Source organism: Hypanus sabinus, chromosome 11, assembly GCF_030144855.1.
Source record: "Hypanus sabinus isolate sHypSab1 chromosome 11, sHypSab1.hap1, whole genome shotgun sequence".
Taxonomy (NCBI): Eukaryota; Metazoa; Chordata; class Chondrichthyes; order Myliobatiformes; family Dasyatidae; genus Hypanus; species Hypanus sabinus.
This window is the reverse complement of record NC_082716.1, coordinates 62,964,069-64,082,016: the sequence shown is the minus strand read 5'-3', so window position 1 is coordinate 64,082,016 and position 1,117,948 is coordinate 62,964,069. Positions and strand designations below refer to the sequence as shown.

Genomic DNA, 1,117,948 nt, shown 5'->3' with positions numbered 1-1,117,948 from the left:
AGGAAATTTACAAGGTTGTTGCCAGATCCTGAGGACCTGAGTTGTAGGGAAAGGGTGAATAGGTCGGGACGTTATTCCCTTGAGTGTAGGAGAATGAGGGAAGATTTGGTAGAGATATATACAATTATAATGAAAGGATAAATGAAAGCAGGTTTCTTCCATTGAGGTTAGGTGAGACCTGGAGATGATGGGTTAACAATGAAAGGTGAAATATTTAAGGGGAACATGAGGAGGAACATCTTCACTCAGAGGGTAGTGAGATTGTGGAATGAGCTGCTAACAGAAGTGGTGGATGCAAATTTAATTTCAACATTTAAGAGAAGTTTGGATAAGTAGAGTACATGGATATAAGTGGTATGTAAGGCCAGGTATAGGTGGGTGCTAATAGGCAGAATAACAGTTCTGCATGGACTAGATGGGCTGAAGGGCCTGTCTCCGTGCTGTGACTCTATTTATGAGTTTTGGTTATTACTGGAAAATCCAGCAGTTATTATGCATTACAACTAGCCCTTGGGAAGGTTTGGTGAACTTGTTGCTTGAACTCGTCTCCTGGTGAAGTGTTGTTGGGCAGTGACTGTGGTAAACTATGTGTATACCAGTCTGGACACGCCCCTTTTGCCTCCCGTCTTCGAGAGTTATTGATGGTGCATCAGTGACTTCTTGGGTTTAGACTTAACAGTAGTAAAGGAAAATGTATTTCAAGTAAGGTAGTGACATTTGCGCAAGTCCTTGCCCTTGTTGGTTACAGTGATTATCGTCTCTGCAGACAATGTCAGTAGTTTTGGTGGTATGTATTTGTAGATGGCTCATACTGCAGCAAAAGGGTAGAAATGGTGGAGGTTGTGAATGTTTAGAATTCTGATGGTATTCAGGATTCAGCATTTCTGAATCATGTGAATATTCCAGACACTAATTCAAACAAGAACAGTCCTGAGTTCTTAATATAAGTTGCAAGTAGTTTGAAAATAAGAGCAAACACGATGAAATCTGTAGATGCTGGAAATTCAAGCAACTGTCGACGTTTCGGGCCGAGACCCTTCGTCCTGATGAAGCAAAACGTTGGCCTGATACGTCAACAGTGCTTCTCCTTATAGATGCTGCCTGGCCTGCTGTGTTCCACCAGCATTTTGAAAATAAGAGGGCAGCTTTGTTAACAAACAGTACTATCTGCAGAGTGCAGGTTAGCAGCACATTGCAAGAGATTGGGTTTGTGAAGTGAACTGACCATGAGATGTTCTTGTATGCATCATATAAATGTTAGACAATGGAGGAATGTTAGTTGATCTATAAAAAAATAGGCAGCTATGGCTAAGTTATTTTGCACCATTGGGACTGAGTTCATAGAAGCTTCCAGACCACACTGATACTTTTTTCACTCAGCACATCAAATATTGTCAAAAGCATACTTAATCAATACTTGGCATATTTTGTATTTACCAAGTCAACTCTCAACATTAATTTTGGCTGTCTGGGTTCTTAGTCCTCAAACTTTGACACCATCCTTGTGAATTATGTTGTTCTAGCAAAGGTGTTTAAACAGTGAGGCATGTCCATTGTAGATAGGTAACTCAATAGAAACACTACCAAGCTCCAAATATCGAAGTAAACAATGCCACTGTAGCTACTGAAATTGTATTGAATGGTCTCTGTTACCTTTGTCCTTAAGAGTATAAAAGGGCACCACAGTAGCGTAGCAGTTGGCACAACGCTATTAGGGTGTTAGAGTTTGGAGTTCAACTCTGACATTATCTGTAAGGAAACACAAAGTATATTGCAGATGCTTTGGTCAAGTTAAGACATACAAACAATCTGGATGAACTCAGCAGGTCGGGCAGCATCCGTTGACTGTTCATTTCAACGTATGCTGTGCGACCTGCTGAGTTCATCCAGCTTGTTTGTATGTCTTGATTATCTGTAAGGAGTTTGTTCATTCTCTCCATGACCATGTGGATTTCCTCTACATAGTGCAGTTTCCTCCCACATTACAAAGATGCACCAGTTAATTGGTCATTGTAAATTGTCCTGTGATTCAGATAATGTTGCTGGGCAACACAGTTTGGAGGGCCAGAAGAGCCTGTTCCATGCTGTATCTCTAAGTAAAAATAAAATAAAGAAACTTGATGTACTTTCAGTCTGGGAGACTCCTTTATGAAGGTCTCCAGGAGAATGCCTACTTGTCATGATGAATAAAGACTTCAATCAACGTTTGTGTCTCTCTGGTGACTCAATTCACCGCCACGATAGATGGTGTGCCATTCAACTGAGTGCTCATATGTTGGATAGTTTTTAGAGTTGTACATCCAGGTAGATAGAGTGAACATCCAACACACTTCTGACTTTTAAATGGTGGAAAGATTGGAGTGGGGGAGGAAATCAATAGGTCATCTATTCACAGAATATTTTTGTGAATAATGTTTCTGTAGTATTTTTATGTGGCTAGTTAATGATGACCTACCTGGTTATCAGAGGTTGAAGATTCAACAATGGTAAGACATTGTAATTGTCATAGAATTCTACTGCACAGAACTTTCCCTTTCGGTCCAGCTTCCACAATGCTCCAAGGTGGCGCCGAGCTGTGACCTTCATTGAGTCGCAGCTCAGAATTAATTGTTTTAAAAATGTTATTTGGGTTCATGAGCATGATTTAGGGGACACAGAGGAGTTAAGGGTCATATTACAGTTTAAGGACAGGGATGTAGGGGAATTAGAGACCAGGCTACAGTCCATCTCCACTTTGTATTCAAAGACCAGCAAGGTGGACATGGGACACCTGTGGTAGGATGTCGGATATCAGAATGGCAGAGAGTGAACGATGGTCCTCCCTGGTCAGCAAAGTTCCAGAGTTGGTGCTTAGCAGGAGAAATGAGTCCCCGTGACCCCCCCCCCCCCCACTGAGTCCGGAGTTTGAAGTCTCGTGTTGGGGTACCATCATCAGCAAGTCTGAAGTTTGAGGCCTAGTGTTTGTTGAATGGCATGTGCTGAAATTGATGCTGAGGATCAAGGCCTGACGGTTGAGTGGGAAGTACAGCATTGGAGGCCTGTTAGCTGGAGTCAAGTCTATGAATCTCTGCGAGTCCACTGGGGAGTTCTAAGCCCGATCGATGTCTGCAGGCCCAAGCCCATGTCTGTCAGAGTCTGGAAGCCTAACCCAGGGTTAAAGGACTGTGTATGTTCATGGGTGGGAGTGAGGAAAAGACTTGTTTTGCTGTTGTTGTTCTGTTGTTTGTTGTGTTCTGTGTTCTGCTGAGCATTGTGGGCATGCTATGTTGGAGCCAGAATGTGGGCTGCTGCCAGCACACCCTTAAATGTGTTTGTTGTTCATGCAAATGACACAGTTTGTTTCGATGTACACATGACAAATAAATTTGAATCTTCAAAGTTCCAAAAAAGTTTATTATCAAAGTACGTATATGTCACCATATACTACCCTGAGATGCATTTTTTTACGGGTGTTTGTGATAAATAGAAAGAAACACAATAGAAACAATGAGAAAACGCCAAACTACAGAGACAGACAAACAACAAATGTGCAAAAAACAACAAACTGTGCAAATACAAAAACAAAAGAAAGAAAAAACTCCTGAACTTTGACCACGATGCCTAAACACATTTGCCTGCTTTAGGCTTGTATCCCTTTAAGCCCTTCCTATCCATGTACCTATCTAAATGCCTCTTAAATGTTGAATTGTATTTGCAGAAAAATGGGGTTGAGGGATAATAAATCAGCCATGATCAAATGTCATAGACTTAATGGACCAATTGCCTCCATCATCTCCTCCGGCAACTTCTTCCAGATATTCACCCCTCTCTGTGTGATAAACCCCTCAGATCCCCTTTAAATTCCTCCACTTTCATATTAAACCTGTCCTCTCTAGTTCTAGACTCCCCTGCTCTAGGGAAAAATATACTTTCTATCCTATCAATGAACCATGATGATCTTATAAACATTTCTAAGGGTGATGGCTAGTCTCTCTCATTGGAAATTTTCATTATATCTTATCAGCCCATGCCGGAACATTGTCTAGTTGTATTTAGGCATGTACTGCTTCATTTTTTGAGAAGATGCAAAAAATTCAATATTGTACAAATGCTTTGACTTCTGACATTTTCTGGAAGGAAGGTTATTGATGAAGCTAGCACAGGTGCCCTTGAGCGATGGCCTTGAGGAATTTCTGCAACAATACTCTGAAGATAAGGTTAATGACCTGAAGCAATTATATTAATCCTCCTTTCTAAATGCAGGATTGCAGCAAGGGAAGAAATTTCCTCTTGATTTCCTTTTGACTGTAAATTCACCAGGTCTCCAGGACTGTAATTTGACCTAAGTTTATGTCAAAATGTCAGTCACTATCACCTTGTTCTTTTCTTCATGCTTGGACCAAGACTTTAGTGAGGTTTGGAGCCATTGATACTGACAAAACCAAAACTAACCTTTGTGATTAGGTTATTAGTGCACATAGCTGCTTGGTAGTAATGTTGGCAGCAGCTTATTTCACTTTGCCAATGATCAGAATCAGGTTTATTATCACTAGCATGTGGCGTGAAATTTGTTAACTTAGCAGCAGCAGTTCAATGCAATACATAATCTAGCAGAGAGAGGGGAAAAAATAAAGAATAAAATAAAACATAATAATAAACACGTAAATCAATTACGTATATTGAATAGATTATTAAAAATGTGCAAAAACAGAAATACTGGATAGTTTAAAAAGTGAGATAGTGTCCAAAGCTTCAAAGTCCATTTAGGAATCAGATGGCAGAAGGGAAGAAGCTGTTCCTGAATCGCTGAGTGTTTTCCTTCAGGCTTCTGTATCTCCTGCCTGATGGTAACAGTGAGAAAAGGGCATGCCCTGGGTGCTGGAGGTCCTTAATAATGGACTCTGCCTTTCTGAGACACCGCTCCCTAAAGATATCCTGGGTACTTTGTAGGCTAATGCCCAAGGTGGAGCTGACTAGATTTACAACCCTCTGCAGCTTCTTTCGGTCCTGTGCAGTAGCCCCTCCATACCAGACAGTGATGCAGCCTGTCAGAATGTTCTCCACGGTACAACTATAGAAGTTTTTGAGTGTAAACCAGTTGGGTAAAAAAAAAGGCTGATTAGATTTCTTTTGGACTTTTGTTTATGTGGACAAACATATCTGATAAATGTTTTACATTGTTGGAAAGATGCCATTGTTGTAACTTGCCTGGAACAGCTTGGCCAGAAGTGAGATTAGTTGTGAAAACCACATTTTCAATTCTGCAGTCTGGGTGTAGTTTGGCCCCTGAGATTGCTAAATGACACTGGCAGGTGAACAGACAGATGAGCTGCAGAGAGTCCATTTTGAGGGGAACACATTCTTTTCTGATAGATTAATTGCCACTTCTCTGTGAATGGACACTTCAGCATCAGAATACACAGGTACCATGACGCCCACGAGTGCGTTGTCATAACAAATAGCAGGTAGTTGGGCTGTTACCAGGGAACAATCCAAGTTGTCAATAGAAACTTTTTCATGGGGAGTGTCACTGTTTCAATATAGAGCTGACCTCCTGGTCCTGAGCGAAGCCATAACATATTTAAGCTTTATTTTGGAGAAACATTCCATCTAAGCTGCTGCCAGTCCACTCAGTGAACCTGGCATGAACTGGTCGACGTCCATTAATCTGTTTGGGCACTTTGCAGACTCCCTCTGTGCTCTTTGCAGCAGACCTCACCCTCCAGTAAACCAGCCCTTCTGATATCATAATGCAGTGCTCTGGCATCTCTGTACATGACCCTAGTAATATATCATTGTAAGTCTTTTTGCACATAGTCTATGAAGAGTGCAAGTGATGAGATCTGAGCTGGTATATGCAAGAGTGTGATCAGGAAATGTTTCATCTTGAGGAAGGCTGTCATTATCTCCATATTTCCACCACAGAAATTAAAGAGATACATTTGGATTAGATTGCTGTAAAGGAAAAGCACTAAGATAAATGTTTGTTGAAAGCATCTGTGAATAGTTATGTAGATCATAGAGGGTGAAATAACAAGCAATAAAAACGGGTATTATATTCTCCAGGTTTATTGTTTATGTTAGATGATAAACTGCTTCTGGCTATTTTAGCCCTCCAGAGTGGAGGGAGTGTGCTTCCTTCAATCCAGTCTCCACTCTCACAAACCCATGATGCTGAAGTACATTACTGTAGATGTTTTGAGAATCTGTCGATATGAACGGAATATGGGGTATTGAAAGGAAAATTATAAATAGTAATGCGTGTAAAGGTGGAAGAAGTAAGAGTACTGTGGTGCAGTATAATCTGAGAATATAGATGGAGGCATAAACAAAATCAAAAAGTTTTTTCTATATTCTCATTCCTGTGGGGCCATTGCTGCCATGTTTTTTGAACATTGCCATCATGGTTTTATACTATTCTCAATGGCTAGAGGCTTCCTGCTATTTGAAAAAAAAGAGCATGACTCTTACACCCTGAAATCACGGTGTCCTTGTTGTATTGGAAATGTAGATGCTAGAAACTTTATATCAAGGAGCTACTTTTCTCTCTAAAATGGCTTGCAGATATTCTCTTCTTTTGTTCTCTTCCCAGTCTCTTACCTCTCACCCTTCTGTAAAGGAGGAAGATGGTGAATAATGCTTGGTTATAGAGTCAGAGCACAGAAACAGACCTTTCGGGCCAAATGGTCCATGTTGGCCCGGATTCCCATCTGTACTAATATCCCTCTAACTCTTTGGTTAATGGTAGGCGTCCATTGCATAAAAAAAAATTGGGAACCCCTGCTCTAAACTTGTCCTGTCTATGCACCAGTTCAACTAGTTTTAAAATGTTGTTAATGTACAGTACCTGGCTCAACCACTTACTCTGGTCAAAGGGAGAAAATATGCTTCAAGCTGCTGGCTATGGCTTGGTAGTTTTATGGTTGCCATATTTAGTTACACATGTATAGCTCTGAAGAGATGCAGGATGAAGCTTAAGGTACCATGCTCAGAAGGGCTCATGTTTTTCATGCCAGGAGTCACTCTAGATATCAGCAACTTGTCAGTACATCTGCAGAACTGGTGGGGATGCATCTTGTTAATCCAGAATGCTATAGGAGGAACAATTTGCCCAGGACGTTCTGGCTCATCTGAAAGACTGTCCTGGAAATAAAAATCGTGTCTTCCTTTAAGAGTTGCTGATAGTTTTGAAGTGTGGTCACAGAGGTCTGATATTGGATCAGTTGATTCTCATTCAGGCCTGTACCCAAGAAGTACTGACTACACTCCTAGTTCATGATAATTATCAGATGGTATAAATATTAGTTGTTGCTTGAATCAACGCTAATAGGAGTGTAGAGTTTCTGAACTTGATCAGGTTTCTGGCTCTAAATGTCACCAAGCAATGTAATCATGGAGAACATTAGATTCCTATGTATTGGTTTACAGTTGGCATGAGTAGTCTCTAACTGGCACTTCCTCTGTTTACAATTATTTGATCCCATTTCCACTTTTAGACTATTGAAAGTAGTTTTGTACACAAGCAAGGTATTTGAACATAGCACTTTCTCAATGCACCAATATTTTAAAGTATTGCTGTAGTGGTGCTACATTTTATATTTCTGGCTGATTTCCATGCAATTTTTAAAGATTCAAGTAAGCAATTATTATCATTTAGTTTTATGCCTGATAATCCTTATGTTACTTAAGATTTCTGTGGTAAATTGCCAAAAATCCTCAGCAAGTGAAGGAGATTTCATAAGAAGAATTACATATCTCAATGACTTCCAGAATGCTTAGTTGAAATAATTCGCTAAAGATCAATTTGAATGGTAACTTTAAAATTGGTGTTTTTCTCTTCAAAATTTGTTTGTTAATATGTTAGTTTATTATCCATGCAAGGGGAATTTCTTTGTGATTTGTCTTCAATAATATACAGTTTCAAAAATAACCTAAAAAGGAGATTGTGTAGTGTTTTGTTTTTGTCTCTTCCGTATTTCATCCTCCCCTCTGAAGATGCTGGGGATAAGTTTGAATCAGTGTTATACTGAATAGAGAATTGGCAACCTGATGAACATTCCTTTAAAACTGATCCTTGAGTCACTGACACTGACTATTGCTGTTTATCTCCCATTTTGAGGAGCTAAAATATTCCAAGTAAAAGGGGTAAAAAAACACATAATGTCCATATAACAGGATTTATGCATGTATTGCTCTGAAAATGCCATATCTTAAGTACTGACTACAAAAACTAATTTCCCTGTAGTTCCTTTGAAATAATGAAGAGTGCCCACTTTTCCATCAGTTGAGAGGAAATACGGAGAATCCTTCTCAAATTTAGATAGCTCTGAGAAATTTATAAACTCCCTGCATTTGTTACATGGCACACATGAGCAATGATCCTAACAAATGAGTCCACCAAGAACCTTTGCCAATATAGACCAGGTTCTAGCAGGCCTATATCATAATTTCAACCTTCTTCTCCATCTTCCTTCAGAAACACATTCAGTGCCAGACATGGAGTGGTATTGATCAATAGGACAAGTGACAAACTGTTCGTTCTTTTTGGTTTTCACTCCAGAACCATGATCACCTCAATATTAGTCATCAAGTTACAGTATGACGAATCTTGTATTCAAGCACAACTGAGCTCAGGCTCCAATTCATCATTGACTCATTCACTGAAGTGTTTAAACAGTAGATTTGGTAATAAACATACAGAACACAATTATACCTTTCCCAGCCTTAGATGTAACATAAAGCAGGTGAGATACTCATTCAGCTTCTAAGTTTCAGGATCCACCTCTCACAGGGGAAGACATTGATAACGAATTTCATCAATGATCTCAAGCTGAAGAAAATGATGTTTGAAGGCAAGAACTTCGTACAAGTCACCAAGTTCATTGTTTGTTGAGCAACAAGGATCCCTCTTTCTTGTCAGGAAAATCTATAGTGGTCATATGAAAACACTGGAAAAATATGAACAATATTGTCTCTCAAAGATCCCTCTAAATTGTATGGTCAACAGCCAAACCAATGCCGTTATCTTCTCAGAGGTCATCATCCTCAGTGTCCTACAACCTGATCACTAGCAGTCAGTTCTGGTACATTTTCTGCATGTCTGACAGTGAAATGTGCCATCTAATCCTAGCTCTGTCACATGTAGATAAAGGGCTTGACACACAGGCCTTTATCAGTCAGGGCACTGAATATAGGAGCTAGGAAGTTATGTTACAGGTAAGATAAGATGTCAGTGAGGCCACACTTGCTATTACATACAGTTTGTCGACCTTCTTACAGGAAATAATTTATTAAACTAGAAAGAGTCAGAGGTGAGAGATTTGAAAAAGACGTGAAGAGTAGCTTCTTCACACAAAGGGTGGTTTTGCCAGAAATGGTGGTTGAGACAGGCACTTCAGCAACATTTAAAAGCTTTCTAGATAAGTACATGAATAGAAGAGGTTTAGAGGGCTTTGGGTGGAATGCAGTCAGATGGGACTCGCACGCTGTACAACACAGTCAGCATAGACAAATTGGGCCTAAGGGCCTGTTTCCATGCTATATGAATCTATGAAAATGCTTCCAGGAGGACATTGAGGATGATTCCAGGAACATTCTTAAATCTTAAAAGTTGCAACATCCGCTCTGAATCCTAAGCCTGTGGTAGTTGGTAGTTCAGAATGGAAGAAAAGCTTCTGGAAGACACAAAGAAAACAACCATTCACAAACAGAAGATTGAGTACATAAGAAGATCCCATTCTACCTAGCTGTTCACTCCTCTAAATAGCCAGTGGTCTGTTTCTGTCAGAGTTTGTGGACCTGACTTGGGCTTTTCAGTCACCCTAATAGTTCTTCTTCATCACCAGTTATTCACAATCGTCATAAGGAAGAAATATTAAAATGCAGGATATCTCTGGGTTTATTGGGATGCAAAAGGTAGAGTTACTTATATGGAAAAGTGACATAATGATTTGGCTTCATGCCTCCTTTTTACAGAGGGCAAATCTGCTAGTAAATCGTCATTGATTTTAGGCCTTGCATGAGTTAAGATGGTAACGGGGTTTGAGTTTGGTCTGAGTGACATTGCTGGTAATGGTGGAAAGATGACATCAGCAAGTCAGGGCAAACTAACACTGATTTCCCCCCCCCCCCCCACACCAATCCATTTCCCGCTGCCCTGGGAAAACAGCCAACATAATTAAAGACCCCTCCCATCCTGGTCATCCTCCCTTTCATTGAACAGAAGATAACAACATCTTGAAATTGCGTACCACCAGGTTCAAGGACAGCTTCTATCCTGCTGTTACAAGAGTCTTGAATAAACTTCTAACATAATAAAGATGAACTTTTGATCACACAGTCTATGTTATCGTGGCCCTTGCATCATATTGGTAATGTAGCAGTTAGCACAATGCTGTTTGAGCTTGGGGTTTCAGAGTTTGGAGTTCAATTCCGGTGTTCTCTGTAAGAAAGTTTGTACAATCTTCCCAAGTGTGTGAGGGTTTCCTCCAGGTGCTCTGGTTTCTTCCCATAGTCCAAAGATGTATTAGAAAGTAGGTTAATTGGTTGTTGTAAATTGTCCCGTGATTAGGCTAGAGGATTGCTGGTGATGTGGTTTGGTGAGCCAGAAGGGCCGGTTCCATGCTGTATCTCTAAATAAATAAATAACTGGATATTTGCTTACGTGCACTATGCTTTCTCTGGAGCTGTCACTATAACAATATATTCTGCCTTCTGGTATTGCTTTTTCCTTTGTACTAAAGAGGTAAGTTGGTTTATTATCGTTATATATATTGAACACAGTGAAATTTTGCCTTGCATACCTTTCATACCAATTGTTTCATTACAACAGTACATTGAGGTAGGTCAAGGGGAAACAATAACAAAATACAATGAAAGTGATACAGAGAAAGAGCAGTGGAGGTGGGCAATAAGGTGCAAGGCCAAAATGAGTAGATTGTGATGTCAAGAGTCCATCTTATCATACTGGGGAACCTCTCAGTAATCTTACAAAAGCAAATTAGAAGCTGTCCTTAACCTTGCTAGTATGTGTATTCAGCCTTTTGTATCTTCTACGTGATGAGTGATGGGAGAAGGCAGAATGTCTGCGATTGGTGGGGTCTTTGATTATGGTGGCTACTTTACTGAGGTGGTGAGACATGAATGCAGGGTCTATGTAGGGGAGGCTGGTTTTGTGATGTGTTGAGCTGTGTTCACCACTCTCTGCAGCGTCATGGGCACAGCAGTTGCCATACCAAACTGTGATGCATCTGAATAAGATGCCACCAAGGGTGCATCAATAAAAATTGGGAGGGGCAAAAGGGATGTGCAAAATTTCTCTAGTTTCCTGAGAAAGTATCAGCACTAATGAGCTTTCCTGGCTGTGGCAATAATGTGGTTGGACTAGGACGGGCTATTAGTAATGTTAACTCGTAGGAACTTGAAGCTCTCAACCCTCTCGACCTCAACACCTTTTATGTAAACAAGAGCATGTGCATCATCCCCCTTCCTGAAGTCAATGACCAAGTCCTTTGTTTTACTGACACTGAGGGGAGAGAGAGATTGTTGCTATGATACCATGTCACTAAACTCACTTTTTTCTTTCTGTACTCTGACACATTATTATTTGAAATGTGGCCCATTGCATCAGTGGGAGGGGCCACAGGAACAGTCAGCAGGAGGCGTGTCCAGACAGGTATATGTAGTTTACCACATTCACCCCTCCTTTGTTTTAAAAAAGAGTCCCCATGGGGCGAAGTTTCTTACAAGTATATTTACAGGCTAAGTCTATCAGGTGGTCGAATCTGTCGCTGTGATCTATGTAGCACCGGCTGTGATTGCACAGGTGCCGGTGGTGATTGCACAGGAGACGGTGGTTGTGCTGGTTCCGGCCTGACTGGAGGTGTCAGCCCACTAGGCGTCAGTGATCCCTCATGCGTGTGCGAGGCGCCTGGTATATGCGCGTACAAAACGCCCGGTATAGGAGAGTCATGAGGAGTCTGTGTAGGGCTCAGTGTGCGCGGTGTCACCTTGGGTACAGGGTTCATAGTTACCGTGGAGTGTTTGGGGTAGTGGTCTGCTGCTCCTGTGGGCGCCAGGTCACGGACGGAGACCGTCTCCTCCCGCCCATCAGGTAAGACCACGTAAACATACTGGGGATTCACATGTAGAAGGTGAACCCTCTCAACCAGCGGGGAGTATTTATTGCTCCTCACATGTTTCCGGAGCAGCACTGGCCCTGGGGACGTCAGCCAAGCTGGTAGGGTGGTCCCAGTGGCAAACTTCCTGGGAAAAGAGAATAGGCACTTGTGAGGGGTGGCATTGGTGGACGTACATAACAGGGAGCGGATAGAGTGGAGTACCTCAGGGAGGACCTCCTGCCATCGAGAGACCGGCAACCCCTTTGACTTAAGGGCTAAAAGTGTGGCCTTCCACAGTGTGGCATTCTCCCTCTCCACCTGTCCATTTCCCCGGGGATTATAACTCGTGGTCCGACTGGTAGCAATGCCCCTAGCCAGCAGGTACTGGCACAGCTCGTCACTCATAAAGGAGGACCCTCTATCACTGTGGATATAGCAGGGATATCCGAACAGAGTGAAGAGCTGGCACAGGGCTTTTATGACGGACGTGGTAGTGGTGTCGGGGCAGGGGATGGCAAAGGGGAACCGCAAGTACTCGTCGATAATGTTGAGAAAGTAGACATTGCGGTCGATGGAGGGAAGGGGGCCCTTAAAGTCACCACTCAGTCGTTCAAAGGGGCAGGTGGCCTTGATAAGTTGCGCCTTTTCAGGGCGGTAGAAGTGCGGTTTGCACTCAGCGCAGACTTGGCAGCCTCTGGTCCTCGTCCTGATGTCCTCAAGGGAGTATGGCAGGTTCTGGGCTTTCACGAAATGGTAAAATCGGGTGACCCCCGGGTGGCAAAGATGTGCATGGAGGGCATAAAGCTGGTCGAGCGGTGCGCTGGCACACGCTCCCCAGGATAGGGCATCAGGGGGCTCATAGAGCCTTCCAGGCCGGTACAGGATATCATAGTTGTAGGTGGAGAGTTCTATTTTCCACCGCAAAATTTTATCATTTTTGATTTTGCCCCGCTGTTGGTTGCTGAACATGAACGCAACTGAGCGCTGGTCGGTCAGCAAGGTGAACCTTTTGCCGGCAAGATAGTGCCTCCAGTGCCTAATAGCTTCCACTATGGCCTGGGCTTCTTTCTCCACCGCGGAGTGCCGAATTTCAGAGCCTTGAAGGGTATGAGAAAAGAATGCTACTGGCCTGCCTGCCTGATTGAGGGTAGCAACAAGCGCGAAATCGGAGGCATCACTCTCTACTTGGAAGGGAATGGTTTCGTCCACCGCATGCATCGTTGCTTTGGCAATGTCCCCTTTAATGCAGCTGAAGGCCGCGCAGGCCTCGGCAGAGAGGGGAAAAGTGGTAGACTTGACCAGGGGGCGGGCCTTGTCTGCGTAATGGGGGACCCATTGGGCGTAATAGGAAAAAAAACCCAGGCACCGTCTGAGGGCTTTGAGGGTTGTGGGAAGAGGGAGTTCTAACAGGGGGCGCATATGGTCGGGATCAGGGCCAATGACCCCGTTTTCCACGACATACCCAAGGATAGCGAGTCAGGTGGTTCCGAACACACACTTGTCCCTATTATAAGTAAGGTTCAGGGCTTCGGCCACTTGGAAAAATCATTGGAGGTTGGCGTTGTGATCCAGCCAGTCGCGACCACAGATGGTGATGTTATCCAGATAGGGAAATGTGGCCTTCAGTTGGTACTGGTCCACCATCCGGTCCATTTCCCTCTGGAAGACAGAGACACCATTTGTGACACCGAATGGGACGTGCAGGAAGTGATAGAGCCTGCTGCCCGCCTCGAAGGCAGTGTAGGGGCGGTCCTCTGGGTGGATGGGGAGCTGGTGATAAGCGGATTTCAGATCTATTGTCGAGTACACCTTGTACTGAGCTATCTGGTTGACCATATCCGTGATGCAGGGTAGGGGGTACGCGTCAAGCTGTGTGAACCTATTGATGGTTTGACTATAGTCCATGACCATCCTATTTTTCTGCCCGGTTTGAACAACAACTACCTGGGCCCTCCAAGGGCTTGTGCTTGGCTCAATGATCCCCTCCCTGAGCAGCCGCTGCACCTCTGACTGAATGAATCATCTGTACATTTGTAGATGGAGTTAGAGAAGAATCTGGCCACACAGTTATTAGTGTACAGGAAGTAGAGTAGGGCTGAGGATGCAGCCTTGTGGAACACCAGTGTTGAAGATAATTTGGCAGAGGTATTAAAAAACACAAAATGCTGGCAGAACTCAGCAGGCCAGACAGCATCTATGGGAGGAGGTAATAACAACGTTTTGGGCCAAAACCCTTTGTCAGGAGTGAAGTAACATGGGATGGTCGAGATGTGGCAGAGGTATTGCTGCTTATCAGTTGGTCAGGAAGTCAAGGATCCAGTTTAGAATGATTGGTATTTCACTATGCAAAACAGGTTTTCACCATATCTTGTTACATGTGACAATAATAATTACCAGTTTCAGTGAATGGTCGGAGTTTCCTTTTAATTGTAGAATCAGAAGAAGATGGCTCACTGATTTCAGATTCAGAAAAAATATTTTCCTTAGCAAACTAAATAGCTTAATATGTTCCATGTTTGCAGTAAGATATGCTGGTACACCAGGCAATCTTGGTGTGTTAATTAATGAGATATGGCAAGCTAGCATGCATGAACAGCAAGCAATTTGGAAGGAAGTATCTTTGGAGCTGTACAGGGCTTTGGTGAGAACACTTTTTGGCCTCCATACCAAAAAAAGGATGGCATGTCAAGGAAGATCACAAATTTGGTCTGGGAAGGTTGGGATGATCATGTGAATGTTCAGCGAAATTGGCCACTATTCACTGGAGTCTAATGAGTTGCGAAACACAAAAAAACCAAAAGGGATTAATGGAGCACCTACAGAGACGCCTCAGGCAGTGGAACTAAAGGGCAAAGTATTAAAATAAACTGGAAATTTAGGACAGAGGTGAGGAGTGGCTTTCTTTCTCAGAGAGTTATATTATGCAAGATTGAGATTGATAGACTTTTGGACAAAGGGATTGGTCAGGAAAGGTGAAGGAGGTACATAATCAACTGATAGTTATATTAAACTGCAGAGCAAACTCCAATGGGTGAATGGTCTACTCCTTTTATTTGTTATGCTTATAAGTTCTAGTACTTAGCAAATGAATATAAAATCCCAAATATTTAATATTTAATTTGTCATTTTGTAAATGCTATCACTTTCAGACTTGGCATCAGTAGTAGAACAGCTTTTTCACACATAAACAGTATTCCCGTGAACCCAATGCCTGTGCAATAGAAGATTTCTAACCTGCATATATAATAGATGCTACCCCGGCAATAAAAGTGAGAGCTAGCAGCAAGCTGAAGTAACTGATAATGCTTGTCTTTCAAAACACTTCAGATCCCTATCACAAGCAAATTTATTTTCCCTTTATTACCACATGCCCCCTGAGATAACAAATGATATAAATCTGAAAGACAATATAAACAGAATTTTATATTTGGTGTGTTTAGCAACATCAATAGGGAAAATACAGGCACTTTGCAGAGTGACCCTCTGCAAATAATGTTTAGAGAGTGCAGTGAAATTAATATGCTAACATTTATTTGGAATAATAGCTGAAAATATGTTATTCATCTATTGGTATGTTAACTTATTTTCCATTAATGGGGAACATGTTTCTCTATGGGCTTCAATGATATTGGCTGCAGGGGCATCTAAAGTACAATTTTGACTGTCAAATTGCAAAGTGGATAATAGAGATTTGGCAACTGGATTTATTTTCCTTATCTAAATCTGACCCTGTACCCTTTGATACTGGACACAGATGATCTCCTCAATTATCAAGGAGCTACAAACATTTAATGAAAAACTAAAAGCACAACAGTTCAATGCATTTATAATAGCACCTGAAAAAAACTTATACTGATTCATTAAACAGTTAGAGATTAAACAAAATGGATATCAGTTGTACATGTTCCATCACATATTGGTGGGATTTACTGTACCATCAAATGAATAAAGAGATCTGCAAAGGAAGTAGAGGGGGAAGGGAACAGGAGAACAACAAAAGCAATAATAACAAATTACCTTATTTTTACTTATTTGTGATAATATGTAGGTTTAATTAATAGAACATAGAATAGTACAGCACATTACAGGCCCTTCGGCAATGTTGTACCGACCCTCAAACCCTGCCTCCCATATAACCCCCACCTTAAATTCCTCTATATACCTGTCTAGTAGTCTCTTAAATTTCACTAGTGTATCTGCCTCCACCACTAACTTAGGCAGTGCACCAACCACTCTCTGAGTAAAAAACCTTCCTCTAATATTCCCCTTGAACTTCCCTCCTCTTACCTTAAAGCCATGGCCTCTTGTATTGAGCAGTGGTGCCCTGGGGAAGAGGTGCTGGCTGTCCACTCTATCTATTCCTCTTAATATCTTGTACACCTAATGTTAGTGTTAATACAATTTTGAAAAATCAATGAATAATGCGTAAAATTTACAATATAATTGGTGTCAGAGAATCTAGAAGTAGAAGTAAAAGCTTTAGAAGAATTTATTTTGACTAATTTCTTTGTTGTTAATCTTCAGTATTCTCTCACCATTTATACATTTCCTTGTTGCAAGGTCTAGATCTGAGAAGCTTTGATGTTATGATTTCGTTGTCTGAAGCTGTTGTGTTGATTTCAATGTTTTCACAACCACCATAGCTACTGTAATCCTTAGTCTATAAAGACTCGCTGCATTCATTATATGTATTTAAAGTCTTGACAGTGGTTTTAAATTCATTTAATCAACCTTATGCAACCTGTATTGTAACCATGCATACAAATTATGTATGTATTAAAGCAGTTTTTTCCATAACACCTGCTTATGCTGCAACTGATGATTCAGTGCATTGATTTTAGAAGAGACTGACCTTACTTCAGAGGGCAAAGCAAAACTCTGCAATGTCAGTCTCATCATTATTTTCCCTATTAACTCATCATACTTGATTCAACCAGTCTTACATAATAAACAAAACATTTGGTTTTAATGGGAAAATATAATGCACAATTCAATAATAAATCTTGGAAAATAAATTGTAATGTGCCATCTCACACACAAGCACACTGGATAACCAATCCCTTAGGGCATCACTGCAGCAGAAGCTCCAAATAGTATTCTTGGTTCAGCCCTCTTTGGTTAATTCATCAATCACCTTCCCTGCAACATTAAGCTCCAGCTGACTAGATACAGCATTCTCACCCTCGGTCAGTGTTTGCAGGAGGAACTATTTTACAGGGTCCTCTGCATCAGCTCAATAATACTACTTCCATGTGATTCTGCCATCCCCATGACCTTATCCCTGGGAAAGCTAAGAACAGTGAAATCCTGAAAAAAAAATAATGATCAATGCAAATTGGTACTCCCATTGTATTCTCGATAATGGCCAACCTAACTGGCAGACTATAGTTTGTGCAGTTTCAGAGCTGTGTGTCAGACATGTCTATAAGCAGCACTGGGACCCCACAGGGGACTGTATTGGTTCCCTTCCTGTTTACCCTGTAGGCCTTGGACTTTAGATGCAACACTGAGTCATGTCATCTGCAGAAATTCTCTGATGACTCGGCAATAGTTGGGTGTATAATAGAAGGACAGGAGGATGAATACAGGGTTCTGGTGGAGGACTTTGTCAAATGTTCCAAGCTGAATCATCTGCAGCCCAACATTAGTAAGACAAAGAAGATGGTGATGGACTTTAAGAAGACTAAACCTGCACTGCTTCTCGTTACTATTGATGATGAGGATGTGGATGTGGTGAGGACTTACAAGTAGTCGGAGGTGCACCTGGTTGACAGACTTGAGTGGAGCACCAACACAGAGGCTGCATATAAGAAGGGCCTGGGCCACCTCTACTTCCTGCGGAGACTTGGGGTACTTTGGAGTTGCAAGCATTTCCTTCACATATCCTACCAGTCTGTTGTTGCCAGTACAACCTTCTATGCAGTGGTGTGCTGGGGCAATGGCATCAACATGGGTGATGCCAACAGGCTCAATAAACTGATTAGAAAGGCTGGCTCTGCCTAGGAGTCAAACTGAACACGCTGGAGACTGTGGTAGAGCAAAGGACCCAATGGAAAATCCTGGCAATTCTGGACAATGTTTCTCACCCTCTGCATGCCACCTTGGCTGAACAGAGGAGCACTTTCAGGATTAGACTAAGACAACTGCACTGCTCCAAACAGCACTATACGAGGTCATTCTTAACCTTGGCCATTCAATTCTGTAATGACACAAAATGCTGGTGGAACACAGCAGGCCAGGCAGCGTCTATAGGAAGAAGCACTGTCGATGTTTCGGGCCGAGACCCTTTGTCAGAACTGAAACTTCGACAGTGCTTCTTCCTATAGATGCTGCCTGGTCTGCTGCGTTCCACCAGCATTTTGTGTGTTTTGCTTGAATTTCCAGAATCTGCAGATTTCATCATCTTTGCTTTTCAATTCTGTAATGAGTCAACTACAGCCGGGAAGTGATGACCCCCTCCTGTTAGACTATATGAAGTAACTTATTTTTTATTCTTTCTTACTTATCTTATAATATTTGTGTATCTGTGCACTTGTAACATTACTGTGACACTGTTATTTCCTTTGAGATCAATAAAGTATCTTCACACTCTAGCCAGAATCAAATATCTATGCCCATTTCTTCTTTACCTCTCATGTGGAACTAAGTAACTCCTGTCTGGTTGTTAGAATACAAAAAGATACTTTGTTCCAGAAGTACTAGCTGAACATTGATTCAGCTCAGATTTTGCAACCGTTTTCAGACTGATAGAATGCCAATCAAGAGCTTTGATCAGGTCCTTCCTATCATGAGTTGCTTTTGATACAGAACCAGAGTCAGGTCCATTATCACTGTCTTATATGATATGAAATTTGTTATTTTGTGGCTGTGTTACTGCTAAAAAGTTAGGTAAAGTCTGTCCCGAGCCTTATAGGCTCATCAAGCCAGTGCTTATGCCGGTTTCCGTGACGTGAAGTGACTGAGAGTACGAGACTTTTCCCCGGAGAGGATGCCAGTCGATTGCAAGGTTAACCTCCAGCATTTTGCCAGTACCCATTTTCAGCTGGGCGGACTGGAGCAATGTGTGGAAAGGTGCCTTGCTCAATGACACAACATGCTGCCTCGGCTGGGGCTCAAACTCACGACTTTCAGATCACTAGTCCAACACCTTAACCACTTGGCCATGCACCACACTGTGTTACTGTGCAAAGACATAAAACTATGACACATTACAAAAAGAGGGAGTAATGAGGTAGTGTTGATGGGTTCATGGATTGTTCAGAAATTTGATGGTGGAAGGGAAGAAGCTGTCTCCAAATCACTGAATGTGAGTCCTCAAGCTCCTGAACCTCCTCCCTGATGGGTAGTAATGAGAAAAGAGCATGTCCTGGATGGTGAGGATTCTTAATGATGGATGTTGTCTTCTTGAGACGCTGCCTCCTGAAGATATCCTTGGTAGTGACAAGGGTTGTGCCCATGATAGACTGGTTGAGTCTGTATTCCTTTGCAACCTCTTGCAATCCTGTGGAAGAGAGCTTCTATTCCAGGCTGTAATGTAGGCAATGAAAATGCTCTCCACCATACATCTATAGAACTTTGCAAAAGTCTTTGCGAACATACCAAATCTCCTCCAAATCCAATGATGTAAAGATGCTGGCATGTCTTCTTTTTGATCCAGGGCAGTTTCTCTGAGATAATGATACCCAGGACATTAAGCTGTTCAGGTTTTCTACTGCTGATCCCTCATTGAGGATTGGTGCATGTTATTCTGACTTTGCCTTCCAGAAGTCCACCATCAGTTATTTGGTTTTGTTGACATCGAATGCACGGCTGTTTGTTGCAACACCACACAACCAACTGACCTATCAGACTCCTGCAGGCCTCCACGCTGCCATTTCTTTCCTGTTTTAAGGAAAACTCTGTACAATCACTGTAACATGCAAGTCGAGTTTGAACATTTACAGTCATCACTTAGTAAACAAGTGGGGAAAAAGGCAAAGCATTTTTTCATGGGGATAATGAAAGGTTATTGGAAAGCACGGCCCTCTCTCTAGGGAAGATGTTGAGCTAACGGCGTATGATTCTCATGTAACACAACTGCCGGTTGTAAGCCCATTAATATATAGAGTTCAAAAATCTGACTGACACAAGCTTTTCACAGTCTATTTGAAACTGAGAATCTCACAAAGTACCATGCCTCATAGAAATAATGATGGTGATTTTTTTTTTGTTCTGAGCTTACATTTGAGTTATAATTATGGAAAATGTAGATCTACTAATAAAGTGCTTTTTCACCCTTCTACTCCTCCTATGTATAATGAAGATGAAAACTGGGGGAAAACCCAGTAAACTTTGGTTAATGCGAAGCGTGACTTTCGACTCTGCTATTTCAATATGAAGCTGTTTATTATAAATCTGATGTAGCTATCATTGCTGAGTTAAAGTACCTGTTAATTTCAAAAATTATCAAAATGTCTTTTGAAATAAAATCTGTATAATTGCTGTCCATCAGGAGAGGAAATTTAACACCCATGTCTAGTCACTGCCTTCCTAGGGGCAGCCTGGAAGAGTAATAAATGTTGACCTGCCAGCAATGTCCAAATGAAAATCAGTTAAATTAGCCTCCTTATTGCAAAGATACTCTCATGGAGTAGGTATATAATATATAAAAGGAAGGGTCTCATTCACATGTTAAAGTTCAAGTAAATAAATGCACTTTGTGCCACTGAGATACAGAGATCAGAAAGCTTTCAGCTTTTATGTGTCGGTGATCTAATCTCTGCTGGTGTCCTGACGGAAGCCTTTAGATTGAGCATGGGTACATGCTGCAGAAATTATGAATGTTGCAGTGGTGATATTATCACATGGTAGCTAAAGCACCTTAGTTACATATTACTGCTTATTGATTGCTATTCCTCTCTGCGCCTTGTGGTGCATCGGAAGGCAACTTTGCTCTTTCTTTAGCATTTTGTCTGTTTTTACTTATGAGGCCACGTTGCCAGCTCGAATCTCAACCCAGCACGGATGAAAAGCATGTAAGGAGGCAGCTGGATCTGAATCCCAGACCACTCATGTCAAAGTCTAGTGCTGATAGCACCAAACTACAGCCCAGCACTGTATTGTGATACTACTGTATATGTTATACTTTCTTGTTAAAAATGAAGATGACATTGAATGCCTGTAAAATTATACCCATGAGTGAGACTTCCTTCAGGCTGGAAAAAAAATGCAAATGATTAACTTTTAATGTAAATTAAATTGATGAGAAGCCATTCTGACTGAGGATTCATGCAAACCAACCTGCCAGCAGGCCTATGCCAACATTTCTACATAGGCTATGCAGAATAGTAGATGAGTCACCATTCTATTTGACTCTCACTTCCTATTATTAAGCTCCTGGGTTCTGCTTTGCTGACCCTATTGTCTGAGGGCATATGATTCATCTGCTTTAATATTCATGTTCAAATATTCATGACAAGAATATCTGCAAAAGTCTGCTAGAAAGTATTGTACAATTGCTGTGTTGCTATCCGTTTACCTTCTCAGATAGTCAGTAATGATCTGACAACTCTTTGTGAAAAATGACAGGGAACCTTTTCCAAGATCCTATAGTAATTTATCATTTAACCAATTTCTGAAATGATGATTGTTTATAACTTGTAGTTTGTGTAAGGTTGCTGGAATCAGCAACTGCATTTCCCACAGTCATTCCAAACGAAACTATATTGTTGCTAATAAAGAGCTTCAGAATGTGTATTTATTTCTATAAAATTATATTCAGATTACCAACTGAAATGATTCAAATTCGTACTTATTTTCCTCAAGCTGAAAACCAAAAAGAATTTAGATTAATTTTGTCGTTCAACAGAAAGTAACTTCCACAAAGACTAATAAACTACCAAGAAACCCTCGAAAATAATTTGTGAAAGGAGGAAAGATGATCACATGAAATGTTAATAAAGCAAAATTTGATTTAGGGAAACCTGGATTCTCTATGGAATTTAAGATGCACCAAAATATTTTCATAATCATTACATCATGATCTGTTTTGATATCCACTGTTATGGACGAGCATGTGATCATAAACAAGTTTCACCTAATGCTTTTCTATAGGGACGGCGTGATTTAATAGGAAATCAGTGTTCATGTGAACTATAATAAGCCTTGTTCTGTGGTTCTAGAATTAGACCATTCAAAGGCAGTCTCCTGATACTGCCAGTAAATTCATTTAATCAGATGAAAGATAAATAGGATACTAGTCAGAACCAGAATACTGGAACAAAATTGATGGAGCACCCAATTGCTAACTGAAATCCTGCAGATAAATTGAGAAAAAATGCGGACATGGAAAGAATTTCAAAAGCCTGTGATTAATTTTTTTCCCACTGAAACTGGTGTTAGGTGTCAAGCTTTGGACATCCAGAAATTCCCCACAAAATGTTTTAAATAATATAAAGCACCAGCACACTGTTTTTTGGATGTTGGTTGCAATTCCCTTGGAAAGGTGGGTGGACCTATTTCATATACATATTCCAGCTCACTTTTCATTAATAGTGGCTTCTCAAAACAGTTCAGAAAAATCAATATTTAAGCATATTTAAGAACTTTGTGGTACCATGAAGTCCCTTTATAATTTGGCCAGCTTCGCTGAACTCGTTCAGTCTGATGCAGGCTAATACTGATGTGATGAAATGGTCAGTATGGATGGCGAGCAAACTGAAGTTTTTCACTGCCCTTGGTAAATGTGACAACAATAAAACAGTTTATGATGTACTCATTTAGGTGTACAAAAATATTCTGGTCTTATATGGTCCTTTCCTAGCAGCAGTGACAAGCATTTCCAGTCATAACACCATCATTATACAAGTATTCAATGTGTGAACCTCACAGTTGTTCTTTTATGATTCACAGCACCTATACTTGTATTCAGTTCCACAATTTGCATAAAGAAATGAATATCCTATGAACATTCTATTTTAAAGTATAAATTAAATTAATTATTATTATAACAGTGTACAAAATTTCAGTCATTTAAAGCTATTACATGAAGGGCCATTGTTATTAAAAATAAAACAAAAAAATTAACTTCCTCTAAGCCTGCTTAAAATTTAAGGCTAATTACCTCGCTCATTTTCCTTATTAAAAGCAACCCAAAGTTCAAAGTAAAATTTATTATCAGAGTACATATGTGTCACCACATACAACCCTGAGATTCTTTTTCTGCGGGCATGCTTAGCAAATCTATAAAACAGTAACCGTAAACAGAATCTGTAAACTGTAAACCAACTGTGCAAATGCAGATAATAAATAAACATCGATAAATAATGAGCATGAAATAACAAGATAGAAGTGTCCTTCAGTGAGGACTTTTGTTCAAGATCCTGATTGTTGAGGGGTAGTAACTGTTCTTAACCCTGGTGGTGCGAGTCCTGAGGCACCTGTACCTTCAGCAGCTCTTTCAACACGTGTTGTTTTTCAGGACATCAGCTTGCTTTTTCTCAACCTTATAATGATACTGCTCAGGAATCAGGATGAAAACGAACATCACAACATGAACAGTGTGTACTGAGTAAAAGACGTACATCAGAGGCACTGGAGCACCACCTGCCTGGTGGGTATTGGCATCAAAGGAGGCAGGCATTAAGCACTTTGCCTGCTCAGCAGAGTGTCCAATGCTCGGCATAACATTATTTTATCCTGAGTAGTACAGATGTTACAATAGCAGTGCTCAGGAAAATCAGAGCTATATGTTGTCAATCTGCAGGCTGCCACCACAAAAGTAACCTTTTAAAATTTGCACAGATAACATCATTTCTCTTCCATTTGTACTTTTCACCGGATGTATGTTTCTCCGCAAAGGGCTGCTTGCTTATTGATTACTCAGGAAGGTGGCGCTGAGCTACATTTTGGAGCTGCTGTAGTGTGCGTATTAAAGGAATTCAAATATTTTGATCCAATAATATGGCCACTTGGAGATATATTTCAAAATCATGATAATATGAGGCCAGGAAGAGGACTTTGCAGGTGATGAATATCCCCAAGGGATGCTGCCTTTGATACATAAAGTTGCAGGTTTAGTAGATCTGTTGGAAATGTCTTGCTGGGCATTTGATACCCACTGTTGTGACGGACTGAACTGAGCCAGACAGATGTCCTAGTTGGGAGAAACAGATGTTTTTCTATTTCAAGAATAAACTTTATTCATAATAAAAACATATACAGCAAAATGTTTTACATTCATGGTCAATGGTCAATACATAGAGTAGGGTTAACTTATTTTGTTGAAAATCATAGCACCATTTCCACTCATGCTTCCCTTGGGGTGATACAGAATTTCAGTGTCTGAGGGGCTTCTCCACTCAACTCCTCCATGTGTGGTAATTGAATGAGCCTAGTCACTAGTCCTTCCCCACTGAACCTTTGCACTGTTTACACTAAGCCTCAGTGCGTCCCTCAACACGTACTGTGTCAGTCAACAGTATTCCCTTACAGACATCTCACTGTGCTTGATGACCAAGGTTCAGGCACACCCAAAGGCACCTTTTGCCAATTCGATGATCTTCCGGCAGAACATGATGTCCATTGTTATGTGTTCCTAGGAATAACCCATAGATCAGAGACTTCTGTTACACAGCTATTTGGGATGAACGAGAAAGGACTCTCACATTCTTTTCCACATCGTCTTAGCAAATCCACAGTCTGCAAAGAGGTGAGTGACCATGTCTTCCCCTCTGCAGCCAGCCCGAGGGCAGTGTGCGCTGGTGATGGTACTTTATCTGTAAAGGAAGGATCTGACAGTGAGGTCTCCTCTCACCACCAGCCAAGTGAGATCTTGGTGCTTATGGTGAGTTCTGGCAATGAAGCTTTCAACTATATGGTTTAGGCAGTCTGCTCAGGAAAACACCCCAGTGTATCAATAGAGTTCTTGTTCCACAGTGTCTGCAGGACATTCAACAGAACAGATCTTCTGGAAAGAATTTAATTCTTCTCTGCCAACACAATGTTTTATACTTTTTGAGCACAATGACAACAATAAATAATTAACTGCAGTTTCAGTGGCTATAATTTATTCATTAACTTTAACATTTTGAACGTAGACAGGTAACTTTTCAGTATTTACAATAGGAGCTCATCCTAACTACAGAAACCCTTTTTTTCTGGTAGCTGGTCCAAGGGCTTGGAAGCTCAAACTCCTTTCTTTCTTTCTTTTTAAATCTTTTTATTAATTTTTAAGCAAACATAAATGAAACATGAATGCAAAGTGTTTGAGAGTACATAGTTGATAGTTTTAGACATTCAAATATATAATAATCAATATGTATAGCCTCCCAAACATAGTATTTATGAACAAAAAAAATAAAAAGAAAAAAAACCAAAAAAAGAGAAGAAAAAAAAAACGCTAACCAACATGGGCCATTGCATAATGTCAAATATATACAGTGGTGCCAATAACTCTGAACCTCCATCCAAATAATTAAGGATAATAAAAGTGAGGTTTAGGAAAAGACAATTTAACTCATATGAAAATGTTGAATAAATGGTCTCCAAGTTTCTTCAAATTTAACTGAAGGATCAAAAACAACACTTCTAATTTTTTCTAAGCTCAAACAAGAGATAGTTTGAGAAAACCACTGAAATATAGGTGGAGGATTAATTTCTTTCCAATTCAATAAAATAGATCTTCTAGCCATTAATGTAACAAATGTAATCATTCATCGAGATGTAGAGGATAATCCACCATCGGTAAACCAAAAATTGCAGTGATAGGACGCGGTTGGAAATTGATATTCAGAACTCTTGAAATAATACTGAAAATATCTTTCCAGTAATTTTGCAAACAAGGGCAAGACCAAAACATATGGGTCAATGAAGCAGCATCAGAATGACATCTGTCACAGGTTGGATTAACATGAGAATAAAATCGAGCAAGTTTATCCTTAGACATATGAGCTCTATGTACAACCTTAAATTGTATTAGGGCATGTTTAGCACAAATAGAGGACGAATTGACTAATAGTAAAATTTTCTCCCACTGCTCAGTGGATATAAGACAATGAAGTTCTTCTTCCCATGCCTTCTTAATTTTTTCTGATACTCCTGGCTGTATTTTCATGATCGGATTATAAATGACAGCTACTAAACCCTTTTGACAAGGATTCAGAGCCCTAAAATTCTTCCTGTAATGTCCAATGGACATAGTTTCGGAAAAGACTGTAACTCATTATACATAAAATTTCTAACTTGCAAATATCTAAAAAAATGGGTTTTAGGTAAATTATATTTATTAGATAGCTGTTCAAAGGACATAAAGCTATCATCCAAAAACAAATCATGAAAACATGTTATACCTTTTGTTTTCCATAAAAGAAAAGCTTGATTCATAAAAGAGGGCCGAAAAAAATAGTTAGATATTATAGGGCATGATAAAATAAACTTATTCAAACCAAAAAATTTACGAAATTGAAACCAGATTCACAATGTATATTTGACTATAGGATTAGTTATTTGTTTATTCAATTTAAATAAAGAAAAAGGAAGTGAAAATCCTAAAATTTAAAACAATGAAAAGTCTTGTACAGATTTACATTCCAAATTTACCCATTGTGGGCAAGCAGCTATAGTCGATTCTTGTGTCCAAAATATTAAATATCGTATATTAACTGCCCAATAGTAAAATCTCAAGTTTGGCAAAGCCAAACCGCCCTCCTTCTTAGGCTTCTGTAAATACTTTTTGCCTAGTCTAGGATTTTTATTCTGCCACAGATAAGAAGATATTTTGGAGTCAATAATATCAAAAAAAGACTTAGGAATAAAAATTGGTAATGCTTGAAATAAATATAAGAATTTGGGTAATACCATCATCTTAATAGCATTAATTCGACCAACCAATGACAAAGATAGTGGAGACCACCTGGTAGCAAGTTGCTTAATTTGGTCAAAAAATTAGCTTTAAATAAATCTTTATGTTTATTTAGTAATTTTAATACCTAAATAAGTAAAATAATCTGTAACAACTTTAAATTGTAAATGTTTATAAATTAGAACTTGCATATCTAATGGAAATAATTCGCTCTTATTAAAATTCAATTTATATAGCATATATAATAGCAATATATAAATAGCAGGAATAGATCTCTTAGGGTCAGATATGTATAGTAACAAATCATCAGCATATAATGATAACTTATAGGTCCCCTCCCCATGAGTAATACCCAAAATATTAGGTGATTCCCAAATGGCTATAGTTTCCAAAGCAATGTCAAATAGTAAAGGACTTAAAGGACAACCTTGCCTTGTACCACGGTATAGCTGAAAAAAAGGAGATCTTTGATTATTGGTAAAAATCGAAGCCAAGGGCTTATAGTATATTAATTTAATCCATGATATAAATTTTGAACTAAAATTAAAATGCTACAACATATTAAATAAATATGGCCATTCAACTCTATCAAATGCTTTTTCAGCATCTAAAGAAATGATACATTCTGGTATTTTGGGTGAAGGAGTATAAATAATATTAATTAATTTGCTAATGTTAAAAGATGAATAGTGATTTTTAATAAATCCAGTCTGATCTTCAAAAATGATTCGAGGTAATATATTTTCTAATCTAGTAGCCAAAATTTTACTAAAAATCTCAAAATCCGTATTCAGCAAGGATAAAGGCCGGATAGGATGCACATTCAATAGGGTCTTTATCTTTTTTAAGAATTAAAGAAATAGAAGCTTCATAAAAAGATTGTGGCAATTTGCCTATAATTAATGCATCTTTAAAAATTTTACAAAGCCAAGGAGAAAGTATAAAGGAAAAGGATTTTAAAAATTCTACAGTATGACCATCCGGACCAGAAGCTTTACCGGAATTCATTGAAAAAATAGCCTTTTTTATTTCAGCTTCCGTAATAGGTGTATCTAGGAATACACTATCCTCTACTGTTAATTTTGGAATATTCAATTTCCTTAAAAATTCATCTATTATAGAAGAATCCTCAGCAAATTCTGATTGATATAAGGAATTATAAAAATCTTGAAAGGCTTTATTTATCTCTTTATGGTCGATCATCAGAGTGCCATCTTGTTTATGAATCCTAGTAATCTGTGGTTTAACCGAAGCAGTTTTCAATTGATTAGCCAATAATTTGCCAGACTTATCTCCATATACATAAAACTGGGTTCTAGATTTAATTAACTGATTTTCAATCGACGAGGATAATAACAAACTATGCTCCATTTGAAGTTCCACTCTTTCTTTATAAAGTTCTTTGCTGGGGGTCACTGAATAAATCTTATCAATTGCTTTGATTTTATCAACCAATGTTAATATTTTAGAATTAGTTCATTTCCTAACTCCAGCAGAGTATTAAATAATCTGTCCACAAATAAATGCTTTAAAAGTGTCCCATAGAATTCCACTAGAGATCTCTGCTGTAGAATTTGTTAAGAAAAACAAATCAATTTGTTGTTTGATAAGATTAACAAAGTCTAAGTCCTGCAATAAAATAGAGTTGAACCTCCAAGATTTAGCATTAATACATGAATCCATTATCTTAATAGATAGCTTTAAAGGTGCATGATCAGAAATGGTAATAGAGTCATATTTACAATCAATAACATCTGTAAGTAAATGGTGATCAATGAAAAAGTAATCAATTCTTGAATAATTATGATAAACATGAGAAAAGTATGAAAACTCTTTGTCATTGGGGTGTAAAATGCCAAATTTCGAAAATTGCTGAATCAGTCATAAAGGAATTGATAAGAGAGGCCGATTTATTCGAAAGAGCTTGGGTGGGCTTGGATCTATCCATCGAAGGGTTTAAACAACAGTTAAAATCCCCACCCATTATCAGTCTTTACTGATTCAAATTGGGAAAGGATGTAAATAGACACTTTAAAAATTCAGGACAATCAGTGTTTGGAGCATAAACATTAACTAAAACAACTTTTTGATTAAAAAGTAGACCAGTAATAAGCAAAAATCTACCTTGTGGGTCTGAAATTGTTTCATGATGTATAAAGGAGGTTGAAGAATCTATAAAAATGGAAACGCCTCTTACTTTGGCTTGAGAATTCGAGTGATATTGTTGGTCTTTCCAAAACCTAAAAAAGCGTTGACTATCCACCTTCCTTACATGAGTCTCTTGTACAAAGATAACATTAGCATTCATTCTATGGAATACTTTGAGTATTCTTTTCTGTTTGATCAGATGATTTAGACCATTAGTATTCCAAGAAACAAAATTAATAACCCTATCCATATTGACAATATTTATTACAATTAACACATAAGGTTAGCTCAAACTCCAATCACAAACAAGAGAAACTCTGCAGATGCTGGAAATCCGAGCAACACACAAAATACTGGAGGAACTCAGCAGGCCAGACAGCAACTATGGAAAAGAATACAGTTGACGTTTCAGCCTGAAAGAGGCTGGTGGGGTGGTAGGCAAAGACAAGAGGAACCCTATCCCTGGTGAGGTGGTGGGAGTAAGGGATGAGGGCAGACGTGCGTGAAATGGAAGAGATGTGGTTGAGGACAGTGTTGATGTTGGAGGAAGGGAAGTCCTTTTCTTTGAAGCAGGAGGACATCTCCTTCGTTCTGGAATGAAAAGCCTCAACCTGAGAGCAGATGCGCTGGAGACAGAGGAACTGAGAGAAGGGGATGGCATTTTTACAAGTAACAGGGTGGGAAGCGGTATAGTCTCGGTATGAGAGTTAGTGGTATCTCACAGCTACTTTTTGTTTTTTGTGTGTGTTGCTTGGATTTCCAGCATCTGCAGATATTCTCTTGTTTGTGACTGGGCTTAATGCCTTCGCTGATCTCATCTGGAAGATTTTAATAACCACCAGTTAACATGGACATTCATCAATTTTTTTGCCCCACATGGTACAGAATTCGGATGTTCCACACCCAATGATTGGATTCAGTGACTTTAAAGTAAATTGTGGGCAAGTTTGATTTCTGAAGGCTGATTCTCATTTTAATTAATACCTGCTGTTCATAATTTTATAACTACAGAATAATCCCAACACATGGTTGGGGTAGAAGGAATGAATATTTCATGTACTGAAAGTGTGGCCATAAAGTAGGCTGATTAGTCCTCGATGGCATTGTTAACTCAGTTCAACTGGGCAAGCAGCAAGTAGGTATTTTCCATGTGTTGATCTTCTCCCCACTCTGCATTGTATTCCATCACACACTTGACTTTAGCATTATACGTCAACTTAGCTTAATTCTGTATGCAGCCTGCTTCTTCTGCTGTTTAGTAAATATTTGGTTCCATGTTTTAAATTTACCAGATTGGCTGTTTATTTTCAGGTTCAGATAGTGCCTTGATAGTTTTGTACATTGCTCACTGAATTATGGATGCTTTATTTTAGTTCAGTTTGTTTGTATGTAGCCCTGTTAACACAGCAGTATTGCTTCACAGCACGATAGGGGGTGAAGTTTGATTCATGGCAGAATCATGCACTTGCCCAATCCCTCACTGAAACTGTCATGGATAGATGCCACAATGGCAGATAAGTTGGTTAAGATGGAGGGAAAGAGAGGGTTAACAACTTTAAATTCTTCGGTGCTATCATTTCAGGGTCCTGCATGTAAGTGCCTTTAACAAGAAAGCATGACAGTGCCTCTACATTCTTAGAAGTCTGCACAAATTCAGGATGCCATCTAAAACTTTGACAAACTTCTTTGAGTATGCAGTGGAGAGTATATTGACTGGTTGCACCGTGGCCTTGTATGGAAACACAAATGCCCTTGAACAGAAAAGCCTACAAAAAGTAGTGGGCACAGCCCAGTTCATCACAGGTAAAACCCTCTCCACACTGAGCACATCTATTTGGAAAGTAGCATCCATCCTCAAGGACCCCCATCATCCAAGGCTACCCTCTTCCTGCTGCTGCCATCAAACGGAGTGGTATAGGCGTGTCAGGACCAGAATACAAGGTTGAAGAATAGTTATTAACCTTCAGTCATCAGGTTCTTGAACAAAAGTTGAATAACCATTTATTATTATTATTATTATTATTATTACTTTTTATTTGTATTTACTTTGAATATGGTGACATATACATACTTTGATAATAGACTTACTTTGCACTACGAAGTACATGCGTAGATGAAAGATGGCCATATACTAAACTGAGTGGTAGCCTAAACTAAGGGAACAGTTGAATTGCCAAAGTTGTTTTAATGATTTAATAAAATGCACAAGAAACTTTCAATAGTTTGCATTACAGGCAAGAGAATGTAAGTTAAGATGACAATGGCTATGTGCAGGAATGAGTTCCTGTGTTAATCAATGGTTTCCACAGCTCCATTGCAGGTGTCAACTACATATCATTCTGTTAGTATTTTTCCATGTGTTGGTCCTCTCCTTACCTGCCTCAAACTAGTCTGGAAATGTATCTTTATGAATTCATACATCTCAGTCACTTGTGATGGTTTTATGCCTCATATCTTAGAGGGAACATTGGAACTGCACCCTGCCCCACCCCGTGCTGCTTCCCAGCATTACTCAACTTGGAGGAGATCTGATTCATGATTTTTGGGCTAAGGGAAAACAGTAAGTGATAATCTGCAGGAAGCATCCTTGGCCATATCTGGATATTTGTTTATGAACCTGAATTCTCATGTCATCACCCCCTCCGCTCTCACACCAGAAGCAATTTTCTCCAACCCCATATTCTCATCTCACACTGGCTGTATGCAGATATAGCCAGCTTCTGTAAGGCATGCACACGCAGGCTCCTCACAACATACACACAGCTAACAGCAGTTACCTGCCATTCATTTCCAACTCATCATCTGCAACCTACTTTAACCCAGCTCTCATCTACTACCCTGATAAACCAGCCAACCTCAACCATTTGCTCCTAGCCTTCAGTTGCCTTGTTGCCTTTTACTATTAAGTATCTGCTTTCTTTCTTGTTTTGTGGCCTGTTGTGGCATGTTATTTGGCAGTTTATTATTAAAGTTATCACTCACCACAGAATCATTTCCTCCGCTTGCATTTGGGTCAAGTCTCCTCTATATTACTCAACTTCATTCGCTCCATCACTGAACTGTTCCCACAGCCTATGGATTCACTTTCAAGGTCTCTTCATCTCATTTTCTCGGTATTTATTGCTTATTTTTTCTTTTGTATTTTCTTTTGTCTTCCCCATTTGTTGTCCCCCCCAGCCCTACCTTTCTTTCTCTTTTATTTCCCATAATTCTCCACCTTCCCCCTAGCCCATTTCCCTCCAGCCTATCACTTCCCAGCTCTCTACTTCATCCCTCCCCCCACTTCTTATCCCCCCTCAACCATCCCATGTTACTTCACTCCTGATGAAGGGTTTCAGCCCGAAACATCGTCACTACCTCCTCCCATAGATGCTGTCTGGCCTGCTGAGTTCTGCCAGCATTTCGTGTTTTTTATTCATTAGGTACTTCTGCTATCTCCTCTGGTTTCATATACACTTTTCCACTGTCACTGTTGATTGGTCCTATTCTCATGTCATATCCTCTTGCTCTTCAGATATTTGTAGAATGCCTTGGGGTTTTCCTTAATCCTGTCCGGCAAGGCCTTTTCATGGCCCCTTCTGCCTCTTCTTAAGCTCCTCCCTCTTAGCCTTATAATTTTCTAGATCTCTATCATTACCTAGTTTTTTGAATCTGTTATAAGCTCTTCTTTTCTTCTTGACTAGATTTACAACAGACTTTGTACACCACTGTTCCTGTACCCTACCATCCTTTCCCTGTCTCATTGGAATGTACCTATGCCGAACTCCATGCAAATATTTCCTGAACTTTTGACACATTTTTTCTATACATTTCCCTGAGAACATCTGTTCCCAATTTATGCTTCCAAGATCCTGCCTGATAGCCTCATATTTCCCTTTACTCCAATTAAACGCTTTCCTAACTTGTCTGTTCCTATATCTCTCCAATGCTATGGTAAAGGAGATAGAACTATGATTACTATCTCCAAGATGCTCTCCCTCTGACAGATATGATACCTGACCAGGTTTGTTCCCCAATTTGACCAAAATCTATTCTAAAACAGATCACGCAGGATATTTAAAAGAATATCCTGCTGAATATTTTGTCTCATTGACCCTTTCTGGTGCATTTTCATTGTAAGCCATGAAGCAGCAAAATTCTGGTTGTCCCAGATTGACTTCTGTCCACAATTTAGGTTTCTAATTCATTGTGTTATGAACATTTTTATGAAACTCTTTGAAAAGAAAATTACTTACCAATGGATGGCTATGGTCAAAAGCAAAATTTGATTTTGGTGTAACTTGTACATTTATTTTTCACTACATACATTTGATTTACAAGCAATAATTCCATGCTCTCCCTCTGACAGATATGATACCTGACCAGGTTTGTTCCCCAATTTGACCAAAATCTATTCTAAAACAGATCACGCAGGATATTTAAAAGAATATCCTGCTGAATATTTTGTCTCATTGACCCTTTCTGGTGCATTTTCATTGTAAGCCATGAAGCAGCAAAATTCTGGTTGTCCCAGATTGACTTCTGTCCACAATTTAGGTTTCTAATTCATTGTGTTATGAACATTTTTATGAAACTCTTTGAAAAGAAAATTACTTACCAATGGATGGCTATGGTCAAAAGCAAAATTTGATTTTGGTGTAACTTGTACATTTATTTTTCACTACATACATTTGATTTACAAGCAATAATTCCATGCTCTCCCTCTGACAGATATGATACCTGACCAGGTTTGTTCCCCAATTTGACCAAAATCTATTCTAAAACAGATCACGCAGGATATTTAAAAGAATATCCTGCTGAATATTTTGTCTCATTGACCCTTTCTGGTGCATTTTCATTGTAAGCCATGAAGCAGCAAAATTCTGGTTGTCCCAGATTGACTTCTGTCCACAATTTAGGTTTCTAATTCATTGTGTTATGAACATTTTTATGAAACTCTTTGAAAAGAAAATTACTTACCAATGGATGGCTATGGTCAAAAGCAAAATTTGATTTTGGTGTAACTTGTACATTTATTTTTCACTACATACATTTGATTTACAAGCAATAATTCCATGCTCTCCCTCTGACAGATATGATACCTGACCAGGTTTGTTCCCCAATTTGACCAAAATCTATTCTAAAACAGATCACGCAGGATATTTAAAAGAATATCCTGCTGAATATTTTGTCTCATTGACCCTTTCTGGTGCATTTTCATTGTAAGCCATGAAGCAGCAAAATTCTGGTTGTCCCAGATTGACTTCTGTCCACAATTTAGGTTTCTAATTCATTGTGTTATGAACATTTTTATGAAACTCTTTGAAAAGAAAATTACTTACCAATGGATGGCTATGGTCAAAAGCAAAATTTGATTTTGGTGTAACTTGTACATTTATTTTTCACTACATACATTTGATTTACAAGCAATAATTCCCTTCACACCCCATTTCAATTTTGTCTTGGAACCAAACTCCTAACTTCCACTTTCCTTAGCCAATGAGGACATTTTATTTGTCAATTGTAATCATTATACAAATGCTGAATGAATGGGACATACATATAGTTTGGAATAATTATCAGTATTTTTGAAGAAAATACTACTGAGCGAAGTTCACGGAAGTTTGAGAGATGTGCTGTGCTGGAGCACTGCAAAATCCATGCACTTGGAGTTGGAGTGGATGATTTGGAGAGGAAGCTGAGGCAATGGAGTTCTGATGCCCATCAAACTAACCCAGCTGCGAGGGTGGATCACTCTGAGCACTAAGCCGATTTGGAGAGGTCAAGAACAGCTCCTTCAGCAGCAAAATTTAGGCCGAAAGGGTATCGCTGGGCAGCATTTTCTAGACCCGGAGCATGATTTGTGTTTTTCTTCTCTTTCTCTGCGCACTAGGGGTTAGTCTTTATTTTCTTTAATTCGGTTCTTTTGGGCTTCGTGCTTTGCGGCTGCCTGTAAACAAACAAATCTCAAGATTGTATAATTTATGCACTTCTTGATAATAAATATACTTTCAATCTGGAATCTTGAATCTTGAATTGATGTGTTCTTGTTTGTAAAGTCCAAGCAGATTGTGTAGTAACTGGAAAGAAATCACAATTTTCCTCTTTTGTCATAATGGTATTTTGGTTACTATATTACTTTTCTGGGCTTCAATTGCAGTTTAGCTTTGTGGCAAAAGGATGAAGTAAGCTATTAAACTCTGCAATAATACGATGAAGAGAAGCCAAGGGAGACTGTCTCTTGAGTAAACTTCAATGTAATTAAAATATTTATAACATGTCCAAACAGCTTGTTTAGAAGATTTAGAACCCAGTAGTCAGCATTATATATAAATTATACACTACTCATTTCCACAGATGTAAAAGTAAAAAACAAATGTACAAAATACATCAAAATTATATTTCATTTTTACCACAGTCACCCACTGGTGAGTAATTTCCTTTTCAATGAGTTTCATAAAAATGATTGCAATATTATAAATAGGAAATCTCAAAATGTGCACAAAAGCCAAATGTATCCTAAACAATTAAAAACAAAATTAATTTTGCCATACATATGAATTTTGCTGTGTGCAATGAGAATGCATCAGTCAGAATAACAGAGACAAAATGTACCTGTGTCAGCACTTGGACTGCCTTTGTTGATGATGTGTCATTGAGCTTTTTTACACTCACCTGTGTGTGGGATAGTCAATACCACAGCCAGTTCCATGAGTCACCTTCTAATTAATAGCCAGGCATTATGGAATTATACAGTTACACAATAAACAATATTCTGCTTGGTAACAGGATTTTACAGGAACTAACAAGAAAAGATTGAACAAAAGTACAAGTTATATCGTTCCCCAAATGATTTTGTTGTTTTTAAGGTTGTTGTTTTTAAGGTTGTTGTTTTTAAGGTGCTCAGTTCAAATCGGATTTATATTTTCCCCTGCTATTTAGACATTAGTAAAAGTAGTTTGGTCATATTTTTAACTAAATTTACTTGCCATTTGAAGAAATTGTAATCGTAGTTTATTTGTGACTCTCTTCAAAGCAAGCACTATAGAACACAGTAAAGTTTTTTTTGGCAGTCCTATTAACAAAACTAGACTTCTTAATAATCTTTATGAATGAATGAAATGGAATCAAAAGAAGATTCCCTGTGTTAATTTAGTTGATCTGCAATGAAACATTTGCGGTGCAGAAATAGGCAATTCAACTGGGAAATCTCTGTGTTTATTCAAAAGCTCTTTCTGGCCTTCTTCATATTCCCCTCCATTCTTTCCCCACTTTAGCGCAAAGCTGCCTTCCTCCTAAATGCATCTATACCACTTACATGTGCTTCCTACCGTGGTGAGTTATATCATCTGCTTCCCATGTTTCCTTTGACTTCTTTATTAGATTTAATAGTTTATCTTATAATTATGACTCTTTGTATTTCACTACGTGTCTACCCTATGATAATTATTTTAAATCTTTAAGGGAGAAGAGAAGCAGTTGCCTGTGCTTGATGTTAAAACTCACACCTTCAACACCCCCTACCCACTTTGCACTGGATCACAATCTCACTCTGTGAGGTCCATTTATCGCTGGTATGCAGTGGCTCTCCCACTTGAAAGAAATCACCCACAAACAACATCCACTCCAATACATAACAAATCTTAACATCACAGCTAGGAAACTCAGATGATTTGACATTGACATTACTGAACTGAATGCCACATGGTGGCAGGAGGTGGTCAACTCAAAGATTAAAATGGTGGATAGGCCTTCTGGAGGGGCAAACCATAAGAACAAAGCTGTCTTCATGGTGTGAGTGTTACTATCACAGACTACCATCAGGGAGGCTCTCTCAGCAGATGATACTTTTGCTCACTCTATCATGGAACAAATATGCAATGGTCTTTGGTGCACACTCCAACCCTGGTCGCTATGGGTGAGGCTAGGAAGACTCTGATTCTGACCTTGAACAAACCCTGATCCCTTGGATCACTTTAATACCAGGGTGGGGAAATGGGCCATCCTCTGGCAAAACAAGGTTAAAGTAGGGAAAACTAACCCCAGATAAGTCCTCTTCTTGATAAGGCACTTAGAGCACAACCTTACCGTTACCAACATCCAGTTTCATATCAGAAACAAGCCTTTTAGATTACATCGGTGCCAGCGTGAAGGGCTGGAAGGGTGCCAGCATTGCATGCACATGACAGGCACAGAACTGTCATCACCTAATCGAGTTACCTCTATCAATGTTGCCACAAAGCATTATTATCAACAGGAATGCTGCTGCAAGAAAGAAAAACAAAACAAAAAATTCTCAAGGACCTTGCAAAGGCAGCTTTTCTTAAACAGCACTTCAGAGATAAACTGACGGCCCTTAGTCAACAGGAGTCGTGGATGCATTGGTAATCATTTTCCAATGTTCTATAGATTCAGGAACAGTTCCTGCTGACTGGAGGGTGGCTAATGTTGTCCCACTTTTCAAGAGAGAGAAAACAGGGAATTATAGACCGGTTAGCCTGATGTCAGTGGTGGGAAAGATGCTGGAGTCAATTATAAAAGAGGAAATTATGACACATTTGGATAGCAGTAGAAGGATCAGTCCGAGTCAGCATGGATTTATGAAGGGAGAATCATGCTTGACTATTCTTCTGGAGTTTTTTGAGGACGTAACTATGAAAATGGACAAGGGAGAGCCAGTGGATGTAGTGTACCTGGACTTCCAGAAAGCTTTTGATAAAGTCCCACATAGGAGATTAGTAGCCAAAATTAGGGCAAAATTAAGAATAAGGGGTAGGCCATTTAGAACAGAGATGCGGAAGAACTTTTTCACCCAGAGATTGGTGGATATGTGGAATGCTCTGGTCCTGAAGGCAGTGGAGGCCAAGTCTCTGGATGCATTCAAGAGAGAGTTAGATAGAGCTCTTATAGATAGCGGGGTCAAGGGATATGGGAAGAGGGCAGGAACGGGGTACTGATTGTGTATGATCAGTCATGATCACAGTGAATGGCAGTGCTGGCTAGAAGGGCCGAATGGCTTACTCCTGCACCTACTGTCTATTGTCTATTGAGTTACGGAGGGTAGACTGTCCTGAAGTATCAGTGACAAGGCTCTCAGCTTCTCCACCAAGAAGAAGCAGAACTGGTTTGATCACAGCAATTGGGAGAATGACCAAATAATTAATCACAAAAACAAGGTGCTTCTGGACTAGAAATCCTTTGTGTCACAGTGGGAAAGAAACAGCTCGGAAACAACCTAAAAGCAGAGTTACAGTGGAAAACCTGCAATCTAGTAACTTGCCAACATTGTCATGCCACATGAGTCCTACCCACATTGTCAAGACCATTTGTGGCCAAGGACTCACCCCACTGAGAGCCAAAATGGAAATGAACATATCAGACTCAATCACTGTTTGAGCACTAACTTCAAACACTTTGATGACCTCCTCAGCTACAATTCTGCTTTGGTCTGAACACCCTGCATGGTCCAATCACACACCATCACTCCTGATGAACAAGACATTAAAAGAAAACACTATCAATTGAAAAGATCAAGACATAAGGAGAAGATATTACTCCTGCTAATGTTTTAAAACTTGTGTATCCACATACTCATTTGGGAATTTGTCCATCTTGATGCATATGAACTTGATTTTCACCACATGACAACTGGAGGGGACATGCAGGGAAAGGGCCATCCATTATGTAGAGCCTTTCTAGATCTTATTGATGCCTTTGATTAATCCCACTTGAGATGCTGTGGATGAATATCCTCTGATTCAGCTGCCTGAAGATTTTAACCTCCATTGGATGTTTGCTTTATGAGGATGGGCAAGCCATGATCCTAAGCAGTAGACCCATAACAGAGCTAAGTGTAGACTGATGTCAAACAGTTCCATGCAATGCTGTATCATCAACTCCAACAAACAATCAATGGGAGTGGAGCTACTCTAAAGTGCAAATGGAAATTTTTTCAATCTCTGGCACCTGCACTCCAGACCAAGATCACCACAACCTCAATGGTTGAGCTGTAGTAGGTGCTGTCTGAGCTCTGTGCCAACTTCAACTCATTCACAGAAGCATACAATAGAATGGCCCAAAAGTTAATATATGCACGTCCTCCGACAATATTCAGAACTCGACTCTGGCACATACGGGCCACCACTCAGATCCTGGAAATCACCTCTTAGCATCAGTGATTAAATTCACCATTGCTTTTAGTGCATCACCCTAAACATTTCACCAAATGAAGGGAAGGGAATTTGGAAATCAAATCTCACCTAATGAGTAGCAGCAACATGCTTTGTGATCTGAACTACCTCGAATAGACATTTTAACATATTGGAAAAATACCATCATTGCTGTCTCTGCCAATCCTCCAGATCTGCTGGAAGGATAAGCAAATGTTCTCTGCACACCAAAATCCCCAGCTTTGAGGCTAGAATTTACAATCAGGCAGCTCCATTGTGCAGGCCACATGCCTGAAACCAGACTCTCAATGCAGAGACTTGGTTCCAGGGTTTGTCATGGGAAGAGATTATCATGCAGACAGGCAAAGATATTGGGATGTGATCAAAAACTTAAAAAGAATGCAACATCCCCTCTGATCCTTGGGAATCCTTGATCTATGACTGCTCAAACTGGATTTGTATTCAGGATTGAATTGAAAGTTTAAAGTCTGTGCATTGGGAGCTCACAGAAGTCCAGCAGAAATGGCGGCAGGAGCTTACTACTTAAGCAAGTACTTGCCTCAAGCAAGTACCCTCTAGCCTGTCAGTGGATTTCCATAATAGCTTGAACAGTCACTTCAAAACCCATAGATGGAAGTGGAAGCAAATTATCCTTTATCTTGAGTGAAGGAAAAGAGCTTCAATTCTTAAACTAGGTTCTATTTCCCCCCAGTTAAGGCTATGAAATGATAATCCAATCTCATATAATAATTTCAAATGCCACTGTTGAACAATCAAGGGACTAAGTTTAATTTTTTTTAAATCAGCTTCAGTGGGTGGAGCTATGATAGCGACAGAGGGCAGCTTCTTTGTGCTCATCAGTTTAATTTCTTCCTTTAATGTCTCTTTTCCTCTTTTCAGGGTGGATGTGGGTCCTGTCAGAGTCTTGATCTACAGCTGAACTCTTAGGTGATAGTCCCTGCTCCCAGGACTCACTGATCAGCTGTTTTTTGATATCCCAAAGACACAGTCTGGAAGATATGCGTGCCTTTGGGATTTGGAAGCTCTGTGTCCCTTCGGATGAGCCAATTCCATTCTGGTGTCACCGTATGAAATGTTGTGTGAGAAAACAGAACATCGCAGACAGCGGGTCGGCTGTCAGAGGTGTCTGTACTTGGTTTCCTCTCTCTCTCTCCCTCTGTCTTTATCTCGATGGTGGGGGAGAGTTTGCTGCCAATTCTCCTCTCTCACTGTGACACCTCTCTGCCCCTTTATTAGGCAGAGAGAGCCTGTGACATGTCGAATTTGTCAGGGTGACTGATTAGGATTTGTTGTTCTGCAGATCATGGTCTCTTTTTGAGGGCTTTGCTATTGCTTGCTCGATGGGTGGTGGGTGCTGATGCTTTTTGTGGGAGAGGGTTGATGCTTTGCTTGTGCATCCGAAGGGGAGAGAAAGGGACTTTGGGTTTTTACTGTTACTCAGTTTTTGGGGTACACTTCTGGTTTTCATGGATGTCAATGAAGTGCAGGAATTTCAGGTTGCATAATATATAGTTTCTCTGATTTTAAATGGAACCACTTGAACCATCTGAAATAGGCTGCACATTTGAGTGTCCCACTCCTATATCTGCAATCTCTCGAGCCTCCAATTCTGAAAGATAGCAGTCTTTGTAGATCGGGAAAGAAGGATTAGAGAGGGCTGGAAGGACAGCAAAAAGATATATCTGTAGACACTAAATTGTTAACTCTATGTCCTCACACGAGTGTTGGCCTCCTCTAACACATGGCTGGCATCACGCAACTCATTTAGTAGTCATAATAATGAACACACTACATGTACTCAGAGTGCTCAAAAAGGTAATAATAATTAGATTTATTCAGGTCTTTCCTTCCACAGTTTTAATTCTGGGCTCCTCTTGTTAATACATTGTCCTGTCAATCATCTCGCCAGATCATGCTGTACATAATTATTCTTCTGGAAAGAATGTGGTGTGGGACTTGCCTTCCGTGGAACAGGAACTCGTTACTCTGCCTCGGGCTATGTAATGACGAAGGCTGATGTCAAGAATAATTGCAGCACAGCAAAAAGAGCTGCAGCTTCCGTCTCAATCAGTGTTCATCCCAGAATGGCCATAAGCATGTCCATGGAATTGACCGCACATTGCAAATTATTATTTCCAACCACTGTAAAATAATTGCTACCAGTAAAATTTCTTGCTGTGCCTCGTAAAAAAAAAGAGTCACTGCGAGAGTTTCCCAGAGTTGTGGAGCTGTCTGCTTTAACAAAGCAATGGTTGCTTTCTGGACACAAATAAAAACTGCTAGACATTTTCAAGGATGGGTAGACTGCTAAAACTGATATTTTATAGCTTGTGCTGAATTGTCACAATAGATGTGTTTGGACAAGTGGATCATGTGAAAGCTCTGAAAGAAAGGAATGATTCTGGTGAATATTATGGGTGTGTTATGCTGGCGTTGGAATGTGTGATGATTCCTGCACGCCGCCGCCAGCACATCCTTGGTTATACTGGTTGACAACGTTTCACTGGTAGTTTCGATGTTCTGGTGGCATGGTGCCATAGCAACTGGCATAACGGTATCACGTTGCTTTCTGTAAGATCAGTGTCTGGAATCCTTCCACATTCCAAAGACGTCGGCTTAGGGTTATTTAGTTGTGGACATGCTACGTTAGCGCCCTAAACACTTGCAGAATCCTCACTGATTTGATTTGATGCAAATAACGCACTGTGCTGTATGTTTTGATTAAATGTGACAAATCTTTTTAAAGATGTATATGTGATAAATAGATCTGATTCTGAACCTGTTCATGGATGGTTGAACCGACAGGAGAAGCAATCTCCAAAGACTTACCAATTCTCAGTAATAGCAAAGCACAGCACATGTAATGAGCTTAATGCCCTTTATGTAGGCTTTATGAGGGAGAAAAACAGCACACCTGCACAAAAGTTCCCACAGTACCCAGTGACCCTGTGATCTCAGTCTTGAACATCAGTCAGGAGGGTGAATGGTTGTGAGGGTGAAAGGTCCTGATAGTGCACTTTGTGAGGCATCAGTCCCTGATGACACTAAAACTAGCTGGAGTGTTTAAGGACGTCTTCAAACTTGTTTCGATTAAAACTGTGAGCAAGATTAAAATTATCAAGGATGAGAGTGGGAAACGGACAGGTGTTCAAAGCCAGCTACCTGTGTTTGACCGATCTCGCTCCCTCCGCCCCACCTCCCTCCTCGCTACTGTCGACATTTGGGAAGTGCAGGAGTCTTGGGTTTATGCCACCGGGTTCAGGAGTAGTTGTCACCCTGCCCAATCAGGCTCCTGGACAGGCTTCACTTGCTTCAGCATTGAACGGGCTCTGCAGCTGTGGAACCACTTTCGGGAACACTGCAGTTCATGTTCCATGTGTTTTTGTTTACTTTTTTTTTCCTACTTGCCCCATTTGAACTACACCATGAGGTTTACTCATTTCAGCACTAGACTGGCTCTGTAGCTATGGCCTGCAGCCATTGTCACTCGTTCTGAGGCTCTGGCCTGCAGCCATCAGCACTCTTTCTGAGGCTCCGGCCTGCAACCATCATCGCTCGTTCTGAGGCTCTGGCCTGCAGCCATCAGCACTTGCTCTGAGGCTCCGGCCTGCAGCCATTGGCACTAGTTCTGAGGCTCCGGCCTGCAGCCATCAGCACTCATTCTGAGCCTCCGGCCTGCAGCCATCGTCACTCGTTCTGAGGCTCTGGCCTGCAGCCATCGTCACTCTTTCTGATGCTCTGGCCTGCAGCCATTGGCACTCGTTCTGAGGCTCCGGCCTGCAGCCATCGTCGTTCGTTCTGAGGCTCCGGCCTGCAGCCATCGTCATTCGTTCTGAGGCTCCGGCCTGCAGCCATCGTCGCTCGTTCTGAGGCTCCGGCCTGCAGCTATCGGCACTCGTTCTGAGGCTCTGGCCCGCAGCCATCGGCACTCGTTCTGAGGCTCCGGCCTGAAGCCGTTGTCACTCGTTCTGAGGCTCTGGCCTGCAGCCTGATGCACCATCAATAACTCTGAGACGTGGGTTAAGGTAGGCTTTTATTGGCTGGAAGAAAGTACAAGCAGCAAGTGACCATCACACAACATCCTGGAGACTGAGGAAGGGTCTGTGTCTCCAATCGCCTTTATACCGGGGTCTGTGGGAGGAGCCACAGGAGCAATCAGCGGGGGGGGGGGGGGGGGGGGGTGTCCAGACAGGTATATGTAGTTCACCACACAGCCATCAGCACTCGTTCTGAGGCTCCGGCCTGCAGTCACTGGGCTTCTGGACCAGCTTCACTCATCTCAGTGCTGAACTGGCTCAGTGTCTGTGGACTGACTTTCGGGGACTCTGCGTTCATGATCTGCGTGTTATTTGTTTACTTCTTTATGGTTTGTACAATTTGTTCTTTTTTTGTCGCACGTTGGGTTTTTGACAGATTTTGTTGTGTGGGGTTTGTTTTGCAGCTCCCTGCAAGAAGATAAATCTCAAAGTTGTACAGAATGCATGCAGTACTTCGATAACAAATGTACTTTGAACTTAGAACTTTGAATGACCTGCCTCAACAAATACTGTCAAATACCACTTATGCACATCACAATGCCCTTATTTGATTGGTTGTTGCTTGAATCAATTCCTGCCTCAGTATGGACTCAGACCAACTTCAATTCACCTATCACTGCAATAGGTCTATGGCAAACAGTATCTCACTGGCTCTCCACTCTGCTCTAGGTTACATCAGGCTGTTGTTCATTGGCTACAGGTCAGTGTTTAACACCATCATCCCATTAAAACTATCATCAACCTCCAACACGAGGAAATCTGTAGATGCTGGAAATTCAAGCAACGCACACAAAATGCTGGTGGGACGCAGCAGGTCAGGCAGCATCTACAGGGAGAAGACCTGTATAGGATCCTTGACTGGGAGACCTCAATCAGTGCAGACTAAAAACATCACATCCTCCTCACTGACAGTCAGTATAGATGCGCTTCAGGGCTGCATGCTCAGCACCCTGCTCTGCTCTCTCGATAACTATGACTTCATGAATGGGGACAAGGCAGCAAGATAAGTCAGCTGGTTGAATGGTGTTGTTAAAACAACTTTGCATTCAATGTCAAGAAAACTAAGTATATGATAATAGATTTTAAGAAGGGAAATATAAAGGAACATGCATCAGTCCTCATTGAAAGGTCTGTGGTAGAAAAGATGAACAGCTTCAAGTTCCTGGGTGCCAATAGCTTGGAAAACCTAACCAGTGTCCCTATTTTCATAGGAGGTTTAAGGAAATTGACATGTCATCAAAGACTCTGACAATCTCCTACAGTCGATTGCATCCTGATTGGCTGGCATGGAAATGCCAATGCATAGGAATATAAGAAGCAACAGAGAGTAGTGGACACAGCCAGTTCCATCAACAGTACAGCCCACCTAATCATCAAAGACATCAATTAGAGGCATTCTCATCATCTGGCTCTTCCCCTCTTCTTGATTTTGCTGTTAGGCAGGAGGTCTAGGAGCTGAAGAACCATATTTCAAGGTTCAACCAAACTTGAAATCTTCCACACTGACACCACGTGCGTGAATCAACCTGAAAAACCCTCACCCCACCCTAGAGTACATCTCTTCCCCACCCCCCGCCTCTCAACTTGCATCAGTATCATTATGCTATCATTAAAGAAGAAATAGCAAGACATCTAGATAGAAGCGGTTCCACCAGGTAGACATAACACAGATTGATGAAGGATATGCTCTGTTTGACAAGCTTAATGGAGTTCTTTGAGGATATAATCAGCGTAGTGGGTAGGAGGAAACAGGTAGATGTTACAAACGTGGATTTCCAGATGGCGTTTGATAAGGTGCCACATAAAAGACACCCTTAAGATAAGGATGCATAAAGTTGACTTTTGTCTTGAATTGAATTGACTTGACATTATTACTTACATCCTTCAATATGTGAGTAAAAATCTTCATGTTACATCACCATTCAAATGTTCAATGTACCATTATAGTAATTTATAATAAATATTCTCTACAACAGGTAGTCAATGTAACACAGTTGCATCATCATGAATTAAGGAGTCTGATGTCCTGGTGGAAGAAGCTGTCCTGGAGCCTGTTGGTCCTGGCTTTTATACTGCAGTAGTTTCTCGGATGGTAGCAGACAGAACAGTTTGTGGTTGGGGTGACTCGGGTCCCCAATGACCCTTCAGGGCCTTTGTACACCCCTGTCTTTGTAAATGTGCTGAATTGTGGGGAGTTCACATCTACAGATGCGCTGGGCTGTCCGCACCACTCTCTGTAGAGTCCTGCGATTGAGGGAAGTACAGTTCCCATACCAGGCAGTGATGCAGCCAGTCAGGATGCCTCTCAATCGTGCCCCTATAGAAAGTCCTTAGATTTGGGGACTCATGCCAAACTTCTTCATCCGTCTGAGGTGAAAGAGGAGCTGTTGTGCCTTTTTCACCACACAGCCAGAATGTACAGACCACGTGTGATCCTCAGTGATGTGTATGCCAAAGAACATAAAGCTCTCAATCCCAGATCCATTTATGTCTTTAGGAGTTAGGGATTAATGTAGTAACTAGATAGAGGATTGGTGGATTGGTTAACTAATAAGAAGCAGAGAGTTGGGATAAATGAGTTTGGGTCTTGTTGGTGGTCAGTGGTGAGTGGAGTGCAGCAGGGGCTGATGTTGGTTCAGCAACCATTTGTGATGTACGGTACATTAACGATTTGGATGAAGGGACTGAATGTAGTGCAATGTTGGTAAACGTAAGGTCGTCCGCTTTGCACAGAGGAATAGAAGATCAGATTATTATTTAACATGCTATTGTGCAGAGGGACTTGGGAATGCTTGTGTATGAATTGCAAAAGATTAGTTTGCAAGTGCGAAAGGTTATCAAGGATGCAAACAGAATGTTGGCCTTCATTGTTAGAGGGACTGAATTTAAGAGCAGGAAGGCCATGCTGCAACTGTACAGGAAACTGTTGAGGCCACTCCTGGAGTACTGTATGCAGTTCTGGTCTCTTTATTCACTGGCTTCAGAGGCAGTGCAGAGGAGGTTCACCAGCTTGTGAAATTTACTAACTCAGCAGCAGCAGTTCAATGCAATACATGAACATGTAGAAAGGAAAAAAAATCAGTTACAGAAAGTATATATATGTATATTGAACAGATTAAAAACAGAGAAAATACATTAAAAATGTGAGGTATTGTTCAAGAGTTCAATGTCAATTTAGGAATAGTAACTATTACAGGATCAATGAAAGATCAACTAGAGTGCAGAAGGCAATGAACTGTGCAAATGCAAATATAAATAAATAGCAATGAATAACGAGAACATGAGATAACAATATCAAGAGTCCTTAAAGTGAGATCGTCGGTTGTGGGAACATCTCAATGGATGGGCAAGTGAGTTTAGTGATCTCCTTTTGTTCAAGAGCCTGATGGTTGTGGTGCAGTAAATGTTCTTGAACTTGGTGATGTGGGTCCTGTGAATCTTGTACCTGATGGAAGCAGGGTTATCGGGAAAAGGCAGGAAGGTGGAACCGAGTCTACTGGCAGATCTTATTGAACGGCGGAGCAGGCTCGATAGGCAAGATGGCCTACTCCTGCTATTTCTTATGTTCTTATTTTTGTCATCTATGTTTTATATAATTTATATTAATTCAAGTGTATGTTAATTTATGTTTGTCATCTGTGTAATGTACTGGAATGTAGCTAAAGAAGAGGGTGATTTTCATGGCATTTATGCTTTGCGTTTGTACTGTAAGTTTATGACAATAAACTTGAATTTAAAACTTGGTTGAACTTGAACCTTGAGTGTAAAAGACAAAGCTGAAATATTTGAGATAAACTGCTGGCAGAACTGCCAAGTAGATGGTTGATTTTGGCTTCTTCCTGAAGTCCTAACTTCAGTTGCAGACACTAGTGTTCAGCCATTTCAATTCAACGAATAGGTGAATGCACTTGATACAGCAAAGGCTTTGTACCCCAGTGACATCCTATCTGTGTTGTTAAAGATCTGCTCCAGAGAGATTGTTCTAGTCTGGTTGCAGCTCTTTGTACTTGCAAATGAAAAGCTGCTTAGGAATGTTCTGAGAACCCTGGTAAGATCAGATCAAGGTGGCTAAAGAGGAATACAGGAGAGAGCTGGAGAGCAAGCCTGGGTAGAGTAGCACACGAGCAGCGTGGAGAGGCATGAAGGACGTCACTGGCTTCAATCAGCATAGGTATAGAGCAGGGGTCAGCAACCTTTACCACTGAAAGAGCCACTTGGACCCGTTTCCCACAGAAAAGAAAACACTGGGAGCCGCAAAACCCGTTTGACATTTAAAATGAAATAACACTGCATACAACGTTTTTTTTGCCTTTATGCTATGTATAAACAAACTATAATGTGTTGCATTTATGAAATTGATGAACTCCTGCAGAGAAAACGAAATTACATTTCTGCATGCAACAAAAACATTTTGAACTCCGAAAAAAAGACGTTGGGTTGAAAGTTACTTTTAAGTAAAATACTCAATGTCTATTTGAGTCCTTCTTGTATTTATGAAAAACGCCGAACTTAAATTTTCCGCCAGCAGCAAACCAAAAATAACATCAGCCAGCTGTCAGCCTGAAAAATAAAAGGACTATTTCACTGAACAATGAAAAAATATGAATATACATAAAATAATAGGCAATTAAAATATTTATCATACTTGGTTAATGGGATTTCTGCTCCTGGACCTCAGCGCACAGCGTCTGCACATCAGGGCTGTATGACGTCACCTTCATCTTTACACAGGATCGCAAGCTGTCATCTGTGAGGCGTGCGCGATGTTTGTTTTTAATAAAGTTCATGTTGGAGAACACTTGCTCACATACATATGTGGATCCAAAGATCAACAGGACTCCAAGCGCATACTTTTTCATGTTTACATAAATGTCGGGCATAGCATTCCATGTTTCGAACACAAGTTTGTCCGGTTTTGGAAGGTTTTCAATATCACTCCATTTGTGATTCTGAGCAAGAACGGCCTTCTGACGGGCAACATCTTCAAGCTCTGCTGTCAAGCGTCTAAACCTGGACACCCATATGTCTTTGTCGGCTATGTTGGCCAGTTCCATCTCAAGATCAGGTTGACTCACACCTGCCAATGCAGTCGTATTCAGTAGGGAAGGATCGATGCTTAAGGGAGTGACCGGGAAGGATAATGTGTTTTTTTCCTCTCTGAACTCACAGAAGCGTTTCCCAAACGATGTTTGCATTGCGATGATTGCAGAATGTAAATACTCCGAAATTATCATGTCGTGACCTTGTTTGAACTCTCTCAAATTGGGGAAGTGAGACAAAGTGCCTTTCTGTAAATCTCTGGCAAGCACTGTCAACTTGCGCTCGAATGCCAGGACATCCTCCAACATGTGCAGGGCTGTGCGTCCTTTCCCCTGAAGAGCTGTGTTCAGCGTGTTCAGGTGCGCTTTCATGTCTACCATGAAGTGTAGCTTTTCCAGCCACTCTGGCTGTTCCAGCTCAGGAAAGGTGAGCCCTTTGCTGCCCAGGAAAGTTTTCACTTCTTCCAGACACGCGACAAAGCGTTTCAGCACCTCCCCTTTGGACAGCCACCGGACTTTGTTGTGCAGCAGGAGATCAGAATATGCGCTTTCCAGCTCGTCCAGTAACAAACGGAATTGACGGTGATTTAAACTTTTTGCCATTATTTTATTGACAATCTGAATGACAACATCCATTACTTCTGTGCATTCCGGAGGAAATGTTTGAGCGCACAGTGCCTCTTGGTGCAAGATGCAGTGAAAAGTCAGCAGCTTTCTGTCCAGCGACTTCTGCAGTAAAGCCACAAATCCCTTGTGCGTTCCCGTCATATTCGGTGCCCCATCAGTAGCTACTGACACCAGATGGGTGGTCTTTATTCCTTTGGCTCTTAAACAATTCAAGACAGCCTCACAGATGTCCTCCCCCCCGTGTTTGGTCTTTTAGAGGTATCAACTCAATCAGTTCTTCCTGTGGCCCGGCAGAGTTTACATACCGGCAGAACAACGCTATTTGTTCAATATCACCTTTGTCTTTAGACTCGTCACAGGCAATCGAGTAGGCCACAGCTGAATTGATGTCTTTAATTTGCTGTCTTGTGATGTCTTCTGCCATTTTTATGGTTCTGTCTTTGACAGTCTTTGCAGAGAGGGGCATATCCCTGATTTTCTGCACAATTTCACTCTTGTTTTTAAAGTCCGTGAATAGATGTTCTGAAATCTTAATGAAAGATTCTTTTATATATTCACCATCTGTAAACTGCTTCCCGTGCCTGACTATTTCCTGAGCGGCAATATAACTGGCGTATGTCGTTGATTTTCCAGACTTCATCCATTTCTGGAAATGATTTTTGCTCAGATCAACCTTCCGCATCAGTTCCGAAACGGCTTTTTTTCTCTCATCTCCATCCGGATATTTTTGAGCAAAGGCTGCGTGTTTATTCTGGAAATGCCTTGCGACATTTGACTTTTTGTTGTTTGCTAGTTTCTCATTGCATATTAAGCATACCGGTAAACCAGTCTCGTCAACAGTGAAAGCAAATGAATCTGTCCACGTATCATTAAACGTTCTGTTTTCTTCAGTCACTTTTCTTTTTTTAGAATTCTCCATAGTTGGCTTACCTTGGATCGAAAAATTAAAGAAATCGCGCACTGGCGGGTGTCAGGTATTGGCAGTGGTGACGTATATTAATAGCGATAAAAACACGTTGTAGCGGTGTGCTCACGCAGTCAGTAAACTGCAGTCGAATAACTTTATTCGAACTAAACAGCCTTACTTTTAAGCCTCCCTCAACCCAGCCCCCATGGACGCAGATGCTGCAAAAGACGCGTACTCACAAACCCCCGTAGGCTATCTCCCTTAGCCGGAATGCTGGCTAATTGTGAGCCGTTTCGGATGTGCCAGGAAATGTGTCGCCACACTTAGATTGTACAAGATCACCATAATCTTCAAATTTAGAATTACATTTCAAAAGCTAACAAACTAACATAAAATACATTTTAATTAAATACTGACCAATTATTTCCCAAAGCCACAGGGAGCCGCAGCACAGAGGTGAAAGAGCCACAAATGGCTCGGGAGCCGCAGGTTGCCGACCCCCGGTATAGAGCCTTGGAATGCAGCCATGAATGGGTGAATGACTTAAACCAATTTATCAATAGGTTTAACAATTGTCCTCCTGTCCACACCCCCGTCAGCACACCAATCCAGGTGCCAAGACCCCCAGTGCTCCCTCAGCACTAAAGTCTCCCCTCCTTCTTCCTCTCCCCTGCCAATTCAACACATTGATGAACAACATAGGCTACCACTGTCTACATCCCTTCCTCACCTCCGCAAACCATCCGCTATGTCCCGATCTTCAACTCCTGCAGTTCCCACCTTCCACCAACTCCACAGTCACCATGGACTCACCGTTACTACAGAGTAGGTGAGAAGGGCTCTGGGAAAACTCTGACATGGCAAAGCATTGGGATTGGTAGGTGTGAACCCCAGGATCCTGAAGGAGTGTGCTGAGCAGCTGTGTGGAGGTCTCCAGTGCATTTTCAATCTGTCTCAGCCTGGAAGGGGTCTAAACTGTGTGGAAAACATCAAGTCTGGTCCCAGAACCCAAGGGAGCTAATTGAAAGTCTTGAATAACTACTGACCTCACACATCATGAAGACCCTAGTCCTGGCTCACCTTTGACCCCTGGTCAGACCAGACCTCGATTCCCTGCAGTTTGCCTACCAGGAACATATTGGAATCAACAATGTCGTCACCTACCTGCTGAACAGAGCCTACTCCCATTTGGATAAGCAAGCAGCACTGTGAGGACCATGTTTTTTGATTTCTCATGTGCCTTCAATACCATACAGCCCTCATTGCTGGAGAAAGGCTTCATTCAATGCAGGTAGGCACTTCCATTGTATCCTGAATAATGGACAACTTGATTGGCAGACCACAGTTCGTGTGGTTTCAGAACTGTGTGTCAGACATGGCTGTAAGTAGCACTGGGGCCCCACAGGGGACGTTCCTGGCTCCCTCCTTGTTTACCCTGTATACCTCGAACTTTAGATACAACACTGAGTCATGTCATCTGCAGAAATCCTCTGATGACTCAGCGATAGTTGGGTGTATAAAGGGAGGACGGGAGAATGCATACAGGGCCCTGGTGGAGGACTTTGTCAAATGATGTAAGCTGAATAACCTGCAGCACAGCATCAGAAAGACTAAGTTAATGGTGATGGACTTTAGGAAGACTAACACTGCTTTGATCCCTGTTACTATTGATGATGAGGACGTGGATGTGGTGAGGACCTACAGGTACCTGGGGGTGCACCTGGATGACAGTCTTGAGTGGAGAACCTACACAGAGGTGGTGTACAAGAAGGGCCAGAGTTGCCTCTACTTCCTGAGGAGACTGAGGTCTTTTGGAATATGCAGGCCTCTCCTTCACATGTCCTGCCATCTTGCTATTGCCCGTACACTCTTCTATGAGGTGGTGTACTGGGGCAATGGCATCAACATGGATGATGCCAACAGGCTCAATAAACTGATTAGAATGCTGGCTCTGTTTTCGGAGTCAAATTGGACACACTGGAGGCTGTGGTAGAACAAAGGACCCTATGGAAGATCCTGGCAATGTTTCCCATCCTCTGCGTGTCACCTCGACTGAACAGGGGTACATTTTTAGTAATAGACTACAGTGCTGCGCCAAAAAGCGCAGTATGAGGTTATTCATGCCCTTAGTCATTAGGCGCTAAAATGAGTCAACCTGTAGCTGGGGAAGTGATGATCCCCTCTTGTTAGGCTGTTTCAGGTGACTTACTTTTTGTTCATCTTACTGCTCTTCTAATATTCATATATTTGTATATCTGTGCACTTGTAATGCTACTGTGACACTGTCATTTCCTTTGGGATCATAAAGTATCTATCTTCCTCTCTGGAGTGCAACTTTAACAACACTTTGCTGTCAGGCAGGAAAAGGAAGCAGACTTGGTTGGCCCTCATGCCACCAATCTTCATGTTTGTTTCCTCCAACACTGGTGCAGCATGGCTGCAGTGTAATCCACTGACTTTCTACAAGATGCATGACTGCAACTTGCCAATGCAACACAATCAAAATGCTGTAGGTACTCAGGTCAGGCAGCATACGGTATATCAGAATCAGGTTTATTATCACTGCCATGTGTCGAGAAATTTGTTAACTTACCTGCAGCAGTTCAAAGCAATACATAATCTGGCAGAGAGGAAAAATAAATAAATAAACAAATCAGTTACAGTATATGGATATCGAATAGATTAAAAATCATGCAAAAAACTGAAATAATATATATTTAAAAAGTGAGGTAGTGTTCAATGCCCAGTTAGGAATCAGATGGCAGAGAGGAAGAAGCTGTTCCTGAATCGCTGAGTGTGTGCCTACAGGCTTCTGTACCTCCTACCTGATGGTAACAGTGAGAAAAGGGCATGCCCTGAGTGCTGGAGGTCCTTAATAATGGATGCTGCCTTTCTAAGACACTGCTCCTTGAAGATATCCTGGATACTTTGTAGGCTAGTACCCAAGATGGAGCCAACTAAATTTACAACCCTCTGCAGCTTCTTTCAGTCCTGTGCAGTAGCCTCTCCATGCCAGACAGTGATGTCAGAATGATCTCCACATACATCCTCTGTAGAAGTTTTTGAGTGCCTTTGTTGACATACCAAATGTCTTCAAATTCCTAATGAAGTACAGATGCTGTCTTGCCTTCTTTATAACTGCATCAATATGTTGGGACCAGGTTAGATCCTCAGAGATCTTGACACCCAGGAACTTGAAACTGCTCACTCTCTCCACTTCTGATCTTTCTATGAGGAATGGTATGTGTTCCTTTGTCTTACCCTTCCTGAAGTCCACAATCAGCTCTTTTGTCTTATAGAGAAGTGAGTAGTTGACATTTTCAAATGAAATCCTTCACTTAGGGCCCCTTTCATCAGGAAGCGTCTTGACCCAAAATGTCAACTTGTTCATCTCCCTCCGTAGGTGCCGCAAGACCTGCCAAGTTCCTTCAGCATTCTGTGTGTGTTGCTCATGATTTCCAGCATCTGCCATCTCTTTTGTGTCTCAGCAACTTGCCAATGTTATTAACGTGTTACCTTTACTATCTCACAGGACATGAACTTTTGTGCTTGGGAGTACATTGCCTTCAAGCTTCTTTGATTGGTCATAATCTGGGAAATCATTTGCTGATAACAGTGTGGCAGTGTCATGAACTGCAGTAGTTCAGAGGCATCTTACCTTTATCTTCTTATGGTAAATAAGGATGATAAATATGATAAATAATTGCTGATCTCCCAACTAGGCTTTCATGCTACAAATGAATGGAATAAAGATGGAAGTCCTTTGCGTGTGGTAAATTGATCTCAAGTAGATGGGGACAACCTCGTGAACACAAGAGATACTTCAGATGTTGTAAATGCAGAGCAACACACACAAAATTCAGGAGGAGCTCAGCAGGTCAGGCAGAATCAAAGGATAAGAATAAATACTCAATGTTTTGGGCTGGGAAGCAAGGAAGAAGAAGTCAGAATAGGAAGGGGTTGGGGGGGGAAGGGAAGAAGAAAAGCTGGCAGGTGATAGGTGAGGGAAAAGCTGGGTGGGACTGAAAGGGAATGATTATCTCATCTGCTCTTGGTCAATGTTTTGTGGGTGTTTTGGCCTGCTTTGAGCTGTTACTTGGGATTTAAACATCCAGATAAAATGAGGAAAGCAATATGATGAAGCCTCAGTTTATTGTCATATGATGAAACCTTCAATTTTCAGTCCTTGAGACTAGCAGAAAGTTCGCTGAAATTTTGATAAGAAGAATGATATTGAGTTCATAATGACAAATATTTGGCTGCAGCTATGTTTAGTTTGTTATAGTGCATTGTTTAAATAAGAAGAAAAGTCTAAAAGTTAAAGAACGAGCTTTGTACTATTCCATGTCCAAAAGGTGAGGTTTTGTGCCGACAGTCAAAAGTCAAAAATAACTGAAAAGGACAAGTCTAAAAAGAGAAAAGCAGCTTACGTTCCTGTTCCACACTTCATGACCTCAAGATTGTTAGGGAGTATTCTGGAGTTATGTGAATATAGCAGATATTAATTCAAACAAGAACCAGTCTTCAGCTCCTAATGTGGATTGTAAATTGCATGCAGTAAATTGAAGTTAAAAACACACCCTTGAACTGTCTGTGGAGTACAGGCTGACCCACAAACTAAGAGACAAGGTTTACAAAATGGTGGCCATGAAATACTTGCATATGCATCCGCCAAATGTTACGACAATGGGGTTGTGATGATTGGCCTGCATCAAACCAAGCAATTACAGACTTAAGTAACTTGCATCATTGTGACTTGAGTTCAAGCTGGCAAACTGGACTAACGTTGTCACTTCGCATTTCAAACATGTCCGGCACTCAAGATATATAATTGTCAACCCAAAATACTGAAGTAAATTATATCATTGCAACTATTGAAATTGTATTGAATCACTGCTTTACCTTCAATATTAAGGGTATAAAAATGTTATGTACTTTTGTGTTAGTGCGACTCCACCGTGAGAGCCTCCACAAGAATGGCTGCTTGTTATGATGAATAAAGACTTCTATATCACCAGCTTTACCGTGTCTCCGGTGACTTTGTTCAGAGTCACAACAAATATGTCTTACAGCATTGTGCAGCCATTGACGACTTAATGTCTTCAATAATGATGGAAATCACTCAGCTAATTTATGTACAGCAAGTGCTAAGATCATAGTAATGCATTAATAATCAGATAATCAATTAAGAGGTGAATGCTGTCTGGGAGCAGGGAGAACACCCCTTCACTCTTTGCAAAAAATGTTGGATTCATTTTATTTATTGATACAATGCCGAATAAGCCCCTCTGGCCCTTCAAGCTGCACTGTCCAGCAACACCCGACAACCCCTATTTAAGCCTAACCTAACCACGGGACAATTCACAATGACCTACTAACCTACCCAGTATGTCTTTGGACTGTGGGAGAAAACCTACACATTCCAAGGGGAAGACAGACATCTACTCCTTACTGAGGATGCTGGGATTTAACTCTGATGGTCCAGCAGTAATAGTGCCAAGCTAACTGCTTGGTGCACGTTTTCAGCATTTTCTGAATGGACTGAAATGGAACAAAGATGTAATTTTAATCTGCTGAAACTGGTGTCATTGGTTATGAACAATTTCAAATTGTGCTTCTCACGGCCTATTTAGTTGGTGCTTATGCTGTTACCCCCATTACTTTTACTAGAGTCTTCTCAATGAGGTGTTGGAAGGGCAGGTAGTGAAAGGTATTACCTTGCAGAATTTTAGGAAGAATCTTTGCATCTGCACTCAGGGAACAATGTTCAGTCAAAGACAAGATGGTAATGCCATTGTACAAGAAAGGGTCATGACAATATCCTGGGAGGAAAGGAAAGAAGCAGGGAGAAAATCCAAAGAGTGACAGGGAGAAGGTTGGTCATCACAGTTACAGCTAAGCAAACATAGGGAATTTACACTTTGCAGGAACTTATCATAGTCATAAGCAGAGGACCACACACCAGATGCTTTGTATGGATCAGAAATTTTAGAATGTATCAGATGTAACAAATTCTGAGCAATTTTGTTCCAAAGTTGTAAATAACTAATGTGTCAGGAAATGCAAAAAGGACTTCGTTAATGAAGGCTTGGAAAGTCGCTAGACTTTTGGAAAGTACAAATGTGCATCACCAGGTATTCGTATTGGTCAGGGTGTTATAAACCCTGTCTTCTACTCACCCCCCCCCCCTCCCCGACTGATGCAGATGAGGAGCCACGGGGTAAAATAGGGATGCATTCTTGCTCCAACTTTGTTCACACTATATCTTGCTGCAGTTTTGAAAATAATGGACCATAATTTGGACAAAGGTGTGTACATCAGGACTCGCTCAGATGGAAAATTGTTCAACCTGTCAAGACTCAAAACCTCAACCAAGTCAAGAGAGATATGTGTCAGAGAGCTTCTGTATGCAGACTACTCAGCCCTGGTTGCTACTGGCATTAATGTGATTCAAGAATTTGTCGGCCACTTCTCGTTTGCTGCCGCTCTTTTTGGCCTAAGAATCAATGTCTCCAAAAATGAACTTCTGTATCAGCCTCCTCCTCTGTGTAGTCCCAGTGAGACCCAACCACCAGTCATATCGGTCAATGGGGTAGCGCTGAAATGCTCTGACTCTTTCACATACTTAGAGAGCGCTGTGATCAACACCAAGTCATCAGATCTGGAAGCTGAGAGGAGAATTCAATCGGTAACAAAAGTCTTTGGTCTCACCACGACATTAAACTGGCAACCAAGGTCAAAGTGTATAACACAGCTGTTTTACCATCTCTGCTTTATTCAACTGAAACAATGACATTGTATCGGAAGCACATCAAGAAATTGTTCAAGACTCAACTTAGGCATTTACGCCAAATATTACACAAGTGGCAAGAGAGGGTACCAGATGTGGAGGTGTTCAAACATGCTGGGACAGTCAGCGCAGAATCGCCCATCACAGATTCTCAACTGCGTTGGACTTGTCATGTCACAAGAATGAGCGATGATTGTTTACCCAAAGCTGTTTTCTATGGCGAGCTACATGAAGGAAAGAGGAAGCATGGTGGTCAGAAGCTGCGCTACGAAGATGTGCTCAAGCGCCATATGAGGAACACTGACATGAAGGTCAACACCTGGGAGAAAGATGCTTTGGACAGAAGAAGCTGACGCTGCATTGTCAAGAAGTCAATCCCAGCTATCGAGGAGAAAAGGCAGAAGAAATATGAAGCAGGTCATGAACACAGACATTCAGTGCTAGACCAGTCAAATCACAAATGCGACCGATGCGGGAGACAGTGTCGATCCATTGCTGGCCTTGTGGCCCATAAACGTGCCTGCAGAGACTAAACTGCCAGCACAGTCAACATCGAGATCGATGGACAGCCAAAGAAGAAGGAGGTGATGAGTTGGAAATGAATGGTAGGTGGTTTTTTTTGTTTGCTGGGTGGAAACTGGGAGGTGCTGCCTTTGCAGGCCTGACAGGAATCCCCCTCCTATGGCTGGCTCCTGATGGCCCAGGATGATCCAGAGGGGTCCAGTGGAACCCCTCGAAGAGTGATGGATCCAGTTTTCAGTCTGTATTAAATTTATATGCGCTATTTTAAATAGACTTTTCCATGTCACATACATGTGTGAACTCTTATAACTAAGTAATTAATCCATAGATAAAGTAATTACCAAAAATTCCCCAATTTTACTTAATGATTAATAAAACAATGCACATGAACAGTGTATTTCATCAATGGCATATTCAGGATTTCAGCTGCATAGACGCCCTAGATGCTTTGGATGTTATCTGTAAATGGAATCATTCATCACAAGCATAAACATAATGTTAGAAAAATGCTGCCTTACTCCTTTTAGAACACTTATCCTTTAGTATTGTAACAACCCAATTTCCCATAATGGAGAACTGAACAATGACTTAAAACTAATAAATGCAACAGATTCTGCAGACACTGGAAATCTTGAGCAACACAAACAAAATTCTGAAGAAATTCAGCCAGTTAGGCAGCATCTATGGAAGGAATAAGAAGTCAACTTTTCCGGCCTGATACCCTTCCTTCTCCATTATGTTGGGAATTATCCCCAGTAACTGAGGAGGTGCTAGGTGTCTGTATTTTAAATATGGAATACAGAATTCCCAGATGGCCTATAACACTTAACAGCTCAGAGCTTCTTAAATCCTTTCAGAATATTTCCTACCCAGTTCAGGCCAGAAAACATCCAAGGAACTAATGGTAGTTTATTTGAGGGATCACTCAACCCTGGAATAACTGTGTACATCAGGATGTTCTTCATTGACTACAAATTGCCATTCGATATTATCATCCCCTCAAAACTAATCAATAAGCTTCAAGACCTAGGTCTCAATACTTCCTTATGCAACTGGATCCTTGATTTTCTCACTTGCAGACCTCAAACAGTTGGGATTGGCAACAACACCTCCTCCGCAATCTCCATCAGCATAGCACACCACAAGGATGTCTGCATAGCCCATTGCTCTACTTGTTTTATAATTATGTCTGTGAGGCTAAGCACAGCTCCAATCGCCTCTTTAAGTTTGCTGATGACACCGCTGTCATTGGCCAAATCAAAGGTAGTGATAAATCAGCATTTTGGAGGGAAGTTAAAAGTATGGCTGAGTGGTGCCACAATAACAACTCTTACTTACTGTTAGCAAGATCAAGGAGATGATTATTGACTATAGGAGGAGGAAACTAGAGGTCCATGAGCCAGTCCTCATTAGGGAATTAAAGCTGTATCTGGTCAGCAAATTTATGTTCCTCGGTGTTATTATTTCAATGTACCTGTCCTGGGCTCAGCACTCAAGTGCAATTAAGAAGAAAGCATGGCAGCATCTCGACTTCCTTAGGAGTTTGTGGATATTCGTCATGATACTCAAAACTTTGACAAATTTCTATAGATGTGTGGTGGAGAGTAGATTGACTAGGTGCATCACAGCCTGGTATTGAAGCATCAATGCCCTTGAATGGAAACTCTTACCAAAAGTAGTGGATATGGCCCAGTCCATCATGGGAAGAGCCTGTCCACCATTGAGCACATCTACAAGGGCATTGTTGCAGGAAAGCAGAATCCATTGTCTTGGACCCCCACCACCCAGGACATGCTCTCTTCTCATTGCTGCCATCAGGAAGATGGAACTGAAGCCTTAGGACTCACACCACTAAGTTCACGAACAGCTATCACCTCTCAACTATCAGGCTTCTGAACCAGAGGGGATAACTTCACTCACCCTATGTTCCCACAACCTATGAACTCACTTTCAAGGACTCTTCATCTCATGTTCTCAATATTTATTGTTCATTATTATTATTTCTGTTTCTTTTTGTATTTGCAGTTTATTGTTATTTGTATATTGGCTGTTTGTCTCTCATTGACTCTATAGTGTTTCTTGTATTTAGTGTGATGAATCTGAAAAAAATTAATCTCAGGGTTGAATATGGTGACATATATACTTTGATAATAAATTTACTTTGAACTTTGGATACTGGTAATATCAGTCAAGGTGAGGATTGGAAGCACCTAATGGTATCCCATACCAAACCCTGGATGCTACCTGAATTATTCCTTTAGCTTTGCTGAGCTCACTTCTATTAAACTATTCAGCCACAATTCAATGAGAGACAGTACAATATAACGGCAATTAAAACATAGAAACATAGAAAACCTACAGGACAATACAGGCCCTTTGGCCCACAAAGTTGTGCCGAACATGTCCCTACCTTAGAAATTACTAGGCTTACCCATAGCCCTCTAGTTTTCTAAGCTCCATGTACCTATCCAAAAGTCTCTTAAGAGACCCTATTGTATCCACCTCTACCACCGTTGCCGGCAGCCCATTCCACACACTCACCACTCTCTGAGTAAAAAACTTATCCCTGACATCTCCTCTGTACCTACTCCCCGACACCTTAAACCTGTGTCCTCTTGGGAAAAAGCCTCTGATTATCCACACTATTAATGCCTCTCATCATCTTATACACCTCTGTCAGGTCACCTCTCATCTTCTGTTGCTCCAAGGAGAAAAGGCTGACTTCACTCAACCTATTCTCATAAGGCATGTTCCCCAAGCCAGGCAACATTCTTGTAAATCCTCTTTGCACCCTTTCTATGGCTTCCACATCTTTCCTGTAGTGAGGCAACCAGAACTGAGCACAGTACTCCCAAGTGGGGTCTGACCAGGGTCCTATATAGCTGCAACATTACCTCTCGGCTCCCAAATTCAATTCCATGATTGATGAAGGCCAATACACCATATGCCTTCTTAACCACAGAGTCAACCTGCGCAGCTGCTTTGAGCGTCCTATGGACTCAGACCCCAAGATCCCTCTGATCCTCCACGCTGCCTCAAGTCTTACCATTAATTTTTAATATTTTTAGTCTTTCTACTTCTTTTCTAATATTTATATCTGTACACTGTAATTTCCTTTGGGATCAATAAAGTATCTATCTGTCTATCTAAATTACTCAGTGTTGTTAATCTGGTGAAATTACCTTGAAACTCATAAAGACAGCTGGATAATTTAAATTAAAGTAACTAAGTAAATAAGTATAATGTTAAAAATTATGATGAGACCCAGAAAACTATTTGATTGTTATTAATACCCCACCTGGTTTGCTATTATCCTTGAGGGAAGGAAATCTGCCACTCATAACCAGCCTATCTTATGTCTGACTCCAGACCTATGGTGTGGTTATTTCTTACCTGCTCTCTGAAATGGCACAGCAAACCTCTATTCATAGGGTAGTAAGTGATTCCTTGATTGAACTAAAGAAAAGATCATGAATGATAGAACATAACTTTTAGCATAAGGTGGAATCTCTGAAGTGAGATCTTGCCATAGTGCTTTATTGTACACTGGCAAGCAGTGGAGATATTTGGTGAGTTTATATATATTTTACATTTAAAAAACATACATCATTCCATCAAATCAGAATGAAATGCTGTAGGAACTATTCATTTACATTCTACTCTGTGGCCATATAGTTCTCTGCCCTCCGACTTTTCCAGATTCTCATTATGTATTAACTTCCAAAGTGGAACCTTAATTCTTTATTTACAAGCTGACATGAACATTCACTTCCTATGAGCAAAATAATGAACTAAACATTCACTCCTATTTAATGTAATAGCAAGCATCATTAAACATAAAAGCATAGAAATTCCTCCATCTGCTTCTGCTTACTTCAGTGAGCAGAATAAGAATGCATTGTGGACAGAGTGAATGTGATCACGACCTTTCCCAAGTGGCTCTACAGAGATTTGACCAGGCAATTACCACTGTGAGTTGTGTGTAAGTAATTTCACCATCAGATATGTACTATTATTTTTCAGTATTTGAACATAGCCAGAGGATTTAGCTAGATCTTCTCAGATCAATCCCCCTATCCCATTCCCTTACCTTCCCCTCTCCTGGTCTCATCTGTCACCCACCGGCCTGTAATCCTCCCCTCGTCCACCTACTTCCCCTTCCCTTCTAGTCTGGATGCAGGGTCTCAGCCTGAAACATCAACTGTTTCCTCATAGATGTTGTCTAGTCTGCTGAGTTCATTCAACATTTTCTGTGTGTTGCTCAAGATTTTCAGCACCTGCAGAATCTCTTGTGTGTAGGATTTAGGGCTTAAGAGTGGCTGTTGTTGGTAGCCTCAGCAACAAAGCACTTTTTGCACAGTCTACATAAGGATAAGCAAAACATGATGTATATTCCATCCTTTGGACTTTTTCCCCAGTAACAGCACCATCGCACGTTAGCACAAGGCTTTACAGTGCCAGTGCTCAGTGATTAGGGTTCATTTCTCACCGGGGTCTCTAAGGAGGTTTGTGTGTTCTCCCTGTGATCATGTGTTCTTCCTCCGAGTGCTCTGGTTTCCTCCCTCATTCCAAAAGACACACGGATTTGGGTCACTAAGTTTTGGGCATGCTACTTTGGCACCAGAATCATGTCAACACTTGCGGTGTGCCCAAAATACATTGATGCAAATGCCGAATTTCACTGTATGATTCAACATACATTTGATAAATAAAGCTAATCTTTATTTTTAATCCCCTTCCCAATCAACAACTGAATCATCTCTTTGATTGGCTAAGATCTCAATCCTGAAACTCAAGAAGGCCAGCTCTTTGTTGCCCTGATAACTTTGATTCCTTCACTCCCTAATTGCCCAACACTTCAGCTTTCTGATTGTTCCAATGACTCCAATTCATCTAGTCCTATACCCTTGGAAGTCCCCTATGAAGTCCTAATCCTCTGATCACCAGAATAATCATGAAACGTCAGTAGACGCACTGACTTCTGAAAGTCTCCCACTTCCCTAATCCTCCATAACTGGCCTGGGTCCAGGGTGACATATTTTCACTTTTGCACTCTGCAGTACAAATGGAAAAGATACAACAATGATTTATCAATGCCCGAAGTATTAGCTTTTACCAGGGTTTGCAGTGGTCAGCTCAAAGGGAATGGTCTAGATCTTTGTTCTCATCTTTCTCTTGCTATTAGGGGTTTACAGTACATTCCCACAATGTGGTGACACAGGAGATTCTGCAGATGCTGAAAATCTTAAGCAACACACACATGACTGATGAAGGTCTCGGCCTGAAACATCGACTGTTCATTTCCCTTCATAGATCCTGTTTGACCAGCTGAGTTCCTCCAGCATTTTACGTATTGTTCCAACAATGTGATTTACTTTTTGTTTGTTCTTCAATTTAACTCCTATAATGACACTTGTTTTTCATTTTCAAAAACATTCCTTCTCATAGCAGTAATTGTCTCCTTTACCAATGTTGCTATCTCTCCTGTTTTTGAATAGGCTCTGTTAATCATCTGAAACCTCCACAAACAGCATTTTTTAGCCACCATCCAAACCACCTTTAACCCATGTTTCTTTAATATTCACATGTCTAACTCAGCCTTCAGATCAGAATCAGAATCAGGTTTATTATCACTGGCATGTGTGGTGAAATTTGTTAACCTAGCAGCAGCAGTTCAATGCAATACATAATCTAGCAGAGAGAAAAAAATAACAAATAAAATTAAACATAATAATAAATAAACAAGCAAATCAATTACATATAGTGAATTGATTAAAAACAGGCAAAAACAGAAATACTGTATATTTAAAAAAAAGTGAGGTAGTGTCCAAGGGTTCTTTGTTAATTTAGGAAACAGATGGCAGAGGGAAAGAAGCTGTTCCTGAATCGCTGAGTGTGTGCCTTCAGGCTTCTGTACCTCCTTCCTGATGGGTGTGTTGTTGTTGTTGTTGTTGTTGTTGTTGTTGTTCGTCCTTCAGAGTCGAAGGCGACCACGACTTCTGTCAGGTGGAGGGTTTGTGACTGTGGGCCCGGAGGTGACTGGTGAGGCCAATCCGGGCCCTGAAAGCTCACCCACATGTGGGATACTTGAGGATAGGTGCTGCAGTGTAAGTGGAGGTAGTTCAAGCCTTGTGCGCGGCGTGTTTCTGCTGAGCCTCTGCGGTGCGTCTGATTTCTGCTGCATACACTCCTTTAGTGGTCCTGCACCACCAGGTTGGGCAGTCCAGAGCAAGCGATTCCCAGCTACTGGGATTGATTTTGAGGTCTTTGAGGGACCTCAAAGACTTTGAGGCAGTCTTTGAAACGTTTCTTCTGCCCTCCAACTGAGCGCTTGCCCTTGCTCAGCTCTCCATACAGCAGCTGTTTTGGTAATCGACTGTCAGACATCCTGACGACATGGCCAGCCCATCTGGCTTGGGCTTTCTGTAGGAGGGTGTAGACCCTATGGGTGCTAGCCCGCTCCAGGACCTCCGTGTCTGGGACTTTGTCCTGCCATCATATGTGGAGAAGTCTCTGAGGCAGCTCAACTGGAAGTGGTTGAGCTGTTTAGCGTATCTGCTGTAGACAGTCCAGGTCTTGCTGGCAGAGAGGAGGGTGGTGAGAACCACTGCTCGGTAGACCTTCAGCTTGGTGGTAAGGCTGAGTCCTCTCCGCTCCCATACGTTCTCACGGAGTCTCTCAAAGGCGGCACTGGCTTTGGCAATTCTGTTGCTGATCTCTGCATCTATGTTCACCGCTCGTGATAGAGTACTGCCCAGATAAGTAAAGCTGTTGACTGCCAATAGCTTCTGCCCCTTTACTGTGATGTGTGGTTCCTGGTAGGGCTTTCCAGGCGTGGGCTGGTACATAACTTTGGTCCTTTTGGTGCTGATTGTAAGTCCAAAATTGCCACAGGCTCGTGAGAAGCAGTCCATTTCTCGCAGCATCTTTTGCTCTGTGTTGGCATTGAGGGCACAATCATCAGCGAATAAGAGGTCTCTGACGATGGTGTGGTGAACTACATATACCTGTCTGGACACGCCCCCTGCTGACTGCTCCTGTGGCTCCTCCCACAGACCCCTGTATAAAGGCAATCAAGGCCTGAGCCCGGCCTCTCAGTCTCCAGGATGTAGTATGGTGGTCAACCACTGCTTGTTCCTTCTTCCAGTCAATAAAAGCCGATATCTCGCCTTTACGTCTCAGAGTGAGTTATTGATGGTGCATCAGATGGTCTCCTTTACCTTTGTAACAGCCTGTAGACACGGGAGGTTGAATAGCCCACTGCCAGTCCTGTATCTGATGTGTATACCATCCTGACAATCGCGGAAGGCATCATTCAGCATAACAGAGAAGACCATGCTAAAGAGTGTAGGGGCGAGAATGCTTCCTTGCTTCACACCGTTCGTCACTGGGAAGGCTTCTGACTCGTCACCATCATCCAAAACTTTCACCATCATGCCATCGTGGAACTGCCAAACAATCGTGATGAACCTGCTAGGGCAGCCAAACTTCTCCATTATCTTCCATAAGCCATCTCTGCTGACCGTATCAAATGCCTTGGTCAGATCGACAAAGGTCATAAAGAGGTCATTGTGCTGCTCTTGACATTTTTCCTGGAGTTGTCGTGCAGCAAATATCATGTCGAAGGTTCCACGCTCTGCACGGAAGCCACACTGGCTTTCTGGGAGGACACCTTGCTCAAGGTGTTGGAGAAGGCAATTAAGCAGGACGCGAGCCAAGAGCTTCCCAGCTATGGACAGGAGGGAGATGCCTCGGTGATTGTCACAAGACTGGCGGTTGCCTTTCCTCTTGTAGATGTGGACTATACTCACTGATGGTAACAGTGAGGAAAGGGCATACTCTTGGTGCTGGAGGTCCTTTAGAATGGACGTTGCCTTTCTGAGACTGCACTCCCTAAAGATGTTCTGGGTATTTTGAAGGCTAGTGCCCAAGATGGAGCTGATTGGATTTACCCCCTTCTGCAGTTTCTTTCAGTCCTGTGCAGTAGCCCCTCCAGACTGGACAGTGATGCAGATTCTTGTAGCTTTTATAGCCAGATCCCGTGTATTAAATATAAACAATATTGCCTTGCCTAAAAAACTTTTTCCTCCTCCCATTCCTTCCTTCCTCTATGTCCTAAACTCATCCATCAAGCCTCCCAGGTTTGCTTATTAAATCTCTACCTACCACATCCAATATTCTCTCTCCTCTCTCCTGAAACTGCAGTAGGGTTTCCTTCCCTAAATGTAAGTCTTGCCGTATAGATGCTCTGACTAAATTCCAATAGCCATAAACGTTAACTTTGTGCAAGGCATTACTCAAGCCATTGGAGTCTTTTCTCTGGATTCCCATATGCTTCAGTTTTACCTGGGTTCTTTAAAGCCCAAGCCAGTATAATCTTCTTTTGATGTTCAGGGCAGTCACTCTCACCTCTATAATTCAGCTTTTCTTTTTCCACCATTTTGTCTCAAGTTGCCATTGAGGTCCAAAGCCAATGAGTTGGCATGACAAACCCAAACTGCATTAATGAATAGATTTTTGGTATGAAATATCACTTAACATCATTACTGATGTCATCTTCAAACATCTTGCTAATGATTGATGGCAGAGTGATGGAATGATAATTAGACAGATCCTCCTCCTCTTCTCATTCACCATACTTTACAACTTAGGCAGCCAGACTGCTTGATTGATTGTTGGACTGATAAGGTTAATCTATTATATGTTTATTCCAGAATTACGCTCTGTGCCAATGCATTTGCCTGCAGTGAAACAGCTACTGTTCTAATGGTTTCCATGGGAAGTTTATAAGCAACAAGTACAGTATATATGTGAAGATGTAACTGATGCACCATCAATAACTCACTCTGAGACGTAAAGGTGAGATATCAGCTTTTATTGACTGGAAGAAGGAACAAGCAGTGAGTGACCACCATACTACATCCTGGAGACTGAGAGGCCGGGTTCAGACTTCAATCACCTTTATACCGGGGTCTGTGGGAGGAGCCACAGGAGCAGTCAGCAGGGGGCATGTCCAGACAGGTATATGTAGTTCACCACAGTAACCACATATACATATAGGTAATTTTAACCTCACCACCTTTCCCAAAACTGAAGTGAATTGTTCAGCCTTCAATGAAAAGTAAAACTTAGCTGGAGTGTAAGATAGATGGACACATTGATCAGGTCACTGCTGAAGGTTTAAATTACCCCCAAAGACCATATAATCAACATTAATAAATGCCTAGTGACGTACAGTATTGTGACCCTTACAAAGCAGAAATACAAAGGTAGTAATCTCTGGATTATTGCATGCTATATTGATAACGAGCAAACAAGATTAGAGCAATAAATGTGAAACACACAGATTGCTGGAGGAACTCAGCAGGTCAGGCAGCATCCATGGAAATGAACAGTCGACCTTTCCGGCTGAGACCTGGATGCGTAATGGATGCTGCCTGACCTGCTGAGTTCTTCCACCATTTTGTGTGTGTTGCTTTGGATTTCCAGCATCTGCAGAATTTCTTGTGTTTAGGGAAATAAATGCTTTGTTTAAAGACTGTTGGGGAGGAAAGCGTTCCCATTCATTGGCCACTGGCAGTGGTGTCGAGGGGAGAGCTGTTCCTTTGGGACAGGGCTCATTCAAACATTGCTATGATTAGTTCCCTGCCGAACTGCATATCCAAGGTTATAGATCGGGAGTTAAACTCATTAGTTGCTGGGGGTTGGGAGAGGAGAAATGGGAAGTTTAATAAGTCAAAAAGTAATGAGAGATCTGTGGTTCAGGGTAGCAAAGAGAAGAATGAAAATAAAAGCATGAGAGGAAAGGGCGGAAATAGGATGAGAATAAGTCTGAAAAGTCTTATAAAGTCTGAGCTTAAGGCTCTATATCTGAATGCACACAGTACTTGTAACAAGATAAATAAGCCAACAGCTCAAATCAAAATGAATGAGTTTCACTCATTAGCTATTACAGAGCCACAGTTGCAGGGTAGCCAGGACTGCAAACTCGATTCTCCAGGTTATTTGATGTTCCAAAAGAATCAGTAAAAAGGTAGGAATTAATCAGGAAGGTCAGTGTAGAAACAAGGAGTAAAGGAAAGAAGACATGGTATTGCCACATGGTAAGAGAAGTTGCCACACAATGAAATACAGCTTAAATGAGAAAATACTGAAGGTGTGTAAAATGGGAACTGCAATTATCAAAGGTGTTTTATTCAATTATTATTTAGACAATCAAACTAGCAAGAGTATTGTGGGATGGGGCAGAAAGAGTGCATTGTATATTGTAACCAAGCAATTCATTAGATAATTTATCTAGGAACAGGCTGTTTTAGATTTGGTGATGTGTAATGAGGTAAGATTACTGAGAGACATTGTTGTTAAGATTTTGTAGGGATTAGAGATCAACAAAACTTTGAGAAATGGAGTTTAATATGAATGTCTTAAATGAAGGGACATGGCGACAAGATAAGGGCTAGTCATTTAAAACTTTAATGCATAATAATTTCTTCATGTAGAAGCAGTGACTGGAATTCCTCATTGCAGAGGATTGTGGAGAGCAGATACTGGAAGTATTTGAAGAGAGAAAAGAAAGTTCTTTGAAAGATCAGGGAATTGAGAGTTGTCTGCAACTGACTCGAGAGGAATTAAGGCCTGAACCAGATCAGCCACAATGATTTAGAATGCTGAGGCTGGCTTGAGGAGATGAATGCGTAGTCTTGCTTCTAGTTTCCTGTAAAATTGGCTCAGAAAACTTCCTTAATGCAGCTCAATTTTCACTGTTCCTTTTTTTTCTCTTTAAAGTCAATTATATAATTTAGTTTATCAGCTTATCTCAATGTTTCTCATGTTATTATAATATGCTTTACTCATGTGTATCCTTTTTTGGTTCGTAAGCAGATGATTTTTGTATCCACTTAAATAAATCCTTTTCCAACACATCTTTCCTCCAATGTTCTTCATCTCCTGATGCCTTGGGGAAATAGTTAGCCCATAATTCCAGTAGATTGGATGTGGTATTAGTTTTATATATGTTGTATATTGAACTGATGTAAAGATAATATCTCATTTATCCATTGACTTGAAAATTGTATTTCTGAATTTTAAAGTCTGTTCTCTGACTTTCAAGTGGGGTGTATTCAGAAACTGAAGAACTGAAGTTTCGTTTTGAAAAATCATGATACATGGGTGTCATGTATAGTGTGGGATAACATTGAAATTGAAAAGATTAAATTAGAAAATAGGATAAAGAGATAAAGAGCACATTAAGAGATAGCGAAATTGATAAAAATTAAAAGGAAGAGTGAAAATAATGGAGAGAATAAAGGGACAAAGCTTATTTTAACATTATTTGTAATTTTATTAATGCATTAATACTTGTAATTGCGTAAAATTAAATGATTCATTTTGCTCACCATTAGTAACAAGTGTTGTTTGGCCACCCTAAAGTAATGCTGATACCAAAAGGCCAATAAGCTGCTATTGCGTATTTATTAACTCTAGTCAAAAGTGCTGAACTATTGGTCCTTGTATGTCAGTGTAATCGGATCTAAAACAAGCTGACAGTGAGGGAAGATTTGTTCATGTTGGTTGAAATATCATTTTGTCAGTTATGTCCATAGGAGTCTAGGCTATACAGTATAAAGGAAGCAAGGATTTTTTTCTTTGCTGTCAATGGGCATTTTGCATACTCTGATATCCATGTATTACTTGGTAAGCCTTTCACTGCAAAGGTTCATATCGGTAGAATTTGAGAGAAGCAGTGTATGTGTGGGGAGGGTGTTTGTGGCTGGTGAAGGCATGAGGAAACTAGGTGTTTCTTGTCTGAGTTCTGCAGATAAATAATGGCAAAAATCTAGAGCCTAGAAACCTGGCAGAATCTTTTGTCTCCTCATAGCTACCTCTCACTAAACCTTCAGGGAGGGGTGACAGCAGATATAGTGACAGAAGTGACCATTCAACTCGGAGACATTGCAGCGAGCAAACCTGACACTCCAACACATAGTGGCCATGTTTTACATGCAACGTGCCATCCTTTATTAGCCCCCCATTCTTGGTTCTAAACAGCATGACCAAGATCCAGAGTAATAATTCAGAGTCACAATGGTGTTAGACTGACAGAGAAATGTCGGTGGGGGTGGAGTTGGGGGGCTGGTGGTACTGGTACGGATCCTGGCACAAAAAGAATGGAATGATGGGGTTTAGCAAGTGTTGGTCGGTGGTCTGTTTTGGGCATTGGCAGTGTGGGAAGGAAGAACCCAGGGACAGGGAAGTTGTAATGTCTATGTTACATTCAGGTTCCTATCAGTTTACAGTACAATGAACTATATTACATTGACAAAAGAGTTTGGAATTTAGCTACAGATGCTGGAATCTGGAGCAAAAGTAACACAATGATGGAAAAACTCAACAGGTCAGGCTTCATCTGTGGAAGGAAATGGACAGTTGACATTTCGAATTGAGACTCTACAGCTGTTGTCTGACCCCAGTGAGTTGCTCCAGCATTTTGTTTTTTTTGCTTGATCCTTGTTGATCTTTTCTTGGTGCTGGCAATTTTGAGAAGGGAAGGAATTTTTCTATCCTGGTCTTAGATTCAGATAATCACAGAGAACTCTGCTGATGTGCTAGGGTAAATCCGGATGGAAAGAGAGCTGGGAAGTCTCCTCTCCCACGTCAGATCAGTGGGGGGGGGGGGGTATTAAAATTGAGGTCACTTATCTGCAATTATGACCAGTTACTTAACATGTACAAAGATTTATATTATTATTTAAATTAACTGAATTGTTTGTTTCTCAGAAATACTTAATTGATGGAGAAATTGTTGGGTTTCCATAGCAGGTTTAGTAAATGTTATAGCTCTTTCTCAACATCCACAAAATGCTGGAGGAACTCAACAAGTCAAACAGCATCAATGGAGGGAAATAAAACAGTCAATACTTTGGGTTGAGACCCTTATTCAGGACTGGAAAGATGGGGTGGAAAGCAGGATAAGAACTATACCCTCACCTATTCTTACCTCCCACCCTCTAAATGTCTCCCTTGCCCCCATCCACCTGGTCACACCTATCATCTCCCAACTCGTAGTCCTCTTACTCGCCCCCAATTCTTAGTCTGCCCCTTCCTTTCCCTTCTTGATGAATCTTCTTGGTATAAAACAACAACAGTTTATACCCGTCCATGGATGATTCCTAGCATCTACAGAGTTTCGTGCCCAATTCTTTCTCTGTGCTTTAGAAGAATAGTGTACCACATGATAGCAACTTGCACCATGGGTCTGTGCCAAGGCTTGGCCCACTGTTAGTTGTTCCTTCCTTGTGATTGGCTGCCACAATGTGTGGTTTCAGTAAAGAAAACTGCCTGTTGGAATATTCGGGAATCCATGATAATGATGTGCCCTCAAGCAAATTTCCAGGCTTGTTCTTTGCTAAAGCCATTCATACAGAACAGAAAGGCATTCGGAGTAATTCTGCAGTCATGCAGTTTACATCATGCTAAAAGAATATTGCCAATGTTCCAGAAAAAAACTCTAAATCCATTGTGTCCTGTATCAGCCAGCACAGAATTTTATTTGTTCTTGCTTCATTCTGCCAAAACTAATTAAAATAAGAGGAATGCCCAGCACTGAATAATATGAATGATTCTTGGCATCACCCAAGCCCAGGCTTGGCCATGCACGTTAGTTTCTACACTCTGGCTGATATGAAGCTGTTCTACTGACTTTATCTGTAGCTATTTGAAAATTATTAATTGTTGGTTCATACCAGAATGAGTAGAATGGTTCATGAAGTGGGCCTTATGGCCAATAAAATGGAAATGAACCAAACATATATACTGTGGTGACCCACTTCCTAGCGCACTCGAACCGGCTCACAAATAGCCAGCACGCCGGCTTAAAGGCCAGTCCCAAAAGGGCGCCAGGTCTGCTTCACCAACAAAGGGAAAAGCCTGCACGGGACTGTGAATACGTGCCTCCTACAGCATCTGCGCGCGGGATAGGACTGTGAATACGTGCCCCCTACAGCATCCGTGCCCGGGGAGGGCGGGATCAGGGAGGTTTTAAAGCGAGGCCGCGAAGTTCGAATAAAATCTTTTTTAACTGCAGTTTACCGACTCCGTGTCATTATTTCAGCGCTGCGTGTAGCACACCACTACAATTGGTGACCCCGACGGTCCAAACGATATTTGAGCCGAAGATGACCAACACCGCATCTGTTCATGCAGTTTCGTTGAAACTGCCAAGCTTCTGGACGCTGTGACCTCACCTATGGTTCCAGCAAGCAGAAGCCCAATTCCACGTTTGTCAGGTAACCTCAGAGGATGCACGTTACTACTACGTGGTGAGCTCCCTCGACCAGGACACAACGGCCCAGGTTGAGGAGTTCGTACAGTCTCCCCAGCGGATGGCAAGTACACAGAATTCAAAGCCTTGCTCATAAGGACTTTCGGACTCTCATGGCACCAGCGAGCTGCCCGTTTACTGCACCTGGATGGTTTGGGAGACAGGCCACTGTCGGCTTTGATGAACGAGATGCTGTCCCTGGCCGGAGGTCACAAGCCCTGCCTCATGTTTGAGCAGGCACTCCTGGAGCAGCTGCCCGAGGACATACGCCTGCTGCTGTCTGATGCAGATTTCAGCGACCCCCGGAAGGTGGCAGCCCGGGCGGACTTGCTGTGGAACGCCAAGAAGGTGAGTGGGGCGTCCGTCGCACAGATCACCAAGCCACGCTCCCAGCAGCAAACCAGACCAGGCCCGGCTACAGAGCCCACTAACCCCAGAGGCAGGGGTGATGAGACCAACGAACAATGGTGCTTCTACCACCAGCGGTGGGGCGCAGAAGCCTGCCACTGTTGCCCGCCCTGCAAGTTCCCGGGAAACGCCAGGGCCAGCCACCGCTGATGGCTACGGCGGCTGTCCATCGGGATAGCCTCCTGTATGTGTGGGACAAGAGGCTGGGACGCCATTTTTTGGTCGTCACCAGCCAAGATCAGCGTCTTACCTCCGACGAGTTACGACATCCACAACAGGGCACCAGGTCCCACCCTGAGGGCTGCAAACTGCAGCACAATAAGGACCTATGGCACCCGTACGGTGCAGCTACAGTTCGGCTCCAGCCGGTTCACGTGGGACTTCACACTGGCTGCCGTAGCCCAACCGTTTCTGGGTACGGATTTTTTGCGGTCTCACAGCCTACTGGTCAACCTGCCGAGGCAGAGACTGGTCCATGCCGAGACCTTTCAGATGTTCTCCCTGGGAGAAGCCCAGTTGCCAGCCCCACACCTCGACTCCATCATGCTATCCGACAACGACTTCACCAGGGTCCTGGGGGATTTCCCATCGGTTCTGGCACCGCAGTTCACGGCAGCCATGCCCAGACACGGCGTACAGCACCACATCCCGACCCAGGGACCGCCCCTCCACACCCGTGCTCGGCAGATTCTCCCGGACAAGCTCCGACTGGCGAAGGAGGAGTTCAAGCGGATGGAGGAATTGGGGATCATACGGCGGTCCGACAGCCCATGGACCTCCCCCCTGCACATGGTGCCCAAAGCGACAGGGGTCTGGAGACCATGCGGCGACTACCGCAGGCTGAACGAAGCTACCACACCGGACTGCTACCCTGTGCTGCACATACAGGACTTTGCAGCAAACCTGCACGGTGCACGGATCTTCTCCAAGGTAGACCTCATCCAGGGATACCATCAAATCCCAATGCATCCGGACGATATCCCCAAAACGGCTCTCATCACCCCGTTCAGCCTCTTTGAGTTCCTCCGCATGCCGTTCGGCTCGAAGAATGCCGCACAGACATTTCAGCGGTTAATGGACGCGGTGGGACGGGACCTGGACTTCGCTTTCATCTATTTGGACGACATCCTCATAGCTAGCAGCAGTCGTCAGGAGCATCTGTCCCACCTCCGTCAACTCGATGTCCGACTGAATGAATACGGCCTGACAATCAACCCGGCCAAATGCCAGTTTGGGCTCGACACCATCGACTTCCTTGGCCACAGGATTACTAAAGACGGGGCAACCCCTCTGCCCGCTAAGGTAGACGCAGTCTGCCATTTCCCCCGACCCACCACAATTAAAGGCCTTCAGGAATTCGTGGGTATGGTCAATTTCTACCACCGCTTCCTCCCTTCAGCTGCTCGAATCATGCGCCCCCTGTTCGCCCTGATGTCGGGTCCAGGTAAGGACATTACCTGGGACGAGGAGTCTGCCGCCGCTTTCATTAAAACGAAAGAAGCCTTAGCAAACACCGCGATGCTAGTACACCCCAGAATGGACGTCCCTACCGCCCTCACAGTGGACGCATCCAACACAGCAGTCGGTGGGGTACTGGAGCAACTCATCAAGGGTCGCTGGCAACCCCTGGCATTTTTCAGCAAACACCTGCGGCCACCCGAGCACAAATACAGTGCTTTCGACCGGGAACTGTTGGTGCTATACCTGGTAATCCGGCATTTCAGGTACTTCTTAGAAAGTAGGCCCTTCACCGCGTTCACGGACCACAAGCCGCTTACCTTTACGTTCACGAAAGTGTCCGATCCCTGGTCGTCACACCAGCAGCACCATCTGTCCTACATCTCTGAATACACGACGGATGTCCGGCACGTCTCGGGTAAGGACAATGTCGTGGCGAATGTGCTCTCTCGCCCTAACATTCATGTCCTTTCCCAAGGGGTAGACTTTGAGGCGCTGGCAGAGGCGCAGCAGGCAGATGAGGAGATCCCAAGTTACAGAACCGCAGTCTCCAGTTTGCAGCTCCAGGACCTCCCCGTAGGCCCGGGTGAGAGGACCCTACTCTGTGACATCATCGCCGGCCAGCTCCATCCTGTCGTCCCGGCACCTTGGCGGCGACGCGTTTTCGACTCCATTCATAACTTAGCGCACCCCTCCATCAGGACAACTGTCCGGATGGTCTCCAGCAGGTTTGTTTGGCACGGTCTCCGCAAGCAGGTCAGTGAATGGGCCAAAACGTGCATGCACTGCCAAACAGTCAAGGTGCAGCGGCACACCAAAGCCCTGCTGCAGCAGTTCCACCCCACCCGCCGGCGTTTCGACCACATTCATGTGGATATCGTGGGCCCCCAACCATTGTCGCGCGGAGCGCGGCACCTCCTGACTATCGTGGACCGGTTCACCAGATGGCCAGAGGCGATCCCGCTCACCGACACCACCTCCGAATCTTGTGCCCGAGCACTGATCGCCACCTGGGTGTCGCGCTTTGGTGTACCGGCCCACATTACCTCCGACAGAGGCGCCCAGTTCACCTCCAGCCTGTGGTCAGCTATGGCCAGGCTTTTGGGGACACAGCTGCACCACACAACTGCCTATCACCCACAATCGAACGGCCTGGTGGAGCGTTTCCACTGTCACCTAAAGTCAGCTCTCATGGCCCGCCTGCGAGGAGCTAACTGGGTGGACAAGCTTCCCTGGGTCCTACTCGGCATCCGCACAGCGCCCAAAGACGATCTGCATGCCTCGTCGGCCGAGTCGGTGTACGGCGCACCCCTGGTCGTCCCTGGGTAGTTCATACCAGCCCCAGGGGGCACGAGGAAGAACCCGCAGCAGTCCTGGGCAGACTACGTGAGAGGCTCGGCAACCTGGCCCCCATACCCACTTCGCAGCATGGGCAGAACCCAATCTGCGTACCCAAAGACCTGCAGAACTGTAAGTTTGTGTTTGTACGAAGGGGCGGGCATCGGCCACCGCTACAGCGGCCCTACGAGGGGCCGTTTACGGTGATCAGGAACAACGGGTCCACGTTCGTGCTGGACGTTGGGGGGAGAGAGGAGGTTTTCACAGTGGACCGACTCAAACCGGCCCATGTGGACGTGGTGCAACCGGTCGAGTTTCCAGCACTGCGGCGCAGAGGCCGACCTCCCAAACAGGGTCCAGCCTAGACTGTGGAAATTGGGGGGTGCATCACCGGTTCCGGGGGGGGGGGGGGTTATGTGGCGACCCACTTCCTAGCGCACTCGAACCGGCTCACAAATTGCCAGCGCGCCGGCACAAAGGCCAGTCCCAAAAGGGCGCCAGGTCTGCTTCACCAACAAAGGGAAAAGCCCACACAGGACTGCGAATACGTGCCCCCTACAGCATCCGCGCGCGGGACAGGACTGTGAATACGTGCCCCCTACAGCATCCGCACCCGGGGAGGGCAGGATCAGGGAGGTTTTAAAGCGAGGCCGCGAAGTTCGAATAAAATCTTTTTTAACTGCAGTTTACCGGCTCCGTGTCATTATTTCAGCGCTGCGTGTAGCACACCGCTACAATACTATATATATATCAATCTCATTGTTCAATATATGTCACATATGCATTCAAGAACACCTTCTTCCTCAAAAAGTATTTTTGGTGCATTGTTAAACATATTTTATGCATCAAGAGCATCTTTTGTTACTCGGTCAAGAGGTGATTTGTTTGTTTCATGGTTTGCAGAGGAATTGTACGTGCTTAAGGACTAAAGTGTAGATTCTAGAATTTTGGGAATAAAGGAATTCCATCCGCTTGCCCTCTGCTCAGTGATATCCCTGGGAGTCTCTTGGTGTTTAGTCAGATTGTTCCTTTCAGGTTGTGTGTTTTGAGCAGGGAACATACGAGGTGGGAAATCCAGGATCAAGGATCAAGATTCAAATTTTATTTACCTGTATTAGGAATTTGCTATGGTGTGTTGGCACATGTACCAAAAATACAACATTTAACAATTATAAAGAATAAAGAATTACTTAAGTTGGTTTAAGTACGGCTATGGAATAAATGTGCATGAATACACCAATACCAGCGCATATACACAATGTAAACAGCGTTATAAAAAGTGGGTTAAAATATTAACAGTGCATTGAAGTGACTGAGGTAATAGATGGGGGGGGGGGGGGGGTGGGAGGATGCCTGGGGGAAGAAGCTTTTACAAAAGTGTGAAGTTTGTGTTTTAGTAGCCCTGTAGTGCTTTCCAGAAGGGAGCTTTTGGAAAAGGTAGCTTGGAGGGTGGGTAGTATCAGCAATGATTTTTCCTGCTGTATCTTTGTCCTGGTGACATACAAGTCCTACAGTTGTTACTCAGCAAAAGAAATCTGGTGAATTAATCCTGCTTCAGCAATACTAAAACACAGAATATCATTTGGATTGCGTAATCTCTAATATCTTCTGCAGCAAAGATTGTGCCTTGTCACCATTGGGAGAGAAAGGGATGAATTGTTGAGACAATTGTGTAGTCTTTGTATTGCAGACTGAATTTCAGCACAGAACCCAGCTGAACTGTTTTCTCCAGAAGTGACGAACCTGTGAGCCACCGGGATCAGCTGAGGCTGAGGGGAGGCCTGATGGATGTTTATATGGTAATGAGAGACATAGAGTAGACAGCCTGTATCTTCCTTCCAGGCTCAAGATATCTGATACCAGAAGGCATGCACTTAAGTTAAGAGGAGTCAAAGGAACTGTACAGGACAATTTTTTTACACAGAGAGAGTGTTGAAAATGCACTGTCTGAGGTAGTGTGGAGCAAATACGTCAGAGGCTCTGAGGTAAACATACCTCAGAGAAAATAGAGGGAAATAGTTTAGTTAGGAGTTCATTTACTAGGTTAATTAGTTCAACACATCATGGGCCAAAGGGGTCTGTTCCTGGGTGGTACTTTGCTGTATTCTATGTTCATTTAGAATGGATGGATCTGGAGGTGTGGTTGCGGTGATGATGCACCATCAATAACTCACACTGAGACGTAAGGCGAGATATCGGCTTTTATTGACTGGAAGAAGGAACCAGGAGTGAGTGACCATCATACTACGTCCTGGAGACTGAGGCCGAGCGTCAGGCTTCAGATCGCCTTTATACAGGGGTCTGTGGGAGGAGCCACAGGAGCAGTCAGCAAGGGCATGTCCAGACAGGCACACGGAGTTCACCACAGGTGAACTACGTATACCTGTCTGGACACGCCCTCTGCTGACTGCTCCTGTGGCTCCTCCCACAGACCCCTGTATAAAGGTGATTGAGGCCTGAGCCCGGCCCTCAGTCTCCAGGATGTAGTCTGGTGGTCAATTACTGCTTGTTCTTTCTTCCAGTCAACAAAAGCCAATATCTCGCCTTCACATCTCAGAGTGAGTTATTGATGGTGCATCAGTTACATAGGGTGCAGAAGAGAGTATAGCTGCTAGAACCTGGAGCAAAAAAATACACAGCTGACATAATCTCACTGGTTCTCCACTCTGCAAATCATACACCAGGCTGCTAGTTATTGATTACAGCTCGGTGCTCAACTCTATCATCCCCTCCCTACTAATCAACAAGTTTCATAACCTGCACCTCTGTACTACCCTCTGCAACTAGATCCTCGGCTGCCTTATCAGGAGAGCACAGTCAGTGCAAATCAGTAATAACATCTGCTCCTCACCGACGATCAACACAGAAAACATGCTTTGCTCCTCTACACTAAACACCGCACAAATACCATTTATAAACCTGCTGATGTCAAAACTGTTGTTGGTAATGTCTCAGATGATAATGAGGAACTGTACAGGCGAGAGATATATCTGCTGGTTGAGTGGTGTCACAACAACAACTTCACACTCAATGTCAGCAAGACCAAGCAATTGATTATGGCACTTCAGAGAGTCGGGAGAACATGCATCAGTCCTCACTGAGGGGACAGCAGTGGAAAGGGCGATCAGATTTAAGTTCCCGGTTGTCAGCGACTCTGAGGAACTATCCTAGGCCCAACATGTTGATGCAATCATGAAGAAGGACACCAGCAGCTCTACTTCATTAAGTGTTTGAGGAGATTTGGTATATCCTTAACAACTCTTACAAAAGTCTACAGATGTACTACGGAGAGCTTGTTATGGAGGCTCTAATGCCCAAGATGGCAAGATGCTGCAGGAATTTATAGACTCACCTAGTTCACTGATAGACAAAACTCTACACATCAAGAGGCCGGCATCCATCATTGAGGACCTTCACCAACGAGGACATGCCCTCTTCTCATTATTGCCATCGGGGAGGAGGAGGTACAGGAACCCAATGACCCACACTCCACACTTCAGGAACAGTCTTCCCCTCCATCATCAGATTTCTGTGGTTCAGGAACCCATTACTACCCCATTATTCCTTTTTTTTGCACAATTTATTTATTCTGTAATTTTTAGTAATTTTATGTATTTGCACTGTACTGCTGCTGCAAAGCAAACATTTCACATCATATGTATAAGACTTGATTCTGATTCTGAAAATCAATTAGATCTTTTGTTTACAGACAGCTGCAAAGATTTTCTATCAAAATCTAGTTTCATTCTGTTCACCACTCCTTGATTAATGGACCAGCTAAACTTGGACAATATCTGCATTTCTGAGCTTCCAGTATGTTTTAATAAATGCTGTTCTTTAATCAGAGCATTCTAGATTAGCAAGAGCGATGAGTCCCAGAACATCTTTGTTGCTTGCTGATGTGATCTTTGTCTAAATATAGTATGTATGCATGACTGAGCTATGAATGGAGGTGACCAGCCTATGTCGTATTCAATGCTTGAAGCAGGGAACAGCTCAGATGCTACCGGGAACCAATGGTTTTTAAATTGCTCTTGCTACATAGCACGTGAAGCACTGAAAGATAAATAAGTGCAAAGTCATATTGGCACAAAATATTATTTTAAAGGTGAAGTTCTGTTTTGAAGAATGTACTATTAGCAATTTCATGAACAATTTACATTGGCTCACATGCAATAAAGCTTCTTTAAACTTTGAAAATTCTTTTTGAGTTGATACATTGGAGCAAATGTATGGATTTTCAGTGTGTTCATGTACAAGCTTCATTGTGGCACTTTAAAAGTAATCATGCGGATAATCATAAGAACAAGCGCATTTCCCTGAATACGTTGGATACAGTCTGGATATTTCCCTTGTGGAGTCACAGAATGTGTATGCAAATCACATATTTTAGTTGTACATCTGCTTTCTGGGAAAAATAGAGTAAGAGTAAAATAGTTATAATTACAGAAAACAAAATTAGATAAATGGGGCAAAATCTGACTGGCAACTGCTTTATAGGGCTGATTAGTCTCAGATCTGTTTGGATCTTCTAGAAGTCCAATTCATGATGAGTGACAGATGCTGACACATCTGTCAGTCTGCTCTGTCGCTAGAGTCCACAAGGAGCCCAGCACTGGAGCTGGACTTTGCTGGGATGCTGCTTCTGTAATGTTGCTCCAATTGGACCCGCAGTGGGATTGAACTCCCATTCATTTGAAGAGGAATTCACAGCCTGGAAATTAGAAGGTAAAACTTAAGTTATATATTTTATTACTTGTTTTATTTTAGTTATGTCACAGTGGTTTAATCCTTTAAAATACAAACAGTTCTAAAAATATTTATGTACCTCAGAGACAGTTAAATCCTATATATTTAATAAGCCTCATGTCCTCCTATCTATGACTGAGGCAGTGGCTGCTCGCTGAGGCTCACTGCTGTTGGATCACTCCACATTCCCACATGTCCACTCATTATGGAGGGTCAGTCATGTAGCCCTTAGCATTTGGTCCAGATAAGACCAGGTAGGGGATTTGTTGCGAGTCAGGGTGGTAGGCCAAATCACGTCCTGTTTTAAGATTTACTAGGCCAATTCCAAGCATTAGGACTCTAGTTACCTGGATGGATCAAAGAGATTGAGTTGTGCTTTTTAGAGTAGAGGAGATTTGATAGAGTTGTCCAAAGTTACAGTGGGTTTAGGGAGAATGAATGGTGAGAAATTGTTTCCAGTAGTTAATGGACTGACTACAGTAGGGGTATTTTCAGTGATGAGGAAAAAATAAACAGGCAAAATGAGAAGAAACCTTCTTATCCAACAAATGGTTAGGATTCAGAATGGACTGCCTAAAAAAGGCAGTGGACATAGATTCAATAAGCTTCAAAACCAAATTAATTAAGTACTTGAAGGGGCAAAGATTTACAAAGTTACATTGTAGGGGAATGGGACCTAATAGAAATCTCTTCAAGAATGCTAGTACAATAACAGCAACATCCTCCCTCTGCCCTGTACAAATTTTCACATTAACACACTTATCAGTCAGCATTTTCTGGTTTGTGAAGGAAGCCTTCAAGCCAGCAGAAGGTTATTCGGTCTCTAGTTTTCTATGTAAATTAAGTTTTAACTGAAGATACTAGAAGTCTTACTAGGCTATGCTGTTATTCAATCCAGCCTTTCAGCTGGTTCAGGCAAGAAAATTATCCTCTGTCATTGAGCCCTCAGTGTAGAGTTTGTTGCATAAATCATCATCATGGAAGTGGAATAGAATTGGGAGGAAAAGGAAATGAGAACGAAAATTATGCATTACACTACATAAAAGGAACCCAACGCAGATGCATCTTTCCACTATTAGGTACTAGTCATGCCATTCCATTCATGAGTGACTGATTAACATAAATCCTTACAGAAGCAATGAGATTTAAATGCTGACCTCCAGCTTTGATTTGATTTGCTCTGCTCCCATTCCATTCTCTGCTCTGATTATTCACAGGAGTTTGATGGTGGAAGTAGTCATTTGATCCCTCACCTCAGCATAAATGAGGCATTGCAACAAGATTGGATGGACCTTATTTAAATTGTGTGATCCCATGTTTTGTGACAGGGTAGGTTACATTACACTACCTGATGGCAACTGGATGGCTGCTTCTAGTTGTACCAACTGAATATGCAGGCTTTTGTAAACAGTGTACTCCATCAGGAAATGTAGGGAAGCTGCATGTGCTGCTTGTTGTGTAATATTTGAGTAATATTGTAAACACCGTATATTGTTTCATTAAGCATTCTTTGCCGTTTACATAATACATTATGGGTTATATGTAAAAGTATGTAAATGGCGTACGTTATTATGCCACCAAGTCATATGTGAATGTCTCACAAAAGTAAAATAAGTGGACAAGTTTTCCTGGGCTCCAGTGTTTTTCTTTTGATTAATTTCTGGATTTTCAAAACACAACTTTTCTCTTTTGTGGCAACAGGCTTGCAGAATCTGTGATAGTTGGCTCTCTTGTTGGAGTATTTTCTGCTAAGGGAAAGTGAAGCCCTGGGCTGCTGGAATTACTCTGAGTGTACAAACATTATTCCGTTCTTCCAAATGCTGGTTAAACATTTGAATAGATAAGGAAACCCACCCCCGGCATTTTAGGAACAACTCCTTCCTCTCTGCCATCAGATACCTGAATGATCCTCGAACCCATCCACTTCAGCATCTCACTATTCCTCTTCTGGGCTATTTATGCATTTTAGTTTTAGTTATAACACAGTAACTTTTTATGTCTTGCAGTATACTTCTGCCACAAAATAACACATTTCAAGATATCGTGACAATAAAGCGGATTCTGATTCTTATTAAAGACCTTTCATTACAAAAGGATTGTCCTTGTCAGGTGTAGTTCAGAATAATGACAAGGTTTATTATCACTGACTAACTGTACATGACATAGAATTTGGTGTTTCGGTTTTTATTTGGATTTGTTCTTTTGAGGATTGTCTTGTCTGGACATATCTTTCACTAGGAAGCTTTCAGTTCTTTCTTGTCCTTTGGTATAATAATAACTGGGCGCCACAGTAGTGCAGCAGTTGGTCGGCTCTACTACAGCTCAGGCCGTCGGAGTTCTGAGCTCAATCCTGCCGTCCTCAGTATGGGGTTTGTCTGCCGTCCCCGTGCAGTGCGTGGGCTTTCTCTGGAAGCTCTGGTGTCCTCCCACTGTCCAGATGCCATACTGGTTAGTAGGTTAACTTGGCCATTGTAAATTGTCCTGTGATTAGGCCAGAGTTAAATTGGGGCCACAGAGTGGTGTGGCTTAAAGACCCAGAAGGGTCTATTCTGCGCTCTATCTCTAAATAAATAAATAAAATTAAATTTCCTGTGCTTGGTTTAATTCTAAATGTTGTGCATAACATTCTGGGAAAAAACTGGCCTTCGTTTTCTCTTAAGATGTATTAGCCAGAACTTCACTTCATTTCAGCCTCTGATTCTTCTCATCTTCTAGTGGAGAAGACATTTCTCTCTCCAGTGTATTTCATGCCCTGATGACACATTCCCTCAGTCTCCTTAGCAGAGGAAATAGCTTGCACCTTCAAAACCTGTTATAATTTTAAACAACCTTTATTTAATCACTTCATTGTCTTCTCTGCTCTGATGGATAAACAATAATACCAAGATCTTAAATCTCTTTTTAACAGCCATTCTGGTGAATAGATAGCAGCTGTATCTATGGCTATTGCCATGGCTTAATTATCATAATGTGTAGACTTAATATTGTGGCTGAAGCTAATGAGCTATGAACAATCTTTTTTATGAACTTATTTTACAGAAGAAAGCACATTAGAGAAATGATTTTATCTTTCTTATGATCTGACACAATCAGCCTTGACGATGGTCCAGCTGTATTCTCAAGTTTCTCAGCATCTCAATCCATTTGAGTTGAGGGGAGGATTGGCAATAGTATGTAGAAGAGGGGCGAGGTGTAATGGTCATGGAAGCAGATGGTTACAAAATACAAAGAGAGAATTTAGCAAACTTCAATCGAAAGGATTTTTCAGCATTAACTTCAAAATGCAGTAAAGCTACAGAATTAGTATTTAAGAAAGTCGAACTCACCTCAATAATAAGCAAATGCTTAAAGAGGCTGGTCAAGGACTACATCTGCAGCTTGCTACCACCCACTCTGGACCCCCTACAATTCACCTACTGACACAACCGATTGACAGATGATGCAATAGCCACAGCTCTACACACCTGGAGAAAGGGGATGCTTATGCGAGAATGCTGTTCTTGGACTACAGTTCAGCATTCAACACCATAATTCCTCCAGGCTTGACAAGAAGCACAGAGACCTTGGCCTTCACCCTGCCTTATGCAGCTGGATCCTGGACTTTCCTGTCAGATCACTGGCAGAGCTCCCTCACCTCTGTCCCTCTGACCCTCAACACAGGTGCCCCTCAAGGCTGTGTCCTAAGCCCCCTCCTTTACTCTCTGTATATCCATGACTGTGTCATCACCCACAGCTCTAATGTACTGATTAAATTTGCTGACGATATTACTCTTATTACCCTAATCTCAAATAATAATGAGGCAGCCTACTGAGAAGAAGTCATCACCCTGACACAGTGGTGTCAAGAAAACAACCTCTCCCTCAATGTTGCAAAAACCAAGGAGCTGGTTGTGGATTACAGGAGGAATGGAGACGGCTAACCCCTATTGACATCGGCGGATCTGGGGTTGAGAGGGTGAACAGCTTTAAGTTCCTCGGCATCCACATCACCGAGGACCTCACGTGGTCTGTACATACCGGCTGTGTGGTGAGAAAGGCACAACAGCACCTCTTTCACCTCAGAAAGTTGAAGAAGTTTGGTACAGGCACCCAAATCCTACGAACTTTCTATAGGAGCACAATTGAGAGCATCCTGACTGGCTGCATCACTGCCTGGTATGGGAACTGTACTTCCCTCAATCGCAGGACTCTTCAGAGAGAGGTGTGGACAGCCCAGCGCATGTGAACTTCCCACTAATCAGGGCATTTACAAAGACAGGTATGTAAAAAAAGCTTGAAGGCTCATTGGGGACCCAAGTTACCCCAACTGCAAACTGTTTCAGCTGCTACCATCCGGGGAACGGTACTACAGCATGAAAGCCAGGACCAACAGGCTCTGGGACAGCTTCTTCCACCAGGCCATCAGACTGATTAATTCACACTGATACAACTGTATTTCTATGCTATATTGACTGCCCTGTTGTACATACTATTTATTATAAATTACTATAAATTGCATATTTAGACAGAGACATAACATAAAGGTTTTTACTCCTCACGTATATGAATGATGTGAGTAATAAAGTCAATTCAATATGAAGTTGCTATGTTAGCTTTAGTGATGAATGTGAAGAGGTCATTGTCCACTCTACACTTTAGATTCATGGCGTGGACTCGGGGCACAACCAAATTCACCTTTTGATAAGGTTTTCCAATGTTCTGATGCTAATTGCTCTCCCTAATGAACCGCTGGTAGCAAAATCACTTCTGTTTTGTAATCAAGGTGCCTCCAAACCTTACATATTGCATGATTTTAACATATTGCTGTTTAAACACACCCCCTTTAAATCTTTTTTATTCAAAATGATTTGCTAAAGATAACGAGACATGAAGGGACTATAAAACACAGGATGTCAGTATATATTAATTAGAACCTAAAGGTGTATTCGTTCTCATGAATGACATTTGCTGGGTTATTAATTTTAAAAAGACAATCTTTCTCTAGAATTTCCACAAGGACTAAAGCATTGTATACAAGTGTTAGTGATATTTCAAAATCATTGTAAATATGAAGTATCATAGCAACAGAAAAACTGATTATGTTAAGGGTGAGTCAGTTGTTACTGTGAAAGAGATGGATTTTAAAAGGAGTCACAATATTTTTGTGTGGCAATTAATCTCTCTTGATCTGATATGCAAACTGCCAGAGAGCTTTTCAAGGACTACTTACCACATCATGTATAGTGACCTTCGTGCTTTCCAGTAATTCAGTACAAGTGGGTGTGGGAATTTCACACATAATCTGTTTTCCAGATATTGCTAAAGAGGTCAGCTTGGAAGTAGAGCCACCTTGAAACTGGAAACTATCCAATAAAGGTAAAGCCTCTGGTTCAATCCAGCTGGACAGTTTCAAGCTCGTAATCAGGAATTAAGTTATAACAAATCCCTCTTCACATCGTCAATTAGACAAGCTGCCTCTTGTCATCAACATAAATGCAGGAATTCAGGTATTTAATTTATACTGCAGTCTCATTTTTCCCCAGAATTTTTGGGGTTTTACCTGCTATCAAGTCCAAGATCCAGTTCCTAATGTCGCTGTTTATTAATCCTTGTGAAATGTTCTGCTCACTAACAATTTCAGAACCTACCATCTTCTCAGGACATTAACAACTGAAATAACCCTTGACAATCATTTGCTTTGATGACTCCATAAAAAGACACTTATTTAAATCAAATCTCCATCTCATAACAATGATGTATTTTGTTCATAAGTATGGCATCTCCAAAGCTTGATGCATTTATTTGAAAGAATTGCAAGATTAATTAATTAGAACAATATAAGATTATATGTGTAGTTTGTTTTATAAGCATTCGGAGACAACATTTCTGTATTTAATCACTGATTAAGAAAAGAGATCTACTAAATTACATCAACTGGCTCAGAGTGAACAGTATAAACAAGGCTAACAGTTCAGCTCAGAGGAACCAAGTCGCCTGATCAAATATTCAATTTTATTATTTTTCTTACTACTAAATTAGATGAGGAAATTTTACTAATTAAACTAATGGTGAAATTCCCTCTCATTTATTCTGTCCTATATTTTCAAAAATGCTGCCATTATAAACTTACCTGAGGTTTTATGATATTTTTATGCGGCAGCTTTTGAATTGTTTTCCTAAATTATTTAATTTTATAATTAAAATCAAATTCTTACTTCTTTATGTTTTTGAAGGTTTTGACCCTTTTGCATGATTTTCTGCTCTTGTTACTTTGATCTCTATCTAAGTAAGATTTCATAAATACACCTGATATTTTGGTGACTTATGTGCATTTAAGTAATTACTATGGGTGAGCTGTTGACCGTATAATTGAACCAGGAACATAATTGGCCTGCTTGTACTGTTGCTACACAGCAGCTATGACCTGGGTTCACTCCTAACCTCAGATGCTGGCTGTCTAGAGTTTGCAACCCAAAGATGTTCTGATTGATTGCTTAACTTGTGGTTTTAATTGTACCTTGTGTGGATGGATGGAAAAAGAAGCTGACGGGAGGTGACCGGCATGTGAGAAGGAATCTCTTACAAGGAAATGGGGGAATGGGACTGATGGGAATACTCTGAGAGCCAGCATTGGCTCAATGTGTTGAGGGGCTTCCTTCTTCGTCAGTATATAATATAACCTAGACCCAGATTAACCCAGTGAATGATGTCTAGATCTGATAGGAGAGGTATTTCTGGCTCTTTTATCACCCAGATCAGACTGAACAAAATCTTGTGAAAATCTATTGAAGGACAAATTTTAGTTTTTATTAACAAATCCCCTTCCCCTGGTCAATTTTCCGATGGATTTCCCCAGGCAACGCAAACAAAATGGTGGAGGATCCAAGTGTGTTGCTCGGATTTCCGGCAGCTGCAGATTCTCTCTTGTTTTGGATTTCCCCAGGGCTCAGTAACAGGAACATGTCTTTTCTCATGATACCTCATATAGATGTACCAGCAGTTTTGGGTTCTTGGAGCATAATTTCCAGATTTGTGAATGACACAAAACTTGGGGTCATGGTGAACCATGAGGAGAATAGTGATAGACTTCTAGGAGACGTAGACAGGTGGGTGAAATGGGCAGTCATTTGGCATTGTAACTTAACATTGAAAATGTGAAATATTACATAGTGATATGAAAAAAAGGAGAAAAGGCATTATAAATTGGAGGATACAAGAACCCCCAGGTTATATGTATCTTGTTTATTGAAAGTGCTTAATTAAAAGTAGAACAGGGAACTGTTCACACTGGTGCAGCAGCTGGGAACTAGGAGATGTGTTTTTATTTATTCATTTATGGGATGTTGGCATCTCCAGCTGAGCCAGCATTTATGGCCCATCCCTAGATGTCCTTGAGAAGGTGGTGATGAGCTGCCTTCTTGAACCGCTGCTGTCCCTGAGGGACCCACGGTGCTGTTTGGGAGGGAATTCCATGATTTTGAAAGTGATCACTTTCCATGAAAGTGATTTGAAAAAGACTAAAAGGGACATTATGAATTTACATAGGAAGTGGTTGGTATCTGAAATTCAGTGACTGGGGTAATTGCAGGGACAATGTTGACCATTGCATTACAAAGGGAACAGATAAGTATTTGAAAAGAAAAAATGGGGATTGGATGGGAGAGAGTTGTACTACTCTCTTATAGAGCCTGTACAGATTATACAGATCAGTTGGCCTCCTTCTGTGCTATAACTATTCTGGGATTCTAAAAGGCTGCATATAACAACAATATTATATTCAATTAGAGAAGAAATAAATGGTAACCCTGTCAATCAAACAGTGACTGCATAGATAAAGATGACTGAATTTCATCTTATTAAGTTCGCTGTTATCTTCCCAACACTTGCTGCCTAATTAATAATAAGGTACCCAAGCATACCTCCCTCGTTTCATTTAATCCACAGCACATGATGGTCAGTGGAGGAATGCACAGACTATAGAATCATTATAAAGTAATTTTCTTAAATTTAATCCATCATTTGCAGCATAACACAATGAGGTGGCAATTGTTACTATTATTTTTAAACTTCAGATCAGAATAGATCCTTCTTCAACAAAGTCACTATGAATGAAAAGTATGCATGATAATCTAGTTGAAAGCAGAAAAGCGATCTCTTATACATAATCCAAAATACCTGAGTACAAAATCTACACTGTTGCTTCAGGACTCAGTGAGTATTTTATTGTCAAAAGTACAATTTTTTTGGACAAGGTTTCAAAATAAATACCTTGTCTGTTTATCTTGGCTACAAAGTTATTTAAAGAAGAGCAGTAGACCTCTCTGAGTAAAATGCCCAATTTAATTCTTAGACATTTTAGTTAAATATACAAATGTACTGGTCATTTATCTACTGTTTGTGAACCTTCCTCTGTGTAACTTGTCTTTATTATCCACTAGTTAAAAAAACTCGGGGCTTGAAAAAAGGTTCTATATATTTGCAAGTCTTTCATTCTTGTGGTTTATCATAATCTATTTGAATGGGAAAGATGTTGAAACTGAAATAGCTTTCATTCAAATTCTACATAAAGCAATTTATTTGAAAATTAATCAGGAAATGGAACGGAGTTAATTGCCCTAAGGTTGGACTTAATTACACCACCTCTGGTGTATGACTGCTGACTTAACAGAGGCCAGCTATCTAAACGCAGACTTGAACTGTAAAGCCTTCATGGCTCAATGTTGATTGCAAAACTCCTTTGCTCTTTGGAAGTTCTTTCATATGATTGACCGCTAATAGGTTCCCTTTCCAATAGCAATTTGTACCACATGCTCATACTGTGTTACTTGACAATTGCTCTAAATATAGACTGTACGTACTTCATGTTCCAGTTAATTGGTACCGCAAATTTAGGCTGGGTTTTTGAGTTGTTTAAATTCTGAGTCTGGAACGATCTGATCTGTTTGTTGAGATTGATTTGTGTTTTGCAATGAATAGACAAACTCATTGAGAGGTTATAGAGATACAATACACAAGTTACAGTTTACATTGTTTTGGTATGAGTGCTTATTTGAGACTGAATTTTAAACTTACTTTGCAAATCACCTTTCATGATGTCGGTGAAGAATTTGAAGTACTGCATTTGCTTAAAATGGATGCATAAAAATTTATTAATTCTTTCATTAGCAATTCATTTAGCCCTTAAAACTCATTAAGGACGCCATGTACCCGGCCAGCATGGTAGCGAATGATCATTCCCAAAGACAGCCAGTTGAACAAGAATAAGAATGGGTGACACACAGAAAATGCTGGAGGAACTCAACAAGTCAGGCAGCATCTAGGGAGGGAAATAAACCTCAATGTTTTGGGCAAAGACCCTTTATCAGGACTGGAAAAGAAGGGGGCAGCAGCCCAAATAAGGTGGTGGAGGGAGGGCAACGTTTGCAGGCTGATAAGTGACAGGTGAGACCAGATGAGGGGGGAAGGTGAGTGGGTGGGGGAGGGGAGATGAAGTGAGGAGCTGGGGGGGGGATATGTGGGAGAGATAAAAGGCTGAAGAAGGAATCTAACAGGAGAGTGGACCATGGGGGAAAGAGTTGAAGGAGGGGAGGAGAGGAAGGTGATGAGAAGGCAGACAGAATGAGGATTGGCAAAAGAGAGGGAGGGAGGAGAAATTACCAAGTTAGAATAAAGACTGGGTGGTCAGGATTGAGAGTGCTGCTTACAGCCATACTCAGTTTTACTATTCTCTTGCTGCAGAGATTGCCCAAGTGATCAAATACATCTGTGCACTCATTAGAAAGCTTTCTGAGGCACCCAACGTCTATTAAAAAGTTATTCTGAAAATTACCTGATTTAAAGCAAAACAGTATTATATTATTGTAGCTCGTGGACATTCCCAGAGAAGTATGTTGTTTGGATATTGTTGGGCTCTGATTTGGAGAGTGAGGGACATTTAAGGCTGGGAAGAGCAGCAACACTGTCAGGGCACAGAATGGAAGCTAAGGTGAGTTGGGGGTGGTGGAAGAGAAGGCAAAGAGGAGGTCAAGAAAGGTTCAGGACTTGCTGCGTGCTTCAAAATCTGGTCATCATGAGAGACCACCAATGATTTTGCCGAAAGGTTAAGTTCAGAAGCCACAAGAAGCTTGTGGAATAGGGAGGAGGTTGAGCTTGAAGCAGAGGATTGAAAAATAAATGAACTGGAGCTTCCAAGTTTACAGCTTTTCCTTCAAGGAACACAGGCTGCCATCCATTTGTGAAATGCTTTTGATTAATATCTCCATCATCAGGGTTTGAAGCAACTCTGTCATATATCTCACCTTCCTTGACTAAGAAAATGTCAAAAGGCATTAGTTATGTTCAGCCCTATCCCAATAGAATCAACAATTTCATCATAATTACACAATTATCGTGGCCTTGATGGAGCAAGAACAGTAAAACCAGTAGCTGTATTGTAGTGAACAACCTCAGTCATCAAGACATGTTCCATTGCTTGTCAGAACCGTACTCCACAGATTTGCCTGAGGTATGGTTTTCTGCAATCAGAATCAGATTTATTATCACTGACATATGACAAGAAATTTATTGTTCTGTGGCAGCAGTACAGCTCAAAGCCATAAAAATCTATAAATTACAAAACTGAATAAATAATAGAAAAAAAGGAACAATAAGGTAGTGTTCACAGACCATTCATAAATCCAGTGATAGAGGGGAAGAAACTGCTCATAACTGATTGAGTGTGGGTCTCTGGTCTCCTGTATCTCCTCACTGATGGTGGTAACGAGACGAGGGCATATCCTGGATTTGCAAAGAAGGATACTGCACCATCTCTTGAAAGTATCCTCGATGGCTGGAAGGGTGATGTAGCTGGCTAATCATTTATTCCTGCTCTTGCACTATAAAGAAGACAGGCAGTGAGTGAAAGAGGAAGGAGAAAATGGTACCAGACTCATAGACTGCAGTGTAGACAAGAGGACAAAAATTGTATGGCTAGGAGCGGTGACTTTGATTTGTTAAAGTAATTACTAATATCACATGACTGCAATAGAACCAAAATCAGGGAAATTAATCAGGAAATCAGGGAAATTAATCAGGAAATCAATTACTGATTGCCAGTATGTGTCATACCAAGTTTATGTTCTTGTTCAAGGTGAAAGTGACTGTTGTACAGGTATTCATAAACACAAGAGATTCTGCAGGTGTTGGAGATCCAAAGCAACACATACAAAATGGTGGAGGAACTCAGCAGGTCAGGCAGCAGCTATGGAAATGAATAAACAGTTGACGTTTTGGGCCCAGACCCTTCCCCAGGACTGGAAAGGAAGGAGGAAGATGCCAGAATGAAAAGCTGGGGGGAGAGTGAGGAGAACAGCCAGACAGGAGACTATGTGGCCTGCTGCTGTGCCCAGAGAATGTTACTGAGGTTTTCTGTGTTTTGGATTGGGATATTGATATGGATTTTGGACTATGGACATTTTTAAGTTTTATAGATATTTTATATTCTGTGTTTTCCACCCACTTTTTCTAATTTTTATGGTGCAGGGAGAGGGAATTGGTGTTCCCATTCTGTTTTTGTTCATTTCTTGTGTGGGGGTGGGGGAATGGGGGGGTTGATTATTGTGTTACCATTTTTTTTCTTGGTTTCTTTGCAATTGGGAGACGACGAATCTCAGAGTTGTACACTTTGATAATAAGTGAACCTTTGCATCTTTTGAGGTGATTGGTGAGGGGTGAGGGAAAGGAAAAGCAAGGGGGGAGGTGATAGTCAAGTGAGTATTTGATTAAAAAGGGAGATAAAAATGTAAGCAGAATATTCAAGTTGATATTGTAGAACTACTTAGAAGCTCAGTGGTTTGAGATGAAATTAAATGTCAAATAGGTTTATCTAAATCACGTGTGAAACAAACATGAACACACTGTAACCCTTCGACAGATCAAAATCTTTTGCTGCAAACTATGGCTCACCTTATAAAATTAACAAAAGTTCCATTGATGTTAAAATGATTGTCAAGAAAAATCATTATAAGCTTTGTAAATTAACCTCTATTAAGTTTCAAAACATTGACTATTACTCTTGCGCAAGGGTGAGATATGGTCCTAACGCACAGAGGAGATGTTCTTAAAGACCCTTAAGAACAAATAGTTTTCCCACCAACTCTTGAGAGGCCCTGGCCCATGACCACTCAGAATGGAGAAGAAACATTTATATCCATGTAACACTCTGGGTAAGGTTTCACTGCTAATGTTATGGTTTTTCTGTAGAAGCAGTGTTTGGGTTAAGAATAGAGATAACGGGGGCTTTGGAATGTGCGCTGTCCAATGGAGGGAGTGTTTTTTTCTTGTTGTGTGTCTGAGACCAAGCTGATCGGGGTCTTTTGCTTGGTGGAAGATGAAGAGAGAAGATGCCTAAAAGGAAGGGTTGTAGACACCAGAAAGGAGTGGACTTGGAATGGGGCCAGGAGTTGATGGAGCCCAGGGAAATCGATGGAGGACCAGCGGAAGGGAAACCGTGAGCTCCAACTTGTGCACGTTAGACGGTTTCGTCAAAACAGGCCCTTTTCTTTTTGTTTAACTTTACTGACCCTTTAATTAAATGAAGAATTATAAAGGTAAATTGTTTAATTGCATATGGTGTACTGCCTGTTACTTCGTGCTACTGATTTGTAACAGGGTAACACGTCACGCAGCATCCACACAACCAGATTTTTGCACCTCAATCTCATGCGCTTAGTGGGGCCAGAGATCGTCTTCAGCAGCCTTGCTTCATGTTCCTCCAAGGTGGACCCAAACACTATGAGGTCATCCAGATACACCAATACTTCAAGCAAGTTCATATCCCCCATTATTTTCTCTATGACCCGCTGGAAGGTTGCAGGGGCTCCTGATATGCTCTGGAGCATCCTTTCAAACTGGAAGAATCCCAGTGGACATATAAATGCCATCTTCTCTTTGACAGCCTCGCTCATGGCGATCTGGTAATATCCACTCCTCAAGTCCAGCACACTGAACCACTTCTCACCACTCAGACAGGCCAGCGCATATTCGATCCGTGGGACTGTTTACTGGTCAGGGTCGGTACTCCTGTTCAGAGTCCTGAAGTCCACACAGATCCGTACCTTCCCATTTTTCTTCCTGGCCACTACTATTGGGGAATGCATAGTGGCTTCTAGACTCAGTGATGATCACAGCTTCCTTCAACTTACACAAATGCTGCTGAACGTCTTCTAACTCTGAAAGGGCCAGTTGCCGTGACCTGTCTCGGAACGGGGTGTCCTCGGTCACCCAGATAGTGTGACGAGTGCTGTTGGAACAATGCATATCAAACTTGTCAGTGGAAAAGACACCTTCCAGTTTCAACATCTTCTCCACCAACCTTCTCTTCCAACCCGAAGGTACATAGGAGTCCCCAGAATTGAATGACTCAGTGGTCAACTTTCCCCCTTTGTGTGTATGGATTTCCTGTCAATAGAGCCAGATGCCAGCAACGTGACGAATGTCTTAGTCATCACGGATCACTACACCAGATATGTGCAAGCTTTCCCTACCCAAGGATCAGAGGGCATCCGTGGTGGCCGAAGTGTTATGGCAGAAGTATTTCATTTATTACACCTCCCCAGGTGGATACATAGTGACCAGGGACGGGATTTCGAGAGTAGGCTCATCCATGCGTTACTGAGCATGCTCAGAGTCGAGAGGTTGAGGACTACTCCTTATCACCCATGGGGTGATCCCTATCCCGAGAGGTTTAAATGGAACTTGCCGGACACGCTCGGAACCTTGGACATCAGCAAGAGGAACAAGTAAAGGCAACAGGTCGGACATCTGGTCCACTGTACACAAAACGAAGCTACCAGGTACTCGCCATATTATCTGATGTCTGGGCGTGAGGTGAAGTTGCCCATCAACCTTTGTTTTGGGACTGGCAAGGAAGATCTACCACCGAAGATTTATCTGAAGTATGTGTCTGATATGAGAAGGGAGCTGAAGAAGGCTGATGAATCAGCTGAAATCGCAGCTGCCAAGCAGAATGAAGGAAGTAAGAGGTTCCCCCGGGAGACCGAGTCCACATAAAAATTTGGGACTACATGGGAAGCAGAAGTTGGCTGGCCGTTGGGCAGCTACGCCCTATGTAGTGGAGAGTCAGATGCCAAACGTACCACTTTTCTAGGTAAAACCATAGGATGGGAATGGGCCTGTCAAGATTTTCCATTGGAACCACCTTCTGCCACAGGGACAAGTGGTGCGGCTTGACCCAGAGACTGATCTGGAGGACTCTGCAGCGACACAGGGCGACTGAAGGACCAACAGCAGGAGAGAGTAGACTGGCCCCTGCCTCTGAATGGGATACTGATTCAGAGGATGAGGAAATGGGGGTGTGGCATACGCTGCCTTTTGCTAACTCCCTACTGATTGAAGAAGAGATTCCTAACCCTTCTCATGCTGAGTCAGGTGAAATCGGGGGTGTCTATCTGTGGACAGCCTGGGTTTCAGTGGGACCCTCAAGGGATGAAGTGGGGTTCAGCCAAGGGACAGACGGGTCCGAGTTGCAGGAGGGCATGAGTGATAGACTGGTTGGAACATGAAGAAGTAGATGAGGGGTATGGAGGTCTCATGGAATCAGGAAACCACCAGATAGGCTGGCGTATATAGCACCTGGGGAACAGAATGTGGCCCCTACTGCTTTGGGGAGCTATGTCACTGCCTTTTACACCTGGGTTGGACTTTGTGCTTGGCATGAAGGGTTAGCAAATTATCTCAATGTCATGAGGACATGACTAATTTTGGTGGGGGGGGGGGGAGAGTGTAATATCCTGGGAAAGGTTTCATTGCTAATGTAATGGTCTTTCTGTTTGGGTTATGGCTAGAGATAATGGGGGCTTTGGAATGTGGCCGTCCAATGGAGGGAGTGTTTTATCGTGTTGTGTGCCTGAGACCGAGGTGATCGGGGTCTTTGGGGAAGATGGGGAGAGAAGATGCCGGAAAAGAGTGGACTTGGAGTAGGGCTGGAAGTCGACAAAGCCCAGGGAAATCGATGGAGGGCCAGCAGAAGGGAAACTCCAACATGTACATCAGACTGTTTCATTAAAATGGGCCCTTTTCTTTCTGTTGTACTTTACTAATCCTTTAGTCAAATTAAGAATGATAAAGCTAATTAATTTAATTGCATATAGTGTACTGTCTGTTACTTTGTGGTTCCAATTTGTAATCATGCCGCATCCACGCAAACAGGAGGTTTTGCACCTCAATCTCATATGTTTGGTGGGGCCACAGATCATCTTCCCTAGACTTACACAGCCGACAGAACCCCAGGGTTACATCCATATACAACGAATCTCAATGAAAGGAGCACATCATATTCTTCACTCATCTACCCTTTTAAGCAACTGTTGCCTTGCCCATGGCACTGTCTACACTTTCCATTTGGACTATCATCAGAATTTTACTGGGGGAAATTCTTCCATGATCCTTTATCTTTGCACCTTACTACTGCCAGAAAACAACATATTTCATGTTATACTCGTATGTCAGTGATAATAAATGTGATTCCCAAAGGGCTGGCAAAGGGTAAAATGGATATAGTAATTGTATGAAATACACTAGGGGATAGGGAAGTGTTAAATATTGCTCCACTTTTTCATTTTAAGTTCCTACAATAAAAATGTTTTTATAGGTTCTGAAATGTAAGAAAATATTTTACAGCTTATTGAGGTGATTGAGTTCAAGCTTGTTATCTATTGTTTTTTTTTACTGTGCAAATCATTTGTAAGCAATGAGTGCTTTTCAGCTTGGGTCTTGTGCCTGTCCTTGGAGTTAATAAGTAAAAGGATAAATGGTTATTGCTCAATCCTGATCATGCCGGTCTGGAGCTGTGTGATAAACTGGTTCTGGCTGTGACAGTCAGCACGTTTTCCACAAGGTAGAGTTCCAACTTTCAGCATTTTGTCGTAGGATGTTGAAATTTTATTTTTTAACCAACACAAGAAAATCTGCTGATGTTGGAAATCCAAAGTAACACACACGCAATGCTGAAGGAACTCAGCAGGTTGGGTGGTATCTATGGAAAACAGTAAAAGGTCAACATTAAGGGCTGAGACCCTTCATCGACACTGGAATAGAAGGGGAGTAGTCAGAGTAAGAAGATGGGGGTGGGGTGGGAGGGGAGGAAGAAGTAGAAGGTGGCAGTTGATAGTTGAAACTGGGAGAGTGAGTGAGAGAGGGGTGAAGTAAAGAGCTGGGAATTCAATTGGTGAAAGAGATAAAGGGCTGGCAAAAGGGGATTCTGATAGGAGTGGAAGAAAGGGAAGGGGAAGGTGTATCAGAGGGAGCTAATGGACAGGTAAGAAGATGCCTGGATTGGGGAACATGCCTTATGAGAATAGGTTGAGTGAACTCGGACTTTTTTCCTTGGAGCAACGGAGAATGAGAGGTGACCTGATAGAGGTGTATAAGATGATGAGAGGCATTGATTGTGTAGGTACTGAGGAGATATCAGGGGTAAGTTTTTTTATGCAGAGAGTGGTGAGTACGTGGAATGGGCTGCTGGCGATGGTGGTGAAGGCAGATATGATAGGATCTTTTAAGAAACTCCTGGACAGGTATATGGAGCTCAGAAAAATAGAGGGCTATTGGTAACCGTAGGTAATTTCTCAGGTAAGGACATGTTCAGCAGAGTTTTGTGGGCTGAAGGGCCTATATTGTGCTGTAGGTTTTCTATGTTTCTGTAAGGTGAGAGAGGGAGACAGGAATGGTAAAGAGTGAAAGTTGGGTGGACAGTCACTGGAAGTTAGAGAAATTAATGTTCATGCCATCAGGTTGGAGGCTACTCAGACAGAATATAAGGTGTTGATCCTCCAACCTGAGTGCTGTCTCATCGTGGCAGTAGAGGAGGCCATGGACTGAGGTACTAGAATAGGAGTGGGAAGTAGAACTGAAATGGGTGGCTATCAAGAGATCTTGCTTTTTTCTGGTGGATGGAGAAAAGGCAGTTTAATTTTTTTTAATAATTTTTTAAATTTAATTTTCAAATGGTTACAGAAGGAAAAAAAATTATCAACCCTTCCCCCCTCCCCTTAAACCCTCCCCCCTAACATATCCCTGTAGAAAGAGAAAAAAAAAGAAAGAAAGAAAGAATGCCTGGATATCGGAAGATCCCCACATGCTCCATGGAGTTCATAATAGCTTTAGTATATATATTTCTTTCTTTCCCCAAATAACCAATAACCAATCGTAACACCTATATATTTAATCCTGTCTTTTGTAAATAAGGGTGCCAAATTTTCAGAAATATTTCATATTTATCTCTTAAATTATAAATAATTTTTTTCAAATGGAATGCAGCTAAAAGCTATATCTATTTTCAATTTCTTAATGTATGTTAAAATTATTTTTCTTTTCACCAGTCCATTAAGCCCATTAACATTAAAACTTAAAGAATTCAGTGAAATAGTCATTATTTTTAACAGGGTTACTCCAGTCTATAGTAATACCTAACTTTTCAACTTTCGTAGTACCTTGGGGAATCTTTTTAAAATTCTCCGTGTTGCTATGTGTCTCCCCCCTGATTGTCCAGGCAAAGAAAGCAAGATTAAAGAAAAATAGATTATAAAGAAAAAAAACAAAATACCCCCTACTAATGTTGTGAATAAAAAAAACACAACATTACCCCTTCTGTTGTATGGGTCATGGCAATCACCATGATTACACACGTGAATCCCGTAGCAATCGATCCAAAGTTCCCCCAGCTTCCAGTAACATAAAAAAGTATATATAAGAGAAGAAAAAATAATATCACTACTCTCGATTAATATTTCTCAAATTTTTACCTTTCTCCCCCTGTATCATATAATTAAGAATATATTTAAATATTCTTCTGTCCTTAAACATCCATCAACTCCATTCACTGTCCCTGTCTTCATCTTTAATCCGTTTCACTTTTAAATCTTTGGCTGTGGTTAGCGAATATTTAGGAGTTCTTGTGCAAATTCTTCTGCACCCTGATAATCAGTAAAAGATTTTCTTTTTCCGTCATCCAAAAAAATTATCAGGGTTGCCAGGTGGCGCAATATAAATTTATAACCCTTTTCCCATAAAACTTTTTTCGCTGGGTTAAGTTCCTTCTTTCTCTTCAAAAGGTCATAACTCATATCAGGATAGAAAAGAACTGTTTTCCCTTCTATCATCAATGGCCCGTTTCTCTTTCTGGCACGTTGGGCAGCCGCCTTCAAGATCTTTTCTTTATCTTGATATCTTAAGCATTTTATCAAGATTGATCGTGGGTTTTGATCAACTTGAGGTCTTGATCTTAAGGCTCTGTGATCCCTTTCAATTTCAATTAACTGGGTTCCTTCTTCCATTTCCAAAATTTTCGGAATCCATTTTTGAAAAAAATTTATTGGATCCTCTCCCTCTATACCTTCTTTAAGTTCAACAATCTTAATATTATTTCGTCTGCTAAAATTTTCAAGTACATCCATTTTTTCCAACAACCATTTTCTTTCTGATGTCCAGGCAGAAATATTATCTTCCATTTTATTCACTCTATCAATGGTGTCTCCCATTGTTTCTTCCAAGTTTTTAATTTTCTTGTCCATTTTATCCTGTCTTTTCATCATTTTATCAAACATAATCTTCATATTTTAATATCTTTTTTATTACTTTTAATGCTTTTAATTCATGCATTATTTGCACCAAAGATTTTTTTATGTCTCCAATATCACCTCCAGCCTCTTCCTGTTGCCCTTCTTTGTTTGTCTCTTCATCTTCATCTGATTTATCCAGAGAATCTGATTCCACCTCATATTCACTTTCACTTTCAGTACTGATCATAGCTAGGATTTGTCGTTTGGGTTGCTCGTGTTCGCACATGCCCCTTCCTTCACACATACGCAATTCCTATTGCTCTTTTTTTTTGGGAAACAGTTGATGTTGCCACAGTTTCCTGTTCTGTATCGCCGAAGGTAAAATGCACTTGAGACCGAGGCTCTTTCATGGCAGCCGGCCTTGATTCTTTTCCATCTTGTGTTGTCTTCAAAGTAGTAGTTTTCTTCTGCTTCTGTTTAGGAGACAATCTTAAGACAATCCTGAGTAGCTTATAAGTAATTTTTAAAAAGTATTTACTAATTTTTCTTCACTTAAACATTATCTTACTGGTTTTTTACAGGAGAGCTGGATTTCCACGTCTCGATCCTACATCATCACATGGCAATTTTTTAAAGTTACTTTTTAAATGACCATACCAGTGTTTACTGTGATGTAACAATACAGGGTTGTTGTGAATAGGATTGATGAATAAAAAGGGTTTAGCAAATGATTGTTGGTCCAAATTACTTCACAAAACAGTAACTTCACAGAACAGTAACTTTGAAATTTTTATCCTTTTAATATAATGTGGCTTTTAAATAGACACATACAGATAACAGAGAAGAATAGACTGCTTGGCCCCCTCGAACCTGGTCGGCCATTTCACAAGAACATGGCTAATCTGATTGTAACCTTGACCCTAAATCCCCATCTATCCCCTTGCTTACCATGTGTCTATCTGCTTCTGCCTTAAGAGCATTCTATGATACCATTTCTCATGCTGCTCGAGAACAAGGGATCCTCCAAAAGAAAATTGCATTTTTCCACCTTAAATAGGCAACCCTGTATTTTTAAACAGTGACCTCTTGTTTTATGTCCTCTCTACATCTGTCTTGTGGAGAACCTTCAGGATTGTTTATATTTTCATCAAATATCCCTTAAATTTCCAAACTCCAACAGATAAAAGCTTATTTTGCAAAATACTTTTTCATAAGATAACCTGCACTTTCTTGGTGTGAGTCTAATAATTCTTGCTTGACTTGCTTCCAACACATTGATGCCTTTCATTGCATGATGGGACGATGTTGTACAACGTACCTAAGATGCAGTCTCACCAAGCCCCTACAATACCAATGTACTCTCAGTGGCCACTTTATTAGGTACATCTGTACGCTTGCTCATTAAGGGAAATGTCTAATCAGCCAGTCATGTGGCAGCAACTCAATGCATAAAAGCATGCAGACATGATCAAGAGAGCCTGTTGTTGTTCAAATCAGAATGGGGAGGAAATGTGATCTAAGTGACTTTGACCATGGAATGGGGCTTGACGGCATGGGTTGAGTGTCTTAGAAACAGCTGATCTCCTAAAAAATCCAGTGAATGGCAGTTCTGTTGGCAAAAATGCCTTGTTAATGAGAGAGGTCAATGGCCAGACTGGTTCAAGGTGACAGGAAAGCAACAGAATCTCCAATAACCACATGTTACAAAGTGGTGTGCAGAAGAGCATCTATGAAATCACACACATCGAACCTTGAAGTGGGTGGGCTACAGCAGCAAGAAAACACACTGGATTCCACTCAGTAAATTGGCCACTGAGTGTGTTAGCTCCCATCTTTTGTATTCAACACACAGAGTATTTTGTTAATATATTCATTTACCTGTTGCAGCTGCATACAAGCCTTTTGCAAACCATGGATGAGGGCACCCAGATCTATCAGTGATGCAGAGCTCTCCACCCTTTATCTAGAGAATGTGCTTTTCATATTTTTCTTTCTCACCTTAGTCCACATTCTGGGAAAGAAAATCAGTGATTTAGATGGATGCTGTTAAAGAAATGGTATTAATTTAGCCCTGGGTTACTGCTTTTGAGCCAGACTGATGGCGTGAGTTTTGAGTTAGTTTGGGAGTTTAGTTGGTGGCCATGTTGACCTAGCGTTTATTTTTTCCCTTTTGCTCCGTACAGTTCTTATTAAAACTCAGTGAATTCTTCATTCCAGGAATGTGTCTCTCCCTCTGCACCTGGGCCATCACTGAACTCCTGACAATCTTTACTACTTACCTTTCATTTCTGTATTTATGGCATTAGCAATTGTAGCAATCTTAGCTTCGTTGCCTTTGTCGAATCATTTAATTAGAAGTTGATGCCAAATGCCATCTGGAAATCTTGGTAGAGTACATCTACCAGTTCCACTTTTCCATACCAATAATAGTACTAATATAATTGTTAGAACACAGCCCTATGCCTTCTTGTCTTTTATCATTCTCCCTTTCTAAATAAAGTTACATTTACTATTTTCCAATCTAATGGGAACTTTTCTGAATCTAAGAAACAAAAGAAAATTAAGCCAAGGCATCAATGATCTCACAAGCTGCTCCTTTTAAGACACACAGATGAAATTCATTGGAATGTGAGTCTATTTCAATCCACGGCTCCAACAATTTTCTCCTTATCACTTTCTTGGTGATTGGTATTTAGTAATTGTTTTATTGCTGTTGTATCTTCCATGAATCTTGACCACAATTTACATACTGCCAAAAGCTGCCAATATTCAGGCACTCAAAATTTTGAATACTGCTATCAGCAAACTAGAAACAGCCCACATCATTTCATTTCAAATCATAGTCGATGTCTTCAGTCAGCTTTGTCTGAGGAAATCTCTGCCCAATGACCATTAGCATATAACCCGTAGCAGCAGAAATCCCAACACACTCGACCACTGTTATACAATGATAAGGAATGCCTACTGTTCCATGCCTAGATCTTATTTCAGGACATCTGATCACGTGGCTGTCCTCCTCCTACTTTCATACATGCTGAGGCTAGAGTAAGGCTCCAGAAGGAAGGGCAATGAAGAGGTGGCCATAGGAGGCAGAAGAATGGCTATGGGATTTCTTTGAGTCAGTGGACAGGGCCATGTTCAAGGATCTGAATGAATGCACCTCAGTTGTCACAGACTTTATTAAAAAAGTCATAGATGAGTATGTCCCCACAAAATCAACCAGTGTCTTCCCCAACCAGAAGCCCTGGATGAAACATGGATCCAGAATGTGCTGAGGACCAGATCAGAGGCATTCGGGTCTGGCAACCAAGTAAGACACAAGAGGTCCAAGTACAATCTCCAGAAAGCCACCTCACAGGCGAAGTGGCAATTCCAGTCCAAACTTGAATCACTGAAGGATGCTAAACAGCTGCAGCAGGGATTGAATACTATTACCTCTTACAAAGTGTAATCAAGCGACATAGGTAATGACAAAGCATCACTCTAAAATGAACTCAATGTCTTTTATGCTTGCTTTGACCATCAGAACGTGCAGGAAACTTCAGAAACACCCATGGCCCCTGATGACCTTGTGATTTCCGTGCCTGAGAGCAGAGGTGACAACAGGACACTACTTCCAGATGAGCTCAATGCCTTCTGTGCTCATTTTAACCATCAAAACATGGAGGAGGCTTCGTGAAATCCCACAATCCTTGACCCTGTGATTTTAGTCTCTGAGTCTGATGTAAGAACATCCTTCAGGAGGGTGAACCCAGAGAAAGCATCTGGCCCAGATGGTGCACCCGTCCCCGTCTGAGTTCTAAAGACCTGTGCTGATCAACTGACTGGAGGGTTCGCCAATACATTTAGCCTCTTGCTTCAGCAGTCTGAAGCACCCAACTGCTTCAAGCAGCCTTCAGTTATACCAGTGTCAAAGAAGAACATGGCAACCTGCCTCAATGACTATCATCCAGTAGCACTTACACCCTCTGTGATGTAGTGCTTTGAGAGGCTAGTGATAACGCATATCAACTCCTGCCTGAGAAGTGATTTGAATCCATTCCATTTTGCCTTCTGGACCAACGGGTCCATAGCAGATGCCATCTCCTTGGAACATCTAGACAGTAAAGATGCTTACATCAGGATGCTCTTTACCAACTACAGTTCGGATTCAATACTATCTTCCCTTCAAAACTAATCAATAAATTTCAAGATGGCCTTTAATACCTCCTTGTGCAATTGGATCCATTGTTTCCTCACTTGCAGACCCCAGTCAGTTCAGATGGGCAACAACATCTCCTCCGCAGTCACCATCAGCACCATTGCATTACAGGGTCATGTGCTTAGCCCCCTGCTCTACTCACTTTACACTTATGACTGTGAGGCTAAGCACAGCTGCACTGCCATATTTAAATTTGCTGACAGTAACACGGTTGTTGGCTGAATAGGAGGGAGATTGAAAATCTGGCTGAGTGGTACCACAACAACAACCTCACACTCACTCATCAAGCCCTTGCAGCTGATTATTGACTTCAGGAGGAGGACTCTGGAAGTCCATGAACCAGTCCTCATCAGGGGCTCAGAGGTGGAGAGGGTCAGCAACTTTAAATTCCTCGGTTTTATCACTGCAGAGGGCCTGTCCCGGGCCCAGAATGTTTTATGTTTTTATATTCTGTGTTTTTGCATGTTCTTTCTTATAGCCATTTGTGCAATTTGTTATTTTTGCATGAGGTGTGGTTTGATGCTTTTGTTGCCGTTCAGATAATTTGTTTTTTTGTGTGAAGTGGGGTTTGATGCTCTTGTTGCTGTTTGCGTGATTTTTTTGTGTGAGGTGGGATTTGATGTTCTCGTTTCCATTTGCGTGAATTTTTTTTGTGCATGGGTGGGGGTAGTTGATACTTTTCTTTGAACAGCTCCTTAGTTTACTTTGTTACATGGCTGTCTGGTGAAGCCGGATCTCGGAGTTGTATTTGCAGTGCATACTTTGCTTATAAATGTACTTTGATCCTTAAGTGCAAATAAGCACAGCAACACCTCAGCTTCCTGAAGCTTGCAAACATTCAACATCACATCCAAACTTTATCAGACTTGTATAGATGGTGGAGAGTATGTCAACTGGTTGCATCACGGCCTGGCATTGAAACACCAAGGTGCTTGAATGTAAAAATCCTACAAAAGGAATCATTATGCCCTAGTGCATCATGGGTATAGCCCTTCCCACTATCGGCATCCATTATCAAGGCTCTCTTTGAAGGACTCTTCATCTTATGCTCTTGATATTTATTGCTTATTTATTTAATATTTTTTTCTTTTGTATTTGCACAGTTTATTGTCTTTTGCACATTGGTTGTTGACTTTGATAATAAATTTACTTTAAACTTTATTGTTGGCACAAGTACAAAAGTGTAGTGAAAGTGTCCCTATTTCTGAGGAAGTGGGGATGCTGTTTCTCTTTAATTTTCCCAAGATATCTACATGGTGGGACCAGCCCAAGCCATTCCTGATGTTTACACAAAGGAACTTGAAGCTCACATTCATCTCCACCTCAGCACAATTAATACATATATGCTCTTGCCCCACTTCTTGCTAACACTTAGGGAAAGGTTGTTGATTTGACACAATGCCATCAGATTAGATTAGATTTATTTATTAATCACATTTACATCAAAACATTAGTGGAATGTGTAATTTGCATTAACAACCAACATAATCAGAGGGTAGTGCTAAGGGTTGCCCTCAAGGCTTGTCACTTTATCCTCTTCCTGTACTCCATCCTCTTGTTGTTTAAGCTTTGGTGTATTAAGGTGGTGTCATCTGCCAGTTTTGAGGATAATTGTGGAGGAGGTGTTGCTGGCTATCCTTACTGATTGGGGCATGTTGGTCAGGAACTCAAGGATTCAGTTGCAGAGGAGTTTGCTGTGTCCTAGCTTTAGGAGCTTGAAGATGAATTTGTTTGGAATTATGGTATTGAATGCAGAGCTATAGTCAATAAATAGGAGTCTGGTGTTATCCGGGTGTCTTTGTTATCCAGATGTCCCAGAGACGAGTGTAGGGTTAAGGAGATGGTGTCCCCTTCAGATCTATCTTGGAGGTAGGTGCATTGCAATGGGACAAGTTTGTCTGGGAGGTCAGAGTAAATATGTGCCATAGCCAGCCTCTTAGCAAGTTACCTTACTATTTTTTTGACACCAGGATGATAGTGGTCTTCTTAAAGTAGGTGAGAACTTCATATTGAGGTCAGGAGAGGCTGAAGATGTTTGTGAGTACCTCCTCCAACTGCACTGCACAGGACCCAAGGACACACTGGGGTCACCATCAGGGTCAGTTGCTATCCATGGGATTATTCTCAAGACAGCTAATCTGATGTCTATGGCAGTGACTATGGGTACAGGTGCTTCAGAAGCTCTGGGGCAGGTGGTGTCATTTCATTGACATTCTGTTTGAAACATGCATCAAATTCGTTGAGCTCATCAGGGAGGGATGAGTTGTTGCAATCAATGCTGCTTGACGTAGTTTCATTTTGATGTAATTTTCTTGAGTTCCTCTCCCCCTTCCAATTCCCAGTTTCCTTTTGAGTTTGTAGTTTAAAATCAATTCTGGTGCAGTTTCCTTAAATCTGCTTCATGTTTTGCCTTAATTACTTGACTGAATTTTTCACTCTGCTGATCATTCTTACTCTCCCTTGAGAGTATTCATTACCCAATATTTTTCTGGTCTGATTCTTTGGAACACTACTTGTGATCAAGAGTAGAGCCAGCTCTAAATGATGCGGATCATAGTGTTGGGCTTATATCTTAAGTACCTATGAACCTTTCAGATAAAATACATGTTCATTGAAGTGGATAATCTCAGGCCTGATGAATGGAATCCTGTCCATTTTGGGAAAATATTGTCAGTAGCATTCTTTGCAGACAAGCAAGAAAAGGTCCATGTACTCCTTGGAAGAGCATGTCCTGCATCACCAAACCTGACAAATACTTCGCTTCCCACAGCCTAGTTCTTTGAATGTCTTTTGGTAGCCTGAGGAAAAAAGTGCTTGATGATCAAGGTTCAGACCTGGCACAAAGCCCATGGTCGACCAGGCAGCAGAGATCCATGTCCTTTTAAAAGGCATGGAAGCACAGTGAAACGTTTTATAGTGCTAGCGATCAGGGTTCAATTCCTGACTTTAACTGTAAGGAGTTTTGTACCATCTCCTCGTGGCTGCATGAGTTTCCTCCCATGCTCCAAAGATGTATAGGTTAGGGTCAGCAAGTTTTGGACATGAAGCATAGCAACACTTGCAGGTTGCCCAAAGCACATCCTCTGCCTGTGTTGGCCATTGATACAAACAATGCATTTTACAGTAGTTTGAAGTACATGTGACAAAAACAGCTAATCTTGAAACTTTACATCTGAAATCTGGCCTGCTTCCAAGACAGTGAAAAGGCTGTTATGCACTTCTCCAAATTCACAGGAGGATAAGTGAACCAATATTTATATCCTCCCTGAGGCCAACATCCTCAGTCGTGTCACAGAGACATCCGACCAACTGAGGTTCTGGTAGCACTCAGCAGGCTATGCTGGGCGGGCTCTGACACTTACATACCTGACAGCAGCCATCCAAAACCAATGCTGTGAAATGGGAAGAGATAATGGGGCAGACAGAGGAACAGAAGCAAGGGTGTACTCAGTGTCTCATTCAAAGAATACAACATCCCTACTGACTCTTGGGAAGTTCGAAAGTGGAAAGGGGTGGTAGGCAAAGGCCCTGTCTATATGGTGAAAGGAACGTTACATCTCTCATACCATTCTCCTGCCCCATCTGTGGAAACTCACCCGCATTAGCTGACTGGTCACCTGAGAACATTCAAACTGAAGTAACCAGAATCCCAAGAAACTGCTAAAGAAGAAAGAAGGGGCACGTCCCATCGCAGGACCTTCTCACTTCACACTATGCTGTTCCATAATCAGTCTCACCAACTGAAAAATGTGTTTTCCTTTGTTTTTTGTTTGTGTGAAACTTTATGCCTAATCTCCAATATTATTATGACACATAAAACCTAGAAGTAAATTTGGGGATACAGAGGGATAGTGGGAATGAGAGTTAGAGGTGAGTTACAATGACAAAGACATCTGCTTGATACTGCGACAAAATCATGGTTAGATTGCAAACCTGCATCAATTTCCCCTAAGTGTCATTTGCGCTCCTGCTCCCTGGCTAGTTCCAGACTGAAGGCTGTATCAGGGTAAATGAAGTACCCTTCCCTTTGTGCAAGGGAAGACATTCCATGCTCACAGTCAAGGCTTGGCAAAAAATGGACAAAATAAATCAAAGCAAGCAACCACAAACAACACCCAAGGAGGAATTGTGTTTTCCCTTCAAAATATAGAGAAAGTCTGGTGCTTATGAGATTGACATTAAAAATGCAGGAAATGAGTAGTGCCCACTTCATTTGACTGCATTGTTGTCACTTGGTTAGGAGATGCTAATACAAACCGAGGAACAGAAGGAATTAGTTTTGCCTGACTTTCGTATAGTCTTGTATCTACAACTAAAACAGTCTAAAGTTTATTTTGTTATCTACCCAATGCACCACCTCACGTCACCTTTGGAATTCCTGTTACGCAACTTGAAATGCCACTGAAAAGCAATCAGTATCAGCTGCAATTACTTTCACCGTCAGTTTAATGTTACTTCTTGTTAGGAGAGAAGGCTAGATATTTGTTCTGATCCTGGGCTTTGGCCACACTGCTCTGATTCACCTTTCATAAATCCAATCACAGTGGTCTGCACTGATTCCAGAATTGACACCCACACTAGACTTTTTGTTTTTTTTTGTGTGTGGGTTGACCCACAGAATTTAAAATGTAAGCAATGCAGCTAACATCTGGATTGAAAAATAAAATCCATTTTATTTTGTTTCTGTTTATACATTTTATGATATCAAAAGAAACACCTTTGGTAAAGTCAATTCAGTAGCATATAACTTTTGTGCACTTCACAACTTAGTTTTGATGAAAATTTTAAAACAGTAGAAAATCCAGACAGTTGGAAATCCAGAGTAGCACACACCAAATGCTGGAGGAACTCAGCAGGTCAGGCAGCATCTATGGAAAGGAATAAAAAGCTGATGTTTTGACCTGAGGCCCTTCATTGTCTTGAGTTCCTCCAGCATTTTGTGTACGTTGCTTTGATGAAAAGTAACCTTGATGATCCTTACAACTTCCTTCACCTTCAGTGTGGTACCAACACTAGACACATTTCCTCCCCCCTCATGTTCTAGCATACCAAAGTGACCATTTGCTTCTTCATGCTTTACTTCATTTTTTCCCGCTTCCACCAACACCTACTTCCCTCTCATTGTGTTTTCCCACCCAAACGCAGGAGTTGCAATATCCTTCTCACAGAATAAAGGAAAATAAATTCGTAAACTGGTTCTATTGTCACATTACTGAGGTAGAGTGGAAAACTGCTCTGCATGCCATCCATACAGATCACTTCATTACAACCGTGTATTGAGGTAGCACAAGGGCAAATAACAACTGAATGCAGAATAACGTGCGACAGAGCTACAGGGTGCGGTGCAGGCAGATATGAAGGCCAAAACAAAGAAGGTTGTAAAGTCAAGCATCCATCTTTTTGTCCTAGGCAACCATTAAAAGTCTTAAAAAAGCAGTCCTTGCTGGAGAACTCTGTCCATCAGGTGATCCCTATGGAGGGAAATGGATAGTCGATGTTTCCATTTGAGACCCTTCATCTGGCCTGTCTCAAGCCGAAATGTCACTGTGCACTTCCCTCCATAACTGCTCTGTGACCCGCTGACTGATTTCTTTCAGCACTTTGTGCCTTATCAAACAGTGGAGCAGACTTGAGGTCCAAGTGACCTCCTTCCACTTCTAATTTGCCTCATTGTATGAAACACAATAAGGTACCCTGGATGGAGAATCTGCTTGTGTTGTATTTGAAGTATTGCCCTTCAAAGAAATAAACAGTTTCTTGCCTCACCATAAGTCCTTTCCTGTACTTCAGACAAAACTGGCTCTGTGAAAATACTTTGTCCTGATTTCAAACCCTCAATTCTGACTAACTTTTCTGAATTATTCACAGCCTTTTATCAGTGAAGTGGAAAACAAAGAAGCATGCAGATAACTGCTTAACCAAATTCAAAGCTTAGTATAACTTTTAGACTCACTTCTTAATAAGCTGATTTAAGTGTGAACACAGCACGAAACATTATTTCCAGTATATTGAAACCAGTTGAATTCATTTTCAAAAAAAGTTATTCATTCGAAAAATTTAGTTTACCAGACACACCACACAAGTGTGTCAATAACAAGTTAGCATTCATATTATTTTGGTTAAAGTTTATTTTTGGAACTCTGTGTCTTGTGGGTTGAGAATGTTCCCATAGTAAAACAATTTCCTGTTTAAATTAACCCAGGCTTAAGACATAATATTTTATGCAGGATACAAGCATTAATCATTGCCAAGGGCTACATAAGAACACTTCCATTAACCAATAAGGTTTGGACTAGAATCATTTAGGAATTTGAAGGCAGAATATTTTCATCATGTTTTCCTTCCTTTCAACCCTTAATTATTTGATAAACACATACCTAAAGTGTATAAATGACAAGTATTAAAAAAAAAGCCACATATACTTGGAGAACAAGTAAACAGACTTCAACCATAAGATTAGTTTGTCAACACACCACCCAGGGGTAAACCTGGCATTCTGGTTTGGCCAGCTCTGATGGGAATCAACCGACTTTCATTTACTGTTCATTGTTTTAGTAGATGGTCAGTCCCCAACAAGGCAAATTAAAAATGTACCCCTGATTTCCACCTGTTGCCTAAGCCCTCAAGACTGAACAATACAGGCAAGAAATCCAATTCCAGCATTGAGCTCGAAACATAGATTCATGGAATAGTTGGGGGACAGATGGAAGCCCCTCAGCCCGGCAAGTCTATGCAGGTTCCTAGCATGGCAGTCTTTTTAGTCCCATTCCTCTTCTCCTTTTTTTGATAGTCAGCAAAAGCATACAGAAAGTGTAAAGCTTTCTCCTTCTATAATGATGCTTGCCACTTCCAATAACAAATCATTTTTTTTAAAAAGCAGTCGGAAGATGGCAAAAAAATGTACTGGAGCTGGAAAGGGAGTAACGTTTGCACCTCCAGATACAAGATGGAATTGGACCCTCAAGCCCTGGTGGATTCTGTTTCCCCAACTCAAGAGCACAAGGTCATAATTCCATTCCGACCATCCTGTTCTCATATTTAACATTGTTCCAGTGCGCAGTGTAAAGTGGTGCTGCTTTCATAGGCAAATAACAACAAATCATCCCTTGTTGGTGACAGTAACATTCATTTAATAGCAGTGTCAACAAGTAAACGGGTCAAACCGGCAACTGCACTCAATTCTTGTCTTTTTCAATGCCAAGATATATCTATTCCTGGTGATTTTATTCACGGAGATTGGCAGCGCGGTGGCGCAGCAGGTTATTAGAGTGGCAGCGTTAACTGATTGGGGTTCAATTTATGCCAGCGCCTGTAAGGAGTTTGTACGTTCTCTCCATGACTGCATGGGCTTGTTCTGGGTGCTCCACTTTCCAAAGATGTACAGATTAGGGTTACCAAGTTCTGGGCAAGCTATGTCGGTGCTGGAAGCATTGCAACATCTAGGGGCTGCCTCCAGCATAATCCTCAGACTATGTTTGTCCTTGACACAAGATGAGTAAGGTAGCATATTGGTTAGCACAATGCTTTCAGTACCAGTTACCTAGGTTCAATTCCCCCTGCTCCCTGTAAGCAATGTGTATGTTCTCCCCGTGACTGCATAGGTTCCCACCGGGTGCTCTGGTTTCCTCCCACAGTCCAAAGATGTATTAACTGGTAGGTTAATTGGTCATTGTAAATTGTCCCATGATTAGGATAGGGTTAAATTGGAGGATTGTTGGATGGCACAACTTGGAGGGCCAGAAGGACTTACTCTTTGCTGTATGTCAATAAATAGAGTAAAAAAGGATGTTTCAACATGCATGTGACAAATAAAGCTGTTTTTCTCTCTTTCTTTCAAATAATGTAGACTTCTTGATTTCTATAGGGCAAATGATTTGTTTTAGGAAGTAGTAAGCACCAACATGAAAGAAGAATAATCAGCTAATATATCCATTTCTGATGACTAACCAGGTGAGTGTGTGGTTTGGTTTGCATGGGGCTACAGTGTGTCTATCCTTGCATAGAAGACTGGATACAGTGCCTATAAGATGTATTCATCTCCCTTGTAAGACTTCATGTTTTATTGTTTTGCACCCTTGAGTCATTGTGGTTTTAATTTGGCTTTTTTGACATAGATAATCAGAAAAAGACTCATGTCAAACAGATCTCTACAAGGTGATGTAAAATAAGTACAAATATAAAGCACAAAATAATTGACTGCGTAGGTATTCACCTCCTTTAAGATGACACATTAAATCATCACCGGTACAGCCACTTAGTTTCAGAAGTCTATAAGACCACAAGATGTAGGAGTAGAATTAGGCCATTCAGCCCATCAAATCAGCTCTGCCATTCCATCATGGCTGATCCCAGATCCCATTCAACCCCATACACCTGCCTTCTCGCCATATCCTTTGATGCCCTGACTGATCAGGAGACGATCAATTTATGCCTTAAATATATGCGCTGACTTGGACCCACCACAGTCTGTCGCAGACAATCCCACAGATTTACTTCTCTCGGGCTAAAAAAAAAATTCCTCCTTACCTCTGTTCTAAAGGGTTGTGTATCAATTTTGAGGCTGTGTCCTCTAGTTCTGTATACCCCCACCATAGGAAATATACCCTCTACATCCACCCTATTTAGTCCTTTCAACAGTCAGCATGTTTCAATGAGATCCCTCCATATTCTTCTAAATTCCAGTGAGTACAGGCCCAAAGCTGCCAAATGCACCTCAAATGTTAATCCCTTCTTTCCTGGAATCATCTTCATGATCCTCCTCTGCTTTCTCTCCAATGACAACACATCCTTTCTGAGATATGGGGCCCAAAACTGTTGACGATACTCTTAGTGTGGCCTGGCTAGGGTTTTATAAAGGTTCAGCATTATCTTCTTGCTTTTTTATTCTATTCCCCTTGAAATAAATGCCAACGTTGCTTTTGCCTTCTTTACCACAGACTCAACCTGTAAATTAACCTTCTGGGAATCTTGCATGAGGACCCCCAAGTCTTTCTTCATCTCTGATGTTTGAATCTTCTCCCCATTTAGATAATAGTCCACACTATTGTTCCTTTTACCAAAATGCATTATCACACATTTCCCACTGTATTCCATCTGCCACTTCTTTGCCCGTTCTTCCAATTCCTCTAAGGCCTTCTACAATTGCATTGCTTCCTCAGCACTGCCTACCCCACCACCTTTCTTCATATCATTCGCAAACTTTGCCACAAAACCATCAATTCCATTATCTAAATCATTGACAAGCAATGTGAAAAGCAGTGGTCCCAATGCTGACCTCTGACAAACACCACTACCAACCGGAAAAGGCCCCATTTACTTCCAGTCGCTGCCTCCTGCCTGTCAGCCAATCCGCTGTCTATGCCAGTATCTTTCCTGTAATATCATAGGATTTTATCTTGTTAACCAGTTGTGGTGAACTACATATACCTGTCTGGACACGCCCCCTGCTGGCTGCTCCTGTGGCTCCTCCCACAGACCCCTGTATAAAGGCGATCAAGGCCTGAGCTCGGCCTCTCAGTCTCCAGGATATAGTATGGTGGTCACTCACTGCTTGTTCCTTCTTCCAGTCAATAAAAGCCGATATCTCGCTTTTACGTCTCAGAGTGAGTTATTGATGGTGCACCAACAGCCTCATGTGTGGTAGCTTAACAAACACCTTCTGAAAATCCAAGTAAATTACATCCACTGCCTTCCTTTGTCCATCCTACTTGTTAATTCCTCGAAGAATGCCAGCAGATTTGTCAGGCAAGATTTCCCTTTACAGAAACCATGCTGACTTTGACTTATTTTATCATTAGTCTCCAAGTACCATGAAACCTCAAGCTTAATAATGTACTCCAACATAGTTAAATGGAGATCTGTTTGTGAAGGCCTATGAGCAGTCAAGGTGTTTCAACTGATTGTAGTAAAATTACGCCTGTATGGAAATTCCAGCTTTCACCTCAAATAGAATCTCCCGGCAGCTTTTTCCTTAATAATAAAATTACTGTGAAAACATATTTAAGTGATGATAAACTATGCATTTAATAAATAATATTGACTAGTAATAGTATTATAATTTAACAAAATAATACTATGGCTGATGAAGAACTCATCAGCTCTCTCTGTCGCTCCAGTTTTATATGCTTTTACCGTGTTGTTCTAGTCATTTCTGTGCAACCAAGAAATGGCACTGTGCAGAAAATCTTTGCATTCCAGTGATAACACTCCTGTCTCTGAGCCAGATAGTTCTGAGTTCATTGTCAGTCTGGAGATTTGAACGCATAAACCAAGCTGATCCTTCAGTGCAGAACTAAAGATATCGCAGTCTGTCAGAGGTGTTGTTTTACAGATAAGGACCTAGAAACCCTTCAGAGTATTTGTTTTTGCCATTTCCCACCTGTTGTTTAAGAATGATTTGGTATAAGAAGTGGTAACATCACACTGAATCATCCAAACTTTAGTCTTTGTTACATCTACATCTCATTCCTTGACTATAACTTACACTCTGCTAACATTGTTCCTGATGCCACATTTATTTGCCCACTTACATTCAGAGACTGCTTTTACCTTCACTGTATGCTTTATCGTTCTCTATGGGTTTGATGCTGCTGCACATTCCCCTTGTGCCTCTCTCGGTACATTTAATGTCAGAGAAATGTAGACACTATACATCCTGAAATGCTTTTTCTTCACAACCATCCACGAAAATAAATGGCAGTTAAATGTTAGAACCCCGAAGTACCACCCAGCTCCTCTCACTCCCGCAAGTAAGCGGCAGCAAGCACCAATGTCCCTCTCCCCTCACCAGCAAAACAAAAGCATCGGCACCCGCCACTGAGCACTCAAACATGAGCAAAGCAACAGCAAAGACACAGACTTGCAATAGTCCAAAGACTGCATTGCTCACCCAGCATTCGACATACCACAGGCTCTCTCTCTTCCAAGGGTATTCGGTACATCAGAAAGATAGGTTAATAGGTGTGGCTCTGTGTGTAAGAGATAATATTAAATCATAGAATTGGAAGGTGTAGAGTCTCTAAGGGTTGAGTTTAGAAATGGCAAGGGTAAAAGGACCCTAATGGCAGTTGTATTCAGGTCCCCAAACAGCAGCCGGGATGTGGATTACAAATTACAGCAAGAGATAGAAAAGGCGTGTCAGAAAGGCAATGTCATGATAATCGTTGGGGATTTTAACATGAACGTGGATTGGGAAAACCAGGCCAGTACCTGACCTCAAGTAAGGGAATTTGTAGAATGTCTAAGGGATGGCTTTTTAGAACAGCTTCTTGAACCCACCAGGGGATGGGCTGTGCAGGATTGGGTGTTGTGCAATGATCTGGAGGTGATAAGAGAGCTTAAGATTAAGAAACCCTTAGGGAACAGTGATCACAATATGAACAAGTTCACTTTGAAACTTGAGAGGGAAAACGTAAAATCTAATGTGTCAGTATTTCAGTGGAATAAAGGAAATTGCAATGGCATGAGAGGGAAACTGGCTGAAGTTGACTATATAACCATATAACCATATAACAATCACAGCACGGAAACAGGCCATCTTGGCCCTCCTAGTCCGTGCCGAACTCTTACTCTCACCTAGTCCTACCTACCCGCACTCAGCCCATAACCCTCCACTCCTTTCCTGTCCATATACCTATCCAATTTTACCTTAGATGACACAACTGAACTGGCCTCTACTACTTCTAGAAAGTAGTACCCTAAATGGCCCTTCTAGAAAGGGACATTTGCAGGAAGGACAGCAGAGCAGCAAAGACTGGAGTTTCTGTGAAAAATGAGGGAAGTGAAAGACAGATATATTCCAAATCAGAAGAAATTTTAAAAGGGAAGAAGGACATTACCGTGGCTGATAAGTGAAGTCAGAGCCAAAGTAAAAGCAAAAGAGAGGGCATACAAGGAAGCCAAAGTTAGTGGCAAGAGAGAGGATTGGGAGGCTTTTAAAAACTTGCAGAAAGAAACTAAGAAGGTCATTTGGAAGGAAAAGATGAATTATGAGAAGAAGCTGGCGACTAATATAAAAGAAGATACTAAAAGCTTTTTTAAATATATAAAGGGTAAAAGAGTCGAGGATAGATATAGGACCAATACAAAATGATGCTAGAGATATTGTAATGAGAGATGCAGAGATGGCAGAGGAACAGAATGCATATTTTGCATCAGTCTTCACAGTGGAAGATGTCTACAGTATACCGGACATTCAAGAGTGTCAGGGAAGTGAGGTTTGTTCAGTGAAAATTACGACTGAGAAGGTGCTCAGGAAGCTTAATATTCTGAGGGTGGATAAATCTCCTGGACCTGATGGAATACACCCTTGGGTTCTGAAGGAAGTAACTTGAGAGATTGCGGAGGCATTAATGATGATCTTTCAAGAATCGATAGATTCTGGCGTTGTACCAGATGACTGGAAAATTGCAAATGTTACTCCACTATTTAAGAAGGGTGGGAGGCAGAAGAAAGGAAACTATAGACCAGTCAGCCTGACATCAGTGGCTGGGAGTTGTTGGAATCCATAGTTAGGGATGAGATGGAGTACCTGGAGGCACATGTCAAGATAGGCCAAAGCCAGCATGGTTTCCTGAAAGGAAAATCCTGCCTGACAAACCTACTGCAATTCTTTGAGGAAATTACAAGCAGGGGAGACAAAGGAGATGCAGTAGATGCGGTGTACTTGGATTTTCAGAAGGCCTTTGACAAGATGCTGCACATGAGGCTGCTTAGCAATATAAGAACCCATGGAATTACAGGGAAGTTACTGGCATGGGTGGAGCATTGGCTGATCGGCAGAAAACAGAGAGTGGGAATAAAGGGATCCTGGCACACAGCTGTAGATCTTCCGACTCCCCAGGTGACACACGGATCTCCTGCTGTGACACTGACCTTTGATCCGCCTGTCTCCAGAGCGTTGAGATCCTAGGCCTCCAAAGGCAAGCTGAACTCTTAGGCTGAGCCCTTGGTGTGCCAAACAACGGCCAATTCTGACACCTCAAGAATGGGTCCCATTCCCGCAAAGAACCGTAGTTAGCAATGACTCAATCTCGTTTTCACGACTGTGTCAGCTAGAACCAGACCTGTTGAAGGAACTCGAAGGGTAGAGCGGCATCTGTGAGACAAAGGGGTAATCACTATGCTTTGCTTTGTGCTGTGCCGAGCCCATTGTTCTGCATTCATAACTGTGTGGCTAAGCACAGCTCAAGCACCATTTACAAATCCATCAATGATATCACTTCATTTGGAGCAAAGACTCTGACAAATTTCTTTCTTTCTTTCTTCAATCTTTTTATTGATTAAAAAATGTATACAAGAGAAGAATATCTCTGGTATATATGCCAATAGCAGTACATACAGAGGGTAAAATAAGCAATATCAGAATCACACAGCGTTAATCTACAAAGTATAAATTTGATATAGAATGTATAATTCTCTTCTTATCAATTTATGAAGAAAAGGACTATTAGAAATTTTTATGAAGAAGAAAAGAGAATTATTAGGGATTCTCTCACTATTCCCCCACTATTCTAAACAGAAAAAAAATTGACTAACAAATTTCTATAGAGGGCTCTGACTGGTTGCATCACAGCCTAGTGTGGAGCTCCAGTGCCCTGGATCTCAAGAAGTTGCACACCATGATAGACTCTGCCAGCTCCATCACAAGCACAAACTTCCCCTCCGTCAAGGACATCCTCAAGAAAACAGATCACTAAGGTCCCTTGCCATCAGGGACATGGGCTCCTTTCATTTGCAACACACACAAATTGCTGGAGGAACTCAGCAGGTCAAGCAGCGTCTGTGGAAATGAATAAACGGTCAACATTTTGGACAGAGGCCCTTCATCAGGACTGGAAAGGAAGGGACAGGAGTCAGAATTAAAAGGTTGGAGATGGAGAAGTGCAAGTTAGAAGGTTATTGGTGGTCTGGTGGATGGGGATGGGGGTGAAATAAGAAGCTGGGAGATGATAGGTGGAAAAGGTAAAGGACAGGAGAAGTGGGAATCTGATTGGAGAGGAAAGAGAACCATGGGAGAAAGGGAAGGAGAAGGTGATAGGCAGGTGAATTGAAGGGAAGATGTAAGAGGGGAGCCAGAGTGGGGAATTGAAGAAGAGGGAAGGGAAAAGAGGGAAAATCACCAGAAGCTGGAGAAATCAATGTTCATGTCATCGGGTTGGAGGCTACCCAGATGGAATATGAGAACATTGATTGTGGCAGTAGAGGAGGCCATAGACCCACATGTTGGAGTGGGAATAGGGATTGCAATTAAAATGGTTGGCCCCCAGGAAATCCTGCTGTTTGCAGGCAGAGTGAAGGTGCTCAACGAAACAGTCTGCCCATCAAAGTCTGGTCTCACCAATGTAGAGGAAGCTGCATCAGGAGCACCGGATACAGTAGACAGCCCCAACAGATTTGCAGGTGAAGTTTATCTCACCTGGAAGGACTGTTTGTGGCCCTGGATAGAGATGAGGGAGGAGGTGAATGGGCAGGTGTGGCACCTCTTCCAATTGCAAAGATAAGTGCCAGGTGGGAAATTAGAGGGGAAGGATGAATGGAGAAGAGAGTCATGGAGGGAGTGATCCCTATGGAAAGTGGGTGAAAGTGGAGAGGGGGAACGGTGGTAAAGATTTTTTTTTACAGTAGGGTCCCATTGAAGATGATGGAAGATGTGGAGAATGATGTATTGGATGTTGAAGCTCATGGGGTGGTAGGTGAGGACAAGAAGAACTCTATCCTTGCTAAAGTGGTGGGAAGATAGGGTGAGGATGTATGTCTGGGAAATGGGGATGAAGGCGAGGGCAGCATCAATAGAGGAGAAAGGGAAACTCCTTTCTTCAAAAATGGAGGACATCTCTAATTTTCTGGAAAGGAAAGCCTCATCCTGGGAACAGGTACAGCCTAGACAAAGGAACAGAAAAAGGAAAGGCATTTTTACAGGAGATAGTGTGGGAAGAGGTATAGTCAAGCTAGCCATGAAAGTCAGTAGATGGTTATAAAAGACTACAGAAGACAGTTTGCCTCCGTAGATGGTGGAGATGATTGCCTCAGGAAACGGGAGAGAGGTGACAGAAAGTGGACCAAAGTGAATTTAAGGCCAGGGTAGAAGTTGGAGGCAAAACTGATGACATTAACGAGCTTAGTTTGGGTGCATGAAGCAACATTAATGCAGTTGTCGATGTAGTGCAGGAAGAGTTGTAGAGCATTTCCAGGGAAGCTTGGAACTTGGATTGTTCCGCATAGCTAATGAAAAGGCAGGAATAGCTGGAGCTCATCTGGGCGCCCACGACTACACCTAGAGTTTAAAGAAAGTGGGACAAGTCAAAAGAGCCTCTTCTCACTATTTCTATTGGGCAGGAGGTACAGAAGCCTGAAAACCCACAGTCAGTGAATAGCTTCTTCAACTTGTCATCAGGTTTCTGAACAGTCCATGAACTTATGACCACTACCTTGTTATCCCCTCTATTTGCAATACTTAGTTATTTTTGTAATTTATTTTAATTTTGTGTCTTTTGCTTTACCACCACCATAAAACTAAAGAGTTCACATTTAAGTCAATGCATCAGGACCAAGACCGGAGAGGTGAAATCACAAGTTTAACAATGCGAGGGAGAGGGACAAGCCAAGAACAGGAAGGTGAAGTAGAACTAGATGGGGAGGAGGTGATTGATAGGTGTGGAGGAAGGAAGAGGCAAGGAAGTGGAAATGGAGACAGATTCTAGAATACCATAAGTAAAGAAGATAACCAGAAAAGGGAAATTTAATCAGCAGATGGGGAGGGGAGAGGATAATCAGCAATCTATCTATCCATTTATTTATTTGTTATTGAATTACTTTGCTGAATAGGCCCTTCCAGCTGTGCCGCCCTGCAATCTCCCAACTTAATCATAGCCTAATCATGGGACAATTTAGAATGATCAATTAACCTACCAACTGGTACGTCGTTAGACTGTGGGAGAAAACGGAAGCACCTGGATGAGACCCAGGCAGTCACAGGGAGAATGTCCAAGCTCCTTACAGGCCGTGATGGGTTAATGGAATCAGGTGGAAGAGAGGAAAGAAACTGGGTAAGTGGGGGCTAGAAGGAAGAAGGGTAGTGGGGGAAGAGAACCTGGGAGGATCAGACACAGAGAGAAAGGAACACAGGTGTTGCAGGTTACCTGCAATTGGAAAATTCATTGTTTATGCCATTGGATTGAAGACCACCCAGGCAGAACATATGGAACCATTCTTCTAGTTGGTCTCAACGTGGCAGTGAAGGATGCTGAGATTGGGAAGGCCAGTGTGAAAATGAGGAGAGAATTGAAATGACATGCAGCCAGAAGATCAAGGTGGCCACTGGGAGTCCAAATGCAGTGCTTGGCAAAGCAGTCACCTGAGCTATGCTTCGTCAGGCCCATGTAGAGGAGACCAGGTTTTCATTTATTCAGGGATACAGCGTGGAGCAGCTCTTCCAGCCCAATGAACACCCAGCTACCCACTTATTTAACACTAGTCTAATTAGAGAATAACTTACAATGACTAATTAACCTCCTTATCCAGTATGTCTTTTGGACTGTGGGAGGAAACAGGAGGATCTGAAGAAAAACTGCAAGCTCCCGGGGTGAATGTGCAAACTCCTTACGTACATTGCCAGAATTGGACTCCAGGCTCCATAATGCCCTGAGCTATAATAACGTTGTGCTAACTGCTACGCTACCATGAACACCAAATACAAAAGACAAGACTGGAACTGGTTATGGTGAACTTCTACTTCACCTGGTAGGGTTGTTTAGATCTGTGGGTGGTATTGAGGGAGATAGCTTCGAAGCAAATGTTGCATCTGCTATGGTTGCAGGGGAAGTGCCAGGATAGGGACAGGGGGGTGGGGAGTGTATTGATATATTATTATCACATGCACTAAGAAACAGTGAAAAGCTTGTCTTGCACACTAATTTTTTTCTGATCAAGTCATTGCACAGTACATTGAGCTAGAATAAGGCAGAACAATGGCAAAGTAAAATAAATTGTAAAAGCTATCAAAAGGGTACAGTTGAAGAGTCCAGCAGCTATCGTCTCTGAGGTCTCCAGTCAATGAAGGAAGTTCTCTCATCCTACAAAAGACTGTGTGAATGGTTTACTTCCACTGAATTAAGTGAAAACCTACCACATGCAAATATGACAAATTACAACTGGCAGAATGATAATAGAGAACCAGCAACACATACTGAAGGAAATTACTTCCCGCTGCACTGGAATTCAACACAAAAGATGTATTGAATTGGACTAGGGTGTAGTTGAAATTTGGTAGCTCCTTTGAACAGGGATTGAGAAATATGATGTAACCGTGCCAGTTGCTTCTGATGCAGGCATCATGCCAACTTTTTGCTCCCTGTTCTGCACTTTGCTGCCTGCACTAAGTGTTCAACAAACACACAATACTGGGGGAACACAGCAGGTCAGGCAGCATCTATGGAGAGAAATAAGCAATTGATATTTTGGGCCAAGACCCTTCATTGGGACTTGAAAGGAAGGGTACAGAGGCTGGAATAAGAAGGTAGAGGGATTTGGGGGAGCACAAGCTGGCTGATCAACTCATTACAACAGTGTATCGAGGCACTGCAAGGTAAAACAACAAAATGCAGACTAAAGTGATACAGTTACAGAGAAAGTGCAGTGCAGGTGGACATTTGGGTGCATTGTCATAATGATGTAGATTATGAGGTCAAGAGTCCATCTTATCATACTAAAAATCCAGTTTGATAGAGGCTGTCCTTGAGCCTTGTGGTATGGGCTTCAGGCTTTTGTATCCTCTGGGGAGAGAACAGAGAATATCTGGGATGGATGGAAACATTTGAACAAATATTATGGCACTCTGGAGTTTTAACAAATGTATTTTGGCAAAGGTTAGCATTTAGGGAAATAATATAGTTTGGAAAACTGAATGATATGGCACAACCCGCCCCCCCCCCCAGGAAACGTAATTCATTGGTAGCTGACAAGAGAGATTGAAAATATTAACATCAGATCCAAGAAAGAGGCTGATACACTCAGCAGAAACAGCAATTGCCATGAGCACAGGGAGCACTTAGAATTCAGTGAGGGAGAACAAAGAGCTGAAAAAAGGCAAACTAGAAAGACAAGATTAGACCAGTGAGGAGCACAAGAACTGACTAATATAGCCCTAGAGGTATGTAGGGTGGAGAAAAGTTACTGAGGCAAGATGTAGGCTCTATACAGAATGAAATAGTTATAGTGGGTAAGAAAGTAACGGAAGATTTTAACAATTATATTTCACCTGTTGTGACATACAAAGACACACAAAACCTGCCATATACGTTAAAGAATCAAGTGTTCTAGTGAGAGTGAAAATCCTCAGGAACTAAGCATTTGTCAAAAAGTAGTGGGAGAGAAACAGGTGAGCTTAAAAACTGGTTGTTGGTAAATTTGGACTTCTTCCTTAAAGGATGACTTTGCCTCGGGAGGGAGTACAACAAAGATTTACTCAACTGCTTCGAGAGCTGGTGGATTTGCTTTATGAGAAAGGATTGTGTTGGTTAGAACTGTGTTCTCTAGAGTTTAATAAAAGGAAGAATACATATTTCTTAAATTACTTGATAAGCTAGGTTCAGAGAAGATGCTTTCCCTGACAGAAGATACTACGACCAATGAGTCCAGGACCCTGCCCAGCTCAAACATATAGATACAACCATGAAGAGGCACACCAGTATCTATGCTTTCCTAGGTGTTTAAGGAGATGTGCCATCTTATCAGAGACTCTCAGTAATTTCTGTAGACGTGCTATGGGAAACATCACGACCTGGTACAGATGCTGCAACGCACAGGAATGCAAGAGGCTACAGAGAGTAGAGTGGACTCAGCCAGTTCCATCATGGCACGTCTCTCCCTACCATCAAGAATGTCTACAAGGGGCGACGTCTCTTGAAGGAGACATCCATCTTCAGTGGCCCTGCCCTCTGCACCATTCCCTCCTGTCAGGCTGGAGATACAGGATCCTGAAGATCCACATCTCAAGATTCAGCAACAGCTTCTTTCTCACTGCAATTGTGTTGTTGAACTGACCTGAAAAGCCTCAACTACACCCTCTCTCTCCCTGAACTCGCACTAATGTTCATTTTGTTGATTTTATTGCACACATGCAAGTTACATATAACTTCTGTCAATCTAAGTTATGTCAATTCATGTTTATCCTTGTTTTGTAATTTTTACCATACTTAATTCCTGTGTCCATATTTATATGCTGTGTATACATTCTTAAGATAAAAAAGAAATTTTAACTGGAATAAAAGATGGTGTTTGGGATGATGTTTCTTCACTCCGAGAACAGTGAGTCTTTAGTACTCTCTTCTCCAGGCATTGTGGAGGTTCATTCATATGTGCAGTAAATACATTCAAAGCAATTATCACTATTTTCTGGAGAATTTTGAGTACGTAGATACTGCTGGAAAATGACACAGAGGTAAATCATCTGTGCTTTTGATCTTCATTATTCATTAACGCTATATATTAAGACTGGTATTAGCGTCGTTCATCAGGAGGCAACTCCAAAGTTGTGCTATCTCTTTGCACTTGCAAAAAAAAAATTATATCAACATGAAAATGGCAGTGTGTTTTCCAAGGATATTCTTGTTTAACCTGACTAAAATTCTCTGGAAATCCTATCTGAGATAAAAGAGCTACATCTCATTTATCAGTCATATTTAGTAACCCTCATCACCACAATACCTTACTACTGGACCATTTGTAAAGCGTTCCTTTATTCTGCACTATATATAATATCACCTTTCAGTTTATAATTGATAGTTATGCTTCCAAAGATAAACATCAGATGGATTTTGTTCAAATACCACCTCAGCAACTATGAAAGCATGGTATAACTTACTCAGCATGTTCTGATCTCCTGACTAAATGTTGCAGTAATTTCCACATAACTCAAACCCTGCACGGCACTCTAATCTGGAGACAAAAGAGCCCAGAATGGTACATTCCTCTCTTGCCACACTCTAATTACACCTCCATGGTCTAGTGCAAAATGTATTCTGCTATTTTAATGAAGCATATTACCCATTAGACTTAGCTATTTCAAGTTTACATAGTGAACAAAGCTATGCAGAGTGGAAAAATACTGGAGAGAAACGTGTGTAAATAAAGGTAATGTCGGGCCTGCACATGCAGGCTCCTCTCAGTCTCTATCCAGGAGTCAGCTGCAGCTCATTTCCAACCATCACCTGCAGCCATATTAAACTCAGCTCTCATCCATAGTCCTGTTTCACTCATTGAACCAGCCATTCTCAACCAGTTACTCTGAGCCTTCAGTTACCTTTTGTGTCAGTTATCTGTCCTAGACAGCAATTGGGGAAGTTTCTGTGATGCTTCGCCGTCTCTAACACCTCACTGTGGAAGAAGTATTTGCTCTGGGCCAAGCTGTCTCACAATCTACAGACCTCCTTTCCATAGGTGTGTCACATTTTGAGGTTCTTCATGGTTACCAGTCTCTGTTGTTCCCTGTGTAAGAGTGAACAGCGGAGGCCATTTCTGCCAGGGTGCTGGTTTGTCACTGTTGAAGTGCTTGGAAGATGGCCCTGGGTGCTGGCAGCAGTTGGCCTGGAAGCAGCAAGGTAGCAGCCCTGCCTGCTGCTATCAGACCAACTGATGTCACCCAGTCAGACTATTCCGACCTCCACCTCTGGAACCTAGGATGGGAAGGTGATCCAGCATACATGGCTCACTGGTTGATAGATACACATCATTCAGGGATGGGATGTGCAATACCTGCTTGACTGGGAAGGGTATACCCCAGAGGCGATGTCTTGGGTGCCGTCCAGTTACATCTTGAATCCATTGCTTATTGAGGAGTTCCACCGGACTCATCTGGATCATGTTGGGGGCCCAGGGGGGTGGCCCTGTCAGGTTTGTGCATGCACACTTCATCCAGTTAATCGGAGTCACCTGCCACTCATTTCTAATTCAACACCTGCAGCCTCGTTAACCTCACCTCCCATCCACAGTCCTGTTTCACTCCGGTCTCAACCAGTGCCTCCTTGCCTTCAGTGATCTTCTTACCCGTGGTGGTTGGTATCTGTTCTCTGTTGTTTTGTTGCCCCTTGTGGCTTGTTATTTTGCAATTTATTAGTAAAGTATCATTCACTGCTAAATCGCCTCTGTTGCTCTGATTCGGGGTCAAGCATCTACATTTCCTGACAGGTAAACTGGCAATTAAAATAGCAGATGTCAAAAAATAATATGCAAATAAAATTAGACTGGTAATTCAAAACAATACACTTTTAATATGCAGCATATTTTCAAAATATACTGTATGCATAATTTTTCCAAGATTTGTGAGAAGTGTGCATTCAACCACAAATAGCTACTAATAATAATTGCAAAACACTTTCCCTTAGGAATAACATTGGTTTTCTCAAACTATGTTATTTTAAATTTAGAAAAAATTAGAAGTGGTGTATTTGATACTTCTATTAAATTTGAAAAAATTTGGAGACCATTTATTCAATATTTTCATATGATGTAATATGACCCTGTTCCAGGCTTATTTGATTTTCCAGCTTTAATCTTATTTATGTTGAGAGGATCAGAGCTGATGACACTGATGATTATGTATTCTTGTGAGATATTATAGACAGCCCTTTTTTTTCCTTTTCTAGTTTTTCTTTTTTTTCTTTTTTTCTTTTTTTGCTTTTTTTTCTTCTTTATTAGCTATTAGATTAGTAGTTTAGTTATTTTTGCATAATATTTTTTTCTTTTTTCTGTGTTTTTTTATACTATATATTATGAACTACCTAGATTTACCTTGTTCATACATATACTGTATGGTTCATGTTTTGGAAAACTCATTTATATTGTAATCATTGCTTATGTATTCTTTCATGTGCAATGGGAATTTGTATGTTTGTAATCCCTTTATTAATATATCAATTGTATTTTGTACATATTATTAATGATAATAAAAAGATTGAAAAAGAAAGTAAGGAATAACATTGCACCAATCCTGCCTCGGTGGTGTGGAGTATGGTGCTGGAATCTGCTTAATGGTGTAATTTAACCTAGTTTAGTTTAGCCCACCTCCAATTTAAACAACTGTACGTTTCTCAGAAAAATTTCCATAGCTTTCTGCCAACTGCATTTCCAATGCTGCCGGACAGATAAACAAACCTCTTTGTTTGAAATCCTGACAAGCCAGAAGAACCAAAAAGCTTCTGTGGCCAAGCTCTGGGATATTATTGACTCCTCAGCCTGATTTCCATTCGAATTCTCACCACCCAATATGATTCACAATGAAGACTGCAGAAGCTGGTGAAACACACACACACAAATGCTGGAGGAGGAACTCAATAGGTCAGGCAGCAGTCATGGAGGGAAATGAACATTTGATTCTTTGAGCTAAGGTACTTCATGATGACTGGAAAGAAAGAGGGCAGAAGCCAGAATAAAAAGGTGAGGATAAAGAGAGGAATGCAGACTGGTTGATGATAGGTGAATGCAGGTGAGAGGGGGAAGGTAGGTAGGTGGAGGGCAGGAAGTGGGAATAATGTGAGAAGCTGAGAGGTGATTGGTGGAAGAGGCAAAGGGCTGAACAAGATGGAACCTGACAGGAGAGTGCAATTGACAGGTGAGTTTTCAGTGGAAGAGAGGCCACCATCCTACCACCTCACAAACGACACAACTGCATGATCGACCTCCTCCTGGGTACCACCCCTCCTCGAGGACATCTGTTCTCCCTCTCTCTTCCTGAGGCCCAAGCAGTTAATGACTACATCACTGAAGCACTACTGCACAGCTTCATTCAGCCAGTCCCTAGCCAGTGCAGAATTCTTCTTTGTCAAGAAGAAAGATGTCCTTGCGTTGATGACCAGGCATGCAACAAAATTACCACAGAAACTGCTACCCTCTCCTCTTGATGGATAGTACATTCAAAACACCCGGCAACACCCAAATATAAACAGAAACTTCTTTTGCTTCCTGTTAAAGAGTTCAGCCCAAAATGTTGAATGTTTATTTCCTTCCATACATTCTTGCTGACCTACTGAATTCCTTCAGCAATTTTTGTATGCTCCACCCAAAGGATAGACCCCCACCCATATAAGAAAGGATAAAGCTTCTGGTAAGATAGTGTCGATCTGTAGTCTCCATCAATGCTGTCACTCAGATTTATTTGTTTTTAGAGTTTGGATGGGTCGTTTTAGAGCCAGCGATAGTTACAGGTTTAGGTTAGGGTTTAGTGACAGAAATGTGGAGGAGGTAGGGGTCAGGCTGGAGTCTATCCCTCTACTCCACAGCCCTCTCTTGAAGTCCAGTGACGTGGAAGGTTGATAAAGGACAACTGCTGTCCAATCCTTTTGTTCCACATTTGATGACAAGCGATGCGGACATGAGATGAAGGACCTCTGTGGATATTGTGCTGACAGGCACTGTGGACGAGGACCAGCAAGGATGCAGATCAGTGGGACCTAGGATCAGATGTTTGTGCACGAAGATAACACCAGAGACAATGACTCCTAAGTATGCAAGTCAGCGATTTTGGAGTTCATGGCTTGAGATCGGGGTCCCATCATTGGTGGGTCTGGAGGTTGACTTGGCCCTTGGCTAATCTTGGAGTTGATACCAAAGAGCATAGCCTAAAGGTCGATCAGAGGTCAAAGTCTGAGGACCAAAACCCTGGGTCTTAGAGAATTTCAGGAGATCGTAAAATCACTAGTTCATTCAGATTCCAGCCAGTCGATTAGCACAGGTCTTCAGTACTTGGCCAGGAATACTGTCCGGGTCAAATGCTTTCCATGGGCTCACCCTCCTGAAGGATGCTCTCACGTCAGTCTCAGAGACTGAAATCACAGGGTAGTTGGGGCTTGTGGGAGCTTGTGAAGGTGCCTCCATGTTTTGATGCTCAAGTGAGCATAAAAGACATTGAGCTCATCTTGGAGTGAAATCTTGTTTTATAAGTCACTTGATTTTATTTTGCAGGAGGTGATTGCATTCAAGTCCTGCCACAGCTGTTAAATATCCTTCTGGGAATCTAGTTTGGTCCAGAATCGCCACATCCCGTGAGATGGCTTTCTGGAGGTTGTACCTGGACCTCTTGAAATTTACTTGGTCGCAAGAGCTGAACACCACTGAAAAGACCCTCAACAGATTGTGTATCTCCTCTTGGTTCATCCAGGGTTTCTGGCGATTGAAGACTCTGAAAGATTTTGTGGGCCCACACACATGGTGCAGCAATATAGGACCCTGGTCAGACCCCGCTTGGAGCACTGTGCTCAGTTCTGGTCGCCTCACTATAGGAAGGATGTGGAAACTATAGAAAGGGTGCAGAGAAGATTTACAAGGATGTTGCTTGGATTGGGGAGCATGCCTTCTGAGAATAGGTTGAGTGAACTCGACCTTTTCTCGGAGCGATGGAGGATGAGAGGTGACCTGATAGAGATGTAAAAGATAATGAGAGGTATTGATCGTGTGGATAGTCAGAGGCTTTTCCCAGGGCTGAAATAGTTAACACAAGAGGCCACAATTTTAAGGTGCTTGGAAGTAGGTACTGGGGAGATGTCAGGGGTAAGCTTTTTACGCAAAGAGTGGTGAGTGCGTGGAATCGGCCGATACAATAGGGTCTTTTAAGAGACTCCTGGATGGCTACCTGGAGCTTAGAAAAATAGAGAGCTACTGGTAAAGCCTAGGTAGTTCTAAGGTAGGGACATGTTTGGCACAGCTTAGTGGGCCGAAGGGGTTGTATTGTGTTGTAGTTTTTCTATGTTTCTATGTTTCTAAATTATTTTAAAGTGCACAAGTATTATACATGAGAGTTCCTCAGCTTTAACGCTCTCACAAGCAGTGTTTGGTGACCCCAGTGCTGCCTTCCAGTTGCTGGCTATCTTCAGTTCTCACCAATCAGAACCAAACCCCAGCTCTGGGCCTAGACCAAGGCTTCATCCTGTAGCCTCTTCAAAACAAACCACCCTTGCCCAGGTCATGTTTATCCATACAATCTTCAGTTATCTCTAACTTGTTGCAGATGTCGCACACTAACTGTGGGTTAATGGTACACGAAGCATATACACAAAGCCCGAATTCTCATCAGAAGGATCTTATAAGAGTGTGGTTACATTCATTGGTCCTGCAAGCCTGGGAGAATTCTGAAATGTGTTTACAGTTACCATTCTATAGATCTGTTAAGTATGCCAGCAGCAAAAGGCAACAAACCGTGCAAGTACGAAAGAAAAAAAAGATAATAATAATAATAAGTAAATAAGAAAAAAATGTCGAGACCATGAGGTGAAGAGTCCTTGAAAGTGAGTCCATCGGCTGCAATGGAATGGAATGCAATTGAAGTGTTTACTTCTCTGTCAGTCGAGCGTGAAGTGCAGACTGGTGTTCTCTTGTCACAGGTGGGAATTTACTGGAGGCAAAGTTGTTTGAGGTAGCAGTAACCTTGACAATTTCCCTTGAGAGTGCAACTTGTGCAAATGTAGGAGGGAGGGTGGAACATAGGAGCACAGTAACTCTTCACTCTGAATTAGCATATTCCAGGCCAGTTAATTAATATAACAGAAAGAGTTTGCACATGGATAGTGTGAATATTTCCATAAAATCTAGAGTCATTTCCTCAAGAGCCTCCAACTGAAAACATTGTTTTAGTTGCCAGTTAGATCCAGCATGGACAGGCAGACTACAAGAGCAAAAACCACTGAATACTACCATATGTTATTATTTTAAACATTGAAAATCTAATGTGATTTGCTTATCTTTCAAGATTCATCCTTTGAATGAGAAAGCCGTGGATTACAGTCACATTTGAGAAATGTGCTGCCTTTTCATGGTGGTTCATGGTGTGAAACTGAGACATTGACTGCCCTCTCAGGTAGACTTGGGTAATTGCATTGCACTGTTTAAAAAAGAGCTGCAGAATTCTCCCAGGTTCACTTATTTTTCCAATTATTTATTGAGCTATCTCCTTATTGAGGTTTATTTGTCTTTGCCTACATGCAAATGGTTAAATTTGAAAAGAATAATGCAAACACACAATATTGAAATATATGCATTTCTGAGGATTCCCAGCATCTCAGTGGATAACTTTGCTGAATAAATTGACAATAAAGAGAGAGCTCATCACCCAAATTGTACCAGTATCCACGGCAAGGGATGGGAAGAATAATGAAGCAAGGTTCCTGGCCCTGACTCTGGTTGGAAAATGCACATAGAATAATTTAGCAGTGGTGCGTTCAGAACAATTGCATTGTTTGGTTGAATACTCTTACTTAAGAAATATAGCCCGAGGCATTGACAGGTCCTTATAAACTTCTGAATGATTATATTATGCAGTGCCTGAAATGCTAACAAAAATAAATTAGGTCATCACATACTTACACATCTGTGCCTCAAAGAGAAATCCAGCATGCATTTACTTACAGACTGTATTTTCCTTTTCTGAGATATCTTAGTCAGATTTTACTCCATACCAATTTATAATGTTGGCTGGTCACCAAATTTTCCTCTAAATTGAACACTGAAGAATGGTCTAATATTGATAGATTATTCTATTCACTGGTATTCATTGGATGGAGCTCGTCTCTAGGGCCATCCCAACTAGGAATCTTCACTAACTGTAGAATACAAATAACCCATTCAATTTTAAAGCCATATACCTTGAAAATTATCTGTATCACAGCTGCTTGTATTTCTGCCCCCTAGGTCCCCCTAGAAGGGCTGGAGGATGGACATAGTAGCGGCTATAACACAGATTCAACGAATATGGCTTTTAAATTTATTGGATCATCTGTGATAGATACCCATGCTTAATATGCAAACAGAAATTGAAGATACAATTAATTTATGGGAGAACTAGAAGTAGCAAAGGAGATTTTCAGATAGATAAGCTAAGATGTGCAGAATTAGTTCCTAACTACCTTCCTACCTCAGGAATAAGAGCTCTTTTGAATGAAGTCATCTCCTATCACTTCACACGTCTGTTCTACAGTAAATATCCACACTCATTCTGCATTGACACTATGGTACACTTGAAACAGAGCTGTCAGCTTTAATACAAAGCATCCAACTCAACTTCTGCAATTTAACCTTTGCAGTTTAAACCATATTTCTGGTCACTAAAGTGGGTTGAGTTTCTGTTTGCAATCACTCAGGTAGACACGTCAAATGAAGGAGCTGTTGAACCCTGGATTCTAAGGTGGTCCATCAAAGTTTAAAAGTTAACCCTTTAAAAGACGAAGTAAAAGCATCATCTGTCAGGGTACTGATCTGTGTGGTCTGATGCAACTTGAAATATTTAGTGAGGTAGTTGATCGTACTCTAGGACTACTGACATATAGGATTGAGTGGAAGAGGAGCCTGGGAGGCAGAGACCTCTGAGCTGAAGAGGATGCAAGAGGCAGACTCCTGAGTTCAGGGTCATTGTATATGCTGACCAATGGTAGTGCCCAAGTGAGCTGTTCACACCTGTGTACTGTGACACTATTCCACGGGCCAGGAAGTCACTCAATGAGACTCAAGAACCTGTCTGTGGAAGATCAGGAGACAGCACTCTGCTGATACTGCACAGCAGGAGATCAGTGGCAGAAGGTTTCTGAGGTTTTCAGGAAAAGGCCACAGGCTTCTTGGGTGGGGGTAGGAGCTGACTGGCAGGAGGGTGATGGGGACCCGCAGTAGCCAGTGGATGGTCTCACTGGCCAAGAGAGTGAGCAGCATGGGGACATCTGAGTGAAGCAGGGGATTCAATAGCAACTGATGGGGCTACTGAAAAGAAGATTACTGGAGCGGGAGGGAATTGAGAGGATGAGACAAAGTAAGGGAAAGGAGGCAGATGGGGAAAGAAAAGAAAAGGTAGAGAAGCTGAGAGGGAAAAGTGAAGGAAGGAGAGGATCAGGGTATGGGTGGTAAATGAGGGGCAGAATAAAAGGACTATTTTGCGGCTTTATGTGCATATGGGTGTGAATGTGGTAAATAGATGGTACAGAGTCAGGTCTCCAATCATCTTGGACCTCCCTGTCAGCGGGCCAAGACCTCCATCTGTCAAATACACATGGTAGGTGATGTGAAATGGTCCCTTCACATTATCTGAGCCATGTAAACGTCCTCCATATTTATTCCTATGACACAGAAGGAGGCCATCTTAGCTCACAGAATCTACACCTGTGCAGAGAACTATCCCATTCCTCCAGTAATTCTTCCTACTCCTCGGCCCCAGAGTGGAGGCAAGTCATCCTCGCCTTCAAGAGACTCCCCAGGAAGAAGGTTGCATTCACAGCAAATAGTGGGATATGGCTTTTGATGTACAATGCCTTTAGGTTTTGGTGGTAATAGAACAATATGCAGGCAGCATGGTAGTGTAGTGGTTAGCACCTCGCTTTACGATGCTAGCGATTGGGGTTCAATTCCCACTGCTGCCTGTAAGGAATTTGAAAGTTCTCCCCGTGACTGTGTGTGTTTCCTCCAGGTGCTCCAGCTTCCTCCCACGTTTCAAAGATGTACAGGTTAGTAGGTTAATTGGTCAAATATGCAGGCTAATTGGGTTTGAAGGGCCTGTAACCATACTGTTATCTCTAAATTAAACTAAAATTAAAATAATTTTGTCTCATAAAATCCAAACGGGGATATTAACTGAATCATAGCAATGTTCTATATTTTGTTCTTGATGCTGTTAACTTCTGTTTTGCTGTCCTCTGCTGGAAATGAATTGTAATTCATCAGTGCTCTGAGACATCACATTGATTGCATGTACTACTGAGAGAAATGTCTTCTGGGTGTAGTATTTCTGTGGATCCACAGAACATCAAGCTAGATATGTTAGAATAAGCAGAGTTAGCATTTTTATATGAGATATAGTATTGACATCACTAAAACATAGCACAAAATTCTAGGCCTTACTAGAAGCATTCAGCTGCAAAAAATGTCATTGTTCCCACAATTCAGAGTCCAGGTGTTTTACAGTGAATGACTCATCTCCTGACACACCAAAGCCTTACCATCATCATCTACCTGCCTGCAAAAGCACAGCACCATGCTGGACATGCAGGACAAGCAGTGCCCTTCACTGACTTCCCATTCACCTTTGAGCTTCGTGGCTGCTTTGTAAAGAACACTGCGGCAAATCGCCATGGTTCCTCTGCAGCGCCTCTCATACTGCATCCTCTACCGTCCAGTAAGACAAGGCCAACAGGCAAGAGAACGTTGGAGATACAGGAGGTTACCAAAGATCCCACAGTCCTTCTAGCAGATCGTTTGATGCTGCAGGCATTGAACATTGTCACCTGCAAGTGCCCGCCAATTCACTGACCACGCTCACTGAACATGTATAGCTGCTTCATTATTATTACAAGGGCTAAATTATGGAACTGCAGACCCGTCATCACAGTGTGAGTATCTACACTGCACTGTGGATCATGAAAGTGCTCACCACCTTCTTCAAGGTATTCAGTGGTGAGCTGACGAGGCTGGCCCTGTTCATATAAAGGAAAGAAGAATACTTTATATAAAGATAGTCAATAAAACTTCATATTCTTTTTTCTTCCTAATTAAATATATTATATGCCTTTATTAGCATCATTATTAGGTCTTGCCTATAATTATGCTTGCTCGACTTGTTCATAGAAACATCGGAAACCTACAGCACAATAAAGGCCCTTCGGCCCACATGTCCTTACCTAGGCTTACCATAGCCCTCTATTTTTCTAAGCTCCATGTATTCATGTATCCATGCAAGAGTCTCATGATGAAATTCAATACACACCTCACATTACAAATGCTTAGAAACTGGATTTCATCTTTACTTGGTGTGATAAATGATGGCTGTGTGTAGTCCTAATGCCCAATCAGGGAACCCCTTGCCTCAACACTGGGAAAGTTTACTTCTTAAAATTCACCACGGTGATTTTCATCCCGACTGATGTGTTCAGGTTTGGACTCCGTTTCCAGGCAGTCAGATCTGCTGTATCTTTGCTGCTAGGAATCATGGGGAGTGGGTCTCACCTTTAAAGGACTCTCTCCAGCAAAAGAAAAACTGCCATGGAGGTAAGGGAAAACATAGAGGGGTAAAGGAACACATGTGACCACTTTGATGTATGGCTCCTCCCAAATGACGTTCCACACTGTAAAAGATCATCCTACCTCTGCTGTGCATGATTTAAGAAGTCTGAAACAATTGCTGTTAAATCCATCAGGGATGGAACAAATACGCACACAGTATTTAACAGCCAGCTGATCATGTGAAGACAGCAACGATTGATGTCCCACTTAATTCACCTCTGTAGCATCTATACATTAAATGTACTGTGATGAGCTGAGTGTACCCTGTGGTAAGACTTCAGATATGTGGTCACCGTCTTTAGTCCTGCTTTAATAAAGGATATCCTGTCGATGGCTCTACCATTGAAACTACAAAATTTCCTTTCATAGTGATATTGTTATTTTATTAACAGCCAGTGATCTCCACCAGTTGAATTCACACCCCAGCAGGATCTTTGAGGTAATTTTGAGATAATTAAGGTGATTGGATGAATCTAAAAATATCATTGTCAGTAACAATAATCATGAAACCAAAGGATTTTCATAAACCATTTTCATTCACTAATAGTGCTTCAGCGAAGGCAATCTATAATCCTACATGTGACTCCAGACCAGTTAATGCCTCTTAGCTACTTTCTCACTTCAGGGAAATTAGAAATGGCGAATGCACAAAATGCTGGAAGGATTTAGTAGGGTCAGGCAGCAACAGTGGAGGGAAATGGACAGTTGACATTTTGGGTCAAGGTCTTTCATCAGCACAGGAAAGAAAGAGTGAAAGTAGCCAGTATAAAAAACCGGGAGAAGGGGTGGTGATGGTAGGTGCTACCAAGGCAGAATGTTAGGTGCTGTTCCTCTAATCTAAGTCTAGCCTCAGGAGTCATGGAAAGACCTGTCAGTGTGGGAATGGGAAGTGGAATTAACATGGTCGCTCACTGAGAATTGTTGTTACTAGATTTGTGTTAAGTTTTAGGTGAACAGTATGGCATACATAAGTAACACCAGGAAGATGGCAGCCAAAAGCATACAATACAATACACACAAGACAATTATGTTGAAGCAACAACTGCAAATCAAGATGTGAGAACAGATATTTGTAAAACCTATCCGGAGAAGCGACCAAAATGGAATTTTTGTTACCTGTAATGGATATATCGGAAATAGCCAGTGCAATCTTAGAGAAGAATGAACAAAGGGACCGAGTATAGGTGGTGGAATTAACAAATGTAAATGTTTAGCTCCAGATTTGATTATGCGTATTGCTTTTTACTCTATAATTATACGTGTACCAGGTGGTATGACCTTTGATACGTTTTGTACCAGATACAGTCTTCAGCTGAGAACCTGTGGCCTTCAATAAGGATGTTTCAGTTGATAGCTTTATCGCTGTTATGTGCCTTTCCAAGTAGAAAAGAATGCAGTGATACTCACCTTCTACCTAGTTTGTGGAGCCTGCTCCTTGCTTTACTAGGAGTCATAACCAAAGACCTTGGTAAGGCTGAGTCATGCTGCTGACAGCATTCCAGGCATAAATGAATGTGGAGAATCAACAGCCACACTGAGGAAGGACAGCACCCTGAAGCGTCCAATTCAATTTGATAGGAGGAAAAACCACAGGAATTTATGCTATTGTTTCAAAACATGCCAATTTCTCTGCAGTATAGTAACTGCGCAATATGTGGACGTATGATTAGTTGTGAAGTTGACGGGAAGGGTTTGGTGTTGGTGATGGAAGCAGTCTGGATAGCTTCATATTCAATGTTTTTATTCATTAGTCATGGGAACTCTGACCTTTTCTGATGTTTGTTATATTTGTTGACAACATTTATAACTGATCGGGTGATATTGCCAGGACTAGAATATTTTAACAATGTAGAAAGGTTGGATAGACCAGGAAGACTGGAACAAATGAAGTGAGTTTTCAATTGTGTGGCCTACAAAAAAGGATGTATTTCACTTGCAAAAGAAGGCAAAAAAATAGGGGGCATATAACTTAGTAGAAGACAGAGGGGAGATGAGGACATATTTTCACTTTGTGGGTAACTGGGATTGAAAAATCCCTCTCTGAATGGATGGGGGAGGCAGAAATCCTCAATATACTTAAGGAGTACTTAGATGCGTACTTCACAAGAATGACCTTCAGGACTACCTTCAGCTGATGAATAGGGTTAGGCTGACTAATTCTTTTTTAACTGTCACATACAAATGGCCTCCTAATGTGTTGTTATTTTCCTAATTCCCTGATCTTGTCCTGTTCGAAGTTTTCCTCAGCACAAGAAGAATGATAATGTTTTTGTCATTCTCCGCATGCTATTGAGTCTGCTCCAGGATGTTGTGTAAGTGCAGCCCACTGCTATTACTCCGAGATTCCTTGCTGGCAAGAATAGAAAGAAACCTCAGACAACAAGGCACATGAAATATGGCTTCAGCACTCTAGTTAAAGTGCCCAGATGCTTGATATGTGGCTCTTCTTTTCTTCTATGTTGTTGACAAGTTGGCAAAGATGTCAGCTACAGAAAACTGCCCATCCAGAATGGATCGATTTCCAAGTAGTGAAGTTACAATGTGCCCTTTTTAACTAGCCATCTTCACAACTTCTGGAAACCTGTTCAAAGGCGTTAAACACTGATTCAGCTATAATTTAGAAAAGAAATTCAATTACATCCAGTTATCACAGTTAATGATATCTCTCTGCACTAATCAGTATACAGTTTTCTAATAAACTGGCTATTCACATGCAGCCAAGAAATGCCTCAGTCAAATTGGGTTAGAGTTGCTGTTGTGAAGTTTCTGCTGCTCTGATTAATTTAATCATCTGCTTCCAATCCATCCATTGTTGTTCAATCTTCTCCTTTCTGAATCCTAACATATAAAAAGGTGTAGACTGAATGTTATCCTTTAGATTGCAGATACCTGCAAATATAACCACCTACAGTGATTGAGCATAACAGTGTCTGCCTAAGACACAAGCCCTATGACCCCTGCTGGCTTAGAGGAGAATAGCTATCAACTAAACATAAAAGACAAATTACATGCAACATCTTTTTGTCTTAAGTGGTGGGTTATCCCAGTCTTTAGTGCTTTTAGGTCAAGTCGTTCCTTGAAGGGTGACTTGACATATGAAGGGTATTTGATGGCTCAGGGCCTGTACTCACTGGAGTTTAGAAGAACTAGGGATGCTACCAAATATTGAAAGGCCTAGATGGTGGACATTGAGAGGATTTTTCAATAATGGGGGAGTCTATGGCCACAGAGCACCACCTCAGAATCAAAGGATGTTCCTTAGAATTGAGATGATGAGGAATTTCTTTAGGCAAAGGGTGATGTATCTACAGAATTCATTGCCACAGATGGCTGTGGAGGCCAAGTCATTGGGCATATTTAAAGCAGAGGTTGATAGGTCCTTGATTAGTAAGGATTTCACTGGTTATGGGGAAAAGGCAGGAGAATGGGTTTGAGAGGGATAGTAAGTCAGCCGCGATGGAATGGCGGAGCAGATTTGAAGGGCCGAATGGTCTACTTCTGCACCTATTGTCTATTGTCTATTGTCTATGCCTTGTAGTCATATGGTCTTCCTACCCTTTAGACTTCATTGATAATTTAATTATGATAAGAAATTCATCTCCAGGGCTATGTGAAGGACATAAATGAAATGACTCAAATGCCACCACAGTATTTCTGCTTGAGTTAAATTGATGGGCATAAAAGTGACAAAGAATGAAATCTGGATTTATAGACATGGAATGTCAGAATTGATAACATTTGATTCAAGAATAGTCAGGTTTGTGCAGATCCTTTTTCCGAATGAGGCCAGCTGAGAGGCATCAGCACATCACTGTTACAGTTGCTGAGACAGTGTTGTGTTTTCCAGATTTTGTTTTTGTATCTATTTCCATGTACTTAACCTTATATTAAAAGTCAATGCATTTTTCTTATTTTAATGCTCAGCCAATTCCTCGTGACAGAAAAGTCATTTCAGCAAGAAAACTATTTTTTTCTCTTGGAATTAAAATTGGTTGAAGTTGGATTTATCCCAAATCTTGTGTTTTTTTTTCCTTAAAAGCAGGAATGCAATATAATTCATTTAAAAATCTTAAACTAAACAACATTCAAGTAGATTTGAGATTCTTCACTGAGAGCTCACATCTACCATAAACATATATAATTTTTAACTGGAAACATATCTTTCATTTCAAGAGTAAGTTAAATACCCAACTGTACAAACTGTAAGTATAGCAGGATAAAGTTATTTCTTCTTCAAGTATGCTGATCTCAGTAACAGCATCATAGATAACCATGGACAGATAAACCACAGAATTCCATCTGTTTGCATCTATACACTGCCTGTTCATGTGCCCGACTAAGTATCTGTTAAAAATTGCCATTGTATCTCCTTCCATCACTTCCCCTGGCTGTGTGTTTCTGAAGCACCTTCCACTCTCTTAGTTAAAAAAAATGCCTTGTAAATCTCCTTTAAACTTTTCTCATTTCACCTTAAAGTTATGTCCTTTGGCACTTTAAATTTCCACCTTAGAAAAAATATTTTGTTTATCTGCCCTGTCTATGCCTTTTATAATATTATAAACTTCAATCAGGTTGCCCCTCACCCTCTAGCATCCAGAAAAAGAAACAAATCAAGTTTATCCAATCTTTCTTTACAGTTAATATTCTCTAATTCAGGCAACATTCTGGTGAATCTCTTCTGCACTCTCTCCAAAGCCTCCAAATACTCCCTATCACGCTGCAACTAGAACAGTGCACAGTACTCCAACCAAAGTCTTAAGCAACTACAACATGCCTTGCTGACATTTATAATCTATGTCCAATCAATGAAAGCAAACATGCTACATACCTCCTTTATCACCTTATCCATTTCTGTTGCCACTTTCTGGAGGCTTTATTGCTACCCCAAGATCCCTCCATACATCAATGTTTTGAAGGTCCTGCCGTTCACTATATGCTTTCTTAGATTTTATGTCCTGAAGAGCAATACATCATTCTCATCCAGATAAAACTTCATCTGTCATTTTACTAACCACTTTTCCAAAATATCATGGTAGATAGTTGCCCTTGCAACTGTCTTCACTATTGAAAACTTAGCCAATTTTTGTATCATCTCCAAACTTACTAATCAGCCCTCCTACACTGTGTTAAACTCTTTGTATATAATCATGCACATCAGAGGTCTTAGAATTGGTTCTGTGGAACACCAATGGTATCCAGACAGAATAACATCCTTCCACTACTACCTTCTGTCTTCTATGGACAAACAAATTGTTAGTCTAAGAGACCAAGTCACTGTGGATTTCATGCATCTCAATCTTCTGGATCAACTTAGCATGAGAGATGTTGAATGTTTTACTGAAGTCCATGTAGACAAAATCCTCTGCCCTACCCTTATTAATCAATTCACCACCTCCTCAAAGGTTTATAAGGCATGGTCTTCCCCACATGGTGCATTGTTGACTATTCTTGATAAATTTATGCTTTTCGAGTGTGAGTAAAACCTAATAATTTCCCTACCACTACTGGAAGGCTCACTGATCTATTTTCTAGATGATCCCTATTATCCTTCTCAAACAACAAAAAAACACGAAAGCTGTCCAAGAGTAAAACTATCTATAGTGATCCTAATTTCCAGCACTTAGTTCATAACCTCCTTAAGTGCTCCTTGGAATGATTTGTAAATAGGGAGAATGTAGCTGCTGTTTTTGACATGCTCTGACTTTACTGCTTTGGAAAGCTATCTGTTTTCCCTGTGGCAGTGTGAGGGATATCCTGGGCCAGCGGACCTTTCTTTTTTTCCCATGCTCAACTTTCTAAACACAACAACTGACACTTCTAAAGATCAAGGCATTGTTTTTGAGTAGGTTAAACATCCAGCCAATTTTATTTTATTTAGCTCTTCTCGTAAATGGGAGCCAGTCTTCAGTTCTTAATGTAAATTGCAAGCAATGACCTGTTTGAAGTTAAAATGAGAGCTTTGCAAACAAGTACAGTCTAAAGAACAGACATGCAGGTCCACAGCACTGGTGCTTATTGCTCAGGAGATGCATTACAAGATTATTATAAGTTATAAGGCATTACTGTATAAGGTTATTGTGGTAAACTATGTATACCTATCTGGACACACCCCTCTGCTCCTGTGGCTCCTCCCACAGACCCCTGTATAAAGGTGATTGGAGGCACTGCTCCCCCCTCAGTCTCCGAGATGCTGTGCTCCATTTTCCTGCTAATAAAAGCCTATCGTTCACCTCCCATCTCCGAGAGTTATTGATGGTGCATCAGTTACTTAATTTGGCTTGTTTCAAAGTAGACAATGCTAAGTTATTTAGTTCAGGGAGTGTTGCAAGCAGATTGATATTATCACTTAACATATTTAATAGCTATTCTATTAATAGTTGGAAGATTTGTGTACTAATAGAGTCAGCTAAACAGCATTAACTGTGGGTACCTGGGATTCCTGTCTCCAGGAGCTTTCAAACCACTTGTGTTAAAAGGTACCTGCAAAAATATCACATGCATGTGAAGTCACCCAGGTTCAGGGAAACAGTATAAATGTAGAGAACAGGTCAAGTTTTTTAGGAATGTTCTAGGAACATCAAGAAAATGATAGAAACATGGGCTGAAATAGAATCCTCTACCTTGCTTTCGACTTCCACAAAGGATGGTGGGTTCATCTGCAAACTGTGGTATTTCTTTCTGGTTTGTAGGAATTGTACCTGTGTTTTGGAAGTCCTTTGTGTATTAGAAATGGTTTGTAACTTGGAAATCTTTTATAAGATAGAAATCCTCTGTGAGTTATAAACACAAGAACTCTTTAAGTACAAAAGATGTCAGTGAGCATTAAATTGTGTTTTGTTTAAATTTAAATCTGTATCACTAAAAATAAATGAATTGAGTTTAAGCTACTTTGTTAGCTGGAAGTATCTCCTCCTTGGTAGGGATGGGGGACCCACTGTTGTAAGAGTGGGTATTGGCAGCTAAACTCACTGTGGAGAATGAACGGGGAAGTAATCTAGCTTTTGAAGAGTAGGTGGCTAAGGTATAACCTCCCTTTAGTGAATGACTAGCTATATGGGATAGGACTTAAGATCTTTATTTGTGTTTAGAACTTCGCAGTTTGCAGACCCAATACCATTGCAGTTGGTGCCTGATATGGTCACATTGTACCAAAAGTATTATTTTGAAATAATTATTATTTAACAGGAATCCAACCTAGAGCATGCTTGATACCTGCTGTGGCACTCCATCTAGTACTATAAAATGGTTGACCTCCTGCTTGCAGTAATTGTGCATGCAAATGCTGGTCAATATTTGAATGTGTTAATAGTGCAGCAGAAATATGATACAATAGCCCAACTGCTTCTCAAATTGAACATGGTGAATATTTTATTCTTTAAGCCAGAGATTTAAATGTTAAAGAGACAGGATGGAGATCGGACAGACCAAACCCCACATACAATTCTTGTGACACAAGTGAAAGTATTTCAATGCTAAATTCAGATATTATTCAAGGCAATAAACTATGGGCACCGACAAGGAAAATTAAAGTGTAGGTACACAGGCAAACAAGGCTGAGCACCCAATTTATAAAGTTCCCAGACAGATTAAACAAACAATAGAAGCAGGCGTAAAGTCTTTACACCAGTTTATCCCAAATTGTATTAACTAGTGCCTCTAATAGGAACACTGGATGCTTCCTATTGGATTCATAAAACAATTAAACCAACAGCTGATGCAACTACACAGGAGGAGTGAGACATACATATTCAGAAATAGCTGGACTGTCATCAGGACAGAACAGCCAGAGTGCGATTGAAACATATTTTGTACAAATATCCTGAACACCTACAGCAATATCCTAATTACTGTGGGATGGTTGATATTGAACTGACAAAATTAGGATGCCATCCTTTCCCATGCCAAAAAAGACAGTGACATTTTCCTGAATCTAGAGGAAAGCAATTATTACATTAAACTGTGGACTCTCTCTATAAACGAGGTATTTTGATAAAAGAACCTTCTCGATTTAACTCACCCATGTTTGGCGTAGCAAAGCCTGGCAGGCAATGGCAATTGCTCATCGACTACATCGTCCTGAATAACCACACAGAACCTAATTTGGCCCAGCAACAGTCATTACAACAGATGCTGGAAGGGTTGACTCATAAGAAGTATAAATCTTGAAGGTTTTGAAGATATTATTATATTGTGAAATCACATAACTGATTAATATAATTTTCTATAACTAAAAGATGAGATTTACTAATCCTTAAGCAAAAGAAGACAGCAAAACACAATCAGTAACTTGTTTACAAGATTCGTTTTCAGAAAACCTGAATAAAATGGTGCATGCCATTGAAAGCAATGGGAGCACCCTTGTGAAAGAAATGAATTGTTTTCAGCTCAATTAAAGACATTACTAGCCAACTTGATGAACTAATGGCTACAAAATCAGTGATCCAAGCATGCATCAAGGAAACAGCAAGAACTGTTTGAGAGGAAAAAAACCTTAAAGATGGACTAATAGGACTTATAATATGGATATTGATGCACCGTTCTCATGCGTTTATGGAAAATTATAATGGCAACAAACCTTCGAGGTTTCAGGAATGTGTGCAGCTGAGATTAAGGAAGTGAATATTCTGAAGAGAAAGTCACACAGGAACCTTTACTTTGGGAAGTATTTGATGAGTTATTTGAGCATCAGACCTCAAAGAGCTCTTCTAGCACTGGTAACCTACTGGAATGGTGGGTTGAATGATAGTCTGTTTCCAAGACGAGTCTTGGCAGGTGTCTGATCTCAAAACTAATATCTGTAGGGAGAAAATGAGTTATAAATCGTTGACTAGTAAGATGCAGGTGTGATTCAGTGTCCTGAATCAGAGAACGTTCTTTAAGCCAAGTTCAGCTTTTAAACACAGCAGCTGAAACTTCCAAAGATCAACTCTGTCACAAAGACATCAAATTTCACATCATATATGCCGGTGATACTAAACCTGTTTCTAAATTCTGAAGAATGGTAGCAGCTTGAGTCTCTGCATTTGTGTAGCAGCTCAAGTGACCATGTCTTCCCTATCCCTATAAGTATATCTCTTGGTATATAATGTATGGAGTTGTAGGTGTATAGAGCTAGTGTGCTGAACTGATGACCAAAAAATACAGCAATCTTCGAAGGCACAATGGAAAAATTCAACTTCACTTTGAGCTTTTCAAAAGAAACAAGAATATAATCAGATCTATCCCCAAATCTGATGGACCTTGTTGGTGTATATCCTGCCATACTTTAAGATGATAGCTGGCATTTATTAATGTTTTCTACTTAAGTGAGAGAGACTTCTGTTTAATAGCTAATGTAACATTTGTTACATCATTGTCAGCTTTTCCTTATTTTAATGCTTATTGCTATAGCACGATTTTTAATCTGTTCAATATACATACACTGTACAAAGTATACTGAATAAGATTTACTTATTTATTCATTGTTATTATTATTTTACTTTTTTTCTTCCAGATTATGTATTGTGTTGAACTGCTGCTGCTAAGCTGACAAATTTCACGACACATGCCGGTGATAATAAACCTGATTCTCATTCTATAGCAGTGAAAGCATATTAGGGGTGGGACTGTTGATGAACAGAGAAACACAAAGGCAAAGTCTTGGTGCCTCTCAAATCCAGTGACCTGAACTCAACCTTGGTGTCCAAATAGAGTTTGTACATTCTTCCCTGCTGAAGATGTGCTCTTTGGGTTACCATGCATTACCTGTAATGTGGTTGGATGGTACAAGAGTCATTTGATGGAGGTGTAAGAGAATGGAATGCAGGAAAAATATCAGAGGAATGGGATTGATATGATTTATCTCAGAGCTGGCATGCAATCAATGGCTTTCTTCTATGTTGTGAGGAGAAAGCAATGAGTTGGAAGCATTCTTCACCAATGGGAAAGACTCATCTAGGTTACAGCCTTCTTTGTTTTTTCTTATTTTCCTGATCTGCAGCTGTTAAACAAGGGATATTGCATTCCGACATTATGATTGTGCAGACTACTGGAATCTGACACCTGCTCCACTGCAGCCAAGGCAGCAGAAGCATTGTTTCAGCACACCAGTGACCTGCTCCATCAGATATCATGTGGCAGGGTGACGTTCACTGTACACAAACAGTGCAATGCACCGGGTCTGTGCACTTGTGTTATCAGTGCATGGCATTAGCAGTGATTGCTTTGTGCAGAAAGGCCACCCTTTGGTCTAGCATGGTGCAAATACGACAGTGGGCTCCAGTGGAGCCAGCAGGATTGTGCTGGGGGACTATTGCCTAAACTGCATGATCTCCCGCCTGTGGTCACATATCAGTTGGAGTGGAATTCCTGTTGGCGAGTGCTATCAAAATGACATGCATGTAGTTAATGGTGCCGACCCCATACAGAATCCCCATGGGGCATATGAATGCACAGCTCTGGGATTGCTCTGATGGTTGGACCAAAGGTCAGTAAACATATTGTTATGAAAGCACCAGCATCTCACACTTTCTTGTGCTGATATCTGAGAAGGGTGGATTATCGTGAGCATCTGATCTGCTTGTGGCCTCCTGCCAAGAGTCTTCTCCAGAAGCTGTCCCCCTTCAACACCCCTCACTCTCCTTCTGCCAGCTTGTCTTTCTCACTATGCTTTTTGCTCATGACCACACCGCTCCCTTGTCAAACAACAACACTTGTTGAATCATGGCATCATTTAGATATTGTTAATTGTCTCAGAAAGGCAGCGTCCATTATTAAGGACCTGCAGCACCCGGGGGATGTCCTTTTCTCACTGTTACCGTCAGGAAGGAGGTACACACTCAGTGATTCAGGAACAGCTTCTTCCCCTCTGCCATCCAATTCTTAAATGGACGTTGAACCCTTGGACACTACCTCACTTTTTTAATATATATTATTTCTGATTTTGCAGAGTTTTTAATCTATTCAACATATGTATACTGTAATTGATTTACTTGTTTATTTATTATTGTTATTATTTTTCTTCTATATTATTATTTCATAGAACTGCTGCTGCGAAGCTCACACATTTCGTGACACATACTGGTGATAAGAAACCTGATTCTGATTCTGGTAACACATGTTGCTGAATGTTCCATTATAATAAGTGCTGGCAGGGAGAAGTTGGCTGTCACTGACTGGGCATTCCACTGGGGTTAAATACGGCATTATAGTACTGCCGTAGGATGTGGGACCAAAACGTCGACTGTACTTTGTTCATAGATGCTGCCTGGTTTGCTGAGTTCCTCCGGCATTTTGTGTGTGTTGCTTGGATTTCCAGCAGCTGTAAATCTTCTCTTGTCTGTGATTATAGTACATCACTCTGGTGATCCTTTGTACATACGCAGACCTCACTTGTGGAGTTTTAACGCATGTACTTCAGACCCCATTTTGAAGCTCTAAGGGCCTTCACAACCCCAGAGTCGCCGCTGGCTGCAGTGAACTATCAGGATGAGAGACACAAACTCATGCAGATCCCTTCATTTTGTGTAGGATTATGGGCAAATTGATTTTAAATAGAGTAATCTGTTTTGATTCTGACTAACTCTAAATTACTAGGATTGTGGTTGATTATCAAATAACTTGGTTGCTGGATGGTCCTTGAAAATACATTGCACACAGACACAAGCGTGCCTCAACTGTGTGATTGAGTTAAATTTTCTAGTAAACAGAGAATGAAAAGAGGCTCTGTTTAGGTTAGATTCCAAAAACCAGGTGCTTCCACTCCTTGCTTGAATTTGTTCTTTGTACAGCTTTGTGGTCTGGACTCAACCACAAATTCCCATTGTTTTAATGGCTATAAACTTCAAAGGCCTTTGATTTATTCTAATTAAGACTACAACATGCAGGCCTTACAAAATCTGCTGAGTTTGCTTTCACTGCCCTCTTTTATTCTCATTTGAGAACCAGAAATTGGAAATTATCCTGTAGTGCGTTTACATCAAAGCACAAGTTGAAAGCTCATTCGGGGAAACAAAGCTCAATCGTCTCTTTTTCTTGCTTACAAATTAGTTCTGTTCAAGGGATTTTTCCAATGAGCATTTTAGCAGATGTTCAATGCCCCCTGGAGCAGGACATTGATCCTATTGTGGAGCATCTTCAGAGAAAAAAAATGTAAGATTTTCCAAATAACTTAAACAGAATTTTCCATATCATCCATCCAGTCCTCACTCCCCACTGGAATATTTTAAGTCATTTACAGAGCTAACTCTAATACTAAATTAAATGATTCATTAAAGATGTTAAAAGTAATTAGAGAACCAATAAGGGTTCTCAATTTTAATGTTTTTAATTTTTGTTTCAGTTCTACAGCTTCAAATTCAAATTGGAAGTAGACCCAGGTTTTTGTAGGTGGTGAGATGTTTTGAATCCTTTAGGTCTATTTAATGTATAACTTTTGGGAACTTTTTCTACTCAGTTTATCTGAAGCCAGTGCAATAATACAGTTGATCATACTGTTCCCTCTCATCCATTATACACTGATGTGAACTAAACTCATCTTGTTTCACTCTTGCCCCTGTAATTAGCAGCATAGGTAAAAACAGGCACTTTTATTATTCCCACTCCATTCCTCAAGCATTTATCTTTGGCATTATTTTTTCCAAAATTATCTTTTCTATCTCTTACAGAAGTTGATACCAGGATCGACAGGCACAGAGCACGGCGATCACGTTAAACAATTGTAAAACACTAATTGGGCTATAACTAAAATATTCTCCAATTTTGGTCATCACAATTCAAGAAGGTTATTTGGATCTGTAAGAAGGTATGGAACAGCTCAAGAAATGAGGGTTTTCAGTTACCCAGATAGACTAGAGACGTTGGTTGTACTATTTAGAACAGAAAAATTGTGGGTCCAAAAACACAACATGTTTGGAAAGCCTAACTTCGGTAATAATCCCAGTGTTTGGACATTCCAATCATTCAGCATCTGATTTACTAGGTGATGTTTGCCACTCTCCCCTTCAGTTCATAAGGTCCCAGTTCCCACACTCCCTTCAGCTCATTAATTTCCCAATATCTGCGATCTTCTTCATCCCATTTCATATACTCTCTTTCAACTCATTCAATACCTATTCTCTCCTTAATCTTATCAGGTTCACTGGAAATTTGATTATAATACTGTGAAACACAATCTAATTCAAAGTATGTTGGAGTATTGTTAGAATAATGTTGAATAGTCCAGAAAATCTGCTGGTCTCACACCACCAAGGTGTTTAAAATTGAGAGGGATTGATATTCAGTTACAGGTTTACAAAGGAATTTGTTAACTATTCAAAGGTAAAAATGTGTATCTCCATGGGGAAAGTGCTGGAGTTGGCATAAATTGGACTGCTCTCCAAAAACTTGGCTTGGAATTGATGAGTTGATTAGCTCCACCACATACTCACAGCCATTCTGGCACCAGATAATTATCTGTTCAAATTTTTACTTGTTCAATTTGAATTCCGTTCATGCCTTCCTCTAACTATCATTCCAAAGGGATGCACAAGCTTTGTTATTCCTTCATTTTCCCACTCAGAACACAGATTCATAATTACAAAAAGCCACTCATGACCTAAGAATGTCGCAAGTGATTTCTAGATAATTAAGTGTTTTTAGTGTAAACTTATTGAAGGAATGTAGGAACAATTCTCCTGGAAAACAGTGAAAATCTGCATTAATTTATTGGTTGCGGTGTAACAGATGGCCATGATACCAGGAATCCCATGCTCCTTGAATGGTGCCATGAAATTTTTGATAACAACCTGAGAGGGCAGACTATACATTGTTCAATGACTTTTTATGAACTGCAGTAGATATATTGTATTTCACGAGAGCGGTAGCTTCATTTTTATCCTTTTGATTAAGGGGCTAGAATACTACCATTGGTATAAGTAAAACAGGCAATTTTGAAAAGAAAGCTATTCTATCTAAAAATAGCTAAAATATGAGATTCATGTTTTTATTCTATTTCACTGCCCTTTTGGAAGTTGTAAGATGAGACTTTAAATTTATATAGGGTTGCAGTATGACAACGATGCAATGAGTGAAGTTTTTTCCACCTTGAGTCTTGAGCTGGGGTGAGTGGGCAATGGCTTTTCAACTTCTCTTGAGAAATGCAACATGGAGTATATACCATTTATATCTTACCTTCCGGAGAATATACCAATGGGAATGTGATATTCAGATTATGGGGAATAAATTAGTGCTCAGTTGGCAGTGTGCTTACAAGAGAGGAATTTCTATGTTAATTACGCATAACAAGCTGAATGATATGATCATCTTAATTGAAAACCAAGTCATTTTGCCAAGAAGAGGCATGTTATCCACTTTTACGGCTAATTGTTCCCACAGAAATAATTTGAACTTGAAGATGCTATCCAAATGCAAGTTGTTATTATTGTCTTACAGCATCTCAAGTGAACATCAGCTGCAATCCTTTGATGGTTTCTAAAGTCTGCCAAAGTCTTTGCTTAAAGTTGTAGCAGTTTTCATTCCTCAGCTGAAGTAGATTTTAGAAGGAAAATTAACGTAGATAGATGAGGAACTTTTGTTGCTTTATTGACATTATAGCCTTTTATCTCCCTTGTCTTTTGGACATCAAGGATTCTATGATCATTTTTCTTCAAATCTTCCTGTAATTTTAGAAAGTCACCTAAGTAAAATAGTACTCTTTATTGTCACTTAGCCACATATAAATATAAACAAATCATAAAGACAGAAAATTTCCCTTCAAACAAAATGCTTACAATTTAAGCACATCAGTAATATTTAAAATTTCAGCAGGAGGTCACAATCAGTTCATTGAATGATCTGAATTAATGAATCATCTTAACTTAATTCCATGACAAAATGGAGCTTCAATGTTCTTCCCAGCAAAGTCTCTTGATAATAGTATCATTACTCAACCACCAAACAAACAAAATCTCCATCAATTGTAGTTATACTGTGGGGAAAATAATTCTGGAAGCTTTTAAAGCACAGGGAAGTCTATAGGGATGAGCAACTATTATCGTGATAAGGCCACATTCAGGTTGGAAGAACAACTGCTTATATTCAATTTGGGTAGCCTCCAACCTGATGGCATGAAAATCAATTTCCCAAACTTCCAGTAATGTTTCCCCCCCATCACCATTTTCCTTCCCCCTTTCCTCCTCTCAATGTTATCTTCTTGTGCGTCCATCACCTCCCTATGGTGCTCCTCCCCCACCTTTTTTCTTTCTTCCATGGCCTTCTATCTCTTTCACCAATCAACTTCATCCCTCCTGCTCCAAATTTCACCTATCACCTTGTATTTCTCCCCCCCCCCCCAACATCTTTCAAATCTACTCCTCAGCTTTTTTTTTTCTCCAGTCCTGCCGAAGGGTTTCGGCCCAAAACGTTGACTGTGCGTTTTTACCAAAGATGCTGCCTGGCCTGTTGAGTTCCTCCAGCATTTTGTGTGTGTTGCTTATGATTAATAATTGCTGCTGACTTCCAATAGATTATTGTTTTGAAAATTCCTTCTAACAATGAAGTAATTGGGCATATTTATTTAAATAATTGTAAACAAGAGCTGTAAGATCAATGAGACCTCATGAAAATAGATACCAAGTTATTTACTATTTATAGGAGTTACAGGAATCTTTTAGGAGAGCTCTTGATTGTATTAAAATTTTGTATAGGCTTTGGGTTCTGTCTTGTATAATTATATTACAATATTTTTTTAAAATTCAAAAGCAATTACCTAAATTATATTATTGGTTAACTGACATACTAACACCTTTACTGCCAGCGAAGTACTTTTATAGTGTGGTTGCTGTAATGAAGTAGGAAGTGCAGCTAGCCGACTTGCACACTTCAAGATATTGCGTATCATAGATTAATAGCCAGATGATCTGTTACTCATATTGACTGAGGGATAAATATTGACCTGAACTTCTTTGTTATTCATCAAATGTTGCCACAGAGTATTTAACATAGAGAGAAAAGCCATGGCCATTGGTTTATAAGTTCATCTCAGAATACAGGTGTATAGTTAAAAACCCATGTTTTGTTACTTGGCAGTGGGTTTATTTTTCTTAAAAGGTTTGACTCTGAAGTTGTGCTAACAAATGTCTCTTACCAAGAAAAAACATCACTTTATAGCAGATCTTCTAGGACAAATTTTCTTGAAAATAGTTTGTGCCGTTGTTTCAAAGCAAAGATATACTAACATATGGTGAGGAAAGCCCATGAGTTGTGGATCAACATAAGCTGCTGACTGATGGTGTCACATTCTTGTTAGCTCCATGAAAGTGGTATCCTGGTGTAATTTTACTGCGATTTTTATGAAATTCCTGCTCTTGTGCATGTATTATCATTTAAAGTGTAGGCTCAGCTCAAACGCCGTCTATGAATTCACAAATGACACAACAGTTGCTGGCAGAATCTTAAATGGCAATGAGGAGTGTGGTAGTCTGGCTGTTTGGGCAGCAACAACAGCTTTGCACTCAATACCAGTAAGACCACGGGATTGATAGTGAACTTCAGGAAGGAAAATCAGGAGAACACACAACAGTTCTCATTGAGGGGTAAGCAGTGGAAAAGGTGAGCAGCTTCAAGTTCCTGTGGATCTAAATATCTGAAGATCTATCACATATTGATACAATTATGAAGAAGCCATGGTAATGTTTTATTTCATTAGGGGTTTGTGGAAATTTGGTATGTCAGAAAAGACTCTTAGTAAATTTTTGCAGTTCAAAGTTCAAAGTAAAAATTTTTATCAGAGTACACATACGCTACCACATACAACCCTGAGATTCTTTGTTCTGTGGGCATACTTAGTAAATCTATAGAACAATAACTGTAGACAGGATCAATAGACAACAAACTGTGCAAATACTGATATAAATAAATAGCAATAAATAATGAGCATGAAATAACAAGATAGAAGAGTCCGTAACTGAGTGTAGTTAACACAAAGTACACTGCAGATGCTGTGGTCAAATCAAGACGTACAAACAAGCTGGATGAACTCAGCAGGTCGGGCAACATCTGTTGACTGCTCATTTCAATGAGTGTGGCTATCTTCTTTTGTTCAAGTATCTGATGCTTGAGGAGTAGTAACTGTTCTTGTTGTGAGTCCTGAGGCACCTGTACCTTCTACTTGATGGCAGCAGCGAGAAAAGAGCATGGCCTGGGTGGTGAGGATCTTAGATGATGGATGCTGCTTTTCTATGACAGTGTTCATGTAGATGGACTCAATGGTTGAGAGATTTTACTCCAGATGTACTGGGCTGAATCCACTACCTTTTGTAGGATTTTCCACTCAAAGGCATTGGTGTTCCCATACCAGGCTGTAATGCAACCAGTCAGCACACTTTCCACCGCACATCTATAAAAGTTTTCCAAGATTTTTGATGACGTGCCAAATTGCCGCAGACGCCCGAGGAAGTAGAGGCGCTGTTGCACTTTCTTTGCAATTATATTTATATGATGGGTCCAGGACAGGCCCTCTGAGATAGTGATGTACCACAAAGAGCATTCTAACTGGTTGCATCACATCTGGTATGGAATCACCAATGCACAGGATCAGACAAACTGCAGAGTGATGTAAACCCAACTAGCTCATTCATGGGTGCTGGTTTCCCCACCATCAGGCACACCTTGAAAAGGCGATCCGCTAGAAGGTGAGCACCCTTACCATCCTCTTCTCATTACTACTTTTACTGAGGAGGTACAGGAGCCAGAAGATGATCACTCAACAGTTTAGGAACAGTTTTTTTCCCTCCACCTTCAGGTTTCTGAATTGTCCATGAACCAATGAACACCACTTCACTATTTTTCTCCCTTTTTTGCACTTTTTAAATATATTCTTATTGTAATTTATATTACTTTTTATGTATTGCACTGTACTGCTGCTGCTGCAAAATAGTCAATTTATTACCTCATCTCTTCCCCTTCTTGCCCTCATGACTTGCCCATCACCTTTCTTTAACTCTCCATCTCCTCCCCTCTAATCCTTGGTCCACTGTACCCTCCTATTAGATTCCTTTACCGCTCCCACCTTCTCACTTCATCCCCCCCCCCACCCTCTTTGCCCCTCACCTGGTCTCACCTATCACCTGCCAGCTTGTACTCTTTCCGTTTGCCCAACACATCTTATTCTGCCTTCTTTTCTAGTTCTGACGATGGGTCTCAGCCCAAAATGCCAACTGTTTCCCCTCTTAGATGCTGCCTGACCTGCCGAGTTCCTCCAGCATTTTGTGTATGTTGCTGAAAACCTGTAGAATCCCACGTGTGTCTGTGAAATTATATGGTGAGGTGCTTCTTGATACACCTCAGGCTTATTTGCGTTCTTGTGTCCCTCACTGACTATCCCTTTGGATGGAAAGGCTCGCCTGGTGAAAAGGGATTGCAGGATCTGCAGTGAGTAAACTGCAACATGGGCACTCTTGCTATGGTGTCCGTGATAAACTAAAACAGTAAGATTTGGGCTCCCGTCTGGTTTAACCAGTGTTGCCGTGGATTTTTCCCACCCTGACTGCATTGACACCTTCCTTCAAATTTCTTTTGAAATGGAAATGGTAAAAAGCCAATTGCTGTTTGCAAGACATTGCAGTGTACATTGTGGCCTTGAGGTTTGCCTACGATTTAGCTGTTCAAACTAATTCCCTAGCTGGGATAGGAAAGGTGCTTTGCTTTGGAAAGTTGTCACTGTCCCTACTGTTCTTTTTCTCACCAGAACAGTTTAACATCCTGATCAGAGGAGCGGAGGCCAGCTGAGAGGAATTGTTAACAGTGATGTGTTACTGTAAAGAAACTAGATGTTTGTACTGAACTATAAAGGAACTCTATTTCATAACACCTTACAAAAAGCAGATTATTACTCAGCTTATTTCTGATGCATTATTCATCTAATTGTTTATTGACATCCCAGATGCTCCATTGTGCCGTAGTGTGCAGCCTCCATATGCACTAAAGCACAGTTGGAGTCATCTAAATCTCTTCTATCTACTAAATATTATTTAATTGCAGCCCATCTACCAGTAGGGGGAGACACAGCTCAAGTAATGGTCACGGCATAGGTGGCCCACAGAAGCCCCTATGTTCTATAACTTGCATTGTGCCATTTGGTATTCATGGAGAGGACTAATCCAAGAGAAAAGCCTTTGACAGAGAAACCAACAGTTGTTTTCTGAATGGAATCTGCATGTGTGATTAATCAAAACTGGTTGACATATTTTGAAGATATATTTTGAAATTTTTGAAACGTATTTTGAAATCCTCACAGACCTGGTGTATGCATCAGGAATTGGATAGTAAACTTTTGGGCCAATTGGCATTGGCGTCGCTCTGCTTATATATTTTCTTTTGTCATTTGTAATTCAACACTGGAAATTCAGTGAAAATAATGTTAAATGCTTTATGTAGTTTAGTATCTACATGAGGGTTTTTCCAATTATCTATTTAAAAGATTACTATTAATAATTTTGATCAGATTTTCTAAAATGCTTCATTTATTTCAATGTTTTTTATTCATAGTAAAACAATGAATCTACGTAAATAAACAACAGTATTCATCTTTTTTTTAAAGTTTCATAAGTATCTTAAATTAATCAAAATTACCATGGCATGTGAGAGAATTTTTTAGATTTTTTTGGGCTCACACTCTCAAAAAAGGTTCGCCAGCCGGGTGTTTATATATCCAGCATCAGTGGAATCCCTTGTGTCTGTGCATATGTGGTTTACTGTACATTTCAATCAGGTTTTTTTAATTAAACAAAATATACCTTATTCAAAAATAAAATTATGTACTGTACAATAAACCACTCAATATCTCTCAATCTTTTACAAACCTTTCCATTATGGTCTTTACATTTCCGCACTTTTAGCCACCCAGGTGGCACTCTATGGTTTCATATTTGCATGCCCTTGTTGAGGGGTAAATTCCCCGCCACCCTATCCCTCAACTCCCGTGGGAGAAGAACCCTAGACTGGGGTCCTTCCCCACCGGACCCTTGCGGTGGCTGCACCGACTTTGAGTGCGTCCCTCAGCGTGTACTCCTGCAGCCGACAATGTGCCAGTCGGCAGTATTCCCCCACGGACATCTCCATGTGCTGGAAGACCATCAAGTTTCGGGCCAACCAAAGAGCGTCTTTAACCGAGTTGATGATCTGCCAGCAGCACCGGGTGTTGGTCTCGGTGTGCGACCCCGGGAACAGCCCGTAGATCAGAGAGTCAGAGAGCAGCTGCTGGGGATGAACCTCGACACTGTCCCTACCATCCTCCTCCACACCTTCTCCGCGAACCCACGGTGTGCAAAGAGGTGGGTCACCGAGTCCTCCTCACTACAGTCCTCCTGTGGGCAGAGGGGTGTGGAGACGACGTTCCGGGCGTACAGGAGGGATCGGACTGGGAGGGCCCCTCTCACCGCCAGCCAGGCGAGGTCTTGGTGCCTGTTGGTGAGGTCTGGCGATGAGGCATTTTGCCAGATGAACTGGACGCTCTGCTCAGGTACTTCATTGAGAGCATTCGAGCGGGTGAATTCCAGAAACAACCATCCCAATACTACACACCTTTATAGCACTCGAGCCTGTAACTAACCCACTGCTCTTCTTTGTTACAGCTTTAAAGAAATGGCATTATGGAATAGTTGCAGGGAATATTTCAACAACCAATATATAACATTCAGTAGTTTATGTAATGTAACATACTTTATTATTTCACACACTACCAATGACCAAAGAGAAACTAATGCTACTAAGAAAATGATTTCACTTGGAAGAGAAACCGACTTGGGAAAACGAGGAGCGTCACGCAGCAACTCAAAATTCGGAATCTGACTTTCCCGTTTGTCTCTGTGTTTAACAACAATCATATCGTAAAACATTTTCTCCCTTTTTGAGAACAGCCGCTCCTCTAAGGAAAATGCCTACTCTGTAAAAAAAAGCAACCGATCTTAACGGGCAACACAAATGACACAGTTCACCAAGTCCAGAAGCAGGCGGTCGGTCACCAGGTACCTCGGTGCCGATCTGGTGTGCAGTTAAGACAGAGACAACTCCGTCTCTTCTATTTTCTTCAGTATTTCTGCTAAGTAGAAGCTTCATGTCAGCGCCTTCCTCAATGACCCAGAGCTAATCTGTTTTCTTGTAATTACGTTGGATCTGCAACTAGTGATGTAATTAAATGCCGTCCCCCAGCCCAACTCCATCAGTTTTAATTACAAACATACTTATAATGATCGAACTCGCTTTGAAAAAAATGCTTTAAAAACGTGCTGAACGCGCGGTGCATTTTTCCATTGATCCCTGGAGTCAACAGTCCTGAGGGCTGACCTTTAAACTTAGCACTCGCCCCGAAGCGGGCCCCTAAAATCCGAATGACTCCTGTGTAAGTGCTCCAATCGGCACACAGCGCTCACCAGGGTATCATCTTGCCTTGTTGCGGAGAGGGAAGAGGCTGACCCGAGCGGTGGAGTTTACGGTCTGAATCAATTCCTCTAACAGTCCGGCCACTTCACCCCAGTCTAACTGGACCGGCGGAGCATCTGCCCCTTTGAACAACCTCTGGAGATCGAAACCAGAAGTGAGAAAAGTTCATTGCTGTTGCCTCGCAGATCAAATCTTTGCTTTTTAAATGCATCGCCTAGATTTACACGTCGTTTGACTTTTGGAGGACGGTGTTTAAAATGATTGTACCAATGAACCTGAGATGGCAAACTGAAACCTTCATCGTGTACCTTGCCCTGCTTTTCTGTCCGACCGTTCAAGATGAGCAGGAGGCGCAGGATGTCCCGGAGGGAGCCTCCACCCTGGCCTTTGTCTTTGATGTGACCGGGTCCATGTATGATGACTTAGTCCAAGTTATTGAAGGAGCTTCAAAGATTTTGGAGACGTCCTTAAGCCGACCCAAGAAGCCTCTGTATAACTTTGCTCTTATACCCTTTCACGACCCAGGTAAGGTTGATGTTGATTTCTGACCCGGGCCGATTTTATCGTACTGACTTTTTGGGCGCATTTCTTCGGCTGTTCGAAACACACCCACATTATTATTTTTTTCATTAAACACATTGCTGTTCTTACTGTTGAATGAACCGAGAATAGTTTTCTGCAGTGTTTCAAAACATTTGCAATTTCTTTGGCAAAATGTAAGTTAGCAAGGACACTTCCTTCACCCCCAGCACTTCTTTGCCCCTTTGGGTAGACCTAGGGCCCTATTTAACACACCGCTCTCCTCGGAACGAACCCCTGCGGCTTCGAGAATGTTACAGGCAGAGCGGCGAGCTGTCTGAAAAATGCTCAGCTCCTCGGGGGCTGTAGCCTGACCGAGGACTTGTGTCAGACTGTGAAAGGGCAGGGAAACAGAATCTGGGACAAATTAAATGCTATTTTCTCAGCAGGATGAAATGAGCAGTTTGTAGTGGGGACCAACGGCAGGAGAACTGGAATCCATGCCGTTCCCCGGATAACGGGAAATATCGAGTATATTGTACTTGGCAGGCAATTTGTCATTGAGGTGGGCTGAATAAAAGTCAGTTTCATTGATGCTATAATTCCGTTTTGAACAAGACCCGGGATTTATTTTCCCCCAGTATGAACGAGAGGTCAACTGCGGAAGCCGCATTCTCAGAAATCTCACATTTCCAAACCACAGGGATCCATAGCAATGTCGAATAGATCGCATTTTTTGCGGGGAAAAATTCGCATTCCCCGCCGAATTTGGGGGGGGGGGGTGGTAGTGGCAGGGATTTATCTCATTTGGTGAAAGAATGCGGTTGCGCAGCAATGAACATCGGTCGAGGGTGGAACGGGAGAAGTTGTTTACCGCTGAGGAAGGGAGTGCCAAGACAATAGAAGTCAGCGACAATAACTTGCTCATCACCCACGGGTTATTCCTGGTGGCCTGGCCGTTCATTATCCCTTAATCAGCGTAACTGAAAACAATTAGCTCGGCATTATCAACGTTGCTGATTCTGTGACTTTGTTGCGCTCTTCTGACTGCAAGTTTTGAATGTGGGAAAGTGAACTGCACTGCAAAACTGTTCAATTGTTAATGTTTCATTGCTTCAGTGTGAAAATTGCTTACATAAATACATAGTAATCGTAACTTTTAAGTAGGACAGTACAGTAATTCCTCAGTTCAAAGCTCAAAGTGAGTTTATCATCAAAGTATGTTTCTGTCATCCCATACTACCTTGAGATTCGTTTTCTCGACGGCATTTACAGAAAAATAAAGAAACACAATAGAATTTACGGAGAACTATACATGACAGAGACTAACAAAGATCCAATGTGCAAAAAAAAAGACAAATCGTGCAAGTAATAGAAAAATAAACAACTAATACTGCGAACATGAGTTGGGGAGTCCTTGGAGTTCAGTCTGCAGGTTGTGGAGTCAGTGTTGAGGTGAGTGAACTGACTGGTTCAGGAAGGAGCTTGGTGCTTGAAGGGTAATAACCGTTTCCAAATCTGAGGCTGCTCTTCCTCCTGCCCATTGGGATCAGCAAGAAGAGAGCATGGCCTGGATGAGGAAGGTCTTTGATGGATCCAACAGACTCTTAAAAAATTTGGAATCTTCTAATGTCCTAATCTAATAGGATTTGCTTTATCACATTGAACCGTTTATGCAGGGAGTATTCACACAAACTCTGGATTGCATCCCTACGGTTACACTGTGGCTGTGGAGGTCAATTGGGCTATCATGTACAATACCCGCTGAACAACTAGTGCAGACCACAAGCACTGCAACTGTACTGGAGATGGTGTACCGTTGATTTGGTTATCACAGTAACATCAAGTTAATCTGAGAAATTTCCATAGTGCTCACTTGTACAAAGTTACGTTATTTTTCTGGTCCTTGCATGTGAGAATCAGTATTGAGAGGCATGTATATATTGGGGCAGCATGGTAGCACAGCGCTTTACCATACCAGCGACCTGGGTTCAATTCCCAGGTGCTTGGAAGGAGTTTGTACATTCTCTCCGTATTATGCATGGGTTTCCTCCCACAGCTCAAAGTTGGTAGGTTAATTGTCATTGTAAATTGTCCTGTGATTAGGCTCGGATTAAGTTGGGGCACTGCTGGGCGATGTGGCTCGAAGGGCCAGACAAACCTACTCCATGTTGAATCTTGATAAATAAAAAAACAATGTAACTCGAGACTGTAACACTAATTCAGAAACTGAATTAGAACCAAAACCACACCAACTTTTGCTAGTAAATAAACTATCAGAATGAGACCATCTTGTTAAAGGAATACGTTTAGTGGTAGTCCATTTTAGTTTGATGGATATAAAATGGATGGAAGATTGGTATAGTCGGACCAATTTTATATTTGTAGTGTTGTTTAGGCTATATTAATTCATAGACCAGTTTATTGACTGCTGTTTTCATGACAAGTTCACTGGTAGAATGTTCAGACTGTATACTCTCCTAGGCTAATATCCCCAGAAGTGAGGTCCAAATTTTACTCAGTCAGCCCCATTGTTTGCATGTCTGACACTAAATGCCTGAAATACTCTGCTCTGAGCTGTGAGACATGAAGAGATTTCTAGGTGGACCGAGGAAAAGGTTGAAAGATGTTCTCAAAACCTCTTCAAAAAAAAAAAATGACATGCCCAGTGATTCTTGGGAATGCGTGGCCCAATCCAAATGGGAAAGGACTGCACATTGAGAATCTGAAGTCCATTAAGGATATGGGGATGCCCAGCGTTAACAGTGCAAATAACACACCACTTGCCAAGGTCCCCATCCACCTCGCTCAGCACAGCCTGCGACAAACTGGGGCACAATCTGTGGGTCCCAAATTGATCTTTTCAGTCACCTTGGAACCCACAGCTGGAGAAGGGCAATAAGTTTGCAACACTGATTGCTTGAGGAGAGAAGAAATGGGTTTAGACACATAATGTATATCTTGAATTTTAAAAGAAGGCAAAGATGATTAAAAAGTACACAAGGCAGAGGCAGCAGTCTCTATTAAATTTCACATGAATTAGGATGTTTAAAGGTTCGTTTTATTAGCAAAACAAACTAGACTGGATTTTTATTCCTGAAATGTTGTAGTTTGGATTCGAGAGGCTGGAATTCCACAATTTGAAGGTTAACAAGAAAGAAACACAGTTAAGGTTCAAAACTAAAACTAGAAGTGCTGGAAGTATCCAGCAGGTAATGCAACAATTGTGTAAAGATTAATAGACTTAATGTTTCAGGTGAAAGACAATTAAACAGAATCAGGAAAGAGGGAAGACAAATTAGATGCAATTCAAGTTATTTGGCTTTCATGCTGACTTGGACAGAAAACCCTATGTATTAACATCTATAAATAAGCCCTATAAAATCCTTAAATATTGTTTGAATAAGGATTCTATGCTCCAACATTTTAATAATAAGCTACTTGTCTAGGCTCTGAATAATCAGCTGGGCAGGATGTTACAATGGACAGAAATATTCAGAGAGGTAGTATTTCTATGACCTGTTTTACATTAACACTGAAAATACATTACAGAACTTTGTTAAAATAAACCTTGGTGCCTCATTCCTTAAATTCTTTCTATTTCAATGACTGTAAATGTTGTATGTGATCCTGGTGGCTACTTACGGACGGTACTCGGTGCTGTGCCTGCACCTTCAGTATAGCACAGCTCTATTCAATGTGCATTTAAGGATTACTGCCATTTTGCTAGTCAGTCAATGAATGGGGTTTCCTTTCCAGTTCAACTAAAGTTTTCCCAATTAGAATATCACAAGACATCATGATGGCTGTTTTACATGAACATATACATTGCGAATTCTGAAACCTTGTAAGTTTTGTAATTTTGGTGAGACTGCTGCAATTTCATGACTTGATTTTATGATGACTTAAGGGGAACTTCTTCACTGAGTATTTAACACAATCCAAATAGTGATCATTGTTGCAGCATCAGGACTGGTCAGAATGATATTTTGGGCTTTCAATGACATGGATAACTTAATTTCACTCTCTTAACAAAAACCAACAATGTTGTTTTCCACTCAATTTCTCAACTGCATTATCAATACACCCTTAAATAGAGTAGGCAATGATAGGAGGAAAGGTTTAAAGAATTGTCCAAAATATACCTCCAAAATCGAATCAATTGTCAGACTAAATCTGAAGAAGTGATGGAACTGCTTGAACAATGTAGACTAAAAGAATATTTCTACTGGATAGTGATAGAAAACAAGTCTCAAGATCACAGAAAAAGAGATGATCTTAAGAGAACACAAATATGCTCTACTTTATCCTAGTTATGTGTGATTATCACTGGAGAAGAAAACAGAGTGAGCAACAGACAATGGTTAATCATGCAATGGTCAGGGGGGAATGTTCTCAAAGTCCTCTAGGAAGAAGAGATGGAAAATGTCAGAATAACTGTCCAAATCACTTGGCTGGATTTTTCCTAACCAGAAATCTCAAAGAAGCATCAAGACTTAGCTTGGCTGGTGGTGAAGAGGACACTCCTTTACAGAACCTTCATGTACAACAGGAGTCTGACTGTAGCTACAGTGAGAATGAGACCATCGCCCATCTTCTTCTGAATATATTTAACAACCGGTCTGGAAAGAGATGCAGTGCCCTTTACTGAAAATTCATTCTATGCAGCTGTGAAACATGGGACACACGGCCCTATTTCCAGGGACACACTCTGAGGAAAACGTCAGATGCTGCTGGAAAATTACCAACTTGGTGAATGGTATTCTTTGGTCTGCTCAAAATTTGTGGGTCTTCCAGTGCAAAGAGATGTTCACATCTTAATGTTGTATCTGGCACATTCCAAGGTACAGTACTATGCATTGCAGCTTCCACACAGGCAGTATGATGAAGGCCACATGAGCAAGTCCTCCTGCCATTACACTGAGTGTGTGGAATATATGCAGCAAAAAAAACCCTTTTGCAATTATAATTACTCATGGAATGTCAGTGGAGGGGTAGAAATTTATGCTATGCTAGTATCATTCCATTTTTTTTGCAAGACAATTACATTGTATGCTTTATTGTGAATTGTGGCCGACGTACAGTGGTGTGTTAAGACAAATATTATGAATAATATATATTTTTGAAAATAAAATTTCTTAGCATTGATGGGCACTTAAGTGGGAGCTATTCCTTTTGCCAGTCTTGGCTTGATTCTGTTTACGATATGAATGCACCCAAATGTGCATCAATGTATATTCAGTCGTACAGTTCCATTAATTTTAGCATTCCTGGACTTTACACGAATGAAGATGTTCTAGGTGTAAATAAAAAAGGAAATGTGGGAGGGGGAAGGGTGAAACGAGGAGTCCAGTCCAGCTGATTTGCTACCGAATCATTCTACTCTTAGTTTGCAGGACATTGATGAACTATCGCAGAACTATCAAGCCTACTCTAATCACCTGCTTCCTGATGCGTTCTATCAGAGTCACTCAGTTTATTCTTGCTCTAAATGTGGTCCCAAAGAGTGCAAATGTAAAGCTAGGACAGACTGTCCTTGAAATCAAAGCAGTGTTTGACCAACTGTGGTGTCATCGGTCAGAGTAAAACTGAAGCCAGCTGGCTTCCAAGGGAAACTGCTTTGCTGTTTGGAGTCACACAGAGGAGGGTGTTTGCAGTTGTTGGAAGTCGATAAAGTCGGTCTGAGATCTCTGTCCTGATGAACTCCTGACATGATGCCCAAGATCCAACTATCTTTAGATACTTCAGTTTTTACAGTCGGATGTAGGATAGTTGCATAATGTCTGGATCCATTCACTGCTTCCACCTGCAGTAGGATCTGAACAGCATTCTAGTAGGCGATGATAGGTGGCCAGTAACAGTAGTACCACAGAAGTGCCGGCAACTCCCATCTGCAACAGCAGGGTTTAATAACTAGCCTTAAAAGCATTATTGTCAACAAACCCCCTACTATCAACACCTTGATTGATACCATTGACCATAAAATCAATTGGAACTATGCAAGAATACTGTTGCTTCCAAGAGCCGGTCAGCAGTTAGATATCCTGTACAAAGTAGCCTAATTTCTAAATCCCCAATGCCTTTCCATCACCCATAGGGATATTACACAAGCAATACACACAAATGCTGGAGGAACTCAGCAGGTCAGGCAACATCTATGGAAATGTAGAGCAGGTTGCATTGGGAGCACCAGGTCCAGCAGACCCCAACTGTTTCCCAGGTGAAGTGTTGTCTCCCCTGGATGGACTGTTTGGTACACTGAATGGGCATGAAGAAGGAGGTGAATGGGCAGGTGTAGCCTTTCTGTTGCCTGCAGGCATAAGTACCAGGAGGGAGATTAGTGGGAGTGATGAATGGACAAGGGAATGCTTCTAGCAGAAAGCGGAGAGGTAAAAATGTGTGTGCTGGATGTGGAGGTTCATGGAGTAGGTGGGTGATGGCAAGAGGAACTCCATCCCTGTTAGGATGGCGGGAAGATGCGGTGAGGGCAAATGTCTGCGATTGGGTGAGGGTAGCATCAATGGTGGAGGAAGGAAAACCCTGTTCTCACATTCAGCGGCCAAAACAATAAAAACTGAAATTCTCCTCAAAATATGTCCACCTCTCAAATTTCTTCACAATCTATCTGCACGTCCCAAGTATTTGGCCTAGTTTAAATTGTTATTTGTTAATGCTTCTGTGAAGACCATAAGATAACAAGACTCAGGAGCAGTATTGAGCTGTTCGGCCTACCAAGTCTACCCCATCATTTAAACATGATTTACTTTCCTCTCTCAACTTTATTCTCCTGCCTTCTCCTCATAACCTTTAATATACTTGCCAATAAAGAACCTATCAACCTTTGCATTAAATGTACCCAATGATTTGACTCCACAGATTTCACCATCCTCTTACTCAAGGAATTCCTGCTTATCTCTGTTCTAAAGGGCAGTCCTTCTGAAGACATTCCCAACAGTTCCTAAACTGCCTCACTTTCCATGTCCAGTCAATCCAGGCTTTTCAGTATTCAGCAGGATTCAGTGAGATTTCAGCCTCCCCTGCCCCCTTATAGATTAATCCTGGAATCATTCTGGTAAACCTCTTCTGGATACCCTCCAATGCCAGCATATCTTTTCATAGATAAGGACTGAAAACTGCTCATAATACTCCAAATATGGCCTGCCCAATACCTTATGAAATCTTAGTATTATACACTTGTTTTTATATTCTAGTCCTCTCAAAATGAATGCTAACATTGCATTTGCCTTCCTTACCACTGACTTAACTGGTTGGTTAACTTTTAAGGAATCTTGCATCAGATTTCCAAGTAATTTTGTTTCTCTGATTTTTAAATTCACTACCCATTTAGAAAATAGTCAAAGTATTTACTTCTACCAGAGTACATGACCAGATACTTCTCTGTGCTGTATTCCTCCTGCCATTTCTTTACCCATTCTCCCGACTTGTCTAATTCCTCCTGCAGTCTTTCTGCTTACTCAGTGCTACCTGCCCCTCCACTTATCCTTGTAACAGCTACAAACTTGGCCAGAAAACCATCAATTCCATCATCCAGACCTTTAAGTTGTAGCATGAGAAGTAGCCAACACAACACGTCACCACCAGCCAACTGGAGAAAGCCCCCTGTATTCCCACTTTGTCTTCTGCCAGTCAGCCAATTTTCATTCCATGCTAGTACTTTTTCTATAATACCGTGAACTCTTAATCTTGTTAAGCAGCCTCATGTGCAGCACCTTGTTGAAGGTCTTTTGAAAATCCAAGTAAGGAACAACCTCTGATTCTCCTTTGTCTATCCTGCTTGTTATTTCTTCAAAGAATTCCGAAAGATTTGTCATCTAAATGGTCCTAAGTCTTACCAGCCACTGAAGTCAGACTAACCAGCTTAAAATTTTCTGGTTTTTTTCTCCCCGCCTCCCCCCCCCCCCCATCGTAGAGTGACATTTGTGATTTTCCAGTCCTTTGGAACCATTCCTGACACTAGTAGTTCCTGAAAGATCACTGCTCATGCCTCCTCATCTCTTCAAAAGTTCATTTGTCAAAATATGCATGTCAAATACAACTCTGATATTGATCTTCCACAGATAACCATGAAATACAAAAAAAAAGGGAATCATTAAAAGAAAAGATATCAACCTTCTTCCTGCATGAATTGGAAAAATAAACAGAACTCACAAATCTCAAACCCCAACCCCATCCTGACAGGTAAAAAAATCACATGGAAAACGGCAGCTGGAACATCAAATGCAAAAGCCCCAACCCCCTCCCTCGCAAAATAAACAACGACAATAACATCAAACCTCCAAACCCCTCCCTCACAGATCGTCCACACGGAAAATGGCAGCTGGAATCTCAAACCCCAAACACGTAACCCCCTCCCTCGCAAAAACAGCAACAAGAGCATCAAACCAAAAAGTACAGGGGCAATAGAATCAAACCCCAACTCCCCCCTCGCAGAAAAGAACAATGACAATAACATCAAAGCCCAACTCCGTCTCTCACACACAGACCCCAGATCCTCTCTCTCACATAAAAACCTAGCACCCCGACCCACCAATCGGCAACAAGAATGAAAACACAGAACACTGAAGGAGAGCAGTATAAACTATAGCTCAATAATCACAAAGATCTTAGAATTTCGAAAACATCCTCCAGTCAGTCAAATTCTGTCCTTCCATGAAGAGTGACTGCCACACCCCTCCCTGACTTATAGCCTCCCAAGCGCCACCAACCCAATGACCTGCGGCCTTTGTGGAGAGCAACTGCTGGCCTCCTCCATATTTGCTCGATGCTTCAATCTTCTTCAATGCTTTGAAATGGAGTCAACCATGGCCCTGTGCCCCATCTCTCGTCTTCTCCACAAGGCAGCTCTCGGTCATCTCTGGAGACAGCAGAGTGCAAGATCTTTTGTTCAAACTCCAAACTGCACGTCAAAGGCTCCCAACAGTTTCCGAAACACAATCAAGACAAGAAGGACGAGCAGAAGGCATAAAAAAAGTGAAATAATGGAAGAGATTACTATCTGGAAGATGTTGCCCAAGAAATCGTAGTTTGCTAGTGCTATCTTGACTGGATATCTCTGCTATCTCTCTCAGAACCCTTGGGTGTAGTCCTTCCAGTCCAGTTGACTTACCCATCATCAGATCTTTCAGTTTCCCAAACATCATCTCCTTAGTAAAAGTGACTGTATTTGCTTTTGCCCCCTGACTTGTCTTGAATTTTGCTGCATGTTGCTGGTGTCTTCCACAATAAAGACTGATGAAAAATACTTATTCCATTTGTCTGCCATTTCTTTCTTCCCCATTACTACTTTTCCAGCATCATTTTCCAGTGATCCAATGTCCACTCTTGACTGGCGTTTACTCTTTACATACCTGGAAAAAAAATCAGTATCCTCTTTTGTTATTGCTGAGTTTGCCTTTTTTCTCAACTTACTGTTTTCTTCATTGTTTTCTGTTGGCTTTTAAAAGCTTCCCGGTACCCTAGTTTCCTGCTTATTTTTTGCAATATTGTATTGGGATGCTGTGACAGCAAAGAGGTTAGCACGACGTTATTACAGCTTGGGATGTTGGAGTTCAGAGTTGAATTGTAATGTCATCTGTAAGAGTCTGTCCATCCTCCCCATTTTCTCCAGGTCCTCTGCTTTCCTCCCACAGCCCAAAGACTTACCAGTTGGTATGTTAATTGGTTATTGTAATAGGAGGTACATTCTTAAATGTTTAGAATCCAGCTGTTACCTTCTTTTAGCCATGACTCTGTAATGCCCACAACATCATACCTGCCAATTTCTAACTGCACTATATACTCGTTTTGTATACTGTGTTCATTCCACCCTTCATCAGGACTCACTTTAACCCAAAGCATCAATTCCTCGTCATAGGTGTTACCTGACCCATGGAGTTCCTCCAGCATTTTTTCCATTGCTCCAAGTTTCCAACATCTGCCATTTCTTCTGTCTTCAGTGTTTCTTCTCATTGACCATAATGTTTAAAGATCATACTGGCCGCTGAACTGAAAAGGCTATATTTTATGTGACTGGGAGTGCTTAGCAAATGATGAGAAGTAGTCTCTTGAAAACTGAAATGAAATACAATCTAGAGTGTAGTTATAATAACTTAATTTCTCCAGAACTAGACAGATACCTGTCAGTGACATTAGGAGACGTAGCATTTGTGTGGCCCGGATTCTTGCAATCCTATGTATGCATGCAAATAGGCATTTTTATCACATTGGCAACGTGACCCTGTGTGATGAATTTAACTGTAAATATCTTTACTTCTGCATACCTGAAAGCTTTAAGCTGAGCTGAGCTTTCACAAATGCAAAGCCCAAGAGACAAATAAATCATTTATTTCCTGAACATTTTGATTTGGAGAACTGCTATAATAACTTTATTTATGATAATGGAAGACAAATATAAAACCTCAATACTATTTCCTATTCTGGATATGAATTAAATATTGAGTAATTGAAGAGGTATAATCATAAAATCGTGAGAATTTTTTAACACAACAGAAGGGTGATAACCATTCTAAGTCAGTAAGCCAAATTAAGTGTTCAATAATATTTTATTTTTAACAACTGGCTTTAAATTAGGTGTTAAATCTGATTGAGTTAATGAGATATATAGGTCATTGTGATTTGATTTCTAGCCAGATGTGACATCATAACCAGCCCCTTCTATTCATTCACCTGTTTAAAAAATGATTTTGTCATTTGCAAGCATTGTTTAATTAGGTGATCCCAATTCAAAAGATGGTAATGGTACAATAGTTGCTTTGGATTTCTGTCATGATAAACACTCTGAGAAACAGGCTAGACCACGCAGAGACTGTTTCAGGATTTTGAACAGACTTGAAATCAAATGGCATGCAATACAATATTACATGTAATGTATTAGAAGGAAACTTTGCATTCATACCTCACAATTCATTCTCAGAAATCCTAAATTCAACAACATCACCCTCATCTTTTCTAACACCTATTCACAAGATTGGTCATTACTTGCTTCTGTATGCCCTATCATCACAGGTTTGGACAAACTTGACCTCCATTCCCCTCCGTTCCCGTTTAAGAAAGGGAACTGTTTTTTACAGGGACAGGAAAGCCGGTTCAACGCCAGTATACCACTTGCCTTCTATCCACACCCATTTGAACTAAAATTAGTTCCTGCTGGATGAGAAATGAGTGGACCAGTTTGGTCCCAGAAGAGGAGAAATTACCTTGTGTTGTGAGCTCTATCATTTTGGAATTTGTTATCCTAAAGAGATGTGGAAGCTCAGTTGTTGGTGTACAAAGGTGTCTTTTTGATGTAGAGGAAGGGAAGGAAAATAGTTTTAAGGCATACAATCTGCTGTGATCATATGCTCAGTGAAAAATACTCCTGCTTAATTTCTTGGTCTTAAACTAGACCTGCTGTCAACTACTGAACAAAAATCAATGCATTTCCTGATAACCATCAGAGATGTGCTGACATTTGCCCGGAATAACTCCGTACAATACAAATCAAAATCTATTCCTCTGGGGGCCACATATGAAACAAACCGCATGCTACTAACTTTGAGATACAATTGCATTCTAATCCTGTACAACTTCCCTCCTTACGGAAAAGAAAATTATCCCAGTGTAACCCAACCTTTTCCATTCACTCCATCTCCTGTCTCTTTGTTCTCCTTCCCACCCTCTTTGATTATTCTCTCTTCTTTCCACAGAAAGTGGACAGGCATTAAGAGCATTTACAGTTCTTGCTGATAGTACTGTGATAAGTACTTTCAATGGAAAAGTTTTATCCATTGTATATTTTCAGAGGTATATTCTTACTATTAGGATCACTTGAGTGCTTAAAGTACATACAGGTTTATTGTTATAGCCTAATCAAACTTGCATATGAAACTTCTTTCAATAATCCGAGGCTTTCCTTCCTGCTTTAATTTGAACATCACTGTCTAACACTATGTCCTGAAGAAGGGCTTAAGGCTGAAATGTCAACTATCCATTTGTTTCCATAGATGCTGCCTGACCTGCTGAGTTTCTCCAGCATTTTGTGACTGTTACTACCTCCAGCCTCCTCCAGAAGCCTGGCCTTTTGGTTTGAGGCACTGAGTGTGCAGCTGACTGCTCAGGATTTGCCATGTACGCTCAGTAATATTTATTTTTCTCATCTCACAATTTGCTCAAACTCTTCAAAATTATTTGAAGAAAAGTCATGGAACAAAGTTTCCAAAGCTTCACCGAAGTGAATTATATTAAAGCAGGTTCTTTGTAGGTGAGTGACAGAGAGGAGAACATTGATAATGTGTAAATTACACACCCAGACTATCCTTTGGATTTACATTGTGCAGTGCTCAAGAAACAGAAAGAGAATTGAAGGGCGCTGGAGATGCCAGTGGTGTGGGGGAAGGGGTGAGAGACCAGTCACTTCTTCGCCAGGCTTTAGAGAACACCTGTTGAATTTTGAAGCCTGCTAATTACTTCAGTGCTTTTCTGGCAATTAGTAAAGGTCAATGACAACATCTTTCACCTGTGAGACAGGATCTCATTGTGAGCCAGGGTGGAAATAGGAGAGGGAGACAGAAAAGGGGAAAGTTGGATTTTGAAAATAAATGAAGCCTTTATTTGAGAGGGGGGAAAAGCTCAAAGGGGCTGAGGAAAATTGGTGTGATGGGGGATGGGTCCAGTGGCTTCCTGCCACCTGTCCTTTTGTGAATGAATAAATTCAGGGTAAATTGAGTGCTGTGGCTTGGAAAACAGAGGAGGGGCGGGCCATTTTACGACTAAGGAGTTGTCCATTTGTGATGGAAATAGAGTAAACTATTTTTAGAAGTATTAGAATTGGATTTGTTGTCACTGACATGATATGAAATTAGTTGTTTTACAGATGTAAATCAATAATTTACGTAAATAAATGGTCTGTGAATCTTTGGATGTTTCTTCAATTGCCAGTAACAGCAAAGTCTCTGAGAATATATGCTTAACAAGCAATGGAGTGAAAAGTTTACTGTGGGTGGTTGGGGATGTGGAGCTAATATCATTGTATCAGCTATGTTCTTAAAAAACTTATGGAGTAGTTTTCAGGGCTGGATGGCTGATAAGTTTTAGAAGTTGAATGTTTGATGGACCTGATAATGGGTAGTGACTTCCATGGACAGAAGTGCCAATTGGAGTGAGAGAATGGAATGAAGAAAAATGATTGGTTAGGGAGATGTAGGTGAGGTACTTGTCCAAATTAATTATGTCCTTACTCAACTAGAAAGATCTGGTTAATGCCTTCCCTCCAGGCACTGCATACCTCATTTGTAAAGAAAGCAGTAAATAATCAATAAGGACAAGACAAGGGAATGTAGGGAAGGAATCGGAGCAGGATGAATGAAGAAGTGTGCAAGCAGGTGTGAAACCATATTCAATGACTTTATATGTGATAGCACCCAAAAATGTTGGAAAGGTCAGATAGTATCTAGGGAGGGGAATGAACAGTCAATATTTCAGGCTGAGGCCCTTCATGAGAACTGGAATGAAAGAGGGAAGAAGCCAGAATGGAAGGAAAGGAGTAGATAGGCGGGGAGGTAAGACTGATGTGAGAGGCTTGGAATTGATAACTGGAAGAGACAAAAGGCTTAAAATGATGAATCTGATAGAGGACAGTGGACCATGGAGATGGGGAGCCAAAGAGAAAGATGTGGGTGATGGGCAGGTCATGAAGCAGAAGAGGGGAAAGAAGGGGTAAAGGGGCCAGGTAGATAAAGAAATCAAAGGGAGTGAGAGATGGGGTTAGTTAGAGAAATTGATGCTGATAGCATCAGATTGGAGACTACCAAGACCGAGCATAATATGTAATTTTGATGAATAGCATTTGTTAAAGAGTAAACTAAAATTCTAAGGAATAAAGAAAAGTTGTGCAAGTCATCATTTGCTGTTTCCAGACCTCTGAGAAAATCCTGTGCTGACCTTGTTAAACCTCTTGGGGCAGCCCTGGAATCTGCACTGTATACCATATTTCCAGCATCCTGTAGCAGAACTACAGGAATGTATTTAGCCTCAAATCAGTAATAGTCAGCAAACCTGGTACTTCCATGTGAATTGCTGGATGTAAATTTTCTTCAGAGGTTTTTACATGAGTGTAGCCTGTTACCGGTTTGGGTTCATTACAAGGGACCCAGGGGATGGGGAGTGTGTTGTTTTCTGGCAAACGGTCTGCATCGTAACTGCAAAACTGGAAAAAAAAATGTTCTTGCACTTTTTTTTGAATCAGAATTACTTTTAATATTGCTGATATATGTTGTGAGATTTGTTTCGTGGCAGCGGTACAGTGCAAGACAAATTATCATTTACAACAAGGAAATAAATAGTGCAAAAGAGGAACACCAAACTTGTATTCACGGGCAGAAGCTGTTTCTAAAACATCGAGTATGTGTCTTCAGGCTCCTGTACCTTCGACCTGGTTGTAGTTAGAGAAGAGAGCATGTCCCAGATGGTGAAGGTCTTTAGTTATGGATGTGGTCTGGTGCACAGCCTTTTCAAGTTGCCCACGATGGTGAGGAGGGTCATGCTGGAACTGAATGAGGCTACAACCCTCTGCAGCCTCTTTCAGTCCTGTGCCTTGGACCCTCCATACCAGACGGTGATGTAACCAGTCAGAATGCTCTCCACGGTACATCTGCAAAGTTTTGTAAGAGTCATTGGTGACTATTGGGGATGTGGACCAGCTGGAAAAATGGGGTGAAAAGTGGCAGATGGAATTTAATGCAGGCAAGTGTGAGGTGTTGCAACAGGATAGGACTTGCGCAGTGAGCTATAGGTTGCTGATGAGTGTGGTGGGACAGAGGATTCATAATTCCTTGAAAGTGGTGTCACAGGTAGATAGAGTCGCTAAGAGAGCTTTTGGCCTTCATATTGAGAACACGAATGGGGATGTTGTACTGAAGTTGTATGAGATGTTGATAAAGGCCTAATTTGGAGTATTATGTGCAGTTTTGGTCACCTACGTAGAGGAAAGATATCAATAAGATTAAAAGAGAGCAGAGAAAATTTACAAGGATATTGCCAAGACTTGAGGATCTGAGTTATAAGGGAAGGTTTAATAGGTTAGGAGTTTATTCTCAAGAGGGTATGAGAATAAGGAGCGATTTGGTAGATGTACACAAAATTGTGAGATGTAGGGTAAATGCAAGCAGGCTTTTTCTGTTGTGGTTAGGTGAGACTAGGTCATGGGTTAAGGGTGAATAAGAAAATTTTTAAAGGGAATATGGGAGGAACTTCTTCACTCTGAAGGAGGTGAGTGTGTGTGATGTGGTGGATGTGGTTGAGGGATATGGAGAGCTATGGTTGATAGGACTAGATAGATTAATAGTTTGGCACAGACTAGATGGGCCAAAGGGTTTGTTTCTGTGCTGTTGTGTTCTATGACTCCATACTAAATCTGCCCAAATTCCTAATGAGGTATAGCCACTGGTGTGCCTTCATCATGAATACGTTGATCCAGGATGGATCCTCTGAGATGTTAACACCCATGAACTTCAAGCTGTTTAGTCAAGTCAAGTCACTTTATTGTCATTTCGACCATAACTGCTTGTACAGTACATAGTAAAAATGAGAATGTTTTTTCAGGACCATGGAGGTTACATGACACAGTACAAAAACAACACAGAACTACACAAAAAAAAACACAGAGAAAATAACTACACTAGACTACAGACCTACCCAGGACTGCATAAAGTGCACAAAACAGTGCAGGCATTACAGTAAATAATAAACAGGACAATAGGGCAGTAAGGTGTCAGTCCAGGCTCTGGGTATTAAGGAGTCTGATAGCGTGGGGGAAGAAACTGTTACATAGTCTGGTCGTGAGAGCCTGAATGCTTCAGTGCCTGTTCCCAGACGGGCAGGAGGGAGAAGATTTTGTATGAGGGGTGCGCAGGGTCCTTCATAATGCTGTTTTCTTTGCGGATGCAGCGTGCAGTGTAAATGTCTGTAATGGCGGGAAGAGAGACACGGATGATCTTCTCAGCTGACCTCATTATCAGCTGCAGGGTCTTGTGATCTGAGATGGTGCAATTTCCGAACCAGGCAGTGATGCAGTTGCTCAGGATGCTCTCAGTACAACCCCTGTAGAATGTGATGAGGATGGGGGGTGGGGGGGGTGGGAGATGGACTTTCCTCAGCCTTCGCCGAAAGTAAAGACGCTGCTGGGCTTTCTTTGCTATGGAGCTGTTGTTGAGGGACCAAGTGAGATTCCCCGCCAGATGAACACCAAGAAATTTGGTGCTCTTAACGATCTCTACTGAGGAGCCCTTTCCACCACTGACCACATTCCACAAAAGTGACTTTGATTCCATGTAATTCAGATTTTTAGTAGTGACTTGTATAATCTGTAAGGGCAGCTTCCTGTTACCTGAATGACCATAATGCAGGGGTTGTCTGTTGTTGGTCAGCTGATCTCCATGGTGTAATGCAACTTTGGCTCAATGAAATGCCAACCTCACTATTGGAATAAATTGGTGTCCCTTTGGAGTCAAATTAGGGTGCAGCTGCTGCTTTTATTTAAGTAAATGTAGACAACTTGTATGTATTCTTGTGGCCTGACAGTAGAATCCAGAAATGTAATGGGAGCTGAGGTCCGAAAGAGAGTATCACCTACAGTTTGCTTTTTCAGACGGAGTTCTAAACTTGAGATGCAATTTGAGTTGAGTTGCTGAGCAGCATTGTTTCCTCCTGTGTGGATGTCCATTTATTGGAGCAAGAATGAGTATGTTGAAAGAAATCAGTTTAATTTGCTGCCCCCCCCCCCCCCCCCCACTACCACCTGCACATGTTCATTGCTCACAGGAGGAGCAAAACTGCAAAAGATAATTTTCTTCTACCTCTCTGCCAGTAGGTGGCATGCACACAAGGCAAGTTTTGATGCTTCAGGCACATTCAATACCTGTTATTTTTTTACCCATGTGGAAAACACATCACATTGTTGTGAAGAATGATATTTTAATTTGGATATAGTTTGTTTTCCCTCTGAATTACTTGATAAAGGGAAGATTTTGAGGTGCTCTCAATTTAGCTGGGCTGTCCTTGTGTTTTGAAATGGACCTTAGTAGCTCAGTTAGAACAGCATTCTAATTGTCCTTTGGTTGTATGTTCAGAATCCGAATTTGTTGGCCTTGCCTTCAGGAAACAGCTGAGTGGATGTACTTAATGGATTTGGAATCTGTTGATGCTGTTTTCTTCCCATCTTCAGAAATTAGTTGTTTATCCTGTAATCAAAACTGCATCCCAGCAGTGTTACTTAGGATGTTTTGCTAATGCTGCTCTTCAATCAATGTAACAAACCCATGTTCCGAGTAGACACAATATTTTCCTTTATAATATTTTCCCTTGGTGCTTTTGAATTGTTGGCTCTAATTAGGATTCTAATGCTTGAGGATGACTTGCCTTTACTGCAGATTTGAGGGCCAATGTGCAACTTGCGGCCTTTGTCAAAGTTGGACTGGTTTGGGAGTTAATGGCTTATCCTGCTAGTGGGTTTTGTGGAGATGTTGATGCTTCTCAAGTGTGTTGAGATGTATTGTGGGTGTCCCAAGCAAATGAATGTGGAGATTGTGTTGCCTGGTACATCATGATCTTTCTTTTTATCAGGTCTATGCCTGCGATCTTCAAACATTAACTTTGTCCAATGGCTGAAGGCTGTGCTGCCACTTTGCCTCCTTTGGTTGTCAAAACCTTGGAACTTCCTACCCAATAACATTATGAGATGACCTTTACAAACTCTGCACTGGTTCATGATGCTGTCACACAAAACCATATTGAGGATAGTTACCAACTGCCAGAATTGCCAGTGATATTAATAAACAGATTAAAAAGAATCAGTTTGCTTAGGTGGATAGGAAGGAGTCTTCTGACTTGGGTGATGAGTGAGCAGCTTTCTTTCTGAAAGGCTAACTATCTTTTCTGAATGTGCTGAAGTGTTGCCGTAGAATTCAATGCCCAGGTTTCTGGAACCAGACAGGGGCTACGTAACATTTTACTGCTTTCACTTATTTGTAATTTCACACAAAGTCCACAGTTAGTAGGTTACTTTGAGCTTGTGCTATGGAAGCAGTAGGAATAGCCTTGAAGTCCTACAAGAGCTCCAAATGTCTGTGATTGACATTTTGATGGTGTGTTTTTGGGCTGATTAAGCGATCTGGTGCTTTGCTGTCTCTGAGGGAGTTTAGTGAGGTTGGGAGCGGAGTGCGCAGTGACCAGCATTGCGCTGAACTCAGCAGCCAAATGCACCTCCTACGGGGCTGCTGCACCTTATGCCAGTCCACTGAATGGGGTCATAACTACGTTAAGTGAATGTTGCATACTTGCCTTTTTTTTGGTCTTTATTTCACTATCGCAAATAACAAGTGCTCAATATATTTAACTAATTTATTTTGTAAGCAGATAAGCAACTTTTAATTTTAATGAATGATCCCTGACCATCAAGAACTCTCTTGCTTCTCTCCAGTTAAGATGTTGAGAAGGGTTGGAGTCGATGAAGACCATAGCAGAGGACTGCTTGGCCAGTCTTCCTCTCCCGAGCTGCTGTCAGAGGAAAGTGCAGGAGACTCAGACTCACTTTGCAAAGATGGATCAGTGAGGCTGTGGACTCATTTTGGGGCCTTTTGAGGTTCGTGTTGCAAGTGCTTTTGGACTTGGGTTACTTTTATTTTGCTGTTTTTTGATTGGCGATCAATGGGGCACTTTGCCGACGTCAGGCTCTGAGGCCTGCTGTTGGCTAGTGGTGCTGAATTACACCGAGTACTCTTTGATTCCTGGCTTGATGTTGATATTTCGTTGTTCGCTCACTCTTTGCCTTTTGAGCAGTTTGTTTTTTTTATTGAGCATTGAGTGCTTGATGTTTTCTTTGAACGGGTTCCATGGTGTTTCTTTGTTTTGTGGTTACCTGCGGGAGGAAAACTCTCAGTTGTACTTTGAATCTTTGAAATGCACTCTTGCCTCTGCACATCACTTGTGTCATTCACCACTCAAGTCTGCTCTTTCAGCAACTGTGCAGAGCCCTCTGAATCTCTTTTCCATACGCCCTCTTTATTAAAAAATCTTTCTAAAATTACTTAGACCTGGCTTGTTTTTTATTCCTTATTCACCACTTAAGTTCCATTTCCTATTTGGTGCCCACTGCTTCATGGCACTCCAGAAAACAGATGTTTTAGGAAATAAAAACACATGCTGTGGAAAAATCTTCAAACTTAAACATTAATTTTCTTTCCACTCAGATGTCCCTTAACCAGTATAATTTCAAAAGTTTACTAGGTTTCATCCATATGCAGCTTTTTTTTCTGGTTTTGATGTAATTTCTATATGAATGTAGTACATGACATCAACAGCAAATTATGTGTACTGAGGGCATTTTACCATATTTAAATATGTGCAGGGATTGAACTCTGTTTTTGATTAATTTCTTTTCATGTTTATGACTCCCAGAATGAGCTAACGGTTTGCACTTTCACCCCTCAAAATGTATCATTTCCTGCAGTTTAATGTGTGTGACCTTTTAAAAAAAAAACTGGAGGTTATATGCTGGTGAAACTTGCTCTAGTCATGTCCAGTCATCATTCTGAGATCCACCCTTCTAGATATTTACTAAAAGCACCTGAGGAAAAATACTGAAGTTTCCTTTTGGCAAGCAACTATTATTTCCATCAATCTCGTCCCAACATTTATATGATCATGGCTGTTCTGTGCTGTCCTCAACTACTCTGCAATTTCTCCTTAACCCTCCATTCCACAATCTTCAACTATTTATCCATCTCCACCTGAAACCTCTAATGATCCAGGTTCCACGACTTGCCAGGGCATTAAATTCCTGAGGTTCACCACTCGCTGCAAGAAAGATTTCTTTTTCAATGATGGACCCCTTGAAATCGTGTCCCCTTGTTTGTGACTTTCCCATTAGAGGAATCATTCCAGCATCTACCTTGTCAAGCTTGCTAAAGCTCTTGGATCTTATTCTTTTAAATGAAGGAATTTAAAATGGGAATGGGAGGGGGATGGTCTGGGTGTGCAAGTCAATGGGACTGGTCAGAATAATAGTCTAGCACAGACTGGTTGTACTGAAGGGCCTGTTTCTGTACTGTAGTGTTTTATAACTCTGACATATTGAGCAATACATTCAGTGTGCTGGAGGAGCTCAGCAGGTCAGAATTTGAGCCGGAACCGTTGACTGTTTATTCCCATCCATAGATGCTGCCTGACTGCTGAGCTGCTGCAGCACGTTGTATGTATTGATCTAGATTTCCAGCATCTGCAATATCTCATGTGTCTATGAGAAACTGTTGAGTCTCTCTTGATAGAACGATCATTTCACTACAGGAATTAGGTGAATCTCCTTTGTATTATCAATAATTTTAGTGTAATTATTTTTCAGTTCAGGGGACCAAACAGCACAGTTTTCCCACGTGAAGCCTCTCCAGCACCCTAGGCAGTTCCAACAAAGCTCTCTGCTGCAACAGAACTCCAGCCTTTTGCAATAAAGACCAAAATGTTGTTTACCTCCATTACTATTTATTAACCTTTTCATGATAACTTCACCAGAACACTTGGATCCTTATGCACATCACTCACTCACCTGTAGTGTCTCATTTGGGTAATCTGCCTTTTTGATTTCCATTATCAATGTTCATGACCTTGTACTTCCCCATATTAAACTCCACTTGTCAGTCTTTTGTCCACTGATTCCATTTATCTATCATTGCAGGATCTCGGCATCCTTATGACAACATGCCTTCCATCTATTTTTGTATCATAAACAAATTTGGAAATGGTGCTTTCTTTTCATTTCTCCAAGTCACAAATGCAAACAGTGAACAACTGTGGGGGGGAAAAATTGATCCCTACAGTACTGCACCAGTTGTCTTCTTGCAGTCTGTAAAGGACCTATTTATTCCAGCTGTTTCCTGAGATGGCTGATTTTCAATCCATTCTAAAATCCTTCATCCAATACCATACTTTTAATTTATGTGCCAGCCTCTTGTGTGACACTTTTGTATGGCCTTTTGTAAATCTAATGATAATGTCAGGTTTCCCTCAAACAAATCTCCCTGTTCTACAAAGAACAGAGGCATACAGAAGTGAGGTGGATCGACTGGTTGAGTGGTGACACCATATCAACCTTTCCCTGAACATCTGCAAGATCACAAAAGTAATTGTTGACCACAAGATGGGGAAGTTAAGAGAACACACACCATTCCTCATTTTTTGGGGTGGGTGGGGGTTAAGTCAGTTGGGGAAAGGGTGAGCAGCTTCAAGTTCCTTGGTGTCAATATTTCTAAGAATCTATCTTGGCCCGAAGACTGCAATCAAGAAGCAGGCATGCCAGCAGCTCTACCTTTTAAGAGTTTGAGGAGATGCTTGCAAAATTTTACAACTGTACCTTGTGAAGCATTTTGACTGTATCATTACCTGGTATGGAGGTCCAATGTGCAGGATCAGAAAAGGCTGCAGATTGTTGTATACTGGGCAAGCTTCATTATAGGTATAACCTTCCCTACCATTGAGGACATCTTCAAAAGGCGGAGCCTCAAGAAGGCAGTATCCATCAATAAGGACCCACACCATCCAGGATGTCTCCTTATTAATGGGCCCACACTCAACAATTTAGGAACCTCTGCCATCAGGTTTGTAAACACTCTATGAACATGATATTGTTATTTGTTTTGCACTGTTTTTCTAACAAATTAAAAATTACTGTACTGCTGTAAACAAACTTTGCAAAATACACTCAGTAGCTACTATCAGGTACCTCCTGTACCTAACAAAGTGAGCAATGAGTGTACGTTCATGGTCTTGTGCTGCTGTAACCCGTCCATTTCAAGGTTTGACATATTGTGCATTCAGAGATGCTCTTCCGCACTCCACTGTAACAGAAGATTATCTGAGTACTGTCATCTTCCTGCCAGCTTGATCCAGTCCAGTCATTTTCCTCTGACCTCTTTCATTATCAAAATGTTTCACCCACAGAACTGCTGCTCAAAGGATGCTTTTTGCTCTCTGTGAACTCTTGAGACTTGTGTGGAAAATCCAGGAGATCAGCAGTTTCTGAGATACTCAAACCACCCCATCTGGCTCCAACAATCATTCCACAGTTAAAGTCGCTTGGATCATGTTTCTTCATATATTCGATCTGAACAGCTACTTAACCTCTTGACCATGTCTGCATGTTTTTAAGCATGAAGTTGCTGCCACGTGATTGGCGATTAGATATTTGCATTAACAAGCAGGAGTACCTTTATAAGTGGCCACTGAGTGTATGTCCAGTGATATTAAAGCTGATACTGACAACTTGCCTATCATAAAGTCATATTGACTCTGAGGTTGGGAAGTTGTGAAAGATTTCAACCTATGGGTCCGCTATCTTTGTAAACACTTACTTTAAAAACGCAAGTATGCAGATCTTGGCATTTCTCTGTCTTCAGTCATATGATTTTTTTTCTCAGACTTTATCCATTGTGAATGAGATTTCTGTAAGTTCTAGGATATTTGAAATTAGCCCGTCTGAAAACTTGGAGATATTAACAATATCTTCTACAATGAAGACTCCTGCATAAAATTTTCGCAACATGTTTACCATTTCTTCTTCTTGTTAATTCACCAGCTTCTTACTCTAGAGGCCCCACATTTACCATAAGACATGAGAGCAAAATTAGGCCATTTGGCCCATCGAATCCGATCCACCATTCAATCATGGTTGATCCTTTTTTTCTCCTCAGCCCCACTCCCTGGCCTTCTCCCTGTAATCTATGATGCCATGGCCAATCAGAACCTATCAATCTCTGCCTTGAATACACCCAATGACCTGTGCTCCACAGCTGCTTGTGGAAACAAATTCCATAAATTCACCACCATCTGGCTAAAGAAACTTCTCTGCATCTGTTTTCAAAGGATCCCCCTCTATCCTGAGGCTGTGTCCTCTTGTTCTGGATTCCCACACCATGGGAAACATCCTTTCAACATTTGAAAGGTTTCAATGAGGTTCCCCCTTCATCCTTATAAATTCCTTAAGTACACACCCGGAGCCATCAAATGTTCCTCATATGTTATCCCTTTCATTGCCCTTTTGACAGGCCTTCTCTATTTCCTGTTGTATTTTGTAGTCCACATCCCAGCTTCTGTTTGGAGGCCTGTATATAATTACCATCAGGGTCTTTTCACTCTTACCCACAAGAATTCAACATCTTCTGATCGTATGTCACATATTGCTAATGATTTGATGCCATTCTTTGACGGTAAAGACATGCTACCCCCTCTGCCTACCTTCTAATCCCTCTGATACAATGTGTAACCTTGAACATTCCAGCTCCCAACTACAGTCATCCTTCAGCCACGATTCAGTGATGGCCGCAACATCATACCCATCAATCTGTAAAAGTGCAACAAGATTTCTGAAACTCTGTGCATTGAGATATAACACTTTGAGTACTGTATTTGCTACCCTTTTTGAATTGCAGATACTCACCCTGCTGGCTGCAATTTTGTCTTATAATCTTGCAATTGTGCCCTTCCTGATAGTCTGACTGCACATAGATTTTTTTTTAACCATCTATACAGTCCTGAGTCCCTTCACTCTGGTTCCCATCCCCTTGCCAAATTAGTTTAAATCCTCCAACAAACCTGCTCCCAAGAACTTCGGTCCCCCTCTGGTTCAAGTGCAACCTGTCCCTTTTGTACAGGTCATACCTATCCCAGATCTCTGTCTCCTGTACCAGCTTCTTAGCCTCATGTTTATCTGACAAATCATCCTGGTTCTACCCTCACTGGTGAGTGGCACAGTTAGCAATCTAGAAATAACTATCCTGGAGGTCCTGCTTCTCAGCTTTTTGCCGAGCTCTCTAAATTCTCTATTCAGGACCTCATTGCTTTTACTTTTTGTGTCTTTGGTACCAATATGTATCAAGACATCTGGCTGCCCTCCCTCCCCCTCCAAACTGCTGCGAATGCGATTCAAATGTCCCTGACCCTGACACCTGGGAGGCAATATACCATCCAGGTGTTCTGTTCACATCCACAGACTATTGAGTCCCCTATCACTACCTTTCTCCTCTTCTTCCTTTTCCCCTTCTGCACCATGGACCATGCTCAGTGCCTGTACTGGTCTTTGTGGTATTTGCCTGGGAGGTTATGCCCCACAACAGTATCCAAAACAGTATACTCATTATTCAGGGGAATGGCCACAGGGGTGCTCTGCACTATCTGCCTATTTGCCTTCCCATTTCTTCTCCTGACAGTCACCCTGCTACCTCCTCATGCAACTTGGGTGACAACTTCCCTGTAACTCCGATAGATGATCTCATCACACTCCCGTACAAGCTGAAGGTCATCCAGCTGCTGCTTCAGATCCCTAACACTGTCTTCAAAGAGCTGTAGCTGGATGCACTTCATGGGAGACTCCAACATCTGTGTGTGTGTGTGTGTGTGTGTGTGTGTATATATATATATAGTGGTACTACATCTTTGCTCAAGAACTATTTTGACTACTTTGTAAATCAAGGATTTCTTATGAAGTCCCTCTTTTCGATTGTGCTTAAACTCCTGCTGAGTATTGTAGACTAGCTGTGTGGGTGTGCCACTGTCGTGTCCCAGTAAACCTTAGTAATATACTGGTCCCAAAATTTTGATGCACTGCACAGGGAAGGAAAGTAAAATAAAAGGAACATTCAGGTCACTTTGTGTATGGGGCCTTGGTTGTCTAGGTAGTGAATCACTGGTTGCTCCTTGTAAAGTTGTTGTCATCTTTGAGCTTCTTGATCCAACCCCCAGAGCCTCTGTTGCTTTTACTGGTATTCTTTATGAATCTCACCATCACTTTCTGATATTGGATATTTTTACATTGGGACAGATGTAACCTTCAGTGGATATTTTATCCCTTTTTGCTTTATAAAATCTGTCATCTTTTTGAAGTATAGTTATTTGCAATGTAAAGTTGAACGACTGTGTACATTTGGACTGCATTGTCCTATGTCAGTGGGTTTGCCATGCGGTGGTCTTCATCTCTGACCCTGTGAAACCACTGTTAATCATTATTTAACGGCCAGCAAACTGTCCACTATAGGATTTTGCTGCTCAGCGAAAGGAGGAGAGTAAAGGTAATGTTCCTTCTCAGCAAACTGCACAAGGTGCTGAAATCTTGAGTGGAAAGGGGCAAGGACCATGCGTGGCCTTTCAGAAGTAACGCTGCTGTCTGAATGGAGGTGGCAAGGTGAATCGATGCACTCCGGTGCAGCAAGAACAGTCCTACTGAGGTTCAGTTGCATCTCGGGTGTGATCGATCTGTGTAATCAAGTTAGCTTCTGTCAGTGGCTTCTCGAAGTAATAGCAGATGTCACTGGTTAATGCTGTTAGGATCACTTCCCCAAGACCTTCCCAAGTACATTGGCATGACAGAACTACTTTGTCAAGCTTTGCTCAATAGTAGTAAATGTGCCTAAAGTATTAGAAGATTAAATGTGTAAGTCTCATTCTAGTAGCTTCAAAGAATTTGGGAATGAAAACAGCACACCAAGTGAGATACTGAAAAAGCTATCATACACTGCACTGTACTTCATTCAGGCCCAACATCTTGGGCTTATACTGGTTCCAGCGCATCCACAGCAGGGAGCCAACTGAGCATTCATCAGATGTTGCTGTTTCTTCATGCCCAGAGGTATGTGGGAAAGATTTCCAAAGCAAATCCTGCTGTAAAATGTGTCTGGGCAGCATCTACCTGAAAGAGCACCCTGAGCCAAAAGAATAAAGGCATATGCAATGTTGGATGATCTGAGCAATGTGTCATTGGCAGAACAAGCATCCTTTGACACATTCAGTATTTAAAGTTTTGTTTCCCATACACTCTAAAGGCTACTCTGGAACATCAGAAGTTCCAGAAGAAAAGCCAGTGGATTTATTGTGGAGTCAATAGGAAGAGAGGTCTGCTTGCTCTCGCTAACCCTCATTGAGTGCGGCCTTATTCCTAACAACAGGGATGAAATCACAACAGCTGAAGCTGCACACGGTCAATCACATCTCGAGGCCATCGCTGACGAGATTCCCCCAGTTGACTCTTCTACTGAGATTCTCCATTTGCTTGTCAGCAACACCATCTGTGCACACAAAGCATGTGATCAGTGCAGTGGTTTGTACAATAGACCTTGTGCCCACAACTGGACCTGGCTTGAGTCACAGTGGGTGAAGTCTGCCTCGATGATGCTCAACCGCCCACTCAGCATATTTCAGACTAAATGTCCTGGAGACAGGCGCCCAAGTCTGTTCTGACCCTGTGAGTAGACTCTGTCTGAAAGAGGAGATGCCCTGACATACTTTCCTCTGCTCAACCAGATTTAGGCAAGCTGGTCTTCTGTCACTCAGATGATTTTAAGTTGGCTCCTTTCATCAAAGATGAGGTCTTCCTTTGAATCATAACCAAGTTCAACAAAGACAAGACAAACAGTTGGATAGCTCCCCTTCCTTTCTGCTCCCCACAGCAACAGAAGTAGGCCCTTGGCCAGCTCATGTCACTCAGTCACATTGGGAAGGAAACCAGAAATGAAAGATCATTACATAAAGTTCATAGAGAGAGGCTTCAGGAACTATCATGTTGAATCAGTGCCTCCACCAGACCCCAACAATAATAAAACCTGGTATTTTCCCTACATCAGTGTTTACCACCCCATGAAAGCCGCACAAGTACAAATTCAAGTGCACAATTAAAAGTTGAATTACTAAATGGTATGCTTTTGTGGGGCTCAGACCTCGATAACCATCTGCTCGGGATCCTTGTATCAGTTGCATTGATGGCAGACATCGAACAAATGTTCCACAGCTTTCTTGTGAGATGATCATCGACACTACCTTGTGGTTTCAGGACCACCAACTGGACAATGGGATTCTGGAGTACCGCAGGAGAATTCATGTATTTGATAACTGTCTCTTACCAGCTGTGGCAGTCTATGGCCTTGAGAGACAGCTATCGAGGGAGAGGAGGGATTTGGGACTGAAGATTAGGGGTACATAGAAATGCATATCTATGTGGGTGATGGTCTTCAACCGTTTTCTGAAGCAGAGGAAGCAGTCAGTGTGCTGCTTTCAACACAAGACTTGATGGCTGAGTCTAATCTCAGACTGCATTAGACCACATCCAAGAGTGCCGTAGTCATGCAACATTTCCCTTTTGAACATGCCTCTTCTGCAGCGCATTCTGGCCTTGGATGGGACCTCATTACTGACACCTTTACTTTCTATGTTGCTGATACTGAAAGACCCTTTACACATCTTGGCATGCTCGTGAATATCAACAGCCTATCTGACCCTCTTGGATTTGCTGCTCCAATCTGTATCCAGGCATGCTTCAAGTTAAGACAGTTGACACTGGACACCTTTGTCTGGGATGTCCCACTCTAAAGAGATGCAGCCTTAAAGATTTCAAGAACCTACACAACAATTTTGCTACCTACAGCTCGAGAGAGAGATCTGCTCCTTCTGTGACCCATCAACTAAAGCTATTGCTGTTGCATTCCTGAAGGTAACAGATGCTGCTGGATATAGTGAAGTTGGATTTGTCCTGGGCAATGCAAAGCTTGCTCTCCAATCAGATCTTGCCATACGAAAGCATGAACTCAGTGCTGCTGCTCTTGCGCAGTTGAGATGCTAGTGATGATAACTGAAGAAATGGACACAACTAGATGATGTGAAGTTCTTTACCAACAGCAAGGTGCTCCGTTACATATTTAATGAAGCAAGGATATTCTATGCCGCTGTATATAATTAGGCTCCAACACATCAAGTGATCAACTCAGAAGAGTCAATGGAAGTATGTCCCTACTGATGCCTCATGAGGGCTCCAAGCTAATCAGCTTATTCTCTCCCCATGGTTACCTGGCCCAGCATTTTTAGCTGATCCCCACCAGGAACATTATCAAGTCAAACACCAGCATTTTGTGTGTGTTGTTTGAATTTCCAGCATCTGCAGATTTCCTCGTGCTTGCACATTATCAAGTCTGTTATTTTTGACATGAGAACAGTTAAAGATTATGTAATAAGACTGCTTTTAAGAACTGTCTCCGATAATTTACCACATACTTAATGAAATGATTATTTGACTTTTAGTTTCAATAGTTGGTATAAAACTAGATGTGGTGAGACTGTGAGGAAGGACAGACAGATGATGAGGCAAAATTGCAGTCAGTGGGATGTTGAAGTGTAACAGGGGGCCAAAATTAAAATGGGTGATGAATACAGGACTGAAGGTGTTGTATTTGAATGCATGTAGTTTATGGAGTGAGGCAAATTATCTTGTCGTACATTTAGAAATTGGCAGGTATGACTTTTGTGGGCATCTGAGTTGTGGTTGAAAGAAGTTCATTGTTGGGAGCTTTAATCCAGGGAAAGGCAACAAGGCAGAGGATTGTTGGTTTAAAAAAAATAAAATCAAATCCTTAGAAAGAGATGACATAGGATCAGAAGAATCCTCGTGGGTAGAGTTAGGAAATTGCAAGGGTAAAAAAGACCCTGATGGGAGTTACATACAGGACTCTGTACAGTAGTCACATTGTGGGTGACAAATTACTATGGGACATAGAAAAGGTATTTAAAATGGGGGATTTAAGACATTCAGAGGGGATGTCAAAATGTAGGTAGATTGGGGGAAAATCAGGTTGGTGTTGGATCCCATGAGAGGGAATTTGCAGAATGTCTATGAGGTGGCTTTTTTTAGAGCAGATTTTTATTGAGCCCATTAGGGGAATGGCAATTCTGGATTGGCTATTATGTAATGACCCAAATTTGATTAGCGAGCTTAAGGTAAAGGAATCCTTGGAGACAGCGATAATAGTGTTAAGAATTCACCCTGCAGTTTGAGGAGGAGAAACTAAATTGGATGTATGAGTAAAGGGAGTTATGGAGGCATGAGAGAGGAGCTGGCCAAACTTGATTGGAAGGAGACACTAACAGGGATAATGTCAGAACAGATTTTCTGGTGTTCTGGGGGAAATTTGAAAGGCACAGAAAAGATGTATCCCAAAGATGAGTTATTCTAAAGGGATGATGATGCAGCCGAGGCTGATCAGGGAAGCCAAAGACAGCGTAAAAGCTAAAGCAAGGTCATATAATACAGCAGAAGTTAGTGGAAAAGTAGAGGATTGGGAAGTTTTATTTTTTTTAAAAAAAAAGCAGGAGAAGGCAGCTTAAAATACAAAGAGAAAAGGTGAAATGTGAAGAGGAGCCAGACAATATTATGAAAGAAGATACAAAAAGTATTTTCAGATACATAGGGTAAGATAGAGATGAGAGTGAATATCAGACCACTGGTAAATGACACTAGAGAGGGAGTAATGGGGACAAAGGAATGGCGGAACAACTGAATTCTGCATCAGTCTTCACTGAAGAAGACACTAGCAGAATCCCAAAAGTGAGAGAATGTCAGGGGGCAGAAGTGAATATCATTGCTATTACTAAGGAGAAGGTGCTTGGGAAACTGATAACTTGTCTGGACTATACACCAGTGTTTGGAAAGAGGCAGCTGAAGAGATTGTGGAGTAATGATCTTTTAAGAATCACTAGATTCTGGAATAGTTTCAGAGGGCTGGAGAATTACAAATGTCACTCCACTCTAAGGAGGGAGGGAGGCAGAAGAAAGGAAATTAGGGGTCAGTTAGCCTGGCTTCAAAGGGTGGAAAGCTGTTGGAATTCATTGTTAAGGATGAGGTTTCAGGGAACTTGGAGGCACATGTTAAAATAGGTTGAAGTCAACATGATTTCCTCAAGGATAAATCTTGCCCGACAAATCAGTTGGAATTCTTTAAGAAAATAACAGGCAGGATAGACAAAGAATTGGCTAACAGGGAGGAGGCAAAGTGGGGATAAAGGGGGGCTTTTCTGGTTGGTGGTGTACAGTGGGGGTCTGTTGGTGTTGGGGACTGCTTTTTAATCATTTCCTTTGTGGATTAATTTTGAAGCTCATGGTGGAAAGACATCTACCATGATATCCTCTGTTTGCCTTTGAAATGTAATTATCTGTGAGTCTTATGTTTTGTTAATATTGGTAAGCATTTAGTGGATACATTTTGAAGGAAATATTATGCTTATTGTTTATTGCTATTAAGATACTATTGTGCCACAGGTTTGCTCTTGTTTACATGGCATAGTTATGGACCGTTATGTACGTGTATTATTTTGGTTAACACTCATCATAAGAATAATTGACAGCACAGGTTGACTACCCCTTAGCTGAAATGCTTGTGATCAGAAGTGTTTTGGATTTTAAATTTTTTTAGATTTTGGAATTCATAATGAGATAGCTGGGATTGTTATCATTTCTGACTCTGAATTTATGTGCAATTGATAAGCAGCCTTTGTATTATACTTGTAAATCTCACATACAGTGATGCTAGAAAGTTTGCAAACCCTGTAGAATTTCTTCTATTTCTATATAAATATGATCTAAAATGTGATCAGATTTTCATGTAAGTCCTAAAACTAGATAAAGGAACACAATTAAATAAATAACACAAAAACATTATACTCATTCATTTATTAATTGAGGGGAAAAATGATTCAATATTACATGTATTTGCTGGAAAAAGTAAATTAGCCTCTGGGGTAATGCCTTCTTCAAAAGCTTTTTGGAGTCAGGTGTCCCAACCATTGAGATGAGATTGGAGGTGTGGGTTGTAGAGGGGTCTTGTCCTATTTTTTTTTAAAGTTGCACAGAGTCAGGTTACTGACAGAGCCTGCTCTTAAGAAAAGTCTGTTTATGTGCACCATGCCTCGATCAAAACAACTTTCAGAGGACCTTAGAAGAAGAATTGTAGAAATGCATGAAGCTGGGAAAGGCCACAAAAGTATTTCTAAAGACCTGAGTGTTCATCAGTTCACAGTAAGAGAAATTGTCTGCAATGGTAGTACTGTTGCTGCTCTCCCAAAGAGTGGGGACAACCTGCAAGGTTCACAACTAAAAGCACAATGTGACATGCAATGCTGAAGAAGGTGAAAGAGAACCCAAGGGTAACAGTAAAACACCTGCAGAAATATCTAGAACTTGCTAAAGTCTCTGTTCATGTGTCCACTGTAAGAAAAACAGAACAAGAATGGTGTTCATGGAAGGACATCATGGAGGAGGCCACTGCTCTCCCAAAAAAAATTGCTATACATCTCAAGCTTGCAAACAAAAACACCTGGATGTTCTACAGTGCTTCTGGAACAATGTTCTGTGGACAGATGAGACTATTTTTTTTTTGGCAGAAATACACAGTGCTATGTTTAGAGGAAAAAGGGCACTGTACACCAACACCAAAACCTCATCACAACTGTGAAGCCTGGTGGAAGGAGCATCATGGTTTGGAGCTGCTATGCTGCCTCTGGGCCTGGACAGTTGGCAATCATTGAGGGACAATGAATTCAAAATTGTATCGACATTTTACTGGGGAATGTCAGGGTAGCAGTCTGTCACCTGATGCTTAATAGAAGTTGGGTAATGCAACAAGACAAAGATCCGAAGGACAAGAGTAAATCAATAACAGAATGGATTAAAATGAAGAAAAGTCGAGTTTTGGAATGGCAGAGTCAGTCCTGACCTTAATCCTATGGAAATGTTGTGGAAGGACCGGAAGCAAGCAGTTCATGCAAGGAAGCCCACCAACATCCCAGAGTTGAAGTGGTTTTGTAAGGAGGAATGGCCTAACATTCCTCCAAGCTGATGTGCAGGACTGATCACAATTACTCGAAACAGTTTAAGTTATTGCTGTATAAGGAGAATATAGTATTAATGGTAAGACTCTTGGCAGTGTGGAGGATCAGAGGGATCTTAGGGTTCAAGTCCATAGGACACTCAAAGCAGCTGAGCAGGTTGACTCTGTGGTTAAGAAGGCATATGGTGTATTGGCCTTTATCAATCGTGGAATTGAATTTAGGAGCCGAGGGGTAATGTTGCAGCTATATAGGACCCTGGTCAGACCCCACTTGGAGTACTGTGCTCAGTTCTGGTTGCCTCACTACTGGATGTGGAAGCCATAGAAAGTGTGCAGAGGAGATTTACAAGGATGTTGCCTGGATTGGGGAGCATGCCTTATGAGACTAGGTTGAGTGAACTCGGCCTCTTCTCCTTGGAGTGACGGAGGATGAGAGGTTACCCGATAAAGGTGTATAAGATGATGAGAGGCATTGATAGTGTGGATAGTCAGAGGCTTTTTCCCAGGGATGAAATGATTGCCACAAGAGGACACATGTTTAATGTGCTGGGCAGTAGGTACAGAGGAGATGTCAGAGGTAAATTTTTTACTCAGAGAGTGGTGAGTGCGTGGAATGGGCTGCTGGCAACAGTGGTGGATACGACAGGGTCTTTTAAGAGACTTTTAGATAGGTACATGGAGCTTAGGAAAATAAAGGGCTATAGGTAAGCCTAGTAATTTCTAAGGTAGGGGCATGTTCAGCATAACTTTGTGGGCCGAAGGGCCTGTATTGTACTGTAGGTTTTCTGTGTTTCTAAGGGGGGGGGGTTGGGGGTCACACCAATTATTGAAAGCAAAGGTTCAAATACTTTTTCCAACAAATACATGTAATATTGAATCACTTTTCTCAATAAATAAAAGAACAAGTATAAAATTTTTTTGTATTATTTATTTAATTGGGTTCTGTTTATCTAGTTTTAGGGTTTGTGTGAAGATATGATCACATTTTGGGTCGTATTAATGCAGAAATAGGGAAAATTCTACAGGGTTCACCAATTTTCTAGCACCACTGTATGTACTGAAGTACCACCCATTAGTGTGTTAGATTTTCACCAGCCATGATCTTGGCAAACTAATCAATGAATTCTTCTTCTGCTTCATGATCAGCAGATGCATTATCACCACAAATCTTTAAAAATTTAATATCATGGTGTTTCTTAAATTTCTGCGACCAGCCTGCTAAATATTCAATTACCTTCAGATTTGAGTTCATCGTGATAGATGTTGTTTGTGTCATGGTCAGCATACTGTTAGGTGGTATATGTTCATTCCACTAATGAATACAGACTTTCAATGCATGGTTGAGATCTTAGTTTTTCATTTTATCCAGTGTTTTTCTAGTTTTCATTAACTTCTGTTTGTTACATATATGAGGTTACTTCTCAGAACTATCTACTGTGCACAGAGACCTATATATTGCCCAACCTTCCCAGCACCACCTGGAATTTTCCATTTGTGATGTCATGTCATCACTTAAAAAGGATGTTCTTGGATTTTGGAATTTTGAATAAAGGGTACTCTTTAGTATATTCAGGCATGCGATGATTCTGTATTGAATTTAATATATATTTTACTTAACTCCCTGCAGTTTCACCAGTAAGATCTCATTTTGAATCCCTGAAGGCTGTTTCCGTCTAGGATGATTTTAAAGAAGTTTTTTAACTTGCTACATATACACGCTGCAAGGCCAATAGAAATAGTTGGGCTGCCGTCCTTGAAGGAGAGTGTGAATAATAAAATGCAGCTAATATGCAAGTGAACAAACAACAAATTGGTTCTAACTTTATTTGTCAAAGAGCTGTAGTTGATAAATTTGCTGTAAAGGAGCAAGTAAGGAAGCACGGATGATCTATTCAGCTCTCCATTGGAGAACACACAAAATACTGGAGGAACTCAGCAGCCCAGGCAGTATCTATGGAAAAGAGTACAGTCAATGATTCCACTTGAGACCCTTCAGGACTGGAGGAAAAGAGGATGAGGAATAGAGTTAAACTGTGGGGGGAGGGGAGGAAGAAATGCAAGGTGATAGGTGAAACCGGGAGGGGGAGGGGAAGTAAGGAGCTGGGAAATTGATTGGTGAAAGAGATACAGGGCTGAAGAAGGGGGAGTCTGATAGGAGAGGACAGAAGACCAGAGAAGAAAGAAAAGGGAGAGGAGCACCAGAGGGAGGCGACAGGCAGGCAGAGAGATAACGTGAGAGAGGGAAAAGGGGATAGGGGAGTGGTGAAGGAGAGGGAGGAGGGGGCATTACCGGAAGTTCGAGAAATTATTGTTCATGCTATCAGGTTGGAGGCTAACCAGACAGAATGTAAGGTGTTGTTCTTTCAACCTGAGTGTGACCTTGTCATGACAGTGGAAGAGGCCATGGTTAGACATATCAGAATGGGAAGTGGAATTAAAGTGAGTGGCCATTGGGAGATCCTGCTTCTTCTGGCGGATGGAGCGTAGGTACCTGGCAAAGTGGTCTCCCAATCTACATTGGGGTGACCGATACACAGGGGGGCCACACTGGGAACACTGGACATGGTATATGACCCCAACAGGCTCACAGGTGAAGTATCACCTCACCTGGAAGGACTGTTTGGGGCCCTGAATGGTGGTGAGGGAGGAGGTGTAGGGGCGGGTGTAGCACTTGTTTCACTTGCAAGGATAAGTGCCAGAAGGGAGATCAATGGGGAGGGACGAATGGACAAGGGAGTTACATATGGAGAGATCCCTGTGGAAAGCAGAAAGTGGAGGAGGAGGGAAAGATGTGCTTTGTGGTGGGATCCTGTTGGAGATGGTGGAAGTTGTGGACAATTATGTGCTGGACATGGAGATTGGTGGGGTGGTCGGTGAGGACAAGAGGAAAACCATCCCTGGTAGGATGGTGGGAGGATGGGGTGCGAGCATTTGTACGTGAAATGGAAGTGTTGATAGTGAAGGAAGGGAAGCTCCTTTCTTTGAAGAAGGAGGACATCTCCTTTGTTCTGGAATGAAGAGCCTCATCCTGAGAGCAAATATGGCAGAGATAGAGGATTTGAGAGAAGGGGATGGTTTTTGTACAGGTAACACCGAGGGAGGAGGTACAGTCCAGCTGGCTGTGGATGTCTGTAGGTTTGTTATGGATATCAGTAGATAAGCTGTCTCCAGACAGAGACATCAAGAAAGGGGAGGGAGATGTCAGAAATGGACCAGGTAAGTTTGAGGGCAGCGTAGAAGTTGGAGGCAAAGTGGATGAAGTCGACGAGTTCCACATGGGTGCAGGAAGCAGCACGGGTGCAGTCGTTGGTGGATTGTAGGAAAAGTAGGGGATGGATACCAGTGTAGACTTGTTCCACGTAGCTGACAAACAGGCAAGCATAGCTGGGATCTGTGTGAGTGGCCATGGCCACACCATTTGTTTGAAGCAAGTGGGCAGAGCCAAGGAAGAAATTATTGAGATGGAGGACAGGTTCCGCTAGGCTGATGAGAGTAGTGGTGGAGGGGTACTAGTTGGGTCTGGTGTCCAGAAAGAAATGGAGAACTTTGCGGCCTTCCTTGTGGGGGATGGAGGTGTATAGGAACTGGGCATCCATAGTAAAAATAACATGATATGGGCCAGGGAACCTGACAGCATTGTAAATGTCCAGAGGGTGTGAAGTGTCACGGATGTAGGTAGGAAGGTACTGAACCAAGGGGATAAAGTGGAGGTATGCATATATGAGTTTAGTGGGGCAGGAACAAGCAGAAACAATGGGTCTACCTGGACAAGCGGGTTGGTGGATCTTGGGTAGCAGGTAGAAACAGGAGGTGTGGGAATTATGAGATTGGTTGGGCAATCCCCAGAGTTAATAATGTTGATGGTGTGGCAAACAATAGCCTGGTGCTCCTTATTGGGTCCTGTTCAAAGGGGAAGTAAGAGGAGCTGTTGCTGGGTCTCAGCAAGCTGGAGGTCAGTATACCAGACGGCTACAGCATCTCTTTTATCTGCGGGGTTGATGGTGAGGTTAGGGTTGGTGTGGAGGGAGTGGAGAGCAGTGTGTTCAGAAGGAGTGAGGTTGGAATTGGAGAGAGGAGTGTTAAAGTCCAAATGGTTAATGCCCTGTCAGCAGTTGGCAATGAAAAGCTTCAGAGCAGGCAGAAGACCAGGGTGGGGTGTCCAGGAAGAGGGGAAGAGTTGAAGATGTGAGAAGGAAGTCATCAGTGCGGGGTGGAGAGTCCTTGCCGAAGAAATATGCTGTGAGATGGAAGCAGCGGAAGAAGATCCGTCGGAGATGTGTTTCCCCAGATGATAGATAGCCTGAGGTCTTCTCTCCACTGCTATTTGTTCAACTAATTTTCAAGTATTTAGCTAGTCAGTTGGAGTGAGGTTATCATAACGGATCTGGGTCCTGCCACATGTGCAGGCTTCCCACATGGTATGTTGGATTGAGCTTGAAAGCAAAAATCCTTGTTTGGCAATTCATACAAAATACAGTGTCAATAACCACAAATATGCAGATGACATGCAGCTTTACCTCAACAATGTTTCTCTTGACTGCTCCACTGATTTGTTCAATATCCTTTTATAACAACCTCTTGCTTTCTCCAGTGAAATAACTGGAGTTTTGAATCTATCTCCTAACTCCATCTGAAAATTCTCTGCAAATGATCAAATGACTTGCAGTCTTGGCGCACATTTACTGTGTCAAGCTACAGTTCAAATCTTCTGCACAAATGCTAAGACCATCAATTGTAGAAATCGTTCTCAGGATTTAAATTGTGCTCGTAAACAACTAGAATCTCATTCTTGTGGTTCATTATATCATCGAAAAGTTATGGGTTCAACACAGTTTTGATTTACCAGATGCATTCTTGAGTGTCTCCCTGTCTATTATTTATACTTAACCATTATTTTTAATCTTAAAATTTTCCAAGGCATTTTACATGGAAGTTTGCTTGCTGATAGAAATGGACAGAAGCAATTAAATGGTTCCTGAGATAAAACTTAATAGCACAAAAGGAGGGTAGATGGTGCCAAGATCAATTTGAGGAAGTAAGCCTGAGCTGGTTCAAAGTTCTAGCATTATTAATAAAAAGGGTAATATCAAGGAGTTGTATCTCAAGTTGTCATTTTTTTGGGGAGCAGGAGATGCAGTTGGGACTGGGGGAGTTCTGTGTGTATGTGGGAATAGGTAATTATACTAAAGCTATCACATTGTAATATCTTGGTTCTTTAAGTACAAAAACTTCTATGGAAATTTCTGTAATAGAACTGATGCAATGGTTAGTTAACACTTGAAAGTTATTATGGCATAATTTAAAATGATGTAGGAAGATTTTTTTTCTCAATCCCTCTGTCATTCTGAGTTTGATTTGCAGTTTAGCATCTGATATGGTATTTAATACTTCCTGACAGTTTCTTTTGGGTGAAGATACTTCACTCCGCAATTTGGTTACTCGTATTCATGTCAGGGTAAATATGTTCAAAGGTTGATTTGTGAAGTGAAGCCTCACTGGATAGGGCTGCAAATTGGAAGCACACTTGTGTTTAGCAAAGTTTCCATAAAATGAGGCCTCATTTAATTTGCAGGTGACCTAAATGGGGACTGTTTTGCTGCCTGGTAGTAATAGCCTCCTTTTCAACAGCACAATTGCACAAGAAGGAAGAAAATAATAATAACTAATGCATGCTGACATTTTTTCATTTATCTTCAAAATGTAATTTGCTGTCAAAATCAGTATTTGTTTCACATCCTGTGTTGCAGCATCTGAGAAGGTGGTGTTGAGCTGCCACCTTGAACTTCTATAGTCCTTCTGGTAAAGGTACTGCCATGTGGCTGCTGAATAGAGTTCCAATATCTATGCATGGTGATAATGAAGGCACAGTGATATAGTTTCTTATCATGATGATATTCATTTTTGGAGGGGAATCTTCAGGTAGTGTTCTTGTGTGTTCAATATCCTTCATAATGGAAGACATGGCACTTGGTGTCAGACAAGTTTACCGGAATAATTGAATTTCATTTTTGCAGATGAAACACACTGTAACTTGTGCCTTGTACCTCAAAAACATAAAACTAGTTGAAAGAAAAGGATGGGAGCCCAGGAGAACATGTCTTTTGTTTGTTTTTACTTTAAGTGAGGCGCACAGGTGTATGACCGGGTGGCGTGATGATGTATGACATTCACGTACTTTTACATATAATTCATAATGACATATGTAAATGAATGTTCAACCAAGCAATATTTACAATATTACTGAAATATTAAATACACAACATTCCTCCCTGCTTGGCTATAAACTTCCACTCAATAATACAACTATTATATAGACACCCATAGCATAATAAATTTTAAATTGTCCCATTCAGGCCTCAGTGGTGGTTGTTGGAATTGACTCTGGGACTGCAGGAAGTAGTTTTAACAGCTCGGCCACCTTTCTACTCTCGCTATTGATTCTGCTCTCCTCAACTTAATTTTTTTTCTCTCTCTGCTGCACCTTTACAGCCATTTTGGGTTGCCATGACTGCGTGAAGTCTTTTCTGTTTTTCCTTTGGATCATCTCTGTCATAATATGGATACTTTCAATTTGCATTAGGGGAAAGTACGGCAAGAGGATTGTCCTCTTTTGGGGGGAAAAATTCAGGTATTTCCATTTCCAAGGGAAAACAAGAGAGTCTAGCATTTCCCATTATTAGAGATCATCTTGAATTTGATCTTGTAATTGTGTCCTCCAAGAAACAGAGCCCATCTCTGATTCGTGCTTCTGCTGTTAGTGGAACACCCTTTTGTGCATTGAAAATGGGCACTAGTGTATACAATTCTCCTTTCAACTTCACTCTTGCACCTTAAATGTATACTCTAGTTTTGACTCTTGCTCGGAGGTGTGGGCAGATGGTTGGGGAGTGAAAATATCAACTCTTTACCTATGCCTCTGATTTTGTAAGCTTCCATCAGATCTCTCCTCAGCCTCCACCATTCCAAAGGAAGCATCCTATTTTGTCCAACCCAGTTTGTCTTGTATAGCACACTTACCTAATTCAGGTTCTATGTCTTGTGGTCTTCTGGCTCAACATTTTTTCTGTAATGGGGCAACTAGAAATGAATGCACTGCCCCTCATGTGGCCTTAATGAAGCTGCAAAATAATTTCCTGACTCTTGAACTCATTGCCTTGTCTCATAAAGACAATTAGGCAATACCTTTTTTTCCCCGCCATTGGCCACTTTCAGGGAGTTTTGGACTTGGACCCCAAGATCTGTCTCTTCATCAACACTGTCAATGGCTCTGTTATTAATTGTGTACAGTCGCCGTACATTTGATCTCCCAAATAGTGTAACTGCTTTATAAAGCTATTAATGCATGCGCTTGAGACTCGGTACACTGGTAATTCCTCATGATGTTACATGCGGAGAACTGATTCATTGTAATGTATTTGATTCTCCAGTCAGTGTTCATAGATCCACTTGGCTGTATACTTCTGAAGTCCCAGGCCAAACTAATCTTGTCCCAGTATAGCCCCAGGATGCCTACACTTTGTGCATTTTCCCTTTCCCTTGTATTCTGCACTTTGTAAAGCATATACAGTCGGCCCTCCTTATCCGTGAGTTCTGCATGCACAAATTCAGCCAACTGTGAATCGAGAAAACCCGGAAGTGCTCTTCCAGCACTTGTTGTTCGAGCATGTACAGACTTTGTTCTTGTCATTATTCCCTAAACAATGCAATATACTATTTTACATAGCATTTACATTGTATTAGGTATTATAAGTAATCTAGAGGTGATTTAAAGTATACGGGAGGATGTGCGTAGGTTATCGGGATTGAAAAAAAATCGTAAGTTCTCTTACTAAGTAAGTCGGAAACAGGTACATCCAGTATTATTTAGCGTCAGTTAGTCAAACGTTTGTCTTAGTATATAGTATAAATTTTACCTTTCTATGCATATAAAACACTTAAGAACATATGTTTCAGCGCCAGGCTCGGGAAAGGAAGTTCCTGAGGTTGATCCAGTGACAGATCTCTACCTAGCGCGCGCTCTCCATCCTTGCAGGGTTGATGTGGAGGATCAAAAACTTGAAACCCCAAAACTCAATAATTAAACCACTGCGTTGCATAGTAATAATTGTAGCTTTCATTGGGGCAGGGCCTTTCTCACTTTATCCTTTAAAATTGTTTGGATCATTGACCGACTGTAGCCTAACGCTTTTCCAATGACCGAAGGCATTTCACCTCTTTGCGATCGCTTTATTATTTCCACCTTATTTTCAATCATGATCGTGATTATTTTCGTGAACAGAAACACTGCAGCTTCAGAGCTCTGCCGCTGGGTCCTAATGTCCACTGCATTGAGACAGGTTGAATAAGGGACTTGAGCATCCGCGTTTTTTGGTATCTGCGAGGGGTCCCGGAACCAGTCCCTCACAGATAAGGAGACTGTATGGGCTTTTCAATGGTACCCAAAGCCTTGGGTGGTGATGCATTCACCACACTATGCCTACTGCTGAAGTTGTCATGGTGGTATGCCTTGACCCTTCAGCCAGCTCCCAATTGCCAATGAACTTTTAGATCATGGATTGTACATCTACAGATCTAATTTGTTTTGTTTCTGTTGTAACCTGTGACATTTGCATTAGATGTTTTTGGATTTTTTTAAATCTTGAAGATGAATTAAATTCAGCTTTTTTTCTTAACTGTTTTACATCTGTGGGAAATCTTGTATGTCTTTTTAAATATTTTTGAAGTAACTTCCAGCTGGATGTTGAGAATTCCCATTGCGCCGACTGTTGACCATAACAAGCCGGTAGAAAGAAATATTTTGCTCCTGGAGATTGCTCCATACCAGTGTCTCTCAGCAACTGATGTGACGCATCCCTATGAAGAAAGTTTTCTAACTTCATGTAACTGAAATGTGTTTTGAAGAAACCCACTGCTGTAGAGCCTTTTTCCCTCATGAGGGGAAAAATACCCAGCTGCCCACCCTACCCAATACTCATCTGACAGAGGATGCAAATTTGTCAACAAATCTCCAAGCATATATATTTGTTTGATTTATGAATATCTGCAATATATTGCTATAATACTTGAGGGCTATATCTCTGATTTAGAAAGTTTATACTTCTAATATGAATATTACAAAATTCTCAACAAATGAAAACACCATGCCAAATTCACTTTTATGCAGTTCAGCCAGTCTTTTCTCCACTAAGTTTTCTAGGACTAGATTGATTCTTCATAAATTAAGTTACTGTTGTAATGAATTTCAAAAACTAGATATTGTTCTGAATAGTTTCTTCAGTGGAACTAGTGCTCCTTCTCTTGCATAAACGGCAGATGATACAGAGTGCTGGAGTTGTCTTGCCTCTCATGCTGTGTCTAATTGAATCACGTGGTCACGTGGTCAACTGGGGAATATTCATGAGAGCATCTATTATTGGATAACTGTAGCTGAGTGCACAGTCTTTTAACATGACTGAAAGAGGAAATGAAAGGAAAATTGTAGTTGAGCATAACTTCCTAAGTGATATTGGTTCAGAAACCTTGGAAGAAAACCTTTTGGTTGACGTTAGTGATGAATTAAAAATGGACCATTTCATATAAGTGCTACTTGCCATAATTAAAATGAGGTAGAATACCTTCATGTATTCTTTGAGAGGAAGGTTGAAGTTTAAAGAGATGATTGAGGCAAGTTTTATTTATAGTGTGGTAGGTACCTGCAATATTCTGCTAGGGAGGTGTTGGAAGTGGACACAACCATTACGTACAAGATGCAATTTTTCATACGTGAACACTCTGGGCATAGAGGGGTATGGGTCATGTACGGTACAAGCAAATAAGATTTGTTAGTATGGCATTATGATTGTTAGAGACATGGTGTTTATGACTGTACTGTTCTATTTTTGAGTACACATTTTGGCTTACTACTGTATACATTGTCCCTCCTAGGAAGATGATGGGCACACTAGAATTTGGTTAACAGTTTTTACCTCTTGGGATAGGTGACTAGTCTTGTATATTATTGGTGTTGTAGATATGAGGATATGCAGGGCAGAAGTGGAGTCAGCCGTGATGTCTTTCAAAGTTAAATCTACTTTGATGTCTAAAGGTTTGTAAGGGGTCCAATAAAGAGATGGTTATGCTGAAAGGACAGGGATAAACATTGGATAATATAATAAAATGTATTGCTTTTTTAAGCTAAAACCTGTTGGATTGATTTCTAAATGCCAAGTTACAAATGGGTTTTCAAAGTTACCACTCTGTGATAACTTTATTCTGCCGAACAGCTGCTTTTGTACAAATTCCTGAAAGCATGATGTGTACTTAGAAATGCAGCAATTTCCTCTATTTTGTGTAAACATATTAGTAATGTCTTTTTTTTTCAGTAAATGATAAATTTTTGCTGACAAACTCAATAAGACTTTGCAAGACATGTTGTTGTAACAGTGGTGCAGACGGTCTCTTTTGCAAGTTGGATCTGTTGCCACGAATATTTGTCAATGAGAGTTTTCTTCTGTGTGAGCCAGACTATCCAGCTCGCATGCTGATCTGTGAATGGAAAAACCCATTTCAAAGGGGCAATTTTCACAAATAGGAGTTTGCAATCAATTTACTAAAAATAAACTAATTGCATGATTATTCACTGCTGTTTCAATGCTGTGATGCTGAAATGTTATTTAAAAAAAGAGCACTATTATCCCTAACTCTGCCAAAAGGGCTGCCTATTGGGGTAGAGTTCCATGGATATAGTCTTGTAGAATTTCCAAATGGCTAGTTGTTGCTGTTCTGTCGAAGAAGGGATTTCCTAGTGTGATCTGCACAGTCCTGCCACAGTAACAAGCAGGAACTATTTGCCCTGATTTTTTTTTTCTCTCTACTCTTTATGCTCTGGTCATGGCTGCTGGAAATTCTTGGTGGCAGCTTCTCTTGCAAGTGGACAGGAAGTTACCCAGTTTTAAATTGGCCCTCATTTTAAATTGGATTCCACAAGATGCCTTGGTGGTTCAAACACAGCTTCACAATTTCTTTTGCAGATTTTCAGAGGAGTTAGATTCTGCTGATTGTTCAGGGTCAGAGTTTAACCATCCTCGTGGATAGAAGCAAGTATTTAATTAAAAAATAAGTTCCATTTCTGCAGCCCAGTGCCTTCGGTACTTGGTCTGTATATGGATGTAGGCCTCCGTTAGTCTCAGCAGACCCATGGATTTGCGCCTTGGAAAGTTTCCAGGGCGCAAGCCTGGGCAAGGATTTTTATGGAAGACCGGCAGTTGCTCATGCTGCAAGTCTCCCCTCTCCACACCACCGACGTTGTCCAAGGGAAGGGCACTAGGCCGATACAGCTTGGCACCGGTGTCGTCGCAGAGCAATGTGTGGTTAAGTGCCTTGCTCAAGGACACAACACGCTGCCTCAGCCAAGGCTCGAACTAGCGACCTTCACATCACTAGATGAATGCCTTAACCACTTGGCCACGCGCCAGCACCTGGTCGTACTCGGTCTGTATGTTCTGTATGTTAACAGTGTGGTACTAAAGCATTGCCAAGATAGGGAGAGGTGGGGGAAGGGAAGAGGATAGGTCCCAATTCAGGGACTAAGTCACTTCTGAAGCCAAATAGTCTGCCAAATCTGACTGCTGATGCTCTCTGGCTTAGTTTGTGGTGAAATCCCACTCCAAACAGTAGTGGCAGATTGTTCGAGATCCAATATGGCACTCATAGAGTATGTATGCTTGCCTATCTATCCACATTAATCTGACATGGAACTCACTGCTCTCAAAGATCTTGAATATTCTTAAATGTTTCTTGTTAAAACACTTTAATAGTTTAAGCTAAAAATAAGAACACCTTTTGTGAAAGTATTCAAAATTATTTAATAGCATTGCAATAAAGAGAAATAAATTGCCAGCCTTTCTCTCTGAAGGACACACAATAAAGAATGGGGTCATACTACTTAAGCCAGACACAGCTGGTGTAAAACAGGGGAGGGCTGCCCATCCATCTGGCTCAAGTTGTTGCTGCTCAGCCGGTGATGGACTCACCAAATCCAATGTGGCAAGCACCTGCTTCCCATCCCATCTGTGAGCTCTACATTTAGGTATGCAAATGCAGAAGCAGTCAAAATGGGAAATATTGGGAGGGTGATGATTGGGATTATTTTCCTGGAGGAGTCCGTACCACCACCATCACCACTTGTCATTTGCTGTCTGTCCGATCATAGATTTCATTTGGTCTGTCTGTCAAATTTAATGACAGATCACTGACCAAACGTGTGCTGGGCAGGTTGTTGAGAGATCTCAGCACTGGGCTCCAGTCTTTGTTTTAGTCCTTTGCTTTTTGGTGTAGGTTAAACTGCACCATCTTGATTGAAGTTACCAGTGATATTCAGGGTATGAGGAAGTCTTCTTAACTAATTTAGAATTGTAAGGTAGTTTGTAGTGAATGACCAGATGGAAGTGGTTATTACTCATTTTTAAGTATCTCACGCAATTGAGAAATGAGCCACAGTGTTTGACTTGTATTTGGGTCACAATCATGCCAGGCTCTGGCAATACAGTTGCTAATTGCACTTGATTTCCTGATTATTCTTTGTTTTGCAATTTGGGACCAGAACATTTTGTTTTTTTTAAAAAAAATCTGTTCTTAGAGCTGTTGCCACCAACCAATTCACAAGAGCAGCAACCAAATTGTTTCTGTACTTTCCAATATTTGTAATGTGGAACTGAAATGGTTCTTTGTGATGCTTCTGTAGGCCTAGATGTGCTTTTTTTAAAAAGGCAACTAACAGTCAAAATTCTGTGCACCATTTTTGCACAATCTATTTATATCCGAGATGAGTAAAATATGAATTGGTTCATAACCTGCAGTGCAAAAATAAAGTGGTGTCTGATGAGATGTTAGTCAGTGACACACTTCTATACTTGTAGTCTGCTGTGATGTATCATTTTAACCGTCTACGATATTTTTGCAAACTACTGAAAATACGGACCTTTAAGTGTGATAAAATTAAGAAACAACAATATAGCATTATATCTATTATTATCGAAACAAATATGTTTTACTGTCAAGTGATTAAAATACCATGTACTTTATTTACAATAGGTTTCATAAAAAATTGTGTTTTTTTTTTACTGAGAATAGCAGAACCATGTTTTAAAAGCCTTAAGTTTGGGGAAAAAGTCTGCAATCACTTTTTTCCCTGCTTTTAAGCTACTTTTGAAAGAGTTACTGAGATACTGGCTTTGGAAGTGAAATGGAAATGTGAGTTATTGATCTTGCCCTCAACTATCTTCATTTTTCTTTTGCATTAAGCAGCTGGATGAAACATTTTGGAGAATGCTGCGGAAGGTTAGTGGGATCTATTAAAGACGCCTCCAATAGTATCTTAGCTCCTTTAGTGGCTAGACAGAATATTTTATTGGTGCTTTCCTTGAGTCTTTGTAGCAAATGCTGTCACACATTCCTTGCCAAATACTCTTAAAATGCAGTAGAAGCAGCATGATTTATGATCCCACACACTTTGATGCCGCAACCTGTTTCTCATTAAAGAAGTGAGAGTATTGAAGATAAACTGTCCTAATCTAATCCTGTCCTGAGAAAACAACTAAGCATCCTATTCAGCTGCTGCTCATTAGGAATATGAACAAGAAGTAATTGTGCTACATTAGATAAACAATCTGATCACCTCAAAGCTGTATGAAAAATTTATTCTTCAGCACATGCTATTTACTACACCATTAATGCAAATACCATTATTTGCAGAACAAGGAATATCAAGGCCAATTATCTGAAAGATTTTGTACAATGAGATTGTTGTTTAACAGAAACATTTGTGGAATTTCTATTATTTTCAATGGAATGTAGACATTTTTAGCAATGGAGTTACTGGCCAAACAAAAAATCTTTGACAGAATGGAAAATTCTGTGCCCAGGCTTGTTTACTGTCAAGTGGTGTCGGTGTCCTGTACTGGAGCATTGGCACCTTGTCTTCGAAAGCTTAGCTCGTGCTTAGATCTGGGTATCCAACTAAAGGGTGTGCAGAGGTTTCTGAAAATGGCTCTCTGTGTCTGGACCAAATGAGCACGGGTCTCCAGGGTTTCTTGGGCACCAAGGGGTATTAATCAGATTCTGTCCTTGTGTTTCGTGCTGATGACTTCACTGATGAAAGTAAACCTCCATTATCAGGCAGCATCTCTGGAGGGCCAGACCAAAACAGTCAATACTTTGGACCTAGACCCTTCAGGGCAGGAGAGGGGGAGAGGGGAGGGAAGGGGAAGAAGCCAGAAGGAGACAGATAGGAGTGCAAGCTGGCAGGGGATAGATAGGTGAATCCAGGTGAGGGGGAGGTGGGGAGGGTAGATAAAGTAAGAAGCTGAGAGGTGATAGATGGAGGAGGCATTCTGGCAGACTGATCTCTACCTTGCTGAGACCAGGCAGCAACTCTCTTACTTACCCCTTGAACAGGACTCCACTAAGGAGCATCAAGCCGTTGTCTCTCACACCATTACCAAACTCGTTGCCTCATCAGTTGTAACCAACTTCATAGTTCCTGTACCCCCAATGCTCATTTCTACCTCCTATGCAAGATCCACAGTCTGACTAACCAGGAAGGCTCATAGTTTCTGCTTGCTCCTGCCCCACGGAACGTATCCACATGTATCGACTCCATTTTGCCCTTTTGTTCAGTCCCTTCCTCCTGCATCCATGACACTTCACACGCTCTTGATCACTTCAATCACTTTAAGTTCCCTGGCCGTGACTGACTCTTTCACTGTGGAGGTCAAGTCTCTATACTCTTCTGTCCCCCATCAGGAATGCCCTAAAGCAACTAGCTTCTTTCAGTACAATAGACTAACCTCTTCCCCTGCACCTCCATCTTCCTCTGTCTGTCAGAACTGTTTCTCTCCCTCAACAATTTCACTTTTTGGCTCTTCCCACTCTCTCCAAATCCAGCGAGTAGCCATGTGCACCCACATGAGTCGCAACTATTCATTTTTTTCCTTTGGCTATGTGGAATCATCCATGTTTCAAGCCTGCACTGGTAACACTCCTCAACTCTTTCTACACTACATCGATGCTGCTTCCTGTGCTGCGTTCGTCAACCTCATCAACTCTGCCTCCAACATCCACCCTGTCCTCAAAGTTCCCTGGTCCATCACTGACACCCCTCTACCCTTTCTCAATATCTCTCCACCTCTGATGACAGACTGTCTACTGATAACTGGGAGTACCAGTAGATTTCTAAAGGTTATCTTTGCTATACAGATTTCCCCTGCTGTCTGAAGGTAGAGCGTTCCTATGAAACCGTTTGTAAGCCAAAATGGCGTAAAGTGAAGAAGCAATTACCATTAATTTATATGGGAAAATTTTTTCAGTGTTCTCAGACCCAAAAAATAACCTAGCAAATCAAACCAAATAGCGCACAAAACCTAAAATAACACTAACAGATAGTAAAAGCAGGAATGATATGATAAAGACACAGCTATATAAAGCAGACATATTGTATGTATGGTGTAGTTTCACTTATCAAAATCAGGAAGACAGTGAGCCCAAATCAATTTGGAGAAAAAAATCGGCACATACACGCCTATGCACATACACACATGTGCACACAACTGCCCACACAAGGCTCCACAGTCATGGTAGTCTTTCTTGCGGTAAACACATGTATAAAGCGGGTGTCTTTTGTTCATAAAAGTGAAAATCTTTGGTTGGTGAAAACAGGTACTAATGTAGGTCTTCTGTAACAGTGAGCTGTCGTAAAGCGAACGTTCGAAAAACGGGGGCCACCTGTACCTTTAGCCACCCTGTCAGTTGTACAATTGCTTGGTCTGTCACATTGGTTCTCAGGATGAGGCTTTCCATTTTAGAACATCTGGCATGTCCCCCTTTCGAGGGTCAAAAACTGCCCTCCTTGGTGAGGCGATACTTCACCAGCAAGTCTGACAGGGTCATCTGTTATAAATCTGCTGCTCCCGGTGCAGCCTCCTTTGCGTTGGTGAAACCCAATGTAGATTACTTTTAGGGGGGAGGGGAACAACTTTGAGTATCATCATTCCACCTGCCACCAAGGGCAAGATTTCCTGGTGGTCACCCATTTCATTTTGACTTGCCATTCTGATGTGTTGGTCCATGGGTGCCTGTTTTTGCCACGATGAGACCACATTCAGGTTGGAGGAGCAACTCCTCATTTCATCTGGGTAGCCTTCTACCTGATGGCATGAGCATTGTTTTCTCTAACTCTTTGTCTCCCTTTTCTCCTTTTCCATTCCCCATTCTAGCTCCCCTTCTCCTCTCACCTGCCCCTTATCTCCCTCTGGTTCACCTCCTTCTTCCCCTTCTTCTTGGTCCACTGTCCTTTCCTATTAGGTTTCTTCTTTAGGACTTTTATCTCTTGCCCCTATCACCTCACAGCTTCACTTATTTACAACCCCCCCATTTCCCCTACCCATCTGCCTTCCCCCTTCATCTGGCTCCACCTGTCAGCTTTTGAGCTTGTACCACTGCCCCTCCCCTCACCTTGTCAGACATCCCACCTCTCCCGGAATTTCCGGGAGTCTCCCGCATATTGATAGCAGCTCCCTGATGCCTGCAAATTATATACAATATCCCGGAAATCTTTTTTTTTGAAAGGGAGGGAGGGGGGTGGGGGGGGGGGGAAGGGAGCGCGTGCAATGGCAGAGTATTACAAAAAAACAAAGTACAAAACGTACTTCACCCCAGACTACACTAAAGTGTACCCCTGCCTAATGGGTCAGAAATAATGACAGCGTTGCTCGCTGCATTGTTTGCAACAGTGACTTTTCTACTGCCCCATGGTGGGTTAAATCACTGTTGAGGTGAGTTTAACAGGTGTCATTCATTCATTAGCATAGCTAACGTTATTTAAACTAGGGGGCTGGCCGCTAAGGAGCTACTCTATTGCAGTCATCCCACCTCTCCTGGAAGTTCAGGGAGTCTCCTGCAAATTGATGGTGCTACCTCCCTGAAATGAGTTTTTGCAGGATGGGATGCCTGCCTTGTTCTGGCTTCTCCCCACTTCCTTTCAAGTCCTAATGAAGTGTCCCAGCGGGAAATGTTAACTGTTAATTCCCCTCCATTGATGCTGCATGACTTGCTGAGTTCCCCAGCATGTTGTGTGCATTCCTCAAGATTTCCAGCAACTGCAGAATGTCGTGTTTAAATATTAATATGTTTATCTCTGACCTACGTATTTTAACATTGTTTTCATTTTCAGATCTATACCATTTGTTATTTTGCTTTTGTAAATGGCTGTTAAGTCATGACATTAAATCCTTAAGCTAAATACAATTCATGCTGTAAACTTTATCTTCACTTCAAAGTAAGAAGTTCATTGCACATGCAGGCCTGGATGATTTTCTTTGTTACAGATTTTGTTTATCATTAAATTGTATTTAATTTTCTTTAACATAATAATGAGCCTTGTATCAGAACTTGAAGTTTATATTTTTCCATATGCTATCCCAGTTTCCACAATTGAGTTTTAATTTTATTAAAATATAATTGCTGCCAATGTATGAAGAGAGGGAAAAAAACTGAAACATGAGGAAATCACAGCGACAACTCACTGATACCTCCTCTTATTTATCCCTCGATCATGACCCCACTAAGGAGCACCAAGTCACTGTCTCCCACACCATCACCAACCTTATCAGCTCTGGGGATCTCCCATCCACTGCCACCAACCTCATAGCTCCCACACCCTGCACTTCTCGTTTCTACCTCCTACCCAAGATCCACAAACCTGCCTGTCCAGGTAGACCCATTGTCTCAGCTTGCTCCTGCCCCACCAAACTCATTTCTGCATACCTTGACACTGTTTTATTCCCCCCCCCCCATTCAATCCCTTCCCACCTATGTTCGTGACACTTCTCATGCTTTGAAATTTTTCAATGATTTTAAGTTCCATGGCCCCCACCGCCTTATTTTCACCATGGACGTCCAGTCCCTATATACATCCATCCCCCACCAGGAAGGTCTCAAAGTTCTCCACTTCTTGTTGAATTCTAGACCTAACCAGTTCTAGCAGAACTAGCCCTTACTCTCAATAATTTCTCCTTTTGCTCCTCCCACTTCCCCCAAACCAAGGGTGTAGCCATGGGCACCCGTATGGGTCCCAGTTATGCCTACCTTTTTGTTGGCTTTGTGGAACAGTCCATGTTCCAAGTCTATATGGGTATCTGTCCCCCTCTTTTCCTTCGCTACATTGAGGACTGCACTGGCGCTGCCTCCTTGTTGACTTCATTAACTTTGCCTCCAATTTTCACCCTGCCCTCAAATTTACCTGGTCCATTTCTAACACCTCCCTTCCCTTTCTTGATTTTTCTGTCTCCATCTCTGGAGACGGCCTATCTACTGATATCTACTATAAGCCTACGGACTCTCACAGCTACCTGGACTGTTCCTCTTCCCACCCTGTATCTTGCAAAAATGCTATCCCCTTCTCACAATTCCTCCGTCTCCACCACATCTGCTCTCAGGATGAGGCTTTTCATTCCAGGACAAAGAAGATGTCTTCCTTTTTTAAACAGAGGGGCTTCCCTTGTTTCACCATCAACTCTGCTCTCAAACGCATCTCTCCCATTTCCTGCACATCTGCCCTCACCCCATCCAGCTGCCACCCCACTAGGGATAGGGTTCCCCTTGCTTTCACCTACCACCCCACCAGCCTCCAGGTCCAACGTATAATTCTCCGAAACTTCCACCACCTCCAACGGGATCCCACTACCAAGCACATCTTCCCCTCCCCCCTTTCTGCTTTCCACAGGGATCACTCCCTATGCTACTCCCTTGACCATTCGTTCCCTCCCATCCCTCCCCACCAACCTCCCTCCTGGCACTTACCCTTGCAAGCAGAACAAGTGCTACACCTGCCCTTACACTTCCTCCCTCACCACCATTCAAGGCCCCAGACAGTCCTTTCAGGTGAGGTGACATTTCACCTGTGAGTTGGCTGGTGTGGTATACTGCGTCCGGTGCTCCCGGTGTGGCCTTTTATATACTGGTGAGACCCAATGCAGACTGGGAGACCGTTTTGCTGAACACCTACGCTCGGTCCGCCAGAGAAAGAAGGATCTCCCTGTGGCCACACATTTTAATTCCACGTCCCATTCCCATTCTGATATGTCTGTCCATGGCCTCCTCTACTGTCAACATAAAGCCACACTCAGGTTGGAGGAACAACACCTTATATACCGTCTGGGTAGCCTCCAACCTGATGGCATGAACATTGACTTCTCTAACTTCTGTTACTACCCCTCCTCCCCTTCTTACCCCATCCCTGATTTATTTATTTTCCCCCCTCCCCTTTTTTTCTCTCTCTGCCCATCACTCTTTGCCTGTTCTCCATCTGCCTCTGGTGCTCCCTTCTCCCTTTCTTTCTCCCTAGGCCTCCCGTCCCATGATCCTTTCCCTTCTCCAACTCTGTATCCACTTTGCCAATCACCTTTCCAACTCTTAGCTTCACCCCACCCCCTCCGGTCTTCTCCTATCATTTCGCATTTCCCCCTCCTCCTCTCATATCTCTTGTTATCTTTCAGTTAGTCCTGAGAAAGGGTCTCGGCCCGAAACATCAACAGTGTTTCTTCCTATAGATGCTGCCTGGCCTGCTGCGTTCCAGCAGCATTTTGTGTGTGTTGCTGGAGAAAAATGGAGTATGATTTTTGTATGTATTTTCCACGAGAATTTGTGTTTTACTGACGCACTGAGATCAATGATGTCATCAAGTAAAGTTGCCAATTCCAGTTGGATCACCCTTCCTTTAAAAAGATAGGGTAGCAAAAAGGGGATTATCTTCATCAATTTGGAATAGCATCTATTGTGCAAGGAGTTGTGAAATCCTAAGAGATCTAGGTGGCTGATAGCGAATCAGCGAGGAGGAAGAAGAATAGGTGGCAGTGCAAGACTTTCCGTAGAGAAACCAGAGCCACCACTGATGTTTCTGAACTGTTCACTGGGATCTGCTCCGAAGAGTCTGACCTTCCAGTCAACATGGCACCTGCGTACAACGCTCCTTTGGTCGACAGCTTCTGGATAGATCATGAAACCATACGTTTCATTTCTTTTGTATCTTTTACGTTTGATTTTGATGTTGGAATCTGCAGTTTGGAGATCGTTCGGGAATTTCAGCACTCTGTGGTGTCTGAGGGGACTGGGAGGCAGAGGCAGTGTGCGTGAACCTCGGGGCGAGAAGGCTGCGAGCTCATGTTCAACTCCATTTCACCGATCAAAGTTTCTATTGATGATGATTAAAGTGACAAGGGAGATTGAAACACTAGCTGCCTGCCCTTTTATCACTAGTGAGGCTGCCCTGCTGCTGGGGAGGGGAGATTTCTCTTTTATCGCCAGTGAAATCACTCTGCTATGGAGAGGGGAGAATGTTGCCTAAGTTTTCTGCATTTTTGATGTGGGCTTGGACTGTGGATTTCTTTTCAGTCTTATGGTTTTTTTGTGTTTTTCACTTGTCTCTTTTTGTTATGGGGGAGAGGATTTGGGGGGGGTCAATGTGCTTGTTCTGATTTTGTTCTTTTTTTTTGTGCGAGGAGCAGGGATTTGGGGGTTGATCATGTTGCCTCTTTTTTTTCTTCCATGGCTACCTGGAGAAGAAGAATTTCAGAGTTGCATACTTTGATAAAAAAATGCATCTTTGAACATTTGCAAGTTTTTTTTTGTAAATAAATTTGTAGAATTGACAGCTGGGTTGGAGGGCAGAGGGGGAAGCCAGTGATCCCTGCCTATCTCATTTTCCACCTCTTACTTTACCATTTATATTTGTCTTATTCAGATGCTTAGCCAAATCTTCAGTTGTGCCTCAGCATCCTGGCATCCGATAACCTCAGTCCAAACTAAAAGGTTTTGGAAGTGGTTTCCCTGTCAGTTTTAGATAGTTTGTAGAGAAGCACACTTGAATAATACTGAAGCTACTCAAGCTAGCAGTGTTCCATATACTACTGAATTGCTCTTGCAGTTTCAGGGGGAGAGGTACAGGATTAATATTTTAAACTTGAGGATATTGCATAGAAACACAAAGGTACAGTATGTAGACAGGCTATTTCAGGCCAGAGTTCCATGCTGACTACATTTCTTTACATTAATCACACCCTACTCCATGTTTCCCTCCCCATATTCCCAATGACTACCATGCCACCCTAAATCTTACTGTGCGGCGTGTGGCTAAGTGGTTAAGGTGTCAGACTAGTGATCTGAGAATCGTGAGTTTGAGCTCCAGCCGAGGCAGCGTGTTGTGTCCTTGAGCAAAGTACTTTTCCACACGTTGCTCCAGTCCGCCCAGCTGAAAATGGGTACCAACAAAATGCTGGAGGTTAACCTTGCGACCTATTCAGGGGGGAGTCTCGTACTCTCAGTCGCTTCACGCCACAGAAACTGGCATAAGCACCAGCCTGATGAGCCTAAAAGGCTTGGGACAGACTTTAACTAAATCTTACCAGTCACCTGCACAATAGGAACACTTTAGAGCAGCCAACTAATCTACTAATTTGGCTGTAAGGGGAAAATTCCACACAGCAACAGAGATTCGGATTGAGCATAAAACATAGAGCAGGATTATGCTATTCAGTCCATGGAGTCCACTTTGCCATTCCATCATGGCTGATTATTATCCCTCTCAATCCCATTCTCCTGCCTTCTCCCTGTAACCTTTGATACCCAGACTAATGAAGAGCCTCTGCTTTAAACTTACCCAATGACTTGGCCTCCACAGCCATCTGTGTCAATGAATTCCATAGATTCATACCCTCTGGCTAAAGAAATTCCTTTTCATCTCTTTTCTAAAGAGACATACTTCTATTTTGAGGCTGTGTCCTATGCTCATACACTATCCCATTATCTGAAATATCCGCTCAATGTCCATTTTATCTAGCCTTTCAATATTTGGTAGGTTTCAATGAGATTGAATCCTGGTAACTGGAAATTTGAAGTAACAGTGTTATTCAAATCCTATTTGTAAACATCCTATTTGTATTATTTGCAAATTGGGATGGAGAAACTCCTGGGTGGATGGAGTGAGATAGAAAGGAATTACAGTCACCATGGAAATCGTTAAGCAAATTGATGAATGAAATATGGGTCATGATAAGCTTCATACTAGGGTCTTAAAATCAAGTATCCTCTTAATGTATACTTATTTATTTGAATATTGCCTAGGCCAGGGGTCAGCAACCTTTACCACTGAAAGAGCCACTTGGACCCGTTTCCCACAGAAAAGAAAACACTGGGAGCCGCAAAACCCGTTTGACATTTAAAATGAAATAACACTGCATACAACGTTTTTTTTGCCTTTATGCTATGTATAAACAAACTATAATGTGTTGCATTTATGAAATTGATGAACTCCTGCAGAGAAAACGAAATTACATTTCTGCATGCAACAAAAACATTTTGAACTCCGAAAAAAAGACGTTGGGTTGAAAGTTACTTTTAAGTAAAATATTCAATGTCTATTTGAGTCCTTCTTGTATTTATGAAAAACGCCGAACTTAAATTTTCCGCCAGCAGCAAACCAAAAATAACGTCAGCCAGCTGTCATCCTGAAAAATGAAAGGACTATTTCACTGAACAATGAAAAAATATGAATATAAGTAAAATAATAGGCAATTAAAATATTTATCATACTTGGTTAATGGGATTTCTGCTCCTGGACCTCAGCGCACAGCGTCTGCACATCAGGGCTGTATGATGTCACCTTCATCTTTACACAGGATCGCAAGCTGTCATCTGTGAGGTTTTCAATATCACTCCATTTGTGTTTCTGAGCAAGAACGGCCTTCTGACGGGCAACATCTTCAAGGTCTGCTGTCAAGCGTCTAAACTTGGACACCCATATGTCTTTGTCGGCTATGTCGGCCAGTTCCATCTCAAGATCAGGTTGACTCACACCTGCCAATGCAGTCGTATTCAGTAGGGAAGGATCGATGCTTAAGGGAGTGACCGGGAAGGATAATGTGTTTTTTTCCTCTCTGAACTCACAGAAGCGTTTCCCAAACGATGTTTGCATTGCGATGATTGCAGAATGTAAATACTCCGAAATTATCATGTCGTGACCTTGTTTGAACTCTCTCAAATTGGGGAAGTGAGACAAAGTGCCTTTCTGTAAATCTCTGGCAAGCACTGTCAACTTGCGCTCGAATGCCAAAACATCCTCCAACATGTGCAGGGCTGTACGTCCTTTCCCCTGAAGAGCTGTGTTCAGCGTGTTCAGGTGCGCTGTCATGTCTACCATGAAGTGTAGCTTTTCCAGCCACTCTGGCTGTTCCAGCTCAGGAAAGGTGAGCCCTTTGCTGCCCAGGAAAGTTTTCACTTCTTCCAGACACGCGACAAAGCGTTTCAGCACCTTCCGTCTGGACAGCCAGCGATAAAAACACGTTGTAGCGGTGTCAGTAAACTGCAGTCAAAGATAGCTTTATTCGAACTAAACAGCCTTGCTTTTCAGCTTCCCTCAACCCAGCCCCCATGGACGCAGATGCTGCAAAAGACGCGTACTCACAAACCCCCGTAGGCTATCTCCCTTAGCCGGAATGCTGGCTAATTGTGAGCCGTTTCGGATGTGGCAGGAAATGTGTCGCTACACTTAGGTTGTACAAGATCACCATAATTACATTTCAAAAGCTAACAAACTAACATAAAATACATTTTAATTAAATACTGACCAATTATTTCCCAAAGCCACAGGGAGCCGCAGCACAGAGGTGAAAGAGCCACAAATGGCTCGGGAGCCGCAGGTTGCCGACCCCCGGCCTAGGCTTTGCAAGGCTTCATTAGGTTGGAAACGTGAAGACGAATTCCTTTTAATCAGAAATGGAAATGATATAGGAAACCTCAAGACCATTAACTTTACAGCTGATGCAGGAGCAAGGCAGTTAGATGGTATGTTGCCTCTCAGGTGCCAGGGTCAGAGACCTCTCTGATGCATCAGTATCAATGACTTAGGAAGGAAGGATGATGAGGTGTTAAGTTAAAGGACAGAACCTCTCGAGTTGTGTTCTCAGGATTGCTACATGGCCCACATGCAGATGAGGCCAGAAATGAGGAAGATCATGCAGTTCATCCTATGGATAAGAAGGCAGTTCAGAATGGAAGGCTTCAGATTTTTGGATCATTGGGTGCTCAGATGCAACACTGAGCGTCATAAGAAGTCATTCCTGCCTGTGGCCATCAAACTTTACAATTCCTCCCTCAGAGTGTCAGACACCCTGAGCCAATAGGCTGGTCCTGGACTTATTTCCACTTGGCATAATTTATTTATTATTTAATTATTTATGTTTTTATATTGCTATATTTCTACACTATTCTTGGTTGGTGCGACTGTAACGAAACCCAATTTCCCTTGGGATCAATAAAGTATGTCTGTCTGTCTGTTCCAGGGAAGGTTGGGTCTGTCCAAATGGGATGTTCCACCTGAAATGGAGGAGAAACCAATATCCTTGTGGGAAGGTTTGCTAGTACTGTTCTGGGGGGTTTAAGCTAGACTTGTCAGGGACGAGAACCAGAGCACCAGGGCAGATACTGGAGTGGCTATGGAGAAAGTACATAAGAATCTGACAGATAGAGGGGAGCTGAAAGGCTGAGCATGCTGGAGCTAATATTTTTGAGTTACACGTATTTCAGTGCAAGTAATGCTGTAGTTAGGGCAGGTGAATTTAGAGCATGGATATGCGTCAAAGTTGGAGCGATCAGTGCAACTTGGTTGTGGGAGGAACGGACTGGCATCTAAATGATGTAGGGTTCCACAGTTTTTAGATATGATTGAGGGAGGGGATTATTGTGGGAGGAATGGCAGTTGCCAAGGAAAATCTTAACGGCAGTGGTCACAAAGGTACTGGAGAGCCTGCCTACTGAGAAAAAATGGGTGGAAATGAGGAATAAGAAAAAGATGACTATGCTCCCATGACCCTGATGGGGGGGGGGAGGGTGCTAAGCAGGTGCTACACCTTGTCCAAGGGTGACCTACAGGTTAGTGAAGGGAAGGAACATCTTGCACGCCCTTTGGTGGAGATGTATCTTCACCCTGTCACCCAGTATTATTATTACAGGGAGGCAATAAATGATGTTGCCAAGGCCTGAGGACCCCAGTTGCAGGAAAAGTTTGAACAGTTTAGGGCTTTAAGATCTTTCCCCTCTCTTCTATAGAGGTATCCAAAATTATCCGGGGTATAGACAGAGTAAATACATGCAGGCGTTTCCCCTGAGGTTGAATAAGAGAACCAGAGGCCGTAAGCTCAGAGTGAAAGGTGAAATATTGAAGGAGAATCTGAGGGTGAGCTTCTTTACGAGTGTGAAACGAATTACCAGCAGAAGTGATGGATGCGGGTTCAGTTGCAATATTTTAGAGGTTTGTACAGGTACATGGGTGAGAGGGGGAAGGAGAGATTTGGTTCAGGTGTGGGTAGTTGGGACTAGGCAGATAAAAGGTCGGCATGGACTGTGGGGGGGGGGGGTCTGTTTTCTGTACTGCAGTACTCTATTACTCTAACTCTGTGACCTCTCTTTTCAAAAGAATCTCTAACTTCCTGGTCAACCCACCATAATCCACAAGTATTGGCAGCTGTAGCTCTGCCATAATTATGCTCAACTCTGGTGACCCACAAAGCTGCACCCTAACCCTAACCCTAGTCTACACTCACAACTATGGCCAGAATCTGTGCCAACTCCATCTGTGAATTTGCTGATGATACCATTGGTGATGGGGGCGGGGTGGATGGTCTCAGACAATGATCAGTCAAGGTACAGAAAGGATATCCCTTCCCTGAATGTCAGAAAAACAAGAGCTGATCCTTCAGGAAGGGTGATGGATTATACACTCATTTATACCAATCGCCCCAAGGTCAAGAGGGTTGATCCATTCAAGTTTCTAGATGTTACTATCACTAGTAGCATGTCCTGGTCTCACCACGTTGACATCATGGACAAGAAAATGCATCAGCTCCCCTACTTTGTCAGGAAGCTAAAGAAATTTGTTATATCCCCTTTGGCCTTCCCTAATTTTTATAGGTGTATCACTAACTACGAGACATAAACAGAATCCGGTCATTCGGCTCAGTGCATCTGCTTTGCCATTCAGTCATGGCTGCTTTATTTTCCCTTTCAAACCCTTTCCCCTGCCTTCTCTGCATAATCTTTAACACTAAGATAGGAGCAGAGTTAGACAATTTGATCCATTAAGTCTGCTCCATCGTTCCATCATGGCTGATTCATTATTTCCCCTCAACCTCATTCTCCTGCCTTCTCCCTGTAACCTTTGACAATAACCTATCAAATGCCGCCAAAACTCCACAGATTCACCACCACCTGGCTAAAGAAATTTGTCTTAATTCTAAGTGGAAGTCTCTCAATTCTGAGGCCAGGGCCTCTGGTCCTAGACTCCCCCACTATAGGACATATCTTGTCCACATCAGCTCCATTTATTCTATTTAGAGCCTTTAAATATCCAGTAGGTTTCAATGAGCTCCCCCCCACTCCCCCATTCATCTACACTCAAGCTAGTACAGGCCCAGAGCCATCAAATGTTCCTGATATGTTAACCCTTTCATTCCTGGGGTCATTCTCGTGAACCTCCTGGACCCACTCCGATGCCAGCACATCATTTAGGTAAGGAGGACAAATCTGCACCAAATGTGGCCGGAACGATGCTTTAAAAAGCCTCAGCATTACATCCTTGCTTTTGTGTTCTAGTCCTCTTGAAATAAATGACAGCATTGCATTTGCTTTCCTTCCTCAACCTGCAAGTTGACCTTTAGGGAATCCTGTATGAAGACTCTCAAGTCACTATGTACCTCTGTTGTCTTTTTAAAATTTTCTCCCCATTTAGAAAATAGTCCATACCTTTATTTCTTTTACATACAGTTCCCAACACTATATTTCATCTGCCACTTTTTTTTTGCCCATTCCCGTAATCTAAGTCTTTCTGCAGATACCCTGCTTCCTAAATGCTACCTGCTACTCCAACTATTTTTGTATTGCCTGCGAACCTGGTCACAAAGCCATCAATTCTGTTATCCAAATCATTCCCATATAATGGGAAAAGGGATCCATAAGATTATTAGACAGAGGATCAGAATTAAGCCCACTTAACCCGCTCCACCATTTCATCATGGTTGATCCCAGATATCAGTCAACCCCTTACACCTGTCTTCTCACCATATCCCTTGAAGCCCTAATCAATTGGGAATCTATCAACTCTTGCTTTGAATATACCCACATACTTGGCCTTCACCACAGTCTGGCAGAACATTCCACAGATTCACTACCCTTCGCAAAAAAAGATTCCTCCTTATTTCTGTTCTAAAAGGTCACCCCTCAATTTTGAGGCTGTGCCCTCTAGTTCTGGATACCTCCACTTGAGGAAACATTCTCTCCATATCCATCTTATCTAGTCCTTTCAACATTCAGTAGGTTTCAATGAGAACCCCATGCATTCTTCGAAATTCCAGTGAGTACAGGCTCAAAGCTGCCAAACACTCCTCATATGTTAACACCTTCATTCCCAGAAAGAGATGAAGGGCTCAAAACTGTCAACAATACTCCAAGTGCAGCCTGACTAGTGTCTTAGAAAGATTCAGCATTATCTCCTTGTTTTTATTTTCTATTCCCCTTGAAATAAATGCCAACATTGCATTTGCTTTCTTTACCACAGACTCTACCTGTAAATCAACTTTCTGGGAGTCTTGCATGAGGTCTTCTACATCCCTTTGCACCTCTGTTAGAATTTTCTCCACAGTGTTGGCATCCCAGCACCGACCCTGCAGAACAGCACACGCCACAGGAAGCCAACCAGAAAAGGCCCCCTTTATTCCCAGTCTTTGCCTCCTGTCAGTCAGCCAATTTTCAATCCATGCTAGTAACTTTCTAGTAATAATGTGGCACTTGTGAAGTAGATTCATGTGCAACACCTTGTGAAAAGCCTTTGGGAAATCCAAATAAACAAGATTTACTGTCTCTCCTTTGTCTATCCTGCCTGTTACCATGTCAAAGAATTTCTGTTCTTCTGTCTCCCTCCCTTCCTAAAGCATGGAATGACATTTGTAATTTTCTAGTCCTCCAGAACAACTTCTGAAACTAGAGATTCTTGAAAGATTATTACTCCTGCCTCCACATCTCTTCAGCTACCTCTTGCAGATTCCTGGGGTGTAGTCAATCAGGTCCAGGTGAGCTATCTACTTCAAACTTTTCAGCTTCTCAAGTACATTCTCCTTAATAATAATGTCAACTTTTGCTCTTTGACTCTCTGGCGTTTTGCTAGTGTCTTCCACCATGAAGACTGATGCAAAATGTTTAATAAGTTTGTCTGACTTTTCTTTGGCCTACTACCTCTCTAGCATAATTTCCCAGCAGTCCAATATCCTCTCTAGTCTCATTAACTTTTTATATATCTGAAAATCTTTTTGTATCCTCTTAGATTATTCGCTAACTTCCATTCATGTTTCATCTTTTCTCTTTATGGCTGTTTTACTTGCCTTTTGTTGGTTTTTAAAAGCTTCCCAATCCTCTACCTTCCCTATAATTTTTGCTTTATTATATGCCCTCTCTTTAGCTTTTGTGCATTCTTTGACTTCCCTTGTCAACCACTTTGCCCCATCCTCCCTTTAGAATACTACTTCATCTTTGGGATATATCTTTCCCATGCTTCCAAATTTCCCCAGAAACACCATCAATTGCTGTTCTGCCATTGTAGCTGCTAGTGTTCCCTTCCAGTTGACTTTGGCTTTCTCCATTCTCATGTCCCTAATTCCCTTTACTCCACTGTAATACTGATATATTCCTCTAAAACTGCAGGGTGACTTCTATCATATGATCACTAAGGATTCCTTTATCTTAAGCTCCCTGATCAAGTCTGGGTCATTGCATAACACATCATCCAGATTTGCCATTTTCTCCAACTACAAGCTGCTCTGAAATGCTTAAGAGATGGCTTCCATCAGGTTCCCTCTCTTGGGATCCCACACCAACCTGATTTTTCGCAGCATCTTGAAATCCCCCATTGACTATTGTAATGTCCTTTTTATATGTCTTTTTATATGTAATTTCTAACCCACATTTTGGCTACTGTTTGGATACGTGCATGCAACTCCCATCAGGGTCTTTTTACCCTTGTAGTTTCTTAACTCTACCCACAAGGATTCTTCATCTTCTGATCCTATGTCACCCCTCAAGGATTTGATTTCATTTTTTGCCAACAGCGCCATGCCTTCCACTCTACACAGCTGCCTGTCCTTTCAATAGAATGTGTATATTTAGATATTAAGCTCCCAACTATGATCTTCTTTCAAGCACAACTCGGATGCCCACAACATCATATCTGCAATCTCTAATTGCACTACAAAATCATCTACGTTATTCCATGCTTTCAAATAAAACACCTTCACTCCTGTATTCACCACCCGTTTTGATTTTGGTACTCTGTTACATTTCAAGGTATCTCACTCTCTGCAATTTTGTCCTATTAACTGCCTGCCCTCCCAGTCTCACTTCTAGTTGTATACTAACTGCTCCAGCCCTGTCACTGTTTCCCATATCCCTGCCACATTAGTTTAAACCCTCCGGTCTGTCCCTCCCCCCCAAGTTTAAATGTAACTTGCCTTTATGTGCGGGTTATACTTTCATGTTGACAGAATTTTTTTTTTCTGGTACTCTAATTATGGAATCCTCTACCCTTCCCTCTGAGCCACAGAGTGAGACTCAATGCCAGAGTCCTGATCACTGCGGCTCTCCCTGGTAGGTCGTTCCTCCCCCCAAACTTGTCATTGAAGGGAACACAGAGGTGCTGCCTATTCCGTTTCTTCTCCTGACAATAACCTAGGTACCTGCCTCCTGTAACTTCCCTTTAGCTTCTGTCTATCACCTCCTCATTTCCCCGTGTGAGTCAAAGGTCATCCAGCTGCAGCTTTAATTCCTTAGTATAGTCTCTAAGGAGCTGCAGCTTGATGCACTTTGTGCAGGTGTAGTTATCGGGGGACTGGAGGTCTCCCAGAGTTCCCACAACTCACACAAGGAACTTACTATTCACTGTGGACCCATTCTCAGCACACTAGTTAAGTACTAAGAGGATTTAATTTTGTTTTAAAAACTTACTAGAATCTTGCTTAGAGCCTCTAATCATTGCTTGCTCAAACTTAGGTCGAAGCTGGACCAGTCTAACAGTGCCCACTCACACAATAGCTGCTCCCACAATGCCTCGATGCATTTACTCAAGGTTAATACACTTAATCATGGTATTAATATACTTTCTTTAGGGAACTCTGCATTTTCTTAATTTTCTTTTGACTTTATTGTTGTAGCAAAAACACAGTGGGCTAGGCCATTTGGCCCATCAAGATTTGTCCAATATCACTAAAATTGCAACTGATTTTGTCCTTAATGACTCCTGATTAAAAAAAATATATATATCTGCCATTTATAATATACTGTAATCCCCCTCGTTGTTGAACAACATTTTTTGGGCCTTAATTATGAAACTTTTATTCTTTGAATGCTATAAACTTTCATGTAATTGTTCCTTTTGCTCTTGCTGTGCATTGATCTCTGGTTTGAAGGCCTATCATGTATCCTCACTGTCCAGAGTGGAAAGAACCTATTACCTACTTTATGCATGGACTTTACCCATTAGTAAGAATTTTGTTTGTTGATAACCAAGCTGTCAACTTTATGTTGACAGGAGTTTATAGGGAAGGTATGGTATGTTCATGTTATTTTTCTGAATGTTGTGGTGCTGTTGTACTTAGCAACAACTTCTGTTCCAAACAAAACCACTGTCTCCGATGACCAAAACAAATCAGGGGAATTCCAGGGTCTGTTTACACAAATCTGCTAATACCCACAGAGATCAGCACAACTCTGAGTTAAATGAATTGCAAACACTCAAAGGTTCGTCTCCTGAACCTTCAGCAATTTCAAAACAAATTGTTTGGATATCACTGCTAGAAACTTTGGAGAAAATTTTAAAAAATACTACAAAGTGGAAAAATCTCTAGCCAGATCTCTGGAGACAAGATGTCATAATACATTCCTAAAAGTTTCGACTGAACTGTTAGTGGTGAATTTGTTGGTCTTTTCACCATCCTATATTATGTACCGTAGATCACTTGCAGCAATGTTTCCAATACTAACAATAATATACAACAGAAATAGACCACCCATCTCCAAAATATCAGCATTGCCTTTCAGTAAGGTCACCTCTTTCAGAACTCTTGTCTGTAGTCCATCTGGTCCAAATGATTATCTATATTTTAATCCTCCTAAGTACCTTATCCTTAGTAATAGTGACTACACTCACTTCTGCCCCTAACATGGTTGAACTACTTGTGTCTTCCTCTGTGCTGACTGATGCAAAGTACTCGTTGAGTTCATCTGCCATTTCTTTATCCCCCATGACTACCTCTCCCACATCATTTTCTTGCAGTCTGATACCCACTCTTGCCTCTCTTTTACTCTTTATATACATTTATTTAAAAAAAAATCTTGTGTAGCCTCTTATATTGTTGGCTATCTTGCCTTAGTATTTCAACTTTTCTCTGGTTGTTGCTTTCTTTTTTGATGCATTCTGTTGGTTTTTAAAAGCTTCCCAGTCCTCTGGTTTCCCACTTATTTTTGCTATATCGTGTACCCTTTTATGCTGTCTTTGACTTACCTGTCAGCCACAGTTGCTTCATTTTTCATTTAGAATATAACTTGGGAATGAACCAATCCTATATCTTCTGAACTACTCCCAGAAACTCCAGCCATTGCTGCTCTGATGTCATTCCTGCTAGTGTTTCTATCCAATCAACTTTAGCCGGCTCCTCTTGTGCTTCTGTAGTTCCCTGTACTTCACTATATTACTGATACATTCCCATTCACCTGCAGCAACAATCATCTACATGCTTATCAATAAAATGTCTCCTTCCTTTAAGAGTATTCAAAGATTTTGCTTCCACTGCTCTTAAAGAACAAAGACACACTCCAACTTCTGACAGATTTTTATCTTCTAGGCAATGATCTGTGTTGGGGGTGGTGGGGTGGAAGGAACATTCTCACCATGTCTACCTTGTCAAGACAGTTTCATGTTTCAGTCAGGTCTCCTCACTCCTGAATGTCAGTCAATAGCTTTGAAAAGGGCTTCTCAGCTGATTTTAATGTTGAGTCCAGGTATCAGTTTGGGATGAGCTTGATTGAAGTTATAGTATTGAAGGCAGGTGTGTAGTCAATATAAAGTAGTCTGACATAGGTTTCTTTTATTATCCAGATGCCCCAGTGTCGGGCCAAGGAGATAACATCTGCTGTAGACCACTTTTGGCAATGGGAAAACTGCAGAGGGTGGAAGATTGTCTGGGAGTTTAGAGTTGATCTGTGCTATGACCAACTGTCAAAGCATTTCATGATGGTGGATGTCTGAGCCACTGGGTAGTAGTCATTAAGGCGTGTTGACTACAATCTTTAGTTCTAGGATGTTTATGGTCTTAAAGCAGGTGGAAACCTCAGAATGAAACAAGGAGACATTAACAGAATCTGCAAATACCCCTACCAGCTGATCGGCACAGAATATAAGGACAGGGTTGGGAAGCCTATTTGAAAAAGATGCTTTCCAAAGTTCACTCTCCTTTAGACTAATCTGACATTGTTAATAGCAATTAGGTACAGGTCTGTTGGAGGATGTCAGACCCTTGTTGACATTCCAGTCCTGTTCAGTTTGGAACGTGTAGAATGGATTACACTCATTGGGAAAGGACGTGCTGTTCTAGCGGGCTACAAACCTGACTACAGCTTGGCATTCAATGGCATCATCCCCTCAAAACTAATCAACAAGCTTCAAGACCTTGGCCTCAGTACCTCCTTGTGCAAATGGATCCTTGATTTCTGCTCGCATGCAAACCCCAGTCATTTGAGATTGGCAACACCATCTCCTTCACCACGGGTGCACCATAAGGCTGGGTGCTTAACGCTCTGCTCTCTGAACTGTGTGGCTAAACAGAGCACCAATGCCATATTCAAGTTTGCTGATGACACCACTGTTGCAGGCTAAATCAAAGGTGGTGATGAGTCAGCATATTGAAGGGTGACTGAAATCTGTCTGAGTGTGAGGAAAACCAAGGACGTGAGCATTGGCTTCAGGAGAAGGAAACTAGAGGTTCACGAGTCAGTCCTTATTGGAGGATTAGAGGTGGAGGGGCTCAGCAACTTTATATTCCTCAGTGTTATCATTTCAGGGGACTTGCCCTGGGGCCAGCACATAAGTGCAATTGCGAAGAAATCATGGCAGCACCTCTACTTCCTTTAGAAGCTTGCGAAGATTTGGCATGACATCTAAAACTGACAAAATTCTATAGATGTGTGGTGGAGAGTATATTGACTGGCTGCATCACATGAAAACACCGATGCCTTTGAATGGAAAATCCTACAAAAAGTAATAGATGCAGCCCAGTTCATCATGGGTAAAGCACTCCCCGCTACTGACCTCATCTACATTGAGTGACTCTTCTCAAACAAGAGAAAATCTGCACATGCTGGAAATCCAAGCAACACACACAAAATGCTAGAGGAACTCAGTAGGCCAGGCAGCATCCATGGAAAAGAGTACTGTTGATGTTTCGGCCCAAAACATCGACTGTGCCTTTTTCCTTAGAAGCTGCCTGGCCTGCTGAGCTCCTCCAGCATTTTGCGTATACTCTATTCTCGCTGTAGTCAACAGAAAGAAAGTATAGCTGACGCCTCAGCACTCTCACCACCAGGTTCAGGAATAGTTTTTACTCCTGAACTATCCAGTTCTTGAATCAAAGAGGATAAGTTCACTCAACTTCACTTGCCCCCTTATTGAAATGCTCCCACAACCTGTGGAGTTACTTGCAAGTAGTCTTCACCTCATGTTTTAGAGATTTATTACTATTGTTTCTTTCTTTTTGTATTTGCAGAGTCTGTTGTCTTTTACACACTGAGTGAAAGCTCAGGTTGCTGCAGTCCTTCAGTGATTCTATCATGATTATTATTCTGTTATGGATTTATTGAGTATGCCTGCAAGAAAATGAATCCCAGGATCATATATTGTAACATATATACTTTGATAATAAATTTACTTTGAACTTTTTGAATTTTTGTTTACACATGTAAGTTTTGCCACAATGGTAGGCTGGTCTTAGACTCTAGACAGAGGATGTTGGGGAGCTATTTTGCTAGAACAAACCATTTATAGTTTCAAATTTCAAAGTTCACTTTTATTATTTAAGTATGTATACCATATGCAACCTTGAGATTCATCTTCTTGCAGGCACTGCCGAAACAAAAAAAAACACAGCCGAATTCATTAAAAAACACACACACAAGACTGTCACATATCTAATTTTCAAAAGATGACAAATTGCACAAATAGTAAAAAAAAATTAATAAAAATGTGTGAAACTTGAACTGCAGAGTCATCCTGAAAAGTGAGTCCACATCCATGAAGCCTGTCCAGGAGTTCGAACTGCTCCTGACCTGGCGAGGTGGAATCCAAGACTGGTAGTGGCGTGAGGAAAGGGAAACTGGTGAAACACAGGCAGACAATGCAAAACATCTGTTCGTTTTCTGCTCATCCTCAATATTTTTAATTTTGCGGCATACTGAAGCCAGGCACACGTTAGTCTTCCGCTATCGAGCCTGGATGCAGCATCCACTTCCAGCGATGGCTGCCATAGCATTACCTGCACTTTTCAGAGTCTAGTTCATTGAATCCGCTGGAGATGAATGGGTCCTTCACTGAAATAATTAATGAATTAAGTGCAATATGAAGTGATAAAACGTTAACATATCTGAGATTTGTTTTTCTTTCTAGCTGCAAGTCATTTTTTAGTTTGCTCCAGTTTTTTGAGTGCAGTGGTTGTTTGACCTCATGCAAAAGTGAACTGAATTTATCACCCAAATTCATGTGGCAATTTCTTGTGAAATAACTAATAACCCACTGGAGATATTATTAAGAAGTTAAAATCTTTAATTGAAAGTTTGCTATAGTGCCTTTGACTAAATCCTTGAAAATTTTCAATGCTGACTGAGTCCATTAGTGATGATATTTAGAATTTACTGGCTTATATTTAAGTGTTCATTCTTGAATCCCATCTTGGAAATAAATTATTTTCACCATTTGAGTTTCTGATCCTCTCCATCCAGTTATTTCTGTAACTTTCCTTGTCAGGTTTTCTTGACTTTTTCCATTTTTCAACAAGTTTCTCTTAACTGTTCCTTGTGACAAAGTTTACAGTAAGAGGTTCTCCAGAATTGCCATTTCATTTGTCAGTAACTTTAGTGATGTACAGATTTTATGTCATGGATCATTTTCTGACTATCTTAAATAGCTGAAAGCATATGAGCCCCAAGGTAGTGCTAGCCCTATTCTGAAGAGTTGGAACTTGAACCTTATCTGTTATTTAGAGTTAGTAATTCTTACATCATTGAAACTGAACTCGTAGTCACTTGCATTTTACATTGCAGTTATGCTTATTGTCAAGGGGTGTGATTTGAAGCAGAGTTTACTGCACATCAGGGCAAGGAAAAGTGATCATTACCCATGTCTGATCCCTCCAAAATGCACACATTATACAGGCATCATGAGAACATTGCTCAGACATTGTATGTATGGAAGGTGGGGCAGGGAGGGGATGGGAATTCTTGGAGATAATCAGAATACAGAAAATACTCAGCCATCAGGACCACTTCTGATGTCATCATAGCTTCGATGAAAAGAGCTTTCTTCTAATTCTTGTTTTCTTTTGAAGTTATTGACTTGTGATGAGAGAAATGGATCCTTCTTAACTGCTCCAGGTTTTCTGGAATGATGCATGATCCAATGTAAGAGTCTTTCCGGACAATAGCTGAGAGTTGAGGCCTTTGCTAACATCCTAATGAAGTATTTGTCAATTCATCACTCCCAAATAAATAAAAAAAAATATTAAAAAAATATAAAAAAAATAAAAAATAAATTAAAAAAAAAACACTCTTCTGAGCTCAGAATGAGAGGAAATCACAAGTCAGACAGAAAATAGATCAGGGATATGCTCTGTTACGAACCCCGTAACTGGGTCACTTACCAGCAAAGATAGAGAGGTCCATTGAAGTCTGATGATACGATTTTTAACAGTATTTATTAGTAAAAATACACAAAAATAATATCAATGCAAACATACAGATAATATGTCATCAATACTAAATCTAGAAGTGCGGGTATAATAATAATCAATAAGAAATGAGCTCTATCGTTGTCTAGGGGATAATGTATTGTCCGATGGAAATATAAAAGTCACTCTGTTCATGCAGGCTGCAGCCTTTGGGGACCACTGGGTTTGCAATGGTTGGAGAGAGAGAGAGTTTTGGGAGAAAAACTCGCCGGCTTTCCTTTTATGATTGCGATCAGTCGGGAGTCCCGTTGGTGTGGCAGTTCATTCGTGGCCTCTCCTTCAGCTAAAGCCGTTCTTCAGTGGCGAGCCCGCCAATCCCAAGCAAGGGAAGGACGCACACGAGCCCCCCACCGGCTGTCGCTATTAAACGCCGTCACGGGATTTCTAGTGTTTCTCCTGGTGCGTCTAAAGGGGTTGTTTCCCAGACCCTCTTTTATCCTTACTCACGGGGTCTCAGATGTCAATCAGGTTGGGATGATGCAATCCCTCAACCAGCCCACTCTGGTCGTCCCCTGAGGGGCTTCCATGAATAGTGCAGTACTCAATACACAATTCTGTCTCCAAGAGACAATAGCCGTTATCAATGGTTTTGTTTCGCTGAGGCCAGGACACATTCCAAACCTTATGGATTCTCTCTCATTTTCTGGGTCCCAGACGCAAATTAATAGCGATCTTGTGATTCTCAAAAAGGAGGGGGGGGGGACTTTGTACCCTTCGACCCCTCAGAGTTGCGGTACATTAGTAACAGCTCAAATTCTGAAAGAAATGCAGTGACTCCTTATGACCTCTGGCTCAAAAAGGAGCAGGAGCACTCTAGGTGTGAGGATCTCTGGGCCTTACATTGGGAGCACATGGAAACTCTGGGTAAGGAGTGCACTTGGACAAACCCCCTGTCCGCCTACTCCCTGATCAGCTATGAAAGAGTCTGCATTCCTCACAATGCTGTCATCTGCAGAATGGAAGTAAGTCATCTTTGAGCCCAAGGGAATGCTAAAAAGAAAAGATGTTATTCTTCTGTGAATGTATACATGCCAAATAAATTCATCATCCTCTGTCAAGATCCAGTGTGCCTAACCATTTATCAAAACTAAATCAGTTCTGACAGCATCTTTCTTTAATTAAGTGCACAGAATTATACTTGTTATTCTTTAACTCCTGTGTAGTGCAGTTCTTGCAGATGCCCCTGTCTTGGCCAAATAGAACTTGTCTCCTGTATGTCTTTTTAGTAACCTCATCTGCCCTACTACATACAGATGACCAACCCAATAAATTCTTGGGTTCAAGTTAAGTTGACCTTGAGGCCAGTCCCTGTGAGAAGCCCAGAAGCTGTCTAGGTTAGATCACCTTTATCTGGGAATTGGTCTAATGCTCACTTGTCATCCTTGAATAATAGAACCCCAATATCTAGCAGGCAGCAAACATTTTTAATGATTTTTTTTCACTCTCTGAGCAGATATGGACCATAATTGATTACACAAGTTTTCAGAAAACTTTAGCCTTCTGTTGATTTTGGGGACGGAGCCTATTTTAATAAAGAATTAGGAGCATATGCTGCACTTTACATGCTTGATGAAAATTTTTGTATTTTCAATGTAGGTGAAGTGTGAATTCTTTTTGTCAAATAAATCAGATAACATATTTTAATCTAGTGCAGTTGTCATCATTAGAGCAAACAAAATTGGCCACAACTAATTGTTCATAACAGTGACCTCAGAGAAGTCAAATGGGAAAGGGACAGCAAATTGCATCCAAAAAAATTCTGTTTCCATCAAATGTGACTAAGTGCAGCTGAATAATGTTGGGCTAAGATTTCATTGATGTCTTCACTCCAACCAGGAAGCTCAGCTCTTTTTCTTGAGTGTCTGTGTGCTTGTTAATTTAGACAAGCTGCTGCCACTTGCTTGGATTCTTAATGGCAATTCACCTAAATGAAGAAATTACCCTTGTGCTAATAGTGGCCTGTTGGTAACTCCATTTCCAGGAAATGAAAGGTGAATGAGTTGGGAGACTGCTTGTGAAAATTAATTTGTGGGAGCATCTCTGAACTCATGGCTTGCTAAGTAGCACAACTGTCTCTAAGTTCGAAACCTGAGGAAAATATCACCTTTTTTTTGGTTTGAAATATATTTTTTCCTCTAGTTTTACAGATTTCAATATTTCAGGATAGTCGGTGGCTAAAGAATGCCACATTACATCTTCGGTGTTCATTCATTCAGGATTCTTGTCATCCTTGCACATTGGCATCTTAAGAAACGCTGGAATTTTCACTTCCATTGCTTTATCTAGAAGTTCATAACTACCAAGGTGGCTAAGAAAATTAGAATTAGATGCAAGATTCAGCATTTGGTGGAGGCACACATTCTCTCATCCTTCAAAATGAAACTGCAAACTGACATGACGGACTCAGTGATATTATTTCAGCAGCACCAAGTGTAAGAATTTTTTTAAATGAGCTATAATGACTTGCACCCATTTCACAAGGTATCTTTTGTGACTGTGAAGTGGCTTGAACTTGTCTGTAATAAATCTCCTTTTGTTCTTATATAATCTAATTTGAGTAGTTTCCTGCTGATATGATCATCTTGCTTTTGGAGTTTCATAGTCCATGTTATTTGTGCCAAATGGAAATTAAAACTGTAACACTACCAAGTACATCCTCAATTCTCTTTTCTGATTTCACATCTTTTCATCTGTATTTACTTGATATCCTTCAGTCAGTTCTTTACCTGTTCTGAGATGATCTGGCATATAACTTGGAACATACACTTGTGGTATTAAAATGTCTCCTGAAGTCAAAACACATGCCGTGTCAGAAATTGCTCAGTTACTTTTGGATTACCACTTTGGAAGTTGAGAATCTTATTTGGGAATAATTTTGAAATCCAAGTTGATTTGTTTTTATTAGGTTAATGTACAGGTAATTCTCAAGTTTACTCCTGAAGAGCAGTTCCCACTTCTCACAGAATGGAAGATAAATGATTTGAGAATTCTTGTGTATATTTTCTTGTCCCTCTTGGAATGTGACATGAATTGACTTGTTTTCAGTTTACTTGTTCTACAAATCTATCTTCTGCCATCATAACAATATGGGATTAATTGGAATTTCATGGCCAAGGCTCCTGACATTAACTCCTTCCTGCCATGCTTGTAATACAGAAGTTGATTGCCAATATCTCCAAACATCAACTTCCTATGTCAGGAATTTGTGGTATTATCATCTATTTCATCTCGTTTGTTCTTAGATCTTGTCTGCTTAAGATTATTTCAGTCATTAACTTTAAGGAGTACATAGGAAATATTAATTACACTTGATTGTTGAAACCTGACTTGGCTCTATTTAAGACCTAAAGTCAGTAATACAGCACAGATGGCTAATTGGGTTATTATTGTCACATGTACTGAGGTACACTGGAAAAACATGTCTAGCATTCTATCCATTCTGAGATAGTACAAGGTAAAAATAACAAAATCCAGAATAAGCGTTACAGTTACAGAAATGCCGTACAGGTAAACAATAATGTGCAAAGCCACAATGAGGAAGATTATGAGGTCACGAGGCCATCTTATCGTACTAGGGGATGCTTTAGCATTTTTATTTTAAAGCTGGTTGGAAACTGTCCTTGAGCCTGGTGGTAGGTACTTTTTAGTTTTGTGTCTTTTGCAGCGTTCTCAGGCTTTTGAGTCAGTGAAGGTGAGACTGGTGACTATGATGAGCTTCCACAATTTTCTACAGTTTCTTGTAGTCATGGGCAAAGTAGTTACCATAATAAGCTTGTGCTGCGTCTCAATAGGATCAATTTAAAAATTGCTGGGGTCAAAGGGGGCATGGCTGATTCTTTAGCCTACTGTGGATGTAGAGACCTTGATCAACTTCAGTGGCCGTAGCATCAATGAGGATGGTCCAGGACAAGCTACTGGTGATACTCACTTCTAGGAACTTGAAGCTCTTGACATTATCAACTTAAGTGCTTTTGATGTAAACAGGATGAAGTGCAGTGCCCTCCTCCCCTTTTGATAGGGCAGAACTGCGGTCAGTGGGAGTTGCAGTGTATCACAGGGAAAAAATCCAAAAGGGTGATGAATGCAGGACTGAAGGTGTTATAATTAAATTCACATGATGTATGGAATAAAGTAGAAGATCTTCTAGTGTAGATAGAGATTGGTAGATGTGAGAGCATCACTAAGTCATGGCTGAAAGCAGATCATAGTTGGGAGCTTAACATCCAAGGAGACATATTGTATCAAAAGGACAGGCGGGAGCTGGGGTGGCTGTAGTCAAAAAATGATATCAAATCCTTATAAAGAGGTGATAGAAGATCGTAAGATGTAGAATCCTTGTGGGTAGAGTTATGAAACTGCAAGGGTAAAAAGACCCTGATGGGAGTTATATACAGGGCTCAGAAAAGTAGCCAGGATGTGGGCTACAAAGTGCAATGCTATGAAATTCATGGGAGATTACAGTATGCAGGCAGACTGAGAATATCAGCATTATGAGAGAGAATCTGTGAAGTGCCTAAGGTGGCTTTTTAGATCTGCTTATGGTGGAGCTCACTAGAGGAAAGGCAATTCTGGATTGGGCGTTGCATAATGAACCAAATATGATCAGGGAGTTTAAGGTAAAGGAACCCTCAGGAAACAGTGATCATAATATGATATACTTCATCCTGCAACTTGAGAGGGAAAAGCTAAAGTCAGATGTATCACAATTATAGTAGAATAAAGGGAATATTGAGGCATGAGAGAGGAACTGGCCAAAGTTGATTGAAGGGGACAGTCACAGGGATGATGGCAGAACAGCAATGGCTGGAGTGTTTTTGGGAGCAATTTGGAAGGCACAGGATGGATGCACCCCAAAGAAGAAGTAATATTCTAAAGGCAGGATGATGTAACTGTGGCTGCCAAGGGTAGTTAAAACAACATAAAAGCAAAAAAGGGGGCACATAATAGATTAAAAAATTAACGGGAAGTTAGAGGATTGGATAGCTTTTGAAAAACCACCAGAAGGCAACTAAAAAAGCTGTAATGATGGAAAAGATGAAATACAAGAGTAATCTAGCCATTCATCTCAAAGAGAATACAAGAAGTGTTTTTTTCAGATATATAAAGAGTAAAAGAGAGGCAAGAGTAGATATTGCTGAAAAATTACACTGGAAAGGTAGTAATCTGGGTCATGAAAACACTGTATGTATACTGTATCTATCTTCACTGTGGAAGACACTAGCAGTATGCTGGAAGTTCAGGAGAATCGGGGGCAGAAGTGAATACAATTGCTAATACTAGGGAGAAGGTGCCCAGGAAGCTGAAAGGTCTAAAGGTGGATAACTCAGATGGACCACACCTCAGGGTTCTGAAAGATGTGGCATGGAGATTATGGAGGCATTGGTAAAGATATTTCAAGAATCACTCGATTCTGGTGTGTTTCTGGTGGACAGGAAAATGGCAGATGCCATTCTACTCTTCAAGAAGGGAGGGAGGCAGAAGAAAGGAAATTATAGGCCAGTTGGTAAAGTGAGTTTTCAGGGTACCATAGAACCATAGAACACTACAGCACAGTACAGGCCCTTCAGCCCTCCATGTTGTGCTGACCCATATAATCCTTAAAAAAAAGTACTAAATCCACACTACCCCATAACCATCTATTTTTCTTTCATTCATGTGCCTGTCCAAGAGGCTCTTAAATATCCCTAATGTTTTAGCCTCCGCCACCATCCCTGGCAAGTCATTCCCGGCACTCACAACCCTCTGTGTAAAAAAAAACTTACCCCTGATGTCTCCCCTAAACTTCCCTCCCTTAATTTTGTACATATGCCCTCTGGTGCTTGCTATTGGTGCCCTGGGAAACAGGTACTGACTATCCACCCCATCTATGCCTCTCATAATCTTGTAGAGTTCTATCAAGTTCCCTCTCATTCTTCTATGCTCCTAAGAGAAAAGTCCTACCTCTGCTAACTTTGCTTCATATGACTTGTTCTCCAAACCAGGCAACATCCTGGTAAATCTCCTCTGCACCCTCTTCATAGCTTCCACATCCTTCCTATAATGAGGTGACCAGAATTGAACACAATACCCTAAGTGCGGTCTCACCAGAGATTTGTAGAGCATGTTTTTTGGGTATTTGGAGGCATGTTTACTTTAAGAGACAATCTTGCCTGACAAGTCTGTTAGAATTCTTTGAGGAAATAACAAGCAGGGTAGATGTTGTGTACTTGGATTTTCAGAAGGCCTTTGACAAGGTGCTGCATATGAGGCTGCTTATCAAGGTAAGAGTCTGTGATGTTACAGGAAAGATGCCAACATGGATAAAGGATTGACTGATTGGCAGGAGGCAAAGAGTGGGAATAAAGGGAACATTGTCTGGTTGGGTACTGGTGACTAGTAATATTATGCAAGGGTCTGCGTTGGAACCGATTTTTTTTCATTGTATGCCTATGATTTGGATGGCTTTGTGACCAATGATATGAAGATGGGTAAAGGAGCTTGTAGTGTTGAAGAAGCAGGGAATCAACAGAAGGACTTGGGCAGATTGTGGAAGTATTGTGAGCAGTTTTGGGCCCCTTATCTAAGAAAGGATGTGCTGACACTGGAGGGGGTCCAGAGGAGGTCCATGAGAATGATTCCAGGAATGAAAGGATTATGGTGTGAGGAGTGTTTGATGGCTCTGGGCCTGTACTTGCTGGAATTTAGAAGAATGAAGAGGATCTCATTGAAACATCAAATGCTGAAAGGACTGGATAGAGTGGATGTGGGCAGTATGTTTCCTATAGTGAGAGGAAATCTAGAACCAAAGAGCAGAGCCTCAGAATAGAGGGACATCCATTTAGACTGAAGATGAGGGCGAATTCCTTGTGCCAGAGGGTGATGAAACTGGAATTTATTGCCCAGGCAGCTGTGGAGACCAAGTTCATTGGCTCTTGATCAGTCAGGGTGTGAAAGCTTACAGGAAGAAGGCAGAAGAGTGCGTTGAGAGGGAAAGTGCATCAGCCATGACTGAATGGCAGAGGTGTTACTTCTCCAACCTGAGAATGGCCTCTTTGTGGTAGTAGAAGAGACCGTACATTGACATGTGGGAATGAGGAGTGAAATTGAAATAGTTGACCACTGGGAAATCACCACCCACCGTCCCCCATGTCCCCCATCCCCCCCCCAGTTGCATACGGAGTGAATGTGCTCAACAAAGAGGTTCCCCAGTTTATGTGTGGTTTCACTGGTGTAGAGAGGCCACACCAGGACACTGGATGCAGTAATCACCCCAACAGACTTGCAGATAAAGTGTTGCCTCACCTGGAAGGATTGTCTGGGGCTCTGAGTGGTGGTGAGAGAGGAGGTGAATGGACAGGTTTAGAACTTGTGACACCGGCAGGGATAAGTGCCACGAGGAAGATCAGTGGTGAGTGACAAGTGGATAAAAGGAATCACGGAGAGAGTGGGTGATCCCTGGGGAAAGCTGAGCTGGGGGAGTTGAAGATGTCTTTGATGACAGGATCCTGTTGAAGGTGGTGGATGTCGCGGAGAATGATGTGCTGGATGCTAAGGCTCGTGGGGTAATGGATAAGGACAAGAGGAACAGCTTCTTCCCCCAGGCTGTGAGTCTAATGAATACCCTGCCACACTGAACTCTCGTATTTAGGACAGCAAGCTGCTGACTGTGCTGTTTATTGTTTACCTATGTTGTGCATTTCACATACATTTTGAATTATATTTTATGAGCCTATTTGTGGTGCATTGTGCTCTGTGCACAGGAATGGTGTTTCATTTTGTTGAATATATGTACAGTCAGTTGACAATAAACTTGAAATTTATCCCTGTTAAGCTGATAGGAAGATCGTGTGAGGGCAGATGTCTGAGATTTTGAGGAGACACTGGTGAGGGCAGCATCAATGCGAAAGAAAGGAAACCACATTCTTTGAAGACTTGCCCATTCACCTCTTTCCTCACCACAATTCAGGGTCCCAAACAATTATTCCAGGTGAGATGTTCTGGAAAGGAATGCCTCATCCTGAGAAAAGATGTGGAGACAGAGGAACTGAGAAAAAGGAATGGCATTGTTTTACAAGTGACAGGGTGGGAATAGGTATAGTCAAGATATCTGTGAGAGTCAGTAGGTTTATAAATGATGGCAGTAGAGTCGGTCTGCAGAGATAGTGACAGAGAGATGAAGAAAGAGGGGAGAGGTATTAGAAATACAGAAACTAAAATACATTATTTTCTTGTTACTACCTTGATGTAATTCTGTATGCAGTGATCTGTCTGGATGGCACATGAAACAAAAGCTGTTCATTATCTCAGTGCATTTGATTCAAAGCTATTCAATCCAAATACTCATCACAAATATATACTTTCTCTTCCCACTCTTGGAGATTGTGGTCGGGCTATAAGGAACAGCACTGTGCTCACAATTTGTAGAAATGATTGGGATGAGAATGTGCAAGACATGGCTAGGAAGCTTGTAGATGACATTTAAGATAAATGGTATGCTAGACTGTGAATGAGGATATCAAAAATTACAAGCAGATCGTGTCTAGCTGAGCAAGTAGGTCAAGGAATGGCACATGGCATTCAATTTAGCCAAGTGGAAGCATTAAATTTTATGAAGTCAAACCCCAGGGTAAGAATTACACAGTCAGTGGTATAACAATGATGAGTTTCCTCCCACATCCCAAAGATACGCTAGTTGGCGAGTTATTTGGCTACTGTGAGCAGTCCTAAGTGTCAGAGGGTGACAAAAGATGTGTATGTGTTGAAAGGGGTGGGGAATTGTGCCATGTGCAGCCTGGGGGGGGGATGGTTTAATGGGGATGTGAGATAGAAAGATAGATGATTGATGACTGATGTGGACACTGAATTGGAGCCTTTTTACCAAGCTCTAATATAACTCCATATAACTAATATTACTCCATATAACTCTACATAAATGAATAAAATGGAATGTTTTCAGTTCATAGCTTAGTAATTGGAATGTGATTTTTAAAATGAAATGGTCATTGGGACAATTTGGTAACTGGAGAGATTCAATAGGAACTTCATGAAAGGAACATAAAAAGAAAATAAGAGAGCAAATAGTATGAAACTGCTCCTTGGTTACCCTTTAGCTTGCAAAGCACATGGAAGATGAACCATCATTTGCTGCAGTGTTTCCAAAATTATGTCATTGTTTCAAAAATATTAACAGAATGCATAAAAAGCTGGATTAAAATCCAAATAGGTATTTGACAAGGATCCCCATGGTTGACCCAGGAGATTAAGATGCAATAGGCCTACAATGACTTGGTCATTTAGATTTGGAATCGGCTTGCTCATCGCTGACAAGGTGATGGTGGAAGTGTAGTGTGTTATTGTGGCTGGAGATCAGTGACGTTGTGTTCTGCTAGGTTCGGTACTGGCACCCTCTGTTGCTTGTGATAGAAATGAATGATCTTGAAGAAAATGATGCTGGAATGATTAATGTTTGCAGATGACGCAAAGATTGGTGGAGATGCGGGCAGTGAAGAAGGTTTCAAAGGTTACCACATGATTAAAGATCATAGAGAAATAGAAAACCCACAGCACAATACAGGCCCTTCGGCCCACACAGTTGTGCCAAACACGTCCGGTTCGTGTTCAGTTTGGATCAGTTACGGACATGTGCTGAGAAAGAGCAGGTGGAATTTAATCTGAGCAAGTGGGAGGTGTTGCACTCAGGTGAGGTACAAGGGGAAAATATACAGTTAATGTTAGGATTCCGGACAGCATTGATATTCAGAGGAATCGAAGTCCAACACTATGACTGACATGAATACTAAGACAACAAGATGGGACACCATGGTAACGTAGGGGTTAGCGCAACACTATTACAGCTCAGGGTGTTTCGGATTTCAATTCCATTGCCACCTGTAAGGAGTCTGTGCATTCTCCCTGAAAAATGTGTGAGTCTTCCCCAAGTGCGCCGGTTTCCTCCCACAGCCCAAAGACCTATTGGGTAGGTTAATTATTCATTGTAAATTGTCTCGTGATTAGGCTAGGGTTAATCAGGTTAGTCAGGGGTGGGATTGCTCAAAGGGCCAAAAGAACCTACAGTGTGGTATTGCTAAATAAAATAAAACACAAGGAGAGGGGGTGGGTCCAGAACAAGAGGGCACAGCTTTGAGATAGAGGGGCGTCCATTTTAAAAAGGGATGCAGAGAAATTTCTTTAGACAGAGGGTGGTTCACTTGTGGAATTGTGGAAGCCAGGTTGTTAAGTGTATTTAAGGCAGAGCTTGATATGTTCTTGATTGAACATGGCATCAAAGGTTATGGGGAGAAGGCAGGGGAGTGGGGCTGAGGAGGATGGGGGGGAGATAAAAGGATCAGCCATGATTGAATGGCAGAGCAGACTCTATGGGCCAAATGGCCTAATTCTGTTTCTATGACTTATGGTCTTACCTTAATGGTCGGGGTAATGAGTGTAAGAATCAGCAAGTCTATTAAAATTTAGTTCAGCCACACTTGGAGTATTGTGTGCATTTCTGGTTGTCCCATTACAGGAGTGATCTGGAAGCTTTGTATGTGGTACAAGAGGGTTTACCAGGATGCTGTCTCAGTTAGAGGGGATGAGCGTGTTATGAAGGATGAACAACTCTGATGGGCAGAAGCATGCAGAGTCACCCATGCCACCCCCCCCCCTTTGGAGAATCACAAATCGCTGCTACCAAGGAAGTAAGAGAGACAAAGGAAAGCTGCCAGGGCAGTTGTTATTGATAACAGCTCATGAAAGAGAATGAGAGAGAGACACAGCTAAAAGGTACCCCATGGTGGAACGGCTCCTACGAACAAAAGAGGAGCGGAACCATTGACTACTGCTATTGTCTTTTGGAGAAGGATTGTTTACTTGGTACTGTTCTATTCATTGAAACCCCTTGGGGGCAACCAGAGTGGGCTGGTTTGATGGGTTACATCATCCTAACCTGATTGACACCTGAGACCCCGTGAGTGGGGATAAAAGTGAGGTCTGGGGTAACACCCCTCAGACGCACCAGGAGAAACGCTAGTGAGCATCAGAACCCCCATGAGACAGTGTGGGACATCGGAGACCAAATGAAGGGTCGGTAAATTTTAATTCACAGTGTTTATAGCGAGACCGGTGGGGGCTTGTGTGTGTGTCCACCCTTGCCTGGGTGACGAGTCCACCACGGAAGAATGGTCTAGCTAAAGGACGGAGGGGTCACACTTGAATGGCCACAACAACGACACATCGACGGATCGAAATCGTAAAGGAAGTTTGGCAAAGACCATAGCTGTTGCTGTTTGCGCGCTCTCTTTCTCTAGTCTGTTTCTCTCTCCAACAATTGCAACACATCGACCGACAACTACCGCAGCCTGCATGAACTGAACTGAACTTTATATTTCCATCTGACAATTCATTATCCCCTAGACAATGATAGAGCTTGTTTTATTATTGATTATTATTATACCCGCACTTTTAGGTTTAGTATTGCTAACGTGTTTTATCTGTATATTTGCATTGATATTATTTTGTATATTTTTGCTAATAAATATTGTTGAAAATAGTATCACCAGACTCCAACGGACACTTCTATCTTTACTGGTAAGACACCCAGTTACGGGGTTCATAACAAGCTATAAAGTGAAATTGGATAAACTTGTTTTCTCTTGGGTGTCAAAGAAAACGAGGAATCGGTACATCCTCCTTGTTTTAAATTAAATGATAAGAGGTATAGATAGGATAGAGCCAGAATCTTATTCCTGGGTAGAAATGTCAAATGTGGAGGATGTGCATTTAAGGTGAGAGTTGGAAAATTTAAGGGATATATGTGTGGAGTAAGTTTTCAGAGAATGGTAAGGGGCTGCCAAGCCTAGTGGTGGAAGCAGATGCAATAGTGACATTTTAGCAGGTTTTAAGGTAAACAGACAAATATACAGGGAATGGGGGGGATATGGATCATCTGCAGGCAGAAGAGATTTAGTTTAATTTGGCATCATGCTTGTCACAGATGTCTTGTGTTGAAGGGCTTGTTCCTGTACTGTTCTATATTCTCCTGGTTTGGTTTAATTCTGTTTGTTTAGCTGTTCTGCTTTATATTTGGCATGTTGAAGACAGTCATAATTGTTCAAATCATGAATGAAATCCCTATTCTACTGATTATTGGTTTGAAGTTGTATTTCGCCGTCTATATAAAGTCTGATATGTGAAGGAGCATTTATGAAGATCGTGAATCATTTTAACTGGGCATGGAAGGAGAGGAAACAATGTAGGACCTTCCTGATGCAATCCCTCCTGAGGTCCTTTGTTTCCTTTTTTGCATCACATCGGCTGCCTTCCAAAATGTTAGGTAGAAGCGTCTTGTCAGAAACATGTTAATGTTTTTACCCAGACGAGGTTTGGGATTGGCAGGGGAGATTTGGGATATCATTAGGTGCGACTGTGACCACTTACTAAAGGAGAACCAGGGGTAGTGGCATTCCCTGGAGGAACTCATAACACATTTCTTGCACTGTTAAAGAATTTTTTCTGCTTTCTTGCCTGGGGGTTTCCTTCACACCAGATTTTTATGTGCATGTCACTTTTAGGTGCAATTGCTTGGCTTAGTCAATGTTTAAACACTTTCTAGATCCTCATGACACCCATGGTATTTTAAATTACTTGATTTCCACTAGGAAGACAGGATTTAAAATCCCACAGCTAGGGAGTGAAGGCTTGTGAACCATTCAGTCATTTAAAAATGAAGTTTTAGGGCAGGGGTTCCCAATTTGTTTTTTTAATGCCATTGATGCACCATCAATAACTCACTCTGAGATGTAAAGGTGAGATATCGGCTTTTATTGACTGGAAGAAGGAACAAGCAGTGAGTGACCACCATACTACATCCTGGAGACTGAGAGGCCGGGCCCAGGCCACAATCGCCTTTATACAGGGGTCTGTGGGAGGAGCCACAGGAGCAGTCAGCAGGGAGTGTGTCCAGACAGGTACATGTAGTTCACCACAGGCATGGAGCAATACTGGGAACCCCTGTTTTAGGATATGAAGTAGGGAAAGAACTCTCCAATGAATGGTAGAGAGAACAAAAGTGATTCCCAGCTTTTATCTTTTCTTGAAATCTGACCATGTAGAGATCAAATTGGATATGGAAGGTATAAAGCTGTTTTCTTTCCCCCTTCGTACTGACCCACACGTGAGGTGTCGTACACACCAGGCTGTGCTTTCTCTGCATGAGACTAATTCAATCATTCTACTGACAAATTTCCCTCGGGTCTCAGAAAGCCTTTATTCAGTAAAAGTACCTAGTAAAATTGCAAACATGAGCACTTCAATTTCCTGATTAGTGTGAAACATAATGTAGTGAGTCTCTCCATTCGGGAGAAAGTTAAAAGGTCAGATGGCTAGTTGATAAAGATAAATGTGCTTGTGGAAAAGTCTGTAGAAAATTAAAAATGTTTTCACCTCAGCTGACCCCCGTAATCAGTGCTGCAAAACATCAATTAGACTTTCAATAAGAAAGGCCGAAGATTGGGAGAATCTGAAAAATATTTTCGTAGCTGTTGAAAATTTCATACTCCAAAGAAAATAACTGTAAAACAAATGTCTTGCAGCATTGTGAAGATTATTTTTTTAATGTCTGGAGTTGTCTAGTATTTATCATTTGGAATGGTTTCCAAATTTCTGAACATGTGGCTGCTGTCTTAATTATTTTCTCTTTCACGAATCAATATACAAATGAAATAGATGAATTCTGTTGTTTTGTGAGAGCAGCATGTATTTTCTGTAATTGCTGTCAGTCAGTGCAGCTGTATTCTTTCAGGTGGGCAAGCAACAATTTGTTACAATCTACTGTGTGAAATACTGTTGAGAAGTAGATAAGCTAGGCCAGAGGCTCATGAGTCAACCCTCATTAGGGGGTCGGAGGTGGAGAGCATCAGTAACTTGAAATCCCTATCATATCAGAAGATTTGGGACCAGCACCTAAGTGTCTTCACAAAGAAGGCATGACAACACTTCTCCTTTCTTTGAGGTTTGTGTAGATTCAGCATGTTGAAGGGGAGACACAGTGGCGTAGTGTCTAGTGCAGGGGTCGGCAACCCGTGGCTCTTTCAGTGGTAAAGGTTGCCGACCCCTGGTCTAGTGCAATGCTATTGTAATGCCAGTGACCTGGGTTTCAATTTCCTCTGCTGCCTGCAAGGAGTTTGTACATTCTCGCTGTGACAGTGTGGATTTCCTCTGGGCGATTGTGGTTTCTTCCCACAATCCAGAAATGTACAGTTAGTAGGATAATTGGCCAGGTGGATGTAATTGGGTGGCGTGAGTTTGTTAGGCCAGAAAGGCCTGTTACTGTGCCGTATCCCTAAAATAAAATAAGATCAACAAAATCTTTTAAAACTTTGACTAACTTCTGCAGTTGCACAGTGGAAGTGTTCTGACTGGTTGCAATACAGCCTGGTATGGAAACACAAATGCCCAAGAACAGAAAAGTCCACAGAATGTGGTGGATGCAGCCCAGATATCACAGGAAAATCCTTCGCCGCTATTGGGCCATCGAGGAGGGTGTGCCATAAGAAAGCAGCATCCATCATCAAGGACCCCCACCGTCCGAGCCATGCTTTCTTCCCGCTACTCCCCTCCGTCACGAGGTACAGGAGCCAGCAAGTTCAGGAGCCGTCGGGCTCCGTAATGTGGTACCCATCTCAAATCTGAACTGATACCACAACCTGTGGACTTGCTTTCAAGGACTCCACAACTTGTGTTCTCAGCTTTAATTATTTACTTATTCATTTATTTTTATTTGCATGAGTTGTCTTTTCAACATGGATTGCTTGTCAGTCTTTGTATGAAGTTTCTTCATTAATATTTTTTCCTGTGAATATCTGAAAGAAAATGAATCTCTAGGAAGTATATGGTGATACAAGACACTGGAGTGAAATTGAACACTCTCCAATGTCAACACATCTTTTCTTAGATAAGGGGCCCAAAACTACTCTCAATACTCCAAGTGAGGCCTCACCAGTGCCTTATAAAGCCCCAACATTACAGACTTGCTTTTATATTCTAGCCCTCTTCAAATGAACGCTAAAATTGCATTTACCTTCCTTACCACTGACTCAACATGTAAATTAACCTTGGGGGAATCCTGCACAAGTACTCCCAAGACCTTTGCACCTCCAAGTTTTGAATTTTCTTGCTGTTTAGAAAGTAGTCTATGCTTTTATTCCCTCTACCAAAGTGCATGACCACGCTCTTTCTGGCACTGTATTCCATCTGCCATTTCTTGCCCATTCTTCTAATGTCTGAGCCCTTCTGCGGACTCCCTGCTTCCTTAACACTACTACCCCTCCACCCATCTTCTTAGCATCTGCAAACTTGTCCACAAAGCTGTCAGTTGTGTCATCCAGATCATTGATATATACATAAAAAGCAGACATAACACTGATCCTTATGGAACACCATTAGTCACCAACAGCCAATCAGAAAAGGCTCAATTTATTCCCATTGTTTGCCTCCTGCCAATCAGTCAAAGCTCTATCCATGCTAGTGTCTTTCCTGTAATACTGTGGGCTCTTGCTAAGCAGGCAAATGTGTGACACCTCATTGAAGGCCTTTTGAAAATCCAAATACACAACGTCTTCTGATTCTCATTTGTCTATCCTGCTTGTCATTTCTCAAAGAATTCCAACAGATTTCTGGCAAAGTTTTCTCTTAAATAAACGGTGTTGACTTTACCCTATTTTGTCATGTGCCTCTGAGTTCCCTGAAACCTCATCTTTGACAGTTGTTTCCACCATCTTCCCAACGGCTGAAGTCAGACCAACTGGCTTATAATTCCCTTTCTTCTGCCTCCTTCTCTCCCTTGAGAGTGGAGTGACATTTATAATTTTCTAGTCCTCTGGAGCAAAGCCAGAATCTAGTGATTCTTGGAAAAATCCTGCACAATCTCTTGAGCTACCTCTTTAATAGCCCCTGTGTATAATCCATCAGGTCCAGGTGACTTATCTACCTGCAGACCTTTTGGTTTTCCAAGTACCTTCTCCCTGACACTCTCGAACTTCCGTCATGCTGCTAGTGTTTTCTACAGTGAAGACAGATGCAAATTATTTACTTAGTTCATCTGCCATTTCCTTGTCCCCCGTTACTACCTTTCCAGCATAATTTTTCAGTGGTCCAATATCTACTCCCGCATCTCTTTTACTCTTCATTTATCTGAAAAAACTTTTGGTATTCTTTGGTATATTGGCTAGTTTACCTTCATATTTCATGTTTTTGCTCATTATGGCTTTTATCTTTAATTATCTTCTGTTGGTTTTTAAAAGCTCCCAATCCTCTAACTTCCCACTAATTTTTGCTCTATTACATACCCTCTCTTTGGCTTTTATGTTGGCTTTGACTTCCCTTGCCAGCATGGTTGTGCCATCTTGCCTTTAGGATACTACTACTTCTTTGGGATGTATCTATTCTGCGCATTTCAGATTGCTCCCAGAAATTCCAGCCACTGCTGCTCTGCCATCATCCCTGCAAGTCTCCCCTTCCAATCAGTTTTGTTCAGCTCCTCTCTCATGCCTCTGTAATTCTCTTTATTTCACTGTAATACCGATACACTTGACTCAAACTTCTCCTTCTTAAATTTCAGGGTGAATTCTATCATATTATGATCACTGTCTCCTAAGGGTTCATTTACCTTAAGCTCCCTAATCATATCCAGTTCACAACACAACACTTAACCCAGAATAGCTAATCCTCAATTGAACTCAACCACAAGCTGGTCTTAAAAGTTATTTCATATGCGTTCTACAAATTCTCTCATTTGGGATCAAAAATTAGCACAAACCTGATTTTTCAAAATCTACCTTTATATTGAAATCTTCCATGACCATCCTCCATTGCCTTCTTGATGTATTTTCTATCTCATTTTGTAATTTAGAGCCCACACCCTGTATGTAACTCCCATCAGTGTTATTTTACCCTTGCAGGTCCTTAACTCTGCCCTCAATAATTGTACATCTCCGATCCTATGTCAGCTCTTTCTGAGGATTTGATTTAATTTTTTTACCAACAGGTCCACCTGCCTGCTGTTCTTTCAATACAATGTGTATTCTTGGATGTTAAGCTCCCAATTATAATCTTTTCAGCCACGACTCTGATGCCCACAACGTCTAACTGTGTGACAAGAATATCTACCTTATTTTGTGTGCTGCATGCATTCAAATACAACACCTTATTCCTGTTTTCATCACCCATTGATTTTGTTCCCTACTCCATCCTCAGCCCTATCACGCGGTTTCTCACCCCCACCCCCACCAAATTAGTTTAAAACCTCCCCAACAGTTCTATCAAACTTTTCCACAAGGATACTGATATCGTTCAAGTCAGACGTAACCCACCCCTTTTGTACAGGTCACGACTTTCCCAGAAGAGATCTCAGTGATCCAGAAATCTGAAACCCTCCCCCACACCAGCTCCTGAGCTATGCATTTATCTGCCAAATCATCCTGCTCTTGCTCTCACTGATGCATGGCACAGGCAGTAATTCAGAGATTACTACCCTGGAGGTTCTGCTTTTCACTTTCTATCCAGCTCCCAAAATTCTTTCTTCAGGACCTTCTCCCTTTTCCTACCTATGTCATTGGTGCCAATATGTAACAAGACATCTGTCAGTGCTTTAGAATGCTGTGGAGCTGATTCAAGACGTCCCTGACCCTGGCACCTAGGAGGCAACATACCATCCGGGTGGCTCTATCATGTCCACAGAATCTTGCGTCTGCTCCTCCAACTAAGGAATCCCCTGTCACTATTGCATTTCTCTTCGCCGCCCTTCTCATTTGAGTCATGATGCCGGAGCTATTGTCAGAGACCCCTGCTCAGTTGACCACCTCCAACCATATCCAAAGTGGTATACTGATTTTTGAGGGGAATGGTCACGGGGTACTCTGCACTGGCTGTCCATTTCCTTTCTCTCTCCCCAAAGTCACCCAGGTACCTGCCTTCTGCATCTTGGGGATGATTACCTCCCTGTAGCTTCTAACTGCCTCCTCCTCAGCTGCTTATAGAAGCTATGGGTCATCGAGCTACAGCTACAGTTTTTTTTTAAACACCTTTTCTAAGGAGTTGCAGCTCGGTGCTCCTGGTGCAGATGGGAGTGGTTATGTGGGCGGCTGGAGGTCTGCGGTCACTCTCATTGCACTAACTAACAGGAGGAATGACAAAGAAGAAACTTACCAGATACTTGCCTCACCCAAGCCTATTTTCCCCGAAGCCTGATGAACTCCAACACTGGTCAGCTCACTGAATGACCTCTCCAACAATGGCTGCTTCACTAGTCCCTGCCTTTTATTTGCTCTTGCTAATGAATCGTGATTTGATTGGGCTGCCGGAAAATGCCACAAGCCTATGAATGCCCTGTGTTAAATCTCACTCGTGGACCTGTGAGTTGCTTCTCTTCCCACTCCTGGTTCGATTGGACCTCCACAAACTCTGATAATAAATTTATTTTGAACTTTTGAACAGTGGTATCATTCAATTTAGTGAATGAAAAATCTTTTTTATGTGATGTGGGTCTGAGGTTACCTGCCATTTTGTTTAAATTTTAATCTCTTTTCTTGCAGAGGTTGGACCAGTCACCATCACTACAGATCCAAAGAAGTTTCAGTATGAACTCCGGGAACTATACGTACAGGTAAGATAAAATTACTATAACTTGGCCGTGACTGGTGATCTCTAAAGTGTTCCTTTGAGCTCTGAGTGAATGTTCCTCCACCAATGCCCCCAATCACAAATAGTATGAGCTTGAAGTTTTAGGTTACCTTTTTTTTTATTTAAAAAAAGGATCAAAATGGGGAAAAAAATTATCATTTTGGAGATGCGTGCTTTGTTTGGTACCTGGCTGAATTCCAGAATATTCAGTGTTTATTCACAGTTGGCATTCAATTTGGTCATTTCCTCCTTGTGTATATTGGCAAGATTAGAATTGATATCCATTTTAAATCAAACAATATGCTGACTATGTCTTTCCTACAAATGTATAATTCAGAAAATCATTGTGGGGAGAGTTGACATTACATGTACTTTTAACTTTAAAAATAAGATCATTAAAAATATGTAAAAGTTGTTTGCTGTCCTTCCACTTTATAGGTAAATTCCCTCAAGTGTAGCACTATGTTTATCTGGAAGGCTGCAGATAAAGTCTGTGGTCACTGTTCAGTTATTTGATGGAGTATCCTGTAACTGGGCCAGTTTGAAGCAGACAGGGCATAACAATAATCCAGGCTTTTGTGCAGAGAACTTGTACACATCGAGGTCAGGGTCAGGCCCAATGCGTTAGCAACACTGACCCAGTTAACAGATGGAAGATGTTACCCCTGAGCAATGTGTTCAAGCAGGTTTTTCCTGAAGTCTGGAAATGCCAGTGAATGGAGGAGAAGAGCCAACCTTTCCAGTTGGTGACCTTCCACCAGAGCTGGGAAAAGTTCTGGAGCATGTTTTAAGCAAGTGCAAATGTGGTTACCTGGGAGGGAAGTAATTGGTGTATTATTGTTGCATGTACCAAGATACAGTGAAAAGCTTTTGCTTGCTTGTCTTCTAACCAGATTATTCAGAACACAACTACATCAAGGTGAGATGAAACATGCTGAGCTTGTCCACAACTCTCTGCAATTTGCAATCCTTTTTCCTTTGATCTAATATTTTATTTAACTTGTTATCAACAGCTGAATGATTTTAAATATGCACCTTTGTGCCTTAGTAATTATAGTTTGCAACAAAGGTATTATTTTTCTTCTCTTGTTGCTTGTTTGCTTTGAAGCTATCTGAATCAGCATCTGCCATTAAAAATGAGAGATAGAAATCAACTTGGACACTAGGGAGAGTCATCGCTTCCTCACTGTAATGATTACACTTCAGAACTGGTTAATTGGCTGTAAATGTATTTGTTATATAAATGGTGTTTCTGCTTTCTGTTACAACAATCCTGGCAGCTTTCTTGCCAGCACCGAAAGGTTAGCTTTGGTAGACTTGTATATGTCCATCTCAGAGAATAAACAAAGGCCTCTGTTTAGTTCCCATATGAAATTTCATACAGCAGTACTTCGGAATGTCAGCTTAAACTTTGTGCACAAGTTCCTGGACTAGGGTTGAACCCAGAATACTCCCCATTCAGCAGTGAAGCACAGTTGACATGTAAACAAGACCAGACTATGGGCACAAATCTTCTTTGTTGTCCCCAGAACATTGGTTGCTTGCTGTTATACTAGTTAACATAGTTTCTCAATCCAACAGAGCCTTCTTGTATTTCAGACCCTTGTAAGCTGTAAATAACAAGGATGTGACATCATCCTTGGCGGTGGAACTCAAGTCACCTTGTGTCGACTTCTCTCATACTCTGGTCACTATTCTCTAAATTATTGAGTGGTACATTGTTAGTTTCAAATAATCTGCCCATCAATGCATCCTCAACTTACTGATCTAGAAAGCCACCTCTTCTGTCCTCTGTGAATCAATCAGCCATACTTCTAACAAATTTAGAATACTGAGTTGATAAAGATTGTGCTTCTGTAATTGTTGTACTTCCCTTATTAGATGTTTCTCCATTTTCCTAACTTGCCCCTTGATTTTTACAGGCTTATAAATTTAACTGATGTCAGAACTCCCCATGCCCTTGGAGCCAGATGGAGATGCACATTCAATGTAAAAAGCGGAAATATGAGCACAGTCATTGGTTCCTTCAGTAAGAAGCAAGGAGAATATTTGAATAGGAGTGGACAATTTCATTGCACAATGCACATCCGTGATATCAACTCTATTTACTGCTTTTAATTGCATTCCTTGATAATTAAGATTAGCCTTGGTCTTCAAAATTTTCTTTGATCTGGTATCTCTGGTGTGTGGGTAGAAAACCATCCTTCCTAATCCACTCCTAAATAGCTATATTCTAATTCTGAGACCCTGATCTAAGTTTCCTCTAAAGAAGGGAGTGGCTTTTCTTACAATAGACAATAGACAATAGGTGCAGGAGTAGGCCATTCGGCCCTTCTAGCCAGCACTGCCATTCGCTGTGATCGTGGCTGATCATCCACAATCAGTACCCCGTTCCTGCCCTCTCCTCATATCCCTTGACCCCGCTATCTATAAGAGCTCTATCTAACTTTATTGAATAGCTTTATTCATTTATAAGCACCTCAGTTAGATCATCAATCCTGCCCCACCTCCAAACATCTAAACTGGAGGGATTGCTGTTCATGCAGTATTTTCTCATAAGATTAGGTTTTAAGCAGCATCAGTTTAATTATTCTAGTCTGGTATTTCCTTCTGAGGTGATACGTCTGTCCGAATGAGCAGCACACAATGCTGAACACAGCATTCTTCATGCGGGCTGACCCTCCTGAGTGGAAGATGTTTTAAACATAATTGGCGGGAATAGTTAATTATCACAAGGGGAATGTAAAGACTAATAAGGTAAATGTGTGTGCAGGGAACTAGAGATGAAACAGACTTGACTGCATTGGTGTTTTCTTAGGCAAAATGACAACACGTTTCCTTCTAAAAGAAGCCTTGCTGCAAATAGTTCAAGTTACAAATCCTTTGTACTCTTACTTCTACACATCTGGGTTATTTGCAAAGCGAGAGCAGCACACTGGGGGAACTCAGCAAGCTAGGCAGCATTTATGGGAAGGAATAAAGGATCAATGATTTGTGCTGAGACCCTTCATCATGATTAAAGCATTTAAAAAAAAATTAAAGCCATTGATCTGGATTTTGCAAGCTTTTCACGTTAGTATAAGTGGGTGATTCTGGCAGGCCATCTAGTTAAGAATTGGTGGGTATCTCTCAGTCCGTAAGTGTGAATTTGATGTCTTGTGAAGATGAACATTTGAGCTTTCGAATACTCCATTTGATGTGCTACCTAGTCCATCCCCTAGGCAACACAAGTTAGGAATTAATGGCTTCCCCTGATGATCAAATTGGTCCTTCATTGTATTGCAGTAGCAAAACAGATCTCAGCCTGTTAGTCAAGAGACAACAATTGCTAGCATCGTGCAGCTCAAAATAGTGAAAAAAAATTTGTTTCATTAAGAAGCTTTCATTATTTTTATAACTTAAGATATTACACTTTATATGTTGGAGCAGCAGGGGAAATGGAGCTAATTATCGTAGGGCTGATGTGCAGATCACAAATGCAAGCTAGCTGTCCTTAACATGGGCTTCTCTTTCGATGACAAACCCAGGATATAAGTCAGGGGTTCCCAACCTTTTTTATGCCATGGACCAATACTGTTAAACAAGGGGTCCGTGGACCCCAGGGTGGGAACCCCTGAATAATAAGTGAACACTTTTTATCCTGTAATTTAAGAACTTTGATTTTATGTCTGCCTCCAGTCTTCTGAGCTTTTCCTGTGAAAGTCGAGGCTACATTTTTGTGTAGGTCCTTGTGATTAAGGAGGACAATCTAACAGCCCTCTAACTGTCACATTCCTCATGATTTCGGAACAGCAGGAAACATTACTTCTTTTTAAAGGGAGATACTGGAATGATTTTCAGTTGGTGCTTGAGGGCTTGTTTCTTATTTAGCTCTTGCCAAATGCTTGCTAATGGGGAAAAGTACAATTTTCAGCCAGCATTCCATTCATTTTGATGCACGTCTTAATTCCAGATGTGCTCTTTTGTTGAGCCCAAAAGTCAAATTGTACGTTAATTTACAGATTGATGTTGGCCCTAAAGCAATGCATGTCACAGAAAAAAATGACCATTATAGCCCAACTAGTTACACTTTTATAAATATCTGATATCCTTTAAAATAAATCAGTAGAAGATAGCAAAATTAGTGTTCGTTCCAAATTGCAAAAGCACTTGATTTGGATGGATGCTGGAAGCAGCCTCAAGAATAATTTTGGAGTCAGTTAATTGTTGAAAGGCAAGGAAAGAGAAAGGTAGATCTCCATCAAGAGATGACCTGTTGGGGCAAAATAGATGTTTGTTTTACCTTTGGACCGTTATCAGTATTAAGTTCAGTTGTGATGAAGTTTGCCGAAAACCTTTCTCTTTTGCTTTTTAAAGTTGCGACAGTTAGCTCTAAGTTGGATCCTTGTTGAAAGATGAAGTTGAATTCTGTTGACAAGTCTTTGTTCATCATTCAAAAACAGGGCGGCGGTGACTGTCCAGAAATGAGCATCAGTGCAATCAAAATCGCTTTGGAAATTTCTCTTCCTGGGTCTTTCATCTACGTCTTCACAGATGCGCGGTCAAAGGACTACAGGCTTGCTCACGATGTTTTACAGCTTATCCAGCAGAAGCAATCTCAGGTGAGCCATGCCTAAATGCACTCACTTTCACAGGATGTTACTGTAACCTCAGACGAAAACTGGCAATGTTGAAAATTTCAGTGATTCACATAATGTTTTGTATTATTTCCCCTATTTCACGCTAAACTTAGTATATGATATTCAGAGTAAAATAAATTTACTACTAAATTTTCAAGATAATGTTAATCATTTGCTAAATATGTTTTACTTGTCCATTGTTCGGGCAATGTAATCCTATTTGTCAACTATATTTATCTAAAAGTTTGGTCACATTTTGCTTCTCCCATGACAATGTACATTGTTAAATGCTTTAGCTTTTTTCTCAAAGCATTGGTAATCTGACATGTAAAAATAATATATCCCAGGACCTTGTCTCCTGGAATGACAATTAGCCAGCCAAGTCTCCTTCCAGTCCCTGCTTAACTAATGTGTCTATATTCACTTTACTACATGTCACATCCCTTGGGGAGTTAATTTGTGAAGCTTTGAATCATGTCCTATGCTTCTACTTTTGTAACATTGCCTTGCGCAACCCTTCCCTCAGCTTATTTATGGATACCTAAGTTATTTGTGCATTTTAGCCCCTAATTAAGCAGTGCCGTGAATTTAAAAATCTTGTCCTTGCTTTCAAATACATCTCTGATTGTTCCCTTCTGTTAGTTTTTAATTTCTCTGGTTATTTTTGCTGCTGCAAAATCTGAGCATCTCCAACATTGATTGCTAATCCAATGTGGGCTGTTCCTTCAGCTATTGCAACCTTTTGAATTCCCTCCAGAATTTGTCTGCCCCTCTCAAAAACTTGCCTGTTAGACTTGGCTGATAGTAATCTGTCTTGATGTTGCCTTGTATGCTTTGGAATCATTTATTTTCTCGGTGTTCTGGTGAAGAGACTTGGATTTTGCTAGTGCATTATATGTAGCTTATAAAAGGAAGCTATTATAATACACAAGATGTGCTATTAAGTGACAAATTGAAATGATTTTATGCCTTTAAGAAGACAAAAGATAGTATATAGCAGGTTTTTCTTGGCAGTCATCTGGTTCAGAAACTACTTTATTGCTGTTCTCTGAATTTTCTTCAATTCTGCATCTGGCCTGGAGCATTGAAATCAAAATTGCACACAGCACCCCATGTACTGCCCCAATAAAGTTAGATTTGATTTCAGCATTACTTAGACATGTCCCTCTTTAGCCAGACATTCCCAATCTTAATTTTGTTTTCATTGCCTGCAAGCACTGATTGGATGATATAATCATTTTAACTGCAACATTGAAAATCTGTCCTGTTCCTTAAACTTTTGCATATTCCTACCAACGGATTCGATATTCACCGCTTTCACAACTAATATTTGTAGCTGCAGAATGTTTGGTAGGATATGCCATTGCACCCCTTGCTAAATTCAACAGTTCTTTTTATCCCTGCAACTTTTACCAAGGAGAAGAAAATGACGATACCATTTTCTCTCACAGTAGGCTTCTGACTTGGACTCACTGTTTTCATTGAAATGCTTGTTTTCTGGATTCTCTGCTTACTGTAACTGTTGGGGCATTCTCACCACAAACAATTCAAATCCAAGATTCACCATTACCACTGGACACTGAGGGCTGTGCAGTAAAGAATGACACCTGTTCTGGCAGCACAAGAACAGAAAATTAAAGAAAAAATATTTAGGTTTCCTACTAAAGCGTTTGTGTCCTAGCTTTGCGTCTGCTACCTTATTTTCATTGTGTGAACATGCAGAGTAAATGTACAAGGGACTTGAGGACATGAGTTACTGGGAAAGTTTGAATAGGTTAGGAATTCCTTCCCTTAAAGATAGAAGATTGAGGGGGGGATTTGATGGACATGCACAAAATTATGAGGGGTATAGCTGCAAGAAGGCTTTTTCCACTGAGGTTGAGTGAGACTAGAATTAGAAGTCATGGGTTAAGGGTGAAAGGAGAATTGTTTAAGGGGAACAGAGGGGAACTACTTCACTCAGAGGGAGGTGAGAGTGTGGAACGAACTGCCAGCGCAAGTGGTGCATGTGCATTTGAGTTCAATGATTTCGAGAAACTTAGATAGGGACATGGATGGGAGGGGTATGGTGGGCTATGGTCTGAGTGCAGGTTGATGAGAGTAGACAGATTGGCATGGACTAGATGGGCCAAATGGCCTGGCTCACTGCTGTAGTGTTCTATGATTCCATGTACGGACTTCATGCTATTATATTGCATACCATTGGCCACACACCTGATTTAGCATGTAGTGGAAATAAAAACAAGATTGCATTGGATCTACAAACTACTAAAACTCTCACGCTCTATTTGTCTGACTGTGACCTCCAATTAGTGCAAACGGTGCATTACAGCGGCACTATTTTTGGCTAAATCGACTTAAAATGCGCTAACTTACAGAATGCAGGCAAATTCAGGGTTATATATTCGTATAAAATTGCTCACTCACCAAAATCAACAGCCCCGCTTTCATCCGAGAGCCGATGTCAGCCATGACGGAAACCATGTGCACAGCCAGCCTCAGGAGTGACTCACAATGCTCACAGAGCCGATCCCACCTTTCATGGAAGCCATGATGTGACACCACGACACGTGCACACAGACAGCCTCAGAAGCGACTCACGATGCTCACAGCAGCGACACCAAGCGGAGCAAAAGGGCAGGGCAGCTCTATTTCGAGCGGTCACATTCTGCTAATCACCATCAACATGTGCAGGACTGGGACAGATCTAACTGCCACCCATCAATAAGAGATAATTAAATCTCATTGTAATGACGTACTTTGAAACACCCATCAAACCCTTTGCTGCAGTCAAAGGACAGTGGTGACTATATCACATCCATTTAGGGGAGCGCGAACCACATCATTAAGAATAATCAGCATCCTGGAAGCTTTGGTGTTATTGTTTCGTATCTTCTATCCAGCATTAGGGTAAAAAAGATATGGTCAACCTAATTATGCTGCGTGGAAAGAGATGAGGGGGGGGACATTATGGTCAAGAGATGACACCAAACGTCATCAGGAAGCAGCAAGGAGAGGGAGAGAACAAGAATTGGATGAGGACTCCAGGATCAAAGAGTCAGGACAAAAAAGATGAGAGAAGTAGAGACAGAGGAGGAGAGGCATGCACGTCTCCAGAATGACAAAAACAGGCACAGAAGGAGAAGAGAGGAAGAGGCAAAGGAGCTGAGAAATGCACGTCTCCAGGATCAGAGACAAACAAACAGCAGAAGAGATGGCGCATGAAAGGACTGCATGTCTCCAGAATGCCAATGAGAGGCACAAGGGTGGCAGATCAACCAGAAATGTTGCCATCAGAAGTATCCTTCGTTAAACGAGGAGGAGCCATATTTGCCTTGCAACGTGTCCTTCTTCTTCAATAAACTCAGGTTTTCTTCTTCAATTTCCAAAGCAAAGTGATACCAATAGCATTCAGAAAAATTTAATGTTCATTCTGGTCACATCAGACTGCACTATTTTTCTCTCAAAGGGTGCCCCAATGATTCACCCCGTTGTCTAGAAAGTTATAAAAATCTTAATCCACATTTCCAGGTATGCCTTTTTCATTGATAATTGATTTTCATTCTCACATGTACCAATTTTACTATCAGCTTTACAACCATACATCAGTTTGGCCCATCAATTTAAAATGTGTAGAGGTAATGAGTCATTGTAATTTAACTTGGGTAATGCTTCTCAGAAATCCATTCTTTTTGAAAAGGGAAGAGTTTGTTATACTTAAAGTGAAGCAAGCATGGTTGAAGGGATTGGTGAATTGCTGTGCTTAAGTATTAGAAGTTAAATACTCCTCTACCCAATTTTAGCTTTTAATGTATTAGCACAAGTCAGATGTACAACAAAGCTCCCTCAACAAAGTGAAATACAGAGAAATTCCACTTTTGATCAAAATAAATTTCTTGTTTTTCAAACTGACTCAAACAGAACCAGAATTAATCTGTTTTGTTCCCATTATTATAACCTTGGGATGGAGATTGTGGGCAGCAGTTATTTTGGTGCTACTCAAAGGTGGTTTATTGAAATGAAATCTTCAGATCTGAAAGCTAATTTGGGTTGCTAAAATTCATTTAATTTATTGTTGATGTGGCTAGTAGGGCAGAATTTTTTTTAAATATAACAAACATCTTCGTCTGTGTTTAATCTATTGCTCCAATTTGAGGTTTATCTATGGTTGGACTGCCTTCTAACTAAGTAACGTAATAACTTCATCCTGGATGGCATCCATTAAATTGAGTGAGCAGTGCAGAGCTGAGCTGACCTTATTCACTTTGTGCTTTCACTGCTTCTGAGGAAGCAGAAATGGTGAATGGAATATCCAGACTGAGTTATATCAGTCACAGCATTCACCATTGAAATTCAGAATTGTTTTCAGTTTCCAAATCTGTCTGTCAAGTAATCTTTTACTGTGTTCCACAGTCAAGACTGCTGTAGATTAAAGTAATTGAGCTGTATCTTCTGTTTCATTGAATAAACCTTGTGGGAAGGGTATTGCCAGAGATCAGGGAATTATATTTTTTTGCCATTCTTGGTGATTCTCAGATTAGAAGAAATATATTTAATATATTTAACTATATTTAATCTAAGGTTCGAACCAAATAAATTGCAAGCCTAATTTGGGACTAATTTGAAAATGGTCTGTACAAGTGTTATGCCCTGATCTATAGAATTATCTGAAACTCCTTGAACAAATCAAGTTCCAGTGCTAACTTAATCAAAAATTCCATATCTTCAAGTAGGTAATTTGGTTGGCTAACCGACTGCATCTAATCGCAGTGTCTGACTGCAAGCACAATGGTCAAAAGCTAAAGGATTGCTGACATTGTAACATCACCTTGAGAGGTTTATGACTTAATGGGTTGCTCAAGGATAAAGTAAATGTTTGAAAGAAAATTCTTTCAAGGATTTTGCTAAACCACCACAAGGCAGGTGGATATAAAACTGATTTGGCGACAGCAAGACACCATCTACCTGGTGAGCAGTCTGTGTGCCTTCTGCAGGACTTAGTATGAGGTCCCTTTGCAATCTGTGGTATCTAAAGGACTTTGGCTTAATTGTAGGAAAGTGATTGAGAAGAAAGCAATAAGCTGGTCTGGTGGTGTCTAATGAGATACACTTAACAGAAATGCATGATTATATGTTTGGGACTAGGAACAGGGGAAGGGATGCCACAAAGATTGGAAGGAGAACAAGCGACCTGGATGGTCTGAGGATCTTGGATTATATGCCTACATGTTCTGGAAGCAAATAGGAAAGCAGAGGCATTGAACACAAGCAGGATGGTTATGCTATAGCAGTAAGAGACATTGATTAGACAATGCACAGGTGTGGTCTATAGGTTTTGATCAACACAGAATTTGAAAGGTAGAGTGCAAGAGATGAAGAAATATTGCCAGTGAAGAGTTTGGTTGGTTGGGAAACTTGGCTTGAGCACACTTGGAAAAGATGATGAGACTGAGGGGAGATTTAGTGAAAAGTGTATAAAATCTGGGGTTTAGATTGGATAAGCAGGATCTTGGCTTTCATGAATTTTATGGTTTTAATGTAAGGGATAGATGGTCAAGGTATGAATGAGAGTTTCTGTGACCAGAGAGAAAAGTGTGAAACTCACTGCCTGAAAGAAAGTAAAAGATAGGTGCTTTATAATAATAAATGTATATTTGAAGTGTGGTAATTTTCAATGCCAGAAACCTAGAGATGGGAAATAAAATGTACCAGAATAACTCTTCTGTGGAGCTGTGCACATGATGTGTGAATATTTTCCTTCCATGTAATAAATTTCAGTTACCCTCTTGGTTGGAAATCTAAACATAGAAACCACAAAGCTATCCATTTGTGGGTCAGCAAACCTCTCAACAATTTTGCAGAATAGAGATATTGTTCCTGGAATCATTTGAGGCAATGATAAATGTCTGCTACATTGGTGCTCAGTTTTAACCCAGGTTAAGTGAATGATCATGTACTTTTTGAGGAATTAATATTGCGGTTCAAATGTAATATAAGCAATTTCATATGAAAACATAATAAAAATAAGTGTACAAGTGCAAGATAGAGTGAACGCTGTAAATGAGTAATGAAATCTGAATGTTGGAAATATTCAACAGGTCACTAAGTATTTAACTTCTCAGACTGATTGTTTTTGAATTAGAAAATATCATTTAAAGTTACTGTGTTGTCCTCCAAATTGCCGTACTTTGCAATACTTTGTGTAATATCAGTAAAGACAAGTGATGTAGCTTTGTCGCCGTAAGCTCATGGATAATGTAGATAAAGGCAAATGCTTCATTTTCAATTTGCTATCTGAGAACTTTCAACTACCAATGTCCAAATGTCCTGCTGAATAACTGAAGGCTACACCATTAAAATGTGTATGTAAGCACTCATTGTCTGAGCTCACGTACCAATGCAACGACCTGGAGTTTACCGAGATCTAGATTTTTCAAATCGTACACTCAGGGTTGAGTCACTACTTTCTAGAACGGGTACTAAAGGAAGAATATTGTGAGTTGAAATTTTCTTTTGTTTTTCTGAGATTTTGTGACATTGTAATTGTGGCAAATTTTCAGGCGTTGAAAGTATTTTGAAAATTACTGTCTCATTTCATTTTAATATCCAGTTCTAAAATAGGAAACTGAAGGATGTTAAATATAAAGAATCATAACACTGACCTATTCAATTAGCTCTTTCAGTTGTCATACTAAATTGCTTGGAAGAAATTTGGAATTAATGCAAAACAAGTCATGATTTAAATTAAGTTTACTGTTCTCTGTTTTAGGTTGTATTTGTGCTCACTGGGGACTGTGATGATCGAAGCCATGTTGGCTATAAGGTCTATGAAGAGATTGCCTCCACAAGTTCTGGCCAGGTCTTCCATCTTGACAAGAAACAAGTGAATGAGGTAAAGTTAGAAATAAGCTGGCAAGTTCACTTTGGTCAATAAAGGATCTTTTCTGAAATGATATTTTCTCAGAAGCAATTCATTAAGTGCAGTCAACTTGTGTCTATTTTAAGTTCATGATGCATTCTCAGGGGTAATTAGTAATGTGCAATTAATTCTGGGCTTGTGAGTGGTGCCCATTTTTCAGAAAATGGAAGATTAGAAGTCCTATTTTCACTCACTGCACTGGTTAAAATTGAGGTTAATTGGAACATCAATGGCAACATTTTCCTGATATCCAAAATCTTTCTTCACTTGTTTGGAACAATTTGGTAAACACAGAATAGGTACGTTCCAACAAAGAGGAAGTATTCTAAAGGCAGGATGACAAAACCATGCCTGACAAGGGAAGTCAAAGCCAACATAAAAGGAAAAGAGAGGGCATATAATAGAGCAAAAATTGCTGGGAGGTTAGAGGATTGGGAAATTTTTAAGAACCAACAGAAGGCAACTAATAAAACCATAAGGGAGGACATTGTATCTGTGTTCGCTGTGGGGGCCACTAGCAGTATGCCAGAAGGTGCTAGGAAGACTAAAAGATCTGAAGATAAGGTCATCTGGACTTGATGTACTATATCCCAAGGTTCTAAAAGAGACAGTGAAGAGATTGTGAAGGCATTAGTAATGATCTTTTAAGAATCACTAGACCCTGCAGTAGTTCTGGAGGATTGTAAAATTGCAAATGTTGCTCTACTTTTCAGGGGAGGGAGGCAAAAGAAAGGTCAAGCCATTTAGCCTGATCTCTGTGGTTGGGAAGATGTTGGAGTCAATTGTTAAAGATGTTGTTTCAGGGTACTTGGAGGCACGTGACAAAATAGGACAAAGTCAGCATGGTTTCCTTAAGAGAAAATCTTGCCTGACAAATCTTTTAGAGTTCTTTGAAGAAAGAGCAAGCATGATAGACAAAAGAGAATCGATCAGTGGATGTTGTGTACTTTGATTTTCAGAAGACCTTTGGCAAGGTGCCATACAGGAGGCTGCAAAACATGATAAGAACCCAGGGTATTACAGGAAAGATACTAGCATGAATAAAGCATTGGCAGATTGGTAGGAGGCAAAGAGTGGGAATATAGGAATCCTTTTTGGGTTGGCTGCTGGTAACTACTGGTGTTCAGCAGGGGTCTGTGTTGGGACTGTTGCTTTTTGTGTTGTATGTCAATGATTGGATAGTGGAATTGAGCCAGGTTTGTAGACGTAGATGAGTGGAGGGGCTGGTACGTTTGAGAAAGCAGAGAGGCTGCAGAAGGACTTGAACAGATTAGGAGAATGAGCAAAGAGAAAGCAGATGGAACACAGTGCCGGGAAGTGTATGGTCGTGCACTCTGGTAGAAGGAATATAAGCATAAGACTATTTTCTAAATGGGGAGGAAGTTCAAAAAATCTGAGGTGCAAATGGATTTGGGATTCCTTGTGCTGGATTCCCTAAAGGTTAATTTGTAGATTGAATTGGTGGTGAAAAAGGCAAATGCAACGTTAGCATTAATTTCAAGAGGACTAGAACATAAAAGCAAGGACGTAATGCTGAGGCTGTATAAAGCACTGGTGAGGCCTCACTTGGAACATTATGAACAGTTTTGGGCCCCTTACCCAGGAAAGGATGTGCTGACATTGGAGAGGGCTCAGAGGAGGTTTGCGAGAATGATTCTGGGAATGAAATGGTTATCATGTGAGCAGCGATTGAAGGCATTGGGCCTGTACTTGCTGGCATTTAGAAGAACAAAGGGATATCTCATTCAAACCTACCCGGATGTTGAAAGGCCTAGATCAGGGATTCTCAACCTTTTTTTATGCCATGGACCAATACCATAATGTAAGGGGTCTGTGGACCCCAGGTTGAGAACCCATGTCCTTGATAGGGTGGATATGAAGAATATATTTCCTTTTGGGGGAGTCTAGGACCAGAGGGCACAGCCTCTAAATTGAGGGATGTTTAAGAACAAAGATGAGGAGGAATTTCTTTAGCCAGATGGTGGTCAACCTGTGGAATTCATTGCCTGGTCTGTGGAGACCAGGTCACTGGGCGCATTTAAGGCAGTTGATAGGTTCTTGACTAGTCAGGGAGTGAAAGGTTATGGGGAGAAAGCAGGAGAATGGGGTTGATTGGGAAATGGGTTAGCTATAATGAAATGGTGGAGTAGATTCGATGGGCTGAATGGCCTAGTTCTGCTGTGTCTTATTGTCTTGGTTTTTCTTCTACAGCATGCAGATTTGGATTCTTTTGTAATTTGCTTTGCCTTTGCTTCGGATCTTATCAGAACAGGTAGCTTTTGGAGCCAGTCATCATTATAATGTCAGCTTGACAGCAGTGGAATCTTTACATTACACCATGTTAGTTATAGGTATCCAGCCCAAATTTTGTTCTGCTCAATGTGATAGTTAATGAGGATAAACCCATTATTCTACAGATCTACCCATGTGCAGTATGTAGTTGTTATTTTTCTCATATTTTTCTTATTTAACATTCCTATGCTTGTTTTTTTATATAATAACCTATATACATGTAATCGTTCATAATATTTTCCAGTAATCAATCCAGTTATACCTACATTTTTCTAGAAGCTTCTTCATTTCTCTGTGTCACATCACTTGAATCTGATTATTTTATAGGTTAATTGTTATCACTGGAATTTTTTGTTTATCTCCAGTCTGAGTATGAGTCAACCATGACTTTTTTTTTGTTTTTATTTGTTTATTCTTCATTCTTGTAACACTTGATAAAATGGCCATAAGCTACAAGTTTTATGGCCATTCGTGACTTCCGAAGAACCCTGGATTGCAAAAGCCCTAGAAACCAGCAGTAGGGAACCAAGATTGTAAACAAATTTTCTTGAGTCAACCATTTCACGTCCTTGTATCACTGTTTATTCTTGAACCTCTGATAGTTGTCTCCCTTCACTGCCACCTAGCTAAATGACAATGATCTGATATGTCATACAATCAGCAATTCCATGTGGTATTATTCTAAAGTGAACTGTCATTAGTTTCCAAAGCTTTGAGCATACAAGTGTGTTTTGTATCTTTATATAAATGTGAATTAATTTGTTTATTAGTGTATGTATAAAGGAAGCAGTGTCTCCACCAATCTGAAAAAATGATTTTTTACCATAAATTTGTCATTTTATATTCAAGCTGCTAGTGATGGTATTATTCCATGACTAATCTGCCTGTCAAGGCACTTGATGACATGCTTTCTGAAGATCCATAAAAGCAATGTCTACTGCAATTCCTTTATCTTCATTACTAAAAGGAAAATCAATCAGGTTGGTTGAACATGAAATACACTTAACAAATCATCGCTGGTTCTCTTTAGTAATTTGTACTTCTCCATTCTCCTTTTAATTTTTGTCTAATTTTTTCCCCTCTTTCTAACAGCTTCTGCACTGCCAAGGTTAAATCTATAGGTGTTGTAAATGAAGATATTATTTTGGCTACTTTCCAGTTCTCTTCCAGCACTTCCCAAATATCTTGACGATAATGGCAATCCATTCTGCAATCTCTTCCACCTCTCTCAGCCACCATGGACATGTATTTTCTGAATGAGATGACTTGTTTACTTTAAACACAGTTGACCTTTCCAGTGCCACCTGCCTCACTATTTTCTCCCATCCATTATCTATAATATGCCTATACTTGATTTTTAGCAGTGTCCTCCCCATTGTGAAAATCTGTGGGTTAAAGGGGCAAAGTTGGCCCATCCTGTTCACACAGGTTCTTGTTGCTGGGCAGCAGATGCTATTTGCCTGCTAACCGCCTAGTGTCAGAAGTTAAATAAGTAATAGAATTTCTAACTGATGGGAGGTGCAGTTTGTATGTTGGTTAATGCAGATTTCAGAGCTTCCCCCTTTCTCCATTCAAAGAGCATTGCTATATGTTGGACTCGTGGTACCTATGATCCGTGATTCTCTTTGTATATATGAAGGAATCTTGTTCTTGTATTTTCTTTTCCCTTTCACTTATTGCATTTCATCGTCAGTACACATTAACTATCCTTCACTCTGGGGAATGCTTTGAATTGTTGTCCAGATGTTTCTAATAAGCTCCATTGCATGTACATTGAGTACTTATTGACACACGAAGACTCCTTCATAAAACCTGAAACGGTAATGGAAAAATTGCAAGTAAGAATCTTCAGGAACAGATGTTGATACAATCTTTTATTCGAAGAAAGTCTTGAACAAATCCAAAGAAAGCATTGCTCTCAATATTTGTGGTTTACTTTTAGGGACAAAGAATGTCATTCTGGTTAATGTGGTAAAAATGTTAATCTGAGGTACAGAACATACTTTAGCAAAATGCCCTGTAATGCAAGCATACTGTTTATCATGTTAAAAAGCTTAATACTCTGTTGATTAACACCATATTTTTTTTCTGGCAAAATAAATGCAGATAGAAAAATAAATACAATCATAACAGAATTAATTAATATTTGATAATGAGCAAATGTTCAGGTATTTAATTGGCAACAGTGAGAAACAAACCTGTGTTGTTTTAACAGTTAAGCAGTTCATAAACCAAGATAACAAATACTGAATGTTTTAAGAATGTTGTATCTACCTTGAGATTGAACTAAAATTAGTTGCATTCTTGTTCAAAATTCACCCCCTTGCCTGAATGATTTTTGGGGGGAGGGGAGTGGTAAAAGGCATATTAAGTCTGCTGTGAGAGATGGTGTGTTTTAAAAATCCAACACTAACCCACTAAACTCCACATTTATCTTGAGAGAAACAAGTTCATCTACCTAACTTACGCAAGGGGCGTGTTGGCAAATTCAACATGTCACCGAGTTTAATGTGAAGTCCACAGGTTTTCTGAGTTCATGAAAATTCTGCATTAAGTTGGCCTAATTCAGCAAGAAATCAACACGTATAAACAAGCTGGATGAACTCAGCAGGTCGGGCAGCATCCGTTGAAATGAGCTCATTTCATTGAAATCAGCAATGGATGCTGCCTGACCTGCTGAGTTCATCCAGCTTGTTTGTACTTGTTGATTTGACCACAGCATCTGCAGTGTACTTTGTGTTTACCAGCAAGAAATGCTGCAGGCTCTCATCTGCATTCTTAAATAACTTCTGAAAGGCTTTTTATCTGCAGAAGCTCAACTTTGACTACTGGAAGCACTGGAGAGTGTTTGATTGTAATTTGTGTTAACGTTGTGGATGCTGACATTCATTTCTGAACATCAGAACTATCCATTTTCTAGCTGGGCTCTCCAGCTCCCAATGGCACTGAGGTGATGTTCATGCTGCCAGGTTGTGGTGTACAGCTGTAAGAGGTTCATGCTCTTTATAACCCGCGTGCATTGGTTCGGTGAAAAAGTCCAGCTTCTAAACAGCTGCATCGTTGTCTTGGCTGTATAGGTGGAGTGTGGCTTCCCTCCCTTGAACAAAGCTATTCAAGGAGGCTCACCATTTCCTGTCAGTGCTTGATATTTTACACAGATTTCTCTGCTCCACTTGTGTCTCCCGCTGACTTCCACTTCATTGCCAAGTAATCCTTCCAGGGGTTTCAGGTTTCCCAGTAGTCACAGCAAGCCATCAGACAGGTGAATGATGCTCAGTTGACCTGAGAGAAGGGGTCTAATTTGCCACTGATAAGGCCTTTTGGATTAAGTAAGATAATGACTAGGTAGGTTGTTAAGTGGGCATTTACACCACAGAATTGCTTCCATAGTTAGCTCAAAGAACTCTCAATGACGTGCAGCATATTCCTCAGCAAATGGGGGCCTGTTTCAGCTTGGCAGCCTATCAGCAGTGGGCTACCACAGAGATTATTGGTGGAGTCATAGGTTTTTTTTTAATATATTACAGGAATGACGTAGCAGGGAAACAGAAGTTTTGTAACCACATTTGCAAATGTTGCTAAAGTAGTGTGGAAAGCACATTGTGAAGAGTGCATAAAGACTTTACAGAAATTGATATATTAAACATAGGGCAAAAAATCGCAGATGGAATATAAAATAGGAAAAATAAAGACCATTTTGAATGGAAGAGTAATAAAATAGTTTATTTAAAATGAAACCTATTTCTTGTGAAGTTAATGTCTGCTACAGTCTGTATAAATCACCTTTGTCAAGTCAAGTCACTTTTATTGTCATTTCGACCATAACTGCTGGAACATAGTAAAAATGAGACAACTTTTTCTCAGGACCATGGTGTTACAGGACACAGTACAAAAACTAGACTGAACTATGTAAAAAAAAACAGAAAAAAACTACATTATACTACAGACCTACCCAGGACTGCATAAAGTGCACAAAACAGTGCAGGCATTACAATAAATAATAAACAAGACGATAGGGCAGTAAGGTGTCAGTCCAGGCTCTGGGTATTGAGGAGTCTGATAGCTTGGGGAAAGAATCTGTTACATAGTCTTGTCGTGAGAGCCCGAATGCTTCAGTGCCTTTTCCCAGACGGCAGGAGGGAGAAGAGTTTTTATGAGGGGTGCATGGGGTCCTTCATAATGCTGTTTGCTTTGCGGATGCAGCGTGTGGTGTAAATGTCCATAATGGCGGGAAGAGAGACCCTGATGATCTTCTCAGCTGACCTCACTATCCACTGCAGGGTCTTGCGATCCGAGATGGTGCAATTTCCAAACCAGGCAGTGATGCAACTGTTCAGGATGCTCTCAATACAACCCCTGTAGAATGCGATGAGGATGGGGGGGGGGGGGGTGGGAGATGGACTTTCCTCAGCCTTCACAGGAAGTAGAGATGCTGCTGGGCTTTCTTTGCTATGGAGCTGGTGTTGAGGGACCAGGTGAGATTCTCCGCCAGGTGAACACCAAGAAATTTGGTGCTCTTAACGATCTCTACCGAGGAGCCGTTGATGTTCAGTGGGGAGTGGTCGCTCTGTACCCTCCTGAAGTCATCAACCATCTCTTTTGTTCACATTCAGAGACAGGTTGTTGGCTCTGCACCAGTCCGTTAGCCGCTGCACCTCCTCTCTGTAAGCTGGATTGCCGTTCTTGCTGATGAGACCCACCACGGTCATGTCATCGGCGAACTTGATGATGTGGTTCGAGCTGTGTGTTGTAGCACAGTCGTGGGTCAACAGAGTGGACAGCAGTGGACTGAGCACACAACCCTGGGGAGCCCCCGTGCTCAGTGTGATGGTGTTGGAGATGCTGCTCCCAATCTGGACTGACTGAGGTCTCCCAGTCTGGAAGTCTAGGATCCAGTTGCGGAGGGAGGTGTTCAGGCCCAGTAGGCTCGGCTTTCCAATCAGTTTCTGAGGGATGATTGTGTTGAATGCTGAACTGAAGTCTATGAACAGCATCCGAACGTATGTGTCTTTTTTGTCCAGGTGGGTTAGGGCCAGGTGGAGGGTGGTGGCAATGACGTCATCTGTTGAGCAGTTGGGACGGCAGGCAAACTGCAGGGGGTCCAGTGAGGGGGGCAGCAGGGTCTTGATATGCCTCATGACAAGCCACTTCATGCTGATGGATGTGAGTGCAACGGGATGGTAGGCATTGAGGCAGGACATTGAAGACTTCTTCAGCACAGGGACGATGGTGGCGGCCTTGAAACACGCTGGGACAGTGGTGTTGCTCAGGGAGATGTTGAAGATGTCCGTGAGAACATCTGCTAGCTGGTCTGCACATCCTCTGAGCACTCTACCAGGGATGGTGTCTGGTCCAGCAGCCTTCCGTGGGTTGACCCTGCATGGGGTTCTTCTCACGTCGGTCACGGTGAGACACAGCACCCGGTCATTTGTAGGAGGGGTGGTCTTCCTCGCCGCCACATCATTTTCTGCCTCAAAACGGTCGTAGAATTTATTCAGCGCATCTGGGAGGGAGGCATCACCTGCACAGTCAGGTGATGTTGTCCTGTAATTGGTGATGTCCTGGATGCCCTTCCACATGTGCCGCGTGTCGCCGCTGTCCTGGAAGTGACTGTGGATTAGCTGGGCATGTCCACCCTTTGCCCCTCTGATGGCTCGGGACAGTTTGGCCCTTGCTGTTGTTAGAGCTGCCTTGTTGCCTGCTCTGAAGGCGGAGTCGCGGGACCTCAGCAGCGCACACACCTCTGCGGTCATCCACGGCTTCTGGTTGGCACGTGTAGTGATAGTCTTGGACAGAGTAACATCATCAATGCATTTGCTGATGTAGCTGGTCACTGATGCTGTGTACTCCTCTAAGCTGGTAGAGTCACCATCGGTTGCAGCCTCCCTGAACATGTGCCAGTCAGTGTTCTCAAAGCAGTCTTGAAGAGCAGAGATGGCTCCTGCTGGCCAGGTTTTCACCTGCTTCAGAACTGGTCTGGAGTGCCTGACGAGCGGTCTGTATGCTGGGATTAGCATAACAGAGATGTGGTCTGAGTAATCGAGGTGGGGGCGGTGCTCCACCCTGTACGTGTCGGGGATGTTTGTGTAAATCAGGTCCAACGTGTTCTTCCCCCCTCGTTGCAAAGTCCACATACTGATGGAATTTGGGGAGCACTGACTTAAGGTTTGCGTGGTTAAAATCATCGGCAACAACAAACAGACCATCAGGATGTGCATTCTGCAGTTCACTAATAGCCCCGTACAGTTCACAGAGTGCCTCCTTAGCATTAGCGCTGGGGGGGAATGTAGACACTGAATATAAGGACAGAGGTGAATTCCTGTGGCAAGTACAATGGTCTGCATCCAACAGCCACAAACTCCACCAAGGATGAGCAGTGTCTGGAAACCAGCACAGAGTTCTTACACCATTCCGTGTTGATGTAAACACACAAGCCACCACCGCGAGTCTTACCGGAGACAGCTGTGGCCCTGTCTGCATGAAACAAGGCGAGCCCGTCCAGCCAAACGGCGGCGTCCGAAATTCCATCAGTGAGCCACGTTTCTATAAAAACATACGCACAGCAGACTCTGTACTCCCGCCGAGTATTTCGTTGGAGTCGGATGTAGTCCAATTTATTGTCTAGGGAGCAGACATTGGAGAGCAGAAAGGACGGGAGAGCCGGCTGGCTAGGGTTTGCTTTTTGCCTGGCACGGACCCCTGCTCGCTTGGCTCACTTCCACTTCCTCGCACATCGCTTATGACGTCTCCATCTCCGGCTACCAGCATCAGGCGAGTCCAAGGATTGTAGGCCCGTTCCCCTCAGCAAGCCGAGGTCACGTAATTTAACCAGCAGATCTTGGTGGAGGTTTGTTTTCGGGCAATCTCCGTATTGTAGTAGTACCTGGAGATGGTAGATAGCCGCTCTGTTATCCATGTGCCCTAATCAAAATTTTTTTTATTGATTTTTTAATGCATTTTCTACAACACTACAAATAAAAAAAACCCCAAACCAAAATAGAAAATTAATACATACAATAATAATATAATACAAAAAATATAATTGAGAAAACATCCAAATTGAAGTCATGTAAAATTAGTATCCTCCCCAAGCCCCACAACAAAAAAAACTCCAGACCAACCACAACACAATATAGAGAATATAAATCAGGACATTCAAACCCCCAGAATTGTAAATACACTTGAAAACAGAAGATAATAATGCCTACTACCAAAAAAAAGAAGAGCTGAAAGTAAGGGACTGGAAAAAAATACTTAATTGAGAGGAAAGTTATGAAAGTACTCAATAAAAGGTCCCCAGACCTTATGAAACTTTATATCTGAATTAAGAATTGAATAATGGATTTTTTCAAGGTCTAAACAGGACATAATATCATTAAGCCATTGAGCATGCGTGGGCAGGGCAACATCTCTCCATCTAAGGAGGATTAGACGTCTAGCCAGGAGAGAAGCAAAAGATAATATTCGACACTTAGTCGAACTCAAACTTATATCTGTCTCACCCAAAACACCAAAAGGAGCAGTTAAAGGGTTAGGTTCTAAGTGGTGATTCAGAATACAGGATAAAGTTATAAAGCCATCTTTCCAAAATTTCTCTAAACTAGGACGGGACCAGTACATATGAATGAGAGAGGCCTCGCCCCTTTTGCATTTATCACAAAGAGGACTAATATTAGGGTAAAATCGAGATAATTTAGATTTGGATATATGGGCTCTATGAATAATCTTAAACTGTAAAAGGCAATGGCAAGCACAAAGAGAGGTTGAATTAACCGATTTGTGAATCGAGTCCCAAATCTCATCAGATAAATTGATACTTAAATCATGCTCCCAAGCCATTCTAATTTTATCCACAGGGGCACACCGTAAGAATGCTAATTTATCACAAATAAATGATATTAAACCTTTACCCAGTGGATTAATAGAAAGAAATAAATCCATAACATTTTTCAGGGAAGTTAGGAATTAAAGGATTGATAAAGTGTCTAATTTGGCGATATCTAAAAAAATGGGCATTAGGCAGATTGAACTTAGCAGAGAGCTGTTGAAAGGATGCGAAGCAATTAACGATAAAAAGATCTTCAAAATGTCTAATGCCCTTTCTATACCAATCATAGAATGTTGAGTCATACATAGTAAGTAAAAAAAAGATGATTATGTAAGATAGGACTAGAAAGGGAAAAACCATAAAAACCATAAAATTTCCTAGACTGGGCCCATATTCGCAAAGTGTGTTTGACAAGAGGATTAACAATTGGTCTAGACCAGGGGTCAGCAACCTTTACCACTGAAAGAGCCACTTGGACCCGTTTCCCACAGAAAAGAAAACACTGGGAGCCGCAAAACCCGTTTGACATTTAAAATGAAATAACACTGCATACAACGTTTTGTTTTGCCTTTATGCTATGTATAAATAAACTATAATGTGTTGCATTTATGAAATTGATGAACTCCTGCAGAGAAAACGAAATTACATTTCTGCATGCAACAAAAACATTTTGAACTCCGAAAAAAAGACGTTGGGTTGAAGGTTACTTTTAAGTAAAATACTCAACGTCTATTTGAGTCCTTCTTGTATTTATGAAAAACGCCAAACTTAAATTTGCCGCCAGCAGCAAACCAAAAATAACGTCAGCCAGCTGTCAACCTGAAAAATAAAAGGACTATTTCACTGAACAATGAAAACATATGAATATACGTAAAATAATACGCAATTAAAATATTTATCATACTTCTTCAGGTTGACTCACACCTGACAATGCAGTCGTATTCAGTAGGGATGGATCGATGCTTAGGGGAGTGACCGGGAAGGATAATGTGTTTTTTTCCTCTCTGAACTCACAGAAGCGTTTCCCAAACGATGTTTGCATTGCGATGATTGCAGAATGTAAATACTCCGAATTTATCATGTCGTGACATTGTTTGAACTCTCTCAAATTGGGGAAGTGAGACAATGTGCCTTTCTGTAAATCTCTGGCAAGCAACGTCAACTTGCGCTCGAATGCAAAACATCCCCCAACATGTGCAGGGCTGTACGTCCTTACCCCGTTGAAGAGCTGTGTTCAGCGTGTTCAGGTGCGCTGTCATGTCTACCATGAAGTGTAGCTTTTCCAGCCACTCTGGCTGTTCCAGCTCAGGAAAGTTGAGCCCTTTGCTGCCCAGGAAAGTTTTCACTTCTTCCAGACGCGCGACAAAGCGTTTCAGCACCTCCCCTCTGGACAGCCAGCGATAAAAACACGTTGTAGCGGTTGCTACACGCAGTCAGTAAACTGCAGTCAAAGATAGCTTTATTCGAACTAAACAGCCTTGCTTTTAAGCCTCCCTCAACCCGCCCCCCATGGGCGCGGATGCTGCAAAAGACACGTACTCACAAACCCCCGTAGGCTATCTCCCTTATCCTGAACGCTGGCTAATTGTGAGCCGGTTCGGATGTGTCAGGAAATGGGTCGCCCGCCACAACGTCTTATTTAGATTGTACAAGATCACCATAATCTTCAAATTTAGATTTACATTTCAAAAACTAACAAACTAACATAAAAAACATATTAATTAAATACTGACCATGTAGCGGTGTGCTACACGCAGCGCTAAAATTACGACACGGAGTCGGTAACTGCAGTCGAAGGAAAAAAACTTTATTCGAAATCTTCAGCCTCACTTTTAAGCCTCCCTCAACCTGCCCCCCCCCCCCCCCATGGCGCAGAGGCTCCAAAGCTCTGTGCTCGCAAACCCCCGTAGGCTATCTTATTGTGAGTCGGTTCGGATGTGCCAGGAAAAGGGTCGCCACAACCAATTATTTCCCAAAGCAACAGGGAGCCGCAGCACAGACCTAAAAGAGCCACATGTGGCTCCGGAGCCGCGGGTTGCCGACCCCCGGTCTAGACAAACTACTAGGGAGTGCAGAGCCAAGAAGTGCAGAAATAGATATATCTTCAGTGGAATTCAACTCCATTGCCACCCAATTAGGACACTCGGGTTGGCTATGAAAAAAAGACCAAAAGGTAGTGCAACATATGTTAGCTGCCCAATAATATAAACGAAGGTTAGGTAAGGCCATGCCACCCTCTTTTTTAGATTTTTGAAGATAAACTTTATTAATTCTAGAACACTTATTTTTCCACAGATATGACAAAATAATAGAGTCTAAGGAATCAAAAAAGATTTTAGGAATAAAAATTGGGATAGCTCGAAATAAATATAAAAATTTAGGGAGAACATACATTTTAACTAGATTATTATGACCTACCAAGGACATAGATAGAGGTGACCATTGTGACAGACTCTGTTTTGTAGTGTATAAAAGATTGGCAAAATTTTCACAAAAAAGATCTTTAAACTTCCTTGTAACTGTAATCCCAAGGTAAGTAAATTGTTTATGAACTACTTTAAAGGGAGGTCATAAAATGCTAATACTTGTGCTTCTTTATTAATTGAGAAAAGTTCACTCTTATGTAAATTAAGTTTATAGCCAGAAAACTGGCTAAATTGATCAAGAAGTGAAAACATTGGAGGTAAGGATGTAGACGGATTTGAAAGAAAAAGTAATAGATCATCAGCATAAAGAGAAACTTTATGCTCAACACCCCCCCTCCAAATCCCGATCAGTTCAGGACAGCTTCGGAATGCTATCGCCAGAGGTTCTATAGCCAAATCAAAGAGAAAGGGACTTAAAGGGCATCCTTGATGGGTGCCACGTTTGAGGTTAAGTAGCTGGGATTGCTGAAAATTAGTCAAAACAAAGACGGTAGGACACAGATGCAGCAATTTGATCCAAGAGATAAAACTTTGACCAAAGTCAAATTTTTCTAAAACTGCAAAGAGGTAGTTCCACTCTATAAGATCAAAAGCTTTCTCCGCATCGAGAGAAATAATGCATTCAGGAATCCCAGTTGAAGGTGAATATAAAATGTTAAATAAACGCCGAATGTTAAAAAAAGGAAGACGGTTTTTAATAAAACCAGTTTGATCATCAGAAATAATAGAGGGTATAACAGTTTCTAATCTATGAGCCAAAACTTTGGCCAAGATTTTGACGTCAACATGAAGCAAAGAAATCGGCCTGTACAAGGAGCACTCTGTTGGGTCTTTATCCTTTTTAAATAAAAGAATAATACATGCCTCATTAAAAGAGGGTGACAATTTACCATAATTAAATGAGTCAGATCGTACTGAGAGTAACTGAGGAGAAAGGAGTAAAGAGAATGATTTGTAAAATTCTACGGGGAACCCATCAGGTCCAGGAGATTTTCCTGAAGACAATGCAGAAATTGCAAAAGATATTTCTTCTGATGATATAGGCTCATTAAGTTTTGCTTTAAAATCAGGTGAAAGTGAAGGAATATTCAGATTATGTAAGAAAAGATCAACAGAAATATTCTCATTCAGAGATTCAGAGGAATAAAGCCGAGAGTAAAAATTTTTTTAATGCATCATTGATTTCTAAGTGATCCGATGTAAAATCCCCATTCTCCTTCCGGATCTTTGTAATATGTTGTTTAGCTTTAGAACGCCTCAGCTGATTGGCTAGAAATTTACCAGATTTGTCACCGTGAATATAAAAGCGACTCTTACTTTCAAGAAGTTAATCAAAAATTGTGTATCAAACTTAAATTAGAAAATTAAATGAAAGTAACTCCAGGTCTGAAAGGCCACTGCTGCCGTGCTGCGCTGCCTCAGATATATTGACACTCAGAGTTAAACACCAGGCTTGGAGTTGGAATAACACAGGAAAACATGAAACACAGGAAGGAAGCACACTGATAGAGCTGGAAATCAGGAAAACTAATAAACACTCACTGTTATTACAAGCTTATTGAAATAACAGAGTTGGGAAGTCCTAATACAATGGTGCAAGCTGCTACTGAAGCCTCATGAAGAGTACTGTGTACTTCTTTCATAAGTAACTGAAGAACAGATAGTACTGGTCCTGAGATGGTCTTGTGTGCTGAAGGACTGTCTCTTGAGCAAAGTCTGAACAGAGGTGATGTATGATTCCCAGCTGATGAGATAAATGCTAGGAAGATGTTTTCCCCATGAGGTGGTTTTGGACCAGAAGGCATAACCTCAATAAGATGTCAACTTTCGGGAGTGCAGTAAGGAAGAAATTCAGTTCTTAAGGGGTTATGAGCATATGGAGTTGTTGGCATTCAAGTAGATGTACAGCATGATATTACAAGACAAAATATTGTTTTTTTTTTCATTACATTTATTCTTTGTAATCTTCTAAAATAAATAAATAAATAAATAAATAAATAAAGACAAAGTATTGTTTTGCATCAAATGTATTCTGGTTCCATTTAACAGTTTTATGTTAATAAAAGATTTAATTGTAGTAGCATGTTATAACCAATAAATATTTAGATATTTTGAACAAACCTTGTGAGACCAACTACCATCCTCCTGGGATTTCCACACCAGTCCCCAACCTCTCCTTCTAAGATGCACTATGCAATGTGACTCAATGTCACGTGAAAAATGGTGCTGATCTGAGTGCATTAAATAGGTTTGTAGTTATCACACTAGGATGAGGACAGAAATGGTTTTTCCACAGGCCGATACATTCTTCTGCACCAGATTCCCCAAATGATGCAAATTAATTAAATTATTGAGACTGTTTGAATACAAGATCCTATAAATAATTCACTGATATACTCTAAGTGATGGTGAAGTAACTGGTTTAGCTTCAAAATAAGTATTCCCACTTTGGATAAGCTGTAATCTGCTTCAGGAATGTGTAATGTAATGCAATGTTCTAGACCAATAATAAAGGTCAGCTGCTTGGTCCTTTTGCCAAGTGTAATGTGCGTGATTGTCAGTATAATAATATTGTATTAGCTCCATTTCAGGAATGTTCCATTTACAAATACTTGTGGTTGTATTCTGGAACATTATGTTATTATTCTGAATAATTGTGAGTTTAAAATTTCATTCATTACCTCCAATTTGGATGAGGTACTTAATACTTACAAACAAAATGCAAATATAACCTCATGGTGAGATTTTTAGGAGCAGACATTTCAACGGTGAAGCAATTGTGGTGATCATGCAAAAATAACTAGACCCGAAGGAGATGAGAACCAGCTTTTTTGCCGCGAGGATCTCATTTTGGCTCATGGTTTGTGTCTTTGTTTTAATTTGCCTTTGGCCAAATTAATTTGCCTTTGCCAACTTCAAGAGTATGTTACCAAAATACTACTAGCACATTGTCTGTCCCACCAGGACTATTGACCCATTAAAGATGCCTGCTGATCCATTCCCCTGTACATATTTTTTGCAAATCAATCAACCAGGCTGTGCCCTTCTCCTTGTAAACAGAAGTTGAGACAAGAGGATCCAGTGCAGAAAGTGTGCAGTGCTGGTCTGAAGAAGTAGCTTCTATATGATTGTAGTGGCACTGTGGACTGTTCCATTTTCAAAAAGACTCAGCAGCCAATCTCAATAAGTATGTCAGCTGTTATGTTTTGTACTCCAAAGCATTAAAAACTAATTGCAATAGAAAACTAACTTTTGTGCTTGTTTACTTTAAGCGAGGTGCACACATATCACATGGTTTTGCCGTGATTAATGTAATTCACTTATTTTTAGATGTAATTTAAAATGAATTATTTAACCAAACAATGTTTAATAAACAACACATTTACAAGATTACTCAAATATTACTGAAATATTAAATAGGCAACATTCCTTCCTGCTTAGCTATAAACTCCAACTCAATATAGAAAACATCTCAACCTTATACACAGTATACAACATAATACAGCTTCTGTACTGAAATCCACGGCACAGCAGATTTTAAACTGTTCCACTCAGGCCTAAAGATTTAATTGCTGTGGAGGATTTCTTACTCTTGTGGGATAATGACTTTCTTAACAAGGGAGGTCACCCTGCTTTGTAGGTGAGGCTTGAGGCTATGAAAGCAGTGTTGGGTTCTGGAGCCTCCCCCATGGTGGTTTTGCGAGTTGACTCTGAAACTGCAGGAAGTGGTTCTGACAGCTCTGAACACCTTTCTTTTTCTTCTAGTTTGTGCATCTTGATCTTGGGAAGGTTCGTTAGTTCACTGGAGTATTATTAAACCTTCTATTGATTCCTTTATGACCTGATCTCTCCTCTTAGTTTCCACAACATCATCCTCTGTTTTCTTATCTCCATTGACCCTTTACTTTTTGGCTTTCCGTTCATCCAGCTGGGCTTTGATTTTTTGCATTGACCTTTAACAAGCAGCTTTTTGTCTCCCACCTGATGTTCGTGCAATGACCTGAATGTATTGCAGAGTAGATTCTGGTTCTTTATACTTTTTTTTAAAAAGCCAAATGCTTGCGACTTTCCTAAAGCTCATTGATTTCTCTTCCAACTTAAAAACAAGCCTCATTTCACAGGTAACTGCCTGATTAACAGATCTGAAGCTTTCTCAGATATGTTGCCTACAAAAATTGTGGTAGTCAGACTTCTGTCACTTACCGTATATTCCGGAGTGTAAGCCGACCCCCTATTTTCAAGGTTAAAAAAGTGACTTTTTCATGTTATCTTTGTATAAGCCAACACCTTTTGTAGAGGTTTTTGATTTAACCAGAAAAGATCAGAAGATCTCACATACTGGTACTTAGCTTTGTCGGATCCGGAACCTGGAAATTTTGTGAACCAGTACCTGCTAAGAAAACAGGCCTACACATTGTAGAGCGTTATAGGCAAATTCTTAATAAATAAATCAGGGAGGGAAACTTTGGATTAGGTCTCCTATGGTAAAGAATCCTCTGATATGTAACCCCCGTGAAACCATTTAACGAGATTACGATGGGCGCTAAAACATAACACGGGGTGGTGGGATCAGTATGTGTACACAGTATTGAGTTTGCGACCACAACGTACAAAAGAATAAAACGAATGCGGTGATGCTGGCTTCAAGCTGGAGGTTGTTGATTTTGCTAAAGGAACAAATAATTCGGCAGCTGCTAAGAAGTTTAGTGTAAACGAGAAACAAGTGAGAGAGTGGAGGAAGGCAGAGGACACACTGAGGGAAATGCCAAAGACGAAATGTGCAAACTGCGGGAAAGCATGCCCTTGGCCAGAACTGGAAGAAAAAGTTTTAGAGTGGGTGAATCACTAGCGATCGTCTGGATACATCATTACCAGAGAAATGATTTGAATTCAAGTGTTGAAATGGGCCGAAAAACACCGTGAGGTCAGCGAAAGTTTCAAAGCTACGCGAAGTTGGTGCACCCGATTTATGAATAGACATGATCTTGTGTTGAGACAAAAAACAAAGATTACTTAGAAAATTCCCGCGGGGTGTTTATGTTCAAGAACGCTTCTGGATGGATGAAGCAGGTTGCTTGAAGTGAGCTAAAGATGTGTGGAGTCGACGTCCCAAAGGTTTTGGGAAGGAAAAGTTGCTACTTGTCTGGGACATGTTCAAAGCGCACTTGTCAGGTGAGAAAAAAGGAGCGCTGAAATCTGAAAATATGGACATTGCAGTCATCCCCGGTGGTTTGACATCTGTGCTCCAGCCACGAGATGTGAGTTTAAACAACCCATTCAAATAATTCATGCGTCGACAGTGGAACAAATTTGACTCAAAAACAGCCAATAAATACAACCTGTCTTCCGTGTATTCGTTTTTCCAAATTTGGCACTCTGTGTATAAGCGGACCCCCTAATTTTAGGATGAAAATTTAGGGCCAAGTTCTTGGCTTATACAGCAGAATTTATGGTACATGCTGTGTAATACATGCTTCCTTTAAGTAACATGTTCCTTCCTTGGTCCAACCACATGCAATGAGGTTGGCACCAACAACTGTTTACCCTCTTGGCAATGGTCATGGAGACAGTTGTGGCATCATCCAGTACCCTGCTTAATTTTCTCCCAGGTGGCTTTATTGCCAGCGATGTAGTATGCAAATAGCGGATGAATCTCTAATCATGTTGTGGCAGTCTCAGCCAATCACACCCTTGCTATGCAGACTCTCCTGTTTTTACCACATACAAGCCCAATGTGGTTTGTTAGTTGCTGTATTACACAGTTACGAAAATCATTCCTACAGGAGTTATATTTTCTCCAGTGTAAGTTCTCAGTTAGATACAATATCAGCAGGCTTCAGTTTAGTATGTTTGAAATGCCAATCAAATTCATTTTGTGGAATAACTGAAACAGCTGTACCTGAGTCCAATTCTGTTCTGATTAATTTGCAGTTCACTTCTGGTGTAAGCCATATTGTTTGTCTATTGTTAATTTTCACACTGTAAATCTTGTGGCTACACAATCCTGTGTCCCTCTCATCATTATCAGATTTTTCATCAACAGCATGCAGATTAGTGCTCTTTTTTGAAATTGTAACTTAAAAAATACTTTTGCCCTACGTAGTCCATTTATTTTTGTCTGCCTGACATGCTCTTTGTATATGTCCTACTTTGGTTTTGAATTTTCTGCAAGTTTTACCTTTTAATCTGAATTAATCTGGTGTGTGTTGTCATCTGCCACAACGGTAAAACAATTTGTTCAGCCAGGCTGGTTTCCTGTTTAAATGTTGCAGTTTTGTTCGTGCTTATATAATGCATTATATGCACAATTCCTGACTGCAACTCAATTGCATCTCTGTCTGCAGTTTCCATTGATTGTTATTTCAACTGCTCTTTTAAGTGTAAATCGTGCTATAGTTTGGAGAATGTTTTCTTGTAAAATTCCACCATAAGCTAAGTGACCTTCCAGTGCACCATTAAGTTCATCATTGAACTGACAATACTCAGGCACTCGCTTAAATTCGGGCACATATGCTGGAGTGGAGCTCCCCCCACTTTTGATTCCACTTTTGAAATCTAAGTGTTCTGCAATCGACAATGGCTTTGGTTTTAAATGCTCCTGCATTACCTTCAAGATATCGTTTCAGCTGGTTTCGTTGGAACAGTTAAATTTCGAAGCAAAGTGTATGCCTTTAATTCCAATGCACTCAGCAAAATTTGCATATGTTTCTCATCAGTGATTTCAAATGCTTCCAAATACTGCTCAATTTGCTCAGTATACAAAATCTAGCTGTGTTGTAGAATCAAATGTGTCAATCTTTTCAATAAAGCCAGCCCTTTCTGCTCTTTTATTTATTTATGATTATTATCACCCAGTGTTCACTGTTAATGAACCTGTGAATTCTTCCATTTTCGGCTGTTCCTTAACTCAATTGTCTGCATGTACTGTACTGTTTTTCTTTTACTTAGCTTTTTCTTTCACTGCACTTTTTAAAAAAACACTCAAATGTTTTGCTGTGCATCACCTAGGGTTCATTTTAAAAACAACATTGTCATGGGTTCATTTTAAAAACGACATCGTCGCCACTATTATGTTTTGTAAGTCCAAAACTCTGAACTAATTAAAAGAAAGACAGGGACCAGGGATGCAGGTCAAACTTTGCGTGTTTTTATTTTAAGCGAGGTGCCTGCATCACGTGGTAGAGTCATGACGTATGAAGTTCATTTAGTTTTACAGATAACATGTAATGAATTAGTTGAACTAAGATGCTTAATCAACAGCATATTTACAAGATTACTCAAATATTATTGAAATATTAAATACGCTACATCATCAGTAAATATGTAGAGGACTGTGTACCAAAGAGGGCAGTTCAGATTCCAGATTACCAGATAGCATGGATCAGCCAAGAGATCTAATCCTTACTGCAGTCCATGTCTGCAACTTTCATATTCAGTGCTGTTGACCTATGCAAAACTATCAGGGATGCCAAGTGACAATGTACGTCGGAAGTGGAGTTCAGACCCGCCATCAGTTGTGCTGGGGCTTGCATGTTACAGTGAACTACTAAATGAAGTTGGGCAGCAACAGCAACAACAGCGCATCCCTCCCTGATGGGCTTAATGCATGATATGCACATTTTGAAGAGAAGGGCAGTGGAATGTCATCATCCTCTAAAGCACCCATACCTATAGTAACCATTGTCACCAACAAAGTGGTCTTCTGGAGAGTGAACTGCGGAGAGAATCTGACCAAACCTTGCCCTTTAGATCCTGCACAGATCAGCTTGTGGAGGCACTTGCAAACATTTTAAACCTATTCCTACTTCAGTCTGAGGTTTCCACCTTTAAGAAGACAACTATCATATTGGTGTCAAAGAAAAATAAGGTAACATGCTTTGATGGCTACAGTCCAGTAGCTCTGCTGTCTGCCATCGTAAAGTGCATTACAAGCTAGTCATGATGCACATCAACTCCAACCTCCCGGGCAGTCTCAAACTACTGCTGAGTTAGGTGTATGGTCAACATCATCTGCCTGGGTTTACACTCATCTCTGGAGCATCTGGATAATAAAGGTATCCATGTCAACTATTATTTATCAATTGCAGCTCTGCCCTCAATGCTATACAAGTGATAGGTTGCTACAACACAGAAGCAGACCCTTTGGCCCATTTACTGTATGCTGAATTCCAAGTAAACTCGTCTCCAAACTCCTAGACCCGGGACTCAATTCTACCCTGTGCAACCGGGTTCCCGACTTCCTGACCAGCAGACCGATATCAGTAAGGGTAGGCAGTAACACCTCCCATCACAATTATACTCGGTCTGATGCCCCTGGAGGATGTGTCCTCAGCCCCCTACTCTACGCCTATACACACACCACAGCATGGCCAGGTTCTGCTCCAGCCCCATCTGCAGGTTTGCGGTTGACACCACTGTAGTGGGATGAGACAGAGTACAGGAAGGATAAAGAGAGCCCAGTAACATGGTGTCATAACAATAGCCTTTCCTTCAGTAGCAGTAAAAAAAAACAAGAGCTGGTCATTGATTTAGTAAGTGAGATGAAGCATAAGCCCCTGTTTGATTGATGGTTCCAGTGTAGAAACCTTAGCTCGTCCTGGTCCAACCACGTAGATGTTGTGGTCAAGAAAGTTCTCCAGTGCCTGTACTTTAGAAGGCTAGGGAAATTCAGCATGTCCCCAGGGACCCTTCGCAATCTTTATCAAAGTACCTCAGAAAGCATCCTAGCTGGATGCTTCATGGCTTGCGGTAGTAACTGCACTACCCAAGGCCATGGGAATCTGCAGAGAGTTGTGCACCACAGAATCCAGACCCCTTCCACGGGCTCTGCCGACACTTGTTGCTGTCTTGGAAGAGCAGCCAACATAATCAACGATCCCTTCCACCCTGGAAATTCTCTCCTTTCCGCCTTCCATCACAAAGAAAATTCAAAAACCTGAAAGTACATGCAACGAGGATGAAGGATAGCTTCCATTCCACTGTTGTAAGAATTTTGAATGGATCTCTTATACAGCATCATGTACTCTTGACCTCACAATCTACATTGGTATGGCTCTGCATCTTTACAGTCTATCTGCACAGCACTTTCTGTAATTGGAGCATGATATTCTGCATTCTGTTATTGCTTTTCCCTTGTCCCTCAAGGCACTGTTGTAATAAATCAATCTGTATGAACAGTCTGCAAGGCAAGTTTTTAACTGTACTTCAATACATGAGACAATGTGACGACCAATGTTCAACTTATCACTTCAGTTGCAAGGTTAGACTTCATCGTACTGACATTATGAAATGCTTGGTATAATGGCAGGCAAAACAGATTTCACTGTACTTTTGTATGGATGACAATAATAAACTAATAATTATTTTTTAATGTCTGATAGGATGGTGGCATGCTCAGATGTACTGTCTACTTGAGATTCAATTAAAAGTGCATTTATTTGTCTTGTAAGTCTATTTTACAATTGCAAGTCACTGCTGGATTCAAAGAAAATCAAGTACTGCATGACCATCCCATCAGCAAGTTGCTAGATAGTAATTGAGCTGGAATATTGCATATTATTTTCATGTTGTTGCCTAGACATTTTGCATGCAATTGTGCCAAGATGGAGCATGATCCAGCAAATAGAGTGATTGAATATTTTGGACGTTCTTATTGGGATTGCAAGATCCTGTTGGACATTGGTAATGTAGACTACTGCAAGTCTGTTCATTGGTGAAACCAAGTGGGGGAGCTGCATTGCCTCAGTTCTGGCGAAGACTAGGCCTTAGCCATGGAGTCACTTTGGACAAAGCAACCTGTTGCAGCTTGCCCAGGGGAGAGAGCAGGAGCTTCTGCTGAGTGCATTGGAATTGTGCTGAGTTGGGAACTGGCCTCTCTTGCTAGTGCAAAACGCACAACATGCTGGAGGAATTCAGCGGGTCGGGCAGCATCTGTGAAAACGAGCAGTCAACGTTTTACACCGAGACCCTTCGTCAGGACTAAGTGCTGCCCTCCAGTGTTTGCTTAGTGGAAGAACAAGCTGGACTAGGACAATCTGCAGTCACGCCATTCAGGGACTTGGGCAATATTATTATTTTTTCCTTGTGACTTGTTTTGAAATCATAACCATATGTGTAATTTGCTGTGTGCTGGTGGTGATGTGTTTTGCACTTGGCCCCAGAGGAATGTAGGTTCATTTGGCTATATTCATGTATGGTTGAATGATAATTGAACTTGAACTTGCATTTTAAGATCACATTCAATAAACACAGATCACATTTCAAAGTTGGTCCTTGACTTCCTGAACAACAGATCACAATTAGAAAGGATAGGCAACAACACGTCTGCCACGATTATCCTCAACACTGATGCCTCCTCAAAAATGAGGCTGCGTTTTCAGACTCTTACTTTGTTCCATATACACTGACGATTATGTGGCCCCATTCTGCTCTAAATCTAGCTTAAGATGATATTGCTGAGGGCAAGCGACGACTTACTGGTGGTTTCCAAGACAAGGAATGCAACTAAGTACTTTATTAATAACACTGTAAAAAAAATTATGGTAGATGATCATCGCAAACAATGAAGAGGCAAGTGAAGATGAGGCTGAGTCAGAGGTCAATGCCTGCAGGTGCAAGGCAAAGTCGGAGTAAGGTTGAGGTATGTTCGAAATGAAGTTGGGGTGGACAATGCAGAGAAAAGTCGGAGTGAAGGATTGCCAGATTCGGGGCCTGTCTACCTAGACTGAGAGTGAAGCTTGATCGATCTAAGCACTGGACCAATTTGGAAAGGTCAGGTACGGCTGAAACATGGTGGCAGGGTCCAGGCCCAGAGCGTATTGATGTGACAGGGCCTGGGTCTTAGAGTGAGAAATTACTTGATGTTTGGCTGATTTAAACGCCGGGCCAGCAGGACTGAAAAGGTAGAGTGTCAGGACCAGAGGCGAGGGTTGGGCCTGTTCTGCTCATTGCTCTGCGACCCTTGCTCTGCTATGTACTGAACTGCATCTGGAAGCTGTGGGCCTGCTCCAGGCTTCATGTCTGAGGACTCAGTTTGCTTACTTTTATTGTTTGCACAGTTTTTTTTTCATTTCTCTCTGCATATTGGGTGTTTGTCAGTCTTTTTTTAAATGGGTTCTTTTGGGTTTCTTGTTTTGTGGCTGCCTGTAAGACAATGAATCTCAAGGATGTATATTGTATACGTACTTTGATAATAAATGTACTTTGAACTTTGAACTCCTTCTACACCATTGTTGTTGGTTTCAAATTATGAGGTGTAATGAAGGAAGGAAATAGAGAGCTTAGTGGCATGGTGTCATGATAACAACCTTTTCCTCAATGTCAGTAAAACAGAAAATCTGTTCATTAACGTGAGGAAGCAGGACAGAGCATTTGCTCCCATGTACAGCAGTGGTGTTGCCTCTCTACTGTTTTCTTGTCCTCCTTGTCCTCTCTCTGCTCCGTTGTCCTTTGTGCCCACTCTCTGCCTTTATGTTACAGATTATTGTTACAGATTTATGTTACAAAAATATCTCCAATATTCTTGATTCATCTCTTTTCATCACTTTGTCCATATTTTTCTCCATGCTTGCATCTTGGAGTTTCTTCCCTCTCTCCTCTGCTCTATGACTTCCTTGTGCTATCACACGGTCTCCTTCCCTTCCATGCTCCGGAGACGCCAGACTACGTTCTCTCCCATGCTCCCATCTTTATCTCCTGATCCTGGCTGTATGCCTTGCTCCGCTGCTAGCCATGTAACAGCCAAGTATCAGTGTTGAGTGTAGATAGGAGCTGCCATTGGGCTCTGACCTTGCGAGGAAGTTGTAGAGAATTGAGGCAATGGTAGTATTATTAGAGATTCCTGCTTTCGGGTAAGATGTGAAACCAGTGAGATATCAGCATAGCATGATGTTGTAGAGAGAATGAAGCTTTTGATTAGTAATTCTCTTGCTTATTACATCATTTAAAATTAATAGAGTGCCTGTTGATTCATTTGCTAACTGTGACCTTGCTTTTCAAAATGTGGCCACTGCCTTTGGTTTCATAAAAACAATTTGCACAGGATCTTAAAGTATTCTGTGACAGTTAGGCATTAAATAAGTGTATGTTCATTTTTAAAAGAATATGAAAACTTCAGAGCTGGTAGTAGAAATATTTGCTGAATGCAGTATTTATAATGTCTAAGGAAGATATTTTTTTAAGGTGGATTGCTTCAGAATCACATTTTGCTCCAGAATTAGGTCCACACATTTTGAATTTTATGATTCAATGCAAGTCTAATATCTATGACTTTCGAACCTTAAATCCTGCACTTTAGGATGAAACATGTGCTGTGCTTCACTGCCAGTGGGCATTTGGTCTGTACTTTTGGCCTGTTATTTGTTCTAGCCCACACTTTACTCAAAAGGAAATTCATTTATATATGACAAGTGATTTAGTTTGCTGAAAATTATGGCCTATTTGAATGTCTTATAAGGTTACTTAAGGCAATTTTCTAAAGGCCGCAGGCATTTCATTGACACATTAGATGAACGATTTTGCAGTTGTGGCAATTCATCACTCTGAGCACTTCACTATAAATCCTCTTCTGACTACAGCAAGACTGAAAGAATGGAAATTTATCAGCAAACTAGGAATGGACAAATTTAAGAGAATACTCAAAACTCAGCCAATAATAAGATAAGAAATTTTTGGCTTAATTGCATTATTTTAATAATCTCTACATGCCTCATCGGTACTCCCTCAGAAGGAAAATGTGTCATCCAAATTGCTTGAAATAAAATATACATAAAATCACTGTAAATGATGAGTCCGTTGAAGCCTATTTCCCAAAATCTGGTAAACTTGCATTTAAAGGAAGCTCTTTTTTTGCAGTGAAAAAGCCCTGATGTAGTCAAAAATGGAAATGGAAATGTTCCTAAATCATCCTTTAAAGCGGGAGGTCCAGACAACATCCCTGAATGTGTGCTCAAGGAATGTGCTGATGTATTAGCAGATGTCCTGACAGACATTTTCAACATCTTCCTTAGGCAAGCCATTGTCCCCAGATGCTTCAAGACCTTCACAATCATCCCTGTAGCAAAGAAATCAGTTGTAGCCTGTCGGAATGATTACCGTCCCGTTGCCCTGACCCCCATAGTGATGAAATGTTTCGAACGGCTTGTCAAGCCTCATATCACAGACAGCCTCCCCTCATCACTGGATCCTCTACAGTTTGCTTATCGTCCCAACCGCTCTATGAAGGATGCAATATCCACCACACTGCACACAGTTCTCTCTCACTTGGCCAAAAAAGATACTTATGCCAGAATCCTGTACATTGTTTTCAGTTCAGCGTTCAATACCATCATCCTGCAGAGAATAGTGGAGAAACTGTCACTGCTTGACCTTAACATTGCCATGTGTCACTGGATTCTGGATTTCTTGACAGAGAGACCACAGTCAGTCTGTGTTGGCAGGAACATCTCTGACTCCATCACACTGAGCACTGGATCCCCACAAGGCTGTGTGCTTAGCCCATTGCTGTTTACACTGCTAACACGTGACTATGCAGCCAGACTCGAGGAGAACCTGATCATTAAATTTGCTGATTATACCACAGGGGTGGGGCTCATCAGCAAAAATGATGAAACGATGTACAGGGAGGAGGTCACACACCTAGAGAGCTTGTGCAGTGACAACAACTTGATGCTTAATGTCACCAAATCTAAGGAGATGATCGTCGATTTCAGACAGTCTCAGCTTGAGCACACACCCCTCAGCATCAGCAGTTCCACAGCGGAGAGAGTGGAAAACATCAAGTTCCTTGGGGTGCAGATCTTGAACAATCTCACCTGGTCCAGGAACACAACTGGGCTTGTGAAACGAGCCCAGCAGAGATTGCACTTTCTGAGAAAGCTTAAACAAGCATCACTCCCCAATAACATCTTAACTGCATTCTACAGAGGTGTGGTTGAGAGTGTGCTGACCTTTTGCATCACAACCTGGTACTCCAGCTGCAGTGCTGCCTACAAAAAAGCCTTGCAGAGGGTGGTTAGGGGAGCAGAGAAGGTTACTGGGGTTTCCCTACCTTCTGTCCAAGACCTCTTTCAGAGTCGATGCCTCCAGAACACACGGTACATCAATAAAGACCCCTCACACCCTCTCCATGAACTGTTTGTTCTTCTGCCATCAGGTAAACGTTACAGGAGCATCAAAACTAAAACCACAAGGCTACTAAACAGCTTCCTCCCACAGGCAGTCAGACTGCTAAATAGCTGCTCTACCTGACTCTGCTTTGGACACTTTTAACTTGCACTGGACACTTACAACTTGATTTTAACTGACATGTGGCTGTTGTGTTTTACTATTTACTTTTATGTTTATTATTTAGTGTTGCATTTGTTATGTTATGATTGCACTGCTCCTGGGAAAGGCTGTCTCATTCTGACCTGCAGAGCTGATGTACAATGAAGTTTTTGAATCTTGAAATCTTGAATCTTTACCGTTACCTGCTTCATTGATTGCTAATTCTGCTGACTGGCAGTACTGCAGAGCTCCATCTGATCCATTGGTGGTGGCATTGCAAATGGTCTCAGCCCGAAACATTGACTATCAATTATTTACCAGAGATGCTGCCTAACCTACTGAGTTCCTCCAGCATTTCATGTGTGCTACTCAAGATTTTCACCATCTGCAAAATCTGTGGTGTCCCTGCTACTTTTAATGCTTAGCAATTGTAATCTTGTAGCAGTTGAATTCTAGCAGGGGTAGGCTATTCATTGCCTCAAGCTCATTACTGAAGACATTAGTAGCAGAATAGTTGGGGTACAAAGACAATAAAAAGGAAAATGCTGTTAATTTTCAGCAGGTGAAGAAGCTATGTCTATGGGAAGAATGAGCACTCTTTGCCAGAGCTGGTTCATTCTTTGTGAATGGAGAGCTTAAAACTCAGAATTAGGTCGGTTTGAGTGAGAAGAGAGAATGGAAAAGTCAAAATAGTTAATGTCATGCTGGCAGTTAGACCTTGAGTAGGTAAATGGGCAGAGTGTGTACAGGTGGATCAGGATGATGGAAAATGATTAAAAGAGTCCACAGATGGGTTGAAAGATCCTGGCTAAAACAAATGGCTGTAGAGGTAGCATAAGAAGCATTTATTGTTTTGGGCTCTAAATGGATTGAGATATGCAAGGGGGGGGGGCAGAGCTGAGGCTCTGCTGAGAACTGATCATTCAGGATCAGAGAGGAGAAGGTGTAAACATGTAAAATGCATTGGGTATGTGAGAAAGGGAAAGTAATGGAGGTGAATTGTGAAAAAGATCCAGAAGATATCGGTGTGTATGATCTTTGATGTCTGATCAAAGGGAGTAGAATCTTCTATTGCAGCACTGAATGCAGCAAAAAAAAAGTTTGTGGACCACAGCAGCCTTGAGGCAGAGTAAGTCAGCATTGTTGCAGAGAGAGGTCAAGAGTATTGATGAGCTGAGACATAGTGTTGAGTGTGGATCTGAGGTTGTGAAGAGAGCAGTGCCTCAATACCTTGGATAGCATCCATTCAGACCTTACCCATGACCTTGGGAGAGTCTGAATGGTGAAGGCCATCATTACAGTTGGAATCCCCTTGCAACAAGTTACAGATGGACGCTTTTGCTAAGGAAAGTGATGCATCTGTGGAAGCAGGATTTGATAAATACTATATCAATGATAAGGAAGATGAATGAGGCTGAAGGTGAATAAGGAAACAGAGACAGAAATCTTATCAGAGAGCAGAGATGGACTACCTCAGGTTAGGCATTTCTGGAAGAGAAGACACAGTGGATTCAACAGATAAAAATATTTTTTTCAAAACAGTAGATGCTAAATTCTAAATTAAAACAAAATGCTGGAAATTCTCAGCAGGTCAGACTATATGTGTGAGGAGAGAAACTGCTGATGTTTTAGGTCAAAGACCTTCTTCAGAACAGGGAAGGAGTCAAAGAAGGATTGTAAAGCTGCAGAGGCCAGCAGATAGGGGAATGTATGGGGAATGTATGTGAGAGCAAACTTGAATGATCTATAACACAAGATTAGAGTCATACGGCACAGAGACAATACATATTTCTGTACGGGGATGTCCAGAGAGGGTAGCACCTTTGCTGAAGGGGCATATCGTGTCCACTTCAGGCAGCTCACTCATCTTTGGTCCCCACCGGACACTCAACTCTCACCTGTGGCTCCAAGTAGCTGTTTGCATGTGACACCGGTCGCACCCCAATCCACCCCTTCGATAGGTAAGGGTAGCCAGCAGGCCTTGTACCCCATTGAGATAGGGACATACCTGTGCTAGCTCTGGCAGACTGGGCGGATGAGATGTACAGTGAGATCCAGCGGCCAGGTAGGCGGTACTGCAGTGCCCCATGGAGAGCGAACGGTAGGGCGAGGCACAGACGACATCATGGTCATCCACTACAACCAAGGAAAACCCCAGTCTGTGATGAGTGTTTGCACCATTGGACCTGGTAATCTGAATTTGAGAGAGTGGAACTTCCCCAGTGCAATGGCTTTTCCGCTTCAAAAACTCTCCTGCACAGGTTTCCTACCATTGTCGGACATGACGGACAGCCACCATCGATTCCAACAAATAATCTGCTGGAAAATCTGAGTCAAGCAACATCTGTGGGAGGAAAGGAACTGTTGATATTTTGGGCTAAAGCCCTGCAAGGTGGGAAGATCCATCAGTAAGCACACTATGAAGAGCGGAGCAGTGTCACATTTTGCTAATTGGATGGAAGTGAAGTGGCCCCAAGGGCAGTAAGTGTACATAATGAATGCGCTTTCACCATCCAGTGATAATAGTTGCTCCTAGTATTTTTAAGTGAACTCCTGCATAAGAATGAAAATAAGTTTGTAAAACAGTTAATCTGAAATTTGGAAAGAAAGTAATTTTTGCCATTGCTGCTACATTCAGAGATCATCAGATGCCAATCTCCATCATCATTCTCATTAAGTTCAATCCTGTTCTCACCCCTAGAGTATATAAGATGTGAATAAAGAAACATAAATATTTATTTCTTCAAAACCTGCTCCTGTCACTTACTAAATATCCAATTATAGCAGCCAGTTGTATCCACAACTATTTTATATGGTGCACGGTTATAGAATTACTGAGTTTCTACCACCTTCAGCTGAGTAAAGTCCTGCTAAATAGCTCAGTTAGAGAGTTAGCAGCTGCTGAGCCCATGTACTTCATTGAAAATGTTACAAAAGTCCCATCAGACATTGTGTAATTGTTTGTGTGGCTGAGTGTCATTTGCAGTATGATTTCCTCACTTTTCCTGAAGTAAATCAACTCTTGACACCTGGTGAAGTGGGAATAAAGTAGCAGATGATGATGATGGAATGGCTATTTACATCAATTTAAGTTGCCCTGGCTCACTTGAATAAATTAAATTAATAGTCCCACTGGATAATGCATGTTTTAGTAAGAAAGGGAGCCTTACACTTCGATGCTGGTTCTGGTTACTGCTACATTTACTAGTGCAGTTAACTCTGCTTAATTATTGAGAGAGAGAGATGTTGAAAGATCTGTGAACAATTTCTCGAGAATGGAAAACAAAATCAAATCAAATCAAGTTCATGTTTAATTATCATGCAACCATATATGATACAGCTGAACGAAACAGTGTTCCTCTGGGGGCAGGTACAAAACATACACAGCACATTCAAAATAGCAATCACTCACGCAGTCATGCAAAAAAATATATACAGCCCAAGTCCTTGAGCAGCATGTCCCACAAACTGCTGGTGTAGTTCTCAGCAGTGGGCAAACATACGCATGCAATCCGACCACTGATCGAACACTGAAGGCCAATGCTGATGGGAGAGGTCAGTTCCCAAGCGAGCACAGATGCTAAGCTACAACACCTCTGGCATCTCCTCTCCTGGTCTGCAGCAGCAGGCAAGCCTGCGACTTGAAGCCTAGTCCTCGCTATGAGTGAGACCATGCAGCTCCCTTGCCATCTGTCACACCACTAAACAAGGGAGACCATGGTATCTTATATTATCGATGTCCAACAGGGTCTTGCGATAGCAAGAGAAATGTCCAGGACAATTACCCATGGTTACACTGCATGCTACCTTTGTGCACCCACTCTGATGCCTTTCCTGTAGCGGGCAGCAACATGATCTGTACCCAGTCCAGCACCTCTGCTAATGGGCAGCTCACTGATGGGGTAGACCTGTGGTCTCCAAACTCTTTGGAGTCCAGCATTGTCTTGCTATTGTAAAAAAGACATTTAACAAAGGAAAAAACACATTTGGTTGGCCCTCAAAAGGTTGCTGCGTCCAAGCATGCCTCTGTTTTACTGGAAGAATGGGGCTTGATGTTTCTGAGATGCTAAAGTACTGTAATATTTGTTGAGTTATTTAAGAATCTAAGTAAATGTAATGTTTTGGGGTTGAAGAAGATTCTATGATGATGGTCAGTTGTGGCAGTGACATGGGTTATTGATGTGGATTTTCAGTTATTAAAACTTGTGTAATATCTGCATTGAGTTGAAATGTCTCTCAGTGATGATTAATGGGCTCTTCAGAGTGCTCAACAGGAGCTGGCATACAGCCTGTATCAAATCATCCTCACGGGAGGAAGCTGCTTTTCAAATGTTGACCAGATTGAGGTGTGTTCATAGATTTTAGCAGGTATAGGGTAGGCTGGTGTTGGAAGTCTTTGTCAAACTCTCTTTGAGATTTAGAAACAAATTATTCTGATTAATGCAGAAGGTGACGTTCCTTGGATCAGGATCAGGCAAGGCATTTTGCTGTTGACCAAGTTGGTGTAAGTGGAGTTGGAGGGTAAGCAGGCAGTTGTTGTGTAACAGGCTGACTGCAGTCGCATCTCTGGATTCCACTGCGATCTCTTTGGTCTCCATGACAAGTTGAATTGCTGTGTCTGCTCTATGTTCCACTGATCTCTTTGTGATCACACCTCAGTTTGGTTGAATGGAGTTTGCTAATAGGATGGGCTCCAGTGATATCTGCCAGCATGGTTAACATAGCAATTCAGGGTAAAGTCAGCCTAGTATCTGAAGAAATAGGAATAACTTTAAGAGGCAGAATTGCTTCCACATGATGTTTTGTGTTGGATTGAACAAAGGTAAGATCTTATGATTTAAAGAAAATTAGGGCTACCCAATTCTATGCTCTTGGTGACCAAAAGCAGGACTTTGATCAATTGCCCCAAAGAAAGTCTCTGTCAGTCTGAAGTTATGAACATTTCCTGGATTAATTGGAGTAATGAAGGGTCGGTTTTTCTTAAACTTGTGTTTAGATCAGGAAAAGGGAAAAAAAATGTGTCTCCTGAGTTGCCTTAGACAGGTATGAGAAGATATGGAAGAATGAACTAAAGTATTACAGAGGGAGTAGTCCCTTTGGTATGCAGAAAGTGGAGGAGACTGTGTATCTGATGACGTTATTATGTTGAATCTATTGAATGACTATGAAGAGAAATCCTTTTTCTGAAACAGAAGCGATTCTGTAGATACTGGGAATCTTGAGCAACACACACACACACACACACACGATGCTGGAGGTACTCAGCAGGCCAGGCAGCATCTTTGGAAGGAAATGAATAGTCAATGTTTCAGAGACCCTTCAGTTAATTGTGACTATTCATGTCCCTTCATATATCCTGTTTGATCCACTGGGTGCCTCTGATATTTTGTGTCTGTTGTCCTTGTTGTGGATGGGAGATGCCTGGAGATAAAGCTAAAGTGTAAGGAATGTTGGCGTGCTCTGTCAATTCCACTGGGGGGAGGAAAGCACTGTGGAAGAAGCAACATCACAAAAGAAGGCAATATATGGGATTTGTTACCATTTTTCTTTCTCCTTAAATCATGCATTCTGCTGTCTGTAGGATTTTGTTAACATACCTCTTTTTTTGTTGCAGGTTCTAAAATGGGTAAAAGAAGCAGTTCAAGCATCCAAAGTTCATCTGCTATCAACAGACCATGCCTCCCAAGCTGTAAACATCTGGCAAATCCCCTTTGATCCCAGTCTGAAACAGGTGACCGTGTCTCTCAGTGGTCCTGCTCCTTTTATTGAGATCAGAGATCCTTCAGGTATGGTTCTTGAGTATTTAAAGAGATCATTGAACACAATGAGTGTCTGTGAGTAAATTTGGGCAATTATCAGAATAATTCATTTTGTCAATGTTACGATGCCTTTATGAGCATTATTCTCAAAGAAGCATACCATGGTGGATACACAGTGAAGTTTGGTATTGATTTGGCATTTTATTTCTCTTTCTGTTCTTCTGTTTTTTTTCTTAAAGTGACCACAATCCACATGGGTGTTTTAAAAAAATAGTTAACTACGCCCTCAAGGGTTGTGCTGTTTCAGGCCAGAATCTGACAGGCAATAACAGGCATTTCCTATATAGTGCACAATGCAGCAACTGATTAAGGATAGCTGGAATGCCATGTTGTGACATATATAGTAGTTCAATTTCATGAAAGCAAATCAAAAATGTATTTATTCAACAGCAGTTAATAATTAGGAATGCACGAAGGGATCAGTTTGACAAGCTGCCTGTATTCACTAGAATACAGAAGAATGAGGAATGACCTCATTGAAACCTATCACACGGTGAAAGACAGTGATAGGGTGGATGTAGAGAGGATGTTTTCTGTGGTGGGGGAGTCTAAGACTAGAGGGGGAAAGTATCAGAATAAATGGGTATCCTTTTAGAATGGAGATGAGGAGGAATTTCTTTAGCCAGAGAGTGGTGAATCTGTGGAATTCTTTGACACCGCAGTTGTGAAGGCCAAGTCTTCATATATATTTAAGGCACAGGTTGATTGAAATTTCTGAGGATGTGACTAAACACATTGATGAGGGTAGAGCTGTAGATGTAGTGTATATGGATTTCAGCAAGGCATTTGACAAGGTACCCCATGCAAGGCTTATTGAGAAAATAAGGAGGCATGAGATCCAAGGAGACATTGCTTTGTGGATCCAGAACTGGCTTGCCCACAGAAGGAAAGAGTGGTTGTAGATGGGTCATATTCTGCATGGAGATCAGTAACCAGTGGTGTGCTTCAGGGATCTGTTCTGGGACCCCTACTCTTTGTTATTTTTATAAATGATCTGGATGAAGAAGTGGGGGGATGGGTTAGTAAATTTGCTGATGACACTAAGATTGGGGTGTTGTGGATCGTGTGGAGGGCTGTCAGAGGTTACAGCGGTACCTTGATAGGATGCAAAACTGGGCTGAGAAGTGGCAGATGGAGTTCAATCCAAATAAATGTGAGGTGGTTCATTTTGGTAAGTCAAATATGCTGGCAGAATATAGTATTAATGGTAAGACTCTTGGCAGTGTGGAAGAGCAGAGGGATCTTCGGGGTCTGAGTCCATAGGACTCTCAAAGCTGCTGCACAGGTTGACTCTGTAGTTAAGAAGGCATATGGTGTATTGGCCTTCATCAATCGTGAGATTGAGTTTAAGTGCCGAGAGGTAATGTTGCAGCTATATAGGACCCTGGTCAGACCCCACTTGAAGTACTGTGCTCAATTCTGGTCGCTTTACTACAGGAAGGATGTGGAAACCATAGAAAGGGTGTAGAGGAGATTTACAAGGATGTTGCCTGGACTGGGGAATATGCCTTAGGAGAATAGGATGAGTGGACTTGGCCTTTTCTCCTTAGAGCAACAGAGAGTGAAAGGTGACCTGATAGAGTTGACAAGATAATGAGAGGCATTGATCATGTGGATAGTCACAGGCTTTTTCCCAGGGCTGAAATAGCTAGCATGAGAGGGCATAGTTTTAAGGTGCTTGGAAGTAGGTACAGAGGAGATGTCAGGGGTATGATTTTTACGCAGAGAATGGTGAGTGTGTGGAATAGGTGGTGAAGCTGGAAACGATAGGGTCTTTAAGAGATTCCTGAATGAATACATGGAGCTTAGAGAAATTGAGGGCTATGTGTAAGCCTAAGTAGTTCTAAGGTAAGGACAGATTCGGTACATCTTTGTGGGCCAGAGGGCCTGTATTGTGCTGTAGGTTTTCTATGTTTCTCGATTCTTGATTGGTCAGGGCATGAAGGGTTACAGGGAGAAGGCGGGAGATTAGGGCTGAGGAAAATTAGATCAGCCATGATGAAATGGCAGAGCAAACTTGATGGTTGAAATGGCCTAATTCTGCTCATATATCTTGTGGTCTTCATTAATGGGGAAATCAATGACTAAACTCTCAGTAATTTGCTATCCACCTTTTTTGTTGTCCTTTTTAATGTCATTTAAGGATTTTAATGTAATGTTGGTCTCTTATGTGGGAAGATTTCTGTGTTAATGATAATCCCATTTCTCTTGAATGTGTCACGCAACTATGTCTTCGTTACAGATCTTAGCTATGTCTTCAGCTAGTTTCAGGTTCCTGGAACTAGCTAATGAACCATGTGCTGTTTTAGGATAAAATCCAGATGCAATTTATTTTAAAATAACAGTCTTGCATTGTGAGAAAATATGTGTCTCATATTTCTGACTTAAAATGATAGATCTCCAAGCTATAACCATGGAAACCGTTTGGTGGTTTTAAACCTCACTGATGCTTCTCTGCATTTGGCATGTAATAAGGATGCTTATCCCAAAGGAAGTTCTCTTCTAATGTTATCTACAAGAGTAGTTTAACAGTTCTATGAAGGACAGGAAAGCAAACACCAGATCTGTGCGTTAGTTAACAATCAATTTCTTAACCTTTTGGTGACCTAAAGAGTCTTCAATTTTGACGTGCTGAGTAATGTGGTCTAGCTTAAATCAGTGGCCCTTTTTCAGGCATATATATGTACTAATCAAACCAGCTTTCCTCAAACAGTGAGCTGACCTGCTGAACATTAAAAATGTATTAATACATGTTTAAAAATTCAATTAACATTTCAACTGAAAACTCATCTTTAGCTTTGGGAGAATGTTATTCTCAGTTTTAGTACAGTTATTAACAGGAATGCAAAATTTATATTGATTAAGTTTCTCTTTTGGCCCGCAGGAAAAATTATCAGAAAAGGATCTGGTCTTAATGAGCTTTTACATATTGCAAACTCTGCTAGGGTGGTAAACATCAAGAATCCACAACCAGGACTCTGGGCCATTAAGGTTAGTCTTTATGGTAATGGTGTGTGTAAAATCCCTTGATATCTTCCTCAGGACCTCAATCCTAATTTATAATGAACTCCATCACTTTCAGACCATAATTTCAGCAGGAAGTCAGTGGAACCTTGAGGGAAGTTTGGGAAACACAAAGCAATCTTCTGTTACTCATGGTGCTGCATGAATCAATGCATTCCCACATCATGAAATTATGTTCCCTGACCCATAGTGTATTAGTAATGTTCAATCCACCTCCTCATAGCTTGGAATCCAAGTTATTCATTTCTCTGATTTGTGCCACGCACAAATTGATTTGATAAGTGTCATTAGAGAGCATTGGAAGGTATGTTTCTATTGTGTTATTTGTTATTATGGGAGAATGTGAAAATTCCATTTAAACACACATTCAGTGGTCACTTTGAGGTACAGGAGTGAAACCCATTGTGGTCTTCAGCTGCTGTAGCCCATCCACTTCAAGGTTGGATGTGTTGTTGATTCAGAGTTGCTCTTACGCACGTGCATAGATTTGAGTTACTGTCATTTTCCGTCGGTTCGAACAGAACTGCCATTCTATGTTTTTTTTTGTTTTTTTGCTCTATTCACTGTAAACTCTAGAGACTGTACTTGAAAACCCAAGGAGTTCAGCAGTTTCTGAGATGCTTAAACCACACCAACAATCATTCCACCAGCAAAGTCACTTAGATCACATTTCTTCCCCATTGTGGTGTTTGGCGTGAACAACAGCTGAACATCTTGACCATGTCAGCACAATTTTATGCATTGAGTTGCTGCCATATGATGAGCTGACTAGGTATTTACATTAACAAGTAGATGTACGGGTATACCTCATAAAGTGACCACTGCGTGTACAGCATCATCACAGCTTGATTTTTGCAGATGTCATTGTTAATTGCTGGAGACTCAGTCATCAAACAATGTGGACCAAACCAAGCTTGTTTGTATTTGAAAACATCATCTTCTATATGTACAGGCAAAGTCATGATGATTTTCCTGTATGCCCTTCCTTCTCTGTCATCAGGCATTGCTTGTTCTTGATGGTATGTTCTGGACAATTTTTTTGAGTTGAGTGAAAAGTTGCATGGAGATTACAGGGTTTGGTTTCCTCATTAGCTGTGCTCAAAAATCGGGCTTCCATTGAGAGTGGCATTGTGTGCTAGGATTGGCCAGAAAATCCTGGGTCCCTTGGAATCCTATGTGATGAAAATCCAGAAATTTACTAGGAGCAGTGCTTGATTTTGGAAATGCTGTGCAGGAAGCTGGAGAATGGAGGATTGTTGGATTTTGGAATGCTGTGATTCAGATTCAGATCTGAATTAGATTTAGATTCATTTATTCATCACACAAACATCGAAATATACAGTGAAATGTTGTTTACATCCTTCTCCCATTGGTCCAGTCAATGGGAAAAGTAGGCAAGCTAGAAAACTGGATCATCATCTTGTCACCGGTGCCTGATTTATTGCTTTTAGTAGGTAATCTGTAGTGGCTCTTTGGTGAAGACTGTCCAGTGTCATTTGAGCTACAAGGTATTGGTAGAATTCATATGTAGATTCATACAACACTACAGCACCAAAACAAGCCCTTCAGCCCATCTAGTCTGTGCCAAACCACTAATCTGCCTAGTTCCATCAGCTTTCACCCAGACCATAGCCGTCCGCATCCCTCCCATCCATGTACCGATGCAAATTTCTCTTAAATGGTGAAATTGATCCCACATTTACCACTTGCACTGGCAGCTCGTTCCACACTCACCATGCTCTGAGTTAACAAGTTGCCCCTCATGTTCCCCTTAAACATTTCACCTTTCACCCTTAACCGTTAACACTATTTTTAGTGTCACACAACCTCAGTGGGGATAAAAAATCCTGCTTGCATTTACCTTATCTATATCCCTCATAATTTTGTATACCTTTTTCAAATCTTCCCTCAATCTTCTATGTTTTGGGGAATAAAGTCTTAACCTATTCAATCTTTCTCTATAACTCAGGTCCTCAAGTCCTGGGAATTTCCTTGTAAATTTTTTCTGTATCCTTTACATCTTTCCTGTAGGTCGGTGACCAAAACTGCTAACAATACTCCAAATTAGGCCTCACCAACGTCTTATACAACTTCAACATACTATCCCACCTCCTGTACTCAGTACATTGATTTACGAAGACCGAAGTGCCAAAAGCTTTCTTTATGACCCTATCAAAAAGTGATGCCACTTTCAAGGAATTATGGATCTGTATTCCCAGATCCCTCTGTTCTACCACACTCTTCAGTGTCCTGCCACACACTGTTTAAGAACTACCCTGTTTGGTCCTCCCAAAGTGGACTATCTCACACTTGTCTACGTTAAATTTCATCTGCCATTTTTCAGCTTATTTTTCCAGCTGATCCAAATCCTGCTGCAAGCTTTGATACCATTCCTTCCTATTCATTACACCCTCAATATTGCTGTCATTTGCTAATTTGCTGATGTAGTTTACAAATTATCTTCCAGATCATTGATACTGATGAAAAACAACAGCAGACCCAGCACTGATGTCTGTGGCACACTAGTCATAGGCCTCCAGTTAGAGAAGCAACCATCTACAAACACACTCTGGCTCCTTCCACAAAGTCATAAACTAATCCAATTTCCAACCTCAACTTGAATCTTCTTGACTAACCCTCCCATGTGGGACTTTGTCAGAGGCCTTGCTGAAGTCCATGTAGCCAACATCCACTGCATTGCCTTCACCAGCTTTCCTGGTAACCCCCTCAAAAAACTCTCTTAAGATTGGTTAGACATGACTTACTACACACAAGGCCATGTTGACTATTTCTAATCAGTTCAGGTCTAACCAAATATTTGTATATCCAGTCCCTTAGTTTACCTTCCAATAACTTTCCCTCTGCTGTTAAGTGGGAAAAAGCCTAAAATTACTTAGAACCTTTATCAGAAAGGCTTATTCTTAAAGAGCCTTTCTTAAACCATGGAACAACTTTACCTATCCTCCAATCCTCTGGCTCCTCACCCATGGCTAAGGACGTTTTAAATATCTCTGCTTGGTCCCTACGATTTCTGCACTAGCCTCGAAGAGAGTCTGAGAAAACACATTGTCAGGCCCTGGGAATTTATGATCTTGATTTCTTATTTAAAAAATCAGTAAAATAAAATTTAGTCTATATTGCTTCTTATGTAGTCCTGAAGAAGGACCTCAGCCCGAAGCATCAACTGCTTATTCATTTCCACAGATGCTGTCTGACCTGCTGAGTTTCTCCAGCATTTTGTATGAGTTGCTTTGGATTTCTAGCATCTGCAGACTTCCTCATGTTCACATTGTCCTTCATTGGTTAATTCATATTTGCAATACAGCACTGCAATACTTCTTTCGGTATTATCTGAGAGTCAAGACTCAACAATATACAGAAAACATACATCCTGACGTACCACTTATTTCCATTTATTCCCTCACAAAACCTTGAAAGTTCTTGGAGCTAAGAGTCATAGCCATTTTAGACATCAGCAACAATGACGCCAAATGGTCATTTGTCAAGAACAAGGATTACAGTGGAAAGGAAATTGGGTGAAACTACAAACAAAAATCAAATGAGTTCAAATGTAAGCTTAAAAACAAAGGTGAATGACATCCTACATTATCTCTTGTTAGTGCTAAACACAACACAGTGAACACAGATTAGGAAAATGATGAAATGTTATAAACCTGCAGATCAGTCAATGTAATGTGTAAAGTATGGATCAGCCCACACCAAAGAACAAGCCAACATGGTTTGCTTCTCCTTGGCTGCACTGAAAAGCTTGTTACTGTGGAACATTTTCAGCTTCAAGCAGTGCTGTGTGTGATTACCTCCTTGTAATAACCGTTAACAGTCTGGACAATTAGATACAGTAAGAGCTAACATTACTGTCAACTGTCCATTATGACATCAAGGAAATATTAAATGTGGTTCACAGATGTATATCAGCTTGTAAATCTACTGCGAGCCATGGATTGCCACAATGGTAAATCTGCATTCATTGAAAATCAGTCCAATTACTGCTAAAATATAGTCAGAGGATTCCATGTAACTTTAACATAGTTTGAAAGTACCGATTTGATTAACTTTTAGCAGATATATAGTTGCAACAAGTTGGTTTCTATTAATCAGCTGCGTAATTTGCCCCAAGTCATATCAAGAAGATTGTTTTGGATGTCACAGATTACAGTATAGGTTGTACTTTGAAAGGACTTGCCTTGAACATGTTTTATGGTATAACCACACATGAAATGGCAGCTTTTGTAATAATTTTACCCTTCCCTCTGTATATAGAAACTGGGTCAATACTAAGTAGTGTAGATTTTTAAGGAACAATTTGCTTGATTTGTTTTCAAAGGAATAGTAGAACAAGTGATGATAAAATAGTCAAGTTTTTCAGAAGGCTTTGTGAGGTACCCTACAATAGACTAACACATCATGTCAGACTCAAGGAGTCAGGAGACATGGTGGTGAAATGTATTGCAAGCTAGCTTGAGAACAGAAAGCAGAATAGAATAAGGGCCAGATTTTCACAATGAAGCAAAGTGAGTGGGGATGTGTGCAAGAATTATTGTCATTCATTATTTACATTAATGATTTAGGATTTGAGCTGCTGAGTCAGTGGCTGCAACTGGAGATGAAGTTCATGGTTCCACAATCTCTAAGACCTTGCACAAAAGTAATATTTATGGAAGAGTGGCAAGGAAGAAGCCCTGGCTAAAATAAAAAACAATCCTTGCTTGAAAAGACTTTGTAAAGAATCACTTGGAAGATACTGTAAAGATGTGGAAAAATGTCTTGGGGTCGGATACAACTAAAGTAGAACTTTTTGGCTTCAACACTAAGATGTGCCACTATATGACAATCCTACTGCTAGGATTAAAATCAATGGATATTTATCAAATAGCCTTACTCTAGAAAGGGGCACGAGGCAGGGTTGTTCATGATCACCGCTTCTCTTCGCATTATATCTGGAACCATTAGCTCAATACATCAGACAAAATGAAGATATCAGGGGAATTACTGTTAAAGGGACAGAGCATAAATTGGCTTGTTATGCTGATGACATTTTGATCTATCTCGGGCAACCAACATACTCTTTACCTAAATTGATGCAATCCTTTGAACAATATGGTCAATTATCAGGTACAAGATCAACATAGATAAAACCCAATTACTTTCATATTACTATAGCCCACCAAGAGAAATTGAAAGTAGATATCCCTGGGCATGGCACACAGAGTCTTTCAAATATTTGGGCATCATTATGCCAAAAGATTTGGCAAAATTATCAAAATGTAATTATCAGCCTTTATATAAGAAATTAAGGAAGATGTGGCAAGATGGAACTTGATTCCTTTTTTCAGTCTCAGTTCAAGGATTGAGTCTATTAAAATGAATACACTGCTCAGACTGTTATATCTCGTTCAGACCCTACCAATACAGATTAATCAAAATCAATTCAATGAATGGAACAAGATGCTATCAAAGTATATTTGGCAGGGTAAAAGGCCTAGAGTTCATCTCAAAACTTTGCAGTTAGCAAAGGAAAAGGGGGATGGGGCCTACCTTCTCTTAGAGATTATTATTTTGCAGCACAGTTGAGAGCTGTGATATGTTGGTGCAACCCATCATATGACGCTCAATGGAAAAACATTGAGGAGCGGGTACTTCCCATCCCCATACAAGCAATTTTGGCTGATAACAACCTGCAAAGGTACATAAATACTATTGATAACCCATGGGTGAAATTGACTCTTAAAATATGGAAAACTACCATAAAAGAATGTAATCGAGAGGGAGATATTGCAATTCTTAAATGGTGTGCATATGACTCAGATTTTACACCAAATAAATTGGATGCTGGATTTAAGGACTGGGCAGCTAAAGGAATAACAGTTCTTTGCAACATAATGAAAGAAGGAACACTGTTCAGTTTTGAAATGCTTAAAGAGAAACACTTATCAGAAAAAACAAGATTTTTATCGATATTTACAGATGCGACAATATGTTAATAAGACGCTTAAAAATGTAACCAAGGCAATTGCATGCTTGATAGAGCTATTTAGAAAAGCATATAATTCAGATAATGGTAGTAGAATCATTTCAAGCATGTATAAGGGGTTGTCAAATCTTAAAACACATTTCACTTCATACATTAAAACAAAATGGGAGAAGGAAGGAGGGATAATTATATCTGAAGAAGAATGGACAATAATATGGAGGTATCAATGGAAGTGTACCAGTTCACAAAAATGGAGGGAGTTTGGATGGAAAAATTTGATAAGACACTTTATTACACCCTCTCAGAAATCCCATTATGATAGTAACCTCCCTGTTTGCTGGAGAAATTGTGGAAATCAAAATGCAAAACATTATCATAATTTTTGGGACTGTCCTGTTATCAGAAACTATTGGAGGGGGATACACAATGCCCTACAAGACATCTTTAAATGTGAACTGCCCTTAGTGAGTAAGACCATATATTTTGGATATATACCTCAAGAGTGGTTGAAAAGAGATAAATATTTAATGAATATACTGTTGGTGGCTGGTAAAAAGACTCTTATTAGGAAATGGCTGTCACAGGAGAGCCCAACTTTAAATGCATGGTTGGAAATTACAATGGACATTTACAAAATGGAGAAAATAACAGCATCTGTTAATCATAAGCTGGAACAATTTGATTCATACTGGGGAAAATGGTTTAACTACATAATGCCTCATAGGCCTGATTTTATTCTCACAAATCAATGAAAATGTTGTCAAAAAAGATCACTCCCTACTTGTACATAGTTTTTTCCTTTTGCTTGTTTTTTTCTTTCTGCTCTTTTCTATAAGTGTATACCCCAGATAAATACTTCGTGGAGATTTGTGATATATATGATTATATGATATATATGTACGATGTCTGAAATATATCTTATGGGAATGTTTGTTTGATGATGAACTTCAATAAAAAATAAATTACAAAAAAAACCCACTAAGATGTGCGTGAAGTATACAGTGGCATGCAAAAGTTTGGGCACCCCTGGTCAAAATTTCTGTTACTGTGAATAGCTAAGTGAGTAAAAGATGACCTGATTTCCAAAAGGCATAGAGTTAAAGATGACATATTTCTTTAATATCTTAAGTGAGATTACTTTTTATTTCCGTCTTTTACAGTTTCAAAATAACAAAAAAGGAAAAGGGCCCGAAGCAAAAGTTTGGGCACCCTGCATGGTCAGTAGTTAGTAACACCCCCTTTGGCAAGTATCACAGCTTGTAAACGCTTTCTGTAGCCAGCTAAGAGTCTTTTAATTCCTGTTTGGGGAATTTTCACTCATTCTTTCTTGCAAAAGGTTTCTAGTTCTGTGAGATTCTTGGGCTGTCTTGCATGCACTGATCTTTTGAGGTCTATCCACAGATTTTCGATGATGTTTAGGTCGGGGGACGGTGAGGGCCATGGCAAAACCTTCAGTTTGCGCCTCTTGAGGTAGTCCATTGTGGAATTTGAATTGTGTTCAGGATCATTATCCTGTTGTAGAAGCCATCCTCTTTTCATCTTCAGCTTTTTTACAGACAGTGTGATGTGTGCTTCCAGAATTTGTTGGTACTTAATTAATGGGCTTAGAGGAGCCCATGGCTGCTGATTATTGGGACAAGGTTTGAGGAGTCAGGGTATTCATAAAGCTTTGAAATTTGCATCACCTGGCCTTTCCTAACAATGACTGTGAACAAGCCATAGCCCTAATAAGCTAATTAAGGTCTGAGACCTTGGTAGAAGTTACCTAGGAGCTCAAATCTCTTGGGGTGCCCAAGCTTTTGTATGGTGCTCCTTTCCTTTTTCTCACTCTAAAATTCAAAGCAAAAACAATTTGTTCCAAACAAAAATAATACACTAATCTTGCTTAAAATGTTGAAAAGAATGTTTCATCTTTAACTTTATGACTTTTTGAGATCAGTTCATCTTCTACTCACTTAACTATTAACAATAACGGAAATTTTGACCGGGGTGCCAAAACTTTTGCATACCAGTGTAAATCTAATACTGCACATCAGCCTGATAACACCATCCCTACTGTAAAGCAGTGTGGAGGCAGCATCATGGCATGGAGATGCTTTTCAGCAGCAGGGACTGGAAAGTTGGTCTGGATTGATGGGAAAATTAATGCTGCTATATACAGAGATCCTGAATAAAATCCTGCTAACCCCTGCCAGAAAGTTTAAACTGAGGAGTAAGTTTATCTTTCAGCAGGACAATGACCCAAAGCACACTGCCAGAGCAACCATGGAGTGGCTGAAGGAAATTGATGTCCTTGAGAGACCCAGTCAATGTCCTGACAACCAATCAAACATCTTTATGTATATTTAAGGCGGATTATTGATTGGTCAGGGTGTGAAGGGATACTGGGAGAAGGCAGAACATTGAGGCTGAGAGGAACTTTGATGAAGTGGTGAAGCAGATGCATTGTGCCAAATGGCCTAATTCTGCACCATATCTTATGGTCTTACCTCTGGCAAGACCTCAAGATTGCTGTCCATCGCTGCTCCTCAACTAATCTGGTACAGCTTGTGCAATTTTTCAAAGATGAATAGGCAAATCCTGTTGCATCACATTGTGTAAAGCTAATAGACACTTATCCGAAAATTCTACAGGCTGTAAAAGCTGCAAGAGCTGGTTCAACTAAGTACTGAGCAAAGGGGGATGAATACTTTTGACATTTCAATTTTGTATTTTTAGTTGTTCATGCTTTACGATTTTCCCTTTTTTTTTGGGCATGTGTGTCAAGAAGCCATTATCCAGTGTGTCTGGAATGAGCCATGTTTCCATGGAACACAGAACACAGCAATTCCTCATCTCCCTCCAATACAGCAATCTTCCCATTAAGTTTACAGTCTTGTTCTCCAGTGACTGTACATTTGCTAACAAACTGCTGGATAGAGAAAGTTTCGTTCCTCAGCGATCCTGTCTAGCTTGAAGTCCTGCCCTCCTCCCTCTCTCACAGCCATGGTGATGTACCTTCATCCACTTAAAGGTGCTGTACCTGCAGGCTTGAGAGTTCAGTCAGCTGAGTCCTTCAGAAGATTGTGAAATTGCTAGGTCATTAAGATGGTTCAAAAATACATTGTGTAAAGGGTAATTACAGGCTGCAGATTGGAGTAAGAGTAATTCAAAAATATATTTAGCAGTGTTGTCAACAGCCCACAACATACTGCTGTGGTTCACCAGCGACACATTGATTTCCTTTGAGTTGAAACAGACCTTCCGTATCTGTGCTGTCTGAAACCAACTTGGCAAATTGTTTGGCAGGATCTCGGATCTTTTTGCCTTTTTTATCCTTTTTAAAATCTGTAAGCTCCTTTAGACCTACAACATTCCAAGATCACACTTTGCTTCACTCCAGGCCCCATTATAAATACCCCCAAGCTCAGCGTTACTTTTGGATGACTAGATATTAATCTCTAGAATTCTACCTTTATATCGCTCACCTTGACTACTTCATTGATATTGAAGTTTGGTTCCATCAAGAACTTCGGGTAGTTCTTAAGTATTGCCAATTCATTAAGTTCTTAATATTGTCATAGCTCGGCTGGGGGGTAGGGGGAGTACTAGCATGGATAAACTCTTACTGCTTATTAAATGCTCCCAAAGGCATGTGTCTCAAATCGCCTCTGACAACCAAGTCCAGATCCTGGCCTTCATGTGTGGTTTAACTACTGAACCTTGCGGAGCCGTATACTGACAGGAGAAGGGGTAAAGGTGGGTCACTGGCACCCTAAAAACCAGCTGCTTTAGGTAGATGAGGCTCGTCAGCCATGGTTGGTAGCTCATACAAGAAAAGGAAAGTTCTTATCTCAGACTTCCACTGCCTTGTGCTATGCCCACATGGGGGTGGCTTTGGGAGAAAACTCTGAGGAACAATCCAGGGCTGTAGTAACTAAGGCAGTCCTACATTGAGTTCAGTGCTGACTGCAATGCCACTGGTGGCAAATGGTATTGGTCAACCATTCCTATGCATTTTTCAGCTGTGTGGAGAATAGGAACCTGCTGAATGGGCAACAGCTTGTTCTCTTATCGTACAACCCTGGCTGGCATATCAAATGTAGGCAGCTAAGAACACCCCTGACCAATGGAGGGCCTAATTCATTAACACAAGAGATTCTGCAGATGCTGGAAATTTACAGCAACACAGAAAATGCTGGAGGAACTCAACAAGTCAGGCAGCATTTAAGGAACTGAATAAACAATCAATGTTTTGGACTGAGATGCCTTTTTCAGGACAGGAAAGGAATGAAAAGGTGGTGGGAAGGAAGAGGGACTAACTAAAAGTGATAGGTGAAGGCAGAAGGGTGGGAGAGGTAAAGGGCTGTAGAACAAGTCCTAATTCATTATTTCAGGCATAGTGATATTTTCAAGATCTCATCAAAAATTAAGGCAGGGAAACCTTAAAGCAAAATAATGTGTATGTTTTTTTTCTCTCTTGGTGACTGGTCCATCCCACCATTGGTAATTTTGAAATGTGCTTTAACTTGTGTATTTTGTGATATAACAGCTTACCAATTATGTAGCATTTTCTGGAATGACACATTTCAAAGTGTGCTTTTTTGTAATGCTGACAATGGCTCATTAATTATGAAGAGGGTTTGGTATTCTCATATTTTCTGCTTGGTGGGATTTTATTTATTTAGTTACTAAGATACGGAGTGGAACAGACCCTTCCAGCCCTTGATCTCTATCTTCTTAATTTATGTCTTCAAGCTGTAACCTAAGACTATTTAAAGTGTAATGTGAACTTTATTTCCTTACTTGGAACCATTCCAATTCTAAGATCTTTCTGTGGAAAAAGATCTACCTGTGTTCCCCCCCCCCCCCCCCAACTCCTTGATGTGCATGTTGATGTTGAGTCTCTATGGATAGAGGGATTGGTAGGTACAGCATTGGGATATTAGTTTCTCATTGCTGACATTCCCATGCAAGTACAGTCTGTGGCTTTAATAAGCTTGCTATAATTGGGTGCTACAAATCTGCACAGAGTAATGTAACTGTGTTCCACCTTTGATCTGCACTAATTTAATATAACCTCTTAGCTCCTTCCTCTTTGCTTGTATTTGTGAAATCAGGCCAAAAAATGACACTTCTGCCAATGTGGCGGAAATATTTTGATCTAGAGGGTTAGCCTAGTGATCTGAAGCCAATGACGTATTTCCACAGCAACAGCACTTAAACTAATTTAATAAAATAAATCTGGAACTAGAAGGTCATTATGGTAGCAGTGAAAATACTAAATTTAGACTTTTTTAATAAATCACTATTTAGACAGGCAATCTGTCATTTTTATCCAGTCTGCCCTCCATATGATTTCATAATCACCCTCTCAAATAGCCCGTAAGGCATTCCATTTTATCAAACAGTTAAAAGTAAGATCAGTGCAGACTGGGCGAAGCATTAACCCAGGCACTAGAAGTCTAATAGCTTCCAGTTGTCCAGTTGACCTCCAAAATGACCTCACACTGTTTGGCATCTGTGAGATGCCAACTATTGCAGGCACCTTGCATACCAGTGAATGAACAACTGACTCCCAGAAACATTTCAACTAAGTATATTCATTGAATTTTCTATTGACAATGTAAGCCCATCAGGACTGCATAACTCACAACGCAGTCCTACTCCCACAGTAATTTTCCCATCTCCTGCCAGATACCACCATCACCTATACATGTGGAATACAGTTAAGCTACCAACCAGCAATTTGGGTGGAAACAGATACCCAAAGGAAATCCATATATTTGCAGGGAAACTTTTGTTACAGGAAGGATACTGGCATGGATAGAGGAATGGCTGACAGGTAGGAGGCAGCGAGTGGGGATAAAGGAGACCTTTTCTGGTTGGCTGCTGGTTACTAGTGGTGTTCCTCAGAGGTTAGTATTGGGACTACTACTTTTTACATTGCTTGTCAATGATTTGGATAATGTAATTGATGGCTTTATGATAAAGTTTGCAGGTGATACAAAGGTAGGTGTGGGGGGTAGGTAGTGCTGAGGAAACAATGTGACTGCAACAGCACTTAGGCCAATTGTAAGAATGGGTAAAAAAGTGGCAGATGGAATACAGGGTTGGGAAATGTATGATAATGCACTTTAGTAAAAGGAACAATAGTGCAGATTATTATCTAAATGGAGAGAACATTCAAACATCATTGGTCCAGGGGTCTTAAGAGTCTTCTTGCAAGATTCCCAGAAGGTTAATTCACAGGTTGAGTCTGTGGTAAAGAAGGCAAGTGCATTGTTGGCATTTATTTCAAGGGGAATAGAATATAAAAGCAAGGAGATAATGCTGAGCCTTTTAAAGACACTAGTCAGGCTGCACTTTGAGTATTGTCAACAATTTTATGCCGCATTTCTCAGAAAGGATGTGTTGTCATTGGAGAGAGTCCAGAGGAGGTTCACGAGGATAATTCTGAGAACGAAGGGTTAACACATGAGGAACATTTGGCAGCTTTGGGCCTGTACTCACTGAAATTTAGAAGAATGTGGGGTGGGGGATCTCATTGAAACCTACTGACTGTTTTAAGGACTAGTTAGAGTAGATATGGAGAGGACGTCTCCTCTGGTGGGGGTATCCAGAGCTAAAGGCCGCAGCCTCAAAACTAAAGGCAGGTGTATGGGGTTAAGTGGGATCCGTGATCAGCCATGACAGAATGGCGGAGCAGACCTGATGGGCTGAATGGCCTAATTCTGTTGCTATGTCTTTTGGTCTTCTGGACACCGAACTTTGCAGATAGCGCTAGAGTTTACTTTTGAATGCAGGGCACTGCAGTTGTAGTAGTTATGCAGCTGTGAATTCTCATGATATTTACTTACGAAAATGCTGGTAGAGACAGAGGATGTCTAGAATCCTTGACATTGAAAAAAAGATGAAATTTTATTTACCACATCTGACCTGATGCCACAGCTAATTATAATCTTCCCTGCCTTTGGTGATGAATTGATAAGTGCAACCAGCTGTAGGTCCTCACAGACTATGTTGGGGAACTGGAGATGTTATTGAATGACCTTTGCATTATTTAGGAGAGTGAGGAGTTGATAGACAGGAGTCGCATGGAGCCAGTAACATCCAAGTTACAGGAGACAAGTAGCTGGGTGACTCTTAGGAGAGGGAAGGAGAATAGGCAGTTAGTGTAGACCACTCCTTTGGCCATTTCCTTCAATAACAGGTACATTATTTTAGATAATGTGGTGGGGGGAGGGAGGTTGATGACATACCAGTGAAAAGCCAGAGTGGTCAGATCCTGGGTATTGAGTCTGACTCCTTGGCACAAAAGGAAAGGAGTGAGAAAGGTGAGCAATAATGATAGGGGATTCATTGGCTAAGGGAGCAGAGGGGAGGTTCTGTGGATGAGAATGAGACTCCTGGATAGTATATGCCAGGGTCAGAGATGTCTTGGATCGAGTCTGTAGCATTCTTAAGGGGGAGGGTAAGCAGCAAGAGGTTACGGTACACATTGGCACCAGAGACATCGGCAGGAAAAGTAATGAGAAATTAAAAGACAGGGCCTCCAGGGAGGTGACCTCAGCATTACTACTTGTGCCACATGCTAATAAGACAAGAAATAGGGAGATAATGCAATTTAACATGCGGCTAAGCACATGGTGCAGGGGAGAGGGCTTCATGTTTTTGGACCATTGGGCTCTCTTCCAGGATAGGTGGGATCTGTACAAATGGGATGGTTTGCCCCTGAATTGGAAGGGACCAATATCCTTGCAGACAGGTTTGCTATTGCTCCTCGGGAGGTGGGGGTGGGGGGGAGGTTTAAGCTTACGTTGCAGAGGGTGGGAACCAGAGTGGCAGGACAATAAGTGGAGTGGCTGTGGTGAAAGCAGATGTTAAGATAACAAGCAAAAATAGAAACAAAAGATTGAGCATGGTGGGATTAATACTTTGAGTTGCATTTTCTTCAGTGTGAGGAGTACTGTGGGTTAGACAGATGAACTTAGAACATGGATCCGTACACAGAATGACGATATTGTAGTTATTACTGTGATTTGGTTCAGGAATGAGCAGGGCTGGCACTCAATGTTCTGGCGTTCTGCTATTTCAGACATGACAGAGGTGGAGATATTAAAAGGGAAATTGTCACAGCAATGCTCAGAGAGGATATATTGATGGTCTTATCCACTGAGGTAATTTGGGTGGAACTGAGGAACGAAAAAGGGATGGCAATATTGTCGTTATACCTTTCCATGCCCTGTTGTGCACCAGGCAGCCGTTTCTTTAGCATTTGTCTGCTTTTATGAGGCCGAGTTGCAAGCTCGATGCTCAGCCCAGCACAGATGGAAAGTGTGCAAGGAACCATCCGGATTTGAGCCTGGGACCATTTGCCCCCAAGTCCAGTGCGGATGCCATTTCGCCACCTGCCAGCTTGATGACAGTGTTAATGGGACTATATTATAGGCTCCCAATGGTATGTGAGATTTAGAGGAGCAAGTTTGTAGAGAGATAGCAGACAGTTGCAGGAAATATAAAGCTGTGGTCGTAAGTGACTTTAACTTCCCCTTATTAACTGGGACTCCCATACTGTAAAAGGACTGGTTGTGAAAGAGGTTGTCAAATGTGTTCAGGAAAGTTTCCTTAATCAATATATAGCTGGCCCAGCAAGAGAGAATGCAATATTAGATCTACTCTTCAAGATCTTTTTTCAAGATTCAAAAACTTTATTGTCATTCCAACCATACGTCAGCTCTGCAGGGCAGAATGAGACAGCGTTTCCCAGGGGCAAGTGCAATCATAACGTTACAAACACAATAATAAATAGTAAAACACAACAGCCACATGTTGGTTAAAATCAAGTTGTAAGTGTCCAGTGCAAATTAAAAGTGTCCAAAGCAGAGTCAGGTAGAGCAGCTATTTAGCAGTCTGACTGCCTGTGGGAGGAGCTGTTTAGTAGCCTTGTGGTTTTTGTTTTGATGCTCCTGTAACGTTTGCCTGATGGCAGAAGAACAAACAGTTCATGGAGAGGGTGTGAGGGGTCTTTATTGATGTACCGTGTGTTCTGGAGGCATCGACTCTGAAAGAGGTCTTGGACAGAAGGTAGGGAGACCCCAGTAACCTTCTCTGCTCCCCTAACCACCCTCTGCAAGGCTTTTTTGTTGGCAGCACTGCAGCTGGAGTACCAAGTTGTGATGCAAAAGGTCTCAACCACTCTCAACCACACCTCTGTAGAATGTAGTTAAGATATTAGTGGGGAGTGATGCTTGTTTAAGCTTCCTCAGAAAGTGCAATCTCTGTTGGGCCCGTTTCACAATCCCAGTGGTGTTCCTGGACCAGGTGAGATTGTCTGAGATCTGCACCCCAAGGAACTTGATGTTTTCCACTCTCTCCGTTCAGGCTGAGACTGTCTGAAATTGACGATCATCTCCTTGGTTTTGGTGACATTAAGCATCAAGTTGTTGTCACTGCACAAGCTCTCTAGGTGTGTGACCTCCTCCCTGTACATTGTTTCATCATTTTTGCTGATGAGTCCCACCACTGTGGTATCATCAGCAAATTTAATGATCAGGTTCTCCTTGAATCTGGCTGCACAGTCATGTGTTAGCAGTGTAAACAGCAATGGGCTAAGCACACAGCCTTGTGGGGATCCAGTGCTCAGTGTGATGGAGTCAGAGATGTTCCTGCCAACACAGACTGACTGTGGTCTCTCTGTCAAGAAATCCAGAATCCAGCAACACATGGCAGTGTTAAGGCCAAGCAGCGACAGTTTCTCCACTAGTCTCTGCGGGATGATGGAATTGAACGCTGAACTGAAATCAATGTACAGGATTCTCTTACAGAATGATACAGGATAGGTGACAGAAATTAGTGTATGGGAACACTTTGGATCCATTGATTATAATTTCATTTCTTTCAAGACGATTATGGAGAAAAATAGAAATAATCCTCAGGTTAAGATTCTAAATTGGAGAAAGGCCATTTTTGATATGATCTGGCAGGCATGAGTTAGGATAAGTTGTTTTCCAGCAAATAGATGCTTGGAAAGTGAATGGCGGGCCTTCAAAAGTGAATACTGAGAGTACAGAATTGGTATGTTTCTGTTAGAACAAAAGGCAAGGGCGACAGGTTTTTAGAACTTTGTTTATCAAGGGATATTGAGGTCCTATTTTAAAAAAAAAGGAGGTGCATATGAGCAGTAAGCAGTTAGGATAAAATGAGACATTTGAGGAGAATAAGAAATACCAGGGAACACTGAAGAGCGGAATCAGGAGGACATGAGGTTGGCCTGATAGACAAGGTGATAGAATCCCAAAAGCTTCTATGGATATATTAAAGAGCAAAGGATAGCTAGGGACAAAATTGGTCCTTTTTAAGATCAGCGTGGTCATGTATGAAGGAGCTGAAAGAGGTGAGAGATGTTAAGTGATATTTTTTACTTGGAAGACAGACCCAGTGTCTGTAGAATTGAGAAAAATGGAGTGGTGTGATCCTGGGCCATATCCAGATTACAGAAGAAGACGTACTCACTGTCCTGAAGCTAATTAGGGTGGATAAATCCCCAAGACCAACAAACTGTACCTTTGGACCTTGTGGGAGGTGAATGCAGGAATTGTAGGAGCCCTGGCAGAGGTATTTAAAGTGTGGTTAGCCATGGATGAGGTGCTGGAGAACTGGAGGTGAGCAAGTAACCTTGTTCAAGAAAGTTTGTAAGAACAGGCCAGATAGTTATAAGCTGATGTCAAGAGGGCCTGATTATCAATAGTCACTATGGTCTTGTGCTTGGCAGGTCATGCCTAAGCAAACTTTTTGAGAAAGTTACCAGGAAAGTTGATGAAGGCAAGGCAGGGACATTGTCTGCGTGGACTTCACCAAGTCCTTTCACAAGGACCTGTTTGGAAGGCTTCTCCAGAAGGCTACATTCTTTGGCATTTATGATGAAGTAGTAAATTGGATTTAACACTGGCTGAGCAGGAGAAGCAAGAGAGTGGCAGTAGATGGTTGTCTTTCTGATTGGAGACCAATGGCCAGTGGTGTGCCACTGGGATCGGTGCTGGGTCCATTGTTGTTTATCATCTATATTAATAATTTGGATAATAATGTGCTAAACTATATCAGCAAATATGTGGATGACTCCAAGATGGGGGGACATAGTGGACAGTGAAGAAGGCTATCTAAGCTTACTGTAGGATGTGGACCAGCTGGAAATGGACAGAAAAATGGTAGATGGAACGTAATGCTGACAACTATGAGGTGTGGCAGTTTGAGAGGATACACCAGGGTAAAGCCTACACAGTGAATGGTAGGGTATGGAAGTTTGTGGTAGAAAAAAGGGACTTCAGAATATAGATGCATGAGTGGCATCACACGTAGATAGGTTTGTAAAGAAAGTTTTTGGCACGTTGACCTTCTTAAATCAGGGCATTGAGTTTAATATGTTTTGTTGAAGTTGTGTAAGATGTTGGTGAGGCAAAATGAAGAGAATTGTGTATAGCTCTGGTCATCTACCCACAGGAAAGATATCAATAAATTTGAAAGAGTGCAGAGAAAATCTACATGAATGTTGCTGTGACCTGAGGACTTGATTTGTAGGGATAGGTTGAATAGTTTGAATATTTCCTGGAACACAGGAGAATGAGGGGGGATCTTGTCAAAGTATCCAAAATTATGGGGGATATTGATAAAAACATGAGAAAATCTACAGATGCTGGAAATCCAAGCAACACACACAAAATGCTGGAGGAACTCAGCAGGCCAGGCATCATCTGTGTAAAAGAGTCAACAGTCGATGCTTCAGGCTGAGACCCTTCATCAGGACTAGAAATAAAAGATGAAGTCAGAGCAAGAAGGTAGAGGGAGGAAGGAAGAAATACAAGGTGGTAAGTGATGGGTGAAGCCAGGAGGGAGGGGTGAAGTAAAGAGCTGGGAAGTTGATTGCTGAAAGAGAAAAAGAGCTGGAGGAGGGGAAATCTGATAGGAGACGTTAGAAGACCATGGAAGAAGGGAAAAAGCACCAGAAGTATGTGATGGGCAGGAAAGAAAATGAGGTGAAAGAGGGAAACAGGAATGGGGGAATGGTGAAGGGGGGAGGGCATAATTACCAGAAGTTCGAGAATCGATATTCATACCATCAGGTCGGAGAGGACATCTCATTAGCTCTGCACTGAAAAACCTCATCCTGAGAGCAGATCCACTGCATTGAGGCTAGCTAAAATGATTTAAAGTGGAAGTAGGTTAACCTTTGGAAGATGGGTGATAAAAAGTTCATGGGGATCCAGTACAGAGAATGGTTTGAGTCCTGTGGTAAAATAGTTGTCATATTGAAAGGTGGGGTGGCTTGAAAATACTAATGCTGTTTTCTTGTGTTTGGCGGATAGCAAGCTGGGATGATGATGAATAAAGATTTTGTGATAGGGATGCTTTTGAATGCCAAGGGCAGTCAATTATCAGAGATGGTCTTTGCCATTACTCGAAGGTAGTGTTACTTGCCAGTTAGAACTCACCAAGTTTCTGTCTAAGTCTTGTGGTATATTGGGATGAAACATTAGATTTTCTGAGGAATTGCAGTGGAATTATTGTTTAAATACAGCATCAGTGATCTATTATGATGGAAATAAAGTTGCTGATGAAGCAGTGGAATTTGTTTACACCAAGATACCACCTGAGGAGTGCTCCAATGATGTCTGAGAGCTGATCACAGCTATTTTCATTTGGAAAAATATCATCCAGGCCTGTGCTGTGTGATGGAGTTGAGCATTGTCAATATAACATTTTTTTTCCATATGATTAGCGGCCAATCTAGACTGCTCAAGGGTAATCAGTGTTTGAGGTTGATTAGTAAGAGCAAATTTAAGGAAGACAGGGGCAAGTGCAGCAGCCATCATTGCAGCGGCCGTCGCCTGAGTGGTGATCTCGAGGCTTTGGAACTTCGAACCTTCAGCAAAGAGAGGCTTCACTCAGAAAGCAAAGGAAAGAAAAGCTCAAGCTTTTTTCTTTCTCTTTATATCTGCTCAGCTAGGACAGTAGTGATGCTAGGCAGGATAATTGGATGCTCCTCTTAAAGGATGTGGGAAGGCAGGAAACCTCCAGTGCCCATGACCACTAGAGCTGCAAAAAGTGCATCCAGCTGCAGCTTCTAACAAACCGCATTAAGGAGCTGGAGCTGGAAATGGATGAAATCAAGATCATTTGGGAGGCTGAAAGGTGATAGAAAGGACATATAGAGAGGTAGTTACACCCAAGGTGCAAGGCACGGGGAACTGGGTGATAGTCAGGAAGGGGAAAGCTGTTAAGGAGCCAGTGCATGGTACCCCTGTAGCTGTCCCCTCAACAACAGGTATATCACTGTGGATACTATTGGAGATGATGACATATAGAGGTCACAGTGGTCGGGTTTTTGCCTCTTTGACTCAGGAGGGAGGGGGGGAAAGGTAAACTGCGGTGACAGGGGATATGTTAGTTACGGGAATGGACAGGAAGTTCTGTTGTTGAGAACAAGACTCCCGGATAGGATGTTGCCTCCTGGGTGCCAGGGTCCAGGACATCTCAGATCAAGTCCTCAGCTTTCTCAAGTAGGAAGGTTAACAGCCAGAAGTCATGGTCCATGTAGATACCAAGAACATTGGTTGGACGAGTGATGAGGTTCTGCATAGGGAGTTCAGAGAGTTAAGTGTTAAGTTAAAAGGCAGGACCTCCAGGGTTGTGATCTCAGGATTGCTAGCTGTGCCACATGCCAGTGAGGCTGGAAATATGAAGATTCTACAGTTTAATATGTGGCCAAGGAGTTGGTGTAGGAGGGAGGACATAAGAGTTTTGGATCATTGGGCTCTATTCCAGTGGAAGGTGGGACCTGGACAGAAGGGACTGTGTGCACCTGAACTGGAAGGAGACTAATATCCCAGCAGGAAGATTTGTTCATGCTGCACAGTGGGGTTTAAACTAGAGTTGCGGGATGGGGGAGTGGGTAGCGGTGGGAACCAGAGTGCCAGAACAGTTAGTGGAGAGGTTGTGAAGGCAGATGTCGGTAAGACCTCAGACAAAGTTAGGAATCAGAAGGTTGAGAATAGTGTGACTGGTGTCCTGGGCTGCCTTTATTTCAGTATAAGAGTATCATAGGAAAGGTAGGTAATAGCTGAAGATGAGGCAGCTCATTTACAAATAGAGGCAATGTGTAGTGAGGAAGAGGCTGTTGATAGGGGAAAAATTGCAACCAACAGGATGATTTACAATATTAGAGGCAAACAAGATCAAAAGGGGTGAATACAGGACTGAAGGTGTTGTATCTGAATGTATACGGAATAAGGCAGACGAGCTTGCGGCACAGTTGCAGATTGGCAGGTATGATGTTGTCGGCATCACTGAATCATGGCCGAAAGATTATAGCTGGGAGCTTAATGTCCAAGGATACACATTGTATTGAAAGGACAGGCAGGAAGGCAGACGGGTGGCATAGCTCTGTTGGTTAAAAATAAAATCAAATCATGAGAAAGTGATGACATAGAGTTGGATGATGTTGAATCATTGTGGATAGAGCTAAGGAACTGCAAAGGTAAAAAGACCCTGATCGGAGCTTTATACAGACCCCCAAACAGTAGTGAGGATGTGGCCTACAAATTACAGCGGGAGATAGAAAATGCATGCCAAAAGGGCAATGTTACAATAGTGATGGGGAACTTCAATATGCAAGTAGATTGGGAAAATCAGGTTGGTGCTGGATTCCAGGAGGGGGAATTTCTAGATTGCCTATGAGATGGCTTTTTAGAGCAGCTCATGGTTGAGCCAACTAGGGGATCATCTATTCTGCATTGGGTGTTGTGCAGTGAACCAGAATTGTTTAGAAAGCTTAAAGTAAAAGAACCCTTAGGGGCAAGTGATCAAATTCATCCAGAAATTTGAGAAGTTAAAGTCAGATTTATCAGTATTACAGTGGAGTAAAGGGAATTACAGAGCCGTGAAAGAGGAGTTGGCCAGAACTGATTAGAAAAATTCATGGCAGGGATGATGGCAGAGCAGCAGTGGCTAGAATTTCTGGGAGCAATTCGGAAGGCACAGGATATATTACGTTCCAAAGAGGAAGAAGTATTCTAAAGGAAAGATGACACAACCGTGGCTAACAAGAGAAGTCAAAACCAATGATCTTTCAGGAATCACTAGGTTCTGGAATGGTTCCAGAAAACTGGATAATTGCCAATACAACTCCACTCTTCAAGAAGCGAGAGAATCAGAAGAAAGGAAACTACAGGCCAGTTAGTCTGACCTCAGTGGTTGGGAAGCTGTTGGAGTCAATTATTAAGGATGATGTCTCGGTACTTGAAGGCACATGATAAAATAGAGTGCAGTCAGCGTGGTTTCCTCAAGGGAAAATCTTGCCTGACAAATCTGTTGGAATTCTTTGAGGAAATAACAAGCAGGATAGACAAAGGAGAATTCGTTGATGTTGTGTACTTGGATTTTCAGAAGGTCTTTGACAAGGAGCGACTCTTGAGGCTGCTTAACAAGCTATGAGCCCACGGTATCATAGGAAAGAACCTTGCACAAATAAAGCAATGGTTGATCAGCAGGAAGCAGAGTGTGAATAAAGGGAGCCTTTTCTGACTGGCTGCCAGTGACTAATGGTGTTCCACAGATCTGTGTTGGGACTGCTTTTTATGTTATATGTCAATGATTGGGATGATGGAATTGATGGCTTTGTTTCAACATTTGCAGACGATATGAAGATAGGTGGAGAGACGGGTAGTTCTGAGGAAGTAAAGAGGCAACAGAAGGACTAAGACAGATTAGGAGAATGGGCAAAGGAATAAAGGATGGAATACAGTGTAAGGAAGGGTATAGTCATAGACTAATAGAAGAAATTAAAGGGCTGACTATTTTCTAAATGGAGAGAAAACACAAAAAAATGAGGAACAAAAGGAATTTAGAGTCCTTGTGCAGAATTCCCTAAAGTTTAATTTGAAGGTTGAGTCTGTGGTGAAGAAGGCAAATGCAATATTTGCATTCATTTCAAAAGGTCTAGAATATAAAAGCAAGGACATAATGTTGAGACTTTATAAAACACTTGTGAAGCCTTGCATGGAGTATTGTGAGCAGGTTTAAGTGCCTTATCTTAGAAAAGATGTGCTGAAACTGGAGAGGATTCAAAGAAGGTTCATAAAAATATCTCCATGATTGAATAGATTGTCATATAAAGAGCATTTGATGGCTCTGGGCCTGTATTCACCAGAATTCTGAAGAATGAGAGGTGATCTCATTGAAACCCATTGAATGGTGATAGAGTGGATGTGGAGAATGTTTCATTTGATGGGAGAGTCTAAGGCCAGAGGACGCAGCCTCAGAATGGAGAAGTGTCCTTTTGGAATGGAGATGCAGAGGAATTTCTTCAGCCAGAGAGTGGTGAATCTGTGGAATTCTTTGCCATAGGCAGCTGTGGAGGCCAAGCCTTTATGTATATTTAAGGCAGAGGTTGATAGATTCTTGATTGGCCAGGGCATGAAAGGATATGTGAAGAAAGCAGGAGATTGAATCAGTATAATGGAATGTGAATCTGATAAAGGAATGATAAAATAGCTAAATTAGTTTGGTTAGATAATAGAATGGGGCACGGAGGTAAGATTGGAGATGGGGAATGTCTGACAAGCACAACTCAAGTCTTGTAGCCTTGCATTTGTGGCTCAGGTGTCATGTCCACAGAGGTGGGTGGTGAAGTGCTCAAATAATGCAATTTCTACCATGAGGAAACAGTGATTTATCCTCCTGGCTGGTGATGCTGACATCCATTCAATGCCTTGTCTCTCTCCTGTGGTTCACTAACTTAGAACATAGTAAGAGATGAAACCAGGATTTTACTGGTCTCTCAGGTGCTAAGATTCCATAAGAGCATAAGACAATAAGAGATAGGATCAGAATTAAGCCATTCAGCCCATCGAGTCTGCTCTGCCATTTCATCGTGGCTGATCTATTTCCAACTCCAACCCCTTCTCCTGCCTTGACCTTGTAAAGCTTCACATTCTGACGAATCAATAACCAATCAACCTCCACCTGAAAAACACCCAATGACCTGCCTACCATAACTGGCTGTGGCAACAAATTCCACGGTTTAACTACCATCCCATTAAAGAAATCCCTTCTCATCAACACTCTAAATGGATGTCCCTCTATTCTGAGGCAGTGCAAAGACCAACCCACTATAGAAAACAGCCTCTCCGCATCCACTATCTAGGCCTTTCGACATCCAGTAGGTTTCAATGACATGCCCACACATTCAGCAAAATTCCAGTGAGTACTGTCCCAGAACCAGCAAACACTCCTCATATAATAATCCTTTCATTCCTGGAATCATTCTTGTGAACCTCCTCTGAATCCCCTCCAATGTCAGCACATACTTTCTTAGATAAGGGGCATGAAACTGCTCACAAAGGCCTCACCAGTACTTTATAAATACTCAGCATTGTATCCTTGCTTTTATGTTCTAGTCCTCTTGAAATGTCATTGCATTTGCCTTCCTCACTACTGACTCAACCTGCAAGTTAACCCTTAGGGGATCCTGCACAAGGACTCCCAAGTCCTTTTGCACCCCAGACTTTTGAATTTTCTCCCTCATTTAGAAATTAGTCTGCGCTTTCATTTCTTCTACCAAAGTGCATGACCATGTATTTTCCAACATTATATTTCATTTGCCACTTTCTTGCCCATTCGCCTAATCTGTATGTCCTTCAGCAGCCTCCTTGTTTTCTCAAAACTACCTGCCCCTCCACCCATCGTCTGCAAACTTTGCAGCAAAGCCATCAATTCCATCATCCAAATCGGTGACATACATTGTGAAAAGAAACAGTCCCACCACCAATCCCTGGAGAACAGTCCAGTCACCCGCAGCCTATCAGAAAATGCTCCCTTTATTCCCACTTTTTGCCTCCTGCTAATTAGTCAATGTTGTATCTATGCTGGTATTTGTTCTGTGTTACGGATTCAGCAACAATAAACATATGAGTGAGGCAGGGGTTTTTATAACAAATAAAACATTTATTAAACACTGAAAAACAAACCCCCAAAAGTAAACAAACCACTAACGTAACTGGAAATCAGCTGCTGTGCGGCAGCTTAAACAGTTCTTAAAGCAATGAGGCTTAAACAGTTTATAAAATGAAGTTCCAAAAACAGTTCTTCAAAGTAGTATTGCAAAAGTTCAAAATGCTTACAGTCCATTTAAGGGAGAGACTTTTTAAGCCGATTTAAATTCTCTTTCACGTGGTGTTGCTGTGGCTTCCAGTCGAACTACTTTTCCCACGGAGAATTTACGAAGATGGAAAATGAAACGGCTTAAAGGCACTGACCTTTCCTTTACAAAACTGTTCCCAATCCTTTCTGCTATTCACAGGGATTAACATGGGGACAGTCAACGAATTCCTTCCAAACGAGGATCAAACAAGGTCGAACCTGTTTCACTGTTGAAATCGATTTTCCTCAATCTTTTAACTCCCGAACTCCGATCTTCACTCTCCACTGATTTTTAACTAGCAGTGTTATAAAGAAACTGCTGGCAATGACCTTTTAAACTTTAGGCATTAAGTAAAGCTCCATCTTTCAACTAAACTATGTCATAACATTAAATCACGCAGTGGCATCAAGTCAACATGGCAAATCCAGCCACGAACTGCCCCTCCTCACAGGGAGGGGTCCTCCTTTTATACTCTGTAAAAAAAAACCTGTCACATGACCTCTACTGGCGGGAAAATGACGTCACTCCACCATCACAAGACCACTATCAGTATAGTTTCAACACCAGTCACGTGACAAGGGTACGTAACATCTGTAATACCATGGGCTGTTACCTTGCTGGGCAGCTTCATGTGCAGCCCCTTATCAAAGACCTGAAAATCCAAGTAATCAACATCCACAAATTCTCCTTTGTCTGTCCTCAAAGAATTCCAACAGATTTGTCAGCCAAGATTTTTTCATTAAGGAAACCATGCTGACTTTGGCCTATTTTATTGTGTACCTCCAAGTACCCTGAGACCTCATCCGTACAATTGACTCCAGCACCTTCTCAATCACGGAGGTCAGGCTAACTGGCCTACAATTTCCTTTCTTTTGCCTCCCTCCCTTGAAGGGTGGATTGACATTTCAAATTTTCCAATTCTCTGGAACCATGCCAGAATCTATTGATCCTGAAAGATCATTACTAATGGCTCCACAATCTCTTCATCTATCTCTTTAGAAAGCCTGGAGTGCAATCCATCTGGTCCAGGTGACTTATCTACCTTCCGACCTTTCAGCTTCCCAAACACCTTCTCCCTAGTAAAGGTGGCTGCACTCACTTCTGCCCCTGACACTTCCGAATTTCCAGCATTCTGCTAGTGTCTTCTTCAGTAAAAACTGATGCAAAATACTTACTCACTTCCATTACCATTTCCTAGTCCCCTAGTGCTGCCTCTCCAGTGTCATTTTCCAGTGTTCTGACATCTACTCTCACCTCTCTTGTACTTTTTACATATCTGAGAAAACTTCTGGTATCCTCTGTGATATTACTGGCTAGCTTACCTTCATTTTAAATTTTTTTCCTCCCTATGGACTTCATAGTTGCCTTCTGTTGGTTTTTACAAGCTTGCCAATCCTCTAACTTCCCACTAATTTTTGCTCTATTGTATGCCCTCTCATTTGCCTTTATGTTGTTTTGACTTCCCTTGTCAGCTATGGTTGCCTCTTCTTAGGGATGTATCTATCTTTCGCCTTCCAAATTACTCCTGGAAACCCCAGCCACTGCTGCTCTGCTGGCATTCCTGCTAGCGTCCCCTTCCAATCAATGTTGACCAGCTCCTCTCTCATGCCTCCGTAATTCCCTTTACTCCACTGTACTATCGATACATTTAACTAGCTTTCCCCCTCTCAAATTATAGGGTCAATTGTATCATGTTAGGATAACTGCTCCCTGATCAAATCCAGTTCATTACGCAGAACCCAATCCAGAATAGCTGATCCTGTGGAGGGCTCTAAAAAGTCATCTCATGGCCATTGTACAAATTCTCTCTATCAGGATCCAACTCCAACCTGATTTTCCCAATCTACCTGCAAAGTGAAATCCCCCATGATCATCGTAATGTTGTCCTTTTGACATGTCTTTTCTGTCTCCCATTATAATTTGTAAACCACGTACTGGCTACTATTTGCAGGCCTTTATATAACTCCCATCGGGGTCTCTTTTTACCCTTGCAGTTTCTTAACTCTACTCACAAAGATTCTATGCTTTCCGATCCTATGTCACCTCTTTTTGATTTCACTTTTTACCAGCAGAGCCTCGCCATCTCCTCTGCCTACCTGCCTGTGCTTGAAATGCACGCACATCCTTGGATGTTAAGCTTCCAACTATAATCTTCTTTGAGCAATAACGTCATACATGCTAATCTCAAACTGCACTGCAAGATCTTATTCCGTATTGTATCTGCATTCAATATAAGACTTTCAGTCCTGTATTCATCATACTTTTTGATTTTGCTCTCATGTTACACTGCAACTTATCCCACTGACTGGAATTTTGCCCGTCCTTCCTAACAGTCTCACTAGACACTGCCTCTGCTTGTATACCAACTGGCCCATTCTCAGCCCTATCACTCAGTTTCTCATCTCCATGCCAAATCAGTTTAAAATCTCTCCAACAGTTCTAGCAAATCTGCCTGAAAGGATTTGGAGCCCTCCCTCGAGTTCAGATGTAACCCATCCCTTTTGTACAGGTCATAATTTCCCAGAAGAAATTTCCCAATGATTTCCCAATGATGCAGAAATCTGAAATCTGAAACCCTGTCCCCAGCACCAGTTCCTCAGCCACACATTCACCTGCCACATCATCCTATTCTTACCCTTGCTGGCACATGGCCCAGGCAGCAATCCAAAGATTGCTACCCTGGAGGTTATACTTTCCAGCTCTCTACCTGACTCCCTACATTCTCTCTTCGGGACCTCCTCAATGTCATTTCTGACTGCCCGCCTGCCCTTCCCCTTTAGGCGTGGACCTGAGCTGAGGTGTTCCTAACTCTGGTACCTGGAAGGAAACATACCAGCCAGGTGTGTCTGTTGTGTCCACAGAATCTCTCGTCAGCTGTGGAATCCCCCATCACTACTGCAGTCCTCTTCTCTCCCCTGTCCTCCTGAGGCACGGTGCCAGATGCCTCAATAGGTTCAATTGGTCTAGGATACAAGAGCAGGGATGTGATGCTGAGGCTTTATAAGGCACTGGTGAGGCCTCACCTTGAGTATTGTGAACAGTTTTGGGCTCCTCATCTTAGAAAAGATGTGCTGGCATTGGAGAGGGTCCAGAGGAGGTTCACAAGGACGATTCCAGGAATGAAAGGGTTATCATATGTGGAATGTTTGATGGCTCTGGGTCTGTACTCGCTGGAATTTAGGAGGATGACGGGGGATCTCATGGAAACCTTTCGAATGTTGAAAGGCCTAGACAGAGTTGATGTGAAAAGGATATTTCTCATTGTGGGAGAGTCTCGGACAAGAGGGTACAGCTTCAGGTTAGAGGGGTGTCCATTCAAAACAGAAATGCAGAGAAATTTCTTTAGCCAGAGGGTGGTGAATTTGTGGAATTTGTTGCCCCATGCAGCTGTGGAGGCCAGGTCACTGGACGTACTTAAGGCAGAGATTGATGGGTACCTGATTGGACATGGCATCAAAGTTTATGGGGAGAAGGCCGGGAAATGGGGAAGAGGGGGAAAGAAAAAGGATCAGCCGTGATTGAATGGTGGAGCAGACTCGATGGGCCAAATGACCGAATTCTGCTCCTATGTCTTACAGTCTTATGGATAGATTATTGAATAAAAGATCTATAAATTAAAAAATTAGTACATTGGTAACAAAGGTCTAATAAAAAATGCCTGGTCCCATTTAGATGTTGACGGTAGTAATGATTTAATTAACCATGTAAGATAATTTAATATAACACCATGTTGAATCAATTTCTCAATAACATTGGCAAGTTTTGTGAAAATTTGTGAAAATGCTTATTTGTCCTGTCTTTTGTTTTCATAAGAGTTAAGTGGACTGAATTAAGTTTGACATAGTTTCACACCATTCCCTTCACTAACAGTGAATTTTAATAGTAATGTACTCAGAATGAACTTTTTAGCTGTCAGTATTTATAATGATGAAGATACATATCAACTACTGGGGCACTGCAGCATAGGCAAACATTATTTGTTATACTTTACACAAATCTTATGCCAGATGTAATGAACAGATAGCTATTACGGCAAATGGCATTCAAAAATAGCCTTGAAAATGTCAATTACTGAAAAGTTAACAGCAAATGATTTGCTAAACAGTGCAGATGCAGAGAGAAAGCTGTGTGTGGCATGTTACTGCTGTTATATCTCTTTATAAAATAAAATATAGAATAATGTTCCATTATTCAAGAAGCGATACAGGGATAATCCTGGAATCTATAGACCAGTGAGTCTCACATCCATAGAAGTGAAGTTACTGGAGAGAATTCTTAGGGATGGGATTTATTAGCATTTGGGAAAATATTGCTTCATTAGGGAGAACCAACATGGCTTTGGAGGAGGAAGGAGTGAATTAATAACTTGACAGAGTTTTTTGATGAGTTGACAAGGGTGATTGATGAAGATAGAGTTTGTGGATGTTATGAAGATTGGTGGTGTTGTGGATAGAATAGAAGACAGGCAAAGAATACAATCAGATATAGATCAGTTGCAGAGAATAAAGCTCCTATGGGCAGAGAATGAAGTCGCCACAGGCAAAGAAATAGAAGAAGGTGTTTGACCGGCCAAATGAGAAGTGGCTACATAGGTTCATCGGATTGTTAAGAAGGCATATGGCATACTTGGCTTTAATAGTTGGGGCATTGAGTTCAAAAGTCAGGAAGTTATATTGCAGCTTTTTAAAACTCTAGTTAGGCCCCATCCAGAGTATTGTATACAGTTCTGATCATCCCACTAGAGGAAGGATGTGGATGGTTAGGAGAGGATGTAGAATGGATTTACCAGGATGCTGCCTGGATCAGAGGGCATGAGCTACAACAAGAGGTTGGGATGAATTTGGGTTGTTTCTCTGGAGCAGCAGAGACTGAAGGGAGGTCTGAAAGAGGTTTACAATATTATGAGGGGCACAGAGAGAGTGGACAGTGTCCTTTTCCAAGGGTTGAAATGTCTAATATCAGAGGGCATACATTTATGATGAAAGGGGTTAATCTCAAATGAGATGCGAGGGGCAAGTTTTTTTACACAAAGAGTGATGGGGTGCCTGGAATGCACTGCCTGGGGTGATGGTAAGAACAGAAATATTAAACACTTCTAAGAAACGTTTAGATAGTAGGCTTATGAATGTGAGGAAAATGGAAGGATATGGACATTGTGTAAGCAGAGATTAGTTTAGTTGGCCATTTGATTACTAATTTAATTAGTTCAGCACAACGTTGTGGGCTGAAGGGCCTGGTCCTGTGCTGTGTTCTAGAAAACCCCCGAGTTGAATCCAGCTGTCACTTTCAAAGATGGCAGTGGTGTCGAATGAAACATGAAGTTAATTTGTGTAGTGATTTAATTCTTCTGCAAGTTCTGTTCATTAGATGAACGATTGTAATCTGCAATTATGCCTGTTGTAGATTTGCATGCAAGTATTGAGTCAGGCTAAAGGAAGATGTACAAGCAGCAACAGCAAAGCAGATTTTTCTGCCCCTCTTTTTGATATCTTGATACCTGTGTAGTGTTAATGGAAATAAATTCACACCAACTATCTCTCCTTTCATTGGTAGTCAGCCTTTTGGGGTAATAACCCAACCCAACCAGTGGAATGCTGTTACAATCGAATTGACTAATTATTTATGAAGACTAAAGAAACTGCAGCGTGCTGCTAACTTTGTGCTTCATAGAGAGTTCAATATGGCTGCTTGCGTTTTGCAACTACTGGTAACCAAAACTGGTGGGGGCAGTGACGTAAAACAACCTTAAACAAATCCAAACACCATTACTCTGCAAAAACAAGGGCTTTGGATTAGGGTACAATTCTTTGTCTTATCAAACATGCAATATCGTTGGTATTTGGTCTTGTTTATTGCAAGATGTAGATATCCTGTGCTTTCTTTTCTCTGCAGACTGCAAGTGCTGGGAGACATTCAGTTCGAATCACAGCTCTCAGTACCATTGACTTTCGAGCTGGATTTTCACAAAAACGAACAATGAACTTTAAGAAAATTGGCAACAGACCCGTGCAAGGTCAGTCCTTACTGAATTTGTTTTTAACCACTGAGGGCGCTTTCATGACCTGACTGAATAATGGCACAGGCAATGCAAATAATTGGAAGCCGGAGCATGAAGTGACCATTTACAAATTCACGTGTTCTGACCCATGATGTTTGACAGTGTTTTATCCAAGTCCGATTCGGTACGTCATATGTATCCCACCTTTGAAGCAGATGAAGAGAGAACACTTTTTCATTTACTGCTATATTATACCTCTGAACTATTTTATCTTGATTATGCATCTCATACTTTTTATACTTACAGGTATCCCAACGTACTTACTACTGAATACAACAGGACTCGCCCCTCCTGCTAGAGTAGATCGTGTGGAGCTCCTCAGCACCTCGGGTGTTTCATTGAAGACTCTTCCGATCAGATATTACCCTGACCGAAAGCCTTACAGCATCCTGAACGTCACCGAATTTATTCCACCCGACGAAGCCTTTTTCCTGAAAATTACTGGATACGACAGCAAAGAGTACCTCTTCCAGCGAGTATCCAGTGTGTCATATTCCAACATTGTTCCAGGTGAGACCTAAAGTCCTGCATCATCAGGTTGTTTTTACAATAATCCTGCTACTGTATTAGTAATGAACATAGTACCATTTCCATGTAAAATTATTTTTTGTGCTTAACATGGATTGCTTAATAGTAGAAAAATGATTTAATTAACATAAGCATCTTAATTTTACAGGTGCCATAGCAACAGACACTGCTGATGTAATATAAAAACATCGGTAGTATATTTGTGCACGGTCCTATTCAGAAGAGAAGGGCTGTTGGGTGCTAAACAGGACTTGCAATGTAACCTTGCCATCTTCCTCCCTCAGTTTATTCATTCCTCTCTGTTGATAATGAAAGCTCTCTATGCAAAGCGGGATTTGGCTGAAATCACCAGTGATTTTATCAACTGTCGTTAGAGGACCTGCATTTCATATTCCTCCTTAAAATAGGTTTCTGCGTCAGTTAAACCAAGGCTAAACTCCGGCTCTTTGAAGTGTGCTAGAAATAATCTTTGCTGAAAAGCTTACATGTCAGATTGAGCGAATATCTCACGTACAAATAATTATTTCCACTTTAACTTCATCACATTATGTGCTTAAGGGGGGAAAATGCTCCAATTGTTACAGCATTTATAAGCAAAGGAAATTCCAGGTGATTAATGTAGTGTGGTAACCTCAGCAGAGCCAGTGATGGACCACTGCAAGAAATCTTTCAGGAAACATAAAATTCCATTGCACTGGACCACTGTGAACAAATTGTTACTCCATGGACGTAGTCATAATAACAGCTATATGCCTTTTAATCATAAAGGTTTAGGTAGGTTTGTTGGATGAAATTACCTCTGTGTTCTCAGATTACCTGAAATCACTTGGAACAATTTTGAGACCTGCTGCCTGGGAGAACCAGGGTAATTGTTGATTATCAGCAGCACTTAAATCAGATTTTCTGCAACAAGGGACACGTTACACATGCTGTAGAGACTGAGCCTGGTGCTTGCATGCTCTAGTGTTGCCACCCTGTCATTTTCCAATTACAAATGATGCTTACATTTCACAAGAAAGGTTCTGTACTATTGATACTTCTAGCAATGCTAAGTTTAACAGTATCCATAGGGATCACAGTATATGTTAAACATAAAAGGAGTTGTCAAATAAAATGAAATGACTTCAGCAGCTTCAGAAAAACAATTATTTTTTGAGTCGAGCTGACATATTGGAGGATGGTCTCTGTCAAGCTGAGTTAATGGTTGGCCAATTAAGCTTTCTCATCTAGATCAAGACTGTCCTTACAAAGAGTTCCTGATTGAAAACTTAAGCTTTAGGTATTTCTAATATTTTCTCATTGTCATTTCAAACATTTTACTTTTTGTGTTATATGTGCATAGTTGATAATCTTTATACCGTAGATTCCGGACTACAGAGCGCACCTGATTAAAAGCCGCACGCTCTAATTTTAGAAAGAAAATCAATTTTGTACTTGTATAAGCCACACCGGATTTTAAGCCGCAGGTGTCCCACGTTGTAATATGAGATATTTACACAGAAAGATATTACACGTGAGGATTTTTTAACTTTTAATTAAATCTGTATGGTAACATAAACAAATACATATTGCAAATGCTTTTTTTCGAACAGTGCCTGTAACACAGCTACTTTTAAATATACATACGTATCGGTAACACACAAATTACGTTGCGTATACTTTTTTACTGAACAGCGCACGAACAACATTCCAATATCTCCTAACAACTGGTAAAAATATATATATACTGCAGCCTACCAGGAAAAGTTATTGATCGCCTTCTTCATCTTCCTCCTGCGCACTAAAACCACCAAAGTCCTTCAGTGTCCGAATTGAATAAAACCTCAGGATCTCGTCACTCACTTCAGTCTCTTCGTTGTCGCTCTCACTTGAGCGCACGCGGTCCTCTTCATCACGCAGCAGTCCAGCCTTTCGAAACCCGCTGGTGATGGTGGAAGTTGTGACACCGCTCCACGCATTTAGGGTCCCCTGGCAGACTTGAGTTAAAGATGCTCTTCGCATGCGTCCTGTTTTGGTAAAGGATTTCTCGCCGCTCGTCATCCAAGCTTCCCACTCAACGCGCAGCGCCACTTTAAATGCCCGGTTCACGCTGATGTCCAGTGGCTGCAAATATTTCGTGGTGCCCCCAGGAATCACAGCTGGAATTGAGTTTGTACTCTTGATGGCAGCTTTCACTGAACTTTCATTGTCAGCCGCTTAAAAAATCACCATCAGTGGAAGCTTTAGTCCGGATGCTGTGCAGCTCAGAACACAAGTAAAATGCGTTCTCTCATGGCCACTTGTTTTCAGTGTGATGGACGAGTCACCTTTTTTATTAACAGTCCGAGTGAGAGGCAGGTCAAACGTCAAAGGTACTTCATCCATATTTATGATATCATCTGGCCCGATGGAATTCTCCGCTATCTTTGTTTGAGTGAATGTGCGGAAGTTAGCAAGTTTTTCCTCGTGGTCAGGAGGGAGCTGCTGACACAGAGTCGTGCGTACCCTGATGGACAGGCCTTTTCGTCTCATAAATCTAAAACACCACGATGGCCCACCTCTAAAATCTTCGATTTTCATTTTGGTGGCGATTGCTTTAGCCTTCAGTCTGATCTGCACGGTGGAAACACCGTGACCACCTGCTCTCTGTGTGTTAACCCAGTCTTCAAGAAAGTTTTCAAGTTCGGGCCATCTGCTATGATTACCTCTGAAAGCTTTTGTCGTCTTTTTGCATTGACTCAGTTCTTCACGCTGGTGTCTCCACCGTCTCACCATCGATTCATTTATGCCAAGATTATGTGCAACAGCTCGATTTCCTTCTTCAACCGCCAGATTGATCGCCTTTAACTTAAAAGCTGCATCATATGCTTTTCTTCGAGTGTTTTCCATGTTGATGAGGGTGAGTACAAATGACTGATTTACAATAATTTAATTGTGAAAGTGCGCTTGATTTATCGTACAATTTTATTGGACCTCTGTGAACTACTCATCAATTTTATTGGTCTACTGTTACGAGGCAAAATGATTTTGGCGGCATGAAAAAAAAAACATGCATTAGCCGCACCGTAGTATAGGCCGCAGTGTTCAAAGTGTGGGAAAAAAGTAGCGGCTTATAGTCCGGAATTTACGGTACTTATAACCTCCTTGTTTTACAAATTAAGGGAATTCAGAAGTATTTTGAACAGTGGTTGCATTGTGCTTCATGTGAGTGGACCTTTACTTTCATTACTGGGAAATTGATGTTAGGGTGAACCTGTCCACAAAGTAACAGGCGGTTAATGCCATCTTAACCATTCATGGCAGGTTGTTGGCCAAATGTACCTCGATAGCTTGATAGGAGCTATTTGTGCTCATGCAGACAGGTTCTGGTCATGTGACTGGGACATTTCCCACCCCCCCCCCCCACCCCCACTACCAGGTAGATTTTAACCAAAGCCATTGTGCTAACCCTGCTGTGGTCTAAATGTCTCACAGGATATAGTTCCCCATATCCCATTTTGTGGAACTTACCATAACTGCCCTTCATTGCTCGACCCATTTGTTTTTTTATCTTTCATGTGTTTCAGCGCATATCAGAAATTCTCAGCGAACCATATTAGCTGCGATCTTTGGCAGTGAATTATCATCCTTTTAAAACTCCAAAAAATATTCAGACTCATCCTCCGTGTACTGCCCTGCATTGTTATTACTTCACGCATTCTGGTTGTGTAGATAGTTAAATTTACAGGCATAGTGAGTGTTTTGAGCCTGTTCACGTGGATTGGAATGCAGATGTTTCTTGATGAATCCAGTCCCAAAGTTTGCAGTTGGAAAAATATCTATACAGTAGATGTAAGAATGTTCGGGTCTTTTTTTAATCAACTTTATTTGCTGGCTGTTGACATAAGGGTTGTGCGGGCCAACAATGTAACACATTAATTGTGGCAGATCTTTCATTGGCCAAAGATCTCTGGCTTAGACCTCTGAGCCATTATGTTTCCTCCAGCATCCCCCTGCAGTATTTTTTTTAAGAGTTTAATAAATACTCACTTAGATAGTCAGACGTGTTGAAAGGCACAGTTGAGAAATCTTTGGAAGTTCATGGTACCCTATTGGACTCAATTTGGAGTCCACTAGTTCCACACTTGACAGCTACCAAGGCAGGAGGTGCTGCCCCTGTAATGTTGCCACATGTGCAGTTTGCAGTGTGCTGATCTGAAGTATAGCAGTCACTAGTGCTTGCTATTGGTGCTATTTTGCAGCTGGCAGCTGCGTTGGAATATTGAGAGACAAAGGCAAATACACCAGCTTTGTTTTACCTCTACCAAACAGTATTGGAGTTGCTTTCGTGAAACCAGTTAGGCTAACCCAGGAATTCCCAACCTTTTTTATGCCATGGACGCCTACCATTAACTGAGGAGTCCGTGGACCCCAGGTTGGTTACCCCTGGTCCAGAGCAAATTACGCTGCTTTGTCACACGTGCTATCACAGTAAAAAAAGTTCTCCATGAAACGTGACTTGAGCTTTATGATTTAATTTGGTGCCAAATATGTACTGACTCCCTCCATAGATTTAATTTAAAAATGACAGAGCTTGTCATATTTCCTTAGGTGCTCCAAAGGTCACCATGCCGGCACTGACTCCAGGTTACTACATGCAGCCAGGTTACATCTCCTGTACCGTGGAGAGCCTCATCCCCTTCACACTGCGTTTCAGCAGAGCCGGTTCAAAACTTGGAACAGACCAGTTTTACAAGTATGTATAAAAGAATAAATTTTAACATCATTTATCATGCTTTCCACTACCTACTGCCACGTTCTCAGGGTGGCATAAGATTTCTAAAACTCTAACTCATCATATTTCTCTCCTTAACTGCATTAAGTGTTTTGAGATATCAAATACAGCAGTGTTACCCAGTAGGGGCAGGAAATAGAAATGATGCTCAAAGTGGAAATCTTGCACTTGATTGTACTCTTATTTCCAATGCAATATCACTGTTACACCAACAGGAAATCTGATCATTTGCAATTCATTAATGCACCAGGTAATTGAATAGATTCACAACCTCTAGCTGTTTGGAAATTGGCCACCTGAACTTGAATGTCTACAGATGATTGAAATATAAATTATAAAATATAGATAATTTCAATATGCACTGTGTGGCCACTTTATTAGGTACTTCCTGTAACTAATGTTCATGGTCTTCTGCTGCTGTAGTCCTTCCATTAAAAGTTTCAACATGTTGTGTGTTCGGTGACGCTCTTCTGCACACTGTGGATTAGCCAAATTGGGTAAAGGTGGCAAACTTCGCCCTAAAATACTTCGGTGTGCCAAATGAGTTTTTATGAAAATCCATCACCTTCGTGGTTACAGAAGCTTGTTAAATACAGATATATTTAATTCTGTGAATTTCTATTCTCCAATTGCAATGCTGGAATTGAATTTCACAGCTTTGGGTCTAGATAGAGAGTTCAATGACGTAGCCACTAAGGTAGTCAGCAGGATGAGCCAGACTTGGACCTGCTGCCATTGGTGATTTGCATTTCGGTGATTAGCAGAGGAATAGACAATAGGTTTGGATGAAATGATTTGTGAAGTAAAATGGTCAACTATGTTCTTGTCACTTGGCAGATCCGAAAAGGAGTCTGATTTCCAAGTGATAGGTCACCATTATTAAAAATAAAATGTTGTTCCAACAATCTATTAGCTGTTATTGGCTCACAGTCCGAGCCACTGTATTTAACAGACAAATGCTGGCTCTACTGATGAGCTTCATTAATTTGTATTTTTGCTGTGTATTGCCTGCAATCAGGGCTGTCATTGCTAGGGTTCAAAATGTTCTTTTTTTTTTGTTTAACTCAAAAGTATACATCATAGCAACCCAGGAAGAAAAAGAACCAAGTGGCATTCATGGTGTTCCACTGCACTTATAAAACACTTCAGTAGAGTAGTTACTGTTGTGCCCCTGAAAACAAAGCAGCCAATTCACATAGAGAGGGAACCCAAATTGCAATGTGATCTTTCCAGTTCAGGTATTTTGGTGCCTTCGTCCACCGAGAACATAAGCCAGAATATGTGTTCTTTTTCTAAATCAAGCCAATTCCAAATTTGAGAGTGATTCTGTACTTAAACCAGGAGAACAGACTTGACAACTCCATAAGTACAATAGTTTCATCCTGTGGAGAGGCAGTCAGCCTTGTTAATGTGTGTTCTTTTCAAACTGAGAGAAGGTGAAAATGCCTGACAACCCCTGAAAAATCATGTTTCTCAGAACACTAAACATATTACTTATGTAAATGTCAATGCAAAAACATAATCTTTAAATTCACACAATTAATAGCATTTAATTTCCTTAGTTATTGTAGATTTGTCAGATTAGTGATATGCTTCACCTTTTCAAACTGTTTATTTTTATTTTGTGAAGACATTTTTATTGGTTTTATCTTTATTTCCACTCTCAAAGGGAATCTACCTCTGCAAGCTTTGAAATCCTTCGTGTTTCTGCAGTGCATGAAGGTACTTATGAATGCATAGCAATCAGCAGTGCTGGAACTGGGCGCGCCCAAACCTTCCTGGATGTGTCAGGTAAGAACCCAGTCAGCTGTGTCCTCTATCTCCAGGTTGTGACCACTGTACTTGTACAGAGACGTATTTGGTGTTCTGCACCATCGGAACAACAAGATGGTTTTTGCTGATTGGCTGCTTCTCAGGATTTTTCTCTGAACGGTTTTTAACAGATATAGTCATGTTAAATTGCCTATCTTCACCATTTTCACTAATTGATAATGGCAGTCATGTCAGGTTTCAGTGTTGTTACCGAGGTAATAAGAAACAATTTAAATCCATCCCATCCCAGCAGAACAGGGAACAGAGCTGTGCCATACTGACTGCCATCTTAACCATTCGTGGCAGTTTGTTGGCCAAATGCACCTCCATAGCTTGATAGGAGCTATTTGTGCTCATGCAGACAGGTTCTGGTCATGTGACTGGGACATTTCCCACTACCAGGTAGATTTTAACCAAAGCCATTGTGCTAACCCTGCTGTGGTCCAAATGTCTCACAGGATATAGTTCCCCATATCCCATTTTGTGGAACTTACCATAACTGCCCTTCATTGCTCGACCCATTTGTTTTTTTATCTTTCATGTGTTTCAGCCATTGCTAATAAGGCTCTGAATCAAGTTACTGCATTTTAAGAATCCCACTTTACTGCTTGGCAACTTCTAATACATTGCTTCTTGCACAGCAGTTAAATGTGATTGCCAAAGGACACCTTCTAAGTTGAATATTATGTTTAAGGTTTAAAACCAGTTTGCAGTTGCTAACTGAAGATAACGAATAAGGGGAAGAATAAATTCAAGTTGTTACTGGAGGAGCCGAGTGCATCTTCATCCCTGTGACTCTTCATCTGTTGTGGAGACACGAGAGACTGCAGATGCCATAATCTGGAGGAACTCGGCAGGTCCAGAAGCATCTGCAGAGGGAAGTGGACACTCAGTGCTCGTGTATCAGTATCCTCTGTCTTCACGGATCCAGATAAATGAAATCTCACCAATCATCGCTTGGGGTAAATTATCATCCCACTTTAGAATGGCAGTGAAACCTATCCTGCATTGTGTCTCCAGCCTGCACCGGATTACAAATCCCTGCTGAATCTCTATAGCTGCTGGTTACAGTTGGGATCAGGAGTTGCCAGTGTGGATGCCATTTCACGATGCTTTCTCACTCTATAGCAATCTCTAGTGAGGTTTTATAAGTACCTTTACAGAATAATAAAATAATAATCGCATGGGAATGATATTCCTTATCTCTTACTTAAAACAGAGCACGTGCTTTTGGGTTTTAGATTAATGTCACATATGATTTTATTGTAATCTTTCAAACGGTAAATGTATTGGTATACGACTAATTCCGTAGTGCAATGGACAAGAAGCAAACATGTTCATTGTTATGAATAGGCTTCCTCACAAACCATTAAAATATCTTTGTATAGGTGTCATAGCTGGAAATACTGAACATTAATTGCCAGAGGATTCTGTGATCAAGCTTAACCACTAGGAAAATTCAGAAAGGTTTGGCCTGGTATTGGGGTTGTAATAGCCCAGAATTCCTTTGTGTAATTGCCTTTAGCTCCAGAAGGTTCTTGCTGTCAGAGATTCCCTGCTGCTGTTAGAGATGAGCCGTTGCTTCCTTTTTGGAGGCAATTAATGCAGAACTGTTGGCCTGGCATTAACCTCACCTTGTTATCACGGCATAAAATTCAGAAACTACTATGCCTTTTGACAGAGGAGTAATTGAAGTGGTTTAAAAAAAACATTGGAAGTCTGGATTTCCTGTTTGTCAGCACTCTCTAATGCACACGGATATCTGTTTATGTTGATAACATCATGATTTTCTATACTTCAGAGATCCCATATGATTAATGCCAGAATAACAATAAGATTAAGAAAGGAAGTGTCTTATTGCTACCATATTACTCACTGACAGTGATCAGAACCCATGGTATACCTTTGATGACGTGAAAATCTGTGCTATTAAAATAGAGAAAAAATATTTTTGCATCAAACCCAAGTGAAGCATTGGCCAACTAACAAATAATAATACTATATGACGTAGGACCATTGGGTCTGCTCTGCCATTTCAGCATGGCTGACTTCTCAACCCCTTTCACCTGCATTCTCCTCATAACCTCTGACAACCTTACTGATCAAGAACCTGTCAATCTTCGGTTTAAATATTTCCAATGTTTTGGCTTCCACAGCCATTCAACAGATTCACCACCCACTGGCCAAAGAAATTCCTCCTAATCTCTGTTCTAAAGGGACATCCTCATATTCTGAGGTCCTGCCAGAGGCAATCAATTACTAATTCATAAAAGCCATGGAGTTTTGCTCAACGGAAGCATTTTACATGCATGTGAAAACCTCATTGCACAGAACATTAGACTGATTTGCTGGTGAGGTTAGTGTGAATTCTGGTCCCAGGCTATAAAGGACTTTACTGTGAGGGTATGGTGCAACCAGGAGATTGTCTGGAATCTGCCGTATATCAAGTCTGCATGACGTTCAGTGAAAATATGAAGCCAGTTTGCTAATGTTGTGCTCAGCTCAGCTCCATTCAGTGCAAGCTACTGGAAAGAGTTGGAGCTCTGTATTGATTTCATTGTGATCTAACTTTAGGGTTATGGAGAACATTTTTTAGAATGTTTAGTTTAGGTGATGATTGAGCCCAACGTATACCTGTGCGAGCTTCTGGATAAATGCCAACGTACTGCCTGGTGGTCCATTCCCATTCTGGATTAAGCTCCGCCATATAAATTGGAAATACCTGAAATTGAATTTCCAAAATTGCCTTGGTAAAGCTTCGTGGACGCCACATATGGATTATATATATTCTCTAGTGATTTCATCTCAATCTGCAGGCTAGGGATTCCTTGAGGAGGTAGACAAGGTCATTGTAATTAACATAAAAGCTGCAATTAAAATGCTGCAGTTGATTCAGTTAAAAATAAATCATCTTTGGTAAGGGAACCATTTTAAATAATCATAGCATACTTGGAAATACAGTCGTTTCCCAATCGCAGTCTCTGAAACATATTTTCTTTATTACGAATTCTGCATTTTACAGTATTTGGCTTCACTCCCAATTCCCCATTCAGTTGTTCTCATTTTCATGCTTCATCCTTAAGTTAGTATGTTGCATGTATCTTATTCGATGAAGGGTTAGCAGTGCAAAGACGAGGGAAAGGATTTTTGGTACTTCAAATCCATTGTATGGTTATGCCTGATCTGTGATTTAACTCCTTGGCATCCCTCTGTGTCTGATTGACCTGCTGAGTTCCTCCATCATTTTGTGTATTTCTCTGTATCTGTTATTATCTTCAGTTTACAAAATTATTGATAAAACAGTGGTTATTGTTCACATCCAACACATTGTTCTCTATAACTTAAATCATCTTCTGTCCAGCAAACACATCTTTACCTTCCCCCATCCCTACCCCCACCCCACACTCTCCACTTTCCATAGGGATCGCTCCTTCTGTGATACCCTTGTCCATTTGTCCTCCCCCACCCCCCACTAATCTCCCCCCGGCAGATATCCCTGTAAATTACCTGCCTTTTCAACTCCTACCTCCCCTCCATCCAGGGACCCAAACAGTTTTTCCAGGTGAGGGAACACTGCGAATTTGCTGATGTTGTCCACTGTGTCTGGTGCTCCTGATGTGGCTTCCTCCATGTTGGTGAAACACAATGTAAATTGGGGGGGGGGCACTTCATCGAGCACCTCTGCTCTATCTACCAAGTGTGGAATTTCCTGGTAGCCAAACATTTTAATTTCTATACCCAAACACGTCCAATATGTCGGTCCATGGCCGCCTCTTTTGCCAGGATGAGGCCACTTCAGGGTGGAAGTGCAACGTTTCATATTCTGTCTCGGTGGCCTCCAACCTGATGGCATCAACATCGATTCCTCCTTCTGGTAATTTTATTTCCTCCCCTTTTCTTCCATTCCCCACTCTGGCCTCTTACTTCTTCTCTACCTCCTGTCACCTCCCTCTGGTGACCCCCTTTCTTCATTCACCTGGAAGGGCCTGCCCCATGCTGTATCTCTAAATAAATAATAAATTAAAGGATTTATAATCCAATGTCCTTTTTAATTATATTCTGTATCTTTCCATGACACTTCTGTGATGAATCCACATGTACTCCTAAGGATTTAGGTACCCAATAAATAAGAGGTGATGTAGTTTAGGAAGTAAAATTAGGATGGAACATATCTAATAATTGATAGGGTTCTAAAGAATGCTGATGAATGGTGGGGTCTTGTGTTTAAAGTCCATAGTTCTCTGAACGTAGCAAGAAAAGTAGTTTGGGTCGTGAAGATGGCATAGGCTGTGCTTCTCTTCATTTGGTGGGGCATAAAATACAACAGTTTGGACATTGTGTCCCAGAATTACAAAACTCTGGTTGGACCACACGATTGTGGGCAGTTCTGAAGATTCACCAGGGTTTTGCCTGGACTGGAGGGCTTTAGTAATGAGAGCAGCCAAGAAAAGCTGGACTTGTTTTTTGAAGAGTGACTTTTATAAATGTATGTAAAATGGTACGAGGCATAGATACAATAGAAAATCATTATCTATTTCACAAGCAGGAGGGCACAGCTTTAACATGAAATGAAGGAATTTTAAAGGGGATTTGAAGGACAATTTTTTTCACATAGAGAGCAGTTGATATCTGAGGTCTACTGTCAGAGCAGTTGGCAGAATCAGATATAATCACGATGTTTAAGAGACATTTAGATAGATATTTAAATAGGCAAGGCATAGAAGGATGTGGACTTAATATGGGGAAATGAATGCGTAGAGATAGGCAGAAAGTTCATGTGGATGTGGTAGGGTGAGGGCTTCTGTGAGTACCTCAGCTGCCATAGGCATGCCTTCATTTGAGATGTATTCCCCAATTCATTTTAGTTCAGGGTACTTGACCTTAGACCTGCTAAAGTTGCAATCAAATTGCCAGAGTTTCACTGGTTAACTTGGTATTTTATTGCTACATATCCATTCTTGAACCGTTGGCAAATGTAAAATCAAAGTTCAAATTAAACTTATTATCTGAGTACATATATGTCACCATATTCTACCCTGAGGTCCTTTTTTTTTGCGGGCAGCACGGTAACTACAAAGAAACACAACAGAATCAGTAAATTCAAAGATGGACAAGCAACCTATGTGCAAAAGACAGCAAATTGTGCAAATACAAAAAAAAAGGAAATAAAAGGGGCAATAAATAAATACTATTGAGAATATGAGTTGTAGAGTTCTTAAAAGTGAGCCCATACGTTGTGGAATCAGTTCAGTTTTGGGGTGAGTGAAGTTATCCACTCTGGTTCAGGAGGCTGATGGTTGCGGGTATTCTTGAATCTGGTGGTGCGGGTGGTATGGTTCTAGTACTTCCTTGCTTATGGCAGCAGTGAGAAGAAGGCATGGCCTGGTTGATGGGAGTCCTTAATGATGGATGCTGCTTTCCTGTGGAGCGCTCTTTGTAGATGTCCTATTGGTGGAGAGGGCTTTACCTGTGATGGACTGGGCTGTATCCATCACTTTTTGTAGGCTTTTCTGTTGGTATTTCCATACCAGGCCTTGATGCAATCAGTCCGTATACTCTTTACCATGCCCTTGAAGGGCGACAAAGTTTTAGATGATATGCCGACTCATTGCAAACTTCCGAGAAAGTAGAGGTGCTGCCATGCCTTCTTTGCAATGGCACCTGTGTGCCGGACCTAAGATTGAGCCTCTGAAGACGCCAGGGAATTTAAAGTTACTGACCCTGCCCGTCCCCAATCCCTGATGAGAACTGGCTCATGGGCTTCTGGTTTCCTCCTCCTCAGCTCTTTAGTTTTATAGATATTGAGTGTGAGATTGTTGATGTGGCACCATTCATCCAGATTTTCAGTCTCCCTCCTGTATGCTGATTGTCAGTCCGATCATTGAAGCCAGGAGCAACTGAATGAACTGAAGGCCGTTGTTTTTTTTTTCACAGCTTTGTAATTCTCTCTACTGGGAGCTCTAAACAGTGAGCTGGTCAATTTTCTGAAATATTCAGCCACTTAAGGAGGGCAGTGGGAAGTTCTGAATCCTAGTTACCAGGAGAGTAATCAGTCACTTGTGGCCAAGATAAGCAGACAATATCTGTCTCCTCTTCATGCCAACGCCCTGATTTCCAGTCCCCAATTGATCCAAACCCCAGAATCCCATTTCCTTTGCTATCACCAAGGTTTCTGTTAGCACTTAAGACTCAAGGCCTCATCTCTCCTTAGGGTGCTGCTGAGATTTGAGATTGAGGGCCTGTGTCTATAACTGCCATGACTGTTTATAGTACAGGAGAATATTTAGGCCTGGAGCGCTAATAGTTTTAACATTAGTGATTCCATTTAAGCAAGATTCAGTTGGATTGATCTTATTTGGAAACAAACAGCTAAGAAAAAATCAAATAGAGAGACAAATATAGCATCAACTGAAAGAATATATATACAGTTTGTTTCTGTGTAAATACAGTGGATTCCAGTTAATTGGGTCAGCTGCTTATTCGGGACAGATCATAAAGAACAAAATCAATCTATCAAGAAAAGCTGAGATTTCCGTTAGTTATTTGGGACACCCTGCCGCTTAACTGGGGCAGGAGACCATTGGCAAACAGGTTCTAACTCGCATCAGTCGCATGCTCTTGCATGTCGGTTGGACGCTACACTGTGCTCACAGTGAACAGTTGTTAAATAGTGTTGGTTGCATGTGTTTGTGTCAAAAGTAGTGATGCTTGTCAGTAAAAAGCAGTAACACAATTCCAAACTGTTTTGCTCAGTGTGCTTTTGAGTATTCAGGTTTAATGATGCCAGAATTGGCCAGAGTGAAAATGAAACGATTTCACTACTTCACATTAGGATCATCAAAGAATTTGAAGGTGTTGACAACCATCTTGAATGTTACAATGAAAATGAAGATTTGGAGGATACAGTCATCGGTAGTATTGTGTGAAGTCAGTCAGTTGTCTGCACTAGGTGCCTGGTCTAATTTTATTCACTGCGCACTCTGGATGAATTCAACACTCGATAACTGTTAGGACTAATACACGGTTTTATAGTACTGTAGTAGTATTGGTAGTGTTTGAATTTGTTCTGTATTTCATTTAAATACATAATTTCTTATTCAGTTTGTCTTTTTTAAAAAACCTTATTAACTACTTCTATGAAACTTCAGCTAACTGGGGCCAAAGTCTGCCAGTCCCAGTGTGAACCAATTAGCTGGAATCCACTGTATCCCGTTAGGCTGATATGACAGGTAAAGGCAGCCGTATTTATCCCTGCGTTGTTTTGTTATGTTTTGCTTCATAACTTGAATTAATACTTCAAATTTTTAAACATTGACTTTATGGGTTCTTGGCATTAAAACAAAAGACACTTCAAATGTACTTTGAATCTTTAAGCCAGATCTTTCAAAGTTACGGATTTTATCTGATTATGTAAATTATCCATGGATGCCAGACTGTTTAAGGGACATGTACTCACTTGTGTGATTTAGCGCTCAATTAAAAATGAAAAATACCCTTTTATTACACTGCCTGGAACATTTCTCCTGGTCCAATAAATTTATGAGACAAAAGCTAAGATATTTATGACATGAGCTGCTGGCTTTCTGCTTACACATGTGAAGTTGGAACAGACGACTGAAAGAGATCCGACTCTTAATAAGTCACAGTCCAACCCAGAAATACCACTTACTGATTAAAGGAGTAAAGAAATCCCTAGTTTAGTGATCAAAGGGCTTCATGCACTTACATAAATCCTAGAATAGTATATAAATAAAATAATTCATGGCCTAGAAATTCACTGAAACATGGCACCATGTGCTTAAGTGATGCAAGACGGAGTACCTGTGTTGTACTACCATGTGTGTGATTTTCAGTAGGAGTCCTGATGGAGGGCCTCAGCCCAACGCATCAAATATTAATTTCCCTCCATTGATGCTGCCTGACTTGATGAGTTCTTCCAGTAGTTGACGTGTGTTGCTCAATGTTTTCCACATCTGCCGTCCCTATCTTGTGTTAAATAGGAATTTGTGTGTTCAGCATGAGCTAATCGTGGATTTTCCCCTGAGCACATATTAAACACCAGTAATTTTAGGAGAACTGTATGCTTGCTTGCTAAAAATATTCAGTAACAATTGGTGTAATTTGTGAGTTTTGAAATGGTATATGAATTAAACCACTAATGATTTCAGTTTGCAGAGCTGTTTTTGCTTTTTCTTAGCCCATTGGGATTGAGTTTGATTTGCTCCCACTCTGCAATTTTTGTTTTGTTAGGTGATTAATGAGGGAGGCCTCACTTAAAGCCTTTAATTCTCTTCTAAAATATGGCCTCCTAATTAGAGATTGAAATGTGAAAGTTGACCACAGGAGGTGCTGATGTTTGTTGTGCTTTTGTACTAAGCAAGGAAGATCCTGTGCATGAGCTTGTCTTTCTTTAAAACTGCTTCTCTCTGTAGATCAACTCAGACAGAGGATCTTACAAAAATCAGCTGATTTTGTTGCTCCCATTCACAGGTGCATTTTATTAGTTTAATTGTTTTCATGAGATATGATATTCAGCACTGAAAGGTAATTTGTAAAGTAATGTTAATGGGACCCAGTGTAATCATGATTTTGCTTTTTTAAAAAGGGACCTATTGATTTGGAACGGGTATCCTTGCTGCCTGCACAGGAAGTGTCAGTCAGCAGGACCCCCAGACACTTTGTGGAGACAAGTAATTTGAATTTTATTTCTATTACAAAAACAGAGAACGCTGGATGTATTCTTCAGATCAAGCAGATCAGGAGAAGAGGTGAATTAACATTTTGGATCAATGCAGTTCCTGAACCTGAAGTGTTAATTCATTTTCACTCTGCATGGATGGCTAAAACATAGAAGTAACTTTTAGAAGATGTCAACACAGACTCTGATTCATCAAGTTGTGGAACAGGGTCAGATAGTATTACTTATAGTCTAATTAGAATCAATTATATTTTGAGCTTTTAGGTTTAATTAGCAAAACAACTTATGCAGTTACTTCAGCAAGGAAACCTTGACAACTTTTGCAATGAAGGCCAAAGAACAGGACATTGATCAATGATTTCATTTTGAATAACTTACCATTTCTTTTTCATTACATGTGCAGAGCCACCCCCAACCATTCAGGTGCCCAGAAATGTCACTGCCATTCCTGGGGAGCGGGCCACTCTCACCTGTTTGACACTGAGCACGGTGCGCTACAACCTGACCTGGCAGAGAAATGGCATCGACCCAAGACTGTCAGAGAGGCACAGAGTGAGAGTAATGAGCAACCTGTCTCTGGAGATCAGGAACGTGCAGCCAGCCGATGCTGGGCCATACAGCTGCATTGCTGCAAATGAAGGGGGTGTCACATCTGCTTCTGTCTATTTGGTAGTACAAGGTAAGTGCATAATTGCAACATGCAGATAAATCTTTACTTCATTTCATACCAACGTAAAAGCAGATAGCATATCTTCAAAACAATGCACAAGTTTACCATAATTTCAGTAAGCTATGAACATGTTAAAAGTGACAAGCTGCTTAAATTATGGAAGGGACGACAATCCTTTGCACTATTTCTTTCTGTAACTTAGAGTAACTTTTATATCTTGCACTGTACAGCTTCCACAACCAGCAAATTCTGTAGCATACAGTACGTAAGCAATAATAAACCTGATCTGGTGTACCATCATATTGAAATGAATATAGTGTATGGATTAAAGACCACTCAGTTTTATTTTGTTCCATTGTTTCAATCATTTTTTTTCATCATCTGGACTTTATCAATAGTTGTGTAGAGTTTAAAAACTAGGAAATTAAACTGAACTTTTATAAAAATGTTGGTCCAGTCCCAAGTGGAGTACAGTCGGCCCTCCTTATCCGCGAATTCCGCATCCGCAAATTCAACCAACCGCGAATCATGAAAACCCGGAAGTGCTCTTCCAGCACTTGTTGTTCGAGCATGTACAGACTTTTTTTTCTTGTCATTATTTCCTAAACAATGCAGTATAACAACCATTTTACATAGTATTTACATTCTATTAGGTATTATAAGTAATCTAGGGATGATTTAAAGTATACGGGAGGATGTGCGTGGGTTATCCTGGTTCGGGATCGAAATAATTCTGAAGTTCTTTTACTAAGTAAGTCAGAACAGGTACATCCAGTATTATTTAGCGTCAGTTAGTCAAATGTTTGTCTTAGTATATAGTACATATTTTACCTTTCTATGCATATAATACACTTAAGAACGTATGTTTCAGTGCCGGGCTCGGGAACAGAAGTTCTCGGGACTCGGGACAGATCGCTCCCGAGTGCGCTCTCCACCGTGCCGGGTTGATGTGGAGGATCAAAACCCCAAAACCCAATAATTAAACCACTGTGTTGCTTAGTAATAATTGTAGCTTTCGTTGGGGCAGAGCCTTTCTCACTTTATCCTTTAAAATTGTTCCGATCGTTGACCAACGTAGCCTAACACTTTTCCAATGACCAACGTAGCCTAACACTTTTCCAATGACCAATGGTGTTTCACCTCTTTCCGATCGTATTATTGTTTCCACTTTATTTTCAATCGTGATCATGATTATTTTCGTGAACAGAAACACTGCGCATTCAGAGCTCTACCGCTGGGTCCTAATGTCCACCACACTGAGACAGGTTGAATAAGGGACTTGAACATCCGCGAATTTTGGTATCCGCGTGGGGTCCCGGAACCAGTCCCCCATGGATAAAGAGGGCCGACTGTATTGTGCTCATTTTGCCACTGCATCACAAAAGATAAAAACAAGTTCAGTAATGATTTACGAGAATGGTTCTGGGGATGAAGGAGCACTGTTATAAGAATAGTTCAGAGGCTTGGAGAAGGCTGACATTTGATGTTGTGTATCAAAGGAGTGGAAACAATGAATATTGAGAAGCTGTATCCCTTTGATGGAGGGGTTGAGGACTGGAGGTAACGGGAATAAAATGAAAGATAAATGAGTGACAAAGCTTGTTTATGTAACATGTCTCAATGTCCTGCCTGCAGATGTGGTGGAGACGGGTCCCAAAGCGGCCTTCAAGAGAGACATATGCTGAAGGAAAATGACAAGGCGACAGAGAAAGATTAAATGGGTGGAACTAGTAAATTGCTCTGCCAGGGAGATGGTACTGACATGATAGGCTGAATGGTCTTTGCCCTATTTATTTATGAAGAATATATTTTAATTAAACCTAAATGTTTTTCCCTGTATAATATTGCCTGAGTAACTATTGCCAGTTATTATCTCCTTCATTCTAAGTCCATGTTTCAGTATGAGAATACCAAACTTAGAAAAGTCTTTTAACAACAAAGAGAGTATGTTTAAAAGCCAGTATTGTGCCATAGCCACAGAATAATCTTGAAAATATTGTAATCCTATATGTTTTCATATGGTTTCTAGATGAAGGTAATACCCTTTGGCTGAATGAGGGCAAACTGAATAATAATGGTTGATTGAAAGCTCACTTGAAGGGATGTTGAATGATATTTATAGGCACGCTGAAGCAGGAAATAAGAAGAAAAGTTTAGAAAAAGAATTGAAAGTGGGCTCTAAGTCCTGAGAGGCTCCGTCAGGGGGAGTTACAGGTTAAAACGCTATAAACATCAGCTCAGAGGGAAGTGTGGGCTGAGGTTTTAATAATGAAGCATTGAAGTGGAGAACGAGGACCTAGAATAGTTAAGCAAAAGTTGAGATAATGGGAATGTTAGACAGAACAGGACTTGGGCTGAAGAGTGGTGAATAAGGCTATATTTCTGCATTACTTTACAGCACATATTAATGAACCAAAAACATCGTATTGTCTAGGCTCTCTATATATCTGTTCAGACCAAAAGAAGATTGAACAAGGAGCAACCTTTTTCTTGATTTTATCTCAGAAGTCTAAGGACCCTTTTGGTGAGCAAGCTCCTACCCCTCTATCTAAATATACCATATTTTGATTCAGCGTTGGACTTCCAAACCAACAGACCCCAGATATCAGGACGCACAACCGGTCTTTACTCCCCATCATCCTCAACATAGGTGCCCCCCACATCAATCACATTGTCAATTTCGTCAGTGGTGGGGCTGATCACCAGCAATGATGGGATGGCCTACAGAGAAGAGGTGACTGAGCTCGAGGCCTGGTGCCTGGCAAATAACCCCCTCATCAACGTCAACAAGACAAAGGAGATGGTTATTGACTTCAGGAGAACTCCCACCACTCACTCCCTCTTCACATCGGTGACACAGTGGGCAATTTCAGACTCCTGGCAGTGCATATCTCACACAATCTCTCATGGTGCCAGAACGATCAATCAAGAAAGTTCATCAATGCCTCTACTGCCTGAGGATGCTGAAGAGAGCTGGACTTTACACATCAATACTCACAATGTTCTACAGATGTGCAGTGGACAGCGTCCTGATGTGTTGTTTCAGTGCATGATCCAGAAACTGCACTGTGGCAGGCAGGAGAGCTCTACAACAGGCAGTCAAAACTGCCCAGTGCATCACTGGCAACAGCTATCGGCTAGCAAGGACATATTAAAGGTACTCAAAAAAGGCCAGGAACTAAAAGGTACTCAAAAAAGGCCAGAAACATCAGAAAGATCCCACCCACCATCCTGTTCGTGAACTGTTTATCCCACTTCCATCGGGGAGAAGACTACGTAGCGTCCAAGCCACTATCACAAGGCTCAAAAATAATTACTTTCTCCAAGCAGTAAAGCTGATCAACACGTTCAACCACTAATCCACTCCCCCCCACCCCTAACCACCACTACTTTACCATTTCCTGTTTGTACGTTATATACAACATTCCTGTGCCTACCATCTAATGGATCTATGTCAGTAAGATATGTAATGTATTTATTGTGTTTTTAATATTGTGTTCTTTATCTTAATGTACTTTTTTGTGCTGCATTGGATCTAGAAAAGCAATTATTGTATTCTTTTCATTTGTGTACTGGAAATGACATTAAACAATTTCAAATCTTGAACTTTGCATCTGGGCTTCTGATACCTTCTGATAATGTAAAATTAGCAACTAAATTTTACTTTTGTTGATAAATGAGGGATATACATTTGCCCATGGAAGGAGAGGGGGTGTAACAGAAATAAACAGGAGAAAACTGTTGCCTTTGTTTATTCACATTTTTTACCATTTGTAAGTTGTAAATAACGTTATAAGTCAGGCAGGTGTTTTCAGAGAAGAGTGTTGAATACTACCTTGCTCTTTTTAGCCTGGGTTGAAATACAAAAATTTGGGAAATGCAGTGTTGAGCCTCTTTTTGTACACCATGTTCTTTGTTGTGAGTAATTTATCTCTTGGAAACTAGAGTGCTTTTCTCTTGTAAACAGCTGCCCGGATGGTTAAAGACAGTCATTTGCCATGTACCTCAGGCTGGAAGATAGTTATTGAACCTCCTTTGATGTAAGATCATTACAGAAACCTGTTTAAAGTTGGGAGGTAGGGTGGGTTGAGTGCGATTTATTCATTTAACAAGACTAGGAAAGGAGGAGATGGTTCCCACTTAGATTTAAAAATGATATTTCATATAGACTTTAAAAAGAATAAAATGCACTTAAAATGTTTATCAAATAACTTTCTGCAATTCTTTATGGCAATAGTGCACACTTTTTGAGAAGATCACAGCCAATTTGCTAATTAAGAACATAGGACTATAGAGTTAGAAAGTCATAGAGCTGTAGAGCAAAGAAGTGGATACTTTAATGACAGTATGCAAGTCAACCTTTTAACCCATCTGCACTAGCACATTGTCCACATTATCCATCTATGCCTTTTCTATTCAAGTGCCTCTGTAAGTGTCTCTTAAACATACCACTTGGATCTTATTCCACTGCCTCCTCTGGCAGTGAGTTCCAGATATCAAATATTTTAGGAGTAAATATAATCTTCTCTCCAGATTCTCTTTCAAACTTCTTCCAATCTTCATCCTAGGCCATTTGGTTTTTGATAAACCCAGCACGGATAAAAGATTCTGACTCTCCCTCACCTCTGCCCCATATAATTTTATACCCCTTTGTCAGGCCATACACCATTTTCCTTCACTCCAAGAAAAGCAAGACCAGCCTATCCAATTTTTTTTTCCAAAAGTAAAGTCCTCCAATCTTCGCAACTCCCTAGTTCAGATAGCAAAAACAAGTCTGCATTTTAGTGGGCTAATCTCAAGTTTTTGTTTGCCCTTCCAGAACTCTTTAAATGGCATTTTTTATCGTTGCCTACCCGCATTTATGATTTGCAGGTTTACCATCCACAGGAAGGTGGATGAGTGATGTAAAGAAAGGAAATGTTAGGTTTTGAAAGCAAAATCAGATGCTGCAGATTTTTTTTTGTAAAATTTGTAATGGGTAAACTGGAAAAGTATGAGCAATAAAAAGCAGTGTTTTTAGCATTTCCTAATGTTACCTTGTTGCCTCTAAACATATCAAAACCCTCGAGTGTTCACTTGAGGGGTCTATGCACCTGACTAAACACAGCATCCCTACCAATCACCACTGTCTAAGTGTAGGTGTGAAAACCTTTATACTTCACTTGTTCTCCAGCCACTCTTCAGTCACCCAGTGACCGCACATTCACTGTTCTAAGCATGACAGTTTAGTATTGTACTCTATGTAGAACCACTTCCTCACCTCTTTTCCTATAATCTCTTCTTTATGACCATGTCTTCGATCTACCTGGCTTCTATTTTTTTTTATGAATGCTTATCTTTTCTGCATTGTGCTGGATTGGTTCACTGTAGCAAGAAATGGGTAGATGTAAAGCTCATAAATTATTTGTACAACCTTTGAGCCTTTGCCTCCATATCCAACTTCTTTCCCATGCCTGGTAGATGCAGAAATTGAGATTGAGAGTGATCTTCACCAAATTGTTCATCTGCATTGCTAAAATGCCCCCACCTTGCTAAATACATTAAAATAGTTTCATATAAACAGTATATATTAATGATTTTTGAACCAACCTACCGCTACGGTCATATCTCAAAACTTTTTTTTTATATACCCCTACGTGCATTTTATCTGAAATGTTTTAAATTAACAAAATATGTAGGTAAAAGAAGCAATATTTAAATGCTTGAAATCCAAGTGTTGTAATTTTAGACTCTTTTTCCCAAAGTGCATATTTGCTTTTTCTCCGGGTCGTACTGTAATTGTTTAGATTGGCTATTCCTAGCCTCAGCTCAATTATCTGGTAGTCTGGCCTCAGCTGTGTCTATGGATTAGGTAAATCTGAAACAGCAGTTGGTGAACTGGAAGAAGAAAGAAAACTGACAAGGTAAACCTCGGGGAGCAGTGGGACGATAGGTGAAAAATAGCAGGAACAAGGAATAAGATATACAACTTCAGAAGAGAAACTAATACAGAAACTTTGTGCATCTAGGGAGTTACCAAACACTGTCTTTTAGACTGTGACCCCTTGCTGCACTCCTCATGGAATCCAGTGATGAAGTGCCAATTTCCCAGCACTTTCACTGGGAAATCTTAAGTTGGAATCTCTGACATGTTAAACCTGGCTCAGGTTCAGTAACTTAATCAATCTCCATGGATGGAAGGAGGAAGAGAGATACATGACATGTTATTTGCATTTTTTGAATGAACTGAATTCATTTAGATCTTTCTAAATGTGTTTGATTGCTTTAATTGTTCCTTTTAGTGTTTAAGAAGTTTGCTACAATTTAATTTGAGTATTTAAACTTTTAATTCTTTTTGGATGTAATCTTTGGAATGTAAATTGTTGAATTTTGGAATATTGTTTCAATGTTTGTGAAATTTGAAGACATTCAAACCCTTGACAATTTGTCAGGGCATTTGAGGGGGGGGAGTTGCTCACCTCTTTTGGTGGGAAGACAGTATACTGCTCAGATCCCCACTGATCGGCAGCCTTGATCCCAGGAAATTCCAAGTCTAATTGAGGATTGGACAGAAATTCCAGTGGGTTGGCTGCAGCTAATGGATCGAATATCCTGATAAAGGGCACCATGTCAGCGTAGCGGTTAGTGCCTTGCTATTACAGCTTGGGACATCAGAGTTTTGAGTTAAATCCCAGTGTTTGTACACCCATCACCACCTCTGTGGAATAAGTGGGTTTCCTCCCGGTACTCCGGTTTCCTCACACAGTCCAAAGATGTACCGGTTAGTAGATTAATTGGGCATTGTAAATTGTCCTGTGATGAGGCTAGGGTTAAATCAGGAGTTGCTGGCAGTGCAGTTCGGATGGCCAGAAGGGCCAATTTCACACTGCATCTCTAAATGAATAAATACAGTAAATAAATATTGTAACTAGCTGGTGTATAGGATCTGCTCCATGATCATCCATCACTTCCAAACAGAGCTTTCATGTAGAGTTACCAGTGTTCAGAATTGCCAGTTATGAATGTGGATGTTGCAAACTTGTTGGCCACTCGTCTCTGGCCTTTTCCGAGCTAAATTCCAGCACTGAATTCCTCATGGAATTCACATTTGAGTGCCAGGTTGTAGCAGGTATTGCTCATGCCTTTATTTAATAGGAGGGAATAGCCTGAAAGAATAAATGTGAGTTTCAGTTCATTTTTTTATTTAATTGAGTTTTACTAAATGTTCTTTTTTAACTTTATAAGCTTTCCAATCCTGTTTCAATTATTTTTATCTTTTATTTGATCTTTCAAAATACTTCTGAATAAGATTTTAAAAACACTCAAATGCATAAAGCTTCATAGTGAACTAAATCAAGGGAGATTGTTTGATCTGTGTGTTGAAGTTTTTCGGCTGTTGTATGGGAAGTGTGTTCGGCCATTCTCATGTGATACTGTTTACTTGGGCGTTACAGGACTTCACCAATGAGAGCTGCAACAAATTCAGAAAGGAGATCCATGGGGAAAGTAGAGAGCTAACTACTGAATCAGAGTCAGGTTTATTATCACTGACACGTCATGAAATTTGTTTGCTGTTGAAAGAAACTTTGGTGGCTGGTGTGATAATAAATAGAGTAAAAGAGGAATAATGAAGTGGTGTTCATGGATTCGTGGACAGTTCAGAAATCTGAGGCAGAGGGAGGAAGCTGTTGAGTGTGCATCTTCAAGCTCTTTTACCTCCCCCAATGGTAATAATGAAAAGAGAGCGTGTTGCGGAATGAAGAATGCCACCTTCTTGAGGCTCCACCTTTGGAAGATGATGTCAGTGGTGGGAGGCTTGTGCCCGTGATGGGGCAGACTGAGTCTATAACCTTCTGCAGCCTCTCTTAATCTTGAGCATTGGAGCCTGCATACCTGGCAATAATGCATCCAGTCAGAATGCTCTCTACAGCACATCTGTAGAAACTTGCTGGCCTTTTGTGACATACCAAATCTCCTTAAACTCCAAGTCCCCGTCAGGATGTTCTTCCATATAAGTAAGGAGAGTTAGCTACTGTGCTGATCGTTCCATGAATCTAGTAGCATAAAGATCATTACCTTCAACAGGGCTCACTTACTTTCATCTGAAAGAAACATAAGAATTTCTATCAGAGCTTTACAAACATTAATCTTGATACTGTGCATTTTGCAAGATGAGCCACAGAAGTAATGTAAGGGGTAATTGTCTAAATTTCTTTTAAGTGCATGCGCACAGGCTTTTTGTTATAATATTTTTGCTGTTCACAGTCCCCTGACTATGTTCACAGACATTTTATAAAAATTTGGCCTTTAAAACTGATAAACTAGTACATTGATTTCCTGAAGCTGAGTTGAACTGCGTAATGAAGCCCAGTCCTGCGTCGGGCTCAGCTGAGGTTACTTGAATGCTTCAGCTTGGTTGCCACTGTTAAACAGTGATGTCAGTTTTCAGTTTCCTTATGAAAATTGTTGGTTTTGGCATGGAAGTGAAATAGTTGATTGTTTTCTTTTATTCAAGAATGCAGTTCCTCAGCTTGGTTGCTAATGACATAGCTAATGGCAGCATTAATCATACATTGGCAAAGCATGTAAAGATTATTCTAGAAAAAGGCTGTGTAATGTATGTCATTATAAATGAAGACCAACGTTTCTTCTCAATATCTCTCTTGCACCTGTTTATTCTTCTGACCTCTCTAAAGTAGGAAAGCCTTTGTCTTTCCTGTACTTCCAATTTTTTTTTGAGTCATCTGGTATAACTTCAGCTTTTGAATTATGTATAATTGAAGGCAAGAAAATAATGTGCATTTATAAATTCTAAATCTATGATGATATTGTATACAAAATAATTTGCAACTCTAAATATGCACAAAGACTGCTTGCATGAGTTGTGCATTGTTTTGAAGTTTCTGTAATTTCAAATCATCGTGGTCAAACAGAAAATGTCAGTGATAAAGGGATCATATTATGTGACTGAAAATCATGAATCTGGAGTTTGTGGTCAGTCTCGTGGGTTCACTGTTCATGTTGAGACTCAGATCTGCGTCTTTTAAAACAGTAACGGATGAGCTCATATCATAAGCAGGTTAATATCTTCCCCGCACTTACGGATGTCTCAAGTGGTGGCTGTGATAGTATCACCTCCATCACCCTGAAGGTGATACGTTTGACTCTGGCTGTTGCCCTCGGTCTCTGGGTAATATCTGCAATAACATCTCCCCAGTGAACGTGAGCTAAACCACAACAAAACTGCTGCACGTAAAATTAATTTAACTCTGCCTTCCCTTCCTCAGGAGTGCAGCAAAGTATATTTTAACAGCAAAGTGGAACCACATTTCTGCTATCTTGACCGAGACTGTGACGTTGATAACATCTATACTTTCCAAAATGGCTCTCTTGCTTTATTTAAATGATATGCTCAACATTTAGCAGAGATGGTAAATGCCTGTTTTGCCTGCATGATGGTGATTTTCTCTTTAATGTTTTGTTTGAAATAAATTTGGCACTAATTTAACCGTGAAGATAGATCTACATTAAATACTTCGAATCCCGGGGTTAATATCAACTTCCAATCTTACAAAACAATTGAACTTTTAACCTTCAATTACTGAAGTCAACATCATGGGGCCTACAAGTAAAGGAGCACAGTGTAGTGGGGGTTCGACTGCATTGACTATGTCCTTTTCTCAAGTTATTTGCAGGGAAAAGGATTTAAACTGGTGGCTCTCAGAACTAAGCATTTTGTGACCTCTGGGATGTTTTATGGAAAATTAAGACATTTAATCAGTGCAGGAATTTGCATTGTTTGCTATGACAAATCACATCCTATTTGTGTGATGTCTCAGGCAGAATCACTGATATTTCATTTGTTATTTTTAAAATGTTGTGGATGTTCCTTTGGACCTCATGGTTTTAATGGGGGAGCTCTGAAGTCCTGGGATAGGTAAGGGGAAATGTTCTTCAGTCCTGAAACTGGAGACATTCTTCCAGATGGTGATGTAGTAGGGGTATCTATTGAGATCTAGAGCTTCCCTTTTGTTTTTGTTAATATTAGCAGATTTTGAATCAAAATAAATATTGTTAACGATGGTCTGAGGTGCAGCATTATTGAGCAGTTGACCTTGCGGCCAGTAACGTAGCTGTTGGCGTAATGCTTTACAGTGCCAGCAGTTGGAAGATCAAGGTTCCACTGTTCCACTGATCAGGGTTCAATTCCTGCCGCTTTCTGGAAGGGCTGTCGATGTTCTCCCCATGACCACGTGGGTTTCCTCTGAGTGCTCCAGTTGCCTTCGACATTCCAGAGACGTGTGGGCTAGGGTTAGTAAGTCGTAGGCATTCTATATTGGCAGCCAAAGCTTGCTGGCTTCCCTCAGCACATTCTCGGACTGTGTTCAAATTTCACCTGTGTGTTCACCTGTACATGTGACAAATGAAGCTAATCATAGCTTTATCTAGCACAATGGCTTATGTGACTGTCCCAGAATCCAGTGGCCTGGTTTCATAATCCTGAGAATCTGTGTACCATGAAAGTCTCCTGTTCAATTCAACAAACAGTTAAGTGCATTTCTTCAAATTGGTAGTCCTTTTCTGAATCTCCTATGATTTGCTTTTTACTAAAACCGTAATATTCCAAGTAAATGATAATGCTGTGCTTTAAACCAGAACCTCCACGAGTCAGAGTGTATCCCACGAACCAGACGTTCACAGAAGGGAGGGAGGTGCGAATCAGCTGTACAGCCACAGGATACCCCCGTCCACACACGGTCTGGACTCATAATGACATGTTTCTAATCGGAACAAGCAGGTATGGATTGCAGTAACATTTTCTGACAATTGAATATTTTGTCGCAGTTGCCATCAGTAATTCAGAAGACGCCTTTCCGTGCTGTTGAATTATTCTGTGTGGATACCAGGCCTGCCTCCGGCTGTACCGCAGAGGAAGCTCTTGCGATGTCAGTTCATGATGGACTCAGTTTTGGCCTATGAGAGGTTGCTGATGTTAGCAACACTTTGTGGAAATCTTGTTTGTTGTCTTTACAGTGTTGAGTTGCCTGCTAAAGCAGAAGTTGTCAAACGTGTGGGAGAGAGATCAGTTTGAAAAATTCCTATTCAATTTAAAATCAAAGAATGTATACGCTATACGACATGAAATTCTTACTCTTCATACTCCTCGAAGCCAAAAACAACCCCAAACATCGTCAGAACCCCAAACCCTCCCCCCCAAACAGCAGCAAAAGCATCACCCCTCGCCCCACTGACGTGACCAAACTGGAAGAAGTTGCCTGAGTCTGCAAAAAACCTCGGGTGACATCTTTAGCTCCTCTCTCTCCTCTTAACAGCTGGACTGGAGCGGAGACAGTATCTAGAGGAGGGAAAATAACAACTTGCATTTATTGTACATTTTCATTACATTTTATTTTTGTTACCTCATTCAGAAGCAAAAGTGATAACAATTGAGCCGCAGCTAAATCAATGCTGGGAAAACACTGGAGAAAAGTTAATCGTTCATTTGTATGAATATAGGTTTTATTAATTCCCAGCAATTGTACACTTGAAAGGAACTTTATGATAACCGAGCCTCGCTTAATAACTAGGTCTGTTGAAACATGTATTCAGCCAAGTTAAATCTCCGATTTGAATTTCAGTACCCAAGTAGAAATTATTTTGCTGTCTACCAGGGTCAGTTTCAAACCATGTTGATCTCATTATCATTGTCTCCAGACTTGTTTATGTCACTGTTAATGGTAATAAAATGATAGGTGCTTGTTTTGAAAGGAATCCCATATTTTAGGTGATTGGCTTTACATCCATTTTCATATGCTTCCCTCAAATGCTGCCCTGTAATCATGCTTCCCAGCTGCAAAACCTTGGAGCAGGTGATGATGGTACTCAGGCTCCTTAATGTACTGACTCTGCCAGGAGAGACTGACACGTTCTAAAGCAATTCCTAAGGTTGACATGGCATTGCATTCATCTGTATGCAGCTGATCAACTGGGTAAATATGAGTTCAAACAATGGGTATATGTGTAAATACTTCCCTCCCACTGTTATGAAATAAAAGTGGTCCTTTTTATTGCCTTGAAGAAAAAGGCACAGAACAGACCCCATTCCTCCATGTTCAATCTCCACAAAGACAATTCCATTTGAGCATTTAGTGTACAGTAGGTTGTAATTAGACAGAGGAACTAAAAAATATGTCAGCATCTGTACAGTTGATTACTGCGAACCATAATGAGGCAGAGAGACTTAGCTTCAATGTTCAAATGCAATCAACAAAGATTTAGTAGCTCAGATGAAGGTCAGACTTCGGAAGCGCCTTTGAGGTTAGTTGGGATTTGTAGAACTTCACAGTAACTTTGAGGCGAGGAGGTATGGGGTTGGTAGGTGTTTGGAAAGTGGTGTTTTTAATAAATGTTTTCTGGTGAAATTAGAACAGGCTTAACTCATGTCTGTGACTACCATTGTGCCAACCCAGTGCTCTAGCGCCCTCCAATGGTAATAATCTGAAAATTCCCTATGACTGATTTTCCAGGATGGGGCTGCATTCATAAAGTGGTCATAGAATCAATCCACACAGAAACAGGCCCTTTGGGCCAATTGGCCTATGCTGTCCAAGGTGCTCCATTCAGGCTGTCAGTGATTGGCCTTTTCCAAACTTTTCCAATCGACGTATCTATCCAACTGTCCTTTGAAAGTTGTTATTATATCTACCTCAACCAGTTCCTCTGGCAATTCATTCCATATAGATACCACTCTTTATGTAAAATAAAGTTGCTCAAGTTCCCCTTAAATCTTTCCCCTTTCTCCTTAAGTCTCTGCATTCTGGTTTTCGATTCCCTACCTCTGGGAAAAAGACTGAGTGGATACACTTCTATAAACTCACCTTTCCGTGCCTTATGCTTCGGAAATAAAGTTGTAGCCTGTCAAACCTCTTTCTGTAACTGAGTCCCACAAATCTTGGTAGCATCCTTGTAAATTGTTTCTGCGCTCTTTCCAGTTTAACAACCTTTCCTATTTCAAGTCAACCAAAATTGAACAACACACTCTTCAAGTGCCGCCTCACCTGCATCTTCCATGACCACACTGTGACCACCCAACTTTTATTCTCAGTGCCCTGACTTGTGCAGGGATGTTGTGCCAAAAGTTGATGCATGCAGACATGCTGCTAGAATGCAAACAGAATATGCTAAAAGTCTTCAGCAGGTCAGGCAGCAACTGTGGAAGGGTTGAAGAAGAAAGGGCAAGGTGGAGGAATGCACAGAACATGATGAAGCAGGGTCAGGTTTGCCATAGTAGTAAACTGTTGAAAAGATTCATGAGCAGTTACCAAGAGCGAGAAGGGGAATAAAGCAACATGAAAAAGCTGTGAAATGCAATTCAGAGTGGTAGCAAATGTCCTGCAGAGCAGGTAGCGTCAGTGGTGGAAAAACAAGTCTTAATATTACAGATGGTAAGCTTGTTGCAGAATTGGCCAAACCTGACACCCGGAACCGTTGAGCTGAATATTCAGTTTCTAGGATTTTCATTTTTTTAAATTTCGGTATCTGGAGGTTTTAAAATTCTCAGCACTGCTCCTGCCATCTGCATTTTGAAAATTTGCTTCTATTATTCTCAGTGTCTTGTGCGGTTGTGTGATTTGTTAAATAACCATATTCATTTTATTAGATGAATTTTTTCTTATGCAGTATTTGTAAAATCTGCTTGAAGCAAGTACTAGAAAAGAGTTTTGATTTTACTCCTGTTTCTGATCGATGTTTGTTCTTTAAGGTTGTATGCTTGGCCAAACCATTCACATCCCTGTCACTCGCTCCCCTGACATGACAGAAGAAAAGGGATTCCTTATGTTAGATTCCTGTGTCAAGAAAATCCCTTTTCACCCACCATTACGCTGTTGACACAAAGCAGAGTGTAAAATTTCACACATCCGGTCGAAAACCATAAGACCATGAGAAGAGAAGACATAGGAGTAGAATTAGGCCATCTGGCCCATCGAGTCTTCTCCACCTCTCTCTTTCCCTCCTCAGCCCCACTCCCCTGCCGCTTCCTGTAACCTTTGATGCCATGGCCAATCAAGAGCCTATCAATCTCTGTCTTAAATACACCCAACAACATGGCCTCCACAGCTGCCTGTGGTAACAAGTTCCACAAATTCACCATCCTCTGGCTACAGGAATTTCTCTGCATCCCTGTTTTAAATGGACGCCCCTCTATCCTGAGGCTGTGCCCTCTTGTCTTAGGTTCCCCCACCATGGGGAACATCCTTTCCACATCTACTCGGTCTAGGCCTGTCAACATTCGACAAATGGTTCACGGTTTACCCTTTTAGCACTGGGTAAGGAGATAAAAAGGAGAGGGAAGGATTTTGCATTGAAGGCAATACTAAAGCAAATTAGAAACCTTTAGAATCATGAAAATCCATTTGGTTGCCCTTCATTACTATTAAATTTTGTGTACGGAAAGATCAAGTGCAACTCACATTGAAATTGGAATTGACAGTGAGACTGTGGTATGAAAATATCTGGTATTGTGAAGCAAACAGGGCAGAGCGTTACAGAGCAATGGGAAATCACATAATGGCATCGTTCTCTTAACCAAGGGAATTTTGTTTGATTTGTGGCCCTATCTCTAATTTTCCGGCAGGCCCTCTTTGAACTGTGCGGAGCCAATGCCATTCCAGTGTTTTGCCTAAATCGAAAAAATATGAATCTGTTGCTATCAAACGTAAATCTGTGAGAGTGGTGAGGCTGTGGTATGGCTTGCTAGTCTCTTTAGTATATATCCACATTGCCAATGAAGACAAGACTGTTCAGCATCTCAAATTAGCTCGTGAGAGCTCCTTGCTGTGGGATCTGAAAATACAGAACACACAAGAGCCCAGTTTATCTCCAAGTTTGTAGTGAGGTAACTGACCCCAGCTGGTGTCACAATAAATAATAACTTCATCAGTGATAAAGGAGGCAGTGGTTTGGAGGGAGTGGGGAAGCAGTGGTGGGGTGGGGGGGGGGGTCTGCAGTGTGCCTCTGTGCTACCAGTTATGACTGCTGAGAAATGTATATGATTGAGAGTGTTGATGACAAGTGATTCTGCTGTAATCCACTTTTTATTTTCCCTGTCTCCAAGCAAACCACTAGCAAAAAGTCCACTTCTCCTCACCTCACTTCCTGCCACATGTCAATCTCTAAGATAAAAAAATGAATGAATCTAGATTGTATGGAACATCACCAATGGATCTGTGTTTCCGCATAGAATAGAAGGTTAAAACTGAGAGCATTTTAAATACCTCGATATAATAGTCTCTTCCATGGTTTTGAAAGAATTATTTGCAGTGAAGTTAGATTTTAAGTTTGTGGCCTTCAATAGTAAAGTTTATCAGCAGTAAAATCTAACAGCAAATGCATATCTAACAAGTTTAATTTCTTTGTGTTTTAAAGGCATATGCTAAGCAAGAGTGGCAGTCTAATTATTAGACCAGCTTCTCAGAAGGATTCTGGAGTTTACACCTGCTTGGGCAGTAGCTCTGCAGGGACAGACAGACAAACATCCATTCTCACTTATATAGGTCAGTGGGTAAATCTTCCTATTTCTGTGTGTTATGCATTAAAGTGCTGAAGAGTAAACTTCTGTCCTATACTGCCAGCAAAGTGCCAGTCCTGACTGGAAAATGCATTGACTAAGGTGGGACTGCAAAGCTGGTATTGTCCTGCGGGAGTTAAATGTATTGCAGACTGCTTCAGAAGTGCAGTATGAGGAGGTGAGGTCATCATTGTGATAATCAGCAAGCTAAATTAAAATCCTGGACTGACTCTTTAGATGAGATGTTTGGTGGCGACCCTATCTGAAAACTTTACAGGCTAAAAAAATCCACAACATGCAAATAATCTTGTGCCCATAATTCTCCAAACTTTTCCCTGAGCCTTTGTCATGACATTTCTATGAAAACCTGGCCAGCAGCTACTTGGAATTACTTCTTGCAGCACTGTCAACTATGTCAATTTGATTTAAGATGATTTTGGATGTTAAACTCATTTTCCTCCCAAGGCAGAGCACAACTGATTTTCTGGCATCATTTCTCACTTACCGTATTGTTGCTCAGCAAAACACTGGTAGCTCTGGGAATAAGGTCCAAGTTGATCACAGTTGTGCTATGGCAGAATTAGTCAGCATAGAATGCCATAAATTGTACATCATGTCATTCCAAAAATGTCCAGCCCCTTATTAAATGTGTAAAACTGGCTTCTTACATGAGCTGTGTATCTCTCGAAGTGATGTTGAGGTTGTTTCCTTGAAACAGGACAGTTTTTGATGTTAATTATCAATAAATTTGCTAAGAGAATCAAACTGCAGTTGTGCTATGTGAATTTTAGCAAAACATTTTGCTGAGTGTAGAAGTAACTTGTTTACTTGGTGCATTATGCAGTTAGGTAAAACTGGAAGCTGATCTTTGATAGGTCTGGACAATGAGCAGATTATCGGACTTGCATCTTCGATTCTTGTCCAACACCAACAAGAGGCCGAGCCACTTTATATTTTCATTCTTTCAGCAGATACTTATGCAATTTAAGCAGATTGCTGGTTGGATCAAGAGTTGAAAACGGCATTAATGCTTCTTATTGTTCTCAATCTTGTAAAAATGAGTTATTGACCATCATTGAATTCATTACTCCTTGTATAGTTTCATGGTTTTAAGCTTATTCTCAAGGTAGCAAGAAAGGTCTCTCCAAAATATTTCAATCCTATAATGTGGAAAGTTCAGTTCAGTACTTCTGTACTCATTTTAAGTATAGATATAATTTGTGTGATTTTATTACACTGAAGTGAGTAGGGTTTCAGAGTAACTTTCATATTGCTATGAAAGTCTAGTTTAACAACCAAGGTTAGCTTGTGCCTATCATACCGGAGCAAAAATAAGCTCAGATCCAAGCCAGATAAAAAGTTTAGTGAAGGTCGATGCATTGTGAAGGACCCCACACACCCCTCACACAAACTCTCTCCCTCCTGCCATCTGGCAAAAGGTACCGAAGCATTCAGCCTCTCACGACCAGACTGTGCAACAGTTTCTTCCTTCAAGGCACAGTCTATACACAATACTCAATACACAGTCTAGACTGACATCTACGTCATTTATTATTATATTGTAATTTATCCTCTACTGTGTCTATTGTCTTGTTTATTAATTATTGTACTGCCCTGCACTGTTTTGTGCACTTTATGTAGTCCTGTGCAGGTCTGTAGTTTAGTGCAGTTTTTATGTTGTTTTACATAGTCTAGTGTAGCCTTGTGCTATCTCACATAGTCTAGTGTAGTTTTGTGTTGTTTCATGTAGCACCAGGGTCCTGGAGGAACGTTGTTTCATTTTTACTGTGCACTGTACCAGCAGACTGTGGTTGAAATGACAATAAACTTGACTTGAAAAGAGTGGTTTTTATTTTAGGTTCTGAAAGCAGTTCCATTAGGAGTTGTAATGTGTTATTTTTCTTCTCCGCAGAGGCTCCAAAGGTTACTGTTGTCCGAAAGGAAATCCTTATTGGCCTTGGGGACACTGCAGTTTTGAAATGTAAAACCACTGGTGTTCCAGAGCCAGAGATCAGATGGTTCAAAGGTGAGAGAACTAGCTGGACTGAAGCTCCCACGGGATTCAACACTTCAGAGAAACCAGCTGCCTGCTGGTACAAGTACAATACCATTATATGTCAAAAAAAAACACAGTGTGATCATTGTTTATCCATTTGTAACCAAGAGCTTCTGGAAATTTGGTATTTTCAGTTTGGCGTACTTTGCTCCAGACTTATCTCTAATACTTCTGATCTAATTTGTTGGATGTTTGTGGAATTGAGTCAAGGAATTTTGCAATATCATTGTGTGCATTGGAGTATTGTGTTCAATTCAGATCACCTCGTTTATAGTAAGGATGTAGAACCTTTAGAGAAGGTGCAGAGGAGATTTACAAGGATGCTGCCTGGATTAGAGAGCATGCCTTATGAAGAAAGGCCGAGTGAGCTAGGATGTTTCTCTTGGAGCAAAGGAGGATGAGAGGCAACTTGATAGAGGTGTATAAGAAGGTAAAAGGCATAAAATGAGTTAATGCCTTTTTCCAGTGTGGCATTGGCAAATGGAGAAGGAATAATTTTAAGATGATTGGAGGAAACCATAGAGGGATGTCAGAGAGTGTTTTTACACAGGGAATGGTGAGTACATTGCCAGGGTGGTGGTAGAAGCAGATATATTAGTGACATTTAAGAGTCTCTCAGAATGCACGTGGATGAAGGAAAAATAGAGGGATGTAGGAAGAACAGTTTAGATTGATCTTAAAGTAGGTTAAAAGGTTAGCAGAACATCAAGGGTTAAAGGGCCTATACTGTGCTCTAAAGTGTATGAACTATGTCATAAGGCACAGTCCTAATGCTTCTAAGCATGTACATACAGAACATATTCTCAAGCTATTGTTTTACTCCTTCAAATAGTAGTCTTAGATTATTGTCATGCAGCGCAGAAGCAGAATTTATAGTCCACCGAGTCCACCCAAACAATCAAACATCCATCTGCACTAACCACATATTATTTCAAATAATTTACATATTCCAGTCTGCTTGGCACTGGAGAACAATGCAAATTGGGAAAGTGTTCTATCAGTCATCTTTATTTGCTTTGCAAGAATATCCCTCAGGTTTCCGGTCACTGCCATTATAATTCTCTCCCTCAATCCCATTCTTAATGATGTCTCCTTCAATGTTCCGCTGCTCTCTGATAGCTCAATGGAGGTTAGGGAATAGCATCAGATCTTTTGAGGAATCACTTTGTATCTTCCTGAATTTGACAATGATTTCAGTATTCTCATACCAGAATCATTACTCAATTTTGGTTTTGGTTTGGTTTGCAGTTTCTGGAAGCCATTTTGGCTGTTGCTATTAACAGCTCCTCCTCCCTCATGTGTCCAATTATAATACTGCCTTTGCCAAACAGACATTAATCCATCCCTTTCCCGGCCTTTTCGCAGTCCCTCCACATCTTTCTCTGCTTCTCTTGTTACTCAAAACAGTAAAATCTCTAGTAATTCTGATATGTCATTAGCTCGAGTATTTCCAGAATCTGCTTTATTTCATAAAACAGACTTACACTATAAATGTCTGGTTTTCTATCTTCCCTTCATGATTGCTGCCTTCCTGCCACTTCATATTCTCCTGAGCTGGAAGAATCACTTGATGTGTGGATCATTGCTCCAAATTTCAGCATCTGCAGTTTCTTGTGTCATTACTGTGAATTGTTGCCTCATTTACCACAGCAAGGTACACCATGGCTACAAAGAATCATTCAGCATTCTGGCACGAATGGCATAAGCTTGACTAGTCATAGCAAAATGAACTGGAGTTCCGGAATATCATGTACTGACTCCAGACTGGGAGTTAACCACATGAGCCATCTATTTGTCAAATAAAACTACAAGAAATACTTCTGGCACAGTCAGCAACCATTTCCCATTCACATAAGTCTATGTTTTAATGGCACGGCACTCCATGCACTCCAATGCTTATGAATTGATTGTGATGCCTCTTACTAAAATATTGCTGCAAATCGTTGCAAGTATAAAGTATTAAATTCATCGCTTGTATGAAAATGATGCATTTTCGAATGGGAATAATGCTACTGTTTAGAATTTTAAAGTGAGATCATTCAACTTTGTTGCAAAGGAATGTATACTGTATATTTGTGGTGTTTGTGTTACTCAGATCAGTTCTGCATTGTTCAGTAACTGGACTGTATTATTGACATATTTATAATCCACTCCATGACTTATATTTGAATGTCTGAATATTAATATAGCTAATTTAACAGTATAATTGGCATCTAGATTTTCTTCAACTCATGAACTTCAGCAACGTTCCATCTAATCTGTAATGACTAGTGTGTGCAAAATATCTTGTGCTGTGCAATTTTTTACCTGGTGACAACAAGAAGTGCACACTGAATAATTTCTTCAATAAAAGCAGTATAAATAAGCCAGTTCTGAAATCTGCAGATTTATCATCACAAACTCCATGTTATCAACACCATCTGCATCAGAAACCAGAAAAGGAAATGTGATTGTGAAATATACTTTAACATGCTGAGGAGATAGGTGGTGACAAACTTGCGCGCGCAGATTAAATTCTTTTGTGCGCTAGGAGCAGAAGATGTGTCTGTACACACACATACACCTTAGAGGGAACATTGAACTTCAGCCTAAGCTCTTTACTGCCTGGAGGGTACTTTTTGTGCCAATGGAGAGCTTTCTTATTTGATGGTTATAGATTTAGAATTCTTTCATAGGGCGAGATTAGCAGTTGGACAGAAGAAGTTTCAAAGGTCTTGACCTAAAACGTCCTCTCCATAGATGTTGCTGACCTACTGAGTTCCTTCCACACTTTGAGTGTGTTGCTCAAGATTTCTAGCATCTGCAGTATCTCTTGTGTTTAGGATGCTCTTGATGCACCCTTGAAAAGTGAGGACCACTCAAAAGGGAGAAGGAACATTTTAGATGGCATAGGGGACCTCAAGTCCACGTCAGGAGACCATATAGAAAACCAGTGCATACAGAAGATAGCGTCATAACATAATCTACTAGCCTGTTGGGCACCCTCTACCCTATCCTAGCTTTTGAGGAGTCTGACCTTCTCACTTTGGCCTCCATAGAATCAATAGAACCAGACTGACGTAGGTTATCTGTGCCTGCAACAATATTCGTTTATCTCTGGTATTAGGTGTTTCACACTAAAATGCTCTCAGCTTTTAGTTGAGACAAGACTTGTCTTTGTGATCTTATTTTGTGCCTCACCTCTTTGATGGCAACTCTCTGTTGATATCTTCCCAGTTGCACATCAGTCAGGTTATCCACAGTTCGTATAAAGAGTGTTGCGTAACATCAATGTCCTTTGTCGATCCAAGACTAGTCTTTCTCCTTTACTTTTAATTCCATATACCATGCAGCCCTGTCCCTTCTGCCTCATCTACTATTGGTGCAAACCATATAGACTATTTTTAAGGTCTCTTCATGAATACCCACAAATCCTTAGCTGTTGACTTTACCCAGTTTAGTCAATTTGAAGAATTTCAATATAATTTTGTTTTCTATTTTTCAGTTTGCGATGAAGCAACTTCTCATCACTTTCAAATATCTTTCTATTGTGGTCTCAGCCAAATTTAGTCTATTTTTCTCTGTACTCAGTTCTGAACCATATACACACAAGGTAATTTAAAGGTTCCACAAATGGTTCTGAGATACTTCACTGGTCACCCCCTGTGACTTTATTACAAATCACCAGTTGTCTATACCATTGAAATAATGGTTCACGTTGGTTCAGAATGGTTCATATTTTCTGTATTTGAAGTAATAGTTTTAACAGTTACTTTGTTCTCCTTAAACTTGTGTACTAGAAATGACATTAAACAATCTTGAATCTTAAACCTCCATCTGTTGAGCAAGTTTCCAATGTGGCACTATGTCATAAAATTTGGCACTGCCTTTAGATGAATGAGCAGAGGCAGGGGAAAATTTAGAAAAAAATAAAAGTACAGCCAAATGTTTCCAGTGTGGAAATCATTAGAGAATTTGCTTGTGAGAATAAAACGAAGGCTTGAACAGGGAAGACCAGGTCTTCCTATTGCAATGAAGATCTTGTTGGGACAGAGCAGTTTCAAAGCAACATTTTTTATTTAATTTGTTTCTCTGTTCATCTCTCCGTTTAAGAATTGCCACTTTTATGTCCTGCCCACTTAAGTATCATGCATAATCTCTTGCTGAGTGCACAGACAGTGAAGTTTTGCTACACTTTTAGGAACATAGGGAATGCTGAAGAATAAATGATTGAACTATTGATGACCTCAAATTGATAGTTTTTCCAAGTTCCTTAACAAATATTGTTTACCAGGGTGTTGCTAAACATGGGTCTAAACTTGTCTCTTGTCCTCCTCATGGTGAAACGGTTAGTGAATAATTACACCATGTACCATTTTATATATAATGAAATACTCTATTAAGGAGCAGCTAGAATAGAACCCACATGTGACACCGCCCCACCTTCCTGCCTCTGCAATAATATATCTGGCTCATTGAAAATATGCAATGAATTGACACTCATAACATCACAGTCTCCGTGATTATGATTTCTTTAGTTTTCACAACATAATAAATGACTTTCATTATTATCTCATTTCATTTTATATGAATGTGCTGCTTTCCATAATGTTCCATTTTGAGAACAGATTCTGTAAAAATGGAAGACAATTGGGTAATTGCTCTTATAAGTGGTGATTTTGGCAGATATGCTTGCCAGTTGGCTCCAAATATAAAAATGTTGCCCAGACTTGCAAAGTCCAATTACAAAGTTCATTTGTCCAGAAGATCAGTCGAAAGAGTCAGCGTAAAAATCAGGGAACTTTATCTGGTTATTGTTGGCAATTCAGTCTGTTTTATTTGTAATGATTGGCAAGCAGTTAACCAGTTTTCCATTTACATACATTTCTGGCTTAAGCAGTAAGAAGCATATTAATTCTGCAATAGATTATTTTGTTTGTTTATGCATTATGTTAAGGGGATCCTTCTGGCAGCCTGATAAGAACATTCAAAATGTTTGTGACATAATAGTGTCATTGTGTTTAAGAAGAGTCAAAGCTGGTGGGTGATATTTCACTTCCTGTAAGATTCATTATTCTTATTTTTATATTTCCACATTCAATGATTTCCAGGTGACCTTGAGTTGAATCCTTCCAATTTTCTGAGCATTGATACTTATCGGGGTGTTCTGGAGATAAAGGAAACACAGGAATTAGATGCTGGAGACTATACATGTTTGGCTGTGAATGATGCTGGAAGAGCTTCTGGCCAGATTACTTTGGATGTTGGCTGTAAGTTTTATCAAAACTAATTTAAATTTTTATTTTATTATTTTTTATTTCAATTGTAGTTCTTATGTTTTTCATTTAAGGTTGTTTGCTCTTTCACTTGCTATTTCTACTGTACAGATTAAGATTTTGAATGAATTTGTTTCAGAGTGCAGAATTAAATCTTACCAAAATAAATCTTTGGCTAGTTGATGACATGGATTCAAATGGAACATGGAATCAATTATCTCCACAACATTTAGTGGAGAATTTCTAAAATTTCACAGAAATGTATATTCTGAAAGAATACTTTCCCATGGCTGCTAAAGATTTCCCCAAGTGTTTTTTAAATCTGTATGGTTTTAGGAACAATCGTAATCTCTTACAGGAAAGGAAATCTGAATAAGTCTGATTCTGCGAATTGTCAAACATCATGAATTTTGTATATTGAGATGAAGGATGCAAGACATTTACACAAGATGTTCCAGAAATGTTGGTATTTAGAGATTACTATTGAATTACATAGAAACATGAATTATTTTCTGTTCATCTATTTTTTAAATTGAAGTTAAAGAGGGAAATATTGTGAATTCTGTCCAGAATAATCTAGAATTAGATGGCCCACCCATTCCGCTCTAGTTTTCCTGTCCTCTTAATTCCTAGTGATGATCTCATTGATGGCTCATCTGTCCATTTCATTAATGTTTGTCAAACTCCTAATGGCTTCAGAAGAGCATGAGAAAGGAATTCCTAGACATTCCCTAGACGAGCTTATCTCGTGCAAGGTGAGATTCCTGCAAGTAATTTTGGGAATCTCTGAACAGTAAAATCTTTAATAAGTCTGGAGCTGTTGACTCTAGGAAGTTTGATACTTTGAGTTTTTTATTTGATCCCCATCCTTGTTACTTCAGTGAAAGTTGTGGTGAGCTGCAGTCCATCTAGTGAAGGTACTTCCATAGTGCTGTTGGGGGCGAAGCCCAATGATCATTAAAGGACAGTGGTATATTTCTCATAAAAATGGTGCTGACTTGAAAGTGAACCTGTTGATTGGTATTCTTATGCCTCTGCTGTTTCTAGTTTAATACATTAACAATACTGGCAACCACAGCAATGTAGAAAGTTGCCTAAGTTTGTTCTGTTCATCAAAAGCAAGAAAAAACTAATGTGACTATATACTTATGTATCAGTGATCTGTAGAGTGATAGAACCATCATTGACAGAGATGTGCAGCTGCACTTACTCACCAATAACCTGTTGACTGTCCTATTTGGATTTTAGCAGGACTACCATATTCTAAACCTCATTGCAGCCTTGGCCCAAATGTGGACCGAGGAATTGAATTCCAGAAGTAAGGCGAGTGAAGTCTAGGTCATGGACCAAGGAATTGAAATCCAGAAGTAAGACAATGAAGTCTAGGCCATGGGTTGGGTTGGGGAGATACTGACATGGTAGATTAGCCTTGATGAGTAATGACAGTGAGAGGGAATGAATGGCACAATAGAGGAAGGTGCAAAGTAAATTTTATTTTCATTTATGTTGCCATATACAGCCCTGAGATTCATTTTATTGTGAGAATACTCAACATGTCTATAAAATAGAATGATAACAGAATTAATGAACAATTGCCAAACTAGGGCTTTCAACCAGAGTGTGGAATTCATTAACTGTGCAAATGCAAGAAGAAGAAACAATAATATAAATAAATAATCAATAAATATCGAGAAGAGTCCTTGAAAGTGAGTCCATTGGTTGTGGGAACATTTCAAGGATGGGGCAAGTGGGAAATACTCTTTCATGCTTCTGATTTGCTTCTTGTTTGGAAATGAACCACTTACTTCAGAACATCCATCCAGGACATAGTGTATATTGATCAGCTAATTTTTTGTGTGTTTTAATATACCAGATTATTTCATTAACTTGATTTAAAATCTATAGATTCCATTGTGGAATTTGAACTTGCACTTCTGCCTTCGTGGTCCTTTAGAGTACATCAAATAATTTCAACGTGACATCGACATACCTTATAGAGTAGGACCCAACAACTCTTTGGTCTGAATGTTTTTCAAAGTGAAAGCTGTGACAAAAATCTATTTTTCTGAAGTTAATGATATCACAAGAATTAACTGTTCCCCATTTTTTGGAAGTTATTTTAGATGCTTTGTACAATGCAAAATTGGTCATTGCTTGAGAAGCTGGAATGTTGCAAACTCAGCTGCCATGAATCTCTTGCATTAAATTAATAACACCCTGTTTAAGGCTTTTGGGCGATTTTAAATGAGGATTTTTTTCCTGATACCCATTTTACAGAAAAATCATGCTGTAGCATCTCTTGCTCATAGAGGGTGTTAATAAACATCTGAAATAAACAGGGCAATCAAGTTAACGAGATTGTTCTGAGTGCTGGCATAGACTCTGTGGGCTGACCACCTCCTATTGGAAGCAAATTCGAGAAAATAGGAGTTAAAAAAGCCTTAGACCTGCAGTCTAGAATATGAATGAACGGTAAATGTACTTGAATGAACACAGCAGTATGTAATTGACTAGCATTGTGAAAAATTGGCGCATTACAGTAAAGCAACAGGCCAGGTTAAAGCTAGCAATCACTGCTGTTGTCCATACTTAAAAAGTATCGGAGAAGAAAGCACCTAATAATAAAAGAAAGGAAAAGACTGAACAAAGTCACATGGCCCATCAAAACAATCCTGCTTACGAAAGTATCCTCAGCTTTCCCTGCCTCATTTATTAATCATTACAAGTGTTTGTCATATTTTATGGTATAATGGGAAAATTGCCAAGGCAATTCACCGTTTTCTTCTATCCTGGTTTAAATTACTCTCTTTTTTTTTGTCTAAAGATACCATTCTTTGACCTGCATGCCACAGTTATTAAAAAATTGTGTCTTTTGACTAGTACTTCCATAAAAAAAATCAGGATTATTGTGTTTTTTAAAAATCTTAATATTGATTCTTTACTGTGGGAAAATTCCATACTAATAGCATTAATCTATTTATGATTTTTTTCCCACAGCTTCACCTGTTTTCTCACAAGCCCCATTGGATATCTCCATGGACATTGGTTCAAACCTGACTTTGCCTTGCCAGGCACAGGGATACCCCACTCCCCGGATCAGGTGGCAGCGAGTAGATGGGGAGTCCATCTTCTCAAGGCACTCTGCAGTTAGTTCTGTGACTCAGCTGAGAACAGGAAGTCTCTCCTTCAAAAGTAAGTCACTTGTAGATTTTTCATCAGACCTGCAAGCATTCCACCACACTCATTACTGAACTAAAGCACTCTGCATGTGAGCACCTGCATTTATGGGTACCTTATTCAGACTTCAAAGTTCTGCATCTCAATAATTTCAGGCAAAAGGCAGCATAAGCACAAATTGTATTAGTCATTTTCTTCTTGCAGTGCTATTTATGCATGAATTATCAGCAGAAGGAAACATCCTACTCCCTTTACTTACAACAAGCTGGAGGAACTCAGCAGGTCAGGCAGCGTCCGTGGAAATGAGCAGTCAATGTTTTGGGCCAAGACAGCTTCATCAGGACTCAGCCCAAAATGTTGACTGTTCATTTCCATGGATGCTGCCTGACCTGTTGAGTTCCTGCAGCTTGTTGGATGTGTTGATCACAGCATCTGCAGTGTACTTTGTGTTTACTACTCCCTTTACTGATGCATATTCCTTGTTATTTTCAAACTTGCTTTTGTGTCTTGGCTGAAGTTCCATAAAAGTCAATAAATATGAAGCTTGAGTATTTATAGAGCATTGAACAGCACAACAGAACCTCAGTGCAGTATGTCTGTGCTAACAATGCATGTCTATCCCTTCCCTCTAGGCTCCTGTGTCTGTCCAAGTACTTCATAAACATGGCTATCATGTCTACTTCTACCACCACTCCTGGCAGAACTTCCCAGGCACATACCACATAATTCTCTGTGTAAAAAAAATCTTGCCTCACACATCTCCTTTAACTTTTCTCCCTCCTAAATCCACGTCCTCTAGTATTCAGCATTTCTACCTTGTGAAAAGAATTCTGTCTATGCCCCTCATCACTCTACATTTCTATCTGGTCTCCTCTCAGCCTCCATCACTTCAGAGAAAACAATGCAAGTTTGACCAACCTCTCCCAATAGCTTATACCCTCTCATTTTAGCATCTCTCCTGCACCCCTCCACAGCCTTTGTATTGTTCCTGTACTGGGGTGACCAGAACCGTACACAATACTTCAAAAGTTTTATACACCTTCAATGTCACTTTCTGATTCTTATACTCAATGCTCCAACTGAGGAAGACAAAACTACCATTCACCTTCTTTACTATCCTGTCTACTTGTTTTAGTATCTACACATTGCACTGCACCATTTTCCTGCTTTAGTTGATTTAATTTAAATAAACAATGAAGGAATTTACTGTAAACTGTATGAAGTTCATAGTTTTCCAACCAGGTCTTCTAAGTATCTGATATGGTAATACGTGCTGGAGCATAAGTGTGCAATGTGTACAACACACTTGGATGCTACTTATGGCATTTTTATCCAAGGAAATCAGGGTTGTCAGCCTGCCATACACTAAGAATTAACAATACCAAGCAGGTGCCATTCAATTTCTAATCTCTGATATCTTTGCAAAACGTATGAAGAATGTACAGTCTTGAGGAGCATCTGGGCTCGGTTATTTTCCCTCCATTTTTGTATTGCTAAATTCTATTTGGAGTGCAGGAGTTAACAACCACATTTTCAAACTACTTATATTTTGATATCTAAAATATGAGGTTTTTCCTGAGATTTTTACAGGACAAAAGATAACATATGTGAATATAAATTATTCCTTATGTTTTAATAAGTATTCATCAGAATCAGATTTATAAGACCATAAGATATAGGAGCAGAATTAAGTCATTCAGTCCATCGAGTCTGCTCCGCCATTCCATCATGGCTGATCCCGGATCCCACTCAAGCCCATGCAGCTGCCTTCTCGCCAAATCCTTTGATTCCCTGACCGTTTAGGAAGCAATCAACTTCCGCCTTAAATATATGCATGGCTTATCCTCCACTACAGTCTGTGGCAGAGCATTCAATGGATTTAGTGCTCTCTGGCTAAAAAAATTTCTCCTTACTTCTGTTCTAAAGTGTCATCCCCCCATTTTGAGGCTGTGCCCTCTAGTTCTGGATACCTCCACCATAGGAAACATCCTCCACGTCTACCACATCTAGTTCTTTCAACGTTCGGTAGGTTTCAATGAGATCCCCATGCATTCTTCTAAATTCTATTGAGTACAGGCCAAATGCTCCTCATGTTAACCTCTTCATTCCCAGATTTATCCTCGTGAACCTCCTCTGGACTCTCTCCAATGACAACACGTTCTTTCTGAGATATGGGGCCTAAAACTGTTGACAATATTCTTAGTGCAGCCTGACCAGTGTTTTATAAAGGCTCAGCATTATCTCCTGGCTTTTATATTCTATTCCCCTTGAAATAAATGCCAACATTGCATTTGCCTTCTTTACCACAGACTCAACTTGTAAATTAGCCTTCTGGGAGTCTTGCACGAGGATTCCTAGGTCCCTCTGAATCTCTGATGTTTGAACCTTCTCCTCATTTGGATTGTAGTCTGCACTATTGTTTCTTTTATCAAAATGCATTATCGTACACTTCCCAATACGGTATTCCATCTGCCACTGATATGACAAATGAAATGGAATTTGTTGTTAATGACGTGAAATTTGTTGTTTTGCAGCAGCAGTGTAGTGCAAAGACATAAAAATCTATAAAATTACAAAAATAAATAAATGATGCAAAAGAAACAGGATACCAAGGCAGTGTTCATCAGTTCCTGGACTGATCAGAAATCAGATAGTGGAGGGAAGAGGTTGTTCTTAATCATTGAGATTGGGACTTCAGGCTCCTGTGCTCTGCTTTTAAACTGAGCAACACGGAAAACTGGAACAGTTAGTCCCTTGATCTTGCTCCACCATTCATTAAGGTCATAGTTGATCCACTAACTCATAAATATTTTCCTTTGGAGCTTCCAGATCCCTTAATTACATCGGAGTTCAAAATCAATGTGTTCAGCTTTACAGGGGTTCACAATGTGGGGTCCATTGACCCACCCAGTTAATGGTAAGGTAAGGCTCCAGGACATAAAATAAGTTTGAAGTTATTCAGCATTTGACTAACTCCAAACCTCTAGGTGGACTTTGTCAAGTTGGAAGCTATTTTGATCTTCCATTCTATTTGTTTTAGTCAAACTATCAATATCCATCCTTCTATCAGTCCTTTATTACTATTAACTATTTTCAGGGAGCCTGTGCACCAATGAATTCATTTGGCTCTGAACTAATGGCCCAGAACTGGTTGAATGTGACTCATTTCCAGCACTTGCTGCTAAAGTATCCTGTTGATGTATAATTCCTTATGGATGGATAGTCTTCCTAGTTATGACGTGGGACATCCCATTGGCAGAGCTTTATATGACATAGTCTATAACAGCAATATTAAAATAGAATAACATTGACCTTATTCCTACTTTTCTTTCTGGCAAGCATGGGATCTCTTTCTGTGGGCTCATCCACAGTGATGCCATCTACATCAGGTGCCTCAGTGTAAGTTCCACCACTGGAACACTTCAGCCCCAGATCTCCAAGGTTTCTTGTGAAACTGTGGAGATTTCTCAGTAAACTTAATCTCCATTGTACAGTGACAGAATGCATTGTTACAGAATTGACTATTATTCTTTGAAGGTAATTCATTATTTTTACATATTTTTAAAAGAAGTCCTGGTTCAAAATTGCTCTCCACCTTAATTAAAAAGGGATGGCATTCCGCTTCTTTGTGTTGTAAGATCATAAGAGCATAAGATGTAGGAGACGAAATTGAGTCTGCTCCGTGATTTTCCTCTCAGCCCCAATCTTCTGCCTTCTCCCTGTATCCCTTCATGCCCTGACCAATCAAGAATCTAAAAACCTCTGCCTTAAATATACATAAAGACTTGGCCTCCACTGCTGCCTGTAGCAAAGAATTCCACAGATTCACCACTCTCTGGCTAAAGAAATTTCTCCTCACTTCCATTCTAAAAGGACACCCCTCTATTCTGAGGCTGTGACCTCTGGTCATAGACTCTCCCACCAAAGGAAGCATGCTCTCCACATGCACTCTATCAAGGCCTTTCACCATTGGATGGTATGGAATTGTTATAGTATGGAAATATATTAAAATATTGCCAAGAATGAATGATCAAGTAAATGGTAGGAATCAGTAGAACTAAGTTAATTGACTATCTTTGTATCAGATCTTTGGGTGGACGATGAAACCACATACATCTGTGAAGCTGAAAACCAGTTTGGAAAGATCCAGGCTCGAGCCACAGTTACAGTCACAGGACTGGGTAAGTGGTTAGATCTGAGAAAAGTAATGATTTCCTGGCAGATGTCATGTAATGTACAAGTTAGGTGAAAGCATAGACAGTAAATTGATGAGTTTTCAGTTACCAAAGGAGCTTGCAAAAGCTTTCTACCTGTATGTCTTTCTTTTTTAAACTAATGTTTCACTCTGCCTTTTCCATGAGATATGACAATTCATGATTTGGGGATGTCTATTTATATGGCTGTTTGCTTCTCAGCTCCAAGAGCAAACTTGATGAACTAGATGGTGCTCTAGGTGTGGGCATTTGTCACCAGAGGAAATTGTTTAGCAACTGTGTATTTAATACCATGATTCTGCTGTGAAATCTTAAGAAGTTTGAGTCCCAGTTTCTAACGAGCTCTGGTGAAGCATGCTTGGGTTTTCAGGTTGTCTGATCACATTTTTGTAAATAGCAGGTTTCTAAGGAATGTTTAATTGATGCTGAGTTTTGATATGGAAAGAATCAGAATTTCAGATGTCTATAGCACAGGAAGAAGCCACTTGGCCCACTGCGACAATGTTCAAAGTTAAGGAGATATTGAAGTTAATCGAAATTACAAATGTTCCATCTATTTCCTGTGAGGTTATAACACACGAACTGTTCATCCAGCTAAGTTTTAAATATAATGAAGGTTTTAACCTCAGCACTCCTTATAGGATATGAATTCCATATTCACTCTTTTTCTAACCTTCCAGCTATTTTTCTAAATCTATAAATGTTAGGTTAATAGACTCACTGCTGAGGAGAAGAAAGTTCTTTTTATTCGCCTTGTCTGGGCCCATATGCACCTTGATTAAATAACACCCCCCCCCCCCCAGATTTCTCTGCTTCAAATGACAAACGGAGCAAAATTCAGTGTTGTGCCATATTACAGAGAGATGTTGCAGATAATGTTGAGAAAAGGTGGATGATGTTGTAAATAACCTGTAGTCAGCCCAGTTTTGGACAAATCACAAGCAATATCTGATTGTATTCTTCGGCTGATGAACGTTGGAATGTGTGTTGCTAATGAAACAACCCATGATGTTGACAGAAAACATCGCTAAAGTGAAGTTAATACTGTTATCGCAAACAAGATAGTGCTGCAGATACTGGCAATCAAAATAACGCACACAAAACGCTGGAGGAACTCGGCAGGCCAGGCAGCGTCCATGGAAAAGAGTAAACAGTTGATGTTTTGGGCCAGGGCTCTTCATCAGGACTGGAAAAAGGGAGATTAGAAGTCAGAGTACGAAGGTGGGAGAAGGAGAGGAAGAAGTTTAAGGTAGTAGGTGACAGGTGAGGGGAGGGGTCGAAGAGCTGTAAAGTCAGTTGGGCTGGGGAAGGAGAATCGGATAGGTGAGGACAGAAGGCCATGGAAGAGGGGAAGTGGGAGGAGCACCAGAGGGAGTTGTTGGGCAGGTAAGGAGATAAAGAGAGAGTGGGAAATGAGAATGGGGAATGGTTGAAGGACAGGGGGTGGGCAATCACCAGAAGTTTGAGAAATCGATGTTGATGCCATCGGGTTGGAGGCTACCCAGATGGAATATAAGATGTTGCTCTCCAATCTGAGTGTGCCTTATTGGGGCAGTAGAGAAGACCACGGACTGACATGCTGGAATGGGAATGGTAAGTAAAATTGAAATTGGTGAATATTGGGAGATCCTGCTTTTTCTGGCGGACGGGCTGCAGGTGCTTAGTGAAGCGGTCTCCCAATCTATGTTGGGTCTCACCAATATACAGGAGGCCACACCGGGGCCACTGGATACAGTAGAAAACCCAGCAACTCACACATGAAGTGTTGCCTCGCCTGGAAAGACTGTTTGGTGCCCTGAATGGTCATAAGGGAGGGGGTGTAGGGGTAGGTGTGGCACTTTGTTCTGCTTGCAAGGATAAGTACCAGGAGGGAGATCAGTGGGGAAGGGCGAATGGACAAGGAAGTCACTTAGGGAACGATCCCAGCGCAAAGTGGGGGGCGGAGAAAGGAAAGATGTGCTTGGTGGTGGGATCCATTGGAGATGGTGGAAGTTATGGAGAATTATGTGCTGGATGCAGAGGCTGGTGAGGTGGTAGGTGAGGATGGGAGAAACCCTATCCCTGGTGGATGGGGGAAGGGCAGACGTGTGAAATGGAAGAGATGTGGATAAGTGCAGTGATGATGGTGGAGGAAGGAAAGCCCCCTTTTTTGAAGAAGGAGGACATCTCATTAGTTCTGGAATGGAAAAACCTGAGAGCAGATGTGGCAGAGATGGAGGAATTGGGAGAAGGGGATGGCATTTTTACAAGTGACAGGGTGGGAAGAGATACAGTCCAAGTAGCTGTGGGAATCAGTGTACGTTCACCATTCCCCATTCCCATTTCCCTCTCTCAACTTATCTCCTTACCTGCCCAACGACTCCCTCTGGTGCTCCTCCCCCTTTCCATCTTCCACGGCCTTTTGTTCTCTCTTATCAGATTCCCCCTTCCCCTGCCCTTTATCTCTTTCATCGATCAACTTCCCAGCTCTTTACTTCACTCCCGTCCCCTCCTCTGGTTTGAACTATCACCTACTACATAGTACTTCTTCCTCTCCTCCCCTCACCTTCTAATCTGCTTTTTCCAATCCTGATGAAGGGTCTTGATCCAAAACATTAACTGTTGACTCTTTTCCATAGAGGCTTCCTGCCCTGCTGAGTTCTGCCAGCATTTTGTGTGTGTAATACTCCATAACCATTACATAAACCATCTCAATGATGTACTGGGTGGACATCTGGAAGACAGGGAAATGGTTAGGTCTCATTGAATTCTTAAAAGTGATGACTAATTTCCAGAATCTTGTTCTGTTTGTTTCATCATCTGTTGAAGATCACGTTGCAAGTTTAAAACTGAAATATTGTGATGTTATGAATTCCTGCCTTGAAATGATCAGTTCTCCCAAATAGGTAGACTTAGCAATAGTTTAAATTAATCAGGAGCTAGAGCTCGAAGACAAATCTAACAAGGTCCCATTGTGAGTTGGTTATCTTGAACAGCTTTGTGGATCGATTGCTTTCCTTAAAGGTGACATTCTACCGACAACTTGTAGATAAGAAATGTCCAGAGTATCTGATAATATTTCATAGATGATTTGGGTAATATTGAAGCTTTCAAATTAGTGTCCCAGGGAAAGGTTAAGATTACTTTGGACCTTCAGTTTCCAGAACAAATTGAATTATCATCACAGTGACAGTGGCTTCAGCCACTCTCCTAGTTTCAAGGCATAAATGGAGATCAAGCAAATCATCATTAACTTGTGGAACATAAAGGGTAATTTCAAGGACCACTTAATAACATTAAGGGCATGTCTGAATACTTGCAGAAGTGGAGATCCTATTTTGCTTTCCTTTTAAACTAATCTATAATTGATATGACTATTGAAAGCTGTCCTATTTCCAAAATCATGGACACAGAAACAACTCAGGTTACTGAAATCCCAGGAGGATCAGATGCTGAAGAAGGTACATGAATCACAGTGTACGGATAAATTCTGCAAGAACTACCACAAATTAACATCAATTCTGGAAGACCAGGGTGTGGTAAAGTTTAAATTTTGACACAACATTTTGTGGTGAATTCCTGTGTCCACTGATGAAGTCTGTAGATGCCAAACAATTGAGTTCCTCCACTCAACCATGATGTTTACCAAATTTCCAAAGGTTTATGACCAAGATAGAAACTCACAAGTATCTAACTGTGTCAGTATACAATATATCCTTATGCTGCAGCTAAGTTTTGTGGCTTCAGAAAGAGTCCAAGAGTTACAAAGAATGGCCCTTCAACCCAAATTCTCCATGCTGACTAAGTTGTTTACCTGACCTAGTTCCACTTGTCTGCATTTGGACCATATCCCTCTTGACTTCTCCTGTCCATTTTAAAATAATATACAAACCCCATTTCCAGAAAAGTTGGGATATTTTCCAAAATGCAATAAAAACAAAAATCTGTGATATGTTAATTCACGTAAACCTTTACTTAACTGACAAAAGTACAAAGAAAAGATTTTCAATAGTTTTACTGACCAACTCAATTGTATTTTGTAAATATACACAAATTTAGAATTTGATGGCTGCAACACACTCAACAAAAGTTGGGACAGAGGCATGTTTACCATTGTGTTACATCACCTTTCCTTTTAATAACACTTTTTAATCGTTTTGGAACTGAGGATACTAATTGTAGTAGATTTGCAATTGGAAATTTTGTCCATTCTTGCTTGATATAAGACTTCAGCTGCTCAACAGTCTGTGGTCTCCGTTGTCTGATTCTCCTCTTCATGATGCGCCATACATTAGGTGATAGATCTGGACTGGCAGCAGGCCAGTCAAGCACACTCACTCTGTGTCTACAAAGTCACGCTGTCGTAGCCCGTGCAGAATGTGGTCTGACATTGTCCTGCTGAAATAAGCATGGACGTCCCGGGAAGAGACGTTGCCTTGACAGCAACATATGTCTCTCTATCCTAATATACGCCTCAGAGTCAATGGTACCTTCACATACATGCAACTCACCCATGCCGTGGGCACTGATGCACCCCCATACCATCACAGATGCTGGCTTTTGCATCTTTTGCTGATAACAATCAGGATGGTCGTTTTCATCTTTGGCACGGAGAACTCGACACCCGTTTTTTCCGAAGACTAGCTGAAATGTGGACTCATCTGACCACAGCACGCGGTTCCAGTCTTTCGGTCCATTGAGATTAGCTCAGGCCCAGAGAACTGGCCGGTGTTTCTGCATTGAGTTGATGTATGGTTGATGTATAACACAGTTTCAAGTTGCATTTCTGGATGCAGTGACGGACTGTGTTAAGTGACAATGGTTTTCCGAAGTACTCCCGATCCCAGGTGGCTATAATTGTCACAGTAGCATGACGGTTTCTTAGGCAGTGCCGTCTGAGGGCTCGAAGATCACACGCATTCAACAGTGGTTTCCGACCTTGCCCTTTACGCACTGAGATGTCTCTGAATCTTTTCACAATATTATGTACTGTAGATGTTGAAAGACCTAAATTCTCTGCAATCTTGCGTTGGGAAATGCTCCTTTTGAACTGACTTAACAATTCTCTTACGAATTTTGGCACAGAGGGGTGAGCCACGACCCATCCTTGCTTGCAAAGACTGAGCCTTTGATGGATGCTAATTTTATACCCAGTCATGATACCTCACCTGCTACCAATTAGCCTGCTTAATGTGGAGTCTTCCAAACCGGTGTTACTTGAATATTCTGTGCACTTTTCAATCTTATTTTAACTCAGTCCCAACTTCTGTTGAGTGTGTTGCAGCCATCAAATTCTAAATTCATGTATATTTACAAAATACAATTAAGTTGGCCAGTAAAACTATTGAAAATCTTTTCTTTGTACTCTTGTCAGTTAAATGAAGGTTCAAGTGAATTAACATATAACAGATTTTTGTTTTTATTGCATTTTGGAAAATATCCCAACTTTTCTGGAAATGGGGTTTGTAGTAATTTGCCACACATTTAGAAGGTAGAGTCTTAACAATAAAAAAAATCAAGACACATGGCTCCATGGACCAGTGTGTCTAGCTATCTGTACAAAAAGGTGGCAGCTGACTGAGACATTTTCGCTAGGTGAATCTAGTTCCATTGTCGCCAGCCAACCAACCCAGCTGTTAACTGCTACCCCTCCCACAGCACCGGTATTTTACCCTGAGGCTTCCCTGTGGGAGGTTGGAGAGTTCTGGGCAAGGAGGAGGCCAGGAAGTGGGCAGCTAAGAAATAATTCTAGGCGGGAAAGATGAAAGCACTGGTGTGGAGTTGGTGAGCTGCTACAGCATCAAATACAAGAGGTTAAAGAAAGCAAATTATAAACAGAACCTGGACTAATTTTGTAATGAAATAACAGTTTTTGTACTCAAGTAAATGGGGGTGGACTGGAGATTAGGAAGCCTAATATTATTGCTAACAATTATAACAATAACCAATCTAAAACAAATTGTGAAAACATATTCATTATAGTTTTGTTGCTTGCTGTTTGGACAAATGTTAAATCAGGACCCTTGCTATACTCAGATTGCTGCCATATTTCCTGTACTTCATTAATGAATGGAACTCAAACATGTTTAATTGGCTACAAAGGGCATTGAGGCATCCTGAAAGGATGTAACTGCTTGTCTTTTTACTGATGAGAGTATGGTGATTATCATTGTAAGTCCTGACACTACAGCTCTTTCCTTCCACAGTTAAACCATTGATTGGAATCAGACCAGCTGTGGTGAACATCATTGAAGGGCAGCCTCTGACCTTGCCATGTGTGTTATTGGCTGGAAATCCCCTCCCAGGGCGATTGTGGATAAAAAATAATTTTAAGGTAGGTAAACCAGCAAAAAGACATGGTTAAATGTGGAAATGACCATCCTCCCATTACCCTTTACAGATCAGTGTAAGATTTCATTTTGAGCCTTCAGCAGAAATGAAATGTGTTTCAAAACAAAGCCAGTACTGTGACAAATGAGCCAGCAAACACCACTGGTCCATTCAACTGCAAGTTAGGGAACTTGAGGCCAGCAACATTCTTGATTTATATTCACACATTGTTGTCCTTGGGTGGATTTGCTTGCTTTTAGCAGGTATCCAGCAGTGAAAATAAATGCCTGAAATGAATGATTATTGACTTGAAAAATTGACACTTTCACTCTTCACTTTGCTGCCTGATCTCTTGGAGAGTCCGGAGAATCTTTTCTTATTACAACTGTCTAGTATCTCCAATTTCCGTCGCTTTTCCACTACCTGCAAACATCTCTAAATCAGGGAGGGATGCTTCCGGTATGATGGTGGCACATGCTGACACACTGGCTTCTACGGGGCCAATCAAAGATGTTGCTATCTTTTTTTAAAAAAATATATATTTTTTACAATCACAAGACCCTGCTAGACATTAGGAACTTAAAGTACTGTAGGTCTAACCCATCAGCAAGTTAGTCATTGGTGGAGAAACGGAAGGAGCTGAACATGCTGCAGATCGTGCTGCTGCCAGGATCAAAGAGGTGTCAAAGTGGATGCACAAAGGAGACATGGAGTCTAACAGCAAGTGATCATCTTAGTTGCTTTTCCTGTGATCACAAGAGCCGTTTGGACATTGTGAATGTGGAATGCTGCAAGTCAGATACCCTAGTCAGCGGGGGGATGCTGCATGGCCTCGGTTGTAGCAAGGACTAGGCTTCAAGCTGCAGGCACCCAGGAGAGAGGCATCGCAGTCTGCACTTCACTGGAGTGCTGGAAACCATGAGGCATGGCATGCATGCTGGAGTCAGTGCTGCTCTCCAGTGTTCGCTCGGCAGAGGACAAAATATATTGTGTTCAACTGCAAGTTGCAGCTACATTCATGGACCCAGGGACTTGGAATATATTTTGTGTGTATCTGTATTTTACTGCTGTCTTCTGTCAATGTGTACACAGTACATATAAGACAGCAGACTGTGGGTACTGTGTTTTGCACCACGACTCTGGAGGAATGCTGTTTTGTTTGGCTGTATGCATGGATATTTATGTATGGTTGAATAACAATTAAACTTGGACTTGAACTTGAACAGTTGGGCCAGCATGTCATATGGTAACAATAATGCGTTGTGCTCTAACATTGAAACTCACTCTATGACTTCAACGAAGGTGAACTTTAGAGACATTTTACAACATGCTGATGTTACAATATGACATATCTAGTATGACAGGCAGGAAGAACTTACTCTTAGCAATTTGTGATATGTTCATAGCTTTAGAAATATCACGTGGATTACCCTGCACTTCCAACTAAATGGGATTGTGAAAAGGCAGTTCTTATTTCCAAGCCTATTGTCGCTTCTACAGCATTCCCCTTTCTCCTATGCAAAATCCAACATTGTGACATATCAGGTGTTGGGTGAAAAAAATCAAAGTATGTTTAAAGAGAGGAAGAAACAGTAGTTATAAAAAGTTTCTATTGATAATACCTTTAAAGGTCACTTTATCTTATGATTAATTTCATTGGAGAGACTAACAGAGAATTTGTCCCAATAATCAAGTTAAAAATAGAAGGATAAGTTGAATAAATAGGTTTATAAACTTTCTCAATCTTTTTATTATTATTAATAATATGAACAAAATACAAATGATATATTAATAAAGAAATTACAAACATACAAATTCCCATTACAGATGAAAAAATACATAAGCAATGGTTACAGTATAAATGGGTTTACCAAAACATGAACCATACAGTATATGTATGAACATGGTAAGTCTAGATATTTCGTAATATATGATATAAAAAAAACAGAAAAAAGAGAAAAAATATATAATGCAAAATTAACTACCCTACTAATCTAATAACTAATAAAGAAGAAAAAAAAGCCAAAAAAGAAAGAAACAAAAAACTAGAAGAGAAAAGAAAAAGGGCTGTTTATAATATCTCACAAGAATACATAATCATCAATGTCGTCAACTCCGATCCTCTCAACATACATAAGCTAAAAGCTGGAAAGTCAAATGAACTTGGAACGGGGTCATATTACATCATATGAAAATATTGAATAAATGGTCTCCATATCTTTTCAAATTTAATAGAAGTATTGAATACACCACTTCTAATTTTTTCTAAATTTAAACATAACATAGTTTGAGAGAACTAATTAAATACAGTGGGAGGATTAATTTCCTTCCAATTCAACAATATAGATCTTCTAGCCATCAGAGTTAGAAATGCAATCATTCAACAGGTGGAAGAAGATAAATGCAGTGAGTCCATCATTGGTAAACCGAAAATTGCGGTAATAGGATGAGGTTGTAAATCGATATTCAAAACCGCAGAGATAATATCAAAAATATCTTTCCAATATTTTTTCAAAAGCGGACATGACCAAAACATATGAGTTAAAGACGCGATTTCAAATTGACATCTATCTCAAATAGGATTTATATAAGAGTAAAAATGAGCTAATTTATCCTTGGACATATGGGCCCAATGTACAACCTTAAATTGTTTTAATGAATGTTTGGCACATATCGAAGATGTATTAACTAATTGAAGAATTCTATCCCAATTCTCAATAGGAATAATATAGGTTTATAAACTTTGCGTTGCTCTAGATTACAACATCTACAGTCACTTGTGTCCCCAATCATTTTTACGAAGCTTACTTTCAGGAGGCTGTCACAGCCATGAAGGAAATACGGAATGAGTTCAGTCAGCAGATGCAGCAAATCTCCAAAATCCTCGCTGTGGTGATGTTCAGAAAACTCCTTGATTCAATACCTGGCTCACCTGGCTTGTTTCCAGTGTTCATTCTAAATACCAGGGCTCCATTTCCTGAGCTCCATTTAGCATCAGCACAGCACTATCCCCAAGCTTCTTTAAACTCTTCAGAGCCCTGATAGCAGTCCCTTTAAATTCACCTGGGCCCTTTTTCCCTTTCCCTTTCAAACTCAACAGAGCTTTGATACTAGTCCTTTTAAATTCACCTGGGCCCTCTCTCCCTTCCCCTTTTAAACTCACCAGAGCAATGATACCAGTCCCTTTGAATTCACCTGGGTCCTTTTTCACTTTCTCTTTTAAACTTACAAGGGCCCTGACTCCCAATCCCTTCTAGACTCATTGGGGTGTGTTTTCCACTCTCTTCTAGACTCACTTGGGACCTGTTTCCAAGGCTTCTTTTGAACTTACCAGAGCCGGCTCCCCGACTGCTTTTAAATGCATTGCAGCCCTGCTTACCTCGCTTTCAGCACATCTGGATGCCATCTCATGCTTCACTTAAACTCACTTTATTCCCATGCTCCTTTTAAACTCAAGAAAATTTGTCAGTCCAGTATTGAAAATAAGTCCCAAGGGTACCAGATTATTAGAGTTGTACTTTACTAAGAATGAAGGTCTTAACTCTGAGAAGAGACCAGGATTACTTTTACACAAACAGAGGAAGTCATGAAAAATATCAAATAGTGATGATTGTGTTGACGAGGAAATGGGATGAATACTTTCCCCTTAGCTGTTTTGGTAATATTGTGAGTGTAACTGAATGCGTAAAAGGGAACTGGGTAATGGTTGACTTTAGAAATGGTTAAAATGGTATGGAAAAAGTATATGATGTAGTTGGTACTAGGTGCATTGCTCTTAAGGTGTTACTGGTGTTAAAGAAGAAATCCAATACCTTCCTGCTTTTCTACCTAACTCATAGTGTTATCTTCCTGAAACAAGAGGCAACGTATCTTTTTGGGGCCTCACTAAAACCACTCTAGACTTGAAATATGAGTGAAAGACACATTTCTGACAGCTTAGAGTAGGAATATTATGGCAGTGTATCCTCCAATTTCTGGCATATTTGCTGTTGCGTTGCTTTTTTAATGCATTTAATGAGGAACTTTGTCCCTTGGATGTCTTGGCTAATGAAATACTCCATGCCTGGCAGAGAAGGAGAAGAAGCATTTTAAAGGCAATCTTGTGCATGGTTCCCAGCAGGCATCTTTTATTACACTGTGTGTGTGCCCTTTGTCTGCAAGCTGTACCATGGTAGAGTTAGATCAGGAAAGTAGGATTGAAGGTGTGGAGTGATAATTGAAAAGACACTTGAATCTGGGGAGGTTAGACCTATACTCAGTTTAGGTTAGGTGGGAGTTGCCCACAAAGTGACAGGGTGAGGTCTGTTGGAGAATTAGTTGTTACCATTGCTCTCTGAAAGAACAGACAGTGGAGCAGAATATGCTAACCCTAAATGGGTCCCACCCAACAAGAGACAAATTCTAAAAATCAACCCAACACATCAGCCCAAGTAAAATGATGGGCTGTTTACTAAATTATGCTGACTTAATAGGCAGTTTGTGGTCCATATTTGTAGCAGCAAGCACTGGGTTTTCTGTCATTAGACCAACAGAATTTGCAAATGTGCAAATTGAAAGATGCAGACTGCTTGAAATTAAATAAAATCAAGAAGTCAACAGAATGTGTATTATTTTGACATTAATTACAATTTTAATACTTTTCCACAAAGACCAACCCATAATGGTTGAATGCAGTGGTCCCTCAGTCCAGTCCTGCCTGCAGGATGATGGCTGTGCACTGTTATGCTGCTCGTCTAAGTCAGATAGAACAGATCTTAGCTATCTTGGAAAGACTGTTTCCTAGGATCTCGCATGTGAAAGTTTACTGTATAATCTGCATCTTCAGTATATTTGCATTATTGAGTAGAATTGTTTCCAAAGTGCATTAGATATGAAACTGAAAAGAAACCTGAAGGTTTAGTGTTTTATTGAAATTGGCTTCATTTTTGAATGGTTTAATGATATCTCAATCTGTTCCTATAAATCATTCATCTCCTGTTACTGTTGCTTCTTCAAGTTGCAAACAATCTGAAAGGGTAAAAAAAACTAAATCAAATGATTGCTAATTTAGTTCCTGAAGTGCACAGAATAACATGTGTAATGATCTAAAAGAATCTCTCCTCCTTCTCCTCCTTTTCTTCCACTACATTTCTTCCTTCAACTGCAAAGCTGCCAAGGCCTGGCCTGTGAAGTTTCCACGGGGCAGGGGTCGGTGGGCAGGAGGTATGTGCTGCATCGGAGAGGGTGGCGGTAGTTCAGTGTGTTCTTGCCAGATATTCCATTTCCCAGACAGAACACACTGCCATGTTCCTAACGAGAATAATTAAAGGGTATGTGTTACTGTACAAAGGAACGATGAGCCAAGCACTGATCTCAGAGCAGACCTATAGAATAATTTGCATTAAACACAAAAGGGCCGTCTTTCCTTCATGCTTTTCCCTTCCCAACTACCCTCCCTCCACATGCACGTACACACACACTTAATAAACCTACATCCAGGCAACGTTACAAGCACAAGGAACTTAAACAGGTTGGTGTTGATCTAGTCAGGAGGGCCAAATTGGGAAAAAAGAACTGTACCAGTGGAAGTGATTGCCAGTCTCTGATCTATCCAGTGCCTGACAGAAGCAGCACCCTCGTGTCTAAACCTCTTTGCTCAATATTAAAACAGGACTCTTGAGTTTCTGGCAATCTGAAGAACCAGCAGTTTCGATTTGAATTTTTTTTTATTAGCATTCCTCCATTTAGATATTTGCCTAGAAGAAAAACAACCTCCATGGCAGGAAATCCCCATTCACTCTCGGATTAGCTTTATGACATTTACACGTGGCACAGAGCAGATACTCCAATTTCCTCTGCCAGTGGCCAAGAGCGAAACATATCTGAGGCTTTGAGCGATGGAAATCTTTCCCCTGCTTTTGAATACTTTTGCCAAGATAATAGACTAGATAGTAGTTACATTCTGATCCATAATCAAGGAAGTCTTTCCTTTCCTCCAGGCTTCAACAGAGAGCTAGTTTCAGATTGGATTATGATGCGACGATCACAGTAAAGATTAAAGGCTACTATTTGATATGCATCAACTGTCCGGACAAATTATGGTATGAGTGCTATCTAGATCACTCAGTAACAGTTTTAGGAGCTCTTCCAAGAAAAATGAAGGGGAGTTTACTGTTTCATTGAGATGCGAAATAGACAGAATATCCTCTTTTTTTTCCTCAGCGTTGATGTTATGTAAAAATTGGGCTGAAACTACTTTTGCTGGTGGTTTTGTAAAGAACTGTTAACATGCAGGTCTTTTGAGATGTGCGCTCCGTACGCAGCACCATGTTGTAGCGCGGATGTCTGAGACCAGCTGAAGGTGGGTGTCACTGCACAATGCACCCCACTCTGCCACAGCATTTCTACTCCAATCGGATTTGAGTCTAGGGCTAAGTTAGTTATGCTATTCCTTTACAATGTTGGGGATGTGAAAGGGCTAATGCCAAGTGTTTATTATCTATTTTACTTAATAATGCCACTTTCAACAAATTAATATCACTTAAATATGATTCTAAATAATTTATTACTGACTTTTTAAAAAATACCTTTAAGCTTATTTTAATTCTTCTAAACTGTTTATAAATGTCTTAGAACATCAGTGACATTTAAAAACTATTCAATGGCTTTTCAGAAGTTCAAAGTAAATTTATTATCAAAGTACATACATGTCACCATATCTAACCCCGAGATTTAATTTCTTGCGGCAGCCTCAGTAATAGAATAATAACCATAACGGAATCAATGAAAGGCCATTTGTCTTTTGTTCAACCAGGGTGAAAAAGACAACAAACTGCAAATACAAATAGAAAGAAATAATAAATAAATAAGCAATAAATATTGAGAACATGAGATGAAGAGTCCTTGAAAGTAAGTGCATAGGTTGTGGGAACATTTCAATGATGGAACAAGTGAAGTTAAGTGAAGTTATTCCCTTAGGTTCAAGAACCTGATGGTTGAGTGATAATAATTGTTTGTGAACCTGGTGGTATGAGTCCTGAAACTCCTGTACCACTTTTGTGATGGCATCAGTGAGGAGAGAGCATGTCACAGATAGCGGGAGTCTTTGATGATAGATGATGCTTTCTGGCATGTATCAATGCTTCATGCAGATAAGCTCATCTGGGATTGACTGAGCCATATCCGCTACATGTTGTACAATTTTCTGTTCAAAGGCATTGATGTTTCCATACCAGGTTGGGATGCAGCCAGTCGATATATTCTTGTGTTATAGAAGGATGCCTTTCTACTCATCCAAACAATGTTACTCAGAGTGAACTCCATGCAATTTCCCCACATAGTTAGCTGGAACCTCTTCCTGCCACAGAAGGTTCACAAGAATGATTCTGGGAGGGGAGGGTTAACATATGAGGTGCATTTGATAGCTCTAGGTCTGTACTTCCTGGAGTTCAGAGTTATGATGGGAGATCTCATTGAAACCTATCAAATATTGAACAGCCTGAATAGATTGGATCTAAGGAGGGGGTTTTCTATAAAAGTGAGTCTACGACCAGATGGCAAAGCCTCAGACGAGAGGGACATCCATTTAGAACAGAGATGAGGAGGAATTTCTTTAGCCAGAGGGTAGTGAATCTGTGGAATTCATTACCACAGACAGCTGTGGAGGCCAAGTCATTGAGTATATTTAAAGCAGAGCTTGACAGGTTCTTGATTAGCCAGGGCATCAAAGGTTACAGAGAGAAGGAAGAAGAATGGGGTTGGGAGGGTTAATAAATCAGCCATGGTTGAATGGCAGAGCAGACTCGATGGGCTGAACAGCCTGATCCTGCTCCTATGTCTTGTAGTCTCATGGTCTCATTTACCCACCTCTTTCATTCTATTCTCCTACTACCCATCTGTACAATGGATAATTGACAGTAACCAATTAACCTGTGAGCGCTTCTTTAGGGGGGGAAAGCTATCATGGCTGAGCCTGATCACACTCTGTGTTTCTGAGGCTGTAGAAGATTTCTACAGCTGCAGGAAGTTAGTGCAAGACACAGACTGGATCAGGCATAAACCAGCCTATATTATGGAAGTGGAAATTCTAATTGAGCAGTTCCAGTAGGAAATGATTATTGCTGTATATTAATTACATCGATTAAAGAAGGTACAACATATACTATCATCTTCCCACTTTAAAAGAAACTGAATGAGTAGAAATATGCTGAAACCTACAAAGGGAAACTTGGGAATGGGAAATCAGCGCGATTAAATTCACAGCTGGTGAACAGAATCCGAAGGAGAAAACAGGCCTGCTAGTCGTATTCCTGAGACGCCGGTGTTCATCAGTGGTCCCTAAAGAGGAAACATGAAATTTTTTTAAAAATTATTTATTGTGGTACAGAATAGAGTCATGCTGAGTTGTGCCGCCCACCATCCCCTGATTTAACCCTAGCCTAGTCAAGGGACAATATACAATGACCATGTCTTTGGACTGTGGGAAGAAACGGGAGCACCTGGAGGAAACCCTCATGGTCTTAGGGATTATATACAGATTCCTTACAGGCAGTGGTGGGAATAGGAGTGGGTGAAGCTGAGCCAGATGTACATGGTGAGGTAAAGGGATAGGGAAAACATGGGAAAAAGCTGTCAATGAAATCCTTCCAAGTCTAAATTATTCCCAAAATTGTAAACTTGCTTATTTACTTCAACACATTCAAAATGCTGGAGGAACTCAGCAGGTCAGGCAGTATCCATGGAAATGAACAAACAGTTGAAGTTTCAGGTCACGAATCTTCCTTGGGACGCTTATTGACTTCTGTGCATCATCATCATTTTCTGGTGGCAATTCACCTCCCAACACAGAACTGCAACTCTGTGGAGAAGTGTAAATCTGTGGGTGAATCAGTTGGTTCTATGTCAATGCCACAAATTTTCTGCCCTCCTCCAGGTGACGTCGGATGGTTACGTGACCGTACGTAGGGATGGAAGCCTTCATATTGAAAGGATTCGCCTACGAGATGGTGGAAAATACACATGCCTTGCCAGTAACGTGGCTGGAACAAGCAACAGAACTACTACTGTGAATATATTTGGTGAGTGTGATTCAACTGCCTGTCCTAGGAGACCACGTGATTGGAGCAGAAGGAGCGCTGCAAGTTGATGAGTTGTGAAATACTTGAGATCATGTTGATCCCCATTTCAGCCTTTTTATTTGGAGCCATTGAAATTATGTTATATTTTTCCTTTGTTATTTAACAATTGTGAAAAAATATAATGGTAAATGATTTGTAAGTGATTTCCTCATAACATGTTAGCTTTACCAGATGTGTCACCATGGGCAACAGCTAATTTACAAGAACGTTTTGTCTTGATAGGTTTCCTGTTCCCTTTCAATGAATGCCATTTCCTTTTTACTTTTCTGTCTAGTGGGACAATAAGAAAGATATGGCTGAATGCTTTTACTCCTGACTGTTAGCTTTATTAGCAGGAGTATTGGAAAAGGAGGAATTATTTCACCCTTCTGTCTCTCCACCTTCCTTACTACTCAGTAAATTCAAGGGCAACATGTATCTTGATTTACTAGCCTCAACTCCATTCCCATGACATCACCAGTAATTCAAAAGTGGAAGGTTTTGTTCTCAGTTTTGAAGTTAGACCACAAGACACAGGAGAAGAATTAGGCCTTTTGGCCCATTGAGTCTGCTCTGCCATTCTATCATGGCTGATTTATTTTCCCTCTCGATCCCTTTCTTTTGCCTTCAACCCTTAACCTTTGACACCCTTACTAATCAAGAACCTGCCAACCCGTGTTGTAAATTTACCCTATGGCATGGCCTTCACAGGCATCTGTGGCAATGAATTCCAGAGAATCACCTGCCACTAGCTAAAGAAATTCCTCCTCATCTTTGTTCTAAGCCTGTCATTGTATTCAGAGCCTCTGTTCTCTTGCTCTAGACTTGTCCTCTGCACATCCACTCTATCTCAGCCTTTCAACGTTACGTAGATTTCAAGAGATCCCGCCTCATTCTTCCAAACTCCAGTGATTACATGCCCAGAGCCATCATATGTTAAACCTTTCATTCTCTCAATCATTCTTGTGAACCTTGTCTGGACCATCTCCAATTCCAGTACATCCTTTCTTAGATAACGGGCTCAAAACTGCTCACAGTACTCCAAGTGCGGTCTGACCAGTGTCTTAACATTTTGTCCTTGTTTTTATATTCTAGTCCTCTCAAAGTGAATGCTAACATTGCATTTACTTTACTCACCACCAACTCAACCTGCAAGTTAACCTCTAGCGAATCCTGCATGAGGACTCCCAAGTCCCTTTACACATCTGATTTCTGAATTTTCTCCCCATTACACTTTCCTGTACTATATTCCAACTACCAAGTCTTTGCTCCACCCATCTTTATCATTTGCAAACTTGGCACAAAGCCATCAATTCTGTTATCCAGATCATTAACATGTTGAGTAGGGAAAAGGGGGCCTTTTCTGGTTTGCTGCTGGTGACGAGTATTGTTCCACAAGTGTCAGTGTTGGGACCACTTCTTTTCATGGTATATGTTAATGATTTAGATCAAGGGTCACCAACCTTTTTGCACTACGGACCGGTTTAATATTGACAATATTCCTGCGGATCAGCCGACGGGGCGGGGGAGGGGGGTGTTAATCACGACTGGAATATAGGTGATAAGTCAACTATGTGTGTGGCACGTGGCCAAGTGGATAAGCAGTTGGTCTAGTGATCTGAAGATCGCTAGTTCGAGTCTTTGCTGAGGCAGCATGTTGTGTCCTTGACCAAGGCGCTTAACCACTCATTGCTCTGTGATGACACCGGTGCCAAGTTGTATGGGTCCTAATGCCCTTCCTTTGGACTGCATCGGAGGCATGGAGAGGGGAGACTTGCAGCATGGGCAACTGCAGGTCTTCCATACAACCTTGCCCAGGCCTCAGCCATCATCGAAAATTGATAGACGGCTGAATAAGTCACTTATAAGTGGCTAATACACTCAATTTCATTTCTAAAAGGGTTTATCTAACAAATTTAACATTAAACACACCACATATTCTCTTCGTATGAACGTATAAGATCATTGCAACACACCAATATCGGTGAATCAGTGGGAGCCCTGGGCTTGATTCCCTGCAACAAGATGGTCCTATCAAGGGGTGATGGGAGACAGCGATACTCGAAGAGGGTTCCTTATGTCCAGTCTATTCCGCAATTTAGTTTTTGTTGCATTCATTGCAGAAAACCATGCTTTGCAGAGATATGATGTTGGAAATGGAAGCAATGTTTTCAGTGCTTTCCTGGCTACCTCAGGATATTCAGCCTTGACTTTGATCCAGAATGCCAGCAGAGATGTTATGTCAAACATACTTTTCAGCCCACCATCATTTGCAAGCTCGAGGAGTTGATCTTCTTTCCGCATTGACATGGATGATTCACCAGGGACATTCACAAATGGGTCACGGACCCATTGCTTTGCATGTCTTGGGTCATTTGTGGTTGGGAAGTAACTCTCGAGTTCTGTTGACAGCGAAGATGGGTGATCACTCACCAGCTGTCAGAAGGACAGTGCAGCCTTAGTCTCTCCCAAAATCTCAGCTAATGTTGGGAACATGTCAAATATGCCCCTGTCCACTCGCAGTCCCCACAGTTCCAGTTTGGCTTTGAAAGCAGACACTTTATCTGCCAACTCGAAGACAGTTGTTATTCCCTCATGAAGTGACAAATTGAGTTAATTGAGCAGGTTGAAGATGTCACACAGATAAGTGAGTTTCGCTATCCACTCCTCGTCACTGAAGTGTGCTGCCAGTGATGACTTTTTTCCTGAAAGAAATCTCTGTAGTGGCTCTCTTAACTCAAAAACCCTGGCCAGGGCTCTCCCCCTTGATCGCCACCTGACTTCAGTGTGTAAGAGAAGGCGTTTGTGCTCTGCATCCATTTCCTCGCAAAGCTGCTCAAATGGATGTGAGTTAAGGGCCTTTGCTTTGTTGTGACTGATACCTTCAACAATGTCACTCAATACGCTGCTAAGATCAGGTGACATTTTTCGGCTAGCCAGCATTTCCCTGTGTATGACAGTGTGTAGACTGGCATTCAGGAGCAACCTCTTTGACTTGGGTAGTGAAACCAGACAGCCGTCCGGTCATAGCTGCAGCCCCATTGTGCATATTCCAACACAGAATGACCAGTCCAGTTTGCCTGACATGTAGTCATTCAAAGACTTGAATAGTTCTGCCCCAGTTGTGTTACTTGGCAGCAGCAGTGCACACAACATATCCTTGTGCACATCGTCTTGAAATATATATGACACATAAACCAGCAGTATTGCCTTGTTGTCGACATCGGTAGACTCGTCGACCTGGATAGCATACCATGGTGACTCGTTAAGCCGTTCCAACAGGCTGTGCTTCGATGTCCTCCGCTATGTCATCGATTCTCCTTGAAACTGTGGTAGCTGAAAGAGAAACCTGTGCCATCTTGTTAGCTGCAGCTTCTCCCAACAGTTCACGGCACATGTCCTTGGCAGCAGGCAGAATCAATTCTTCACCAACAGTGATAGGCCTCTTAGCCTTAACCATGCAGCTAGCCACTAACTATGATGCTCTCCGAGCAGCAGCATTTGTGGAAGTGCTGGCTCTAACCTGCTTGCTCATGTTTCTTCTGCTCAGAAAACTCAACAAGTTTGTCTTCAAGTGCAGGGTGCTTAGACTCAGGGTACCGAAGCAGTTTTGAGGGCTTCATTGCTTCATTAGACAGCTTCTTTGGAAGAGGTGGTAGGGGACATAAGAGGCCTAATGATGATGATAATGCAGAGACAGCTGAGGCTGAGACTGCAAAAAAAAAAGTTCCTTCAACAGAAAATACGAGTCGTACATAAAATATGGCTTTAATGCAACCGGTAACTCGTACGCTTCAAGCCCCCTGTGTGTGATTTGTGGAGACAAGCTGTCTGTTGAAGGAAGCTTTCTTTTTTTTTTGCAGTCTCAGCCTCAACTGCCTCTACATTATCATCATCGTTATTCCTATTATGCCCCTACCACCTCTTCCAAAGAAACTCTCAGGCGACGTTAGTTTTTTACTCATCGAGTAGTTGTAGGTTAATGACTGACTGACTGATGACCTTGCATGGGTAATGACCTCGCATGTGTTCAAGTTCAACATGAGCATGACAGAGAATGAGGAAAGGTGCAGCTGACTCATATTGTTTCATATCGCCAAATCATATCGTTACCTCGCGGCCTGGTAGCACATGCTTTGCGGCCCAGTACCAGTCCGCAGCCCAGTGGTTGGGGACCACTGATTTAGATGACCAAATTGATGGCTTTGTGGCCAGATTTGCAGATGATATGAAGATAGGTGTAGGGGCAGCTAGTGTTGAGGAAACGGAGTCTACAAAAACACTTAGACAGATTAGGAGATGGGCAAAGAAGTGGCAGTTGAAATATAATGTAGAGAAATGTAACATCATGCACTTTGGTAGACGGAATAAAGGCATAGACTATTTTCTAAACAGGGAGAAAATTCAAAAATCAGAGGTGCAAAGGGACTTGGGTGTCCTAAAGGTTAACTTGCAGGTTGAGTTGGTTGAAAGGAAGCCAAATGTAATGTTAGCATTCGTTTTGAGAAGACTAGAATATAAAAGCAGAGATGTAATGCTGATGCTTTATGAAGCATCAGTCAGACTGCACTTGGAGTATGTGAGCAGTCTTGGGCTCCTTATCTAAAAAAAGATAAGTTTGCATTGGAGAGGGTCTAAAGGAGGTTCACAAAAATGCTTCCAGGAATGAAAGGGTTAACACATGAGGAGCGTTTGATGGCTCTGGTCCTGTATTCCCTGTAGTTTTGAAGAATGAGGAGAGATCACATTGAAATCTATTGAATATTGAAAGGCCTAGATAGAATGAATGCAGAGAGGATGTTTCCAAACTTGGGGTGTCTAGAACCAGAGGGCCAGGGGTGTCTTATAATAGAAGTATGTCCATTTGGAACAGAGATGAGGCTGAATTTCTTTAGCCAGAAGGTGGTGAATTTGTGGAATTCATTGCCATGGATGACTGTTGAGGCCAAGTCATTGTGTATATTTAAAGCAGAAATTGATAGGTTCTTGATTAGTCAGGGTGTCAAAGGTTATGGGGAGAAAGCAGGAGAATGGGGTTGAGAGGGATAATAAGTTAGCCATGATAGAATGGCGGAGCAGATTCGATGAGCTAAATGGCCTAATTCTGCTCCTGTGTCTTATAGTTTTGTGGTTTATAATGTAAAACCCAACACCAACCCCTGCCACCAGCTGCCAACCAGAAAAGATCCCCTTTATTCATCTGACTGCATATGATTTCACCCATATCCTAAAGATGTGACTTGCCAGGTTAATTGGCCACTGTAAATTGACCACAGTGGATGCATAGATGGGTATTTGAGAGGAAAATGGGTGTTTGATGGTTGGTATAGATTCATTGGGCAGAAGGACCTATTTCTCTTATTGATTCCTTGTGTTCTAATTTTTTTTCCATTACACGTGTTAGGTTGACTGGCCAATAATTTCCTATTTTCTGTCTCTTCCCCCCCCCCCCCCCACACACCTCATTCTTGAATAATGATGTTGCATTTGCAATTTTCCAGTCTCCTTGGTCTTCTCTAGAAGCCATGGGGAATTCTGGAGTGTCCCTGAGCTTTCAGTTGGCCATCACTCTAATTCTTCATCCCACCTATTTTTTCTGATCTATCTGTCTGTGGTGTCCAGCATGGCTGTCGTGAATCTCAATATAGCATAAAATATAGAACAGTACAGCACAAGAACAGGCCCTTCAGCTCACAATGTTATCCAAACCAGATTTAAAAATTGAAAAGATCCCTGAAACTTACTTCTCCTACCTACGCTATGTCCATATCCCTCATCTTCTTCACAGTCATGTGCCTATCTAAACATCTCTTAAAAGCCTCTACCATCATATCAGGCAGTGCGTTCCAGGCATCTACCACTCCCTGAGTAAAAAAAAACTTACCCCTCTCACCTCCCTTGAACCTACCCCTCTCACCTTCAATGCATGTCCACTGGTATCAGATATTTCTACCCTGGAAAAAAGATGCTCCCTATGCACTCTCTCTATCCCTATCATAATCTTGTAAACCGCTATCAAATCTCTCCTCAGCCTCCACTACGCAAAAGAAAACAGCCCCAGTTTATCCAGCCTCTCATGATAGCATGTGCTCTCTAAACTAGACAGTGTCCCAGTAAACCCCTTCTGCACCCTCTCCAAAACCTCAACATCCTTCCTATAGTGGGGTGACCGGAACTGTACGCAGTACTCCAGTTATGACCTAACTAGGGTTTTATAAAGTTGCAACATAACCTCCTGATTTTTGAACTCAATGCCTTGACTAATAAAAGCAAGCATTCCATAATCTGCCTTAACCACCTTATTGACTTGTGTAGTGACTATCATGAAGCTATGAACTTGGATCCCAAGATCCCTCTGCTCAACAAGACTGTTAAGGTCTTGCATTTGCTTTGGTTGAACTCCACCTGCCATTTCTCAACCTATATCTGCAACTGATCTACATCTCACTGTATTCTTTGCCAGTTTTCTGCATTATCCGCAACCCCACTAACCTTTATCATCTGCAAACTTTTCATTTTCACTACATTTTCAGCCGTCATTATATACATCACAAACAGCAGGGGTCCCAGCAAAGATCCCTGCAGAACATCACTAATTATAGACTAAAGTGCAAAAGAACTGTTAGTTTATTTAAAGCGGAATGGGTTAAGGAAATAGTAGAAACTTCTACACTGAAAGCTCACAAGGTCAAGAAGCACAGCTATGAGAAATATTGATGCACAATACAGACACTGGTGTTACCTGTGTGTCTTGGCACAATGCAAAAGTTGCTGGAGAGAACAATCAAACCCCGAGGAGATCAAAGTTCTTATCGACAGTTATTTTATTTCTTATAAACAATGATCAACACATTAGACTCGGTAGTTTGTTATCCGTAGAATAGCTTCAGGTTTACTTCCACTTAAAAATTTAGTGTGCACATAATGTTGTCGCAGGGCAAAAAATTGCACAACCAAGATTTTTGTGCACACTGGTCATTACAGGTTAAAGGGAACATTGCTGCAGACCCCGTGCATCCTAATCTTCTAGATTAGCCTCCCATGAGGGGTTTTGTCAAACACCTCACTAAAATCCATGTAGGCAACCTCGACCAATCTCTCTCATCACCTTGTCAAAAAGCTCGGTCGAGTTGCCCTACACTAAGTTATGCTGGCTCTCCCTCACTAGGCCATGGGTTTCCAAATGCTGATATCTTTGACAAGCAACCTGCCATTTCCTGTTGGGACAAGTTGAAACCTTCCAACACTGAATTCAATAATTTCAGGTTTCTCACTTCCTTTATTTGTATCTGATAGATAGTTACGTTGCTAGATAGGTAGTTAATAGATAGAGAGAGAGGTAGCTACATACACGTACGCATACATAGTTGGATTGAAGTAGAGGTAGATGTCCTACTGTACGCTATCCATCTGCAATATTAATTCAGTTTTCCCTCTCTGAAGTGTTTTCTCTTCTACTGAGTTTGTTTTCTTTTCATTTCATGGGTTTGCCTTGAATTGTTTTCTGGAGAGACCATTATGAGTTCCTCCACCTATAGCCCCCTCAGACTCTGTGTTTAATATCTATTTTGAAGATCAATCCAAAATGATAATTTAAAATCACAGCTATTTCTCTGTTTCTACTTAATAATTCCTCAGTTTCCAATGTTGAATTTACCTACTATCTTCTTTCCTTATAAACCTGTCAAAGTCGTACTGTGTGCTTTTATGTTATACCTGCACTCTCTTTCCAGCTTCATCTTTATCATTTAGTTATCCTTGGCTGGCACAGCAAATGAAAGGAATGTATTTAAGAAAGTTTTTAGCTAATCAAAGACAAACTCATCAAAGTCTTACCATTGCATTATGCTTTCTGATTCAAAAAAGACTTTAAAATTCTATTTTGAAATGAAGGTTATGTTACACTTCATGGATATTCTGTTAATTAAGTTCACTGGTGATTAAAATATTGAAACACTGAAACATTGTCCATTGAATGTTATGATGATTTTGACAGATAAAAATCAGCTACTCTTATGTTAATAACTTAAGTAGGTCCACACTAAATTCTCAACAGGAAACTGCAGTGCAGCTTGTGTCCTCTCCAGTTAATGACTTTCCCAGACTGAATGATAAGCTTGTAGTGCAGTTAATCTGGGAGAAAGATAAATCTGTGTGCTAGTTCTTCTGTTTTCAGAAAAAAAAACTAGCATTTGCTTTATAGGCATAGCACAAAAATGAACATAAAATGTTCTAAATAAAAAGTTGTCAGCTCAGAAACAACATTTAGTTTTTAAAGCCAACTTCATCAGTACTCAAAACTAACTTAGTCTAGTCCACCCCAACACACACACACACTCACACTCACACTCTTATGAAACTTTTCTGGTAAAACTTAATGTTTTGTTGTTTGGAACATTTAACTCTGAAGAGTCTGGATGCATTGGTCATGACCTTTCAAAAATCACTTGATTTTGGCATGGTCCTAGAGGGCTGGAAGATTGCAAATGTCACTCCACTCTTTAAGAAGGGAAGAAGGCAAAAGAAAGGAAATAAAAAGTACACTGCAGATGCTGTGGTCAAATCAGACATACAAAAAAGCTGGATGAACTCAGCAGGTCGGGCGGCATCTGTTGAAAGAAGCAGTCAACGTTTCAGGTCAAGTCTCTTCATCAGGATCCTGGCCGACCTGCTGTGTTCATCCAGCTTTTTTGTACGTCTGAAAAGAAGGGAAATTATAGGCCAGTTAGCCCAACCTCAGTGGCTGGGAAAGTTTTGGGAGTCTGTTATTAAGGATGAAGTTTCGGGGCACTTGGAGACTAATGATAAAGTAAGTCAAAGTCAGCATAGTTTCTGTAAAAGGAATTCTTGCCTGGTAAATTTGTTGGAGTTCTTTGAGGAAGTAACAAACAGGGTGGACAATGGAGAGCCAGTGGATGTCATTTACTTGGATTTTCAGAAGGTATTTGATAAGGTGGCACATGAGGCTGCCTAAGAAGATAAATTCCTATGGCATTACAGGAAGGATACTGGCATGGATAGCGGAATGGTGGACAGGCAGGAGGCAGTGAGTAGGAATAAAGGGGGCCTTTTCTAGTTGGCTGTCAGTAACTAGTGGTGTTCCTCAGGATCTGTATTGGGACCGTTACTTTTCACATTGCTTGTCAATGATTTAGATAATGGAATTGATGGCTTTGTGCCAAAGTTTGCAGGTAATACAAAGATAGGTGGAGGGGTAGGTAGTGCTGAGGAAGCAATGTGATTGCAGCAGTACTTGGGCAAATTGGAAGAATGGGCAAAAAAATGGCAGATGGAATGAGTATTGGGAAATGTATGATAATGCATCTTGGTAAAAGGAACAATGGTGCAGACGATGATCTAAATGGGGAGAAGGTTCAAACATCAGAGATTTAACCTAGAGGGTTAAATTACAGGTTGAGTCTGTGGTAAAGAAGCCAAATGCAATGTTGGCATTTATTTAATAGGGAATAGAATATAATAACAAGGGGATAATGCTGAGCCTTTATAAAGCACTGGTCAGGCCGTGTTTAGAGTATTGTCAACAGTTTCGGGCCCCGTATCTCAGATAGGACATGTTGTCATTGGAGAATATTCAGAGAAAGTTGACAAGAATGATTCTGGGAATGAAGGGCTTAATGTAAGAGGAGCATTTGGCAGCTTTGGGCCTGTACTCACTAGAATTTAGAAGAATATGGGGGGATCTCATTGAAGCCTACCAAATGTTGAAAGGACTACATAGGGTGGATATGAAGAGGATGTTTCCTATGGGGGGGGGGGAGAGAGAGACATCCAGAACTAGAGGGCACAGCCTCAAAATTGAGGAGCAACCCTTCAGAACAGAGGTGAAGAGGAATTTTTTTTAGCCAGAGAGTAGTAAGTCTGTGGAATGCTCTGTGATAGACTGCAGTGGAAGCCATGTCTGTGTGTATATTTAAGGTGAAATTTGATTGTTTCCTGATTGGTCAGGGTATCAAAGGATATGGTGAGAAGGCAGGTATATGGGGTTGAGTGGGATTTGGGATCAGCCATGATAGAATGGTGGAGCAGACTCAATGAGCTGAATGGCCTAATTCTGCTTCTGTCTTATGGTCTTAAGTCTCTCTTCAAACTTTGTATAACCATATGTACTTGGAATAAACACAACATGGAATGAGCAGTAAAAAAAATTCTCCCTTTTGTACACTATCAGTAATGATTTGGACTGATTTCACCAACACAAAAATTCCCTCATTTCCTTTTTAAATCTGTGAATGGCAGCTTAGTCTGGAAAATATTTCTTGCCCCCATACACTGGCACGGGTTCCAAAATGCAACTGATAACATCTCATTGAAAGGCTATTTCCAGTTCACCTCCATCATTCACACCATTTGTATAATTATAGAAATCAAATTAGGAAAAAAAGCAAATGAGAAAATAGCAGGAGTAGACCACCTTATCTACAAAATGCCCAAAACAGGACTAAACCTGAAAAGCTGTTAACTAAGTGTCATGCACAAGACAAACCACTTCAGGGTTTTCCATCACTCCTGTCATACTTAAAAATGTTGCAAGTTCAAAGAAAATAAATGACTCAATGCTGAGCTTGTGTCAAGTATATACTTGAAATTAATGAATGAAGTCCAGTAAAAATTTTAAACTTTGTAAGTTTCAAAAAGTAGCATAAACACTTTAGCAGCAGAATATTATATTGCTCAAATGTGATAAAATGTTTCATTTATAATTTGATAGGGGCCTAGAAATTGGACTGCCTTGCACCCCATTTACAAGCATAAAGCATATGGCTGTGACAGCCGCCATTCATTCCTCAAAGCATTAATTACCAGTCATATTGGTTCAGATCCAATGCATATACTTAAAAATTTGTTGTTACCCCATCATACAAGGATCTAATTCACACTTCAAGCCACTTTTCAAACTTGGACTGTAGTTAGTTTCTTTAGGTCCTCAAGAGTCAAACCACTTGCAGCTGCTATCAGATGGATGTGCGTTATGTTGTATAGGTCCTGGGGAACAGTGTTAGGACAGCACATCATGTTAGCACATTGTTAGCCACTTGTGAAAAAGATTAAAACAGTGAGGTTGAGGAACCTGCCCTGTCAAACTCCTGCAGTGGTGTCTAGGGTCTCCAGTAATGATGTCTAATCTTTCTTGTATTATTTTGACGTAAAGCTTTGAAACTTCTTTGCCATTATGCCTCTCTTTTCTCCTTTAAAATGATCCTTAAAACTTATCTCTTTGACCAGGTTTCTAGTTGCTGTCCTAGTATCTTCTCAAGTAGCTCTAAAAATTGTTCAAGATGTATTCTAAAACTTCCAAAAAACATGAAAATAAATTAATTATTGAATGCCAAATGTAAGTTTTTTTAAATAGCAAGTGAGATGCAAAACTTAAGCAGAAAATTTGAACTTACTACCTTGGTGATGGTGATAGAGTCGTTAAGATATTGGTGAAGGAGCTTGAAGCCTGGAATGAGTGATGTCTTTAAGGGGAGGGGCAGTCCAGTGTACCAACATCTAACCCCCAGCATATTTCTGAACTGTTTATTCAATTTTTAGAGTCGGAAATTGAAGACCTGTTGAATATAGAAGGACGGACAGGCACCAATTCCCAGTGGACCATCGTCCATTTAGATCTGGATCCTGTCCTATATATCTGGTCATTAATGGTTTGCTTCATCTCTTTCAGTTGTTCCCACCATCCAACATGGACCTCAGATATTCAGTACCATTGAGGGAATCCCAGTTCGGCTACCCTGCAAAGCACATGGTGTTCCCAAGCCTTCCATTAGCTGGTCAAAGGTATGTGCCCTAATTTGCAGGCAGGCTGCCAAAATCTCCTGCCTTTAGAATTGCCAGGAAACTCGTTCTGAAATATTTGCCTCAAATGATTTGTTCTGAAATTGATTAGTGTTCCAATTTCATAAGTACATATTTCTGTTCTGCTAATAATATAATCACATACTACTAAATTCAAGCTGAAATATTGTAATGTACATGTTTCACGATTTTAATTATAATGGAATAGAGTAGATTCGCATTGAAATATATTTGGGGAATTCACATATTATGTAGCATTTCTCCTCTACATGTACTACAGCCCCTTTTGAAATATTCCTAAGACATTTATTTGAAACACGAATTAGCTGATATCTGATGTCTGGGAACTACATTAGAGTTGCCTGTGTTCCTTTGATGCTGCAAAAGACTCTCAATGTATGAAACAGGATTTATTTCCAGCATTGGTAAATTCAAGTCACATTTGAACTGCATCAGTCACGTAAAAGCTGAGCTGTCCAATGTAGTGTTGGCATGCGTCAATGTAACATTGCATTGGAACAGGGTGTTATTCATTAGACCACTTTTACGTCATAAAGCTCAAAACTTTATCTGATTGATAATGATCCTGACAGCACGTGATTTCTACAGGTAACTCAACTTGTTGAGATTTGGATTTGAATATTTAGCTTTAAGAGCAGTGATGTCCAGGAGCAGCATATTTCTGTTCGAATGAAGGGAAAACCTGGCAATATCAGGGACTCTTGGCCAATCAGAGATGTCACAAATCTGGTCAAGAAACAGAAAGCAGCCCACACTGGGTTTAAGAGGTCAAGAGTGAATGAATCTCTAGTTAAATATTTTAAAAAGTTATCTTAAGAGGAAAATCAGGAGAGCAAAAAGAGGGTATGAGTTGGATCAGGCAGGTAAGGTTAAGGAAAATCTGGAGGTCTTCTGGATATATTAAGCATAAAAAGGTGGCAATGGAAAGAGGAGGTCCCTTTGGAGATCAGCATGACTACCTACGTCTCAGGCCACAGAAGATAAGATTTTCAGTGTAAACTGTATTTCTAAGTGTCTACTGAGGAGAAAATCATGGTTGCTCAAGCAATGAGGGAAAAAAAGTAGCAATGTTTTAGAGGAAATTCATACTGCCAGAGTGGAGATATTTGCAGCCTTATAATGCCTTAAGTGGATAAATCCCCAGGGCCTCACTATGCATCCTTGGACTTCATGGGAGATGGGAGAAAAGATTGCAGAGGACTATCCAGAGACTAGGGATATCAGCATGACCTCTAAGGGATAGGTGACAACCCTGATTGAATTATTTGAGGAAATGATAAAACAAATTGACAAAGGTAGAGCAATGGATGTGGTGGATGTAGATTTTAATAAGCTTTTTGGTAAGGTTCCCCATGGTAGCCTCATTCAGAAAGTCTACCATGAGTATGGTATCCAGAGACACTTAGCTGCTTGCCTCAAGGTGGAATGAGATGACACAAGGGACGTAATTTTAAGGTGATTGCAGGAAAATATAGTGGGGAAGTCACGAGTTAAGTTTCTTACACAGAGAATGGTAGGTGCAATAAACACGCTACCAGGGGTGGTGGTAGAGGCACGATTGGTTTAACTTTAAGAAATGCATGGCTTACACTTAGCTGTATTATAATTCCTTGGCCTTTCTTCGTCCACTTCCCTAACTGATCAAGGTCCCTCCGTAACTTGTGATAACCTCCTTCCCTTTCAGGACATTTAAAGAGACTGTTAGATAGCAACATGGATGAAAGTAAAAAGCAGGGCTATGTGGGAGGGAAGGTTTAGGATGATCTAAGGTTGAAAAATCAGCACAACATTGTGGGCTGAAGGGCCTGTGCTGTGCTGTGTTGTTCTTTGCAGAGGTAACGTTCCCAAAGATTGGAAGATGGCTAATGTTCTATTGTTTAAGAAGGGTAGCAAGGGCAAGAAAAGAAACACAAGTCTGGTCAGTAGTGGGGAAGTGACTGGAGGAATTCCTGAGGGACAGGATTTCCCAGCACTGGATAGACGGAGACTGATCAGGATTCAGCATAGCTTTGTGAGTTTTTTTGAAGAGGTAAACAAAAGGATATATGAGGGTTAGGGCAGTGGATGTTGTCTATTTGAACTTCAGCAAGGTATTTGACAAGGCTGGTCTGAAAGTTTAGGTCCCACAGAATCCAGGTTAGCTGGTTAGGTGGATTGAAAATTGGCTCATTGGTAGAAAGCAGAGGTTTGCGGTTGAAGGTTCTTTCTCTGAATGGAGACCAGTGATTAGTGGTGTGCCACAGGAGTCAGTGTAGGTAACCCTGTCATTTGTTATTTATATAAATGACTTGGATGCAAGTACACAAAGTTGGATCACTAAGTTTGCAGATGTCACAAAATCAGAAGGTGTTGAAATTGATGAAGGTTATCGTAGATTACAGGGAGATCTTGATCAGTTAGGGATGTGGACGAGGAATGGCAAATAGATTTCAATACAGATAAGTGTGAGGTGATGCAATTATGGAAAGCTAAACCAATGTAGGACTTGTTCTACGAATAGTATGGCACTAGGGAGTTTATGGACTAGAGGCATCCAAGAGTACAAGTGCAAAATCTATTGAAATCACAGATAGGAAAGGTAATGAAGGAGGCTTTTAGCATGCTGGCCTTCATCAAGACACAGAGTATAGGAGCTAGGCAATTATATTGCAGTTGGTAAGGCCATACTTGGAATACTATGTACAATTTTGATCACCCTGAGCCAGAGGGAGACGATGATCAGGCTATGACTTTATTCCTTTGAATATAGGAGAATGAGGAGAAATCTTATAGAAATGTTTACAATTATGAGATGAGAAGCATATGTAGTGAGGATTGTAGCAGTCTTTTCCCCAGGGTTCGAATTCCCAAACTAGCCACATAGATTTAAAAGGGACCTGAGGGGTAATGTTTTAAAGTGAAGGGTGGTGAGTGTGTGGAACAAGCTGCCAGAAGAGGCAGGTAGAATAGTGTCATTGAAGATGCAAGTAGATGGGTACATGGAGGGTCAGGGCTTGGAGGGGGATGAGCTGATTGGGAGTAACTGAATGGGGACTGTAGGCAGCATGGATTCTTTGGGACAAAGGGCCTTTATCCATGTTGCATTGTTCTACGTCTCCAGGGAATTAAAACTCATTAAATGTGATCAGTAACTAGATGCAAAACTGTAAACAGTTGAACAATGATTGTTCGCAACTGTGAAATAATCAGATTTCCAAAATTTGGCAATGGATATGTTGACCTTAGGCGAAGGATGTTACGTTAAAGCTCACCTTGATTGGTGAAATGCACTGTAAGAAAGTGTCATGCCTGAGTGGTCTGGAGACCATCACCTTGAGGCTTTCACACATAACCACACACTGTGCAAGCTTCTAGAAGTTTCTACCGCCCAGGAAATCAAGTGCCAGAGTAGGTCTTGTTAATTACAAAAATGGAGAGAATCCATGAAAGAAACAAGTTAACTACAGCTTCAGCATTTATAATAGTTGTCATTTAGGTTTGAATATTATGATATTGTGCAGGTATAGTACATTGTCCCCAAAGCAAGTATATATAATGATTGTGCTCTTTCATAACTCAGTGTTCACAATATTGGAGTAGTTTTCAATTTCAAGGCAAATAATAAATTGCAGGAAAGGAGATTACAAAGAAGATGGAAGAAATGACAAATCTTTTGGCTTTTTAGACAGAATATTGACATGTTCAGGTTTTGTAGTACATGATTCCTTCCAGCATTGCCCTCACCCCACCCCACCCCACCCCACCCCCCGGCCAGGGCTGTCTAGAGAGGCGGATTGGCAAGTAAAAGGCCAGTTCATCTCCAGTAAAACTTTGATAACTGATGAGGTCTCACCTATAGTCTGAAAATGCCTATGCAGCTAAAGAGTGAACAAAATGTACTAGATACAGATCTCTTTAAGTATGACAAAATATACAATGAATTTTATGAGTTTTGACTATCCTTAAGTTTCAGAATTATCTTAGGTATCTCTATTCTGAATTTGTGCGATGCTTTATAACAACTTGGTTCAAGCCTCTAGCAATAATTTGTGAATGTGATAACAAAAATACTTAAGAAATTGTAGAAATTTTGATAAATATTTTGCGAAGTGATGTGAGATCATTGTTTAATACTGGTCCTTTGACAATCGCACTGCCAAGTTGACCATGATGCGTGTGATGTCAAATGATATCCTGCGTTGCCCATATTCATTAAAGTCCATAAAAGCAAAAAGATTCAGTTTGTGCAAATAATTTGTAACTTCTCTTACAGAATGATGAACTCATTATCCAGCGTTTGGGGAACTTCAGTGTGGAATCAGATGGCAGTTTATTAATATTTTCTCCAAGTGGTGCAGAGACTGGGGAATTTGTGTGCACAGCCACAAATGCTGCAGGCTACACCACACGCAAAGTTCAGCTGACTGTTTATGGTATGAGTACATTTTTAATCTTTTCATACAGTAAAAAATATTGGAAATTGCAGACACTAGCTTGTAGAATGTGTTAACTGTTGATGGTAGGGCAGCAGTTTTATACTGACCCAGTGCTGTGATGGAAATGAGACAGATTCTTTGGGTCTCAAAGGCAAGGGCTCTGGACACACAGTTTTAATAATAAGGAGTTTATTTACAAGGGGAGAAAAGCCTGGGAACAATACAAGCAGCTACAATATTCGCACAAATGCGCTTGGAATAGACGAGCGTGGGAAAAGTCAGATCGGCAGCACAATACCCGGGAAAACGGTGTGGGGACAGAGTACAGGTACACATACAAGCAAGGGAAAAGTAACTACGATACCCGCCATCCCCTGAATACAGGCAGGCATGGCTCTTTGCCACAGGGACAACAACAAACACTTACAAACCCTATTCAATGCACAGCTCACCACGTGTCTCTAGCAGTGTTCTGCAGTCTCCAGCCTGGAGTGAAGCAGGGTGGTCCCTCGAGGATGACAAACGAGAGCAAGCCAAGTACATGTAGCACCCTTTATAGGTCAAGGGGCTGAATCACCAGCCCAGGTGATTCACTGGGGGCCAATGGCTTGGCGCTAGACGGGTTCATCCATTTAGGGTGGCCAATGGTTAAGTGTGCATTGATTAGTTGGGAGGGGTGAAATGTTGACTGGCGTGTGGTGTGACCTCCGACCAGGTGAGGGCAGTGCTGTCACGTGACAGGCACAGCTCTCTGGATACACCCAGTAATCATATTTTTAATACTTTTCCAATAATGTTTAATCTCCTCCCCTGATTTTATAGAATATGACAATTTCCATTTGTTATATTTAACAAATGAGGCTATATACAGTGCCTTTAAAAATTGTTCACCCCCTAGCTTTCATGTTTTATTGTTTTACAACATTGAATCACTGTGTATTTAATTTGGCATTTTTGATACTGATCAACAGATAAGACTCTTTCGTGTCAAAGTGAAAACAAATTTCTACAAATTGGTCTAAGTTTATTACAATTATTAAACACAAAATATTTGACTGCATAATTACTCACCCCCTTCAAGTCAGTATTTAGTAGATGCACCTTTGGCAGCAATTACAGCCTTGAGTCTGTGTGGATAGGTCTCTATCAATTTTACATGTTTGGACACTGCAATTTTTCTCTATTCTTCTTTACAAAGCTGCTCAAGCTCTGTCAGCATAGGGTCGTGAGTGAACAACCCTTTTCACGTCCTGCCACAAATTCTCTATTGGATTGAGGTCTGGACTCTGACTTGGCCACTCCAGGACATTAACTTTGTTGTTTTAAAGCTATTTCTGTGTAGCTGTGCCTTTATGCTTGGAGTCATTGTCTTGCTGGAAAACTTATCTTTTCCCAAGTCGTAGTTCTCTTGCAGACAGCATCAGATTTTCCTTGAGGATTTCCCTGTATTTTGCTGAATTTATTTTACCCTCTACCTTCACAAACCTTCCAGGGGCTGCTGCAGTGAATCATCCCCACAGCATGATGCATCCAGCACCGTGCTTCACTGTAAGGGTGATGTGCTTTTGATGATGTGTGGTGTTTAGTCTGATGGCCAGTTTTGGTTTCATCAGACCATAGATCCTTCTTCCAGCTGACTTCAGAGTCTTCCACATGTGTTCTGACAAACTCTAGCCAAGGTTTCATGAGAGTATTTTTTTCAACAGTGGCTTTCTTTTTTCCACTCTCCCATAAAGCTGGGACTTGTGTAGCACCTGGGCAACAGTTGTTGTATGCACATATTAGGTGACTTGGAAATTTTCTTGTATCCATCTCCTGACTTAAGCTCTTCAGTAACCTTTTCACAGCATTGCTTGGAGTGTTCTTTTGTCTTCATGGTGTAGTTTTTGCCAGGGTACTGACTCACCAGCAGTTGGACCTTCCAGATACAGAGTTTATTTTTACTACAATCAGTTGAAACACCTTGACTGCACACAGGTCTCCACAAACAGATCTCCATTTAACTAATTATGTGACTTCTAAAACTAGTTGGCTGTACCAGTGATGATTTGGTGTGTCATGTTAAAGGAGGTGAATACTAATGTAATCAATTATTTTGTGTTTTATATTTGTAATTAATTTTGATCACTCTGTAGAGATCTGTTTTTACTTTGACACAAAAGAGTCTCTTTCTGTTGATCAGTGTCAAAAAAAAAGCCAAATTAAATCCACTGCGATTCGATGCTGTAAAACAATAAAGCATGAAAATTTCTGGGGGGTGGGGTGAAAACCTTTTATAGGCACTGTATTATTGTGCATTTTCGTTTTGTTAATCTGGATCACTGAGTCATTAGAGTACAAGAAAATAGGATCTAGAAGATAAAAGATTCTGCTGATGCTCGAAATCTTGAGCAATGCATACAAAATACTGGAGGAACTCAGCAGATCTTGCAGCATCTATGGAGGGAAACAAACATCATTGTTTCAGGCTGAGTCCTTTTGTCCGTACCAGTAGAGGATCCAGATTAGGCTTTCAGGCCCCTGATCTATGCTCGTTTCAGCTCCTCTTCTCTTTCAGTTCCTGATAACTCTCAGTTCCCAATCCTTCAAATATTTCTCTGTCTCCACCTTGTATATCTAATGGTCTGTCTTCCTCCAAGCTCATGGGCAAACAATTTCAGAGAATGATCACACTCCACATTTATCTAGACACTGACTGACATGCAAGTTTAATAATTGCTTTCCTTCACCGTCCGACCTTGTACACTGTGAGAGGCGGCAGATTGCAAAACGTATCGGTGCCTTTTCTATCCTGCATATAGGCTACTTCATTAGGTACACCTGTACACCTGCTCATTAATGTGAATATTTAATCAGCCAAAATGGCAGCAACTTAATACATAAAACCATGAAGACATGGTCAAGAGGTTCAGTTGTTTGTCCGAACAAACATCAGAATGGGGAATACAAGTGAGCGTTGACCGTGAAATGATTGTTGATGCCAGAAGGGGTAGTTTGAGCAGCTCAGAACCTGCTGATCTCCTGGGATTTTCACGCACAACATTTTCTAGAGTTTACAAAGAATAGTGCTTAAAAACAGACATCCAGCAAGTGACAGTTCTTTGGGTTAAAATACCTTGATAATGAGAGGGGTCAGAGGAGAATTGGCAAACTAGTTCAAGCTGACAGGAAAGCAATAGTAGTTCAAATAAGTACATGTTACAACAGTGGTGTGCAGAAGAGCATCTCTGAACTTTATTAGAGACAGGAGGTAACTAATGGCTACTGAGTGTAGATAACAGGAGGTAACTAATGGCTACTTGAGCTATTTCTATTTGTTATTGCATTGTACTTGCAATATTCCTGAAAAATTCAAGTTTTTTAATAATCCATGGTGACCATTGCAAATTTTAATTCAGAATTATTTTTAATAAAACACGATTTTCAGAAAAAAAATCTGATATTCTAAAATGAGAATTTTAGTGATAAAATAGCAATATTAGTAACATACCAACAAAACAAAGAGGAATTTGCAGCTAACTAAAGAATATAATATTTCTTGGCTCCACACTTTGTTGATTGTGAGCATAGTCCTCAATTACAGAACAATTGGTAATTTCGCTGAAGCAATGGCAGATGTACTTTAATCCTGGTAAGTGCTAGATGGTGCATTTTTGGAAATCTTGTAAGGATAGAGAATATACAATGAATGGTAGGGTCTTAAGGAATATTTAGGATCAGAAGGACTTTGGTATTCAAGTCCGTAGTTCTGTGAAGGCTGCAGTGCAGGCAGTGAAGACGGCATAAAGGATGTTGGCTGCCTTTGGTCTGACCACAGAAGTAGAAGAACATGGATGTCATGGTACAACTTTATAAAGCTCAGTCTAGGGACGGGTAATCTGATTGATTTAGTCACAAGAATAATCAGCAATACTCACAGAGGGAACCCAGTTAATGCTAAATACTATCCCAATGTGGCTCACACGAGGTGCACGAGAGATGCAGCAATGTTGGAGATAATGTATCAGAATGAACACAGAAATTATGTTACTGGTCTAACTAACAGGCAGCTTTTTCCAATTCCTTATCCTCTTGTTTGGTTAGAGTTCCATAGTAAATGAATTAGTTGCTCCTTATGAGCTGCTGATTTCCTACTATTTCAATGAAGTATCTTCTTAGAGAAATGTGTACATCATCCAGTGCACTTCCCTCTTCTACAGTTTTTTTTTAACTCTCCAAACTAAAGAGTGCCTGATTTCCGTTTGGTACCTTGCCACAGCAATCTAACAAGGAAGTGGAACTCAGTGACAGGAGTTCAAGGAATAAGACAGCCCTGTTATTCCATGGCACGAGGTAGAGCTGCTGCAGAGAGCCGTGCAAAACATTGCAAGAAATTAAAACTTTAAGCAATTTACTGCAGTTTCTTTTCCTGTAACCAAACTTTCCCATTCAATGGCAGAGGTGGTTTCAACTAGGTTTCCGTACACCTTAATGACAGTCCATACACTTTACCTATTGGTCCAACCGCAATAATTAGAGCTCATGAATCTAGCATGCATGGGGCTATAGCTGATGGTTATTTTGGATGGAAACAGAAAAAGAATTCATACTCTTGACACAAGTGGTAATCAAAAACAGGAATCCTTCAACTCCATCGTCCTAGGTGAATGAGTATAATATCTTGCTAAATAAAAACCTAGGGGACATTACCAGTGCCTCTCTGTTGCTTTCACACATAATGTATCTGAGCACTTCTACAAAGAATCGTCTCGATTGTGTTGAAGGCTAAAAGGTATCCAGTATCTATCAACATACCTTTTCCTAGTCATGTAGTAGTAGTTTATATTCTAAATCAATAATCAAGACATGTAAAACATAAAATGCTTTTTAGTAATAAGCCTATTTTGACCAAGTATAACAGTGAGACTTAGTTGTTTTGTTTACAAATGAATGGAATGCTTGACCATTTTAATTCAGAATAACTTCCTACTGCATGTAGAACTTGCTACTCAAACAAATTTAAATTCCAGTTAAACCAAGAATCGTTTCTCAGTCAAGAGGAGGATCTGAGAGAAGTCCAACAGAGTTGTCAGTGACAGAAGGAGAAGATATCACATTGCCTTGTGCAGTCCAAAGCTTTCCACCTCCCATCATCCACTGGGCCAAAAATATGCAACTTATCTCTCCTTTTTCACCAAGGTAATGTGAGATTAAACAGAGGTCTGAATTATGGGATTTCTTATATTTTACTATGAAGTGTGCTATGTACAGCTGCGGATAGTGAGCAAGAATACAAGGCAAATAAACATAGCTGTCACATTTTCGTTTGATTAAAAGTCATTATTATTGACATCGCTGATTTTATTTTAATCTTTAAATTTTTTGCAGATTAAAAAATGTTCTAGTTTTAATTAACCAGTAAAACTTATCATTATTTTCCCTTGCTTTTCATAATATTGCAACTGTACTGCTGACTGGGATGAGTATTTTTAACCTCTGCATGTACCTTCCCTCAGTGCATGCCCACATGGTCCTTAAGTTGAATAGCTTTGATATTAGTTAATGAAAACCACAACACAGAAGAACCAATTGACAATATGAGTTCTTAATGTTCAAAGAACTTTTCAAGTTGTAATGAAGTACTGTGGAGCTCATCTTAATCAGTTTACAAGATGACACATTTTCAAATTAATGATCACAGGCTTTGCTTGATATACCTTTTTATTTATTTTGAATATCCGACATTTCCCAGTGTTCAGTTCTTTGCACATTCTTCTGTTTCTCTGATTTCTTCCTGACCGAATTCATAAGATTTCTCCATTCTATCAGTTGATTTCATAATGGGTAGCAAATCCTTCAGCCCAATTCCTTGTGGTGATTAGAGCGTATACAAGTGTTTCATCCCCCCCTTTCCCCTTGTTTGGCTCTTTTTCTTGTCTTTCGGTTTTCAACCATTAAGTAGGCAGATGATAGAAATGTTGACCTGTCTGCTTTTCATGCATAGAGTGACACGCAGGGCATTTCCAACATTTTCTAGTTCACTTTTTGCATGATTTAAAAAACAACAAAAGATCTGTTGTTTAGTTGCATTAGCTGCTTTCAAATGAAGAAACAAAAGAGAAGTCTGGACAAGCTCCAATACACGGAATCTTTCCATTTGGTCAGTACAGAAAAAGCATCAGAGCAGTTGTTACAATCTTATGTTGTTAAACTTAATGTTAATTTAGTCACTGTCTATATTGTTATCTTAACATATTTCTGTATACTTACGATGTTGATTTTAGTACATTGGTGATTCTTAATGCAAATATACTTTGTATTCCAGACACACTCAACTTTCCACTGGATCAATGAAGATTATTGAAACCAGATTGTCTGATTCTGGAACCTACCAGTGTGTTGCTACAAACATTGCTGGGAATGTTACACAATACATTAGATTAAGTGTACATGGTATGTTTCCATCGCGGTGCAGGTCAATAATGACATGAGTTCTTTCCTCAGATGTCAAAAAGTCAAAACTCTAGGGACTAGTTTTTCAGAGAACTGTTAATCACTGTTTAAACAATACCAGCTCAATAAGCTTTAATGTTTAGTAATTGCTCACAAAGGAGTCCCATAAAATTATGCTTCTTGCAGAAAATTCCAGCTTCAATCAGCACTGAAAATTCACACACATGCACACTTATGCACAAACACACACAAACAACTGGTAGAAATTCAAACAAGAGAAACTCCGTTGATGCTGGACATCCGAGTAACACACACAAAATGCTGGAGGAACTCAGCAGGCCAGGCAGCATCTGTGGAAAGGAGTACAGTCAACGTTTTGGGCAGAGACCTTTCATCAGGGCTGGAAAAAAAAGATGAGTCAGGTTAAGAAGGTGAGGCGACAGGAGGAAGAAAGACAAGGTGACGGGTAAAACAGGAGGGTGGGGTGGTGAGGGGGTGCAGGGATTTTGATTGGTGAAAGAGATACAGAGCTGAAGAAGAGAATCTGATAGGAGAGACCTGTATCTCTATATCTCCAGCCCTGTATCTCTTACATCAATCAACCTCCCAGCTCTTTACTTCATCCCTTCCCCACCCCCTTCCTAGTTTCAGCTGTCACCTTGTCTTTCTTCCTCTCCTCCTCCCATCTCCTTACTTTGACTCCTCATTTTTTTTTCGCCAGACTTGCCAAAGGGTTTCAGCCCGAAATGTCGACTGTACTCTTTTCCGTAGATGCTGCCTGGCCTGTTGAGGTCCTCCAGCATCTTGTATGTGTTGGGTAGAAATTCAAGACTTGATTATGCACTTAATTTCAAAATCACTTCATTCAAAAATGTCCTTGCCTACTTTTTCTGCTTTCTTACAGAGTGTACTGAGGTTTCCATTCTTAGTTCTATAATGAAATAATCTTTTTGTAGCATCCTAAAACAAATCTTTGAATTTAGTTACAAACATCTATTTCAACTACATCTACAATCACTTGTAGAAATTACTCAGACTGATTTGAAAATGCAGTTAAGACAGGGTGGAGGAGTAGGGTGTAAATATAATGTGATAGTTTGAGGATTGGTTAATGAATAGAGAAAAGAGATGAGATCATGGGTTTCTGGGGATCCATCTGTCCACAATTTACATTAATAATTTGAATGAGGTGATTATGTGATATGTTCAAATTGCTGATAATACAAAGTTAGATGGCACTGTGGGCTATAAGAGGATATAGAGAGATTTCATGAAAATGTAGGCAGGCTAATTGAATGATCAAAGACATAGCTGTTGGAACATAATATGGAAAAATGCAAGGCATCAATTTTATGCTAAAATTTAAAACAATTGATAAAACGAAGATAAAAACACAAAATGCTGGCAGAACTCAGCAGGCCAGACAGCATCTATGGGAGGAGGTAGTGACGACGTTTTGAGCTGAAACCCTTCATCAGGAGTGAAGGGTTTCCTGATGAGTGAAGGGTTTGACTCCTGATGAAGGGTTTCGGCCCGAAACGTCGTCACTACCTCCTCCCATAGATGCTGTCTGGCCTGCTGAGTTCTGCCAGCATTTTGTGTTTTTATTTATTTCCAGCATCTGCAGATTCACTCGTCTGCCTTTAAAACAATTGAAATGTTTTTTAAATTGTGGAAGACTCAAAGGTGTTAGTGTTCAGGGGGATGTGGGGTGGCCGAGTATACTTGTGAAAGTTAGCAAGTAAATATAGTAAGGAATTTGAAAGGCAAACACTAGGTTGGACTTCATTGCTGGAGGATTTGAGTAGAAATATTTTGCTCCAATTGTATTGTAGCCCGAGTGAAACCAAATTTATGTTATTGTACTTAGTCTGGTCTCTTCATTTGCTTGGCATTACAAAGAGAGATGGATAGATTTTGAAGTGCTACAGGAATTGAGGAAATTGGCGATAGAGCAGAAAAATTGTGGTGTGGTTAAAGGTCAGTCCTGATCTTACTGAATAGTCATGCAGGCATGAGAGGCTGGATGGCCTGTTTCTTTTAATCTTACGGTCATTAGCAGCTTCTCAAATTGGAAGGAGGATCAAATAATCAACAAAGTAGGAACACTGACATTCAGTAAAAATGCAATCAGTAGTTATTAGACTGATTTGAGTGTTCAATTGGATCCGCTCCAGTTTGCCTCCCAGCACAACTGGTCCACAGCAGATACCATCTCATTGGCTCTGGACAGCAATGATGCATACATCAGGATGCTCTTTATTGGCGACAGCTTGGCATTCAATGCCACCATCCCCTCAAAACTAATCAATAAGCTTGAGGACCTTGGCCTCAGTATCTCCTTGGGTAATTGGATCCTCAACTTCTTCACTTGCACACCCCAGTCAGTTCAATGGTTCAGTTTAATATCTCAGAATGTATTCGATATACTACCTGAAATTCTTACTCTTCGCAGACATCCACAAAACAGAACAAACCCTAAACAATGAATGACAGAAAACATCAGAACCCCAAAGCCCCTCGGCCCCTGCCATGCACAAGCAGCAGCAAAAGCATCAAACCTCCCCTCCCACTATTGAGAGAGAGAGAGTGTGAAATCGCTCAAGTAGAGAGGCCTTCCACCAGCAGCACACGCTGCCTGCCGTCCCAATGTTTTAATCTCCCATGATGCTTCTGTCAGCAAGATCAACAAGGAATCACGTCGTCAAAGGCGCACATCTTCCAGGCTGCACCTGAAGATATCAAAACAGCAAAATAGCAGTCCGCACTGCAAGTCAGAGAACAAGAACCCACTACCCATGGAGAACCATAGTTTGAGCTTCAGCTGTTGATCATGGACTCTGACAGGACCCCAGCCACCTTGAAAAGAAAAGAGAGGTGTGAAAAAATAGAAGAAAATCTTTCACAGGCGAGCTTAATGAAGTCACTTGGGTGTACAAAAACCTCTGGCACTGTCTTTTGGATTGGTAGTAATGTCTCCTCTAAAATCTTCATCAGCATAAGTGCAGCACAAGTTTGTATGCTTAGCCCTCTACTGTACTCAGTTTATACTTAGAACTGTGAAGCTAAGCACAATTCCAATGCAGTATTTAAGTTTACTGTCTATACCATTGTCATTGGCAGAATGAAAGGCAATGATGGATTAACCTATAGGAGGGAGTAGGAGGGAGATTGAAAATCTGGCTGAGTGGTGCCACGACAACCACCTCTCACTCAATGTCAGCAAGAGCAAGGAACTAATTATTGAATTCAAGAGGAGGAAACTGGAGATCCAAGAGCCAGTCCTCATTGGGGGGCGGGGGCGGTGTCAGAGGAGGAGAGGGTCAGCAACTTTAAATTCCTTGATGTTATCTTTTCAGAGAATCTGTCCTGGGCCCAGCACATAAGTGCAATTAGGAAGAAAGCACAGCAGCATTTCCACTTCCTAAGATTTTGTGAAGATTCAGCATGGCATCTAAAACTGACAAATTTCTATAGATGTGTCGTGTAGAGTATATTGACTAGTTGCATCACCACATGATATGGAAACACCAATGCCCTTGAATGTAAAATCCCACAAAAAGAAGTGGATACAGCCCAGTCTATCACGGGTAAAGCCTCCCTACTATTGATCACATCTGCATGGAGTGCTATCCCAGGAAAGCAGCATCCATTATCAAGGACCCCCACCACCCAAACAATGCTCTCTTCTCACTGCTACCATAAGGAAGAAGGTACAGAAGCCTCAGAATCTACATCATCGGGTTCAGGAACAGTTACGGCCCTCAGCCATCAGGCTCTTGAACAAAAGGGGATAACTTTAGTCAATTTCACTTGCCCCATCATTGAGATGTTCCTCCAACATAAGGTCCCAGTTTCAAGGAACCTTCATCTCATGTGCTCAATATTTATTGCTTATTAATTTATTATTATTATTTATTTCTTTTCCTTTTGTACTTGCAGGGTTTGTTGTCTTGTACACATGGTTGGTTGTCCTTTTGGGTGCGGTCTTTCATTCTTTCTATTACGTTTCTTAGATTTGCTGTGTATGCCCACAAGAAAATGAATCCCAGGGTTTTATATGGAGGCGTATATGTACTTTGAACTTAAAAATTGCAACTGCATTGTTGAAGGTTGTTGGTGACTTCATCTTGAATATTTGTAGAAGTACTGAAATGGAATTCCAAAAGTATAGATCCCAACTGTGCAGAGAGGAGATATTTAACCATTATGTAAATGATAACCTCATGAAAGATTTGCTTAATTAGTCCCAAACCCCTACTGTTTCCCTATAGCCTAATATATATTTTTGTCAGGTTACAGCTGAGTAGAGTGGCTGGTCTGTTTGTCACTCTTGCACTTCCCACCCCCTCAGGCAGCTATTGCATTTTGCCTCAGTAGCTCACTTCACACTGAGCCATGAGATAATTAACTCACTTTAACTGTTTGTTTGCTGTGGGACAGCCTCAGTGGATGGCGCTCGCAATCGGGCCCCTGGCACAGCAGAGCACATCAGTTCTCTGTACTACCAGACATGCTGTCATGATTCTTTCAGTGCTGATTCCACTAGCACTCTTACTCTTGGGAACATAAACTGAATGCTAAATTAGGTGCCAGTGTACTGTTAATGTAAGAAATTCCAGAACGAGGCAGAACAGATGGAACAGAATTTTTTAAATGCTGTCTAACCATCATGCAATTTCCTGAGGTAGCTAAACTTTTTTACCTCAGAAATCAAGTAAGCTGAAGTACCCACATTCATTGGCTATCATTTAGCTTCTTAACACTGCTGAGGATCATGTGTCTCTGAGATAATGAGCAAATGATATAATTACCAATGAGTTGGAAATCTGATGGAAAATTGTCCCCCGACATTTAGTTCAGTACTGCATCTCCAGGGGTGAAGGAACAAGTTTGCTATCTACTCCTTTCAATGGAGCATGTCTAATGTTAAGTCTGTGGAGTGAAATGTAGTTATTGGAATAAATCTAACTGATACTCTTGATTCTGATTTTGAATCATACCTTCTGGTTACAGTCACAAAAGCATACGCGGTTTATGGGGTCGTGTATGTGAATGCACATACATACAATGTCCTCATCTGAAACTGCTGTACGATGAGAGAAAATGGGCTGACCCAGGGAAAGGGGAGGATGTGCCAGACATCTGTCCCTAAAAACACATTGAATTTTCCTTTGCAAGCACCACTCATGCATTTTTTTTGTTCTAAAACTCTTCCATATGTTTAGTTTTCTGTCCAACCTCAACTTACATTTCACTCTCAACATTACTTTCAGTGGTGATTTTGAAGTGGATTTTATTTGTTCTGATAGAAAATTACCAAATGAAATAAGCATTAGAAGTACACTAATAATCTAAATTTTCATTTCAATTGCAATTGTGTTTGACTAACCTGGTACTCATATTGTTGATTATTCTCAGTTGCCCAGAAAGTGTGGGTCTAGGTTGCTTCCTTAAGCCATGAACTGACGTGCTGAGCTCAAAGAACACTTGGAAAAATAACCATAGATTGATGGGTTAAGGATGGCAGAGTCCCTTTCCAAAGCATCACAGACAAGTTTTTTTTTAATTTCAAGAAACTGAATGATTAATTGCAAATGACCAAATAAGATTAGAGCTCGCGCTGTCTGAATTAGAAATCCAAGCATCTGTGCTCTTAGGTATGGAAATTAAACCTTACTATTCCACGGCACATCAGCACTGGTATGTTGTTCATGGCAAATTTATCACTTTAAAACATTATCTTGACTCAATATGGTCGTTTAAATCTTTATGGGAATTTAGATTTTCCTTGGAATTCCTTCAAACGCCTATTTGTAAATTTGCCAGATTAATGCGGAAAGTGTATTCAGCACCAGTGGGTCAAATTTGAAGAACTGAATCTTTATTCATTTGGGTGATGCAGCAATGAATAATGTGTAACAACACAGCTAAGCTAAATGCAATTTTGTCAGAACTCACTCAAGGTTTAGTTGCCATTTTTAGCAGGTCCCACAAATTTTACATTTTGCACTAACTTCCAAGAAGTAAATATTTTCCTTTCTAGACAACTGGAAGCTGATAACCAGTGGTGTGAATATAGTTTTCCTGCAATACGTTGGTTACCTTCGTTAGGAAAAAAATGTGGCTCTGGGTACTTTGAGGTATAATGATAGAGACTAACATGTGAAGGCCATTGCTTATTGGATTAGATAAACCCAAAGAGACAATACTGGAGAAGTTTAACCTCTCACTAGCAACACAGTTTTACAGTGGAATTAGCATGAATTTTAAATTAAAATCAGTTAATATGAAGCATTCACACATTAGCAACATGCATTTATAGCAACAGGAAAATGCCATTTGGCCCAACAGAAAGGAGACTTTTGGAAAAGAATCATGTCCATGCACCTTCTGAATTCCCCCTTCCCTAGTTATGTTCCACATCATTAAGTGGAATAATTTCTTCTGATTTCTTTTCATTATAATCTAACCCTAACCCTGTCATTTTGTTTTTATCTTTTCTATGATAAGACTGTGGAAGCCACAGACCCTTTGGTTAATGGTAAGGTTAAGCTCCATGGCATAAAAAGGTTGGGAAGCAACAGCACTAAAATTGCTGTGTACAGAACTGAACCTAGAGTAATACATCCACTGGCTGCTTCCTGAATAATCCTTTCATGAGATGTTCACCTTTTGCCCAATGGTGACCGAAATCAGACTGTGAAAAATTAGTGGTTATACCCATGGGGAGAACGATCCTGGGCAAAGGAAGGGTTAAGGGGTTTAGGCTTCTGAAAATAAATGGTTGACAAGAACAGCATGCTATCTAAATTTGTAGCATGCCAGATATGTGACTCACAATTAACTGGAGACATAATAAAATGCCAATAAATACCAAAATAATGATATAACCGACATCTTATTTTCCTTGAAAAGAAATATAATATTCTACAACAAAGAATTTCTTAATGTCTTGTTTTCAAATATTTACCATCCGTTCATAGGAGGGTTGCTATTCATATTGTTAACAGAAATAAAAAGTGTTGCACTCTAAAATACATTATTGGAACATTACATTTGGGAGCAAGGGTATTCATAGGATATTTTCAAGTGATAAAATTGTGTTGAGGTAATGAAGGTAGATCACTTTTACAGGATTCAGCGTATTGTATTTACAAGAAAGATCCTGAGACTGCTATATTTGTTTGATATCATATTTTAGTATTTGTTGACATTTTATGATGCTCTACTTATAAATCTACCTAAATGTTTGATTCCTTAGATGTTCTATAGATCATAGTCCAGATTTTACAGTTAGTAATAAAGGAATAGTGTTCACAGTTGACTGTGCTGAGAGATAGTAATTTTGTGGTTTTATCAGTAGTTTGAGAAAAAGAGAGGCTTTTCAAGTATAAGATTCTCCCTTGAGACAAGTAGACAGGCTGTGCTTTTTTGTGTAGTGCTGTGGACAACTATTCGCCTCCAGTTTTGTTTGTGAGTGCCAAGTGCTTTTTTGAGAAATTCCCGTCACATGGAAGATTATTCAGTGTTATAGCAAGTGACAGAGGCTTGCAAGCTGGGTGACTGCTGACAGTGGCCTCACTAGACTGGGCCACATGATATAATCAAAGCCATATGTTAATCCTTATTAACTTTCGGAATGATATTCATTAGGATACAGGAAAACATTCATTAGTCTCCAACACATGGATTCTCTCATCCTACTGGTCTTTGCACCAGTCTGCTGCTGCTGGCACCTGTTGCTCAGAACCTTCTCCCACAAAACAGACGAACCTCTGTATGGTTGCCTTACAATGTGTCTGGGTGATGTGCCAAGTTTGAGCAGCTGGTGGTCTGCAGATGCTGCAAGTAGTTGGTGTCAGATTTGGAATGGTAGTAAATATGAGGTTCGGTTGAACTCATGAATGCGAAGCCAAAGACCTGTCTGATGGACGTTGTTGTGAGATGAGTGATGGTTTGTTATAGAGCAATGTGCAATTCTGGTAGGGCAGCTGTAGAAGGGATTTGATAATGGCGTCACTGATCTTGATTACAGTTGTCAAGTTGTTAAACTTTTTTTTTGCAATACTGCATCATTGTCCTTTAGGAGCTGAACTTGTTGGTGACCTCTGTCCATAGTACCTTTGACTCTCTGGAGAATTTACTGGGCCCTGAAATTAGAGAACCTCTTTCCTTCTTTTCATCTCACCTTAAGGTGTCCAGAAATGTATCAGAAAGTTAATTTGTTCATATTCTTCCATAACTTAAACTACCAGTCATTGGCAAAGAGCTGCCAATGAGGTTGTGAGCTATAAGGAAAACATCAGTCACTGCCATCTACTCGCAAATGAATTGGACTATGTTTATGAAATCAGGCAATCGACATTGACTATGGATGGAGTAAAGAGAATCATAGAATGGTTACGGCACAGAACGCTATTCTGTATGTTGTCCCATCTTTCTACAAGTAAAATCACTAATTCCACCCCTGACTCTTTATCGCCAACATTGCAATATTTTTCGTCACCATAAATCTATCCAGCTCTCCTGGAAAGTCCACAATGGGACCTGCCCCCTCCATGTTCACAAGCAGTACTTTCTAGATTCTGCAGGGAAGTTGCTAATCATGTTATGCTTCCCCTTTATTTTATACCTGTGACATCTCGTCCACCATTCCTCCATCAAAGGCGGCAGCCTCCAACCATCCACTCTCTCTAGATCCTTTGTCAGGTGTACTCTCAGTCTCTTTAGTCTGCCTTTGTAACCATAGTCCCTCATCCCAGAAAGTATTCTTGTAAAACTTCTAAAGTTCTTCCATTATGATAACCAGTAATGAGCATGTTACTTTAGATGAGGTCAAAGGAAAGGAAAACCAATATTTTAAAATTTTATTGTGAAAAAAAAAGCTACCTGCAGCACCTTGTAAATACACCTGCACAGTTACATTTGCAAGGCCAGGGAGCTTGCTGATAGTAAATGTCATTTGATACTAAACATTATCCTGTATACTGCAGTATTAAAGCTATTATCATGCTTTTATTGAACAAAAATTATGCTACTATATTGATTAGAGTGTCTAACCTATCAAAGTGCTGCTAATCAAAGAACCTGTGAAAGAACAAATATCTCAGACAGTTTAATTGAATTTTTGCACATGTTGGAAGTGATACCTGGTTAACCCTACAATAACTGGGTGCTTGTTGTCTTATATTACCCCTTCTGCAAAATCCAAATATCATTTGGCCAGGACCAGTTACTGTATTATATACAAACCATGGTCAAAAACTGAGAAAACAGGTTTTCAGAGGATTCAGTTTACACGGCTAGCACGAGTCTTAAAATAAGGTGAGGATGCTCAGAGGAGATGCTGCCACTTTAGTAGAGAAACATACTGAAACATTATTCAGTGATGAGGATCACAAAGTCATCATGTTCGTTTGGTGCAAAGCCAGTAATGGAGAATATTTTCATATAGGGAAGGTGGGTTTGTGGTGGATGGGGAGGATCAGTGGGAAGGATGTGGTGATGGAATAGCTGTCAATAAGAAACAAGCTGTCACATCCTGAGAGGTAATTTTGGTTATAACCGTGATGTTAATGCAGTCATCCACAATAAGACGCCAAGCACTATTAAAGAGAACGTAACTGAGAAGAGTGAAGTGATGGCTTAGTATAACCTGTATTTCTTAGCATATCTAAAGTTTTGAGCAACACTTTAAACTCAGCTCTCCACTACTTGCTTTTAATTTGAATGAAGTAGGTAAAATTGTGCAACGGATTAGTGTTAATAGTGTTAATACCACTGTTGGGGAAAATGGAGTAATATTTTATATCACAAGTTTCAAACTAAATCCAACAAAATCAAATAGTACGATCTTTATTTCGTCCAAAGTGGTTACTATTAGATATGGTATCATGCTGAAAGACAGAGATTCTATCTTAAAAATTGTGTTCTTGTGTTCTAAAAATTATGTTATTTGTTATTCTTTAGTTCCTCCAAGAATTCGGTCTGGACCCCGCATTATAAAAGTCCAAGCAGGTCACAGGATTGATATCCCCTGCAATGCACATGGTGTGCCAACTCCCAGCATAAGCTGGTATAAGGGAAAGAGTAATGTTTCATTCAATAAAGAACAGTACCGTGTGGACACAGAAGGAACATTGACTATTAAGAAGGTCAAACTCAATGATGATGGAGTTTATACGTGTGTTGCCAAGAATGTGGCTGGTCAACATGAAGTAAATACAACTGTACAGGTTCATGGTGGGTACTGATGAAAAATAAAGACATTTTTGGCAAAGTAGTGAAAATCTGAAGAGCAAAATGTCCTACCATTGACTGAGTTGAATACTGGTGACAAAGGTGTAGAGAACCTTTTGGATAAAATATTGGTATTCATTGGCACTGCAGACTAAACAAGCATATACATTAAAAAAAGAAAAAATAATGGTATTAGTCAGAGGTCTTAAAAATAAAGCAATGCCAACATACAACAAATAGACCACAAATTTTCATTAACTGCAATAATGATATTTTTATAGAAAGCATGGGGACCTGAAAAAATTATCACATAGTACAGTACTTTATGAGTTATGTGAGCAAAATTTTTTTATTAAATCTATCTGACTTATGGAAGTTTGATCTGAGTTCATGCTTGTAGGCCACAGGGCATGTGTGTTCACATTCAATGTCATATAAAGCTCAGTTAACATGACTTGGATATAATCTACATATTTGAGGCCTGAACATTGAAGTATATTTTAGCAGAGGGTTTAAGTTATTTCTTTGGTAATGTTGTTGAGAAGTCAAGAATAGTACCTTCCTCAATGTAGATCTCTCCCTAAACTTACTTCCTAAGTGATTGTTCACATCACCACCCCAATTATTGACTAAATGGTTAAGGTATCTCAAATATCTCACTCAAATATCTTGCTCCCCCACCATCCAATGTGGGCTCCATCCCCTCATTTCCAAAGGATTCCCAACCCACAGTTATTATTATGGACTTCACCACCAGTCAAGTTCTTGCCCCTCCTAGTTCCTGGTCATCTCTCCAGCAAAGATTCACACTGTCCTGGAATGCTCACCACATTGCCCACCCACTCCCCCAATCTTCTTCTCCCACTTGCAGTCTTACATCCTTTGCTGTGAGGCTGTCTCCATTCTCCCAGCCTTTCCCATCTCACAAAATTCATTCTCAAATCTTCCTCTACTTTCCAAAATGACAACAGGTCAAAAAACATTTGTGAATGTTTTTGTGTCAAGACCTGCAGCTTCCTCAAAGCAAAAGCTTACAGTACTGATGAATTTTCACTGTTCAAGCGAGGCTATTTATGTAGGCTACCTATGTTTTATCATCATCTAATATATGCTTGTATACAAGCATGTGAAAATAAATTCTGTTTGCGCCATTTTTCAGTTTCATCTTCTGCTCCATAGTTGGCAATTTCTGAGTCACTAAATAGATTTTCTTCTATTAATAGATTAAATAATAGATTATTTGGGGATTGCATTGTCCTGTATATGATTAGATAAATCAGGATAAAACCATTCAAGGTTACATCCACTAGTTGGGGGTAAGGAAGAGAAGATGATGGTCTGATGAATTAAATAAGCATAGATTTGGTTGATGAAGCATTGTTAGGAATTGCAAAAAGGGAAAAAGAGGCAGAGGCAAGCATAAGTATTTACTTTTGAAGAGGAGAGTTGGTATGTAAGGAAGCATATATCAGAGGACATGTAAATATTTAGAGTGAAGGGATAGAGCTGCTAACCCCGTTAGTGCTTTTCCAGCATATGAATGATTCAAGGTAGGAGAACCCACTTCAGAACTGTGTTCCAATAAACTGGGGAATTAAATTGAATTGAATTGACTTTATTTCTTACATCCTTCACATACATGAATAAAAAATTTTACGTTACATCTCCGTCTAAATGTGCAATGTGAAATCATAGTAACTTATAATAGTTTATAATAAATAGTCAATGTAACATAAAATGCACTCAAATCAGCGTGAGTTCATCAGTCTGATGTCCTGGAGCCTGTTGGTCCTGGCTTTTCTTGGATCATGTTCCAAGCTAGGTCTGATAAATGATTCACAACCATAGGGCATTTAGTATAAATAGTGGGTATGTCAAGAAGAAAAGTAAGGAAAGATAAGTTCCTTTACTAAAAATAACCTGTTCATCATAGAGAGATGCAGCATAGAAACAGGCCCTTTTGCCTTCAGGTCCACATTGAACATCAATCACCTATTTTACACTGCTCCTACATTAATCCCATTTTTATTTTCACCACATTCTCTTCTTCTCCCCCTGCCCCAGATTTTATCACTCTCCTACACACAAAGGGCAAATACAATGGCCAATTAATCTACCAACCCTTATGACTTAGGGATCTTTTGCTCAATGTCTTTAATTGTTCAAAAGTTCTTGTTTATTTTTATTTCCAAATTGCATTCTTCCCATGCAAACTGCAGGCAACATACTAGTTCTTTGCTTCAATATTCAAAGCATTTAAGAAGGTGTGAAAGCTAGCATATTTGAGAATGATGTTTCGGTGATACCCAAAGTTTCTCCATTGCACTGCTGCTATTCTGGGCCTTGCGGTGGACTGCACGACACTTTGGGTCTGAAATCTTTTATCACAGAATCAGGTGGGTTCAGTGGATTGAACCAACAGCAGATACCAATAAAACCAGCCAATACCAGCATGGAAGACAGAAAAGGAAATCTGAAACTAAATGGTTTAGTGGAATGGAGTCAATGGAATAAGTGATGGAACTCATGGATAAGCTAAAGACAGTGTCTGAGGGATGAGCCAGGTTCAGGTCAGAATACTGGTGTTGACTGTACATTAGAAATCCAGGAGTTGTTTGCATAATGTAGGAGGTAGTTGAAGGGGAGGGATATTTCAGAAAATGATTACTGGGGGGAGCTGAAGGTTGGATTATCTTTGGATTCCTGGTTGTTCTAATTGTAATAGGTGATCTTTGCAAGAAGATTGAAAACCCAAACGAAGGATGACTGAACCAGTTGTGACTCTTCCAAACGCATGTTTTAGTCTTCTGTTCATGGTGAATTGAATAAATAGTAGATATTATTTCCATTTTGTTTATAGAACCTCCTGTTGTTGAAGACCCAGGACCTCCATTTAATACTCCTTTCCAAGAGAGAATGGCAAACCAGCGTATTGCATTTCCATGTCCAGCCAAAGGTATGTCTATGAAATGCATTACTACTGCATTTCAATATCCATTCAATATTGTATTCTCAGTAAAGATGCTTTGTGTTTTAGGTGGCATTATTGCAATACTTTCCAATGCCCAGTTTAACACTGCAGGCAGGGAAAATAATGGAATGTCCTGAGGTGCAGAACTAAAAGCTTTCTGTTACATAGGATAACATATGGGTTATAGGAACATGCAGATAGTATTCAGCATATGCTGTTGAGGACAGATTTGTTGTGAAGTTTCTATGTGCTGTTTTAGTCCATTGTTTGCTCTTACAAATATAAGAACTGCAAATGAAATATCAGTGGGCTGTGAAGTGAGATGATAGCTTGTCCTTGGGAAGAGTTTAACATTGATCTTCCACTCTACTTGTGAATTTGTAGCATTTTCTCATATCACGATTCACATGATCTTCTGGGAGATGCTGCACACTGTATCAGGTTGTGCTCTGAGAACTGGCATGACCTCTAATCCACATCATTTTGGTTAATGTATACGCTTTATTTTATGTTACCATTCGCTTGCATACACACAGCTTTGCATAATTCCTTGGGATGTTGTGAACTCATTATTTGTCATAGTTTTATAGAGATTGGTATGTAACATAATTCTGGGATAAGAGATAGCTGGATAGTTTTTTAAAAATTATAATGATTGATTAAAATGTTTTATTATCAGGTTTTGGTTTGATCCAGTGGGAGAATGTCATGGATTGTGTGTGGAGTATGTGAGCTTGAGTCAAAATTTCTTTCAGACACAATCATAACCCAATAATCTTAGTTCTTCCATAATGGTCAGTAGGGGTTACTAATCCAAATGGTAAGCCTGTAGTTTTCAACAGTATGCAACCTGTGGTTCCTAAATATACCCTCAATGCAAAGAGACCAATAGCTGCTGTTTATATGTAACAGATGTTATTTTGCATTTGCTGTAAAATCATTGATTTCAGTGAGAGTGCCACATGAACTTGTGTTTTCTGTGTAAAGAAAAGCAAATATCTTTTAGAAAGGCCAATTCGCAGAATTAAGGTTCATGGAATAACCTGAAAATCAATAATAAGTGATAGCCTGAAAATCAATAATTGGCTTAAGGGCAGAAAGCAGGAAATTAATGTTAACTTAAAGAGCAAACTCGAGGAAATCTGCAGATGCTGGTGGAACACAGCAGGAGAACCTTATAGATGCTGTCTGGCCTGCTGTGTTCCACAATTAATGTTAATGGTTGTTTTGCAGACAAGAAGAAAATACAGTAACCATCTCCGAGTATCAGGGCTAAGACCACTGTTTTTGTAATTAAGTTAACATGAGGATGATGGATAAAATTCCAAAATTTTAGTAGAAGCTACCAGAGGATATGGATGGGCAAGTGACAGAATAAATTTAAAAGGAACTGTGAAGTGGTGCATTTCTGGCAGAAGGAAAGAGAAAAGACGATTTAGGCTAAATGTTAACCCATTCTAAAGGATGTGCACAAATTGCCTTAAACTTTGAAAGTGCTATCGCGTAAGAAAGCTATTAATAAAGCATATGGAATCCTGAGCTCTATATACAGAGGCGAGAATAAGATGTGAAACCTTTATAACGTGCTGGTTAAACCAGATTGAGAGTATTGCATCCAATTCTAGATGTCGTGTTTCAGAATGGATCTGAAAATCCTGAAGAGATTGCAGATGAGGTTTATATGTATGGTTCATGGGATGAGGGATTTTAGCTGCAAAGGTGGAGGAACAGAAAGTTTAAAGGAGACTTGATCTACCTTCATGACTGATTTAAAATAGGTAAAAAGAGAGAAGTTGTCAGCATTACCAATGGTTTGAGAATCGACACAGGAAGATACAAAATAATTTGCATATAGGAAATGTGAGAAATTGTCCTTTGTTTGCATGCGCAGAGTGAATTCAGTGCCTGTGAGGGCAACTGGAACAAACTTAATTGAGACTTTTAAAAGGGACTTGTATCTGTACTTGTGGAAAATAAAGTTGTAGAGTTGGGGGGAGGGAAGCATGAAACAAAACTGAATGGGATGCCTTACAATGAGCTAATTGCCTCAGAAGAAGAATAAACACCCAGAACTAATATGAAGGCATCTCCATAAACAAAGAGCAGAGAGAAACACTCTGGCAGACAACGTTAAACTCAAATCTCAATTATTATTCAAAGAATTTAGTAGAATTAAAAGATTGTAGTACTTCATCATACCTATTTGGAAGGAGACAGATACCTAATACTTATAATGAATCTGCATTGTAATGGTCCATAAAGCTCTGCTATCAACATTACAGTGGGTAACAGAGCTTTATAGACAATAGCGGTAGACACATGTTTGTCATTTGTTACTGATTTATTTCCTGAGCTCTCCGTCTCACGTTCTCCATCGGGTGTGGCAACAGTTGTCCCGAACCGTGCCAGTTTTACAGTGACTGCTAATCAGCTTGTGTGTGAATCCAGCCACTAATCTTAGCCTGCCCAACCTCTGCCTGTCTGGAGGAATGAATCCAACTAGAAATCTGGAGGAATGACTAGGTACCCAGAGGATATATCCTGATTGAAGCTCTTGTACAGTCAGTGAATGATATTGTCAAGTTGCAGTAAGATTAAAAATGCATTTGCTGGTGGTTAAATCCAAGCAAGATCTAATATGATTTAAAATATATAGTACAGCCACTCAATTAATCTTAGCAAGGATTTAACCTTTTCAATAATAGGGCATTCAGTCTCTTTAAGGAATGATCTTACCAAGAAAATACAGTAAAATGGGGACAATACAGTAATCTGTAATCTTCCTAAATTCTTTCTGTCACTGCTTAAAATAAAAACCTCTCTTTCAATAAACTTTTACTTTAATCCTCATTCTTCAGTGTATCCACCTGCAAAGAAATGATCTTTTTCATTGATAAATATTACAGAAGTAGACTGATCACAAATGCACATATTTAATAATGTTATGTGATCTGTTACATATCTGGAGCCAACGAGGAAGGTAAACTTGATCAGTCCTATTAAAATATTGTCAAATATTGGAAAAAAAGACAATTAAAGGTGAAAGATGAGTTCTAATCACCAAAATATATTTGAAAATGCTGTACAATTTTAAGGAAAGCATTTTTATGGGTTCTTTATTGGGGATACCACCATCTAAATAGTATTTCTCTCTTGTGGTAGCTTTATATAATGTTCCATAACAGTTATACAGTCCAAATGAAATCAATTAAATCAAAGATAACTGCTTAGTTTTCTTGAACATGTAACTAGACTGTACCACTTAAAGAGACTCTTTTATCATGTAATTCTGTGTTACTAGGTACCCCAAAACCTGTAATCAAGTGGCTACGTAATGGAAGAGAGTTAACTGGAAGTGAGCCTGGTGTGTCCATTTTGGATGATGGGACTTTGCTCATTGATACAGTTTCACTGCATGATGATGGAGAGTATGTCTGTGTGGCAGTCAATGAGGCCGGATCAACAGAAAAAAAATACCAGCTCAAGGTCCATGGTAGGTAACCAAATGTACACTCTCTCCAATCTAAAGGCCAAAACTTTCCTTGTGTAGATACTTCATAATTCCCATAAGTGCATGACTGGAACCAATTTTAGTTGTACCTTTTTCCTGTCATCGTGTCCTTTCTAACCCTTTTAAAGCATTTTTTAAACTTCAGTGTGTGTTTTTGGCTCAATGAGTCAGAGGATTTGGAATCTAATCCCTCCCAAACATTTGAGCACACCCTCCTGGTTGATGCTTGAGTAAAATGCTAATGGATTGTGTTTCTGTCCGTGGTGCTGTCTTTTGAAGAGGGCATTAAACTGATGAATGAGAGAGAATAAATATTCTCTCAGTCCTACCAAGGGATTGATCACACTTATCCCACCACTAGTGTTCATTGATATCACCATTGTTATTAGGACCCTTGTGTAGGTAAACTGTGCCCTTTTTGCCTATTTTCTAACGTTACTTCATTTGAGAAATGTTTATTAGCTTGTGAACCACTATTGTATCAAGATGGTATATGTGGCAAGTACTTCTTACTTTTGGTTCCCATTGAGCATTTTGGAGATGGAGCATAAGCAGAAAACGAGACTGGAAATTATACAGCTTCTTCTAGAGGCATTTCTGTCGATATTGTGCAACGTCCCCAGCACCCCTATCCTAATTCAAGTAATAAATATTAAATTTTATATAGTATAAGATGCCCCAAATAAATCTCCACTCTATCCTGCAATTCTATGAAATTTTGCACATTTTTTTAGGTTACAAATTATCCTCTGTTCATTCAATTAAGATGATAATTTTGTTTGCTTTCTCCTTGGAGAAATAACTTTAATTGTCTTTTTCTAGTCCCTCCTGATATCAGGGATAATGAAAAGCCAGCTAACCTGTCAGTGGTCATAAACCAGCCAATCAGCCTCTTCTGTGATGTGTCAGGACACCCTACTCCCATCATATCCTGGTACAAAGATGGACTGCCTGTATGTGGTAACTTGTCAAATTATGCAAATAATTTTGTTGACGATCCTTCAGAGATCTAGGTTCCTATATTAAAATTAGGAATATGGAATAACTGGCACACAGTCTTTTTAGATGCAGCCTGGTTTTGGAAATGAATGCTGTCTTTACTGGCAGATTCAAAGAAAGAATTGACTCAGCTGAAATATCTTTATCCATGATTGATATTCATGGACAATGATAAATGTACAAGGTAAAATTCTCAGGATGAAGGCTTCAGTAACGTTTGTGGATGCAGGTAGCTTAAAGCAGAGATGTAAAGGGCTTGTAACCAAGGTCATCCAAAACCAGACATGAAAGAATTGTTATTTTTTTTATCAACATGAATAAATAGATGCAGAGTTGGTACTGGGGTATCTACAGATCCTAGAGGATAGAGAAATATAGAGATACTAGAGAAATATATTAATGCTGCTATGAGTGAATACCCACCCACAATAGATCAGAAGTACAAGATGTCAGAAACATATCTGGGAAAACCTGATATTATCTCGTGTGTATATATAATGTGAGCTGAAGATTAAATGTTCATGGTAAAATATCTTTGCAATATGCCCTCTAGGTTAGAGAAAGTAATACCATACAGATAATGAGTGGGGGAAAGATCCTGAGGCTGCGCAAGACTGCAGCCAGTGACACGGGGCGCTACACATGTCGAACAATCAACATTGCCGGAACTGCAGAGAAGGGCTTCAACTTGGAAGTGTTGGGTGAGTAGACATGGATTCGAAGCAGGGCCGAATATCAGAGACTTGCAAAAATATTACACATCATATAGTAATTTAAAAATGAAATACACCAGCTACAGGAAACTTGAAATAAAAGCGGAGAATGCTTAGATCTTCAGGTAGCTGCCTGAAGTGTTCACTCTTTTTATCTCTCAATTGATGCAGCTTGATCTACTGAGCAAATCCACTGTTGTTTGTTTTTTTTATTGTGTGTCTCAGTCATTGCATACTTCAAATAACCACGGACACTGTTTCCCAGTCTAGCATCGCCCTGAAGAATACTGATTCAATCTAATGCTCTTGGTCATCCAATCCAAATACTTACACCATGCCGTGCTTTAAAACAGACGTTGGCTTGGGCAGCGCTCACGGTGACAGGAAGGAATCTGGGCACTCCCAGCCCTCCGTGTTGCTGTGCTGGGAAACTATCATGAATCCCTGCCCTCTGCTAGTACTTCCACGGCCAGTGCATCACCCGCAGGGAGGGAGGGCCATCCTTGGCAGCAGCTTCTTCATGTCCAGTCTGCCCAGATGTTGTCATCTTTGATCAGCATGTAGTATGTGTTTCCAATAAACATAATACATATGAACTCATGGATGAATAATTTCATATGTCAAACTGAGTTGCACAAAATTTTACTGAAGTTCTCAGAAATAGAACAATGAACAAAGACTATTATACATTGTTTGACATTGACTAGCATTAACCCCAAGGCCATTATGTGTTTACAGGTTTTACCTATTTTGATTGGAGAGGATCATTTGCAGTCCAAGTTATCATATTTAAGCTTGCTGCCCTTCCTGTGTTTCTTACTGCCATGCAACATGCACCACTTTTATTTCTTATAAAGCCACTCATAATAGTAAATTATTAATTTACTGCTTATTCCAAACAGGATGAGGCAGGAAGCTGGATACTACTTATCTTAATAGGGAAAATAGCCAAAAGGAAAATGAAGCCGTTGTTAAAAAATTGTGCCAGTGCAATTTGAAAAAATTGAGATAAATGGACAAAGTTAGCACAGTTTTGTGATAGAGAAATCACGTTTGATCAATTTATTGGAGCTCTTTGAAGAAGTCATAGGCTGTGGTTAATAAGAAACTAGTGAATGCACCATATTTAGATTTCCTGGGGCATTCAATGAGCTGCCACATCAAAGATTCTTGCAGAAAGCTCATGGTCTGGAATTAAACATTTAGGTGTGGACAGTAGATGGGCTGGTGAACAGGAAGCAAACAGGAGACATATATAGGTAATTTTCTGGTTAGCATGATGTAATGAGAGGTTACCTCAAGGACCAGTGCTAGAGATTCAGCTCTAAAAAAAATGTATATAAATGACTTAGAGGAATGCACTTAAGAGGCATCTTCAAGACTGAGGAACATCATCCGGATTAGGAAGCATCAAGTGAGCATAGTTTAGGCAAATAAAAAAAATGAGAAATTAATTATTTTGGCAGGAGTATTAAAAAGAAGCAATTATTTAAATGGTGAGAGATTGGAAAGCTGTGAGGTGCAGAGGGATCTGGGTATCAATTTCCTCAACTTTGCCTCCAACTTCCACCCTGCCCTTAAATGCATTTGGTCCATTTCTGGCACCTCCCTCTCCTTCCTCCATCTCTCTGGAGACAAACTGCCTACTTATATTTTTATAAACCTACTCATTCCCATGGCTATCTTGCTGCATCTCTTCCCACCGTGTCTCCTGTAAAAATGCTATTCCCTTTTCTCAGTTCCTTCATCTCCACTGCATCTGTTCCCAGGATAAGGCTTTCTTTTCCAGGACATTAGAAATGTCTTCCTTCTTCAAAGAGCCCTTGATTCTTCCCTTCCTCACCACTGATGCTGCCCTCACCTGCATTTTCTCCAATTTCTTGGACTTCCGTTATCACCCCATCTTCCCACTGCCTTAACAGGTATAATGTTCCTCTTGTCCTCACTTACTGCACATTCAACACATTATTCTCCTCAACATCCACCATTTTCAAAGGCATCCTACCACTAAACACACCTTTACCTCTCCCCTCACTCTCCACTTTCCACAGGGATCTGTCCCTCTGTGATTCGTCCCTCCCCACTAATCTCTCCTCCTGGTTCTTACCCCTGCAAATAACCAAAATGCTGCATCTGCCTATATAACTCCTCCTTTACCTCCATTCAGGGCCCCAAACAGTCCCTCTAGGTAAGGCAAAACCTCATCTGCGAATCTGCTGGGATCATCTACTGTATCCGGTACACTGGTGAAACTGGATGTAAATTGGGGACTGCTTTGTCGGGCACCTCCGCTCCATCCACCAAGAACGGAATTTCCCAGTGACCAACCATTTTAATTCCGATACCTGTTCCTGTTCTGACATGTCGGTCCGTGGCTGCTACTTTTGCCACAATGAGGCCACGCTCAGGGTGGAGGAGCAACACCTTGAATTCCATTTACGTAGCCTGCAACCTGAAGGCTTGGTCATCGATTTCTCCTTTTGGTAATTTTTCCCCTCCCCCTTCCTTTTTCTTCTATTCCCCATCTACTAGTTCTGGAGCACCTAGGGGTGACTCAAGTAGCAGCAGTACTGTCAATGGATATGATTAAATATTCTTGTTTCAGCCTAATACAGCTAAAAAGCACAACTGCTTCCAAGGTCAGTACAGTCAACAAAGATGTTTTAATGCGTTTAAATAAACTATCGTTTCTTAAAACTGATGGAAGCTACTGATTGTGGATGGAAGCGCCCATGGAAGAAGTGTGGCCGTAGATCGGGGTTACAAGTGCGTTTAAGGAAACAGCGTTTTAAACCCCCTATACCAACTTTCTTGCTGGCGAACGTGCAGTTTCTGGTGAATAAAATCGATAATCTCAGAGCCAGCGTGCTGAATCAGAGGCACATGAGGACCATGTGTGTCCTTTGTTTCACTATTCAGATCGACGGGTTTACTCTACACCATTAGGATAGATCTATAGAGTGTCTCAAAAGCAGAGGTGGAGGAGTATGTTTCATGATCAACTCTCCTTGGTGCAGAAATACATCAGTAATGTCCCAGTTCTGCTCACCAGACCTGGAATCTCTAGCAGTTAAGTGCCGTCCTTTTTACCTACCACGGGAGTTCTCTGGGGTCATTTTGGTGGCAGTATACATTCCACCTCAGGCCAGTGTCAATGGGATCAACATGCACGAAACAGCGCATTGTAATGCCTTCACCATTGTGTTGGGAGATTTTAACTTGGCCAGTCTGAAAAAATCACTAAGCAATTACCATTAACAGATCATTTGTAATACCAGAGGAAACCACACACTGGACCATTGTTACACCACCATCAAGAATGCCTACCGTGCTATTCCATGCCCTCACTTTGGGAAGTCTGGTCACCTGGCTGTACTTCTACTCCCTGAGTACAGGCAGAGACTGAAGACTGCAGCACCAGCAGTGAGGGCCAAGAAGGTTTGGACAAGGGAAGCACAGAAGCACCTACAGGACTGCTTTGAATTGGTGGACCAGACTGTATTCAGGGATTCATCTTTGAATCTGGTTGAGTATGCTGCAGTTGTTACCAACTTCATTAAAACCTGTGTGGATGAGTGTATGCCTACAAAGACTTACTGTACATTCCCAAACCAAAAGCAGTGGATGAACCAGGAGGTACATCATCTGCTGAAGGCTAGATCTGTGGCATTCAAGTCTGGCAATCCAGGTCTGTACCAGAACACCATTGGAGGGCTATCTCAAAGGTGAAGAGACAATTTTGAACAAGTTTGGAGTGGACATCAGATGCATGGCAACTTTGGCAGGATCTGCAAGACATTACTTCCTACAAAGTGAAACCTAATAGCATGAGTGGCAGTGATGCTTCACTACCAGATGAACTCAATGCCTTCTATGCCCACTTTGAAAGGGAGAACACAACTACAGCTGTGAAGATCCCTACTGCACCTGATGACCCTGTGATCTCCTTAGAGGCCGATGTCTTTATAGAGAGTGAACCCTCGCAAGGCAGAAGGTCCCGATGGAGTACCTGTTAAAGCTCTGAAAACCTGTGCCAACCAACTAGCAGGAGTATTCAAGGACATTTTCAACCTCTCACTGCTACAGTGTTCCCACTTGCTTCAAAAAGACAACAATTATACCAGTGCCTAAGAGGAATAACATGAGCTGCCTCAATGGCTATTGCCCAGTAGTACTCACATGTACAGTGATGGAATGTTTTGAGGGACTGGTCATGATTAGACTGAACTCCTCCCTCAGCGAGGGCCTGAATCCATTGCAATTTGCCTATCGCCACAATAGGTGAGTGGTAGATACAATCTCAATGGCTCTCCACATGGCTTTAGACCCCCTGGACAACACAAACACCTATGTCAGGATGCTGTTCATTGACTATAGCTCAGCATTTAATACCATCCTTCCCACAATCCTGATCGAGAAGTTGCAGAACCTGAGCCTCTGTACCTCCCTCTGCAATTGGATCCTCGACTTCCTAACTGGAAAACCACAGCCTGTATTGGCTATTTGAGCTAAGAGACAGCAGTATTAGCTGCTGCAACATCGTGTCATGTTGGGTCATATCTTCTAGAGATTAGAAGAATAAAAAGGAACTTGACTGAAACATATTAAAGTGCTGAAGATTCTTGACAGGGTCAATGTAGAGGATACACCCTCATGGTTGAAACTAGAACTTGGGTCGTTATGTAAAATTGGCACCAGGATAGCGTAGTGGTTAGCACAAGGCTTATTACAGTTTGGGACATCAGAGTTCAGAGTGCAATTCTGATACTGTCCGTAAGGAGTTTGTACGTCCGCCCCCGTGAACATGTGGGTTTCGTCTGGGTGCTCTGGTTTCCTCCCACATTCCAAAGACATACTGGTTAGTAGGTTAATTGGTAGTTATAAATTGTCCAATGATTAATCTCTTGTTAAATAGGTGGATCGCTGGGCCGTGTAGCTTGTTGGACTGGAAGGTAACATTCTGTGTTGTACCTCTGAACAATTTTTTTACTATATGTTAAGGAGTTGAATATGAGACAGATGTGGTATTTTTTTGGTGAGGCATGACTCTTTGAAATTATTTTTTAAAAACAAACTCAGTGACATTTTGGGATGGAACCCGACATCAGGACTATGTCTCTATCTTCCTCTAACAGTATTGAAAGAAGTTGTTGAATATTTTGTAGAGCAAGTATTGATATATCTTTGATAAACAAGGGGTTATATGTTATCTCGGGGAACAGAGAACTTATTGTAAAGGTTACAATTTTATCAGCTGCAATCTTGTTAATTGGAAGATCAGACTTAAGTGACCTGCACATGCTTAAATTCATATATTCAATTGTTTATTGAGAGATACCTCCTGTTTATTCAGAGAATCTTGAAGCCAGGGAATCCCTCATCTCCTTTGTTGTTCATTCCTCCTCTACGTTTAAAAGCATTAACTTCATCTTGTATCATGACTAATGGTTGATTAATTCCAGATCCTATCCTAACCTTTACAACCCTGTTCATTGCCTTGTTTTTGCCCTTCACCCAAATTTCTCTAAGTATGTAATGAATCAAGTTTCTGTTAGTTTTCATACCACTTACCTCAGTCTGTTTGTTTATTTCTCTTCCTTTACTTCTCCTGCATCTGATTTCCGGAAGTCCCTCCAAGTATAATGGGTGCTGGCACTACAAGTGAAGTATCAGTGATTCTGAATCAGGAAGCAATGCTTGAGTGTAAAGTCCAAGGCATTCCCTTTCCCCACATCCAGTGGTACAAAGACAACAGGTAAGCTCCTTTGCCTACCATACCAATAATCTGCTGTTGGAGGGGCTTTAATCATAAGCCAAGGTTCTCTGATTTCAAGGTCATATTGCTCAGAACTACATGAAGCAGAGAAAAATAGAACAGCATAGAAACATGTGCATTTTTCTCCCTCCTTTGTAAGCTTTTTGGATGTTTATATGTGATCTGCTTCAAGCAATCAGCCTACCCTGAAGTAAAGTTTGGAGCAGTGGTTAGCAATGTATTTGATTTTTTTAAAAACTTAAGAATTATGGAACATTTTCTCTTATTTTCTTACAATTTAAAAGGTTATTCAGCCTATTGTGTTCATGCTGCCTGACTGATTTCATGTTTTAAAAAAGTAAGCGATGCCTCTCGGAACTTGTCTGCAGACCAGGAGATTGCAAAAAGTGTTGGAGATGGTTACTTGCTGAGTTTATGTACCAGTGTTAAATAAGTGAGTAGTGCCTATTGGGACTTGTCTCTGGAATGGGAGATCACTTGGATTATTAGTAACTTAGCAAAGGCCCATAAAAATAAGTTAGGTTGAAACGGAGCGACTGTGGTTGGAGTGGGCCACTATTAGCATTGTCAGGCTTTGGCTCAACAGGCTTCGGCAAGAAAAGGCAGAGGTTAAGAGTGCTGAGTATTTGGAGTTATTTATTTGATTGTACAACTTAAGTTGAGAAGCTAAAGCTTGAGAGACACAGGCAAGATGGTAGTTCAAACAGTGAAATACTTGTCCTAAAAATTGTTGGATTACAGGATACCTAACAGTTTCTCTGATGACTACATCTGCAGGAAGTGCACCCAACTTCAGCTCCCGACTGACAAGGTCAAGGAACAGCTCCTGACAAACAAGGTTTACACCTGAATCCAAGGGGGACCAATATTCTTGTAGGCAGGTTTGTTAGAGCTGTTGGGGAGGGTGTAAACTAATTTGGCAGGGGGATGGGAACCAGAGTGAAGGGTCTCAGGAAATGATGGATGGTAAAAAAGCAAAGGTGGTGTGCAGTCAGGCTGTCAGGAAGTGCAGGCAGATGATAGGATAAAATTGTAGCCAGTGGGGGGGCGGGGTGAGTATCAGTGCATTAGGGCTGCAGAATCAAAAAGGGCAGCAAATACAGTACACATCTCAATGCACAGAGTATAAGAAATAAAGTGAATGATCTTGTTGTACCTCTACAGATAGTCAGGAATAATGTTGTGGCCATCACTGAATTGTGGCTGAAGGATGGTTGTAGTTGGAAATTGAATGTCCAAGGTTACATGTTGCTTCGGAGGGATAGGAAGGTAGGCAGAGGGGGTGACATAGCTCTGCTGGTAAAAAATGGCATCAAATCATTAGAAACATGAGACATAGAATCAGAAGATGTTGAATCCTTGTGGGTTGAGTTAAGAAACTGCAAGGGTAAAAGGAACCTGATGACAGTTATATAAGGGCCTCCAATCAGTATCTGGGATGTGGACTACAGATTACAATGGGAAATAGAAAAGTCATGTCAAAAGGGCAATGTTATGCTAGTCATGGGAGATTTTTACATGCAGGTAGATTGGGAAAATTAGATTGGTAGTGCATCCCAAGAGAGTGTATTTGTTGAATGCCTATGAGATGGCTTTTTAGAGCAGTTTGTCATTGAGCCTACTAGGAGATCAGCTATACAGGTTTCCCCCACTATCCGAAGGTAGAGCGTTCCTATGAAACCGTTTGTAAGCCGAAATGGTGTAAAGTGAAGAAGCAATTACCATTAATTTATATGAGAAAAATTTTTGAGCGTTCCCAGACCCAAAAAAATAACCTACCAAATCAAATCAAATAACACATAAAACCTAAAATAACATGAACATATAGTAAAAGTAGGAATGATATGATAAATATACAGCCTATAAAAATTAGAATTATTGTATTTACGGTGTAGTTTCACTTATCAAAATCGGGAAGACAGCAAGTCAAAATCGATTTGCAGAAAAAAAATCGGCACGTACACACCTGCACACGTACACGCACACACAACTGCCCGTGCAAGGCTTCATGGTCATGGTAGTCTTTTCAGGGTGAACACGCGTATAAAGTGGGCGTATTTTTTTCATAAAAACAAAAATCCTCTGGTTAGCGAAAACAGATACTAATGTAGGTCTTTCGTAACAGCAAGCTGTCGTAAAGCGAACGTTCGAAAAACAGGAGCCACCTGTACTAGGTTGGATGTTATGTAATGAACCAGAGGTGATTCAGGAGCTTAAGGTAAAGGAACCCTCAGGAGACAGTGATTGAGTTCAACTTGAAATTTGGTAGGGAGAAAGTAAAGTCTGACATAGCAGTATTTCAGTGGAGTAAAGGAAATTACAGTGGTATGAGAGAGGAGTTGGCCAAGGAAAATTGGAAAGAAATGTTGACAGGGGTGGCAGCAGAGCAGCAATGGCTTGAGTTTCTGGGGAAAATGAGGAAGAAGCAGGATAGATGTATTCCAAAAACAAAGAAATACTCAAATGGCAAAATGGAAACTGTGGATGACGAGGGAAGTCAAAGCTAATGTAAAAGCTAAAAAGAGGGCATAAAGAAAGCAAAAATTAGCTGGAAGACAGAGGATTGGGAAGCTTTTAAAAACTTATGGAAAACAACTAAAAATCATTAGGAGGGAAAAGAAATATGAAAGCAAGCTAGCAATCAATATCAAGGGTGGATAGAAAAAAAGCTTTTTCAATTATATAAAAAATAAAAGAGAGATGAGAGTGGATATAGGACCACTTGAACATGAGGCCAGAGAAATAATGGGGGACAAGGAGATGGTAGATGAACTAAATGAGCATTTTGCATTAGTAGTGTGTCAAGTGTTGAAGGGTGTGAGGGAAGAGAATTGAGTGCAGTTACTATTACTAGGGAGAAAGTCTTCAAAAAGCTGAAGACCTAAAGGTACACAAGTCACCCAGACCAGATAAACTGCACCCTAGGGTCCTGAAAGGCATAGCGGTAGAGATTGTGAAGGCATTAGTAATGGTCTTGTAAGAATCATTGGGCTCTCGCATGGTTCTAGACGACTGAAGATTTAACATGTAACTGCACTCTTTAAGAAAGGAGGAAGGCTGCAAAAAGGAAATTATAGACCAGTTAGGCTGACCTCAGTGGTTGGGAAGATGTTGGAATCAATTGTTAAGGATGAGATTGTGAAGTACTTGGTGACACAGGACAAGATAGAACAAAGTCAGAATGATTTCCTTAGGGAAAAATCTTGCCTGATAAACCTGTTGGTTTTCTTTGAGGAGATTACAAGTGGAATAGATAAAGGGGATATTGTATATTTGGATTTTCTGAAGGCCTTTGACAAGGTGCCACACGTGAGGCTGCTTACCAAGTTAAGAGTCCATGGTATTACAGGAAAGGTACTGGCATGGTTAGAGCATTGGCTGATTAGTAGGCGGCAAATGTAGGAACATAAGGATCCTTTTCTGGTTAGCTGCCAGTGACTAGTTGTATTCCATCGGGGTTGGTGTTGGAACTGCTTCTCTTTATGCTGTGTATCAATGATTTAGATGATGGAATAGATGGTTTTGTTGCTACATTTGTAGTTGATATGAAGATTGGTGAAGGGGCAGGTAGTGTTGAGGAAACAGGAAGGCTACAGAAGGACCTAGACAGATCAGAAGAATGGGCAAGAAAATGGCAAATAAAATACAATGTTGAAAAATACACGGTCGTACACTTTGGTAGAAGAAATAAATGTGTAGACTACTTACTAAATGGGGAGCAAAATCCAAAAATCTGAGATGCAAAGGGACTTGGGAGTCGTTGTTGGGTCAGTGGTGGGGAAGGCAAATGCAATATTAGAATTCATTTCAAGAGGTCGAGAACACAAGAGCAGGGATGTGATGCTGAGGCTTTATAAGGCACTGGTGAGGCTCACCTTGAGTATTGTGAACAGTTTTGGGCTCCTTATCTAAGAAAAGATGGAGAGGATTCAGAAGAGTTCATAAAGATAATTCTGGAAATGAAGGGGTTATTATATGAAGAAAGTTTGGTGTCTCTGTGCCTGTGCTCCCTGGAAATTAGAAGGATGGGGTAGGGACCTCATTGAAACCTTTCAAATGTTGAAAGGATGTTTCCCATGGTGGGGGAGTCGAGGACAAGAGTACACAGCCTCTAGATAAAGGGGGTGCCCATTTAAAACAGAGATGCAGAGAAGTTTCTTTAGCCAGAGGGTGGTGAATTTGTGGAATTTGATACACACAGGCAGGTGTGGAGGCCAAGTCATTGGGTGTATTTAAGGCAGAGATTGATAGGTTCCTGATTGGAAATGGCATCAAAGGATATGGGAAGAAGGCCGGGGAATGGGACTGAGAAGGTGGATAATGGATTAGCTATGATTGATTGAATGGTGAAGCAGACTGGATGGGACTATTCTACTCCTATGTCTTATGGTTTTATGGTCTACCCGTCTCTTCTGGATGTATTTAGGACCACCAGGATGCTGAAAACCTCATGGATGAAACTTTTGCCAAAGTGATCATACCCAGAGTGCAGACTTCAGATAGTAATTGGGTAACCAACAGGGAAAGAAAGGGGAGTAAGCAGTTAGTGCAGGATTCCCCTATTGCCATTCCCTCAGCAACAGGCATACTCCTTTGGATACTGCTGAGGATAGACAACTTATCAGGGCACAGCAGCAACAGCCAGGCCAGTGTCTCTATGTCAATTCTGAGGCTCCGCTGGGAAGGTTAAATTCAGGCAAAGCAATCGTGATAGAAAACTCTATGATTAGTGGGATGGACTGGAGATTCTGTGGCTGCAAATGAGAAACCAAGATGGTTTGTAGCCTTTCAGGTATTTAAGGTCCAGTATGTTTCAGACTGACTGCAGAGGGGAAGGGAGAGCAGCCAGAAGTCATGGTGCACATTGGCAACAGTGACATGGGTAGAACTGGGGAAGAGGTCCTGCATGATGAGTTAGGAAAGAGGCTGAAGAGGACCTCTAAGGTAGTAATCTCTGGATTACGCCCAGTGCCATATGCTAGTCAGGGCAGGAATAGGATGGTAGTAGAGATGAATAGTAGATAGGCTGATAGATGATAGCAGATGGGCTGTGGAACTGGTGCAGGGTGCAGCAGGCAGGGTTTCAGGTTCTTGTATCGTTGGAACCTTTACTAGGACAGGGTGACTATACCAGAGGGACAGGTTGTACCCGAGTAGGAGGAGAAGTAACGTCCTGGCTGGAAGGTACACAAGTGCTACCAGGAGGGTTTAAACCAGTTTGATAGGGGGATGGGAACCAAAGCACCAGATCGGGAAGTGGAGGGATGGAGAGGAAGGCCAGTAAAAACAGGTTGGAGCAGAATAACAGATACAATGGGATGGATAGTTTGAAGTGTGTGTATTTTAAAGAGTATTATGAATAAAGGTGGTAACCTTAGAACAAAGATTAGTACATAGAACTATGATGTTGTGGAGAGACTTGATTGAGAGGGGGACAGGAATGGCTGCTGAATGTTCCAGGATTTCAGTGTTTTAGAAAAGATTGAGAGGGAGGTAAAAGAGGTGGGAGTTACACTACCAGCTAGGGATAATATCACAGCTGCACTCAGAGAGGACATAATGGAGGGCTATCCACTGAGTCTGTATGGATAGAAGTCAAAGTTGGGAAGAGTGCAATCACCCTGTTGGGATTATACTACAGAACTTCCAATAGCTACCAGGACTTTGAGGAAAAGATATGCAGGCAGATTAAGGAAAGGTACAAAAACAATAGTGTTGTCATGGGGATTCCAACTTTCTTAATATAAACTGGGACTTTCTTAGTGTAAAAGGCTTAGAGGGGGCAGAAATTGTTAGTTGCATCCAAGAGGGTTTCTTGAATCAATATGTAGATCGTCCAACAAGAAGATGGGCTGTATTGGAATTAGCAATAGACCTTTCAGTGGGGAACAGTGACTTCAGTTACCTAAGTTTAAAGGTAGCTATAGGTAAGGATAAATATAGACTTTGCAGGAGAGTATTAAATTGGAGCAGAGCAAATTAAGAGAGCATTGGGCAGAAACTAAGGAGAATTAATTGGGAACAGCTGCTCATGGGCATTCACATCCAACACGTGGAGTGTGTTTAAAGACCATCTGCGCAGAGTACAGGACAGGTACAGTATGTTCTAGTCAGAAAGAAGGACAAGGATTGCAAGGTAAGAGAATCTTGGATGTCGAGAAAGGTGAGGAATTTAGTCAAGAAGGAGAAGGAAAAGGAAAAATCTGTAAAGTTTAGGAAGCTCGAATTATAAAGAAGCCAGAAAAGAACTTGGAATGGAATTAGGAAAGCCAGGAGGAGCAATGAAAGGTCCTTGGCATATAGGATCAAAGAGAATCTCAAGGCATTCTATTACAAACATCAGAAACAGCAGGATAATCATGGAGGGAGTAGGAGCACTAGAGGATAAAGGGGTGTGGAATATTTGCTTGGATGTGGAAGATGTGGGTGAGGTCCTTAATGAGTACTTTACATCAGTATATCAAGCAGTAATAAACCAAGGCAAATGGACTTGCTGGTATGTCTAGAAGCCGTTTTGCCACTCATCTGAGAGACTTCTTCAGTTCTGATCCATGGTGGGTAGTTTTCCAGTTTATAAACTCTGTGAGTAGTTTAAAATCACATGAGGGTTGTTAAGAATTGTAGAGATAATGAGAGGGTCATTAGTCTCATCTTTGCATGAATGGAGGTGTGAACTGTTGTGGAAATGCCAGGGTAGAAGGCATCTTTGTCAAACTGGAAAACACATTCCTGAACAGAGGAGGTGGGGTATGACACCACCTATCAGCTACTTACATCTCTACCCCTGCAAAATGTCTTTTAGACAACACAGCAAGTCCAGTTGCCGTGACTTATTACTACTTGATATACAAAGACCTTGATGTACAATGACTGAGAACCTTCATAGACATTTTACATCAGTATCTACCAAGAAGGATGTGGAGAGTAAGGAGATCATGGCTGAGCGTACTGATACGCTAGGCCAGTTCAAGGTAAAGGAAGAGGTTGTGTTTAGTCTCTTATACTGCAGAGCAGACTTAATGGGCCAAATAGCCTAATTCTGCTTCTTTGTCTTATGGTCTTAAAGAGCATTGAGTTTGATGTCCTCAGGGTGTGATGGGATATACCCCAGGATATTGAGAGGAAAGAGAAGAGATTGCTGGGACCTGACTAATATCTTTGTGACCTCTCTTGCCACAGGTGAGATTCCAGAGGACAGGCAAGTAGCTAGTGTTCCATTATTTGAGAAGGGAACAAGCAATAATCTTGTAAACTATAGACCATTGGGTCTCACATCACTGGTAGGGAAGTTATTGGAGGGAATTCTTAGGGATAAGGTTTACAAACATTTGGAAAACCATGGCCTAATTGGGGAGAGCCAGCATGGCTTTGTGTGCAGTAAGTCGTATTAACTTGATTGAGATTTTTGGTGAGGTGACGAGGGTGATTGATGAAGGAAGAGCAGTGGATGTTGTCTACATGAATTTTAGTAAGGTATCTGATAAGGTCCCTCATGGGAGGCTTTTCCGGATTAATGGTGAATTGGCTGTTTTGATTCAGAGCTGACTTGCCCATAGAAGACAGAAGATAGTGGTTGAAAGGACTTATTCTAGCTGGAGGTCTGTGATTAGTGGAGTTCCACAGAGATCTGTGCTGTTTGTAATGTATCTAAAGGACCTGGATGAAAATGTCGATGAGTGGGTTAGTAACTTTGCTGATGATACGAAGATTGGTGGTGTTATGGATAGTATAGGCGGGTGGCAAAGAATGCAGCAGAATATAAATTGGTTGCAGATATGGGCAGAGAATTGGCAGATGGAGTTCAACCAGGCAAAATGTGAGGTGTTTCACCCTGCTAGGTCTAATGTAAAGAGACAGTACACTGTTAAGGGCAGTGTGTTGATGAGCAGAGAGATCTCGGAGTTCAAGTTCCTAACTTCCTGTAAGTGGCTGTACAGGTTGATAGCATGGTGAAGAAGCTGTAGGCATGCTTGCCCTTATTAGTCAAGGCGCTGAATTCAAAAGTCAGGAGGTTATGTTGAAGCTTGAAAAAACTCTAGTTAGGCCACATCTAGATTATTACATACAGTTCTGGTTGCCAAATTATATGAACGATGTCAAGGCTTCGGAAAGTGTGCAGAACAGGTTGTCTAAGATACTGCCTGGATTAGAGGGCACGTGCTATTACAAGAGGTTGGACAAATGAGCGCTGTTTTCTCTGGAACAGAGGAGGCAGAGGGGAGATCTGATAAAGGTTGATGAGATTATGAGAGGCATAAATGGAGTAGACAGACAGTATTGCTTTCCCAAGGTGAAAATGTCTTAAAAAAAAGTTCAAAGTACAATCATTATCAAAGTATGTAGAGTATGCATTATACCATATTAACATTAACAGAGGGCATGCGTTTAAGGTGAGAGGGGTTAAATTCAAAGGAGATGTGAGAAGCAAGTCTTTTATATAGAGTGGTGGGTGCCTGTGATGCACTCCCCTAGGTAGTGGTAGAGGCAGAAACATCAGAGAAATTAACAGACGTTCAGACAGACACATGAATGTGAGGAAAATGGAAGGATACGGACGTTATGTAGGCAGGAGTTAGTTGGCCATTTGATTACTGGTTCCATTGATCTGGCACAACATTGGGGGATGAAGGGGAAAACCATGTCCCTACAGGGAGAACATGCGAACTCCACTCAGGCAGCACCGGAGATCAGGATCAAACCTGAGTCACTGGAGCTGTGTTGCACCTACTAGTGAGCCACCAAGATCCACGAATGGAGATAAATTGAAGAAGCTAGTTCTGGGGACAGAGGGGTTAATGACAAGGAGGTGGATCAGATGTATTTGCCTTGAGTTGTACACAGCTTGTTACTTTGATCTGAAGACGGTGGAAGGAGGTTCAACCGAGTAACATTCAAAAAAAGAATTAGATAAATACATGAAAGGACAAAGAAATCACAGTATCATGGGGAAAGAACACTGGCCCAGAAGTAATGGAATGGTTCTATCAAGGGGCAGTCACGTGCTATTCTCTTTCTGTGTCAGAACACTCTACATTGCTGAAAGTATATAAAAACAAGAAGGCAAAATAGGCTGAAATCACCCCAGTGGACTCTATTACTTTTCTTCAGCTTTGTTCCTGCCCAGTAAGTGTTCTATATGCACTACAGTAGACATTGGTCCCTCAAACTCAGGTCTTGAATCCACCTCCTATCTGCTGTTATGACTTTTAGAATAGTAAAGTGCTTATTGCCTGACGTACTTTGAAGCTGAAGGTATCTGGAATCCAAAGAATTGTTTCCTGAATATTGGCCAAACTTTCCAGTTTCTTTCATCAGATATCATGTCCATGAAGATTAAGAAAATTAAACCATGAACAACATCAACCAGATGTCAGCTTTGTCTTCAGGTTCAACAATAAAGCTACTTTGGCCCAATTTTGTACAATGATTTATTTTTAATTTGCTTCCATTATGTATGATTCATCTATTCACGGTAGGATTAAAGTGATGTTAAGTGTATAACCGGACACTTATATTTTGTACTGAAGGAAACATTTAGTAGGATTTTGAATAATTAAATGTTGGAGAAATTATTCTTGCAAAGCAGTGAATATGTTGATGGGACCAGTAAGAATATGGATCAAGCCCAAACCCTTGCCTTTCCACAGTTTGAAAACCCATCATTAACATCCAACATCTTCATACTGAATCAAGACGTCAGAGCAAAATCCAGTTTGTAAAATTATATTCATAAGGTATGAAATTTGTGAATTTTCTTAGCCTACAGAACAAGCAGAAGAGCTATGCCGTGGTTTCTGGTTAATTGGGCCATTGCTTAATCAGGGCAGCCACTTATTGGGGCCAACAGTTACAGAACAAGCACTAATAGAGAAACATACACAAAATGCTGGAGGAACTCAGCAGGCCAGGCAGCATCCACGGGAAAAATTGCAGTTGATGTTTCATGCCAAAACCCTTCAGCAGGGCTGGAGAAAAAAAAGTTGAGGAGTAGATTTAAAAGGTGGGGACAGAGGAGAGAGAAACACAAGGTGATAGGTGAAACCTGGAGGGAGAGGGATGAAGTCAAGAGCTGATAAGTTGATTGGTGAAAGAGTCAGAAGGCCATGGAAGGAAGAAAAAGAGGGAGGAGCACCAGAGGGAGGTGATGGGCAGGCAAGGTGATAAGGTGAGAGAGGGGAAAAGGAATGGGAAATGGTGAAGCAGGGCAATATTAGAAATTTGAGAAATCAAATGTTCATGCTATCAGGTTGGAGGCTACCTAGATGGAATACATGGTGTTGTTCCTTCAACCTAAGTGTGGTCTCATCACGACAGTGGAGGAGGCCGTGGATAGACTTTTCGGAATGGGAAGTGGAATTAAAATGGGTGGCCACTGGGAGATCCTGCTTTTCTGGCAGATGGAGCATAGGTGCTCGGCAAAATGGTGTCCCGATCTATGTTGGGTCTCACCGATTATACAGGGGGTCTCACTGATAAACAGGAGGCCACATTGGGAGCACCAGACACAGTAAATGACCCCAGCAGGCTCACAGGTGAAATGTTGCCTCGCCTGGGAGGACTGTTTAGGACCCTGAGTGGTAGTGAGGAAGGAGGTGTAGAGGCAAGCCCTGAATGTAAATAGCTGGGATTGCCTTCATTTCTTTGAGACACTATACCACTAAATTGGGGCACTAATACCACTATACTGGGGCAGGGTAATGTTGCTGAACAGTTTCTAACTGGCATCAGCAAAGTGCACTGGTGTGGCTGTTAGACACTACACCATGCTTAAAACAAAGAGTTTTTAAATAGTGTAAATTGTGGGTATTTGTGTTCAAAAAGCAGTGATTTTGCCACTGGTAGTTGGCAAGAAATAAGCAGTAAGACGATGCTCACCGTGGTTTCAAGCATTCAGGCTTGGAGATGCCAGAAATGGCCAGGAGTGAAAATGAAACAATTTCACCAATTCAACAAGTTAGAAACTACGAAGAATTTGAGAGTATCGATACCCATCTTGAATGTTCTAGTGAAAATGAAAATTTGGAGGATGCAATCGTCGAAAGTATTGTATGAAGACAGTCCATTATCTATGTTAGGTGTCTGCTGATTTTTTTCATTTACAGTCAATCAAAAGAACGCGGCAGCTGGAACTTCCTCTGATAACAATTAGAAATTGATACTCAATTTTATGGCACTGCAGTAGTATTGATAGTGTTCTGATTTGTTCTCTATTTCATTTAAATGCATAATTTGTTACTCATTTAAACAGTAGTTTGTCGTATTTTCATTAAACTTTGGCTAATTGGGGCAGCCGTTTACTGAGCCAAAATGTACTGGTCCCGATGCATTCTAATTATCTAGCATTGATTGTATTATGCAGAACAGCTTGAAAAGTATTTGCAGCAACATACATAATAGGACAACCTAGCATGACTGTGGCGCAGACAATTGTTGGCAGTTTACATCTGATGTCTTTAACAAAATGGTGAACTCCTTTTCTGTTTTTGCAAGCTCTTCCAACAGCATTAATGCTCTCCGGTCTACAAACCCCATTTCCAAAAAAGTTGGGATATTTTCCAAAATGCAATAAAAACAAAAATCTGTGATATGTTAATTCACAAGAACCTTTATTTAACTGACAAAAGTACAAAGAAAAGATTTTCAATAGTTTTACGGACCAACTTAATTGTATTTTGTAAATATACACAAATTTAGAATTTGATGGCTGCAACACACACAACAAAAGTTGGGACAGAGTTAAAATAAGAATGAAAAGTGCACAGAATATTCAAGTAACACTGGTTTGGAAGACTCCACATTAAGCAGGCTAATTGGTAGCAGGTGAGGTATCATGACTGGGTATAAAAGTAGCGCCCATCAAAGGCTCAGTCTTTGCAAGCAAGGATGGGTCATGGCTCACCTCTTTGTGCCAAAATTCGTGAGAAAATTGTTAGTCAGTTCAAAAGGAACATTTCCCAACACACAATTGCAGAGAATTTAGGTCTTTCAACATTTGCAGTACATAATATTATGAAAAGATTCAGAGAATTCAGAGACATCTCAGTGCGTAAAGGGCAAGGTCGGAAACCACTGTTGAATGCGCGTGATCTTCAAGCCCTCAGGCGGCACTGCCTAAGAAACTGTCATGCTACTGTGACAATTATAGCCACCTGGGCTTGGGAGTACTTCGGAAAACCATTGTCACTTAATACAGTCCGTCACTCCATCCAGAAATGCAACTTGAAACTGTATTCTGCAAGGAGGAAGCCATACATCAACTCTATGCAGAAACGCCGATGAGTTCTCTGGGCCCGAGCTCATCTCAGATGGACCGAAAGACTGTGGAACCGTGTGCTGTGGTCAGATGAGTCCACATTTCAGCTAGTTTTCGGAAAAAACGGGTGTCGAGTTCTCCGTGCCAAAGATGAAAACGACCATCCTGATTGTTATCAATGAAAGGTGCAAAAGCCAGTATCTGTGATGGTATGGGGGTGCATCAGTGCCCACGGCATGGGTGAGTTGCATGTATGTGAAGGTACCATTGACTCTGAGGGATATATTAGGATTTTAGAGAGACATATGTTGCCATCAAGGTGACGTCTCTTCCCAGGACGTCCATGCTTATTTCAGCAGGACAATGCCAGACCACATTCTGCACGGGCTACAACAGCATGGCTTTGTAGACACAGAGTGAGTGTGCTTGACTGGCCTGCTGCCAGTCCAGATCTATCACCTAATGTATGGCGCGTCATGAAGAGGAGAATCAGACAACGGAGACCACAGACTGTTGAGCAGCTGAAGTCTTATATCAAGCAAGAATGGACAAATTTGCAAATGCAAATCTACTACAATTAGTATCCTCAGTTCCAAAACAATTAAAAAGTGTTATTAAAAGGAAAGGTGATGTAACACAATGGTAAACATGCCTCTGTCCCAACTTTTGTTGAATGTGTTGTAGCCATCAAATTCTAAATTTGTGTATATTTACAAAATACAATTAAGTTGGTCAGTAATACTATTGAAAATCTTTTCTTTGTACTTTTGTCAGTTAAATAAAGGTTTACGTGAATTAACATATCGCAGATTTTTGTTTTTATTGCATTTTGGAAAATATCCCAACTTTTCTGGAAATGGGGTTTCTACATAACAGTGATGCAGGAGAATAAATAAATGCAGCACAACAGACTAAATAGAATGTAATTTTAGCATTTTTGTCACAGAAGATCATTAAATATTAAATTTGTCCTTCAAAATTCACAGAGTTTTCTTGTAGAGGTCATGTGTTATCAGGTTCCAAATTTGTCATTGCATTGTACCAGAAGCAATAGTAATAACAATTCTTCATGCTTTGCACAACAGGGTTCTTTTCCTGGGCAGCCCCAACATAGAGGTAAGAAATGATGGCCAGCTGCTCCACATAAAGAATGCACGCCTGTCTGAACAGGGCCATTACCAGTGCAGTGCAGTAAATGCTGCAGGAAAACGATTCAAGAAATTCAAACTCAACATCTACGGTTAGTGCAGCTCTTCCAATGTGAAAAGCTAACTACTCCTGCTGGTTTGAGTTTTATTTTGTGTTGAGTTGCTGAACTGAAAAACTGATGGAGTCACATTCTCAGAGGCTGGTCAATAATAATGTGGTGCTGCTATTCAGCTTTCTCACAGGATGATTCAAATCAGAGTTGTCCAGTTATAGGTGGAATTTTGAACTTTACATTTCACTCCAGAATACGATCTGCTTCAGGATTCCAGAGCATATCAGGATTATATAATTCCTTCTCCAAAATACATATGATAAACCAGTACTTAGATGAACCTAATTATTGACATCAGCCTTTTAATTCTAGATATGCTTAATCATCTGAACAAGGTGGGGTTTTAATTCATATCTTTGAACCATTAGTCCAGGCCTCTGAATTTCTTATTCCATGACATAACCACTCTGTGATTGCACTCTGAGCCTTTTAATTGTTAGGTATAGATAGGAGAGGAAATTCTCAAAATGCTTTGGAGAAAGGGTCAAAAATGCAAAAGAACACCATTAATGAAAACAGGTTTTCCCACCCCCACCTCAGGTTAGCTGCAATGTTGATTTAGTTAAACTCTCATACTGCTAATCATACCCAGGAATTCTAGAGTCACTGTATAAATATCTTTTTATGAACAGTGTGTGTAGATAAATTCTTATATCTTGCACTGCACGGTGCAAGAAACCAGATGTTGGCTATGAAGAGCAACTATTTCAACAGCAGATTTACATTATCAAACATGATGTCTTACCAAACTAATAAGTTAATTGGGCTTCTCAGAGAGCTGTGAGCAGTTACTACTAGAGTTTGCAAATTCCTGCCTTCAGCAAATGATTTAATCATTTACTTTTTCAATGAAAGCATCAAGTACATTCAATGAACAATTTTAATAAGAACTGAATAAGAAAAAAAAGATCTTTAAGAATCAAAAAGGCTTGCTGTTTGATTCATTCCTCTTTATGTAAGTGTTCATACACATGGGTATTTGGAAAAATGCTGATCAATGCAGCAGGAAATCATGCATTAAGCTATTCTGCAGAATATTGACTGAGCAATATGCAAAACAAATCTCAATGGTTCTGGGACACCAGGTATAGCTTTTGTAAATGATTGGAACAATTATTTATGCTTCTCAGGAAAGGAAATGTTCAAGAGGCGTATTCCACCATCCCCCCCAAATATGTTGCTGTGTTTTTGATTTCCTGCAAGAAGATGATTGATGTTCAATACAAGCAGTGAGGCATGAAAAAGTCTATTTAAATAATATCTAAATATTTGTATTATGCTCTCCAATGTACCATCCACTACTTTTATAAAGTTACAGTGGATAACAGGGACTCCTGATAGCCTCTGGCATCTACCTCTTCAATGGGGGGAAGGGGAATATGAAGTTTAAATGTCAGGAAACTTGCAATTGATTGTGTAAATCAAAACATTGGTTTCTAACAAAATAAATAGAATCCCAAGAGGGAATTGAAGAACTCTTTTGTATAATGCAATGTTATGATCTGGAATGTGCTGCCTGAAAGCAATTTCGAAAGAGCAATGTGTAAATACTTTAAAAGGGAGGTTTGTGGGGCCATGGAAAAGAGCAATGGTTTAATTAAATGGCTAATGCTTTCAGAGGGCCCACACAACCATGGATAGCCTGTAGTAGGAGATCATATAAAGCAGTTTTGTGAACATTTCAGTGGCTTTTGCAATGTTCTGCTACAAAAAAAATCAGCCCTCACAATAGTTGTAATTTATCTAAATTACAATTCTGAAGACCAGCGATTTCTCACATATTTATATGGCTCTGAGAATGGTTGACTCAACAGACAAAATCAGCCTCTCTTGGTCTCCACCCTACCACAGATATTTGTTTTGTTTTTCCCAACCCTTCCCCTCCTCTGTCACATTGTCTATACTGTTTTATTCTCGAATTCTCACCTTTAGTTGTTCTGCTAAGTTTGTAACATCGACTCTGTCACTTAATCACAGTTGCTATCTGACCTGTTGAGTATTAATGCCGTTTTCTCTCTATATTCTTAAAATGTCTCAGTTCTACAAGAATGATGTGTATCAATTATTAAAGATTATGCATTGATAACGCTTTGTTGATTAGAAGTATTTGTATATCAAAAATGAAAAGCTGGCAAATTTAAAAGGAATTGAAAATGCTGTCAAATATAAGCAGTTAATTGACATTGAAAGGAAGAAATTAGTTAGCATTTCAAATGTTTTCTTTCATCACATTCAATTAAGAGCATTTCTATTATGTTCTATTTATTGAGAAAGTAAAAAGTTAAGAATGAATGACATTTATGTTGATTATATATTGCAATAAATGACTGGATTTGCTAAGGACATAAGATGGAGCAACAAATATTTACTACCTATTGGCAGTTTAGTCAATCAGTCAAATACAAGGAGAAGTCATTGGGGTGCTATCTACAGTTAGTTCCTCAGTCACAAATTTCATAGTTAAAGCATAGTGCACAGTGGAAGCATAATATCCCAACATCTAGTTCCAATGCCTGGTGTCTCCATGTTTCCCAATTTGAAAAATTAGTCTTTGAGTGAGGATGAGTGTCATCCTGCTCAGCACCTGCTCTGTTCCTTAATTGCCACACTTTTATAGACAATAGGTGCAGAAGTAGACCATTCGGCCCTTTGAGCCTGCACCGCCATTCTGAGATCATGGCTGATCATCTACTATCAATACCTGGTTCCTACCTTGTCCCCATATCCCTTGATTCCCCTATCCATAAGATACCTATCTAGCTCCTTCTTGAAAGTATCCAGAGAATTGGCCTCCACTGCCTTCTGAGGCAGTGCATTCCACACCCCCACAACTCTCTGGGAGAAGAAGTTTTTCCTTAACTCTGTCCTAAATGACCTACCCCTTATTCTTAAACCATGCCCTCTGGTACTGGACTCTCCCAGCATCTGGAACATATTTCCTGCCTCTATCTTGTCTAATCCCTTAATAATCTTATATGTTGCAATCAGATCCCCTCTCAATCTTCTTAATTCCAGAGTGTACAAGCCCAGTCTCTCTAACGTCTCTGCGTAAGACAGTCCGGACATCCCAGGAATTAACCTTGTGAATCTACGCTGCACTTCTTCTACAGGCAGGATGTCCTTCCTTAACCCTGGAGACCAAATCTGTACACAATACTCCAGGTGTGGTCTCACCAAGGCCCTGTACAAATGTAAAAGGATTTCCTTGCTCTTGTACTCAATTCCATTTGTAATAAAGGCCAACATTCTATTAGCCTTCTTCATTGCCTGCTGCACTTGCTCATTCACCTTCAGTGACTGATGAACAAGGACTCCTAGATCTCTGAATTTCTCCCTTACCTAACTCTACACCGTTCAGATAATAATCTGCCTTCCTGTTCTTACTCCCAAAATGGATAACCTCACACTTATTCACATTAAACGTCATCTGCCAAGTATCTGCCCACTCACCCAGCCTATCCAAGTCACCCTGAGTTCTCCTAACATCCTCATCACATGTCACACTGCCACCCAGCTTAGTATTATCAGCAAACTTGCTGATGTTATTCTCAATGCCTTCATCTAAATCATTGATGTAAATCATAAACAGCTGTGATCCCAATACCGAGCCCTGTGGCACCCCACTAGTCACCACCTGCCATTCCGAGAAACACCCATTCACTGTTACCCTTTGCTTTCTATCTGCCAACCAGTTTTCTATCTATGTCAATATCTTCCCCCCAATGCCGTGAGCTCTGATTTTACCCACCAATCTCCTATGTGGGACCTTATCAAATGCCTTCTGAAAATCGAGGTACGCTACATCCACTGGATCTCCCTTGTCTAACTTTCTGGTTACATCCTCGAAAATCTCTAATAGATTAGTCAAGCATGATTTGCCTTTGGGAAATCCATGCTGGCTCGGCCCAATCCTATCACTGTTATCTAGATATGCCACTATTTCATCTTTAATAATGGACTCTAGCATCTTCCCCACTACTGATGTTAGGCTGACAGGACGATAGTTCTCTGTTTTCTCCCTCCCTCCTTTCTTAAAAAGTGGGATAACATTAGCCATTCTCCAATCCTCAGGAACTGATCCTGAATCTAAGGAACATTGGAAAATGATTATCAATGCATCCGCAATTTCCAAAGCCACCTCCTTTAGTACCCTAGGATGCAGACCATCTGGACCTGGGGATTTGTTAGCCTTCAGTCCCATCAGTCTACTCATCACCGTTTCCTTCCTAATGTCAATCTGTTTCATTTCCTCTGTTACCCTATGTCCTTGGCCCATCCATACATCTGGGAGATTGCTTGTGTCTTTCCTAGTGAAGACAGATCTAAAGTACTTATTAAATTCTTCTGCCATTTCTCTGTTTCCTATAACAATTTCACCCAATTCATTCTTCAAGGGCCCAACATTGTTCTTAACTATCTTCTTTCTCTTCACATACCTAAAAAAGCTTTTGCTATCCTCCTTTATCTTCCTGGCTAGCATTGTCGACGTTTTGGGCCAAGACCCTTCGTCAGGACATTGGCGAAGGGTCTCGGCCCAAAACGTTTATAGTGCTTCTCCCTACAGATGCTGCCTGGCCTGCTGTGTTCCACCAGCATTTTGTGTGTGTTGCTTGAATTTCCAGCATCTGCAGATTCCCTTGTGTTTGTCATTGAGGCAGTTCACTCTACTCTTCTTGGGCATTGAATGATTGCTTCCCTTTTGAAGCCATGGGTATCTAAGAACCATGGCAGTAAAAGGTTGAAGGTATTTTTGAATATTCCAGCCAGTTGGTCAGCACAGGTTTTCAGTACCCAGCAAAGTACACAGTTGTACTATGAAATTAATATATGTAAATTCATGTTCGTGTACATTTGAAAATCAAGGAATTCCTTCCTCTAACATATAATTGATTTAACCACCTTGAGAAATTGTACACGTTAGATAAAGCTCATAATATTAAAATATTTATACCTTATTAGAGGGACTAGATTGACAGGTAGGTATAATGTTCTTGTGTTATTTGAATAACTCTTTTCCCTTGCATGGAGATGTTCTTAGTTGTGCAGCTACACTAGGTGAATGTATGTTTGAATATAGAGAAATCAACATCAGTTGGTGGGTATCCAGTCTGGGCTGCAGATGAGTTTGAGGATAGCTGTTTACAACCTAACTGGCATGTTTTTATACATTCGCTTTCCAGTTCTTAATCAACTCAAAGCTACAACTTAATATTCAGTATCAAATTAAGTATAGTTGATCAGGAACCAGCACTACATTTGTATTGTGAGGACTTGAGGTTTATTGTTGTAGGCAACTGAAGTGAAGGGTGTTTTTCTAAAGTTAAGTACCCATGTATAGCAAGTTTATTACTCTGTGATTAAGACAAAAATTACTTGCATTTGAAAATTGTCTCTTGGAAGTTTCAATTGGACTTGATTTAATGCCTAACTTACCTAAGGTCCAAGTGCAAAGTACAGTTAGAAGATGTACAAATATGAAATATTTACAGTTTAACTACTGTTCATCATCAAGTGAATGAAACAACCTTTACTTTTCAAACAGATAATTATAGCACAGGTTGATAGACAGCGAAATGATGAAGTATCTGACAGTGATAATGTGAGCTATCCATAATCATCTGGACATTCATTGTAATACAACTCATAGCAAACTGAGTCACTGACTATCCTGTCAATGTGCTTTGACAACTGAGAAACTGTCTGCTCTGGGAGCTCTGTTAAATTTATGAAATTCATTCAGTGGAATATTCTAAAATCTCTCCCAGTTTACTCAATGGTGCTGAAGTCTGTGCCTTGGCTTTATTTGAGACCAGATAAGTCATTAACTCAGTTTTTCTTGATATGAATCAGTTTCATGTCATTTGGTCACATTGCCTGCTGAATTTTGCTGTTTAAACTTAAATATGCAGCCCCAGTCTTAAAAGCTGCCAGAATGTTTTCTATTACTTGAGTTACTTACGTAGTCAGAAATTATTGAACTGTTTCTTTCAACTGTTCAATTATTATATTTATGCTGTTGTTTTCATTTTCATACCAAAAGTTGCACCAACCATTAAAGGAGGTAATACCACAACTGACCTGACTGTTCTGCTAAATAACCCCGTCCTCCTGGAATGTGAAGCTCGTGGCGTTCCGCTGCCTGCTATAACCTGGTACAGAGCCAATCGACCAATCATCTCCAGTCCGCAAGCTACGTATATTGACAGAGGGCACTTCCTTCAGATACCTCGGGCCCATATATCAGATGCTGGTCAATATACTTGTCGCGTCACCAGTGTTGCTGGAACTGCTGAAAAGCTTTACGAGCTGGATGTGTATGGTAATAATTCTACTTCTATTCACATTTCCTTTCCTATTTTTATATCCATTTTGGAAAATCTTATTTTCTGTTAAGGGAAGCAACAAAACACTCTTTTGTTTTTCTAAAGACAATTTTGGCCTGCATTTTTACGCCAAAATTTGTTGGTGATTTTGGTATTTGGCAGTAGATTTAATGCATCTCCCTCTCCCACCACTCAAGAGAATTCTGAATATGGAGAACCTCAATTGATGCTGTTTTGCCAGCTTCTCAAACACTCATTTTCACCCCCATTTACAGAACTTTCGTGAGTGAAGGCATGTTTGGAGGCAATTTACTGTGGATGTTCCTGTTCACCCCATGTTGACTAGTTTATCAGCACTGACACCCATGAGAAATTCTGACTTGTCTTGCAGTTTACCTATTCCCTAAGAAGAAAAAGTACAAAGGATATGTTTTTTTCTTGTTACATGGAAAGAAGTGACATTTGGACTGCAGCAGGCTGAATATGTGGTTAATTTAAAAGTCTAAGATAATTAGAAACTCCGCTGAAACAAATTAAATACAAGAAGAGGGATTAGTCAAATCAAAATGAAATTCTGTTCCTTGACCGTCACTGGTTCTTATTTTCCTAGTGGTGGTGATTCTTTGTAGTTTAGGAATATAATTGATGACATAATGTCTCCAGCATTGGGCATTATTTATTGCCTGAATCTATAAGTAGAAGCAAGTTGTTCATTAAAGGAAGCCACCAGAGACAAAAGCTGCTCTATTCTCAATAAATTTATATTTACTTTGCCCCTTTATCAACAAAACAAGATTAAATAAGCATTCATCACCCTGGGTTTTTGTATGAGATGGGCTGCTAGCTTTGACTATAAAACCACATAGGCAGGAAAGTGATTGAGGATTTTATACAAGAACAAGTTACTTTTTTCAGAAGTGCAACATTATATCACAGCTGAAATATACTTGATTGACTTTTTATGCCCAGAGAATGAGATGAGAGAAGAATAGATCTTTTTGGGTTATTGCTCTTTGAGGAAACAATCTTTGTTCAGATCCCGGGTAAAGTCTCAGTTCTACTCTTAATAATCAACTTCCCAGAACCAATCAGATAAGGAACTCCTGCAAACTTCTTACTTCTCATATATGAGAAGCACCAAGTCAAGTCATAAAGTCACAGCTAACAGGAATTTCTGTAGCAGAAATGCTTCACTATTGTTTAGTGTTTAGGTGAATGATTCTAATCCCCAACAAAAAGCCATACACAACTTTCTAATAAAACCTTTTTTTTATATATTTAAGAAGACTAATCACTTCTGCTTGCATTTCTTTTTCCAGTTCCTCCTAATGTTGAAGGACAGCTTGAAACTCCCCAGCTCAAGAAGGTCATTACTAATAACATGGTGGTTCTGCATTGTGAAGCATCTGGGCACCCACCTCCAGTTCTTATGTGGCTGAAGGATGGGGTACCTGTGAAAGCCAGTAACAACACTCGTATCCTGCAGGGAGGCAGGACGCTGGAGATTCTCAGTGTAGCCGTGCCTAGTGCCGGTGGCTACACGTGTGTAGCTAGCAGCATTGCTGGTGAAAGCCAAATAAAGTACATCCTAGATGTTCTAGGTAAGGTATTAAAAAACATCCGGGTTATTCCTGTAATCCCACGATTGGAAAAGGATGGTATTTGTTGAGATCAGCGATGAGAGTAGATCTCCAGCACTGATTTGCCTAATGAGCTTGAAGATGACCATCAGACAGTCTGATGGATGAAGCGTTCTGTCACCTCACTCACATTGAAAGCTCTCAATATGTCTAAATGCTAAGGCAAAAATCTGTTCATATTCAGACTTTGCTACACACATTAAACCAGGTTTTGTTTACTTTAATCCATGTTTACGAACTCCATTGTTTAAGTGAAACATGCTAAATTCCATGCCCAAGCAGACATAAAGACTTGAATTACTCTCAGTTATCCATGGCACTGATTTCTGTCTGAGAAGTGTCAAACCTTTCTTGGTCCTTACATTTCAGAATAAAGTGGCAAAACTGGTACACAAATGCAAACATCTGGCCATATCATTTTTTCTGTTACTCATGCAGAGAATATTTCAGCAAGGGAATGTTTTTATACTTTCTCCATTTTTTCTTTATGATTTGATTCAATAATTACAAAGGACATTGTACTGTATGGATCTACAAACGTTTGTATTTTTTGAGAGCAACGACTCCCCTTAGCACTAATGGACTGATAACTTACCTGTTTGCATTGATTTGTGTTTTCTTGCACACGTGTGTCCTGCAGCCCACTCTCACTTTCTCTCTGCAATGTGAATACACTAGTTAAAGTCACCTGCACATGCATGCCTTTATTTAATTGATATGTAGTTGCCCAGATACAGCAGATATGATGTCATTTGAAGATATTTCCATATTTATTCACCTAATGGGCCCGTAATTTTCACAGAAGGTAAAACAAGTGGCAGTGATTGTTTCCTGGGGCATGCAGATGTATTTGTACTTTGAAAAGTTTGGCATTGTTCAACAGAATGTACCCATTGCCCGAAGTGCCTGAGAACCAATAGATTTGTAATTGTGCAATATTGCAGCAATTTGGGTGCAGCAGTATTTCCACAGTTTACCTTTCTGCAGTGCCTCCAACCATTGAAGGGAATGAAGAAGCCGCCAATGCCACGGTAATTGTGCATAATCCTCTGGAGCTTGAGTGTAATGCAGCTGGAAGCCCTCCTCCAAATATCATGTGAGTAAGTCATTGTAAATGCCTCAATCACAAGATAAACAAACAGAAGTAGTATTGATAAGATCCTTAAAAAGAGCCTCTCACCATGAGGCAAACAACTAGCAATATCAGTTAATATTTTATAGTAACTAACTGGCTGATCCTTTTTAGTGTGTTCATGTTCTTCATTCCATCTCTATTGTTGTCTTTCTGAATATCCATTCTTTCATAACAGGATAAGTGGAGGTGATGGCTTACAGAGCTAACCTGACGGGTGATCCCTGAATAAAATACCCTATACCTTTCAGTGGTCAGTGCAGTGGAAGGAGAGGTATTTTAGGTCCCTGTAAGGTTCTCTCCTCGTCATATTTTCTGGACCCTGCATGACATTGGAAGTGAATCCAGTCTGAAATAGATAAGTGCATTGTATGCAATGTTAATCGTACAGAGTGACATTCCGCTCATTTTTCAAGGGCTCTACCAGTTATGTGCTTGTTTGGATTTCCAAGGCAATGTATGTCCAGAGGCAACCATAAAAAAACTCCACAATATTACATATCAGAATCCTTAACTGAAGTAAAGCAGTAGTGTAAAAGAGGAGACTTTGACTGTGGAAAATGACATCTGACACCATGACCAGAGCCAGCACAGAAGTCTCTTGGTAGAACTACTTTCATTGTTAACCAAACAATGGGGAATGTATGTGATTATCAAGGAAAACTGCATCTAAAAATTTCTGCGCAGACTGGCTGTTGCAACCTTTTAAGAACCTTGAAGAAATTTTAGGTCCTCAACTGCTCAAGAAGTTTCTTAATTGTACTTAATAAAAGGCTGTGACTTGAAAATAGGCTGAGCAGTTCCCAATAATAACAAAATAAAGAGAATGTTGGAAATGCTCATTAAAACAGAGAGCACCCACGGAGGGGAGAATAGAAATACATTTTGAGTTGATGACCTTGACATAGAATTAAGAAAAGTCAAACTTACATTTTGGAGAAGTTAAATGTTGATGAAAACCGGTCTTTAAAATTCATCAGCCTGTAGAAATTACTGTTTAAAATGAATGATACATTTTCTCAGCTTACGATTATTAAGAAATGCATTGATCCTCTGTGCATTTACAATGAACAACTTGAAACTGCAACTGTTTGAATTTTGTTGATTTAAAAATATATTATGTTTTAGGTGGATGAAGGATGGACAACCAGTTAAAAGTGCAGTTGGTGTTCAAATTACAGCCAATGGCCAGAAGTTGATCATCTCGCAAGCCCAGATCACTGACACAGGCAGATACCAGTGTGTAGCCACCAATGAAGCAGGCAGTCAGCAGCGAGAATTTAATGTTGTTGTTCAAGGTAACCCCTGAATGTCAAGAACAGAGCTTCAAATTCTATTCTGAACTTCTGTTTTATGACTGTATTTGCCTTAATTAGCATCAATTGGAAGCCATGTTTTTAAAATTTTCTAAATGCTATTCAATTGGCATTCCCTCATTAAAGAAATAACTTATAAGGCAATTGCTTCTGTAATGATTATCCATTATTACTTTGTTTATTGTCCATTCATTGCTTGTTAAAACACTCTTCTGATTTAGGATGCACTAAGTTAGTTTTATGTCAGAAATTGACAGCTAAAAATTATCTATGTAATTGGAATAAAATATGCTTTTTCTCCCCGATTCAATGCAGTTTCCCCAACAATTAGATCAACAGGCCCTTTGGAAAGATCAGTGGTGGTTCATAAAACAGTGATCCTCCAGTGTGTAGCTAATGGCATTCCACACCCTACCATTACATGGCTTAAAGATGGGAGGCCTGTAAACACCGCAAGAGGAAACATCAAGGTTTGTTCACTCAGTAACTAAAGACACATTAAATAGTGTAAAATATTTTAGCTGTTATCTGTAATTTTATATTGCTAGTGATATGTGGACAAGAAGTTAGAGATAGCTCTTTCCAAAGGAAATGTATCCCAAGGAGAGAGTAACACATTGTTCTCAAATTTAGGGGCATTTCATCAGAATCACTACACTGCTAACTGTGCAGCAGTGTCTCACCAGAGTGGCAGTCTATGATACCTCTGGAATGAATGAGAACACCATTGTTAACATTCCTAGGGTGATGAGTGGGGTAATAGTGCAGTGACTCATTTCATCTCCAAAAGTGGACTCTAACTTAATTACAACTATTAAGAGGTCTGACAAACGTCCTTCAATCTAAAACTATAACTCTTCTTTCTAAGGATGCTGCCTGACCTGCAGATTAGCAGATTTTCTCCTTTGCTGTTAAATATGACTCCAACCCTGACACAATGTGCTTCAAGTCTGATTTACACTCTTCATTTAATTCAAAGGCGAGAGGAGTTGCAATTTTGGTTAATAAAAATGTACTAATTAAAATACAAAATGTATTAATTGATTCAGCAGGGAGATATGTTATTATACATCGTCAATTTTTTTCAGAACTATGGACTCTTATGAATATTTATACACCAAATGAAAATGATGTAAAATTTATACAAGAGGTCTTTTTGAATTTGGCTAATGCACATGACAAAATATCAATAGGTGGAGATTTTAATTTTTATCTAGATCCAGTTTTAGATAGATCAACAAAGGTTGTCACAAAATCAAAAGTAGCAAAATTAATATCATTTATGAAAGACTAAAATTTGATTGATATATGGAGAAGAATTAACCCAAAAGAAAGAGATTATTCATTTTATTCAAATAGACATAAAACATATTCAAGGATAGATTTTTTCCTATTATCAACGAATATGCAAGATAGAGTGAAAATATGGAATATAAAGCGAGAATATTGTCAGATCATTCTCCTTTGATAATGACAATAATAATGATAGATAAAGAGGAATCAATTTATAGATGGAGATTTAATTCAATATTACTAAAGCGTCAAGATTTTTGTGATTTTATGAAAAAGCAGATTCAGTTTTTTTCAGATACAAATTCACATTCAGTTGATGATAAATTTATATTGTGGGAAACAATGAAGGCATATTTGAGAGGTCAGATAATAAGTTATACTTCTAAAATTAAGAAGGAATATATGATAGAAATAGATCAATTGGAAAAAGAGATTACAAAATTAGAAAAAGAATCTCAAAGATATATGACAGAAGAAAAACAAAGACAACTTATTAATAAGTTACAATATAATACACTTCAGACGTATCAAACAGAAAAAGCAATTATGAGAACTAAACAGAGATATTATGAACTAGGTGAAAGATCACATAAGGTCCTTGCATGGCAGTTAAAAACAGACCAGACTTCTAAAACGATAAATGCAATTCGAACAAGAGTAAATAAAATTACTTATAAACCTTTAGAAATTAATGAAACTTTCAAGAATTTTTATTCTGATTTATATAAATCAGAATCACAAAATGATAATGTCAAGATAGAAAGGTTTTTATCACAAATAACTCTTCCAAAATTAAATACGGAAGAACAGAAGGGATTAGATATGCCTATCACAAAATGATAATGTCAAGATAGAAAGGTTTTTATCACAAATAACTCTTCCAAAATTAAATACGGAAGAACAGAAGGGATTAGATATGCCTTTTACATTAAAAGAGGTTGAAGAAGCTCTAGGATCATTTCAAAGTAATAAATCTCCAGGAGAAGATGGTTTTCCACCTGAATTTTATAAAAAGTTTAAAGATTTATTAATTCCTCCTTTTATGGAGTTAATACATCAAGCAGAAAGAACGCATAAACTTCCAGAATCTTTTTCGACAGCTATTTTAATAGTATTGCCAAAAAAAGATAGAGATCTTTTAAAGCCAACATCATATAGACCTATTTCTTTGTTAAATACTGATTATAAAATAATAGCAAAACTCTTATCAGACTATCTAAATACTTACCAAAATTAAAACATATGGATCAAACAGGATTTATTCAAAATAGACAATCGGCAGATAATGTAACTCGGTTATTTAGTATAATTCATTTGGCTCAAAAGAGGGAGGAAATGAGTGTGGCAGTTGCTTTAGATGCAGAAAAAGCATTTGATAGATTGGAATGGGATTTTTTATTTAAGGTATTGGAAAAATATGGATTAGGGGTATTTTTTATAAAATGGATTAAAACCTTAAATATTAATCCCAAAGCTAAAGTAGTGACAAATGGTCAAATTTCAACACCATTTCAGTTAACAAGGTCAACTAGGCAAGGTTGTCCATTATCACCTGCTTTATTTGTGTTGGCGATAGAACCATTAGCTGAATTAATTAGAATGGACCCAGATATTAAGGGTTTCAGAGTTAATCAGGAAGAATACAAGATTAACTTATTTGCTGATGATGTTCTGCTTTATTTAACAAACCCATTGCACTATAGATTATAGATTAGAAGAATATGGGAAAATATCAGGTTACAAAATAAATTGGGATAAAAGTGAAATTTTACCTCTTACTAAAGGAGATTATAGTCAATGTCATTAATAACTCAATTTAGATGGCCGGCAAATGGTATAAAATATTTAGGTATAAGAGTTGATAATGATCTAAAGAACTTATACAAATTAAATTACTTACCATTATTGAAAAAAATTCAAGAAGATCTTGATAAATGGATGATATTACTGATAACATTATAAATAAAATAAAAATGAATATATTCCCTAGACTACAATACTTATTTCAATCACTACCAATACAATTACCCCAGAAGTTTTTTCAAGAGATAAATAAATATGTGAGGAAGTTTCTTTGGAAAGGTAAGATGTCAAGAATATCGTTGGAAAAATTGACATGGAAATTTGACCTAGGAGATTACAACTTCCAAATTTTAAGAATTATTATAAAGCATATCAACTTAGATTTATTGCATCTTTTTTTGAGAAAGATAGACCGGCGTGGATTAGAATAGAACTAGATAAAATAGGAGAAAGTACACCAGAAGATTTTATATATAAATGGGAATCTAAATGGATACGGGAAAAGAAAGAATCTCCTATATTAAAACATTTGATTGACTTATGGAATAAGATAAATGTTGATGATGAGAAAAAGAAATCTTTATTAGCAAAGAGATCTTTAATTCAAAATAGACATTCATTTTACAATGGATAATCAACTTTTATATAATTGGTTTCAAAAAGGGATTAGATATATAGGAGATTGTTTTGAAGGAGATATATTAATGTCATTTGATCAATTAAAGAATAAATATAAAGTATCAAACAACACTTTTTTGTTACTTCCAATTAAGGGCTTATTTAAGAGAAAAATTAGGTCAAACAATGTTATTGCCGAAATTTAATGAAATAGAAGCTTTAATTCAAAAAGGAAAAACTAAAAAAATTATTTCTTGTATGTATAGCTTGATTCAAAAACAGGCAATTAAACAAGGAGTCCATAAGTCAAGACAAAAATGGGAAAGTGACTTGAATATTAAAATTGAAGAAACAAATTGGTCAAGACTATGTCTTGATAGTATGACAAATAGAATAAATGTCCGGTTAAGATTAGTGCAATATCATTTTTTACATCAATTATATATTACACCACAAAAAATAAATAAATAAAATCCAAATTTATCTGATCAGTGTTTCCAATGTAACCAAGAAATTGGTACTTTTTTACATTCTACTTGGTCTTGTTCTAAAATTCAACCTTTTTGGACAAATTTAAGAGTTTTATTGGAACACAACTTCCACGTAATCCAATATTATTTTTATTAGGCAATATTGGAGGGATAAAATTGAAACCCAAATTGAATAAATATCAGAAAGAATTTATAAAAATTGCACTGGCAGTAGCCAAAAAGGCTATTGCAGTTACTTGGAAAGTGGATGCATACTTAAGTATAGATCGTTGGAAGAATGTAAATTCCACTGTATTCCACTTGAAAAAATTACATATAAATTGAAGAGATAAATATGAAACATTTTTGAAAATTTGGCGCCCTTATTTACAAAAGACAGGATTAAATATATAGGTGCTCTGAAGATAAAATAATTGGTTATTTGGGGAAAGAAATAAAATATATACTAAAGTTATTACGAACTCCGTGGAGCATGTGGGGATCTTCCGATATCCAGGCACTCACTTACTTACTTACTTACTTACTTTCCCCCTCTATCTATAGGGATGTTAGGGGGGAGGGGGAAGGGTATTTTTTTCTTCTTTCTGTAATTATCTGAAAACTCAAAAAAAATTTTTTTTTAAAAAGTCTGATTTACACTGTGCAACCTATTTGGACCTGATTCATTGAATTACTCTATCTTGTTTCTATAAACATTTTTCCCAGAAATGTCAGTGATAGTTCATCCTAAATGTTGAAGAACAGTTGGGTGGAAGCAGACAGCGACTGTGGTCATGTGAAGGAAAAAACAACCCATGCATTACATCGAACTTTTACAAATACATTTCTTCCCCTGCCTTAGTTGCTGCCATCCCACACCATATTCATTTTTGCAGTTTGCTGTTCTGCAGGACTGCTTTAGTGACTCAAGCAACAGCAGCTGGGAGGTACCAACACTGGGATTTTATTTCAATCATTCTGAAGAATAACAAGCAGCAAGGCTGACATGGAGAGGCCACTTACACACAAGTGTTTCTCCTTTCTGTTGCTTTCCCTTGCTGCTTAGAATGGGTGTGTTAGCCCAGCCTCTCAAGATAGTGTTTCTCAATTCTGTATCTCTTGCACAATTGTCTCTTGTAATTTAACCATTAATCCAAACAGGGAAATTGTTCCCTTGCATTGCCGCCCTTTCTTCATACCTTCCCTATGACACACAATTTCCTCGCTCCTCCCTTGTGCTCACTTGGCGCCATGTGTCCTGCTGTCAAAAAATTTATAAAAATTTAAACCAGATCCTTCCTTCCTTTTAACACGTTCGAGCAGCTGCTAAACAGCCATCATAGAGGTGAAGTTGGTACAGTACATAAGTGCATCAGAGGTTGCCCTGACTACAGCAGGTATCTCACCTTCCAGCTGAGGTCAGCAATTTTAGCTCCATTGAGCTGAAAATGCATAAAATCAAGTGGGTGTAAAAATTAAATTTACATTAAAACTATATTTGTAAATTATACATTCCAAAGTTTTATGTCAGATTAGAATGCGAGGTTAAAAGAAAATTTTAAATGAGTAATGGGGGTCAGATTGCTGTTTTGAATTCAACAAGCAGCACAGGTAGATGACTGGTAATATTACTGTGTTTGCAGCTGGAGTATACGGGTCACAAGCTGCAGATTATGAACGCTCTGCTGGAAGATGCAGGCCAGTATAACTGTGTGGCAACAAATGCAGCTGGGGAAGCCCAGCAGCACATCAGACTCAACGTGCATGGTAAGAAATACATAATTACTACATATGTAATACATGTACTACATACAACACTCCATTCTCCTTTCAAAGGGTCACTTATTATCAAAGCATGTATGCAGTATACAACTCTGAGATTTGCTTTTTCTAGATAGCCACAAGACAAAGAGAAGCTTAGAAGAGAAACAGCAAACCTACCCTCTGTACGAAAAAAAGAAAGGCAACATGCTCATCAACCCACAAAAACCCCTCTTCCACACAAAGAAACTAACAAAACGCCAAAAGAACATCAATCCCCAAACCCCCTCCTCCTGCACAAAAGTATGAGAAAGAACAAATTAAAACACAGAATGTAAAAACCATAAGACTAAAAAGGTCCATAGCTGTCAAAAGGGACGGCATGATGTTACATTGCCACATTCTTCAAAGATTTTGTCAGCAAAAAGAAAAGTAAAGAGCAATCAAAATATGTTTGAATTGTGTGGGTATGTGTGCACATTGCTTCCTCTCGTGAAAAAGATCAAGTGATTCCACCAGTGTCTTCCAGACAGTGCACTTGCTTAATGTTTACTATAGTGTGTCGAAACTCTGACTAAACACCAAGTTAAACCGGAGTCAATGAAGGCAGGGTTGCAGTAAGATTAACCGTTTACTGTTTACTCTTCCACATTAACGTATGGTGAAAACTGTTGATAAAATAATACAAAATATATACAGTATCTTTTTCCTTCTTGGCATCACGTTTGCATCATAAATACTTGTAAAAATAAAGCTACAACAAACTATATTACATTAAAAGTCTCATTAAAGTACAACATACAGTCAGAATCTACCTACGCCATCAACAGCTTTAACTAGACTCCAACACAAACTTTCCAGCAATGCTTTCAATAGCACAAGAAAATAAACCTCATCAACTGTCATTTCTTTTAACAGAATCAGCGTTAACGTTTTTACTTCAACATCTCGACTGTCACATGAATTTATGGCATTGCTTCTATGATGTTTCTTAGTGGGTAGAAATGGAGTTTTCCTCATGTTGATCCTGCACATACAAGCACCCCCCTCCCCCCCGTTTCTCCAAACCTGAACTTACCCACAAGACGCAGCAAAACCTGGTGTGATGTCATCACATGCCATGATTCATCACAGATAATGGGTTTACCTTCAACAATTGCAACATAGTTATTGACCTTTAACTGTAACAAGAAAATAGTTACAAATGAATTATTTAAAGCAAAAATCTAATAAAGCTAAATAAATGCCTTAAGGGCAATACATTTCCTTTGTTTATGGAACTGCTTTCTACCCCATCGCTCTCCCCTCTCGTCGCCTCTCTGCCTGTGCAAGCTAACAGCTCAGGTCCTGCTTTAGTTTTCCTTTCCAACACCCTTGAGGGTAATTGTTACCTCCTCATAGTTATGTTTCAGCCTCACCAATCAGGTTTCTTTCCCTGCTGCCCATGATAGAAGCAGTCCGTATCAAAGTCACAAAAATGTCATGTGCTGGTTATCCAGATTAGAGTTTGTCCCTCCATATTTAACTCAACCTGCTTGCAGACTGCAATATAGTTGGCCATGATTTTTCTTGATCTATCTGGATGTGATTGTTCTATCCTACCTCAAGCATCATTTAAATTGTAGTTAGCATATCTGCTGGTATGGGTCATCTTAAAATAAGTCCCATGGGTTAGAATTTTCTCTTGCTCTTCAATTTATTAAATGTGCAGTGTTGTGGATTGCTGGTACAGTAAGATACTGTGCAGAAGAAATTCATCCTTTTGTTATATAAGCACTTGACGTGCAATGTATTGATATTTGTGCATTATCTCAGCTTTTGAATATTAATGGATGCATTTCACTGGAAATACGTTAAATACATTTCAAAAGTGGAGTTATTAAAGTCAGGCAATTCAGCGAGAAGAGGGTAGTAGTTCTTAAAGATTAAGTGGTTCAGTGCATTCTCATCAGGGAAGGATGTAGATCAGCAAAATCCAAAGCTCCTGTATGATGAAAGAGAAACATTAAAATACAGCAAAAAGTTCTGATGAAGGTTTTCAAACTGAATAGTTAAGTCTTTCTCTTTTCACCGATACTGCCTGACCCACTGAGTATTTTCTGTTTTTATGTCAAATTTCCAGTAACTGATGTTTTTTTGATTTTCAGATGTCAAATGTCAGACAAGGCATGCAAGAAACTAGCTGAATAGAGAAAGATCAGAAGTATTGTAAACTAAACGTTGCAGGGAGATAGTGAATGAGCTGATGTCTAACTTACTTGGAAAATAAGTCCTATTGATAACAAACAGGTAATGGGATGAGAGAAAGGAAGATGATTAGGGACCAAAAAGGAGATGAATGCATGGAGAGAAAGTGGATGGCAGAGGTAGCAAATGTAGTCAATACTGCTGAAGTCAGAATAAAAGGGAAGATAATTGAATATTGGATGGCTAAACATTGATAAAGTCTGGCGGTATGTCTGGATGGGTAATAAGGTTCAAAATTTTACTTAATGACCATAACCTTGCAATTGTTTTCAGACTCTGGAATGAGGACAAAAAACTAGAAGACGGCAAAACTTGTTTTAAAATAAAATGTATATCAAGATGGATTAACATTTCAATAAGTTTAACCTGATAGTGAGAATAAATCAGTTGGAATTGATGAATTTATTGAAATAGAGTGTAGCGTAGGCCCTTCCAGCCCTTTGAGCTGCGTTGCCCAGCAACCATCGATTTAATCTGAGCCTAATCACGGGACAACTTACAATGGCCCATTCATCTACCAACCGGCACGTCTTTGGACTGTGGGTGGAAACTGGAGCACCCGAGGAAAGCCACATGGTTGCAGGGAGAATGTACAGACTCCTTACAGGCAGCAGCAGCTGGAATTGTCATTTGGATAATTATGGATTAATAAAAGAAAACTAATAATGATTTAGTAAAAGTCACCCACAAATAAATTGATTGAGATATTTCATGAGGCAAAGTGGTCAATACATATACACAGTGGTTACTTTATTAGGTGCAGGAGTGTACCTGATAAAGTGGCCACAGAAGTGGAGCCTGGTAAGATCTGCTGCTACCTTCAGAGATTCTCTTCTGCACACCACTGCTGTAACACATGGTTATTTGAGATAATGTTGCCTTTTTGTCAGCTTGAACCAATCTGGCCATTCTCCTCTCTCCTTTTTCATTAACAAAGTGTTTTTAATCTACAGAACTGCTGCTCAATGGTTTTTTTGTTTTTTTACACCATTATCTGTAAATTCTAGAGACTGTTGTACATAAAAATCCCAGGAGATCAGCAGTTTCTGAGATACTTAAACCATCCCATCTGACAACAACAAGCGTTCCATGGTCAAAGTTACTTAGATCTCATTTCTTCACTGTTCAAATGTTTTGTCTGAACATTAACTGAACTCTTGATCATGGTTTTATGCATTGAGTTGCTGCCACATGATTGGCTGACTAGATATTTGCATTAATGAGCAGGTGTACCTGATAAAGTAGCAAATGAGTGTAGATCAGCTTTCAAAAGGGTGTTAATAAGGTGCCACATGATTTCAGTAAAATTGAATTACTGGAAGAAAAGTGATAGTGGGAGTATGGTTGCAAAATTTGCATTCACAAGAAACATTTATGGTAAGTGTTTTTTTGAGCTGGAAGAAAGATTATTGTCTCCAGTGATGGTAAGGTCCTGATTACCTGTTGGTAGTTTGGATGTGCATGCATCATTCAAAATTTGCAAGTGACATAAAATTTCTACGTGTGATAAACAGTGAGGAGGATAATAATAATGGACTCAGAGAAAATATAATGATGGAATGGAAGACACCTGTCTGTGTCAGATGTAATCAGAATAGTAGAAAGTGGCTTATTTTGTGAGGAAGAACAGGGAAGGCTGAATGACATAAAGGGTATGGTAGATAGAGAAAAAGAGAGATTTTGCAGAAAATGTACACAGAGCTATGAACATGGCAAGCCGTTTTGAGAGAACAGATTAAACTTTCACAGCAAAGGTCCTGAGCTTAGAGAACATAGAGACGTATATGATACAAATGACCATGAAACACTGGAATAAAAAAAATAAACTGCAAGAATAAGTCAGAGGATCAGATAGCATTTATATAGGGAAAGGGTGGTCAACATTCTGGGACCAGGCACAGTGTCTTGACCCAAAGCATCAAACATTCCTTTGCCTCATAGAGGCTGCTTGATCCATTGAGTTCTACCAGCAGTTTAATTTTTACTCCAGATTCCATGCAGTAATATGTTATCTTACATGGATATACTCAGCATTCAGCCGAACAGACCAGGTTGTTATTTCACTCACTCACATTTCATCTCTCTCACATTATTTCTTCTCTCAACCCCCTATCAGTATATTTCCAGCTTTGTCAAATTTGCACTAACCCTCCACTCCCCCTGTCATTAGATGTTAACCATTCCAAGCAGCAGTCCTTTTTATTACTGATGGGAAATTATTTTGATTTCCAGAACCTCCGACCATTGAAGATGGGGGCCTAACTCTGAACAAGACGGTAATTGTCAGAAATCCCACTGAACTGAAATGCAGAGCATCAGGAACCCCAGTACCAGGTAGGATGGGAAATTCCAACCCATACTGCAGAGGGGTTGTACTGCTTGTTTACTTGATCAATGGAATGAATGGCATCCAGTTTCAAGTGTTTGATTTTCACCAAAAACCTTCATTTAAGTACTTGTGTTTTGGGGAAAATGTTCAATTGTTTCAAAGGTAGACATTCATAATTTTTTTTTTAAAAAATGGACTTTTTTACAAATCCTTTAAATGACAAAATGTAAATGCTGCAACAACAGTATGTGGTGTGGCTTTGATCATGGTGCATCACAGACCTCAACCAAGCTTAATGTGATAGACATCAAAGCTGGTGGGTGGTTCTGGCTGTTCTTTCTCTGTATCAGCATGGTAAGTGCACTCAAAATGTAAGAGCTTAGTCACAATGACTCCTGAGTTTAAAAATCCCATCAACTAATATCTAACACACAATATCTTATATAGTGGCCATTATTTATAGTAGTACACTCCATTGTGATACATCAACTTCAGAGAAGCAGGAACAGGTGGAGAATGTGAAGATTGGAGGGAATATCAATCCACCAGGGAAACTCTAGATTAAATAAATAGATGTGATGGTCTCTTTCATTAACAGTTTAGAACTTGTGATTTAATCTGACCACAGGAAGCTCATAAATTACACATATGAAATGGAATGTTTATACAGTGTACAAGTAATAGGAACATGAAATCTTGTGAAGTTAATTAATATGGCAAAACTGGGACAACATTTTTAGTATGTAATATACAAAATCTTCTCTTCTGTAATAACTCAATCACTGTCTAACCCCTCTTAGTTATTGCATATTTTGTTTTTCTTTTTGAACATCAGCTATAACATGGTTCAAAGACAACCAGCCAATCAGCACAAGATTTGGAGCATCCATATTAAATCGGGGTCAACTTCTCCAGATTGCCAGTGCCCAGGTAACAGATATGGGTGTGTACAGATGTGCAGCTATCAACGTGGCTGGAGCTGCCGAAATAACCTATAAGGTGGATGTTTATGGTAAGCAAATCTATATTGTGCATTTCTTAAGTTAGTATATAATAACTGAATTTTAGTGGAAATTTAAGCTTGTAAAACAGTGCAGTGAAAAAGTACTTTGCACATAAGGTTAGTCTGAGCATAGCTGTATTTATACATTTAGCTTTAAATTCCAACATAAACTTACAGTGACATACCAATTAATAATTGATAGGACTGGATAATCAAGTCCTATCAATAAAAGTCATGTCTCTGCCTGACTTACTTGATCAGATAATGCACATACCTCAGACCAGAAATGCCTGCTAGAGCTCTTTATTTCCTGCACGTGACTTTACACATTATTTTATGACAAATTAGGAGCTCATAATCTTGCTCTGGAAATGAGAGTAGACTGAAAAAAAAATTGAAGTAGCTAAAAGTATTACAAAGTTGTTGAATATGTCAAGTGGCACAAGCAGGTTGTAGTTTGGTGGGTCTGTAAACTCATTGCAGTGACTTCAAGTTGCAGACCAGAATTGACAGGATTTGAGCCTGGGAGGAATTAAAGATAATAAAAGAGAAATGTCCCTGTAATAGTTAAAGCAGGAACAGTGCATGATGCCACTTTAGACCCAATGTGTCTATCTTGGGAAGACTGTCATTGCTAATATTGTGAGAGAGCCCTTCATTTATCCTGTGGATTTGATGCAGACATTTCCCAGGACAAACGTAATTGACAGAATGAGGGTTAGAGTGCAAATGTGTCTGCTCAAAATGAAGCCAGGTGAAAGTAAGAAAGCAATCTTGCCAACAGAGATGGATCCTAGTAGGTTTGTTAGTTAGACACACAAGATGAAAGATGCATCACTTCTCAGGAGCTAGAGACTACAGGATTACTTCAATCTACCAGTCTCAGAAATTATAAAGAATTTGTCCTAACTCTGTTCTTTTGACATGTCTGTGAATCAGGCGTTGTTTAACAACTAAACTAATTGATTTTTTTAATGCAAAAAAAAACTTAGGGCAATTTCGTATATGTCAAACAAAGCTCTGGAAATAACTTCCAATTTATGTTAAAGAATTTCAGCCAATGCGTAATATCAGTGTTCAATGTGACAAAAACAACAGCACTGACATGAAACCAAAGTGACATGATTGAATTTGTTGCAAAGATCAAGACGGTGGAAAATCAGCCCAAATATACAAAGATATATACCTACAAAGTTCAGGAAAGTGATATTATAAAAGATTGCACTGATTCTGATGTTATAATTATGTTCATTGCCAGGGTAATACCTATACTTTCCCACACTTAGCATATTGGACAAAAAGTGATGATACCAATTACAACAGTTAACTACATAAATGGATTAAATAAGAAGCATGCAGGGACATATACATTTCAAAAGCAGAGATGATTCTAATATTCTTTACTGTAGTTGGCTTTTTTAATTTTGTATACATTGGAAATAAAATTTAGGAGATCTATGAAAAGCACTGTAATCACAGTTGTCTACATTACACTGTCACACAGAAATGCATTAACTCCCTCCACACCCCATAGGGCATTTGAAGTGTACTAATGGCAAGTGTAAGGACCATTCTACATGAGCAAGTACCCACAATCCCCAGAAAAAATGTTGTTGTTAGTAATACTACTGAAATACCAACATATGATAAAACTGGAATAACTCAGTAAGTGTGCATGAATATGGAAGCAGTTAATATTTGTGGTCAAAATCTTTCATTAATGACAGATTACTGGTGTAAAATCATTGAGTTCAATTATTGGCAATGTGTTCTTCTCTCAGCAGAACAGCTGAGCATCTTGTGTTTTTATTTTTAATTATACAGTCTGTTGTAAACCAATGGGATGACCCCTACTGAGAGCATGTGCCCAAACTGGCAATAATCTTCTAAAAGCATTCTTTCATGTATCATGGTAATTTTAAGCAGAGATAATCACTGATTAATAAATTAGTAACCATATTTATGGACTTTTTTTAGGAAAATGTGTTGCTTATTTATGTGTATTCATTGTTTTACTATCAATCAAAGTATGACAGACAGATCGAAAGAAATGAAGCACTTTAGAAAACCAATTCAAAATTATTAATCTTTTTAAAAGAAAATTGAAAAATAATATAATTTCTAAGTAATATTGTTATTCTAACCATCTACTATTCAAATACTGATGTGTACTCCTGATCTATGAAGATTTCAAAACATACAGCCCAACATCATGTGTTCTCATAATTATCTAGTTATTGCCAAGCTGGCATGAAGATGTTTCCTGTAAAAGCACTTCACTGCTCTTGGGTTGTAAACAGACAGACATACTTTCTTGATCCCGAGGGAAATTGGGTTTCGTTACAGCTGCACCAACGAAGAATAGTGAAGAAATATAGCAATATAAAACCATAAATAATTAAATAATAATAATTTAATTATTCCAAGTGGAAATAAGTCCAGGACCAGCCTATTGGCTCAGGGTGTCTGACACTCCGAGAGAGGAGTTGTAAAGTTTGATGGCCACTGGTAGGAATGACTTCCTATGACACTCGGTGTTGCATCTCGGTGGAATGAGTCTCTGGCTGAATGTACTCCTCTGCCTAACCAGTACATTATGGGGTGGATGGGAGTCATTGTCCAAGATGGCATGCAACTTGGATAGCATCCTCTTTTCAGACACCACCGTCAGACAGTCCAGTTCCACACCCACAACATCACTGGCCTTACGAATGAGTTTGTTGATTCTGTTGGTGTCTGCTACCCTCAGCCTGCTGCCCCAGCACACAACAGCAAACATGATAGCACTGGCCACCACAGCCTCATAGCACGTCCTCAGCATCGTCTGGCAGATGTTAGACCTCAGTCTCCTCAGGAAATAGAAACGGCTCTGACCCTTCTTGTAGACAGCCGCTGTGTTCTTTGACCAGTCCAGTTTATTGTCCATTCATATCCCCCGGTATTTGTAATCCTCCACTATGTCCACACTGACCCCTTGGATGGAAACAGAGGTCACCGGTGCCTTAGCCACCACCAGCTCCTAATCTTTTTCCCATTAAGCTGCAGATGATTCTGCTCGCACCATGTGACAATAATCATTTACTGCTTTAATTGACAGTAATGATAATCACTAGGTATCTTTTTATTATGGGTGGAGTTTAAAGAATCAAGGGGTGGCACTGTATACTGCTTTCCCACATTTTTGCACATGCCATCTAGGGCATGTGTACCATAGGTTTGCCAAACCTTCTGTGCTGGTTTATATCAGCTGGTTGGCAGTAAAGGCAACCCATGCACTGTTTTAATTGATATGAAGCAATTGTCATTATCTGAGTTCTTGCATTGAGTTCTCATGTTGATGATTTCACTTTGCAGTTCCTCCAACAATATCTGGCAGCAGTGACATGTTGACTGTGGTGGTAAACAACCTCGTTAGATTGGAATGCGAAGCCAGTGGTATCCCAATGCCAAGCATGACATGGCTGAAAGATGGGAGCCCAATTGCCAGCTTTTCAGATGCTGTTCAGGTAATTCTAATCTGTGCTTTTTTGTACTAATTACATGAAAACATTAACAAAGAGTTGTGCTGAACTGACTTTCTTCAAAAGGAAGCAACTTACACATCAACCAGTTTTCGGAAAGCAAAATCCTTCAACCTCAAATAAGATGAATGAAATTTAGTCTGCATCTACCTGAATCCCTGGAGGCTTCCTGCTTTTTAACAACAATACTTCATGGAATTTTTACTAAGTAGGCACATAGAGCCCTATTTCAATGTTGTCCCAAAGTTTTCCCCCACACAATGTAGCCATTTGATGAACTTGCAGCATTATTTTTGCCTAGATTGATGTGTTAAAAAGTTGCAGTGGGATATTAATTTACAACTTTCTACCTTTGGTAAGAAGAGTTGTCCCTCACCAGTCTAGTACAATCCAGATGTGGTGCTATTTTTTTGATCGACTAGTCTTCTTCCTACAGTTATTACTATTATTGTGACAAAATTTTCAGTAAAAATGAACATTAATTATGATATGAGCCCCTTCAACTTTGCATTCCCAGCATGCAGAGCTACAGTTGAAAGCTGAATTAGCACAAAGAAGTATAAACCTTTGTAAATAAGTGTTTTTAAATTCTTTTGACTATTAATGCACAATTCTGTGTTATAATATTTGATTACATCTGCATGAAATTAGATTTGTGTTCCACTTGTGCTGGAATAGGCAGTCCTCGGGTAACGAATAGACTATCAGCTGGAGCAAACTGCGCATTCCTGCCACAAATCTGATTGATCACATTCACTAGCAGGACATGGCGACTACTTACGTGGACTGTTGGAATCCATAACTTACACAGTTGACACCTTATTTGTGAGCTGGCTGGTGACTGAAACACTATCAGACGTTGGTGTTCCTGCTTTGGAACTCTTGACCACAAGCAATCTGCAGAATGAGTTAGTACTGGATAGTCCCTGAGGTGGCAAGATATAGCGCTGCTCCTGTCATGTTAGGAAAGAGGGACTCAGATTGGAAACAAAATTGCAGTCTACCCAACTCCATTCCAGTGAGCAGTCTGGTAGCACTGACTGAAGGATGGACACTTTGCTGACTCAATTCTAAGGAGGCTCAATGGACATTTCACTAAGCCAATTGGGGAGTTCTGTGGTGTACCATAACTCTGAGCTATTTGAGCAGTCATTTAAAATTGTTCAAAAGTGGTGTACATTTAAGCTCACTATTCTTACATTCAGTAGTACCACTTAATGTTAAGACCAATACCCCCAGAACAGATGCTTGCTCATATCCCTTTAATTTTGAAATGTAAAATTTGTGACATTTCAATTGGTGAAGGTATTCAAGACAGAGAGAATTTCAGAGTAAGTGGATCAGTTTTTGAATATTAAGGTAATCAAGGGACATGGAGATACTACAAAAAGGTTATGCTGAAATAAAAATAAACAAATTTAATGATCTAGTTGAATAGTGGAGCAGGCAGGAGAGATTTCGGGCTTACTTCTACTTCTGTTATGTTCCTGTATAAAGTGAAACCTAAAGATGTCAGTAAGTTCACACTAGTGTTCTGTGGCACTTATAAAGATTTTGCTTTAAGCTTTTCCGTTTGCTTGCAGGTTCTGTCTGGGGGTCGAGTGCTTGCTATCACCAGTGCTCAGATCAGAGACACTGGCAGATACACATGTGTAGCCGTGAATGCTGCAGGGGAGCAGCAGAGGGACATTGATCTCAGAGTTCATGGTAATATTACAAACTCCACTTCTTTCTCCAATCCTTTTTGCATGGTGTCCCCTGATTGCATAGGCTTAAAGTAATCTGAGATTCACAAGCACAAACAAGGACCAATTTGCTGATAATTAGTTTATCATTGTCACACGTACTGTGATACAGCGAAAGTCTTTCCTTTGCATATCGTCCAAACAGATAATTCCAGGCATAAAAGATAATGAACAAGTTATCACTACAAATGACCATCCATGAGGGAAGCTGTCTATTTTGATGTCAGTTATCATTGCTAAGATGTAGAAGTTGAAGATATTGTTGGCTGCAGTCAACTGGGAGGCAAGATGTTCACAAAGCTGATTTTCAGAGCTTAGCTAACTGAACACCATGAGTAACCCACCACAGTCTCATGGTTCAAAGCACAAGCTTGAAGCCAGATGAAATTGAAAGTGACCTTGTCACTGAACTGTAAAAAAACATTGCAAGTAGATGCAAGTTTACAGGAGGCGATGTTGGATTGAATGGTTTGTGTGTTCTCAGATGTACATAGTCAAAAGAGGCTGCTCTGAGATTAAACTGAATTTCAGGCTGGTGATTGATCTTGTTCAGATAATGGAAGCAGTGGCCAAGCAAGCATATGATGTATAACAACCCTTGGTGAGGCCGACAGACCAGAACTGGCTGTTCAGCATCTGAGAAAGGGAAGTACCATTGCACAGACTGATTTTATCACTGTGAGAGCACACAACGCTGGCTTGATTAGTACAGAGCCAAAGTAATTGTCATGTTTGTAGTATCAAGGGACATAAGTAAAGTTGACTTGAAAATAAAGAAGGGTTAATGGTGTTGTAAGAACTTGGTGACAAAGGAGCAAAAACAAAGGAGCTGATTGTGGACTACAGGAGGAATGGAGACAGGTTAGCCCCTATTGACATCAGTGGATCTGGGGTTGAGAGGGGGAACAGGTTTGTTTATCAGCAGAAACATCACCGAGGATCTCACGTGGTCTGTACACACTAGCTGTGTGGTGAAAAAGGCAGAATAGCACCTCGTTCACCTCAGACAGTTGAAGAAGTTTGGTATGAGCCCCCAAATCCTAAGAACTTTCTACAGGTGCACAATTGAGAGTATACTGACTGGCTGCAATACTGCCTGGTATGGGAACTGTGTTTCCCTCAATCACAGGACTCTGCAGAGAATGGTGCGGACAGTCCAGCACATCTGTAGATGTGAACTTCCAATTATTCAGAACATTTACAGAGACAGGTATGTAAAAAGGGCCCGAAAGATCATTGTGGACCCAAGTCATCCCAAGCACAAACTATTCCAGCTGCTACCATCCGGGAAACAGTACCACAGCATAAAAGTCAGGGACCAACAGGCTCTGGGACAGCTTCTTCCACCAGGCCATCAGACTGATTAATTCACGCTGACACAATCACATTTCTATGCTACATCGACTGTCCTGTTGTACATACTATTTATAGCAAATTACTATAAATTGTACATTGCACATTTTGTTGGAGATGTAACAAAGTTTTTTTACTCATGTATGTGAAGGATGTAAGAAATAAAGTCAATTCAATTCACATAGGTGATCTGCTTGGATTGTTCACCAGAAGTGAGAATTCTGCTGAAGTTCTCTGTACATTGTATACGTTGATGGGAAGGCAGTGTCAGTGAAAAGTGAATATTGGTTATGTATCAGCAGGAGCTGAAGTGCTGTTATCCAGCTGGTACAGTGGGGTCTTCCACTTTCTTCATACCCAGACTGGGGAAAGGATTAAGGCAATAGGGATGGGTGAGATCAGAATGAGAAATGATGAAGGAAATATCGGTTTCTTTGACTGAAGGAAAAGATTCAATTTGATACGTCAGTACTACCTAACAAAATGTGGCATGAATGGAGAAAGAACAGGAGCACAAAGGTTTTGGGTATAATTGCAGCATTCAAAGCATAATGTGGTGTAGATTTTAAAAACATAACCTGTACAATACATAAGAAGTTAAAATTGTGGAAGAGCCATGATGCTATGGAAAGCAAGTATCAAGCTAATTAAATTTTCTGATTAGGCTGCTGCAGTGTTTCCTGTATGATATCTAAATATGGTTAAGTTCACAATAATAAATGCAGACAGATACCCACCACAGCTAGGTGGAGAACAAATTTTCATTGCCAGTCAAACTTCATATCTCACCTGCAGTTTGACTCAGATGGAGGTTCAGATGGTGCTCACTTTAGATTGTCCAAATACAACAAATTTCTACTTGGGATGGCATCAGCTCTGGACATCTTCCAGAGAACAAAGGATAGTTTTGTGTTGATCTGAGGTTTGCCAGATGTTGTAGGTGACTGGGAATACAGAGTAAAATAAAATGAATGTAGTAAGTATGCAGTATATCAACATTTTGAAGAAGGAGGAGAATGATTGAGAAAAAAAAACTAGGGCATTATTGCTACGTGGATGATCCTACCATTTTTAAACAAACTCTTAGGACCTTGGCATGAATTGCTAAATCACAAACCATTAGGATGTGGTCAAAGAAACAAGAAGCTATGTTCCTAGCATCCAATGCAGCTACTTTGAATTCACAACAACTTCTTCTTTCTGAGCCATCAAATTACTCCCAGCATCCTGTGATATGGAGTCCTTTATATTTATATAGTTTAATCACACTGCTCAGAAAATGGAGATGAGCAAGGTAACTTGCAAGAAGACAAAATGGATTGTAATTGTCCCAGTATGGCCATAATGTTGCAATTTTCATGTGTACAAGCTTCTGTTGTATATTTGTGGTGAAACCATTGAGATGCCTCTGATAGCCTCTGCCAGTGTAGAGAGATGAGCATTAACACTGGCTGCATACAAATTCTTGAGTTCATTTGTGGACAGCACAGTCAGAATATGCAAGCACGAGGAAATCTGCAGATGCTGGAAATTCAAACAACACACACAAAATGCTGGTGGAACACAGCAGGACAGGCAGCATCTATAGGGAGAAGCGCTGTCGACATTTCGGGTCCTGTCGAAGGGTCTTGGCCCGAAACATCGACAGTGCTTCTCCCTATAGATGCTGCCAGGCCTGCTGTGTTCCACCAACATTTTGTGTATGTTGTCAGAATATGCACTGGGTTGATGCACCTTGATCTGATGTTCTAATATTGGTTGAGGTTTATCACTATGGAATAGATGGGCAGTACTCCAGTCACATCTCAGTTTCTTGTCACAGTGAGGAGATATGACCACCCTCTGCATTACCCATCCAGTATAAGTGCAAAGGAGAATGCTAAGTTTTTGTTGTTATTTTCCACTAAGAGGTACTGGCTCAGCTTCCAGAATTGTGTAATTCTTTGAGGATGTAGAATTATTGCTCCACAGAGAAGAACAGTTATTTAAAGCACTTGTGTGAACGTCCCCCATGTATATGTCACAAGTACAAAGATGCCAGAATCTTGGTCTGATGTCCTCGAATGGACAAGAACTCAGAGGACACTGAAGAAAGAACATCAACAATGTTAAAACATCTCAAGAATTCATCATTCACTCTTCTTATCCCAATGTCTTGGCCGAACAAACCCAGTCAAGGATGCATGGAAATTTTCAAGGTTCATTTATGGAACTGAAGTGTTCATGATCACATTCCAAATGGAAAGAAGAATCATCTTCTCCAAAGTCAGCATGGTTTCGTTAAGGGGAAATCTTACCTGAAAAACCTATTAGAATTCTTTGAGGAAATAACAGGCAGCCTTTTCTTGTTGGCTGCCGGTGACTAGTGGTGTTCTGCAGGGGTTGGTGTTGGGACTGCTTCTTTTCATGTTATATGTCAATGATTTGGATGCTGAAATTCTTGGCATTGGGACCAAGTTTGTGAACAATGCGAAGATAGGTGGAGGGGCAGGTAGTGTTTGTGAAGCAGGGAATTTGCAGAGGAAATTAGATTGAGAGAATGGGCAAAGAAGTGGCAGGTGAACTATAGTGTAGGAAGGTGTATGGTCATGCACTTAGAAGAAATAATGGTGTAGTTTGTTGGTTAAGTTGGTGGTAAGGAAGGCAAATGCAATGTTGGCAAGCTGAATGGCCTTCTTCTAATGCCGTTATGTTCACATAATTACAGAATAGACCATCTGCAGAGATATTGATGGGCAGATGTGTCAGAACATATTTGTGTATTGTGAGGCCAGAGCTTAGTTTTGCTGTACATTCCAGAAAGAACAGCATGTTCCCATAGCTCTGAGTCACTATTGTGAAATAGTTGAACTGTTTGTGTAAGATATCACACACGGAATCTGGTTATGGAGTTGTTTTATTGATTGAAGCAGGCTCAAAGTTCCCTCAGTCTTACTGAGAGCAATATAGCTAAGAAATGCAGAAACTGTTGGGGTGGAGGGTGACAACCAAGGGAACTCTATTGTTGTCCTGACTGGGTAAGAGAAAAGGATGAGAGCAGAGGAGAGGGGAAATGATGAGTTGTTTATGAAGTCATTGTCATTTGTGTTGTGGGGAGGTCACAACCAAGGAAAAAACAACAGAAGCAATGGGTTAGGAATAAAAAGCAAACATGAGGAAATCTGCAGATGCTGGAAATTCAAACAACACACACAAAATGCTGGTGGAACACAGCTGGCCAGGCAGCCTGACGAAGGGTCTCGGCCCGAAACGTCGACAGTACTTCTCCCTATAGAAGCTGCCTGGCCTGCTGTGTTCCACCAGCATTTTGTGTGTGGGGTTAGGAATAATGTAAACTTGAAGAAGACCTCGTCCTTCATGTGGGCATGTTGCAGTGTTCAAGTCTCACTTTCCACTTGCAGCAATGGAAGACAGTAATATAAATTCTGTTTCAACAAAAATCATTAAATTAATAAAATACAGTATTATACTGCATTTAACATTATAGAAAGTACATCATACTTTTTTTTAACCTAAAATCCCCTAATGCAGTTTCAAATTAACCCACAAAGTACCATATTTTGTTAATCCACATATTCTAGATTTCCAGTTTCAGAAATAATGTGGTAGAAATGATGGAGCAGCTTAGTACACCTAGTCTGTTAAATAATTTTCTTTGAGAAATTGGTTTTCTGAGCCATTGAACATCAGAGTGCAATGGATAAAGCGAAAAGGTTGTCAATCTTGTGAACTGTAGAATATTGGACATATATAAACAACTCATCAAATCTAATTTGAGGTTTTGGAAAAGTTGCATTTGAGAAATCAAAGAACAGTACAGCACAGGAATGAGTCCTTCAGCCCTCAACATCTGTGCCAGTCAAGATGTCAACTGAAACTGTGTGTGATCTCTATCCCTCTGCTCCCTGTCTGTTCATATGCCTCTCTGAATGCCTGTTGAACATTGCTACTGCATCTGCTTCCACCACTTCAGTTGGCAGCACCTGCCACTTTTTATGTAAATAAAAAACTGCCATGCAAATCTCCTTTAAATTTTTCCTTTCTCATCTTAAAGCTAAGGCCTCTAATATTTGACATTTCCACCCTGGCAAATAAAACTCTGGCTGTCTACCCCACCTTTTCCTCTCGTAATTCCATTTACCATGATCAAGTTGTCCCTCAACCTCAACTCCCAGATCACAATATGGCTTCAAAACTTTTATATTCCACACCCCAACCAATGAAGACAAGTATGCCCAACACTGCCTTTAGCACCAAAATTCTTGTATTGTCACTTCAGGAAGCTATGGACTTCATTCTGTACATCAGTGCTCCTATGGGTCTTGCTATTTACTGTGTACCTTTCTTCTGACAATTAACCTCGGAAAGTGCAACACCTCACACTGTCTAGATTGAACTTTATCTACCATTTCTCTGATGGTATTTCCAGCTAGTCTACATCCTTGTGAATCCTTTGACAACCTCCCTCACTATCCACAACACTATTCTTTTGTATTAGAGACAGAAATGGAATGGAAAATGCTAGAGAGATGATCCTGATCACATCCAGCTCCAGAAACACAAATGAGTAGATTGAATAATGTTAATTAATATTAATTAGCAATAAAAATATTCATAGTCAATCCATTGCATATAGTGACCACAAATGAAGTAGTTTTCAGATCATATGTGAAGCATCCAATCAAAGGGATGTATTCTGATACGGGATATTCATGAGTAATACTGTACTTCGTAATTTACGTTTTTTGATTTTTAATAATTAACAATTTAAAGTGTATTTTAATTTAAGATTGAAATAAATGTGATGCATTAATATCAGAGATTATGTCATTGTGAAATATCTTCCAGCTTATAAATCTTTCTTAATCACAATTTTAAAAGAGAATTATGAAAATTAAGATATTGAAACTGTTTTAATCATTTTAGAGTACAGCGTGTGCTTTACTAAAGATACCTCATTTCTTCCACCCAGACCTGTGGCTTAAGTGTAAAATTAAGGCCTTAAGCAGTTCTTCCAAGTGAGGCAATACTTCATCTGCAAATCTTTTGGGGTCGTTTATTGAATCCTTTGCTCTTGAAACAGCCTCCTCAACTTTGGTGAAACCCAACATAAATTGGGAAACTATTTTGATGAGCACTGCTGCTCCACCAACCAAAGTGGAATTTTCCTGGTGGCCAACCATTTTAATTCCTATCTCCATTCTCATTCTGACATGTTGGTTCACGGCTTCCTCTTTTGCCACGATGGGACCACAGAGTGGAGGAACAACACCTCATATTCTGTCTGGGTAGCCTTCAACCTGATAGCATGAACATTGATTTCTCCTTCCAGTAAAAATAAATTCCCTCCTCCCTATTCCTCTTCTTCCATTCTCACTCTGGATTTTTACCTCTTCGCCTCACCCGCCTATCACCTGGTGCCCCTCCTCCTTCCCTTTCTCCCATTGTCCTCTCTCCATTCCAATGAGATTCCTTCTACTTTTCCCACCCACCTGGCTTCACTTATCACCTTCCAGCTAGTCCTCCTTCACTCCACCCCCCACCTTTTTATTTTAGCATCTTTCCCCTTCATTTTCAGTCCTGAAGAAGAGCCTTGGCCCAAAGAGTCGACTGTTTATTAATTTCCTTAGATGCTGCCTGAGTTCCTCCATCATTTTGTGTGTGTTGATCTGGATTTCCAGCATCTGCAGAATCTCTAAGTGTAAAATGTTTTTTATTTCTCTAGTTTAATACTTGTTTCTGGTATTCATGGGGGTTAAGATGTTTGGTGTTACTAATGCAACGCAGGCTAATAGGGATTTAATATTGTAATTAGAGAAAGCTTTTGATAAAATCAAGCACAGCTGTGGTTGAAAACTCTGGCAAACTCTTTTCATGCAACCAGGTATTGCTTGTTCTGTTCTTTTGAATAAATAGAAAAGACTGTTAGCAATTAATTCCAGTTATTGATTCACATGGCCAACATTGTATGTCTTGCCAGATGTTAGAACTCCAATTCATTTCTGCTACAAATCCAGGATACAGCAATCTCCTGAGCCTTCTGCTGCTTGTTATTCCACTTTAGTTGCTGGCAGTGTACACAAAGCCATAAATTAAGTTTAGGAAGCAGATTCTTACTGAAACCTGGAACACTTATTTGTAAATTTATTTGCAGTTGCGTTATTGTTTAATAAGGTTCCATTTATTGCACGCTGCAGGATATTTATATTCCAGTGCAGCACACAGGACTCCCAGAGACATAGTTGGCACTAAATATTCTGTTGTAACAAATGACAGTTTAAATTTTTATTGCAGGGGCTGATCTTTGGGGATTGAGCAGTAAGGTACCTTGATTAGCCTTCATTAAAATCCACTTCCTTTGAGTTTGTTTGGCTACTCTTCTGAAAAGCTACTGGACAATGAAACATGTAACATTGAATTAAAGCCATGTTTCAAAAGGAAAAGCATATACTGTATAACAAGGAGACAATTCCATCAATTGATGATTTCAGGTGGTTCAGCACAGACCATCATAAGTACTGGTTGCCGTGAAGCCTGCAGCTCAGCATCCTGGTTAGAAGCAGATGAGTAACAACAAAGAAATAAAAATGCAAAAAAATTGATAAAGCAAACTGTTGAATAAGTTTGTCATCTTTTTCAATAAAACAGATTGTGGAAAAAATGTAGGTTTGGGAACTATCTCACTAATGATTAGCTTAATAACTGTGATAACATGTATTTTGAAAGCACCTTTTAAATTAGTGAAATAATCCAAGATATTATTTGGGTTATCACCAAAAGCTGGAAATGATAGGGCCAAGAGCTGGAAGTTTAGTCATGGGTAGATATTAAGGGAGAAATAATTGGAGAAATGTGAAAGGAGTAAAATGTGCAGTGAAATAGCAATGAGAGTTTGAGAGTCTTTCAAAAGGAACTCAACAAGTTAATTAGTCTGCCCGTCCTCACCTGTGTTTTCAAATAACTGTTTCCATGCACATATTGCTTTGAATAGAGTAAGATAGTCTATGATCTTCACTAAGCACCTTAAAGAAGGGACAAACCACCTGACTTGATGTTTGTTCACAACTGTCCTGTATTGAATTGAATTAAATTGACTTTATTTCTTACATTCTTCACATACATGAGGAGTAAAAATCTTTATGCTACGTCTCCATCTAAATGTGCAATTTATAGTAATTTGTAATAAATAGTATGTACAGTAGGACAGACAATATGTAACATAGAAATACAATTGTATCTTCATGAATTAATTAGTCTGATGGCCTGGTGGAAGAAGCTGTCCTGGAGCCTGTTGGTCCTGGCTTTTATGCTACGGTACTGTTTCCCGGATGGTAGCAGCTGAAACAGTTTGTGGTTGGGATGACTCAGGTCCCCAATGATCCTTCGGGCCCTTTTTACACTCTTGTCTTTGTAACTGTCCTGAATAGTGGGAAGTTCACATCTACAGACGCAGTGGGCTATCTGCACCACTTTACAGAGACCTGCAATTGAGGGAAGTACAGTTCCCACACCAGGCAATGACATAGCCAGTCAAGATGCTCTCAATTGTGCCCCTGTAGAAAGTTCCTAGGATTTGGGGACCCATACCAAACTCCTTCAACCATCTGAGGTGTTCTGCCCGTTTCACCACACAGCCAGTGAGCACAGACCACCGTGACATCCTCGGTGATGCGTATGCTGAGGAACTTAAAGTTGTTCACCCTCTCATCCCCAGGTCCAATATGTCAATAGGGGTTAGCCTGTTTCCATTCCTCCCATAGTCCACAACCAGCTCCTTTGTTTTTGCATCTTTCAACTGAGTTCAACAAGCTGACCCCATTTGCAGTGGGAAATGGAACTTATCTATAATGAGAATGTGATCACTCAACCTTTATCTTGGAAGACAAAACCTCTGTGACATATTATCTGATGCTAAAATCACTGTTGTGTGTGTATGATATGAAATCAATAAATCAAAACAAAGCATAATATGCAGCATAATATGGATTTAATGTATTTCATACATTCCAAATTAAATAAACATTTTGAATAGATCTTTTTTCAAATGGGCTAAAACCTTTTAGTTTCCCCCACTCATTACCCCTCTCCAATCCCTCTATCCCACTGCCATCCCCTGTACAACCAATCCCAGTGCTCCATTGCCCATTCTTTTCCACAGTCTCTTCATTCTGAAGCCTCTTGCTACTCAGCGACCCAGGTCAGCTGAAAAATCTTGGTGGAACTGGAAGTAGAGGCTGTCAGCCAATTCACAGGCCAGGAAATCAAGCCAGGAGAGGGATCAGATTCACCAATGGTCTGGTGGTTGAAAGGCGGAGCAGTCACCCATCAATTTCTATGATCTGGCTTCCTTTGCCTTGGAACTGAGTGTTGGCTGCTTCCATGTGACGGATAATCCAGCCCAATATGTTATGTCAGGTTGAATAGTCCCTATTGTTGCAAGTTCAGAAGCCAGTAAAATCACCCACCATATTAGAATGTGAAGTCATTAACATGACTTTTATATCTACAGTTTCAAACTAAATAACTTAAATTCAAAGAAAATAGACTGTGTTAGTTTTATTTCACAATTGTAGTGTTTGGATTGAGATTGTGTTATTCAAGTTCACCTGAGAGTTATGTGGTGTGAAAAGAATGTGACTTTAATGTTATATTCATGTGAAAGCAAAGCAAATATTTATATATTTTTGAATCTGCAAGTCTTCAGAAAGGTTTAGTGGCCTGTAAACTGACTTCATATGTTATCACGTGATGTGCGCATACCTCACTGAAAGTAAACGTGAACTAACGTGCTCTCATTTCTCGGTACCCATATCTTACTTTTAATTAATCGAATGATTTGGAGTTACAAAACGTAATGTGCTGAATCAAACAGTATCTGAATCTTTTGCAAAATGGGAAAAAGTTGTTTAAAACATTTTGCAGATCAGGCAACAATTGTAAAATTTATTTTCCTGTTGCACAAAAATTGTCTGAATTTTCAGTTCTCTCAGAAACTCAGTCCTGTTCTTCCATCTCACCGTATCTGCCCAGCTCCTACACATCAAATGTTTAAAACTAGAAGCCAATCCAAGCATATTTCATAAAAGGATTAACATTTCTGCCCACTTTTGAAGAGTTTCCCAAATATAGCTTCTGTCCCAATTAACTGACGGCCAATTAACTGGAATCCACTGGACACAGAGTAGGTCCTGGTTCTGTCTACTCACAAAAGCCGAATGCTTACACTTGAAGCACATTGACCTCTCTTCCAGCTTAAAACCAAGACACGTTTCACAAGTAACTGCCTGGTTAACATAGGAAACTTCCTCAGATATGTTGCCGACAAAAGCTGTTGTAGTCAGCTCACTGCTTTTGTCACTTTCATGATTCCTCTGAACAATACAGTCCATCCTTGGTCCAATATGCTTTGCAACCAGAGACACAGATGTCACACTAACACCTGTCTGTACTCTGTTAGGTGACGGTTCATGGTGTTCAGCATGGAGACAGGTGTGGCATCATCCAAAACCTTTTTTAATTTGCTTTCAGTTGAATTCATTGTAGAGTATGTGGCATGCAAATGGTAGATGGATCTCCAATTAAATTATAGTTGTCTCAGCCAATCCCAATGCTGGTCCTTCTGCTTTTACCACATACAAGCTCAATCTGGCTTGTTGGTTGTGGCATTTCAGAGTTACAAATGTTATTCTCACAGGAATTATCTTTTCTCCACTATAAGTTCTTAGTTAAGTATCTGCAGGTTTCAGTTTGGTATCTTTGAAATGCCATTCAAACTTATTTTGTGGAATGACTTAAACAACAGAACCAGTGTCCAATTTCATTTTAATTAATTTGCTGTTTACTTTGGATGTAGACCATGTTACTTATCTGTTGTTAGTTTTAACATTGTAAATCTCAAGGCTAGTCAGTCCTGTTTCACTCAGAATCAGATTTATTATCACCAGCACGAAATGTGCAATTTGTTAACTTTATGGCAACAGTACAAAAAAATACATGATAATATAGAAATAAGTAAATCAATTACAGTACATTATATATATTAGATTTGGTTATAAATAGTGCAAAAACAGAAATAATATATATTTTAAAAAGTGAACTGGTGTTCAGAACTACAACCAAGGGCATAGCCTCCAGATTCTGGGGAGTAGATTTAGGACAGAAATGAGGAGGAACTGCTTTTCCCAGAGAGTGGTGAATCTGTGGAATTCTCTGCCCAATGAAGCAGTGGAAGCTCCCTAAGTAAGTATATTTAAGACAAAGTTGGATAGATTCTTTCATAGTAGGGGAATTAAGTGTTCATGGGAAAAGGCAGGTAGATGGACATGAGTCCACGGCCAAATCAGCCATGATCTTATTAACTGGTGGAGCAGGTTTTACAGGCCAGATAGCCTATTCCTGCTCCTATTTCTTATGTTCATGGGTTTGATGTCCATTTAGAAATCGTATACAGAGGGGAAGGAGCTGTTCCTGAATTGCTGAGTGTGTGTCTTTAGGCTTCTGTACTTCCTTCCCAATGGGAACAATGAGAAGAGGGCATGCCCTGGGTGATGGGGGTCCTCAATGATGGACATCACCTTTTGGCGGCATTTCTCCTTGAAGATGTCTGGGATAATATAGAGGCCTGTACCCAAGATGCAGCTGACTAATATTACAAAGTTCCGTAGCTTCTTTCGATCCTGTGCAGAAGCAACCCCATACCAGACAGTGATGCAGAATACTCTGTATGGTACATCTATAGAAATTTTTGAGAGTTAGTTCAGTAACTAACTGAATCTGCTCAAACTCATAATGAAATATAGCCACAGTCTTGCCTTCCTTATAGCTGCATTGATATGTTGGGACCAGGTAGATCCTCTGAGATCTTGACATCCAGGAACGTGATAATTGCTCACTCTCTCCACTTCTGATCCATCATTGGAGATTGGTTCATGTTCCCTCATCTCACCCTTCCTAAAGTGCACAATCAGTTTTTTCATCTTACTGACGCTGAGTTCAAGGTTGTTGCTGCAACACCACTCATCTAGCTGGTATATTTCACTCCTGTACGCCCTCTCATCTCTATCTGAGATTCTACCAACAATAGCCGTATCATCAGCAAATTTATAGGTGGTATTTGACCTATGCCTAGCCACACAGATGTGGAGATAGAGGGAGTAGAGCGGGTCTAACTTTGCATTTACTTTAAGTGAGGCACACACTTATCACATGGTAGCAAGATGATGTGTGCGATGCATGTATTTATACATAAAACCTATAATGAATTATTTAGGCAAACAAAAAACGCTTAATCAACAACATATTTACAAGATTACTCAAATATTACTGAAATATTAAGTACACAAAGCTCTCCAACATGTGATGTATTGAACTTTAGTTGGATTCTATACCTGATTTTGTATGCTTTTAACTGTGTTTTGTGAACATAATATAAATGAATTCCATGTTAAAGTTACGTATAAGTTAATTACTGTAGAACATAGCAAGGATACAAATCCTCCTCAGAGAGTACTATGAACTTTTTTTGTTGCAGTTCCCCCAAATATCATGGGAGAAGAACAAAATGTCTCAGTTGCCATCAACCAAGGAGTTGTGCTGAAGTGTCGAAGCAACGCAATCCCCCCTCCAATGCTCAACTGGCTGAAAGATGGAAAGCCATTGTTCAAGAAGCCAGGCCTCACTGTTTCTGATGATGGAAGTACCCTGCAGGTAAGCCACAACAATGTTACCTACGTATATATGTGTCTGTGCTTTACCTTTGTAACAGATGATTTGTAGTAGGTTTTTTCTTGCACAGAGTTGCATTGATATTCAGATTCAGTTTATTGTCACTTAGAAGCCACAATTGCAATGCAGTTAAAAAATGAGACAACGTTCCCCCAGAAATATATCACAAAAGCATATGACAAAACAGACTACACCAGAAAATCCACGTAACGCTTGGCAATCCCCCAGTCCAGAGTCCGGAGAGGCTGCTGCATATTAATATCACGCTACCGTCTTAGTGCGTTCCCCAGAAAGGAGCTCCAAATCTACTAGACAAAACAAGACCAAAAACTAAAGCTACAAGACCTGCACAAAACCACATAGTTACAATAGTACAAACAATAGCATAATTGATAAAAAAAACAGACCATGGGCGCAGTATTATGACATTCTAAGTAAGTCAAAATTACATTGAGGAAAGCTCTTCATATTAAGTTATCATTTTACCTCAGTGGTCTTACTCGACTCTTCCTCTAACACTGTCCTCACAAGTTCAGCAGCACTGACATCAATGAAGGTATTGCCTCAAGCAGAAGAACGCTGGAGTAAATGTGAATTAGTGAATGATATTTTCGCTGAGCTTGGGTAGAACCTCGGAACGTGCCCTGAGCCGTGAAAAAAAAATGGAGATATTGAGTCAAACTTATAAGAATAATATTCATTTATTTAAAATATTTACAAAGAAAATCTGCTGTAGTTTTAATTTTATCTACTGCTATGAGTTGCGATAAATACACCTTGAATTATCCAAGGAATTACTGGAGGATAACAAGCTGTAGCAGCACAGTACATGTAATGGAGTCTGATAATGGTTAGATTTTACCCAACACTTTTAGGTTTTTGGTATTGCAGAGTGGTTTTTTTTTGTAGGGCACATGGTTCAGGGAAACCTAAGTGAACATTACGTTCTTCTTTATTTTTCAGGTTTTTTTAAATTTACTTTTTAGCTGGTTCAGCACAACATTGTGGGCTGAAGGGCCTCTCTGTGCTGTACTGTTCTGTGTTAACAAGACAAGTATTGTGAAATCCATAAAGTAAATTTGATTAAAATATTGTGAAATCAACTACACAAAGGCAAAGAAGGATGTTAGTGTCACTGAACTTGATGCCAAATTATGTACAGTAAAAGGAAAAGAAAGAATGGATGAAGGGTGAAATATGATATTTGAAATTATTCTGCATTTAGCCAAATAGTAGCTTCTCGCCTAAGTTACAGCCTAATTGCAACTTCATTCTATCTCCCAGTCTGAACTCAAGGGATCCATACAAGAATGTAGTTTATCCACTGTGATGAGAATTCCTGCCTAATTTCTTGGGCTTGTTACATTTTACAATTATTCATTTTTCAGTATCTGGGTCTTGCAGGTGAGGCCAGTGTTTATTGCCCATCTCAATTTTGTATTGATTTGTCCCTCATGATCCCATGACTGAATGTTGTCTCACTTGTACAGCATGATAGTATTGGTTATTCCTTTGCTGAGGAGATAGAAATACAAGATAAAAACACTGTGTATTAGATAGTGAAAATGCAAATTTATGACAGAAGGCAGGTCTTTCATGAAGCAACTGGAGTTTTTAAGGCTGTAATTACTATCTTGAGGAATTCCTATAATAAGCTGATTGACTTCCCACAACAGTGTTTGTTTTCCCTTCTGTACAGCATGGTGCTGATTAATGTGTAGTTTTTATTCAAAGGTTTACTGGGCTCCTTGATGTCACACATGGTGACATGGTGACCTGCTGTTAAAGGTAGTCACTCTGAGCTGGTCTTTGGAATTTGTCTCGAGCTCCTTGCTTTGGATTAAAACTGCAGTGAGGTCTGGAACTGAGTTACACTAGTGGAGCCCAAACCTGCCATCATTGGGCACGTTGTTGGTGACTAAGTGTTGTTTGTTTCCGGCACTTTGCGAATGAATGAGAGAGGATTGAATAGGGGTAATTAGCAGGCTTGAATTTGCCGTTTTGTGTGAGCAGTTGGTAACTGCACCATTTCCCACATTGTGAGGTAACTGTCAAGCCAACTGTTGCATCTTCATTATGCCCGATACTTAATCAAAATATTGGTCTGGTAAAGGCATTTTCCAAGTTAAAGGGAGCATAGACACACTTTCATTGATTGTATTGTATTTATTTGTAACTACTGTGAATGACCATAAGAAAATGAACCTCAGTATATACTTTGATATTAAATTTACTTTGGACTTCTGAACTTTGTACAGGACGAGGCAATAATTAAATGCAAAATGATATCAGGCACAAATTAATAAGGACCAAATAATTTAACCCAGTTATAATGAAAGATTTTGACCTAAAATGTCAATTATCCATTCTTCTCATAGATGCTGTCTGACCTGCTGAGTTCCTCCAACATTTGGTTATTGCATCAAATAATTTAAGATGCAGTGGATTTTGGTTAGTTGGGACAGCTGCTTATTTGGGAAACTCTTAGAGAGCAAAAATTAATTGAGAAAATAACCCTTTGTTTATTTGAGGATACTGTTGATTAATTGGGACAGGAGACAGTTGCCAAACAGTTTTTAACCAGTATCAAATGCTTGCATGTGTAACCGTTATAGACTACTCAATGCTCAGAGAGAACAGTTTTTCAAAAAGTATTAGTTGTGCGTGTTTGTGTTCAAGATGTAGTGATTTGTGTCACTAATAGTTGGTGAGAAATAAGCAAAAAGACAATTCAGAACTGTTCTGCTTACTGCGGTTTCAAGTTTTCAGACTTGGAGATGCAAGGAACTGCCAAGAGTGAAAATGAGGCAATTTAGTTACTTCAGCAAGTTGCGAACTATGACGAATTTTAAGGTATTGACAATAATCTTAGTTTCAATATAATTATGGAGAAGGATAGGACTGGACCCAGGATTAAGATTTTTGATTGGAGAAAGGTTAACTTTGAGGAGATACAAAAGGATTTTGAAGGAGTGGATTGTGACAATTTATTTTATGGGAAGGATGTAATAGAGAAATGGAGGTCATTTAAAGGAGAAATTTTGAGGGTACAGAATCTTTATGTTCCTGTTAGGTTGAAAGGAAAGGTTAAAAGTTTGAGAGAGCCATGGTTTTCAAGGGATATTAGAAACTTGGTTCGGAAAAAGAGAGAGATCTACAATAAATATAGGCAGAATGGAGTAAATGAGGTGCTCGAGGAATATCAAGATTATGAGGTTGCTTTGGCAAGTAAGGTGAAAGTAAATCCAAAGGGTTTCTACAGCTATATTAATAGCAAAAGGATAGTGAGGGATAAAATTGGTCCCTTAGAGAATCAGAGTGGACAGCTATGTGTGGAGCCAAAAGAGCTGGGGGAGATTTTGAACAATTTCTTTGGTATTCACTAAGGAGAAGGATATTGAATTGTGTAAGGTAAGGGAAACAAATAGGGAAGTTATGGAAACTATGATGATTAAAGAGGAGGAAGTGCTGGCACTTTTAAGGAATATAAAAGTGGATAAATCTCCGAGTCCTAACAGGATATTCCCTAGGACCTCGAGGGAAGTTAGTGTAGAAAAAGCAGGGGTTCTGACAGAAATATTTCTAATGTCATTAGAAACGGGGATGGTACTGGAGGATTGGTGTATTGCTCATGTTGTTCCATTGTTTACAAAGGGTTCTAAGAGTAAATCTAGCAATTATAGGCCTATACGTTTGACGTCAGTGGTGGGTAAATTAATGGAAAGTATTCTTAGAGATGATATATATAATTATATCATAATTACATAATTATATAATTACAGCATCTGATTAAGAACAGTCAACATAGATTTGTGCGTGGAAGGTCATGTTTGACAAATCTTACTGAGTTTTTTGAAAAGGTTACTTCAAAAGTTGATGAGGGTAAAGCAGTAGATGTTGTCAATATGGACTTCAGTAAGGCCTTTGACAAGGTTCCAAACGGAAGGTTAGTTAGGAAGGTTTAATCATTAGGTGTTAATATTGAAGTAGTAAAATGGATTCAACAGATGCCAGAGAGTAGTGGTGGATAACTGTTTGTCAGGTTGGAGGCCGGTGACTAGTGGTGTGCCTCGGGGATCTGTAATGTTGTTTGTCCTATACATTAATGATCTGGAAGATGGGGTGGTAAATTGGATTAGTAAGTATGCAGATGAAATGAAGGTAGGTGGCGTTGTGGATAATGAAGTAGATTTTTAAAGCTTGCCAAGATTTAGGCCAGTTAGAAGAGTGGGCTGAAAGATGGCAGATGGAGTTTAATGCTGATATGTGTGAGGTGTTACATTTTGGTAGGAATAATCAAAATAGGACATACATGATAAATGGCAGGACATTGAAGAATGCAGTAGAACAGAGTGATCTAGGAATAATGGTGCATAGTTCCCTGAAGGTGGAATTTCATGTGGATAGGGTGATGAGAAAAACTTTTGGTATGCTGGCCTTAATAAATCAGAGCATTGAGTATATGAGTTGGGATGTAATGTTAAAATTGTACAAGGCATTGATAAGGCCAAATTTGGAGTATTGTGTACAGTTCTGGTCACTGAATTATAGGAAAGATGTCAACAAAATAGGAAGAGTATGGAGGAGATTTACGAGAATGTTTCTTGTGTTTCAGCACCTGAGTTACAGAGAAAGGTTGAACAAGTTAGGTCTTTATTCTTTGGAGCGTAGAAGGTTGAAGGGGGACTTGATAGAGGTATTTAAAATTATGAGGGGGATAGATAGAGTTGACGTTGATAGGCTTTTTCCATTGAGAGTAGGGGAGATTCAAACAAGAGGACATGAGAGGGGGCAAAAGTTTAGGGGTAACACGAGGGGGAACTTCTTTACTCAGAGAGTGGTAGCTGTGTGGAATGAGCTGCCAGTAGAAGTGGTAGAGGCAGGTTCGATATTGTCATTTAAAGTAAAAACAGGAAAGGAATGGAGGTGTTATGGGCTGACTCGGGTCAGTGGGACTAGGTGAGAGTAAGCATTCGGCACGGACTAGAAGGGCCGAGATGGCCTGTTTCTGTGCTGTAATTGTTATATGGTTATATCTTGAATGTTACAATAAAAATAAAGTCTTGGAGGATGCAACAGTTTCTAACCTGCACCAGTCGCATGCACTTGTGTGGCAGTTAGACACTACATCCTGCTTAGAGCAAAATTTTATTAAATAGCTTCAATTGCGTGTGCTTGTGTTATGCTATTCATTTGGGCTGACTGATACTGAATTTAAAAAGCAGTGATTTTTAACACTACTTTGTGCAGAAAGGCAATGAATGCAGTTGATTATCTGCGTTAATTTTGTTCATTTACAGTCCATCAAAAGAACACGGCAGCCTAACTAGATGAATTAATCCATCAATACCTGCTAGGAACTAATACACAGTTTTATAGTACTGGATGAATTAATCTGTCAATACCTGTTAGGCACTAATACAGAGTTTTATAGTACTGTAGTAAATCTGGTAGGATTCTAACTTGTTTTGTATTTCATAATTTATTACTCATTTGAACAGTAAATTTTAAAACTATTTCCATTAAACTTTGGCTAATTAGGACAGCCACTTAATTGGGCCAAATGTAATGGTCTCAATGTGTCCCAATTAACTGGAATCCGCTGAATTTGTAAAAGAATAAATAAGATTTCACTGCATTTGACAGAGATGTGCAGATTGGTGAGAGAAGGCTCCAGTGAATTCAAGCACTGATTCCCAGTGAAGTTCCTGACTTTGTTACCTTCACCTGCTTTGGGAAAAAGTCAGTTATTGAGAAATGTAGAAGCAAGAAACTTACATTATCTGACAAGCTAACATAACATTAATGTGTTTCAGTATAAATATCAAATTTATCAAAAAGAGGAAGTTGATTCCAAGTATGAAATATATTTTTCCTTTCTCTCTCAGATTGAATCTGCACAAGTCCTGGATACAGGGCGCTACACATGTGAAGCCATAAACGTGGCTGGTAAAACAGAAAAGAACTACAATTTAAACATTTTGGGTAAGCTGCTTTCCTACTGCTCAAGTATGCTTAAGCACATCTGTAAAATTATTGTAAATAGCATTTGTGTACAACTTGTAAGTAGATTACTATTCATCTCCATTTCCAGTATCACTGGGGAATATTTTTGGAGTATCAGGATTCCTCCTCCACTGTCGACAAGAGTAGGTTTCTTTTGTTACCTTCACAATTCTGCAACCATTGAATTAAAAGGGTGACTGTGTTTATCCTACGAGTAATTACAAGCTGCAGAAAAATCCTTGCCATATCGTGGGAATCACATGGACTGAGAATGACAGCCTATTTCAGCAACAGGAAGTCCCACCAGGAAAGTGCGGAGACTGGGATAGACTTACTGCTTCGGAATGTGGCTGGTGGGAGGGGAGACTTGGCTCATGGCACCTCACTGTGTTGTCAAGTGTTGTCTTGATATCACAGGCTGTCACACTCAGCTCAACTGTGCAAGAAATTGGAGTTATACAGGAAATGTTCAACTTTATTGCAATGGAGAGTGTTGGGTTCGGCTAGAACTCAGTGACTTTTCTTTCGTAAAACCAAAATTTTATTTTTGTTTTACTTAGAGCATGGGTTCACAGCCTTTTTTATGCCGTGAACCTGTACCCTTAAGCAAGAATCTGTGGACACCAGGTTTGGAACCCCTAATTCGGAGATATTTTATTTAGGTATTCAGCATGTAACAGGCCCTTCAGCCCAACAAGCCCATGCTGCCTAATTACATCCATGTGACCAATTATCCGACTAACCAGTACTTCTTCGAATGTGGGAGGAAACTGAAGCACCTGGAAGAAACCCAAGCAGTCACAGGGAGAACGTACAATCTCCTTGTAGACACCTTTGGAATTGAACCCTGGTTGCTGACACTACAGTAGCATTGTAACCATTACTGTACCACCTTGATGGAGGTAATAACCAGTCCAATGGTACAGTTTAATTTATACTGTAGATCTCAAATGAAATGGTGAACAAGCTTTTAATCCAATTCCTAATGACTGTGCTTCCACATTGCTATGTGTGAAGCTGGCCAAAAAAAGTCACATTGCTGAGAGCTTGATATTATAATTCCAGTAGTCCACAAGGATGATTAGCGTGGGAAATTAAACATTCAGACAAGTGAACTATAGGCTTACTCTTCTGAGGTTAGATTTCAAGAACATTGTGGGGATAATGTAACAGGGAATTTTACTTTTACAGCTGGCTGGACAATCTTTCACTCAGGAATTCTCGATCTGGATAATGGTGCCAAAAAGCAAATGGGGCTCCTGTTTTCTGGCATCTTTTAACTTATCTAATTTAATTTATCTACATTTTGGCCCAAGAATTAAAGCTCATTCAAAATGAACCATGAATTGATGCATCTCAGCAGCCCTATCCAGAATGCACTTTTATGTGTTCCCATTGTCAGTTTACTTTCTACTGTACCAAGTATTACATTTCTGCTTCACACAATGAACTGATACATGGTTGATATATTTGGGATGATGAAGTTAGTAATTAATTAAAATGCAACATTTGCAGGTCATTAGTGCTTCTACTAAATTTCATGTGAATTTCACAGGGGATTAAAAAGTAGTAAAAAAGATTGATACTTAGCAATACTTAACAATTTAGCAATATAGCTCTTATTCTTGGACAACACACAAAGTGATTATCCTTAAACATATGAGAAATGTTCAGACACTGTGGATCAAGAAATAATTGGCCACAAGCCTCCTGAAAATTAAAGTTCATCTCAGTTCAGAGTAATAAAATCATGGAACATGTTCCAAACACCTTTGACTGGGGCCAGTTGAAGCTACTTCCTTTAATAGGAATTGAACTTAATAATGAAATCTGAAGTTATTTCTACATTAAACACTTCAATTAAATTCACTTTATAGGCATTTTATCCATATATCAGACTAGAATGGTTCACGATTAGTTTTCCTCTTTGTACGCTTAACATCTTCACCCTATATGCAATTTAAGTTAAGTAAAGTATCTACTTTTACATAACTGTTCCATAAAGTTAACCTAATTATATTTGATTGTTTAGTTCCACCCAATATTCAAGGGTCAAATGAATTATTCAAGATGACAGTCATAGAAGGAAACTTAATCAGCTTAATTTGTGAATCCAGTGGTATTCCACCACCAAGTTTGATGTGGAAGAAGAATGGTGAGTGACTAAACATTGGTTGAAGTAATTGTGTACCATTAATATAATATATGGGTTTCAGATGCTGTTAGATCACACCCAAGTGATCACTAAAATCCAGCAACTGACCTGTAATTTACAGTAACAACATGTTGTCACCATGCTATAAATTCCTATAAAGGTTATGGGATTTGTTTGCAGATCTCATCCATTGGTATTAGCACATCTACCCCTTTGCTGCTTCTGTCTAGGAGTTGGCCAGCTTCCTTGGTGCCATTGCTCCTGGTTGCCACTGGTATCACGTTGATGCTCCCTGGAAAAGACTCGTGCCAAGCATTGTTGTTTCTGAGCAAAGCTCACTACAGACAATTTGTAAGAACATTGCCTCATTTTCCTCTGAATTGAAGAAAGATCTGATATTGATACCTGATGTGGAGAGGATCTTTCCTATGGTGGGAGGGTCTAAGACCAGAGGACACAGCCTCTGAATAGAGGGGCATTCTTTTAGAATGGAGATGAGGAGGAATTTCTTTAGCCAGAGAATAGTGAATCTGTGGAATTCTTTGCCAGAAGCAGCTGTGAAGGGCAAGTCTTTTGTATATTTAAGGCCGAGGTTGATACGTTCTTGGTTGGTCAGGGCATGAAGGGATATGGGGAGAAGGCAGGAAATTGGGGCTGAGAGGAAAATTGAATCAGCCATGATGAAATGGTGGAGCGGACTCGATGGGCCAGATGGCCTAATTCTGCTCCTGTATCTTATGGTCTTATGATCCAGAGATAGTCAACATTAATCCAATTCTGAGTCACCGTGTCATAGGGAGGTTTGTGTTGCTTACAGGTGCTCGTTGCGGAAATGTAATCATCCATTTTTTTAAGTTGTTACATCTATGAGACTGGCTTGAAAATCCTTGTCCAGCAGAGGTGATCATACCTGATGTGCGAGCAGCACGTTCAGGGCTTCAGTTTTTAAAAATTGAGTTGTTAAGAAGATTTGGAAGTGTAAACAGATCTGTTTCTCATTTGTTACCAATGTAACTGCTGCATTGGTATTCAGCTTTTAATGTGCTAGTGGAACTTTACGTGTACAGTTCTCCTGACCTTTGGATTATAGATTATGGAATGGCTTTTAGGAACCAAGAAGTGAATTGAATCATTTGGTGCAAGGTACTCAACATCTGTCTTGCCATTGGAATCACAGTATCTATGTGCTCAGTGCAATTAAGTTTCTGGTCAATGACCAATTCAAAATGTTGCTGGTTGGAGACTATGTGATGATAATGCCATTGACTATCAAGAAAAGATGGTCAGAATCGATGTGTGAAGAAGATCTTTGCTGGGCACTTGTTTGTCAGATGTATTGCTTGCATTTATTCGATCAGGTCAGAATGTCATTGAGGTCCGGTCTGTAGAATTTTCTCTGAAATACTGAATAGAATTGAACACTGTGCCAATCTTTACTGAACATCCCAATTTCTAATCTAATGCTGAGAGATCATTAGTGGAGTGGCTGAAAGTACGAGCCCAGAACACTGTTCAGAGGAACTCTTGCAAGAACGTCCTGGGGCTGGTATATTGATTCCTAAGGACCATCTCCTTTATTGCAAGGTATGACACCAGCCAAAGGAGCATTTCAACACTGGCTCTCCTTGTCTTCAACTTTATAAGGATTCCTAGAAGAATATTTAGTCAAATGCTGCCTTGTTGTTAAAAACAGTCAACTTCACTTTGGCCCTTTCATCTAATTCTGGACAAAAGTTTTGACGAGTTCTGAAACCAAGCAGTCTCGGCAAAATCCAAGCTAGGTAACTGGTAACTTTATGCTTCTTGGCAGCATTGTCAATTACATTTTCCACTGCTTTTTAGACTCTGCTGATGAATGAGCCTAGACTGATGAAGTGTTAATTAGCCTGATTTTACTTGTCCTATATTTTTGTACTGTCACAGATGTCTCTTCCCAATGCCATTACATTGCTTGTTTGATGAGCTTCTATGACCCATGCAGATGGTACATTTTTTCTTCTTTAGTCCTCCTCTGCCAGGACCACTCTTTATTGGCTGAAAATTGCATTTCCTGCTCTGTGCAGTATTAGCTTTTTACAATTTTCACACCAGATCATAATCTCTGTTAAGACTTTCCCCACTTTTTCCAGCCACAATACACTTTCTTTTTTAAAAGTGTGGAATGGGTTTAATAATAAATGAGTGAAGTTCACCACAGTAAAATTTGGGCCACTTGCTGAGTAGTAAGTCATTCAACAGTGCAGTGTGCACAACGTCTGTCACAGCATGAAGATAGTTTCCAATGTAGGCTTCAGGATTTAACCAACATCAGGTGGATTTTGGCTAATCATATAATACAGATTCTGTGGTGTTTTAAAGAGATTTAACCAATTTAGCCCCTCAAATATTTGGAAGTAGTTTAATGTCCTCTTTGAGACTAGGTCAACATACAGATTTGCTGAGGTGTTAGGTTTCAGTTTCAACTTTAAAGAGCTTCTTTCGAACTGAATAAACATTTGTTCATACCCAGCACTGAAATCTTGTTCCTATTACAGAACTTTGCAGTTGTTAGTAATGACAAATTGTCCAATTTGCCAGTTTAGGTATTTTCCATTTCACCTCATTGGAATGTCAGGTGTGCAGTAAAGTTTCCACTATCGTATAAAATTTAAAATTCAAAAACCATTGTTTAGGTTGGAAATGTGAAACAAAAATAAATGCTGGAAAAACCTGGCATGTTAGGCAGAATCTGTGGAAAGGGAAACAGTTATTATTTCAGGTTGAAGATCCTTTATCGATGAGTTTTGGTGAAGGGTCCAAGATGTGGAAAATTCACTCTTTCTGTTTCTACAGATGTTGCTTGACCTGTTTAGTTTTCCAGCATTTTTGTTTAAACTAATATTATTTTCCAGTTTGTTCTTTCATCACTTGTTTCCAGTTTGACAATCCTCTCTGTGCATTAATCAGATTTAAGGGGTGATTTATAGCTTCAAGAAGACATATTTCAAAGGACAAAGGTTTACAAAAATGTACATGAATTCTGTAGTTCTAATATTCTCTTTACTATCACTAATAGAACTTGATAATGTTGTGTGAAACTAAATAATGAAGGTACTAAGGTATTACCACAGTGTTTTTCACTGAACCTAATTTGCTAATTGTTCTTACTTGTAGGCTCTCCATTGCTGAATGATCTGAATGGTCAAGTCCGCATTGTCTCAGGTGGGCGACAGTTGCAGATCTCCAATGCTAAACGATCAGACAGTGCGTCCTACACCTGTGTGGCATCCAATATTGCTGGAGCTGCAATGAAAGAATACGAGCTGGAAGTCTATGGTATGCAATTGATCGTGACCTTAATGGAATTTTAATATATTCAGTTTCTTCCAGTTGTTAATGACCTACCAATTGATATATAGGGCTATTACTGCCATTATCCTTAATGTTTGCCAAAAGTGAATCAAACTGGAAAGGTAAAGGAATAATAATCTTTCATATTGATTGAAGGCACACATCCACTTACACTTATTTATTAGAAAATGAGGAGACTCTTGACAAACAAACGGACCAATGAAGTGAAATTCTTTGCTTCCTATTGATATTTATTCTATCTTCTCTTGACGTGTGTAACAAAAGTATAGTGTTCGATAAATAGATAGAAAATGAATTCATGTGATTCAGACTAGAGCTCTGTCTTATCCACGTTGCGGAAACATCTGTATTGAGCATTCAGAATCATTTGGCAGTGAACAAGTTGAAAGATTCCATTAGTTTGGTTTACTACCTCAGACACAATTGATCCTTTGTTATGCGCTAAGCATGCCTCTCATCAGCTGAACACAAAATGATTTTATCATTTTTGGTCCATGCTTAATTCCAAGTAGGATAAGTTATTGTATGTTGATTCTAATAAATGTTTGTTTTTCTCAATCTTTATTCCCTTTCTGAAGAACATTTAAAACAAATTTACATTGGTGCACTGCAGTTCAAGTCAAGTCAAGTCACTTGTATTGTCATTTTGCCCATAACTGCTATGTACAGTACATAATAAAAATGAGACAATGTTTTTCAGGACCATGGTGTTACATGACACAGTACAAAAACTAGACTGAACTACGTAAAAAAAAAAACAACACAGAGAAAAAAAAAATCAACTGAACTAGACTATAGACCGACCCAGGGCTGCATAAAGTGCACAAAACAGTGCAGGCAATACAATAAATAATAAACAGGACAATAGGGCAGTAAGTAGATCCTTTACAGTCAGAACCAGGTGAATTGATCATAGGGAACAAAGACATGGCAGACCAATTGAATAACTACTTTGGTTCTGTCTTCACTAAGGAGGACATAAATAATCTTCCGGAAATAGTAAGGGACCGAGGGTCTAGTGAGATGGAGGAACTGAGGGAAATTCATGTTAGTAGGGAAGTGGTGTTAGGTAAATTGAAGGGATTAAAGGCAGATAAATCCCCAGGGCCAGATGGTCTGCATCCCAGAGTGCTTAAGGAAGTAGCCCAAGAAATAGTGGATGCGTTAGTGATAATTTTTCAAAACTCCTTAGATTCTGGATTAGTTCCTGAGAATTGGAGGGTGGCTAATGTAACCCCACTTTTTAAAAAAGGAGGGAGAGAGAAACCGGGGAATTATAGACCGGTTAGTCTGACATCGGTGGTGGGGAAAATGCTAAGAGTCGGTTATCAAAGATGTGATAACAGCACATTTGGAAAGAGGTGAAATCATCGGACAAAGTCAGCATCGATTTGTGAAAGGAAAACCATGTCTGACGAATCTTATAGAATTTTTTGAAGAAGTAACTAGTAGAGTGGATAGGGGAGAGCCATTGGATGTGGTATATTTAGATTTTCAAAAGGCTTTTGGCAAGGTCCCACACAGGAGGTTAGTGTGCAAACTTAAAGCACACGGTATTGGGGGTATGGTATTGATGTGGATAGAGAATTGGTTGGCAGACAGGAAGCAAAGAGTGTGAGTAAACGGGACCTTTTCAGAATGGCAGGCAATGACTAGTGGGGTACCACAAGGCTCAGAGCTGGGACCCCAGTTGTTTACAATATATATTAATGAATTAGACGAGGGAATTAAATGCAGCATCTCCAAGTTTGCGGATGACACGAAGCTGAGCGGCGGTGTTAGCTGTGAGGAGGATGCTAAGAGGATGCAAGGTGACTTGGATAGGTTAGGTGAGTGGGCAAATTCATGGCAGATGCAATTTAATGTGGATAAATGTGAGGTTATCCACTTTGGTTGCAAGAACAGGAAAACAGATTATTATCTGAACGGTGGCCGATTAGGAAAAGGGGAGATGCAACGAGACCTGGGTGTCATTGTACACCAGTCATTGAAGGTGGGCATGCAGGTACAGCAGGCGGTGAAAAAGGCAATAGACAATAGACAATAGGTGCAGAAGTAGACCATTCGGCCCCTCGAGTCTGCATCGCCATTCTGAGATCATGGCTGATCATTCACTATCAATACCCAGTCCCTGCCTTGTCCCCATATCCCTTGATTCCCCTATCCATCAGATATCTATCTAGCTCCTTCTTGAAAGCATCCAGAGAATTGGCCTCCACCGTCTTCCGAGGTAGTGCATTCCACACCTGCACAACTCTCTGGGAGAAGAAGCTCTTCCTCAACTCTGTTTTAAATAACTGACCTCTTATTCTCAATCCATGCCCTCTGGTACTGGACTCTCCCAACATCTGGAACATATTTCCTGCCTCAATCCTATCAAATCCTTTAATTATCTTAAACGTTTCAATCAGATCCCCTCTCAATCTCCTCAATTCCAGCGTGTACAAGCCTAATCTCTCCAATCTCTCTGCATAAGACAGCCCTGCCATCCCAGGAATCAACCTAGTGAATCTACGCTGCACTTCCTCAACTGCCAGAATGTCCTTCCTTAAACCTGGAGACCAAAACTGTACACAATATTCCAGGTGTGGTCTCACCAGGGCCCTGTACAAATGCAAAAGGACATCCTTGCTCTTGTATTCAATTCCCCTTGTAACAAAGGCCAACATTCCATTTGCCCTCTTCACTGCCTGTTGCACTTGCTCATTCACCTTCATTGACTGGTGAACTAGGACTCCTAGGTCTCTTTGCATTTCTCCCTTACCTAACTCTACACCTTTCAGACAATACTCTGCCCTCTTGTTCCTGCTTCCAAAGTGGATAACTTCACATTTATTCACATTGAATGACACTTCACATTTATTCACATTGAATGACAAATGGTATGTTGGCATTCGTAGCAAAAGGATTTGAATACAGAAACAGGGAGGTTCTACTGCAGTTGTACAAGGCCTTGGTGAGACCACACCTAGAATATTGTGTGCAGTTTTGGTCTCCTAAACTGAGGAAAGACATTCTTGTCATAGAGGGAGTACAGAGAATGTTCACCAGATTGATTCCTGGGATGGCAGGACTTTCATATGAAGAAAGACTGGATCGACTAGGCTTATACCCCCTGGAATTTAGAAGATTGAGGGGGAATCTTATTGAAACGTATAAAATTCTAAAGGGATTGGACAGGCTAGATGCAGGAAGATTGTTTCCGATGTTGGGGAAGTCCAGAACGAGGGGTCACAGTTTAAGGATAAAGGGGAAGCCTTTTAGGATCGAGATGAGGAAAAACCTCCACACAGAGAGTGGTGAATCTGTGGAATTCTCTGCCACAGGAAACAGTTGAGACTGGTTCATTGGCTATATTTAAGAGGAAGTTAGATATGGCCCTTGTGGCTAAAGGGATCAGGGGGTATGGAGAGAAAGCAGGTACAGGGTTCTGAGTTGGATGATCAGACATGATCATACTGAATGGTGGTGCAGGCTCGAAGGGCCAAATGGCCTACTCCTGCACCTATTTTCTATTTTTTTCTATGTTTCTAAGGTGTCAGTCCAGGCTCTGGGTATTGAGGATTCTGGTAGCTTGGGGGAAGAAACTTACATAGTCTGGTCGTGAGAGCCCAAATGCTTCGGTGCCTTTTCTCAGACAGCAGGAGGGAGAAGAGTTTATCTGAGGGGTGTGTGGGGTCCTTCATAATGCTGTTCACTTTGTGGATGCAGCATGTAGTGTATATGTCCGTAATGGCGGGAAGAGACACCCCGATGATCTTCTCAGCTGACCTCACTATCCGCTGCAGCGTCTTGCGATCCGAGATGGTGCAATTTCTGAACCAGGTAGTGATGCAGCTGCTCAGGATGCTCTCAATACAACCCCTGTAGAATGTGATGAAGATGGGGGGTGGGAGATGGACTTTCCTCAGCCTTCGCAGAAAGTAGAGATGCTGCTGGGCTTTCTTTGCTATGGAGCTGGTGTTGAGGGACCAGGTGAGATTCTCCACCAGGTGAACACCAAGAAATTTGGTGCTCTTAACGATCTCTACCGAGGAGCCATCGATGTTCAGTGGGGAGTGGTCGCTCCGTGCCCTCCTGAAGTCAACAACCATCCCTTTTGTTTTGTTCACATTCAGAGACAGGTTGTTGGCTCTGCACCAGTCCAACATCAGATAAAATTAATTTTCATGTATAATTAGATGTCAGTTTGTGAAAGGTTCCATAATGGCCAAATGGCTAAAAAAGCCTAGCCAGTAGGCAAGGAGTTAAAACTGACCTTCCTATGGCTGGGCTAGCTAGTGGATAACATAAGTTACATTTCCTTGCAATGATTTGTTTTTTTATGTGTGCTATGAAGAATGACAACAGAATTTTCAAAATTTATTGCAGGCAAGGGAATTGTAAGATCCATCCATCCAGCCCAATCTCACTTGCCATTCTCGTGGTACATGGCCCTGTAGGTTGTTCATCTAACTGAGCCTCCACTGCCTTCTTGGGTAGAGAATTCCAAAGATTCACAAGCAGTTGGGTGAAGGCACAATATTTTGAGATTTTAACCCCTGGTTCTAGATGCTCCAATCTGAGAAATAACATCTCCACAAATACCCTGTCAAGGCCCATAAGAACTTTGCACATTTCAATATGATTTACTCCCATTTTATGTGCTCCATCTAGTTTAGTTACATCCTTCCACCTTATATCCTTGTCCCTACCTATTCACTTAACCTATCTCCCCAAAGCCTCTCTGTACATTGCTACTTCAGATTTGTATTATCAGCCAGCACAGATACATCACTCTTATCTTCATCCAACTCATTTATATAGGTTGTGAATAGCTGGATTCCCCATTGCACAGCCCATTTACTTCATTATTCTCTGCACTCCATCCACTAATTATTTTTAATTCTTTACCATGATGTTATTCCAATAACTTGTGCTCTAGTTTTGTATAATGATGTATTGAATGTATTTTGAATATTCACGAATTTTATTTAATATTTCTTGGCTTGATATTTCATTCATGCACTGAAAATTACAGCAAATAAAGTTTGCTACCTTCCCAGTGAAACATAGGATAATTATCCTTTTGGAACGATCTCTTCTAATTGTCATTAAGTGGCTATGTCTTATCATTTTCTTCCATTTTCAATCTCAAATTGCAAAAAAAATTCTAATGATTGTCATTCATATGAGGGTAATTTAAACATTCTGTGTGAATCAACAAAATAACCACAAATGATGGATTGATGAGTGAACATCTCATTTTGATTGACAATTGTTCTTTCTATTTCTTTTTATTGATATTTTTAAGACTTTGCCCTAAGCCCTAGCTGTAAATACAGCTGGGTAGTATCTTGTAACTGGAAATGACATTGGTGAGCTGGTCGCACACACTGGTTGAACAGTGTCGAGAATAAAATGTTTTAGTGTTTTACCCATGTTGTTTGTCTTTATTAAGAACAAACATAACACTGACCATTTATTACTGATTCATATTACAAAAAATATATAACAATTTACTCAAAATGAGTTGTACATTTTCAAGTTAAGCAGTGTATCGACAGAAAGTATTTTTGTTTTAGTAATTATCTTTACTGAACTATAAAAGATAAAGAAACTGACATGCTGAAAGCAAAATAAACATCTCTATGAAATAAAAATAGAGCAAATTGAATTTTTTTTTCTCTTTTCTACCTCTGTTGCAGTATTGTACTTTATATTCTGTAGGATTTCCAATTGCTTCTGTTTTGAAAGGCAACATCTCTCAAACAACAAATTAAACCATTAAATAAAGAAAGCTGAAGACAGCTAAGTAAATGTAACAATAATCATGTTTTCCCTTTAGTTTAATTTGTTTTCATTTGACAGCCCGACCAACCATTGAGAACAGCAGGAGTCATCCAACAGAAGTGGTTGTTATCCGAGGGAATGATGTTACCTTAGAATGCAAGGCCGAAGGGATTCCCCGACCTGCCCTGACATGGCAGAAAGATGGCCGCCCCCTTGTGAATGATAGAGGAGTGACCATTTTGAATGATGGACAGCTACTGCAGATTAAGGATGCACATGTTTACCATACTGGGCGGTACACATGTGTGGCTGTGAATGTCGCAGGACAAGTGGAGAAGAAATATGACCTCAACGTACATGGCAAGTAATATAATTCATCTTTTGGCTAAACTGGAATGGACAAATTATTTCCCAATTCTTGGTTACAGGTTTCCACTAGCAAGGAAAGAAGTAAGATTCTGCCCGAGTGTTACATTTCTCAGGCTTCCTTGCTGTGTAGCCAGTGACTTATGTCAGTACAAACTCTTTCATCTGTACTCTTTTCCTCATATTGTAGTTTGATATTTAAAGTATGATGGTTAGTCCTCTAGGTCAGCTGGTTAGTATTTGGCTTCATGAATATGTCAATTACTTATTATTCACTATCTGTTTGTCTGCAATTTTCTCTAGAATTGAAAGCAAAAGCTGATTTGAATCTCCCCAACTTCATCAATACTTGCAGATTAAACTCAGTGGTTGACAAGCATTATTGGCTGTTGAGAAGCAGCACCAATTAAGAGAAGGTTAAAGGAATTTAGTCAGACTGCAAAATGAAATCTAACAAGGAATAACCCTGGAACCAATGTGTGTGCGCTTCTGCCAAAGGTTTAGATTAAATGTCCGAGCAATTACTTTATAATTCAAATAATCTAATTGACTGTAATGAAAAGAATCATTTGCTGTTCAATTCATCACTGGCTTCTATTTTCAACAACATATGTAAAAGCTGGGCAGATTTAAAGCTTCCCCCAAATGGAATGCTATCACCATTTTTTAAAATAAAAATCCAATCTTGCAGCCATGCTGAACAGTGATAGGGAAACTGAGTGGACATGCTGAACAGTGATAGGGAAACTAAGTGGAGTCCAAGCTGAAGGATGAGATTGAAGGGACTCAACCACATGGAGATGAGTTTTACAGCAACATAGAGGTAGTAACGAAGGACAAAAAAAGGCCGGATGAACTTAATGAACACTTAGTGTCAGTCTTCACTGTGGAAGACAACAACACAATGCCAGAAATTTGAGGGTCAGGGGCCAGAACTGAGTGTCGTTGCTATTCCTAAGGAGAAGGTGCTTGGGAAGCTGGAAGGTCTGAAGGTAGATAAGTCACCTGGAACAGATGGACTCCAGCGTTCTGAAAGAGGCAGCTGAAGAGATTAAGGAGACATTAGTAGTGATCTTTTAAGAATTAATAGATTCTGGTGTGGTTCCAGAGGACTGGAAAATTGCTAATGTCACTTTATTCTTTAAGTAAGAATGTAGGCAAAATAAAAGAAATTATAGGCCAGTTAACCTGATTTCAATACTCAGGAAGATGTTGGAGTCAATTATTACAGTTGAGGTTTCAGGGTACTTGCAGGTGCATGGTAAAATAGGCTGAAGTTAGAATGGCTTCCTTAAGAGGAAATCTTGCCTCACAAATCTGATGATATTCTTTAGGGAAATAACAGGCAGGATAGACAGTGTATGTTGTTTACTTGGATTTTCAGAAGGCCTTTAACAAGATTCAGCACATGAGAATGTTTAACAAGATAAGAGCCCAAGGCATTACAGGAAAGGTTCTAACATAGATGGAAGATTGGCTGCCTGGTAGGAGGCAAAGAGTGGGAATAACAAGGGCCTTCTCTGATTGCCTGCTGGTGACTAGTGGTGTTCCGCAGGCGCCAGTGTTAGGAACTCTTCTTTTCATGTTATATGTCAATGATGTGGATGATGGAATTGATGGATTTGTGACCAAGTTTGTAGATATTACAAAGATGGGAGGAGGGGTGTAGTATTGAGATAGCAATGAGTCTGCAGAAGGATGGAAAAAGATTAGGAAATGGGCAAAGTGTACTGTCATGCACTTTGGTGGAAAGAATAAAGGCATTAGATTATTTTATAAATGGAGAGAAGCAAAGGGACCGGGGTTCCTCATGCAGGATTCCTTAAAAGTGGACTTGCAGAATGAGTCTGTGGTAAGTAAGTTAAATACAATGTTAGCATTCATTTTTAGATAACTAAATAATAAGCAAGCATGAAACGGCAAGGCATTATAAGACATTGGTCAGACTGCACTTGGAGTAATGCGAGTATTTTCGGGCCTCTTATCTAAGAAAAGGCACCATGGCATTGGAGAGAGTCCAAAAAGATTCAGGAGAATGATTCCAGGAATGAAAGGGTTAACATAAGAGGAGCGTTTGATAGCTTGTGGCCTGTACTCGCCAGAGTTCAGAAGAATTACGGGAAATCTTATTAACACCTATCGAATATTGTAAGGCCTTGATGGAGTGGCTGTGGAGAAGATGCTTCCTATAATGAGGGATTCTAGGGGCAGAGGGCACAGCCTCAGATTAGAGGCATGTCTCTTGAGCCAAAGGATGATGAATCTGTGGAATTCATTGTCACAATTTGCTGTGGAGGCCAAGTCATTGGGTATACTTAAAGTGGAGGTTGATAGGTTCTTGATTAGTAAGGGCATTAAAGGTTACGGGAACAAGGCAGAGGAATGGAGTTGTGAGGGATAATAAATCAGCCATGATGGAATAGCAAAGCAGATACAATGAGCCAAATGGCCTAATTCTTATCCTATGTCTTATGGTCTTATTAATCAATCCTTATCTTCTTTCACAGGATTTTGAAAGCAAAGATATTAAAAAGAAAGAGGGAAGAATTTTAATGACAATATCTTAGAAATAATGAATTACTTATCTACATAATTTTGACTGCGATCTTCAGTAAATGCTGATTGTTAATTTCCAACTCAGTTTCAAAGATGTTTAAAGGGTGGTGTCTTTCACTGTTAATCAGTAATACAAGTCTCTCTGGATTTTGTAATGACATCTTTATTGTATAAATATAACTTTTATCACACGGTCTTCATGTTCTCTCCCTTAGTGCCACCAAGTATTAGTGGGGCCCTGGGAGTACCAGAGAATGTCAGTGTTGTGGTTAAAAATCCCGTTGTATTGACCTGTGAAGCTTCGGGCATTCCTCTTCCATCAATCACATGGCTAAAAGATGGACGGCCAATCAGTCTGAGCAATGCTTTGAGAATACTCTCAGGTAAGCTTTGTATCACAAAGCAGTATTTGCATGTTTTTTCAAAAGATTAGGCATTAAAGCTTGACATGAGTCTTATCAGCAGAAGAGTGACATTTTTGCATGCACTAGTAAATACTCGGCAATAAAGTGCCATCACTTTTCCATAATATTGAAGTGTTGTATTCCTGTGGTGTGAGCAAACCATTCATTTTGTGAACAATAGAGAGAAATCTGTACAAAGCTCTGATCTGGCCAGCTTCTTCATCAGTCTAGCACAATTCTTTTGCCCACTATTAGAATTACTACCAATCTTGCCATAACTTCAACCTGTACCAAATTCACTGAAGCAGATTTATTGTAAAATAATCCTAACAAGATTGTAGGTATTTCCTTCAAGAAATTGATAACAAAGTCAAATTCTACTGTTGTGTATCCAGACCACAATAAATATATGAGTTTAGACAAGGGTTTATAACAAATAACACTTCTATTAAACACTGAAAACAAGCCCCCCAAAAGTAAACAAACACTAACGTAACCGGAAACAGCTGCTGTGCGGCAGCTTAAACAGTTCTTAAAGCGATGCAGCTCAAACAGTTCTTTAAAGTAGTATTGCCAAAAGTTCAGAAATGCTCACAGTCCATTTAAAAGGAGAGACTTTATAAGACGATTTAAATTCTCTTTCATGTCGTTTTGCTTCAATCCCCGACATCGAACTTTTCCCACGAAGAATTTATGAAACGAAACGGCTTAAAGGCACTGACCTTTCCTTTATCACACTGTCCTCAATCTTCTACTATCCCGCAGAGATTAACACGAGAACAGACAACGAATTCCTTCCAAATAAGGATTAAATAAGGTCAAACCCATTTCACCGTCGAAATAGATTCTCCTCGATCTTTAACTCCCGAACTCCGATCTTCACTCTCCATTGATTCTCAAACTAGCAGTATTGTAAAGAACCTGCTGGCAATAACCTTTTAAACTTTAGGCATTAGATAAAATTTCATCTTTCAACTAAACTGCGTCATCACATTAAATCACACAGCGGCATGAAGTCAACATGGCAAATCCAGCCACGAACTGCCCCTCCTCACAGGGTGGGGTCTTCCTTTTATAACTTGTAAATAAAAACCTGTCACATGATCTCTACTGGAGGGAAAATGACATCACTCCACCATCACAAGACCATTACCTCAAGTCCAGTATAGCTTCAACCCCATTCACGTGACAAGGGTACCACTGTCATGTGTCACGAGTATGTAACACCTCCCTCCAAAAAAAACATTTTTGGTCTGACAAGAACAAAAATTTTTAGCAATTACTTACAAGAAAAACAAATGTATAAATTTTATAACATACATAATATACAATATCATCATATAACAGCTTATAGCTCATAATAAGGTAGGAGTGTTACAATTGAAAAAAAAACCACTCCATAAAAAAATTGCATTGTACATTCAACATCGAGATAGACAATCAGCAACCACATTATCTTTACCTTTAATATGAGTTATCACAATATTGTACTCTTGTAACATCAAACTCCAATTTAATAATCTGCTGTTTTTGTTTTTCATCTTACTCAGAAAAACTAATGGATTATGATCAGTGTAAACAATAAGTGGTTTTTGAGTTGTACCAACATATACCTCAAAATATTCCAAAACTAAAACAAGAGATAACAATTATTTCTCTATTGTCGAATAGTTTCTTTGATGCTTATTAAATTTCTTAGAAAAGTAAGCTACTGGATGATAAACCTCATCACCCTCATTCCTTTGCATTAATACTGCTCCAGCAGCCTCATCACTGGCATCCACAGCCAATGAAAAAGGTTTTTCAAAGTCAGGTGCCTTAAGCACAGGTTTTTGACATATCATTATTTTCAATTTTACAAATGCTTCTTGACAAGGCACTGTCCACACAAACTTCACATTCTTCTGCAGAAGGTTAGTTAATGGAAGGGCAACATTAGCAAAATTCTTACAAAATTTTCGATAATATCCTACCATTCCTAAAAATCTTCTGAGAGTTTTTTTCCCCGTCGGAGTGGGAATCTCTAAAATTGCCTGAACTTTTGCCTGAACAGGAGCTACCTTACTTTGACCCACAACATAACCAAGGTAAGTCACAGTGGCACGTCCAAATTCACTCTTAGCTATTGAAAGCCTTTCAAACAATTTCTCCACCGCAATAATGTGTGCTTCCCAAGTATCATTTCCTGTCAATAAATCATCAATATAAGCATCAGTATCTTTCAATCCCTGAATCACAGAGTTAATCATCCTCTGGAAAGTACCTGGAGCATTCTTCATCCCAAATGGAAGAACATTATACTCATATAACCCAGATGGAGTTACAAATGCAGAAATCTCTCTACCTCTGTCTGTTAATGGAACACACCAATACCCTTTCAATAAATCAATCTTTGTAATGAACTTTGCTTCTCCAACTTTATCTACACAATCATCTACTCTAGGAATTGGATATGCATCAGTTTTCGTTACAGTATTCACCTTCCTATAGTCCGTACAAAACCTAATACTACCATCTGGTTTTGGCACCATAACACATGGCAAACTCCAATTTGAGTTAGAATGTCTAATGATACTATTCTCTAACATATATTCAATTTCTCTCTCAGCAAGTTCACATTTTTCTATGTTCATCCTATATGGATGTTGTTTAATAAGTTTGGCACCTCCAACATCTACATCATGTGAAGCTATAGTAGTCCTTCTTGGAACATCTGGAAACAACTCCTTATATTTAAAAATTAATTCCTTCATCTGTTGTTTCTGCTCTAGCTGTAAATGTGCTAATTTCTCATCAATATTTTCCAGAATGGTTGAATTTGGTAACCTAACAGAAACAATGTTGGATTTAGAATGAAAGTCAGATGAATCATCTATCATGTTCCTAGTTAAATCAAACTCATTCTCACTAACCACAACAGTCACAGTATCAGATTGTTTATCAAAATATGGTTTTATCATATTTATATGGCAAAGTTGTGTTGACCTTCTACGATCTGGAGTTTTTAATCACGTAATCCACATCATTGATTTTAGACACAATTTCATAAGGACCATGAAATCTAGATTGTAAAGGATTTGTCTGCACTGGGAAAAGAACCAACACTTTATCTCCAGGCTTAAAGATCCTCATCCTAGCTTCTTTATCATACCAAGTCTTCATTTTCTCCTGAGCCAACTTAAATTTTCCTTGGCTAAGCTACAAGCTTTATGTAACCTGTCCTTAAATTTCAAAACATAGTCCAACAAATTAGTGTGTACTTCCTTACTAATCCACTGTTCTTTTAATAAAGCTAAAAGTCCTCTAACTCTATGCCCAAACACAAGTTCAAATGGACTAAAACCTAAAGATTCCTGTACCGATTCCCTTACTGCAAATAAAAGATAGGTTTATACCCTCATCCCAGTCTCTTTCATTTTCCACACAATATATCCTAATCATATTCTTGAGGGTAGAATGAAACCTCTCCAAGGCACCTTGTGACTCTGGATGGTTTGCAGATGAAGTGATTTGCTTAGCTCCCAATTTATAAACTATCTGTTGAAACAATCCAGACATAAAATTACTGCCTTGATCAGTTTGTATTTCCTTAGGTAATCCAAAATAAGTGAAACATTTTATAAGAGCCTTTGTCACAGTTTTAGCTTTTATATTCCTAAGTGGTACTGCCTCTGGAAACCTAGACGAAGTACACATGATAGTCAACAAATACTGATAACCAGTTTTTGTCTTTGGTAATGGACCAATACAATCTACAATAACTTTAGAAAACTGTTCACCAAATGCTGGAATAGGTTGTAATGGAGCTACTGGTGTAATCTGATTTGGTTTACCCACAATTTGACAAGTATGGCCCGTTTTACAAAACATCGCCACATCTTTTCTTAAACCAGGCCAGTAAAAATGTTTTCCTTACCCCTTGATGTCCACCTAAAGGCACACTATGAGCTAAAGTCAAAATCTCATTCCGATAAACTTTCGGGACTACTACCTGGTAAACAACATTCCAATCCTCACTTGCAGGAATTGTCGGCGATCTCCACTTCCTCATCAACACTCCTTTTTCCAAGTAATACCCTATTGGCACCTTCTCAATTTCACTACCTAGTAAAGCTTGTTCCCTTAATTTTATAATCTCAGAGTCTCTATTCTGCTCTGCTATCATCTCCTTCCGAGACAGAGATAAATCTTCATAGTCAGACTTACTCCAAGAATCTTGTTCAAGCAATGAAGATAAGAAAGTCTCTGACGCATCCTCAAAACTCGAATCCTGAGTTGAACAGTCCTGAGTAACAACCTCATTCTGCGCATCAATCTTTTTAGCCATAGCTCTAGTCACAACACAGGAAAAATCTGTGTTCGAATTCAACTCTAGTTCCTCTGACTCCATTGTCAAATGCACTTCAGGAAAAACTTGTTCACCTGCCAAGTCATTACCTAACAATAAAGAAATACCCTTCACAGGTAAGCTATGCTGTAATCCTACTTTAACAAATCCTGTAACTAACCCTGACTTTAAATTTACTTTATGTAAATGTACAGGCATAAAATCACTCCCAACACCTCTTATGTAATTTACCTCACCAGTATCAGACTCTTCATTAAACTTCAACACACTGTCTAACATCAGTGATTGAAAAGCTCCAGTATCCCCAAGGATTTTTTTTGGCACCAGAGCAGATCCTTCTTTCAAGGATACAAACTCTTCAGTTATAAAATGATCATATCCCTTTCTAACCTGGTCAGACTCTAACAAAACCTCATTTGTGTTTATCAAACCCTGTAAATTTACAGATGCTTCAGTACGTTGCACACAAGCATCTGGAACTGCTTCCTTCTCTTTCTTTTTCAATCTGAAACAGTTAGCTATTACATGGCCAGGCTTCTTATAATAGTTACAAATAAGACCAAACTGTCTTTCCTTCACAGGTTTTCCTTCCTCCTTACCTTTCTCATTAACTTCTGATTTACTTTCTGATTTACCTTGAGTCTCCATGTTATTTTTCCTCTTAAAAATTCTGCCCTGAGGAAATTTATTCTTATGGATTAAAACATACTCATCAGCTAATCTAGCACAGTCCTGCAATTTATCAGTATCCCTCTCATTTAAGTAGGTCCTTACTTCAACAGGAATGTTTCTTTTAAATTCCTCCATTAAAATCAGCTCTCTCAATGTATTATAGTCCCCATTTACATTCTTAGAAGAAACCCATCTCTCAAAACATACAGCTTTATCATAGGCAAATTCCACATAAATTTTATCCACAGATTTTTTCAAACCTCTGAATCTTTCCCTATAAACTTCTGGGACTAATTCATATGCGGTTAGAATATGCATTTTCACAATATCATAATCTTATGCATGCACAGCTGTTAAAGCTGTGTAAACTTGTTGTGCTTTGCCTTTAATTACGCTCTGTAACAACGCTGACCATTTATCTTTCGGCCACTCTAACATCCGAGCAATAGTTTCAAAATGTTGAAAATATCTTTCCACTTTTGTTTCACGAAATGGAGGGACCAATTTAATTTCTTGACTAGCAACAAATGGTTTTCTAGAACCAGAAGACTGTTTCCCAGACCTTAATTCCTCCATTGCATATTCAAATTTCCTCTTCTTCTGATCAGCCTCCAATTTACAACGCTCCAATTCAGCTTTACTTTGTTCCAACCTCATTTGTTCGATTTGCAATTGCATCTCCATATCACTTATTGGGAACAACTCTAAAACCGAATCATCAAAAACACCTGAATCCACATAGTGTGACATGATTTTTCTTAGATGTAGTCTGCAAAAGACCTTTAAGTTGCAATTTACTAGCTATCTCAGACACCTCAGTTTTTTTTTGCCTTCGCCAACAACTCCACCTGGTGAAGCCAGAAACTCATCAATATTCATTTTCGCCGAAAAACACGCACAGGCTAATCAAACAAAAGAACCGAGTATTCCCCTTTTCCAAAACACCGATTCAAAAGTTAGCAAGCAGCTAAACTCAAATGATCCGATCCCGGACGAGCTCCCATATTTATGTTACATATCCAGGCCACAATAAATATGAGTTTAGACAAGGGTTTATAACAAATAACACGTTTATTAAACACTGAAAACAAACCCCCCAAAAGTAAACAAACACTAACAGCTGCTGTGCGGCAGCTTAAACAGTTCTTAAAGTGATGCAGCTCAAACAGTTCTTTAAAGCAGTATTGCCAAAAGTTCAGAAATGCTCACAGTCCATTTTAAAGGAGAGACTTTATGAGATGATTTAAATTCTCTTTTACGTCGTTTTGTTTCGATCCCTGACATCGAACTTTTCCCACGAAGAATTTACGAAACGAAACAGCTTAAAGGTACTGACCTTTCCTTTATCACACTGTCCTCAATCTTCTACTATCCCACAGAGATTAACATGAGAACAGACAACGGATTCCTTCCAAATAAGGATTAAATAAGGTTGAACCCGTTTCACCGTCGAAATAGATTCTCCTCAATCTTTAACTCCCGAACTCCGATCTTCACTCTCCAGTGATTCTCAAACTAGCAGTATTGTAAAGAACCTGCTGGCAATGACCTTTTAAACTTTAGGCATTAGATATAATTTCATCTTTCAACTAAACTGCGTCATCACATTAAATCACACAGCGGCATGAAGTCAACATGGCAAATCCAGCCACGAACTGCCCCTCCTCACAGGGTGGGGTCTTCCTTTTATAACCTGTAAAAAAAAAACCTGTCACATGATCTCTACTGGCAAGAAAATGGCGTCACTCCACCATCACAAGACCATTACCTCAAGTCCAGTATAGCTTCAACCCCATTCACGTGACAAGGGTACCACTGTCATGTGTCACGAGTACGTAACACTACGGTTGCTTCTGTAGACCAGACATCAGCAAATGGAGGCAGAGCGAAATCAGTAATGTACTGATATGCTAGCGTAATATTATCATGAAGGATGTAATGATGAAATAGTATGATTAAGAAGAGCCAGCATGGATTTATGAAAGAGAGGTCGTGTTTGACTTTTGTGCTGGTGTTTTTTTAAGGATATGGCCAGTAGTTATAGATATGGAGAAGCAGTAGATGTAGTGAATTTGGATTTTGATACAACTTTCAGTAAAATCCCACACGAGAGGGCAGTGAATTGTACATTTGGATCCTTGGTTTCCTCACTTGTAGACCCCAGTTGATTTGGATTGACAACATCTCCTCTGCGGTCTCTGTCATCTCAGGTGCATCACAAGGCTGTGTGCTTAGCTTCCTGCTCTACTCACTTCACACTTGTGACTGTGTGGCTAAGCACAACACCAATCTCATATTCAAGTTTACTGATGACACCACTGTCATAGGACAAATCAAAGGTGGTGATGAATCAGCATATAGGGAAGAGATTTAAAGTCTGACTGAGTGGTGCTATAACAGCAACCTCTCACTCAATGTCAACAAGACCAAAGAGCTGATTATTGACTTCATGAAGATGAAAACAGATGTCCATGGGCCAGACCTCATTGGGGGAATCAGAGGTGGAGAAGGTCAACAACTTTAAATTCCTCAGTGCTATAATTTCAGAGGACCTGTCCTGGGCCCAGCACACAAGTGCAATTATGAAGACGCACAACAGTGCCTATACTTCCTTAGGAGTTAGCAAAGATTTGGCATGACATCTTAAACCTTGACAAACTTCAATAGATGTGTAGTGGCAAGTATATTGACTGGCTGCATCACAGCCTGGTTTGGAGACACCAGTGCCTTTGAATGGAAAATCCTACAAGAAGTGGATATGGCCCAGTCTATCACAGGTAAACCCCTCCTCACTATTGAGCACATCTACACAAAGCATTGTTGCAGGAAAGCAGCATCCATCATCAGGGACCCCACCATGCTCGCTTCTCTTTTTATTACAAAGTAAACCCATAATTAACAAAAATCTACTATTCGGATCCGAAAAAATATCATGCTGAACAAATGAAATAGAGGAGTCAATAAAAATTGAAACTCCTTTTACTTTAGCGTTCGAATTTGCATGATACTGTTGACCCCGCCAAAATCTAAAAAAAACGAAATTTGTCCTCCTTCCTCTTGTTTCTTGTACAAAAATGATATGAGCATTAAGTCTTTGGAATACTTTTCTTTCATTTAATTGGATAATTTAAACCATTAGTATTCCAAGACACAAAATTAAAGGTCTGAGCCATAATTCTAAAATCAACCCTTTGGTATAGAAAGGGTTAACCAACTTGTAAACTCATGCACCCGGAAAAGGAACAAAAGTAAAGAGAGGACCCGGAAGTGACGACAACGCAGACATATTTGAAGTTCAAAAACAGCCCAAATGAAAAAACTAACACAAACTGATGCAAAAAAAAATAGAATTAGGAAACAGACCATCCCCCCACCCCCCGAGAAAAAGCCAAAATATGACTTAAAAAAGGAAAGAATGAGACTAATCCTACCCCCATGTCAGCTGAAGAACACTCCGTATATAAAGGATATATAAAAAAAAATCACCCCAACTTTAAAAATTAAAATTGCTATAATAAAAACCATATTTCTAAGTATAGTTAGTTGTAAAAAATAAGAATATAGTCACTAAAAAAAACTTATAAATCGGGCTCTAGCCCAGACAAAACAAAAAATATTTAAGCTATGATAAGCGATGCATTGTAGGAAGAAGACGAAAGAAAAAAAATAACGCCATCTTAAGCAAAACCAAAAATCTTTTTCAAAAAACCACCATCTTAATCAAAAAGAATTCACCTTCAAAGGGTTAAAAATATACCTTTGAAGGAACAAAGTTAATAGACAAGAATGTAGTATAATGGTTAAAGTGTATAAGACAAAGCAATTGATATGACGAAAACACACTTTAACTTAAGTATAAAGTATAGGATAAACCTACACCAATAACCAGAGGTTAATTCTGGTTTAAGAAATCGAGAACCATCTTACACGATCAGAATCGTTCATTTATTAGAGAGTGGTGTCTATAGCAGTAGGGAAGTTCTTCTCCAGATAATTTCTCGCTTCTGAAGTTGAAAGGAAAACCTGACGTGGAGCATTCAACGGAGAAATTCGAAGCTTCGCAGGGTATAGGAGTGCAGGTTTCAGATTTTTCTCATAACATTCAGCCAGGTTTAAAAAGAAGCCTTTTTTTTAAAAGATCAGGACTAAAGTCTTCAACCAGACGGAAGCAGTATTCTTGAAATTTAACCATTCCTGCCCGACGAGCTGCACATATAAGTTGTTCTTTGTCGTGTACATAATGGAACCGGACAATTACAACCGAAGGTTTGTCTGTAGCACTCGGTGATCGACACCGAATTCTATGTGCCCGATCCAATAAAGGAGGGTTATTCGGGAAAATCGTCGGAAATGCTTCTTTTAATAGTTGAGCAAAATATTTCGAAGGGTCATCTTTTTCTATGCCGTCTGGAAGACCAAGTATACGTAGGTTCTGTCTTCTGGACCGATTCTCAAAATCGTCACTCTTGGCTTTAAGGGCTTCCATCAGCTTAATGGTCGAAATTAAATCCTGGTGCAGTTTTTCAATAGTCAAATCTCGCTTCCGAGCATCTTCTTGCAGAGATGAGATAAGAGCTTGTTGCTGGTTAATTACTGAATCTGTCTTAACCATGTAATCTTGAAAAGCCTTTATATCTTCTTTAAAAAATTGTTGTAGTTCATCAAATTTTTTGTCCAACACCTCCATAAACAATTCATAAGTTAATTGAGTGTGTTGTGGCGGAGCCTGCTTCTTTCCGTTACCGTTCGGATTGCATGCGGGTTCTCGTCCTTTAGACCTGAGAGACATTTCTGTTTGCATATCTTCAAAAGTTCACGACAAATTCTTAACAGTAAGTTCAAAAAAAAAATTAACAAAGAAACTTTCGGTATAGGTAAAAATAAGCTGAATAAGGGTGATCAAAGGTTAAAAAAAAAGTAAAGGTTGTGGAGTGAATCCAAAACAGTACTCATTCCATGAGCGTCTCCCGCTGACTGCGTGCTCGCTTCTCACTGCTGCCATCAGGAAGAAGGTACAGGAGCCTCAGGACTCACACCACCAGGTTCAGGAACAGTTATTGCTCCTCAACCATCAGGCTCTTGAACCAGTGGGGATAACTTCACTTGACCTATCACTGAACAGCTCCTTCAATCTAGCTCACTTTGAAGGACTCTTCACCACATGTTCTTCAGATATTTATTGCTTATTTAGATGTTATTGTTATTTCTTTTTTCTTGTTTTTGCACAGTTTGTTGTCTTTTGCACACTAATTGAACAAAAGACAAATTGTCTTTTATTGATTCTATTATTTTATTATGGATTTATGGTGCATGCCCACAAGAAAATTAATCTTGGGGTTGTATATGGTAACATATATGTAATTTGATAATACATTTACTTTGGATGTTGAAATTAGAACAAAGACAAAGCAAACAGAGGTAGAGATAACATAATGACATTGATTGAGAGTTGGCTGCTGGACAGAAACCAAAGAGTGGGAATAGACAGATCCTTTCAGGTTGGCCGTCTGTGACCACTATTCACAATCAACATTAGTGATTTGGCTGAGGAGATCAAACGTCATAGCTCTGAGTCTGCTGATGATTCAACATGTTGGGATTTGTGAGGAGGAAGGAGGATGTAAATAGGCTTCATATTATGTAAATGGGCAAGAACTGTAGCCGATGTAGTATAATAAGGAAAAAATGGGAAATTATCCATTTTGGCATACAAACAGGAAAGCATCTACCAAAAATTTAAATGTGATAAAACTGAGTAATGTTACATTTCAAACAGTTGTTGTTCCCAGGTTGTTAAAAGCCAGGAAATTATTAGGACGCAATGTTTGCCTTTAATAAGAGAGGAATGATGTGCAGGAATAAAGATACCTTATTGTAGTTACGTAGGGTATCAATGAGACTGCACCTGAAGAATTGTTTACAGTATGGGTCTCCTGATATGAAAAAGGATATATTTGCCTTTGAGAGAGTGTAGTGAAAATTCACTCACTAGCAAAGCATGGGGTGGAAGATCAACTGTTACCTAGATAAATAATGCAGTAGGCTTGGAAGGCCTTCTGTTACCCTCCTGCTCCCTTTTTAATGTTCATTCTTCTATCTCAGAGTTTAGTCAATATTATTTTGGAGATTCCACTTCAACATTGTTAGAAAGTCTATAAACATTCTGCTATATTGCATTTATTTTTGTGGTTGTAATCCCTGACTTTGAGTAACATTTGATACTTTATTTTCCCCATAGGAGGTCGCATACTACGCTTGATTCAGGCAGCAGAGGAAGATTCTGGACTGTATTCCTGTGTGGTCACAAATGCTGCAGGGGAAGAGACCAAAAGCTTTGACCTCAACGTTTTGGGTATGAGTGCAAAAATAATTCAACAAATCAACTTCCACTTACTTGCCTCCTGATCACACTGCAAAACCTGTCAGTGACAATATAAATCAAACAAACCCTCATGGTATTGTGAAAATGGGGTAACAGCCAAATGTTTAAACATTTCCCAGTGTTTGAACCATGCTTGGAAAATGTCATTCCATTTCCGTCAGATGATGCTCCAGAAAAGTTGTCTCCTTATGAAAGCTCGACTGTTCGGGCTTCATTTTCAATAACATAATGAAAAATGAGCCTTGAATTTTTTTGTCATATTTTAGTTTCATCAGAGCTGCTGAACTACCAGGATTCCTTTCTACAAATCAGTTATACATTGGGGTGGATGCTTTGATCAGTAGTTAAGAAATGATACTTGCCATTCACTGCATTGACAATGAATAACAAAGTTGTTTTGGGCTCTTGCATAAAGATATTCAGGGTCAGGCATTTGCCCCCCCCCCCATATAGCAGCAGCCTCAACCTTGCATCTGTGAGTAGGGTAAGAATTGCAAGCCCTGACAACCCAATGGATTGAAAGCTCTTCCAAGAGCCTAGGGGAGTATAAACTGGAAAATATATGTAGGAATTCTAAGTTAGATTACTGTAAATCAGGAAACATTACGTTAAACCTCTTCAGCTGGGCGGATGAAATCATACACATACATGAAAAGATGAAGTTCTAAGAAATGTTGCTTCCTTGACCAAAATTACCAAATATTACCAATTCAATTAATACGATGATGACACCTTGCTGTGAGCAATTTGACTGCTGTATTTGCCAACAGGTTGCAGTTTGATGAAGAGATATAAAGTGTTCCTATTTGCTGCTCTATAGTATTTAATTCCATTACTCTTATCTGTAAATAGTACCACCCAGTATAGTTAATGAAGATAAGATAGAAGATGCAAAAATCAAGGAGAATCACAGTATTACACTCTCTTGTGAGGTTTCAGGTAAGAACACAAACCATTCTGAAGTGAACTGCTTGTTAGCTTGAATGGTAAAAGTTATCATCTATGTGTGATGCCAGTGCATGAGTGCATGCTGAACAACCTACGGGACACGCTGAGCATGTGAAGTGGAGGCATGAAGAATGTTTGGGACATCTTTTAGAATTGTGTATGCGTTATGCAGCCAAAAGCTTTGTAGAGAAGTTACATTCCCATGTGCACCCCACATAAAGGATGAAAAATTATTATGATTGTAATATTCCAGTCCACACATCTAGTTTGTTTATTTCTATGTTAGAAGCATGCGAATAAGCTTTTTTTTAATTGATGGAAAAACTAGGCATTTTCTTTTCAGCTAATCCATCCACCATTCCACAAAAGTATCACTGTGTATTGTTAAGAATTAACATACTAGTAGTTTTAAGTAAATGTGTATATTTAGATGTGCTATTGCTGTTTGATCAAAAATAGTAATTCCATGTACTACTAATTCACTTACGGAGCTTTTTTTTATGAAAAGGTAATCCGGTTCCACAAATAAAATGGCTGAAAGATGGTGAACTTCTGACTGACGATCAGCATCAGATCCTATCCAGTGGCCGTTTTCTACAGATTGAGAAGGCACATGTGTCTGACACCGGTCGATATACTTGCATTGCCTCTAATGCAGCAGGTCACAAGAACAAGAACTTCAACCTAAATGTGCTAGGTTGGTATACAGTTCCTCACATTTTAAACCCACTAGGCAAGATAAAATTTTTCTAGATTTCTAGGTATCTATACATTTGAACTTCTCAGAGTGAAGGCATTTAATTAAAAGAGTGCCTCATTGTCACATCTGACACTGGTACTTAAGCAACTTTGATATAATGCAAGCTCAGATATTTGTCAGAAAATGTTTGTTTATTTCTTTATTTATTTATTGGGATACAGCATGGATTAGGACCTTCGAGCTGGGTGGCCCAGCAACCCCCAATTAGTCGTAGCTTAATCACGGGACACTTTACAATGACCAATTAACCTATCAACCAGTACATCTATGAACTGTGGGAGGAAACCGGAGCACCCAGAGGTGGTCACGGGGGAGAATGTACAAGCTCTTTACAAGCAACAGTTGGAATTGATGACTCAGGTGACTTTTCATTTCTAAAGAGCAAAGTAGGGATTAGTCATTAGCTGGGTACACTATTCAGGTATACAGTTTTTAGAGAAATAGAGTGATGAAATTTTACTTTGAACAGAGCTTTGCCCTACAAGTAGTAGGTCTGTAACACCTAAAACTATCGGACATTATGATTTTGTTCTATTGGGCTAGAATACTGTTGCCAAATCTACCAGAATCTGGAATGCATTCCTCAGCTCTGCTTCTTGGAGTCCTTGAGATTGAAGCATCATGTTGCTGGCTGCTGCCCAGGCAACCGGGTTCCAGACATCATCTCCAGTGCCCCCATTCCCTTCTCCCTGTTTCAGTAGGAGAAGGTGACGGTGGGAAAGATGGTGAAAGGTGAAGATACAGACAGAAAGGTAGAGATCTCGAAATGAGAGTTTAGGAGTTGTGAACTTGGGGAGGAGGTTATGGAATGGAGATTGATGGTTGGGCTTTGGGTAATGGGGCTGGGACCTCAGGTAATCATGGAGATAAGGTTCTAAGAAAGGACATGGGGATGAGCTTTGAGTGAGGGTTGAAAGTCCAACAACAGGAGAGATGGGTACTGGGATGGAAGATGAGGAAACAGGGACTCAAGGAAGGAAACTGATGAAAACTGAAGCTTTACCTGCCCATGATTTTGTTTATCACTGCCAGAAAACTGAGGATCTTGCACAGTGGTTGCTACTGTACAAGCAAAGTTACTCAGCCATACGAGAGCATCTGCAGTGTTTTGCTTCAGGACAACTGTCATTTGACCAGTGATGTATCCAACCTGTATAGGCCCAGTAGTTTGAGGTTTTCTTTTGTGTCTGTGTTGTGAAGATGGGAAGAACCTAGGAAACAAGAAACTTATTCTGTTCTTAACTGCACACAGCTTATCACAATGCAAAAAAGGCCTGTCAAGCATAATGTTCTTTTGACCAGGTAGGCAGTTGGAATATTCTAGATTGTGCTAAATTTTCACGCGGACCATCCAGCTTGCCTGCATTGGCCCACAAGTGCTATATGTTGCCACCTTATATGTGTTCATGGCTTGACTTCAGTGCTCCAGTGATGTCAGTGTTCTTTGTGTCCTTAAGCAATACCCTGTGGCGGCCTGCACACGCGGGACTTGAACCGCCATCGGGAGCTGCGGGTAGACATGCAGTAATGCGTTTGGAACTACCCACTCGGGGCGGACCTTCTGGGGACAGTCTGGCATCACCTCTGCCCCGCGGGTCACGGGCCCATGGGAGGGGAGATTTAAGCACGCGATTTGGAATCAGTAAAGGCATTCTGAGTTCAGCTCTCTCTGCCTCCGTGTGCTTCTTTAGTAGCACGTTGCTCGCGACTACAACCTTAAGATAATGAGTTAGTGTGGTCAGTTAAAATGTTTGATTAAAGATAAATGTAACATCTGATGAGATTTCAGGAATCATTATGGATCCATTTTGGTGGCACCTATAATATTTTTCTGCTATAAAATGTACTCAACATTTATTTTTAATTCTACCGTAGCTAGAGTTTGAATGAAAAGCAGAAAATGCTGGAAAAGTTCGGCAGGTCTGACAGTATCTGTGGAGAGAGAAACAAGTCAACAATTTGGTTTTGAGACCTTTCTTCAGAATTTATTTTCAGTTTCCTTGTTCACCATTTAGTGTCTCCTAAAATTCCTGGCGTTGACAGTCAAGGCATTCCAGAGGAAGTCATGGTTATTCTGAATAACCCCACCTCCCTGGTGTGTGAGGCACAATCATATCCACCTGCAATTATCACCTGGCTTAAAGATGGAGCACCTTTCGAATCCAACAACCACGTGCAGATTCTTCCAGGTAAATACAAGAACATTCAAACCAAGTTTATAATTAAATCACTGCAATTATGAAACCATGAAGAGTAGATTAGTTGGAATAATGGACCCCAAGGAGCTGAATGCCACATGCATTTTTTTTGGTGGGTAACTATAGGTAGATGTTTAACTTTTCGACTCTAATAGGAAATACTCAAGGCTGGCTTCAGGTGGTGGTTCTCAACTTAGTCACAAACTCTTGGTTTAAGCTTCCTTTTATGGCCAGAGTGCTTGAGCCGTACTTCCTATTGGTTCCAAGGGCTTCTCTGCCTCTTAAAGATTAGAGTGAATAACAAATATTCCAGATCATTATGACAGCTAGCTGATATTTCCATGGGGAACTGCCAACAAGCTGTAGTGTGCGGATCAGCATATTTCAGTGCGGAAGTTAGGAGCTTGTTGCAGCTCCTTCTCTTCTTTATGTGGTCTCCCACTTGCTGTTGAGCTCAAGACAAGAGTCTAGAGATAATGGGTGTCAGGCTGGATTGAGTTTTCACTTACTCAACCCTGATGTTTTTAAAAGCTTTTATAAAAAAATCTTTGTTAGTTTTATTTGTCTTTGATTATCAGAGGCATTCAGAAAACAGTTAACAATGCCTCAATACAAGCTCTACTTCCCAGTGCAGCCATGGCAGTGAGAGCTGGAGAACGGTTTAATTTGTGGGGCTGTAAAACATTTGTTTTGTCATAGGAATGGTGGCGATGGGTTTGATAAGTGGGCCAGATCAAATTCACATTGTACCAGTGTCAGTATCTAGCTGCTAGAGAACAACGTGCCGTTCTGCGGTGTAGCCATCATCTCAGAGGTCTGAGCTCTGAAACATTCTGAACACCTCACTTGGTCATACAGCCAAGCCATCCTTTTGGCATCCCCTTCAAAAAATTTCTGCAGGATCAATTGGGCCTTTATCATCCAGGTTCAGGTGATCAGTGAAGTTGTTGGCTCTAAACTGACACACCAGAGTGAAAAACATTAACAGTTCTGAAGTTCAATTATGCAGTTTGTTTACTGAATATTATTCACTAATATTTCATTTCAATAATTAACTGAGTGAATCTTAATGAATGAAAAATATGAAACATATAATATTCACTTTATGCAACAAATTATTATTCCTAGCTAAATATAATGTAATTAATTTTGTAATGGGAAGTATAGAATGAGACTAGTAAGTTCCATTCTTTAAAGAAGAAATAATATAGTCCATTATCATACCCAAGTCAGCATTCCTGTAGAATTCATACATGGAAGACAGGAGGTCCTGTCCTGTATTGTTGTGATTGGTTCATGCTGAATCTTCACACTAATCAAGTCATGACTTCCACTGATTACAATATACTCAGATGTTTCCCTGTTCTTCTTCCTAATGTCAGGCGGGCGAACGCTTCAGATTCTCAAAGCTCAGGAGAATGATGCTGGAAGATATACTTGTATTGCTACTAATGAGGCTGGAGAAATGCTAAAAAATTATGAAGTGAAGGTCTACAGTAAGTGTTTGCAATGTGGATCACTTATTCTGAAAACCTATGACAGACATATAGTAAGTAAGATAATGTTGAATTTTGCTGGTGTCCACTTTATTCAGGAAGCTGGGTGTATAATGGATTGCTGTTTCATTTAATTTTCCTAGTTCCACCTACTATCAACAAAGATGATATCCCAGATTTTGGTCTGTCACCAAAAGAAGTTAAGATAAAAGTAAACAGCACGCTGACTCTGGAGTGTGAGTCTTACGCAATTCCAGCAGCCACTCTTCGCTGGTACAAAGATGGACAGGTATGTTTAGCCCTTCATGTATAATACTGAATGAATGTTTAAAATGATGGATTTGCATGATAGGAAAATGTGTTTGTATTGCAGTTTGCATTGTCCAGAGCACAATTGTGTTTACCATTCAAGTATCACAATGAACAGCAGCAGATTAATAATTCATGAAATCTGAAAGACTAATTATCCTGCTTTTCTTAAATAACTTACCAGAACCTTGAAAGAATCTGAGCCCTGATATTTTAGGTGATGTGGAATATTTATCTTCGTAGCAATCGAGGATGGAATAGAATAAGTGAACCCTAAACTTCACTGATGTTATCAAAGTGGGATCTGTCCATCCTTCTATTTTGACAGGAATCCTAGTTCCGGGTTCAAAGTTTGCAGATGGATGAAAATATAAATAAGTGAAGAGGAATTGATTGAATAAGAGGTGGAGGAAGACACAGGCTTTTGAATTGAGAATGTGGCAACTAGAACAATTTTGTATTCATCCAGCAAAGAGCCAGCATAGACAAGAGGGGGGTGAATAGTGTAGAAACATCATAGTTTTTCAAAGTTGATGAAGTGATCCCCAGTTATAAGTAGTAATTTGAAAATCATACTGTCTGATTGCTGAAACATAATATTCAATTATTCTTTATGAATCAAATAACACTTATCATTGATTAAAGTAGAGCAGGAAGACATCCAATTCACCCCTTTCACATCCACTGCTCCACTACCAGCTCTCTGTGCCTGCAGGGCAACCTGTCTACAAACTGCACTTCAGCAATTCACTGCCTTCTCTGCATCTTCAACTACCAAACAAGGCAAGAAAATTATTGGCTCAGGAGAACACTACACCCAGCTTCGCTCAGTCTTGATCCCAGACTATATATGAGTTAATGTTCATAAAAGCCTTGCCACAACTTCTTCTTACCTGATATCAATATATACAAACATACAGACTTTGTTGGCAAGGCATACATCTATTCCATGTTTTAATTGCTTGAGAAGGTGGAGAGGAGCTGCCTTTTTGAACTGCTGCAGTTCCCTTCAAGTTACATACCATCTTAAATTGGAAAAACGTCACTACAACTTTGTCACTGCTAGGTCAAAAGTTCGGATCTCCCCAAGTAGGGTCACTGTGTAGCTCAGCTGCCCCTCCTCATAGACAGTCAGGGCTGAACAATAATTATTGCTCTTGTTCAAAAGTACTGTGCATTTATTTAGGTTGTGTCCAAATTAAAAGTGTTTCAGGCATGGCTCTAATGCATAGAGTAGTCATATATTCTAGGATTGCCATTTGAGCACATTGATGGAGTGGGTGCTTTCAGAGAAGAGAAGAAAATGGAATTGTATTATTAAGACACAATATCTGCTTCCAATCCAATCATGCCACAGTTCAGCAAATGTACCCATCAAAGTGCATACTTTGTTTTCTGAGGTTGCTTCTGGTAAATAAATAAAGATCAAGCACTCTGAATTTTTCATTGGAAGAAAAAGTAAAATCTTTCAATTTCAAGCCTCTGCAGATTGACGAGCACAACACCATCACAGCAAACACCAGGATCATTCAAATCAAGAATGCCCAGATTTCAGATACAGGACGGTATACTTGTGTGGCCACCAATATTGCTGGAGAGGACGAGAAAGATTATGATGTAAATGTTCAAGGTTAGATTGCATTATTTGCTTACTCCCAAATGTGTTTTGTGCTGCAGTGGTCCTTTTAAGTACATCTCCATCATTTTAATCTGTACTACAAGTTATCATTTTTGCTTTATTAGATACCTGTTCAATGGTTGTTTTTATCCTTTTATAACAGAGAAGTAACTTTTCTTAATACGGACATTTGTAACAAAGCACTTTTTTAACATAACCGTTTTGTTTTTTAATCCTCAATTTAGTTCCGCCAAGTTTTGTGAAACCAGAGAATAGCTATGATATAACTGGGAGTACACTGGAAGGGAGCAGGACAGTTGTTTTCAAGGATGTAGTCATTAACAACCCCATCTCCTTGTACTGTGAGACAAATGCTATCCCACCACCATCTCTCACTTGGTACAAAGACAGCAAGCCATTGACATCTAATAGCCATGTTCAAATACTGCCAGGTATGTATTATTGTCACAGACCAAGGGTATCAAAACCCTCTTTATGTGAAGTCTTATGATAGCTGCAATCAAACCACTATGCTGGTTACTACATGTACCATGAAATTCTAATGCAGATCACTCATGTTAAAATTATTTTGCTGATATCTGAGAATAAATACTTTGTTCTGAGGCTGCATCCAAAAATGCAGGGAAGTTAATGTTAGAGTTAATATATATGTTTGTGAATTTCATGATTTGTTTTTTTATTATGTGGCAATTCTTCATCAGAGCAGTAGAATTCTCATTTAGCACAATTGACAATCTGAATTACTTCGGCAAATCAAGCCCATTATGAACATGTGGTGTAATAGGACCCACAGGGTGGGAATTCTCTCACCACCAGGGTAAATCTTGAACTTGTATGATTTCCAACACTTAGTCCTGGCTGTATGATGACCTGTATGAATTATTGTAGGTTCTCCATCTGGCTGCTGTTTCCAAGCAAGGCCCTCTCCTTTCTGTGTCTTCTGCTAACAGTGCTTCATTTTCCATAAGACCAGATGATATAGGAGCTGAATTAAGTCATTTAGCCCATTGAGTCTGCTCCACCATTTAACCATGGCTGATCTTTTTCCCCATAACAATTGATGCTGTGCCCAATCAAAAACCTGTCAGACTCCGCCTTAAATACACCCAGTGACCTGGCCTCCGCTGCTGCCTGTGGCAACAAATTCCACAAATTCACTATCCGCTGGTTGAAGAAGTTTCTCTGCATCTCTGTCTTAAATAGATGCCCTTATATCCTGAGGCTGTGCCCACTTGTCCTAGATACCCCCACCATGGGAAACATCCTTTCTGCATCTACTCTGTTCAGGCCTTTCAACATTCAAAAGGTTTCCCCCTCACCCTTCTAAATTCCAGTCAGTACAGACCCAGAGCCATCAACCATTCCTCATATGATAACTCTTCATTCTCAGAAACATCCTAGCGAACCTGCTTTGAACCCTCTCCAATGCTAGCGTATCTTCTCTTAGATAAGGAGCCCAAACTGTTCGCAATGCTCAAGGTGAGGCCTCACCAGTGCCTTATAAAGCCTCAGCATCACATCCCTGCTCTTATATTCTAGACCTCTTGAAATGAACACTAACATTGCATTTGCCTTCCTCACCACCAACTCTCCCTGCAAGTTAGACTTTAGGGTGTTCTGCACAAGGATTCTAAGTAGTCCCAAGTCTGTCTAAGTCCTTCTGCAGCCTAACTGTTTCCTCAACACTACCTGCTCCTCTAATCTTGTATCATCTACATACTTGGCAACAAAGCCATCTATTCCATCATCTAAATCAGCATAAAAAGTAGCAGTCCCAACACCGAACCTATGGAACACCACTAGTCACTGACAGCCAAACAGAAAAGGATCCTTTTATTCCCACACTACCTCCTATTAATCATCCAATGCTCTAACCATGTAAGTAACTTTCCTGTAATACCATGGGCTCTTAACTTGGTAAGACTTGGTAACATGCTGACTTTGTCTTATCTTGTCCTCTGTCACCAAGTACTCCATAACCTCATCCTTAAAAATTGACTCCAACATCTTCCCAACCACTGAGGTCAGGATAACTGGTCTGCTGCCTTCCTCCTGTCTTAAAAAGTGGAGTGACATTTCTAATTTTCCAGTCCTCTGGCACCATGCCAGAGTCCAATGATTTTTGGAAAATCATCTTTAATGCTTCCATAATCTCTACCGCTACCAACTTCAGAACCCTAAAGTGCAGTTCATCTGACCCAGGTGACTTATGTACTCTACGTCTTTCAGCTTTTTGAGCACTTTCTCCCTTTCAATAGAAAATGCACTCACTTCTCTTCCCTTACATTCTTCACCGTCTGGCACATTGCTAGTGTGTTCCACAGTAAAGACTAATGCAAAATACTCATTTGGTTCATCTGCCACCTGCTTGGCCTCTGCTATTATTTCTCAGGCCTCATTTTCTGGCAGTCCTATATCCACCCTCATATTTCTTTCATTTTTTACATACTTGAAAAAGCTTTTACTATCAACTTTAATATTGTTTGCTAGCTTGCTTTCATATTTCATCTTTTCCCTCCTAATGATTCTTTTAGTTGCTCTCTGTAGGGTTTTAAAAGCTTCCCAATCCTCTGTCTTCCCATTAATTTTTGCTTTGTTGCATGCCCTCACTTTTGCTTTTACATTAGCTTTGACTTCCCTTGCCAGTCACAGTTGTATTATTTTTCCATTTGAGTATTTCTTTGTTTTTGGAATACACATGTCCTGCACCTTCCTCATTTTTCCCAGAAACTCACGCCATTGCTGCTCTGCTGTTATCCCTGCCAGCATCTCCTTCCAATTTACTTTGGCCAACTCCTCTCTCATACCACTGTAATTTCCTTTACTCCACTGAAATACTGCTACATCAGACTTTACTTTCTCCCTATCAAATTTCAAGTTGAACTCAATCATATTGTGATCATTGCCTACTAAGGGTTCTTTTATCTTAAGCTCCCTAATCACCTCCCTACTCCATCCCACTCTCTTCCTGTATAAGCTGTATCTGGCAAAGTATATGCTACACCTTCTCATGAAGCCACAGCATTTTTATTAACATTAAGTCATGTCACCCCCCCCCCACCAAAGTGACAAGCTTTATTGCATGAGATTGCAATCTTCAAGCATTTCCTCCAATTCTATTCACTTTATTTCCTGCACAGAGGGTGCGCTTCTCCAGATAGGAACAAACATCTCCAGACCTTCATCTGGTTTGCCTGTTGGCCTGATACTGCTTGACTAGTGACTAGATGAGTTTTTTAATTTTTATTTCAAATTCCAGTATTTGAAGTTTCATACTTTCCAAATCTGCTGGGATTTCAAAACAGCAGAAAATCAAGGCACTTACTCTTTTTTTTTGTATTGAATCCTTGCAGTTTTGATTTAATATAATGTCAGTTCCACTGTTAATAACTATTAACATTGACTACTGAGACAAAGAACTTACTGTAATTTTGGCATGTCTTGCCCTGTAGCCAATGCTGGACATCTGGAGACCATCAAAGTGGCTGCGATAACGCAAGATCTTCTTGCTTGGCTAAATTTGATAATGTTTTGATTATACCTTGCAGTAAAGATTTTATCCTTTGTATGAAATGTCAAGGTATTACAACCGCACAGTGTAAGAAATGCAAAAATATGAGTTTATGTTCATACCCAATTATCTTTTCTTGAAATAAGATAATGGTGTACTCCCCCAAAGATTAGCTACATAGCTGCCAACTGTGAGAAATTTTCAAATGTAATTAGTTTCTGTTTTATATTAGGACTCGTTTAAGCTTCTTCCTCTAATGCCATATGGGGGAGGGTATAGAGGGAGAAATAGGGGAGCAGGAATGATATTAGCAGCTAAATATCCAAAAGTGTGCATTCGGAATGCAGAATACCTGTAAACAACACCATATGCAATCTATACAAAACATGAGCTAAAGTTGCAGCTTATAACAGAACCTGGGGGGGAGCAGGCTGGATTTGGTGCTGCTGACTCACCCCCCCCCCCACCCCGCCACCATTGTTCACGTGGCTGGAGATGAGCTCTATTGTGGTTAACTGTGGATTGATGGTGCAAGTTTTGGTCTCTTTTATAGCATGATTGTGATAACATTTGTGCTTGCTGTCTTGTGTGTGCTTTTTGCTGTGTGACTGTTGGTACTGTGTTTTGCACCTTAATCCCAGAGTAAGGCTGTTTAGTTTGGCTGTATTCATAGGTGTTCATGTGTGGTTGAATGACAATTAAATTTGAATTGAATGCAATTGAATTCCTACCATCATCCTCGTATTATAAAAAAGGAGATAACATTAGTTTGTGCTTTTTACCCATTAGGAGGACGTGTTCTACAGATACCCAGAGCACAAGTTGAGGATGCTGGCAGATACACGTGTGTGGCAACGAACGAAGCAGGCGAAGATTCTATTCAGTATGAACTAAGGGTTATGAGTGAGTATCATAGATCAGCCAGGTCAATCAATTTCACAACACAATCATGCTTAATTTACAATTTAATGGAACTTTAACCCTTTGTTTTATGGTCTGCTGCTGGAAGACTCTGCAGTTCACGAGGCCCAAAGTGCCTTGCACTGAAATATGCCTTGAAGTCTGCAGGGTCTTTCCTTTGCACGTTTCATGATGGCAGAGCACCCAAGGGAAACTGGGCACATCTCAGGTCGCCAGCAGGAAACAGATTAAATATGTGGAATAGATTAAGGGTGGGGGTTGGAAGTAGACTGAGAGAGTGAAATCGGTTTTAGTGAAGGGATTGTGAAAAGGCACGGCCGTCTGGACTGGGGAAGAATGTGATTGGCTGTTGGGTGCTGAGAGAGGGTGGGACAGCAGATTGAAGATGGGGAGAATGGTAGGGCAAGACATAAAGTTTGGGTGACAGAGGGGTAAGATTCAAGCCAAGACTCATTTGTAATGCAGGGACATGATGAGCCCAGGGTCATGCTCCTATTGTGCATTCCAGATAGAAGTCTATCATAGAGCTATTGCACGGGGTAAGTCTGGAGGACCCAGCTGAGGCAGATCCTGGGTGCAGAACTCCACCTTCCCACACTAGAAGGTCCCTTTTGGTTTACGATGAGGCTGAACGTGTACAGACTGGAAAGGTCTGTCTCTGCGTGAGAGGCTTATGCTGTCTATTGATGGGCTCTTTCATGTGTTTTGTGATCAAAATCCATGGGGATTTGGAAGAAATATTGCAGAAAGCAGAAGAGTGATGATGCTGGAAGCTTCAATAAATTCAGAAAGCTGTAAACTTTCCACAGGTCAGGCTACATCAGAACTGAGAAGGATTAGAAATCAAACATGGTTTTAGCATTTAAAATGTCTCAAGAGGGACAAAGATAGGGTGAGTCTTTTCTAGGCTCAAGGAATCAAGAACTTGAGGACGTACGTTTTGGGTGAGAGGGGAGAGATTTAGTAGGAACTGGAGGGGCATGAGAATGGTGAGCATCTGGAAAGTGACGCCTATGGACAGATGAACGTTTAAAGGGTTTTGAGCCATATGCAGCTTAGCTTGGACTGTTTCCATGGATCTATTTGAGAAGGTGATAGAACGGGTAGAAAGCCTTTGAAAGGGTACAGACCAAAAGTCACTGAGGATTAGAAGTAATGGTGGTGTTGACTTTGAGAGGGTAACAAAGGTTTCATGGTGGCAGCTGATCTGTCTTGAGGAGACGTAGAGATAAAGGGGACCATGAAAATTAAAACATTGCAGATATTTGAGACCTAAAACAAAAGCAAAATTTACTGTAATTACCAGCAGGTCAGGCAACATCTGTGGAGAGAGTAAAACAAAGTTAACATAACAGATTGATAACCTTTTATTAGAACTAGTTAGTATTCAAACTAGCTGGAAAGGCTGCTTCTCCAAAATCATCAAATTCACTGAAAAATCATAAGGAAGATAATATGTGAAGTTAGAAGCAGAAGTGCTGTTTCTTGAGCTTCTTTGAGCTTTGCTGGAACAGTATGAAAAGATAAGTACAGAGGGTAGACTAGTAGTAGGATGGAGAATTAAAGTCATTGTCAACTGTCGTGTTAGTTAATAATGTTATTCCTGTGCCACTCAGTTAGCTGCCCCAAGGGGTTTATTTTCTGCCCAAGCAGTGTTATCAATAAAGTTCAGTTGTATATCCTGCAGACTGGCATCCTGGTGTGCTGTGCACTATCCCTCAATAACAAATGCAACAACAACACATTAGGACTATTACAGACTGAATGGAGAAAAGCTGTGGACCTTGTAAAACTATGATCAAGTCTACATTTTGTGTTGAAAATACTTTTTAGTTAACTCATTCCTACATATTACAGTGTAGCACTGTGTTATCCAATTCCTAGGCCAATGCATTTAAAAAATTATGGGTAAATCTCTTCCCCTCATCTCTCTTGTGGTCACAATCATCAATGTAAGTTATGTGCCTGACAGAAGGTACACTGTGACGAATAAACCAAACACATGGCCAGCAACTGAATGGGTGCTATTTTACTGCAAATTAGAAATTCCACATGCATTCCAAATCTTGATTAGCTTAGGTCAATCTTTATAATGTCAAGATTGTCTCTTTTAGGAGCTTGAGTGCCATCTGTAACTTATATAAGGCTGGAATTGGAAAAGAAAGTTTCATTGTTTCACACAAAGAGTTAAAAAAATATTGCTAATCGATTGTTCGCTTAATTTTGCTTCTCCACCCAGCTCCTCCTACTATTAAACGGGCTGACAGTGATTTACCCGAAGACATCATTGTGCTGGTGAACAGAACTGCCATGTTGGACTGCATGGTCAGTGGGACACCCACTCCCAAAATCTCCTGGCTGAAGGATGGCCAGCGGTTAGGAGCCAGTGGTCCCTACCAACTGCTATCCAATGGACGAACTCTTCAGGTGTTGTTAATCTTCTGTCTAATGGGTTGGTGTTAAAAACAGTTTGTAGCTAAAATCAAGAACGTAGTTACTCCCAGTATCTTCAGAAGATTCACTATTCAGAGAGTGAGATCGTCCCCACAAGATTCAAAGGATTGGTACATTTTTCAGTGTGGAGTTGAATCCTATAGATGTTATGTGCCAGACTTCCTGACTTTGTTCTTTGCTTGAGCTGTAATACTGTTCCTTTATCAGCCTATGAATCCAAGTTAGGGAGGGAAAGTGCGCACAAGGTTGAAGGAAGATGCCGTAATCTGGACACTATTTCATAGCTGATAAGGCTTGGCCACAATATCTTTCATAATTCACTGATCTGATAGCAGTCTCCATTAAGATTTCTAATGTCTTGGAAACAGGCCTCACCGGTTGAGATATCTCCTTTGAAGGAAAGGTGAGAAAACTGAAGGAAAAGTAGTTGGACAGAGAATTAATTATCAAACACATTGCTGAAAAGTACTGTGACTACCTACTGTACAAAGTAATTTGTAAAGGTAAATAATATTTCTGTGTCATTGTACATGTTATTAAGGTCTTACTGATTATGTTATTACTCTTACCAACAGATTCTCAATGCTGAAGTGTCAGATACTGGCAGATATATTTGCCTTGCAGAAAACATAGCTGGAAACACTGAAAAATACTTCAATTTACATGTCCATGGTGAGTGATATCAATACTAAACAGCAATATCATTTGTTACACTGAGAAAATCAGAAACCCCATGATATAGTTTCTAAAATAGTTTGTATTACCACAGAAGCCAAGGAAATGGTTTAAATTATCACCAAAGACTAAGTTGGGCCCTGACATTAGCTGACCTAAGTTGTCTTCTTTGTATTTTTTTTTTGTATTTCATGAAGAAAACTTTGAAATATAATTGAAATTCACTTTCTTCATTAGTGCCTCCCAGTATCATGGGCATCAACCCAGAGAACATGACTGTTGTGATAAATAGCTTCTTCTCTTTGACGTGTGAAGCCACAGCTTTTCCACCGCCCAGCCTTAACTGGCTTAAGGACGGGAAACCTCTGCATTCCAACACCAACGTTCTTATTTTGCCTGGTAGGAAGCTGATTCATTTTGTGGAATTTTCTTTTGAAGTTTTCATTAATGAGCCAATTGTTTGATCCAGGAACCGAATACACTCACCACTATCAGAATCAGGTATCTTCCTAATGTCTTATACGATGTGAAATGTGTTGTTTTTCAGCAGCAGTATGCTGCAATTCATATTATTACTATAAATTGCAAAACAAATAATGCAAAAAGTGGAACAATGAGACAGTATTCACAGGCTATTCAGAAATCTGGCGATGGAAGGGAAAAACCTGTTCTTAAAACATTGTATGTGAGTTTTCAGGGTCTTGTAACTCTCCCTGACAGTAATATAGGAAGGGAGCATGTCCAGGAACATGAGGGTCCTTAATATAGAATTATATAACAATTACAGCACGGGAACAGGCCAATGTTGAATGCTGAGTCACCATCACTTGAAGATGCCCTCAATGACGGGGAGAGTTGTGACTGTGTCTGGCATTCTACTCAACACAATGTATATTCCTACAAAGCAGCCTCCATATTTATCAAGTACCTAAATTCTTTGGTGTTTGTCACTAGCACTCTGTTATTCAAGGGAAACACAACCCCACTGATGGACAGGGATTGAGTAGTGCTTTCTAAAAATATAATTATAAAAAATAAAAATATAATTTAGCTATCAGAGTGGAGGTGGTATTTATGAAGAAATAGAATCTGCTCAACTTGATGTTCCATTATACATCATTCATAGCATCATGAATGGAATCCGTAATAGTCAATGAGCCATGTAAGCAGACCATCTGGTCCACCCCTTCCCTGCCAACCATTAGCGGTTAGCATCATGCTTTACAGCGCTACTTCCCACCACTGATGGTAAGGAGTTTGTACATTCTCCACATGACCGCTTAGTTTTCCTCCGAGTGCTCCAGTTTCCTCCCATGTTCCAACAGACGTAGGGGTAAGAGCTTGTAAGTTGTGGGCATGCAATGTCGGCACTGGAAGCATAGCGACACTTGCAGGCTGCCACTAGCGTATTCCCAGACTGTGTTGATCAATGGCGCAATGTATTTCACTTTATGTTTAAATGTAGACAAATACCAGAGCTGATCTCCCGGCATAGTCATCAGTGTTGTGGTGATTTAAGCTCTAAGTGTTGTCAGTGACTTTGCTTCCATCATTCTTTCAAGTAGTGTATTCCACTATCTGGGTGAAGAAAGGTCCCCTCTAAATCTCTGTCTCTTACTCTGAATCTGTATCCTGAATCTGTATCCTGAAGTGCTTGGCATGTTCCTGTGGTTGTTCATTGACCTAAGTGTGTATAATACCCACAGAATCTATCCTGTGAGTTCTCGGGTTTGATGAACAGTGAAATCTGTTTCTGATTTTGAAATCCTCTCGTCTCTCAGGAGGTCGGACTGTTCAGTTGCCTCGGGCTAAGCTCTCAGATGGAGGAAAATACACGTGCTTGGCCATGAATCAAGCCGGAGAAGCTGAAAAGCAGATTTATCTCACAGTTTATGGTTAGTATACATCAGGACAAACAGAATTGGATATACTGGCACCAAAGAGATGAAAGGCAGCAATAATAACTTACTAAGTTTTCATCAGAAACATGTAATACCACAAAGGAAACAATACTGCCCATGTGAAGTACCATTTTAAAAAGGAAATGAATGGAGCATGGTCTGAAAAACCGAAATGTTGATCTAAGAATTATAGTTTCAGAGAAACAGCAGGCCCTAGTTAGGAAGAACGGGGGGCCAGAAGGTAAAGGTGAGATCCTAAATGAATGCTTTTCATTGGTTCTCTCCAAGGAAACAGACTCTTTTGCTGGAGGATTCAATAAACGGGAAGGTGAAAGTCTTTGTAAATAAATAGCAGGTACTCAAAGCCTTAGGGAGCTTAAACTCACCGGAGACAGAGGAGATTTATTCCAGGCACACAAGAGATGCTGCAGATGCTAGAAATCTTGCACAGCACATGGGAGGAAGTCAGCAAGTCAGGCAGCATCCAAGGCAAGAAATAAACAGTTAATGTTTCAGGCCCAGACCCTGGATCAGGACTGGAAGGAATGGAGATAGAATCCAGAATAAGAAGATGGGTGGGAGGGGAGTGGAGGAGGAGCAGATGCTAGCAGGAGGCTGGAAGGGAGATGACGTTAGAAGCTGGGAGATAATAGGTTGAAAAGTTAAGGTGCTGAAGAAGAAGGAATCTACTACTAGAGGGCAGTGGGCCAGTGAATAAAGGGAAGGAGTTGGGTAGCCAAAGGAAGGTGATGGGCAGATCATAAGGGCAGAGTAAGGGAAGAAAAGGAACTTTGTTTATGACATGCCTTGTTGAACCGATCTGCAGAAAAATAAACAAGTGTATTAATGTGGGCAATACAGTAGATATGATTATCATGGACTTCAACTGGGCCTTTGACATGGTCTCACATGGCAACTCTGCTCAGAAAGCAAGGGCTGATGGGATTCAAAGCATATTGGTAAACTACATCCATAATTGACTCAGGACTAGGAGACACAGGGTGATATTAGAAAGTTGGATATGTGGTGGGATCCAGTAACTGGTGGTGTTCCACAGGGATCTGCTGGGACCCCTACTGTTTGTAATTTAAAGGGATGATGTGGATGTGGGATGTATGACCTGTAGGTTTGCAGATGAAAGGATTATCTGTTATTATTTTACTGTAACTCAATTGGAACCAGAAAGTAAATTTGTTTCAAATGTTTCAATTTAAACAAAAGAAATCCCAAGGACGCCTGTGTTGTGTAGTTTCAAATTGTATGTTATGTATCTTTCAGATGTTGTGATACATTTGATACATTGACAAATGGAATTGGGCACCCCAGCTCTGAGGAAAGGAAAATTGTTCTGGCACAGACACTTACATTGGAAAGAGGTTGTGTTTCCACTAAGATGACCTTACTGGCACATTTAATATTCTCAAAAAATTAGTTAAACTGAATCACTGAATGACAGATACACATTTGGAAAACAGAATAAATTGTTATCTAGTGTCTGTAATACTAAGGTTGTGTTAGTCTGTATAGTTCACTGTTTTTGCTTCATTTTTTTTTGCGGAGTCAGAAGAAATTTCCAAGTTCTTCCAGAAACCAGCCATGAGTTTTGCCCTGAGGCATCACTGTTATCTGCACAGTTATACCTATACATATGTCTACTGAAAGGGTGGAGTATATTTCCAGCATCGAGAGATACCATAGCAGTTAATTGTTGTAAAGGTGGAAATGAGTGGAGATGTAATGTTACAGAGCCGCTGGTTTCTCAGCCAACCATTCCATCAGAGCATTGAACCTGTGAATTTCCATAAGGTTTATGCAATTATTGCTGGAATGGTGAATGCTGGTAGTTCTGGAATTCTTATACTGTACATATTTATAGAAAAAGTTATACATATAAAAATTCTTATTTATAACATTAAAGGGTAAGTATTGAAGCTACGTTCTTTGCATATAATTATTTTTCAATTCTTGGCTCTCCAGAAGAGTCCAGATTATTTAAACAACATTGAGTCCAATAGATTTTTGCTTGGAAAATTTTCTTGCATTTCTGGGTAGCACAGCTAAGAAATGGAACTGAGCTGCAGTTCAGTAAAGATAAAGGTGATGGGTTGAATAGGTTCCGTGGGCAAACTCTTGATGGAGTATTCCAATTATCAATGGGTAAAGAATTCCAACCATGGGAAAATTAGCTGAGGATTACCTTACTATTAGAAAGGTTGATGGCACTCCCACTTTTCAGGCACTGTAATGAAGAAGGAACACAGGTATTAATATCTTGAGTTTAATGCCTTTAAAATTAAGAAGCTCTATTGCCATATTACAAACCATGTCTAATGCACAGCTAATCAAAATAGCTCATTGTTTGTATAACTGGCAAAATTGGTATTTCTTGCATTATTGGTAGCTTTAAGTCTTTTGTAAGTAAATTACTAATATCTGACTTGCTAATGTTTTGTTGCCTTGCAATTGATAATGCAAAATATTACTGTAAACTTTCTGTTATTTCTGAGCAACAGTGTTCCCATTTATAAAACACTGAAAGATGTCAGCAAACTTGTTCAGCTTTTGCTATGCATGAGGATAGATTTGATCAACACATTTGAATTCATCAACTATACTTAAAACTAAAAAATTCAGCAAGATTTTTATCTATTATAACAGACTTGTTTAAAACCTGCTTCATTTAATATCTCTTTCTTCCACTTAAGCTTTAAACCCAACAGTCCAATCTAACCATCAATTTTCATTTGCCCAATTCATTCTATCACTGATCACAACCATGATATATGTACCAGAGAACTCGAGCTCAACTAAATATTTGCTGACCCTACTTATTTTATTTAGTGATGTTTGTTTTATTCATTTTGAATTAATAACTTTGTCAGTTACATTTTAATACACTCAGACTTCCAATCAGCTGTTATAATTAGGAAGACTGAAGCCTAAATTATTTCAAACAAATACCTGTAAGTTTGGCCAGCAATTCGTTTCAATGATTTTTCAATCATACAAATACTTGTCAATTTTTTGCTAATTTTTAGTCAAATTTATTAAATGCTCATATAGTCTTAATTTGTATATGTACATTAAATAAGTTGTTTCATTGTGGCTTTGTACAGAGAATTGAACTTTGGTGATTTTAGTCTGTATTTGCTGATGCGTTTGAAGAAATGTCACTGCGTCATTGGAATATCAACATTCTTAAACAGCATTTTCATTCTACTTTACGGCCCACACAAGCACTATAATGAGAACTATCCCACAAATCTGGTTTGGAGAGCAGAAATAACACCTTATGGTTTTAATATTACCCTGTAATAGAATATCGTCCATCTGGCTTTCGATCCACAGTAATGAAGTGCAGTTAGATTTGCTCTTTTTACAAACTGTTGACAATCTGCATGCGACTGGCTCAATTCCAACTCTTGTCAAGAGGCCTGTCTCAGTTTAAATAAACACCATGAAGTTGAAAATAAACATTCTACATAATAGAAGTTGTTAATGATCAGAGGTGCTGTAAGGTAAAGGCTGGTCATTCTATCATTTGTACACTAACAGAACACTCGGAGAACTGTACCTTAAAGCTTTGTCCATGTACGGACCAACTTTAATGCTTCTCTCTGAACACAGAATGTGGTTTAGTTTAGTCTCTTGTGTATATATTAATAGGGAAGTCGCTTGTCGCGCTATAGACCGTCATTATTTAACACACATTACTGAACCGAGTACTCTATAAATATTCCTGCAGATTGTAGAGTGTTTGAAATAGCTTATTAGTCCCATCTGATCTACCTGTTACAGGCCATCGTAGTGGGGAAATCAGCATGCACCACGTAAGCCATCAGCACGTTCATATAGTTTCAGCATTCTGTATTGTCATATATAAATGATAATGCAACAATGGGGGGAAGTCAGATTTTGAAGGAAAAGGAACTTCTTGCCACATCTGCAATCGATACCGATCCCCTGATATACCCTCTAGACCCTCCAGTCTTAACAGACTTTCAGAACCTCATATTTTTTCTTCTCATTCTTGTAAAGTTCAAAGGGTGAGTACAATCCCACTCAGTCTGTCTTTGGAGGACAGCGTTTGAAGCTAGGAATCAAACTAATAAACCTTTGTTGCACCACATCCATGCAACGTATTTCAGTTTTGAAAGCCCAAACTACACTCTGCATTGTTTCAGTTGCAGTCACACTTATAATTCAGTCCCATCACAGTGAACGCCGCCAGGCTGTTAGCTTTGGAATTCCACATCTCAGTGAACAGTGTCCATTGTCCATGGAATTGAAGATGAAGACTGGTAGGATTTTGGGCACTGAGGGTCATCATGAAATGAGAGAACTGGAGAGAAACTTTCACTAGAATATGCCTTGGCAAGCTGCAGGGGTTGTATGATCTCCTGCCGCTCTTCATTCCCGATGCAGCTTGGCGACACTCAAACCACTGGAGCATCTCCACAGGTGGAGCAGCATTTGGGGTTGGTGGGGGTGGAAGGGGTGAGCAATTATCAGCATCTAGAATAATCAGTTCCTTCCGCAGTTTGCTTTTTGCAAAAATAAAATTGGTGTATTCACTTTCAATGCATGGCTTTAGGAGATAAAGCATTTACAGCATCTGTCTCCACTGGTATCCCATAGAATGGTTCTCAGTAGAAAAATGCAGGACATTGCTATTTACTTATTGCTTGGGGAGGTCTACTAAAGCAGTCTGCATCCAGCACGTGTGAAAGTGATCACGTTCCACTTCTGTTTGATTGCGTTGCAGTAAGCATCGCTTTCAGCCATCTTCAAGGTTTTTCTTTTCTTATAGTTCCGCCAACTATAAAGGGTGCAGGGGATTCCCCTCACTCAGTCAGTGTCCGCGCTGGGAATACAGCGATTCTGGAGTGTGAATCAAATGCACTGCCACCACCCATCATCACCTGGTTCAAGAATGGCCGCCCAGTCATTGAGTCCAGCAACGTTCGAACTCTGGCCAGTGGCCGGAGTCTGGAGATTACAAATGCTGAGGTAAGGTCTTCAAAGTGAGGTACGAGTGGAATGTGCTTCTAGTCTAAACTCTCCTTTTGCAACAATATCACATCCCACCACCAAATAGATCCAAATTATAGGTAGACAACATTTAATTTTTAATTTGTTGGTAAACTACAGACTTACTATAAAAAAAACTGCAACAAAACTAATAAGGATAGAAAATGATCAAGTCATACAGTGCCAAAACAAGCCCTTCAGCCCACCAAGTCCATGAAGCACAGTTTGCTCCATTCCTATGATAAACCCATGTTAATCATCACTGATAGAACCCTGATCAAGAAACCACAATCAGCAGCAGAGGGCAAACAGCTCACTTAATTCAATGGCATTGACTGATGGGTAAATGGTAACAAGGATAGAAATGGAATTACCCTGTTAACTTGTTTGACTTGTTGTCCAAAATGCACAGGGTAGAACTATAACCACTTGTAAAAGATGAAACACAATATCCAACTGCTTCAAAATACAAATCCAGCACTTGAACAAATTTTTGTCTCAATCTTCTGATAATATTCCTTGGTGGGTCAGTCTGGAATGCCAGCCTGCGTTCTAGACCAAGTGTGGTAAGCCTTTTTGAGAGTGCGTGCCCAATCTGGCAATGACCTGCTAAAAAAATTCTCTCGCACGCCATGGTAATTTGAGCAGAGAATATCATTAATTAATGAATTAGTAACAATAGTTATGGATTTTTAAAGAAAAAGAATGTGTTGCTTATTTATATTTATTCATTATTTTCTATTAATAAAAATATAACAAACCCAGCTTGAAATAAATGAAACATTTTAGAAAACATGTTCAAACATCATTAATTTTAATCTTTTAAAAAGAATTGAAAAATGATATCATTTCTAAATAGTATCGTTATATATAACATAAGAAATGTAAAGGTAAACTTATAAACTTTTGTGCATATCCATAAAAGATCAAGGAAAAGGAAGTAAATGCATTTCACTCTCAATGAGACTTCATTGCACTACAATGACAAATATTTTATATCTGATTTGTATAAGTCCACTCCTATAATAGGCTTGAGCAGGTTCATCACTGAAAACAATGACACATAGAGTATGTCAATAAAATCCAGTTAATATTACCATTGCAAGAATTTTCAGAAAGTTAAAAGTTTCAGGAATGGAATTCCAGAGTTTCAGAACCTCATTGTCTGGATTTTCTACTTCGATTGAATCACGAATGAATCTCTTTCAATTTCTTCTAGTTCATCTCTTAAGTTGGCAAATGTTCGCCTCCAAATTGAACTGCTTTGTAAATCAATCAAATGCATTTCAAAATTAACCAATAGCCTGCGACATTTCCAAATTCAGTTTGATTAATGTTACACTATCTGCATACAGTACTTTATAAAATGTGCAGTTTCTTCGAACGATCTTTGTGAATTTTAAAGAAAATTATTCAGTAGTTGAATCAATGATACTCAAAATTCGCATTGGAAGGCTCTAGCTTTTCAGGAATTTTGATATCTGTTGTGTTTTTTGTTAAGGATTGGGAAATATTTTTAACATGTCATCATGTTTAAATGCTTCCAGTTTGATTTTAAAGGTTATATTATCAAACAAAGCAAGTGTCTTGTCATATCCTTTGTGTTTTGATGTTCAAATCATTTAAATGTGAGGAGAAATCTGCAGAAAAAAACATGAATCCACACAACATAAATTCTTTACATGAAAATTTTCATTGCTCAGAAACAGGCACATTTCATTCAAACACTCAGTAATTTGTTTCAGGATAGAATGTCTATTAAGGCATCAAAGATTGTTGTACACAAGTAGTCTTGTATACACTACATTCACTTCACTCAGTAAATTCTAAAGTTGTCTTTATTTCAAAGCGCATCTGATAATAAAATTAATTACCTTGATTACAATTTTCATCACTTCTTCAAGTTCCCTAAGGTCAGCTTTTGCACACAACGCCTCTTCGTGTACTATACGATGTAAGCCTATCAGTAGATGTCCAACAAATTTTGCAAATAGATTGACAACACCTGCCTGATTTCCAGTCATGCTGGGAACACCATCAGTTGTCATGGAAACCGTTGTTGAAAGGTTAATTTGTCAACCAGACCATTATTTTGCTGCTGCGTTACATATTTCAGTCCCTGGGGTGTGTTCAGGTAATAGTATTAGGTTAACGAGTAATTTGCATAGTTCATCACCCCTACAAAATCAAGCAATAATAGCTAGCCTAGCTGATGAATTAAGGTAAATGGAAAGACATTTAAATGAGCCAATATCTCCTGTTAGTTGTTCTGCTACGTTTGTTCCAGTCATTAATATTATTTTATTCTGTTGCTGCTCAATGGCAAAAACTTAATGCACTGATTTTTTTTTGGAGGAAATCTGTCAAAAAGGAAAGGAGCACTCTCTAGCTGTGATTCTACAATATACTATCCATTCAGTGATTTTCTACGTTACGAAATAACTTTGAGACGTTAAAACTAGGAGCAACTAAGTTTGAACTACGGGAATCAATTGCCATCAAAATATTTGACTTTTTTTGTTGTTGCTGTTTTCTTGGGAAATGTGCTCTTTATTTTTGTTCACTTTTACCATAAAGCCACTTATGAAAAGTTTTGTAAGGAAGTCCTGCACACCCACTGTGTAGGAACATAAGGTGCATTACCTTTATTACCCTTTTTGATTACACTCTTGAAAATCTTTGCTGCTTCTCCCATCATTTGAATATTTTTGCTTCTTTGCTGAACAATCTGAAAAGGGTAAACAATTTTAAAAATCTCACCAATTAACTTAAATAGCAGTTTTACTTATATAAGTAAAATGTTCATTGAAAAAAGCTATTTATTCATGGAGGCACTAAACTAAATTACACTTTTTACCATTACTATCACTGGATATCTGTTATTCGTTCACAAGCAACAGAAGAAAAACCGTAAGCAGAGCAAAACCTATGCCAACTGGCCTTACTATCCAAATACTGATGAGTACACGTGGTCCTGTGAGGATTTCAAAATAACATCACATTTTCTCACAACTGTCTAGTTGGTGCAAAGCCAGCACAAGACAGTTCCTGTGAAAACACTTCACTGCTCTTGGGTTGTGAGAAATCATTTGCTGCTTCACGTGGCAGTAAAGATAATCGTTATGTATCTTTATTATAAGCATGGCTTAAAGAATCAAAAGAGCAGCATGGCATGCCGCGTGCTTACAAAGCTTTTTGCATGTGCCATCTTTGGCGTGCATGCCACCTCTGGAGATACTAGACACCAAAGTGATTGGAAAACAGCTTTTTTCTTAAAATTTTCATTCTGTTCTGGATTGCACAGAGGATTCTAATCAGAAAGTGGGCTGTGGTTGTTGAATTGTGCCTTTTATTAATGAATAGCTTATTTTTCATTGTCACCTTGTAATCAACCATGAAAAGGATGCCTAATAGAAAATAGGATATACTGTTTAATTGTCCAAAGTTCATTGGTTATTATAGTTTGCCTTTTTTTTCTATTACTGCCCATCATACTTTCTTGTCAGAAGTTCCAGGTGCATTTAAGCTCTTCCTATACATGACCAGTAACTACAGAGTGATGTAGTTACTGCACTTTTAAAATGTTGTATCGGTTTCAGTATGATCTACAATAGTTTAGTGCTTAAGGATCACCTTTTAAAATAATTTTTAAGTTCTTTTGTTCCCAGAATCTATCAGGCCTTCACAGGCAGCCATTTTGCAGCCTACACCAGCTAACAGGATTCGATTGCTGCTTGTTTCCCACTCATCACCTGCAATCTATGTAAACCCAATTCTCAGCCACAGTCCTTTGTTCACTCATCGAGCCAGCTAGCCTCAACTACTTACTCCTAGCCTCCAGTTACCTTCTTACCTTGCTGTCTTTACTCTTTTGTTTTGTGGCCTCTCATGTTATTTTGCAGTTTCTTATTACACTTACCACATACTGCTAAGTCAACTCTGCTGCTCTGCATTTGGATCAAGCCTCCTCGACATTTCCTGATGGGCTCACTCAATGGCAGCTTCTAACTACATTGTTAAAAAGCCGCTACTGAAGCTAGATGTACAGAGTTTATATATTTAAAAGCATGCATTCCAGTAATTTCAAAAGAAATCGGGCTTCTTCCTGGGTTTCGTTGAAAGGAATTTTAGGCATTTCATTGCTCTGTGATTAGATATTTATATATAAAATTTGCACTTGGCAGTCATGGAAAACCAATAGTGTCCTTCTGCGAGTCAAGGAAATGAGGATGGAGATTCCATAGCGGGGGAAAAAACGTAAGAAAGTGTTTAAAGCAATTGTTGGCATGTGGCCAATTCAGTCTGTGAGTTTTGCAAGACGGATTCAAGCGAAAACTGGCACAATCTTTATACCAACTGTCCTCAAGGCAGGGATTCAGCATGTAAAATCTAGAGCTTTGTTAGTAGATCAACCACCGTGTGCAGAAGCAATTTCTGATATCCATTCTACATCTTCTTTTCATGAATTAGATATTTTGAAGCATTTTGTATTTTGGAACATTTTAATACATTCTCAGTTGCAATCCTTCTTTAAAGAAAAACACAGTTCAATTTGTTCTTTCAGATTTACCAAAATATATGGAGATCAACTTCAAAGCATGAAATTTACATTACTGGAATAACAGCACAGCTGGAAAGCCAGTTTGAAGGGGATATCTTTATGTCTTCCATAATGTATAACTAAATTTGTATTCTGTAGCATTAAATTGTTACCCATTTGAATAGCCACAGAGCCCTCTTTGATACTAATTAATGTGAGTTATTAGTTCTAAAAATACTAAATTATTTTCAATTTTTTTCTTTTGAATTTTTCTATCTTTCTTTTCTTCACTTAGGTTTCAGACACAGGCCAATATGTGTGCAAAGCCACAAACATTGCTGGGCAAGTGAATAAGAATTTCCACCTCAATGTACATGGTAAGTTTGTTTGGAAGATATATAGTTTATGTTGACGTGGAATATACATCTAATCAAAATCCAACGTTGTTTCCTGACTAATATGAAAGATACTGAGCAGGTCAGGCAATACTTGTGGAGGGAGAAAAACTAGGAAAATTCAGAACTAGGAAAAGTCCAAAATAAAATATGGAAGAGGGAGACAGATAGAGAGGAGAAAGGGAAAGGTCGGTGTTAAGATGAACAGGGTGGGGGGCAGAGTGTTTGCTGAAAGAGCATGGCATGGGCTAGTGAATAACCATAGCTTTGTAAAGTTTGAGTAGGTCAGGCAGAATCTGTAAAGAGGGAAACAGAGTTGATATTTCATGTTAGTGACCTTTCATCAGGCATTCAGTTCTGATGGGAAATTGTTGACCCTAACTCAGTTCCTCTCCAAAAATGCTACCTAACCTGATTTTTTTTCCTGTCATTCAGATTTTATGTCAGATTTGCAGCATCTGCCACTTACTTTTGCTTTTGTCATGTCAGGAGAAGGTGTGTCTCGGACAAGAAAAATGAACTCTGAAATTATTGCATGCAGAAAATGTGGGATGCAAAGACATCCTGGTGAGAGTGTCTGATGCTGAAAGACCGTTAACACCTGATGACCCCAGGTTACATCACTGATGATGTGACCCAGTGCATCCCAGGATGCATTTCAGCATCTCGACATCTTATGTGTTAACTATAACAATTTGTATGCAAGTAAGAATTATTTATTTGGAGTGTATTTGCACAGCTGTAGGTTTCCTTCTCACTGAGATGTCACCTCCCGTTTTCTCCCTTAAGCTACAAACTACCCAGAAGGCTGCGGAGTTTGTGACCACACCCACTTCATTCCTTTACATTTGAATTTCCACTTCTTCATCAAAATCTATTCCTTCCCTAAATAAACCAACTATATGACCTTCCTCCTGGCTTCAAAAGTCTGCTTCCACTAAAAAGAAGGGACTTATTGGACAGGTTAGACTACCTCATAAGCAATCAAATCCTTTGAAGTCTTGTTCAAACACTGAAGTTGGTCTCTTGGGCACAAGATCCCACAAGATGAAGTCAAAAGGTAAACTGAAGATAATTTAATATCCTGTTCCAAGAGCAGTACTTCCAGCAATGGAGCACACTTTATATTATACTAAACGGGGTTCTATAATGTACAGATCAGTTCCTGCATGGCACTGGAGTATCAAGATAAGAAGTGATTTGTTTAAAGCCTTTCGTGATCTTGGTAATCCCGTGGAGGAGAGAAAAGTTCTGAAATTATTATAGAGGACAAAGTGCAAACTAATATGCGTGTGGCCAGATTCTGCAAGCTGTGGAGAGATGGGGTTCAATAATCTGTACATCTCTTTAGGCAATGTTTAAATTTGTCTTAACCCAAGCCACCAGGGAAACTCTCTGCACTTGGGAAAATATTGCGTATTTTTACATTTGTTGGAGCAGGAGACCTCGCCTGTATTTCACCTCATGCAAAAGATAGCACAGCTATTCAGTAGGATCTCTGCATCTGTTTTCTACCTCATTATATTCTGTGATGCACATTTATTATGACAACTAGTCGCGTGTGGCGGCGTGGTCAAAGCAAAGGGAATAAGTTGCGTATTTGTGCTTTATTCTGGGGCCCATCTGGTGACATATCTTTTGTTGATGGTTTAATTGCATTGCTTCAAGATTGTATATTTTGCTAGTTGCTAATATAAGACAGACTACAGTTCTTTGACATTTTGGAACATTAACATTGGATTGATCAGAGGGCGCATCAAACAAGGATAACAATCTAGGTTGCCAGCAGCGGCATTGGTTTGTTTGAGTTGACGGTACACATTCATGAAGTGTGCTTCTGGAAATCTCTTCATAAAGAAAAAATTCATAACTCCAAAAATGGGGAAATTGCTGAAGAGTTCTTCTATACTGAGTTGTTCTCTGAAAAGAGGTTGACACACTTTTTTTATTGCAAAAAATAATAATCACATGCCTCAGAGAGTTAGTGAAATTTAAGTGAAAATGTTTGTAAATGTGAGAATATCGGAATCTCCCAACAGTACAAGACTTCCCCAAGTTACGAACATCCGACTTATGAACAACTCATACTTACAAACCAAGGAATGAGAATGCCGTCCACCATTTTAAGTTGGATCACGACGCCGTCCACCATTTTAAGTCGTTGCCGTTGACACTGTGTTGAGTGTGTAACTTTGTACTTGGCTTAAATTTTTCTTAGCAAGATTCACCCTGACCACCCCCCCCCCCCTTTTCCGGTCGGCTGGTGGCACAGTGAGATCAGTGCCGGGCTTGAGAACTGAGGTTCCTGTGTTCGATCCAGTGACAGACCGCTGCCAAGCGCGCTCTCCATCCATGTTGGGTTGATGTCGAGCTCGCAACTCGACCTCAAGAAACAACACTGCCAACTCCAGCTCAAATTCCCATGCAGAATATTGTGGAGGATCAAATACCCAAACCCAGCACTGCCCCCACTTGCCCCACTTAACCTCTGTCAGTGCGGTTGAGTTTAGGACCCAGGGAATTCAGTGCGGTGGTCCTTAGGACCCGGTGGAGTTCAGGACCCACAGCCCACAGTGTTTCTGTTCCACTGATGGGAAATGATCACAATTGAAAATAAAGTGGAAATAATAAAGCGTTTGGAAAGAGGTGAAACATCATCGGTCATTGGAAAAGTGTTAGGCTACAGTCAGTCAACGATCGGAACAATTTTAAAGGATAAAGGATAAAATGAGAATAATGGAGCGTGTGAAAGGCCCTGCTCCGATGAAAGCTACAATTATTACTAAGCAACGCAGTGGTTTAATTATTGGAATACATACTTTTCTTAAGTGTTTTATATGCATAGAAAGGTAAAATATGTACTAAGACAAACGTTTGACTAACTAACGCTAAATAATACCGAATGTACTTATTCCAACTTGCTTACAAATCCGACTTAAAGACGGACTCAGGAACGGAACTCGTTTGTAACCTGGGGACTGCCTGTACTGTACTGCACTTTTATCCTGCAGTAGTAAACTCAGCTTCCTGGTGAATTACTTCAACTTCTGCGCTCAACATCACAAAATAAATGCTCAGCTGTCTTGAATGAGCAGCGCTCCGGCTCAGGAACATGTGTTTTGTTACTACCAATGCCAATATGGAGCACTTTCTCCTTCAACGTCCACATTCTCCATGTGTTTTGTTACTACCAATGCCAATATGGAGCACTCTCTCCTTCAACGTCCACATTCTCCATGCCCTGAGCATGTGAGGTGCATAGAAGAAACCTAAGTTACAAAATTATGAAAACAAATTGCAAAAATTCAAGACCCAACTTTCTGACTTTTTCCCTGGCACTTCAAATGGTGACAGAAGTAGCTCAGTACCAGAATATGGAAAATTGTTACTTCAGAGCTATTTGCACAAGCAGAATTTTTATCGTCATTTTTTTTTGTTTTGTTTTTCCCTCTCCTTCCCTCATCTATTCTCCACTCCAGCCTTGTACCTATTCCCCTCTGTCTCTCACCTCCCCTTAGTGCCCCTCCTCCTTCCCTTTCTGCCACGGTCCACTCTCCTCTCCTATCAGATTCCTAGTTCATCAGCCCTTCGACCTTCCCAACCATCTGGTTTCACCTATCACCTTCATGCTAGTTCTTCTTTCCCTCCCCCCACCTACTTGTTCTGGTGTCTTCCTTCTTCCTTTCTAGTCCTGAAGAAAGGTCTCAGCCCGAAACGTCGACTGTTTATTTATTTTCATAGATGCTGCCTGAATGGCTGAATTCCTCCAGCATTTTGTGAGTGTTTCTCCAGATAGTGACAAATGTATTTGATTGTACTGCTTCTACAAATGTACTGTGGAGAGCATTCTGACAGGCTGGTCATCATCTGGTATGGGGGGTGGGGTGGGTTACTGCACAAGATCGAAATAAGTTGCAGAAAGTTGTAAAATGAGTCAGCTCTCTCATGGCTACCAGCCGCCATAGTATCTAAGACATCTTCAAGGAGCGGTATCTATCATTAAGGATTGCCACCGCCCAGGACATGCCCTTTTCTCACTGTTACCATCAGGTAGGAGGTACAGAAGCCTGAAGGCACACACTCAGTGATTCAGGAACAGCTTCTTCCCCTCTGCCATCTGCTTTCTAAGTGGACATTACTGCTGTTGTAAAGTTAACAAATTTCACGACATAGCTGGTGATATTAAATCTGATTCTGATTTCCAGCACATACAGAATCTCTTGTGTTTATTGTTTCCCCAAAAGAGCGATTAATTCCTCTGCACTTTCATGTAGTACATTTGAAGAACGTCATTGTCACTGGCACTCTTTTCTCAGCATTTTGAAGATATTAAATACTGCTCAGGAATGTCATCGGAGCATAAAATTATACAGTATGTGGTGCTTCTTTTCCCAGTAAAGCAGGTGTTGCTTTCTTTTTAAAGAACCATACCTGAGGTGGCCAAATGTCTCTTTAACTTTATCCAATGTGCCATATAATTCAGTACTGTCTGAAATTAGCTGCTCCCAACCATCGCGTGAGTTGATTTCACCCCTCCAGATTAAACCGGGTGAAATTAACCCAGCTCATAACTTTGTGTGAATGCATGTCTTTGCGTACACATTTATTACAAAGTATGTTTTTGCCACTTTCATGAGTAGATGATTGATCTTTCCCCAATGTAGTTTAATGTCCAAACTGTATCACAGCAAGAACTTCAATCTTAGGTATCTCTGAACGTGCAAAAGGTGAGGCTCGAGGCACAGTAATAGGCTTGCAATTCTTGGTCAGTTTTCAGAGCAGCCTCACAAGTTAGAAGCTTTGTATTTGCCAGTGAAAAAAGAATGTAATTCTACATCATTCACAACTGTTCTATATCTCATGCAGTCCCACCCAGAATTGAAGGCCTGGCAGAGGAAACAGTCAATGAGGTTATTAGCAGTCCTGTCACTTTTGCCTGCGATGCAACTGGCATTCCTCCACCGACATTAACTTGGCTGAAGAATGGAAGGACCATTGGTAAGATACTGTGGCATCAATAGAGAACTCATACTTCTGCTTGTACAGTATTAAGATAGTCAGATATTGCCCCCTGGTGGTTAAATTAAAATAATAGCATAAATTCAGCATTATTTTGAGAAAAAGAATTGTTCTTATTCCCAGCTATTGTTCTCTCCGTTTACTTAGATTTCTACGCCGATGTCTTAGGCACATATACTGTTTATAGCTCGGGTGCCAAAGACTTTTGCACAGTACTGTATTTGTCAACGTAGGGTGGAGAACGAGTTTGTAAATCTGGTGTAACTAAAGCGTGTTGGGAATGAGGAGGGTGGAGCGTAGCAGGAGGGGTGTGGTGCAGGTGGCAGAGAAGGAGTGCCAGGGCGGGGTATGGCATTGGTGCAGACACACCCACCTCTGAGACACCAGGCCAAGGTGATTTAATTCCAAACAATTGGTTTATTGATCATTACAGGATGTCTCTCTGGTGCTTCACACTTCCTCTGCTCTCCCTTCCCTTTTTCTCAAACATTATTGCCCTCTCCCTGCCCCCTTCCCGCTCTGAGTCCGCAAGAGTCCCCTATCAGAATCAGTCACACATGTCATGAAACATGTTTTTTCATGCAGCAGCAATACAGTGCAATACACAAAAGCACTACAGTACTGTGCAAAAGTCTTAGGCAATCTCTCCCTTCCTCTCTCCCTCCCTTCCACTCTCCCTCTCCCCCTTTTCTCTCTCTTTCTGTCTCTCCCCCTCCCTCACCCTCTCCCTCCCTCTCTCTCCCTCTCTCATGAATGTACCAAAGCTGTTAACACAGTACTGTACACCTAATGAATGTCAGCACACCACTGATTTTACTTTCTTTTGCAACGGTTAAGATAGCTTTTGTGTAAATCAGTGCTGAAGTGTGTAAGATCTTTTTTTGGCACTTTAATACTATACAATCTAGAAAGCAAAGTGCATTTGAATACAGTTTTTAATTTTGACTTAAAGGATTCAGTTAGCTGCACTATTAAAACAAAAGCAGAATTGCTGCAGTTTTTAGCAGGTCGGGCAGTATAGGTGGAGGTAGAAAGCGAATTAATGCTTTGGGTCAAAGACCTTTTGTTAGAATTCAGGTAATGCTGCTGAATCCACAAAGATCTTCTGACTAACTTTAAAGTTACTTGAATCAAATTATGTTGGAAGGGCCTCTTTCTGTTGGTTCTGACAACTTTCTATTTCCTTGGGATACGGTGATACCTTAAGCATTAATCACATGACATATGACTGTGTGACAGCTGCACGCCTGCAGTTTGCAAATGTTATTTTAACTTGCCATATCGTCCTTACAAACATGAACTGCATTCCCAAAATTTGAATTCCCAGTGTGAGTGGCTCCAAGATTTGGAGTACAGTGCGCAGACAGGAGAAGAGAAATAGTTTGCCACAAACCGCAGGTACATTTCTCTTACAATGCTGGCAGCACTATGTGGGAGACCTGCCAAGTGTTCTGGAGATTGCCAGACAATCTGAAGAGTAGCCAATCTGCTTTAACTCTTCTCAAAGATGGAATAAAGATGTGCCCTTGATTAACTAAAACAGAATTTTGTTCCATTTCTCGCACACTGGAATAAAAATTCATATTGGGAGAAACTTCATGATGAATGTACCACCTTTATTAACCTGTAATATCGATGATCTCTTAGTGATTTCACATTTATGGTTGACCACAACAATCAGTAAGTCACTCGGCTCCTCCAGAAGGGAAAAGAAATGGGAATTAATTGAGACTGCATGCAGGAGTAGGGCACCTGGTCCTTCCAACCTACTCTGCCATTCAATTATTTCAATACCACATTCCTGTTCATGATATAAAATCTCCTCATACAGCAGTTCCTCAAGAATCAGTCTGGCGAACATTCACTGCACTCTCTCATTAGCCCTCTCCACCGCTGCTGCCTAGCCAGCCAAGTACTTCCGGAATTTTCTGGCTTCATTTGTTCACTGGAAAGCAAAATGCTGATAAAGTAACAACACATCAATTATTTTAAAAAGACATTTTGCAGAATAAATCTGTCTTTAATTGGTTTGAGTAGCAATATGCGTTCATGTTATTGACATTATTTTATAAGGTTTTACATGCTGCAACATAAAATGTTCAGAATGAAGTGCTTAGTTACTTTTCATTTGAAACTAATTTTACCCTTTAAATGGGTTTTTAATTCCTTCTTGGTTAATCTTGTATGGATAGTTTTCATGTTTACAACAGAAACACTTTCTGAAATTTTTCACAATGTACAATCATGTAAGCTGGATTCAACTGGAAAGTGATTCTGCAGTTAAATCATCAATAAGCTAAATTAATATTTTTATTAAAGATTAACAAATCAGGAGCATTTTACTCCTCTTCTATTTAATCAGAATCAGCTGATCTTAAATGAGTGCGAATTATTTGCATTTTCATCGTTCTATTATCATTTAACCCTAAAATGGACAATGGCTTCTGACAAAAGTCCTAGTAAAATGTGTGGGTTTTTTTCCTTCAGAAAATGCACAGTCCTTGGAGATGCACATTCTGTCTGGGGGCAGCAAACTGCAGATTGCTCGGTCACAGCTTGCAGACAGTGGCTCCTACACCTGTGTGGCAACAAATGTGGAGGGAATGGCCCAGAAAACCTACATCCTGACAATTCACGGTGCGCAAGAGCCAAGAGGCTGACTACTTTTCATACTGCTTTGAACTTATCACTAGGTCATAATATCAGTCTGGTTGATGTCACAATCGATTTGCTTAGTTTGTGTGTGTAACGAGGAAGAACAAAACAAAGGCAATTGTATAGTAAGTGCAAAAGGGAAGAACACACAAGAACCCCTTCACCAACTTTCACACTCCCAATCTTTCTCATGTTAATGATGATCACATAGAACAGTATCAGATTTAATAAAAATTATGGTTAATTGAACATGCTCGTGACATTCTCCTGGCACCTATTTTCATCCAATTACCTTTTATCAGTTCAGTCTGAACCATACAGATAACAATCAAATATTTTAAGAACAATCAGGCTCTGTTATCACTATGTTTGCAGCATTCTTTACACTTCCACCCCACCCGTGCCTCACCCTACCTTGACTTTCTTAAACTCTGAGCTTAGTTTCTCTGAGGCTGCTTTCATCATGCAAGCTCTAACTTCATAGGTTCTCAAGAAGAACAACCTGCCCCCACCATTCCTCAGAGTCAGGATCAGGTTCAGTATCGCTGACAGACACGATGTTGTGGTATTTGTTGTTTAGTGCATCATAATGCTTCTTACCTGATTCTCCAACCGACGTACCTTCCAAAGTATTTGCTCCTGTTTTTAAAGACCTCTCTGGAACTGGAGTGTCACGACTCTGCATCCTCCAAGCTCATTCCAGACTTCCAACTCTCACTGCACACTTTCCCCACTCCATCCTCATTTCTGGTGTTTGCTTTGTAATGATTTTGATTGGATCTGCTGTTGCTGAGCGTTTGCCTGGTTGCTTACGTTAGAAAGTAGCTGTTGATTCTGTAGCTTTTTAAAGAGGAATAATGGCACTCTGTTCTAGTCTAGATGTCTTTTCTACTGAGAGTTCATTAATGTAACCATCTGAAGCAATAACAAAGCTTAGGCGATAAAGGGAAAGAAGCAGAGAATAATGATTTGACACACTTCAGTGGAGGAGGTACAAAAGGAGGAGATATAATGATCCAAAGAACAACTTGATCCCTGAATCTCTCTAATCCATTCCAGTGCAGTGAAAATGTTCTTATTATTCCAACATATTGAAAAACTGAAAAACTTGAGAACATGAAGTAATTGGAAGAAAATCTCCTACTAAACAGTTAAAAAATGTAGTGTTTTCCATAGCAAATACGTTCATATTTGTTTAAGAAAATTAAAATCTGATGGCTCCCGCATCCATAAATGAGGGACTTGGAGGAAAATTAGAAACAATTGGGGTGAGGGCTTATTTGGAGTAAAAGCTGTAAAACAAATAGGATAACAGAATAGAACTAGTGTCAACATTGCTTGTAACCCAGGTCAAAGAAGATTTGCAAAACATTGAATATCCTCCACGTATTTTCAAGATTATAGAGAGATTAGTGGGAAGGTTGGATTGATAGTTATAATTTATGGAAGCTTCAAATACCAGCTCAAAATAAAATAAACCAAGAATAATCAAACAGATTCCTCCCACCAAAGAATTATAGACCTGTGCAAAACATTGCAAGGTAATTGCTGGAGAATCATAGTAAGTGCAGTCAAGGGGCAAGTAAGAAACTTATTGTAAAGGAGAGAAATCTGAGGCTAATGTATGAAGTATTGAAGCTGCAGTGATGCATAAGGTATCCAGCAGACTTACGTTCCCTTTTTCTGAAAGCCATCGTCATCAACGTCCGCATCGGATATGGTACCTAGACAGACAGGCCGTAACTTCATAACCATTTGATTTTAGAGATGTGATTGGAATTGATACTGTGATTGATAGCTCTGTACAGTTTTCCTGACTGCTGTGTTACAGTCCCTCCTAGTATTTCTGGTTCCGAGATGCCCAGTGAAGTCAGTGTTCTGCAGGGTGAAAACGTGAAGCTGGTTTGTGCTGCTGATGGCATTCCTAGGCCCTCAGTGCAGTGGCTTAAAGACAGCAAACTTCTGAATGACACTGATGATAAACGAATAAGGTAATTTAGAATTTTTAATCTTTTCAAAATTGTAGAAGCAATTAGTAAATTCCTCCACCATGTCTTTTTTGCAGAGCCATGTAATATTAATTGCCATATAGAGCCCACAGACTCAACCAAATACTTCTGGTTACCTTATTTCTTATCCCTTTCATCTCCATTCATTCTCAACCTTCGTCGTAATCAGCAAAGTCCGCACTTTGAGATGAAGTGCAGTAGCTCTCTCTTTACAGCCAGGTGCAGTAGCAAACATTCCCAATTGTGTAAGACACAGTAAGGGCACTGAACAAGTTAAAACGTACTTTAAATCTACCCCAAAGGTTGACACAAGAATCCAAAAGAACAATTGCATAAGATCTGTGGCATATTCCATCTGTCGGTCTCAACGAGCCTAACAATTTGATGTGAACAAACACTTAATTAGTGTCATGAAAAACTAACTAAATCCATTTAACTTGAGATTGTCTTCACACTATTGCCTAAGTTTCCTTTGTTGCAAGCCCCAGAGATAATAATGCTTTTATTTCAAATTTTAGTTGCAAACCTGTTTTCCATATTTTCCTTGATGCGTAGTTTACAAATTAATATAAAAACAAATTCACATGAGGCTTATCATTGAATTGTAAATTTATTCACATAATTCACACAATCAGGCAATTCTTCCTGATGTACTTTTAAAAATCTTTCTCAATGGATTCTGAACAGTTTAGTCTTATATTAACCATTGTAGTATGTGAGAATTGTTGTGGCTCTGCTCTCCATCTCCTGCCACATGTCAAGCAGATGATCAAATCTGTTGTGCAAACAGCTGCCAAGTAGCAACTCCAGGAGAGGTCAGGCATAGCCATGGAGAATATTGTGTACTTCAATAAAGAAAAGTTTGTTGTTGTGATTTATATATAATATGTGACTATGTTCCTCCAGAGTGAGTTCAAATGGCAGCACCCTCCACATTAATAGGGCAATGACTACGGACATTGGCAAATACACTTGTGTGGCCACCAACTCTGCTGGTGAAGAAGATCGAATTTTTAACCTCAATGTTTTTGGTGAGTAATGTCAATGACTAAATGAAACTTCTTTAAAGTTTACTGTTCTCTGTTGTGCTTTTAGTTTTGGTTATACAAAAAGTGGCAGAGACAGATTCTGCAAGATTCCTAGGATTTAAGTAGGTAGTTCAATTTTCAGATGAGCCAAAATTCAGTGCATGGTCTGAACTGAATCTGCGGACATCACCCAACACAATCAGCGTGATGCTGAGTAGGTGATTCACTATTCAAATAGGGTGATGTTTGGTGTCTGGGCTGAACTGATTTCACGGACATCACCCAACACAATCAACGTGATGCTGAGTAGGTAGTTCAATATTCAGATGAGCTGAAGTTCAGTGCCTGGTCTGAACTGAGTTGATTGGAATGGATGTGATGCTCTCATGACTTCATTGTCCCCAGGTTACAAATGGAAAAAGTCAAAATGAAGTATTTTCATTTTTTCATTTTATTCACGAATATCATCAATTACTTCAAAGCAAGCAGCAACTGTTTTCATAGGCTACAGTATGCAACTACTGTTTATAGCAAAGCTATGGTGATAAATTCAATGTGAACGCCTGACAATTTTGCCCAAGTTGTCACTTTCATCAGGACATGGGACTCACTCTTCTGTTTTCTCAACAATGCAAAGAACACTATTAATAATAACTGCAAGAAATATTGAAAAAGAAAACTAAATACAGTTTGAGTAAGTATTCTTGTCTTACTTCAGAAGTCAACTGAGAACCCATGTCCTGTACAGCGGAATATCTTCAAGCACTGTAGAATTACTGTGTGGATCATGGGTTGAAGTTCTAAAGTAAGATTTGAATTTCATTAAGGCAAAGAGACCCTCAGCTGGATCTTGTTGCCAAGTTCCTGAAAAATCTCTTCTCTACAGTGACCTTTTCTACATCATGTGCCCATAAACTGGATCCTGCAAAGTTGCACACAAAAAATGCTGGAGGAACTCAACAGGCCGGGCAGCATCTATGGAAAAGAGTAAACAGTTGACGTTTTAGGCTGAGACCCTTCCAAGTCAAATATCTTGCCCAAATTCACTGATCTGGCTCACAACCAGATCTACACTCTGAGTGAACATCTAGAACATTAGAAGCTTCAGGATTAGGAAGAATGAGAAATGAAACTAATGACCTGATGAACTTACATTGATGTATTTAATGTATATCTGTGGCTTATTATTTATTAATATGTCAACATAAATTGTATTTAATTCTCTTTTTCAATATATCTTGCAACATAAGTGCTTTTATTCCCTTTATTCAACTAAAAATTTAGAGATATGGGAAATATTGTTTTAAATTTAGTTGTTAATGTACGAGACAGGGTTTCGATATGATCTATTTATATAGTAGTAAGTCATGATATTAATTAATAAGTGAATGCCATTTCTTCTCCAGTTCCACCAGTCATTCACAGTAATCAGATGGGGAACCAGGAACTGACTACTATATTGGATAACTCTATTAATATTGAGTGTAAGGCTACTGGCTCCCCACCGCCACAGCTGAACTGGTTAAAGAATGGTCTTCCTCTTCCAATTTCATCTCAGATCCGGCTGCTCTCCGCTGGGAAAGTTCTGAGGTTAGTTTTCTGGAGGGCAATGTTTTCATTGAATTTCTGTAACCTGAAGATTCAAAGCCCATTTGGCGCAGGATATTCAAGGTTGTCAGAGGCCTGGGTTCTACCACGTCTGATCTTTTCAAGCCAGTCAGAAGGCTGAAGAGGTGATCCCAGGAAAAGGGTTTATTACCACTGACATATGCCGTGACATTTGTTGTTTGGTGTCAGCAGTACAGTGCAAGACATAAAATATTACAATAAATTACAATGAAAATAAAACAAATAAATAGTGCAAAAGGCAGATAGTGAGGAACAGTTCATGGGTTCACGGACCGTTCAGATATCTGATGGCAGTCAGGATGAAGCTGTTCTTAAAACATAGAGTGTGGGACTTTAGGCTCCTGTACCTCTTCCCTGATGGTTGTAATGTGAAAAGGGCATGTCCCGGATGGTTAATGATGGGTGAAAGTTACCCAAGTTGGAGATAGTTCATTGAGTCTCGATTTACTCTGAGGATTCTGAAGACTGAGGGTTTACAAAGACACTTTAGGAATCAGTAAGTGAGCACTGAGCTTACCTTCTGGACTTCCTGCACTGGTACCCTGCAATACACTCAAGATGCATTCTCAGGAATCAGCTACAAAAGTTTATCATTGATGACATACCATGATGTGCTGCTGAAGGTACTGAAACCTGGCCAAGAAATGAATCACTGAATGGCTTAGTATGGAGAGGCTGGCTGTGAGGACTGCAGGCTGCGGTTGGGTGAGCCCAGGTGAGCGGTTCGCCTGCTCAGCAATGAGGTGTGGCCCACGGGTAGGATAGGTATTACTGAGGACTGACATGTGTTGATGGTCTCCCCCCCCAGGTTGGGTGAGACTAGAACCAGGCTTTGAGTGAAACTTAAATATTTAACTTTTAGTTTGAGTCAGTAGTAAGGACGGAAAATGCAATTTAAGTATTCATTGCAAGAGAACTAGAAAATAAAAGCAAGGATGTAATGCTGAGGCTTATAAGGCATTGGTCAGACCATATTTGAAGTATTATGAGCAGTTCTGGGCCCCATGTTTAAGATAGGATGTGTTCGGATTGGAGAGGGTCCAGAGGAGATTTACAAGAGTGATCCCAAGAATGTTAATGTGTGAGTTGTGTTTGATGACTCTAGGTCTGTACTCAGTGAGTTTAGTAGAATGAGGGGGATCTCATTGAAACCTTCCAAATATAGAAAGGCCTAGATAGAGTGGACAGAGGGAGGATGCTTCTAATAGCAGAAGAGTCTAGAACCAGAGGACACCACCTCAGAATAGAAGGATGTCCCTTTAAAACAGAGATGAGGAGGAATATTTTTATCCAGGTAGTGTGTTAGGGTAAACCTGTAGATTTCATTTCCACAGACAGCTGTGGAGACCAAGTCATGGGGTATATTTAAAGTGGAATTTGATAGGCAATAGAATGGGTCGAGAGGGTAAATAAATCAGCTGTAAACGAATAGTAGAGCAGACTTGATGGGCCAAATGGCTTAATTCTGCTCCTGTTTCTTACAGCTTTATGGTCAAAGCTGTGGTACTCTGAACACCAAATCCTACAGTCTCCCTCATCACCTACTGATTGTACTGCCTCCCTCTTCCTTTAACTGGTTGCCCTAATCTAGAGAGTATCCTGTGGCCAGCTGTTCCCCAGCATTGGCCTGTACCCATCTCACCGTGCCAATCGGGCTGCAGCCACTAACCCCACATCCCATCACCGAGCAACTATATCACTCACTGCGGCTTAACTATGTCAATCCCATGGTGTGATTCATTACCGATGGAGTGCAAGCGGAAGGTCAGCTGACACTCCAGGCCTGCAGCACAGCGGTAGGAAGGGCAAAGAGTCACGCCAAGTACGTAACCAAAGTTACTGCCAAGTATAGGTGTTATGTACCTGTGCACATTCAGCCCAGAGGACCTCAAGCACCGTAATGAGGCAGCGCCAGGTAGGCTATCAGTGTAATGGGCAGGCCCAGACTGTTCAATTGAAGTACCGTTTTGCATTCAATAACAGCTGGAAAGGTGTGGAGAGAAAGACAGCTCCTAGAGATTAAAGGAGGAGCGATACTGGCATAAAATGTCTGTCTGATCTGGAAGTGATTCTCTCTATCTCCATCTGCCGAAAGATCTGAGTTTGTAATTCTGATTTTCTTTATATATTTTTGAATATATAATTTAAGAATAATATTTGGCCCCAGCTTGCCCAAAAAGTCATGTTTAACTAGAAGTTTTAGATCAGTCCGTATCCTAAGGAGCTCTTCACACTTGATAATTAGCTTAATTTAATTAACCTGAGCAACAATGAAGTATTCCCATTGAGGAGCTTCCATGAGAAGATGTGGGATAGGCACTTGAGTCAGCAGCATCAATGGTGAAAATAGCCAAAAATGTAACCACAAAAACCATTGTCCCCAACCCCCAACTCCAGATGAAGCGAGATAGTCAGAACTAGTTATTATTATAAGGCAGGAGATTGCGGCTGAAAGGAAAATTGGATCAGCCATGATGAAATGGCAGAGCAGATTTGATGGGGCAAATGGCCTAATTCTTCTCCTGTATCTTATGGTATTATGGTCTATTACACTTTTACAGAATTGTGCGGGCCCAGATGTCAGATGATGGGACGTACACTTGTGTGGCTTCTAATCGAGCTGGTGTGGACAACAAGCATTACAACTTAATAGTGCATGGTGAGTTTACTAACCGGGATCATGCATTGCTTTACAGCATCCTCTCCTTAGTCTGTGGTTTCTAAGCACTTGCAATTATATGTTGTGGAAAAGAGTTTATTTACATTGTTGAACAGCTTCATTGGCACAGGAGACTGCTGTAAGGCTGAACAGCAATGAGGCCACAGACAGTGATCTTGCATTATTGACTATTTATTATGTAGCCCCTGCTTTTCCCATTGTGCTGAAAGGTCCCATTCCTCTTCTCTTCCCTTGGGTTCCCCAGCATCCTGCCTTCTTGAAACTCTGGGCTCACCTGGACACCCAGGGACTGCTGCCTGGGATCTTTTAATTGAACAATGGTAATATCTTGTCTCATAGGTTGAATTTATTATGTGTTTGTATTTGATTAAGTGGGTATGGCAGACAGATGTTTGAACAGGCAGCACAGTACAGACAGACCCTTTGGCCCATGATATACCAAACATCAGTCTAACCTTTCCCTCTGACACAGTCTGTAACTTTCCATTTGTCTTTCATCTATGTGTCTAAGACTCTCAAATGTCCCTAATATATCAGCCTCTACTGCCATTCCTGGCCATGCCATCAAGGCACCAACAACTCTCTGTGTAAACAAAACCCTGCCTCTATGATATCTCCCCAAGACTTTCTTCCACTCACCTTAAAAGTATGTCCTCTGGTATTAGCCATGGCCATCCTGGGAAAAAGGCACTGGCTGTCCACTCTATTTATGAAGATTGGATGTATCAGGAAAATTTCCCCTGATCAGTAGTGTCATTGTGAGCATGCATATAAAGAACACATTTGCAGTGTTGTTGATTACTACAAGCAGAGTTACTCTCCCACACAGCCTACGCAGTCAATGTAGTTATTGCATGAGCAGAGTCAAAACGATTCATTACTTTCCATTGTTTTCTTTGCCGAACACAGTCCCTCCAAGGCTGGATGGCGCTGGTGGCATCAAAGACCTTACGATAGTGAAGGGGAATCCGGCAGCCTTAACGTGCATCACTGACGGAATACCAATGCCAACATTAGCATGGCTGAAAGAAACGCAGCCTCTTAAGCTGAGTCCTCACATGACCGTTGGAAACCAGGGAATGTCACTGCAGATTACTGCAGCTGAAGTGGAAGACAGTGGAACGTACACCTGTGTGGCTGCCAATGAAGCTGGGGAGGTCAGCAAACACTTCAGACTGAAAGTGCTTGGTAAGTCAGACGTAACACACCACCATGAATAAAGGAAAACTGGCAAATAACTCTTGACACTGGCCATGGAGGCAGCCATCTCCTAGGCAGAGAGACACCAGAAGTTTGTTCTACAGAAAAATCCCCAAGGTCAGAGTTCACAGGTATATCATTGATAGTTGGCATTGCATCATCTGCACTGCTGCAGAAAGGACAAATGGTAAATTTTGACACTAAAGCCAGTCACAGAGGTAAGAATGCATGAAGATTAACTGGCCTACAGAGCGAAAAGTGAAAAACTACTCATTTTTATTATCGGTTTTGATTTTTTAACTTATTTGGTTAAGAAACTTGGTTTGCGTGTGTTGGATCACTTGCTGCACTCTTTTACAGAACTTCAAAACAACTCGTTTAAGTTTTATTTTATGGCATATTGCAGATCCGCCTCATATCAATGGCTCTGATTTTGCGGAGACCTCTGTGGTGGTGAACAATCCCTTAGAGCTTCACTGTGTTGCCACGGGCATCCCCGCTCCCAAACTGACCTGGATTAAGGATGGACGGCCACTGCCTCAGACGGATACCGTTCACGTTCTTCATGGTGGCGAGGTGTTGAGAATAGAGAATGCTCAGGTGCGGTGGAAGCCCCTATCCAAATTGGCTCTTTCTCTGTAATATTTCCAAACGTGATGATTGTATATTTCATTGTAGGCTTTGCTTTAACACTAGAGCTTGCTGAAGGAGTGCATTAAATAGCCCTGCTTTAAATAATCAATAGGACTGTAATTAAATGAATTATCATGAAATGTTTTAGTATTCACAGAGAGATACGAATACTATTTGCACCATTGAGGAAATAAAACTTACAAATCCCAATGATTTTTAAAATCCAGTATATTAGACACTTCTTAAAATATTTCTGAAGGTCCAGAAAGGAGGTGCAATTATATACTGGTTTTCTCAGGCGCAATGTGTATTTTGGAAATTCTTCCCAAACAATGAGTTGCTCCATCTGCAGGAGGAGTATTACCCCTTCTCAAACCACAGCCCACTGTTGCTTTGCCCCAGATGTCAGCATAGCCTTCCTTCCACCCATCTACTGTCAAATGGACCTCTTATCTCTTCCACCACATAGCACCACTCCCCTAACCCCTGCCACGCAGCCTGATGTTAGGAACCACTTCAGTAGCAGGAGTGGTTTTCACTTGGGGGAATTGCCTAGTTGGGTGCAGCATTTCAAGGTAGGGCTTTCCCCTGCTGGTAATCCCCATCTGAGAAGCTCTGGGTGTGCCTGTGAAAAGGAAAATTTAAGAGAATGCTGAGGGCAAAACTGGAGAATATTTGATGGAGGGTTAGAGATGAACAGAGGGTGGGATCTGAGATCAAGTGATCACTGGTATCTCACTCCTCCTCCACTTTGTCTGACTGTCTCTCTCTCCCCCCCCCCCCACCTCTCCTACCTCTCCCTCACTCCTACCTCTCTCTTACTCCTACTTCTCTCTCACTCCTACCTCTCTCTCTCTCTCCTACCTCTCTCTCTCTTCTACATCTCTCCACACTTCCTCTCTCTTGATCCAAACATTAAATATTCTTTTACCCACTCTATTTCTCCATTTCAACCTCCCCCCATCAGTTATTCTGTCTGATCAGGGCCAGACCTGCCCATTAAGATCCTTCTTCTTATAATTCACATGTCTGTATTCACTCCCACTGTTTTATTAGTAACGAGCCTGGTGGGATAAGAAGACATGTCCTGCTCCTACTCTCTGCTGTCTATGGGCTGCAGACAGTGATTCTAAGGATAAGCCCATAGCTTGTAGTGTTTAGTTCTCAGCCACATGGATAGTGAATAGTTTATGGCAGGATGCAGGACTTTAAAAGAATTGTTTTCTAAAATGAGTCCTCAAAAATGTAATAATTTATACATTGAGTTTTGCAGTATTCTAGAGTAAATTTGAGGCTAATTAAAGTAAAGCATCCCAATTCATGTCTCATAAGTACTGATCCACAGAAATACTTGCATTTTGTGGATGTTCTATGATTTCTGGTTCCTAAATGCAAAATGTATCACCTTTTTCTCTGATGATTTATCCTGTAAAGATTAAACTAAACCCTTTGCAACTCTGATTACCAAGTTCAAAGTTAAGGAGAGAGCACTGAGATGGTCTGTTAAGCCTAATTGCAACTGATTTTTCTCTCATATGCACATTTTGTGAGATTAATTTACTGGTTTATTAAGTATGTATAAAGTAAATATTTTGATACAGTGCTGCATAACCTATGCAGTAGAATTGCTAATGTACCTCTGTGTCAATTTTTATCCAGGCACAGAGAGGTTTCCTCATCATGTCTACATGGTTCTCCAATAAAACTGAGAAGTAATGAAGTTTTGTAAATCTGATAGTGGCTGTTTCACAGAAGTGATGTGAGACTGAAGTTTGTCACATCAATACTTTGTCAGTCCAGCATTTCACTCCTGTTATTGTCGCTATGATACAATAAGCATAGAGCATTATGGCATAGTACAGGCCCTTCAGCCCACAATGTTGTGTCGACCTTTTAACCTACTCGAAGATCATCTCACTCTTCCCTCCTACATAGCTCACCATTTTGCTATCATCTTTGTGCCAATGTAAAGGTCCTAACAACATTAAAAAGATGTAAATTATTTTAAGGCTTTTGTGTTTTTCCCCCTATGGCAGGTGCAAGATACAGGCAGATACACTTGCCTGGCATCCAGTGTAGCAGGAGATGATGACAGAGAATATCTGGTGAGGGTGCATGGTAAGTTAACATAATACATGGACATGCCATAGAGATGGGCTGTTGACATTAGAATCTCTGATTAACTCGTACAGCTTATTGTCTGTCCTTGTGGCATAAACTTTTCACTGAATTTCACTGTACCTCTGACCAGCTCAATTTCCAGCATGACAATGCAACTCAGAAACATTGAACCTTTACGGGTTTACTGAACACAGGAAACCTCATGCCAAATGGGTATAGTTGTGTCATTTTGATCAGCCATACATGATATTGGACTTAATTCACCACACCAGCAGAAAGAATTTAAGTAAAGAATGCGTGGATGCTTGAACATTTAAGTCAGGATTTTTAACTTTGGCTTCCAGAGGCTGGAGTAGATTGAGTCAGACTGTTGACGTGGAAGCTTCACTGTTGGCCTGTACAGATGGACTGGACCCTCATCTGACTCGTGCTTTTGAATCCTGCTAGAGGTTGAACAGTGACTTTCACCAGCATTGAAACGTAAAGAAGTATTAAATACATGGCTATACAATCTAATTTAGTGCTGGAGTTGTACAGCGTAGAGACAGGCCCTTTGCCAGCTAAGTTGCCTGTCTGAGCTACTCCTATTTGTCCACACTTGACCTAAATCTCTCTAAAACTTTTCTACCCATGTACCTATCTAAATATCTGTTAAATGTTGTAATGCTGCCCTTGTTTACCACCTCTTCTGAGGATTTGTATAATCTTTTTAAATTTGTTATAGTTCTTATTTAGAACACTACAGCATGGAGACAGGCCCTTTGGCTGACCTAGTCCTGATTCTACATCTGATAAATGCATTGTAGACCAACAAATGTGCGCTGGATGTATTTTGCATAGTTTGAGATTCTTGATATGACCACTTGTTACAATGCCTTCAAGTGAGGAAAAAGAATTTCCAGCCCAAAAAATATTGATACCCCTCTATACATCTTTTGTGACACTGATTTGTTTTACAATATTCTAAAGGAAAACTGTACAGATAAATTGGATTTGTTGGCAGATTCTGGGGATCTTTACAGCTTGGCAACACTGCTATTGAGAGATGTGCCAACATTTGATTAAATTGAAGATCTTACAGGAAGTACCTAGCATCCTGTGCTTGGCCATGCTCTGAGCTGAACTTTTCTTCCTTCATTGTCGCCTACAAGCTTAGGTTTCTGTGGAATACAAGTTGGGAAAGTCAATTGTGAAATCATTATTCTGATAGCACCCTACTTTATGTAATATCCCTAATATTTTACAAAAACTGAAGCAAATTGTATTCCTATTAGACATTTGTTGTCTGGTTTTATTTACGTTGCTGTCGTACTTCTGATGCAGTTCCACCAAACATTGCGGGTCAAAGTGGACCACAGGATTTGGCAGTGCTCAAGAATGGGCAGATAACCCTGGAGTGTAAATCGGATGCTGTACCACCTCCAACACTGTCTTGGCTAAAGGATGACAAATCATTAAAGGTAGGAGCCAAATTCTGCAGCTGGATTTTGGGAGTCTTGAGAACGGAAGAAATACAAACAGCAGTAGGCTATTGGGCTCTCCTAACTGTTGTCTCTTTATAAAGATCATGGCTAATGTTTTACCTCAGTGCCACTTTCATGCATAGAGAACCTTTAAAATTCTTTACATAGTGATGCCTGGCCACTCAGTATGTTCAAGACTGAGATTGAAATAGTTTTATATACTCAAAGAATCAAGAGATTTCTTGAACATCCTGAGTGGTCGAGCCCTATCATCTCATATGTAAAGAATTCTATAGTTTCACTATTTTCTGCATGAGGAAATTTCTTCTCATCTTCACCCAGAATGGCTGATCGTTTATTCTGAGACTTGGATTCCTGGTTCTGTATAGGAGACCCAGCCAGGTTAACCCTACCATGCCTCAGAATGATTTTTGTCTGTTTCAATGACACCACCTATTCTTCTAAACTCATGAAAATATAGGCCCATTTGGTTCAATCCTACTCTGTGGTACAGATCTCCATTTCAATAATTAATCTAAAGAACCTTCAGTGCAAATTTTATTGTTGTTGAAATTAATATTTGCTATATTCCATAACTCCAGAACACACCCTAACATTCCTTACTATTGGCCCCCCTGAACAGAAATAAATTTGTTCCAGAAAACACCAGATTTTAAGGAGGATCTAACAAGTAGGGTGGCAAAAATGCCCCTTTCTCAATTATCTATCATATCCTTACATGCAGCTACATCTAGGCTATCATCCCTAATGGTTACCTACAAGACTCTAACCAGAGATTGTTCCAGAAATTTGACCAACAATCTTTAAAATGCAGTTTTATCACTCGTATCTCTGTTGCCTCCTTCCCTGCTGGCCTATTGTAGTTTAATAATGTTCTTATCTAAGCCTCTTCACTGCTAAAACTCAGCAGTGACTGTCGGTAGTTTCTCTCTGGTCAGCGGCACCAGCAAGATAACCAGGCTCACAGGCAACTATTCATAGTCTGTGCCATGATAAAAATGTGTCTCAATCTAGTAACTGGTCTCAGACCCTTTCTCTGACAGCCCTCCACACTATCCACAACACCTCCTACCTTTGTGTCATCACCAAACTTACTAACGCATCCCTCCACTTCCTTATCCAGGTCATTTATAAAAATCATGAAGAGTAATGGGCCCCAGAATAGATCCCTGAGGCACACCACTGGTCACCGACCTCCATGCAGAATATGTCCCACCTACAACCACCCTTTGTCTTCTGTGGGCAAGCCAGTTTTGGATCCACAAAGCAATGTCCTCTTGGAGCCCATGCCTCCTTACTTTCTCAATAAGCCTTGCATGGGGTACCTTGTCAAATGCCTTGCTGAAATCCATATACAGTACATCTACTGCTCTTCCTTCATCAATGTGTTTAGTCACATCCTCAAAAAATTCAATCAGGTTTGTAAGGCACGACCTGCCTTTGACAAAGCCGTGCTGACTATTCCTAATCATATTATGCCTCGCCAAATGTTCATAAGTCCTGCCTCTCAGGATCTTCTCCATCATCTTACCAACCACTGAAGTAAAACTCACTGGCCTATAATTTCCTGGGCTATCTCTACTCCCTTTCTTGAACAATGGAACAACATCCGCAACCCTCCAACCCTCCGGAGCCTCTCCCGTCCCCATTAATGATACAAAGATCTTCTCCAGAAGCTCAGCAATCTCCTCCCTCACTTCCCACAGTAGTCTGGGGTACATCTCATCCAGTTCTGGCGACTTAGCCAAATTGATGCTTTCCAAAAGCTCCGGCACATCCTCTTTCTTAATATCTACATGCTCAAGCTTTTCAGTCCGCTGCAAGTCATCCTTACAATCACCAAGATCCTTTTCCGTATTGAATACTGAAGCAAAGTATTCATTAAGTACCTCTGCTATTTCCTCCGGTTCCATACACACTTTCCCACTGTCACACTTGATAGGTCCTATTCTTTCACATCTTATCCTCTTGCTCTTCACATACTTGCAGAATGCCTTAGGGTTTTTCTTAATCCTGCCCGCCAAGGCCTTCTCATGTCCCCTTCTGGCTCTCTTATTTTCCTTCTTAAGCTCCTTCCTGCTAGCCTTATAATCTTCTAGGTCTCTAACATTACCTAGCTCTCTGAACCTTTTGTAAGCTTTTTTTTTCTTCTTGACTAGATTTACTACAGTCTTTATACACCATGGTTCCAGTACCCTACCATAACTTACCTGTCTCATTGGAACGCACCTCTACATCTGCATTTGTTGTGAGTCTGTTTCTGTCAGCCGTGGTTAGACCTGATGCAGTCAGCTGCTGGTAATCACTTGGGTTCTCTGCAATGACACTGTTAACGGGTACACTTATTTTCTCAGTCTGAGAGGTCGACAAGAAGGTGAGTCATATGATTTAACCTGAGTCCAGGGTTTCCACGGGCTGCCTCGTCGGGTCTGCACACAGACACAGGTGTCATTTGTCAAAAGTACCAGCTGTGGCTGTATTCATCTGGGAGAAAACCCTGCCTTTTCAGGCAGCTGTCTCACCATGACTTGGTCACCGGGCTGTGGGAGGACTATCCACCCTCCCTCTAGATTGGCATGATCAGCAATATGTTATTGCTGTTTTCTCTGTCCCTCAGTGCATTAAACTGATCACAATGATCCTTCACATCTCCATATGGTCTTACTAAATTGGCTTCAGTAATTTCTTCTTCAATTTCTGTCATTCGTGTTCTGCTGTTGCTATCTTTGTCCATTGATCTGCACATTCATTCCCTTTCTGTATCTTGCCCTCCCCTTTCTGGTGTGTTTTTACTTCAATTGCTGCCACCTCTGCAGGCAGCTGCACAACTTCCAACAGCTCTTCTCTGTGTTTGGCTCCGACCCTTGGGACCTCCTGAGGTGATTCACAATCATTGATCCGCCTCCTGCTTGGGGCTGCTGTCTCTCTGTGATCACAGGTGTTCACTGTTCCTGTCCTTTCCATTGTATTTCTCCCTTTCTCAAATCTAAGATAGCATCGATACTGATGGCCCTGTGTCCACTTGCACTTCACCTTGCTGCAATCCCCCCCAATGAACCTCTTGTGTACATCCATGGGTGACCATCACTGGCAGTAGAAGCTGCCACTAGACGTTTGTCTGACCTGGATGCTGACCTCACCAGCTCTATAATCTGTTCAGCAGTCAAATTGTAAAGAGGGCACCGCTGTGGATTCTGCCTGCTTTGGTGATTTTCACGCCTTCCTCGCTTTCCAGGACACTGCCTCCAGCTGTGGCCTGAGAGGCCACTGCTATAACAAATCATCTCCTATACCTTTCCACATCTGCTCCTGCAGTTCCTTGCTAGGTGCCCAATTGCTAGCACACAAAGCAAGTACCTTATCACTTCTCTTCTCCCTCTGATGTATCTTCCCAGCCCATAAGACAATAAGATATGAGAATTAGGCCATTGAGCCCATCAAGTCTGCTCTGCCATTTCATCATGCTCCCCATTTTCCTCTCAGCACCAATCTCCTGCCTTCTCCCTGTATCCCTTCATGCCCTAACCAACAAAGAATCTATCAACCTGTGTCTTAAATATACATAAAAACGGCCTCCACGGCTGACTGTGGCAAAGAATTCCACAGATTCAGCACTCGCTGGCTAAAAAAATTTCTCCTCATCTCCGTTCTAAAAGGATGCCCCTCTATTCTGAGGCTGTGTCCTCTGGTCTTAGACTCTCCCACCATGGGAAAAGTCCTCTCCACATCCACTCCCTCAAGGCCTTTCACCATTCAAAAGGTTTCAATGAGGTTACCCCTCACTCTTCTTCTGAATTCTAGTGAATACAGGCCCAGAGCCAACAAACATTCTTCATATGACTTGCCATTCAATTCTTTTGCAGGTTAGGTCGATCCCACCACTATCGCCAAATCCAAAACTTCCTGGTGGGCTGAGCTCAGGCCTTCCTTCAACATTTTCAGGAAAACCTGATCATCCCTCCCTGGATTATCCAACCAAGAATAGTCTTCATACACTTGATATTTACATTCTGCATAATCCATGGCAGGTTCATCAGCTCTCTGATCCACTGACATTATTGTTCCCCATTTACTCTCACCTCTTCCCGGTCACTACCTCACTTCCACCTTAAACAATTGATATCTCTCTTATTGCTGGAGCTCCCAGTAGTTGTCCATGTACCATCCTGTACTCCCTGGCCCATACTGTCCTAAATATTCCTCGGGCATTTCAATTTTACCAACACATGTAAATCTTTGGGGTGCATCTGATGAATTTCAATCATTTCCTCCAGCTTGCACCAGAACTCTTGTTTTCCCGCAGATGACTTTAAGTGAGGGCAGCTCTGACAAAAAGCTTTGCTTCTCCCAGGGGGCAAAGCGCTTATCAAGTTCAAGGGTCAAGGCTGCTGAGGTCACTGATCACACAGTGGGTCACGAACTGGGTATAACCTCTCCCTCAAATATCTCCACACTAATTCCCACACTACACAAAATATAAATGATGGATAAAAGTTAAATAATACATACTTAAAAGCACAGAATATCTACTCTGTATCTGCCACTTGTGTGTGACTGAACACATAATGCCTGTTGTATTCCTTTGCAATTAAAACTCTTACACCAAGGTTACAGGCTTATTGTAAAAAAACATACAAACACACTCACAGATGAGTCTGCTACTATAGTTCCCCAAACAAATATACACCCACTGGCATCCCAAATGATATATCTACCAGTTCAGCTCTCTGCCGTATCCATGATACTTTGTGATCTTGTCATCATTGACCTGAACTGATCTAATCATGGTTGTTAATCTTAAAAATACTCACCCACTTAGACTGCTGAGATTGCAGACCACACTATGCAGAACAAACATATCCCAGTTGAGCCCCCAAATGTTGTGACTGTCAATGAAAGTCACCAGAGAGACATGCAGCTGGTAGGATAAAAGTCCTTCTGCAGCACGCACAAGCTGACAGGATTTGGAGTGACTCTGGAGGGTGGCTTGCTGACCCAATATTAATCACATTTTCAGTTTCAGACATTTTTTTTTTGCTCTTTAAATAGCTCTGTTAAATAATAAAGCACTTCAGCAATCATTTGCAGCTTTTCCCTGTCAGCCAGTCCTTGGTAGGCATGCTTTTCTACCTTGTGGCCTCTGCTCCTGGCCTACCTGGAAGTCACTGGCCAAACAGAGTGCAGTTCTGTTTCCTTCAAGATAACAGCAGGACAATTTCTGTAGTTGCAATACATTCATAATACTTCCTTTGAATTACATAAAATTTTCATACACCTTGGTCTTCACACCAACACTCCAGATACCCAAAGTCAATGTTAATCATCACTGTCTCTGAGCTGCCTTATTACATAAGCAGACATCTCAGGCCAATGAGTTATTTCCTGGTTTGCAATCAACCCCAGTCTGCAGCTCCAGGAAGACCATTGTTCTGAGCAGCATTTTAAATTCAGTTCTGGATGCTACCGATCACTTCAAGATTCTGTGCTGCTTCTTGTTCCTAAGGTGCGTCTTGCCATAGTAGCTGCAAAGCTAACATTTCACTGCTTCCATCTACAGGCCACCCCTCGTATACGTATCCTGTCCAGTGGGAGATACCTTCAGATTAATAATGCAGAGCTTGGGGATGCAGCTCGATATGTTTGTGTAGCAAGCAACGTTGCAGGGAAGATGACAAGAGAGTTCATTGTAGCAGTGAACAGTGAGTATATACATTCAAATCCTTCCCACCTTCCTACAGTACAGCAATTATCAGCAGAGATGGATAGAATTATGAAATTCAACTTCTGATGCTGCGATCGTAGAAGATTCATTGGAAAGACAGTAAGAGTACCGGCTTGAGATTTAGCTCAACAAGAAATTGAGCCTATTGGGTCATCAGAATCCAAAAGTCATTTCTTAAGATTGTCAGTGCTAAAGCAATACTTCAAGAAATTCCAAATGGTCTGCACCAAATTTTATGTATGTTCTTTCTCATGATACCGGGAGAACTCCTACCATAACTACAAAGCTGAGACCGCTTTGGCATAATTTTCTGAATGGTAGTTTATGTGTATGAAGAATTAAAATGAACTTCAAAGGTCCAAGGACTCTGTTTTATACAAAACATATGATAAATGAAAGGCACTTTAAAAAGAACCTTTAATTGTTTACAAGTGTGTCTTTAAACATGCTAAACTGGTACTAATACCCTGTTGCTTTTCACGTGCAGTTGCTCCGACCGTCGAAGGTTCGCAGATGGTGACTGCCCATGTGAACCAACCAGTACTGCTCAAGTGTGTTGTGAATGGCTTACCAGTTCCCCAAGTTACCTGGAGAAAGGATGGTGCCATTCTTTCAGCAAGCAACTTGAGGTCAGGAACCATTGGTTATGTAGTATTTGTTCTTTTTTTATGTGATGAGGGATGGTTTCCAGAGAAATGCTGAGCAAACAGTTTTTTTTTACAGTTTCAGACACTTTTTTTGCTTTTTAAATAGCTCTGTTAAATGATAAAGTGCTTCAGGAATCATTTGCAGCTTTCCCCTGTCAGCCAGTCCTTGGTAGGCATGCTCTTCTACCTTGTGGCCTCTGCTCCTGGCCTACCTGGAAGGCACTGGCCAAACAGAGTGCAGTTTTGTTTCCTGTCTCTCTCTAAAGAAAGGATCGTTAATCCGAACCACAAAGAGACTGAATTATTAATCCTATGAGTATTACAGTCAAAAACACCAGAACATAAGAAATAGGTGCAGGAGGTGGCCATCTGGCCCATCAAGCATGCTCTGCCACTCAATAAGATCATGGCTGATCTGGCCACGGACTCATCTCCTTTTCCACGTAACCCGTAATTCCCCTAATATGCAAAAGTCTATCCAACCTTTTCTTTTAACATTAGACAGGTGCTTGGTACTCATGTCATTCCCTTTCCCAGTATGTAAACAAAAGCTTTTAGTTGCCTTTAATGTATCAGCCTCTCCCAGGCACTTCCCACTCTCTTTGTATCACAACAGTCAATTTAGTGTGACCACAATCCTTATTCCTTGTAGCTATTTTGTCTGATCTATTGGATTGCAAAGTTACTGGAGAAAGAGATGTCAATTGCATTGGTGTGGGTGTGGAATTGTTGCTAGTTTCCATAGCCAGCAACAATGTTGGTTAGACCCAAAGAGAGTATGTATTAACTAACAGTTACATTTACTGATTTAGTTAGGAGCTAAATTTGGTTTTGTTAAAAGCAAGAATGCACTTTATAAATATGATATGTCTGTGTGCATGCTCACTAGGTTTCTCTAACACTCCCTGAGTAGTCACAGAATAAAAAGGCTAATATCCAGGAAGTGAAGTTCAGGTTACCCAGGCATCCCTCAGTCCCTGCAACTTCGACATACAAAATGCTCTATTCTTATCCTCTTTTCTTATCAGTTTGATTTTGATTTCATTGTTTCTGATTTAACCAGCTAGTTTATGTCAGCTCTTCATTGGATCTCATTACTCTACCACCAAAGGAGAACTTGTGCCTTATGTCACCTCTCTTTTTTTCTCCCAGAGCCAGACCCATTCAAATCAGTTCTGGCCACCTTAAGCCAGTTGCTGAGGTCAGGTTACTTTAGTGCACAGATAGCTCCTTTCAGCTCTACACATCTGGCCAACAAAATTCCACAAAGGCCAGGCCATATACGGCAACATAATTACTCCCTGAAAGACTGTGGCCAAACTAATCGGCTTTTAGTAACAACTGTGATACCAAACTTTTTCCAGATTTGTAACAATACAATTTAAATGATCAAATTCTTCACCCACTATGATGGGATTAGAACCTGGTCCCTCCAAAATGATAGTTGAGACTTTTGGATTACCATTTTGGAGGTACGACCATGTTCCTGCCATCCACAGTCCATTACCTCTACTTAAATGCTCACATCGTGTTGAAAACCACCAGCTTAAATCCTGTTAGTCTTTTGTACATCTAGCTGGACAGCAGTTGTTAACCAAAGACCTTATGTGGTATGTTGAACCTTGCAAAATGTTAACCAGAAAATGCACAGTTGCTGCTGCAATCTACGAGTAACTAATTGGTCCTGAAGCACAGGTACTAATGAAAAGACAAGAGAAACCCTATTTAGATGCACTTGCTGTTTCTTTTTTTAAACCAGGTATTCTTTCTCAGAGGATGGTTCACTGCACATTGACTCAGCTCAAGTAACAGATACAGGCCGTTATCTATGTATGGCAACCAATGCCGCAGGAACAGCTCGTAAGAGAATTGATGTACAGATCTATGGTAAATACATTTCAAATCATTGGCATAAATTGCTAATAGCATCTTAGATCCTATCTGATTTGCTGTTAAAGGTCTTGCTATACGCAGGGAGGTTTCACTTTCAAAATAGCAGGCTGCTTCTTTTGAAGTCACAACAGCTACAAGTGTGTTCCGTTAAGTTATTTTGTTAGAGTTGCAGCTTGGAACAAGCCCTAACGGCCCTTCGAGGTGCACCAGCCAGCAACCCACCAATTTAATGGTAGCCTGACAATTTGCAATGCCTGATTAGCTTACTAACCAGTAAATCCTTTGACTGTGGGAGGAAACTAGAGAACCCGGGAAAACCCATGCACACATAAGAAGGAACGTACGAACTCACTGACAGAGGACACCAGAACTGAGCTCTGAACTCCAACTGCTGTGCGAGCCACTGAGCTACAGTGACGCCCCATTGTAAAATCAGTTGATAATCCCGTACGATGCAGTTTTTATTTTATGTTGCTTTTAAATTAACATTGAAACACTAAAAATAGGAGCAGGAATAGACCATTCAGTCCCCAACACTGCTCTGCCACTCATTACTGTCATCTCAATACCACATTTCTGCTCTCATGGGAATGATCAGCTTCTGTATTTTGTACTAGAACAGGCTGCTTTCCAAATAATTGTAAACAATTAAAAACATTGGGAGGCATTTTTCACATGAGCAAATATAATTTACTTTTTGAATAGAATGAATTTCATAAGCACCTTAATTGCAATACCACCCTTATCATACATATTTCTTTGTTCATTTTGATTTTTGTTCATCAGGCACTTCAGCCCCGTTTATGAACGATACTTCATTTTCCTGGCACGTAGCTAACACTGTTCCTGTAAAAGGTCACTAAGATGAAAGGTTATCGTTGTTTCTCTTTCCACAAATGTCGCTTGAGCTGAATTGTCTATTTTTAGTTTGAATGTGCACTACATAATGTGTCCCTAGCTAATTACCTTCTTTTACTTTCAATGCACCAACCAACAATGCTCAAAAGAAGCAGAAAATATGGTATTTAATATGTCATACTCACTTCCAGTACAGGGGTAGATAAGGATGCACTGTCTATGTTAAATTGCTAATGCATTTCTCATGAGTAATGTTCAGTGATTAGATCTAAGCAGCCCTCGTAGATTATTATCTTTCTGTGCAAATGAGCCACACAGTTCCATTGAAGCATTCATTGTATGATTGACAAGTTCTGTTTGTCCAAGTCAGTTTTCCATGATATCTTCCAGTTCCTCCATCCATTGCTCCTGGCCTCAACAATATCACTGTTCTAGTCAATGTGCAGACCACTCTGGCTTGTGAAGCTTCTGGTATCCCAAAGCCAACAGTCAGCTGGAAGAAGAATGGACGCCTGCTCAGCACTGATCAGAATCAGAATATGTACAGGTGATTATACCTCGTTGTCTTTAAAAACAGTCATTCATAAAATCATCCAGTGGAGTGTTTTGGGTGAATTTGTCCCTGAAAAAAATTAATGATGTTGACTGTTTTATTATAAAATAATGATTTATAAGATCATGGAATCATAAGGAACAGTCACAGGCCCTTCAGCCCACTACATGCATTCCAGCCATCTGTCCATCCCATTTACCAGCACTTCATCTAGAATTACAGTGCCTTGCTCTTTCAATGCTGATTGAAGCACTTTATGAATGTGTGACAGCACCTACCTTACCCATCCACTCAGGTAGTGTGTTTCAGATTCCAGTGTCCTTCTGGGTGAAAAGATTCTTCCAAAGATCCCTTGAAAACGTTGTAGTCTGGTTTCAGATAACTCTGCTGTGGTGAAAAGTTATTTCCCATCTACAGTATATCCCCCGTTCTTTTCATATCTCTTTTCACCCTCCTCTGCTCCAGGATAAACAAACTCAGCTAATCCAGTCTCTTCTCGGAAGCTTCAAAGTGTCTAAAAGAACTAATCAACTTCTCAGAAACGCAATGACAATAAATTTGCCCTTGCTTGATTGACTGTACTTTTGTTTTTTTTTATTCTTTTCACATAGGTCCTTACACTCATAAAACAAAATAATAATTTGCTGAACTGAATCTAAATCACAATCAGGTTTAATACCACTGGCATATGTCGTGAAATTTGTTGTTTTGCAGCAGCAGTAGATTGCAATACATAGTTTATTTTTATATGTTCTTATCATAATTTATGTTTTTTATTATTAACTAGTGCAAAAAGAGATGTAAAAATATTGAGGTAGTGTTCATGGGTTCATTGTCCATTCAGAAATTGGATGGTGAATAGTAAGAAACTGCTCCTGAAACCGTAAGTTTATACTAAAGAAGAGGTGACAGGTACTAAGTGAAGCCAGGTGAGGGCGAAGGTAGGTGGTGGGGGGCAGAGGGGAGGAGGAATGAAGTGAGAAGCTGAAGAAGGAGGAATCTGATAGGAGAGTAGAGTGGACCATGAGAGTAAAAGAAGGAGGAGGAACATTATAGGCAGGAAATAGGGATATGAGGAGAGGAGAAGGGGTAAGAGGGAACCAGGATGGTGATTCAATGTTACTGTCGTCAGGTTGGAGGATACCCTTGAACATCCTGACAGCATAATCATCAATTTCTCCAATGAATGGACTTTATCCCCTCCCCTTCTCTTATTCTCTATTCTTGCTCCACTCTTACCTCATCTCTTCTCATCACCTGCCCATCACCACCCTCTGGTGCCCCTCCTCCCCCTTTTCCCCATGGTCACTCTCCTCTCCTATCCTCCTCCTTCAGCCCTCTACCTTTTCCGCCTATCACCTGCCAGCTTCTCAGTTCACTCCCCTCCCCCGCTCATCTACGTTTTCTCTCTCACCTGACTTTACCTATCACCTGCCGGCTTGTACTCCCCACCTTCTTAATCTGGGTTCTTTCCCCTTCCTTTCCAATCCTGATGAAGCGTCTCAGCCAGAAATGTTGATTGGTTATTCCTTTCCATAGGTGCTGCCTGACTTGCTGAGTTCCTCCAGCATGTTGTATGTGTTACTCTTGATTTCCAGCAGCTGAAGACTCTCTTGTGTTTACTCTTCGAGAAGAATTCTGTCCTTTTGTTAATGTAGTAAGAAAAAAATGCTGTATTACTTCATTATGTAAAAAATACTTATAATGTCAGAGCAGTGCTGAGTCGGACCAGACTGGAGAGTTTGTCTAGTGAGGCTTTATGGGCAGAACTGAGGAAGAAGAAAGGTATGACCATGTTAATAGGATTGTATATAGAACACCCAACAGTCCATGGGATTTAATGGAGCAACTTTGTAGAGAGATTGCAGACTGTTGTAAGAAGCCTAATGTTGCGATAGTAGGTGATTTGAACTTTCAACATGTTGACTGGGACTCCCATACTGTAAAAGAGCTGGATAGGAAAAAGTTTGTCAAATGTGTTCAGGGAAGTTTTCTTAATCAGTACATAGAGAAAGAAAAGAAGATGTAAATAAGATTAAAACAGCGCAGAGAAAATTTACAAGTATGTTGCCAGGACTTGAGGACCTGAGTTATAGGAAAGGTTGAATAGTTTAGGACATTATTGCTAGAATATAGAAGATTTAGGGGAGATCTGATTGAGGTATACAAAATTATGAGGAGTATAGGAAAAGTAAATAAATAGGCTTTTTCCACTGAGGTTGGATGAGACAACTAGAGGTCATGGGTTAAGGGTGAAAGGTGAAATGTTGAAGGGGAATTTCACTCAGAGGGTGGTGAGAGTGTGGAACAAACTGTCAATGCAAATGGAGGATGCGGGTCGGTTTCAACACTTTAAGAGAAATTTGGATAGGTACGTGGAAAGGAGGGGTACGGAGGGCTGTGGTCCCGGTGCAGGTCGATGGGATGAGACAGAATAATGGTGCAGTATGTATTAGTTGGTCCGAAAGGCCTGTCTCTGTACTGTAGTGTTCTATGACTCAATGATTCTATTTCTCCTTCCTTCATTGCCCAATCCAAGACCAATGCTCCATGGGCCTTTCAGCATTCCCAGCCTGTTTTACCATCTGTAAGAGCACTCACTGTTTTATTTTTAAGGATTAGATTTATTTGTCACAAGTAGATTGAAACATATGGTGAAATGTGTTATTTGCATCAACGACCAGTGGTTGATGGTAGTGATTATCATGATCGAGAGATGTACCCATTGAGATTGAATAGTAGTTTTGAGTGCATTTGACCTACGAGCAGGTCAAAGGGCTTACTACATTGCACAAGTCCTTGTGATTTGTGCACTACAGGAACCCTCAGAGCAGATCTAAACCAGACATTGGAGCTCAGTGAAAACACAGGCTTAGGCTACCCATCTTTCCTGATTGAAGGAGGCAGTGGACCAAAACAATGTGATAAAAGGAAACTTCTGTCATTAGTTAATTATTTTAATATCTTTGCATTAGACTGCTTTCCTCTGGTTCCCTTGTAATCATCTCACCCACTGTGGAAGACACTGCACGCTATGAGTGCCAAGTCTCAAACCATGCTGGAGAAGATCAAAAAGCCTTCCAGCTTACTGTACAAGGTGGGTATTATCAAATTAAGATGCAGCTGATTTTTTCACTTTGAGAGCATGATACTTATAGCTTCATCCTGTTTAATGCATGCTTTTGTGATTTAAAACTGTGTATTAGTTCCTAATAGTAATCAACGGAAGAATTCATCCCTAATACACAATGAACAAAATCATTATGGACACCAAGTGCAGATAATGGACTGACTTCATACAATGCTACCAAATTTGCATTCTCCAAATCTTTATTTTAATTGTAACATTCAGCATGATTGTTGATGCCTTCAAATTTTTTATAGTTTCTAACTTGTTGAAGTAGTGATATATTTAATTTTCACTCCCGGGCGATTCTGGCATCTCCAAGCCTGAATGCTTGAAACTGCAGTGAAAAAAACAGTTCTGAATTGTCTTGCTGCTTATTCCTTGTCAACTGTCACTGACCAAACAAAAAATCACTTTTTTTATGCACAATACACACGTAACTGATGCCCTTTAACAACTGATCGCTCTAAGTGCAGTGTAGCATGTAGCAGCCACAGAAGAGCATGTGACTGGTGCTAGTTAGAAGTTATACAGCAACAGTCTCCAGTGGCAAAAGTGTCCCGAATCAGTGAAGGGAACCACTGCAATTTTCTCAATTAGTTTTTGTTCTTTCAGAGTTGTCCCAAATAAGTGACTGCCCCAATTAACCAATGGCCCAATTAAGTAGAATCCTCTGTATTACCTGTAGTAATATTAATGGAACCACAATTTACTAAAGTAAATTAGTAGATTCGTTATTCTGAAAATAATATATTGTGAGTTTTGATATCAATCCAGCCACACTCCACTTCCCTTCACAAATACTGCTGGATTTGTATTCCTGTGTACACTCGTGTATCAGGTCATATCACCTGTTGCATGAAGTATGCACAGCCCCATTGATACAAATAACCTCTCAATATGGAATTCCACCTGTTGCTATCGGATTCATTTACCTCAGTTAATAATTTGCTGTGATTTAGTGCTTATTTCTATACTTAGGAAAATGGTTGGTTAATTAGACCAAAAGATAGAGATGCAGAATTATGCCATTTGGCCCATCAAGGCTTCTCTGCTATTTCATCATGGCTGTTCCAATTTTCCTCTCAGCCCCAATCTCCTGCCTTTTCCCTGTATCCCTTCAAGCCCTGACTAATCAAGGATCTATCAACTTCTGCCTTAAACATAGAGACTTGGCCTCCACAGCTGTCTGTGGCAAAGAATTCCACAGATTCAGCACTCCCTGGCTAAAGAAATTCCTCCTCATCTCTGTTTTAAAAGGGCACCCCTCTATTTTAAGGGTTCAGGCTTAGACTCTCCCACCATATGAAACACCCTCACCACATCCACTAAATCAAAGCTATTTGATAGGTTTAAATGAGGTTACCCCTTGTTCTTCTGAATTCTAGTGAATACAGGCCCAGAGCCATCAAGCACTGACAAGACATTCAATCCTGGAATCATTTTCATGAACCTCCTTTGAACCCTCTCCAGTTTCAGCACATCCTTTCTAAGATAAGGGGCCCAAAACTACTCACAATACTCCAAGTGAGGCCTCACCAATGCTTTATAAAGTTTCAATATTATATCCTATCTTTTATATTCTAGTCCTCTTGAAATGAATGCTAATATTGCATTTGCCTTTCTCACCACAGACTCAATGTGCAAATGAACCTTTAGGGAATCATGCACAAGAACTCCAAAGTCCCTTTGGATCTCAGTTGTTTGAATTTTCACTTCATTTAGAAAATAGTCAAACCTTTCATTTCTTCTACCAAGGTGCATGACCATACACTTCCCGACACTGTATTCCATCCGCAATATCTTTGCCCATTTTCCTAATCTGTCTAAATCCTTTTGTAGCCTCTCTACTTAAAAATAAGTACCTGCCCCTCCACCTATCTTCATATTGTCTGCAACTTTTGCAACAAAGCCATCAATTCCATTATCCAAGTCATTGACATACAGCATATAAAGAATTGGTCACAACACAGACCCCTGTGGAACACCACTAGTCACCGGCAGCCAGCCAGAAAAGGGTCCCTTTATTCCTTCTCTTTGCCTCTTACCAATCAGACACTGCTTTGTCCATGCTAGAAACTTTCCTGTAATGCCTCATATGTGGCACCTTGTCAAAGGCCTTCTGAAAATCCAAGTACATCAACTGATTCTCCTTTGTCTATCCTGCTTGTTAGTTCTTCAAAGAATTCCGACAAATTTGTCAGGCAAGATTTTCCCTTGAGGAAATCATGCTGACTGTGGCCTATTTTATCATGTGCCTACAAGTACCCTGAGACCTCATCCTTAATAATAATCTTTCAGCCATGATTCGGTGATGCCTACAACATCATACCCGTCAATCTGCAACTGTGCTGCAAGTTCATCTACCTTATTCCATAATCCATGCACATTGAAGTACAACACTCTCAGTCCTGTATTCACCCTTTTCAACTTTGTCCGCCTTTTACATTGCAACACATCCTGTTGTATGCAATTTTGCCCTATCAACATCCTCTCCTCAGTACACATTGCCTCTGTTGGTAAACCAGCTAGCTCATCTTCAGCACTAATATCAGCACCACGATACTTAATGCATTGAAATAGAGGCATGCTCAACCTTTTGATTCCTGACTCTGTCTGAGGCCTTGCCAATATCTGCCTCCACAACCTCCTCACTAACAGTTCTGGCACTCTGGTTTCCACCCCCCTGCAACTCTAGTTTAAACCCCACTGTGCAGCATTAACAAACCTTCCCACTAGAATATTCAGTTCAGGTGCAAACCATCCTTTCTATATAGGTCCCACCTTCCTGGAAGAGAGAGCAATAATTCAAAAATCTTACAGCCTCCCTCCTATGCCAACTTAGACATGCATGAAACTGTATTAGTTTAAAATGTGAATGGGAATAAAAAGACATCTGTAACTGTGCGTGTGTGTGTGTGTGCGCACATCTCCATGTGCAGTTTTCAGGTTAAGATCATCTCCATTCCAACTCATGGGTAACTGCCACACTCATGTTCAAGTAAAAATGGAAAAGTTAGTGTTGAGTGTCTTTTGTTTAGAAGTTGGGTTCATTAATGTCAAAGCTATTTTTTCTACCAATGAAATGCCTCTTCACAAGTTGGTTTTGATTGATTCAGCTCAGGTGGAAGTATTGGCCCTGAGGATCATCAGAGTCTGTCTTCCACCCATCTGAGGTATTTATCAAGAGTGCTGCTTATTCAGGACCTTTACCACACTCCATGATCCTTCCCATCCATTCAACAATCTCTGATCCTCTACTATCAGACAGGAGCTACCGTAGCATTAAGACAAGGACTTTTAGAAAGAGGAAACAGCTTCTTCCCCTGGGCCGAGAGAACTGCTGAACTCCCTGCCAACACCCAGATCTTATCACATATGAGGTGGCAGAAGCATTATATTGTTTATTTTTTAACTTGTGTAGTAAATGCACCTAATTATTTCTTAATTTAATTTTGGCAACATTACTTTGTATTGCATGTGTGAACTATATGTACTGTGTTGTGCACCTTGGTCCGGAGGGACATTGTTTTGCTTGGCAGTATATAGCTGAATGTCAATAAACTGAACTTGAACTTTCTCTTTAGTTCCTCCTTCAATTGCTGATGAGGCGACTGACTTGTTGGTAACACGGTTGACACCAGCTGTTATTACTTGCACTGCCTCTGGTGTCCCAGAACCAAGGATTCACTGGACCAAAGATGGGGTCAGGCTGCCAGCACAAGGAGAAGGCTATCTCATTCTCTCCACAGGTAATAGTGTGAACACATTCCTTGAAGTTCTAGGAATTATGGAGGTGTACAATAACTGAAAGAGAAAAGTAAGTTTCTATATATAAGAACTGATCATCTTCCAGAATAAAAATAAGAATCTATTCTTTGTTTGCCAAAAAGCTGCAATTTTGTACCTGCTCCTTGATGGTAGTAATGAGAAGAGGGCATGTCCTGGATATGAGGGTCTTTAATCATGGATGCTGCCTTCCTGAGGCATTACCTTTTGAAGATGTCTTCATAGTGGGGAGGCTTGTGCCTGTGACAAGAGCTGCTTGACTCTTAAGAACTTCTGAAGCCTCTATGATTCTGTGCACTGGCGCCTCCATACCAGGGGATGATGCAACCAGTCAGAATGCTGTCCATGGTTCAAATTTGCCTTTGCTGATAAACCAAATCTGCTCAAACTTCTAATGAAGTATAGCTGCTGGCTTTCCTTCATTGTAATTAATTTAACATGGTGGCCGCAGGGTAGATCCTCTGCAATGTTGATATCCAGAAACTTGAAGCAGTTCACTCTTTCCACCACTGACCTCTCGGTGAGGATTGGTGTATACTCCCCTAACTTCCCCTGTTTGAAATCTGCGATCAATTGTTGCTGATGATGAATTCAAAGTTAATTTTGCGTTACCACTGTCAGCTAATATTAAACATACATTTTATACATGGAGAATATATTGACTGGCTACATCACAGCCTAGTATGGAAACACCAGTGCTTTTGAATGGAAAATCATATAAATAGAGCATGCGGAATACTAAGGACATTAAGGATATTTTCCCATATTAAAGACACACTGCAGAGATTAAGTCAGCCTGCAAGGAAAAATATGTTTTCATTGACTTCAAATTTTAAGGAAAATTTTATCCATTTTAATTATTGTATTTTTTTTTGATTACTTTAACATGTAGGTACCTTTTGGCTTGTGACAGATCTTTATTATTGCACAACAAGTAAATTATAAATATATTATTTATGTAGAGTTAGCTTTTCTTTCACCCCAACTTCTTGTTAATTCAGGAACAATTGAGATCATTGCTGCCCAGCTGAATCACACAGGAAGGTACACGTGTATTGCAAAGAATGCTGCTGGCTCTGCACGTAAGCAAGTCAATCTCCGTGTGCAAGGTAGGTAATTATATTTACATGATTTTATTTCAATGTTCAGGAATTAAACCACCATTCATTGTGAAGTAAATTACTTTTCTTTTCATCACTATTCCTTTCCAATATCACAGTCATGCCAATTTACTCAATCATTCAAGGGACGATTTAAACAGTTGTTCAAGAATCTCCAGTCACCGGTAGTTTATTGCATTGCTTTTCTTTGTGGGAGTACATAATTCTGAAATCAAACATATTGCGAGCATATAGCTCTTCAAGAAAGAACATCTATTTGCAACTCCAGTTAGTCTTAGACTGAGCTAATAGTCACATTTCAGAACATTTCTTTACTTTTACTTAGGACTCTTAACCTCGGCCTTAGTTTTATCTACTGTTGAAAAGTAGGTTTAACTTGTTCAACCAAATTCTGGCCATCATACCTGCTCCCAATCTGGAAGTGAAATTGTCAGAGATACTCTCACCTGGTCCTTACTCATACAGTCTCAATCAGCGCTCATGTTTCATGGCTTTCAATAGGTACAGGTTGAAATTTCAAATCCTCATCCCAGCTTTCAAATCTCTCTGTGATATCACTCCTGTCCTTTTTTCTGTAATCTCTAGCTTTACAAGCCTCGTAGATATTCGGGCTCCTCCAAATCTGGTCTCCAGATCAAACCCACCATTGGCAGCTTTACACTGAGCTGCCGACATTTTGGAACTCTCTGTGAAACTGCTTCCCTATCCATCTTTCCTCCTCTTAAGATGCTCCTTAAGAGTAAGAGGTGATCTTAATGAAACACACAATACACTTAGCTGACATGAAAGGATAAATATCAAAATGTTGCCATGATTGAGAAACTCAAATAATGGGACATAGTTAGAAGATTACAGGTTGATCATTTAAAAACTGAGGTGTGGAGGAATTTGTTCTTGTAGAGCATGAAGAACCTCTGGAATTCTCTACCATGGAGGTTTAAAGAGGCTAGATCTTTAAAAGGGAAGTAGATAACATTTTGAACAGTCAGGGAAGAGAGGCTGTTGGGGAACTGATGCAAAGGAGTCAAGTGAATAGCAGGGCAGGCTTGAGGGGCTAAGAGACCTCTGCACCTCTTTGTTCTTATGTTCTGAAGCTTTGTATCCATCTTATATCCCTGTCCATTTGCTTCGCTCCAATGGCTTTCGATTTCTTTACACTTCCCAGTACCCTTTTATTTATTTTATATTTGTTTGTTGCATTTAGACTAATTGCATTTTTACCACAATAAAAGTCAAGTGTAGAACCCACTGGTAGCAATCCTCCAGTCACAAAAGCACAACTCAACCACTATCCTGAGCCAAGTTTGAGTCCAATTTCCCATGAATCCTGTGCATTTCAATTTTTTTGGCCACGCTTCCATCCTGACCCTTGTCAAAAACTTCACTGAAATCCATTCGACCTACTACAGTCATTCCCTTCATCAACCCTCCTTTTTACTTTCTGAAAAATATCAGTCAAGTTAGTCTTTATTCTCTGGAGCGCAGTTGAATGAGGGGAAATCATATTGAGGTATACAAAATTATGGGGGCTATAGGAAGAGTAAATGATGGGGTTTGAGTCAAACTGGAATTGGAAGTTGTAGGTTTAGGGTGAAAAGTATAAGGGAACTCTGATGGGAAGCTTCTTCACTCAGGGTTGTGCAAGTGTGGAACGAGCTGCTAGCTGAATGATAGATGTGAGGTTAATATTTAAGAGAAGTTTGGGTAGATACATAGATAAGAGGGTTATGGAGGGATATGATCTGGTTGCAGATAGATGAAACTAGGTAGAAGACCAGGCTGGTACGGTCTAGATTCAAGTACATTTATTATCAAGGAACATAAAAAATATACAACCTTGAGATTGGCTTGCTCACAGGTAGCCACAAAGCAAGAAACACAAAAGAACCCAATTCAAGAAAAAAATGAAAACAAAAATAAAAACAACACTCAATGTGCAAGAGAAAAAGAAATACAAGTCATGCAAACAATTGAAGCAAACAACAGCATTCGGAACCAAATATGAGTCCTCAGATCCACAGCCCAGAGTAGCTCCAAAGTTCATTATATTAGCGATGAACTGAAAGAAAAGCCTGCATCCAGGCTGTGGCAGTCTATGACTTTGGTCGGACATGACCTTCCCTGAACAAAACAACGCAGCCTGTCCTCAATTAATCTATATTTTTCTAAATGGATGTTTACTGTTGTGCAGAATTCATTCGGATATTTAAACAAGCTAGTTGAATCAAATCACCTATAATTTCTTAGTTTATCCCTTCCTCTGCAGTCTCCTCTCTTCTTCATTTTAGCTGATTGAGATGTATTTCATTCAAAACGAGCAGCTTATCCACTTTTCCTGATGCTAATCCCAGTAATACTTCCTCTTTTTCAGGCACTATCTGCCCAATATTTCATACCCTTTCTCCTTATCTACAGCATTGGTGTTATCCATATCTTTTGTAAAGACAGCTACTAAGTACAGGTCCACTTTCCCTTATCCGAAATCCTTGGGAGCCAGTTGCATTTCTGAATTCAGAATTTTTCAGATTTCAGAAAATTGATAATTATACAGTCGTCCCTCTTTATCCGCATGGGATTGGTTCCGGGACCTCCCGCGGATACCAAAAAAATATGGATGTTCAAGATGGTGGACTTTAGGACCTGATGGAGCTCGGGACCCGCCGTCCGCAGTGTTTCTGTTCCAGAAAACAATCACGATAGAAAATAAAGTGGAAATAATAAAGCAATTGGAAAGAGGTGAAATGCCATCGGTCATTGGAAAAGCGTTAGGCTATGATTGGTCAACGACCGGAACAGTTATAAAGGATAAAGTGAGAATAATGGAGCATGTGAAGGCCCTGCCCTGATGAAAGCTACAATGATTACTAAGCAATGCAGTGGTTTAATTATTGAAATACATACGTTTCTTAAGTGTTTTATATGCAAAGAAAGGTAAAATGTATACTATATACTAAGACAAACATTTGACTAACTGACATTAAATAATACTGGATGAACCTGTTCTGACTTAAAGAACTTCCAGTTTTTTTTTCGATCCTTGATCTGCGGTAACCTATGCACATCTTCCCATATACTTTAAATCATCTCTAGATTACTTATAGTACCTAATACAATGTAAATGCTATGTAAATAGCTGCTATACTGTATTGTTTGGGGAATAATGACAAGAAAAAAGTCTGTATATGCTCAAGCGACGAGTGTTGGAGAGAGAACTCCTGGGTTTTCCCAATCCGCGCTCCTTTACAAATACTATTACAGTTTATTTATAGAGTAATATACTGATAAATGAAATAGCGAGATAATTATAGACCATAAATACACTAGCACATTTTATTTCCAACAAAAACATTCAATAAAACATAGAAATATACAGCTTCAAATGAACCAAATCAAACACATGGTAAATGACTTATTGGAATAAATGTAGAACATATATACTCTAGGACATAATACAGGTTCAAACTAAGCTAAGTATGTACAGGTACTCTAGTTAAGTTGCATTACGTCTGGCAAAAAAAGCTAAATACTCTGCAGGTACCTGATGGGCCAGGAACAGGATTCTCAAGTTATGAAGCAGCACTGCATCAGACGGCGTTTTTAAAGACTTCTTCCAGTGTCATCTGTCTTATTAACATAGGTTTATGTCTAAGCAATCTCTTTTTAACTGAGTAAACTGCCATAATCTCTTGCTCACTGATAAATGCACTTTGTTCAAGGCTAGCAGTTAACTGATCACACATTTTTGCCATATTGCCTGTGGGGATTTTTTCACCTGTGTTCACTATGTCATCATCATCACTACTATCTTTGTGCTTATCTTTATCTAACACCATTTCAGAAATTTCCCTGTCACTCAAGCAATGCACAACAGGTGCATCATTGTCAATGTTCAGCATTTCTTTGACGTAACTTTCCTCTATCTTATTTACGCTTTTGTTTGATAACATTTTAGCGTAAGTTATGAGGTTTGATATCATCATCTTCTCATTAGTGACACAAAATCCTTCAAAGTCTTGATCTGTAGGTTCATTTACATCAAACCTCATTGTAGGCCAAAGTCTGTGCCAAGCATTTGTTAATGTTTACTTATCAACATCATTCCAAGCATTAGCAACTGCGTAAATGGCATCCTTAACATTGAACTCTTCCAGAAAGTCTTGGATTCCTACTCGTCTGTTGACTGCAGAAAGCATACAATTCAAAAATTAGTCTTTATACTTGCTCTTCATGGAGTGTAAAATTCCTTGGTCACAAGGCCGTAATATAGATGTCACATTGGGGGGGGGGGGCAAGTAAATTGCGAAAATATTACTTTGCACAAGAAGTTCGGCGGGGGATGTGGAGCATTTGTCCAGGAACAATAAAATTTTACAGTTTTTCCAGTCCAGCTTGCCTGCAATGATCTTGTGCTGCTGGTACAAAATGGTTATTAAACCAGTCAGAAAACATTTCTCGGGTTACCCATGCTTTCTTGTTTGCATAATAATGCACAGGCAAATTGCATACACCTTTCAGACTTCTCAACTGTTGGCTTTTTTCAATCACTGCCAACTTCACCTTGTGTGTGCCTGCTGCATTGTCACACCCAAGAATAGTTAACCAACTAAATAGTTAACCCAAGAATAGATTTTCAGATATTTTACACCATGATGCTTCTTAAATTTCTGCAGCCAACCCTCTGAATATTGACGCTCACCTTCAATGTTCAGTTCTTCATGGTATACTGGACAACGGGGTGACCCATTGGGGCACCCTTTGAGAGAAAAATAGTGCAGTCTGATGTGACCAGAATGAACATTAAATTTTCCTGAATGCTAGTGGTATCGCTTTGCTTTGGAAATTGAAGATGAAAAACTCAGTTTATTAAAGAATAAAGATGCGTAGCAAGACAAATATGGCTCCTCCTCGTTTAACAAAGGACACTTTTGATGGCAACATCTCTGGTTGATCTGCCACCCTTGTGCCTCTCATTGTCAATCTGGAGACATGCAGTCCTTTCATCCCCCGTCTCTTCATCTCTTCTGCTGTTTGTTCTTTGTCTCTGATCCTGGAGACGTGCATTTCTCAGCTCCTTTGTCTCTTCCTCTCTTCTCCTTCTGCGCCTGTTTTTGTCATTCTGGAGACGTGCATGCCTCTCCTCCTCTGTCTCTACTTCTCTCATCTTTTTTATCCTGACTCTTTGATCCTGGAATCATGCGGCCCTGGCCTCATCCAATTCTTGTTCTCTCCCTCTCCTTGCTGCTTCCTGATGACGTTTGGTGTCATCTCTTTGACCATAATGTCCCCCATCTCTTTCCACGCGCATAATTAGGCTGACCATATTTTTTTACCCTAAAGCTGGATAGAAGATATGAAGCAGTAACACTAAAGCCTCCAGGATGCTGATGATTCTTGATGATGCAATTGGCGCTCTCCTAAATGGACGTGATATAGTCACCACTGTCCTTTGACTGCAGCAAAGTGTCTCGAAGTACGTCATTACAATTAGATTTAATTATCTCTTATTGATGGGTGGCAGTTTGATCTGTCCCAATCCTTCACATGTTGATGGTGATTAGCAGAATGTGACCGCTCGAAATAGAGCTGCCCTGCCATCATGCAGGGCAGGGTTGGTGTCGCTGCTGAGACTGGTCGTGCGCATGCGTCATGGGGTCATGTCCCAATTTCCATGACGGCGCATCGGCTCTTGGGTGAAAGCGAGCCATGTTAATTTTGATGAATGAGCAATTTTATACAAATATATAACCCGGAGGTTTACCTGAATTCTGTAAGTTAGCACATTTTAAATCGATTTAGCCAAAAAAAGTGCCACTGTAATGCACCGTTTGGGCTAATGGGAGGTCACAGACAGACAGAGCATGAGAGTTTTAGTAGTATATAGATTCTAGCTTGTTTCTTGATCAACATGCCATTCAGTGGCACACGTTCACTTCTTCGCTGTCCAATCCACTCAATCAGCACATCTTCATTTTTTGCCCTATGCAGTGTTTTCCTATTTTTCATTGGTTTATGGTCATCACTGTCACTATAAAACTTAAGTAACTTGTCATTCTGTTTCTTTAAATTGTATACAGTGGTAGTTCTGACACCATCTTCTTCAGTAAGACACCGCACAGACACAGACACACCACGATCAAGCTTCTGCAATAACTCCACTTTCTGCGTTATTGATAATTATAGATGCTTCCTTCTCTTTTTCTCATTGTTACCTATAGGGGTATCTGCAGCTCTTTTTGACATTTTCACAGTGAAACTAAACACAACAGTGAACACAAATTATCAGCGAACAGCAAATGCACGTGTAACCAGTTCAAGCGCTGAGCCACAACGGATGTCCGGCAGCCCCTGCTAGTGCTGCCACGTCACACCTGAGTGACATCAGCTGTTGGCGCTCGAAACAGGCCTTGTTACAACACTCCACACTCCACAAAAAAAACTTCAGTTTTCTGAACTTTTCGGATTTCAGAATTTTGGATAAGGGATTGTGGACCTGTATTAGTTAATGATTATAAGATCAGAGAAACATACAGCACAGAAACCGACCCTCTCAGCCACAACACTTGTACTGATCACGATGGTCATCCATTTTAATCCCATTTGCCTATACTAGGCAGGCCCATAACCCTTTATATCTATCCTCTCTAAGTACCTGTCCACACATCTTACTGAATCTACCACAGTCTCTTCCTCCACACATAACTTACCTTTTCCATTCCTAACAAGGCATGCATGTTAAGTTCTTATCTTTTACACACTTACAGAGCCTATTTGAATGTTTATTTTTTTAAACTATTTTGTTTTACAGGCCTTCCCTTTATCCTTATACTCTTTGGGCGTTCTGCTGCATTAAGTTGGAATTAGGTTCTTGGTATCTGCACAAATATTCCTTTCACCCCACAAGATTTGTTAACTAAAACTAAATCTGGAATTCACACCCAGCCACTTTGTTGAACGCGCAAAAGAAATTGTCTTTAATGCAATTCTGGGAATCTGTGTCCTCTTTATCTTTCACACTGGTTACATCCCCATTAATATTGGAGTGACTGAAGTGCTTTTCTTTTGCACATAGCAGATTTGTGCTTCAATTTTTCCAAGACAGGAGATCTATTGTACACTCTTAACAGTCTATTTCCCTTATTTTGATTCTTTAGTTCAACCCATCTTATTTTATTTAATGATCCTTGTAAAATATTATTCCATGTGACAGATTGTTTCTTAAATCAATGTGGCTGCTGTCTCATTTCTTACTCTTCTGTGTCATATGAGAATCCTGTAGCCAGGAATTTTAAACTTCCAGTGCTTTAAGTTTGTAAATCCCATGCCAACAGGTTCAATGACAACTCCTCTTCGATCGTTTTGTTGTTGAGCCAACTGGTAAAACCTTTTCACTATAGATTAGCAACACTTTGACCACTTAGCATTAAAATTGGCTTTGTGTTTTATTGTGTATAATTTACGCTTACTCTTATGTTTTCCTTGTGAATGATGCTTTTATATGCCATGTGCTTGTAATGCTGTGCAGAGTAAGTTGTTCTTTTCACCTGTGCATACATGTGCTTGTGTATTGAACAATAAACTTGACTTTGACTTTGTAATTAGTGGGTCAAAGGGTCTGTTTATACAATGTATGACTTTATAGAGTACTCAACATAAAAGGCAAAATACATAAAACATTTTTTGGGCATTCAACAGCACTTAAAATCTTGCTCAGAAGGACTGCAAGCTTGTTTGCATCCACACTTCCTTTCCAAGCCATTGACCCATTATATCAGTTCCCTCATTGATGGCCACCAGCGTGTACCTCAGACTCCATCGTTTCCATGGTATCCTCATGGTTATGCTGACTTTGGAATGCTCCAGGATAAACCTGGCATTCCATTTACCACGGTTCTGTACAAATTGACAGCAATGTCCGAAACTCTGAATCACAAACTTGATTGACTTGATCTGCAATTAGAACAAATATAGTTTGGAGTGGAAAGTACTGGGAAGCACTAGAACGGGTTTGTGCTCTTTATCCTGGCTTTGCAATTTAAACATTGAAAATGTGCGACGTTACTTTTTGATTGGTTGCAAGTTTTATGGTTCTTTATCAGTGTGATTCAATTTTACATCCAGAACCTCCTGTGATTCAACCTCAGCCCAGCACTCTGGAGGTGATTCTGAATAATCCTATCACTCTTCCGTGTGAGGCGACTGGAAATCCAAACCCCACAATTACATGGCAGAAAGAAGGCATTAGTATTGACACCACAGGTAAAGTAGTCATCATCATTTCTTAATTCCAAATAAAACTTCGGGAGTTTGCTAACTTTTGAAAGTATTGAGGCTATTGAAATCATCAGGCAAATAATACGTTTCATTTCTATATCCTCTCCTTGAACCACCATGAATTAGTAACATTTCTTCATAAAAATTGAATGAACATCTACTATCATTCACAAAATGCAGGACAAACTCAGCAGGCCAGGCAGCATCTATGGGAAAGAGTGGACAGTCAATGTTTTGAGCTGAGTTCCTTCTTCAGGCTGAAGGGCCAAAGCATCAATGTTTTACTCTTTTCTATAAATGCTGCCTCCTGAGTTCCTCCAGCATTTTGTGTGTGTTGCTTAGATTTCCAGCATCTGCAGATTTTCTCTCATTTGAACTGTTTTCATTGTTCAGCATGATTTCATCCAGTAGTTCTTAAGGTTCTGTATTTCATCTTGTGCAGTAGGAGCTTACACTGTCCTACCCAATGGAGGTCTTCAGATTGCACGAGCTGCAGTGAAAGACACTGGGACGTACATGTGTGTTGCACAGAACCCATCTGGCACAGCGCTGGGAAAGATTAGGCTGAGAGTGCATGGTAAGTTACTCTGTAAATCCTGAACTCTAACCTTGAGCCGAATGACAAGGCAATCTTGTCATTCACTTTAATAATTTCTGTAACAAACTGCAGGATGGTAATCTTCTCTTGGCTTTTCACATTTACAAAAGGCCAGTCATCGAATTACCACCAGTTGTGAGGAAGACCTGAGTCACAATCTCTAACAGAAGATCAGAATTCATTATTCTATTGTGAAACTGATAAATGAAAGTTATCTTTGGCCTAACAGCAGACTCTACAATACCCCTCCCTGCCAGCAATTTACTCTGTGACCTGAACCCCACATATACGTAGGTTCTAATCTACCTGCAGCTGTATAAGGCACAGCTTGCGGTCAGAGCTGGTCATCTGGGCTCCTCTCACAGTGCAGTAAACCTGTTGACCTTAAGCAATGATCATTGCAGTTTCTCCTTTGGTTTAACAATAAACTTTGCCAAAATCCCACTTTCACACCAAGACTGAATCAACAGACACAAGCTCTGTTTTCCTTTCCTGCTGGTATCTATGTCAGCTATCTGGTACAATTTTCAACATGTCAAAATGTTATAATTTCTGGATTCCAGGTGGTCAGATGCAACTTCTGGAATTACAGTAGCGTTAATTTAAAATGAAATTTTGTTTGGTAGGGAAATACCAAAGGAATAACAAATTCACAAGACAATATCATTGCCAAAGGGAAGATCCAAACATCAAAGTTTATCTGCTGCTGTTATTGAAACCACCTAATCACAATTTAACATGAAAATACCCTGCACAAACAAACAAGTCCTTCTGACACAGCTGCAGTAATTGCTAATGATTTGTAACATAATCACTTCTTACAATGGAACCTACTTCATTGCTGTATTGTGAATAATGAAATGTACCTGTGGATAGGTAACAAGCACACAGGACTACGTAACCTTCTGCTTCTCTCCACCTGTACCCACAACTTGGACGCTCACAGCCCTTTGCTCTCTTGAAGCTTCCAGAGATAGTATACCCTGGTTAATTTGTGGAATTGTCCGCACAATCTGTCTCTTCTGCATAGCAATCCAGTCTCATTAGTATAGTCACACAGATATAGAAACACCCCCTTCATCCAGCTGAATCTGTATGTACACTAAACCTACATTAATCCTGCTTCCTAATGTCAGAATCAGCTTTATTACTCACTGCAATTTTAAAGAATGTGTGGGGATTTCATTGAAGCCCACCAAATGTTGAAAAGACTACATAGGGTGGATGTTTCCTATGTTGGGGGTATCCAGAACTAGCGGGCACTGTGTCGAAATTGAGGAGCAATCTTTTAGAACAGAGGTACAGAGGATTTTTTTTTAGCCAGCGAGTAGTGAATCTGTGGAATGCTCTGCCACAGACTGTCATGGAGGCCGAGTCCGTGGGTAAATTTAGGATGGAAGTTAATATTTTCCTGATCGGTCAGGGCATCAGAAGCTATGGCGAGAAGACAGGTGTATGTGGTTGAGTGGGATCCGGGATCAGCCATGGTGGAATGGTGGAGAAGACTCGATGGGCTGAATGGCCTAATTTCTGCTCCTATGTTTTAATGGTCTTATGGCCGTATTACTGACATATATTTTGAAATTTGTTGTTTTGCAGCAGCAGTACATTGCAATATATGATGCATATATATATAGAAACATAGAAATATAGAAAACCTACAGCACAATACAGGCCCTTCGGACCACAAAGTTGTGCCAAACATGTCCTTACCTTAGAACTACCTTAGGCTTACCCATAGTCCTCGATTTTTCTAAGCTCCATGTACCCATCCAGGAGTACCCATCTTAAAAGACCCTATTGTTTCTGGCTCCACCGTCGCCGCTGGCAGCCCATTCCACACACTCACCATTCTCTGTGTATAAAAACTTACTCCTGACATCTCCTCTGTACCTACCTCCAGGCACCTTAAAACTATGCCCTCTCATGCTAGCCATTTCAGCCCTGGGGAAAAGCCTCTGACTTTCCACACGATCAATACCTCTCATTATCTTATACACTTCTCATCCTCCGTCACTCCAAGGAGAAAAGGCCGAGTTCACTCAACCTATTCTCATAAGGCATGCTCCCCAATCCAGACAACATCCTTATAAATCTCCTCTGCACCCTTTCTATGCCTTCCACATCCTTCCTGTAGTGAGGTAACCAGAACTGAACACAGTACTCCAAGTGGGGTCTGATCAGGGTCCTAGATAGTTGCAACATTACCTCTCAGCTCCTAAACTCAATCCCATGATTGATGAAGGCCAATTCACCATATGCCTTCTTAACCACAGAGTCAACCCACATATCAGCTTTGAGTGTCCTATGGACTTGGACCCCAAGATCCCTCTGATCCTCCACACTACCAAGAGTCTTACCATTAATGCTATATTCTGCCATCATATTTGACCTACCAAAATGAACTACCTCACACTTATCTGAACTCCTCCTGCCACTTCTCAGCCCAGTTTTGCATCCTATCGATGTCCCACTATAACCTCTGACAGCTCTCCACACTACCCATAACACCCCCAACCTTTGTGTTATCAGCAAATTTACTAACCTATCTCTCCATTTCCTCATACATGCCATTTATAAAAATCACGAAGAGTAGGGGTCCCAGAACAGATCCCTGAGGCACTCCACTGGTCACCGACCTCCATGCAGAATATGACCCATCTACAACTAATCTTTGCCTTCTCTGGGCAAGCCAGTTCTGGATCCACAAAGCAATGTCCCCTTGGATCCCATGCCTCCTTACTTTCTCATTAAGCCTTGCATGGGGTACCTTGTCAAATGCCTTCCTGAAATCCATATACACTACATCTATTGCTCTTCCTTCATCAATGTGTTCAGTCACATCCTCATAAAATTCAGTAAGGCTCATAAGGCATGACCTGCCTTTGACAAAGCCATGCTGGCTATTCCTAATCATATTATGCCTCTCCAAATGTCCATAAATCCTGCCTCTTATTAAGTAAGTGGTAGAAAAAGAGAGCTAAAATAGTGAGGTAATGATCATGCATCCATGGACCGTTCAGAATTCTGATGGCAAAGGAGAACAAGCTGTTCCTAAAATGTTGGCTCCCATATTCCACTAACACCTCACATAATTCTACCACTTTGCTGCACACTTGGGTTGTCTTATGATAAACAATTGGATGTGAGAGGAAGCTGAAGCATGTGGGGGAAAGATTTTGTGATGACAGAACAATGTGTGGACTTCACACGAACAGCACCTAAGGTCAGGATTGAACCTGGGTTTCTGTCAGCTGCACCACTCTGCTGTCCTAAAGTAGTTAGCAACCCTTCCTCCTGGTATTACTGGGCATAGGTCAGTGTCTGTCAAGGACTAGTAAGCAAATGGTTTGTGCCAGCCCATTTAATGTTCTGCTTCTGGACAGTGACTGAGGGAGTAGTAACACTGAGGCCAGTGTGGTGGAGAATGTGAGTTGGACTTATTGGGTCACAGGAAGAGTGACCATTCTGGAGGAGTCAGTAAGATGTGGATGACAAGGTGGGATTGGCTGTCATTGATGGGTTCATGCTAAAGAGAAAGAGGGGATCAACCACCCAGGGGCAGAGTTCACATCAATGGTTACAGATGGGAACGATGAGGTTTGCAGTGGTTGATAGATGAGGCTGTCAAGATGGTTTAGGTCTGCAGGTGGTGGGTGTCAGATGCTTTCAGTAGATAGGCAGGGTTAGACAGCAATCAGGGGTTTGGTTGGGGGGGCTGGGTGGAAGTTCTAGAGGAGAACCAGAAAAGTGGGAGACATAGCCTAGTTATTCACAACTACCTTATTTAGACTTGCTGAGTCTGATCTCCTTTAAGGCATACTGAAGATGGTCTCACTGGCCTTGTGAAATCCTACTGCTAGGTGATATATGTTGATGATGTCCCATGATTGCTTCTCAATTAACACGGTCTTCACCATAAATTTTGGAGGAATATATAATGCAATGCCTAAATATTTAGTAATCTGCTTAGATGTAACTTTGACTAAGTTACTTTCCTTTTGAAGTGCCTCCAGTCATAATGGCACACCCAACAAACTATGTTGTTACTTTGGATAAACCTGTCACTATGGTATGTGAGGCCAAGGGTTACCCAAATCCCGAAGTCACCTGGAACAAAGATGGACAAGCTGTTTCCGAGAGCATTCGCCAGAGGGTCCTCAGCACAGGAGCGCTCCAGATTGCCTTTGCCCAACCCCAGGACACTGGTCGATACACCTGTACAGCAGCCAACTCTGCAGGTTCCAGCAGTTCGGTCATGGTTTTAACAGTTCATGGTAAGTGTTATGTTACCTATGTCAACATCCTCATCTTTAAGATTTCTTTAGCTGCATGTTCCTCCCATTGATGCTGGCAACAGAGTTACCAAGAGGTCTTTGAAGTAAGCACTGGAAGCACACCAGTCAAAAACACCTAACTTTAATATTACTATGGTTATATGGTTAAGTGTTAATCCTTTTCCTAACTCAAACTAATGTCAAGCATACCCTGTTCATTTCCCAGCGTTGTTCAGCTTGTCTGCATTTCCCAGGTTCTACAATGGACTTGCAGATTTTTGCCCCTGTCTGATCAACAGAGTATTTGAAATACATAAGTACGCTTTAAAAAATGCAAATCATTATCATATTTTTTGGGAGTGCCCTGTTATCAAAAACTATTGGAGGGGGATACACAAGACATGTTTCAATGTGAAATACCCTTAGAGAGTAAAACCATATATTTTGGATATATACCTCAAGAATGGTTGAAAAGAGATAAATATTTAATGAATATACTGTTGGTGGCTGGTAAAAAGACTCTTACTAGGAAATGGTTATCACAGGAGAGCCCAACTTTAAATACATGGATGGAAATTACAATGGACATTTACAAAATGGAGAAGATAACAGCATCTGTTAACCATAAGCTGGAACAATTTGATTCATACTGGGAAAAATGGTTTAACTACATAATGCCTCATAGGCCTGATTTTATTCTCACAAATCAATGAATCTGTTGTAAAAAAAAAAGATCACTCCCTACCTGTACATAGTTCTTTCCTTTTGCTTGTTTTTCTTTCCACTCTTTTCTCTAAGTGTATACCTCAGATAAATACTTTGTGGAGATTTGTGATATATATGATTATATGATATATATGTACAATGTCTGAAATACATTTTATAGAAATGTTTGTTTGATGATGAACTTCAATAAAAAAATAAATTACAAAAAAAGAAATATATAAGTAGATTGCCAACCACTGGGGAAATTAGTTTGATGGTGAAACCTCATTCTGACTCTACTGCAGATTCCCCATCCTAGTTGATAGGATCTGTCTGACCATCTCAGCATGTGCAAGCTCAGCTCTAGGGTAACAGAGATTAAATGAACAGGAGTTATCAGCCTTGAGGTTGAGAGAGAGGTAATCACTTGCACAAAAGCCAGAAAGAAACTTATCAAGTTTCAAGTTATCAGTCATCTACTAGAAAGTGATATGCATTTTCATCTCCTAACTACACTCTCAGTCCATAGGGTTCACAGTGTAGATAGTCTATGAACTGAAAAAAAAATTGTTTATGGAACTGTGTCACAAAAGTTAGAAAGGAGTTATCAGTGTGTATGAAGGTTTTGGACAAATCTTTGTCTTCCAGTGCAAAGTGATGATTTACACCAAGCTGTTATTCAATCTTCCTTTTACAGTTCCACCATCCATGCACACCTCTCCCGCTGAGTTCATGGTGATTGAGCAATCTCAGATCATAATACCGTGCAGTGCTGATGGAGTACCTGAGCCAGCACTGACCTGGCAGAAAGATGGCAAAACCTTGCAGAACAAATTAGGAAAATATAACTTATTGCTGTCAGGAGAGCTCCTTGTGGAAAATGCTGTGGTAAGTAAGAAAAGTCTTGCCTTTTATCATGGAATGTGGAATGATGCTTATGGTTCTATGAGAATGTTTTGATGAACACACGTACTTTAATGCTAACGCCTATTTATTTTAGGACGCAGAGGGAATTGAGGGCTATGGGGATCAGGAGGGGAAGTGGAATGAGGTACAGAATCAGCCAAGTTAGGATTGAGTGCTGAAGGAATCTTTGAGGTCAGCGAGACAACACCCATTTCCATTGCTTTTGCTTTCACTGGTTATAACCAGTATAACTGCTGGCATGATACAACGTATTTTGAAGATGTATAGTAGTTGCAATGTGGTAATGCTTCCTGGTGTAAGTAAATATGCTACTCGGGAGCTGTTGGACTGCATCTCTGGAATATATCAGTGACACAGATTGCCAACTTTCTGGGAACAGAGTAGCAGGAATGTTGATAGCTCATGATTTCCTCGTGCTGATTAAGAGAGGCAGAATAGTGTAGCAGTCAGTATAATACTTTACAGCGCCTGTCTGCAATCAGTGAGGAGTTTATAAGTTCTCCCTGTGACCACCTGAGTTTCCTCCCACATTCCAAAGGTGTACAGGTTAGTGTTAGTAAGTCGTGGGCATGTATTTTAGTACCAGAACCATAACAGCACTTGCGGGCTGCCCGCAACACATTCTCAGACTGTGTTGGTCGGTAATGCAAAGCAATGCATTTCACTGTATGCTTCAATAATTCAATGTACTGTGACAAATAAAGCTAATCTATATTGTATCTGTCAATATCCTAATTCTAATTTCTTTTATTCTCTGCCAGCCTGATGATACTGGCAGCTACACATGTATAGCTACCAACGTGGCCGGTCGTGACACCAAGACCGTTACCCTGAATGTCTACACCCACCCTACTTTTACAGAGCTGCCTGGAGATGTATCCTTAAACAAGGAGGAACATTTAGAATTGAATTGTGCAGCAAATGGTATTCCCACACCCAAAATTACCTGGACCTTCAACAACAACATTATACCTGGTAAGAATTCCTAAGGCAAAAGCACAAACTGAGAGTCTGTTTTACTGTTAGGTCAGGGTGAAGAACTTTATCAAGGTTATGGGCAATAAGCAGGGTCATAGGAACAGGTACAGTGTAGCTTCAAGCTTCTCTGCTCTAAATTTGCATGATCCTTTGTACACTTAAAACATTTGGAAAACCTATCATTACATCAAACACAGAAAATTTTGAATTATCCTATCTTCCCTAACAGAAGCTAAAAATCTCTTTCGACTTTGTAATTATTATCCCTCAACCATCTTGAACCAGAGTGGATCACTCACTCCAACATTGAACTGTTTTCATAATCTATGGACTCACTTTTGCAGACTCTACAACGTGTTCTTGGTATTAATTACCTATCTATCTACCTATTTGTTTGTTTATTTACTTATCATTTTTCCTTTATTTTTTATTTGCACAGTTTGTAGTCTTTTGCACATTGGTTGTTTGTCCATATTTGCTGTGTGAATTTTCATTGATTCTGTTGTCTTTCTTGGTATTTACTGAGAATGCCCACAAGAAAATGACTCTCGGGATAGTACAGGTAGTCCCTGGGTTACATATGAGTTCCGTTCCTGAGTCCGTCTTTAAGTCAGCTTTGTACGTAAGTCGGAACAAGTACATCCGGTATTACTTAGCGTCAGTCAGTCAAACATTTGTCTTAGTATATAGTATATATTTTACCTTTCTATGCATATAAAACACTTAAGAAAAGTATGTATTCCAATAATTAAACCACTGCGTTGCTTAGTAATAATTGTAGCTTTCATCGGGGCAGGGCTTTTCACATGCTCCATTATTCTCACTTTATCTTTTATCCTTTAAAATTGTTCCAATCGTTGACCGACTGTAGCCTAATGCTTTTCCAATGACCAATGGCTATTCACCCCTTTCCAAGCGCTTTAGTATTTCCACTTTATTTTCAATCGCGATTGCTTCCCATCAATGGAACAGAGGTCCGCTGGGTCCTAATGACCACAGTCCTAAACTGCACCGCATTGAGACAGGCTAAATGGGACAAGTGGGGGCTGTGCTGGGATTGGATATTTGATCCTCCTCAATATTCTGCGTGGGAATTTACACTGGAGTTGGCAGTGTTTTTTTTTTACGAGGTCATGTTGCGAGCTGGACAGCAACCCGGCACAGATGGTACGGGAGTCACTGGATTGGCATCAACCCGGCATGGGAGCAGTCTGTCACTAAATCGAACTCAAGAACCTCCGTTCTCTAGCCCGGTGCTGATCTGACTGCGCCACCAGCTGACCGAAACGGGGTGGGGGGGGGGCGTGGGGTCAGGGTGAATCTTACTAAGAAAAATTTAAGCCAAGTACAAAGTTAAACACTCAACACAGTGTCAACGGCAATGACAAAATGGCGGACGGTGCCGCCGCGATCCGACTTAACATGGTGTACGGCGTTCTCCTTCCTCAGTTCGTAAGTACGAGTTGTCCACGTCGGAAGTTTGTAACTTGTGGACTACCTGTATATACATGTACATTGATAATAAATTTACTTTGAATGATATGTTGAAATTGTAAATTCAGAAGCAACTGGCAGATGTATTTTGCCAAATTATCACATTTTGTTCCCACAGCCCAATACGATGATGTCAATGGGCACAGCAAATTGGTCATTGAAAAGACGTCAAAGGGTGACTCGGGCACATACATTTGTACAGCAGAAAACAGAGTCGGATCTATCAAAGCCATCGGATTTGTATACGTCAAAGGTGAACTAAGGGAATGATTTTATTTGCCTGATTCAGCCATTTCAAAGCAGTTCACCCGTTTGCCTACCCTCCACTGCAAAAGACTGTTTTATCAGCATTTGCATGGAAAGATGATGAACTTCTAACTGGAAACATTTGTTTTAAATATTGAAGTGGATATGGAATATCCTGAATTTTTGATTGAGAGCTTTTAGTGTCCTTAAAGAGAAAAGATAATTATAGTAACTGGTAAAATGATGCATCTGAGCATGCACTCAGATAAAACCACACACAGTCTTTTGATTCCAGTGAACTGGCTCATTCAGGCCTGTATCATAATACATTACAAATATTACATGACATTTCATTGCAATTTGATACAAGATTAGATGATCCCAAAAAGTGTGTCTGCTTTTCTTGTTAAAATGTAAAAATATTTTTGATTGGTGTAGAAAGACATTTGAGTTGCTAAGCAACCTGTTCATATTGATGGGACCAATCAACTGTTTTGTGTTGGCAAAACTGTTTTCTGTTACAAATCAGAGTGAAAATTGCGTAAAAGTAGAATGCACATTTTATACTTCCAACTTCCTGCTTCGAATGAGATCACTCATCTGATGCAACTAAACAGAGAGCCTGTGCTTAATTTCCTGGTAAGGAAATCCAAAATCTCTGCCACTGAATTTTCATTAAACATTTAAAGTGGATGAAAGGCACAACTAGGAGCAGAAGTACAATAAAGAATTTGCAGCAATGACACAAAATGAAGATTAATCGTCATTGCTTTTTTAAAGGGGCTGAGCTAATGACAATAAATAAATTAATCGCTAGATGTTTTATATTAATTGTGAAAATTGACCTGATTTCAGAGAAAGCCAACTGAAAAATAATAAGACCTTAAGACAGAATTAGGCCATTCAGCCCATTGAGTCCACTCCGCCACTTCATCATGGCTGTCCCAGATCCCATTCAACCTCACACGCCTACCCTCTCACCATATCTCATGATGCCCCAAACCATCAGGAATCTATCAACTTCTGCTTAAGTATACCCACGGACCGCAGTCTGTGGCAGAGTATGCCACAGTTTCACTACTCTCTGGCTAAGAACATTCCACCTTACCTCTGCTCTAAAAGGTGATCCCTCAGTTTTAAGGCAGTGCTCTCTAGTTCTGTGTACTGCGTCCCGAGAAAGCAACCTTTCCACATCCTTCTTATCTAGTCCTTTTAACATTCAGTTGGTTTCAATGAGATCCCCACACGTTCTTCTGAATTCCAGTGAGTGCAGGCCTAAGGCTGCCAAACACTCCTCATATGTTAACCCCTTCAATCCTGGAATCATCCTCGTGAACCTCCTCTGCACTCTCTCCAATGACAACACACCCTTTCTGAGATATGGGGCCCAAAACTGTTGACAGTACTCCCAAGTGCAGCCTGAATAGTGTCTTATAAAGCCTCAACATTACCTCCTTGTTTTTATATTCTATTTCCCTTGAAATAAATGCCAACATTGCATTTGCCTTCTTTACCACAGACTCAACTTGTAAATTAACCTTCTGGGAGTCTTGTCCAAGGACTCCTAGATCCCTCTGCACCTCTGATGTTTGAAAATTCTCCCCATTTAGATAATAGTCTGCACTATTGTTCCTTTTGCTAAAATGCATTATCACACATTCCCCAACACTGTATTCCATCTGCCACTTTTTTGCCCATTCTTCCAATTTGTCTGAGTCCTGCTGCAAATACATTGCTTCCTCAGCAGTACCTACATCCCCCTCCACACCTGTCTTTGTATCATCTGCAAACTTTGCCACAAAGCCAGCAATTCCACTATCTAAATTATTGACAAAGAGTATGAAAAGTAACGTTCCCAATACTGACCCCTGAGGAACGCCACTATTCACTGGCAGGGAACCAGAAAAGGCCCTCTTTGTTCACACTCACTGCCTTCTGCCTGTCAGCCATTCCTCTACCCATGCCAGTTTTTTTTCTATAACACCATAGGATTTTATCTTGTTAAGCAGCCTCATGTGAGGCACTCTATCAAATGCCTTCTGAAAATCTAAGTAGATGATATCCACTGCCTCTCCTTTGTCCACCCTGCTTGTTACTTACTCAAAGAATTCTTACACATTTGTCAGGCAAGATTACAGAAGCCATGCTTATCGTTAGTCTCCAAGTACCCCAAAACCTCGTCCTTAATAATGGACTCCCAACCACTGAGCTTAGGCTGACCGACCTATTATTTCCTTTCTTTTATCTTCCTCCCTTCTTAAAGAGTGGAGCAACATTTACAATTTAATGTACCTACTGATAGACTGGTGAAAGATCAACATCAACAGGTGTCAACATAAGGAACATTGGAGAGAGAATGACCGTGACTTTTCAAGAATTTGTCAATACTGTGCATCAAATTTTGATGTCATGACCTCAGATACATGTATATGTCACATTACAACTGACACTAACTTTCTGCACAGAGCCTCCAATCTTTGATGGTGATTTTAATCCAAACCGCATTGAGCCTCTTGGAGGGAACGCGATCCTCAACTGTGAGGTCCGAGGTGATCCACTCCCTACTATTCAGTGGAGTAAGAAAGGGATCCATATTCCGATCAGCAACAGGATTCGTCAGCTTCACAATGGTTCGCTGGCCATCTATGGCACAGTGGTAAGCCAGGGAAACTTGAAAAAGATTATTATATCTTAATAATCTAACAGTTTCAAAACTAATAGCCATTCAAAGAAATTATGAAAATGGTTAGTTCTCACAATAAACTGTTTATAAAGTAATTTTGAAATAAATTCCTCCTGGAATAAAATCCTTACCTTAAAAATATAAACACAATATATCCCTGAAAGTGGCATTGCATGTAGTCAGGGTAGTGAGAAGGCCATTTGGCATGCGGGGTTTCATCAGTCAGGGCATTGAGTATAAGAGTTGGAACATTACATTGCATTTGTACAAGATATTGGTGAGGTTGCGCCTAGAGTATTGTGTGTGCAGTTTTGACTGTGCTGTTACAAGAAAGACATCATTAAGCTGGAAAGACTGCAAAGCAGATTTATGAGAATGCACCAAGACTCGAGGGCCTGAGTTACAGGAGGAGAATGGGAGGCCTGGACTATATTTACTGGAGCACAGGGGACTGAGAGGTGGCCTTACAGAGGTGTACAAAATAAGGAGAGACGTCAATATGGCGATTGAATGCCAACTTTTTCCCATAGAAAGGGAATCAAAAACTAGAGGGCATAGGTTTGAGGTGAGGTAAGAGATTTAAGAGGGACCTGAGGCAACTTTTTGCAGAGGGCAGTATGCATATGCAAAGAGCTGCCAGTGGAGGTGGTTAAGGAAGGTACAATAACAATATTTAAAGGACATTGGACATGTACATGCTTAGGAAAGACTTAGAGCGATGCAGAGCAAACTTGAGGCAAATGATAAACATGGACAAGTTAGACCATAGGTATTGTATTATGTTATGACTATAATACTGAACCTCATCATGAAATGTCATAAATATAAGTTATTTAGAGAAATGCCTAAAAGCCAAAGATTTATTTTTTATTGAACCCATCTTACTGTCCAACAATGATTGGTTTTTGAACCAGAAATTTAGAAGATTTAAAGAACACAAAATGCTGGCAGAACTCAGCAGGCCAGACAGCATCTATGGGAGGAGGTAATAATGACGTTTCAGGCCGAAACCCTTCATAATTGTGCCATATTTTTGTAATAATATTTTGATTTATTGACAGACTCTGATCTTTTATTTTCAGCTAAGATGTTAAATTCAGATTTAAATAGAACCTTATTGTGTCTCTTTAAATAGAGTTAAAGTCTTATTTTGCTTCATTGCTTATGTTGAAGACGGATCGTTATTATAAATATAACACAAGAAGCAGATGAATGCTTTTTCAAAGTATACCAATCCTTTAAAGTATTATTCTATCCATGTGGAGTGGGGAAGAGATAAAATGTTCATGTGATTTTAAAGCAAACTACAAATTTGAGTCACTGTGTAATTGCAGTCACGTGCAACATGAAAGCAAGCCCTTCAGCCCATCAGCTTCATGCTAACCAGCAAGCATGCACAGGGAAATTCAGCTTTTTTTCCCCATGAACTCAGCCCCAGATTCCACCACTCCACCTTATTCACCTGCACACCAGGTGCAATTTACAGTTAGGCTACCAACTTGTGTGTCTTTGGGACATGGGAGGAGACTGCAGCATCTGACAGAAGTTTGTGTGGCCAATGGAGAATACACAGACATGGAGGTCAGGATTGAAACCAGATCGCTGGAATAGTGGGGTAATAGCTCTGCTATCTGCATCACTGTGCATATCAAAATGGAAAACACAACATGTTTGGGTTTTATAATGTAGCATGTTTTTGTTCATAGTTGGAATGATCACAGTGCAGTCTTTACCGAAGTTGATAAAGTTCCAATTTTCCCATCAGTAGGTTCATGGGGATGGAAATGGACAATAAAAGATTTCCATAAGCGCATTAAATTTTATAATTTTGTAATATAAGATGATGCTAATTATTTGAAAACAATCATAAATGCAACATATTCTTCATATCTTTAGCCTAGGGTTTGCTTAGTGTGGAAATAACTAACTTGCTTAAGGTTAGCATAGTGGTTAGCATGACACAATTTCAGCTCAGGCTTCGGAGTTCCGAGTTCAATTCCAGCGACATCTGTAGAGTTTATACGTTCTTCTCATGGCAGCGTGGGTTCCCTCCTGGGGTTCCGCTTTCCTCCAACAGTCCAAAAACATACTGGATAGTAGGTTAATTGGTCATTGTAAATCACCCTATGACTCGGCCAGCATTAAATAGGTGGATTGCTGGCCAATGTGCCTCATTGGCCTGGAAGGGCTTGTTCTGCACTGTATCTCGAAATAAATCCAAAATAATTGGAATTGGTACAAGTTAAATAATTAAATCATCATCTGCTCCTCATATAGATTATCCACACAGCCCTTGTATGAGAAAAATGAATGCAGGTGGCCTGAAATTATTCAAAAATGTCAGCTCCCTTTGGGTTTCGATCCTTTCCCTTTTTAGAATGAAGATGCTGGAGACTATAAATGCATTGCCACGAATGATGCTGGTGTGATTGAGCGGAGCGTGACCCTGACTTTGCAGAGTAAGTCTATATTGTTGAACTTCCTTACGTTAACTCATGCATTAAAATATTCATATTGATTGAGGAAGCTGAATCTTATGCCCATCCGAAAACATGTTGTTGTAAATGGAAATCCACATCATTTCATTTAGAAATATTTAATAGTTTTAAATCATTTATCACAACATTTTATTCAGGCCAAGGTTAATCCCTTTGAATTTAAGATATGGTTCCATTATTAAAAATGTAATTTTAAGTTTTACCATCATTACACTTCTTTCCAGATTGGTTTAGATTTGTGCAATTAAATTTCTATATCCAACAGAATCTTCTTTTGCAGATCTTTTGATTTCCAAATCATACTCACCAGCTTTTTGCTCAGCACAGTTGCAGAATGTAGGAAGGATATGGCGTATTTCCAGGAATCTCCTGATATCCCAATCCACTGAGGAAACAAAAGCGGAAACTTCCTGATTCACCCATGATTCTGGATCTACTCTTGAGTAAATCAACATACGATACAATGCTGTTTTGTGTATAATAACAGAGTGCCAAGTCAAAATCAGAATCAGATTTTTTATTATTTGTTGTTTTGCAGCACCAATACAGTGCAAAACGTAAAAATTACCCTTAAGTTGCAAAGTAAATAAATACGACAAAAGACAATGTAGTGTTCATGGGGTTCAGTGGACCTTTCAGAAATCTGATGGCGAAGGAGGGGATGTCCTGGATGGTCGTGATGGATGTTGATTTCTTGAGGCAGTGCCTTTTGAAGACGTCCTCGGCAGCAGGAAAGTTGTGCCCATGATGGAACTGGCTGAGCCTACAACCCTCTGCAGCTCTTTCTGATCCTGTACGTTGAAGGCCCCAGAACAGGCTGTGATGAAACCAGTCAGAATGCTTTCCATTGTGCTTCTGTAGAGAGTTGCAAGAGTCCTTGGTGATTTCTATAGATTAGCAAAGGTCATCAAATCGCCAAGACCTACAAATGAAGTACAGCCACTAACACGCCTTCTTTGTGTTGAGCACATGATAGGTGCTCTGAGATGTTGACACCCAGGAACCTGAAACAGCTCACCCTTCCACCACTGACCCCTCAATAAGGACTGGTGGGTGTTCTTCTGATTTCCCCTTCCTGAAGTCCACAGTTAATTCCTTAATCTTGTTGAAGTTGAATGCGAGGTTGTTGTGACTCCACTCAACCAGCCGATCTACGTTGCTCTTGTTAGCCACCTTGTCACCACCTAAGATTCGGCGAATGACCAGCATTACTAATGTGGTTATAGGCATCCATCTGATAAAGAAATTTCAACCAAACATTGACAACATCAGTAAGGTTATGTACAAGCATATAAAACTTACATAAAATCAGAAGGTGAATTGTTACTTCTGTTATTGGTTGGTTTGTATTCCTGTTGCTGGTTTAGATTCTAATTACTCTTTTAGTCTGTTGACTGCCCTCCAGTCACATGAATATGTAATGAGAGCATTGGACACATGAGCTCTTGCTGCACCGTGAGACTGGGCACTTGTCCATGCTGAGGGTCAGGTACATCGTGGGATGGGCCCCATTCTTTACAACAGAATGGCTGGCCTGGATGAAAGAGGCTAGTGTTTGTCTTTCTCTTTAAAGCATTATTAAAACGATTTCTACTTGCTTTTCTCATGCATAATTTAACTTCGAGTCACAGAGCTGTACCATACTGAAACAGGCCAGACTCGCCCATGCCGACTTTTTATATGCCTTTTACTAGTAGGGAGACTGAGAAATAGTTGTAAAGGACTTTGACAGCCCAAGCTTCAGGGAGCTTTGGGTTATCAGAGGTCAAGTTGCTAATCACAGACTAGCAAAGAGGCTTTTATCCCCATTCCACCTGAGGGACCCTAAAAGGCGAGCGCAGGAGGTGAATGTGTGGCACAGGCCATCACAGCACATATTCTGCCCGGTGGTGTATGTGATTGTGTTGAAATGGTTTCAGAATGGTTATAAAACACTATTGTTTACTATGTGCTTCCTTGAACCCCTGGTATCTAGCCTTTGCCTCTCTGCATGCTGTTACAATTTTTCTCTTTCCTGCACATTTATTTTCCACCTCGGTTGATTTTTATGGATTAACCCTCAATTTCCTCCTTCGACGACCACCTTTATATCTGTCCTCTGAAGTTCTAGATGTTTCTGTTAACTTATCAATAAAGTTTAGCAAAATGCATGAGTAAGGGTTCTTTTAATTTTAGTCCCTCAGTTCTCCTTATTTTCCTGCAGGTTCCCCAGTGTTCACAGTTGAACCCGTGGATACCATTGCTGATGCTGGAAGCACAGTGATGTTGAACTGCCAAGCAGGAGGAGAGCCAGTTCCAACTGTGGAGTGGTCCCGGCAAGGAAAACCCCTGACAGGAAATGACAGGATCACGGTCTTATCCAACAGCTCACTGCGGCTCACTGCTGTGCAGAAGGAAGACACGTCAGAATACGAGTGTGTGGCCAGGAACCTGCTGGGTTCAGTGCTGATCAAAATCACCCTGACCGTACAAGGTTTGGACAGATCCTCCTGAATCCTTTTATTTCTACAAGATAAATGCTCTTGGAATAGTTATGTTCACCACTATTGCCCAGCTAGGGAGCAGAAAAACATAGGTGCCAAAACAGTTACTTACTCCACATCTTGGTCCGTCTTCACTTTTCTGCCCTGATGAGCAGGTGAAGATAATCATTTACCAGGGACTGTTGTTCAGTCAGTGTGGATTGGCCTCGCACAGTGCCAGGGCAGTTTTACAGTGGGGACTGTATAGTTTTACCAGGGTCTGCAGAAATAGCTGCAATCTTGTAATAATCTCAAGTCTGCAAATGGAGGTTGACATTGCCTGGATTTTGAATGCAGAGAATTTAAAAAGTGATTTTAGCCATCATTGCCTGCCTTTCGCACCACTGTCTATATGGAAAAAGTCAGTGTAAAGTATGCTTATATTATAACTCACACGTCTTTCATAATTATTCTGAGATTAGTACAAAAGGCAAAGTTACCTTGGTCACTTCTCCTTGTTTACAGCTTTATTCCAAGGCCAAAGGGGAACGTAAAGTAATCCTAGATTTCTTTTTTTTTGTAATTTTTTTTATTGAGGTTCATCATCAAACAAACATTTCCATAAGATGTATTTCAGACATTGTACATATATATCATATAATCATATATACCACAAATCTCCACAAAGTATTTATCTGGGGTATACCTCACCTATACCTATACCAATACCTGGGGTATTGTCTCACCTCACTGTGCCACCTGACCTCTGCGCTTGGATTTATAGCTTCCTGACCAACAGAAGTCAGCAGGTAAGGATGGGACAGGTCACCTCAGATACTCGAATCACCAACACCGGCGCCCCACAGGGGTGTGTCCTCTCTCCACTGCTGTTCTCCCTCTACACCAATGACTGCACCTCCTCCAACCCCTATGTGAAGCTTTTGAAGTTTGCAGACGACACCACTGTCATCGGAATCATCCAGAACAGTGATGAGTCTGCATATCGACAGCAGGTGGACCAACTGGCGCTCTGGTGCAGTCGGAACAATCTGGAGCTGAACACGCTCAAGACAAAGGAGATGATAGTGGATTTCAGGAGACATCCCCCCGTTATGTCCCCCCTCACAGTCCTCGGCAGCCCTGTGTCCACCGGGGAGAACTTCAGGTTCCTGGGAACCACCATCTCTCAGGATCTGAAGTGGGAGCAGAACATCAGCTCCATCCTGAAGAAGGCCCAGCAGCGGATGTACTTCCTGCGGCTCTTGAGGAAATATGGTCTGCCTCAGGAATTGCTGCTGCAGTTCTACACTGCAGTCATTGAGTCTGTCCTGTGCACCTCTATCACTGTGTGGTTTAGAGCCGCCACCAAGCAGGATAGAACCAGACTACAGCGCACAGTGAGGACTGCCGAGCGCATCATTGGAGCCACCCTGCCCTCTATTGTGGACCTGTACTCTTCCAGGTTGAAGAAGAGGGCGGGGAACATCATAAAGGACCCCTCCCATCCTGCGCACGGACTGTTTGAACTGCTTCCATCTGGTAGGTGCTTCAGATCCCTCCAGACTAAGACTAATAGGCACTGGAGAAGTTTTTTCCCTACTGCGGTCACTTTGCTGAACAGTTAACTGCCGGTTAACTGTCGGCTAACTATTACTTGGATTGCACTACTTGTATGTATAATCTATATTTTCATTTATATTTATCATTATTATTGTTATGAGCAGAGAGACAACATCTACCGGAAGTAAATTCCTTGTATGTGCACAGGTACTTGGCGATTAAAGTCTGATTCTGATTCTGATTCTGATACACTTATAGAAAAGAGTGGAAAGAAAGATACCCCTGGGCATGGCACACAGAGTCTTTCAAATATAAAAAAATAAGGAAGATGTGGCAAGATGGAACCTGATTCCTTTTTTCAGTCTCAATTCAAGGATTGAGTCTATTAAAATGAATATACTGCCCAGACTGTTATATCTCTTTCAGACCCGACCAATAGAGATTAATCAAAATCAATTCAATGAATGGAACAAGATTCTATCAAGGTATATTTGGCAGGGTAAAAGGCCTAGAGTTTGTCTCAAAACTTTGCAATTAGCAAAGGAAAAGTGGGGATGGGACCTACCTTCTCTTAGAGATTATTATCTTGCAGCACAGTTGAGAGCTGCAATCCTAGATTTCAATGTCAATTGATCATCCTACTGTCCTGGTGCTGAATACCATAGTGATCTCCCTAAGACATTTTACCCACCCTCTCCCCCTCTATCACCCTGATGATGGCCATCTGCTCCAATGTCAAATTCTGCTCGTACAGGGACTTGGAGCATTTTACTGTATTAAAATTGAGGGGTGACTGCACAAGCGCGTGGACGTCAGTGAGTTAGACCAGCGGGAAGAGTTTTAAAAGAAGACAGCTTTACAGAGCAGGCGACAGGCAGAGGGAGTCAGAGTTGGAGAGCTTTTGGAAATAACGGGTTGAGGCGAGGTAAGTTACTTAAGAAGAATAGGAAGTATGTCTGTGGGTCAGTGTTCTTTACTAGGTGTCAGATGTGGGAGGTTCTGGAGACTCCTAGCCTGCCGGATGGCCACATTTGCACTAGGTGCGTCGAGCTGCAGCTCCTTAGGGACTGTGTTAGGGAACTGGAGATGCAGCTCAATGACCTTCATCTGGTCAGGGAGAGTGAGGAGGTGATAGAGAGGAGCTATAGGCAGGTAGTCAGATAAGTGGGTAACAGTCAGGAGAGGGAAGGGCAAGAGTCAGATACTAGAGAGTACCCCATAGCTGTCCCCCTTAACGATAAGTACTCCTGTTTGAGCACAGTTGGAGGGTGGGGGGGGGAACCTACCTGGGGGAAGCAACAGAGGCCGTGCCTCTGGCACAGAGTCTGGCCCTGTAGCTCAGAAGGGTAGGGAAAGAAAGAGGATGGCAGCAGTAATAGGGGACTCTGTAGTTAGGGGGTCAGACAGGCGATCCTGTGGATGCAGGAAAGAAGCACAGATGGTAGTTTGCCTCCCAGGTGCCATGGTCTGGGATGTTTCTGATCGCGTCCACAATATCCTGGCTTGGGAAGGAGAACAGCCAGAGGCCATGGTACATATCGGGACCAATGACATTGGTAGGAAAAGAGAGGAGGTCCTGAAATCAGACTATAGGGAGTTAGAAAGGAAGTTGAGAAGCAGGACCTCAAAGGTAATAATCTCAGGATTACTGCCTATGCCACACAACAGTGAATATAGGGATAGAGTGAGGTGGAGGATAAATGAGTGGCTGAGGGATTGGAGCAGGGGGCAGGGATTCAGATTTCTGAATCATTGGGACCTCTTTTGGGGTAGGCATGACCTGTACAAAAAGGATGGGTTGCACTTGAATCTGAGAGGGACCAATATCCTGGCAGGGTTTGCTAAGGCTATTGGGGAGAGTTTAAACCAGAATTGCTGGGTTGGCTTACAAATAGAGAAAGCTTGTAGACAATGTGAGAGGGAGGAGAGGCAGGTGATAGAGAAGGGATGCGCTCAGACCAATAGTTTGAGATGTGTCTATTTTAATGAGCAAAGCAGATGAGCTTAGAGCGTGAATCAGCACTTGGAGCTATGACGTTGTGGCCATTACAGAGACTTGGATGGTTCAGGAGCAGGAATGGTTACTTCGAATGCCAGGCTTTAGATGTTTCAGAAAGGACAGGGAGGGAGGCAAAAGAGGTGGGGCGTGGCACTGCCGATCAGAGATAGTGGTATAGCTGCAGAAAGGGAGGAAGTTATGGAGGGATTGTTTACTAAGTCTCTGAGGGTGTAAGTTAGGAACAGGAAGGGACTACTGGGTATTGTTTATAGTCCACCCAATAGTAACAGGGACATCGAGGAGTAGACAGGGAGACAGATTCTGGAAAGGTGTAATAATAACAGGGTTGTCGTGATGTGAGATTTTAATTTCCTGAATATTGATTTCCGGAATACAGGGAAAGGATGGTAAGGTACAGGAACCATGGTGTACAAAGGCTGTTAAAAATCTAGTCAAAAAGAAAAGAAAAGCTTACAAAAGGTTGAAAACACTAGGTAATGATAGAGATCTAAAAGATTATAAGGCTTGGAGGAAGGAGCTTAAGAATGAAATTCTTTGCTTCAGTATTCACTACGGAAAAGGATCTTGGCAGTTGTAGGGATGACTTACAGCGGACTGAAAAGCTTGAGCATATAGACATTAAAAAAGAGGAAGTGCTGAAGCTTTTGGAAAGCATCAAGTTGGATAAGTCTCCTGAACAAGACGATATGTACCCCAGGCTACTGTGGGAGGTGAGGCAGGGGATTGTTAAGCCACTGGCAATGATATTTGCATCATCAATGGGACTGGGAGAGGTTCCGGAGGATTGGAGGGTTGCAGATGTTGTTCCCATATTCAAGAAAGGAGTAGTGATAGCCCAGGAAATTATAGGCCAGTGAGTCTTACTTCAGTGGTTGTTAAGTTGATGGAAAAGACCCTGAGGAGCAGGATTTATGAACATATAGAGAGGCATGATATGATTAGGAATAGTCAGCATGGCTTTGTCAAAGGCAGGTCATGCCTTACAAGCCTGATTTAATTTTTTGAGGATGTGACTAAACACATTGATGAAGGTCCTCCTTATCCGCGGATTCCGCATGCACGAATTCAACCAACTATGAATCGCGAAAACCCGGAAGTGCTCTTCCTGCACGTTATTAGAGCATGTACAGACATTTTTTTCTTGGCATTTTTACCTAAACAATGCAGTTTTAACAACCATTTTACATAGCATTTACATTGTATTAGGTATTATAAGTAATCTAGAGATGATTTAAAGTATATGGGAGGATGTGTGTGCGTTATCATGGATCAGGATAAAAAAAAACATAAGTTCTCTTACTGAGTAAGTCGGAACATGTACATCTGGTATTATTTAGCGTCAGTTAGTCAAACGTCTGTCTTAGTATATAGTATATATTTTACCTTTCTATGCATATGAAATACTTGAGAACGTATGTTTCAGCGCCGGGCTCGGGAACAGAAGTTCTCGGGACTCAGGACAGATCGCTCACTAGTGCGCTCTCCACCATGCCGGGTTGATGTGGAGGATCAAAAACTCAAAACCCCAAAACCCAATAATTAAACCACTGTGTTGCTTAGTTATAATTGTAGCTTTCATCGGGGCAGAGCCTTTCTCACTTTATCCTTTAAAATTGTTCCGATCATTGACCGACGTAGCCTAACGCTTTTCCAATGACCGATGGCATTTCATCTCTTTCCGATCACTTTATTATTTCCACTTTATTTTCAATTGTGATCGTGATTATTTTTGTGCACAGAAACACTGCACATTTAGAGCTCTGGCACCAGGTCCTAATATCCACCATATTGAGGCAGGTTAAATAAGGTCTGGGGTTCTGCTGGGTACTAAGATCCACTGGATTGAGACAGGTTGAATAAGGGACTTGAGCATCCGCAAATGTTGGTATCCACGAGGGGTCCCGGAACCAGTCCCCCATGGATAAGGAGGGCCAACTGTACAGTAGATGTAGTATATATAGATTTCAGCAAGGCATTTGATAAGGTACCCCATGCAAGGCTTATTGAGAAAGTAAGGAGGCATGGGATCCAAGAGGACATTGCTTTGTGGATCCAGAATTGGCTTCCACACAGAAGGCAAAGAGCAGTTTGTAGATGGGTAATATTCTGCATGGAGGTTGGTGACCAGTGGTGTGTCTCTGTTATCTGTCTGGGACCCCTACTCTTCATGATTTTTATCAATGACCTGGATGAGGAAGTGGAGGGATGGGTTAGTAAATTTGCTGATGACACTAAGGTTGGAGGTGTTGTGGATAGTGTGGAGGGTTGTCAGAGGTTACAGCGGGACATTGATAGGATGCAAAATGAGTTGAGAAATGGCAGGTGGAGTTCAACCCAGATAAATGTGAGGTGGTTCATTTTGGTAAGTCAAATATGATGGCAGAATATAGTATTGTTGGTAAGACATTTGGTGGTGTGGAGGATCAGTGGGATCTTGAGGTCTGAGTCCATAGGACATTCAAAGCTGCTGCGCAGGTTGACTGTGTAGTTAAGAAGGCATATGGTGCATTGGCCTTCATTAATCATGGGATTGAGTTTGAGCCGAGAGGTAGTGTTAAAGCTATGTAGGACCCTGGTCAGACCCCACTTGGAGTACTGGGCTCAATTCTGATCACCTCATTACAGGAAGGATGTGGAAACTATAGAAAGGGTGTAGAGGAGATTTACAAGGATGTTGCCTGGATTGGGGAGCATGCCTTATGAGAATAGGTTGAGTTAACTCGGCCTTTTCTCCTTGGAGCAACGGAGGATGAGAGGTGACCCGATAGAGGTGTATAAAATGATGAGAGGTGGTGATCGTGTGGATAGTCAGAGGCTTTTTCCCAGGGCTGAAATGGCTAGCATGAGAGGGCACAGTTTTAAGGTGTTTGGAAGTAGGTACAGAGGAGATGTCAGGGGTAACTATTTTACGCAGAGTGGTGAGTGCGTGGAATGAGCTGCCGGCGACGCTGGTGGATACAGACACAATGGGATCTTGTTGGTACATGGAGCTTAGAAAAATAGAGGGCTATCAGTAACCTAGGTAATTTCTAAAGTAAGTACATGTTCGGCACAGCTTTGTGGGCCAAAGGGCCTGAATTGTGCTGTAGGTTTTCTATGTTTCTATGTTCATATGTTTCTAAAATGTTACAATTATTTACAAACTCTCTCTTAACCAAACCACCATCTAGACCAGTGAGTCTCAAAGTGGGCGATATCAACCCCTGGGGGGGCGGTGGGAGTTTCTAAGAAGGTGATAAAGATAAAGGGGACGGTAGGAGAGGGTTGCTTGGTGACAAGGGGGACAATTGAGGGATACAGGCTGAATTTAATAAATTAATTACATATATAAGCACTTAATCCTAGGTACCTCATAATAAAGATCACCTCATCTCCTGCTAACCCACTGTCCTCTTAGACTTCGAAGTGCATTATAGTTTTACACTTTTTCAGATTGTCAAGTGTGATATGGCCACCACTGAATCGTGGCTGAAGGATGGTTGTAGTTGGGAGCTGAATGTCCAATGTATCAGAAGGATAGGAATGTAGGCAGGGGGGCTGGCATGGCTCTGCTGGTAAAGAATGCCATTGGATCATCAGAAAGATGTGACATAGGATCAAAAGATGTTGAATCCTTACGGGTTGAGTTTGGAAACTGCAAGGGTAAAAGGACTCTGATGGCAGTTATATACAAGCTCCCCAGCAGTAGCTGAGATGTGGACTACAGATTACAACAGGAAATAGAAAAGGCATGTCAAGAGGCCAATGTTACAATAGTCATGGGAGATTTTAAGATTCGGGTAGATTGGGAAAAATCAGGTTGATAATGGATCCCATGAGAGTGAATTTGTTGAATGTTTACAAGTTGGCTTTTTAGGTTGGTTATTGATGAGCCTACTAGGGGATCAGCTATACTGGATTGTGTGTTAAGTAATGAACCAGAGGCGATTAGGGAGCTTAAGGTAAAGGAACCTTTAGGAGAACAACGATCAGAATATGATTGTGTTCAAATTGGAATTTGGTAGGGAGAAAGTAAAGTCTGCCACTGAGAGAGGAGTTGGCTAAAGTGAATTGGGAGGAGATGCTGGCAGGGATGTTAGTATTCATTTCAAAAGGTCTAGAATACAAGAGCAGGGATGTGATGCTGAGACTTTATAAGGTACTGGTGCGGCCTGGCCTTGAGTATCATGAATAGTTTTGGGCTCCTCATTTAAGGAAAGATGTGCTTGCATTGACTCTGGCCCTTACTCACTGGACTTTAGAAGGATGGTGGGGGTGATATCTCTTTAAAACCTTTTGAATGTTGAAAGGCCTAGTCAGAGTAGATGTGGAAAGGAGTCTAGAACAAGAGCCTCATGATGGATAGATGCCCATTTACATCAGAGATGCGGAGAAATTTCTTTATCCAGAGGGTGGTGAATTTGTGGAATTTGTTACCACAGGCAGCTATAGAGGCCAGATCTTTGGGTGTTTAAGGCAGAGATTGATAGGTTCTTGAATGGCCACGGATCTAAACTTATGGGGAGAAGACTGAGGCGCGGGGCTAAGGAGTGGGGAGAAAAAACATCAGCCATGATTGAATGGCAGAGCAGACTCGATGGGCCAAATGGCCTGATTCTGCATCTATGTCTTCTGGTCTTGGACTAAAGGAAAATGCTGTAAATTTTCAACAGGTCTAGTCTGGAAAGAGAAACAGAGCTAATAGTTCAAGTCAAAGACTATTTGAAATTACAACACAGTTACGCAGTTTTATTTCTCTAATCTTACTAGAGGCCATGAATTGAATTTGTTTATTTGAAATAAAGCATTAGTCCTCTGAGCTGAAAGCACTTTAAACACATATGCTGGTTTCTATATTGAATTGTATGGCATGAAGTATTGCCAATTGAATTCCTGTTGTGTTCTCTCCAACAGTGCATGGCGGGTTTTCAGAGTGGCTGAAGTGGAGACCATGTAGTGTGACCTGTGGACAGGGAGTGCAGAAACGGCTGCGGCTTTGTAATAACCCAGTACCTGCAAATGGAGGACGGCATTGCCAGGGCACTGATTCAGAAACACGAGAATGTCAGTCCAAACCTTGCCCAGGTCTGTTTTAATTTCACAATATAAAATTACATAATAGTTTAGAATGTCAATGAAAATTATGCTTTAATGTGAATTAAAGTTCTGTCACTGACCCACTTATTGCACTGTTAAACCTGAAAGTAATGCCTGAGGGAAATGGTGCTTTCACCAGGTGGAATGTTCATCTGTTTGCAGTGGGAAAATATTCAAAGTTCAAAGTAAATTTATTATTGAAGTACATATACGTCACCATACGCAACCGAGATTCATCTTCTTAACAGCATTCACAGTAAGCACAAGAAACACAATTGAACCACTGAAAAACCACCCCCAACCAATGTGCAAAGGATAACAAACTGCAAATACAAAAGTAAAAAAAGAAATAATAATAATAATCTTATATATAAAATATAATAAAAATATTGCAGGTAAACTAGCAAGGACAACTTACTTAATAGATATAGCCATTCCAAACTCACACAATATACAGAAATCAGTAAGTGAAAGATACCTGAAATATGCAGAATTAAAAGAGAAAATTGAAAGACCATGAGACATTAACAGGGTATACAGTGTCCCAGTAGTAATATCTACAATTGGTATCATCACAAGGTCACTGTATAATAGCATTAAACAATTAGGCCTACATAGCAATATTTATATAAATCTCTGGAAAGCCACAATACAAACACCACTACAATATTCCAAACATTCCTAGCAATTGAGAAATGAGTGTGGTTGGCTATGCCCGTACCTCAGGTTCTACCAGCTTGAGCTGAGAAAAAAAATTATAATACTGACAATAACCATTAATAACATGAGGTGAAAAGTATTTGAAAGTGAGTGCATAGGTTGCAGAAACACTTCAGTGATGGGGTAAATGAAGTTATCCCCTCTGGTTCAAGAGCCTGATGGCTGAGGGTTAATAACTGTTCCTGAACCTTGTGGTATAGGTCCAAAGGCTCCGGTACTTTATTTCTGATGGCAGCAATGAGAAGAGTGCATGGCCTGGATGGTAGGGATTCCTGTTGACGGATGCTGTTTTCCTGTTACAATGCTCCATAGATGTGCTCAATGGTGGGAGGGGGGGGGGGGGCTTTTACCCATGATGCACTGGGCCATATCCACGACTTTTTGTCAGCTCTTCCGTTCAAGGGGATTGGTGTTTCCGTATCGGGCTGTGATCCAACCAGTCAATATGCTGTCCACCACACATCTATAGAAGTTTCTCAAAGTTTTAGATGACGCTTCGGATCTTCACAAACCTCTAAGAAAGCAGAGGTGCTGCTGTGCTTTTTTTTGTGATGAGACTTGCATGCTGGACCCAGGACTGAGCCTCTGAAATGACAACACGGTACAAAATCCAGTTACAGATCTTATAAATTTCCTGAAATCTGCTGCAATTACCATTGTTCAAAGACCCCAGGGTATAATGGTTCCTTATTCCCCAAACATATCAGAAGGGAGCAGAAGCCGTAGAATCATATTTAGGTACAAGCAGCATAATGTCAGAGAAGGGAAGCTAACTTTTATCTTTAATTTTTAAACATTATTTGAATTAGCATTTTCACCTGCTTCAAATTAATTCCAATACATGACCTCATGTAGACATTCTTAGTAGGATGAGTAATTGTGGATTTTTTCATGAAATATTGTTTTCTTAAGACTTGGTGTTAATGAATATTTCTGTCTGTAGTGGATGGGAGTTGGTCAGAGTGGGGCCAATGGGAAGAGTGCTCTCGTACTTGTGGCCAGGGGAACAGGACAAGGACTAGGAGTTGTAGTAATCCAGCCATGCAGTTCGGAGGGAGACGATGTGAAGGCAGGGCAGTGGAGGCCATCATGTGCAACATCCAGCCGTGTCCAGGTGAGCCAGTTAATTCCAAATGTCCAATCCTACAATCACTTGTTCCCTTCACCAGGACCTCTGGAGAATACTGTGTTTGTACCTACAGTCTCATTGTCCCAAGGAATTTAAAACTAGTTAAATAATTAAATGGGTTGGAAAGACCAGTTTTTATATATAAAAAAAATTCTGGTTCCTTCATAGAAGAATATCTGCCTTCCTTATCTGGTGTGACTATTGTCAGTCTTGCCCCACACTTTAACAGCTCCCTGAAGTGAGTATGTGAGCCACCCACTTTCCACAAAATGAAAATAATAGATTATTCTTGGCTTAGGGCTCCTTTTCTAACAAAAGCCATGAATCGCAACACGCTCCTCATTAGAAATTTCAGATGATGCATTGATCTTTAGATAATTGAAACAAAGATTCTTTTCTACACTGTTTCTTTTCATAAATCTTTAAATGTTTTTAAGCATGCCCTTTTCTCTTTCTTTCATTGTCTTGTCTAAAAGATATTAGAATTGAGGTAAGCTCCAGGTATCCAAAAAAAATATATATATATAAAATTAAATATGGTGTTCTAAAATGTTGCAAAATGTTTTATCTACATAATTCTATGCGTTATTAGCAGAGCTTCCAGAATATTCAGATCACTGCACCATAATGTGTCTTTGATCCATATTGTGGTTAAAAACCAAATGCTTCTGAGCAAATTGAATAAATCCATTGGACAAGAATGGTGTGATATTGCATATGAGAGTAAGATTTTCCAATCCAAAGAAGGTGAATAGAGTTGATAAGCTTCCCAAGGTGACCAGTGTTTTATCACTTTCCTTAATACTCCTTAGGAGGGAGATCCTGCTAACAATTTCTTGGTAGCAGAATACAATCCACACTTAACAAATATTGTACTTCAATCACATTGAGTGGATTCAATTGAACCTCTGAGAATCCTGGATTTCTTTAGGAATCTGTTAATTTAGGAAATTGAAGGTGAGAAGAAATCTCCTGTTCTCGGTTATGTACTTTTGTGACATCATGTCTTATGTTTACAAACCAATGATCAAGACTCAACATATTACTTTTGAACAAGTATGCCCTCAGCTACTGTTCGCTCAGTGCGCATACATGATGGATGTTTCAGGGTTGGGGCAGAATGATTGACATATTGACTCAGAGTTCTCTCCTTCTCCACATTATGCAGTGATTTTACCAATCTAGTGCAGTCAATTCCACAAGATGGGTATAAAGGAAGATCGATGAAGCAGATAGAGCTGCTCTCCTGACCTGGTCTGATACCTACTTTGGTGCTGCCTGAGTGGATTTTTCACATGATTGATTTCACATGATTCCTCCCACATTCCAAAGTTTCACTGGTAGATTAATTTTCTACAGTAAATTACCCTCTAGCGTAGATGGGATTACAGAAGCATCAAGGAGAGGACCTGTAATGGTGAGTGGTCACGGAAATTTGGCTGACAGGAATGCTTTGAAAGTCAACTGAATAGGCCAAATTACCTCCTTCCTCGTCAAATATATGGAAATAATAGACCAAGATTGGTGTTTTTTTTACAGTAACAGCACAAGTTTATCTAGTTCTAACTTACTGAGTAGTTTTCTAGATAAGATACCCTAATTATGTATGGTTTTTTAGACTGAAATATTGTTCTCCTTTTTAATAATCTCTCTCCAGTGATTGGCGGCTGGAGTTCCTGGTTGCCATGGAGTCCATGCAGTGAGACTTGTGGGAAGGGGACTCAGACTAGATTAAGACTCTGCAACAATCCTCCCCCCTCATTTGACGGCACACACTGTGAAGGGCAAGATGCACAGACACGTGTTTGTAAGAACAGGATGTGTCCAGGTAAGCAAGTAGCAAATAGTGAACATAAGAGAGTCTGCTGTGTGAAACAGAGCAGCAAGTGTTCTTAGCCTCTGGGACGGAATTGGCATTCTGCATTTATACTTCAGCCAACACTAGCCGAATCGGACCTAAAGATTAAATGCTGGTTACCATCCCTGCATAGCAGCACTGAGCACAACTACAACAAATGCCACTGGTTTTGAAACAACATGAAAACATCGTACAGATATTCTTCAAATGCTTGCTCAGTTCTAATCCAAAGTGAAAGGAACCTATATTAGGAAATAATCCAAAACCGATCACAAAGTTGGTCATTACTCACTGTATATAACCCGGGTTGTTCCCAATCCAACCTGTTTGACATGTCATTAATCCCCGTCGGCTTAATGAGGCTTTGAAGGTCAACAACCTTGATCTGTTTTTTTCTGGTATCTCACTGTTTCAGTGGATGGGAAATGGATACCTTGGGCCAGCTGGAGTGCTTGTAGTGTGTCATGTGGAGGAGGCACGCGCCGGAGGGCCAGGACATGTTCAAACCCCGCCCCTCAGTATGGAGGCCGCTACTGTGAAGGAAGTGATGTACAAATGGACTTCTGTAATAGTGATCCATGTCCAGGTGGGTATGTGAAAGAATTAGCTGAACTATTACATGCCACAGTTCAACTCTTCCAGTTTGCTTATCCTTAAAGAAAATCAAAATTAGTATCAGGTGCTTTAACGTTGAGATCAGAGGTTTTAAACGTGGTCTCGGCCTGAAATGCTAATTACTGTTCTTTAGATGCTTATTTTCCTTGGCAGTTTTCCTTTTGGTCACAAAGATATGATTAGATTCTCATGTTACTGGTGTCTAATCTATTACTGTATTTAACACTCCAAATTTATAATACCCTAGCTAAAGTTTTGGGAATCTTCTGCTGTTGTCAAGTTGTAATTAAATGCTGATGTGAAATTAAGTAAGTGGAAAATCTTCCTTTTGAGGATTCCTGTGGTTTGAAGTTTCATCAGCCAGGAAATGGCTTGCATATTTTTTAAATATCTTCTGGCTTCAAAGTAATTAAATTAAATGATCTTCCATATCAATTGGCATGTTGACAAACAAACTCTACTGGTTTAGATGTTCTCTTGCTGTCTTTGCTGGAAACAGGTTACGTCATTGCATACATGCACAAGCAGATGAAGGCTAGTTAAGCGGTGTATTTTTAACTGGACTGAGTCAGTCATGAATTTAAAGTTGAGCTGGATATTCACTTTGCAGAGCCTGAGGGGCTAATTGCTAACCTCAGCATTCCACTACAGTACTATTATTTTTCAAAAGAGTCAGAGTTGTTCATGACGAAGTTAATAAATATTCCTTGCTCAGCTTCTTGTTGAAACCCACCACTCTAGCGGGTATTGGCAGCTAGACCCCACAGCAGAGACTAGACAGGGAAATCATGTAGTCTTTGAAGAGAATAGGTCAATCGAGTATAATCTCCCTGTAGTGAAGGTACCCGTGGATATCTGTACTGGATAGGGCTTTAAACCTTCTTTTGAGTTTAGGGCTTTACCGACTGGGAACCCAAAAGCATCGCAATGTCTGTGGTTGTTTTTCTCATTTTATGGTAATGTTATCTGAGCAGTAACACAGACAAATAGTCAGCTATTTTACATATCATTTCCAACATTATAAGATAAATATGATTGATAGAAGGCTGAACATATATTCCTCATCACATCATCTCACAAGCCTTACCCAAAGGCCCATTCCAAGTGCCTTAGCTCTCTGATTAAGAAATGCATTCCACTGTTCGTCATCTTCCTACTTCCATGTTTGTTGATTCTTTTTTCACAGACAGTACGCCAATAATGGTGGTTGTTCATCAAGGCTAAAAACTATATGAAATTGATTGGATTGTTATTGGCCCTCAATAACAATGCTCAGCAGTGATCTTGTTTGTCCTGTCTTCTACTTCTGTTACAAGTCACAACAGTGTTAATAATGCTAATAATGTTTCCCTCTTCAGTTCATGGGAACTGGGGTCCGTGGAGCAGTTGGGGAACCTGCAGTCGCACGTGCAATGGAGGCCAAATGCGACGCTACCGTACCTGTGACAACCCCAGGCCAGCGAGTGGCGGAAGGGCTTGTGCGGGTGCAGACACACAGATTCATCGGTGCAGCACTGATCTTTGCCCAGGTTAGCTGGTTGATTTTACATTAGTATATAGAACTGGGGAAAAAGAAAACTAATTAGTTTCAGGTGCAAGTATCAAACTACAATGTCTGTATCAGAACCGAACATTTCTGCCTGTCAGCAATCTGTGATTTTTGTGTTGTTTTTCTCTCTCTACTCTCTATTCCGTTTTCCCTCAGTTCTAGTGAAGAGTTCTAATGAGACCTAACTTTGTCTTCATTTTTTCTTCCATAGATGCTATTTGATCTTGTCTCTAGTATTTTCTGTGTCTTTTTTTTTTGCAGATTTCCAGCATCTGCAGTTTTATTTGTTGTCTTTCAGGAAAGAAGTACTATACTAAAAATGTGTAGATTTGAGTAGTGTGTCAGATGAGATGCATATACAGTGCAGCATCAGATACCACAGTGGCCACGGAAGTTACACCCTCTTTACAAATAACCAAAGGGATGTGTGTTGTCTGGGTGAAGATTTCCTCTGAATGTTTCTTCTCGATTTTTGTGTTGGAACACATGCTATAGCCACATGAGGGAGATCGCATAAGAGGTTTATCCAAACTAATGACTCAATCTTTTGTGTTCTGTAAGTTTCTACTGTCGCTGAAAACATGGAGGTAACCAACCAGAGGCTTTTGTTAGAGACGTGGGGTATCACAGTGGCATAGCAGTTACCGTGACGCTATTATAGCTCGGAGTGTCAGAGTTCAGAGTGTGATTCCAGTGTCCTCTGTCAGAAAGTCTGTATGTCCTGCCTGTGAAGCGCACTGGTTTCCTTCCACAGTCAAAGATGTGATGGTTGTGAGGTTAATTGGTCATTGTAAATTGTCCTATGATTAGGCTGAGGTTAAGTCAGTGGGTTGGTTGCTCAGTGGGCCAGAAGGGCCTGATTCATGCTGTATCCCTCAATAAATACATTTGCTTCCCTACTCTTTTCACAGCTGCTTTCATGTTTTGCCCTACTGACAACAGTATGGATGAGTAATCAGTTCAAGCTATTGCTTGCTGAATATACATATTGTAAAAAATAATACCCTCACAACATGTGGTTCATACAGCTACTGTGTGGTAGGGAGTTCATCTTCCCAACTCATAAAGCAAGCCAAGTACCCTGTGACTTCAGAGTCAAATCTAGGATCAAACGTAGTGCAGTCCCTGGCAGGAACTGGTGAGCAAATACCATCTATTCAAGATTCACTTTGTTTTGAGACACTACAAGATGCTTACAGATGCATTTGTAGAGTTGTACAACACGGATGACAGAATATTGTTCTATTGTTTCCATTCTCACTTAATGCAAATGAAAAAGTCAGTGGAACTATAGCAGAAAACTGATTTGCCGTGCATCATGAGAGGTGTTATTGCTGCTGGACTAACGGCCTCATGTTACAGCAATAATCACAAAGAAATACGCTAATAATCACCATTCCCATTCTCATTTACTTCTCCTAAAGTGCATGGAAGCTGGGGTCCTTGGCAGGCATGGAATGATTGCTCAGCAACCTGTGGAGGTGGGGAGCAGAGGCGACTCCGTCTGTGCAACAGCCCAGTACCGTTGAATGGGGGCCGCTCATGCCCAGGAGATGGTTCACAAGTCTCCAGGTGTCAAGTTCAACCTTGTCCAGGTTGGTAAGATTTGCTATTGAATGGTCAGGGAGACTGGCTTTGAAGTTAACAAAGTCCACTTTAAAGCGGTCACTGAGATTGGGGCTTCTTTATCATTACATTTACTGATATCATCACCTTATATCACTGGACTGTGTTGAAATTAGTTCCAGGTACATGACCATCGCCTGTGCTTGCATTTCCACTTGCCGAAAATGAATGACTTTGGCTTTACCCTGAATGTTAACTACATTTTGCTAACCATTTATAACCAACAGTAGTTCTTCACCCAGATATTTTCTTCTTCTTCACCACTTTTCCGTTGAGGTATTTGGATAAGTACATAGAGGGAAAGGACATGGAGAAATATGGGGCTAAACACGGGTAATTGACTTTATAGGCATCCGTTAGTCTCGTGAGACCATGGATTTGCATCTTGGAAGGTTTCCAGGGCACAGGCCTGGAAACCAGCAGTTGCCCAAGCTGCAAGCCTTCCTTTCTCCACGCCACCAGTATTGTCCAAGGGAAGGACATTAGGACCCAAGCAGCTTGGCACCGGTGTCATCGCAGAGCAATGTGTTGTTAAGTGCCTTGCTCAAGGACACAACATGCTGCCTCAGGTGAGGCTCGAACCAGTGACCTTAAGATCACTAGACCGATGCCTTATCCACTAGCCAACACAGTAATTGACTAGTAGGGAGGATAATGTAGCTGGCGTGGAGCAGTTGGACAAAGGGCCTCTTTCCATGCTGCATGTATCTGGTGTTGAATTGTTGACCCTTTCCACATCCAGTGTCACTTTGGGCAGCAACCTTGCTGTTTCTTTAGCATTTGTCTGTTTAGCATTTAGCAGGTTGCTAGCTTGTTGCTGAACCCAGTATGGATGGAAAGCATGCAAGGGGTCAGCCAGATTCCTGTTGTTGAAAAGGGCTGCTTTAGTATTTAAATACCACTGTCAACATTATGAAACAGCCCAGGACACTGCACAAGAGCATATGTCAAATACAATGTGGAAATGGGTCCAATTAAGAACCTGTAGGGCAATTGACCAAAAGCTTGATCAAAGTGAGAATTTTATTTTAAAATTAGAACATCATCAAGCAAATATTCTTCATGTGATTTAGTCCAACATAACCTCTGAAAACAATAAACAATAATATTATTGGGTAATATATTTTCTGGTGTAAACTTATGAACTTCTGGTGGAAAGTTAACACTTATCAGCCTTCGCAATTCTGATTAATTGTGCCATTAACAGGTTTTAATCTGTGCCTCAGGTGGCAGGTAATGTGCTGTAATTCTGTTACTTCTCTTCAGGTGGTCCTCAGTATGCCAGAGGAAGCATTATAGGCAATATTAATAATGTGGAATTTGGTGTTGCCTTGCTAAACGCCACCATCTATCACAGTTCAGAAACTGGGACACAAAATATACAAGCACAAATCTTCAATGTACCGAGAAGCGTTGGTAAGTGGCTGCTGTTTAATTCATCAATAGAACATCTTTGATTTGAACATAACTGAAGGGTTAATGGCTGTTCAATGAGTTTCGTTCAGAAACTGAAATTGAGATCAATTCAATTGACATTTACCTTAAATCGAGCAAAATGATTGAAGAGAATATTTGAAATCGAAGGAAGAAGTTGAATAAAAAGACTAGGCAAGTGAAGACTAGTGAAGGCATAGGAGGGAAAGGGGATAATACTTGACATTGAACAGATTTGTTGACTTTGTTGCTGACATAATATGCAAGAGAACACCTTAATTGCATAATGTATTTTGACATGGCAATGAACAACCCCACTTCTGACTTTCTAATTCTCTCATAAGCAAGAATGTGACCATTCCTTTATCAACAACCCTAAAGTGTGCTCTTACTAATAAACTGCTGTTAAAACATGAAATGGGTCAAATGATCATAACTCTGGGAAACACACTTTCCCAGAACTGCCTAGAGTTAAGGTATGCACGCTATAGGTAATAGGTTGATTGCTATTTTGTAATATACTGTTTTGTTCATACATTCCACTGTATTTTAGGCCCCGCCATGAGGAAACTCATTTCAATCATAAATCCCATTTATTGGACAACTGCAAAGGAAATTGGGGAAGCGTTTAATGGATACACACTAACAAAAGGAGTATTCAGGCGGGAGACACAAGTTGAGTTTGCTACTGGTTAGTTTATTTTTAATTTTTCCATTGTGTATAAAGTTGGAAGAGGAGATTAATCATTTTCTCTGATATGTAAGTTCACAGCTGTTGTCTTAGAAATAGTTATAACTCTCTGACTGATATCTCTCTACCATACAGACCTGGCCGATGCAAAATAGTCGTCTGTCCCCTTAAGTATTGATATCAATGTTAGGTGGAGAATTTTTTTCATTAAACATGGATGTCTAAAAATCAAAACTTCCTGATATCAGCTGTTAGGAAAGCCTTTTACTGTTATGAAATGTGGTAAAAATAACTCTCTTAATTGATCTTACTTGCTGCTAATTATATTGTATAGCTATATTTAGATACTTTATCTAGGAGAGCTTCTCATGCTCTAAACTTTTTAACTCGTTGCTTATTGAAGTAATAAGCATTTCTAATAATGTATGGGAACCTATATTATGCTGACTAACAAGCATGCTTTAAGTTAATGAGTACCCATGGGGACATTTCAGATTGCTGCATCTAAAAAGTTTAATGTCCAGTACAGTACTTCTAATGTTGTTGCTGAAGTACAGTCAGCCCTTCTTATCCACCGGGACCCCTCGCAGATACCAAAATTCGCGGATGCTCAAGTCCCTTATTCAACCTGTCTCAATGCGGTGGATCTTAGGACCCAGCGGAACACAAGACCTTATTTAACCTGTCTCAGTTGTTATGAATGTACCACAGCTCTGAGGGGCCGAAGGGTGCGGGGTAGCCCCCTCCTTTGTGAGAATCGCAAGATCACTATTTATTTGGGTCAGGAGACCCAGGAAATGAGAGAGAGACGTGCGGAATGTCTCGTTCGCCCAGCGATATAAAGCTACGGGACACAGCCATTGTCTCTTGAAGACGAACTTGTGTATTGCAATACTGTGTTACGTGGAAGCCCTCAGGCAAAGTGGGCTGGTTGAGGGAGGGATTGCATCACCCCCAACCTGATTGACATCTGAGACCCTGTGAGTCAGGATAAAAGAGGGTCTGTGGGAACAGCCCCTCAGACGCACCAGAAGAAACGCTAGCGATCGCGTAATAGTGGAAGCCGGTGGGGAGGCCACGTGCGTTCAGTTCCATTTTGCCCCAGAAACCGGTGTCCTTTACCACAGAAAAACGGCTTTTAGCTAACAGCAGGGAAACCAACTCCCAAAAGACTCGAAGGATGGGCATCATAAAAGACCTGGGCAAGTTTAACCCGTCTCTCTCTCAAACCCAAAACGCTGCAGCTTGAACGAACTAACAGTGACTTTTATATTTCCATCGGACAATACATTATCCCCTAGACAACGATAGAGCTATTTCTTATTGATTATTATTATACCTGCGCTTTTAGATTTAGTATTGACGACGTATATTATCTGTATGTTTGCATTGATCTTATTTTTGTGCCCCTTTATCCGTAAATACTATTAAAAATAGTACCATCAGACTTCAACGGACCTCTCTATCTTTGCTGGTAAGTGACCCAGTTATGGGGTTCGTAACACAGTGTGGTGGATATTAGGACCCAGTGGAACCCCAGACCTTATTTAACCTGTCTCAGTGTGGTGGACATTAGGACCCAGTGGAACCCCAGACCTTATTCAACCTGTCTCAGTGTGTTGAACATTAGGACCCGGCGCAAGAGCTCTGAATGCGCAGTGTTTCTGTTCACGAAAATAATCACGATCACGATTGAAAATAAAATGGAAATAATAAAGCGATCGGAAAGAGGTGAAATGCCATCGGTCATTGGAAAAGCGTTAGGCTACATCGGTCAACAATCAGAACAATTTTAAAGGATAAAGTGAGAAAGTCTCTGCCCCGATGAAAGCTACAATTATTACTTAGCAATGCAGTGGTTTAATTATTAGGTTTTGGGGTTTCGGGTTTTTGATCCTCCACATCAACCCGCCATGGACGGAGAGCGCACTTGAAAGCGGTCTGTCACTGGCTCGCACGCGAAAAAGCTTCCCGAGCCCGGTGCTGAAACATACGTTCTTAAGCGTTTTATATGCATAGAAAGGTAAAATATATCCTATATACTAAGACAAACGTTTGACTAACCGACGCTTAATACTGCTGGATGTACGGGTTCCAACTTACTTAGTAGGAGAACTTCAATTTTTTTTTAATCCCAATCCACATTAACCCACGCACATCCTCCCATATACTTTAAATCATCTCTAGATTAATTATAACACCTAATACAATGTAAATGCTATGTAAAATAGTTGCAATACTGTATTGTTTAGGAAATAATGACAAGAAAAGAAAGTCTGTACATGCTCGAACAACAAGTGCTGGAAGAGCACTTACGGGTTTTCGCCATTCGCGGTTGGTTGAATTCGCGGATAAGGAGGGCTGACTGTACTTGTATTAACTTCCTTCCCAAATTCTTTTAGTAGACAATTCACTTTAAAGAGTTTAATGACAGATAAATGCAAGCATATTACATAATGGAATAATAATCCACAACAGAAATCAAATCAGAATTCTCCAATGGAAAATCTGAGATAATTAAATAAACCTAATATTAAACACATGACCAAGTACATATCATTAGAATTCAAAGAATTCAAAATAGATTTCTGATTCAAATATAATATGAAGTCAGATTAAATGGATTTTCTTGGTCACATTTCCCAAACCTAGATTCTCATTTGCAATCTGACCTGTAACTATCCTGAGCTTTGATATCAGGAATTAAGATATTTGCACCATGTACCCTTAGAGGAAATTTTTGCTTTATTTTAGTAGAAGTCATCTACCTGGACCGTTTAAATTCCACAACAGACTTTTCAAATTAGTACTGATAAGCTCCTAGCAGGAACAGCTAGAAAAAATGACTAAGAGAAATCCCCAAAAAACTTTGCACCCACTGTTTTTCTCTGTGTGTCCTTTAATGGACCATTTAATTTGAATGATGGCCCCTTTTAATTTGCCTTGAACAGCAGCTCCCCTTCAAGGAATGATAATTAGGTATTGATCCAGAAACATTCAACCCGACCAGTCAATCCCAACAGTTATGCTGGTCTTAAACTTCAGTTACACCTTATATTATAATCTTTTATACCTCTGTCCTCCTCTCCCTCCCTTTCCCACCCTCTCTCTCCCTCCCTCACTCTCTCCTTCTCTCACTCTCTTTCTCTTTCCCTTTCTCTGGCTTCCTTCAGATATAGTTGTACTTCTTACCCCAACTGCTTCTAGTACAGTGACATATTTACATACTTTTACCACTGTTTCTCAAGAGCAGTTTCTTCTTAATTACTTTTTGGATTTCTTCCTCACCAAAAGTCTCCCCACAGGTGGAGCCATTCTCTCTGTCTCCATTCTACCTAAATGGTTCAGAGTTCTAAAAACATCTTTTGGTTGCCAGAGACATGTCCATACTTGACTGGCTTTGCCTTTTGAGTTTTGCAAAGCATATACCAAGAAATTTTGTTGCCCACAATATCCATCAAGATTAAGTTTCTTTTAATTCACCTCATCACATATTTTTGTTGGATTTGTCCAACAATGCTGAAAAACCATGACTGAAACATAATTTCAGAGAATTCATATAGAATTCATATTCATAAACCACTGAAGGAATGTGCAAACCAAATTCTTTTGGACCTATCTGCAGGGTATTAAGCATTTCTTATTGTTAAACTGGCTTGTTATTAGCTCAACATACCATTAATCAGTAGTAGTGAATAATTCCAAAGAAATGCCAGTAAGTTCTTGAATTTCTGAATTGTCCCCCATTTCACAAAGTTTATATGCAGCAGATATGATGTATTTATGTACTATAATCTCTTACCGTTGAAATGAGTACCACATGGTGAAGGATTACTAATAGCATAGGCGGCATCAGTGAGAATTCTGTTTTTGTTTGGTCGCTGTGGTTTCTAGGAGAAATACTGCGAATGACACACATTGCAAGAGGCCTGGACTCTGATGGGGCACTGTTACTGGACATTGTGGTGAATGGATATGTGCTGCAACTTCCCTCATCCATAAACCTTAATGTTAAGGTACGATAAGAAATGCATTATGATTTTTCATGATATGAGAATAAGAGGAATTTAGAATGCTAGCTTAAAGTGCATGCAAATCCTACCAAATTTCCAGTGCTGCAATATGCTTAAAGCTGTTACAGTCTGTCATATCTGGAAACAACCAGTCAAGCACTAGCCCATCTTAAGTCTCATTCCATCATTACTCCAGCATTTAAATGTTGAATTTGCTGGAGTGTGGTCCCCTTCATGTGAAATAGCTTGAAAAGATTATGTTCCAAGTTGCTGCAAGTTCAGGCTGGTAACATTTGGTAGGGTTTTGGTGTATGATGGGACCCTATGCAACCTGACTGAGGAACTGAGAAAAAGAGGAAGTACCAGAGAAATGAAGGGAAGGAAAACTGAATTAGCATAAAAATGGAGACTAAAAGGTGTGGTAATTCAAATCTTCTCAACATCGTGAGAGTCTATAATTCTGTTTCATTGAATGAAAAGCATCAGCATGTGTTATTAAAAAGAGTTTAACAAGATTTTGCTCTTATTAGACTTAAATAAAAGTGTCAGATGTCATTTCACACAAAGTAGATAGGATAGAGGCATAAACTGGCCAGCAATTTGCGATGATTAACAATTCATGGATTACCTCATCCTCACAAGCTGTTTGGGCAATTTTTAAATTAATAACAGTTTAGTGCTCAGATATGTTATATATTGCAACAAAATTGGGGCTTTATGGTGTATCCATACTGCAGCAAAAACAATGAATTTGATCAACATTAAGCACTATTTATGTAAACCTTAGCTGTAGTTTAGATACTTATGCATAACAAATGCACTCAATTCTGTTATGTTCAGGATTACTCAGAGGACTACATTCAGACTGGACCTGGTCAAGTCTATGCCTTCTCCACCAGGATGTTTACAGTAGATGATGCCAGCATACCATATTCTTGGAATCACACCATTACTTACGATGGTAATCAAGGCCGAATGCCATTTCTTGTGGAGACGCTTCAAGCTACAGCCATTGAGGCAACTTATAGCCCACTGGATGAAATTCTGGAGTACAAGATTCATGCTATCATTACAAAAGGTAATGAACAGAAACCTAGTTGTACTTTTCACTGCCTTGGTAAAGCAGCCAATCTAATTAAAGACCCCACCCACCTTGGACACTCTCTCTTCTCCCTCCTCTCAACAACAGAAGAAACAAAAACATGAGAACACATCCATCAGGTTTAAGTACAGTTCTATCCTGCTGTTATAAGACTATCAAACAGTTTCCTAGTACACTAAGATCAAAATCAGTGTTGGAAACTGTCTTATAAGATGTGAGATCTGTTGTTCTGCAGCAGCAGTGCAATGCAAAATATAAAATTACTATAAATTGCAAAATAAATAAATAGTGCAGAAGAAGGAACAATTAGTGTTCATGGACCATTCAGAAATCTGATAGTGGAGGGAAAGAATCTATTCCTGAATCGTTGAGTGTGGGCGTTAAGGCTCCTGTCATTAATAAAGAAAACGGGCGTCTACCACATGGTGAGAGTCCTTAATGATAGATGCTGCCTTTCTGAGGCACCACCTCTTGAAGATGTCCTCAATCGTGGGGAGGGTTGTGCCTGTGATGGATCTGGCTGAATTTACAACCCTCTGCAGCCTCTTGCAATCCTGGATATTCTCCCAATTACCTCATTATGACCTTGCACTGTATTGTCCACCTATACTGCACTCTGCCATTGTAACTCTTATTTTGCACTCTGTCATTGTTTTGCCTTTTACAACCTCAATGCACTGTTGTAATGTATTGTCTGTATAAACGTTATGCAAGAGAAGTTTTCCACTGTACTTTGGTATCCCCTTCTCTCAGTTCCTCCATCTCCACCACATCTGGTCTCGGGATGGGGGTTTTCGTTCTAGAACGAAGGGGATGTCCTGATTTTTCAACGAAAGGGGCTTCCCTTCCTCTGCCATCAATGCTGCCCTCAACCACATCTTTCATTTCACACATGTCCACTCTTACCCCATCTTCCTGCCACCCTACCAGCCTTTGCATCCAGCACATAATTCGCTGGAACTTCCTCCATCTCCAAGTGCTTCCCACTGCCAAACACATCTTTCCCTCCCCCCCCCCCCATCGCACCACTTTCTGCTTTCTGCAGGGATCGCTCCCTACACATCTCCTTTGTCCATTCCTCCCTCCCCACTGATCTCCCTCCTGGCACTTATCCTTGCAAGCAGAACCAGTGCTACACCTGTCCCTACTCCTCCTCCCTTACTACCATTCAAGGCCCTAAACGGTCCTTCCAGGAGTGGCAACACTTCACCTGGGAGTCTGTTGGGGTCATTTACTGTGTTTGGTGCTCCCATGTGACCTCCTGTATATCAGTGAGACCCGATGTAAATTGGGAGACCACTTCACCGAGCATCTACACTCTGTCCACCAGAACAAGCAGATCTTCCAGTGGTCACCCATTTTAATTCCACTTTCCATCCCCATTCTGATATGTCCATCCATGGCCTTCTGCACTGTCGTGATGAGGCCACACTTAAGTTGGAGGAACAATACCTTATATTCAGGTTGGGTAGCCTCCAACCTGATAGCAACATAGATTTCTCAAACTTCCAGTAATGCCCCCAGAACCCCAACCCCCTTCATCATTTCCCTCCCTCGCCTTATCTCCTTGCCCACCCATCTCCTCCCTCTGGTGCCCTTCCACCCTTTTTCTTTCTTCCATGACCTTCTGTCTTTCACCTATCAACTTCCCAGCTCTTTACCTCATCCCTCCCCCTCCAGGTTTAACCTATCACCTGGTGGTTCTCTCACCCCTCCCCCACCTTTAAAATCTACTCCTCAGCTTTTTCTCTCCAGTCCGTATCATCTCGAAATGTCGACTGTACTTTTCTCCATGAATGCTGCCTGGTCTGCTGACTTCCTCCAGCATTTTGTGTGTGTTGCTCAGATTTGTTAGAGAAAGTTAGTGTGGATTTGTGCAGAGAGGCTCCTTGTCACAAATCTCTTTGAGTTGACAAAGATACTTGATGAGGGTAGGACATTTTGACAGACTCCTAAACAGACAGGAAATGGACCAAGTGCAGGCAGATGAGATTTGTGAGATTGGTATCATGGTGGGCCAAAGGCCTCGTGCAATACTGTTCTATATTCTGCTGGCTAACAGAAAGAGCGCTTTCACTGCTGTCAAATACAGAAACAGAATCAGGTTTAGGATCACCGTCATATGTCATGAAATTAGGTCAGCAGGTGCCACAGGGGTTTGTGTAGGTGTTGTTTTATTCTCCCTTTCAAAGCACGAGTAAAATGTGTTGCACTGATCTGGGAGTGAAGTATCACAACCATTCATGAAGTTAGGTTTTGCTTTGTAGGGAAGTAATGGTCTGTCTTGTAGGAAGTAATACTACCAGAACTGACATGTATCCAATTCCGTCTCTAACTTCAATCAGAATTCTTTTGTCACTCTTAAAATAGCCTTCTGTAGGTCGTACCTGGACTTATGGTATGGCTCTGGATCACCAGTCTTGAATGCCACAGATCTAGCCCTCTGCAGATGACTAATTTCCTGGTTATCAACTTCCTTTAGTTTGAACCAAGGTATGTCTGTATATCCAGCATGTTCTAGCAAGCACACACTCATCCACACAGGTTTTGAAGAAATCGGTGACAACTGTGGCATATTCATTCGGATTGAAAATGGATCCCTGAGTATTGACCAGTAACTGTCACAAAGCAGTCCTGTAAGCACTCTGCTGCCGCCTTTGACCATGCCTTCCTGGCTCTCACCACTGTTGCTGTGGTCTTTCATCTCTGCCTGTACAGCCAGGTAATCGGACTTTTCAAAGCGCAAACGTGGGATGGCATGGCAAGCATTCTTGTGGCGGTGTAGCAGTGGTCAAGTGTGTTGGCTCCACTGGGGCGATGCTGGTTGTGGTTGTTCAGGGACTTCTTCGAGCTGGCCTGGTTGAAATCGCCTGCAGTGATAGGGAAGGCATCAGGGTGTGTTGAGTATGCTGAATATGTTGCTCAGCTCCTCCAGTACCTGCCTGACATTGGCCAGAGGTGGAACGTACAGCACTGCCGGGGTGACAGCGGAGAATTCCCTCAGCAGTCTCCATATTTGTTGTTGTGTTAAACGAGCATGTGGTATGTTTGACAGTACCGTTCCTCCAACAACGCTGACCAGTTAAAAAAAATGCAATAAAAAGAATCTGAAACTGAGAAAAGAACATAATAATGAAAATAAAGAGCCAAAAGATTAGCTTTTTGGATATCTTCTGTACTTCAGAAATATGACCAGTAATGCAACTATTTCAAAACATCAGCCTGTCTTCACAATGTACAGCTGATAGGTTTCCTATATATTTCAGGATTTTCTGCTACAATTCATATTATAGATACATCATTTAACATATAAAATAATTTTACTTATATGGATTTAGAAAAAAATACCATATCAGAATATCTCACCTATTTGTCTGAGTCAAGCATTCTTGCCATTTGGCCAAAGTAAAAGACTGCTAAGGTGAGAGGTTTGTCTTAACAATTCTCTATAAGTAATTAAATCCCAAATTCTCCAAGACTGAAAGTTATTTGTTTCATGCAGGTGACCATAGTAACCAATGCCCGAGTGGTTTTGTTTTGGATTCAGTTGGGCTTTTTTGCTCAGGTGAGTTGAATATTGTCTTTCATCTCAAAGGTTTTTCACTTGACAAAGATACTTTGAGTAAAACAAATTGGACAACATCATTTTTAAAACCTTTGCTTATTGCATATAGATGAAGATGAGTGTGCTATCAGGAATCCCTGCTCTCACGTGTGCCACAATGCAATGGGGACATATTACTGCTCATGCCCTGAAGGTCTCACCATATCTGCTGATGGAAGAACTTGCCAAGGTAAACTGGATTTTGACTGGACAAAGTTCAAATCCGTGTTCAACAGCAAAAAAAAAACACAGATTAAGAAAGTAACATGATATTTCTTTTGTCTCCCAATCTTTAAAACTTTAATTAAGCTAATATTGGAGTCGGCTTTGGTTTAATGAGATGGTTACGTAAAATTCCATTTCCAATTATCTGTTCTTTATTGACTATGACTCATGTACAGAGCAAGTTAATTACTCTTGAAGTGTAAGGAGTCATGTGGCACAGCTTTGACAACCCAAAACAATTTTCCTCCATTCCACCATGTTTTGCATTCATTCTGATTTGAGAAAAAAACAGCTTAGTTCATCATTTTATTTTAATTCAGTTTCCCACACAATCCATTCTAAATTTAGAAAACAAAATGATAAAAGTTGTGGGCAAGGCATCTATTATCACTAATACACCTTCAACAAATTTCTCTCTCTGACAGCATCATTATTTGTCACCTATTACCCAATTGTCGCATATAAACGGAAGCATTAAACAGAATTTCATAAGGTTTTCTTTTCATGACAAATATTTTGCATAACCCGCCAACTCCACAGTTATAATCTGGAAAGAGATGCTGGTCTTTGAAACACGTATGCTCGCAAAGATCAATGGTCCACTATTTAAAGAAATACTTTGTAGCAGATTCTTGTTTTTCCATTCAAGCCCAGCACTTGCTGCTTGAAACATGTTGTTGACCAGCACTTTCAGTGTTAAGGTCATTTCATGAACTTTATGGAGTTTTTGCTCTCTTAAAATGCCCTTCTGTATTCTATCCCATTACAGCAACTCTGAAATTGCCAGTATCTGTCAATGAGAAAAATTCAGTGGAGGAATAACAACTTAACTTTTTTGCGTTCATAGTTAAGATGCACACTCCAAAGCAGAATGGGGAGACATGTATTCTCTTAATTACTAACTTGGTAGCTATGATTTTGCCAATAATTGAAGGGATAAATGGAGGAAAGCATTATATTGCTCAAAGTAGTTTCTGGTTTTAAGGTAAACATAAACGATGAAAATTTCAGAAACAAAGCTAAGCAGCAAAGCTGTTTTAAATATTTGGCGATAGCTGGTGTCACTGAAATTCTAAGGTGTAGAAATGCATCTTTGCTGACAAATATTCAATAGATGGTACTGATTGTCCATTGTAGTTCTCTCTCAGTATTTGCTTGCATTGATTTCAGAAACTAGATATCAGTAGGATACCAAGACCACTTTTGTATCTATTTATCATTCTATCTGTAGTTCTTAATTTGTGTAAGTCCTTCTGTAGACACTCTACCTTCCTCAACACAATCTTCCCCTCCACCTATTTTTGTATCATCTGCAAACTTAGCCACAAAGCCATCAATCCCTTCATCCAAATCATTGACGTATAACGTGAATAGAAGCAGTCCCAACACCAATCCCTGCAGCAGAATGAGAAAAGGCTTCTTTATTCCCTGTCTTTGCATCCTGCCAATCAGCTAATCTTCTATCCATGCTAGCATCTTTCCTGTAATACTATAGGCAGATTCATGTGCAGCACCTTGTCAAAGGCTTTCAGAAAATCCAAATGAACAACAGCCATGATTCTCCTTTGTTTCTCCTGCCTGTTATTTCCTCAAAGGATTCCAACAGACTTGGCAGGCAATGTTCCCCCTTCAGGAAACCATGCTGACTTTGGCCTATTTTGTCATGTATCTCCAAGTACAAAGTGGCAGATGGAACATAGTTTAGGGAAGTCATGGTCATGCAATTTTTTAGAAGGAATAAAGGCATGGAGTGTTTTCTAAATGGAGAAAAAATTCAAAAATCAGAGGTGCAAATTGACTTGGGAGTCATTGTGCAGGGTTCTCTAAATGTTAATTTGCGGGTTGAGTCGGTAGTGAGGAAGGCAAATGCAATGTTAGCATTAATTTCAAAAGGACTAGAATGCAAAAGCAAGATTGTAATGCTGAGGCTTTATAAGGCCTTGGTCAGACCACACTTGGAGTATTGTGAGCAGTTTTGGGCCTCTTATCTAGGAAAAGATGTTCCAGCATTGGAAAGGGTCCAGAGGAGGTTCATGAGAATAATCCCAGGAATTAAATGGTTAACATAAAAAGAGTGTTTGATGACTCTGCACCTGTACTTGCAGGAGTTTAGATGAATGGGTGGGGTGGGGGGGAGAATCTCATTGAATCCTTTCAAATATTGGAAAGCAAACACGGGACCTAGTTAAAAGGGAGGTGGAGGAGGGTGTTTCCTATCGTGGTAGAGTCCAGAACAAGAGGGAACAACCTCAGAATAGAGGGACATCCATTTAGAAAAGAGACGAGAATTTTTTTTTAGCCAGTGGGTGGTGAATCTGTGGAATTCATTGCCACAGGCATCTGGCAGACCAAGTCATTAGGTATATTTAAGGCAGAGGTTGATAGATTCATGATAAATCAAGGCAGGATTACAAGAAGGAAGCAGGAGAATGGGGTTGAGAGGGATTATAAATTAGTAACAATCTAATAGCAGAGTAGATTCGAAGGGCTGGATGGTTTAAATCTGCTCCTATTTCTTATGCTCTTATAATCATAACCTCTACCTGGACAGATAAATTGAACCTTCTTCAAATCATTGTTAAACTAAACCACTAACACTGGTCATTGTTTTTTTTCAGATATTGATGAGTGTGCTTTAAGTGGTCGCATTTGTCGTGCAGGACAAGACTGCAAAAATACCATTGGCTCATATCGCTGCATAATGAGGTGCAGCATTGGCTTCAGTCGGACTCCAGAGGGGTTAAGTTGCCAAGGTATTATTGTTTTCCCAATTGTTTTACATCCCTTGGAACAATTCACAAAGAATATTTGCCACATTCTGGGACTTGCTTTCCAGTGCACGTGTGGTTAAAGGGAAGGTAGGAAAATTAACTGTGACCACAATAAACAATCCATATTAAAATATCCCTCAAGCTGTTAGTTCTTATGGACCTAGGGAAATGATCCACACAGACAACCTACCCATTCAGCAGTAAAGGAGAAAAGATGGAAAGAACAGCTTTGACAACCCAAATCAATTTCCCTCCATTCCACCATGTTTTGCATTCATTCTGATTTGAGAAAAAAACAGTTTAGATCATCATTTTATTTTAATTCAGTTTTTCAGTATAAAATTATTTATGGTTTGTGGCCATTGTTATTATTCAGACAGTATCTAGCTAGGATGCAAAACTTCAGGTGTGCCAGCTACATTATAAAAAGGATGCGGACTCTGACAGTGAACGGTTTGATTAATTATCTTTTTTCTTGCCTATTCCTTCAGTGTGGGCTTTGGAGAATTATCCTATTTCAAATCAAGTAGTAATTTTGCATAATAGAACTTTAGCCTCTGCAAGAGTGAACCAAGCAATCCTTGACATACAAAATAAAATAATATTCTTTTACTTTGTACCAGATATCAACGAATGTCAAGAATTTAATCCCTGTCAACATCGTTGTCTGAACACCATTGGGAGCTACCGGTGTGCATGCAACAGAGGCTATCAGTTAAGAGGGAGAAGATGTGTGGGTAGGTACTAATTGTAGGAAACTTTACATTAACCATCATTATTCCAACTTGTCTGCAAGCAGGGGAAAAAAACAATGTGTGAATAAGGCAGAATTAAGCAAATTTTAAAAGGCGGTTATTCACACAATGGACTCCAATGAAGTTAATTGCTAAAAGCTCTGTAGAAGCTACAATTCACAAACATCAATGCTGCAACGCTGATTTTACTATGCAGATATCAATGAGTGCAGGCAGAATGTATGCCGTCCGGATCAACAATGCAAGAACACTCGAGGGGGATTCCGGTGCATTGATCTGTGTCCGAGTGGAATGACCAAAGCTGAAAATGGCAGTTGTATTGGTAAGTTTGAAGCAGGGAGGTAACTCTGATTTCTAAGCATTGGTAGTAGTTTGGAATAAAATGGGTCATACTTTTTACTTCATCACTAGATGTTGACCCTGCAATTTGTTTAAAAAGTCAGTAAAGCTAGCATTTAGTGCAGTTGCACCTCAGAATCATCAATGCCTTAAAAACTTATAACATTTAATTACCTTGAGCCAGGATTCATTAACCTTTCTAATATATTGCATCAACCTAGTCAAGATTAGAGGAAGTAAGTTTAAATTGCTTCATCCCTGGGAAGGAACTGGTGGTGGAAATCGTTTGAGAATTTTTTTTGTTCCACCTTTACACCACCCCCACCAAAAAAAACTCTCTAAGAGATATATTAATTTTCTGCTATTTCGGCTGTGTAGATTTGCCTCAAGAAGCTCCTGGGAAAACAAGGGGGCTGAAGTCAGCCAAAGATTTTTGTGGGTATAGGGAAATATTGCTGTTTTGCCTGAGCCACAAAATCATAACAAGTTTAACTCTCTGGTGAAACATCCTTTAAAGAGTACTGTTAAATGCTTAAAGGAAGGATTGCTTGAAGCTGCATGTGCCAGGAGTTTTTTAACATAATTGCAGCTGGGCTCTGATGGCATGTTTAAGGATGGAAATTGAGTATTAAACAGTTTCCTGTCTCTGTTTTGTTTGGAGGTGGAGGGAAGACCGAGGGAGGTGAGTGCCCATTTTACAGCTTATCTGTAAATTGGTTCAGCTGGACAAAAGTGAGTCCAAGAATGCAGATGGGGAAAATAAAGCAGATTAGAAACTAGCAAATACCTGGAGTGATATACCACATTCTTAGGGTTCTCCTAGAGTTAGCTGTGGACATCATGAATAGATTGGTGATCTTCCAAAGTTTCCTAAGCCCTGAAGATGTTTTGTCTATTTGGAAGCAGGTAGCAAATGTGCCATTATTATTTAAAAATGCATGAGGAACTAGGGAACATGGACATAGTTAACAGGAAGTTGCTGCTATCTGGTATATAGAATGAGTTAATACTGAGCTTACTTAGAAAATCAAAATATGATTGGGCAGAGTCAACATGATGAAAGAGAAATCATAAATGATTAGATTAATTCATTGAGAATGCAACCAGAAAGTAGTTCAGGGAGCATCAATGCATGTGCTATATCTGGATTTTGAATGAAGTACCAAAGACTATTAATCTAACATAAGAAGTCAAAGTATGGAGATATAATCAGCCTCTGAAGAGACTGGCTGAAGTCTAGGAATCGGTATGATAAACAAATCTTTTTTATATCTGACAGGTGTTTAGGATCTTAGGGAAAAGTCTTATGAGACCATGACCTAGAAATTCAGATATGTAATTCCATTATTACCTTCCATCTGAAAGTCTTCTTTTTCTTTTGCTACACTGGAACATGCTTGAAATAAAGCTTGGTCAAATTGTGATATTCGGGAAATTTGGCGAGGCTCTTCTGGTTCAAGCTTCTGTAAATGACATGAGTTTCATAGCAGAGCTACATAAATGGACATCAATCCTCATGTAATGCTCCTTCTGAAGCATTGTTGGGGAAATATGCCCACATCGTTCATTGCTGGACACTTCTAGGACAACCTTATTTCTCAACACTGCAATGGACCGGGATCTCATGATACCAAGTGCCATTGCATTCTTCCTTTCTCTCAGTCACCAACCCCAACCAACAATATCATCAATATTTCCCCTCCCAAAGATTGCAAGACTCTTCTGCTGGTAATCAATTCTATTTCTGCCCCTTAGACTGTAATCCAGCCCTCCATAGCCAGCCCACCCCCTACCTTACCTAGCAGGACAGAGCGCAGGAGTGAGATTAATGACCGTTCAATAGTGCTCAAGCTGCAACAAAACCTGGACTATGCTAGAATACCCAAACTGCGGGTGGTACCAATTTAGGTGAGAAAGTGAGCACTGAGGTCATGGATTGCATAAGGAAGTAAGACACAATGGGAAGTGAAAGGAAGGTGTGAGAAACAGAACTGGTTTTAAAATGGCACAATAGCAAAAATAATGGCGCACAGTCGTTTGAAATGTAAGTAACAGTTTGAGCTTTATCACAAGAGAATTCAAATAAAGAGTCCTTAAGTTAGGTGACGTCTATTGGCAAAGAGAAAAAAAAAGCATTAAATGTTTCAAGCTTCCGATATTTAATGTGATAAAAGGACATCTACACCATGAAATGCTGCTTGATTAGCTGAGTAATTCTAGATTTTTCTATTTTACTTTAGATTTCCTACATCTGCAGTATTTTACTTGTAATTGCAAGTTGGTTGCAGTACCAAAGTAAGAAAGTCTTGCTAAAATTGTGTTCATATTTGCTGGGGCTGCACATGGAATCCCATGAGCAGTCAACAGTCTCTGGACAAAAAGGGAGATGTCTTGCTTAGAACCAGTGAAGCATGGATTCACTCAACTGATCTCTAGGCTGAGGGGTTGTCTAAAACAGGAAGACTCAGTGGAAATTACTGATCTTTGTCTACAGTTTGTAAAAGTGAAAGGTGACCTCATTAAAGCTCAAGGTTCTAAAAGGGATTGACAAGGTAGATGCCAGGAGATTCTTTCTTCTGGTTGGAGTGTATGAAACTGGGTAGCAGAATGAGGAGAAAGCATCAACTATTTGGGACTGAGATTCATATCTGTATGCTTCTCGTCTTTGGAAGTTTCTATCACTCGGGCCCATGGCTAATCAATCAGTGTGTATGCAAGACAAGACTGATAGTTTGTCCATCAAAAATGGGAGTGGGGAGGAACATGAATGCAGTATAGAACTGTTCATGTATTTCATAAAGAGAATGATAGAATAGATTGAGGAACTGCAGGGCTCACCGCTTCTGTTTCATACAATGACTATCTGCTTTTCCACTGCTGGCTGCCCGTTTCACGATAGTCACCTGTTGGCAATCTCTGCTTCGGGGGATTGCAAAATACAGTTATTGATAGATAGATATCTGATAGAATTTGAATTCTTTGTGGAGTTTCTCAGAATACTGAAGCAAAATATTGCAGATTTAGGAAATACTCAGCATGTTAGGCAGCATCTTTAACTTGAAGTGTTAATCCTATTTTAGTTAAGATGGTCAGAGTCAGAGGGCAATATGGCATACACTCCCTTCAGCCTAGTAAGTCCACCCAGCCAGCCCCAATCTCCTCTGTTCAGTCCCTGTCCCTCTAAACCCCACCATTCCAGGTACCGATCTAAATGCTAAACTGAATGTACTGGGTCAGTTAGCATGAAAAGCCTTATGTCTTACCACAGTTCATCAAAAGAGTGTTCTGCATGAAGAGATGTTATCTGTGAAGTAAACATTGCACCTTCTCCATAATAAAAATGGGGCTGATACAGTATAACCATATAACAATTACAGCACAGAAACAGGTCATCTCAGCCCTTCTAGTCCATGCCGAACACTTACTCTCACCCAGTCCCACCTACCTGCACTCAGCTCATAACCCTCCATTCCTTTCCAGTCCATATACCTATCCAATTTTTTTTAAATGACAATATCAAACTTGTTCCACACAGCTACCACTCCCTGAGTAAAGAAGTTCCCTCTCGTGTTACCCCTAAACATTTGCCCCTTAACTCTCAACTCATGTCCTCTTGTTTGAATCTCCCCACTCTCAATGGAAAAAGCCTATCCACATCAACTCTATCTATCCCCCTCATAATTTTAAATACCTCTATCAAGTCCCCCCTCAACCTTCTACACTCCAAAGAATAAAAACCTAACTTGTTCAACCTTTCTCTGTAACTTAGGTGCTGAAACCCAAGTAACATTTTAGTAAATCTCCTCTGTACTCTCTCTATTTTGTTGACATTTTTCCTGTAATTTGGTGACCAGAACTGTACACAATACTCCAAATTTGGCCTCACCAATGCCTTGTGCAATTTTAACATTACATCCCAACTCCTATACTCAATGTATAGGAGTTTATAAAGGATTTATAAAGGCCAGCATACCAAAAGCTTTCTTCACCACTCTATCCACATGAGATTCCACCTTCAGGGAACTATGCACCATTATTCCTAGACCACTCTGTTCTGCTGCATTCCTCAGCGCCCTACCATTTATCATGTATGTCCTATTTTGATTAGTCCTAGTATGTTCTAGATTGATGCAGTTTTCATTGATATATTTTTCTCTGTAGATATCAATGAGTGTAAAGATGGCACCCATCAGTGTCGTTACAACCAGATTTGTGAAAATACTCGAGGAAGCTACCGTTGTGTTTGTCCACGAGGCTACAGGTCACAGGGAGTTGGAAGGCCCTGCAATGGTCAGTAAAATTTAGTAATTATTGTTTTCCTTTTTCATATAACATTGGTATATTAAACCAGGTCGGATTGTTTTTTAAGAAAATCAGGTAACCAGAGGAAGAAAAGTATAGAAATTTATCATCATTGGATTAGATGAGGTTGGCTGGGTATGTCATTAAACCAGTCGAATTCGTTCGAGGAGGGGTAGGGGGAGGGGGAGTGGCCATAGGCTATTGTTCATTTTCTTTTACTGATGCTAGACAAAGCTGGAGTTTTAATTTACTTTTAATGGCTTCACACTTCTTTTAACCAATAGTGCTTCTGAAAGTTCTCAAACTATAGTACAAGAAACTAGGGGCAGATGGATGCCACCTGCACCTCAGGACAGCCCCACCATTCACAGTAAACATGGGTGACTTACCCTAGACTTCAGCTCTTCAGTGCCAATTTCCCATCTTTCAAAAACATTTCTACTTCCTCTAACAATACTCCCAGTGTCTCACCTCCTCAACCCTCTGGGAAGAGAATTCCGGGGATTTTCCAAAAATCTCCATGAAAACTTGTTCCCACACGTGTGCGTTATTCCCTATTCTTGTAACTGTCCATCATTTAAGGTTCTCCCAAGACTGGAAACATTTCAATATCTAACCTTTCATACCCCCATGGATCTTGCGTGTTTCACTAAAACCACCCTTCATTAAGTTCAAAGAATATAGATCTTATTTCTTTAATTGATGATGAAGATGACCCTTCCATACAATGAATTAGCAATGAATTTCTTTGGAATTCAATGCCACCAATGCCAATGTATCCTTTCTTAAATAAGATGACCAACAATTGTGCAGAGTATTTCAAGTATTATGTAAAACTCTAACAGCACTTTCTCATTTCTCAACTTCAACCTGTTTACAATAATGGCAAAAATGCTGTGGATTGCTTGATGCTCCTGCCTGCTGTGTTCTTTTTTTGCCTGTTGTGCACAGGTACCACCAGATCAGTCAGTACTTCACTCATCTACATCCTTTCTCCATTTAGACACTTTATACACTCTGGTTCATGGAATTTAACTTTGCGCTTTCCCACATTCAACTATGTACCAATTCGCTCAGTCCAGTTGCATCACATCATGTCTTCTCACCTATTTCTACATTGTCAGTCATCTTGAATCCCTTGCATTTCAGATGCAATCTGAATCTCTTTCAGATCATCAATATAAATTGTATCTAATTGAGGACCAAGTACTGGTCCTTGGGACACACCGATAGTTGCATCCTTTAAGCCTGTGAAAGAATTAATGCAACTCTGTCTTTTAAGTGATAATCTTTAATCCATACACATTCCCCCTGATACAATGTACTTTTATCTTGTTCACAAGCCTGTTGTGGCACCTTATCAAAAGCCTTCTGAAACTCCTAATTTACTTCACTTGCAGGTTCCCCTCTATCATCTCTGTTCTCTACATCCTCAAAGATTCCCAGTAGGTGTATCTTTCATAAACAACGTGGACTTAATTTGATTACATTAAGTTTTTCTAAATGACTAACTGTTCCTTATTTGATTATAAACTCCAGAATCTTGCCAACAAGAGCTGATAAGCTAATAGGACTTAAATTACATCAAATCAATATATACTATGTTTCTAGATTTACAAGTTTCAACCTTTCAGCTGGGTTGGAGGACAAAGAAAACAATTTCATGGAGGTTTACAGTATAAACAGGGGCCATTCAGAACATCTTGTCTGTACTAACCAAAGAAGTGCTATTTCAGTGATGTAAGGGTCTTGTGCAAATCCAAATTATTATCTTGGTTACAGATTTTTTAATCTTAACATACTTTGTGTAACAGTGTTTTCTATTGCTGGCTGTTTTTCTAAATGTTCCCACTGTTAGTTAATGTCCTAACTTTGCAAAGGTTTCTGTAAGCCATTGTTTGAAAGGGACCAGCCAGCAAAATACAGCAAGTCACACTGTCTCTTCCCCAAAGACAAAAGAGGTGGATTTTGCTGCAGAAATAATGTTGAGGTTAAAAACATTCACCAAAAGGAATTCTGTACAGCTTGCACCTTTGTGAATGAAAGCACATGTACAGCTAAACACTGAGTCAGGAAGTTGCTGTTCCAGTAGCCTCCAGCGTTATCCGGGTGACTTGCTGAGAGACTGCATTGAAATATAGGGAATGGTGGACTTAAATGTTATCCATCCACCAAATATGGGGAGGAATGGGGCTTGTTTGTTCTATTGCATTAGCTTGATGATTACTAACAAGATCTCAGTGTATTTTTTTTAACAATTGTAAATTCTATTTTCTTTATTTTCAAACAAGTATTCTTTTTACTTCACTTTCTTTTATCCTTCTCTTGATTTTGGTCCTCCTTTCCTTCATTTGTTTAACTTTATGTACGATTTGAGATTGAATTTACATTTCCTAATTCGGAATGTGCCACTCATTAACAGTTGTTCAACTGTAAGGTACACGTTCACATTCTATGTTCAAGGATCCCACATTACCTGCAGGAGAACGTTGTGTGGTTTTGGTGATTATTAATGTGCTAAGCAACACCGTGGCTTTGAGACTTAAGGCTGATTTATACTTGTGCATCACATCTACGCCATAGGTACCGCATACCCTACACCGTACCTACGCTGTACCCTACGCCGTAGGGTGACATGCACCTCCCCAAAAAAGTAACTTGCGCGTTATGATGACGCAGACCGCAACAACTGTGATAGGTCCGCTTCATAGCATTACATTTTCTCCTACACATTTCCGGTTGCTTCTTCTCCGCCATGTCTATACACCGATGCGAAATAGATGAACAAAATCATCAAATCAACCCGCTGACATGCGAAAATGTTTGAAATGCATTTCCTCGTCCATGTCTCTCACTAAGAAACTCAACACAGTGGCATAGAAACCCCACCATCAACTAGCGTTTTGGAGCACACCAACGCATTAGGGTTGCTATGCTATGGCATAGAGCGATGCAGAAGTGAATATCAAGGCTACGGTGTAGGCTGCGGCATAGCCCGTACGCACAAGTATAAATCAGCCCTTAGTCCATGTCCAAAGCCAATTACCGCTAGGAAAATCCAAGGCTTTGAGGTGCAGTCCTCCTCCAATGCCCAACTCCCATTTGGTAAATCCATGGCTTTGAGGCCCAGTCCTCATATATACAAAACACATCCAGACAAATATATACTGTATGTATATAGTCCAGTACACCTTTGGATTGTGGGAGAAAGCCAGAACACCAGGACAAAACCCACGTGTTCCAGAGGGAGGACATACAGAAACTCCTTACAGAACAGTGGCGGAATTGAACCCTGAACTCCAGAACGCCCCGGGCTGTAAGAGCGTCGCCCTAACCACTATGCTGCCACGGTGCCCAATGTATACTTACAATGTATGCCAATTAGTAATTTGAATATTTAAATTCAACTATTGTTATTCCAGAATATTGTCCAAACTAATTAGTAATGATTATTCTTCAATTTTAATAAGTTTAGCTGTGATCTTACAGTACATCATCAATTACTGTTTTACTGTTATCATGGTTTTCACCATGCTAAATTATTAGTTTTCAAAGTTGTTATCAGATCTTTCCAAAGTAATATTTGTAATATTAGATATGATCATACTGCTTATTCCTGTTCATGATTATTTTCTGTAGATCAGGATCAGAAATTTGATTTTAGGTTGATTTGCTTTATAATAATTCTTAAAATTTGGAAGTTGTAACCTCCTAGATCAAATTTCCATGTCAATTTTTCCAACCATGTTCTTAACATCTTACCTTTCCAAAGAAACTTCCTCACATATTTATTTAACTCTTGAAAAAACTTCTGGGGTAGTTATATTGGTAGTGATTGAAATAAGTATTGTAGTCTAGGGAATATATTCATTTTTATGGTATTTACTCTACCTACTAATGTTATTGGTAATACCATCCATTTATCAAGATCTTCTTGAATTTTTTTTCAATAATGGTAAGTAATTTAATTTATTTAAGTTCTTTATATCATTATCAACTCCTATACCTAAATATTTTATACCATTTGTCGGCCATCTAAATTGAGTTATTAATCGATATTGACTATAATCTCCTTTAGTAAGAGGTAAAATTTCACTTTTATCCCAATTTATTTTATAACCTGATATTTTCCCATATTCTTCTAATCTAGAGGATAATTTACGCAACGAGTGCAATGGGTTTGTTAAATAAAGCAGAACATCATCAGCAAATAAGTTAATCTTGTATTCTTCCTGGTTAACTCTGAAACCCTTAATATCTGGGTCCATTCTAATTAATTCAGCTAATGGTTCTATCGCCAACACAAATAAAGCAGGTGATAATGGACAACCTTACCTAGTTAACCTTGTTAACTGAAATGGTGTTGAAATTTGACCATTTGTCACTACTGTAGCTTTGGGATTAATATTTAAGGTTTTAATCCATTTTATAAAAGATACTCCTTTTATAAATCAACTTAGATTTATTGCATCTTTTTTAAAGAGAGATAGACCGGCGTGGATTAGAATAGAACTAGATAAAATAGGAGAAAATACACCAGAAGATTTTATATTTAAATGGGAATCTAAATGGATTCGGGAAAAGAAAGAATCTCCTATATTAAAGCATTTGATTGACTTATGGAATAAGATAAATGTTGATGATGAGACAAAGAAATCTTTATTAGCAAAGAGATCTTTAATTCAAAATAGACTTATTCCTTTTACAATGGATAATCAACTTTTATATAATTGGTTTCAAAAAGGGATTAGATATATAGGAGATTGTTTTGAAGGAGATATATTAATGTCATTTGATCAATTAAAGAATAAATATAAAGTATCAAACAACACTCTTTTTTGTTACTTCCAATTAAGGGCTTATTTAAGAGAAAAATTAGGTCAAACAATGTTATTGCCAAAATCTAATGAAATAGAAACTTTAATTCAAAAAGGAAAAAGTAAAAAATTTATTTCTTGTATGTATAGCTTGATTCAAAAACAGGCAATTAAACAAGGAGTCCATAAGTCAAGACAAAAATGGGAAAGTGACTTGAATATTAAAATTGAAGAAACAAATTGGTCAAGACTATGTCTTGATAGTATGACAAATACAATAAATGTCTGGTTAAGATTAGTGCAATATCATTTTTTACATCAATTATATATTACACCACAAAAAGTAAATCAATAAAATCCAAATTTATCTGATCAGTGTTTCCGATGTAACCAAGAAATTGGTACTTTTTTACATTCTACTTGTTCTAAAGTTCAACCTTTTTGGACAAATTTAAGAGTTTTACTGGAACAATTTATTGGAACACAACTTCCACATAACCCAATATTATTTTTATTAGGTGATATTGAAGGGATAACACTGAAACCTAAATTGAATAAATATCAGAAAGAATTCATAAAAATTGCACTGGCAGTAGCCAAAAAGGCTATAGCAGTTACTTGGAAATTGGATTCTTTGGTAGGAGTCACGGAATAAATCTTATCAATTTCTTTAATTTTATCCACCAGCATAGCTATATCAAGATACCTTTGTTTTCTTTTACCAGCAGAATATGAGATAATTTGTCCATGGATAAAAGCCTTAAAAGAATCCCAGAGAATTCCTCTGTCAATCTCTTTGATATAATTTGAAAAAAACAAGTCAATTTGTTGTTCTATAAAGGTGATAAATTCTGGATCTTGAAGCAAAGTAGCGTTGAGTCTCCAAGATAGACAATAGACAATAGACAATAGGTGCAGAAGTAGACCATTCGGCCCCTCGAGTCTGCACCGCCATTCTGAGATCATGGCTGATCATTCACTATCAATACCCAGTCCCTGCCTTGTCCCCATATCCCTTGATTCCCCTATCCATCAGATATCTATCCAGCTCCTTCTTGAAAGCATCCAGAGAATTGGCCTCCACCGTCTTCCGAGGCAGTGCATTCCACACCTCCACAACTCTCTGGGAGAAGAAGCTCTTCCTCAACTCTGTTTTAAATAACTGACCTCTTATTCTCAATCCATGCCCTCTGGTACTGGACTCTCCCAACATCTGGAACATATTTCCTGCCTCAATCCTATCAAATCCTTTAATTATCTTAAACGTTTCAATCAGATCCCCTCTCAATCTCCTCAATTCCAGCGTGTACAAGCCTAATCTCTCCAATCTCTCTGCGTAAGACAGCCCTACCATCCCAGGAATCAACCTAGTGAATCTACGCTGCACTTCCTCAATTGCCAGAATGTCCTTCCTTAAACCTGGAGACCAAAACTGTACACAGTATTCCAGGTGTGGTCTCACCAGGGCCCTGTACAAATGCAAAAGGACATCCTTGCTCTTGTATTCAATTCCCCTTGTAACAAAGGCCAACATTCCATTTGCCCTCTTCACTGCCTGTTGCACTTGCTCATTCACCTTCATTGACTGGTGAACTAGGACTCCTAGGTCTCTTTGCATTTCTCCCTTACCTAACTCGACACCATTCAGACAATACTATGCCCTCTTGTTCCAGCTTCCAAAGTGGATAACTTCACATTTATTCACATTGAATGACATCTGCCAAGTATCTGCCCACTCACTCAGCCTATCCAAGTCTCCCTGTATTCTCCTAACGTCCTCTTCGCATGTCACACTGCCACCCAGTTTAGTATCGTCAGCAAACGCTGATATAGTTTTCAATGCCCTCATCTAAATCATTGACATAAATCGTAAAGAGCTGTGGTCCCAATACAGAGCCCTGTGGTACCCCACTAGTCACCTCCAGCCAGTCTGAGAAACACCCATTCACTGCTACCCTTTGCTTTCTATCTGCCAACTAGTGCTAGTGGAGGAATCCGACACCTTAATAGACAACTTCAAAGGAGCATGATCCGAAATGGCTATAGAATCATATTTACAATCAATAACGTCTGTTAATAAATGGTGATCAATAAGAAAATAATCAATTCTAGAATAACTATGATATACATGTGAAAAAAATGAAAATTCTTTGTCTTTAGGATTCAAAAAGCGCCATATTTCAGTAATTCCCGAATCAACCATAAAGGAATTAATAAGTGAGGCTGATCTGTTCAGAAGAGTTCAATTAGGTTTAGATCTATCCATCGAAGGATTTAAACAACAATTGAAATCTCCACCCATTATCAGCATATGTTCATTTAAATTAGGGAGGGAAGTAAATAAACATTTAAAAAATTCAGGGCAGTCAAAGTTTGGAGCATAGATATTAACTAAAGCCACTTTTCAATTAAAAAGTGAACCAGCAATCAACAAGAATCTGCCCTGTGGGTCAGAGATAATTTCATGATGTGTGAACGAAATTGAGGGGTCTATAAAAATAGACACACCCCTAATTTTGGCAGTAAAATTCAAGTGAAATTGTTGGCCCTTCCAGAATCTAAAAAAGCGTTGATTATCCTCCCTCCTAATATGGGTCTCCTGTGCAAAAATAATATTAGCATTTAGTCTATGGAATACTTTAAATATTTTTTACGTTTGATCGGATGGTTTAAACCATTAGTATTCCAAGAGATAAAATTAATAGACTTATCCATCATGCCAATATTAATTGTATATATCATAAAAGGTTAAAAAGACACATAACCCATAACTCAGGAAGAAGGGGAAATGATTCAGGAGCAACCTGAGAACATGACACTTCAACAATATTAATAATTTAAAGTCGGCCCATAAGCTAAAAGCAAAAAAATAAAAAGCAAAAGCGTGAAAAAAGACCCATACCCCCTCCCCCAACCCCTCGAAAGAAAGCCAAGCGGCAGGCGCACAAACTAGCACTAATATTACCCCCATATCAAGATGGCAACTCCACGAAAAGGTAAAAAGAGACTATACAACACCCAGGTTTAAATGAAGGGTTGATAAAAAAAGAAGATATATCAATCAAAAAGAGAAAAAAAGTAATATAATAAAACAAAAAATTATTAATAATAAAAAAAATAAACATTAGAGTTTAAAAAAAAGTGTAATATGCCTTTAAGAAATATCCCTTATTCAAATACAAGTAGATGACATGTTCCAAAGGCAAAGACTTATGGGAAGAAGAAACGACATTTTGAAAAAACCATATTACAAGATATAAATGTAAATTCACCAATCGATAAAGAAAGTTAAAAAAAATCATCAAAATAGAATAGAAAGAGCATGTGGGGATCTTCCGATATCCAGGCACTTTCTCTATCTCTCTCTCTCCCTCTCCCTCTCCCCCCTCTCCCCCTCCCTCTCCCCCTCTCTCTCCCTCTCCCTCCCTCTCTCTCTCCCTCCCTCTCTCTCTCCCTCCCTCTCTCTCTCCCTCCCTCTCTCTCTCCCTCCCTCTCCCTCTCCCTCCCTCTCCCTCTCCCTCCCTCTCCCTCTCCCTCCCTCTCCCTCTCCCTCGATGTTAGGGGGGAGGGGGAAGGGTATTTTTTTTCTTCTTTCTGTAATTATCTGAAAACTCAAAAAAAGTTTTTTTTTAAAAAGTCTGATTTACACTGTGCAACCTATTTGGAGCCGATTCATTGAATTACTCTATCTTGTTATTTGGGGAAAGAAATAAATATATATGTTAAAGTTATTACAAACTCCATGGAGCATGTGGGGATCTTCCGATATCCAGGCACTCTTTCTTTTTCTTTCTTTCTTTCTTTTCTATAGGGAAGTTAGGGGGGAGGGGGAAGGGTATTTTTTTTTACATATTTTCTTTTTCTTTCTGTAATTATTTGAAAACAATAAAAAAAAAGTTTTAAAAAAAAGAAATTTGATTTTATCAATGTTCTATTTTCTGCAGGGCCAGCATACATAAAATTATGTTGTTATTAAATATACATTTAATAACTCATGTTTAACAAAGATACACAAGCTGCTAGGTTTTAACTTACATTCACAGTCCAATGAACAACGTCACTAGTGTTGCTTTAATCACGGCCCTCTGTAACAAACTGTGTTGTCCACTTGCTGAAAGAAAATTGTCAGATCTTTTTGAACTGCGTTAAGCTGCCAAAACACTAAACATACAGTTGCATAAAATTACTCATAATTTGGTACTATTTAGTAACTTTTCATTTGTCACACATGCATTTTAAGTAGAAATTAAATTCCACACCAGTTCTCGTATACAATTCATTTATGAGGTTATAAATGGAGAGACAATAGTACAAGTGATCATGGCTGTCAGAAATGGAAAGAACTCCAAGATTCACTTAAAATGAGCAGATAATTACATAAAAAATAAAACTACAATACGATTAAGCCAAGATTCATCCTGCGGTTATGCCAAATTTGAGTTCCAAATCAGGATGGTATAATTAGAAACCGTGATAAGGAACTAGAGTTGCTGCTCAGTCATCTTTGGCTCATACGGGAGAATGAGGGCATATATATAGGTAGATTGGGTGCTGGAAGCCAAGGGATGGGATTTGTAGAATACCCAAGCGATGACATTTTAGAGCTGCTTGAGCTTGAGCCCACCAGCAGAAAGGTAATTCTGGGTTGGGTATTGTGTAGTGAACCAGATTTCGTTAGGGAGCTTAAGGCAAAGGAACCCTTAGGAGGAATTCTACAGTGATAGAATTCATCCTGCAGTTTGAAAGAGAAAAGCTAAAATCAGATGTATCAGTAATTCAGTGGAGTAAAAGGTATTACAGAGATACGAAAGAGGAGCTGGTCGAAGTTGATTGGAAGGGGTCACTAAAAGAGCAGGTAGTGTTGTGGAAGCAGGGAGCCTGCAGAAGGCCTTAGACCAACTGGGAGAATGGGCAAAGAAGTGTCGGTCATGCATTTTGGTAGAAGGAATAAATAATATTTTCTAAATGGGGAGAAAATTAAAAAATCAGAGATGGCAAAGGTACTTCGGAGTCCTTTGCAAGATTCCCTAAAGGGTAACTTGCAAGTGGAGTTGGTGGTAAGGAAGATAAATACAATATTAGCATTCATTTCAAGAGGACCAGAATATGAGAGCAAGATGTAATACTAAGGCTTTATAAGGCATTGGTCAGACCACACTTGCAGTCTGGGTCCCTTATCTAAGGAAGATGTGCTGGCATTGGAGAGGGTCCAGAAGAGTTTAACAAGAATGAGTCCTGGAATGAAAGGACTAATGCTTGAGGAGCATTTGATGTCTCCTGGACCATACAGCGGTTTAGAAGAATGAGGGAGGATCTCATTGAAAACTATCAAATACTGAAAAGTCTAGATAGAGTAGAAGTGGAGGGGATGTTTCCTATAGTGGGGGAGTCTAGGACTAGAGGGCACGACCTCAGAATAGAGAGACATCCATTTCAAATGCATATATTTAAAGCGAAGGTTGATAAATTCTTGATTAGTAGAGTATCAAAGGTTACAGGGTGAAGGTAGGAGAATGGGGTTGAGAGTGATAATAAATCAGCCATGATGGAATGGCAGAGCAGATTCAATGGGTCAAATGGCTTAATTCTGCTCCTTGGTCTTATGTTTTATGGTCTAAAAATTCTGATATTCCTAACCAGTCTGTAGCTCTCCCAGTAACGTGGTCATTGAAACCCCCATTACACCTGGCTGCATCAGAAATATTTTTGTTCAAAAAGTAAGGCAGGTTGGAAATGTTCCTCAGTCAGAGACATCCATATTATACATGTTCCTGTCAAACAGAACATAATGTGTTGAAAGTCTCTTTATTCTAAATCCTATCTGTAAAGTCGGTAAAATCAGATTACTCTATGTATGACAGGCTTACTGTGTTATCCAAACTGATCCTCTGTTTCTGTGTTCTCTTTTCTTTCCATTTCATGGTATGTTATGCTGCGACCCATGTCATATGAGCAGACATTGGCGAATGTGAACAGGTGCCTAAACCTTGTGCATACCAGTGCATCAACACACCTGGCAGCTTCAAGTGCGTGTGTCCACCTGGACAACATTTGTTAGGTGATGGGAAATCTTGCGCTGGATTAGAAAGATTGCCAAATTATAGGAGAATTTATAATTTTGGCCATTTCCCCAGTGTGGGTTCCTTCATCCAGCAACAGCAACTCTTTAATCAGACCTCGCAGTATAGATCCCACATGGGCTACGGAAGCCTTTACCATGTGCCTTTCTCCAGGACTGGCAGGAGCATTAGAAAAACATGCCCTGAAGGCTATGAGGCAAAGCATGGCAATTGCATAGGTAAACATCACCCTTTGTAAATGAAAAACTGTTCATTTTTATGTAATATAAACTGGAAAAATATTAGTAAAAATGTATTTAAGGCTGGAAGGCTGAAGTATCACTGCACAGGAAATTGCTTCTTGATTATGTTCACTAATCTAACTCATCTTTTGCCTTCAGGTTATGAGCAATGTAATTTCTTATTTTCCTTCTGTCATAATATACCTATGTCACTTGATTTTAATAAAGACATGGTATTTTTCCCTAAGTCTGAATATGCATTAACCTCAACATCAGCATAGCCTAGCAGAACCTCAGGGTCCAGTATAAACTGACCAAAGTGAATAAAAAATGTACAAATAGTTTTTGTTCTGCCACTGAACCAGTGGGCTTGCTGTTTCAGTAAGTTGTTAATATACTGAATTTTTGAGTGAAAAGGCATCTATGTATCAGTTAGATGCATTTCAACATCCTGAATGGCTTGACATGAGGGATCTGAAATTTGATACTTAGAAAACGGATATGCTTACAGAATCCCATAACACACAATAAAATTGAATGGCTAGAAATTGTCATGCACTTAAACAATTGTTAAAACAGTTCTGTTCAGGAGACCAGCACTGCAAACTCATCTTGTATATGGGCATTGACAGCATTGTGTCTTCCAAGGACTTTGAACAAATGCTGTGGTTACTGTGCAGACAAACAACAGAAATCTGCAAGTGAGACTGCTCCCTGCTGCAGAGTATTTAAGGACACTGTTCCCAGTGGGATCTGGCCTTGAGCAATGGGCTGGTTTAGAGTAATGGCAGTGGCCACTAAGCATAATTTAAGAATAATGGGACATTCTGCCATCCGAAATCTTTACATGTAGAAAGCATCAGACGTATCAGACATCATTCCCACTTAAAAACAAGGATGTACCCACATCAGCAGTAAGATTAGAATGGGCACCCATGGACAAGTCATAGGAAGATGGTCAAATCCTATCTTGGGCCCATGCTGTTTCTTCAACACAAACTCTTTATTACGGTCATTTTTACTATTTAATCTGCATTACAGATATATGTTCAGCTGCTCCTTTACACGCTAGCCTTTGACATGCGCATAGAAGACTGTGATCAGGTGCACTACACAATAGATTTCTAGCTAACAATGCCTGTTCTCACTCATGAAAAGCAAGCCCTCGAAACAGCTAGCATTAGGCTGCTCGCAGCTTTACACTAGTGGGAAGAAGAAAAGGAAGAACTTGGAGGAAGTGGGAAACTGACCAGTTTTTTTTAAATTCTTCTATTTCAGACAGGGCAAAATTTCCAAAGTTAATGTAATCCTTTTTTAACTTTATTTCATTCTATTACCAGTAAGTTTTATATTAATTCTTAAACAGTAATGCCGCAAATTAAGCCTTTCTAGTTTTATGCCTGAATATCCATTAATATCAATTAAATCATGAATTCTATCTAAACAATAGCATAAATTATGTCATTGAACACCACCTTTATTTGTTAAACATTGATTGTGATTAATACTTAGTTGATTTTACTGAATGTCAACTTTCTTATTCACAGATATTGATGAATGTGAAAACAAGGAACCTTGTCAGCATGACTGTAAAAACACAGCAGGGAGCTACCAATGTCTCTGCCCCAGTGGATACAGGCTCATGTCCAATGGAAAAGCATGTCATGGTAGGGTGGAGTCTTACAAGTCCCTGGTCATAACTTGTGCAGTTATTACTTGCATTGTTGACACGTTGATTAAGAAAGTCACATCTGAACTAGAAGAAGGCCATATGGCTCTTTGTACATGTTCTGGTCTTCACTAAGATCATGGCCGACCATTTACCCTAATACTGTTTTCCTGCACTAACACCACATCCCTTGATATTTAAATAAATTACCAGTCTATCTTAAATACGCACAGCAACTGAGCCTCAAAAACTCTCTTGGGAAGAGATTCTAGGCGAAGAAATTTCTTCTCATCCCAGTTCTGAATGGCTGACCCGTTATTTTGATATTGTGACTGTTGGTCAAAGGTAAAAGGAACTTCCATTTGCCATCAGTTCACCACACTGGCTTGTTTTCACTACGCCACTTGTTCCAAGAACCCCAGTTAATAAATATCATTCTTGTATCCACCTAACAAGCTGAATAAGAAGTTGGTGGCAATCTTTTAATTGCTCTAAACTTAAACTAAAGATGATATAGAACCAAATCACTTAATCTTTCTTCATCTGACAAATCAATTCATATCAATTAATTTGACCAGACCGAGAGAAAGTATTTATGATGTAGACTCTTCAGCTAAATGCTTAAAATAGTTATCTTCCCGACACAGCTTCACTGAGGTTACTACTTCTACTCGTCTAAAACCAAAAGCAAAGGTTACGAATGCTAAAGTTTGTTTTTGAACCAGACAAAAAATGCAGAAGCACCTTACTAAGAGAGTGGTCAGTATGTGTAGTTCCTCACGATAAGTAATTGAAGTGAATACCATGAATAGATTTAAGAGGAAGCTGTTGTGTATTTAATATTTCAATCATATTTGAGAAATCTTGTATATATTGTTTGATTAAGCATTCTTGTGCAGTTAAATAATTAACTACAGGTTATATATAAAATATACTAATTGCGTAAGTCATCACACTACCACATAATTTAGCTTAACTTAAAGTTAATTCGAACTACACCTGTACTTTTGGACTCTCTTGAAAACCTGAGAGAGAAAAAAATAATAAATAGTGTTACTGGAATTGGATGAAGGGCAAGGATTACTTAGATTGGGAAGAAGAAACAGTTATAAATATTACATATGTATAGTCTTACATCCATCATATTTTGCTTTAGTTGTCAAACATTGCCTTAAGATTTACAAAACTGATATTACTTTCAATCTTGAACAGCAGAACATCCATATTTTCTATATGATATATATTTGTTATTTTAATAAAGCTCAACAGCTCCAGTCCTATAGCTTTCATTAGTAGGCTCTTGAAGATCTTCATGCCCCTTAATTTTTCAGTGAAAAAATATAATAATTTAATCTATTAGTGAAAAATTCATTAATTTTTGATATGTTCCAGTCATAAGCACTCACATTTTTGAAGCAATTTTAAACATTGCAATAATATTTTCCTTTCTGGCATCTGCAGATGTTGATGAATGTCTGGAACAAAACATCCATTGTGGAGCAAATCGTATGTGTTTTAATATGAGAGGCAGTTACCAGTGCATAGACACACCTTGTCCACCCAACTACCAGCGAGATCCAGTTACTGGGTATGATTCACAAATGCAATTAGCTTTGTTCTACTGTTATCTTTTGTTACCCTGTTTTATATCATTTTTACATGCACAAAGGAAACCAATTATCGACTTCTCATCCAGTTATCAAATTATTTTCCATTCATTCCTATTGTTCTCCTTCTGTATAAGCAAATCAATGTTTAGAAATATAATGATCAGCATATTCCTTGAAGACTGAAATTTCTTACAAGAGGTTAGTTTAAATAATCCCCTAACTTATTTTTAATATTCTTATCTAATTAGAAGAGACAAGATAGGAAGTTCTGTTTTGTTTTATAAACAAACGGTCTATGGAAGTGTTGATCAAATTCTAATTAACTGGATTTCCCAGAAGAATACTGCATGAGGCTGATAATTATTAACATTTCCTCCTTATAGTTTTACCCAATGAGGACATCAACCAGAAAGCAATCATACAATCCTTAAGTAACACATGAAATGTTTGTAATTGTGTTGTTTTGAATTATGACTCGCTTAAATAACTTAAGTGAAAAGGTGTTCTGAAATATTGGTGACTAAAAGTTATAAAAGGACTCAAAGGATTATTGTTTTCTATATCCAAAATCATTCTCCTTCCAGCTCCCATTAGCTGCTTAAAAAATGTAATTGATAATGTGCTAGACAGTTGAGAATGGGGGGGACATTTTAAACTACTTGTTTGCCTTGATATTCAGTGTCTAGGATTTATTGCATTGCTCTTTTCTAATTCAAATATTTGCTCCAAAATATAAAACAAATTTCCAGAGAAACTGATCTACCAGATGTTGGTTGAATTCATATGTCAGAGTCCAGTAGCTCAAATTTAAGAATATTTCAGTGAAAACCAAATTTAATCAGGTAAGGGGGTACAAGTTTGCACCAGTTGAATATAGATCTAATGGGAAAAGTTGCTCTTTGGAGTGATTAACATATATCACGGACAAGGGGAATCAATAGCAAAACAGAATAAATTTGGAAACAGTGCTGCCTTTCATAATAATAATGATAGAGTAAATCAATCTTTTCTCCTTCTTTGAGCTTGTGAATTGAAATACTTATTTGTTTTGTAGATTTTGCCTGAAAAACTGTCCACCCAATAATCTGGAGTGTGCTCTCAGTCCGTATGCCTTGGAGTATAAACTAGTTGCCCTTCCATTTGGTATTGCTGCTAACCAGGATCTTATCCGTCTGGTGGCTTATACTCACGATGGAGTGATGCATCCCAGAACTGTCTTCTACATGGTTGATGAGGACCCACTGCTACCTTTCGCAATTCGAGATGAGAACATGAAAGGAGTTGTATTTACAATTAAACCGCTACAGGAGCCTCAGACATACAGGATGAAAGTACGGGCTTCATCATACAGTGCAGATGGAAACATTGAATATCAGACTACTTTTATAGTTTATATAGCAGTGTCAGCATACCCATATTAAAATAAACTACAACATATAGTTTTTATTCACTCAAATAAAAAGAAGTCAAATCAACCGGAAGCACAGATTTGAAATCTGCCATTGTCTAATACAGTTGTGGAAATGGTGCTACGTTTTGGCAGTATGCAAGCTGAGGGTTACAAACAGCAGGGCACGCTTTACTGAGCTGTTTGAACAGGGGAGACAAATCGTCATTCTCAGCAGTGGAATGATTAACAAAGTTCCGATCATTTGACCACCTGCCATTTAAAGTCATTACACTGTATAAGAAAGCGACAAGTTCTGGGAGTCAAATATCAAGATGTATTCTATTTTTATGAAATGTATATATGAACAATTCTGTGTATTTTCTATGCAGTTACCTATGGATCATTTATTTTTTACCCACAAAGGCTGAAGTGTAATAAATGATCACACCTTTCTAACTTCTTGTGAGCACTCCATTTATTTACCCTTATTAAATGTTGCAGTCAAATATCACTAAACTATTAATTGGGTTATTATACTTTAACCATCCAAAACCTGACTGGGGGAAAAAAAATTATCCACACATTGTACACAGTGGTGCTAGAAAGTTTGAAAACCCTGCAGTATTTTCTATTTCTGCACAAATATGACCTAAACAGTGATCAGATCTTCCTGCAAGTGCTAAATAATTTTCGTGAATGTTTCTGAAGAAAAAGAATTCCAGGATGTATATTGTATACATTTCTCTGATATTAAATGTACCTTTTGAAACCTATAGTTATGCCACCACCACCACCACTACCAAATGTTCTGTACTTGCATATTCAGAAGGCCTTCAACAAGGTACACACATGAGGACTGCTTAACAAGTTAAATTTCAAGAAAGGTACTTGCATGGATTAGCAGGAGGCAAAGATTGAGGGGAGAAAGGGGAGTCTTTACTGGCTGGCTGCCAGAGACAAGTGGTATTCCAGGGCCTGTACTGGGACCACTTGTTTTTACTTTATGTGTAAATGAGTTGATGGCTTTGTGGCCAGGTTTGTGGATGATACAAAGAGAGGCAGGTAGTGTCGAGGATGCACAGAGGTTACAGAAGGATTTAGACAAATTAGGAGAATGGGCAAAGTGGCAGATGGAATACATTGTTAGGAAGTGCCCTCAGAACTCTGGATCCACCTATCTTTTAAACAAAATCTTTATCTACCTCCATTTTAAATACTGCTAATGAGTTAGCCGTCATAAATCTCAAGATAACGAATTCCAAAGGTTCACTCTGTGCTAAAAAGAAATTACTGCATCTCTCATTCTTAAATGATCAGCCACTATCTTAACACAATCTCACTTGTGAAAACAGCTTGCCACCTAATCTGTAATACCCCTTGGGCTCCCTTTTTGTTTCAATATGTTCATCCTTCATTCAGAAGAAACCAGACTAAACCTGTTTAGCCGGTCTTAACAGGACAACATGCAAGTACGTAACAGTTACTGACGTTTTATTAAAATCCTATTAGTCACAAGAGAATTATGCCCGGTGTTGCAAGATTCAAACACACTCACCATTATCTGAGAAGAGGAAAGAGAAAGCAGGGAAATTTCGGGAATATATTATTAAGTCTCTAGAAAGGAAAATGGTAACAGGACTGGAAAGAGTCAATGTGGATACTTGAAAGGCAATCATGTTTGACAAACCTTTTGGGTTTTTGGAATTATACTTATTACAGCATATAAAGGGACACCAATTGATATTGTGTTTGAACATCTGGCCCTTAATAACTTGCTGTAAAAGGAGTTAGTATCTTAAATTATAGTGCATAGAATTATATGTTGGTATGGACTTGAGGATACATTAATTAATAGAAATAGAAAATAAAAGAAGGAATAAATGGATAATTTTTCCAAAGTAACACACACAAAATGCTGGGCAAACAAATTCTATGGAGAGGAATGAGCAGGAAACATTTCGGACTGAGGACATTCAGGCAGGACAGGCAGTGTCTCTGACGCTGAGCCCCAGCCGTTCACAATCTGTATCACTGATGTGAATGAGGGGTTCCAGTTAACACAGCAGGTTTGCTGATGACATAAAGGAAGACAACAGTTTGGGCTGTCAAGAGGACGCAGAGATTTGGGGGCATATAGATTGATTTATTGAATGGGCAAAAATATAAAAGAAAGAATGTTATGTGAAAAATGTTAAGTAACTTTTTACAACAACATACACAAAATGCTGGTAAAACACAGCAGGCTAGGCAGCATCTATAGGAAGAAGCGATGTCAACGTTTCGGGCCGAGACCCTTCGTCAGGACTAACCGAAAGGAAAGATAGTAAGAGATTTGAAAGTAGAGGGGAGAGGGGAAAATGCAAAATGATAGGAGTAGACTGGAGGGGGTGGGATGAAGCTAAGAGCTGGAAAGGTGATTGGCGAAAGTGATACAGAGCTGGAGAAGGGAAAGGATCTTGGGACGGGAGGCCTCAGGAGAAAGAAAGTGGGAGGGGGAGCACCAGAGGAAGATGGAGAACAGGCAAGCAACTAAATATGTCAGGGATGGGGTAAGAAGGGGAGGAGGGGCATTAACGCAAGTTAGAGAAGTCAATGTTCATGCCATCAGGTTGGAGGCTACCCAGCTGGTATATAAGGTGGTGTTCCTCCAACCTGAGTTTGGATTCATTTTGACTATAGAGGAGGCCATGGATAGACATATCAGAATGGGAATGGGACGTGGAATTAAAATGTGTGGCCACTGGGAGATCCTGCTTTTTCTGGTGGACCAAGCGTAGGTGTTCAGCGAAACGGTCTCCCAATCTGCGTCAGGTCTCGCCAATATATAAAAGGCCACACCGGGAGCTCCCAGTCCACGCTCAGTCTGCCAGAGAAAGCGGGATCTCCCAGTGGCCACACATTTTAATTCCACGTCCCATTTCCATTCTGATATGTCTATCCATGGCCTCCTCTATTGTCAAAATGAATCCAAACTCAGGTTGGAGGAACAACACCTTATATACCGGCTGGGTAGCCTCCAACCTGATGGCATGAACATTGACTTCTCTAACTTGCGTTAATGCCCCTCCTCCCCTTCTTAACCCATCCCTGACATATTTAGTTGTTTGCCTGTTCTCCATCTCCCTCTGGTGCTTCCCCCCCCCCCCCTTTCTTTCTCCTGAGGCCTCCCGTCCCATGATCCTTTCCCTTCTCCAGCTCTGTATCACTTTCGCCAATCACCTTTCCAGCTCTTAGCTTCATCCCACCCCCTCCGGTCTACTCCTATCATTTTGTATTTGCCCCTCCCCCCTCTACTTTCAAATCTCTTCCTATCTTTCCTTTCGATTAGTCCTGATGAAGGGTCTCGGCCCGAAACGTCGACATCGCTCCTTCCTATAGATGCTGCCTAGCCTGCTGTGTTCTACCAGCATTTTGTGTGTGTTGTTGTTTGAATTTCCAGCATCTGCAGATTTCCTCGTGTTTGCTCTTTAACTTTTTAACTGTTTTGATGTCTCAGTAACTTCAGTCAATGTATAAATATCACGTCAACAAGACAAAGGAGATGATTGTCAATGTCAGGAGAACTCACAGCACTCCCACCCCATTTACATCGGCAGCATAGCTCCAGGGGAGTGCACATCACACACAATCTCTCATGGTCCCAGAACACATTGAAAACAGTCAAGAAAGCTCACCAACATCGCTACCTTCTGAGGACGATGAAGAGAGCTGGACTTTGCATATCCACACTCGATCCTTCTATAGGTGCGCAGCAGAGAGCAAACCAACAAGATGCATCACTGCTCGACAAAAACTGCACTGTGGCAGACAGGCAGGCTCTACAGTGGGTAGACGAAACAGCCCAACACTTCACCAGCTCCAGCCTGCCCACCATCAAGGGCATGTACACAGAAAGGCGCTGGGAAAGGGACAGTGTCATCATGAAAGATCCCATACACACTGATCATGATCTGTTTGTCCCACTCCCATCAGGGAAGAGGCTACGAAGCATTCACACCAGAACCACCGGACTCAAAAAGTTCCTCTCTCCAAGTAGTACATCTTCCCAACATCTCCACCGCCACTTTATGATTTCCCATCAGTCACCTTACACAGAGCCTAGTGTCACTTTATGGACACACAATCAGTGTATATAAGCTATCTTAATCTATTTCCACTACAAAAGAGTCTGCAGATACTGAAAGTCTTGAGCAGCACAGACAAATGCAGCAAAACAGGCAGCATCAACACAGGGGAATAAACAGTGGGTGTTTTGGAACAAGCCCCCTCATCAGAACTGGAGAGGAAAGGGGTAGAAGCCGCAATAAGAAGGGAATACATCTGGCAGGTGGTATGTGACACCAGGTGTGGAGAAGGTGGGTATGGCCTCACCGTGGCAGTAGAGGTGATCATGAACTGTTATGTCAGAATGGGAATGGGAAACTTAATTGAAATGGGTGGTTACCGGGAGATCGTGTCTTTTGGAGCGGCCGGAGTAATGGTGCTCAAAGAAGTGGTCCCCTACCCTCATCAGGACTCAGCAATGTAGAATGGGAGCTGTAACATTCTCCTTCGCGTGTCACGAACGCCGAATTTAACGTCGAGATAAACCAGTTAATAAGAACCAGATCGCAGTAAGATTAACCATTTACTGTTCACTCTTCACATTAACATATGGTGAAAACTGTTGATAAAACAATACAAGATTGATACAGTATTTGTTCCTTCCTTAATATCACATTTCAATTGTAAATACTTGCAAAGGTGACTATAACTACATTACACTAAGGTGCAGTATACAGGGAGAGTTTACCTGCTCCATTGACTACTTTAAATACACTTCCATGCAAACTATCCGCGACTCTTTAACTAACGAAAGCATAAACATTATCTACCGTCGTTACTTCTAACAGGATCGGCATTAACATCTTAGTTCAACATATCGATTATCTATTAACTTACAGCGTTGCTCTCACTGTGATTTCTCATGCCTGCAAACTAACTTCTGCTCAGGTGTGCCTCGTGGTAAGCCACCACCCTCGCGCTAATTTCAAACCGGTGTTTTCCCACAAGACGCGGCGAAACCGGATGTGACGTCATCGCATGCCGATATATTTTACATGCAATGAATATACTTTAAACACTTCTAATTCTAACTAGAAAATACTATTGAATGAATTACTAAGCGAAAATATTATAAACTAAATAACTGTCGTAAAGACAGCACAGGAGCACTAGTTACACTGAGAGACAGGCAGGTAAAGCGTCGCCTCACTAATTGAGGCCCTGAATGTGGTGAGGGAGGAGATAGAGTTGGGATTTGTAGAATGCTTACGACATAGATTTTTAGAGCAGCTTGTGGTTGAGCCCACTAGGGAGAAAGGCAATTCTGGATTGGGAACTGTGTAATGAACCAGATTTGATTAGGGAGCTTAAGATTTAGGAGACCTTAGGAAGCAGTGGTCATAACATGAAGGACTACTGGTTTAAGAAGATACTACTGAATGTGGGCACAACTTTCCAGTGCTTCTCACAGCATGGAATTCAACTGAATACTCTGTTAATAACACTTTTATATGTAAAATTGTGGTAAATTATCACTGCAAACAATGAAGAGGGAAGCGAAGGCAATGCTGATCGACGGGTCAAGATGTGTCAGAGCAGGAAAAGAGGAGAAATGCTGAAGCAGAGCTGTTTCAGAGTCTGCACACCTAAACCAGAAGTGAGGTTTGATCTATCTAAGCACCGCGCCAATTTGGAAATTGCAATATGAGCCGGAAGCAGCCCACAGCTTATTGCTGCAGCAGAGCCCGACCTGAGTTCTAAGGGCAACCCAGTCCTTGGACAATTTAAACACCTGGCCAGATGGGCTGAAATGCCAAGGTGACGGGTGCAGAGGTGAGCATCACGCAGGTTCTGCTCTGCAATGTTTTACTTTGGCGCTGAGGCTGTGTTGTGCCCAGGCTGCTCAGGGTTTAGTGTCTGTAGGCTTCATGGCAATTTGACTGAGACTGAGACTATGGATCTTCTTGGATTTATGGACTCAGTTCTGTTCTGCATGTTGATGCTTGCTTCATTGTTTGTATTACTTGATTTGTTTTTTTTCTCTCTGCACGTTGGGTGTTAGTCTTTTTAAATTAGGTTCTTTTGGGCTTCTTGTTTTAAGGCTGTCTGGAAGCAGATGAATCTCAAGGTTGTATAACTTATACCTACTTTGATAACAAAATGTACTTTGTATTTTGAATTCACCCTGCAGTTTGAGAGGGAGAAGGTAATGTCAGATGTATCAGAATTACAGTGGAGTAAAAGGAATTACAGAGGCATGAAAGAGAATCTAATCAAAGTTGATTGAAAGGGGACACTAGCAGGGATGATGACAAAAACTGCAATGTCTGGAGTTTCTGGGGGCAATTTGGAAGGTGTAGGATAGAAACATCCCAAAGAGGAAACATGTTCTAAAGAGAGAATGAGGCAACTGTGCTGAAGATAAGTCAAAAGAGGCAATAAAAGGAAACAAGAGGGTATATGATATAGCAAAAATTAGTGGGAAGTTAGAGTACTGGGAAACATTTATAAACCAACAGAAGCATCTAAAAAGGCCATAAGGAACAAAAAAATGAAATACTAAGATAAACTAGCCAATAATATAAAAGAGGATGCCAAATGTTTTTATCAGATATATAAAGTGTAAATAGAGGGAAAAGTGGATATCAGACCACTGGAAAGTTATTCTGGAGTATTTTCCATCAGTTTCTTGTGAAAGATACTAGAAGTATGCCAGAAATTAAAAGTGTCAGGGGCAAAAGTGAGTGTAGTTGCCATTACTAAGGAGAAGATGTTTGTCAAGCTGAAAAGTCTGAAGGTAGATAAGTCAGCTGGATCAGATGGTGTACACCCTAGGGTTCTGAAAGAGGAAAATGAAGAGATTGTGGATGCACTAGAAGTGATCTTTCAAGAACCACTCGATTCTGGAGGACTGGAAAATTTCAAAAGTCACCCCTCTTTTTATGAAGTGTGTGAGGCAGAAGATTGGAAATTATAGGCTAGTTAGCCTCACTTCAGTGTTTGTAGTCCATTATTAAGGAGGAGGTTTTGGAGGACTTGGAGGCATATGATAATATATGCCAAGGTCAGCATGGTTTCCTTAAGGAAAAGTCTTTCTTGACAAATCTGTTGGAAATTTTTGAGGAAATAACAGGCAGGATAGACTAAGGAGAATCAGTGGATGTTGTTTACTAGGATTTTTAGAAGGCCTTTGACAAGATAAGAGCCCATGGTCTTTTAGGAAAGATACTGACATGGATAGAAGATTGGCCGACCAGCAGGAGGCAAAGAGTTGGAATAAAGGAGGCTTTTTCTGGTTGGCTACTGGTGACTAGTTCAGTTCTTCAGGGGTTGGTATTGGGACTACTTCCTTTTACATTATATGTCAATGATTTGGATGATGAAATTGATGACTTTTTGGCCAGGTTTGAGGATGATACAAAGATAGGTAGAAAGGCAGGTAGTGTTGAAGAAGCAGGTAGTCTGCAGAACTTAGTCAGATTGGGAGAATAGGCAAAGAAGTGGCCGATGGAATGTAGTGTAGGGAATTGTACGGCCATGCTTTTTGGTAGAAGGAAGAAAGCTGTAGACTATTTTCTAAACAGCGAGAAAATTCAAAAAAATCAGAGGTGCAAAGAACGTGTGAGTCCTTATGAAGGATTCCCTAAAGATTAACTTGCAGGTTGAGTCAGTGTTGAGGAAGACAAATGAAATGTTAGCATTCATTTCGAGACGACTAGTGTATAAAAGAAAGGATGGAATGTTAAGGCTTTATAAGGCATTGGTCAGACCACATGGAGTATTGTGAGCAGTTTTGCACCCCTTATCTAAGAAAGAAAAAAAGTACTGGTATTGGAGAGGGTGCAAAGGAGTTTCAGAGAGTGGTTCTGGGAATGAAAGGGTTAACATACAAGGAGCATGTGATTGCTTTGGGACTCTACTTACAGGAGTTTACAAGAATGGGGGGGGGGGGGGTTCTCACTGAACCAATCAAATTTTGAAAGGTCTTGTTCCACTTTAATGGCATCTTCTCTATAACAGGGTAACCAAAACTGAGTAGAATATTTCAAATGAAATATTATCAACATCTTGTACAAATGAAATGTAACATCCCAGCTTCTATACTCATTGTCCTTACTAATAAAGGCCTTCTTCATCACACAGTATACCTGTGATGCCCCTTTCAGGGAACCATATACTGGTACTCCTAGATCCCTCTTCTACAACACTCCCCAGGGCCCTATCTCACACTGTGAAAGTCCCATCTTCATTTGTCTTCCCAAAATGGAACACCTCACATTTATCCATTTGCCATGTCTTGGCTCACTTATCCAGCAGATCAAGATCCCTCTATAAATCCTAATGACAATCTTCACTCTCAACGACTCACTTAGGTTGGTGCCATCTGTAAACTTATTAACCGTCCATTCTCAACCAAATCATTCATATTGATAAACAAACAGCACTGACCCCTGAGCAATATTACTAATAACAGGTCTCCTGTCCCAAAGAACAATCCTTCACCATCACTTTCTACTTCATACCATCAAGCCAACTGTATATCGAGTTAGTTAGCTCTCCCTGGATCCCATGTGATCAAACTTTCCATAGCAGCCTACTATGTAGAACCTTAAAGGTCTTATGGAAATCCATATAAGCTTTGTCTACCGCTCCGCCCTCATTGACTCCTTAGTTACTTCTTTCAAAATCCCAGTCAGATTTATGATATAAGTTCTCCCATGCACAAAGCCATGCTGACTCTCCCCAGTCATGCCTTATCTTTCCACGTGCTTGTATATCTTATCTCTCAGAATCCCTTTTCGAAGACGATATGATCATGAGACATTGGAATAGAATTAGACATTCAGCCCTTGAGTCTGCTCTGTCACTTGACCATGGCTGCTTAATTTTCCCTCATAACCCTATTCTTCTGCCTTCTCCCTGTAGCCTTTAATCAAAAATCTATCTACCTCTGCTTTAAATATACCCAGTAACTTGGCTTCTACAACTGTCTGTGGCAATGAATTTCAGAAATTCACAACCCTCTGGCTAACGACCCTCTTCTACTCTGAGGCTGTGCCCTCTGGTCCTAGACTCTCCCTATCACAGCTGGTAGGCGTACTGGTCTTTCTTTGCAGCCCTTCTTAAAAAAGGGCACAAGCTGATCATCCCATCTTTTTTGTCAGCTCTACCCATAAAGCCTCAGTAATTACTGAACAATCCCTCAGTCTACTTCCATGATGTACTCCTTAATCAGAAATGCAACTCATCCTCAAAACGCTGATGAAACATTGACTGTTCATTTCCTTCCATAGATGCCACCTGACCTACTGAATTCCTCCAGTGTTTTCTGTGTTTCCCTCCTCTTTCCTCACCTCTATCCTTCTCATAGAAACTGTACCCTGAAATGGCAATCATATTTCAGTCCAATGTAGCTATCCAAACTTTGAGTTTGTGGTGTGCCTTACCTGTCAGACTTCTTGCATTGAAAATAAATGCAAATTAATCCAACAGTCTTTTCTCCTTACACCCAGCTGCCAGTCATGCCTATCATTAATCTCAATGAATCCAATCTCAAATTCCAGATCTACCTCACTGCTACTTTGCATTCCACCCCCTTGAAGCCTCATTGTAAACTATCTAGTCATAATATAATAAATTATACAATTAGTTGACGTTATCTTTTGTTCAATCTTCTCAACTATCTAACGTAACTTACTTAAAATTTCTAACAACTGTCTTGACTATATAAAACAAAACGACTGAGAAAATGTTCAAACTTCAAAGTAAATTTATTGTCGAAGTCCACACACACATATCAGCATATACAGCCCTCAAATTAATTGTCTTGCAGGAATTCTCAATAAATCCATAGAATAATAACCATAACAGGATGACTGAAAAACTGCACTAACAGGGCATACAACTGGACAACAAATGTCACAAATACAATAATAATGATAAATAAATAAACAATAAATAATGAAAACATGAGAGGAAGATTCCTTGAAGGTGAGTCCATAGGTCATGGGAATATTTCCATGATGGGGCAAGTAAAGTTGAGTGAAGTTATCCCCTTTGGTTCAAGAGAGGCTGAGGGGTAGTAACTGTTGCTGAATCTGGTGGTATGAATCCTACCACTTTGCATTTCTTCCTCCACTCTCCCCACCACCTTCTTGCTCTGTCTTCTCATCCTTTTTACCAGTCCTGATGGAGGGTCTCATCCTTTCCCTGGACGCTGCCTGGCCTGCGGAGTTACTCCAGCATTTTGCGCATGTTGTTTTGGATTTCCAGCAGCTGCAGACTTTGTTGTGTTCGTGCTTTTGAATAGTACTCTCAGATTTAACAGACTGAATGGACTCAATTCTGCCCTATGATCATTTTGTGATTCTGACTGTCAGAACCTAAAATCTTGTCAACCACAACCTTAATTATTTCAGCTTGTGCCCTCTTGTGGCAGCCTGCTGCTGCATAATAATCTTACATCCTGACCCCCACTGTAGTCCAAATTCCCAAGCTTAAGTGGTCCAGTGTAGCTGCACAAAGCAGGAATCACACCCATTGCATTAGTGATGATGAACTGGGGATGACCAGCACTGGAGAACAGGAACTGCACCCACTTGAGGACTACTTAGGCTCAAAACCAAAGAAACATAGAAAACCTACAGCACAATACACACCCTTCGGCCCACAAAGTTGTGCCGAACATGTCCCTACCTTAGAAATTACTAAGCTTACCTATAGCCCTCTATTTTTCTAAGCTACACGTACCTATCCAAAAGTCCCTTAAAAGACCCTATCGTATCCACCTCCCCCATTGTTGCCGGCAGCCCATTCCACACACTCACCACTCTCTGAGTAAAAAACTTACCCCTGACATCTCTGTACCTACTCCCAAGCATCTTGAACCTGTGCCCTCTTGTGGCAGCTATTTCAGCCCTGGGAAAAAGCCTCTGACTATCCACACGATCAATGCTTCTCAACATCTTATACACCTCTATCAGGTTACCTCTCATCTTCCTTCGCTCCAAGGAGAAAAGGCCGAGTTCACTCAACGTAATCTCATAAGGCATGTTCCCCAGTCCAGGCAATATCCTTGTAAATCTCCTCTGCACCCTTTCTATGGCTTCCACATCGTTCCTGTAGTGAGGCAACCAGAACTGTGCACAGTACTCCAAGTGGGCTCTGACCAGGGTCCTATATAGCTGCAACATTACCTCTCGGCTCCTAAATTCAGTTCCACGATTGATGAAGGTCAATACACTGTACGCTTTAACCACAGAGTCAACCTGCGCAGCTGCTTTGAGCGTCCTATGAACTCGGACCCCAAGAGCCCTCTGATCCTCCACACTGCCAAGAGTCTTAGCATTAATACCATATTCTGACATCATATTTGACCTACCAAGATGAACCACTCCACACTTATCTGGGTTGACGTCAATCTGGCTCTTTTCAACCCAGTTTTGTATCCTATCAATGTCCCGCTGTAACCCCTGATAGCCCTTCACACTATCCACAGCACCTCCTGTTCTTTGGGACAGGAGGTGGAGGCTCAGCAATCAGCCCCCCCCCCCACCCCACCCCACGGACCACAGACACCATTGTTTGGGTGACTGCAGTCGTTAGCCCATTCTCTTTCAGGCAGAGGGGGTCAGGAAGCAATTTAAAGCCCGACTTTCAAGACTATGAAGGGTCTTGTCATCGAATCAGTGGACAGATGTGTTGGTCACAGCCTGGGTGTCTGTCTATTTCCAGTGTCGAAGTGCGTGGACTAGAGTGGTCAGCTAAAAGGGAATTAAACGCCTCCTTGTTTGAAGAGAAGGGTGGGAACAGAGTCTACAATAATTTCCGAAAGTGCGATGTACATGTCCGCGGAAAGGGAGTCACAATCCAGGGTGTGGGAGAAGAATCGGTGGATGTACATCGACGAACAAACGCACACAGGAACGACGAGCTCCTGTCGGGAACAACTATTACCGGAGGAGTCGAAACTACCTGCGCCCACGCACGGTCACACCAACAGGCTCTTTTCAAGGGGGAAAAAAAGGCGTTTTTAAAAAAAACAGGTGTAGTGCTCGAAAAACAGTTTGAAGGTATGTTTCGGGAAGATGAAGCCATAGGCTATTCTCCGAAATGTGCAATAGTGTGTCAGGTGGATCCGCCCAAATCGGTAGAGCAGAAAATCAGTTTCCGCATTCTGCCAGGGAACCGACTCGCCGGGCTTCGAGAGACACGTTAACCTCAGCAAGGTCCCTTCGCAAATGTTTACGGCGATTCCATTCATCGCGGGCGATTGGTTGGTAAGAATTTATTTTAAAAAGTAAAGATGTTTTGATCAGGATCAGCCAGTATGGCACAATGAACTCTACCGACTGCGCACACGGCAGTGCCCCGGGATGGAGAATAACTTGCTTGCTCTGGGATTTTCTGGGTTTGAGAAGTCTGATCAGACCAACAAAAAATCACTGATTCTTTCATAAAGGGAGCGGGCGGGTGGAAGTGCTGAGTACCGTTTTTTTTAGCAGTTCTCCGGGATGGAGAATGACTTATCTGCACTCAGGTTTCTTGGGTAGGTGAGTAAGTTGTGACATGATTCACTCATTTTCCCGTCAGTACGTTCGGATATGGCTCAAGTGCGGAGAGAGAGAGAGAGATACACTGATAGTTCACAGACTTTAATGCAAACAGGATTTTATGGGAAAAGAAAACAATAAACAATAAAGATGTCAAGAATATCGTTGGAAAAATTGACATGGAAATTTGATTTAGGAGGATTACAACTTCCAAATTTTAAGAATTATTATAAAGCAAATCAACTTAGATTTATTGCATCTTTTTTCGAGAAAGATAAACCGGCATGGATTAGAATAGAATTAGATAAAATAGGAGAAAACGTACCAGAAGATTTTATATACAAATGGGAATCTAAATGGATACGGGAAAAGAAAGAATCTCCTATATTAAAAGATTTGATTGATTTATGGAATAAGATAAATGTTGATGATGAGATAAAAAAATCTTTATTAGCAAACAGATCTTTAATTCAAAATAGACTTATTCCTTTCACAATGGACAATCAACTTTTATATAATTGGATTCAAAATGGGATTAGATATATAGGGAATTGTTTTGAAGGAGGTATATTAATGTCATTTGATCAATTAAAGAATAAATATAAAATATCAAATAACACTTTATTTTGTTACTTTCAATTAAGGGCTTATTTAAGAGAAAAATTAGGTCAAACAATGTTATTGCCGAAATCTAATGAAATAGAAATTTTAATTCAAAAAGGAAATATTAAAAAATTTATATCTTGTATGTATAATTTGATTCAAAGACAGGCAATTAAACAAGGAGTCCATAAGTCAAGACAAAAATGGGAAAGTGATTTGAATATTAAAATTGAAGAAACAAATTGGTCAAGACTATGTCTTGATAGTATGACAAATACAATAAATGTTTGGTTAAGATTAGTGCAGTATAATTTTCTACATCAATTATATATTACACCACAAAAAATAAAAAAATTAAATCCAAATTTATCGGATCAGTGTTTCCGATGTAACCAGGAAACTGGTACTTTTTTACATTCGACATGGTCTTGCTCTAAAATTCAACCTTTTTGGACAAATTTAAGACTTTTACTGGAACAAATTACAGGAACACAATTTCCTCATAATCCAATATTACTTTTACTAGGTGATATTGAAGGGATAAAACCGAAACTCAAACTAAATAAGTATCAGAAAGAATTTATAAAAATTGCACTGGCAGTAGCCAAAAAAGCTATTGCAGTTACTTGGAAATCGGATACATATTTACGTATGGACTCTTGGAAGAAAGAAATCTATGGCTGTATTCCATTAGAAAAAATTACTTATAATTTAAGAGATAAATATGAAACATTTCTGAAAATTTGGAGCCCTTATTTACAAAAGACAGGATTAAATATATAGATGTTCTGAAGATGAAACAATTGGTTATTAGGGGAAAGAAATAAAATTTCTAAAAAAAAAAGAAAAAAAAAGAACATTGTGATATTAAAATAATATTAATAATAATAATAATAATTAATAAAACAATGCCGATTCGTTTCTACAGCATACAAAGGCAGATACACCGTTTAAGAGAGATGACACAATGTACACACCTTCACACCACCAAGAACCAAAAGCTACTGCAAAGAGCAGCATTGGCGCGACCTCGTACGAGTTTCTTATGCATTTGGACTTGTTCATTCGTTCCTTCCTACATCAGTCAATTCATTAATTTAATTGTGAAAGCCATTTGATGGTTGTAATGATGGTGATACACTATATATACAGTACATACGCAATTACACATGTACATACACACAAGTATTTTTATGTATGCATACTGTATATACACATATGTATTAACTCGCACACACACTCATACTCACACAGACTTACTAGAAAAAAAATTCACTGTTAATAACCAATTCTCGAATTGACCCCTTTAAAAATCAAATTACCCCCCTGTGGGGCGTACGCCCCACGTTGGGAACCACTGATTTAGATGAAGGGATTAAAAGTAACATTAGCAAATTTGCTGATGACACAAAGCTGGGTGGCAGTGTGAAATGTCAGGAAGATGTTATGAGAATGCAGGGTGACTTGGACAGGATGGGTGAGTGGGCAAATGTATGGCAGATGCAGTTTAATGTGGATAACTGTGAGGTTATCCACTTTGGTGGCAAGAACAGGAAGGCAGATTACTTTCTAAATGGAATCAAGTTAGGAAAAGGGGAAGTACAATGAGATCTAGGTGTTCTTGTACATCAGTCAATGAAAGCAAGCATGCAGGTACAGCAGGCAGTGAAGAAAACTAATAGCATACTGGCTTTTATAACAAGAGGAATTGAGTATAGGAGTAAAGAGGTCCTTCTGCAGCTGTACAGGGCCCTGGTGAGACCACGCCTGGAGTATTGTGTGCAGTTTTGGTCTCCAAATTTGAGGAAGGACATTCTTGCTATTGAGGGAGTGCAGTGTAGTTCACAAGGTTAATTCCCAGAATGGCGGGACTGTCATATGTTGAAAGATTGGAGCGACTGGGCTTGTATACACTGGAATTTAGAAGGATAAGGGGGGATCTGATTGAAACATATAAGATTATTAAGGGATTGGACACACTGGAGGCAGGAAGCACGTTTCCGCTGATGGGTGAGTCCAGAACTAGAGGCCACAGTTAAGAATAAGGGGTAGGCCATTTAGAACAGAGATGCAGAAAAACTTTTTCACCCAGAGAGTGGTGGATATGTGGAATGCTCTGCCCCAGAAGGCAGTGGAGGCCAAGTCTCTGGATGCATTCAAGAGAGAGTTAGATATTATAGATAGCAGGGTCAAGGGATATGGGGGGAGGGCAGGAACGGGGTACTGATTGTGTATGATCAGCCATGATCACAGTGTATGGCAGTGCTGGCTAGAAGGGCTGAATGGCCTACTCCTGCACCTACATTCTATTGTCCATTATTGTCTACTGTCTATAGTCTTCAGCGTCAGTCGACTCGATAGTCCACTTCCCCAGGTAAAGCCGAATGCAAGCAGGCAGCGTAACGTCACTGGGCTTTTCTCAAGTCTCGACAAGCACTACAACGAAAAGGCAAAGAGTTAAATACCGCCATAATGAAATAATAACTAGCTAACACTTACCTATTCAGGAGCACTATTGTCGAATCTGTTGTGCTGTCGAATCCGTGGCTGTGACATTTACATTGGCTTTCTACATGTTCCCGATTGTTGGGCTTCCTAATGCCATCCCCAATGCCCCTTTACCTAGCTGAGCAGGTGTGAACCAGATTTCCTCTGGGGACTGAATGGTCTCCATGGTCTTCAAAGGGACTTTAAGCACACTCGTGAATCTTTTCTTCTGTCTGGTTGTCTTTTCCGATGACATTGCCTAGAACGGAGAGTCTTCAATGTGGCCAAGAGAATGACTGAGGACACTGGCCCCAGCACGCACGCTCTTGTTGTCTCTGTGTCTGTTGAATTAGCACATTTTGCAGAGGCCACATTGGTGATAATATCTCCGGTCGTTCAAGATCTTAGTAGTTGTCACTAGTTCAGATCTCAGAAGCTTATATAGGGTTGACCATAAGCTCTGTCTGTGTCTGAGGTCCTTAACTAAAATAAACTTTTCTTCAATCGACTAAATGCTGTGCTGGCACTTGGAAGTTGTGAATCCCATTCCCAATATCTCTCTTGGCTAAGATCTGATTCACAGATTTTTCAGGATCTAGACACTAGACACTAGAATACTACAGCATAGTACAGGCCCTTTGGACTTGATGTTGTGCCAACCCATATATTCCTTAAAAAACAAGTACTAAACCCATACTACTCCATAACCCTCTATTTTCCTTTCATCCATGTGTCTGTACAAGAGGCTCTTAAATACCCCTAATGTTTTAGCCTCCACCACCATCCCTGGCTAGTCATTCCAGGCACCCACACCCTTGGTGTAAAAAACTTACCCATGATATCTCCCCTAAACTTCTCTCCCTTACCTTTGTACATATGCCATCTGGTGTTTTCTATTTGTGCCCTGGGAAACGGGTACTGGCTATCCACACTATCTATGCCTCTCATAATCTTGTAGACCTCTATCAAGTCCCATCTCATCCATCTATGTTCCAAAGAGAAAAGTCGTAGCTCTACTAACCTTGCCTCATAAGACTTATTTTCCAATCCAGGCAACATCCTGGTAAATCTTCTCTGCACCCTCTCCATAGCTTCCACATCCTTCCTATAATGAGGTGACCAGAACTGAACACAATACTCTAAGTGCAGTCTTACCAGAGATTTGTAGAGTTACGACATGACCTCTCTACCCTTGAACTCAATCCCCCTATTAATGAAGCCTAGCATCTTATAAGCCTTCTTAACTATCCTATCAACCTGTGCAGCAACCTTGAGGGATGTATGGATTTGAACCCCAAGGTCCCTCTGTTCATGCACACTCTTAAGTAACCGGCCATTAACCCTGTACTCAGCCTTCTGGTTTGTCCTTCCAAAATGCATCACCTCACACCTATCCAGATTGAACTCCATCTGCTTGATCTTGGTGGGAATCTACAGGTGGACCCCAGTGTGATGTAGTGGAGGTAGGGTGGTGGAAAATCTTTGTCCTGCAGATGTTGAGTGTAAATGTCTTCTATTGTTTCAATGAACAAGTCCAAGATGATTACTGAGTATATGTGAATGCAAGTATAGACTGTATATGCAGCTCTGCCTCTGAGATTTGGGTGACTATAGTTGTAGAATGAACTGTAAACTGAGCTGTTTCCATTCGTCTTGAAATTTAGCTCCACCCATAAAGGAAGTTTTGTGTAAGTGAATTTCAACATTGCTGCATGAAAGTTCGAGAAATGTAATTGGGCAACAAAGTGGCCTTTTTCAACAGGGGAGTTCACTAAGATCTACTCCACTGTTAATCTGATAGCAAGTTTCATGTTTGACTTACCATCACGGAGCAAATATAAAATGGAAATGACTTTAAGTGAGCAGCTGAATGTGAGAAAAGTCCCTCTAGAGTTACCGAGCAAACAACTTCAGCGAGATCTGGAAAGGGTACGTGCCATAGCTGATGCTGCTCCCTGTGTTTTTCATGGAGTTGTCACATGGTTAAAATCAGGTTCATTGTGCTCCAGATGGACAGAATCCATGTTGTGAGTTGTGGAAGCAGTTCCTTAGCAAGTTAACAGGAACCCTGTGTAATACTGAGTCAAGTTTGCGGGTCTGGTAAGGGAGACAAAAAATACACATACTGTGAATGAGTATATTAATCATTTATTTACGAACAGTAAAATTTCAACCAAACATTCATGTTATAGACTTGAAAAAGCTGAATATTCAAGAAACAAACTTAGTTAAAAATGTACACATTGTTTAACCTATGTGCTTGTCAGTACATTGGTTATGGCAAGAACAGCTGGAAGAATCCTGGAGTTTGTCAAGTGTCAACATCAGCTGCTATAAATGTTTGGCAGCATGGATGTCTGGATAAGTGATTCGGGATCTGATTTGGAATCAGATGTATTTTCACTAACCTAGTTATGAAATTTGTAGTTTTCTGTCAGAAATAGAGAGATTAATCAATGATAGATGAATGGATGGTGAAATAGTGTTCTTGGACCATTCAGAAATCTGATGGCAGAGGAGAAGCTCTTCCTAAAAAATTGAATGTGGGTCTTCAGGATCCTGTACTTCATCCCTGAAGGTAGTTCATGAGAAGAGAGCTTGTTCCAGATGGTGAGGATCCATAATGATGGATGCTGCCTTCTTGAGGCATATTCTCCCGAAGATGTCCTCAGTGTGGGGGGTGGGGGGAGGCTTGTGCCAATGAAAAGCCTAGCTGAGTTTACAACCCTCTGAAGCTTCTTTTGATCCTGTGTATTGGAGCCTCCATAGAAAGCCAAAGATTCATTGAAGATGTATATGTGTTTCCTCAAATCATAACACTTACCATGAGCTGTTTTCTTTTATAATCCATAACCAGCTGTAGTCTGAGGCAGTAAAAAAAACTTTCCTGCTCATAAGAAGATCTGTGCACTGAAGAGGAGCAATTCTAGTGAAGCTATTGGTTGTCATGGGAAGCCACCAATGAGGTAAAGTGCTACATCCAGATGTTGTTTGTCTCACAAAGATGAAATTACTGCTTGCAAATACACTGCCTGGGTGGTAAGCAGCTCCTGAGAAGATAAGGCAGAGATCTGTTGCAGATGCTCGGAAAGCTCCTGTGGTAAAAAATTTGACCTTCATGGAGAGACCAGTCTAGGCACGAGAACACGGCCATAGATCTTCCTGCAACATGTAATGTATCTCAGTGCTCAATTTGAAATTCTCAGCCTGAACCTGAAAAAGTTTGCTCATAGATGTGTTTGGGTAGAATTTGTCATAAGTTCTTCTCTATTGCTTATGCCTTTGCCTCCAGTTACTGATCCATTTGTCAGTAATGAATTATTGCCAGTGGTGTCATAGCTGAAATAAATATTTCATGAGTAAGAATAACAGAGACTTAGCTGCAAGAGGACCAGGACTGAGAAATGAATATTCAAGGGTATACGTCCTATCAAAAGGACAGACAGGTGGGCAGAGGGAGTGGGTGGCTCTGTTGTTGAGGAATGAAATTCAGTCCTTTGTGAGAGGTGACTTAGAATCAGGAGATATAGAGTCAGTATGGATAGAACTGAGAAATTGTAAGGGCAAAAAGACCCTAATGGGAATTATCTACAGGCCCCCAAATAGTAGCCTGAATATAGGGTACAAGTTGAATCAAGAGCTAAAATAAGCATGTCGCAAAGATAATGCTACGGTTGTAATGGGGGATTTCAACATGCAGGTAAACTGGGAAAATCAGGTTGGTACTGGACCCCAAGAAAGGGAATTTGTGGAGTGCCTCCGAGACAGATTCTTAGAACAGCTTGTACTAGAGCCTACCAGGGAGAAGGCAATTCTAGATTTAGTGTTGTGTAATGAACCAGATTTGATAAGGGAACTCGAGGTAAAGGAGCCATTAGGAGGTAGCGATCATAATATGACAAGTTTTAATCTACAATTTGAGAGGGAGAAGGGAAAATCAGAAGTGTCAGTATTACAGTTGAACAAGGGGGACTATGGAGCCATGAGGGAGGAACTAGCCAAAGTTGACTGGAAGGATACCCTAGCAGGGATGACAGTGGAACAACAATAACAGGTATTTCTGGGAATAATACAGAAGGTGCAGGATCAGTTCATTCCAAAGAGGAAGAAAGATTCTAAGGGGTGTAGGGGGCGACCTTGGCTAACAAGGGAAGGCAAGGACTGTTTAAAAATAAGAAAAGAAGTATAACATAGCAAAGATGAGCGGGAAACCAGAGGATTGGGAAACTTTTAAGGAGCAACAGAATATATCTAAAAAGGCAATATGGGGAGAAAAGATGAGGTACGAAGGTAAGTTAGCCAAGAATATAAAGGAGGATAGTAAAAGCTTCTTTAGGTATGTGAAGAGGAAAAAAATTAGTTAAGACCAAAGTTGGGCCCTTGAAGGCAGTAATGGGTGAATTTATTATGGGGAAGAAGGAAATGGGAGACAGGCTGAACCGGTGCTTTGGATCTGTCTTCACTAGGGAAGGCACAGACAATATTCCAGATGTAATAGTGGCCAGAGGACCTAGGGTAATGGAGGAACTGAAGGAAATTCACATTAGGCAGAAAATGGTGTTGGGTAGACCGATGGGACTGAAGGCTGATAAATCCCCAGGGCCTGATGGTCTGCATCTCAGGGTACTTAAGGAGGTGGCTCTAGAAATCGTGGACACATTGGTAATCATTTTCCAATGTTCTATAGATTCAGGATCAGTTCCTGAGGATTGGAGGGTAGCTAATGTTATCTTACTTTTTAAGAAAGGAGGGAGAGAGAAAACAGGGAATTATAGACCAGTTGGCCTGACATCAATGGTGGGGAAGATGCTGGAGACGATTATAAAAGATGAAATAGCGGCACATTTGGATAGCAGTAACAGGATCGGTCCGAGTCAGCATGGATTTACGAAGGGGAAATCATGCTTGACTAATCTTCTGGAATTTTTTGAGGATGTAACTATGAAAATGGACAAGGGAGAGCCAGTGGATGTAGTGTACCTGGACTTCCAGAAAGCCTTTGATAAGGTCCCACATAGGAAATTAGTGGGCAAAATTAGAGCTCATGTTATTGGGGGTAGGGTACTAACATGGATAGAAAATTGGTTGGCAGAGAGGAAACAAAGTGTAGGGATTAACGGGTCCTTTTCAGAATGGCAGGCAGTGACTAGTGGGGTACCGCAAGGCTCGGTGCTGGGACCGCAGCTACCTTGTATTTACATTATACATTAATGATTTAGATGAAGGGATTAAAAATAACATTAGTAAATTTGCAGAGGAGGATGTTAGGAGAATGCAGCGTGACCTGGACAGGTTGGGTGAGTGGGCAGATGCAGTTTAATGTGGATAAATCTGAGGTTATCCACTTTGGTGGCAAAAACAAAAAGGCAGATTACTATCTGAATGGTGTCAAGTTAGGAAAAGGGGAAGTACAATGAGATCTAGGTGGTCTTGTACATCAGTCATTGAAAGTAAGCATGCAGGTACAGCAGGCAGTGAAGAAAGCTGATGGCATTTTGGCCTTCATAACAAGGAGAGTTGAGTTAAGAAGCAAAGAGGTCCTTTTGCAGTTGTACAGGGCCCTGGTGAGACCACACCTGGAGTATTGTGTTCAGTTTTGGTCTCCAAATTTGAGGAAGGACATTCTTGCTATTGCGTAGGTTCAGGAGGTTAATTCCCAGGATGGCGGGACTGTCATATGTTGAAAGTTTGGAGCGACTGGGCTTGTATACACTGGAATTTAGAAGGATGAAAGGGGATCTGATTGAAACATATAAGATTATTAAGGGATTGGACGCGCTAGAGGCAGAAAGCATGTTCCCGATGTTGGGGGAGTCCAGAACCAGAGGCCACAATTTAAGAATAAGGAGTAAGCCATTTAGAACAGAGTTCAGGAAAAAAATTTTCACCCAGAGAGTTGTAGATCTATGGAATGCTCTACCTCAGAAGGCAGTGGAGGCCAATTCTCTGGATACTTTGAAGAAAGAGTTAGATAGAGCTCTTAAAGATAGCAGAGTCAAGGGATATGGGGAGAAGGCAGGAACAGGGTACTGATTGTAGATGATCAGCTATGATCACATTGAATGGCGGTGCTGGCTCAAAGGGCCAAATGGCCTACTCCTGCACCTATTGTCTACTGTCTATGGGTATTGCAGTAGCTAAATTTGTGTGTAAAAATACACTGACATTTAGCACATTCTTTGATGGCTAACTTGTAAAGAGCACCATTATATTAGAGCTGTCAGTCAGATCTCCCCATTCAACAGAATGTCACTTCTGCTGGCAAAATCAGGGTGACATGGTTCAAGTTCTGTTAGAAAGGAACAGAAGGCTGCGATTCTGTGGCAAGGGTGAAAGTAGGTGGTTAACCGTTCCCCTGTCATCATGACATGACATGAGCATGTGAACGCACCTCTGGATAAGCCAGAGGCACCTACTGTTACTCCACCCATGGAACATAGGACATAGGACCCAAGTCGGGCAGCTCATCTGATCTCCGGATAGGGTAATGTAATGGCTGGAAACATATGCATAATTCACAACCACCAACATTGAGTTGGATTCTCTTTAACAGGCCAGTCTAATGTGATGATGCAATGGTGTGAAGTTTTTACTGCGCTTTACATTCTGTGTTTCACAATAAAAGTGAGTTGTTATGGTTTCTCTTGAAGTTAAAACACTTCTCCCATTTTATTTGCGAAAACCTACAGCATGTTTTTCAATGCAAACTGAATTGTGGGTGTAAGTAGTACTTCTCACCCATTTTCTTCAGGAATTCCATGGCCTTCCATCATATCTATTGGAACTTCTAAGACTTAATCACAGTGTCATCTACATTGAAGGGACTAGCAATCACAAATTCTTTGAAGTTATACTTCCTTTCCCTTAGCAAAGCCATTCAAACTAAAAAATGATAATGCTTTCCTAGTTTGGGGAAGAGGTGCTAATAACACCAAAGGGGCTTCATTTCTTAAGCAGGAGTATGAATCAATAGGAATTAAACAGAAAATGTCTAATGCCTAACTATGAGAACTCTTATGCCTATGAGAAGTTTATTTTATATCGTGCTTACTTAAATTGGAGTTGGACTCCGTTGCAGTATTTAAACTTTTAGACCAGAGGTTCCCAACTTGGCTTCCTCAGACCCCTTGCTTAATGGTATTGAGCCTGTGTCCTGTGATTGAGGAGAGTATAGCTCCCATACCAGGAGGTGATGCAGCCAGTCAGGATGCTCTCAATTGTGCCCCTGTAGAAAGTCCCTAGGATTTGGGGATCCATACCAAACTTCTTCAACTGTCTGAGGTGAAAGAGACACTGTTGTGCCTTTTTCACCACACAGCCAGTGTGTTTGGACCACGTGAGGTCCTCGGTGATGTGGATACCGAGGAATTTAAAACTGTTCACACTTTCAACCTAGATCCATTTATGTCTATAGGAGTTAACCTGTCTCCATTCCTCCTGCAATCCAGAACCAGCTCCTTTGTTTTTGCAACATTGAGGGAAAGGTTGTTGTCTTGACACCACTGTGATGACTTCTTCTCTGTAGGCTGCCTTGTTGTTATTTGAGATAAAGCCCATCAATGTACTGTCATCAGCAAATATAATTAGCAGATTGGAGCTGTGGGTGGCAACATAGCCATGGGTATACAGAGAGCAAAGGAGGGGGTTTAGGACACAGCCCTGAGAGGCACCTGTGTTGGGGGCCAGAGATGAGGGAGCCCACTCTTAACCACCTGCTGGTGATCTGACAGGAAGTCCAGGATTCAGCTACACAAGGCAGGGTGAAGGCCAAGGTCTCTGAGGTTTTTGTCGAGCCTGGAGGGAATTATGGTGTTGAATGCTGAACTGTGGTCGATAAACAGCATTCTCATATAAGCACAAACACTGACAAAGGGTCTCAGCCCGAAACGTCGACAATGCTTCTCCCTATAGGTGCTGCCTGGCCTGCTGTGTTCCACCAGCATTTTGTGGGTGTTGTTCTCACATAAACATCGCTTTTCTCCAGATGTGAAAGGACAGTGTGTAGAGCTGTGACTATTGCGTCATCTGTTGTGTCGGTAGGTGAATTGTAGGGGGTCCAGGGTGGGTGGTAACATGCTGCAGATGTAGTTCTTGACCAGCCTCGCAAAGCATTTGCTTATTATTGAGGTGAGTTTGACAGGACACCAGTTGTTGTATATCTTGTATATCAACATCCCTCTGAGGCAGAGAATTCCAAAGTCCTGCAAAAGACACCACTAATCCTGACATTATACTCTGCAGCTCTACACTCAGTCCTGATGAAGGCTCTCAATCCAAAATGTCAATTGTCCATTTCCCTGCATCAGTGCTGCCTCACCCACCGAGTTCCTTCAGTTCCTTTGTGTGTTGCTCCAGATCTCCAACATCTGCAGGCTCTTGTGACTTCATTACTAAACGGCTCAAAATCATGTTGAGTGGAGAACAGACTTCTCAACTTCTAATTTAACAAGACCTCTCAAAATGTTATGATCCAATAAGATTATTTCTTATTCCTCCATAAGACATAGGAGCAGAATTAGGCCATGCAGCCTACTGCATCTACTCTACCTTCCATCGTCCAATTTAATATCCCTCTCAACTCCATCCTCCCCATAACCTTTGATACCCCTATAAACAAGAATTTATCAAGCTCTGCTTTGAATACATCCAATATTGGATTTGGCCTCCACAGCTATCTGTGGAAATGAATTTCACAGATTAGCTACCCTCTGGCTAAAAAAAATTCCTCTTCATCTCTGTTCTAAAGGGATCTCCTTCATTTCTGAGGCTGGGCCCTCTGATCCTAAACTCCTCCACTATAGGAAACATCCTCTCTATGTCCACTCTATCTGGGCCTTTCAATATTTAATCATTTTCAATGAGATCCCCCTATAATTTTCCTAAACTCCAGTGAGTGTAGGCCCAAGGTCATCAAATGGTCCTCATACATTACTCCGGACAGTCTCCAATGCCAGCACATCCTTTGTTAGATAAGGGGTCCAAAACATCTCACAATACTTCAAGTGCAGTCTGACCAATGCCTTATAAATCCTCGGCATCCCATCTTTGCTCTTATATTCTAGTCTTTTCTAAATGAATGATAATATTGCATTAACTTCCTAGGTGTTATAGGCCTATACTACACAATCTCTCTATATCACATAAAACAGACTAAATAACTTTCAATGCACTGTTTCTAAGTGTTTGGTAAAATTGCAAACCACAAACTGCACGCACACATCTGGATGTTGTTTCATTTAAGCTCTGTACAGTTTAAGCAGGATTTCCTTGGCAAGCCCTTGGAAAATAGATAAGCAAATCACTTGACTTTTTAAACACAGAAGTTTCTACAGATGCTGGAAATCCAGAGTAACACTCGCAAAATGCTGGGTGAACTCAACGGTTGATCAGCGTCTTTGGTGAGGTTTTGAACTGAGACCCTTCATCAGGACTGAAAAAGAAGTGGTAAGGTGGTGGGGGGGAGGTGTACCAGCTGACAGATGATAGGTAAAGCCATGTTAGGAGGAATCCTCTCGTGGGCAAGAGAGTGAAACAGGTAAGAAGGACTGGAGGAGGAGGAATCATATATTTGACTTGCAGATTAAATCAGTATTTAATAGTTATTCAGCATTTAAAACATAGTTTTCCTTAATAGAACAATAATCCCATATCCCATATTATACTCCATCTACCACCTTCAGACTGTCCATGCTGTAATACTGTCACTCTCTGTATCACGTATTTTCCCACCCAGATTAGGTATGTCAGCAAACTATCTTTTGAGATTTGGTTTCCCCACCCCACACAGTGGTCCTGGGCATTGTCACTGAGCAGAACCCCAACTGAATCTGCCACAAAATACTCTGGCAGCAAAAGTATGACATAGATTAACTAACTCAAAGTAAGTGATTTGCTACTTGGCATCTCAAAGCTGACAAAATATACCACAGTTACCTGTACAATGTATTCTGACAGCACCTGCTAAAAATCAATTACCACCAAAATGGGAACAGCACACTTCTTGGAGTTTCACTACCAAGTTCCCTTTTGTGTGTAGGTTCGGCCATCAGTGTAAGTCTAGGGAAGACGATCTCTGGCCCCATCAAACGTATGGGATTGAGGTACAAAATCCTGGTTGTGTGGATGCTGCGTGATTACAAATCAGTACCACAAAATAACAAACAGTACACCATATGCAATTAAACGATTTAGCTTTATAATTCTTAGTTTGACTAAAGTGTCAGTAAAGTAAAACAAAAAGGCCCATTTTAATGAAACTGTCTGACATACACGTTGGAGCTCACAGTTTCCCTTCTGCTGGCCCTCCATCAATTTCCCCGAGCTTCGTCGACTGCCGGCCCCACTCAAAGTCCACTCCTTTCTGGTGTCTACAACCTCTCCTTTTAGGCATCTTCTCTCCCCATCTTCCGCAGAACAAAAGACCCCGGTCTCAGACACACAACAAGAAAAAAACACTCCCTCGATTGGACGGCCACATTCCAAAGCCCCCGTTATCTCTGGCCATAACCCAAACACTGCTGCTACAGAAAGACCGTTACATTAGCAGTGAAATCTTACCCAGGGTGTTACATATTTAAATATACTGTTGTTGCATTAATGACATCTTTATAATTAAATTTGTTCCTTTGGTAGAACTTCTTGAAGATGGCTGTTGGTGGAAAATGCAAGTGTTGAAACTTGGAAACAGAATTTTCTTTACATACGTCATGGTGAAGATGACTCTGTTGGTGGCAATTGTTGCATTAACTTATCTTTCCGTACCTGCTACTTGCATAACATCAAAGGAGGTGGAAAGATTTTTAGTGAATTGTTCGGGAATTGGCTATCCACTTTCTCCTTGTACCCTGCACCCAGACACAGTGAAGTTGGATCTCTCCCACAACAACATCAAAATAATTCAACAGCAGAACTTCCAAAATCTTACCAAGCTGAAAGTTTTGTTTCTTCAATTCAATCAGATCACAAAAATAGAACCTGGATCATTTGCAAAAAATTCAGAACTACAGTATCTCAATCTTTCAAATAATCTTCTGCATGATATTTCAGGCTTGCCATTTAACAATCTCCAATCAATAACGCACTTGGATATTACCAACAACAGGTTTGAAACAGCTAACTTTGGAGCAGAGATCAGCAGGCTGAAGAAGCTGCACACTTTACATTTTGGAAACGCTAGGCTATCTTCTCTGAATTCAAGTTCCTTATTTGCCCTTTATACAATCCCAATTAAGGAGATCTATTTGATCACTGGGGAGCTGCAGACATATGAACCTGGAACACTCAGTATGATACAAAGCATGGAGAAATTTTCTTTAGATTTACAGTTTAGGCAGCAACCACAATTATTGATTAATATATTCAAGGATATTCCAAAAACAACAACCACATTAGAAATCCTAAATGCTGATCTGATGGAATATGGTAATAATGTAGATCTGTTCTTCCCCTTAAAAACATCAAATGTTTCCACATTAGTTGTAAAGAATTTTTCCATCACTGATTCTTTGGCTACTTATTTCTTTAATGGTGTCCTAAACTCAAAAATAAAAAACTTAGATATGCACACTATTACAATGAATGGCATTGGCAACTGGGACATACCGACTATACCAGCAGAGAAGGTTAATTTGCGTAGACTTTCTATAACTGGTGTTTCTAATCCAAACTTCTATAAATTTTACTCACTTTCTTATTTAATTAATATATTTTCGCAACTTCTGGAGCTATCAATAATTAGGGGGAGTATGTTCTATGTTCCATGTAAAGTAACAGAAATTTTGACTTTTTTAACATATTTGGACGTAACTTCCAACTTACTTCACGAATCCACCTTGATTCCTGAAACATGCTCATCTCCTTTACCCAATCTTAAAACCCTCATTCTAAACAAGAACCAATTTACAAATCTACAACGACTCAGCAGGATGACAACCAGGTTAAAGAACTTGTCCAATATAAGTGTTACTCATAATGATGTACTCCTGCCCAATGGAGCGACTTGCACATGGCTTCAAACAATGAAACATATGGATTTATCACACAATAGATTGGAAGGAAATGTATTTGAATGTTTGCCAGAATCACTGGAATCTTTAGACTTGAGTTATAACTCTATCGCCACTGTGCCAAACCTCAAGAGACTGAAAAATCTCCAGGAAATATTTTTGACAGGAAATGTCATTGCTTCTTTACCTGAAATCACAGGTCATTCACTGAAAACCATGCACATTGACTACAATGAAATAATTAATATAAATGTAGACTTGTTACAGTCCTGGAATCTAACAGAGGTAAAATTGAGCAATAACCCTTTTGAATGTTTATGTTCAATTCAGTCTTTCTCCAATTATATTCAACAAACAAATACCAAGGTTCTTAACTGGCCTGATCAGTATCGATGTCATGTTCCAAGGAAATTCAGAGATGAAGTTATCAAATATCTGAAATTTTCTCCCATTGAGTGCAACATCCCCTTATTTATTGGGCTGTTCATGGCATGTGTAGCAATTGTAATGGCTGTATGTGTTATTTTGTGTATAAAATATAAGGTCACCTGGTATATACGTACACTTTGGCTTTGGCTCAAGGCTAAAAGAAATCTAGATGTCAGCCAGATTCAAACCAATTATGAGTTCAATGCTTTTATTTCCTACAGTGAACATGATGCCTCATGGGTGAAGAACAAATTGCTGGTACAGCTGGAGGACAATGATCCACCATATCGTACCTGTATCCATGAAAGAGATTTCAAACCCGGAAAGCCAATCATTACTAATATCATTGACTGCATATCAAAAAGCTACAAAACCATTTTTATCCTGTCAAAACACTTTGTGCAAAGTGAATGGTGCCACTATGAATTTTTCTTTGCCCACCAACAGATATTTGACGATAGGCAAGATAGTCTTATCCTGCTCCTGTTAGAACCGATTCCAAAGAATTCTATTCCAGATCGATTCTGTAAACTGAGGAAGCTGATGAATCGCAATACCTATCTAGAGTGGCCCCAGGGTGAGTTTCAACAGGGGTTCTTTTGGAGAAGATTGAAAGCTGTCCTAAACTTGGATTTCCATTCAAATTGTTCTACAAAAGAGCACAGTAAAGAGGGCCAATTAGATCCATAAATATCACAAAGATATGTAGTCATGCAGTTGGGCAGCACAGTAAGTGGTGGAAACTCATTTGCTCTGACTCCACCTTCCAACACTTACCCCATACCCTTCTATGCCGAAGTGGCTCAGGTGCTCATTATTGAAGATTAATCCAGAGTTATGAAATTATGTGTAAAGCAGGTATAAATTAAAATGCAAACTAGTCTTCAAGTTCACAGTTTAGCTTCCACTGTTACTTTAAAGTCATCAAAACCCATTATTGGGCTCATGACATTCTGATTCGGTACCGTTGTAACTACACAGAGTAAGAAAATACTTAAGTTCATGATAATTGGCCATCATTGAAAACCTGGTGATGAGATCAGGGAAGGCATTAAGCAGTCGTCTTCTATAGTAACACATCAAAGATATATCCTTGCCATTTAATACACAGTTCAGGACATATCTGTTTTGTCACTTCAATTGGAATTATGTTATTCTGTAAAAATTATCTGTCAATACTTAAGTATGAAAGTAGGCAGTTATAGCAATTGAAACTGGTTTATCATTCACTGTTACCTATGTGTTTGAAAAGTATGAAACAACATTGTACTTTTGAGAGTGGAGAGTGCAAAAATACATTCTCCACTAGCCCTTTCTGTGATGAATATTTTCTAACAACCACCTTCAGTGACTCAGTTCATATTCACAACACTAGTCTGGACACTGAATGCTGTCAATGAATCTGTCCCACCTTTTTCTTAGTACTTCCAGGTATTTGCCACTCTAGTGAAAAACAGTCCTCCTTATATCCTGTCTAAATCTCTTATCCCTTACACTAAATCTGTATCCTTTTGTTTTCTCTAGCCCTGATATGGAGAATGTTTTTTTACAGTCTACCCTATCTATACCCCTCATAATTTTATACATCTTAATCTCATCCCCTCTTAACCTCTTCTGCTCCATGGAGAACAGACGTAGCTTCTCCAGTTTTTGCTCTTAACTGAAACTCTACATCCCAGGTAACATCCTGATGAATTTCCTGTGCACCCTCTGTAGCGATATCACATAATTCCTATACTTCCAACTGAGGCCCAAGAATAGTTTGATAAATTTGGAGCACTAGCTCCCTGCTTTTGTACTCTGACTTGTATCCCATTTGTATTTCTAACTATCTTCTGGATCTTTGGGCTTGTACTCCAAGATCCCTCTATTCATCAATGCTCCCTTTGACCCAGATATTTATTGGGCATGTCCTAGCCTCATTTGTTCTCCCAAATGCATTATCTCACGTTTATCAGGATAAAACTGCATCTGCCAATTCTCAGCCCACTTCACCAACACATTAATATCACTCTGTAAGTTGACTCCCCACCAGGCTATTTATGACTCTATAATCTCACATCAATTACATATATTACAAACAGCAAAAGTTCTAGCACCTGTCTCTGAGTAACATGACTAGTACTAAGCACTTTTTCTATTGTCAAACCAATTTTGCATCCAGTTTGCCAAATTTTCCTTAATCTGATGGGCCCTAACCTTTTGGACCAATCTCCTATGTGAAAGGTTGTCAAAGGCCTTACTGAGGCAATGAAAACTACATCTACTGTTCTTCCCTCATTCATAAATTTGAGTGCATCTTCAAAAACGTTAGCCCGATTGCACAGACAGGATGTGCATTTGACAAAGTCACGTGGCTTCAAAAATCCAATAAAAAAGGGCAAAGATTACTTACATTGAAACTGTTACTTTCAATCTGTACATTTATACCAATGCTTATATATACTGTAGTACATTGTGTATTCATATGTGCAATAAATGGCATAGCAATTAGAAGTTTGAAATAAAATACACGATATATGTATACTTCACTTAGTAAGATTTTGTTTTGAATAATGGTGAAAATGTAATTGTAATCTGTTGTTCACCAGGTGGAAATTCTAGTCATCTTTTTTTTAAACAAGATTTCAGCTCTGGATAAGGCAGGAATGTGTCCATAATCTGTTTGTAGCAATCCACTCAAAGTCTTACTCAAACACATAAATTAAATGAAGAAACAAGGTGTGGTAAACTATGTATACCTGTCTGGACACGCCCCTCTGCTGACTGCTCCTGTGGCTCCCCCCACAGCGCCCTGTATAAAGGCGACTGGGGCACTGCTCCTCCCTCAGTCTCCGAGATGTCGTGCTCCCTTCTCGCTGTTAATAGAAGCCTATCGTTCACCACCCGTCTCCGAGAGTTATTGGTGGTGCATCACAAGGTAAGAGAAAAGATGCAGTCCATGGTTACGTGTCAGTGTTAGTCTGGAGTTAATTCCTGTGACATTGGTATGGTACCACTACCAAAATTTGCACATGTTGTCTACAATAACTGAATATAATCACAACCTTGTAATGTTTGCTCCATGTGTCATCTGAACTGTACAGGAATGATAGGAGTTTTCTTTGTCTGAACTCGGAGGAGTTATGCCTTTAATGCTTCAATATGTGAATAACCAACTCAAGCAAAATTTGAATATGGACTACATCCAGTTAGGCATTTACCACAGAATTTTGTGTTGTTCAAGTTCTGCGTGTTCTTTTTAGAGGGAATGATAAGGCTGGTAGGAGAAGGGAACCCTGGATGATGAGTGACATTGAGGCCCTCTCCAAAAATAAATGAGTATGGGTCAGGTAAAGAGAGTTGGGATCAAGTGAACCCCAAACTTGACTCATGTTCAGCGAATCTGTGGCTTTGAGGCCCAGTTCTTGCATATACAAGCACACATAGAATATTAGTTAAATTTCTACCACACAAATATATATGTACAAACCCCTCAGTCCATTTGAAATCTTCATTCACCACAACCGCGCCTCACTGCCCCCAGAATCGAGCACCAATCAGACGCCTCTTCCTCTGACGGCTGAAAAGCAAGCCACCTGGCAGCTGGAGGCCCCGACTCCACTGAGTGCTGCCCAGAAAGAAGAATCTGCAGTCAGCCACAACAGAGCTCATCTTCTGTCGATTGAAACCCTGGGCAGGCAGCTCCGACGCCGTTCTGGACACCGCGCCATGCCGCCCCCGGTGAAGCGCAACAGCTTTGTCCCCTTCGTTATTATTGATGCACCATCAATAACTCTCGGAGACATGAAGCGGGAGATAGGCTTTTATTAGCTGGAAGAAAGCACTGTCAGCAGCAAGAGACCATCACACAACATCCTGGAGACTGAGGGAGGAGCAGTGCCTCCAATCGCCTTTATACCGGGGTCTGTGGGAGGAGCCACAGGAGCAGTCAGCGGGGGGAGGGGGGGGGCGTGTCCAGACAGGTATATGTAGTTCACCACAATTATACAGTAACAACTATTAATAGACAGCTGGATAAGGACATAGGTTGGCAAGGTCTGGAAGGTTATGGGCCAAATGCTGACAAATAGAGCTAGCTTGGATGGTGCAACATGGTCAGGATGGACCATTGGACAATTTTTCTCTGTTGTCAAACATTATGACTAACATAATGAGTCAGGCAACATCTTCAATATATCACAGCATCTATATGATAGGCACTCTGCATGAAGGGCAATTCTTGTGATTTACTTATTTCAAGGAGCAGGGAAAAGTGAAACAGCAATACCTGTATACTTTTCAGTTGAATTATAAACCAATTCATCTACGCCTTTTCCATCCAAACATATCAACTGACCCTGAAGCTCTGGTCTAAGGTTTGCTGGCAGGCATACAGCCTGGAAAAGTTATAGCTCCATAAATATACTTTGAGAACTATTACTATGAGATTACTTTTCTTAAAATCTTAAGAAAATGTTCTGTGCAAAAGTCTATCCTTGTCTTTAATAAATTCAATGAGGTAGCTTTTCCAGCTACTCTGGACAGTGAAGTCCAAAGATTCACTAATTTCTGGGAAAAGAAATTTCTCCTCAAAGATCAGAGTAAATTTATTATCAAGGTACTTGTATGTCACCATATACAACAAGTAATTAATTTTCTTGTGAGCATTCATAGTAAATACAAGAAACAGCACCCAACTGTTTCTCTCTATCCACTGTGCTCATTAGATCCTCAAAGAACTACAATAAGTTTGTCAATCAGAGCTTGCCATGCTGTCTGTCTGACGGAACCACAGGACCACCTCTATCCAGATGTTGTGTTATTTCTTCATTAAGGATAGCTCCTAGAATTTTCCCAACTGTAGATACTAAGATATTAAGTTATAATTACCCACATTTTATCTACATTTTTTAAAAAAATAGTGGCATGACATTCACTGTCTTCCAATCAACCAGGGCTACAGAATTTTAGTGAACTATCATAAACATGTCTAATACAACTTCCACCATTTCTTTCAGTTCCTTGGGATACATCCCATCAAGATAGGACTACCTGTAGGCCCATTGCTTTGCTCATCACTAAATCGTATCGAGGTCTTTACCCCTCATCACATCCATAACATCTCTCTTTGACACATTAGACACAAAACAGTCATTCAAGGCCTTGGCCATTTCCACATTACCCAATATTAATTCCCCCTTCTCATCTACCAAAGGACCTACAGTATATTCACTTCAGCAGAAAACTATAGGCTAGCAAGCTTGACATCAGTAGTGGGTAAATTACTGGAAGGTATTCTAAGGGATTGAATATTTGGACACACAGGGTCTGATTAGGGATAATCAACATGGCTTTGTGCATGATAGCTTGTGTCTAACCAAACCTACAGAGTTTTGCGAGGAGGTTACCAGGAAATTTGATGAAGGAAAGGCAATAAATGTTGATTACATTGAGTATAGCAGGCCCTTTGATAAGGTCCCATTTGGGAAGTTAGTCAAGAAGATACATTCATTTGGTATTCAGGATGAGGTAGTAAATTTGTTCAATCATTGGCTTCATTGAAAGGCCAGCGAGTGGTAGCAGATGGCTGCCTCCTGACTGGAGGCCTGTCACTAGTGATGTTCCACGGGGATCGGTGCTGGGTCTGTTCTCGCTTGTCACCAATATGGATGAAAGTGTGGTCAACTGGATAAGCAAATTTGCAGCTGACACCTTGATTGGGAGCATAGTGGACAGTGAGGAAGTCTATCAAAGCTTGCAGAGGTATCTGAAGCAGCTGGAAAAATGGACTGAAAAATGCCAGATGGAATTTAATGTAGACAAGTGTAAGGAGTTGCATTTTAGAAGGCCAAACAAGGGTAAGATTTACACACTGAGAGGTGTGATCTAACAGAGGGATCAAGGGATACAGATCTATAATTTCTTAAAAGTGACATCACTGATAGATAATGTCATAAAAAGAGCTTTTTTGGCACATTGGCTTTCATGAAGTTTTAGAACAGGAGTTGGGATATTATGTTGATGTTGGTGAAGCCTAATTTGGACTTCTGTGTGAAGGTTGAAAGAATTCACAGCAAACTTACATCAATACTATTGGGACTTGAGAACACAATTTATAGAGAAAAGTTGAATTAGCTAGGACTTTATTCCCTGATCTGTAGGAGAATGAAGGGAGATTTGATAGAGGAGTACAAAGTTAAGAGGGCTATAAATAGGATAAAATCAAGCAGGCTTTTTTCTACTGAGACTATAACTGAAGGTCATAGGTTAAGAATGAAAAGTGAAATACTTAAGGGGAACACCTCTCAGAGCACAGTAAGAGTGTGGAACAAGCTGCCACTGGGAGTGGTGGATGTGGGTTTGATTTCAACATTTAAAGAAAAGTTTGGATAAGTACATGGATAGGAGGGTTAACTAGGGCGATAATCTGGGTACATGTTAATGGGACTAGGCAGGACAATAGTTTGGCATGGTCTAAAAGACTGGAAGGACCTGTTTCTGGGCGTAGTGGTCTATGACTCAATATTTTTTAACTTATTCATGCAATCATCTGAAATAGGGAATCTTGATAGAAGACCAAATATAGAATTTGCAAAGTATATGCGACACCTTTTCATTTTGGAAAAGAACAGAATTATGAGATTTTGAAATGCACTCTAGCTTCGACTGTATCTGAGAACCTGAGAAGCAGCTAAAAGAAATGGCTATGAAATGACATGGCAAAAAGGCAGCAGAAGATGTTAGTACCTCTGTTTATTCAGAGGAAAAATTCCAGTGGAAAGTTTGAACCAAAATGCCCAAATGAACAAGTATCACAAGAATATAATAGCAAAGGAAATGTTTTCACTTTTATTGAGTATCCGTTGTCTGTAAGTTCAATAACAAATTTCACAATTTGCAAACTTTTGGCATTATTTGCTTACTTCTGACATAAATAAATCAACATAGATTTATGGAATTATGGAATTTCTGCTTATGTTAAAAGTGTAAGGGTACTAGGGGGTAAATGTCGCTGCTTCATTCCTTGCTGTTTGACCCAATCATATTTTACAAGCTGAAGAGTGATATTCTGTAAATCATGAGCATTTTTTTATGAAGGTGCTGTTTTCCAAATGTGTATGCATGATGTTTTGTTAAGTACCAGTAGGTGTCATGCTTGATACGGAATAAATATATTTACAGACACAACAAATATTGACGAAACACAGAAGGATGTTCACAGCTATGGAAAGGCTTGAATGCTACGACCTCCTACAGACAAAGCCAGGCAACAACTGTAGCAACAAGGTTTTGTTTCCATATGAACTTAATATCTTTTATCTCATTCTGATGAACAAAACATGGAGGTACCTTCATTTAACGATAACCTGCCTCATTGACTATCATCCAGTAGCATTTACATCCATTGTGATGAATTGCTTTGAGAGGTTGGTCACAACTCCTGCCTGAGGACTAACTTGGATCTTGGATCAATAGCTCTTCACTCAGCTCTGGAATATCTGAACAGTGAAGTTGCATCTGTCTATCATCCCTTTCGAGGTAATCAATTGGCTCCAAGATCTAGGCCTTAATACCTCCTTGTGGAACTGGATCCTCAAATTCCTCACATGCAGACCCAAGTCAGTATGGATTGTCAGCAATATCTCCTCCACAATCACCATCAGCACTGCAACCCAATTTCCCTCAGGATCAATAAAGTCTGTCTGTCTGTCTGTCTGCCTGCTAAGCCCCCTGCTCTACCTGCTTTACATTTTTGCTTGTGATGCTGAGTAGAGCTCCAATGCCAGTTTTAAGTTTGCTGATGATACCACTGTTTTTGGCCAAATCCAAACTGGTGACAGACATAAGAAAATCTGCAGATGCTGGAAATCCAGGCAACACACACGAAATGCTAAAGGAACTCAGCAGGCCAGGAAGCATCTACGGGAAAGAGTACACACTCGATGTTTTGGGCTGAGACTCTTCACCAGGACTGGATAAAAGATGAGAAGTCAGAGAAAGAAGGAGGGGCGAGGGGAGGAAGAAGTACAAGGTGGTAGACAATAGGAGAATCTGGGAAGGGGTGAGGGGAGGGGTGAAGTGAAGTGTTGGGAATTTGATTGGTGAAAGAGATAAAGGACTGGAGAAGGGAGAATTTGATAGAAGTGGGTAGAAGAGCATAGAGAAAAAGGGAAGGAGGGGGGAGCACAGAGGAAGATGATGGGCAGGTAAGCAGATAAGGTGAGAGGGGGAAACAGGAGTGGGGCAAAGATGAAGAGGGGAGCAATTACCAGAAGCTCAAGAAATCAATGCTCATGCCATCAGGTTGGAGGCTACCCAGACAGAATATACAGTGGCGCTAGAAAATTTGTGAACCCTATAGAATTTTCACTATTTCTGCATAAATATGACTTAAAATGTGATCAAATCTTCTAAAACTAGATAAGGAGAAACCAATAAATAGATAACACCAAAATACATTGTATTTGTTCATTTATTCATTGAAAGCTCTGATCCGATATTACAAATATTTGTTGGAAAAAGTATGTGATCCTTTGCTTTCAGTAACTGGTGTGACCCTTTGTACAGTAATAACTTCAACCAAACATTTCCAGCGCATCATCTTACTACTTCAACTCTGGGACGTTAGTAGACTTCCTCGCATGAACAGCTTGCTTCAAGTCCTTCCACAACATTTCTATAGGATTAAGGTCACATCTTTGACTCGGCCATTCCAAAACACAAATTTTCTTCTTTTCAAACCATTCTGTTGTTGATTTACTCGTCTTTCAGATTATTGCCTTGTTGCATTATCCGACTTCTATTAACCTTCAGGTGATGGACTGCTACCCTGGCATTCTCCTGTAAATTGTCCTTATAGAATTTTGAATTCATTCTTCCCTCAACGATTGCAAGATGTCCAGGCCCTGAGACAGCAAAGCAGACCCAAGTCATGATGCTCCTTCCACCATGCTTCACAGTTGGGGTTAGGTTTTGGTTTTGGTGTGCAGTGACCTTTTATCTCCAAACATAGCAATGTGCATTTCTACTAAAAAGTTCAACTTTTGTCTCATCTGTCCACAGAACATTGTCCCAGAAGCATTGCAGAACATCCGGGTGGTCTTTTGCAAACATGAGACGTGCAGCGATGTTTTTTTGGACAGCAGTGGTTTCCTCCGTGGTGTCCTTCCATAAACACCATTTTTGTTCAGTGCTTTTCTTATAGCGGACACAGAAACAGAGACTTTAGCAAGTTCTAGAGATTCCTGCACGTCTGCTACCCTTTTCACCTCCTTCAGCATTTCACATTGTGCTCTTGGTGCGATCTTTGCAGGATGCCCACTCCTTGGGAGAATAGCAACAGTAATGAATTTTCTCCGTTTGTAGACAATTTCTCGTACGGTGGTCTGCTGAACACTCAGGTCTTTCGAAATGCTTTTGTAGCATTTTCCTGCTTCATGCATCTCTACAATTCTTCTTCTGAGGTGCTCTGAAAGTTGTTTTGATCGAGGCATGGTGCACATAAACAGACCTTTCTTGAGAAGAGCAGGTTCTGTCAGTAACCTGACTTTGTGTGTCTTTTTTATAGAGCAGGGCACCTCTACAATCCACACTTCCAACCTCATCTCATTGACTGGAACTCTTAACTCCAAATAGCTTTTGTAGAAGGCAATACCCCAGAGGTTCATATACTTTTTCTAACAACTACATGTAACATGGGATCTTTTACTTCAATAAATTAATGAAGTGCAATTTTTTGCACTATTTATTTAATTGGGTTCATTTTATCTAGTTTTAGGACTTACTTGAAGATCTGAGCACATTTTAGGTCATATTTATGGAGAAAGAGAAAATTCTACACAGTTCACAAACTTTCTAGCACCACTGTAAGGTGCTGCTTCTCCAACCTATGGCCTCATCGCAGCATTAGAGGCAGCCATGGAACTGACATGCCATCACCTCCATCTGTGCTCCTCCCCCTACTCTTTCTTACATGGTCTGCTACCTTCTATCAGCTTCCCCCTTCTGCAGCCATTTATCTTTTTCACCAATCAATTTCCCAGCTCTTCACTTCACCCCTCCCCTTTTCACAGTTTCACCTGTCACCTAGTACTTTTCTCCCCACCTTCTTAATCCAACTTCTCATCTTTTATTCCCAGTCCTGATGAAGGGTTTTGGCCTGAAACGTTGACTGTTTATTCTTTTCCATAGATGCTGCCCAGCCGGCTGAGTTCCTCCAGCATTTTGTGTGCGTAGCAAAGGTTCAAAGGCCCAATTTAATGTCAGAGAAATGTATACAACAAACATCCTAAATGCTTTTTCTTCGCAACCATCCACGAAAACAGAGAAATGCCCCAAAGGATGAACAACAGTTAAATGTTAGAACCCCAAAGTCCCCCCAGCTCTCCTCCCTCCCACACATAAGCGCAGCAACAATCCCCCCTCCCTCCCTTAAAAAAAGCATCGGCACCCGCTGCCGAGCACTCCAGCGAGAGCAAGGCAACAGCAAAGACACAGACTTGCAGTTACCCCAAAGACTTCACATTTCACCCAGTATTCGACATACCACAGGTTTTCTCTCTCCCCCTAATAATGGAGAAAGAGGAGTCTCCATTTCCCCAGCGAGCAGGGAGACATAACAAACAGCTCGCTGGTTTACGATGTTAAAAGTCTGTTACATTGCTTTTTTCAAGTGTTACGTACCCTGTAACTGGGTGTCTTACCAGCAAAGATAGAAGTGTCCGTTGGAGTCTGGTGGTACTATTTTCAACAGTGTTTATTAGTAAAATATACAAATCAATATCAATGCAAATACACAGATAATACACGTTAGCAATACTAAACCTAAAAGTGTGGGTATAATAATAATCAATAATAAACAAGCTCTATCGTTGTCTAGGGGATAATGATTTGTCACATGGAAAGATAAAGTTCAGTTCAGTTCATGCAGGCTGAGGTAGTTGTTGGTCGATGTGTTGTAATTGTTGGAGAGAGAGAGAGAGAAAGAGAGGACGATCAAACAGTGACAGCTATTGTCTTGCAAAACTTCCTTTACGATCTTGATCTGTTGATGTGTTGTTGTGGCCATTCGAGCATGACCCCTCTGTCCTTTAGCTAGACTGTTCTTCCGTGGTGGACTCATCACCCAGGCAAGAGTGGACACATGCACAAGCCCCCACCAGCCTTGCTATAACCACTGTGAGTAAAATTGACCGATCCATTCAGTCCCCGATGCCCCACACTTTCTCGTGGGTTTCTGATGCTCACTAGTCTGTCTCCTGGTGCATCTGAGGGGTGTCTCCCCAGACCTCACTTTTATCCCTACTCACGGGGTCTCAGGTGTCAATCAGTTTTGAATGGCTTAGTCTATCAAACCAGCCCACTCCAGCCGTCCACTGAGGAATTTTAATGAACAGAATAGTACCAAGTAAACAGCCCTCTCCGGAGCCATGAGTCTTACAGGAGTCATAATATGGTCTCTCTCTCCTGGTGTTATCTGCAGCAGATGTTCCCACTTGTTTTTCTCTTATCTGTGTCTCTCTCTCATGAGCAGCGTGGTAACAGTAACAGTTTGTGATTCTCCCAGGGGAGGGGGACATGGGCAACCTTGTACCCTTCTGCCCATCAGAGCTGTTCATCCTTCGTAACACAAGCTCTGTGACTGAAGATCGCGAAGTTCCCAGGTCTCCAGGCACACAGCCGTAGATATTCAGTCTCCCCCAGTCACACACTTATCACATGCCATGACACCAACACTCGATCCACCAGTCTCCAGAACCCGAGATCCTAGGCCTCCAAATTCGAGCCGGACTCTTAGGCCGAGCCCTTGGCGTGCCAAACAACAGCCAGTTATGAAACCCCAAGAATGGGTCCCATTCCCGCAAAGAACCAAAGTCAGGTGTGACTCCAGGTCAGGGTCTTCAAAAGAACCCTGAAAGGGAAAAATAAAGATATTAAAGATGGAAATAGAGCAAGAAAAGGAGTTGCTGGTTGTCACCATCATTACTCCACTCCGCCTCCAGACAGGAGGTGACAAATTGGAATATAGGAGGGAGATTGAAATCTGCTTGGAAGGTGCCACAACAACCACCTCTCACCCAATGTCAGCAAAACCAAAGAGAGATAATTGACTTCAGAAGGCAATCAGAGGTGGAGAGGTTCAATGACTTTAAATTCCTCAGTTTTAACATTTCAGAGGATCTGTCCTGGGTCGAAAACATAAATGCCATTACAAACAAGGCATGATGGTGCCTCTACTTTCTTAAAAGTTTATGTTGATTCAGTATGTCATCTTGATCTTTGACAAACTTACTTAGATGCACAGTGCAGAATACTCCGACTAGTTGTATCACAGACTGGTATGGAAACTCCGACGCCCAAAAATGGAAAAGCATACAAAAAAAATGGTGAATACAGCCCAGTCCATCACAGGAAAACCCCTTCCTACCCATGAGCACATCTACAAGGAATGCAGGAAAGCAGCATCCGTTAAAGAACCCCGCCATTCAGACAACGCTCTCTCCTCACCTTTGCCATCGGGAAGAAAGAACAGGAGCCTTAGGTCCCACACCACCAGGTTCAGAAGCAGTTATTACTATTCAACCCTTAACCATCGTGGATAACCTCACAACCCTCAACACCGAAGTGATTCCACAAACAAAGGAATCACTTTTGAGGGTTCTACAATTCACGTTTTCAGCATTGTTTATTTCTTTAATTAGTTTTGCATTTTGTCTTCTTTTGTACATGAATTGTTTGTCAGTCCTTGTGTGTTGTTAAATTGATCCTGTTGTATTTCTTTGTTCTATTATGAATGCCTGTAATAAATCTCGGGCTAATATATGGTGAGATATACACTTAGTGGCCACTTTATAAGGTATCTCCTGTACCTAATAAAGTGGCCACTGGCTGTATGTTCATGGTCTTCTGCTGCTGAAACCCATCCACTTCAAGGTTCAATGTGTTATGCATTTAGAGATGCTCTTCCACCTGCCACTGTTGTTACACATGGTTAATTGAGTTGCTGTCACCTTCGTGTCAGCTTGAAACAGTCTGGCCAGTCTCTTCTGACCTCTCCCATTAACAGGGTATTTTTACCCTCAGAGCTGCCCATCTGGCACCAACAATCATTCCACAGTCAAAGTCACTTAGATCACATTTCTTCTTCATTCTGATGTTTGATCTGAGCAACAACTGGAATCTGACTATGTCTGATTGAGTTGCTGCCACATAATTGACTGATTAGATATTTGCATTAATAAGCATATATACAGGTGTACCTAATAAAGTGGTCACAATTTGTATATCTTGATAATAAACAAATTTACTTTCCATTACTTTAATATTGAAATACATCAAAGTAGCAGCCTTCTACGAGAAAAATCAAAAGTCACACAATTGGTAATAAATTTTAAAAAAAACATTTGTATTTTCTGAAAAGTATTTGTATAAATTGTATTGGTTAGTTCAATAATCATTTATTAAGATCACAGTTCAATACTTCCAACTATCTCCCCTTGTTATTTCAGTTAGTGAAAAAAATTCTGCCTTTTCAGTTTTGACGATTGTTGTCAACTGAATATCCCCACTCTCCTGTGCTGCAGAATTTCAAAATATATAACTTTCCAGAGAAAGAGATTGCCATTTCAGACCAAAAAGATCAACCCTTCATTTTGTAATTATGATCCTTAGTTTCCTACTCCTGATAAGGAAACAAAAAAAAAATGCTGGCAGTGTGCAATAATGGTTTACAGGCAATTCACAGAAAAAAAAATACTGAATATGCATCTTCTTATCTCTGCAATTTCAGTCTGTAATTTCCCATTAAGAAACACACATGTGGGTCATCTAAATGCATTAGCAACCTTACAATCTGATGAGCCTGAAGGACTCAGGAAACTCAAGAATATCAGACATAGAAGCAGAATTAGGCCATTCAGCCCATCTGGTCTGCTTCATCATTCCATCATGACTTATTTACTATCCCTCACAGACCCACTTTCCTGCCCTCTGCTTGTAATTTTGATGCCCTAACTAACCAAGAACCTCCGCTTCACATATATCCTATGACTTGCTCTCCACTGCCATCTGTGGAATTCATTTCTGGCTACAGATAGTCCTTCTTGTATTTGTTTTAAATGGAGGAACCTCTGTTCTGAGGCTGTGCCCTCTCGTCAGAGACTTCCCAACTATCCGAAGCATCTGCACAACATCTATTATATCTCGGCCTTTCAATATTCAATAGGTTTCATTAACCACCCCCAGCCATTCTTCTAAACTACAGTGAATACAGACCCAGAGTCATCAAATGTTCCTCATACTTTAACCCGTTCATATCTGTAATTATTCTTATGAACCTCCTTTGGACCCTTTCCAATACATTTTTTCTTAGATAATGGGCCAAACACTGGTCATAATACTCTGTACAATCTGACCAATGCTTTATAAAGCCTCACCATTGCATCCTTGCAATTATATTCTAGTCCTCTTAAAATTAATGCTAATATCGCATGTGCCTTCCTTATCAATGACTCTATCTGCAAGTTAACCATTTGGGAATCCTGCATAAGGCCTCCCAAATCCCTTTGCACCTCAGATTTTTAAGTTTTCTCCACATTTAGAAAAAAGTCTACACCTTTATTCCTTCTGCTAAAGTGCATGACCATATATTTCCCTATGCTATATTCCATTTGCCATATCTTTGCCCATTCTCCCAATCTTTCTAAGTCCTTCTGCAGACTCTGCTTCCTCAACACTACCTGCCCCTCCACCTATCTTTGTATCATCTATAAATTTGGCTACAAAGCCACCAATTCATTGACATGACATAATGTGAAAAGCAGTTCCAACACCGATCACTACAGAAGACCAGTTAACCGGAAGAGGCCACCATTATTCCCAATCTTCACCTCCTGCTAGTCAGGCAATCTACTATCCATGCTAGTATCATTCCTGTAAAATTATGGACTCTTACCTTGTGAAGCAGCCTAATATGTGGCACCTTCTCAAAGGCCTTCTGAGAAACCCAGTATACGACTTCCACTGACTCTCCGTTGTCTACCTTCTTGTTATTTCCTCAAAGAATTCCAACATATTTGTTAGGCAAGATTTCCCTTTAAGGAAACCACGTTGACTGTGGCCTATTTTAATTGTGCTTCCAAGTACTCCAAAACCTATTACTTAATCAGGTGGTGAGTGTCTGCAGCTTTAAATTCCTTTAAAGATCTGTCTTGAGACCATAAGAGCAACCATAAAAAAGGCACAAAATCATCTCTCTTAGACATGTCTGTAAATTCAGCATGTCACCAAAAACTTTGACAAACTCATGGAGACATTGAAGAGTATTGCATCACTGCCTCAGATTAAAACACCAATGCCAACGAACAGAATAGACGAAGATTGTGGTGGATTCAGCACAGTCCATTGCAGACAAGGCCTCGCCCACCATTCAGTGTATTTAAATTGAGTGCTGCCACAAGGAAGCAGCATCCATCATCAAAGACCCCCACCATCCACAACCACCATCAGGCAGGCGGTAGAGAAGCCCAGGTGTGCAAACTGAAACTGTATGGTGCACCTAGGCAAACTGACCAAGCACTTACATCTGTTTTAATTCTCCAAACCATAGCAATAAAACAAATAATTTGCTTTATGCCTTCATGATGTGTACAAAAGTTCCCAAATGTTGCAAATGTTAGTCGCTCAAAAATGTTCTGCTTTTCCGTTCCATATTTCCAATATACACTCAATGGCCACTTTATCAGGTACACCTGTATGCCTGTATAGATACTTGGCCAAGTATCTATTTGGCCAAACATACTGCACCATCTCAATGCACAAAAACATGCAGACATAAGACCATAAGAAATGGGAGCAGAATTAGGCCATTTAGCCCATCAAGCCTGCTCCGCCGTTTCATCACAGCTGATCCATTCTCCCTCTCAACCTCATTTTCTTGGCTTCTCCCTGTAACTTTTCACATCCTGATTAATAAGGGACACACAATGACCTGGCCTCCACTGCTCCCTATGGTAATATATTTCACAGATTCACCATCCTCTGGCTACAGAAATTTCATCTCATCTTCATTCTAAGTAGATGTCCCTCCACAGCTACCTGTGACAATAAATTCTACAGATTCACCACCCTCTGGCTAAAGAAATTCCTCCTCATTCCTGAAGTGATTTTCATGAACCTCCTCTGAACCCTCTCCAACGTCAGCACATCCTTCCTTAGATAAGGGGCCCAAAACTACTTACAATACTCCAAGTGAAACCTCACCAGTGCCTTATAAAGCCTCAGCATTATATTTTGCTCTTATATTCTAGTCCTCTTGAAATGAATGCTAATATTGCATTTCTCTTCCTCACCACCAACTCAAGCTTTAGGAAATCCTGCACAAGAACTTCCATTTCCCTTTGCACCTCAGATTTTTGGAGTTACTCCCCGTGTAGCTTTTGTTCCTTCTGTTAAAGTGCATGACCATACACTTTCTGTATTGCTTCTGTGTTACTTCTTTGCCAATTCTCCTAAGCTGTCTAACTCCTTGTACAGCCTTTCTTCTTCCTCAACGCTACCTGCCCTCCACCTATCTTCCTATCATGTGCAGACTTTGTCACAAAGCCACCAATTCCATTCTCCAAATCATGGATATATAATGTAAAAAGAAGTGGTCCCAGCACCAGCTCTTGTAAAACACCACTAGTCACAAGCAGCCAACCAGAAAAGTCTCTCTTTATTCCCTCTCTTTCTCTCCTGCCAATGAGCAATGGTCTATGCATGCTAGTATCGTTCCTGTAATACCATGGCTCTTGTCTGTTAAGCAGCCTTATGTGTGACACCTTATCAAATGCTTTCTAAAAATTCAAATAAACCACATCTACTGACTCTCCTTTGTCTATCCAGCCTGTTTTTTCCTCTGAGAATTCCAACAGAATTGTCAGACAAAATTTTCCCTCAAGGAAACTGATGCTGCTCCCCAAACATAAAGCCATAAAGAAGACTGCACTCGCTACCACAGACTGGTAAAAGATCTCCAACGTCCTGCTGCACACATTGAGGGATCTCAGCTTCCTTAGAAAACAGAGTCTGCTCATCCCCTTCTTGTAAACAGCCTTGGTGTTGGTTTTCTAGTCAAGCCTGTTGTCACGGTGAACACCCAAGTACTTATACTCCTCCTCCACCACATCTTCTTCTCCCAAAATGTATACAGGACTCGTAACTATCCTCTTCCTTCTAAAATCAATCACCATCTCCCTGGTTTTGACCACACGAGCAGGTGATTCCTCCTGCACCACTCCTCAAGCTCATCCACCTGTCCTCAGTACTCCGACTCCTGCCCATCTCTGAAACATCCAACCACTGCAGAGACATCAGAGAACATCTGCAAGTGACAAGAATCAGACTTGTACTGAAAGTCTGAGGTGTACAGTGTGAACAGAAATGGAAACAAGGCGGTCCCTTGTGATGCTCCAGTGCCACTCACCACCATTTCAGACAGAGAACTACCCACTTCTACAAACTGGGGTCTATCTGTCTGGTAGTCAGTAATCCAAGAGATAGTGGATTTATCTACGCCCATCCTTTGGTGCCTAAATATCCTAATTTTTTTAATTTTATGGTTCTGTTGCTAGCATCTTGCCTTCAATTGCTAAGGCCCCAAGCTCCAAATTCCCTTTCTAGATTGTTTATTTTCTCTTTCCCACTCTTTTTATAGTATCTTATCGTATAGAGACTATTTACCCAGTGAGTTTATCCAAACCATCATAGTAATTCCATCAGTTTCATTCTTCCTCCTTTGCCTGTAACTTTTTCTCTCATACATTCACCTCACCTTTTTCACCACAGGCAATCTGTAGCAGTCAATAAACCTTTCAGTAGGTCTTGTTTTCAGTTATGGAAGTGGTGGGGAATCCACACAGACAAAACAAGCATTCCGGGCAAGTTTTTGATCAAATTTCTGGTTATCGGTCATACCTTCTTAAGTGACTCACTTTTTATTTTTTTCTAAAGTCTACAGTGGAATCGTATGTTCCATTAAGGGCAGATTGTAAATGGAAAATTATATTTATTAACAAATTTGAAAACTTTAAACCTTGTCCCTTAATTTAAGTTACTGGTTTGGATTCTAATATAGGTGGCTCAAATGTTGATACTTCCTGTACTTTGCTGGTTACATCACACTTAAAAATCCAAGTATAATTTGTCCATTAATTAATTTTTTTCACTAAATGCTAACATTTTACAACCAATGAGACATAATCCTGTGAAATGTCTTCTAAAATTCTAGGTCTACCAACAGGTTTTTGAAACACATTTCAAAAAACTAAGATATGTCGAACACAATTTCCTTTTCAAAAAACTGCACTGATGCCCTTTAATAATATTCTCATAGCATTATTAATAATGCCTTACTTGTTTATGTTCAAATGATGTATTATTTTAATCAGCTAGACAGGAGTGGGTGTGGGTCATGCGGATGATTTTCCAGATATGCTTTTTCCATGACTAAAGAGACATTACATCAGTTGAGCATCTTCTTCCTTGTACATTTCATTTGAGTCAGCCTTGTTGACTGGGTGCAGCAGCTAAAAAGTCTGCTGGCATAGCTTCCACACAGAACACTTTCAGTAAAAGGACTGAGGTCAAACTGTTATGATCTTCAGACATTTCTTTTCTCTGTGCCATAAGCTGAAGAAAGATCAGCAAAGTCTGACATCAGGTTCTATTTAGCTCTGTTCTTCACAGGTTGTTCAGAAGGTAGAAAATTTAGATGGCAGGAATTGATAACAATAACATACACATTCATTAAATCTCTAAATATGCCCCCAAGTTTTGACCAATTTCCTGCATCAGTCTTCACAACCATCAACAGCAACACAGAACACGTATACAAATGCCAAGTTATGATCTAAAACAGAAGAAAACTCAAGTCTTCAAATTAATTCAAACAATAAGTTTCATAAGAAGGAATTTTGAAAAACAAAATTGGGAAGATAATGTTGTGGGAGAAGGCAATGCCAAGAAATGAACATTAAAGGAAAATATCAATAGAGAAAAAGGCAAAGATAGGAAAATATTATGACAGACACCTAGCAAGTAAAACCCAGTGATTAAAAGAAAGTAAAATTTAAATAAATTCTTTAAAAATTTCAATTTCAATGAGAATTTCACATGAATAGTATCATATGGGACCTTCAGGGAACTTTACAGCCCCTGAACCATATACTCAGGAAATGACTTCAGTTGCTCTAGCTCAGGAATTTCTTTCTTTTTAGGCATCCATTAGTCTCATGAGACCATGGATTTGCACCTTGGAAGGTTTCCAGGGTGCAGGCCTGAGCAGGGTTGTATGGGAGACCAGCAGTTGCCCATGCTGCATGGCTCCCCTCTCCATGCCACCGATGTTGTCCAAGGGAAGGGCATTAGGACCCAAACAGCTTGGCACCAGTGTCATCACAGAGCAATGTGTTGTTAAATGCCTTGCTCAAGGACACAACATGCTACCTCAGCTGAGGCTTGAACCAGTGACCTTCAGATCACTAGACCGATGCCTTATCCACTAGGCCAACACAGGAATTTCTAAGGACAGAAAAAGGGACTGCAAATGATGAAAATCTGGAGCAACACACAAAATGCTGGAGGAACTCAGTAAGTCAGGCAGCATCTATAGAAGGAAGTAGATAGCAGATTTTTTTTTGAATCAAGACCCTTCTTCAGGTCTCGAAAAGAAAGAGGTTTAATAGCCGATATGAAATGGTGGGGGAGGCAGGGAGCAAGAGCTGGTGTGTCATAGGCAATGTTCCCTCTAATTTTTAGTAGTCAGTGTGCGCAAAAATCTTATAATGTGCAAATTTTTTTCCAGTGACAAAAGTATGTGCGCACTGAATGCACGCATGGCACAGTTTATGTAGGTTTACAAAATATTTGACATAAAACTGCACAGAATAACAACAAAATAACATACATATTTAAGTCACTCAGTTATTTTTTCTCTATCCTGTCTTTGGCATTTACCCATTCTTTGTAAGCTCTGTCTAGACTAATAGAACTTCCAGCCAATTGATAGCTTTTGATTCTAATTAACATAGCCAAATGACATTCACCTGAACGGTTTCTCAGCTTGTTTTTGAGTTGATTCATTAGGCTAAAACCTTGCTCACAGTCCGCACTAGATGCAAGAAAGGTTTCCCCAATGTCCATCAACTGTGCAAGGTCACAAAACTGTTCATTTTGAAGTACAAATGCCACCATTTGAGCAAAGTTTGAAATCAGTTTGGATTTAATTTTTTCTTGCACGGAAAATTTGAAATCATTAAACAGTCTAATATTACAGTATTTTCAGCTAGAAAATCATGATATTTTAGACATTTTAGACTTTGATCTCCTCTGGGTTTGATCATTTTTGCGCTTGCTCATCTGCACTCAACCGTAATATGCGTGGCACTCCTGTAAAGGGTAATGACGGGTTCTGTTGCCTGAGCTTTTGTACATCGTCCAAATGTGATTTACTTGCCAAATGATGCTTCAAAAAGTCAAGTTTCCAAACATCATCCCACTTCTTTCCACTAGCAAATTCTCCAGCAGCTTTGGCATCATGACAATACAAACAGATAACTCCAGTTTCCAAATCTTACATAAATATTTCTCGTAGCTGAACATTCATGACCTCATGAGCTTTCGGTGTAGCAGTTTCTACTATTTTGTTAAGCCATTCAACTTCAAACAACTGTTTAAAAAAATATTGTTTTATGTGAACAGACTTGGAAAAAACAAAAAAAAACTAATGAAAAAAATACAGCACAACCACATAAACCACAACCATAGCAAAATCAAATTAAATATGGAGCAGCAAAGGAGAAAAAAAATATAAAGGCAAAAAGTAAACATATCACAGTAGAGGTGCACCGCACTAAAAATCCTCAGTCCTCACTCCATAAGAAATGCCAATACAGGGCCCCATATCCTTTCAAAGATGTCCCCTCTGTCCTCATTACAGAGGCTCAGTCTGCCCAAATGTAAAGTGTTTGCCAGTTCTCTCAGCCACAGATCGTACGTAGGCACTGAGTCCATTCTCCACATGTGCAGGATTAACTTCTTAGCAATCACCATTCCAAACAATACAGCCATTTTTTCATACTTATTGGCTGAAGATAAGGAGTTTGTCACTCCAAGGATGGCGATGAGCAGGTCTGGTTCCTACCACTTCCCATAAGCCTCAGAGAAACAGTGAAAAATACTTTTTCAGTATGCATAAAGCTTACAACATGACCAGAATGAATGGGACAAGTTACTGTTCTCAGATTCACATCTATTACAAACTGGTGAAACATCAGGGTAGAAGCTATGCAACGTTTCTTTAGAATAATGGAATCTATATAATGTTTTAAACTGTATGAGTCTGTGTCTAACTTTGACCGAACAATCATGTATACTCTTTAAACGCTCATCCCAGACCTCCTCTGTCAGTTCTACACCCAATTCATCCACCCATGCCGGTTTAAGACCTGCAGCATTCACCCAAGCTCCATTATGTAGGATCTCCATTATATAGAAACTTTAAACAAATTTGCAGTTCTTTTGCGCTTCACGCCCTTCGCTTCTTTTGAAGTCAACACAGTGAATCAATATTTTTTTCAATAAAAACTTAGTAAGCTATCTACAGGATTTGAAACTGATCTTTGTAAACTTTACGATATGAACACTGTCCGCCAAAGATGGCTGCCACCGTGATGCAGCTGTACAAACCGGAACAGGAAAGGTGAGGTAACGTAAATTAGTGACATGCATTGTGGTATTTGAAAAACCGACTAACTAGTTAACAGCAACATTTAACTAAAAGATTATTTTCAATAAGTATAATTATTAATTACTGCATTATTTTAGGTAACTAACCTTTCGTGTGCACATTAATTTGCTTTGTGCGCTGGTTGAAAAACATGCGTGCGCGCACACACAGGCACAGCTTAGAGGCAATATAGGTCATAGGTGAATCCAGGTGAGAGGAGAAGATGGATGGATGGGGGAAGGGGGGAGTGGGAATGATCGAAGAAACTGGGAGGTGATAGAGGGAAGAGATAAAATGCCGAACAATACGGAATCTGATAAGAGAGAACAATGGAATAAAGGGAAGTAGCTGAAGAGGGAATCTCAGGAAAGAGTGTGTGGGTAACAGACAGATCAAAAGGGCAGAGGAGGGGAAGAGAAGGGGGGATGGGGCCAGTGGGATAAGGGAAAACAAAGGGGGTACAGAGCAGAGTAAACAGAAGTTGGAGATGTAGTATTTACATTTGAGCCGTCAGATGGAATACCAGTTGTCCCGAATCAGTACCTGGCCTCAGTTTGGCAGTAGTGAAGGCATGGACAGGCATATCAGTGTGGAAATGGGAAGTAGAATTAAAATGGCTAGTACAGCCAGTAGATTTTAACTTTATGGCAGACAAGCCAGGTGAGTTATTGATTCCACTGATCTTCTCCTAGCTTTGTTCACCACATCCATGAGCCCTTCCCCTTCTGCCTTTTTCACCCCTCCCATCTGGATTCATCTATCACCTACCAGCTCTTGCTTCACCCCTTCCACTCACTGTTGACAATACCTACTCTTTCTCGCCCACCCAAAATGCAGACCGATCATTTCTTCCCCCCCCCCCCCATAGACACTGCCTGACCCAGAGCTCCCCCAGCGTTGTTGGTGTCACTCAAGCATTTTGAAGCTCGAAAACCAGATGAAGGTTCTTGCATTACACTTTACATGAGATTGTCTCATAAAGCCACGGGTAGTTCAGAAGAATAGTGGCTGGCTAGTTCAAGAAATGGCACAAAGGTTTGGACCCCTCAGGAAACTGACTTTAAGTATGAAAAGTTCTACCAAGAAAGAAGAATGACTCATTCTGAATCTGCAGAGTTGAGGTACCCCTACAATGGAATCATGGAAATGACTCAGGTGCCACTAAGATGCGCACTTCAGGAAGGGAAAATGCCACAGAGATGCAATGGCATTAGAAGTGTTCCTCTGACACAGAGAGAAATGGTACATGAAATGTCATCAGTGCTTCAGCAATGGCTATAATATTGCTATTTAATGTCAGAAATTCCATACTAAACCATCAACATTTATTCCTTTTAAATATCACCAAGTTCACAAAATGAAGCATTCACGTCGCTGAGGGAATCTGCCTTGGTCCCCTACTCTTCTGCTCACACGTGCTCTCCTTCAGAGATATTAGAGAGCACAAGCCTGGAAGTTAGCTTTGATTCAGATTCGAATTTTAAATCCCTCATAAAGTGATCAGAGTACCATTTCTACACTTAAAAATTATTGCAAAAGTGAGTCCACTTCTGTCACATAATGCTGCTGAAAAATTAGTTCATGCTTTTATAGTCAAATAGATTAGATTACTGCAATACATTTTTTACTGGCCTTCCAAAGCAAACTACTGACAAACTTCAGAAGACCACTGCTAGACTTCTAACTAAAACCAGGATGGGGGAACATATCACTCCTGTCCTAGCTACTCTACATTGTCTTCCTGTACCTTTTAGAATTGATTTTAAAGTCTCTTATTTGTTTTTAAAACTCTCAATGGTCTGGGATCAGAGTACATCACAGAAATACTTTTGTTTTAAAATCCTGCTTGAGGTTTCAGGTCTTCTTCCACTGGTCTCTTAAATTTAACCAATCTCCCTCAAAAGATAATTGACAGGTCAGTTTTCTAAACCACACTCCTCATCTGTGGAATTCAATATCTAAAAATATAAGAGATGCAGACTCAGTTGACGCTTTTAAACACAGCTCAAAACCTATTTATTTAACCTTGCTTTTAGCTAACATCTTTTGTCCTTTATTTTCATGTTTGCATTTTATTCCATTGTAGAACAGTTTGAACTACATCATCTATATGAAAAGTACTCTATTAATATTATTATTATTATTATTATGTTCACACATGCAAAAGCTCTGCACATACTGACAGATTTATAACATCAATTATGGCAAACTCCTCACGGAACACAATTAAGTGGGATGATCTTTGAGATTCGCCAGTAGTTGGAAGGACAAACATTCTTATGGAATCAATGAATATCAATAATTGAAACAGCAAACAAAATTAGAACGATCAATAGAAGTCTTTATCAGATTCAAAACCAAATATTATAGCTTTCCTAGGTACTGTCAGAGATGCATTAACATTTTACTGTGATACTCTGATCTTCTGGCTTTTAAAATTTTCAAAATTATTTCTAAAAATTTGCAACGGTTTTTAAAACTTAGCAAAAGTTGGTAGAAGTGTATCATACAGTACAATCTTGATACAAGTATCAAGTGATAATTTTAACACAAGTGAACATTAACCTAATCTTCATCTTGGGGGGCATAATGCTTCTGCCTTATCTGAAGGCATGAAAGAACACATCAGCACTCTTTTTAATGAAGTATTTAATAATATTCAGAAATTTAAATCATTTTCAGAGGGTCTTAGCAATTGTACACATACCTGCGATAAACCTGCAGGTACATGTATTGTGCTACAGGGGCCAGGTAGCTGTACAGTAAAATTAGCCTTGCAACCTTGAGAATGGCTATCGAGTTCAAAGTGTGGGCTTTACTGAACATCAAGCTTCATTGACTGGAGTGATTAGTGACAAAGCAAGATTCTTTATACTCTATTTTATTGTCTTAATCAAAGAGAGTAGTCATAAAGATAATGGAGGTTAGCATACTCCTCCTTCAGAATGTGAAAGCTTGTGGACATGTCCTATGTTCCTGGCCACCTACCTAGACTGGTTGGTTCTGCGGGTGGATTTACTATGGAGCATACAAGATGCAGAGACTGGAGAAGACAATGTGTTTAGTAAGCTGTTATCTCCACAAGTATAGAAAGACAGGAGATGGGGGACCATTAGGAACAGTGGGCAAGTAGTGCAGGAGCACCCGGTCGGTGGCTATTCCCCTCACTAACAAATACATCAGTTTGGATACTGTTGTTGGAATTGGGGCAGTGGGGAAGAGGTGTAACTATGGCCTCCCAGTGGATAACTAGAGCAATAGCCCAGTTCACAGTACCATGGTGGGTGCTACCTGTTTGAAGGATGGAGTGGGAGAAAACAAGACCAGGAAAATGATGGTAATGAATTTTATCATAAGGTGATCAGCTACATATTACCATAGCTGCAGAAGAAACTCCAGCTTGATAGGATTCCTCCTTGGTGCTAGGGTCAAAGATGACTCAGGGATGAAGGACATTCTGAAAGGGGAGGAACAGTGGGACAAACAGCAGAACTGCCAGAGATCATGGTACAATGACATTGACTGGACAAAGGTTGAGGATCGGCAACATTTGCAGATGTTGTTAAAATGACCAGAGTCATTAATAGTGGGTAAAGCATTGAGAATAGAGTTGAAATGTTATATTGCTGTTGATCAAAATATTGGCGAGACAGCGTTTGGAATTGTGTTCAGATACAGGAAATATGCCACTCAGCTGGAAAGAGTGCAGAGGAGATATGGCCGGACTCAAGGAACTGAGCTATGGAGAGAGCTTGAGCAGGTTGAAGCTTTCTTCATTAGAGTACCGAATGATGATCTTTAAGAGGTTTATAAAATTATGAAAGCGAATGCACACAGTCTTTTGCCCAGGATTGGGGAATGAAGAACTAGAAGGCAAAGGTTTAAGACGAGAGATTTAATAGGAACCCAAGGGACAAGTTTCATCTAGAAAGTGATCAGTATATGAAATGACCTCCCAGATGAAAGGAGGAAGGTAAATTGACAACATTTGAAAGACTTTTGCAGAGATGCAGACTATTTAGACTCTAAATATGTGGGCCAAATGCAGGCCAATGGGACTAGCTCATATGGGAATTTTGCTCAGCATGGACTAGTTAGGCCAATGGGCCTATGTTCGTACGGTATAACTCCATGTATCTATAACATGAGTTTTGGGAGCTAAGTAACAACTTAAAGAGCAAGACATCAAATAGCTGTAATCTCCGTATTATGTCCATGGCCAGTGCTTGTGAACATGGAGACACAGGGACAGGTCAAGTGATTGTGTGGCTGTCAGGATGGAACAGGTGGATGGGCTGCAAATTCTTTGAGCATTGGATCTGTTTCTGGGCAAAATAGAACCCACAGTGAGGTATTGATATATTGGTGAAATGAGCTAGAAAGATGGCAGATGGACTTTAATCCAAACAATAACAACACAATACATTTTAGAAGCATAATTGAGGCCAGGGCATACACCATGAATGGTAGGGTCATGGGGAGTACAAAGAACAGAAGGGCCTTGGATTCTTGAAGACCATAAGACATAGAAGCAGAATTAGGCTATTCGGCTCATTGAGTCTGCTCCACCATTCCATCTTGGTTGATTTATTTTCCCTTTCAACACCATTCTCCTGCTTCCTCTCCATAGCCTTTTATGCCCTGACTGATCAAGAACCTATCAACCTTCACTTTAAGCATACTCAATGACCTGGCCTCCACAGCCATTTGTTGCAATGAAGAAGTCCCGTCTCATTCTTGTTCTGATAGGATGATCTTCTGTTCAGAGGCTGTGCCCTCTGATCCTAGACTACTCCAATATAGGACACATCCTCACCACATCCACTCTATCCAGGGCTTTCAATATTCAATAGGTTTCAATGAGATCCCCCTTTATTCTTCTAAACTCCAGCGAGTACAGGCCCAGAGCCATCAAATGTTCCTCATAGTTAACCCTTTCACTCTCAGGATCATTTTTGTGAACCTCCCCCAGACCTTTATCAATTCCAGCATATCTTTTCATAGATAAGGGGCCAAAACCTGTTCACAGTACTCCAAGTGTGGTCTGAGCAATGGCTTATAAAGCCTCAGTATTACATCCTTACAGTATATACACACAGTATTCCAAGTGAGGTCTTACAAGTGCCTTATAGAGCCTCAGCATCACATCCCTGCTCCTATACTCTAGAAATGAATGCAAGCGGGCTTTTTCCACTGAGGCTTAGGGGAGAAAAAAACCAGAGGACATGGGTTAGGGGTGAAGGGGGAAAAGTTTAAAGGGAACATTAGGGGGAGCTCCTTCACACAGAGAGTAGTGGGAGTGTGGAATGAGCTGCCTGTTGAAGTGGTGAATGCAGGCTCACTTTTAACATTTAAGAAAAACTTGGACAGGTACATGGTTGAGAGTTGTATGGAGGGATATGGTCCAGGTGCAGGTTAGTGGGACTAGGCAGAAAAATGGTTCGGCACAGCCAAGAAGGGCCAAAAGGCCTGTTTCTGCGCTGTAATGTTCTATGGATCTATCCTTGCTTTTATATTCTGTCCTCTTGAAATGAATTTTAACATTGCATTTTCCTTCCTTATCAACAACTCAACCTACAAGTTAACCTTTAGGGAATCCTGTATAAGGACTCCCAAGTTCCTTTCCAACTCTGAATTATAAGTGACAATGTAGTCTGGAAAGCATATGGGAGCACAAAGGCAACTCCTGGAGGATCTTAGCAGGTCAAGCAGCACATGTGAAGGCCAAGGGCTGGTTTGAGGCTTTGCTCAAACATCAGGGCTGTGATGTAGAGTGAAGATTTAGTCAGGAGAAGGGAGGGTTCAGAGTGGGATTGATGGATGACACATGGAGCTAGGAGAAGTGGAGAATGATGGTTAGGTGGAGCCAGGAAAGGAAGGCAGAAGGAAGAGTTTTGAGATAAGAGAGAAGAAATCCAGGAGGATAGGTGTGGGGATGATGAGCAGAAGAAGGCATAAAGGGGAATGGAGAATGGAAAAGGTGAACAAAGGGAGAAATAACCTAGGTAAACTGGTGGAAGAGGGGAATGAAACACAAAACGTGTGAGTTATGTAACATTTCAAAATTCATCGTTCATACCACTGGATTGAAGGCTACCCAAGTGAAATATGAAAAGCTTTTCTAGTTTGTGTTTGATCTCAAGTGTGGTAGTGGAGAATGTAGAGGCCAGACAGGCCAGTGTAGGAGTGGGAAAGAATTGAAATGACTTGTAAATAGAAGTTTACGAAGAAAGCTGGAGGAACTCGGCAGGCCAGACAGCATCTATTGCAAAAGGTAAACAGCCGAGAACCTTCATCAGGACGAAGAAAGCACATGTCCTTCACCTGGTCTACACTTGCTCTCACTGATGATAAGAAGGTCACATAAAAAGCAAAATATTGGAGGAGATGCACATGATACTGGTCTTCATTAGTCTGGGCAAGGGATACAGCGGATTCAGATGATGCAATTTTCTATAACCTCAGCTGGAGCACTGGATGCCATTCTGGCCATCATGCAATAGGGCGGATGTGATAGCACTGGAGAGGGTATAATGAAGGTTCATCTTGGATTAAGTGTTTTATTATGAGGAGCGAATGGATAGACTAAGTCTCCAGTGGAGTAGTCAATAGGTTTCAATAGGTACATTTAATGTCAGGGAAACATATACAATATACATCCTGAAATTCAGGAGGGGACATGTGAAGCACAGAAAATTGCAAGTGGTATAGACAGGACTGGCTGCAGAAGCTTTTGTCTGTATCAGAGCTGAAGAGAAACTGGAGGACATAGGATCAGATGATGTAGACTCCTTGTGGGTAGAATTAAGAAACTGCAAGAGTAAAAAGAGCAAACACAAGGAAATCTGCAGATGCTGGAAATTCAAACAACACACACAAAATGCTGGTGGAACACAGCAGACCAGGCAGCATCTATAAGGGGAAGCACTGTCAACATTTCAGGTCGAGACCCTTTGTCAGGACTAACTGAAAGGAAAGATAGCAAGAGATTTGAAAGTAGTGGGGGGAGGGAGGAAATGCGAAATGATAGGAGAAGACCAGAGGGGGTGGGATGAAGCTAAGAGCTTGAAAGGTGATTGGCAAAAGTGATACAGAGCTGGAAAAGGGAAAGGATCATGGGATGGGAGGCCTCGGGAGAAAGAAAGGGGGGGAGCACCAGAGAGAGATGGAGAACAGGCAGGGTGATGGGCAGAGAGAGAGGAAAAAAACAAACAACTAAATATGTCAGGGATGGGGTAAGAAGGGGAAGAGGGGCATTAACAGAAGTTAAAGAAGTCAATGTTCATGCCATCAGGTTGGAGGCTATCCAGCTGGTATATAAGGTGTTGTTCCTCTAACCTGAGTTTGGATTCATTTTGACAATAGAGGAGGCCATGGATAGACATATCAGAATGGGAATGGGGCGTGGAATTAAAATGTGTGGCCACTGGGAGATCCTGCTTTCTCCGACGGACCGAGCGTAGGTGTTCAGAGAAATGGTCTCCCAGTCTGCGTCGGGTCTCACCAATATATAAAAGGCCACACCGGGAGCACCGGATGCAGTATACCACACCAGCCAACTCACAGGTGAAGTGTCACCTCACCTGGAAGGACTGTCTGGGGCCCTGAATGGTGGTGAGGGAGGAAGTGTAAGGGCAGGTGTAGCACTTGTTCTGCTTACAAGGATAAGTGCCAGGAGGGATAGTGCCAGGAGGGAGATCAGGGAGGGGGGGGGATGAGTGGACAAGGGAGTCGTATAGGGAGAGTTTTTGCAGATATACAAAGTGTAAGAGAGAGACAATAGTGAATATCAGATGCCTGGAAAATAATGCTGAAGAAGTTCTACTGGGTGACAAAGAAATGATGGACAAACTGACACTATTTTGTGTCAGCACTGTGGAAGACACTAGCAGTATGATAAAAATTAGAGATTGTCAGGGGGCAGGAGTGTAGTTGCTATTACAAAGGAATTTGTGGCCATGATATAAGTGAAAGGATAGGAAAATAAGTGGTTACAGTATTATCTTTGTAAAGGGTGCGCTCTTTCTGTAGTGACTCCCAGTTTAGTGTTGGTCAGAAGAAGCCCAGGCAGAGGTAGATGAAGAATTCCAAATTTGGAGATCATGAGAATTATTTGAGTGAAAGACCTCTGTTTCAATGTGGGGGGAAGGTAGAGAGTGGGATTTATAAATTTACAGTATAGCCAAGTTCAGAAGATCAGTAACCATAGTGATATTGATGAAACTGAGGAAAGTAAGGGAGAGTAAAATGGGAGGAGAAGAGATAGCCCCTTAGACAAGGCAGAAGTGTCAGAAACTGGTTTAAGGCAGCATACAAGGTCTAGGAACAGCATTTAAATCTTGATTTGTTCCAAGCTTTATGGAGAATTCAGTGTTGTGGAGGGAACGAGATGTCTTTATCGGAAAAAAAGAATTCAGTTTTTCAGTAATCTGGTTAAACCCTCCATGTAAATGGAAAGAAAATTCAAAAATCTGAGGTGTAAAGGGACCTGGGAGTCCTCATGTAGGATTCCCTAAAGATTACTTTGCAGTTTAAGTTGGTGGTGAGGAAGGCAAATGCAATGTTAGCATTTATTTCAAGAAGACTAGAATTTAAAAGCAAGGTTATAATGTTGAGGTTTTATAAAGCACTGGTGAGGCCCATCTTGGAGTATTGTGAACAGTTTTGGGCTCCTTATAACCATATAAACCATATAACAATCACAGCACGGAAACAGGCCATCTTGGCCCTCCTAGTCCGTGCCGAACCCTTAATCTCACCTAGTCCCACCTACCCGCACTCAGCCCATAACCCTCCACTCCTTTCCTGTCCATATACCTGTCCAATTTTACCTTAAATGACACAACTGAACTGGCCTCTACTACTTCTCTCTTGGGGCTGAATAACTTTATCTAGTTTTCTGGATGATCCTCGTAATTCTTCCACCTTTTCAAAGAATGCTTAAATCTGAAAACATCAGTCACTGTATATTTATCTTTGCCCAGATCAAGATCGATATTAACATCAGTTTGTCTTGATAGAAATGAAGCATGTTGTCGTGTGCATAGTGACCTACTGTGTAGCAGGTGGAACGTACTGACAGGAAGCATTTTTGGAAAGAGTAGATCAAAGACAATGACAAAATAGTCAGTGTGTTGGACCGTGTGCTCCAAACCTGCAGCCCTCACTCCATCTTCCTTTTGAACTTACCCTACTTAAGTTCTTTCTTTCTCTTATTCCTTTGTTCCGCCGCATCTATGTTTTGTCTAAAGTTGGAGTTTAGATTTTTTGTTAGATTTATCTCATAATCCCTCTAGGAAAATCTTTACAAAAGTTAAGGGAAACCGGTTTCAGGGGATGTGGGTGGGGAAGGAAAGGTAATGCTTAACAACACTTTCACTATAATCATTCAGACACCACTCTATCCAATAACTGATGCAAAGCAGCTCCTCTACAACATAAGTACATAACTTTGAGAGGTGAGCAACTGAAGTGAAGTGTATGTTTCTTGTGTCCTGTACTGTATTGATGCTTGTACCACACTTTTCCACCAGTAAATACATGTAATACAGTTTAGATTGGCTTGCAATGGGAAGACAGAAAGAATAGCAATGTTCAATTGAGCTTTTATTTATCTAGTATTAATATGAAATGTGGGACCACTATAGGAAATAATGATGGCCAATTAACCAAAACTCACTTTTATTTTACAGTTTAATACAAGCTTGTGATTCTAACAAGTTTTTAAATACTTGTTTCAGCTGCAGAGCAAACAGGTAAAGACAAATGTACCACAGGGTCCTACAATTATCTTCAGTCAGAAAAGAAGGTTGACTTCTTTTTGGCAGTTTCTAAGAAATTCTGTGCCAGTTACAGGAAGAGAGTAATTTTAAAAAGCTGTTGAATGAACACCAACTACTTGTACATGTGCAATGTCTTTAACAGTAAATTATTCCCTTGGGCAGGGAGAAATACTACAAAGATAGGTGGAAGAGCAGGTAGTGTTGTGGAAGCAGGAAGTCTGCAGAAGGACTTAGACAGACTGGGAGAATGGGCAAAGTGTCAGATGGGATACAGTTAGGGAAGTGCACTTTCATAGAAGGAATAAAAGCATAGACTATTTTCTAAAAGGGAACATGTTCAGACATCAGAGGTGTAAGGGGACTTGGGAGTCCTCGTGCAGGATTCCCTAAAGGTTAACTTGCAGGTTGAGTCAGTGGTGAGGAAGGCAAATGCAATGTTAGCATTTGTTTCATGAGGACTACAATGTGAAAGCAAAGATCTAATGCTGAGGCTTTATAAGGTATTGGTCAGACAACACTTGGAGTACTGACAGCAGTTTTGGACCCCTTATCTAAGAAAAGATGTGCTGGCATTGGAGAGGGTGCAGAGGAGATTCATGAGAATGATCCTGAGAATGAAAGGGTTAACAATGAGAAACATTTGATGGCTTTGGGCCTGTACTCGCTGGAGTTTGGAAGAATGAGGGGAGATCCCATTGAAACACACTGAAAGTTTAAAGACCCAGACAGAGTGGATATGAATAGGATGTTTCCTGTAGTAGGGTATTCAAGGACCAGAGGGCACAGCCTCAGAAAACAAGGACCACCCTTTAGAATAGAGTTGAGGAGACATTTCTTTACCCAGAGGGTGGTTAATCTGTGGAATTTATTACCACAGACAGCAGTGGCAGCCAAGCCATTGAGTTTGTTTAAAGTGAAGGTTAATAAATTCTAGATTAGTAAAGGTGTCAAAAGTTATAGGGATAAGGGGGGTTAATGGGGTAGAGAGAGAAAATAAATCAGCCATGATGGAATGGAGGAAAGACACAATGGGCTGAATGGCCTAATTCTGCTCCTATGCCTTATGGATATAGATTAAAGGTTAGTAGTAGAGTTTTAGAGGGGTCATGTGGGGGAACTTCTTCACCAAGAGGGCAGAATGTACCTGGAATGACCAAACAGAGTGTGATTGAAGCCAGGTGTGGGTATAAAGAGCTGCTGATAAGTACTGGGCAATCATTCTCACGCAGAAGGATGTCCACTGGTTGGCATGGATAAGTTGAATCAAATGCCGTACAGTTCTATGATGCACACACACAGATAGTGTTTTAATTCTATATGCTGCATGCCAAGAGGAGCCCACAGGCTCTGTCATGATCTTCCAATGAACGACAGAGAGAGGAAGATGCAGGAGAGGACAACAGAGATTCTCTCTGACTCTCTGTGGTCATAGCTGTGCAAGAGACTAAAATTCAAAGGAAATTAAAAGCCCTGACATCAACCAGACAGGATTCAAGCTGATGAACAGAATTCTCGCAAATAAACCCAGAATTATTTGCATCCAAAGATATTTCCATGAAAATGATCAATGTTTCAACAGAATGCAACAATGCAACTGTTATCTTAGAATGATAACAGTCAGACAGAAAAGCAATTCAATCAGACAGAAACTGAAAAATTAATAAAATTAGTTGTACTCAAACATGTAGAATTATGGGATGTATTTGCCATTCCAAAATGCAAAATCAAATGGAGATCTGAAATCTATTAAAAAATATCAAGGTAAATGTAAATTAAAATACCACACTGACAAAAGAGGAAATGGCTTGGACTGAATACTTGTAAGGAGTCGACGGTGTCCAAGATTAAAGAAAATACCAGTGGAAAGGCTGCCAAGTCATTGCAGAGGTGGAAGGAGCCCCTGGTTGGTTGCAGAGAGAGATACAGAGGTACAGAAAGAATGGTAATGACAGCCATCACATTAAAGTTAATGTAATCTTTATATTCACACAAATATAGAAATGTTATTATCTCCACCTATCAGCATTTCAAAAATTCAGTTTTGAAATAAAAACAGCAAGATGCTATTATTAATATGTACAAACCCAAACTAATTTAGAATTCATCATTGATGAGTTTAAATCAGAAATCATCCTTAACCTCCTTTGCTCCAAGGAAATGAGCCAACATCATCCATCATTTAAATATTTCCTGCTATTCACACTCACCTTTGCACTATATTGATTTCAAAGTGCCTGTTCAGAAATTCTGCACCCATTAGTAGTAGCAACATATAATATTTTAAGTTGAAACTTAGATGTTGAAAATTCAATATTAGCTGAAAAACATGGTACATTCATAGACATAACAGGAAATGAATAATGCTTTTGTCTGTCATTTTGCAATGGTACCCATTGAGATTTGAGCTCATTATTTAATGGTGTGCCAAGTTACATTTCAAATCCTTCCGAGTGTCTCCTAGGAATGTTCACTTAGCAACTGGAAATTCAATTAACATTTCTACACATCCTTAGATGTGTCCGATGACCGATTGCTAAGAATGGCCACTCAGTGACTCAGTGGTTAGCTTCACATGATTCATGCAGACCCTGAACTGAAGTCATGTCTGAACATTGACATCTCCTTTTCTGATATTGAAAAATTCACAATATCTCAAGATCCTGCAGAAGAGTTCACATTTGAAAAGCTTATTAAAATTAAACATACAGATCTTGAAATATTCATTTGGTAACTTCACTTTCCTCATTGATGCAATGGTGATTACAGAAGATGGTTGATGAATTAATCAGCTAACTTGTGTCAGTTATCACTATAAAACTGCAAGTGACATCCCAGAAATAGTTGTAAATCAGGAACTAAAAGGGTAAATCTCAGGAAAATTACTACCTTCGAGGTAGTGGTATGAAGCAAATTGTTGAATCTGCATTACTTAGAGGTCTCGAGATCCTGAAAGATGTCAATTATCTTTCTAGTCACTTTTTGTATTTGGCGAAAGAAGATGCATAGAATGATGGGGTTGAAAGGGGAAATAAATCAGATCAATGGCCGAGCAGACTCAATGAGCCAAATGGTCTAATTCTGTTCCTATGTCCTATGGTCTTTTCCCATTGGTGCAACAATGACAACAGATTTAGGTGACAGCTAGTATTAAAATCTTTCAACTTCTTTTTCATTACCAACTAACTGGTAGTTTTTACACAAACCAAACTTTCTCTTCAGGTTTTTGTGAATTTTCTTTCAATTATGCAAAGCCAAACATCTTTCAATGCATTTTTAAAATATCCCAAAAAACTAATTTTTCAATGCTTTATTTTGCAATAACTATTACAACTACCATTTTTTACAGCTGCATTTTTGGTTACATGTAACTCCCTCTGACAAGGACTACAAGTCTGCAGATCCTTTGAAACATAAAAACAAACGAGTGCAGAAGGAATTCATTACAATGGGGCTTGTCAGTTATGAGGAGAGACTAGCTCTGCTTCCCATGGAGTGCAGGTTAAGAGGATCATGACTGAGTAAAAATTATACAGGGTATAGATGGAGTAGAATGCAGAAATCTTTTCAACTTGGAAGTAATTAAAACTAGAGGACAAATACCTAGGGACTTGTAAGGGTACTTGATGACTAAAAGACTAGTGAGTACGTACTACTGAAGAGAGTAGTGGAAGCAGAGTCACTAACCGTCTGCTACTGACAGCAGTCTCAATACCTTCGGCTTATGTGGCTCAGTTGCACTCAGTTGCAGATGATCATTGCTTCCAGACACACTGGATTGATCTCTGAAGACCTGGATGGGCACCACCTCACAATCTTTTTGCCGCATAATCAAAAGTGAAAACTTTCAAAAGACATTAAACCAAAGGTCTTGTCCAGTGGATGCATTAGACCCACAAGAAGATGAATAGGATATATTTTTTTAACCCGGTATTTGAACCAACGTTTGTATCCCAAGTAATGTCACTAGAACACCTGCTTTGAGCTAATCCTCCCTACATTACAATAGTGAAAGGACTTCAAAACCGCTGCTCAGCTGCAAGGTATCGAGAGAAATCATGATGCAAAAAATGTCAAATTAAAAAATATTTAATCCGTGCTTAAAATTCATTCCTTGCTCTGAATGAGATGGACCTTCAGCCAATGAGGTACAATTACTATTTCCATGGAGCCACCAAGTCAGTAGATTGTGGCAGCTTACGTTTTTGTACGCAGTTCTAATTGGTTCTGTTTTACATTAAATGTGTTCTAGTTGAATTAAAAATACAAAGTAAAGTTAATTCAGAGTTACTTCCTCGAAGTTTTCTTCGACTAGGTCTTGATTTGAAAAAGAAGATTCCAAATTATCAACACACAAGGTTGAATTGGTCAAATGAATAAAAACAGAAATCTGATGCAGAATGCAGTTTTCTTATGATGGGTGAAGCTTTTTTTTGTTATCATCAAACACTTGTATATTGGGCAAAGAAACTAAACCAAACCTGCAAAGTATATTATCCTACATTTATAAAGATGATTTGAGATCTTGTTTTGAATCTTTTTAAAGCAACCAACCCAATACAAAAGAAAAATATAATGGATACACAAAATCAAATTTTAAAAAATTATTAGGAACACTCAGTTAGCCACACAGTCTCTGCTGAGGGAGAAGCATAATTCGTTTTTGGATGAACTGAAAAGAAAGATGAAGCAGAGATGAAGATGTGCAGTTATAGGTAAAGTGGGGAAAGAAGAACAAGTGATTTTATGATGGGTGTTGGACAATATTGTTTAAATCTCAAAATGGATGATGCTACACAGTAAAGGGTGTAAAAATAGGATAAGTAAACATAAGGATGGGTTGGGAGGAAATATATATGAAAAGTAGAAACATCTGCTCTCTATAAAATGGAGGGATGTGGTTATAACTCATTATCTAGTCTCTTCCAGACCATGGAGACCAAGCACAGTTTGCTTCCACTATAACCCTATCTTCTGACTTGCACACAGGTTTTCATCAGAACAAAATAAACTCAAGGAACAGTAATTCCCATCTTTTGAATGGGCAGACCTCAGCCTTCCAGATTCCATTGAGAGTCCAATAATTTCATATATAATCTCTGCTTCTAATTTTCTCCTAGACAACAGCTGTTGGTAATGATCCTGCTATTCCCAGCATAACTATTTTCCTATTCAATAGCCATATTTACCAATACCTTGCAACTAGTAGCCCTTCTTAACTACCGGATTGACTTGCATGAGCATGCTTATGTGAATACCTATGCCCTAGTTTGCCTGATTTTGAGCTTCTCCTTGAGTAGTCAATCCATCATTTATAAAATATCATGCTAACAACCCTCTTTCCAGCTAGATCATTATCTTAGTTTAAAGCCTGGTTCAATTTTTCTCAAATAAATGATTTGTTTCTTCTATGGCAACTTTGCTTTTCTTAAGCACATGTTTTCTTTTAATGTGGATGTGAATTGCAACATATTTGGCACAAAACTGGGAACTGGTGTGTAATCTTCAAGTTAAAGCCACCTCCAATAATATTCAATATCAGCCTCACTGAAAACCACATGAATGATTTATTTTAAGAAAGTAATTTCTCAATGTTTATGCAGAAAAACTACCTTCATTGGCAGGATATTGCAATTAGTCTGTTCAGATGGCAATAGGTTAAAAGTTTGACAAATCAAATCTTGTTTGGTCAGTCTCATCATCTTGCAAAAGACTATAAAAGCACAGAGACCTTGAAATGCATATTAATAAAATTTCTTGAGACGCGATTGATATATGGTGAGTACTTAAATTGCATTAGAATACTGGTTTAGCTCCTTTGATTTAAATATTATTTGCCAATGTAACTATTTGTTAGATTCATTATTCTGATGATATATTCCTAGTGCATTCTATTTTTTTAAAAAAAGTTTTAAGCATTTTGTGAGAGGATAATGTTAGACCAAATAAAGCTGTTAATTCTGAAAGACTGTCAAAATTCTCCAGGTGAATTGTCTTGCAACATAATAGTGACTTTTGATTATATCCTATATACTGGTTATTTAACAATTACATGAAATTAACAAAGATAGTGTTAAAAATGTTTTGAAAATATCACAATGTATCAGAGCATTTCATATGAATACATCGAAGAAATGAGTGCAAGAAAGACCAGTTCAAAAGGACAAACAATTTATAACATTAATTCTACCACATTCATTTTTTAAACAATTCATTAATTTAACTGCTGCTTTCATTTATATTAATACAAATTACAGGAAGAATATTTTCTTAAAGTAGCAATCTTTAAATCTATGATATTTGCATTCTTGAATTGATGTCCTGAATTCACTGATTGTCACTAGGTTTCAATAAATGATTAGCTTACATATACTATAACAGATAATGATTCTTGAATCAACCGGCAAAACCCAAATCACTATAGTTTAGTGAGATAAATGACTTCTTTGACCATTTTGCACTAAAAATCAACTTTGATTTCTTTTGTGTTTTCTTCTACAAATTGTATATAATTTTTGCTTAATTTGTTTTCTTGTGAATGCTGCTTATATGACGCTGTATGCCTGCAATGCAGCTGCAAGTATTTTATTGCACCTGTGAGAATGTGATGAGAGTACAGTTTATTAGCAGAATTAGTGATTTTCAGCACAGATTTTACAAATCAGAAACCAGATGCATGTTTTAACTAATTGTAGTCTCCAGTCTAAAAGAAAAGCCTTGATGAGAAATGGATTAAATCCCACTGAAGAAATATTAGAGCCTGGTTAACTATTAGCACAAAGACATATTCCTCTCCAAACGTTGTTAAGGTTAACAGATTAATTAAGGATGAACAATTCCAAACTTAAAAGATACGATGATAGCTTAAGAGTTGCCCATTTCATTGACAACATTTTTGAATTAAAAACTATGATTGAATGACCAACATTAATATGCACAGCACCATATCGCCTACCAAGAGGAAAGGTGTGATAAATGAAAGAATTATTATGAGTAGCCACTTAAGCATTAAAACATGTAAATTTCAGGAAGAGGAGAAAACTTGCCCACATTTTAAAAAATGGTTTGTTGAAAAGTCTTACAAACCTTATATTGAGTCAAGTTTTCAATACAGAAAAGAATAAAAAGTCCAAAGGTTTATTTCATTGTCTAAGAATGCATGTACAACTCCCATACCTGCTTTCTCCAGATAGCCATGAAATACAGAAAAACCATGGGAGTCATTGGAAAATAGCTATTAGGCATCAATTTACAAGCGTAAAATAAGAGCATCATCTGAAGTTAAGTACTTCAGTCCACAGTTCAGTTTATGTGAAGTGGCCTCCAATGGGCACTGCTATTGAACCTGCCGTGTTTTGCAAAAGCTTGTTTTGTCTTCCCTGGTAGTTGATAGGATTAAGGATCATGTTTGTCTTTCTGCAGTCATGCAACCGGCAAGTTTCATCCTCACTCTATGGTAGTTGAAACAAATCTAATCAAAATAACAAGTTATTAGCAGAATTGGCCTTTATTACCTTGGATTACACCTCCTTTACCATAAATCTTTGCTTCCTTTATGCAGTTAGAAGTAGATAAGATGGCTAATCCTCAAAATCTCATCACATGGCAAACAATCCTTTTAACAGTGTCATCGCTTAATTTGCTAAAGGTGATCGAAACTCAAGGTAAGTGATTGATATGAAATAACATTAATAATAAAATGATTTCATTAAGTTTTTAAGTTTGCAGAGATAAGGACACTGGGGCACTTTTGCCACAACAGAGTTGTATTGCTCCACTTAGACATGTTAAAAAAACAATTACTATTCTTACACACAACTTTAATATGATCATACTTGTGAGAAGAAAATGAGCTTAAACATCAGCCATCATTCATAATTTATCAGAACCCTTTGAACTTGAATAAATGCAACAACTTGTAAATTCTATTGAAAGCAAAAGAATGTACTGATTTGCAAGTCAGATAAAGCTTACAATATAATCAGAAATAGATTTTCCGTATTCAGAACCACACACAGATTCAGTTCATGCCTTTGTACTATTCTTGTTATAGTCATGCAAAATATCTCAGGTTTGGCCTCTGAAGCAGTTCACCTGAAAACTCACACATCAAGGTATCATCATGAGACAAAGATAATTGGTTGTTGGAAGTGGAAATTTAAACATCAATTGCTCTCCACAGTTTTCTGTGGAGGTCTCTGTAAAAAAAAAAATAACCCTTGATTCCCTTTTAAACTCCTCCCTCTCACCTTAACACTGTGCCCTCTTATTTTTGATACTCTATCATGGGAACAGTATTTTGAATGCCTTATCCATACCTCTCTTGATCTTATACACTTTTATCAGGTATTACAAGTCAGATTCCTTCAACAAATTAGATTTACAGGGTTAAAGGCAAAAAAGCACAGAAAAACTTGCTCAAAAAATGATGCTGTGCAAAAAAGCAACTCGTCATCTTCTGTTGGGACAGAGGGGGAAGGAGTCAACCACATAACAATCACAAATACTAAATCTGCAGTCTAAATTTTCATAAATATCACAAGCTACAAACTTACCCCTGTGATGCTCTGCTATGCAGTTCAGTGGGAGCTTGCTTGGAACAATGAGGCTGAACCTGTAGATCTGTAACAAAGTGACTTAGGTTAGGCAAATCGCTAACAAATCTTAGTTAATTCAAAATATGCTCTTCATTGTCATCATATAAATATCAATGCAAATTATCTTGACCCCAGAACAACAATTTAAGTCCTGAATGTTAATGTTCCTTTTGTACCAATACTCACCGAGAACACCACTCTAACTTATAACACTGAAATAGGGGATGTCCCATGGGCAGATGATTAACCTTTCTCCCTGCCCCTCACATGGGGGTCCTTCTTGCAACAGTTAATCTCTAGTGCTCTGGTTGCTTTGCATCCAAAGCCCCATATTTTACTCCAAGCTGAACTGTCCTTCTACCTAATCCCACTGATTTACACCAGGACCATTGCCCTCCATACCTCTCTCATCCATGTACCTATCAAAACTTCTCTTACATGTTACAATCAAACCCACATTCACTACCAGCTCATTCAAGTCAAGTGTATTGTCATTTAACTATATATATATGTATAAAACTATACAATGCATATAGAAACAATATAACATTTCTTCAAACCAGGGTGTAAAGCACTGTAGTACACATAACACACAATAACTTATGAAGGTAGGATAAAATCTACAGATGAATTGCACACAAATAACAAAGTGCATTAATTTTTTAAATGGAAGATATGGAACAGGTTAACCAGTAACATTTCAAATACAAAGGGTGTGGCAGGGCAAAGAGAAAGTCAAAGAGGATGTTGGATTGATGGGCAGGATCTTTAATAATACTAAGGGCCTTGCATAAATGCTCCTAATAAATGTCCCCAGTGGAAAATAGAGAGACCTCCTCTCAGCTGTTCTCACTGCCTTTTGTAGGGACTTCCAGTCCAATGCTCAACTGCTCCCATACGAGATGGAGATGCAACTTGTCAGGACACTCTCAATGGTGTCCCTGTAAAACACAATTAAGATGTGGGGTGGGAGCCTTGCTTACCTCAACCTTCTTAAAAAGTGGAGGCGCTGCTGTGCCTTCTTGTTCAGGGAGGTGATATTAAGGGAGCAGGTGAAGTCATCCGTGATGTGAACTCCTAGGGACTTGGTGCATTTGAACTCTTTCTACAGAGGAGCCATGTATTTGCAGAGGGCAGAAGGGGATGGTTAGTCTGCACCTTTCTAAAGTCTGTCTTCTCCGCATTTTTCTGACTGAAGAAGTTCCCCCACATGTTCCCCTTAAACATTTCACCTTTCGCCCCGGCCCATCACCTCTAGTTCTCGACTGAACTAACCTCAGTGGAAAAAAATAACCTACTTGCATTTACCTCATCTCTACTATCATATTTCAGTATAATTCTATCAAATTTCCCCTCATTCTCCAATGCTCCTATAAAGTCCCAACCCAATCAACCTCAAGACCCAGCAACATCTCTTTTTGTCAATACTATTGAAATAGCTGTCAAAAAAGATTCTGGAAGTTTATGCGTTCTTTCCGCTTGGTGTATTAGCTCCATAAAAGGAGGAATTAATAAATCTTGAAACTTTTTGTAAAATTCAGGTGGAAAACCATCTTCTCCTGGAGATTTATTACTCTGAAGTGATCCTAGAGCTTCTTCGACCTCATAATGTAAAAGGCACATCTAACCCCTTCTGTTCTTCCGAATTCAATTTTGGGAGAGTTATTTGTGATAAAAACCTTTCTATCTCAACAATATCACTTTGTGATTCTGATTGATACAGCTCAGAATAAAAAAATTTAAAAGTTTCATTGATTTCTAAAGGTTTATAAGTAATTTTATTTACACTTGTTCTAATTGCATTTATCGTTTTGGAAGCCTGGTCTGTTTTTAACTGCCAAGCAAGAATCTTGTGTGATCTTTCACCTAGTTCATAATATCTCTGTTTAGTTCTCATAATTGCTTTTTCTGTTCGGTATGTCTGAAGTGTATTATATTGTAGCTTCTTATTAACAAGTTGTCTTTGTTTTTCTTCTGTCGTATATCTTTGAGATTCTTTTTCTAATTTTGTAATCTCTTTTTCCAATTGATCTATCTCTATCTATTCCTTCTTAATTTTAGAAGTATAACTTATTATCTGGCCTCGCAGATATGCCTTCATCACTTCCCATAATATAAATTTATCATCAACTGAATGTGTTTGTATCTAAAAAAAACTGTATCTGTTTTTTCATAAAATCACAAAAATCTTGACATTTTAATAATACTGAATTAAATCGCCATCTGTAAATCGATTCCTCCTTATCCATCATTGTCATTGTCATTATCAAGGGGGAATGATCTGACAATATTCTTGCTTTATATTCTATATTTTTTCACTCTGTCTTGAATATTCGCTGATAGTAGGAAAAAATCTATCTTTGAATAAGTTTTATGTCTATTTGAATAAAATGAATCTCTTTCTCTTGGGTTAATTCTTCTCCATATATCAATCAAATTTAAATCATTCATCAATGATAAAGTTAATTTTGCTACTTTTGGTTTTGTAACAACTTTTGTTGACCTATCTAAAACTGGGTATAGACAAAAGTTAAAGTCTCCACCTATTAATATTTGATCGTGTGCGTCAGCCAAATTCAAAAAAGCCTCTTGTATAAATTTTACATCATGTTCATTTGGTGCATAAATATTCATAAGAGTCCATAGTTCTGAAAGGATTTGACAATGTATAATTACATATCTTCTCGCAGAATCAATTAATGTATTTTGTATTTTAATTGGTAAAGATTTGTTGACAAAAATTGCAACTCCCCTTGCTTTTGAGTTAAATGAAGATGCTACATTTCCGAACCAATCTCTCTTTAATTTTTGATGTTCTATTTCTGTTAAATGTGTTTCTTGTATAAAAGCTATATCTATTTTCATTTTCTTAATGTATGTTAAAATTCTTTTTCTTTTTGCCAGTCCATTAAGCCCATTAACATTAAAACTTTAAAAATTCAGTAAATTAGTCATTATTTTTAATGGGGTTACTCCAGTCTGTAATAATACATAATATTTCAACTCTCGAAGTACCTTGGGGAATTATTTTAAAATTCTCCATGTTGCTATGTGTCTCCCCTCCGATCATCCAGGCAAAGAAAGAAAGATAAAAGTAAAACAGATTATAAAGAAAAAAAACCAAAACAACCCCCTGCTAATGTTGGGAATGAAAAAAAACACAACATTACCCCCCTCCGTTGTGCGGGTCATGGCAAACGCCATGATTACACACGTGAATCCCGTAGCGATCGATCTGAAGTTCCCCCAGCTCCCCCATAACATGAAAAATATATATATAAGAGAAGAAAAAATATTATCACTACTCTCGATTAATAATTCTCAAATTTTTACCTTTCTTCCCCTGTATCATATAATTAAAAGTATATTTAAGTATGCTTCTGTCTTTAATGTCCATCAACTCACTTCAGTGTCTCCGTCTTCATCTTTAATCTGTTTCACTTTTAAATCTTTACTGTGTCAAGCAAATATTTGGGAGTTTTTGTGCAAACTGCTCTGCATCCCGATGATCAGTAAAAAATCTTCTTTCTCCGTCATCCAAAAAAATTATCAGTGTTGCCAGGTGGCACAATATAAATTTATAACCCTTTTCCCATAATATTCCCATCTTTTCCCTTTTCCCTTTCTTATAACCCTGTGACACAACTTAAAAGGAATTCTGGATCTGTAGTCACAGATCCTTCTGTTCTACCACACTCCTCAGTACGCTACCATTCACTGTGCAAGTCCTACTTTGTTTTCCCAAAATGCAATGCCTCACACTTATCTTCACAAAATTCCATCTGCAATTTTCAGTCCATTTTTTTCAACTGGCTCAGATCCCACCACAAGCTCTAATTGCCTTCCTCTCTATCCACCATGCCTCCAAACTTGATATCGTCTGCAAATTTGCTGATCCAGTTTACCACACTATCATGCAGATCATTGATATAGATGACAAACAACAATGGACCCAACACTGATCCCTGTGGCTCACCATTAGTCACAGCCCCCCAGGTGGTGAGGCAAACATCTACTACCACTCTTTGGCTTCTCCCCAAAGCCAATGTTGAATCCAATTGACTACCTTATCCTAAATGGCAAGCAATTGAACCTTCTTGAGCAGCCTCTCATGTGGTACTTTGTCAAAGTCCTTGCTAAGGTCCATGTAAACAATGCCCACTGTTTTTCCTTCATCAAATTTCCTGGTAACCTCCTCAAAAACTATACAAGGTTGATCAGACACGACCTACCATGTACAAAGCTATGTTAACTGTCCTAATATTTACATATCTAGTCCCTTCAGATACCTTCTGATAACTTACCCACTACTGATATCAGGCTCACCAGCCTATAATTTCCCATCTTACTCTCAGAGTCTTTCTTGAACAACAGTAGCTATCCTCACTTGTGGTTAAGGACATTTTAAGTGGCCCTGCCAGGGTCCCTGCTATTTCTGCACTAACCTCCCACAAAGTCCAAGGGGACACCTCATCAGTCTCTGGGGCCATTTTTTAACCCTAATTTGCTTCAATACAGCAAGCATTCCCTCTTCTGTAATCAGGATTCAGTTCATGAACTTACGACTGTTTTGTTTCAGTTTTACAGACTCTGTGTCTGTCTCCCAAGTAGGTCCAGATGAAAAAATAATCAATTTAAAATCTCCCCCATCTTTTTTAGCTCCACGCGCAGATGACCACTCTGATCTTCAAGAGGACCAATTTTGCCCTTTGCTATCCTTTTGCTCTTAATATATCTGTAGAAATCCTTGAGATTCTCTTTCACTTTATCTTCCAAAGCGACCTCATGCCTTCTTTCAGCCCTCCTGATTTCCCTTTCAAGTGTTTCTGGTATTTCTAATACTGAAGTACCTCAATTGTTCCCATCTGCCTATACCTGCTTTGCACTTCCTCTTTCTTCTTCAATATCCCTTGAAAATCAAGGTTCACTAAACCTGGTAATCTTGCCTTTTATTCTAACAGGAACATACAAACTCTATACTCCCAATATTTAACTTTTGAAGATATCCACTTACAAAGAATCCCTTTGCCAGAAAACAACCTGCCTGCCAGATCCTTTCTCCAATTTTGAAGCTCAAACCGAGGACCAGTCCTATCCTTCTCCATTATTATCATGAAATTATGATCACCAGATACAAAGTGTTCCCCTACACTCACTTCTGTCACCTGTCCTGTCTCATTCCCTAAAAGGAGGTCCAGTATCGCGCTCTCTTTAGTTGGGACCCCTATATGTTGATAGAGAAAACTTCCATGAACACATTTGACAAACTCCAAACAGTCCTTTTATAGTGGGAGTTCAAATCAATATGTGTAAACTTAAAATCACACCAAATATCACAACCTTATTTTCTTGCAACTGTCTGTGATCTCTCTAGAAATATGTTCCACTACATGCCACTGACTATTGGACAGTCCATAATTTAATCCCTTTAACATGGTCATCCCTTTCACAATCCGCATTTCCACCCACTTAGCCTCGGTAAAAAAGCCCCCGTGTCTGTCCTGTCTGATCACTGCCATGACATTTTCCCTGATGAGTAATGCCACCCCTTTCCCTTTAATAGTTTCCACTTTAAGAGGAAGATGAGTTCAGGATGACACTAAGCTGCCAAATATATTGGACTTTGTCCTTGACCGTAAGAAATAGGAGCAGAAGTAGGCCATCTAGCCTTTCATGGCTACTTTGCCATTCAAAAAGATCATAGAATATCTGGCAGTGGACTCAGCTCCATCTGCTTACATTTTCCCCATAACCCTTAATTCCCCTGCTATGCAAAAATCTATCTAACCATGTCTTGAGTATGTTTAGTGAGGTCACCTCTAATACCACACTGGGCAAAAAATTCCACAGATACACTACTCTGGAAAAAGCAATTTCTCTTCAGCTCAATCCTGAATTCATTGTCCAGAATTTTGAGGCTATAGCCCTTTGGTTCTTATCTCACTCACCAGTGGAAACAACTTTCCTGCCTCTACTTTATCTATCCATTTCATAATATAATTTTCTATAAGATTTTCTTATTTTCTGAGTGGTTCTGGTGATGTCACCGTCGAGAATGGCAGCATAAGTCACTAGCTCCTCCGGGAAAACGCGTATTAAGCCCGGTTAACCCATCAAATATAATATTTTTCGAAAAATATTTGAACTGAAAAGAGGGGCAAGAATGGGGAAATGGAATGGAAATTTAAAAGGCGGCGCTGCAGAGCCTGCGGCCGAGAGGAGTGCAGCGAGCGGCTCTCCGACCCGACCGCGTGCGAGCGAGGCGCCGCCGGGCCTCGTGCAGGCGAAGCGGCGAATATGGTCGAAATCCCGAAAGAGATAAGGGAGGTCCGGAAAGAAATAGGGCAGCAGCTCCGTGATATTCAGTCAGAGCTCGCCAGCGTCAATCAAAAAATAGCGGTGTCAGAGACTCAAATTGAGAAAGTGGAAGATCGCGTTTAAAACGTCGAACCGATACTGAGTAAGACAATAAAAATATTACATTACCAAGAAGGTAAACTGCTTGACCTGGAGGGAAGATCACGGCAGAAAAATATCAGAATCTACAACGTTCCCGAAGTTGCGGAGGGCTCGTCTCTGACGGAGTTTGTCGGAAAGTTACTGCGGGACACGCTGGAGCTTCCCTCGGCTACGGAGCTGGAAATCGAAAGAGCCCACCGCACGCTCGTCCCAAAACCTTTCCGGGATAGAAAGCCACGCTCAATAATAATTAAATTCCTTCGGTACAGCAACAAGGCGGTGATTCTACGAAGGTCCTGGGGTGGTAAGAAGAGAGAGTTTTTCGACGATAAATTAGTATATTTCGACCAAGATTACCCCCACCCCACCCCCGCAGTCCTGCAGAAACGCAAAGAATACTCTGAAGCAAAGCAAGTACTAAAGCAAAAGAAGATTAGAATTCGAACTCCATACCCTGTTAAACTTCGAGTGTTTTATGACAATGGGATGCAGTTGTACCAGACAATGGAAGAGGCAACTACAGACATGAAGGCCAGAGGGTTGCCCGTCAACGTGACGAGTGAAAGCCTGACTGAGGAATTACCTTGGGAAATAATGTGAGACGGGAGACGGGAGGAGGCCGAGAGAAATATATCAGGAAGAGACCGGGAGTTTCCCAAAGACAGTCCTCACCCCCTTCAGAAGAGCCATAAGGTTTGGCTAACTTTGAAAATGTTGAGAAGCTAAAGGGAAGAAAAAGTACACGGTGATATACCTATCTCGAGAAATTATAATGTGGATTTTATATTACTTAGTTGTTACTCTTTATTTGCTCACTTACTCCCTTTTCCCCACCAAAATGAGAATATATATATATATATATATATATATATATATATATATATATGTGTGTGTGTGTGTGTGTGTGTGTGTGTGTGAGGGAGGAGTACACAGGGAAATCCTTTCTGTGTAATGGATTTGTTCACTGACTTTTATGAATACTGCAATGGGGGCCCTCAACTCACAAGTAGGAAGGGGTTATCCCCCACAGCTAAACATTTCCTCTAGCTCAACGCAGGGTCATCTACTAGAGACCTCAGCCTTGGAATCACATGTTCGTTGCCATTTTTGTTATTATTTGCATTTCTTCGTTCTTATTTGTTCAGGGAGTAGATCGATTAAGTGTTATTCTAATTTCAATGATATATTGACAGATAAATACAAATGGCGAAGGACAAGGTAAAATTCATTTCTTTTAATGTCAATGGGCTATTAAATCCAATCAAACATAAGAGAATTTTATGCAATTTGGAACAATTTGATTTATACTGGGGAAAATGGTTTAACTACATAATGCCTCATAGGCCTGATTTTATTCTCACAGATCAATGAATCTGTTGTAAAAGAAAAGATCACTCCCTACTTGTACATAGTTCTTCCCTTTTGCTTGTTTTTTCTTTCCACTCTTTTCTATAAGTGTGTACCTCAGATAAATACTTCGTGGAGATTTGTGATATATATGATTATATGATATATATGTACAATGTCTGAAACACATCTTATGGAATTGTTTGATGATAAACTTCAATTAAAAAAAATTACAATAAAAAAAATATTTTCTTATTTTCTATAAGATTCCCTCTCAATCTTCTGAATTCCAGTAAGCATAGTCCCAGGCAACTCAATCTGTCCTCATAGGCTAATCTTCTCATCTTGGAAATCAGCCTGGTGAGCCTCCTCTGCACTCCCTCCACAGCCAGTATATCTTTTGAATAAAGTAACCAGAAGAGCACACAGCACTCCAGGTACAGCCTCACCAGCACCCTATAGAGTTGCAGCATATTCTCAATTTCAACCTCTCTAGCAATGAAGGCCAACATTCCATTTCCCTTCTTGATAACCTGTTGTATCTGCAAACCAATCATTTGCCATTTATGCACAAGCACTCACAACTTGCTCTGTACATCAGCATACTGCAATCTTTCACCGTTTAAATAATAATCTGATCTCCTAGAATGACCTAAACTCGTTTCTGCACTGTGTATTCTGCGAGCTTACTTCATATCCCATTACATTTTAGAGTCACCTGCCCTGTCCACCCACCCCATCCACCCGCCCCAACTCTGCCGTCACGCATCCCTCATCCACCTCTATTTCCCTTGAGACAGATGCAGAACACACCCTCTTCCAATCGTTTCTCTCCTCCCATTCCCCTTGATTTTTTTTCCTGAATTTCACTTAAAGCAGTTTACTTCTAAAACAGGATATTCAAAATGCATTACACAAGAAACAATGCCATTCTGCTTAATTTGCTGTCCCACCATTCGCAACTAGAGTGTCTAAAATGCAGCCCCTCAACAACCCCCCCACCTCATGTGAAAAGTACTTCTTTGGTTTCCAGCAAGACACATGTGCTGCAGTCAGCTTCCTCCAAAATTCAGCCTCAGCTCGAAGAAGCCCTGTTGTTCTTAGTTTAAACCGCGATCCTCATAATCAGAGCCCCACTCAACACCCTTCTCAGAGCCTGTCCCCCCTGCCCGCCCCACCTTCTCTCCGTTCTTTCACTTGGGCAGTTGAGATGACACCTTCAGCCCTGTTGTTGTGAAACACGAAACATGAGGTTCCTGCACTCACTTCCAGAACTACCAACACAAAGCACAGAAAAATGGGAAGGGCCAGTGATCTGTCGCCGCACTTTCTCGAGTGAAATTCTCAAGCTCTTTGTCAAAAAAGCTATATCCAGAAAATGACTTAAAATCGGTGTAGAAATAGGTATAGGCAATTTCTAATTGATCTTGCAGAGTGCGTCTCGGTAAATAGGATCAATATTTGAATGTCTTATTTATATCTGTTCATTTTGTTTTTCTTTTTGTAAAATGAAGACAGTTGTAGAGGCAGATGTGCTTCCGTATACGACCGAAACAGCAAGTGCCACTGTGACAGTGAATGTATTCGTTATGGAGAATGTTGTGAAGATTACAGGACTATCTGTACATCAGGTAACCAGCAGCCAACAGTGACTGTGCATCTCGACAGTGACATATAATCCAAGGGTGTAAGAGTGGCCTTCTTTGTTCCTCTTTAATCGCTATGAATTTTTATCAAGTACAGTCTTAATCATATCGTTATTTCATGATCTGATGAATAAAATGAATTACTCAACCCTAAATTTTCTGGGGAATGCAGTAACCCATGTTGATGGCAAACCAACCCCAAGAGGCTTGGACACATTTGGTTTATCTCAAGCATTTGGTTATTCACTATGCATATTGTTAGCAAGGTAGTTGTGAATGGGAAAGTCTCACTAGTAAGTTTAATTGTGTCAGTGCCCAAGGTAAAATTTCAGTAGTTGTGTTCATCCTAAATTTCCAGTACTATTCCAGCAGAGATGTAACTGAGATGTCTGACTCAGTGCTATATCACTGTCACCAGACTGCTGAAAGTAACCTTGTATTTGTATGCTCCTTTCATTGCACTGCATACCGAATCTGTTCTGACTCTGGGCAGAAACCTCCTGTTCTGGACGCTGCTTTGAGCAACATGAGCGTGGACGGAAATGTCAGTGTGATCCTTCCTGCATGAACTACGGGGACTGCTGCTCAGATTTTGTTGCAAATTGTGAAAAAGGTAGGTTAAAGCCTCCTGGTGTGGAAGTGCGGCTACAGATCTTTTGCTTTTCCCATTTTTCTGTGCTTTGTTTGTGTTGCTACGTCTGGTAGTGCAGATGAGCAAATGTTCCAAGAGGAGCTTTATTCAGTAAGCAGCACAGAATAGCTAAAAAAATGTTGCTTGAACATGTTCAGAGAGGTTATTTGTCTTCAATTACTGCTACATCTTTAAAAATTCAGTAAATTTCATTCACTCTACTGTAATTTTGAAGACAGATTAAAAAATCATTTCCCATTACAGCAATATTTCTGAATTCTGGAATATGAATTCAAAAATATTGCTGCTGGTTGAATGGATTTATAGACTTACTTTCAAAATCCTGTAACATTTTTAAAGATCAATTTCACCATTTCTCTGTTCCTCATCTCTGACTAATGTTACAACTTGCAATGAATGAACAGCATACAAAATAGGATGTGTATCACTGTTTTGGTTGAAGTCGCTTTTGCCCATGTGGAATATGATCATGACTACCTCTCTTGAACCTCTTGGCCAACGTCTTTCCAAAGGCCTGATCTTCCTCACCCTGCCAATGTCTTCCAAATGCTCTGGCACTGATCCCTATCTAAACTCCTCACCAAGTTCCTGTCTCTAATCTTCCCACCTTCATGCTTCAACAGAAAGCCATTCCTTTCCTCGACTCCAATCAGTTTCCCTGCTAACAGCCCTTCCTGCCCTTGATCCAGCCTTGGCATGGGTCACTGGTGCCACTAAATTCTGCTGTAGAAAACCCATGAACAAATTATTTCTTGGCATGCCTTTCAAGAATCTCTTAGCACACTTTAAATGCCAAAGATCAGTTTCTCAGCCACACTGTTTCCCTTTATTGTATTGTTGACATAAGCTCTATTTTGGTTATGAAAAGATGAAATTAAAACAATAAAAGTTGTCATGGATCATGACCTGCTATTACTTATAATCAGATACCTGGAAAAATCCTGCATTCATGGCAACAACAAGAGCAAGTTTAGTGTTCACCAGCTCCACAAGAAAGCCAACAGCAGAGAAACCAGAGTTTATCAGCGATACATTGCCCCAACAAGATGCTGCCAGCTTTTCGGATGATAACGCAAAAATCAAAGAAGAGTCCATGAAGCTAAGTATGGGGAAGCTTTTATAACAAAATGAGTGATTTTATTTGCAGATTCTGGACTTTAAAATGTGATTGATTTATTTGATGGCGGTGCTTCATAATTAAAATGCATAATATTTTACAGTGTGCACAGGTTGCTCAACTTATAAGACAGGATAATCATTCTACAGAAGGATAAGGACAATTAGATTGAGCAAAATTATCAAAACAAATCAGAGCTAATTCTAGGAAGGAGAGCCGACAGAGAAATAATTGGTATAATAACCATTATATCCTCGATTTTATATTCTAGTCCTATCAAAATGAATGCTTACATTGCTGTTGCCTTCCTTACCACCAACATAGCCTGTAGATTGATTTTTAGGGAAGTCTGCACTAGAAGGTGCAACGCTAATTTTTGAATTTTCTTCCCATTTAGGAAATAGTCCTTATTCCTTCTACCAAAGTGCATGACCACACTTACCTACACAATATTCCATCTGCCACTTCTTTGACAATTCTTGCATTCTATCTAAATCCTTCTGTGGACTCCCTGCTTCCTCAATACTAGCTGCCCCTCCACCCATCTTTGTATTATCTGCAAAATTGGCCACAAAGCTATTAATTCCATTGTCCAAATCATTGACATACAATGTGAAAAGAAGCAGTTCCACACACCAGCCTCAAAGGACAAAACCACTTCTTATCAGCAGCCAACCAGAAAAGGCCTCCTTTATTTCCACTCTGCCTCCTGCCAATTACCCAGTCGTCAATCCATGCTAATGTCTTCCTGTAATACTACGGGTTCTTAACTTGTTAAGCAGCTTCATGTGTGGCACCTTGGCAAAGGCTTTCTGAAAATCCAAGTAAACAACATCCATTGACTCCTCTTCGTCTGTCCTACCTGTTATTTCCTCAAAGAACTCCAACAGATATGTCAGGCAAGATTTCCCTTAAAGGAAACCATCCTGACTTTGGCCCATTTGATCATGTGCTTCTAAGTACCCTGAAGCCTCATCCTTAATAGTGGACTCCAACGTCTTCCCAACCACTGAAGTCAGGCTAACTGGCCTTTTTTCTTGCCTCTTCCCTTTCTTAGAGTGAAATTACACATGTAATTTTCCAGTCATCTGGAATCGTTCCAGAACCTAGTTTTCATTGAAAAATCATTACTAATGCCTCCACATTCTCTTCAGCTACTTCTTTCAGAACCCTGGGGTGTAGACATCTGGACGACGTGACTTATCTACCTTCAGACCTTTCAGCTTCCCAAGTACCTTCTCATTAGTAATAACATCTACACTCTCCTCTGTCCTCTGACACTCTTGAATTTCTGGAATATTGCTACTGTCTTCCACAGTGAAGACTGGTGCAAAATACTTATTAAGTTTGCCCACCATTTCTTTGTCTATCTTTACTACCTCTCCAGCGTCATTTTGCAGTGCTCCAATGTCCACTCACACTTCTTTTTCCCTCTTTGTATGATCTGAAAAAAACTCCTGCTATCCTCTTTTATATTACTGGTTACATTACCTTCATATTTCATCCTTTCTCTCCTTACGGCTTCTAGTTGCCTTCTGTTGGTTTTTAAAAGCTTCCTAATCCTCAAACTTCCCATTATTTTTTGCTAAATTTTATGCCCTCATTTTTGTTTTTATGCTGTCTTTCACCTCCCTGTTAGCCACAATTGTGTAATCCTCTCTTTCAAATATTTCTTTGTCTTTAGGATCCTGTGCCTTTTGAATTTCTCACAGAAATTTCCGCCACTGCTGCTCTGCCTTCATTCCTGCTAATGTCCCTTTCCAAGCAATTGTAGCCAACTCCTCTCTCATGCCTCTGTAATTCCCTTTATTCCACTGTAATAATGATACATCTGACATTAGTTTCTCCTTCTCAATCTGCAGGGTGAAATCTGTCATATTATGATCACTGTCTCCTAAGGATTTCTTTATCTTATGCTCCCTAATCAAATCTGGTTCATTACACAACATCAGATCCAGAACTGCCTTTCCCCTGCTGGGCTCAACCACCCACAAGCTTCTCTTTTGGTTCCAACATCAGCCTGATTTTCACATCTACCTGCATATTGAAATCCCCTCTATCATAACATTGCCCCTTTCTACATGCCTTTTCTATCTCCCACTGTAATTTGTGTTCCACATCCTGACTGCTGATTGGAGGCCTATATATAACTCCTGTCAAACTTTTTACCCTTGCAATTTCTTAACTGCACCCACAAGGATTCTACAGCTTCCAATTCAATGTCACTTCTTTCTAATGATTTGATTTCATCGTTTACCAACAGAGCCAACCCCACCCTCTCTGCCTACTTACCTGTCCTTTCAATACATTGTGTATCCTTGGGTGTTAAGCCCCAAACTATGATCTTCTTTCAGTCATGACTCAGTGATGCCCACAACGTCATACTTGTCAATATCTAACTGCGCTACAAGATCATCTACCTCATTTCAAATACTACTGGCATTCAAATATAATACCTTCAGTCCTACATTCATCACCCATTTCGATTTTGCTCCCACATTACACTGCACTTCATTCCATTACTACAGATTTGTCCAAACATCAAGCAGTCCTTCCTTTCAGTTTCACTACACACTGCATCTACTTGTATACCAACTGCCCCATCCTCAGCCCTGTCACTCCTGTCCCATTCCTCTGCCAAATTAATTTAAACCCTCCCCAACAGCTCTACTAAACCTGCCCACAAGGACATTGTTTCCTCTCAGGCTCAGGTGTAATCTAGCCTTTTCGAACAGATCATTTATTTCCCCAGAAGAAATCCCAATAATCCAAAAAACCTGAAACCCTGCCCTCTGCACCAATTCTTCAGCCACGCATTCATCTGCCAGATCAACCTATTCTGATTTTTTATCTAGTTTTATTTTATTGAGATGCAGTGCAGAGTAGGCCTTCTGAATCTTTGAGACACTCGATTCAGCAATCCCCCAATTATTCCTGGCCTACTCACGGGACAATTTACAATGACCAATTAACCAATCAACTGGAACCTCTTTGCACTGTGGGAGGAAGCAGAGAGCCAGAAGGAAACAACTCCTTAAAGGCGATGGCGTGAATTGAACTCGGGTCACCTGTACTGTAAAGCACTGTGCTTACCACTACACTACCATGCCGCCCCATTGTTGAGTGGCACAGGCAGCAATCCGGAGATCCTATCTTTCTACCCAACTCCCTATATCCTTTCTTCAGGACCTCTTCCCATTTCCTACCTATATCGTTGGTACCAATATGTACCACGATATCGGGCTGCTCACACATCCCCTTTAGTATGAGACATCCCTGACCTTAGCACCTGGGATGCAATATGTTATTGGGTGTCTCTTTCATGTCGACAGAATCTCCTGTCCATTCTTCTAACTATGGAATCATCACTACTGTACTCCTATTTTCCCCTTCCCTTCCCAGCCACAGAACCAGATTCTGTGCCAGAGACCTGGTCTTTCTGAATTCCCCAGTAGTGGATATAGTTAGTGTTAAGGGAAAACCCCACAAGGCTACTTTGCCTATTCCCTTTCCCTCTCCTGACAGCCACCCAGGTACCTGCCTTCTGCAACTTAGGTATGATTTTTATCATAGTTGAAAGAAACTTATTCAAGGAAGGACAGACAACTTTGGTAGGCAAATTAGAAGTGGAATCCCTCAAGCCAGAAATCTTAATGGAGAGGACAGGCAAATCTCTGACCTAATCCACTGGTAACATTAGAGACATAAAATACATGGATCTCACTTAATGCAGAAATCCATTTGTGGTAGAGGCATAGGAAATCCCGCCACAAAGATAGGGACTCCTGAGGCACCGCAATACATCCATCGAGAATGAGATCTGTTGAAATATCAAATGAATATTTTGGATAGCCAGGGGACGGTATGTCACAACAGTTTTCTAGGAACATTAGCAAAAGGCAATCTTAGCTAAACATGAGATTACAGGTCCCCTTGGTGACTTGCCTGCTCTTTAAAGTAATGAGTGAATAATTAGGGACAAAAGGAAATATTAAGATAAGTTGTACAAGCTTGGAATTTTCTTTTTAGAGCAAAGGAGGATGAGAGGTAACGTGACAGAGCTATAGATAGAGAGGATAGCCGGAGGCTTTTTCTCCCTCTCCTACCCCCCAAGACAGAAAAGGCTAATACAAGGAGGCATAATGTTAAGGTGATTGGAGGGAAGTGTAGGGGGATGTCAGAGTTAAGTTCTTTACACAGAGAGTAGAGGGTGTGTGAAACAGCCTGCCAGGGATGGAGGTGGAAGCAGATACATTAGGGTCAATTAAAAAACTTAGGTAGGAACATGGATGATAGGAAGATGAAGGTTTATTTAGGAGGGAAGGGTTAGAGTAGGTTATTCATTTGATCTTAGAGTAGGTTAAAAGATCAGCCCAACATCATGGGCCAAAGCATCTGTACTGTTCTATGTTCTAACCATTGGAAGAAGACAGGACAAAATCATCTCTGTTTTTGTCCACAAGCAACGTAAAACAATATTTCCATTGTAAAGTAATTTATTGATAGCTAAGTGGGAGTATGCCCCAGCAAATAAAGATGACTTGTTAGTGAATCATCTTTTTTTTCTGATTTATCACAACTTATTTTTACAGAAAATGGAAGTGCTAAAGTAAGTGAAGGATCGACCATCATCAATCCCAACAGATTTGAACTTGGAAACCATGATTCTAAAATCTCAGATCAAGAAGTGACAGCAACTAGTTCTTCTGCAGATACATCTAGGGACTCTGAAAGCTTGGATAATGGAATGATAACTCCATCTGTTTCAAAAGATGGAACCTTCAATTCTAAAATTTTGGCGAAAGTCATGACAACATCTGTTATTCCTGAAGATGGGACCATGGATTCTAAAACCTTGGAAAACAGAATGACAACACATTATGTTCCTGAAGATAGGTCCACAACCCCCAAAACCCTGAATGAAGGAATAAAAACAACCACTGTTCCAGAGGCCGTTACCACAAATTCAAAAATACAGTATAATGAAATGTCAACAGTTATTCCTAAAGATGCTAGCTCAGATTCTATGCCTTTGCATAAAGCAATGACCATGCCCTCTATGAAAGTTACTGCCATAAAATCTACAATCTCAGATGCACACACAACAATACATTCTGCCTCAGGACAGACTTCCTCAGTTCCTGATAAACTGGATAGAGGAACAATAACATTTCCCATTCCTGAAGATAAGTCCAGTAATTCTAACACCCTAGATGAAGAAATAGTGACTGTTCCTGAAAGCGATACCCTCAATTCAAAAATTCCAAACAATGGGATAAAAGCACCCTTGGTTAGTGAAAATGTTTCCAAGAGTTCTGAAGCTCAAGATAATAAAACTATAACACCCTCTCTTTCTGCAGATTATTCTACAAATTCTAAAATCATGCATAAAGGACTGACAACATCCCCTATCCCACAAGATGTTCCCACAGATTCGAAAATTTTGGACAAGGGATTGACAACAAATACTGACCCTGAAGAGGTCACTGCTAATCCTAGAGTTCTGGAGAGTGTAAAAACAACTTCTGCTCTTCCTGAAGCTGCTTCTACAAATGCTAGAATCTCAGGCAAGGGAATGGCATCGCTCTCTGTTCCGGTAGGTGACACTACAGCATCCAAAATGCTACACAAAATAATAATATCTTCCCCATTTCCTCAGGCTAGTACCAATGATTCTAAAATCTTGTATAATGTGATGACACCCTCAGTTCCTGAAGATAGGACCGTAGCTGTGAAAGGTTTAGATGAAGGTCTGTCAACACACTTTGCTGATAAAGGTAGTTTCACAGATTCTAAAATATTGGATAGAAGAATGACCACACCTTCTGTTCTTGAAGGTGGGAATAAGTATTCTAAAACCTTGGCTAGCAAAGTGACAACCTATAGTTCTTCTGAAGGTGAGTTCAGGAATTATAACATTCTGGACACTGCAACGTCAAAGAACACGTTCCCTGAAGAGAATTCCATGGGTTCTAATATATTGGATAATAGAATGTCAACTTCCCATGTTCCTGTAGATGCCTCTACAAATGCAAGAATGTCATATGATGGAATGACTTCATTCCCTGCTAAGATAGGTGAGGCCACTTATTCTGAAATCCCACATCAAATGTTTCCAACTTCCCCTTTCCCCAAAGATGGGATCACATATTCCAAAATCTTGGATCAGAAATTGGCAACACAATTTTATGAAGATACCTCACTCAATTTTAAAAAATTGGATACTGAAATGACAACTAGTTCTGAAAATGGGATCATAGCGTCTGAAGTATCTTATAAAGGGATGGCAACTTCTCCTAATCCGGGACAGGTGACAACAGATTCTGGAGCGCTGCATAAAGTAATGCCATGGTCCAAGGTTCCTGAATATGAGAGATCAAGTTCTATAACAGTTCCTCAAGATGGGATTGTCGATTTTAAAAACGTGGATACAGGAATAACATTGCACACTGTCCCAGAAATATCTTCTGCAGATCCTGGTAAACCAAGCAAAGGAATGATAACAAAGTCCATTCCCAAAGTTGTGACCAGTGAATCTATAATCCTAGATAAGGGAATAACAACCACTGTTCCTGCGAGAGATTCCACAGATTCAAAAATCCTGAACAATGAAATGACAATGCTTTCAATTACTGAAGATTCTTCCATGATTTATAAAACCTTGGATAACAAAACGAAGACTCCCTCCATTCCCACTGATGCTTCAGTGATGTCTAAAGTTCTGGATAAAGAAGGGACAACAGCTTTTATCCCACAGGATAATTCCACAGAATATAAAATCTTAGAAAAAGGCATGAAAACAGACACTATTCCTGAAGAGATGTCCATGGATCCTAATACGCCCAAAGGTGGAAATACAACTCTCTCTGTGCCTTTATCCAACACTGGATTCTTGGAAAATGGAACATCAATGCTCCCAGCTCCAACAGATCAGACCATAAATTCAAAGCCACAGTTAAAAGTAATGACACCATCCCCTTTTCCTGAAGATGGTTCCACAAAATCTAATATCTCAACTGAAGGGTTAACAACACCTCCTATTCCTAAAAATGGGGTCACGGATATGGGAAAAACAACTCCCCTTTTTCCTGTAGATGGGATAACAGATTCTAAAGTTTTGGCTACAAAATTGGGAACACTCAATATTTTGGCAGATACATCCACAGTTTCAAAAATATTGGATAATGCAATAACAGTGCCCTCTCTTCCTGAAGAAAGCACCAATGATTCTACAATTGTAGATGATGTATTGACAACATCAACTTTTCTTGAGGGTAGGACCAGGGATTCTATGAACTTGAATAAAAGCACATCAACATATAGTGTTCCAGAAGATCGGTTCACATATTCTAAAATCACAAATAAGGGAATAAAAATAACCACTCCTCCTGGAGTGGCTTCCACAGATTCAAAAATCTTAAACAAAGTAATAACGCCCTCACATGCTCCAGAAGATGACATCCCAGAATCTGTATCGTTGGATAAAGTGATAACAACTGCCTCTACTGCAGAAGTTGATTCCCGGGAAACAAGACCATCAGATACACAGATAGCATACATTGCACTAAAAGAGACTACCACAGCTCCTAGTATATTGGATAAAGGAATGACAATGTTTCCTGTTCCTGAAGACATGGCCAATGATTATAAAATCTTGGAAAAAACAACAACCATTATTTCTCAAAATAATTCCATAGATTTAAAAATCCTGAAAAATGGAACAAACATACAGTCAATTGCTGACAATCTTTCCATTAGTTTGAACAAAATTACAACTCCCTCTCTTCCAGCAGATGATTCCAGAGATTCTAAAGTTGTCGATAACGGAATGACAACTCCTTCTGTTCTTCCGGTGACAACCGTGGGTTCAAAAATGTTGATGAAAATACTTGCAATATCTGCTGTTACCGATGATAGAATGACAGACTCTAAAATCACCAACATCATGGTCAACACATCAGCTATTCCTGAAAATGGAACCAATGATTCTAAAGCAGAACTGACATTATCTATTCCTGAGAATGGGACAAGGGTTACTAAAGTATTAAGTGAAGGATTAACAACACCCTTTGTTAATGAAGGTAGTTCCACAGATTCTAAACTCTTGGAAACAGGATTGACTAATACTTCTGTTCTTCAAGATGGGAAGATGGATAACATCTTGGATAACATCATGAAAACATCCAATGCTTTTGAAAGTGTGTTCGCAGATCCTAAAATCTTGGCTGAAGGAATGAAAACAACCATAGTTCGTGAAAATTATTCCATGGATTCAAAAATCACAAGCAATGGGGCGAAAATGTCCTTGATCACCAAAAGTATTTCCATAAGTTCCAATGTAACATCAACGGACACTATCCTTGAAGATGGCACCACTGATTCTGTATTTTTGGATGAAGGATTGCCAACAGTTTCAAACACTGACGTTGTTCCTACAGAACCTAAAACTTCAAACACAGGAATAGCAACATACATCAACCCAGATGAAGCATCCTCGGTTCCAAGTATATTTAACAAAGACATGACAACATCCACTGTTTCTGAAGAAAGGACAAATAATTCAAAAGTCCTGGGGAACAAGACAGCAGCCAATATTTCTGAAAATGAATCTATGGATTCAAATGTCCAAAACCATAGGCTGACAATGCCCTCAGCTGCTGAGGACATTTACACAAGTCCTAAAATTTTGCATGATAAAATGGGAAATTCCTCTATTCCAGTTGATGTGACTACAGAATCTAATACTTTGGATGAAATAATGACAACAACCTTTATCCCACAAGTTACTTCCACGGAAGCAAATCTCTTGGAGGCAGAAATGACAACACAGACTATCCTTGAACAGGCTTCTGGCAAATTAGTTATTGGAAGAATAACTTCTTCTGTTCCTGTACTTGCTTCTACAAACACCTTGGATAACAGAACCATCATATCCTCTGTTCCAGAAAGTAAAGTGACAAATTTGAAAGAATTTAATCAAATAATGACACAGTCGTCATTTCCCAAAAACACAAATATGCAAAATAGTACAGCAGCACCTCCTATTGTTACAGATGCTTCCACAAAAGCAGAAGCCTCAGCTAATGCAAGGACTGCTCTGTCAGTTCCTGATGGTGAGACCATGCTTTCTAGAACGTTAGATATAACAACCACAGCATCACTTACTTCTCAAGGTAAGATAACACATTCTAAAATATTGAATAAAATAACATCAACTGACACCATTTCTGAAATGAACATCACGGATTATTCATTCTTGGATAAAAGAATGACTGCAGCCTTTACCACAGAGGTTGCCTCGATAGAACCCACACACTCAGACAGGCAAGTAACAACACCCACTGTCCCGGAGGAAGCTTCCCCAGTTCCTACGACATTGGATAAACGAATGACAGCATTCCCTGTTCCTGAACAGCAGACCAATGATTCCAAATTACCAGATAAAGCAGCAACAACACTTGCTCCTGCAGACAGTTCTGTAGATACAAAGCTCTGGAAGAACGGGCATACAGTGTCCTCTATTACTGAAGACATTTCCACAGGTTTTAAAATCTTGGACAACAAGATGACAGATTCCTCTCTCCCTGTAGATGTGACCACAGATTCTACAACCTTGGGTAAAACAACAACAATGGCCTTTTTCAGAGAAGATGCTAAAACGGAATCTAAAATCTCTGAGACAAGATTGACAACACACAGCATCTTTGATAAGGCTTCAGGAAGTTCTACTACACTGATTAGTGGAATGACAGATCCTTCTATTTCGACAAACTCTTCTACAGATTCACAAATCTTTGATAATAGAATCATCACATCCTCTGTTCCAGAAGGTGAAGCCACAGATGCTAAAATCTCTCACCCAATAATGACATCATATCCCAAAGATGCAAATACAGCATCCACATTCTCGACTAAGAGAACAACAACTCCCACTGATCATGAAGATGGATTCCTGAATTCTAAAATCTTGGATAAAGAAATAACAACTTCTCTTCCCAATAATGGGACCATGAATAAAGAAATAACAAAAATTCCTTTTACTGAAGATATCACAGGTTATAATACTTTGAGTAAAATATTGTCAACCACTATAGATACTAGAAATGCTTCTAATGATTCCAAAATCTTGGATAGTGTATTAACAATTCCTTATATTTTGGATAATGGGACCATAGATTCTAGAATCCTGGACAGAAAAGTAATAACCACTGTTCCTGAAAATGATTCAGAAGTAATGGCTACACTTACAGTGTCACCTGTTCTTCAAGACACAATAATGTCTTCTAAGGTCCCATATGAAACAATATCAGCAGTAACTGTTCCTGAAAATGGTACCATGGATTCCTTATTCGTGGGTAATGAAATAACTAAAGCTTTTATGACAGAAGGTGCTTTCATTCAACTTAAAACCTTGGACAGAGAAAATGCAACACAGATCCTCCCAGAAGAAATCTCATTAAATCCTAGTAAATTAGAAAAAGGAATTGAAAGTCTCTCCAGTCCTGAAGATAGCACTAAAATTAAGTATAAATTAGCAACAACTGAAGACAATTCCATTGATTCAGAAATCCAGAACAAAGACACGACAATGCCTTTGGTTACTGAAGGTGTTTCTATGAATTCTCAAATCTCTGACAACAATATGTCAGTTTCCTCTATCCCTGCAGATGGGAACACTGATTTTAAAATCTTGGATACAACGGTGGCCACAGCCTTTATCGCAGAGGATATTTCTACAGAACCAAAAATCTTGGTTCATGCAATGACAGATTCTTTTGTTACAGAAGATGGAACCACAGATTCTAAAATCTTGAATAAAGGAATAACAACTGTTTCCAACGATGATTCCACTGATAAGAAAATCTTGGATGAAGGAGTTACAACACTACCTGTATCTCTAGGTAGCATAACAGATTCTAAAATACAAAGTGAAATAACATCAACAAGCTCTGATATCTTGGGTAATAAACTGGCAACATCCGCTGTTGACGGGGATGTTTCCACAGGTTCAGAAGCCTTGGATAATGAAAAGACAATCCCGTCTGTTCCTGATGATGCAACCATGGATTCTAAAACAATAGATGAAAGAATAACAACCATAATTCTTCAAAAAAATTCCACACATACAAAAATCCTGAACAACCAACCAACAGTTCCCTCAGTTCAGAAAGATGCTTCTGCAGATTCTATGGTCTCGGATAAAGGAAAAGCATCAACCACTGCCCCTGTGCATGAATCCACAGATCCTAAAATCATGCCTGCTGGAATAACAAATTTTGCAGTTCCTGAAGAGCCAAGGATAGATTCAATGTCTGGTATGCCCCAAAATGGGACTATAGGTTCTCAAATCATGGATAAAAGAAAAGTAGCATCCTCAACCAAAATATATAGTTCCATGAGTTATGAAACCTTGGTTAAAGAAATGACAGCAACTGCTGGAACATCCACAGAATCCAGATTTTTGAATAATGGAACAGCAACTCATCCTGAATCAGGATATAGGAACACAGTATCTAAAATCTTGGGCAAAGGAATGACAGCATCTTCCATTAACAAACGTAATTCCACGGATTCTAAAGCCTCGAATAAAAGAGCTACAGCATACACTATTCCTATTGCTTTTTCAAAGACTAAATTCTTGGACGAAGGAACTGTAAAGTATTCTGTCACTGGGTATAGAACCATGGAGTCTAAAGTGGTAAACAAACTAGGAGGGGGCACAATTCCAGAAGATGGCCCCAAAATCTCCAAGCTCTTGCATAATGAGAGAATAACAAGCCCCACTTTAGAAAAAAGTGTTCTTCATCTTAACAGCTTCCATACTGCAGAACAAATACAGCCTACAATTCGTCAGGAAACTAGTTCCACTGGTTCAAACTTAAACAAAAGGGGAATATTACAATCCGTTGTACCTTCACATCCTGTAGCATCAGATCCAATATTGAAAACCGTGGAAATGGCACAGGTCAATGTCATGCAGAATCCTGTAACAGTGGAACCTGTTAACTTAAATATAGAAGTAAAGATCAGTAAAGAAGAATTAATTGCTACAAATTCAAAGATAAAAAGAGAAAATATAAAGCCCAATGTTCCTGTTAAATATGAGGTAACAGATTTTAACATAAATTAAGATAAAACCATGCAGGTTTTCAATTCCCAGAATTCACAGTAAATAGTTTTTCTATTTTAAATATCAAAAAATCCAATAATGCAGAACCATTGCTTCAGCAATTATATGCTTGCTAATAGAAACAGTTATTTTAAAAAAACTTAATAGTCCACATTGAAGGTTGAATTCACCTCAATCTCCAACTGTAACTCCACAGAAAAACATTTTAAAATTGAGGTTTCCTGCTTCCGGCACAAATCTGCAAAGGATGGAGTTTTGTGCCGGTTATTTCTCAAGTATTCGAGAGAGAAGCTGTCACTCGAATCAGAAATAATTTGGTAAGTGCTTTAGGCTCTCAGTAGAAGCCAGCACTCCCTACTCTTCCATCTCCAGCGAGAACCCCTTAGCATTTAATGCCACTGCAACTTCTGAATGCAGAAAAACAGCAGTGAGAGGACTGTATCAGCCTGGTGCTTTCAACAGGAGAAATTTACAATGTTTTTTTTCACCCCAATGCCTTTCTTTGAAAGTGTGCTCTATATTCATCAGCAGCTCTTTTAGTCAAATAAGCTATTCATTGGAGAAAAAAAACACTAATCTGTTATTTTTCATAGGTCCCTAGTCCTACTAGGAGTGATATCATGGTAACTGAACCAACTCACGAACGGAGAAATCAGATAACTGGGAAAACCCAATCATATGAAGGTAGGACATGCAATTTATTTGCTGTTGATTATAATTCATGTTGAGGGTATCCATGTAGGAACTCAGAACAGAAGAAAACATTAAGCAAAGGGCTCCAAATATGCACAAGTAAAAGGAGCAGTTAAAAAAGTGTTTGAAAGAAAGAGGTGGCAATGGCAATCAGTGATTGTTGCATATTCAGAAAGGAAGCTCCTGTAATCTATCGTTTACAGACATGTAACCCTTATATCCTGATCTCAAATTGATCCATGACAAGTTATAAAACTGAATTCAGTAATCAAAATCAGATTTATTATCGTTTCCATAAGGCATGAAATTTGTTGTTTTGTGATAGCAGTACAGTGCAAGCACATAAAGATGTATAACTTACAAATAAAATAAATACTGCAAAAAATAATGTAGGATAACACCAGAGAAGAAGCAAACATGCTGGAATTCTTCTGTAGGGACACGGCCACTTCAGTAATGTGACATAACAGAACATGGAGGCCCTGGTGAAGAAAAAGAAAGTGGCACATATCAGTTATAAGCAGTTAGGGTCAAGTGAGGTACTTGATGGGTATAAGATATGCAAGGGAAAATTTAAGAGAGAAATCGGGTATGCTCAAAGAAGGCATGAGGTTTCTCTGCAGACAAGGTAAGCAAGAATATTAAAAGTTTCTAGCGCTATATTAAGAGCAAAAGGATAGCAAGGGACAAAAGTCTCAAAAATCATCATTATCATCATCTAAGCGTGGAGCCAAAGAAGATGAGGAAAGATCTGTATTTACTATGTAGACAGACACAGAGACTGCAGAATTGAGGAAACCAGATCTGGATTACAACAGAGGTGGTGCTGGCTTTCTTAAGGCAAATTAAGGTGAATAAATCCCTAGGATCTGACAAGGTGTCTATTTGGGCCTTGTGGATGGCTAGTGCAGAAATTGTAGCGGCCCTAGCAGAAACATTTAAAACATTCTTTGCCATGGGTGAAGTGCTGGAGGATGGAGGATAACTAATGGTGTTCTGTTTAAGAATAAGCCAACAGATTATAGGTAGTGTGAGTCCTACATTAGACACGGAAAAATTATTAGAAGTTAGTCTAAGGGACAGGATATGTAAATATTTGGATAGATAGGATCTGATCAGGGATAGCCAACATGGCTTTATGTTTGGTAGGTCGTGTCTAACCAAACATATATTTATTAGAGGAAATTACCAAGAAAAGGCAGTAAACATTATCTATACAGACTTTAACAAGGTCTTTGACAAAGTCCCACAAGGTAGACTGGTTAAAACATTAAATTGCTTGACATTCGGGATGAAGTCATCAGTTGGATTCAACATTTGTTTCGTGGGCAAAGACAGTGGTAGTAGGTAGTTGCTTCTCTGACGCTAGGTTTGTGACTAGTGGTGTGCCTTAGGCTCATTATAGTTTATCATCTATATTAATGCTTTAGATGACAATGGGGTAAGATGGATCAGTAAATTTGCAGATTACACCATGATGGGGGGTGTTTTGTGGATATTGAGGAAGCTATCAAAATTTGCAGCATTTTCTTGGACCTTCTGGGAAAATGGACCATTGAAATTTAATGCAGACCAGAGTAAGGTGTTGCACTTTGGGACGACAAACCAGGAAAGACTGACACAGTGAATGGTAAGGTTTTGAGGTGTGCAGTAGAATGAAGGAACCAGGGAATACAAACCCATAATTCCTTGAAAATAGCATCACAGGTAGATGAGGTTGTAAAGAGAGCTTTTGGCATATTGGCTTTCATAAATCAGGACTCTGAGTACAGGATATGGGATGTTCTGTTAAAATTATATGTTACTGAGGCCAAATTTGGAATTCTGTGTGCATTTCTGGTCATATATCCACAGGAACTATATCAATAAGCTTGAAAGAGTGCAGAAAAAAATTACAAGGATGCTGTTAGGACTGGAGGACCTGAGTTATAGAGAAACGTTAGGACTTCATTCCCTGGAGTGCAGGAGAATGAGATCTTAAAAATGTATACAAAATGATGTGGGGTATAGTCAAGATGAACGTATGCAGGCTTTTTCCTCCGAGGTTGGGTGAGATCTAGAGGTCATAGTTTTAGAGTTGACATATTAAGTGGGAATCTAGAGAAGAATTTCACTCAGAAGATGATGTGCGTGTAGAACGAGCTGTCAGCAGAAATGGTAGATGGGAGTACAATTGCACCATTTAAGAGAATTGTGGATAAATGCGTGGATGGGAGGGATATGGTCCAGTAGCAGGTAGACGGGAATAGGCAGAAGATTAGGTCGGTATGGTCTAGATGGTCTGAAGGACTGTAGTACTCTGACTTGAATAATGCTTTAACACTGCATCTCTATGCCACATGACAATGAATATCACAAGTGGTAAGTTGTCAATGAATTATATAACTAAACATGAAATGACAAGTTTCAACAAGTGTTAACAATTATGAAATGTGGATGATTTCTTGATTTTAAAGTCCAATTATTATTAAAATTATCATTTTAGACATCCTTAATGATTCCAATTTGTGTAATAAGAAGCCTTCGGATGCTATGACAACTCTACAAAATGGAACCACATATATTTTTAGAGGTAAGATATTAAAGAAGCTTTGTAGACATAAAAAAATCTAAATGCTTCTCTTTTCTGATGTTTGGCTGCACCTCTTGGAGAGTGTCCATGCCTCAACTCCGGACAAATCTCAGAAATTACACATGATTAAAAATGGATGGACAGATCACAAGCTGATTTAACACAGAGAAATGATTTATGTTTGGCTCATTTTCTTTAATCCAAAGGGAGTGAATGCGAATCAGAAAGGTCAAGTCTGCTGAAGTGGAAATGTTACACCTGCCCAAATGAAACTAACACATTGATGAGGAAGATTGGGAGATGATGTTGAATGTTTTCCAGTAGAATATAGGATTAAGTAAATTGGAATTTAAATCCATCTGTCTTTGCCAATATAATGGCATTAAGTGCTCAGTGCTGATCATATCATTGATTATTTGCCTAGCAATCATTAAGTAGTAGCAGAATCAGGTTTATTATCACAGACACATGTCCAGTAACATGGTGTTTTGTGACAGTACAGTCAATACATTACAAATTATAATATGTTACACCAGGAAATATAAAAAATAAGTAGATCAAAAAGAAAGCATAGCGTTCCTGGTCTGTTCGGAATCTGATGGTGGGCAGGAAGAAGCTGTTGCTAAAATGTTGAGTGTGGGGCTTCAGGCTTGTCCCTGATGGTAGCAATGAGAAGTGGGCATGACCTGGATGGCGAGTGTTCTTAATTTTAAATATTGGTGAATACCAGTTATCCTTTCCATTTGACAAAGCTGAATTGTGGCTTAACTTTATGTTTTCAGGCCATTTATTTTGGACAATAAGCCAGAAAGGACAAATATTAGGACATCCTCAAAGGATCAGTGATGTGTGGGGCATTCCATCCCCAATTGACACCGTTTTCACAAGGTGCAACTGCCTTGGAAATACGTACTTTTTTAAGGTAAGTTTCTTTGTCCTATTCCTTGTCCAATGAAGAGATCAAAATAACAATGGTGTTTGTAATTGCTGTAAAGCAGAATGGCTGCTGATTTAACATGTTCCCATGACTAAGGTCCCCTCTTACAGCTTTCATTCTAAAGATGCAGAACACAAAAAGTAACCTAGGATCTTTGAAATACAAGATCAATTTGTCCCACACATTGTCATTTCCCTCTGGCTCTGCAATTTATTTATCTAATTTGATTCGGAAGTTTTTGTAGATTCTGCTCCATCACCCTTTCAGACTGTTCAGTCTTGATATTACGAAAGGATTTTAGCCTACTGTTTTCATTTTATCTAAGCAATCAATTACAAAGTTGCTGCTTACAAGAACTGCAAAAATCTGAATCGCAAAGCAACCATACTGATGCAGAGCATCACAAAATCATGCAAACCTGGGTCTCCAATTGCACCTCCAAATTAAGACTATGTCAGAAAGGCGTTGGAAATTACACTCCTACGTTTGCAATCTATTATCCATAATCTCTGCACTCACCATTGAGGCTAGACAAAAATAAACCAAGGTGGGATGTATGAATGATTGGCATCCTGTCACACTCACCTCAATCATAAGCAAATGCTTTGAGAGGCCGGTCAAGGACTACATCTGCAGCATGTTACCACCCACACAGGACTCCCTACAATTTGCATACCAACATAACCGATGAACAAATGATATCATAATCACAGCTCTACATACCATCCTCACTCACCTGGAAAGGAGGGATGCTTATGTTAGAATGCTGTTCTTGGACTACGGTTCAGCATTCGACAAGAAGCTTGGACACCTTGGCCTGTACCCTGCCTTGTATAGCTGGATCTTGGGCTTCCTGTCAGATCGCCGGCTGGTGGTGAGGATGGGCACCCTCTCCTCTGCCCCTCTGACCCCGAACACAGAAACCCCCCCGAGTTATGTCCTGAGCCCCCTCCTCTACTCCCAATACACTCACGACTGTGTTGTTGTGCACAGCTCCAATCCGCTGATCAAATTTGCAGATGACACAACATTGATAGGCCTAATTTCCAACAATGAAGAACTGAATTAACTTTATTTCTTACATTCTTCATATACATGAGTAAAAATCTTTACGTTACATCTCCGTCTAAATGTGCAATCACAGTCATTTATAATAAATGGAAGTCAATGTAATATAGAATACACACAAATCAGCATGAGTCCATCAGTCTGGTGGCCTGGTGGAAGAAGCTGTCCTGGAGCTTGTTGGTCCTGGCTTTTATGCTGTGGTACCGCTTCCTGGATGGTAGCAGCGGGAATAGATTGGGTCTGCAATGATCTTATGGGACCTTTTTACACACCTGTCCTTGTAAATGTTCTGAATAGGAAGTTTACAACTACAGATGCGCTGGGCTGTCCGCACCACTCTCTGCAGAGTCCTGTGATTAAGGGAGGCACAGTTCCTATGCAGTGATGCAGCCAGTCAGGATGCTCTCAATTGTGCCCCCGTAGAAAGTTCTTAGGACTTGGGGAAAGTTCTCAGGATTTGGCTTACAGAGAAGTCAATGCCGTGACACAGTGGAAAACAACCTCTCTCTCAATGTTGAAAAAACAGTTAATTATGGATTACAGGAGGAATGGAGACAGGCTAGCCCCTATTGACATCAATGGGACTGTATTTGAGAGGGTGAGTATTTTCAAGTGTCTTGGTATACACATCACTGGGGATCTCACCTGGACTGTACGTACCAGCTGTGTGGTTAAAAAGCACAACAGCACCTCCTTCATCTTAAGGTGGCTGAAGAAGTTTGGCATGAATCCCCAAATCCTCAGTACTTTCTTCAGGGACACCATCATTGAGAGCAACCTGACTGTGTCACCGCCTGGTCCGGGAATTGTACTACCCTTAATCACAGGGCACCGCAGAGCACGTTGTGGACAGCCCAGCACATCTGTGGATGTGAACTTCCCTCCGTTCAGGAAATTTACAGCAGCAGGTGTGTAAAAAGGGCCCGGAGGATAATCAGGGACTCCAGCCACCCCAACCACAAACTGCTTCTGCCTGGCAAATGGTACTGCAGCATTAAGGCCAGGACTAGCAAACACCGGGCCAGCTTTTTTCACCAGGCCATCAAATTTATCAATACACATTGATCTGATTGTATACAGAACAATTATGTACACAATCAGTTTTTAGGCAATATCCTACATTTTCTTTCCTTATTGTTGTACATAGCAAAGGAGATGCAACATAAAAGATTTTTACTCCCTTGTTGTGAGATGAATGAAAAATTTTTTTTAAATCTGATTCTAGTACACAAGCTACAATTAAGAGAGGTGGTGAAAGAGTACAGGTAAAATGCAGAGAGCCTATTCTCCAAGAATGATACCACAAAACAATGAACTGCTTTGTTTTGATCAACACCTGATAATAAAAATAAATTTGTATTGAACATGCCCACAATTAAAATCAAAAGGCAACTGTCATAACCAGAGGTACTTTGTGTTCAATTCGCCATGTGTTTAATTGGCCATGGGCTCAGCTTCCAGCTGATTGGGGGGTGGGGGGGGGGTGGAATCTTGTAACACCTCTAGCTTTGCAAAAACTATGAAGAAATTGGGAGCAGAATTGTACTTGGAAATACTTCTTGGTAGGTGACTCCTTGTACTCAAATTCAGGTACTGTAAAAACTGAGCAGTGTGAATAACAATGAATTCCATTTATTGAACTTCCTGCAAATGTATCCAATGTACAGCAGAATGAGTTTTAAAAAGAACCAAATGGAATGTGTTAACAATGCGACGTATGTTTAATTTGAATTCCCACCTACTTAAGTGTGTCAGTTTATTAATTGCATTTCAATAGAAACTTCTCTTAAAGCATCAATTCTTGTTGAATTTATAGGGAGACCAGTACTGGCGATTTCAGAATGGGCACATGGACAGTGGCTATCCTCGAAAAATTGCAGCCGGTTTTTCAGGATTGAGCGGCGAAATAACGGTTGCACTTTCAGTGGCTGCATACCGTAACAGACCTGAAACAGTGTATTTCTTCAAAAAAGGTTATTTCGGTTCCCTTGTAAAAATGTTTTCCCTATTTATTTTTTCTGATTAATGAATGCTTACACATGCAATCATCGTATTTTAATGTTTGTCTTCCAATGTACACTATTTGATTACTAAACATCAGACATTATTAACTAGAGCAACCTGGGTTTGATCAAAGGTGTTCTGTGCAGAGAACTCATGTTCGCCTTTTAACTGTGGTACTCAGTACCCATGTACTCAGGTTTGCTTCCCTATCCCAAGGATGTTGGTATGTGAATTGGCCATTGAAAATAGCACTAGTGTAGGCAAATAGAACTAGAAATTAAGGGGATTTGCAAGGAATGAGAGGGAAATAAGACATGGATCGGGACTGATTATACTGCTTTGTTGTGAGTTAGCATGGACTTATCGGGCTAATTAGCGGTCTTTCATTTTAAGTAATTCTCCTTAAGTTTGTGCAACTGCAGCTGCACTATAAATGCACAAAATTTGGGAATTAATTTTCATAATCAAATGTATTCTGTATTCCAGGTGGATTATACCAGAAATACGTATATCAAAGACCCATCACATCTTGCCCACTAGAACGTACTCACAGCCCTATTTATCAGGTGGCAAGACGTTACAGGCGGCAAACAATGGTTGCCATGCAGAAAAGCAGGAAACTTCAAAATATAGGTACAGAATTCTTGTGTGTGCAGATTCAGTAACTAAAGTACATGGTTTTGAAGCCATCTTGTAGAGTTCAAAGTTAGTCAACTCCCAAAACAATTAAAATTTAATATTTGACTGTCAGGAATATTTTCCGTCATTGGCTAGGCTAAGATTTATACGCTTTGAGTATTAAGGAAAATGGAAATGCCAATAAACAATTTTACTGAATTAAACTGAATTTTATTTGGCTCAATTACTACTTTTGTTGTGCAAATATAAAATTTAAACTTTGTTCTGAACACATTCTTAAGTATGACGTGCACAACTATTCAAAAATTATAGTTATGGAACAGCAAATCATATACTTCCAAAAAAAAAGCCACAATGGATAATTTTGCAGAAAGCACAAAAATAAGCACATTGCTGCTATATACGTAGCTATTTATGAGTTTCACAAATGTTGATCTAATTATTATAATTGCTTAGAAATTAAGCAATTACTTTTTTAATATCTTTTTTCAGGTGCAAGGTATTTAATGGCATAATCGGGAATGATGCTAGTGTTTCAACCCATTGATGAATTGACCTGTCTGGACTTATTTTTAAAAATCAAAAAAAAGATTTGCATTAGAACAGATCAGAAACACCTGTTAATTCTCCATTTGCAGTTTTTTGGTGAATTCTGCTCCCCCCCCCCCCCCCCGCCAAACAGATACTATCAACCTTTTGGATAGAATGTCTAAGTAGAGCAATTATGGAGAGAGAAAAATGAGGGCAACTTTTTTTTAAGATAAGCATCGGGCTCTTACCGTATAGTTAAAATTAATGCAAATTGTCATAAATCTTGAATGTATCATTAAAACTGAATAATGTTGAATGATCCCTCTCACCCTAGGTAGCTGTATTTGAAGCTAATATTTGGGAACATTAGTTGAAAGCTATTTCTACAAGATCCGTTTGTAGTAGTGCTTACCAAAGTAAATTTCTTGTCTCCCATATTTACATGAAGTTGCTGGAAGATTAATTTCCTAATTGCATACCAAGGCAGATTAACTGAGATTTGCCTGGTAACATTACATCTCAGTCGGAAGGCAGTGAGTTTGTCCCATTCCAAAGAACAAAAATCCAAAGCTGACTATCCTGTGCAGTACTGAGAGATTGTTGCATAAAAGAGCTGCCGTAGGATGAAATCACTGAAAGTCCTGTTGCTGTCAGGAATCTGTGAGTTCCTTTGGCATTACTTCAAAGAGTGGAGAAGTTTAAATTACATTCTAGCCATTGAAAAAAAAATTCATCAGCAGGCTCAAGTTAATAAGAACCAGAAGTATGCAAGTTAGTCACTGTGCTCCTATGCTTCAAAGAACTTATCAAGGCATCATGTGAAGTTCTGGAGTAGAACGAGTTGTTCCAGAATGAGTGACTGAACTGGGCAGAGCTGAATCAGCTCAAAAGGAAAGGAAAATACATTAACTACTTCCCTTGTGTTACACAATAAAATAATTTACCTTCCACTACGTATCAACTTTCTTTCAGCTCAACTTTCTGTTGAAATGTCAATAAGGAAAAACTGGCATGGCTTTCCTCTAACAGTCACGTCAGCCATTTCAATTCCAAATCCTGGACTTCCAGAAAAATATGAATATTATGTGATCTCACATGGTAAGTTCAGCTTGATTTCTTTCTGTGCACTTGGCTATCAACAGGATATTTAAGAAGGATGAGTAAAACTTTTACTCTATTTAAACAAGTTTAACAGCAGCTGTCAAAAGTATTAGTCTTTTCAGTGAAGGGAGTATTTAGACATGCATTACTAAGCAGCAGATGTTTGTTAAATCATCAGGTCAATAAACTGGAAGTATGAAAGACCATAAACAGTAAATGCCTCTGCCTATTTATTAGTAAAAAAAATGTTCTTTTAGAGGTTGGGATAAAGGTAATTTTCTAATTACCAAGATGTGGAAAGTACAGTATCTGAGAACACAGACCATTATATTGGGACACCAGTTTTTCCACCATTATTTTAATAAAGATTTAAATTCCAAATTTGCACAAAACATTAAGAAGCCCAATTAGTTGCAAAAAAAAATTTTTAAATCACTAAAAATATTGTGGGAAGTAAACTTACTGAAATACATCTCTTGGTGGAGGCATGACATCATCCTCCTCCTGGGAAAAGTGGAAGAGAATTCAAAATATTTGCTTAAAATGTAGAATTGAAAGCATAAAAAGAATTGGGCATATTAATGCACAAGATACTAAAAGGCATCAGATAAAAACAGAAAGAATAAAATGAAAACTGGAGACTTCAAGTAGTCCTGCAACACTGAAAAACAGCAGTTAATTTTTTTTACTTCAGTACTTGCCTGCACTAAGCCCATACCCCTCAATTTCTTAACATCCAAGAATCTGTTCTAAAAATACTCAGTTTCCTGAATAGGTAATACACATCAATTTGGTGGAACTGTTACTCCTCTGCCCTGCATGGCTAACACTTGAGAGTAACTGGTATTACAATCTCCAGCCAGAGAACATCATTGCAGCCTCAGTCTTCTAAGCGTGAGAGAATAGGCCCAGACTTTCCTCAGATAACAAGATTCTCAGCACAGGAATTAATCTGATAAATTTTGTTGCATCCATTCCACTACAGATATTTCCTCTTTTAGGTAAGAGACCAGGCCTGTACATTCCACTCCTAAGCAATTTCACTTGGGTACCACAACATATGATCATAAAGCACCAATTTTGTATATCCTAAGAATGTGTGCTTCAGTCTGGTAAAAACTCAGCAGCAGTACTTGGCACCTTATCTCAAAGATCTAGTGCCCTTGAAACTTAATACGACTAATTTACTGGGATAGCAGAATTTGCAGCACTATATAATGGAGCAGAGTTGTACAAACCTGACTATGTACTTCAAGTTTAGAATTTTCGAAGTGACAAGTTTGAAATGGTATGGAACCAAATTAATTTCGTCTTCCTGTTTTTAAGACCAAAGGCATTTTTTTTGTTGAAGATAGCAATATGCACAGATAAAAGCATAAGGTCAATAGAGTTTGTGTGCAAAAGATTAGTCTTATTCCAACATCATAAAGAATTGTAATAATACTGTTAAGTGTTGCATCATCCAATCTTTCAAAGAAAACAGCTCACAGCACCTCTTGCATACCCAAATCAGACAGCATCCAGAGAGAGAGAGAGAGAGAGAGAGAGAGAGAGAGAGTATTTCCAGCATTTTTATTTTCATTTCAGGTTTCCAGAACCTAGAAAATGTTGCCTGTTGATTTCAGATGCAAATGTTGTTTATTTGAGATTAAAATTATGGAATTGACAAAGGTTCTATAATCCCTTCAGTAGAGATAGTGGGTGAAAAATAACCCTGTTCTTACATTAGAATCACAAACCACGAATAGAAGGAAAAAAAAACCTCCTTTGTAGTAAGCTTGCTTATTAAAAGTTAAAACTCTGACAAGAGCTTCCTTCCTATCGTCTCCACCCTGAATGATTTGTCATTGAAGATATTTTAACTGTATAAAGATCGGATGTATAGTATAATCAAAAGAACTTACTTTGCTAACTACAAGCGAGCAATGTAAGCATTTCAAATTTCAATTTTACATTGTTTTAAGATCCTTTCCAATCCACACAGTAAAAGGAAGCAACTTCTAGTTTTAAAACTAAATATTTCATGTGTCTGATCATTTCGTTTACTTCTCTCCATTTTAGCTAAATCCTACAGGGTTGATCCAGTGAACCAGAAAGCTACTTATATGAAAAGAAGTATAACAAAGGATGTGTACAAATGCCTTTAACAAAACCAAAAACATAAATTAAAAAGGAAAGCATTTTATTCTTCTATGGAAAAAGACTAACAGAACAGGAACCCACAGATGTTGGAAGTTCAAGAATTTGTTTTATTTAGCAAGAAGCCAAACCAATGACTAGACATCAATACACTTCACATGGTACATGTTCTTCAACTATGATTTCCTCTGTTTATGCCTCTTCTTCCTCCCATTGAAAGGTTCATACCTGGAAATGGGAAACAATAACCTGGAATTATGACAGAGAATAATTGCTTTATAAAATGAATTATTTCCTTGTTGTGTTACAATATAACCATGTACAATTAAAAACTGAAGCATAAATATGTAGCCTTTTTATATATTGCAGATTGCACACTCCAAAATGTTTATTTACTGGTAAATTTACAACTCTTGAAACCCTGATCTGTTTAGCATGATGATAAGCAGTTATTTAACCCTTAGGTAGTGTCTGTATGGTGTTTGCAACTTCTCCCATGATCCAAAGGGTTTCCTTTGGATTCTTCCCACATCTTAAGGAGGTGCTGATAGGTTAACTGGCTACTGTAATTACGCCTTAGATGGCAAAACAATCAAAGGGCAGTTGATAGGCACCTGAGTGAAAATGAGTTGTAGGAATACACAAAAATGGGACTCCATTGGTGCAATGCATTTCTATATCATAAAAGAAGAATACTGTTATCTCAAGCATGACTTTCTCAAATGCCATTCCTTGGAATCAAATCTGCAAAGATCAATATACTTAACCTAGAACTGAGGCCATATTCTACCTAACAAAGATTTTTGCTGGGTCAGTTGGCTCCGTCACCAGACTGACTCTAATCTTAGATTTCCACCCCACCACATGCCTAAGAAAAACGTTCTCTGGTCTGAACAAACGTATGCAGCCCCCTGCTTTCTAATTCCATCTTCAACTTGTTTAATTCACTTCACCACTCAAGAACCACTCAGGAAAGGAATTCCTTTTCACCACTTTGCATGTACTCTTAAATATCATAAAATCCTATCTCAAAACTGCTGCCAAAAGACTCCAGTCAAAATCCTTCCTTTTTCCTGCTTGGTGTTCATTTATTCCCCAATAAAACAGGGTCTGACACAAAATGAAATGGTTCTTGCCTCTTCGGCTAATGAATTGTCGTCCTCGAGCTGCAATTCTCCCCATTTGTGGATAAAGTCGTACTCTCCTCAAAGGTTTAGGCTGTGTGATGGCAGCATCTATCAAAAAAAAACAAAATTGATATTCACAGAAGGGGATAAGCAAGGACATCAAGCCTAAATTAAAACACTTAGGATACTGGTAGCTTCAAGACAAACAACAGGTTTCTCGTGTTCTTTTTAATAAATAACCTCCCAAGGTGATCTTAACTCACCTGTACAGTAATGCCTCAACCACTGAGGTAAACTAATAACCTCTGAAGCAGAAGGCTACAGGTTTAAAACCCACTGAAAAGCCCAATACAAAACTAATCTGATATTCCAGTATGGTATGGAAGGAGTTCAGAATTGTTAGAGGTGTGGTGTTAAGAGGTGTTAAATCAGGGCACTTTTTCTCAATTGATTCAAGAAAGACACAGTATGATACGAGTTCCTAAAAAGAACTGGTGTCTTCTGTAATTTATGCTTCAATGAGCTCTTGCAAAAAAAGTTGATCATGACACTGCCACTTGTGGGACCTTGCTGCCAACTTTCCAGCTTTGCACTTCCATCAGATGCAAAGCACAATGATAAATCTCAAAGACTTAAGAGGTGTGATGCTGTGAAAAGGCCTTACAAAATTGCATATATCTTTCTGCAAAAAAAATTACACTAATTTTAAATATGCTTTTCATTATATCTTGTGGAACTAACAATATTGCTCCCCTCTGAATTTGTCTGCATTGACTGGCAATGCCTTTCAGCACAAGGGCACCATGTGCAATCTGCAAGCTGTTTAAAAACAATATACACAAATCCACCATAGCCTTCTAAAATTACATACCAGCTGAACTGGAAGGAGGATCCTGGCTAGTGGATGGAATATCAGCTTCGTCTGAAGGCTGGGCAGATTCTTCCTCCTGATGCCCTTCAATTTCCAACATAACATCTGAACTAAGACTAGGGAAGGAAAGGCACTTTTAGTTTATCTGCTAACCACTGTGGAGGATGAAACTTTTCTCATAAGATTCAATTTGAATAATTATAAATGAAACATGTATATTAAAGTCACACTAAAACAAAAAATAAACAAACTAAGCTAGAGCATAAACATGTCAATGAACCTCTAGAAATAAACACAATTTCCAATCTACAATTTGGACAGATAGTTGATTTGAGTTATGTTGATGCCTTTGAAGAAAAAGAAATAGGAAAGGAAAAAAGATGTTAAACCAAACTATCAAATGCGCAATAGCAGAGATCATTGATCTGATGAATACAATTCACTTCCTCAACCAGAATTAAGAAAATGCTTGGTAAATGTTAACTAAATGTACTTAAACTAAAATCATAACAAGCACAACCAAGGTGTCACAGTTAACAATTGCATGAGCAAATTTTCATCTCAGAATCCCACACTGAACATCCAGAACAGCTCTACACCCTTGGATCTGTAATTCTTAAATGGACCTTAATTGTTGTTCAGCAAAAATCCTGTATGCCACACTTCATTTACAATATTTAAAATGGAAAACGTTGCATTGTTCTGGTGAGCATGATTTTCCATCATACAGGTACATGTAAAAAGGGACTTGGGCTCTAACAGCATAGAATACATCATATAGTTGATGCTTTTATTTGAAATGTATATGTGTTGGGTGGCGCGGTGAGGTTTTTGGAGATCAAAGTAATAGAAACAAGATTCTGCACTGGATAGACAGTTTATCGTATGATTTGGTGAAAATAAGAGGATAAGTCATTGTTACATTCATTACACTATTCAATGGGCAGATTGGTATGGAAAATTGTTAAGTTTGATCTGTGAGCTATTATGCACAGCATAGCAAAAACATCTCAACAAACCAATTCCTATATAATGGCAAGCTGGATGAATTTTTATCTTGTCCCAAGACCTACGTTCCTTACACACTAGTCTTTGTAATTAAGAGTCCAAGAACATGGAAGCAGGCCCTTTAGCCTAACTCAATCATTTTAACCATAATGCATATCCAAGCTAATCCAATTCATCTGTATTCAATCCAGATCCTTCTAAATCTTTGATTTCCATCTACCTGTCCAACTCTTTTAAAAGATGTCATTTTACCTGCCTCAACCACTTATTCTGGCAGCTCACTGCAGATACATATCATCTCTTTGTGTAAAAAGAAAGCTGCCATCAGTTTCTATTAAATCTTTCCCCTCTCATCTAAAGCTGTATGCTCTAGCTCTTGATTACTCAACCCTAGGGAAAAAGACTTGTGCAATCATCTTAGCTATGCATCTCATGATTACATTCAATCTCTATAACATAGTGCCACTCAGTCTCCGATGCTGTAATGAACAAAGTCCTAGCCTATTCAACCTCATCCTGTAATTCAGGACACCCTTGGGCCCTGGCAATTTCCTTGTAAAACTTGCTGCATTCTTTCCAGTTTAATAGCGTCTTTAACCAGATGATAGACAGGATGACCAACATTGCAAATGCTGCCTCACCAACGTCAAGCATACCTAACATTACATTTATACTCTGTACCTGGAAAGATGAAGGTAACCATACAAAAAAGCTTTCACCATCATTGTGTCTACCTGTCACTGCAAACTTTCATGGAACTATAATTCCAAGGTCCCCTTGTTCTACAAGATTCTGCAAGAACCTACTACTCACTATGAACGTTCTACCTCGATTCGACTTTCCAATATGCCGCACTTTGCATTCAAGTAAATTAAACTTCATTCCCAAGCCCCTTATACAACTGACTAAGATCACGTTGTAATTCCCGATGACCTTCCCTGTTGATGATACCAGTGTCATCTGCAAACTTACTAATTAGGATTATATATTTTTTAACATTTTGCAGGCCAAGACATCAACATGAATAGAAGGGTGGGTCATCAGCACATCTCAATAAAAGGCACGACTTGTGCCTACGGCACTGGTTTCTATATATTCCATACATGTGTCTTCTGCAAACATACTGATCAAGCCCTCCACATTATCCACTTCTGTTATAAACAGCAAGGGTGCCAGCAATGAGACCTGTGAAACACCAATAGTTACCAATATCTAAATCATAAAAACAACACTCCACCGTCATGCTCTGTGCCCCTTGGCCAATTTAACACACTTTATATTCATCTGAACTTCCCCTTTTCCCTGGAACCTATGAGCCCTAGCCTTTCGGATTGGTCTCCCAAATGTGAAGCACTCAACTGAAAGTCCATGTAAATCACATCTTCTGCATTGTCATCACTCATATAAACTCTTGAAAATATTCAAACAGGTTGATGAGACAGGATCTGTCATGCTAGCCATCTCTGACCAGTCCCTATCTTTCCATATGCTCATGAATCCAGCTCGTTTTTCTAATTAATTTCCCTATGACTGTCATTAGGTTCATCTATCTGTAATTAATAGGCTCTATTCTTGCTGTCCTCCTTGAAAAGGGGAACTATGGTCACCATCCTCCAACCATTTAGTACCTCACATGTGGCTAGCAAACATCTCAAAGCCCCAGCAATCACTTCCCTTGCCTCCCATAAAAGCCCAGCTTACATCTCATCCTGTTCTGATTTGTCTACCTTTAAGATCACCAAGGCATTAATTATTACTTCCTTCTTTTATGAAGTCAATTTCCTTTGTAAATACCAATTAAAAGCTATGCCTTCTTTTTCCATAGTTGGTCAATTCATCTTTGATGCACAGTCCATTGAAAATTTAGTCAAATTAAATTGCTGAAGGCCATTTCCAAGAAAGTGTTAATTTTTGGGAAACTGTAACAAATTGATCAATTGTAAAGTCAATGATTAAAAATAAGTGCTGATCGTGAACAGCATTAGTCCTTCTTCTTACCCTTCCTGGTCTGCTCCTTCAATAAACACTTCATCACCATCATCACCACCTCCAGATTCAACTGTGCTCGACAGATTGCTCGTGGATGTTGCAACCATAGGAACAGACTGGGAGGCATGCTCTGTTATATCTGTTTGTGGTCCCTCACTGAAAACAGTCACTGAAAGGAAAAAAAAGTTGCTATGTATGTATATGGGGTTACAACATTTTTAAAACATCAACTGATGAGGCAACAAGTATGTAGTATTACTATACTTATTTAAGAATGCAAATACATTGAAAGTAGTTCAAAAGAAAAGCTTACCTACAAAAAGGAAAGGTTACCTTACAAGGGAATGTTTAGACAGGCTAGGCTTGCATTGCAGGAGTTTGAGAGAATCTGAGAGGACTTGACTGATCCTTGGGGGTCTTGAAAAAGTAGTATGCTTGTTTTGTTGAAGGAGAATCTAAAAGTTGGGGGGGGGGGTGCTATTTAAAAAGTGGATACCATTTTGAGAGAAGGAAAATAAAAATTTTTCTGGTCATGCATCCTTGGAATTTTTTACATGCAAAAACTCAAGGTGCCTTCAGAATCAATAACTGAAAGAATCCTTATATTGAATATGTAATCACTGAGTTCACCAACACAAAACCTCAACTATCATTGCAATCCACAGATAGTTCCATCTTACAAAGGGGTGAGGTAAAACAAAAAGCTATTCAATTAAAAAAAGACTCTCAACACAACAATGGGTTGAATAATCTCACAAGGTGTTCCTCAAGTCTAATCATTCAATGTCACAGCAGATATATAGCTTTTTTTTAAAAAAAACTTTTAAGTGCATCTTTCCCTTTCAATGCTGACATCTCCACTGGAATTGGCAGTTACTCTAATATCCAAACTCAACTTCACTAAAAATTCTTCATTCCTATTATAGAAGCTCCTGTGCAAAAATCACAGTAATTTGTGACAGTTCCAGGATTATGAAATGGAATAGTTACTTGCTAGATGTAAAGCTCAGGCTACTGAATTTTCAGATGCTGCCTTCTGCAGGTTGTTCGGAAGGAGGGATAGCAGAAAAATATCCAATTTATTAAGACTAACTTCATTAAGAGTTGCTACATACAGCAACCTCAGTGACAAAGTTATTTTTATTGTGTAGTTCTACCTTCTGAAGATTAAAAAGACTATGCTAGATGAGGTAATTCAAAACTGGCAATGTGTATGTTTTAGTTATTTTACAACAAAAAAAAAGCCCAAAATTGTACTGTATTGTCAAAAGCAACAAAGAAAAACTCATATTTTTAAGTTTCAGCAGAAAAGTACCAGCACATTGAAGTCACCATCCCTGGTGTAGTTACTTTTCCTCCCATTAGGGCAGTTTCAACAAATACATACCTGGTGCATGAACCTGCAACGGTGTGGTTGGTACACTGCGGCCTCCAGATTCATCTTCATGAACAGCAGCAAGGTAAATGGGAGTCTCATACATTCCTAAACCTGTAGGAGCATGGTGGGGATACTTTTAAACACAAAACCAACTCTTAGTGAAATCATGAGAATAAGGAAATAACCTGCCATTGATCTGATCAAACAATTAGCAGTAGATGATCTCACATTTGATGTTGATACTGCAGATGGGAAGCTGCATGCAACACTGGCAGATGGAATCTAATTTTAACAAGTACAAGGTGATACATCTTGGGAAGTCAATTATGGGTAGGAAATTACACTAAAAGTTAGGGAGCTCAGGAATACAGATACAAGGATTCACTAGAATGTTGCCCAAATTGGAGGACCCGAGATATTGGACAGGTTGGACAAGATTACGCTTGTTTTGAGTGGAGATGGCTGAGGGATGACCAGAAAGAATATATAAAATTTTAGAGGCATAGATTGCTTTTGCTGTGGTAGGAGAATAAAAACAAAACACAAGAAAGCATAGATTTAAAATGAAAGGAAAGAATTTGAAACAGAGTGACAGATATATAAGGAACTCACTGCCAGAGAACTTAACCAAATCCAGGACCTACCTGACTGACCAGTAAAATGTCAATTCTCTTCAGGATTACAATTTAGTTTCTAGGACCTCCACTGAGCATAATATGCACTGTTTATGTTGATGAGATTTAGAATCTTTTGTAAAATTATTACCTCCTTGTGATGCCAATTGTCCAAGATCAGACTGACTTGAACTAGTTTGATTCATATCTTCAGGTGGTCCAAACCTAAATCGAGGGACTCCTGCAACCTGGGGAGAACTAACCAGAGTTTCTGAAATGAGCTTTTAAATTCAGAATTGCACAGAAGTACATAAACCAACAAGTCTAAAACACATGGCAAAGCAACAATTTCCTAATTTTGAAAGCAACACATAAACATACCAATGTCATGGAAGAAGCACATTTCTTACTTAAAGCTCCCAAGCATTAAAAAAAGACTCCACAAATTCCCTCAACTAATCAGAACAAAAGACTGGCACAAATCTACACCACTCAGAATTTTACTTGTATCACTGTCCAAAAAAAATCCCGTTTACTCCAGACATTTTGAAAAGAAATGTTTGCTTTTGAAAAGAAATGCCTTATTTTGAATATAGATGGCAATAAAAAAGGAATATCCTTACTGAATGGCTTCTGCAAACCCATCTGATCGGTGGGGCACAACAAGTGTCGGTGTACTGGGCACCATTCTGTCATCTTCATCAAAAAAATGTTGCTGCTGAAAAGCAATGGTAAAGATGAGAGTTTGTAAAAATGTTTGTTTGTAAAAGATAGTGTTTGGAAAACAAAAGACCAATAGTAACAACAGTGGATTTGCTGATCATAAACATGGTATTTTAAATATGGCAACAGCATTTCAAAACTCAAAACTAATACCCCCTACACACACGACTGAGGGTGTGCTACATCAGTAATAAGATGGAGAGGAGACATTAATGCAGGGCCTTATTAATTTATGTTAATGCAGACAAAAGATCCAATGCCACAAATCATAGTTGTGCTCAAGACAAAACCATCAGAAAATAGACCAAAAATGGTTCACATTTTGGTTCACAAAATTGTTGATCTGTATATTCCAAAATGGTCAAACCATAAAAGACAATCCAAAGCAGCTTGAAGAAAAATGACCTCAACATGGCAATGCACAATTCTAACGTATACACTCGGAATTTGGTTACTTACCACACCTCCAATGCCTGGAGTAAGCTGAATCCCCCCTCGACTTGAAGAAGGTCGCCTCGCTGGTGGAAATCTCTGAGTAATACAAAAGATAATAGTCCAACAAAAGTTATGGAAAAATCAAATGGTATTCAACTACTAAAACAGTGTCACATACATCATTTAAAGTTTATGAAATTAACACATTTTGGAAGAGGTCTAGTTGATCAGGGCCTTGCAAAGTATTTTCCTGTACAACCTCAATTTAATACAAACCCAGAAACCAAAAATAGCAATTAGAGCTATGTATAATTGTCACCCAACAAAATTGACATTCACAAATATTTTAAAATGGTTTTGCTTACAAAATAAACATTAGCCTCAATATTTACTGTGTCTTGGAATTTAATATCTGTCCCAATTAAAAAATGGCACCTCCAAAGAGGTACGTAATGGAGTTTCAAACTGCATTTTTGTTCTGGTATACAGAGTGTAACCCAAAGCCACTGTTCTCTGACTCAGTGCTAAATCTAAGAACATGCATGATGAAAGCTGGATGTAGCTAAGCCCATTACTATCAAAGTATGCATACAGAATACAACTCGTCCTCCCGCAGGCAGCCACGAAACAAAAGAAACACCATGGAATCCACTCAAGAAGTCCAACACCAAACATGCAAAAAAAGAACAAATTGCACAAGCAAGTGGACAACAAATAGAATATCAAACATCAAGAGAGTAGCAGTCAGTTTAGTTCAGTTCTGTGTCGCCCCTCTAACCCACTTGTAGGCTGCAAGCCAAAGCATTCTTCGCTGTAATACCCCAGACCACATTGTTTGCCACAATCCAACCACTCAAAAACAGCAAAAACCAGAGTAATCAGAATCCAGGAACGTATACAACATGAACCCCAAAGCCCCCCAAAACAATTCCACAGCCTCTCTGGTCAATCCTTGCAATGTGGATCCCAAGATTCTTGCACTTTCCTCCAAAAGCAGCAAGCAAAAAGGAGAGGAAAACCGGTTAAACACAGGCGGATGGCACTGAACACCCACCCATACTTCACCCTCATCGGCTTCTTCAACCTTGCTCAAAGCCTTAATCAGAGGAAAGCAGTGGAGTTGATGATGGGATCATGCCCTCGACACCATAAGCAGCAACCAACTTCATTGGCCATAGCAATGGCTTCCAATGAGGACTAGGCTCCTGGACAAACACTAAGAAAAGGCAGCAACACCTCTGCCATGATTATTCTAAACACTGGTGCTCAACAAGGTTGCATCCTCAGCCCTGCACTCTATACTTTATCCATCCATGACTGCATTGTCAAATTCTGCAAATCTCCATTTACAAGTCTTCCAATGATACCACTGTAGCAGGTCACATCTCAAATAATATCTGGGAATATCGGAAAGAGACAGAAAGCTTTGTGACATGGTGTCATGACAACAATCTTTCCCACAGTGCTGGCAATAAAGCATCAGAAGGGGTGGGAGGTGCTCATATGCTCCTGTCTCCAACACTAAGTGGTTCAGAAGGTTGAGAGCTGCAGGCTCCTAGGTGTAAACATTAGTACATAGCCTGTTTTGATCCAAACATGATGTCACAGCGAAGAAAGCTCAAGAACGCCTCTACTTCTTAAGGCTAAAGAAATTCTGCTTGCTTCAGTCAACTCTTACCAATTTTTATCGATGCACCATACATTTGTCTTGATGTATAACAAAGAGAAGGCCTACAGAAAGGCAATAGTGCGACTAATAGAATAGTGCAAACACAACAACTTGAGTTTCAATGTGGATAATACTAAAGAGATGATCTTGGACTTCAGGAAAGTGCAGGCTGATCACTCCTCAAAGCACATAAACAGCTCCTCCATGGAGAGTGTTAGGAGCACCAAGTTTCTGGGACTGCACATAATGGATGGTCTCAACTGGTCCCTTAGTCAAGAAAGCACAACAGCATCTCTACCTCCTGAAGACATTAAGGTGAGCGAACCTTCATCTCCATCTTCCCTATCCTTACCAATTTTTACAGGTGTACCATTCTGGTTGAGAATTGCAAGCCATTTAACTGCAAGACCCTACAAAGTATTGCAAGGACTGCTGAGAGGATCATCAGGGACTCCTTTCCATCCATTCAAGATATTTATCAGGGTCAATGCTTATGCAATGCCCTTAGCATTGTCAGTGATCCCTCCCATCTGTCCAACAATTTAGACAGTAAGACATCGGAGCAGAATTAGGCCATTTGGCCCATCGAGTCTGTTCCACCATTCAATCATGCCTGATCTTTTTTTCCCACTACCATCAGACAGGAGGTACTGTAGCACTTGGACAAGAACTGTTAGGATGGGAACCAGCTTCTTCCCCCAGGCCGTGAAACTACTGAACTTCCTGCCACCACCAAGGTCTCACCATATATGAAGCACCAGTAGCATTTATCCTGTTTATTTTTTAGCTTGCGTCATAAATGCATCTTATTATTTGTTAATTTATTTGTGGTGTTATTACTTTGTGTTGAGTGTGAGTACATGTGCTGCATTGTGTACTCTGGTCTGGAGAAACGTGTTTTCTTGGCAGTATACATGTATGCAGCTGAATGACAATAAACTTGAACCAACAGCTTGGTATGGCAACTGCTCTACATGTATCCACAAGAAACTGCAGCTGCAGACATAGCTCAGCACATCACAGAAACCAGCCTCCCCCTTTCTGATTATTCGCTGCACTGCTTTAGTAAAGTAGCCAGCATAATCAAGGGCCCCACCCACCTGGTCATTTTCTCATCTTCCCTCTCCCATCGGACAGAAGATACAAAAGAATGTAAGTGCATACCAGCAAGGACAACTTCTATCCCGCTGTTATCAAAAGACTCTTGAACATACCTCTTGTATGCTCTTGCTGAGTCTGTCTTATCTTGTAATGATCTTGCAGTTCATCTGCACTGCACTTTTTTGCTGGCTTTTACACTTTATTCTGCATTGTTATTGCTTTACCTTGTTCTAGCTCAATGCACTGTTGTAATGATATGATCTGTAGAATCTGAATGCAAAACCTTTCAGAACGCCTTTGACAAGGTGCTACACGAGGCTACTTAACAAGCTACAAGATTCTAACATGAATAAAGCAGTGACTGACTGGCAGGAGGCAAAAGTGGGAATAAAGGGAGCCTTTTCTAATTGGTTGCCAGTTCCACAAGGGTCTGTGTTGGGTTTTCACATTATATGTTAATGATTTGGATGATGGAAGTGGCGGCTGTGTTGCAAAGTTTGCAGATGATATGTAAATAGGTGGAGGGGCAGGTAGTTTTGAGAAAATATAGAAGGACCTAGACAGATTAGAAGAAAGAACAAAGAAGTGGCAGCTGGAACACAGTGTCAGGAAGCGTACGGTCATGTACTTTGGTAGAAGAAATGAAAGGGTTGATTATTTTCTAAACTGAGAGAAAATACAAAAAGCTGAGCTACAAAGAGACTTGAAAGTCCTTGTGCAGGATTCCCTAAAGGTTAATTTGCAGGTACAGCCTGTGGTGAGGAAGGCAAATGCGACATTAGCATTCATTTCAAGAGGTCTAGAATAGACAAGCAAGTATGTAATGTTGCCACTTCATAAAGCACTGGTGAGGCCTCACTTGGGAGTACTGTGAGCTGTTTTGGGCACCTCATCTTAGAAAGGATGTGCTGAAACTGGAGAGGATCAAAACGAAAATGGCTCCAGGTTTCAACACCTTGTCATATGAAGAGTGTTTGGTGGCTCTGGCCCTGTATTCACTGGAATTCAGAAAAATGAGGGGTGACCTCATTGAAAATTATCAAATGGTGAAAGAACTTCATAGTGAATGTGGAGTGGATGTTTCCTATGGTGGTGTAGTCCAAGGCCAGAGGGCACAGCCTTCAGAATAGAATGGCATCCTTTTAGAATGGAGATGAGGAGGGATTTCTTTAGCCAGAGAATGGTGTGTGTATATTTAAGGCAGAGGTTGAGGAAAAATGGAACAGCCATGGTGAAATGGCAGAGCAGACTCGAAGGGCCAAATGACCTAATTCTGCTCCTACGTGTTATGGTCTTAAGATGAGCTTTTCACTGTAACTTGGTTCATGTGACACTGAGAAACCAATAAAATGAAGAGCTAATTTGTTTGGGAAGTAATGGGACATGTCCTGTAATCTTCTCACTTTCTCCTACAAGCAGCTCTTGCTGCCCCCACCCTACTCTCCCTCCTATTACTGCACCCGAAGTGATAGCGATGGAATAAGCAGACACAGAAAACATCAACATGCTGAACCCATGAGATATAAAGAGGAAACACGAGTAGTTTCTGCAAAAACAGTAGCTGGTGATGCAAATCACATGGCATTTCCAGGAGCAGACAATGTCATTATAATTCCATGATGATAGTAAAGATGCAACAACACGAACAGAACACAGAACACTACAATGTTCATAACTACATTAAAATGCCCATTTATCTACATCCTTGACTGTTTATGAAGCTGTCTAAATACCTCTTAAATGTCACCACTGCATCTCAGCTTCCACAACCTCCCCAGCAGTGTGTTCCAAACACTAACTACTGTAAAACAAAAATGTATCACGAAAATTGCCTTCAAACTTTCCTCTATCTTGAAGCTATGCTTTCTAGTATTTGATGTTTCTACCCAGGGTCAGGATAAAATATCTACCTAATTTCTCATAATATCATACACTTCTATTACGATGCCCCTTAGCCTCTGAAGCTCCAAAGAAAATTATCCAATTTGCCCAACCTCTCCTTAGAGCTAAAACTCTTTAGTCCAAGCAAAACCCTGAATCTCTTCTGCCTCCTCTCCAAAGCCATATCCCTTCTGTAATGTGAAGTCAAGGCTATTTTTTGGTGGATTCAACGATAATTTTTTAATTAACAGGTGCAGGCAATTCACGTGTTAAGTGGGGGGGGGGGGTTGTTGGCATAATCCACTTCAAAATAGGATGGTTTCAAAAATATTTCCTTTCAAGCAGAAGCAATCAACCAGATTCAAGGAGGCCATTTCAAAACACCCATTTCCAGAAGTAAAATATGTTGTGTAACTTAACAAATTGAGTCTACTGGTCTGTAGATGCAAGATGTGATTTAGAAAATAATTTAAGAACAGGGAAATAAACTCAGAAATGAAAGTAGATGAATTGGAAATTAATACATGCAAATTTGATGACAGTGCACATGACAAAAACTTTAGATTGGATGAATGAACAACACAGCTGGAACAGATGCCACTAAGTTGAGAGGCATCTTGAAATTTACACACAGATTGGCCAGTAAACAAAAAACAATATATAAACAAACTATGTTTGATTGCTGCTAATTTCTTGATTCAAAAACTATTGGCTTTTGTTTACAGCTGCAGGTCAACATACAATAAAATGTGCAACTTTAAAAATGCCATGAATTATGTCATTTTCTGTACAACTGTAAGAAACTAGTGGATATAAAAGTATATGTAAAAAAATGCAACTTCGGTTTAAGCACCTGTACAGCAGGTGGCCCCAATTCTGGGGCCGGAGGTTGTATTGTAAGCCTTGGTGGAAGAGGATGTGGTGGTCTCCTTGGTGAACGCCGAGCTCGCGAAGCTGGTCTTTCAACAACTGCCTGTTGCTCTCTTGGAGTCTCTGGTGTGTAGGACTCTGTGGTGGTGACACAACCTTCACCTCCAGCTATAGACAAAATGGGAACATTATACTTGTTACTGGGAAATTTTAGCACATTTTACCATAGAGAACTTCTAAAATTACACATCTTGCAAAATGAAAATTATTTCATGGTTGAAATTTCTATGCTAAACCACTTGTTGTATCAAAGTTAGATTTTAAAAATCTTTCTTGAAACAGGAAAGTACACACTAACCACATTTTTTATTCTTTAAAAGCATATGACACAAAATAATGACATAATATTACTAAATCTGCATATTAAAACATGAGTGACCAACCTTAAACGATTGCAAAGGATATAATTCTACTCTAAATTATACAAGGACAAAGGACTGAAATGGTTTAAATGTTGGCTTTCCTTGACATAAGTCAAGGAAAATTCTTGAAAGGTGATTGTTGGAGTTCCAGCTTGCTATTTGTTTTCACTGGGGAATCTGTCTGCTAAACCTGCATCAGAGGGAGTTTGGACTTGGTGGAGATTCAGTGACTATTCATTTCAAAGGAATGGAATAGCTGCAAATGACAAAGTTTTAGGTCACTTCCAGCTGTGTTTTTAAATGAATTGTATTAATATGTTATTAATTAAATAATTTAAATTTTTCTGAATTATCAATTGCTTAATTAACTTTCAATAGATTTGAATGTTGAAATTGATGAATTTTATTCAAACTAGTTAACAGCTGTTAAAGCTGAGCATGGCCTAGCCAGCTGCTGAAGACATTTTTCAGCATTTACATTGGCAGGACTTGATAAGACCTCTCATTACAATTTTACTTACATCCGCAAGGCCCACCAGGGTATAGTTAGTTCATTTTATGTGTAAACTCAGTGAGTAATGTGCAGTGCATTGCATCACTGCAATGGAATTCTGGCCTTTTGAAGTAAAAGTTAATGATTAGTTACAAACAAAAGAAAATCTGCAGATGCTGGAAATCAAAGTAATACACACAATATGATTGATGAAGGGTCTCGGCCCAAAACATTGACTGTTTACCCTTTTCCATAGATGCTGCCTTGCCTGCCAAGTTCTTCCAGCATTTAATTATTAATTGCCACTTTTGTGTATTTTAATGAAACCAAGAAACTGACAGATGAGTTATTATTCAAGAGGCAAGAAAAAATTTCACAAGACATGTCACTATGATCATTCAGTAAAATGTTTAAATTCTAATGCATCTTATGTATACTTTACATTTTACCAGTCAAATTCCATTTTAAAGGCAAGTTATTTACTAAGACTTACAATTATCCTCTGAAACTTGAGTACTTTCTTTTGTAGTTTGTTCATCTGTACTAGGATCTGTCCCATCGGCAGCCTGTGTGAAAAGCAACCTTGATTAAGAGTTCAGAGGTTTGAACAAATACTACCCAGTATACAAGCTGTGAAAACTTAATTTCAGCAGCAAGAAAACTTTATGATGACTGAAAAAGGGCCAAGAAAAGGCAAATCCCAAATCAGAGAGTGCTTCAAATACGTGAGCTAATATATTCAAATATATTCTGAGGATATATTTCTTAGTGCTCCCATGGTGTGGTTTAATTTTGTTACGAATGTAACGCAACTCTGAGGGGCCGAAGGGTACAAAGTCGCCCCCTCCTTTTTGAGAATCGCAAGATCACTATTAATTCGGGTCTGGGACCCAGGAAATGAGACAGAGACACGCAGCATCCACAAGGTTTGGAATGTGTCCTGGCCTCAGCGAAACGGAACCACTGATAGCAGCTATTGTCTCTTGGAGATGGAATTGTGTATTGAGTACTGTACTATTCACTGAAAACCCTCAGGGGACAACCAGAGTGGTCTGGTTGAGGGATTGCATCATCCCAACCTGATTGACATCTGAGACCCCGTGAGTAAGGATAAAAGAGGGTCTGGGGAACAACCCCTTTAGACACACCAGGAGAGGCGCTAGAGATCCCATGACAGCGTTTAATAGCGACAGCCGGTGGGGGCTCGTGTGCATCCTCCCTTGCCAGGGTGGCGGGCTCATCACGGTTTAGCTAAAGGAGAGGCCACAAGTGAAAGGCCACGACAACAAGACTCCTGACGGATCAAAATCATAAAAGGAAAGCCTGCAAGTTTTTCTCAAAATCTCACTCTCTCTCTCTCTCCAATCATTGCAACAAAGCAGTCCCCAAAGCCTGCAGCCTGCATGAACTGAGTGAACTTTATATTTCCATCGGACAATACATTTTCCCCTAGACAACGATAGAGCTTATTTCTAATTGATTATTATTATACCCACACTTTTAGATTTAGTATTGACGACCTATATTATCTGTATATTTGCATTGATATTATTTTTGTGTATTTTTACTAATAAATACTGTTAAAAATAGTATCATCAGACTTCAATGGACTTCTCTATCTTTGCTGCTAAGTGACCCAGTTACGGGGTTCGTAACAATTTCAAGACCCTAAACTCAAGTTGCCAAATCCTTACCATCATACCACTTATCATCTCTACTGTTACTGTCAAGAGAATCATTTTAGCCACTTAAATTCTAGCAAACCAAAACCTTAATAAAATGTTATTTGCATGATGATCTGCTACAGCACCAAACTACTGGCTCCCACACCAAGCCTTCTCACCCAGAGCAGTTGAAATATTCCAATTTCATCCTAATTGCAAAGTTCTCACATAGCCACCCCAACAAAGAGAATAGCTGTTGCATGTTTGTGACATGCTTATGTTTCCAATTCCAAAATCAATATGCATCTTCGCACCCTTCTAAATATTATTTGAATGAACAGTAATTGGTCAAATGATTTAAGAGGTAGCAATTGTGAAAAGATAAAAATAACAGTTCAATGTTTCAAAAAAAGGCTATAACAAGGTAGTTACAAGATACAAGTTGTTAGAAGAGAAAAAAAGTTAATGGAAGGTTGACTGTTACTTCAAAAAAAGTTATGATTAGAAAAAGTGACATTTCAATTTTATGGAGCTATGGGTGCATACTCTCAGTTATACTCACCAAGCTGTAGTAAAAGGCTTTGCTTTTGGTGAAGAAAACAGCTCATGTTCACAAACAGGAATCATGGTGGTAAGCTGCATAAACATGCCTAGTCTCTCGAAATGTGATGCTTGAGGGCAAGCAAAAATGAGCACTTCAAATAATCAGTAAATTCAATAAAGGTGGGACAGACAAGAGTGGAAAGACATTTAGGAAATTAAATATTTTGATCCAAAACTTCCATGATAAGGTTTTATCGTTAGCCAGCTTCAATCTAAGATACACAGGTCTCAAAACCTTGCATACCTCAACATTGCCATCATCATAATTATCTTCTCCCTCAGGACTACCCTCGTTACTATCTTCACCATCACCATCCTCAATACCAGTATCATCGTCATCATCCTCCTCTTCATCATCCTCTTCATATCCCTAAAATGATTGAAAATACAAGTCAACCGTTTCAGCTCTCACCATTAAAATTCCCAAGCAAAAATATTTTGAGTAATTAGCTGACTTCCTACATTTAGAACTCAAAAGCAAGCTGTTTTGCAAGAAAAATCTGCAAATGTTCTTCATGGAAATAGCTGAAGGCTTGTCGCTGGCTTGGATTCTAATTCTGATATTACAGAAAGATTATCCAATTGTGGAGAAAGTTTTTTCGTGCAAATGAGTATTCTTGATCACTTTTGCTCAAATTATATTATGGAAATAAAAGTTGAACTCATTAGAATTATAATGAATATCAGTTTTTATAGTCTGCTGCAATTTAAAATATTACTTTTCACCCTCTTGTGCAGAACTTAGACATTGCACACAGCTTTAACTAGGGCATTATACTGACTATGCTGCTCAACATTTAACTCTGGGAAAACTGTGTAAAAAGATTAATGTGTTGGTTGGATCTTTATGCAAACAGAAGAATAGCAAAGTGAATAGGTTCTGCATTGACAGAAGACTAACTACTAGTAGGTATAAAATGTGTCCTTTCCAGGTTGGAAGAAATATAGTGAAGCTCTGACAATCTAACACAATAAAATGCTGCTCAAAATGTGAATCAGATTAATAAATCAGCCAAGTACTATTTGAATTCAATCAGATCCAGTTTCAGAACATTTACCTGCTCTTGGTCCTCTTCATTGTCTGGATCTTCATCACTCTCAATAATAATGTATTCACTTGGTGTTTGAGAACCTTGTGAATACTGAGTATTCAGCTGATGTTCTAATGGTTGAGGGTCTAAATCCAAAGGGTGAGATGCCTCTTCATTATCTTCCATTAGTTGAGAAGGTGGGTATTCTTCAATAACCACCTACAAACACAATGTCAGAAATTATTTTCATTGGGGAAATTGCTAAGATAGCAATAAGAAATTTAAGACACTGCAAATTGAGTGATAATGTTTCTTTAGTAAAGGAAGATATCCCTATTTCATATCAACTTCTTAAGGGTCTAATATTGGTGACAATTACTGTGCTAACTTCATTCCACAAGGAATTAAGCAGCAATTGGGATTTTTCCCTTTCTCGATGGCAAGAGTTTCATGTAAAGGAAAATCAATGTTAATTAAAAAAATATGGCAATTACTTTGAATGAAATCTAAACTTGTGCTTGGTTCCTAGACTGTCCATGGGATACCTAATCAGGATTTAATACTACAGGCAGTCCCCAGGTTACAAATGAGTTCCGTTCCTGAGTCCATCTTTAAGTCGGATTTGTACGCAAGTCGAAACAAGTACATCCGGCATTATTTAGCGTTTGTCTTAGTATATAATATATATTTTACTTTTTTATGCATATAAAACACTTAAGAAACGTATGTGTTCCAATTAAACCACTGCGTTGCTTAGTAATAATTGTAGCTTTCATCAGGGCAGGGCTTTCACATGCTCCATTATTCTCACTTTTATCCTTTAAAATTGTTCCGATCGCTGACTGACTGTAGCCTAATGCTTTTCCAATGACTGATGGCGTCTCAACTCTTTCCAAACGCTTTGTTATTTCCAATTTATTTTTAATTGCGATTGCTTCCCGTTAACGGAACAGAAACACTCTGGGCGGTGGGGCCCGAGCTTTGATGGCTGAGCTCTACAAGGTCCTAAGGACCACTGCACTGAATCCCCAGGTCCTAAAGTCCGCCACACTGAGACAGGTTAAATGGGACAAGTGGGGGTTGTGCTGGGTTTGGGTATTTCATCCTCCACAATATTCCGTGTGGGAATTTAAACTGGAGGTGGCAGGTTTTTTTTAAAACGAGGTCGAGTTGCAAGATCGACATCAACCTGGCATGGATGGAAAGCACGCTTGGAAGCAATCTGTCACTGTATCGAATTTGGGAACCTCTGTTCTCAAGCCCAGCACCAATCTCATTGCACCACTAGCCGACTGGAAAAGGGGGGTGGGCGGGGTCCAGGTGAATCTTGCTAAGAAAAATTTAAGCCAAATACAAAGTTACACGCTCACAATGTCAACAGCAACAACTTCAGATGTCGGACAGCATTGTGATCCGACTTAAAATGGCAGATGGCATTCTCCTTCCTCGGTTTGTAAGTACGAGTTGTTCATAAGTTCAACATTCGTAACTTGGGGACTACCTATATAACCACATCTTTACAGCTCAAGACTGACTGGTGATAATTAACTGACCTGGGTGATAGAGTCCTGTGAATCCAGGTTTTCAGACTGGATCTGCATTTCAGTTTCTGCTTCTGCGCTTTCTTCGATCTCTTGCACATGCTCTTCCTGAAGATGAAAAACATTCTGGTGTTCAATACTTTGAGCATTTAACATTAATTCTACAAAAAAAAATGAAAGCTTCCCATGGAGCAGGGACTTCAGTGTATATATTTTTTGAGAAAATTATCATCCCTCCACACACCTGAACTGTCCTTTTCCAACTTCAGTAAAACTCCGATAATCCACTATCAGCAATCTCAATGGTTCGGCATTTTGCCCATTGAGAAATATTTGCCAAGCATCCCTCCTGCTCATCAAAGATTCCATTTCTGGTGCTCCCTGTTTTATACTATTGTGTAACATTAAATGTGCAATATTCAATAGTCCAAAAAATGTTTCAGTCCTACACCACTAAAGTCCCCAGTTTTACAATATTCTCCACAAATTTTATTAACATTTCTAATCAATTTGCCATTCACAAATGCCTTCTAGCTGATCATAAACTTGATTCATTGTTATTCAATACTCCAACCTCTTATCTTGATGCTATGCTCTCTAATAATTGATTGATATGTTTCAGAAAATTGTATCTGTTTCACCACATACCTTTAATGGGAAAAGGCTCCAGATTACAGTAACTCTTTGTAGGAACAGGTACTTTCAAATGGCATTCCTTTTCTATTATTTTATCTTACTCCTTTTCTCCCCCATTTATGTAATTGAGTTACTTTCCATTTTAAGCAGTTTCAAATCAGAGAAGCTTCCCTTTCCCTACATCCTGGCTATGTTCTAAATACATCAGCAATACATTAACCACCTCACGTACCGCTCGTTGGGTGAGTTTCACTTTCTTTGACTGATGTTCTGAAGACTCTTCCTGACCATGAGCTGTATTATCAGCACTGGTCTCTTCATCATCTTCACGTTGACGTTTAGTCATAGGAGTGGAACCTGAAACTGAAAAGTGACACTCCTTCATACCTTTATTTCAAATTCAAAAAAATTTGAGAACCTAATAGTCCCAAAGTCTAGAAGTTCAATCACTGCATGGAAACTGCTTAATAAATGCTACTGTGGATTACAGTAACATTTAGTAAGAGTTGTATCATTGTTCAGGAACCCAGTATCAACTTTCAAAAATGTTTGAAGTAGCATTGTAGGTTTGTAAAAGTACAGGTTCTCAAATTAAATTTCCTATACAACACTTGTTTCAACTTGTTTTGATCAAGGGAGATCAGGCAGTCAGTTTCCCACAAAAAGAAAAAAGTGCATTTTATTTGTAATTAACTTTCCACAATGTTTGCTTCTTGGAAATAGCTTGCCTAGCTTTCATTTCCTACAATAACTAAGTAGACGCAAATACAAGTAATTTAAGTGAGGTCAGAAATTAATTGGTCATAAATCACATCATAATATTTCTTAAAATCTGCAATATTTATTTGAGGGCATACAAAAGTTCATTGGCTATAAAAGGGGCAAGAAATTACCAAGATTCAAGTTTGATTAATAGGGAGAAAACAATAAAAAATGTCAATTTCAGGTTGGCACCATCTTGGGGGATAATGAAAGAATACTTAGAACTTAGCAATTTGAACTTGACTCATTCATTCCAGAAACTGAATCCAAATATTCAGAATATGAAAGACAACTACAGGGAAGGTAACAAGATTTAAGTCACTTGTGGATAGGCTGTGAGTTGAAGCAGGACCGTGCCAAATGGAACAGAGATTTTCCAGCTGAGGAAATATTAGTATTAAGTGGACTAGGGCATCTTTGCACACAAACAGGCTACACTAAGAATTCAGAGACCTTACACTGGTCTTTCTTACAAAGCAGACCACGAGTGACAAGGGTCTTATTACATTCAGGTAGGACTTCAGTGAAGCCACATCACGTATCAGTTTCCAACTGAGATTAAATGTGTCTCGTTCTGGGATTAAACACATTCAACGGGAGAATTTTAACTTATCCAGGGAAGCCAAAATTAGGTTCTTGAGTTTCACAGCAAAGAGTTTGGTTATGCAATCTTAAATCTGGAGGCAGCCAAAATAAAATGAGAGCATAAAATTCTTCCTCAACCAATACCACTTTCCTCCCACAACACAGTTTTTCTATGTGTCGAATGGCACTTCCAAGAATGATGCCAATACGATTTTAGCATTTCAAGGTTATATGTGTTACAAAAGATGAAGAAGGGTATCAGCTATTGTCTTACAGAATTGGCAGAACAGACAAGAGCTCTCACTCCTCAACATACTCACAAATGAAGTGGAAAATTTCAATTCAGGATTAATAAGATCAAACTGACTCAAACTAAAATAGAAAATGCTGGAAGTAATCAGCAGGTCAGGCTGAAGGTTAAGAAGAAGTGAATCAATGCTTCATATCCGATATAAAGCATCAAAACTCCAACTTGTGGCTCATTTTCCCACAGATGTGGACTGATTTATTTCCAGCATTTTGCTTTTCTTTTAGACTATTAGAATATGCACTTTTTTTTGATTTTCAGGAATAAATTGAAGCAATTTTCAGATCATAGCATAAACTAACCTGTTCCAAATACAGCAGTGGAAGTGGATGGTCGTTCCATTGGGGAGCTCTGCACAACATCTGCTAGGTTTGTTGAAATCTCCTGATTTGCTGGCTCTACCTGCTGAAGAGTTTGTTGAGTGGGCTGTACAAATGCTGTTGCTTGTGTCTGTTGCTGCTGGACTGTTAAAATAGGCTGTGACAAGTTTGGGATATTTGGACTTGTTGAACGCACTGTTCCACTTGTGCTACCAAAAACAGTTACATGTTCCACTGGTCCTTCTGACTGTATGGCTGCTGCATAAAGGTGAAGGTGAAATTAAATACAAAGACACAGTTAACAACCAACATTGTTATCCATTGAACAAAATATTAATTGGATTTAAAAATCAACTTTTTCTACTGTGATAAATCACTAAATATTGTAGAGCTGCGAGTTTCAAACTATTTGATAGTGGTTGCTTGCTCTTTGGTTCAATATTTAAACTACATACCTTCTTGTGATTCAACTTGTGTTGTTGGCATCACTGTTGCAGTTGGCGTTGTGGCTGGTCCAGTGACAGTTGCTGGTGTAACCATTGGACGAATACTGGCTCTCGGTGTGGACTTACTGCCAGGCACTGGCCCAGCGGCAACTTTACTTGGTGTTGCCACAAGAGGGGTGGGCTTGATATTGGCTGTTGGTGGATCTGATGAGCTTGAACTACATGGAAGTTTGAAGAAAATTTAGTTAATGTATCCCATTCAGAAGTAAATCAGCTGTAAATTAAACATCACCTTTCATAATGAAAATCAATTTGTTATCAAAACAACAATGGCATTACACATACTTCAGTAGTGTACTGCACCTACTAAAGCTGCAAACAGGAGGATCTTGCTTTTCTTTAAAAAGTAAAACAAGATTCTAAACACTAAATCTAGCTAAATCCGAAGTCCAATTCTTGTTATTTAAAGAGACAGGATCATCACTAAATTACATTAAAGTTTGTGACAGTCATATGCAATAGACTGAATTAGTTTTAAAAAAGGGGATACCAACGAATGATGGCTATCCTTACCTTCCCCTGTCTGTTGATACTGGAGTTTGTTTCAAGGTGATTTGTCTCTGTGGATCCAGCTGTCTCTGTGGCTCAGAAGTCTAAGGCAAAACAGAAATAAGTCACATTAAGCTCGATTTGTGTTATGCCTTCATTAAACAGTTTAAAAAAGATGCACAGTATATTAACAAAGTTAGAACTCATTAATAAAATAATTTCTCCACTATAGATTTTTTTTAACAGAATTAGAACACGGAGATCTTTTTAATTCTCAATAAGCTCTACTAAGATGATCAGAACCGATTATCTGCAAACTGCACCGATAAAAATAAGTAACACAAAACTAATTAAGCTTCCTGGTTGTGTTAAATTCAGAATTGCTTTGAATTAGCTGATGAAAAGAATTCAAAAAAAAATAACACTAGGTGCATTTTTATGGATTTCACAGCACAAAGATCAATGTGACATACTAAATTTAAGTTTTGATTGCAATATAATTCTCCAAATATTTGGTCATATTGAGTATCTCAAAAAAAAGCATAGTCTATTATAAAGAAATTAAATATCAAATTCCCTTTCTAATTTTGACAATTACTTTTAAGAATTTCCAATTCCCCAGTTCCATCATAGAAACTTTAGCCACATACCTTAATAGTCAGTTCTTGTGGTTCCTCACGTTGCTCATGCTGTCGTTCCTGGTGTTCTTTCAGCTCTCGTTTAAGTCGAGTAATGTGACCATCATACTGGGATTTGAGTGCACTCATGCGTACCTCCAGCTCCTCTCTTTGCTGATCTAAACTACTAACACGCTGCTTAAACTCTTCATTGTGTTGCTTTAACTCTTCATTCTCTTTTGCCAACTGCTCCTTCAGACCTAAAACAATCCAATCAGATTAATTTCAAATCCCACTAAATATTTGAGCCATAAGTAAACTATCATTACTCTGAAAATGGATCTAGTGCTTTCCCAGTGTACATGAATAAACTTCTCAGGCCTCCAGCCAGGTACAGGTACCGATTTTAACGGATGTTTCGATGTCAAATTCTGTCAGCTTCATCAGGGAAGCCATTGAAATAAAACTAGAGGAAAAGAGTTTTAACAAAGACGAACACCTCACTCGAAGAAGGAACTGGAATTCAAATGTAAAGGTGGGACAGCAGAAACCTGATTGGATGAGGACTAACCAATCAGGAGGGGCAGACAACAGGGGTATATATGGCAGAGCTTGTTTTCGAAACATCGGTTAAAATCGATATCTGTACCTGGCTAGAAGTCCAAGAGTGCTTATCATTACTCTCCACTTACTTCAATCTTAATAAATGAACTTAAACGATAAGTTAAAATACAAGCAAATACTTCCATGCCACACAAGTTCTTGAAGAAGCTTTGCACTGAGTTGTGCAGAAACATGCATTATGCAATCAAAGGTACGAGCTCAAATTCTAGTAATCTTTTCTACAATTAATTCTTCCATTCATTATGTAACGCATGTTAAAAAATGCTAGTGACTGACCAGCTAACTGTGTTATCTTCTGTTTGGCAACTAATATAGCTTTTTTGGTCTTCTCCTCTTTCTCCAGTATCTGCTGCCGAAGCTGTTCTTCAAGACTTGCTTTCTCCTGCAGTTCCTGGCGCAAGCGGGAAAGTTCACCTTGCAACTGGGTTACTTCTTCCTGTAATTTTTTAACTTCAGATTCTTTCTCAGTCACAGACTGGGGGGGGAAAATTACAGAAAGCAGAAGTTGTGATTATTCAATAGGTTGTGTACACAAGACAAACAATTATGCATACAAGATTACCCCAATGATATGATAGGCAATACTGATTAAGGATAAACAAACTTATGAATTACTGAATCAATAACAACAGAGTTTTATACCCAAAACAGCAAATGATTTTCATCAGTCTAAATTTTAAAAAAGACTCAAGAGATATACACAGTAGCATCAATGTTTGATCCAAACATTCATTCCAGTACCGGTTTCTTAATGATTCCATCATCTGATTTTTTAAACTGCTAACTAACAAAATTGTGTCATTTTCAAATACAATCGGCCCTCCTTATCCACGAGGGATTGGTACTGGGACCTCCCGCGGATACCAAAAAGCATGGATGCTCAAGTCCCTTATATAAAATGGCACAGTATTTGCATATAACCTAGGCATATCTTCTCATATAACTTTAAATCATCTCTAAATTACTTATAATACCTAATACAATGTAAGTGCTATGTAAATAGTTGTTATACTGTGATGTTTAGGGAATATTGACAAGAAAAATAACTTTACTTGTTCCTCTCGCTCACAACACAAGCAGTGAACGAATGAGACACGAGACGAACAATGATCAAACGATGAATAAAACTTGTAATACAGGCAGTCCCCGAGATACAAACAAGTTCCGTTCCTGAGTCTGTCTTTAAGTCGGATTTGTGCGTAAGTCGAAACAAGTACATCCAGTATTATTTAGCATCACTTAGTCAAACATTTGTCTTAGTATATAGTATATATTTTACCTTTCTATGCATATAAAACACTTAAGAAATGTATGTATTCCAATAATTAAACCACTGCATTGCTTAGTAATAAATGTAGCTTTCATCAGGGCAGGGCCTTTCACATGCTCCATTATTCTCACTTTATCCTTTAAGATTGTTCCGATCATTGACTGATTGTAGCCTAATGCTTTTCCAATGACCGATGACGTTTCACCTCTTTCCAAATGCTTCATATTTCAATTTTATTTTCAATCGTGATCGTTTCCCATCAATGGAACAGAAACTCTGCGGGCGGCGAGTCCCGAGCTCCGCCGGGTCCTAAGGACCACCGCACTGAATTTCCCGGGTCCTAAAGTCCACGGCACTGAGACAGGTTGAATGGGACAAGTGGGGGCGGTGCTGGGTTTGGGTATTTGATCCTCCACAATATTCCATATGGGAATTTAAACTGAAGGTGGCAGTTTTTGTGTTTTATGAGGTCGAGTTGCAAGTTCGACATCAACCCGGCATGGATGGAGAGCGCGCTTGGCAGCAGTCTGTCACTGCATCGAACTCAGGAACCTCCGTTCTCCAGCCCGGCACTGATCTCACTGCGACACCAGCTGACCGGAAAGGCGGGGGGGTGGGGGGGGGGTGTCTGGGTGAATCTTGCTAAGAAAAATCTAAGCCAAATACAAAGTTACACACTCCACACAGTGTCAATGGCAACGACTTAAAATGGCGGACGATGCTCTCCTTCCTCAGTTCGTAAGTACACGTTGTTCATAAGTCAGATGTTCGTAACTCAGAGACTACCTGTACAGTAGTTGCTACACTTGTTTAGGGAATAAGAATGCTTTGGAGGAGGCTCAATAATACTAAAGTCAGGAACTGTGGAGGTTAAGGGCTGAGGATCGTCAAGCATTGAACGTCGAGACTTCAGAATTGCAGCTCTTTTGGGAACACTGCTGCGGCCTCGGCATTAGCTGAAGCTCCCCGTGACCTTTACGTTCTTGAGGCTGTAGCACTTTACATAGCCAGCCAGCCATCCCTTACTAGTCTTAAACTCTTTTATCTTGCTCTTATCAATCCCATCACAGTAATGCTCAGAGACTAACAGCATTTTCACGTATAATTTGGTCATCGACAGAGATATGCTTCTGTGACATGTCCTCTAGCCACACACAATGCTTTCTCAGTCTTCACAAGCACTTTATCATGAACCAGAGAGACAATTTTTGCCGTTGTAGGGGCAGCACTAACACTTCTACGAATTTCAGCTTCTCTCTGCTCTATTGTGTGAATGTTCAATTCGTTTTCACCAACCTTATGACCCACTTCGGAATGCAGACATCCCACCCTGGAAAAAATCATTTCAGGGAGGTAGCAACCCCCCCCCCCCCCCCCCCGACACTCTCGGTTGACCTCCAAGGGTGTATGTAATACTTTGTTTAGTGATTTTGTCTAATCTGTAAACCAAAAAGGGTATATGCAGAAAATGTGACGTTAAAGTATGTACTTATATTATCATGGAGTCGTTTGTTTATTCTATTACAACATTTAAGCAAGTCTACAGGGAGTTTGGCCTCATCACATAGGACATCAATAGAGTAGCTCTTTAGCAGCTAGCCAGCTAGATTAAATGACATTAGCTATGCTAATGAACGAATGACACCTGTTAAACTCACCTCAACATGTCTTTTACATTTTAACCCACCACAGGCAATAGAAAAGTTGCAAACAGTGCAGTGAGCAACACTGTCATTATTTTTGAGGTCAACTGTAAAGCCCATCCACAGAGAAAACTGATAGGTCTACTTAGCATGAAGAGAGACCAATCAGGATGCTCCCTCTCACTCTTCCTCTTCTGCTCACTCTCCCACTCACTCTCAAAAAAATTGATTTCCGGGATATTGTACATAATTTGCGGGCGTCAGGGACCAGCTATCAATATGCGGGAGACTCCTGGAGCTTCCAGGAGAGGTGGGATGTCTGGGAATGCCACACGCCACTTTTCAAAAGATCTAATATTTCTACTTTCTCGCCGAGAGATAGCTCTTTGCCTTTGAGGAATTGCTTTGACCACCTAATTGCTTTTTAGGAGCCAATTTTTCACAGGAACAAAGTAGCAAATGAATGAGGCATGAGGCGAACAATGCTTGAACAACAAGTGCTGGAAAAGTGCTGGTTTTCTCGATTCGCAGTTGGTTGAATGTGCGCTTGCAGAACTCACGGATAAGGAGCGCCAACTGTAGTGTCAACCAGAATGATGATAATTCTGAAGAGAAAAAGATACCTCCAGGTACTAGCTTCCCTATTCATGAGGCTTTGGATGCTTTCATTTAAACCTTCCAATAACCGTAGTACATGGGTGTCACATACGCAAGTCATTTCTATATCCCTTGCTTCCATGCACAATATTTTTCCCTATTTAAGTAACAGTCTTCTTTGGGTATTATCATCTGCATGCAGAGCATCTGAATTTCTCGGCTTCTTCACAGGTGTTTTTAAAAAAAAATCTTACTGTAGTTCATCAATTTTCTTGAGTAAGCTTTGAATTGTCTCTCCTAACCAGCAAGGAAAAGAATCTGCAGTAAATTTTGTGACAAAATCTGAGAAGGGAATATCCATCTTGCTGCATGGTAAGTATTTTTACCAACACAATGCGTACATTTAGGATAACTAAGCATGAGATTGGCATCAAGGAGCAGCTGCCTTTTAGATGTGATCTCTAGGCTGAGGCAAGATGTAACTTGGGTTTCCAAAGGTCAAAATTTGACTTTGATATTGATATTTCAATGCACCTGGAAGTTGCAAAAAGTTCACAAAGCATGACACCTTCCCAGTATTTACAGGTTACTGAAGATTTAGAAAAGATACAAGATAAGCTTACAGTTAATGCAGCAGGTGATCTATTAAATTACTTGTTTTTCCCCACTAACATAATTGCATCACATCTTTCTTTGTCACTCAGTGATTCTCCAGGCCTGCTGAAGTATTGCTTGCACTGAATATTGTTGGTTTATGGATCCCTCGCTCTATGGTGCCAGCCACACTAAGAGCTTGAATCAAAATTCAATGAGGCAAGGAAAATACAGATAACTTACAGCTTACTCAAGAAAATTGTCAAGGTGGCAGGTGGTGGTGGGCACCTCAGACTATTACAGAAATTTGGCTCCGTTCTTATTATGTTCAATATGGACAACTAACATGCTTGCAGTGCAAACTATGCATCCTGACAAAACTTTGATCTCTTGGTCACATGAAGCCTACATCAGGATGGTTAGTAATTATATTGTGACTTTACCTTCTGCAGGGCTTCAGCCTGAGACTCTAATGCCTTAGCTCTAGATTCAGACTGTACAAAGGCTTCTTGCAAATCTTGTGTGGCTTGAGCAGAGGATTGCTCTGCTTGCTGATCTGCAGTACACTGAGAAGAAGTCTCAGCAACCATCTGGAAGACAAGACAATTTTTTGGGGCAAACAATTACATAATAAAATGATCTGCATACTTCTCTTAAAGCTTCCACTTGTCCTTTTAACATAATAACATTCACTAAAGTAATATAATAATGAAATCTGATGCCAAAGAGAGGTAAGTTAGGGAAGGTGATCAGGTTTAAGTTTGGGACTTAGAAGCGCTGGTAAATAGACCAACATCTGATCTTTTTCTTTGACAAATGAATGTATGAAGGTACAATAATGTTAAGACTAAGTTTACAAGAGTTCAAAGCCAATGAAGAGCAAGGCTGGAAAAATTTAGGCAACCATGGTTGACAAGGGATTATGCGGAAACAGTCTTGAAAAAGAAGGAGATACAGACAGCTGGGAACATGGGAATCCCTCAGAATACAGGGATGTAGGAATATACATGAAGAAATTAGGAGGAAACAAAAAACAAACCAAGACATTTCCTTTAGACACAAGAGACTGTAGATGCTGGAACCTGGAACAACAGAGGTGCTAGAGGATATCAATGGATCAGACCATTTCTATGAAAGGAACTGTCAACATTTTAAGTCAAGATCCTTTATCTGGACTGAGAAAAAGAGGGGAGTTAGTATAAAAAGGTGGTGGGTAGGGGTGGAGCAAGAACTGGCAGGCAATGAGATTTGGGGATGAGTAGCATGGTAAATGGTCCTTGGGCCTACCAAGTCCACATCAAATACAAAACACCACTTTTTTTAACCACCCAAAAACAAATCTACCCGAAACCTATTTTATTCTTCTGTATTCCAAAAAAGCATGGTAGGCTTAAGGATCTGTTTCTCTGCTATGCGACAGATTCTCTGACACTCCCAACAACTGTCTCCAGATTCTATCAATTGCTTATATTATGGAGAACTCAGAGAAACCAATTACCAATGCACCAGTGTCCTTGAGAATTTGGGATGTCGGTGGAAATTGGAGCAAATGGATAAAACACATCTTGACACAGAGAAAGTCTGCAACTCCACAAATACAGCACCAAAAATTAGGAGTATGCATGGAGTGAATGAACAAATCCAGATGGCTAGAGCTATAAGGTAGGAAATCCAGTAACTGCATGCTTATTTGTGGGGGGAAATGTAAAGTAAAAGAAAATAGTTACTTTAAAATGTGGGCTTTAAATACCTCCTGATAAAACTGATATAGAAGATCACACAGGCATTTGGGTTTGGAGTTTGAAAATTATGATGCAAAAAAGATCTTTAATCTTACCCGTTTGTATTACATTGAAGCTTTGAATCATTCACATTTAACGCTGAACAAACATTTGCAAAAGATATGGATCCATTTGTAAAAATAACTCTGGCAAAGCTTTTTGCTACTGGTTAACTTTTAATACAGGTTTCCCCTGCTATCCGAAGGTAGAGCATTCCTGTGAAACCGTTTATAAGCCGAAATGTCGTGAAGCAAAGAAGCAATTACCATTAATTTATTTGGGAAAATTTTTTGAGTGTTCCCAGACCCAAAAACAACCTATCAAATCAAACAACACATAAAACCTAAAACAACACGAACATATAGTAAAAGTAGGAATGATATGATAAATATATAACTTATATAAAATAGAAATATTGTATGTACAGTGTAGTTTCACTTATGAAAATTGGGAAGACAGCGTGCCAAAATCGATGTGGAGAAACAAAATCAAGCATGCGCGCACAACTGCCTACACAAGGCTTCACAGTCATGGCAGTCTTTCTCACAGTAACACATGTATAAAGCGGGTGTCTTTTTATCGTAAAAGCAAAAATCCTCTTTGGTTAGCAAAAACAGGTACTAATGTAGGTCTTTCGTAACAGCGAGCTATCGTAAAGCGAACATTCGAGAAACGGGGGCCACTTGTATTTATATACATTATGAAAAGTTACCACTAGTTTTCAATTAATTAGTTTTTCCAACTTTAACTGTAGTCCAAGATATAGTCTTTGATAACAAAGTTAAAGAGTGAACTAGGACAAAAAAGTCTGATGTTTGAAATTTAAATGTTCTTGTTGGAATATTTGCTTTCAACTTAATATGTCCATAGAAAAATACCAAAAATTATAATACTAATTTGGAAATAAAAAGTACAATTTTTATTCTATAAAAAGCTCAAGTACAATTGACAATCCTAGTTTTCTATCATTATGAAACAATCTTCCATGTACCATTTAGAAGATTTTTTTTTCACATGATCTTTGTAAGATTTGTAAGCGTTATGGTAGTCACAATAGATAAGTAACATGTAAAAAGGCATTGAACTGAAATGTCTTAAAAGATTAAGAAATTAGTATTTGATCCCAGATTGGACAAACATAATTATTCACGTTACCTTATCATACTGTGCTTTCAGCTCCTCATACTGAGTCTTGTATCTACGACCAATCTTTTTAACCTGGGTGATAGTTTTGTTCTTTTCTTGAATATCTGCCACCCTTGCCAACATTTCCTGTTTTAGTTTATCCCGATCAACAGACACCCTACTGAGTTCAGTCTTCAATGTCTGCACATCACGTTGTGATACAGAGGATGATGCATTCAGTCTGTAAACAAAGCAGCATTACAATATTGCATCAAACAGTTCTTGTAACAATTATTGGGCTTGTATTATAATTTTAATAACTTTTATTTAATATGAGAGACAGGTTAAAATTGAGAAGAGAAAAAGAGTGCACCAATTATTCACTCAAGTTCTGTTAAGGAATATCAACACTCAGCAAGTGTGGATTCCTGCGAAGATATATTTGTCATATCTTCCAACACAAAAAGAAAATGTCTTCAATGCAATTTTGTAACACAATTGATAACAGTACAGTGAGCATTTTGGATCAATATGTGTGAACATTCATCACAAAATTAGACACAATTGCAATAACTAGCACTTACCTCATGGTTATGCCCATGCTGGCCCTGAGGCTACATTATATTTTTGCAACCAGCCAAACATGACTCAAACAGCTTAACAACAATTGAAAAATGAGAAACTCAAGAAAAAATGAAAGAGTAAAATTCAAAATCTTATCCTAACAGCTATGTTCAGCAAACCCCTTCAAATAAGTATCCACCAACAATGGCTAGCAGTAAGTTGAGGGGCAAGATAGGAATTGTGCTTGGCTCTTTGGATCACCAACTTATAGAGATGGTTCTTGGACAAAAATGGGGGCCCAGGAGCATAATGAGGGATAAAATGCCCAACCATTTGATAATAATACTAGTGTGCATGTACATAAGTCTGAAATAAAGGCACTGTAGCTAACCCACAAGTTACGACCACATTCTCGTGCCAGAATTTTTATTATACCTCCAACAGAGTGAGACTGTGAAAAAAACACTTAAGCCAACATGGAAGAACGGAACAGTCAGAGAAATCATGCTCAAGAAAACAATCAAACTGGAAGGACTATGCTGGAGCACAACCTGAAGGCAGAAAACAGTGAATAACGGAGTACTGGTTGGTTGATGCACGAGGAGTGCAAGTTATTTTCAACTTTCTCTTTCTGTTTACAAATTTAAACAATCCATTTCATATTCTGGCTCCATCACTAAACTTTCTCAGCCTCTGGGTCTTCATTCATTTACCTTTGCATAAAAAATTGCACTGCCATAATTAATCAAAAATCCCTCTCCCAAGATAAAGAATTTCAACTGGTCTTGTTTCAACATCATATGCATGAGACACTTGCTTACCTAGCAACTTCAGTTTTCAGTCTGCCAGTTTCTTCAGTTAGTTGTTGAATGCGTTTGATATTTGTATCTTTCTCTGAAATCAGTTTCTTGTACTCATCAGGGTCAGTCTCCTTCTGCTGATTGATTAATTGCTAAAATACAACAGTATTTTAGTAAAACTTAATATCCAAATTTCAAATGTGAGCAATCATTATTATTTCATTAAATCTTAAAGCAAAAAAATTATGAATTAGATTATATTAACAGGAAGAAAACAATCCAAACTATGTTGTACTGCAGGGATTGCAGCTGGGGTCTCTGTTGTTTATCATATATACTAATAATTTGGATGAGAATGCAGATGACAAAGTTGATGGTGTAGTACACAGTGAGTGACAGGACTCTGGTGAATGTTACTATATAACCAAACCTTAGGGTACAAATACATAGCTCTGTAAAGCAGGATACAAAGGCAGTGGTGAATATGGCATATGGTGTGCTTGCCTTCACAGGTCAAAGTATGGGAGTTGGGATGTCTTGTTACAGTTTTGTAACTCATGGGTTAAGCCAAATTTGAGAGTATTATTATGTTATTTTATGTTATTTGTTATTGAAGTACATACACTACCTTGAGATTCATTTTTGTGTAAGCATATATAGGAAAATAAAGAAACAAGATTTATGAAAAACTATTAACAAAAACTGACAATGTGCAAAAGACAAATTGTGCAAATAAATAAAATACTGAAAACATGATTTGTAGAGTCCTTGAAAGTGAGGCTGTAGGTTGTGAAACAGTTCGGAGTTAAGGTAAGTGAAGTTATGCACGCTGGTTTGGGAGCATAACAGTTGTAGGGTAACAACTGTTCTTGAACCTGGTGACTTGGGAACTAAACTTCTGCCTGATGATAGTAGTAAGAAGAGACTATGACCTGGATGGAGTCACTCCACTCCTTGTAAATGTGCTCAGTGGTGGGGAGGGCTTTGCCTATGATGGACTGGGCTGAATAGACCACTTTCTGTAGAATTTTCTATCCCTGGGCATGGGTTTTCCATATCAGGCCATGATGCAACCAGTTAGGATGCTCTACACAGAGCATCTAATGAAGTCTGTCAAAGTTTTATGTGATATACCAAATTTACGTAAACTTCTAAGAAAGTACAGGCACTGCTGTGCCTTCTTTGTAATGGCACTTACATGCTGGTCCCAGGACAGATCCTCTGATAGGCTAATACGAAGGAATTTAAATTTATTGTTCTCTCCACCACTGATCCCCTTATTTATTATGTGCAGTCTTGATCACCACTAATCACAAGATCAGTAAGAGTAAGCTAGGAAGGGTGCAGAGAAGATTTACCGGAATGTTGAGCTGGATAGGTTGGGATTCTATTCCCCAGAGCAAAAGAGGCTGAGAGGTACTCTTATGGAGGTTTATAAAATAATGAAAAGCATAGATAGGGTAAAGAAGTCTAAAACTAGAGGCCATAGGCTGAAGGCGAGAAGGAAACGATTTGAAGAGAATCTGAAGGGCAAGCTATTTCACTCTGAGGCAAGTGGACATGTGGAAAGAACTGGAAGAAATGGTGGTGGGGACAGACACAATTACAATGTTGAAAAGAAATTTGGACAAATTAAAGGGATGTAGGCCAAATGCAGGTGAGTGAGATTAGCATAGACAGGCATGCTGGCTGGTGTGGACAAGTTGAGCTGATGGTACTGTTTCTGTGCTGCATAATTGTGAATCTAAACTAGGAAAACAATCAATTAAACATGGCTGTGACTTAAGGAAAATTATTAAGCACTTGAAAACACAATAATTATAGATGACATGATATATAGGCTGGATAGGTCCTGTATTTTTACTTCAATGACATCAATGTGAAGCTTGTTTCATTATTCCCAGTTTAGTCCCAGATAAAGACATCAAATTTTGCTGCACATTACTAATATGGGCTCCTCTGCCAAAAGCAATACTAATAGCAATGAATGACTGAACCTGGTAATACAAATCAAGTAAACCTTTAAGGAAATTAGGCATACCTGGGCACGGGCCTTCCAGCGTTTGAGATCTTCATCCAGTAATTTCTTCTCTGCTTGCAACGTACCACTTTTCTCACTGAGCTCAATATTGGATTCTTGAAGAGGTAGGATGTCAGATTCTAGCTTACGGACCTAAGAATTATGTAACAAACATCATTCTACTTCTGTCTTAAATCAACACTCCTTAAAAATATTCCTCTTCTTGTGTAACAATCCAATTTAACTTCTGTTCTGGATCTGACTGATACTGCACTCTACCTAATGTGCTGGATCAAGTCCCCTCTGCTCTCAGTAACATACAGAACCCATTCACGTAAAATTTCTCAGTACAATTTCAAAGAGTAAGCCAAATGAATTACCCCAATGCACTGCCCTGTATTCCAAAACCTCTACCTGCTTAATCTTTGCTATTTTAGGGAGTGTACTGTATGCCAATCAGCTCTCATAATTTGCAAATCCTCTCCGTATGGCAGATTGAACTGATCTGTCCATTATACTCAAATATCATACTAACAATTATCTATCTAATAGTCCTACTAGTTCCCTCATATCACAAACCACTATTCTTGGAATGTATACTGACCTTTGCCCTTGATTGTTGGAGTTCTTGCTCTAACCTTTCCTTCTCATCCCTCAGCATCTTATTGGTCTCAATCAGAACATTCATAGTCTCTGTCTTCTTCATCAACTCATCATGTTGTGCCAGTGTTTTGGCAGTTACCTGCACACAAAAAAACCGTGAAGCAAACTGTTCAATTCAAAATTGTTTGTTAAAACATTTAAACAAGGAGAGCTAAAGGAGGCAATATTTGGAAGATGTACTTTCCAGTAATAACTATAATCTCCATTGTCTAAAAGCACTAATTTGCTTATTTTTATAGCTCATCCTTAATTATTTCTGAAAGAATTTTGTATCAAAGCTAGTACGTTTACCTGGACCTTTTCCCTTTCAGAGTTAAGACTGTCTTGCACCTCCTTCAGTTCTCTCTCCAAATTCTCCACACGCTGACGATAACGCAGTGCCTCAACTTGGGCCACTTCAAATCTTGTTTCTGCAATTTCCCTTTCTCTTCGCACAAACCTATGGTATGCAGATTTGGTTAAAATGTTAAAAATTGATTTTTTTTTTTGAAACCAGGTGCTTTTCCCTTCTCTTTTGCACCTACTTTCCCTTTTAAGTATAAAGGCTGAAGGCAGAATGAAATTTCTGGCAAAAATAAGATGGTCACAACTACAAATGCAACAGAAGGTGAGAGCAAGGTGCACATTCAGGAATATTAAAACATTGTTGGAAATCCCAAAGTAGCATAGCTAGACTATAAATTGAAGGCATTCAGTAGATCAGAAGTAAATGAGCAAAAGTGGCTGTTCTGAAGAACAACTGTGAGATGGATCTTTCACAGTGATGAAATATTAGGGCATCAAATTACTGAGATGTAGTACAGCAGACTTTATCCAAATATAATGAGAAGTGTTGTGACAAACTGTGATAATCTTTAACAATTTATAGCAATTCCCATATTCAAAATGTTCCTAAAACGATTGCCAAGGGATGTCAAAAAATGTTCCAAGATACTTCATAGGACCAAATCAGCTAAAAAGAGAGGTGGAAAGGCAGAGAGGCTGAACGTATCAAATGGTGAAGTGAAGGTATATGTAAAATCCAGACCAGGAATTGAAGTTTATGGGCAGGCACAGGGGCAACTTGCGGAGATGGAGAAACGGAGTTAAACCACAAACTGCAAAATTTTTAAATCAGAGATTTTAGGGGAGAAGGTTATGGATTAGCAAGTTAGAGACAATGGAGGACTAGGAGTTGGGGCAGCGTATTACAAATCTGGACAGAGAAGGGCCATTCTAAAATGGTCTTCAGTGGCAGATCAATTGTGGCATAACATACAAGCAGTTGGTCTTTGTAACAGATTGTACAGGAGTTTCACAGATTGGAGTAGAAGGTGGAACGAGATGTGCACAATTTACACAATCTAGTACAGCCTAAAGCATCGCTGGGTGAAGGAATGCAATCAGTAACAAGCATATTTAACTCAAGAAAATGGTTTCTTTCCTCCCAATAACATAGTGAAAGGAAGTTTATAGCTTTTCCAAATATGAACTTCCAATAACAATTAGTTAAAGAATGACAGAAAGCACAGCGGATCAACTCAATTATTAGCTGACATTTGGAGTTTAATGCCATGACTGAGGATGAAGACTCTTAGGTAACTAGCAAAAATAACTTCCTTCAGATGGTTTCACACAGATTCAGTGCATATTAAAAGATGATTTACAGACCAATAATAACGAATCAGACAAATATTCAGTGCCAAATTTGTTTCATTTCTTCCATTATGAACAGTTATTTAAATGACATAAAAATGGTCAAAATGTGCAGCCTAACAATGCAAACAATTTATTCCCACAAACTTCTGATGTTACAAATGAAACTTCAAAGACAAGAAAAAGTAATTTTGATTAAAACTAGATACAGCCAACTCTAATGACGTTTTAGATACAATTATGTACACATAACTGAGTTCTATCCATGAAAATGCCAACACTCTGTCTATATTTACCTCAGAATTTCAAGTAACTGTTCCTGGGACTTTCCTTCTTCATTGAAAGATGTATTGAAGGAGCTTTGAGCTGTTTCTTGCACTGTAGTCACCATCTTATTGCTAAGGCTCTCTACTTGCTCAAGCAACAGTTTGTTCTGTTTCTGCAGATCTTCACAACGCACAGTTAGTTTGGAAACTTCATCCTACGCAATGGGACAAATGACATTGATCTGGATGAAAACCTGGTAACCATGTACTGGTTGTCCTTGATATTCAGATGCTGGTCAACTTTCAGTGCTTGTTGAATTGTTGCAAATGGTACACAAGACAAGCACATGAATGACTCTGGGGAGGTGGGCATGCCACTCACAAAAATCGAGTCTTGGGCAGAAATTGTATAATCTGAAGCTTTGTTAATGGATTAAGTAAACAGATCTCAAGATGGAAGGGGATTATTTGACTAATTGGCTATAAGCAAGTTTCCTTGATCTGAGATAAATGGCCAATATACACATAATCTTCATTAATGCTGAGCACAACTGCAGCTGCAGGAGCTTCTGCACCAAATTGCTTTTACAAATGGGGATTCCCTGTCAGAAAGCCCAGTACAGCTTTGAGGTGAAAATTACACTTGGTTTTCTGCTTCAATTCAACCTGTGCCCACATTTTATCTAAAGCCATAATTAGATTATTAAGTTCTAAAAGAACTTCAAAGTATTCCTGTGCAAATTATCAGGTTGAGAGATCAGTAATTAGCTACTTCATATTTATAGTGCTTTGAAAACTGCAGGAATCGCAGCAAATTTCCCTATACTGAATAGTTGTCAGCAGAATGACTACTGTAGAAGACAAGATTAGTTGAAGGTGTTATATAAAGGGACACTGCCTTTTCTATGCCTATTATTTCAAAAATCCCACTGATTAGAAAGAAACCACATCAAATACAATTTTGGGCAAAGACTAAATGGAAAATATCTTGCAGATGAAAGGACTGGAAACTGACTGGATTGTTCTTCTCTGACTTGGATCAGGCCACATGGTTCAAAAACAAAAATTATAAAGTGACTGAATTTAGTTTCATTTAAATAGTGCCAAACAGGAGGACAAATAAACAATACACTGAGTCATTGGCACTGAATTCTGAATAGATACAAACTACATTTAATTAGCAGAGACTATTTATATTTCCTTATAGAAACAAACTAAGAAAATACTTACTTGCACAATTTTCAAACCTACTTACCTTCAATATTCTTTCCATTTCATCCTTGGCAGCCTTGCACTCCAACATCTGTGCCTCAGCCTTTTGAGAAGCATCTTCCAACCTCTGCCGTTCCTGTGCATTTGTTGAAACTTGCTCTTTAGCAATCTGAAGTGCTTCCACGTCAGCAGCATGCAGCATCAGCTCACGTTCATATTTATTCTGTGCTTCAGATGCCAACCTAGCCTAAAAACACCAATAAAAAAGCCTGTTAAAACTACAAATTGGGAAAAAAAAACAAATTATTTCATTCTTTACAAATTGTGGTAATACCCCCAACCACTTCACTATCAAATAAGGCATGTATCATTGTCAAACAATCACTTGATGTTTATCAGTTATGACTCATACAACCAAAGAACCACAATGCCTAAAATAATTATGCAGACCTGCTCTTGACAATCAGCCCTTGCTTGTTGTTCATTGGTTGCAGCAGTAGCTGCTCGCTGAACGGCATCCTGAAGCTCTGCCTGAAGATTGCTCAGATTTCTCTTCAGTTCAGATGCCTGCAATCAACGCAATAAAATAATGTAATGAAATAAAGTTGCATCAATGAATGGTCCAACATTAAAATAACAGCTAAACGAATATAATTATTCATTATTAAATCCATGACATGATGGTTCCTTGATGCAAAAAAAAACAAATGTATTCTTAAGTTTCTATGGTTTACACCAGCTGGCATAGCTTTGAGGGAAATTAACCTCTTTAAGCTCATGACATTACACATCGAGCTCAAAATTCCATTTAGCCGATGACGTCAGTGCAGTATTCAAAAAAGATAAATTAAAAATGCATATAGCCTTAAGGTAATTGAAATCTGTACTTGTGGATAAAAAAAGGAACCATGTTTTCCACATTCTATTTTAAAAGAAACAAAGTATTTCCCTATAACTGATGTCCTCAAGTTTCAGCAAACTCTTCCAAATCTTCTCTGTGCTCTTTCAAACTTATTGATAACTTTTCCATAAGTAGATAACCAGAATTGCACACAATACTTCAAATTTAGCCTCACCAATGCCTTATACAATATAACATCCGAACTCGACTCCTCAATACTTGGAATAAGTCCTTCACTGCTTTGTTGTCCCAAAGTGCGACACCTTACATGTGTCTGTATTAAATTCCACCTGCCATTTTTCAGTCCATTTTTTTTTTGCAGCTGGTCCAGATCCCACTGCAAACTTTGACAGCCTTCCTCACTGTCCACTACACCCCCAATCTTGCTGTCATCCACAAATTTGCTGATCCAGTTCACATTATCATCCAAATCATTAAAATAGCTGGCAAAAAATATGGACCCAGAATCACTATCAATCAGGGAGGGAACTATCTAATGTCACTCTCTGGCATCTCCCACAATGCCAATGAAGAATCAAACTATTTCATCCTGAGTGTCAAGCAACTGAAACCTCTGGACCAGCCTTTCATGTGGGACTTTGTCAAAGGCCTTGTTAAAGTCCATGTAGACAACATCTACTACCTGCCCTTAATCAACTTTCCTTGTAACCTCCTTGAAAAAGTCTAATCGGCTGGACATGACCTACCATGCACAAAGCCATGTTGACTATTCCTAATTAGGCCATCAAAACACTTATATATCTGCATCAAAACACTTATATATCTATATACTTCTGTATCTTGTCCCTTGAAAAATCTTCCTCTTTGGAAAACCTCTTTGGCTGCAGGGGAAGTGCCGGAGGACTGGAGAATGGTAAATGTAGTTCCCTTGTTTAAAAAAGGTAATTGGGAGAAACCTGGGAACTATAGACCGGTGAGTCTTACATCAGTGATATGCAAACTACTGGAAAGGATTCTTAAGGATAGGATCTATGAGCATTTGGAGAAGTACAGTCTACTCATGGATAGTCAACATGGCGTTGTGAAGGAAAGATCGTGCCTCATGAGCCTGAATGAGTTTTTTTGAAGAGGTAACAAAAGAAATTGATGATGGTAGGGCAGTGGATGTGGTCTACATGGACTTTAGCAAAGCATTTGACAAGGTCCCTCATAAGAGACTCATCCAGAAACTCATGAGGCATGGAATAAGTGGAACCTTGGCTGTTTGGATAAAAAATTGGCTTAAAGGAAGAAAGCAGAGGGTAGTTGTGGAAGGAAAGTATTCTGCCTGGAGGTCAGTGACTAGTGGAGTGCCGCAGGGACCTGTCCTGGGACCCCTGCTATTTGTGATTTTTATAAATGACCTGGATGTAATGGGGGAAGGATGGGTGAGTAAGTTTACAGATGATACGAAGATTGAAGGAGTTGTGGATGGAGCTGTAGGTTGTCAAAGGTTACAAGAAGATATAGAGAGACTGCAGAGTTGAGCAGAAAAATGGCAGATGGCGTTCAATACGGACAAGTGTGAGGTGATGCATTTTGGAAGGCCAAACCAGAAGACTGAGTACAGGATTAATGATCAGTAACTGAAGAGCGTGGATGAACAAAGGGACCTTGGGGTTCAAATCCATACATCCTTTAAGGTCACTGCACAGGTTAACAGGGTAGTTAAGAAGGCCTATGGGATGCTAGGCTTCATTAACAGGGGGATTGAGTTCAAGAGCAGAGAGGTCATGTTGCAACTCTACAAATCTCTGGTGAGACCGCACTTAAAAGAGTATTGTGTTCAATTCTGGTCACCTCAATATAGGAAAGATGTGGAAGCTATGGAGAGGGTGCAGAGGAGATTTACCAGGATGTTGCCTGGTTTGGAGAGTAAGTCATATAAAGCAAGCTTAGCAGAGCTGGGACTTGTCTCTTTGGAGCACAGAAGAATGAGAGGGGACTTGATAGAGGTCTACAAGATTGAGAGGCATAGATAGGGTGGATAGTCAGTACCTGTTTCCCAGGGCACCAATAGCAAACACCAGAGGGCATATGTACAAAACTAAGGGAGGGAAGTTTAGGGGAGACATCAGGGTTAAGTGTGTGTTTTTTTTTGTTTGTTTTTATTTTTTAAATTTTTTTTCCACAGAGGGTTGTGAGTGCCTGGAATGACTTGCCAGGGATAGTGATGGAGACTAAAACAGTAGGGGTATTTAAGAGCCTCGTGGACAGGCACATGGATGAAAGTAAAATGGAGGGTTATGGGGTAGTGTGGGTTTAGTACTTTTTTTAAAAAGGATTATATGGGTCGGCACAACATGGAGGGCTGAAGGGCCTGTACTGTGCCATAGTGTTCTATAGTTCTATGTTCTACTACTTACTCACCTGCCTATAATTTCCCAGCTTATTCTTAGAGACTTCCTTGAACAATACAGTAACATTAGCTATCCTCCAGTCCTGTGGCTAGTGGTTTTGGCCCCATGTTATTTGTCATCTATGTTAATGATGGCCACACGAGTATACACAACCGATACTCAGCAGAACCTGCTCGGCAAGTCCCCTGCCCCAATGAAGTAGCAACAAGTCCCAAACAAATGAAGGGAATCTTGGCAATTTTCTCAATTTGTTTTTGTCTGTTAAGAATTGTCCCAAATAAGCAGCAGCCCTGATTAACCAATTGCCCAATTAATCCACTCTGTAGCAATCTTAAAATTCAAACTCTGGATTCACTAAAATCAACAATTGTGAACAGGCATATATTAAGCAACTTAAAGCATTTCATTTTATTTTGCAAGGGATTATTCCTGTCATTTCCAATGAAATGTCATACCTGTTGCTCCAAATTTTCTATTGCCTTGTGCTTCTCATCTGTGATAGCTTGTTTTTCATTTTCAGATTCCAACAAGCGCTTCTCTAACTGCGCCAGATATTCACTAGACTCTTTGAGCCGAGATTCCACTGCAGCCCGTACCTCTTCTGTTACCTGAAAATGTGTCAAAGAAAAAAAAAGATTAGTTACACCATTAGAATTACTTCTAGTAGGGGCATTGATCAGTTCCAGCTACTTTGTCAATCATGCACAACTCCTTGTACCAATTTGTTAAGATTGCAGATTGATACTGAAATGATGTGGCATATCAAACTTAATTTTAAAGGGATCCTTTTCTGGCTAGCTGCTGATGACTAGTGGTGTTCTACAGGGGCAGTGTTGGGACTGCCCTTTAATATTATATGTCAGTGATTTGGATAACGAAATTGATGTCTTTGTGGCCAAGTTTGCAAATGATACCAAGAAAGGTGGAGGATGAAGAAGCAGAGAGTTGCAGAAGGATTTGGACAGAATGGGAGAATGAGCAAAGTGGCAGATGGAATATATTGTAGGAAAGTGTATGGTCATGTACTTTGGTAGAAGAAATAAAGATGTAGGCTATTTTCTAAAATGGGAGAAAATTGAAAAGTCAGAGTTGCGAAGGGACTTAAGTTAATCTGCAGGTTGAGCCAGTAGTAAGGAAAGCAAATGGAATGTTAGCATTCATTTCGTGAGGATTGGAAATGATGTGATGCTGAAGCTCTATAAGGCATTGGTCAGACCGTACTTGGGAGTATTATGAGCCGTTTTGGGCCCCTTATCCAAGAAGAAATGAGCTGATATTGGAGAGGATCCAGAGGTTCCTGAGAATGATTCCAGGAATGAAAGGATTAACATCTAGAACCAGAGGGCACAGCCTCAGAATAGAGGGATATCCATTTAGAACAGAGATGAGGAGGAATTTCTTGGACCAGAAGGGGGTGAATCTGTGAAATTCATTGCCACAGACGGCTGTTACTGAGTATACTTAAAGCGGAGGTTGATAGGTGCTTGGTTAGTCAGGCTATTAAAGGTTATGGAGAAAAAGGCAGGAGAGTGGGTTTAAGAGGGATAATAAATCAGCCAAGGAGCAGATTTGATGGGCTGAGTGACCTTATTCTTATGTGTCTTATGGTCATAATTCAAATCTTACTCAAATGAAAGTCAACAGGTACAAGTTGAAATGGCAAAATTGAATTATAAATGGGATGTCTGTTGAATTTTCCAGCTGAAAGGATTGCTATTGATTATTCACATTTCAGTACTCTCACATCCCAACAAAAATGAAGTACTCCCAAATTTGCAAACCAAGTGCAGCAAGAGATCACAGTATATTTCAAAGGATGGGGCAAAAGAAATCAGTGACACCAGGCAGCAGAAATATAATGGGATCCCATATACATCACTTCCATTCTGTCTTTTTTATGCTGTTAATAGAAGAGCCATCAATTCTAAGAGAACTTCTCCAGTGCAAAATATAGCTACCATTTAAATTCAATCATTCAAAAGAACATTAAAAATAATGGGATAATCTATAGTTTTCCATTACCACATTTGAAACACAGCCTGCAGGGAAAATTTACAAGGATGTTGCCAGGAATTCAGAACATGAGTTAAAGGGAAAGGTTGAATCGGTTAGTTTATTCGAGTGTAGGTGACTGAGGGTGGATTTGATAGATGTATACAAAATTATGAGCATAGACAGGGTAAATGAAAGCAAGCTTTTTCCACTGACGACGGGTGAGACTAGAACTACAGGTCATGGCTTAAGGGTGAAATGTTTAAGGGGAACATGAGAGAGAACTTCATTCAGAGGGTGGTGAGTATAGAAGGAGTTGCCAGCATAAGTGGCAGATGCAGACAAGATTTCAACATTCAAGAAAAATTTGGATAGGTACATGGATGGGAGGGGTATGCAGGTCAATAAGACTAGGCAGATTCATAGTTCTGAACAGACTACATGGTTTCTGTGCTGCCCTACTCTCTAATAACGTTAGATACACAACTAGTTCCACCTTTAAAAATATCATGGCTCTTTGAAATTTGCTTTATAAGATATGAAGAACCTGCAAAAAGATAGAAATTGAGTGAGTCAGAAGTTACCATATGGAAAATGATGCTGTTATCCCGCTAAGAATAAAAAGAAAATTGGTATTTCAGTAGAGCAAGATCACAAAATGATGAATACAAAGGGTTCTGTATGGAGAACCTAATGTCTGAAACATCAAAAGGTTATAATTTAGGAAATTTCAATGAAATATTGCCTTTTTATAGCCAAGGGCATAGAAATGAAGAGAAATCTTATAATATACAACAGACTCTCCTGAGTGGTTTCTATACCTAAAGAAAATACATGCTCTACAAAATTGATGACAAAGTTTACTAAAATAGAGGTTAATGTGTGAAGAAAGGTTGGTCAAATGAAATCTGCAATGTTCATGTTCTGAAGAATGAGAGGAGAAAACAGCAGAGTTTCAGAAAAAAGATGTTGTCCATTTAAGATTGAAATGGTGTAAGTTTTCTTCTTGGGGGAGGGGGTGGGGAGGATGACTTAGATTCTCTAAACCAGAGGACTGAGGGCAGACTTGCTAAATATGTTCAACACAAAGATTTACAAACATGCCAACATAGGATGTCAAGCAGTATGGAGATAAGCAAGAAAAATGCATTAAAGCCAAGACCAGATCAGTCATTACCTTATTAAATTGTGAAACAGGATGGAGGCAGCATTGCTGTACTCCTGCTTCATATTTTCTCACGTTCAACATACCATCAAAACAACTATTTTTTCGATGTATATAAGTTACCTACCTGTTTCTCTTTACTAAGAGAGTCCTCCAGACTAAGGACCATGTCTCTGTATTGTTCCACATTGCTTGTAGTAGTCTTGAGGCGTTCTCTCAAGTCGCTAACATGTTCCTCGGCTTGCCTAAGCTGTGCTCGGAGGTTATCGATATCTTCTTCTGTATTTGAGTCACCTGGGAATAGATCAGAGCTATATGACTAACTGAAATTTCAGTCAACAATAATGCTTCATTCTTTATGGAAGTAATTTATTCTGATATGCTATTCTTCTTCACTATCATCTAGAGAACTGTTCCCTAAAGAACATTTCCACTAACAAGTTCAGTCACTAACTCTCAAGCCCTGTGAATGTGTAGTATGGGGGTTGGGGGGGGGGGGGTGGGCAGGGTTTAAGAAAAACCTGAAGTTTGACTAAGCTAGATTTTCTCTCTTTTTCCTTGCAGCTCAGCTCTGTGTTCAAGAGAGCATTTCAGGTTAGGTAATAAACTAAGTCTTTGCAAGCTACATCCATGCATTATGAATGAGAGCAATAACAACGTGCTCAAGATAAACAATTGGAAAACAATAAGAAAGTTGGTTTAAACTGTAAGCTAAGAGGTTATACAAAACTATACCTACAGATAAACATCATCCATAATCAACAAACATACAATCAGATATTAAACCTGTGAATATTAAGCTGTAAAATTAAATATTGCTATTGAAGGGTTACTCCAGACTATAGAGGGATGTTGAGTCAGCACTGGCTCAGGGGACAAAAGAATATAGGCCTATTTACACACATTCATATAGATGACTTACCTTTAGAATCACTTCCCTTAGTCTCTGCCAATTTACTTTCAAGATTGTTCAATTGTAACTTCAAGGCACTAACTTCTTTTTCTGAGTTTTTCAGAAGTTCTTTTGTCTTTGTGTGAAGATTAGACTCCATCTCAAGCTGCTTCTTGATTTCCATAAGTTGAATCTTCAAGAGAAAGTAGAAATCAATACACATCTAAAGTATAAATTTATAGAACCAATCAAAACAGTAACATTTACTCTTATTGTAAAATGATTTGTGAACATTGGTTCTCTTTCATTTTCTACTCTGTTCTCCAATAATTTGCTAGTCTCTTAAATTTGTCAAAACACGATTGAAAATATTAATTATACATCCTATACCATTATTTTTAAAGGTGTAAACCTACATCCTGGTTTCTGACGAGCAAATGACGTTGATCCACTTCATATTCGCATTTTCTCTTTAGTTTCTCAATTTCACGCTCTTGTTTTTCAATCTGGTTGTTTAAGCGCTGCCTGGTCTCAGTTTCTGCACGTTCCAAACTCAGCTATGTATTGTCAAGAATTAAATGTAAACAGAATTACTTTAAAACAAAATATGAACAAAGGTTTTAAAACATTAAAAATTCTATATATTCAAGGAGAAAATGATCCCAAACCTTTATTCTGAGTCTCCACAGATTATTCTCCAATGCTTGCTAAGAGAATTGTTTCTACTAAGACCAATTTTATAAATGCAAATATTCTTTAAAAATGATTGTTCATTTGAAGGCAAACTACAAATTAACTATTAGTAAACTGCCATCACCATAATTCAAGTTACTGTCACCTCTTACACCTAATATTCTGTGACTAATACTTCTACTTCAAGACCACAAATTTTTCAATAGTTTACCTGAATGGACTGTAAATTTGTTAGTAACAAACTTTGTCCCCTGTGTTCTGCGAACTTGGAATCCCGCTCTTGTGTCAGGCGTATTTCTGCCATCTTCAACATATCTTTTTCTTTTCTCAAATTTTCTCCTCGGGTCTGTCAGAGCATTATAGAACATTAAAAATTTTTCAACTGCTCAGCTTCCTAAAACTATTGTAACTTATTTCAAATGAAATGAATTTCTTCCATAAAAAGATAAAACACTGTAAAAACAAAACATGGCACAATCAAGATTTAAGCCAAGTAGCTGCACTGGACAAAATTCATTCAATAAACATGTTAAAAAGCCTGTGAAATACTTCACCATATGTATAATAAAAGGAAAATTAGCAAATGACTACATGCTTTCTTCCAAACTTACTATTTTCTCCAGGCATACTGTTTCCTTAAAATTCTTACCTCTTCTAAAGCCAATTTTTCACTTGATGCTCGCAAATCCTGAGTCATGCTGTTTATTATGTGTTCTTGCTTCTGCACTGTTGTGGTAAGCTTCTGACATCTGTCTCGCAAAGAAGCAATTTCACGGCGGAATCCATCTACGTTGTTCTGCAGCATCTCATATCTAACATGAAAAATGAATTGTTACATTTTGTGATAATCCATAGCGGGTTATTTGCCAGATTAGAACAGAAATAAGAAAAAATTATGGTAATTTTTAACAAACATAATTTATACTCCTTTTATTTCAATCGAGCCTTGCAGTGATGTTTGGCTGTTTTCAGAAAAAGACAAGCCATAAAGAAAAAAAATAATCAGTCAATTCCTCCCTAATCACTTGCTTCAATGCCTGTCCTCCAGAATGCACTGTAAACATAAATAATCACGACTTTAAGCAGCATTTCTTGTTAAAGGGTTTCTTAAAAAAACATGAAATAAAGAGGGTGACATTAATGCAAGTGGCATATGAACAATATCATGATAGAAATATCAAGGCTTTGTGAGCTGATAAAGGAACAAAGCACAAAAAGTAAACTGGATGTACCCCCATAAACATTCAGTAAATTTCTCTTGAGTGTGCAAGTAATAAAATGTCATTAGAATTTCCATACTAAGCCAGAAACACAAGGCTAATAGCTCTTCAGGGTGCATATTTTAATGCATTGAAGAGAACTTTTCAAAATCAGAATAAAGCAAAAGCAGGCCTGAGTTTTAGGGAATAAGCACCGAAGAAATCAGAGATTTGCAATTTAGATAACCCTTTGAAGAAAGCTATAAAGCATTGATTCTCATACATACCGTTTGGAGGCAAATTCCAGTTGGGTAGACAGTTTTGTGTTTTCTGTTCTCATCTGTGTCAATTGTTCTTGAAGTTTCTCATTCTGATCATTTAATATTTTGTCATTCGCTGCCTTTTCTTTTTTGTAAATATCAAAATGTAATTGAAGCTGAAATAGTGATTTTTAAAATTCTTAGAAGTCAACACAAATTAATTTTTTGTTTTTGACAACCAAATATAAATATTTCATCTTATTTTCTTAATTACTTTTGTAGCAATAGTACCAACTACAGCATGTTCACTTCCGAGCATTACATCAACCTGATTTGTAAATTTATCGTTAAAAAAGAAAATTTACAGATGCTGGACGAAGACCCAAAGCAGATTGGAGAACCACTTTTTCAAGCCCATTCACTCATGGGATTTCCCCGTGGCCACCCATTTTAATTCTACTTTGCATTCCTTCCGGGTAGCCTTTAATCTGATGGTATAAATATCAATTTCTCTAATTTCTTACCCCCACCATCTCTTCTCACCTTTACCCTCCCTCACCTGGTTTCAACTATCACTTGCCAGCTTGTTCTCCTGCCCTTCCCCCACCTTCTTATTCTGACTCTACTCCTTTTCCAGTTCTGACAAAGGGTCTCAGCCTGAAAAGTTAACTCTTTTTCTGTTTAATCCCCTTCAAGATATTGCCTGACCTGCTGGGTACCTTCAGATTTTACTGTGTTGCAAATCTATCACCACAAGGCAGTTGATCACTAACATCACTGCCAGTTGCAGGATACTGCATGACCAGACAGCAAATAACTCGAAGTGTATTCAGCTGCAGAGTTGGATGGTATGCTCAGAACATTAAAGTCATTTGTGCTTAAAAGGAGAATAAATATATATAGTTTTCTTAGTATTACGTTCTTTATCTTACTGTGTTTTTATTGTGTTACATTGGATCCAGAGTAATATTATTCCATTTTCCTTTACACTTCTCTATAAGAAATGACATTACACAATATTGAATCTTGAACCTATAGTGGGGGAGTCTAGGACTGGGGGCTGGGTACAGCCTCAGAAGGATGTCTCCCTTTTACAGAGATAAGGAGGAATGTCTTCAGCCACAGACAGCTGTGGAGGCCAAGTCAATGGGTATATTTAAAGCTGATGTTGATAGGTTCTTGATTAATAAGGGGAAGGGGTGTCAAAAGTTACAGGGAGAAGGCAGGAGAATGGAATTAAAGGGAAAATAAATCATCCATGATAGAATAGCAGATCAGACTCAGTGGACCGAATGTCCTAATTATGCTCCCATGTCTATGGGGTTAAATCCACATGCTGGGTGTATCTATCATAAACCACGAGACAGTCATACAGAAGGGAATTTCAAAAATGCAAGATGCAAGGCATAAAAAGCAAGAGAATACATAATAAAATACGCAAATTATGCTGTTTGCCCTACAAGAGAGAAGGAACACAGGGAGTTTATGGGAACAAGAAGGGGAAATGACAACATTTTGGTAATTGTGATCATAATTCAGTTGATTTGGCATTATTACTGAAGAAGACAAAGTGAGAATCATGCAGCAAAATTTCTCAACTTGGGTATGGCCAACTGCAATTGACTGCAATTTTAATTTCACACATGGAATAGGAATAGCTGAAGTTGATTAGGTCTCAGAAAACAGAATCGTGATTCTAAATTATTTCAGTGTTTCATGAACATAACTGAGGAAGAACAAGAAAAATACAATGGCAGGGAATTGGGGTGAGATTGTGAGAAAGTAGAATATATTAGGTCTTACTATTTCTAAAAACAGTCCATTAATATCTTCACATTTGCAAGTTAGTTAAACAAATAGATTTCAATTGGAAATCACATGTATGTAATAATAGAAGACACAATTTGAGCTAAATAACTAAAGAGCATGGATACAAGCTACTATTTAGAAAAATACTGGAAATATTGGGTTGGGATTAACTGCTTAAAACATGGGATTGTGGCGACCTACTTCCCAGCGCACTCGGACCAGCTCACAAAGTGGCATACACCGGCATTGAGGCTGGTCCCAAAGAGGGCGCCAAGACTGCTTCACCAGCAAGGGGGAAAGCCCACATGCGGGACGGGACTGTGAATACGCGCCCCCTGCAGCATTCCCGCCCAGGCTGTGAAGTTTGAATAAACCACTTTTGCAACTGCAGCTCACCGACTACGTGTCGTTATTTCAGCGCTGCGTGTAGCACACCGCTATAACTGGTGACCCCGACGGTCCAAACGATATTTGGACCAGAGATGAACGACACCACATCTGTTCATGCAGTTTTGTTAAAACTGCCAAGCTTCTGGACACTGCGACGTCACCTATGGTTCCAGCAAGAAGCCCAATTCCACATTCGGCAGATAAACTCGGATGCCACACGTTACTACTATGTGGTGAGCTCCCTCGACCAGGAGACAGCCGCCCAGGTTGAGGAGTTCATACAGTCGCCCCCAGAAACAGATCAGAAACAACGGGTCTACATTCGCGCTGGACATTGGAGGGAAAGAGGAGGTTTTCACAGTGGACCGACTCAAACCGGCCCATGTGGACTTGGCGCAGCCAGTCGAGATTCAGGCACCACAGCGCAGAGGCAGATTTCCCAAACAGGGATCAACTCAGACTGAGGACATTGGGGGGTGTATCGCCAGTTCTTTGGGGGGGGGGGGGTATGTGGCGACCCACTTCCCAGCGCACTTGAACCAGCTCACAAAGTGGCGCGTGCCGGCATTGAGGCCGGTCCCAAGGAGGGCACCAAGCTTGCTTCACCAGCAAGGGGAAGAGCCCGCGCGCGGGACGGGACTGTGAATACGTGCCCCCTACAGCATTCCTGCCCAGGGAGGGCGGGAACAGGAAGGCTTTAAAGTGAGGCCGCAAAGTGTGAATAAATGTCTTTTGCAACTGCAGCTCACTGACTACGTGTTGTTATTTCAGCGCTGCATGGAGTACACCGCTACAGGATTTATTAAAGATTCTTCGATGAAAAGTGATCCTCAACATTTAAGATTTTGAATCATGCAGATAGGAAGTAGGTAAGTTTCCAAATTGAGCGCTCTTAACTACTTTGGCTTCAGGTGTCTAGGGTCCAGATTCTGAATTTTCTTTAAAATATACTCATATCTAAATTGTCGGTCATCTGCCCAACCTAACCATGTCAAAGAATATTATTAGAATCACATATCCAATGAATAAACAAATAAAATGAAGTTTTAATACACAGTATCACTGATTTAATTCCCAATGTGAAAACTAAATGATAACCTTAAATAGTCTCATGAAAATCAAAGTTCCCTTGTTGAACTACTTATCAGGAGACCACAGTTAGTGTCCCCCTCACTGACCATCAACACAAGCATACCCTAAGGATGCGTGCTTAGCCCACTGCTCTACTCCTCTAAACTCATGACTATGTGACTAAGCACAGCTCAAAACACCATCTATAAATTCAGCAACAACACCACTGTTATTAGTAGAATCTCAGACAGCAAAGAGGAGGCAGACAGGAGCTAGACAGATCAATTGGTTGAGTGTCACAACAGCAAGACTGAGGAACTGATTGTGGACTTCAGGTAGGGAAAGTCAGGAAACTCACACACCAGCCCTCATTGCGGGGTCAGGGCTGGAAAGAATGAGCAGTTTCAAGTTCCTGGGCATTGACATCTCAAAGGATCCATCCTGGGCACAGCATAGTGAAGCAATCACATGCAGAACTTGATTTCATTTGGAATTTGAGGAGATTTGGTTCGTCAGCAAAGACTACTGCAGATTTCTATAAATGTACTGTGGAAAGCCACACAGGTTGCATCATACCCTGGGTATGGAGTCTCCAATGCAATGGATTGCAAGAGAGTGCAGAGAGTTACAAGACATTACATTTTCCATCATGGGCACAACCCTCCACACCTTCAAGGAATCTTCAAGAGACAATGCCTCAGAAAGGTGGCATCTATCAATAAAGACTCAGCACTGGGACATGCCCTCTTCTCATACATCCATCAGGGAGGAAGTACAGGAGCTTAAGAACAGCCACCGCCAAGTTTCTGAATGGTCCATGAACTACTTTTTTTGGACAACTTTTTATGCAATTTAGATTTTTACAGTTTTGCACTATACTGCTGCCGTAAAACAATAAACTTCTATTATGTCAGTGGCAAGATTTGTTTCTTATTCTGAAGCTTGTGGTGGAAACCAGATGATTTAAAGAAATAACAAAAACTGCTAAATTATACAGAACAAAAATGTGATTGAAATCTCTAAAAACTCAACCACTAATACAGATGAAACAATGTTATTTGCCATTTTAAATGTTTAGACTATTTTTCCCTGTATTACACCAACATTAACACTAGTATAAATCCAGATAAATCAATGTTTAAGATGAGTAAATAGGAGAACCCAAATGCTATGGAGAAATTGTGTACTGTACTCCTCCTTACCTGTTTTAGTGCAGTCTTTGATTGAACAAGTTCCGCAGACTCGACTGTAGGAACTGGAGCTGGTGTGGAGGTCAACTGGGGCAATTGTTTTGTTTGACCTGGAGACCTTTTTGGAGTGGATGATATTAAAGGCATCTCTTCTGTTATATTTCCTAATTTTGGGGTGACAACAGGGATAAACCACATCATAATAGGTCTTTTAAAATTTCTTAAAATTGGCCACATAACAAGTTTCCAACCAGTATAGATTTAAACAAATCAATTAGCCTCCTCAGGTGTTGTAATTCCATGGATCTTTCATATTAATCACAGGAAATGCTAATTTAAATTAGCCCACGCATACATCAAGTCTGCACCTTGATCATAATCCCTCAAACCTTCTTGCTCCAAAAGCTCAGTTCACCTGATTTTTAGCTGCATTAATGCCGAAAGCTAAGCTTAGCCTACATCACCTCATAACTAAATTCCTCCAGCAGTGAAAGCATCATCAAATATGCTCCGCACCCTGTGGCTTAGCAAGTCCTTCCTGTAACAAGGGTTAATTTATAGTATTCACCTCCTCTACAAAACATACTCATGTTTTCTGCTCTCAGATTTTATCCTTCCTTTCCTCAAATGAAAAAACCATCTTTGATTTTTTTTTTCTTGCCAATATTTTTACATGCACTATTTGCCTTCCAAATAACCTTTAGATCATTCCTATACCTTTTGTTTCTACAAGCTTTGTGAAATAGCTAACACTTGTTGGGTCCAAGGGAAAGGGTAATATTCAAGTGACCAGTCATTTTCATAATGGAAACAAGCCCAAAACACACAGTCTCAATTATCAAATGCCTCAATGCACTTTGAGCAATTTACCCAAACTTACTGAGAATGACACAAGAAACATTTGACACATTGTTCTTCTGGAAACCACCATGGACCAATTTCTGTGCAAACTATTCCAGTTACCTTATTTCTCTGCACCGCTACAATCTATTCCCATTCTCACATGCACATCAACTTACTTTTATTCTTGTCCTATACCGGGGAAAATTTTCAGCACCATTCAATCTACTACAACTTGGATGTGGACAAAACAGTGTTATACAGAGAAATATGCAATTTCAGATAGAACTTGCAGATCCTTGGAACATTAACTGCAATGCAATTGTGCCACTTTTTAGTTTCTACTTCCAGTTCATTTTGCTTGCTTATTCCAATTGTTCACACATACCACTTTTTCATCTTTGTCCTTTTGCATAATGCCAAACAGAATTTTAAATAATCACCACTACCCCTGTCCAACTTCATCCTGAAGTGCTTGTTGTCTCCTGATTTAAACATCTGAAGTTCATTTTACATGTTCTACTTTTGTTTCAATTAACTCTCTCTGCCTATTTTGCTTGTTGAGCACTGTAGACTTTAAGCCAACATGCTTCTGGACTGACATACAAGCATTTTCTAACTCTTCACTGGCCTAATAAGCTCCAGCTAATTCAAACTCTCACACTTTACCCTCCAATAAATACTTTAAAGAACCTTGCTTCCCTGGATTTCCTTAATAACTGATTTTAAGCTGCTGGGTGCATCACAAAGTTGAAAATAATTTTTCTTCATTGCTTTTAAGTATCCAGGTGACATTTTTCTATCAGTTCACAACACAAGTAACTGATTTTCTTTCAATGTTTTTCAGAAACAAGAACATATGCCCCATTCCTTCCTGTGACACTGTCTATGAATAACACAAAAAGTGCACAAAATCGCACTCTGTGAATTTCTCAGCATGCCACGCAAATTAAATAACATTTGGTAATCTCTCCTTACCCTGTATTGGTATTGTCACTCCAGTCATCTGTGTAAGCAGTGTACGGTACATGTCCCGCTGCCGAACAATTGATTCCACTAATTGCATCTGATGACTTCTGGCTTCACGAAGGCGCTCAAGTTCATTCAGAGCCTCTGCAAGATTCAGCTGAAGTTCGGAAATTCTGCAGTTCAAAGAGATTATTAATTCTACCTATTGTATTATTTCTTAGAAAGACAACTTCAATGGGTAACATTTAGAGTCTAACCGAATTAAATGATTTGTTTAACTGTTAGACAAAACACTACCTCCAATAAGGGAGCAGCAGGGATATGCACAAACGTAACCCAGAGACATGAGACAGCAGAGAACTGGTCTTTAACAGAGAGACAATGAGGTTTTGAGAGTAAGAGGGACTGATGTTGATAAATCTAAATCCAATCTGTTACGATGCAATTAGTGCAAATATATTAGCAGAGTATGCTGCCAGGAAGTACCCAAGGTTAAGATAAAGGTACAGTGTGAAGTTACAGCAAAGCCATAAAGGGACTTAGTGGATTATGAAATTGATACATTAATTCATAGGAAATAAAAATTAATTTGGGAAAGAAATCATGTATGTTACTATGTTGCATTATTAGACATAGTGGTAGCAATGCAATCCGAACAAAATAGATTCCAATGCAAAAATGGTAAACAAATTTCATATTAAAACAAGCAGTCATCTCTCGCACATTGAGCAGATGCTAATTATCCTACTAGGTGGTGCCAACATTGTACTTCATTTCAACTCCAGCTACTATTGCTTCTACATCTCATTTCTCCATTTCCCTCTCTGTGTTCTCATTCATCTTTCAACTAGATCCAAAGATTCGAAGATTCTAAGTGAATTTATCATCAGCAAATGTACAAATTATAAAACCTGGAGATTTGTTTAACAGGTAGTCGCGAAGCATGGCATCTGAAAGAACCCAACCTAAAGAAAATATGACTAACCCCCAGTGCCCAGATTTTAAAAAAATTCATGCAACTAGAAATGAACAGCAGCAGCAATCCAAACTAAATTGAGCTCTTAGGTCCAAACCACTGGAGCAGCTCGGAGCAGGCCTAAAGCCTCAGCATTCAGTTCACATATTTGACGCATCCACTCCAGAGATTTGATAAACAAGCCTTCACCACCAACTCTCTGCTTGCACCTATACCACGTGCATCATTCAGGTTCACTTGGACTCCACACTGTTTATTTTGTTTTCCCATAACACTCAAGATGCTCTTCATCAACTACAGCTCAACATTTAATACTATCATCCCCACAAAACTAATAAGCTTCAAGACCATGGCCTCAATACTTCCTTGAGCAAATGGATCAACGATTTCCTCACTTGTAGGCCCCAGATAGTTCAGATTGGCAACAACATCTCCTCTGCAACAGCACATGTGCACAAGGCTATGTGCTCTACTCACTTTATACTTAAGACAGTTCCAATGCCATATTTAGCTTGCTAACAACACCAGTTATTGGCCAAATCAAAGGTGGTGACAGATCAGCACATAGGAAGAAGATTGAAAATCTGGCTGAGTGAAACCACAACAAGCTTTCACTCAATGTCAGCAAGACCAACGAGATGATTACTGACTTCATGAGGAAGAAACCAAATGTCCATGAACCAACTGATCAGAGGATCAGGCAATCAGAGGTGGAGAGGATCAGCAGCTTTACATTCCTGGGCGTTATAAATTCAGAGGACCTGTCCTGGGTCCACCACGTAGGTGCATTATGAATAAGTACATCTACTTTGTTAGAAGTTTACGAAGTTTGGCATGTCATCTAAAACTCTGACAAACTTCGACAGTGTGTGGTTGAGAGCATCTTAACTGGTCGCATCAGAGCCTGGTATGGAAACACCAATGTCCTTGTATGGAAAGGCCTACAAATAGTACTGGAGACAGCCAAGTGGTTCATGATTAAAGCCTTCCCCACCATTGAGCACATCTACACAGAGCACTACAGCAGGAAAGCAGCGCTCACATCAAGGACTCCAGCCACCTAGATAATGCTGTCTTCTCACTGCTGCCATCAGGATGGAGGAACAGAAGCCTTAGCACCCACACCAGCAAGTCCAGAACAGTTATTATCCCTCAACCATCAGGCTCTTGAACCAGAGGGGATAACTTCACTCAACCCCTCACTGAAATTTTCCCAGAACCCATACATTCATTTTCAAGGACTCGCCATCTCATGCTCTCAATTTTTTTTTATTATTACTTCATTTTCCTCTTTGATTATATTGTGTTTCTTGTACAATCTCAGGTTTGTATATGGTGATATATACGTACTTTGATAATAAATTTACTTTGATCTGCTCCAAGCTCTGACAAAAGATATTGATTTGTAACATTTTTTCCTGCAGTCCAATGCAGCTTAGCATAACTATTTCCAGTATATTCTTGCTTTTATGCTAGATGCCAGTAGAAACATTTGAAAAGCTAAAGCCATCTTTCAGAATATGTCCAAAGCACCAATTAAATATAGAAGAAATTCTTCTCTGTGCGGAAGGCAGAGGTAGAACTGATATGAACACAGACACAGTAGTGTAAGGAAAGCCACTTTTCAACTGGTTTGAGGTGTTTACAGATTAACAACCAACAAGTCATCAGCAACTAAAGCACTTACTGCGAAGAAGTTTGTTCCTTCTCTTCCTTTTCTTGTTTTTCAGCAAGTTCACGAACAGTCACCAACAGTTGTTGATTCTGTTGTTGCAGTTCCTCAACACTACGATAGGTCACCAGGTGCTGAGAAATTACTTCAGAGGAACTGCTTATGTCGGCCGAACTAACTTCATCTTCACGTAAAATATGATTTCCTCGTGCATCTTCCAGTTCCATCAAAAGAATTCTATTCTGAATCACAAGTACAAACACATCCATGTCAGATGAGAAGCAATGGCACATGGATATAACTGCTCCATTAGATCAACAATGAATAATTCTAAGTAAATTAAATTTTCAAACATACAAAAGCTCATCTAATGTACAGCAATAGGCCATTCAGCAAATGAGAGAAAGCATATTGCCTCCCTAACAACACTATAGGGGTACCTACATTTCAGGGACTTCAGCAGTTCAAGAAGGCAGCTCATCACCACCTTCTCAAGGGCAACTAGGGATGGGCAGTAAATGCTGACTTAGCTGGTGACACCCGCATCCCATAAATGAATAAAAAGAATTTAGAGATGTAGACACCAGGGCGCCTCTGTTTTGACTTACTGGCATGAGAATAAAATGTAATGTACATTATGCTAAACACTAACCTGCTGTGAAAGATCTGACACTTGCATTTTGTATCTCTGGTTCTCTCTACTAAGCAATGACGCTTGCTTATTCGCTTCATCGGTACATTTTTGTAAACGTCGAATTTCCTACAGAAGTAGATTTTATCAATGTAATTCCCATTAATTCAATTCTTTTACAACATAAATTAGCTTACATAGCATTTTTTGAGAAATGTTTAAACAAAGACAATTTTTCCCCAAGAATTGCTTTTAAAATATGGATCAATAATTATCTATTGTGATTAAGTTTCACAAAACTATTTTGTACACCAGATTATGCAAAATACACAGACGATATTCATTATTGTAAAAGAAACAGCTAATCACCAGATTGCTACCAATTGTGCCTTTGTACAGTCTTACAGAACCACAGTTGTACAGTGGAGAAATGTGTTCTTCAGGCCATCACATACATGCCAACATTCTTGCCCTTCTACAGCAATCCCATTTGCTTGCACCAGCTTTATTTTTCTATTTATATTTTCAAACTGCAGTTATTTGTGGTCAGAAAATGTTTTCAAACCAAGTAACAGTTAAGGAAGTACAGAACAAAAGTTACCTTCATGGCATCTTCTAATTTAGCTGAAAGATTTGCTACAGCTTTTTGCACGCGTTCATATTCTTCACGCTGACGCTTCAGAAGTGGAGCTTTCATCTCTACCTCTTTTACAATTTCATCCAAATATTTATTAACTCTCTTATTTTCCTGTTTTGCCAATAGCAACTGATCTTGAGCTTCAACATACCCATTATATAACTGTGGAGACATTAAGCAAGCAATTTATTTCTTCCAAATTACACTTGTACATTCTTATTCCAAAGAACACCCAAGTGTTCAGGAGAAACTCTACCCAGTTTCATTATCACTGCTCTTATGTCACAAATCCTGTGCTTTAAGTAAAATTCTGCTATTTTGATTAGAGGTTTTGAAAAGCTGCTTTATCGCAAAACAAAGGTTAGTCGGCTGGTGGCAGAGTGAGATCAGCGCCGGACTCGAGAATGGAGGTTCCCGAGTTCGATCCAGTGACAGACCGCTCCCAAGCGTGCTCTCCATTCGTGCCAGGTTGGTGTCGAACTCTCAACTTGACCGTTTAAAAAAAAACTGCCACCTCCAGTTTAAATTCCCACGCGGAATATTGTGGAATACCCCAACCGAAACCCAAAGGTGAGTTTTGATTGGTCTTGAGCCAATAAGTTTCCAGTTTATTTCTGCTAGAGAAAACTGTAAAGGTGCAAGGAGAAGTTCAGTGGCTGACAGTGAAAATTTGAATCCTAGAAAGTGTAACTGCAAACAATATGCATGACACTCTATATATAAAGTATGTTATAATTTATCTATGAGATTCTGAAAAATGCTGATTGAAACCCAGCAAAAAAACTCAATTATTACCCCCCCCCCCCCCATGGTAGAATTCTCCAAGATAAACTGAAATGAACATTAGCAATTAGCACCAGTCTTTTACCTCTGTGAGCTTCATTCCAGGCTTTACGATCTTAGCAACAGCTGCTGCAGTGGGTGACATGGCTGCAAGCTCCTCTTCTGATAAAGTGGCAGCTCCTATCATACAAAATACACAAGTTGGTACAAAACAAAACATATTTACTGCTACTGAATATATTTTTGTATCTACTCAGGTACCTTTAAGCTTTGTAGTTGAAAGCAGATGGTTAGCATTTTCCAGTTCCTTTTCCAGTTTGATAATCTTTTCATTTAGTTCAGCAACTGCTTTGGTTTTGGAAGTCTCTGTCTCAATCAGACGATCTTCAGTTACTTTATGAGCTAAAACAAATATCAGGCAAGTTAATGTTACAAGGAACTTAAACCAAAAGCATCTACACCGAAAGCAACTTGAACCAAAACAAATAGACTAACGTTTGAAATAAACATACCTTCATTTGCCTGTTTTAGTAGACTATGAAGTTCCTCGACAGCTCTGGTAAGTTCAGTTGCTTTAGTTTCAGTATCATCAGCTGCACCCTGCAAAGGTTGAAGGCTTGGTATTTACTACACAACATTCACTGGTGGTTTATCTTAAAATCCAATTACTGGAGGCCAAATGGACATGCTTATAAGAGAGGTAGATCCATTAATATTACTAAAAAATACAAAATTGTCAAGTCATATTGATATGGATCTTGCAGGTATTTAAAAAGATTAGCAAAAACATGGAACTGCCAAGTGACAAAAAAATCCTAAACATGGCAGATGACACAAAAAAGTGATGTAAAATACAAGCAAGAATGTTGTAATAGCATCAAAACAGCACATTAAAATTGATGAATCAAACAGGCTTGTGCTAATAGAGAAATATGAAGTTAGACATGGCAATGATAGAAATCTATACAGGCAATAGCCAAGTTCATTATTCAGGTTATACAAATTCTATGAAATCACCCAACATTGCACAAAAATTTGAGTTAGGATTAAAACAAATTCTCACAGAATTCATGTGAGGAAAATAATTAATAGCCATAAAAAGTGAAAAAAATGATATATTTTGTCCCTTTTTACTTTTTGTCACTCATACAGTGGAGAATTAAGATCTGGATATGATGTGCCCTGTTCAGTCAAAGAACATGCGAATAGATGTCTCGGACTGCAGCAATGCACAATACCTGTGAGTCATTTTCTATGACACACTGTTTTGAAGGAGCCTCAGTAGCCACATCCAGCTCTTGGACCTACTCCTTTACATAATCCCTCAAGCTACTCTATGACAACTGAGGAATCTCATTTTAAACCATTACCATGTTGAACATCTACACAACCCTTCTCCCATGAACCCCTTTCCATGAATCCTGCTTCCTAAACCCACTCCTAGTCCATATAACATACATGCACACAAATACACGAAGAGCAGGTTACTATATATATATATATATAATGTCCCAACATTAAAATCTGTTTAAAATCTAAGACAATTTCAAGATCAGAATCAGGTTTATTATCACCTGGATGTGTCATGAAATTTAAAGGGCAAACACGAGGAAATCTGCAGATGCTGGAAATTCAAACAACACACAAAATGCTGGTGGAACACAGCAGGCCAGGCAGCATAAGGAGAAGTACTGTCAACGTTTCAGGCCGAGACCCTTCCTGACAAAGTCAGTCCTGATGAAGGGTCTCAGCCTGAAACTTTGATAGTGCTTCTCCTCATAGATGCTGCCTGGCCTGCTGTGTTCCACCAGCATTTTGTGTGTGTTGTATCATGAAATCTGTTGTTTTGCAGCAGCAGTACATTGCAAAACATAATTTAAAAAACTATAAATTACAATAAGAAATATATATAAAAATTAAATTAGGTTAAAAAGAGAGCAAACAAAAGAAAAAAAATAAAAGCAGCCTACATGAATTCAATGTCCATTCAGAAAGATATGTGATGGCAGAGAAGAGGCTGTTCCTGAAAAGCTGAGTTTGTGTCTTCAGGCTCCTGTATCTCCTCCATGATGGTATCAATGAGAAGTGGGCATGTTCTAGGTAATTGGGTCCTCAATGATGTACGATGCCTTTTTGAGGGACCACCTTTTGAAGATGCACTTGATGCTGGGGAGGCTAGTTCCCATGATGGAGGTGGCTGAGCTTACAACTTTCTGCAGCTTTTTCCCGTGCAGTGGGCCCTCCATAACAGAGATGCAACCAATTTGAATGCTCTCTACAGTACATACCAAAGTCTCCTCAAACTCCTGTTGAAATATAGCCACTGTTGTGCCTAATTGCATCAATACATACAGCCTAGGATAGATCTTCAGGCATGTATCTTACCTCAAAACTAGTTTTCTCCCTTGTAGCTGTGACTGTCGCCTTGCATAAATTAATGTGGGATATTAATGGCTCCCCTGCCAAACTTCCATTAACAACGTTTCAGGATCCTATCACTTTTGCATTTGTATGGAGTCCTAAACCACCTCATCTACTTTTGGCATGTGGGAGGCGAGGGATTGTCATGGATAGAAACAGCCCTTGAAAAAATTACCAGTATTTCTCTGGAAATTGCAAGTGCTCTATGCAAATAAGTAACATTTAAGAGAGAAAAACAAGATTATACCTTGTACAAGTTTGACAACTTCACGTGCGCATTCAATTCATTTCGAAACCTCTCTTCCATAGTTGCTGACTGTTCCTTGGACTGATCAGAAAACAGAAACAGATGTAAGCTTCGCATAACCATCAACAGCTGTAAACATGAATTTCCAATGAAAGTATAATTTATTACTCGGTACTTGATTCATTATTTCCTCTATATAGAAAAGTTCACAGATTTGATTTCAGAAAATACCAGATACTGAATGGCTTGATTTTTAAAACTTGTTGCTAAATTCTACCCCAACTATTGCAGTGGATTATTGGTGTAGCTTGGCACACTGGAAAGCTAACAGAGAAAAATAAATTTGAAAGATGAACAATGACAGAAACTATTTTAATGTGCATCATAATTGAACTGAGGAAACATGTTCCAATTTTTGAATATTATTTTTTGCTCATTCAATTACCATTAACAAAGACTAACCTCCTTCAATTTATTCATTAAATCCTCAACCTGCTCCTCAAGGTTTTGCTTAGCTGCTTTCAACGTATGAATTTGCTCTTCTAGGCTGCAAATCTGTAAAAGGTAACAGTTAAAAATCAACAACCAGGTTAGTCAATGCCAGAGAATCAATTCTGAATGCTTTTAGAGGTTTCAACAGGTGACAGTAAGAAGAAAAATATTAAGTGGCAGACTCCCTTCAAGTCCACACGGTACGTTAAAACCTAGTAATTGTGCTGAGTTTGAGTTTTGTAGATTATTTGAATTTCTAGCTTTCAAATTAAAGAAATCCTTCCATCAAGTTCAGATACAAAATGCAGTAAAATGGACTGTTTTACATTTGTTCTTTCTTTTTAAAATTGTATTTGTTTTTCTTCTGAATGGTATTATATGCCTGTGATGCTGCTTCAATTAAGCTTGATTACACATGCATATACATGCACCATATGATAATAAACTCTGTCTTGAACCTTTGGGTTGCTGAGAAAGATAGAAATGTTATTGTTTGTATTCACTAAGCAAAAAGGACAGATTACCTCGTCTTTTTTGTTCTCCAGATTGCATCGGAGCTCGAGAATTTCATTGCTTTTTTCTCGACGAAGTCCTACAAGTTCATCCGTCTTCGTTTTTATTTCTGTATTCAACCAACTGTTCTGATTCATTAATAATTCTTTTTCTTGTTCGAGACGCTTTTCACGATACTGAAAAAAAATTGGTTTACCAATCACAATCATTCCCATTGAAGGTAAGCCCACTGGACAGAGTGCTCCAGGATTTAGACCGAACGATGATGAAATGGCAATATAAATTCTAGCCTTGAGGTAGAACTTGCATGCACTTGCTACTTATTCTCCTTCAAAGTAGAGGTCACACGCTTGGAAGGAGTAGTTGGATTATTCTGCAGAACATTTAGGGTAGTGGATAGGTCATCAGTTCAGCAATCTTTGTCCCAGATGGCAGAGTTACTGGAGAACTAATGCAGTATTTGATCCAGTCAAGTGTTTTCCATTACACTTGGAGCCACTGTATTTAACATGACTGATCCAAAAGGAAGAAACAGGCCCTCAGCATTGACTCATTAATCCCTTTCGAAATCTATTTTTACACTGTGATTATTTGTACCTATTTCTCCAGTAAATGACACCAATCCTATTTAATCTTCTCAAAGCATCATATCATTCCAGGATAGGATATTGTTACAATCTTTCCTCACCGCTCACATACAAGGTGAACCCCAGACACCACTTTGAAATTTTCCAAACCATTTTTGTATGTACATGATATGCAACTAGTGACTGTATACAAAGTAAACAGTTTTCACATAACTTTGATAATGACTCCATACATGCATTGGTCTAAAAGTTTCTTTTTACACAGCTGCATCTTGCCAAATCACCACCAATCATGGCAATGGAAGCCAGCTGTTTATTAACATCAATTACGTTTGGAGCATTTAAACAATTTAATTTGTTTATTAATGTGTGTCAATGCTTTTGAAATATATTTATATTTGGAGCATGTTAAGTACAAAAAGATCTGCAGTAGCACGTTTTAGTTATTACCCACAAAGTTCATGCCCCTATTCCTCACGAATAATAACTAAGTGTGTTCAAGAGTATCAAAAACAATGCTTACTTGTTATGATTAAAATAACTTTCAAGGTTCATACATTTTGGATGTTTAACTCAAATAACATAAAAGCACACTGAATCAAATCTAATTCAGCGCAATGTGTGGATCTTAATCTTAATAAGAAAATCCAATGTTTTGTCAGGGAGCATCATCTCAAAGGCTGTCACCACAAGGTCCAACCATTCCTCTTTTCATTTGTATCTTAGGTATCAGCTTGGTCATCTTGCATTCAACAACATTGAAATTATTATAAGTACAGGGGTGGGGGGGGAGATACAAATATTTAAAAGCATGGCAATTTGAAATAACCGTAATAGTCTATGCTTGGACTATATTCCTAAATTATTAAACAATTAAGATGCTAACTTAAACCCACTCATTTGGTATATTTTACATGAAGAAATTCTGCAAGAGGAAAACCTGTGTTTCGGAATAGCAAAGTCAGACTCCAGACCTTAACCCAATTGAGATGCTGTTACATGACCTGAAGTGAGTTGTTCATGCAAGGTACCCCAGAAATATTGACGAACTGAAACGGTTTTGAATGGAAGAATGGTATAAAATTCTTCCCCACCATTGTGCAAGTCTGATCTCAGCTATAGGAAATATTTCGTGGTGGTTATTGCTGCTAAAGGAGGTTCTACTAGTTATTAAATTCAAGGGTTCACATACTTTTTCCAGCCTGGACTGTGAATGATTAAACAATGTGTTCAATAAACACAGGGGAAGTACAATTGTTTGTGTGCTATTGGTTTAGGCAGATTGTGTTTATCTATTCTAGTAACTTAGATGAAGATTAGACATTTTATGAGTAACTAATGCAGAAAACCAGGTAATTGCAAAAGGTTCACAAACATTTTCTTACAACCGTATATCTGGAGTTACACTACAATCAGCATCATGACATCATCTATGACACAATAAATTGTCATAATGTTTAATTATTAGATAAGTTTTACCAAAAGGGCTTAAATCAGCAATATTTTATCCAACGCCATTGAAAAACTCACCTTAACAGAAACTTCTGATACCTGAAGCTCATCAAGTTTTAACTGAAGGTCTATTTTTGCTGAATTTGTTTCCACAAGTTTATCATTTAGACGTTTTAAATCCGCTGTAATAAGACAAAATGTTTCAATTCAATAAGCAGCTTTGTTGCAAAGTGTACTCATGACTAAGATCAACAATCAATCCACTATCAAAGATAGTGGATTCAACATATCTGAGCCAAGATTTCCCCTTCTTTCGCCACTCCCCTTCTTAAAGAGTAGAGTGACACCAGCAATTTTCCAGATGGCTGGAGTGAGTTCTGACTCTAGTAATTCTTGAGAGACTACTACTAATATCTCCACAATCGCTTCAGCTATCCGTTTCAGAACTCTAGGGTGCAATCCATTGGACATATTCACCTACAGAATTTTCAGCTTCCCAAGCAGCTTATCTTTAGTATTAGTATATAGTCATTTCTGAGTCCCTGACACTAGAATTTCTGGCATAATGCTGGCGTCTTTCACATTGAAACATGATTTTCCAGCAGTACAATGTCCACTCTTACCTCTGTTTTATTCTTCATACATCTGAAATAACCCTTGATACCCTTTTCAATAACAGTAGCTAGCTTTTTTATTTTATTCTTCCTCCCCTCTTTGCCATCTGTTGGTATTTAAAAGCTTGCCACTTTTTGCAATATTGCATGCCCTCTCTTTTGTTTTCATGCTGTCCTTTAACATCATCCTTTACTAAACTTCATGTGTGTGTGTTTTTTTTAAAGGTAGTCAACTAGAAAACAAACCAGGAAGCAATCTATGCCAAGCTAGTTGATTGAAAGGGTAGAAAGAAATTAAATATGCACACTTCAACTGTTTGCATAATTTGTGTCTTTCCTTCTCTTGCACATCAGATGTTGGTCATTTATTTTTTTTCTTTAATTGGGTTCTTTTGGGTTTCTTGCTTTATAGCTACCAGTAAACAAATCTCAAGATTGTATAATTTATAGTCTTTTTTAATAAATGCACTTTGAACTTGAACATTGTTCAATAATAAATGCCAGATGTTATGATACAAATCAAGAGATGGCAGTCGAAGTATTGCATTGTTTATGGCTCTTAGAACTACATAAAATATTTTAAGAAAATTATTTTCATAGATGGGAAGCGGAGTTACAGTATCTTAAAGAAGAAAGCTATGGAATGACAATATGTTAAAGGAAAGTACACCTTCCCATTGCAAGGTGTCACCAATGACATTTCCTAAACTTGCTGATCATACAATGCAATTTTTTCTCATCATTTTCACTTTTGCTCATCACAATCAAAATTCACAGCTATGCATCCAGTCTTCATGTTAAAGAGAGTTACATTAAGTGCTAAGAACAAATGTTAAAATTATACATTTTTTTTAATCCAATTTCTGTTCTTTAACCAATCAACTTGACTTCAGGAAGCAGGCAGCACACATTCTCTTCTTTTCCCCTCATCTTTCCTGTTCTTCTATTCCCCACTCTAGCCTCTTAGCCTACTCAACTACCCCACCACCTCCCTCTGGTGCCCCTCCTCCTTCCCTTTCTCCCATGATCCACTCTTCTCTCCTATCAGAATCCTTCTCCTCCAGCCCGTTGCCTTTTATTCCCCCCCCCCCAATCTATCACCTCCCAACTTCATCTCCCCTCTTCACCCACCTGGCATCACCTATTTCCTGGTGAGTTCCACTAGCATTCTGTGTGTTGTTCAAAATATCAGTGAACCTTTCTTTTGTCTACATAGCTAGACAGGAAATCTTAACCTTAACCAAATTTCCACCACAAAACATCTTTCCCATCCAACAGAAACGCACACAACTTCATCAGGACTGGAAAGGAAGGGGAAGAAGTCAGATGAAGAAGGTGGGAGGAGGGGAGGAAGAAGCACAAGGTGATAGGTGAACCCGGGAGAAGGGGGGGGGGGGAGAATTGGCAAAGAGCTGGGAAGTAGACTGGTGAAAAGATAAAGGACTGGAGGAAGGGGAAATCTGATAGGAGAGGATAGAAGACCATGGAAGAAAGTGAAGGGGGAGAAGCACCAAAGGCCTCATCACAGCAGTAGAGGTGGCCATGGACTGACATATTTGTACGGGAATGTAAAGTAGAATTAAAATGGGTGGCCACAGGGAAGTCCCACTCTTTGTAGCAGATGGAGCAAAAGTGCCTAATGAAGTGGTCTCCCAACCTATGTCAGGTCTCACCGATATCCAGGAAGTCACACTGAGACCACTGGATACAATAGATGACCCCAACAGACTTATATATACCCCACCCCTTATATTTGTTTTATTAATCATTCTACTTTTTGACATAATGTTGCCAAGAGGGTAACATATTTTACACATGACCATTTTTCCTCAGTGCTCATTTACACATTCATTGCCTCACATTACATAATACAAAATCTGAAACAAACTGATCTAATACTATAAACACGAGAAATTCTGCTGGAAATGTTGTGCTCCAATAAATAGTCCCAAATATAATTAATGAACTTAAGTGTCTCATCAATCTCATCTACCTTCTCTTGCAAGCAGACTAACCTAACCATGCCACAACAACCTCTTTATTTTCTTATTAGTAATCTACAAATTTTATTGGGAGAAGATGTGTGCAATCACTCCAAATAGTGATGCTTGTTGTCTCTTTCTATCTCTGTCCAAACTAAAACTAATCTTGTTCAGATGCAAGATCATTCTTCTCAACTGCTTATATCATATGCATTTACCAGAGTCACTATTCCCAACTCCAATTCAGTTTTCTGTCTTTCACAAGAGCTTTCAAGAAGAACAGGTACATATGCAGGCGAGATGTAAAGTTAACTGATAAATGACTGTGCACATCATATGTATTAGAATTCTTTTGAAAACTCAGAATTAAACTAGCTATATCTTTCAGAAAGATAGTGTGCTTAAATACAAAGTCAAGCTAAAATCCAATTGAAGGTACTCATCATACCATTCAGATGTTCCACTTCTTGGGATCTACGTTCAAGTGTTCTTACTAGCTCTCGTTTTTCATTATCCAATTCATCTTTTGCACGAGAAAGCTGGCCCTGTTTCAAAATGAAATAACATTTAAATACACCAGTTATTTACATTTTCAATTCAAAAACTGGTTCAAGCCACTCCATCCTCGATTCCACAATTGGTCACTGCGGTCCATGTGACTTTTCTCGATCAAAAGGAACCTCGTCAAATGCTATAATTCAATTTAACAACATCAACCACTCAATTACCTGCAAACATCTGTCACTTCCTCAAAAAAAATGAGACATGACCCACCCCCACACAAAACCAACTGATCTTCCCTAACAAGTCCATGCTTTGTCAAATGCAAGTAACTCTTCACTAACAACTCCCACTATCTTCCCTATCAGTAATGCAAGGTTCACTGACCTATAATTTTCTATATTATCTTTTCTGTCCTTCTTAAGCAAAGGAACAAACCCAAGATCTTGACCATGGCTAAAAAGTATACAAAAAAATTCTGTTTTGGCCCTTGCAATTTCCTTTTCTGCCACCTACAGTATCCTGGGAAAGATCCCTCCAGGCCCTGAATGCTTTTCCATCTTAATGATTTTTAAAGCCACCCAACACTTTCTTAACCTTAATAATAAAATGCCGTAGAATATCAATATAACATTCCGTGATCTCACTATTACACAAGTATTTTCTACTTAATGATTATCAATGCAAAGTATCCATTAAGGACCTAACCCACTTCCTCTGGCTCCACACACTAATTCCCTCCTTTGTCCTTGAGTGAATCTCATCTACATTCTTGCTAATACATATAAAATGCCTTGTGATTCTCTTCACTACTTTCCAGATGTTTCATTGCCCCAATAACACTCCTAATTCTTTGTTTAATATTTTTCCTGATTCTTTTACCATCCTCAAAGGCACTATCTCATTCCAAATTCCTAAACTTTGCACATGGCTCCTTATCATTGTTAAACTAAATTCGTCAGGGATAAATAAAACATTGTAATTCCAAATACATACCTCTGTATTCATCAGTTTTTCCTTAGAAGATTCTAGGTCCTTATTTTTGTTCTTAGTTTCTTTTAATTCGTCACCTATAAGCAACAAATACCATAAAGCACAAAGTTAATTGATCCATTGCACATTGTAATAATTCATTATCAAAAATGTTGGATATTAAATACCATTCCACAATGCAGAAAATTAAATAACTTTTAAATGTAGAACCCAGTCACAAATGTGCAACAGTTCTCCTGCAAGTGTAACTCAGGATATCAAGATGGACCCATCTGACAATACCCAGTATCACGTGCAAATTTAGAAATCAAGATACCTTTAAAAAAAAGTACAGCAGTACTTACTAAGTGTAGATAGTTCCTCACGCAATTTCTGACATTCTTGAGTCTCTGATACTAACTTTTCCTGTGTCTGGGTTAGGCGTTTCTCCACATCAAAATACTGCTGCTCTGGAATATTTTAAAAAAGCTTTCAGTCTGAACTCGTGACAGTTGTTATACCAAGACAATTAAGTTTTTAATCTACTTTACTCAGGCAGTTTTAACAACGATGCAAAACTTACTGTGTATGCAACATACTTATTATCTAACTACCAGTTCTCTATTAAAAGTTATCAAAGTTAATGAAAGTTGATAAAATTATATCAATACATCAAAAAATTTGTGTCCACAAATCTCAAATTCTCAAATGATGTGTAAAACCAAATAGGAGTACATAGCTCAGATTAGAAGAAATCTAATTAAATCTATTAAGCAGGAACAGAAATGTTAAAATTTTTTTAGCCCAAACAGAAAGACAATTTCAGCACAATTTCATGAAATTATGGTAATGGTTAAGACAAGGAAGTAAACATGATTTGTAACAATTCTATCATTTTTAATATCACACCACCTTGAGAATCACTAGCCAGGGCAGTATTTATCATGTAAATTCAATAACCAATAATGTACTGAGAAGACTTTGAGAATTTCATATGTGGGTTGATAAAACCACCAGCCCACTTTAATACAGTTGAGTGAGGTCAACAATGTTGGGCAAAAAAATATTAATTATACAAGACCATATATAATACTATAATAAACCACCATTTTTTCAACAAATGTTTAGTAGTGATTAGCAAATGATTCACCAAATTCATCACCCATTAATAAACAAAGACAAATAATAAAATCAGAAGCAATTCACTTGCCCTCCTCATATGGAACAGAAGCTTCCTGTAATTTGCAATTTTAGGATTATTTACATTAACGTACACCCTCCATTGCCTACAGAAAATCACAAAATTCTAAACAGGCTAATAACAACTATACACACAAAAAAAGTGTATCTAGTGGCAGATAATTTACGAACGAAATCCTACAATCACCTTTGAGAGCAATATTTTGAAAATGTGGATGGGAGCTATTGATCGATAGATTAAAGATGGTCTTGCATTGGAAAGGATCCTGCTGTTAAAACACGAGACATGGAATCAGCGATACAGGCATGAGCATGTAGAAATGTTGATGTCAAATGTAGTGACCAAAATAATGCAATACTATTATGATGCATAAGCCTCTTATGTGCTCACATCCTGTAAGGGCTTGACTAAACTGGATCGGTTGCTATGGAGCCATACTTTTACACACCAGAGGCTGAAAAAAACTTTTTCAATGCAGATTTATCATGATTATCATCAGGATCTTTTTATAACAATTACTGATCTTTCATTAAAATATACCTATGGTTAATTTCCCCATCCAGCAATTGAGAAGCATACATAAATGAGTATCGCAATTTAAATTTAGATCACTCACAATACGGAATTTTTTTTTAAACTGCAACATCTGGTCTACAGCTCTGCCATCAGATTTCAGAATGGACACTGAACCCATGAATACTACCTCCCTAACTTTATTTTTAAAAAACACTACTTGTTTAATTTAAATATATATAAAACATTTACTGTAATTCAGTTTTTATTATATATTGTAATGCACTGCTACTGCACAACAAACTTCACAACATATGCCGGTGATATCAAACTGGATTCTGATGATACTGACTGGAATCTCAAAGTAAAAATCTCAAGTGGTTCACTTAGAGCAGTGCTTCACAATCATTTTTTTAAGCTCAACACTGCATTAAAGCACCTTTATACTTGCCCCCCACATACTTTTCAGTGCCCCCCCATAGTGTAAAAACATGTCTACTCTATGCCAACATGAGAAAAATTATTCTGCTTTAATCTTATTTGTCTTTAAACCTAGCTTACAGCAGCTTTGATATCAATGTGATCTTTGAGCTTGATGGGGTTTTTTTTAGCAAGAATCGAAATATTTGGTTCAAGTTGCGACAGCAAAAGCCTTAAGTCCCCACATGTAACAATGTCCAAAGTTTCTGTTTTTTGAGTGTATTTGGTTCATGGAACTGAAGCCTCTTAATAAGATAGGAGGAATGGAAATGCAAGGAAGAGCAGTTTCAGTCTTCTCCAAAGACCAAGAAACTTCGTATGACAGTGTAGCCACATACCACAAAAGATGACATTTTTGACAAGCATTTTTGCTGCTTCATCATTCTGAATTTCGATAATTTCTTCTTGCAAGCTCTCTTCCTGTTCTTCCATCTTGCAAAGAAATAGGTTAATTACCCAGTCTGGAATTTCCAGATCATTCAAATCCTCGAATCAATTCTGAAAATCCTTCTTCAGTAACTGCATGTGCAAATCACTGTCTGTGAAAAGAGTGCCATACTTTCCATGCAAGGAAACTGAGAACATTCTTCTCCCAAAACTTTGCTTATATATTTCTGATAAAAGTGGACACTGCACTTTTTGCCTGGGTTAAATTGAAATTATCACCCTGCAGTTTCATATTTCGAATGGTCAGTTTCTATGGTACATCTCCATATGGAAGTTCAATCTTGTTTCCCAAGCTCTTCCTCAACGCTGAGGAAAAATTCAAACAGTGTCAAAAAGATCAGCAGCTTTTGACAGCCAATGCACTCCAGTGTGAAGAAGCTTTTAAACTCATTTTTACCTTGGTATAATTGGTGAAATATTCTGCTATTTAATGGATGAGCTTTAATTTTGTTGATAGCAGATATTACAAGAGCCATTCTTGAAAAAAGTTGCTGGCTGAAGTTTTCAGCTACAAGATGTTGACAATGAATTACAGAATGGATTGCAAATGGACTTGGAATTTCTTTTTTCACAAATGCCACTGAACCAGCATGGCAACCATCTGTTGCACAAGAAATCATGTTCGTGGAGTACTTTTATCTTCAATATACATTTCAGCTCATCATAGACTGATTCTCTATTGTTATGTTTTTAAGAGAATCTCTTCATAAACTTCAAGCAAGAGAAAATCTGCAGATCCTGGAAATCCAAGCAACACATACAAAATGCTGGAGGAATTCAACTGGGCAGCCAGCATCTATTGAAAAAAGTACAGGCGATTTGTCGGGACAAAACCCCTCGGCAGGACTGGAGGAAAAAAGCTGAGGAGTAGATTTAAAAGGTGGGGGGGGGGGCAATGCCTCCAACACCCCCCTCTCCATTACCCATCCCCTTTTCCCATCTCACCAATCAACTTCCCAGCTCTTTAATTAATCCCTCCACCCTCCAAATTTTATCCATCACCTAATGGTTCTCTCTACTCTCCCCCCAACTTTTAAATTACTCCTCAGCTTTTTTTTCCTCCAGTCCTGCCAAAGAGTTTCGGCCCAAAACATCAACTGTATTTTTTTCCATAGATGCTGCCTAGCCTGCTGAGTTCCCCTAGCATTTTATGTGTGTTGCTCTTCATAAACATTTCCATTTTCGATAAATCACACAGATTGCATTAGCAATGCCTTGTCTTACAACTGACTCATCCAGTGGAGTTGAAAATTACAGTGACAAGGATTCAGATTGGAATCAGAACATTAGTGCAACAGAGCTGGTGTTCAGCAAGCAACCTTTATACTATTCCAGCTAGTGTGATAGACCAATCACCGAAGGTCTCATAATCACCAAAGATGGTACTTGACAATATATACGAAGCTGAGGTTGCTTTGAACACCTCAAGAGGAATCCTCAGGGTCGGCAGGCTCACTGATTTGCTCTATTTCACCATTTGGTTCCAGCCAGTGCTGTACCATTGCGTGGCATGTTTTCCGTAAAACTGTAGAGCAAGTTGAGGGTGTGTACTTGACTTACTAACTGTTAAGTTACGCGAACTCATTGTGTGCTGAAGTCAAGGGGAGAAGGGGAATTGTTGAGCACCCTAGTTGCTAATTTATGCATCCCTAATTGGTTGGTAAGGTCTGATGAGATTGCCTATCTTCACCTGCATTGTGACGATCAGTGCTTACCGCCTGCAGAACTATGGGTCTTCCTGCGCTGCAGTCCCTCATATTTTTTTTTTGGAAGTGCCTGTCCTACTAACGGCCTCATGTTAGGGTGGTGCTTACCAACCCCTCCCCCCCCAAGAATCTTGAAATGCCCCCCCAATGACTTCTATTTCCCCTGTGCCCCCTTAGGACAGGTAATGCCCCCATTGGGAATTAATGACAGAGCAACACACACAAAACACTGAAGGAACTCAGGCAGGATCGATGAAAATGAATAAATAGCTGACATCTTTGGCCAAGATCCTTCATCAGAACTGAGAAAGATACCAGAATAAAAAACAGAGGGGAGGGAGAAGGATGACAAGCTGGAAGGTCATAAGTGAAGTCAGATGGGTGGAAAAAGTAAAAGGATGAAGAAGATATCTGATAGGAGAGAAGAGTAGACCATGGGAGAAAGGGACGAAGGGCACGAGGGGTGGTGGATGGGGGTGATAGGCAGGTGAGGAGAAGAGGTCAGAGGCAAGAGGCTAGAGTGGGAAAAAGAAGGGTGAAGGGGAAGGGTGAAGGGGAAATTAAAATGGTTAGCCACAGGGAACTTACACTTTTGGCAAATAGAGTAGAGGTGCTTGACAAGATAATCCCCCAATTTACAGTGGGTCTCACCTATGTAGAGAAGGACTGTTTGGGGCCCTGAATGGAGGGAGGAGGAAGGCGAAAGAGCAGGTGTAGTATTTATCTCGCTTGCTAAGATAAGTGTGCCAGGAGGGAGATTAGTTGGGTGAGACTAATGGACAAAGGAATCATGGACAGAACAATCCCTACAGAGTTGGGGGGGAGGGGGGCAGGGGAAGTAAAGATGTGGTTAGAGGTAGGATCCCATTGAAGATGACATAAGTTGCAAAGGACATGCTGGATGTGGAGGCTCATGGAGTGGTAGGTGAGGACAAAAGAACTCTATCCCCATTAAGGTAGTAGGAAGAAGGGGTGATCACAGATGTCTGGGAAATGGAGGAGATGTGAGTGAGGGCAGTATCAATGGTGGAGGAAGGGGAAATCTCTGATATCCTAGAAAAGTAAGTCTTATCGTGGGAAAAGGTGCCGTGGAGATGAAGGAACTGAGAAAAGGGAATAGCATTTTTAAAAGAGCCAGAGTGGGAAGAAGTATAGTCAAGATTGCCGCAGGAATCAGTAGGTTGAGAAAAACGTGTCAGTAAGCTGTTTTTCTCCCGTTGGAGAACAGTGAGGTTGAGAAAGGGGAGAGAAGTATCGAAAATGGACTAAGTGAATTTAAGGACAGGGTGGAAATTGGAGGCAGCTGATGAAATTGACAAGCTCAGCGTGGGTGCAAGAAGCAGCAACAATGCAGTCGTTAATGTAGCACAGAATTTTAATGGGGAGCATTATTGTGGGAGGCTTGGAACATAAGATTGCTCTGCATAGGCTAGCCTTTGAAATGACAGGCATAATGGAGAAAGTGGGAGGAGAAGGAGAAATTGTTGAGGGTGAGTACAAGTTCTGCCAAATGGAGGAGGGTAGTAGAGGAGAACTGGTTGGGTCCTTCAGGTAACTTAGTTTCCTCAGGTAGGACATTGTGTCCAGATACATTTAACAACATTTAGGGGCAAAGTACCATAGTGGTTAGCACAACACTTTACAGTATCATGACCCGGGTTCAATTCCCACCGCTGCCTCTAAGGAGTCTGTGCATTCTCTATGTGATCGTTTCCTCCGGGTGCTCCAGTTTCCTCCCATAATCAAAAGACACATTGGTTAGTAGGTTAATTGGTCATTTCTAAATTGTTCTGTGATTAAGTTAGGGTTAGGTGTGTGTTACTGAGTGGTGCAGTGCATTGGGCCGGAATGTTTTAAACACACAAAAAGGCCCTACCAACCCAAAGAAATGTTCCACCCAGTTACACCCATGTGATTAATTAACCTACTAACCTGCAGGTCTTTGGAATGTGAGAGGAAACTGGAGCAGCCAAAGGAAACTTACAGAGTCACAAGGAAAACGTACCTGGGTTGTTGATGCTGTAATACCATTACACTGTCATTAATTTTCATGTTGAGATGGAATGCTGGGATATATCCAATTCAGACAGATTTTAACCAGATGACAATCACAATCAACAAAGTATACAGAAAGTGATAATCATAAGTTAGCAACTAATGCAAATCACACTTTCAGAAAAACTAAATCTTAAATTATACTCAAGTCAATTTCAGGATCTAAATTTCTACATCAAGAATAGCTTAAGGAAAATAACAGGGTCATATATAAACAATGCTAACAGAGCTTTGCAGCTCCATTTAAAATTGACCAAGAATGATACAGCATTTATTTTCCCTGTATTGATTTGAAAGGTTAGGTCTTTTGCTCCTTACTTTTTTTGTGTGAGCTTTTCCACTGAAAAGCAATGAAGAATAACACTAATTCAATTTGTTTTGGGCAATAAATTTTGATTGAATGTTATAATGTGAATTGGACAGAGCAATCCAAATTTTCGTAATGAAGAATGCAATATATAACTTCCATTAATATGACATGTAGCATACAAAATCTAAAGAGTGAAGTAGATTGCCGCCCTGTTATATATAAAAGATTACAATTTGTAAAATGTATTTATATGATTTATTTTATAATTTATGTCCTCTTCAGACATGGTTCCCTTCTATATTATTTTGTAAACATTGTCTTGATGTTAACATGGAAAGGGTAATTCTTATTCTCTGAACTAATGTTTCATCTCTTTTTGTTTGCACCTTTTGCTTGAAACAGCTGCTTACTTGGGACAAATCTTAAAGAACATCTTAATCGACAAAATAGACAGACTCCTTTCGTTTCTTTGGAACACTGTGTCGCATAATGAGGACAGGAGGTAGTTGCCAAATACTTACTAACTAGCGTCAAACACATGCATTTCTGTGGCTGTTCGACACAATGTACTCAGAGTGAACAGTTTTTAAAATAAGAGTCACTTGTGTGTGCTTGTGTTTAAAAGCAGTGATTTTTTGTCAGTGATAGTTAGGGAGAAATAAGCGGTAAGACAATTGTGAACTGTTTAGTTCTTTGCAGTTTCAAGCATTCAGCCTTGAAGATACCAGAAACAGCTGGGAGTGAAAATAAAATTATTTCACTAGTTCAACAAGTTAAGAATTACAAAGAATTTGAAGATATCAACAATCATCTTGAATGTTACAATGAAAATGAAGATTTGGAGGATGCAGTCATCGAAAACATAGTTTGAAGGCAGTCCATTATCTATACTAGGTGTCTGCACTGATTTTGTTCACATTTACTGTCAATCAACAGAATACAGCACCATTCATACACTGAATAAATTCCTGCGTTGATAATCATTAGGAATGAATTCAGTGTAGAGGTATCTCCCTGAGCAGCGCCACCGTTCCAACATGCTTGAAGGCCATCACCATCATCCCCGTGCCTAAAGAAGTCTTCAGTGTCCTGCCTAAATGACTACCGTCCCATTGCACTCACATCCATCATCATGAAGTGTTTCGAGAGGATCGTCATGAGGCATATCAAGGCCCTGCTGTCTCCCTCACTGGACCCCTGCAGTTTGCGTACAGTCCCAACCGCTCAACAGACAACACCACTGCTATCACCCTCCACCTGGCCCTCACCCATTTGGACAAAAAAGACACGAATGTTCCAATGCTGTTCACAGACTTCAGTTCAGCATTCAACACAATCAGCCATCAGAAACTTATTGGAAAGCTGAGCCTACTGGGCCTGAACACCTCCCTCTGCAACTGGATCCTAGACTTCCCGACTGGGAGACCTCAGTCAGTCCGGATCGGGAGCAGCATCTCCAACACCATCACACTGAGCATGGGTGCCCCCCAGGGCTGCGTGCTCAGTCCACTGCTGTTCACTCTGCTGACCCATGACTGTGCTGCAAACCACATCATCAAGTTCGCCAATGACATGACCGTGGCGGGTCTCATCAGCAAGAATGACGAGTCAGCACACAGACAGGAGGTGCAGTAGCTAACGGACTGGTGCAAAGCCAACAACCTGTCTCTGAATGTGAACAAAAGAAATGGTTGTTGACTTCAGGAGAGCACGAAGCAACCACTCTCCACACAACGTCGACGGCTCCTCAGTAGAGATCATGAAGTGCACCAAATTTCTTGGTGTTCACCAAGCGGAGAATCTCACCTGGTCCCTCAAAACCAGCTCTATAGCAAAGAAAGCCTCTCTACTTTCTGCAAAGGCTGAGCAAAGTCCATCTCCCACCCCCCATCCTCATCACATGCTACAGGAGTTGTATTAACAGTATCCTGAGCAGCTGCATCACTGCCTGGTTCAGAAATTGCACTGTTTCGGATCACAAGACCCTGCAGTGGATAGTGCGGTCAGCTGAGAAGATCATCGGGGATTCTCCTCACGCCATTACGGACATTTACACTACACGCTGCATCCGCAAACAGCATCATGAAGGACCCCACACACCCCTCATATAAACTCTTCTCCCTCCTGCCATCTGGGAAAAGGCACCGAAGCATTCTGGCTCTCATGAAACTGACTATGTAAGAATTTCTTCCCCCAAGCTATCAGACTCCTCAATACCCAGAACCTGGACTGGACACCTTACTGCCCTATTGTCTTATTATTTATTGTAATGCCTGCACTGTTTTGTGCACTTTATGCAGTCCTGGGTAGGTCTGTAGTCTAGTGTAGCTTTTTATCTGTATTGTGTTTTTTTTTTTACATGGTTCAGACTAGTTTTTGCACTGTGTCATGTAACACCATGGTCCTGAAAAAAATTTGTCTCATTTTTACTATGTACTGTACCAGCAGTTATGGTCGAAATGACAATAAAAATTACTTGACTTAATTGGTAGTGTTCTTATTTTGTTCTGTATTCAATTTAAAAACACAAATTGCACTTAGTTAAATGGTAGTTTGTCTTTTTTTAAAATATTTCCATGAAACTTCAGCTAATTGGGGCAGCTGCTTAGTTCAGCCAAAATATACTGGTCCCAATGTGTCCCAATTAAGCTGCAATTAACCTTGAATTGAATAGTTTCTATCAGTCTATATAATGCATAATACACATAACATTTGATCAAAAAGTTCAATCTTTTAAAAACTGCATACAATTCATATTATTATTCATTCCACTTCATTAAAAAATACTATTGCAGTCAACTCAAGTTACATTTATCAAACTTACTTGCCCATGATTGGTAACAACTTTTCAAAAGCAACCTTAAACCTATGCACTCTAGTATGATATATCAAAAGGACTTAACTGAGCCTCTTGTAATTTTTTTTATTCTTTTATCAGTCATACCTCTTTTGTTCCAACAAAAACAATGAGTATCTGAGTTTGTCCAACCTCTTATAGGTGAAACTCTCCAATCCAAGAAACATACTAGTGAGTCACACACTCCTTCCAAATGGCCTCACCAAAAATCCATACAGCTGCAATGACTTCAGTGAGCTTGTACCCCAAGATCCCTCTGAACATCAAGCATCCTGCCATTTACTGTATGTATTCTCTCCTCTTACATTTCACCACCTAAAGTGCAGTGCCTCACACATATCCAATTTAAAGATCATTTGCCATTTCTTGGCCCAGACTTCTAACTGATCCAAAATCCTGCTGCATCCTTAAGTAACCTTCATTCCTATCCACGACTCCACCAATTTTCATGATATCCGCAAACTTACCAATTAGATCACCCACAATTACATCTAGACGTTCGTTGTCATATAGAAGTTGCAGCATTAATCTATGCAGAACACCATTAGTCAGACTTCACAGAAACACCCTTCCACCACTAAACTATGTACAACAACTAAGTCAATTTTGTACCCAACTTACCAACTCATCTTGGGAGTCCATGTGGCTTAATCTTATGGACCAGCCTAACAAGAGAACTTTGTCAAATCGTTAACCAGAACTTACTGACTTTATTGACCATCTTCATCACTTCATCAAAAATAACACAAATTCATAAGATAGAACCTCTCCTGCATATAGCCATTCTAACTTTCCCTAACAAATCCATGCCTTTCCAAATGCAAGTAAATCCTGTCCCTTAGAATCTTCTTCATAATTTCGCCTTACTACCCTTTTACTGGCATGTCTCCAATGCTGCCTTAAAGCAATACATTGGAAATTCTCCAGTTTTTAGGACCTTAACTGTGACAATTAGGATACAAAGTTCTCCATGGATCAAGTGATCTCCTCCATTGCCACCATCAGTATTTTGGGATAGGTTCCATCAGGCCCTTTGGACATATATACTTCAATGTATTTCAAGAGACCCAATACCTCCTCATTAAATCAACCTATTCTACCATGCGCTGACCATCATCCATGTCCCTCTCATTGGTAAATACCAACCAAATACTTATTTAAAACCTTCCCACTTCCTTTTCCCTTGTATGGAACTACCCTCTCCCAAGCTAGCCTCTTGCTAGTAATTTAAAATGCATTCAGCTTCTCCTCATCTGCCAATGATATTCTCAAAACTTCCCATTCTCCTTTCATACTTACAGGATCGTGCTGGTCCTAAGCTCACCTTTTATAAGACCCACACAGGTCAGATGGAGATTCACTGCAAAAAACTACTCCCAACATACTCTCCCCATTGTAACTAGCCGAACTCCAATTTAGCACTTTCACCTTAATCATCCGTGTCAATCTTATGACCTACAGAATTATAATCAGAGCTCCCAACATGTTCCCTCACAGAACATCAATCACCTGGCCAAGTTCATTCCCCAAACAAGGTCGAAAGCAGGGGTTCCCAATCATTTTTATGCGATGGACCTTTATCACTAACCAAGAGGTCCGTGGACCCCAGGTTGAGAACCCCTCATCTAGACTAACCATGCCTCACCATATCTGCCCACATAACAATAAACTTGATTTGTGTGGCTCCTTCCCATTGTACCATCCAAATATTACTAGAATATAAAAGCAAGGATATAATGCTGAGGCTTTATAAGGCATTGGTCAGACTGCATTTAGAGCATTGAGAGCAGTTTTGGGATCCTTGTCAAAGAAAGGAATTGCTGACATTGGAGAGGGTCCAGAGGGTTGACAATAATGATTCTGGTAATGAAAGGGTTAATGTATGAGTAGTATTTGATGGCTCTGGTCCTGTACTCACTGGAGTTTAGAAGAATGAGAAGGAAATCTCATTGAAACATACCAAATACACTGGACAGCAACATTTTTCCAGAAGTTCTGTGTCCTCTGAAACTTTTGTGGTTAAGATAAGTTGAAGTTGGATATAAACATGTCAGACTACTCGTATAACATAGAAATTTGGAGAAACAATTAACTATTATTGAATATAATGCGCTTAATTGCTTAACAGTACTGACACTTTGCAATTGTTCAACTGACCTAAAAATGTTTTGATCATTTTCATTTGTACTCAGCGTCTGAGGCTTCTTGCTTAGGTGACCAATAATAATCAGCCAGCATTGATGGAGTTCAGTTGCCCTGCTGCCATTTCGCCATGACCACAATATTATGGTGAAACCTTTCACTATGGTCATCACTGACAGTGCCAAAATTTACAAGGAAGAAGTCTAAAATGAATCTTTAGTGACATGCTGTAGTTCATGGTTTTATATGATTGAAGCACGTTGTCAACCAGTTGCATGTAGTTTGGTGCTCCGCAGTTGCCTAGAAAGTTTTCAACAACATTCTTGAATGTCTTCCATGCGATTTTCTCCAGTCTCATTAGAAGTTCTTTGAACTGTCTCTTATTGATAACCTGTTTGACCTATGAACCAACAAAAATGCCTACTTCAAAATGTCAAAATCTTTCACAGAAATTTGTGCCTGATGTCAAGAGATTCCATCCTTGCCATCTTGAACCCAGTAATTCTGCTTTTGCCTTTGACCAACCCAAATATTTGACCAGGAAATTTAACTCAAATTGAGTTATCAGATGAGGCTCACTCGACATAAAGGGGTCTTCATCAGTTTCAGTGTTATTTTCCATTCCTGGCTCACGCATCATGGCATCTTCATCTGCCTCCACTAGACTCCACGTCTCTGGTGGCTTCAGTACCGGAAAATGATTGTCATGCAGCACAAGTCTCATGGCTGAAGGGAGATTGGGGTATTCAATGAATTTCATGGGTTTTTTTTTATGCAGCAAAACCAGACACACTAGTCATTCAGAAACAGCAGTCTGTCACGTGATCATTCTACTCTTGCCATATCACCAGGACAGTGAACAACATTGGCTTCCTTGTACCTCTACAGTAAGCTCTAAGATCAACAGTGCAAGTTAAACAACAAATGTGAGGAGCCCAGGCTGTGTCTTGGTCACCAATTTTACAATGAAAGTAAAGCTCATAAGCTTTCTTACTAAGTAGTCATGTTCCATTTCTGAGATTTAAGCATACATTCACCAGAAATAGAAGCATTGTGGCTGTTGCAATGTTGGGAAGACATTTTGCTATCATAATTACTTCTGAAAATGCAATTACTTTAAGATAATGAGTACATACAATATGAACTCATTATCTTAAATACATACACCAATGTGATCACAAACCGATATACATGTAAACAATGCACAAAAAGTGTGCCAACCTTTTTTGCACCGTGGACCAGTTTAATATTGACAATATTCTTGTGGACCGGCCAAAGGTGGGGGGGTGGGGTGTTAAACATGACCAGAATACAGCCATACTCGAAGGAGGTTCCTTATGTCCAGTCTATTCCACTATTAAGTTTACGTGGCTCTCAATACTTGCTTCTGTCCCACTGCTCATGTTTTTTCCACTCAAAAAACTCAACGGGTTCGTCTTTTAAGAGCGGGGGCTTGGACTCAAGGTGGTGAAGCAGTTTTAGACAATAGGTGCAGAAGTAGACCATTCGGCCCCTCGAGTCTGCACCGCCATTCTGAGATCATGGCTGATCATTCACTATCAATACCCAGTCCCTGCCTTGTCCCCATATCCCTTGATTCCCCTATCCATCAGATATCTATCTAGCTCCTTCTTGAAAGCATCCAGAGAATTGGCCTCCACCGTCTTCCAAGGCAGTGCATTCCACACCTCCACAACTCTCTGGGAGAAGAAGCTCTTCCTCAACTCTGTTTTAAATAACTGACCTCTTATTCTCAATCCATGCCCTCTGGTACTGGACTCTCCCAACATCTGGAACATATTTCCTGCCTCAATCCTATCAAATCCTTTAATTATCTTAAATGTTTCAATCAGATCCCCTCTCAATCTCCTCAATTCCAGTGTGTACAAGCCCAATCTCTCCAATCTCTCTGCGTAAGACAGCCCTGCCATCCCAGGAATCAATAGTGAATCTACGCTGCACCTCCTCAATTGCCAGAATGTCCTTCCTTAAATCTGGAGACCAAAACTGTACACAATATTCCAGGTGTGGTCTCACCAGGGCCCTGTACAAATGCAAAAGGACATCCTTGCTCTTGTGCACAATTTCCCTTGTAATAAAGGCCAACTTTCCATTTGCCCTCTTCACTGCCTGTTGCACTTGATCATTTACCTTTATTGACTGATGAACTAGGACTCCTAGGTCTCTTTGCTTCTCCCTTACCTAACTCTACACTGTTCAGACAATACTCTGCCCTCTTGTTCCTGCTTCCAAAGTGGATAACTTCACATTTATTCACATTGAATGACATCTGCCAAGTATCTGCCCACTCCCCCAGCCTATCCAAGTCTCCCTGTATTCTCCTAACGTCCTCTTCGCATGTCACACTGCCACCCACTTTAGTATCGTCAGCAAACTTGCTGATATAGTTTTCAATGCCCTCATCGAAATCGTTGATATAAATCGTGAAGAGCTGTGGTCCCAATACAGAGCCCTGTGGTACCCCACTAGTCACCTCCAGCCAGTCCGAGAAACACCCATTCACTGCTACCCTTTGCTTTCTATCTGCCAACCAGTTTTCTATCCATGTTGAAACCCTGCCCCCAATGCCATGAGCTCTGATTTTACTCACCAATCTCCTATGTGACACCTTATCGAATGCCTTCTGAAAATCTAGGTACACAACATCCACTGGCTTACCCTCGTCTAACATCCTTGTTACACCCTCAAAAAACTCCAACAGATTAGTTAAGCATGATTTGCCCTTGGTAAATCCATGCTGGCTCGGCCTAATCCTATTACTGCCATCAAGATGTGCCACTACTTCGTCCTTAATAATGGACTCAAGCATCTTCCCCACGACTGACGTTAGGCTAACAGGGCGATAGTTCTCCGTTTTCTCCTTCCCTCCCTTCTTGAAAAGTGGGATAACATTAGCCACTCTCCAATCTTCAGGAACTGATCCTGAATCTAAGGAACATTGGAAAATGATTACCAATGCATCCGCAATTTCCTGAGCCACCGCTTTTAGAACCCTCGGATGCAGACCATCTGGACCCGGGGATTTATTAGCCTTCAGTCCTACCAGTCTACTCATCACAGTTTCTTTCCTAATGTCAATCTGTCTCAATTCCTCTGATATCTTATGACCCTGGCCCATCCATACATCTGGGAGATTGCTTGTGTCCTCCCTGGTGAAGACAGATCTAAAGCACGCATTAAATTCTGTTGCCATTTCCCTGTTTCCCATAACAATTTCTCCCAATTCATTCTTCAAGGGGCCAACATTGTTCTTAACTATCTTCTTTCTCTTCACATAGCTAAAAAAGCTTTTGCTATCCCCTTTTATATTCCTGGCTAGACTGAGCTCATACCTGATTTTTTCTCTCCGTAGTGCTTTTTTAGTTAAGATCTGCTGTTCCTTAAAACTTTCCCAATCATCTGTATTCCCACTCATCTTAGCCCTGTCATACTTCTTTTTCTTTAATGCTATACAATCTCTGACTTCCTTTGTCAACCACTGAGGCCCCTTCCCCCTCTTTGAATCCTTCCTTCTCATTTGAATGAACTGCTTTTGCATCTTTTGTATTATCCCCAAAAATATCTGCCACTGCTGATCCACTGTCTTTCCTGCCAGGGCATCCGCCCATTTAACTTTGGCCAGCTCTTCCCTCATGGCTCCGTAGTCTCCTTTATTTAATTGCAACACTGACACCTCTGATCTGCCCTTAGCCCTCTCAAATTGTAGATAAAAACTTATCATGTTATGATCACTACTTCCTAATGGCTCCTTTACTTCAAGATCACTTATCAATTCCTGTTCACTACACATCACCAAGTCCAAAATAGCCTCGTTCCTGGTTGGCTCAAGCACAAGCTGTTCCAAAAATACATCCCTTAGACATTCCACAAACTCCCTATCCTGGGGTCCAGCACCTACCTGATTCTCCCAGTTCACCTGCATGTTGAAATCTCCCATAACGACTGCATTACCTTTAGCACATGCCAATGTTAACTCCCTAATCAACTTGTACCCAATATCCACGCTACTGTTTGGGGGCCTGTACACAACACCCATTAGGGTCTTTTTACCCTTACTGTTCCTCAGCTCAATCCACACAGACTCTACTTCCCCTGTTCCCAAGTCACCTCTTGCCAAGGACTGAATCTCATTCCTCACCAACAGGGTCACCCCACCCCCTCTTCCCATATTTTGAGGGCTTCACTGCCTCATTAGACAGCCTCCAGGCCCAAACTCCAGCCTCCTGACCGCCCAACGCCAGACACCTTGGCCAGGTGCAGCTGGTTGTGGATGGGGTAAGAGGACAAGGTCAGGGCCGGAGGTCCCCGTGCCAGGGCTGCAACTGTCGTAGTCCAGAGAGAGCGAGCAACCGAGTGAGGAATGCGACAGGACACGCACTCTCCTCGTAGGTAGATGGGATCTATCGGCTGACAAAAGTTTGTCTCGAGGGATGACTTTCAGTAGATTGCAGTGAGGTAGCTGCTCTGCTACTTACGAAACCCTGAGCCTGAATTAGGTCATCTATGAATATTTTAGCACTGGATTCCCCACAAACAGTCGGTGTGGTAAACAGGCTTAGAGGCGGCGCCCATCTGTCCACGCTCCAGGCCAGTAACAACGGCACTTCTCGCTGGCTGCGCAAGGAGACCAGTTACCTGAAGCCAACTAGTGATCCCTGGAGTGAGGGCATCACTGCATTTAGGCGACTGATGACCTCGCATGCGTTCAACAGTGGGTGTGACAGAGAATGAGGAAAGGTGCAGCTGACTCATATCGTTTCACATCGCCAAATGATATCGTTTCCTCGTGGCCTAGTAGCATATGCTTTGCGGCCCGATGGTTGGGGACCACTGGTGTACATGATGCTTTAAAGTTTTTCTATAACCTGTCTGCTGCATCATCCATCCTGCCCAAGCTCGCCTAGGCATATTTGGACAAAATAGAAAACTTATCAACTTACATTGTGGACAACATTTTGATTTAAATTATGAACTGAAATAACAAATGTGTAGGCTATTTCAAAAAAAAGGTGCATGATAAGGAAATGTCATGGTGATTTTCATGATCACCAGTTCAAAATCTATAAGGTACACCGAAAAATATTTAGGAAGCAAAATCTTTGTTATCCAGTGATATTGAAAGACCTAGAGTAGATGCGGAGGTATTTCTTACAGTGGGAGAGTCTAGAAGAGAGCACAGCCTCATAATAGGATATCCCTTTAGAAAAGGAATGAGAAGGAATTTCAACACCTACAAACAAGCTGGATGAACTCAGCAGGTCAGGCAGCATCCGCTGAAACAAGCAGTCAATGTTTCGGGCCAAGATCCTTCATCAAGACTGAAGAAGGAGGGGGCAGGGGCCCCATAATGAAGGTGGGGGCAGGGTGGAAGATCCCTGGTGAAAAACCAAAGGAAAGATCAAGTGGTGGGGGAGGGGATAGGCAGGAGAGGTGAAGAAGGAATCTAAGGGGAAAGAATTATGGGTAGTAGAAGAAGACAGAATCATGAGACAGGTGATAAGCAGCTAGAAGAGGAGACAGAGTGAAAGCGGGATGGGGGAAAGGAGAGGGAGGGAATTACCGTAGGTTGGAAAAATCAATGTTCATACCAAGGGGCTGGAGACTACCCAGACAGCATATGAGTTGTTGCTCCTCCAACCCGAGTTTGCCCTCATCATGGCAGTACAGGCGGCCATGTATGGACATATCCAAATGGGAATGTGAAGCAGAGTTGAAGTGGGTGGCAACCGGGAGATCCTGTCTGTTATGGTGGATGGAGCGGAGGTGCTCGACGAAGCGGTCCCACAATCTTTGTCGGGTCTCGCCGGTGTAGAGGAGGCCGCACCTGGAGCACTGGATGCTGGTGGGGTGGTAAGTGAGGACAAGGGGAACACCCTGTTGTGGTGACGGGAGGATGGGGTGAGGGCCGAAGTGCAGGAAATAGAGGAGATGCGGGTAAGGGCATCGTTGATGACGGCAGAAGGGAAACCATGATTCTTAAAGAAAGAAGACATTTGGGATGTCATAGAACAGAAAGCCTCATCCTGGGAACAGATGCGGCGGAGACAGAGGAACTGGGAATAGGGAACAGCATTTTTGCATTTGGTAGGTTGGGAAGAGGTATAGTCGAGGTAGTTATGAGAGTCAGTAGATCAGTGGACAGTCTGTCTCCAGAGATGGAGACCGAGAGATCGAGAAAGGGGAGAGAAGTATCCAAGATGGACCATGTGAATTTGAGGGCTGGGTGGAAGTTAGAGGCAAAGTCGATGAAATTGACGAGCTCAGCATGGGTGCAGGAAGCAGCACCAATGTAGCCGTCAATGTAGTGAAGGAAAAGTCGGGAAGCAGTACCAGTATAGATTTGGAGCATAGACTGTTCCACATAACCCACGAAGAGGCAGGCATAGCTGGGGCCCACGTGCTATACCCTTGGTCTGAAGAAAGTAGGAAGAGCCAGAAGAGAAGTTATTAAGTGTGAGTACCAGTTCCGCCACCCAGAGGAGTGTGGTGATTTTGGGGAACTGGTGAGGTCTATTGTCAAGAAAGTAGCGGAGGGCTTTGAGGCCTTCTTGATGGGGAATTGAAGTGTATAAGGACTGGACATCCATAGTGAAAATGAAGCCGTCAGCATTGGGGAACTGGAAGTTATTGAAGAGGTGGACGACATGGGATGTATCCCAGATGTAGGTAGTGAGCGACTGAACTATGGGTGACAAAATGGAGTCCAGGTAGGCAAATAAAAGTTCGGTGGGGCAGGAGCAAGCCGAAACTATGGGCCTACCAGGACAGTCAGGCTTATGAATCTTGGGGAGGAGGTAAAACCGAGCAGTGCGGGGTGTGGGAATTATAAGTTTTTTGGCTGAGGATGGAAGATCTCCGGAGTTGATAAGTGATGGTATGGGAGACAATGGTTTGATGTTTTTTTGGTGGGGTCTTGTTCCAGGGCTAAGTAAGAGGAGGTGTCAGAGAGCTGCCATTTGCCCTCAGTGAGGTAGAGGTCCATCCACCAGACTACTGCAGCACCACCTTTGAGAGAAGGAATTTCTTTTGCCAGAGGGTGGTGAACCTTGGAATTTATTGAGACAAACAGCCATGAGAGACAAATCATTAGATAAAGCAGAGGTTGACAGGTTCTTGATTAGTAAGTGTCCAACGTTATTGGAAGGCAGGCGAATGGGGTTAAGATGGAAAATAAATGAGCCATCATTGAATGGTGGGGAGCAGATTCAACAGGCCCAATGCTGCTCATTTGTTTTATGGTCTTCCATTATTTCAAGAAACACTCCCAAATGAACCTAACAAACTGTCCCCCTATTTAAGCCCCTGACATTGAAAGGGTCCAAATTAATATTGGGAGCTTAGAATCATCAACTCCAAAAACACTATTGTTTATAATTCTTTCAACTGCTGTTTGCACGTGTTCGTTATGATTATTACATAATAGGATAATTTCATATGTACAAAAATGAACGCATCCTTAATTAGTGTGAATACAATCCCATCAAACTGAATTATAACTTTTTATAGATAGGACAAGTTCCAGCAACTTTTAAAAAACTAGTAACACAATGCAAAACGTTAAAATATAAGATCGGAAATAGTCCACGCAACATTTCTAGAAGGACGAGTCACCATTTAAGACGGTTGACTTTTCATTATAAAAATGCCCTAGAATGGATTAGAAATAAATAACAAACTCTCCAAAGAACTGAAACGAAAGAGCATCTGATAGCTGTGGCAACCTGAGGCCAACCACTGGCTTCTACGCACTTGTATTATTTACATACCGCTGTCTACTTTCAAACGCTCACATTTCGCCCTCAGAATATCGTATTCGACATCTTTATCAGAGATTAGCTTCTCGATCTTGGATATAACATTTTTCGGTATTTTGGCAAATTCAGCGCGGTCGAGCAACGGCTGCAACACAGACGCCGCCATCTTACATCCGCCTCGACAACCCGCCCGCCGCCCGCCTCCCGCCACTGACGCTGACGCTGGCGCTAGGCGGGCCCAGGCGGTCAGCGCGTATTTCCCTTTGGGAGCGACAAATGTAATGCAGAAATTGCAGGCTATAATATCACCTCCCTGCAGGGTTTTCTTACACACGCGCAACGCAGAGAGTGTATCACAGTCATCAACCGTGGTCAGAATCCTCCACACATTACATTGAACATTTGCGTTCCCCCCCCCAATTGAACTACATTTCCCAACAGGCGTCGCGCATCCGGTTGACTCGCGCTTCGGCGTCGCGTCCGTGCTCAGGAATGCGGAAAAACACCGGCTCGTGATCTCGATGGGCTTCTCCAATTTTAATGAGCATGTTCGGGGCAGATGAGATAGACCTCGCAATAGAATAACTATTGGCAGCTGTGGTCATACAGTAGAGTCCACTTCTGTAAATAATGAGTCAAGGTGGTGCTCAGCTCTTAAAATTAAATTTACACATAGATTGTTTTCTTTTAAAGAAAGAAATCATTAACTCCCCTCATACATTAAATTATATCATAAGAAGTGATAATATATAAAATATTAACAAAGTAGTTATGTGTGTATACAGAACTGAAGACGATTGGTTTGACGTCAAATATATTAAAGATTTGGATGAGACTAGTTGGCAGAGGAAGCAAATTTATAGATGATGCCAAAGATGGTGGTGTGGAGGATAGTGAAGAAGATTGTCTAAGACAACAACAGGATTTTTATCACCTGGGAAAATAGGCCAAGATGTGGCAGGACCCTAGAGGTGGTTGTAAAGCCTCTCCCTGTAAAACCCAGGCAGAGTTTAAGGCCATAAATACAATAAGTGTATGGGACACTGGAAAAATGTTGAATTTCCCCTTGGGGATGAATAAAGTATCTATCTATCTATAAGATATAGGGGGGAAATAGGCCATTTGGCCCATCAAGTCTACTCTGCTGTTTCATCGTGGCTGACCCATTTTTCCTCTCAGCCCCAATCTCCTGTGTTTTCCCTGTATCCATTCATGCTCTGACCAATTAAGAATCTATCAACCTTTGCCTTAAACATACATACAGATTTGGCCTTCACAGCTGCTATGGCAACAAATTCCACAGATTCCTTCACTCTCTGGCTAAAGAAATATTTTCTCATCTATGTTCTAAAAGGACGCCCCTCTATTCTGAGTCTGTATCCTCTGGTCTTAGACTCTCCCACCACAGAAAACACCCTCTGCACTTCCACTCTATTAAGGCCTTCTGAATTCTGAATTCCAGTGAATACAATCCCAGAACCATCAAATGCTCTTCATATGACAAGCTATATAATCCTGGAATCATTTTCATGAACCTCCTTTGATCCCTCTCCAGTTTCAGCACATCCTTTCTAAGACAAAGAGCCCAAAACTGCTCACGGTTCTCCAAGTGAGACTTCACCATTCCTTTATAAAGTGTCAACATTACATCTTTACTTTTCTATTCTAGTCCTCTTGAAATGAATGCTAATATTGCATTTGCCTTCCTTGCCACAAACTCAGCCTGCAAAATTAACCTTTAGGGAACCCTGCATGAGGATTCCCAAGTCCCTTTGCTCCTCAGATTTTTGCATTTTCTCTCCATTTAGAAAATGGTCTACCCTTTCACTTCCCAACACTGTATTCCATCTGCCAGTTCTTTGCCTATTCTCCTAATCAAAGTCCTTCTGTTGCCGCTCTACTTCTTCAAAACTATCTGCCCTTCCGCCTGTCTTCATATCGTCTGCAAACTTTATGACAAAGCCATTAATTTCCCCCTTCCAAATTATTGACATATACGTAAAAATGATTGCAGAACTGAAATAAGTGCATAATCCCTGAATATGGTGACACAGTTAGATAGGGTAGTGAAGAAGTTCAAATTGATCTCTGTCTCAGAGGCTGATGTTAGGCTGTCTTTAAAGAGGGTGAACCCTCCCAAGTCGAAAGGTCCTAATGGAATACCTGGTAAGGCTCTGATAACCTGTGCCAACCAACTGGCGGGAGTATTCAAGAACATTTTCAACCTCTCATTGCTATGGGCAGAAGTTCCGATTTGCTTCAAAAAGGCAACAATTATACCAGCGCCTAAGAATAATGTGATCTGCCTCACTCACATCTACAGTGATGAAATGCTTTGAGAGGTTGGTCATGACTAGACTGAACTCCTGCTTCAGCAAGGACCTAGACCCATTGAAATTTGCCTATCGTCACAGTAGGTCATTGACAGATGCAATCTCAATTACTCTTCACATGGCTTTAGACCACCTGGACAACATAAACACTATGTCAGGATGCTGTTCATCAACTATAACTCAACATTTAATACCATCATTCCCACAACCCTAATTGAGAAGTTACAGAACCTGGGCCTCTATACCTCCCTCTGCAATTGAATCCTTAACTTCCTAACCGGAAGGCAACAAATTGGTGATAACATATCCTCCTCGCTGATGATCAACACTGGTGCACCTCAGGGGTGTGTGCTTAGCCCGCTGCTCTACTCTATCTATACCCATGACTCTGTGGCTAGGCATAGCTCAAATACCATCTATAAATTTGCTGATGATATAACCATTGTTGGTAGAATCTCAGATGGTGATGAGCTGGCGTACAGGAGTGAGATATGCCAACTAGTGGAGTGGTGTTGCAGCAACAACCTGGCACTCAACGTCAGTAAGACAAAAAAACTGATTGTGGACTTCAGGAAGGGTAAGACAAAGGAACAGATACCAATCCTCATAGAGGAATCAGAAGTGGAGAGAGTGAACAGTTTCAAGCTCCTGGGTGTCAAGATCTCTGAGGATCTAACCTGGTCCCAACATATCTATGCAGCTATAAAGAAGGCAAGACAGCATCTATACTTCAATAGGAGTTTGAAGAGATTTGGTATGTCAACAAATACACTCAAAAACTTCTATAGATGTGCCATGGAGAGCATTTGACAGGTTGCATCACTGTCTGGAATGGATGGGGGGGGGGGGGGGGTTACAGCACACGATCAAAAGAAGCTGCAGAGGGTTATAAATTTAGTCGACTCTATCTTGGGTACTAGCCCAAAAAATACCCAGGACATCTTCAAGAAGCGGTGTCTCAGAAAGGCAGCGTTCATTATTAAGGACCTCCAGCACTCAGGACATGCCCTTTTCTCACTGTTACCATCAGGTAGGAGGTACAGAAGCCTGAAGGCACACACTCAGTGATTCAGGAACAGCTTCTTCCCCTCTGCAATCCAATTCCTAAATGAACATTGAACCCTTGAACACTACATCACCTTTTAAATATATATTATTTCTGTTTTTGCAACATTTTTAATCAATTCAATATACAGATACTGTAATTGATTTACTTATTTATTCATTATCTTTTCTATGTTATGTATTGCATTGAACGCTGCTACTAAGTTAATAAATTTCATAACATGCGCCGATGATAATTAACCTGGTTCTGAGTTTATTATTGAATTACATGTAAGTTATCATATATTACCTAGTGATTAAGAAGACTTTTGTCATCATTGCATTCATTGGTCAGGGCATAGATTTGGGAAGTCATATTACAACTGTACATGTTTGGAGAACTGTGTGCATTTCCGGTCACCAGCTACAGGAAGGATGTCATTAAAGGTAGTAATGGGAGAACAAGGAAATGGCAAATGAACTGAATAATTATTTTGCATCAGTCTTCACTGTGGAAGGCACTAGCAGTATGGCGGAAGCTCCAGGTGTCAGGGAGCATGAAGTTACTATTACTAGAGAGTAGGTTCTTGGGAAACTGAATGGTCTGAAAGTAGATTGCTAGAAAGAGGTGGCTAAAGAGATCGCGGGGGCATTAGTAATGATCTTCCAAGAATCACAAGATTCTGGTATGAAGTCTAGAAAATTGCAAATGTCACTCCACTCTTCAAGAAGGAAGAGAGTCAGAAGAAAGGAAATTATAGGCTAGTTAATCTGACCTCAGTGGTTGGTAAGATGTTGGAGTCGATTGTTTAGAATGTGCATTTGGGGCACTTGAAGCCACGGAATAAAATAGGCAGTAGTCAGCACGGTTTTCTCAAGGGAAAATCATGCTTGACAAATCTGTTGGAATTCTTTGAAGAAGTAACAAGCAGGATAGAATTGGTTGATGTTGTGTACTTGGAATTTTCTGAATGGAGTTAAATACCATCACAGTGAAATAATAATTAGCTGACACGTGCATATTCACAAGCGCAATTGCTCTTGAGCCAGAGGGGATAACTTCACTCTTCCCATCACTGAACTGTTCACACAAACTATGGACTCACTTCCAAGGAATCTTCATCTCATGCTCGTGATATTTACTTCTTATTAATTTATTGTTATTATTTTTTTTCTCAGCTTAAGGTGGTAAAAACCGAGATATGGACGTAGCCAAGGACACTCATTTCTCAATTGCTAGGAACCTTTGGATGATTCTAGTGGCATTTAGTATCATGGTTTTCTGGAGATTTACTTAACTATTACTGTATCAGCTGAATTGTTTAATGCTATTGTGTAGTGACTTTGGGATAACACTATTTGTAAACATTACTATTAAGAAAATGTATACTTGTTTTTGTTCCATAGTTTCTCAATTTCCTCTTTTAATTCAGCATATTTCTGCTGTTTTCACTTCTTGATTTCTGTATGTTGTATATGTTTGGAATGTCTATATCTATTAAGTAAGTTGTTCTTCCTTGTTTATCCTGTAATGGTATATCTGGACTGTTATTATGGATTGTCCTGTCTGTAATAAGATATCAGTTGTAATATAATTTGAAGCACTGTCACTCTAAAACTGGATCAGGCTTGGAGTTATAATAAAATATGATGTCTTTTGTGTGTTTATATATTAAAGCAAGGTTTTGGTGAATGATGCGTTCTGCTTGATTGTGCCTGTGTAAGTAATCAGATTGAGTTAAACTGCTGCAGGATCTTGTACTGTGTTGGATTGTTTGTGGTTTCTCTTAGCATTTTCTGCATTCATCATCTTAAATTTCTTGGTCTTTTATGATGTATTTCTGATGAATTTTTGTGTTAACTGCCTGGTCCTGTGCTGCCACAAGGAACTGATCCTTCTGTTTCTTGGAAGAGGTTTCCAATTCTGAGCCAGGCATTTGACACTTTCTCGTCGACATCTACTCTGCTCAGATCATGGGGATGTCTTCCATGGAGAGTCATGCTCTTCCATTGGTTAACTTTTCCTTCTACGGTGATCATTTTTCTGGGTTGTGCTTTCTTTTAAGTTTAGTGGTTGGTACTTATCAGAATTGTATATGCTCGCATGGAGTGCTGTTTTCATTGATGAAAATATATCCTTAGAAGTTTTATCAAACTGTTGTGTAATTTTTAATGTCCACTATTCTCCTTTCTTCCTCTGTCCTAGTTTTAATCTAAGTGTGTTCAAGTGTACATAGCATTTTCTAAAATTTGTCATTTTTGTTCTTAGTTTTCTTTGTAAGTTTTCCAGATCAGTTTCAGACCTAGATATTATGCCAAAAGAATACATTAATACAATCATAGCAAAATTGTTTATTGCCTTTGTTATATTTTTATTATTGAGATCTGCTTGGCAGATTTTCTTAAGCCTCTAAGTAAATTCTGTCAAGGTTTTTCCTGTTATCATATTATGACCTATTTTCTTTGCTTATGAAATTCCAGATATATATTTCATGTTCATCCAACAGTTATATTTTATCCTGCTGCTCAGTTTTATATTCTACTTTTTTCTATTGCACCTTTCTTTATATTTAATGTTCAGTAAATTAGAGTGGGTTTAAAGTGAGACAAAATCATGGTGGGCTTAGAGATTCAACTTGGTTTATTATGATAACAGTGACTGTTCTTTTTTGCTAGTTAATAGTGTGATTATAGTATACCAATTCTTCATTAGATGTTGTAGGAATTTCACAAGTATTGAGGTGGTTTACATATATAAAGAGCTTCCATTAACCATGAATGTGGAACAGAATCAAAGCTTTTTGGTAGGAATATAAAAACATGGAAGATTTCCACTTTTCCACCGGGCTTGATTTAGAATTTCAAAATGTATTATCAGTTGTTCTTTACATCTTTTTGCACCTATATGACATCCTTTCTGCTCTTCTGTACACACAGTATATCATGGTTGTCTAAGTGAGGAGTGATTTGTTCCAAGACAGATGATGATACAATTTTTCCTATAGTTTGTAAACAAGTAATAGGATGATATTTTGGTAGGTCATTTGTGATTTCTCCTTTAGTTAGACATATGTTTTACCTTCTGTCATTATTGTTATTGGTGGTGTTGTTGTTATTTTGTATTTGCACAGTTTGTCGTCTTTTTCACATAGCTGGTTTGTCTGTCCTGTTGAGGGTGCTCTTTCATTGATTCTATTGTATTTCTCATACTTACTGTGAATGCTCACAAGAAATGGATCTCAGGATTGTATATGGAGGTATATATGCACTTTGATAATAAATTTACAGTAAACTCTGAACTTTGAAGCCAATTTAAACAACCCATTGTCTTATATTGCACCCTTGAGTGGTAATAAAGCAGGTATAGCGAGCTTGCACCTTCTTCAGATAGAGCACCTGCAAAGCTGCTCTATAAACAGCACTAGTTTTAACTTCAAACCGACTACTGCTTGCCATTTACAAAAAACTGACTTCCATTTACAACCAGAACCTAAGCAAAGCAATATATGGAAGTTTACCTTTATCAGTTTGTTATCTTACAGCTGACAACTGCTGTGATTAGAAAGCAAACTTGGCAAAACATCAGAAAGGGAATATCCATCACACCACCCTCCCCCCCCCCACCTCCAGCCAGCTAAGCAAAAATTTCCAGTCCAGCTTTTTCCAATGGATATCAGCTTCAAGATTGTGACTCCTGCTGAGACTTCCCTTGGGAGCAGACTATCATTCCACCAGCCGTTCCACGAGGTTACCAGTGCTGGAAAGGCTCTCTTCAATCTGATGCTCAAAGAATTCATTGAATACTTCCCAATGTAGGGGTTCCATGTGATTTTCTCATTGGAGTATTAACTTCCTCAATCTCAGCTGCACGCATTTACCAAACCTCAAAGGAATGCCACCACTATAATTTTCCATAAATACACAGCAACAACACATCAATGTCCATATCAGTCCATCTTTAAAATCTTCTTCCTCACAAACAATTCTTGTCATTTCCTTGATGCAACTTTGAATCACTGTCTCTGTCACTGGTAGCTCATCAGGTCAGCTGGCAATGTCTTTCAATAAGATAGTTGGACTCTTTCACAGGGATGTTCCCATTCTTTTCAATGAGGTGCACTACTTTACTCGGGTTTTCTGAAAACAAGTCTCGTAAACAAGTTACTGCTATGTATTACTGTCATCTTTTGCCCAAGGACTAGTAATCTCACATTTTGCTTATAGAAAATGATATCAGCTACATGATTTTGCAATATAATAATACACCTAAAAAACAAAACATTTACAGAAGAGTACAGTTGTCCTTTTTATAATTCTGTCTATATTTTTATTTCTAAGCTCCACAAAAAAATGTCGGAACATAGGGGTTGGGTATGCCCCTCCCATGGGAGTGAACACTATTGGTATGCAGTAAATTAACATTCTGATACCAACAATACAATCTGCATAAGTTTCTTCCCATTTTTGTGACCCTGGACTCTGGGTATAATTGTTCAGGTTTCCCTCTTTATTCTGCTAAGGATTGAGCCTAATTGATCATTCTACCCAACTTCTGTGGGTTCCCAGAATACTCAGTCTGCTCTGTCGAACAATGGAATTTTACCAACCAAATGTACAAATTGTTCTTATAACTTTAAATATAGCATGAATAGTGGTACTTGTAGGCCTGGTGTCCAATTTGTTGCACTGTAGGAGTACCACATACACAATATACAGTCAGCCCTCTTTATCTGCAAGGGATTGGTTCTGGGATCTCCCGCGGATACCAAAAAACGTGGATGCTCAAGTCCCTTATATAAAATGGTGTAGTATTTGCATATAACCTATGCACATCCTCCTGTATACTTTAAATCATCTCTACTTATAACACTTAATACAAAGTAAATGCTATGTAAATAGTTGTTATACTGTAATGTTTCGGGAATATTGACAAGAAAAAACTGAACATGTTCCTCTCGCTCACAACACAAACAGTGAACGAATGAGACATGAGGTGAACCATGATTAAACAACGAGTAAATCTTTTAATCATCTCTAGATTACAGAATTTATAACACCTAATACAATGAAATGCTATGTAAATAGTTGTGAAACTGTCTTGTTTAGGGATTATTGACAAGAAAAAACTGTACATGTTCCTCTTGCTCACAACACAAGCTGTGAACGAACAAGACCCCAGGTGAAAAATGATCGAACAATGAGTAAAACTTGTAATACCTGTACAGCAGTTGCTACACTTGTTTAGGGAGTAAGAATGCTTTGGAGGAGGCTCAATAATACTAAAGTCAGAAATTGTGGAGGTGGAGGGCTGTGGATCTTACAGCATTGAATGTCGAGACTTCAGAATTGCAGATGTTTTAGTTAGAAACATTGTTTTAGGAATCTGTCTCTTCTTTTTCTTTGCATCATGAAACAAATCTTGCAGTGGTTGTTGGCATGTTGTTGTCCCTCTGGTGACATGAAGGCTTCGAATAATGCTCAAACAACAAGTGCTGGAAGAGCACGTATGGGTTTTCTCAATTCACAGTTGGTTGAATTCGCGCATGCGGAACTCGTGGATAAGGAGGGCCGACTGTATGTTTATACCAAAATCGCAAATATACACATTCACATAGTTCTACCTTATAACAAGGTTTAAAGCTTTGTAGATCTCAAAGCTGCTAGTATTACATTTCCATTTCTGAAGAAATAACAACAGAATAAGTAAAAATGGTATCAGGAGTTTAGCATTCCTCTGGGGTAGCTCTCTTTCTCCTTCTGGAAAGTCCTTTTACCATTATATATCATAACACACAAATATAGTAAGATAAATGGTTTTGCAAGTCAAAGGTATAAATCATGATAGCACAATGCTACCATTAGTAATGAACAACTCATTTACAAAGTACATTATATAAAATATTATGAACTATATATAAATAAAAGTTACCCACATTTAAAAGTAAATATGCAACATCCAAATAGGTATGTGATAAAATAATGTTTGATTTATCTTTCTGTGAGGTTATGTTATTAGACCAATAATTCAAGACAGACACATCCCAAACCCCCTCAAGATGAAGCAAGAAACATGTATATCCATATATAACATTAGGAAAGGAAAAGGATAACATGATAAGGGTGGTCTTCACTCTTCAATCTATTAGGGTTGCGAATGAACCAGAGAAATAGATAAATGGTGAATACAAAGCTGTGTATAGTAAGGCAGACATAGAGATAGTCCTTGATAACACAGGCCAGGTTTTAGAATTTCCCGTCGTGAAGCCAGTATACAAAGAGCACAAGTCACTAAACTTCCATCCTTGCAGACTTCAATGTCTCAGCTAAAAAAGCAATACAAAAACAATAATTCCATTGGGTAAGGGAATTGTCCATTGGAAAGCTGCAAAGAAATCTGTAATCCAAATAGTACCAATCTATCCAGAAACTGTTGCAACAATCTTACTGCAGAAGCTAAATTTTCAACAACTGGAAAGGTATTAGATATTGTTTCAGAGCAGTAAGTCAGAGACTTAGTATGAGTCTTCAAAGGAAACTTATGAAAGGAGGTGCCTCACTCACCTGTTAGTGTCAGTTCAGTTACTCTTGTAATGCACAGAGAAATAGTTTTTAAAAATTTATCTGAATTTCTCCTAGTCATTGTTGACGAATATCAAATGCTTCAAGATCATTCTTTGTTACATTAATCATAAACCGTCCTTAAAGCTGGACTGTTTTGATATACACATAGATTAAATCATCAAATTATTCCTTCATAAATTTTAAAATGTGGGTGATCCTCTGATAGCCGGTATTTCCGAACAATGTTTGTCATCTGAAATTTCTATCTTCCAAGTGAACCGAAGGATCACATTATTTATTATGAGAGTGAGCACAGTCATGGCATAGCTGTAAGGCAGTTTTACAATTCTTCAAATCATGAAAATTGTTTAGGTTAGGACCAAATTATGTTTTTCTCTCTGTCCGTTGATGATAACACCACGTGACTGAATATACAGTAATAAAAGAAAGCGTGTCTGCATAGGTGACGTTGTCTATTCGGGAGGTATTGTAATCTGCATGATGCACTATCAATAACTCTAAGAGACTGGAAGTAGAGTACGTAACAATAAGCTTTTATTAGCAGTGAAAATGGAGCACGACCATGTTGAAGAGTGAGGGAGGAGCAGTGCCTCCAATCACCTTTATACAGGGGTCTGTGGGGGGAGCCACAGGAGCAGTCAGCAGAGGGGCGTGTCCAGACAGCTATACATGGTTTACCACACTGCATAACCCTAACATTTCATATGATCAACTGATCTCCAACAGGAAAATTTGTCATAGGTTTGTTTTCCCATGCAGTTGAAGTTCATCTAAATAGTCCCGGTGATCCAGGATGATACAAAAAGACAAGGTACAACTTAGAGGCCTAGCTCAAGAGCAATTTCAATTGAGGCATATCAATTCTGGCAGAGTTTACAGGCCATTACTTCTTACAAAGTGAAATTTAACATGATAGATGGCAGCGATGCTTTATTCCCAAATAAGCTCGATGACTTAATAATTTTTTTGAAAAGGAAAATAAAACTACAGCTATGAGGATCCTTGCCACATCCAGTGACCCTGTGACCTCTGTCTGGAAGGCCAACATCAGAATGTCTTTCAACAGGATGAATCCTTGCAAAGTGACTGTCCCCAATGCAGTACCCGGTAGAGCTCTGAAAACCTGTGCCAACCTACTGGCGGGTGTAATCAAAAGTATTTTCCACAGTCGGAAGTTGCCACCTACTTCAGAAGGATAACAATCAAACCAGTGCCCAAGAGGAGCAGGGTGAGCTGCCTTAACGACTATTATCCAGCAACACTCATAACTACGGTGATGAAGTGCTTTGAGAGGTTGGTTCTAGCTAGAATCAACTCCTGACTAAGCAAGGACTTGGACGTACTGCAATTTGTCTATTATCATAATAGGTTTACAGTGGATGTGATCTCATTGGCTCTTCATGCGGCCTTGAATCACCTGGACAGTACTAGTATTTATATCAGGCTGTTCTTCATTGACTACAGCTCAGCATTTAACACAGTCATTCCTCAGTACAGATCAAAAAGCTCCAGATCTTTGGCCTGTGTACCTCCCTCTACAACTGGACCCTCAGCTCCCTCTCCAGTCTGGGTGGATAGGAAATAACATCTCCACCTCACTGATAATCAACATTGCCACATCTCAAGGATGTGTTCTTGGCACATTGCTCTGCTCTCTACACGCATGACTAGGCACAGGTCAAAAAACCACCTATAAATTTGCTGATGACACATCTATTATTGGAAGTCTTTCAGTTGGTGATGAGAAAGCATACAGGAGTAAGATAGATCAGCTGGTTGAGTGGTGTCACAACAATAAACTTGCACTCAATATCAGTAAAGCCAAAGAGTTCAGAAAGGGTAAGCTGCAGAGAGTTGTGAATTCAATCAACTCGGTCATGAGCTCTAGCCTCCCCTTCATCTAGGACATCTTCAAGGAGCAATGCCTCAAAAAAAGCAATGATGGCATCCATCATTAAGGACCCCCATCACCCAGGCCATGACCTCTTCTCATTACTACCAATAGGGAGGAGGTTGAGCATGGTGCGACCGTTGTCCTGAGATGTGTATATTTCAATGCAAGGAGTATCATAGGAAAGGCAGATGAGGTCAGGACATGGATCAACACCTGGAATTATGATATTGTAGCCATCAGTGAGACTTGGTTACAGGAGGGGCAGGACCGGCAGCTCAATATTCCAATTCTCCATTCTTTTAGATATGTCAGAACAGGAAGGATTAAAGGAGGAGGGGAGGCATTATTAGTCAGGGAAAATGTCACAGCAACGCTCAGTCAGGACAGATAGGAGAGCTCGTTTTGTGAGACATTATGGGTGGAAATGAGGAATAAGAAAGGTATGACCACATTAATGGAGCTGTATTACAGACCACCCAACAGTCTGAGGGATGTAGAGGAACAAATTTGTAGAGCAATCACAGACTGATTGAAGAAACACAAGATTGTTACAGTAGGTGATTTTAGCTTTCCACGTATCGACTGGGACTCCCATACTGTAAAAGAACTAATTGGGGTAGAGTTTGTCAATGAGTTCATTAAAGTTACCTTAATCAGTACACAGAAATCCCAACAAGGTGTGTAATACTTGATCTGCTATGACAGATTGAGACAGAGCAGATAACAGAAGTTGTGTCTTACATTCATCGATCACAATGCCATTCGTTTCACCTGGTTGAGATTTAGTTGCAGGAGGGGCAGGATTAGCAGCTCAGTATTCTGTGGTGCTGCTGTTTTAGATGCGACAGTGTGGGAAAGATTAATCCATATATGGAGCCTAAAGAGATCGGGATGATCTTAAATCATTTTTTGCATCTGTATTGGCTAAGGAGATGGACTTAGAGTGTATAGAAGTGAGGCAAAGCAGCATCAAGTTCATGGGCCCTATACAGATTGCGGTGGAAGTGGTGTTACTGTCGTGAGAGAAATCATGGTGGATAAATCCCCAGGGCCTGACAAGGTGTTCCCTCGGACCCTCCAGAAGGCAGGGGTAGAAATTGCAGGGGCAGAGATATTTAAATCATCCTTAACGACAGCTGAGGTACCAGAGGATCGGAGGATAGTCATTGTTATTCCGTTGTTCAAGGAAGGCTCTAAAAATAAACAAGGTAACTACAGGCCGGTGAGCCTGCTGTCAGTTGTAGGAAAATTATTGGAAGGTATTCTGACTGATTGGATATTTAAGTATTTGGATAGACATGGACTGATTATGGATAGACAGCATTGCTTTGTGCATGGTAGGTCATAACCAAGCACTCTTCGAGTTTTTCAAGGAACTTACCAGGAAACTTGATGAAGACAAGCCCATGGATGTTCTCCACATGGACCTTAATAAGGCATTTGACAAATTCCTTCATGGGTAGATAAATAGTTAGATAGTGGTAGATATTTGCCTCTCTGGCTGGAGGCCTGTGACTAATGGAGTGCCACAGCAGTCAGTGCTGTGCCCACTGTTGTTTGTCACCCATATCAATAAATTAGATGATAATGTGGCTAACTGGATCAACAAATTTGCAGATGACACCAAGATGGATAAATGGGCTAAAAAAATGGCAGATGGAATTTAATGCAGACAAGCATGAGGTGTTGCACTTTGGTAGGACCAAGCAGGGTAGGTCTTACATGGTAAATAGTAGGGCAATGAAGATTGCTTAAGAACAAAGGGATCTGGGAACACAAGTCTATAATTCATTGAAAGTAGTGGTTTAGGTAAATAGGGTTGTAAAGAAAGCTTTTGCCACATTGCACTTCATAAATCAAAGTCTGGGTACAGAATATGGAGTGTTATGTTGAAGTTGTATAAGATGTTGGTAAGGCCTAATTTGGAATATTGTTTGTAGCTTTGGTCACCTACTTATAGCAAAGATGTAAATAAGATTGAAAGTATACAGAAAAAATTATAAGGCTGTTGCTGGGTCTGGGGGGGGGCCCAAGTTATAAGGAAAGAAAGAATAGGTTTGGATTTTATTATTGGGACATGGAAGACTGAGAGGAGATTTGATAGAGGTATACAAAATTATGAGGGGTATAGATAGGGTAAATGCAAGCAGGCTTTGTCCACAGAGGTTGGGTAGGACTACAACGAATGGTCATGGGATAGGGTAAAAGGTTAAATGTCTAAAGGGAAGGTGAGGGGAAACTTCCTCACTCAGGTTTATGAGAGTGTGGAACAAGCTGCCAGACCAAGTGGCGTACGCAAACATGAATTCAATGTTTAAGAGAAGTTTGGATAGGTACATGGATGGTAGAGGTATGAAGGGCAGGTCGATGGGAGTAGGCAGTTTAAATAGTTTGGCATGGACTAGATGAGCTGAAAGGTCTGTTTCTGTGCTTTACTTTTCTATGACTCTATTCAGGAGCTTGAAGGCGCACACACAGCGATTCAGGATCAGCTTCTTCACCTCAGCCGTCAGATTTCTGAATTGACACTAAACCCATGAACAATACTTTTTCTTTTTGCACTGTGTATTTAATTTAACTAAAAATAAATACTGCAATTTACAGGTTTTTTATTATTATGTATTGCAGCGTACTGCTGCCACATATCAACAAATTTCACAATGATAAGCCAATGATATTAAAACTGATTCTGACTGATTCTGAAATATCATTAAATTTATAGGGCACCAATAATTCTGAACTAGTTTTTGTTGTAAGGTATTATTTGCATAACAGCACAAACTAGTCACAATTGTTTAATCAGGGCAAATAAGAAATTCGTGTAGGTAAAATATTCTATGGGACTAAAATCTCTACAAAGCTTAATGGATTTATCAATTTCATTTGACCAGGGAGGAAAAAAATGTTTTATCTTAGTTTCTTCTCCAGTGCATCTATCCATCGTATCTTCATAACCAACAAAACAGATCAAGGAGAGGTCCAAGGAGATGCCCAAGCAGTCTAGGAAACATGCCACTAAGTTTAAGGAATTGAGCTGCCAAGTCTTAAGGGAAGATTCTTTTCCACTGATCCTTGGATCCTAGGCTCCAAGCCATTGCTTCGGACCTTTCCTAAATGATAGATTCCCTCTCTCTGGTTCATGTGGGATCCCAGCTAGACAGTGTTGGGACTTGCACAATCCCATTGGCCAGAACTGGCTTGTCCACTCTTAAGGACTGGAGTAGGTCTACAGAAGATGCTGTTGCCCGAGGATACAGACAGTGACCTGGACTCTGATTTGGCCACTGTTTCTACAAATGAACTTTGAGAGCTTAAGGAGAGGACTCTGAGATATATCAAATCATCCCTGTCAGCTAAGAAGCCTCATGAGTCAGCCTCAGTGGAAGGTCACCCAAACCATTTGAAATCCCTTCATCTACAAGGATTGGGAGGTCTTCAGCAAGGGAAGTGCCTCAGCTCTTCCACCACAACAACCCTACAACTGTGCTATAGACCTGCTGCCCACCCCTCCTGCTGGGATTAATTGTATGTGCTCTCAGGCCCACGGAGAAACACAATGGAGAAAAATATAAAGGAAGCTCTTGCCACAGGCTTCATTCAGCCCTCCACCGCACTCACTGACACAGGCTTCTTAGTAGATGTGAGCCTGCAGTTGTACATTGATCATAGCGGATTAAACCTCAATGAAGCCAAAAATCGCTACCTCCTTTTCGTCATGAATATGGCTTTTGAGATGCTTCAAGAGGCAAATGTATTCACAAAACTAGTCTAAAACAGAGTGCATGCAATCTGGTCCATATTAGACATAAGTACTCTCATTAACAGGAGATTATACTGTAACTAGCCAATCTCCAAAGATTAGTTTACTCCCCTGTTTACTCTCCATGGCGAGTTTAGCTGCCAATACTCACTATTTGAGCAGTGTGTCCCCTTTCCCTACCAAGGAGAAGATACTTCCAGCTAATAAAGTAATTTAAAATACAGTTCAATTATTTTCAGTGATAAATGTTTAAACACAAACTATATTCTTAATCACATTGCAGCAGACAACTGTCTGTCCCACCATCACTGACCTCATCAACTCCGAAGAACTCCCATCTACTGCCAAAGATTTTATCCTTCTCTTACCCGCACTCCTCGCTTCTACATCCTAGACAAGATCTACAAACCTGACTGTCTAGGAAGGCTCATTGTCTCCGTCTGCTCCTGCCTCACTGAACTTGTGTCCTCATCCCTCAACTCCATTCTATCCCCCTTGGTTCAGTCCCTTTCCACCCATGTCAGCAACACCACTTATGGTCTCGATCTCTTCACTAACTTTTCATTCCCTGGCCCGGATCACATGATTTTCACCATGTTCAGTCCCTATACACTTCTATCCTCATCAAGAAGGCCTCAAAGCCCTCCACTTCTTTCTCAAGAAAAGAAACAACCAGGTCCCCTCCACCACCACCGTCCTCACCCTCAGCAATTTTTACTTTGGCTCCTCCCGCTTTCTCCAGACTCGAGGGGTAGCCATGAGCGTGCTCATGGGTCCCAGCTATCCCTGCCTTTTCATTGGCTGTATAGAACAGTCCACGTTCCAAGCTTTCCATTGTGATGCTCCCCAATGCTTCCTCAGCTACATTAACTACATTGGTGCTTCTTCGTGCACCTATGCTGAGCTTGTCAATTTTATCAACTTTGCCACCAACTTCCACCCTGCCTTAAAATTCATTTGCTCCACTTCCGACACTTTCCTCCCCTTTCTCAATCTATCTGGCTCCATCTTTGGGGACAAGCTGTCAGACAACATCTTTTATAAACCTAATGATTCCAACAGCTACCTTGCCTATAGCTCTTCCCACCCTGTCTCCTGCAAAAATGTTTGTTTATTTCCTTGGATTCTGCCTGACCTGCCGAGTTCCTCCAGCATTTTGTGTCTATTACTCTACATTCTTAAAACACATTTAGAACTCAGAGGATTTCCAAATTTCCAAACCACCATTTCCAAACCATCTCTAAAAATATGAATGATTTTGAAAACACAAACCATTTCTAACATACAAAGTATAAAGGATTACCAAAACACAGGTACAATTACTACAAACTAAAAAGATGCATCAATGATGCAGATAAACAAACCGTCCATCGCAGAAAATGAAACCAGAGGAATTAATTCTCACTTACCCCAGGTTTCTTCCATATTCCTGCCACGGGTGACTTCATGATCTATTATACTTCCTCATACCCTTTTTACACAAATGGTCTAAAAACACCTTGGAGTCACAGATCTCAGCTAATTGTGTAAAGCTAACTTACATGAGTACATAAAACTCCCAACAATAATAGATCGGTTATTTGATATGCTAAGTGATTGTTTCCATCAGGTCTGCAAGCTTCCTTGAAATAAGCAACTTACTCAACTTGTCTGTTTTGAATCAAGCTAAATTAAACAACCCATTGTCTTATCCTGCATTTTTGATTAGTAATAAAGCAAATGTAATGAGCTAGCATCTGTTTCGTACAGACAGAATGTATGCAAAGCTGTTCTCTAGACATTACTTGTTTCAAACTGATTACTGATTGCTATTTAAATTTTAAGAACTAAAGACTGACTTACATTTACAACCAGAAACTAAACAAAGCAATATTTGGAAGTTTGCTTACATCTATTGGTTAACTTAAAAATGGCAGCACTATGTTCAGAAAGTGAGCTTTGCAGAACATGAGAAAGCAAGAAAGTGAATATCCGTCACAACTTGAGATAGTCCTGTTTGCCTTTATTTCACCCGTATCCCTTGAAACCTTTCTCCACCATTGTTGCTGTCTAAATGACTTTAGAATGTGGTCATTGTATCCACTCCTATCAAAGTCAAAGTAAATTTATTATCAAGTATGTCTGTCAGAATATATTACCTTGAAGTTCATTTTTATACAGGCATTTACAGGAAAATGAAATACAATAGAATTTATAGAAGACTATACAAAGATTGAAAAACAACCAATGTGCAAAAGATGATAAATCATGCAAATAATAACAATAGTAAATAAATAATACTGAGACCATGAACTGCAGAGTCCTTGAAAGAAAGACTATAGGTTGTGGAGCAAACACAAGGAAATCCGCAGATGCTGGAAATTCAAACACACACAAAATGCTGGTGGGACACAGCAGGCCAGGCAGCATCTATAAGGAGAAGCACTGTCGACGTTTCGGGCCGAGACCCTTCGTCAGGACTAACTGAAAGGAAAGATAGTAAGAGATTTGAAAGTAGAGGGGAGGGGGAAATGTGAAATGATAGAAGACCGGAGGGGGTGGGATGAAGCTAAAAGCTGGAAAGGTGATTGGCAAACGTGATACAGAGCTGGAGAAGAGAAAGGATCATGGGATGGGAGGCCTAGGGAGAAAGGAAGTTGGGTGGGGGGGTATCACCAGAGAGAGATGGAGAACAGGCAAACAACTAAATATGTCAGGGATGGGGTAAGAAGGGGAGGAGGGGCATTAACGCAAGTTAGAGAAGTCAATGTTCATGCCATCAGGTTGGAGGCTACCCAGCCAGTATACAAGGTGTTGTTCCTCCAACCTGAGTTTGGATTCATTTTGACTATAGAGGAGGCCATGGATAGACATATCAGAATGGAAATGGGACGTGGAATTAAGATGTGTGGCCACTGGGAGATCCTGCTTTCTCTGACGGACCCAGCATAGGTGTTCAGCGAAACAGTCTCCCAGTCTGCGTCAGGTCTCGCCAATATATAAAAGGCCACACCGGGAGCTCCCAGTCTGCGCTCGGTCCGCCAGAGAAAGCAGGATCTCCCAGTGGCCACACATTTTAATTCCACGTCCCATTCCCATTCTGATATGTCTATCCATGGCCTCCTCTATAGTCAAAATGAATCCAAACTCAGGTTGGAGGAACAACACCTTATATACCGGCTGGGTAGCTTCCAACCTGATGGCATGAACATTGACTTCTCCAACTTCTGTTTAATGCCCCTCCTCCCCTTCTTACCCCATCCCTGCCATATTTAGTTGTTTGCCTGTTCTCCATCTCCCTCTGGTGATACCCCCCCCCCCACCCACCCAACTTTCTTTCTCCTGAGGCCTCCCATCCCATGACCCTTTCCCTTCTCTAGCTCTGTATCACTTTCGCCAATCACCTTTCCAGCTCTTAGCTTCATCCCACCCCCTCCGGTCTTCTATCATTTCACATTTCCCCCTCCCCCCTCTACTTTCAAATCTCTTACTATCTTGCCTTTTGGTTAGTCCTGACGAAGGGTCTCGGCCCAAAACATCAACAGTGCTTCTCCTTATAGATGCTGCCTGGCCTAACGTGTTCCACCAGCATTTTGTGTGTGTGGTTTCTAATGGTTGTGGAGTCAACTTACCATTGAGTTTGGTGAAGTTATCTACGCTGGTTCAGAAGCCTGATACCTGATGGTTGAAAGATAATAACTGTTCCTGAGCCTGGCGACGTGGGACCCAAGACTTCTGTACCTTCTGCCCAATGGTACTAGCGAGAAGAAAGAATGGCTGAGAAGATGGGGGTCCTTGATGATGGATACTGTTTTCTTATGGCAGCACTCATTGTAAATGTGCTCAATGAAAGTGAGGGATTTGCTTTGTGTTGGACTGGGTACTATCCACAACTTCTTGTAGAGTTTTCTATTCCTGGGCATTGGTGTTTCCACACCAGGCCATGATGCAACCAGTTAGGATTTTCTCCACTGTGCATCTTCAAAAAATTGTCAATGATTTAGATGATAGGCTGAATTTACAGAAACCTCTGAGAAAGTAGAGGCATTGTCATACCTTCATGATGGCTCTAACCTGCTGGTTGCAGCACAGATCCTCTGATGTGGTAACTCTCAGGAATTTAAAGTTACTAAGCCCTCTCCACCTCTGATCTCCCAATGAGGACTGGCCCACAGATGTCTGGCATCTTCATCCTGTTGTGAATCAGTCCTTTTGTCTTGCTGACATTGAGTGAGCAGTTGTTGTTGTGGCACCATTCAACTAGATTTTCAATCTCCCTCCCATATGCTATATCACTTCCTCTGGTAGTTTGTTCCATATGCCCACTTCCCTTTTGTGGAAAAAATGGCCCTGTAGGCCCCCTTTAAGTCCTCCCTCTCACTTTAAAACAATGTCCTTTATTTTATACTTTTACACCTTTGAAAAAGGCTGTGAGCATTTACCTCTGTCACAAGTCAGGTATTGAATCAGGACACAGACACTGGAGTCCCAGAAACAGGACAAGACTGAACCCAAGGACAGGACAGGATGCAGTCTAGGCAGGGGAAGCAGGTCCAGGACGAGGGACTTGGAACAAGGAGCCTGGGGTGGAGTCCGAGCCCGAGACTGGACAAGGACCCAGAACCTGGGTCTTGCCTCAGCCTCCCAAACCCAGGCAAGGACATAACAAGGCTTGGCTAGGGACTTGGGGTCTCAAGGCTGGAGGCTTGGGGAACTCAGAGGCTGGAGCTAGGGGCAAACTAGGAACTGTACATCAACTTAGAGCCAGGACTTATCCTCCAACAAGCCAAGTCTCATCTATAACTCCACATCAAGGTGGGGTAGGACCATCCATCAGGTAACAGCAAAACAGCCTGACCTACCCAACTGAGGCAAAGACAAGACAGATTCCTCTCACAGGGCAACAGCAGAACAACCTGACTTACCCCACAGAAGCAAGGACAAGACAGATCCCCCCACAGGACAACAGCAGAACAGCCAGACTTACCCTACAGGGGCAAGGACAGGAAGAGAAACACCAAGGAACAACAGACAGTTCCACCTCTGCATCAGGGTAGCTCCAAGTAGCCATTACAGCCAGCAGCCTTGGCTGGCTACAGAAACAACCAGATCCCTACCTGGCTCAGAGTGACTGACAGCCACCCAGCTGGCCCAGGAAACAGCTGAATCCAAACCACAATGGCAGCTCTGACTAATACCAGCAAGGCTCCCAGAAGCCATGGTTCTCCAAAACCATGGATGGCAAGAGTCCATTCTAGCCTTCCACCAGCCATCTATATCTTAACTAAACAACCCCCAAGTACACACAATACCAGGGCCACTTATATTCCCAGTTCCAATATGAGCCTCAGGTGTTTCTGGTTAAGTCCAACCGCCAGAAAACCCGGAGTCCGGAGTCCGCGGACCGGACCACAGACTTCGGATTGAACCACCACAACCTCATCTATGCCTCTCATGATTTTATCCGTCTGCCTCTTGCACTCCAGGAAAAACAACCCCAGCCTATCCAGTCTCTCCTTACAATTCAAACCCTCCCGTCCCAGTAACAGCCTTGCCAGCCGTATACTACTTGATAAGGTTCAAACCCATCTGTCTATTGAGGATATTTCACCTTGAAGTATGAATGCTTTAAGATCTCACTACTGCTCCAGGTCCTACCTTACCAAAAATCAAAATGCACCAATCCAGTAGCTCAGTGCATCTCACTTCCATGCTAGCAGTTTGATGCTATAAGCCCACATGTACAAAAATGTAGCCAGCCAACTCGATGGCTTGATACTTCTCTGCATCTCGGAATATCAGATTCTGACAGACTGCCTCCTGACTGTGGCAATTCTGCATGATCCTCGCAGAGTTATGTCGACCCTGACAATGTACAACAATGGTAAAGTTTCCTTTGAAAGAACTAAGCCTATCACTCATGACAGTAGGACTTCATATGTCCCATGCCCTCTAGCAGTAACTCTATCAGCAACATTCTCAAAAGGTTCTTAGGGAGGTGGTGTGCTTTTTCCTGCCACCTGTGTTGAGCCTCCTGTTGCTCAAAAATGTTTGAACTTACTGTTCAATGGCCACAAAGTCTCTTTACAGGTGCTAATTATCATGGACTCCAGACATCTGGCTCCTGTTCAGAATCATCTGAGTCCGAGACACTGTTCAAGGCCTCATTGTGCAGGATCATTGAGAGCCTCATCTTTGAATCTCTTCAGGCAATATTTCTATTGTTAATGTAGATGAGGAGGGGAAAGGGCAGAATGATGTAGAAAGTAAAATTAGGCAGTGGTATGCCCAATAGTTAACAGTTGTAGGCAATGCATAGATTATTGCAGACATCCGTAAGGTCTTTCCCTTGTTTTGTGATGAACTAGAAGCAGCTCTCTCTGGTCGAACAAGAAATTGATCAGAATAAGACTAAAATGCAAGCATTTTGTCAGGAAAACAACCTTGAATTATCTTTCCCTTGACCCTCCTTGATTATTCCATTGTCTAAGAGTTTGTATTATTTCCCACCCTGATATTGAAGTTAACCACGTGAATCATTTTGTCTCCCTCTGGGTATGGGCTGGGTTATTTTAGGTCAAAATAGCAACGTTCATTATCCTCATGCTTGGCTCACAGAGATAGACAGTGTGCACCCATGAACACGCTTGCTGGTAAGAGTGAACTAGAGGGTCATTAAGATTCTGCTTATCCCTCAGGTGTTATTGCTGGATTCATAATGGCAAAGCCCATTAAATGAACGTGCCATGCCTCTTCCAGAAGATGATGTCATCACCATGTTGTCCATCTCCTCTACCACCCAGAGCAGCAAAATCCTAAAAAATGCACCTTCCGTATCGACAAATGAAAATATGGAGATAGCAGAGACTTAGCCTTATGTACTACACCCTCTGAGGCCATACATAACCACGCTCTCACCAACGTTCTTGTCTCCTGTCTCTCAATCCATGCCATTTCTGGATCTTCAAGTCCCAACCATACCCTGGAACTCTGCTCCTGTTGGAAAACCACTGAGTTACAAGTCTTGAAGTTGTGGCGACCCACTTCCAGCGCACTCGAACCGGCTCACAAAGTGGCGCGCGCCGGCATTGAGGCCGGTCCCAAAGAGGGCGCCAAGTCTGGTTCACCAGCAAGGGGAAAAGACCGCACGCGGGACGGGACTGTGAATACGTGCCCCCTACAGCATTCCCGCCCAGGGAGGGCAGGATCAGGAAGGCTTTAAAGCGAGGCCGCAAAGTTTGAATAAACCTCTTTCGCAATTGCAGCTCACCGACTCCGTGTTGTTATTTCAGCGCTGCGTGTAGCGCATCGCTACAATTGGTGACCCCGACGGCCCAAACGATATTTGGATCGGAGATGAACGACGCCACATCTGATCATGCAGTTTCGTTAAAACTGCCAAGCTTCTGGACGCTGCGACCTCACCTATGGTTCCAGCAAGCAGAAGCCCAATTCCACGTTTGGCAGATAACCTCGGATTCCACACGTTACTACTATGTGGTGAGCTCCCTCGACCAGGAGACAGCCGCCCAGGTTGAGGAGTTCATACAGTTGCCCCCGGAGGACGGCAAATACATAGAATTCAAAGCCCTGCTCATAAGGACTTTCGGACTCTCAAGGTGTGAACAAGCTGCCCACTTACTGCACCTGAATGGTTTGGGGGACAGGCCACCGTCGGCTTTGATGAACGAGATGCTGTCCCTGGCCGGAGGACACAAGCCCTGCCTCATGTTTGAGCAGGCGCCCAAGGACATACGCCTGCTGCTGTCCGACGCGGATTTCAGTGACCCCCCGGAAGGTGGCGGCCCAGGCAGACGTGCTGCGGAAAGCCAAGAAAGAGAGTGGGGCGTCCGTCGCACAGATCACTAGGCCATGCTCCCAGCAGCAGACCAGAAGAAGCTCAGCCGCAGAGCCCACTAACCCCAGAGGGAGGGGTGAGGAGACCAATGAACAGAGGTGCTTCTACCACCAGCAGTGGGCGCAGAAGCCTGCCGCTGTTGCCCGCCCTTCAAGTTCCCGAGAAACGCCAGGGCCAGCCGCCACTGATGGCTACGGCAGTTGGCCATCAGGATAGCCTCCTGTATGTCTGGGACAAGCAGTCGGGTCGCCGTTTTTTGGTCGACACCGGAGCCGAGATAAGCGTCTTACCTCCGACAAGTTACGACACCCGCAACAGGGCATCGGGTCCCACCCTGAGGGCCACGAACGGCAGCACAGTAAGGACCTATGGCACCCGTACAGTGCGGCTACAGTTCGGCTCCAGCCGGTTCACGTGGGACTTCACACTGGCTGCCGTAGCCCAACCGCTCCTGGGAGCGGATTTCTTGCAAGCTCTCAGGCTATTGGTAGACCTGCCAAGGAAGAGACTGGTCCACGCCGAGACCTTTCAAACGTTCTCCCTGAGTGCAGCCCAGTTGCCGGCCCCACACCTAAACTCCATCATGCTGTCCGACAACGACTTCACCAGAGTCCTGGCGGATTTCCCATCGGTTTTGGCACTGCAGTTCACAGCAGCCATGCCCAGACACGGCGTACAGCACCACATCCCGACACAAGGACCACCCTCCATGCCCGTGCTCGAAGGCTTCCTCCGGACAAGCTCCGGCTGGCGAAGGAGGAGTTCAAGAGGATGGAGGAATTGGGGATCCGACAGCTCATGGGCCTCCCCCCTGCACATTGTGCCCAAAGCGACAGGGGGCTGGAGACCATGCGGCAACTACCACAGACTGAACGAGGCTACGACACCGGACCGGGCTTTGCAGCAAACCTGCACGGCGCACGGATCTTCTCCAAGGTAGACCTCGTCCGGGGATACCATCAAATCTCGATGCATCCGGACGACGTCCCCAAAACGGCACTCATCACCCCAATCAGCCTCTTCAAGTTCCTCCGCATGCCGTTCGGCCTAAAGACGTTCCAGTGGCTCATGGACACGGTGGGGCGCGAACTGGACTTTGCATTCATCTATTTGGATGACATCCTCATAGCCAGCAGTAGTCGTCAGGAGCAACTGTCCCACCTCCGTCAACTCTACGCCCGACTGAGTGAATACGGCCTGTCAACCAACCCGGCCAAATGCCAGTACGGACTCGACACCATCGACTTCCTGGGCCACAGGATTACTAAAGACGGGGCAACCCCTCTGCCTGCCAAGGTAGATGCGGTCCGCCATTTCCCCCAACCCAACACAATCAAAGGCCTTCAGGAATTCGTGGGTATGGTGAATTTCTACCACCGCTTCCTCCCCTCAGCAGCCCAAATCATTCGCCCCCTGTTCGCCCTGATGTCGGGTAAGGTCAAGGACATTACCTGGGACGAGGAGTCCATCACCGCTTTCATTAAAACCAAAGAAGCCTTGGCAAACTCCGTGATGCTAGTGCACCCCAGAATGGACATCCCTACCACCCTCACAGTGGATGCATCTAACACGGCGGTCAGTGGGGTGCTGGAGCAGCTCATCGCGGGTCGCTGGCAACCCCTGGCGTTTTTCAGCAAATACCTGCGTCCACCTGAGCTCAAATGCAGTGCTTCCGACTGGGAACTGTTGGCGCTATACCTGGCAATCTGGCATTTCAGGTACTTCTTAGAAGGTAGGCCCTTCACCGTGTTCACGGACCACAAACCGCTTACCTTTGTGTTCACGAAAGCATCCAACCCCTGGTCGTCCTGCCAGCAGCGACATCTGTCCTACATCTCCGAATACACGACGGATGTCCAGCATGTCTCGGGAAAGGACAACATCGTGGCGGATGCTCTCTCCAGACCTAACATCCAAGCCCCGTCCCAGGGGGTAGACTATGAAGCGCTGGCGGAGGCGCAGCAGGCAGACGAGGAGATCCCTAGTTACAGAACTGCAGTCTCCGGTTTGCAGCTCCAGGACCTCCCCGTAGCCCCAGGTGAGAGGACCCTACTCTGTGATGTCAGCACCGGCCAACCCCACCCCGTTGTCCCGGCAGCCTGGCGGCAGCGCATTTTCAATTCCATTCACAACTTAGCGCACCCCTCCATCAGGACAACCATCCAGATGGTGGCCAATAGGTTCGTTTGGCACGGACTCCGCAAGCAGGTCAGTGAATGGGCCAAAACGTGCATGCACTGCCAAACAGCCAAGGTGCAGAGGCACACCAAAGCCCTGCCGCAGCAGTTCCACCCCACCCGCCGGCGTTTCAACCACATTCGTGTGGATATCGTGGGCCCTCTACCATTGTCGTGAGGAGAGCGGCACCTCCTGACTATCGTGGACCGGTTCACAAGATGGCCAGAGGTGGTCCCGCTCACCGACACCACCTCCAAATCCTGTGCCCAAGCACTGATTGCAACCTGGGTGTCTCGCTTTGGTGTACCGGCCCACATTACCTCCGACAGAGGCGCCCAGTTCACCTCCAGCCTGTGGTCAGCCATGGCCAGCCTTTTGGGGACACAGCTGCACCACACAACTGCCTACCACCAACAGTCGAACGGACTAGTGGAGCGTTTCCACCGTCACCTGAAGTCGGCTCTCACGGCCCGCCTCAAAGGGCCTAACTGGGTGGACGAGCTTCCCTGGGTCCTGCTCGGAATCTGCACGGCGCCCAAAGAAGATCTACACATCTCGTCAGCCGAGTTGGTGTACGGTGCACCCCTGGTCGTCCCAGGAGAGTTCATACCAGCCCCAAGGGGGCAAGAGGAAGAACCCGCGGCAGTCCTGGGCAGACTATGCGAGAGGCTCAGTAACCTGGCCCCCATACCCACTTCACAGCATGGGCAGAACCCAACCTGCATACTGTTACGTCCGTAGCCCCCTCCTTTGTGAGAATTGCAAGATCACTGTTGGGTTGGGTCAAGGGGCCCAGGAAATGAGAGAGAGACGTGCAAAATGCCTCGTTTCCCCGGTGATGTAAAGCTATGGGCCATTTTCTCCGGAAGACCAAGTTGTGTATAGAGTACTGTACTATTCATTGAAGCCCCTCAGGGGATAACCAGAGTGGTCTGGTTGAGGGTTTGCATCATCCCAACCTGATTGACATCTGAGAACCCGTGAGTGGGGATAAAAGAGGGTCTGGGGATCACCCCTTTCAGATGCACCAAGAGAAATGCTAGAAATCCCGTGACAGCGTTTAATAGCGAAAGCCGGTGGGGGGGCTCGCGTGCGTCCTTTCCCTCGCCTGAGATTGGCAGCCTCACCACAGAAGAACGGCTTTAGCTAAAGGAGAGGCCACAAGTGAACGGCCACACCAACGGGACGCCCGACGGATCGAAATCATAAAGGTTGGAAAACCCGCAGCGGTAACTGTTCCCCATTCTATTCCTATTTCTCTCTCTCTCCAGCAAAGTGCAACACAGCAACAACCAAAAGGCTGCAGCCTGCATGAACTGAATGACTTTTATATTTCCATCGGACAATACATTATCTCATAGACAACGATAGAGCTATTTCTTATTGGCTATTATTATACCCGCGCTTTAGATTTAGTATTGACGACGTATATTATCTGTATGTTTGCATTGATATTATTTTTGTGCCCTTTATCAATAAATACTGTTAAAAATAGTACCATCAGACTTCATCGGACCTCTCTATCTTTGCTGGTAAGTGATCCAGTTATGGGAGTTTGTAACAGTACCCAAAGACCTGCAAAACTGTAAGTTCGTTTTTGTACGACGGGGCGGACATCGGGCACCACTACAGCGGCCCTACAAGGGGCCATTTACGGTGATCAGAATCAACGGGTCCACATTCATGCTGGACATTGGGGGGAAGAGGAGGTTTTCACAGTGGACCGACTCAAACCGGCCCATGTGGACGTGGCGTAGCCGGTCGAGATTCAGGCACTGTGGTGCAGAGGCAGACCTCCCAAACAGGGACCGACCCAGACTGAGGACATTGGGGGGGCATGGTTATGTGGCGACCCACTTCCCAGCGCACTCGGACCAGCTCACAAAGCGGCGCGCGCCGGCATTGAGGCCGGTCCCAAGGAGGGCGCCAAGCCTGCTTCACCAGCAAGGGGAAAAGACCGCACGCGGGACGGGACTGTGAATACGCGCCCCCTACAGCATTCCCGCCCGGGGAGAGTGGGATCAGGAAGGCTTTAAAGCGAGGCAGCGAAGTTTGAATAAACCTCTTTTGCAACTGCAGCTCACCGACTACGTGTCGTTATTTCAGTGCTGTGTGTAGCACACCGCTACAAAGTAGTATTTTTCTATATTTCACATGCATGTAATATCCCACACTGAGACATAATATGCAGATATACAACTTGTTTGCCATTTGTAATGGACAGGGTCCTGGATAGAATACAATTATCAATAGCTCTCTGTATAACTTTCACTGCCTTATCCTCTTCAACTTTCTCGAGAAAATCTTCATGATTGGTAAGATATGGCCTACCATGCATGAAGCCATGCTAACTACCCTTAATCAGTCCATGTCTATCCAAATATTTATATATCCAGTCCTTCAGAATACCTTCCAATAACTTTCTCACTACTGATGTTAGGCTCACTGGCCTATAATTTCCTCATTTATTTTTAGAACCTTTCTTGAACAGCGGAACAACATTAACTATTCTCCAATCCTCTGGTACCTGGGCTGTTGCTAAGAATGATTTAAATATCTCTGGTAGGGCCCCAGCAATTTCTACACTTGCTCCTGTAGAATTGACAGGTACATCTTTTATTCTGACGGGCACATAACAATCTTCATACTCTCAAAATATCACTTTTGAAGGCCTCCCACTTACCAAATTCACCTTTGCCAGAAAACAGCCTGTCCCAATCCATACTTGCCAGATGTTTTCTGGTACCATCAACACTGGCCTTTTTCCAATTTACAATCTCAACCCGAAAACGTACCTTTTTGCATAGTTACTTTGAAAGTCATGGCATTGTGATCACTGAATGTGAAGAGTTCCCCTACACAAACTACTGTCACCTGCCCTGTCTCAATCCCTCATAGCAGATCAAGATTCTTGCACTCTCATTGGGACTTCTACGTACTGATTAAGGTAACTTTAATGAACTCATCGACAAACTCTATCCCATTTATTTCTTTTACAGTATGGGAGTCCCAGTCGATACGTGGAAAGCTAAAATCACCTACTGTAACAATTTTGTGTTTCTTCAATCAGTCATTGATTGCTCTACAAATTTGTTCCTCTACATCCCTCGGACTGTTGGGTAGTCTGTAATGCAGCTCCATTAATGTGGTTATACCTTTCTTATTCCTCATTTCCACCCATTATGCCTTACCAATTGAGTTCTCCAGTTTGTCTTGACTGAGCACTGCCGTGACATTTTTCCTTACTGGTAACACCACCCCTCCTCCTTTAATCCTTCTCACTCTGTCACGTCTAAAACAACGGAGACATAGCACTGTATATTGAGCTGCCAGTCCTGCCCCTCCTGCAACCAAGACTTACTAATGGCTAAGATATCATAATTCTAGGTGTTGATCCATTTGTCTTTCCTATGATACTTCTTGCATTGATATATACACAGCTCGGGATATTAGTCACACCATGCTCAACCTTTTGATTCCTGGTTTTGTCTGAGGTCCTACTAACATCTGTCTCCACATCTCTCCACTATCTGTTCTGGCACTCTGGTTCCCATCCCCTTGTGATTGTCGTTTAAATCCCACCATGAAGCATTAACTAACTTTCCTGTTGGGATATTATTCCCCATCCAGTTCGTGTGCAAGCTGTCTCTTCTATACAGGTCCCACCTTTCCTGGAAGAAAGTCAAATGATCCAAAAATCTTATTTCTTGCCTCCTGCACCAAATCCTTAGCAATGTGTTAAGCTGTACAGTCTTTCTCTCACTGGCTTCACTGCATGTGACATAGGTAGTAACCCGGAGATCACAACCCTGTAAGTACCTGGCTTTGACCTATGAACTCCCTTTGCAGAACTTCATCACTCATTAGCGGGAACACAAAGGGCTACCAGTGGCTGGAATCTAAAAGCAAAGGAGGTGAAAATGGGAACTATCAGGGAAAAGGTGAATGGCAGAGGGAACCACAACCAGGTGGGGGTGGGGATAGGGTGACCAGATGGTAAAACCCGTGGGTAAACTGTGTGTATGCACTGGGTGAATAGAACCAGGAAGGGGTGATAGTGGAGAAGGGTGCAGAACTGAGGGAAAGGAGACAAAAGAATAGAATAACCAGAAAAGATCAGAAAGTGGGGAAAGTTCAAGTTTAATTATCATTGAACCATACATGAATACCAAAGACTACAACAAAATCAAACAGTGTTACACTGGGGCAAAGGTGCATAACACAGTCACACACAGCACATATAAGATAGCAGTTAAATACAGTCACACAAAAAAACTATATGGCCCAAGACCCTGTCTGTGAATGTTGCAGCTGTCTGCAGTTGAACACAATACAACTTCTCTTCTGCTGAGCGAGCACTGACTCCGGTCTCACTGTCTCCGCTGGAGCACACCGACTCCAACACCTCTTTCCTGGGTAGCTCTAAACAGGCTAGAGGCCTAGTACTCACTACGACCAAGGCCACGCGGCTCCCCTGCTCTCCGCCAATATCTCAGCGGATCCGACTTGCAACATTCCGCATTAACAATGTCCAACAGGCTGTTACGATCGCAAGAAAAGTGATTAAGACAATCACTCAGTGTTAGGCTGCACACCACCTTCACGCACCGACACCTCTCTGATGCAGGCAGCAAAACAGTCCACACCAAGTCCAGTTCTTTCAGTTCTCCATCAACAGGCAACTTGCTGATGGTGTAGACCTGCAGTACTTTAAGTTCTTAATAACTAGCACAGTCTTTCAATCATAAAGCATCCTTAATAAAAGGCAATAACAGCTTTGGTTGACCCTGTAGAAGCTGCTGTGATCGAGCGTACTGCCACCTTACTGGAAAATTAGTTAAAACTGAAAAACTCAGTGATGCACCATCAATAACTCCCAGAGACGGGAGGCGAACGATAGGCTTTTATTAGCAGCAAGAGACCACCACACAACATCCTGGAGACTGAGGGAGGAGCAGTGCCTCCAATCGCCTTTATACAGGTGTCTGTGGGAGGAGCCACAGGAGCAGTCAGCAGAGAGGCGTGTCCAGACAGGTATATGTAGTTCACCACACTCAGCAACTGCCTTGAGCCTTCATTCATATTCCTCTAAATTGCCTCAATCGTTAACAAGCATTCATCCCTTTCTCTGAAACAAAGGGCCATTTGGAATTCAACAGATTCTGCAGATGCTGGAAATCTTGAACAAACATTCAAAGCAGAATGTCAGGTGGCGTCTATGTAGGGAAAGAAACAGTTGATGTTCTGAGCCAAGATCCTTCAACAGGATTCTAGACTTGATCACAGACTTCTGCTTTGATCCTCTCTCTCTCTGTTAAGTCACTGCATTCAGGACACAATTGTTTTCATAGTTTGCCAGTTCCAAAGAAAGGGCAACAACCTGAAATGTTGCCTGGCCCACGGAGTATCTCCAGCATTTTCCATTCTCCAGCATCTGAAGGTGTTTTGCTTTTCAGACAGGAACTTCAATTGGCCTTACTTGAAGGTAGAGCTGGCAATTTGACTGTCTTTGGTAGCATTCTAACAGAACTAATTCAAATTGCTGCTAATTATGTTCTCAAAACAAATTTCTCCAGACTTGCCTTTTGTTTCACCTCTTATAATTTACACCATTTAATCAATTCCACCCTCACTTCTACTCTGGTGCAAAATTGGTGGGGAAAAAAAGAGATGATAAAGGTTCAAAAAAATGGTTTGAAAGGTTCATTTATTATCAAAGTATCAAAGTTGAAATTCTTCTCCGGGTAGCCATGAAATCAAGAACAAAAACAAAGGCAGCACAACCATCAACCCCCAAAAATTCCCTCTCCCCACACAGAAAATGGAACAGGCACATCAACCCACAAATCCCTCCTCCCACACAAGCAAAACAAAATGGAACAGGGACATCAACCCACAAATCCCTCCTCCCACACAAGCAAAACAAAATGGAACAGGGACATCAAACCCCAAAGCCCTCCTCTCGTTCCAAAAAACTGAATAAATCAGAGCAAGCACATCAACCCCCAAATCCCCCTCCATGCACAAAACAAAAAACAAGAAAGATCAGGCAAAAAACACAGAATACAGAAGAAACTATAAGGCTGACTAAAAGTCTGTAGTCCAAGTCCACATTTAAAATGCAGAAAGCCTGGGGAACCCTCTGGGCCTTGAGGCAGACCTTCCCCTCTCCGTAGCAGAGCCATCAAAAGACAGCCATTTGTACTCGCTCGATGTTTCAATCTCCCTCATTGGGAATCGGAAAACTATGGAAGCTTTAATTGGCGAAATGGGGTCGAACAGCGGTTTGCACCCCCTTCTGCAGACTTCTCACCACGAAGTTTGCGCACGCTGTTTGTCTTTCCTGGAATCCTCTCAGCGAGTGCAGAGTGCTGAAGCACTCAAACAATCTCGAAGCTTCCACATTTACCTCGATGTTTCAATTTCCCTCATCGCTTTAAACAGCAAACAATGGAAGATTTAATCAGCGAAATGGAGTCGAACGTCGGCTTCCACCCTGCCCACCTCAAGGTTGCCCCATACTGCCTCTGCCTCCTGGGATCCTCTGAGAGACTGCAGAGCGCTAGAACACCTGAACAATCTCCAAACAGCAATTCACAGGCTCCAGCAGTTCAGGAATCACAACCAAGATGGAAAACAAACATTAAACACATAAAAGAAGTGAAATATATCGTTTCATGATCTATCCATGAGAAGTTGAGCTAAGGAGTGTTGTACACAGGTGCCATTTTGACCAGAAGTGTGTTAAATCATCTCAAAAAATAAACATGTCATAAAAAGATGATGAGTGATAGCCTATTTTTGTCAGAATCAATAAAGGAAAAAACTATTCACCATGGAACACAAAAGACTGCAAATGTTGGTAGCTGGGGCAATAGAAAAAACGCTGCTGGAATTAAACAATTCAGGCAGTATCTATGAAAAAATTGGACAGTCAGTGTTTCTGGTTGAGACCCTTCATCTGAACTTTTATCAGAGTTATTTCAATTTGATCGTAGGGGTTAGACAAGGGATTCAATTTTAAAAATACCTCTCATTTAAAAATGTAATTCTTATTTTCAAATTGGTTTGGATAATGAACAGTTAATAAATTTATAAACGTCTCTATTTTTAAAATGGTCTTTATTTCTTCTCTGCTTTTCCATTACGAATTTTCAGCAGACTCATCAATGTGAATGTGATAAGAACATGCTTATCCCCAAGGACGTAGACAAACAAGCAGTTTGCAAAGCTGACTGTATCATCCTTTGATAAGCTCTTGTGCAAAGAATCTTGCAACTCTGGACTTCTGAGACAGTTTGGAAACTGATCTCTGAACTCTAGCTACTCCATGTTGTAATAAAGCTTTCCTTTTAAGGTCATAAGACAGTGAAGCAGGGTTAGGCCATTCGGCCCATCAAGTCTGCTCTACCATTCCATCATAGCTGATTTATTATCCCTTTCAACCCCAATCTTCAGCCTTCTCCCCATAACATTTGATGCCCTGATTAATCAAGAACCTATCAACCTCTGCATTAAACATGCCCATTGAAGTTGTCCTGCATACCTGTCTGTGACAATTGATTCCACAGGTTCACCACTCTCTGGCTAAAGAAATTTTTCCTCATCTCAGTTCTGAATGGATACCCCTCAGATCTGAGGTTGTGCCCTCTGGTCCCAGACTCCCCCACTAGGGAAAACATCCTCTTGATATCTACTCTATCTAGGCCATTCAATATCTTATACGTTTCAATGAAGTGCCCTCTCATTTTTCTAAACTCCAGCAAATACAGGTGCAGAGCCATCGAATGCTCCTCAAATGTTAATACTTTCATTCCTGGGATCATTCTCATGAACCCCTGCTCCCAGTGGCAGTCCACAAAGGGTGTGCCAGCCAGTTGGCCAGTACCACGCAGGACTGATATTTTGTTTTTCCCAGTTTACCTCTCAAGTTCCAATAAGGTTACCCTTCATTCTTCTAAACTCTAAGGAATATAAACTCAAGCTGTTTAACCTCTCTTGATAGGACAACACTTAAGAGCAAATTTGCTGAGAGATCACAGAAGGTTGCAAGAAACATAAAGTTGTGACAAGAAGTGATTTTAAATTCCCACATCTTGACTGGCACTCCCATACTGTAAAAGGGCTGGATAGGATAAAGTTTGTCAAATGTGCTCAGGAAAGTTTCCTTAAACAATACATTGAGGTCCCAACTAGACAGTGCAATAGAGGATCTCCTGTTAGGGAATGAGACAGGGTAGGTGACAGAATTGTGTGTAGGAGATCACTTTGGATCTAGTGTTCATAATTCTGTTCGTTGCAAAATAATTATAGAGAAGTGGTCCTCAGGTTGGGATTCTAAATTAGAGAAGAGCTCATTTCAATGGCATCAGAAAGGATCTGGCAAGTGTAGATTGGAACAGTTCTTCTCTGGTAAATTTGTGCTTGGAAAGTGGGAGGTCTACAAAAGTGAAAATGTACAGAGTTTGTATGCTCCTATCAGAATAAAAGGCATGGCTAACAGGTTTAGGGAACATTGGTTTTCAAGAGATATTCAGGCCCTGGTTGAGAAGAAGAACAAGGCTCATAGCAGGTAGCATCATCAAGGAACAAATGAGGGACTTGAGGAGTATTAGAAATACAAGAGGACACTGAAAAGGGAAATCAGGAGGGCTAAAAGAAGACATGAGGTTGCTCTAGCAGACAAGGTGAAGGACAATCCCAAGGGCATCTGCAGATATATTAAGAAAAAAAATTGCAAGGGACAAATTTGGTCCTCTTAAAGATTAGTGTGGTCATCTGTGCATGAAACCAAAAGAAATGAGGGAGATCTTAAATGGATATTTTGTATCTGTAGTTACTCCAGAGATGGATACAGAGTCTATAGATGTACAGCAAGTTCATGGACCCCATAGAGAGGTATTTTCTATCTTAAGGCAAATTAGGGTGAATAAATCTCCAGGGTCTTACAAGGTGTTCCCTTGGACCTTGTAGGAGGCTAGTGCAGAAATTGCAGGGACCCTAGAGGTACTTAAATCAGAATCAGAATCAAGTTTATTATCACCAGCTTATATCATCAAATTTGTTAACTTAGCAGCAGCGGTACAATGCAATACATGATAAAATAGAAATAAATTTATCAATCAGTTACAGTAAATATATATGTATATAAAATAGATTTACAATAGTGCACAAACAGAAATAATATATATTTTTTAAGAAGTGAGATAGTGTTCATGAGTTCAATGTCCATTTAGGAATCAGATGGCTGAAGGGAAGAAGCTGTTCCTGAAATCACTGAATGTGTGTCTTCAGGCTTCTGTACCTCCTTCCTGATGGTAACAGTGAGAAGAGGGCATGCCCTGTGTGATGGGAGTCCTTAATAATAAATATCGCCTTTCTGAGGCACTGCTCCTTGAAGATATCCTGGATACTATGGAGGCCAGTCCCAAGATGGAGCTGACTAATTTTACAACTTTCTGTAGCTTCTTTCAGTCTTGTGCAGTAGCCCCCCAATATTAGACAGTGATGCTTGTCAAAATGTTCTCCATGGTACATCTATAGAGGTTTTTGTTTAGGTGACAAACCAAATCTCTTCCAACTCCTAATGAAATAGAGCCACTGTCTTGCCTTCTTTACAGCTGCATCGATATGTTGGGACCAGGTTAGATTCTCAGAGATCTTGACACCCAGGAACTCAAAACTGCTCACTCTCTCTACTTCTGATCCCTCTATGAGGATTGGTTCATGTTCCCTCATCTTACCCTTTCTGAAGTCCAGAATCAGCTCTTTTATCTTACTGAGACTGAGTCCAAGGTTGCTGATGCAACACTACTCAACTAGCTGGTATATCTCACTCCTGTACACCCTCTCATCTCCATCTGAAATTCTAGCAAAAAAGGTTGTATCATGAACAAATTTACAGATGATATTTGAGCTACACCTAGCCACTCAGTCAAGGGTATAGAGGGAATAGAGCAGTGAGATAAGCACACACTCCTGAGGTGCACCAGTGTTGATCATCAGCAAGGAGGAAATGTTATCACCAATCTGCATAGGTTGACCTTAGCCATGGGTGAGGTTCCAGAGGACTGGAGGATAGCTAATGTTCCATTGTTTAAGAAAGGCTGCAAGAATGAGCTGGGAAATTTTAGTCAGTGAGCCTGAAGCTGGTAGTATATTGTTGGAACACATTCTAAAACACTGGACATATAAGTATTTGGGTAACAATGGCCTTATTAGGAATAGTCAACATGGCTTTGTGCATGGTAGTTTATGTCAAACAAATCTTAGAGTTTTTCTTTCGAAGAAGTTACCAGGAAGGTTGATGAAGGAAAAGCAATGGATGTTGTCTACATGGACTTTAGCAAGGTCCTACATGGGTCACAGATCAAGAAGGTCCAGTTGTTTGGCACTTGGGATATATTTGTAGATTGGATTTGATACTTACAACATGATGAGAGTCATTGATCATATGGCTTTTTCTCAGGGCTGAAATGGTTGCCACGAGAGGACGCAGGTTTAAGGTGCTGGGGCATAGGTACAGAGGAGATGTCAGGGGTAAGTTTTTTACTCAGAGAGTGGTGAGTGTGTGGAATCAGCTGCCGGAAATGGTGGTGGAGGCGGATATGATAGGGTCTTTTAAGAGGCTTTTAGGTAGGTACATGGAGCTTAGAAAAATAGAGGGCTATAAGTAAGCCTAGTAATTTCTAAGGTAGGGACATGTTTGGCACAACTTTGTGGGTCAAAGGGCCTGTATTGTGTTGTAGGTTTTCTATGTTTCTATATCGGCTTTGTGGGAGAAGCCAAAAAGTTGTAGTAGATGGTTGTTTCTCTTTCTGGAGCCCTGTGACTAGTGGTGTGCTGCAGGGATCAGTGCTGGGTCCATTGTTGTTTGTCTTTTACATCATGATAATGTTGCAACATGAACAAAGTCACTGGAGAAACACTGAAGCTAGTGGATATGGAAGTGTTTTATTCAGCAAAAACGAGCAATGGACATCATACTGAGACAGCCTTGGAAGAGGAGGCCTGTTCATTCCGATAACACATATGCCAAAGATCAATTCTATAGTTACAGTGTATCTACAATGCTTCCTTTGAATTACATATAGTTTTCAAACACCTGCTTCTTTGCAGCAACACTCCAGACACCCAACATGAGTCCTCCACTGACTCTTGGCTGCATTCATGCATATTCAGGCATCTGAGGTCTAATTGTTCTGAACTGAATTTTAAATTCTATCTCCTACCCACATTCAAATCTGAAGATAGGTTACTAGTGAAATTAATATTTGCTATATACCCTAACTCAAAAATTCACCCTAAAAATAATGTGGTAAATTGAATCAGCAAATTTGCAGATGACATCAAGATTGGAAGTGCAGTAGACAGTGAGGAAGGCCATCACAGCTTGTAGCAGAATCGGCCAAGCTGGAAAAATGGGCTGAAAAATGGCAGATGGAATTTAATATAGACAAGTGTGAGGTGTTGTACTTTGTATAGACAAACCAGGGCGGGATTTGCAAGGTAAACCGTAGGTCACCGAAGTGTGCGATAGAACAGAGGGATCTGGGAATGCATATCCATAATTCCTTGAAATGGCTTCACAGGTAAGGAGAGATTGTGGTTCGTTAGTTTTCATATATCAAAGTATTGAGTACTGGAGCTGGGATGTATTATGACTCTGTATAAGATGTTGGTGAGGCCTAGTCTGGAGTATTATATGCTGTTCTGGTCAACTACTTACAGAAAAGATAGGATTGAAAGAGTACAGTGAAAATTTACAAGGATGATGCTGGAGCTAGAGGACCTGAGTTATAAGGAAATATTGAATAAGTTAGAACTTTGTTCCCTTGAGTGTAGGAGAATGAGGGAAGATTTGATAGAGAAATATAAAATTATGAGGGATACTGATAGGACAAATGCAAGCAGGCTTTTTTTCCACTGAGGTTACAGTATATAAGACTGAAACTAGAGGTCATCAGTTAAGTGTGAGAGGTGAAATGTTTAAGTGGAACATGATGGTGACTGTGTGGAATGTACTGCCAGGAAAAGTGGTGGATGTAGGTTTGATTTCAACATTTAAGAGATATGATCTAGGTGCAGGTTGATGGGACTAGGCAGAATAATAGTTTGAAATGGATTAGAGCTGGTGAAGGGCCAGTATAGATGGACTGAATGGCCTGTTTCTATATTGCTGTGCTCTATAACTATATACAACTGCATCAAAATCTTCTTTTTTATGAACTCCGATCCCCTTGCAATAATTGCCTATGTGGAATTTGGACCTCCCTGCTAACTTTTTGTGATTCAACATCTACATCACCTATGAACTTCACTCGTTTGCAGGTTCTCGTTCTTCAAGTAATAAAAGTAATAAAGATTTTTCTTATGGAAGTGCATGACCTCTTACTTCCTCACATTAAACTCCATTTGTCAGTTTTCACCTAATCACTCAGTCCATTGAGAACCCATTGCAGTATGACAGTCATTACACCAAACCATACACCTTCCACTTATTTCCATCAGCAAACTTTGAACCCCTCCTTCAGGTCATTATTATAAATAGTAAACAACTGATGGCCATGCATTAATTTTTGGGATACTCCACTTACATCCTTCCAGCCCAAAAAAGGTATTTATTCCAACTCTGTTTTCTATGTATCTTCTAGTATCTTCTGGAATTTAGCAAGTTTCAAAATATTTTAACCAATCAGCTGACCAGCTCTACAGCCATTTCATTTAAAATCCCTTGCACAGCACTGAGTTGTGGCAATTGTTTGACTTTACCTGTTGTGGCAATTTGTTTGTTTACCCCGGTGAGTTTATCTGAAAGCTTATCTCTTATGAATGTGCTTTTTACAAGTTGTGCCATGTTATTTAAAATTGGCCCATTGTTACTCTTAGGGATATTTGCAGTGTCCTATGTGGTGGAGACAAATGAAAACAATTAATTTAATGTATCTGTCATTTTTATTTTGTTTCCTTTTATTAATTCACCAGGCTCATTCTCAAGAGATCCTGCACTGGGAGAACGTGCAGCAGGGAGTGCCTCACTGAGGACAGCATTGAACCCAGGTCTCTGTTAGTGAAAAAGTGGCTCTGCTATTTGCATCACTCTTCATCAGCTGATTTAAGAAACTGGGTTGCCTGACACCAAATTACTTCTTTATTTCAGTATGTTGGGTCCTTGCAGTCTCAGAACTATCCTACTCCACCCACGTTCTTAGATTAGTTTTCAACTTCAACCTAGACAACTCCAAAATCATACCTTTATAACTGTCCTTATTTAGATTGACGATGGAGGTTTTGATCTTGCGGCGTGCATCCTCTAACTGTATCTGGGAGATGTGTATCCGCCTACCTCGTAAGAGATCTATCAGAGCTGATGTCTTACAATGCTGGCACCACAGTTTCAATTCTGTGTGGACTTTGCATGTTCTTCTTACGAACTCCACCAATTTAATCTGTGAGCTTCTGCTTCCTCCCAAACCCCAAAGATGTGTGAGCTGATAGGTTTCATTGGCTGCTGTAATTTACCCTTCATTTGTAAATGAGTTAATAGGAGGCCCTCAATTGGTCCAGATCACCCGTGAATGTTGCGTCCAGCCATCTATATGATGCGCAAGCCAGAGCAGCAGGCTCCTTCTCTGCACACAGCTGATGAATCTGAAAGTACAGCGGCGATCAATACAGTTTGGCACCTGCGGCATCACAGAAGTTGTCAGCCAGTGTTGAGCTCAACGTAGGACTGCCTTGGGGATTCCAGATTTTTCCTTGGAGCTTCCTCCCAAAGCTTTCCCCATGAACAGATTTTGCTGCAAGGCAGCGGGGGTTTGAGATCAGCTTTCCCTCTCCTTGAAGAGCTGCCAACTATGGCCGATGAGCCCCATCTGCCCAAAACAACTGGTTTTAAGGTGCCAGTAACTCGCCCTTGCCCCTTTTCCTGTCAGTAGAAATGGTTTCGCCGGGCTTAGTAGTTAAGCCACATATGAAGGCCAAGAGCTGGACTTGGTTGTCAGAGGCAATGTGAGATGCATGCCATTGGGAGCATTTACTAGGTAGTAGGGGCTTACCCCCATTACCTTCCCCACCCCCCACTATGACAACTTTAAGAAATCATTAATAGGAATGCAGGTTGACTTAGTTACAGGGATCGCTCTATGAGCCAGCATAGACACAATGGCTTAAAATGGCTTCCTACATGGTGATGAAATATCGACGTTAGTCTGTCAGACTGCTCGGTTTCTGAAATATATAATATCCCATTCACAACAAAACTTAACTGACTTATCATCATGTAATCTGTCACTAAGGCATATAGGTAAGGAGCTAGCTCGTAGGTCAATAAAGAAGCCAAAAACTCTAGTGTGTGTGTGTGTGTATATGTATATAAATATACATATTTACACCTCACTGGTGGGGAAAAGCTTCAATCAATGCAGGTTGGCACTTCCGTTGTATTCCCGATAATGGACACCCTGACTGGCAGACCACAGTTCGTGTGGCTTCAGAACTGTGTGTCAGACATGGCTGTAAGCAGCACTGGGGCCGCACAGGGGTCTATATTGGCTCCCTTCTTGTTTACCCTGTATACCTCGGACTTTAGATACAACACTGAGTCATGTCGACTGCAGACATTCTCTGATGGCTCAGCAATAGTTGAGTGTATAAAGGGAGGACGGGAGGATGAATACAGGACCCTGGTGGAGGACTTTGTCAATTGGTGCAAGCCGAATCATCTGCAGCTCAACATCAGTAAGACAAAGGAGATGGTGATGGACTTTAGGAAGACTAAGCCTGCACTGTTCCCTCTTACTATTGATGGTGAGGACGTGGATGTGGGAGGACCTACAAGAACCTGGGGGTGCAGCTGGATGACAAACTTGAGTGGAGCACCAATACAGGGGGCAAGAACAAGAAGGGCCAGCATTGACTCTACTTCCTGAGGAGAATGAGGTCCTTTGGAGTATGCAGGCCTCTCCTTCACACCTTCTACCAGTTTGTTGTCACCAGAACAATTTTCTATGTGATGGTGTGCTGGGGCAATAGGACCACCTTGGGTGATGCTAACAGTCAATAAACTGATTAGAAAGGCTAGTTCTGTTACTGGAGGCTGTGGGCAAAGGACTCTACGGAAAATCCTGGCAATTCTGGACAATGTTTCTCACCCTCTCAATGCCACCTTGGCTGAACAGAGGAGCACTTTTTGTAATAGACCAAGACAACTACAATGCTCCAAAGAGTGCTTATGAGGTCATGTTTACCCTCAGCCATTAGGCTCTAAAATTAGTCAACCTATAGCCCTGAAAGTGATGACTCCCTCTTGTTAGACTGTTTGAGGTAACTTTTTTTATAAATAAGTTATAAAATTTCTTTTGATATTTGTATATTTGTGCACTTGTAATGCTACTAATTTCCTTTGGGATCAATAAATTATCTACCTTTCTATCTATTAATCTCAGCAGTGCATGTATTGGAAATTGCATGTGCGCAGCCCTCTAAACAGAGAACTGGAGAAGTTATTCATGGTCTCCGCGCAAACATGCGAGTTTGCCGGACCGAAGACGAGGGATCGTTCAGCAGCTGACAGGCAGAGCCCCACCTCCCGCGGAGAGGAACTAGATTTCCAGCCGGTCAGCTGACACAATAGTCACCTGCCTGTCTTTGGCGACAGGGCCGGCGCGGGGGCTGTATATAAACCAGCCGTCGGAGCGCTCGCTGCTTAACAATGGAGGATCATTTGTCGGAGGTAAGAGAGTCCTGCTTTTTTTTGCGCTAGTACTGTAGCGCATGTGCGGTAGGCAGTTTAGAGTGAATCGGAAGTGTTTAAGTCTATTCCAGTTCATCACCTCCAAGTTAATGATGCATCAGAAAGCTGGGAGCCCGCCGTTTACAAGTGTTAGCATTTCAGAATTAACTGTTCTTTGATTCTAGTGATTACATTGCACTTTCCAGCTGCTCGATCACGGGACGTCTTTGCGGCGAGCCCGGATCCCGTGGTAGTATTCCGTCACTCCGTGCTTATGTTACTTACACTCTTAACTCTATTCTGCTCGTCTCAAACACCGATTCCCGATATAACATTTTGCATTGTTGTATAAAAGAAACAAGTCAAAACGTATATTCTGTGTCACTTGTTTACTTCCCGGTAAATGGCACTAGTGCAACAACAACTTACAGGTTTTGCAGAATGTTGATGATCGGAGGCTTTACTACATCCATTCTATTAGAAATAGTCTTTAATCCAATAAACTGCCTTCCATATTTTGTCTCAAGTTCATAATTTCAGAGCTGCGATTGAATTCTCCGGGAGAATTCGTCAGAGTTGTCTGATTCCGATCGATCTTCACGGGTTGTCTTGTTTCATCCCTTCCTTAATGTCTTTCATCATCTTTTCCTATAATTTGTTTATGGTATCCTCATCGGCACACCTTGCAACTGCGCCCTCAGTCGTACGTTGTATTGAGCAGCTGAGTTTTGAAGTTCTGAACGTTAAATCGATGTTTTCTCTTCAGGTGGCAATGTGCAAGGGCAGTCTTGGTGGTTTGGTAGCAGCAACCTTTACACCCATGACAAATGATAGGTAAGATCATCGTTCAAACTATATTGTTCATTAGTTCAACTCACAGCAAATTTATTTTCCTGAAATAAAATGTGTGTGTGTGTATATATATATATATATATTTTTTTTTTGTCTTGCAGTGAAATACATCTTTCTGTCATTGGTCAATATGTTGATTATCTGGTAAAGGTCCAAGGGGTTAGAAAGATTTTCGGTAAGTTTATCCTGGAACTCCAGGTACAAACTTACTACTTTTGTAATTTCTCTCCTCTGTTGCTGTCATCTCCCAAAATATTTTATTTTTCATCAAAAATCTGATGGTGAATAGGATGGTGCAAGGCCATCCGAAGAATAATTATAGATCAAATATACTGATATTTTAAGTGATGTTGTGTAGTCTTTCATGCGGTTTAGTGGAGAGAGAGCAATGTTTAAAAATACTTTGGAATCAAATTGAACTAAGACGAAGATCTAAACCATATGATACAGAACTGACAAATATAGGAACAGACCATTTGACCCACCATGTCTGTGTAGGAATGTTACCAATCTAACTAAACTCTGCTTCCTGCATGTGATTCATATCATTTTTCCTGCCTGTTCATGTTCGTTGTATCCGCTTCTTCCACCTCCCCTGACAGGAAGCCCAAGGCACATCTACCCCCTTCTGTTTTTTTTAAAAAAACGCTAAACAAACATTGCTTTGTACATCTCCTTTAATCTCTTCCACCCCGCCACACCATCTTAAATCTCTGCTCTTCTGTATTTGACAATTCCACCCTGGGGAAAAAGACAGACCACTATGTGCCTTCCATGAGTTTATGTACTTCTAAGTTTACCCCTCTCCCTCCACTCTCCCCAGAAAATAGTCTGGCTTTGTTTAAACTCTCCTTCATGTGTAGTAGTCTCTAATCCATGCAACATCATGGTGAACCTCTGGCACTATCTTCAAAGCCTCCATATCCTTTCTGTACTGTGATGACCGGACATGCATAGAATTCTTAACGTGACTGCTGCATATACATTTGCGACATCCCATCACGGATCCTTGTGGAACACCGCTGATTAGACTGCTAATCAGGGAAAGAAAAACACCCTCCTTCCTACCTTGTGTTGAGTACAAAAAAAATGTATGTTGTTGGTTTTTAGTATTGAATTTTCCAATTTCAGGTAACCAATACCCATAATCCCTTTCTCGCTTCCAGCAATCCACGTGGGTTCTCTTTCCTTTGTTCCCCCTTGTTAATCAGGTTCATTCCCTTCCCTCCCACCCCCCCCGCCTCCCAATACTCGCCCACCTCATTCATTTGGTTCTATCTATTGTATATCAGCCTCCTTCTCACTTAGATATCCTGGTTTATTCCCTCTACACCCTGTCCCAATGTGGGTCTCAACTCAAAGCAGTGACCATCTCTTGGCTTCCACAGATGCTGCTGAGCCTGCTGAGTTTCTGCAAATATTGTTTTTTAAGTATTTCGAAATGTAGGTTCTTCTACCTCAGTGGTACAGTATCTGCAGTTTCTCTCCTCATACCTGGGTAACTTCATTTGGGATGCAAGTAAATGTTCAACTAAATTTGCTGTAATTAATGTTCTGTAAAAGTAGTTGTATTCGTTGTAACCGTGTTTATCTATTATAATTATCTCCAGAATTGAATTTGTTTAAGAACTACGTGTGCCACAATGTTTTCTTACTGTTGCTTTCCAGTGAATGGAACAACTGGGGAGGGCATGTCACTTAGTGTTGAAGAAAGAAAATTGGTTGCTGAAGAATGGATTAAGCAAGGAAAGGGGAAGTGAGTAGTCATAGATGCTTCTCATTCTTAGATAATTCATCATGACCTTGTACAGTGGAAGGCATTTTTCTTTCAGAGCCACATTGTCATGAGTTATGCCTGTCCACTGTTTTGCCTCATATGCTCAATGTTCATGAAAGATGGGAATAGGAGAGTGGCAGTTAAACTTCCTGTTCCACATTTCCTAACACAAGTTGCTTAATAGCAAGAAGGGCAGGTATTCTCCATCCTTGCCCGATGTATCTAAGGTCATGTCAGGTGTTCAGCCATTACCCTTGACAATTTAAATTCTGAGCTGAATTCCATTCATGTCACAGATGCAACTTTCATTTAGATTATTATGAATGATTAAGAATCTTGTCATTTAAATTGTACTGCAGATCCCAGTCTTGGGCTTTGCTGCAAGAACAGCAGGTATGCTCCATGAGTTTGACGGTTGCATGTTGACAGCAAAGGAATCTTGTCACCATGACTTGAATGCACTAATAATTCTTAAATTCCAGTTGACCCAAGGAGTAGAGGACTTCATCTTTTTGATTTAATGAGTTGGAATATTAAATTACACAACACTATTTTTAAAGAAGTGTTCTTTCCTATGAAATGCCAATATATAAAGTATTTCCATTTATGGAGTCTTTCTCAATCTGGATGACCTTAACTGCTGAAGAGCATATGAAATAATTTTCAAAGGCAGGGATGCTGTAATTCAACAATGAAATATCACTCACCAAGCCCCGCAAATTGTAATTATCAGTTAACTTTGTCTGATGAATAAATATTTTCTAGAAGGATTTTATTACATTTCAAAATAACATTCTATGATCTTGTATAACTGCTTGTTTGCAGTTAAGACCTTGGCTGATTCTTACATTGAGGGTTGGGGAAGGTGCCTTGGAGTGTAGCGCCTCTTCAGTTCTGTCTTTTCTCTGTAGATAGTTTTAAAAGGGTCACTTTTAATTAGAATTTTTGCAGTTGTATAATTGTACTTTTTCTTATTACATTTGTTTTGGAGTTTTTGTAAGTTTCTGAGGATCATAAATGTAGTGTTCTCGCACAGGTGTAAAATAACTCTGAACTAAACAAGCATAAACCAGTCAATGAGGCGGTCCCAGTAAGATTAACCGTTTACTGTTTACTCTTCCACATTAAAGTATGATGAAAACGGTTAATAAAACAATACAAAATATATACAGTATTTGTTTACTTCTTGACATCATTTACATCATAAATACTTGCAAAAGTAAAACTACAACAACTATATTACATTAAAGTGCAATATACAGTCAGAATCTACCTACACCATCAACAGGCTTTAAATACACTTCAACACAAACTATCCACAACTCTTTAAATAACAAAAAACATAAACTTTATCAACCGTCATCACTTTTAACGGAATCAGCATTAACATTTTTAATTTAACATATCGATTATCTCATGAGCTTGTGGCGTTGCTTCTCTAATGTTTCTAGTGCGTAGGAAGAAAACTTTTCTGGCGCTTATCCTGCACACACATAAGCCCCCCTCCTTCCCGGTATTTTCCCACAAGACGCGGCGAAACCGCATGTGACGTCATCGCATGCCGTGATATATCACAGACAACGAATTTACTTTAAGCAACCTTTAACTAGAAAACGATAACAAACGAATTACTAAAGCGAAAATATAATAAACTAACCAAATGCCTTAAAGGCAACACAATAAATCAGCAGAAATATACACCACTAAGTCTGGTAAATTCCTAGCCAATCAGCTGAGGCGTTCCAAAGCCAAACAACATATTACAAAGATCCGGAAGGAGAACGGAGACTTTACATCGGATCATTTAGAAATTAATGACTCATTTAAAAATTTTTATTCTTGGCTTTATTCCTCTGAATCTCTGAATGACAATATCTTTGTTGATCAATTTTTACAGAATCTGAATATCCGCTCACTTTCATCTGACTTCAAAGCCAAACTCAATGCGCCTATGTCATTAGAAGAAATATCTACTGCAATTTCTGCACTGTCCTCAGGGAAATCTCCTGGACCTGATGGGTTCCCTGTAGAATTTTATAAATCATTCTCTTCTCTTGTTTCTCCTCAGTTACTTTCAGTATTATCTGACTCGTTTAATTACGTCAAACTGCCACCCTCTTTCAGTGAGGCATCTATTATTCTTCTTTTAAAAAAAGGGCAAAGACCCAACAGAGTGTTCCTCGTATAGGCCGATCTCTCTGCTCAATGTTGATGTAAAGATCTTAGCTAAAGTTTTGGCTCATAGATTAGGAACCGTCATTCCCTCCATTATCTCTGATGACCAAACAGGCTTTATTAAAAACCGTTCCCCTTTTTTTAACATTCGGCGTTTATTTAATATCTTATACTCACCTCCAACTGGGATTCCTGAATGTGTTATTTCCCTCTATGTGGAGAAAGCATTTGATCGTATAGAGTGGAACTACCTTTTTGCAGTTTTAGAAAAATTTGACCTTGGCCAAAGTTTCATCTCTTGGATCCAATTGCTGTACCTGTGTCCTACTGCCTCTGTTTCAGAAATCCGAAGTATTTAATCTCAAACGTGGTACCTGCCAGGGATGCCCCTTAAGTCCCTTTCTCTTTGATTTGGCTATGGAACCTTTGGCGATAGCATTTTGAAACTGCCCTGAATTGACTGGGATTTGGAGAGGGGGTGTTGAGCATAAAGTTTCTCTCTATGCTGATGACTTATTACTCTTTCTCTCAAATCCGTCTACATCCTTACCTCTAATGTTTTCACTTCTTGACCAGTTTAGCCAGATCTCTGGCTATAAACTTAATTTACATAAGAGTGAACTTCTCCCAATTAATAAAGAAGCACAAGAACTAACATCTCATGATCTCCCTTTTAAAGTAGTCCATAATCAATTTACTTATCTTGGAATTACAGTCACAAGGAAGTTTAAAGATCTCTTTCGTGAAAACTTTGCCAACCTTTCATATGCTATAAAACAGAGTCTGGTACAATGGTCATCTCTATCTATGTCTTTGGTAGGTCGTATTAATGTTGTTAAAATGTATGTTCTCCCCAAATTTTTATACCTATTTCAATCTATCCCAATTTTTATTCCTAAATCTTTTTTTGATTCCTTAGACTCTATTATTTTGTCATATCTGTGGCAGAATAAGCGCTCTAGAATTAATAAAATCCATCTCCAAAAATCTAAAAAAGAGGGTGGCATGGCTTTACCTAACTTTCATTTATATTATTGGGCAGCTAATATACGTTGTGCTACCTTCTGGTCTTTCTTCCATGGCCAACCCGAATGCCCTAACTGGGTGGTGATGGAGCTGAGCTCCACCAAAGAATTATCTATCTCTGCACTTCTTGGCTCTGCACTCCCGAGTAGTCTGCCCAGATCAATAGCTAATCCTCTTGTTAGACACTCTTTGCGTATATGGGCTCAGATCAGGAAATGCTATGGTTTCCAGGGGTTTTCCATTTCCAGCCCTATTGCTGATAATCACCTTTTTTTTTTACCTACTACATACGATTCAGCATTCCAAGTTTGGTATAGGAAGGGCATTGGACATTTTGAAGATCTTTTCATTGATAATCGCTTCGCTTCTTTTCAGCAGCTCTCTGTTAAGTTCAATCTGCCCAATGCTCATTTTTTCAGATATCTCCAAATCTGACACTTTGTTGCTCCTTTAATTCCTAATTTCCCTGAAATGCCTGCGAAAAATGCTATGGACCTATTTCTTTCCATGAATCCACTAGGTAAAGGCTTAATATCAATCATCCGAGATAAACTAGCGGCCTTACGATGGATAAAATCAAAATGGCCTGGGAGCAGGATTTAAATATCTCCTTATCTGAGGAGAGCTGGGATTCAGTTCTCAAATCGGTTAACTCAACCTCTCTTTGTGCTCGCCACTGCCTTTCACAGTTTAAGATTGTTCATAGAGCCCATATGTCTAAATCTAAACTATCTCGATTCTACCCTAGCGTTAGTCCACTCTGTGATAAATGCAAGAGGGGCGTGGCCTCTCTCATCCATATGTACTGGTTCTGTCCTAGCTTGGAGAAATTCTGGAAAGATGTCTTCACTACGTTATCGTGTATTCTGAATCAGCACCTAGAACCAAACCCCTTAATTGCTCTGTTCGGTTTTTGGGGCAAGACAGATTTATGTCTGGGTCCGACCAAATGCTGAATATTATCCTTTGCCTCTCTTCTGGCTAGACGCTTGATCCTCCTCAGATGGAGAGATGCTGCCCCGCCCACTCATGCTCAATGGCTTAACGACATCATGGCCTGTTTGGACCTCGAAAAAATTCATTATTCAGTTCTCAATTCGGATCTAAAGTTCCATAAGGTCTGGGGACCTTTTATCGAGTACTTTCATAACCTTCCTCTTGACTAGGGTTTTTTTTTCTTTTCGGTCCCTTGCTTTCAGCTCCCTTTTTTTTTCTGGTAGAAGGCATTATTATCCCCTGTTGCTGAGTGTATTCACAGTCTGGGAGCTTGGCTGTCCTGACTTATACTCTCTATATTGTGTTGTGGTTGGTCTGGAGTTGCTGTTGTTTTTTCTTGTGTTGTGGGGCTTGGGGAGGACACTAAGCTTACTTGTCTTTAATTTAGGTGCTTTTTTTTTTGCTAAATTCTCTTCCTTTGTAACATATTGTTATTGTATGCTTAATTTTGCACTGTTTTAATGTTCCTCATTGGGATTTGGGGTTTTTAATTTGTAAAATGTTTTGAAAAACTAATTAAAAAAATTTAAAAAAAAAAGAAATGTACACCACTCGTATCCACAACTTTTATCTCCTGGTATATTCTTGAGATTACTGCTACAATGAAATGATCAACTTCAGTTCGGAGGGCACAGTGGGCCCAGCGATAGGATTGCCTAAAAATATTTTGTTGAAGTGGAGAACGCAGAATATAGAACAGTACAAACCCTTTGGCCCAGTATGCTGTGCTGACTTGTGGCCTAGTCTAAAATCAAACTCAATGTCCCCTCCTACATAGTGCTCCATTTTCCTATCATTCATGTGCTTGTCTTGGTTTCTTGAAATTCTAATCTATCTGCCTCTACCACCACCCTTGTCAGGGCGTCCCAACACTCTGTAAAGACTTTGACTTCCAGGCTTCAGAATTTGTCTCCATGCATTCTCAACAGATTATAGAACTTAATGATTCCTGACTGGATAAATTAGAATAAACCTTTGCATCCCTGCTGTATCTCACTATTCATCAGCCAGCAAGAGGAGGTGATTCCAAGGACATGCTTATTCTCATTAACGTTTGGCCCATCATTCAATTTTTAACTCTGTTTGCATGAGTGTTTACAATTCTGATCATCCGAAAATGCTAAGTAAATGAGAGATTTTTTTGGCTTTTGTCTTGAAATGCCCCCCCCCCCCCCCAATCACAAGTCATTATTTAGCCAATTTCAATTACTCCCCATGATGTCAGAAAGGATTGAGTGCAGTGGAAATAGAAACAGTTGTGTATCAGGACAACATTTCCATTTGTAGACTTGTTTCAGAATGAGCTGCACCTGTATCCAAGCTTATCCCATCATGTATAAACCTTGAATATTGTCCAGTGTTACATGTTTACAAAAGCCAGACAAACCAAAACCAATTAATCAACAGCTAAATTATTTTCAGTCCTTAGCAGAACAATAGAATGTGTCATCAACAGTGATATTAAATTGTACTTGCCAATTACTTGATCACCTTTGCCTAGCATGTAGATTACAAGATTAACTCCAAGGTTCCTGGTCTAATAATCAATCCAAGGCCTAAATTCCAGAGATGAGCTCTGGATGTCAAGCCATCACCTGACAGTTGAGCATAGACTCTGAGGGGAAAATGCTGTTTGATCATTTTTATCAAGCAATATTGTTATGGATGCTGAGGATCAATAATCTCAGGTTCAGTGTTTTTTTTGGGCCTGTGTCTTGGGATCAATTATTTTCAGCTGTTTAAACAATGCATTCTATTGTGTAATGAGTGATGGACAGACCTGATGGACAATGGGGTGCAGAGTTAACCATTACCACCCACCCCCATGAGAACTACGAACTATTGCTGTTGCTACGCTGCTCATGAGGGAGAGATAAAGCCCAGACAAGAACATCTGCAACAGATAAGAGGGGGAGAGAGACTGTTGATTGACTGTATTATGACTCTTCCTGGATTATTTACCTTCTACTACAAGGACTGTACTTTGCTTGTTAATATTCCTCAGGAGATAGCAGGAGTGGCCTGATTTGATGGACACGGTCATTCAGAGTTGATGGATAGCTGAGACCCCGTGAGTGGGGATAAAAGACAGGTCTGGAGAGACGCCCTTCAGACACACCAGTGGACACTGACTGAGTGTTGGGAACCCACAGAAAGGTGGGGGTTTCGGAGACTGAACCAGGAGATCTGTCAGTTAAACTCAGTGTTATAGCAGGGCCGGTGGGGACTCGTATAAGTGTCCACTCAGGCCAGAGTGACGAGTCCACCACAGAAGAACGGTCTAGCTGAAGAACAGAGGGGTCATAACTGAATGACCACAACGATACGACGGATTAAGAAAGCCACAGAAAGGTTTGCCTGCCGCAACTGTTGCTGTTACATTTCACTCGCTCTCTCTCCAACGATTTCAATACAACAACCATAACCACCTCAGCATTTATGAACTGAACTCTATACTTTCCTATGACAATTCATTTACCCCTAGACATCGATAGAGCTTGTTTATTATTGATTATTATTATTCCTACACTTTTAGGTTTATCACTGCTAACTTGTTTTATATGTATATTTGCATTTTTGATATTGTATTGTGTAGTTTACTAATAAACACCTTTAGTTTGGTACCACCAGACTCCAACGGATTCTTCTTTCTTTGCTGGTCAGACACCCAGTTACGTGGTGCATAACAATTGTAAGATCAGTAATGAGCATGTTCAAAAATGATTGCATTATCAATTCCTTTTGCAACTCCTGAGCATATGAAGCGGCCAAAATGTAGACAACAGGTGTGTTGGTAAACAGTTTGCCCACAGAAGTTCCTGGTAATTTTCTGGTTTGCCATCTGTAAAATATTTTGCAGTTGTTCATCCGTGAGAGATGTTGACAGCATTTCCTAAACTTAACCTCTCTCATCAAGAGTAAGAAAGGCATCAAGTGCAGAACAGTACTACCTTTCTCAATACCGGAGCAAGTCAGATGTTGGGTATCTTGCAACAAATCAGGAGTGTAATGGATTGCTGTTAATTTATCTTGATGTATGCAGCTCTGGTAATTCTGAAGAAGCCTGCATGATTGTTGAAGTGTTACTGTCTGTAAAGTGTATTACTGTTGTTCACCGCAGGGACTTCCCAAACTATTGCTGTTTAAGTATAATAAAGACATCAAGCTCAGGAGAGCATTATTGACTGCAGGTTTTCTCTGAAATTCAATACTTTATGTCATTGAAGTACATCAACATTCCTTTATGATTACCAGATCTAAATCCATGAACTGCTTTTCACTGAAGCTGCTGCAGTGATTTCACTTTAACCAGTTTGGGTGGCATAATAGCATAACAATTAGTTTAATGCTTGCCAGAACCAGTGATCAAAAGATCAAAGTTGAACAGCTGCCACAGTTTATTATATTCTCTCTTTGACCACAATGGTTTCCTCTGGGTGGACCAGATTCCTCTCACATTGGGTAGGATTGGCAAATTGGGCATGCTATGTAGGTGCTGGAAACATGCTGGCTCGTAAAATGATTGTGCAAGCAACATATTTCACTGCATTTTCTTTGATGTGCGGTACAATTGACAAAGTTTGTCTTGATTAATTTGGGCTTGAGTGATGAATACAGGACTTGGCAACGACTCTTATCCTCGTTCAGGACGAGGATGTGGTTGCCAAGTTTTAGTTAAATTTTGATTTCTGTCCACGGTTTACATTTAAGTTTCTGAATCCGTCATTGATCATTCACAAAGGATGATACCATTTCAATTATTCATAAGAATCTGTAGTGCTGAAAGCCCATAGAGCACTGCAGCTGCTGATCTCTCATTCCTGAACACTGTTTTTCCATCCACTTGTTACGTTGTTACATGCTTTTTGAACTTTAAATTTAATTATCTTTCTCACCTTCACTGCAGGTTAGATCAGGTGATCATCCACGTTGGTGCCTTGAGTATAAAAGAATCTCAGGAATTGGTGAGCTTTGATAACTTGTGAAATGGCTGTGCGTACATTTTGAAGGCACTAGCGATTATGCAGATTCTGGAAATCTTGAACAACATGCTCAATACTGGAGGATCTCAACAGGTTCGGCAGGATTTATGGAGGCAAATAAACAGTCGATGTTTCAGGCTGAGAGCCTTCATCAAATCTGGATTTCAGCTTGAGACATTGACTGTTTATTTTCTTTCATAAATTCAGAGATCTTCCAGTGTTTTTTTAATGATGTTGCACATTTAAATTTTGTTTGTGTTCAACTTTCAGAGGAAAAAACTGGTTTAAAATGAGATGCAAAGTACACATGAATTTTGACAATTTCTGATACAAAAACATAAAAATTTTGAAGTGCATAAAAGATTAATCACAATTGAAACAGTACAGTCGGCCCTCCTTATCCGTGGATTCCACATGCGTGAATTCAACCAACCGCGAATCGCGAAAACCCGGAAGTGCTGTTCCAGCACTTGTGGTTCGAGCATGTACAAACTTTTTTCTTGTCATTATTCCCTAAACAATGCAATATAACAACCATTTTACACAGCATTTACATTGTATTAGGTATTATAAGTAATCTAGAGATGATTTAAAGTATACGGGAGGATGTGTGTGGGTTATCGTGGATCAGGATCGAAAAAATCAGAAGTTCTCTTACTAAGTAAGTTGGAACAAGTACATCTGGTATTATTTCATGTCATTTAGTCAAACGTTTGTCTTAGTATATAGTACATATTTTACCTTTCTATGCATATAAAACACTTAAGAACGTATGTTTCAGCACCAGGCTCGGGAACAGAAATTTTCGGGACTCGGGACAGATCACTCCTGAGTGCGCTCTCCACCGTGCCGGGTTGATGTGGAGGATCAAAAACTCAAAACCTAATAATTAAACCACTGCGTTGCTTAGTAATAATTGTAGCTTTCATTGGGGCAGAGCCTTTCTTACTTTATCCTTTAAAATTGTTCCGATCGTTGACCAACCTAGCCTAACGCTTTTCCAATGACCGATGGCGTTTCACCTTTCTGATCACTTTATTTCCACTTTATTTTCAATTGTGATTATTTTCGTGAACAGAAACACTGCGCATTCAGAGCTCTTGCGCCGGGTCCTTAATGTCCACCACACTGAGACAGGTTGAATAAGGGACTTCAGCATCTGCAAATGTTGGTATCCACGAGGGGTCACAGAACCAATCCCCTGTGGATAAGGAGGGCCGACTGTATTGCTAAAATATTGATCTTCCATTCTCAACAGAAGGGGATAAAATCTTTTTGTCTTTTTAGATTTTATTTGAAATGTCTATTTCTAGCATTGTTTTAATTATTAACATTTTGGATTGAGATGGTATTGCTAAGCTTGTTTTCTTTTCCTTTTAAAGTGACTGTTTTGAGGGGTCTTGTTTTATCATCTATCCTTGCCTAAAATCTTAAACTTGTATCCAAACAACCACTTATAAGGCCTGTGTTTTTATGGAAGTCATTTTGGAGGACATCAAACCTCCCTTGTGCAAGCTGCTTAAGAATCTGAGCAAGTAATGAAATTATAACCAGAAAATACAAATAGCCTTCAGTTAAATTGCTACTCGACTGGTTTTACTGTAGTGAGCAACTTTGTATTGCATCGATCAAATCTGAATATTGAATGATAATGCTGTGAGAGGAAAAAATGAAGAGTTTCACCTTTGCTTTAGATGGTTTAAAGTTGGCCGGCTGAAACAATGTGCAGTCGGCCCTCCCTATCTGTAGATTCTGCATGCGCAGATTCAACCAACCGTGGACCGGGGAAAACCCGGAAGTTCTCTCTCCAGCACTTGTCATTTGAGCATGTACAGACTATGTTTTCTTGTCATTATTCCCTAAACAGTACAGTATAACAACTATTTACACAGCATTTACATTGTATTATAAGTAATCTAGAGATGATTTAAAAGTACAGGCAGTCCCTAGATTATGAATCAGAATCAGACTTTAATCGCCAAGTACCTGTGCACATACAAGGAATTTACTTCCGGCAGATGTTGTCTCTCTGCTCATAACGATAATAATGATAAATATAAATGAAAATATAGATTATACACACAAGTAGTGCAATCCAAGTAATAGTTAGCTGACAGTTAACCGGCAGTTAACTGTTCAGCAAAGTGACCGCAGTAGGGAAAAAACTTCTCCAGTGCCTATTAGTCTTAGTCTGGAGGGATCTGAAGTGCCTACCAGACAGAAGCAGTTCAAACAGTCCGTGTGCAGGATGGAAGGAGTTCCATTCCTGCATCCGTCTTTAAGTCGGATTTGAAGTCAGAACAGGTACATCGGTATTATTTAGCATCAGTTAGTCAAACGTTTTTCTTAGTATATAGTACATATTTTACCTTTCTATGCATATAAAACTTAAACATATGTATTTCAATAATTAAACCACTGCGTTGCTTAGTGATAATTGTAGCTTTCATCGGGGCAGGGCCTTTCACATGCTCCATTAAAATTGTTCCGATCATTGACCGATTGTAGCCTAAAGCTTTTCCAATGACCGATGGCATTCCACCTCTTTCTGATCGCTCTATTACTTCCACCCTATTTTCAATTGTGATTATTTTCATGAACAGAAACACCGCGGATTCAGAGCTTCACCGCTGGGTCCTAACATCCCACGAGGTTAAATAAGGGACTTAAGCATCCACGTTTGTTGGTATCCGCGGGGACTCTTGGAACCAATCCCCCGCAGATAAGGATTGTAATAAGCTTCTTACTCGAAACAAATGGTCAATATTTCAAATCCTTTACAGTTCAAACATTTATCACTAATTTTTATTGCAACACCAACAAATTACATCCAAAATAACCAGTATCTGATTATATTTTGACTGTTTAACCCAGCCCACCCCCAACCCTCATCCCCACCCCCCTCCACCCCTCTCTCTTCTCTCCCCTCCACCAACCAACTGAATAGTAGTGCATACACAGACAGAGCATTCCTATATAACAGCAGATCTTTTAAGTTAGATATCAAATTTGTCCACATTAAGATTGTGTTTGGTTGTGCATCATTTACTCTTGCTGATGATAATTCCAGTAAGAAATGTCCAAAAAGCTCCGAAGCCAGTGGGTACTTGAAATATCATGAGGAGGTTTCCAACGCTGGACTACAATCTTCTTAGCTGCAGTCAGGCCTGCCAGCCAGATTTAGTTCAAACATTAAAAAAAATGAACTTGTGCTGAAAACACTTTTGGTTCCATTGTTTGGACTTGGCCCTCTGGAAGATATTGAATCAGGAGTACTTTAATTACCAGTGCTAAATGCATCTATGCCATTATATTGACTAATGTGAGCAAAGACATGGGGGATAGTTTTAATTGCTAAAGAAAATGGAAGCTCAAGGTCTGGTTAGTGAGTGTTAATTATTTTCAGCCATATGTACATAAGACAGTTGGGAATGATCCTCTGTCCCATCTGTTTTGCCTCGCTTCTCTACAATGTGAAACTAATTTGGTTTTTTTTCTTCCCAATTCTAAAGATGTGCTTTAACCTGAAACTTTAACTCAGCTTTTTTTGCCGCAGGTGCTGCCTGATCTAATTATTAAAGTACTGTCTGCTTTATTTCCTGTATCAGCAGTTTCCCCCCCCCCCCCCCAACTTTCAGTCTATTCATAATCACTAATGTCTTGGGATTCAGAATAACTTGTTCTTCTAAAGTGGTAATTGTGAACAGTTTTGTGCCTCACATCTAAGAAAGGATATGCCGGAGGTTACAGGAATGGAAGTGTTAGCATGAGTATTTGACTTCTCTGGGCCTGTACTTGCTGGAGGTTTGAAGAATGAGGGTGGGGGGGGGGGGGGTGGAAGGTGTTTCTCATTGAAACCTCCCACATATTTAATGGCCAAGGTGGAGTAGATTTGGAGAGGTTTCTCCAGCAGTGCGAGAATCTAGAGCTAGAGGGTATAGCCTCAGACTAGAAGGACCTCCCTTAGAACAAAGATGAGCAGAAATCTCTTGAGCAAGAGGGTGGTGAATCTGTGGAATTCAATGACACCTATGGCTGTGGATGCCAAGTCATTGATTGAGAGTGTCAAAGGTTACAGGGAGACAACAGGAAGATGGGGCTGCAAGGATAAATCAGCCATGGTCAAATGGCAGAACAGACTTAATGAGCTCAACGCCGCATAAAGTCTCAGTATTACAGCTTTTGATGTTTGTGTTCTAGTTCTGTGGAAATAAATGCTAACATTGCATTTGTCTTCCGTATTACTGACCCAGCCTGCAAATTTCCCTTCAGGGAATCCTGGACTTTACTTCATTTAGAAAATGTATACCTTTATTCATAGTCATAAAGCACAACAGCACATAATCAGGCCCTTTGGCCCATTTTGGCAGTGCCAAACTTATCTGCCTAGTGCAATCTACCCACACCTAGACGCCAGCCCTCCATACCACACCTGCCCATGGACTTCATTCATGGACAAACTCCAAGGCAGAGTACAAAGTAAATGGCAGGATACTTGGTAGTGTGGAGGAGCAGAGGGATCTGGGGGTACATGTCCACAGATCCCTGAAAGTTGCCTCGCAGGTAGATAGGGTAGTTAAGAAAGCTTATGGGGTGTTAGCTTTCATAAGTCAAGGGACAGAGTTTAAGAGACGCGATGTAATGATGCAGCTCTATAAAACTCTAGTTAGGCCACACTTGGAGTATTGTGTCCAGTTCTGATCACCTCACTATAGGAAGGATGTGGAAGCATTGTAAAGGGTACAGAGGAGATTTACCAGGATGCTGCCTGGTTTTGAGAGTATGGATTATGATCAGAGATTAAGGGAGCATGGGTTTTACTCTTTGGAGAGAAGGAGGATGAGAGGAGACATGACAGAGGTGTGCAAGATATTAAGAGGAATAGACAGAGTGGACAGCCGGCACCTCTTCCCCAGGGCACCACTGCTCAGTACAAGAGGACATGGCTTTAAGGTAAGGGGTGGGAAGTTCAAGGGGGATATTAGAGGAAGGTTTTTCACTCAGAGAGTGGTTGGTGAGTGGAATGCACTGCCTGAGTCAGTGGTGGAGGCAGATACACTAGGGAAGTTTAAGAGACTACTAGACAGGTATATGGAGGAATTTAAGGTGGGGGGGGGGTATATGAGAGGCAGGGTTTGAGGGTCCTGTGGGCCGAAGGGCCTGTAATGTGCTGTTCTATTCAATTAAACTTCTCTAGAGTTGAAATCAAATCCATCCATATCCACTCTGAGTAATAGAGTTCCCCTCGGGTTTTCCTTAAATATTTCTCTTTCCACCCTTAACCTGTGACCTCTAGTTCTTGTCTCAAGGTTTCAAAGGTACACTTAATGTTAGAAATGTACACAATATACATCTTGAAATGCTTTTTCTTCATAACCATCCATGAAAACAGGAGTGCCCCCCCAAAGAATGAATGACAGTTAAATGTTAGAACCCCAAAGCCCCCCAGCTCCCTCCCACGTGTAAGCAGCAGCAAGCAACAATCCCCCCTCCCCACCAACATTTTTTTAAAAGAGCATTAGTACCCACCAATGAGCATTCAAGCATGCAGCAAAGACACAGACTTGCTTTACCCCAAAGACTACTTTTTCATCCAGTAATCGACATACCACAGGCTCTCCCTCCCTATTAAGGGAGGAAGAGGTGTCCTGTTTCACGGCAGGGGGGGGGGGGGGGGAGACAACAAACAACTTGCTGATTTATGATGTTAAAAGTCCACTGCATTGCCTTTTCCGAGCTCTGTGCCCAAAGGTCTCGAGTCTCTGGGCACACAGCTCTGTCTCCCACAACACACTGAACTCCGAAGGCCAGCTAATGTCCTGGGCTGCATCCTTGGCATATCAAATAACGGCTAGTCGTGACCTCATTTACCCCATCTAAACCCCTCACAATTTTCTGTATCTCTATCGAATCTCTCCTCATTCTCCTCTTCACCAGAGAATAAAATCCTAACCTATCCAACCTTTACTGTCAGCTAGTCAATTAAAGCAGACTTAACATAAACCAAATATAACTTGCAATTTGATTTATCAAAACCACACATTACAGATCCTTTTAAAATAAATTTTTGAAACTTTAACAATGTAGTCAGGTGCACTGGTAAGGTTTCAATATTGTATATTGCAGTTATCATAAGGTGTGGAATATAACATGTTCTTTGTGCCACCTAGTGAATATGGCTGGGTTGAATGCACTGGATGCTGGCCATCAATATTTTTTTTCTGTATTAACACCAAAACATTTAGCAACACTGAAGGCCATTGTGCTGTTAATGCTGATAAATCTCCTTATTGAAATAATTAATTGGTAAAGTCAGTACAGTTTTCTGAAGTGTTGTAATACTTGTTGGAACACAATAATTAAGCAATTATGACAATCTTGGTCAAAGTTTTTTTTAATCATCACGTGAATAGCAGAAATTGAAAATCAGTACCTGCAGTTGCTGGAGATTCAAAGTAAAAACAGAAATGTTGGAACACTCAGTAGGTTATCTGTGGTCAGATTGTACAACCTTGAGGCAAACTGGGAAAATGAAGACCAGTTAGTTTTGATTTGCACGTGGTGAGGGAGAGATGGGAATACAGTCGGCCCTCCTTATCCGCGGAGGATTGGTTCTGGGACCCCTCGCGGATACCAAAAAACGAGGATGCTCAAGTCCCTTATTCAACCTGTCTCAATGTGGTAGACCTTAGGACCCAGCGGAACCCCAGACCTTACTTAACCTGTCTCAGTGCAATGGACCTTAGGACCCGGCAGCGAAGCTCTGAATCCGCAGTGTTTCTGTTCACGAAAATAATCATGAATGAAAATAAAGTGGAAATAATAAAACGATCGGAAAGAGGTGAAACGCCATCTGTGATTGGAAAGCGTGAGGCTACAGTCGGTCAATGATTGGAACAACTTTAAAGGATATAGTGAAAGCTACAATTATTACTAAGCAACGCAGTGGTTTAATTATTGGGTTTTGGGTTTTTGATCCTCCACATCAACCCAGCACGGATGGAAAGTGCGCTCAGAAGTGGTCTGTCACTGGATCAGACTCGGGAACTTCCCGAGCCCGGTATGGAAACATACGTTTTTAAGAATTTTATATGCATAGAAAGGTAAAATTTATACTATATACTAAGACAAATATTTGACTGACGCTAAGTAATACCAGATGTACCTGTTCCAACTTACTTAGTAAGAGAAATTCTGATTTTTTATTTTTATTTTCCACCCCCCCCCCCACAATCCAGATTGATGGTAACCTGTGCACATCCTCCTGTATACTTTAAATCATCACTAGATTACTTATAATACCTAATACAATGTAAATGCTATGTAAAATAATTGTTATACTGCATTGTTTAGGGAATAATGACAAGAAAAAAAAGTCTGTACATGCTCGAACAACAAGTGCTGGAAGAGCACTTCCGGGTTTTCTTGATTCGCGGTTGGTTGAATTTGCGCATGCGGAACTTGCGGATAAGGAGGGCCGACTGTATTTCTGTTGGATGAGGGCAGGGTTGCTGAGGGCATTTCAATGTTTATGGAAATGTTCAGTTAAAAGATTAGTGAGTGTGGGTGAAGAGAAAATAAAGGCAGATAAAGCTTTGAAATAAAGGATCAACAAGGTAGCTTGATAAGCTGGAGTAATTTATGACAATACTGACCACATATAATGGGAAATATTCTGTTAGTATATTCCATCCCCAGCCAAATTCTAACTTATTTTCTCACCAGACTTCAGGTGAGGAGTCTTTACCCTGAAACTTGAATGCTGCTTTTCTCCCCCACAGAGGCTGCCTGATGTTCTCAGTGGTTCTAGTTTTATTTTATTTCTGACAATTTAGTTTTAAATGGATCTTCAACTGAGTGATAATATCCATTTCCTAAAATCATAATTTTGTTGTGACCTTCCTTTAGATTTCTTCTGAATATTTCAATTTCTTAATGTTTATCCTTCTAGTCAGGAAAGTTGACAGTGAAAATGCAGTAATCTGCCATTCCAATAGTTTATATTTTATTGAAGTTACAACACCTTTTCACTATTCGGCATTGCAACGTCTTTGGTAATCTTGCACATTATTAAAGCATCATAGTTCTTAGTAATGGCAACAGAAACAGCAGGCTTGTCCAGTGACAACAGGTGTTTATTCATTAGATGAATGATGATCATGCTATCATAACTTCAAGACTCCGAAAGCATTGAACTTTAACGTCTTTATCTGCAGCTATGTGGTCATATACAGTAACGTACAAGAAAAGGCATTGTACCAAATTGAACTTTAAAAGTGTTGTGTTGGTTTTCCTTAACCAGATGCTGGAAATCTTGAGCAACACACAAAATGCTGGATGACCTGAGTGAGTCAAGCAACATCTGTGGAATAAGCAGTCAATGTTTCAGGCTGAGACACTTCATCAGGACTGACGGCCTGAAACATTGACTGTTTATTCTTCTCCATGGATGTTGCCTGACTTGCTAAGTTCATTAAACATTTTGTGTGTCACTGCTTGTCTGTTCACTTCCTGAAACCATAATGTCCATCTGAAAGCTCCCAAAATTAATGCGACAAACGATCAGGTCAGCTGCTTTGTATTTTTAGCCAGAGCCCAATGTTACCAAAAAAAATTTGAAAATCTCATGCATGTTCACTTAACTTCTGGATAAGGCCTTGTACAAAGGAGAGCACCTATTAACTTGGTTATCTAAACACCTCAGACTGTACAATTTAATTTTGTGTTGAAATGGGAGCAATAAACAATCTCTGGAAGAACTCAGTGGATCAGGCGGTATCTATGGTGGGTGAGGGCGATAGGTGGCAAAGAATTGTCAATGTTTTGGGTCAAGAGCCTGCATCAGGACTAGGAGTGAGAAGGAAGATGGTCAGTATAAAGAGAATGGTGAGACAGGATACCAAGATGATTGTTCTGAGGAGAATTGAAAGAGGATGGGTAGGATGTGTCATGGGGGTGGGGGGTTAGGAGTGTGGAGTGGGGAGACAGTTACAGGTGGGGGTAGACAAAGAGGGAGGAAAATAAAATGGGGTAGATGGAGGAAATCGGGGGATGGGGGAAGGTTGGAGAGAAGGTGATTGGAACACAAAGGATGTAAGCAGGTTAAGCAGGTAATAGGATGAACTATTGGGGAAGAGGTGGATGACTGAAGGGTGGTGGGGGGCCTGTTAAGGGAGGGAAGAGGATGTGAACAAGGAGAAGCTGGTGTGTAAACTATGTGTGGTGGGTGGCTAGAACCAGGGAGTGGACTAGTGTTAGGTGAACTGGAGGAGATGGAGGTGGGGTGGGTAATGGGAGGATTGTTGGCTGGTGCAGAGCCAACAACGTGTCTCTTAATGTGAACAAAACAGAAGAGATGGTTGTTGACTTCAGGAGGACACGGAGCAACAACTCCCCGCTGAACATCAACGGCTCCTCAGTAGAGATCGTAAACAGCACCAAATTTCTTGGTGTTCACCTGACGGAGAATCTCAATTGGTCCCTCAACACCAGCTCCATAGCAAAGAAAGCCCTGCAGCGTCTCTACTTTTTGCGAAGGCTGAGGAAAGTCCATCTCCCGCCCCCCATCCTCATCACATTCTACAGGGGTTACATTGAGAGCATCCTGAGCAACTGCATCACTGCCTGGTTCGGAAATTGCACCATCTCGGATCGCAAGACCCTGCAGCGGATAGTGAGGTCAGCTGAGAAGATCATTGGGGTCTCTCTTCCCGCCATTACACATATTTTCAGTACATGCTGCATCCGCAAATGAAACAGCATTATGAAGGACCCCATGCACCCCCATACAATCTCTTCTCCCTCCTGCCGTCTGGGAAAAGGCTCCGAAGCATTCAGGCTCTCACGACCAGACTATGTAACAGTTTCTTCCCCCAAGCTATCAGACTCCTCAATACCTGAAGCCTGGACTGACACCTTACTGCCCTATTGTCCTGTTTATTATTTATTGTAATGCCTGCACTGTTTTTGTGCACTTTATGCAGTCCTGTATAGGTCTGTAGTCTAGTGTAGCTTTCTCTTTTTACATAGTGCAGTCTAGTTTTTTGTACTGTGTCCTGTAACACCATGGTCCTGAAAAACGTTGCCTCATTTTTACTATGTACTGTACCAGCAGTTATGGTCGAAATAACAATAAAGTGACTTGACTTGACTTGAAGGGTAAGGGAAGTTGCCTAAATTAGAAAACATTCGTGCCATTAGGTTACAGGCCATCTTCTATTCATTATCTTTTGAGTGGCTATGTGACAACTTGATAGTGTAAAAGGGAAGTGTTGACCCATGTAGAAATCTCCCTATTATTGAGTAGAATTATGAACATGGTTAAAAAATCAACAACTCTTTATCCTTATTCATATAGTAGACTCGAGCAAGTGAAGTGATTCTTTCCAGTTTGTTCAGTGACTGCACAAGATTTGATAAAGTGCATACATGAATTGTTAATAATAAAACTATAGTTGTTGCGCTTTGAAACTTTAAGCAGATTTGGCCTTAAGAAAATAAGATTCTATTCTGGGGAAAATTTCTTCTATCTAGCCATGTCTTGTTGTTATGGTTCTGTGTACTCAAATATAGTATCATTTTTAATCTTAAAAATGAATAAATTTGAAGTTAAAAAGTTCCTACAAACAAGGGTTGAAATGAATTAACTCAGTTTGTTTTATTTTTGTTGTTTCAGGCAGAACATGCTGCCAAGTGCAATGCTTCTGGGATAGCAGTCATCTCACCTTTCTTTTTCAAGCCTCAAAGTGCAGGTTGTTTATTTGTTATTATTCCACGCAATTGCAATATTAAATGCGGCTACCTTGTGCAGCTTGTATGATATAAAGTAGATTCATGTAAAATTTGTTTCTTTGCACAATATACCAACAATTATATAATTGAAATAACACTTTATGAATATATAAGTAAAAATGTAACTGAATCATATGATTTGAATGCATCCACATTATTTTTGGTTTGAGGGAAAAACTGTAAAGAATATGAATCTGGTTTTGTAATTAAATGAGCCTCTTCATTTCTTTCCACCTCCTATTTGTCTAAAGGAAAAATTTTCCTGATGCACCTACCTGAACTCAATGAATTCCCCAACATTTCATCTCGGTGCTCTTGAGAATCAAGGCTTTTGAGTATCAAGGCCAGCAGCCAACCCTTCTTTTTGGTGTCATGTGACTGCGTGTTTATTCTCAAGGGACATGGAAATTGCTGATGAGGTAGCATTTAACTTTTCTCCTGATGGTACTTGAGAAGGATGTGATGAACCATTGCAAACTTAATGAAGGGTTCTGAGGAAGAGTCCTATTGAAAGGTCTCATCTTGAAACTTCAGTTGTTTATTCTTCTCCATAGATGCTGCCTCTCCCTCTCTCTCCCTCTCTCTCCCTCTCTCTCCCTCTCTCTCCCTCTCTCTCCCTCTCTCTCCCTCTCTCCCTCTCTCCCTCTCTCCCCCTCCCTCTCCCTCCCTCTCCCTCCCTCTCCCTCCCTCTCCCTCCCTCTCCCTCCCTCTCCCTCCCTCTCCCTCCCTCTCCCTCCCTCTCCCACCCTCTCCCACCCTCTCCCACCCTCTCCCACCCTCTCCCACCCTCTCCCACCCTCTCCCACCCTCTCCCCCCCCTCTCCCCCCCCTCTCCCCCCCCTCTCCCCCCCCTCTCCCCCCCCTCTCCCCCCCTCTCCCCCCCTCTCCCCCCCCTCTCCCCCCCCTCTCCCCCCCTCTCCCCCCCTCTCCCCCCCTCTCCCCCCCCTCTCCCCCCCCTCTCCCCCCCCTCTCCCCCCCCTCTCCCCCCCCTCTCCCCCCCCTCTCCCCCCCCTCTCCCCCCCCTCTCCCCCCCCTCTCCCCCCCCTCTCCCCCCCCTCTCCCCCCCCTCTCCCCCCCCTCTCTCTCCCCCTCTCTCTCCCCCTCTCGTTATGTTGAAAAATACTTAATTATCTTAAAATTAGGATTTTTCTGCAGAAGAAGTCATCTTCATCCATACTGTGGCAATGTTCGGACAGTAATTGATTTGGTGAGAAGTTTGCAGTTTCTGCTTTTCCTGTACACTTGTCACCATGGTTATTTTGGTATTGGGAGTTTGCAATTCTTGCAGTTCTGCTGGCAAATTGAGTTCAGTTAGTTGGCTAATGGACATCTTCAGTGATACTAGGAGGAGACAGATGGATCAACACTTGACATTTCTGGGTCAAGGTGACTGCAAATGTTTCAGCTGTGTTTATTGTATTTGGTTACTGGTCTTGCTATCACTGAGCACAAGGGGCGACACTTGCTGTTCTTCAGCGTTTGCCCACCATCACTTGGTTGCATGTTGGGCTATAACGGCTGTTAATTTTGAGATTAAGAAGTTCTATTAGTGGTCGGTTTCCTGAACTGCTTACTTTGCATTTACTGCGTATCAGTTTAGTAAAGACAATATCACAGTTCTGTATATGCCCGGTGCTACACTTGGCACTGATTATGCTTGTGAAACTGGGTAAATCTCTTGGCTTGATGGCAATGATTCAGTGAGATATGGTTGGGAAATTATTTCTGCAGCACGCAATGCTAGAAGTCTGGCAGTATCTATGGGAAATAATAAACGATCAATGTTTCGGGCTGAGATCCTTAATTGGGACTGGAAAGGAAGGGGGGAACATTCCAGAATAAAAAGTGGGGACAGGGGAAAGAAGGTGTGCAAGATGGATGACAGGTGAAGCCATGTGGTTGGGGGTGGGGGGATGAAGTAAGAAACTGGGAGGTGATGGGTATAAAAGGCTGGTGAAGGAATCTGGTGGGGGAGGAGAGTGGACTATGGGAGAAAGAGAAGGAAGAGCACTGGGGGAGGTGATTAGCAGGTGAAGAGGTAACAGGAGAGCCTGAGTGGAAATGGAAGATGGGGGTGGGGGGGTGTTCTTACTGGAAATAGTAGAAAATGATGTTCATACCATCAGGTTGGAGGTGACCCAGACAGAAGTGTTGCTCCTCCAACCTGAGAGTGGCATTATCGTGGCAGAAGAGGCCATGAATCAACATGTGAGAATGGGCTGGATTTGAAATGGTTAACCAGTGGGAAATAGCCACCAGATATCTGATGCTCCCAATGCGGCCTACTCTACATTGGTGTACCCATTGCTTCAAAAGCGGCCTAAGAGGAGGTGGTATGCTGTTCTTTGACCCACAACCATCAGCTGGTTGATCTCTGGCACTTCATTAGAATGAAAACTCACTGCAGTCCCAATTGGAATTGCTCCCTACACAGTTGCCATGTGCAAACACCAATTCCCAGGTAAGTACTTGCACCCATTGTTCTTGGTGTGGCAGCTCATTGTCTAATGGCAGCATAATCCAGCAGATGGAAAGCTTATTCAGACAGGGCTGGTCCAATTCAATTAGTGCAGACCTCTCTTGTAAATATTGCTCATTGAATCCAGTTATATCGCTGTTACTGAGTACTTATTCGGTGGATTTGGGTTTCAGTGTTGGTATCACATGATTTGACTGTCTGAAGAAGTGAAATGCATTCTCTATCATTTCATGTAGTGACTGAAATCCTGTATGAAGAAGCGGATTAAATGAATCCTTCCGTTTAGCCAATATTTGCTAATCAGGGGAGACCTGTATTTAGCGGCTTGCCCACGCTCTCTCTCAATTTCTAATTTCTCCTTTGATATCATGTGCTGTCTGCTTTACCCCTCAGAATATACCTGCTTGCTGCCTTTATTATTTTGTTCTCTCATTTTGTTTCCAGATAATTTTACAATTTGAGTTTGCCATTCTGCGTGGTGGAATTAGAACATATTTTCATGTTATTAGCTGAGGCTTTTGGACACGGGTGAAGTAGTTTAATTACTACTGTTAAACCTGATTATGACAAGGAAGTTAGGACAAACGTGTTTTTTTTTGTCATTAATATAATGGTGCTAGGTGAACAGAGCTTGGTGCAAGTTAGCATACAGGTAGAAGTGTTTTGAATAAACTTCAGTTTGCCAGGAGGACTAGCAAGGCCAGCCTGGAAAGCAGTGGGCTGGTAAGAGTTAACAAAAGTAGTAAAAAAAAATGATGACAGTTGGTGAGCTGAGAGTGGATGTGAGTGATTTTATTTAGATTTAAATGGGTAGTCTTATTACTTGAGATCAAATCAGGAGTAATAAGGCACAACTCTGTGGTATGGTTCAATTGCAGAACCTGAGCAAGGAGTGGAGCCAGTTGCAAGGGAAGCAATCTGCTAACTGGATGAAAGATGCTGATGTTAATCTTCCCAATATTTACTAAGGGGAAACTTCTCCATTATATTGAATAGTAATGGTGATAAATTAATGGTAATGAACTGGAATTGACTTTCTTCAGTACACAACGGGAAATAGATGCTTTGAAATTCATGAGGATCAGTATAAAAGAAGGCCTTAAGGAGGGATCCTTGGGTACTGAAATGTTGGCTTTTCACAAAGGAAGGGAAACTTTTTGCAGTAGCTCTGGTTACAAATTGAGGGAGATAAAAATGGAACTGGCAAATGTGGTCACATGCAACTGGAGTTGTACAGGTATTGAGAGAGAATGGTATTTGGCAGTTGTGTCAAAGGTTGCAAGCATTGGGAATACAAACGACATATAGGTTATATTCATTGTAATGACGAAGGGTGTGAATGGTAGTTTTTGTCAGTGATGTTTTTGTATTGGCCAAGATTAACCTGAATACAGAGATTCTTAAGAGGAGTTCAAGTACATGGACTTGTAAGGTCATGTGTTGAAGTGTTGGGGGAAAAGAAAGGCAGGTTTGGAAAGGGGCTTGCAGAGACAGGAGTCTGAAGGATGAAACGCAGGCCACGGAGAGGTTGGGTGGCCAGTGGTTCATCGGAAACTGGATTGGGAGGCCAGCAGGTGAACTTGCAAAATGGATTTGCAAACGGCATTAGAGAAGATGGGAATTTTGGATGGGGATTACCTGGAATTTTCTCCATTACCAATTTGAAAAGACCAGGGCATCTGAGCTGCAGCCAAGACATGGGCTGGTTCAGCTTGCTTCTCCACGACATTTACTTGGCTCTGTGCTGAACTGAGGCAGTGGCCTGCTCCTGAATCTGCTGCACTTGTGCCTTGCTTAATGTTTGTGGACTTGCTTTTGGACACTTCAGATCTGAATGCAATTTCCTTGCTTTTATTGCTTGCACAATGGTTTTGTATTCTCTCTGCACGTTGAGTGTTTTAATGCATTCTATTGGGTTGCTTTGTTTTATGGCTGCCTGTAAGGAGACTGATCTCAAGTATACATACTTTGATCTTGAGATTTTGGGAATGCCAGAACTGAATTTTCAAGAGTGGCTCAACACCAAATTTGAAATTATCTTGGCTACTGTTTTAATATCACTGAAAATCTCTTGTAATTATGTTAAAATAAGTATCCAAGTGACTTTCTACAAGTAACTGTAGATTTCTCTCACATAGCTTGTGGGAATTTTTTTTGTTTTAAGAAACACCAATTAAAGGCATTCTTGAAAATTTTGGCCTTTTCTGAAACAATTTCACCCTTAACAATTGCACTTAATATGGATGTGAATTTTAAATCAACTTTACAAAGTTTCCCACTCTGGTTTTTCCTGATGTCTTTTGCCACAGCAAAGGAGTTCTGTCAGTAACTTGATTATAAGATGAGCAACAATAGGGAATTTACCAATAATAAAAAATGAAATTATTATATTTCAACTTTATGGACTATTTTCCAGTGAAGTGCAATGGCTTCCAATGTTTTCATCAGGAATAAAGCTGGTAAACACATTTGTTATTTCAGATGTTTTGGTGGAGTATATGAAGATAGTGGCATCATCTGCTCCTGGTGTTCCTTTCTATTATTACCATCTTCCTGAAATGACTGGAGTATCTTGTGAGTATTTAACTGTACAGCTGGAATTCACAGTTATCATGGTAATTAAAATCTAATGAAGCTTTTTTCCTTGCAGTCAATGTTGTGGACCTGCTAGACGGGATTGAAAAACAGATTCCAACCTTCCAGGGGCTGAAGTTCACCAGCAGTGACTTGTTGGAGTTTGGTCAGTGTGTTAACAAACACAAGGATAAATTTAACCTTCTGTATGGAAAGGATGAGGTATGGAAGCTTTAATTGATTATTAATTGCAGTTAATTTCTGTTAATTAACTTTTATTGGAATAATATGGCATTTGTGTGGAATTGATGAAAGCAAATGAGCCTGAAGGCGCACACTCAGCGATTCAGGAACAGCTTCTCCTCTGCCATCCAATTTCTAAATGGACATTGAACTCGAACACCACCTCACTTAGTGATTTACTTAGTTATTGTTATTTTTTTCTTCTATATTGTGTATTGCATTGAACTGCTGCTGCAAAGTTAACAAATTGCATGACATACGCCAGTGATGTTAAACCTAATTCTGATTCTAAGAAGTGTTTTTTGGGGGGGGGGGGTGGTTGGAGATGGGGTATCCACATCCTTCACGTTTAAGATGGTGCTACCGAACACATGCGACAGCCCATTGGCAGTTCAAAATGGAAGAGATTTGACTAAGCATTACTAATACCACCTTTTCTGAAGTAAATTGTGATTAAATTATCACTGCAAACAATGAAGAGGCAAGCGAAGACAAAGAAAACTTTAAGGATGAACCACGTTGCAGAATAAACGCAGACGGAGCAAGTCATTTGGAGAGAAGCTGAGGCAGATGAGTTGTGATGCCCTTACAACTGACCCGGGTGCAAGATTGGATCTGGGTACTGAGCCGACTTGGAGAAATCGAGCAGCTTTGGGCTGGGCGGAGAAATCTGTGCCTGGAGCAAGTCGCTGGGTGGCATGGACTTGGCCCAGAGCCCTTTTCTGCAGTGGTGCCCGGGTCACAGTGTGAGGTACCATACATTTAAACGATGGACTGGAAAGACAAGGTGTCAGGATCGGAGGTGAGGGCCAATCTTTCTCGCTCTCCGTGGTGTTTACTCCTCACTCCATGGCACTGAGGCTAAGAAGACAGCTCTGGTTGCCCCCATCTGTACCTGCTAATATGATGAAGTGATATTGAGGCTTTGGGCCGACTCTCGCTTGCTCCTGTGTTTGGATCTGAGGACTCATTTTGGTTCAGAATGTTGTTCCTTGCTTCCATTGTTTACATGGTTTCTTCTTCCCCCCCCCCCCCCCCTTTCTCTGTGCATGGGATATTGTTTATTTTAAACTGGGTTGTTTCGGGTTCCCTGCTTTGTGACTGCTTGTAAGCAAACAAATCTCAAGAGTATTTCTTGTACATTCTTTGATAATAAAATGTACTTTGAAACTTTTAAATGCAGAGAAGAGCATGAATGCATAATCAATGTTTCACATTGTCAACTGTAATTTGAAACTGTAATTGTCAACTTGTAATTTGAAGGATGCATATTTTTTTCTTGCAAAGAGTTTCTTTAAATGTTGTTGGAGTTGGTCTTCCTTTCTGCACATTGTGGAACTTCAGGTGGCAATCTTGCAGTTTCTTTAGCATTTTTGTCTATTTATTTATTTTTGGAGGCACGGTCGCTAGCTTGAAGCTCAACCCAGCAGGGTAATATTACTTTTTGTAAGTGCATCCTGGTTTAAAAGACAATGGAAGATGAACCCCAGCAGATAAGAAAAGGCATTCTCTTTGCCTAAGCAAATCCAAATCGTAAGTACTCGACCGTACCAGGAGGAAGAGGAAAACCATTCCAGTTTGCTACAGCGCTCCTTGAGTTGTACACTTTAAGTAGATGTGTCTGTCCTTCATTTGTTACTGGTTTTTTTGAATGTCTCATTCCTTGGGTATTTTTTGATTGTTGCGCAGTTTCGTTGGATTTCCCCTTTAATGAGGACTTTAATTGTCTTTCATTTTCCATCTGAGCCACTGTACTATTAGAATTTTGCACTCCAATAGAAATGCACTAAAGTAGATGAACTCAAAAGTTTTAAAGTGCAAAACCCATGTAGATAGGAAACACTGAAAAGGCCAGATGAGCTTATGAAATTTAGTTACTCAAGGACTATTGAAATAACAAATTAGTACAGGACATTAATTAAACCCCGGGTTTAACAACAGTCCCCATTTTAATGCTTTGGTAAAGAAAAACATAGCCAATTGTGTTTAAATTTGTTTTCTAAGTTTATTTACGTTTTTATTCATTGAGATACAATGAGGAACAGGCCCTTTGAGCCATGCCACCCAGCATCCCCTGATTTAACCCGTGCCTAATCAATTTACAATGACAAATTAACCCACCAACCGGTATGTCTTTGGCTTGTGGGAGGAAACTGGAGGAACCCCGTGCAGTCACGGAGAGAACATACAAATTCCTTATTGGCAGCGGTGGGAATTGAATTATGTTAATCACTGTGCTTCATTCCTGCCTTACATGTTTCTTTCTGTAATGTTTTTATTTCTAAATGAATTTGCAAGATGAAATAACTTGCCTGGAGTATGCATCAAATATCTTTAATCATTGTGCAGAATGAGAGTGAGCAAGCTTTTTAGTGTTAACTTTTATATAGGACCTTTAGTCCTATAAATCGGGTCAGATATATAAGTGTAATAGGTTTGAGATTTTTCCATTCCTTTCTAGCTATTTGGAAACCTTTGATGGTTTAATTTTTTTTTGTATAACCAGAAGTTTTGTTCTCCAGATACTCTTGTCTGCAATAGCATTGGGAGCAACCGGAGCTGTTGGCAGGTAACCGAATATTTTCAAAGTCATTATAATGAAGTTGTTTGATTATAATCATCAATAGGGCATTAGTTTTTGGTGACTGGGTAAGTTCACTTTTTGTTATGAGATTCTGGAAATTGTGTCATTATTTTCTGCAATTGCATCCACAAGCCACAGGTCAGCAATTTACTTTTGTCATTATGCATTTGGTGTGTTATGCCTTTAATATATTTTAGCATGTCTTCTTTCATCCCGGTACCTGGATCTGTATCTGTTTATATGCCTCTTCTTGAAGGAAGCAATAATCGTTTTCTTTCATTAGATGGGTAATCCATTTTGAATCTTTAAGGTAATGTAGTGCTGGTCATGTTACCCTGTGGTAATTTGGTTGGTGAGGTAATGGGAGATTGTGTTTGAGGTAGGGAACATTGCTTCTAATATAATTCAGAACAAGGAGTTTATTGAGGTGGTTTAGCTGTTTGTACTTTTATGCCCACTTTTTGTCCTTTTTATCACTAATTGCCCTTTTTACATTTTTATAGCCTTGGGGTTCCTTTTGCTTGCCCTTTTGGAGGCAAGACTTGCGTCAAACAAATCCTACTTGCATTAACTCCATCTTGAACTACCGGAGAACACTAATGTTTTTAGCTTGTGCTGCTCATTTGTTTGTTGGGAGCTCATTTTAATTATGTTGATTTAACTATGTTCCCTCTATACAGTAGCTTCCCTAAAAACATGTTTGCTCTTTACAAATAAAATCAAAACATTGTACAGATTATCATAGTGGGACTAGATTTGTTGGTTTAGTACTGAGGCTGTGATTACTGTTCATTGGTAATAGCACATTTTTTTTAAAAAACATAGAACATGATCCTTTTCTATGGCAATTTTAAAATTGGTTATTGTCATAGGTAATGGTTACTTTTGTTTAATGTATGTTTCTGTGGTGGATCTCTTGCTTCCCACTGACAATCAAGTTACTAACTGGGTTTGGGTAATTCTCCCAGCGGCAGCTTATCAAAACAAGCAAGAGTTTCTTAGTGTTAGGTTCCTAAACGTCCTGATGGCTCTTTGGGTTGTAAGGGAGCATCCTGAGGTGGTTAGAATGTTCACGATCCATTAAATGAAATTTTAAAAGGAAAATTACTAATTACAACTTGATTGTCATTCCCCTTGGAGTTGAGCAGAACTAAAAAAAAACCTCCAAAGCAATACTTTGGAGACATTAAAAATCATTTCTAAAATTACTGTTTAAAATGAAACATTTTGTAAACATTTATGTGATTAAAATATTTAATTTAATAGGCTAATTGTTTAAGATGAAAAGATATGAATATTTTAAAATGGCTTGCCTCAGCTGGCGGATCTACTTCATTTAGTTCAAGTTGCTGAAAAGTACAAAACAGCAATTTTCCCCCATTTTCTTCCTGTTGAATCTCTTGCACAGTCTCCTCTCTCAAAAGCATGCAGACCAGCAATAACTGAGGAAATGTATGTATGTTTTTGTGTTATGTTACTGATGCACCATCAATAACTCTCGGAGACATGAGGCGAGATATAGGCTTTTATTGGCTGGAAGAAAGAACAAGCAGCAATTGACCACCACACTGCATCCTGGAGACTGAGGCTGGGGCGGAGTCCCCAATCGCCTTTATACCAGGGGTCTGTGGGAGGAGCCACAGGAGCAGTCAGCAGGGGGGCGTGTCCAGACAGGTATATGTAGTTCACCACAGTTACCAATATATCCTGATGACCACAGGTTACATCACTGTGTCACAGTGCATCCTTAAATGTTTCTCAGCATTTTCAAAGGCATATTTACTGTCAGAAATGTATACAATATATATCCTGAAATGCTTTTTCTTCTCATAAAACATTGCCAATCTCAATTTGAAATACTTGCTGAAGTAAAACCTGCAATTGTTGCCTATGTATCCTGCTTTCACTTGGTTATCTTCTCTCATTAATTTAAGAGGGGGATAAAACTTAATTTATTTAGTCCCTTGAAGATGGTGCCTTTGATTATGGGCTGTTACCTTTTTGTTGTTTTTCATTATTAATATTTGGGTTTTGGATTTCAGGAAGCTTTCTAAATTCTTTAGTGGAAAACAATAAGGAAACAAAGCCTACAGGTGTTTTAAAGATGTTTATTGAATAATTAACAAAATATTAAAACTAACTTTTTAAAGTTTCTAATTCTAATGTAACACTTTCCTTTAGCACATACAATTACGTTGGGAAGTTGTATAACCAAATGCTGATGGATATTGAGAGAGGAGACTACAAATCAGCTAGAGAGCGCCAGGTAAATTAAATCTCATTAACATTTTACTTTTACTAGCTAGCACAGAGTACCCTTTTATATTCTTTCCATTAGTATTCCATTTTCTGGCATTCATGGAAAAGCAGAAAACTCGCACTGGGAAGATAAAGATGCTTTGTATCAGTTTGAAATGTGAGATGTACACAAATGACTTGAATCCCTGCTTGGATGTTATTTAGGTTATTGCTGCTCACAGGTCAACACACAATAGCAATTGATCTAGATTACGCTTTGTAGTTGAATCTCGAATATTCTAGTCTAAGATCCTTGTATTTAATAGCCCTTTAGTTTTCTAATAATTGATATATCCTTTTGAGAGTTGCTTCTTTGTAACTTCCACCTTTAAAATAAATGTCTTCAAATTCCCATTCTTCAACCTTTCAATCTCCATTTGTTTGCACTTATTTGTTTGTCCTGTGGTATTTTCATATTCTATGGGTTCAATACTACCGAAAAGCAAGCCTCCAAAAGAACTGTAGAAGAGGTGTGATATTAGCCATTGTTCTCACATGATTGTTTTCTAAGTTTTTTGCAAAAATTTGGTTTGCAAATTGCTGATTAGCTTTATATCTAACTGTCATCAAATATTCTGCTAAAATTGGGATCATTGTCTAACAAGCAAAGATGTTTAAATCTGAAGAGAAACTAATTTATTTTCTATTAAGTAGTGTGTGTTTTTTTTTAAATAAGTTGCTGGGAATAGGATACTTGCATGCTTTCAGCTTCCTTTCCTGCCACATGTATGCATTTAGGACTGCATACTTGGGCACTTTTCTTTGAACTGTTTTCTTTTGCAGGCTGTAGTTCAGGAGTTCATTGGTTATGTGAACAAACTTGGTGAGTAGATTGACCCATTCAAGATTCTCTCTGGTATAAATGTACTCTTTGAAGTCAGCATTTAATGACATGAGTTCTTGTGCTTAACCATTCCAAGATGTGCCCCTGGTTTGCATTTTGATTGTATGCACTACAGTGCTGCAGACTCTTTCCCAGTTACAAAACTGAGGTTTGATCCATGACTGATTTGCTCATTGTGATGAATATTTTAGAAAAGTAGCAATTGTCTTTGAATACTCTCTCCTGATCACTGTGCTATGATTCTTTTTTTCAATGTGTGTGAGTGCAACATTGATAATAGAAAATTGCCAATCAAATTTGTTTCAGGATATGCCTGAGTGCTTTGTGGCCATGTCAGTACTTTTTGAAAAAGAGTCAGTTTTGAAATAACAGATTTTCCACGATTTAAATCAGTGTTCTGGATTCAATCCATAGTGCATGTTTTTATAAAATCTGTATTTTTAACAATTCCTCAAACATTTTTTGAAAAAATTATTTAATCTCATCAAAAGGATTCATAAACTCTGGCATTTGTAACAGTGATGTGCCTTCTGTATTGCAGTGAAGAAAATTAATTACCTGTGGTTCTTGGTTTTTATTGATGTCAAAAGTTATTAATCTTCTAGGCAAGCAGCAAATTAAGCTTTATTTTGTAGTGACAATTTACCTAATTGCTTAATTACTGCCCATTACGCCACTGGTGTTTAGGTCCTCCATTTCTGTTGTGCCACAGGTGTTGCTCAGGGGCCTCACTTCTGCCTCTGCAGTACAATGCCAAGTTGTCTTTGGTCTCCCAGGTTTCTTCCACCCTTCAGGGTTCCAATTGAGTGCTTTCTTGATGGAGTTGGCCTGTCTTCTCATCACATGCTCAATCAATTTCCAACATTTCCTTATAATTTGTGGCCAAATGTCCCCTTGATGACACTGAAGGAGTAGGGCATGGTTGGAGACCTTGGCCAGAATTTAGAGGATTTTCTGGAGGTTTTTGGTATGGAATAACAGCCTGGCAAAGTCATTCTGTCAAATGCCAGCATTCTGAACTGTACAAGAACTGTACAAGAACACAGAACACAGAACACAGCTCTGGTACAGCATCACCTTGGTGTGGACAATGTATTTGGTTGATCCCCATATGTTGCTCATTGATCTGAAGACGTTTCCAGCTTTCAGTCTGCTCTGGGTGTAATCCAAGGACCCACTGTTTGCTGAAGGATGCCACCTGGGTAGGTGAATGTGCAGGAGCAGGGAAAGTCAACACCATATGACAGGAGGAGGCTACTTGGAGACTTGCATTGAGGTCATGGTCTCGGTCTTTGGCTGATTCCCAAGTCTAACCTATCCACCAAAGTTGCACAAGCTGAGCTTTCTCTTGCATGTGCTGCTATGTATGTGAGGTCATCTGTAAAACCAAGCTCTTCTAAAGTAGAGAACAGAGTACAGCTAATGTCTCTCTGCTTGTTTTTCATTGACTGGGTTATGAATCACCAGGTTAAACAACGTCACAGATCCTTGCCTGACTCCTGTCTTGACTTCAAAGCTCAAACTGCAGTTCTCAACTGCAGGTAAAATTAGCATAGGAACTCTGGAAAAAAGATGGACAATTTTGGAAAGGATCCTATATGACCTGGGAATTCACAAGAAGCTCTCCCTGTGGATGCTGTCGAAAGCCTTTTGAAGATCCAAGAAATTAACAATCATCTCTGCCACTCTGCACTGCTCTATAATGTTACAGCGTGAAGCTCTGGTTAGTTCAGCCTCCGTTCTTCCTGAAGCCAGCTTGCTCTTCCCTCGAGCACAAATCACAGCATCTAATCCATTGGACAATGACTTTGGCAAGAATTATGCTGGGCACTGACAAAAGTGTGATGCCTCACCAGTTGTTGCAATCACTTAGCACTCCTTTCTTTGGGATCCTAACAATAAATCCCTTTTTTCCGGTTCCTGGGTACTTGTCCCCATTCCCAGATTATAGTAAATAGTGGTTGCAGGGTGGCTGCTGCAACTTTTGGTTCAGCTTTGAACATCTTGGTGTTCAAATTATATACCAGAGCTTTAATGATTGAATTGCAGCAACATTCTCTTGGGTGCATTTGTGATGTTGAGGTCCTCTCTGCAGCCTCGTGTAAATCCAGTTCTTCATCTGGTGTGCTCCATTCAGTAATTCTTTGAAATACTGTATCGTGCTTCTTGTTGTTTTCTCAGTGATCAAAACAGACTGTTCCCATCTCTCATGGGACCGCTGGATCCAGCCTGGAACTTTCCGCATACCAATTTTGAGATCTTGAATGTGTTTCCCTGCTGCTTTGGTCTCCTCTGCAAGGTCTTCCATGTAGACTCTCCCTTTGTTACAAATCCCTTCACTTAGCTTCAGTGTATGCCAGTTTGAGTTTCACTTTAATTCCAGTTGGTTTTCCATCGAACACTTTTTTGATAATTTTCCATTTTTCTTGTATTGCTGTTCATGTTTCCATTTTTTTTTTCTTTCCAGCTCTGTATCCAACACAAGCCTCACTGCTGGTCTTGAAGACTGAGGCAATTAGTTTTCACACTGGCAATTTTGTCTACTGACACATCCATGTCAAGGTATTGCAAGGCCTGGGGTCTGTTCTTAAGCTGAATGATGAATGCAGATCTCACACTGGTGTCCTTCAGCTTCTCAACAGTAAATTGTCTCCTGTACATGTGCTCTGGTTCCAGTGCCTCTTGGCTTGAGTTACATCCCTGCTGCAACAGGTGGATACTTCCTATATCTGCTCCTTTCTTCACCTTTACATCTTGCAAGGATCATCTCCACGTATCGTTGATCATCAGACAGTCAGTCTGGTTCTTGTTGCACCCATTGTGTGAGGACCGTGTCAATTTGTGGATTTCAGTGTGTAAAGGTGGTCCATCCTCTGGCCAGATTGTTCACGGCACAGAATTCCACCAGTCTTTCACCATTGTTGTTCATCGTTCCATGTCCATGTGTGACTATGGCCCCATTGAAGTGAGTTATTCCCCACTTTTGCATTTAGATCTCACATGATTATTATGTCAAGGTGCGATGTTAATTCTACCTCCGATTGCAGCACTTCATTGAAGACGTCCTTTTCTTCAATGTCACTGTCGTTAGTTGGAGCACAGCACTGGACTAGCCATGTTCACTTGCTTCCCTTTCAGCCTGACTCTCACCAACCTACTGATTGGTTTCTACTTGAGGCCTTTTTTCAAAATGACAGCCACACCATGACGCTGACATCTTTCCCTTGAGTATAAAACTGTTTCACCAGTTGCTGCAGTTAGTCTGCCAGACTGTGTCCATCTGCTTTCACTGATGCCCAGAGAATGCAGACTGTAATGATGGATTTCTGCAATTACTTGTGCTAGCATGCCAATGTTGTATATGATTCATACTTTCCAGAAACCAGTTTTAGTTTGTTCTTGGTGGTATTCAGGGCTTCCTTCATTGTGCTAGCGGCTTCCTCGGTGTTCACTATTGTTGATCATGCAAAGCCCAGGTGCAGAGTTGGAAATGGGAATGCTGTCACAACAGATATAGAATGAACCTTCATAGCTGTTTCCATAACAATTGTCTTTTGACTAGCTTATCCCTCAAGCTGAACTCTTGAACCTGGAGGACAGGTGGACCACTCTTAGTCTGGCCTCTACCCTTTGACATGTTTGGCATGGGTGACCCTACCAAGAGTCAAAACACAAGGCCCTGATGCCAGACAGCATAGTTCTCCAGGTCACTGAGGCACACAAGCCTCCAAACCCAATGACAAGGTCACAGTCCTCTTGCTCCTCATTTGTGATAGTGTGCGGCTCTCTTTTGACATGCCTTCTGTATTGCTAATTATTACCTGTGATAGTTCTTAGTTTCTATTGATTGTTAAGTTGTTAATCTTCCAGGTGAGCAGTAAATCAAGCAATTATCTTGTAGTGTGACAATTGATCTAGATTAATAAAAACTATCAATTTGTTTCAAACAGTCTTGAATGAACGCAGCTATAATTTGTGTTCAATACATTATTGATTTTATTTCTCTCCTCTCCCACCCCACGCCCTCAGGTTTTGGTGTTGCTGAAAACAAGACAACAATGATGCTTTTCTCTGGCATCCCTTTGGGACCACCTAGGCTACCATTGTTGAAATGCAGTGAGGAGAAGGCGGCAAAAATATTGGCCAAATTGAAGACCCTGGGATGGTTGAACTAAGTAATCCTAATTTTATGGGATGAATTATACACGTGCATTGCCATGAGAATGTGTCTTTGTTCACAATTTCTAGCTATCATCATTGTATCAGAGACCATTTTATTTGGGGAGGGGGGAAGGCAAAGTAAATTGTATTAGTGAAACCAAAACTTTGGCATAAAACACAACACCTTTCATGTAGCTGAAATGTGCTGTCTTAATTACAGGTTCAAAGGCTGAGAAGGCATGTGCCAGTTTTATAACTTTGTAACTTTACTAGAATTGAACATAATCCTTTTGATTTAAAGTTGCAGAAGTTGTACATTTGGACAAAGCAACACATTTATGGTCAATACTGCAGATTACAGGTCACATTTGAAATGAAAGGGCACCAGAGATTTTACAAATTTTAATATTGAAAATTAGCTTCAGTCATTTACTTGTTTGTTACAAGCAAATACACATCTGGAACTGGATACTCAGAGAATGTGAAGGCTTCAGTGAAATGCTTAGAATGGGAAAGGGAGGGAAAATGTTGCATCTATATTTGTGCTGAAGTGGAGTTCAATGTGTAGCTTGTCAACCATTGCAGTAGCTTATTTTTTCTTACAGTAAAAATTTTAAATAAAAATATTTGAGGAAGAGCATGCAAGAGGATGGACAATTAAATTAGATTTTAAAATTTGGAATTTGGTGTCAACATCTGAGACGCACGATACCTTGATGGCAGAAGATTGTAAAAATCTGGATCAGCCTCGGGAGATGGTTCCTTTCGATAACTTACCAGCTTGATTAAATGTATTACTGTTCAACTTTCTCCATCGACAACTTTGCTTTTTGGATCATACAACCCCCTCATTGAAACCTGTATTCACAGATGTTTCTGATCCATTGCTATTCCAAATGTAATCTCTACATTTTGTCAACGAGTTTGAAACTGTTTTTGGTCATTGTGTTCCTTGTAACTAAAGCAAATTGGCCCCATCCAATTTCTGTACTTCCTCTCTTCTGCAAGATTTCTAAATGGCAAATGTCGGGAGTTTATTCACCTTGTCCAACTGAGGGCGGCAGTTCACACTGAGTGTTAAATCTTAAAATAGCTTTACAATTTTGACTTTTGTACTAACCTATTCTGTTGCATAAACCTATTCAGCCATCAGGATGTGTTGATTCTTAAATGAGAAGTTTAAGGGAAATTATTTAAAACAAGACACTGTTTACGTAAAACAGAATGCTTTCAATTTATTGAGTATTGAAAGTATTGTAATCTTTCCAGATGTTTTCAAGGTTACTTTGAAATGATTTTTAAATTTTTCATTATTTTAGTGTTTTTAATTATGACACATTAATCTGTTTACACTAGTTTAAATGTTAAAGTATCTTTGCTTCCCATTTGCTGACAAAAAATAAACTTGTCAAAACTTAGCATTTGTGTGTTATGAAGCAGATTGACCTGTATTTTAATTACTTATTGAAGGGTTTATAAAGGGAATAATTTTGGCAGTGTGACTAGACTTGTACTGCTAGTTTTGGCAACATCAAAATTTACATCAACACCTTATGAAATATTCTGTATATTACATTACAGCAGCCTTTCGTCACGGTAGCCGTCATGCATATTTAGTATAATCATCATTTACTAATAATTTCTTATTTCAATTTGTTTCCTACTCTTGAGGCCTTGTTTTGTCAGAGGAATGAAATAGAGTTTTTAAACAAGAAACTTCCAGGTTGCATCAGCAAAAAATCTAAACCTGTTATTGGAAAACAAATATGCAACGAGACCGGACTTCCTAGTAAACAGTGAGTTTTCTGTGCAGTCAGCAACCAAGAGAAGATTAATTTCCCATTAATATTGTCAAAACTACACCTATCACAAAAGGATTAGGCCTGCTGGCCCATCAAGTTTGTCCCTCCGTAGAGTATGACTAAGGTAGATTTATTTTTTCCCCCGCCCACCGCCCCCAGGCTTCTGCTTCTGTTGTTCCAGATCCCATAGCCTTCAATTTTCCAATTTTTGTTAATAAAAAGAAAGATTTTTATCCGTCTCTAGGTACTGTGCAAAAGTCTTTGTTAGATACAGTTGCAAGAAAAAGTTTGTGAATCCTTTGCAATTACCTGGTTTTCTGCATTAATTACTCCTTAAAATGTGGTCTGAACACAATAATTAACAAACACAATCTGCTTAAAATGAACAACACATAAACCATTTTCTTCCTGTCAATACTGAGTACACCATTTAAACAATCACAGTCTAGCATCAAAAAAGGTGTGAAGTTCTGGGGTAATGCCTTCTTTAAAAACCTGTTGGGTATTCCAATCAATGAGATGAGGTTGGAGGTATGGGTTGTACAGGTGCCATGCCTTTTAAAGAAGCACAAAGTCAGGTTACTGACAGAACCTATTCTTCTCAAGAAAAATATGTTTATGTGCATCATTCCTCAATCAAAATAGCTTCTGGAGGACCTTAGAAGAAGTAGAATTGTAGAGATGCATGGAGTTGGAAAAGGCTACAAAGCATTTCTAAAGACCTGGGTGTTCATCAGTCCACAGTAAGAGAAATTGTCTACAAGTGGAGGAAACTCAGCACTGTTGCTACTCTCCCTAGGAGTGGGCATCCTGCAAAGATCACACCAATTTGCACAATATGCAATGTTGAAGGAGGTAAAAAAAAACAAAAGGATAACAGCAAAAGACATGTAGAAATGTCTAGAACTTTCTAAAGTCACGTTCATGTGTCTACTATAAGAAAAACACTGAACAAGAATGGTGTTCATGGAAGGACACCACAGTTCTTCAAAAAAACATTGCTGGATGCAGAAAATATAAGAGTAATACTATTATAATATTATTACAGAATAGTACAGAAAACCAGGTAATGCAAAACGTTCACAAACTTTTTCTTGCAACTGTGTATATATAGCTAAGGTGTCCAAGATCTTTGAAGAGTACTGCAGCAATCTTGTGTGTTCCACTGCACTGCTACCACACAAAGAAACCAGATGTTATCTTGAGTGAGTGATGATAAACCTGGACTGAGAGTGGGAAGCACAAGAAAAACATTCTTTAATGACGAGTAACCTAATCATTGGGCATCAGATAACCTTGCCTGGCATCTCGGGGCTGGATGTGTCTGTACCCGCACTACATGCCCCCCCCCACCCTGCCCAGGCTCTCCATCTCTGATATCTGTCCCACGGTGCTCCGCCCTCATCATTTTTGGAATTATGTCCTTTTGTTCAATATTTTTAAAAAACATCTTGACATCTTTCCTTATGCTTTTGTGTAATTCGATGAGATCACATCATTCTTCCAACCTCAAATATGCAGACCTTACCTGTTTAGCCTCTCATTCCAGGAGTTAGCGAAGCAAACCACAAAAAAGAAAAAAATCTGCTGATACTACACAAAATGCTGCAGGAACTCAGCAGGACAGGCAGCATCTGTGGAGAAGAGTAAACAGAAAAAACGTTTTGGCTAAGACCCTCCATCAGGCCCTCAACCTGAAACAGTGACAGTTTACTGATTTCCAAAGATGCTGTCTGGCCTGCTGAGTTGCTCCAGCATTTTGCATGTGTTGCATGAATGAAGTGAATCCTAATTGAACCGTGTCCAATGTAACTTATTCTTCCCTGGGTAAGGGGACCAAAAGTGCACTGTACTCCAGTTGTAGCTTCTCCATCACTTTGTATAATTGTAAAATAAATACTATTTCTTAACTCCAACACCTTTACAATAAAGAACCAAATGCCATTTGACCTCATAGCTACCAGCTACTTGTATCAACCTGTGAACTTCTAAGTGATTTGAACACAAGAACATTTCAACCTCTCTGGGAATCACTGATTTGGAATCTTGTTTCACCAAGAATAATCTGCCTTTTCATTTCTGTAATAGAAGTTACTTTCCCATGTTAAACTCCATTTGCTAAATTTTCACCCACTCACCCTTTACATCTTTACAGGGTCACAATATCCTTGTTGTAATTTGCACTTCCATGTAGTTTTGTGTCATTGACAAATATGCATACCTTGTTTTCTGTCTTCTTGATAATAAATATAAATAATAATTGATGACCCTGTGATCTCTGTCTCAGAGGCTGCTGTTAGGCTGTCTTTAAAGAGGACAAACCCTCACAAGGCGGAAGGTCCTGATGGAATACCTGGTAAGGCTCAAAAACTTGCTCAACCAACTGGCAGGAGTATTCAATGACATTTTCAACCTCTCACTGCTACAGGCGTAAGTTCCCACTTGCTTCAAAAAAGCAACAATTATACCAGTGCCTAAGAAGACTAATGTGAGCTGCTTTAATGACTATTGCCCGGTAACACTCTCATCTACAGTGATGAAATGCTTTGAGAGGTTGATCATGACTAGACTGAACTCCTGCCTCAGCAAACACCTGGACCCATTGCTAGATTGTGACTATTGCCACAATAGGCCAATGGCAGCCACAATCTCAATGGCTCTTCACATGGCTTTAGACCACCTGGACAACACAAACACCAATGTCAGGATGCTGTTCACCAACTGTAACTCGGCATTTAACACCATCATTCCCACAATCTAGATTGAGAAGTTAGAGTGTGGGCCTCTGTACCTCCCTCTGCAATTTGGATCCTTGACTTCCTAAACGGAAGTCTGTGCGGATTGGTGATAACATATCCTCCTCGCTGGTCAAACTGGTGCATTCCAAAGGTGTGTGTTTAGTCCTCTGCTCTACTCTCTCTGTACCCATGACTGTGTGGCTGGGCATAGCTCAAATGCCATCTATAAATTTGTTGATATTACAACCATTGTTGGTAGAATCTCAGATGGAGACGAGGATGTACAGGAGCAAGATATGCCAACTAGTGGAGTGGTGTTGCAGCGACAACCTTGAGCTCAACGTCAGTAAGACGAAAGAGCTGATTGTGGACTTCAGGAGGGGTAAGACGAAGGAACACATACCAATCCTCATAGAGGGATCAGAAGTGGAGAGAGTGAGCAGTTTCAAGTTCCTGGGTTTCAAGATCTCTGAGGACCTAACCTGGTCCCAACATATCAATGCAGTTGTAAAGAAGGCAAGACAGCGTCTATACTTAAGTAGGAGCTTGAAGAGATTTGGAAAATCAACAAATACACTCAAGAAGTTAGATGTACCACAGAGAGCATTCTGACAGGCTGCATCACTGTCTGGTGGGGGGGGGGGGGGGGTGGGGGGAGTGAGTGCGCTATTGCTCAGGACCAAAAGAGGCTGTAGAGAGTTGTAAATTTATTCGGCTCCCATCTTGAGTACTAGTCTGCAAAGTGCCCAGGACATCTTCAAGGAGCGTTGTCTCAGAAAGGCAGCATCCATCATTTAGGACCTCTAGCACCCAGGGAATGCCCTTTTCTCATTGTTACCATCAGGTAGGAGGTACAGAAGCCTGAAGGCACCCACTCAGTGATTGAGGAACAGCTTCTTCCCCTCTGCCATCCGATTCCTAAATAGATATTGAACCTGTGAACACGACCTCATTTTTAAAATATACTATTTCTACTTTTTGCACAATTTTTAATCTATTCAATATATGTATACTGTAATTGATTTACTTATTTATTATATTTGTTTTATTTTCTTCTTTTTCTTCCATATTATGTATTGTATTGAACTGCTGCTGCTAAGTTAACAAATTTCATGACACTTGCTGGTGATAATAAACCTGATTCTGATTCTGATGACCAAGAAGTGATCCTATGATATTTCACTGGTAACATCTTTCCAACCTGAAAAGCACCCATTTATTCCCACTCTGTTTTCTATGCAATAACCATTGTATTATTGAAAGTGTTTGAAAATTGATTATTGCATAGAAAACAAAATAAATATATTTATCAGATTAGAAGGATATAGTTTGTCAACTTTATTAGGTACAACTGCGTGTTAATGCAAATATCTAATCAGCCAATCATGCGGCAGCAACTCAATGCCTAAAAGCATGCAGACATGGTCAAGAGGTTCATTTGTTGTTTAGACCAAACATCAGAATGGGGAAGTAATGTGATCTAAGTTACTTTGACGATAGAATGATTGTTGGTGCCAGACTGGGTGGTTTGAGTATCTCAGAAAACTGTTGATCTCCCGGGACTTTCATGCACACACAATGGTCTCTAGAGTTGATAAGAGAATGGTGGAATAAACAAAAAAAAATCCCATGAGTGGCAGTTATGTGGGTGGAAACACTTTGTTATGAGAGAAGTCAGAGGAGAATGTCCAGAATGGTTCAAGCTGACAGGAAGCCAACAGTAACTCCAACAACCACGTGTTACAACAGCATTGTACAGAGGAGCCTCTCTAAATGCACAATATGTGGAACCTTGAAATGAGTGGGCTACAGCAGCAGAAGACCATGAACATACATTCATTCAATAGCCACTTTGTTAGGTACAGGAGGTTCCTAATAAAGTGACGACTGAGTATATATAGAGCATTGTCAAATGTCTTGGAAGTCCAAATATATCACACCAACAGGATTTCCTTTATCTAATCTATTTGTTACATCTTCAAACATGATTCGTTGGTCTTTTTTCTCTCTTATTTGCATTCCTAACTGCCTTGCTAATCTTTGATTGTTGAATCCAACATTTCACCAACACCAAGTATAAAAGCTAACTGTAACCCTCCTGAAATTCAGTGAATTTTTCAAATCATTAACCAATAATATTCAGAGCACCTCTGAAGCTGCTCCCTTTCAAACCCTTGGCTGCTGATTTGTTTGCTTTTAGTACTAAACGTTTTCTCCTCATCTGTTTGGATTCTTTGTGCTATTTTAAATAAACCCATCTGTTATCATCAGGATGTTTGCTTCACTGTCCTTCACAGTGCAAGCTGATGAACAAAATCAACTTATTTACAAACGTTTGTAATTACAGTAATATTTAAGTAATATTGTAAATACATTTTTGAGTAAGCATTCCTTGTTTGTTTACATAATTCATTATGGGTCCTATGTAAAAAAAATGCTCAATTGCATATGTCATGACACTACCACGTGATAATGCACTTCACTTAAAGTAAACACTTTTCCTTTCAATTCATTTAATGTTTCGGAGATACAAAACGTGACAGTGGTGACAAAGAAGTTTTAAACAAACCGGAGACAACTACGTACCCATTGAAGTGCAGCAAGGTGTACAAGTAAACAAAAACACTGTGAGAACAGTGGAGTTAAATAAAAAGCGCAGCTAGTTCTCTTCACAAAAGCAAAGGCAGTTAAGCTAATAAAAGGCAGAAAATTGAAGAATTCATGGGTTCATAAACATTGATAACTGAGCTGATAATTCTAAAAACAAGCAGAAATGGCTGTCTACAACAGAAAGATTGGCACATTTGATTACATAGCAGATAACTAAAATATCTACTGAGCTTACTGAGCAATATTTGAGCACAAATGGAATAGCCAGTAAGGAACTAACTGAAAGTAATGTAGAAACCTTTAGAAACAAAGCCATTGCTGATTGAAGAATGCTTTAGGTTCCATATAACCATATAACAATCACAGCACGGAAACAGGCCATCTCGGCCCTCCTAGTCCGTGCCGAACTCTTAATCTCACCTAGTCCCACCTACCCGCACTCAGCCCAAAACCCTCCACTCGTTTCCTGTCCATATACCTATCCAATTTTACCTTAAATGACACAACTGAACTGGCCTCTACTACTTCTACAGGAAGCTCATTCCACACAGCTATCACTCTCTGAATAAAGAAATACCCCCTCGTGTTTCCCTTAAACTTCTGCCCCCTAACTCTCAAATCATGTCCTCTCGTTTGAGTCCCCCCTACTCTCAATGGAAACAGGCTATTTGCGTCAACTCTATCCCTCTCAAAATTTTAAATACTTCGATTAAATCCCCCCTCAACCTTCTACGCTCCAATGAATAGAGACCTAACTTGTTCAACCTTTCTCTGTAACTTAATTGCTGAAACCCAGGTAACATCCTAGTAAATCATCTCTGCACTCTCTCTAATTTATTGATATCTTTCCTATAATTCGGTGACCAGAACTGTACACAATATTCCAAATTTGGCTTTACCAATGCCTTGTACAATTTTAATATTACATCCCAACTTCTGTACTCAATGCTTTGATTTATAAAGGCCAGCGTTCCAAAAGCCTTCTTCACCACCCTATCTACATGAGACTCCACCTTCAGGGAACTATGCACTGTTATTCCTAGATATCTCTGTTCCACTGCATTCCTCAATGCCCTACCATTTACCCTGTATGTTCTATTTGGATTGTTCCTGCCAAAATGTAGAACCTCACACTTCTCAGCATTAAACTCCATCTGCCAACGTTCAGCCCATTCTTCTAACCGGCATAAATCTCCCTGCAAGCTTTGAAAACCCACCTCATTATCCACAACACCTCCTACCTTAGTATCATCGGCATACTTACTAATCCAATTTACCACCCCATCATCCAGATCATTTATATATATTCCAAACAACATTGGGCCCAAAACAGATCCCTGAGGCACCCCGCTAGTCACCGGCCTCCATCCCGATAAACAATTATCCACCACTACTCTCTGGCATCTCCCATCTAGCCACTGTTGAATCCATTTTATTACTCCAGCATTAACACCTAACGACTGAACCTTCTTAACTAACCTTCCATGTGGAACTTTGTCAAAGGCCTTGCTGAAGTCCATATAGACTACATCCACTGCTTTACCCTCGTCAACATTCCTCGTAACTTCTTCAAAAAATTCAATAAGGTTTGTCAAACATGACCTTCCACGCACAAATCCATGCTGGCTACTCCTAATCAGATCCTGTCTATCCAGATAATTATTAATACAATCTCTAAGAATACTTTCCATTAATTTACCCACCACTGATGTCAAACTGACAGGTCTATAATTGCTAGGCTTACTTCTAGAAACCTTTTTAAACAATGGAACCACATGAGCAATATGCCAATCCTCCGGCACAATCCCCATTTCTAATGACATCTTAAAAATCTCCGTCAGAGCTCCTGCTATTTCTACACAAACTTCCCTCAAGGTCCTGGGGAATATCCTGTCAGGACCTGGAGATTTATCCACTTTTAAATTTCTTAAAAGCGCCAGTACTTCCACCTCTTTAATTGTCATAGGTTCCATAACTTCCTTACTTGTTTCCCACACCTTACACAATTCAATATCCTTCTCCTTAGTGAATACCGAAGAGAAGAAATCGTTCAAAATCTCTCCCATCTCCCTCGGCTCCACACATAGCTGACCACTCTGATTCTCTAAGGGGCCAATTTTATCCCTCACTATCCTCTTGCTTTTAATATAACTGTAGAAACCTTTCGGATTTACTTTCACCTTATTTGCCAAACCAACCTCGTATCTTCTTTTAGCTTTTCTAATCTCTTAAGATTCCTTTTACATTCTTTATATTCCTCGAGCAATTCCTTTACTCCATGCTGCCTATATCTATTGTAGACATCCCTCTTTTTCCAAACCAAATTTCTAATATCCCTTGAAAATCATGGTGCTTTCAAACCTTTAACCTTTCCTTTCAACCTAACAGGAACATAAAGATACTGTACCCTCATAATTTCACCCTTAAATGACCTCCATTTCTCTATTACATCCTTCCCATAAAACAACTTGACCCAATCCACTCTCTCTAAATACCTTTGCATCTCCTCAAAGTTAGCCTTTCTCCAATCAAAAATCTCAACTCTAGGTCCAGTCCTGTCCTTCTCCATAATTATATTGAAGCTAATGCTATTGTGATCACTGGACCCGAAGTGCTCCCCAACACATACATCTGACAGCTGACCTATCGCATTCCCTAACAGGAGATCCAACACTGCCCCATCTCTAGCCGGTACTTCTATGTATTGTTGCAAAAAACTATCCTGCACACATTTCACAAACTCTAAACCATCCAGCCCTTTTACAGAATGAGCTTCCCAATCTACGTGTGGAAAATTAAAATCTCCCACAATCACCACCTTGTGTTTACTACAAATATCTGCTATCTCCTTACACATTTGCTCTTCCAACTCACGCTCCCCATTAGGTGGCCTATAATACACTCCTATCAGTGTTACTACACCTTTCCATTCCTCAATTCCACCCAAGTAGCCTCCCTAGAGGAGCTCTCTAATCTATCCTTCCAAAGCACCGCCATAAGATATTCTCGGACAAGCAATGCAACACCTCCTCCTCTGGCCCCTCCTACTCATCACACCTGAAGCAACTAAATCCAGGAATATTTAGTTGCCAATCACACCCTTCCTGCAACCATGTTTCACTAATAGCTACAACATCATAATTCCAGGTATCAATCCATGCTTTAAGCTCATCCACCTTTCTTACAATGCTCCTAGCATTAAAATAGATACATTTAAGATACTCTCCACCTCCTCCTCTCTTTTCATCCCTAACAATGCATTCAAATTTATTATCCTTTTCTTTCTTCTCCCCTACATCTTCGGGCTGAGCGCATCCCTTCTCCATCACCTGCCTTTCCTCCCTAACACACCATATGCTGAATCAAAAGGGAGCCTATTTCCACGTATGTGGCTATATCGAAGAGATTGTCCGAGCATTGCCAGTTCCATAATGGGCTTAACAATGCATTCAGAGATTGCTTAGTTTGTGGAATTTCACAAGGAAAGCATTCAAAAATGGATCCTAACAGAAGCCCTCTTTAAAAGAGCAGTTGAAATAGCTGTATCAATGGAAACAGCAGACAGATTTACAATTAATTTGCAATCGGGAATGAAAGTGAGCTTGAACAAAATTGCAATGTCTAAACAGAAACAGCCCTGGCCAAACAAACTGTGTTACCATTGTGACCAGGGATCACATATAACAGACTAATGCAAGTTTAAAATAAAAACTTGCAGAAAATACAACAAAGTAGGACACACACACAAAGAGCATGTTGGGTGGAAGAAAATAAATGGACTGCACAGGGAAGAGAAAAAGATAAAAAGTCAAGCTGCTTTTTCAAAAAAGGTGAACTGATCTGCATACTGTTGATGAAAAATCTGATAATGATGGCAGTGACACAAGACATGGAAGCCTTGAGATTTGCATTGTGAAAGCTAATAATAGACAAGCTTACACCAGAAGTGAATGGCAAATTAGTTGAAATGGAATTAAGACATAAGCTCAGCTGTTGCATTCATTCCACAAAATAAGTTTGAATGGCTTTTCAGAGATAGTAAACTGGAGCCTGCAGATATCCAACAAATAACTTATGTTGGAGAAAAGATAATTCCTGTAGAAGAGGCATTCGTAGTAGTGAAATACATCAACCAACAAGGCACATTGGTTAAAATAGAAGGACTAGCATTGTGGGGGCATGACTGGCTGAGACAACTACAGCTTGATTGGAGATCCGTCCATGACTTGCATGTTACATTCCCTGAAAAAGAGTCAACTGAAAGCAAATTAAGAAAGGTACTGGATGATGCTGCAACTGTCTCCATGCTATACACCATGAACCATTGCTCAACAGAGAGCAAACAGGTATTGGTGCCAACCTCTGTGCCTTTGGTTGGGAAGCATATTGGAAGGACCATGCTGCCCAGAGGAGTCTGAAAGTGACAAAAGCAGTGGACTGATTATAACAGCTTTTGTAGGCAACAAATCTGAGAAAGCTTCTGATATGTAAATCCGGCAGCTACTTGTGAAATGTGTCTTGGTTTTATGTTGAAAAAGAGTTCAAGGAATTTCGGGAAAGTTGCAAGCATTTAGCTTTTGTGAGTGTAAAGAATCAGGATCTACTCTCAGTGCATGAACTTCAAGTGGGAGACAAAAAGCTGCTTGTAAAAGTACATGCAAAGACCAAAGCCCAGCAGGATGAATAGAATGAAAGGAGTCAATGGAGAAATGAAAACAGAAGATGCATAAGATAATGTTGTGGATGAGGAAACAAAGAGGAGAGATCAGATCGTAAAGGCAGCAATAGAAGGATGAATAAGAGAATACTCCAGTGAACAAAATGCACCTTCCCGAGATCAAGATGCACAAGTTAGAGGAAGAAAAAAGAAGGAAAGTGTCCAGAGCTGTCAGAGCCATTTCCTGTAACCTCAGAGTCAACTCCTACAACCAGCACAGAGGAGGCCCCAGAATTGAGATTGTTTTCACAGCCACTAGTCTCTCCTGCAAGGCAGAGTGACGTTAGAAAAGACGTTATCCCACAAGCGTAGGAAATCCTCCACAGCAATTATATCTTTAGGCTGAATGGGACAGTTTAAAATTGGCTGTGCTGTGGATGTCTGTATATATTAGTTATATTGTGTATATAGTTGAGACGCATCCTCTATTGAGTTAGTGTTTATAGCTAAGCAGGGAGGGATGTTGTGTATTTAATATTTCAGTAATATTGTAAATATATTGTTTAAATAAGCATTTTTATTTGTTTAAATAATTTGTTTTGGGTTATATGTAAAAGTACATGAATTACATACATCGTGCTGCTACCATGTGATACGTACACGCCTTAAAGTAAAGACGAAATTAGACTCACATTTCAGACTTCTGTCATTTAGTTTAATGTTTTGGAGATACAAAAAATAACAGCCATATAAAGCATAGTTTCCATTTCATTGTATAATATGATCGACAGACAGCACAATGGCCACTGTTCTACTTACCGTCCTTACACACCTGGAGAAGAATGATGCTTAGTTGAGAATGCTGTTCTGGGACTACAGCTCAGCATTCAACACCATAGTTCCCTCCAGGCTCGACAAGAAGCTCAGAGACATCTGCATTGACCCTGCCTTATGCAGCTGGATCCTGGACTTTCTATCAGATTGCAGGCAGGTGGTAAGAGTGGGCTCCCTCACCTCCACCCCTCCTACTCTCAATATAGGAGCCCTCCAGGGCTGTGTACTAGGTCCTTTCCTTCACTCCCTGTATACCCATGACTGTGTTGCCACCCACAGCTCTAATCTGCTAATTAAATTTGCCGATGACCCTACATTGATTGGCCTAATCTCAAACAATAACGAAATGGCCTACAGGGAAGAAGTCGTCTCTCTGACACAGTGGTGTCAAGAAAACAACCTCTCCCTCAATATTGCAAAAACAAAGGAGCTGGTTGTGGATTACAGGAGGAATGGAGACAGGCTAACCCATCAAAGGATCTAGGTTGAGAGGGTGAACAGCTTCCTCGGCAACCACATCACTTAGGATTCCATGTGGTCTGTACACACCAGCTGTGTGGTGAAAAAGGCACAACTGCACCTCTGTCACATCTGACAGTTGAGGAAGTTTGGTAAGGGGCCCCCAGCACCTCTTCCCCAGGGCACCACTACTCACTACAAGAGGACATGGCTTTAAGGTAAGGGGAGGGAAGTTCAAGGGGGATATTAGAGGAAGGTTTTTACTCAGAGAGTGGTTGATGCATCAGTGAGTCACTGCCTGAGTCAGTGGTGGAGGCAGATACAATAGTGAAGTTTAAGAGACTACTAGACAGGTACATGGAGGAATATAAGGTGGGGAGTTATATGGGAGGCAGGGTTTGAGAGTTGCACAACATTGTGGGCCAAAGGGCCTGTAATGTGCTGTACTATTTTATGTTCTATGTTCTAAATACTAAGAACTTTCCACAGGAGCACAGTTGAGAGCATCCTGACTGGCTGCATCACTGCCTGGTATGGGAACTGTACTTGCCTCAATCGCAGGTGTCTGCAGAGAGTGGTGCGGACAGCCCAGCTCATCCGTAGACATGACATTTACAAAGACATCATTCAGGACATTTACAAAGACTGGTTTGAAAAAAGGGTCCGTAGGATCATTGGGGACCCGAGTTACCCCAAACACTATCGATTCCAGCTGCTACCATCCAGGAAACAGTACCGCAGCATAAAAACCAGGATCAACAGGCTCCAGGACAGCTGCTTCCACCAGGCCATCAGACTGATTAACTCACACTGATTTGAGTGTAGTTCTATGTTACACTGACTGTTCTATTTATTATAAATTATTATAAATTACTATAATTTGCACATTGCATGTTCAGACGGTGACGTAACATAAAGATTTTTATTGCTTGTGTATGTGAAGAATGTAAGGAATAAAGTCAATAAATCTTCCGTAGAATAATGGAATCAATGAAAGACCGCATCATCTGGGCGTTCAACCAGTTTGCAAATATATAAGGAAGAAAGAAGAATGATAAATAAATAAGCAATAAATATCGAGAGCCTATTCTGGCCTACTCTTAGTTCTTTCTTGTACATTTATATTTTTTTACAATCCAAATCCAGACGAAAGACTTATTTATTGGTCTTATTTTTATGGAAGAAAAACACTTCAGCCAAAATCATCTGCAACGGAATAAATTTGCTGCGGATGTTGCAGGGGTTGTCACAACCGAGCATCTGGGAGCTGGGGGTACCTGCAGCGCTCGAACACGCCCCGCACACTGCCCCTGCGCCTGACGTCACAGTGCTCCGCAGCGGGGATCAACCAACGAGGCCGCGAAGGGAAGGAGGGGAAGAAAGATAAACAAGATCATCGGATCAAATGATGAAAATCAAAAGCTTTGTTGATCAAACTGTAATATTCTTGATTATAATAAAAACAATAATTGTACTAAGGCGTTCCTCAAATAGAGTGTTTTTCGTATTCAGACGGACGTTTGTAAGAATACCCACTCGCTGTAAAAGTTGTCTGCCCAGTGTCTAGCCGGACGCCATTTTGTGCGGGGTTGGGTGTGCTGGGCTGTTCCGGCCCGCTGGTACTGTGTGAGGGTAAGACCGGCTCCGCTCTGCTGGGGGTGGCTGGGTTGGGGTCTCGCCGACCACGCTCTGTTGTTGGGTTCGCCTTCCGTTTGCCGTTGGGGGACTGCAGTTGGAGCGCCGCGGTTACGCATATTGTAACCGGCCTGTGCTCGTCTTTGTGCAGGATGGATTGAAAGTGGCGATTTGTGCTGCTATTCAAATTTTCCCCGTGTTGGTCAGTAGTTTGGGAGCTTCGCAGTTTACAAATTTTTTTGTCCACACTTGCAATGAAAATCGTTTCTGTTGTCCCTTCTAGAAGATAACTAAGTAATGCAGTTAAAACAACAATCGTATCTGTTCTGTTTGAAAATGAAAATTTATATCTGTGTGCTGTGTTCGAATGACATGCAGTCATCTTTATTGCAACACTGCATATTGACGACTATATTTTCGAGTACAGTTATAATTGGTTATTTGACAAGTGAGCTTGAGTTTTACACATACAGATTTTAAATAGAAGGGTTCATGGTATTTCAAATACTAATATACTTGGAGCACTGGGCTTAATATTAAAAGTGAATTGTTCCTACAAACACACTAACTTTTCTGTTGGATGCCATGTTTCATTGTGGAAATAGGCAGTGTAATGTTACAAAATTAAACATAGTATGCCTCTTATCCTCGAAGTTAGCATGACAAGTAGATTTAAGACCATAAGACAGAGGAACAATGAAATTCATGATTTCCTTTTCCATTCTAAGATGTATGTCACATTTCAGCTGGATGTACCAGGAATAGGGCCACCAACTTCCTCTGAAAGCAACAATGGGGATACTGCTGAAACCCCGCGATTGTAATACAGTCCCTCAATGCACGTAAATATGTAATGTTCCAGAAGTGTTAATGTATGTATGAGCATATTAAATCCTGGTTATAATTGATTTTGATGAACTAACCACTTCCATTGAATATATTGAAACCTGTAATTCGTCTTAAAGTTACAAGATGGAGCTGTGTAAACATGACCTCTGTCATTTGGGACATACACATCACCTGACCTAAGGAAATGTTAACTGGAAATCGATCAACTTTGTAGGCAGTGATCAATTTATTAATGCTAAGGACTCAAACTTGAGCAGAGTTTTTAAGGATTGTAATGAAGGAGAACAGGTGAGTGGGGAATTTCAGAACTGATGCCTTTAAAAGCTTATTGCATAGCCGCCAGGGATGGAGTAATCTAACATGGGAGAGTTTGGTGAGCAGGAACAAAATTGAATTTAAGGATGTTGCTAGATTACACAGAAAGAGAGGGGAAATGATAGAGGAACTACCAGGAGGTCAAACAGCATCTGCGGAGAAATGGTGTTAAAAGATTTGAGGTGGGTGTAGGTTGGAAAAGGAAGAGAGAACTTTTGGATAGTGGGAGGAGGGGCAGTGGCACTGTGGGAATACAGTCAGGGTAGAAACTTAGAATAAATGGGATAAAACAAGCAGTGTTGGATGAAAGGAGAGAGAGCTAAGGATAGAGAATAATGTAAATTGCCTAAATAGGCAGAGACAAATGAAATCTGAAATACCAGAAAGAAAACTGAATACTTAAGTTGAGATAAGGCTTGAATACAGTACTGCTATTTTGGTGACAAGTCCAGCAGGATGTGGTATTGTTCCTTTACTTTGCATCATTGCAACAGTGTATAATTCCAAGATACAAATGATTTGAGGAGGGACAATAAAGTAGCAAGTAGCTGATAGCTCAGAGTCACTTTTGTTGATTATGAGGTGTGCCGCAAAACAGTAATCCTGTTTGCTTGGGTTCCTTACCTAGTGTAGACCACATTAAGGTCACTGAATATATCATTATTACCTCTTCCATTTTAGTGTTAAAATTATTCACTTTCTTGTTCATTTCCTTAAGGAGCAAACACTAACATTGATGGTGGCTAATAATCAAGAGGAAGCATGACAGACATCAAGAACTTCTTGTATGCTTGGTGCGGGAAGCGCAAGCTTACACCAAATTATGAGATCCGTGCTGCTGGCAACAAGAACAGACAAAAGTTTGTTTGTGAGGTATGACAGTTTGTGTACTAGCCTGAATTTACAGCATTGAAAATTCCAGTTCAGTCTGAAACTGATTTTGTTTGCGGTACTGTTTCAGATGGGGAACAAATTATGTGGAAAATGATTATTACTCTTGTGATAGCTTGATGTTTGAATTTTTTTTATGATTACTTGAAAACTAGAGTGCAATGGTTTAAGGTGAGGAGGTGGAGGCTTAAATAAAATCTGAGGGGTGAATTATTCATGATAATGGTATTTTTATGGAATAATGGTATTTGGAATGAGCTGGTGGAGACAGGAACAGCAAGTACTTTTAAGAGGCATCTTGACAGTTACTTGAAGAAGCAGGGCATAGAGAAATATAGAAATTATAAAGGCAAGTTGGAATTTTGTAGATTAATGTGCTGATCACCATAGATACAATGATTAGAGGGCTCGTTTCTGTGCAGTACAGCTGTATGACCTTGGAAGGCAAGGTTTTAATAACAAATTGTGAAATTCCCTTTAGAAAAGATAAAATGCTGGAAATACTTAATCAAATAAAATGTGTAGATTGGCTCTACAGACTCTGGGTCCATCCCCCAAGTAAATATAGATGCAAAAAAATACATTTAAATTCTCACCCATCTCTTCGGCTCCATGCATTGACATCAGTGCCTATCTTCATGAGGACCAATTTTGTGCCTTGCTATTGTTTTGCTCTTAATGTATCCATAGAAGCTCTTGGGAGTTCTCTTCAACCTGTCTGTTAGAGCAACTTCACGCCTTCTTTTAGCCCTTCTGGTTTTACCTATTAAGTGTTCTCCTGCATTTTTTATACTCAGATACATCATTTCTTCCTTGCTGCCTATAGCTGCTATTCACCACCACCTTCTTAACTGGGGCCTCAATATCTCTCGAAAGTCGAGGTATCAAGGTTCCCTAAACCTGTTGGCATTGCCTTTTATTCTGTCAGGAACATACAAACAGTATTCTCAAATTTTTACTTTTAAATGCCTCCCACTTACTAGCACACCTTTGCCAAAATACAGCCTGTCCCAATCCACACTTGCCAGATCTTTAATATTAGCAAAATTGGCCTTTCTCCAATTAAGAATCTCAATCCAAGGAAGAAATCTATCCTACTCCATAATGTAACTGATGTATCTAAAGTGTTCCCCTGCCCATACTTCTGTCACCTCCCCTATCTTTCATCTAATAGGACTTCCAGTGACGCACTCTCTCTAGTTGGGACCACCATGTATTGATTAAGGAAATTTTCCCTCCCATCCAACCCTTTACCAGTATGGAAGTTCCAGTCAATGCAAGTTAAAATCGCTTATCACAACCCTGTTTCTTACCTGTGATCTCTCTACAGATTTGCTCGTCTAAATCCTCCTTACTGGGCTATAATATAATTCCATTAATGTGATAGCTTCAGTAGATGAGCTCGCCAGTCTGTCCTGTCTGAGCACTGTCATGACATTTTCCTAACATCTCTCCTTTAATCCCTCCCATTCTATCATGTCTAAATCAATGGAACACCAGCACATTGAGCCCTCTTTCAAACAGGTTTTGCTAATGGCTATAATACTCTGTGCATTGAAATAGACAACTCAGAACATTAGTTCTATCATGCTCAACTTTTCGATTCCTGAATTTGTAGGTAGGCTGAACAACATCTTTCCCCCACAGCCACTTTATCTTCTCCAACACTCTGGTTTTCATCCCCCTGCAACTCTGGTTTAACCCCTACCACAGAACTAGCAAACCTTTCTGCAAGGATATCAGTTCATGTGCAAACCGTTCTGTCTGTACAGGTCCCACCTTCCCTGGAAGAGAGCCCACTGATTTAAAAATCTGCAGCGTTCCCTCCTACACCATCTCCTTAGCCATATGTTAAACTGTATTATCTTCCTATTTCTGGCCTCATGACATGTGACACAGGTAGCAATCCAGAGATCACAACCCTGGAGGTCCTATCTTTTAACTTAGCACTAAACTCCCTGAGCTCACTGTGCAGGACCTTGTCACCCCTCCTACTTTTGTCATTGGTACTCACATGGAGCACAACCTTTAGGTACTCAACCTCTCACTGGTGTGATCTTGATCCAAGGTGTCCCTGGCACTGACACCTGAGAGGCAACCATGTGAAATTTTGTTCTTGTCCACAGAACCTCATTTCTGTTCTCTCTAACCAGCAAATCCCCTTCACTACAGCTTGCCTCTTCTACATCCCACCCCCCCCCCACATTTCTGAGCCACTGATCTAGAGACCTAATTGCTGTGTCTATACACACCCCCTCTTCCCCCCAACAGTATTTAAAGAGGTATAAGTGTTATTGAAGGGAATGGCCACAGGGTTGTTCTGCACTGGCTGCCTATTCCCTTTCTCTCTACTGATGGTTATCCAGTTACTTGTGAAACGCACCTTGGGTATTAAAGCCAATTCTGTGTATCACCTCCTCCCGATATGCCCTGTCGATCAGCCTCTCACCGTCCTGAACGATATGTAGTTCATCCGGCTCCAATATGATTAACAAGGTCTGTCAGAAGCTGCGCCTGAATGCTCTTCTTGCAGCTGCAGTCATCAGGGACACCGAAGGTCTCCAGTGTAGCTATAGCCTCTACTTCTTCAGGACAAAGCCTGTATGAGCCAAAGCCTGAACTCTCCACTGTAACATGGGGCCACTTTTTTTTGGACCTTGCCAAGTGCCTAATTACACACAGTCCAGTGTCACTTAGTGATGTGTGGTGCACGAATGCTCCGGATTCACACTGAAAACTTCATTAGTTTACATTTCAGACCCTAGGAAATCTATTCCCACTATCTTATCCATATTTACTGAATTCAGTACTTTCTCTGGATATAAGTTAAATATATGTAAAAGTGAATTATTTCCTATTAATAACCTGATCATTATGATCAAATACCTTTTAATATTGCTAAAATTATTTTACCTATCTTGGTATTAAAATTTCTAAAAATTTTAAAGATCTATATGAATATAATTTTCTTCCTTTAATTGAATATACACAACAAACGCATTCCAAATGGTCGCCTATGACGATGTCGTTAATTGGTCAAATAAATGCTATGAAAATGACAATTTTACCGAAATTTTTATACACGTTTCAAGCTGTTCCATCCTTTGTCCCGAAAACATTTTTTGATAGAATAGGTTCTACGATCCTGTCATATATCTGGAATAATAAGAGTTCTAGAGTGAGTAAACCTTTATTGCAAAAATTAAAAAAAGATGGAGACTTGGCTTTACCAAACTTTAGATTTTATTACTGGGCAATTAATAGTCGTTATATTACTTTTTGGATTCACTGTATAGATAATCAGGACTGTCCTTCATGGTTGGACTTGGAAGAGAACTTGGTAACTCTTTACTGAATTCTTACTGGGAGCTCCTCTTCCCTTTTTGTTTTCTAGGATTGGTAGACAAGATCTCAGTCCCATTGTTAGCCGTACATTAAAAATTTGGTTTCAGTTTCGCAGATTTTTTGACTTACATAACTTTGTTTTTTCTAATAATATCCATCTTAACTATTTTTTTAAACCATTAATTTTAGATAAGGCCTTTTTAACATGGAAAACGAAGGGAATAAAAACTTTTCTAGATTTGATTTAGAGGATTGTTTAAAGTCTTTTTCGCAGCTAATGGACAAATATGATCTATCTAATGCACAATTTTTTAGATATTTACAAGTCAGGAATTTTTTACGCAATTTGTTACCGAATTACCCATTTGCTCATTTACCAAATATCTTTCAGCTTAAACCAGTTCGAAAAGGATTGATAGCCATAATATATAAACGGCTATTGAATTTACGAATGATGTCTAATGATAAGGTTAAACGTGCTTGGGAATTGGAACTTCCAAGAATCACTTTCAGGTGATCAATGGAATAAAATTTGTCATTTAGTTAACAATTCATCTATCTGCGCCCGTCACTCCTTGATTCAGTACAAGGTACTGCACAGGGTGCACATGTCAAAAGATAAACTAGCGCATTTTTTTAAATATAAATCCCACCTGTGATAGATGCAACACTGAGGTGGCTACCAGTTAAATCATTTTTGGAGAGATGTTTTTAGAACGTTATCAAAAGTCATAGGTTTGGACCTTCAAGCTAATTCATTTACGGAAATCTTTGGGATTATTCCAAAGGAAGCAGGAAATGTTCCTGCTTCTGCTCAACGCATGATAGCTTTCTCAACTTTATTGGCTAGGAGAGCTATTTTGTTGTATTGCAAGGATCGCAATTCACTTACTGTTTTTTTTCTGGTTCTCTTCCATTATGTTGTGTTTAAGTTTGGAGAAAATTAGAAGTTGGATGTTTGATACATCTTTTAAATTTGAGCAAACTTGGTGACCTTTTATTCAATATTTTCACATGATCTAATTCTTTTTACTTTTTCAGTTAATCTTTTTTTTCCTTCTCTGCGAAGTTTTAAATTTGACCAGAAGGATTTTTCCTTTTTTAAAATTGTATCCTCAAAATGGACAGCCCAGTCCCCTTTTTTTTGTTTTAGGTTAGTTTAGTGGGTTTTTGTTTCTTTCAATAACAGAAATTTTTGAGTCTTTTTTTCTATGAATTGTTAAGAGATGTGCTTTATATTAGCTTAATACTATATATGATTTTGACAGTATTTTCCTTTCTTTGTACTATTATTGAAATATGTATTTGAGATAACTTCTCTGACTTGTATTTATCCTTATTCTTTTAAATCAATAAAAAAGATTGAAATGAAAAAAAAATGAAAACATGCTTTTCCAAATTGAACTCCATCTGCCTCATCTCAGCCCAATTCTACATCCTGCTAATGACTTCTTGTAGCCTGTCACAACCTCTACACTATCCACGTGATGTCTGTAGACATGCTAATCAGCTCCTGATTTCCTTGTCCAAGTCATTTATATAAATCAGAGGTTTGGGGGGTGGGGGGGGGGGGGGAGTGGGTCCCAGGACGGAAACCTGCAGAACTCCACTCATCACCAATCTCCAGGCTGAATACATTCCATCTATTTCTGCCCTCTGCCTTTTGTGGGCAAGCCAATTCTGAATACACATAGCCAAGCTTCCCTGGATCGCATGCCTCCCGACTTTCTGAATGACCCTATCATGGAGTACTTTGTCAAATGCCTTACAAAAAATTCCATGCACACCAAATGTTTTGCTCTTCATCAATTTGTTTGGTTACTTCCATGAAGAATTAAATCAGGTCATGAAGCACAACCTTCCCTTCACAAAACCATGACTTTGCTTCTCCAAATACTCAAATCCTGTCTCTTAAGAATGCTTTCCAATAGATTGCCCATCATTGGCTCACTGATCTATAATTCCTGAGGTTATTCCTATTTACTTTCTTGGACAAAGAAGTAATATTTTTCTCTCCTCCAATCTTATATCTCTTCTGTGGCCAGTGAGGATGCAAAGGTATTGCAAAGGCACGACTGTCTCATCCCTCATAGTAACCTGGCACATAACTTGACCGGCCCCGGAGTCTTTCTAACTTGACGTTTAGCAAAAGTTCCAGCATGTCCTCTTTCTTAATGTCCATATGTTCCAATGCATTAGTCTAGTTTGGTGATGTATCACATTCATCAGGTCCTGCTCACTGGTGCATACTGAAGCGAAGCATTCATGAAGGACCTCTACTACCTCCTCAGTCTCGAGTTAAGAGTTGCAAGGGAATGGGAACCAGCCAATTTTTTCAGCCTATGCCTGTAGTTCCGGTCCTCCATTCCCAGCAACATCCATATAAATTTTCTCTGCACTCATTCAAGCTTATTGATAACTTTCCTGTAGGTAGATGACCTGAACTGCACACAGAACTCTAAATTTGACTTCACCAATGTCTTATACAATTCTTACTCAGTGCACAGATTTATGAAGGCCAATGTGCCAAAAGCTCTTTTTCAACCCTATCTTCCTGTGATGTCACTTTCAAGGAATTAAAGTTCTGTATTCCCAAATCCCCTTGTACCTAACACCAAGGAGCCTGAGGCTTCACTATGTACATCTTATCCTGGTTTGACCTTCCAAAGTGCCATGCCTTGCATGAATGCATTTAATTACATCTCCAATTTTCAGTCTGTTTACCTCACTGGACCAGTAACTTAGCAAGGTTTGATAGCCCCAATAATCATAGACATGGTTTAATCATTCAACACCTAACCTAGGCTGCAACTATCTGTCTTGAGTCTCAAAGATTACCCTTTTTGTTTCTCTGGCCTCCCAGAATCTGGACTGCTCTTTGTTTCATGAAGACTGGTGCTGTCTTCATTTCTCCTGGTTTTCTCTTGGCTCTGGTCATTGTAGCTGCTATGGAAATTCTTTACTGCTAATCACCAGGGCAGAGTTATTGCAGCTCATGGAGTTCAACTATACCACTTCTGTGATATTCCAGAAACTTCTTTTGACATGACTATTTGAATGGCAAGATGGGAGAGCCAGTACAAAGAATAATGAGTTTAAGGAAAGATTTGAATGCATCCTTCCAGACGAGCAAGGGGAAAGAAACCAGGGCTGTGTTCTTCCTACCTCTAAATTGTTTCTCTTTGCTAGGACCATTATTTATGTTCACTATTCATCCATTACTCAGTGGACATGCATTGTGATCAACATCTATTGTTGCCATAATATCAAGACATAATATTTTGCCATAAATTGACAACATACTTGTGTCTGGCCTAACTCATTTTGTGGATTTGGATCCCAGGCTAGTCTAAGGTCAGCTTGGCTAATTTTCGCATGATTCCAGCCCACTGTTCCAAGGAGCTGATTGGCCACACTACTGAAACTACTTCAGGAATATTGCTCACAAATTTGATCTTACTACATAAATTATTTATTTGTAATAGTGGGAGAGCAGTAAATTATACATGTGGAATTTCGGTACCAGATTGATTCCTGCCATGGGCTGTTAGTCAATTGTTGAGCAGTTAAGCAGACTGGGTCTATACTCTCTTGAGTTTAAACACTCAGTGGTAATCTTATAGTAATATTCAAAAAATTCTTAATGGGATTTATGGGGTAGTTATAGCAATAATCTTGCCCTTGCCTGTGGCATCTAGAGCCTGGGGTCATGATTCCAAGAGATTGGCCATTCTGGGCAGGCTTGAGAAGGAATTTCTTTAACCAGCAAAGCGAGTCTTCAGAATTCTCCACCTAAAGGACACTGGAGGCACAGTCACTGTGTTACAGATTTTTATGCATTAAGGGAATCTGAGATGGAGGCTTATGGAGGAAAGTAGCTCTGAAGAAAAAGACTAATTGTGGTCCAGCTGGAGCAGACATAATGCGTCCAACTCCCCTTTTCACTACTGATGCTTATACTTAATTGGACGTTTTAATTAAAATCAGAATTGGTTGGTATCTCTGGAGATCTTGAGTGGAATGCTAATTTTCATACCCTAATACCAGCAGTTAGTTGCTGTAAATGATATTGTTAGCTTATTAAGGAGAGTGAACAGGAGATAGAGAGGAGCTACGGGGAGTACCCCAAGGCTGCAGGAGTTAGATAAGTGGGTGATGGTCAAGGAGTTGCTCAGATAGTAGAGAGCACTCCTGTGGCCATCCCCCTCAGTAATCGTTATCTCATTTTGGATGCTGTTGAGGGGGATGACTGACAGAGGATGACCACGGTGATCGGGTCTCTGGCACTGAGCCTGGTTCCATCTTGTGAAGGGAAAGAGGAAGATGAGGAATGCAGAAGTCATAGGGGATTCCATAGTGAGGGGAACAGGCAGGAGGTTCTGTCAGCCTGATAAAGGTACCCGCGTGGTGTGCTGCCTCCCAGGTGCCAGGGTATGGGATGTTTTGGATCGGGTGCAAAATATTCTGAAGAGAGAGGATGAACAGCCAGAAGTCTTGGTACATGTTGGTACCAATGACATAGGCAGAAAAAGGGAGGAGGTCCTGAAGAAAGAATTCAGGGAGTTGGGTAGGAAGCAGAAAAGCAGGACTGCCAGGGTAGTAATCTCAGGATTGCTGCCTGTGCCATGTGCTAGTGAGTGCAAGAATAGCATGATCAGTTGTATTTATGTGTGGCTGAGAGACTGGTGTAGGGGGCAGGGCTTCAGATTCCTGAATCATTGGGGCCTCTTCTGGGGGAGGTACAACCTGTATAAAAAGGATGGGTTACACCTGAACCCAGAAGGGTCCAATATCCTAGTGGGCACATTTAATAGAGCTGTTAGGGACGGTTGAAACTAATTTGGCAGTGGGGATGGGAGAGGGAGTGATAAGGTTGAGGAAGGGGAAAACAAAAATAAATCAAAGATAGCGTGCAACAGAGATTATAGAAAGAACAGGCAGGAGATGAGGCTTAATCATAGCCAGTGGCATGAGTTACAGGGCAATAGAGGCATGGTGCAATTAAAGTAGAAAGCAACAAATACTGGACTGAAAGTGTTATATGTATATTGCACGCTGCATAAGGGACGATCTTGAAATTCAGCTACAGATTGGCAAATATGATGTTGTGGCCATCCCTGAAAGTTGGGTAAAGGATGGCTGCCATTGGGAACTGAATGTCCAAGGGCAAATGGTGTATTGGAAAGATAGGTTAATAGGCAGAGGAGGTGGTGTGGATCTGTGTATAAAAAATAATATTAAATCATTAGAAAGAGGTGACATAGAATTGGAAGGTGTAGAGTCTCTAAGGGTTGAGTTTAGAAATGGCAAGGGTAAAAGGACCCTAATGGCAGTTGTATGCAGGACTCCAAACAGCAGCCAGGATGTGGATTACAAATTACAGCAAGAGATAGAAAAGGCGTGTCAGAAAGGCAATGTCACGATGATCGTTGGGGATTTTAACATGAAAGTGGATAGGGAATACCAGGCCAGGACTGGACCTCAAGAGAAAGAATTTGTAGAATGTCTAAGGCAGGGGTCGGCAACCTTTACCACTGAAAGAGCCAATATGGACCCATTTCCCTCAGAAAAGAAAACACTGGGAGCCACAAAGCCCGTTTGACATTTAAAATGAAATAACACTGCATACAACAGTTTTTTTTGCCTTTATGCTATGTATAAACAAACTATAATGTGTTGCATTTATGAAATTGATGAACTCCTGCAGAGAAAACGAAATTACATTTCTGCATGCAACAAAAACATATTGAACTCCAAAAAAAAGACGTTGGGTTGAAGGTTACTCCATAGGTAGCCTACCTTGGATCGAAGAATTAAAAGAAAGCGTGCACTGGCGGGTGTCAGGCATTGGCAGTGGTGATGTATATTAATAGCAATAAAAAACACGTAGCGGTGTAGCGCTACACGCAGCGCTAAAATAAAGACACTGCAGTCAAAGGTAACTTTAATCGAACTAAACAGCCTAGATTTAAAGCCTCCCTCAACCCGTCCCCGTGGGCACGGATGCTCCAAAAGACACGTACTCACAAACCCCCGTAGGCTATCTCCCTTAGCCGGAATGGTGGCTAATTGTGAGCTGGTTCGGATGTGCCAGGAAATGGGGTCTCCACAACGTTTTTAGATTATACAAGATCACCATAATCTTCAAATTTCGAATTACATTTCAAAAACTAACAAACTACGGGGAGCTGCAGCACAGAGATCAAAGAGGCGCATGCGGCTCCGGAGCCGCGGGTTGCCGACCCCTGGTCTAAGGGATGGCTTTTTAGAACAGCTTAGTGAGCCCACTAGGGGATTGGCTGTGCTGGATTGGGTGTTGTGCAATGATCTGGAGGTGATAAGAGAGCTTAAGGTTAAGGAACCCTTAGGGAACAGTGATCAAAATATGATCGAGTTCACCTTGAAATTTGAGAGGGAAAAATAAAATTCAATGTGTCGTTATTTCAGTGGAATAAAGGAAATTACAATGGCATGAGAGGGGAACTGGCCAAAGTTGACTGGAAGGACAGCAGAGCAGCAATGGTTGGCGTTTCTGCGAAAAATGAAGGAAGTGCAATACAGATATATTTCAAATAGGAAGAAATTTTCAAAGGGAAGAAGGACAGTACCAAGGCTGACAAGTGAAGTCAGAGCCAAAGTAAAAGCAAAAGAGAGGGCATACAAGGAAGCCAGAGCTAGTGGGAAGATAGAGGATTGGGATTGTGAAAAACTTGCAGAAGGAAATTAAGAAGGTCATTAGGAAGGGAAAGATGAATTATGAAAGGAAGCTGCCGACTAATATCAAAGAAGATACTAAAAACTTCTTTAAGTATATAAAAGGTAAAAGTGAATTGAGGATAGATATAGGACAAATACAGAATGACGCTGGAGATATAGTAATGAGAGATGCAGAGATGACAGTGGAACAAATACGTATTTTGCACCAGTCTTCACAGTGGAAGATGTCTGCTGTATACTGGACATTCAAGAGTATCGGGAGTGAAGTTCGCATAGTGAAAATTACGACTTGAGAAGGTGCTCAGGAAGCTTAATGGTCTGAGGGTGGATAAATCTCCTGGACCTGATGGAATGCATCCTCGGGTTCTGAAGGATGTAGCTGAAGAGATTGTGGAGGTATTAACAATGATCTTTCAAGAATCGATAGATTCTGGCATTGTACTGGATGACTGGAAAATTGCAAATGTTACTCCACTATTTAAGAAGGGTGGGAGGCAGAAGAAAGGAAACTATAGACCTGTTAGCCTGACATCAGTGGTTGGGAAATTGTTGGAATTGATTGTTAGGGATGAGATTATGGAGTACCTGGGGACATGTGACAAGATAGGCCAAAGTCAGCATGTTTTCCTGAAAGGAAAATCCTGCCTGACAAACCTACTGCAATTCTTTGAGGAAATTACAAGCAAGGTAGACAAAGGAGATGCAGTAGGTGTGGTGTACTTGGATTTTCAGAAGAGCTTTGACAAGATGCTGCACATGAGCAATATAAGAACCCATGGAATTACAGGGAAGATACTAGCATGGGTGGAGCATTTGCTGATCGGCAGGAAATAGGGAGTGGGAATAAAGGGATCCTATTCTGGCTGGCTGCAGGTTGCCAGTGGAGTTCACAGAGGTCGGTGTTGGCACCGCTGGTTTTTACAATGTATGTCAATGATTTGGGCTATGGTATTAATGAGTTTGTGGCTAAATTTGCCAATGATACAAAGATAGGTTGCGGAGCAGGTAGTGTTGAGGAAACGGAGAGCCCGCAGAGAAACTTAGATAGTTTAGGGGAATGGGCAAAGAAGTGGCAAATGAAATACAATGTTGGAAAGTGTATGGTCATGCACTTTGGTGGAAGAAAGAAATGAGCAGACCATTATTTAGATGGAGAGAGAATTCAAGATGCAGAGGTGCAAAGGGGCTTGGGAGTCCTTGTGCAGGATATCCTAAAGGTTAAACTCCAGGTTGAGTCGGTGGTGAAGAAGGCAAATGCAATGTTGGCATTCATTTCTAGAGGTATGGAATATAAGAGCAGGGATGTGATGTCTCGTGAGACTACACTTGGGAGTATTGTGCGCAGTTTTGGGCTCCTTATTATAGAATGAATTTCCTGACCTTGGAGAGGGTTCAGAGAAAATTCACAAGAATGATTCCAGGAATGAAAGGGTTACAATATGAGGAACGTCTGGCAGCACTTGGGCTGTATTCCCTGGAGTTCAGGAGAATGTGGGGGAGATCTCATAGAAATATTCCGAATGTTAAAAGGCCTGAACAGACTAGATATGGCAAAGTTATTTCTCATGGTAGGGGATTCTAGGACAAGAGGATTGAAGAACGTCCATTTAGAACTGAGATGCGGAGAAATTACTTTAGTCAGAGGGTGGTAAATCTGTGGAGTTTGTTGCCATGACCGGCTGTGGAGACCAAGTCATTGGGTGCATTTAAGACAGAGATAGATAGGTTCTTGTTTAGCCAGGACATCAAAAGGTATGGGAAGAAGGCAGGGGAGTGGGGATGACTGGAAGGATTGCATCGGCCCATGGTTGAATGGTGGAGCTGACTCGATGGGCCAAATGGCCTACTCCTGCTGCTATATCTTATGGCCTATGATTTACAATCTTACAATGGACAGATACAAAAAAGGCATGAGGAAAAGCAAATCTTTGACTGTTCATCCATCAGATTTTTTTTCTCTTAGGTCCGAGTTGATGGGTTTAATTACACTGGTATGGGAAATTCTACCAGCAAGAAGGATGCCCAGACAAATGCTGCTCGAGATTTTGTTAATTACCTGGTTAGGGCTGGAGAGATGAAAGCAGAAGAAGTTCCCAGTTTGAAGGTGAGTACACTTTGACTAACTCTTCCTTTTCCATCTAGAGTTTGTGTTTAAAAAATGAGTGAAACAGACATTTACAACTTAATGTATATCTGTATTTTCTATGTTTGTCTTCTGTTGTTGAGGCAACTCTGAATGATATTAAATTTTAGAATATAGGTAATATAAAGAAAAACAATGTTTTAATATCTGTCAGCCTTTAAGATACATCTATTATTTTTCCTTCAATTTGTATGTTTTTATAGAAAGTATATTACAGTAGAATTTTTGAGCTTGTTTTTATCTGAACTAATGTATAAAACATTTAAAATCAGTACCATTTGCTGAATATTTACAGTTGATTTAAATTTGATAGGGGAATGAACCTAGTGCTGTTGATGGAAGTGATGGTGTGCCGAGGGACTCGCCTTCAAGTGTTCCTCAATTAGCTATAAAGCAATCACCTGGTGAGTCTTTCCATTTTTTCTGGGAATGAGGCTGGTTGTTCCAGGATTCTTATAATGTATAACAATTATTCCTGTATATGTGATTGCTAAAGGAGGGAAAAATCAGATTAAAGCTGGAAGTTCAATTGTTTTATTTAATGTGAAAATCTCATAATTTTGTTAAGATGGTGAAAAGTAATATACTCATTGGTAAATGTCTCTGCTGGTGTCATTTGTTTTGTATTTCTTGTTTAGTATTTGGTTGCAATTACATCTCACTTCATAGAACATAGAATAGTACAGCACAAGAACAGGCCCTTCAGCCTACAATGTAGTATCAAACCAAGTAAAAATAGCAGTTTTCTGTCCTGCCTTCAGGACATGCTGACAGGGAATGTTTTCCTTGTGCACAAGTAAAATACACTGCATGTGAATCGTAAGAGTGTATGTTCTAGGTCCAGTTATTTTATTTTATTATCAGCAATAACACCAGTATGCTTTTATATCAAGTCATGTCTTATTGATTGAATTTCTTGACAAGGTGAAGAGAGTGATTGATGGAGGTTGTGCTGTAGATGTTGCCTACATGGATTACAATAAGGTATTTGACAAGGTCCCTCATAGGACGCGCATCTAGAAGATTAGTATAAAAGGAATCTATGGTGAATTGGCCATTTGGATCAGAACCTGCTTGCCCATAAAAGACAGCACAGTGGTTGAAGGGACTAACTAGAGGTCTATGATTAGTGGTGTTCCACAAGAATCTATAGTGAGATCTCTGCTGATTTTGATGACCTGGATGAAAATGTAGATGGATGGGTCAATAAGTTTGCAAATGATACCTAGATTAGTGGCACTGTGGATAGCGTAAAAGACTGGCAAACACAGCAAGATATAGATCATTTGCAGGTATAGTTGTTGAATTGGTGCATGCAGTTTAACCTCTGCAAATGTGAAGTGTTCCACCTTTGTAGGTCAAGTGTAAAGGGACAATACACTGTTAAAGTCAAGGAGATCAGCAGTTTCTGAGGTACTCAAACCATCCATTTAGCACCAACAATCATTGCATGGTCAAAGTCGCTTAGGTCACATTCTTCTACCATTCTGATGTTTGGTCTGAACAACGACTGAACCCCTTAACCATGTGTGCATGCTTTTATACATTGAGTTGCTGCCACAAAATCGACTGATTAGATATTTGCCTTAACATAAAGCTCTACCTAATAATGCCATTGAGTGTACATTAATGTTTTATTGCAAATGAATTGGTGGTATAGTACACTGCAAACATTTTAACACTAAAACAGTAAATTAATGCTGTCTTCATAAACATGTGCCTCACACTTTGTCAATCTTGAGGCCATCCCACTCAGAGATGTGGTAATATTATTTTGTAATTGTATGTGCTAGTTTGTAACAACAGTGCTTGCACATGTGTATAGCTAGGGTTCCTGAGACTTTTGCACAGTGCTGTGTTTGTCTACTGTAATGGAGATCAAGTTTATAAATCTGGCATGGATGTTGGGAATGGTGAGGGTAGAGTGCTGTGGGAGGAGTGTGAGACAACTGGCAGAGGAGTGTCGGAGCAGGAGGTTGGCACGGGTGCAGACACACCCAGCCCTGAGACACCAGGCAAGGTAATTTGAGTTATTGTAAGAGATTTGATTAGTTAAGTCTCTTGGCTGGAAAGAAAATGTGATAGTTAGAGGCCGAGATGATGTGAATGTTAAAATTCTGGGAGACATAGGATAGTGTATTTTTATAACAGCAGTGTCTAAATCTTAAGGGTGTGGGTTTAAGGTGACAGCGAGGCAATCAGAGAGATTATACTGCATGAACATAAAAGTATTAGTACCTGGAAAGAGCATGCAGAAGCAAGAGCAGTGAAAATCTTAGAGGTGTGTCACAGGTTAAAGCTGTGAGCTTGTGGAGTAAATGAGATTAATATGGAAAGTAAGGTTAATGCAGATTGACATGATGGTTGGCATAGATGCTCTGGGCTGAAGGACCTGTTTCTATGCAGTTTATCTCTGAGGTTATTGTGGTTAAATATTATAAAAGGATTTATAACCGATATTGCTTTAAAAATTGTTAATCTGGTTTCTGGTTTTGCAGGCCATGGAGGAGGATTTGGTGGTTATTGGGAACGTGGAGCCAATTTAAAGGAATATTATGAAAAGAGAGATGAGCAAGAAGCCCAAGCAGTAAGTCATCGTGTTCTTAGAGCTAAAAATGGTAACGTAAAAGGTATTCAGCATCTTCATTATCACAATTGGATTTTATTTTCACCAAAAACACAAATACATGACTTGAATGAATTTAATTTTCAGCTTGAAACAAATTTAAGCTGCAAAACACTTTGCCAACAATGCATAGCAGACTACACATAGCACAAATAGCACTTATGGTTATGTTTTCAGAAAACATACCTATCACATGCAAAAAAGTATAGCCCAAGTCCCTGAGTGGCATGACTGTAGATTGCTCTGGTCCAGCTTGTTCTTCCACTGAGCAAACAGTGGAGGGCAGCACTGACAGAATGGGTCAGTCCCCAGCCCAGTACTGGTTCCAGTGTGCCCAACAGTGGCCAAGCCACCTCGACCTTCCCTCCCCTGGGCGGCTACAACTGGTGAAACTGCGGCTTCTCTCTAGTTCTCACCACAACCAATGCAGTGCGGTCCCCGGTTTTTGGTCTCTTCAACAGACTGGACTTGCAGTATTCTACATTACCAACGGAACCTAGTGATCACAATAAAAAAAAATCAAAGACAATTACTCACTCCGTTTTGTTGGATTGCACAGCTTCTTGGCAAAATGGTACGCAACAAGTCCAGGTGACAATACAACGACAGTACACATTAAGTCCAGCTCTGTCGTTATCAAACAGCTCGCTGATGGGATAGTCCTGCAGTACTTGTTGCTTTTAGTATCCAACAGTGAATTGCAAATGTAACAGTCATACAGGACGAATAAATACAGCTTTGATTGGATCCGGTGTCACTGCTGCAACTGAACACATCACCATCTTACTGGCAAAGACATTTTGCAATGCAGAGACAAAATCAGATTTGACTATGCATGAATAAGCATAAATGAAAGCATGGGCCAGTGACCGACTTCATCTGATGCTTTTCCTTGCTTAGATATACTGTACGTTGAGACTAGTTCATCAAATATTGCAGATGTTTGAAATTTGAAGTAAAATTAAAAATTGCCAAAAATACTTAGCAGGCCTAGGTTTTTCTGTGGAAAGGGAAGCAGATAACTTTCTTTTCTCTCTTGTTCCATTGATGTACCCCATAGTACCTTATATTTTCTTTTACCGTGCAAATTAAGAACTTATTTGTGACTTTTTCTGCTATTGTTAAAAGGTTATCAGTTATTTTATCTTTATGTTAAATTTCTGGGGTTTTTTTGTTTTGTCTTTCTTTATTTTGTGCACGTCTAAAACAAACTTGATTTTTCCTAGACTCTGGAGTCGGAAGGCTTGGATTTAAATGCTGGTCTTCATGGTAACTGGACGCTTGAAAATTCCAAGGCTCAACTCAACCAGTTCTTCCAAAAAGAGAAGATTCAAGCTGACTATAAATATTCTCAAGTGGGACCTGATCACAACAGGTTTGCTATATTTTGGTTGTGGGGTAATCAGTTTGAGTAATTCTACATTATTCATATTCAAAGCTTTCATTTCATGCAAAATTCATCAGATTGGGTTTCTGTGATAGACGCAGTACATCTAATGTCAACTTGTCCATATTGAAGATGGTGCTAATAGTCTTGCTTTGATTCAGATAGAATTAATCTGTTTAAAGGAATCTATAGAGATGAATAACTAATACATCCATGTAAGATAACTAAGCTGAATGATTGGTTCAAAAATTTAAAAGTAACTACAGTCAGCCCTCCTTATCCGCGAGTTCCGCATGCGTGAATTCAACCAACCGCGAATCAAGAAAACCCGGAAGCGCTCTACCAGCACTCGGTGCTTGAGCATCTCGTTCGTTCACTACTTTGTTCCTGTGAAAAAATGGCCCCTAAAAAGCAATTAGGTGGTCAAAGCAATTCCTCAAAAGCTAAGAGGGTGCATAAAGTGCTATCTCTCACTGAGAAAGTAGAAATATTAGATCTTTTGAAAAGTGGCATGTCATTTTCTGAAGTGGGCCGTAAGGTTGGTAAGAACGAATTGAGCGTTCGCACAATAAAACAGAAAGAAGCTGGAATTCTTGGAAGTGTTAGTGCTGCCCCTACAATGGCAAAAATGATCTCTCTGGTTCATGATAAAGTGCTTGCGAAGACCGAGAAAGCATTAAGTATGTGGCTAGAGGATGTCACAGAAGCATATCCCTGTCAATGGCCAAATTATATGTGAAAAAGCTCTTAGTCTCTATGAGCACTACTGTGACAGGGTTGATGAAAGTGGGAGAAAAAAGTTTAAGGCTAATAAGGGATGGCTGTCTGGCTGGCTACGTAAAGCGCTACAGCCTCAAGAATGTAAAGATCACAGGAGAATCAGTGTCTCGTTCATTCGCTGTTTGTATTGTGAGTGAGAGGTGCATGTACAGTTTTTTTTTGCTTGTCAATATTCCCTAAACAAGACAGTGTAACAACTATTTACATAACATTTACTTTGTATTAGGTATTATAAGTAATCTATTAATGATTTAAAGTATATGGGAGGATGTGCATAGGTTATATGCAAATACTGTGTCATTTTAAATAAGGGACTTGAGCATCTGCATTTTTTTGGTATCCGCAGGAGGTCCCAGAACCAATCCCTCACGGATAAGGAGGGCCGACTGTATGTTATATTTATTGTTTTCCATTTACATGCAGAAGATAACTGTTCTGCATATGCTTAAGAATTTAAGAACTGCATGTTTATAGTTGTCATAATCAGTTCTCTGCTAACTCATTTACTTTGTTATTAGGAGAGTAGTTTGACATTCCATTCCAGAGATTTCTTTTCTTTGTTATAACTTTGCTGTACTACGAGAGTGCTGATGGGATGGACAGTTTGGATGAACTATTGTGCAAGACCCAGAATGAATCTTAAGATGGGTGTAAAATGTTCTAGCCAACATGCCTCAACCAATTTAGGAGTGTATCATAAAAAAATAGAGTCACAGTGTAGGCCACGTGGCTCCCTGTGCTTGATCTGTCATTCTGTAATATAATAGTTTATTTCTGTTTGTATCCTTTGATTCTCTTAAAAAAAAACATCTTTATAGTGAATGGTGAAGCCATCAGGCTGCAGCACTGCGGTGAAAAGGCAGGATTAGTCATGTTTCTGTGAGGCCAAGTGTATAACAGTCCTCGATATCCCTCTCGTACTGCAATCTTGCTCTGTCTTTAATTTTATAATGTGTAATCGTGAGTGGGAGTCTTGAGGCCTCTGCATTTCAATCGTACCTGTTGCTCAATGTGGCCTTCTCTGCTTCGGTTTTCTTAAAGGAGAATGGCACTCGCGATCTGACTGTGCTGTCTGGGGTCCATCAAATTTGAGGATCAATAGATTTTCAAAAATGACTTAAAACTATGTTGCTTTACTGAAGTACTGTATCCATGGTGATGATTCCTATTGGAGCTGCGTGCAAAGAGTCACCACTTACAGCACCATCTTGAGACAGTGCTTTATTCCATAAAGCCTGTTGCTAAATGTTTGTGTAATTTCCTTATGTTTTCCTGAATATAATTTCTTGCATCTCAGTCTGCTTTCCATTACAACACATACAGAATGCTTGAGGAACTCAGCAAGTCAGGCAGCATCTATGGAAATGAATCAACCACTCCCACTCCTACATGTCTGTCCATGGCCTCCTCTACAGTCAAGATGAGGCCACATGCAGGTCGATGGAGCAATACCTTATGTCCCGCCTAGGTAGCCTCCTTCCTGCCGGCATGAACATTCAACTCACAGACCTCCATTGATACCCCTGCCCCCCAGCCTTACCCCCATCCCTATCTATTATTTCAGTCTGGTTCTGTTTTTCTCTCTTTTCCCCCTCACTATAATCTCTTCCCCCCAGCCCTACCTTTCTTTGTCTTTTATTTCCTATAATTCTCCACCTTCCCCCTAGCCCATTTCCCTCTAGCCTATCACTTCCCAGCTCTCTACTTTATCCCTCCCCCCACTTCTTATCGCCCCTCGACCATCCCATGTTACTTCACTCCTGATGAAGGGTTTTGGCCCGAAATGTCATTATTACCTCCTCCCATAGATGCTGTCTGGCCTGCTGAGTTCTGCCAGCATTTTGTGTTTTTATTTATTTCCAGCATCTGCAGATTCACTCGTGTTGCCAACAGTTGATATTTCAGGCTGAGACCCTTCTTCAGGTTTAGAAAGGAAAGGGGAAGACGCCAAAATAAAAAGTGGGGAGGGAAAGGGTGACAAGTGGGAAGGTGATAGATGAAGTCAGGTGGGTGGGAAAGGTAAAGGGTTGAAGAAGAATGAATCTGAATGGACTATGGGAGAAAGGGAAGAAGGAGGGGAGGTTATATACACCTGAGGAGAAGACCTAAGTTGCCAGAGTGGGGAATAGAAGAAGCTGGAAGGAAAAAAAATAATGGAAAGGGAAATCAATGTTCATGTCTTCAGGTTGGAGGCTATCTAGATGGAATATGAGGTATTGCTCCTCCACCCTGAGAGTAGCCTCTTTGTGGGAAAAGTGGAGGCCGTAGACCAACATGTTAAAACAAGAATGGGAGTAGGAAATTCCGCTTTTGGTGATGAAGTGGACTTGCTTGACTGAGCAGACTCCCAAATTATATCAGGTTTCAAGATTATAGAGGAGGCCGCATCCGAGTGTCAGATACAATAGTGGCCCCCAACAGATTTGCAGGTGAAATATTGCCTCACTTGGAAAGTCTGTTTGGGGCCCTGAATGGAGGTAAGGGAGGAGGTGAATGGGCAGGTGTAGCATGACAGTCACTTGCAGGACATGTGCCAGGAGGGAGATTAGTGAGGAGGGACAAATGGACAAGGGAATTATGGAGGGACTTACTAATTGATCACTTACTGTTATATCTTATAATTTTGTTCTCTCATCTACCAATGCCAATTCATACTTAATGCCTCATGTTTGCTTCGTTTTGCATTTAAAACCCTGGAATTTAATATTCCGAAAGTAAAGCAGATTGTTTCTTGTTATTATAAAAGTGACACCACTTTTAAATTATTTTTTACGTAAGGGGAGTTGAGGTGAACTGTTAATGATATTATGAAAATATATTTTCATTAAATTGCATGAATTTCTTGTATTCCTTAATTATCAACTGGCACTTGGTTGTGTAACTGTCTTAAGGTTGATTTATTTCTTGCAGATTTGTTTAGATGTAACTACAGGTTAGTTACTAAAGGGCAAACTAACTATTTCTGTATTTTGCCTAGTTGATTTCAACTGTACCTCAGCAAAAATGGATAGATGTGTAAATAAGCTTCTAGACAGTTGTAGTTCCATAGTAATAACGTATATTAAGTGCAAAAAAGACTTGAGAACTCTCTGACTGACTTCCTATCATGCCACAAAATGGTATGTAATGATCATCAAGAGGAATGCCAAAGAAAATGGCAGCTCAAAGGGCCAGAAAAAATACAAGCTTTTGAGGTTGGTTGTGGTAAATCTACTGGTCCTGGCACCCTCACTAAATATAATTGAACTATTATGTGTGGAAGGTTAATATAACACAAAGTTTATAATGCTAAATGAACATAGAATAGAGAATGTAGTTAGTCACATTGGTTTTGTTGAATCGATTTGTAATCTTCTATAATGGATTTTTATTATTTATGTTACATTATTTACTTACTATTTTCACTTAAATTTAATACTTGGGTTGAAGAGCTACTGTTGACATTCAGCTGACTCGAGCATTCCTGCAGGTCAGAGGCAGGGGCTTGTGGGTTGTTTGTTGACTCACATAGGTTGCTCTCTCTTAGTCATACGTTGTCCAGACTTAAATACTGGAACACCCTATCGAAGAAAATGTAGATAATCAGAACACTTAGAAATTTGAAATAAAAAACAGAAAATACTGGGAGTCTGAAATTTAAGTAGAAAATGCTGTTTTCAGTCAATATTGGAGACAACAAAGAGTAACACTTCAGTCAGATTTCTGATTGAAGGGTCTGTGAGCTGAAATTTCAGCTCTTTTTTTCTGTATACAAATACTGATCTACTCTTATTACTTTTACCAGAAAGGTTGTGACAGTTTAAGAAGATGACTAATCATCTCCTGCAAGGCAGTAAAGGATGGTTAACAGATGCTGGCTTTGTCAGCAATGCCTTCAAACCCATTAATGGAAATTATCTTTTTACTAGATTTTGAGTACGTCGGTATGAAAACATGAGGACTAAATGTACTGATAATTGAACTCAAAAGGATTTGTCATAGTATGTTTCTCTTAAATTCTATTCCAGAGGAGCAGAGCAGGAGAATATATTTCATACTGATGTGTAAAAGCCTGTATAAAGTTTTAAAATTAACTTTTAAATGAAAAATAATATAACATCTTACCTGTGAAAATTTCTGTTTGCTTGTCATGGTTATGATACCAGTATGTTTCTCAGCCAGCCTGCCTTGTTGTACACAGCTTTCTAGGGGGTAATTGCTAGGTACCCCTATGAATGCTAAGAAAAGTTGTATATTGCAGTGAACATCTGCAAATTGGGGAGAATAATCAGCGAACCTTTACTGTTGCATTGCATCCAGGTGACATCCCTGGGGATGTGGGGGGGGTGGGGGGTTGTAATATTTTGACTTTCCTGAGCCAAGCAGCAGAAGTCTGCTGACAAATATGATCCTCGAATTTTTATAGGTTACAAATAGTTTATTTCTGCTTCTCCTCTCAGTAGGTTACAAAATTTGTTCTTTGGTGGCATAGAAAGTGCAAAATGTTCTGACAACAAGTAAGGGAAAAATATTATTGATGCCAGAGGCATGAAACAAAAATGAAAAAAATACTGGAAATACTTTGTGTCAGATTGATGACCTTCAAGCTGAATGCCGAAAAGTTAGACGTAATGAAGTTTTAAGATGCTGGGGAAGTGGGTAAGGCAACAAACCTCAAGAGAAATGAAAGAGGTGATTTATAAGTGAAGAGGGTAGAAATGGAACAAGTAAAGAAACAAGGTTAACTGAGAAAATGCATTTAGAAAACCAGTATCACCTGAAATTACCAAAGTAAAATACTTCGCTGGAAATATAAAATAGAAATGCTCATTATCTGAAATTGTTGAATTCATCGTTGAATCTGAAAACTTACTGGATAATAGTAGTAAGTCAAAGAAACAAAAAAATGGAAGGATATGTGAAGGTGAGCAAAGAACGGAAATTAGCAACAAATTTGATTCCTTGTTCAGTTTGATGCAACTATCAGTGTACTGGAAAGTAGATGCAGAAGTGGGTTCATGTGTGACTTAATGAATGTTTCGTGTTATGCACATAGAATCAGATTTAATAATCAGTGACATATGAAATATGTTGATTTGTGGCAGCAGTACAATATGAAAAAACTAAATTGCAGTTAAAATACACAGTGCAAAAAGAAAGCAAAATAAAGGAAAAATAGAGGTTGTGTGCATGGGTTCATTGTGTGTGTACACACAGACTTACACACTCTCACTCTCTCTCTCTTGCACTGTCTCTCACTCTCACACTTTCTCTCACTCACTCCCTACCCCCCCACCCCTGCTGTATTTCTAAATGAAGTGAAATATAAATTAGTGATTGGGGTGATTAGTAGGTTTGCGGACATCACAACAATTGATGGAGTTATGGGTGGTGAAGGTTTTCAAAGGTACATTAACTGTAGATTAGTTGAAGATGTGGACAGAGAAGTGGCAGATGGAGTTTAATCAAGACAAGTGTGAAGTGTTGCTCTTTTCAAGGTCAAATGTAAGGGAAAGTCTACAGGAAATTACACTGCCCTCAGGAGCATTGATGTACAGAGCAATCTCGGAATTTATATCTATGTCTGAAACTTACAATGCAAGTGGAGTGGTGAAAGTGACGTTTGGCTTACTTGCCTTCATAAATTGGGGGATTGAATATAGAAGTAGTGTCATAGCTTTATAAAAATTTAGTTAGGCCACATTTGGAGTGTTGTATGCAGTCTTATTATATTACAAGAAATTTGTGGAGGCTTGGAGGAGGTTCACCAAGATGTTGCTGGGATAAGAGTGTATTAGTATAAGGTGAAGCTGAACAAAATCAGAATGTTTGAAACTTCAGAAAACAATGATTTTATTTTTTCCTTGTGGAATGTCAAAGACCAGAGAGCATGGCTTTAACATAAGAGGAGGAAATTAGGTAAAGGAGTGACAGGAAATGTGCGAGACAATTTTCTTTACACAGAGACTAGGTTCCTGGGGATGTGCTACTGGGGTTGTGGGTGAAGTACAGTGGTGCTAGAAAGTTTGAGCAGAATTTTCTTTTTCTGCATAAAATGTGATCTGATCTTCACTTGTCCTAAAACTAGATAAAGAATTACCAATCAAAAAACATTACACTTTTCATTTACTTATTGAGAAAAATGATGTAATATTACATGTATTTATTGGAAAAAGTATGTGAACCTTTGCTTTCAGTAACTGCTATGATTCCCTTGTACAGCAATAATTTTAACCAAACATTTCTGGTAACTGTTGATTAGTCCTGCTTGTAAAACTGCTTCAACTTTGGGACGTTGGTGGGATTCCTTGCATGAACTGCTTGCTTCAGGTCCTTCCACAACATTTCTATAGGATTAAGGTCAGGACTTTGACTCAGCCATTCCAAAACATGAAATTTCTTCTGCTTTAACCATTTTTTGGGGTTGTTGTCTTGCTGCGTGGCCCACTTTTTCTTGAGGTTCAGTTCATGGACAGATACCCTGACATTTTCCTATAGAATTTGCTGGTACAAGTCAGAATTTATAATTCCATCAATGACAGCAAGCTATGCTGGTCCCGAGGCAGCAAAGCAGGCTCAAACCATGGCACTACCACCACCATGTTTCACAACTGGGGTGAGATTCTTGTGCTGGAATGCATTGTTTGCTTTTCGCCAAACATAATGCTTCTGATTTAAGCCAAGAAGTTCTATTTTGATTCACTGTCCACAGAACATTCTTCCAGTAGCCTTCTGGCTTATCCATGTGGTCATAGATGGATAGCAATGTTCTTGGGAGAGTAGTGGCTTTCTCTATGCAATCCTGCTATGCACATGATTTGTTGTTCAGTGTTTGAGTTCTGGTTGACTCATGAACACTGACATTAGCCAATGCAAGAGAGGCTTGTAGCTCCTTAGATGTTACCCTTGGTTTCTTTGTGACCTCCTGGAGTATTATGCGCCTTGCTCTTGGAGTGATTTTTGTAGGTCGACCACTTCTGGGGATAGTAAAAATGGTGTTGCTTGTACACCATCTGCCTGGATTGGTGGCCTCAAACTTTTGGAAATGGTTTTGTGTCCTTTTCCAGCTTGCTGAGCATCAACAGTTTTTGTTTTGAGGTCCTCGGAAATCCCTTTTGATCTAGGCATGACAAACTTCCGAAAATCTGTGTGGTGAAGATCATACTTTGATAGTGAAGACCCAGGCTTATGTTCTTTAAATAGGGCAAGGTTTCCCACACTCAAACCTGATTGCCATCTCATTGATTGAAATACTTGACTCTAATTTTGCCTTTAAATGAACTGATAATTCTAGAGGTTCATTTAATTTTTCCAACAAATATATGCAAATTGGATCATTTTTCTTAATAAGTAAATGAACAAGTATAATGGTTTTTGTGTTTTTGTCTAATTGGGTTCTCTTAACTGTTTTTAGGACTTGCATGAAGATCTGATCACATTTTAGGTCATGGTTTATGCAGAAAGAGAGAATATTCTGAAGGGTTCACAAACTTTCTAACACCACTGTAGATACTGTATAACAGTAACATTTACGAGGTTCTTTAGACGGGTTTTTGAACATGCAGGGAATAAAGGGTATGGATCATATGCAGACAGGTAAGATTAGTATAATTCAGCTGTACTAATTGACCTTCATGGTCAGCACAGACATTGGGCTGCACTATTATGTGTTCTATTCATTGTATTTAGCTTTAGTAATATCAAATTATTTTGATATACCATTTATGATCCCTTTATTTTTCCCTTTCATCCCTAATCGTTATTTAATTTCTTGTCACCCAGCCAATCTTTTCTCTCCTTATCACATCCCTATTCTTCTTCAGCACATCTGCATCTTTAAACAAATTTCTAACTTTTCCAGTTTGATAGATGGTCATTAATCTGAAAAGTTAATTATCTTTCTTTCCACAGATGCTTCCTGATCTGCTGAGTATTTCCAATATTTCCTAACTTAAAATTATTATAAATTATTTGTAAAAACCTATTGGGGTAAAGTTTCAGAGATATGCTTTAATAGGGTGCAGTATTTACTGACTTACTAAATTATAGTTTATTATGCAGCAGGTATGTTGATATAAATTTTCTGGATTAAAGTGACAAACCTGTCGCTCCTTTGTTTAATTTCTCATGGGAGTGTGGTGACACCAGAAATCTCTTTTGCAAACATGTGACGTTGCTTAGGCTGCACTAAGCTGTCACATGGTATCCTTCCATTGTAGGAATGATGGTTGTAGCAATCATACACAGCTATTGATTTCTGGTGTCACTTTTCCTGTAGGTATTCTGGGGGACCTAGGGCTGATGGAGATTGGAACTTTATTTTGAGCTTGGCAGAGAAACATACTGGCATCCAAGAATGGTCGATATTGGGCCTATAAACAGGCTGCTCTGAATCGTGAAGTTGCAGTGCTTGATCTCAGTTGACCAAATATAGGATCAGAAGTGAGTTGGACAGATTTTAAAAAAAATGCATGTTACATATCAATGAAAACTGTGTGTACCAAGAACTAGATTCCTGGATTGAGCAATAAATTGAAAATTAACTCTTTGGTCACACAAATGGCTGTATTCTGAGCTGCATGACCAAAACTTGTCGATCAGTGCATATGTATAAAGTCTGGAGCATTTGAATATTAAGACAATACCATCTTTAATTCTTAGATGAGATTTTCTGGAAAGGAAACTAGTTCCAGCACAACAGTTTTCCAATTGAATGCTAATGTGTAGTTGAAATTAATCACTTATAAAGTGCTATCATCAATGTTACAAGACCTTTCATTTCATAGTAAGTGATGAATGTGTTTTTCTAATATTTGTCCCACTGACATTTTGTTAAGTGATGGGTTGTAGCAACTTAATTAAGAAATTCTTTATGAACCTAATTTCTCTATCATAATTTTATTTTTTGTCTGCATGTTTTAAAGCTTGTATTTATAATTTAAGTCTTTATTAATTGATTATGTAGGTTAATGGACAATTTTTTTCCAAATTATTATGCCTGCAAAGTTTTGAGCACCAGTAGTACAAACTCAGTGTTTTCTGGTTAGTTTTCTTTTCACTACATCAGTTATCCAGCTTAAAGAAAACATGGATTCTGAAAAGCTTACAGAGTTTATTAAGTACTTCTACACCCAAATGAAAACAGCTGCTTTCATTTTACAAGAGACAAGTATCAGCATTTTGGAATCTGCTGTACTTCACTGTAATGTACAATAGCACTAGGCTGTGCTTTGGACATTTAAAATGTATTTCAAAATACAGCTAATAATATATTTGATCCAAGTTCAAAAAAGCTGATTTTTGTTTTTATTTGTGGATCAAATTTCCTTTATGCTTTTCAGTAATAATAATTGAATGGTAGCTATATACTGAAGGTTCTATTAATGTTACACACAGTTATCCCCTTAGTGTTTATAACTGGCTTATCCCTGGATTTTCTTCCTAATTCCATATTTCAAATTAGAAAGTCACCTTGAGGGCAGTTAAGAGTTTACATGTCAACTTTAATTACTTTTTGTGTCAATAGCGCTATCTATTGTACAGTATCCTAAATATTTCTTATACTTCATTGAAATTGGTTTTGCTTGTTTTGGATTTGATCTGGTTTACTAAAGGATAGAATACATTGGGTGTGTTAAACCTCCCTTAAAAATCTGAGACCGTATCCTTCTCTGAAATGAGAAGTTCATCAAGAACCTTCCATGTCTCCTTCATTAAACTACTAATTTAAAGATATTCAGGTCTATTCCCCTTAATCAAAATGTCATGTAAAAACCCCACACAATAATGCACATTTTGGTAATGCCAATAATGTGTAAGTACTAAAATGATGGAGTTAATTTGATGTTGTGCATGTCATTGCAGGAGTTTTATTGCAGAGATGACTATTCACGTGAGACAGCTGGGAAGAAGTAAGTAGAAGTGAACAGCTTTTGATGGTGAAGTTTGCATGGAACTATTAAAATAAGGGATGATTTGGGCTTGACTGCTGTATAAATGTTCCAAAAGGACTTGAGCTTCTGTATTAACAAATGAAGCATGTTGAGATGAAACTGGGAGAATATTGCCACAAGGCAATTTAGAAGTTTTAATTTCAATAAAGATAGGATACGGTGTGGAATAGACCCCTGTGACCCTTTGGGCTGTGCCGCGCAACAAATCCTAATTTAACTCTAGCCTAATCTTGGGACAATTTAGTGACTAGTTAACCTACGAAGTGGTACGTCTTTAGACTGTAGGAGGAAACTGGAGCACCCAGAGAAACTCCTCCCATGGTCTAAAGACATATTCTACAGGGAGGACTTAAACACTCCTCACAGATGACGTTGGAGTTGAACTCCAAACTCACAGGTGCCCCGAGCTGTAATAGCGTTGTGCTAAAAGTTAATATAAAAAAACATATATTTTGAGATGATTACCAATTTGCAATAAGGATGTTTTGCAAAACTTGATAAACATTAGTATATAACTATGAGTTCTTGTTGTCTTATTCTTTTGTTCTTTAAGTGCTGAGGTATTTATTAGCAACTTTTCTTTAATAAATTTAAAATTGGAAACTGCCCAACAGAATAAATTGCCCATGATTAGCATAATATCAGGAGTAATCCTGAGGTCTGGAATTTGGGAAGGAATACTCAGGTATACTCTGTTGAGAAAATGTTTTTCTAAGCACCAGTAACTTGAAGATGAGAATACTGTTGGAGGGAGATTTTATACTGTTGATCCATAATTTATCTTAGCAGATTTTGTTTTAAGGTGGAATTTTGATAGGGGTTTATCATAAATGTGAGTGTATCTGTTCCACAGTGGCATGAGGCACTAGCAAATGAAACAGGAAACCATGTGATTACCCAAGTAATTGGAAACATTCTGATCCAGGAACAAAATCTTCTCGGTTCCAACCATCATCCAATTCAGGATTGGTTTCCTGAAGTGTCTTTGGATTTTGGTCTGGACAACTTCATGTCAGTATTTATTTGGCATTGGAGAATTCCAAAATAAAAAACGCGTGCTTTTTCTGTACACTTTTTTCAATATTCTTTTCTACTAGATGCATAAGATTACAAAGCACATCAAGCTTCCATTCGCTGGTCAGTCTATTTAGAGCGCCAACTTACTAATTATATTGCATCCTTGTCAATCACTTCCAATAATCAAATGATAACCACAAAATGTCCTTATGACTGATTTTATAAAACAAGCTGCTGTAAGCCAATGCAGGTAAAACACACTGTAAGGTTAACTAGTACATAATTGTATGTTTAACATTCAACATTTAGTAAGACAGCTGCTATATATTTTGAAAAAAATGTAATTTTTTTGTGTTGTCCTAGAATCATACAATACAAAAACAGGCCCTTCAGCTCAACTGGTTCATGCCAACCAAGATTGTCATCTAAGCGAGTCCCTAAACCCTGGGAAAAAGATTGACACCACCTCATGATTTTATGCACCTCTAAGACTGTGCTTCATTACCCTACACTTTAATGAATCAAATCCTAACCTCTCTCAGCTCTCCCAACCGCATCCTCAAATATCTACTCTGCATTCCTTTCAGCTTAATGGCATCTTTTCTATAGCAGGGTGGTCAAAACTCTCAATGCCACCCCAGGAGCATCTTGTATTATTGCAGCATAACATCCCAACTTCTGTACCCAATCATAAATACAGGAGATTCTGCAGATGCTGGCAAACCGGAGCAACAAAAAGAAAATGCATGGCGAAGTCAGCATCCATGGAGAAATATAAACAGTTGACATTTTGGGCGGAGACCCTTCATCAGGACTGGAAAGGAAGGGGGAAGAAGCCAGAATAAGGTGGGGAAGGGGAAGGAGTGCAAGAAAGTTAGGATAAGTGAAACCAGTGAGGGGCCAGTTAGGTAGGTGAGAAGGGAGGTGATATGTGGAACAGGTTGAACTGGTGGAACAGGTAGATAGGCTGAAGAAGAAGGAATTTGATAGGAGAGGACAGTGAACCATGGGAGAAAGGGAAGGAGGAGAGGCACCAGAGGGAAGCAGGTGAGGAGAAGGGGTGAGATATATGAGGAGAGCCAGAATGGGAAATGAGAGAAGAGGAGGGGGGTAGAACTTCTTCCAAGTAACCAGCGAAAAATTAGAGATTGCTGGTGCCCATGTGAGTGTACCTTTGGAGGAAGTGGGAAGATCTGAAAGAAATTGTTGAGGGTGAGGATCGATTCTGCCAGATGTAGGAGGGAAGTGCTAGAGGGAAACTGGTTAGGTCTGCTGTCTAGAAAGAAGTGCAGAAAATGGGGGATAGAAGTGTATAGGGACTGGACATCTATAATAAAATTGAGGCAATCAGGGCCAGGGACTTAAAAATGAATGAAGAGTTTGAGAGCATATGAAGTGTCACTTATATAGAGACTGAACCAAGGGGGATGAAAAGCAGTTGAGGTGTTCGGACAAGTGTTCAGTGGAGCAGGAGCAGACAGAAATAATGGGCCTGCCCAGGCAGTCAGGTTTGTGGATGTTGGGTAGGATGTAGAAAGGAGTAGCGTAGTATAAGGGAACTATGAGGTTGGTGGCAATGGATGGGAGATCCATTGGGGTTGGTGATAGTGCAAGAGACAATGGCCTTCTATTCCTGAATGGGAGTATAAAGGAAGTTGCTGCCTGGTCTCAGCAAGATAGAGGTCAGTCTGCCAGGTTGTACCAGGACTCCACTTGTCTACAGGTTTAATGGGGAGTTTGTGATTGGTGCAGGGAGAGTGGAGGGTAGTGCATTTTGAGGGAATGAGCTTCAAATATGAGAGAGGAATGTTGAAGTCAGAACGGTTGATGTCTTGTCAGCAGTTAGAGATGGAAGTATCCAGACTGGGCTGAAGACCAAAATAGGATAGGTAAGAAGAGGGTTGAAAACGGGAGAAGGTGGCATTGGTCTGGGGTGGGGTGTCCTTGCTAAAGAAGTAGGCTCGGAGACGGAGGTGACTGAAGAAGAGTTCATTGAAGTACCGCATGCCAAAGACTTTCCTCTACCTGTGGCACCACTGTCAGGGAACCATGTATTGTATTCCTGGAATGCTCCACAGGGCCTTAAAGCTCCTAACCTAATTTTTCTTCCCAAAATGCAACACCTCACAGCACAATTAAACTCCATTTGTCATTCCTTGGCCAACTTGCCCGGTTTACCAAGATTGCTCAGTTGACCTTGCTAACAATCTTCATTGTCTACAGCACCACCTAGTTTAGAATCATCTGCAGATTTGTGTGTCTTGTGCATTCTCATCCAAAACTTGATGTAGATGGCAAACAACAATGGGCCCAGCACTGACCTAAATGGAACAGCACTAATCATGCGCTTCCACTTCAAAAAAAAATTTCCACCATCACCACCTGCTTCATAAAGCCAATTGTGTATCTAGTTAGCTAGCTCTGTCTGGATCCATTTGGTCTGAATTTCCACAGCAGTCTACCATGTAGAACCTTACCAAAAGCTTTACTGAAGTTTAACACTTTGCCCCCATTGACCACGTTGGTTACTTTTTAAAAAAAAAGTCACTTAAATTGTTGAGGTGTCTTTCCAAACGTGTGCATATCTTATCAGTCAAAATCCTCTCATAATTACCTACCACAGATCTTAGGCCTACTGGTCTATACCAGTTGCTCTTAAAGTAAAGGAATAACATTAGCCACCCGCCTGTCCACTAATAATGATCAACATGGTGGTTGAAAATTAAGTTCCAGGTGGGTCAAAATCATGGAATTCCCTCCCTAGCAACACTGTGGGTGTACCTACATCTCAGAAGGCAGCGCATCACCACCTTCTCAAGGGCAACTAGGGATGGACGATAAATGCTGGCTTTAGCTGGTCCACATCCTGTAAATTAATGTATTTTTTAAATTAACTCTTCTTGCTTGTCACCACCACATTCTGAAATGTGTTTTTGAAGTTGTGTATTCAAGTATACCTGGAGTCAGAAAACTAGGCACCAAGTAACTCAGCAGGTGATGAGATATCAGAGTATTGTAATCTGACATGATTCTTAATCAGCCTTTTATTGAGCTAATAGGTTGAGAAATCTGAATAATTAAAAATAAGCAATGCATGCTGAATTTGTAAATGTATCATTCCCTTCCTTTAGAAATCACAGCCCGTGAACATGGTTCAAACAAGAAACTGGCTGCACAATCATGTGCACTGTCATTGGTCCGACAGCTTTACCATCTAGGAGTGTTTGAAGCTTTCACTGGGCATACAAAAAAGAAAGAGACAGAGAAAGTAAGTAACTTGATGACTTGCATGCAGTAAGGTTACTTGTGTATAATACTATTTGGGAAAAATGTAGCAATTTACAATAAGGATTAAATATTTGTCCATCAAATTTTCCTTCTATGCTGAACAGTTAGATAGCTTTGTAAATTATCCTCTAATGTAACCATAAATATAATAATTACAATATTTAACCCCTGTAAATTTTTCCTACACTTACAATGTTCATTTGAGCAGATCAAGGAAATTACATCCCAGATACTCGGCTGTGTTAGATTTTCATTTGGAGAGGCACTACAACTGTGCTTTGATTGCTCCCAGCTAAGGAATGGAATTAATATTTCTGTTCTTGGTCGTTATTCAGTTGCTTATGTAAATGTGAATTTTGAATGAGAATGGGAAAAGAGAAGGTATCTGAATTTATCAAGATTCACACATGAAGAATGCTACAGGGACAAGATTTTGGAAGATGCTCAACACATGGAACATTATGCCATTTAACAGTTTGTCCCTTAATGAGAGTATTGATGCGATTGGGAAAATGAATGGTATTGTCTTGGCTTCAAGAACATTCTTGGAAGTAGTTGTGCAATTTAATGCTTTTCTGCATTAACACGTCATTTACCTTTGCTGAGGAATATGAGCAATGAAAAATTCCAGATCTAAGCAGTAAAAGAAAATGATTGAAAAAAAACTGTAATGCTCAAAATCAGATCCAAAAACAAAAAATGCTAGAAACATTTAAACATTAGGCAACATCTGGAAGGAAAACCATTACGGAGATTTTGCATCAAGATTAGCACGTGATTCTGGAACCAAAATGTTAATTGCTTCTTCCACAATTACTGTTTTACTAGTTTATTTCCAGCACTTCCTACTTTTGTTCCAAATCTGATAGTTTGAAATAATGCGTTTGCCAGCAGGTATTCTAATCCTTGTAGTTCTCTGATTGTGTTTCAAAACCCATCTGCAATCAAGTTTGTGATGTCCTAGTGCACACACAGTATAATTTGGACTGGAAAACTTTAATATTCCTACAAATTGCATATCAGAAAACTACTGAAAGAATAGTTTTGAGTGGTACTGTTTTTGATAGAATTTTTTGAAAGGGTAACAAACTATGCTCCCACTAAGCTGTGTGCGCACGCATACACATTTTTCAACCAGCGTACAAAGGAAATTAATGTGTGCACAAAAGGTTAGTTACCTAAAATAATGTAGTACAGTGAAACCCCGATCTTATGCACCCCGATTCAACGCGAAATCAGATATAACATGATGAGTCATTGGACTCCATGTCCATGTCAATCCATACTCACCTTTCTCCAGCCTTGTATCCCTTTTGCCAATCAACTTCCCAGCTCTTGGCTTCAACCCTCCCCCACCTGTCTTCTCCTATCATTTTGGGTCTCTCCCTCCCCCTCCCACTTTCAGATCTCTTACTATTTCTTTTTTCCGTTAGTCCTGACAAAGGTATCAACCAGGTGCTGCCTGGCCTGCTTTGTTCCACCAGCATTTTGTGTGAGTCATTGGACCGTGTTTTTGCTCAAAATGGAACAAACTGCTAGAAAAAGAATATCTTTTCTGTGCAAGATGAGCTTCACGCACTTGACGCGATCAAGACTAAGTCATACTCGAGTTGCACGAGACCTTGGGATACCGGAATCAACACCTTGTGGCTGGAAATTTCATGAAGAAAAGTTACGTGCGTCGCTTTGCAAAGTTGAAGAAGAAGCAGGGCTAAAAGCCAAACACCTGAAGACAGCCAAAGATGTTAGCCTCGATGACTCCCTGTATGAGTGGTTTGTTCAAGCTCACTCAGAAGGCCTTCCAATTTCCGGTCCTATTTTCAAAGCTCAAACTGAGAAGTTTGACCAGCAGATCAATGGAGAAACATATAAAAAACCACATAAAAAGCCTCTAACTCAGAAGCGTTCTAGATTTCGCTCAGAGCCAGCAACATGCTACGTTCAAGCAAGGAAAACTCAATCACTTTTTAAAGAAATAAACTGTAAATTATGATTACTAATATTCTTGAATTTTTTATTGTTTTGTGTATTAAAAAACTTTACTAAAAATTAATTTGTGTTTTAATTTCTATAATAACAACAACGATTTATTCACGGAATTCTTAAATTCAAAGGTAATTTACTTGCCAGAAGGTAAATGTGCAAAAACCAGGACAAATAGGACAAAAATAGAGGTGTTTTAGGATGTTAGGTCAACATTGGTTCAGTTTGAACACTGATTTTCTTGAACCCTGATTTAGTGTGACCCCGCTTTTTTTGCAGTGACATTTTATGGACCCAAACGATCACGTTATAATGGGGTTTCACTGTAATTAATTATACGAGGGGTGATTGATAAGTCTGTGGCCTAAGGTAGAAGGAGTCAATTTTAGAAAATTTTCAACATAGTCCCCTCCTACATTTACACACTTAGTCCAGCAGTTATGGAGCATACGGATCTTGGACCTCCAGAAAGTGTCCACAGATGGGTGATTGATAAGTTCGTGGCCTACGGTAGAAGAAGATGAGTCATACAGCTCTCGTTACATGCATGTGCAGGTCAACTCTTTGATTATGCAGTAAGTTTGAAGCTAATAACTCATCTCCTTCTACCTCAGGCCAGGAACTTATAAATCACCCCCATGAGTTATTAACATGTACACGCATGCGCACACAACTGCCCATACAAGACTTCACGGGCATGGTAGTCTTTCTTGGGGTGAACACATGTATAAAGCAGGCGTCCTTTTTTCATAAAAGCGAACATCCTCTTTGGTTAGCGAAAACAGGTACTAATGTAGGTCTTTCGTAACAACAAGCTATTGTAAAGTGAACATTCAAAAAACGAGAGCCACCTGTACCACAATGCACATCACTAATTTATGTCACCACACCTTCCTGTTCCCATTTGTACAGCTGCATCACAGCGGCAGCCATCTTTGGCAGACAGTGTTCATGTCATAAAGTTTTCAAAGATCTGTTTCAAATCCTGTAGATAGCTTACTAAGTTTTTATTGAAAAAAGTATTGATTAATTATGTCAAATTCAAAAGAAGTGAAGGGGGCGTGAAGTGCAGAAGAACTGCGAATTTGTTTAAAGTTGATTGGCTTAACAAAATAGTAGAAACTGCTGCACCAAAAGCTCATGAGGTCATGAAAGTTCAGCTACAAGAAATATTTATGTATGATTTGGAAACTGGAGTTATCTGTTTGTATTGTCGTGATGCGAAAGTTGCTGGAGAATTTGCTAATGGAAAGAAATGGGATGATATTTGGAAACTTTTTGAAGCGTCATTGGCAAGTAAATCACATTTGGATGGTGTACAAAAGCTCAGGCAACAGAACCCGTCATTACCTGTTACAGGAGTGCCACGCGTGTTACGGTTGAGTGCAGATGAACAACAGCGAAAACGATCAAACCCAGAGGAGATCAAAGTTCTTATCGACGGTGTGTTGTTAGCTGTTAAAATGAATAACTCTTTACATTCAGTTCAACACATTAATGGACATATGGAAAAGTATGTTCAACTCCCAGACAGCTGGCGAAGCAAAAATTATGCATTTGAATTTCTAGAGACTATGGACTGTATTGTTCAAAAAGACATGTTTAAAGAAATAGCATCAGCAGATTTTCACACGTTAGCAGTTGATGAAACCACAGACATATCTGTCAACAAATATCTCATTCTGTATTTCAAATTCAGATCTAAAGATTGTACTGTTTATAAAACGTTTTATTGGTGGAATAGTTCAGCTACAGTTGTGTGATGCTTCTGTTGTTTCAGTGATCAAGCAGTTTTATGAAGAGAAGATACTTGACCATAAAATGGTGATGTTTACGCCTGATAGAGCATCAGTAATGTTGGGCAGAGTTAATGGTGTTGCAGCAAGACTTAAACAGGCCATTCCACACTTAGTTCAGCAACACTGTGTAGCACACCGTGAAGATCTGGGGATTTGTGATGCATGGAAAGGATTCAAGCTTATCAGAGACATTGAAATTTTGATGAGAGCAATCTATACAAGTTTCCTCGATCTGCAGTTAAAAGATGCGAATTTAAAGAAATTGCAGAGGCCTCTGAAAATGAAGCTGTTACATTCAGACCACTTAATGAAGGCAGATGGTTATCTAGACACTTTGCATTGCAGGCAATAATAAAAAATTATGAGGTACTGATCACGTACTTTGAAGAAGATCAGTCAAATGATCCTGTCGCTAAATACTGTCACAAGAAATTGATAAACATCATATACAAAGAAACTTTACAGGTTTTAAGTGATAACTTTGAACTGGCTGCACCGTGCAAGATTCTGCAAAAGAGTGGCCTGACACCGATTGATTCACTTCATTTTGTGTGAGGCAAAATTAACAAGATAAGAAAGCAGTATCTGGGATACAGTGTTTCATGGAGTGACAACGTTTTGCTAAGCCAACAATGTGAAGAAAACGTCACAGTAGTTACAAATTTGCTGTTGACTTCTATAAATAGTCTTTGTGTTCATTTAGAAGAAAGGTTTCCTGAAGATGAGGTACAAGAATGGTCAGCTTTTGATTTCTCCACAATTGCAGATTGTGACTTCGCATTTGGCGATGAACAAGTTAATGCCTTATTTTCTAGCTGAAAATACTATAATAGACAGTTGATGGACATTGGGGGAACATTTCTTGTGTCTAGTGTGGACTGTGAGTGAGGTTTTAGCTTAATGAATCAACTCAAAAACATGCTGAGAAACCGTCTAGGTGAATGTTATTTGGATATGTTAATGAGAATCAAAAGCTATCATTTGGATGGAAGTTCTATTAGTCTAGATGGAATTTACAAAGAATGGGTAAATGCCAAAGACAGGAGAGAGAAAAGATAACTGAGTGACTTAAATATGTATGTTATTTTGTTGTTATTCTGTGCAGTTTTATGTCAAATATTTTGCAAACCTACATAAACTGCCATGTGTGCATTCAGTGCACACATAATTAAGATTTTTGTGCACACTGGCTACAAAAAATTAGAGGGAACATTGGTAACAAAGAAGATTCAAGAGGGCAGGACAGTTGATGTTGTCTATGTGGATTTTATTTAGCAAGGCCATTGACAAGGTCTGCTTGGTAGGCTAGTCTGGAATATCACATTGGGTGCAGATTAGCTAGTCAATTCAGATAAAAATTTGGCTTGGTGGAAGGAGACACAAAGTGACAGTTGTGGCTGTTATTCTGATTGGATACCTGTGACGAGTGGTGTGCCACAGGGGTTGGTGCTAGGTTCACAGTTTGTTATTTATATTAACAATTTGGATAGCAATGTTGTTAATATGGTTGTTAATACTGTCCTGAAGAAGGGTCTTGGCCCGAAACACCATCAAAGGTTATGGGGAGAAGGGCATAGAGTGGGGCTGAGGAGGGAAAAAAGGATCAGCCATGATTAAATTGTAGAGAAGACTCGATGGGCCAAAAGGCTTAAATCTACTCTTATGTCTTATGGGCCTTTGGAAGTGTTGACTGTGTCGATCTTTTACTCTTTTCCACAGATGCTTAGTTCCTCCAGCATTTTGAGTGTGTTGCTTTGGCTGTCCAGCAACTGCAGATTATCTCGTATTTGTTAATACGGTTAGCAAGTTTGCAGATGACTCCCAACAATTGGTGGTGTAGTGTACAATGAAGAAGGTTATCCAAGAGTGTCAGCAGGACCTGGGTGAACTGGAGAAATGGGCCAAGGCATGGCAGGTGGAACTTAATTTGGACATGTGCAAAGTGTTGCATTTTGGCAAGTTAAACTAAAATAATATTTGTACAGTAAATAGTAGGTCTCTGGAGAGTGTTGCAGAATGGAGAGAACTCTGTGTAAAGATAACAAAATAGAGACATGGAGATTGCAAACTCTTGAATCTGAAGCAACAAACGATGTACTGGATGAGATTAGATGGCATCTGTGGAGAGAAACTCCACATGAAGGGCCTCAATCCAAAATATTGATTGTATTTCCCTCTACAGAAGCTTCCTGACACGTTGAGTTCCTCAGTATCTTGTTTGTTGCTTGGAGTACGGGAACATAGTTTCCTAAAAGCAGTGACACGAGTAAGCAGTGTGGTGGGAAAAAAAGAGAGAAAGTACTTACATACTTACATTCATCATTGAGTACAGGGATTGGGAAATCATTGTAAGTCATTGATGATATCTAGTTTAAGAGTATAGTGTGCAGTTCTAGTCACTCAGCTAGAGGAAGGATGTTATTAAGCTGGATAGGATGGAGAAAATGTTCACAAGGATGTTCCCAGGATTGGTGGCTTAAGTTATAAAGAGGGACTGCATTTGCTGGGAATTTTTTTCTCTCTGGAGTGTAGGAGGCTGAGGGGTAACCTTGGAAAGGTACAAAATGTCATGAGGGGTATAGTGAAGAGAGAATTTGCAGATGCTGGAAATCCAGGTAGCATCTATGGAAAAAAGTACAGTTGACGTTTTAGTCCGAGACCCTTCAGCAGGATACTTTGACCAGTCCTTCCGAAGGGTCTTGGCCTGAAAGGTCGCTGCGTCTTTTTCCCATAGATGCTGCCTGGCCTGCTGAGTTCCTCCATCATTTTGTGTGATGTGTGGCATGGATGGGTGAGTGATCAGCCTATTTCCCAGGAAAGGGGAGTTTAAAACTAGTGAACCTAGAGTTAAGTAAGAGGAAAAAAATTTAAGCAGGCCCTGAGAGGCATCTTTTCATTCAGATGGCGGTTCAGAGGCAGATACGATTACAATGCTGAAAAAATATTTGAGCAAATACATGGAGAAAAAAAATTAAAGAGAGACATGGCAAACACAGGCCTTGGGTCTAGGTTAAATAGCTATCGTGGCTGGTATGGACAAGTTGGCTAAAGACTCTGTTACCCTGCTGTATAACTCTGTGACACTCCAGGATGTAATTTTTCTTTTGTTTCAAGTTGTGATTGTTTTGCATTTGATAGGTGAACACATTTTTAAGTTAGTGTTTATTCTTTAGGTGGAACCATATGAGGTGAATATTGCAGGAGATCTGGAATGCCAGCTTGAGTCTGTTGTCACTGACCTGGGATTGGAACTGATCCCACCAGTAAGTATAAGTAATTGAAATTTAATAGACACTTTGAATAAAAACTCATCTTCAGAATCTAATTTGTTGCATTAAAATATTAAAATATTATATCAATGCTTTCTATATTATGTTATCGACTTGAGCTATCATTTTTTGATGCCGGTGAAAGCTGTGATGCAACATGCTGCTTTTTCAGTCTTGCTTCCAGGTTTCTGGTATCAGTCAGATCAATGGCCAGAGATGAAAGATGGGAAGAACTATAAAGTACTTGTAGCAGAACTTGTACATCAAAACCTGCTTGTTGTTTCAGGCTGAATTAATTGTAGAACTTTTAATTTGTATTCTGCATGAACTGTCCATCTTGTTTCCAGCTTCCTTGATTATTCTAAAATCAGAAATATGTTTATGTTCTCTATCACTACCAAATAAGTGTTTGGAATTCTTCAATAGTTAGTGAATCTTTGTAATAACTCATACTTAGAGCCATTATTTGTGTCAAAAGGCAACGTAGATTTGATGACTGTAACCCCTTACCTTCTTGGATAGTTATTTCCCATGGATGATCTTTCCCAAAGCAATCCTTTTAAAATAAATTGTTTCTTGGTGCATTTAAAGTCAAACTGTCATTATTGATTTGTAACTCTTTTACTTAATAGCCTGAAGACCCAGCTAGTCCAGTTTCACTTACAGTTGGAAAGCTTGCCCATTTTGAGCCCTCAATTCGACAGAGTTTTGCAGGAGTTGTACCGTGGTCACCTCCTCAAGTGAACTGGAACCCTTGGACCAGCAGCAATATAGATGAAGGCCCACTTGCTTTTGTAAGTGAAGCATGCACATTATAAAAATATGTAATTTTCTAATGAAAATGTCCATTAAAGAATGTCTTTTGCTTTTAAACAAAGCCATAAATGAATTGGCAGGTGTACAACATTTGATAACTTGATTGTGTATATGAGGAGTAATAATTTATTTCACGCTCTAAAGGACTCCATATTTAAGTTTGTTTATTACATGTATATCAAACCATACAGTGAAATGCATCATTTTGTTAACAATCACACATTTCATTTTGAAACCAGTTATATAAAAGTTGGTTATCCATTGTAAAAGTAATGAGTCTATTTTGAATTAGAGGTCTCTTTGCTAGTAAAGATTTATCTCATCATCATCATTTGTCTTGTTCCATAAATCAATCAAATATTTTAATATAAGTGATTCTTTCTTTTCCCGTATCCATTTAGATTCCCATTTATATATAAAGTCTTCTGGTCTATTTTCTCCTATCTTATCTAACTCTATTCTAATCCATGCCAGTTTATCTTGATCAAAAAAAGATGCAATAAATCTAAGTTGATTTGCTTTATAATAATTCTTAAAATTTGGGAGTTGTAACCCTCCTAGGTCAAATATACATGTCAATTTTTCCAACGATATTCTTGACATCTTACCTTTCCAAAGAGACTTCCTCACAACTTTATTGGTAGTGTTTGGAATAAATACTCTAATCTTGGAAATATATTCATTTTTACAGCATTGACTCTACCTACTAATGTTATTGGTAACATCATCCATTTATCAAGATCTTGAATATTATTCAATAATGGCAAATAATTTATATAAATTCTTTATATCGTTGTCAACTGTTATACCTAAATATTTTATACCATTTATTTGCCATCTAAATTGAGTTACTAGTCGACATTGACTATAATCTCTTTTAGTAAGGGGTAAAGTTTCACTTTTATCCCAATTTATTTTATACCCTAAGATTTTCCCATATTCTTCCAACCTAAAAGATAATTTACGCAACAAATACAATGGCTTTGTTAAATAAATCAGAGCATCATCAGCAAATAGATTAATCTTATATTCCTCCCGATTAACTCTGGAAACCCATAATATCTGAATGGGTTCTAATTAATTCAGCTAATGGTTCTATCACCAATACATAGAGCAGGTGATAATGGACAGCCTTGTCTAGTTGACTTTGTTAATTGAAATGGTGTTGAAATTTGGCCATTTGTCACTTCTTTAGCTTTGGGACTAGTATTTAAGGTTTTAATCCAGTTTATAAAAGATTCTCCTAACCCATATTTTTCCAATACTTTAAATAAAAAAATCTCATTCCAATCTATCAAATGCTTTTACTGCATCCAAAGCAAGTGCCACGCTCATTTCATCCCTCTTCTGTGCCAAATGAATTATACTAAGTAACCAAGTTACATTATCTGCCGATTGTCTATTTTTAATAAATCCTGTTTGATCCATATGTATTAAATTTGGTAAGTATTTAGATAATCAATTAGATAAAATTTTTGCTATTATTTTATATAACTGCTTTCAAAAAGGGACTAGATATATAGGAGTGTTTTGAAGGTATATTGATGTCGTTTGATCAAAGAATAAATATGAAATATCGAATAACACACTTTTCTGTTACTTTCAATTAAGGGCTTATTTAAGAGTTAAACTGGGTCAAGCAATGTTAATGCCAAAACCTAATGAAATAGAAACTTTAATTCAAAAAGGAAAAATTAAAAAATTTACATCTTGTATGTATAATTTGATTCAAAACCAGACAATTAAACCAAGAATTCATAAGTCAAGACAAAAATGGGAAACTGATTTGAATATTAAAATTGATTAAACAAATTGGTCAAGACTATGTCTTGATAGTATGACAAATACAATAAATGTCTGACTTAGATTAGTACAATACAATTTTTTACATCAATTATATACTATGCCATAAAAAATGAATAGATTAAATCCAAATTTATCTGATCAATGTTTTTGATGTAATCAAGCTATTGATACTTTTTTACATTCTACTTGGTCCTGTGCTAAAATTCAACCTTTTTGGATAAATTTAAGAGTTTTACTGGAACAAATTATCAGAACGCAACTTCTACATAACCCAATATTATTTTTATTAGGTGATACTGAAGAGATAAAACTGAAACCTAAATTGAACAAATATCAGAAAGAATTTTTAAAAATTGCATTGGCAGTTGCCAAAAAGACTATTGCAGTTACTTGGAAATCGGATTCATACTTAAGTATGGATCGTTGGAATAATGAAATTTTTAGCTGCATTCTACTTGAAAAAATTACTTAAAATTTAAGAAATAAATATGACATATTTCTGAAAATTTGGCACCCTTACTTACAAAAGATAGGATTAAATATATAGGTGCTCCAAAGATGAAGTTATTAGTCATCTGGGGAAAGAATCAAATACATATATTAAAGCTATTTTGAGTTCCATGGAGCATGTGGGGATCTTCCAATATCTATCCTTCCTTCCCTCCCTCCCTCCCTTCCATCTATTCTATTTCATGTAACTGTATTAAAAAATCGAATAAAAAAAACAATCACACATCTGAGGGTATGCTGGGGATGCAGTCTGGAAGAGTTACCATATTCTGGTACCGATGTAATATGTCCACAATGTTAAGCAGAACAACACAGCACACAACAAGCAACAAAACAAACAATCCCCATTCCTCTCTCCCATCCATGCACGTACGCAGTCCTTTAATCCCAGTATAGGCTGTCTCTCTTTGGCCTTTGTCTTCCAGCAGACTCTGACTTCGGCCTGCAGACATTAGATTTTGACTTCCCCAGCCGACTGGCTAAGATCTGAAAACTCAGCTCCGTCCAGTAGGCCTCTACTTCTGATTTAACTATCGGGCCTTGATCCTTAGCATCAATCCCAGGACACGCTAGGCTTCAAATTCTGGACACACTGATGACAAGACCCCAAAAACTGGGCTTCAAGCTCTGGTCTCACTGATTTGTGAACCAGGGTGGGTTTTGTCAGAACTTGTTGCATCAGAACATGGAACTCTGACTCTGGAATCTGCCAGTGACTCACTTACATTGATGGAGCAGGGGAGGCCTTCCATCCACTTTTGGTCAGTCGGGCATCTTATCTCAGATGCCCCACGTCCACACCACTGCCCTCTAAATGTGAAGCGAAGACTTCGACTCCCGCCTGACTTGCTGGACCTTTAATCTCCCCTACATTCCTGTCCCTAAACAGTAACCTGCCCCCCCACCCCCAATCTCCTCTCTGTCCCCAAAACTACCCATACAAATCTAAAAGACAATTAAAAAATCACCTACATCTGAGCTGTGGTCCAATAGAGGTCACAGCTAATTGCCATCGTGGAACTTTTCCACTTCAATTACTCCCCTTCATTTGTGGTGTTCCTCTGGCTTTGATTAAGAATGCATTGACTTTAATGTGTGATTTGGATTTTCCAATCAAAACTGCTACTCATGATGCAAGATATTCCTTGTGTAATGTGAATTCCTGGATTTAAAAAATGTTCACTATATTAATTTAGTTACTTTAATGTGCAGAATGAAGTTTGAGAGTAGGTTCTAAAGTACAGCATTTCATTAGGTATTTTTTATGGTAGGTGGACATTCTTTATATTGGAAAATTTGAGATTATTGCCATAAAGGCGAACAATTGTAATTAAATGTAACGTACATTACTACCTTAAATTGTGAAGAAAATCATGGTCTGTTCTGCAGAACAATCAAAGCCACAGCTGAAAATAGCCAACATTGTCACTCTTGCTATCCTTAAAAGTATTTGTCAATCTTGTTTCATTGAATTTATTTTACCTTATTGGATGGTTTGAAGCCACACCACACATTACGATTATCTTTCATTCAACTGTTAAATCTGACGAGGAACTACTCAACAACGTTACGTTAAAGCCAAGGATATCACCTGCCTTTGAAAGTAAAAAAATCTATATTGCAAAATTAACTCAACAATTTTGTAGTTTTTTTTATTGATTTCATTTGAGACTGAGTGAAAAATTAATACAAAAGGCACTTTTCAAATATACATTTCTTTTGTCATTTAGTAAACTAACTGTTGCAGTGTGATGGTTATTTTTTAGGCAACACCAGAGCAAATCAGTGTGGACTTGAAGGATGGATTACAGTATCAGATGCAGAATGATAGCAATCTGCAAAAAGTATGTAACTTTTTATTAAATGTCTTGCCGTAGTTGTATTTTTAAATACTGACCACTTACTGAATCATTTGGTAGCTTTAAGTATTGTCTTTTGTAGCATGTTAATAGATTGCATTAATTTAGTACTCTTAGATTTGATTCAGAGATTGAACTCGGGCCTTTGTGAATATTTCTACCTGGTTTTGCGCTGATATTTTACTATATAGTATTCTGGAATGGTCGCAGTATTGTCAGAAGTGCTATCAATATCATTTTATGAAATCTGTTACTTTCTTCAGTCTTAATACTGTTTCCAGATTATTAACATATTTACATAATTTCATTATCAGTATGTTTGAACATTATGCCCACAAGTTTCTATTTGGATACATAGAAATATATTTTTTGTGCTGTCAAAATCTTGAGCTGCCTGATCCAGTAAATGGCACATTGGGACAATATAAATCATTTTCTTGCTCTAAACTAGAACTGAATTTGTTGTTAATTTTATGATGGTGAAATGTTTGTTAATTTATTATCCTGCAAATAAATTCATATGTTTTGTGTACAGATGGGTACAATCCATGTTGCAAAATCATGCCGAATTCTATTAAGAGATGCTACACTTACTTTGAAACCTTCCACCTTTGGAAACTAGTCACTTAGTCAAATGAAGTAAAACTAATGGATTACCTGGCATTGACATGGGCAACACATTTTAACATGGCTGAATTGTTCTCAGTCCATTTAGTTTGAGAAGTTTGTTTCTTTAGGCACAAAGTTTGTGGTATAGGACAAAGGCAAAAGGTACATGGGAGCATCACAGCCTGCAGATTATGAGTTGGAAATATATTACTGTTTTTTTTTCATTGGTACTGTGACTGAACCTGGAGCTTTCTATAAGGCAACACTGAGAGTATATTTACCGGTAGTTCAAGAAGATTGCATGCCATTGTTTTCCCTCTGGCATTTAGAAATGCACGGTAAATCATTGCCTTAGCAACAACATCCATGTCCTGTATAACTAGGGTCAATGTGATTCAATAGAGATCCATCCATGTCTTCTGCCAGCATATTCTTCATTCATCCTCTCTCTTTTTAGGAGTTACATCTTCATTTTAGTGTTTTTCCAAATGGTTGAAAATCTTGATTTTAATATAACTTGCAAATGATGCATGGGAGTGTTTTAAGATTTCTTAAGCATTTCTAGATTTACTGAAATTTGGTCCTCAAATTAACCTGCAGAATAGGATAAGGATGTAAGATTTGCAGACCATGGTATTAGTTCTTGCCCCTGCTTCTGATGAAAGGTATGTCCAAAGGTGCAGGAATATCAGTGGAATAGATATATATTTTTCTGAAGTTGGTTGCTGTTGGGGGGGCAGTTTTATAGGAAGACAGCAGTAATTAACCATGAAGTGGAATGTGAAGATAAATTATGTAAATTAACAAATTTGAAAGAGATTTCAGATCTCTTGCTTGTTTATTTGAACACAAAGGAAAATTAAATTATGACGCAGAAGGAATGTGCAGTAAATGCTTGCCTGAACATCGAAAGAAATTATATATGCTAAATAATATAGCAAATGTTGAAAGAGACCAAGTGAATATTGGAGATGTTGAAGATTGAAAAATTGACACATCCCTTGGACTTCAGAATTGGTGCCCCACAGTTTTATGAGCTGTGGATTGATAAGTGATATTTTTTCAAAATTCCCAAGATAGTGTGGACTATATAAAATCTTAAAAATTCAGATATGCTAAGGTATCATTGAAAAGTGTGTCACCTAAAACACATGTCTAAGGGGTCACGGGTAACGCATTGGCATACATAAGATTTTGGTTGAAGTAGAATATAAAGAAAATGAATTAATGGACATTTTTCAGGCTGACACATTGTCTTTAATTTGCTGCCACAGTAATGTGATCAATCTGGGACCCTCAGATATTCATAATTTACATGAGTGACTTAACTGGGGGGAAAAGGTTGTCCTGTGAGAAGAGATGAATAAGACACATTCATAGATGTTAAAACTTAGAGAATTTAGTGGTAATTTTGCAGAGGCAAACAAGATTCTGAAGCAAACAGGAGTAGATAGACAGTGGTTCAGTTTTAAACTTCAGATCTCATTGGGTATGCATCTTTCATTTTCTCTCTCAACTTCATTAAATAATCGAGCATACATTTGCAATCTTTTGCATCCTGACTTTGTTCACTCCATTATTACCAATCTTGCTTTTGGGTACTTGGGACCAGCACTAAAACTCTGCTTGTTTCTCCTGAATTATTTCTTTAAAACTTAGGAGGTTAACTAAGCTGTTATTTCACCATCTTTGTATCTCGTTATATGCTCAATATGAAATATTTTAGGGCATTTTAATATTTCAAAGGTGGCATTTTTTTCTCTAACAGTGCAACTTTGAAATAATGTTATACTTGTTACTTGTCTTTTCAAAAGGGCAATTATTTTTTGAATTGACAACAGGATTTTGTATGTTGCCACAGATAATCAACGAAAGAAGCCAACTGCCAGTCAAAAATTTTGAAGAACAAATTCTTGAAGCAATCAATTCCCATTCAGTTATCATTATTCGAGGTCAAACTGGATGTGGTAAAACTACCCAAGTTCCTCAGTACATTCTAGATGATTACATCAAAAAAGGCCAAGGTTCTGAGTGCAATATTGTAGTGACACAGGTGCGTGAGAAATAGTTGCAGAAAATGAGCCAGCCATTTACTTGTGATGCACAAGATAATTTCTGCTTGGTCACTCAATGTAATTCAATTCTTGCTGAAAAAGAATGGACTTGTTCACTTATTTACAGATAATTCTACAGTGGACAGGTGATTCTTGTTGGGTACATGATAGAACGCTGAATTGCCCTGTGATGGGTATCAGGATATTTCAGAATGTGTGATACTGATACCATCTATGTCCCAGATACTTGTCTGAAACTGAATTGAATTGTTAATAAACCCGAGCTAAGTTTTGAATAATGTTTCCATGTCGCCACAAGGAGCATTTCCAACAATACTCATGTCCATCCTTCCTCAGCTCACTTGCTGATAAAAGTTTATCCATGTAATCTCCAATCTGACTATTTCGACATATTCTCTTATTCATAAATTCTGGTCATGTAGAATTCTTGAAAAATCCATCCAAACATCTTGAGTTCTTGAAACATCTAGCAGTCACAAAAAAATTAGTGTAACTTTATGTTCATTGGTTAGAAGTTGTGCATTTGTGGCTACTCACTAATGGCACAAATGGACAAAAAGCAATTATAATGTGAAATTCAATTAATAAGCATGATTTTTGTATGGAAGTATATTTATGTATTTTAATGTGATGGTTAAGAATTATTTTTTAAAGGCTAGAATCGCAAATGAATAAATGGATTTTTTTTTGTCATTCCCTATAAAACACATCACTGGTTAGATGGTGTCTGTTGTGATGTAGTATATTGAGTTAATCCTTATGCAGTACTGCATGGTAGGCCTATATGCCCTTTTATTACTTAAGTTCTTGTCTTTTATCTCCCCAGCCTCGACGTATTAGCGCTGTGTCAGTTGCAGAGCGTGTTGGTTGTGAACGAGGAGAAGAGCTGGGCAAGAGCTGTGGTTACAGTGTTCGATTTGAATCCATATTGCCAAGACCACATGGCAGTATAATGTTCTGTACTGTAGGTTGGTATATGCATGACAGTTGACTTGCAGTAAAATTGCATACCAGGGTGGCGTAGTGATTAACTTGACACTATTACAGATCAGCATGTTCCAGAGCTCAGCATTAAATTCTGGCGCTGTTCTGGAAGGAGTATGTCTGTTCTCCCTATGGAATGAATGGGTTTTCCCTGGGTGCTCAGTTTTCCTTCCACAGTCCGATTATTGGGTTAATTGGTCATTGCAGATTGTCGTGTAATTACGTTAGGGGTAATCGGGGGTTATCGGAGATTGCTGGGGCAGTGTGGCTTGAAGGGCCTAATCAGCACTGTATCGCTAAACAAGTAAACTTAACCATCATCAGTCTTCACTGGCCATGTTGTTCTTGCTTCTATTTTAATCATTATGATTTGACAGAGGGAGATATTGTAAAACTTGTTAAAGCTATTCATACCTAAGGCAGATGAGAATGAGACATTTGTTGGGGAGTGATAGTGGGAATTAAATTTTATCATAGTTCAGCTTTGATTAGGATTGTCCCAAATCAGAAAATATAAGCTTGTTTTATTACTGAACTAGCCTGTCTCATAGAATAAGACATAGCTAAGAAGCAATTTCTTCACTTGCAGGGCCGTGATTCCATGGCTACTCTAACTTAGAAGACTGTGGAGGCTCTGTTACTTGATTACATCCAAAGCAAAGATTAACTGATTTTTAAATATTAGGTACATCGAGAGTGGGAGAATTCCCACTCTGTGTTGGAATTCTTTGAGGAAATAACAGGCAAGATAATCAAAGGAGAGTCAGTGGATGTTGTTTACTTGGATTTTCAGAAGACTTTTGACAAGGTGCCTCCCATGAGGCTGCCTAACAAGATGAGAGTCCAGTGTATTGCAAGAAAGATACTGCATGGATAGAAGATTGGCTGACTGGCAGCTGGCAAAGAGTGGGAAGAAAAGGGGTCTTTTCTGGTTGGTTGCCAGTGACTAGTGGTATGTGTTGGGAGTGCTTCTTTTCACATTATACACAGTTTGTCAATGATTTGGATGATGAAATTGATGGCTTTGTGGGTAACTTATGGATGATGCAAAAATAGGTGGAGGGCTGGTAATGTTTAGGAAGCAAAGAGTCTGAAGAAGGACTTAAGACAGATTAGGAGAATGGATGAAGAAATATAGTGTAGAGAAGTGTATGGTCATGCACTTTGGTAGAAGGAATAAAGGTGTAGACTATTTTTCAAATTGGTGGAAAATTCAGAAATTGGAGGTGCAAGGGAACTTGGCATTCCTCGTGCACAATTCCCTGAAGATTAATTTACAGGCTGAGTCAGTGACAAGGAAGGCAAATGAAATATTAGCATTCATTTTGAATGGATTAGAATGTTAAAGCAAGGATGTAATGCTGAGATTTTATAAGATGTTGGTCAGACTGCATGGAGTATTCATCAGTTTTGGGCCACTTATTAAAGAAAGTATGTGCTGGCATTGTAGAGAGTCCAGAGGAGGTTAACGAGAATGATAGTGGGAATGAAAGGGTTAACATGAGGTGCATTTGGTGGCTCGGCATGCTATCACTGGAGCTTAGAAGAATGAGGAGGGATCTTATTGAAACCAATTGAATGTTGAAAGGCATAGATAGAGTGGATATGGAGAGGATGCTTCCTGTAGTGAGGTAGTATAGGGCCAGAGGGCCTGCTTAGAGCTCTGAATGTCCAGGTGTCTGAGAAGTAAATTCTGGAAGCTTTCTTTCTTTGAAAGTTAGTAGAGTTGTAATGTGCTCGGGTATATATTATCACAGTTATCAACAACACTCATGTGGTACAGCCCATCCCCAGGTTACAAGTACCCAAATTGACACCAACTTGTACAAACTGTAATATTAAGTTCAAAACGGAGCCTGTTTGTTATCTATGGACAATCTGCATGCAGATAATTAAAACTACGTGGCTAATTGGGTCAGGGTCAAACCATACAGTCAGCCCAAAGATCACTATGGACATCAAATATAATGTTTTGTGTTTAGTAAAAGTGATGACTTTTATATTTTTTCAGGGGTACTGTTGAGGAAACTAGAGGCCGGCCTTCGTGGTATAAGTCATGTAATTGTGGACGAAATTCATGAGCGAGATATTAATGTGAGTAATTGAACTCTTATCAAAAGGGTATTTCAGTTGTGGTTCTGTTCAATAATGATATTGGTTATTGACATTTACTTATTTTCCTGGAGGCATTGATTTTTCTTTCCTCTTACCTTAAAATTTACCGTATTTTCGATAGCCCAAAATGTGTATACTTCCATTTGCCACCATTCCTATTTGATTTCCCATTGTGTTGATAACATTTACCAGAAAACTTTTTTTCAGGTACTCTAATAATTTCAGAAACAACCAGTGTTGCTTCCAGATCCTATCCCTTTGTCTTTGTAAGCATTCTCAGTGTTGTAGACTGCAGTTGATGTAATCTAGCAATAATACTACAATTTTCTAATTTTTTTTTTGCTTGTGACATTAGAATTTAGCTGTAGAAGCTTGTATATGAGATTGATTTATTATATGTGCCAATGTCAATTCATAAACTTCCTTCATAGGCTGAAAAGCACTGTTTTTTGGTAAATCTTCATTTCTTTACATTATGATCAAATACGCACAAGTTTGAAATTTGTACATGTCAGTTACCTGTTAATCCCCACAGTGTTGTGAATAATAGAGATTGTTGTTCTATCATACAAGTTTTCTTTCTCAAAGTGTAAAAAACACAAGAAATTTGTTTTATGAGAATTTTGCAATAAGAGCTTGAAATTTGTGTGCATTGAATTTCAATATTTCAAACTCACTTAAGACTTGATTGCAGACTCATCCATAAGTACTTTAACATTTTCCTTCTTTTGCATTTTTCAAGGGACAGAAATAAGTATGCACAATATTTGTTTCTGTGCCCAAATTTGTCTGAACACAAGACATTACACATAATGTCTTCAATGATTCTTTCTGAAAATTTAAAAGTCAGTAGACAAGTCCTTGTATAGAACTGTTTGTTAGAGTAAATTAAAATTATTTGTATTCTCTTTCAGACTGATTTTCTTCTTGTGGTTTTACGTGATGTTGTCCAGTCGTACCCTGATATCCATGTTATTCTCATGTCTGCCACCATTGACACCACCATGTTCAGAGAGTACTTTTTTAACTGTCCAATAATCGAAGTTCATGGAAGAACATTCCCTGTTCAAGGTATGTAGGATTTGCCTCAATTTTATACTTTTAATAGTTTATGTATAATTTAAGCCACATACATCCTAATTGTGCGTGTTACTTTAATTAACAGAGAAGTGTTTAATAATTTAAGATAAACTTTATGAAAAATGAGTTTCTCTACAGCCCTAATAGGTATATATTCCAAATTCCATGGGTGACTTTGGTCCTCTGTGGGACTTTTATTAAATGCCTTCAAAAAATCCAAATGCATCACATTCATTGGTTCTCCTTTAACTATTCTACTTATTGCATTCTTAAAAATCCCCAGTGGTTTATTCAAAACATATTTCTTTCATAAATTGATGTTGACTCTGCTCAGTCTTATGATCCATTTCATAGTACAGAGGATTCTGGTTAACTTGGCCCAATTAAATGGCTGCCCAATTAGCCCAAGTTCCGTGGAAGTAGTTTAATTTTTTTTAAAGGCAAATGCTGTTTAGAGTGACAAATTTAAATGAGATAGAGAACAAATTAGAACATTATTAATTCTATTACAGTACTAGCTTGTAATTGTTACTGACAGGAATTCGTCCAGTGTACGCTGCTGTATTCTTTTGACTGTAAGTGAACAGAATAAGCACAGATGCTTAGGGTATCTTCTTTAGCTAGCGTCAAATCTTTTTGTGGCATCTTGGTCTGAAATGTTTTAAAGTCAAAATAAAAGACAACTTTATCAAAAATTACTGCTTTTTGAATTGGTACCCATGGGCTCAAATGGATGATGTAACACACGCACACATAACTGGCACTTTTTAAAAAAACAGTTCACTCTAAGCATGGTGTAGTGCCTCCAACAGTCTTTTATCCCAATTAAGTGGTACAGTGTCCCTAATAAATTAAGGGTATCCCAGCTATTTTCTCAATGAGTTTTTGATCTTTAAGAGTTATCCCAAATAAATGGCTGCCCTGCTAAGCTGATGACCCAACTAACTGGATAGAATCCACTGTAATTTGTATTGCATCTCTGGTTATAGTTTACAATATTTTCTCAACCACTTGTACTAGATACTTTAAATTACTGTGGATTCAGGTTAATTCGGACCAGTACATTTTGGTCCCAATTAGTCAGCTATACGAATTAGCTGAAGCTTCATGGAAATAGGTAAAAAAGTATAAAAAAGACAAACTACAGTTTAACTGAGTAACAAATTATGTATGTAAATGAAATTCAGAGCAAATTAGAACACTACCAAAACTTAATAGTAGTATAAAACTTTATTAGTTGGTTAATAGTTATTGATGGAGGAATGAATCCATTCTATGCTGCCATACTGCATTGAGCAAAATCAGCGCAGACACATAGTGCAGGTATTAGACTGTTTTCAAACAATGCTTTTAACGATTGCATCTGCCAGATACTCATTTTCATTGTAACGTTCAAGATGATTGAGAAAACCTTTAAATTCTTCATAGTTCCTAATTTGCTGAAGTAGTGAAATTGTTTCATTTTCACTCCCAGGTATGAATGCCTGAAAGCACAGTGAGCAAAACAGTTATGAATTGTCTTAATGCTTATTTCTTGCTGACCATCAGTGACAAAAATCACTGCATTTTGAACACAAACACATGCAAATGACAGTATTTTATATAAAAAAAAGCTGTTCAGTCACACAATGCGGACACAATTGATGTTACTTAGAAACTGGCAGCAATTTCCCATCCTAATTAAACAGCCTAGTGTCCCAAGTAAAAGAAGGGAATCCTAGTAATTTTCTCAATTAGTTGTCCCAGATTAGCGGCTTCCTCAATTAACTGATGGCTCAATTGACCGGAATCCACTGTATATGGTTGAACAGTCCTCTACCATACAGTCCTGCTTTGACGCTAAACACTTAATTGTTCTACTCATAGAACTTGGTGGTCCTTCTGCTTTGATGAATTTAATACTTCAAGAATCTGTCTTGTTTATTTCAGAATATTTTTTAGAAGACTGTATACAGATGACTGGGTTTGTTCCTCCTCCAAGAGACAAAAAGAAAAAGGACAAAGATGAAGAAGGTGGTGATGATGAGGAGGTATAAGCAGACATTGAATTTTATTGGGCATATTCAAGCTTTCAAAATCAAACTCCACAATGTTCTCTAAAACTAGTATTTGTCGGAAAGAATTGGGTAGATTTGCTGATTTTTTAAAATATATAAATATTGAACAAGATTTCTGGATTAAAACCAAATTTCAAGATATAGTTCTTTGAATCTATTCACTGTTTTTGATTTATCTATACCAGGAGTCAGCAACCTTTACCACTGAAAGAGCCTTTTGGACCCGTTTCCCACAGAAAAGAAAACACTGGCCTTTATGCTATGTATAAACAAACTATAATGTGTTGCATTTATGAAATCGATGAACTCCTGCAGAGAAAACGAAATTACATTTCTGTATGCAACAAAAGCATTTTGAACTCTGAAAAAAAGACGTTGGGTTGAAGGTTACTTTTAAGTAAAATACTCAAAGTCTATTTGAGTCCTTCTTGTATTTATGAAAAATGCCGAACTTAAATTGTCCGCCAGCAGCAAACCAAAAATAACGTCAGCCAGCTGTCAACCTGAAAAATAAAAGGACTATTTCACTGAACAATGAAAAAATATGAATATACGTAAAATAATAGGCAATTAAAATATTTATCATACTTGGTTAATGGGATTTCTGCTCCGGACCTCAGCGCACAGCGTCTGCACATCAGGGCTGTATGACGTCACCTTCACCTTTACACAGGATCGCAAGCTGTCATCTGTGAGGCGTGCGTGATGTTTGTTTTTAATGAAGTTCATGTTGGAGAACACCTGCTCACATACATATGTGGATCCAAAGATCGACAGGACTCCAAGCGCATACTTTTTAATGTTTACATAAATGTCGGGGATAGCATTCCATGTTTCGAACACAAGTTTGTCTGGTTTAGGGAGGTTTTCAGTATCACTCCATTTGTGATTCTGAGCAAGAACGGCCTTCTAACGGGCAACATCTTCAAGGTCTGCTGTCAAGCGTCTAAACTTGGACACCCATATGTCTTTGTCGGCTATGTTGGCCAGTTCCATCTCAAGATCAGGTTGACTCACACCTGCCAATGCAGTCGTATTCAGTAGGGATGGATCGATGCTTAGGGGAGTGACCGGGAAGGATAATGTGTTTTTTTCCTCTCTGAACTCACAGAAGCGTTTCCCAAATGATGTTTGCGATGATTGCAGAATGTAAATACTCCGAATTTATCATGTTGTGAGCTTGTTTGAACTCTCTCAAATTGGGGAAGTGAGACAATGTGCCTTTCTGTAAATCTCTGGCAAGCACTGTCAACTTGTGCTCGAATGCCAAAACATCCTCCAACATGTGCAGGGCTGTGTGTCCTTTCCCCTGAAGAGCTGTGTTCAGCGTGTTCAGGTGCGCTGTCATGTCTCCCATGAAGTGTAGCTTTTCCAGCCACCCTGGCTGTTCCAGCTCAGGAAAGGTGAGCCCTTTGCTGCCCAGGAAAGTTTTCACTTCTTCCAGACACGCAACAAAGTGTTTCAGCACCTCCCCTCTGGACACTGCTTCCCGTGCCTGACTATTTCCTGAGCGGCAACAAAGCTAGCATATGTAGTTGATTTTCCAGACTTCATCCACTTCTTGAAATGATTTTTGCTCAGATCAACCTTCCGCATCAGTTCCGAAACGGCTTTTTTTCTCTCATCTCCATCCGGATATTTTTGAGCAAAGGCTGCGTGTTTATTCTGGAAATGTCTTGCGACATTTGACTTTTTGTTGTTTGCTAGTTTCTCATTGCATATTAATCATACCGGTAAACCAGTCTCGTCAGCAGTGAAAGCAAATGAATCTGCCCACCTATCATTAAACGTTCTGTTTTCTTCAGTCACTTTTTTTTTAGAATTCTCCATAGTTAGCCTACCTTGGATTGAAAAACTAAAGAAATCGCGCACTGGCGGGTGTCAGGCATTGGCAGTGGTGACGTATATTAATAGCGACAAAAAACACGTTTTATTTAGATTGTACAAGATCACCATAATCTTCAAATTTAGAATTACATTTCAAAAACTAACAAACTAACATAAAAAACATTTTAATTAAATACTCATTTATTTTCCAAAGCCACAGGGAGCCGCAGCACAGAGATGAAAGAGTCGCATGCAGCTCTGGAGCCACGGGTTGCTGACCCCTGATCTATACAACGAGCTAATCGAATTTTAGCAGCAGGTGAACTCTCATGCAGAGTGGTTGTCAATATTTTATACAACAGCTTGGGCTACAAGAAGATTTGGTTAATTTGCCCTGAAGAGCTCTGTAGAAAGGGAGAATAAAACTACATCTGTGTAAGTCCCTGCAGCATTTGGTGATCCTATGATCTCTGTCCTGGAGGCTGACATCAGAACATCTTTCAAGAGTGTGAACCCTTGCAAGGTGTCAAGCCCTGATGGTGTACCTGGTAGGGCACTAAAAACCTGTGTCAACCAACTGGCTGGAATGTTCAAAGATCTCTTCAATCTTTCATTGCTACAGTCTGAGGTTTCCTCTTGCTTCAAAAGGACAACAATCATATCAGTGCCCAAGAAGAACAGAGTGAGCTACCTCAATGATTGTCACCCTGTTGCACTCACACTTACTGTGATGAAATGCTTTGAAATGTTGGTCATGGTCAGAATCAACTCCTGCCTAAGCAAGGACCTGGACTTGCTGTAATTTGCCTATCACCACAGTAGGTCTACAGTGAATGCTGTCATTGGCTTTGGATCACCTGGAATACCTAGGTCAGGCTGCTGTTTATTGATTATAGCTCAACACAGTCATTCGCTCAGTTCTAATCAAAAATTTCTAAAACCGAGGCTTCCGTACCTCTCTCTGCAAATGAATTCTTGACTTCCGCACCAGCAGAATATAGTCATTGCTGATCAAAATAACATCTGCTCATTTCTGATGATCAACACCAGCACATCTTAAAGATACATGCTTAGCCCATTGTTCTATTCTCTGTCTATTCCAACAACTGTGTGGCTAGGCGCAACTCAAACACCATCTGTTAATTTGCTGAGGACACAACTATTGTTAGTAGAATTTCAGATGGTAGCAAGGTGTACAGGAGCAAAGTGGATCAGCTGGTTGAGTGGTGTTATAACAACCTTGCACTCAACATCAGTAAAATCAAGGAATTGATTGTGGACTTCAGGAAAGGAAATTTGAGGGAACACAAACCAGTCCTAATTGAGTGATCAGCAGTGAAAAGGGTGAGCAGTTTCAAATTCCTGGGTGTCGCTGTCTCTGAAGATCTATCCTAGGCCCAGCATACAGTTGGAAAGACATGGCAGCAGCCATGTTTCATTTGGAGTTTTGAGGAGGTTTGATATGTCACCAAAGACTCAACAAATTTCTGCAGATGTTCCATAGAGAGCGTTCGAACTGGTTGTATTACCATCTGATCTGGAAGGGCAACTGCACTGGATTGGAAAAACTGCAGAATATAAACTAAGCCAGTTGTATCATGGACTTTAGCCTCCATAGCAGAGAGGGCACCTTCAAGAGGTAATGCCTCAAAAAGGCAGCTTCCATCATTAATTACCCCCATCATCCAGGACATGCCTTCCTATTTCTCCCATCAAGAAGGAGGTACAACAGCCTGAAGACACAGTTTCAGGAACAGCTTCTTCCCCTCCACCATCAGTGAACTCATGAACATTACTATTGTTTTGCTCACTTTTTGTATTACTTTATATATACAGATACACACTTATTGTTCTTTTTGTTTATTAAATTGATGTATTGCTGCCACAAAACAGCAAATTTCTTAACACGTGCCAGTGATATTAAACCTGATTCTGATTCTGACCTGCTCAGGTCAGGGCAATAGTAAAAAGGAACTCACAAAAGATGCTAGAGGAACTCAGCTAGTCGGGCAGCATCTATGGAAATGAATAAACCATCTGCTGTTTTCGGTTGGGAGTGGAAGGGGGAAGATACCAGAATGAAAAGTTGGGGGGAGGGGAAGGAGACTAGCCAGAAGGCAGTAGGTGAAGCCAAGTGGGTGCGAGAGGTAAAGGGCTAGAGTAGAAAGAATCTGATAGGAGAGGAGAGTTGACCTAGGGAAGGAAGAAAAAGACCTGGAGAAGTGATAGGCAGGTGAGAAGAGATAAAAGGCCAGTATGGGGAGTAGAAGAGGGAGGGGAAATAAATTACCAGAGCTGAGATCCATATTAATGCATCAAGTTGGAGGCTATCCAGATGGAATATAAGTTTATAGTTCTGCTGAGTACAATAAGTTTTTCTAGGGTATTAAAGTTACAGCCAGCTGGCATTGGAATAAAAGAAGCTAAGCTCTCTTTTTGCAGCATAGATTGCTGAGATCATTATGTGTTAATGAAGTTTGAACTGTGATAATGGGCTGAATTTATTAAAATAGAATTGAAAGTGATTTTTTTGATATATGCAATTCATAGGATTGGCTATATCCTAAAATAAATATTTGATCATTTGAAGTGAGATTTGTTGAATTTTATTATCTGCATTGTTACAGGTTAACTGCAACAGCATTTGTGGTGATGATTATGGTCCAGAAACCAAACGTGCTATGGCGCAGATGAGTGAAAAGGAGACCCCATTTGAACTGATAGAAGCGTTACTCAAGTATATTGAAACATTGGATGTCGAAGGAGCAGTTCTTGTTTTCTTGCCTGGGTGGAACTTGATTTTTGCTATGCAAAGACATCTGGAAATGAATTCTTACTTTGGTTGGTGTTTGTCTTACTCTTATGTAATTTCATTTATTTGGTTTATCTCTAAACACTGCTTTTCATTTTCATTCAAGAGGAAATCTGCAGGTACCGGAAATCCAAGCAACACATTCAAAATGATGGAGGAACTCAGTCCTGATGAAGGGTCTTTGCCTGAAACATTAACTGTATTCTTCTTCATAGCTGCTGCCTTGCCTGCTGAGTTTCTCCAGCATTTTTTGGGTGTTGTTTTTATTCCCATTCGTGGTTCTGTGCACGTGGCTTGAGAGTGACTGTTGCTTCTGTACTGCAAATGAGAGTTGTTGATTTGAACCTTTAATCACATCCAAGAAAGACTTAATTTGCCTCTAAGGTTCTATTGATTAAACATAAAAACTTTCAGGACATTAGGTCAAGATTACTTCTATTGTCTTACCAATTTTAATGTGTCTCAAATTTTCTTTGAGCTGACTGGTGGCATAGTGGCATCAGCTGGACTTCAGGTCGAGAGGTCCCAAGTTCGAATCCAGCCGACTCCCTTGCACGCTCCATCCGTGCCTGGGTTCTAGCAACTCGACCTTGTTAAAAAAAAACACACACCTGGAGAGGGATGGGCTCCGCCAGGTTTCAGATGCCCAAGACCTGCCACATGATGAGTAATTGCCAAAAAGATCAGTGTAAAAAGTTTCTCCTGATGGCGCTCTGACAACTCCACTGGGAGTTAAAGACACGGACACAGTCCCACACACACACTCACTCACTCTCACACGCACACTCGCGTGCACTCTCTCTCTACAACACCCCCACACCCCTCCCCCCCTCTCTCCCACTGTCTCTCTCACACTCTCACACTCTCTCTCTCACTCACACTCTCTCACTCTCTCTCCCCCGCTCTGTGCTCTCGCTCTCTCACACTCTCACACTCACTCATTCTCATTTCACTGAGGTTTATTTCTTGATGTTTACTTCCAGTTATTGTACCTTCCCATTCCCAGATTCAAAATCCTGTGAAAATGTATGTGTTTTCATGCAGGTTGTCACATTTTTCTTGCTTGATTGTGATTCAAACACTTTGAATTCCCTAGCCCAAGAAAATGCTTGTGTAATATTAGCATCAGGTACCATAACCTGTACACCATGTAACCTAAGTATTCTAGTCTATTGATCTTAAATTATTGGGTCAATATTTAAACTGTTTGGGTCCTGCGAAATTTTAATGTTGAAATTAATGTTACCATACTTAAGCATTTTACAGAACACTTTGTTCTAAAAGTTAGAGTATGTTTTTCATTGGGGAATTTGAAATATTTTATTGAAGCACTGTAACTTTTTTTTTAACTTAACAGGAAGCCATAGATACAGAATTCTGCCATTACATTCGCAGATTCCAAGAGAGGAACAGCGCAGGGTGTTTGATCCTGTACCAACAGGAGTCAGAAAGGTTAGATTGGGAATTCTAATTTAGATCTGAGAGCAAATTTAAAGCAAACAATAAATTTACTCGATTGGTTTTCAATATTTCATTTATAGTACAACTGCAATTTTGGGGAAAAATCTTGGATCATAGAAAGGATGAAATGGGGAAGGGAAATTGCAGATGCACTTTATATTTTGAGTCATAGTAGATTGTTGCAACTAAATCTGCAAGGTAAATGAAGCTTTAGCACTATAAATGCAAGAAATATTCAGTAGTATGAAATTTAACCGATATTTGAGTATGTGAGCAGTGATCCCGATTTTAATTTTCTACCACCAGGTAATTTTGGCTACAAACATTGCAGAAACGAGCATTACCATTAATGACGTAGTTTATGTCATTGATTCATGCAAGTAAGTGATCATATAAGTATGAATTTAAAAAAAAACAAAATATGAAATTATAATTATTTAAATACTCAAGCTCATACGTATATACCAACTTTGATGTTTCAGTATTTTCTTATACAGGTTCTGGGATGACTTTTGTAATGTAGGAAATTATTTTTGAAAAGCAGATGCAGTATCCAGTGATAAGAAATTAATGTCATTAACTCTGTGGAGGAGAGGGATATTGGCCAGCTAACACTGAATATCTGGATATTTCTAAGAAACAGGAGCAAGCCATTCAGCTGCTTCTGCCTACTCTGTTTCAGTAAGATTGTGGCTAATTTCTTTCCGCAGTTCTGTCACTAACCTTAATATTGATTAACATGATTCTATTGATATTTTAAAAAACCACGAAATGCTGGCAGAACTCAGCAGGCCAGACAGCATCTGTGGGAGGAGGTAATAATGACATTTTGGGCCAAAACCCTTCATCAGGAGTGGAGTAACATGGGATGGCTGAGGGGGGATAAGAAGTGGGGGGAGGGATGAAGTAGTGTCCTTGAATAACTTACAGACCCAGTTCCTTCAGTAGATCAATTTGTTTATTTTCTGTTATTTATATCAATTATTTTTTAAAAATAACCCGAACCTGAACCGTCCCACAATACCATTGGCCACCCTACCCCAGCTCCCTTTGCCTGGAGTCCTCAACCCCCATTACCCAAACCTTCCCCCAGGCTTGTCCTGCCCCACAATTAGCTACTGCACAACCCCCAAATCACAGCACCTAGTCCCTACAAGAAAACCCCAAATCTAAATCCATAAACTGTCCATAAACAATAACTCCGCCAATTTAACTTAAACTCCAGAATGGAGGTTAACAAGGAGAAGATCCCAATAAAGGCAAGTCGGGGACTGAGATGATGGCAACGTGGACCAAAACAAAGTGACAGGATAAAGTGAACAGCATCTCTAGTACGGGATCCAAAAACACTAGAGGGTTATTTTGCCCACTGCCCACATACTCGCACCCTAACCCTCATCCTCACCCTCACCCTCACCCTCACCGGTCGATGGAGCAATACCTTATTTCCCGCCTAGGTAGCCTCATTCCTGCCGGCATGAAAATCCAACTCACTGACCTCCATTCATACCCCTGCCCCCCACCCTTACCCCCATCCCTATCTATTATTTTAGTCTGGTTCTCTTTCTCTCTATTTCCCCCCTCACTATAATCTCTCCCCCCAGCCCTACCTTTCTTTCTCTTTTATTTCCCATAATTCGCCACCTTCCTCCAGCCTATCACTTCCCAGCTCTCTACTTTATCCCTCCCCCCACTTCTTATCCCCCCTCGACCATCCCATGTTACTCCACTCCTGATGAAGGGTTTCGGCCCGAAACGTCGTCACTACCTCCTCCCATAGATGCTGTCTGGCCTGCTGAGTTCTGCCAGCATTTTGTGGTTTTCTAAATTTATTTCCAGCCTCTGCAGATTCACTCATGTTGCCTTCTATTGATATTTTTTGTTTTTGTCTTAAATGTATTTGAGGGCTGAGCCTTATAGCCCTCTTGGTTAAAGAAATCCAACTTGGGGCCCTGTGGTCAGGAAATGTTTTTCTCATCAGTCCTGATTGATTGATGCCTTATTTAGTAAGTTAATGCAAATATGTTTAATATATTGGGCTAGACAGGAAGCTAAATGTTCTTCTTTCAGGGTGTGGAGAAAATCTTTTTAGATATTGTGGATACTATTTTGGCAGAAAGTTAAGACAAAAAGAAAGGTCTTCAGTAAGCAATTATTCATGGAAGACAATATCCATCTTATATCTTTTGTGTTGGCTGTAATAAAATCTCTGTCTTGGCACCTAAAGGTCAAGAAATGTTACTTCAGACAATTGAATTCTTTATTCCAAGAGGATTAGGACCTAATGTGTACCCTCATTGTATCAGAGTATTACCAAAGGACATCAGTTCTGGCATAGATTTCTTTTTCAGTAATTCAATGATCTTACCCTAAAGAAAACCATGATATAGCATTGTCTTATCAACAGCTATGACCTATCAGCACTTTTAACAGATCTAAAAATTGGAGATCTTTTGTTTGTAATTGAAGAATTTATAATTAGTTGATCAATAGCATTAATTAAATTGTTAGTTCATCTGGATGTTATTGCTCAAGGAATCAATGAGGCCTCATTCCTTTAGCCATCTAGAGTTATATATTCAGAAATCTCATTTCATTAACAAGTTTAAATTGATCATTCCCATGTCAAGTGTTGAGCTCTACACCTTATTTGAATGTAATTTTCAGACAGAAAATGAAGCTGTTTACATCTCACAACAACATGACCAATTACGCCACAGTGTGGGCTTCCAAGACCAATTTGGAACAGCGACGGGGTAGAGCAGGCCGTGTCCGACCTGGCTTCTGCTTCCATCTCTGTAGCAAGGCACGTTTTGAGAGGTATGAATTAAATAATAGATCTTTAAAATCTAACATTTATGAGTAGGTTGTCTTGCAGTGTATGTCGCTAAGCTGTCATCTTCAATAAATTTGATATCAAATTTTAACTTGTTGAATTTGATGTAAAATTTGCATGCTAATTAGAGATTTTTTTGGAAAAGGTAAATTACTGGAGATTTCTGTTTTGTTGTTTCATGAACAATCTAAATTTGTCTATGCTCAGACTTGAGACCCACATGACTCCGGAGATATTCCGTACACCTCTTCATGAAGTGGCTCTAAGCATCAAACTTCTTCGTCTGGGAGGAATTGGACCATTTCTGGCTAAAGCTATTGAACCCCCTCCACTGGATGCAGTTATTGAGGCAGAACACACTTTGCGAGGTGAAGCTTGGTTATATGATATTGATCTACTTCATAGATGATAAAAAAAAATTAACAAACTTTGAAATCCTTAAAAGACAAAACTCCCTTGCAGTAAATTACTGATTTTTTTAAACGATTATGTTACTTTGACTGAGAAATGTTGAAGGAAATACATACCCTCCCATTGTGGTTTGTATTGTGATATTCCATTCTACTTTGAAATCAGGAAATCATTCAGTTCCATTGAAGCAATGAAATCTGAATTGATGTTGAAGTTGGTTTAATCTCAATACTTTTTGAATATTTAATTTGACCGAGCTACAGTGCTCTTAAGCCTTTCACCATAATTCAAATTACTAATTTACTGCAGTTAGAAAGAGGGTGAAATGAGAAAAATGGTTGATTGAGAAGGTCAAGGAAAATATTAAATGAAAAGTAGTGAATGCTAAGAGATTGAAGTTAGTAATAGACCAGAAGACCGTGGATCTTTCAAGACCCAGCTACAAATGGTGGGGGAAATTGATTTGAAAACTGGCAAGTCACAGCAGCAGGAGCGTCTGTAGACATGTTAAAAGGAAGAGGGCAGCATGAGTAAAAGGTCATTGGAGGCTAAGATGAAGGAATTAATACTGGGAAGCAAGGAAAAGGCAGGAAATCAGAACTTGGCATCGTTCTTCGTGGGGAAGACAGTAGAAATATTCCACAGATATAGGATAGGTTGGTTTCATATAGAATAGGAAAATTTGTAGTAACTCGCATCCCAAAGGCATGGGTTGGTAGATTGGCCACTTAAAATTGCACATTGTGTGTAGATCTGTGACAGAATCTTTCAGGTAGAAGGCAGAGGTTTATGGAAGTAAGATGGGTAACGAAAACATTAACTTAAAAAGTGGTGCTCGATGTTAGTATGGTCCCTGGGCTGAAGGACCTCGTTCCAAGATATCTATATCTGTGATTCTCTTCCCTATCACAGTGTTTAAGATATTGAAAAAGTAAATGGGACTGCAATGTTCCAAGGGTTCTGAAGCATGTGGTGAAAAGATATGGTTGCAGATTTGGTTGAAGTTTTTTACGCTCCCTAAAATCAATGAGTTTTATCTGTGGATCATAAAACTATGAATGTGATGATTTTGTTCAAGAAGAAAACAATAGGCCATTTAACATCTGTTGTTGACAAAATTTTGGATGAAACTAGCTGTTTGCTTAGAGAAGGTTATTGCAATCTAATCGAGTCAGCCTGGAGTTTTGAAAAGAAACTCATGTTTGACTAATTTTCTAGAGTCCATTTGTAAAGATAGAGGGAGATGTGTAGATGTAGTGTGTTTGGATTTTCAGAAGGCATATCATGATGCTTTTTTTTTTTGCCAGTGGGGGGAGGGGAATTTTTGCTCGCTGCGCCTTATGTGTGGGAGGGGGAAGCTGGGGGGACTTTGGGATTCTAGCATTTAACTGTCGTTCATTGTTTGGGGCACTCCTCTGTTTTCGTGGATGGTTGTGAAGAAAAAGCATTTCCAGGTGTATATTGTATGCATTTCTCTGACGTTAAATTGTACCTTTGAGGCAGGCTAGTGCACACGATGAGTTCACTGTCTTGGAGGTACATGTCAACATTCACAGAAGACTGGCCTTCACTGATAAAACAGAATTGGAATAAATTGATCTTTTTTTCAGGCTGGATTGATGACATTAGTGGATTGCCATGAAGATCAGTTCTTCTCAAATATTTACCACCATTTTAAATTCATTTAAAGGATGTGGATTGTATAGGCTGAGTTGCTGTTTAATTGCCCATCCCTCTTTGCCCATGAGAAAATAGTGGTGAACTGCTGTAAGCCTCGAGGTTTATGTGTACCTCAAGACTGTTCAGGAGAGAGATCCAGAAATAATGAGTAATGGCAATATATTTCCAGAGCAGTAGTGTCTTAGTCCCATCCTTTTGCTGTTGTCCATCTAGCTGATAGAGGTACTAGGTTTGGAAGGTGCTGTCTAAGGAATCTTGGAGAATTGCTGTAGTGCATTCTGTCATTGGTACTAGTTGCTGCTACAGTAAGTTGGTAATGGTAGAAATGAATGATTGTGGATGGGGTGCCTATCAACTAGACTGCTTGTTGTGGAAACTGTACTTATCTAAACAAATAGATAGTATTCCATTATACTCCTGACTTGAGCCTTGTAGAGATTGGATGGACTTTGGAGAGTTGAGTTAGTTGCTGCAGAATTTGAATCTCTGGTCGCTTGTAGGCATGTTATGTATATGGCTACTGTAGATCTGTTTCTGGTCAATGGCAACTCACAGGAAATTGATAGTGGTGGAAGTAAATGCTAATGGTAGAATTGCATGTCTGGGGGCGGGGGGTGATAGCTGGCTTTTCTCTTGTTGGGTATTGTCATAATCTGGCACTTGTATGACACATATTTTATTTTTTACCTATTGGCCCAGGCTTGATACTGTCCAGATCTTGCTGCATTTACTTGTTGACCGCTTAATTATGTGAAGAGTTGCGAATGTTGCTGAACCACGTGCACTCATCAGTGCTAATTTCTACTTCTGACCTTGTTGCAGCAGTTTTGGAATGGCTTGGTCAAGAACTCTTATTACCATCTACCAGGGTGAGATATGAACCCAGGTTTGCAGATACCCTGGGTATCTAGATTATTCATCAGGTCACAAACAAAAGATTTGCAGATGCTGGAAATCCAAAGAAACACACCCAAGATGTTGGTGGAACACAGCAGGTCAGCAGGAAACAAAGAAGCAGTCAATGCTTTAGGCTGAGACCCTTCATCAGGACTGGAAAGAAAAAGGAGAGTGTCAGAATAGGAAGGTGGGGGAGGGGAAGGATGACAAGCTAGAAGGTGACAAGGTGCCGTCAGGTGTGTGGAAAAGGGGGATGAAGTAAGAAGCTGGGAGATGATAGGCGGAACAGGCAAAGAGATGGAGAAGAAGGAATCTGACAGAAGAAGAGAGAGGACTATGGAAGAAAGGTATTGGGGGAGGTGATAGGTAGGTGAGGAGAAAAGGCTTGAGTGTGAAATAGAAGAGGGAAGGGGTAGAGAAAAAAATACGGGGTTGGAGGAATCAATATTTATGCCACCAGGTTGGATGCAAACTGGATAGAATATGAGGTATTGTTCCTCTAAACTAAGAGTATTCTCTTCGTGGTAGAAGAGGACCTCTTGGGGCTCTAAATGGAGACTAGGAAGGAGGCAAATGGTCAGGTGTAGCATTACTGTTGCTAGCAGGGATGTGTGCCAGGAGGGACATTAGTGCGAAGGGATGAATGGACAAGGGAATCATGGTGGAACGATCCCTGTGGAGAGTTGGGGGCGTAAAGATCTGTTTGGTGGTTGGATCACATTGAAGATGGTGGAAGTTGTTGAGAATGATATGTAAGATGTGGATCCTCATAGGGGTGATAGGTGAGGAACGGTTAAAGTGGTGAGAAGATGGGATGGGTTCAGATGTCTGGAAAATTAAAGGAGATGTGAATGGGGGCAGAAGTGGAGGAAGGAACACCCCATTCTTTGAAGAACGAGTTAATTTCTGTCCTAGAAAGGAAAGCTTCATCCTGGGAACAGATGTGGCAGAGACAAAGGGAATGACATTTTTACAGGAGACAGAGCGGAAGGAGCTATAGTCAGGATGGCCATGGACAATGGTGGGTTTATAAAAGTTATCAGTAGGCAGTTGGTCTCCAGTCATGGAGACTGAGTAATCAAGAAAAGGGAGAGAAGTATCAGAAGGGGCCATGTGAGTTCAAGGGCTGGAAGTTGGAGGCAAAAGTGATGAAATTGACAAGCTCAGTATGGGTGCATGAAACAGCACCAGTGAGGTCTGGGGTGAAGTCAGAGCTGGAAGCTGCTTCTGAAGGCACTTGTGATCATTGGAACTGGGCTGTTGATAATGGTATTCGTGGTCTGGCAGTGTCTGATTGAATTGAGGTCCAAATGGGAGGCCGCAGGAACCACAGTCTGGAGGCATTGGAGACAGCGGGGTGCACTAGGGGTTGAGGAGAAGTCCAGAGGGAAGTGTTCCCCAGAGCTGTGACAGAGACTGAGACAAGGCCCTTAGGTATCCGTATAGCAGAGAGGGTGGCGTTAAGAATTCGGAGGGGGAAAATGCGTAAAATGTGCAATTTCCTGGTGGCCAATCATTTTAGCACCTATCCCCATTCCCATTTTGACGTGTCAGTGCATGTGCTCCTCTTCTGCCACAATGAGGGCACTCTCAGGTTGGCAGAGTAACACGTTATTTGCCTTCCATGTAGCCTCCAACCTGATGGCATGAGTATTGATTTCTCCAACTTGTGGCAATTTTTCCTCCTCCCCCTAGTCTCCTCTTCTCCTCACTTGCCTGTCTCCTACCCCACGTGCCCCTCTTCATCCCCTTACTCCCATGCTCCCCTTTCCTCTCCTTATCAGATTCTCATCTTCCCTCTCTGACCCACCTGGCTTCACCTATCACCTGCTAGCTTGTTTTCCTTTCCCTCCCCTCCCCCATTTTTCTGACATCCTTCCCTTTCCTTTCTAGTCCTGATGAAGGGTCTCAGTCTGAAATGTCAGCTATTTATTCACTTCCATAGAAGCTCCCTGACCAGCATTTTATGTGTTATTAATTGAGTGTTAATACCACCATATCACCATCTCTCCAGTGTTCATAACTTAAAGGAAGGGCTGTCAGAAAAGGTTCTGAGTTTGTTGATGAGTCAAAAACAGGTAGGAAAGCATGCTACAATGAGGATACTTGATTCTGCAATTGAATATAGATTAAGTGTGTCAGCAAAAAATGTGGCAAATGGAGTCTAGTGTAGACAGTTGTGAGGTTATGCCCTTAAGTGGGAAATGTGGCATGCCATTATTGAGATGGGGAGAAACTACCACAGAGGGATTGAACTGTTGTCCCTGTAGGTGCTGCAAGGAGTTTGAAACACAACTGAACTAGGTGTGACAGGTAAATTGGAGTTAAGAAATACATAAGTATTGTTATAATTGGATTTGGTGTTGGGTAGGTCACACCCTGGAATACCCATTCAGCTTTGGTTGCCTTATTTAAGAAAGGGTACAGGTGCACTGAAGTCATTTCAGAAGATATTCACTAATGTAATTCCTGGGATGAGATTGTTGTCATACATTCTTTGCAGTTAGAAGAATGAAGGGTGATCTTTTTGAAAAATAACATGATCTTGAGGGGACATGCTCGACGTTGGGAGAATTTTGCTTACAGGTCTGATAATTACCAGATAATGTTTGAGCTTTAAAATTGGAAGCTGTAGGATGGTTTTTAAATGATCAGGGAATTGAAGATAGAAAGGGACTTCTGGCCTAGGATAATTCAGCCGTGATGATGATGAGCACAAGGCTAGTTGGGAGGACTAGGTGGCTAACCGTGCTCATAATTTCTTTTGTGTAATGAATAATGCAGCGACGTACTTCATGGACTTTTTATGCAAGTGGATTGACACTTCGGAAGTATGACTAATTTTAATACTGCTGTGCTAAATTTTATGCTCTTGACAGCTGGTAGGTCGAATGGCTTCCATTTTGTCACACAAAGATACAATTAAAGCAATCACAAAAATAATGCATTTTAGCACAAACAAGAGAAAATCTGCAGATGCTGGTTCCAGCCTTCCAACATCTGCAGATTTTCTCTTTTTTATGCTAAAGTGCATTCTTATTTTTGTGAATGCTTTAATTATAGCTTTATGTGACTAAAAAGGAAGCCATTCGGCCAACCAGCTGTCAGGAGCATTTGCATCAGTTCCACTTATCTGTAGCCTATTCTCTGTTACTTCTAATCAAGTTCTTTCTAATTTTCCTGCTCTCACCTACAATTCAGTTATTTTATAGTGGCCAGTTAACCTGCTTGCAAGTATTTAGGATGTAGAAGGAAATTATAGCACCTGGAAATTTGTGTCTTGGGGAGAATATGTAAACTTTACACAGACTGTACCTCATGTCCAGTTTAAAGCTGGGATGCAGGAATTGTGTGGCAGGTCTACTTGCTGCATAATTATGCTCTCTAAATTATTGCAGCATAAGAGACATCTTGTATACGTACTGCATCTGACACAAATTTCAAATATTGCTCTTAATATTTCAAAACTCTGAACCTGAAGGAATAGGGACTACATTCTGTAGAAATGTTGAAATATGTAAATAAGCAAGTATGTTGCTGATTCATTGTCATAAAAATCTCTTTCCAGCACATAAATTGCTTACTTCAGATCATACTTTGATGCCTACACATAAGTAATGGTTTGTTTGCAAGTAGTATAAATGTATTTTTAATAAAATGTATTTTCTTCATCAGAACTTGATGCTTTGGATACCAATGATGAGTTGACTCCATTGGGCCGCATCTTAGCTCGGCTTCCTATTGAACCACGCCTAGGCAAAATGATGATTATGGGCTGCATTTTCCAGTAAGTCAAAGCAAAGATTACTTGAAAAGATTGTATTCAATAAGATCCAACAGTGCTTCTTTAGTACCAGGATATGGAATTCAAAACATTTATTAAATTATTTTTTCAAGATAAAGTAGGGAATTTGCCCATCCAGCCTAATAACTTGCACTGCCCGGTTAATTTACTAACCGATATGTCTTTGGAATATGGGAGGAAACGAGCACCCGAAGGAAACCCACACATTTTACCGGAACAACATACAAACTCCTTATAAATGGCATTCTAATACCTCGAATTGGAATACTGTCACTTTAACTGCTACACTACATTTAGTGCATATTTCTGTGAAATTCGCCACATCCTGTTTAATGCATCCTTTTTGCCAAATGAGGATCTGTGAAACAAAACTGTGCTATGTATTAATAGGTGGCTTCTTTGTCTATAGATTACAAATTTAATTTGCTTTTGTTGTACTTCACATTAAGGATATTGAAATGGAAGCCTGTCTTTGAGATGTAAGAGAAAGGATTTCTGAGTGCCCTACATAATAGTTTTCATTTGAATAATTTATGTAAATTAAACTTCTGCAACTTGAGATCTGAGGACAGATTGAAACTACATAATGACTTTAGTCCTGACATAGAAATTCTTCGATATATCTTTAACACATAATTATTTTCTATTTACATAGTTCTTGAATTAAATTTGTTTCTGATATTGTTCCAATATGTTTACATTCCAAGATTCCTTTCATACGTGTATGTAAATTCCAGGTAGGCAGCAAAATGCTCCAAATGACCAGATGTTAAGTGAATGTGCATAGTACTTGGGATTTAATGCACAGTACAGTAGATAAGAAAGTGAATATCAGATGTTCTCCAACCCTACTCAATCATGCCAGAGGAAATTCATCAAGGGCAAAATGGACCACTTTTTTTGCATTGTATGTCAATGACATGGGTGCTGGAATTGATGGCTTTGTTGAGAATTTTGTGGACAATACGAAGATAGGTTGGGGGAGGCAGGTAGTTTTGAAGGAGTAGAGAAGCTGCAGAAGGGCTTGGACAGATTTGGAGAATGGGCAAAGAGTGGCAGATGGAATACAGTGACAGGAAGTGTACGGTTATGCACTTTGGTAGAAGAAGTAAAAGGGCAGATTATTTTCTAAATGGAGAGAAAATTTAAAAAGCTTGAGGGCACAGAGGGATTTGGGCACCCTTGTGCGGGATTTCAGAAAAGTTAATTTGCAGGTTGAGTGTGTGGTGAGGAAGGCAAATGCAATATTAACATTCATTTCAAGAATACTAGAATATAGAGGCAAGGATGTATTGTTGAAACTTTATAAAGCACTGGTGAGGCCTCACTTGGAGTATTGTGAATAATTTGAGAACAAGAAGCTAAAGTCAGATGTATCAATATTACAGTGGAGTAAAGGGAATTACACAAGTATGTGAGAGGAGTTGGCCAGAAGCACTGGCAAGGATGACGGCAGAGCAGCAATGGCTGGAATTTCTGGATGCAATTTGGAAGGTACAGGATTCTATATACATCCCAAAGAGAAAGAAGTATTCTTAAGGAAAGATGACACAACCATGCTAACAAGAAAAGTCAAAGCCAATATAAAAGCTAAAGAGAGAGCATATAATAGGGGAAAGCTTAATGGGGGAGTTAGAGGATTGTGAAGCTTTTAAAAACCAACAGAAAGCAACTAAAAAAAGTCATAAAGGTAAAAAAAAAGGAATACGAAGGTGACCTAGCCAGTAATATTAAAGAAGACAGCAAAAGTTTCTGAAGATATATAAAGTGTAAATAAAGAGGTGATTGTAGATATTGGACCACTGGAAAATGATGCTGGAGAGGTAGCAATGGGGAGCAAGGAAATGCTGGATAAGTATTTTGTATCATTCTTCACTATGGAAGAGTGCCAAAAGGTCAAGAGCATTTAGGGGGTAGAAATGAATGAAGTTGCCATTTCTTAGGAGAAGTTGCTTGGGATACTGAAAGTTCTGAAGGTAGATAAGCCACTTGGAATAGAAGATACACTCGCCATGGTTCTGAAAGAGGTGGCTGAAGAGATTGTGAAGGCATTAGTAATGATCTTGCAAGAATCAATAGATTCTGGAATGGTTCTGGAGGAATGGAAAATTACAAATGTCTCTCCACTCTTCAAGAAGGGAGAGAGGCAGAAGAAAGGAAACTATGGGCAAGTTAGCTGGACCTCAGTGGTTCGGAATATGTTGGAATCGCTTATTAAGGACAAGATCTCAGGGTACTTGGAGAAACATGATAAAGTAGGCCGTGATCAGCATGGTTTCCTCAAGGGAAAATATTGTCTGACAAATCTTCGAAGCAATAACAAGACAAAGGAGAATCAGTTAATGTTGTGTACCTAGATTTTCAGAAGGCATTTGACGAGATGCCACACATGAGGCTATTTAACAAGCTAGGAGTCCATGGTATTACAGGAAAGATTAGAGGAATGGATGAGACTGGCTGCTTGGCAAGAGGCAAAGCATGGGAATAAAAGAAGTTTTTTCTGGCTGGCTGCCGGTGACCAGTGGTGTTCCACAGGGGTCTGTGTTAGGACCAATTCCTTTTGTATTATATGTAAGTGATTTGGATGATGGAATTTGTGCCTTTGTTGAAATGTTTGCAGTTGAAATGAAGATATGTGGAAGGGCAGGTAGTTTCGAGCAAGTAGAGAGACAAGGACTTAAGACTTTAGGAGAATGGACAAAGAAATGGCAGATGGAATAGTGTCAGGAAGTGTATGGTCATGCATTTTGATAGAAGAAATGGAAAGGTTGATTGTTTTCTAAATGGAGAAAAGCTACAAAAGAGTCAGGGTAAGTCTGGTGAGGAAGGCAAATGCAATGTTAGCATTCATTTCAAGAGGACTAGAATAGAAAAACAAAGATGTAATGTTGACCCTTTATAAAGTACTGGTGAGGCCTCACGGAGTATCGTGAGCAATTTATCTTAGAAAGGATGTGCTGAAACTGGAGAAGATTCAAAGCATGCTCACAAAAATGATTCCACGATTGAATGGCTTATCACATAAAGAGCATTTGATAGCTCTTGGGGCTCTATTCACTGGAATTAGAAGAATGAGGGGTGACTTAATTGAAATCTATTGAATGTTGAAAGCCTTGATAGAGTGGATGTGGAGAGGATGTTTCGTCTGGTGGGAGAGTCTAAGACCAGGGAAACATTCTCAGAAAAGGGGACCATCCTTTTAGAATGGAGTTGAGGAGGAATTTCTTTAGCCAGTAAGTGGTAAATCTGTGGAATTCTTTGCCACAGGTAGCTGTGGAGACCAAGTCATTGGGTATATTTAAGGTAGAGGTTGATTGATTCTTGATTGATCAGGCATGATGAGATATGGGGAAAAGGCAGGAGATTGTCACTGAGATGAAAAATGGAACAGCTGTGTAGAAAGGCAGAGCAGACTCGATGGGCCAAATGGCCTAATTTGTTCCTATGTCATATGGTATGATGGTCATGCCTATATTAAGTTTTGCACCTGCTATCAGAGAACGAGGAGAACTCAGTGGGTACTGGTGGTGCAAGTGTTATCAAACAAGATTTGATTCAAGTCAGCTTGCATCTGGAGTTCAATGCTATGAGCCTAAAGCTCCAACGGGGGTAAAACCTTAAATGGTAAAAAAAATAGAATTATGATAGTACACTAAACTTCTTCGAACTGCTTTTTGTAAGGGGTCTGGAAAATACATGGATACACTCAATTCCTCAACTTCTTCAAATGTGAGACCTAAATTAGGAAGTAAATTCCTGTTTAAGTTAAGTTTGGTTGCAGCAAAATTCAAGTTAGATTTGAATTTAGAATATGATGTTTTTAACATCGACTTGTTAAGGGTTTGGCATTAAACCAGTGATACATCTTGGGAAATCCATTAGTTGACGTGTTCATTATTTTGTTTGAATGTGTCTAGTATGGCAAATGTTTTTCCGTATTTTGAAATGTCTTTAATGAAGTTGGAAAATGGATGAAAATCTTAAAGTGGATTGTTTTTATTTGTTGCAGTGTTGGTGATGCTGTGTGCACCATATCTGCTGCTACTTGTTTTCCAGAGCCTTTTATTAATGAAGGCAAACGTCTGGGCTATGTGCACAGGAATTTTGCAGGAACAAGATTTTCAGATCATGTGGCTCTACTTTCAGTATTTCAAGCCTGGGATGATGCAAGGTATTCCAATGAATGGGCAGGGATATTTATAAATACCAAACTGTATTCCATTTCTGCACAGTATTGCTATAATTCTGGCAAGTGAAATACATTTGAGCATTGATACGTTTTTATTCCTAGAATGGGAGGGGAAGATGCAGAAATCAGATTTTGTGAGCATAAAAGGTTAAACATGGCAACTTTACGGATGACGTGGGAAGCCAAGGTTCAGCTGAAGGACATTCTCGTCAACTCTGGCTTTCCTGAAGGTACATGTATATTTTTTAATCTTTTAAAATCTAGCGCACTGTTGCCAGGTTGTTTGTTCATTCTAGTTGGTGCTCTTATGAGGGGTGATTGATAAGTTTGTGGCCTAAGGAAATGGGTTATTAACATCAAACTTTCTGCATAATCACTCAAAGAGTTGACCTGTATGTGCATGTAACGAGAGCTGTATAACTCATCTCTTTCTACCTTTGGCCACGAACACTTTCTGGAGGTCCAAGATCCGTATGCTCCATGACTGCTGGACTAAGTGTGTAAATGTAAGAGGGGACTATGTTGAAAAATAAATGTACTAGGCTTTCTAAAATTGACTCCTACTTTAGGCCACAAAATCATGAATCACTCCTCGTACAAAATAATTTTTTTTAATATCAGGAATCATAGAGCATAATATAATTAAATTTGCTCATTGTGTGAGGACTGTTATTAAATAGTCTTGATAGAATGCACTGGAGACAGCACTAAGTGAATACTGTCAGCCTGTCATACACAATGCTAATTCTAAAAAAAATCATAGAATCTTAAAACTTGGGGTTTGTCAGTTTGGTCTATTAATTTTATGCCAATACTTCAAAGAATTATTGAAAGAGCCACGTGTTTGTCTCCCTTGCAGCAGAACAATATTTTGCCTTTAGTTTTAAAAAAAATCCTTTTGAGGTTTAAACATTAAGTTTTCTTACTTAAATCTTCCAGGCTAATCTTCTGAATTAGGGCAACCTTTGCATACAAACTCCACATTCTTTCATTCATTTAACATTCATAGATCTATCTCCTGTCATTAATATTCTCAATGAGAACTGACAGAACTGCTAAGATTCACTACCTTCTGGTGACCTGAATGGCAGACTTTTATATTGTGAACACAAGAGATTCAGCAGATGCTGGAAATCTTGAGCAACGTATTCAAAGTGCTAGAAGAACTCAGCAAATCAGGCAACATCGTTTATATTGTGATTTCAAGCCAGTTACATGCCAGCTGATACTTCCTTTGTTTGATATTGTTTAGGTGGGAATATGTGGTTTTTAAACAAGTACAGTTTGAATATTGAACAAGGGTTTCTCTCTCTCATTCCTTCTCAATAGAATGTCTGATGACACAGGTATTTAATAATACCGGACCAGATAATAATCTTGACCTGATTATTTCGCTTCTGTGTTTTGGACTGTATCCTAATGTCTGCTACCACAAGGAAAAGCGGAAAATATTAACAACAGAGGGGCGCAATGCACTTATCCACAAGTCTTCTGTCAATTGTCCTTTCAGCAATCAAGATTCAAAATATCCTTCTCCGTTCTTTGTGTTTGGGGAAAAGGTGAGTAACATAACTGAGCATTTCTCATTGTCCGGAGCGAGATGTATAGCTATTTTGGACTCAGGTTTCACATTCAAATTCATTACTACCATAATCCTTAATTATTTTTGCAGAATATTCAAGATAACTTTGGTGGGAGTGGAAATTGCGGACTAAATTTATCTTTTATTTTATTCTCCACTTTCCAATTTACCCTCTTTCACCACAATCCCCAGCTATTATCTAATTCTAATCCTCATTAAAATGAGGTAAAATGTAAATTAAGAAGCATATTTTAATGTATATGGAATGGTCAATTTTTGACTTCCATTGGTTCATATACTGTAGTTAGCTTTTCTCCAAGAATGCAGTGATCCTTAGGGAATGTTGAACACTTGAAACAAGAATTCTGATCACATTAATCTAGCCATTGAACTTTCTGACTTGTGCAACAGGGATATCCTGTGCAGAAACAATTGAACACATGAATTGAGAGATTATTGAATTCAGTAAAATCAATTAACTAGTTGCTATGCATGTTGAAACAAAATTTAAGATTTATTTTAAATTGAGTATTTCAGGAGCTATTGTTCTCCCAATCTGCTTTGAATTCTCCTTTCAGCTTCAATATGCTGCAAGGCAGCATGATTCCTTGATTCTTAAGTTAAGTTGGATTGCACATTTTATTGGATCTAATCATGCAGATTGATGCAAAAGTTCCTTCCTTGGCTGTTTGGAAAGCTGCAGTCCAGTCACATTCTAAGTGTTAAATACAAGTTTTCCAAGATGAAGAAGCAGATAATGTGAATAAACGTAATAGTCTTTGAACAGTGTTCAAGAATTTCTTTCTGTCTTACCAAAGTTAGTGGACTTTGAAACTGGATGCTAATTTAATACTGATTCTTAATGTGTTACACCAGATACAGTCTTTGTGGGACAAAACTATGTATAGCAACAATTATTTATTTATATATATAACCCTTTTTTCCCCCTTTTGTTCTTTTAAATGAAGTGTTTGGGGAAAATCAATGGATATTTAGATTACTTGGGTATGTGATTCTTTATTATTCTTCAGATCCGAACCCGTGCTGTATCTGCAAAGGCGATGACTTTAGTTAGTCCACTCCAACTGCTGTTTTATGGTTCAAAGAAGGTGACAGGAAATGGTGATATTATTTTGATGGATGAATGGTAAGAAACTTTAAATTGGTGTTTTTGAATGTTTCAGCATGATTCTTGAAGGAATATTATTTACAGTTTTCTGTTATTTTCAAGATATGTGTTTTACTAGTGATCTCAGCAATATTTTGCCTTTGAGTTGATGGCAAGTCACAAGCTTAGTGATGGTGAAGTTACTCCATTAGTGTTTTGGAGGTCTAGGAATGATGATGCATTTCCAAGTTAGGATTGCATCTTCTTGAAGGGTGATAGCATTCCCATGTTTTTGTGCAGGAGAAGGCATTTAAATGATGCAAAAAGACTAAATAAACTCAATAAAAAGGCTGGATCTATCCTTGGCTACGGTGGTGGAACAAAGGTCACTAAACAAACTGCTATTCATTATGGACAATCAGGCACATCCTCTCCATGACCTCCTTGATAAGCAGTGGAGCAGCACCCTTTCAAAACAGACTCAACCAGCTCTGCTGTCACAACGATCGTTAAAGAAAATCTTCCCTACCAAATTCAATAAGCGTATACAACAGTTCACCTCTGTGCAACAGGAGAACACACATCATAGTACAATAGTCTCTGTTTTATTATTTCACACATGATTATTGCACAGTACTGCACATTGGTAAATTATTGTGTATATTATTCTGTATTTTATTATTAATATATTATTATTAATTAGTATTGCTAAATGTGTTTTTAAATACTGCTGCTGTAACAAGATAACTGCCCACCAGGGAACAATAAGGTACTTATTATTAAGAGCATATATGAATGTTATAAATTTCAGTAAGGTAATGTCAGGTTGATTTTGACTTGTTTTATAGGCAGCCCTCCCAGTGTTCCCAAATGGTTTCTCTCTCTTGACTTGCTGAGTGTTTCCAGCAAATTCAGTCTTTGGTTTTCAAAGTCAAAGTTGAGTTTATTGTCAAACACAAGAGCATGTGTGCACAGATGCAATGATGTGTAGTGTGTGTAGGCCTCCGTTAGTCTTGATAGACCATGGATTTGCACCTTGGAAAATTTCCAGGGCACAAGCCTGGGCAGGGTTTTTTTTTATGAAAGACCGGCAGTTGCCCAAGCTGCAAGTCTCCCCTCTCCACACCACCAGTGTTGTCCAAGGGAAGGGCATTACAGATGCAATGATATCTCACTTGCAACAGCATAACAGGCCTATACAGTAGCATATAAGCATCATTCACAGGAAAAACATAAATCAGTAATAAATTATTTTACAGGAGAACACAATTAGACCAAAAACAAAAGTCCATTTCAGTGCAAGTTGGTCAAAATGTTCATAGCGTTGCTGAACTGTAGTTATTAGGGTTTTGCTGGCTGGTTCAAGAACCAAGTGGTTGAAAGTAGCTGTTCTTGAACCTGGTGGTGAGGGAGTTAAGACTTCTGTACCTTCCGCCTGAAGGTAGCTGCAAATTCACAGCATGGGCCATGCGGTGGGAAGACTTGATAGATGTTGCAATTTTGAAGCAGTATCCTCTTTAGACACTACCAGTAGTGGAGGGAGAAATGCATGTGATGTCCTTTTTTCTTTTAAGATAACAGTGCTGTCAAATATGACAGCTTTTACAGGACCAACTAAAGGTGTTACTGTCTTTTAAACATCTTTCTTTAATGATTGCAATACTCTTCTGAACAGTAAGAACTTCAGATACTGCAGATCTACCCCATCAGTGAGTTGCTCATTGGTGGAGGAGCTGGACCTGCTGCAGTCGTAACAGCGAGTGATTGTCTTGGATGTTTTTCTTATGATCACAAAACCCTGTTGGACATATATAATGTGGAGTACACTCAGGCCCCACATAATGCTGCCCTGCATAGCACTTATTCGTTACAATGTGGTTATTCAATTTTTATTGAAGTATTTTTAAATGACGAAAGTTCATTCTAAACAACACAGAACTTTTCAAGACAGTAAGCATTCAATCAGCCAATGAGATTTCTTTACATATGCTCTGAGTCGCTCACAGCCAATTATGTATTAGTTCACACTCTGCCTTCCCCGCATGTGTAAATATTCTTGCTCCCTCACCAATTTATTCTATTTTTTCCCCCACCTATAATGTCTGGAAAATGGTCTGCAACTTCCAGTGAGGGTAGTACATCTAAGATATCTAGGGAAAGCATCAGCATGGATGTGAAACTGCAAGTGATGCCACCTAAGGATGTTAATGATGGCGATGTTGAAGAACTACTGCATTCTCTTGGTGAAAGCCTTAATAACAAAGAGCTTTGAGAATTGACAGAGCAACAAATCCTGGTTGAATCTGAGGACGTGGATGGAAGAAGAGAAAGTACCAGCAAAAAAAACCTCACCACAAACTTCCTCAGCACAAGCATCACCAATCATGGACTGGTTCATTGATAGCAGCCCTGACCGGGAGTGAGGCAACAAGGCAGAGAGAAGTGTTCTCGAAATGAATTCTGCTACTGAAAACTGCTTTCTGAGAGGAAACAAGAAAAGGTAGTCAAATCTTGATGCCTACTTGAAGAAGAAGCCAAAGTTAGAGGAAGAGCCACAGCCTGGTCCCTCCTCTAACATGTAACCACCACCCACTTCTCTCTGCTGCTGCTGTGATGTGTACAGGTCAGGCCTATTTGCATGTTTGTTACTCCACGAATTACTGTGTATACATAAAATAATACATAGCTCGGGTTTGATTTTCTAAAAATCAGACACGTGTCCATTTGCATAATGTCATAATGACTCCGCGTAGCACTGATTTACATAGCGCTCTACCTCTGAGGAATGCATCCTCAGCAATAAGTGGGGTTTGAGTGTACTAGTTCACTGGTTAACTGTCAAGACTGATGCTAGGGAAGCTGCGAGGCCTCATGTTATGGTGTCACCTATTTCAGCTGCCCAGGAAGTGTGGCATGGCATCCATGTTGGATATGGGGAAGGGTTGTCCCTTTCCATCAGTGCTGCCCTATAGTGTTCATTTGGTGAAAACAAACAGCAGACTTGTTTTTGGTGACAACATTCATGGACTCAGACTTGGCACACACTTGGACTTTGTGTGTGACTGCATGCTTACTGCTATTTTATATGTGCTATATATGCCTTGTACTGTTTATGACTGTTGGTATTGTGTTTTGCACCTTGCTGCTGGAGGAAAGCTGTATTCGTGTATGGTTGAATGGCAACAAAACTTAAATTTGTACTGTTTGGGAATTTGAACTTGAATGATGTCAATTCTGAATCTATGCTGCCAAGTTCCCATGTATCCCATGCCTCATAACTTTGTGGATGAAAGTTTTAGAAAAATGATATTGACTTGTTCCTATTAATTATTTTTATTGAAAATACAAAAACAGCTTTTAATAAGGACAGACTTTTGAATTGCAATATATGTTCATAACTAGTTTTATTTGAGAGCAATGTAGCTGGTCATTCGATATCCTGTCTTCCCCATAACCCTGCAAATTCTTTCCTTTCAAATATTCAATCAGCTCTCTTGAGTGCTATAACTGAATATGCTTCCACTGTTAACCTAACAATGTACTCCTGACTCAAACCAACTGTTTCAAACTTGTCTCATGTTAACTATTTTTGGCTTTTTGCTAATTCATTTTCTGTTCTGGGTTTTTCACCCTTCTCAAGTACACAGCTTACTCTGTTCCAAAGGAGACAAACTCCAGCCTCTCTGCTCTCTAATTCGTTTCTGAAATCATATGGGAAAATCTTCTCTGACCCATTCTTCGGCCTTCAATTCTTATTTTAAAAAGCCTGGACACAGTCTTCACTTAGCAGCCAAAACAACATTTGATGGAGGTTTGCTTTGATTTTCTTTTGTTTATTTTCCAATCACCAGGGTCACATTTGCTTTTTTTTTAAAACCACCAGCTTAATCTGTCCAGTTTAACTTGTCCTTGATTTATGCATTTACATTCCAAATTTATTTTATCAGTGTGGCTCTTTCAGAATTATGCTCTCTAGTGAATAGTTGTTCCCTTCATTTTTCTCATGGAAATGAGACACCTTGTTTAGCTGAAATAAGTTTTATGTGCTCTGTGCCCACTAACCAGACTGCATGTTGTTGAAGTCAATTACTAGCCTCAGCACAGTACACAACACTTCCAGGCTTTATATCATTGCAGTTTTTGGAATTAGTCTGGATATATTTTGACTGAATCTATTAGAAATATGTAGTGGTTATAGTTCTAATACCAGGAGGAATACTACTGTTCATTTCAACCTAGTCCAAAACAATGCCCTTTGCCACTAGCCTTTGTTCCTAGTTACTACTTTTTAAAAATTATTCTCACTGCTTGCTGCTCCTGTTCTGCCATGAGCTTCAAATTTTTTTATAAGCCAGTTATCACTTTATCAAACAACTTTTGATTCCATTTACATTAGATGAACTGCATTTCCTGCTTGTCCCTCTCTGTTTTGTCACCATTTCCCCCCCACTTATATAATCTTGCACCTGGGATTCATTTATCTTTTTAGAGATTCGACATGGAACATATCCTTCTAGCCCATTCTGCCCCACCGCCCAGCATCCACCAATTTAACCCTTGCCTCATCACAGGGCAATTTACAATGACCAATTAACCTACTAACCGGCGTGAATTTAGACTGTGAAGGGAACCCATGTTTCATGCGGGGGACGTGCAAACTCCTTGCGGAGGACACCAGGATTGAACTCTGATGGGGCGAGCTGTAATAGTGCGGTGCTAACCACTGCGCTACCGTGTTTTTGTTGTACAGTTTAACCCATTCAGTGATAATAAAGTGGAGCTTTGAATTTTATCCAGTGTGCAATCAGATACTCACCTTATCAGATGAAATTTGTATGTTACATTGTAAGTTATGCCATATTCTTTAACTTGTTCTCAAAAGATCTCTGTGTCAAGTTTAGCCATCTTAGAAAAGCTGTAAAACGATATTTTTATGATTTATCTCTTTGTTTTGCAGCAAGACTTGTTTCCTGAAAAAATAAGTTCAAATGTTTGTTGAATGATTGTTTCCCGGGAGAGCAACCGTACCATTTTGATCCTTTTTGTGTTGGTTGCTTGAAATGCTTATGATATTATAATTTTTGCCTTGTAGGATAAAGTTGAAGATGTCACACTATGCTGCAGCTGCAATTGTTGCTTTGCGCGCAGGAATGGAGGCACTGGTTGTCGAAGTTGCTAAGGATCCTGAATTTGTACGGCATCTGGATCCCAAACATGAACGCTTGCTGAATGTGATTCGGCAGATTTCAAAACCTGGAGCAGCAGGCATTAATCTTATGTTAAACTCAAGGTAAACTGCATTTTAAGTATTCAGGACACTCAGTGATCCAGCTGAACTATTCCATAAACTATTCCAGCTGCTACCATGTACTGCAGCATAAAAGCCAGGAGCAACAGACGCTGGGACAGCTTCTTCCACCAGGCCATCAGACTCATTAATTCACACTAACACAATTATAAGCTATATAGACTGTCCTGTTGTATATCTTACTGTACGTGGTATTTATGACAAGTTACTATAATTTGCATACTGCACATTCAGACGGAGACATAACGTAAAGATTTTTGCTCCTCATTTATGTGGAGGATGTAAGAAATAAAGTCAATTCAATTATATTAAGTTTCAGTGCTCTCAGAGCACTCTCATTAATTAGCATTCATAAACTGATCAATGTGAATTCTAATGCTTCAATGCAAAGCTTTCAGAAAAGTCCTCAGAAGGCTGTATAAAGAGGGAGCTGTTAGTTACTAACCAACCACCATATAAATTGGTGGTTCCTAAGGGTTCTTTTACCTTAAGCTCCCTAATTGCCTCTGGTGCATTACATAGCACCCAATCCAGGATAGCTGAACCCCTAGTAGGCTCAAGGACAAACTGCTCTAAAAAGCCATCCCTTAGACGTTCAACAAACTCTCTCTTAAGATCCATTACCAACCTGATTTTCCCAATCGACTTGCATGCTAAAATCTTGCATGACTACCATAACATTGCCCTTTTGACACACCCTTTCTGTCTCCTGTTGTAATCTGTGGTCCACCTCCCAGCTACTGTTGAAAGGCCTGTATATAACTGCCTTCAGAGTCCTTATACCCTTGCAGTTTCTTAACTCAACCCTCAAGGATTAAGCATCTTCTGATCCTATGTCACGTCTTTCTACCGATTTGACGCCATTCCTTACCAGTAGAGCCGCACCACCCCTTCTGCCTACCTTCCTATCCCTCCAATATAACGTGTAACCTTGGATATTCCCAACTACAACCATCCACCAGCCACAATTCAGTGATGGCTGCAACATCACACCTGGCAATCTGTAGTACTGCAACAAGATCATCCACCTTATTTCTTATACTATGCACATTTAGATACAACACCTTGAGTACCGAATTTGCTATCCTTTCTGATTCTGCTTCCCTAATGTTTTGATACTCAGCCCATTAGCTGCGGCTAAATCCCATCACCTGCCTGCCCTACCTGACAAGTGTGCATGCTATCTTTACTTTTTTACCATCTATCCTATTCTGAGTCCCTTCACTCCGGTTCCCACTCCCCTGCCAAATTAGTTTAAACCCTCGCCAACAGCTCTAACAGACCTGCCTGCAAGAATATTGGTCCCCCTCAGCTTCAGGTGCAACCTGTCACTTTTGAACAGGTCAGAACCACTCCCCAGAAGAGATTCCAATGATCCAAGAACCTGAAATTCTGCCCCCTGCAACAGCTTCTCAGCCACGCATTTATTTGCCAAATCATACTGTTTCTACCCTCACTGCTGAGTGCCACAATCTGGAAATTACTACCCAGGAGGTCCTGCTTCTCAGCCTTCTACCTAGCTCTCTAAATTCTCTTTTCAGGACCTGTTTTCCTTCCTATGTCATTGGTACCAAATGTACCAAAGCTCCTGGCTGCTCCCCTTCCCTCTCCCAAAATATGGATGCGATCTGACATCTGCCTGACCATGGCACCTAGAAGGCAACGTGCCATCTGGGTGTCCACAGAATCTCCTGTCTGTTCCCCTCACTGTTGAGTCCCCTATCACTACCTCTCCCTTCTTCTCTCTCTTTCCCTTCTGCACCATGGACCCATGCTCAGCACCTGTAACCCAGTTGCCGTGGCGTTCTCCTGGGAGGCCATACACCACAAAAGTACCCTATTGAGGAGAATGGCCACAGATGTGCTCTGCTGTAATTACCTATTTCCATTTCTCCTGACAGCCACCCAGCTACTCGCCTTATGCAACTTCGGGGTGATTACTTCCCGGTAGCTTTGATCAATTACTCCTTGCTCTCCCGAACAAGTTCAAGGTCATCCAGTTGCTGCTCTAGTTCCCTAACACGTTCTTCAAGGAGCTGCAGCCAGGTGGACTTTACATAGATGTAGCTCACTGGGAGACTCTGGGTCTCCCAGTTCTCCCAACATCTGGCACGAAGAACACACCACAGCCATTTAAATGGTACAGTAAGGCAGATGAATCTTCCCCAATATTATCAGTAGTACTGTGCAGTATGTCCAAATAAACCATTTTCACCTGTACCTTTAGACTGGGTAAGTTTCATTTATATATTTGCCATAGATTTTCAGCCAAGTTTCTTGTTCATCAATGATTCCTGTTTGTGAATGTGTGTGAATAAAGGAGCAGGCACAGGTAGTTGTCTGTGTTTCCCATATAACAAAGTGGATTGGAGATAAGTCTTTACCAATGGAGGTGTAAGGCGCTCCTTCCCTCCACTGGCCTGTAGATCAACCCTGGAAAAGGTGTAGCACTTCCTTAGTGCCCCCCCCCCCCCCAAGATCAGGGTCACGTGAAGCCATGGGAGCAGGTGGTGGATGGTTGTATGATCAGCTGGTGCATACTAAGATGATACTAAGGTAGGTGGTGTTGTGGATAATAAAGTAGGTTTTCAAAGCTTGCAGAGAGATTTAGGCCAGTTAGAAGAGTGGGCTGAACGATGGCAGATGGAGTTTAATGCTGATAAGTGTGAAGTGCTACATTTTGGTAGGACTAATCCAAATAGGACATACATGGTAAATGGTAGGGTATTGAAGAATGCAGTACAACAGAGTGATTTAGGAATAATGGTGCATAGTTCCCTGAAAGTGGAATCTCATGTGGATAGGGTGGTTAAGAAAGCTTTTGGTATGCTGGCCTTTATAAATCAGAGCATTGAGTATAGGAGTTGGGATGTAATGATAAAATCGTACAAGGCATTGGTAAGGCTGAATTTGGAATATTGTGTACAGTTCTGGTCACCGAATTATAGGAAAGATATCAACAAAATAGAGTACAGAGAAGATTTACCAGAATGTTACCTGGGTTTCAGCACCTAAGTTATAGGGAAAGGTTGAACAAGTTAGGTCTTTATTCTTTGGAGCTTAGAAGGTTGAGGGGGGAATTGATAGAGGTATTTGAAATTATGAGGGGGATAGATAGAGTTCATGTGGATAGGCTTTTTCCATTGAGAGTAGGGGAGATTCAAACAAGAGGACATGAGTTGAGAGTTAGGGAGCAAAAGTTCAAGCGTAACACGAGGGGGAATTTCTTACTCAGAGTGGTAGCTGTGTGGAACGAGCTTCTGGTAGAAGTGGTAGAAGTAGGTTTGGTATTGTCATTTGAAGTAAAATTGGATAGGTATATGGACTGGAAAGGAATGGAGGGTTATGGGCTGAGTGTGGGCCAGTGGGGCTAGGTGAGAGTAAGCATTCGGCACGGGTGAGAAGGGCCAAGATGGCCGGTTTCTGTGCTGTAGTTGTTATATGGTTATATCATGTCCTTTTCATGCGACCACTGACAAGAGGCAGACAGTCTCTGAAGAGTATTGATAATGATTGGGGTCACCCATCTTGTGATGACCCTGCCCAGAAGAAGGCAGTGGTAAATCACTTTTGTAGAAGGATTTGCCAAGAACAATAATGGTCATAGAAACACTATGATTACTCATGCCATGTAACACGGCACATAAAGAACGAACAAGCCACTTCTCTGTCTGAACATTCTGATTGAAGACCTATTTGACCTATTACAAGAAGTGCCATTTTGTTCATAAGCAATTTATATGATTAAATGGTATGCCTTGGATTGAATAGAGAGAAGTATTAACTGGAAAAATTAGCAACTAAGTTGTGCAATTTGCATAATTTTTCCTTACTGTTAATTTGACTAATGAAATTTACTATCTTAATTTTATTTCTTACAGATTTGGTGATGGTCCTCGTCCTCCCAAAATGGCGCGTTATGATAATCAAGGATTTGGTGGAAGAGGGAGTGGTCGTGGTTCAGGTTATAGGGGAGGAGGAGGTTATGGTGGGTCCCGCGACAGTTATAGTTCTGGATATTTTTCTGGAGGAGGGAGAGGAGGAGGTGGTGGATACAATAGCTACCAAAGTGGAGGATATGGTAGCTACCAAAGTAAAGGTGGATATGGTGGTAAGCTGGATTCTGGTGGATTTGGTGCTAACAGGAGTGATGGTGGATTTGGTGGTGGCCGTGCTGGTGCTGGTGCTGGTGGGTTTGGTGGTGGCCGTGGTGGCACTGGTGGATATGGTGGTAGCCGTGGTGGTACTGGTGGATATGGTGGTAGCCAGGGTACTGGTGGTGGATATGGTGGTAGCCAGGATGGTGATGGCGGTGGATACGGTGGTAGCCTGGGCGGCAGTGGATATGGTAGTAGCCTGGGTAGTGGTGGATATGGTGGTAACAAGAGTGGTGGTGGATTCAGTAGTAATCAGGATGGTGGTGGATACGGTGGCAACAGGAGTGGTGGATACAGTGGTAGCCAAGGTGGTAGTGGTTATAGTGGCAACAGGAGTGGTGGTTACAGTGGTAGCCAGGGTGGTGGTGGATACAGTAGTGGCCTAGGTGGTAGTGGACAAGGTGGTAGCCAGGATGGTGGTGCATATGGTGGTAGCATGGGTGGTGTTGGAGGATATGGTGGTAACCAGGGTAGTGGTGGAGGATACGGTGGTGGTGGAGGATATGGTGGTAACCAGAGTGGTGCTGGAGGATACAGTGGTAACCAGGGTGGTGGTGGAGGATACAGTGGTAACCAGAGTGGTGGTGGTGGAGGATATGGTAGTAACCAGAGTGGTGGTGGAGGATATGGTGGTAACCAGAGTGGTGGTGGAGGATACAGTGGTAGCCAGGGTGGTGGATACGGTGGTAACCGCAGTGGTGGTGGTGGATATGGAGGGAACCGGAGTTTTGGGGCAGGTTATGGAGGAGGATATGAAGGCAAAGGAGCCTTCTAGAAAAATGCAGATGACCAAAAGTTGCATTTGTGCACAATTTATATTGATTGATAAGTAACATGGCTTTGTATTAATTATTTTATGTACAACAGTGCATGCACATTGCAAATGTGATCAGTTTCAGTTCTGCAAATACTTTCTGTACTTAGTGTGCACTTACAGCAAGGGTATATACTTATGATATCTAAAATACCAATTAAATGTCCAAGCACATTGAAGTGTAGAGTGGATGGTTTTCAATATGTTCGTATTTTTGTTGTATTGCAGAAGAAATAAAAGATGGAAAAAAGATGTGTTTTTGCATAATTAAATACATTGATGACAAATAGTAAAATTAAACTCTTTTGCTACCTATTATTTTAGGTCCATTCAATAAATGAACATGTTGCTGCAAATTTATAAAAAGGCACTCAAATGGAGAGGTATTGTCACAATGCCTTATGTTAAAGTTATTACCTTATATTAAAATGAATGGATTTTATAAACATTACTACAGCCAGTCGTGAGTCCTGTGCCAGTGAGTCAAGGGAATACAGCAAGTATTCTGTACCAACAAAAATTTCACTTGCACCAGTATTTTGACCAATGCTTATTCCTCATTCCATATTACTGAAGTTTATCTGGTCATAGATTTCATTGGTCTTTGTGTGGCCATGATATACCCTTGATAATCTGCTGGTTGAGAATGGGTCATCAGTGGAGCCATTTAGGGTTTGTTATTGGGCCCATTGTTAGTATTTTATTAATGATCAATGTCTGAGTTTTAGAACAAAATGTTTTATTTGTTCATTATACTGAGAAGCATGTAACAGTCAGGGTTAGATTTGGCTTGACCACTATAAGCAGATGTTTATCTGCAGGGGATTGGATGTAACTGGTCAGTGGTGGATACTAGAATTTCAGAGTGGAAAAGATTTAAAAAATACTATTCACAAAGACAGTGTGAGTGTTGCGCATCTGGGCATTCTTCAGACTAAAAGATTGTTTTGTTACGAAATTCACGTAACTGGATCACTTACCAGCAAAGATAGAGAGGTCCGTTGAAGTCTGATGGTACTATTTTTAAAAGTCTTTATTTATAAAGGGGCACAAAGATAAGATTAATACAGACATTCAGATAATATACGTCGTCAATACTCAATCTAAAAACGCGGGTATAATAATAATCATCAATTAAGCAATAGCTCTATCGTTTGTCTAGGGCAGGGGTCAGCAACACGCGGCTCTTTCATCTCTGTGCTGCGGCTCCCTGTGGCTTTGGAAAATAAATGGTGAGTATTTAAAATGTATTTTATGTTAGTTTGTTAGTTTTTGAAATGTAATTCTAAATTTGAAGATTATGGTGATCTTGTACAATCTAAATAAAACGTTGTGGCGACCCATTTCCTGGCACACCTGAACCGGCTCACAATTAGCCAGCGTTCCGGCTAAGGGAGATAGCCTACAGGGGTTTGTGAGTATGTGTCTTTTGGAGCATCCGCGCCCATGGGGGGGGGGGCGGGTTGAGGGAGGCTTAAAAGCAAGGCTGTTTAGTTCGAATAAAGTTATCTTTGACTGCAGTTTACTGACTGCGTGTAGCACATAGCTACAACGTGTTTTTATCGCTGGCTGTCCAGAGGGGAGGTTCTGAAACGCTTTGTCGCGTGTCTGGAAGAAATGAAAACTTTCCTGGGCAGCAAAGGGCTCACCTTTCCTGAGCTGGAACAGCCAGAGTAGCTGGAAAATCTACACTTCATGGTAGACATGACAGCGCACCTGAACACGCTGAACACAGCTCTTCAGGGGAAAGGACGTACAGCCCTACACATGTTGGAGGATGTTTTGGCATTCGAGCACAAGTTGACAGTGCTTGCCAGAGATTTACAGAAAGGCACATTGTCTCACTTCCCCAATTTGAGAGAGTTCAAACAAGGTCACGACATGATAAATTCGGAGTATTTACATTCTGCAATCATCGCAATGCAAACATAGTTTGGGAAACGCTTCTGTGAGTTCAGAGAGGAAAAAAACACATTATCCTTCCCGGTCACTCCCCTAAGCATCGATCCATCCCTACTGAATATGACTGCATTGGCAGGTGTGAGTCAACCTGATCTTGAGATGGAACTGGCCAACATAGCCGACAAAGACATATGGGTGTCCAAGTTTAGACGCTTGACAGCAGACCTTGAAGATGTTGCCCGTCAGAAGGCCGTTCTTGCTCAGAATCACAAATGGAGTGATATTGAAAACCTTCCTAAACCGGACAAACTTGTGTTTGAAACATGGAATGCTATCCCCGACATTTATGTAAACATTAAAAAGTATGCGCTTGGAGTCCTGTCGATCTTTGGATCCACATATGTATGTGAGCAGGTGTTCTCCAACATGAACTTTATTAAAAACAAACATAGTGCACGCCTCACAGATGACAGCTTGCGATCCTGTGTAAAGATGAAGGTGACGTCATACAGCCCTGATGTGCAGACGCTGTGCGCTGAGGTCCAGGAGCAGAAATCCCATTAACCAAGTATGATAAATATTTTAATTGCCTATTATTTTACGTATATTCATATTTTTTCATTGTTCAGTGAAATAGTCCTTTTATTTTTCAGGTTGACAGCTGGCTGACATTATTTTTGGTTTGCTGCTGGCGGAAAATTTAAGTTCGGCGTTTTTCATAAATACAAGAAGGACTCAAATAGACATTGAGTATTTAACTTAAAAGTAACCTTCAACCCAACGTCTTTTTTTCAGAGTTCAAAATGCTTTTGTTGCATACAGAAATGTAATTTCGTTTTCTCTGCAGGAGTTCATCGATTTCATAAATGCAACACATTATAGTTTGTTTATACATAGCATAAAGGCAAAAAAAAACATTGTATGCAGTGTTATTTCATTTTAAATGTCAAACGGGTTTTGTGGCTCCCAGTGTTTTCTTTTCTGTGGGAAACAGGTCCAAATGGCTCTTTCAGTGGTAAAGGTTGCTGACCCCTGGTCTAGGGGATATTGTATTGTCTGATGGAAAGATAAAAGTCACTGTCCTTTCAAGCTGCAGCTTTTTGGGTTTAAGAGAGATGGTTTTAAACTTGCCCGGGACTTTTATGAGGCCAATCCGTTGCGTCGGGGGTGTTGGTTCCCCGTTGTTAGTTCCAAGTCGTTTTCCGTGGTACCAGCCACCAGGCCCCAGGCAAGGCCTCCTTCGTGGCTTCCTTCAAATGGCTTCCCGCTATTACGGGATCGCTAGCGTTTCTTCTGGTGCGTCTGAAGGGGTTGTTCCCCAGACCCTCTTTTATACTTCCTCACGGGGTCTCAGATGTCAGTCAGGTTGGGATGATGCAATCCCTCAACCAGCCACTCTGGTCATCCCCTGAGGGGCTTCAATGAATAGTACAGTACTCAATACACAACTTGGTCTTCCGGAGACAATGGCCATGTCCCGTAGCTTTACATCGCTATGGGGGGGGAGGGGGGGAGAAACGTGACATCCTGCACGTCTCTCCCTCATTTCCTGGGTCTCCTGACCCAAATCAATAGTGATCTTGTGATTCTCACAAAGGAGGGGGCTACCCCGCACCCTTCGGCCCCTCAGAGCTGTGGTACATTCATAACAGTTTGAAGAAGAGATCTAGGCATTATCGTGTATGGACCTCAAATGATTCATGGTCATTGCTGTGGCAATGTGTATTTAAGAGAGGTTCAGTGGAAACCAAAGCCTTTTTTAAAATTTTTACATTCAATGTTGACTTCGTGGTAGACAATCAATTTTGGTTTCCCTTAAAGCTGGGTGATAGTAAATAATTGGAAAGGTGCTGAGGCAGCTACAACTTTACCCCTGTTTGCAGCATTAAAGTTATCAGGGTAGGCACAATAGAGTGGTCTCTATGTCCCGAGAAGCATAGGTATAGTGACTTTTGATTCCATCAGATGATACACAACTTTTCAATTTATTTTCTGTATCATTGCATTTTAAAGATCCATTCCCCACAATTTCCTTGCAAGTCTCCCTGAAAAGGAATTGCTTCCAGCTTTTCCAGCAGGTTATCCTTCTAGGGAATCTGAGATTTGCCTAATCTGAAAATGTTGTACTACAATTTTGCCAGACACTTAACATTTTTCTGTCCTTGTGATTTTATATTTCTAACTTTTATATAATTTACAGTTATAGTAATCGAAAACTACACAAAAGCAGGCCATTTGGCCCAAGCCGAACCATTCAAACTGCCTAGTCCCGTTGACTTGCACCCAGATCATAGCTTTGCATCCATGTACTTATCCAAATTTCCCATTAAACAATTTACCAAGTTTCTTGGTAAAGTTAATAGGGTAGTTAGGAACATGTCAACCCAAGCCACATTAGAAGACTGGCTGAAACTTTTCAAAGTATTTACTTGATCCATATTTATAGATTCTAGTTACTTCCAATGAATATTAAGTGGTTTATCCATAATACATGCACTCACTCATTTTCTCTCTCTCAGTCTCTTTCACTCACACTTTCTCTCTCTATCACTCCAGGTCTTACAGAATCTGGTAGCTTTCAATAAGTAAATTATAATTCAGCAAAAATTTTAGAATTTAATTGTCAACAATATCAACTACCCTTGAGGTACTTGATTTGGAAGGTTTAGATGGTGTGAATTTAGAAAAGATATTCCACTAGTAGGAGTGTCCAAGAATAGAGATTAAGCCAGAGGATGGCGAATCTGTGGAATTTGTTGTTACAGAGTGATGTGGAGATCAAATAATTGGGTGCATGTAATGCAGAGATTGATAATTTCTTGATTGGTAAATGGGTTAAGTGTTACAGGATGAAGACAGGAGAATGGGATTGGGGGTAAAAACAGCAAAAATTAAATTGCAAAACAAATTCAATAGGAAGAATAGCCTAAGCTTGCTCTTATATGTTATGGTCTAACACCAAGTTAGGCAGACCCAATTGCAATCTTATCCTCAATCACAGACACCAACATGAGGCCTAAACCACAGGCCCAACCCAGTCACCCATTGCCTATTTCTGTCTTGCTGTCTAACCCTGCTACTGCAGACTTTTCACAATGCTAACTTCACCATAAGTCCATTCTCAATCTCCAGACATTAGTCACCAACTGAGGTCTCCAATTTCACATATAGGGACAACCACAAGTGACAGTTTCAAGTTTTTAATCAAGCTTCAACCCCTAGCCACTATTCTAGGCTCATTGTCAACTCCATATTCTCACTCCAGTTGTAAACTAAGGCCTCAACTGCAGGTCTAGCCTAGCTGTAAGACCACACTAGATTAAAATCCCAACTCGAGGCCTAATTATATCCAGCCATAGTTCCTAATTTCAGACTACAATCCCTTATTTCATACCTGAGCTATGGCTTTTCTCTTTGGAGCAGAGGAGGATGAGAGGTCAGTTGATGTGTTTAAGAGGCATAGAATGAATAATCGGTGCCTTTTTCTCAGGGCAGAAATGGCTAATATGAGAGGCCATAATTTTAAGGTGATTGGAGGCAAGTATAGAAGGGATGTCAGTGGTAGTTTTTTTCCCCTACACAGAGGATGGTGGGTGTGTAGAACACTACCAGGATGTAAAAAAAATGGAGGCCTGTGTAGGATGGAAGGGTTAGATTTATTGTAGGTCAAAAGGTCAGCACAATTCCATGGGCCAAAGGGATGTGCTGTGCTCTACTGTTGGATGTTCTGTATTGTTAAAGGGGTTGACTTATGAATCAAATATTTGAAAGCATAATGTTCTGGTTAATTCTATCTTGATTCAATAAATTAAGCAGTAGTTTTTTTCTCTAATTTTGAATTCCATGACTGTTCTTGTTTAATTAAATTGGTAATGACCGGTCAACAAATTGATGAAATTGCAATCTTCAGCTAAACTGGGCATTATCTGTAGTATCAGTTTCTTGTGGTTGAACCAATTAAGTATCTTATGTAAATGTTTGCAGTATTCATTCAGCAATGCCATTGCCTGTTCTTGCTAGAAGAGTTGAGAGATGATTTTAAAATATAATCCAGGATCTACATCATTAAGTTTCATTTGACATTTGTAGTGTACCTGTGATATTACAGAAACAATTATCATTTGAATTCAAAAATCAGTTTATTATCAATTATAATCACTTGCATTTTAGATGTCAGCAGTAGATAATGTAATAAAGCAGCTTTAAATCAGTAAGACTTATTGATACAGATTTATTTCAAATTTGTAAATAATTTTGAAAGTTTGTAATTCTAAATACATTGCTCATAAGGTAATCTCAAAAGACACTGCAATTCAAACATCATTTAATGAAATAAGTACATACTCCATTATACCCTTAAATAACTACAAACTGTACTGAAAAGTACATTATTTCATTGGTTGATGGTTAGTACTTTTAGATGTTAGGCTGCAAAGACCTTTATTAAGTGTCAGGGCTTCAGGTTATGTCTGTGTGGATGAATCTGAGCCATTCTTTGTTTTTTTTTCCCCCTTCTGAACATCAGTACCATTTCAATGCCTTTGTATATGTTTGTAACAAATTCTAAATGTTCAACCTTTCTGCTCTTAAATATAAACTGAATCAAATGCGTGTGGGAATACCATAAACTCAGGTGGCAAAGGGAAGTTGCAAGTAAACAATCAGCTTTAAATATATATATTTTTTCCTAAAGCTTGCGGCAGAAAGCTGGAAATTTAAACAAGTTTAAAGCACAGATTAAGGAACTTCCCGACATAGTGACAGAGAAGTTAGTTTACATAGTTTTGTATACTGAACTATATTTTTGATTTGTTTTGAATTTATATCTGAGCTGTATTCCTTTCTTAAACAATGTACTTTCTGCAAATAAAAAGATGAAACAATTGCCAACTCAGAATTATAAATCTGAGTTTGGCTCAAGGCAAATTGATCAGGATTTCTAACCCTGTAGTACTTCATATTAGCATAATTAACAAACAATTACACCTATTTCTCCCATTGAATTGTTTTCAAATTTATTATTATTCATTTCAAGACTCAAATTCTGCATAGCTTTCAAAAGATCGTCTCCTTTGTCACCTCCTGCAGCACACTCCAATACACCTTCATCTGCATCGTGGCAATGTCTACCATCTGGCTGAATTATGGTAATACCATAGCCATTATTGGAGTGAACGTAATTATTATGGAGTTTCAGTTTTGGTGGTGGCAGAACCTGAAAAAAATATTTCATACAATTAAATATCAGGTGATGTCTCAGGACTGCCCTCAACCACATCCATAATCTTTATGGAAACTTTCCCTCCTGCCAAAGAAATGAATATTGATTACAGTAAACCATCTCATGACATTTCACAAATTCATCACCAAAGAATGAGAAATGGGTCACAGAATTTAGTTGCTTTGCACCTGCAGAAATGTCCACTGACTTAAAACCAATGCCACTAACACCACATTAACAAGAAGAGAGCTTTGAGCCCCACCCTCAACCAATTTTAGCAATATTTAAAGGCTCAATTAAAAGTTAATTACTAACTTAAATGCTCTATAGAAATTAGATTCTTGTAAATTTATAAACTTTGAAAATATTAAAAGTTAATTACTTGACAGGAATTGGTGCGTCATGTGCAGTAAGTTTTAAGTTTTCTGTGGTACTCAGCTGTCTGGAGATTTTGGGTGTTTCAGAGCCCCCCCGCCGGGAGTACAGTACAACAAAGAGAATGAAAGAGCATTCTCTGGGCAACCTCCTGGAAGAGGAAGATAGTATTGGGTACTCAGCAGAAGCCACAGCCACCAAAGGTCTTTCAATAAACTTGATTCTGATCTAGCTGCTTCCCATTCAGTAAATGAGATTCTCAAACATGCCCTGTGCAATGCTTAAACATAATTATTGCTAGACAAGCTTTATCTATAGGTATTATTCTCAAGATTACTCCCAGTGTCAAGTGCAATTTAGAAGTATGGAGAAAAATCCTATTGATATGACTTGAGATATAATGTAATGGGGGGGAGAAGGAGATTTGGATTCCTTATGTTAGGACTGCTTCTGGGAGATGGGGTCAATTCAAACTGGTCCTAAGCTATCCTGGGACCAGTGTCCTGCAAGCACTGTTAGGACAGTAGTGTTTGCTAGTGTTGTTCAAGATGGTTTAAATTTGAATGGCAGGGAGGCATGGAATTTGAGCAGGAAGATTAGATGGGAAAACAAAAATAAGGTAAAAGTAGAAGAGCAGGAGGCAAATAGAGCCACAAAATAAATGTTATTGTTAAAAGGGCAAGTGGGAAGGCATTGTCTCTAAATAAGATGAATTAACTAAATTTAAATAGCTTTGATAGTGTTACTCTTTTGGAGATGTAGCTACAGGGAATGAAGAATGGAAGTTCCAGGTTATTATTTAAGAAGGAAAGGCAGGATGGGATGGGGTGACATTTCAGTAAAGTGGGAAATCAGTATCATAGTGGATGAAGATGTTGCCTATCAACATCAAGATGTGGAATCATTCTGGGTGGGGATTGTCTACAAGTCTCATGTTGATGTAGGGGCCTAAATAATTAGAAATGCAACTAGCAAGTGTTCAATATCATTTTGGGTGACTAATCTGCGTACATATTTGTCAAAACAAATTGTCAATGATACTGTGGAAGAGAAATTTCTGAACTATTTGCATTATTTAGGCCAATACATTAAGGGCACAAATAACAAGAAAAATGAATTCTAGCTGAATGAATGTGCAATGAAGAATAAATAATTAACAATCTAGCTCCGTGGTACCTCTGGGGAAAAAATAATCACAATATATTAAGAGTGTGTGAAATCACTGAATTGGAATTGAGAATCCTGAATCTGAACAAAGGAAATGACAAAGCCATGATGCACAAGATAGGAACTTTATTAAATGGATCAATGTGAAATGGCTATATGCAATATTTTAAATGTTTTATCTGAAGTACATTTCAGAATGCACAGAGCTAAGTCACAAAAGAGGGCATATTTATGGGTTAAGAAGGGAATTAAGGATATTATTAGAAACAAAGGGGTGATATATGAAATTGACAGGAAAAGCAGTAAACGAGGATTAGGGGCAATTCAGCAAAGAATAAACAAATTAAAAAGGAAGGCAAATGTATTATGAGAATAAACTTGCAGGTAACATAAAAACACCAAAATGACTCGTATAAATATGTTAAGGTTGGTGAAGATCAATTTAGATCCTTTATAGTGCAGGATAATGTAACTGTAACCTCAACTGGTATTACAACGTATCAAGGGGAAATATAATCCCATGGCTGACTGCCTCTCAGAGCCAGCCATTGAGGCCATACACATAGGGGTTGACTATGTGTATGTTGATTTCAGCTTATACCCGAGAGTGAGACGATGATCTGAGTTACAGGGAAGTGTAGTCACCCTGATGTTGCAGGAGGCAAGTATCTGGGTGACTGTCAGGAGAAATGAAAATGTGAATAGGCAGTAGCACCCCTTTGGTCATTCTCAAAAATAAGTTTACAGTTTTCGATACTGTTGTGGGAGATGACCTCCCAGGGGAATGCCACAGGGACCAGGTTGCTGGCACTGAGCATGGGTCCATGGTGCAGAAGGTAAAGACGGAGAAGAGGGGAGTGATAGTGATAGGGGACTCAATTGTCAGGAAAAGACAGGAGATTCTGTAGATGTGAATGGAACACCTTGATGGTATGTTGCCTCCCAGGGGCCAGTGTCAGGGACGTCTCTGATCATGTCCACAGCATTTAAGACAGTGAGGAAGAGCAGCCAAATCTCTTGGTACATATTGGTACCAATGTACCAATATACAATTACCTTCCGCTATTTTGTGTGTATAATGTCTGGCTTCTGGCAACAGATTCTCAATTCAATATGTTATAACCCATATTGTTAAAATGGCAAAGAAAAACAACATTTTCAGGAGTAAAACTAGAACTTAAATCTTTGGAATAGTTTGGAATTTGAAATACTGGCCAGAAAACAATGGAGAATATTTGTCTGCAAGTAAGCCACTGAATTTACCAATAACTTTCATGTTGGGAAGAATGAATTCCAACCTTGGTACAAAGAATAATAATTATCTCCTGCTCTTTTTGATTTAAACATGACTACCAAGCCAAGTGTCAGGACTTTTACAGTGTATACCCATTAGAGGTATCAGTTGGCTGCCCAACTGAAATCATTAGCCGAGCCCTTCATACAACTGTCTCATCCACCTGCCTGGCTATAATCTATGTATAATCTCATAATAAGCAACATTATATGAAGTGTTTTCATCTGAGTTTGTGCTGCAAATCTAAAATTTGAAAATGATTTGATCTTTACTTAGTCTTCCACAAGTTAGGCCAAATAGTTAGGACTTGAGAAATATCTTTATCCAGATATTTCACATTGTTAAATGTGAAATGTAAATAATGAGAAGCAGTTGAGGCTAACTGCATGGATGCCTTTAAGAGAATTCTAAATAACTACATAAAGAATCGAATCAAACAACATGCCAATAGGTTAGACGAAGAAATCTGGGCTTATTCAGGGTATAAATACTGGTATATGTCAGTTGGTTATGAATTAATAGCTTTAGTGAGATATACTGGAAACTTAAGTGTGATGTATACAGTTCTGGCATATACACACCCAAGGTGATATGCTTTACTACTGGATACACAAACTCAGAAATTTTTTATTTTATATATGAATTTCAGCTCCAAGCCAAGTGCATGGTTATAGTTGCCGTGGTACCTTCATGGTCCCAGGTTTCAGCCCCGATTTCTGGTAATTTTACATAGTACTATGTAATTTTAACCAGTAATTGGGCATTCTGAACTCGAGAGGGTTACAAAACAGCCAAGGCTCTAATTCCTTATTGCTGTTTAATGACCTGCATACTGTTTTATGGTGTCATGAACTGAGAATGGGATTGAGTTCACTGGTGTTCTCTCCAAAGGCCCATGATAATTATTAAGCAGCAGCCAACAACTTAAAGATTGTGGGGAAATAAGAAAACATTATGTGAGAGGTCAAAAATTACACCTTAACATATTACCAAATAATGGCTAAAATCTAGTTTAATGATTTAAAACAGAACACTGTACTTGCAATGTTCATGTTTTAGTAGATTATTTAACAAAAACAATGGCCTTTTGTAGCACAAAATCTAATATAATTACACTTTAACAGCAAATAGTTCAATGTCTCCATTGCTGAATTGTTTCCAATGTAATCACCTCTCTAGAATTAAAATATTCTTTAAAAATATTTGTGTTAGTAGGTATTAATGAAAATTATATTTATCTTACCTTCATCTTAATTCCACCCAACATGCTCTTGAGGGCATCAGAACTTTTAACATTACTGCATTTGTGTATATCATTTCCTTCTAAATCGGCAACACTTCCTGGATATAGCTCCACTCCTGGACCCTGTAAAAATAATGGTTCAAAGTTCAACTTCAATATATTCAGTTCTGGATTTAATATTTTTGTGCTTACTTAAACCTCTTGATAATTAAAATATCAAATTCTGTGGAAAATTGAATTGAAATGAAATGCTATTAAATCAATTAAGCTGAACAATCACATTTCAATAATGGAAAAGGCACTCAATAAAAGAATACCTACTTACATGCCATTTGTGTCCCCTTTTCCATTGTCACAATGGCCTGACCATGGATAGGACTATAAGATATATGATCAGAATTGGGTCAATTAGCCCTTTGAGCCTATTCCACCATTCCATCATAGCTGATCTAGTTTCCTCTCAGCTGCCATCTGCTGCCTGCCTTTTCCCCGTATTCCTTTGTGCCCTGACTAATCAAGAATCTATTAACCTCTGCCTTAAATATACCCAATGACTTAACCTCCACAGCCACTTGTAGCAACAATGAGTTCTACAGATTCACCACTCTCTGGCTAAAGAAATTCCTCACCTCTATTCTAAAAGGACGCCCTTCTATTCTGAGGCTGGTTTTAGACTCTCCCATGACAGGAAACATCTCCACATCCATTTTGTCAAGGCCTTTGAACATTCGATACGTTTCAGTGACATCCCACTCATTCATCTGAATTCCAGTAAGTACAGACCCAAAGCTATCAAATGGTCCTCATATGATAAGCCTTTCTTCTGCCTCTCACCTTTCCTGAAGAGTGGAGTGACATTTGTAACTTTCTATTTCTCTAGAACCATGCCAGAAATTATTGATTCTTGCAAGATAATTACTAACCCCTTCAAAATCTCTTCAGCCACCTCTTTCAGAACCCTGGGGCGAGGACCATTTGGTCTAGGTGACTTTTCTACCCTCAGACCTTTTAATATCTAAGCACCTTCTCCCTAGTAATGGCAACTTCACTCACCTCTGCCTCCTGACACTCTTGAACTTCTGGCATCTGGCTATTGTCTTCCACAGTGAAGACTGATGCAAAATACTTATTCAGTTCATCTGCCATTTCCTTGTCCCCCATTACTACTTCTCTAGCATTATTTTCCAGAGGTCCAATATTGACTCGCCACTTCTTTACACTTTATATATCTTTAGAAATTTTTGATAACCTCTTTAATACTATTGGCTAGCTTACCTTTGTATTCCATCTTTTTCTAATTATGCCTTTTGTAGTTAACTTTAAAAGCTTCAGTCCTCCAACTTTCCACTACTTTTTGCTACATTATATGTCCTGTCTTCGGTTTTTATGTTGGCTTTGACTTCTTGTTAGCCACGGTTGTGTCATCCTGCCTTTAGGATAATTCTTCTTTAGAACATATCTATCCTGTGCCTTCCAAATTGGTCCCAGAAACTCCAGTCATTGCTGCTCTGCCATTATCCCTGCTGGTGTCCCTTTCTGAACAATTTTGATCAGCTCCACTCTCATGTCTCTGTGATTCCCTCTACTCCACTTTAAAACTGATACTTTTTTTTTCTCTTCAAATTGCAGAATGAATTCTATCATATTATGATCACTGCCTCCTAAGGGTTCCTTTTCCTTAAGCTCTCTAATCAATTCTAGTTCATTGCACAACACCAAATCAAGAATAGCTGATCCCCTAGTTGGCTCAACCATGAGCTGCTCAAAAAAGTTATATCATAGACATTCTACAAATTCTCCTGTGGGTTCCAGCACCAATCTGATTTTCCCAGTCTACCTGCATATTGAAATCCCCCGTAACTACTGTAACATTGCCTTTTTGAGATGCATTTTCTATTTTCCATTGTAATAGGTAGATCATATCTTTGCTATTGTTTGGAGGTCAGTGTTTAGTTACTCTCATCGGGGTTTTTTTTACCCTTGCAGTTCCTTAGTTCTATCCACAATGATTCTACATCTTACGATCCCATGTCATATCTTTCTAATGATTTGATTTCATTTTTATTAACCAACAGAAGCAAACCCATCCCCTCTGCCTACCTGCCTGTCCTTTCAATACAATGTGTATCCTTGGATGTTTAGCTCCCAGCTATTATCTTCTTTCAGCCACAATTCAATGAGGCTCACAACGTCATAAGTGCCAATCTGTAACTGTGCTACCAGTTATTCTAACTTATTCCATATACTGCATGCATTCAAATATAACACCTTCAGTCCTGTATTCATCACCTTTTATGATTTTGCCCCTATTACATTGCAATTCATCCCAAAGACTGCAATTTTGCTCATTCATAAGCCTCCCCTTGCTAGCTGTCTTACTACACAATGACTCTGTTTAAAACATTGAAACATAGAAAACCCTACAGCACAATACAGGCCCTTCGGCCCACAAAACTGTGCCGAACATGTCCTTATATTAGAAATTACCAAGTGTTATCCAAAGTACTCTATTTTTCTAAGCTCCATGTACCTGACCAGGACTCTCTTAAGAGACCCTATCGTATCTGCCTCCACCACCATTGCCAGCAGCCCATGCCACGCAATCACCATGTTCTGTGTAAAAAAACCTTATCCCTGACATCTCCTCTGTACCTACTTCCAAGCACCTTAAACCTGTGTCCTCTCATGCTAGCCATTTCAGCCCTGGAAAAAAGCCTCTGACTATCCACACGATCAATGCCTCTCATCATCTTATACACCTCTATCAGGTCACCTCTCATCCTCTGTTGCCTCAAGAAAAAAAGGCCAAGTTCATTCAATCTATTCTCATAAGGCATGCACCCCAATGCAGGCAACATCCTTGTAAGTCTCCTCTGCACCCTTTCTATTGTTTCCACATCCTTACTGTAGTGAGACGATCAGAACCAAGCACAGTACTCCCAAGTGGTGTCTGACCAGGGTCCTACATAGCTGCAACATTATCTCTCAGCTCCTAAACTCAATCCCATGATTGATGAAGGCCCATGCACTGTATGCTTTCTTAACCAAAGAGTCAACCTGCACAGCAGCTATGAGTGTCCTATGGACTCAGACCCCAAGATCCCTTTGATCCTGCACACTGCAAAGAGTCTTATCATTAATACTATATTCTGTCATCATATTTGACCTACCAAAATGAACCACCTAAAACTTATCTGGGTTGAACTCCTAATGCCACTTCTCAGCCCAGTTTTGCATCCTATCAATGTCCCGCTGTAGCCTCTGACAGATGTCCACACTATCCATAACACCCCCAACCTTAGTGTCATCAGCGAATTTACTAACCCATCCCTCTACTTCTTCATCCAGGTCATTAGTAAAAATCACGAAGAGTAGGGGTCCTGGAACAGATCCCTGAGGCATACCACTGGGCACCGACCTCCATGCAGAATATGACCTGTCTACAACCATACTTTGCCTTCTGTGGGCAAGCCAGTTCTGGGTCCACAAAGCAATGTTACCTTGGATCCCATGCCTCCTTACTTTCTCAATAAGCCTTGCATGGGGTACCTTATCAAATGCCTTGCTGAAATCCATATACATTACATCTACTGCTCTACCTTCATCAATGTGTTTAGTCACATCCTCATAAATTCGATCAGGCTCGTAAGACATGACTTGCCTTTCACAAAACCATGCTGAGTATTCCTAATCATATTATGCCTCTCCAAATGTTCATAAATCCTGCCTCTCAGGATCTTCTCCATCAACTTACCAACTACTGAAGTAAGACTCACTGGTCTGTAATTTCCTGAGTTATCTCTACACCCTTTCTTGAATAATGGAGCAACATCTGCAACTCTCCAATCCTCCAGAACCTCTCCTGTCCCCATTGATGATGCAAAGATCATCGCCACAGGCTCAGCAATCTCCTCCCTGCCTCCCACAGTAGCCTGGGGTACATCTCATCCGGTCCTGGCAACTTATTCAACATGATGCTTTCCAAAAGATCCAGCACATCCTCTTTCTTAATATCTACATGCTCAAGCTTTTCAGTCTGCTGCAAGTCATCACTACTATCACCGAGATCCTTTTCCATAGTAAATACTGAAGTAAAATACAGTATTCATTAAGTACCTCTGCTATTTCCCCTGGTTTCATGCACACTTTCCCACTGTCACACTTGATAGGTCCTATTCTTTCAGTTCTTATCCTCTTGCTCTTTACATACTTGTAGAATGCCTTGGGATTTTCCTTAATCCTGCCCACCAAGGTCTTCTTCTGGCTCTTCTAATCATCTTCTTAAGCTCCTTCCTGCTAGCCTTATAATCTTCTAGATCTCTAACATTACCTAGCTCTCTGAACCTTTTGTAAGCTTTTCTTTGTGACTAGACTTAGTGCAGCCTTTGTACACCATGGTTCCTGCACCCTACCATAACTTCCCTGTCTCATTGGAACGTACCCATGCAGAAGCCACACAAATTTTCCCTGAACATTTGCCACATTTCTTCCGTACTTTATCCTGAGAACAACTGTTTCCAATTTAAGCTTCCTGCCTGATAGCCTCATAATTCCTCTTACTCCAATTAAACGCTTTTCTAACTTGACTGTTACTATCTCTCTCCAATGCTATTGTAAAGGAGATAGAATTATGAACACTATCTCCAAAATGCTCTCCCACTGAGAGATCTGACACCTGACCGGATTCATTTCCCAATACCAAATCAAGTACAGCCTCTCCTCTTGTTGGCTTATCTACATATTGTGTCAAGAAACCTTCCTGCACACACCTAACAAACTCCACCCCATCTAAACCCTTTGCTCTAGGACATAGGTGTCAAACTCAAGGCCCGCGGGCCATATCCGGCCCGGCGTACAATTATATCCAGCCCGCGAGATCATTTTAGATAGATCTATTATTTTAATTATTAATGGCCCGGCGATAAGAAGCCTATGATTGTAAGTTAATACCAATCATAAAAATATTCTTCATAAGAAACGGAATTTGTGAAGTGAAACACTTTGTAGTTATAGCAGAGACTGAGACACATGAGAACAGGCTGATAAAACGGAGGCAATGAAAGCTGCGTTCGCACGCACCCGACTGATCCGGCCCGCATGAAGCTGCATTTTGCCCAATCCGGCCCGTAACCTAAAATGAGTTTGACACCCCTGCTCTAGGGAGATGCCAATTGACACTTGGGAAATTAAAATCTCCCATCACGACAACTCTGTTATTATTACACCTTTCCAGGTTCTGTTTCCCTACCGGCTCCTCAATATCCCTGTTACTATTGAGTGACCTATTAAAAAAAACACCCAGTAAAGTTATTGACCCAGTAAAGTTCCTAACCTCCACCCACAGAGACTCCGTAGACAATCCCTCCATGGCGTTCACCTTTTCTGCAGCTGTGACACTATTTCTGATCAACAGTGCCACGCTCTCACCTCTTTTGCCTCCCTCCCTGTCCTTTCTGGAACATCTAAAACCCGGCACTTGAAGTAACCATTCTTGTCCCTGAGCCATCCAAGTCTCTGTAATGGCTACTACATCATTGCTCCAAGTACTGATCCACGCTCTAAGCTCATCTGCTTTGTTCACAACACTCCTTGTGTTAAAATAGACACATCTCAAACCTTTGGTCTGAGCGCATCCCTTTTCTATCACCTGCCTCTCCTCCCTCTCGCACTGTCTACAAGCTTTCTCTATTTGTGAGCCAACCTCACCTTCCCCAGTCTCTTCAGTTTGGTTCCCACCCCCCAACAATTCTAGTTTAAACTCTCCCCAGTAGCCTTAGCAAACCTCCCCACCAGGATAATTTTGTACAGTGTTCATCCTCTAAGTGAAGAAGTTGCCCTTCAGAGTCCCCTTAAATATTTCACTTTTCACCCTTAACTTATGACCTTTAGTTTTAGTCTCATCCATCCTCAGTTGTAAAAGCCTGCTTGCATTTGCCCTATCTATACCCCTCATAATTTTGTATACTGTATCTCTTTCAAATCTCTCCTCTTTCTCTTAGGTCCCAGCAGCATGCTTGTAAACTTTCTTTGTACAGTTTTAATCTTATTGATATCTTTCCAATAGTTAGGAATCCAGAACTGCACACAATACAAATATGGTCTCACCATTGTCTTATACAACTTCAACATCACATCTTAACTCCTGTTCTCAAGTCTCTGATTTATAGAAGTCAATATGGTAAAAGCTCTCTTTACGATACTATTAACTTGTGGTGCCATTTTTGAGGAATTATGGATCTATATTCCCAGATTCCTTTGTTCTACTGCACTCCTTGGTAACTTTGGAATATTTTTTTCAGCTGTTCCATATCTGGCTATAAGCTTTGATAGCCTTCCTCATGGTTCACTACGACCCCAAACTTGGTTTCACCCACAAATTTGCAGATCATAATGGACTATAAAGGTCCAAACATAATGGACCCTGCTTTGATTCCTGCTGCATACCACTGATAACAGGCCTTCAAGTCTGAGTGGCAGCTATCTACTACCACTCTGTCTTCTCCTGCTAAACCAATGTCAAATCCAATTTACTACTTCACCCTGAATGCCAAATGACTAAACCTTCTAGACCAACTTCTCACTCAGGACCTTATCAAAGGCCTTACTAAAGTCAACGTAGACTATTTCCACTGATTTTCCTTCATCAATGTTCCTGGTAATTCTCAAAAAACTCTGTAAAATTAGTTAGACGTGCTCTACCGTGCACAAAGCTATGTTGACTACCTCTAATCAGGACCTGACTATCCAAATATTTATATATCCTGTCTCTCAAAATACCTTCTAATAATTTACCCCTACTGACATTAGGCTCATTGACCTATAATTTTGTGGCTTATTCTTAGAACCATTCTTGAACTACAGAACAGCATTAGCTAGCCACTCATCCTCCTGTACCTAAAGGTGTTTTAAATAGCTCTGCAATTTCTGCACTAGCCTTCCACAAGGTGTGAGGGGATACTTTGTCAGGCCCTGTGGATATGTCCACCCTAATTTGCCTCAAGACAGCAAGCATCTCCTCCTCTGTAATCCAGCCATGGTCCACAACCTCACTACTGTTTTGCCTCAATTCTATAGACTCCGTGTCTATCTCCTGAGGAAATACAGATGCAAAAACTCCATTTAGCATCTCCCCCATCTCTTTCAGCTCCACACAGATGACAATGCTGATCTTTAAGTAGTTTTATTTCTCCATTGTAGTTTCCTAAGCAATTTTATCCTTTGGTATCCCTTTGCTCTTATACATCTGTAGAAGCCTTTGGTATTCTCCTTTACTTAGTCTGCCAGGAAAACCTCATGCCTTCTTGAAGCCCTCCTGAATTCCCCTCGTGTTATCATGCATTTCTTATCCTTAAAGCACCTCTTTTGTTCCTTGCTGCCTATACCTGCTTTACTTCTTTTTCTTAACCAGGGCCTCAACATCCCTCAAAAGCCAAGGTTCCCTAAGCTTCTTGGCCTTTTTTATTCTAACAGGAGCATACAAGCTCAGTACTCTCAATATTTTACTATGGAAAGCCTCTCAATTACTAAGAATCCCTTTGCCAGAAAACAACCTATCCTAATCCACACCTTGCATGTTCTTTCTGAAACCATCAAAATTGGCCTTTCTCCAATTTAGAATCTCAACCCTGGGCCCAGTCCTATTTTCTTCTAATTATCTTGAAGCTATAATGGAATTATGTTCCCTAGAACCAAGTTGTTCCCCTATACACACTTCTGTCACCTGCTCTGTTTTGTTCTCTAATAGATCCAGTATTGCACTCTGTCTAGTTGGAATATCTCTATATAAGAAAGCTTTCATGAACATATTTGACACTCTATCCCAATTCAGTCCTTTAACAGTATGCAAGTCCCAGTCAACATATGGAAAGTTAAAATCACTTACCAACACAACCTTATTCTTCTTGCAGCTATCTATTTCTTTGTAATTTTGCTATTCTAAATCCCACTGATAATGCAATACAAAATCCCACATAAAGTTAAATATTTCTATATAAATCCTATATAAAGTTAAATACCGTCAATAGAATACACTAACCTGAGCTCCGGTCAATTCACAGTTTTTCATGGTTAAAGCTGCTCCTGTGAGAACACAAACACCAGTGCCTTCGCATTTCAAAAGACAGTCTTCAAGTATCATGTGACCTGATTCTACTACCACAATGCCGTCAGTAGTTCCCCTCTGTACTAATGTAAGGTGAATTAAGCTAATGTTTTGGGACTTAGACGCCACAAAATTGTCTTGTGTAGGATCTGAAAAGATTATGACCTCTTCTCGACTTCCAGCCCCTGTCAGTAAAACAAAAATTTTTGGCCTGAATTTAAGTTTAAACATTGCAATATTTTTGATCAGTTTTGATATAACAAAGTTAAAATATTTTTATAAATAAATTCTATCAATTTTGGTCTTGCTGCTAATGAAACATTCTAAGGAAGACCAATTCATATCATTTGAAAAAGACTCATTTACTGCTCACCATAGAGCCAAGTATGAATAATTTGAAAACCAGATGTAGTTATACAATTTTCAATAAGTAGCTCTTCGAATTATACAATAAGATCAAAAACAGTTGTTAAACTTAGAAATTTAATACTAATTTTATTGCTATAAATGAAAAATTACTTCACTTTAGTCAACAAGTTAAACAATATTTGAGTAAAGAAAACATTTAGGTCAATACATGAGTCTAATTCTATAATCTCTGATAACTTACTTTCTCTATATCAGCACTGGCTAGTTCTGCTGTAGATTAATCATTTGTGGTGTTCCCTCTTTTTCTTTCTTCATCAGAATTCACTGATGTTGTATTAGAGACTAGATTGCTATTTAAATTGTTACTTTTCTCATAGTTTAACTTTCTTTGTGCTTATTTGTATGTTTGTATAATTAGCTGTTCGTCTGTACTATTTCATTAGATTTTCAGTAATACTATATGTTGTACAGTTGGTTCTGTAGTTTCTCTAGGAGTCTGAGATATCAAAGCAGAGTAAATTGAGACTGGTCGTTCCACAGACTGTTCTTATCAGAGAAAATTCTTTTATTTAACCAGTTTCAACTTGTTTGCAGTATGAAGAGAGGACACAAGGTCTTCAGTCCTTTTTTGTTACTTGCCTTAGTTCTGTTTACTTTTTCTTTGCTGTTCCTTGCTGCTACTAACAGCTAGTTTTTTCATGTCTTTCATACCTGAATTTACTTTGTGTTACTGCTGCTTCAAGCTGATTCTGTCTGACCTGTACTATGATAAACATCTATTAAAATAGCTGTAGCCATAAGATTTATGCCTCATTTCTGACTTTTGAAAAACCTATTGCACAAAATCATCTCCATATTGAACACTAATCTGATGGGTCTTTCCAGTAGGTCTACATTTTGCAGCTCTCATGTTCTTTCTAACTTCCCTCATTCACCGAACTAGTTAAATCTGTCCCCACAGTAACCTTGAGCTCATCAGAGATATTCTCTATTCTAAGCATTCTTCCTCCAGCCTCTCTGAAACTTAAGTAACTTAAGTTCTTCTTTCATAGTTATGATACAGGAGCTTCAATTATGAAACAATACTATTTCTTTGTACAGATGTAGCCTGGCCTGATGACTGCTTCCAGCATCTTCAGTTTTTGCATGGGTCAATGCTCCTTCCTCCACATCACAGAAATAACATTAAGCAGTGCTGTGTATAGAAGTTGATATATGCCTTGAGTTACAAGCAACTTTAATTTTCATAATCTATGGCAATGAGTTCTTGATTCAAGGCCTTAAAATTTTTCAACAGTTGCACAGAAGTCTCCAGTGAGGAACAGTCTTTCTGGGTGGTGGAAAAGAAGGGAACGTGAACATAAACCCAGTGGCCACATTATTTGCATTAATGAGTACACCTACTCGTTAATACAAATATCTAATCAGTCAATCATACAGCAGCAACTCAATGCATATAAGCTTGCAGAAATGGTCAAGAGGTTCAGTTTCTATTCAGTCCAAACATCAGAATGGGGGAAGAAATATGATCTAGCTGACTTTGACAATGGAATAACTGCTGGTGCCATGGCATGGTTTGAGTAACTGATAAACAGCTGATATTCTGGGATTTTCCCACACACAGTCTCTAGAGTATACAGGGAATGGTGTGAAGAACAAAAAGCATCCAGTGAGCAGAAATTCAGTGTGTGAAAATGGTTTTGTTACTGAGAGGACAGAGGAGAATTGCCAGCCTAGTTCAAGCTGACAGGAATGCAACAGTAATTTAAATAACCACATGTTACAACAGTGGTGTGCTGAAGAGCATCTCTAAATACACAACACATTGGAATTTGATGTGGATGGGCGACAGCAGCAAAAGACCATGAGCATTATTTCTTATTTAAAATGGCGTGATAAGTAGTGACGCTCTGCATGCAGCTCTAATGGGATTCATCAAATATTCCTATTTAGGATTACCACAGCTGAAATCCACAGTAACAGCCATGGGTACTTCAGTAAGCAGTATACCTTTAAGACATTTAAAAAATCTATCAGTACTCAAAATTTGCAGACCCCGTACAGCATGAGTGCAGTGGGGATGCTGTGCCAATCTCATGGGGCAATTGAAATGCAGAGGCTTCAGATTCTTACTCCTGACTATCCTGCTGGCAAATACCTAGTCTTTGGGAAATCAAATTGAAGACCTCAGAACAAGATTTCCATCATCATCTTGGTAGCGGTGTACATTCCACCTTAGGTCAACATCCTGCAGGCACTGCAAGAACTGAGCATCATAATCAGCAGGCATGAAGTGGTGCACCCTGATGCTTTCCCTATCATTGCAGGGGATTTCAACTAAGCCAGCTTGAAGAAGTCTCTAAGCAACTACAACCAACATACCACCTGTGGAACTAGAAGAACCAACACATTTGACCACTTTATGCCACCATCACAAAAACTTTCCCTGCCATACCATACCCATACTTGGAAAGTCTGATCACCTTGTTGTACTTTGACTCCCGATGAAAAGGCAGAAACTGAAGACAGCAGCACCAGTGGTGAGGACCAAGATGGTATGGTCAAAAGAAGTTTAGAAGCACCCACAGTTCAGCTTTGAGTTGGTGAACTGGACTATATCATCTTTGAATCTGATTGAATACGCCACAGTTATCACCAACATCATTAAGACCTGTGTGGATGAATGTACGCCTTTGAGACCATACCGGACACGCCAAAACCAGAAGACATGGATGAACCACGAGATCGTAATCTGTTGAGGGCTAGGTCTGTAGCATTCAAGAGCAGTGATCAATAATTATACAAGAAGTCCAGATATGACTGATGGAAGGCTATATTTTAAGAGTGAAAAAACAATTCCAATTAAGGTTAGAGAGAGAATTGGAACCCTTTCAGCTCTGGCAGGGTTTGCAGGCCTTTAATTCCAACAAAGCAAAACCTAGCATCATGAATGGCTGTGATGCTTCACTTCTAGATGAACTCAAGGCCTTTTATGCATGCTTTGTAAGGGAGAATAAAACTACACCTGTGCGAATTCACAGGAGTGACCCTGTGATCACTGTCTCAAATGATGATGTCAGAAATTTTTCAAGAAGGTGAACCCTTGCAAGATGTGTACCTGTAGGGCTCTGAAAACCTGTGCCAATCAGCTGGCAGAAGTATTCAAGGACATCTTCAAACTCCCATTGCTGCAGCTGGAGATTCCCACCTGCTTCAAAAGAGCAACGATCATACCAGTGGTCTAAAAGAGCAGGGAGAATTGCCCATTTACTGTGATGAAGTGTTTTGAGAAGTTGGTCATAGCTGGAATCAACTCTGATCAACAGTCCATCTCCAGCTTGCGGGCACTACAGTTGAGACATTGCACAGGAGAGAAACCCTAGCTTCTCTGAACTTAATGTCAACTAACCGCAGGCACTTGACTGCTGTTCTGTAAACTTGGACCTCTGGATCAGTAGCTTGTTCAGCTGCCATGCTGGCATAGTCATTCCCTATGTGTATGGCCTCAACGGCTAGCCTTGAGAGGCAAATCAGCCACAGCATTATTTTGCCCCTTAATATGTTGTATATCAGTTCTGAACTGATGTACAAACACAGTGAAATGGCAATTCTCTAGAAGAAAATGAAAATGGCGGACAGCCAAGTAGAGACTAAGAAGCTCATGGTCAAACATGCTGTATTCCCTTTAGGGGGGCAGAGCTGCCGGCTGAAGAAGACGAATGGCTGCCATATACCTCCGACTGTTCATGCACAGCACCCACAGCATCAGTGTTAATGACTATGAGTGCGTTGGGGAGCAGGTGCTTCAGTACAGTTGTGTTGGAAAGAGCTCGTTTATTATCATCAGATGCCCTGGTCATATCCACTGGTTTATCAAACACTTGATTAGGGGTACTGCCTTTAAGCACACAATATAGGAGAAGCACAAGTTCAGAAGCTTGCAGAATGAAGCAGTGATAGGAATTCACCACCTAAAAATCCTGTAGATTTTTTAGTAGTGCAGAGTGGTGGGAAGTCCATAATAGCAACAGACACAAAATGCTGGAGGAACTCAGCAGACCAGGCAGCATCTATGGAAAAAGTACAGTTGATGTTTTGGGCTGAAACATCGACTGTACTCTTTTCCATAGATGCTACCTGGCCTGCTGAATTCCTCCAGCATTTTGTGTGTATTGCTCAGATTTCCAGCATCTGCAGATTTTTCTCTTGCTTGTGAGTCCATAAATGCAAAGTCTTTTGATGGGAGGGGTTTTGCACCTTTTGCAGAGATGTGAAGGCCAAAAAAGTCAATGACTGACAACCTAAACTTGCATTTAGAAAGGTCAATGATCTTATTAAGACATCGGTAATTGCCACATGGGTGGCAAACACCAGTGGACTTGGGGATCATACGGGGGGTCAAGTCCAGGGGCTACTTGACCAGCATACAATGCCAAGTCTTTCCATGTTGGCAAACTCAGCCTTTGTGGTTGCCAGCTTTTGTGGATCCAGTCAACGTCCATTGTTATGAACTGGTGGGCCAGTTGCAGAAATGTGATGCTTGATCCCATTGCTTTGTGAATGTAGTGGAGAATATGGGCTTGATAAGGTTTGGGAATTCGCCCAACAGTCAAGTAAACTCACACACGGAGATGCATGCGCTTGACAGTCATTGTGGGGAACGCATTGGGGAAGTAGAGTAACAACCTGAAGTCCTTGACATTCACAAGTCAACAAGATTGACTAACAGTCCTTGGGCATACAGGAAATCTGCATTGAGCAGAGGTTTAGCCATTTTAGCCAGGACAAAGTCCCATGTGCTCAGACTCTGAATGTCCAAAAGCCTGCAAAAAGTGTGTTTTCAACAATCCGTATTACATCTTGTTCAGGTGGGTGCTCTAGTACACTCACCACTCCCGATGCTGTGGAACTGCTGAGCAACACTAACATGCAGTAAAATCTGGTGTTGTCAACAGCGATTTCATGCGCGTGTATTGGGTCTCTGCTTGTACATACAAACCAAGCAATATCATTTTGCTCCCAAAACTCCAGCAGTTTTAAAGTGACTGCATTGGCCGACATTTTCAGTAACTCTGGAATCATTTTATAGTATCATGGTCACTAATGTAGGTTTTTGCAAATAGAATGGTGAGAGGCATTTTTATTATATTTCAAACACTGAACACAAAAATGTGGTAAAAGAACTTCACATAATTTCGTCATCACGTCAGATCATCCTCTTATAATGAACCCCAACTCAATGTCTGTGTAAATGGCAATGTGATATTAAGTTATTTTGAAATAGAAAGTAGAATGTGTATAAGAACCTTGTTGTATACAAGTCAGGTTTTGTTTGTGTGAGCATTGTGAATCGACTTTCCATGGATGACCAACTATTTCATCCAATGAACCAAAAAACAAGATGGCAAGTCACCCAAGATTGAAGAACCAGCATGGGAATGAAATGCTTAATGATGTAGAGGATTTAATACAGTTGGATATACAAGGATCTGAATATGAACTTGTAGACATACTGACTTGTATTGAAACTACGAGGGGTGATTGATAAGATCGTGGCCTAAATAGAAGGAGTCAATTTCAGAAAACATAGCACATTTATTTTCAACATAGTCCCCATCTTACATTTACGCACTTAGTCTAGTGGTCATGGAGCATACGGATCTTGGACCTCCAGAAAGTGTCCACAACAGGGGCGATTGATACGTTTGTGGCCCAAGGTGGAAAAAGGTGAGTTATACAGCTCTCTTTACATTCACATGCAGTTCAACTCAGTGATTATGCAGAAAGTTTGAAGTTAATATCTCATCAGGGGTGATTGATAGGTTCGTGGCCTAAGGCAGAAGGAGATGAGTTATTAACGTCAAACTTTCCGCCTAATCACTTAAAGAGTTGAACTGCATGTGCATGTAACTAGAGCTGTATAACTCATCTCGGCCTACCTTAGGCAACAAATTTATCAATCACCCATCTGTGGACACTTTCTTGGAGGTCCAAGATCCGTATGCTCCACGACCACTAGACTAAGTGTGTAAATGTAGGAGGGAACTATGTTGAAAAATAAATGTGCTACTTTTTCTAAAATTAACTCCTTCTTCCTTAGGCCACAAACTTATCAATGACCCCGTGTAAAGTTAACCATAATAATTAATTAGAATTCAATTAGGTTTTCCAACTAACTAGGGATAAATAGAAAGGCAATTGTTAGTCTGTAAACCTTTAAATAGGGAATAACACTAGATCTAATTAGTTAGAGAAAATGGAATAACATAAGATTATTCTAATGAATTTCACTATTCTAACTGAAAAGGAATTTGGTTTTCATTTGATATCCAAGATTTGGAATCTAAACAGAATGGTGGAATTTAGAATTGTTCTTATTCCTGTACATATTTTGTATATATTGCTTTTTTTTTAAATAAACAAACTTACCTCCTCATTGGAAAGGATGAGCAGTTTCAAGTTCCTGTGTGCCAACATTTCTGAAGATGTATCTTGGGCCTGACATATTGATGCAATTACAAAGAAGGCACAGCAGTGGCTATATTTTATGAGGACTTTGAGGAGACTTGGTAACTTACTAAAAACTTTTGCAAGTTTATACAGATGTACTGTGGAGAGCATTCTAACTGGTTGCATAGATCTCCAGTATGGAATGGCAACTACAGAGGATCAGAAAAAGCTGCAGAACTTGTAAACTCAGCCAGCTCCATCATGGACACTAGCCTCACCAGCTTCAAGGATATTTTCAAAAGGCGATGCTTCAAAAAAGCAGCATCAATCATTAAGGACATACAGCACCCAGCACATGCCCCTTTCTTATTGCTATCATCAAGGAGGTGGTACAGGAAACTGAAAACATGCATTCAACATTCAGGAACTGCATCTTCAGTTCTGCCATCAGATTTCTGAATGAACACTATGAACCATGAACACTACATCACTTCTTTCTCCTCTCTTTTTGCACTACTTACTTATTTTTTTTAGATATACTTCTTACTGGACTTTACAGTTTTTACTATTATATATTGAATGTACTGCTACTGCAAAACAACATTATATATGTATCAATCACACACCAGTGATAGTAAATCTGATTCTAATCCTGATGTACACTCAGTGGCTGCACAGGAGGTACTTGATAAATTGGCCACTGACTATATTTGTGATAGTTTCACACTGAAGGTATCAAAAATTAAAATCCCTTTTTTAAATTTTGCATTTAAATCCCTTACTTCCAACTCCTTACGGTTAAGATTTACGGTTCTTTTTTGATGTGAACATATTATAGTTCAGGTAGTAGGCAATATATCTTTTTTTATCAATACATCTCTGTGGTGATAAAAGTTCTGATTAACTTTTTTATATATCGTAAGGTTGGCTTTGAGTTGGGTAGTGGGAGGGTGGAGTGTTAACTAACTTTATACGATTCTACTATGGGTGCTTTTTCTTAATTGTTATGAACTGTACATTTGATATGTTTGTTTTGCACTGTATAAACCTCTTTTTTATTGTTTTTTGTTTCGTCGCATTGTAGAAACATAAATTAATTAAAAAAATTAAACTCTCATAACATATTCTTGGTCAACCACAGGACATGGAACACCAACTCTTACAACTTCTTCTTTCAATAGACAATAGACAATTGGTGCAGAAGTGGACCATTCGGCCCCTCGAGTCTGCACCGCCATTCTGAGATCATGGCTGATCATTCACTATCAATACCCAGTCTCTGCCTTGTCCCCATATCCCTTGATTCCCCTATCCATCAGATATCTATCTATCTAGCTCCTTCTTGAAAGCATCCAGAGAATTGGCTTCCACCGTCTTCCGAGGCAGTGCATTCCACACCTCCACAACTCTCTGGGAGAAGAAGCTCTTCCTCAACTCTGTTTTAAATAACTGACCTCTTATTCTCAATCCATGCCCTCTGGTACTGGACTCTCCCAACATCTGGAACATATTTCCTGCCTCAATCCTATCAAATCCTTTAATTATCTTAAACGTTTCAATCAGATCCCCTCTCAATCTCCTCAATTCCAGCGTGTACAAGCCCAATCTCTCCAATCTCTCTGCGTAAGACAGCCCTGCCATCCCAGGAATCAACCTAGTGAATCTACGCTGCACTTCCTCAATTGCCAGAATGTCCTTCCTTAAACCTGGAGACCAAAACTGTACACAATATTCCAGGTGTGGTCTCACCAGGGCCCTGTACAAATGCAAAAGGACATCCTTGCTCTTGTATTTAATTCCCCTTGTAACAAAGGCCAACATTCCATTTGCCCTCTTCACTGCCTGTTGCACTTGCTCATTCACCTTCATTGACTGGTGAACCAGGACTCCTAGGTCTCTTTGCATTTCTCCCTTACCTAACTCGACACCGTTCAGACAATACTCTGCCCTCTTGTTCCTGCTTCCAAAGTGGATAACTTCACATTTATTCACATTGAATGACATCTGCCAAGTATCCGCCCACTCACTCAGCCTATCCAAGTCTTCCTGTATTCTCCTAACGTCCTCTTCGCATGTCACACTGCCACCCAGTTTAGTGTTGTCAGCAAACTTGCTGATATAGTTTTCAATGCCCTCATCTAAATCATTGACATAAATCGTAAAGAGCTGTGGTCCCAATACAGAGCCCCGTGGTACCCCAGCCAGTCCGAGAAACACCCATTCACTGCTACCCTTTGCTTTCTATCTGCCAACCAGTTTTCTATCCATGTTGAAACCCTGCCCCCAATGCCATGAGCTCTGATTTTACTCACCAATCTCCTATGTGACACCTTATCGAATGCCTTCTGAAAATCTAGGTACACAACATCCACTGGCTTACCCTCGTCTAACATCCTTGTTACACCCTCAAAAAACTCCAACAGATTAGTTAAGCATGATTTGCCCTTGGTAAATCCATGCTGGCTCGGCCTAATCCTATTACTGCCATCAAGATGTGCCACTATTTCGTCCTTAATAATGGACTCAAGCATCGTCCCCACGACTGACGTTAGGCTAACAGGGCGATAGTTCTCCGTTTTCTCCTTCCCTCCCTTCTTGAAAAGTGGGATAACATTAGCCACTCTCCAATCTTCAGGAACTGATCCTGAATCTAAGGAACATTGGAAAATGATTACCAATGCATCTGCAATTTCCTGAGCCACCTCTTTTAGAACCCTCGGATGCAGACCATCTGGACCCGGGGATTTATTAGCCTTCAGTCCTACCAGTCTACTCATCACAGTTTCTTTCCTAATGTCAATCTGTCTCAATTCCTCTGACATCTTATGACCCTGGCCCATCCATACATCTGGGAGATTGCTTGTGTCCTCCCTGGTGAAGACAGATCTAAAGTACGCATTAAATTCTGTTGCCATTTCCCTGTTTCCCATAACAATTTCTCCCAATTCATTCTTCAAGGGCCCAACATTGTTCTTAACTATTTTCTTTCTCTTCACATAGTTAAAAAAGCTTTTGCTATCCCCTTTTATATTCCAGGCTAGACTGAGCTCATAACTAAAAAAGCAATACGGAGAGAAAAAATCAGGTAAGATCTGCTGTTCCTTAAAACTTTCCCAATCATCTGTATTCCCACTCATCTTAGCCCTGTCATACTTCTTTTTCTTTAATGCTATACAATCTCTGACTTCCTTTGTCAACCACTGTGGCCCCTTCCCCCTCTTTGAATCCTTCCTTCTCATTGGAATGAACTGCTTTTGCATCTTTTGTATTATCCCCAAGAATATCTGCCAGTGCTGATCCACTGTCTTTCCTGCCAGGGCATCCGCCCATTTAACTTTGGCCAGCTCTTCCCTCATGGCTCTGTAGTCTCCTTTATTTAATTGCAACACTGACACCTCTGATCTGCCCTTAGCCCTCTCAAATTGTAGATAAAAACTTATCATGTTATGATCACTACTTCCTAATGGCTCCTTTACTTCAAGATCACTTATCAATTCCTGTTCATTACACATCACCAAGTCCAAAATAGCCTCGTTCCTGGTTGGCTCAAGCACAAGCTGTTCCAAAAACACATCCCTCAGACACTCCACAACCTCCCTATCCTGGGGTCCAGCACCTACCTGATTCTCCCAGTTCACCTGCATGTTGAAATCTCCCATAACGACTACATTACCTTTAGCACATGCCAATGTTAACTCCCTAATCAACTTGTACCCAATATCCACGCTACTGTTTGGGGGCCTGTACACAACACCCATTAGGGTCTTTTTACCCTTACTGTTCCTCAGCTCAATCCACACAGACTCTACTTCCCCTGTTCCCAAGTCACCTCTTGCTAAGACTGAATCTCATTCCTCACCAACAGGGCCACCCCACCCCCTCTTCCCATATTTCTGTCTCTACGATAGCACGTATACCCTAGTACACTCAATTCCCAGGCCTGATCCCCTTGCAGCCATGTCTCCGTTATCCCAACAATATCGTAGTTCCCCATTTTCATCTGAGCTTCAAGCTCATCTGTCTTATTTCTGACACTACGCGCATTCAAGTATAGAATTCTTAGCCCATTCCTCCTCTCTTTGCTTAAAACACTGTCTACTGTACCTAACCCAGCTCCTTGAACTTCCATCGGGCTAATTGCACCCTGAATTTTGATGACCTTCTCAAGATCACCCAAACCTTCTACACATTTAACCCCATGCTCCTTCTGACCAACCCTCTGGATCTGGATCCCTGCCCCCTGCACATCTAGTTTAACCCCTCCCGAGCAGCACTGGCAAACACTCCTGCAAGAATGTTAGTACCCCTCCGGTTCAGATGTAGACCGTCCCTTCGAAACAGATCCCAACGTCCCTGGAACAAAGACCAATTATCCAAAAACCTGAACCCTTCCTTCCTGCACCATGCTCTCAGCCTCGTATTAATGTACATAATCATTCTATTCTTCGCCTCACTCGCACGTGGCACAGGTAGCAATCCAGAGATTGTCACCCTGGAGGTCCTGCCTTTCAGCTTCACTCCTAACTCCCTGAACTCTCTAAGCAGGACCCCCTCACTCACCTTACCTACATCGTTGGTCCCTACATGGACCACTACATCTGGGTTCATGCCCCAGTTCTCAAGAATAGCCTGCACCCGATCTGAGATGTCCCGGACCCTGGCAACATACCATCCGAGACTCCCAATCTGCCCCACAAAATCTCCTATCTGCCCCCCTAACTATAGAATCCCCTAAAACTATCGCTCTCTTCTCTTCCCTCCTCCCCTTTCTAGTTGAGGGTTCAACCTCTGTGCCAGAGGCAGGACCACTACAACTCATTCCTGGTAGGTCATCCCCATCAACAGTATCCAGTACGGTATACTTATTGTTAATGGGAATGGCCGCAGGGGTGCTCTACTCTCTCTGCCTGCTCCCCCTGCCTCTCTGGACCGTCACCCATCTGCCTACTTCTTGGTTTTTTGGTGTGACTACCTCCTGATAACTCCTATCTATCTCTGCCTCTGCCTCCCGAATGATCCGTAGTTCATCCAGCTCCAGCTCCAACTCCCTAACTCGGGCTGATAGGAGCTGCAGCTGGACGCACCTCTTGCAGGTGTGGTCATCAGGGACAACTGTGTTGACCCTGACTTCCCACATACTGCATACGGAGCACACCACTGCTCTGACTGTCTCCCCCATACCTGAACTGGATTAATAGAATAAGTCTAAAAAGCACCTAGCGACCTTACCTTCTTCCCCTCAGCGAGCAATCACACAGCCTTACCGAAGCCCCCTTACGCCGAAGCCCACTTAGCCAAAGCCCAGGACTCTGCTTCCACAGACTCCGCTGCCCGCTCGACAAGAAGTCCTGCCTTTTAAAGTGCGCGCTCGATGCTGACGTCACTTGCGCCTGCGCAGTTCCCCCTCCTCCACAGGTATTGACCAGGTAGGCTTAAATCCTACCTACACGGTCGAATTCTCTGAGCTCCCAGCTGAATCACAAGCTGTAACTTGCTCCCGATTCAAAATCCTTTCAAGGATCCTGAATTATCTTTACAGGTGAAGCCACAATTAAATTATAAAAGCATTTAATTGGAGTAAGGGGAATTATGAGGCTATCAGGCAGGAAATTGGAAGCTTAAATTGGAAATAGATGTTCTCAGGGAAAAGTATGGAAAAAATGTGGCAAATGTTCAGGGGATATTTGTGTGGAGTTCTGCATAGGTACGTTCCAATGAGACAGGGAAGTAATGTTAGGGTACAGGGACTATGGTGTACAAAGGCTATAACAAATCTAGTCAAGAAGAAAAGAAACGCTTACAAAAGGTTCAGAGAGCCAGGTAATGTTAGAGGTCTATAAAGATTTTAAGGCCAGCAGGAAGGAACTTAAGAAGGAAATTAGGAGAGCCAGAAGGGGCCATGAGAAGGCCTTGATGGACAGGATTGAGGAAAACCCCAAGGCATTCTACAAGTATGTGACGAGCAAGAGGATAAGACGTGAAAGAATAGGGCCTATCAATGTGACAGTGGGAAAATGTGTATGGAACCGGAGGAAGTAGCAGAGGTATTTAATGAATACTTTGCTTCAGTATTCACTATGGAAAGGATCTTGGTGATAGTAGTGATAATTTGCAGCAGACTGAACATGTAGATATTAAGAAAGAGGATGTGCTGGAGCTTTTGGAAAGCATCGTTGGATAAGTTGCTGGGGCCAGATGAGATGTACCCCAGGCTACTGTGGGAGGCGAGGGAGGAGATTGCTGAGCCTCTGGCGATGATCTTTGCATCATCAATGGGGACGGGAGAGGTTCTGGAGGATTGGAGGGTTTCAAATGTTGTTCCTTTATTCAAGAAAGGGTGTAGAGTTAGCCCAGGAAATTACAGACCAGTGAGTCTTACTTCAGTGCTTGGTAAGCTGATGGAGCAGATCCTGAAAGGCAAAATTTATGAACATTTGGAGAGGTATAGTATGATTAGGAATAGTCAGCATGGCTTTGTCAAGGGCAGGTCATGCCTTATGATTGAAAGTTTTGAGGATGTGACTAAACACATTGATGAAGGAAGAGCAATAGATGTAGTGTATATGGATTTCAGCAAGGCATTTGATAAGGTACTCCATGCAAGGCTTATTGAGAAAGTAAGGAGGCATGGGATCCAAAGGGACATTGCTTTGTGGGTCCAGAACTGGCTTGCCCACGGAAGGCAAGGAGAGGTTGTAGACAGGTCATATTCTGCATGGAGGATGGTCACCAGTGGAGTGCCTCAGGGATCTGTTTTGGGATCCTTCGTGATTTTTATAAATGACCTGGAAGAGGAATTTGGAGGGATGGGTTAGTAAATTTGCTGATGACACTAAGGTTGGAGGTGTTGTGGACAGTGTGGAGGGCTGTCAGAGGTTACAGCGGGACATTGATAGGATGCAAATCTGGGCTGAGAATTGGCAGATGGAGTTCAACCCAGATAAGTGTGGAGTGGTTCATTTTGGTAGGTCAAATATGATGGCAGAATATAGTATTAATACTAAGACTCTTGGCAGTGTGGAGGATCAGAGGGATCTTGGGGTCCGAGTCCATAGGACACTCAAAGCAGCTGCGCAGGTTGACTCTATGGTTAAGAAAGCCTATGGTGTATTGGCCTTCATCAATCGTGGAATTGAACTTAGGAGCTGAGAGGTAATGTTGTAGCTATATAGGATCCTGGTCAGACCCCACTTGGAGTATTGTGCTCAGTTCTGGTTGCCTCACTACAAGAAGGATGTGGAAACCACAGAAAGGGTGCAGAGATTTACAAGGATGTTGCCTAGATTAGGGAGTATGCCTTATGAGAATAGGTTGAGTGAACTCTGCCTTTTCTCCTTGGAGCGATGGAGGATAAGAGGTGACTTGATAGAGGTGTATAAGATGATGAGAGGCATTGATCATGTGGATAGTCAGAGGCTTTTTCTCAGTGTTGAAATGGTTGCCACAAAAGGACACAGGTTTAAGGTGCATGGGAGTAGGTACAAAGGAGATGTCAGGGGTAAATTTTTTACTCAGAGAGTGGTGAGTGCGTGGAATTGTCTGCTGGCAACTGTGGTGGAGGCGGATACGATAGGGTCTTTTAAGAGACTCCTGGATAGGTACATGGAGCTTAGAAAAATAGAGGGCTATGGGTAAGCCTAGTAATTTCTAAGGTAGGGACGTGTTTGGCACAACTTTGTGGGCTGAAGGGCCTGTGTTATGCTACTATTCAGTATCATCTTCATGGGCAATTCATTGGGATCAAACTGTTTGAAAGTGACTTATGTGGCCAATTTGGGAATCACATACTCCCAAACAGTACGGGTAGTGCTTGGTGGAGCAGACCAAAAGTTAGTTTATGAGGTAGTCCTTCCAACTTTTAAGGAGCTCAGTGAGCTCCTGATGTATTGACTCAAAATTCATATTATCATCCACTTTTTTAGGGACTCTCCAGAGAAAGTGTGATGTTATAGATTTCAATGAGCTTTTTCCTTTGTCTGATTGGAAATGTCATAAGATGGAGCTCCAAATTGAGTGTTGCATAAATCTGGTATTAGGCATGCAATCAATTTGAACAACTCTTCAAGACAACTGAGTCTAACTAGTGCATCAGTGCTGGGAGTGTTGGCCTGAGAGAGGTCACTGAAATTGGTTTACATATCCTGCTATTGAATTTGGAGAAATTCAGAGATATATTGGAGTTATTTTTCCAGTGCCTTGAAATGTCTATTGCTGCTAGTCCAGGTTTCAGATGCAAATGGTATATAAATCATAAGACCATAAGATATTAGGTATATAAATCAAGACAGAATTAGGCCTTCTGGCCCATCGAGTCTGCTCCATCATTTCATCATGGCAGATCCAATATTCCTCTGAGCCCCAATCTCCTGCCTTCTCCCTGTATTCCTTCATGCCCTGACCAATCAAGGATCTATCAGCCTCTGCCTTAAATATACATAAAGACTTAGCCTCCATAGCTGACCATGGCAAAGAATTCCACAGATTCATCACTCCCTGGCTAAAAAAAATTCCTCCTCATCTCCATTCTAAAACCTCTATTCTCACGCTGTGTCCTCTGGTCTTAGACTTTCCCACCATAGTAAACATCCTCTCCAAATCCACTCTATCAAGGCCTTTCACTACTTGATTGGTTTCAATGACATCACCACTCATTCTCGGAGTTCCTGTGAATACAGGTCCATAGCCTACAAACGCTCTTCACGTGACAAGCCATTCAATTCTGGAATCATTTCTGTGAACCTGTTTTGAGCACTCTGCAGTTTCAGCAAATCTTTCCTAAGATAAGGGGTCCAAAACTGCTCACAATTCTCCAAGTGAGGTCTCATCAGTGCTATATGAAGTCTCAACATTACATCCTTGCTTTTATATTCTAGTCTTCTTCAAATGAATGCTAACATTGCATTTGCTTTCTTTACCACAGACTCAACCTGCATATTAACCTTAAGGGAATCTTGCACAAGCACTCGGAAGTCCCCTTACACCTCACTTTTTTGTATTTTCTCTCCATTTAGAAAATATTCTACCTTTTCATTTCTCCTACCAAAGTACATGGCTACACACTTCCCAACACTGTATTCCATCTGCTACTTCTTTGCCTATTCTCCTAATCAAAATCCTTCTGTAGCCTCTTTCCTTCCTCAAAATCACCTGTCCCTCCATCTATCTTCATATCATCTGCAAACTTTGCAACAGTGTCATCAATTCCATCATCCAAATTATTGACACATAATGTAAAAAGAACTGGTCCCAACAGACCCCTGAGGAACACCACCAGTCACTGGCAGCCAGCTGAAAAAGGATCCCTTTATTCCCATTATTTGCCTCCTGCCAATCAGCCATGCCATTGAATTGACTTTATTTCTTACATCCTTCACATACGTAGAGTAAAAATCTTTATGATACATCTCCATCTGAATATGCAAAGTGCAAATTATAATAATTTGTAATAAATAGTATGTACAGTAAGATATACAACAGAACAGTCAATATTGCTTAGAAATACAATTGTGTCAGCGTATATTAATCAGTCTGATGGCCTGATGGAAGAAGCTGTCCCTGGAGCCTATTGGTCCTGGCTTTAATGCTGCGGTACCACTTCCTGGACGGTAGCAGCTGGAACAGTTTGTGGTTGGAGTGACTCGATCTCCAATAATCCTTCGGGCCCTTTTTACACACTGGTCCTGAATAGCAGGAAGTTCACATCCACAGATGAGCTGGGCTGTCCGCAGCACTCTCAACAGACCCTGCGATTGAGGAAAGTACAGTTCCCATACCAGGCAGTGGTACAGCCAGTCAGGATGCTCTCAATTGTGCCCCTGTAGAAAGTCCTTAGGATTTGCAGACACATGCCGAACTTCTTCAACTGTCTTGAGGTGAAAGAGGCACTGTTGTGTGCTTTTTTCACCATATAGCCAGTATGTACAGACTGAGATCCTCAGAGATGTGTATACTGAGGAACTTGAAGCAGTTCATCCTTTCAACCCTAGATTCATTGATGTCAATTGGGATGAGCCTATCTCCATTCCTTCCATAATCCACAACCAGTTCCTTTGTTTGTGCGACATTGAGGGAGAGTTTGTTTCCTTGACACCACAGTGTCAGGGTGATGACTCCTTTTTGGTAGGCTGCCTTTTAGATAAGGCCAATCAATGTAGTGTTGTCAGCAAATTTAATTAGCACATTGAAGCAGTGGGCAGTGAGTCATGAGTGTACAGAGAGTGAAGGAGGGGGCTCCTGTGTTGAGGGTCAGAGGGGCAAAAGTGAGGGAACCCACTTTTACCACCTGCCGGCGATATGACAAGAAGTCCAGGATCCAGCTGCCAAGGTCTCCAAGCTTCTTGTCAAGCCTGGAGGGAATTATGGTGTTGAATGCTGAACTGTAGTCCAAGAACAGCATTCTCTTATAAGGATCCCTCTTCTCCAGGTGTATAAGGATGGTGTGTAGAGCTATGGCTGTTGCAACATTTGTCGATCAGTTGTGTTGGTAGGTCAGTTGTATGGGGTCCAGTGTGGGTGGTAGCATGCTGCAGATGTAGTCTTCGACCAGCCTCTCTAAGCATTTGCTTATTATTGAGGTGAATGTGACAGGACGCCAGTTGTTCAGACATGTTACCTTGGTCTTTTTAGGTACAGGGACAACGGTGGATGTTTTGAAGCAGGAGGGCACTCTACACAGGGACAGGGAGATTAAAAATGTCTGCAAACACACCAGCCAGTTTTGCCACACACCCTCTGAGTATCTGCCCTGGGATGCTGTCACTGCTTTATCAATGCTATAATTTTTCCTGTAATACCATAGGCTCAGAACTTGTTAATCAGCATGTGTGCCACCTTATCAAATGCCTTCTGAAAATCCAAGTACACAATATCGACCAATTCTCTACTGCCTATCCTCCTTGTTATTTCTTCAAAGAATTCCACAGTGATTTCTTGCAGTGTGAACTGGGCTTCTGCCTGAGTAAACCACATGGTTGTGTGCTGCTCCAAAAACTCTGCAGCTTCAAACCAACTGTATTGGTTGACATGTCATTGAGTAACTTTGGAATCATCTGAGAGCATATGGATCACCAATGTAAGATTTTGTGAATAAGACATGTGAGAATCATTTTATCCACTTAACAAAAGTCACAACCCTTTACTTTCATTACGAACAAAACAGAAAGCAGTCACCTTACACTGACATAATTACATCAAACACCATCTCTTAAAGTGAACACAACACATGTCAGTATTTATAAATTATGTGGAACAGTTTCTATTACGGACAACATGTGTCGCCTATCACCCATTACATTAACCTAAAACCTCATGTCCAAAAAAATTATTCCATGAGTGGCACTAATCTTCAAACTAATGAGATATTGTTCAATCTATGGTGCTACTCTGCAGAAATAAGGTCACCGCAACTTCAGTTGTTGAGCTGCAGGGATTAGAGTTTAATACTGCATTTGTTGCTCAGTATGAAGTCTCTTTTGAATTTCAAAGATTAAATGCAAAGGAATTATTTTCTTCTGAATATAAAGCCCCCTAATAAAACTGAAGTTTATGAGAATCAGAAAGTAAACTTGCCACTGGCTGGAATCATTCCTAAGATGAAAAATGGTACCTGTAGTTGTTGATTCAACACCTGATTTATGAAACTTTTCCACCTTTTACACATATTTATACATCAATTTTCAAAAATGTTAGCTAGCTTAAAATAAATGAATTTGCATGTGTTAAAATGGAATTTATGTTAATTATTAGTATGCACTTTCATCCCCAATATTTTGGTACTCTCCACTTAAATAATTCAATATCCACAATATTTAGAATTGTTCTATCCAAATTATGAAATTATTTAAATACATTTTGTATTAAAATTACACACCACAGAAGCGGTGATTTTCCTACAATTTGTTTTCATCGATTAGGGAAGGTAACAAGCACTTCAAGAATCAAGAGTACAAATATCAATTGAAACTGTAGCAGGGAAAGAATATAATTAGGAAATATGTTGAAAGGGGTCCTTCCCTGCAAAGATTGAACAAACTCAAGTACATTAATCCTCACACTCATCAGCCTTAGTTAATATATAATCAAAACAATGATATAATCAGAATACATCAATTTCTTAATCATATACCTCTAATAATGATATCATCTGTTAGCATTCCGAATCCTGAAGCATGATACTCCCCAGGAAAAATAACTACTGTGTCACCACTGAAACAATTATCCAAGGTTGCATCTAAGTTATCATGTTGTTGGATCAGTGTATTAGCAGAGAAGTCCTTAACCTGCAGAAAACATGAAAATACAGGAGCCTTAGGTTCCATACCATCAGGTTCAGGAACAGTTATTACATTTCAACCAAAAGAACCCTGAACCAGTGTGAACAACTTCACACACCACAACACTGAACCCAACCAATGCACTAACCTTTAAGAACTCTACAACTCATGTTCTCAGTATTGTGAAGTGAGGGCCTCTGCCAGTCAGAGTTGACCATGGATGTTGCGTCCTAGCTGTCTAGATACACGAGCCTGGGCAGTACAATATGGGGAGCAAGCTGTTGCCCATTTAGCAAGCTCTCTCTCTCCATGCATCTGATGACCCCAAAGGAACAGCAGAGACCAATACAATTTGGTACCAGCAGCGTTGCAAGAGTTGCCAGTCAACATTGAACTCAATGTAGGACTGCCTTAGGGACTCCAGCTTCAGATTTTTCCCTCGTGGTTTACTCCCGAAACCTTCCCCTTTAGGCGAGGCAGCGGAGGTCTGAGATCAGAGTTTTCCTTCTCTGAGTTGAGCTACCAACCACAGATAACAAGCTCCAATTGCCCGAGTATTATTTATTAACTTGCAGCGTTTATTACTATTACTGTTTTGTTTTGTCTATCTTTGTAGTTTTTCATAAATCTATTGTATCTTTTGTTCTACTGTTAATGCCTACAAAAATTGAATCACAGTGTAGTATTTAGTGACACATACATACATTCAAGTTAATTTGGCCTTTGGTTAATCAGGGAAGCTGCTTATTCAGGAAAATTCTTAATGAACAAAAGTAATCGAGAAAGTTGTGGGAATTTCCTTTGATTATTTGGAGCGCTATGCTGCTGAATTGGGGCAGGATAATTGCTGAAGAGTTTCTAACTGGCATCAGTCATGTACACTTGTATAGCCGTTAGCTGTTACAACATGTTTAGAGTGAACAGTTTTTAAATAGTATCAGTTGTGTGTATTTGTATTCCAAAGGCACTGAATTTGCCACTGATATTTGATGTGAAATAAGCAGCAAGGCAATTCTGAACTATTTTGCTAACTGCAATTTCAAGTGTACAGGCTTGGAGCTGCCAGAAATGACTGGAAGTAAAAATAAAACAGTCTCTACAGTAAGTTAGCGGCAGGAAAAGGCCATAATAACGAAGTTTCTCACATGTCGGCAATGCTTGCTTAAAAATACATAAGGGACAAGCGGGGCAGCCATTGTTGGAGGCATGCCAGTGGTGAGAGTAGGAATGTCAGGCTTCGGCTTGAAAGGGACATTGGCTCTGAGCAAGTTTCTGTTAAGGTTCCCTTTCTTCATATTACTATACCTAGTAATAATGGCTGTTGTGTGTTCTTCATGTCAGATGGTAGAGTCCTTAAGACCCAGAGTCTCCCAGGAATGTGAAGTGCATCCAGCTGCAGCTCCTTGAAGACCGTGTTAGGGATCTGGAGCAGGCAGCTAGATGTCCTTTGGTTTATATGGGAGAGTGAGGAGATAATTGATCAGAGTTACAGGGAAGTAGTCACCCTGAAGTTGCAGGAGGCGAGTAGCTGGGTGACTGTCAGGAGAAATGGAACTGTGAATAGGCAGTGCACACAGAGCACCCCATGACCATTCCCCTCAAAAAGTAGGTATATCGGTATTGTGGGGGACAACCTTCCAGGGGAATGCCATGAGAACCAGGTTACTGGCACTGAGCATAGGTCCATGGTGCAGAAGGGAAAGAGGAAGAAGAGGAGAGCAGTAGTGATAGGGGAATCAGTAATCAGGGAAACAGAAAGGAGATTCGGTAGACATGAATTGGACATCTAGATGGTATGTTGCCTCCCAGGTGCCAAGGTCAGAGTTGTTTTAGATTGCATCCACAATGTTTTGGAGAAGGTGGGAGAGCAACCAGATGGCTTGGTAAATATTGGTACCAATGACATAGGAAGGAAAAAAAGGAGGTCCTGAAAAGACAATTTAGAGAGCTAGGTAGAAAGCTGAGCAGCAGGACCTCCCAGGTAGTAATTTCTCAATTGCTGCCTGTGCCACACACCAGAGGGTACAAACAGGATGATTTGGCAAATTAATGTGTGGCTGAGAAGCTGGTGCAGGGGGCAGGGCTTCAGGTTCTCAGATCATTGGGATCTTTTCTTGGGGAGATATGACCTGTGCAAAAGTGACGGGGTGCACCTGAATCTGAAGGGAACCAATATTCTTGCAGGCAGGTTTGTTCAAGCTGTCGGGGAGGGATTAAAATAATTTGGTAGGTGAGTGGGAACTGGAGTGAAGGGACTCAGGATAGGGTGTACAGTAAAAAAGCAAAGATAGTGTGGTCAGTCTGTCAGGAAAGGCAGCAAGACAATGGGATAAGATTGCAGCCAGCAGGGTGAGTATCAGTGCATTAGATGCAAAATCAAAAAGGGTAGCAAATGCAGCACTCAAAGTATTATATCTTACTGCATGGTGTATAAGAAATTGGGTCAATAATCTTGTTGCACTTTTACAGATTGTTAGGTATGATGTTGTGGCCATCACTGAATCTTGGCTGAAGGATGGTTGTGGTTGGGAGCTGAATGTTCAAGGTTACATGTTGTATCAGGGGACAGGAAGGTTGGCAGAGGGGGTGGCATGGCTTTGCTGTTAAAGAATGGCATCAAATCAGTAGAAAGATGTAATATAGGATCAGAAGATGTCGACTCCTTGTGGGTTGAGTTAAGAAACTGCAAGGGTAAAAGGACCTGATGGCAGTTGTATGCTGGCCTCCCAACAGTAGATGGGATGTGGACAACAGATTGTAAAAGGAAACAGAAAAGGCAAATCAAAAGGGCAATGTTATGATAGTCATTGGAAATTTCAATATGCGGGTTGATTGGGAAAATCAGGTTGGAAATGATCCCGAGAGAGAGTTTGTTAAAAGCCTACAAGGTGGCTTTTTAGAGCAGTTTGTCATTGAGCCTACTAAGGCGATCAGCTGTACTGGATTGGGTGCTATGTAATAAATCGGAGGTGATTCGGGAACTTAAGGTAAAAGGATCCTTAGGAGGCAGTGATCCCAATATGATTTTCAACTTGAAATGTGTTAGGGAAAGAGTAAAAGTCTGATGTAGCAGTATTTCAGTGGAGTAAGGGAAATTACAATGGTATGACAGATGGGTTGGCCAATGTAAATTGGAAGGAGATGCTGGCAGGGATAACTGCAGAGCAACAATGGTGTGAGTTTCTGGGAAAAATGAGGAAAGTGCAGGATGGATGTACTGTATTCCAAAAACAAAAAAAATACACAAATGGCAAGATAGTACAACCGTGGCTAACAAGGGATGTCAAAGCTAATGTAAAAGCAAAAGAGAGGGCATACAACAAAGCAAAAATTAGAGGTAAGAGAAAGGATAGTGGATTTTCTGAAACATTAACTGGTTTCATTCTCCACAGAGACTGCCTGACTGGCTGAATTTCAGCTTTTTCTGTATTTGCTTCAGATTCAAGAATCTGCAGTTTTAATTGCTTTCTACTACTACTACTACTACTGAATTTTCCATTTTTTAACAGCCTTCCTTGAGGTTCAATTGAGGTTCAGTGGCATATTTTGTAACAGCTGCAGGGAAATTTGCTTGGACTGCCTTTGAAAAATGTCAACACTTTTTTTGTACTCTGCTAATTGTCTTAGCCTTGTTGAGTCTTTTTCTTTATGAAAAATTAAATCATTTTCATCTTGGTTTACTTGTGAAAAGCGAAGTATCCTTATATATGTGCATTTGGTATTTCTTTCCATGCTATTTTATATTCATTAAATTTGCAGTGCTCCACGTGTTAGTAGAATTCAATTCAATTTATTCTGTGCAACCTCCAAACTAACGTCAAAATCAGCAGTTCTGATAGTTGCACCTCCTTTAAGAAATCAAGAAAGTGAAAATTGTGGACATCAATCATTCATTTAGTCTTGCAGTCCTGATGATGTAAATAACCCTAAATAACAGAGGTGAAATAGAATTTAGTGCCAAAAATGTTAACCTGAAAATGCATTATGTTTTATGAAGGACAGAGATGTTAGAATAGAGAGAATAGAAAAAGGTGTTAAAATGTATGCTAAGAAGACCAAGGATCAATGGCAAGTGTCTGCATTTTGATCATGATAATGGAAAAAAGAACTTCTTTGATAAAATATGTTAGATTTAACATTAACAATAAATAGTTTTACATTAATGATAAATTATATTTTGCTCCAGAAGTTAATAATGGCAAATTATTAATTATGTACAATATCGGGGCTAATACTCAATACCTGCAAGGTGATGAACAAACAGATTTAAACACCAAAGTAACTATAACAAAGTGAAATAACTCACCATGTCAGCTGTCATCATGTTTGCCACAATATGAGTCACAATTTTTCCAGAAGGTCGTTGGCCTTTCCGACGTCGCAGTATTCGTGGGAAAAAAGGTCCATGTGCTCTGAAAAGGATAATAAACCAATTTACTACTTTATCTCTGTAATATTAAACAGCATAATCTTTAGAGTTTAACATCATCCTTAGAATTTTGCAAATTGGAAACACAGTGGCCTTAAAATGTTTGGTGCCTAGTAGACTTCATTTCATTGCTGTAAACAAATAACTTGTTTATTTCTAAAATAATGAATTAAAGAGTTTGTATGTGATTGCACAAGCCTTTACCAATTGCAGAGTGAAAAACATTCCTTTATGTGATTAAAAACTGGTAGATTAGGAGATTAATTTGTTGATCTGGATGGGAAGACAGAAATTCTGGGGGAGGGAGGTGTTGTGGAATAGGTTTCGTTGGAGGTGAAGTCGAGCTTAGTGGGAATTGGGATTGCTTACATAGGAAGTAAGTGGAAGTTCAATGATGAACTGCTAAGATTGAGAGACTGGGAGCATGAGAGTCAGGCTTGTAATTAGACTAAAAGGAATGGTGGGCAGAAGGGATGATAAAGGAGGGTATTGAGATCAGAAGTTGGTTGAGATATCCTAGGCAGAATATTTGCAAAGTGCAAGTAACTTAAGAACATCTTAAATATAAGAAAATCTTATCCAAGGAAAGTGTTCAGCATTGGGATCTTTGTCCCAGGATATCTCAGAACAAATATGTTTGAACAAACAGTAAAGCAGGTCTTAAGTATGTTGTTAAAGTCTTCTTTTGAACGAACAGAGCTTTGACCAGCTGCCAATCCAGACATCAGAAGTTTGGTGAGGAGGGGCCTTCAATCAGGTCCACTGTCCAAGAACAAAAGGCAGGAGTGGGTTGTGGCAGCTTAATAGATCTTTGACCAATGACCAATTGGCATTTGGGATTGATTAGTAAGAGCAAAAAGTAGCTGAAGGCAAGGGCAAGCGCAGTGGCCATCATCACAGCGCACGTTTTCCGAGTGGACATAGCCAGAGTGGTGATCTTAAGGCTTTAGCTCTTTGAGGCTTCACTCAGAGAAAACAAAGGAATGAGAAGCTCTTTTTTTTGTTCCTTTCTTTTTATCTGCTCAGCTAGGACCATAGGGATGACAGGCAGAATAGTGAAATGCTCCTCTTGTAGGATCTGGAAAAGCACGGAGACCTCCAGTGTCCCTGGCGAGAAGTTCATTCAGCTGCAGCTTTTAACAAACTATGTTAAGGAGCTGGATCTGGAACTGGATGAACACTGGATCATATGTGAGGTGAAGGGGTGATAGATAGGACATATAGATAAGTAGACACACCCAAGGTGCAGGACACAGGAAACTCGGTGTCAGGAAGGGGAAAGGGGTTAAGGGGCCAGTACAGAGCACCGCTGGGGTACCCTAGGGCCACCCCCCTAAACAACAGGTATATGTTGTTTGGATTCTGTCGGAGAGGAAGACCTAACAGAGGAGAGTTGTAGTGGGCGAGTCTCTGGCACTGTCTGCCTTTGTGACTCAAAGGAAAGGGGGAAGAAGAGGCACTCTGTAATGATAGGGGATTTTTTTAGTTAGGGGAATGGACAGGAGGTTCAGTGGGTGAGAATGAAATTTCCAGATGGTACGTTGCCTCCCGGGTGCCAGGGTGTGATATCTCAGATCGAGTCCTTAGCATTCTTAAGTGGGAGGGTGAACAGCCAGAAGTCGTGGTCCATGTAGTATCAATGGTATGTGAAGGATGAGTGATGAGGTTCTGCACTGGGAATTCAGGGAGTTAGTTGCTAAGTTAAAGGGCAGAACATCCAGGGTTGTGATCTCAGGATTGTTACCCATGCTAGTGAGGCAACAACTAGGAAGATTATACAATTTAATACGTGGCTAAGGAATTGGTGTAGGAGCTCAAGATTTTTGGATCATTGGGCTCTGTTCTAGGGAAGGTGGGACCTGTACAGAAGGGATGGCTTGCACCTGAACTACAGAGGGACTAATATCCTAGTGGGAAGGTTTGTTAATGCTGCACAATGGGGTTTAAACTAGAGTTGCAAGGGGATGGGAACCAGAGTACCAGAATAGTTAGTGGAGAAGTTGTGAAGGCAGATATTGTTAAGACCTCACACAAAGTTTGGAAACAAAAGGATAAGCATGGTGCTACTTGTATCTGGAGCTGCTTATATTTCAATGCAAGTAGTATCTTAGGAAAGATGGATAATAGTGCTGAAGATGAAGTAGCTGGTTTACAAATAGAAGCTATGTGTAGTAAGGAAAGGCTGCTCGTGGGGCAAAATTGTAGTAAACAGGATGAGTTGCAATGTAAAAGATGGAAAAAAATCAAAAAGGGTGAATACAGGACTGAAGATATTGTATTTTAATGCAACAGCATATGGAGTAAGGTAGATGAACTTGCAGTACAGTTGTAGATTGGTAGGTATGATGTTGTAGGCATATCTGAATCATTGCTGAAAGGGTATTACAGCTGGGAGCTTAATGTCTAAGGACACACATCGTATCAGATGGACAGGTGGGAAAGCAGAAGCATTGGCCTGCTGGTAAAAAATGATATCAAATCATGAGAAAGAGATTACATAGGGTCGGTAGATGTCAGATCATTGCGGATAGAATTAAGGAACCACAAGGGTAAGAAGATCCTGATGGGAGTTTATAGAGACCCCCAAACAATAGTAGGGATGTGGCCTACAAGTTACAACATGAAATAGAAAATACATGCCAAAACAGCAATGTTAAGACAGTCATTGGGGTCTTCAATGTGCAAGGAGATTGGGAAAATCTGGTCAGTGCTGGATTCCAGGATGGGGAATTTTTAAAGTGGCTACGAGATGGCTTTTTAGAGCAGCTCATGGTTGAGCCCACTAGGGGATCAGCTATTCTGGATTGGGTGTTGTGCAATGAACCAGAATTGATTAGAGAGCTAAAGGCAAAAGAACCCTTTGGGAAAAGTGATCATAATATGATTGAATTCACCCTGAAATTTGAGAATGAGAAGCTAAAGTCAGATGTATCAGTATTACAGTAGAGTAGAAGGGAATTACAGAGGTATGAGACAGGAGTTGGCCAGAAACACTGGCAGGGATGATGACAGAGCAGCAATGGCTGGAATTCCTGTAAGCAACTGGAAGCAATTCAGAAGGCACAGGACATAGATATATATATATCCCAAAGAGGAAGATGTATTCTAAAGGAAAGATGACACAACCATACTAACAAGAAAAGTTAAAGCCAATATAAAAGCTAAAGTGAGGACATATAATAGGGGAAAACTTAGTGGGGTAGTTAGAGGATTGTGAAGCTTTTAAAAACCAACAGAAGGCAACTAAAAAATGTCATGAAGTGAAAAAGATGGAATACAAAGGTGAGCTAGCTGATAATATTAAAGAGGATACCAAAAGTTTCTTAAGATATATTAAGTGTAAAAAGAGAGGTAACAGTAGATATCGGACCACTGGAAAATGATGCTGGCTGGAGAAGTAGTAATGGGGGACGTGGAAATGCTGTATGAATTTAATAAGTATTTTGCATCAGTCTTCACTATGGAAGAGTGCCATAGTGCAAAGAGGTCTTCCATAGTGGTCAAGAGCACTTGGGGGGCAGAAGTGAATGAAGTTGCCATTACTTAGGAGAATGTGCTTGGGATACTGAAAGGTCTGAAGGTAGATAAGTTACCTGGAATAGAAGACTACCCCCCAGGGCTCTGAAAGAGGTGGCTGAAGAGATTGTGAAGGCATTAGAAACGATCTTGCAAGAATCAATAGACTCTGGCATGATTCTGGAGGACTGGACAATTACAAATGTCTCTCTACTCTTCGAGTAGGGAGAGGGGCAGAAGAAAGGAAACTATGGGCCAGTTAGTTGGACCTCAGTGGTTGGGAAGATGTTGGAATCGCTTACTAAGGTCAAGTTCCCAGGGTACTTGGAGACACATGATAAAATAGGCTATAGTCAGCATGGTTTCCTCAAGGGAAAATCTTGTCTGACAAATCTTTGAATAAATAACAAGCAGGATAGAGAAAGGAGAATCAGTTAATGTTGCGTACCTAGATTTTCAGAAAGCATTTGACAAGGTGCCACACATGAGGCTGTTTAACAAGCTAGGAGTCCATGGTATTATAGGAAAGATTATAGCGTGGATAAAGCAGTGGCTGCTTGGCAAAGGGCAAAGCATAGGAATAAAGGGAGTCTTTCCTGGGTGGCTGCCAGTGACTAGTGGTGTGCCACAGAGGTCTGTGTTGGGACCAATTCCTTTTATGTTACATGTCAATGATTTGGATGATGGAATTCATGGATTTATTGAAAAGTTTGCAGACGACATGAAAATATGTGGAGGGGCAGGTAGTTTTGAGGAAGTAGAGAGACTAGAGAAGGACTTGAGATGATTAGGAGAGTGGGCAAGAAAATGACATGTGGAATACAGCATCAGGAAGTGTATAGTCATATACTTTAATATAAGAAATGCAAGGGTGCAAAGGGACTTGAGAGTCCTTGCGCAGGATTCCCTAAAGGTTAATTTGCAGGGTAAGTCTGTGGTGAGGAAGGTAAATGCAGTATTAGCATTCATTTCAAGAGGACTAGAATATAACAGCAAAGATGTAACAAACCTGGTCAGGTGTCAGATCTCTCAGTGGGAGAGCATTTTGGAGATAGTGATCACAATTCTGTCTCCTTTACTATAGCATTGGAGAGGGATAGCAGCAGACAAGTTAGGAAAGCGTTTAATTGGAATAAGGGGAAATATGAGGCTATCGGGCAGGGATTTGGAAGCGTAAATTGGAAACAGATGTTCTCAGGGAAATATACAGCAGAAATGTGGCTAATGTTCCACACATGGTTATTTGTGTGGAATTCTGCATAGGTATGTTCCAATGAGACAGGGAAAGGATGGTAGGGTATAGAAACCATGATGTACAAAGGCTGTTGAAAATCCCGTCAAGAAGAAAAAAGCTTATGAAAGGTTCAAAAAACTAGGTAATGATAGAGATCTAGAAGATTATAAGGCTAGCAGGAAGGAGCTGAAGAATGAAATTAGGAGAGCCAGAAGGGACCATGAGAAGACCTTGACGGGCATAAGGAAAACCCCAAGGCATTCTACAAGTATGAGAAGAGCAAGAGGATAAGATGTGAGAGAACAGGACCAATCAGGTGTGACTTTGGATAAGTGTGTATGGAACTGGAGGAGATAGCAGAGGTATTTAATGAATACTTTGCTTCAGTATTCACTATGGTAAAGGATCTTGGCAATTGCAGGGATGACTTACAGCAGACTGAAAAGCTTGAGCATATGGATATTAAGAAAGAGGATTTGTTGGAGCTTTTGGAAAGCATCAAGTTGGATAAGTCACCGGGACTGGATGAGATGTACCCCAGGCTACTATGGGAGGCGAGGGAGGAGATTGCTGAGCCTCTAGCAATGATCTTTGCATCAATGGGGACAGGAGAGGTTCCAGAGGATTGGAGAGTTGCAGATGTTGTTCCATTATTCAAGAAAGGGAGTAGAGATAGCCCAGAAAATTATAGACCAGTGAGTCTTACTTCTGTGGTTGGTAAGTTGATGGAGCAGATCCTGAGAGGCAAGATTTATGAACATTTGGAGAAGCATAATATGATTAGGAATAGTCAGCATGGCTTCGTGAAAGGCAGGTCGTGCCTTATGAGCCTGATTGAATTTTTTGAGGATGTGACTAAACACATTGATGAAGGTCGAGCAGTAGATGTAGTGTATATGAATTTCAGCAAGCCATTTGATAAGGTTCTCTGTGCAAGGCTTATTGAGAAAGTAAGGAGGCATGGGATCCAAGGGGACATTGCTTTGTGGATCCAGAATTGGCTTGCCCACAGAAGACAAAGAGTGGTTGTAGACGGGTCATATTCTGCATGGAGGTTGGTGACCAGAAGTGTGTCTCAGGGATCCATTCTGGGACCCCTTCTCTTCATGATTTTTATAAGTAGCCTGGATGAGGAAGTGGAGGGATGGGTTAGTAAATTTGCTGATGACACAAAGGTGGGCGGTGTTGTGGATAGTGTGGAGGGCTGTCAGAGGTTACAGTGGGACATCAATGGGATGCAAAACTAGGCAGAGAATTGGCAGATGGAGTTCAACCCAGATAAGTGTGAGACAGTTCATTTTGGTAGATTAAATATGATGGCAGAATATGGTATTAATGGTAAGACTCTTGGCAGTGTGGAGCATCAGAGGGATCTTGGGGTCAGAGTCCATAGGATACTCAAAGCTGCTGCGCAGGTTGACTGTATGGTTAAGAAGACATATGGTGCATTGGGCTTTATTAACTGTGGAATTGAGTTTAGGAGCCAAGAGGTAATGTTGCAGCTATATAGGATCCTGGTCAGATCCCACATGGAGTACTGTGCTCAGTTCTGTTTGCCTCACTGCACAGAAAGGGTGCAGAGGATATTTACAAGGATGTTATTTGGATTGGGGAGTATGCCTTATAAGAATAGGTTGAGTGAACTCTGTCTCTTCTACTTGGAGCGAAAGAGGATGAGAGGTGATCTGATAGCAGTGTATAACATGCTGAGAGACACTGATGGTGTGGATAGTCAGAGGCTTTTTCCCAGGGCTGAAACTGCTAAGAGAGGGCACAGTCTTAAGGTGCTTGGAAGTAGGTACAGAGGAGATCTTAGTGGTAAGGTTTTTTTTTAAGTAGAGAGCGATGAGTGTGTGGAATAGGCTGCTAGTGACGGTGATGGAGGCAGATACAATAGGGTCTTTTAAGAGACTCCCGGATAGGTACATGGAGCTTAGAAAAATAGAGGGCTATGAGTAACCCTAGGTAATTTCTAAAATAAGTACATGTTTGACACAGCATTGTGGGCCAAAGGGCCTGTATTGTGCTGTATGTTTTCTATGTTTCTACATAATGTTAAGATTTTATAAAGCACTGGTGAGGCCTCATGGAGTATTGTAAGCAGTTTTGGATCGCTTATCTTAAAAAAGATGTGTTGAACTGGAGAGTGTTCAAAGGAGCTTCCCAAAAGTGTTCCAGGATTAAATGGATTGTTATATGAATTGCATTTGATGGCTCTGGGGCAGTATTTGCTGGAATTCAGAAGAATGAGGAGTAACCTCATTGAAACCTATCGAATAGTGAAAGGCCTTGATAGAGTGGATGTTTCCAAAGGTGGGAGAATCTAAGTCCAGGGGATACAGCCTGGAGGGGTGTCCTTTTAAAGAACAGTGATGAGGAGGAATTTTTTTAGCTATATAGTGGTGAATCTGTGGAATCCTTTGCTACAGGCAGCTATGGAGGCCAAGTCTTTTTGTATATTTAAGGCAGAGGTTGATAGATTCTTGATTGGTCAGGGCATGAAGGGATACAGGGGGAAGGCAGGAGGCTGGGGCTGAGAGGAAAAGTGGATCAGCCATGAAGAAATGGCGGACAGACTCAATGGACAAATGGCCTAATTCTGCTCCTGTACCTTATGGTCTTATGGAGTGGGTAAATTATTTATGGGCCAAGAATGTACAAACAAAAATCAATAGGGTACAAGAATGCACAGGGACATCTGTTTGCATTAGTGCATTTGAGGCGATCATAGAGACTGTATCATGTAGATAAACATAATTGAAATCCCAGTCCAGCATTCCCTTCTGTAGATGGATCAAATTTTCTTTTGAAGAAATCTACCTTAGTTTGGAATTCAATAATCAGGATTAAGTCTTTTTAAATTTCATGATGTTAATTGTTTTATCACAGCTCTCTTTACAATACTGTGTTTCATGTACTTATTGATAATATTAATTGGCACCATTGTAGATCTATTCATACATCAGCTGTTTAGAGATTCTGATAAAATAAAGTGTTTAGATACTTTACCCAAAATTTAATTCAGCAACTGAATAATACTGAAAAAAGGAAATAAAATTAGAAGGTATAATAGCTCATTGGGTTTAATGAGTCTGTACCTAAGATTCATGAACCAAATCTTCAAACCAGTTGGAAGAGGAGCTGTCTCAATTTTTGAACATTCCAGTTGTTTAGCAATGTTGAAAAAAGATGCCATCATACAACTTCAAGCTTGCTAATTCAAAGGTATCAATTTGAGTTTTGTTGCAAGTTCTTAAATGCTTGTAGAACCTTAAATAGGAATGTAATTTTCCTTGTCTCTAACAGTGAAGTACAGATGTGCCCTGCTTTACGAATGTTCGCTTTACGCCACTTCGCTTTTACAAAAGACCTACATTAGTAACCTGTTTTGCATTACAAAGAGGATTTTAGCTTTTATGAAAATTTTTCCAATATATATTAATGGTTCTTTGCTTTACAGCAATTTGGCTTAAGAAAGGTTTCATAGGAACGCTCTACCTTTGTAAACGGGGGGGGGGGGGGGGGGGGTTGACACCTGTAATACATTCAAGGTTCGAGAAGAGACTTAATAAATCCTCAGGATTTTCATATACAACTGTAAAAATACTGATGAGGTATGTTTATAACAGAAAGGTGGTATTTTTCACACACTAAGCAAACTAAATTGGAAAATGGATTGAGCAAAATGTGGCAATGTGATGATAATCAGCATATGAACAACAGGATCAAGCTGTAGTATAAAAATAAATGTAATGAACTTGCCTGAATACCAAACGTATCATTTTCCTTCTTCAATTAATGGGGTTTCCATTCCTCCACCGTTGACACTACCCGCACCTGCAACTCCTCCATTTCCAATACAGATGTCCTCATCTCATCTTCCCACCATTCTAAGTGGTAGGGTTCCTCTTGTCCCTATCTACCACCCCATAAGCCTCTGCATCCAACACATTATTCTCTGCAATCTCAGCCATCAGCAAAGGGATTTTACAACCAAACATATCTTTACCTGCCCCCTCTCTCTGCTTTTCTCAAGGATCACTCCTTCTGTGATTCCCTTGTCCAATCACACCTCCCTACTAATCTACATCCTGGCACTCATCCCTGCAAGCAGCCAAAATGCTACACCTGTCCCTTCACCAACCCCCTCGCCTCCATTCAGGGCCCTAAAAAATCTTTCCAGATGAGGCTTCACTTCACCTGTGAATCTGCTGGGGTCACCTGTCGTGTCCAGTGCTCCCGAAGCAGCCTCCTCTATAATGATTAGACCTGTCACAAGTTGGGGGACCACTTTATCAAACATCTCTGTTCCGCCTGCCAGAAGTGGAACTTCCTAGCGGTCAGCAATTTTCATTATGAATGACATTCCCATTCTGACATGTTGGTCCATGCCCTCCAATTGTGCCAAGATGAGGCCACCCTCAGGGTGGAGAAGCAACACCTTATATTCCATTTGGGTAGTCTCCAAATGAATGGCGTGAATATTGATTTCTCCTTCCAGTAAAAAAAACCTCTCCTCTCCCCTTTTCTTCTATTCCCCACTTTGCCCTCTCACCTGCTTATCACCTCTTCCTGGGTCCTCTTCTCCTTTGGTGATCTCTTCTCTCCTATTGGATTCCTTCTTCTCCAGTCCTTTCCCTTTCCTACCCACCTGGCTTCACCTATTGCATTCTTTTTATCCTTCTTCCCCTCCCCCACTTTTGAATTCTGGCATCCCTCCACTTCCTTTCCAGTCTTGAAGAAGGGTCTTGGCACAAAATGTCGACTATTTATTCATTTCCATAGATGCTACCTGGCACGTTGAGTTCCTCCAGCATTTTGTGCCTGTTGCATTGGATTTCCAACACCTGCAGAATTTCTTGTGTTTATGTATCAATTTCCTTCATATTTTTGTTTACTGTGTAGGTCTACATGACTCAATTTTTACATTGGCATCATTATTTTCCCTCTACATAATTATTTATTTGAGCAAGAGGGAAACCACAATACATCCTATTTAGATTACATAGAATAGAGAAATCTATAGCACCATGTTGTACCGACCAGGTAACCTACTCTAGAAACTGCCCAGAATTACCCTACCACATAGCCCTCTATTTTTCTAAGCTCCATGTATCACCTAAGAGTCTCTTAAAAGACGCAATTGTATCTGCCTCCACAACTGTCACCAGCAGAGCATTCCATGCACCTACCACTCTCTATGGAAAACGTACCTCTGACATCCCCTCTGTACCTACGTCCAAGCACCTTAAAACTATGCCCCGTCGTGTTAGCCATTTCAGCCCTGGGAAAAAAAGCCTCAGGCTACCCACACGATCAATGCCTCTCATCATCTTATACACCTCCATCAGGTCTCTTCTCATTCTCCATCACTCAAGGAGAAAAGGCCAAGTTCAGTCAACCTATTCTCATAAAGCACACTCTCCAATCCAGGCAACATACTCGTAAATCTCCTCTGCACTCTCTCTAGTGTATTCACATCCTTCCTGTAGTGAGGTGATCAGAACTGAACACAGTACTCCAAGTGAGGTCTGACCAAGGTCTAATATAGCTGTAATATTACTTCACGGCTCTTGAACTCAATCCCACGGTTGATGAATGCCAACACACCTTACTCCTTCTTAACAACACTGTCAACCTGTGCAGCAGCTTTGTGTGTCCTATAGACACAGACCCCAAGATCCCTCTGATCCTCCACACTGCCAAAAGTCTTACCATTAATACTATATTCTGCCTTCAAACTTGATCTACCAAAATGAACCACCTCACACTTACCTGGGTTGAACTCCATCAGCCACTTCTCAGCCCAGTTCTACATCCTGTGGATGTTGCACTATAACCTCTGACAGCCCTCCAGACTATCCACAACACCCCCAACTTTTGTGTCACCAGCAAAGTTATTAATCCACTCTTCTACTTCTTCATCCAGGTAAGTTATAAAAAATAGCAAAGATGAGGGGGTCCAAGAACAGATTTCTGCAGAACACCACTGGTCACCAACCTCCATCCAGAATATGAACCATCTACAACTACCCTTTGTCTTCTGTGGGCAAGCTAGTTCTGGATCCACAAAGCAAGGTCTCCTTGGATCTCATGCCTCCTTACTTTTTGAATGAGCCCTGCATGAGGAACATTATCAAATGCCTTACTGAAATCCATATACACTACATCCACTGCTCTACCTTGGTCAATCTGTTTTGTTACATCCTGTTACGTAACTGGGTTGTCAAACCAGCAGAAATGGAACATTCGTTGGAGTCTGTAATTACTAGAAACCAATAAAGTTTATTAGTAAATTAAGTAATACAGTACAGGGTGTATGGGGTGTCAGGGAGAGGTAGAAACGTCGTACTCTTCTGAGTAGTTCATCTGCATTGGTCCTCACCTGACACTCAGCTCCCTGGGCAACGGCTTCGACTGGCCAGCAAAACCTAGTGAGGGTAGCCAATGGGCCTCAAATCCTGAGTTAGGGCTTGTCTACCTACGCATGCCAAGACTGAATTCGGTGGACTACATGGAGGAGACCACCACTTGGCGGTCCAATGAGTAGAAAGGCGGACCCAGCAAAGCACTGTGGAGCGCAATCAGGGCACAGTGAGACACGTAGGACACTGCTGGCCATCCACTGTATCCCGACTTATCTCTAGCCATCTCGACTCCGTCTTGCAACTGGATACAGATAGGTTGGGACAAGAGAGTGAGGCTGACGATTTGCGCAACTCTCTCTCACTTTAATCCAAGTCAAGCGCAAGTCACGACTCCAAACCCATTCCGCTAAAAAACTTCTCGCCCCTACACTCTTTAGCATGGTCTTCTCTGCTATGCTGAACGATGCCTTCCGTGATTGTCAGGATGGTATACATGTCAGATACAGGACTGGCGGTGGGCTATTCAACCTTCGGCGTCTACAGGCTGTTAAAAAGGTAAAGAAGACCGTTGTCAGAGACCTCTTATTGGCTGATGATTGCACCCTCAATGCCAGCACACAGCAGAAGATGCAGCGAGAAATGGACTGCCTCTCACGAGCCTGTGACAACTTTGGACTTAAAATCAGCACCAAAAAGACCGAAGTTATGTACCAGCCTGCACCTGGAAAACCCTACCTGAAACCACATATCACAGTAAAGGGGCAGAAGCTACTGGCAGTCAACAGCTTTACTTATCTGGGCAGTACTCTATCACAAGCAGTGAACATAGATGCAGAGATCAGCAACAGAATTGCCAAAGCTAGTGCCGCCTTTGAGAGACTCCGTGAGAACGTATGGGAGCGGAGAGGACTCAGCTTTACCACCAAGCTGAAGGTCTACCGAGCAGTGGTTCTCACCACCCTCCTCTCTGCCAGCAAGACCTGGACTGTCTACAGCAGATATGCTAAACAGCTCAACCACTTCCAGTTGAGCTGCCTCAGAGACTTCTCCACATATGATGGCAGGACAAAGTCCCAGACACAGAGGTCCTGGAGCGGGCTAGCACCCATAGCGTCTACACCCTCCTACAGAAAGCCCAAGCCAGATGGGCTGGCCATGTCGTCAGGATGTCTGACAGTCAACTACCAAAACAGCTGCTGTATGGAGAGCTCAGCCAGAGCAAGCGTTCAGTTGGAGGGCAGAAGAAATGTTTCAAAGACTGCCTCAAAGTGTCCCTCAAAGACCTCAACATCAATCCCAGTAGCTGGGAATCGCTTGCTCTGGACTGCCCAACCTGGTGAAGCAGGAGCACTAAAGGAGTGTATGCAGCAGAAATCAGACGCACCGCAGAGGCTCAGCAGAAACACGACGCGCACAAGGCTCGAACTACCTCCACTTACACTGCAGCACCTATCCTCATGTATCCCACATGTGGGTGAGCTTTCAGGGTCCAGATTGGCCTCACCAGTCACCTCCGGACCCGCAGTCACAAACCCTCCACCTGACCGAAGTCGTGGTCGTCTTCGACTCCGAAGGACGAACAACAACAACAATACAGTACACTAAATGCAAGGATATAAACGTAACAGGTTAGCAATGATAATATACACATATACACGGAAATATGGGAATAGGAATCAGCCAAGCTCTATCGAAGTTGAGGGGTAAATGATCAGTCTTCAAGTGAAGCAGAGTTCAGTTCAGTTTAGTGTAGTTCGAGGTAGTTGTTGTGGCACAGTTAGAGAGAGAGAGAGTGAGAGATACAGCTGAAATTTCAGGCAAACCTTCCATTGTCTTCTTGTCCCGTTGTGGTCACCGACTGTAACCCCTCTGTTCCCGATGCGACCGTTGTCCCGTTGTGGTCACCGACTCTGACCCCTCATAGATCTTGAGTATAACCTCTTTTACCACATCATACTTCTTTGAATCTTCTGCTGAAAACGCTGAGTAAGCTTGCTGAGTCTTCCCCTTAAGCACACTGGAGTAAAACAGCCCACTTATCCCTCGGCCAGTCCTGCCTTACAGTGACTTTTTTGAAGTGTAGAAAGCACCGATCAACATCGGTCTCCTCAAATGGGGGAATCAACTTTACCTCCTGGGTCGCCTTGAACCCTCCAGCTAGGTCCGGCATTCAGCCCCCCTCTTGAATTATCCTTAACTTCTCCAGCTCAAACTCCCTTTCTCGCGCCTTCTCTCTCTCTCTCTCTCTTTCCTCCCTTTCTCGCTCCCTCTCTCTCTCTCTTTCCTCCCTTTCTCGCTGCTTCTCTCTTTCTCTTTCCTCCCTTTCTCGCTCCTGCTCTCTTTCCTCCCTTTCTAGCTGCTTCTCTCTCCTCCCTTTCTAGCTGCTTCTCGCTCTCCTCCTTTTCTAACTGTTTTACTCGTAACTCATGCTCGAGCAATCTTTCCATCTGCAGCTGAATCGCAGCACCACCAGGTTTGCTCTCAGACACCACCTCTAGGTCCCCTTTGGGAAACACATCCTTAGATACATAATACTCAACAATGGTTCTTTGTATCTCTGCTCTCTTCATTACCTGCTTCCCCTTCCAAAGATTCAACTGTTTTGCAACATTCATCAAGACTGATTTCTTGGCATCCTCTAATGACTCCAAGGTTGGCATCTTTAGAAATTCCTCAATCTCCATTTCTGCTGTTTGCCCTTTTTGTTTTTTTCTGTGTTTTTTTTCCATGACCAAATCAGATATGGGAATTTAACCCAATCAATTCAACCAGTCCCAATTTTGGCGTTCAAAATCCCAGATGAGCCCCCACTTGTGTTACGGCCCCGTAACTGGGTTGTCAAACCAGCAGAAATGGAACACTCAGTGGAGTCTGGAATTACTAGAAACTAATAAAGTTTATTAGTAAATTAAAGTAATACAGTACACTAAATGCAAGGATATAAATTTAACAGGTTAGCAATGATAATATACACATATACACAGAAATACGGGAATAGGAATCACCCAAGCTCTATTGAAGTCTAGGGGTAAATGATCAGTCTTCAAGTGAAGCAGAGTTTAGTTCAGTTTAGAGTAGTTCGAGGTAGTTGTTGTGGCACCGTTGGAGAGAGAGAGTGAGAGATACAGCTGAAATTTCAGAGAAACCTTCTGTTGTCTTCTTGTCCCATTGTGGTCACCGACTGTGACCCCTCCATTCCAGATGCCACCGTTCTTCCATGGTGAACCTGTCACCCAGCCAAGGGTGGACACACAACAGGTCCCCACCGGTCATACCTTTACACCCTGTGAGCCTCTGGCCGATTCCTGCGAATTGGTCCTCCAAACTCCCACCAACTTGTGGTGGCACAATGCTCTCTTCAGGGTCTCGTGGCGTGTCTGCCTGTGTCTTAGCAAACCCGCTATTTTATCCCCCCACCCCCGATGGGGTATCACCTGTCCATCAAACTTCACCACTTCCTGTTGTCTCAGCAGAAGTGTTAACGAATAGTTCATGTTCAAAGCAAATGTCCGTGGCAGTATCAGTGCAGAAGCCAAAATACTGAATTATGTGTCTCTCTCTCATTAGCATTTTTGAATGGCTGTCCCTTATCTCTCTCTTATTAGCAGCATCTGTTCTGCAGCTCTTCTTGGCTTCACACATAACAATCCTCAAAGAATTCAATCAGGCTTGGAAGGCACAACCTGCCCTTGACAAAGCCATGCTAACTATCCCTAATCAGATTATGCCTCTCAAAATACTCACAACTCCTGCCTCTCAGGATCTTCAACAACTCACCCACCACTATAGTAAGACTCACTAGACTATAATTTCTTAGGTTATCTCTACTTCCTTTCTTGAACAACATCCGCAACCCTCCAATCCTCCGGAACCTCTCCCGTCCCCATTGATGATGCAAAGATCATCTCCTCTCTCGCTTCCCACAGTAGCCTAGGGTACATACACCTCATCTGGTCCTGGCAACTTACCTAACTTAATGCTTTTTAAAAGCTCCAGCATATCCTCTTTCCTATGTCTATATGCTCAAGCTTTTCAGACCGCTGTAAGTCATCCCCACAATCGGCAAGGTCCTTTTCCCTGGTGAATACTGAAGCAAAGTATTTATTAAGTACTTCCACTACCTCCTCAGACTCCATGCACGTTTCCACTATCACAACTGATTGGTCCTATTCTCATCTTGTTCTTCACATACTTGTAGAATGCCTTTGGGTTTTCCTTAACCCTGCTCACCAAGGCCTTCTCATGGCCCCTTCTAGCCATCCTAATTTCGTTCTTAAGCTTCTTCCTGGCAACCTTGTAATTATCTGGAACTCTATCAGTACCTAGTTTCTTGAACCTTTCGTAAGCTTTTCTTTTCTTAACTAGATTTTCCACATCCTTTGTATACCATGGTTCTTATACCTTACCATCCCTTCCCTGCCTCAATGGAACATACCTATGCAGCACGCTATGCAAATATTCCCTGGACATTTGCAACGTTTCTGCTGTGCATTTCCTGCCTAATAATATCATATTTCCCCATACCCCAATTAAATGTTTTCCTAAATTGTCTGCCCCTATCCCTTTCCTGAGCAAAGGAGATAGAGTTGTGATCATCACCTCTAAAATGCTTTCCCACCAAGAGATCTGACACCTCACCAGGTTAATTTCCCAATACCAGATCAAGTACAGCCTCTCCTCTAGTTGGCTTATCTACATATTGTGACAGAAAACCTTCCTGTACACACCTAACAAATTTCTCCCCATCTAAACCTCTTGCTCTAAGATGTCAGTCAATATTAAGAAAGTTAAAATCTTCCATCACACCAACCCTACTGATATTGCACCATTCCACAATCTGCTCCTCGATATCCCTGTTTCTATTGGAGGGTCTATAAAACACTCTGTAGAGGTATTGCCCCCCTTGTTTCTGATTTCCACCCACAATGACTCAGTAGATAATTCCTCCATGACTTCCTCCTTTTTTGTAGCTGTGACACTATCCTTAATAAGCACTGCCACACCCCACCTGTTTTGTCTCCCTCCCTGTCGTTTTTGAAACATTTAGAGCCTGGCACACTCAGCAGCCATTCCTGCCCCTGAGACATCCAAGTCTCTGTAATGGCCACAACATCACAGTTCCATGTATTCATCTGCTTTGTTTATGATACTCCTTTCATGAAATAGACATGTCTCAAACCAACAGGCCAATTTAATCTTTGCTCTATCAACTGCCTATCCTTCCTCACCAACTCCCTACAAGCAGTCTCTACTTGTGCACCTACTACCACATCCTCTGCCTCTTCACTTTGGCTCCAACCCCCATGCAAATCTAGTTTAAAGCTTATTGTACTTAGCAGTGCTCCTGCTTCAAGAATCTTAAATTCTTAAAATCTAGAGCTCTTAGTTATAAACATAGTCAGCAAACAAGCATTCATTGAACTCTGCAATGAATAGGTTCACAAATGAAAAAAAAAGTCTCATTAATTTGGGATTTATGACAGCTTCTAGAATCTACAGTCAGGAAAATTTGGACTCATCATCCATATGTCTTACAATGGCACTAGATGACTCAAGTGAAATAAACCCACATCATGATGCCCACTGTGGATTCCTATAAGGTATAATTGCATGTTCAAGCAGCTGCACTTTAGCTTACTGTTCAATTACAAATAGTGAGAATGTGTACAATCAACATATTGGGATGTATGGGGTTTCCAGGGAGGGGTAGTGCATCTGGTGGTAGGCTTGTCATGCACTGCTCAGGGACAGCTCATTCACCTTTGGTTCCCACCTGCCACTCAGCTCTCATCTGTGGCTCCAAGTAAATGTGTGCAGGTTCATCGCTTCGACAGGCGGGCTAAACCAAGTGAGGGTAGCTGGGAATCTCTAACACTGGTGAGATAGGAATGTGCCTACCCCAGCACACGAAGCTAGTTCCAGCAGACTGGGCAGATGAGATCAACTACAAGATCCAATGGTCAAGAAGACGGCGCTGCAACGCTTTGTGGAGAGCAAAGGCATGACAAGCACAGTAGGCATCGTGCCTATCCACTGCAGTCATGACAATTTTTTGTACCATTGGACCAAGATTTTTGAGCAGAGAGGATGAAACTGCCCCAGTGCAAAGGCTTTTTCACTATAAAACTCCTCCCACACAGGTTACGTCATTATAGGAAACAACAGACCACAAACATACAAAACATAATTGAAATTTAAATATAATGGTAATTTCTGGAAAAGGAAGCATATTTACATCAGACAATAATTTCATACTATATGACTAAAACACTTGCTACTCATAAAGTGAATTTTCAAGGTGTAATTCCCAATTATCAATTGTTTTTAGGTTACATGGCTACGTATATGCAGTCCGCAACAACTTAAATGGAGGGAATTTCTTCAAGCTGTAAGTAATCACGACTCTGACTCTCCACTTCTAGAAAACCTTGGAAATGAAGTATATATTGCTCATTTATTTGAAGTATCAACTTAAGAATGACTGATATTATTAATTTCTCCTAAGGTAGACCAAATTGATCCAGATACATAGTTTCAAGACTGCAATGACCTTGATGGTACTGCTCTCCTATAAAATCCTGAATCTTGCTTTAGTTTGTTATTTCTTTTGTTTCTGCAAATAACCTTCCAGATTTAAAAGGACTATTTTATTCTTTTTGTTGTTCTACTAACTCACAAAGTTGAGATGCAAGTAACCAGTAACTAAAATTTAGGTATATGCCAGGTATTTACTGATACTTGTAGTTGTCTTGAATTTCCAAGGATCATAATCCCAAAGACATAAAGATTTGCTTTGAAATTTATGAACTATGTAAACAAAGTCAGAATATGCTAATAAAAGAACAAACTGATGACATTTTATGACTATTATCAGTTTATCACTTAGAGGACAACAAAAAGAATAAAATCGTCCTTTTGAATCTGGAAGGCTATTTGCAGAAACAAAAGAATTAACATAAATTAAAACAAAGATCTTCAGCAAAATTGAGCATCAAGTTATTAAAACCAAAGTTAATAACAAAAATCAGTGATGGTAATAATGACTTCTAGGTTAGTCAGGAAATTAAACAAAAATTTCAAGTTGCCATTATATAATCAAAAAATAGCTTCTCAGTTAACATAGGATGCAGTTTCACAAAACCTTGCACAGCTCTGAAATGAAAAAAAGGCCAAGAATAACCTTGTACAAAAATGTGAAAAAGGAGTTCAAACTGTCACCTCAAAAATACACATTCAATCAGTTGAATCTGATTAAGTACACTTCTCCACAATGGATTCCTTATTCAAGTACTCAACTCAACAAACCCTGTGACATTCCTTTTTTTCAAGTAGTTACCAAATTTCTTATCAAAAGTAATTCATGTACCATTATAACAATTGTGTAGACAGTTTCTCAAAGGGGAACAGTGATGTGTAAAATGGGGGTAATAAAGCACAAAGAAAATTTTAAGCATTTTACAAGTTAGCATTAATTGTTAAGTATTGAACTTTGAATTTGAGGTCGTTACCTAAGACGCAAATCTTCCCAGATTTTTAATAATCCACAGATCATTAAGATTTCATAGTATTTTTTCCAACATTCCACTGCTTCAGCTGCTGATGGATCTTCTCTTATATTGCTCTGGTACTCAATCAGCTCTGTACGTTTGTTTCTGTATTTTTCCAGAGTTCTTTTAAAACGTTGCCCTACAGGACCTGGTATTGTACCATCTTGAATATCATAAAATCTAAAAATGGTTAAAAGATCAATGTGAATATAAGCAGCAAACAATTTACTATATCACAACAACAAAACAGCAGTTGGGTAAAATATGCTGTCTACTTACAGTTACCTACAATTAGTTATTCCTACAGCACTGTGTAAAAGTCTTGGGCACCCTAGTTCTATATATGTCCCCAAGACTTTTGCACAGTACTATCTTCTGGCAGAATTTTCATGAATAAATATTTTTTGAATTGGAATTTCAATAGATTTTATACCAGTACCGACTGTGACCTTCTGAAATATATGATGCAGTTACTTTATTTTTAAATAAAGTTAAATAAATAGGAACTTAATTTTGATTTTATTTTTGGTTCTTTGATTTACTGAGTACAGTACTTGCAAAAGTCTTCAGCAATTTAGGAAAGTGTTAGCTAATTTTAAGTATTGCATTGTACTGCTGCTGCTGCAAAAAAAAACAAACCTCATGTCATACAATATGTGAGTGACGATAACCCTTATTCTGATATGGGTCTCTATTGTGGACTGAGACTAGGAAGGGGGCAAGGAGAGGGGATTCATGGTTGGGAAAAGGAAAAGTGAGAAGGGAGGAAGAGGGAAGCACTAGAGACATTCTGTAATGATCAATAAGCCAATCATTTGGAATCAAATGACATTGCCTGGTGTCTGTGGGCTGGGTCTACACCCATGCCAACCCTTGCCCCAGCACTCCCTCTCTGTCACCTGTCCCACACCTCTCCTTCAGTGATTCACCCTCACCATTATCAAAATCCTTTTGCTCCTGCCAGATTTAGATATTCGCTCTCTGCTCCACATTAATAAATACAGCACTGTGCAAGAGCCTTAGGTGCCGACGTGCCTTAGACTTTTGCACAGTACTGTATGCCTGCAAAAAAAAGAATCTCAGGTTTGTATATGATGATACACACACACACACACACACACACACACACACACACACACACACACACACACACACACATACACACGTATATATATACTTAGATAATAAATTTATTTTGAACTTTGAAATCAGCATGACTGCAATTAAGGAAATAAATCTGCACCAGAATATATTGTAAAACCACACTACACTGAGTTTTTATATTGTTGGTTACTGTCTTTGAACTAGGATTTTCCAAAGTTACATATTGGCAAATTATGGCTGAAAGCTGTGACTTGAAGGAAAAGTCTACTTGTGACCAGAATGAATAATTTAGAAATAAAATAGTAGTTCAGAGCAAATGTGTTCTTGCAAAGGTGAAGTTAAGGTCAACAAATGCAAGGAACCCTAGATGACATGAGATATTGAGGGTTGGACAAAGGATAACATTTTTTTAAAATCAGCAGATAATGAGAATCAAAAGAAAGAAAAGGCTCATACGATAAAGTCATAGATTATAAGCTCAGGAGTACAGAAAGTATAGTGGAACTTCTATATAAGTACAAGGAGAGCAATAATGGTATATATAGCTTTGGAGGCAAAATTAATACATTCTAAAAGCATTTTAAGTACTTAAAGGAGAAAAGGGTAATCAGGGAAAAAGTAGGGCCTATTTGGCTACAAATGGAGGAAAAAGGAGATTCTGGTTCTCCAACAGGAATTTTGGATGAACTAAAATTCATCTGAATTTTCTTTGACAATGTAAGAGATGAAGATTTCCAAAAAAATAGCAAATATGGAACCTTTATTCAGGATTGCAGCAGTTTGAGAGTGGGCCCCTATTCTACAACACTGAAAAAAACTATCTGGATCTGCTGTACTTGGCTCAATTTTATTACTATAGTAGAGGAACCCTAGCAGGAAGGATGTCTGCAGAGTGACAGTGAAGGATACAAAAAACGGGAAGCATTCTTAATTAATGCACAACCAGTTGAAATTGTCCAGAAAAACTGTTCCAATAATTTATGTTTCTCCAATAGCTTCATATCAACAGTTTGAGTAAAATACATTTTTACAATTCTGGTATATTTTTCATAGCTACCATTGGGGACTGCATCTTCTACAGCTCTTTGAAGTTCATAGCTTGGAGAGGTGAATGATTTATCACCTTATCCTGAGGGCTAAAAATCAGTACCTTGCTGTTTTTCTATTTTCTACAATATTATCAATTCCTTGTGCGTACAGGTTCTCATTATTACTCAGAAGTAATACCTAGTATGAAACAAGAGCAGAAAGTGCCGGAAATACTCGATTTCTTTGATCTGTTTCTGTACATTCTGTTTGTTTCAGATTTCCAGCATCTGCAGTTCTTTTGCATCAAATCTAACTTGAAGGTGTTTCAAAGTTTAACTCCAAGCCTCTATAGATTAATATATTCCAAGGCAGAATTAGTGTTAGCAAGGAAAATGGCATCTGATTTGAATTCTCCGTGCCTAATAATATCCAGTAACCTTGATTTGGATTTATAGATTATTTAAAATCAGCTTTATTTCTCAGTTCATTTTTATGTACAGACAGTAAGTACTGTTGAATTTTCACTCTTCCCTTAATCAGACACCAATAACCATGTTGAATTTTACTCATCTCTTTATTTTCCATTGGCCATTAGTTGTTATTGTTGGAAACAATTTTATGGAAGTGACTTACAAACGTATACGTTCCTCTATCAGTGCAGTGTAATTTTCACAGCCTTCCTCATCATCCCAGTCTCTCCATAGAAAATCATAAAAGAATCTGAAAAAGTTATTGACAAAAGTCATTTAAGTAACAGTCCATAGACAATGATGCAATATTAATGTAGAACATTATTATTTACCTAACATTTTCCAGAGCTTCAGCAATGCTGCACACAGCAGAATCCTGACCATCTATTGGATATATTTCCAGCAATGGAACGCAGTGGTCTAACTCATCCAAAACTTCCTCAACAAGTTCTCTTGGTAAATTAGCAACATTAGATGAATATGGTTCTAAAACGGATACTGTAGCTCGAAGATGAGAACTTTGGCTCTGTTGTGGCTTGCATATAGCCTGTAAAGCATTACATGAACATAAAATGTTAGATTGTCTAAAAAATTGACAAGCAATATTTATTAAGTGCATGCTCTATATGTAGAGATTACCTTCATACTACATAGTAAAAATATTTAAGGCACTATCTGTTCAATGTTATTTAATTTTGTGTGAACATATTCTGTATCACCCACCTGTACATAAAGCATTCATTTACTTCATCCTTTAACTTTATAACCAGGGTGTGCAAGTAATTTTAAGGATTTCAAAACTTGACAAGTAAGGGCCAAGCTATGAAAGGTAAGAAAATGGAACAAAAAGCAGATTGCAAGAAGATTGCTATGTAAAGAAGCATGAGTATATCACAGGCTTTCTCATTCATTTAATTCAGCCTCCATGATAAAACACTCTGTATTAAAGCAGCTGGGAGGTTATAAGCTTATGTTTACCCCATAGACCTATGTTACTATGACTTCCCAATTGTACTAAGGTTCCTTAAGGTTGTTATAGCCAAGGGGTGGTGGGGGTTTGGGAAGGGGGACAAGCTCCCACTACCTATTAAATATTGCAACACCATGCACTTCAAATAACCTCTGACAACCAAGTCCAGCTCATGGCCTTCAAATGTTGCTTAGCTGCTAAGACCAATGGAACCATTTCTACTGACAGTGGAAGGGGCAAAGGTGGGTCACTGGGACCTTAAAACCAGTTGCTTCTGGTAGATGGGGCACATCAGCCATGGTTTGAAGCTCATCTCAGAAAATGAAAATTCTAAACTCAAAACTCCATTGCCCTGGGAATAAACCCTAAGGGAAAAATAGGGAGCGGGCATCCCTAAGGCAGTCTTACACTGAGTTCAACACTGAATGGCAACTCCTGCGAAACTGCTGGTGCCAAACTGTATTGGTCTCTGTCTTTCCTTTGGGTCATCAGATGTGTGGAGAGGGGGAGCTTGCTACATGGTCAACAGCTTGTATCACCAATGCTTGCATATCTTGACAGCTAAGATGCAACATCAATGGTTGACCCTGGCTGCTGGAGCCTCAGTAGAACCAGCTGTATTATCCTAACATTTTGGTAGACAACTTCCCACCCTGTGTAAACCTAAACTCATCCAATTTTCTATTGTCCGTATTGTAATTAAGTCCTCCTGAATCACTATTTCGGTTTACATGGGTCCTTGGTCTGCTTTCATCACAATTTAAAAATTTCTACTTCCACATTCAAATTTTGCCATGGTTTTGATTCTCCCTATTCAAAATGCCCTGCATTCCTCCAACTCTGGGTTCTTGTTCATTTGTCATTTCCATCATCCCATTACTGCGAGCTGTATCGTCAAGCTATTTTCAAATGCAAGGCTCTGGAGCTTCTTTGTAAAATTTAATTCAATGCTCCAGCATCACCTGTGCTAATCCATTTGTCTTAGTATCTTTAAAGAGAAAACACGAGGAAATCTGCAGATGCTGCAAATTCAAACAACACACACAAAATGTTGGTGGAACACAGCAGGCCCGAAACGTCAACAGTGCTTCTACTTATAGATGCTGCCTGGCCTACTGTGTTCCACCAGCATTTTGTGTGTGTTGTCTTAGTATCTGTCACTTTTTGGCTTATTGCATACATGAAAGATACTCTGGGTATTTTTCTGCATGAAGAATGTAAGCACTGAGCTTCATTGTGAAAACCTTCCAAACACAAAAACCTGAAGATGGTGGAACTTTGAAAACTAAATAGAAATTGCTAGAAAAGCTAAGCAGGTCATCACAATTTGTGAAAAATGAAATGGGGTTAATGTTTTGGATCAATCAACTTTCATCAAAATGATTAACATTGCTGCTTTTAAGATAGTGTCAAGTAATGATGTTGTCTCAATGCAGTTTGCAATGAGCTGGAAATCAACTGTTTATAAAATAACGTGGCTTGAAAAAAGAACAAAAATAAAATCCTAATTACTACAGTATGCGGCTAATAGTAATGCTTCTTCTTGAGAATTAATCCATACAGGGGAAAAATACTATCAACTCCAAGGCTATCATCACTATAGCTCTTCCCATCCTGTCTCCTGTAAAAATGATATTCCCTTTTCTCAGTTGCTTCACCTCCACTGTATCTGTTCCCAAGATGAAGCTTTCCTTTCCAGGACATCAGAGGTGTCCTCCGTTGAAGAAGGGGATTTCTCTTCCTCCACCATTGATGCTTTCCTCACCTGCATCTCCTCCATTTCCTGGACATCTCTTCTTGCCCCATCTTCCTACCACCCTAACAGGGATAGAGTTCCTCTTGTCTTCATTTACCACCCCATGAACTTCTGCATCCAGCACATCCTTCTCCACAACTTCCACCATCTTCAATGGGATCCTACCACCAAACACATCTTTACCTTCCTCCCACACCCAGTTGCTGCTTTCTGCAGGGATTGCTCCTTCTCCGATTCCCTTGTCCATTCATCTCTCCTCACTAATCTTCCTCCTGACACATATCCCTGCAAGCAACAGAAATGCTGCACTCTCTCATTTACCTCCTCCCTTACCTCTATATAGGGCCATAGTCCGTCTTCGACCATGATGAGCCTACTCAGGGTGGAAGAGCAACACCCCCACTTCCATCTGCGTTGCCTCCAACCTGATGGCATGAGCATCAAATTCTCCTTCTGGTAAATTTTTTCCCTTTCTCCTTCCCTCGTCTTCTATTCCCCATTCTGGCCTCTTACCTTTTATCCTCTCCTGCCTATCACCTCCCCCTGGTGCCCTTCCTCCTTCCCTTTTTTCCATGGTCCACTCTCCTTTCCTATCAGATTCCTTCTCCAGTCAAACTTGCTTTCATCTATCACCTTCTCATCTGTTCTCCTTCCCCTTCCCCACCCTTTTTATTCTGGTGACTTCCCTCTTCCTTTCCAGTCTTGGAAAAGAGTCTTGGTCTGAAAAGATCGACTGTTCATTTCCATAGCTGCTGCCTGACATGTTGAGTTCCTGCAGCATTTTATGTGTGTTGCAGTTGTTGATATAATTCTTTCAGGATAAGGTCTGCTAATGTATCTTGATCTTAATTAATCATTACATAATCAACAGCCACATCCTTGTTTGTTCTGGACGTATTGTACGATAATTCTTCCATTTTATGTGGCAAATAACCATTGTATAACACAGGTAAAAGCTGATGTAATGCCAAAAAGGGGATTTTTAAAAATATATTTTCCTCTGAGAAAAGGATAAAGTAATTTACTGATCTCTAAAGTGACCTTGTGTTTGAAATCACTGAAATCAAATGGCTTCTTCTTTCTGGAGCATCACAGGAGTTCCACTTGTGCATATTCTGCAACTAAGATTGAGCTACTTTAGACTGATGTTATTTCTAGGAATATATTAATTCATGTCTCAACAAAACTTTAACGAACAACTAAACTTTCCATGGCAGTAACACTGCCCTAGAATCTTCATAATAAATACTCTTCTCATTATTTACAAATTAACTTGAAAAAAAACAGCCTCATTTATTTTGATTCTGGAAAGATTGCTTTCGCAATTTGGTTAACATTCAGGAACACTGATGTTGAGGATAATACAGAATCTGATATAATTTTCTGCACATAGACAAGACTAGAACAAACTTGCTCTACACCATTTTGTAATGTAGTCAAGTCACTTTTTGTTGTCATTTCGACCACAACTGCTGGTACAGTACACAGTAAAAACGAGACAATGGTGCTACATGAAACAGTACAAAAACTACACTGAACTACATAAAAACAACACAGAAAAAGAACTACACTAGACTACAGACCTACCCAGGACAGCATAAAGTGCACAAAACAGTGCAGGCATTACAATAAATAACAAACAATAGGCACAGTAGAGGGCAGTAAGTTGGTGTCAGTCCAGGCTCTGGGTATTGAGGAGTCTGATGGCTTGGGGGAAGAAACTGTTACATAGTCTGGTCGTGAGTCACTTCTTTCAAGTTGAAAGTACTTTGTGTACGTTCTCTGAACTAGGATTCCTGCAAGATAAAGAAAAAAACTGTGCGGGTGAAGGTGGTTTCTCAAATCATCTATCGCCAAATTTCCAAAGTTTTGGGAAACATGACAATATAATGATTAAGATTAAGACAGGGTGTCTTTTTATTGTATTTATAACATCTACCTGCATGCAGATTGATATCCATTTAAATCAGAAATGGCTTTCATAGAATTTTTTTTCTGCATCAGCTTTTCTGAATCTTAATTACTCACATAACATCAACTCATGGGAAGTATTTTTTGAAGGCAACAATTAATTATTGAATGAATTGGTCCAGAAAAAATGGGCATCTGTATTTGAATGGCTGGGTTTTCCTTTAACTAGTGATAAAATGACATGTGATACATACTGCATTTGTCTAAGGTCTGATAAGAGTAAAAATACTTTACATATTCTCCCTGAGATTGTGTGCATTTCTTCTGGGTACTTTGGTTTCATCTCAAAAATAGTGTGTTGCTAAATGGTACAGTCTGGGGGGGGGCGGGTTTGATGAGAATGAGGGGAAAATGAAATGAGATCACTGTAAGATAAACATGAAGAGACCTTAACAGGTGGCATGGACTTGTTCAGCCAAAGAGCTTGTTTCAGTGTGCAAGGCTTTATCAGTGGGCACATTCTCCTATTTAAAATAATGAGGGCCCAATTTAGAGAACTGGCCAGTCAATGTAAGTATACTGTATATTACTCCAATCAGATTCTTTCCACTGGCTGATATTCTGTCTTGCAGTTGGATAGTCTTCTACAAAAAAAAAGGTTTTTTTCCTTTAGGTAATTTAAAATGCAGTAAGATTATCAATAATCACAAACCTTCACATTCTCCTACTGACGAAACCAGAAGTATTTAACAATTTACACCTAGCCTTATTTAATTGGAAGAGTTCATAGCAAGCCATCTCAAGTCTGAGGAAACGCGTGTCCTTTGGCTTTGTCTTTGATCATATATTTGGCAGACTATATATTGAATAACCATGTATTAGGGAGCTCAGCAAAACTTCTGATTCAGGGAGATACTGGGGACAATAAACCAAACAAAACATGAACAAGATTTTCAAAATTTCTAATACTACGTTCTCATTGAAGCCAGTGCTTCAAAGTTAAACTTTCCTTCACAAAAAGGCATCTGCAGTTCTCCTTAACTCCTGCTGCATCTCACTTGCCAATGAAATCCTCGATTATTCTGTTGCCTCTAAGCTTGCCTATTCTTTGCATTCTTGATCAGACTATCGTCTTCTACCTTCTGCAAATAAGGTACTTTCAAAACCCTGCTGTCCATATCCCTGTCTGATTACCTAAGCTGGCCTTAGAAGAGCAAAGACTCAATTTTAGAATATTCATTTTTGATCCTTTCATCACCATTTCTCAAGCTTCACAAAACTGTGCATTATCTCCACTCCTCCAGTTCTTGAGGAAGCAGAATTTTTATAGGTGGCAATACCATAAATTGCCATGGATTTGGGCCCAAAATGTTTTCTGAAAACATTCCTGCCTATTTTCCCCTATTATGAGGCCCCTTAAACTTTGATCTTAGTCTAATGTTTCAAATATGGATACATTTTAAACATTCCAAGGAAATATTTTATAATATTCCAATGAAAACTTTGAGTTAGATCATATTTATCCCAACCTGCAAATCACAGTTGCCTAATCCACAACCCTAACACAATCCCTATGCCCACAATAACTACTTGCAGTCCTACATGACCAGATAAGCTGGCCTTGATATCACATTCACCCCACAATGCAATGAAGTCTGCAAAAGGCTCATATCCTTCCATCAGCACATCCTATAGTGTCACAACCTGACAGTATGTGCTCTTGACCTGTTTATTGATTTCTGAATTGTATGACAGTTAGCAACATATAAAGATTCAAAGCATTTAGATTCAAAAATTAATTTACTTCAAACATTTTAATTGCTATAATTAATTATAAATATAACATTAACTAACATAAAAACAACATTTACCTTTACTATCTGGATCTAATCAAAAAATCATACAACATGGCTGTTAAGCTGAGAGGGCCAAATACCAATTTGCTTTGACACCTTAATTTATCACAGCCGACTTCCCCCCCCACCCCCCAACCCACTCTGAGCTCAGAGCTCATTCCAGTGGTTGAGCAGAAGAGTCTGATCTCTTTGACACCAGACTCTGATCTCCAGTGGATTCCATACTTTCATGCAGCAATGGATAGGTATAGAAATGAGATACGTGCAGTGTTGTTAGCCTGTGGTTTTCTGTTGAACAGCTGATTCTATATAAACGGAAGTTGTAGTGGTATGTTGGACCATCATTCAATTTCAATAAAAAAGTCACTTTCTACTTACTGTGTGGATAAAATCTCACAAGTTCCTCACACTTAACATAGGACATAAAAGAATCCTGAATTACAAAATCCACTCAGTCAGAAAATTACATATAACTGTTCAACATACACCTTCTCTCTTGGAATACTTGAAGTGCACTGAAGAATTCCCTAAATTCCCATAAACATCTGCAATGCTGCAAACTAAATACCATACCTGAGACTTATATACTTTAAGTACTTTTATATTTAGTCCTGATCAAGTAATCTTTCTTTCTGTGCCTAAATTTCTCTGAATCATCTTCTAGTACCTCTGAAGTTAGGAAACAAAATCAAGCAGGTATATTCCAGAATATTTCCACAATATATTCCACACAGCCTCCAAGTGAAAGCACAACAACAACCCTTAATGTGATTGCCATTGCACCATATCATAAATTTCCCTGAGTTAATCTTCTTGCTATTCCAAGACCATCACAGGTCTTACTAGTGAGATGCAATGCAGACTGAGTGAGTGCTTTGGCTAGAACCTGTGCTCTGTCTTCCACGGCCAACTGGAGATTTTGGTTGCAAGCCAATTAATTCTCCTCCCCATTCCCACATCGATCTGTTCATCCTCAGCTTCCCCCATTGACAGGTGAGGTCAAGCACAAACTGGAAGAACTTCACTTTATATTTTGCCTGGGTAGTCCCTAAGCTGATGGCATGAATAATGAATTCTCCAATTCAGGTAACCTGCTTCCCCTCTGTACCTTTCTCTCCTCTACTAATCTAGATGTGAGGTGCTCTTCATATTGCTTTATTCAAGCCACATTCAGTACTACAGCAGTCACTGAGCAACTTTTTTTTAAGAATCAGAATCAGGTAATCAAGTATATATCACTTTGGATACTACTAGATGGGAAGACCTACCGGGGAAAGCATAGTGACCAAGTCTCTGGCATGGAGTTTGGCTCTATGGCTCAGAAGGAAAAGGGGCAGAAAAGGATTGGGAATTCAATATATATGAAATCAAGCAGAAGATCCTGTGAGCAGGTGTCAGAATCAGGGACATCTCAGATTGAGTCAACAGGATTCTTAAGGGGATGTGAGAACAGCCCAGTTGTGGTACATATCGGTACCAATGACACAGGAAGGAAAAGGAATGAGGTCCTGAAAAGTGAATATAGGGAGTTGGAAGGAAGCTAAAAAGCAGGACCTCAAGGGTAGTAATCTCACAGCAAAACATCAAAACCTCAGAACATCCAGCAGCCATTCAAAGCACTGCCTGTACCATGCCCAAGTGATGGTAAAAGTAGGATGATATGGCAGATGAATGTGTGTGGGAGGAGAGGTTCCAGAGTTGTGTATCACTGGGATCTCTTCTACGGAAGGTGTGATGCATTACACCTGAACTCGAAAAGGACCAATGTCCATGTGGGCAGGCTTGCTGGAGCCGTTGGGGAAAGTTTAAGCTAGATTGGAAAGGGATGGGAACTAGAATGATAGGTCAGCTGATCGAGCAGTTGGTGTAAAGATAGATGCAATGGATAGAGAGACTGTGAGGAAGGATAGGCTGTAAATAGGGTATAAATATGGCCATTTGGATGAGTTGAAATGTGTCTACTTTAATGCGAGAAATAACAGGAATAAGGGTGATGAAGTGGGAATATTGATCGGTACTTGGAGCTATGATACTGTGGTCAATACAGAGCCTTGGCTGTCACAAGAGCAGGAATGGCTGCTGTATGTTCTGGGGTTTTGATTCTTTAAAAAGAGGTAAAGAGGGAGATAGAAATAGTAGGGGAGCAGCATTGCTAATCTGGGATAGTATCACAGCTGCATAAAGGGAGGATGTCCAAGAAAAACATCTACTGAGTCAGTGTGGATGGAAGATTCAATCACTCTGCCTGGAGTATTCTATAGATATTCCAATAGTAACAGAGACACTGAGGAGCAGATTCATAGGCAGATTTTGGAAAGGTACAAAAACAACAGGGTTATTGTCATGGGTGACTTCAACTTCCCTAATACTGATTGGCATGTCCTTAATACAAGAGATTTGGATAGGGCAGAATTTGTGAGATGTGTCTAGGAAAAATTCCTGACACACTATGTGATCAGGCCAACCGTAGGAAGGGTCGTACTGGATCTAGTACTAGTACTAATGAACCTGGTCAGGTAACAATTTTGGACACCCTGACCTTTAGAACAGCTTTGGACAAGGATAGGAGCAGAAAGTATGGGGAGGTACTTTGGGGAGAGTGGTATATCATTAGGTGGGAAGTTGGGAGTATAAATTGGGAACAACTGTTCTCAGGGAAAATGTGGAGGTTATCTACAGAGTACTTGCATGGGGTTCTGAATAGGATTGTCCCATTGGGACAAGGAAAAGATAGTAGGGTGAAAGAAGCAAGGCTGATAAGGGATGTGAAACATATAGTCAAGAGGAAGAAGTGAGCATACAAAGTTTAGGAAACAAAGATCAGACAGGGCTCAAGAGTTAGAAGGTAGCTGGAATCAACCTTAAGGAGGACTTAGGAGAACCTGTTGGACATGAGAAGTTCTTGGTGAGTAGGACTAGGGAAAACCCCAAGACATTCTACAAATACGTGAAGAACAAGAAGGTAACTCGAGTGAAGGCAGGATAGATCAGAGATAAAAGAGGAAACATGTGCCTGTAGTTGGAAATGTTGTGTATTTGTGGGGGGAGGGGATGTCCATAGTGAATACTTTGCTCCTATATTCACCAGTGAAAGGGAACTTGAAAAATGTGAGGTCAGAGTAGAACAGGCTAACATGCTGGAACATGTCCAGGTTAAAAGACAGTGTTCGAATTTTGAAAATATTAAACAAGTCTCAAGGGCCATGCCTTAGGTTACTATGCAAAGCAAGAGAAAAGACTACTGCACTTCTAACAATGATCTTTGGGTCCTCACTGGCCAAAGAAGCAGTACCAAAAGATTGGAGGATAGCAAATGTTATTCCTTTGTTCAAAAAAGGTAATATGGACAAGCCTAGGATTATAGACCAGTAAACCTGGCAGCAATGATGGACAGATTATTGGAAAGGATTCTTAGAGAATTTGATATATATGAGCATTTGGAGAACCATTGCTTGAACAGGTATAGTCAGCATGGCTTTGTGAGGGACAGGTCACGTGAGCCTGAGAGGCTTGAGAAAATGACAAAACAAAAAGATGAAGTTAGAGTAGTGGGAGTGGTGTATATGGATTTTTGTAAAGCGGTTGAAAAGGTTCCCCGTGATAAACTCATTCTAAATAAGAGGTATGGGATCTAGGGAGGCTTGGCTGTGTGGACCTGGAATTGGCTTGATAGAAGGTGGAGCATGTTCTGCCAGGAGATCCATGACTAGTGGCATTCTGCAGGAAATATTCTGCAATCCCTGCTCTTTGTGATTTTTATAATAACTTAGATAATGAATTGGAAAGGTGTGTTAATAAGTTTACAGATGACATGAGGATTGGTGGTGTTGTGGATAGTGTAGAAGGCTATCACATGTCACAACGGGACACTGAGCTGAGAAGTGGCAGATAGAGTATAGTCTGGAAAAGTGTTAAATGATACAATTTGGAAGGTTGAACTTGACTGTAGAGAACAAAGTTAATGGCAGGATTCTTAGCAGTGTGGAGAAACAGAAATCTTGGGGTCCAAGTCCACAGATCCTTCAAAATTGCTGCAAAGTCAATAGGGTGGTGAAGAAGGTGTATGGTGTGTTGGAACCCAAGTGCAGAATACAGGCATGGAGGCAGAATCAGGAGGTGTTATTAACGTAGTGAGCATGGATTCGGTATCCAGAAGTGATGCTTGACCTAGAACTGGTAGTCCTAAGAACCGTGAAATGATGTTACTCACACCAGAGTCAACCAACAAACTGACAGCTCCTAGCTGTGCTCACAGGGTTTTTGCTGATGGAAAGCAGGTGTTTGTAGTTAGTGGAACCTGGGAATGATTGAAACTAAATGAGGTGATTGACACTCAATTCCTGCGGTAAAAATAGCCAGGTGGGCGATTGCCAGAAAGGACCATGACACCATAAGATAATGTTGCAGCCTGTAGAACTCTGGTTGGACCGTACTTGTTCAGTTCTGGTTGTCTCATTATAGGAAGGATAAGTCAACTTTAGGAAAAGTGCAGAGGAGGTCTACCAGGATGTTGTCTGGATAAGAGAGCATGTCTCTTATGAGGTAAGTTTGCATGAGCTAGGGCCACTCTCCTTAATGTAAAGGAGGATGACAAGAGAGGACATACTTTTAAGGTCATTGGAGGAAAGCACATAGTGGTGAGTGCATGGAACAAACTGCTACAGTGGTGTAAATGGCAGATACATTAGGTACATTCAAGAAACTCTTAGATAGGCATAGGGATTTTAAAAAATGGAGATCTATCTGGGAGGGAAGGATTAGATTGATCTGAGAGATTAAAAAGTCAGCAAAATAGTGTGGGTCAAAGGGCCTAAATTGTGCTGAAATGTTCCCCAAACAAACTGTTGAGGTCATTTAGCCTCAACATCAGAACTTTTAATTAAGTGCCATGATCCTCCTTGGCTGATGGTAAGAAAGGTCCTTCCTTCTTGTCAGGCATCTCCAGCGCAGCCAGAGTCTCAGCATCATTACACTATCCTCAAGCTGAATGGGATCCAACCATCAGACTCCTGAACCAGAGTGGAAAAAAAATCACTCATCCCCAACACTGAATTCCACAACCTATGGACTCACTTTTAAGGACTCTGTAACTCATGTTCTCAGTATTATTTCTTAATATATTATTCTATTGTTTTTATTTTTGTATTTACACAATTTTGTACATTGGTTGCTTGTCCATCATTGTTGAAGTAGTTTTTCACTGATTCTTTGTACTTACTGTGAGTGTCTACAAGAAAACAAATCTTAAGGCAGTATATGTGACTTGTATGTATTTTGGTGACATTTATTTTGAATTTTGAGCTAGGAAAGAAAACATTATCCACATACTTTTGAAATACGCATTCACAAAGAAAATCTGGATAAAGATTCAGTGGCCTTTGTCAAAGCTTATCTCCAACAATTCAGAATCAGAATCAAGTTCGTTATCTCCAGCATGTGTTGTGAAATTTGTTAACTTAGCAGCAGCAGTACAATACAATACATGATAATATAGAAAGATAAAAAGTAATAAGTATATAAATGTATATTGATTAAAAATACCAAAACATAAGTAATATATATATATATATATATTTTAAAGTGAGGTAGCGTTCATGGGTTCAATGTCCATTTAGGAATCATATGACAGAGGGGAAGAAGCTGTTCCTGAATCATTGAGTATGCGCCGTCAGAATTCTGTTCTTCCTTCCTGACAGTAACAATAGGAAGAGAACATACCCTGGGAGATGGGGGTTCTTAATAATGGATGTCGCCTTTCTGAAGCACTGGTCCCTGAAGATTTCTTAGATATTACAGTACCCAAGATGGAGCTAATTTTACAACTTCTGTAGCACCCTTCAGGTCTGAGCAGCAGCACTGCCCCCCGCCCCCATACGAGACAATAATGCAGTCTATCAGAATGCTCTCCATAGTACATCTATAGAAGTTCGAGTGTTTTAGTTGACAGACCAAATCTCTTCAAACTCCTAATGAACTATAGCTGCTGTCTTGCCTTCTTGAGAACTGCATTGATATGTTGGGACCAAGTTAGATCCTCAGAGACCTTGACACCCAGAAATTGGAAATTACTAACTCTCTCCACTTCTGATCCCTCGATGAGGAATGGTTTGTGTTCCTTTGTCTTACCCTTCCTGATCCACAATCAACTCTTTTGTCTTACTAACATTGAGTACAAGGTTATTACTGTTTCACCACTCAACTAGCAGGTATATCTTGCTCCTGTACATCCTTTCATCTCCATCTGAGATTCTGCTAACAATGGTTGTATCATCAGCAAATTTATAGATGGTATTTGAGTAATACCTAGTCACAAAATCATGGATATAGAGGGAGTAGAGCAGTGAGCTAAGCACACACCTGAGCCGTGCCAGTGTTGAACATCAGCAAGGAGAGGATAATATTACCAATCCACACAGATTGTGGTCTTCTGGTTAGGAAGTCACAGATCCAATTGCAGAGGGAATTATAGAAGCCAGGTTCTGAGGCTTATCGATCAGAACTGTGGGAATGATGGTGTTTACCATTGAGCTTTAGTCAATGAAAGCATCCTGACAAATGTATTTGTATTGTCCAGGTGATCCAAGGCCATGTGAAAAGCAATTGAGATTGTGTCTGCCATACAGCTATTGTGTCGATAGGCAAATTGCAGCAAGTCCATGTCCTTGCTGAGGCAGGAGTTCATTCTAGCTGTGACCAACCTCTCAAAGCATTTCATCACTGTAGATGTGAGTGCTACTGGGCGATAGTCATAAGGCAGCTAACACTAATCTTCTCAGGCACTGGTATAATTGTTGCTTTTTTGAAGTAGGTGGGAACTTCCGACCATAGCTGTGAGAGGTTGAAAACATCCTTGAACATTCCCACCAGTTGATTGGCACAAGTTTTCAGAACCTAACCAGGTACTCCATTGAGGCTGTTATCTTGCAAGAGTTCACCCTCCTGCAAGACAGCCTAACGTCGGTGTCTGAGGCAGAGATTATGGGGTCACCAGGTATCTCCACAGCTGTAGTTATAGTCTCCCTTTCAAAGTGGGCATAGAAGGTGCTGACTTATCTGGTAGTAAAGCATTGCTGCCATTCACGTTATTGGGTTTTGTTTTGTAGTAAGTAAACCCTGTCAGAGTTAATGTGCATCTGATGTCACTCGGAATTGTCTCACTCTTGAAATAGCCATCTGCAAGTCATGCCTGGTTTTCTTGTACTGACCTCGGTCAACAGACTTAAATGCCACAGGTCTAGCCTTCAGTAGATGACGAACCTCCTGGTTCATCCACAGCTTTTGGATTGGAAGTGTACAGCAAGTTTTCATAGACAGACACTCATCCAGACAGGTTTTAATGAAGTTGGTAACAGCGTGGCATATTCATCCAGATTTGAAGATGAATCCCTGAATATATCCATCGATTCAAAGCAGTCCTGTAAGCACACCTGGTCTTCCCTTGTCCATATCTTCTTGGTCCTCACTACTGGGCTGCAGTCTTCAGTCTCTGCCTATACTCAGAGAGTAGAAGTGCAGCCAGGTGATCAGACTTTTCAAAGTGAGATTGTGGAATAGCACAGTAGGCATTCTTAATGGTGATGTAACAGTGGTCTAGTGTGCTTTTTTTCCTCTGGTACTACAAATGATTTGTTCATGGTGATTATTTAGTGACTTTCTCAGGTAGGCCTGGTTAAAATACCCCAAAATGATGGTGAAGGCATCAGGATGTGCTGTTTTGTGCACATTGATCCCATTGCTCAGATCATCTAGAGCCTGTTTAACATTGGCCTGAGGTGAAATATACACCTCTACCAAAATGATTGCAGAAATCTCCCACAACAGGTAAAATAGATGTCTTTTAATTGTGAGATATTCCTAGTCTAGTGAGCAGAATTGGGACAACACTGACATATTTGTGCACCAAGAGGAGTCGATCATGAGGCATACACCTCCACCTCTGGTTTTGAGAGACTCGATAGTCCTGTCCTGACGGTGTATAGTGAACCCGTCAATCTGAATCTCAGCGTCTGTTATGGAAGGAGTTAATCAGGATTCTGTGGAACAAAGGATACACGCAGTCCTAATGTCCCTCTAATTTAGCACCCTAGCTCTGGTATCTTTGATTTTGTTTATTAGAGACTGTATGCTTGCCAGCAAGAGTCTTGCTATCTTCAGAAGTTTTCTGATGACTCTGTCATAGTAGGATGCATCAGCAAGGGAGATGAGGTGGAGTACAGGGCTATGGTGGGAAACTTTGTCACATGGTGTGAGCCGAATCATCTGCACCTTAATGTGAAAAACACTAAGGAGCTGGTGGTGGACCTGAGGAGGGCTAAGGCACCGGTGACCCCTGCTTCCATCCAAGGGGTCAGTGTGGACATGGTGGAGAATTACAAATACCTGGGAATATGAACTGACAATAAACTGGACTGGTCAAAAAACACTGAGGCTGTCTACAAGAAGGGTCAGAGCCGTCTCTACTTCCTGAGGAGACTGAGGTCCTTTAACATCTGTCGGACGATGCTGAGGATGTTCTACGAGTCTGTGGTGGCCAGTGTCATCATGTTTGCTGTTGTGTGCTGGGGCAGCAGGCTGAGGGTAGCAGACACCAACAGAATCAACAAACTCATTCATAAGGCCAGTGATGTTGTGGGGGTGGAACTGGACTCTCTGACGGTGGTGTCTGAAAAGAGGATGCTGTCCAAGTTGCATGCCATCTTGGACAATGTCTCCCATCCACTCCATAATGTACTGGTTAGGCACAGAAGTATATTCAGCCAGAGACCCATTCCACCGAGATGCAACACTGAGCGTCATAGGAAGTCATTCCTGCCGGTGGCCACCAAACTTTACAACTCCTCCCTCGGAGTGTCAGACACCCTGAGCCAATAGGCTGGTCCTGGACTTATTTCCACTTGGCATAATTTACTTATTATTATTTAATTATTTATGGTTTTATATTGCTATATTTCTAAACCATTCTTGGTTGGTGCAACTGTAACGAAACCCAATTTCCCTCGGGATCAATAAGTATGTTTGTCTGTCTGTCTGTCAAAAGATGGTCAGTACTGGGAGTCTAAAACCCATTTTCTTAGATGCACCTGTATCCCTGACCTGCAGCCACGTTTCCAACAAGGGATCCAGCAGGAAGTACGGACACAATTAGCATTGTTTCTGTCAGCTTTAAGCAGCGATAGTTTATTAAATCACATTAAGACATCTTTATTAACTGTACAGACCTTGGAAACAGCTGATTCTCAGCTGTACCAGGCCAAATCAGGAATATTTAATCATATCCATCAGTCTGTGCCGCACGAGATTGCCATTTCCAAGGCGCCTTAGAAGTGCTTCACAGGACTATGCACCATGTGCTGTTTTCAGGGACATAATTAGATAAACATGAAAAGCTGTAGAAGATCATTAATGGTGTAAGTTGCCCCCAATTCTGCTGAAAAATTCTGGATTTTCCTGGGCACGAAGCTATCCATAACTTAATGTTGCATATTCCATGATTGAACATACTGTGGTAAATTACAAAACCTAGTGCTGCCACCACAGACGTTCAAGACGTTAAAGCGAGACTTATAAACCCTCCCGCGATTGCACACTAAGGAGCTATAACCAATGTAAAAATAAATCCCTTTGTGGCCTAACTAGTAGAGGATTATAGTACCTTATAACTAGGGTGTAATCCTGAACTTGGGTACTATTTATGCAGTGTTGACAGTTTCTCTCTGACCATAAACATTTCCAACAGGTGGTTCAGTTTTCTTCCACATCCCAAAGATGTGTGGTTTGGTAGATTATTAGCCACTGTAAATCACCTATTGTGCACAGGTAAATTGTGGAATCTGGTGGTGGGGGGTGGGGGGAGAAGAGTTGGTTAGAATGTGAGGAGAATAAAATGTGGGATTAATGAAGGAATAGTGTAAATGGTATATTGCAGCATTGGCTTGGTGGGCTGAAAATTCCATTCTGTATTTTTCAAAGACAATGAATGTTTGCAGAAGGAATTTATCGAAAGGAAAATTAATGACGTGATAATGTGATATAAATGAAACAATGTAGATTGTATTGAGAAAGGTCAGATACAAGGATACTCCATTTTATATACATACATGAATTTGAAAAGTAATATTTCTGAAAAAAAAATCAAGGTCACAGAATTCTTACATTAGTAACTATGGCCAATTTGATGAATTAGTAAAAGGCTAACAACAGCTATAAAGTAAAAAAAACTAAAAAGCTAGAGATGTTGGAATTCTGAAATATGAAGAAAAATGCTAGAAATCAGTGATTTTTCTGATGAAAAGTCATCAGATAGATCATCAACCTGACAGATTGTCTATTTCTCTTGTCACAGGTGCTAGCTGACCTGACGTGCCATAAATTCAGTCTGGGTACCAACTGCAAATAACAAGTGGAAGAGGTAAGTGATTAGAATTTAAAAAAAACATTCAACATATAGTGAAGATGATTTAATTATTATTAATTGTCAATGATAGATGGAGCACAACTACTGAAGATGGATGATAACACCTTCTCACTTTTGTTTTCAGGCAAACTGATCAAAGGAATAATAAGAATTTAATGAGATAGTTTTAGAACTTCTCCCGATTTGCAGATAATAAGATTTTTAAAAATGTAACCTACCTCAACTAAAACACCAACATATGGTATAGATCCTTCATCATACTTTACAAAGAAAAATTCAGGATTTGTTTTCCATACTCCTAACCATGTACTTCTTGCATGTAGTTTTTCAGTGAGGTACTTGTTCATAGCTTCATCTGCGTCTTCTGCCTTTATAGAAATCACAAATGCAATGCTTTAAGATTGTTTTATTGCACATAAATGCAATCTATTTAATATAGATACATAGAGTTAAACAGCTTAAGAATAGTCCTTCTGCCCAAATTGTCCAGGCCAACCAAATTACCTACCCAAGCTCATCCCATTTACCTGCATTTGACCCATAACCATTCTCAACCTCTTCTACTCTTGTATGTGTCCAAATGTCTTTTAAGTACTGTAAATATATCTGCCTCCAACACTTCCTTCGGCACCATATTCCAAGTAACCAACACCCTTTGCTTGAACCCTCAGATTCCCTTTAAAATTTTACCCACTCTCCTTAGAAGATGGTACCAGTGAACAATGCTATCAAAGATGACATCCTCAAGACAGTTCACAAAGCAACTCCTACTTATTTTTATTTCAAATGTGGTTCTGCTAATGTTGAAGCCTCTTTTCTACATTCTGGTGGTGTGATTTCTGGCCCTTTGCAGTCTCTGAGAGAAGGTTCCATTAGGCTGTGAGCAAAGCATGCAGCATGAAGGCCAGGAAGCCAGGAGACAGGGCGTGAGCCCATGATCAATTCCATCTCTTGCCGATTAAAGCACCAAAGAAGATTGAAGTTATTGAGGTGTGTATGGAGGGCAAGCAAGTGTTTAGCACCATCTACTGGACTCCTACTTGCTGCTGCTGGAGGTGTTTGCATGTGGCAGTCTCTCTCCCTTTCCCATTCTTGGTTGCTCCTCTCAAGGGAAAGGTCATTGTGTTCGAGTGAGCTCTCTCTCCCTCGATGCTGTTGGAGGATGGCGCTGGAGCAAGATTTAATTGCTGCAGTTTGTAGCTTTAGACTCTAATTCACATTTATGTGTTCTGGTTCTGGTCACTTCTTTTTTTGTTGCTACTTTTTGAGCAATTTTTGAATCAGACAGTCTCCAGATAACAATCACTGAGATGAACTGAAATATGCCTTTTGTTTGTGTGCTTTGTATTCTGTGTTTTTGCTTAGTTTTTTTTGTTACAGTTGCGCGGTTTTTCTTTGTGTGTGGTGGGAAGGGGGTTATATGTTTTTCTTTGAATGTGGCTGGTTCCATAGCTCTTTGTTTCGTGGTTGTCTGTGGAGAAGATGAATTTCAGGGTTGTATGCTGCATACATACTTTAATAATAAATGTACTTAGTATATTCGAAGGCTATACTCTTGTTTCAGACTTCTCTACAATGGAAAAATGACTGTGACTATCTAACTGATCTCTGTACCTCACGATTTTATAAATGTTTTTGTCAATTCTCAGCCTCCTTTTCTCTGGGGAAGACAGTCCCAGTCTATCCAGTCTTTCCTTGGTGCTCTGATCTTGGCAGCATTCTTGTTCATCTTCTCTACACTCTGTCTAGCTTAATCACATCCTTCCTCTAGTTTGACAACCACACTGCACTCATTATTTCAGGTATAATCTCACCAACGCCTTGTACAGCTGTAACATGATGGCCCAACTCCAGTATAAGGTGCCCCAACGAATGAAGACAAGCATACTGTACACCTCCTTCATCACTATGTTTACCTGTGTTGTCTCTTTCTGTGAACTAGGCCCTGTCATTTACTGTGCTTGTCCTGACCTGGTTTAACTTCCAAAATGCATCACTTTCAATTGTCCAAGGTAAATTTCATTCGTCATTTCTTTGCTTACTTTTCTAGTTGATAAAAATCCTGGTGCAATCTGAGACAAGTTTCTCCAGTGTCCAATATCCCACTAATTCTGGTGACGTCTGCAAAGTTACTAAGTCATAGATTTGAATTATACGATAACAAGCCCTTCAGCCTAACTCATCCTTGGCAACCAAAAGGCCCATCTGAGATTTCCATTTCCCTTATTTGACCCACATCCCTTTAAAACATTTCCTGTCCATTAACCACTTCCTCTGGCAGGTCAGTCTATATGTATACCACCCTCCAGGAGAAAAAGTTGCACACCAGGTTCCTGTTAAATCTTTCTCTACTTACCTTAAACCTATGTTCTTGAGTTTTGAGTTCTCCAACTTTAGGAAGAAGATGTACATTTATCTGAACTGCACTCTTCATCCCTAGTCACTCATCCCTCAGTCTCCTATTCTCCAAGGAATTAAATAATAGCCTGCCTAACCTATTCCCTACAGGACATTCCTTTGAGCCCTGGCAGCATACTTGTAAATCTTCTTCAAAGTTCAAAGTAAATTTATTATCAAAATATATACAGTATGTATCACTATATACAACCTTGAGATTCATTGCAAGCAATCACAGTAAATACAAGAAACACAATAGAATCATCACTGAACAGTGCTACATGAACTGTTCCTACAATTCACTTTCATGAACTCTTCATCTCATAGTCTTGAAATTTACTGCTTACCATTTCTTAATTTTTATTATAGCATCTGCAGAAGAGAGTAACAGTCAAAGTTTCAGACCGAGACCCTTCAATCTCCAGTCCTCATGAAGGGTCTCGCCCAAAATGTCTGTTGTTTAACTCTTTTCCATAGATGTTGCCAGGCCTGCCAAGTTCCTCCAGCATTTTGCGTGTGTTGCTTGAATTTCCAACATCTGCAGATTTTCTCTTGTTCGTAACAATAGCAGTGACCCTGGTTCAGGTCATGCCACTGAACTCCTCCAGATGCTCTGGTTACCCTCCATAGTCCAAAGACATACTGGCTGGTAGATTAATTGGTCTTTGTAAATTGCCCCGTGTTTTGGTTATGGTTAAACCAGTAGTTGCTGCATGGCACTGCTCAAAGGGACGAAAGGGCCTATTCCATACAGTATCTCAATAAATAAATAAAATTTGCAAGGGGGAATGGGCAAATCTTGCTCCATCACATTGTGCAAAGCTAATACGTATATCCAAAAAGACTTGCTGTAATAGCTGCAAAAGATGGTTCAACTAAATACTGAGCAAAGGGGTATGAACACTTTTGAACTGCTGACATTTGTTTTTGAATTTTTAGTTATTCATGCTAAAGTTTAGAATTTTCCCTGTACAGTATTTTGGTCTCTACTGTGAAAAAACATGCGATTCACAAATAAAAATTCTGTTGAATTGATCAAAATCCCTTGTTGTAATAATCATTTATGTGAACAAAGGATTTGGGAGATTTACAAGGCATTGTATCTCCTTTCATAACAAAGTGACTTTGAACTTGAAAGACTACACCCAAAAGGATGGACAAACAACCAATGTGCAAAAGACAACAAACAGTGCAAATGCAAAAAAGAGAAAAAAAGAAATGATAATAATAGAAAAATAAATACACAATAAATTGAAGAATCCTTGGAAATGAGTTCATAGGTTCTGGGAACAGTTCAATAACGAAGCAAATAAAGTTGAGCGAAGTTATTCCCACTGGTTCAAGAGCCTGCTAGTTGAGAGATAATAACTGTTCCTTAACCTGGAGGTATTGGTCCTGAGGTTCCTGTACCTTCTTCCTGATGGCAGCAGTGAGAAGAGAGCATAACCTGAATGAAGGGGGTTCTTGATGATGGTTGATGCTTTCCTGCAACAGTGCTCTGTATAGATGTGATCATTGGTAGGGAGAGTTGTATCTGTGATGAGTTGTATTCACTACTTTTTACTGGGCTTTCTGTTCAAGCCTAACATTTTAGCATCCTCATTAATCCTTTTCTGCTCTTCTTCCAGTTTAATGGCAGGGTGACCAAAACTGAACACCATACTCCAAGTGATAGCTCATCAACATCTAATTCAACTGCAACATAACAACCCAACATCCCTTCTCAAATTGATAAAGGTCAGCATGCCAAAAGTCTTCTCCACTGCCCTGTTTACCCATGACATCACCTTCAAGGAACAACATACTTGCATTCTTCAGTTTGATAACTGAGGAACTGACTTTCACATTCAAATGATGAAAGTCGTATCCTAATTTGACTTCCCAAAATGCAACACATTGCACTTAGCTGTATTAAAGTCATTTGCTGTTCCTTAGCCCACTTACCCAACTAAAGTACCGTAATTCCCATTAGAATTGTTGATTACATTAATTGTCTGTGCTAGCACATATTTGGTGTTATGTATATATTACTAACCAAGGCTGTAATGTACTAACTATTCAATCCTTGTACATTTTATACATATTGTTGATATAAATAACAATGGGCTCAGCACCAATCCCTTAGGCATACCATCAGTCACAAGCCTCTAGCCTTAAAAAGAATCTTCCAGCAGCACCCTTTGCTTTCCGCTATTAAATCAATTCTATATCCTGGGTCCCATGTGATACAGCCTTCCCAATCAGCCTGCTATGCAGAATCTTATAAAAAGCCTTGCTAACATCCCTATAGGCAATTGTCCTGCCCAATTTATCTTCTTGGTTTCTTGTTGAAAAACTCAAATTTGAGGGTCATGATCTCCCTTGCAGTGCTAACTATCATCCCGTCTGCCCCCTATGTAACTTACCTAGCATCAACATTCGGCTTATTGGTCAATAGTTCATGGGATTTTTTTTGCAGCCCCTTCTTAAAATAAGGCACAACATTAGCCAGCCTCCAGTCTTCTATCACTTCACACATCATTGACAATGATGAACACAGTGAATGAAACACAAAAGATTCTGCAGATGCTGGAAATCCAGCGCTGATGCACCATCAATAACTCTTGGAGACAGGAGGCGAACGATAGGCTTTTATTATCTGCAAGAGACCACCACACAACATCCTGGAGACTGAGGGAGGAGCAGTGCCTCCAATCGTCTTTATACAGGTGTCTGTGGGAGGAGCCACAGGAGCAGTCAGCAGAGGGGCGTGTCCAGACAGGTATATGTAGTTCACCACATTCACCCCGCCTTTGTTTTAAAAGAGAGTCCCCATGGGGCGAAGTTTCTTACAAGTATATTTACAGGTTAAGTCTATCGGGTGGTCGAATCTGTTGCTGCGATCTACGTAGCACCGGTGGTGTTTGCACCAGTGCCAGTGGTGATTGCACTTGAGGTGTCAGCCCATTAGGCGTCAGTAATCCCTCATGCATGTGCGAGGCGCCTGGTACGGGAGTGTCGTGAGGAGTCGGTGTAGGGCTTGGTGTGCGCGGTGTCTCGTGGGTATACACCTTGGTGGGTACGGGGTTAGTAGTCACCATGGAGTGTTCGGGGTAGGGGTCTGGTGCTCCTGCGGGCGCCAGGTCGCGGACGGAGACCGTGTCCTCCCGCCCATCAGGTAAAACCACATAGGCATACTGGGGGTTCGCATGAAGTAGGTGAACCCTCTAGACCATCAGGGAGTATTTATTGCTCCTCACATGTTTCTGGAGCAGCACTGGCCCTGGGGACGTCAGCCAATCCGGTAGGGTGGTCCCAGTGGCAGACTTCTTGGGAAAAGAAAAGAGTTGCTCATGAGGGGTGGCATTGGTGGACGTGCATAACAGGGAGTGGATAGAGTGGAGTGCCTCGGGGAGGACCTCCTACCAGCGAGAGACCGGCAATCCCTTTGACTTAAGGGCTAACAGTGTGGCCTTCCACAGTGGCATTCTCCCTCTCCACCTGTCCATTTCCCCCAGGATTATAGCTTGTGGTCCTACTAGTAGCAATACCCCTAGCCAGCAGGTACTGGCGTAGCTCGTCACTCATAAAGGAGGACCCTCTATCACTGTGGATATAGCAAGGATATCCGAACAGAGTGAAGAGCTTGCGCAGGGCTTTTATGACGGACGTGGCAGTGGTATCAGGGCAGGGGATGGCAAAGGGGAACCACGAGTACTCGTCAATTATGTTGAGAAAGTAGACATTGCGGTCAGTGGAGGGATGGGGGCCTTTAAAGTCGACACAAGAATTCCTATTGAGATATCAAAGACTATTAAAAAGGACTCAAGGTTATGGAGTTTTAAAATATATATTTGTAAAAGATATTGGTAAATTAAGTTAAAGAGCTGCTAACACAACATGCCAAAATTTTGCTACTTTTTTCTTTTCTATCTTGTTTATATAACAATAAAAAACCCAAGCATGATATTTCTTTCAGGATCATAATCACTTGAAATGGAGACATGGCCTACAACCAGAGATGGACAAGATTTAAGGATGGTATGTTGCCTCCCTGGTGCTAGGATCCAAGACATCACGGACCGATTGCAGGGAATCCTCAAGGGTGAAAGTGAACAGCCGAAAGTGGTAGTGCATGTTGGCACAAATGACATCAGGAAGAAGCGGGACTTCTGAGAACTCAGAAGAAGTTTGAAAAGCAGGAGTTCCAGAGTGGTTATCTCCTGTTTGCTTCCAGTTCCTCGTGCAGGAGAGGGCAGGAACAGAGTGATAATGGATCTGAATGTGTGGCTGAGGAACTGGTGCAGGAAGCAAGGATTTACATTCTTGGACCACTGGGATCTGTTTTGGGGTAGGGATGAATTTTACAAAAGGGATGGGTTGCACCTTAATAGGCGAGGGACCAGCATTCTGGCAGACAGGTTTGCCACTGCAACACGGATGTGTTTAAACTAAGTAGTGGGGGGGGAGGGGATGTACTGGAAATATAAGGATGGAGTTAAAGGGAAAGTGAAAATAAGAAAAGTTAAAAAGGACAACAGAATCAATGGAGTAGAAAGCTCATGAAGAGATCATACAGTATGGCCAAGTGAAATAGGAATTGATATGAATGGAGAGGGGAGTAACGAATTAAAAGTATTATATATGAATGCACGAAGTGCATAAAGTAGATGAGCTTGAGGCTCAGTTGGAAATTGGCAAGTATGATGTTGTGGGAATAACAGAGACATGGCTTCAAGTGGAGAGGGCCTGGGAAATGAATATTCAAGGATATACATCTTATCGAAAGGACAGACTGACTGGCAGAGGGGGTGGGGTGGCTCTTTTGGTGAGGAATGATATTCAGTCCCTTGCGAGGGGGGACATAGAATCAGGGGATGTAGAGTCAGTATGGATAGAACTGAGAAATTCTAAGGGTAGAAATGGAAGTTATCTACAGGCCCCCAAACAGCAGTCTGGATGTAGGGTGTAAGTTGAATGAAGAGTTAAAATTGGCATGTCGCAAAGGTAATGATACAGTTGTCATGGGAGATTTCAACATGCAGGTAGACTGGGAAAATCAGAATGGTACTGGACCCCAAGAAAGGGAGTTTGTGGAGTGCCTCCGAGACGGATACTTAGAACAGCTTGTACTGGAGCCTACCAGGGAGAAGGCAATTCTAGATTTTAGTGTTCTGCAATGAACTGGATTTGATCAGGAACCTGGAGGTAAAGGAACCTTTAAGAGGTAGTGACCATAATATGATATGTTTTAACCTAGTATTTGAGAAGGAGAAGGGAAAATTGGATGTGTCAGTATTACAGTTGAACAAAGGGAACTATGGAGCTATGAGGGAGGAGCTGGCTAAAGTTCAATGGAACAATACCCTAGCAGGGAAGACAGTGGAACAACAATGGCAGGTATTTCTGGGAATAACGCAGAAGGTGCAGGATCAGTTCATTCCAAAGAGGAGGAAAGATCCTAAGGGGAGTAAAAGATGGCCGTGGCTGACGAGGAAAGTAACGGGCAGTTTAAAAATAAAAGAGAAGAAGTATAACACAGCAAAGATGAGCGGGAAACCAGAGGACTGGGAAGCTTTTAAAGAGCAACAGAAGATAACAAAAAAGGCAATACGCCAAGAAAAAATGAGGTACAAAGGTAAACTAACCAAGAATGTAAAGGAGGATAGTAAAAGCTTCTTTAGGTATGTGAATAGCAAAAAAAAATAGTTAAGACCAAAATTGGACCATTGAAGACAGAAACAGGTGAATTTATTATGGGGAACAAGGAAATGGCAGATGAGTTGAACAAGTACTTTGGATCTGTCTTCACTAGGGAAGACACAATCTCCCAGATGTAATAGTGGTCAAAGGAACTAGAGTAAAGGATGAACTGAAGGAAATTTGTATTAGGCAAGTAATGGTGTTGGATAGACCATTGAGTCTGAAGGCTGATAAGTCCCCGGGACCTGATGGTCTGCATCCCAGGGTACTTAAAGAGGTGGCTCTAGAAATCGTGGACACTTTGGTAATCATTTTCCAATGTTCTATAGATTCAGGAACAGTTCCTGCTGACTGGAGGGTGGCTAATGTTGTCCCACTTTTCAAGAAAGGAGGGAGAGAGAAAACAGGGAATTATAGACCGGTTAGCCTGACGTCAGTGGTGGGAAAGATGCTGGAGTCAATTATAAAAGATGAAATTACGACACATTTGGATAGCAGTAGAAGGATCAGTCCCAGTCAGCATGGATTTATGAAGGGAAAATCATGCTTGACTAATCTTCTGGAGTTTTTTGAGGATATAACTATGAAAATGGACAAGGGAGAGCCAGTGGATGTAGTGTACCTGGACTTCCAGAAAGCTTTTGATAAAGTCCCACATAGGAAATTAGAAGGCAAAATTAGGGCACATGTTATTGGGGGCAGAGTACTGACATGGATTGAAAATTGGCTGGCTGACAGGAAACAAAGAGTAGTGATTAACGGGTCCCTTTCTGAATGGCAGGCTGTGACCAGTGGGGTACCGCAAGGTTCGGTGCTGGGACTTCAGCTGTTTACAATATACATTAATGATTTAGATGAAGGGATTAAAAGTAACATTAGCAAATTTGCTGATGACACAAAGCTGGGTGGCAGTGTGAAATGTCAGGAGGATGTTATGAGAATGCAGGGTGACTTGGACAGGTTGGGTGAGTGGGCAAATGTATGGCAGATGCAGTTTAATGTGGATAACTGTGAGGTTATCCACTTTGGTGGCAAGAACAGGAAGGCAGATTACTATCTAAATGGAGTCAAGTTAGGAAAAGGGGAAGTACAATGAGATCTAGATGTTCTTGTACATTAGTCAATGAAAGCAAGCATGCAGGTACAGCAGGCAGTGAAGAAAGCTAATGGCATGCTGGCCTTTATAACAAGAGGAATTGGGTATAGGAGTAAAGAGGTCCTTCTGCAGCTGTACAGGGCCCTGGTGAGACCACACCTGGAGTATGTGTGCAGCTTTGGTCTCCAAATTTGAGGGAGGACATTCTTGCTATTGAGGGAGTGCAGTGTAGGCTCACAAGGTTAATTCCCGGTATGGCGGGACTGTCATATGTTGAAAGATTGGAGCGACTGGGCTTGTATACACTGGAATTTAGAAGGATGCAAGGGGATCTGATTGAAACATATAGGATTATTAAGGGATTGGACACGCTGGAGGCAGGAAGCATGTTCCCGCTGATGGGTGAGTCCAGAACTAGAGGCCACAGTTTAAGAATAAGGGGTAGGCCATTTAGAACTGAGATGTGGAAAAACTTTTTCACCCAGAGAGTGGTGGATTTGTGGAATGCTCTGCCCCAGAAGGCAGTGGAGGCCAAGTCTCTGGATGCATTCAAGAGAGAGTTAGATAGAGCTCTTATAGATAGCAGGGTCAAGGGATATGGGGAGAGGGCAGGAATGGGGTACAGATTGTGTATGATCAGCCATGATCACAGTGAATGGCAGTGCTGGCTAGAAGGGCCAAATGGCCTACTCCTGCACCTACTGTCTATTGACAAACGTATTTCATGTCACTTGCATGAGCAAAGTTAGGAATCTGCATTACAATCTACAAAAACTGAAAGCACAAGCTGATAATGAAGATTAGAACTTTTAACCAGCCTTTCAGTATAGACCAACCAAACCCCACCATTGTCCTCCCTGCCTTCTACTGTGTTTACTTGTTTAAAAATTGAATAAACAGGAATAATAGTTCTCAAATTTCTTATTTTCTCCCTTTGACAAACTCACCTTACATTGGTTTCATTAATGTATAATTCAGATCTTGCCTAAATTATAGTTAGCCCTGAATCTTGGTGGTTAGGGTTTTTAGGGTTGATTGGTAACAGAATGAAGGGGATGTATGAAGAAATATTTAACAATCTGGGGCTTTATTCATTGGTATTCAGAATGATAGATGGTTTTATTAAAACATATAAACTTATGAGGGTTTATCAGTGGTCTCTGACTAATATCTTGTATACTGTGGATAGGTCTTGAGATGCCAGACCATTCTCTTATTGGAGAAGTTCAATGCCAGCCGTTTTGGGCCCTGAAAGTTACTTGCTACTTATCAGCTTAGGCTTGATTACTGTTAAGATCTTGTTTCATTCAGCAAACAGGGTTTGTTTTGCCTCCTTTGCCATTGAATTGAGTGTCATAATGATACATGAATCCCCAGTCCTTTTTGTGTTACTTTAAATGTAAGTACCTTACAAGAAACTAAAATCTGATCGCAGTAAAGGTTCATCCTGCTCTCTGGGGTGAATTTGACGGACGACACGTAAACGGGTGGCAGGACACGCGCTTCTTCAGCTTCCTCCGACTCCTCTGGGCAGCGCTTCACCTCCTCTTGTGCCGCTTTCACCGACCGAGGAGATGAGGTCAGCGGGCGGAGAGAAGCGGATCCACTGCATTCCCCTCTGCTTTTATCGCCTAGTTTAACGTCGGCCTCCTGGTCTACGTGTGTCTCACTGGCCATGTCCCTCTCGGAAGAGTGCGACGCCTTTCGCCCGTTGTGTTCTGGAACTGTCCAACCGCCCACAGGAGCGCGAGGCACGGGCACCGGCACGGGCACGGGCCCGAGCACGAGCCCGAGCCGGAGAGCCGACGTCTCCAAGGCCAGGCCAGGGCAGCTAATCGGCGCGGAAACTCAAATCCACCACAGGTGCAGCGAGCACGATATAATCGACACTCGGCTCACAGAGGGCGGGCCCTGATTTGAACAGGCGCGCGGCAAACGTGCGGTCTCGTGGACAGGGTGACTTCGGACCCCTAGTAAAGACGGCGAGAGGCTGGAGCAAAGTCTGCGTGCGATAGCTGCTGAGCGTCGTACGTTTAGAATTTAGTTTTCTTTCAACCCTTACTGTGCTGCAGAAGCAATAACGCGCTCCTCATTTCCCCTCCACCACCTCAGTAAGCAGCTGTTCAAGGGCGCATGATCTCATGAATCTAGAGTAGTACCCAGTTCACACTTCGATTTGCAGGATTACCCTGTCGAGGTCTATTTTAAACAAACAAGTTCTTTTGTATAGTTTCTCGACCAGATTGCATTCATGTTCCATTATTTTATAAATAAGTTCAATGTG

At 40.3% G+C, this 1,117,948-nt stretch overlaps 9 protein-coding genes and 1 long non-coding RNA gene across 30 annotated transcripts; 5 read left to right on the top strand and 5 right to left on the bottom strand.

The window, feature by feature from the left end:
- Positions 1–10,185: 10,185 nt before the first annotated feature.
- LOC132402033 (uncharacterized) lies at positions 10,186–35,796 on the bottom strand. 2 transcript variants are annotated; one of them, XM_059984513.1, is made up of 3 exons: positions 35,680–35,750; positions 33,321–35,014; positions 10,186–19,979 (listed from the first exon to the last, which is right to left on the bottom strand). In XM_059984513.1, the coding sequence occupies exon 3, from the start codon at positions 13,515–13,517 to the stop codon at positions 11,733–11,735; it is 1,785 nt and encodes a 594-aa protein (XP_059840496.1). In that variant the 5' UTR covers positions 13,518–19,979; positions 33,321–35,014; positions 35,680–35,750; the 3' UTR covers positions 10,186–11,732. The 2 variants fall into 2 exon arrangements, with proteins under 2 accessions (XP_059840496.1, XP_059840497.1); XM_059984514.1 differs by lacking the exon at positions 33,321–35,014 and having other exon boundaries at positions 35,740–35,796.
- Positions 35,797–47,184: 11,388 nt separating this feature from the next.
- LOC132402034 (general transcription factor II-I repeat domain-containing protein 2A-like) lies at positions 47,185–84,798 on the bottom strand. 4 transcript variants are annotated; one of them, XM_059984516.1, is made up of 3 exons: positions 84,659–84,798; positions 47,937–52,484; positions 47,185–47,851 (listed from the first exon to the last, which is right to left on the bottom strand). In XM_059984516.1, the coding sequence occupies exon 2, from the start codon at positions 49,096–49,098 to the stop codon at positions 47,941–47,943; it is 1,158 nt and encodes a 385-aa protein (XP_059840499.1). In that variant the 5' UTR covers positions 49,099–52,484; positions 84,659–84,798; the 3' UTR covers positions 47,185–47,851; positions 47,937–47,940. The 4 variants fall into 4 exon arrangements, 2 of the variants coding, with proteins under 2 accessions (XP_059840499.1, XP_059840498.1); XM_059984515.1 differs by having other exon boundaries at positions 47,185–52,484; XR_009514780.1 differs by lacking the exons at positions 47,185–47,851; positions 47,937–52,484 and adding an exon at positions 77,201–79,414.
- A 1,945-nt stretch (positions 84,799–86,743) lies between these two features.
- Positions 86,744–99,126, bottom strand: LOC132402037 (uncharacterized). Its single transcript, XR_009514783.1, has 3 exons — positions 97,230–99,126; positions 92,119–92,707; positions 86,744–90,302 (listed from the first exon to the last, which is right to left on the bottom strand). It is a non-coding gene; the product is annotated as an uncharacterized LOC132402037 (long non-coding RNA).
- A 53,852-nt stretch (positions 99,127–152,978) lies between these two features.
- hmcn1 (hemicentin 1) lies at positions 152,979–654,511 on the top strand. Its single transcript, XM_059984517.1, has 107 exons — positions 152,979–154,128; positions 240,481–240,551; positions 245,011–245,169; positions 251,957–252,079; positions 284,532–284,703; positions 287,621–287,727; positions 317,820–317,940; positions 318,232–318,495; positions 323,083–323,227; positions 324,936–325,057; positions 334,180–334,455; positions 345,082–345,223; positions 349,852–349,979; positions 351,906–352,019; positions 357,140–357,298; positions 360,302–360,496; positions 364,567–364,662; positions 370,881–371,008; positions 379,916–380,060; positions 391,786–391,898; positions 396,190–396,349; positions 401,362–401,530; positions 402,657–402,784; positions 412,757–413,029; positions 415,887–415,982; positions 419,299–419,490; positions 420,331–420,461; positions 421,061–421,208; positions 426,849–426,975; positions 440,335–440,489; positions 446,551–446,829; positions 448,153–448,434; positions 449,461–449,569; positions 450,734–450,903; positions 451,237–451,391; positions 456,749–456,872; positions 461,346–461,447; positions 462,278–462,454; positions 465,800–465,951; positions 467,550–467,673; positions 480,595–480,770; positions 486,677–486,773; positions 488,827–488,949; positions 492,103–492,264; positions 498,151–498,432; positions 501,210–501,377; positions 512,657–512,770; positions 513,653–513,739; positions 514,257–514,445; positions 516,524–516,697; positions 518,089–518,202; positions 518,346–518,491; positions 519,991–520,141; positions 520,375–520,581; positions 524,451–524,564; positions 526,822–527,009; positions 527,612–527,708; positions 527,949–528,110; positions 529,493–529,606; positions 534,423–534,622; positions 539,479–539,560; positions 544,445–544,576; positions 547,085–547,234; positions 549,084–549,243; positions 550,168–550,292; positions 551,696–551,879; positions 554,480–554,577; positions 555,508–555,786; positions 556,205–556,398; positions 558,468–558,549; positions 559,876–560,012; positions 565,594–565,735; positions 566,246–566,387; positions 568,165–568,292; positions 569,547–569,703; positions 572,685–572,806; positions 576,424–576,588; positions 577,627–577,734; positions 585,865–586,002; positions 586,463–586,594; positions 590,623–590,892; positions 592,295–592,485; positions 593,286–593,499; positions 595,115–595,249; positions 597,708–597,898; positions 600,303–600,384; positions 602,627–602,896; positions 611,359–611,529; positions 613,205–613,375; positions 615,048–615,218; positions 615,664–615,834; positions 617,222–617,392; positions 618,837–619,007; positions 620,305–620,454; positions 621,026–621,163; positions 625,058–625,179; positions 626,017–626,254; positions 629,781–629,843; positions 629,953–630,072; positions 632,726–632,860; positions 633,502–633,615; positions 633,830–633,955; positions 638,134–638,262; positions 649,048–649,389; positions 650,940–651,059; positions 652,523–652,649; positions 653,726–654,511. Exons 1-107 carry the CDS (start codon positions 153,861–153,863, stop codon positions 654,090–654,092), a joined length of 16,893 nt encoding a protein of 5,630 aa, XP_059840500.1. The 5' UTR covers positions 152,979–153,860; the 3' UTR covers positions 654,093–654,511.
- An 11,589-nt stretch (positions 654,512–666,100) lies between these two features.
- LOC132402030 (toll-like receptor 2) lies at positions 666,101–684,705 on the top strand. 3 transcript variants are annotated; one of them, XM_059984505.1, is made up of 2 exons: positions 666,101–666,380; positions 680,380–684,705. In XM_059984505.1, exons 1-2 carry the CDS (start codon positions 666,218–666,220, stop codon positions 682,869–682,871), a joined length of 2,655 nt encoding a protein of 884 aa, XP_059840488.1. In that variant the 5' UTR covers positions 666,101–666,217; the 3' UTR covers positions 682,872–684,705. The 3 variants fall into 3 exon arrangements, 2 of the variants coding, with proteins under 2 accessions (XP_059840488.1, XP_059840489.1); XM_059984506.1 differs by having other exon boundaries at positions 666,250–666,384; XR_009514779.1 differs by lacking the exon at positions 680,380–684,705 and adding an exon at positions 672,605–672,701 and having other exon boundaries at positions 666,319–666,384.
- Positions 684,706–721,274: 36,569 nt separating this feature from the next.
- On the top strand, positions 721,275–757,400 carry prg4b (proteoglycan 4b). 2 transcript variants are annotated; one of them, XM_059984504.1, is made up of 12 exons: positions 721,275–721,372; positions 731,626–731,742; positions 732,251–732,370; positions 733,336–733,512; positions 738,887–739,122; positions 746,250–746,340; positions 748,835–748,921; positions 749,704–749,843; positions 752,743–752,899; positions 753,417–753,563; positions 755,073–755,198; positions 757,263–757,400. In XM_059984504.1, exons 1-12 carry the CDS (start codon positions 721,285–721,287, stop codon positions 757,346–757,348), a joined length of 1,572 nt encoding a protein of 523 aa, XP_059840487.1. In that variant the 5' UTR covers positions 721,275–721,284; the 3' UTR covers positions 757,349–757,400. The 2 variants fall into 2 exon arrangements, with proteins under 2 accessions (XP_059840487.1, XP_059840485.1); XM_059984502.1 differs by having other exon boundaries at positions 738,119–739,122.
- On the bottom strand, positions 756,759–845,663 carry tprb (translocated promoter region b, nuclear basket protein). 5 transcript variants are annotated; one of them, XM_059984497.1, is made up of 51 exons: positions 845,486–845,663; positions 826,353–826,457; positions 826,012–826,085; positions 824,963–825,059; positions 821,997–822,100; positions 819,891–820,055; positions 819,337–819,429; positions 818,875–818,955; positions 816,719–816,806; positions 816,468–816,608; positions 816,292–816,386; positions 815,388–815,585; positions 814,808–814,915; positions 814,171–814,397; positions 811,517–811,680; positions 809,711–809,862; positions 805,266–805,414; positions 804,429–804,591; positions 803,991–804,125; positions 803,503–803,643; positions 803,117–803,279; positions 802,322–802,488; positions 799,493–799,645; positions 796,227–796,343; positions 795,820–796,023; positions 794,595–794,779; positions 792,955–793,102; positions 792,605–792,742; positions 792,022–792,153; positions 790,002–790,132; positions 788,647–788,857; positions 786,154–786,300; positions 781,883–782,081; positions 781,016–781,242; positions 780,390–780,469; positions 779,826–780,034; positions 779,353–779,628; positions 777,629–777,759; positions 776,773–776,868; positions 775,247–775,438; positions 774,433–774,558; positions 772,415–772,487; positions 770,990–771,174; positions 765,510–765,581; positions 764,951–765,045; positions 764,479–764,585; positions 763,723–763,824; positions 762,345–762,504; positions 759,339–759,454; positions 758,477–758,575; positions 756,759–757,568 (listed from the first exon to the last, which is right to left on the bottom strand). In XM_059984497.1, exons 1-51 carry the CDS (start codon positions 845,637–845,639, stop codon positions 757,513–757,515), a joined length of 7,131 nt encoding a protein of 2,376 aa, XP_059840480.1. In that variant the 5' UTR covers positions 845,640–845,663; the 3' UTR covers positions 756,759–757,512. The 5 variants fall into 5 exon arrangements, with proteins under 5 accessions (XP_059840480.1, XP_059840482.1, XP_059840481.1 ...); XM_059984499.1 differs by having other exon boundaries at positions 764,951–765,042; XM_059984498.1 differs by having other exon boundaries at positions 779,353–779,625.
- Positions 845,664–886,682: 41,019 nt separating this feature from the next.
- Positions 886,683–925,035, top strand: npl (N-acetylneuraminate pyruvate lyase (dihydrodipicolinate synthase)). 8 transcript variants are annotated; one of them, XM_059984490.1, is made up of 13 exons: positions 886,912–886,983; positions 887,601–887,668; positions 887,788–887,861; positions 889,355–889,442; positions 897,568–897,625; positions 908,319–908,394; positions 913,395–913,487; positions 913,564–913,709; positions 916,253–916,299; positions 918,496–918,580; positions 919,396–919,435; positions 923,486–923,631; positions 924,223–925,035. In XM_059984490.1, the coding sequence occupies exons 1-12, from the start codon at positions 886,945–886,947 to the stop codon at positions 923,629–923,631; spliced, it is 960 nt and encodes a 319-aa protein (XP_059840473.1). In that variant the 5' UTR covers positions 886,912–886,944; the 3' UTR covers positions 924,223–925,035. The 8 variants fall into 8 exon arrangements, 7 of the variants coding, with proteins under 7 accessions (XP_059840474.1, XP_059840473.1, XP_059840472.1 ...); XM_059984491.1 differs by lacking the exon at positions 886,912–886,983 and adding an exon at positions 886,683–886,834 and having other exon boundaries at positions 923,486–925,035; XR_009514778.1 differs by lacking the exon at positions 919,396–919,435.
- A 13,237-nt stretch (positions 925,036–938,272) lies between these two features.
- On the top strand, positions 938,273–1,025,743 carry dhx9 (DEAH (Asp-Glu-Ala-His) box helicase 9). 3 transcript variants are annotated; one of them, XM_059984486.1, is made up of 28 exons: positions 938,273–938,349; positions 940,235–940,389; positions 952,433–952,573; positions 952,926–953,016; positions 955,111–955,199; positions 956,465–956,613; positions 967,249–967,295; positions 971,486–971,622; positions 978,598–978,687; positions 979,326–979,487; positions 983,592–983,669; positions 986,155–986,346; positions 987,195–987,336; positions 989,364–989,446; positions 990,382–990,538; positions 992,477–992,577; positions 997,059–997,272; positions 998,601–998,695; positions 999,011–999,084; positions 1,001,372–1,001,524; positions 1,001,748–1,001,908; positions 1,008,204–1,008,315; positions 1,012,343–1,012,504; positions 1,012,625–1,012,752; positions 1,013,852–1,014,081; positions 1,015,136–1,015,251; positions 1,020,305–1,020,502; positions 1,024,402–1,025,743. In XM_059984486.1, exons 2-28 carry the CDS (start codon positions 940,279–940,281, stop codon positions 1,025,450–1,025,452), a joined length of 4,464 nt encoding a protein of 1,487 aa, XP_059840469.1. In that variant the 5' UTR covers positions 938,273–938,349; positions 940,235–940,278; the 3' UTR covers positions 1,025,453–1,025,743. The 3 variants fall into 3 exon arrangements, with proteins under 3 accessions (XP_059840469.1, XP_059840468.1, XP_059840470.1); XM_059984485.1 differs by lacking the exon at positions 938,273–938,349 and adding an exon at positions 938,423–938,554; XM_059984487.1 differs by lacking the exons at positions 938,273–938,349; positions 940,235–940,389; positions 952,433–952,573; ... (1 more) ...; positions 955,111–955,199; positions 956,465–956,613 and adding an exon at positions 965,704–965,826.
- A 137-nt stretch (positions 1,025,744–1,025,880) lies between these two features.
- LOC132402025 (testicular spindle-associated protein SHCBP1L-like) lies at positions 1,025,881–1,117,507 on the bottom strand. The gene is made up of 10 exons (XM_059984488.1): positions 1,117,072–1,117,507; positions 1,106,708–1,106,857; positions 1,089,915–1,090,129; positions 1,089,746–1,089,832; positions 1,086,941–1,087,159; positions 1,068,192–1,068,297; positions 1,063,738–1,063,891; positions 1,044,729–1,044,979; positions 1,036,694–1,036,816; positions 1,025,881–1,032,608 (listed from the first exon to the last, which is right to left on the bottom strand). Exons 1-10 carry the CDS (start codon positions 1,117,339–1,117,341, stop codon positions 1,032,363–1,032,365), a joined length of 1,821 nt encoding a protein of 606 aa, XP_059840471.1. The 5' UTR covers positions 1,117,342–1,117,507; the 3' UTR covers positions 1,025,881–1,032,362.
- Positions 1,117,508–1,117,948: the final 441 nt, after the last annotated feature.

Coding starts and splice junctions, on each gene's coding strand:
- LOC132402033 (XM_059984514.1), bottom strand. CDS start 13,517: ATGCGCCCCCTGTTAGAACTCCCTCTTCCCACAACCCTCAAAGCCCTC.
- LOC132402034 (XM_059984515.1), bottom strand. CDS start 49,098: ATGACGGGAACGCACAAGGGATTTGTGGCTTTACTGCAGAAGTCGCTG.
- hmcn1 (XM_059984517.1), top strand. CDS start 153,861: ATGATTGTACCAATGAACCTGAGATGGCAAACTGAAACCTTCATCGTG. Junction 462,455..465,799: donor CTATAAGGTGGATGTTTATG/GTAAGCAAATCT, acceptor TTCACTTTGCAG/TTCCTCCAACAATATCTGGC. Junction 615,835..617,221: donor TAATAGTGATCCATGTCCAG/GTGGGTATGTGA, acceptor TTCCCTCTTCAG/TTCATGGGAACTGGGGTCCG.
- LOC132402030 (XM_059984505.1), top strand. CDS start 666,218: ATGTGCAATAGTGTGTCAGGTGGATCCGCCCAAATCGGTAGAGCAGAA. Junction 666,381..680,379: donor CCATTCATCGCGGGCGATTG/GTTGGTAAGAAT, acceptor TTCCTTTGGTAG/AACTTCTTGAAGATGGCTGT.
- prg4b (XM_059984502.1), top strand. CDS start 721,285: ATGGCTAATCCTCAAAATCTCATCACATGGCAAACAATCCTTTTAACA. Junction 739,123..746,249: donor TGGCATCGCTCTCTGTTCCG/GTAGGTGACACT, acceptor TATTTTTCATAG/GTCCCTAGTCCTACTAGGAG. Junction 746,341..748,834: donor GAAAACCCAATCATATGAAG/GTAGGACATGCA, acceptor TTATCATTTTAG/ACATCCTTAATGATTCCAAT.
- tprb (XM_059984497.1), bottom strand. CDS start 845,639: ATGGCGGCGTCTGTGTTGCAGCCGTTGCTCGACCGCGCTGAATTTGCC. Junction 820,056..821,996: donor TATCAGAAGTTTCTGTTAAG/GTGAGTTTTTCA, acceptor ATTTTTTTTCAG/TATCGTGAAAAGCGTCTCGA. Junction 786,301..788,646: donor TGAAAGCACAGTATGATAAG/GTAACGTGAATA, acceptor CTTGTCTTCCAG/ATGGTTGCTGAGACTTCTTC.
- npl (XM_059984490.1), top strand. CDS start 886,945: ATGATGCATCAGAAAGCTGGGAGCCCGCCGTTTACAAGT. Junction 913,710..916,252: donor TTCTGTATGGAAAGGATGAG/GTATGGAAGCTT, acceptor TTTGTTCTCCAG/ATACTCTTGTCTGCAATAGC. Junction 916,300..918,495: donor GCAACCGGAGCTGTTGGCAG/GTAACCGAATAT, acceptor ACTTTCCTTTAG/CACATACAATTACGTTGGGA.
- dhx9 (XM_059984486.1), top strand. CDS start 940,279: ATGACAGACATCAAGAACTTCTTGTATGCTTGGTGCGGGAAGCGCAAG. Junction 953,017..955,110: donor AGCTATAAAGCAATCACCTG/GTGAGTCTTTCC, acceptor CTGGTTTTGCAG/GCCATGGAGGAGGATTTGGT. Junction 992,578..997,058: donor AAGGTGGTGATGATGAGGAG/GTATAAGCAGAC, acceptor GCATTGTTACAG/GTTAACTGCAACAGCATTTG.
- LOC132402025 (XM_059984488.1), bottom strand. CDS start 1,117,341: ATGGCCAGTGAGACACACGTAGACCAGGAGGCCGACGTTAAACTAGGC. Junction 1,090,130..1,106,707: donor ATGTTGGTGTTTTAGTTGAG/GTAGGTTACATT, acceptor AATGCTTTACAG/GCTATATGCAAGCCACAACA. Junction 1,087,160..1,089,745: donor ATAGAGGAACGTATACGTTT/GTAAGTCACTTC, acceptor AACCATTTTTAG/ATTTTATGATATTCAAGATG.